We start from the raw sequence: 1,153,433 nt of genomic DNA, 5'->3' as shown, positions 1-1,153,433 counted from the left end.
CCAGGCAGGACCCCCTGCAGCCCAGAAAAGCTGCAACAAGCCTGGCTGACTTAGGAAAAGATCTCCGACGGTCTTTCTGAGTCGGGCTGCACTGGGGAGGAGCCTCTTGAGTCTCCAAGGGCCCTGCTACCCGCCCAAGACCCCAAGGGGTGCTGAGACCTAGTGGACCAGCTGCATAGGACTGCCAGCTCCAGGCAGGACCCCCTGCAGCCCAGAAAACCTGCAACAAGCCTGGCCAAGTCGGGAAAAGATCTCCGACGGTCTTTCTGAGTCGGGCTGCCCTGGGGAGGAGCCTCTTGAGTCTCCAAGGGCCCTGCTACCTGCCCAAGCCCCCAGGGAATGCTGAGACCTAGTGGACCAGCTGCATAGGACTGCCAGCTCCAGGCAGGACCCCCTGCAGCCCAGAAAAGCTGCAACAAGCCTGGCCGAGTCGGGAAAAGATCTCCGACGGTCTTTCTGAGTCGGGCTGCCCTGGGGAGGAGCCTCTTGAGTCTCCAAGGGCCCTGCTACCCGCCCAAGACCCCAAGGGGTGCTGAGACCTAGTGAACCAGATGCATAGGACTGCCAGCTCCAGGCAGGACCCCCTGCAGCCCAGAAAAGCTGCAACAAGCCTGGCCGAGTTGGGAAAAGATCTCAGACGGTCTTTCTGAATCGGGCTGCCCTGGGGAGGAGCCTCTTGAGTCTCCAAGGGCCCTGCTACCTGCCCAAGACCCCAGGGGGTGCTGAGAACCAAGTGAAATCTGCTACCATCGTGGGGTGGACCTCCCAGTCCAGTCTGCCCTCAGGAAGTCCTCCTTTGCTTCAAAGAAACACTGTTAGTTCCATCAACACTCCAGAAAAGCCACACTGCCTCAAAAAAGATTGACCAACAACGACAGCCCTCAGGAAATATTCCACGGCAGTGACAAGGCAAACAATACCCGATAACGGAGAGTACAACTCCCTCTGGAGAAAGAAGACAACAAGCAAGATGAAGAAGCTGAGAAACCACCCCCAGTCAAACCAACAGGAGAACTCACCTAAAACAGTCAACAATGAAACAGATCTCTGCAGTCAGACAGACCTAGAATTCAAAAGAGAAATACTGAAAATACTGAAGGAATTAAGAGAAGATATGAACAGTAATGCAGATACCCTCAGAAAGGAGCTAGAAAATATAAGGAGGAGCCAAGAAAAACTAGAACATTCATTTGCAGAGATGCAAACTGAACTAGGGGCAGTAAAAACCAGAATGAATAATGCAGAAGAACGAATCAGTGATGTGGAAGATAGAATAATGGAAATCACTCAATCTGGTCAACAGACAGAAAACCGAATCAAAAAACTGGAAAGCAATATAAGAGACCTATGGGATAATATAAAGCGGGCCAATCTACGCATAATAGGAATTCCAGAAGGAGTAGAAAAAGATAAGGGAATGGAAAATATATTTGAAGAAATTATCGCTGGAAACTTCCCAAATCTAAAGGATACTGGATTCAAGATACAAGAAGCACAGAGGGCCCCAAACAAACTGAACCCAAACAGACCCACACCAAGACACATCATAATAAAAATGGCAAAAGTTAGTGATAAAGAGAGGATCCTAAAGGCAGCAAGAGAAAAACAGAATGTTATCTACAAGGGAACCCCCATAAGAATATCAGCTGATTTCTCTACAGAAACACTACAGGCCAGGAGGGAATGGCAAGAGATATTTAAAGTGCTCAAAGGAAAATATATGCAACCTAGAATACTCTATCCAGCAAGAATATCATTTAAAATAGAAGGGGAAATAAAAATTTTTCCCAACAAACAAAAACTTAAAGAATACAGCAACACAAAACCCAGGTTAAAGGAAATATTGAAAGGGCTTCTCTAAACCAAAAAGAAAGGAAGGAAAGGGAAGAAAAAAGAAAAGAAAAAAAAAAAAGAAGAAGAAGAAGAGGAAGAACTAGGACTGAGGAAACCGTAATCAGAGAGAAGTCACTCAAATAAGCCAGCATACAGATTTAATCATGAACATGCTTCAAACAAAATAAAATTAAAAAGAAAAAAATAAAAGAGTCATCAAAACCATAAAATGTGGGCAAGGGATGTTAGGAGGTAAATAACCCTTTTTGTTTGTATGTATGTCTCTCTTCTTAATTTTAATATAATAATGAAGTGTTTGAACTTACAGGACCATCAGGCTAAAACACACAATTATGGGAAGGGGTTAGCATACTTAAAAAACAGGGCAACCACAAGCCAAAACCAAATATTGCATTTGCAAAAAATGAAAAAAAAAATACACTCAAGCAGATAATAACAGGAGACCATCCACCCAAAAAAAAAAAAAAAAAAAAAAAAGAAGAATGGAGAACCATAGAATCAACTGGAACACGAGGATCAAATGGCAATAAATAATCATCTATCAATTATCACCTTAAATGTCAATGGACTGAATGCCCCAATCAAAAGACACAGGGTGGCTGAGTGGATAAAAAGGCAAAAACCTTCAATATGCTGCCTACAAGAAACTCACCTTAGGACAAAAGATACATATAGATCGAAAGTGAAAGGGTGGGGAAAAGTATTTCATGCCAATAGACATGACAGAAAAGCAGGAGTTGCAACGCTCATATCAGACAAAATAGACTTTAAAACAAAAGACATAAAGAAAGACAAAGAAGGACACTATTTAATGATTAAGGGATCCATCCAAGGAGAGGATGTTACTATCATCAACATATATGCCCCAAACATAGGAGCACCCAGATACATACAACAAATATTAACAGACATAAAGGGAGATATTGATGAGAATACAATCATAGTAGGAGACCTAAATACCCCCCTCACATCAATGGACAGATTCTCCAGACAGAAAACCAATAAAGCAACAGAGATCCTAAAGGAAACAATAGAAAAGTTAGACTTAATTGATATCTTCAGGACACTACATCCAAAAAAAGCAGAATACACATTCTTCTCAAATGCTCATGGAACATTCTCAAGAATCGACCACATATTGGGACACAAAGCGAATCTCAATAAATTTAGGAGCATAGAAATTATCTCAAGTATCTTCTCTGACCACAATGCCATGAAATTAGAAATCAACCATGGGAAAAGCAAAGAGAAAAAACCTACTCCATGGAGACTAAACAACATGCTACTAAAAAACCAATGGGTCAATGAGGAAATCAAGAAGGAAATTAAAAAGTACCTTGAAACAAATGATAATGAAGACACAACCTCTCAAAATCTATGGGATGCTGCGAAAACAGTGCTCAGAGGGAAATTTATAGCAATCCAGGCCTTTCTCAAAAAAGAAGAAAGATCCCAAATTGACAACTTAACCCTCCACCTAAACGAATTAGAAAAAGAAGAACAAAAAAGTCCTAAAGTCAGCAGAAGGAAGGAAATTATAAAGATCAAAGAAGAAATCAATAAAATAGAGACTCAAAAAACAATAGAGAAAATTAATAAAACCAAGAGCTGGTTCTTTGAAAAGGTGAACAAAACTGACAAACCCCTGGCCAGACTCACTAAAAAGAGGAGAGAAAGAACCCAAATAACCAAAATTATAAATGAAAAAGGAGAAATCACAACGGATACAGCAGAAATACAAAAAACCATAAGAGAATACTATGAACAACTATATGGCAATAAGTTTGACAATCTGGAAGAAATGGACAATTTTCTAGAATCTTACAGCCTGCCAAAACTGAATCAAGCAGAAACAGATCAACTGAACAGACCGATCACTAGAAATGAAATTGAAGAGGTCATAAAATCACTCCCTACAAATAAAAGTCCAGGACCAGATGGCTTCACAGGTGAATTCTATCAAACATATAAAGAGGAATTGGTGCCCATCCTCCTTAAACTCTTTCAAAAGGTTGAAGAAGAAGGAATACTCCCAAAGACATTCTATGAGGCCACCATCACCCTCATTCCAAAACCAGGCAGAGATACCACCAAAAAAGAAAACTATCGCCCAATATCATTGATGAATATAGATGCAAAAATTCTCAACAAAATCTTAGCCAACCGAATCCAACAACATATCAAAAAAATTATACACCATGACCAGGTTGGGTTCATCCCAGGTTCACAAGGATGGTTCAACATACTCAAATCAATCAACATCATACACCACATTAACAAAAAAAAAGTCAAAAATCATATGATCATCTCAATAGATGCAGAAAAAGCATTTGACAAAGTTCAACATCCATTCATGATCAAGACCCTCACCAAAGTGGGTATAGAGGGAACATTCCTGAATATAATCAAAGCCATTTATGATAAACCCACAGCAAATATAATCCTCAATGGGGAAAAACTGAAAGCCTTCTCACTCAAATCTGGAACAAGACAGGGATGCCCACTCTCACCACTGCTCTTCAACATCGTTTTGGAAGTCTTAGCCACAGCAATTAGACAAACAAAAGAAATCAAAGGCATCCATATAGGAAGAGAAGAGATCAAACTGTCACTGTATGCAGATGACATGATTCTATACCTAGAAAACCCTAAGGACTCAACCCCAAAACTCCTTGAACTGATTAATAAATTCAGCAAAGTGGCAGGATGTAAGATTAACATTCAGAAGTCAGTTGCATTTCTGTATACCAGCAATGAAACATTAGAAAAGGAATACAAAAATACGATACCTTTTAAAATTGTACCACACAAAATCAAATACCTTGGAATACACCTGACCAAAGAGGTAAAGGACCTATATGGCGAGAACTATAAAACCTTAATCAAAGAAATCAAAGATGTAAAGAAATGGAAAGATATTCCATGTTCCTGGATTGGAAAAATCAATATTGTGAAAATGGCCATCCTACCCAAAGCAATCTACAGATTCAATGCAATCCCTATCAAATTACCCATGACATTGTTCACAGAACTAGAACAAACAATCCAAACATTTATATGGAACAACAAAAGACCCAGAATCACCAAAGCAATCCTGAGAAACAAAAACCAAGCAGGAGGCATAACTCTCCCAGACTTCAAGAAATACTACAAAGCCACAGTCATCAAAACAGTGTGGTACTGGTATCAAAACAGACAGACAGACCAATGGAACAGAATAGAGAATCCGGAAATTAACCCTGACACCTATGGTCAATTAATCTTTGACAAGGGAGGCAAGAACATAAAATGGGAAAAAGAAAGTCTATTCAGCAAGCATTGCTGGGAAACCTGGACAGCTGCATGCAAAGCAATGAAACTAGAACACACCCTCACACCATGCACAAAAATAAACTCCAAATGGCTGAAAGACTTAAATATACGACAGGACACCATCAAACTCCTAGAAAAAAACACAGGCAAAACACTCTCTGACATCAACATCATGAATATTTTCTCAGGTCAGTCTCCCAAAGCAATAGAAATTAGAGCAAAAATAAACTCATGGGACCTCATCAAACTGAAAAGCTTTTGCACAGCAAAGGAAACCCAAAAGAAAACAAAAGGACAACTTACAGAATGGGAGAAAATAGTTTCAAATGATGCAACTGACAAGGGCTTAATCTCTAGAATATATAAGCAACTTATACAACTCAACAGCAAAAAAACCAATCAATCAATGGAAAAATGGGCAAAAGACCTGAATAGACATTTCTCCAAAGAAGATATACAGATGGCCAACAAACACATGAAAAAATGCTCCACATCGCTGATTATACGAGAAATGCAAATCAAAACTACCATGAGATACCACCTCACACCAGTCAGAATGGCCATCATTAATAAATCCACAAATAACAAGTGCTGGAGGGGCTGTGGAGAAAAGGGAACCCTCCTGCACTGTTGGTGGGAATGTAAACTGGTACAGCCACTATGGAGAACAGTTTGGAGATACCTTAGAAATCTATACATAGAACTTCCATATGACCCTGCAATCCCACTCCTGGGCATCTATCCGGACAAAGCTCTACTTAAAAGAGACACATGCACCCGCATGTTCATTGCAGCACTATTCACAATAGCCAGGACATGGAAACAATCCAAATGTCCATCGACAGAGGATTGGATTCGGAAGATGTGGTATCTATACGCAATGGAATACTACTCAGCCATAAAAAAGGATGACATCATGCCATTTGCAGCAACATGGATGGAACTAGAGAATCTCATCCTGAGTGAAATGAGCCAGAAAGACAAAGACAAATACCATATGATATCACTTATAACTGGAATCTAATATCCAGCACAAATGAACATCTCCTCAGAAAAGAAAATCATGGACTTGGAGAAGAGACTTGTGGCTGCCTGATGGAAGGGGGAGGGAGTGGGAGGGATCGGGAGCTTGGGCTCATCAGACACAATTTAGAATAGATTTACAAGGAGATCCCGCTGAATAGCATTGAGAACTATGTCTAGATACTCATGTTGCAACAGAAGAAAGGGTGGGGGAAAAACTGTAATTGTAATGTATACATGTAAGGATAACCTGACCCCCTTGCTGTACAGTGGGAAAATAAAATTTAAAAAAATAAATAAATAAATAAATAAATAAATAAAAGTCAAATACATATTCATATCTTTTCTTGGAGAATAAAAAAAAAAAATAAAAAAAAAAAAAGAAAATCGTGAAATCAATGACCTTTCAAAAAAAATCATTAAATCAATGCCCTTTCAATACCACTAAATCCAAACACCCATATGAAATTCATTTCATGCAATTTGATGTTACGTAAATACACAAACTGATGGACTGCCATAAATTTTCATGTGTGTCTACTGTTTTGATTTTGCAAAGAAAGGCAAGTATGTCTGGCTAGTAGATGTATTAACCAGAAATTACATATCACAATGATCAGACATATTAAATATAAATCAAATTACTTTAGGTACCAAACATTGTACCTAACATAATGTCAGACATTATGACAAATTGGAAATATAAAGATTAATTTTGAAGAAAAAATCCTTCTGTACTGTTCCCAATTACTACAAGACTCAAATACATGGAAAAAAATCCGTGCAATTATTTTTTTTTCAGGTTTGTTTCAGAGACATGCATAGGTAAGATGAAACTTAGGTCTCCTAAAGAAAGTATAATAATTATAAAATCCAAAAAAATCAAAATGGCAATAATATACGAGGTGTTGATATGGAGCAACCGTGCAAGAATTCTCTCTTATGCGGTGACTTGGAAGATGTTTCTAGTTCCCCGTGTTAAAGAGGAAAACCAGAGGCCCAAAATGACATCACTTGTGCTAAAGTCCATGATACCAAATCTAGATTTAATACCTAACCTAACTGCAGTTTCAACCTTCACCACCCATGTGATCTTAATCAACCAGTATGTGGAACTTTCTGGTCAGCACCAATGAGGTATAATCTGTCACATGGGCCCTCTCCATTCTCCCAGAGGAAGAAAAGGCAACCGGCATGATAAAACCCTTGCCATTTTCTTCCCCCCAAAAGAGAAGATTTTCTGGCATGAAAACAATCTTTACTTTTCTTTGGCTATTAACTAACTCCCTTACCCCACCTTTCTTCCTATAAAAACTTTCCTATTTGTAAAACCCCTTGTAATGCCCTTCTAGAGTTGTTAACAGATGTAGGAGACGTTACCCATTCCCCTGGGTGAGACGGTGCTCAGTTCATGAATCACCTAATAAAGCCAATCAGAACTTAAAATTAATCCATGAAATTTGGGCTTGTATCACCTAAATAGACTCCTAAGGAATATTCTAGTGAATTATTTGTCACTAAAACAACTGGAAATGGAAGAAATATATAATGTCTTATCAAATGTATTGTGCTATCAAATTCTGGAAGGGAAAAAAAAAAAAAAGCAAACACCACCCTAATCTCTCCTGGCACTACCAACAAATACAGATTTTTGGAAGAATGGACCAAACTAACCAGAAAAGAGACCATTTTAATAGAATGCTTGGATATGACACCAAAAGCACAAGCAGCAAAAGCAAAAATCAACAAATGGGCCTACATCAAACGAAAAACCAAAAGAGACAATCTACAAAACACAAAGGCAACCTACAGAATAGGAGAAAATATTTGCAAATCATGTCTCAGATAAGAGGCTAATATCCAAAATATATAAAGAACTCATTCAACTCAATAGCCAAAAAACAAACAACCCAACTGAAAAACAGTCCGAGGAAGTGAATAACATTTCTCCAAAAACGGCATACAAGTGGCCAACACATTTATGAGGAGGTGCTCAATTCACGGATCATCCGGGAAATGCACATCCAAACCAGAATGACATATCATCGTACACCTAGTAGAATGGCTAGCATCTGGGAGGCAAAAAATACAAGCGTTTGTCAGGATGTGGAGAAAAGGGGAACTTTTGTGTATGTTGGTGGGAATGTAAATTGTTTGAGCCGCTATGGAAAAGAATATGAAGGGGTTTTTTAATTAAAAATAGAATTACCATATAACACAGCAATTCCACTTCTGGGAATATAGCCAAGGAAAATGAAAACAGGATCCCAAAGAGATACCTGAACTTCGATGTTTATTGCAGCATTAGTCACAATGGCCAATACATAGAAACAGCCCATTCTATGTCCATCAGTGGGTGAATGGATAAAGAAGATGTGATACCACACACACAAACACACACACACACAGGAATGTTATTCTGCTATGAGAAGAAAATCTTGCCATCTGCAACAACATGAATGGACTTTGAAGTCAGGATGCTAAGTCAGAGAAGTTAAGCAGAGAAAGACAAATCCTACTCATTACCACTTGTACGTGAATTCTAAAACAGACACTCTTAGAAACAGACAGTAGAATGCTGGCTGCCAGGGGCTAGAGAGCTGGGGAACTGAGATGTTAAAGAGTACAACTAGAAGGTTAAATAGTTCAGGAAATCTAAGGTACAGCATGGTGATTATAGTCAACCATATTCAAAACAAATGTTTCCACTGCTAAGAGACTAAGTCTTAAATGTTCTCATCACGAAAAAAGAAGTGGTTATTATGTGGCATGATGGAGGTGTTAGCTAACATTATGGTGGTAATTATAATGTTATATTTAAATGTAACACTGTACATCTTGAACATACACAGTGTCATATATCAATCGTATAACATTGTTTGCTACAGTCCTGTGGGATTCACGAATGCAAGGCCCATCGGTCATCAGAGCCTACCCATCTAGGGACCTGTCCCTTGGGCCGCGGTGAAATTTCTGAGGCACATTACTTGCATACAAGCTCCTTCCAGGGAGATACTGGTGATTTGGAGGGGACTACTGGGAGATGGCAGAAAAGGTGCCTACCAGTTTCCCCAGTCTCTGGGGCCGATCACAGCCAGCCACCAGATGTGGGCTAAATTAAAAGCCTGACCCTTAGGGCAGCTGCTTTTAAAGTTTGCCAATGGGCCTCTTTCAGGGAAAGCCTGGGAGATCAGCTTTTCTGTTTGCTCCCTCAACAGTCAACCCAGGGGAATGAGTCACGTCTCCTACATCTGTTAACAACTCCTCTTTCTTTGCTCTAGTCTTGAGGGTCTCATGGATGCAAGTCTCACTGGCTTTCAGAGTTAAGAGTTTGGAGGGTCCATCCCTCAGATGGAACTCTTGAAAGCTGGGGTGTTAAAAATGCGGTTCTGGAGTTCCCCTCGTAGTGCAGCGGAAACAAATCCGACTAGTATCCATGAGGCTGAGGGTTCAATCCCTGGCCTCGCTCAGTGGGTTAAGGATCGGTGTTGCTGTGAGCTGTGGTATAGGTCACAGAAACAGCTTGGATCGGGCATTGCTATAGCTGTGGTGTAGGCTGGCAGCTGTAGCTCCAATTTGGCTTCTAGCCTGGGAACCTCCATATGCCTCGGGTGTGGCCCTAAAAAAAAGCAAAAAAATATAGACATTTATGAGGTCCAAACCCTGGGCTCCTCAGGGAGGAATTGGGAGCTGGGATTTTCTCCCAATTGTATAGTGCTCTGCCAGGGCAGGGCAGGGCAGGGGGGAGCTATGGTGAGGGGGTGTCTCAATCATTTCCACCCATCAGAACGTGAGTATTTTCTCATCCACTCAAGGTGTAGAGAAGTCACTCAAGTAGTTTCTGGATTTCTTTCAGAGAGAAATACTCTGTCTTGTTGCACATTGGATGTGTCCATGGGAAGAGTGGAGTTCAGGAATCTCCTTTGTTGCCATCTCAGTTGGCCCCCATCTCAAGGAGTCTACATTTTGTTCTAGGTACATAAGAGTCTTGAAAGATTTCAGACAGGTAAACGAAAATATTTTATTTAGCTTTTTTTTTTAAGAACTCTTTTGGAGAGTCCTCTGGTGACCTAGCAGTTCAGCATCCAGTGTTGTCACTGCTATGGCACAGGTCTGATCCTGCCCCAAGTACTCCTGCATGCCGCAGAAATGTTCCCCGCCCCCCTCCCCCCAAAAAAAGGAAGAGTTTTGGCTGTCACGCAGAGAATGAATTAAGCAGGGATCAAGATATGAGGCCATTGAGTGATCCAGGAAAAAGGAAGGCAGGTGCTCAGTGTAACAGTAGACATGGGAAGAACAGGTTAAACTTGAACTAGTTCAGCCTTTCAAGGTGATGGAAGAGGAATAATTAAGGATGACTACGGTTTTTGGCCAGTGATAGGCAGATCTTTGTACCATAGACTATGATTAGGAAGATTGAGGTGATAGCAGATTTGGCACAGTGGGAATCAAGAGTTCTAGTTTAGCCATGTTTAGGTTCTTATTCTTTCTCTTTTCCCTTTTCACCACACCCATGGCATGTGGAAGTTCCGGGGCCAGGGACTGAACCTGGGCCACCTGAGCTACGGCAGTGACCCTGCCAGATCCTTAACCCACTGAGCCACACAGGAACTCCTAGGTTCATATTCTTGTTAGACATCCAAATGTAAATGCAATTAGGTGGTCAGGATTACCAGTTTCATGCTTAGTGGAAAAGACTGGAAACAAATTTGAAAGCCATCAACATGTAGCTGGCATTTAAAGCCCTGAAACTATATGATATTGTCCAGAGAAGCAGCATAAACAGAGAATAATATAGCCTCTGGGGAGGGCACGGGAATTAGATTCTCTATTTCTAAAATTTCCACATATCCCAGTTATTCTGAAGTGAAGCCAAATGGGGAAGCACTGCTAATAATTTCATTTAAATGGTCCCCATAAGTAAAGGGCTAAAGCAAGAAAGAAAAAATAGGGAAATAAAAAGGGTTCAGAAAAACACATCTTGATTTAGTCAAAGGGGTTCAAAAACACATTATATTGCATGTCTAAGACAAAAGCACTTGCTTCACAATCTGGATTTACCCATTCCTGGAAAACCAATGTGAAATTTTTCAAAAACTAAAGAATCCACAGAGTTCCCATGGTGACGCAGCAGAAATGAATCAGACTAGGAACCATGAGGTTGTGGGTTCAATCCCTGGCTTTGCTCAGTGGGTTAAGGATCAGGCGTTGCCCATCTTCTCAGATCCACCTCTTAGAGTACTGACAATAAAAACAAAAATAAACAAATGGGACCTAATCAAACTTCAAAGTTTCTGCACAGCAAAGGAAACCCTAAACAACACAAAAAGACAACCCACAGAATGGGAGAAAATCTTTGCAAGTGAATCAACGGACAAGGGATTCATCTCCAAAATTTATAAACACCTTCTGCAGCTCCATACCAAAAAAACAAACAACCTCATCCAAAAATGGGCAGTAGATCTAAACAGACAGTTCTCCAAAGAAGACATACGGATGGCCAGAAAACACATGAAAAGATGTTCAACATCACTCATTAGTAGAGAAATGCAAATCAAAACCTCTCTGAGGTGCCACCTTACACCAGCCAGAATGGCCATCATCCAAAAGTCTACAAACAATAAGTGCTGGAGAGGGTGCGGAGAAAAAGGAACCCCAGTACACTGTTGGTGGGATTGTAAATTGGTGCAACCACTGTGGAAAGCAGGATGGAGAGTCCTCAGAAAACTAAAGCATAGAATTACCCTTTGATCCAGCAATCCCACTCCTGGCCATCTATCCAGAGAAAACCACGACTCGCAAAGACACTTATACTCCGATGTTCATTGCAGTACTATTTTCTTTTCTTTTTTTTTTTTTAATTTTTTTATTTTCCCACTGTACAGCAAGGGGGTCAGGTTATCCTTACATGTATACATTGCAATTACAGTTTTTCCCCCATCCTTTCTTCTGTTGCAACATGAGTATCTAGACATAGTTCTCAATGCTATTCAGCAGGATCTCCTTGTAAATTTGTTCTAGGTTGTGTCTGATAAGCCCAAGCTCCCGATCCCTCCCACTCCCTCCCCCTCCCATCAGGCAACCACAAGTCTCTTCTCCAAGTCCATGATTTTCTTTTCTGAGGAGATGTTCATTTGTGCTGGATATTAGATTCCAGTTATAAGTGATATCATATGGTATTTGTCTTTGTCTTTCTGGCTCATTTCACTCAGGATGAGATTCTCTAGTTCCATCCATGTTGCTGCAAATGGCATTATGTCATCCTTTTTATGGCTGAGTAGTATTCCATTGTGTATAGATACCACATCTTCCGAATCCAATCCTCTGTCGATGGACATTTGGGTTGTTTCCATGTCCTGGCTATTGTGAATAGTGCTGCAATGAACATGCGGGTGCATGTGTCTCTTTTAAGTAGAGCTTTGTCCGGATAGATGCCCAAGAGTGGGATTGAGGGGTCATATGGAAGTTCTATGTATAGATTTCTAAGGTATCTCCAAACTGTTCTCCATACTGGCTGTACCAGTTTACATTCCTACCAACAGTGCAGGAGGGTTCCCTTTTCTCCACAGCCCCTCCAGCACTTGTTATTTGTGGATTTATTAATGATGGCCATTCTGACTGGTGTGAGGTGGTATCTCATGGTAGTTTTGATTTGCATTTCTCGTATAATCAGCGATGTGGAGCATTTTTTCATGTGTTTGTTGGCCATCTGTATATCTTCTTTGGAGAAATGTCTATTCAGGTCTTTTGCCCATTTTTCCATTGATTGATTGGTTTTTTTGCTGTTGAGTTGTATAAGTTGCTTATATATTCTAGAGATTAAGCCCTTGTCAGTTGCATCATTTGAAACTATTTTCTCCCATTCTGTAAGTTGTCCTTTTGTTTTCTTTTGGGTTTCCTTTGCTGTGCAAAAGCTTTTCAGTTTGATGAGGTCCCATGGGTTTATTTTTGCTCTAATTTCTATTGCTTTGGGAGACTGACCTGAGAAAATATTCATGATGTTGATGTCAGAGAGTGTTTTGCCTGTGTTTTTTTCTAGGAGTTTGATGGTGTCCTGTCGTATATTTAAGTCTTTCAGCCATTTGGAGTTTATTTTTGTGCATGGTGTGAGGGTGTGTTCTAGTTTCATTGCTTTGCATGCAGCTGTCCAGGTTTCCCAGCAATGCTTGCTGAATAGACTTTCTTTTTCCCATTTTATGTTCTTGCCTCCCTTGTCAAAGATTAATTGACCATAGGTGTCAGGGTTAATTTCCGGATTCTCTATTCTGTTCCATTGGTCTGTCTGTCTGTTTTGATACCAGTACCACACTGTTTTGATGACTGTGGCTTTGTAGTATTTCTTGAAGTCTGGGAGAGTTATGCCTCCTGCTTGGTTTTTGTTTCTCAGGATTGCTTTGGCGATTCTGGGTCAAAAAAAGAGTTTCAAATGATGTAACTGACAAGGGCTTAATCTCTAAAACATACAAACAACTTTTACAAATCAACAATAAAAAAAAAATCAACCCACTGAGAAATGGGCAAAAGACCTGAATAGACATTTATCCAAAGACATACAGATGGCCAACAAGCACATGAAAAATTGCTCAACATCATTGATTATTAGGAAATGCAAGTCAACACTACTATGAGGTATCACCTCACACCTGTCAGAATGACCATCGTTAACAGGTCGACAAATAACAAACGCTGGAGAGGGTGTGGAGAAAAGTGTACCCTCCTATACTGTTGGTGGGAATGTAAATTGGTACATCCACTATGGAAAACAGTGTGGAGGTACCTCAGAAAACTAAATATAGAATTTCCATATGGCCTAGAAATACCACTCTTGGACATATATCTGGACAAAACTGTCCTTGAAAGACACATGTGCCCACATGTTCATTGCAGCACTATTCACAATAGCCAAGACATGGAAACAACTTAAATGTCCATTGACAGAGGAATGGATTAAGAAGATGTAGTATATATACACAATGGAATACTACTCAGCCAAAAAAAAGAACAAAACAATGCCATTTGCAGTAACAAGGATGAAAGTAGAGACTCTCATACTAAGTGAAGTAAGTCAGAAAGAGAAAGACAAATACCATATCATATCACTTATATCTGGAATATACTGCGCAAATCAACCTTTCCACAGAAAAGAAACTCACGAAGTTGGAAGACAGACTTATGGTTGTCAAGGGAGGGGGTGGGGAGTGGGATGGAGTGGGAGGCTGGAATTAATAGACACAAACTATTGCATTTAGAGTTGATAAGCAATGAGATCCTGCTGTATAGCAGAGGGAACTATATCCAGTCACTTGTGATGGAACATGATGGAGGATAGGAATATATATATTTGTGTGTGTGTGTATATATATATATATACATGGATATGACTAGGTCTCTTTGCTGTACAGTAGAAATGGACAGAACACTGTAAATCAACTATAATGGAAAAAATAAAAACCATAAAAGAAATAGAAAAAAAAGAACCACTAACTAGGGAATGCTGTAACAGTAAGTAAGCCTCCATGAAAGCATTTAAAGATATTTTTATATCCCGAATAGAGAAAAGCACTTAAAATGATTATAAGGGTCACAAGATTTCAAAGGATACAAAATGCACATGAACAGACTGTTTATATTAAAGTCAGGATCCTAAAAGGGAAAGAGTCAGACATTTGCATCTGTAATGATGGATATCTGTACAGTGGCACCTCAAAAACATGAATATCTAGATTTCTCTGAACCTTGCAAACTGGAAGTAGTTTTTTCCCTCTTGCTAGAGGAGAGAAGCCACCTCTACATGGAAATCATGTAAACATGTTCTCTGAAAAATGGTATAGTTCTTCTCACAATCTCTCCTTGCCCTAACTCACCACCTTCAGAGCAATAACTACAGCCTCTGCTATAAAAAGAAATAGCTTTTTTAAAACATGTAGGACCTGGCTAACATGTATTATCAGGAACTTTTCTTAGGAGAGAAACAGAATATAAAGCTGGATGTGGGGAAGTTTAAGACATGAAAACATTTTCCCAAGACTTAGGAATTAAACTCCTGGAAATGAACACTAGATTCCGTTCTAATATACTACAAGGACATCTTATTAAAATTTTAACACAATTATATTTACAGTAAATGCAATGGAGTTGCTGCAGCTGCCTTGACAGAATATTAAAGTGTCACAAGGATCACAGTTAGGAATATTGGAATGCATTTATTATGTACAGAGAACCTATCACCTAACTAGACTCCCTATGATGTCCCTGAGGACACACTCTATTAATAGAGTAGAAAATGTATCAGTAGAAGAGGCAAAGCATATTTGAGAAGCTTAATGTCCTCTGCAGACCAATATTGATAATAGCAGATGCTTTCAGAGAACTTAGCTCCTTACTGAATTCCTATGATAAGACTCCAGATAAGAAGGGTCCAGGTGGCAGCTCTTAACTACCAAAAGCCAGCTAGATAAAATTAACATAATGGACAGTAAGAGTGTCTTGTTTCACAAAGATCTATGGTGGTGTCTAATATAATAAACTATAATTCTTCTAGGGGTAAGACAGATGTAGACATAATAAGAAGGTTAGTTGATTTGATTGGTTAGGAAAAAAATCAGAGTTGGTGAAATGGAAGCTGCAACAGAAAAATAATGATCTTTGCCCAGTTTTCATAAATAAGCCTGTTCTCAGATCTAGATCCTATCAATTAAAGGGAATGGAGGATCCCTTAAGGAAGAATTTTGGACTGCCACTATAAGGATATACAATAAATATTCCACAAAATATTTCCTCAAGCCATTTACCAGATTAATTTACAAAGGTGAGAGACAAATATTGAGACCAGAATTTGAGGGTCATTCAACATGGAGTCTTAGTTGACACATGCCAGGCAGGATACACAAGATGCCATCATGACCCCCAGTTAGAGTGGGAACTGAGGATAGGAAGTAAATGGAGCACTGGCCTAAGTTCAATTTATAGTTAGTCCAATGGATTTGTGACCTACCCTATGGTATTTCTTGTGTCCCTAAATGCAGAATAGGATAGATATACAGAAGATTGGATACTTGGCAATGTCTACAGTGTATGCTGCTAAATCCGTGCATAGCTTCCATCCCTGCTATCATAGCTACTGTATTCATGTGCTCACTGTACCAGTATTACAGGCAGTAGAACAAGGCATATGACAGAAACTTGACAATATTTTCTGGCCAATTTTATTTTCTGTTATTTAATTCCTTTCTATGGTAGATTCTATTTTGTGGATGTTAACATGTAATACATAGAACAAAAGGCTTCATATGCCCACTCCCATATATCTCCAAAGAACCCTGGAATATATGCCTCTGTTCCAGATTTCTTTATTCCAACTTTTTTTCCTTCCAGCCACCTGGAAAGCCTCTCAAATCATTTATTATTCCTCATGAGTTATATATACATAGTCTAATTTCAGGCTACTTCTTTTTTTCACACAAAGTGGATGACCAGGTATATCACTTGAAATTCTGCCTACAGGGAGCAGTTTCCCTCACCACTATCTTTCAAGGTCACCCATGAGTGGAACTATAATTCAGTCTTTATCCTTATTGTTTGCATACATATACCAAGCTGATCTATTCACGAATCAAGATTGGTCTTTTTCTTCCTTTATTGGTGTGTTAGAAGGGTTCTCCCATGCTACATAGATGTGATCTGAGGAAGAAACATTGATGTAAAAGTGATGGACAGCATAAAAGTCTGAGCTACTTGCTCATGTAGTTTGTTTCTTCCATCTAATCAATCCTGAATGTACCAATATCCTGTTACAATGATTGCCTCTATATCCATTGACATTAACAACTTGGTGAGTCAGAAAGTATCCAGCTCATGAGGGGTACTTTTAGCTGCATGGTTATCTGATGTTTGAGATCAGGTGTTTTGTCTCTGCCAGGACACAGAGACATGACAGAAGCTGTTTTTCAAAAGATGTATAATCTCCTGCCACAGATAGCAGGATTTTCCTCCAAACCCTAAACTTGTTTTGTTTCTAGTTTCCCATAAACTTGCCATAAATTCCACCTGATGCTTTCCTACCACAACTTATACCTCTAGTATGTAGGACCTTACAAATTGTATGCGCCAAGTTTCAGGATGACTTACACTAGATCTTAGACATGCTATAGAGTCTTTTCTTACTCTGGCTTTCATTCAAAGCTGGCATCCTTCTGTGTTACCAGAAGATGGATTGGAGTAGAATTCCATGATGTCAAATAAACTTACTACAAAACAAAGAGATCTGCCAGGCACTTTGCTTCTTTTTTTATGCTAGGAAATTCGTAATGCAACAATGCATCTTTTACTTTGGATGTGATGTCCCATGATGCCTCAGACCAATGAATTTATAAAACTTTTATTGATGGGTCAGGCCCTGGAATCCTTACAGTTTCTCACTCACCTTCTACAGCACAGGTGTCTTTTCAAAACTTTGCATGTATTAACTATTTTGTGCTCATACAGTCTGATTAGCATGTTGTTCTTGATATAGTTGACCAGTGTGATGGCCTGCAGAATGTGCAGAGAGTTCAGTTCTTTTCAGTCTATATGATGACAGAAGGTGAAAGACTAAAGATAGCCCTGGGATGATATATATTGTCATTTCTAAGTGAATGTAAATTCCTTCTGATCATCTTTATTGATAGGAATGAAAATAACACATTTACCAGATGAAGGACTGCATACTGAGCACCCAATACCCAGTTAATATGCTCTACCAAGAAGACACATCTGGTCCAGATAATTCACTTGGGGTTATGACTTGTTTGAATTGTGGCAACCTGTTGTTATCATCCAAGATTTTTTATTTTTTTCAGTGGGCTGACTGGTGAAGCAAATGGAGATATGACAGGGACTACAACCAAAGCATTTTTAAGATTGTAAAGAAATAAATAAGAAAATAAAAGCAACCTTAGAACCATAAGGACAATTCAGTGTGCAGTAGTAAAATTGGCAGGACATAAGGAGAACCAAAAAAAGAAAAATATACATATATATTTCTTCAGTGATATGTTGCAGGACTTATGCTTCTATGCTTCCCTACTATTATCTCCTTCTAAATTTGCTTTTATGTTATAATCCAAGTCCATAAATAATATTATTTTGAAAGCTAATTAAGAATATGTACTGCACATGCTAACACTAATTTCATTATGATAATCGAGAGAAGATCAAATAATGCAAGAAGCTCCATGGAAAAGAACCTGACTAGTATCCATTAGGATGCAGGTTCAATCCCTGGCCCCGCTCAGCAGGTTAATGATCTGACGCTGCCGCAAACTGCACTGTAGGTTGCAGGGTGGCTTAGATCCCACATTACTGTTGCTGTGGTGTAGGTTGGCACGGGTAGCTATAATTCGACCTCTAGCCTGGGAATTTCCATACACCACACCTGCAACCCTAAAAAAGGCAAAAAAAAAAAAAAAAAGTAAAAGAAATTTATTCTGAGTGATCTATAATATAAAGTGACAAAATGAGAAAATGCAAACATCTAATAGTAGAAAAATGATTAGGATATGATTTATAGATACATTATTAATTTATAAAAGAATGTTGTATGGCTATAAAAATTGAGAAAATGTAATAATTTATAAAATGATTATATTCTCTATATGATTTTATAATTTATAAAAATGTATTATACACAAGAGAAAAATGAGTGAAAAAAACACATTAAAATAATAACAAAGAATTTTATTTAAGGTTGTATCTATGTTGATGCTCAATTCAGTTTCAATTTTATATTAGGTGATAACATATTAAGTTATAAATTGAACAAATCAATTAATTTTCAAAACTATTCTTGTTCCAATCCCTACTATTTCTACTAGTTCTATCTCAGTGAATCTATGCTAACCTTAAACTTCGATGCATTAATTTATATATTGTGACATTGCATGATACAGTTTCTTAATTTGTAGATCCCTAGTAGGTTTAGTCCAAACACATACATCACAAAAATCAACGAACAAAAATACTATTTTCCCATATGCACCATCAATGGACTCAGTATTTGACCCTGAGACCACTTAAAAGAATGAGGTATATAATTTATTTAGACTTGTACTCTCCTGATTAAACAATTCCAAACTTATTTTTTATGGTTTATGTTTCATGACTATTATCTTCACCTTAGTTTTTAGATTTGTGAACGATCTACATGTCACTGTTATGTTACCAGTGCTGCTGGGAATAGAGTTCACTTATTTCCTCTCTGGACACAACGACCAATTAAACTTGAAGGGACTCTCATATCCCTGGAGCTAAAATATAGGATAGAGCATTGTATGAATAATAAGCCCTCTATTTAAAGGTACAACCCCTTTCCATGACTCTACCAACATTACTGGTATCTATACAATCAGCTTTTCCTTGTAAAATCCTTTAGGAATCTCTGGAGAAGAGCCTGAGTCAATCAACAGTGCCTCAGTGACTGAAGACAATATCTACAATAACTGTTACTTCATCTTAAGGACTTTCCTCATTTATGTTCTGATGCTGTTCAAATTATATGCTAATTTCATTCTCAATCTATGGGCAAAGGATAAATGAATAGGAACGTCACTAGGGTTGAAAGCTCAGTAAGTCATTGAATTTATCAACCTATCTTTGGACCAGACTTCCTTCGAAACATGGCACACAGAAAGGCATGGATATCTCTCTGACATTTGGGGAAAAAAGGTAAGTAATGTCTACTGCAGAGAATTACATTACCATGAGGGGAAAAAATCGCTCAAGATCATCTCACCCACATCCTTGCCTCTGATTGCTTCAGATTAAATAATCAAAGTGTTCAATTTGTTTCCTAGGAATTTTGAAATAAATGCCAAGTGTTTTCAGTGATTCCAAACCTCCTGTTTCATTACACTCTTTATTTTATTTTTTAATTAAAGTATAGCTGACTTACAGTGTTATATTAGCTTCAGGTACAAAGGGAAATGATTCAGTATTTTTTCAGATTATTTGCCATTCTAAGTTATTACAAGATAATGGCTGTAAAGTCCCTTGCTATACAATATATTCTTATTATTTATCTACTTCAAAGGAATGTTCATTACATCTCCAAGCAAAAGAAGTCAGTGGAATTTTTAAGCAAAAAAAAAAGAATTAGTAGAATTTAAGGCTTCTTCTGATTAATAGAGGATATAGAAATAAGAAAAGAGTTAAGATGACAGAGGACCAAACATGGTTGTCAAGAAGTGAGTTCATTTTTCTGATAATTTAAAGAGGAACTGATGGATGAGCTGACACTAGTGCCATATAAAATGTGGGGAAGAGTATATGTGAAAAAAAAAAAAGAAGTAGAAAAAATAAAATACCTGCTGCATAGAGTCCTCCTATTTCCCATGCCTTTTAAACAAACAAATATCTCCCACTAGCCATTGATTTCACTTCCATTTATTGAAAACTATGATCTCAGTACCATGCCAGAAACAAAGAGAAAGTGACTTATAGTTTAATCATTTCATATTACAATATTATAAAATTATAATAAGCATTTACCACCAATAGTAATTTGGTTGCCTGCTTTACCATATACATGACAAGTGAAGATAATGATATATTATCACTACTGACAATTACTGCTAATGATTAATATTATTGATGCTATTAGTGATAACTCACATTAATTAAATGCCTACTATGTTTCAGGCATTGCTCTAAGTTCTATGTGTATGTATTGTCTCATTTGAGCTTCACAACAACTCTCTTACTATCACCAAGAGATTTTCTTTCTTAACGTGGCACAAAAATATTTGCTACCTTACCCAGGATCACACACCTCAGAAATAAAATGATGGCAAGTTTTAAGTCCAGAGGCAGTGTTCTTAACAGATACCATTTTTTTTTTTTTTTTTTTTTTTTTTTTTTTTTTTTTTTGCTTTTTAGGGCATCACCCATTGCATACAGAAGTTCCCAGGCTAGGAGTCAAATCAGAGCTATAGATGCTGGCCTACCCCACAGCCACAGCAGTATGGGATCTGAGCCCTACACCACAGCTCACAGCAGCACTTGATCCTTTACCCGTGTCCTCATGGGTCAGGTTTATTACCACTGAACCACCACGGGAACTCCAATAACAGACAACTTTTATGTATTTATTTATTTTGCTTTTAGGGCTGCGCCTGTGGCATATGGAAGTTCTCAGGCTAGAGGTCTAATCAGAGCTGTAGCCACGGGCCTACACGACAGCAACACAGGATCAGAGCCACATCTGCGACCTATACCACAGCTCACTGAAATGCTTGATCCTTAACCCACTGAGCGAGGCCAGGGATCAATAACTTTTAAAGATGATTATTTTTATATTGCTAAATGGATATTTAATAAAATATCTGTGGTTGTTTTGACTTTTGTTTTTTTAATGATGAGAAAGCTGCATATTTTTTCAATTTTCACTTTTATTTTTTTTTCTCCCTCAAATTTCTTATTCATAACCATTGATCACTTTTTGTTGGATTTTTGGCCTTTCCTCATAAATGCTATGTAATAACTTTAATATTTTAATATAGTAACCATTTTTGCCACAAACACTGCACGTTTTTCATTCTATATTTATCTTTTATCTTTGCTTTTTTTGTTTGTTTGGTTGGCATATGGAGATTCCCAGGCTAGGGGTCAAATCAGAGCTGTAGCTGCTGGCCTACACCACTGCCACAGCAATGCCACATCCGAGCCACATCTGCAACCTACACCACAGCTCACCGCAATGCCAGATCCTTAACCCACTGAGCAAGGCCAGGGATCGAACCTGCGTCCTCACGGATCCTAGTCAGATTCATTTCTGCTCTGGGCCATGATGGGAACTCCTATCTTTTATCTTTGTATAAGTCTTTCGTCATGTGAAAGTTTAAAATTTACATGTTACAGTCAGAAAAAAGTCAAATCTCATATCCTCTTGTGTTTTTCAACTGAAAGTATATTACTGTTATTTACCAAGGAATAATGTATATCTTCAGCTAAAAACCTAAAATTAAAATCACATGTAATGGAAGCAGTTACAAATATTATAACCACATTCAGCCTCATGTAGACATCCCATGGTCAAATTATACTTCATATATCAGTCTAGTAGCACTCTCTATTTTTATTGTAAATTATATGGTATCAGTCATATCAATGACCTTGGATTTAAACATTCAAAGAAGACTGAAGAAGTTTGATCTACATAACTAAATAACTGATAACTTCCACAGACTGCAAAAAATCGACTTGATTATTTGACTTTGATGTTCCTGTTTTCATTTATAACCACTGTTGTGTTACATGTTGTCATTCTTGCTGTGCTATATGTATATTTGAGGGAAAGTATGGTATAAAAAATAGAATGGGCTTTATATCCTGCCTTTGAGCATTGAACCCACCATTACTGAGTGTGTAAATTATTCTCACTGAGTCACAGTAGAAATAAAATGTAGAGCATACCTGTTTATCAGGATTTTGTTGCGAATTATTTTAGGCACTGAGTAGTGTCAGTCACATGTTAATCGGGCAATGATTAAATGATCAGTTTTACAATTTTCATCAAGATATTTGGAGATACAGGGAGATGTCACCTGTGATCATCACTATAAATCACAAGTAAGTCATATTTTTATTTCCTTGAATCAAACCATCTAATAGTCATGATAGCTCTTTGCAGGAATGTTCATGCATGCATATCATTTAAGAAAAAGAGACAACCAAAAAAAAAAATGAAGATGTCACTAAAACAGTAGATTTGTAGAATCAATTGTAGACCTAGATGAAACTTTTAAAACCACTGCTCAGCATTTTCAGCCCAAATTAAAAGTAATTGATTTAAAAGTAGTATTTAATCTTAAAGTGCTTATTAAGGTAGCTTAGGATGTAAGAAAAAGGTAAGGAATTAAAATGTATTGAGCACTTACAAATGTCCGTGTTTTATGCATAGAAGTCTACATTCGTGGCATTTAAATGTAATGATTTACTTCTTAAAGTCACACATAACTACTAAAACCAGAAGACCTACTTTCTAACCATATGCTAAGTATGTTGTATTTTTACAAGGGCTCCACTTAATTTACTATAAATTATATTTACTATGGAATCATTTATTTGATTACAATAAGAGTATTCAATGATTACCAACTGACAATTTTCCCGTTTTATGCTTTCAGGAATGAAAAGTTAGTGAGTCATCATGAATCGGGCAAACGAGAGCTCCTCAAAAGAGTTCATACTACTTGGCTTCTCAGACAAGCCCTGGCTACAAACGCCCCTTTTGGTGCTCCTATTAGCATCATACGCAACCACCATCTTTGGCAATGTGTCCATCATGATGGTGTGCATTCTGGATCCCAAGCTTCACACTCCCATGTATTTCTTTCTCTCCATATTAGATCTCTGTTACACCACGAGCACCGTCCCTCATATGTTGAAAAACATTTGTCAGAACAAAAAGACCATCAGTTATGGTGGCTGTGTGGCCCAGCTCATCATCTTCCTGGCTCTGGGTGCTACGGAGTGTCTCCTCCTGGCTGTTATGTCCTTTGACAGATATGTGGCCATTTGCAGACCCCTCCGCTACGTAGTCATCATGAACCCCTGGTTCTGCCTCAAGATGACAGCCTTCTCCTGGCTCACTGGCTTCAGCAACTCAGTGTTGCAGTCCTCCTTGACCCTTAACATGCCTCGCTGTGGTCATCAGGAAGTGGACCACTTTTTCTGTGAGGTTCCTGCCCTTCTCAAGTTGTCATGTGCTGACACAAAGCCTATTGTCTCCGAGCTCTTTTTCTTCAGTGTGTTAATTCTGCTAATTCCAGTGACATTGATCCTCATCTCCTATGGCTTCATAGCTCAAGCAGTATTGAGAATCAGGTCAGCCGAAGGACGGCGAAAAGCTTTTGGAACGTGTGGGTCTCACATGGTTGTGGTCTCTCTCTTTTTTGGAACAGGCATTTACATGTACCTACAACCACCTTCGTCCACTTCTAAGGACTGGGGAAAGATGGTTTCCCTTTTCTATGGGATATTCACACCCATGTTGAACCCTCTCATCTATAGCCTTAGAAATAAAGATATGAAAGAGGCCTTCAAGAGGATGATGTCAATAATCTTTTTCTATAAGAAATGAGAATTGCTCCACTGTCATGATACCCTTCTGAGTCTGTCCTTATCCTTGAAAATGTTAATAATGTTTGATCTGATTTTCCTGTTGTTCATGCTCTTATGATATCATTGAATTGTACCAATGGTTAAAAAATTCTTTTTCTGTTCAGGAAGCAATGCTGAGATTGTACGATTACTCTTCTAAATTCAAAACACTTTTGCTTTCCAAAGTTCCCCCAAAGCACTCTGTTCCTTGAAGCCATATTCTGGTAAAATTTCCTCCTATCCATGTCAGACTAGTCAGGTCATGAATGTTTTACCTTCTCACTTATATACTATCCTGTCTACCAGCTAGTTCGGGGTTTCCACATCTTTATAATTATATAACCAGTGAGCCAAAGCCAAAAATACTCCCGGCACGGATGTCTGCAATAGCTTTGCATCCTCACATCCCTTGAAAAAAATCCATCATATGCCCCTTCCAGAACTGTTCTAAGCATGTAGTCTGTCTCAAATATAGCTGGCTTTAAACCAGCTAAGTGTGTGCATCTTATACTAGAAACTTGAAATGTCAATTGGGTTTTACTTCCAACTATTTTTTTTTTGGTCTTTTTTTTGTTATTTCTTGGGCCACTCCCACGGCATATGGAGGTTCCCAGGCTAGGGGTCTAATCGGAGCTGTAGCCACCGGCCTACGCCAGAGCCACAGCAACACGGTATCCGAGCCGCGTCTGCAACCTACACCACAGCTCACAGCAACACCACGATCGTTAACCCACTGAGCAAGGGCAGGGACCGAACCCTCAACCTCATGGTTCCTAGTCGGATTCGTTAACCACTGCGCCACGACGGGAACTCCACCAACTATTTTAATTCATTCTTTACTCCCCATTGTTAGCATTTCTCCTTTTTTTCCTTCATTTCTTAAATATTTACTTGTCCAAAGTTCTACCCCAGGCTTGCTGGAACTCCTCTGAATTATAAAATAAATTATTCATAGAAATGTTAATAGGAATCATTTTTCTAATATTTATCTGAATTAATTTTTATTTGGATAGTCACTAGATAAATATTTATTGACCACTAGATAACACTAGACCAGAAAAAAAATCACAGTTCCTCTACTAAAAAAAAATTCTAGTTCCTAAAGAAAATGACCCTTAAACTCAGACACTTAAATATTTATTTGCAATTACTAATATAAGAACATGGATGAGGAAATATTTTAGGCAGCAGAGAAAGGATTACAAAAGTAAGCTTTTCAGAAATTATAGGTAATTGTAAGTAGTTAAGACAGAGAGTGCAAAACACATACAAAAATAGTCTGGAGATGATAACTGAAAAGTTTAGCATTTATCCAATAAGCAAAGTAGGGAAGGTAGAAGCAGCAGTAGAAAATAACTACAACGTAAGTACAGAATATGGTTCCTATATCATAATAATGATTTACTAAATGTAACACTTCAGAGACATGGGAAAGAGAATGACTTCAAATATATGGCATTTAAAAAGCTGATTTTCTCAACAAAAACAATAAGAAACTCAAGACCCTAAATTAAATAAAACAATTATATCTCTAATTTGGGTGCCTTTTAAAATTTCCAAAACTGTATATGGCTTTGCCATCTCTTGACTATGTGATAAGCATTTCAGATTTAACACATTGGAAAGCTGACACCTGCTCTCCCTTTGCCACGAAGGCCTCTTCTAAAGCTTGCTGTTTTAATGAATGGATTCACCTGCTATTTACATTTGCAAATCATATCTTACACCATCATGCCTTAATTTTTCACACCAAAACCATTACCAAGACATATCAATCATTCCTCTTTTTTACCTCCCATCTCTCCAATTCCTCTCCATCTTCACACTTCTGATACCATCATCTTTTACCTAAACCTACCTTATTGCCCAAGCTATCTTATCTTTATGCACCTACATTTTATTAAAAGCAAACAGTTTTATGAAAAAGAACTCATCCTTAAATTTATTATATTTACATTTCACCATTGTTGGCATATTAGCTTATTCCTTTTTTCTGTCAATGGAGGTTTAATTTTTTTTATATATGCATTATATCCTTAGAATATACCAGGGTTCTGGAATTCCCACTGTGGTACAGTGGGTTAATGATCAGGCTTGTCTCTGTGGAGGCACCTGTTCGATCCCCAGGCAGGCACAGTGGGTTAAGGATCTGGTGATGCCACCGCCACAGTGTAGGTTGCAACTCCGGCTCAGATTCAATCCCCAGCATGGGAACTTTCATATGCCATGGGTGTGGCTAATAAACAAATAAATATTTTAAAAACACTTTAAAAAGGAATATATCAGGATTCTTAAATTATCATTAAAATAGCTGCAAAGTGAATTTCACCATGCAGATACATTAAAATACATTTAACTATTTCTTTGTTTTGATCATTACAAATGCTACTGTAAAGAATTCTGCACTTACAAATCTATGTCCATATGTCAACTTATATTTTTGAAATGGTATAACTCAGTCAAATCATAAATTTCTGAGAAGACCTAAGAGTTAATACAAATTGCCAAGCTTCCCTGAAGAAATTTTATAGCAGTACACATTCCAACCAGCACTATATAGACTGAATGAAACTATTTCTTTCATGAGCTTTTGCTAACTCTGCTAATTTTCATTGTTTGAGGCATTTGTCAATGATAGCAGAAAAATTACCAAGTTCTTATTTGTTTTATTTCCCTGAGTATTTGGAAATAGTACATTTCTCATACTTATTATAAACTAGATTTGTTCATGGGTATTTGATTTTCTCTCTCCTTCTATGCAGATGGTAGATTTGCACTTTCCTGTCCTATTGAATGTAGGCCTGACTTTTTAAACTTGCTTTGTCGATTAAGTGCGAGCAGAAGCAGATATGATGTGGGTCACATCTTGACAATGTCTTTAAGATCTAGTCCACACTGCCATAATCTTTCCCAATGTCAGCTGAAAGAAGCAAAGTTACAAGGAGAGTTAATGTGTCTGAATCCTGGATTGAAGACAATATGGAGTAGAACTCCAAATTTTGATAGGAAATTAGCATGAATGAGAAATAAAACTTAATTATTTAAAGTCACTGAGGTTTTTGATGCTCTTATTACTTACATTCATTATGAGTTACTTATAATGTAACTTATCCTAACTGACAACAGACACTGGTACCAATAGTGGGGTCCTGATGTTAAGGAAAAAAAGTTAAATAGGAGACATTGGCATAAGGGTCACATGGCAGATGCTGAGGGCATTGATATTAAAACTTGGAACCAAGTGATCCATATTACATAGTAAGAAACTGTTTGATAAAAGTATCAGCTGCAGTAATTTTGAAGGCAGATAAGGAGCCCAAGATTGTAAATCTAGATGAAGAAATTGAAAAACAGTATGTGTTGTGTTACTATTGGATATACTTGACGAGATATTACCAAAAAAAGTAAATCTGGAAAACAATACCTGTTTTCAAGTGAATATAAAATAGTGAGACTCTCAATATTCAAGCACTTGATGGGTTAGAAAGGGGAAAAAGCTTTCTTAGTTCCAGATAGTAATAAATAAAATTAAGAATATTCTACACACAACCAAATGCTCAACATTTTGATCATTTTATTTGCAAATAAAAACTTCAGAGATGCCACTTTACACCCATTAGATAGTGTATAATTTAAAAATGGGGTGGGGAGAGTTCCCATCATGGCTCAGCAGTTAATGAACCTGACTAGTATCCATGAGGACATGGGTTCAGTGGGTTAAGGATCCGGCATTGCTGTGAGCTGTGGTGTAGGTCACAGACATGGTTCATCGCTGTGTCTGTGGTGCAGGTCAGCAGCTACAGCTCTGATTTGACTGCTGGCCTGGGAACCTCCATGTGTTGTGGGTGTGGCCCCGAAAAAGACAAAAAAAAAAAAAAGACAGGCAATAACAAGCATAAGTGAGGTTGTAATGGAACTGGAACTCTCACGACCTGTTTTTGGGAATATGGAATTGTAAAGGTACTTTGGAAAACAATTGATGATACTTTTCTTTTTTTTCTTTTTTTTTTCAATTTCCCCAATACATTATTTTTTTTTCCTACTGTACAGCATGGTAGGAAAAAAACTGGGTAGACCGAGTTACACATACATGTATACATTCTTTTTTCTCACATTATCATACTTCATCATAGGTAACTAGAAATAGTTCCCAGTGCTACACAGCAGGATCTCATTGTTAATCCATTCCAAAGGCAATAGAATGCATCTATTAACCTCAAACTCCCAGTCCATCCCACTCCCTCCCTCTCCCCTAGGCAATGACAAGTCTATTCTCGAAATCCCTGATTTTATTTTCTGTGGAAAGGTTCATCTGTGCCATATATTAGATGCCAGATATAAGTGATAGCATATGGTATTTGTCTTTCTCTTTCTGACTTACTTCACTCAGGATGAGAGTCTCTAGTTCCATCCATGTTGCTGCAAATGGCATTATTTCATTCTTTTTATGGATGAGTAGTATTCCATTGGGTATATATACCACATCTTCCTAATCCAATCATCTGTGGATGGACAATAGAGTTGTTTCCATGTCTTGGCTATTGTGAATAGTGCTGCAATGAACATGAGGGTGTATGTGTTTTTTTTAAGGAAAGTTATCTGGATATATGCCCAAGAGTGAGATTGTTGGGTCATGTGGTAGTTCTATGTATAGTTTTCTGAGATACCACCATACTGTTCTCCATAGTGGCTATACCAGCTTACATTCCCACAAACAGTGCAGGAGGGTTCCCTTTTCTCCACACCCCCTCCAGCATTTGGTATTTGTGGACTTATTAATGATGGCCAGTCTGACATCTCATGGTAGATTTGATTTGCATTTCTCTAATAATCAGGGAGGTGGAACATTTTTTCATCTGTTTGTTGGCCATCTGTATATCTTCCTTGGAGAAATGTCTATTCAGGTCTTTTGCCCATTTTTCCATTGGGTTGTTGGCTTTTTTGCTGTTGAGTTGTATAAGTTGCATAAGTTTTTCTCAGTGGGCATATGTTTTCAGTTTTCCTGGGTATACACCTAGGAATAGGATTGTTAGATCACATAGTACCTCTATGTTTAATCTTTGAGAAATATCATAAGATCTAACAATCCTATTCCTAGGTGTATACCCAGGAAAACTGAAAACATATGCTCACTGAGAAAAATTTATGCATAAATGTTCATAGATTTATTATTCAAAATAATACTCCGAAGTGGAAATAACTCAAATGTCCAGCTACTGATGGATTTGCTAACAAAAAAAAGCATATATATATCGACACAGTAAAATATGTGGCAACTAAAATAAATGAAGTATTGATATATGCTACAACCTGGGTGAACCCTGAAAACATTATGCTAAGTGAAAGAAACCCACTTACAAAAGATCACATATAGTATAAGGTGAAGACAGAGAGAAAGAAAGGTTAGTGGTTACCTAAGGCAGAGAGGGTTAGGGGGAAGTAAGAGGAATGACTACTAATGAGCATCAGATTTCTTTTGGAACGGATGAAAATGTTCTCAAATTGTGGTGAAAATTGTATAATGCTGAATATACAAAAAAGCTTAAATATACACTTTTTAAAAGTGAATTTTATGCTATGTTTATTACATCTCAATAAAACTTTTTTTAAAATAAATAAAGACATACTTTGAGCAACAGAGGCCAATTAAAATATAATCTCTAATAATTAGAATTGATTTAAGAATGCAGCAACTGTACCGGTTATTAAACTTTCTGGGTGGATTAAATATACATGTATCTATTGTATCCTTTTAGTTGAAACAAATGATTGAAGAAAAAGAGAATAAGGGGAAGATGAAAAGTGAATAAGCCTATCCCATCAAAGATTGATAGACTCAAGAAATTCACAGATAGACATATGGAGAGAGTGATGTCTTGTCAGTTGTTGATGTGGCCATTGGAACATGCAGTAGATTAAGATAAAACTGATAAGCTAAATTTTAGAGAGTTATACTACCAAATACAACACAAATCTGAATTAAAGAAGCTTCTGACTGTTTGAGACTTAAATTAACCCTTGGACTCCCAAATTTCATTAAGTAGGAAGGAATTTGAAAAGGCTTACACATTCTTTATTGCTCTTCAGACATGAACACTGAAAATAATGGAACTCCAAAAGGGTAGAAGCCAAGAGTTATGAATACAATGGACTGTGGAACTACTTCTAATGAGTGGAATGTGGAAAAATTACCAACTCACAGTTGGAGCTCTTCACAACAACCGCCCCGTGGTTTTCTGAATTTCTAGCGACCTGTAACTAAATTTTCCTTTTTCTGTTCGGGAGTGTTTGTATTAGTCATCTTCTTTCAGATCTCCTGAATACATTTTGAGCATGTGAAGGACAGAGACAGCTTGTCTATTTAATTCACAGATTTCTGAGCTAAGAGAATTCAAGTGTAGACCTACTGAAGAGATTGGGAGAATTGACCTTGTAATGAGAAAGAGGCAGATGTGCTTTGTGTGTAGGAAGAAAATAAATGAAATATTTTGTGACTATAAGGCATACAGTGGTAGTCTTTAAAGCTGAGCACAAATATTTAGCTTTCTCATTCCTTCTGGGCATAGGGTAGGATTACATATATCCATGTCTAATTTAGTTAGTCCAATAGGTTTGTGGACTTACCCTATGATATTTATCTGGTCCCTAAATGCAAAGTGGGATAGATACACTTAGCAGCTGGAAGAACTTCGTCATGGATACCCTAATGGAGTAAGAGCCAAGGGGGAAAATCCACAAAACCGCCCCTAATCAGCCATGCTCAAAAGCAATACTGTATCCTGGAGAAAATGCATAGATTAGTTCAGACTTTGAAACATAAAGAATGGAGAATCAATGGATTACGGTTCCCTCCTACAAAACCCAGAGGTACTAAGGCAGATAAAAGTACATTACCTTAAACTTAATAAATGGTTGCCCTATTTGTAGCTGTGTATCATTTGTAGAATCTTAACCAGAAAAGATTAACAGAGGCTCTGGCATGTAGTTGATCTAGTAAACATATCATTCTTCAATCCCCATTAGTACAGAGAATCAAAAGAAATTTACATTTATTATTATTCTATGTAATATTGCTACATTTTTAAAAAACCATTTATCTGTGATAATAGACTGAAATGCAGTTTCTCTAATTATGATTCTTTGAAAAGCAGTTATAAATAATAATAAAAATAATATATTATTAATTTTACATTAAATATTATTCATGCCTACGTGAGGATAAAAGTCTTGTACATGAAGTTCTACACATATATTTTTGTATATTTTTTTTTAAAAATCTGTGTATAAGTGGACCTCGCAGTTCAAACTTAAGTTGCCCAAGAGTCAACTGTAGTTCTTTCCCAGTGAATGCATGCTAACCTTAGACTTCGATGTTTTAATTTACATGCTGTGACTTTGCATGATATGGTTTTTAACTTGAAAATCTCTAGCAGGTTTAATCCAAACACATTCACCACAAAAATCAATGAACAATACAAATACTATTTTTTCATATATAGCATCAGTGGGCTCAGTATTTGACCCTGAGACCATTTAAAAGAATGAGATCTGGAGTTCCTGTCATGGCTCAGGGGTTAAGGAACCCGACTAGCATCCATGAGGATGCGGGTTTGATCTCTGGCCTAGCTCAGTGGGTTAAGGATCCAGCATTCCGGTGAGCTGTGGTGCAGGTCGCAGACGCGGCTTGGATCTGGCATTGCTGTGGCTGTGGTGTAGGCCGGCAGCTACAGCTCAGGTTTGACCCCCTAGCTTGGGAATTTCCATATGCCACACATGCGGCCCTATGAAGACCAAAAAAAAAAAAAAAAAAAGAAAAAAAAAAGAATGAGATCTACATTTCATTTAGACTTCTACTCTCCTGATTAAACAATTCCAAACTCATTTTTTATGGTTTATATTTCATGACTATTATTTTCAACCTAATTTTGTAATTTGTGATCCATCCATGTGCCACTATTATGCTACTAGTATAGTTGGGAACAGAGTTCACATATTTCCTCTCTGGACACAATGACCAATTAAACTTGAGAGACTCTCATATCCCTAGGGCTAAAAGAGCACACATTGTATGAAAGGTAAGCCCTTTATTTAAAGGTACAATTCTCTCTCCAGGACTATGGATGTTGCTGATAGCGATAAAATCAGCTTCTCACTGTATTAGACCTGGTGAGAAGAGCCAGTGTCAATCAAAAACACCCTGATGACTGAAGACAATCTCTAAAATACACTTTTACCTCATCATATGGACTCTTTTCATATGTTTTTGATGCAATGAGGTCATATGCTAATTTTATTCTCAATCTGTGGGCAAAATGCAGCTGAAAAAGAATTTCACAAGGCTTGAAAACTCAAAAAGTCATTGCACTTTTTCCCCTGTTTTTGGACTAAACTTTCTTTAAAACATGGCACAAAGAATTATATAGACATCTCTTTGACACTAGGAAAAAAAGGTGAGTGATGTCTACTGAAGAGAATTATGTTATTACCATGAGTGAGAAGGGTCTCTTAAGATCATTTCATATCCCTGCCTCTGGGTTGCATCATATTAAATAACCAGAGAGTTCAATTTTTTCCTGGGATTCTTGAAATAAATGTCAAGTATTTTCAGTGATTCCAAAAGTCCTTGTTGCCATTTCACTCTTTGAATGAATATTTGTCCACAATATCACCATACATAAAAAGAGTTAGTGAGAATTTTTTACGGAAAAAAAGAAGAATTAGGGGTATGTAAGGATTCTTTTGATTAATAGAGTTTATATAAATAGGAAAAGAGTAATGATGCCAGCGGATGAAAACGTCTTTTTCAAAGAGTGGGTTCATTTTTCGTATAATGTAAAGGAATCAGTGGAATGAGTTGACACTAATGCCATTCTGTTCAGTGGGAAAGAGTAGAAGATGTGCAAAAAAATAGAAACAGGAAAAAAAACAGCTGCTGAGTAGTGTTCTTATCTCTCCTCTCATGCCCGTCAGGCAAGTCAATATCTCCTAACCACCACTGACTTGACTATCATTTACTGGAAAACTATATTCTTAGTATCGTGCTAGAAACAAAGAAAAAATACATGCATTTGTAATCATTTCATAGTATAATATTATAAAATTATAATAAGTTTTGACATCACCAATATTAATTTGGTTGTTATTTCACATACATAGTAGGTTAGAAAATGATACATTATTACTAACAACTACTGCTAATGATTAATGTTATTGATGCTATTCATGATAACTAGCTCACATTCATTGAATTCTTACTAGGCTTCCAGAACTATCCTAAGTTCAGATGTATTCGCACTGCCCCATTAGAGCTATACAATAATTACCTCTTATTATCGAGATGGAAATTTTGAATTTTGAACACAAGGATATTCACCAACTTGCCCAGGATCATATAGCTCAGATATAAAATGCTCAAAGAGTCTAGCTGCAGAGGCTCTGAAGAGCTAACTTTTAAAGGTCATTGTTTTTTTTAACATTACCTGATGAATAGACAAGGCAATATTTCATTGTTTTGATTTGTATTTCTTCAATGATAAGAAAGTTGCATATCTTTTCTATTTTCACTTTTGCTTCATACATTTTATCTTCCCCAACCTGCTTATTTATATCAATTGTTCTCTTTTTCTGGAATTTTTGGTCTTTTCTCATAACTACACAGTATAATTATTCATATTTTAATATGCTAATCATTTTTGCCAAAACTGTCTTTTTCATCTTAAAATTATCCTTTATTAGTGTACATAAACTTTTTTCATGTAAAACTTTAAAATTTATATGTATACACAAATAAGTCAAATCCTATCCTTTTCCATTTTTCAACTGAAAGTGTATATTTGGTATTTACCAAGTAATAATGTTTATCTGTAGCTAAAAAAAAGTAAAATCAAAACTACATATAATAAAAAAAGCTACAAATCTTAGAACAATCTCTAGTCATTCTCATATAGACATCCCATGGTAAAGTCATAGCTCATATACCAAGGTTACTTGGGAAAAAAGTATTCCACTTTGTTATAAAATACGACAATCCTTATTTTATCTTCTTTCTCAAGTCAGTCTAGGAACACTCTCTATTTTTATGCTTATAAATTCAAATGGAGTAAGTCTAATCAATTACCTTGCACTTAAACATGCCAAAGAAACTTAGGTGGCTTTGGGTCATATGACTAAAAAACTGATAACTTCCACAGACCGAAGACAATCAACTTTATTTGATTTTTGGTTCTCGTTTTCCCTGATAACCACTGTTGTGCCCTCTTCTTGTGCTGTCTATATTTTTTGGTGGAACTGAGCTAAATATAAGAAAAGAATGGTCTTTAAACCCTGGCTTTCGGTCCTGGCCTCAAGATTACTGAGAATGCAAATTATTTATTCTCACTGAGTGGCAGAGCCAATAAAATATAGATAATACCTATTTATGAGGATTTGGATTCGAATTAGAATTATTTCAGACACTGAGCAGTGTCTGTCACATGTTAGTCAAGCAACAACTAGTAGTTTTACAATTTTCAGCAAGGTCCTTGGTGAGGCAGGGACATGTCACCTGTGACCATCACTATAAACCTCAAGCAAGCCATAATTTTATCACCATGAAGTAAAGCATCTAGTACCCATGATAGCTCTTTGTGCAAATGGATGTTCAGACATGTCATTTAGGAGGAAGAGGCAACTCAAAAAATCCCAAGAACATACTACTAAAACAAGCAGATTTCTTTAATCAACTTCAGATTTAGAAGATATCCTTATAAGATCGATGTTACTCAGCATTTTAGCTTGAATTAAAAATTACTGGATTATCACTTATGATGGAGCATGATAATGTGAGAAAATAGAATGTGTACATGTATGTGTAACTGGGTCACCATGCTGTACAGGAGAAAAAAAAATGTATTGGGGGAGTTCCCGTCGTGGCGCAGTGGTTAACGAATCCGACTAGGAACCATGAGGCTGCGGGTTCTGTCCCTGCCCTTGCTCAGTGGGTTAGCGATCCGGCGTTGCGGTGAGCTGTGGTGTAGGCTGCAGACGCGGCTCAGATCCCGCGTTGCTGTGGCTCTGGTGTAGGCCGGTGGCTACAGCTCCGATTCGACCCCTAGCCTGGGAACCTCCATATGCTGCGGGAGCGGCCCAAGAAATAGCAACAACAACAACAACAATAACAACAACAACAACAACAACAACAACAACAACAAAAAGACAAAAAAAATGTATTGGGGAAATAGCAATTTAAAAAAAAAGAATAGTCATTATCACCAGAAAAAAAAACTATTGGATTAAAAGAAGTATTATTATCAAATGGTTATTAAGGTAATAATTTGAAGGTAAGAAAAGGGAGAGAGAAGAATTGAAATGTATTGAGCACTTAAAATGTCCATGTTAAGTTTACATTCTTGGCATTTAAATGTTCCCATCATGGCTCAGTGGAAAAGAAACTGACTAGTATCCATGAGGATGCTGGCTTTGCTCAGTGGGTTAAGGATTTGGCATTGCCATGATCTGTGGTGTAGGTTGCAGATGTGGCTGGGATCTGGCATTGTTCTGGTTGTGGCGTAGGCTGGCAGCTACAGCTCTGATTAGACCCCTAGCCTCGGAACTTCCATATACCATGGGTGTAGCCCTAAAAAGACCAAAATATTGAAAAAAAAATAAATGTAATGATTTACTTCATAAAGTCAAACCTAACTACTGCAAACAGAAGACCTACTTTCTAACGATGGGGTAATTATACTGTATTTCACAAGATCTATTTACCGACTATAAATTATATTTGCATTGCATCATTCATTATAATTGTTCTAAATTCAGTCCAGTTACAATAAGAGTATTCGATAATTTCCGACTGACAATTTCCCGTTTTATGCTTTCAGGAATGAAAAGTTAGTGAGTCATCATGAATCGGGCAAACGAGAGCTCCTCAAAAGAGTTCATACTACTTGGCTTCTCACACAAGCCCTGGCTACAAACGCCCCTTTTGGTGCTCCTATTAGCATCATACGCAACCACCATCTTTGGCAATGTGTCCATCGTGATGGTGTGCATTCTGGATCCCAAGCTTCACACTCCCATGTATTTCTTTCTCACAAACCTCTCCATATTAGATCTCTGTTACACCACGAGCACCGTCCCTCATATGTTGAAAAACATTTGTCAGAACAAAAAGACCATCAGTTATGGTGGCTGTGTGGCCCAGCTCATCATCTTCCTGGCTCTGGGTGCTACGGAGTGTCTCCTCCTGGCTGTTATGTCCTTTGACAGATATGTGGCCATTTGCAGACCCCTCCGCTACGTAGTCATCATGAACCCCTGGTTCTGCCTCAAGATGACAGCCTTCTCCTGGCTCACTGGCTTCAGCAACTCAGTGTTGCAGTCCTCCTTGACCCTTAACATGCCTCGCTGTGGTCATCAGGAAGTGGACCACTTTTTCTGTGAGGTTCCTGCCCTTCTCAAGTTGTCATGTGCTGACACAAAGCCTATTGTCTCCGAGCTCTTTTTCTTCAGTGTGTTAATTCTGCTAATTCCAGTGACATTGATCCTCATCTCCTATGGCTTCATAGCTCAAGCAGTATTGAGAATCAGGTCAGCCGAAGGACGGCGAAAAGCTTTTGGAACGTGTGGGTCTCACATGGTTGTGGTCTCTCTCTTTTTTGGAACAAGCATATACATGTATCTACAACCACCTTCTTCCACTTCTAAGGACTGGGGAAAGATGGTTTCCCTTTTCTATGGGATATTCACACCCATGTTGAACCCTCTCATCTATAGCCTTAGAAATAAAGACATGAAAGAGGCCTTCAAGAGGCTGGAATTATTAACATTTTCTATAAGAAATAAGTGTTCCATTGTGACAACAATCTTCTGAGTCTGTCCTTATCCTTGAAAATGATAATAGTGTTTTAATTGATTTTTCATTTTTTCAGGCTCTTATGATTGTATTGAATTCAGCCAAAACTTATAAAACTTGCTTCAGGAAGCAATGCTGAAGACATCTTTTCTTTTGTTAAAAAAAGATTTATTATGATTTATTTACAATGTTCTGTTAATTTCTGTTGTACACCAAAGTGACCCAGTAATACATATGTATACACTCTTTTTCTCACATTATTCTCCACCATATTCCTTTACAGGTGATTAGATATATAGTTCCCTGTGCTATACAGCAGGATCTCATTGCCTGTCCACTCCAAATGCAAGAGTTTTCATCTACTAACCCCAAATTCTCAGTCCATCCCACTCCCTCCCTCCCCCCAGCAAACACGAGTCTGTCCTACATGCCCATGATCTTTTCTGTTTTGTAGATGGATCACTTGTGCCATATTTTAGACTCTACATATACGTGATATGGTGTCTGCCTTTCTCTTTCGAACTTACTTCACTTAGTATGAGAGTGTCTAGTTCCATCCATGTTGCTGTAAATGGCATTATTTGGTCCTTTTATGGTTGAGTAATATTCCATTGTTTATATGTACCACATCTTCCTAATCCATTCATCCATTTAGGTTGTTTCCATGTCTTGACTATTGTGAATAGTGCTGTGATGAATATATGGGTGCATGTATGTTTTCCAATGAAATTTTTGTCTGGGTACATGCCCAATACACAGAAATAGATCGCATTTCTATATACTAACAATGAAAGATCAGAAAGAGAAATTAGGGGAACAATCCCATTTACCATTGCACCAAAAAGAATAAAATAGCTAGAAATAAGCCTTCCTAAAGAGACAAAAGACCCTTACTCTGAAAACTATAAGACACTGATGAAAGAAATCAAAGAAGAAACAAATTGATGGAAAAATATACCAGGCTCTTAGATTGGAAGACTCAATGTAGTCAAAGTGACAATACTGTCTGAGGCAATCTACAGATTCAAGGCAATCCCTATCATATTACCAATAACATTCTTTAGAACAGAACATTCTAAAATTTGTATGGAAAGATATCTTTTCTAAGTTAAAAGCTCCTTTGCTTTCCAGAAGTTTCCTCCATGTACTTTGTTCCTTTGTTCCTTGGTAAAATTTCTTCCTATCAATGTCAGACTGTCCAAGACACTTAGATGGTTTACCTTCCCACTTATGTACTATTTGTTGGAGAACCATTTTTGTCTACCACCTTAGTTAGGAATTTCCCCATCTTTATGATTAAATGACCAGCGATCCCAAGCCAAAAGTTTTCCCATAATCACCCCAGTCCTCAATCACTTTACATCCTCCCATCCCTTTATAATTCCATCATATACACCTTCCAGAACAGTTTCAAGTATGCAGTTTATGTCAAATCTAGCTGGCTTTAAACTAGCTAAGTGTGTGTATCTCATACTAGAAATTTAAAATATCAATTGAGTTTTATTTCCAACTCTGTTTTCAATTCATCCCATCATTCTCCACGGATAGCATTTTCCCCTTTTCGTTCATTTTCCAATATTTATTTGTCCCAAATCCTTATTTGTTCCAAGTTCTGCACCAACCAAACACACGTGATAGCCCATAAATGATGATGTTTTTTATAGAAATGTTCACTGGAATACTTTTTTCTAATATTTAACTGAATAAATTCATTCTTCTTTGGGGTAACCTCTAAATAAATATTTATTGATATTTTTAACACTAGATAGTACTAGACCAGAGGGAAAATAATCGCAGTTATTATACTGAAAAAAATTTTTTTTGTCCTTTTAGGGCCATACCCATGACATATGGAGGTTCCCAGGTTTGGGGTCATATCGGCCTATATCAGAGCTCCAGTAATACCAGCTCTGAGCCACTTCTGCGACCTACACCACAGCTCACTCAACACTCGATCCTTAACCCACCGAGCAAGGCTAAGGATTGAACCCAAGTCCTCATGGATATTAGTCAGGTTTGTTAACCACTGAGCCATGACAAGAACTCCTGAAAAAAATATTCTAATTCCCGGAGGAAATGACCCTTAAATTCAGACATTTAAATGATTAGTTGCAGTTAGTAATATAAGGACATAGATGGATCAACATTTTAGGCAACAGAGAAAGGGTTACAAAGCATTTTATAAATTACAAGTAATTTAAAATGGTTAAGAAAGAGAGTACAAGACACACATTAAAAGAGCCTGGAGATGATAACTGAAAAGTCTAGACTTTATCCACTAATGAAAGCAGAAATGTTAGAGTACAGAAAGTACCAGCACCAGTATAAAGTAACTAAAAACCTAAGTGCAGAATACAGCTCTTATATAATAATCATGTGTTTACTAAATGAGACATGTAATAAGCAGTAAGAGATTCAAGACACAAAAAACAAATGAATATCAATTATATCTCTAGTGTAAGTGCCTTTTTTAAATTTCCAAAGCTGTTTCTACCATTGCCATCTCTTTTTGAATATGATAGACATTTCAAACTCAACACCATCATAAGCTAAACACCTGCTCACCCTTCACCACAAAGCTCTTTTCACTATTTTAACAAATGGATTCACCTTCTGTTTACATTTGCAAATCAGAAACCCTGAACCATATCTTATGCCATTCACTCCTTAGTTTTTTAAATCAAAACCATTTCCAAAACATATCAATCATTCCTCTTTTGTACCTCCCATCTCTCCATTCCTTTCTATCTTCACATTTCTGGTACCATCACGTTTTACCCATAAGCTTACCAAATTATTAACCTACCTATCATTATGCACTCCTGCCAACTCTTTGAAATACACTTTTTTAAAATATAGCCAGTGATCATTTCACTGCAAATACAATCATCCCATTCTCTTCACCTGTACTGAGATTATCAGTGGCATTCTATTGTTCACTAGTTAAAAACAAATACTCACTTACTAGCAATACAACTCTCTTCTTTTTTTCTGGCCACATCCATGGCATGTGGAAGTTCTGGGGCCAGGGATGAAACCTATCCCACAGCAGCAACCCAAGCTGCTGCACTGAAAACGCTGGATCCTAAACCTGCTGTGCCACAAAGGAACTCCCATACAGCTTGCTCGTCGCTCTCTCTGTCTTTTGCACTTACCACATTTCCTTAAAGCATAGAACCTTTGCACATACGGATCCTTCTACCTGGAATACCCTTCCCATCCAAATTTACCTAATTACTAATGGCTCAGGCCTCATTAGAAAAAATTTTTGTGGTCTCTCTCTGATTCAGTGAAATACCCACAAATTTATTTGTTCATTATGTACTTCTCATTTATGGCACTTCTACTTTTAAGTGATCATTTGATAAGTGCCTGTACCTCCTACTAGACTGTAAATTCATCAAAAAGTCTACAAACAGTAAGTGCTGGAGAGGGTATGGAGAAAAAGGAACCCTAGGACAGTGTTGGTGGGATTGTAAATTGGTGCAACCATTGTGGAAAACGGTATGGAGAGTCCTCAGAAAACTAAAACTAGAACTACCAGCAATCCCACTTCTGGCCATCCATCCAGAGAAAACCACAATTCACAAAGACACATGTACTCCGATGTTCACTGAAGCACTATTTTCAATAGCCAAGACATGGAAACAACCTAAATGCCCATCGACAGAGGAGTGGATCCAGAAGATGTGGTACATATACACAATGGAATATGACTCAGCCATTCAAAGGAACAAAATACCGGCATTTGTAGCAACATGGATGGACCTAGAAATTATCATGCTAAGTGAAGTCAGCCATACAATGAGACACCAACATCAAATGCTTTCACTGACATGTGGAATCTGAAGAAAGGACAGACTGAACTTCTTTGCAGAACAGATGCTGACTCACAGACATTGAAAAACTTATGGTCTCCGGAGGAGACAGTTTGGGGGATGGGGGGATATGCTTGGGTTGCGGGGTGGACATCCTGTGAAATTGGATTGTTATGATCATTATACAACTACAGATGTGATAAGTTCATTTGAGTAATTAAAAAAAGTAAAAAAAAAAAAAGAGCATGGAACAAAGTTTGGTTTTTCTCACCAAAACATTCACAGCACTTAGTTTTGGAGGCAGAAAATTAAAACATCAATTGTCAAAACTATGGATAATTTTAGCTAATATGCAAATTTTCATTTATTCTGTTAAAAGAATTTTCAGAGATGTGAAACTCTCTAGGGCTAGGAATGGTGGTCATATGAAATTCCATGGTGGGATATATACTTAAATTCTCAAAAGCTAAGGAAACTGTATTTCCCTGTAAAAATGAAAATCTAGTGATTGTCACATATAGTTATTAATAATCCTTTCTCTTTTAAAAGTTACATAAACACATTATTTATGTAATTATAAAGATAATAAGAGATATATAATAATATGAGACATATTTATGTAAGATAATAATATGAGACTTATATTTTAGAAAAAGCAAACAGTTTTATGGAAAAGAGTTCATCCTTAAATTTACGATATTTAAAGTTTACCACTGTTGGCATATTAGTTTATTCATCTTTTCTGTCAATGGAGGGTTATAATTTCTTTTTTATGTGCATTATATCTTGATAACGTACCTAGATTCTTTTTTATTTAAGGTTCTTTAAATTCTATAGTGCTTTACAATTTTCAAAAGTTTCACACACATGATTTCATAAAATCCCATAATAACCCATTTTTCCCCTACCCATATATTGCTCTCTCCTCCTTTGCTCTCCTCACTGGGAACTACTCATTTGTTCTCTACATCTGTGAGTCTGCTTCTTTTTTGTTATAGTCACAATTTGTTGTATTTTTTAGGTTCCACATGTAAGTGATATCATACAGTGTTTGTCTTTTTCTCTATGACTTACTTCCTTTAGTATAATGCCCTCCAAGTCCATCCATGTTGATGAAAATGGCTAAATTTCATTCTTTTCTGAATAGCATTCTATTGCACATATACATCACATCTTCTTTATCCATCCATCTACTGATGGACACTTAGGTTGCTTAAACACCTTGGCAATTATAAATAATGCTGCTATGACTATTGTGTGCATATATCTTTTCAAATTAGTAGTTTTGGTTTTTTGATTATTTTTTTTTTCAGATACATACCCAAGAGTGGAACTGCTAGGTCATATAGTAGTTTTATTTTTAGTTTTTTTTGAGAAATCTCCATATTATTTTTCACAGTGGCTGCAGCAATTTATATTCCCACCAATAGTAAATAAGGGTTCCCTTTTCTCCACATTCTTGCCAACATTTTATACCTGAATTCTTTAAAACACAGATTAAATAGCTGTCTTCAAGTGGAAACAAAATAGTGAGATTCTAAAAATTCATGCACTTGATGGATCAGAAAAGAAGAAAAAAATTCTTAGTTCCAGATAGTAATATATAAAATTGAAGACATTGTTTGAGAGAGGTGAATTAAAATGTAATATCTAGTGATTAGAATTTTTATTTAAGAACATTAAAAATGTACCTGCTATTGAACTTTGAGTGGATTAAAATACCTCCTAATATATGCTTTTACTTGGATAAATAGTTAAAGAAAAAAGAATAAGGGAAAAGTGAAAAGAGAATAAGCCTCTTTCACCAAAGGATTATAGTTCCAAGAAATCTACATATAGCAACATAAAGAGAGTCGTATCTTTACAAATACTGTGGATGTGGCCACTGGAACTCAAAGCAGACTTAGATCAAATAGATTAGATGCTAAGTTTTAGAGAAAGTTATACTACCAAATAAAGATGACTCTTAAGCCTTGAGATTTTAAATAACCCTTGGACACCAATCTTCGTTAAGTAGGAAGGAAGTTGAAAAAGCAAACATATTCATTATTGCTCTTTTCAGATATAGACATTGAGGTTAACGGACCTACAAAAAAATAAAAACCAATAGTATGAGGAATAACTGGTATAAAGTAGCTGGGGACCTACTTCAATGAGTAGACCATGGGAATATTTCACAGCTCAGAGTTGGAACTCTTCACAACTGCTCATGGTTTTCAGAATTTCTGGATAACTTTGTCTTCTATGTATCTCTAAATTTTTCTCTTTCCCAGTGGGGGGTTCTTTATTGGCCATCTTCTTCCAGTTCTACTGATTGAATTTTGGGGCATGTGGAGGACAGATAACTTGTCTATTTAATTCACAGGTTTATTAGCCAAGCAGAGACCCTGAACTTCGAACTGCATCTTATTAATGGATGAAAAATGTGTATATGTCTCTTTTCAGAAGGAGACAGATGTATTTTCTGTGGAGGAAGAATAAATGAAATATTTTGTGACTAAAAGGCAGACAGTGGTAATCTTGAAGGCTGACCACAGATATTTGGTTTCTCATACCTTCTAGGAATAGGGTAGGATTAAATTTTCCCTCCTGTTGAACTAAGTCACGGTCTGTGACCAGCTTTGTTAATCAGTGTGAGTTAAAGTCACAGCCTTCAAGACTAGGATAGGGAACAGTTTCACATAATTTCATAGAGACAGAGAGAGTTAAACAAAATGAGAAGGCAGAAGAATATGTTTTAAATGAAAGAATGAGAAACAATCCCTGAAAAACTCCAATGAAACAGGGGTAAATAATTTACCAGATAAAAAGTTCAAGGCAATAGTAATAAAAATGTTAACTAAGCTAGGTAGGGGGTGCAATATAAGAACACAGACTTTCACCAAACAACTAGAAAATATAATAAAGAAATAGTCCGAGCTGAAGAATACAGTAACTGAAATGAAGAATTCAGTTCACTAGGGGGAATTAACAACAGATTAAATGATACAGAAGAATATATAAGCAATCCAAAAAATAGAATAATAGAAATCAGCCAATCAGACATCAAAAACATTTTTTGTTGTTGTTGTTTTAAATAAGAATGGTTTAAGAGAATTCTGGGACAATGTCAAGCACACTACCATTCGCGATACAGGAATCCCAGAAAAAGAAGAGATAGAGAAAGGTGTCAAATGTATTTGATGAAATTAGGGCTGAAACCTCCCTGAACCTGAAGAAAGAAACAGATATTCAGGTACTGGAAGCACAGGGGTTTCCAAATGCTGTAAGATATCACTCATATGTGGAATCTAAAAAACAAACAAAAAACAAAACAAAAATAAACTCACAGGTACAAACAAATTAGGGTTACCAGAGGGGAAGGGTTTGGGGGCATGGGTGAAACAGCTAAAAGGGGTCGTGATGGCAACTAGACTTGTGATGGTGATCACTTGCTAGTGTATACAGATGATGAATTACAATGTTGTACACTTGAAAGTTACGTAATTTTTTAAAAATAATAAATGAAAATCTGTTTTGCCACATATCATATTGCCCATTGTGCATTATTTCACTAACATTTCAATCATTCTGTAGCCAAGTTTACTAAGACACTGAGAATAAGCACCAATATCTTATTTCTCTATTACAAATAAATGTCATTACAGCAAATTTTTGTAATTTTTCAATGTTAATATTTGAAGCAATGGAGAAAGCTACGTGTAGTGGGCATTTGAAAATATTTATTGATTGAATAAATTAATAAAACTCTGTAAACTGATTTCTTCTTGATACAATTTTTTATTATTTAAATCATTTGTGGGGAGTTCCCGTCGTGGCGCAGTGGTTAACGAATCCGACTAGGAACCATGAGGTTGCGGGTTCGATTCCTGCCCTTGTTCAGTGGGTTAAGGGTCCAGGGTTGCTGTGAGCTGTGGTGTAGGTCGCAGACGCGACTCGAATCCCGCATTGCTGTGGCTCTGGCATAGGCCAGTGGCTATAGCTCCAATTAGACCCCTAGCCTGGGAACCTCCCATATGCCTTGGGAGCGGCCCAAGAAATGGCAAAAATACCAAAAAAAAAATCATTTGTGGAACTTTAACATAGTCAGTGTTAGGTCAATCTATACTATGCTAGGCTATTGGAGGAAAAATATTTGAAAACAAGAAATTTTAGTTCCTTAAAAGTCATATTGGAAGGTGACTGCTCCTTCTTTCTCTATGTAAAATTAAAATTACTCAACATGTATTATATCAGGAAATAATATCCCAAGAAAAAGTATAAATAAAAGAAAATTGTATCTTGACACCAAAAATAATTGTCTCGAATTTTCCCTGAAATCCAAGTAAATAGTCTATGAAATTATTGAAGTAGGTTAGCTTTTCTGGGATTCTTTCAGTCCTGAGCTAATTTTCCACAACAGGAAAAATGCCAAAATTTATCATTTCATTGTACTGGGCAAGAAGGAACTTAGCAGTATTATACCCTCTAGGGAATTTCTAGTGTTTCTTGACAAGAATTTCCACTGAGGTTTATTATCTCAATGGAAAAAATGTCCCACAGCTCTATAAAGAGTAAGAACACTTCCTTAACAATTATTTTAGAATAAAATAGGTTTCCACATCTGAACATATTTAGGATCCTTCAAATCAAATGAATAATATTAAGGACTTATGATAAGAAGACACTGAACACAGAGAGAATATTCAATATTTACCTCCAACTAACATTTCATTCTGATGGAAAAAAAAAGATCAGTGTCAATTTTTGCAAGAAAGGGAAATACTACCATGGAATATCAACACTGATTTAAAGAAGGTATTGTATGTGAGTGGGAGCGATCTGTTCAGCTTAATCGACTTTACCATTTTGCACAACCTCATGCACTTTGTGATAAGAGTGATAAGAATAATTTGGGGAAATGAAAGGGAAGAAAACGCAATCTTTACAAGACTTCTTTTGGCAGAGATAAGTACAATGTTAATATTTGGATACAACCTAAAGAAAAATTAATTAGAAGATACAGATGCATAAATCAACCTGGACACTGTACTCAATGAAAATAACTAACCCAACATAAAGTATTACACTTGCAAAAGGGTAGCCACACATATTGGACTAATTAATCCTCATGGCACAGAAAGATTGTTGTGATCATTTCTGCTGTACAACAAAGTGACTCGGTTATACACATACACACATCCATTCCTTTTCAGATTCTTTTCTCATAAAGCTTATCACAGAATATTGGGTAGGCTTCCCTGTGCTATACTGCAGGTCTTCATTGACTGGGAATCATTTTAACTGTGTGTTTTCTTCTATGACAAGTTTTATCTTTGCAAAAGTCATTTTATGATTTGAGATACAGGACTAAGGAAAAGTGCTCTCTCTTGCTGTTTCTATATGAAGCAGACCAATCCAGCTAGAGTTCTGAACTTACCTAAATAAACTCAGAAATTCAACCAGAGAATAATAAGGTTTAGCAGACTAAGGATGAAAGAAATGAACACATGTGGTAAGTCAGCACGGGTGGGTTTGGGGAAACATTCTTCCATTTCATTATTTTCTCAAATATAAGAAAAACTGTGGTATCCCTTTACTTAATCATTATTCTATAAAAATTTTCTATATTACATTCTCTAGGTAAAATATAGAGATTTGTTAATCTTCTTTTAGATGTACCACAAAATAATAATTTGGGGCATTTTGATTCATGTTTTCATCTTGCAAGTATCAATTCACATCACTGGAGTTACATCACAGAGAAAATCCCTTCATAACTCACTTTATTTAACTGAATAAGTTGACCATCAAGAATATTTAATACTGAAATATACATCTTCATTTTGACTTAAGTCCATGAACAAGAGCAACGACAGTCATGAATGCAAGAAATGTAAGTACTCCAAAGGTTTTCATTCTCTTGGGCTTCTCTGACCATCCCTGGTTGGAAATGCCACTCTTCATAATAGTGCTTGCTGCTTACATCTGTACACTAGTAGGAAACATCTCAATTATAGTGGTATCCAGAGTAGATCCGAATCTTGACAGCCCTATGTACTTCTTCCTTTCCAACCTCTCCTTCCTGGACCTTTGTTTTACCACAACCACCATCCCTCAACTGCTGCTAAACCTCTGGGGCCCAGATAAGTCTATCAGCTACGGAGGCTGTGTGACTCAGTTTTATATGTTTCACTTTTGGGGGGCCACCGAATGCATCCTCTTAGCTGTGATGTCCATGGATCATTACATGGCCATCTGCAAGCCTTTGAGGTACCCAGTCATCATGCATCAGCAACTCTGTATCTTCCTAGTGGTCATGGCATGGCTAAGTGGTTTGGTCACCTCCTTGCTTCAGTCATCCCTCACCATCCAGCTGCCACTTTGTGGCAACAACAAGGTAGATGATTTCCTGTGTGAGGTCCCAGTGATGATCAAGATGTCATGTACTGATACCACATTCAATGTAGCTATGCTCTCCATTGTGGGAACATTCTATTCCCTCGTTCCCTTGTCACTTATTCTTGTCTCCTATGGGTTCATCGTAGCTACAGTGCTCAGAATTCAGTCCTCAAGGGAAAGAAGGCCTTTAACACATGTAGTTCTCATATTATTGCTGTATCTCTCTTCTATGGGCCAGTAATTAGCATGTATGTGCAACCTTCTGCTGCTAACTCCCAGGATAAGAACAAACTCATGTCCCTATTCTACAGCTTGGTGACTCCTATGCTTAATCCTTTTATTTATACTTTGAGGAACAAAGACATGAAAGGGGCAATGATGAGGCTTCTTGTCTCATTGTACCATCAAAGAAGAGGATAAACATAGCTATTTTTGTACTTCATACTTTCCATATAGGACTTAGAAGAGCCTCTGTTCTAAATTACCTCTTGGTTTTGCCTCGTCTCAAAATTATCCCCAAAGACGTAACTTTTTACTATGTAGCTATCATAAGAAATAAAATAAATATATGGTACTAAATTTAAATTAAATTTATAAAAATATTAAAAATTCATATCTGTATAAATTGTGTCTTAACAAACATATTGAAAATTTTTCTTAAATAGATGTTTTAAAAATATCTCTATGTTACAAGTTTTCCCAAGTATAGGCACATTTGATGCACCTGGTCCTATTTGCTAGAAAGACTGTTTTTCAGCTTTGGTACACATCAGAATACTTATACTTTAAAAATCACAAACATGACTCCACTGCAGATATCTTGTATCAGAATTTTGAGAAATCATGTCCAGAAAACTATTTTTAAAAACTTCCTCGGTTAACATCAATTTAAAAGTAGAATTTGTGAGGACCATCACAGGAAAATATTTTTGAGATATTCTTTAGAGGCAAAAGTCAGACAGGATCTGACATATGGGAAAAGGTATAGCCCATCTACCCACTCACCCCCCGCCTCCCAAAAAATAGAAGATAGTTTGTTGAATATGTGAAGAATCTCAGATGCTCCAAGCTTTCAAGAAAAATTGTAAACCCACAGGCAGAGAATTTAAAATCACGACTCCTAGCAAATGCTAAGGCAAATGCAAAAAGACCAAGCTGAATATCTAGAAGATACGCTTCCTAATAATTAAATGTTCTATTAAATTCAGCTACGTACTTTGATCAGTAGTATCATTTATGTGCAATAAAATTTTCAAAATTGGTTTCCTAAAACTAAATTATACAACAAAGAAATTGATAATTGAATTGTTACTATTGATAACTGAATTATCAGTCTGAGTAAGCAAATATCTTAGAATACCTTAAAGCGAACCAAAAGCAAAAAGAAGAAACTGCAAAAAAATATGTAAGAAAATATATGATTTATAGAAAAAACACATAAAACTAAATACAAACAATAGGACTGGTAGTTGGATTAAAGCAGTAGATGGAGGAGAAATAATTAAGTAAATATTAGGAAAAATGCTTGGGAGTGAGATGTTCCAGCCATACATTAGGCACCCCAGTCCTGAAATCTGACAATGGGAAGATAAACCCCCTTAGCTGGTTTGGAAAACAGTGGGGCTTACAGGAGGGCTGTAAGAAACCAAGACTTCACTCTTAAAGAGAGAGCAGTCTTCCTGTCAAAATGCAGAGGCTGCAGACAGAAAACTGCCTGGGTGTTTTGTCTACAAAACACCTTGGGAGGAGCAAAACTAGCTCCAGGGAGGAGACCACTTTCAGGATGGGAGTGAAAGCAGCTCAGTGGCATGGCACAACCACTCCAGCTCCAATCCAGCCTCCATGGACACTGGAAAAAGAGTGAAACCAGCACAGAAGAGCAGCCCCAAGCCCTCAGGCCCTGGCAAGGACCCATCGCAACAATCCAAAGTATCCAAGGTGGAGATAACCATCACACCCAGCAGAAACCCAACTCAGTTGGGGCTCCTCTTACATCCCCCTGGGCCCCAAACCTACCCCCAGTAGGATGGTAACAGCCAGTGAGAATAGGAGAAACGCTCTCACTCTAGTCCTTCCAACTCCAGCCATACCTCACACCAAGGTGGCAGCTGCCAGCACACACCAGGAGAAGATGTAGCCCATGCTCACCTCAGATCCAGCTCTCCCACCAAAGCCACTGGGCACATGCAGAATTCACAGGGATGCCTCAAGACTGGGATAGGAAGCTGTTTCACCTAATTTTCATAAAGACAGAGAAAGTTAAACAAAATTAGAAGATAAAGGAATGTGTTCCAAAGAACAAGAAAAAATCTGAAAAAAAAGTGAGTGAAACAGACAAATGTGAACAAATTAAAGTTCAACAAAGAAATCAAAACTATTTTTAAAAACCCTAATTTATGAGAACAATGACAGCTCTGAAGAATTCAATAAACAACTTCAAAAACAGACTCAACCAAACAAATGAGAGAATTGGTGAATTATAAGACTTATTTAAAATCATACTGTCAGGAGAGCAAAAAGAAAAAAATTAAAAAGAAAGAGAAAATCTATGTGAATTACGGAATACCATTAAAAGATACTATCTATGAATTACTGGAGTCCCAGAAGGAGTAGGAGGGAGAAAGTAGCATAAAGTTTATTCAACAATTGTAAAGATATACTCAGTCAACATCAGAGCACTTAAATATATTAAGCAAACACAAACAGAACAAAAGAGTAAAATAGACAACAATGTAACAAGAGTAGGGGACTTTAATACCTCACTTAGAATCAAGAATGGAACTATCATCAAAACAAATCAATGAGGACACAGGATTGGAAATATACTTTAATCCAAATGGACCTAACAAACATATATAGAACATTCCATCCAACAACAGTAGCACAAACATTCTTATCACGTGTACACAGAACATTTTCCAAGATAGATTGGTCATATGTTAAGTTACAAAAGAAGACTTAGCAAATGTAAGAGGATTGAATTCATAGCAAGCATCTTTTCTGACCACAATGGTATATGAAACTAGATATCTATTCCAGGATGACAACTGGAAAATTTACAAGCATGTGGAAACTAAACAACACACACCCGAACATCCACAGGTCAAAAAAATCAAATGGAAAATCAAAAAAATATTTTAATACAAATGAAAACAGAAATACAAAATACCAGGGTTCACACTGTGGCACAGAGGAAACAAATCCTACTAGTAATCATGAGCTTATGGGTTCAATCCCACTGATCTCGCTCAGTGGGTTAAGGATCCAGTGTTGCTGTGAGCTGTGGTGTAGGTCAAAGACACAGCCGGCATCCTGCATTGCTGTGGCTACAGTTCCGATTCGACCCCTGACCTGGGAACCTCCATATGCTATAGGCTCGGCCCTAAAAAGCAAAAAGAAAAAGAAATACAAAATACCAAAACTTACAGGATGCAGCAAAAGCAGTTCTAATTTCCAGTCTATTTTATTGATAGTTATTCAACGTTTAGTTGTAATTTTGGTATTTTCATGAGAGGAGGTGAGCTTAAGTCTTTCTACTCTGCCATCTTGTCCCAATCTCCAGCAAAAGCAGTTCTAATAGGTAAGTTTATAAGGATAAAATGAAAGAGAAAGATCACAAACAACCAACATACCTTTACCACAAGTAACTAGGAAAAGAGAAACAAACTAAGCGCAAATTTAGAAAGAAGAAAATCATAATGATCAAAGTAGAAATAAACAATAGAGATACCATAAAAGCAAAAAAAAAAAAAAAAGACCAACAAGACAAAGAGTTGGTTTTTTGAAAAGAAAAACAAAACTGACAAGCTTTAGCAAGAGTAACTGAGAAAAAGAGAGAGTGCAGAATTATTCACAATAGTTAAGACATGGAAACAAACTAAGCATCCATCAAAAGAGGAATGTATAAAGAACATTACTTACATAATATGCAAGTATATATAGTTATATATAATTTATTGTTATATAACATTATATATATATATATATATATAATGAAATATAATTCAGCCTTGAAAAAGAAGGAAATCTTGCCTTTTGCAAAAACATGGATAGAACTTGAGAGTATTATGCTAGGCGACATAAAGCAGAAAGAGAAAGACAAGTATTATATGTCCTCACTTTGATGTGAAATCAAAAAAACCTCAGAGAAATAATAAGTAAAATGGTAGCTGCTAGGGACTGGGGTTGGGAGAAACAGAAAATGTCAGTCAAAGAGTATAACTATCAGCTTTAAAATTATAAATTAGTATCTGTGATCAAGACGACGGAGGAGTAGGACATGGAGCACACTTTCTCCCACAAACGACATTAAAAAAAAATCTACATGCACAATGATTAGCACAGAACATCTACTGAACACTGGCAGAAGACTTCAGACTTCCAAAAAGGTCAATCTCCACATAACTAAGTAGAACAAAAGGGGAAAAGAGAGAGAGAAGGAGGAGGAGGAGAAGGAGAAGAAGAAGAAGAGGAAGAAGAGGAGGGAGGGGGAGGGGAATGGGAGGGCAGGTGGGGAGGATAGGGGAGAGGGAGGAAGAGAAGGGGAAGAGGAAGAGAAGAGAAGAGAAAAAAAGGAATCAGGAAGAACAAACAAAACCTAAAGTCAGCAGAAGAAAGGAAATCATAAAGATCATACACACACACACACACTATATATACAAGACTCCTATATCAAAACATTGTGGTAACCACAAACCAAAAATCTACAATACAAACACACACACACACACACACACACACACACACACACACACACACACACACAAATAAGAAAAATCAATTAGGGAGTTCCCGTCGTGGCTCAGCAGAAATGAATCTAACTAGTATCCATGAGCACAGCTGTTATCTCTGGCCTTGCTCAGGGGTCAAGGATCCAGTGTTGCCATGAGCTGTGGTGTAGGTGGAAGATGCAGCTTGGATCTGGTGTTGCTGTGACTGTGGTGTAGGCCAGCAGCTGCAGCTCCAATATGACCCATAGCCTGAGAACCTCCATATGCTGTGGTTACAGCCCTAAAAAGACAAAAACAAAATAAAAAACAATTAAAACACAACACTAAAGACAGTCATCAAACCATAAGATAAGAAAATAAAAGAAGGGAAGAGAAAAAACCAACAAAAACAAATCCAAAATAATTAACAAAATGGCAAAAAGAACACAGATGTCAATAATTACCTTAACTGTAAATGGAATAAATGCTCTCACCAAAAGATGTAGCCTGGCTAAATGGATACAAAAACAAGACCCAAATATATGCTGGTCTATAAAGAAGATATAGTATATGCATGTACAATGGAATATTATTCATCCATGAAAAAGAATGAAATAATGCTGTTTACAGCAACATGGATGACCCTAGAGATTATCATACTAAGTGAAGTTAGACAGTGAAAAACAAACATCATATGATATCACTTATAAGTGGAATCTTAAAACAAAAAGATACTGCAGAAATACTCACAGACTTTGAAAACAAACTTATAGTTACCAAAGGGAACATGTAGGGGGAGGGATGGACTGGGGATTTGGGATTGGCATATGCACACTGGGATATATGCAATGATTGGCCAACAGGGACCTGCTGAATAGCAGAGAGAACTCACCCAATATTCTGTGATGATCTTTATGGGAAAAGAAACTGAAAAAGAATGAATGTGTGTATATGTATAACTGAATCACTTTGTTGTACAGTGGGAATTATCACAACATTGTAATTCAACTATACTTCAATAAAATTTTTAAAAAAGAAAAAGAAAGTGCAGAAGACCTAAATAGATATTTCTCCAAAGAAGATATATGGATGGCCAGTAGGCACATAAGAAGATGCTCAACATCACTAATTATTAGCAAAATGCAAATCAAAACTATAATGAGGTACTACCTCACACTGGTCAGAATGGCCATCATTAATATGTCTACAAATAACAAATGCTGGAGAGGGTATGGAGAAAGGGGAACTCTCCTACACTGTTAGGGGGAATGTAAATTGGTACAACCACTATGGAAAATAGTAAGTAGGTTTCTTGGAAAATTAAAAATAGAACTACCATATGATCCAGAAATTGCACTACTGGGCTTATATGCATACATAACCATAATTCAAAAAGATGCATCTACCCCCATGTTCATTGCAGCACTATTCATAATACCCGAGACATGGAAAAAACCTAAATGTCCATCACCTAAATGTCCAATGAATGGATTGATATGGTACCTATATATAATGAAAATCTACTCAGCCATAAAAAAGAACAAAATAATGCCACTCACAGCCACATGGATATAACTAGAGAATATCATACTAAGTGAAATAAGTCAGAACAAGAACGACAAACACCAGATGATATCACTGACATATAGAACCTAAAATAGGGCACAAGTGAACCTAACTACAAAACAGAAACAGACTCACAGACATGGAGAACACTCTTGCGGTTGCCAAGGGAGAGAAGGGAGAGTGTGGGGTGGATGGGAGTTTGGGGTTAGTAGATGCAAACTATTACATTTAGAATGTATAGACAATAAGGTTGTACTGCATAGTTTATCCAATCTCCTGAGATAGACCATAATGGAAAATAATATTAAAAAATGAATGTGTATGTATATATATATATACACACACATACGTATATGTATGACTGGGTCACTTTGCTATACAGCAGAAATGTGCATAACATTGTAAATCAACTATATTTCAATTAAAAACAATAATAATAAAATAAAATGAATAAATTTGGGGTATCTAATTTACACCTGGTGACATAATTAACAATACTGTATTATATACTTGAAAGTTGATAGGAGAATAGATCTTAAATGCTCTTACTACAAAAAAAAAGTATAATAAGTAAGGGAATAGATGGGTTAATGACCATGGTTGTGGTAAACATTTGCAGTATATACATGTATAAATCACCACATTGTACACCTTGAACTTATGTTGTACATCAATATATCAACAAAACTTAAGCAAAAAATTAAAATATCAATAAGTAAAACTCAATATCAAATAAGTAAAGGAAAACAGAATTTACCTAATTTCAACAGTCTGTCCACAAGGTTCTTATGAATACCAAATGAAACATAGTAACTTTATAGTTGAGAATCCTGGCCCACACCATGTTATCCAAGTGTTCAAAATTCTTATCACCAATAATAGAAAAATAAATGTCAGGTTTTTTTTAACAAGATGCACTTGAGAAGTTCCCATCGTGGCTCAGTGGATAATGAACCCAACTAGGATCCATGAGGATGCAGGTTCAATCCCTGGCCTCACTCAGAGGGTTAAGGATCTGGCCTTGCCGTGAGCTGTGGTATAGATTACAGACCCAGCTTGGATCTCACGTTGCTGTGGCTCTGGAGTAGGCCAGCAGCTGCAGCTCGGATTTGACCCCTAGCCTGGGAACCTCCATATGCTGCAAGTGCCGCCCTAAAAAGCCAAAAAAAAAAAAAAAAAAAGATGCACTCAAGCAGATATAATATCACTGCTGTGAGGTATTACTGTCAAAAATGAACATTCTCATTCTGCATAAACACTAGTCAAATCTAAATTGAACAGTATTGTATGATGCAAGTGACCTGTATTCTTCAAAAATATTAAGCTCACTAAAGGCAAAGAAAAACTGAAAAATGGTTCCAGATTAAAGGACAAGAAATATAACACTTAAATTCAATTTGAAATCCTGGATGTGATCTTTAATTTAGAAAATACTCTCAGGAACACTTAGGACTAGGTTGCATTATACTCTGTAATATTTCAGAAAAATATTGAAATGCACATTAATATTACATTATTATAGACAGAATATCAAAGCACTCATAGCAAAATACTAACATTGTGAAATCTGATGAAAATCTATAGGAAATCTATACTCTTTTTTTATTTAAGTTTTATTGGTACTGAATTATAAATAGAATATGGCAAATTTGTACTTGAAAATTTATTATGCTTGATACCACTTGCTGTTGTCATAGCATATGATAACCAGTGGCCTTTCAGCTTCACATTTGTAAAAAGAGATACAATATGTGACACTGAGGCCAATAAAAAAGCAGAGGATGAGTGTATCTGGGCTGGAAGCCAGAGCTAGTTTCTGTGATTATCCAATGACATATTTGTGCCAATCATTTTGCACTGCTGAGATAGACTCAGAAGCTACAATTGAGCATGTGTTTAGGGAATGTGCTGCACAGGAACAGGTGCGAGATGAAGTGGACAGAGATTGGGAGACACTGTCCAGATAGGGAGTAGAAATTTCCTGGTATAAAAAAAGTAGGTGGTCCTTCAGTGCATTTAGCCTCCATTCTTAGCTGAGAAAAGGCTGGATTCATTGTTAGCTCTTCAGTAAAGTTGTCTGTGACCCAAATTAATGTGTGCCGTGTGATTGTCAATTTACCTAATATTGGCTTTAAGTTTAGGGTTGGCAATGGTAGGGTCTCAGACCTTCTAGTTTACCTTCGGTGCGTTGGCCATAAGAAAGGAACTCAGGGAGTTCCTGTTGTGGCACAGGGGAAACAAATCCAACTAGTGTCCATGAGGATGGGGGTTTGGTCCCTGGCCTCACTCAGTGGGTCAGGGATCAGGCGTTGCTGTGAGCTGTGATGTAGGTCGCAGACACAGCTCAGATCCCATGTTGCTGTGGCTGTGGCTGTGGCTGTGGCTGGCAGCTGCAGCTCTGATTCAATCCCTAGTCTGGGAACTTGCATATGCCATGAGTCAGCCCTAAAAAATACCAAAAAAAGGGGGGGGGGGACTTCAGGCAAATCTATTGTCATTACTTGATTTGTTATATACAAGTTATTTAACCTTAGGTAAGTCATACATCTTCTTCCCTTCAGTTTTCTTATCTACAAAGTGAGAAAAAACATACCTATACCATGCCTGTGATAAAATTGCAAAAGGTTCATATAAATAGTTTGAAAATGTAAACAATAAAAAACAATATCATCTTGTTCATCTTTAGCGGAATTTTTGAAACATCTTTATTTTAAATTATAAATTAAATAGAATATATAATAATATGGCTAGGATTAAGAATCATATATGCTAAAATTATGCATTCCAAGAAAAATAGTCTACACATAGAAAAATATATTTATATGTTTTGCAAGCAGAAAGGGAAGAAAATAGATGGAAAATTTCAAAGTTTTTTTGTTAGATAGTATCACAAGAGGTGTCCCAACCAATAAGATTTCGATAAGTATAAGATGGTTCAAAGAACTAAAAAACTATGTTTTTTAAGTTTCTAAAAGTTTTTTGCTCCATGATGATCTATTCTACATGACCCCATTATTTATTAAAAGTTCTTTTATATACATGCTTCTTGTTCTTCATTTTTTGAACAGTAGGTTAAGGACAAATTAATATATACCATATTATTTTTTATACCTAGTTGGAGATAAAGAATCACAGACAACAAAGAAGACAAATATACCGGAATCAATGTAATTGCAAACCACACAAAAAAATTGAGGGGAAGTTTGGGGATATGTTGTGCATTTTGAAAATTTAGGGAATAGGATTTGAATCAATCATATCCAAACTTTAGAGGCCCCCAAAACTATAACTGACATTTGAGTTACATAAAAATTCAGGTGTTGCCAATATTTTACTTTACATTGAATTGTCCTTTAGCCTTATTCCACTTTAGCTCAATATGGGTGCCATTTTAAATGTTATATTCATAGTACACTTATTTGAGTGGGAATGGTGGCAATAATATAGGTAACAAAACTGTTACTTTAATTAAAAAAATTATTTATGGAGTTCTTGCTGTGGCATGGTAAGTTAAGGACTCAGGGTCACCGCAGCGGTGGCATTGGTCGCAGGTGCAACTCGGATTTGGTCTCTGGCCAGGGAACTTCCAAATGCCATGTCTACATTCAAAGAAAACATTTTTTATTTATTTGAAAAAATATGTAAATTGATTTTCATAACAAACTTTCTAACCACAGATATTCAAATCAGATCAAGATTAAAAATTAAAAAGCTAACATTTTCATATAGTTATCACAAAATTTTTCCAATACATTTTCTTTTTCTTTTCTTTTCTTTTTTTTTTTTTTGTCTTTTTGCCTTTCCTTGAGCCCCTCCTGTGGCATATGGAGGTTCCCAGGCTAGGGGTCTAATCAGAGCTGTAGCCACCAGCCTATGCCAGAGCCACAGCAACTCGGGATCCGAGCCGCATCTGCGACCTACACCACAGCTCATGGCCACACCAGGTCCTTAACCCGCTGAGCAAGGGCAGGGATTGAGCCCGCAACCTCATGGTTCCTAGTCGCATTTGTTAACCACTGCACCACGACGGGAACTCCTCCAATACATTTTCAAGTTATTCTTTCAAGTACCTAACAGATGTATCAACTCATTTTTTCAGAGCCTAGTACTAATTCTGCCTCACATATTCCGTATTTCTTCTTAAGCTATGCAGTCATTCTAAGCACTTAAGTCATCTAACAACACCTAGCCTATGATGACCATTACTTTACGAGCTACACATCTACAGCTTTACAGCTTATTTCCACCTCCTTTACACATCTCACTACCTTGGGGAACAAAGAGAAATATGAGATGCTTACTTCTGCTGCATTATTTCAGAGGCCTTCTTGCTACAACTCATAGACGTTATTTTCTTACTATGATAATGGGATATTAAAGAACACAGACCAGGAGTTCCTGTCATGGCTCAGCGGAAACAAATGTCACTAGCATCCATGAGGACGTAGGTTTGATCCCTGGCCTCGCTCAGTGGGTTAAAGATCTGGCATTGCTGTGGCTGTGGTGTAGGCTGGCAACTGCAGCTCCAATTTAACCCCTCACCTGGGAACCTCCATATGCCATGGGTGCGGCCCTTAAAAAAGATTAAAAAAAAAAAAAGAATACAGACCAAACTTCCTGACAGTGGTAACTAGTATTCAAAATAGAATAATAGTGTTGGAGAAAATATCTAAAGTATTTCACTATGTCTTTTGTTAAACCAAAGACAAAAGTCAAATGTTATGATAAATTCTGCCTACAAGGTAAGAAATTAAAAGACATGTTCTAGGGTTTTTTAAATTAAGAATATCATCTTTCCATAGGAAATTAACCTGAATTTTATCAATTTTTACAACAAATTTTGTGTTGCATTTTCAATTAAGAAAAAGATATTTTGATTAGGTTTGTGCACTGAAAAAATTAACATTGACATTTTATCTTGATTTTACATGGCTATTTTCTCCACTAGAGAGTGATTAGTATTTAGGCAGATTGCATTTAATTCATATCCACTACCACAAACTCCATGACCTGTGACAGTATATTCTCAATAAATACTAAGAGAGTGAGGAAATGGGAGTGGTTGATGAATAGATGGCAGGATGAACCACTCACTGGTGAAGAGATGCTCCATTATTCTATTAATGTCACAGATACACAGGCTCACCTCACCCCATTAATCTTTTTACTGCCCCTCTTACATCTTTGTTTCTCAAGGTGTAGATTAAAGGGTTGAGGCTAGGTGTGACAACAGTATAAAAAAGGGCAATGAACTTTCCTTGGTCTTGAGAACTTCCAGATGATGGCAGGAGATATATGCACATGGCTGGAATGAAAAACAGGGATACAACCATAAGATGAGATCCACATGTCCCAAAGACTTTCTGAAGTCCAGTTGTTGACTGCATCCTCAGCACAGCACGGGCAATGGCACCATAAGAGCTGAGAATGAGGATGAGCGGTATGAGAACAAAAATGGAGCTTGTGATCATGAGGGTCAGCTCATTAGCATGAGTATCAATGCATGACAGTCTAAGCAGTGCTGGAACTTCACAGAAGAAATGATCCACCTGACGATGTCCACACAGGGGTACCCAAAAGGTAAGGAAGGAATGAAGTGCTGAGTTGGTAAAGCCACTTGCCCAAGAAGCCACAGCCAACAGATGGCAGAAACGAGGGTGCATGAGGACAGTGTAATGCAAGGGTCTACATACAGCTGCATAACGGTCATAGGACATCACCACCAGTAGCACACATTCTGTGGATCCCAGTGCAAGGACAAAATAAAGTTGAATCATGCAACCATTGTAAGAAATGTTTTTTTCTGGGCCCCAGAGGTTGATCAGCAACTGAGGGATGGAGCTGGTGGTATAGCAGAGATCCAGAAAAGAGAGGTTTGAGAGGAAGAAATACATGGGTGTGTGTAGATGGGCATCTACGTATGACAAGATGATGATGAACAGGTTGCCTATCAATGTCATCAAGTAGAACATCAAGATAACCACAAAGAGTATTACTTCCAGATGAGGCCAATTAGAAAAACCCAGTAGAACAAAGTAGCCTTCCAAAGTTGCATTGATTTTTTCCATCATCATTCATTTCTTATTACCTGAGAAGAGAATCACATACACACCCCAAAAAGTAAGGAAATAGTCTACAAACCACAGGAAAACATGAAAAAGAAACACGATCCAGTTTGAAAGGCCTACCACTGTTCAATTCTAAGACAATTTGGCCACTAAGTGAAACTGTGATGGTAATAAATGAAAAAAAAAAGAATCCACAAACTAATACCAATAAATTTAAAAAGACTAAATAAATAGTAGGGAAGATAAAGCTATTTCTATCACCAAGATCCTAAATGATAAATAGAGAAATAAGAGAAGAGTTAGAAAAACACAAATGAATGCTAAAAACTAGTGAAGAAAGACATGATGAGTAATTTACATTGTCTAAAATATCCTCCACCAAATTATTTGTTAATTACAAAATGAAAAGTGGTAGATTTTACAACAGAAAACCTGATGGACATCACCACAGCCCAGTAATCAATGTTAATGTCACCAATGTTGAAACAAACCAACATCATGTGACTATTGATACAGGGTGTTGAACACAATATAAAATCACTTCAGTCATATTACTGCCAAAAATGCACAGCCTGATTTTAATAATGAAGAAGCATGAGACAAGCTTACACTGAGATGAGGTGGATAAAATAGTCGGCCTACACTCTTCAAAAACATCAAAGTCAATGAAGAATTCAAAATGAAGATAGATGATAGATAGATAATAGACACATAGATGATAGATAGATGGATGGATAGATAGAGAGAGAGAGAGATAGGGAAATGAGAGAGAGGATGGGTAATAGAATAAATCTTTTTCAGGCAGAATATAAACTATTGCTTAATCTGATTAAAAGGTTAATAGTATATAATAATATAAACTACTGCTTAATCTGATTAAAAGGTTAATAGTTCTTTATACCACTTTTTCAAAACTTTTCTGTAAATGTGATATTTAACCAGAATATAAAGTTGCAAAAATTATACATAAATTTTTTTCCATATATGTGTGACTGAGTTCCCATGCTGTACAGTGGGGAAAAAAAAGTGTGTTGGGGGAAATAACAATTTAAAAAAAAGTTACAAAAAGTAAATATAATTTTTTTAATTTTTATATTTCCTCCAGATATTTGTCCTATAGAGAAAAAAAATTGTATTGGGGAAATAGCAATAAAAAAATTGAAAAAAAGAAAAATAACTTCTTAACTATTGAGTTCTTCTCATTCATCCAAGGGTGACATCTGGGTAAACAGTAACTTAAAAATTTCCTAGCAGACCTAAAGAAGAAAATTTCCACGAAACAAATAATCTTTTTTTAACAAATAGCTTTAGTTTTCTTTTCATCATTTTTACACAATTTCCATTTATGTGATTATAGAAAACAGAATAACTGTAATCCCAATAATCTTATATATAAATTACAATGAACAATATCAAATCTACTTATTATTTCAAGGTGTTTATATGGGGTGAAAAATATTGAGCTTCAATTAAATTTTCTTATAGAAAAACTTGTTCTTCCTATTTGTTTACTTGCACTCACAGTTTATTTCTAAACTGAAAACTAAATAGAGATACCAAAAAAAAAAAAGGCACAGGGACACATGCACATCAACTTATTATTCATGATGCAAACAAAGCCGAAGGTCTTAATTCACATGAATAGATCTGTGAAAATAGGCAAGGAGATAGTGATTAAATGCCTAAAAAGACATGTGAATATAACTGATTTGAAAAGAGAAATTTTTAGCAAAAAGAAGATATAGCTTCATTGAGAGAGCAAAGAAGCAAGGCAGGATGAGAAATTGAGTAAACTGACTACTAGTGTTTAAAGTTGAAAGTGTATATACGTATATCACAGGGCTGAGAAACTGGAACATAGGACCTCAAGAAGGTTTCTACATTATTTCTTTTTATTTAGGACAATAACTGAAACCATGTTTAAATTCTAATCATAACTATTAATGTCTACATATAGTTTTATTCTCCAACTTAGAGAATTCTGAATATTTATGGAAACCATTAAATGACTTTATCATCTAATATATTTTGCCTTTTTAGGCATTCAACAGACCTTCTATTAGTGAGGTATTATTTCATTGCATTTTTATTTTTTAAAAAATTCCGCAGCCAACAGAAGACTCAGGGCCTAATTCTTCAGATTGTGGTAAAGATCCTGAGGATCCTAATATATTATATCCACTTCCCATCAGTTATTTAAAACTCTTTTTACAAGGAGAATCAGTAACAACCAAGTCTATGTTATGCGGCTGCCCTATGTGCACAATCTGAGCATGCACCTCTCTTCTGAAGGCTCATTTACAAGACCTTCTGCTCAGGGCTAAGCACAAAGTTGGTGAGCCTCCTGATAAAAATGTAGAACCTGTAAAATGCAAACAGCTCAGTTTACTATGGCTTATCATCGGAGCAAACTCTATATTTTGCATAGAGAATCTTACATTTCTTTTTTTTTATATTTACTTATCTATTTTTTAATTTAATTTTTTTATTACTCAAATGAATTTATCACATCTGTAGTTGTATAATGATCGTAACAATCCAGTTTCACAGGATTTCCATCCCATAACCCATTTTTGTTAAAAAAAAAGTGCATTTCATAAATAGTTATAACTCGTAAGTGATTCTTTTTTCTCTTGTGGGTTTTCAGTCTTCCATAGGAAGGATTAACACTACCTTTTGTTATGTAGCTATTGTAACAAGGCATAACAACTACCATTTAAATATACCTCCTTGGAGTTCCCATCTTGGCTTAGCAGGTAACAAACCCAAGTAGTATCCATGAAGATGCAGGTTCAATCCCTGGTCTCATTCAGTGGGTAAGGCTCCAGCATTGCCGTGAGCTGTGATATAGGCCATAGATGTGGCTGGGATCCTGCATTGCTGTGGCAGTGGCACAGGCCAGCAGCTGCAGCTCTGATTTGACTCTTAGCCTAGGAACTTCCATATGCTGTGGGTACAGCCCTAAAAAGACAAAAAAAAAAAAAAAAAAAAAAAAGAAAGAAAGAAAGAAAAAAAGAAATGTTTAATAAATAAATATCCCTCCTTCTCTCTGTAAATGCTTTGCCTCATTCAGTGTTGCCACATCACTTCTGCTTCCCTCCTTTCATAGACAATTTTTTCCCCTCACACTTTCTAACAAGCTATAACCAAAAAAAGAAAGAAATCATAGCAGAGCCATTTGTGCTTACCTCTTTGAGAGTCTTTTAGTTGTTCACATTTATAAGTGCAACTCTTGAAAAAGTTGTTAGCAGTAGGTAATTGGTTGAGTTTCAACAGGAAAGTTAGGAACAATTTAACTACAACTGTAAGACTGATTTGGGCCTTAAAACTGTTAATCATTAACTAATTATTACTAATCTAGACTACTTTCTACAGCTCAGAAACCATGCAAGATGATCAGACAGTAGATTACTTATAAGAAATTTTTTGTAATTAAACAGAAGATTAATGTAAAAAATTATAAATCAATTATAATGGAAAAATAAATATCACATAAAAATAGAATTATTATGCTATGGAAAGAGAGTAACTATAAAAATGTAATTAGAACTCTAAATGATATCTTTGACCAAGAGACAGTATCCAAGAAAGGACAAACTTGGAAAGAGGCACTTCCCGCCCAAGGTTAAAGTTCAGACCTCCCCAAAGAAGGTATGGTTGAGCATGATGGATGATGAAGAAGTTCACTATGGCCGAATCAAAAATAGGAATGGTCAGTTAGTAAATTACAAAGATTATTTCAATTCAAGGTCACTGACATTTGAGGGATGATGGGAAAGTTCCAAGATTCTAAAAAATTTCCCTAGAATAGGAGCTAGTATATCATGAGAAATACAAAAAGAAACACAGGTATTGCTTCTTCTAATGCAGATATAATTTTCTTCTTCCTTATACAGCTGCATGAAACAGTAATTAAAACAAAGAAGCAGCTATATGATATATTTACTTGTTGCATTAGCCATCCTTCAGCATTCTTACAGAAGTGAAAAAGGGATATGAGATAAGACACAAAAAAAAAATAAAACTACCAAATGTAAGTAGAGAAAGGGTAGGAACTTCATGGTTAAATTTCTTCTTACCAGAGGAGTGGGAAATAAAGATCTCATCAATGGTTGCTTTCACAGGTTATGGAATGAAATATCTCTTCTCTTTTTTTAAAGTAAGACATCTTGGAAGAAATATCATGTGGTAGACATGAGTTTCTCTTCCCCATCCCCATATCACTGGTAAGCTTATTTTTTTTCCTACTTTAGTCCCTTAATACTCTTACCTAGCATTTAAGTAACATTCAAACAACTCCCTTCACTTCTGTCCTTCCTGTGTCTGTCCACATTACCTTATTTGTCCACCTGATCTATGCTTCTTTATGTGTGGAACCATCTGATTGCTGGTTTTCATCTCTGTCAAATCACCAAAATAAATGACTTCCTAGATCATACATTCTAATTTACTACATCAGAATAGGAAAGCAGAGGCTGAAAATTACTATGATTATCACTGCTACACAAGAGAGAGTTGTGAGTCTACCAAAAAGATCTCGTGTGTCAAGGGATGAACCTCTTTTCCTAGAGCAAATGGTGCCTTTATGGAATCAAAAGAATACTGCAATTTGCCTTCCTTGAATGGGGCCACTGGGAGAGTAAATCCCAAAGTAGCAATTAATGCCCTTCAAGGAGTTGTCCTAGTTAGAACTGTTTCTTTCTTCTTCCCAAAGCAGTGCACAAACGGCCATCTGAAACCATGTGACTACCTGACTGGTTTCATGAGACTGCCCTGGTGTATGCCCCACTCTGAGCTAGACAAACACTCATAGCTCCACAATGGAGGAAGTGCTGCCATGACCAAGGAAAAATCTCAGCAGGAGATGCTATGACAGCTCAAAACCCAAGTGGCATCTGAGCAGGGAGGGGGCAGCCATTACTGGCACTTACACAGACAGCACATCAGAAACAGATCTCTGGAGGCTAAAAGACCACACCAAATTCACAGACCATTGCCAGATAAACACACCAGCCTCTCCGGCTCAAGCACTGCTCCCCTTTGGGGCTGAGGGGGCCAGTGCTGGGAAGAAGAGCACACACAAAATGGAAATAGAGCCAGCTTGACTCAACCCTCAGGGTTTCTGCTCCAGCAACTTGGGTCCCACCCAGGCCCCCTATACAGTGGTGATGGCCACTGGGCAGAGGGTAAGTCCTGGTTTACACCTAACTCTGGACCCAGTCCCTTCATCTCTAGCCCAACCTCCTACCAAGGTGATAGTTACCAGCACATACTGAAGATCTGACTTTGCTCACATCAAGTCCAGTTGTTCCATCAAAGCCGCTGGACACCCACAAACTGTATAGGGATGCTCCCAAATACATGCACCTGTTCAAGACTGCTGAGGGTAACCGTTCACCTAGTTTCATAGAGACAGAGGGAAGTAAGCAAAACGAGAATACAGAGAAACCTGTATCAACTGAAAGAACAAGAGAAAACCCCTGAAAAAACAACTAATGAGACTGAAATAAACAATCTATTAGATAAAGAATTGAAAGTACCAGTATTAAGAATGCTAACTGAATTAAGGAAAAGAATAGATGAAAACAGTGAGAAGTTTAACAAGGAACTAAAAATTTTTAAAAAGTACCAGTCAGGAGTCCTCTGGTGACCTAGTGGTTAAGGATTTGAGGTTGACCCTGGTGTGGCTCAGGCTAGATCCCTGGCTCAGGAACTTCTGCATGCCATGGGTCAGCCAGAAAAAAGAAAAAAAAAGAACCAGTCAAAACTGAAGAATAACTAAAATGAAAAAAAAAAATGAGAAGGAATGAACAGCAGACTAAGTGATAACAGAAGAATGTATAAGTGATCTGAAAGATAGATTAATGGAAATCATCAAATGAGAATAGCAAAAAGAAAAACAAATTTTAAAAAAGTGAAAACAATTTCAGGAATCTTTGGGACAACATTAAGGGTACCAATATTCATCTTACAATGGTCCCAGAAAGAGGAGAGAGCGTATAGAAAATGTAAATGTACACTGAACTACCATATGACCCAGCAGTCCCACTCTTGGGCATATATCCGGACAAAACTTTCCTTAAAAAAGACACATGCACCCGCATGTTCATTGCAGCACTATTCACAATAGCCAAGACATGGAAACGACCTAAATGTCCATTGACAGATGATTGGAATAGGAAGATGTGCTATATATACACAATGGAATACTACTCAGCCATAAAAAGAATGAAATAATGCCATTTGCAGCAACATGGATGGAACTAGAGACTCTCATCCTGAGTGAAGTAAGTCAGAAAGAGAAAAGACAAATACCATATGATATCACTTATATCTGGAATCTGATATATGGCACAAACGAACCTTTCCACAGAAAATAATATCCTGGACTTGGAGAACAGACTTGTGGTTGCCAAGGTGGAGGGGGAAGGAGTGGGATGGACTAGGAATCTAGGGTTAATACATGCAATATTTGGGATGGATAAGCAATGAGGTCCTGCTGTATAGCACTGGAACTATATCTAGTCACTTGCGATGGAGCATGATGGAGGATAATGTGAGAAAAAGAATGTGTGTGTGTGTGTGTGTGTGTGTGTATATATATATATGTATTTGTGTGACTTGGTTACTTTGCTGTACAGTAGAAAATTGACAGAACACTGTAAACCAGCTATAATGGAAAAAATAAAAATCATTATTAAAAAAAAAGAAAACATAAATGTGGAGCCGCCTCTTATAACAAGCAGGGCTGGAGCATTCCCTAGGCTCAGATTGGGACATGAGCTTGGAGGACAGGCTTGTGGTACTGGCCAGTTACTCAAGCAGTTTTCAATCCTTCCTCTCCTCATGCTTCAGGAGCAAGTAAGTGTGCATGTGCTCCTCAGAAGTGAAGTCCGGGCCTCCCACAGCCCTTCTGGTAGTCCCACTGGCCCTCCAACCAGCCAAGGGGGGCTTGTCTTCCCTGTGTAGGACCCCAGGGCTGGGGTGCCTGATTTATGGCTGGAACCATTCACTCCCTGGAGAGGATCTCTGCCCATGAAATCTCTCTTTTCCTCAGAGTCCCCTCCCCAGAGGCACAGGTCCTGACCTGATGGTTCTCTTCCATATGGATATTTCTTATAGCCTTCATTCTGCAGAAGTCTCTTTCCCAGACTCCAGTTAATTTTCAGTGAAAATTGTTCCACACGTAGATGTATTTTTGATGTGTTCATTGAGGAAAGGAGTCCCCTATCCTCCTACTCTGCCATCTTGTTCTCCTCCTGTGCATAATTCATTTAATGGGGCTGCAATAAGAGGGATTTTCTATCCGAATGACAACTTCCTCTTCCCTGGTCTTTCTCCTTTGCCATTATATCATGTCAGTAATAGGTATTCAATACTTTACCCACTTTTTATTTCATTTAAAAAAATAAATATTCAGGGAGTTCCCATCGTGGTACAGCAGAAACGAATCCATCTAAGAACCATGAGGTTGCGGGTTCGATCCCTGCCCTTGCTCAGTGGGTTAACGATCCGGCGTTGCCATGAGCTGTGGTGTAGGTCGCAGACCAGCTTGGATCCTGCGTTGCTGTGGCTCTGGCATAGGCTGGTGGCTACAGCTCCGATTAGACCCTGAACCTGGGAACCTCCATATGCCACAAGAGTGGCCCAAGAAATGGCAAAAAGACCAAAAAAAAAAAAAAAGAAAAAATTCTGTACCTTACAGTTTTTCATCATCCTAGCATATATCTTTGACTCTTAGGGTTTCTTTATTACTTTTAATAGAAACAAATGTGCTCTTTGTCACACTCATGTGTAACTAGAAAATTATTATGATTTGTTAATTTGAATCTTTTAAAATAACCAGAATAGGAGTTCCCGTCATGGTGCAGTGGAAAGGAATCCAACTAGGAACCATGAGGTTGAGGGTTCGATCCCTGGCCTTGCTCAGTGGGTTAAGGATCCGGCGTTGCTATGAGCTGTGGTGTAGGTCACAGACCCAGCTTAGATCGTGTGTTTTTTTGTGGCTGTGGTGTAGGCCAGCAGCTGTAGCTCCAATTAGATCCCTAGCCTGGAAACCTCCATATACCGTGGGTGCAGCCCTAAAAAGGTAAAAAAAAAAAAAAATCAGAATAAGTACTAACTGCTTCTATATAATATATGAAAGTTACTTGTCATTTTCATATTTATTTTTGATGACGAATTTTTAATTCAAACAAAAATTTTAAATCTGAGCATTTCATATTAATAGCCAACAGTGTCAAATATTTGGCTCCACCAGTACATGTCACTTGAATTAATATCACATTGTGCACACAGTCTATGACAGCAGTTATCTATGATAGCAGTTATCTATGATATAGGTTACTCATTATATTCTATATTTATTTTTACTTTTGTTTTTACATTACCTTTTATATATATTCATTTTGCTTCCTAAATGTTCATAATTAACAAAAAAATAGAACCAGACAAGTCCACTGCAATTCCTGAGAGACAGAATCAAACTACGTTCTGACATTCTAGTGAGAAGAAAATATGTCTCCTGGGAAAGAAAGGCATGATAAGGATTCAGAACAGGGGGAAGGAATGAAGTAAAACATATTCATATTCCTTTTTTTCGGATGAGAAAAGTTAAAATATATGTCATGTAATCAGCACAGACCTGCATGTTTGTGTGTGAGTGTGTGTGAGTGTGTGTGTGAGTGTGAGTGTGTGTGTGTGTGTGTGTGTGTGTGTGTGTAGCTGAGGGCATTGCTAGGAAGGACATAATGCTCCCTCAGGAGACACAATCTTCCTGGAATCAGACAAGGTCCTGATGACAACAAAAGCTTCTCAGTGCATAGTCTTAGAAGTGAGGACTGGGGAAATTTACATCCTCTGAATGTGGGGAGGTTATAAGGAGAGCATGCAGACAAAATCAGGGAGTGGCTACTCAGAAGCTAATATCATCTACTTTTTTCCCTCAAAAATTATGATTAAAGATATGTGATATAAATGATTTCTTAAGAGGGTTGTATAAGATGGATTAAAGTGTAAAAATGGATAGCTAACACTCAAAGCATTATTCAGTTCTGGACATTATTTTAATCAGTTATTTTCTCCTTCTTTGAAGACTATAAAAATTTACTCAGTTTACCAGTGACCCAGTCAGAAAACTGCTGTAAGTTATTCTAAATTAATTATTTCCCAGGAAATAGACATATCTCTTATCTTTGGGTAATTGGAAATGCCTCCATTATCCTGTACCTGTTATTCCCATCAAGTGATAAAACAGTTTCTGCTAGCTTATGTTAAGGCCTCACTTCGTTAAAATACTAAGTGATGCTGAAATAACTATGGATAAATGGTGGGAAGCAATGGGATATCATCTGTGCAATATTTAATGACCAATTTACATAAATTATATCTACTATTCAAGCATTTTGGAAATGATAATTTTAGCATAATGAAGATTAATATTTATTGAGTTTTTATTGTATTCTGGGCACTGTACTAAGTGTTTCAGGTAAAATATCTAATCATTATCTTATGTTTTCCTTTGGCTGATAGGAAATAAACATTTCATTATGAAAAAAGAGATTAAGAAGGGGGACTGAGTCAGTTAAGAACAGTCCTAATTATGTGGAGCTGACTCCAAATGAATCAATTCTGCTGGGTTATTTCCAAAGCAGAGCTGCAGAGAATGTGCATGTCTTGGATCTTGGGCTGGGTAAGGTGACACATGAAGCAAAGCCATGAGCTACTAACTTTATCCTTTCTCCTTCTCGATGTATTTCTTTCAGATATCCAGCTATCATTAAAACTCCATCTCAAGATTTAAACCTGCAGAATCTTGTCAATGTTCAATGACCACTTGACCTTTCATTACACTGAGCAGGAATCTATAAAACAGTTTATCATTGGGCATGAAACTCCTATATCTTTAGATTAACAAAACAGTGCATATTCAGGTGGTGACTGATTCTTAATACAGGTTATTTTTATATAATGGCAATAGCAGACAATATTGTATGCAGAGTCCTATGAGTTCGTTAACATGAGACTTCTAAAGGGCAAGGGTTTTTGAGGGTGATAAAGTACACTTTAATTTCTTATTTTGAATTCATCATTGCCTCTACAATGTTGGCACATTTAACACAAAACGACTCAGCAAGAAAGATGGGAAGGGCTTCATCATCCTTCCTTCATGTGGACATGATAAATCAGAAACTTTAGGAGTTCCCGTCTTGGTGCAGTGGTTAACGAATCCGATTAGGAACCATGAGGTTGCAGGTTTGGTCCCTGCCCTTGCTCAGTGGGTTAACCATCCGGCGTTGCAGTGAGCTGTGGTGTAGGTTGCAGACGCTGCTCGGATCCCGCATTGCTGTGGATCTAGCGTAGGCCAGTGGCTACAGCTCCGATTGGACCCCTAGCCTGGGAACCTCCATATGCCGCGGGAGTGGCCCAAGAAATAGCAAAAAGACAAAAAAAAAAAAAAAAAAGAAAAAAGAAAAAAAGAAAAGAAGCTTTAAGTCAAGAAAATATTATCAGATGAGAGACAGTGAATGTTCATGCCAAATTGTACTGCCTGGGATGCTCCTTTCTGCAGACCCCTGACACCTGCCTTGAATATCTCACGCTCTTTCTGTAGGCAATGATTAGAATTAAACATTCTTGGTATGTACATAAAGCTGACCTCTAGTACATGGATCTCAGGTCAACCAACAAAAGGTCAACAGAGAGCAAATCCAGAAAACAATAGAAAGTGTAATGAAAAAAATCTGATTTTACCTGATGTGAAATTATTCTAAGTGAGAGCGAGGAAGAAGAGAATTTAACATTTGCTTGCTTTCTCACTTCTAATGAGACCTATACATTTACTTCTATAGTATTTAATATTTACTTCTAGACAGAGTATCCTTCTTTGACTGTTTAAATATTTAGAAGCATTCACAGATCTTCACTATCTCAGATATCTCAGTTTTTCAACTGTCTCTGAAGTTTGTGAGGTTTTAAAAAGTACTTACCACAGGATGTCTTTTTAATTCACCCTGCGGGTCTAAGAATATCACATGACTAAGAGCAGGCATCAGCCTTTGTGCCGTCAGCCCACACTGTGGGCCATCCACCAGCAGGTTTCTCTCATTCCCACACCCTCTGACACCAACCCACAGCACAGGCATTTGCTGTCTACAGTCTAAATGGCGAGAGATATTTATGAAATGAAATTTTGTGATGTCCCTAGTTAAGAAAGAGTCAGGCATTCGCCTTTGCTGGTTGGAATTTCTGCCTTGTTCCTTCCATCAGAGTCACCGGGGAAACTTGCAATTTGTCCCAGATCCACAAAGACAGAATGAGTAAGATATACATTTATGTTTTTAACTGACAAAAGGGATGACAATTTCTTCACATCCAGAGTTTTCTATGCAACTGCATAGGCTATGATTGAGAAGTCAGGACATCTAAGAAAATATTTGGGGTTAAAAAAAAATAAGTAAACTATTGTCTGTTTTCTTTGCCACAGCCTTAACTGAATTGAGTTGCTATGTGGGAAACATAGATATTAAATTTTATAATTAAGTCAATCACAGTGCAAGGCAAATGCTTAATAATACTTTAACATAAGTGTAACTGCTTTATAATAAAATACTTGATGTGCGAGCAACTTTTTCAACAGTCATATATGCTGATGGTCCCTGTAATCGTGCAGAGTTGCTACTTCACATTTATGAATTTTGAATCAGTCTACATCTTTCCACCTTTTTTTACATATTAAATCCAGGACCTACAATAGTAACTGAAAAATACTTTGAAAATACTCTTTGCTCAATAAATAGTGTTTAATAAATGAGTAAAGAAAGCAAGTCAGTGGCTAAAGAATAGGAAAGAAATAGGTAGGTATGGGAGGACCTTTATTTGGTAGTATTTGGCAAATGATAAAAAAAAAGAGAGGAGAAAGAATTTTACTTAATTTTTTTCCATTATATGTCTACTGACCAGATATATTTCTGACAAATCAACCAGGATAATAAACATACAATAGGATTTGGTTTCAAGATGAGGGTAACTTCCAAACTTTGAATTTTAGAATAGCAGAAAAGATATCTATCTCTCTGGCTCACGAGAGTTTGTTAAGAGTAAGAGAAAGATTCATCTTTCCTTCTGAAAGACTCTTGATGATGACCTTGCCTTCTTTTTTTCAGGCATGACCTTCAATTGTTCCTTGTGGCAGGACAACAGCATGTCTGTCAAATGCTTTGCCTTTGCCAGATTCTCTGAGGTCACTGAACAGTGTTTCCTTTTGTTTACCCTCATCCTGCTCATGTTCTTAGCATCACTGACGGGCAATGCTCTCATAGCCACTGCCATCTGGACCAACCTGGTCCTCCACACCCCCATGTACTTCTTCCTGGCCAACCTGTCTCTCTTGGAGATTGGCTACACATGCTCTGTCATACCCAAGATGCTGCAGAGCCTTGTGAGCGAGGCCTGAGGAATCTCTCGGGAGGGGTGTGCCACACAGATGTTTTTCTTCGCATTTTTTGGTATCAGTGAGTGCTGTCTTTTGGCCGCCATGGCTTTTGACCGCTATATGGCCATATGCTCCCCACTTCACTATGCAACACGAATGAGTCGTGGAGTGTGTGTCCATCTGGCAATGGTTTCTTGGGGAGTGGGATGCATGGTAGGCTTGGGCCAGACCAACTATATTTTCTCCCTGGACTTCTGTGGCCCCTGTGAAATAGACCACTTCTTCTGTGACCTCCCCCCATCCTGGCACTTGCCTGTGGGGATACCTCCCATAATGAGGCTGCAGTCTTTGCTGTGGCCATCCTTTGCATTTCCAGCCCATTTTTACTCATTGCTTCTTATGGCAGAATTCTAACTGTCGTGCTCAGCATGCCCTCACCTAAGGGTGGCCGAAAAGCTCTTTCCACCTGTTCTTCCCACTTACTTGTAGTAACACTCTTCTATGGCTCAGGATCTGTCACCTACTTGAGACCCAAGGCTAGCCATTCACCAGGAATAGATAAACTCCTAGCCCTCTTCTATACCGTGGTGACATCCATGCTCAACCCCATCATCTACAGTTTACGGAACAAGGAAGTCAAGGCAGCTCTTAGGAGAACTCTAGACAAGAAAAAAGTATTGACTCATAGGTAGATACAAGAAGATGACACAAATTGCTCTTTGAAAAAGATGCACACTCAATCTAAGAGAAAACAAAAGAAGAAGAGGGAAAGAAAGAAATGTACTTGCCAATCTTTTGTAAAAACCTCCTTTGGATTAATAACTCTTCATATAATAGTGGTAATATGATAAAGAATGGAGAACTGTGACTGCTACTGTGACAACTCATAGTATAGAATGAATAAGTTCTGCCATTCTAACATACAGCATGGTAACTGTAGTTAATAATACTGTATTATATACTTCAAATTTGCTAACAACGTAGATCTTAAGTGTTCTTACCACACACACACACAAAAGACAACTATATGAGGCAATGAATGTGTTACTTAATTGTGGTAATCATTTCACAATGGATACATATATTGAATCCTTACATTATACATTTCAAGTCTTAACTCTTGACAATTTTATTTGTCATGTTTATCTCAATAAAGCTGGAAAAAAAAGATGTGATAATTCTACTGATGTTCATTAATGACCAAAATGTGTATTTTACCATATATACCCATTTTACCAAAAGATATCTAATTCCTTGAAGACCAAAACATTAATACATTGTGGTTTTTATTTATATATGTGTGCAGTTAATTAAGAATGGAAATAATATGAACATACAAAAGTAATTACTTAACACTTATGCAGAAGAAATAGGCAGGAATTATCTCTAGGTATTAGAGATGATTATTTACTAATCTAGAAAAAGTGAATGATTTACTAAAAATTAATGTAGGTTAAAAACAATTTGTATAACATGAGCTTTTGTTTAGTTTACTAATTTTGAAGAGTTTTTTCATGTTTGAAAAGGTCAAAAACTAGACAGCTACATGTAAAATAATAAGATAAAAACATTTCCCCACCTTGCATATAAAAACAAACTCAAAATGAATGAAAGACCTAAATGTAAGACCTTAAACCATAAAGCTCCTAGAAGAGAACATAGGCAGAACCCTCTAATGACATAAATCATAGCAATACTTTTTTGGATCTGTATGCTAAGGCAAAAGAAATAAAAGCAAAAACAAACAAATAAGACCTAATTAACCTTAAAAGCTTTTGCAAAGCAAAGAAAATTACCTACCAAACAAAAGGACAACCTACTAAACAGGAGAAATTATTTGCAAATGATATTTCTGATAAGGGGTTAATACATTAAAAAGCTCATACAACTCAATATCAAAAAACAAACAACTCAATCGAAAAATGGGCAAGGAGTTCCCGTTGTGGCTCAACATGTTACAAACCTGACTAGTAACTACAAGGATGCGGGTTCAATTCCTGGCCTCACTCAGTGGGTTAAAGATCCAGCACTACTGTCAGCTGTGGTGTACATTGAAGACATGGCTCAGATCCCATGTTTCTGTGGCTGTGGCGTAGGCCAGCAACTACAGCTCCAATTACATCCCTAGCCTGGGAGCTTCCATATGCTTCAGGTGTGGCCTCCAAAATGGGCAGAAGACCTGAATAAACATTTTTTCAAAGAATATATATAGATGGCTAACAGGCACATGAATAGATGCTCAGCATCACTAATTATCAGGCAAATGAAAATCAAAACCACAATGAGATATCACCTCATAGCTATCAAAATGGCTATCATCAAAACAATACAAATAATGAATATTGGTGAGGATGTAGAGAAAAGGAAACCCTTGTATACTCTTAGTGGGAATATAAATCGGTGATTCCTTATGGAAAAAAATTATAGAGTTTTCTTGAAAAAATTGAAAAGCAAACTGCCATATGATCCAGCAATTCCATCTCTGGGATTGTATCTAAAGAACACAAAAACATTAATTTGAAAAGATACAGGCACCCCAATGTTCATAGCAGCATTATTTACAAAGGCAAGTCATGGGAACAAGCTTAGTATCTATTAGCATTTAAATAGATAAAGGAGATGAAGGAGATGTGAACATTATAACTGTGTGTGTATGTGTGTGATAAATATTTCATGTTATCACTTACATGTGGAATCTAAAAATCAAAAGAAATTAATGTATATAACAAAACAGAAACCGTTTCACAAATATAGAGAACAAACTGGTGTTTTCCAATGGAAAGAGGGAAGAGAGGAAAGGCAAAATAGAGGAATGGAATTAACAGATATAAACTACTATGTATAATATAGATAAGAAACAAGGTTTATTGTCTAACACAGGGAATTATAGCCATTATCTTATAAAAATTTTAACAGAGTATAATCTGTAAAAATATTGAATCACTATGCTGTTTAAATCTTCTATAATATTCTAAAACATCAATATTTCAATAAAATAATAATAAATATAGGGGGAAAGGGCACACTAATAGCTATATCTATATCAGAGAATATAGACAAAAAGACAAGAATTGTTACTATAGCCAAAAAAAATTTATGATGATAAATTTAGTCTATCCATCAAAAAGTTATAGCAATCACAAACATGATGCATCTAGTAGCAGATTACCAAAATACATAAGGAAAAAACTAACAGAACTGATTGGATAAATAGATAATTCCACAATAACAGTTGAACTTCAATACCCCACTTAAAATAATGGATAGAACAATTAAACAGAATATGAGCAAGTAGAGAGAGACTTGAACAACATAAACAAAATAAAACTAACAGACACCTACTGAACACTTCACCCAACAAAGCAGAATACATATACTTCTCATCACATACAGAACATTCTATAGAATAAATCATTTGTTAGGCCATGAAACAAATCACAATAAATTTAAAATGATTGAAAGTATGCCCTCTGAGCAAAATGAAATGAAACAGAATGGATAACAAAAATACTGTACACAGAAATCGATTACATTTCTATATACTAATAATAAAAGATCAGAAAGAGAAATCAGAGAAGCCATCCCATTTACAATCACATCAAAAACAATAAAATACCTAGGAATAAACCTGCCTAAAGAGACAAAAGACCTATATTCTGAAAACTGTAAAACACTGATGAAAGAAATCAAAGATGACACAAACAGATGGACAGATAAACCATGCTCTTGAGTTAAAAGAATCAATATTATCAAAATATTGCCATACCACCCACAGCAATCTACAGATTCAATGCAATCTCTCTCAAATTACCAAAGACATTCTTAACGGAACTAGAACAAAATATTTTAAAATTTGTATGGAAACACAAGAGACCCTGAATAGCCAAAGCAATATCAGAAAAAAAAAACAAAAATGGAGGTATCAAGCTTCCTGACATAAGACAATACCACAAAGCTACAGTCATCAAAACAATATGGTACTGACACAAAACCAGAACTATAGACCAATGGAACAGGACAGAAAGCCCCCATATAAACCGAAGTAACTATGGTCAACTAATCTATGACAGGGAGGACAGACTATATAGTGGAAGAAAGATAGTCTCTTCGATAAATGGTGCTGGGGAAACTGGAAAGCCACATGTAAAAGAATGAAATCTAACACCACATACAAAAATAATTCAAAAAGAATTAATACCTAAATATAAGGCCAGATACTATAAAACTCCTAGAGGAAAACATAGGCAGAATGCTCTTTGACATAAATAACAACAATATCTTGGAGTTCCCATTGTGGCGCAGTGGTTAATGAATCCGACTAGGAACCATGAGGTTGCGGGTTCGATCCCTGGCCTTGCTCAGTGGGTTAAAGATCCGGCGTTGCCGTGAGCTGTGGTGTAGGTTGCAGACGCGGCTCAGATCCCACGTTGCTGTGGCTCTGGCGAAGGCTGGAGACTACAGCTCCGATTCGACCCCTAGCCTGGGAACCTCCATATGCCACGGGAGCGGCCCAAGAAATAGCAAAAAGACAAAAATATCTTGTTTGATCCACTCCTGGAATAATGACAATAAAGACACAAAGAAACCAATGGGCCCCAAACAAATTCAAAAGCTTTTGCACAGCAAAGGAAACCATTAAAAAAATGAAAAGACAACCCACAGAATGGGAGAAAATCTTTGCCAACAATGCAACAGGCAAGGGCCTAATCTCCAAAATTTAGAAACAATTCATACAACTCAACAACAACAAAGCAACCCCATTGAAAAATGTGCAGAAGACCTAAATAGACATTTCTCCAAAAAAGACATACAGATGGCCAACAGGCACAAGGAAAAAAATGGTTAATATCACTAATTATTAGAGAAATGCAAATCAAAACTACTAGGAGGTACCAACTCACACCTGTCTGAATGGCCATAATTAAGAAGTGAACAAATAACTTCCCGTCATAGAGCAGCAAAAACAAATCCAACTAGGAACCATGAGGTTACAGGTTCGATCCCTGACCTCTCTCAGTGGGTTAAGGATCTGGCATTATCGTGAGCTGTGCTGTAGGTTGCAGACATGGCTCGGATCTGGCATTGCTGTGGCTCTGGTGTAGGCCGGCAGCAACAGCTCTGATTAGACCCCTAGCCTGGGAACCTCCATATGCCATGGGTGCGGCCCTAAAAAGACTAAAGACAAAAAGAAAAGGTCAACAAATAACAAATGCTGGAGAGGACATGGAGAAAAAGGTACCCTCCTCCACTGTTGGTGGGCATGTAAACTGGTACAACCACTATGGAAAGCAGTATGGAGGTACCTCAGGAATCTAAATGTAGAGCTACCATATGATCCAGAAATTTTACTCCTGGGCATCTATCTGGACAAAACTTGCATTGAAAAAGATACACGTACCCCTATGTTCATAACAGCACTATTCACAATAGTCAAGACATGGAAGCAACCTAGATGTCCATCAACAGAAGAATGGATTAAGAAGATGTGGTGCATCTGTACAATGGAATATTACTAATGCCATTTGCAGCAACATGGGTGGAACTAGAGACTCTCATACTAAATGAAGTAAGTCAGAAAAAAAAAAGACAAATACCATAGGATATAAATTATTTGTGGAATCTAAAATATGGAAAAGATGATCCTATCTAAAAAACAAACAAACAAAAAATGCAGAAACAGATCATGGCCAAGGAGAGCAGACTTGCGGCTCCCAAGGGAGAGAGGGAAGGGAGTGGGATGGATGGGCATTTTGGGGCTTTCTTGGATGCAAACTGTTAATTTGGAATGAATGGGAAATGGGACCCTACTGAACAGCACAGGAAATGTGAGTGATTAAGTCATCTTCCTGTACAACAGAACTTGCCAAAACATTGTAAATGAACTACACTTTAATAATAATAATAAAATAAAAACTATATTGTGAAATATACAAGTATGTAGAAATTAGACAATGCACTTCTTCTTTTTTTTTTTTTTGGTATTTTTTCATCTTTTTAGGGCCACACTCGTGGCATATGGAAGTTCACAGGCTAGGAGCCTAATAGGAGCTGTAGCTGCCAGCCTACACCACAGCCACAGCAATGCCAGATCCTTAACCCACTGAGCAAGGCCAGAGATCTAATTTATATCCTTGTGGATCCTAGTCGGGTTCATTAACCACTGAGCCATGATGAGAACTCCCAGAAAATAATCTTTTGATGAAACTTAGAAAATTATGCTATAGAGAGCCTGGGAAGTAAATTTATATTGAGTATTCCTTCTTAGAGGGATCTTTAAGCTCAAAAATGAAATACAGGAACCAACTAGCCATGATGAAATCTGGGAAAGAATATTTTAGGTGGGAGAAATGGTGATTCGAACGTTCGGAAGCATGGAACGATATTGGTCTGTCTGTAAATGGAGAGTTATATCAGCTATAATAGATGGCACGCTCCACCTGGGAAAATGAGGGAAGTTGAAAAAAGGAAATATTGATCAAAGGTGTGAGAAGGATTTAGAACACCAACAAGGGGCGTCTATATGTGTACTGTACATGCACTACCCTGGAATTAGCCACAGTGGATGTCTGTCACATACCCAAGGCCTGAAGCAACAAAGTGGGGAAGTGGTACTGGAAACCAGAAAAAAAGAAACCGTAATACACAGCTATCTCCAAGAGCTATGACTTTTGCTTGAGCAATACAGGCTGCCTCATGTGTCCCAGCTGAGAGGGAGCCAAGGGAAAATAAACCAAACTAGCTGTTCTCTCTTTCTCTAATCCTCAACTGGTGACCCCCATTGGCTGAAGCCAAACAGAAGCCATATATCAAGGACTCCTTTTGGTTCAGACTCTTGAGTAGAGCATAGAGTACAACATGCATAGTGGGACAAAGAGCGGATCTGGGGCGAGGGAGGAAAGAGAATGAAATATACCTGTCACACTTGTAAAGTGAAACAATACACACCCATGTGATACTAGTGGTTTCCTTTACAGAAAGGACAGTGAGATTATGGGCCATGAGAAGAGGCTGTTTAAAGGGAGATGTATCTATTTGTACATGTTATTCAGTACATTTGAACTTGCTTCTCAAAATAATGTACTCACGGATTGTGTGTGTAAATTTTAAATCTTAGTGTTTGTATTCAAATCAGACTACTATTATGTGGAATGTTGTGTGTGCGTGTGTGTTTGAGAGAGAGAGAGAAAGAGAGAGGGTGAGAGAGAGCAAGAGAGGCTGTTAGTCTTTATATTAGAAGATCATTAAATATTTTAAAGGATTTTTAATTTAATTTTATTCCACCTCACTAGAAAGACCACTTATGGTTTTTCTTTTCTCTTCAACTAATTTTGGTGTTCATTTATTTATTCTGTTTGACCAGAAATATTACATCTTATTTGATATATTCTACAAATGAACAAAGTAAGATTTCAAGGACTTCCCATTGCAGTGTAGCAGAAATAAATCTGACTGATATTCGTGAGGTTGTGGGTTCAATGCCTGGCCTCACTCATCGGGTCAGGGGTCTGGTGTTGCTCTGAACTGTGCTGTAAGTCGCAGACGTAGATCAAATGCCATGTTGCCGTGGCTGTGGCTGCAATGTAGGCCAGCAGCAATAGCTCCAATTTGACCCCTAGCTTGGGAACTTCCATATGCTGTGGTGCAGTCCTAAAAAAAAAGATATTCAGGAAACTCACATGAAATTCTCCACAACCATTTACTCAAATTAGCTTTGGTCTAAATGAATCCTATTTAAAAGTTTTGTCCCACAACTACTAGAAAGAGAAATTAAGAAAACAACCCTATATACAATTGCATTAAAAAGAATAAAATACTGGGAGTTCCCGTCGTGTCTCAGTGGAGAACAAATCCGACTAGGAAACATGAGGTTGCGGGTTCAATCCCTGACCTTGCTCAGTGGGTTAAGGATCCGGCATTGCCATGAGCTGTGGTGTAGGTTGCAGACGCAGCTTGGATCTGGCATTGCTGTGGCTCTGGTGTAGGCCAGCGGCTACAGCTCTGATTTGACCCCTAGCCTAGGAACCTCCATGTGCCGTGGGAGCAGCCCAAGAAATGGCAAAAATAAAGACAAAAAAAAAAAAAAGAATAAAATACCTAGAAATGAATTTAACTGAGAAGGTGAAAGACTAATACACTGAAAACCACAGGTCACTGAAAAAAGTATTGAAGTTTAGAGTTCCCATCATGGCTCAGTGGTTAATGAATCTGACTAGGAACCATGAGGTTGTGGGTTGGATCCCCGGGCTTGCTCAGTGGGTTAAGGATCTGGCGTTGCCATGACCTGTGGTGTAGGTTGCAGACACGGCTTGGATCTGGCATTGCTGTGGCTGTAGCATAGGCCAGCGGCTACAGCTACAATTAGACCCCTAGCCTGGGAACCTCCATCTGCTGCAGGAGCAGCCCTAGAAAAGGCAAAAAGACAAAAAGTAAAAATAGAGTACTGAAGTTCAAACAAATAAATGGAAATATACCACACCCATGGACTGAAAGAATTTATTTAAATGTCCATATTACCCAAAGAAATGTACATATTCAATGAAATCCCTATCAAATTCCAATGACATTTTCCACAGAACTAGAATAAATAATTTTAAATCTTTGTATGGAACTACAAAAGATCCTGAGTAGCCAAAGAAATCTTAAGATGAACAAAGCCAGAGATATCATGCTATATGGTTTCAAACTGTACTACAATGCAGTAGTAAGCAAAACAGTATGGTATTGGCATAAAAACAGACATATATATCAATATAACAAAACAGCCCAGAAACAAACCTGCTCACATAAGGCTGATTAATTTATGTTAAAGAAAACAAAAAGAATGGGAGAAAGACAGGCTCTTCAACAAATGGTATGGTAAAAATTTGAAAGCTACATGCATAAGGGTGAAACTGGACCACTATCTGATACCATACACCAAATTAATTCAAAATGAATTAAACATTCCAATGTAAGACCAAAACACATAAAAGTCCTAGGAGAAAACACAGGCATTAAGCTCCTGGACATCACTCTTGGCAATAGTTCCTTGGATATGACTCCAAAGACAATGATAACAAAGGCAAAAATAAACCAATATGTGGAATCTTAAAAAAAAGCAAATGAACAAACAAAACAAAACTAACAGACAACAAAGAACAGAATAGAAAAGACTGGTTGTTGCTAGAGGGGAGGAGTGTTGAAGGGTGGAAAAGAGAGGTGAGAGGACAAAAAGTATAATATCCGGATATAAAATAAGTCATGAGGGTGTAATGTACATCATGGTGATAGTGTCAATATTACATTGCAAATTTTAAAACTGCTAAAAACGTAAATCTTAGGAGGTGAAAGACTTATATGCTGAGAACTAGAAAACATTAATCAAGGCAATTAAAGAGGAGTCAAAGAAATAGAAAAGATAGTCCATGTTCCTGGGTTGGAAAAATTAATATTGTAAGAATGGATATACTACCCAGAGCAATCTACAGGTTCAATGCAATCCCTATCAAATTACCCATGATATTTCCACAGAACTAGAACAAACAATCCAAAAATTTATATGGAACCACAGAAGACCCAGAATTGCCCAAGCAATCCTGAGGAACGAAAACCAAGCAGGAGGCGTCGCTCTCCCAGACTTCAGGCAACATTACAAGCCACAGTCATCAAGATGGTGTCGTACTGGTACCACAACAGACATACAGACCAATGGAACAAAATAGAGAACCCAGAAATAAACCCAGATACCTACCGTCAATTAATAAGTCCACAAATACCAAATGCTGGACGGGGTGTGGAGAAAAGGGAACCTTCCTGCACTATTGGTGGGAATGTAAGCTGGTAGAACCACTATGGAGAATATTATGGAGGTACCTTAGAAAACTCTACATAAAACTACCATATGACCCAGCAAGCTCACTCTTGGGCATATATCCAGACAAAACTTTCCTTAAAAAAAGACACATGCACCCGCGTGTTCATTGGAGCACTATTCACAATAGCCAAGACATGTAAACAACCTAAATGTCCGTCAACAGATGAATGGATTAGGAAGATGTGGTATAGATACACAATGGACTACTACTCAGCCATAAAAAGAACAAAATGAGGCCATTTGCAGCAACACGGATAGAACTAGAGAGTCTCATCCTGAGTGAAGTAAGTCAGAAAGACAAAGACAAATACCATATGATATCATTTATATCTGGAATCTAATATATGGCACAAATGAACCTTTCCACAAAAAGAAAATCATGGACATGGAGAACAGACTTGTGGTTGCCAAGATGAAAGGGGAGGGAGGGAGTGGGATGGATTAGGATTTGGGGTTAATAGATGCAAACTATTGCCTTTGGAATGGATAAGCAATGGGATCCTGCTGTATAGCGCTGGGAACTCTGTCTGGGCACTTATGATGGAGCATAATAATGTGAGAAAAAAGAATGGATACATGTATGTTTAACTGGGTCACCTTGCTGTACAGTAGAAAATTGATAGAAACTGTAAACCAGCCCTAATAGAAAAAATACAAATCATTATAAATGAAAAAAAAGAAAGAAAATAAATCTTAAAGACCTTATCACAAAGAAAAAAAATTTTAACTTTGTACAGTGACCAATGGTAGCTAAATTTACTGTGATCATTTTGCAATGTATGCAAATGTCAAATCATTATGTTATATACCTGAAATTAATGCGTCATTGTATGTCGATCATGCTTCAATTTAAAAAATCATGAGAATAAATGAAACACTTAAAAGGGAAAAAGTGAGGGAGTTCCCTTCATGGCTCAGCGGTTAACAAACCCGACTAGGATCCATGAAGGTGTGGGTTCAATCCCTGGCCTCACTCAGTGGGTTAAGGATCCAGCATTACCATGAGTTGTGTTATAGGTCACAGACACAGCTAGGATCTGGCATTGCTGTGGCTGTGGCATAGGCCAGCAGCTATACAGCCTGGGAACTGCCATATGCTGCAGGTGGGGCCCTAAAAAGCAAAAAAGAAAAAGGATGGGGGAAATGAATAAAATAATAAAATAAAATTAAGTTTCAGTGTTTGGGGAAATCAACTTATTTTAAAACAAACCTAGCAATAGAGGAGACTTGCTACCAACCTATATTCAGTAGGTAATTGTACATAAGAAGCATTTCCATGGAGAACCCAGTCCCAAGGAACTTTGCTAACTCATCTGGGATAAGCGTAAATGGGCTGTTTGAAAATAATGCCCAAGAGTCTCAGGATTATAATAAATTGCACATTCGCAAAGCACTCTCAATATTATCTACTATTGTCTTCCTAATAAGGGCTTTTTTCGTTCCAAAGATCATGCATAAATAGTCATCCGTGTACTATAGGGTTCTCTGTCATTCTCTGAAAGTTTGAAAAATTCAAGTGTGTTCCTTCATAATTCCTTTTCTTAAATTATTTTTATCAACATAAGGTAAGTAAAATGACATTTGATTTAAAAACTACCCATTCTTAGGGAAGGTTGAAATGTATGTATATGATAGTACTAAATATACCTAGGGAAATCAGAGCATTTCATTTCTGGAAGCCTCCTCTAAACTTTGGAAATAACTAGTTTGGTGCCCATAGAAAGCAACTACATTTTTTTTTCTTTGTAATCAGATTCTCTCAGTCTATCATCTAAAACTGTCTTAAAAGCATGTAAATTTTAGTAAACACTATATCTGAAAGATATTAAATAACTGAATGAAATGTATACCCTTCATTCAATTATGTGAGCTATTTAAATACGCAATAAAAATTTGGTGGATTAATTTGTCCATGTTTTATCTAGATGTTTTAAAGTCAGATAAAAATCTCACTTATTCTATAACATTTTCCTAAACATACATTAAAAATAACTGTAAATATAAATAAAATACTGTGTGATGAAAATGATGTATAAAAAGATACAATAGTGGAGAGACAAAACTTTAAAAAATCACAGATAGGAATTCCCTGGTGGCCTATCAGTTAAGGATCTGGCGTCACCACTGCTGTGGCTTAAGTCAATAGATGGGTGAGAACTTCCATGTACCTTGGGCACAGCCAAAAGAAATAAAAAGTTCCAGATAAACAAATTCCTATGCCGTTAAATAAGGATGTGAAGTCACTGGTAAATCAAAAATTGGAAAAAAAGCAGATTAAAAATTGGATAAAGAAGTCATGGTATACAAGAATTAAAAGTAATGAAATATCATGAGAATGACATAGAAAAGATCAGAGATCTAGCACAGAATTAAAGAGCTTACATATAATCTATGGAACCTTGCAATCTGAATTTATAGTTTCACAATCTCAATAACTCATTTAAGGAATTGATAACTTTTTGATCTTTAGAAGCTCTCATAGTTATTAGCAGACAATAGCGATGAATGATTAACAATATCTTAAAATACGGATACTAAAATTTCCTTTGTCATAAGGTTTGGGGATAAGTACTAAATGATTTGTGGGTGTAAATGCTTACTTTAGTGTTTGGCATAAAGGCCCATTAAGGATTAGTTGGAATTATTATTATATTACCTCATTGGACACAACAGACCTGGGGTTATTTTGGAATTAAGAGCCATAGTGATATCTTAGCCCTGAGGAGCTTTGTGTGACACCTCACACGATGGATTTGAGAACTTAGAGAAACAGAGTATGTGAAAATTGTGCCTTGTAAGCCTACATGTTGCCCCTAAACTTTTAAGTCTCTGGTCCTCAACGGAAATACAATGTTGTATTTGTAGCTACATACAATTAAGTAAAGCATTGATAAAAGACCAAGGTCTTACATAAAAATAACATAAGTCCCCCGATAAAGAAAAACTCCTACAAGATAGGTAATAAAATTTGACATGAAAAATCAACTGCGTGGTTTGAACGAAGTAGTTATGCAAGAAAATGGATATCCAACAACAAATGTTTGAGTTGGGGGAAACATGTTTATAGCTAAATTCTCTCAGTTTATACTTCAGCCAGCTGTCATCAAAGTGTTTAAGTTTCTTGCTCAATTCTAAATGACCAAGACGGATTTAAATATTAAAAGCCTTCTTAGTCCCCATGGAATGATGTAATTATTCAACTATAATAATATACTTGCATCTGGACAAGCCTATCTTGATGATGCCTAAGGGCTAGGTTTTCTCCACCTCCTCCTTGTGCTAGAGCTAACTGCACGCTTTCATACTTCTTAACATTTCAGTAAGGCCTTGCAGCAGGGATTCAAAAAAAGACCTATCTGATTCCTAAGACCCAGCCACATCTACTTTATTGGTCACCTGAAGATAGGAACAAATAAACTTCATTTTAACTGCCTCCTTAGCTGATATTTCTGCAAATCAAAGTATAAAAGCATTACTTTGGAGCATCTGAAACACAGTCGCTTCTGCTTGGCATTCAATCCTTACCAGAGCCCAAGGACATGCTTATTGTCATCTTTATCACACAGAGTACTAGATTCCATTTCAGAAAGGTTCGGTTACTTGCTTAAGGTAGCTGTCTTTATGCTGTAGGGTCATGAGGAGAAATTGTCCCCTGGTGTCACATCTTTTAATTATCCTCCCCCACCCACCCAAGTGACTGCACCCAATCTTCTATGAATGGATGCTTAATTGTGTGCATATGCTCCCACTATACACAATTGTGTTTGTCATTTCTCAAAATCTTTCTACCTTTCCTTCCACTGCTCCGATACAGGGGAAGCAAACTGCAGATAATGGAACGAATTAACAAAAGCCATCCAGAAGAGTTTATTCTACTTGGCTTTGCGGATCGTCCCTGGCTGGAGCTTCCTCTGTTCATTATTCTGCTTCTAACATACCCCATGGCCATGGTGGGAAACATAGCCATCATTCTGGTGTCCACCTTAGACTCCCGTCTGCACAGCCCCATGTATTTCTTCCTCACCAACCTCTCCTTTCTGGACATGTGCTACACCACAAGCATTGTCCCTCAGATGCTGTTTCACCTGGGACGATCGAAGAAGACAATCAGCTATCTGCGCTGTGCTGTTCAGCTTTATTTCTTCCACATAATGGGAGGCACAGAATGTCTGCTTTTGGCTCTTATGTCTTTCGATCGCTACGTGGCCATCTTCAAGCCACTGCACTACACCCTCATCATGAATCGGTGCACCTGTATCCTACTGGTGGCCACTGTGTGGCTGGGTGGAATGACCTACGCTGTCTCAGAGGCCACTGTCACATTACACTTACCACTGTGTGGTCACAACACACTGGATCACTTGATATGTGAGATTCCTGTTCTGATAAAGGCCGCCTGTGGTGAGAAGGGCTCCAATGAGCTCACACTCTCTGTGGTTTGCATTTTCATGTTAGCTGTGCCACTATGCTTCATTCTTGCTTCCTATGCTTCTATCGGACATGCTATATTTAAGATTAAATCTTCGGAGGGAAGAAAAAAAGCCTTTGGCACATGTTCCTCCCATCTCATTGTAGTTTTCTTCTTTTATGGCCCAGCCATTAGCATGTACCTTCAGCCCCCCTCCTCCATCTCTAGGGACCAGCCCAAGTTCATGGCTCTCTTCTATGGAGTGGTGACTCCTACACTCAACCCTTTCATCTACACTCTGAGGAACAAGGATGTAAAGGGTGCCTGGGGCAACCTGGTGAGGAGCGTTTTCACTTCCAAGTGATAGTTCGCAGACATCGAATGACATTATTTGACAAGTGAGTAGGTACATAGGAGTTTCTCTGACAAATCATTCTCATCTCATTTTTCCTCAGATCATGTTATTCTTCTTGCAAAATATGTCATATTTCTAATGCTCTTTCTAATGGTGTTAGACAAGGGTGATACTTGGCTAGTATACACCAGTTAGGCCAATCCGTGGAAATACACTACAAATAGTCTACACTGGTTAATACATACTGAAATAGTAACTATGTCAAACAGTATTTAAAAAGTACTATATATTACAATACAAACTAATTAGTTAAAGTTAATAATCAGAAGACAGCATGGTAACCATTCACCAATGGATTTCCTATGACAGTGCCACCTAAGAACAATTTCATCACTCTCGGCAAGACTGGTCACATCCAAGTGGGCAGCACGGTGCCAGTGTGCATTCTGAGTGAGGCACTCTACACCTCAGACCAACCGTGAGTCTCAGAAGGCAATCAACCTCAACTTACGTAGATCCTATTGCTTCTTTAGAAGCACACTGACCCTTGTTTAACTAACAAGTGTACAGGGTTTGTATTTTTACCTAAAGGATCTATTGTTGAATATTAAAATGGACAAAATGTGTGCCTAAGTTTCTTAACATCCCTTTTAAATATTATAAGCATGAACCTTCTGAGAGAATCATGAACCACAACCTGGAAACATTTTGTGCATAATGGAAATAGCCCGGAATGCCTTTTGAAATCCTTCAAGAATCTTTTACAAGAAGAAGCAATTTGTATTTCTAGAAGGGAAGGCCACTTGCTTACTTTAAGCAATTGAGTATCTCTTTGATGCTCACAATCTGTATCATGACAAATTCAAAGTACTGAACTGAGCTCTAGGGTTCATATCTAACAAACTTTTGTCACAAAATTAGTTACACTTTTAGAGCAAATTAAAGAGTTTATGGTTACTTGCTGTTAAATTAATAGGATGAGAAATCAACGTAATGGTTGTGTAGTGAAGAAACTAGCAGCTAAGAAAAACAAGAACCATTTAGACTTCTCTGGCATGGGTTCGGGTATGATCAAAATCTAAGCAAACCACTGGATGAAAAGTTGCATGTTATCCTGAACAAGAAACAATTTGAAATCATATCTAATGTTTGATTTAAAAAAAAAAAAAGCAGATCATAGGATGCTTGATCCAGTTCTTGAGACAAACAGACTTTGGTTTCTCTCATTTGGAAAATATTCTAAATAATTTTAAAATTTAGCTGTTTAAATAATTTAAAATTTTGGCCTGAGTTTTGGCCTGAATGCCCCCCAAAAAAATTTTTTAATTTCACACACACACAGGGCAATGAAAGTAAAAAATTCTGTGATGTTAGATAATGTCTCTGATCATTTTGAGTAACGATATCCTTGATCACTTTGCTCTAAGCAGAAATTGGCACAACAGTGTAAATCAACTGCACTTTAATAAAAAAGAAATAATAAAGACACCCTTTGTCTTACTTAGTCTTAAACACAGAGGAATGTGATAATTTTCAGTTTGGAGGGCAAAATCCAGGAAGATTTGTGTCAAAAGCTTAGCGATGAGACTGTTGAGAGCTCTTCAGATTACTTCTTTATCTTTTACGTCTGTAAAGACAACTCATTTCAGAACTGGGCTTTCCAGACTCTGAAATATCAGGGCTTCCTAAAGGAAATACACACAAACATTTAAGCATAAAGAATATTGAGTGTAGTGGTAGGGGGAGAGTCACAGAAACATGTCCTTTTTACTAAACTACTTCACGTTTCCGCAGCATGTACGTTCAGTATATTCCAGCATGAAGAATACTGTCAGGAACCATTAAGAAGCTCTGTTGAAGGAAGTACATATTACATGTGAAGTTTAGCGTGTACTCTATCCTTGATGTAAAGCATGAGCAATCTCAAGAGTGCTTTCTCAAAGAAGTTGGTCAAAAGCTTTTCTTCTTTTCCCAACCAAGCAAATCTTTCCTGAAGAACAAAAGGAAGACAGCAAAATATTTTCACGTTTGTTCTAAAAGATCCTAAAAATGTAGACATGTATTTAGGAGTGTCTTTAAGGGAGAAGTCAAAAAGGCTTCACTAGTTATTTTGTGACACAGCAGGTTAAGGATTCTGCATTATCACTGCAGAGGCTTGGGTTGCTGCTATGGCACAGGTTCGATTCCAGGCCCTGGAATTTCCACATGCCGTGGGTGCAGCCAGAAACAAACAAACAAAACCTTACCTATGATTTCCTTCACATTAGAGGTGTTCTCAGATCTGCAGAGTATAACTCCTATGCAACAAGTGCATCCTGCTCTAAGGGACAGGATTAAAACAAAATACATGCAAATCAGGAGTCCCCATGGTGGCACAGTGGTAATGAACCCATCTAGTATCCATGAGGACACAGGTTCGATCCCTGGCCTTGCTCAGCGGGTTAAGGATCCGGCATTGCACCATGAGCTATGGTGTAGATCACACACGCAGCTCGGACCCCAGGTTGCTGTGGCTGTGGTATAGGCCGGCAGCTACAGCTCCAATTCGACCCCTAGCCTAGAAACTTCCATATGCCACAGGTGTGGCCCTAAAAAGCAAAAAATAAACTAAATAAAATAAAGTAAATGCAAATGAGAATTCTGGTTCAATAAATGTCTTACAGCTACCATAAATCCAATGTCTACTCGAAAGGTGATATTCAGAATTCCAATGACTTGGAAGTGTCCCAGAGGCCACTAGGGCAGGAGTGGGGTAGGGGTGGAAGAGGGGGGAGATGAGAGGAGTGAGAAAGAGTTTCCACTAAAGCACACTAAGAGACAGATACATAAAGTTAATCAATGTGATCCTTGATTCGATCTTTGATTTATTTATTTTTTGCCACACCCATGGCATGTGGATATTCCTAGGCCAGGAATCAAACCTATGCCACAGCAGTGACCCAGTCGATGCAGTGACACCACTGGATCCTTAATCCACTGCACCACAAGGGAACTTCCTCAATCTTGTCTTTGGGAAATACTCTCAGGAACATTGAGGAATAGGTCGCATTATACTCTGTAATATTTCCGAAAAAAATATTTTAAATGTACATTCATATTATATTATTATAAACAGAAGATAATAAAATCCCCTGGTAAAAATTAACAATGTGAAATCTGGTGGTGCAATATACTAAGTCTCTATACCATTATTTTTGCCATACTTTTTATTATCTTAGTGGTTGAATTGTTATTGGAATATGATGGACTTAAATTTGAAAGTTTATTATGCTTGAAATCACTTGAAGCTGTCATGACATACGATAACCAGTGCCCTTCTAGCCCCACATTTGTAAAATAGAGATATAATATGCGAAGCTGAGACCAACAAAGGAAAAGAAAATGAGTGTATCTGGGGTGGAAGCCGTGCTGGTTTCTGTAATTGTTGATGGCATGCTTGTGCCAATCATCCTGCACTGCTGAGACATATGCAGAAGAGATAACTGAGCATGTGTTCAGAGAATATGCTGCACAGGAATAGGCATGAGAGGAAGTGGACAAAAACTGGGAGACAAGAGCTGTCTGGAAGGGAAGGAAAATTTTACTGGGATAAAGAAGAAGCTGGTCCTTCACTGCATTTAGCCTCCATTCTTAGCTGAGAAAAGGCTGGATTCAGTGTCAGTTCTTCAGTAAAGTTGTCTGTGACTCAGATTCATGTGCGCTGGGTGATTGCCAATTTACTAATCCTTGGTTTTAGGTTTAGGGTTGGCAATGCTAGGGTTTCGGACCTTCTAGATTACCCTGGGCATCGTTGGCCATGACAAAGGGCCTCAGAACTACAAAAATCTATTGTAGAGTTGTGGTCGTGGCCCAGTGGAAATGAATCCCTCTAGGAACCATGAGGTAGTGGGTTCGATCCCTGGCCTTGCTCAGCAGGTTAAGGATCCGGCATTGCTGTGAACCGTGGTATAGTTCACAGATGTGGCTCTGATCTGGCATTGCTGTGGCTGTGGTGTAGACCAGCAGACGTAGCTCTGATTAGACCCCCTAACCTGGGAATCTCCATATGCTGCAGGTGAGGCTCTAAAAAGCAAAAAAAATTAAAATTAAAATTAAAAATAAAAAATCTATTCTCATTACCCTGATTTCATCACATAAAAGTCAGTTAAACTTAAGCAAGTCATGTGGCTTCTTTCCTTCAGTTTTTGTTGTTGTTGTTGAAAACCCAAAGTTAGGCTATTTATTTTCTCTCTCTCTCTTTTTTTTTTCTTTTTTTTTTTTTTTTTTGTCTTTTTGCTATTTCTTTGGGCCGCTCCCGCGGCATATGGAGGTTCCCAGGCTAGGGGTCAAATTGGAGCTGTAGCCACTGGCCTACGCCAGAGCCACAGCAACGCGGGATCCGAGCCGCGTCTGCAACCTACACCACAGCTCACGTCAACGCCGGATCTTTAACCCACTGAGCAAGGCCAGGGATCGAACCCGCAACCTCATGGTTCCTAGTCGGATTCGTTAACCACTGTGCCACGACGGGTACTCCTCTCTTTTTTTTTTTGAAGTATAGTTAGGTTCAAATTACATAAATTGTAAGTATACAAAATACAGTGATTCACAATTTTAATGGTTATACTCCATTTATGGTTATTATGAAATATTGATTATATTCTATGTGTTGTACAGCATATACTTGTAGCTTATTTTATACACAATTGTTTCTACCTCTTAATCTCCTACCACCACGTTGCCACTCTCCTCTTTCCTCTCCCCACTAGTAACCACCAGCTTGTTCTATCTGCGAATCTGCTTATTTTTTGTTACATTCATTAATTTGCTGTATTTTTTAGATTCCACAAATAAGTAGTATCATACAGTATTTGTCTTTCTCTGCCTGACTTATTTCACTTAGTATAATACCCTCCAAGTCCATCCATGTTGCTACAAATGGCAAAATCTGATTACTTTTTATGGACATGTAGTATTCCATTGTGTACATATGTGTCTGTGTGTATATATATATTCATTCCATGTGTTCCTGATCCATTTTTCTGTTGATGAATGCTTAGATTGTTTCCATATTTTGGCAATTATAAATAATGCTACTATGAACGCTATGGTACATGTATCTTTTTAAATTAGTGGGGTTTGGGGGGATTATACTCAGGAATGGAATCACTGGGTCATAGGATAATACAGAATTCTAATTTACATTCCTACCAATAGTGTAGGAGGGTTCCCTTTTCTCTATATCCTTGCTAACATTTATTATTTGTGTTATTTTTGATGATAGCCATCCCAACAGGTATGAGTCAATATTTCATTGTGGTGTGTGATACAACTGCATAAGATTCACATTAGTGGATTGAAAAGTTCAAAACAATAAACACAATAATGTATGTGTTAATCTTTGGGGGAATTTTGGTAGCTGACCTTTGTTTTGGATTACAAATTAACTGGAATATCATGGTAATATGGCTAGGATTCGATATCATATAGGCTATAATTATAGCATTCCAAGAAAAATAGTCTATACAAATTTTTTAAATTTATGTTTTCAAGCAGAAAAGAAAGAAAACAGATGCGAAATTTCAACTTTATTTAAAGTTAGATAGTCAGAGACTCGTGTATTACAGGAAGTGTTGGAACATCCATAAGCACAAGGTGGTTCAAAGAACTAAACTACATGGGGGGGGAGTTTTTTTTTAATTCCCCCCTTTTGTTTGGCTTTTAGGGCTGCACCCACAGCATATGGAGGTTCCCAGGCTAGGAGTCAAATCAGAGCTGTAGCCACCAGCCTACGAGACAGCCATAGCAACGTCAGTCCCGAGCCATGTCTGCAATCGACACCACAGCTCACAGCAATGCCGGATCCTTAACCCACTGACCAAGGCCAGGGATCAAACTGACAACCTCATGTCTCTGCTGCACCATGACAAGAACTCCTATCCCTTTTTTAATTAAAGTACAGTTTATTCACAATGTTGTGCCAATTTCTGCTGTACACCAAAGTGACCCGGTTCATACACACACACACATATTTATATATATATATATATATATATATACACACATACACACACTCTTTTTCTCATATTATCTTCCCTCATGTTCTACCCCAAGAGATTGGATATAGTCCCCTGTGCTACACAGTAGGATCGCATTGCTTAGCCCTTCTAAATGCAGTAGTTTGCGTCTTACTAGCCCCAAATTCCCTCTCCATCTCCCACTCCCCCTACCTTGGCAACCACAAGTCTGTTCTCTATGCTTGTGAGTCAGCTTTTGTTTTGTATTAAACTATCGCTTTTGCTTTTAAAAGTTTTATTTCACCCTGTGATGGTTCACTCTATGTGGCCCCAATTACTTACTAAAAATTCTTTTATATAAACAGTCTTGGTTCTTCATTTCTTGGACAGTAGGTTAAGGACAAAGGCACATAGCCCATATTACCGTTTATGTCGAGCTGGAGATAGAGAATCACAGACACACAAAGGCAGAGACATCAGAATCAGTGTGACTGCAAACCAACCAAGGAACTGAGGGGAAGTCTGAAAATGTGGTTTTCATTTTAAAAATTTAGGAAATAGGATTTGAATCAATCATATGAAAAGGTTAAAGGCCTCAAAACCACAACGGACAACACGATCACCACACAAAACTCAGGTGTTTATTTTATGTTGAATTGTCCTTTAACCTTATTCCACGTGAGCTCCATATGGTTTCCAGTTTTAAAATGTTACATACATAGGACACTTCTTTCAAATAGAGAAGGTATCAATAACAAGGGTCACAAAACTATTACTGTAATAAAAATACATTCATTTCTTTGGAAAACATATGCCTTGATCTTCATAATGAACTTACTAATCAGAACTGTTCAAATTAGACCAATTTCCTTAAGAAGGAAAAACACTACATTTTCATATAGCTTTCATCACAACATTTTCCAATATATTTTCACTAATTCTTTCAAATACCCATCAGATTTATCAAGTCACTTTCAGACCCTAGTACCCGGTTGCCTCCGTTTTTTTTTCTTTCTTTCTTTGTACTTGTTTGTTTTGTAGGTCCACACCCACAGCACATGGAGGTTCCCAGGCTAGGGGTTCAATCGGAGCTATAGCTGCCAGCCTACACCACAGCCACAGCAACACAGGATCCCAGCCATGTCTGCGACCTACACCACAGCCCACAGCAAAGCCAGATCCTTACCCCACTGAGCAAGGCCAGGGATTGAACCCAAAACCTCATGGTTGCCAGTCAGATTCATTTTTGCTGCACCAAAACAGGAACTTCCAAAACTTGTTTTCTTACTATTGATGGCATAATAAAGAATACATGCCAAAATTCCTCTCAATCGTAACTATTATTCAACAAAAGAGTAACTGTTGGAGAAAGGATTGAAGACATTTCACTGTATTTTTAATCAAATCCATGAGGATAAATTTTATGATGAATTCTGCCTAAAAAGCAAGAAATTAAAAGGCATATTCTAGGTTATTTAAAATTAATAAGATCAGGAGTTCCCGTCGTGGTGCAGTGGTTAATGAATCCGACTAGGAACCATGAGGTTGCGAGTTCGGTCCCTGCCCTTGCTCAGTGGGTTAACGATCCGGCATTGCCGTGAGCTGTGGTGTAGGTCGCAGATGTGGCTCAGATCCCACATTGCTGTGGCTCTGGTGTAGGCCAGTGGCTACAGCTCCAATTAGACCCCTAGCCTGGGAACCTCCATATGCCACGGGAGCAGCCCAAGAAATGGCAAAAAGACCAAAAAAAAAAAAAAATAAGATCATCTCTCCATAAGAATTACACTTGCTGTTTTATCAATATTTAAAACAACTCCTCCCTTGGCGTTCCCATCATGGCACAGCAGAAACAAATCCTACTGGGAACCATGAGGTCCAATCTCTGGCCTCGCTCAGTGGGTTAAGGATCTGGCGTTGCCGTGAGCTGTGGTGTACGTCACAGACGCAGCTCGGATCTGGCATTGCTGTGGCTCTGGCATAGCTAGAAGCAACAGCTACGATTAGACCCCACTGGTGAAGAGATGCTCCATTATGCTCTTAATGTCAAAGTATACAGGCTCACTCTCACCCCACTAATCTTTTTGCTGCCTCTCTTACATCTTTGTTTCGCAAGGTGTAGATTAGAGGGTTGAAGCTGGGTGTGACAACAGTATAAAGGAGGTCAGTGAACTTGCCTCCATCTTGAGAACTTCCTGATGGGGGCTGAAGGTATATGCACATGGCTGGAATGAAAAACAGAGATACAACCATAAGATGGGCTCCGCATGTCCCAAAGACTTTCTGAAGTCCAGCTGTTGACCGCATCCTCAGCACAGCACGGGCAATCGCACCATAGGAGCTGAGAATGAGGATGAGAGGTATGAGAACAAAAACGGAGCTCGTGACCATGAGGGCCAGCTCATTAGCTGTCTTGTATCAACACAAGACAGTCGCAGCAGTGCTGGAACTTCACAGAAGAAATGGTCCACTTGGCCATGTCCACACAGGGGTACCCAGGCGGTAAATGAGGAATGAAGTGCCGAGTTGGTGAAGCCACTTACCCAAGAAGCCACAGCCAACAGATGGCAGAAACGAGGGTGCATGAGGACAGTGTAACGCAAGGGTCTACATACAGCTGCATAACGGTCATAGGACATCACCACCAGTAGCACACATTCTGTGGATCCCAGTGCAAGGGAAAAGTAAAGTTGAGTCATGCAACCTACATAAGACATGGCTTTTCCTGGGCCCCAGAGGTTGACCAGCAACTGGGGGATGAAGCTGGTAGAGTAGCAGAGATCCAGAAAAGACAGGTCTGAGAGGAAGAAGTACATGGGAGTGTGCAGATGGGAGTCCAGGTATGATACAATAATGATGAACAGGTTGCCTGTCAATGTCATTAAGTAGAACATTGAGACAACCACAAAGAGTACTACTTCCACACGAGGCCAATTGGAAAAACCTAGCAGGACAAAGTAGCCTCCAGAAGTTGCATTGAGTTTTTCCATCATCATTCATTTCCTGTTACCTGGCAAAAGAATTACATACACTCAAGATAAATGGAAATACAACTGCCAAAGCAATTTCGAGAGAAAAGAACACAGCCATAAGTACAACCCTCCCAGACCTGAGATTTTACTACTAAGCTACAGTCATAAAAGCAGCATGGTACTGGTACAAAAGCAGACACATACATCCATGGAACAGAAAGGCCCAGAAATAAACCCACTCACCTATGGTCAATTAATCTCCAACAAAGGGGACAGGACTATACAATGCACAAAAGACAGTCTCTGCAGCACAGCGTGCTGGGAAAACTGGACAGCCACATATAAAACAAGGAAACTAGAACATTTAATCACACCACATACAACAATAAACTCAAAATGGCTTAAAGATCTAAATGTAACAACAAAACCACAAAACTCCAAAAGAGAACATAGGAAAAACACTCTTTGAGATAAATCATAGCAATATTTTTTGGATCACTCCCTATGGGAAAAGAAATAAAAACAAAAATTAAAAGGGGGGACCTAATTTATCTTAAAAGCTTTTGCACAGCAAAGGAAACCACGGACAAAACAAAAAGATACCCTACAGAAAGGAAGAAAAGTTTTGCAAATATGTGACCAACAAGGAGTTAACATACAAAATATCCACAGAGTTCAGGTACAATTCCCTATCAAAAAAAAAAGAACAAATAACTCAATCATAATACCAATAGAAGACCTGAAGAGAAATGTTTACAAAGACATACAATTGGCTAACAGGCACATAAAAAGATGCTCAATTATTAGGTAAGTGCAAATCAAACCAACAATGAGATATCACATTACATCTGTCAGAATGTCTATCATCAAATAACAACATTTGTTGTTTACAAATAACAAATGTTGAGGAGGAGTTGGGGGGAAGGGAACACTTGCATGCTGTTGATGGGAATGTAAACTGGTGCAGCCACTGTGGAAAGCAGTAAGGAGGTGCAGCCAAAAAATTAAAAATATAACTACCACACAATCCAGCAATTCCACTCCCAGATAGACACCCTGAAAAAAACAAAAACACTAGTTCCAAAAAATGCACCTCAGTGTTCATAGGAGCACTATGTACCATAGCCAAGACATGGTAGCAACCCAAGGGCCCATCAACAGATGGTTGGATTAAGAAGATGTCGTATATATACATATACACAATGGAATACTACTCAGCCATTAAAAAGAATGACATACTGCCCCTTGAAGCCATGGGGATGGCCCTAAATTACATTATGCCTAGTGAACTAAGTCAGACAGAAAAAGACACACACTCCACATAAGAGTCACTTATGTGGAATCTAAAAATTAGCATTATTAATTATTCCAAAAAGAAACAGACTCACAAATACAGAAAACAAACTGGTGGTTTCCAAAAGGGAAAGGGAAGGGAGAAGAGACAACTTAGGAGTACAGGACTAACAGATATAAACTATTATGTACCAAATCGATAGGCAAAAAAGATATACTCTACAACACAGAAATTATAGCCATTACCTTATAATGGCCTATAATGGGGTTTAATCTGCAATAATAATGAATCACTCTGCTGTACACCTGAAACTAATATATTATTATAAATCAGCAATACTTCAATAGAGAAAAAATTCTCCAAGAACCACAGGGACACACAAAAAGAAACAGAAACCAGTTTGAAGAGCCTACCACTTTTCAATTCTGGGACAATTAGGCTTTAAGGGAAACTGTGATACTAATGAGATGAAAGAAATAAGAATCCACATTCGTATGAGGAATTTTAGAGAAAAAATAGATAGTAGAAAAGACAAAGTTATCTCTGTAAGCAGTATCCTAATTAATAAATATAAGAACATATGGGACACATATACACAGTGGAATATTACTGAGGCATGAAAAAGAATGGAATAATGCCACTTAAGCAACATGGATGGACCCAGAGTTTACCATACTAAGTAAAGTAAGTCAGACAGAGAAAGAAAAACACTATCTGGTATCACTTATATGTGGACTCTAATGAAAATTATGCAAAATAACTTATTTAAAAAACAGAAACAAACACACAGATTTCAAAATCATTCTTATGGTTACCATGGGGGAAACCATTGGGGGGAGACAAAAATTGGGAGGGTGGGATTCACACATAAACACCACTGTGTAAAATAGATGATTAATGAGAACCTGCTGTACATAGCACAGGAAAATTTACTCAATTGTCTGTAAAAACCTATACGGGAAAAAGAATGGATGTATTTACATGTATGACCGAGTCACGTCGCTATATACCTTCAACTAATATAACATTGTAAATCGACTACACGCCAATAAAATTAAATTGAAAAAAATAGAATGATGGGGTTCGAAAAGCATAAACGGATGCTAAAAAATGGGGAATGAAAGTAAGATGAGAAATAGGAACATAGGTTAAAATATCTCCCCACAGAGTTCCCTGGCAGCCTAGCCGTTAAGGATTTGGTGTTGTCAATGCTGTGCCTCAGGCTCTGTCCCTAGCACAGGAACTTATGCATGCTATGGGTTCAGCCAAAAATTAAAACAAATTTAATTAAATATTTTCCCACTAATTACTTGCTAATTACAAAATGAAAAGCAGTAGCCTTTACATTAGAAAAACCTGGCGGACATCACCATATAGCCAAGTAATCAATGTTAACATCTCCGATGTTAAGACAAACCAACAGCATGTGACTACTGATATGATGCTATGAATAGGACATTATGTTTCAGTCATATTCCTGCCAAAAAATGCACCGCCTGACCTTAACAATGAAGAAACAATGAGACAAACTCACACGGAGACAATTTGGACAGAAGAGCTGGCCTGCACGCTTCAAAAAGATCATATTCAAAGAAGATAAATGAACTGGTCCACATTAAAGGACGTCAAAGAGACATACTACCTAAATGTCTGCTTCTGAACTGGGAAAAAATAGCTGTTAACAACATTACTGCGACAACGGGAGAAGTATGAAGATGAACTATGGGTCAGATGATAATATTGTATCCATATTAAATTTTCTACTTTGTTAACTATACACTGGTTATGTAAAATAATCTCTCTGATCTTAGGGGAAAACACTTAAGTATTTACAATAAAAGGATGGGTTGTCTCCACATTAGTCACAAAAAGAGATCTTATAGTTAGATGAGAGGGAGATAAGGAGAGATGGGTGACAGATGGATACATAGACATCGATGATAGCTAGCTAGATGACTGACAGATAATAGAATAAATATTTCAGGCTGAATGTAAACTTCTGCTGACTCTGGTCAAAAGGCTAATGATAGTTCTTTGTACCACTTTTGCAACTTTTCTGCAAATGTAATATTTTACCAGATTAAAAAATTTTTTTAATTAAATAAAAGGTTTTCTTCTTTTTACTTTTATATTTCATCCAGATATTTTCCCCAGCTTCAGAGAAATAACTTCTTAACTGCTGAATTCTTCTCACTCACCCGAGGGTGATGTCTGGGTAAATAGTAACTTGAACATTTTCTAGCACAGCTACAAAGGAAAATTTCCATGGAACATAATCTTTTAAACAATTAGCTTTAGTGTTCTTTTCAGCATTTTCATGCCATTTCTGCTTATCTGATTATCAAAAGCACAATAATTGCAATCCAGATAATCTTACACACAGATAAAAAGATATGGTGAACAATATAAACTCATTTATGATTTCAAAATTTTGACATAGGGTAAAAAATATTGAGCTTCAATTAAATATTCTTCTAGAAAGAACTTCATCTTCCGATTTGTTTTCTCACACTCATAGCTTATTTCTAAACTGAAAATTAAATACACATAGAGATACCAAAAAAAAAGAGAGAGACAGACACAGGCACATCCATTTATGGATACCTGTGATATGAACAAAGCTGAAATCCTTAGTTCACATGAATAGATCTGTGAGGCAGATAGGGAGAACAGTGGTAGAATGCCTCCTAAAGAACATGTACATATCACTATTTTGAAAAGAGAAATTTTTAGGAACAGGAAGGTATAAACTCATTGAGAGAGCAAAGAAGCAAGGAAGGGTGTGGGATGGAGAAAACAGAGTAAACTGAATACTAGTGCTTAAAGCTGGAAGTGCATATATGTCTATCACAGGGCTGAGGAACCTGAACAAAGGGCCTGAAGTAAGTTTCATGAAGAATTCTGAATGTTTAACGAATCCATTAAATGGCTGTTCATCATTTAATATATTGTTACTATGGATCTTACGTTTCCTTTTCTTTAAGAAAAGATACATTTCATAAATAGCTATAACTCAAGTGATTTCTTCGCCTCTTTCATAGGAAAGTTTTCCACTGTATTGTAACAAGCCATTTCCTCCAACCTCACACTCTTCCCTTCTTCTTGGCTCTCTGGCTGAATCTATAGCTTCCTTTTCCTAAAAAATTTCTCTTTTCAGATCAGTTAAATTCATGTGTCCTTTAAGAGGCATTTTACGGTGATACCACTGTGTTACAAATTTATGCTCCTTCTTGTGGACTATGAGTGCACTTTGGCTGTTTAAAGCCCAAAGAAGCAATAAATTGCTCTTCCTCTGCCCACCCCCCCCACCAAAAAAGAGGCATTTTATCAAGGTTCTCCCCCTGTACTTGACAGATCTATTCATGTGAACTAAGATTTTTAGCTTGCTTCGTATTATAAGTATCCCACCATTGAAATATCCCTCTGTCTCTCCGTGAGAGCTTTGCCTCATCCAATAATGTCTCATCACTTCTGTTTCCTCACACAGCCAATTCTTTCTCTCACACTTCCTAACAAGCTATGGGAAAAAAAAAGAAAGAAAGAAAAAAGAAATGAAAAAACAGACAAACAAACAAAAATAATAGAGCCACCTCTGGTTACCTCTTTTGAGGTCTCTCACTTGTTCAAGTACCATTCTTAAAAAAGATGTTAGCACTAGATATTGAGTTTCAACAGGAAAGTTAGAAACAGTTTGTCCCCAAGCCTCTAAGACTTAAAACTCTTAATAAAATAATCAGATGTAAGTAGACAAAAGGTAGGAACTTTACAGGTAAGTTTATTTTTTACAAAGGAGTGGGAAAAAAGATCTCTACAAAGATTGTTGTCTTGTGCTGTGAAATGAAATATTGCCTTTTCTTAAAAATAAGACATCAATGGAGGTACCGTCGTGGCTCAGTGGTTAACGAATCCGACTAGGAACCATGGGGTGGCAGGTTCGACCCCTGGCCTTGCTCAGTGGGTTAAGGATTCCGCGTTACCCTGAGCTAAGGTGTAGGTCGCAGACAAAGGCTTGGATCCCACGTTGCTGTTGCTCTGGCATAGGCCGGTGGCTACAACTCTCATTTGACCCTGAGCCTGGGAACCTCCATATGCTGTGGGAGCGGCCCTAGAAAAGATAAAAAGACTAAAAAATAATAATAAGACATTATTTTTAAATGTCCTTATTTTTAAATTTCTATGGAGGAAATAGTGAAGGACATGAGTTTCGCCTCCCCATCCCCATATCACTGGTCAGCTGTCTTTGTTCTCATATTAGTCTTTCAATACCCTTACCTAGGGCATGCCTAACACTCAAACAACTCCTTTCACTAAATGCCCTTTCTGTGTCTGTCCATATTCCCTCTCTTTGCCCAGCTGATGCCTCTTTATGTAGGGACCAACCTGATCTCTGGTTTTCATCTCTTTCACATCACCAACATAAAGGGATGGCTGGACAGATGCATAGAGTCTAGTCTACTGCATCACACTAGGAAAGCAGAGTCGGAAAATTACTATGGTTATCATGCTACACAACAGAGAATTCTGAGTCTACTAAAAGATCTGGTTTATCAGGGAAGAGGAGCTCATTAGAGCATTTAGTGTCTCAGGGGATAGACCCCTTCTCCTAGAGCAAATGGAGTTTTATGGAAACAAAAGAATAATGGGACATGCTTTCCTTGACTGGGGCCATTGGGAGGCTAAATCCCAAAGTGGTAAGTAATGCCCTTCAAGGAGTTGTCCTAGTTACAACAGCGGCTCAAGAATATCTTCAACATGATACACTGTTGCCCGAAGAAAACAATGACTCCATAGACCAACCTTCACTGATGAGCATGCTCATGAAGCTGTCTTTGTAAGAAAGGGAACAGGTTGCCCTGAAATTTCTTCCCCAATTCCTCATCCTGCTAAGGGCCACATTTGAGGAATAACTTGTTAGAGGTGGTCTAAGTGGGGGAATAGGGAGCATGAGACATTTGAAAAGTGGGATACATTAAAAACTAAATTGTACATTTTTACTATTAGAGTTAATTGCCTCTGCCTAACATCTCTAAACATCAAGGCCAAGTTTAGCCCTGCAAAATATTGAAAATAATCTTTGAAGACCATTCAAACTATAACTCAGAAGGTAACCACCAAAACTCTGAAAACCTAACATAACTATTTAAAATTTCCAAAACATCCTTATGAATAATTTCCCTTGAGGTCTTGCCAAGAGATTTGCCATAATATAGAAAAAATAAAATACAACTATATCCAATAACTGGCTTGTTAGTGTAACAAAAAAACAGTATATGATGAGTTTATGAATTAAGAAACATTTTAAAATTATGATATTGTTTCTAGCTAATATATGACATCGATAGAAAGAAAATCTGGGTTTGGAAATTGTATTACAATAAGATTACATTTTTTTAGTAAGTGGAGTTGACTTACAGTGTTGAACCAATTTCTGCTATATAGCAAAGTGACCCAGCCATACATATACATACATTCTTTTCCTCATATTATCTTCCATCATGTTCTGCCACAAGAGACTGGGTGTAGTTCGCTGTGCTACACAGTAGGACTTCATCACTTGCCCCTTAGAAATATAAGAGTTTGCTTCTACTAACCCCAAACTCCTAGTCCATCCCACTCCCCTCTCCCCCTTGGCAACCACAAGTCTGTTCTCTAAATCTCTGAGTCCGTTTCACTTTTGTTGATACGTTCATTTGTGCTATATTTTAGATTGCATGTACAAGTGATATCATTTTAAAAATTGTGATTTTAAGAGAGCAATTGGGTATTTTGCTTTCTGTTTAAGAGAAGTACCAGAAAACAGCCTTTATGTGTCCTTGGTCCTGATTGTTGTACAAATTCAACAAGGAAAAGACATAAACATTCTCCACAGTGCTTAGTACATAATTACTCCATACATGTGAGCTACTATTACCATCATGGTGAATTTTAACTTGAACTGATATTTTAACAAACAATTCTGCTTTAATTCTCTGTTATGCTTTATTTCAGATACTTAAAATATTACACACACATAGAAAACCTATATTCCCACAACTCAGAATCATCAACTCTTACTTTTGTCATATTTATTTCCAGCATTTTCTAGCACATAAAATATCACAGAGAAAATCAGTGTCCTTTCTATCACTCCCTGACCCAAAACCCAACCCAGAGGCAACTACTATTATGAGCTTGGCATGTATCATTCCAGCTCCGTTCAATGCATATCAAATATTATGCATGTAATAAATATTTAAATATTAATATAATTACATGGCTATATATTCAGAGTTTAAATTTTTCTATTGGGGGGGATTTAAACAGGGATCCGATACTAGCAGAATAACCCAGCTATCAAAAGGTGGGAAATGTCTGACAACCTGGGCTAGAGCAGTTTGTATCAAGCACCAATATTCATACCTTGGTCACTAGATTGTAGGAGAATATTTAGCTCCTGTTAATCCATTGGATGTTTTCTTCTGGACCCCAAAGGTTGACCAGCCACTGAGGGATGGGGCTGGTGGTGTGGCAGAGATCCAGAAAAGAGAGGTCTGAGAGGAAGAAACACATGACTGCATGCAGACGGGAGTCAGGGTATGACAAGATAATGATGAACAGGTTGCCTAAAATGTCATCAAGTAGAACACCAAGATAACCAAAAAGAGTATTACTTGCAGATGGGGCCAATTAGAAAAACCCAGGAGAACAAAGTAGCCTCGACAAGTTGCACCGATTTTTTCCCATTGTCACTCATTTCTTATTATCTGGGGAGAGAGTCCCAGAAAAACACTGATTGCTTCAATATAATACGATGTGAAAGTGACTACTAATTATTTTGATGACTACTTTTTTAATTCTAACAAAATTTTAACTATGAGTAGTTCATATTCATAGTATACAGGCCTCACATATTTGGCCCCAGGAGTACATCTCACTTGAATTAATATCTCATTGTGCATACAGTCTAGGATAGCAGGGATCTATAATATAGGCTATTCATCATATTTCGCTGTTGATTTACTTTTACTTTTGTCTTATATTACCTTTTACATTTATTTATTTTGCTTCCTAAGTGTTCCATAATTAACAAAAATAGAGGCAGACAGGTCCATTGCAATTCCTCAGAGACAGAATCAAACTATGTCCTGACCCTCTTGTTAGAAGAAAATATGTCTCAGGAGAAGGGAGGCATGATAAAGATTCAGAACAAGGAGAAGAAAGGAAGTGAAACATATTCATATTCCTTCTTTTCAGGATGAGAAATGTTCAAATATAGTATCATGTAATCAGCACAACCCTACACGCTTGTGTGTGTGGAGAGAGGGCATTGCTGGGAAGGACATAATGCTCTCTCCGGAGACACAATCTTCCTGGCATCAGACACGGTCCTGACGACAATAAAAGCTTCTCAGTGCATAGCCTTAGAAGTGAGGGCTGGGGAGCTTTACATCCTCTGAACGTGGGGAGGTTAGAAGGAGAGCATGCAGACAAAATCAGGCAGTGGCTCCTCAAAAGCAAATACCATCTACTTTTTTTCCTCAAAAATGATGATTGAAGGTATGTGATATAACTGAGGTCTTAAGAGTGCTGTGGAAGATGGTGGATGAAAGCTTGAAAATGAATAGCCAGCATTCGAAGAATTATTCAGTTCTGGACATTGTTTTAATCAGTTAGTTTCTCCCCTCTCTGAAGACCATAAAAATTTCCTCAGTTTGCCAGTATCCCTGTCATAAAGGATAAGTTGTGACTTATGCTGTAAGTTGTTCTAAATTAATTATTTCACAAGAATTAGATACAGCTCTTGTTGTTGGGTAATTGGAAATGCCTGTATCACCCTGTACATGTTACACACATCGAGTGCTAAAATAGTCTGCGAGCTTATATTAAGGCATCACTCAGCTAGATATTAGGTCCTCGATGAAATAACTACGGATAAATGGTGGAAAGCAATGGGAAATCATCTCTGCCATATTCAATGGCCAGTTTATTTAAATTGTACCTATGATTCAAGCATTTTAGAAATGACCGTTTCAGAATAATGGAGACTAATATTTACTGAGTTTTTCTTATATTCCAGGCACTGCACTAAGCATTTCAGGTAAAACATCTAGTAATGTATCACATGATTTCCTCTGGCTGATAGGAACTAAAGAAACATTTCATCATGACAATAGAGACTAATAAGAGACTGAGTCAGTTAAGGAACAGTTCTAGTTACGTGGAGCTGGCTCCAAATGAATCACTTCTGCTGGGTTATTTCCAAAGCAGAGCTGTAGACAAGGTACATGTCTTGGATCTTGGGCTGGGTAAGCTGGCACATGAAGAAAGCCACGAGCTATTGAAATGATCTTGTCTCTCTCCTCTATTTACTTTTTCATACATCCACCTATCACTGAAACTCCATCTCAAGATTTAAACCTGCAGAATCTTGTCAATGTTCAACAGCTGCTTGATCTTTCATCACATTGAGTAGGAATCTACACAGTGTATCATGGGCATGAAACTCCTATATCTTTAAATTAGAATCATGGTGCATTATTTGGTTGATGGCTGATTCTTAATACAGGTTATTTTTATAGACTGGCAATATTAGAGAATATTGCACACAGTGTCTAATGAGTTCATTAACATGAGATTTCTAAAGGGCAAGAGTTTCTGATGGTGATAAAGTGCATGTTAATTTCTTATTTTGTCTTTTGGTATCTTTCTTTCTTTTTAGGGCTGCACCTACAGCATATGGAAGTTCCCAGGCCAGGGATCAAATCGGAGCTGCAGCTGTCAACCTCCGTGACAGCCACCGCAAGGCAGGATTCAAGCCACATCTGCAACCTACACCACAGCTCACAGCAACGCTGGATCCTTGAGCCACTGAGTGAGGCCAGGGATCAACTCCATGTCCTCATGGATATTAGTTGGGTTTGTTTCCTTGGTGCCACAATGCGAACTCCAGGCACTCCTTAATTTCTTAGTTTGAATTCACAGTTGCCTCTACAATGTTGGCACATTAAAACCAAAGCAATTCAGCAAGAAAGAGGAAGGGCTTCATCATTCTTCCTTCACACCAACATGACAAATCAGAAATTTTAGCTCGAGAAAATATGTACCAGGTGAGAGACAGAGAATGTTCATGCCCAACTGTACTGCCTGAGATGCTCCTTCCTGCAGACCCCTGACACCTGCCTTGAGCTTCTTGCACCCTTTCTGTAGGCAATGATTAAAATTAACCATTCTTGGTGTGTACATAAAGCTGACCTCTACTACACGGATCTTAGGTCAACAGACAAAGGTCAAGATGGAGAGTAAATCCAGAAAACAACAGGAAGAGTACTGAAAAAAATCAGATTTTACCTGATGTAGAATTATTCCAAGTGACAGGGAGGGAGGAGAGAACTGAACAATTTTGCTTGCATTCTCACCCCCAGGGAGACCCATATATTTATTTCTATATGATTTAATAATTATTTCTAGACAGAGTATCCGTCTTTGCCTTTTTAAATGTTTAGAAGCACTCAGAGATCTTCACTATCTTGGATGCCTTAGATTTTCAGCTGTCTCTGAAGTTTACCAGGTTTTAAAAAGTCCTTACCACAGGAAGTCTTTTTAATTCACCCTGTGGGTCTAAGACTATCACATGACTAAGAGCAGGCATCAGCCTTTGTGCACTCAGCCCGCACTGTGGGCCATGCACCAGTAGGTGTCTCTCATTCCCACAGCCCCTGACTCCAACGCACAACATGGACTTCTGCTGTCTACAGTCTAAACAGGAGCAAGGTATTTAGGAAAAGAAATCTTTGCGATGTCACCAGTTGCGAAAGAGTCACGCATTCTCCTTTTGTGGTTGGGATTTCCCCCTCAGGCCTGCCATCAGAGTCACTGAGGAAACTGCAATTTGTTTCAGATACACAAAGACAGAATGAGTAAGATACACATCTTTACACTTAAGCAACAGAACAGATGACAACTCCACATCCAGAATTTTCTATGCAACTGCATAGGCTATATTAAGAAGTCAGGACAGCAAGAAAATATTTTGGGGAATTCCCGTCGTGACTCAGCAGTTAACAAACCCAACTAGGATCCATGAGGATGCAGGTTCAATCCCTGGCCTCTCTCAAACAGTTAAGGATCCAGCATTGCCAACAGCTGTGGTATAGTTCGTGGATGCAGCTTGGATCTGGTGCTGCAAGGGTATGGCTATGGCTATGGTGCAGGCCCAAAGCTACAACTCCAATTGGACCCCTAGCATGGGAAACTCCATATGCTGTGGGTGTGGCCATGAAAAGCAAAAGAAAAAAAAAGAAAAGAAAAGAAAGAAAGAAAATATTTTGGATTAAAAAAAAAAAAAAGATAAACGATTGTCTCTGTTTTCTTTGCCACAACCTTAACTGAATTGTGGTGCCACATGGAAAGAAGAAAGATTAAATTGTATTCATTAATAGCAAAAAAGGGAAATGTTTCTAAATGCTTTAATATAAGTGTAAATGCATTATAATAGAATACCTGATGTGTGAGAACATTTTTCAGCAGTCATAGATGCTAAGGATCCCCATAATCATATAATGTTTGTTATTTCATATTTAACAGAATTCTGAACCAGTCCGTTTATTTCTCTTTTTTCTTCCTTCTTTGTTGAATCCAAGACCTACAACAGCAACTGAAAAATACTTTGAAAATATGCTGAGCTCAATAAATACTTGTGAATGAGTAAAGAAAGCAAGTCAGTGGCTAAAGAAAAGGAAAGAAATAGGTAGGTATGGGAGGAACTTTATTTGGTAGTATTTGACAACTGGTAAAATGAAGGGATGAGAGAATTTTACTAAACTTTTTTTCCATTTCATGCCTGCTGACTAGATTATTTATAACAAATCAACTAGGAGAGTGAACATGGAATAGGATTTGGTTTCAAGATGAGGGTAACTTCCAAACTTTGAATTTTAGAATAGCAGAAATCTATCTCTCTGACTCACGAGAGCTTGTTAAGAGTAAGAGAAAGATTCAGACTTCTATGTGAAAGACTCTTGATGATGACCTTGCCTTCTTTTTTTCAGGCATGACCTTCAATTGTTCCCTGTGGCAGGACAACAGCATGTCTGTCAAACGCTTTGCCTTTGCCAGATTCTCTGAGGTCACTGAACAGTGTTTCCTTTTGTTTACCCTCATCCTGCTCATGTTCTTAGCATCACTGACGGGCAATGCTCTCATAGCCATTGCCATCTGGACCAACCCGGTCCTCCACACCCCCATGTACTTCTTCCTGGCCAACCTGTCTCTCTTGGAGATTGGCTACACGTGCTCTGTCACACCCAAGATGCTGCAGAGCCTTGTGAGCGAGGCCCGAGGAATCTCTCGGGAGGGGTGTGCTACACAGATGTTTTTCTTCACTTTTTTGGTATCAGTGAGTGCTGTCTCTTGGCCGCCATGGCTTTTGACCGCTATATGGCCATATGCTCCCCACTTCACTATGCAACACGAATGAGTCGTGGAGTGTGTGTCCATCTGGCAATGGTTTCTTGGGGAGTGGGATGCATGGTAGCCTTGGGCGAGACCAACTATATTTTCTCCCTGGACTTCTGTGGCCCCTGTGAAATAGACCACTTCTTCTGTGACCTCCCGCCTATCCTGGCACTTGCCTGTGGGGATACCTCCCATAATGAGGCTGCAGTCTTTGCTGTGACCATCCTTTGCACTTCTAGCCAATTTTTACTCATCATTGCTTCTTATGGCAGAATTCTAGCTGCCGTGCTCAGCATGCCCTCACCTGAGGGTCGCCAAAAAGCTCTTTCCACCTGTTCTTCCCACTTACTTGTAGCAACACTCTTCTATGGCTCAGCATCTGTCACCTACTTGAGACCCAAGGCTAGCCATTCACCAGGAATAGATAAACTCCTAGCCCTCTTCTATACCGTGGTGACATCCACGCTCAACCCCATCATCTACAGTTTACGGAACAAGGAAGTCAAGGCAGCCCTTATGAGAACTGTAGGCAAGAAAAAAGTATTGGCTCATAGGTAGAAACCAGAGGACCACAAAAATTGCTCTTTGAAAAAGATGTAGAGTCAGCCTAAGAGGAATGAGAGAGAGAGAGAAAGAAAGAAAGAAAGAAAGAAAGAAAGAAAAGAAAGAAAGAAAGAAAGAAAGAAAGAAAGAAAGAAAGAAAGAGAAAGAAAGAAAGAAAGAAAGAAAGAAAGAAAGAAAGAAAGAAAGAAAGAAAGAAAGAAAGAAAGAGAAAAGGATAGAGGGAGAGAGGGAGGGAGGGACGGAGGGAGGGAGGAAGGAAGGAAGGAAGGAAGGAAGGAAGCAAGGAAGGAAGGAAGGAAGGTAGGGAGAAAGAGGGAGGGAGGAAGGAAAGAAGGACAGAAGGAATGAAGGAAGGAAGGAGGGAAAGAAGAAAGAAAGGAAGAACTGTACTTGTCAATCTCTTTTGTAAGAACCTTCTTGAATAACAGTGATTGTTATTTTGGAGATCCCTCTGTACTCACAGTTAAAGTTCTCATTACCAAATTCTGGAAGGAAGTTGGATACCAAAGAATTTTAATAGATGAGTCCAACACTAGACAGGTTTCCCAAAATGTTCCCATTTAGGCTAAAGTATAGGCTAAAAGCACAAATTGCCAGATTATATCTCAGAAGCCTAACAAGTTCTCACTCTAAACTCTTCGGTATTTTCTAGCCCCTGAGGGGTCCGTATGAATTCTGCGGTGGTCACTGGGGTACTGCTTCCACATATGTGTGTCTCACATGGCTCTTTATGCCCTATTAGCTCTGTAATGTGCATTACTTCCTTCCATAAAAAGGTTTCAAAATTCTTCAGTCTTAATTATTGGTAGACGACATAGAGTTAAATAGTTCCTTTTTGAGTTGTGTGTACTGTAAAAATATGTAAACATCCAAAAAAAAGAAAATTATTAAGAATTTAAAAGTAATCCAAAAGGTCCCTGGTTCATCCCAGGTTTGGGCACCAAAAAAAAAAAACAAAAAAACACATCAGAAATATCTGTTGCAGACTATTAAAGGAAAATTAGGGGAAATTTTCACCAAGATTCCTCATGGTGAAAATGTTTTTCAAAAGAAGGAGAACTCCTATTTAAATTCAAGGATGGAAGAAGAAAACTGAACTAACACTAAATAATATAAATAATTTTAAACATTTTCAGGTACAGATTTACATAGGTACAGATGAATCCTGACCAAATACATTTGGAAATCATCCGAAAACTTGCTCTTAAGATAAATGGACATCGTTATAACACAGTCTAGTCGCTTGAGGCATCTATAGGAACATTACCTTGGCTTTGAACGTTTCGTTCTCAGGGAGGTGCTGTGATCTATGAGAGATTCTCAGCTACCCACATAGCAGTGGGTATAGGACAAGGAATGGAGAACTGTGACAGCTACCGTGACAACCTACAGCATAGGATGAATGAGTTCTGGGGATCTAACACACAGCATGGTGACGGTAGTTAATAACACTGAATTATGTACTTGAAGTTTGCTAACAGAACGGATCTTAACTCTTCTGACCACACACATACACAAAAGATACCATGTGAGCAATGAACTTAACTCGATCGTGGTGGTCATCTCACAGTGGATACATACATCGAGGGATATATATTTGATATATGTATCATCACATTATACACCTTAAGTCTTCACAATTTTGTTTGTCGATTTCATCTCAATAAGGCTGGAAAAGAAAAAGAAGATGTGATAATTCTACAGCCAGGGGATAGTAGTGATGGTTACTAATGACCGAGATGTCTGTTTTGCCAGATATGCCCATTTCAGCAAAAGCTGTCTGATTCACTGAAGACCGAAACTTAATACACTGTGGTTTGTATTTAGATCTATGTGCCATTAATAAAGGATAAAAATAATCTGAACATGCAAAAAATAACTAATTAACAATTATGCTACAGAAATAGGCAGGAATTATCTGCATGCATTAGAGATTATTATTTATAAATATGTTGATTAATCAAGAAAAATGAATGATTTTTAAAAATTAAAGCAAGTTGGGAGTTCCAGTCGTGGCTCAGCAGTAACGAACCCCACTGGTGTCCATGAGGATGGAGGTTCGATCCTTGGCCTCACTCGATGGGTTAAGGATCCAGCATTGCCATGGGCTGTGGGGTGGGTCACAGACACAGCTAAGATAGCCCAGTGCTGTGGCTGTGGCATAAGCCAGCAGCTGGGACTCCAATTCAATTCCTAGCCTGGGAAATTCCATATGCCACAAGTGTGGCCCTAACAGCAACAAAGAAAAAAAGAAAGTTAATAACAATTTTACAGCACAATCCTTTTTGTTTCCCTTACTAATTTTGATAAGTTTTATAGTCTTCAAAAGATCCAAAACTGGACAATTGCATGTAAAATAATAAGATTAAAACATTTCTCCACATCCTATACAAAAACAAACTCCAAATAGATTAAAGACCTTAACGTAAGACCTGAAACCATAAGACTCTAGAACATAGGCAGAACATTCTAATGACATAAATCATAGCAATTCTTTTTGGATCCACATGCTAAGGCAAAAGGAATAAAACCAAAAACACACAAATAGGACTAATTAAACTTAAAAGCTTTTGCATAGCAAAGAAAATGATCTACAAAAAAAGACCACCTACTGAATAGAAGACAATACTCAAGCCTATATGATACGATGAATAAGGGGCTAAGAGCCAAAATATATAAAAAGCTCATACAACTCAATATCAAAAAAACAAACAATCCAGAAATGGGTGGAAGATCCGAAAAGACATTGTTCCAAAGAAGACATATACGTGGCTATCGGGCACATTGAAAGATGTTCAACATCACTAATTATTAGATAAATGTAAAACAAAACTACAATGAGATATCACCTCATATCTACTAGAATGTTAATAATCAAAAACCACACAAATAACACATATTGGTGAGGATATGGAGAAAAGGAAACCCTTGTCCTTTCTTGGTAGAAATGTAAATTGGTGCAGCCATTATGGAAAACATTACGGAGATTTCTCAAAAAACCAAAAATAGAACGACCACATGATCCAGCAATTCCATTTCTGGGTAGATACCTAAAGAAAACAAAGACATGAATTTGAAAAGATACAGGCACCCTAATGTTCAGAGCAGCATTATTAACAATAGCTGAGATATGGGTGCCCACTTAGTGTGCATCAACACTTGAATGGATAAAGGAGATAAAGAAGACATATTGATGTGACATATTTACAAACACTCCACGCTATCATTTATATATGGAATCTTAAAAAATAAAAAAAAATGAACGTATTTAAGAAAACAAAAACAGATTCACAAATGCAGAGAACAAACTAGTGGTTCCCAGTGAAAAGAGGGAAGAGGGGAGGGGCAAGAGAGGGGTATGAGATTAATAGATACAAACTACTACCTATAAAATAGATAAGAAACCCAGGTTTTATTGTCTAACACAGAGAATTATAGCCATTATCTTGCAACAATTTTAATAGCATATAACCTATAAAAGTAGTGAATCACTATGCTGTACACCTGAAACTTCTATAATATTCTGAGACATCTGTACTCCAAAAAATTAATAAATAAAGCAAAAAAAGAGAGCACTAACAGTTTTGTGGATATCAGAAAATATAGACATAAAGACAAGAATTGTTATTACAGTCAAAAAAAATTTATAATGTTACATTTGATCTATCCATCCAGAAGATATGGATAGATATGGCATCTAATAAAAGACTGCCAAAATACATACCATGAAAAGTAACAGAACTAACTGGAGAAATAGATAACTCCACAATAACTGTTGAACCTCAATGCCCCACTTAAAACAATGGATAGAACAATTAGACAGACTATCAGCAAGGAAAGAGAGATGTGAACAATATAAACAAAATAAAACTAACAGACATCTACAGAACACTTCACCCAACAAAAGCAGAATATACATATTTCTCATTGCATATGGAATATTCTACAGAATCGATCATTGGTCAGGCCATGAAACAAGTTACAATAAATTTAAAATGACTGAAAGTGGAGTTCCCACAGTAGCTCAGTGGTAACAAACCCGACTACTATCCATGAGGATGAGGGTTCGATCCTTGGCCCTGCTCAGTGGGTTAAGGATCCGGTGTTGCTGTGAGCTGTGCTGTAGGTTGGGTAGGCCTGGCAGCTGCAGCTTCAATTCTATCCCTAGACTGGGAACTCCCATATGCCATAGGTGCAGCCCCCCCAAAAAAGGTAAAATGACTGAAAGTATGTCCTCTAAACAAAACAGAATGAGATACAATGGATAACAAAAATGTTGAGAAACATGAGTACAGAGAAATTAGACAATGCACTTCCAAATAATAAATGTCTCAGAAGAAATTACAAGGGAAATTACCAACTAATTTGGGAATAATAAAAACAGAAACAAAACATACCAAAGCATATAGAAGGCAGCAAAAGCATATCAGAGATTTGTAAAAATATGTATCTTTTTTAAATTATTGATTTTGACAATTTCTGTGCCATCGAAAATATGTGTGCATGTATGTCTATAAAAATCATGTCTATAATAATAATTTCACTAGAATTTTTGAGCTACTATTGTCATAAAATTTACATCTTTCAGAGAGAGAATTGGAAAGTAAAATAACTTAGAAACTACTCTTTTGATGAAACTTAAAAGATTATGCTATAGAGAAACTGGGAAGTAAATTCATTTTGGGTATCCGTTCTTAGAAGGGATCTTTAAGCTCAAAACTGAAAGACAGGAAGGAGCTGGCCAGGATGAAATCAGGGAAAGAGCATTTTATTATTTATTTATTTATTTATTTATGTATTTGCCTTTTTGCCATTTCTTCGGCCGCTCCCACGGCATATGGAGGTTCCCAGGCTAGGGGTCCAATCAGAGCTGTAGCCACCAGCCTACACCAGAGCCACAGCAACGCGGATCCGAGCCGCGTCTGGGACCTACACCACAGTGCACAGCAATGCTGGTTCCTTAACCCACTGAGCAAGGGCATGGATGGAACCACAACCTCATGGTTCCTAGTCGGATTCCTCCACCACTGAGCCACAACGGGAACTCCAAGAGCATTTGAGGCAGGAGAAATGGTGATTTCAAAAGTTCTGAAGCATGGGAGCTCCCATTATGGTGCAGCCAAAACGAATCTGACTAGGAACCATGGGGTTGCGGGTTCAATCCCTGGCCTCGCTCAGTGGGTTAAGGATCTGGCACTGCTGTGAGCTGTGGTGTGGGTCACAGACATGGGTCAGGTCTGGCGTTGCTGTCGCTGTGGCATAGGCCAGCAGCTATAGCTTCAATTTGACCCCTAGCCTGGGAACATCCATATGCTGCGGGTGCAGCCATATAAAGACCAAAAAAAAAAAAAAAAGGTTGTGAAGCATGGAATGATCTTGGTCCGTCTGTAAATGGAGAGTTATATCAGCTATAATCCCAGCATAAAATAGTTGACACGCTCCACCTGGGAAAATGAGGGAAGTTGAAAAAAGGAAGTATCAACAAAGGCATGAGAAGGATTTAGAACCCCAACAAGGGGCATCTATATGTGTACTGTACATGTACTACCCTGGAACTAGCCACAGTGGACATCTGTCACACACCCAAGGCCTGAAGCAACAAAGTGGGGAAGTGGTACTGGAAACCAGAAAAAAAGAAACCGTAATACACAGCTATCTCCAAGAGCTATGACTTTTGCTTGAGCAATACAGGCTGCCTCATGTGTCCCAGCTGAGAGGGAGCCAAGGGAAAATAAACCAAACTAGCTGTTCTCTCTTTCTCTAATCCTCAACTGGTGACCCCCATTGACTATAATGGAAGCTATATACCAAGGACTCCTTTTGATTCAGACTCTTGAGTAGAGCATAGAGTACAACATACACAGTGGGATAAAGAGGGGATCTGGGTGAGGGATGAAAGAGAATGAAATATACCCATCACACTTGTAAAGTGAAACAATACACACCCACATGATACTAGTGGTTTCCTTTACAGAAAGGACAGTGAGATTATGGGCCATGGGGAGAGGCTGTTTAAAGGGAGATGTAACTATTTGTACATGTTATTCAGTACATTTGAACTTGCTTTTCAAAGTAATGTACTCATGGATTATGTGGATAACTTTTAAATCTTAATGTTGGTACACAAATCAGACTACTATTATGTGGGATGTTATGTGTTTGTGTGTGTGTGAGAGAGAGAAAAGACGGGCTCTTAGTCTTGATATTAGGAAATTATTAAATATTTTAAGGATTTTTACTGTCATTTTATTCTTCCTCACTGGAAAGACCACTTATGGTTCTTTCTTCTCTCTTCAACTCATTTTTGTGTCCCCTTATTTATTGTTTAAGGCCAGAAATATTATACCTTATTTGAGAATTCTACAAATGAACAATGTAAGATATTCAAGAAATTCACATGAAATTCTCCACAACCTTCAAACTAGCTTTGGTCTAACTTAACTCTATTTAAAATTGTGGCCCAACAACTACTAGAAAGAGCAATTAAGAAAGCAACCCCATATACCACTGCACCTAAAAGAATAAAATACTTAGAAATACATTTAAGCAAGGAGGTGAAAAACAAGTTCACTGAAAACTGTAAAATACTGATGAGGAGTTCCCATTGTGGCTCAGCAGAAACAAATCTGACTAGTATCCACGAGGATGCAGGTTCAATCCCTGGCCTCGCTCCCATGGGTTAAGGATCCTGCATTGCCATGACCTGTGATGTAGGTCACAGATGCTGCTCAGATTTGGCATTGGTGTGGCTGGGGCATACGCCAGCGGGTACAGCTTCAACTCGATCCCTAGCCTAGGAACCTCCATGTGCTGCTGGTGTGGCCTGAAAAAATAAAATAAATAAAAGACACTGAAGAAAGAAACTGAAGAACACACAAATAAATGCAAGTATATTCTACACTCATGAACTGGAAGAATTAATTTAAATGTCCAGAGATTCTAGAGAAGGATAAAGATGTCGAAGGGGTAAGACATTGCACTCACCTTCGCCGAAAAACACATCAAAAAAACGTATCTACATGTAGAACAGTTCACAAAGACCATCTACTGAATGCTAGCAGAAAAACTTAAACCTCCAAAAAGGGCAGGAAACCCTCCACATAACTGGGTAGAAAAAAGCAGGAGGAGAGAGAGAGAGACAGAAGGAATCAGGACAGGAATAGCACTCCTGAGAGGTAGCTGTGGAAGAGAAAAGGAACCCACACCCTGGGAGGCCACCTTATTGACAGGGAGATCAGCAGAGCCGAGGAACTTCAAAGTCTCTGAGAAAAGCAGAGCAACTGGACTAAGGAGGGCAAAACAGAGTGAGAGCCACACAGACCATCTGCACCAGTGCCCCAGATGGCACAGCCCGAGACGCTCGGGCGGAGGCTGGTCACTGAGACTCAGGCTCCAGAGTTCAGTTTGAGGGAGACGACTAGGGTTGGGTGGATGGAGACAGCCTGAAGGGCTAGGGAGTGGTGCACCACAGGACAGGACGGGGAGCCGAAAACCACAGGCTGAGGAGCCGAACCTGGGAGGAAACCTAGGATGGAGGAAACCACAATTGGAAAGCAGTCACCTGAATAAGCCTGCACATAGTTCTAAAAACCAAAACAACACAAAAAAGCTACTGTAAAAGCACTGATAAACACAAGGAACAGCAAAAAGATATATATGAAGATGTTAAAAAAAAGAAAACAGGACTACACAATCATAGAATGTGGGGAAGGAAAGTAAGAAAAAATAGATTTTTTTTTCACAATGTGTTTGAGCCTATATGACTATCAGGCTAAAGCAAACAGATGCGGGAAGGGGTTAACATACTTTAAAAATAGGGCAGCCACAAATCAAAACCAAACATCACATTCACAAAAACTAAAAAGAAAAGTACTCGGGCAAAAAATAAGCAGAAATCATCCAACCAAAAAAAGAAAGGAAGAAAGGAGAAACATAGAATCAACTGGAAAACAAGGATTAAAATGGCAACAAATATATATCTATCAATAATTACCCTAAATGTCAGTGGACTTAATGCTCCCATCCAAAGACACAGGGTGGCAGATTGGATACAAAAGCAAAACCTTCAATCTGCTGTCTACAAGAGACTCACCTTAGGGCAAAGGACACAGAGAGACTGAAAGTGAGAGGATGGAAAAAGATTTTTCATGCCAATGGACAAGACAGGAAAGCAGCAGTTGCAATCCTCGTGTCAGACAAAATAGACTTTAAAACGAAGGCCATGAAGAAAGACAAAGAAGGACACTACTTAATGGGAAAAGGATCCATTCAAGAAGAGGATATTACAATCATCAATATAGATGCCCCTAATATAGGAGCACCCAGATACCTACAACAAATACTAGTAGACAAAGAGGAGAAGTCGATGGGAATTCAGTATTTGTAGGAGACATTAACACTCCACCCACACCAATGGACAGATCCTCTAGACAGAAAATCAATAAGGCGACAGAGATCCTAAATGACACAACAGAAAAATTAGACCTAATTGACATTTTCAGGACATTACATCCAAAAAAATCACAATATACATTCTTCTCAAGTGCACATGGAACATTCTCAACGAGGGACCACATACTGGGGCACAAAGCTAACCTCGACAAATTTAAGAGTACAGAAATTATTTCAAGTATCTTCTCTGACCACAATGGCACGAAAGCACACATCAAGCACATGAAAAGAAGAGAGAAAAAACTAACTATGTGGAGACTAAACAACATGCTACTAAAAAACCAATGGGTCAAGAAGGAAATCAAGAAGAAATTAGAAAATACGCTGAGATAAATGATAATGAAGACACAACCACTCAAAATCCCTGGGATGCTGCAACAGCAGTGCTCAGAAGGAAATTCATAGCAATACAGGCCTTCCTCAAAAAGAAAAATCTCAAATTAACAACTTCACCCATCACCTAAATGAATGAGAAAAAGAAGAACGAAAGAAACCTAGTCATCAGAAGAAAGGAAATCATAAAGATCAGAGAGGAAATCAGTGAAATAGAGATTTTTTTTTTAATTTAAAAAAAATCAATAAAACCAAGAGCTGTACTTTGAAAAGGTAAACAAAATTGACAAACCTCTGATCAGACTCACCAAGAGAAGGAGAGAAAAAACCCAAATAAACAAAATAAGAAATGAAAAAGGAGACATCACAACGGATATGGCAGAAATACAAAAAACCCTAAGAGAAGACTCCGAACAATTGAATGCCAACAAATTTGACAACCTAGAAGAAATGGACAACTTTCTCAAGACTTACAGGTTACCAAAACTGAATCAAGAAGAAACAGATCAAGTGAACAAAGCCATCACTAAAAAGGAAATTGAATATGTCGTAAAACACACTCCCTACAGATAAAAGTCCAGGACCAGATGGCTTCACAGGCGAATTCTACCAAACATACAAAGAGGAACTTATACACATCCTCCTTAAGCTTTTCCAAAATGTTGAAGAAGGAACACTCCCAAACACATTCTATGACACCTCAATCATCTTAATTCCAAAACGAGACAAAGATACCAAAAAAGAAACTAGAGGCCAATATCTTTGATGACTATAGACTCCAAAATTCTCAACAAAATCTTAGCCAACCCAATCCAATAACATTTTAAAAAGATCATGGGAGTTCCCGTCATGGCTCAGTGGTTAACAAATCCAACGAGGAACCATGAGGTTGCAGGTTCGATCCCTAGCCTCGCTTAGTGGGTTGAGGATCCGGCGTTGCCATGAGCTGTGGTGTAGGTCACAGACGCGGCTCGGATCCCACATAGGGGGCATAGGCTGGCAGCTACAGATCCGATTAAACCCCTAGCCTGGGAACCTCCATATGTCACGGGAGCGGCCCTAGGAAAGGCATAAAGACAAAAAAATAAAAATAAAAAATAAATTAAAAAGATCATATACCATGACCAGGTGGGATTCTTCCCAGGTGCACAAGGGTGGTTCATCATATGCAAATCAATCAATGTCATACACCACATTAACAAAAGAAAAGTCAAAAACCACATGATCATTTCAATAGATGCAGAGAAAGCATTTGACAAAGCCCAACATCCATTCATGATCAAGACCCTCACCAAAGTGGGTATAGAGGGAACATACTAGAAGCCATTTATGACAAACCCACTGCAAATATATTACTCAGTGGAGAAAAGCTGAAAGCCTTCCCACTAAAATCTGGAACGAGACAAGGATGCCCACTCTCACCACCGCTATTTATTCAACATAGTATTGGAAGTCCCAGGCACAGCAATCAGAAAAACAAAAGAAACAACAGGTATCCAAATTGGAAGAGAAGAGGTGAAATGGTCACTATATGCAGATGACATGATACTATACACAGAAAACCCTAAGGACTCAACCCTAAAACTACTCTAACTGATCAACAAATTCAGCAAAGTAGCAGAATATAAGATTAACATTCAGAAACTAGTCGCATTTCTGTACATCAACAATGAAATATTAGAAAAGGAATACAAAAATACAATACCTTTTAAAATTGCACCCCAAAAATCAAATACCTGGGAAGAAACCTGACCAACGAGGCAAAAGCTTACCTCCTGAGAACTATAAAACATTAATCAAGGAAATTAAAGAGGAGTCAAAGAAATAGAAAGATAGTCCATGCTCCTGAGTTGGAAAAACTAATATTGTAAGAATGGCCATACTACCCAGAGCAATCGACAGGTTCAATGCAATCCCTATCAAATTACCCATGGCATTTCCACAGAACTAGAACAAACTATCCAAACGTTTATACGGAACCACAGAAGACCCAGAATTGCCCAAGCAATCCTGAGGAACGAAAACCAAGCAGGAGGCATCGCTCTCCCAGACTTCAGGTAACATTACAAGCCACAGTCATCAAGACGGTGTGGTACTGGTACCACAACAGACAGGCAGACCAATGGAGCAGAATAGAGAACCCAGAAATAAACCCAGACACCTACGGTCAATTAATCCTTGACAAAGGAGGCAAGAAGATAAAATGGGAACAAGACAGCCTTTTCAGCAAGCATTGCTGGGAAACCTGGACAGCTGCATGCAAATCAGCCAAACTGGAACACACCCTCACACCACGCACAAAAATACACCCAAAATGGCTTGAAGACTTAAATATAAGACAAGACACCATCAACTCCTAGAAGAGAACATACACAAAACATTCTCTGATATCAACCTTCCAAATGTTTTCTCAGGGCAGTCTCCCAAAGCATCAGAAATAAAAGCCAAAATAAACCAATGGAACCTAATCAAAATGACAAGCTTTTGCACAGCAAAGGAAACCATAAAAAAAAGGCAACTTACAGAATGGGAGAAAATAGTGTCAAATGATGCAACTGACAAGGGCTTAATCTCCAAAATGTACAAACAACTTATACAACTCAACAGCAAAAAAGCCAACAACCCAATGGAAAAATGGGCAAAAGACCTAAATACACATTTCTCCAAAGAAGATATACAGACGGCCAACAGGCACATGAAAACATGCTCAACATCACTGATTATGAGAGAAGTGCAAATCAAAACTACTATGAGATATCACCTCACGCCTGTCAGAATGGCCATCATCAATAAGTCTACAAATAGCAAATGCTGGACAGGGTGTGGAGAAAAAGAGAACCCTCCTGCACTGTTGGCAAGAAATGTAAGCTGGTACAACCACTATGGAGAACGGTGTGGAGGTACCTTAGAAAACTATACATACAACTATCATATGACCCCGCAGTCCCACTCTTGGGCATATATCTGGACAAAACTTTCCTTGAAAAAGACACACGCCCTGCATGTTCACTGCAGCACTAGTCACAATAGCCAAGACATGGAAACAACCCAAATGTCCATTGACAGATGATTGGATTAGGAAGATGTGGTATAGATACACAACGGACTACTACTCAGCCATAAAAAAGAACAAAATGAGGCCATTTGCAGCAACATGGATGGAACTAGAGACTCTCATACCAAGTGAAGTTAAGTCACAAAGAGAAAGACAAATACCATATGATGTCACTTACACCTGGAATCTAACATACGGCACAAATGAACTTTTCCACGGAAAAGAATATCATGGACTTGGAGAACAGACTTGTGCTTGCTGGGGGGGACAGGGAGGGAGTAGGAGGGACTGGGAATTGGGGGTTAATAGATGCAAACGATAGCCTTTGGAATGGAGAAGCAATGGGATCCTGCTGTCTAGCACTGGGGACTATGTCTGGGCACTTGGGATGAAGCATGATAATGTGAGAAAAAAGAATGGATACATGTATGTGTGACTGGGTCACCTTGCTGTGCAGCAGAAAAGTGACAGAACACTGTGAATCAGCCCTAGTGGAAAAAATAGCAATCATTATAAAAAATAAAAATTTTAATTAAAAAAAGGAAAAAAACAGAATTTTTTTAACAAAAGTTAAAATTTTTAAAACAAAATTTTAACTTTGTATAGTGACCGATGGTGGCTAAATTTACTGTTACCACGTTGCAGGGTATAGGAATGTCAAATCATGACATTGTACACCTGAAAATAATGTATTGTTGCATGTCAATTATGCTTCACTTTAAAAAATCATGACAGTAAAAGAAACATTAAAAAGAGAAATAAATGAATTAAATAATAAAAGTAGTTTCCAGTGCTCTCAGAAATCAAATGAGTTTATTCTAAACCAAATTAACAAGAAAGGAGACTTGCTACCAACCGATATTCAGGAGGTAATTAACTGTACATCAGAAGCATTTCCATGGAGAACTCTGTCCCAAGGAAGTTTGCCTGCTGACTCATCTGGGATAAGCATAAATGGGCTGTTTGAAAATAATGCCCAAGAGTCTCAGGAATAAAATAAATTGCACGTCTGCAAAGCACTCTGGATATTATCTACGATTGTCTTCCTAATCTGGGTTTTTTTTCTTTGGGGCAGCATTTTATGAAATGGAAAACACACTTCCAAAGATTATTCATAAATATTCATCTGTGTACTCTAGGGTTCTCTGTCTTTCTCTGAAAGTTGGAACAATTCAGCTGTGTTCCTTCATAATTCCTTTTGCTGCTTAAACTATAGTTATCAACATAAGGTAAGTCAAAAGACCCATTTTAAAAACTATCCATTTTTAGGGAAGGTTGGAATGTGTGTATATCATAGTAACAAATATATACTGGGAATTAAGAAAGCATTTCATTGCTGGGAGAGAGTCTTTCTAAACTTTTTGGAACTAGTTTGGTGCCTATAGAGAGCAACTAGAATTTTTTTGTAATCAGATTCTATCAGGCTATCACTTAAACCCATCTTAAAGGCATGTAAACTTGAACAAACACTATTCCTGAAAGGTATTAAATACCTAAAGGAAGTGTGTAGCCTTCATCCAATCATGTGAACTTTTAAAATATGCAGTAGAAATCTGATGGGTTGACCCATCCACCTGATTTCTCCAGACATTTTGAAGTCAGAGAAAAACCTCTCCTTTCTTCTATAACATTTTCCTACACATAACTTAAAAGTCCCTGTCCATATAAATAAAATGCTGTGTGATGAGAAATGATGTACAAAAAGATACACTAGAGAAGTTCCCTTGTGGCACAGCAGCTTCAGGTTCCCACACTGCTGCAGATGTGGCAAAGCCAAAACTGCAGTATGGGTTGAATGCCTGGCCTGGGAAGTTCCACATGCCATTGGTGTGGCAAAAAAAAAAAAAAAAAAAAAAAAAAAAGATACACTAGAATGAAAATGTTAGTGGAGCTGGAGAGACAAGGGACTTTAAATAGTCAAACAGAGTTCCCTGGCTGCCTTTTGGATAAAGACCCATCATTGAGCATTGTCACTGCTGTGGCTTAGGTCTCTGCTGTGGCTCAGGTTTGACTTCTGACCTGGGAATGGCTGCACACTTTGGGCAATGCCGAAGCCATAAAAAATATGCACAGATACATAGTCCCCTATGTAGGGAAGGAAAATCACTGGAAGTAGATGAAAAATTGGACAAAATGTCATGATATCAGAGAATTGAAAGTAATGAAACACCAGGAGAATGACATGGAAAAGAGCAGAGTTCGAGCATAGAATTTTAGAGCTTAGCTATACATCTACGGAACCCTGAAAACTGGATTTATAGTCTCACCATCTCAATACCTCATTTAAGGGATTCATGGCTTTTTGATCTTTAGATCCTCCCTAGTCATTAGCAGACAACTGGGATGAATGATTAACAGTATCTTACAATTCAGATACTAACATTTCCTTTGTCATAAGGTTTGGGGATAGGTACTAGATGATTCATGAGTCTGAAAGGTTTACTGTAGTGTTTGGCACACAAGGCTCATTAAGGATTAGCTGGAATTATTATTATATTATCTCACTGTGCACAACAGACCTAGGGTTCTTTTGGAATCAAAATAATATCTTAGCCCAGGGGCGTTCGATGTGACACCTCACACGATGGACTTGAGGACTCAGAGAAACAAAGTATGTGAAAACTGTGCTTTGCCAGCCTACAAATGTAATCTGCTGCCTCTAAACCAATGATTCTCTGGTCCTCAGTGGAAATACTTTCCTCCTGTTCCAGTTCCCTGGACATAAATGTCGTATTTGTAGCTACATATAAGTAAGTAAGCTGTTGATAACAGGCCAAGGCCTTACCTAAAAACAAGATAAGCCCCCGGGATAAAGAAAAACTCCTACAAGATAGATAATAAATTCTGACATGAACAATCAATGGCCTGGTTTCAACAAAGTAGTTATGCAAGAAAAGGGACACCAACAACAAATGTTTGAGTTGGGAGAAACATATTTATAGCTAAAGTCTCTCAGTTTATACTTCAGCAAGCTGTCATCTAAAGGTTTACGTTTCTTGCTCAATTCTAAATGACCAAGATGGATTTAAACTGTAAAAGCCTTCTTAGTCCCCATGGGGATGATGTAATAATTCAACCTGCATCTGCACAAGCCTATCTAGATGATAACTAAGGGCTAGGGCTAGGTTCTCTCCACCTCCTCCTTGTCCTAGAGCTAACTCCACCCTTTCACTCTTCTTAACATTTCAGTAAGGCCTTGCAGCAGGGATTCTGAAAAAGACCTATCTGATTCCTAAGACCCAGCCACATCTATTTATCGGGCACCTGAAGGTAGGAACCAATAAACTTAGCTGGTATTTCTGCAAACCAAGGGATGAAAGAACATTACTTTGGAGCATCTGAAACACAGTCGCTTCTGCTTGGCATTCAATCCTTACCAGAGCCCAAGGACATGCTCATTGTCATCTTTATCACACAGAGTACTAGATTCCATTTCAGAAAGTTTTGGTTACTTGCTTAAGGTAGCTGTCTTTATGCTGTAGGGTCATGAGGAGAAATTAAGTCCCCTGGTGTCACATCTTTTAATTATCCTCCCCTACCCACCCAAGTGACTGCACCCAATCTTCTACGAATGGATGCTTAATTGTGTGCATATACTCCCACTATACACAATTGTGTTTGTCATTTCTCAAAATCTTTCTACCTTTCCTGCCACTGCTCTGATACAGGGGAAGCAAACTGCAGATAATGGAACGAATTAACAAAAGCCATCCAGAAGAGTTTATTCTACTAGGCTTTGCAGATCGTTCCTGGCTGGAGCTTCCTCTGTTCATTATTCTGCTTCTAACATACCCCATGGCCATGGTGGGAAACATAGCCATCATTCTGGTGTCCACCTTAGACTCCCGTCTGCACAGCCCCATGTATTTCTTCCTCACCAACCTCTCCTTTCTGGACATGTGCTACACCACAAGCATTGTCCCTCAGATGCTGTTTCACCTGAGACGATCGAAGAAGACAATCAGCTATCTGGGCTGTGCCATTCAGCTTTATTTCTTCCACATAATGGGAGGCACAGAAAGTCTGCTTTTGGCTATTATGTCTTTTGATCGCTACGTGGCCATCTGCAAGCCTCTGCACTACACCCTCATCATGAATCGGTGCACCTGTATCCTACTGGTGGCCACTGTGTGGCTGGGTGGAATGACCTACGCTGTCTCAGAGGCCACTGTCACATTACACTTACCACTGTGTGGTCACAACACACTGGATCACTTGATATGTGAGATTCCTGTTCTGATAAAGGCAGCCTGTGGTGAGAAGGGCTCCAATGAGCTCACACTCTCTGTGGTTTGCATTTTCATGTTAGCTGTGCCACTATGCTTCATTCTTGCTTCCTATGCTTCTATCGGACATGCTGTATTTAAGATTAAATCTTCGGAGGGAAGAAAAAAAGCCTTTGGCACATGTTCCTCCCATCTCATTGTAGTTTTCTTCCTTTTTGGTCCAGGCATTAGCATGTACCTTCAGCCCCCTTCCTCCATCTCTAGGGACCAGCCCAAGTTCATGGCTCTCTTCTATGGAGTGGTGACTCCTACACTCAACCCTTTCATCTACACTCTGAGGAACAAGGATGTAAAGGGTGCCTGGGGCAACCTGGTGAGGAGCGTTTTCACTTCCAAGTGATAGTTCGCAGACATCAAATGACATTCTTTAACAAGTGAGTAGGTATATAGGAGTTTCTCTGACAAATCATTCTTGTCTCATACTTCCCCAGATCATGGCACAGGGTCTTCTTGTTCTGTGTCCTGTTTCTCATGTTCTTTCTAATGCTCTTAGACCAAGGGGACACTTCGCTAATAATGCACCCATAAGGGCACTGTTTGTGGAAATGTATTAAAAAGAGTTCTATTCTGGTGGCACACACTAAAATTCTAATGGTGTTAAGAAGTGAATAAAGTAATAATATAAACCCATTCGTTCAAGCTAGTCATCACGGCAACTATTCATCAGTGGATTTCCTATGACAGTGTCCCTTAAGAAATATTCCACCACTTTCTGCAACATTGGCCATGTCTAAGAGGGCAGCACGCTGCCACTGGGCATTCAGAGTGAGACACTCTAAACCTTAGACCACTGGGCATCTATCCAAGGAAAACCATGACTCGCAGACAAGTGTACTCTGATGTTCATTGCAGCACTCTTGTCAATAGCCAAGACATGGAAACAACCTAAATGCCCATCAACAGAGGAGTGGATCAAGAAGATATGGTACATATACACAATGGAATATTACTCGGCCATTAAGGAACGAAATACTGGCATTTTTAGCAACATGGACGGACCTAGAAATTATCATGCTAAGTGAAGTCAGTCAGACAATCAGACACCAACATCAAATGCTTTCACTGACATGTGGAATCTGAAAAAAGGACACAATGAACTTCTTTGCAGAGCAGATACTGACTCGCAGACTTTGAAAAACGTATGGTTTCCAAAGGAGACAGTTCAGGGGGTGGGAGGATGCACTGGGGTCACAGGATGGAAATCCTATAAAATTGGATTGTGATGATCATTGTACAACAATAAATGTAATAAATTCAATAAATAAATAAATAAATAAATAAATAAAAGAAAAAATAAATAAATAAACCTTAGACCAACCAGGAGTCTCATGAGACTATCAGCCTCAACTTATGGAGATGCTACTGCTTCCTTAAAGACTCATTGTGGGTCTTGTTTTTAAAAAAAGTATACAGGGTTTGAATATTTACCTAAAAACCTTAAAATGTATTCTTAAATATTAAAATAAATTAAATAGGTGGGCAAAATATGTGCATAAGTTTCTTAACATTTCTGTTAAAGAGCATAAGCATGAACCTTCTGAATCAGTAAGAGAAAATTAGTGATATAATAACGAACCACAACATGTAAACATTTGGCGCATGATGGTAACAGCCAGGAATGCCTTCTGAAAAAGTGCAAGAATCATTATGAGAAAGAAACAATTGATATTTCTAGAATGGAAAGCAACTGATTACTTCAACAAACACAAGTAGCTCTCTGATGCTCAGAATCTGTATCATTAAAAGGTAAAAGTACCTTAGTTACAAAAATAAACTTAGTTCTAGGATTCATACTCAACCTAAAACTTCATCAAAAAATTAGTTATGTTTTTAAGCAAATAAAGGATTTTATTGTTACTTGATACTGAATTAATATGATGAGAAATCAACAGTGTTGTGTAGTGAAGACATTACCAGGTAAGAAAAACAAGAATCATTTGAACTTTTCTGACATGCATTCTGGTACAATCAAAATCTAAGCAAACTATTAATGGAAAATGGCATGTTCTTCCAAAGAAGAACCAATTGTGACCTATATCTAATTTTTTTTTTTGTCTTTTTGCCATTCTTGGGCTGCTCCGGCAGCATATGGAGGTTCCCAGGCTAGGGGTCAAATCAGAGCTGTAGCCACCGGTCTACACCAGAGCCACAGCAACGCGGGATCTGAGCCACGTCTGCAACCTACACCACAGCTCACGGCAATGCCGGATCCTTAACCCACTGAGCAAGGCCAGGGATCAAACCTGCAACTTCATGGTTCCTAGTCAGATTTGTTAACCAATTTAGCCACGACGGGAACTCCAACCCATATCTAATTTTTAATTTAAAAAAAAAAAAAAAGATCATCTGGAGTTCCCGTTGTGGCTCAGTGGGTTAAGGACCCAATGTCTCTATGAGGATAAAGGTTTGATCCCTGGCCTCACTCAGCATAAGGACCCAGAATTGCCAGAAGCTGAGCCATAGGTTGCAGATGCATCTGGTACTGCTGTGGCTGGGCACAGGACCTAGCTGCAGCTCCAATTCAACCACAGCCTGGGAACTTATATATGCTGCAGGTGCAGCCATTTGAAAAAAAAAATCATCTGATGCTTGGTCCAGTTCTTGAGACAAATAGACTTTGGTATATACAGTTTGGAAAAAATTCTAAATAATTTTACAATTTGCCTGATTGGTGGCTGGTTGCCAAATGGGTTTTTTAATTTTACACACACACACACACACACACAGAGAGAGCAATACAAATGAAAATTTTGTGATGTGAAATAATATCTCTAATCATTTTCATTAAAGACATCCTTTGTCTAACCTAGTCTTAAACACAGAGGCATTGGTAATTTTTAGTTTGGAGGGAAAAACCCAGCAAGATTTGTGTCAAAAGCTTAGTTAAGAGACAGTTAAGAGCTATTCTGACTGCTTCTTCATCTTGAAGGCCTGTAAAGACAACTAATTTCAGAATTGTGAGTGTTTTCCAGACTCTGAAATATTGGGACTTCCTAAGGGAATACACCAAAAAATTTAAGGATAAAGAATGTTGAGGGTAGTGGCAGGGAAAAGCCACAGAAACATGCCGTTTGTACGAGACTGCTTCACATTTCCAAGTCATATATGTTCAGTATATTCCAGCATGAAGAATACTGTCATTATCCACTGAGAAGCTCTGCCGAAGGAAGTTTCATATTACATGCGAAGGTGGGAGTATACTCTATTCTATCCTTGATAGGTTGCATGAACAATCTCAAGATTGCCTTTGCAAGGAAGTTAGCCAAAATCTTTTCTTCTTCTCCCAACCAAGCATGTCTTGCCTGAAGAATAAATGGAAAGCGGCAAAATCTTTTAACCTCTAGCTCTAAAGATACTACAAATGCAAACATGTATTTGAGATTGTCTTTAAGGAAGAAATCAAAAAGGCTTACCCATGATTTTGTTCTCACGAGAGGTGTCCTCAGGTCTGCATGGCAAAACTACCTGCAAGGCAGAAGTGCACCCTGCTCTAAGGGAGATGATTCAAGTAAGTGCAAATCACAATTCTGGTTCAAAAACCGTCTTACAGGAGTTCCACTGTGGTGCAGCGGAAACAAATCCAACTAGTGACCATAAGGTTGCAGGTTCAACCCCTGGCCTTGCCAGTGGGTTAAGGATCCGGTATTGTCATGAGCTGTGGTGGAGGTCGCAGATTCAGCTCGGATCAGGCATTGGTGTGGCTGTGGTATAGCCTAGCAGCTACAGCTCCGATTCGACTCCTAGCCTGGGAACTTCCCTGTGCAGTGGGTGCCGCCCTAAAAAGCAAAAACAAACAAACAAAAATAGCCTTACAGCTATCATAAAACCAATTGACTACTCAAATTGTGAGACTCAGGATTCCCATGACTTGGAAGAGTCCCAGAGACCACTAGGGCCTGAGTCGGGGAGAGGGTGGGGGAAAAAAGGTTAGACACAGTGGAGTGAGAAAGAAAGCACACTAAGAGACATAACACAAACATCTAATCAGTGATCCTGGATTAGATCCTGTCTTTAGGAGATACTCTCAGGAGCACTTAGGCGTAAGTGTGCATTAGACTCTGCAATGTTTCAGAAAAGTATTTAAAACATATGTTAATACGACATTATTATAGACAGAAAATTTTACTCCCATGGTAAAAATCATTTTTGGCCACATTGGTGGCATGGGGAAGTTACCGGGCCAGGGAGGAAACCCGCATCACAGCAGCAACCCAAGCTGCTGCAGTGACAAGGCCAGATTCCCATGGTAAAGTATTATCATTGTGAAATCTGTAGTAAATCCAGGTACTACTTTTTCCTCTAAGTGTTATTATTTTAGTTGTCGAATTGTAATTGGAATATGATGGACTTATATTTGGAAACTTCGTGTGCTTCAACTCACTTAATGCTGTCATAGCATGTGATACCCCTGACCTTCCAGTCCCATGTTTGTAAGACAGAGAATACAGTATGTGACGCTGAGGCCAATAAAAGAGCATAAAACACCTGAATCTGGCCTGGAAGCCAGAGCTAGTGTCTGTGATTATCTGATGACACATCTGTGCCTGCACTGCTGAGACACACTCAGAAGAGGTAACTGAGCATGGGTTTAGGGAATACGCTGCACAGGAATGGGTATGAGGGGACTGGAGCCATCTGTCTGGATGGGGAGCAGAAACTTCCTGGGGTAGAGAAGAAGCTGGTCCTTCACAGCATTTAGTCTCCATTCTTCGCTGAGAACAAGCTGGATTCCTTCTTAGTTCTTCAGTAAAGTTGCTTGCGACCCACGCTCATGTGTGCAGTGTGAGTGTCAAAGTACCAAAGAGTGGTTCAAGGTTCAGAGATGGCAGTGGTAGGATTTCAGACCTTCTAGTTTACCCTGGGCATTGCTGGTCACGACAAAGGGCCTCAGAACCAAAACTCTACTGTCATTACCTTGATTTTGCCACACAGAGGTCATTTAAACTTCGGCAAGCCATGTGTCTTCTTCCCTTCAGATTTTATTGTTGTTGGTGAAAAGCCAAAGTTAGGCAATTTATTTTCTCTCTTTTCTGTTCTCTTTTTTGGGGCAGGGGGTGTTCTTTTTGGTCTTTTTAGGGCTGCGCCCTCAGCCTATGGAAGTCCAAGGCTAGCAAACTGGAGCTGCACTGCCAGCCTGCGCCACAGCCACAGCAACACCAGATCTGAGCCACGTCTGCGACCTACACCACAGCTCATGCCAATGCCGGATCACTGAACCAACTGAGCGAGGCCAGGGAGCAAACCTGCATCTTCATGGATACTAGTCAGGTTCCTTACCACTGAGCCACAATGGGAACTCCCTTTATTTTTTCTGAAATACAGTTATGTACAATATTAGATGTCAACAGGTGTACAATACTGTGATTCACAATTTTAAGTTATCCTCCATTTCTAGTTATAAAATATTGCTTATATTCTCTGTGTTGTAAAATATATACTTGTAGCTTATTTTACACACAATAGTTTGTACCTCTCAGTCTCCTACCACCATGTTGCCACGCCCACTTGCCGCCTCTCACTAGTTTGTTCTCTACATTTGTGAATCTGCTTCTTTTTTGTTAGAGTCACTAGGTTGTTATATTTTTTAGAGTCCACATATAAGTGATGTAATGCAATATTTGTCTTTCTCTGTTTGACTTTTTCACTCAGCATAATTGCCTCCAAGTCCACCCATGTTCCTAGAAATGGCAAAATCTGATTTCTTTTTAAGGCTAAGTAAAAACACACATTGGGTGTGTGTGTGTGTGTGTGTGTCCCCTATATCATATCTCCTTTATCCATTCATCTGTTGATAGACACAGGTTGTTTCCGCATCTTGGCAATTGTAAATAATGCTGCTATGAACACTGGGGTGCATATATCTTTTCAGATTAGTGTTTCTTCTTTTCAGATCTATATCCAGGAGTGGAATTATTGGGTCATATGGTACTTCTAGTTTTAGCTTTTTGAGAACCTATATCCTGTTTTCCATAGTGGCTCTACCAAGTTAAACTCCCACCAACAGTGCAGGAAGGTTCCCTTTTCTCTACCTCCTCACCAATGTTTGTTATTTGTCTTGTTTTTGATGATAGCCATTCTGACAGGCACGAGGAGATATCTCATTGTGGTTTGTGATAAAATTGCATAAGATTCACTTAAGTAGTTCGAAAAGTACAAAACAATAAACTCAAAATCTGTGTTAATCTTTGAGGGGATTTTGTTAACTGAACTTTGTTTTCAATTACAAATTAATTAGAAGATCATGGTAATGGAGCTAGGATTCAATATATATGTATGCTATAACTATAGCATTCCAAAAAAATAGTCTACATTTTTTTTTAATTCATATGGTTTTTAAGCAAAAAAGAAAGAAAAGAGACAAGAAATGTCAAAGTCTGGGTTTTATTTTGGGGTTTGTTTGTTTGTTTGTTTGTCTTTTGGGGGCTGCACTCACAGCGCATTGAAGTTCCTAGGCTAGGGGTCCAATCGGAGCTGCAGCTGCCAGCCTACACCACAGCCACAGCAATGTGGCATCCAAGCCATGTCTGTGACCTATACCACTGCTCACGCAACACTGGATCCTTAACCAACTGATCAGGGCCAGCGATCAAACCCGCTTTCTCAAGGATACTTGTCAGGTTCAGTACCAGTGAGCCACAATGGGAACTCCCACAGTTTTCTTGAATTAGATAGTGAGAGGCCAGCGTATTACATGAAGTGTTGCAAACAATAAGATTTCCGTAAGTACACGGTGGTTCAAAGAACTAAACTATTGGGTTTGCTTTTAAAAGTTTTATTTTGCTCTGTGATGGTTCACTCTGTGCGGCACTAATTATTTACTAACAGTCCTTACATGTACATGATTCTTGGTTCTTCCTTTCTTAGACAATAGGTTAAGGACAAATGAATGTATGCCGTATTACTGTTTGTGTCGAGGTGGAGATAAAGAATGACAGACACATAAAGGTAAAGACATCAGAATCAATGTAATTGCAAACCACACCAGAAACTGAGGGGAAGTTTGGGGATGTGTTTTTCATTTTAAAAATTTAGGGAATGGGATTTCCCGTTGTGGCACAGCAGAAACGAATCTGACTGGGAACCACGAGGTTGCGGTTTCAATCCCTGGCTTTGCTCAGTGGGTTGAGGATCAGGCATTGCCATGCGCTGTGGTGTAGGTTGCAGCTCCTATTGGACCCCTAGCCTGGAACTTCTATATGCCCCAGGTGCAGACCTAAAAAGCAAAGCAAAGAAAAAAAAATAAAAACAAAGAAAGAAAAGAAAAAAAATTTAGGGAATGGGATTTGATAAGGTTTTTTTATTTGTTTGTTTTTTGCCTTTTAGGGCCACACCCGCAGCATATGCAGGTTCCCAGGCTAGGGGTCAAATCAGAGCTATAGCTGACAGCCTACACCACAGCCACAGCAACATGGGATCCAACTGCATCTGCGACCTATACCACAGCTCATGGCAATGCTGAATCCTTAACCCACTGAGCAAGCCAGGGATCGAACCCACAACTCCATGGTTCCTAGTCAGATTCCTTCCCACTGCGCCATGATGGGAACTCTGGGAATGGGATTTGAATCAATCATGTGAAAACATTACAGGCCTCAAAACTACAGCTGGCAATTGGATTACCATACGATACGGATTCCAGTTTAAAATGTTATGTGCATGCTACACTTATTTCAGATAGAGATAGCAGCAATAATACAGGTAACAAAACTATTACTTTAATAAAAGTACATTTCCTTACTCGGAAAATATATAAGTTGATTTTCGTAATGTACTTACCACTAATATTTAAGTCAGATCAAGCTCAAAAAGAAAAAAACTAACATTTTTCAAACAGCTTTGTCATAATTTTTCCAGTATATTTTCACGTAATTCTTTCAAGTACACATCAGATTTATCAAATTGCTTTCAGAGCCTAGTACTTGGTTGCTTCCGATATTCTTTTTAGAAACTTAGGTTATGCCGGGGCCCCAAGTACTTACCTGACCTAGTCTATGGATGACCGTTACTTCACAAGCTATATATTATAACTACAAGTTATTTCCATCTCCTTTACACTACTCACTATATTGGAGGGAAAAACGAAATATGAGGTGCTTACTTCTGCTACATTTTTTCAGAGACCGCTGATTCATGAAACTTATTTTCTTACTATTGATAAAGGTATAATAAAGAACATAGACCAAAATTGCTCTCAAAATTAACTACTTTCAAAAAAAGGATGTATTGGAGAAAAGATTTAAGGTATTTCACTATAGTTAATCAAAACAAGACAAATTTTATGACAAATTCTGCCCAAAAAGCAAGAAATTAAAAGACACAGTATAGGTTATTTACAATTAAGAATATCATCTCTCCATAAGAATTAGACCTGCTCAGAGCTCCCACTGTGACTCAGCAGGTTAATGATCCGGTATTCCCGCTGCTGTGGCATAGGTTGCAGCTGCAGCTCAGATTTGATCCCTGGCCCAGGAACTTAAAATGCCACAGGTGTGGCCAAAAGAGAAACATATATAACACCTGCCCTTTTATCAATTTTTAGAATAAATCCATATCTCATTTTTGATTAAGAAAGGCATACCTTTGTTTTTTTAGGTTTGCACCACTGAAAAAAATCTAATATTGAGTTTGATTTTGATTTTACATGGTTGTTTTCTCCACTCTAGGGAGGTTGTCATGTGGGCAGTCTGTGTTGAATTCATATCTAATGCCACAAACTCTGTGATATAGTGAAAGTACATGCTCCATCAGTGCTGACAAAGTAAGTGAATGAAAGAGTGGTTGATACATGGATGGGCAGATGAACCACTGGTGAAGAGATGCTCCATTATTCTATTCATGTCACAAGTACACAGGCTTACTCTCACCCCATTAATCTCTTTACTGCCCCTCTTACCTCTTTGTTTCTCAAGTGTAGATTAGAGGGTTGAGGCTAGGTGGGACAACAGTATAAAAAAGGGCAATGAACTCTCCTTGATCTTGAGAACCTCCTGATGGGGGCTGGAGATATCTAAACATTCCTGGAATGAGAAACAGGGACACAACCAGAAGATGGGCTCCACATGACCCAAAGACTTTCTGAAGTCCAGCTGTTGACCGCATCCTCAGCACAGCACGGGCAATCGCACCATAGGAGCTGAGAATGAGGATGAGAGGTATGAGAACAAAAACGGAGCTCGTGACCATGAGGGCCAGCTCATTAGCTGTCTTGTATCAACACAAGACAGTCGCAGCAGTGCTGGAACTTCACAGAAGAAATGGTCCACTTGGCCATGTCCACACAGGGGTACCCAGGTGGTAAATGAGGAATGAAGTGCCAAGTTGGTGAAGCCACTTACCCAAGAAGCCACAGCCAACAGATGGCAGAAACGAGGGTGCATGAGGACAGTGTAATGCAAGGGTCTACATACAGCTGCATAACGGTCATAGGACATCACCACCAGTAGCACACATTCTGTGGATCCCAGTGCCAGGGAACAGTAAAGTTGAGTCATGCAACCTACATAAGACATGGCTTTTCCTGGGCCCCAGAGGTTGACCAGCAACTGGGGGATGAAGCTGGTAGAGTAGCAGAGATCCAGAAAAGACAGGTTTGAGAGGAAGAAGTACATGGGAGTGTGCAGATGGGAGTCCAGGTATGATACGATAATGATGAACAGGTTGCCTGTCAATGTCATTAAGTAAAACATCAAGACAACCACAAAGAGTACTACTTCCACACGAGGCCAATTGGAAAAACCTAGCAGGACAAAGTAGCCTCCAGAAGTTGCATTGAGTTTTTCCATCATCATTCATTTCCTGTTACCTGGCAAAAGAATTACATACACTCAAGATAAATGGAAATACAACTGCCAAAGCAATTTTGAGAAAAAAGAACACAGCTATAAGTATAACCCTCTCAGATTTTAGATTATGCTACAAAGCCACAGTCATCAAAACAGCATGGTATTATCAAAAACAGACACACAGGTTCATGGAACAGAAAAGAGAGCCCAGAAATAAACCCACTCACCTGTGGTCAATTAATCTACAAAAAAAGGAGGCAGGAATATATAATGCAGACAAGACAGTCTCTGCAGCAAGTCGTGCTGGGAAAACTGGATGGCCACATATAAAACAAGGAGGCTAGACTATTTAATCACACCACATACAAAAATAAACTCAAAATGGCTTAAAGATCTAAATGTAACAACAAAACCATAAAACTCCTGGAAGAGAGCATAGGAAGAACACTCTTTGAGAGAAATCATAGCAACATTTTTTGCATCAGTTTCCTAAGGTAAAAGAAAAAAAGCAAAAAATTTTAAGTCCTAACTAAACTTAAAAGTTTTTTTCACAGCAAAAGAAACCATTGACAAAACAAAAGGATACCCTACAGAATGAAAGAAAATTTTTGCAAATGATGCAACCAACGAGGGTTTAACCTACAAAATAATCAACAGGTCATATACAACTCCATATCAAAAAAATAAGTCCATCTGAATATGAATAGAAGACCTGAACAGAAATTTTTCCAAAGACATACAGATGGCTAACAAGCAAATGAAAAAGATGCTCCACATTGCTAATTATTAGAGAAATGCCAATCAGTTGACAATGAGATATCACATTACATCTGTTAGGATGTCTATCATCAAAAAGGTTACAAATAACAAATGTTAGAGAGGATGTGGGGAAAAGGGAATCCTTGTATACTGTTGATGGCAATGTAAACTGGTGCAGCCACTGTGGAAAAGAGTAAGAATGTTCCTCAAAAAACTAGAAATATACAACTACCATAAGATCTAACAATTCCACTCCCAGGTATATATAGCCAGGGTGGGGGGAATCAATTCCAAAAAAAAAAACACACCTCAATGTTCACAGAAGCACCATTTACAATAGCCAAAACATGGTAGCAGCCCAAGTGTCCATGATTGGATTAAGAAGATATAGGGTGGGTGTGGGTGTGTGGGGGGGTGTGGGGGTGTGGGGGGGTGTGCATACATACAATGGGATATTACTCAGCCATTAAAAAGACAAAACACTGACACTTGCAGCAAAGTGGGAGGCCCTAGATTATATTACGCATAGTGAAATAAATCAGAGAAAGACAAACACTGCATCATATCACTTATGTACAATCTAAAAATTAATATAACTGACTATTCCAAAAAGAAACAGACTCACAAATATAGACAACTAACTTGTGGTTTCCAAGGGGTAAAGAGAAGAGAAGAGGGACAAATTATGGGTATGGGATTAACAGATTAAAAACTACCATGTATAAAATAGATAAGGAAGAAGTATAGATTCTGTGGCACAGGACATTATAGCCATTATCTTGCAATGACCTATAATGGAGTACAATCTGCAATAATACTGAATCACAATGCTGTACACCTGTAACTCACATATTATTATAAATTAGCTATGCTTCAATAAAGAAAAAATATCCTCCAAGAACCAGAGGGACACACACACACACAAACACACACACACACACACACACACACACACACACACACACAAACAGAAACCAGTTTGAAGGGCCTACCACTTTTCAATTTGGATATTAAGAGAAACCATGATACCAATGAACTGAAAGAAGAAAGAATTCATATTCATAAATTTAAAAAGAATAAATAGTAAAGAAGAGAAAGCTATCCTCATATTTAGGATCATAATTAATAAACATAGAAGGAATGATAGAGTTAGAAAAACATAAATGGATGCTAAAAACTAGTGAATGAAAGTATGATGAGAGATGGGATATTTACATAGTTTAAAATATTTTCCCACAGAGTCCCCTGGTGGCCTAGAGGTTAAGGGTTCACCATTGTCACTGCTGTGAGTCAGGTTCAATCCCGGGCCCAGGAACTTCGGCATGCTACAGGCACAGCCAAAAATAAAAATCAAATAAAAATAAAATATCTCCCCACAAATTACTTGTTAATTACAAAATGAAAAGTAGTAGGCTTTACCAGAGGAAAACCTGGTGGACATCACCATAGCCAAGTAATCAATATTAACATCACCAACGTTGAGACAAACCAACAGCATGTGACTACTGACATGTTGTTCTAAACAGGACACAATGTCACTTCAGTCATATTCCTGCCAAAAATGCACAGCCTGACTTTTAAAATGAATAAATATGAGACAAACTCACACTGAGACAAGTTGGGCAAAAGAGCTGGTCTGCCCTCACAAAAATATCAGATTCAGAGTTCCTGTTGTGGTTCAGCAGGTAACAAACCCAACCAGTATCCATGAGGATGTGGGCTCGATCCCTGGCCTTGCTCAGTGGCTTAAGGATCTCCGGCTTTGCTGTGAGCTGTGGTGTAGGTCGCAGATGTGACTCAGATCCCACGTTGCTGTGGCTGTGGTGTAGGCTGGCAGCTGCAGCTCTGATTCAACGGCTAACCTGAGAAATCCATATGCCACGGGTGCAACCCTAATAAGCAAATATAGATTTCAATGAAGCTAAGGAATTGGTCCAGATTTTTAAAAGTCAAAAAGACATGATAAAAAAATGTAATTGTAATGTATACATGTAAGGATAACCTGACCCCCTTGCTGTACAGTGGGAAAATAAAAAAAAAAATTATAAAAAAAAGAAATAATATTGCATTTAAAAAAAAGACATGATATCTAAATGTCTGATTCTGGACTGGGGCAAAAATATTGTGAGGCAATTGGAGAAATATTAATATGAACTATTGGTCAGATAATAATATTGTCTCCATATTATATTTTGTTACCTACACATTAGTTATGTAAAATAGTGTCTCTAATCTTAGGGAAAAACACTTAAGCATTTAGCAGTAAAAGGACAGGACGTCTCGACATTAGTCTCAAATGGTCCACAAAAAGAGATCATACACATAGTTGGCAGATAATGATGGATGACAGATAGATACATATATAAAGATGACAGCTAGCTAGCTACATAGATAGATAGATAGATAGATAGATAGATAGATAGATAGATAGATAGATAGATAGATAGATAGGTAGATAGATAGGTAGATAGATAGGTAGATAGATAGGCAGGCAGGCAGATGGTTATGATTGACAGGTGGATAATAGAATAACTATTTTAGGTAGAATATAATTATTATTGACTCTTGTTAAAAGGTTAATGGTAGTTTTTGTACCACTTTTGCAATTTTTCTACAAATTTAATATTTTACCACATTAAAAATTTTTTAAGTAAATACAAAGGCTTTTTTTTACTTTTATATTTCATCCAGATATTTTTCCCTACTACAGAAAAATAACTTCTTAACTTTTGAATCCTCCTAACTCACCCAGGGTGACGTCTGGGTAAATAGTAACTTGAAAATCTTCTAACATAGCTACAAAGGAAAATTTCCATGGAACAAATAATCTTTTTAACAAACAGCTTTACTTTTCTTTTCAGCATTTTCATGCCATTCCTGCTTATGTGTTTATAGAAAACATAATAATTGCAATCCAAATAATCTTAAACACAGATAAAAAGATATAATTAACAATATTAATTTATTTATTATTTCAAAATATTGACATAGGGTAAAAAATATTGAGCTCCAATTAACTATTCTTATAGGAAGAATTTTATCTTCTGATTTGTTTACTCACACTCACAGCTTATTTCTTAACTGGAAATTAAAAACACAAAGAGAAATACGAAAAAAAAAGGCAGACACAGGCACATCAACTTATGGGGATAATCATGATATGAACACAGCTGAAAACCTCAGTTCACTTGAACAGATCTGTGAAGTAGATGGGGAAAGCGGTGGCAGAACACATCCTAAAGGACATCTGAATATAACTGTCTTGAAAAGAGAACATTTTAGGGAAAGGAAGATAGAAGTTCTTTGAGAGAGCAAAGAAGCAAGGAAGGGTGTGAGGTTGAGGGAAATGGAGAGTGACCTGACTACTAGTGCTTAAAGCTGAAAGTGTATATGTGTATATCACCGGGCTAGAAACCTGAACAAAAGGCCTTGAGGACGTTTCTATATTCCCTTTTCTTCAGGACAATAACAGAGACAGTATTTAAACTTCGATCATAATTACTAATGTCTACAAATGTTTTTATTCTCCAACTTAGAGAAGAATTCTGAATATTTAATGAAACCATTAAATGGCTGTTCATCACTTAATACATGGTTCCTAGAGAGCTTGTTTCTTTTTTTTTTTGTTCGTTTAACATTTCATAAACAGTTATAACTCTTAAGCGATTCTTCTCTTTCATAGGAAAGTTTTATATTGTTATTGTGACAAGCCATTTCTGCCATTCCCACACTCTTCCTTTCTTCTGCTCAATGAATTTATATCTTCTTTTTCCTAAAAATTTCTCCTTTAAAATCAGTTAAATCCACGTCTCTTTTTTTTTTGGGGGGGGGATTCTTTTTTTTTTTTTTTGGTTTTTTAGGGCCACGCCTGTGGCATATGGAGGTTCCCAGGCTAGGGGTTGAATCAGAACTGTAGCTGCTGGCCTACACCACAGCCACAGCAACACAGGATCCAAGCCGAGTCTGTGATCTACACCATAGCTCACAGCAACGCTAGATCCTTAACCCAGTGATCAAGGGCAGGGATTGAACCTGCTTCCTCATGGCTGCTAGTCAGATTCGTTAATCACTGAGCCACAACAGGAACTCCTCACGTGTCTTTTAAGAGGCATTTTGTCAAGGTTCTCTGCAACTGCTTCACAGATCTATTCACGTGAACTAAGATTTTCAGCTTGGTTCATGTCATAAGTATCCCACCAGTCAAATATCCCTCTGTCTCTCTGTGAGTGCTTGGCCTCACCCAATGAGGCCACATCACTTCTGATTCCTCACACATACAATTATTTCTCTCACATTTACAAACAAACTGTGACTAAAAATAAAACAAAAGAAAAGAAAAAGAAACCACAGCAGGACCACATGTGGTTACCTCCTTTGAGGGCTCTTTTTTTTTATTTTATTTTTTTCATTATACGCATGGATGGAACTAGAGACTCTCACCCTGAGTGAAGTAAGTCAGAAAAAGAAAGTCAAATACCATATGATATCACTTATATCTGGAATCTAATATACGGCACAAATGAGGTCTCTTAATTGCTCACGTTTTATAAGTACCATTCTTGAAAAAGATGTTAGCAGCAGTAGATAGTGAATTTCAACAGGAAAGGCAGAAACAGTTTGGCCCCAAGGTTGTAAGACTGATTCAAGCCCTAAACTCAAATTCACTAACTAGTTGACACACTAATCTAGACTATTTTCTACAGCTCAGAAACTATACTAGACAATCAGACAGTACATTGCTAAAAAAAGAATTTGGGGGGAGTTCCCTCATGGTGCAGCAGGTTAAGGCTGCAGTGTTGTCACTGCAGTAGCTCAGGCCACTGCTGTGGTGTGTGTTTGATTCCTGGCCTGGGAACATCCACATGCTGCAAGTACAACAAGAAATAAAAGGAATAATTTTTGTAATGAAACCAAAATTTAAATAAAGAATTATTAAGTTATGAGAGAACTCTAAAAGATACCTTGGACCAAGCGATAGCATCCAAGAAAGAACAAACATGGAAGAGGAGCTTCCTCCCCAAGGTTGAAGTTCAGACCACACCAAGAAGGTGTGGTTGAAGCCTAGTGGATGCTGAAGAAGTTCACCATGGCCGAATTAAAAAAACAGCGATGGCCAAATAAATGAAGCAGATTATTTCACTTAGAGGTCACTGCCATTTGAGGGATGATGAGAAAATGCAAAGTTTTTTTTAATAATCTCTAGAAAGGGAGAGAGTAGCTCATGAGAAAGGTAAACCCAAATGCTATCATTACTTCTTTTGATGCAGATGTAATTTTCTTATTCTTCATAAAGTTGCCTGAATAACTTAGTACATTAATTAAAACATTAATTAAAAACAGCTGTGAGATATACTGATCTGTCGCATGAACCATTCTTCAGCATTCTTAAAGAATTTAGAAGGGATAGGAGATAAGAGACAAAAAAATAAAACTACCAGGTGCAAGAAAAGAAAGGTAGCAACTTTACAGTTAAATTTATTCTTACAAGGGAGAGGATAATAAAGACCTCAACAAAGACTGTTCTTTTGGGCTGTGGAATGAAATATCTCGGTTTTTAAAAATACGACATGATGGAGGAAATGGTGATGGACATGAGTTTCACCTCCCCATCCCCATATCACTGGTCAGCTGTCTTTGTTCTTATATTTGTCCTTTAATACCCTTACCTAGGGCATGCCTAACACTCAAACAACTCCTTTCACTAAATGCCCTTTCCGTGTCTGTCCATAGTCCCTCTCTTTGCCCAGCTGATGCCTCTTTATGTAGGGATCAACCTGATCTCTGGTTTTCATCTCTTTCACATCACCAACATAAAGGGATGGCTGGATGCATGCACCATAGAGTCTAGTCTACTGCATCACACTAGGAAAGCAGAGTCTGAAAATTACTATGATTATCATGCTACACAACAGAGAATTCTGAGTCTACTGAAAGATCTGGTTTAGCAGGGAAGAGGAGCTCATTAGAGCATTTAGTGTCTCAGGGGATAGACCCCTTCTCCTAGAGCAAATGGAGTTTTATGGAAACAAAAGAATAATGGGACATGCTTTCCTTGACTGGGGCCATTGGGAGGCTAAATCCCAAAGTGGTAAGTAATGCCCTTCAAGGAGTTGTCCTGGTTACAACAGTTGCTGAGGAATACCTTCAACATGATACACTGTTGCCCAAAGAAAACAATGACTCTACAGACCAACCTTCACTGATGAACATGCTCATGAAGCTGTCTTTATAGGGAGGGGAACAGGTTTCCCTGAAATTTCTTCCCCAATTCCTCATCCTGCTAAGGGCCACATTTGAGGAATAACTTGTTAGAGGTGGTCTAAGTGGGGGAATAGGGAGCATGAGACATTTGAAAAATGGGATACCTAAAAACTAAATTGGGAGCTCCCATCATGGCTCAGTGGTTAATGAACCCGACTAGCATCCATAAGTCATCCATAAGGTTTGCTCAGTGGGTTAAAGGATCCGGTGTTGCTATGAGCTGTGGTATAGGTTAGAGACCCAGCTCAGATCTGGCATTGCTGTGGCTGTGGTCTAGGCTGGCAGCTATAGCTCCAATTTGACCCCTAGCCTGGGAACATCCATATGCCGTGTGTGTGGCCCTAAAAAGCAAAAAAGAAAAAAAAAAAACCTACATTGTATATTATTGCTTTATTAACTAGAGTTAATTGTCTCCACCTAACTTCTCTAATTTCAAGGACATGTTTAGCCCTGCAAAAGTATTAAAAATAATCTTCAAAGACCATTCAAACTATAACACAGAAGGTAACCACCAAAATTCTGAAAACATAACTATTTAAAAATTCCAACTTATACAACTAAACAGCAAAAAAGCCAACAACACAATGGAAAAATGGGCAAAAGACCTGAATAGACAATTCTCCAAGGAAGATATACAGATGGCCAACAAACACATGAAAAAAATGCTCAACATCCCTCATTGTTAGAGAAGTACAAATCAAAACTACCACGAGATACCACCTCACACCTTCAGACTGGCCATCATTAATAAGTCCACAAATGACAAATGCTGGGCAGGGTGTGGAGAAAAGGGAACCCTCCTGCACTGTTGGTGGGAATGTAAGCTGGTACAACCACTATGGAGAACAGTATGGAGGTACCTTAGAAAACTATACATAGAACTACCACATGACCCAGCAATCCCACTCTTGGGCATGTATCCAGACAAAACTTTCCTTGAAAAAGACACATGTACCCGCATGTTCATTGCAGCTCCATTCACAATAGCCACGACATGGAAACAACCCAAATGTCCATTGACAGACAATTGGATTAGGAAGATGTGGTATAGATACACAACGGAATACTACTCGGCTATAAAAAAAAAACAAAATAAGGCCATTTGCAACCACGTGGATGGAACTAGAGACTCTCATCCTGAGTGAAGTAAGTCAGAAAGAGAAAGACAAATACCATATGACATCACTGATATCTGGAATCTAATATACAGCACAAATGAACCTTTGCACAGAAAAGAAAATCAGGGATTTCGGGAATAGACTTGTGGTTGCCTAGGGGAGGGGGAGGGTTGGAATGGATTGGGAACGTGATGTGAATAGATGCAGACTATTGCTTTGGAGTGGATTAGCAATGAGATCCTGCTGTTAAGCACTGAGAACTAGATCTAGTCAACTATGACGGAGCATGATGATGTGAAAAAAAAGAACGTCTATATGTATGTGTAACTGGGTCATTATGCTGTACAGTAGGGAAAAAATGTGTTGGGGAAATAACAATAAAAAGATAAAAATAAATTAAAAAAACAAATAAAAATAAATAAATTTTCCAAAACATTTTTATGAGTAATTTCCCATGATGTCTTGTCAAGGGATTTACCATAATATATAAAAAATAAAATAAGACTATATCCAAGAACTGACATGTTACTGTAAAAATATCTGATGAGTTTACGAATTCATAAACATTTTTAAATCATTACACTGTTTCTAGCGAATATATGCCATCTATAGAAAGAAAATCTGGGTTTGGAAATTATAATAAGATTACATTTTTTATTAAGTGGAGTTGACTTACAATGTTGAACCAATTTCTGCTATAACGCAAAGGGACCCAGCCATACTTATACAAATACATTCTTTTTCTCATATTATCTTCCCATCATGTTCTGCCACAAGAAACTGAGTATAGTTCCCTGAGCTCTACAGTAGGACCTCACTGCTCATCCATTAGAAATGTAATAGTTTGCATCTACCAACCCCAAACTCCTAGTCCATCCCACTCCCCCTTCCCCCTTGGCAACCACAAGACTGTTCTCCAAGTCTCTGAGTCTGTTTTGGTTTTGTCGATACGTTCATTTGTGCTATATTTTAGATTGCACATCTAAGTGATATCATTTTAAAAATTGTGATTTTAAGAGAGCAATTGGGTATTTTGCTTTCTGTTTAAGACAGGTACCAGAAAACAGTCTTTATGTGTCCTTGGTCCTGATTGTTGTACAAATTCAACAAGGAAAAGATACAAACATTTTCCACAGTGCTTAGTACATAATTACTCCATACATGTGAGCTACTATTACCATCACGGTGAATTTTAACTTGAACTGATATTTTAACAAACAACTCTACTTTAATTCTCTGTTATTCTTTATTTCGGATATTTAAAATATTACACACACATAGAAAACCTATATTCCCACAACTCAGAATCATCAACTATTACTTTTGTCATATTTATTTCCAGCATTTTCTAGCACATAAAATGCCAGAGGCCTGCTCAGGTGGCCAGGGAGTGTACACTTTCCCGATAGGAGATGGACAGCATCGGCAAATGTACATAGGGAGACAGCCTCTTTGTCCCTTCTTTCAGGGCACTGGACTGCTCACATTTTATTGGCATAAGTGGTTGATTATACGGAGAGTTTTTTACTACAGATTACATCACAGTGTTAAAAGTACATTGGTTAACTATTACACGGTATAGCAGCTATACATCATGTTCTAAAATCTTTATCTTAACTAAACTTAGTGAATACAATTTAAGGGCAATTAGGTACAATACATCATGTGGAAAGGAGGAGACTCAGTACAAATCATCCCATGGCCAGCCAGTCTTTACAATTTGAAGAGGTCACAGACACAAGAATTTGGTACTCACAAATCTTGCTTTTAGACTGGTGCTTATCTTTAAAGCATTATGGCAGGGAGACAGTATAAGAAAATATAAACCAACTTAACTAGCTATCACTTAAAAGCTTTTAAAATCAAGGACAAAACTCACAGCTGGGTTTCATGGATAATATATGTCTAACTTCTATGAACCTCATTAAAATCCTAACTCTAAAGTTTACTGTATAACTAGTTAGTAGATAAACACTATATTTTACCTAAGTTGGATTTAAATAGGGGAAAGTCCTTCAGGATGAAATTCTTATTATATTATTGTTGTAACTTTGCTAAGTCACAAATCACCACAGGAAAATAAGAATGGAAAATAAGAATAATAAGTAAATAATCAGGAAAGACTGAGGAAAACTGAATAACAAATAAAACGACAGGAAAGACTAGGTCACCCGAGAAGCAATCCATGTTCTCCAGCGCAAACATGGAAATTGTTTTCCCGGGAAAGCCCCAATTCTTCCCCATCAACATCAAAATGAGAGCTGTGTAACCTGAGGCCTGCCCTCGGCTTGTACAGTACAGGCAGGCTTTCATCCTGACCAGAAGCCCACCTTTGGCTTGTACCATTCAGGTGAGCTCCCTTCCTTGGTTAGGAACCTGCCTTCAGGTTTTTCTGCCATCAGGCAAGGTCCTTTTTTTGAGTCCCTGTATCTCCTCAGCTCCCTGCAATAAAATATCACAGAGGGAGTTCCCGTCGTGGTGCAGTGGTTAACGAATCCAATTAGGAACAATGAGGTTGAGGGTTTGATCCCTGGCATTGCTCAGTGGGTTAAGGATCCGGCGTTACCTTGAGCTGTGGTGTAGGTTGCAGACGCGGCTCGGATCCCGCATTGCTGTGGCTCTGTGGCTCTGGGGTAGGCCGGCAGCTGTGGCTCTGATTAGACCCCTAGCCTGGGAAACTCCATATGTGGCCCAAGAAATAGCACAAAAAAAAAATATATATATATATACATATATATATATCACATAGAAAATCAGTGTCCTTTCTAACCATCATTCTCTGACCCAAAAACCAACCCAGATATAACTACTATTATGAGCTTGGCATGTATCATTCCAGTTCCGTTCAATGTATATCAAATATTATGTATGTAATAAATATTTAAATATTAATATTATTACATGGTTATATATTCAGAGTTTAAATTTTCCTACTGGGGAGAGAATTTAAACATGGATCCAATACGAGCAGAAAAACCCAGTTATCAAAAGGTGGGAAATGCCCAACAACCTAGGCTAGAGAAGTCTGTACAAAGTTCCAATGTTTTTCATACTGTGGTCACTAGATCTGTAGGAGAATATTTAGCTTCTGCCAATCTCCTGGAAGTTTTTTTTCTGGACCCCAAAGCTTGATCAGCCACTGAGGGATGGGGCTGGTGGTATAGCAGAGACCCAGAAAAGAGACATTTGAGAAGAAGAAATACATGGCTGCGTACAGACATGAGTCCAGGTACAACAAGATAAGGATGTACAGGTTGCCTACAATGTCAACAAGTACAACATCAAGATAACCACAAAAAGTATTATCTCCAGATGAGACCAATTAGAAAAACCCAGTAGAACAAAGTACCCTCGACAAGTTGCATCGATTTTTTTTCCGTTGTCACTCATTTCTTATTATCTGGGGAGAGAATCCCAGAAAAATACTAACTGCTTCAATATCATGTGGTGTGAACCTTACTTATGTCATTTTCATAATTATTTTGATGACTACTTCTTTAAATTCAAACTAAATTGTACTTCTCAGTATTTCATATTAATAGTATACAGGGGTCAAATATTTGGCTAGATTTCACTTGAATTACTATCACATTGTGCATACAGTCTGTCATAGCAGTAATCTATAATATGGGTTATTCGTATTTTACCATGGATTTGCTTTTACTTTCGTTTTTTTCATTTTATTTTTTATTAAAGTGTAGTTGATTTACAGTGCTGTATACATTTCTGCTGGACAGCAAGGTGACCAGTCATACATACATACATATATATATATATATATATGTATATGTATATATATATGTGTATATATATATATACACATGACTTTTCTCACACTATGTTCCATCATGGTCCCAAATCCCAAGAGATTGGATAAAGTTCTCTGTGCTGTGCTGAAACTCAACTTCTTCATCGTTAGCAAAGAAACTAATGTATCGCTGATTAATTGTGATGATTAAACTAAAACTGCAATGACATGTAAAGCACCTAAAATACTGCATGTTCAATCAATGCTATTTCATTACTTGTAGAAATAGAGGAGTATTTATCCAGGAATATAGACACTAGAAGCAGCCAAACTACGGCATCTTTGTCAAATCATTTTCTCAAGCATCTCTTTTTTAAAACAGTAATTTTTATTTTCTCCATTATAACAGGTTTGCAGTGTTCTGTCAATTTTCTACTGTACAGCTAAGTGACCCAGTCACACATGCATATATACGTTCTTTTTCTCACATTATCCTCCATCATACTCCATCATGAGTGACTAGGTATAGTTCCCAGCGCTATACAGAAAGATACTCTTGTTTTTACATTACCTTTTATATTTATTTATTTTGCTACCTAAATGTTCATAACCAACAACAAATAGAGGCATTTGAAATTCCTCAGAGAGAAAATCAAACTATTCCTGACCCTCTTGTTAGAAGAAAATATCTCTCAGGAGAAGCATGATAAGGATTCAGAAACAAGGAGAAGAAATGAAGTAAAACATATTCACATTCCTTTTTTTCAGGATGAGAAAGGTTCAAATATATTATGTAATCAGCACAACCCTACATGCTTGTGTGTGTCTGTGTGTGTGTGTGTCTGTGTGTGTGTGTGTGTGTGATTCTGTGTGTGTATGTGTGTGTGTGTGTGGCTGAGGGCACTGTGAGGAAGGACATAATGCTCTCTCAGGAGACAGTCTTCCTGGCATCAGACGTGGTTCTGACTACAACAAAAGCTTCTCAGTGCTTAGTTTTAGAAGTAAGGATTGGGGAGCTTTACATCCTCTGAATTTGGGGAGGTTATAAGGAGACTGTGCAGACAAAATAGGAAGTGGCTCATCAGAAGCAAATACCATCTACTTTCTTCCCTCAAATATTATGAGTAAAGGTATGTGATATAACTGATGTCTTAAGAGTGTCATGGAAGATGGTGAATTAAAGCTTGAAAATGAATAGCCAGCATTCAAAGCATTATTCACTTCTGGACATTATTTTAATCGGATAGATTCGCCCCTCTCTGAAGACTTGCCAGTACTCCTGTCATAAAACTACTGTAAGTTGTTCTAAACTAATTACTTTACAGCAAACAGATATATGTCTTATCTTCGGGTAATTGGAAATGCCTCGATTATCCTGTAATCAAATGATAAAATAGTTTCTGCTGGGTTATATTAAGGCATCACTCAGCTAGATATTAGGTCCTCGATGAAATAACTATGGATAAATGGTGGAAAGCAATGGGAAATCATCTCTGCCATATTCAATGGCCAGTTTATTTAAATTGTACCTATGATTCAAGCATTTTAGAAATGACCGTTTCAGAATAATGGAGACTAATATTTACTGAGTTTTTCTTATATTCCAGGCACTGCACTAAGCGTTTCAGGTAAAATATCTAGTAATGTATCACATGATTTCCTCTGGCTGATAGGAACTAAAGAAACATTTCATCATGACAATAGAGACTAATAAGAGACTGAGTCAGTTAAGGAACAGTTCTAGTTACGTGGAGCTGGCTCCAAATGAATCACTTCTGCTGGGTTATTTCCAAAGCAGAGCTGTAGACAAGGTACATGTCTTGGATCTTGGGCTGGGTAAGCTGGCACATGAAGAAAGCCACGAGCTATTGAAATGATCTTGTCTCTCTCCTCTATTTACTTTTTCATACATCCACCTATCACTGAAACTCCATCTCAAGATTTGAACCTGCAGAATCTTGTCAATGTTCAACGGCCACTTGATCTGTCATCACATTGAGTAAGAATCTACAAACACAGTTCATCATTTGCATAAAACTCCTATATCTTTAGATTAGAATCATGGTGCATTATTTGGTTGATGGCTGATTCTTAATATAGGTTATTTTTATAGACTGGCAATATTAGATAATATTGCACACAGTGTCCAATGAGTCCGTTAACATGACATTTCTACAGGACAAGAGTTTCTGATGGTGATAAAGTGCATGTTAATTTCTTATTTTGTTTTTTGTTTCTTTCTTTTTAAGGCTGCACTGACAGCATATGGAAGTTCCCAGGCCAGGGGTCAAATCAGAGCTGTAGTTCCCAACCTCCGTGACAGCCACAGTAAGGCAGGATCCAAGCCACATCTGCAACCTACACCACAGCTCACAGCAAGTGAGCCACTGAGTAAGGCCAGACATCAAATCCATGTCCTCATGGGCATGAACTGTGTTCGTTTTCCACTGCCGGCAGCCGTAGCTCCAACTGGACCCCTAGCATGGGAACCTCCATATGCCGTGGGTGTGGCCCTGAAAAGCAAAAGAAAGAAAGAAAATATTTGGGGTTCAAAGAAATATATAAACTATTGTCTCTATTTTCTTTGCCACAACCTTAACTGAATTGTGGTGCCACATAGAAAAGAGAAATATTAAATTATATTAAGTTAATTAGTAACAACAAAAGGGAAATGTTTCTAAATGCTTTAGTATAAGTGTAAATGCATTATAATAGAATGCTTGATGTGTGAGCACATTCTTCAGCAGTCATAGACGCTAAGGGTCCCTGTAATCGTATGTTTGTTATTTCATATTTAATAGAATTCTGAATCGGTCCATTTATTTCTGTTCTTCTTTCCTTCTTTGTTGAATCCAGGACCTACAACAGAAACTGAAAAATACTTTGAAAATATGCTGAGCTCAATAAATACTTCTTGATAAATGAGTAAAGAAAGCAAGTCAGTGGCTAAAGAATAGGAAAGAAATAGGTAGGTATGGGAGGACATTATCTGGTAGTATTTGACAACTCGTAAAATGAAGGGATGAGAGAGAGAATTTTACTAAACTGTTTTCCATTTCATGCCTGCTGATTGATTATTTACGACAAATCAACTAGGAGGAGTTCCCGTCGTGGCGCAGTGGTTAACGAATCCGACTAGGAACCATGAGGTTGCGGGTTCGGTCCCTGCCCTTGCTCAGTGGGTTAACGATCCGGCGTTGCCGTGAGCTGTGGTGTAGGTCGCAGACACGGCTCGGATCCCGCGTTGCTGTGGCTCTGGCGTAGGCCCGTGGCTACAGCTCCGATTCAACCCCTAGCCTGGGAACCTCCATATGCCGCGGGAGTGGCCCAAGAAATAGCAACAACAACAACAAAAAAAAAAAAGACAAAAGACAACAACAAAAAAAAATTAACTAGGAGAATGAACATGGAATAGGATTTGGTTTCAAGATGAGGGTAACTTCCAAACTTTGAATTTTAGAATAGCAGAAAAGAAATCTATCTCTCTGACTCACGAGAGCTTGTTAAGAGTAAGAGAAAGATTCAGATTTCTATATGAAAGACTCTTGATGATGACCTTGCCTCTTTTTTTCAGGCATGACCTTCAATTGTTCCTTGTGGCAGGACAACAGCATGTCTGTCAAATGCTTTGCCTTTGCCAGATTCTCTGAGGTCACTGAACAGTGTTTCCTTTTGTTTACCCTCATCCTGCTCATGTTCTTAGCATCACTGACGGGCAATGCTCTCATAGCCACTGCCATCTGGACCAACCCGGTCCTCCACACCCCCATGTACTTCTTCCTGGCCAACCTGTCTCTCTTGGAGATTGGCTACACATGCTCTGTCACACCCAAGATGCTGCAGAACCTTGTGATCGAGGCCCGAGGAATCTCTCGGGAGGGGTGTGCTACACAGATGTTTTTCTTCGCGTTTTTTGGTATCAGTGAGTGCTGTCTTTTGGCCGCCATGGCTTTTGACCGCTATATGGCCATATGCTCCCCACTTCACTATGCAACACGAATGAGTCGTGGAGTGTGTGTCCATCTGGCAATGGTTTCTTGGGGAGTGGGATGCATGGTAGGCTTGGGCCAGACCAACTATATTTTCTCCCTGGACTTCTGTGGCCCCTGTGAAATAGACCACTTCTTCTGTGACCTCCTCCCTATCCTGTCACTTGCCTGTGGGGATACCTCCCATAATGAGGCTGCAGTCTTTGTTGCAGCCACCCTTTGCATTTCCAGCCCATTTTTACTCATCATTGCTTCTTATGGCAGAATTCTAGCTGCCGTGCTCAGCATGCCCTCACCTGAGGGTCGCCGAAAAGCTCTTTCCACCTGTTCTTCCCACTTACTTGTAGTAACACTCTTCTATGGCTCAGCATCTGTCACCTACTTGAGACCCAAGGCTAGCCATTCACCAGGAATAGATAAACTCCTAGCCCTCTTCTATACCGTGGTGACATCCATGCTCAACCCCATCATCTATAGTTTACGGAACAAGGACGTCAAGGCAGCCCTTAGGAGAACTGTAGGCAAGAAAAAAGTATTGGCTCATAGGTAGATACCAGAGGACCACAAAAATGGCTCTTTGAAAAAGCTGCAAAACCAACATAAGAGGAAAGAAAGAAAGATGAAATAAAAGGAAAGCGGGAAGGAGGGAAGGAAGATCTAGTCACTTGTTATAGAACATGGTGGGGGATAATGTGAAAAAAAGAATGTACATATATGTATGACTGGATCACCATGCTGTACAGCAGAAATTGACAGAAAATGTAAATCAACTATCATTTAAAAATATCTAAAAAAGAAAGAGAGAAAGATAGAGAGGAAGGAAGGTAGGAAGGAAGGAAGGAAAGAGAGAGAGAGAGAGAAAGAAAGAAAGAAAGAAAGAAAGAAAGAAAGAAAGAAAGAAAGAAAGAAAGAAAGAAAGAAAAAATGAAAGAAAGAGAAAATGAAAGAAAGAGAAAAGGACGGAGGGAGGGAGAACTGTACTTGTCAATCCGTTTTGTAAGAACCTTCTTGAATAACAGTGATTGTTATTTTGGAGATACCTCTGTACTCACAGTTAAAGTTCTCATTACCAAATTCCGGAAGGAAGTTGGATACCAAAGAATTTTAATAGATGAGTCCAACACTAGACAGGTTTCCCAAAATGTTCCCATTTAGGCTAAAGTATAGGTTAAAAGGACAAATTGCCAGATTACATCTCAGAAGCGTAGCAAGTTCTCACTCTAAATTCTTAGGCATTTTCTAGCCCCTGAGACATCCGTATAACTTCTGTGGTGGTCACTGGGGTAGTGCTTCCACATATGTGTGTTCCACATGGCTCTTTATGCCCTAATAGCTCTGTGATGTGTGTTACTTCCTTCCATAAAAATGTTTTAAAATTCTTCAACCTTAATTATTGGTACATGACATAGAGTTAAATAGTTCCTTTTTGAGTTGTGTGTACTGTAAAAATATGTAAACTTCCAAAAAAATGAAAATCATTAAAATTTAAAAGTAATCCAAAAGCTCCCCCCAAAAAAAGAAATCAGAAGTATCTGTTGCAGAATTTTAAAAGAAAATTACAGGAAATTTTCACCAGAGTCTTCATGGTGAAACTTTTTTTCAAAAGAAGGAGAACACCTATTTAACTTCTAGGATGGAAGAAGAAAACTGAACTAATACTACATAATATAAATAATTTTAAATTTATTTTTATGTATAAGATTTACATGTGTTCAGTTATGATCATTATACAACTACAGATGTGATAAATTCATTTGAGTAAAAAAAAACAAGATTTACATATGTTCAGATGATTCCTGACCAAATACATTTGGAAATCATCCGAAAACTTGCTCTTAAGATAAATGGACATCGTCTAGTCGCTTGAGGCATCTATAGGAACATTACCTTGGCTTTGAACATTTCGTTCTCAGGGAGGTGCTGTGATCTATGAGAGATTCTCAGCTACCCACATAGCAGTGGGTATAGGACAAGGAATGGAGAACTGTGACAGCTCCCATGACAACCTACAGCATAGGATGAATGAGTTCTGGGGATCTAACACACAGCATGGTGACGGTAGTTAATAACACTGAATTATGTACTTGAAGTTTGCTAACAGAACGGATCTTAACTCTTCTGACCACACACATACACAAAAGATAACCATGTTAGCAATGAACTTAACTCGATCGTGGTGGTCATCTCACAGTGGATACATACATCGAGGGATATATATTTGATATATGTATCATCACATTATACACCTTAAGTCTTCACAGTTTTATTTGTCGATTTCATCTCAATAAAGCTGGAAAAGAAAAAGAAAATGTGGTAATTCTCCAGTCACGGAATGATAGTGATGGTTACTAATGACCGAGATGTCTGTTTTGCCAGATGTGCCCATTTTATCAAAAGCTATCTGATTCACTGAAGATCAAAACAAAACACACTGTTTTTTTTATTTATATCTGTGTTCAGTTAAGAATAGAAATATTCTGAAAATGCAAAAAATAGCCAATTAACAATTATGCTACAGAAATAGGCAGGAATTATCTGCAGGCATCAGAGATTATTATTTATAAATATGTTGACTAATCGACAAAAAAAGAATTTTTTTTCTTTTGTCTTTTTGCTATTTCTTGGGCTGCTCCTGCAGCATATGGAGGTTTCCAGGCTAGGGGTCGAATCGGAGCTGTAGCCACCGGCCTACGCCAGAGCCACAGCAACGCGGGATCCGAGCCGCGTCTGCGACCTACACCACAGCTCACGGCAACGCCGGATCGTTAACCCACTGAGCAAGGGCAGGGACCGAACCCGCAACCTCATGGTTCCTAGTCGGATTCGTTAACCACTGCGCCACGACGGGAACTCCAAGAAAAAAGGAATGATTTTTAAAAATTAAAACCAGTTAAAAATGATTTTGTAGCATGAACTTTTGTGTTTAGTTTACTAATTTTGATAAGTTTTATACACTTAAAAAGATCAAAAACTAGACAATTACATGTAAGAGAATAAGATTAAAATACTTCCCCACATCATATTCAAAAATAAATTCCAAATAAACTAAAGACTTTAATATAAGACCTGAAACACAAAAAACAAAACCTGGAACCATAAAACTCCTAGAAGAGAACACAGGCAGAACGTTCTAATGACATAAATCATAGCAATATTTTTTTGGATCCACATGCTCAGGCAAAAGAAATAAAAGCAAAAACAAGCAAACAGGACTAATTAACTTTAAAAGCTTTCACATGCAAAGAAAATGAGTTGCAAAAAAAGGACAACCTACTGAACAGGAGAAAATACTCAAGCCTATATGATAAGGGGCTAACATTCAAAATACCTAAAAAGCTCATACAACAAATATCAGAAAATGAACAACTCAGTCAGAAAATGGGTGGAAGATCTGAAGAGACGTTTTTCCAAAGAAGACATATAGATGGCTAATAGGCATATGAAAAGATGCTCAACATCACTCATTATTAGATTAATGTAAATCAAAACTACAATGAGATGTCACCTCACACCTATCAGAATGTCAGTCATCAAAAACCACACAAATAATAAATATTGGTGAGGAAACAGAGAAAAGGGATCCCTTTCCCATTCTGGGTAGGACTATATATTGGTACAGCCACTACGGAAAACATTATGGAGATGTCTCAAAAAGTTAAAAACAGAACTACCACATGATCCAGCAATTCCATTTCGGGGTAGATACTGAAAGAAAACAAAGACACGAATTTGAAAAGATACAGGCACCCTAATGTTCAGAGCAGCATTATTTACAATAGCCCAGAAATGACAGCAAACGTAGTATCCATGAACAGTTGAATGGATGAAGGGGATAAAGAAGACACATTGATGTGACACATTTACACACACTTCTTCTCATCACTTATATGTGGAATCTAAAAAATTAAACAAATCAATGCGTATAGCAAGACAGAAACAGATTCACAAACATAGACAACAAACTAGTGGCTCCCAATGAAAAGAGGGAAGAGGGGAGGGGCAAGAGAAGAGTATGAGATTAATGGATACAAACTACTACAAAATAGATAAGAAACCAGGTTTTATTGTCTAACACATGGAATTACAGCCATTATCTTGCAACAATTTTAATAGAGTATAATCTGTAAAAGTAGTGAATCACTATACTGTACACTTGAAACTCCTTCTAATATTCTAAAACAACTATACTTCAAAAAATAATCTTAAAAAAGCAAAAAAAGATAGCACTAACAGCTATGTGGATATCAGAGAATATAGACATAAAGACAAAAATTGTTACTATGGTCAAAAAAATTATGATGATAAATTTAGTCTATCCATCAAGAAGATCTAACAAACACGGATGCATCCAACAAAAGATTGCCCAAGTACATAACATAAAAAGTAACAGAACTAATTGGAGAAATGGTTAATTCCACAATAACTGTTGCACTTCAGTACCCCACTTAAAATAATGGATGGAAAAATTAGACAGAATATCAGCAAGGAAAGAGAGAGCCAAACAAGGTAAACAAAACTAACATATATGGAGCACTTCATTCAAAAAAAGCAGAATAGATATATTTCTCATTGCATAAGGAACATTCTACAGAATAGATCATTAGGCCATGAAACAACTCACAATAAATTTAAAATGACTGAAAGGGGAGTTCCCGTAGTGGCTCAGTGGTACCAAACTCAACTAGAATCCATGAGGATGCGGGTTCCATCCTTGGCCTCGCTCACCCGGTTAAGGATCTGGCATTGCTGTGAGCTGTGGTGTAGGTCACAGATGCAGCTTGGATTCCGGGTTGCTGTGGCTGTAGGTAGGATGGCAGCTGCAGCTCTGATTCGATCCCTAGCCTGGAGATTTCCATATGCCATAGATGCAGCCCTTAAAAAAATTAAAATGACTGAAAGTATATCCTCTAAACATGACTGAATGAACTTAGAATAAGTAACAAAAATATTGACAAACATATGGGCATGTAGAAATTAAACAATGTACTTCTAAATAATAAATCAAAGGAAATTACAAGGGAAATAACCAAATACTTTGAGAATAATCAAAACAGAAACAACATGCCAAAACATAGAAAATGCAGCAAAAGTATATCAGATAGCATTTTGTAGAAAAAAGAAAAATGGGAGTTCCCGTCGTGGCTCAGTGGTTAACGAATCTGACTAGGAACCATGAGGTTGCAGGTTTGATTCCTGGCCTTGCTCAGTGGGTTAGGCATCCGGCGTTGCCACGGCTGTGGTGTAGGCTGGCAGCAATAGCTCCAATTAGACACCTAGCCTGGGAACCTCCATGTGCCGCGGGTGCAGCCGTAGAAAAGACAAAAAAAAAAAAAAAAAAGAAAGAAAGAAAGAAAAGAAAAGAAAAATGTTTTAAGTATCGGTTTGTCAATTTCTCCACCATGAGAAAGTCTGTGTGTGTAAAAATCAAGTGACATAATAATATGTATAAGATGACTCCATTGTAATTTTTTAGTTACTATTGTCATAAAATTTACATCTTTCAGTGGGAATCAGAATGTAAAATAACTTGGAAAATAATCTTTCGATGAAACTTAAAAGATTATGCGATAGAGAGACTAAGAAGTAAATTCACATTGGGTATCCCTTCTTAGAAGGGGTGTTTAAGCTCAAAACTGAAAGACAGGAAGGAGCTAGCCATGATGAAGTCAAGAGAAGAGCATTTTAGGTAGAAGAAATGGCAATTCAAAAGTTCTGAAGCATGGAATGATGCTGGTCTGTTTGTAAATGGAGAGTTATATCAGATATAATAGATGGCACACCCACCTGGGAAAATGAGGGAAGCTGAAAAAAGGAAATATTGATCAAAGGTGTGAGAAGGATTTAGAACCCCTACAAGGGGTGTCTATATGGGTACTGTACATGCACTACCCTGGAACTAGCCACAATGGACGTCTGTCACACACCCAAGGCCTGAAGCAACAAAGTGGGGAAGTGGTACTGGAAACCAGAAAAAAAGAAACCGTAATACACAGCTATCTCCAAGAGCTATGACTTTTGCTTGAGCAATATAGGCCATCTCATGTGTCCCAGCTGAGAGGGAGCCAAGGGAAAATAAACCAAACTAGCTGTTCTCACTTTCTCTAATCCTCAACTCGTGACCCCCATTGGCTGAATCCAGACAGAAGCCATATATCAAGGACTCCTTTGATTCAGTCTTTTGAGTAGAGCATAGAGTTCAACATACATAGTGGGATAAAGAGTGGATCTGGGCGAGGGAGGAAAGACAGTGAAAAATATCCATCACACTTGTTTTTTTTTGTTTTGTTTTGTTTTGTTTTTCCCACTGTACAGCAAGGGGGTCAGGTTATCCTTACATGTATACATTACAATTACATTTTTTCCCCCACCCTTTGTTCTGTTGCAACATGAGTATCTAGACAAAGTTCTCAATGCTATTCAGCAGGATCTCCTTGTAAATCTATTCTAAGTTGTGTCTGATAAGCCCAAGCTCCCGATCCCTCCCACTCCCTCCCCCTCCCATCAGGCAGCCACAAGTCTCTTCTCCAAGTCCATGATTTTCTTTTCTGAGGAGATGTTCATTTGTGCTGGATGTTAGATTCCAGTTATAAGTGATATCATATGGTATTTGTCTTTGTCTTTCTGGCTCATTTCACTCAGGATGAGAGTCTCTAGTTCCATCCATGTTGCTGCAAATGGCATGATGTCATTCTTTTTTATGGCTGAGTAGTATTCCATTGTGTATAGATACCACATCTTCCGAATCCAATCCTCTGTCGATGGACATTTGGGTTGTTTCCATGTCTTGGCTATTGTGAATAGTGCTGCAATGAACATGCGGGTGTATGTGTCTCTTTTAAGTAGAGTTTTGTCTGGATAGATGTCCAAGAGTGGGATTGCAGGGTCATGTGGAAGTTCTATGTATAGATTTCTAAGGTATCTCCAAACTGTTCTCCATAGTGGCTGTACCAGTTGACATTCCCACCAACAGTGCAGGAGGGTTCCCTTTTCTCCACAGCCCCTCCAGCACTTGTTATTTGTGGATTTATTAATGATGGCCATTCTGACTGATGTGAGGTGATATCTCATGGTAGTTTTGATTTGCATTTCTCTTATGCAAGTGGATATTCTCAGCGAATATCCATCACACTTGTAAAGTGGAACAATACACATCATATGATACTAGTAGTTTACTTTAGGGAAAAGATAGTGAGATTATGGGCCATGGAAAGAGGATGTTCAAAGGGAGACATATCTATTTGTACCTGTTATTCAGTACATTTGAATTTGCTTTTCGAATAATGCACTCATGGATTGTATGTGTAACTTTTAAATCTTAATGTTCATATACAAATCGGACTATTATTATGTGGGATGTTATGGGTTTGTGTGTGTGAGAAAGAGAGAGAAGCTATCAGTCTTCATATCAGATAATCATTAAATTTTTTTTAATATTTATTTATTTTTGTCTTTTTATTTTAGGGCCGCACCCACGGCATATGGAGATTCCCAGCCCAGCCTAGGGGTCGAATCAGAGCTGTAGCTGATGGCCTATGCCACAACTCACGGCAACGCCAGATTCTTAACCCACTGAGCGAGGCCAGGGATTGAACCTGCATCCTCATGGATGCTAGGCAGATTCGTTTCTGCTGAGCCAAGACGGGAACTCTGAAAATCATTAAATATTTTAAAGGATTTTTAATGTCATTTTATTCCTCCTCCCAGAAAGACCACTTCCGGTTTTCTCTTCTCTCTTCAACTTATTTTTGTGTCCCTTTATTTATTAGGTACGGCCAGAAATATTATATCTTATTGGAGATATTCTACAAGGTGAACAAAATAAGATATGCAAGAAATTCACGTGAATGTCTCCACATCCTTTTACTCAAACTAGCTTTGGTCTAAATGAACCCTATTTAAAATTATTGTCCAGGAGTTCCCGTCGTGGCGCAGTGGTTAACGAATCCGACTAGGAACCATGAGGTTGCGGGTTCGGTCCCTGCCCTTGCTCAGTGGGTTAACGATCCGGCGTTGCCGTGAGCTGTGGTGTAGGTTGCAGACGCGGCTCGGATCCCGCGTTGCTGTGGCTCTGGCGTAGGCCGGTGGCTACAGCTCCGATTTGACCCCTAGCCTGGGAACCTCCATATGCCGCGGGAGCGGCCCAAGAAATAGCAACAATAACAACAACAACAACCAAAAAGACAAAAGACAAAAAAATAAATAAATAAATAAATAAATAAATAAATAAAATTATTGTCCAACAATGATCAGAAACAGAAATAAAGAATCCCATATACAATTGCCTCAAAAAGAATAAAATACCTAGAAATGAAGAAAGACCGGTCCACTGAAAACTATAAGACACTGACAAAAGAAACTAAAGAACACACAAATAAATGAAAATATATTCCACTCTCATGAGCTGCAAGAATTAAATATCAATATTACCCAAAGCAATTACAGATTCAATGAAATCCCTATCAAATTCCAGTGGCATTTTTCACAGAACTAGAATGAGTAATTTTAAATCTTTGTATGAAACACAAAATATCCTGAATAGCCAAATGAATCTTAAGGGCAAAGCCAGAGGCATCACGCTCCCTGATTTCAATCTATACTACAAAGCAGTCGTAAACAAAACACTATGATACTGGCATAAAAACAGACACATAGGAGTTCCCATTGTGGATCAGCAGTAACACGCCTGACTTAGTATCCATGAGGATGTGGGTTCAATCCCTGGCCTCACTCAGGGGCACTGCCGAGAGCTGTGGTATAGGTCGCAGACACAGCTCAGATCCAGCAGTGCTACGGCTGTGGCATAAGCCAGCAGTTGCAGCTCCGATTCAACCCCTAGCCTGGGAACTTCCATATGCCATAGGTGTGGCCCTAAAAACAAACAAGCAAAAACAGACACATAGATCCATGTAACAAAACAGAGAACCCTGGAGTTCCCTTGTGAGGTGGCAGGTTAAGGATCTGGCATTGTCACTGCAGTGGTTCAGGTCACTTCTGTGGTACAGGTTTGATGTGATACAGTCACTATTGCAGATCTGAAAAACCGCTAAGAAAATAAGTCTTAAAGATCTCTGCACAAAGAAAAAATTGTAACTTTGTATAGCGACTGATGGTTAATGTACTGTGATCATTTAGCAATGTATATGAAGGTCAAAGCATTACACTCTACACCTGAAAAATAATGTATTGTTGGATGTCAATGATGCTTCAATTTAAAAAAGCATTGCCAATAAAAGAAACATTACAAAGATAATAAGTGAATAAAATAATCAAGTAAAACCAGTTTCCAGTGTTTTGAGAAATCAAATGAGTTTATTCTAAAACATATGTAACAACCTCAATTCAGTAGATAACTAATTGTACACCAGAAGCATTTCCATGGAGAACTCTGTCCCAAAGGAATTTGTCTGCTAACTCATCTGGGATAAGCATTAACGGGCTGTCTGAAAATAATGCCCAAGAGTCTCCGGGATATAATAGACTGCACACATGCAAAGCACTCTTGATATTACCTACTGTCGTCTTCCTAATATGGGCTTTCTTCTTTGGGGCAGCATTGTGTCGAATGGAATACACACTTCTGAATATCATTCTTAAATATTCATCTGTGTACTACAGATTTCTCTGTCCTAGGCCAGTTGGAAAAATTCAAATGTGTTCCTTTATAATTCCATTTGCTTAAACTATAGTTATCAACATAAAGTAAGTAAAAAGATACTTGTTTTAACAACTACCCTTTCTTAGGAGTTCCCGTCGTGGCGCAGTGGTTAACGAATCAGACTAGGAACCATGAGGTTGCGGGTTCGGTCCCTGCCCTTGCTCAGTGAGTTAACGATCCGGTGTAGCCGTGAGCTGTTGTGTAGGTTGCAGATGCGGCTCAGATCCCACGTTGCTGCGGCTCTGGTGTAGGCCGGCAGCTACAGCTCCGATTCAACCCCTAGCCTGGGAACCTCCATATGCCACGGGAGCGGCCGAAGAAATAGCAAAAAGACAAAAAAAAAAAAAAAAAAAAAAAAAAAACCTTCTTAGGGAAGGTTGGAATGTGTGTACATCAGAGTACCAAATATACACAGGGAAACCAGACAGCATTTCATTTCTGGAAGTCTTCTCTAAACTTTGGAAATAACTAGTTTGGTGCCTATAGAAAGCAATGGATTTTTCTTTGTAATCAGAGTCTCTCAGTCTATCACTTAAACCCATCTTAAAAGCATGTAAATTTGAATAAACACTATTCCTGAAAGGTATTAAATACCTGAATGAAATGTGTAGCCTTCATCCAATCATGTCAACTTTTAAAATATGCAGTAGAAATCTGATGTGTTGACCCATCCACCTGTTTTATCCAGACATTTTGAAGTCAGATAAAAACCTCTCCTTTCTTCTATAACATTTTCCTACACATAACTTAAAAGTCTCTGTCAATATAAATAATACGCTGTGTGATGAAAAATGATGTACAAAAAGATACACTAGAGAAGTTCCCTTGTGGCACAGCAGCTTCAGGATCCCACATTGCTGCAGATGTGGCAAAGGCCAAAACTGCAGTATGGGTTGAATCCCTGGCCTGGGAAGTTCCACATGCAATGGGTGTGGAAAAAAAAAAAAAAAAAAAAAAAGGATACGCTAGAATGAAAAACCTTAGTGGAGATGGAGAGACAAGGGACTTTAAATATTCACAGACAGGAGCTCCCTGGAGGCCTATCTGCTAAGAATCCAGCATTGTCACTCCTGTGGCTTAGGGCACTGCTGTGGCTCAGCTTTGATCTCTGAATGTCTGCATGCCTAGGGGCAAGGACAAAAGGAAAAAAAATTCAGAGATAAAGAGGCCCTGATGTCCTGATGGAATATTATTGGAAGTAGATCAAAAATTGGACAAAATGTCATGATATCAGAGAATTGAAAGTAATGAAACACCAGGAGAATGACATGGAAAAGAGCAGAGTTCGAGCATAGAATTTTAGAGCTTAGCTATACATCTACGGAACCCTGAAAACTGGATTTATAGTCTCACCATCTCAATACCTCATTTAAGGGATTCATGGCTTTTTGATCTTTAGATTCTCCCTAGTCATTAGCAGACAACTGGGATGAATGATTAACAGTATCTTACAATTCAGATACTAACATTTCCTTTGTCATAACGTTTGGGAATAGGTACTAGATGATTCATGGGTCTGAAAGGTTTACTGTAGTGTTTGGCACACAAGGCTCATTAAGGATTAGCTGGAATTATTATGATATTATCTCACTGTGCACAACAGACCTAGGGTTCTTTTGGAATCAAAATAATATCTTAGCCCAGGGGCGTTCTATGTGACACCTCACACAATGGCCTTGAGGACTCAGAGAAACAGAGTATGTGAAAACTGTGCTTTCCCAGCCTAAAATGTAATCAGTTGCCTCTAAACCAATGACTCTCTGGTCCTCAGTGGAAATGCTTTCCTCCTGTTCCAGTTCCCTGGACATAAATGTCATATTTGTAGCTACATATAAGTAAGTAAGCTGTTGATAACAGGCCAAGGCCTTACCTAAAAACAAGATAAGCCCCCAGGATAAAGAAAAACTCCTACAAGATAGATAATAAATTCTGACATGAACAATCAATGGCCTGGTTTCAACAAAGTAGTTATGCAAGAAAATGGACATCCAACAACAAATGTTTGAGTTGGGGGAAACATATTTATACCTAAAGTCTCTCAGTTTATACTTCAGCAAGCTGTCATCTAAGGGTTTACGTTTCTTGCTCAATTCTAAATGACCAAGATGGATTTAAATTGTAAAAGCCTTCTTAGTCCCCATGGGGATGATATAATAATTCAACCTGCATCTGCACAAGCCTATCTAGATGATAACTAAGGGCTAGGGCTAGGTTCTCTCCACCTCCTCCTTGTGCTAGAGCTAACTCCACCCTTTCACTCTTCTTAACATTTCAGTAAGGCCTTGCAGCAGGGATTCTGAAAAAGACCTATCTGATTCCTAAGACCCAGCCACATCTATTTATCGGGCACCTGAAGGTAGGAACCAATAAACTTAGCTGGTATTTCTGCAAACCAAGGGATAAAAAAGCATTACTTTGGAGCATCTGAAACACAGTCACTTCTGCTTGGCATTCAATCCTTACCAGAGCCCAAGGACATGCTTATTGTCATCTTTATCACACAGAGTAGTAGATTCCATTTCAGAAAGGTTCGGTTACTTGCTTAAGGTAGCTGTCTTTATGCTGTAGGGTCATGAGGAGAAATTAAGTCCCCTGGTGTCACATCTTTTAATTATCCTCCCCCACCCACCCAAGTGACTGCACCCAATCTTCTACGAATGGATGCTTAATTGTGTGCATATAGTCCCACTATACACAATTGTGTTTGTCATTTCCAAAAATCTTTCTACCTTTCCTGCCACTGCTCTGATACAGGGGAAGCAAACTGCAGATAATGGAACGAATTAACAAAAGCCATCCAGAAGAGTTTATTCTACTTGGCTTTGCGGATCGTCCCTGGCTAGAGCTTCCTCTGTTCATTATTCTGCTTCTAACATACCCCATGGCCATGGTGGGAAACATAGCCATCATTCTGGTGTCCACCTTAGACTCCCGTCTGCACAGCCCCATGTATTTCTTCCTCACCAACCTCTCCTTTCTGGACATGTGCTACACCACAAGCATTGTCCCTCAGATGCTGTTTCACCTGGGAGGATCTGAGAAGACAATCAGCTATCTGGGCTGTGCCATTCAGCTTTATTTCTTCCACATAATGGGAGGCACAGAAAGTCTGCTTTTGGCTATTATGTCTTTTGATCGCTACGTGGCCATCTGCAAGCCTCTGCACTACACCCTCATCATGAATCGGTGCACCTGTATCCTCCTGGTGGCCACTGTGTGGCTGGGTGGAATGACCTACGCTGTCTCAGAGGCCACTGTCACATTACACTTACCACTGTGTGGTCACAACACACTGGATCACTTGATATGTGAGATTCCTGTTCTGATAAAGGCAGCCTGTGGTGAGAAGGGCTCCAATGAGCTCACACTCTCTGTGGTTTGCATTTTCATGTTAGCTGTGCCACTATGCTTCATTCTTGCTTCCTATGCTTCTATTGGACATGCTGTATTTAAGATTAAATCTTCAGAGGGAAGAAAAAAAGCCTTTGGCACATGTTCCTCCCATCTCATTGTAGTTTTCTTCCTTTTTGGTCCAGGCATTAGCATGTACTTTCAGCCACCTTCCTCCATCTCTAGGGACCAGCCCAAGTTCATGGCTCTCTTCTATGGAGTGGTGACTCCTACACTCAACCCTTTCATCTACACTCTGAGGAACAAGGATGTAAAGGGTGCATGGGGCAACCTGGTGAGGAGCGTTTTCACTTCCAAGTGATAGTTCGCAGACATCAAATGACATTCTTTAACAAGTGAGTAGGTATATAGGAGTTTCTCTGACAAATCATTCTTGTCTCATACTTCCCCAGATCATGGCACAGGGTCTTCTTGCAAACTATGTCCTACTTCTCATGTTCTTTCTAATGCTCTTAGACCAAGGGGACACTTGGCTAATAATGCACCCATAAGGGCACTGTTTGTGGAAATGTATTAAAAAGAGTTCTATTCTGGTGGCACACACTAAAATTCTAATGGTGTTAAGAAGTGAATAAAGTAATAATATAAACCCATTCGTTCAAGCTAGTCATCATGGCAACTATTCATCAGTGGATTTCCTATGACAGTGTCCCTTAAGAAATATTTCACCACTTTCTGCAAGATTGGCCATGTCTAAGAGGGCAGCACGCTGCCACTGGGCATTCAGAGTGAGACACTCTAAACCTTAGACCACTGGGCATCTATCCAGGGAAAACCATGACTCAAAAAGACACATGTCCTCCCAATGTCCATTGCAGCACTCTTGTCAATACCCAAGACATGGAAACAACCTAAATGCCCCTCAACAGAGGAGTGGATCAAGAAGATGTGGTACATATACACAATGGAATGTTACTCGGCCATTAAGGAACGAAATACTGGCATTTTTAGCAACATGGACGGACCTAGAAATTATCATGCTAAGTGAAGTCAGTCAGACAATCAGACACCAACATCAAATGCTTTCACTGACATGTGGTATCTGAAAAAAGGACACAGTGAACTTCTTTGCAGAGCAGATACTGACTCGCAGACTTTGAAAAACGTATGGTTTCCAAAGGAGACAGTTTGGGGGATGGGAGGATGCACTGGGGTCATGGGATGGAAATCCTATAAAAATGGATTGGGATGATCATTGTACAACAATAAATGTAATAAATTCAAATAAATAAATAAATAAATAAACCTTAGACCAACCAGGAGTCTCATGAGACTATCAGCCTCAACTTATGGAGATGCTACTGCTTCCTTAAAAACTCATTGTGGGTCTTGTTTAACAAAAAAAGTATACAGGGTTTGAATATTTACCTAAAAACCTTAAAATATATTCTTAAATATTAAAATAAATTAAATAGGTGGACAAAATATGTGCATAAGTTTCTTAACATTTCTTTTAAAGATCATAAGCATGAACCTTCTGAATCAGTAAGAGAAAATTAGTAATATAATAACGAACCACAACATGTAAACATTTGGCACATGATGGAAACAGCCAGGAATGCCTTCTGAAACAGTGCAAGAATCATTATGAGAAAGAAACAATTGATATTTCTAGAATGGAAAGCAACTTGATTACTTCAAGCAACACAAGTAGCTCTCTGATGCTCAGAATCTGTATCATTAAAAGGGAAAGGTACCTTAGTTACAAAAATAAACTTAGTTCTAGGATTCATACTCAACCTAAAACTTCATCGAAAAATTAGTTATGTTTTTAAGCAAATAAAGGATTTTTTTGTTACTTGATACTGAATCAATATGATGAGAAATCAACAGTGTTGTGTAGTGAAGAAATTAACAGGTAAGAAAAACGAGAATCATTGGAACTTTTCTGGCATGCATTCTGGTACAATCAAAATCTAAGCAAACTATTGGTTGGAGAATGGCATGTTCTTCCAAACAAGAACCAACTGTGACCCGTATCTAATTTGTGTGTGTGTGTGTCTTTTTGCCATTTCTTGGGCCACTCCCACGGCATATGGAGGTTCCCAGGCTAGAGGTCAAATCGGAGCTGTAGCCACCGGCCTACACCAGAGCCACAGCAACGTGGGATCCGAGCCACGTCTGCAACCTACACCAAAGCTCATGCAACCTATCATGGATTGAATAACACAGACAGATGGCTCCAGTCTTTGTTCACGTCCCCTCATACCCATTCCTGTGCAGCATATTCCCTAAACACATGCTCAGTTATCTCTTCTGAGTGTATCTCAGCAGTGCAGTCACAGATGTGTCATCAGATAATCACAGACACTAGCTCTGGCTTCCAGGCCAGATACAGGTGTTTTATGCTCTTTTATTGGCCTCAGCATCACATACTGTATTCTTTGTTTTACAAACGTGGGACTGGAGGTCACTGGTATCATATGATATTATTCTATTCATGTCCCAAGTACACAGGCTTACTCTCACCCCATTAAGCTCTTTACTGCCCCTCTTACCTCTTTGTTTCTCAAGTGTAGATTAGAGGGTTGAGGCTAGGTGGGACAACAGTATAAAAAAGGGCAATGAACTCTCCTTGATCTTGAGAACCTCCTGATGGGGGCTGGAGATATATAAACATTCCTGGAATGAGAAACAGGGACACAACCATAAGACGGGCTCCACATGACCCAAAGACTTTCTGAAGTCCAGCTGTTGACTGCATCCTCAGCACAGCACGGGCAATCGCACCAGAGGAGCTGAGAATGAGGATGAGAGGTATGAGAACAAAAACGGAGCTCGTGACCATGAGGGCCAGCTCATTAGCTGTCTTGTATCAACACAAGACAGTCGCAGCAGTGCTGGAACTTCACAGAAGAAATGGTCCACTTGGCCATGTCCACAGAGGGGTACCCAGGCGGTAAATGAGGAATGAAGTGCTGAGTTGGTGAAGCCACTTACCCAAGAAGCCACAGCCAACAGATGGCAGAAACGAGGGTGCATGAGGACAGTGTAATGCAAGGGTCTACATACAGCTGCATAACGGTCATAGGACATCACCACCAGTAGCACACATCCTGTGGATGCCAGTGCAAGGGAAAAGTAAAGTTGAGTCATGCAACCTACATAAGACATGGCTTTTCCTGGGCCCCAGAGGTTGACCAGCAACTGGGGGATGAAGCTGGTAGAGATCCAGAAAAGACAGGTTTGAGAGGAAGAAGTACATGGGAGTGTGCAGATGGGAGTCCAGGTATGATAAGATAATGACGAACAGGTTGCCTGTCAATGTCATTAAGTAAAACATCAAGACAACCACAAAGAGTACTACTTCCACACGAGGCCAATTGGAAAAACCTAGTAGCCTCCAGAAGTTGCATTGAGTTTTTCCATCATCATTCACTCCTTTTACCTGACAAAAGAATTACACAGACTCAAGATAAATGGAAATACAACTGCCAAAGCAATTTTGAGAAAAAAGAACACAGCTACAAGTATAACCCTCTCAGATTTTAGATTATGCTACAAAGCCATGGTCATCAAAACAGCATGGTATTATCAAAAACAGACATATAGGTTCATGGAACAGAAAAGAGAGCCCAGAAATATGTAACTTCAGCATGCTACAGGCACAGCTAAAAATAAAAATCAAATAAAAATAAAATATCTCCCCACAAATTACTTGTTAATTGCAAAATGAAAAGTAGTAGGCTTTACCAGAGGAAATCCTGGTGGACATCACCATAGCCAAGTAATCAATATTAACGTCGCCAATGTTGAGATAAACCAACAGTATGTGACTACTGACATGTTGCTCTAAACAGGACACAATGTCACTTCAGTCATATTCCTGCCAAAAATGCACAGCCTGACTTTTAAAATGAAGAAATATGAGACAAACCCACACTGAGACAAGTTGGGCAAAAGAGCTGGCCTGCCCTCACAAAAATATCAAATTCAGAGTTCTCATTGTAGTTCAGCAGGTAACAAACCCAACAAGTATCCATGAGGATGTAGATTCAATCCCTGGCCTCACTCAGTTGGTCAAGGATTCAGCCTTGCCGTGAGCTGTGGTGTAGGTCACAGATGCAGCTCGGATCCCACATTGCTGTGACTGTGGTGTAGCCCGGCAGCTACAGCTCCGATTCAACCTCTAACCCTGGGAACTTCCATGTGCCTCAGATGTGGTCCTAAAAAAAACAAAAAACAAAACCAAACAAAAAGTACAGCTTGGGATATACTGATCTGTTGCATGAACCATCCTTCAGCATTCTTAAAGAATTTAGAAGGGATATGAGATAAGAGACAAAAAAAATAAAACTACCAGATGTAAGTAAAGATAGGAACTTTATGGTTAAATTTATTTTTACCAGGGAGTGAGAAATAAAGACCTCATCAAAGACTGTTTTCACAGACTGTGGAATGAAATATCTCGGTTTTTAAAAATACGACATGATGGGAGTTCCCATCGTGGCGCAGTGGTTAACGAATCCGACTAGGAACCATGAGGTTGCGGGTTTGGTGCCTGCCCTTGCTCAGTGGGTTAACGATCCGGCGTTGCCGTGAGCTGTGGTGTAGGTCGCAGACGTGGCTCAGATAATGCGTTGCTGTGGCTCTGGCGTAGGCCAGTGGCTACAGCACCAATTCGACCCCTAGCCTGGGAACCTCCATATGCCACGGGTGCGGCCCAAAGAAATAGCAAAAAGACCGAAAAAAAAAAAATACGACATGATGGAGGAAAGAGTGGTGATATGAGTTTCCCCTTCCCATCCCCATATCACTAATCAGCTTACTTTACTCTTAGGTTAGTCCTTTAATACTCTTAAATTACCACTTGAGTAACACTCAAACAACTACAACTCCTTTCACTTCTGTCCTTTCTGTGTCTGATCATACTCCCTCTATTTGCCCAATCGATGCCGCTTTATGTAGGGACCAACCTGATCTCTGGCTTTCATCTCTTTCACATCACCAACATAAAGGGATGGCTGGATGTACCATAGAGTCTAACCTACCACATCACACTAGGAAAGCAGAGTCCGAAAATTACTATGGTTATCATGCTACACAACAGAGAATTCTGAGTCTACTAAAAGACCTGGTTTTAGCTGGAAGAGCATTAGAGCATTTAGTGTCTAGGGGGACAGACCCCTTCTCCTAGAGCAAATGGAGTTTTATGGAAACAAAAGAATAATGGGACATGCTTTCCTTGACTGGGGCCATTGGGAAGGTAAATCCCAAAGCGATAAGTAATGCCCTTCAAGGAGTTTTCCTGGTTACAACAGGGTCTCAGGAATACCTTCAACATGATACACTGTTGCCCAAAGCAAACAATGACTCCATAGACCAACCTTCACTGATGAACATGCTCCAAGCTGTCTTTGTAGGGAAGGGAACAGGTTGTCCTAAAATTTCTTCCCCAATTCCTCATCATGCTAAGGGACACATTTGAGGAATAACTTGTTAGGGGTGGTGTTAAGTGGGAGAGTAGAGAAGCATGAGACATTTGAAAAGTGGGATACATTAAAAACTAAATTGTACATTTTTACTATTAATTAGAGTTCATTGTCTCTGCCTAACATCTCTAAAATTCAAGGCCACGTTTAGCCATGCAAAATATTGAAAATAATCTTTGAATACCATTCAAACTATAACCCAGAAGGTAACCACCAAAACTCTGAAAACTTAACGTAACTATTTAAAATTTCCAAAATATTTTATGAATAATTTCCCTTGCTGTCTTATCAAGTTTTGCTATAGTATATAAAAAATGAAATTAAGACTATATCCAATAATTGACTTGTTGCTGTAACAAAAAAAATTATATGATGAGTTTATAAATTAATGAATATTTTTAAATTTTTATATTGTTTCTGGTTAATATAGTCCATCTATAGAAAGAAAATCTGAGTTTGAAAATTATATTTTATAATGAGATTATATTATATTATAGTTGATTTATAATTTAGTTCCCTGTGCTACACAGTAGGACCTCATCACTTATCCACTCTAAATGTAATAGTTTGCATCTACTAATCCCAAACTCCTAGCCCATCCCCTGGGCCACCACAAGTCTGTTCTCTAAGTCTCCGAGTCTGTTTCAGTTTTTTTAATAAGTTCATTTGTGCCATACTTTAGATTGCACATATAAGTGATATCATTTTTAAAAGTATGATTTTAAGAGAGCATTTGGGTATTTTGCTTTCTGTTTAAGAGAAGTACCAGAAAACAGTCTTTATGTTTCTGTGGTCTTGACTGTTGTAAGCATTCAATAAGAAAAAGATATAAACATTTTCCACAGTGCTTAAAAAAGAAGAAAAAGAAATATATATGCTGATTTTAGGTAATTTTCAGAGTCCATACTCATTCTCAGTGATATGAAACCAATGCAAAACATTTTGTCAGATTATCATAGACCATAAGGCACAAATCATGCGTGGAGGATTAAAAGGGAGAAATGACATTAATTAATCTCTGTAGGATTCTGGTAAATTGAGTATTTTATTTGAGAAGGGTGTGAATTAGAATAGATTATAAACTATTAAATTATCATGGACAGAGCTTCAAGTGGAGTAGAGTTCTAGACACTGGTATTTGTTTATTATTAAATATGATTTATTTATTTTCCCATTCTTTTCATCTTCATAAGCCTTTAGGAAAAAATAAACACTTCAAGAGTGAGAACACACCAGTGACTTATAATATGATGATACCACTGAGGTTGGGGTAGAACAGGGCCTAGGTTATCAAAATGCCAGAAGAAGCTGTTCATTCTCATCTAATCGAGACAAATGTTAATACATAAGATTTGAAAGAATAGATCAAATTATAAGGATATATCAAAAATAACCCTATCATTTGTATTCTAAGGTATTGCCTGGTCATTTAGAAGCTTATTGGGTTCACAGGTTGACTAGATCCCACAAGGGCAAGTTTACAAGAATTAATCATTTGTTTAAAGTGATCTTGGTTTTCCCTGATCCAAAGATAAAAGTCAGAATGTCAGTGGCATGTAGGGAAATATCTCTTGGGTTAAATATGAGTGGAAAAATGAAAGATTTGAAACTCCCCCAATTACAGAAAGGAAAGAAGGAAAAATATTGAGCTTACTTCCCCTTGTACATACTCAGATTTTGGAAATCACTTTCGTATACCTGACAAAATAAAAAGACATACAATGTTAGTAAGTATTCACAGTCAAGACCCATAATAATCATCCCCAAAAATGTGTGCATCTCCAATCTCATATCTGTTTAATGTCTCATTGCTAAGACTTCTACTCAAATGTGCACTTCTCCCCTAAGAGCATTTCATTTTGGAGTTGTCAATCATGTCCTTTTCACCAACACTCACTATCTTCCCAAGAGGTAAAACAAGGCTATGAGAAAAGAAAAGGAACAATATCAGATCTTTAGAAATCTGTATTTTGGTAGGTTTCTCTGACTATTCTGCTCTAGAGCTAATTCTTTTCATGATTTCCCTCACATTTTATCTGTTTCCTCTCCTGGGAAATATAAATATTTTCTTGCTTTCAACTCTAAATTTTCAGTTCCTCAAACCAATGTTGTGTCAGGGAGTCACCTTTTCATTACTAGAAGTGTGTCTTACCATAGGCTCCATTCACTCAATGTTATATAGTTGTATCTGGGGTGCAGGTAAAGGTCATAACCTATCTAGGTTTGCCATCAAGCACTGGAAAAGGTGAAATGTATTCACCTGGCTGTCAAGACATATGACAAGTAAGCTGCAGTCTGGAAAACCTTGTACTAAATGGCATCATGTACTTACAAATTTGGTAATGGTCATATTGGACCCAAGGTCCAGATGCTGCACTACTGTGTAGACACTATGACCCTTAAGGCTTTTGTCTTCACAACCCTTATCATTGGGTGTCTCATTCTCTCATCTCTCATAGGTACATTGCATGTGATAACTTGACCTTAACCTTGTTTAGCATTGGTATTACTTCTTCTTAAATGTTCAATATAGTACTAGTGTAGATACATAAGCCTGTAGGTTTTTAACTAACTCAGGAGCTGGAGAAAAGAAAACCTTCAACATCTGTATTTCCTGATCATGTATTTCTCCTATGCTACCCCAAGTTAGGTGATGATGGGATGATGATGATGAATGATAGATAGATAGATAGATAGATAGATAGATAGATAGATAGATAGATAGACAGACATACAGACAGCAATATATCAGATTATAGGTATAAATATCTCTCCAGCAAACAAAATTTTATTGCTAAAACGAGGGCAAGTTCCTTACTCTCTTCTGTGTAATTGCCACCTTCAGTGTCAATACCTTCACCAATACCTTGAGAAACAAGGATGTCTGTGAAGATAAAGCTTAAGAAGGTTGTGTCTATTTTGAGAATTATTTTTTAAGTCCATATAATATATATATATGTATATACATATATATATATATTCCCAGATCTAATATAATAAAGATGGTTCTGGTACTGACAAATCAAAAAGGCCCTTATTGGGGCAAGTAATGAGTTGCTTATCACAAGGAATATACAATAGCATAGTATTCCTAAGCTGTTTGTCCCCCATGCCTTCTTCCAAGACTCTAAATCACCCATTGATCAATAAGGCCTTCTAGTTCTGGAGATTACAATGACCTGCACGTGTTACAAACTTGCCTTTACTGTACACTAGAATTTTCCACTCTCAAGACAAATTCTTTAGTTTTCCCTGGCAGCCTGGCTCCCACCCCTGGGGTTGGGGATACAACTCCACACGTCATGTCATCTACCTGCAGCTATAGCAGCCAGCTGCAAGCAAGGAGACTAATCATTGCCCAGGATGATCCAACGACAACCCAAGGAATGGAATATTTGAATCAAACACTTCAAGAAAAGACTTATTTTGCAGATGAGATTAAGATGGCCAAATAGAAGGACTGGAGTTCAACTTCTCTCCTAAAAACAACAAAATTAAAACCAAATGCATAACAACCTTCAACCAAATGGACTGGAAACTTTCAAAAAGATATCCTACTCCAGAAGACAAATAGGAGGCCATATCAAGAAGTAGGAGGGGCGATTACATGATATAAACAACCCCACACCTCCCAGGTGGGAAGCCCACAGACTGGAAAGTAACTGTATCACAGAGACTCACCTACAGGAGTGAGAGTTCTGAGCCCCACATCAAATCCCTAGGCCTAGGGATCAGGCACTGGGAGAAAGAGCCCCTGGAGCATCTGGCATTGAAGGCCAGTGGGGCCTGTGCGCAGGAGCTCCGTGGGACTGGGGGAAATGGAGACCCTGTTCTTGAAAGACTCACACAGACTTTCATGTGCACTGGGTCCCAGGGCAAAGCAAAGGCTCCATAGGAATATGGGTCAGACCTGACTGCAGTTCTTGGAGGATCTCCCGGGAAAACAGGGGGTGACTGTGGCTCATTGTGGGGAAGGACATTGGAAGCAAACCTTTTGGGAATATCCATCAGCATGTGTTTCTCTGGAGGTGGCCATTTTGGGAAAACCTGACCCCACCCATCAGCGCTGAGAAGCCCCAGGCCAAACAACAATCCAAGTGGGATCACAGCCCACCCATCAGTAAACAGGCTGCCTAAAGAGCCCAGGCACACAGCCACGTCTAATCTCACCCAGGGACAAAGCCCTATCCAGCTGGTGCGCAGCCCTATCCACCAGTGGGCAGGCACCTATCCCTCCCATCAGGAAGCCTAGAGCAAGCCCCTGGACCAACTTCAGCCACAAGGGAGGCAGACACAGAAATAAGAGAAGTTAAAACTGTATTATCTGCAAAAAGGGCACCACACCAAAAACCTATAAAAATGAAAAGACAGACAACTGTAACTCAGATAAGGGAGAAACAAAAAAACCTCAGAAAAAACAAATTCTTTAAACTTGTGTGAACAACACAAAAGCTACATAGAAAATAGAAATGATGTACAATAGTCAAATATTTATAGATTTATAGGAAATTATCACTTTTACTAGAATCTTTATTTTCTCATATCTGTTTTTTGTCATTCTTTTATGATAACACCAACTGTGCCACTCCCTTCAGTCAAAGAAATCACAAAGGAAATTAGAAAGTCTTTGAGGAGTTCCCGTCGTGGCGCAGTGGTTAACAAATCCGACTAGGAACCATGAGGTTGCGGGCTCGGTCCCTGCCCTTGCTCAGTGGGTTAAGGATCCGGCGTTGCCGTGAGCTGTGGTGTAGGTTGCAGACGCGGCGCGGATCCCGCATTGCTGTGACCCTGGCGTAGGCCGGTGGCTACAGTTCCGATTTGACCCCTAGCCTGGGACCCTCCATATGCCGTGGTAGCGGCCCCAAAGAAATAGCAAAAAGACAAAAAAAAAAAGTCTTTGAAACAAAGTGAAAATTAAAATAGAAAATGTCAAAATATGTGAGATGCAGCTAAATCAGTGCTTAAAGAAAAGTGTATAGATTTAAATGCTTATTTTAAACAAAGGGAAATGATCTAATATCAATGACAGAAGCTTTTACCTTAAAAGGCTAAAAAAGGAAGATGATGTTAAACTAAAATTTAGCAAAGGAAAGGGAATGGTAAATATAAAAGTAGATCTGTGAAATACAAAGTTATTGAAAATAAAATATGAAACTGACAAATCTCTATCTAGACTGATTCACACAAAAGTGTGGGAGATACAAACTACTAGATCAGAAATAAAATGGAGGTCAGTAGGAATCCTACAAACATTAAGAGGACAATAATGGAATATTATGAATAATAAAGTTGATGACAAAGGTGAAATCAGTAGATTCTTTGAAAGATACAAATAATCAAAACAGATTCTTAAAGAAACAGAAAAATCTTAATACTTTTATAACAATGAAAGTAATTGAAGTTTTAATCTAAAATGGTCCCACAAAAAGAACTATGGACTTATATATCCACAAGAGTATTATATTGAACATTTAAGAAGAAGTAATGCCAATGCTAAACAAACTCTTTCAGAAAATAGAGAAGGGAATATTCCCCAAGTCATGTAATAAATCCAGCATTAAGTTGGTACAGAAACTAGACACATACATCACAAGAAAAGAAAAATACTGTTTAATATTGCTCATGATTATAGACACTAAAACTCTTACCAAAAAAAGATTAGCAAATGAAGTCCAGAATGGCCTTAAAAGAACAATATATTATATCAAGAGGTTTTTTTCCCTCAGGAGACAAGGTTATTTTAAGTTACGAAAATTAACCAATGAAATTTACTGTATTAATTGAATAAAGAAGAAAGGCTATCAGCTCATCTCACAAAATGCAGAAAAAGTGTTGGACAGAATTTTCATACCCTTGCATGATAAACCTCAGAAAAGCAAGAAAAAAATGCAACTTCCTAAACCTGGTAGAGGACACAGATAACGCATAGCTAATATACTTATTAGTAAAAGACAATACTTTCCCCTTAAGATTAGGGCAAGCATTTTGGCTCCCAGTTCTTCCATTCAACATTAAGCTGGAAATCACAGCCAGTGCAACAGAGTAACATAGCAATATAAAAGAAATAACAGTTGGAGAGAGAGAAATAAAAGTCCTTATTTATGAATGACATGATCATGTACTCAGAAAATCTTTAAAAATCTATTAAAAGTCTACCAGAAATAAAATGCGTATTTAGCAGTCACAGGATACAAGGTCAATATGCAAAGATCAATTGTACTTCTATGTCATTCACAATGGCATTCGAAAACATTAAATACTTAGGGATGAATTTTGCCAAATAGGTACAAAATCTGTATAATAAAAACATCAATCCTTCTGAGAGAAACTAAAAAGATGTAAATAAATAGAGATATATACTGGGTTCCTAAATCAGAAGACTCAATATCACCAAGATGTCAGCTCTTTCCAAATTGGTATACAAATTCAATGCAACCACAATCAAAATGCCAGTATGCTTTTTTGTAGAAACAATGCATATTTCATTAAAGTTAAAAACTTGCTCTTTGAAAGACACTATTAGAAAATAAAAGCATACCACAGACTGGAAGAAGATATTTATAAAACATTTATCTGACATAGGACTTGAGTCAAGAATATGTAAATGCCACTTAGAATTCAATAAGAAGAAGACATCCATGTATAAAAATGGGTAAGTTTTTAAGACATCCATTAGATGAATCAAGTTGTTTTCAGAGCCTGGTATTAACTGCTTCAGATATTTGATCCTCTAACATTATTTAACATGATTGTTCCCAGTTTACAAGTTCTCATGAATTAGCAGTCTATAAATCACAATGTTAGAAATTGTTCCCACTATCCATATACTTCTAACTACCTTGAAAAAGTTGAGGGAGAAGAGAAGCCTATATCTGCTGTATTAATTGAGAATCTCTCATAGCTGTGATTTTTTTGGTCATTATCTACCATAAGGAATGGTAACTTTAAAAAATATGGTCCAATTTTCTGTTTTACATTAAAAAAAAAAAGCTCATGCTACACATCAAAGACTAATGATATTTAAAAAGAAAAGCTTTAAGGTACCTTAAATTTAAACGATATCCTTGTCATTAACTAACTCAACTAAAGGAAATTAAACTTGTTCTGTTTGTTTGGTTTTATTTCATGTAATGAGATTACCTTCCTGCAGAAATTACCATCTGGTATTTATTTTCAAGGTTTTGGCCAAACTTCTTTTGCTTTAGATTTTTTTAAAGATACATTAATTTATTAGCATTGTGCCCATTGGAAACTAAGTCCTATACAGATACTTCATTTTCTATCTTAACACTGTCATTTCCACCACTAGAAAGTGAGTTCTATTCAGGAAAAATTCATCTATGTTACCAAGCCAACAATCTAGAAGATATTTAGCCAATGAATTGAATGAATGAACGAATGAATAAGTAGATAAATAAAGGAATGGATGAATGAATGAACCATTTAGAACAGGCAATTCTTTATAATATATATATATATGGACCCACAGAACAAAACACTCATGTAATGTAGTATCTTGGAAAAAGTGTGTTCCAGCCAAAAAATTTTTACCATTTAGGTAAATGTAATGGCTATTAATGACCAAAAACTCCATTAGCCGAAGTCTTTGCTGTATGCCCCTCTCTTTCAATAGTTACTAATATTTGCTCTATAAATTAGTGTATTGATTTTAAAACCCACTGACTAATTTCTATAGACACTAAATATTGAATAGATTAAAGTGGTACACATCAAAAAGTTTATCTCTAGATAATAGTCCAGAATTAACCAATTGGTTAATTGGTTAACCAATTGGTTAATTCTTTTATTTAAAAGAACAACAAATTTGGAGCAGAACTTTTCTTCTAAACTTGCTGGGTTATAGATCAAAAATAAGTCTCAGAGTTCCCATCGTGACTCAGTGGTTAACAAATCCGACTAGGAACCATGAGATTGCGGATTTGATCCCTGGCCTTGTTCAGTGGGTTAAGGATCTGGCATCACCGTGTGCTGTGGTGTGGGTCGCAGACATGGTTTGGATCCCACGTTGCTGTGGCTCTGGTGTAGGCTGGCAACTGCAGCTCCATTTGGACCCCTAGCCTGGGAATCTCCATGTGCTGCAGGTGCGGCCATAGGAAAGACAAAAAAAAAAGTCTCAAAGGACCAGAAGAACCCTCCAAGATAGATAATACTCTTCAAACAAAAGCTGCTAAACAGGTGATCCATCACATCTCCCTCTCCCACCCCATTAATCTTTTAACTGCCCCCTTTATATCTTTGTTTCTCAAGGTATAGATTAGAGGGTTGAGGCTAGGTGTGACAACAGTATAAAAGAGGGCAATGAACTTTCCTTGATCTTGAGAACCTCTTGATGGGGGCTGGAGATATATGCACATGACTGGAATGAAAAACAGGGATACAACCAGAAGATGGGCTCCACATGTCCCAAAGACTTTCTGAAGTCCAGCTGTTGACTGCATCCTCAGCACAGCCTGGGCAATGGCACCATAGGAGCTGAGAATGAGAATAAGTGGTATGATCACAAAAATGGAGCTCAACGCCATGAGGGTCAGCTCATTAGCACGGGTATCAACACAAGACAGTCGCAGCAGTGCTGGAACTTCACAGAAGAAATGATCCACCTGATGATGTCCACACAGGGGTACCCAGGAGGTAAATGAGGAGTGAAGTGCTGAGGTGGTAAAGCCACTTGCCCAAGAAGCCACAGCCAACAGATGGCAGAAACGAGGGTGCATGAGGACAGTGTAATGCAAGGGTCTACATACAGCTGCATAACGGTCATAGGACATCACCACCAGTAGCACACACTCAGCAGTTCCCATTGCAAGAACAAAATAGAGTTGAATCATGCACCCGACATAAGAAATGTTTTTCTCTGGGCCCAAGAGGTTGATCAGCAACTGGGGGATGGAGCTGGTGGTATAGCAGAGATCCAGAAAAGACAGGTTTGAGAGGAAGAAGTACATGGGAGTGTGGAGATGGGAGTCCAAGTATGACAAGATAATGATGAACAAGTTGCCTATCAATGTCATCAAGTAGAACATCAAAATAACTACAAAGAGAATTAACTCAGGGTGAGGCCAATTAGAAAAACCCAGTAGAATAAAGTAATCTTCAGAACTTGCATTTTTTTCCTTCATCATTCATTTTTTTCCAATACCTGAGGAAAGAAGCACATAAACTGAAGGATGCCCCACTCATTGTCAAACCCCTGAAAACTGATTGGGGAAAAAATCTATGCCATTTCCAAATACTGCAATATGACAGTAGGATTTTTATGGTTTTGTTTTGAAGTTTCATTCAGACATTTGCCCTGTTGTAGATACAATCAATAACTTCTCAAGCTAATGAGTTCCTTTGTGCATCCATAAGTTAGCATTTGGATAAATGATTAAAGATATCCCATATCTTTTCATTAAAAAAACCCCTTTTTTTACAAAAAGAAAATCTTTATCCTCCTTTCCGTAATGTTCAGATTATTTCCAATTTTGTGATTACACAGAAAGAAATATCTCCAGTTTTAATCATCTTACATAAAGCTGAGAGAATTTACCATGAGATGAAAAACAATTCAGTAGTAACTTTAAAATGTCGATGTTGAATGAAAAAGTCAATTTCAGTTGAATATGTTTGTAGAAAGGATGAAATATTCTTATTTACTTATGTTGTCAGCTTATTCTCATACAAAAATAACATGAAAATACAAGTATAAAGACACATGCATGCACACACCAACTTATTAATATTCACAATAATGAGCTAAGATGAATCTCATTGCATGAGTATCAACGCATGATAATCACAGCAGTGCTGAAACTTCACAGAAGTGGTCCACTGGACAATGTCCACACAATGGCACCCAGAAGGTAAAGGAGGAATGAAGTGCTGAGGTGGTAAAGCCACATACTCAAGTGGCCTTTATGGAAACAAAGAAAAAAAATAACTGATAGTCTTGATTAATTAACTGAGACGTGAAATAGATTGGAGAATTCAGTGATAAAATGCTTCCAAACATAAATGAGAAGACAACTTTTTTTGGAAGACAAAAAAAAAAGGGACAGTCAAAGAAAAGGTTTAGGAAGGAGCAAGAAAGGAAAAGTGTTTGGATCAGGAAAGAGAGGAGGAACTCTGATTATGGTACTTGAAAGTGCATATATCACAAGGTTGTGAGATCTGGAAAATAAGGCTAAAAGGTAGTTCCCACAAAATTTCTTAGAAGAAGAGCTAAGAAATTAAATTCTAAGCCATAATTTATAATTTCATCATATGTCTTTAGGTCTACGATTTGAAATGAGAGAATCTGAATAGAAAATTCACTAATTTTTAACAGACAAAGACATGGGAGTTCCCTGTTGTGGCTCAGCGGAAGAGAACCCAGCTAGTATCCATAAAGAGCAGGATTTTATCCCTGGCCCTGCTCAGTGGGTTAAGGATGTGGCATTGCTGTGAGCTGTGGTGTAGGTCACAGATGCGGCTCAGATCTGGGATTGTTGTGGCTATGACGTAGGTCAGCAGCTGTAGCTCTGATTTGACCCCTAGCCTGGGAACTTCCACACACCATGGTGCTGCCCTAAAAAGCAAAAAAAAAATAAAAAATAAAAAAATAAGGGACAATGACATGAATATCACATAAAATCCAAATACAAGGTCATCTTGTGGTGGTTCTTTTGTAAAACTAATATTAATAATAATAAAGTTAAGAAATTCAAATGTTTACTAATAGTTTGATTTTCAGTTGCTTATTTTCTCTGTGCATTATCCATCTTTCATAGAAAAAATAAACACTTTTATTATATAGTTATTGCTGCAAGTCACAGTAATCCACCATTGAAATATTCCCAAACAGCTTTGCCCTGCCACTTCTGCTCCTCTCACATTCTCTAATTGAATAGGACAAAAGACAAATTCAACCCAAACAGATTCACCTCCAATCTTTTGAGGGACTTTTTTTACTGGCTTAAAAAAACCAGAGGTGTCTGATTGGTTGAGTTACAAGCTGGAGACCCAGGAACATTGAAGTTGGCTAAGACTGATTTAGGCAGGCATAGAGGTATCTATATACCATTTGATGTTATTGGTATTGTCAATGACTATCAGCTTTTCAAGGTATGACAGAAAAATTCTAATGGATTTTTTAAATTCTCCTAGAATAAGGATTAATACATCATAAGATATTTGAATTCAAATGCTATGGGTACTTTTTCTGATGCAGACATAGTTTTCCTCCCTTATAAAGCTGTCTTAATTTCATATTATATTAATTAAAAGAAAGTAGCAGCTTTGTGGTACTTTCATTACCTGTCTTTCAGAATTTTTCTAAAAGTAAAAAGGGATAAGAGTTAAGGGACAGAAAAAATACAGAATTCAGGAAGATAAAACTTCAAAGGTTTGTGGTTTGATTTTCTTCTTAGTGGAAAAGAGGTAAATGAAGACCCTATCAAAGGTAGACTTTATAAACCATGGAATAAAATATTTTCTTTCTTCCATTAAGTCATTACTGGGAAAGCAGATGGCTTGGCACTTTCTTCTCACCCCCATTGTTACTAATAGACATTTTTCTAAGTCTTGTCCTATTCGTTCCTTTATAGTAAACCTGGTTTAGTGCTCCATCAACTTCTTTCAATACTGACCTCCCTGTGTTTGTCCACCTTCTCTATCATTCTCTTCCTGTCTATGCCCTCATCATGTATAAACTAATATGAAGCTCTCTGGTTGTGATGTGACCTAAGAACATTAACCTAATTGCCCTCATAGTCCATCTTTGCTAATGTACATAATCTAACTATCGAAAGTAGTCTGAAAATAATTATGATTATCATTGCCACAGAAGAGAGAGCCTAGGTTTATCCAAAAGATTTCCTTTTAGCAGAACATGGGAACTCTTTAGGGCATTTAAGGCATCAGGGGATGCACCCCTTACTCCAGAGCAAATGGGGCTTTTACAGGAACAAAAAGAGTAATATGACTTTCTTTTCTTGACTGGGGCCATTGGGAGGATAAATCCCAGGGTTGCAGTTAATGCCCTTCAAGGAGCTTTCCTGGTTAGATTGGTGTCATAGTCACAAGGAAAAACTCTTCACAGAAATGCATTCAGCGTAATCATGAACTCATACTAAAATGACAATAAATTTTTCACCAACAAACAAAACACTAGCAAGTTGAATCCAACAATACATTATGTTGGATTCACATACACTATGGTCAAGTAGAATTTATCTCAGGGATGCAAGGATTTTTCAATATCTATAAATCAATCAGTGTGATATATACCATATAAACAAATTGAAAAAAAACATATGATCATCTCAATAGATGCAGAAAAACTTCTGATAAAATTCAACATCCATTTATGATTTAAAAAAAACTCTCTATAAAAGAGGACATAGAGGGAACATACCTCAACATAATAAAGCCCATATATAACAAACCCACAGCTAAAATCATACTTGATGGTGAAAAACATGAAAGCATTTCCTCTAAGATCAGAAACCAAACAAGGATGTCCACTCTTGCCACTTTTATTCAATATAGTTTTGGAAGTTCTAGCCACAGCAATCAGAAAAGAAAAAGAAATAAGAGGAATCCAAACCATAAAGGAAGAAGTAAAGCAGTCACTATTTGCAGATGACATGATATCATGTATAGAAAATCCTAAAGATACCACAAGAAAACTACTTGAGCTCATTGATGAATTTAGCAAAGTTATAGGAAACAAAATTAATACACATAAATCCCTTACATTTCTATAAACTAACAATGAAAGAGCAGAAAGAGAAATTAAGGAAACAATCTCACTTACCATCACATCGAAAAGAATAAAATACCTAGGAACAAACCACCTAAAGAGGAAAAAGACCTGTACTTGGAAAACTACAAGACAATAATGAAAGAAACTGAAGACAAAACAAATAGATGGAAAGATATGACAGGTTCTTGGATTAGAAGAAAAAATATTATTAAAATGACCATACTACCCAAAGCAATCAAAAGATTCAATGAAATCTCTATTTGAAATATCAATGACATTTTCACAGAACCAGAACAAATAATTTTAAAATCTGTATGGGGAGTTCCCATTGAATCTGACTAGGAACCATGAGGTTACAGGTTCGATCCCTGGCCTCATTTAGTAGGTTAAGGATCTGGTGTTGCCGTGAGCTGTGGTGTAGGTCACAGATGCGGCTCAGATCCCGTTTTGCTGTGGCTCTGGTGTAGGCCAGCAGCAACAGCTCCGATCAGACCCCTAGCCTGGGAACCTCCATATGCTATGAGTGTGTCCCTGTAAGGACAAAAGACTAAAAATAAATTAATTAATTTAAAAAATAACGATTAAAAAAAATGAATTCTGTATGGAAACACGAAAGACTCTGAATAGCCAAAACAATCTTGAGAAAAAAAGAAGACAGCTGGAGGAATCATCGTCACTGATTTCAGACTACACTACAAAGCTACAGTAATCAAAACAGTATAGTACTGGCACAAAAACAGACACATGGATCCATGGAACAGGAGACCCCAGAAATAAACCCACACACTATGGTCAATTCACCCACAACAGAGGAGACAAGAACATACAATGGAGAAAAGGCAGTTTCTTCAGAAAGTGGTGCTAAGAATACTGAAGAGCTATGTGTAAAAGAAGGAAATTAGGACATTCTGAGGAGTTCCTGCCCTGACACAGTGGGTTAAGGATCCAGTGTTGCCACAGCTGTGATATAGATGGCAGCCGTGCCCTAGCCCAGGAATTTCCACAGGCTATGGGTGTGGCAAAAAAAATTCTCTAACACCATATACAAAAATAAACTCATAATGGATAAAAGACCTAAATGTAAGACCAGATACTAAAAAATTCCTAAAGGAAAACTTGGGCAGAACACTCTTTGACAAAATCACAATAATATCTTTTTGGATTCATAAAAGCAGATGAATGTGATTCAGTGTGATAGTACTAGGAGGTAAGCCTTCAGGAGGTGACTAGGTCATAAGGACAGAGCCCGCAAGAATGGAAATAGTGCTCTTCTAAAAGACTCCACAGAGCTCACTTGCCCCTTCTGCCCAGAGAGGACACAACAATAAGACTGCATCTATAAACTAGGAAAGTAGACCATCACCAGACACCAAATCTGCCAGCATCTTGATCTTGGCTTTCCCAGCTTCTAAAATTATAAGAAATAATTGTTGGGAGTTTCCCAAGTCGTGGCACAGCAGAAATGAATCCGATTAGGAACCATGAGGTTGTGGGTTCGATTCCTGGCCTCACTCAGTGGGTTAAGGATCCAGCATTGACGTGAGCTTTAGATTGCAGATGAGGCTCAGATCTGGCTTTGCTGTGGCTGTGACATAGGCCAGCAGCTGTAGCTCCAATTAGACCCCTAGCCTGGGAACCTCCATATGCCACAGGTGTGGCCCTTAAAAGACAAAAGACAAAATAATAATAATAATAATAATAATTGTTGGTTTAAGTCCCCAGTCACAATAATTTTGTTATAGCAGCCCAAAGAGACTAAGACAATACATTTTTAAAAAGCAAAATGTATAGTAAGGGCTATTAAAGAAAAATATGAAAACATGATAGAGAAGACTGGGGTGGAGAGGATCTTAGTTTAGATTAGAAAATCAAGGAAGCTCTCATTGAATAGATGATAGCTGAGAAACAAAGTGAAAATAAAGAACACAACTTGGGACAATGTTACTGGTAAGTGCGACAGTGCAAAAACCTTTTAAATGCTTGCATTCCTAGAGAGACACAGGGGTGAAGAGAATGGAAGAAGTTTGGTCGGATAAAAGGAGCTAGGTCATGATAAGGAGTCTGAATCTTATTCTAAGTGTGTAAAGATTCTTAAAAGATTTCAAAAAAGTAAGTGGAAAAAAATAAAAATTTTAAGAACACTTAGCTGCCAAATGGAAAATGAATTGAAAAGGAATAAAGTTAGAGGAGGGAAACAAGTTTGGAGGCCATTGGATGATGTCGGGGGTAGAGAGTGGCTCATTGTTGGCAGTAGACATAAATAAGGAGAGAAGAGGTAAACCTTGAAATAGGTAAAATTTTCAAGGTGAGGGCAAGGGAGTAATTAAGGATGGCCTTAGGTTTCTGGCCAGTAATACGTAGATATTTGTCCCATTTACTATGCTTAGGAAGAATGAAGAGAGAGCAGATTTGGCACAATGGGAATCGAGAGTTTTATTTTTGCCATGTTTAGATCAATATTTTTGCTAAACATCCAAAAATGAATGAAGTTTGGCAGTTGGAACTACCAGTTTGATGCTCAATGGAGAAGACTGGAAATACAAATTTGAAAGCCATCAAAATGTAGGTAGCATTTAAAGCCTTGTAACTATATGATAGTGTCCAATGGGGCAGCATAAACAGAGAATACTAGAATCCCTGGTGAGGGCATAGGAGCCTCAGACTCTATATTTCTAAAATTTCCAAATATTCCAGTTATTGTGAAATGCAGCCAAACAATGAGGTGCTGCTAATAATTCGCTGTAAATGTCTCCTAAAAGTAAAGGACTAAAGCAAGCAAGAAAAAAAAAAAAAGGTAAATAAAAAGGAAATAGAAGAACACCTCTTGATTTAGTCAAAGGGTTCAAAAAGACATTATATTGTATGTCTAGGGCAAAAGCACCTGCTTCACAATCTGAATTTACCCATCCCTGGAAAAACACTGGGAAATTTTCCAAAAATTAAAGAATCTAGATGATTGCTCTGTAATTTTTCCAGAGGAGCCAACCCATGGAATATACCTATAGAATAAGGATCAAGGGACTAGGGAATCACAGTGCAGTAATGTAATTAAAGCAAATATACATACACAAAAATTTATATACATTTTTGTTTTTTAATTTCTTAAACAAAAACTGAATATTTTTCACAATTGGACTTAAATTATAAAATTCAATTCCAACTTTAAAGAAATTTTTAAAAAGAAAAAATAAAGCTATAGAAAACTAAAGGCAAATAGAAAAAATACAAGAATGAAATTGAGATCTTTAAATCAAAGTGGATATTGTCAAGTTTCCATATGTTTAGAATTTTGCTAGACCAAAAAATGTGTCATTGATTTATTTTAAGTTTCTTACTATCTTTATAAATAAATAAATAATATTTACACTATACGTATACAGTTCTAAAAGTAGTGGTTGAAAAAGGGAAAATGTTGGAGTTCCTGGTGGCTCAACGGGTTAAGGATCGGGCATTGTCACTGCTGTGGCTCTAATTACTGCTATGGCGCAGGTTCAATCCCTGGCCTGGGAACTTCTACATGCCAAGTGTGCTGCCAAAAAAAAAAAGGGGGGGGGAGAGGTGTTTACCATATATCTTGTCAAATACCAGTATGAGCTCTACCAAAAGTGATAAAAATGATTATTTTTACAGCATACACACCTCTTGAATTGATTGAAATAGTAATAGCTAACACTTGTTTGAATGCTTACTATGTGTTAACCAGTATTATACTGTTTTATGTATATTAAATTTATTTAATCCTCATACTAACTGCTTAAAGTATGTATTATTATCCCTCTCTTATAGATAAGAAATCTGATGCTCCAAAAAGTTAAATAATTTTCCCAAGTTCACACGGCTGATAACTGAAACCACAGGATTTCAGTTCAGAAAGTCTGGCTCCATCTACTTTACACCACACTACGTTTCAAATATAGAATACAAAAATTATTACCATACTGAAGCAGATAGTTAAAATTGTTTTATGACTCAGAGATGAGACTTGCAACATTTAAACATGTACATATCATAAGGCAATCAATTTGTGCTTCTGTATTTTATTAATTATTGGTGGAATGTAATTTTAACTCAAGGGAGTCTTGTGACCATAAGCCAACTCATAAAACTCTTTTGAGTACTACTCACTCTAGAACTGGGGGGTTTAAACACTGACCTCTAAGACACAAACAGAATTAGTTGTTACAGATACTGAAGTGTTTGAACTACTAATCACAGTCATCAAGACAAAGCCACATTAGGACTGTATAAAAGTATAAATCTTATGATCCTCAACTTATTATTTAGGGATTTGCAGATTGAATATCTTTCATAAAATTACTATTCAACCTCAGGCATCAGATATCTTTTTTATACGCTCCAGTAACTTTTTAAATGATACGCTCCAGCAACTTTTTTCCAAATCAATATGTACTATTAATGGTAGGATTATTTTATAGAAATAACACATACTATAATTTGAGTATTGGAAATGCACACTCTAACAGAAAAGTTTATTTGTAACATATTCACTACTAGAGAAAAATGTCTAAAAGACATTTCCCTCATTCCCTATCTTATGCTTTTCTGTCAGTGAATAACTTTTGCATCTATTAAATTTCTCTTAGTGAAATATCAGAATATCTTCTAATTCTCCAGCTGTTTCATTTACAGGCTTTTTTTCTGTGGCACTCTACTGAAATCAATGGGATGTAGTCTGGATGGCTTTGAAACCTTTCTTGAGGTCTGGGTTTTCAGGCAATACTGGGAAATTTGTTTTATTCTTATTTTGAATTAATGGTTGCTTTTTAATATTTCACTGGGACCAAGACTATTTGCAAGCTGATTTAAAGTCAGAACAAGTAGTAAGAATTTCTGACACGTTTCCTCCCCTTCCTCGAAGTCACATGTTCAAGAAGGAGGAGTCCTGTCGAGAATCTATATTTTAACACACATCAGGAAAAAAACAGAACTCGCAGTGGTGCTGCAGGAAAAAAAAAAGGAGAAAGCTGCAGCCCCGGAGAGCAAATGCTTAACCAGGATCTGGTTTCCACAGAGTGGGCTCCACACGGGTCAAAAAGTACAACATCAGGGAAACGCTCTCTGGATCACAGTAATGTTACTCTTTAATATCTCTTGGAAAATAGTGTGTCTAAGTTGGTAAAACAATTTGTGGGACGTAAAAGAAAGAGAATTTGGAACTACAAAGACTAAGGATCCTGCTTTCAGGACGTTTAGAACAAATAAATATTGTAAACCTCTGAAGAGAAATTCTCTTTATCTCCATTATGGAGGAAAGATTAAATTTATTCTCTTGGAGTTCCCGTCGTGGCTCAGTGGTTAACGAATCCAGCTAGGAACCATGAGGTTGTGGGTTCGGTCCCTGCCCTTGCTCAGTGGGTTAAGGATCCGGCGTTGCCGTGAACTGTGGTGTAGGTCGCAGATGCGGCTCAGATCCCGCATTGCTGTGGCTCTGGCGTAGGCCAGTGGCTACAGCTCTGATTCGACCCCTAGCCTGGGAACCTCCATATGCCATGGGAGCAGCCCAAGAAAATGGCAAAGACAAAAAAAAAATTTATTCTCTATTGTAAGTAGAGGGCATGATGCTATTACTTTTTAGAGGTATCACTGGTGTACAATATTACATGTTTCACGTATATGGCATAGTGATTTACAATTTTAAAAGTTATAATCCTAATGTTATTTATTGATTTGTGATTTCAGACATTTTGATTCAGCATTTTTTTCCTTTTTTTCTTTTTATTTCTCCTTTTTTTTTTTTTCTTTTTCTTTCTCTAGTGAAATTTCAGAGAAATCATCTGGATTTGTTTTTTTTTTGGCTGCACCTGAGGTATATGGAAGTTCCCAGGCTAGGGGTCAAATCAGAATTGCAGTCTACATCACAACCACAGCAATGCGAGATCCAAGCCACATCTGTGACCCATGCCACAGCCTGCAGCAATGCCAGATTCTTCCTTAACCCACTGAGCAAGACCAGGGATCAAACCCACATCCTCATGGATATCAGTCAGATTTTTAACAAGCTGAGCCACAACGGGAACTCCTTGATTCAGCATTTTTAAAAAGAGAGAAATGTAGATTAAATTGAAAATGAAGGCTTGAAATGTAATATTTTATTCATGAAGACTGAAGAGCTAGAAAGGATTCACATTTTTGATCCATTTCTAAATCTCACAATGAGCATGAAAAATTACTGGGAGATTTCCTGTGGGAGATTTTTAATAGATGGGTATTTTCCCTTCCCAAATTAATCTTTCGAGGCTACAATAATAATTGAAATAGTTAAGAAATTAATTGTATGGTATTGTCTTTAATTTTAAAAGAATTTTCATTTTTGCATTCATATAATTTTAACTGAAGTTCTGTCTTATTCAGAGGTTACATAAAACATATGCCTATCAAAATAAGTAATCATTAATTATTAATTCACCCCCCTGCTCAGACAATACATAATTCTAATGGTGTATAAAAGCTTGTAATACATTTCAGAAAGTTAATTTTTTCTTACTATCCAACTTGGTCAATGGCAGAACCTAGACTCAAATAATTCTTTGGAAGCTAATTCTGAGGAAATCACCAAACGGCTCTCTCAAAACAACTGTCTCAGCCATACCACTTAGTCTTATAAATGTGTCCACTTATGAATCATGGCCATAGTTTGAAGCAATTTCTTCATAATATTCAGGAAATATATTGAAATGGTATAACAAACAGTAAGCACAATTTTGGTACTATACAGAGAGAAAGTGTCACCAGTTTGATATTTAAATTTAATTTTCATTCATATATTTTTCTCTAAGTTTTCTATCTTTTTATTCAACTTTATTTGTAGAGCTGTTTCAGGTTTACAACAAAATTGAGAGAAAGGTACAGATATTTCCCATTTATGCCCTCCCCATACACATGCACAGTCTTCCTCATTATCAACAACACTCACCAGAATGGTACTTTTTTGGATTAGCATAGTGATGGAGGACATATTTTTAAGTGAGAGGATGGTTAACAAATATGTTTGAATTCAAATGTACCAGTTTGGGTGATAAACTAGGTACTGAGTTGAGAAAGATAAACGTACCAAGGAATCGTGCCAGATCTACTACATAATATATCGGAAAAGCAAAGGTGTAAATCAAATTGGTAAATAACTAATGGAGAAGAGGACTAATCCTTCATTCCGACAAAAGCCAAATAATTAGATGTAATAAGTGAATTCACTAACTCAGTTAAAGAATAATATTCCCACATCAAGTAGCTGAGTTTTATGGATAATCACACAATCACACTATTTTAGAAAAAGTTCTAGTCCAAACTTCCAGATTGACATATGAGAAAATTCAGACCCTAAGTTTAAGAGCGAACTCCCTAAGGTCATCTAAATAAAAATATAATATTAAATTTATTACTTTAAAAGAACCTACAAATACCAGACTTACTTGGCCATAATTTTTACTTGTACCATTAATTTTTTCAATTATTCATATAAATTCTCTACCTTGTTTACTTCTGTATCTCATCAAATTTTTACTCTATGTTGACACATTCCTTTTCCTTCTTCTCCTCCTCCTCCTCCTCTTCCTCCACCTACTCTTCCTCCTACCCTCTCCTCCCTCTCCTTCTCCAACCCCAAAATCAGTTTAGGATTTGGGCACTGAAGGACTATGGGCCAAAGAAACTCTACTTCTCTGCATGATTTCATTCTGCTGGGCTTCTCTGACCATCCCAAACTGGAGATGGCCCTGTCAGGAGTTGTCGCCACCTTCTACTTGATCACACTGGTCGGCAACACAGCCATCATTCTTGCGTCTCTCCTGGACTCCCACCTCCACACACCAATGTACTTCTTCCTCCGGAATTTATCTTTCCTAGACCTATGTTTCACAACCAGCATCGTCCCTCAGATGCTGGTTAACTTGTGGGGGCCTCATAAGACCATCAGCTATGGGGGCTGTGTCATTCAGCTCTATGTTTATATGTGGTTGGGCTCCATCAAGTGCCTTCTCCTAGCTGTTATGTCCTACGATCGTTTCACAGCTATTTGTAAGCCCCTCCATTATTTGGTAATCATGAACCCACATTTATGTCTCAAGATGATTATCATGGTCTGGAGCATTAGTTTGGCCAATTCTGTTGTACTGTGTACACTCACTCTGAATCTGCCTAGATGTGGAAACAACCTTCTGGATCATTTCTTGTGTGAGTTGCCAGCTATGCTCAAGATAGCTTGTATAGACACCACAGCAGTTGAATTGTCTGTTTTTGCTTTAGGCATCGCCATTGTCCTTACACCACTCATCCTTATTCTTATATCTTATGGCTACATTGCCAAAGCTGTGCTGAGAATGAAGTCAAGGGCAGGCCAGCGGAAAGCAATCAATACCTGTGGATCTCATCTCACCGTGGTGTCTATCTTCTACGGAGCTATTATCTACCTATACCTGCAACCAGGTAACAGTGCCTCCAAAGATCAGGGTTAAGTTTCTCACCCTCTTTTACACCATCATCACACCAAGTCTCAACCCTCTCATTTACACTTTAAGGAATAAAGACATGAAGGAGGCACTGAAGAAGCTGATGAGAGTTGATCACAAATCTACTAAATCAAAAAGGACCTGGAAGTCATAGAAAAAATTAATGTGATGGAGGCAATAATAAGGTTATCTAACTTTCATTTTTACTGAGGCAAGTAATCCCTAGATCACAGAGATCGATTTATGTAATAATTCTTGTATGCAAACACTTTGTGGATGCAAACACTTTGTGGATGCAAACAATATAACCACCCTACCTTTTTTGGCCTCTAATCATGACATCAATATCATTATCTTGAGTAATGGCTCTAAGTTACTTAAGCCTATCTACCTCTTTATCATGATACACAGGAGTGAGAAGGCACAAATTAAAGGATTTTAAAGGTGACAAAAAAGGCTTACTCATTTCTCATTCATTCATGAAAGATTTATTTCATCATTGTCTCAATCCCAATGGAAAGAAAATATGACAAGTTGGAGGTGAGTTAGGCTTTTGACAGAAATCTACATGGAATTTACATAAATTTTGAGGGATTGTACTAATATGTGTATGTAGTGGAATTTCATAAAATAAATATTTTCATTGTCCTATATCATGGTATAATGTTTATATTTTTATGGGAAAATGTGATGATGAATAAAACTTTGGTATTTTTCTATGATCTAAAACCTATCTCTAAAAGACGGCTTTGTTTAATAATTGTAATCCTTATTAATAATTATAATCTGGATGGATTTGGAACTTTGGATACATTGTTGGACTTTAAAAGTAAAAGAAAAGGTAATATTTTCTCCTCTATCACATTACAATTCTTGAAATGTAAAGAAAGGAGGAGTCTTTGGATAATTTTCACTTCCCCAGTCTGAACGATAATAATGACTCACATAAAACATGTTTAATTTGATAAAGAATAGTGTCGATGTTCTTATGGTCCACATAATACCTTTTTAGAGTTGCCTTCAGAAACAGCTCACCATCCCACAAAAAAAGGTTCACAGAGAGTACATAAGTTCTGTGCTAAGTCTGCTCTTAACTTAGTACCATCTATAATTAATAGGGCTAGAAAATACATTAAGACTTTGCTATCTTCAATTATCCAAGCACACAAAATACACAATAGTAATGGACTCAGGAGAAAATTACAGGTTATGCTCATCATTGTTTGTTTTCTTGCTTACACTTACTTTTATTTTATTTTTTTTTTTTGATTTTATTTTTCCACTGTACAGCAAGGGGGTCAGGTTATCCTTACATGTATACATTACAATTACAGTTTTTCCCCCACCCTTTCTTCTGTTGCAACATGAGTATCTAGACATAGTTCTCAATGCTATTCAGTGGGATCTCCTTGTAAATCTATTCTAGGTTGTGACTGATAAGCCCAAGCTCCCGATCCCTCCCACTCCCTCCCCCTCCCATCAGGCAACCACAAGTCTCTTCTCCAAGTCCATGATTTTCTTTTCTGAGGAGATGTTCATTTGTGCTGGATATTAGATTCCAGTTATAAGTGATATCATATGGTATTTGTCTTTGTCTTTCTGGCTCATTTCACTCAGGATGAGATTCTCTAGTTCCATCCATGTTGCTGCAAATGGCATGATGTCATCCTTTTTTATGGCTGAGTAGTATTCCATAGTGTATATATACCACATCTTCCGAATCCAATCCTCTGTCGATGGACATTTGGATTGTTTCCATGTCCTGGCTATTGTGAATAGTGCTGCAATGAACATGCGGGTGCATGTGTCTCTTTTAAGTAGAGTTTTGTCTGGATAGATGCCCAAGAGTGGGATTGCAGGGTCATATGGAAGTTCTATGTATAGATTTCTAAGGTATCTCCAAACTGTTCTCCATAGTGGCTGTACCAGTTTACATTCCCACCAGCAGTGCAGGAGGGTTCCCTTTTCTCCACAGCCCCTCCAGCACTTGTTATTTGTGGATTTATTAATGATGGCCATTCTGACTGGTGTGAGGTGGTATCTCATGGTAGTTTTGATTTGCATTTCTCTTATAATCAGCGATGTTGAGCATTTTTTCATGTTACATTTACTTTTATTCTCTTTTCCAGTCTTTGGCATTTGAGTTGCAAATTGAACCAAAATTTCAAATACTTAACCTCCCTTTTATTTCTCACAGTTAATGGGTATATACTTGGAATTTACATTAAATTACAATAAATCCTTTCAAGACACTGAACTTCTATAAGCTAATCAGGACTTCCATAATTTAGTCAGCCTGATATCACACTTGTGGAATAATATGTCGCTTGAAAAATGTAAGTGTAATAGTAAGAGTAATCGTAATTAAATCTAATTTTCTCCTTGAGGAAAGGTTACTTTCCTAACTGAGTCTCACATCAACATCCATGAGAGTTTACCACAGATGCTCTAGCTCATCTAACTTAAATGCTCTACTAGCACAGTGTCAATATTCTTGCAGAAATAGAAAAGATTAATGAGGGGGAAAAATTGTATGGTACAAACACATTAGACTAGGACTCAGAAGACCAGTCATTGAACCTCAATTTCTCTCCACTTGAGATAAAAATTACCTAATTTGTTCCAAGCCTCTGTGTGTTTAATTTAAAATGGATATTAAAGTGATCTCCCTATTTTCCTGCCACTTCTTTCAATGGTTGCCTAAACTTAGCTTCACAATCTTTGTCTCTACACAGAACAAACAGTAGTGGATATCTCGTGTGTGTGTAGGCAGTGGAGAGACTTCCCAAATTGGGACAGTGCTGGGGTCCAAGCAGAGCACTGTCACTTGGAGCCGGAGGACTTTTCAAGGCAAGCAAATGATGAATCTGATTGACAGAATTAATTGCGTGCTTCCTGATCTCTGTATCATAAGCTTAAATGTGAAACTATATATGCAAGCAAAAGTAACACCATTTTATCTATTTGAAAAAACAACATTGCATAATATAATTAGAATCTACCCCGCAACGACTTAACCATACGTGCTAAATTATTCTGCACAGGCAAAAAGTACAAAGGCTCTCAGAAAAGTAATGGATAAGTCTGATTAGGAGGAAACGGAAATAGGTTTATGAAGTAGATGGCACTTGAGATGAACTCTAAAGGTTCTATAAGATCTGAAAACAGCAGAAAACATCAAGGTGAATAGGGTGTGGTAAAGTCATGGAGGCTAAAAACCAGCACAGATGTCTCTTAGAACAAAGAATATAAGTAAAAAGCCTCAGAGATTAAAAATGTGTTGATAAACAGAAACCAGATTGAGCAATCAATAAGAATACATGAATGAAATGCCCACTGTGTGAAAGGTATTATGAGAAATCACCTTGTGTGTTTAAATGTTATATGGTCAACATTTGGGAACCACTGCTTTTGCTTTAGCAAAGAAATATGACAGATAAAGAAAATGCGGTATACATATATATATATATATATATCTCCATAGTTATTATATGATTAATATGATGTAAACACCTGAAAAATCTATGCAATTATGTAAATAATAACATATTAATATATTATTTAGCCATAAAAAGGAAGGAGATGCTGCCATTTGCAAAAAAAAAAGAGGGAACTTGAAAGCCTTAAGCTAAGTGAAATAAATCAAAGACTAATAGTATATGACTTCACATACACGTCACATCTAAAAAAAGACTCAACATATTGATACAGAAAACAGATCGGTACTTGCCAGAGAGCAGGGCCCCACCCTGCTCCACAAATGGGAATTGGTAAAATAGGCAAAGGTGGTCAAAAGGTGCAAACATCCAGTTATAAGATAAATGAGTCCCGGGGATGTAACATACAGCGTGGTGACTGTACTTAGCAATGCTATGTGGTTTATTTGAGAGTTGCTAAGAGGAAAACTTAAAAGTTCCCACCACAAGAAAAAAAAAAAATTGTAACTGTGTGTGGTGATGAAAGTTAACTCATTATAGTAACTATAACATTGTACACCTAAAACCAATACAATTTTATATGTCCCACTGATGTCTCAATAAAAGTTGAAATAAATTTAAGACAAATATCATAAAGAAAAGAACATATGTATTATTTAATATTCCTTCCACTAACGACATTCACTAATCAAGTAGCTCTGCCTGAAAATGATTCCCAAAAAAAAGAAAATCGTGAAATCAATGACCTTTCAAAAAAAAAATCATTAAATCAAGACCTTTCAATACCACTAAATCCAAACACCCATATGAAATTCATTTCATGCAATTTGATGTTACGTAAATACACAAACTGATGGACTGCCATAAATTTTCATGTGTATCTACTGTTTTGATTTTGCAAAGAAAGGCAAGTATGTCTGGCTAGTAGATGTATTAACCAGAAATTACATATTACAATGATCAGACATATTAAATATAAATCAAATTACTTTAGGTACCAAACATTGTACCTAACATAATGTCAGACATTATGACAAATTGGAAATATAAAGATTAATTTTGAAGAAAAAATCCTCCTGTACTGTTCCCAATTACTACAAGACTCAAATACATGGAAAAAAATCCGTGCAATTATTTTTTTTTTCAGGTTTGTTTCAGAGACATGCATAGGTAAGATGAAACTTAGGTCTCCTAAAGAAAGTATAATAATTATAAAATCCAAAAAAATCAAAATGGCAATAATATACGAGGTGTTGATATAGAGAAACCGTACAAGAATTCTCTCTTATGCGGTGACTTGGAAGATGTTTCTAGTTCCCCGTGTTAAACAGGAAAACCAGAGGCCCAAAATGACATCACTTGTGCTAAAGTCCATGATACCGAATCTAGATTTAATACCTAACCTAACTGCAGTTTCAACCTTCACCACCCATGTGATCTTAATCAACCAGTATGTGGAACTTTCTGGTCAGCACCAATGAGGTATAATCTGTCACATGGGCCCTCTCCATTCTCCCAGAGGAATAAAAGGCAACCGGCATGATAAAACCCTTGCCATTTTCTTCCCCCCAAAAGAGAAGATTTTCTGGCATGAAAACAATCTTTACTTTTCTTTGGCTATTAACTAACTCCCTTACCCCACCTTTCTTCCTATAAAAACTTTCCTATTTGTAAAACCCCTTGTAATGCCCTTCTAGAGTTGTTGACAGATGTAGGAGACATTACCCATTCCCCTGGGTGAGACGGTGCTCAGTTCATGAATCACCTAATAAAGCCAATCAGAACTTAAAATTAATCCATGAAATTTGGGCTTGTATCACCTAAATAGACTCCTAAGGAATATTCTAGTGAATTATTTGTCACTAAAACAACTGGAAATGGAAGAAATATAAATGTCTTATCAAATGTATTGTGCTATCAAATTCTGGAAGGGAAAAAAAAAAAGCAAACACCACCCTAATCTCTCCTGGCACTACCAACAAATACAGATTTTTGGAAGAATGGACCAAACTAACCAGAAAAGAGACCATTTTAATAGAATGCTTGGATATGACACCAAAAGCACAAGCAGCAAAAGCAAAAATCAACAAATGGGCCTACATCAAACGAAAAACCAAAAGAGACAATCTACAAAACACAAAGGCAACCTACAGAATAGGAGAAAATATTTGCAAATCATGTCTCAGATAAGAGGCTAATATCCAAAATATATAAAGAACTCATTCAACTCAATAGCCAAAAAACAAACAACCCAACTGAAAAACAGTCCGAGGAAGTGAATAAACATTTCTCCAAAGACGGCATACAAGTGGCCAACACATTTATGAGGAGGTGCTCAATTCACGGATCATCTGGGAAATGCACATCCAAACCAGAATGACATATCATCTTACACCTAGTAGAATGGCTAGCATCTGGGAGGCAAAAAATACAAGCGTTTGTCAGGATGTGGAGAAAAGGGGAACTTTTGTGTATGTTGGTGGGAATGTAAATTGTTTGAGCTGCTATGGAAAAGAATATGAAGGGGTTTTTTAATTAAAAATAGAATTACCATATAACACAGCAATTCCACTTCTGGGAATATAGCCAAGGAAAATGAAAACAGGATCCCAAAGAGATACCTGAACTTCGATGTTTATTGCAGCATTAGTCACAATGGCCAATACATAGAAACAGCCCATTCTATGTCCATCAGTGGGTGAATGGATAAAGAAGATGTGACACCACACACACACACACACACTCACACACACACACACACACACACACACACACACACACAGGAATGTTATTCTGCTATGAGAAGAAAATCTTGCCATCTGCAACAACATGAATGGACTTTGAAGTCAGGATGCTAAGTCAGAGAAGTTAAGCAGAGAAAGACAAATCCTACTCATTACCACTTGTACGTGAATTCTAAAACAGACACTCTTAGAAACAGACAGTAGAATGATGGCTGCCAGGGGCTAGAGAGCTGGGGAACTGAGATGTTAAAGAGTACAACTAGAAGGTTAAATAGTTCAGGAAATCTAAGGTACAGCATGGTGATTATAGTCAACCATATTCAAAACAAATGTTTCCACTGCTAAGAGACTAAGTCTTAAATGTTCTCATCACGAAAAAAGAAGTGGTTATTATGTGGCATGATGGAGGTGTTAGCTAACATTATGGTGGTAATTATAATGTTATATTTAAATGTAACACTGTACATCTTGAACATACACAGTGTCATATATCAATCGTATAACATTGTTTGCTACAGTCCTGTGGGATTCACGAATGCAAGGCCCATCGGTCATCAGAGCCTACCCATCTAGGGACCTGTCCCTTGGGCCGCGGTGAAATTTCTGAGGCACATTACTTGCATACAAGCTCCTTCCAGGGAGATACTGGTGATTTGGAGGGGACTACTGGGAGATGGCAGAAAAGGTGCCTACCAGTTTCCCCAGTCTCTGGGGCCGATCAAAGCCAGCCACCAGATGTGGGCTAAATTAAAAGCCTGACCCTTAGGGCAGCTGCTTTTAAAGTTTGCCAATGGGCCTCTTTCAGGGAAAGCCTGGGAGATCAGCTTTTCTGTTTGCTCCCTCAACAGTCAACCCAGGGGAATGAGTCACGTCTCCTACATCTGTTAACAACTCCTCTTTCTTTGCTCTAGTCTTGAGGGTCTCATGGATGCAAGTCTCACTGGCTTTCAGAGTTAAGAGTTTGGAGGGTCCATCCCTCAGATGGAACTCTTGAAAGCTGTGGTGTTAAAAATGCGGTTCTGGAGTTCCCCTCGTAGTGCAGTGGAAACAAATCCGACTAGTATCCATGAGGCTGAGGGTTCAATCCCTGGCCTCGCTCAGTGGGTTAAGGATCGGTGTTGCTGTGAGCTGTGGTATAGGTCACAGAAACAGCTTGGATCGGGCATTGCTATAGCTGTGGTGTAGGCTGGCAGCTGTAGCTCCGATTTGGCCTCTAGCCTGGGAACCTCCATATGCCTCGGGTGTGGCCCTAAAAAAAAGCCAAAAAATATAGACATTTATGGGGTCCAAACCCTGGGCTCCTCAGGGAGGAATTGGGAGCTGGGAGTTTCTCCCAATTGTATAGTGCTCTGCCAGGGCAGGGCAGGGAAGGGGGGAGCTATGGTGAGGGGGTGTCTCAATCATTTCCACCCATCAGAACGTGAGTATTTTCTCATCCACTCAAGGTGTAGAGAAGTCACTCAAGTAGTTTCTGGATTTCTTTCAGAGAGAAATACTCTGTATTGTTGCACATTGGATGTGTCCATGGGAAGAGTGGAGTTCAGGAATCTCCTTTGTTGCCATCTCAGTTGGCCCCCATCTCAAGGAGTCTACATTTTGTTCTAGGTACATAAGAGTCTTGAAAGATTTCAGACAGGTAAACGAAAATATTTTATTTAGCTTTTTTTTTAAGAACTCTTTTGGAGAGTCCTCTGGTGACCTAGCAGTTCAGCATCCAGCGTTGTCACTGCTATGACACAGGTCTGATCCTGCCCCAAGTACTCCTGCATGCCGCAGGAATGTTCCCCGCCCCCCTCCCCCCAAAAAAAGGAAGAGTTTTGGCTGTCACGCAGAGAATGAATTAAGCAGGGATCAAGATATGAGGCCATTGAGTGATCCAGGAAAAAGAAGGCAGGTGCTCAGTGTAACAGTAGACATGGGAAGAACAGGTTAAACTTGGACTAGTTCAGACTTTCAAGGTGATGGCAGAGGAATAATTAAGGATGACTACGGTTTTTGGCCAGTGATAGGCAGATCTTTGTACCATAGACTATGATTAGGAAGATTGAGGTGATAGCAGATTTGGCACAGTGGGAATCAAGAGTTCTAGTTTAGCCATGTTTAGGTTCTTATTCTTTCTCTTTTCCCCTTTCGCCACACCCATGGCATGTGGAAGTTCCGGGGCCAGGGACTGAACCTGGGCCACCTGAGCTACGGCAGTGACCCTGCCAGATCCTTAACCCACTGAGCCACACAGGAACTCCTAGGTTCATATTCTTGTTAGACATCCAAATGTAAATGCAATTAGGTGGTCGGGATTACCAGTTGCATGCTTAGTGGAAAAGACTGGAAACATAAATTTGAAAGCCATCAACATGTAGCTGGCATTTAAAGCCCTGAAACTATATGATATTGTCCAGAGAAGCAGTATAAACAGAGAATAATATAGCCTCTGGGGAGGGCACGGGAATTAGATTCTGTATTTCTAAAATTTCCACATATCCCAGTTATTCTGAAGTGAAGCCAAATGGGGAAGCACTGCTAATAATTTCATTTAAATGGTCCCCATAAGTAAAGGGCTAAAGCAAGAAAGAAAAAATAGGGAAATAAAAAGGGTTCAGAAAAACACATCTCGATTTAGGCAAAGGGGTTCAAAAACACATTATATTGCATGTCTAAGACAAAAGCACTTGCTTCACAATCTGGATTTACCCATTCCCGGAAAACCAATGTGAAATTTTTCAAAAACTAAAGAATCCACAGAGTTCCCATGGTGACGCAGCAGAAATGAATCAGACTAGGAACCATGAGGTTGTGGGTTCAATCCCTGGCTTTGCTCAGTGGGTTAAGGATCAGGCGTTGCCCATCTTCTCAGATCCACCTCTTAGAGTACTGACAATAAAAACAAAAATAAACAAATGGGACCTATTCAAACTTCAAAGTTTCTGCACAGCAAAGGAAACCCTAAACAACACAAAAAGACAACCCACAGAATGGGAGAAAATCTTTGCAAGTGAATCAACGGACAAGGGATTCATCTCCAAAATTTAGAAACACCTTCTGCAGCTCCATACCAAAAAAACAAACAACCTCATCCAAAAATGGGCAGAAGATCTAAACAGACAGTTCTCCAAAGAAGACATATGGACGGCCAGAAAACACATGAAAAGATGTTCAACATCACTCATTAGTAGAGAAATGCAAGTCAAAACCTCTCTGAGGTGCCACCTTACACCAGCCAGAATGGCCATCATCCAAAAGTCTACAAACAATAAGTGCTGGAGAGGGTGCGGAGAAAAAGGAACCCCAGTACACTGTTGGTGGGATTGTAAATTGGTGCAACCACTGTGGAAAGCAGGATGGAGAGTCCTCAGAAAACTAAGCATAGAACTACCCTTTGATCCAGCAATCCCACTCCTGGCCATCTATCCAGAGAAAACCACGACTCGCAGAGACACTTGTACTCCGATGTTCATTGCAGCACTATTTTCTTTTTTTTTTTAATTTTTTTATTTTCCCACTGTACAGCAAGGGGGGTCAGGTTATCCTTACATGTATACATTACAATTACATTTTTCCCCCACCCTTTGTTCTGTTGCAACATGAGTGTCTAGACAAAGTTCTCAATGCTATTCAGCAGGATCTCCTTGCATATCTATTCTAAGTTGTGTCTGATAAGCCCAAGCTCCGGATCCCTCCCACTCCCTCCCCCTCCCATCAGGCAACCACAAGTCTCTTCTCCAAGTCCATGATTTTCTTTTCTGAGGAGATGTTCATTTGTGCTGGATATTAGATTCCAGTTATAAGTGATATCATATGGTATTTGCCTTTGTCTTTCTGGCTCATTTCACTCAGGATGAGATTCTCTAGTTCCATCCATGTTGCTGCAAATGGCATGATGTCATCCTTTTTTATGGCTGAGTAGTATTCCATTGTGTATAGATACCACATCTTCCGAATCCAATCATCTGTCGATGGACATTTGGGTTGTTTCCATGTCCTGGCTATTGTGAATAGTGCTGCAATGAACATGTGGGTGCCATATGATATCACTTATAACTGGAATCTAACGTCCAGCACAAATGAACATCTCCTCAGAAAAGAAAATCATGGACTTGGAGAAGAGACTTGTGGCTGCCTGATGGGAGGGGGAGGGAGTGGGAGGGATCCGGAGCTTGGGCTTATCAGACACAACTTAGAATAGATATGCAAGGAGATCCTGCTGAATAGCATTGAGAACTTTGTCTAGATACTCATGTTGCAACAGAACAAAGGGTGGGGGAAAAATGTAATTGTAATGTATACATGTAAGGATAACCTGACCCCCCTTGCTGTACAGTGGGAAAATAAAAAAATTAAAAAAAAAAAAGAAAATAGTGCTGCAATGAACATCGGAGTACAAGTGTCTCTGCGAGTCGTGGTTTTCTCTGGATAGATGGCCAGGAGTGGGATTGCTGGATCAAAGGGTAGTTCTATGCTTAGTTTTCTGAGGACTCTCCATCCTGCTTTCCACAGTGGTTGCACCAATTTACAATCCCACCAACAGTGTACTTGGGTTCCTTTTTCTCCGCACCCTCTCCAGCACTTATTGTTTGTAGACTTTTGGATGATGGCCATTCTGGCTGGTGTAAGGTGGCACCTCAGAGAGGTTTTGACTTGCATTTCTCTACTAATGAGTGATGTTGAACATCTTTTCATGTGTTTTCTGGCCGTCCATATGTCTTCTTTGGAGAACTGTCTGTTTAGATCTTCTGCCCATTTTTGGATGAGGTTGTTTGTTTTTTTGGTATGGAGCTGCAGAAGGTGTTTCTAAATTTTGGAGATGAATCCCTTGTCCGTTGATTCACTTGCAAAGGATAACCTGACCCCCTTGCTAGACAGTGGGAAAATAAAAAAATTATAAAAATAAATAAATAAATAAAAATAACAAAACAAAACAAAATAAAAATAAAGTACCACTATGTACATATTAAAAAAAAATTACAGTGAAGTATTACATCACATCAATCAGAATGGCTATCATCAAAATGTCTACAAATAATAAATGATGGAGAGGGCGTGGAGGAAAGGGAACCCTCCTAAACTGTTAGTGGGAATGTAAATTGGTACAGCCACTATGGAGAACAGTATGGAAGTTCCTTAAAAATCTAAAAATAGAGTTATTATATGATCCAGGAATCCCAATTCTGGGCATAGATCTGGAAAAGATGAAAACTCTATTTCAAAGAGATACATGCACCCCACTTCTTGTAATGGCCAAGACATGGAAACAATCTAAATATCCACCAACAGATGAATGGATAAGAAGATGAAGTACACATGTACAATGGAATATTACTCAGCCATAAAAAGAATGAAATTATGCCATCTGCAGCAACATGGATGGACCTGGAGATTATCGTACTAAGTAAAATAAGTCAGACAGAGAAAGGCAAATATCATATCACTTATACGTGGAATCTAAAAAATGATACAAATGAACTTATTTGTTAAAAAAGAAGTAGACCCAACAGATATAGAAACAAATTTATGGTTACCAAGGGTGAAAAGGGGAGGGACACATTAGAAGGTTGGGATTAATATATACACACTACTATATATAAAATAGATAAACAAGGAACTACTATATTGTAATAATCTATAATGGAAAATAATCTGAAAAGTATATATATTCATATACATAGTCATAGCTATATATATACAGATACGTATCTCAGTCACTTTGCTATACACCTGAGACTACATTGCAAATCAAGCATATTTCAATTTTAAAAAAGATTATTATTGTTGAAGTCCAGCAATTTTACTAGGGTTTTACCATTAAGTATTTTTTTAGCTGAAATAAAGTGAGACTTGTTTAGTCTGTAGATCTATATTTTCTTTTATAACTTGTCAAGTACAGTTTATTATAATTTTGATGCTATGCTTTCTTGGTCATTTTTTTCTTGGTTTTAACAATTCTTCATTCTTTACTTCCTTCTAGGATTTCAGTTGCATCTATTTCTGTTTTTATAATTTTAATTTTTGTTTCTTGTTTTTAATTTTTCCTTATATTTCTGGCCTGAGTTCTACCAGTTCATGATACATGCCTATTTGCTATTTTGCCATATATTTTTTTGAATTTTTGCACTTTTATTTGTGCTATAGTTCATAGTGTCTGTCACATTTTTATGGTTGGCTTTTTAGCAATAAGGACCTTATGTTGGTTACAATTCTTTCCTCCAGCACAGAATTTTGTAATGAGTGTTCCTCATCTGCCAATCCTTTTCCTATTACTTTCTAGGTTTCATTTTCTAGTGTTTTGCATATGGCCAGTAATCAATCTTTTGTATAAAATCCTGATTCTCTTGTCTTTTTTTTTTTTTAAGGTCGTACCCACAACATGTGGAGGTTCCCAGGCTAGGGGTCTAATCAGTGCTACAGCTGCTGGCCTCCACTACAGCTACAGCAACACCAGATCTGAGCCACGTCTGTGACATATACACCACATCTCACGGCAATGCCGAATCTTAACCCACTGAGCGAGGCCAGGGATCAAACCTGTGTCCTCATGGATCCAAGTCGGATTCATTTCCACTGAGCCACGATGGGAACTCCCTGATTCTCTTTTGACTATTCTTCATTAACTTTTTCAGTTTTTATTTTTCTAGATCAATTATTTGTAAAATACTCATGTTAGAGAAGAGGCAAATCCTTGTTCCAGATCAGCAAAAATACTAAGACACAGGTTAAACGCATATGAGACCTATTTTGGCCTTTACTTTTCTCCAATCAACTGAGATTTTCCAGTTATAAAATAAGTAAGTCTCGGGAATGTAAAGTACAGCACAGTGACTATAGCTAATAATACTGTATTGCATCTTAAAATTTCTCATCACAAGGAAATAAATTTATAACTATGAGTAGTGATAGCTGTTAACTAGACTTATATGGTAAACATTTTACAATATATACAACATGGAATCATTATATTGTACACCTGAAGCTAATATAATGTTATATGTCAGTTATATCTCATTAAAAAGTTGAGGTTTTCCGCTCTAGATCTGCTGTAATGTAGTCTCTGTCCTCTCCACTCTTTCGACAATAGACCACTTGCTTCAAAAGTGACTTACTTCCATGATTTCTATTTCTGTTTTTCCTAGACTCCATACAGAGATCCTGGATAATGTATATTGCCAACCTTTATTCTCTGTGCCTTTGCCTGTTGCTATAACAAGAGACCACTAGCTGTAATTTGTTATTGCTGCTTGGGTTTAGGTTTCTTTTTACTCCAGGTCTTCCCACGTGCTCAGAGGAAGTTGGTTTTTTCAGTAGGTTTTGAGTTCAGTAGTAAAGGACATTATCTCAAGCTCCCCCTCTTTGATTGTTCTAGTTTTGGAAACCATTATTTAACAGTTCTGGGTTTCAGATGTGTCTTAGATTATTGTGGTTTTGTTCTCCTTATGAATTCTGGGCTAGTTTCTGAGAGGATAACAGTGAAGACAGTTTTTTTATTCAACCATAAGAATACTGAAATTTTTACTTTCATTGATGATCAGTCTCCAAGATCATTACAGGACTGATACCTATGCTCCCATAAAATACATCTCACATCAAGAGAAACCAGCCAAAATAGTTTTTGGGACCCATGTCTAGTAAGAATCACTATTATATTGGGTTATATTGCATAACATTTATGAATGGAAGAGGCAACATTTCTAAATTCTACACTATGTTTCTAAGTTTACCTCTATAGAATTCTTGTTACAGATATGTCTGTGTTATTTTTACTTCCATTACATTTCTTTCTCCTCTAATTTATTTGGTAAATTTCTAACAGGGGCACCAGCTGCCCTTCTATGCTGAAATCATAAACATGTTTGTAAATTAAACTTATTTCAAAAAGTTAGACTACATATACGAAGCTATGTTCAAGTAAAAAACATTATGGAGTCAGAAGATGTAGCGTGTGAGTATTTTGTCTATACTTGTTTGTTTATTACTTGGTCACATTGGGCTTGTCTCAAAACTTCTATGTTTTTATCCAGTTTTCTTTTATATAAAAAAGAGTAACATCATTCAAAAGGTTTTAAGGATCGGTAAGACATAATATATAGAGATGTACGTGATTAATAAAGCACAATATAAAAACTACTGTAATTATTTTTACTCACATTAGCTTCATATATAAAAAGAGTAACAGTGATGATAATTTTAGTTTCAATTCAAAATTGAGAATAGCAGTTGACCTTGGAAACTGATAACTTCTCTTAAGGAGATTTGTTTTGTTTGTCTTATTTTGTTTTTGCATTTCTGAGCAATTATCAACATACATTAATTGCTTATGAGATACTCAGAGTCCCTCGGTATTTCATCATTGCTCTAAGAGAAAACTAATTAGCTATCATTCACAACACAGATGAGATGTGTCTCCTTGGTGGATTCTTTTACACAGGTGGAGAAAAAAAAAAGTGGTCTCACTAACTGGGGCTATGAACTGGGAATGGTGAGAGGCAGGGGCAGCCTCCTTCCACAAGCATAAAGGTTCACAGTGACAGTTGGTGAAAAATCCAGGGATAGTTCTTCTCTATTTACATAGAATATTCATCTTGCATTTTAGAAAATAACTTTTTCCTTCAAAATTTTTCTTGGCCGAATCATCATCACTGAAAAGTTTACCCAGGTGAATAAGGGTAAGTGGAGGAGAAATCAAGTTGTCTTGGGTAATATAAGCAGCGGTTTCCCAAAATCAACCTGATTTGCATACAGCCTCCTGGATTTTATACCAATTAGTCTCTACCATATCATATAGGATATTTATTTATCTCCAAGTTAACATCTTTTGAAATGTAGATCCTATAAATGAGCATAGTTTTACCTCTCTATTCATGTGTTTGTGATTAAATATTTACCCTATAATCTATTCTAACCAACATTTATTAGGAACTTACTAGGTAATTTAAGGAGCATTCATCTAATAAAATGAATATATATCACATTAAAAGAGGCAGTGAATTTGTTGGAGGAGTAAAAAGTATGAACTCAGTTTTGAACTCTGATGTGTAAATGAGCTGTAAACCTGTCAGGTGCTGATTTAAGCTTGTGAGTGTTAAATTCTCTGGTAAAATTGCCTATCCGACAGTAGAGAAGGGAAGTTGAGTTAGTAAAGATGCAAGGCAAGAGTTACCTTTTCAGAGCTAGTAACTGAAGCTATAAAAATGAAGATCAGTGAAACAAAAAGAAAAGCAGACATTGTTTAAAGAACACTGGAGATGGATGGAGGGAAGGAGAAATGGAGGAGAAGATGCAGTGGAGGAAAGTGAAGGTAAAGAGTGAACTTGAAGTAATGCTGATGAAAGAAATATTCTTATTTGAAAAAGAATAGAATTACTTAAAAAATGAAATATTAGCCAGTACTACTGAATGGCACAGATAAACTCAAGCAGCTAAGATACCTGGGACAATATTTAAGAAATTAAGGCTACCTTTGTCTGCAGATTATAATTTTACTGTAGGGCGTATGAGAAAAGCCAGAATGTTTTTTGAAGATTTGGAGTTGTATTTTAAGAAGAAACTTCTCTTTCAGAGTTTAATAAAAATCAATGTATGAGGGACACAGATTTATTTATTTTTATTTTTATATATATATATTTTTCATTATAGCTGGTTTACAGTGTTCTGTCAGTTTTCGACTGTACAGCATGGTGACCCAGTTACATACACATGTATTTTTCTCACATTATCACGCTCCATCATAAGTTACTAGATATAGTTCCCAGTGCTACACAGCAGGATTCATTGCTTACCCATTGCAAAGGCAATAGTCTGCATCTATTAACCCCAACTTCCCAATCTATCCCACTCCCTCCCCCTCCCCCTTGGCAACCACAAGTCTGTTCTCCAAGTCCATGATTTTCTTTTCTTTGGAAAGGTTCATTTGTGCCGCATATTAGACATAGATTTATTTTTAATGTGACTTGTATTCATTGGTAACCTTCTCTATGCCTAAGCCCAGGATGAGTCACTAGGGAGGCAAGTATGAAAATAGCATAGCTTGAAGTGGCTCAAAAATTTGACTGCCATGCTATTATGATTGAGTAGTTGTAGAGACTGAAGAAAACATATACATAAGTAGTAGAAAACCTATATAAAAAACAAGGAAAAGATTAATTTGTGGCTAGCAAGATGTTAGGAGACAATAAATAATGTAATCGACAGTACAGATTGTTAGATAATACAACAAAAGAGGTCAATTTCCAGATCTGAGAAAAAAATAAGCCAAAGATAGGTGGCAACACAGAGAAGCTGAAGGTAAAAAGAGTAAATTTGCCTTTTACGAGTAAATGACAGCATTTCAGGTAAAAAAGGAGAGAGGGAAGCAGAAGTTAGACTGAAAATGATTATAGACCAGGTCAGTGGTTCTCAATCAGGGCAACTTACCCCACAGAAGACTTTGGGGAATGCCGGAAAAATTATTTTTCACTCAAGAGTTTATTTATAACAATATTTTACTTGAGATCCTATAAGCATTATGATATATCACATTGTGAGAAAGATATATGTGATTCTTTGATCATAATCAGTTACTTTATGATTTCTTTGAATTGGCCTTAGGATAAATATATCCTCAATTTCAAGATCCATGGCCAATGCTATACCAATGATTTTTAAACTTTTCAACAACTGTATTACATAAATTTCTAGATTCTTGCACAAAATGTATTTTACAAGATATAACTGCTGCTTGTGGATTAAGAGTCATAATTATAAACAAGGTTTTTTTTCCAATTATTATTTCAGAGATTATGCTTGTTTATAAGGCACCATAAGTTTCTGTGCTAAGTCGGTTCAGACAGCTATGTGATTTTTTTAATTGAGATATAATTGACATATAGCATTATATAGCTTTAGTGTACAATCCAAGGATTCAATATTTGTATATACTGTAAAATGAGCACCACAATAAGTCTAGTTAACATCCATCATTACACAGTTAAGAGGTTTTTTTCTTATAACTTTTAAGATCTACTTTTAGTAACTTTCAAATATACAACACAGAACTGTTATCTCTAGTCATCATGCTGTGCATGACATCTCCAGGACTTATTTATTTTATAACTGGAAGATTGTACCTTTTGACCACCTTCATTCATTTCACCCACTCCTAGCCCCCCAACAATCTGTTCTGTTTCTATAAGCTCAGGCTTTTTGCTTGTTTGTTTATTTTATATTCCATTGGCATTTTGATAGGGATTGCATTGACTCCATAGATTGCCTTGGGTAGTATAGACATTTAAACACTATTACTGTGCTTCCATGAGCACAGTAGGTCCTTTTTTCCTGCATCCATGGCTTATGGAAGTTCCCAGGCCAGGGATTGAGCCCATGCCACAGCAACAATTCCTGAGCCACTGCAGTGATAACACCAGATCCTTAACCCATTGCACCCCACAAGGGAACTCCCTCTTAATTTTTTTTTTTTGGTCGATGTCTTATAATATCCAGAGTACCTCCTTGGTTAAATTTGCGCCTAGGTATATTATTATTTTTGATGCACTTGTAAATGGGATTGCCATTTCTCTTTAGATTGCAGTAATTTTGACAAATGGAGTTGATAACTGATTGTGGTTTTAATTTGCATTTCTCTGATGATTAGTGATGTTGAGCACCTTTTCATGTACCTGTTAGCCATCTTTATGTCTTCTCTGGAAAATTTTCTCTTCAGATCCTCTGCCCATTTTTAAATTAGATTGTTTGGAGTTTTGCCATTAAATTGTATGAGTTCTTTGTATTTTTGTATCTGAACCTGTTACCACATATATGACTCATAAATATTTTGTCCCATTCAGTACGTAATCTTTTCATTTTGTGGACAGTTTCCATTGCCATACAAAAGCTTTTTAGTTTGATGTAGTACCACTTCCTTATTTTTGCTTTTATTGCCTTTGCTTTTGATGTCAAATCCAAAATGTCATCTCCAAGAGTTATGCCAAGGAGCTTACTCCTTTGTTTCATTTTAGAAGTTTTATGGTTGCAGGTCTTACACTCAAGTCTTCAATTCATTTTTTGTCCATTCACCACACAGGGGACTTTTGGTAATGCCTGGAAACATTTTTGATTGTCACAACTGAGGAGGAAGTGCTACCGGAAAGTAGTGAGTTAGAGAGAGTGATGATAATAACATCCAACAGAGCACAGAACAGCTCCCATTATACAATATTATCTAAAATGTCAGAAATTCCAAGTTGAGAAACCCTGGATTAGGGGAGTAAAAGAAATTGGCAGAGGAGGTCCCATTGTTGCTTAGCAGTTAATGAACACAACTAGCATTCATGAGGACATGGGTTCAATCCCTGGCCTCGCTCAGTGGGTTAAGGATCTGGCGTTACCATGAGCTGTGGTGTAGGTTGCAGACACATCTCGGATCCCGTGTTGCTGTGGTATAGGCCAGAGGCTACAGCTCCAATTGGACCCCTAGCCTGGGAACCTCCATATGCCACAGGTGTGAGCCTAATAAGACAAAAAGACAAAAAATAAAAAAAGTCAGCAGAATGATGGGCTATATCAATGAAGCCCAGAAACAGAAAGTAAGCTATTATTGTTGCAAATGCCTTACACCTCCAACTTCCAATATCCTGACCTTCACTGATAAGAAAGGAAGTACATAGAATTTCATCCAGTTCTTTTATTCTTGATTTTATTTGACCTGAATTCATTGTCATGCATAAGAACATACTGATAAGCATTTTTCTGAGAAAGCAAGTGGGAAATTATCTGCAAAAAGAGACTGGCACATTGGTGAAGAGAAGGCCCTTTGGAAAGAAAGACCTGGGTATAAATCTTGGTGCTCACTAAAATAAAGTGATGAAGTTGAGAATAATGTTGATATAAATGATGATTCCCTTCATCCTATGATATCCTGTTTTTGAGGTGTAAATTTATATTTCAAGTTTTATTGTAAATATATACAATAACGTAAGAGGAGCAGGTCCATAACAGATTTATACCTTCCTCTGGCTGTTTTGGTAGTAAGAATGGTTACTTGTCCTACCAATAAATAAATTAATTAATTAAAATGTTTAGAGAAGTCCCAGGAATCTTATATTTGAAAATAACTCCAAGAAATGCTTTCTTCAGATAGAATTGGAAATTATCCTCTTTGATTTAATACTAATGACTTTCTTAGTGGAACTGATGTATAATCATATTTTAAAAGATAAAACAAAGTTATTGTTTCAAATTCTTCATTTTTTAGCATGCACTACTATGCTATGCTTTTGGCACAGAGAAAATTCTCCCAGGAACAAATCAGTCACATTAAATGACATTTAATGACATTAAATTGAACAAAGCTCTCTTTTGTATATCTAGAAATTGATGCAAATTTCCAGGTTTTATCAACCAATCTCTCCATTAGAATCCTAATTTGGACATTTCACTTGATATTCAAATATTCATGTAATAATCCATCACTTCTACTATCACGCCTTAAATTTTATATTATCTGCACCATTAAAAAAATTACATTTATGTGTTTGATAATAAAACTGTTATCCCTATCATTACTGTAACACCTGATCTGAATCTGGTAGTGAAGTTTCTGAATATACTCATGTGGCATTTACTGTGTTGATTATTTTATCTTCAGAATTCCTATTGAGAAAAAAAGAAAAAGAATGATCAATGATAGCTACTTTGGTGGATTTATACTCCTTGGATTCAGAGAACAGCCCCAACTGGAGATGATTATTTCTTGGATTATATTTTTCTTCTACACCATTGCCTGGATGGGAAATATAGCCATTGTCCTGCTGTCTTTTCTTGATGACGACCTCCAAACGCCCATGTACTTCTTCCTTAGAAGTTTGGCCATTTTGGATCTCTGTTAGACCACAAATATAGTCCCACAGATGTTGGTCAATAACTGGGGCAAAGACAAAAGAATTACATTTCATGGCTGTGCTTTTCAACTTTTCACTGATGTGGTACTGTGCTCAGTTGAATGTATCCTTCTGGCTGTGATGTCTTATGACCGATTCAATGCTGTCTGCAAGCCTCTGGACGACGTGACCATAATGAAGCCCCGACTTTGTCAGGGCCTTGTAGCCATTGCCTGGGTCGTTGGTGTTATTAATTGCATGATACTTTCCCCCTATGCCTTGACTCTTCCTCGAGGTGGAAATCACCACCTGGATCACTTTTTCTGTGAAATGTCTGCAGTGATCAAGGTTGCGTGTGTAGACACCACCGCCATGGAGGTAACCACATTTGCCATGTGCCTGATTATGGGTCTTGTTCCTCTTCTTATTCTGGTTTCTTATGGTTTCATTATTGTAGCTGTTCTCAAAATCAAATCTGCAGCAGGGAGGCAAAAGGCATTTGGGACCTGTTCCTCTCACCTCATTGTGGTATCCCTCTTTTATGGGACTGTTATCTACATGTACATCCAGCCAGGAGACAGTCCAAATCAGGATGAGGGTAAACTTCTCAGTGTCTTTTATTCCACTGTTACCCCTGCCATGAACCCACTGATCTACACACTAAGAAATAAGGAGTTCAAAGGGGCCGTAAAGAGACTGATTAGGAAAAAAAAAAGTTCAGCAGAAACAATATACTGATTCTTCCTCTCAGCAATTTTCAATATGGAAGTGTGTCCTTTATAACCTTAAATATAGATATTTCTTTTGTAGACATCACCTGAGAGAAAGAAAATACTCAGAAAACATAATAAAAATTATTATCAAATCCAATACATTTATTTAACAGCGAATATATATTGATACCTGTACAAAAATCCATACTTTAAGTTTTAAACTGACATGCCAACACTAAAAACAACTTACATTATGCACTGATTTTTTTAGGTTATACATGTCCCAATTTTACTGACATTCCTCAATTAATTGTAATATTTTCCTTTGATTATGCTAGCTAAATATTCTCATAATTTTAAAGGATAAAAGCTATTCTTTACTGACAGAGGTAAAACCACTATTAACCAAAATGACCGAGAGTCCTAGTTATCGATCATCTTAGTTATACAATGTTAAAATGTCAAAAATTTCTTTCCTCTGCCCATTTATTACTCGAAAAAGAACTCAATTCTGATGATCACAGAAAGAAAAACATTTTATGTCACATGCAAGTAACCATCTTTCTATTAACCAGTGTCATTCTCTTTTCCACTGGTTTTCAAAATCTTTACTGCTTGTTTTTGGGGCCAACATGTGGGTTCCTGAAAAAACTAAATATAGAACTACCATATGATCCAGCAATTCCACTCCCGGGCATATATCTGGAGAAAAACATAATTCGAAAAGATATATGCACCCCAATGTTCAGTGCAGCACTATTCATAATAGACAAGACATGGAAGCAATCCATATGTCCATCAACAGATGAAAGGATAAAGAAGATGTGGTACGTATATATAATAGAATAGTATTCAGCCATAAAAAAGAATGAAATAATGCCATTTGCAGCAACATTGTTGGTCCTAGAAATCACCATGATAAGTGAATCAGAGAAAGACAAATACCATATAAGATCACTAATATGTGATTAAAATGTGATCACTATATGTAATAAAAATGAAACAAAAGAACTTATTCACAAAACAGAAACAGATTCAAAGATTTTGAAACCAAACTTATGTTTACCTAAGGGAAACTCTGAAGGAAGGGATAAATTAGGAATTTGGGATTAACCTATATATACTTTTATACATAAAATAGATAAGTAATAAGTACCTCCTGTGTAGCACAGGGAAATCTACTCAATACTCTGATATAACTTATATGGGAAAAGAATCTGAAAAAGAATGGATATGTGTATATGTGCAACTGATTCACTTTGTTGAATACCTATAAATAAGTCAACTATACTCCAATAAAATTTTTTAAAGAAAGAATGTCACATTTTCCAGGAATTCCAACATCCAAAGAATAAATGTTAAAGAGAAACAAAAAAGAGAAGAGAAAAAAAAGAAGAAAGGAGGTTACTAAAAGTATAAAAGGGAATTTTTTAGACTAAAAAAACATGAATGTACAGCTGAAAGAACTGTTGTACAATAAACTTTGATGTAAAACCTGGATCAAGTTTTAGAAAAATCTATTCAGAGATACTTGAAGCATTCCCTTCTGATTATAATCCTCATCCTTCCCACCTAGCATCAATCATTCTTAAATATATAGATTTCAATTTCTTCCCTTGGTTTATATAGTTTACCAAAGTATGCACTTTTAAATAATGCTATAAGTTTAATATTTTTAAAATTTTGTATAATTGTATCCTGTGGTGCCTGACTTCTTTCAAATGCCATATTTTTAAGATTCACCCATGTATCAGTACTTGTTCATAAAAATTATAGTTTTCATAACATAATTATATATTACATAATATATAATATATTATCAATATAATATTAATATTAATACATAAATATATAAAATATATGTATTAATATTAATATATGTTTCAAAGCTCTTTTATGAGTTCTCCTCCTAAATATTTGATATTTTTAATTTTATTATAAGTTGCATCTTTAAATATTAATTTTGTTTTTAACTATGACATATTAAAATAAAACTAAACTCATATATTGGCATTGTATTTAGGTTTTACCAATCATACTTAGTAATTCTAATAATTTATTCATAGAATATTTTAGGTCGTCTAAATATACACAGTATTATCATTAAAAATGTTTTATTTTTTCCTTTTCAACCTATGAAACTTTTATGTCTTCTATATAACTTACTGTACAAGCTAGGTCTGTGATTGATGAACAAAGAGTATGTGTGAGCAAACTTGTCTTGTTCTAAATATCAAAGGGAGAGTTTTCATTATTCCACTATTACTGCATAATAAATGTTAGATTTTCTGTGGTCACTTTATATCAGATGTATATTCCTTATGTTCCTTATATTCTAAGCAAACATTACTATCAAATGACTTCCTACCAAATGACTTTGCTAAGCAAACATTAATTCTAATAATTTATCTGTATATCCTTTATATTTTTAAATATATTTTATCATTCTATGTGCTAATAATGACAAATTATCTCTCCCTTTCTAATACTTTCTTCTTAGTTTTATTTTCTTTTTGCATTGGCCAGGTTCTCCACTAGAATAATCCAGTAGAATAATAACTAGAAGTGATTATTTTTTTCCCATTCACTTATGTGAGAGTAAAGTTTCAATATTTCACCTTTGAATTTAATGATTTGCTACAGGTTTGTGTTAAAGACTTTTTTATTAATAAAATACGGAGTTCCCAGTGTGGCTCAGCGTTTAATGAACTCAACTAGTATTCATGAGGATGCAGGTTCAATCCCTGGCCTTGCTTAGTGGGTTAGGGATCTGGCATTGCCGTGAACTGTGGTGTAGGTAGCAGATCCGGCTTGGATCTGGCATTGCTGTGGCTGTGGTTTAGGCCAGCAGCTACAGCTCTGATATGACCCCTAGCCTGAGAACCTCCACATGCCACAGGTGTGGCACACACACACACAAAATACACTTTTTTTTTAATTAAAAAATAGATTTTTATAAGGCGACAATTTTTTTTCATGTTTTAATCTTCCCCTTATAAAGGTGATCATATGATTTTTTCTGATTTTATTCAATCAATGTGGTGAATCATATTACTTGATTTCAAATATTAAGACTTCTCTTGCTTTTGTGTAATAAACACAACTTTGTCATAATACATTTTCTTTGTTACGTATCATAGGATTCCTTTCATAGATGGCTGATAATTTCACCTGACTAACTAATACTTTACTGAAGTCAAGTAGTTTCAAAATGTGATCTTAGTTTTTAGACATGCCTTTCTTTCATTTACGTTTCATTGTTTTAGTTATATTTACATATGAACTCCAATAATATATACTTCACTACCCTAAAAAGTTTAATAACTATTATTTTCTTACTTTTTAAATACTTTTGTTTATTTCATTTTTATTTTATTCAATTTTTGTGTGTGTGTGTCTTTTTAGGGCCACACCCATGACATATGGAAGTTCCCAGACTAGGGGTTGAATCGGACCTATAGCTGCTGGCCTACACCACAGCTACAGCAACTCAGGATCCGAGCCATGTCTGCGACCTACGCTACAACTCATGGCAACGCCAAATCCTTAACCAACTGAGCAGGGCCTGGGACCAAACCGGCATCCTCATGGATACTTGTTGGGTTTGTTAACCACTGAGCCACGACAAGAACTCCTATTTCATTCAACTTCTTAATCTTGTCTTCCTTTTACTTTAAGGCTTATTCAGCCCATGTCCAGTCCCCATGTTTTAAAATTTTATTTTATTTATTGTTCTGAGATTTATGCACTATATTATTGTTCATCTCTTTCTGTCGCCATGTTTTATAAGTTCTTATAATTCTGCCCTGTGTTTTAATTTAATAGAGCTGGTTATTTCCTTAAATTTTTCTTTTAAATAAAATATGTACCCAATCCTCATCTCCTGCGTAGTAACATTTTATTTATTTTTTATTTTTTATTTTATTTTATTTTTTGTCTTTTGTCCTTTTAGGGCCGCACCAGCGGCATATGGAGGTTCCCAGGCTAGGGGTCTAATCTGAGCTGTTGCTGCCGGCCTACACCAGAGCCACAGCAACACCAGATCTGAGCCACATCTGCAACCTACACCACAGCTCACGGCAACACCGGATCCTCAACCCACTGAGCGAGGCCAGGGATCTAACCTGCAACCTCATGGTTCCTAGTCGGTTTTCTTTCCTCTGTGCCACGATGGGAACTCCCTGCGTATTCACATTTTAAAAGATGACGTGAGCATCCCTCATTTTCTACTTGCTCCTTTTCTGGCCATTTCATGCCCATTTATTATTATTATTTTATAGATCTTGAACTCATTTCTTATTTATTACTGCATTTAAATAAGTTAGATGTTTTCCTGAACTAACCATTTCCAGAATATTTGTGTTGAGAAAAAAGCAAAGTCAAGTTTTAAGCTATTAAGAATGTTCCATCAGACCCAGGATTGTGTGTATAAGTGAGTTTGGGGGGGGGTTATCATTTTCTCCTATCAACCAAGATTTTCTACTCTAGGTCTAATCACAGCACAGTTTCACTTACACCCAGTGTTCTGACAATTGGATATATCTTTCAAATATAATTTATCTCAGTGGTTTCTTCTGAGCTGCTTCTAGAAATTGTATTAGGTATAAGAACTCTCCCATTGATATGCTTCATTCCTTATTCCTGTTTTTTCTAATGAGGGCCAGTTTTATCCTAAACTGTATTCAAAGAGAGAACATGTGGATTCTTTGAGCTATTTATAACAGCAGGCATGCTTCTCTTGCATTGTTCCACGCCTCCTTGGCCTTCACTAATTTCAGAATATTCTTCTGTTTTAAGATCTATGTTTCAGAGGTCAGAGTTTTAAACAAAATTTGCATTTAATTTTAATTTTTCCTATTGTTTGAGGTGATTTCTGAGAGAAGAAAAAGTAATGGTTTTTCACCATACTAATAACAGAATTTTAACCTGTTGTTATAAATCAACTCTAGGATTGCTGACATAGCTTACATTCTCTGCTGCCATTACTAAAACTATTCAACAGTAAAAACTGCTGAAAAAATGGCAATTTCCAGGGAGTACATAATTGACCAATGTGCCCTCAATGGCAGTAACAAGCAAAAGTTTAAATAATAAATTATGGCTTTTCAAGCATAAGTTTATCAAATGATTATCACCATAATTCTGTCACTCTTTCTCCCTGTGGTAGCGAGTCTGGTACACTGCTATGGGGGCCATTTATTGCTAAAGATGCCATTCTTTGCCAAAATCAGCTATATCAGTGTTATTGAAATATATTTGAAAGCTTAGGTTATACAAATTGATGTGATAGAAAAGATTTAAAATTACGTGATATGCAGGTTTGTGTGTCTCATCTGTACTGTTCATTACCTCTGTTGCCTTGTGATAATCTGTAACTTCTAGACAAGCAATGTTTTTCCATATAAAGTGGAATAATAACAGCATCAATAAAAATATTTTATTGATGAAACTAAGTATGAAAACATATTTTGACTTGTTAAAAGTGTTGTAACTATTTATTTAATATTATGAATATTAATTATTCATAATTATATTAATATTAATCTTATATTAATATTACTTATAATAAGTATGATGGTTTTAATTTCCACATAAAGATGAAAAGGAGTTGGTTAACTATGGGAATTTCTCCCGGGAGATTTTTTTTTAATGATCTTCCTTGGATAATTTTACAATAGAAATTAATTGCTAATAGGTAACCCAGTGTCCCAAAGGTCTTCCCAGACTCAACAAATTTAATCACTGCTGGTTGGGGAAGACTACTTGTTATCTTTCACATTTAAGATGTTTTTCTCTGAAACGTATAAATAGAAAGGTTCTTCTTGAATCAGTACATGAACTGTGAAAGATCAGTACATCTCCTGCCACAATCATGTAGGATCTCAACGGCAAGTGAGAGGAATGGTATAATGGTATAAGTAATGAAGAATTTCATTCTCAGTCTTATTTATTTTTTTAGGCTGCACCCACAGTATGGGACCTTCCCAGGCTTGGACCAAACCCGAGCCACAGAAGTGACAATGCCGAACCCTTAACTGCTAGGCTGCAAGGAAACTCTCTCAGTCTATTTAGATAAAGAGAAAAAGAAGCATTTTCTACTTCAGAAAAGTTAGAGGTATTTTTCTCCTGAAGATCTTTGGTTATATCACCACAGAAAAACTCACTAAGCTTAATTAGGGTAAGTGGAGAAAGAAATTATGTGGCCTTTAAAATATTTTACAAGATTCTCAAAGTTAAAGAAATTTGCATAAAAGCATCTGGCTTTTATATCAATCTTCTTGCCTTTAAGGTTTAAGATACATATTAAATCCTAAGTTGATTTCACATGAAAAAGTGTATCTGTATTTTTAATTTCTATCCCCAAAATTCATAAATTCACTTTAGCAAACATTTGTTAAGACCTTAGGAGATACTTTATGAGGCAGCTACAAGAATTAAAAGATTATAAGTATGTGAAAAAAGAGTTAACATTTGTTCTAAGAGATAAATATAATGAATTCAATTCTGTATATATTTGATATGGGGGTAAAACCCAGTGGAAATGCCCACAGAAGTAGCTGAAATTGTAAATGTGACACTGCAAAAGAGGAGTAGACTAGAAAAAACAGAATTCTTAGTTATGTGTGCAAAATTAGTAACTAAAGTCATAGAGGTAGAGGAAATATGGGAAAGACAGGATCCCATTAGAAAACTGCACATAGATTCAGGGAGAAAGGAGGAAAGGAATGGAAGTTGCAGTGGGAGAAATGCTAGTGAAAAACTGAAAAGAATTATTTATGAAGGCAGAGAGAAAGTCTAATATAGAAGATATAAAGCTGCCATAGAGAATTCAAACAGAAAAATAATTTCGAAGAGACCACTGGTTTAGAAAACAGAAATTCATTTGCGTGCTTGAAAGACTTTGTTAATAGAATATTTGGCTTGAGCTTGAAATAAGACACTAGATCTTTTTAGATATGAAAGGAAAGATACAGACGCTGTCATCAAAGTTTCTTTTAACAAATATCAAATGTTTACAGATTTTTTTCTGTGCTAATCCTAAGTCACTAGGGATATAAACAAAATAATTACACAATTCTCCCTTCTGAAGTGCTTTAACACTTAAATGCATGAGTAGTAGAACTTGGGTTTTTGTAAGATGAGGGAAAGAATGCAAATGAATATTAGAGATTAAATATAAAATTAAGAAATGGGTACATTTTTAAAGAATTACTCCCATAGGAAATAGTAGAAGATGGAATCAAAAGTACAGATGAAAAAAACAGTATCTTCAATGACAGGGAGGGCCCTGGTTCTGAGAAGAGGTTGAAAAAGGCAAAAAATACCATTTCAAAATACAAAATTTTAGTTGGAAGGTAAGTTTAAATTTTAAAATAAAAGATCGGAAGATTGATATAGCAGAGTGAAAATGGATAGCAAGATTGAATCTTTGCAGCTTAAATATTAGAAAAAAAGGCATAGGGGTTAGAAAACCTTCATTTTCTATGAACTCTTGGATAAAGGGGGCAATAATTTGTTACAGATTCCCAACCTCCTCTCGAGCATCCTGATTTATAAAGGGAAGTCCATCAGGTTTTATTTAGCCATTTTCCCCAGGATTTTCCTCTGAGGCTTTTGCAGTTTTTTGCCTAGACAAAGTAATTGAGAGTATGGACTCTGTAGACAAATTGCCCTTGAAATAAATTTTATACCTAACTGGATAAACAAAAAAATAGAATAATTATGAGATATAAAATATGGATCTTTTTATTACACCATGTTTTTCTGAGCAATATATACCAGTAATATTGTTTTAAAATATACTCACTTTGGCTTCCAATATGTTGCTTTTTTATTTTCACAGCTGATATTAATAGGGAGATGATAAATGATAACTACTTTGGTGGATTTATACTCCTTGGATTTCCAGGGCAGCCTCAACTGGAGATGATCATCTCTGGGGTTGTCTTTTTCTTCTACACTATTGCCTTGATGGGAAATATCGCCATCATTGCGCTGCCATTACTAGATGAACGTCTCCAAACTCCCATGTACTTCTTCCTTAGAAGTTTGGCCATTTTGGATCTCTGTTATACCACAAATATAGTCCCACAAATGTTGGTCAATGTTTGGGGTAAAGACAAAAAAATCTCCTTTGGTGGCTGTGCCTTTCAACTTTTCATCGATGTGACATTATGCACAGTTGAATGCATGCTTCTGGCTGTGATGTCTTATGACCGATTCAATGCTGTCTGCAAGCCTCTACACTATATGACCATAATGAAACCCCAACTCTGTGGAGGCCTGGTGGCCATGACCTGGGTAATTGGTATCATTAATTGCATGATACTGTCTCCCTATGCTATGAGTCTTCCTCGATGTGGGAACCACCACCTGGATCACTATTTTTGTGAAATATCTGCAATGGTCAAAATTGCATGTGTGGACACAACAGCCATGGAAGAAACCTTATTTGCATTGTGTTTTTTTATTTTCCTCACACCACTTCTTCTTGTTCTGGTTTCATATGGCTTCATTGCTGTAGCTGTGCTCAAGATCAAGTCTGCGACAGGAAGGCAAAAAGCATTTGGGACCTGTTCCTCTCACCTCATTGTGGTATCAATCTTCTATGGGACTGTTATCTACATGTACATCCAGCCAGGAAACAGTCCTTCTCAGGATGAAGGTAAACTTCTCAGTATCTTTTATTCCATTGTTACTCCCAGCTTGAACCCACTAATCTATACACTAAGGAATAAGGAGTTTAAGGGGGCCACGAAGAGGCTCATTGGAAAAGAAAAAGATTCTGGAGAAACAATAGGACACTAACATCTTTTCACAAGGCATTTCCAATAAAGAAATTGGCCTCATATGACCTTTAAATCATTGTCAACTTATTTTAGTAGCAGTCATCACCTGAAAATAAAAATAATGCCTAAAAATTTTCCTTATATTTTAGTGTCAGTGTCCCATATTGCCGAGGGTTGATTCGAAACTAAAAATGTCTTTCACTGCCAGCTCCAGGCAGGACCCTCTGCAGCCCAGAAAAGCTGCAACAAGCCTGGCCAAGTCAGGAAAAGATCTCAGACGGTTTTTCAGAGTCGGGCTGCCCCAGGGAGGAGCCTTTTGGGTCTCCAATGGCCCTGCTACCCGCCCAAGCCCCCAGGGGGTGCTGAGACCTAGTGGACCAGCTGCATAGGACTGCCAGCTCCAGGCAGGACCCCCTGCAGCCCAGAAAAGCTGCAACAAGCCTGGCCGAGTCAGGGTAAGATCTCAGACGGTTTTTCAGAATCGGGCTGCCCTGGGGAGGAGCCTCTTGGGTCTCCAACAGCCCTGCTACCCGCCCAAGCCCCCAGGGGATGCTGAGACCTAGTGGACCAGCTGCATAGGACTGCCAGCTCCAGGCAGGACCCCCTGCAGCCCAGAAAAGCTGCAACAAGCCTGGCCGTGTCGGGAAAAGATCTCAGACAGTTTTTCTGAGTCGGGCTCCCCTGGGGAAGAGCCTCTTGGGTTTCCAGTGGCCCTGCTACCTTCCCAAGTCCCCAGGGGGTGTCCTACTCCCACGGAATAAAGGCTCAGCACCACCAGCTCCCTGGAAGAGCCCCTGCAGCCCAGAAAAGCTGCAATAAGCTCAGCCAGATTGTGAAAAGATCCGCCTACATTCTCAGGCCGTCCTTCTGAGTTGGGCTGCCCTAGGGAAGAGCCTCTTAGGTTCTCAGTGACCCAGATAGCTGCTCCAGCTCCCAGAGGGTGCTGCACCCCTGAGGAACAGCTGCCCAACACCGCCAACCCCCTGCAAGAACCCCACAGCCTAAAAACACCAGAGCAAGCTCTGCATGACCAAGTGAAATCTGCTACCATCGTGGTGTGGACCTCCCAGTCCTGTCTGCCCTCAGGAAGTCCTCCTTTGCTTCAAAGAAACACTGTTAGCCCCATCAACACTCCAGAAAAGCCACACTGCCTCAAAAAAGATTGACCAACAACGCCAGCCCTCAGGAAATATTCCACCGCAGTGACAAGGCAAACACTGCCCGATAACGGAGAGTACAACTCCCTCAGGAGAAAGAAAACAACAAGCAAGATGAAGAAGCTGAGAAACCACCCCCAGTCAAACCAACAGGAGAACTCACCTAAAACAGTCAACAATGAAACAGATCTCTGCAGTCAGACAGACCTGGAGTTCAAAACAGAAATAGTGAAAATACTGAAGGAATTAAGAGAAGACATGAACAGTAATGCAGATACCCTCAGAAAGGAGCTAGAAAATATAAGGAGGAGCCAAGAAAAACTAGAACATTCATTTGCAGAGATGCAAACTGAACTAGGGGCAGTAAAAACCAGAAGGAATAATGCAGAAGAACGAATCAGTGATATGGAAGATAGAATAATGGAAATCACCCAATCCGGTCAACAGACAGAAAACCGAATCAAAAAACTGGAAAGCAATATAAGAGACCTATGGGATAATATAAAGCAGGCCAATCTATGCATAATAGGAATTCCAGAAGGAGTAGAAAAAGATAAGGGGATGGAAAATATATTTGAAGAAATTATCGCTGGAAACTTCCCAAATCTAAAGGATACTGGGTTCAAGATACAAGAAGCACAGAAGGCCCCAAACAAACTGAACCCAAACAGACCCACACCAAGACACATCATAATAAAAATGGCAAAAGTTAGTGATAAAGAGAGGATCCTAAAGGCAGCAAGAGAAAAACAGAATGTGACCTACAAGGGAACCCCCATAAGAATATCAGCTGATTTCTCTACAGAAACACTACAGGCCAGGAGGGAATGGCAAGAGATATTTAAAGTGCTCAAAGGAAAATATATGCAACCTAGAATACTTTACCCAGCAAGAATATCATTTAAAATAGAAGGGGAAATAAAAATTTTTCCCAACAAACAAAAACTTAAAGAATACAGCAACACAAAACCCAGGTTAAAGGAAATATTGAAAGGGCTTCTCTAAACCAAAAAGAAAGGAAGGAAAGGGAAGAAAAAAGAAAAGAAAAAAATAAAAAAGAAGAAGAAGAAGAGGAAGAACTAGGACTGAGGAAACCGTAATCAGAGAGCAGTCACTCAAATAAGCCAGCATACAGATTTAATCATGAACATGCTTCAAACAAAATAAAATTAAAAAGAAAAAAATAGAAGAGTCATCAAAACCATAAAATGTGGGCAAGGGATGTTAGGAAGTAAATAACCCTTTTTGTTTGTTTGTATGTTTCTCCTCTTAATTTTAATATAGTAATGAAGTGTTTGAACTTACAGGACCATCAGGCTAAAACACACAATTATGGGAAGGGGTTAGCATATTTAAAAAACAGGGCAACCACAAGCCAAAACCAAATATTGCATTTGCAAAAAATGAAAAAAAAATACACTCAAGCAGATAACAACAGGAGACCATCCAACCAAAAAAAAAAAAAAAAAAGAAAGGAAGAATGGGGAACCATAGAATCAACTGGAACACGAGGTTCAAATGGCAATAAATAATCATCTATCAATTATCACCTTAAATGTCAATGGACTGAATGCCCCAATCAAAAGACACAGAGTGGCTGAGTGGATAAAAAGGCAAAAACCTTCAATATGCTGCCTACAAGAAACTCACCTTAGGACAAAAGATACATATAGATCGAAAGTGAAAGGGTGGGGAAAAATATTTCACGCCAATAGACATGACAGAAAAGCAGGAGTCGCAATACTCATATCAGAAAAAATAGACTTTAAAACAAAAGACATAAAGAAAGACAAAGAAGGACACTATTTAATGATTAAGGGATCCATCCAAGGAGAGGATGTTACTATCATCAACATATATGCCCCAAATATAGGAGCACCCAGATACATACAACAAATATTAACAGACATAAAGGGAGATATTGATGAGAATACAATCATAGTAGGAGACCTTAATACCCCCCTACATCAATGGACAGATTCTCCAGACAGAAAACCAATAAAGCAACAGAGATCCTAAAGGAAACAATAGAAAAGTTAGACTTAATTGATATCTTCAGCACACTACATCCAAAAAAATCAGAATACACTTTCTTCTCAAATGCTCATGGAACATTCTCAAGAATCGACCACATATTGGGACACAAAGCGAATCTCAATAAATTTAGGAGCATAGAAATTATCTCAAGTATCTTCTCTGACCACAATGCCATGAAATTAGAAATCAACCATGGGAAAAGCAAAGAGAAAAAACCTACTACATGGAGACTAAACAACATGCTACTAAAAAACCAATGGGTCAATGAGGAAATCAAGAAGGAAATTAAAAACTACCTTGAAACAAATGATAATGAAGACACAACCTCTCAAAACCTATGGGATGCTGCGAAAGCAATGCTCAGAGGGAAATTTATAGCAATACAGGCCTTTCTCAAAAAAGAAGAAAGATCCCAAATTGACAACTTAACCCTCCACCTAAACGAATTAGAAAAAGAAGAACAAAAAAGTCCTAAAGTCAGCAGAAGGAAGGAAATTATAAAGATCAAAGAAGAAATCAATAAAATAGAGACTCACAAAACAATAGAGAAAATTAATAAAACCAAGAGCTGGTTCTTTGAAAAGGTGAACAAAACTGACAAACCCCTGGCCAGACTCACTAAAAAGAGGAGAGAAAGAACCCAAATAACCAAAGTTATAAATGAAAAAGGAGAAATCACAACGGATACAGCAGAAATACAAAAAACCATAAGAGAATACTATGGACAGCTATACGGCAACAAGTTTGACAATCTGGAAGAAATGGACAATTTTCTAGAATCTTACAGCCTGCCAAAACTGAATCACGTAGAAACAGACCAACTGAACAGACCAATCACTAGAAATGAAATTGAAGAGGTCATAAAATCACTCCCTACAAATAAAAGTCCAGGACCAGATGGCTTCACAGGTGAATTCTATCAAACATATAAAGAGGAATTGGTGCCCATCCTCCTTAAACTCTTTCAAAAGGTTGAAGAAGAAGGAATACTCCCAAAGACATTCTATGAGGCCACCATCACCCTCATTCCAAAACCAGGCAGAGATACCACCAAAAAAGAAAACTATCGGCCAATATCATTGATGAATATAGATGCAAAAATTCTCAACAAAATCTTAGCCAACCGAATCCAACAACATACCAAAAAAATCATACACCATGACCAGGTTGGGTTCATCCCAGGTTCACAAGGATGGTTCAACATATGCAAATCAATCAGCATCATACACCACATTAACAAAAAAAAAAGTCAAAAATCATATGATCATCTCAATAGACGCAGAAAAAGCATTTGACAAAGTCCAACATCCATTCATGATCAAGACCCTCGCCAAAGTGGGTATAGAGGGAACATTCCTGAATATGATCAAAGCCATTTATGATACACCCACAGCAAATATAATACTCAATGAGGAAAAACTGAAAGCCTTCTCCCTCAAATCTGGAACAAGACAGGGATGCCCACTCTCACCACTGCTCTTCAACAGAGTTTTGGAAGTCTTAGCCACAGCAATTAGACAAACAAAAGAAATAAAAGGCATCCATATAGGAAGAGAAAAGATAAAACTGTCACTGTATGCAGATGACATGATACTATACATAGAAAACCCTAAGGACTCAACCCCAAAACTCCTTGAACTGATTAATAAATTCAGCAAAGTAGCAGGATATAAGATTAACATTCAGAAGTCAGTTGCATTTCTGTATACCAGCAATGAAACATTAGAAAAGGAATACAAAAATACGATACCTTTTAAAATTGTACCTCACAAAATCAAATACCTCGGAATACACCTGACCAAGGAGGTAAAAGACCTATATGCCGAGAACTATAAAACTTTAATCAAAGAAATCAAAGAAGATGTAAAGAAATGGAAAGATATTCCATGTTCCTGGATTGGGAAAATCAATACTGTAAAAATGGCCATACTACCCAAAGCAATCTACAGATTCAATGCAATCCCTATCAAATTACCCATGACATTTTTCACAGAACTAGAACAAACAATCCAAACATTTATATGGAACCACAAAAGACCCAGAATCGCCAAAGCAATCCTGAGAAACAAAAACCAAGCAGGAGGCATCACTCTCCCAGACTTCAAGAAATACTACAAAGCCACAGTCATCAAAACAGTGTGGTACTGGTACCAAAACAGACAGACAGACCAATGGAACAGAATAGAGAATCCGGAAATAAACCCTGACACCTATGGTCAATTAATCTTTGACAAGGGAGGCAAGAACATAAAATGGGAAAAGGAAAGTCTATTCAGCAAGCATTGCTGGGAAACCTGGACAGCTGCATGCAAAGCAATGAAACTAGAACACACCCTCACACCATGCACAAAAATAAACTCCAAATGGCTGAAAGACTTAAATATACGACAGGACACCATCAAACTCCTAGAAGAAAACAGAGGCAAAACACTCTCGGACATCAACATTATGAATATTTTCTCAGGTCAGTCTCCCAACGCAATAGAAACTAGAGCAAAAATAAACCCATGGGACCTCATCAAACTGAAAAGCTTTTGCACAGCAAAGGAAACCAAAAAGAAAACCAAAAGACAACTTTCAGAATGGGAGAAAATAGTTTCAAGTGATGCAACTGACAAGGGCTTAATCTCTAGAATATGTAAACAACTTATACAACCTAACAGCAAAAAAGCCAATCAATCAATGGAAAAATGGGCAAAAGACCTGAATAGACATTTCTCCAAAGAAGATATACAGATGGCCAACAAACACATGAAAAAATGCTCAACATTGCTGATTATAAGAGAAATGCAAATCAAAACTACCATGAGATATCACCTCACACCAGTCAGAATGGCCATCATTAATAAATCCACAAATAACAAGTGCTGGAGGGGCTGTGGAGAAAAGGGAACCCTCCTTCACTGCTGGTGGGAATGTAAACTGGTACAGCCACTATGGAGAACAGTTTGGAGATACCTTAGAAATCTATACATAGACCTTCCATATGACCCTGCAATCCCACTCTTGGGCATCTATCCGGACAAAACTCTACTTAAAAGAGACACGTGCACCCGCATATTCATTGCAGCCCTATTCACAATAGCCAGGACATGGAAACAATCCAAATGTCCATCGACAGATGATTGGATTCGGAAGATGTGGTATCTATACACAATGGAATACTACTCAGCCATAAAAAGGAATGACATAATGCCATTTGCAGCAACATGGATGGAACTAGAGAATCTCATCCTGAGTGAAATGAGCCAGAAAGACAAAGACAAATACCATATGATATCACTTATAACTGGAATCTAACATCCAGCACAAATGAACATCTCCTCAGAAAAGAAAATCATGGACTTGGAGAAGAGACTTGTGGCTGCCTGATGGGAGGGGGAGGGAGTGGGAGGGATCCGGAGCTTGGGCTTATCAGACACAACTTAGAATAGATATGCAAGGAGATCCTGCTGAATAGCATTGAGAACTTTGTCTAGATACTCATGTTGCAACAGAACAAAGGGTGGGGGAAAAAATGTAATTGTAATGCATACATGTAAGGATAACCTGACCCCCTTGCTGTACAGTGGGAAAATTAAAAAAAAAAATGTCTTTCAAAGTCACTACCTAATGTCTAACACAGATGAAAAGATGCTCAATATCACCAATTATTATATAAATGCAAATCAAAACTACAATAAGCTATCACCTCACACCAGTCAGAATGGTCATCATTTTTTTTCTTTTAGGACTGAACCCATGGCATATGGAGGTTTCCAGGCTAGGGGTTGAATTGGACCAACGACTGCCCACCTACCCCACAGCAACGTGGGATTCAAGCTGCATCTGAAACATATACCATAGCCCACAGCAATGCCAGATCCCTGACCCATTGAGCCAGTCCAGGAATCGAACCCATATCCTCTTGGATACTAGTTGGATTTGTTTCTACTGCACCATAACAGGAACTCCAGATAGCCATCATTTAAAAGTCTACAAATAAATACTGGAGAGGGTGTGGAGAAAAAAGAACCCTCCTACAATATTAGTGGGAATGTAAATTAGTGCAGCCACTGTAGAGAACAATATGGAGGTTCCTTAAAAAAACTAAAAACAGAGTTAGCATATGATCCTGCAGTCCCACTCCTGGACAAATTTCCAGAGAAAACTATAATTTGAAAAGGTACATTCACCTCAATGTTCATAGCAGCATGATTTACAATAACCAGGGCGTGGAAAAAACCTTAATATCCATCAACAGATGAATGGATAAAAAAGATGTGGTATACATACATAATGGAATATTATTCAACCATAAAAAGATGAAATAATGCCATTTACAGCAACATGGATGGACCTAGAGATTATCATACTAAGTGAAGTAAGACAGAGAAAGACAAATATAATAGATCACTTATATGTGGAATCCTAAACATGACACAAGTGAACTTATTTATGAAATAAAAATAGACTCACAGACACAGAATCCAGAAGGTTAATTTAAGCCCAATTGTTAAAAAAATCTGTGGATTCTATCCTCATAAATATTTCTCTGATGAGTAATGACTTTCACTCTTACTATTCTTATTTGCTCTTTTCAGATGCTGCTCTTATTAAATTCTCCTATTGTTCACCCGAAAAGGGGCAGACATAAAAACAAACTTACGGTTACCAAAGGGGACAGTGAGGGGTGGGAGGGGAGATAAATTAGGAATTTGGGGTTAATATATACATCCAACTATACATAAAATAGATGAACAATAAGGACCTACTGTATAGCACAAGGAAATATATTCAATATCTTATAATAATCTACAATGGAAAAGAATCTGAAAAAAGATATATATAACTGAATCACTTTGCTATATACCTGAAACTACCAGAACACTGTAAATTAACTATATTTCAATTTTTTAATGATTAAAAAGTAAAAAAAAAAAAATCCTCATTCATCATTTCCATTCAATGAAATCATCTTCCATTCTTTAAAGATTCTGCATTTTCCTTACAGTCCAATTCAACAGCTCTATCAATAGGTTAAAACATTTGACACTGACTGCACAGTATGCTCAAGTGCTAGTGTCAAAAAAATGTGTGAACTTTGATAAAATTATCTAAGCAGAACATTGATAAAAGAGGGCACAATACATTTTATTGGAGGAGAAATAACAAGCATGTGGAAGAGTTTTTAACATTTGAATCTGGCTTTAAGATACAAAAATCCAAAACATTCAAAGGCAGATTGAATAGGCATTTGCCTGTCTTTGCAGACTGATTATATCATTGCTGAAATATAGGCTAGCTTGGTAAGAGAGAAAAGAATTCCAAAGGTTAACCTAAGCCAAATTGATTAAAAAAAAAATCTGTGTATTCTATGCTTATAAATGTTTAAGTAGTGACTTTTGCTTTTATTATTCTTATTTACTCATTTCAAATGCTGCTCTTATTGAATTCTCCTACCACCCATCTGAAAAAGGACAAAATAGTTTTATAACTTTTCTAATGGCCACATTTTTCAGGGTTACTTTTTTCACATATATTTGCTTTTTTTTTTTCTTTTTAGGGCCACACCCATGGCATATGGAGATTCCCAGGCTAGGGGTCAAACCCAAGTTATAGCTGCCAAGCCTATGCCACAGCCACAGCAATGCCATATCCAAGTCATGTCTGTGACCTACACCACAGCTCACAGCAACACCAGATTCACAATCCACTGAGTGAGGCCAGGGATCAAACCCATGTCCTCATGGACACTAGTCGGGCTTGTTACCACTGAGCCACCACAGGAACTCCTACATTTGCATTTTTATTGCTACACACAAAAAAGGCAGAAATGCAAATACACACAGGCACACACACATGCACATATCATTGATAACGGGTTTTAGACTGGTGGTAATTAATACCCATAACAGATTTTGAGATTTACTTTTACCTGCCAACAGCCCTTCAGAACTAAACTTTACAAATATATGTATTCTTGCCCTTTAGCAAATACATGGTCCTATGTTCAGGACCTTGGGTGGATTATAGGCCATTACATACACAGAACTTAACATGTAACCATAAGAAAATTCAATCTGCCATCATATACAACATGTGTGCCAGAAAATAATGTTATATTTCTGGTGCTTGCCACACTCCATTCTAGAAATTTCAAAGGAACAGAATGCCTGACTCCATGATATAGTTAGTCATTTCTGAATTAGTCACTCTTCTAAGAAAATATTGACTATTATCTGGAATGTCTATGAAGGCTTTTTGACTTAAGATTTTTATAACATGCGGGGAACCGAGAAGATACAAGGAGCCAAGGAAGGGAGCTTGCCTGAACGGTGCAAAACCGAGGACAGGCTCCTAATCAAAAAAAGGGGCCTGCCTGAACGGTACATGCCGAAGGTGGGCCTCTGGACAGGATAAAAGCCTGCCTGAATGATGCATGCCGAAGGTGGGCTTCTGGTCAGGATGAAACCTGCCTATAGGGTACAAGCCAAGGGCAGGCCTCAGGTTACACAGCTCTCATGTTAATGTTGATGGGGAAGAATTGGGGCTTTCCTAGGAAAACAATTTCCATGTTTGTGCCAGAGAACATGGATTGTTTCTCGGGTGACCTAGTCTTTCCTGTTGTTTTATTTGTTATTCAGTTTTCCTCAGTCTTTCCTGATTATTTGCTTATTATTCTTATTTCCCATTCTTATTTTCCTGTGGTGATTTGTGATTTAACAAAATCACAACAATAATATAATAAGAATTTCATTCTAAAGGACTTTCCCCTATTTAAATCCAACTTAATTAAAAACACAGTGTTTATCTACTAACCAGTTATACAGTAAACTTTAGAGTTAGGATTTTAATGAGGTCTATAGAAGTTAGGCATATATTATTCTTGATCAAAAGAAACCCAGCTGTGAGTTTTGTCCTTGATTTTAGAAACTTTTAGCAGTAGTTGATTTGTATTTTCTCACACTGTCTCCGTGCCAAGGACATTTTGAAGATAAACACTAGTCTGAAGACAGGATTTTTTGTGTCTGTAACTTCTTCAGCTTGTGGGAACTGGCTGGCCATGAGATGGTTTGTGCTGAGTCTCCTCTTTCCCACATGATATGCTGTGCCTGTTTGTCCTTAAATTGTACTCACTAAATTTAATTAGGCTAAAGATTCTAAAACATGACGCATTGCTACTATACCATGTGATCAAAAAACAAAGCCTAATAGTTAACCAATGTACTTTTAACACTATGATGTAATCTGTAGTGAAAAACTGTCTATATAATCAACCACTTATGCTAATAAAATTTGAGCAATCCAGCACCCTGAAAGAAGGGACAAAGAGGCTGTTTCCATTTCTTTCACCGATGCTGTCCATCTCTGATCAGAATGTATACACCCTGGCTGCCAGACCTGGTTGCTGGAGCTGGCCTCCAGCAATAACAGTAATTGGATCTCAGCATACATTCTATAAAAATTTGTGATTGGGCACATCAAAAAAATCTTAGAGCATAACATTGTAAATCAACTATACTTTAATTAAAAAAATACAATAAATACCTAGCAATAAACCTCACCAAGGATGTGAAAGACTTATATGCTGAGAACTATAAAACATTAATAAATGAAATTGAAGATGATTCAAAGAAATGGAAAAATATCCCACATTCTTGGATAGGAAGAATTAATGTTGTTAAAATGGCCATACTACCCAAAACAATCTACAGATTTAATGCAATTCCTATCAAATTACCCATGACATTTTTCACAGAACCAAAACAAACAATCCAAAAATGTATATGGAATCATAAAAGGCCTAGAATTGCCAAAGTGATCCTGAGGAAAAAGAACAAAGCAAGAGGCATAACCCTCCCAGGTTTCAAACAAAGCTACAAAGCTACAGTAATCAAAACAACATGGTTTTGGCACAAAAGCAGATATATAGATTAATGGAACAGAATAGAGAGCCCAGAAATAAACCTGCACACCTATGGACAATTAATCATCAACAAAGGATTAAAAAACAGACAGTGGGGAAAAGACAGTCTCTTCAGCGAGTGATATTGGGAAATTTGGACAGCCACATGTAAATCAATGAAGTTAGAATACACCTTCACACCATACACAAACATAAACTCAAAAGGGCTTAAAGACTTAAATATAAGACAAGACACCATAAAACTCCTGGAAGAGTACATAGGCAAAACATTTTCTGATGTAAATCATACCAATGTCTTCTTTGGTCAGTCTCACAAGGTGATAGAAATAAAAGCAAAAATAAACAAATGGGACCTAATCAAACTTATAAGCTTTTGGACAGCAAAGAAAAACATAAACAAAACAAAAAGATAACCTATAAACTGTGAGAAAATATTTGCCAACAATGTGACTAACAAGGACTTAATTTCCAAAATATACAAAGAGTTCATAAAATTCAATAACAATAAAAAACAAACAACCCAATAGAAAAATGGGCAGAAGGCCCAAATATTGACATTTTTCCAAAGACATACAGATAGCCAATAGGCACATGAATAGATGCTCACTATCACTAATTATTAGAGAAGTGCAAATCAAAACCATAATGAAGTACCATCTCACATCTGTCAGAATGGCCATCATTATAAAGTTGACAAACAATAAATGTTGCAGAGGGTGTGGAGAAAAGGTAACCCTCCTACACTGTTGTTGGGATTGTAAATTGGTGAAGCCCTGTGGAGAACAGTGTGGAAGTTCCTTAAAATTAACTAAGAGTTACCATGATCCAGCAATCCCATCCCTAGGCATATATCTGGAGAAAACCATAGTTCAAAAACATATTTGCACCTCAATATTCATAGCAGCACTATTTACAATAGCCAAGACATGGAAACAACCTAAATGTCCATCAACAGATGAATGGATTAAGAGAGGGTAGTACATATATACAATGGGATATTAGTCATAAAAAGGAATGAAATAATTCCACTTACAGCAACATGGATGGACCTAGAGATTATCAGACTAAATGGACTAAATCAAACAGAGAAAGACAAATATCATATGATATCACTCACATAGAGAATCTAAAAAAAGTGTTACAAATGAACTTATTTACAAAACAGAAACAGACTCACAGACTTTGAAAACAAACTTAGTTACTGAAGGGGAAAGGTAGAGGGGAGGGATAAATTAGAAATTTGGGATTAACATATACATACTACTATATATAAAATAGATAATCGAAAAGGACCTAATGTGTATCATAGGGAGCTCTACTCAATATTCTATAATAACCTACATGGGAAAAGACTCTGAAAAAGAATGGATATATGTCCATGTAAAACTGAATCACTTTGCTGTACACCTGAAACTAATACATCATTGTAAGTTAACTATACTACAATATAAAGTAAAAATTAAATGAAAAAAAGACATTCCTTATGTGAATGGTGGCTCTTGTAACCACCACCACAAGGTTTCACATGCCCTTTCTTGCACCTCCAAGACTCTTAGGAGAGCCCTGGAGACAATGCTGACCAAAAAAAAAAAAGCCTACAAATAATAAATGCTGGAGAGTATGTGGTGAAAATCAAACCCTCTTACACTGTGGGTGGGGAACATGTAAATTGGTGTAATCACTATGGTAAACAGTATGGATGCTTCTCAAAAAGCTAAAAAATAGAGTTTACAAATAATCCAAAAATCCTACTCCTTGGCAGATATCCAGACAAAGCTAGCATTCAAAAAGAAACAGGTACCCCTATATTGATTGCAGCACTATTTACAATAATAGCCAAGACATGGAAACAACCTAATTGTCCATCGATAGATGAATGGATTAAACGATGCAATAATATACATAATGGAATACTACTCGGCCATTAAAAAAAAAAGGTGAGGAGTTCCCGTTGTGGCTCAGTGGTTAACAAATCTGATTAGGAACCATGAGGTTGTGGGTTTGATCCCTGGCCTTGCTCAGTGGGTTAAGGATCCGGCGTTGCCATGAGCTGTGGTGTAGGTCACAGACGCAGCTTGGATGCCACGTTGCTGTGGCTGTGGTGTAGGCTGGCAGCTACAGCTCCGATTAGACTCCTAGCCTGGGAACCTCCATATGCTGCAGGAGCGGCCCAAGAAAATAGCAGAAATACAAAAAAAAAAAAAAAGATGAAATAATGCCTTTTGCAGCAACATTAGATTATACTAACTAAAGTAAGTCAGAAAGAGAAAGACAAATACCATGATATCATTTATATTTGGAATCTAAAATATGACACAAATATAAAAATAGACACACAGATATAGAGAACAGACTTGTGGTTTCCCAGGGGAAGAAGGTAGACCAAGGGGAGGATTGGGAGTTTGGGATTAGCAAAGGCAAATTATTATATATAGGCTGGATAGACAAAAGGTCCTACTGTATAGCAAGGGAAATATATTCAATTTTATCTTGTGATAAACCATGATGGAAGATAATATGAAGACATTTTGTTGTACAGCAGAAATTAACACAACATTGTAAGTCAACTATACATCAATAAAATTTTTTAAGAATTTGTGATTAAGGTGAAAAAAAATTATGTCAACAAACAAGTACATAGCTAAGTCCACACTGTCAGTCATCTCCCAAAATGTAAATGTATCTTAGTCATCTCTATTTTTCCATACTGTTATTCCCATAGAGGAATCCCCTTCCTCCCCAACACTCTTGCCCTTATCTCTCCCCAAACCTTCCAAAGTAGCACTGGGCCTGCTCCAAAGTTAATAATTCACCTATATCCTCAAATGATTTACTTAATATATTCTATACCTCCTAGCATTAACTGAATTGATACTCTCTCCTGAAAACACTGTTTTAACCACAACTTCAGAATGTGGGATTTGAGCTATTGGCTTTATTCTACCTCCAGATCATCATTCTCTTCACTCCTACTTTTTAAATGAGTTCATTTGTCACCCATGTCATTTTGGCTGAGCAATTATCTAGACTGCAATTTCCCATAGTATGATCCTAGATAGCTTGCCTCAGAATCACCCACAGTGTTATTTAAAATGCTCATCCCAGGGCACAATAAGATATTTTAAATCAGAAATCCTGAGTATTAAACACAAGTACTTTAATTTTTAACAAGTGCACCATGTGAATCTTATGAATTCTAAAGTTTGACAAACTGTGTTTCTTCATTCTTGCTACAGTCATTTACTGGTATCATAACCGCTCTCCTTCCCATGCATTTATATTTTGGCATCAGGTGCACAGTTTTCTTCTATACTAAAGGCCTTGGTGTTATTATAGGCTATATCAAAAGTAAGATGAACTCTTGAATATGCCGGCATCCTTGTTTCCATCTCCAAAGTAGTTACCTCTCAACCTCAGATACTTGTTCCTATGTCCATACCATGAACCTAGTCATCCCCTAGAGTTGCCCCAGCTCTACAATCTTAAAGTCAATGTCATAAAATAAACTCTGTCCTTTTAGATTTCTTCTCAATTACTCCCTTAATTCCTTATAGTGAATGAAAGGATAACAAAATTACTATATAACCATTGTTCTCTTATTGATAGCGAGAAATTACGTTACATACTCATAGTAATTGTGCTGTTATTACTTCTGAACATTGGTGCTGGTTTGAGTAACTTAATACTTTTTTAAGTTTGCAAATAAGAATTCAAGTTTAAATTTTTTGATATGAAATCTCCAAATCAGACAAGTGGTATAGTTCATCAGTACAGAAAAATGGGATGGAACAGGACCTCATACTAATTCCATTGATACATGAAATAGGCACTAACAGATGGTAGGCACGGTTGATTAGCAATCACACAGGAAAGTTAACAATTTATATCCATGATTTCATTGAAACAAACTAGAGCATAGGCAGTAGTTAAAAGGCATCAATAAATAAATCTTTTGTACATAATATTCAAAAGTCAAAGGCATGTGGCATGGTAATCAGCCCTAGGCAGGTGTTGAAGAACAAATCTCTCTCCAGTAAAATGATAAATTTTAAATATTTTGGTTTATATCTCTGTACACCATTTGACAATAAGCTCCATGATGTTAATGATTTTTTGTGTCTTAATTACCATTTTATACCCAGGATCTAGCACATAATAGATACCTAATAAAAAAAACAATAAATATCTCTAAAATGAATGAACATTACACATCATAAAAAGGACATACTGAGGCAAGGAGGCAGAAGTAACTCAGAACCAAGAACCACAATTCCATTAACTGAGAGTTTCTTAAAAAGTCTCTGAAAATTTTAGGAGCCTTATTGGGCCCAGATATTTGGAAGAAAGTAGTGGATGGGTTTGGAGGAAAATAGAAAGAACAAAGGAAAAAGAAATAAATGGAAAGGCATGAGACATCTACTTGGTCTTTTATTTTGCAAGCTTATATTTCTTTTGTTGCCCAAATTCAACCATATTAGGTAACTCTTTAATATAATGACTATTAAATATATTCATTTCTATACTGTATTGTGCCTAAATCAGCACTGTGAAGCAAGTAAGCCTTGGTCGATGACTGATGGATGGAACTGAAATCTCAACTTAAACAAAATGCAGTTCTTTATTATTTTAGGGTTTGAAGATTTATCTTCAGATTTTTATGATGAGGCTATTATCTCTTCTCAGATTAAGCAAAAGTCAATCTCTTTAGTTATTCCGAATATCCCAGGTCTTCTTCCTGAGTCTTATTAGTGCCCCCTTTACCTCTTTGTTCCTTAGAGTGTAGATGAGCGGGTTAAGAGTTGGAGTTACAACAGTGTAGAAAAGGGTGAGAAACTTGCCTTGTTCATGAGCATAGTGACTCTTGGGTTGAAGATAGACAGCTGTGACAGTGCCATAGAAGAGAGAGACCACAAGAAGATGAGAAGCGCAGGTGCCAAATGCTTTCTTCTGCCCTGCAATTGACTTTATTCTCAGCACAGCCTTAGCAATAGCACCATAGGAGGAAAGGATAATGACCAAGGGCACCACCAGGAGAACAATACTGGCTATGAATATCTGGATTTCAATGGAGTTGGTATCTGCACTGGAGACTTGAATGAGGGCTGGAACTTCACACACAATGTCATCCACCCTCTGATGGGAGCAGAAGGGTAACTGGAGGGTAGCAGGAGACTGGATCAGAGACTGAATCAGGCCAGTCCCCCATGCAAGGATGGCCAGCTGCAGACAAAGTTTGGGGTGCATAATAGTGGTATATTGTAGTGGATGACACACTGCCACATAGCGATCCACAGCCATAACCACGAGAAGCACACATTCAGTGGTCCCAAGCCACAAGAAAACATAAAGTTGAATGGCACAGCCAATGTAACTGATGGTCCTCTCTGGAGCCCAGAAATTAACCAACATCTGTGGAACACAGCTGCTGGTGAAACAAAGATCTAGCAGGGAAAGGTTGGAAAGAAAGTAATACATTGGGATGTGGAGTCTGGGATCCTTAAAGGAGACAAGAATTATGACTGTGTTTCCTGCAGTGGTCAAGCAATAAAAGATCAGAATTACCCAAAAAAGTATCTTCTCCAAATACGGCTTGTCAGAAAAGCCCAGGAGGATGAAATCACTATGGCTGTCATTGCAAATTGTGAACATAGCTTCTGGAGCAACAGCCTCTTCAGGAATGGTTCAAAACCAGTTGCTCGAAGGCCTGTGATGGTTCCAGTACAGAGACAGGAAGAGGAAGAAGGACAGTATGAATTATTTGATTATTTTTTACTCAAAGGTGAAATGTGGCATCCTTATTTTGGGAAAACAATACAAGATTTAGGGACCTGTTTTAATCTTTGATACTCATCACTCATTTACTCTATTTTTGTCTTCCTCTTTTGCATCTTCATGTGCTGTTTTTTAGAACTCTGAATTATAAGTAACATGTAAAATATATATCAAACACACATATTAGGGAAAATGACTTTACTAAATAGTATAAGATCATTTCATCTTTGCTCTCAAAGACTGTACATTTACAACATTTATTACATAGCTTTTAGATACATCATAGTTCAATCATGTTCTCTTTCTCCTTCTTTCTTTACATATTGTTCTCTTCTTTCTGTGTCTGTATCTCAATTTATCTGAATACCTTTTTCCCATGTTTCTCCCACTCCCTTTCATCTCGCCTATCCTTCAATCTCCTTCTCCCCCTCTTCTTCATTCCTCCTTTCCACTTTCTCTTTTGCTCTCTGAATTTGAATGCTTGTCCAGCTACTTTATGTCACAAGATCTTAAGAAATTTATTTTAACTTCTTATATTACCTTAGTTTTTCCTTTAGATATTCTATTTGGAAAATGGAGGGGAGGGAATCATAGAACCTACCTATCCTTGTTGGAGAAAATGTGAAAGCACAGAGAAAATACTAAAACAAACAAAAACCAAAGAGTTCCTGATCTCGTATAATTGCTCAGTGTACGGTAGCTATAATTATCATGAGCATGATCATAATTATGATACTAATAAAATAATTGTTTCAAGTGCAAAACATCAAACTATATAGGCAAGGTTTTACACAGTATTAGTGACAAAAAATGTTTAAAGTAATATAACATCTGTACATTATCTTTTTGCCAAAAAATTGAAAGCAATTGTACTCACGTGTCCACCACTATAAATTATCCATCTTTATACTGAGGAGCAGATATATCTGTATTTAATGAGCTTTTCTTCCCATAGAACCTGAGATTACAAAACAAATTTGTAAGATGTACTCCCTTTTATTCACATTTTCAGTGGATTAAAAAAGTTTTAAAGGAATATCCCTTTTTACTCAAACACTGGTATTATACACATTTCTTAACACATTAAAGAATAATGGTGCTATAACTTTTTCTTTTTTCTCTATTCTTGAGCTGTTGCTACTACTATTTAAAACAAAAAAACTCTACTCTTTTCTGTCACTTTCCTGCTTCTGTTTCCTACAATTTTCCTATTCCTGTAGTATAAGAAAATCTAACAGCTCTTCATGTTTATTTTATATAGCACTTTTTACATTTCAAAGTGTTCTCATTTACTACATGCCTTTGCAAGGGAGTCTCCCAATAGGACTCTCTGAATAAAAATAATCATTGTAAATGGGTTTGAAATAGATTTTACAAATCTATGCCCTTCAGTGACTCCTTTGCCTATCTTTTTAAGAATTTTAAAGTTGTGGGCCCCCTTCTTTTATCCAAATCAATATGTTTGATAAAGTCTTATTTATGGCAAGCCTTATTTGTGGAAAATTTAAAATATTCCTTTACAAAAACATTTTCCAGTTTACCAAATGTTAAAAAATTAAATTAAAATTTTGATTGTGAATTCCGGATGCTATTTCTATCATTTTATTTATGGTCTATTCTTTATTTACCAAGACTTTCCACAAGCATAGATTTAAGAAAATGTGCCTATAATCAATAGATTAGAATTAGAGATGCATAAATGAGACTGACACTGATAATCAGCAGCAGCAGCATAGCTATGCTTGACTGAGATCTTATCATGTAACTGACAATTTGCAAAGCAGATTGACTTATTTAATTATCACCCCTCCAAAAAAATTATGGGGGGGTGAATCTTGCCTGAGTCATCTTTGTATGTTTCATCAATAATTATGTTATATATTTTATAGCTTTTAAATAGTCCTATGAATGATAAAGTAGAGAAAATCAAATCTTGGAACTTGAAATTCCAAGTTGAAAATATTTAAAGTCATGTAAAAATAATACATTGTGTCAAATGGACTACTTAAGTCAAGATTCTAAGAAAAATTAGAACATGACCTGATATTTACAATCTATTATATAGTCACACATGAGGCGAATTTATAATCTCAGCTTAATTTCAACAACATAATGATATATCATGCAGTTATTTATCTTAAGTATTTTTATACCGTCATAGGCATATGTTTTTGCTTTTAAACAGCTTGCTGGAAGTTATCTCCTGAATATTCTGGTCCTATTGTTTCTTATCTGTCCATCCTATCCTTACTTTCCTATCATGAATCACCTTTGAAATTGTCACACACTAGTAGATTCATTTGAAGTTCTCCCTATCAGTAATTTTCAAGACAACAGGATATTGATACAAGAACTCCCAAGCACAATTATTTTGCAGGACATAAAGATGCACATGAGCTCTCACGTCTGATATTTTTATTTTATGATTTTCTTTAGTCAGATTTTTTTTGCTATGCCTTGCATTTTAGATAATCCATATATCCTCTCTGAGTCTCTATTCCCTTTTTGGTGCCATTGTTCCTTTACTTTCTGCAGAATTTTTACAAATTAGAGTTGAAATGCTGGCTTTGGTCATGAACCTGAGTCTAGTATTTCAGTAGAAGAGTAAAGTTTTATGTGTTAAAGAATCTCAGAGTCTTGAAGATTTTTCTAGCACCTAAACCAAGCTGCCTCCTAGTCCATCCTATGAATTTCACTCACTTTCAGTAAATCTGATTTATGTTCTTTGTATATTAGGATTATTCCTCCACTCCTGGTTTTCCCCCTGTTTTTTTTTTTTTTTTTTTTTTTTGCTTTTTAGGGCTGCATTTGTGGCATTTGGAAATTCCTGGGCCAGGGGTCAAATCAGAACTGCAGCTGCTGGCCACAGTCTGTGTCCTACACTAGATCCAAGCCACATCTGTGTCCTACACCACAGCTCATGGCAATACCAGATTCCCAACCACTGAGCGAGGCCAGGGATTGAACCCACATCCTCATGAACACTAGTTGGATTTGTCTCTGCTGCACCTCAATGGGAACACCCTGATTTTCCTCTTTTAAATTGTACTGCCCATATATCTACTTTTATCTATATATCTATGCCCATCCATTTCTCTTATGTCTCTAAGTTTCTTTCTAATTACTAATCATTGGATGCAATATATTTCCCCCCTGAATCAGCTATTCTCAAAAGGTTCTTGCGTGGGAGGATAAGGTATTGATTTAACTGATATTCACAATGTAAAATACAAGAACTCTCTTCATCTGTACTTTTATTGAGACTGTCTTTTTCTCAAAAACGTCAATTCCCCTATGATTTTCTTTTAGGCCACCTTCTCTGCCTCTTCAGAAGAGTATCTGACAAGTTTTTGCTGAGAGTCAGTCCACCACAATTCCTATGGCTGCAAGTGTGGAATACAATATTTACACCTCACCTTCTAAAAAATAGATGTCTCTGGTGAAATGTATCTCAACTCCACAACCACTTCTGATTTCAGCAGAGCTGCAACGGACAGTTCTGTGGGAACTCAGATTCATCTCATACACCCTGACAATGATCTAGCTCAGCCATGTATATGTCTTTCCTGATTGCCCCCCAAGGCCTTATCTGACACTATGGAAGCCTGGTTGGTACATAAACAAGTGCTGCCCAGAAATGCAAGAAATTTAATGACCCCATGGGAAATCTTCAAACAAGGGAAGGTGGTAGTTGTGGATGTGTTCCAGGAAACCTTCATTCAGAAGAAAAAACCCCATTTGCATTTCAGGGGATCCCTGGAGATCTGATCTCCCATTGCATACAACCTGACTAATACACCCTTATATTGTCTTTCTTGTCTGTCTTCTTCCTGTTCCCTCACTCATTATTCCTGATAACTTCCCCAATAAGTAATTTTAACCTACTTTTTTACTCAATCTCTGTTTTCGGTATGACTGTAATAGAGTTATACTGGAAGTGGCACTAGAGAGGACAATCTTAGATGAATACTCAGAAAATGAATCACTCACCAGTCAGAATGTAGTAGTAACACTTAGCTTCCTCTGATGCCAGTATTACCAATATTCTTGCCTGTTGTGATTTGGGATGAGGTATAAGTAGAAGCAACCTAGGGCTATGCTCATTCAACTGCTCAAACTGCTCATTAAAATGTAGATTTCTAGGCACCACATCCAGAGTTTATGATTCCCTAGGATTAGGGCGAAGCCCAAGAATTGGTGTTTCCAATAAGGCCCTAGTTGATGATGATGATGCTGGTTCAGAGAGGACACTTTAAGAACCACTAACTAACTGACAAGCTTTTACACAGCAAAGGAAATTATAAAAAAAGACAACCAATGGAATGGGAAAAAAAGAGTTTCTTTTTTTTTTTTTTATTTTCCCACTGTACAGCAAGGGGGTCAGGTTATCCTTACATGTATACATTGCAATTACATTTTTTCCCCCACCCTTTCTTCTGTTGCAACATGAGTATCTAGACATAGTTCTCAATGCTATTCAGCAGGATCTCCTTGTAAATCTATTCTAGGTTGTGTCTGATAAGCCCAAGCTCCCGATCCCTCCCACTCCCTCCCCCTCCCATCAGGCAACCACAAGTCTCTTCTCCAAGTCCATGATTTTCTTTTCTGAGGAGATGTTCATTTGTGCTGGATATTAGATTCCGGTTATAAGTGATATCATATGGTATTTGCCTTTGTCTTTCTGGCTCATTTCACTCAGTATGAGATTCTCTAGTTCCATCCATGTTGCTGCAAATGGCATGATGTCATCCTTTTTTATGGCTGAGTAGTATTCCATCGTGTATATATACCACATCTTCCGAATCCAATCCTCTGTCGATGGACATTTGGGTTGTTTCCATGTCCTGGCTATTGTGAATAGGGCTGCAATGAACATGCGGGTGCATGTGTCTCTTTTAAGTAGAGGTTTGTCCAGATAGATGCCCAAGAGTGGGATTGCAGGGTCATATGGAAGTTCTATGTATAGATTTCTAAGGTATCTCCAAACTGTTCTCCATAGTGGCTGTACCAGTTTACATTCCCACCAGCAGTGCAGGAGGGTTCCCTTTTCTCCACAGCCCCTCCAGCACTTGTTATTTGTGGATTTATTAATGATGGCCATTCTGACTGGTGTGAGGTGATATCTCATGGTAATTTTGATTTGCATTTCTCTTATAATCAGCAATGTTGAGCATTTTTTCATGTGTTTGTTGGCCATCTGTATATCTTCTTTGGAGAAATGTCTATTCAGGTCTTTTGCCCATTTTTCCATTGATTGATTGGCTTTTTTGCTGTTGGGTTGTATAAGTTGCTTATATATTCTAGAGATTAAGCTCTTGTCAGTTGCATTATTTGAAACTATTTTCTCCCATTCTGTAAGTTGTATTTTTGTTTTCCTTTTGGTTTCCTTTGCTGTGCAAAAGCTTTTCAGTTTGATGAGGTCCCATGGGTTTATTTTTGCTCTAGTTTCTATTGCGTTGGGAGACTGACCTGAGAAAATATTCATGATGTTGATGTCAGAGAGTGTTTTGCCTATGTTTTCTTCTAGGAGTTTGATGGTGTCCTGTCTTATATTTAAGTCTTTCAGCCATTTGGAGTTTATTTTTGTGCATGGTGTGAGGGTGTGTTGTAGTTTCTTTGCTTTGCATGCAGCTGTCCAGGTTTCCCAGCAATGCTTGCTGAATAGACTTTCCTTTTCCCATTTGATGTTCTTGCCTCCCTTGTCAAAGATTAATTGACCATAGGTGTCAGGGTTTATTTCCGGATTCTCTATTCTGTTCCATTGGTCTGTCTGTCTGTTTTGATACCAATACCACACTGTTTTGATGACGGTGGCTTTGTAGTATTTCTTGAAGTCTGGGAGAGTTATGTCTCCTGCTTGGTTTTTGTTTCTCAGAATTGCTTTGGTGATTCTGGGTCAAAAAAAGAGTTTCAAATGATGTAACTGACAAGGGCTTAATCTCTAAAACATACAAACAACTTTTACAAATCAACAATAAAAAAAAAAAATCAACCCACTGAGAAATGGGCAAAAGACCTGAATAGACATTTATCCAAAGACATACAGATGGCCAACAAGCACGTGAAAAATTGCTCAACATCATTGATTATTAGAGAAATGCAAGTCAACACTACTATGAGGTATCACCTCACACCTGTCAGAATGGCCATCATTAACAGGTCGACAAATAACAAACGCTGGAGAGGGTGTGGAGAAAAGTGTACCCTCCTATACTGTTGGTGGGAATGTAAATTGGTACATCCACTATGGAAAACAGTATGGTGGTACCTCAGAAAACTAAATATAGAATTTCCATATGACCTAGAAATACCACTCTTGGACATATATCTGGACAAAACTGTCCTTGAAAGACACATGTGCCCACATGTTCATTGCAGCACTATTCACAATAGCCAAGACATGGAAACAACTTAAATGTCCATTGACAGAGGAATGGATTAAGAAGATGTAGTATATATACACAATGGAATACTACTCAGCCAAAAAAAAGAACAAAACAATGCCATTTGCAGTAACAAGGATGAAAGTAGAGACTCTCATACTAAGTGAAGTAAGTCAGAAAGAGAAAGACAAATACCATATCATATCACTTATATCTGGAATATACTGTGCAAATCAACCTTTCCACAGAAAAGAAACTCATGAAGTTGGAAGACAGACTTATGGTTGTCAATGGGGGGGGAGTGGGATGGAGTGGGAGGCTGGAATTAATAGACACAAACTATTGCATTTAGAGTTGATAAGCAATGAGATCCTGCTGTATAGCAGAGGGAACTATATCCAGTCACTTGTGATGGAACATGATGGAGGATAGGAATATATATATTTGTGTGTGTGTGTGTATATATATATACATGAATATGACTGGGTCACTTTGCTGTACAGTAGAAATGGACAGAACACTGTAAATCAACTATAATGGAAAAAATAAAAACCATAAAAGAAATAGAAAAAAAAGAACCACTAACTAGGGAATGCTGTAACAGTAAGTAAGCCTCCATGAAAGCATTTAAAGATATTTTTATATCCCGAATAGAGAAAAGCACTTAAAATGATTATAAGGGTCACAAGATTTCAAAGGATACAAAATGCACATGAACAGACTGTTTATATTAAAGTCAGGATCCTAAAAGGGAAAGAGTCAGACATTTGCATCTGTAATGATGGATATCTGTACAGTGGCACCTCAAAAACATGAATATCTAGATTTCTCTGAACCTTGCAAACTGGAAGTAGTTTTTTCCCTCTTGCTAGAGGAGAGAAGCCACCTCTACGTGGAGATCATGTAAACATGTTCTCTGAAAAATGGTATAGTTCTTCTCACAATCTCTCCTTGCCCTAACTCACCACCTTCAGAGCAATAACTACAGCCTCTGCTATAAAAAGAAATAGCTTTTTTAAAACATGTAGGACCTGGCTAACATGTATTATCAGGAACTTTTCTTAGGAGAGAAACAGAATATAAAGCTGGATGTGGGGAAGTTTAAGACATGAAAACATTTTCCCAAGACTTAGGAATTAAGCTCCTGGAAATGAACACTAGATTCCGTTCTAATATACTACAAGGACATCTTATTAAAATTTTAACACAATTATATTTACAGTAAATGCAATGGAGTTGCTGCAGCTGCCTTGACAGAATATTAAAGTGTCACAAGGATCACAGTTAGGAATATTGGAATGCATTTATTATGTACAGAGAACCTATCACCTAACTAGACTCCCTATGATGTCCCTGAGGACACACTCTATTAATAGAGTAGAAAATGTATCAGTAGAAGAGGCAAAGTATATTTGAGAAGCTTAATGTCCTCTGCAGACCAATATTGATAATAGCAGATGCTTTCAGAGAACTTCGCTCCTTACTCAATTCCTATGATAAGACTCCAGATAAGCAGGGTCCAGGTGGCAGCTCTTAACTACCAAAAGCCAGCTAGATAAAATTAACATAATGGACAGTAAGAGTGTCTTGTTTCACGAAGATCTATGGTGGTGTCTAATATAATAAACTACAATTCTTCTAGGGGTAAGACAGATGTAGACATAATAAGAAAGTTAGTTGATTTGATTGGTTAGGAAAAAAATCAGAGTTGGTGAAATGGAAGCTGCAACAGAAAAATAATGATCTTTGCCCAGTTTTCATAACAAAGCCTGTTCTCAGATCTAGATCCTATCAATTAAAGGGAATGGAGGATCCCTTAAGGAAGAATTTTGGACTGCCACTATAAGGATATACAATAAATATTCCACAAAATATTTCCTCAAGCCATTTACCAGATTAATTTACAAAGGTGAGAGACAAATATTGAGACCAGAATTTGAGGGTCATTCAATATGGAGTCTTAGTTGACACATGCCAGGCAGGATACACAAGATGCCATCATGACCCCCAGTTAGAGTGGGAACTGAGGATAGGAAGTAAATGGAGCACTGGCCTAAGTTCAATTTATAGTTAGTCCAATGGATTTGTGACCTACCCTATGGTATTTCTTGTGTCCCTAAATGCAGAATAGGATAGATATACACAGAAGATTGGATACTTGGCAATGTCTACAGTGTATGCTGCTAAATCCGTGCATAGCTTCCATCCCTGCTATCATGGCTACTGTATTCATATGCTCACTGTACCAGTATTACAGGCAGTAGAACAAGGCATATGACAGAAACTTGACAATATTTTCTGGCCAATTTTATTTTCTGTTATTTAATTCCTTTCTATGGTAGATTCTATTTTGTGGATGTTAACATGTAATACAAAGAACAAAAGGCTTCATATGCCCGCTCCCATATATCTCCAAAGAACCCTGGAATATATGCCTCTGTTCCAGATTTCTTTATTCCAACTTTTTTTCCTTCCAGCCACCTGGAAAGCCTCTCAAATCATTTATTATTCCTCATGAGTTATATATACATAGTCTAATTTCAGGCTACTTCTTTTTTTTCACACAAAGTGGATGACCAGGTATATCACTTGAAATTCTGCCTACAGGGAGCAGTTTCCCTCACCACTATCTTTCAAGGTCACCCATGAGTGGAACTATAATTCAGTCTTTATCCTTATTGTTTGCATACATATACCAAGCTGATCTATTCACGAATCAAGATTGGTCTTTTTCTTCCTTTATTGGTGTGTTAGAAGGGTTCTCCCATGCTACATAGATGTGATCTGAGGAAGAAACATTGATGTAAAAGTGATGGACAGCATAAAAGTCTGAGCTACTTGCTCATGTAGTTTGTTTCTTCCATCTAATCAATCCTGAATGTACCAATATCCTGTTACAATGATTGCCTCTATATCCATTGACATTAACAACTCGGTGAGTCAGAAAGTATCCAGCTCATGAGGGGTACTTTTAGCTGCATGGTTATCTGATGTTTGAGATCAGGTGTTTTGTCTCTGCCAGGACACAGAGACATGACAGAAGCTGTTTTTCAAAAGATGTATAATCTCCTGCCACAGATAGCAGGATTTTCCTCCAAACCCTAAACTTGTTTTGTTTCTAGTTTCCCATAAACTTGCCATAAATTCCACCTGATGCTTTCCTACCACAACTTATACCTCTAGTATGTAGGACCTTACAAATTGTATGCGCCAAGTTTCAGGATGACTTACACTAGATCTTAGACATGCTATAGAGTCTTTTCTTACTCTGGCTTTCATTCAAAGCTGGCATCCTTCTGTGTTACCAGCAGATGGATTGGAGTAGAATTCCATGGTGTCAAATAAATTTACTACAAAACAAAGAGATCTGCCAGGCACTTTGCTTCTTTTTTTATGCTAGGAAATTCGTAATGCAACAATGCATCTTTTACTTTGGATGTGATGTCCCATGATGCCTCAGACCAATGAATTTATAAAACTTTTATTGATGGGTCAGGCTCTGGAATCCTTACAGTTTCTCACTCACCTTCTACAGCACAAGTGTCTTTTCAAAACTTTGCATGTATTAACTATTTTGTGCTCATACAGTCTGATTAGCATGTTGTTCTTGATATAGTTGACCAGTGTGATGGCCTGCAGAATGTGCAGAGAGTTCAGTTCTTTTCAGTCTATATGATGACAGAAGGTGAAAGACTAAAGATAGCCCTGGGATGATATATATTGTCATTTCTAAGTGAATGTAAATTCCTTCTGATCATCTTTATTGATAGGAATGAAAATAACACATTTACCAGATGAAGGACTGCATACTGAGCACCCAATACCCAGTTAATATGCTCTACCAAGAAGACACATCTGGTCCAGATAATTCACTTGGGGTTATGACTTGTTTGAATTGTGGCAACCTGTTGTCATCATCCAAGATTTTTTATTTTTTTCAGTGGGCTAACTGGTGAAGCAAATGGAGATATGACAGGGACTACAACCAAAGCATTTTTAAGATTGTAAAGAAATAAATAAGAAAATAAAAGCAACCTTAGAACCATAAGGACAATTCAGTGTGCAGTATTAAAATTGGCAGGACATAAGGAGAACCAAAAAAAGAAAAATATACATATATATTTCTTCAGTGATATGTTGCAGGACTTATGCTTCTATGCTTCCCTACTATTATCTCCTTCTAAATTTGCTTTTATGTTATAATCCAAGTCCATAAATAATATTATTTTGAAAGCTAATTAAGAATATGTACTGCACATGCTAACACTAATTTCATTATGATAATCTAGAGAAGATCAAATAATGCAAGAAGCTCCATGGAAAAGAACCTGACTAGTATCCATTAGGATGCAGGTTCAATCCCTGGCCCCGCTCAGCAGGTTAATGATCTGACGCTGCCACAAACTGCACTGTAGGTTGCAGGGTGGCTTAGATCCCACATTACTGTTGCTGTGGTGTAGGTTGGCACGGGTAGCTATAATTCGACCTCTAGCCTGGGAATTTCCATACACCACACCTGCAACCCTAAAAAAAGCAAAAAAAAAAAAATGTAAAAGAAATTTATTCTGAGTGATCTATAATATAAAGTGACAAAATCAGAAAATGCAAACATCTAATCGTAGAAAAATGATTAGGATATGATTTATAGATACATTATTAATTTATAAAAGAATGTTGTATGGCTATAAAAATTGAGAAAATGTAATAATTTATAAAATGATTATATTCTGTATATGATTTTATAATTTATAAAAATGTATTATACACAAGAGAAAAATGAGTGAAAAAAAACACATTAAAATAATAACAAAGAATTTTATTTAAGGTTGTATCTATGTTGATGCTCAATTCAGTTTCAATTTTATATTAGGTGATAACATATTAAGTTATAAATTGAACAAATCAATTAATTTTCAAAACTATTCTTGTTCCAATCCCTACTATTTCTACTAGTTCTATCTCAGTGAATCTATGCTAACCTTAAACTTCGATGCATTAATTTATATATTGTGACATTGCATGATACAGTTTCTTAATTTGTAGATCTCTAGTAGGTTTAGTCCAAACACATACATCACAAAAATCAACGAACAAAAATACTATTTTCCCATATGCACCATCAATGGACTCAGTATTTGACCCTGAGACCACTTAAAAGAATGAGGTATATAATTTATTTAGACTTGTACTCTCCTGATTAAACAATTCCAAACTTATTTTTTATGGTTTATGTTTCATGACTATTATGTTCACCTTAGTTTTTAGATTTGTGAACGATCTACATGTCACTGTTATGTTACCAGTGCTGCTGGGAATAGAGTTCACTTATTTCCTCTCTGGACACAACGACCAATTAAACTTGAAGGGACTCTCATATCCCTGGAGCTAAAATATAGGATAGAGCATTGTATGAATAATAAGCCCTCTATTTAAAGGTACAACCCCCTTTCCATGACTCTACCAACATTACTGGTATCTATACAATCAGCTTTTCCTTGTAAAATCCTTTAGGAATCTGTGGAGAAGAGCTTGAGTCAATTAACAGTGCCTCAGTGACTGAAGACAATATCTACAATAACTGTTACTTCATCTTAAGGACTTTCCTCATTTATGTTCTGATGCTGTTCAAATTATATGCTAATTTCATTCTCAATCTATGGGCAAAGGATAAATGAATAGGAACGTCACTAGGGTTGAAAGCTCAGTAAGTCATTGAATTTATCAACCTATCTTTGGACCAGACTTCCTTCGAAACATGGCACACAGAAAGGCATGGATATCTCTCTGACATTTGGGGAAAAAAGGTAAGTAATGTCTACTGCAGAGAATTACATTACCATGAGGGGAAAAAATCGCTCAAGATCATCTCACCCACATCCTTGCCTCTGATTGCTTCAGATTAAATAATCAAAGTGTTCAATTTGTTTCCTAGGAATTTTGAAATAAATGCCAAGTGTTTTCAGGGATTCCAAACCTCCTGTTTCATTACACTCTTTATTTTATTTTTTAATTAAAGTATAGCTGACTTACAGTGTTATATTAGCTTCAGGTACAAAGGGAAATGATTCAGTATTTTTTCAGATTATTTGCCATTCTAAGTTATTACAAGATAATGGCTGTAAAGTCCCTTGCTATACAATATATTCTTATTATTTATCTACTTCAAACGAATGTTCATTACATCTCCAAGCAAAGGAAGTCAGTGGAATTTTTAAGCAAAAAAAAAAAAAATAATAATTAGTAGAATTTAAGGCTTCTTCTGATTAATAGAGGATATAGAAATAAGAAAAGAGTTAAGATGACAGAGGACCAAACATGGTTGTCAAGAAGTGAGTTCATTTTTCTGATAATTTAAAGAGGAACTGATGGATGAGCTGACACTAGTGCCATATAAAATGTGGGGAAGAGTATATGTGAAAAAAAAAAGAAGTAGAAAAAATAAAATACCTGCTGCATAGAGTCCTCCTATTTCCCATGCCTTTTAAACAAACAAATATCTCCCACTAGCCATTGATTTCACTTCCATTTATTGAAAACTATGATCTCAGTACCATGCCAGAAACAAAGAGAAAGTGACTTATAGTTTAATCATTTCATATTACAATATTATAAAATTATAATAAGCATTTACCACCAATAGTAATTTGCTTGCCTGCTTTACCATATACATGACAAGTGGAGATAATGATATATTATCACTACTAACAATTACTGCTAATGATTAATATTATTGATGCTATTAGTGATAACTCACATTAACTAAATGCCTACTATGTTTCAGGCATTGCTCTAAGTTCTATGTGTATGTATTGTCTCATTTGAGCTTCACAACAACTCTCTTACTATCACCAAGAGATTTTCTTTCTTAACGTGGCACAAAAATATTTGCTACCTTACCCAGGATCACACACCTCAGAAATAAAATGATGGCAAGTTTTAAGTCCAGAGGCAGTGTTCTTAACAGATACCATTTTTTTTTTTTTGCTTTTTAGGGCATCACCCATTGCATACAGAAGTTCCCAGGCTAGGAGTCAAATCAGAGCTATAGATGCTGGCCTACCCCACAGCCACAGCAGTATGGGATCTGAGCCCTACACCACAGCTCACAGCAGCACTTGATCCTTTACCCGTGTCCTCATGGGTCAGGTTTATTACCACTGAACCACCACGGGAACTCCAATAACAGATAACTTTTATGTATTTATTTATTTTGCTTTTAGGGCTGCGCCTGTGGCATATGGAAGTTCTCAGGCTAGAGGTCTAATCAGAGCTGTAGCCACGGGCCTACACGACAGCAACACAGGATCAGAGCCACATCTGCGACCTATACCACAGCTCACTGAAATGCTTGATCCTTAACCCACTGAGCGAGGCCAGGGATCAATAACTTTTAAAGATGATTATTTTTACATTGCTAAATGGATATTTAATAAAATACTTGTGGTTGTTTTGACTTTTGTTTTTTTAATGATGAGAAAGCTGCATATTTTTTCAATTTTCACTTTTATTTTTTTTCTCCCTCAAATTTCTTATTCATAACCATTGATCACTTTTTGTTGGATTTTTGGCCTTTCCTCATAAATGCTATGTAATAACTTTAATATTTTAATATAGTAACCATTTTTGCCACAAACACTGCACGTTTTTCATTCTATATTTATCTTTTATCTTTGCTTTTTTTGTTTGTTTGGTTGGCATATGGAGATTCCCAGGCTAGGGGTCAAATCAGAGCTGTTGCTGCTGGCCTACACCACTGCCACAGCAATGACAGATCCAAGCCACGTCTGCAACCTACACCACAGCTCACTGTAATGCCAGATCCTTAACCCACTGAGCAAGGCCAGGGATCGAACCTGCGTCCTCACGGATCCTAGTCAGATTCATTTCTGCTCTGGGCCATGATGGGAACTCCTATCTTTTATCTTTGTATAAATCTTTTGTCATGTGAAAGTTTAAAATTTACATGTTACAGTCAAAAAAAAGTCAAATCTCATATCCTCTTGTGTTTTTCAACTGAAAGTATATTACTGTTATTTACCAAGGAATAATGTATATCTTCAGCTAAAAACCTAAAATTAAAATCACATGTAATGGAAGCAGTTACAAATATTATAACCACATTCAGCCTCATGTAGACATCCCATGGTCAAATTATACTTCATATATCAGTCTAGTAGCACTCTCTATTTTTATTGTAAATTATATGGTATCAGTCATATCAATGACCTTGGATTTAAACATTCAAAGAAGACTGAAGAAGTTTGATCTACATAACTAAATAACTGATAACTTCCACAGACTGCAAAAAATCGACTTGATTATTTGACTTTGATGTTCCTGGTTTCATTTATAACCACTGTTGTGTTACATGTTGTCATTCTTGCTGTGCTATATGTATATTTGAGGGAAAGTATGGTATAAAAAATAGAATGGGCTTTATATCCTGCCTTTGAGCATTGAACCCACCATTACTGAGTGTGTAAATTATTCTCACTGAGTCACAGTAGAAATAAAATGTAGAGCATACCTGTTTATCAGGATTTTGTTGCGAATTATTTTAGGCACTGAGTAGTGTCAGTCACATGTTAATCGGGCAATGATTAAATGATCAGTTTTACAATTTTCATCAAGATATTTGGAGATACAGGGAGATGTCACCTGTGATCATCACTATAAATCACAAGTAAGTCATATTTTTATTTCCTTGAATCAAACCATCTAATAGTCATGATAGCTCTTTGCAGGAATGTTCATGCACGCATATCATTTAAGAAAAAGAGACAACCAAAAAAAAAAAATGAAGATGTGACTAAAACAGTAGATTTGTAGAATCAATTGTAGACCTAGATGAAACTTTTAAAACCACTGCTCAGCATTTTCAGCCCGAATTAAAAGTAATTGATTTAAAAGTAGTATTTAATCTTAAAGTGCTTATTAAGGTAGCTTAGGATGTAAGAAAAAGGTAAGGAATTAAAATGTATTGAGCACTTACAAATGTCCGTGTTTTATGCATAGAAGTCTACATTCGTGGCATTTAAATGTAATGATTTACTTCTTAAAGTCACACATAACTACTAAAACCAGAAGACCTACTTTCTAACCATATGATAAGTATGTTGTATTTTTACAAGGGCTCCACTTAATTTAGTATAAATTATATTTACTATGGAATCATTTATTTGATTACAATAAGAGTATCCGATAATTTCCGACTGACAATTTTCCCGTTTTATGCTTTCAGGAATGAAAAGTTAGTGAGTCACCATGAATCGGGCAAACGAGAGCTCCTCAAAAGAGTTCATACTACTTGGCTTCTCAGACAAGCCCTGGCTACAAACGCCCCTTTTGGTGCTCCTATTAGCATCATACGCAACCACCATCTTTGGCAATGTGTCCATCATGATGGTGTGCATTCTGGATCCCAAGCTTCACACTCCCATGTATTTCTTTCTCACAAACCTCTCCATATTAGATCTCTGTTACACCACGAGCACCGTCCCTCATATGTTGAAAAACATTTGTCAGAACAAAAAGACCATCAGTTATGGTGGCTGTGTGGCCCAGCTCATCATCTTCCTGGCTCTGGGTGCTACAGAGTGTCTCCTCCTGGCTGTTATGTCCTTTGACAGATATGTGGCCATTTGCAGACCCCTCCGCTACGTAGTCATCATGAACCCCCGGTTCTGCCTCAAGATGACAGCCTTCTCCTGGCTCACTGGCTTCAGCAACTCAGTGTTGCAGTCCTCCTTGACCCTTAACATGCCTCGCTGTGGTCATCAGGAAGTGGACCACTTTTTCTGTGAGGTTCCTGCCCTTCTCAAGTTGTCATGTGCTGACACAAAGCCTATTGTCTCCGAGCTCTTTTTCTTCAGTGTGTTAATTCTGCTAATTCCAGTGACATTGATCCTCATCTCCTATGGCTTCATAGCTCAAGCAGTATTGAGAATCAGGTCAGCCGAAGGACGGCGAAAAGCTTTTGGAACGTGTGGGTCTCACATGGTTGTGGTCTCTCTCTTTTTTGGAACAGGCATTTACATGTACCTACAACCACCTTCTTCCACTTCTAAGGACTGGGGAAAGATGGTTTCCCTTTTCTATGGGATATTCACACCCATGTTGAACCCTCTCATCTATAGCCTTAGAAATAAAGATATGAAAGAGGCCTTCAAGAGGATGATGTCAATAATCTTTTTCTATAAGAAATGAGAATTGCTCCACTGTCATGAGACCCTTCTGAGTCTGTCCTTATCCTTGAAAATGTTAATAATGTTTGATCTGATTTTCCTGTTGTTCATGCTCTTATGATATCATTGAATTGTACCAATGGTTAAAAAAATTCTTTTTCTGTTCAGGAAGCAATGCTGAGATTGTACGATTACTCTTCTAAATTCAAAACACTTTTGCTTTCCAGAGTTCCCCCAAAGCACTCTGTTCCTTGAAGCCATATTCTGGTAAAATTTCCTCCTATCCATGTCAGACTAGTCAGGTCATGAATGTTTTACCTTCTCACTTATATACTATCCTGTCTACCAGCTAGTTCGGGGTTTCCACATCTTTATAATTATATAACCAGTGAGCCAAAGCCAAAAATACTCCCGGCACGGATGTCTGCAATCGCTTTGCATCTTCACATCCCTTGAAAAAAATCCATCATATGCCCCTTCCAGAACTGTTCTAAGCATGTAGTCTGTCTCAAATATAGCTGGCTTTAAACCAGCTAAGTGTGTGCATCTTATGCTAGAAACTTGAAATGTCAATTGGGTTTTACTTCCAACTATTTTTTTTTTGGTCTTTTTTTTGTTATTTCTTGGGCCACTCCCACGGCATATGGAGGTTCCCAGGCTAGGGGTCTAATCGGAGCTGTAGCCACCGGCCTACTCCAGAGCCACAGCAATGCGGGATCCGAGCCACGTCTGCAACCTACACCACAGCTCACGGCAACGCCAGATCGTTAACCCACTGAGCAAGGGCAGGGACCGAACCCTCAACCTCATGGTTCCTAGTCGGATTCGTTAACCACTGTGCCACGACGGGAACTCCACCAACTATTTTAATTCATTCTTTACTCCCCATTGTTAGCATTTCTCCTTTTTTTCCTTCATTTCTTAAATATTTACTTGTCCAAAGTTCTACCCCAGGCTTGCTGGAACTCCTCTGAATTATAAAATAAATTATTCATAGAAATGTTAATAGGAATCATTTTTCTAATATTTATCTGAATTAATTTTTATTTGGATAGTCACTAGATAAATATTTATTGACCACTAGATAACACTAGACCAGAAAAAAAATCACAGTTCCTCTACTAAAAAAAAATTCTAGTTCCTAAAGAAAATGACCCTTAAACTCAGACACTTAAATATTTATTTGCAATTACTAATATAAGAACATGGATGAGGAAATATTTTAGGCAGCAGAGAAAGGATTACAAAAGTAAGCTTTTCAGAAATTATAGGTAATTGTAAGTAGTTAAGACAGAGAGTGCAAAACACATACAAAAATAGTCTGGAGATGATAACTGAAAAGTTTAGCATTTATCCAATAAGCAAAGTAGGGAAGGTAGAAGCAGCAGTAGAAAATAACTACAACGTAAGTACAGAATATGGTTCCTATGTCATAATAATGATTTACTAAATGTAACACTTCAGAGACATGGGAAAGGGAATGCCTTCAAATATATGGCATTTAAAAAGCTGATTTTCTCAACAAAAACAATAAGAAACTCAAGACCCTAAATTAAATAAAACAATTATATCTCTAATTTGGGTGCTTTTTAAAATTTCCAAACCTGTATATGGCTTTGCCATCTCTTGACTATGTGATAAGCATTTCAGATTTAACACATCGGAAAGCTGACACCTGCTCTCCCTTTGCCACGAAGGCCTCTTCTAAAGCTTGCTGTTTTAATGAATGGATTCACCTGCTATTTACATTTGCAAATCATATCTTACACCATCATGCCTTAATTTTTCACACCAAAACCATTACCAAGACATATCAATCATTCCTCTTTTTTACCTCCCATCTCTCCAATTCCTCTCCATCTTCACACTTCTGATACCATCATCTTTTACCTAAACCTACCTTATGGCCCAAGCTATCTTATCTTTATGCACCTACATTTTATTAAAAGCAAACAGTTTTATGAAAAAGAACTCATCCTTAAATTTATTATATTTACATTTCACCATTGTTGGCATATTAGCTTATTCCTTTTTTCTGTCATGGAGGTTTAATTTTTTTTATATATGCATTATATCCTTAGAATATACCAGGGTTCTGGAATTCCCACTGTGGTACAGTGGGCTAATGATAAGGCTTATCTCTGTGGAGGCACCTGTTCGATGCCCAGGCAGGCACAGTGGGTTAAGGATCTGGTGATGCCACCGCCACAGTGTAGGTTGCAACTCCGGCTCAGATTCAATCCCCAGCATGGGAACTTTCATATGCCATGGGTGTGGCTAATAAACAAATAAATATTTTAAAAACACTTTAAAAAGGAATATATCAGGATTCTTAAATTATCATTAAAATAGCTGCAAAGTGAATTTCACCATGCAGATACATTAAAATACATTTAACTATTTCTTTGTTTTGATCATTACAAATGCTACTGTAAAGAATTCTGCACTTACAAATCTATGTCCATATGTCAACTTATATTTTTGAAATGGTATAACTCAGTCAAATCATAAATTTCTGAGAAGACCTAAGAGTTAATACAAATTGCTAAGCTTCCCTGAAGAAATTTTATAGCATTACACATTCCAACCAGCACTATATAGAGTGAATGAGACTATTTGTTTCATGAGCTTTTGCTAACTCTGCTAATTTTCATTGTTTGAGGCATTTGTCAATGATAGCAGAAAAATTACCAAGTTCTTATTTGTTTTATTTCCCTGAGTATTTGAAAATAGCACATTTCTCATACTTATTATAAACTAGATTTGTTCATGGGTATTTGATTTTCTCTCTCCTTCTATGCAGATGGTAGATTTGCACTTTCCTGTCCTATTGAATGTAGGCCTGACTTTTTAAACTTGCTTTGTCGATTAAGTGCAAGCAGAAGCAGATATGACGTGGGTCACATCTTGACAATGTCTTTAAGATCTAGTCCACACTGCCATAATCTTTCCCAATGTCAGCTGAAAGAAGCAAAGTTACAAGGAGAGTTAATGTGTCTGAATCCTGGATTGAAGACAATATGGAGTAGAACTCCAAATTTTGATAGGAAATTAGCATGAATGAGAAATAAAACTTAATTATTTAAAGTCACTGAGGTTTTTGATGCTCTTATTACTTACATTCATTATGAGTTACTTATAATGTAACTTATCCTAACTGACAACAGACACTGGTACCAATAGTGGGGTCCTGATGTTAAGGAAAAAAAGTTAAATAGGAGACACTGGCATAAGGTCACATGGCAGATGGTGAGGGCATTGATATTAAAACTTGGAACCAAGTGATCCATATTACATAGTAAGAAACTGTTTGATAAAAGTATCAGCTGCAATAATTTTGAAGGCAGATAAGGAGCCCAAGATTGTAAATCTAGATGAAGAAATTGAAAAACAGTATGTGTTGTGTTACTATTGGATATACTTGACGAGATATTACCAAAAAAAGTAAATCTGGAAAACAATACCTGTTTTCAAGTGAATATAAAATAGTGAGACTCTAAATATTCAAGCACTTGATGGGTTAGAAAGGGGAAAAAGCTTTCTTAGTTCCAGATAGTAATAAATAAAATTAAGAATATTCTACACACAACCAAATGCTCAACATTTTGATCATTTTATTTGCAAATAAAAACTTCAGAGATGCCACTTTACACCCATTAGATAGTGTATAATTTAAAAAGGGGGTGGGGAGAGTTCCCATCATGGCTCAGCAGTTAATGAACCTGACTAGTATCCATGAGGACACGGGTTCAGTGGGTTAAGGATCCGGCATTGCTGTGAGCTGTGGTGTAGGTCACAGACATGGCTCATTGCTGTGTCTGTGGTGCAGGTCAGCAGCTACAGCTCTGATTTGACTGCTGGCCTGGGAACCTCCATGTGTTGTGGGTGTGGCCCCGAAAAAGACAAAAAAAAAGAAAAAGACAGGCAATAACAAGCATAAGTGAGGTTGTAAAGGAACTGGAACTCTCACGACCTGTTTTTGGGAATATGGAATTGTAAAGGTACTTTGGAAAACAATTGATGATACTTCTCTTTTTTTTCCTTTTTTTTTTTCAATTTCCCCAATACATTATTTTTTTTTCCTACTGTACAGCATGGTAGGAAAAAAACTGGGTAGACCGAGTTACACATACATGTATACATTCTTTTTTCTCACATTATCATACTTCATCATAGGTAACTAGAAATAGTTCCCAGTGCTACACAGCAGGATCTCATTGTTAATCCATTCCAAAAGCAATAGAATGCATCTATTAACCTCAAACTCCCAGTCCATCCCACTCCCTCCCTCTCCCCTAGGCAATGACAAGTCTATTCTCGAAATCCCTGATTTTATTTTCTGTGGAAAGGTTCATCTGTGCCATATATTAGATGCCAGATATAAGTGATAGCATATGGTATTTGTCTTTCTCTTTCTGACTTACTTCACTCAGGATGAGAGTCTCTAGTTCCATCCATGTTGCTGCAAATGGCATTATTTCATTCTTTTGATGGATGAGTAGTATTCCATTGGGTATATATACCACATCTTCCTAATCCAATCATCTGTGGATGGACAATAGAGTTGTTTCCATGTCTTGGCTATTGTGAATAGTGCTGCAATGAACATGAGGGTGTATGTGTTTTTTTTAAGGAAAGTTATCTGGATATATGCCCAAGAGTGAGATTGTTGGGTCATGTGGTAGTTCTATGTATAGTTTTCTGAGATACCACCATACTGTTCTCCATAGTGGCTATACCAGCTTACATTCCCACAAATAGTGCAGGAGGGTTCCCTTTTCTCCACACCCCCTCCAGCATTTGGTATTTGTGGACTTATTAATGATGGCCAGTCTGACATCTCATGGTAGATTTGATTTGCATTTCTCTAATAATCAGGGAGGTGGAACATTTTTTCATATGCTTGTTGGCCATCTGTATATCTTCCTTGGAGAAATGTCTATTCAGGTCTTTTGCCCATTTTTCCATTGGGTTGTTGGCTTTTTTGCTGTTGAGTTGTATAAGTTGCATAAGTTTTTCTCAGTGGGCATATGTTTTCAGTTTTCCTGGGTATACACCTAGGAATAGGATTGTTAGATCACATAGTACCTCTATGTTTAATCTTTGAGAAATATCATAAGATCTAACAATCCTATTCCTAGGTGTATACCCAGGAAAACTGAAAACATACGCTCACTGAAAAAAATTTATGCATAAATGTTCATAGATTTATTATTCAAAATAATACTCCGAAGTGGAAATAACTCAAATGTCCAGCTACTGATGGATTTGCTAACAAAAAAAGCATATATATATTGACACAGTAAAATATCTGGCAACTAAAATAAATGAAGTATTGATATATGCTACAACCTGGGTGAACCCTGAAAACATTATGCTAAGTGAAAGAAACCCAGTTACAAAAGATCACATATAGTATAAGGTGAAGACAGAGAGAAAGAAAGGTTAGTGGTTACCTAAGGCAGAGAGGGTTAGGGGGAAGTAAGAGGAATGACTACTAATGAGCATCAGATTTCTTTTGGAACGGATGAAAATGTTCTCAAATTGTGGTGAAAATTGTATAATGCTGAATATACAAAAAAGCTTAAATATACACTTTTTAAAAGTGAATTTTATGCTATGTTTATTACATCTCAATAAAACTTTTTTTTAAAATAAATAAAGACATACTTTGAGGAACAGAGGCCAATTAAAATATAATCTCTAATAATTAGAATTGATTTAAGAATGCAGCAACTGTACCGGTTATTAAACTTTCTGGGTGGATTAAATATACATGTATCTATTGTATCCTTTTAGTTGAAACAAATGATTGAAGAAAAAGAGAATAAGGGGAAGATGAAAAGTGAATAAGCCTATCCCATCAAAGATTGATAGACTCAAGAAATTCACAGATAGACATATAGAGAGAGTGATGTCTTGTCAGTTGTTGATGTGGCCATTGGAACATGCAGTAGATTAAGATAAAACTGATAAGCTAAATTTTAGAGAGAGTTATACTACCAAATACAACACAAATCTGAATTAAAGAAGCTTCTGACTGTTTGAGACTTAAATTAACCCTTGGACTCCCAAATTTCATTAAGTAGGAAGGAATTTGAAAAGGCTTACACATTCTTTATTGCTCTTCAGACATAAACACTGAAAATAATGGAACTCCAAAAGGGTAGAAGCCAAGAGTTATGAATACAATGGACTGTGGAACTACTTCTAATGAGTGGAATGTGGAAAAATTACCAACTCACAGTTGGAGCTCTTCACAACAACTGCCCCGTGGTTTTCTGAATTTCTAGCGACCTGTAACTAAATTTTCCTTTTTCTGTTCGGGAGTGTTTGTATTAGTCATCTTCTTTCAGATCTCCTGAATACATTTTGAGCATGTGAAGGACAGAGACAGCTTGTCTATTTAATTCACAGATTTCTGAGCTAAGAGAATTCAAGTGTAGACCTACTGAAGAGATTGGGAGAATTGACCTTGTAATGAGAAAGAGGCAGATGTGCTTTGTGTGTAGGAAGAAAATAAATGAAATATTTTGTGACTATAAGGCATACAGTGGTAGTCTTTAAAGCTGAGCACAAATATTTAGCTTTCTCATTCCTTCTGGGCATAGGGTAGGATTACATACATCCATGTCTAATTTAGTTAGTCCAATAGGTTTGTGGACTTACCCTATGATATTTATCTGGTCCCTAAATGCAAAGTGGGATAGATACACTTAGCAGCTGGAAGAACTTCGTCATGGATACCCTAATGGAGTAAGAGCCAAGGGGGAAAATCCATAAAACCGCCCCTAATCAGCCATGCTCAAAAGCAATACTGTATCCTGGAGAAAATGCATAGATTAGTTCAGACTTCGAAACATAAAGAATGGAGAATCAATGGATTACGGTTCCCTTCTACAAAACCCAGGGGTACTAAGGCAGATAAAAGTGCATTACCTTAAACTTAATAAATGGTTGCCCTATTTGTAGCTGTGTATCATTTGTAGAATCTTAACCAGAAAAGATTAACAGAGGCTCTGGCATGTAGTTGATCTAGTAAACATATCATTCTTCAATCCCCATTAGTACAGAGAATCAAAAGAAATTTACATTTATTATTATTCTATGTAATATTGCTACATTTTTAAAAAACCATTTATCTGTGATAATAGACTGAAATGCAGTTTCTCTAATTATGATTCTTTGAAAAGCAAAGTTATAAATAATAATAAAAATAATATATTATTAATTTTACATTAAATATTATTCATGCCTACGTGAGGATAAAAGTCTTGTACATGAAGTTCTACACATATATTTTTGTATATTTTTTTAAAAAAATCTGTGTATAAGTGGACCTCGCAGTTCAAACTTAAGTTGCCCAAGAGTCAACTGTAGTTCTTTCCCAGTGAATGCATGCTAACCTTAGACTTCGATGTTTTAATTTACATGCTGTGACTTTGCATGATATGGTTTTTAACTTGAAAATCTCTAGCAGGTTTAATCCAAACACATTCACCACAAAAATCAATGAACAATACAAATACTATTTTTTCATATATACCATCAGTGGGCTCAGTATTTGACCCTGAGACCATTTAAAAGAATGAGATCTGGAGTTCCTGTCATGGCTCAGGGGTTAAGGAACCCGACTAGCATCCATGAGGACGCGGGTTTGATCTCTGGCCTAGCTCAGTGGGTTAAGGATCCAGCATTCCGGTGAGCTGTGGTGCAGGTCGCAGACGCGGCTTGGATCTGGCATTGCTGTGGCTGTGGTGTAGGCCGGCAGCTACAGCTCAGGTTTGACCCCCTAGCTTGGGAATTTCCATATGCCACACGTGCGGCCCTATGAAGACCAAAAAAAAAAAAAGAAAAAAGAAAAAAAAAAGAATGAGATCTACATTTCATTTAGACTTGTACTCTCCTGATTAAACAATTCCAAACTTATTTTTTATGGTTTATATTTCATGACTATTATTTTCAACCTAATTTTGTAATTTGTGATCCATCCATGTGCCACTATTATGCTACTAGTATAGTTGGGAACAGAGTTCACATATTTCCTCTCTGGACACAATGACCAATTAAACTTGAGAGACTCTCATATCCCTAGGGCTAAAAGATCACACATTGTATGAAAGGTAAGCCCTTTATTTAAAGGTACAATTCTCTCTCCAGGACTATGGATGTTGCTGATAGCGATAAAATCAGCTTCTCATTGTATTAGACCTGGTGAGAAGAGCCAGTGTCAATCAAAAACACCCTGATGACTGAAGACAATATCTAAAATACACTTTTACCTCATCATATGGACTCTTTTCATATGTTTTTGATGCAATGAGGTCATATGCTAATTTTATTCTCAATCTGTGGGCAAAATGCAGCTGAAAAAGAATTTCACAAGGCTTGAAAACTCAAAAAGTCATTGCACTTTTCCCCCTGTTTTTGGACTAAACTTTCTTTAAAACATGGCACAAAGAATTATATAGACATCTCTTTGACACTAGGAAAAAAAGGTGAGTGATGTCTACTGAAGAGAATTATGTTATTACCATGAGTGAGAAGGGTCTCTTAAGATCATTTCATATCCCTGCCTCTGGGTTGCATCATATTAAAAAACCAGAGAGTTCAATTTTTTTCCTGGGATTCTTGAAATAAATGTCAAGTATTTTCAGTGATTCCAAAAGTCCTTGTTGCCATTTCACTCTTTGAATGAATATTTGTCCACAATATCACCATACATAAAAAGAGTCAGTGAGAATTTTTTACGGAAAAAAAAAGAATTAGGGGTATGTAAGGATTCTTTTGATTAATAGAGTTTATATAAATAGGAAAAGAGTAATGATGCCAGCGGATGAAAACGTCTTTTTCAAAGAGTGGGTTCATTTTTCTGATAATGTAAAGGAATCGGTGGAATGAGTTGACACTAATGCCATTCTGTTCAGTGGGAAAGAGTAGAAGATGTGCAAAAAAATAGAAAGAGGAAAAAAAACTGCTGCTGAGTAGTGTTCTTATCTCTCCTCTCATGCCCGTCAGGCAAGTCAATATCTCCTAACCACCACTGACTTGACTATCATTTACTGGAAAACTATATTCTTAGTATCGTGCTAGAAACAAAGAAAAAATACATGCATATGTAATCATTTCATAGTATAATATTATAAAATTATAATAAGCTTTGACATCACCAATATTAATTTGGTTGTTATTTCACATACATAGTAGGTTAGAAAATGATACATTATTACTAATAACTACTGCTAATGATTAATGTTATTGATGCTATTCATGATAACTAGCTCACATTCACTGAATTCTTACTAGGTTTCCAGAACTATCCTAAGTTCAGATGTATTCGCACTGCCCCATTAGAGCTATACAATAATTACCTCTTATTATCAAGATGGAAATTTTGAATTTTGAACACAAGGATGTTCACCAACTTGCCCAGGATCATATAGCTCAGATATAAAATGCTCAAAGAGTCTAGCTGCAGAGGCTCTGAAGAGCTAACTTTTAAAGGTGATTGTTTTTAACATTACCTGATGAATAGATGAATAGACAAGGCAATATTTCATTGTTTTGATTTGTATTTCTTCAATGATAAGAAAGTTGCATATCTTTTCTATTTTCACTTTTGCTTCATACATTTTATCTTCCCCAACCTGCTTATTTATATCAATTGTTCTCTTTTTCTTGAATTTTTGGTCTTTTCTCATAACTACACAGTATAATTATTCATATTTTAATAAGTTAATCATTTTTGCCATAAACTGTCTTTTTCATCTTAAAATTATCCTTTATTAGTGTACATAAACTTTTTTCATGTAAAACTTTAAAATTTATATGTATACACAAATAAGTCAAATCTTATATCCTTTTCCATTTTTCAACTGAAAGTGTATATTTGGTATTTACCAAGTAATAATGTTTATCTGTAGCTAAAAAAAGTAAAATCAAAACTACATATAATAAAAAAAGCTACAAATCTTAGAACAATCTCTAATCATTCTCATATAGACATCCCATGGTAAAGTCATAGCTCATATACCAAGGTTACTTGGGAAAAAAGTATTCCACTTTGTTATAAAATATGACGATCCTTATTTTATCTTCTTTCTCAAGTCAATCTAGGAACACTCTCTATTTTCATGCTTATAAATTCAAATGGAGTAAGTCTAATCAATGACCTGCACTTAAACATGCCAGAGAAACTTAGGTGGCTTTGGGTCATATGACTAAAAAACTGATAACTTCCACAGACCGAAGACAATCAACTTTATTTGATTTTTGGTTCTCGTTTTCCCTGATAACCACTGTTGTGCCCTCTTCTTGTGCTGTCTATATTTTTAGGTGGAACTGAGCTAAATATAAGAAAAGAAATTTAAACCCTGGCTTTCGGTCCTGGCCTCAAGATTACTGAGAATGCAAACTATTTATTCTCACTGAGTGGCAGAGCCAATAAAATATAGATAATACCTATTTATAAGGATCTGGATTCGAATTAGAATTATTTCAGACACTAAGCAGTGTCTGTCACATGTTAGTCAAGCAACAACCAGTAGTTTTACAATTTTCAGCAAGGTCCTTGGTGAGGCAGGGACATGTCACCTGTGACCATCACTATAAACCTCAAGCAAGCCATAATTTTATCACCATGAAGTAAAGCATCTAGTACCCATGATAGCTCTTTGTGCGAATGGATGTTCAGACATGTCATTTAGGAGGAAGAGGCAACTCAAAAAATCCCAAGAACATACTACTAAAACAAGCAGATTTCTTTAATCAACTTCAGATTTAGAAGATATCCTTATAAGATCGATGTTACTCAGCATTTTAGCTTGAATTAAAAATTACTGGATTATCACTTATGATGGAGCATGATAATGTGAGAAAATAGAATGTGTACATGTATGTGTAACTGGGTCACCATGCTGTACAGGAGAAAAAAAAATGTATTGGGGGAGTTCCCGTCGTGGCGCAGTGGTTAACGAATCCGACTAGGAACCATGAGGCTGCGGGTTCTGTCCCTGCCCTTGCTCAGTGGGTTAACGATCCGGCGTTGCCGTGAGCTGTGGTGTAGGCTGCAGACGCGGCTCGGATCCCGCGTTGCTGTGGCTCTGGTGTAGGCCGGTGGCTACAGCTCCGATTCGACCCCTAGCCTGGGAACCTCCATATGCTGCGGGAGCGGCCCAAGAAATAGCAACAACAACAACAACAATAACAACAACAACAACAACAACAAAAGACAAAAAAAAATGTATTGGGGAAATAGCAATTTAAAAAAAAAGAAAGGTCATTATCACCAGAAAAAAAAACTATTGGATTAAAAGAAGTATTATTATCAAATGGTTATTAAGGTAATAATTTGAAGGTAAGAAAAGGGAGAGAGAAGAATTGAAATGTATTGAGCACTTAAAATGTCCATGTTAAGTTTACATTCTTGGCATTTAAATGTTCCCATCATGGCTCAGTGGAAAAGAAACTGACTAGTATCCATGAGGATGCTGGCTTTGCTCAGTGGGTTAAGGATTTGGCATTGCCATGATCTGTGGTGTAGGTTGCAGATGTGGCTGGGATCTGGCATTGTTCTGGTTGTGGCGTAGGCTGGCAGCTACAGCTCTGATTAGACCCCTAGCCTCGGAACTTCCATATACCATGGGTGTAGCCCTAAAAAGACCAAAATATTGAAAAAAAAATAAATGTAATGATTTAATTCATAAAGTCAAACCTAACTACTGAAAACAGAACACCTACTTTCTAACGATGGGGTAATTATACTGTATTTCACAAGATCTATTTACCGACTATAAATTATATTTGCATTGCATCATTCATTATAATTGTTCTAAATTCAGTCCAGTTACAATAAGAGTATTCGATAATTTCCGACTGACAATTTCCCGTTTTATGCTTTCAGGAATGAAAAGTTAGTGAGTCACCATGAATCGGGCAAACGAGAGCTCCTCAAAAGAGTTCATACTACTTGACTTCTCAGACAAGCCCTGGCTACAAACGCCCCTTTTGGTGCTCCTATTAGCATCATACGCAACCACCATCTTTGGCAATGTGTCCATCATGATGGTGTGCATTCTGGATCCCAAGCTTCACACTCCCATGTATTTCTTTCTCACAAACCTCTCCATATTAGATCTCTGTTACACCACGAGCCTCATATGTTGAAAAACATTTGTCAGAACAAAAAGACCATCAGTTATGGTGGCTGTGTGGCCCAGCTCATCATCTTCCTGGCTCTGGGTGCTACGGAGTGTCTCCTCCTGGCTGTTATGTCCTTTGACAGATATGTGGCCATTTGCAGACCCCTCCGCTACGTAGTCATCATGAACCCCCGGTTCTGCCTCAAGATGACAGCCTTCTCCTGGCTCACTGGCTTCAGCAACTCAGTGTTGCAGTCCTCCTTGACCCTTAACATGCCTCTCTGTGGTCATCAGGAAGTGGACCACTTTTTCTGTGAGGTTCCTGCCCTTCTCAAGTTGTCATGTGCTGACACAAAGCCTATTGTCTCTGAGCTCTTTTTCTTCAGTGTGTTAATTCTGCTAATTCCAGTGACATTGATCCTCATCTCCTATGGCTTCATAGCTCAAGCAGTATTGAGAATCAGGTCAGCCGAAGGACGGCGAAAAGCTTTTGGAACGTGTGGGTCTCACATGGTTGTGGTCTCTCTCTTTTTTGGAACAGGCATTTACATGTACCTACAACCACCTTCGTCCACTTCTAAGGACTGGGGAAAGATGGTTTCCCTTTTCTATGGGATATTCACACCCATGTTGAACCCTCTCATCTATAGCCTTAGAAATAAAGATATGAAAGAGGCCTTCAAGAGGCTGGAATTATTAACATTTTCTATAAGAAATAAGTGTTCCATTGTGACAACAATCTTCTGAGTCTGTCCTTATCCTTGAAAATGATAATAGTCTTTTAATTGATTTTTCATTTTTTCAGGCTCTTATGATTTTATTGAATTCAGCCAAAACTTATAAAACTTGCTTCAGGAAGCAATGCTGAAGACATCTTTTCTTTTGCTAAAAAAAATTTATTATGATTTATTTACAATGTTCTGTTAATTTCTGTTGTACACCAAAGTGACCCAGTAATACATATGTATACACTCTTTTTCTCACATTATCCTCCACCATATTCCTTTACAGGTGATTAGATATATAGTTCCCTGTGCTATACAGCAGGATCTCATTGCCTGTCCACTCCAAATGCAAGAGTTTTCATCTACTAACCCCAAATTCTCGGTCCATCCCACTCCCTCCCTCCCCCCAGCAAACACGAGTCTGTCCTACATGCCCATGATCTTTTCTGTTTTGTAGGTGGATCACTTGTGCCATATTTTAGACTCCACATATACGTGATATGGTGTCTGTCTATCTCTTTCTGACTTACTTCACTTAGTATGAGAGTGTCTAGTTCCATCCATGTTGCTGTAAATGGCATTATTTGGTCCTTTTATGGTTGAGTAATATTCCATTGTTTATATGTACCACATCTTCCTAATCCATTCATCCATTTAGGTTGTTTCCATGTCTTGACTATTGTGAATAGTGCTGTGATGAATATATGGGTGCATGTATGTTTTTCAATGAAATTTTTGTCTGGATACATGCCCAATACACAGAAATAGATCGCATTTCTATATACTAACAATGAAAGATCAGAAAGAGAAATTAGGGGAACAATCCCATTTACCATTGCACCAAAAAGAATAAAATAGCTAGAAATAAGCCTTCCTAAAGAGACAAAAGACCCTTACTCTGAAAACTATAAGACACTGATGAAAGAAATCAAAGCAGAAACAAATTGATGGAAAAATATACCAGGCTCTTAGATTGGAAGACTCAATGTAGTCAAAGTGACAATACTGTCTGAGGCAATCTACAGATTCAAGGCAATCCCTATCATATTACCAATGACATTCTTTAGAACAAAACATTCTAAAATTTGTATGGAAAGATATCTTTTCTAAGTTAAAAGCTCCTTTGCTTTCCAGAAGTTTCCTCCATGTACTTTGTTCCTTTGTTCCTTGGTAAAATTTCTTCCTATCAATGTCAGACTGTCCAAGACACTTAGATGGTTTACCTTCCCACTTATGTACTATTTGTTGGAGAACCATTTTGTCTACCACCTTAGTTAGGAATTTCCCCATCTTTATGATTAAATGACCAACGATCCCAAGCCAAAATTTTCCCATAATCACCCCAGTCCTCAGTCACTTTACATCCTCCCATCCCTTTATAATTCCATCATATACACCTTCCAGAACAGTTTCAAGTATGCAGTTTATGTCAAATCTAGCTGGCTTTAAACTAGCTAAGTGTGTGTATCTCATACTAGAAATTTAAAATATCAATTGAGTTTTATTTCCAACTCTGTTTTCAATTCATCCCATCATTCTCCATGGATAGCATTTTCCCCTTTTCTTTCATTTTCCAATATTTATTTGTCCCAAATCCTTATTTGTTCAAAGTTCTGCACCAACCAAACACACGTGATAGCCCATAAATGATGATGTTTTTTATAGAAATGTTCACTGGAATACTTTTTTCTAATATTTAACTGAATAAATTCATTCTTCTTTGGGGTAACCTCTAAATAAATATTTATTGATATTTTTAACACTAGATAGTACTAGACCAGAGGGAAAATAATCGCAGTTATTATACTGAAAAAAAATTTTTTGTCCTTTTAGGGCCATACCCATGACATATGGAGGTTCCCAGGTTTGGGGTCATATCGGCCTATATCAGAGCTCCAGCAATACCAGCTCTGAGCCACTTCTGCAACCTACACCACAGCTCACTCAACACTTGATCCTTAACCCACCGAACAAGGCTAAGGATTGAACCCAAGTCCTCATGGATATTAGTCAGGTTTGTTAACCACTGAGCCATGACAAGAACTCCTGAAAAAAATATTCTAATTCCCGGAGGAAATGACCCTTAAATTCAGACATTTAAATGATTAGTTGCAGTTAGTAATATAAGGACATAGATGGGACAACATTTTAGGCAACAGAGAAAGGGTTACAAAGCATTTTATAAATTACAAGTAATTAAAAATGGTTAAGAAAGAGAGTACAAGACACATATAAAAAGAGCCTGGAGATGATAACTGAAAAGTCTAGACTTTATCCACTAATGAAAGCAGAAATGTTAGAGTACAGAAAGTACCAGCACCAGTATAAAGTAACTAAAAACCTAAGTGCAGAATACAGCTCTTATATAATAATCATGTGTTTACTAAATGAGACATGTAATAAGCAGTAAGAGATTCAAGACACAAAAAACAAATGAATATCAATTATATCTCTAGTGTAAGTGCCTTTTTTAAATTTCCAAAGCTGTTTCTACCATTGCCATCTCTTTTTGAATATGATAGACATTTCAAACTCAACACCATCAAAAGCTAAACACCTGCTCACCCTTCACCACAAAGCTCTTTTCACTATTTTAACAAATGGATTCACCTTCTGTTTACATTTGCAAATCAGAAACCCTGAACCATATCTTATGCCATTCACTCCTTAGTTTTTTAAATCAAAACCATTTCCAAAACATATCAATCATTCCTCTTTTGTACCTCCCATCTCTCCATTCCTTTCTATCTTCACATTTCTGGTACCATCACGTTTTACCCATAAGTTTACCAAATTATTAACCTACCTATCATTATGCACTCCTGCCAACTCTTAGAAATACACTTTTTAAAAATAAAGCCAGTGATCATTTCACTGCAAATACAATCATCCCATTCTCTTCACCTGTACTGAGATTATCAGTGGCATTCTATTGTTCACTAGTTAAAAACAAATACTCACTTACTAGCAATACAGCTCTCTTCTTTTTTTCTGGCCACATCCATGGCATGTGGAAGTTCTGGGGCCAGGGATGAAACCTATTCCACAGCAGCAACCCAAGCTGCTGCACTGAAAACGCTGGATCCTAATCCTGCTGTGCCACAAAGGAACTCCCATACAGCTTGCTCGTCGCTCTCTCTGTCTTTTGCACTTACCATATTTCCTTAAAGCATAGAACCTTTGCACATACTGATCCTTCTACCTGGAATACTCTTCCCATCCATATTTACCTAATTACTAATGGCTCAGGCCTCATTAGAAAAAATTTTTGTGGTCTCTCTCTGATTCAGTGAAATACCCACAAATTTACTTGTTCATTATGTACCTCTCATTTGTGGCACTTTTACTTTTAAGTGATCATTTGATAAGTGCCTTTACTTCCTACTAGACTGTAAATTCATCAAAAAGTCTACAAACAATAAGTGCTGGAGAGGGTATGGAGAAAAAGGAACCCTAGGACACTGTTGGTGGGATTGTAAATTGGTGCAACCACTGTGGAAAACGGTATGGAGAGTCCTCAGAAAACTAAAACTAGAAGTACCATTTGATCCAGCAATCCCACTCCTGGCCATCTATCCAGAGAAAACCACAATTCGCAAAGACACATGTACTCCGATGTTCACTGAAGCACTATTTTCAATAGCCAAGACATGGAAACAACCTAAATGTCCATCGACAGAGGAGTGGATCCAGAAGATGTGGTACATATACACAATGGAATATGACTCAGCCATTCAAAGGAACGAAATACCGGCATTTGTAGCAACATGGATGGACCTAGAAATTATCATGCTAAGTGAAGTCAGCCATACAATGAGACACCAACATCAAATGCTTTCACTGACATGTGGAATCTGAAAAAAGGACAGATTGAACTTCTTTGCAGAACAGATGCTGACTCACAGACATTGAAAAACTTACAGTCTCCGGAGGAGACAGTTTGGGGGATGGGGGGATGTGCTTGGGTTGCGGGGTGGACATCCTGTGAAATTGGATTGTTATGATCATTATACAACTACAGATGTGATAAGTTCATTTGAGTAATTAAAAAAAGTAAAAAAAAAAAAGAGCATGGAACAAAGTTTGGTTTTTCTCACCAAAACATTCACAGCACTTAGTTTTGGAGGCAGAAAATTAAAACATCAATTGTCAAAACTATGGATAATTTTAGCTAATATGCAAATTTTCATTTATTCTGTTAAAAGAATTTTCAGAGATGTGAAACTCTCTAGGGCTAGGAATGGTGGTCATATGAAATTCCATGGTGGGATATATACTTAAATTCTCAAAAGCTAAGGAAATTGTATTTCCCTGTAAAAATGAAAATCTAGTGATTGTCACATATAGTTATTAATAATCCTTTCTCTTTTAAAAGTTACATAAATACATTATTTATGTAATTATAAAGATAATAAGAGACATATAATAATATGAGACATATTTATGTAAGATAATAATATGAGACTTATATTTTAGAAAAAGCAAACAGTTTTATGGAAAAGATTCATCCTTAAATTTACTATATTTAAAGTTTACCACTGTTGGCATATTAGTTTATTCATCTTTTCTGTCAATGGAGGGTTATAATTTCTTTTTTATGTGCATTATATCTTGATAACATACCTAGATTCTTTTTTATTTAAGGTTCTTTAAATTCTATAGTGCTTTACAATTTTCAAAAGTTTCACACACATGATTTCATAAAATCCCATAATAACCCATTTTTCCCCTACCCATATATTGCTCTCTCCTCCTTTGCTCTCCTCACTGGGAACTACTCATTTGTTCTCTACATCTGTGAGTCTGCTTCTTTTTTGTTATAGTCACAATTTGTTGTATTTTTTAGGTTCCACATGTAAGTGATATCATACAGTGTTTGTCTTTTTCTCTATGACTTACTTCCTTTAGTATAATGCCCTCCAAGTCCATCCATGTTGATGAAAATGGCTAAATTTCATTCTTTTCTGAATAGCATTCTATTGTACATATACATCACATCTTCTTTATCCATCCATCTACTGATGGACACTTAGGTTGCTTAAATACCTTGGCAATTATAAATAATGCTGCTATGACTATTGTGTGCATATATCTTTTCAAATTAGTAGTTTTGGTTTTTTGATTATTTTTTTTTCAGATACATACCCAAGAGTGGAATTGCTAGGTCATATAGTAGTTTTATTTTTAGTTTTTTTTTGAGAAATCTCCATATTATTTTTCACAGTGGCTGCAGCAATTTATATTCCCACCAATAGTAAATAAGGGTTCCCTTTTCCCCACATTCTTGCCAACATTTTATACCTGAATTCTTTAAAACACAGATTAAATAGCTGTCTTCAAGTGGAAACAAAATAATGAGATTCTAAAAATTCATGCACTTGATGGATCAGAAAAGAAGAAAAAAATTCTTAGTTCCAGATAGTAATATATAAAATTGAAGACATTGTTTGAGAAAGAGAGGTGAATTAAAATGTAATATCTAGTGATTAGAATTTTTATTTAAGAACATTAAAAATGTACCTGCTATTGAACTTTGAGTGGATTAAAATACCTCCTAATATATGCTTTTACTTGGATAAATAGTTAAAGGAAAAAAGAATAAGGGAAAAGTGAAAAGAGAATAAGCCTATTTCACCAAAGGATTATAGTTCCAAGAAATCTACATATAGAAGCATAAAGAGAGTCGTGTCTTTACAAATACTGTGGATGTGGCCACTGGAACTCAAAGCAGACTTAGATCAAATAGATTAGATGCTAAATTTTAGAGAAAGTTATACTACCAAATAAAGATGACTCTTAAGCCTTGAGATTTAAAATAACCCTTGGACACCAATCTTCGTTAAGTAGGAAGGAAGTTGAAAAAGCAAACATATTCATTATTGCTCTTTTCAGATATAGACATTGAGGTTAACGGACCTACAAAAAAATAAAAACCAATAGTATGAGGAATAACTGGTATAAAGTAGCTGGGGACCTACTTCAATGAGTAGACCATGGGAATATTTCACAGCTCAGAGTTGGAACTCTTCACAACTGCTCATGGTTTTCAGAATTTCTGGATAACTTTGTCTTCTATGTATCTCTAAAGTTTTCTCTTTCCCAATGGGGGTTCTTTATTGGCCATCTTCTTCCAGTTCTACTGATTGAATTTTGGGGCATGTGGAGGACAGATAACTTGTCCATTTAATTCACAGGTTTATTAGCCAAGCAGAGACCCTGAACTTTGAACTGCATCTTATTAATGGATGAAAAATGTGTATATGTCTCTTTTCAGAAGGAGACAGATGTATTTTCTGTGGAGGAAGAATAAATGAAATATTTTGTGACTAAAAGGCAGACAGTGGTAATCTTGAAGGCTGACCACAGATATTTGGTTTCTCATACCTTCTAGGAATAGGGTAGGATTAAATTTTCCCTCCTGTTGAACTCAGTCACGGTCTGTGGCCAGCTTTGTTAATCAGTGTGAGTTAAAGTCACAGCCTTCAAGACTAGGATAGGGAACAGTTTCACATAATTTCATAGAGACAGAGAGAGTTAAACAAAATGAGAAGGCAGAAGAATATGTTTTAAATGAAAGAATGAGAAACAATCCCTGAAAAACTCCAATGAAACAGGGGTAAATAATTTACCAGATAAAAAGTTCAAGGCAATAGTAATAAAAATATTAACTAAGCTAGGTAGGGGGTGCAATATAAGAACACAGACTTTCACCAAAGAACTAGAAAATATAATAAAGAAATAGTCCGAGCTGAAGAATGCAGTAACTGAAATGAAGAATTCAGTTCACTAGGGGGAATTAACAACAGATTAAATGATACAGAAGAATATATAAGCAATCCAAAAAATAGAATAATAGAAATCAGCCAATCAGACATCAAAAACATTTTTTGTTGTTGTTGTTTTAAATAAGAATAGTTTAAGAGAATTCTGGGACAATGTCAAGCACACTACCATTCGCGATACAGGAATCCCAGAAAAATAAGAGATAGAGAAAGGTGTCAAATGTATTTGATGAAATTAGGGCTGAAACCTCCCTGAACCTGAAGAAAGAAACAGATATTCAGGTACTGGAAGCACAGGGGTTTCCAAATACTGTAAGATATCACTCATATGTGGAATCTAAAAAACAAACAAAAAACAAAACAAAAATAAACTCACAGGTACAAACAAATTAGGGTTATCAGAGGGGAAGGGTTTGGGGGCATGGGTGAAACAGCTAAAAGGGGTTGTGATGGCAACTAGACTTGTGATGGTGATCACTTGCTAGTGTATACAGATAATGAATTACAATGTTGTACACCTGAAAGTTATCTAATTTTTAAAAAATAATAATGAAAATCTGTTTTGCCACATATCATATTGCCCATTGTGCATTATTTCACTACATTTCAATCATTCTGTATCCAAGTTTACTGAGACACTGAGAATAAGCACCAATCTCTTATTTCTCTATTACAAATAAATGTCATTACAGCAAATTTTTGTAATTTTTCAATGTTAATATTTGAAGCAATGGAGAAAGTTACGTGTAGTGGGCATTTGAAAATATTTATTGATTGAATAAATTAATGAAACTCTGTAAACTGATTTCTTCTTGATACAATTTTTTATTATTTAAATCATTTGCGAGGAGTTCCCGTCGTGGCGCAGTGGTTAACGAATCAGACTAGGAACCATGAGGTTGCGGGTTCGATTCCTGCCCTTGCTCAGTGGGTTACGGATCCAGCGTTGCTGTGAGCTGTGGTGTAGGTCGCAGATGCGACTCGAATCTCGCGTTGCTGTGGCTCTGGCGTAGGCCAGTGGCTATAGCTCCAATTAGACCCCTAGCCTGGGAACCTCCCATATGCCTTGGGAGCGGCCCAAGAAATGGCAAAAAGACAAAAAAAAAAAATCATTTGTGGAACTTTAACATAGTCAGTGTTAGGTCAATCTATACTATGCTAGGCTATTGGAGGAAAAATATTTGAAAACAAGAAACTTTTAGTTCCTTAAAAGTCATATTGGAAGGTGACTGCTCCTTCTTTCTCTATGTAAAATTAAAATTACTCAACATGTATTATATCAGGAAATAATATCCCAAGAAAAAGTATAAATAAAAGAAAATTGTATCTTGACACCAAAAATAATTGTCTCGAATTTTCCCTGAAATCCAAGTAAATAGTCTATGAAATTATTGAAGTAGGTTAGCTTTTCTGGGATTCTTTCAGTCCTGAGCTAATTTTCCACAACAGGAAAAATGCCAAAATTTATCATTTCATTGTACTGGGCAAGAAGGAACTTAGCAGTATTATACCCTCTAGGGAATTTCTAGTGTTTCTTGACAAGAATTTCCACTGAGGTTTATTATCTCAATGGAAAAAATGTCCCACAGCTCTATAAAGAGTAAGAACACTTCCTTAACAATTATTTTAGAATAAAATAGGTTTCCACATCTGAACATATCTAGGATCCTTCAAATCAAATGAATAATATTAAGGACTTATGATAAGAAGACACTGAACACAGAGAGAATATTCAATATTTACCTCCAACTAACATTTCATTCTGATGGAAAAAAAAAGATCAGTGTCAATTTTTGCAAGAAAGGGAAATACTACCATGGAATATCAACACTGATTTAAAGAAGGTATTGTATGTGAGTGGGAGCGATCTGTTCAGCTTAATCGTCTTTACCATTTTGCACAACCTCATGCACTTTGTGATAAGAATAATTTGGGGAAATGAAAGGGAAGAAAACGCAATCTTTACAAGACTTCTTTTGGCAGAGATAAGTACAATGTTAATATTGGGATACAACCTAAAGAAAAATTAATTAGAAGATACAGATGCATAAATCAACCTGGACACTGTACTCAATGAAAATAACTAACCCAACATAAAGTATTACACTTGCAAAAGGGTAGCCACACATATTGAACTAATTAATCCTCATGGCACAGAAAGATTGTTGTGATCATTTCTGCTGTACAACAAAGTGACTCGGTTATACACATACACACATCCATTCCTTTTCAGATTCTTTTCTCATAAAGCTTATCACAGAATATTGGGTAGGCTTCCCTGTGCTATACTTCAGGTCTTCATTGACTGGGAATCATTTTAACTGTGTGTTTTCTTCTATGACAAGTTTTATCTTTGCAAAAGTCATTTTATGATTTGAGATACAGGACTAAGGAAAAGTGCTCTCTCTTGCTGTTTCTATATGAAACAGACCAATCCAGCTAGAGTTCTGAACTTACCTAAATAAACTCAGAAATTCAACCAGAGAATAATAAGGTTTAGCAGACTAAGGATGAAAGAAATGAACACATGTGGTAAGTCAGCACAGGTGAGTTTGGGGAAACATTCTTCCATTTCATTATTTTCTCAAATATAAGAAAAACTGTGGTATCCCTTTACTTAATCATTATTCTATAAAAATTTTCTATATTACATTCTCTAGGTAAAATATAGAGATTTGTTAATCTTCTTTTAGATGTACTACAAAATAATAATTTGGGGCATTTTGATTCATGTTTTCATCTTGCAAGTATCAATTCACATCACTGGAGTTACATCACAGAGAAAATCCCTTCATAACTCACTTTATTTAACTGAATAAGTTGACCATCAAGAATATTTAATACTGAAATATACATCTTCATTTTGACTTAAGTCCATGAACAAGAGCAACGACAGTCATGAATGCAAGAAATGTAAGTACTCCAAAGGTTTTCATTCTCTTGGGCTTCTCTGACCATCCCTGGTTGGAAATGCCACTCTTCATAATAGTGCTTGCAGCTTACATCTGCACACTAGTAGGAAACATCTCAATTATAGTGGTATCCAGAGTAGATCCGAATCTTGACAGCCCTATGTACTTCTTCCTTTCCAACCTCTCCTTCCTGGACCTTTGTTTTACCACAACCACCATCCCTCAACTGCTGCTAAACCTCTGGGGCCCAGATAAGTCTATCAGCTACAGAGGCTGTGTGACTCAGTTTTATATGTTTCACTTTTTGGGGGCCACCGAATGCATCCTCTTAGCTGTGATGTCCTTGGATCGTTACATGGCCATCTGCAAGCCTTTGAGGTACCCAGTCATCATGCATCAGCAACTCTGTATCTTCCTAGTGGTCATGGCATGGCTAAGTGGTTTGGTCAACTCCTTGCTTCAGTCATCCCTCACCATCCAGCTGCCACTTTGTGGCAACAACAAGGTAGATGATTTCCTGTGTGAGGTCCCAGTGATGATCAAGATGTCATGTACTGATACCACATTCAATGTAGCTATGCTCTCCATTGTGGGAACATTCTATTCCCTCGTTCCCTTGTCACTTATTCTTGTCTCCTATGGGTTCATCGTAGCTACAGTGCTCAGAATTCAGTCCTCAGAGGGAAAGAAGAAGGCCTTTAACACATGCAGTTCTCATATTATTGTTGTATCTCTCTTCTATGGGCCAGTAATTAGCATGTATGTGCAACCTTCTGCTGCTAACTCCCAGGATAAGAACAAACTCATGTCCCTATTCTACAGCTTGGTGACTCCTATGCTTAATCCTTTTATTTATACTTTGAGGAACAAAGACATGAAAGGGGCAATGATGAGGCTTCTTGTCTCATTGTACCATCAAAGAAGAGGATAAACATAGCTATTTTTGTACTTCATACTTTCCATATAGGACTTAGAAGAGCCTCTGTTCTAAATTACCTCTTGGTTTTGCCTCGTCTCAAAAGTATCCCCAAAGACGTAACTTTTTACTATGTAGCTATCATAAGAAATAAAATAAATATATGGTACTAAATTTAAATTAAATTTATAAAAATATTAAAAATTCATATCTGTATAAATTGTGTCTTAACAAACATATTGAAAATTTTTCTTAAATAGATGTTTTTTTAAACATCTCTATGTTACAAGTTTTCCCAAGTATAGGCACATTTGATGCACCTGGTCCTATTTGCTAGAAAGACTGTTTTTCAGCTTTGGTACACATCAGAATACTTATACTTTAAAAATCACAAACATGACTCCACTGCAGATATCTTGTATCAGAATTTTGAGAAATCATGTCCAGAAAACTATTTTTAAAAACTTCCTCAGTTAACATCAATTTAAACGTAGAATTTGTGAGGACCATCACAGGAAAATATTTTTGAGATAGTCTTTAGAGACAAAAGTCAGACAGGATCTGACATATGGGAAAAGGTATAGCCCATCTACCCACTCACCCCCCGCCCCCCCAAAAAAGAAGATAGTTTGTTGAATATGTGAAGAATCTCAGATGCTCCAAGCTTTTAAGAAAAATTGTAAACCCACAGGCAGAGAATTTAAAATCACAACTCCTAGCAAATGCTAAGGCAAATGCAAAAAGACCAAGCTGAATATCTAGAAGATACGCTTCCTAATAATTAAATGTTCTATTAAATTCAGCTACGTACTTTGATCAGTAGTATCATTTATGTGCAATAAAATTTTCAAAATTGGTTTCCTAAAACTAAATTATACAACAAAGAAATTGATAATTGAATTGTTACTATTGATAACTGAATTATCAGTCTGAGTAAGCAAATATCTTAGAATACCTTAAAGCGAACCAAAAGCAAAAAGAAGAAACTGCAAAAAAATATGTAAGAAAATACACGATTTAGAGAAAAAACACATAAATCTAAATACAAACAATAGGACTGGTAGTTGGATTAAAGCAGTAGATGGAAGAGAAATAATTAAGTAAATATTAGGAAAAATGCTTGGGAGTGAGATGTTCCAGCCATACATTAGGCACCCCAGTCCTGAAATCTGACAATGGGAAGATAAACCCCCTTAGCTGGTTTGGAAAACAGTGGGGCTTACAGGAGGGCTGTAAGAAACCAAGACTTCACTCTTAAAGAGAGAGCAGTCGTCCTGTCAAAATGCAGAGGCTGCAGACAGAAAACTGCCTGGGTGTTTTGTCTACAAAACACCTTGGGAGGAGCAAAGCTAGCTCCAGGGAGGAAACCACTTTCAGGATGGGAGTGAAAGCAGCTCAGTGGCATAGCACAACCACTCCAGCTCCAATCCAGCCTCCATGGACACTGGGAAAAGAGTGAAACCAGCACAGAAGAGCAGCCCCAAGCCCTCAGGCCCTGGCAAGGACCCATCGCAACAATCCAAGGTATCCAAGGTGGAGATAACCATCACACCCAGCAGAAACCCAACTCAGTTGGGGCTCCTCTTACAGCCCCCTGGGCCCCAAACCTACCCCCAGTAGGATGGTAACAGCCAGTGAGAATAGGAGAAACGCTCTCACTCTAGTCCTTCCAACTCCAGTCATACCTCACACCAAGGTGGCAGCTGCCAGCACACACCAGGAGAAGATGTAGCCCATGCTCACCTCAGATCCAGCTCTCCCACCAAAGCCACTGGGCACATGCAGAATTCACAGGGATGCCTCAAGACTGGGATAGGAAGCTGTTTCACCTAATTTTCATAAAGACAGAGAAAGTTAAACAAAATTAGAAGATAAAGGAATTTGTTCCAAAGAAGAAGAAAAAATCTGAAAAAAGTGAGTGAAACAGACAAATGTGAACAAATTAAAGTTCAACAAAGAAATCAAAACTATTTTTAAAAACCCTAATTTATGAGAACAATGACAGCTCTGAAGAATTCAATAAACAACTTCAAAAACAGACTCAACCAAACAAATGAGAGAATTGGTGAATTATAAGACTTATTTAAAATCATACTGTCAGGAGAGCAAAAAGAAAAAAAATTAAAAAGAAAGAGAAAATCTATGTGAATTACGGAATACCATTAAAAGATACTATCTATGAATTACTGGAGTCCCAGAAGGAGTAGGAGGGAGAAAGTAGCATAAAGTTTATTCAACAATTGTAAAGATATACTCAGTCAACATCAGAGCACTTAAATATATTAAGCAAACACAAACAGAACAAAAGAGTAAAATAGACAACAATGTAACAAGAGTAGGAGACTTTAATACCTCACTTAGAATCAAGAATGGAACTATCATCAAAACAAATCAATGAGGACACAGGATTGGAAATATACTTTAATCCAAATGAACCTAACAAACATATATAGAACATTCCATCCAACAAGAGTAGCACAAACATTCTTATCACGTACACAGAACATTTTCCAAGATAGATTGGTCATATGTTAAGTTACAAAACAAGACTTAGCAAATGTAAGAGGATTGAATTCATAGCAAGCATCTTTTCTGACCACAATGGTATATGAAACTTTTCTGACCACAATGGTACATGAAACTAGATATCAACTAGGATATCTATTCCAGGATGACAACTGGAAAATTTACAAGCATGTGGAAACTAAACAACACACACCCGAACATCCACAGGTCAAAAAAATCAAATGGAAAATCAAAAACATATTTTAATACAAATGAAAACAGAAATACAAAATACCAGAGTTCCCATTGTGGCACAGAGGAAACAATCCTACTAGTAACCATGAGCTTATGGGTTCAATCCCACTGATCTCGCTCAGTGGATTAAGGATCCAGTGTTGCTGTGAGCTGTGGTGTAGGTCAAAGACACAGCCAGCATCCTGCATTGCTGTGGCTGTGGTATTGCTGTGGCTACAGTTCCGATTCGACCCCTGACCTGGGAACCTCCATATACTATAGGCTTGGCCCTAAAAAGCAAAAAGAAAAAGAAATACAAAATACCAAAACTTACAGGATGCAGCAAAAGCAGTTCTAATTTCCAGTCTATTTTATTGATAGTTATTCAACGTTTAGTTGTAATTTTGGTATTTTCATGAGAGGAGGTGAGCTTAAGTCTTTCTATTCTGCCATCTTGTCCCAATCTCCAGCAAAAGCAGTTCTAATAGGTAAGTTTATAAGGATAAATGAAAGAGAAAGATCACAAACCACCAACATACCTTTACCACAAGTAACTAGGAAAAGAGAAACAAACTAAGTGCAAATTTAGAAAGAAGAAAATCATAATGATCAGAGTAGAAATAAATAGAGATACCATAAAAGCAAAAAAAAAAAAAACCAAGATAAAGAGTTGGTTTTTTGAAAAGAAAAACAAAACTGACAAGCTTTAGCAAGAGTAACTGAGAAAAAGAGAGAGTGCAGAATTATTCACAATAGTTAAGACATGGAAACAAACTAAGCATCCATCAAAAGATGAATGGATAAAGAACATTACTTACATAATATGCAGTTATATATAGTTATATATAATTTATTGTTATATAACATTATATATATATAATGAAATATAATTCAGCCTTGAAAAAGAAGGAAATCTTGCCTTTTGCAAAAACATGGAGAGACCTTGAGAGTATTATGCTAGGCGACATAAAGCAGAAAGAGAAAGACAAGTATTATATGTTCTCACTTTTATGTGAAATCAAAAAATCCTCAGAGAAATAATAAGTAAAATGGTAGCTGCTAGGGATTGGGGTTGGGAGAAACAGAAAATGTCAGTCAAAGAGTATAACTATCAGCTTTAAAATGATAAATTAGTATCTGCGATCAAGATGACAGAGGAGTAGGACATGGAGCACACTTTCTCCCACAAACGACATTAAAAAAAATCTACATGCACAATGATTAGCACAGAACATCTACTGAACACTGGCAGAAGACTTCAGACTTCCAAAAAGGTCAACCTCCACATAACTAAGTAGAACAAAAGGGGAAAAGAGAGAGAGAAGGAGGAGGAGGAGAAGGAGAAGAAGAAGAAGAGGAAGAAGAGGAGGGAGGGGGAGGGGAATGGGAGGGCAGATGGGGAGGATAGGGGAGAGGGAGGAAGAGAAGGGGAAGAGGAAGAGAAGAGAAGAGAAAAAAAGGAATCAGGAAGAACAAACAAAACCTAAAGTCAGCAGAAGGAAGGAAATCATAAAGATCACACACACAAACACACACACACACACACACACACACTATATATACAAGACTCCTATATCAAAACATTGTGGTAACCACAAACCAAAAATCTACAATACAAACACACACACACACACACACACACACACACACACGCACACACACAAATAAGAAAAATCAATTAGGGAGTTCCCATCGTGGCTCAGCAGAAATGAATCTAACTAGTATCCATGAGCACAGCTGTTATCTCTGGCCTTGCTCAGGGGTCAAGGATCCAGTGTTGCCATGAGCTGTGGTGTAGGCCAGCAGCTGCAGCTCCAATATGACCCATAGCCTGAGAACCTCCATATGCTGTGGTTACAGCCCTAAAAAGACAAAAACAAAATAAAAAACAATTAAAACACAACATTAAAGACAGTCATCAAACCATAAGATAAGAGAATAAAAGAAGGGAAGAGAAAAAAACAACAAAAACAAATCCAAAATAATTAACAAAATGGCAAAAAGAACACAGATGTCAATAATTACCTTAACTGTAAATGGAATAAATGCTCTAACCAAAAGATGTAGCCTGGCTAAATGGATACAAAAACAAGACCCAAATATATGCTGGCCTATAAAGAAGATATAGTATATGCATATACAATGGAATATTATTCATCCATGAAAAAGAATGAAATAATGCTGTTTACAGCAACATGGATGACCCTAGAGATTATCATACTAAGTGAAGTTAGACAGTGAAAAACAAACATCATATGATATCACTTATAAGTGGAATCTTAAAACAAAAAGATACTGCAGAAATACTCACAGACTTTGAAAACAAACTTATAGTTACCAAAGGGAACATGTAGGGGGAGGGATGGACTGGGGATTTGGGATTGGCATATGCACACTGGGATATATGCAATGATTGGCCAACAGAGACCTCCTGAATAGCAGAGGGAACTCACCCAATATTCTGTGATGATCTTTATGGGAAAAGAAACTGAAAAAGAATGAATGTGTGTATATGTATAACTGAATCACTTTGTTGTACAGTGGGAATTATCACAACACTGTAATTCAACTATACTTCAATAAAATTTTTAAAAAAGAAAAAAAAAGTGAAGAAGACCTAAATAGATATTTCTCCAAAGAAGATATATGGATGGCCAGTAGGCACATAAGAAGATGCTCAACATCACTAATTATTAGCAAAATGCAAATCAAAACTATAATGAGGTACTACCTCACACTGGTCAGAATGGCCATCATTAATATGTCTACAAATAACAAATGCTGGAGAGGGTATGGAGAAAGGGGAACTCTCCTACACTGTTAGGGGGAATGTAAATTGGTACAACCACTATGGAAAACAGTATGTAGGTTTCTTGGAAAATTAAATCTAGAACTACCATATGATCCAGAAATTCCACTATTGGGCTTATATGCATACATAACCACAATTCAAAAAGATGCATCTACCCCCATGTTCTTTGCAGCAGTATTCATAATACCCGAGACATGGAAAAAACCTAAATGTCCATCACCAGATGAATGGATTGATATGGTACCTATATATAATGAAAATCTACTCAGCCATAAAAAAGAACAAAATAATGCCACTCACAGCCACATGGATGTAACTAGAGAACATCATTCTAAGTGAAGTAAGTCAGAACAAGAACGACAAACACCAGATGATATCACTGACATATTGAACCTAAAATAGGGCACAAATGAACCTAACTACAAAACAGAAACAGACTCACAGACATGGAGAACACTCTTGCGGTTGCCAAGGGAGAGAAGGGAGAGCGTGGGATGGACTGGGAGTTTGGGGTTAGTAGATGCAAACTATTACAATTAGAATGTATAGACAATAAGGTTGTACTGTATCGTTTATCCAATCTCCTGAGATAGACCATAATGGAAAATAATATTAAAAAATGAATGTTTATGTATATATATACACACACACATACGTATATGTATGACTGGGTCACTTAGCTATACAGCAGAAATGTGCATAACATTGTAAATCAACTATATTTCAATTAAAAACAATAATAATAAAATAAAATGAATAAATTTGGGGTATCTAATTTACGCCTGGTGACATAATTCACAATACTGTATTATATACTTGAAAGTTGATAGGAGAATAGATCTTAAATGCTCTTACTACAAAAAAAAATGTATAATAAGTAAGGGAATAGATGGGTTAATGACCATGGCTGTGGTAAACATTTGCAGTATATACATGTATAAATCACCACATTGTACACCTTGAACTTACATATGTTGTACATCAATATCTCGAAAAAACTTAAGGAAAAAATTGAAATGTCAATAAGTAAAACTCAATATCAAATAAATAAAGGAAAACAGAATTTACCTAATTTCATCAGTCTCTCCACAAGGTTCTCATGAATACCAAATGAAACATAGTAACTTTGTAGTTGAGAATCCTGGCCCACACCATGTTATCCAAGTGTTCAAAATTCATATCACCAATAATAGAAAAATAGGAGTTCCCGTCGTGGCGCAGTGGTTAACGAATCCGACTAGGAACCATGAGGACGCGGGTTCAATCCCTGGCCTCACTCAGAGGGTTAAGGATCCGGCCTTGCCGTGAGCTGTGGTGTAGATTACAGACACAGCTTGGATCCCACATTGCTGTGGCTCTGGAGTAGGCCAGCAGCTGCAGCTCGGATTCGACCCCTAGCCTGGGAACCTCCATATGCTGCAAGTGTCACCCTAAAAAGCAAAAAAAAAAAAAAAAGAAAAAAATGCACTCAAGCGGACACAATATCACTGCTGTGGGGTATTACTGTCAAAAACGAATATTCTCATTCTGCATAAACACTAGTCAAATCTAAATTGAACAGTATTGTATGATGTAAATGACCTGTACTCTTCAAAAATACTAAGCTCATTAAAGGCAAAGAAAAACTGAAAAATGGTTCCAGATTAAAGGACAAGAAACATAACACTCAAATTCAATTTGAAATCCTGTATTTGATCTTTAATTTAGAAAATACTCTCAGGAACACTTAGGACTAGGTTGCATTATACTCCACAGTATTTCAGAAAAATATTGAAATGCACATTAATATTACATTATTATAGACAGAATATCAAAGTACTCATAGCAAAATATTAACATTGTGAAATCTGATGAAAATCTATAGTAAATCTATACTATTTTCTTTTCTTTAAGTTTTATTGGTACTGAATTGTAAATAGAATATGGCAGATTTGTATTTGAAAATTTATTATGCTTGATGCCACTTGTTGTTGTCATAGCATATGATAACCAGTGGCCTTTCAGCTTCACATTTGTAAAAAGAGATACAATATGTGACACTGAGGCCAATAAAAAAGCAGAGAATGAGTGTATCTGGGCTGGAAGCCAGAGCTAGTTTCTGTGATTATCCAATGACATATTTGTGCCAATCATTTTGCACTGCTGAGATAGACTCAGAAGATGCAATTGAGCATGTGTTTAGGGAACGTGCTGCACAGGAATAGGTATGAGATGAAGCGGACAGAGATTGGGAGACAGTGTCCAGATAGGGAGTAGAAATTTACTGGTATAAAGAAGCAGCTGGTCCTTCAATGCATTTAGCCTCCATTCTTAGCTGAGAAAAGGCTGAATTCATTGTTAGCTCTTCAGTAAAGTTGTCTGTGACCCAAATTAATGTGTGCTGTGTGACTGTCAATTTACCAAATATTGGCTTTAGGTTTAGGGTTGGCAATGGTAGGGTCTCAGACCTTCTAGTTACCTTGAGTGTTGTTGGCCATAAGAAAGGAACTCAGGGAGTTCCCACTGTGGCACAGGGGAAACAAATCTGACTAGTATGCATGAGGATGGGGGTTCGATCCCTGGCCTCACTCAGTGGGTTGGGGATCCAGTGTTGCTGTGAGCTGTAGTATAAGTCACAGACACAGCTCAGATCCCATGTTGCTGTGGCTGTGGCATAGGCTGGCGGCTGCAGCTCCTATTCAATCCCTAGTCTGGGAACTTCCATATGTCACAAGTTCAGCCCTAAAAACACACACACACACACACAAAGGGGGGGGGAATTCAGGCCAAAATCTACTGGTTTGTTATATACAAGTTATTTAAGCTTAGGTAAGTCACACATCTTCTTCCCTTCAGTTTTCTTATCTACAAAGTGAGAAAAAACATACTTTTACCATGCCTCTGATTAAACTGCAAAAGGTTCATATAGTTTGAAAATATAAACAATAAAAAACAATAGCATCTTGTTCATCTTTGGGAGAATTTTTTGAAACTGATCTTTATTTTATATTATAAATTAAAGAGAATATATAATAATATGGCTAGGATTAAGAATCATATATGCTAAAATTTTGCGTTCTAAGAAAAATAGTCTACACATAGAAAAATACATTTATATGTTTTGCAAGCAGAAAGGGAAGAAAATAGATGGGAAATTTCAAAGTTTTTTTTTTGTTAGATAGTGAGAGATTAGGGTATTACATGAGGTGTCCCAACCAATTAAGATTTCGATAAGTATAAGATGGTTCAAAGAACTAAGCTATGTCTTTTAAGTTTCTAAAAGCTCTTTTGCTCCATGATGATCTATTCTACATGACCCCATTATTTATTCAAAGTTCTTTTATATACATGCTTCTTGGTTCTTCATTTTTTGAACAGTAGGTTAAGAACAAATGAATATATACCATATTATTTTTTATGCCTAGTTGGAGATAATCACAGACAACAAAGAAGACAAATATATCAGAATCAATGTAATTGCAAACCACACAAGAAATTGAGGGGGGAGTTCCCGTCGTGGCGCAGTGGTTAACAAATCCGACGAGGAACCATGAGGTTGCGGGTTCAGTCCCTGCCCTTGCTCAGTGGGTTAACCATCCGGCATTGCCGTGAGCTGTGGTGTAGGCTGCAGACACGGCTTGGATCCCACGTTGCTGTGGCTCTGGCGTAGGCTAGTGGCTACAGCTCCAATTCGACCTCTAGCCTGGGAACCTCCAAATGCTGCAAGAGTGGCCCAAGAAATGGCAAAAAGACAAAAAAAAAATTGAGGGGAAGTTTGGAGATATGTTGTGCATTTTGAAAATGTAGGGAATATGATTTGAATCAATCATATCCGAACTTTAGAGGCCCCCAAAACTATAATTGACATTTGGGTTACACAAAAAAATCAGGTGTTGCCAAGATTTTACTTTATATTGAATTGTCCTTTAGCCTTATTCCACTTTAGCTCAATATGAGTACCAATTTTAAATGTTATATACATAGTACACTTATTTGAGATGGAAATGGTGGCAATAATACAGGTAACAAAACTATTACTTTAATTTTTAAAAATGCATTTATGGAGTTCTTGCTGTGGCATGGTAATTTAAGGATTCAGGGTCACCGCAGCTGTGGCATTGGTCAGATTCAATCTCTGGCCCAGGAACTTCCAAATGCCATGGATACATTAAAAAAAAAAATTTATTGGAGTTCCCGTCGTGGCGCAGTGGTTAACAAATCCGACTAGGAACCATGAGGTTGCGGGTTCGATCCCTGCCCTTGCTCAGTGGGTTAACGATCCGGTGTTGCCGTGAGCTGTGGTGTAGGTTGCAGACGTGGCTCAGATCCCGCGTTGCTGTGGCTCTGGCGTAGGCTGGCGGCTGCAGCTCCGATTCGACCCCTAGCCTTGGGAACCTCCATCTGCCGCGGGAACGGTCCAAGAAAGCGCAACAACAACAACAACAACAACAAGACAAAAGACAAAAAAAAAAAAAAAAAATTTATTTATTTGAAAAAATATGCAGATTGATTTTCATAATGAACTTTCTAACCACAAATATTCAAATCAGATCAAGCTTAAAGAGGAAAAAAATGTAACATTTTCATATAATTTTTATCACAAAATTTTTCCAATACATTTTCAAGTAATTCTTTCAAGTACTTATCAGATGTATCAATTCATTCTTTCAGAGCCTAGTACTAATTCTGCCTCACATATTCCTTACTGCTTCTTAAGCTATGCAGGTGTTCTAAGGGCTTAATTCACCTAACAACACCTAGCCTATGATGACCATTATTTTACAATCCATATATCTGCAGCTTTACAGCTTATTTCCACCTCCTTTACACATCTCACTACTTTGGGGAACGAAGAGAAATATGAGATGTTTACTTCTTCTGCATTATTTCAGAGGTCTTCTTGTTACAATTCATAAACCTTATTTTTTTTACTAATGATAATGGGATTTTTAAAGAATACAAACCAGAAGTTTCCATTGTGGCTCAGCAGAAAAGAATCTGACTAGCATCCATAAGAACATAGGTTTGATCCCTGGCCTCTTTCAAGTGGCTTAAGGATCCAGCATTGCTGTGGCTGTGGTGTAGGCCGGCAGCTGCAGCTCCAATTCAGCACCTAGGCTGGGAACCTCCATATGCCATAAGAGCAGCCCTAAAAAAAAGACAAAAAAAAATACAAACCAAACTTCCTCTCAATATTCACTAGTATTCAAAATAGCATAATAGTGTTGGAGAAAATATCTAAAGTGTTTCACTATGTCTTTTGTTAAACCAAGATAGAAGTCAAATGTTATGACAAATTCTGCCTAAAAAGCAAGAAATTAAAAAACATACTCTAGGGTTTTTAAATTAAGAATATCATCTTTCCATAGTAAATTAACCTGAATTTTATCAATTTTTACAACAAATTTCATGCCTCATTTTTGATTAGGTTTATGCACTGAAAATTAATACTGATGTTTTATCTTGATTTTACATGGCTATTTTCTCCAGTAGAGAGTGATTAGTATTTAGGAAGATTGCATTTAATTCATATCTGCCACCACAAACTCCATGACCTTGTGACAGTATATTCTCAATAAGTACTGAGAGAGTGAGGAAATGAGAGTGGTTGATGAATAGATGGATAGATGAACCAATGGTTGAAGAGATGCTCCATTATACCATTAATGTCACAGATACACAGGCTCACCTCACCCCATTAATCTTCTTACTGCCCCTCTTACATCTTTGTTTCTCAGGGTATAGATTAGAGGGTTGAGGCTAGGCGTGACACCAGTGTAAAAAAGGGCAATGAACTTTCCTTGATCTTGAGAATTTCCTGATGGGGGCTGGAAATATATGCACATGACTGGAATGAAAAACAGGGATACAACCATAAGATGGGCTCCACATGTCCCAAAGACTTTCTGAAGTCCAGTTGTTGACTGCATCCTCAGCACAGCACGGGCAATGGCACCATAGGAGCTGAGAATGAGGATGAGAGGTATGAGAACAAAAATGGAACTTGTGATCATGAGGGTCAGCTTATTAGCATGAGTATCAATGCATGACAGTCTAAGCAGTGCTGGAACTTCACACAAGAAATGGTCCACTTGGCGATGTCCACACAGGGGTACCCAAAAGGTAAGGAAGGAATGAAGTGCTGAGTTGGTAAAGCCACTTGCCCAAGAAGCCACAGCCAACAGATGGCAGAAACGAGGGTGCATGAGGACAGTGTAATGCAAGGGTCTACATACAGCTGCATAATGGTCATAGGACATCACCACCAGCAGCACACATTCTGTGGATCCCAGTGCAAGGACGAAATAAAGTTGAGTCATGCAACCATTGTAAGAAATTTTTTTTTTCTGGGCCCCAGAGGTTGATCAGCAACTGAGGGATGGAGCTGGCAGTGTAGCAGAAATCCAGAAAAGAGAGGTTTGAGAGGAAGAAATACATGGGTGTGTGCAGATGGGCATCTACGTATGACAAGATGATGATGAACAGGTTGCCTATCAATGTCATCAAGTAGAACATCAAGATAACCACAAAGAGTATTACTTCCAGATGAGGCCAATTAGAAAAACCCAGTAGAACAAAGTAGCCTTCCAAAGTTGCATTGATTTTTTCCATCATCATTCACTTCTTATTACCTGAGAAGAGAATCCCATACACCCCACAAAAAGTAAGGAAATACTCTATGAACCATAGGAAAACATGAAAAAGAAACAGAATCCAATTTCAAAGATCTACCACTGTTCAATTCTAAGACAATTTGGCCACTAAGAGAAACTATGATAGTAATGAATTGAAAAAAATAAGAATCTGCAAACTAATACCAATACATTTAAAAAGAACATATGAGTGGTAGGGAAGAGAAAGCTATTTCTATCATCAGGATCCTAAATGATAAACAGAGAAGCAAGGGCAGAGTTAGAAAAACATAAATGAATGCTAAAAATTACTGAAGGAAGACATGATAAGTAATTTACATTGTCTAAAATATCCTCTACCAAATTATTTGTTAATTACAAAATGAAAAGTGGTAGATTTTACAACAGAAAACCTGATGGACATCACCATAGCCAAGTAATCAATGTTAATGTCACCAATGTTGAAACAAACCAAAATCACAGGATTACTGATACAGTGTGTTGAACACGACATAAAATCACTTCAGTCATATTACTGCCAAAAATGCACAGCCTGACTTTAATAATGAAGAAACATGCGACAAACTTACACTGAGATGAGATGGATAAAATAGCCGGCCTACACTCTTCAAAAACATCAAAGTCAATGAGAATTCAAGATGAAGATAGATGATAGATAGATAATAGACACATAGATAGATAGATAGATAGATAGATAGATAGATAGATAGATAGATGGACAGACACGGACAGACAGATTAGCAAATTGATGAGAGAGAGAGGATGGGTAATAGAATAAATCTTTTTCAGGCAGAATATAAACTATTGCTTAATCTGATTAAAAGGTTAATAGTTCTTTGTACAACTTTTTCAACTTTTCTGTAAATTTGATATTTAACCAGAATGAAAAGTTACAAAAAGTAAATATAAATGGTTTTTTACTTTTATATTTCCTCCAGATATTTGCCCTATACAGAAAAATAACTTAACTATTGAGTTCTTCTCAGTCATCCAAGGGTGACATCTGGCTAAATAGTAACTTAAAAATTTCCTAGCAGACCTAAAGAGGAAAATTTCCACAAAACAAATATCTTTTTTTTAACAAATAGCTTTAGTTTTCTTTTCACAATTTTTACACAATTTCCATTTATGTGACTATAGAAAGAGAATAACTGTTAATCCCAATAATCTTACATATAAATTACAATGAACAATATCAAATCTACTTATTATTTCAAGGTGTTTATATAGGGTGAAAAATATTGAGCTTCAATTAAATTTTCTTGTAGATAAACTTCTTCTTTCTATTTGTTTGCTTGCATTCACAGTTTATTTCTAATCTGAAAACTAAATGGAGATACCAAAAAAAAAAAAGAGAGACACAGGAACACATGCACATCAACTTATTATTCATATACGAAGAAAGCCGAAGGTCTTAGCTCACATGAATAGATCTGTGAAAATAGACAAGGAGATAGTGATTAAATGCCTAAAAAGACATGTGAATATAACTGATTTGAAAAGAGAAATTTTTAGCAAAAAGAAGATATAGCTTAATTGAGAGAGCAAAGAAGCAAGGCAGGATGAGAAGTTGGGGAGAAACTGATTAACCTGACTACTAGTGTTTATATATATATATATATATATATATATATATATATATATATATATATTTTAGTGTTTAAAGTTGAAAGTGTATATACGTATATCACAGGGCTGAGAAACTGGAACATAGGACCTCAAGAAGGTTTCTACATTATTTCTTTTTATTTAGGACAATAACTGAAACCATATTTAAATTCCAATCATAATTATTAATGTCTACATATAGTTTTATTCTCCAACTTAGAGAATACTGAATTTTTATGGAAGCCATTAAATGACTTTATTATCTAATATATTTTGCCCTTTTAGGCATTCAACAGACCTTTTATTAGTGAGATATTACTTCATTGAATTTTTATTTCTTAAAAAATTCCACAGCCAACAGAAGACTCAGGGCCTAATTCTTCAGATTATGGTAAAGATCCTGAGGATCCTAATATATTATATCCACTTCCCATCAGTTAGAAAGTCATATAATGTACCTAGGAAGCTATTAAAAACTGTCTTTTTTTAAGGAAAGTCAGTAACGACCAAGTCTACGTTACGCAGCTGCCCTACGTGCACAGTCTGAGCATGCACCTCTCTTCTGAAGACTCATTTGCAAGACCTTCTGCTCAGGGCTAAGCACAAAGTTTGGTGAGCCTCCTGGTAAAAAATGCAGAACCTGTAAAATGCAAACAGCTCAGTTTACTATGGCTTATAATTGGAGCAAATTCTATGTTTTGCATAGAGAATCTTACATTTCTCTTTTGTTAAAAAAAATAAGGTGCATTTCATAAATAGTTATAACTCGTAAGTGATTTTTTTTTCTCTTGTGGGTTTTCAGTCTTCCATAGGAAGGATTAATACTACCTTTTGTTATGTAGCTATTCTAATAAGGCATAACAACTACCATTTAAATATACCTCCTTGGTACTGGATTCAAGATACAAGAAGCACAGAGGGCCCCAAACAAACTGAACCCAAACAGACCCACACCAAGACACATCATAATAAAAATGGCAAAAGTTAGTGATAAAGAGAGGATCCTAAAGGCAGCAAGAGAAAAACAGAATGTTACCTACAAGGGAACCCCCATAAGAATATCAGCTGATTTCTCTACAGAAACACTACAGGCCAGGAGGGAATGGCAAGAGATATTTAAAGTGCTCAAAGGAAAAAATATGCAACCTAGAATACTTTATCCAGCAAGAATATCATTTAAAATAGAAGGGGAAATAAAAATTTTTCCCAACAAACAAAAACTTAAAGAATACAGCAACACAAAACCCAGGTTAAAGGAAATATTGAAAGGGCTTCTCTAAACCAAAAAGAAAGGAAGGAAAGGGAAGAAAAAAGAAAAGAAAAAAAAAAAAGAAGAAGAAGAAGAAGAGGAAGAACTAGGAATGAGGAAGATACAATCAGAGAGCAGTCACTCAAATAAGCCAGCATACAGATTTAATCATGAACATGCTTCAAACAAAATAAAATTAAAAAGAAAAAAATAAAAGAGTCATCAAAACCATAAAATGTGGGCAAGGGATGTTAGGAGGTAAATAATCCTTTTTGTTTGTATGTATGTCTCTCTTCTTAATTTTAATATAATAATGAAGTGTTTGAACTTACAGGACCATCAGGCTAAAACACACAATTATGGGAAGGGGTTAGCATACTTAAAAAACAGGGCAACCACAAGCCAAAACCAAATATTGCATTTGCAAAAAATGAAAAAAAAAAAATACACTCAAGCAGATAATAACAGGAGACCATCCAACCAAAAAAAAAAAAAAAGAAGAATGGAGAACCATAGAATCAACTGGAACACGAGGATCAAATGGCAATAAATAATCATCTATCAATTATCACCTTAAATGTCAATGGACTGAATGCCCCAATCAAAAGACACAGAATGGCTGAGTGGATAAAACGGCAAAAACCTTCAATATGCTGCCTACAAGAAACTCACCTTAGGACAAAAGATACATATAGATTGAAAGTGAAAGGCTGGGGAAAAGTATTTCATGCCAATAGACATGACAGAAAAGCAGGAGTTGCAACGCTCATATCAGACAAAATAGACTTTAAAACAAAAGACATAAAGAAAGACAAAGAAGGACACTATTTAATGATTAAGGGATCCATCCAAGGAGAGGATGTTACTATCATCAACATATATGCCCCAAACATAGGAGCACCCAGATACATACAACAAATATTAACAGACATAAAGGGAGATATTGATGAGAATACAATCATAGTAGGAGACCTAAATACCCCCCTCACATCAATGGACAGATCCTCTAGACAGAAAACCAATAAAGCAACAGAGATCCTAAAGGAAACAATAGAAAAGTTAGACTTAATTGATATCTTCAGGACACTACATCCAAAAAAAGCAGAATACACATTCTTCTCAAATGCTCATGGAACATTCTCAAGAATCGACCACATATTGGGACATAAAGCGAATCTCAATAAATTTAGGAGCATAGAAATTATCTCAAGTATCTTCTCTGACCACAATGCCATGAAATTAGAAATCAACCATGGGAAAAGGAAAGAGAAAAAACCTACTCCATGGAGACTAAACAACATGCTACTAAAAAACCAATGGGTCAATGAGGAAATCAAGAAGGAAATTAAAAACTACCTCAAAACAAATGATAATGAAGACACAACCTCTCAAAATCTATGGGATGCTGCGAAAGCAGTGCTCAGAGGGAAATTTATAGCAATCCAGGCCTTTCTCAAAAAAGAAGAAAGATCCCAAATTGACAACTTAACCCTCCACCTAAATGAATTAGAAAAAGAAGAACAAAGAAGTCCTAAAGTCAGCAGAAGGAAGGAAATTGTAAAGATCAAAGAAGAAATCAATAAAATAGAGACTCAAAAAACAATAGAGAAAATTAATAAAACCAAGAGCTGGTTCTTTGAAAAGGTGAACAAAATTGATAAACCCCTGGCCAGACTCACTAAAAAGAGGAGAGAAAGAACCCAAATAACCAAAATTATAAATGAAAAAGGAGAAATCACAACGGATACAGCAGAAATACAAAAAACCATAAGAGAATACTATGAACAACTATATGGCGATAAGTTTGACAATCTGGAAGAAATGGACAATTTTCTAGAATCTTACAGCCTGCCAAAACTGAATCAAGCAGAAACAGACCAACTGAACAGACCGATCACTAGAAATGAAATTGAAGAGGTCATAAAATCACTCCCTACAAATAAAAGTCCAGGACCAGATGGCTTCACAGGTGAATTCTATCAAACATATAAAGAGGAATTGGTGCCCATCCTCCTTAAACTCTTTCAAAAGGTTGAAGAAGAAGGAATACTCCCAAAGACATTCTATGAGGCCACCATCACCCTCATTCCAAAACCAGACAGAGATACCACCAAAAAAGAAAACTATCGCCCAATATCATTGATGAATATAGATGCAAAACTTCTCAACAAAATCTTAGCCAACCGAATCCAACAACATATCAAAAAAATTATACACCATGACCAGGTTGGGTTCATCCCAGGTTCACAAGGATGGTTCAACATACGCAAATCAATCAACATCATACACCACATTAACAAAAAAAAAGTCAAAAATCATATGATCATCTCAATAGATGCAGAAAAAGCATTTGACAAAGTTCAACATCCATTCATGATCAAGACCCTCGCCAAAGTGGGTATAGAGGGAACATTCCTGAATATAATCAAAGCCATTTATGATAAACCCACAGCAAATATAATCCTCAATGGGGAAAAACTGAAAGCCTTCTCACTCAAATCTGGAACAAGACAGGGATGCCCACTCTCACCACTGCTCTTCAACATCGTTTTGGAAGTCTTAGCCACAGCAATTAGACAAACAAAAGAAATCAAAGGCATCCATATAGGAAGAGAAGAGATCAAACTGTCACTGTATGCAGATGACATGATTCTATACCTAGAAAACCCTAAGGACTCAACCCCAAAACTCCTTGAACTGATTAATAAATTCAGCAAAGTGGCAGGATATAAGATTAACATTCAGAAGTCAGTTGCATTTCTGTATACCAGCAATGAAACATTAGAAAAGGAATACAAAAATACGATACCTTTTAAAATTGTACCTCACAAAATCAAATACCTCGGAATACACCTAACCAAAGAGGTAAAGGACCTATATGCCGAGAACTATAAAACCTTAATCAAAGAAATCAAAGAAGATGTAAAAAAATGGAAAGATATTCCATGTTCCTGGATTGGAAAAATCAATATTGTGAAAATGGCCATCCTACCCAAAGCAATCTACAGATTCAATGCAATCCCTATCAAATTACCCATGACATTGTTCACAGAACTAGAACAAACAATCCAAACCTTTATATGGAACCACAAAAGACCCAGAATCGCCAAAGCAATCCTGAGAAACAAAAACCAAGCAGGAGGCATCACTCTCCCAGACTTCAAGAAATACTACAAAGCCACAGTCATCAAAACAGTGTGGTATTGGTATCAAAACAGACAGACAGACCAATGGAACAGAATAGAGAATCTGGAAATTAACCCTGACACCTATGGTCAATTAATCTTTGACAAGGGAGGCAAGAACATCAAATGGGAAAAGGAAAGTCTATTCAGCAAGCATTGCTGGGAAACCTGGACAGCTGCATGCAAAGCAATGAAACTAGAACACACCCTCACACCATGCACAAAAATAAACTCCAAATGGCTGAAAGACTTAAATATACGACAGGACACCATCAAACTCCTAGAAGAAAACATAGGCAAAACACTCTCTGACATCAACATCATGAATATTTTCTCAGGTCAGTCTCCCAAAGCAATAGAAACTAGAGCAAAAATAAACCCATGGGACCTCATCAAACTGAAAAGCTTTTGCACAGCAAAGGAAACCCAAAAGAAAACAAAAAGACAACTTACAGAATGGGAGAAAATAGTTTCAAATGATGCAACTGACAAGGGCTTAATCTCTAGAATATACAAGCAACTTATACAACTCAACAGCAAAAAAACCAATCAATCAATGGAAAAATGGGCAAAAGACCTGAATAGACATTTCTCCAAGGAAGATATACAGATGGCCAACAAACACATGAAAAAATGCTCAACATCGCTGATTATAAGAGAAATGCAAATCAAAACTACCATGAGATACCACCTCACACCAGTCAGAATGGCCATCATTAATAAATCCACAAATAACAAGTGCTGGAGGGGCTGTGGAGAAAAGGGAACCCTCCTGCACTGTTGGTGGGAATGTAAACTGGTACAGCCACTATGGAGAACAGTTTGGAGATACCTTAGAAATCTATACATAGAACTTCCATATGACCCTGCAATCCCACTCTTGGGCATCTATCCGGACAAAGCTCTACTTAAAAGAGACACATGCACCCGCATGTTCATTGCAGCACTATTCACAATAGCCAGGACATGGAAACAATCCAAATGTCCATCGACAGAGGATTGGATTCGGAAGATGTGGTATATATACACGATGGAATACTACTCAGCCATAAAAAAGAATGACATCATGCCATTTGCAGCAACATGGATGGAACTAGAGAATCTCATCCTGAGTGAAATGAGCCAGAAAGACAAAGACAAATACCATATGACATCACTTATAACTGGAATCTAATATCCAGCACAAATGAACATCTCCTCAGAAAAGAAAATCAATCATGGACTTGGAGAAGAGACTTGTGGTTGCCTGATGGGAGGGGGAGGGAGTGGGAGGGATCGGGAGCTTGGGCTTATCAGTCACAACGTAGAATAGATTTACAAGGAGATCCCGCTGAATAGCATTGAGAACTATGTCTAGATACTCATGTTGCAACAGAAGAAATGGTGGGGGAAAAACTGTAATTGTAATGTATACATGTAAGGATAACCTGACCCCCTTGCTGTACAGTGGGAAAATAAAATTTAATAAAAAAAAAAATAAATAAATAAATAAATAAATATACCTCCTTGGAGTTTCCATCTTGGCTTAGCAGGTAACGAACCCAAGTAGTATCTGTGAGGACACAGGTTAAATCCCTGGCCTCGCTCAGCGGGTAAGGATCCAGCATTGCCGTGAGCTGTGATATAGGCTGTAGCGCGGCTGGGATCCTGCATTGCTGTGGCTGTGGCGTAGGCCAGCAGCTACAGCTCTGATTTGACTCTTAGCCTGGGAACTTCCATATGCCATGAGTGCAGCCCTAAAAAAACCAAAAAAGAAAAAAGAAAAGAAAAGAAAAAAGAAAGAAAGAAAAAGAAATGTTTAATAAATAAATGTTTCTCTCTGTAAATGCTTTGCCTCATTCAGTGTTGCCACATCGCTTCTGCTTCCCTCCTTTCATAGACAATTTTCTCCCTCACACTTTCTAACAAGCTATAACCAAAAAAAGAAAGAAATCATAGCAGAGCCATTGTGTTTACCTCTCTGAGGGTCTTTTAGTTGTTCACATTTATAAGTGCAACTCTTGAAAAAGTTAGCAGTTGGTAATTGGTTGAGTTTCAACAGGAAAGTTAGGAACAATTTAGCTACAAGACTGTAAGACTGATTTGGGCCTTAAAACTGTTAATCATTAACTAATTGTTACTAATCTAGACTACTTTCTACAGCTCAGAAACCATGCAAGATGATCAGACAGTAGATTTCTTATAAGAATTTTTTGTAATTAAACAGAAGATTAATATAAAATTATAAATAAATTATAATGGAAAAATAAATATCATATAAAAATAGAATTATTACACTATGGAAAGAGAATAACTATAAAAATGTAATTAGAATTCTAAATGATATCTTGGACCAAGAGACAGTATCCAAGAAAGGACAAACTTGGAAAGAGGCACTTCCTGCCGAAGGTTAAAGTTCAGACCTCCCCAAAGAAGGTGTGGTTGAGCATGATGGATGATGAAGAAGTTCACTATGATGGAATCAAAAAACAGGAATGGTCAATTAGTAAATTACAAAGATTATTTCACTTCAAGGTCACTGACATTTGAGGGATGACGGGAAAGTTCCAAGATTCTAAAAAATTTCCCTAGAATAGGAGCTAGTATATCATGAGAAATACAAAAAGAAACACAGGTGTTGCTTCTTCTAATGCAGATATAATTTTCTTCTTCCTTATACAGCTGCATGAAACAGTAATTAAAACAAAGAATCAGCTATATGATATATTTACTTGACCCATCCTTAAGCATTCTTACAGAAGTGAGAAAGGGATATGAGATAAGAGACAAAAAAATAAAACTACCAAATGTAAGTAGAGAAAGGGTAGGAACTTCATGGTTAAATTTCTTCTTACCAGAGGAGTGGGAAATAAAGATCTCATCAATGGTTGCTTTCACAGGTTATGGAATGAAATATCTCTTCTCTTTTTTTAAAGTAAGACATCTTGGAAGAAATATCATGTGGTGGACATGAGTTTCTCTTCCCCATCCCCATATCACTGGTCAGCTTATTTTTTTTCCTACTTTAGTCCTTTAATACTCTTACCTAGCATTTAAGTAACATTCAAACAACTCCCTTCACTTCTGTCCTTCCTGTGTCTGTCCACATTACCTTATTTGTCCACCTGATCTATGCTTCTTTATGTGTGGAACCATCTGATTGCTGGTTTTCATCTCTTTCGAATCACCAAAATAAATGACTTCCTAGATCATACATTCTAATTTGCTACATCAGAATAGGAAAGCAGAGGCTGAAAATTACTATGATTATCACTGCTACACAAGAGAGAGTTGTGAGTCTACCAAAAAGATCTCGTGTGTCAAGGGATGAACCTCTTTTCCTAGAGCAAATGGTGCCTTTATGGAATCAAAAGAATACTGCAATTTGCCTTCCTTGAATGGGGCCACTGGGAGAGCAAATCCCAAAGTAGCAATTAATGCCCTTCAAGGAGTTGTCCTAGTTAGAACTGTTTCTTTCTTCTTCCCAAAGCAGTGCGCAAACGGCCAACTGAAACCATGTGACTACCTGACTGGTTTCATGAGACTGCCCCACTCTGAGCTAGACAAACACTCATAGCTCCACACTGGAGGAAGCGCTGCCATGACCAAGGAAAAATCTCAGCAGGAGATGCTATGACAGCTCAAAACCCAAGTGGCATCTGAGCAGGGAGGGGGCAGCCATTACTGGCACTTACACAGACAGCACATTAGAAACAGATCTCTGGAGGCTAAAAGACCACACCAAATTCACAGACCATTGCCAGATAAACACACCAGCCTCTCCGGCTCAAGCACTGCTCCCCTTTGGGGCTGAGGGGGCCAGTGCTGGGAAGAAGAGCACACACAAAATGGAAATAGAGCCAGCTTGACCCAACCCTCAGGGTTTCTGCTCCAGCAACTTGGGTCCCACCCAGGCCCCCTATACGGTGGTGATGGCCACTGGGCAGAGGGTAAGTCCTGGTTTACACCTAACTCTGGACCCAGTCCCTTCATCTCTAGCCCCACCTCCTACCAAGGTGATAGTTACCAGCACATACTGAAGATCTGACTTTGCTCACATCAAGTCCAGCTGTTCCATCAAAGCCGCTGGACACCCACAAACTGTATAGGGATGCTCCCAAATACATGCACCTGTTCAAGACTGCTGAGGGTAACCGTTCACCTAGTTTCATAGAGACAGAGGGAAGTAAGCAAAACGAGAATACAGAGAAACCTGTATCAACTGAAAGAACAAGAGAAAACCCCTGAAAAAACAACTAATGAGACTGAAATAAACAATCTATTAGATAAAGAATTGAAAGTACCAGTATTAAGAATGCTAACTGAATTAAGGAAAAGAATAGATGAAAACAGTGAGAAGTTTAACAAGGAACTAAAAATTTTTAAAAAGTACCAGTCAGGAGTTCTCTGGTGACCTAGTGGTTAAGGATTTGGGGTTGACCCTGGTGTGGCTCAGGCTTGATCCGTGGCTCAGGAACTTCTGAATGCCACGGGTCAGCCACAAAAAAGAAAAAAAAGAACCAGTCAAAACTGAAGAATAACTAAAATGAAAAAAAAAATGAGAAGGAATGAACAGCAGACTAAGTGATAACAGAAAAATGTATAAGTGATCTGAAAGATAGATTATTGGAAATCATCAAATGAGAACAGCAAAAAGAAAAACAAATTTAAAAAAAAGTGAAAACAATTTAAGGAATCTTTGGGACAACATTAAGGGTACCAATGTTCATCTTACAAGGGTCCCAGAAAGAGGAGAGAGAGTATAGAAAATGTAAATGTACACTGAACTACCATATGACCCAGCAGTCCCACTCTTGGGCATATATCCGGACAAAACTTTCCTTAAAAAAGACACATGCACCCGCATGTTCATTGCAGCACTATTCACAATAGGCAAGACATGGAAACAACCTAAATGTCCATTGACAGATGATTGGAATAGGAAGATGTGGTATATATACACAACGGAATACTACTCAGCCATAAAAAGAACGAAATAATGCCATTTGCAGCAACATGGATGGAACTAGAGACTCTCATCCTGAGTGAAGTAAGTCAGAAAGAGAAAAGACAAATACCATATGATATCACTTATATCTGGAATCTGATATATGGCACAAACGAACCTTTCCACAGAAAATAATATCCTGGACTTGGAGAACAGACTTGTGGTTGCCAAGGTGGAGGGGAAAGGAGTGGGATGGACTAGGAATCTAGGGTTAATACATGCAATATTTGGGATGGATAAGCAATGAGATCCTGCTGTATAGCACTGGAACTATATCTAGTCACTTGCAATGGAGCATGATGGAGGATAATGTGAGAAAAATAATGTGTGTGTATATATATATATATATGTATTTGTGTGACTTGGTTACTTTGCTGTACAGTAGAAAATTGACAGAACACTGTAAACCAGCTATAATGAAAAAAATAAAAATCATTATTAAAAAAAAAGAAAACGTAAATGTGGAGCTGCATCTGATAACAAGCAGGGCTGGAGCATTCCCTAGGCTCAGATTGGGACATGAGCTTGGAGGACAGGCTTGTGGTACTGGCCAGTTACTCAAGCAGTTTTCAATCCTTCCTCTCCTCATGCTTCAGGAGCAAGTAAGTGTGCATGTGCTCCTCAGAAGTGAAGTCCGGGCCTCCCACAGCCCTTCTGGTAGTCCCACTGGCCCTCCAACCAGCCAAGGGGGGCTTGTCTTCCCTGTGTAGGACCCCAGGGCTGGGGTGCCTAATTTATGGCTGGAACCATTCACTCCCTGGAGAGGATCTCTGCCCATGAAATCTCTCTTTTCCTCAGAGTCCCCTCCCCAGAGGCACAGGTCCTGACCTGATGGTTCTCTTCCATGTGGATATTTCTTACGGCCTTCATTGTGCAGAAGTCTTTCTCCCAGACTCCAGTTAGTTTTCAGTGAAAACTGTTTCACACGTAGATGTATTTTTGATGTGTTCATTGAGGAAAGGAGTCCCCTATCCTCCTACTCTGCCATCTTGTTCTCCTCCTGTGCATAATTCATTTAATGGGGCTGCAATAAGGAGGACTTTCGATCCGAATGACAACTTCCTCTTCCCTGGTCTTTCTCCTTTGCCATTATATCATGTCAGTAATAGGTATTCAATACTTTACCCACTTTTTATTTCATTTAAAAAAATAAATATTCAGGGAGTTCCCGTCGTGGTACAGCAGAAACGAATCCATCTAAGAACCATGAGGTTGCGGGTTCGATCCCTGCCCTTGCTCAGTGGGTTAACGATCCGGTGTTGCCATGAGCTGTGGTGTAGGTCGCAGACCAGCTTGGATCCTGCGTTGCTGTGGCTCTGGCATAGGCCGGTGGCTACAGCTCCGATTAGACCCCGAACCTGGGAACCTCCATATGCCACAAGAGTGGCCAAAGAAATGGCAAAAAGACCAAAAAAAAAAAAAAAATTCAGTACCTTACAGTTTTTCATCATCCTAGCATATATCTTTGACTCTTAGGGTTTCTTTATTACTTTTAATAGAAACAAATGTGCTCTTTGTCACACTCATGTGTAACTAGAAAATTATTATGATTTGTTAATTTGAATCTTTTAAAATAACCAGAATAGGAGTTCCCGTCATGGTGCAGTGGAAAGGAATCCAACTAGGAACCATGAGGTTGAGGGTTCGATCCCTGGGCTTGCTCAGTGGGTTAAGGATCCGGCGTTGCTATGAGCTGTGGTGTAGGTCACAGACCCAGCTTAGATCATGTGTTTTTTTGTGGCTGTGGTGTAGGCCAGCAGCTGTAGCTCCAATTAGATCCCTAGCCTGGAAACCTCCATATACCGTGGGTGCAGCCCTAAAAAGGTTAAAAAAAAAATCAGAATAAGTACTAACTGCTTCTATATAATATATGAAAGTTATTTATTTTTGATGCTGAATTTTTAATTCAAACAAAAATTTTAAATCTGAGCATTTCATATTAATAGCCAACAGTGTCAAATATTTGGCTCCACCAGTACATGTCACTTGAATTAATATCACATTGTGCACACAGTCTATGACAGCAGTTATCTATGATAGCAGTTATCTATGATATAGGTTACTCATTATATTCTATATTTATTTTTACTTTTGTTTTTACATTACCTTTTATATATATTCATTTTGCTTCCTAAATGTTCATAATTAACAAAAAAATAGAGACAGACAAGTCCACTGCAATTCCTGAGAGACAGAATCAAACCACTTTCTGACATTCTAGTGAGAAGAAAATATGTCTCCTGGGAAAGAAAGGCATGATAAGGATTCAGAACAGGGGGAAGGAATGAAGTAAAACATATTCATATTCCTTTTTTTCGGATGAGAAAGGTTAAAATATATGTCATATAATCAGCACAGACCTGCATGCTTGTGTGTGTGTGTGTGTGAGTGTGTGTGTGTGTGTGTGTGTGTGAGTGTGTGTGTGTGTGTGTGTGTGTGTGTGTGTGTGTGTGGCTGAGGGCATTGCTAGGAAGGACATAATGCTCCCTCAGGAGACACAATCTTCCTGGAATCAGACAAGGTCCTGATGACAACAAAAGCTTCTCAGTGCATAGTCTTAGAAGTGAGGACTGGGGAAATTTACATCCTCTGAATGTGGGGAGGTTATAAGGAGAGCATGCAGACAAAATCAGGGAGTGGCTACTCAGAAGCTAATATCATCTACTTTTTTCCCTCAAAAATTATGATTAAAGGTATGTAATATAAATGATTTCTTAAGAGGGTTGTATAAGATGGATTAAAGTATAAAAATGAATAGCTAACACTCAAAGCATTATTCAGTTCTGGACATTATTTTAATCAGTTATTTTCTCCTTCTTTGAAGACTATCAAAATTTACTCAGTTTACCAGTGACCCAGTCATAAAACTGCTGTAAGTTATTCTAAATTAATTATTTCCCAGGAAATAGACATATCTCTTATCTTTGGGTAATTGGAAATGCCTCCATTATCCTGTACCTGTTATTCCCATCAAGTGATAAAACAGTTTCTGCTAGCTTATGTTAAGGCATCACTTTGTTAAAATACTAAGTGATGCTGAAATAAGTATGGATAAATGGTGGGAGGCAATGGGATATCATCTATGCAATATTTAATGACCAATTTACATAAATTATATATACTATTCAAGCATTTTGGAAATAATTTTAGCATAATGAAGATTAATATTTATTGAGTTTTTATTGTATTCTGGGCACTGTACTAAGTGTTTCAGGTAAAATATCTAATCATTATCTTATGTTTTCCTTTGGCTGATAGGAAATAAACATTTCATTATGAAAAAAGAGATTAAGAAGGGACTGAGTCAGTTAAGAACAGTCCTAATTATGTGGAGCTGACTCCAAATGAATCAGTTCTGCTGGGTTATTTCCAAAGCAGAGCTGCAGAGAATGTGCATGTCTTGGATCGTGGGCTGGGTAAGGTGACACATGAAGCAAAGCCATGAGCTACTAAATTTATCCTTTCTCCTTCTCGATGTATTTCTTTCAGATATCCAGCTATCATTAAAACTCCATCTCAAGATTTAAACCTGCAGAATCTTGTCAATGTTCAATGACCACTTGACCTTTCATTACACTGAGCAGGAATCTATAAAACAGTTTATCATTGGGCATGAAACGCCTATATCTTTAGATTAACAAAACAGTGCATATTCAGGTGGTGACTGATTCTTAATACAGGTTATTTTTATATAATGGCAATAGCAGACAATATTGTATGCAGAGTCCTATGAGTTCGTTAACATGAGACTTCTAAAGGGCAAGGGTTTTTGAGGGTGATAAAGTACACTTTAATTTCTTATTTTGAATTCATCACTGCCTGTACAATGTTGGCACGTTTAACACAAAACGACTCAGCAAGAAAGATGGGAAGGGTTTCATCATCCTTCCTTCATGTGGACATGATAAATCAGAAACTTTAGGTCAAGAAAATATTATCAGATGGGAGACAGAGAATGTTCATGCCAAATTGTACTGCCTGGGATGCTCCTTTCTGCAGACCCCTGACACCTGCCTTGAATATCTCACACTCTTTCTGTAGGCAATGATTAAAATTAAACATTCTTGGTATATACACAAAATGATTAAAATTAAACATTCTTGGTATGTACACAAAGCTGGCCTCTAGTACATGGATCTCAGGTCAACCAACAAAAGGTCAACAGAGAGCAAATCCAGAAAACAATAGAAAGTGTAATGAAAAAAATCTGATTTTACCTGATGTGAAATTATTCTAAGTGAGAGCGAGGAAGAAGAGAATTTAACATTTGCTTGCTTTCTCACTTCTAATGAGACCTATACATTTACTTCTATAGTATTTAATATTTACTTCTAGACAGAGTATCCTTCTTTGACTGTTTAAATATTTAGAAGCATTCACAGATCTTCACTATCTCAGATATCTCAGTTTTTCAACTGTCTCTGAAGTTTGTGAGGTTTTAAAAAGTACTTACCACAGGATGTCTTTTTAATTCACCCTGCGGGTCTAAGAATATCACATGACTAAGAGCAGGCATCAGCCTTTGTACAGTCAGCCCACACTGTGGGCCATCCACCAGCAGGTTTCTCTCATTCCCACACCCTCTGACACCAACCCACAGCACAGGCATTTGCTGTCTACAGTCTAAATGGCGAGAGATATTTATGAAATGAAATTTTGTGATGTCCCTAGTTAAGAAAGAGTCAGGCATTCGCCTTTGCTGGTTGGAATTTCTGCCTTGTTCCTTCCATCAGAGTCACCGGGGAAACTTGCAATTTGTCCCAGATCCACAAAGACAGAATGAGTAAGATATACGTTTATGTTTTTAACTGACAAAAGGGATGACAATTTCTTCACATCCAGAGTTTTCTATGCAACTGCGTAGGCTATGATTGAGAAGTCAGGACATCTAAGAAAATATTTGGGGTTAAAAAAAAATAACTAAACTATTGTCTGTTTTCTTTGCCACAGCCTTAACTGAATTGAGTTGCTATGTGGGAAACGTAGATATTAAATTTTATAATTACGTCAATCACAGTGCAAGGCAAATGCTTAATAATACTTTAACATAAGTGTAACTGCTTTATAATAAAATACTTGATGTGCAAGCAACTTTTTCAACAGTCATATACGCTGATGGTCCCTGTAATCGTGCAGAGTTGCTACTTCACATTTATGAATTTTGAATCAGTCTACTTCTTTCCATCTTTTTTTACATATTAAATCCAGGACCTACAATAGTAACTGAAAAATACTTTGAAAATACTCTTTGCTCAATAAATAGTGTTTAATAAATGAGTAAAGAAAGCAAGTCAGTGGCTAAAGAATAGGAAAGAAATAGGTAGGTATGGGAGGACCTTTATTTGGTAGTATTTGGCAAATGATTAAAAAAAAGAGATGAGAAAGAATTTTACTTAATTTTTTTCCATTATATATCTACTGACCAGATATATTTCTGACAAATCAACCAGGATAATAAACATACAATAGGATTTGGTTTCAAGATGAGGGTAACTTCCAAACTTTGAATTTTAGAATAGCAGAAAAGAAATCTATCTCTCTGGCTCACGAGAGCTTGTTAAGAGTAAGAGAAAGATTCATCTTTCCTTCTGAAAGACTCTTGATGATGACCTTGCCTTCTTTTTTTCAGGCATGACCTTCAATTGTTCCTTGTGGCAGGACAACAGCATGTCTGTCAAACGCTTTGCCTTTGCCAGATTCTCTGAGGTCACTGAACAGTGTTTCCTTTTGTTTACCCTCATCCTGCTCATGTTCTTAGCATCACTGACGGGCAATGCTCTCATAGCCACTGCCATCTGGACCAACCCGGTCCTCCACACCCCCATGTACTTCTTCCTGGCCAACCTGTCTCTCTTGGAGATTGGCTACACGTGCTCTGTCATACCCAAGATGCTGCAGAGCCTTGTGAGCGAGGCCCGAGGAATCTCTCGGGAGGGGTGTGCCACACAGATGTTCTTCTTCACATTATTTGCTATCAGTGAGTGTTGTCTTTTGGCCGCCATGGCTTTTGACCGCTATATGGCCATATGCTCCCCACTTCACTATGCAACACGAATGAGTCATGGAGTGTGTGTCCATTTGGCAATGGTTTCTTGGGGAGTGGGATGCATGGTAGGCTTGGGCCAGACCAACTATATTTTCTCCCTGGACTTCTGTGGCCCCTGTGAAATAGACCACTTCTTCTGTGACCTCCCCCCTATCCTGGCACTTGCCTGTGGGGATACCTCCCATAATGAGGCTGCAGTCTTTGCTGTGGCCATCCTTTGCATTTCCAGCCCATTTTTACTCATCATTGCTTCTTATGGCAGAATTCTAGCTGCTGTGCTCAGCATGCCCTCACCTGAGGGTCACCGAAAAGCTCTTTCCACCTGTTCTTCCCACTTACTTGTAGTAACACTCTTCTATGGCTCAGCATCTGTCACCTACTTGAGACCCAAGGCTAGCCATTCACCAGGAATAGATAAACTCCTAGCCCTCTTCTATACCGTGGTGACATCCATGCTCAACCCCATCATCTACAGTTTACGGAACAAGGAAGTCAATGTAGCTCTTAGGAGAACTCTAGGCAAGAAAAAAGTATTGACTCATAGGTAGATAGAAGAAGATGACACAAATTGCTCTTTGAAAAAGATGCACACTCAATCTAAGAGAAAACAAAAGAACAAGAGGGAAAGAAAGAAATGTACTTGCCAATCTTTTGTAAAAACCTCCTTTGGATTAATAACTCTGCATATAATAGTGGTAATATGATAAAGAATGGAGAACTGTGACTGTTACTGTGACAACTCATAGTATAGAATGAATACGTTCTGCCATTCTAACATACAGCATGGTAACTGTAGTTAATAATACTGTATTATATACTTCAAATTTGCTAACAACGTAGATCTTAAGTGTTCTTACCACACACACACACAAAAGACAACTATGTGAGGCAATGAATGTGTTACTTAATTGTGGTAATCATTTCACAATAGATACATATATCGAATCATTACATTATACATATTAAGTCTTAACTCTTGACAATTTTTTTTTTTTGTCTTTTTGTCTTTTGTGGTTGTTGTTGTTGTTGCTATTTCTTGGGCCACTCCCGTGGCATATGGAGATTCCCAGGCTAGGGGTTGAATCGGAGCTGTAGCCACCGGCCTACGCCAGAGCCACAGCAACACGGGATCCGAGCCGCGTCTGCAACCTACACCACAGCTCACAGCAACGCCAGATCGTTAACCCACTGAGCAAGTGCAGGGATCGAACCCGCAACCTCATGGTTCCTAGTCGGATTCGTTAACCACTGCGCCACGACGGGAACTCCATCTCTTGATAATTTTATTTGTCATGTTTATCTCAATAAAGCTGGAAAAGAAAAGATGTGATAATTCTACTGATGTTCATTAATGACCAAAATGTGTATTTTACCATATATGCCCATTTTACCAAAAGATATCTAATTCCTTGAAGACCAAAACATTAATACATTGTGGTTTTTATTTATATCTGTGTGCAATTAATTAAGAATGGAAATAATATGAACATACAAAAGTAATTACTTAACAGTTATGCAGAAGAAATAGGCAGGAATTATCTCTTGGTATTAGAGATGATTATTTGTAAACATGTTTACTAATCTAGAAAAAGTGAATGATTTACTAAAAATTAATGTAGGTTAAAAACAATTTGTATAACATGACCTTTTGTTTAGTTTACTAATTTTGAAGAGGTTTTTCATGTTTGAAAAGGTCAAAAACTAGACAGTTATGTGAAATAATAAGATTAAACATTTCCCCACCTCGCATATAAAAACAAACTCAAAGTGAATGAAAGACCTAAATGTAAGACCTTAAACCATAAAATTCCTAGAAGAGAACATAGGCAGAACCCTCTAATGACATAAATCATAGCAATACTTTTTTGGATCTGTATGCTAAGGCAAAAGAAATAAAAGCAAAAACAAACAAATAAGACCTAATTAACCTTAAAAGCTTTTGCAAAGCAAAGAAAATTACCTACCAAACAAAAGGACAACCTACTAAACAGGAGAAATTATTTGCAAATGATATTTCTGATAAGGGGTTAATACATTAAAAAGCTCATACAACTCAATATCAAAAAACAAACAACTCAATCGAAAAATGGGCAAGGAGTTCCCGTTGTGGCTCAACATGTTACAAACCTGACTAGTAACTACAAGGATGCGGGTTCAATCCCTGGCCTCACTCAGTGGGTTAAAGATCCAGCACTACTGTCAGCTGTGGTGTACATTGAAGACATGGCTCAGATCCCATGTTTCTGTGGCTGTGGCGTAGGCCAGCAACTACAGCTCCAATTACATCCCTAGCCTGGGAGCTTCCATATGCTTCAGGTGTGGCCTCCAAAATGGGCAGAAGACCTGAATAAACATTTTTTCAAAGAATATATATAGATGGCTAACAGGCACATGAATAGATGCTCAGCATCACTAATTATCAGGCAAATGCAAATCAAAACCACAATGAGATATCACCTCAGAGCTATCAAAATGGCTATCATCAAAACAATACAAATAATGAATATTGGTGAGGATGTAGAGAAAAGGAAACCCTTGTGTACTCTTAGTGGGAATATAAATCGGTGATTCCTTATGGAAAAAAATTATAGAGTTTTCGTGAAAAAATTGAAAAGCAAACTGCCATATGATCCAGCAATTCCATCTCTGGGATTGTATCTAAAGAACACAAAAACATTAATTTGAAAAGATACAGGCACCCCAATGTTCATAGCAGCATTATTTACAAAGGCAAGTCATGGGAACAAGCTTAGTATCTATTAGCATTTAAATAGATAAAGGAGATGAAGGAGATGTGAACATTATAACTGTGTGTGTATGTGTGTGATAAATATTTCATGTTATCACTTACATGTGGAATCTAAAAATCCAAAGAAATTAATGTATATAACAAGACAGAAACCGTTTCACAAATATAGAGAACAAACTGGTGTTTTCCAATGGAAAGAGGGAAGAGAGGAAAGGCAAAATAGAGGAATGGAATTAACAGATATAAACTACTATGTATAATATAGATAAGAAACAAGGTTTATTGTCTAACACAGGGAATTATAGCCATTATCTTATAAAAATTTTAACAGAGTATAATCTGTAAAAATATTGAATCACTATGCTGTTTAAATCTTCTATAATATTCTAAAACATCAATATTTCAATAAAATAATAATAAATATAGGGGGGAAAGGGCACACTAATAGCTATATCTATATCAGAGCATATAGACACAAAGACAAGAATTGTTACTATAGCCAAAAAAAATTTATGATGATAAATTTAGTCTATCCATCAAAAAGTTATAGCAATCACAAACATGATGCATCTAGTAGCAGATTACCAAAATACATAAGGAAAAAACTAACAGAACTGATTGGATAAATAGATAATTCCACAATAACAGTTGAACTTCAATACCCCACTTAAAATAATGGATAGAACAATTAAACAGAATATGAGCAAGTAGAGAGAGACTTGAACAACATAAACAAAATAAAACTAACAGACATCTACTGAACACTTCACCCAACAAAGCAGAATACATATACTTCTCATCACATACAGAACATTCTATAGAATCAATCATTTGTTAGGCCATGAAACAAATCACAATAAATTTAAAATGATTGAAAGTATGCCCTCTGAGCAAAATGAAATGAAACAGAATGGATAACAAAAATACTGTACACAGAAATCGATTACATTTCTATATACTAATAATAAAAGATCAGAAAGAGAAATCAGAGAAGCCATCCCATTTACAATCACATCAAAAACAATAAAATACCTAGGAATAAACCTGCCTAAAGAGACAAAAGACCTATATTCTGAAAACTGTAAAACACTGATGAAAGAAATCAAAGATGACACAAACAGATGGACAGATAAACCATGCTCTTGAGTTAAAAGAATCAATATTATCAAAATATTGCCATACCACCCACAGCAATCTACAGATTCAATGCAATCTCTCAAATTACCAAAGACATTCTTAACAGAACTAGAACAAAATATTGTAAAATTTGTATGGAAACACAAGAGACCCTGAATAGCCAAAGCAATATCAGAAAAAAAACAAAAATGGAGGTATCAAGCTTCCTGACATAAGACAATACCACAAAGCTACAGTCATCAAAACAATATGGTACTGACACAAAACCAGAACTATAGACCAATGGAACAGGACAGAAAGCCCCCATATAAACCGAAGTAACTATGGTCAACTAATCTATGACAGGGAGGACAGACTATATAGTGGAAGAAAGATAGTCTCTTCGATAAATGGTGCTGGGGAAACTGGAAAGCCACATGTAAAAGAATGAAATCTAACACCACATACAAAAATAAATTCAAAAAGAATTAATACCTAAATATAAGGCCAGATACTATAAAACTCCTAGAGGAAAACATAGGCAGAATGCTCTTTGACATAAATAACAACAATATCTTGGAGTTCCCATCGTGGCGCAGTGGTTAATGAATCCGACTAGGAACCATGAGGTTGCGGGTTCGATCCCTGGCCTTGCTCAGTTAACGATCCAGCATTGCCGTGAGCTGTGGTGTAGGTTGCAGACGCAGCTCAGATCCCACGTTGCTGTGGCTCTGGTGAAGGCTGGAGACTACAGCTCTGATTCGACCCCTAGCCTGGGAACCTCCATATGCCATGGGAGCAGCCCAAGAAATAGCAAAAAGACAAAAATATCTTGTTTGATCCGCTCCTGGAATAATGACAATAAAGACACAAAGAAACCAATGGGCCCCAAACAAATTCAAAAGCTTTTGCACAGCAAAGGAAACCATTAAAAAAATGAAAAGACAACCCACAGAATGGGAGAAAATCTTTGCCAACAATGCAACAGACAAGGGCCTAATCTCCAAAATTTAGAAACAATTCATACAACTCAACAACAACAAAGCAACCCCATTGAAAAATGTGCAGAAGACCTAAATAGACATTTCTCCAAAAAAGACATACAGATGGCCAACAGGCACATGGAAAAAATGGTTAATATCACTAATTATTAGAGAAATGCAAATCAAAACTACTAGGAGGTACCAACTCACACCTGTCTGAATGGCCATAATTAAGAAGTGAACAAATAACTTCCCATCGTAGAGCAGCAAAAACAAATCCAACTAGGAACCATGAGGTTACAGGTTCGATCCCTGACCTCTCTCAGTGGGTTAAGGATCTGGCATTATCGTGAGCTGTGCTGTAGGTTGCAGACATGGCTCGGATCTGGCATTGCTGTGGCTCTGGTGTAGGCCGGCAGCAACAGCTCTGATTAGACCCCTAGCCTGGGAACCTCCATATGCCATGGGTGCGGCCCTAAAAAGACTAAAGACAAAAAGAAAAGGTCAACAAATAACAAATGCTGGAGAGGACGTGGAGAAAAAGGTACCCTCCTCCACTGTTGGTGGGAATGTAAACTGGTACAACCACTATGGAAACAGTATGGAGGTACCTCAGGAATCTAAATGTAGAGCTACCATATGATCCAGAAATTTTACTCCTGGGCATCTATCTGGACAAAACTTGCATTGAAAAAGATACACGTACCCCTATGTTCATAACAGCACTATTCACAATAGTCAAGACATGGAAGCAACCTAGATGTCCATCAACAGAAGAATGGATTAAGAAGATGTGGTGCATCTGTACAATGGAGTATTACTAATGCCATTTGCAGCAACATGGGTGGAACTAGAGACTCTCATACTAAATGAAGTAAGTCAGAAAAAAAAAGACAAATACCATAGGATATAAATTATTTGTGGAATCTAAAATATGGAAAAGATGATCCTATGTAAAAAACAAACAAACAAAAAATGCAGAAACAGATCATGGCCAAGGAGAGCAGACTTGCGGCTCCCAAGGGAGAGAGGGAAGGGAGTGGGATGGATGGGCATTTTGGGGCTTTCTTGGATGCAAACTGTTAATTTGGAATGAATGGGAAATGGGACCCTACTGAACAGCACAGAAAATGTGAGTGATTAAGTCATCTTCCTGTACAACAGAACTTGCCAAAACATTGTAAATGAACTACACTTTAATAATAATAATAAAATAAAAACTATATTGTGAAATATACAAGTATGTAGAAATTAGACAATGCACTTCTTCTTTTTTTTTTGGTATTTTTTTGTCTTTTTAGGGCCACACTCGTGGCATATGGAAGTTCACAGGCTAGGAGCCTAATAGGAGTTGTAGCTGCCAGCCTACACCACAGCCACAGCAATGCCAGATCCTTAACCCACTGAGCAAGGCCAGAGATCTAATTTATATCCTTGTGGATCCTAGTCGGGTTCATTAACCACTGAGCCATGATGAGAACTCCCAGAAAATAATCTTTTGATGAAACTTAGAAAATTATGCTATAGAGAGCCTGGGAAGTAAATTTATATTGAGTATTCCTTCTTAGAGGGATCTTTAAGCTCAAAAATGAAATACAGGAACCAACTAGCCATGATGAAATCTGGGAAAGAATATTTTAGGTGGGAGAAATGGTGATTCGAATGTTCAGAAGCATGGAACGATATTGGTCTGTCTGTAAATGGAGAGTTATATCAGCTATAATAGATGGCACGCTCCACCTGGGAAAATGAGGGAAGTTGAAAAAAGGAAATATTGTCAAAGGTGTGAGAAGGATTTAGAACACCAACAAGGGGCATCTGTATGTGTACTGTACATGCACTACCCTGGAACTAGTCACAGTGGATGTCTGTCACATACCCAAGGCCTGAAGCAACAAAGTGGGGAAGTGGTACTGGAAACCAGAAAAAAAGAAACCGTAATACACAGCCATCTCCAAGAGCTATGACTTTTGCTTGAGCAATACAGGCTGCCTTATGTGTCCCAGCTGAGAGGGAGCCAAGGGAAAATAAACCAAACTAGCTGTTCTCTCTTTCTCTAATCCTCAACTGGTGAACCCCATTGGCTGAAGCCAAACAGAAGCCATATATCAAGGACTCCTTTTGGTTCAGACTCTTGAGTAGAGCATAGAGTACAACATGCATAGTGGGACAAAGAGTGGATCTGGGGCGAGGGAGGAAAGAGAATGAAATATACCTGTCACACTTGTAAAGTGAAACAATACACACCCATGTGATACGAGTGGTTTCCTTTACAGAAAGGACAGTGAGATTATGGGCCATGGGAAGAGGCTGTTTAAAGGGAGATGTATCTATTTGTACATGTTATTCAGTACATTTGAACTTGCTTCTCAAAATAATGTACTCACGGATTGTGTGTGTAAATTTTAAATCTTAGTGTTTGTATTCAAATCAGACTACTATTATGTGGAATGTTCTGTGTGCGTGTGTGTTTGAGAGAGAGAGAGAGAGAGAGAGGGTGAGAGAGAGCAAGAGAGGCTGTTAGTCTTTATATTAGAAGATCATTAAATATTTTAAAGGATTTTTAATTTCATTTTATTCCACCTCACTAGAAAGACCACTTATGGTTTTTCTTCTCTCTTCAACTAATTTTGGTGTTCATTTATTTATTCTGTTTGACCAGAAATATTACATCTTATTTGATATATTCTACAAATGAACAAAGTAAGATTTCAAGGACTTCCCATTGCAGTGTGGCAGAAATAAATCTGACTGATATTCGTGAGGTTGTGGGTTCAATCCCTGGCCTCGCTCATTGGGTCAGGGGTCTGGTGTTGCTCTGAACTCTGCTGTAAGTCGCAGACGTAGATCAAATGCCATGTTGCTGTGGCTGTGGCTGCAATGTAGGCCAGCAGCAATAGCTCCAATTTGACCCCTAGCTTGGGAACTTCCATATGCTGTGGTGCAGTCCTAAAAAAAAAGATATTCAGGAAACTCACATGAAATTCTCCACAACCATTTACTCAAATTAGCTTTGGTCTAAATGAATCCTATTTAAAAGTTTTGTCCCACAACTACTAGAAAGAGAAATTAAGAAAACAACCCTATATACATTTACGTTAAAAAGAATAAAATACCGGGAGTTCCCGTCGTGTCTCAGTGGAGAACAAATCCGACTAGGAACCATGAGGTTGCGGGTTCAATCCCTGACCTTGCTCAGTGGGTTAAGGATCCGGCATTGCCATGAGCTGTGGTGTAGGTTGCAGACGCAGCTTGGATCTGGCATTGCTGTGGCTCTGGTGTAGGCCAGCGGCTACAGCTCTGATTCGACCCCTAGCCTAGGAACCTCCATGTGCTGCGGGAGCAGCCCAAGAAATGGCAAAAATAAAGACCAAAAAAAAAAAAAAGAATAAAATACCTAGAAATGAATTTAACTGAGAAGGTGAAAGACTAATACACTGAAAACCACAGGTAACTGAAAAAAGTATTGAAGTTCAGAGTTCCCATCATGGCTCAGTGGTTAATGAATCTGACTAGGAACCATGAGGTTGTGGGTTGGATCCCCTGCCTTGCTCAGTGGGTTAAGGATCTGGCGTTGCCATGACCTGTGGTGTAGGTTGCAGACACAGCTTGGATCTGGCATTGCTGTGGCTGTAGCATAGGCCAGCGGCTACAGCTACAATTAGACCCCTAGCCTGGGAACCTCCATCTGCTGCAGGAGCAGCCCTAGAAAAGGCAAAAAGACAAAAAGTAAAAATAGAGTACTGAAGTTCAAACAAATAAATGGAAATATACCACACCCATGGACTGAAAGAATTTATTTAAATGTCCATATTACCCAAAGAAATGTACATATTCAATGAAATCCCTATCAAATTCCAATGACATTTTCACCAGAACTAGAATAAATAATTTTAAATCTTTGTATGGAACTACAAAAGATCCTGAGTAGCCAAAGAAATCTTAACATGAACAAAGCCAGAGATATCATGCTATATGATTTCAAACTGTACTACAATGCAGTAGTAAGCAAAACAGTATGGTATTGGCATAAAAACAGACATATACATCACTATAACAAAACAGCCCAGAAACAAACCTGCTCACATAAGGCTGATTAATTTATGTTAAAGAAAACAAAAAGAATGGGAGAAAGACAGGCTCTTCAACAAATGGTGTGGTAAAAATTTGAAAGCTACATGCATAAGGATGAAACTGGACCACTATCTGGTACCATACACCAAATTAATTCAAAATGAATTAAACATTCCAATGTAAGACCAAAACGCATAAAAGTCCTAGGAGAAAACACAGGCATTAAGCTCCTGGACATCACTCTTGGCAATAGTTCCTTGGATATGATTCCAAAGACAATGATAACAAAGGCAAAAATAAACCAATATGTGGAATCTTAAAAAAAAGCAAATGAACAAACAAAACAAAACTAACAGACAACAAAGAACAGAATAGAAAAGACTGGTTGTTGCTAGAGGGGAGGAGTGTTGAAGGGTGGAAAAGAGAGGTGAGAGGACAAAAAGTATAATATCCGGATATAAAATAAGTCATGAGGGTGTAATGTACATCATGGTGATAGTGTCAATATTACATTGCAAATTTTAAAACTGCTAAAAACGTAAATCTTAGGAGGTGAAAGACGTATATGCTGAGAACTAGAAAACATTAATCAAGGCAATTAAAGAGGAGTCAAAGAAATAGAAAGATAGTCCATGTTCCTGGGTTGGAAAAATTAATATTGTAAGAATGGCTATACTACCCAGAGCAATCTACAGGTTCAAAGCAATCCTTATCAAATTACCCATGACATTTCCACAGAACTAGAACAAACAATCCAAACATTTATATGGAACCACAGAAGACCCAGAATTGCCCAAGCAATCCTGAGGAACGAAAACCAAGCAGGAGGCATCGCTCTCCCAGACTTCAGGCAACATTACAAGCCACAGTCATCAAGATGGTGTCGTACTGGTACCACAACAGACATACAGACCAATGGAACAAAATAGAGAACCCAGAAATAAACCCAGATACCTACAGTCAATTAATAAGTCCACAAATACCAAATGCTGGACGGGGTGTGGAGAAAAGGGAACCTTCCTGCACTCTTGGTGGGAATGTAAGCTGGTAGAACCACTATGGAGAACATTATGGAGGTACCTTAGAAAACTCTACATAAAACTACCATATGACCCAGCAATCTCACTCTTGGGCATCTATCCAGACAAAACTTTCCTTAAAAAAAGACACATGCACCCGCGTGTTCATTGGAGCACTATTCACAATAGCCAAGACATGGAAACAACCTAAATGTCCGTCAACAGATGAATGGATTAGGAAGATGTGGTATAGATACACAATGGACTACTACTCAGCCATAAAAAGAACAAAATGAGGCCATTTGCAGCAACATGGATAGAACTAGAGAGTCTCATCCTGAGTGAAGTAAGTCAGAAAGACAAAGACAAATACCATATGATATCATTTATATCTGGAATCTAATATATGGCACAAATGAACCTTTCCACAAAAAGAAAATCATGGACATGGAGAACAGACTTGTGGTTGCCAAGATGAAAGGGGAGGGAGGGAGTGGGATGGATTAGGATTTGGGGTTAATAGATGCAAACTATTGCCTTTGGAATGGATAAGCAATGGGATCCTGCTGTATAGCGCTGGGAACTCTGTCTGGGCACTTATGATGGAGCATGATAAAGTGAGAAAAAAGAATGGATACATGTATGTTTAACTGGGTCACCTTGCTGTACAGTAGAAAATTGATAGAAACTGTAAACCAGCCCTAATAGAAAAAAATACAAATCATTATAAATGAAAAAAAAGAAAGAAAATAAATCTTAAAGACCTTATCACAAAGAAAAAAAATTGTAACATTGTACAGTGACCAATGGTAGCTAAATTTACTGTGATCATTTTGCAATGTATGCAAATGTCAAATCATTATGTTATATACCTGAAATTAATGCGTCATTGTATGTCCATCATGCTTCAATTTAAAAAATCATGAGAATAAATGAAACACTTAAAAGGGAAAAAGTGAGGGAGTTCCCTTCATGGCTCAGTGGTTAACAAACCCGACTAGGATCCATGAAGGTGTGGGTTCAATCCCTGGCCTCACTCAGTGGGTTAAGGATCCAGCATTACCATGAGTTGTGTTATAGGTCACAGACACAGCTAGGATCTGGCATTGCTGTGGCTGTGGCATAGGCCAGCAGCTATACAGCCTGGGAACTTCCATATGCTGCAGGTGGGGCCCTAAAAAGCAAAAAAGAAAAAGGATGGGGGAAATGAATAAAATAATAAAATAAAATTAAGTTTCAGTGTTTGGGGAAATCAACTTATTTTAAAACAAACCTAGCAGTAGAGGAGACTTGCTACCAACCTATATTCAGTAGGTAATTGTACATAAGAAGCATTTCCATGGAGAACCCAGTCCCAAGGAACTTTGCTAACTCATCTGGGATAAGCGTAAATGGGCTGTTTGAAAATAATGCCCAAGAGTCTCAGGATTATAATAAATTGCACATTCGCAAAGCACTCTCAATATTATCTACTATTGTCTTCCTAATATGGGCTTTTTTTGTTCCAAAGATCATGCTTAAATAGTCGTCTGTGTACTATAGGGTTCTCTGTCATTCTCTGAAAGTTTGAAAAATTCAAGTGTGTTCCTTCATAATTCCTTTTCTTAAATTATTTTTATCAACATAAGGTAAGTAAAATGACATTTGATTTAAAAACTACCCATTCTTAGGGAAGGTTGAAATGTATGTATATGATAGTACTAAATATACATAGGGAAATCAGAGCATTTCATTTCTGGAAGCCTCCTCTAAACTTTGGAAATAACTAGTTTGGTGCCCATAGAAAGCAACTATATTTTTTTTCTTTGTAATCAGATTCTCTCAGTCTATCATCTAAAACTGTCTTAAAAGCATGTAAATTTTAGTAAACACTATATCTGAAAGATATTAAATAACTGAATGAAATGTATACCCTTCATTCAATTATGTGAGCTATTTAAATACGCAATAAAAATTTGGTGGATTAATTTGTCCATGTTTTATCTAGATGTTTTAAAGTCAGATAAAAATCTCACTTATTCTATAACATTTTCCTAAACATACATTAAAAATAACTGTAAATATAAATAAAATACTGTGTGATGAAAATGATGTATAAAAAGATACAATAGTGGAGAGACAAAACTTTAAAAGATCACAGATAGGAATTCCCTGGTGGCCTATCAGTTAAGGATCTGGCGTCACCACTGCTGTGGCTTAAGTCAATAGATGGGTGAGGAGTTCCCGTCGTGGCACAGTGGTTAACGAATCCGACTAGGAATCATGAGGTTGCGGGTTCGGTCCCTGCCCTTGCTCAGTGGGTTAACGATCCGGCGTTGCTGTGAGCTGTGGTGTAGGTTGCAGATGCGGCTCGGATCCCGCGTTGCTGTGGCTCTGGTGTAGGCCGGTGGCTACAGCTCCGATTCAACCCCTAGCCTGGGAACCTCCATATGCCCATATGCCGTGGAAGCGGCCCAAGAAATAGCAACAACAACAATAACAAAAAAAAAAAAAAAAAAAAAAAGACAAAAAAAAGACAAAAAAAAAAAAAATAGATGGGTGAGAACTTCCATGTACCTTGGGCACAGCCAAAAGAAATAAAAAATTCCAGATAAACAAATCCCTATGCAGTTAAATAAGGATGTGAAGTCACTGGTACATCAAAAATTGGAAAAAAAGAAGATTAAAAATTGGATAAAGAAGTCATGGTATACAAGAATTAAAAGTAATGAAATATCATGAGAATGACATAGAAAAGATCAGAGATCTAGCACAGAATTAAAGAGCTTACATATAATCTATGGAACCTTGCAATCTGAATTTATAGTTTCACAATCTCAATAACTCATTTAAGGAATTGATAACTTTTTGATCTTTAGAAGCTCCCATAGTTATTAGCAGACAATAGCGATGAACGATTAACAATATCTTAAAATACGGATACTAAAATTTCCTTTGTCTTAAGGTTTGGGGATAAGTACTAAATGATTTGTGGGTGTAAATGCTTACTTTAGTGTTTGGCATAAAGGCCCATTAAGGATTAGTTGGAATTATTATTATATTACCTCATTGTACACAACAGACCTGGGGTTATTTTGGAATTAAGAGCCATAGTGATATCTTAGCCGTGAGGAGCTTTGTGTGACACCTCACACGATGGATTTGAGAACTTAGAGAAACAGAGTATGTGAAAATTGTGCCTTGTAAGCCCACATGTTGCCCCTAAACTTTTAAGTCTCTGGTCCTCAACAGAAATACTTTCCTCCTATACCAGTTCCCTGGACATAAATGTTGTATTTGTAGCTACATACAATTAAGTAAAGCATTGATAAAAGACCAAGGTCTTACATAAAAATAACATAAGTCCCCCGATAAAGAAAAACTCCTACAAGATAGGTAATAAAATTTGACATGAAAAATCAACTGCGTGGTTTGAACGAAGTAGTTATGCAAGAAAACAGATATCCAACAACAAATGTTTGAGTTGGGGGAAACATGTTTATAGATAAATTCTCTCAGTTTATACTTCAGCCAGCTGTCATCAAAGTGTTTAAGTTTCTTGCTCAATTCTAAATGACCAAGACGGATTTAAATATTAAAAGCCTTCTTAGTCCCCATGGGATGATGTAATTATTCAACTATAATAATATACTTGCATCTGGACAAGCCTATCTTGATGATGCCTAAGGGCTAGGTTTTCTCCACCTCCTCCTTGTGCTAGAGCTAACTGCACGCTTTCATACTTCTTAACATTTCAGTACGGCCTTGCAGCAGGGATCCTGAAAAAGACCTATCTGATTCCTAAGACCCAGCCACATCTACTTTATTGGTCACCTGAAGATAGGAACAAATAAACTTCATTTTAACTGCCTCCTTAGCTGATATTTCTGCAAATCAAAGTATAAAAGCATTACTTTGGAGCATCTGAAACACAATCGCTTCTGCTTGGCATTCAATCCTTACCAGAGCCCAAGGACATGCTTATTGTCATCTTTATCACACAGAGTACTAGATTCCATTTCAGAAAGGTTCGGTTACTTGCTTAAGGTAGCTGTCTTTATGCTGTAGGGTCATGAGGAGAAATTAAGTCCCCTGGTGTCACATCTTTTAATTATCCTCCCCCACCCACCCAAGTGACTGCACCCAGTCTTCTATGAATGGATGCTTAATTGTATGCATATACTCCCACTGTACACAATTGTGTTTGTCATTTCTCAAAATCTTTCTACCTTTCCTGCCACTGCTCCGATACAGGGGAAGCAAACTGCAGATAATGGAACGAATTAACAAAAGCCATCCAGAAGAGTTTATTCTACTAGGCTTTGCAGATCGTCCCTGGCTAGAGCTTCCTCTGTTCATTATTCTGCTTCTAACATACCCCATGGCCATGGTGGGAAACATAGCCATCATTCTGGTGTCCACCTTAGACTCCCGTCTGCACAGCCCCATGTATTTCTTCCTCACCAACCTCTCCTTTCTGGACATGTGCTACACCACAAGCATTGTCCCTCAGATGCTCTTTCACCTGGGAGGATCTGAGAAGACAATCAGCTATCTGGGCTGTGCTGTTCAGCTTTATTTCTTCCACATAATGGGAGGCACAGAATGTCTGCTTTTGGCTCTTATGTCTTTTTGATCGCTACGTGGCCATCTGCAAGCCTCTGCACTACACCCTCATCATGAATCGGTGCACCTGTATCCTACTGGTGGCCACTGTGTGGCTGGGTGGAATGACCTATGCTGTCTCAGAGGCCACTGTCACATTACACTTACCACTGTGTGGTTGCAACACACTGGATCACTTGATATGTGAGATTCCTGTTCTGATAAAGGCCGCCTGTGGTGAGAAGGGCTCCAATGAGCTCACACTCTCTGTGGTTTGCATTTTCATGTTTGCTGTGCCACTATGCTTCATTCTTGCTTCCTATGCTTCTATCGGACATGCTGTATTTAAGATTAAATCTTCGGAGGGAAGAAAAAAAGCCTTTGGCACATGTTCCTCCCATCTCACTGTAGTTTTCTTCTTTTATGGCCCAGCCATTAGCATGTACCTTCAGCCCCCTTCCTCCATCTCTACAGACCAGCCCAAGTTCATGGCTCTCTTCTATGGAGTGGTGACTCCTACACTCAACCCTTTCATCTACACTCTGAGGAATAAGGATGTAAAGAGTGCCTGGGGCAACCTGGTGAGGAGCGTTTTCACTTCCAAGTGATAGTTCGCAGACATCGAATGACATTATTTGACAAGTGAGTAGGTACATAGGAGTTTCTCTGACAAATCATTCTCATCTCATTTTTCCTCAGATCATGTTATTCTTCTTGCAAAATATGTCATATTTCTAATGCTCTTTCTAATGGTGTTAGACAAGGGTGATACTTGGCTAGTATACACCAGTTAGGCCAATCCGTGGAAATACACTACAAATAGTCTACACTGGTTAATACATACTGAAATAGTAACTATGTCAAACAGTATTTAAAAAGTACTATATATTACAATACAAACTAATTAGTTAAAGTTAATAATCATAAGACAGCATGGTAACCATTCACCAATGGATTTCCTATGACAGTGCCACCTAAGAACAATTTCATCACTCTCGGCAAGACTGGTCACATCCAAGTGGGCAGCACGGTGCCAGTGTGCATTCCGAGTGAAGCACTCTACACCTCAGACCAACCGTGAGTCTCAGAAGACAATCAACCTCAACTTACGTAGATCCTATTGCTTCTTTAGAAGCACACTGTGACTCTTGTTTAACTAACAAGTGTACAGGGTTTGTATTTTTACCTAAAGGATCTATTGTTGAATATTAAAATGGACAAAATGTGTGCCTAAGTTTCTTAACATCCCTTTTAAATATTATAAGCATGAACCTTCTGAGAGAATCATGAACCACAACCTGGAAACATTTTGTGCATAATGGAAATAGCCCGAAATGCCTTTTGAAATCCTTCAAGAATCTTTTACAAGAGGAAACAATTTGTATTTCTAGAAGGGAAGGCCACTTGCTTACTTTAAGCAATTGAGTATCTCTTTGATGCTCACAATCTGTATCATGACAAATTCAAAGTACTGAACTGAGCTCTAGGGTTCATATCTAACAAACTTTTGTCACAAAATTAGTTACACTTTTAGAGCAAATTAAAGAGTTTATGGTTACTTGCTGTTAAATTAATACGATGAGAAATCAACATAATGGTTGTGTAGCGAAGAAACTAGCAGCTAAGAAAAACAAGAACCATTTAGACTTCTCTGGCATGGGTTCGGGTATGATCAAAATCTAAGCAAAGCACTGGATGAAAAGTTGCATGTAATCCTGAACAAGAAACAATTTGAAATCATATCTAATGTTTGATTTAAAAAAAAAAAAAGCAGATCATAGGATGCTTGATCCAGTTCTTGAGACAAACAGACTTTGGTTTATCTCATTTGGAAAATATTCTAAATAATTTTAAAATTTAGCTGTTTAAATAATTTAAAATTTTGGCCTGAGTTTTGGCCTGAATGCCCCCCAAAAAATTTTTTTTTAATTTCACACACACACAGGGCAATGAAAGTATAAAATTCTGTGATGTTAGATAATGCCTCTGATCATTTTGAGTAACGATATCCTTGATCACTTTGCTCTAAGCAGAAATTGGCACAACAGTGTAAATCAACTGCACTTTAATAAAAAAGAAATAATAAAGACACCCTTTGTCTTACTTAGTCTTAAACACAGAGGAATGTGATAATTTTCAGTTTGGAGGGCAAAATCCAGGAAGATTTGTGTCAAAAGCTTAGCGATGAGACTGTTGAGAGCTCTTCAGATTACTTCTTTATCTTTTATGTCTGTAAAGACAACTCATTTCAGAACTGGGCTTTCCAGACTCTGAAATATCGGGGCTTCCTGAAGGAAATACACACAAACATTTAAGCATAAAGAATATTGAGTGTAGTGGTAGGGGGAAAGTCACAGAAACATGTCCTTTTTACTAAACTACTTCACGTTTCCGCAGCATGTATGTCCAGTATATTCCAGCATGAAGAATACTGTCAGGAACCATTAAGAAGCTCTGTTGAAGGAAGTACATATTACATGTGAAGTTTAGCATGTACTCTATCCTTGATGTAAAGCATGAGCCATCTCAAGAGTGCTTTCTCAAAGAAGTTGGTCAAAAGCTTTTCTTCTTTTCCCAACCAAGCAAATCTTTCTGAAGAACAAAAGGAAGACAGCAAAATATTTTCACTTTTGTTCTAAAAGATCCTAAAAATGTAGACATGTATTTAGGACTGTCTTTAAGGGAGAAGTCAAAAAGGCTTCACTAGTTATTTTGTGACACAGCAGGTTAAGGATTCTGCATTATCACTGCAGCGGCTTGGGTTGCTGCTATGGCACAGGTTCGATTCCAGGCCCTGGAATTTCCACATGCCGTGGGTGCAGCCAGAAACAAACAAACAAAACCTTACCTATGATTTCCTTCACATTAGAGGTGTTCTCAGATTTGCAGAGTATAACTCCTATGCAACAAGTGCATCCTGCTCTAAGGGATAGGATTAAAACAAAATACATGCAAATCAGGAGTCCCCATGGTGGCACAGTGGTAATGAACCCAGCTAGTATCCATGAGGACACAGGTTCGATCCCTGGCCTTGCTCAGTGGGTTAAGGATCCGGCATTGCACCATGAGCTATGGTGTAGATCACACACGCAGCTCGGATCCCAGGTTGCTGTGGCTGTGGTATAGGCCGGCAGCTACAGCTCCAATTCGACCCCTAGCCTAGAAACTTCCATATGCCACAGGTGTGGCCCTAAAAAGCAAAAAATAAACTAAATAAAACAAAGTAAAATAAAATAAAGTAAATGCAAATGAGAATTCTGGTTCAACAAATGTCTTACAGCTACCATAAATCCAATGTCTACTCGAAAGGTGATATTCAGAATTCCAATGACTTGGAAGAGTCCCAGAGGCCACTAGGGCAGGAGTGGGGTAGGGGTGGAAGAGGGGGGAGATGAGAGGAGTGAGAAAGAGTTTCCACTAAAGCACACTAAGAGACAGATACATAAAGTTAATCAATGTGATCCTTGATTCGATCTTTGATTTATTTATTTTTTGCCACACCCATGGCATGTGGATATTCCTAGGCCAGGAAAAAAACTTATGCCACAGCAGTGTCCCAGTCGATGCAGTGACACCACTGGATCCTTAATCCACTGCACCACAAGGGAACTTCCTCAATCTTGTCTTTGGGAAATACTCTCAGGAACATTGAGGAATAGGTCGCATTATACTCTGTAATATTTCCGAAAAAAATATTTTAAATGTACATTCATATTATATTATTATAAACAGAAGAAAATAAAAATCCCCTGGTAAAAATTAACAATGTGAAATCTGGTGGTGCAATATACTAAGTCTCTATACCATTATTTTTGCCATAATTTTTATTATCTTAGTGGTTGAATTGTTATTGGAATATGATGGACTTAAATTTGAAAGTTCATTATGCTTGAAATCACTTGAAGCTGTCATGACATATGATAACCAGTGCCCTTCTAGCCCCACATTTGTAAAATAGAGATATAATATGCAAAGCTGAGACCAACAAAGGAAAAGAAAACGAGTGTATCTGGGGTGGAAGCCGTGCTGGTTTCTGTAATTGTTGATAGCATGCTTGTGCCAATCATCCTGCACTGCTGAGACATACGCAGAAGAGATAACTGAGCATGTGTTCAGAGAATATGCTGCACAGGAATAGGCATGAGAGGAAGTGGACAAAAACTGGGAGACAAGAGCTGTCTGGAAGGGAAGGAAAATTTTACTGGGATAAAGAAGAAGCTGGTCCTTCACTGCATTTAGCCTCCATTCTTAGCTGAGAAAAGGCTGGATTCAGTGTCAGTTCTTAAGTAAAGTTGTCTGTGACTCAGATTCATGTGCGCTGGGTGATTGTCAATTTGCCAATTCTTGGTTTTAGGTTTAGGGTTGGCAATGCTAGGATTTCGGACCTTCTAGATTACCCTGGGCATTGTTGGCCATGACAAAGGGTCTCAGACTACAAAAAATCTATTGTGGAGTTCTTGTCGTGGCCTAGTGGAAACGAATCCCTCTAGGAACCATGAGGTAGTGGGTTCAATCCCTGGCCTTGCTCAGCAGGTGAAGGATCCAGCATTGCTGTGACCTGTGGTGTAGGTCGCAGATGTGGTTCGAATCTGGCCTTGCTGTGGCTGTGGTGTAGACCAACAGATGTAGCTCCGATTAGACCCCCTAACCTGGGAATCTCCATATGCTGCAGGTGGGGCTCTAAAAAGCATAAAATAAAAAAATAAATAATAAATAAAAAATAAAAAATCTACTGTCATTACCCCGATTTTGTCACATAAAAGTCAGTTAAACTTAAGCAAGTCGTGTGTCTTCTTTCCTTCAGTTTTTGTTGTTGTTCTTGTTGTTGTTGTTGAAAACCCAAAGTTAGGCTATTTATTTTCTCTCTCTCATTTTTTTTGAAGTATAGTTAGGTTCAAATTACATAAATTGTAAGTATACAAAATGCAGTGATTCACAATTTTAATGGTTATACTCCATTTATGGTTATTATGAAATATTGGTTATATTCTATGTGTTGTACAGCATATACTTGTAGCTTATTTTATACACAATTGTTTCTACCTCTTAATCTCCTACCACCACGTTGCCACTCTCCTCTTTCCTCTCCCCACTAGTAACCACTAGCTTGTTCTATCTGTGAATCTGCTTATTTTTTTGTTACATTCATTAATTTGCTGTATTTTTTAGATTCCACAAATAAATAGTATCATATAGTATTTGTCTTTCTTTGCCTGACTTATTTCACTTAGTATAATACCCTCCAAGTCCATCCATGTTGCTACAAATGGCAAAATCTGACTACTTTTTATGGCCATGTAGTATTCCATTGTGTACATATGTGTCTGTGTGTATATATATATTCATTCCATGTGTTCCTGATCCGTTTTTCTGTTGATGAATGCTTCGATTATTTCCATATTTTGGCAATTATAAATAATGCTCCTATGAATGCTATGGTACATGTATCTTTCTAAATTAGTGGGGTTTGGGGGGATTATACTCAGGAATGGAATCACTGGGTCATAGGATAATACAGAATTCTAATTTACATTCCTACCAATAGTGTAGGAGGGTTCCCTTTTCTCTATATCCTTGCTAACATTTATTATTTGCGTTATTTTTGATGATAGCCATTCCAACAGGTACGAGGTAATATTTCATTGTGGTTTGTGATACAACTGCATAAGATTCACATTAGTAGTTTGAAAAGTTCAAAACAATAAACGCAATAATGTATGTGTTACTCTTTGGGGGAATTTTGGTAGCTGACCTTTGTTTTGGATTACAAATTAATTCGAATATCATGGTAATATGGCTAGGATTCGATATCATATAGGCTATAATTATAGCATTCCAAGAAAGATAGTCTATACAAATTTTTTAAATTTATGTTTTCAAGCAGAAAAGAAAGAAAACAGAGGCAAAATTTCAACTTTTTTTAAAGTTAGATAGTCAGAGACTCGTGTATTACAGGAAGTGTTGGAACGTCCATGAGCACAAGGTGGTTCAAAGAACTAAACTACATGGGGGGAGTTTTTTTTTAATTCCCCCCTTTTGTTTGGCTTTTAGGGCCGCATCCATGGCATATGGAGGTTCCCAGGCTAGGAGTCAAATCAGAGCTGTAGACACCAGCCTACGAGACAGCCATAGCAACGTCAGTCCCGAGCCATGTCTGCAATCGACACCACACCTCACAGCAATGCTGGATCCTTAACCCACTGACCAAGGCCAGGAATCAAACTGACAATCTCATGTCTCTGCTGCACCATGACAGGAACTCCTATCCCTTTTTTAATTAAAGTACAGTTTATTCACAATGTTGTGCCAATTTCTGCTGTACACCAATGTAACCTGGTTCATACACACACACACACACACACACACACACACACACACATATATATATACACACACACATACACACACTCTTTTTCTCATATTATCTTCCCTCATGTTCTACCCCAAGAGATTGGATATAGTCCCCTGTGCTACACAGTAGGATCGCATTGCTTATCCCTTCTAAATGCAGTAGTTTGCATCTTACTAGCCCCAAATTCCCTCTCCATCTCCCACTCCCCCTACCTTGGCAACCACAAGTCTGTTCTCTATGCTTGTGAGTCAGCTTTTCTTTTGTATTAAACTATCGTTTTTGCTTTTAAAAGTTTTATTTCGCTCTGTGATGGTTCACTCTATGTGGCCCCAATTACTTACTAAAAATTCTTTTATATACACAGTCTCGGTTCTTCATTTCTTGGACAGTAGGTTAAGGACAAAGGCACATAGCCCATATTACCGTTTATGTCGAGCTGGAGATAGAGAATCACAGACACACAAAGGCAGAGACATCAGAATCAGTGTGACTGCAAACCAACCAAGGAACTGAGGGGAAGTCTGAAAATGTGGTTTTCATTTTAAAAATTTAGGAAATAGGATTTGAATCAATCATATGAAAAGGTTAAAGGCCTCAAAACCACAACGGACAATGCGATCACCACACAAAACTCAGGTGTTTATTTTATGTTGAATTGTCCTTTAACCTTATTCCACGTGAGCTCCATATGGTTTCCAGTTTTAAAATGTTACATACATAGGACAATTCTTTCAAATAGAGAAGGTATCAATAACAAGGGTCACAAAAATATTACTGTAATAAAAATACATTCATTTCTTTGGAAAACATATGCCTTGATCTTCATAATGAACTTACTAATCAGAACTGTTCAAATTAGACCAATTTCCTTAAGAAGGAAAAACACTACATTTTCATATAGCTTTTATCACAACATTTTCCAATATATTTTCACTAATTCTTTCAAATACCCATCAGATTTATCAAGTCACTTTCAGACCCTAGTACTCGGTTGCCTCCGTTTTTTTTCGTTCTTTCTTTGTACTTGTTTGTTTTTTAGGTCCACACCCACAGCACATGGAGGTTCCCAGGCTAGGGGTTCAATCGGAGCTATAGCTGCCAGCCTACACCACAGCCACAGCAACACAGGATCCCAGCCATGTCTGCGACCTACACCACAGCCCACAGCAACGCCAGATCCTTACCCCACTGAGCAAGGCCAGGGATTGAACCCACAACCTCATGGTTGCCAGTCAGATTCATTTTTGCTGCACCAAAACAGGAATTTCCAAAACTTGTTTTCTTACTATTGATGGCATAATAAAGAATACATGCCAAAATTCCTTTCAATCGTAACTATTATCCAACAAAAGAGTAAGTGTTGGAGAAAGGATTGAAGACATTTCACTGTATTTTTAATCAAATCAATGAGGATAAATTTTATGATGAATTCTGCCTAAAAAGCAAGAACTTAAAAGGCATATTCTAGGTTATTTAAAATTGATAAGATCGGGCGTTCCCGTTGTGGCACAGTGGTTAACGAATCCGACTAGGAAGCATGAGGTTGCGAGTTCGGTCCCTGCCCTTGCTCAGTGGGTTAACGATCCGGCGTTGCCATGAGGTGTGGTGTAGGTCGCAGACGTGCCTCAGATCCCTTGTTGCTGTGGCTCTGGCGTAGGCTAGTGGCTACAGCTCCGATTCGACCCCTAGCCTGGGAATCTCCATATGCCGCGGGAGCAGCCCAAGAAATGGCAAAAAGACCAAAAAAAAAAAAAAATTGATAAGATCATCTCTCCATAAGAACTACACTTGCTGTTTTATCAATAAAACAACTCCTCCCTTGGCGTTCCCGTCGTGGCACAGCAGAAACAAATACAACTGGGAACCATGAGGTCCGATCTCTGGCCTCACTCAGTGGGTTAAGGATCTGGCATTGCCGTGAGCTGTGGTGTAGGTCACAGACGCATTGCGGTGGCTCTGGCATAGCTAGCAGCAACAGCTACAATTAGACCCTTAGCCTGGGAAACTCCATATGCCACAGGTGCAGCCCTACAAAGACAAAAAGACAAAAAATAACATAACATAACATAACAAACATAACATAACATAACATAACACAGTTCCATGTCTCATTTTCAATTAAGAAAAAGATACTTCTGTTTTATTAGGTTTGTGCCACTGGAAAAAAAATTAATACTGAATTTGATCTTGATTGTACATGATTTTTTTCTCTGCTAGAGAGTGACATGTATTTGGGGAGTCTGTGTTTAATTCATATTGGCTGCCACAAACTCTGTGACCTTGTGAGAGTCCATAAGTGCTGAGAAAGTGAGTGAATGAAAAAGTGGCTGACACATGGATGGGCAGATGAGCCACTGGTGAAGAGATGCTCCATTATGCTCTTAATGTCAAAGTATACAGGCTCACTCTCACCCCACTAATCTTTTTGCTGCCTTTCTTACATCTTTGTTTCTCAAGGTGTAGATTAGAGGGTTGAGGCTGGGTGTGACAACAGTATAAAAGAGGGCAGTGAACTTGCTTCCATCTTGAGAACTTCCTGATGGGGGCTGAAGGTATATGCACATGGCTGGAATGAAAAACAGAGATACAACCATAAGATGGGCTCCGCATGTCCCAAAGACTTTCTGAAGTCCAGCTGTTGACCGCATCCTCAGCACAGCACGGGCAATGGCACCATAGGAGCTGAGAATGAGGATGAGAGGTATGAGAACAAAAACGGAGCTCATGACCATGAGGGCCAGCTCATTAGCTGTCTTGTATCAACACAAAACAGTCGCAGCAGTGCTGGAACTTCACAGAAGAAATGGTCCACTTGGCCATGTCCACACAGGGGTACCCAGGAGGTAAATGAGGAATGAAGTGCCGACTTGGTGAAGCCACTTACCCAAGAAGCCACAGCCAACAGATGGCAGAAACGAGGGTGCATGAGGACAGTGTAACGCAAAGGTCTACATACAGCTGCATAATGGTCATAGGACATCACCACCAGCAGCTCACATCTTGTGGATCCCAGTGCCAGGGAAAAGTAAAGTTAGTCATGCAACCTACATAAGACATGGCTTTTCCTGGGCCCCAGAGGTTGACCAGCAACTGGGGGATGAAGCTGGTAGAATAGCAGAGATCCAGAAAAGACAGGTTTGAGAGGAAGAAGTACATGGGAGTGTGCAGATGGGAGTCCAGGTATGATACGGTAACGATGAACAGGTTGCCTGTCAATGTCATTAAGTAGAACATCAAGACAACCACAAAGAGTACTACTTCCACACGAGGCCAATTGGAAAAACCTAGTAGGACAAAGTAGCCTCCAGAAGTTGCATTGAGTTTTTCCATCATCATTCATTTCCTGTTACCTGGCAAAAGAATTACATACACTCAAGATAAATGGAAATACAACTGCCAAAGCAATTTTGAGAAAAAAGAACACAGCCATAAGTACAACCCTCCCAGACCTGAGATTTTACTACAAAGCTACAGTCATCAAAGCAGCATGGTACTGGTACAAAAGCAGACACATACATCCATGGAACAGAATGGCCCAGAAATAAACCCACTCACCTATGGTCAATTAATCTCCAACAAAGGGGACAGGACTATACAATGCACAAAAGACAGTCTCTGCAGCACGTCGTGCTGGGAAAACTGGACAGCCACATATAAAACAAGGAAACTAGGACATTTAATCACACCACATACAACAATAAACTCAAAATGGCTTAAAGATCTAAATGTAACAACAAAACCACAAAACTCCAAAAGAGAACATAGGAAAAACACTCTTTGAGATAAATCATAGCAATATTTTTTGGATCACTCCCTATGGGAAAAGAAATAAAAACAAAAATTAAAAGGGGGGGACCTAATTTATCTTAAAAGCTTTTGCACAGAAAAGGAAACCACGGACAAAACAAAAAGATACCCTACAGAAAGGAAGAAAAGTTTTGCAAATAAGTGACCAACAAGGAGTTAACATACAAAATATCCACAGAGTTCAGGTACAATTCCCTATCAAAAACAAACAAACAAACAAACAAAAAAAAACTCAATCTTAATACGAATAGAAGACCTGAAGAGAAATGTTTACAAAGACATACAATTGGCTAACAGGCACATAAAAAGATGCTCAATTATTAGATAAGTGCAAATCAAACCAACAATGAGATATCACATTACATCTGTCAGAATGTCTATCATCAAATAACAACATTTGTTGTTTACAAATAACAAATGTTGAGGAGGAGTTGGGGGGAAGGGAACACTTGCATGCTGTTGATGGGAATGTAAACTGGTGCAGCCACTGTGGAAAGCAGTAAGGAGGTGCAGCCAAAAAATTAAAAATATAACTACCACACGATCCAGCAATTCCACTCCCAGATAGACACCCTGAAAAAAACAAAAACACTAGTCCCAAAAAATGCACCTCAGTGTTCATAGGAGCACTATGTACCATAGCCAAGACATGGTAGCAATCCAAGGGCCCATCAACAGATGGTTGGATTAAGAAGATGTCGTATATATACATATACACAATGGAATACTACTCAGCCATTAAAAGGAATGACATACTGCCCCTTGAAGCCATGGGGATGGCCCTAGATTACATTATGCCTAGTGAACTAAGTCAGACAGAAAAAGACACACACTCCACATAAGAGTCACTTATGTGGAATCTAAAAATTAGCATTATTAATTATTCCAAAAAGAAACAGACTCACAAATACAGAAAACAAACTGGTGGTTTCCAAAACGGAAAGCGAAGGGAGAAGAGACAAATTAGGAGTACAGGACTAACAGATATAAACTATTATGTACCAAATTGATAGGCAAAAAAGATGTACTATACAACACAGAAATTATAGCCATTACCTTATAATGGCCTATAATGGGGTTTAATCTGCAATAATAATGAATCACTCTGCTGTACACCTGAAACTAATATATTATTATAAATCAGCAATACTTCAATAGAGAAAAAATTTTCCAAGAACCACAGGGACACACAAAAAAGAAACACAGAGTTCCCGTTGTGGCACAGTGGTTAACGAATCCGACTAGGAACCATGAGGTTTCAGGTTCGGTCCCTGCCATTGCTCAGTGCGTTAACGATCCGGCGTTACTGTGAGCTGTGGTGTAGGTTGCAGACACAGCTCAGATCCCGCGTTGCTGTGGCTCTGGCGTAGGTCGGTGGCTACAGCTCTGATTCGACCCCTAGCCTGGGAACCTCCATATGCCGCGGGAGCGGCCCAAGAAATAGCAAAAAGACAAAAAAAGAAAAAAAAAGAAAAAAAGAAACAGAACCAGTTTGAAGAGCCTGCCACTTTTCAATTCTGAGACAATTAGGCTTTAAAAGAATCTATGATACTAATGAGATGAAAGAAATAAGAATCCACATTCGTATGAGGAATTTTAAAAGAAAAAATAGATAGTAGAAAAGACAAAGTTATCTCTGTAAGCAGTATCCTAATTAATAAATATAAGAACATATATGATACATATACACAGTGGAATATTACTGAGGCATGAAAAAGGATGGAATAATGCCACTTAAGCAACATGGATGGACCCAGAGTTTACCATACTAAGTGAAGTAAGTCAGACAGAGAAAGAAAAACACTATGTGGTATCACTTATATGTGGACTCTAATGAAAATTATGCAAAATAACTTATTTAAAAAACAGAAACAAACACACAGATTTCAAAATCAATCTTATGGTTACCATGGGGTAAACCACTGGGGGGAGACAAAAATTGGGAGAGTGGGATTCACACATAAACACTACTGTGTAAAATAGATGATTAATGAGAACCTGCTGTACATAGCACAGGAAAATTTACTCAATTGTCTGTAAAAACCTATACGGGAAAAAGAATGGATGTTTTTACATGTATGACCGAGTCACGTCGCTATATATCTTCAACTAATATAACATTGTAAATCGACTACACGCCAATAAAATTAAATTGAAAAAATAGAATGATGGGGTTCAAAAAGCATAAACCGATGCTAAAAAATGGGGAATGAAAGTAAGATGAGAAATAGGAACATGGGTTAAAATATCTCCCCACAGAGTTCCCTGGCGGCCTAGCCGTTAAGGATTTGGTGTTGTCAATGCTGTGCCTCAGGCTCTATCCCTAGCACAGGAACTTATGCATGCTATGGGTTCAGCCAAAAATTAAAACAAATTTAATTAAATATTTTCCCACTAATTACTTGCTAATTACAAAATGAAAAGCAGTAGCCTTTACATTAGAAAAACCTGGCGGACATCACCATAGCCAAGTAATCAATGTTAACATCTCCGATGTTAAGACAAACCAACAGCATGTGGCTACTGATATGATGATATGAATAGGACATTATGTTTCAGTCATATTCCTGCCAAAAAATGCACAGCCTGACCTTAACAATGAAGAAACAATGAGACAAACTCACACGGAGACAACTTGGACAGAAGAGCTGGCCTGCACGCTTCAAAAAGATCATATTCAAAGAAGATAAATGAACTGGTCCACATTAAAGGACGTCAAAGAGACATACTACCTAAATGTCTGCTTCTGAACTGGGAAAAAATAGCTGTTAACAACATTACTGAGACAACGGGAGAAGAATGAATATGAACTACGGGTCAGATGATAATATTGTATCCATATTAAATTTTCTACTTTGTTAACTATACACTGGTTATGTAAAATAATCTCTCTGATCTTAGGGGAAAACACTTTAAGTATTTACAATAAAAGGATGGGTTGTCTCCACATTAGTCACAAAAAGAGATGATATAGATAGATGAAAGGGAGATAAGGAGAGATGGGTGACAGATGGATACATAGACATTGATGATAGCTAGCTAGACGACTGATACATAAAAGAATAAATATTTCAGGCTGAATGTAAACTTCTGCTGACTCTGGTCAAAAGGCTAATGACAGTTCTTTGTACCACTTTTGCAACTTTTCTGCAAATGTAATATTTTACCAGATTAAAAATTTTTTTAAGTAAATACAAAGGTTTTTTTTCTTTTTACTTTTATATTTCATCCAGATATTTTCCCTGCTGCAGAGAAACAACTTCTTCACTGCTGAATTCTTCTCACTCACCCGAGGGTGATGTCTGGGTAAATAGTAACTTGAACATTTTCTAGCACAGCTACAAAGGAAAATTTCTATGGAACATAATCTTTTAAACAATTAGCTTTAGTGTTCTTTTCAGCATTTTCATGCCATTTCTGCTTATCTGATTATCAAAAACACAATAATTGCAATCCAGATAATCTTACACACAGATAAAAAGATATGATGAACAATATAAACTCATTTATGATTTCAAAATTTTGACATAGGGTAAAAAATATTGAGCTTCAAGTAAATATTCTTATAGAAAGAACTTCATCTTCCGATTTGTTTCCTCACACTCATAGCTTATTTCTAAACTGAAAATTAAATACACATAGAGATACCAAAAAAAAAGAGAGAGACAGACACGAGCACATCCATTTATGGATACCTGTGATATGAACAAAGCTGAAATCCTTAGTTCACATGAATAGATCTGTGAGGCAGATAGGGAGAACAGTGGTAGAATGCCTCCTAAAGAACATGTAAATATAACTATTTTGAAAAGAGAAATTTTTAGGAACAGGAAGGTATAAACTCATGGAGAGAGCAAAGAAGCAAGGAAGGGTGTGGGATGGAGAAAACAGAGAGTAAACTGAATACTAGTGCTTAAAGCTGGAAGTGCATATATGTCTATCACAGGGCTGAGGAACCTGAACAAAGGGCCTGAAGTAAGCTTCATGAAGAATTCTGAATGTTTAACGAAATCATTAAATGGCTGTTCATCATTTAATATATTGTTACTAGGGATCTTATGTTTCCTTTTCTTTAAGAAAAGATACATTTCATAAATAGCTATAACTCAAGTGATTTCTTCGCCTCTTTCATAGGACAGTTTTCCACTGTATTGTGACAAGCCATTTCCTCCAACCTCACACTCTTTCTTTCTTCTTGGCTCTCTCGCTGAATCTATAGCTTCCTTTTCCTAAAAAATTTCTCTTTTCAAATCGGTTAAATTCAATTGTCCTCATGCACCCGCATGTTCATTGCAGCACTATTCACAATAGCCAGGACATGGAAACAACCCAAATGTCCATCGACAGAGGATTGGATTCGGAAGATGTGGTATCTATACACAATGGAATACTACTCAGCCATAAAAAAGAATGACATAATGCCATTTGCAGCAACATGGATGGAACTAGAGAATCTCATCCTGAGTGAAATGAGCCAGAAAGACAAAGACAAATACCAAATGATATCACTTATAACTGGAATCTAACATCCAGCACAAATGAACATCTCCTCAGAAAAGAAAATCATGGACTTGGAGAAGAGACTTGTGGCTGCCTGATGGGAGGGGGAGGGAGTGGGAGGGATCGGGAGCTTGGGCTTATCAGATGCAACTTAGAATAGATTTACAAGGAGATCCTGCTGAATAGCATTGAGAACTATGTCTAGATACTCATGTTGCAACAGAAGAAAGGGTGGGGAAAAAAATGTAATTATAATGTATACATGTAAGGATAACCTGACCCTCTTGCTGTACAGTGGGAAAATAAAAAATATATATATTAAAAAAAATTCAAATGTCCTTTAAGAGGCATTTTATGGTGATACCACTGTGTTAAAAATTTATGCTCCTTCTTGTGGACTGAGTGCACTTTGGCGGTTTAAAGCCCAAAGAAGCAATAAATTGCTCTTCCTCTGGCCAACCCCCACCAAAAAAGAGGCATTTTTTCAAGGTTCTCCCCCTGTACTTGACAGATATATTCATGTGAACTAAGATTTTTAGCTTGCTTTTTATTATAAGTATCCCACCATTGAAATATCCCTCTGTCTCTCCGTGAGAGCTTTGCCTCATCCAATAATGTCTCATCACTTCTGTTTCCTCACACAGCCAATTCTTTCTCTCACACTTCCTAACAAGCTATGGCAAAAAGAAAGAAAGAAAGAAAGAAAGAGAGAGAGAGAGAGAGAGAGAGAGAGAGAGAGAGAGAGAGAGAGAAAGGAAGGAAGGAAGAAATGAAAAAACAAACAAACAAAAATAATAGAGCCACCTCTGGTTACCACTTTTGAGGTCTCTTACTTGCTCAAGTACCATTCTTAAAAAAGATGTTAGCACTAGATATTGAGTTTCAACAGGAAAGTTAGAAACAGTTTGTCCCCAAGCCTCTAAGACTTAAAACTCTTAAAGAAATAATCAGAAGTAAGTAGACAAACAATAGGAACGTTACAGGTAAGTTTATTTTTTACAAAGGAGTGGGAAAAAAGATTTCTACAAAGACTGTTTTCTTGTGCTGTGGAATGAAATATCGCCTTTTCTTAAAAATAAGACATTAATGGAGGTCCCGTCGTGGCTCAGTGGTTAACGAATCCGACTAGGAACCATGGGGATGCAGGTTCGATCACTGGCCCTGCTCAGTGAGTTAAGGATTCAGCGTTACCGTGAGCTGTGGTGTAGGTTGCAGACAAGGCTTGGATCCCACGTTGCTGTGGCTCTGGCGTTAGGCCGGCGGCTACAGCTCTCATTTGAGCCTGAGCCTGGGAAACTCCATATGCTGTGGGAGCGGCCATAGAAAAGATAAAAAGACAACATAATAATAATAAGACATTATTTTTAAATGTCCTTATTTTTAAATTTCTATGGAGGAAATACTGACGGACATGAGTTTCGCCTCCCCATCCCCATATCACTGGTCAGCTGTCTTTGTTCTCATATTAGTCTTTCAATAACCTTACCTAGGGCATGCCTAACACTCAAACAACTCCTTTCACTAAATGCCCTTTCTGCATCTGATCATATTCCCTCTCTTTGCCCAGCTGATGCCTCTTTATGTAGGGACCAACCTGATTTCTGGTTTTCATCTCTTTCACATCACCAACATAAAGGGATGGCTGGACAGATGCACCATAGAGTCTAGTCTACTGCATCACACTAGGAAAGCAGAGTCTGAAAATTACTATGGTTATCATGCTACACAACAGAGAATTCTGAGTCTACTGAAAGATATGGTTTAGCAGGGAAGAGGAGCTCATTAGAGCATTTAGTGTCTCAGGGGATAGACCCCTTCTCCTAGAGCAAATGGAGTTTTATGGAAACAAAAGAATAATGGGACATGCTTTCCTTGACTGGGGCCATTGGGAGGGTAAATCCCAAAGTGGTAAGTAATGCCCTTCAAAGAATTGTCCTGGTTACAACAGTGTCTCAGGAATATCTTCAACATGATACACTGTTGCCCGAAGAAAACAATGACTCCATAGACAAACCTTCAGTGATGAACATGCTCATGAAGCTGTCTTTATAGGGAGGGGAACAGGTTGCCCTGAAATTTCTTCCCCAATTCCTCATCCTGCTAAGGGCCACATTTGAGGAATAACTTGTTAGAGGTGGTCTAAGTGGGGGAATAGGGAGCATGAGACATTTGAAAAATGGGATACATTAAAAACTAAATTGTACATTTTTACTATTAATTAGAGTTAATTGTCTCTGCCTAACATCTCTAAATGTCAAGGCCAAGTGTAGCCCTGCAAAATATTGAAAATAATCTTTGAAGACCATTCAAACTATAACCCAGAAGGTAACCACCAAAACTCTGAAAACCTAACATAACTATTTAAAATTTCCAAAACATCCTTATGAATAATTTCCCTTGAGGTCTTGCTAAGAGATTTGCCATAATATAGAAAAAATAAAATACGACTATATCCAATAACTGGCTTGTTAGTGTAACAAAAAAACAGTATATGATGAGTTTATGAATTAAGAAACATTTTAAAATTATGATATTGTTTCTAGCTAATATATGACATCGATAGAAAGAAAATCTGGGTTTGGAAATTGTATTACAATAAGATTACATTTTTTTAGTAAGTGGAGTTGACTTACAGTGTTGAACCAATTTCTGCTATATAGCAAAGTGACCCAGCCATACATATACATACATTCTTTTCCTCATATTATCTTCCATCATGTTCTGCCACAAGAGACTGGGTGTAGTTCCCTGTGCTACACAGTAGGACCTCATCACTTGCCCCTTAGAAATATAAGAGTTTGCTTCTACTAACCCCAAACTCCTAGTCCATCCCACTCCCCCTCCCCCTTGGCAACCACAAGTCTGTTCTCCAAGTCTCTGAGTCTGTTTCGGTTTTGTTGATACGTTCATTTGTGCTATATTTTAGATTGCATGTATAAGTGACATCATTTTAAAAATTGTGATTTTAAGAGAGCAATTGGGAGTTCCCATTGTGGCTCAGTGGTTAATGAATCCGACTAGGAACCATGAGGTTGTGGGTTCGATCCCTGGCCTCGCTCAAGTGGGTTAAGGATCTGGCATTGCCGTGAGCTGCGGTGTGTCGCAGACGTGGCTCGGATCCCGCGTTGCTGTGGCTCTGGCGTAGGCCGGCAGCTACAGCTCTGATTAGATCCCTAGCCTGGGAACCTCCATATGCCACAGGATCGGCCCTAGAAAAGGCAAAAAGACAAAAAAAAAAAAAAAATGAGAGAGAAATTGGGTATTTTGCTTTCTGCTTTAAGAGAAGTACCAGAAAACAGTCTTTATGTGTCCTTGGTCGTGATTGTTGTACAAATTCAACAAGGAAAAGACATAAACATTCTCCACAGTGCTTGGTACATAATTACTCCATACATGTGAGCTACTATTACCATCACGGTGAATTTTAACTTGAACTGATATTTTAACAAACAATTCTGCTTTAATTCTCTGTTATTCTTTTTTTTTTTTTTTTTTTTTTGTCTTTTTGTTGTTGTTGTTATTGTTGCTATTTCTTGGGCCGCTCCCGTGGCATATGGAGATTCCCAGGCTAGGGGTGGAATCGGAGCTGTAGCCACCAGCCTATGCCAGAGCCACAGCAACACGGGATCCGAGCCGCGTCTGCAACCTACACCACAGCTCACGGCAACGCCGGATCCTTAACCCACTGAGCAAGGGCAGGGACCGAACCCGCAACCTCATGGTTCCTAGTCGGATTTGTTAACCGCTGCGCCACGACGGGAACTCCCTCTGTTATTCTTTATTTCAGATACTTAAAAATATTACACACACATAGAAAACCTACATTCCCACAACTCAGAATCATCAACTCTTACTTTTGTGATATTTATTTCCAGCATTTTCTAGCACATAAAATATCACAGAGAAAATCAGTGTCCTTTCTATCACTCCCTGACCCAAAACCCAACCCAGAGGCAACTACTATTATGAGCTTGGCATGTATCATTCCAGCTCTGTTCAATGCATATCGAATATTATGCATGTAATAAATATTTAAATATTAATATCATTACATGGCTATATATTCAGAGTTTAAATTTTTCTATTGGGGGGAATTTAAACAGGGATCCGATACTAGCAGAAAAACCCAGCTATCAAAAGGTGGGAAACGTCTGATAACCCGGGCTAGAGCAGTTTGTATCAAGCACCGATATTCTTCATACTTTGGTCACTAGATTGTAGGAGAATATTTAGCTCCTGTTAATCCATTGGATGTTTTCTTCTGGACCCCAAAGGTTGACCAGCCACTGAGGGATGGGGCTGGTGGTGTGGCAGAGATCCAGAAAAGAGAGGTCTGAGAGGAAGAAACACATGACTGCATGCAGATGGGAGTCAGGGTACGACAAGATAATGATGAACAGGTTCCCTATAATGTCATCAAGTAGAACACCAAGATAACCAAAAAGAGTATTACTTCCAGGTGAGGCCAATTAGAAAAACCAAGGAGAACAAAGTAGCCTTGAGAAGTTGCACCGATTTTTTCCCATTGTCACTCATTTCTTATTATCTGGGGAGAGAGTCCCAGAAAAACACTGATGGCTTCAATATAATATGATGTGAAAGTGACTACTAATTATTTTGATGACTACTTTTTTAATTCTAACAAAATTTTAAATATGAGTAGTTCATATTCATAGTATACAGGCATCACATATTTGGCCCCAAGGAGTACATCTCACTTGAATTAATATCTCATTGTGCATACAGTCTAGGATAGCAGTGATCTATAATATAGGCTATTCATCATATTTCGCTGTTGATTTACTTTTACTTTTGTCTTATATTACCTTTTACATTTATTTATTTTGCTTCCTAAGTGTTCCATAATTAACAAAAATAGAGGCAGACAGGTCCATTGCAATTCCTCAGAGACAGAATCAAACTATGTCCTGACCCTCTTGTTAGAAGAAAATATGTCTCAGGAGAAGGGAGGCATGATAAAGATTCAGAACAAGGAGAAGAAAGGAAGTGAAACATATTCATATTCCTTCTTTTCAGGATGAGAAACGTTCAAATATAGTATCATGTAATCAGCACAAGCCTACACGCTTGTGTGTGTGGAGAGAGGGCATTGCTGGGAAGGACATAATGCTCTCTCCGGAGACACAATCTTCCTGGCATCAGACATGGTCCTGACGACAATAAAAGCTTCTCAGTGCATAGCCTTAGAAGTGAGGGCTGGGGAGCTTTACATCCTCTGAATGTGGGGAGGTTAGAAGGACAGCATGCAGACAAAATCAGGGAGTGGCTCCTCAAAAGCAAATACCATCTACTTTTTTTCTTCAAAAATGATGATTGAAGGTATGTGATATAACTGAGGTCTTAAGAGTGCTGTGGAAGATGGTGGATGAAAGCTTGAAAACGAATAGCCAGCATTCGAAGCATCATTCACTTCTGGACATTGTTTTAATCAGTTAGTTTCTCCCCTCTCTGAAGACCATAAAAATTTCCTCAGTTTGCCAGTATCCCTGTCATAAAGGATAAGTTGTGACTTATGCTGTAGGTTGTTTTAAATTAATTATTTCACAAGAATTAGATACAGCTCTTGTTGTTGGGTAATTGGAAATGCCTGTATCATCCTGTACATGTTACACACATCGAGTGCTAAAATAGTTTCTGCGAGCTTATGTTAAGGCATCACTCAGCTAGATATTAGGTCCTCGATGAAATAACTACGGATAAATGGTGGAAAGCAATGGGAAATCATCTCTGCCATATTCAATGGCCAGTTTATTTAAATTGTACCTATGATTCAAGCATTTTAGAAATGACCATTTCAGAATAATGGAGACTAATATTTACTGAGTTTTTCTTATATTCCAGGCACTGCACTAAGCGTTTCAGGTAAAATATCTAGTAATGTATCACATGATTTCCTCTGGCTGATAGGAACTAAAGAAACATTTCATCATGACAATAGAGACTAATAAGGGACTGAGTCAGTTAAGCAACAGTTCTAGTTATGTGGAGCTGGCTCCAAATGAATCACTTCTGCTGGGTTATTTCCAAAGCAGAGCTGTAGACAAGGTACATGTCTTGGATCTTGGGCTGGGGAAGCTGGCACATGAAGAAAGCCACGAGCTATTGAAATGATCTTGTCTCTCTCCTCTATTTACTTTTTCATACATCCACCTATCACTGAAACTCCATCTCAAGATTTAAACCTGCAGAATCTTGTCAATGTTCAACAGCCACTTGATCTTTCATCACATTGAGTAGGAATCTACACAGTGTATCATTAGCATGAAACTCCTATATCTTTAGATTAGAATCATGGTGCATTATTTGGTTGATGGCTGATTCTTAATATAGGTTATTTTTATAGACTGGCAATATTAGAGAATATTGCACACAGTGTCTAATGAGTTCATTAACATGAGATTTCTAAAGGGCAAGAGTTTCTGATGGTGATAAAGTGCATGTTAATTTCTTATTTTGTCTTTTGGTATCTTTCTTTCTTTTTAGGGCTGCACCTACAGCATATGGAAGTTCCCAGGCCAGGGGTCAAATCGGAGCTGCAGCTGTCAACCTCCGTGACAGCCACCGCAAGGCAGGATTCAAGCCACATCTGCAACCTACACCACAGCTCACAGCAACGCTGGATCCTTGAGCCACTGAGCGAGGCCAGGGATCAACTCCATGTCCTCATGGATATTAGTTGGGTTTGTTTCCTCGGTGCCACAATGCGAAGTCCAGGCACTCCTTAATTTCTTAGTTTGAATTCACAGTTGCCTCTACAATGTTGGCACATTAAAACCAAAGCAATTCAGCAAGAAAGAGGAAGGGCTTCATCATTCTTCCTTCACACCAACATGACAAATCAGAAACTTTAGCTCGAGAAAATATGTACCAGGTGAGAGACAGAGAATATTCATGCCCAATTGTACTGCCTGAGATGCTCCTTCCTGCAGACCCCTGACACCTGCCTTGAGCCTCTCGCACCCTTTCTGTAGGCAATGATTAAAATTAACCATTCTTGGTGTGTACATAAAGCTGACCTCTACTACACGGATCTTAGGTCAACAGACAAAGGTCAAGACGGAGAGTAAATCCAGAAAACAACAGGAAGAGTACTGAAAAAAATCAGATTTTACCTGGTGTAGAATTATTCCAAGTGACAGGGAGGGAGAAGAGAACTGAACAACTTTGCTTGCATTCTCACCCCCAGGGAGACCCATATATTTATTTCTATATGATTTAATAATTATTTCTAGACAGAGTATCCGTCTTTGCCTTTTTAAATGTTTAGAAGCACTCAGAGATCTTCACTATCTTGGATGCCTTAGATTTTCAGCTGTCTCTGAAGTTTACCAGGTTTTAAAAAGTACTTGTCACAGGAAGTCTTTTTAATTCACCCTGTGGGTCTAAGACTATCACATGACTAAGAGCAGGCATCAGCCTTTGTGCACTCAGCCTGCACTGTGGGCCATCCACCAGTAGGTGTCTCTCATTCCCACAGCCCCTGACTCCAACGCACAACACGGACTTCTGCTGTCTACAGTCTAAACAGGAGCAAGATATTTAGGAAAAGAAATCTTTGCGATGTCACCAGTTGCGAAAGAGTCACGCATTCTCCTTTTGTGGTTGGGATTTCCCCCTCAGGCCTGCCATCAGAGTCACTGAGGAAACTGCAATTTGTTTCAGATACACAAAGACAGAATGAGTAAGATACACATCTTTACACTTAAGCAACAGAACAGATGACAACTCCACATCCAGAATTTTCTATGCAACTGCATAGGCTATATTAAGAAGTCAGGACAGCAAGAAAATATTTTGGGGAATTCCCGTCGTGACTCAGCAGTTAACAAACCCAACTAGGATCCATGAGGATGCAGGTTCAATCCCTGGCCTCTCTCAAACAGTTAAGGATCCAGCATTGCCAACAGCTGTGGTATAGGTCGTGGATGCAGCTTGGATCTGGTGCTGCAAGGGTATGGCTATGGCTATGGTGCAGGCACAAAGCTACAACTCCAATTGGACCCCTAGCATGGGAAACTCCATATGTTGTGGGTGTGGCCATGAAAAGCAAAAGAAAAAAAAAAAGAAAAGAAAGAAAGAAAATATTTTGGATTAAAAAAAAAAAAGATAAACAATTGTCTCTGTTTTCTTTGCCACAACCTTAACTGAATTGTGGTGCCACATGGAAAGAAGAAATATTAAATTGTATTCATTAATAGCAAAAAAGGGAAATGTTTCTAAATGCTTTAATATAAGTGTAAATGCATTATAATAGAATACCTGATGTGTGAGCACATTTTTCAGCAGTCATAGATGCTAAGGATCCCCGTAATCATATAATGTTTGTTATTTCATATTTAACAGAATTCTGAACCAGTCCGTTTATTTCTGTTTTTTCTTCCTTCTTTGTTGAATCCAAGACCTACAACAGCAACTGAAAAATACTTTGAAAATATGCTGAGCTCAATAAATACTTGTGAATAAATGAGTAAAGAAAGCAAGTCAGTGGCTAAAGAAAAGGAAAGAAATAGGTAGGTATGGGAGGACCTTTATTTGGTAGTATTTGACAACTGGTAAAATGAAGGGATGAGAGAATTTTACTAAACTTTTTTCCATTTCATGCCTGCTGACTAGATTATTTATAACAAATCAACTAGGAGAGTGAACATGGAATAGGATTTGGTTTCAAGATGAGGGTAACTTCCAAACTTTGAATTTTAGAATAGCAGAAATCTATCTCTCTAACTCACGAGAGCTTGTTAAGAGTAAGAGAAAGATTCAGATTTCTATGTGAAAGACTCTTGATGATGACCTTGCCTTCTTTTTTTCAGGCATGACCTTCAATTGTTCCTTGTGGCAGGACAACAGCATGTCTGTCAAACGCTTTGCCTTTGCCAGATTCTCTGAGGTCACTGAACAGTGTTTCCTTTTGTTTACCCTCATCCTGCTCATGTTCTTAGCATCACTGACGGGCAATGCTCTCATAACCACTGCCATCTGGACCAACCCGGTCCTCCACACCCCCATGTACTTCTTCCTGGCCAACCTGTCTCTCTTGGAGATTGGCTACACGTGCTCTGTCACACCCAAGATGCTGCAGAGCCTTGTGAGCGAGGCCCGAGGAATCTCTCGGGAGGGGTGTGCCACACAGATGTTTTTCTTCACATTATTTGCTATCAGTGAGTGTTGTCTTTTGGCCGCCATGGCTTTTGACCGCTATATGGCCATATGCTCCCCACTTCACTATGCAACACGAATGAGTCGTGGAGTGTGTGTCCATCTGGCAATGGTTTCTTGGGGAGTGGGATGCATGGTAGGCTTGGGCCAGACCAACTATATTTTCTCCCTGGACTTCTGTGGCCCCTGTGAAATAGACCACTTCTTCTGTGACCTCCCCCCTATCCTGGCACTTGCCTGTGGGGATACCTCCCATAATGAGGCTGCAGTCTTTGCTGTGGCCACCCTTTGCATTTCCAGCCCATTTTTACTCATCATTGCTTCTTATGGCAGAATTCTAGCTGCCGTGCTCAGCATGCCCTCACCTGAGGGTCGCCAAAAAGCTCTTTCCACCTGTTCTTCCCACTTACTTGTAGTAACACTCTTCTATGGCTCAGGATCTGTCACCTACTTGAGACCCAAGGCTAGCCATTCACCAGGAATAGATAAACTCCTAGCCCTCTTCTATACCGTGGTGACATCCATGCTCAACCCCATCATCTACAGTTTACGGAACAAGGAAGTCAAGGCAGCTCTTAGGAGAACTCTAGGCAAGAAAAAAGTATTGGCTCATAGGTAGATACCAGAGGACCACAAAAATTGCTCTTTGAAAAAGATGTAGAGTCAGCCTAAGAGGAATGAGATTGAGAGAGAGAGAGAGAGAGAGAGAGAGAGAGAGAGAGAGAGAGAGAAAGAAAGAAAGAGAGAAAGAGAGAAAGAGAGAGGGAGAGAGGGAGGGAGGGAGGAAGGAAGGAAGAAAGGAAGGAAGGAAGGATGGAAGGAAGGAAGGGGAAAGAGGGAGGGAGGAAGGAAAGAAGGACAGAAGGAATGAAGGAAGGAAGGAGGGAAAGAAGAAAGAAAGGAAGAACTGTACTTGTCAATCTCTTTTGTAAGAACCTTCTTGAATAACAGTGATTGTTATTTTGGAGATACCTCTGTACTCACAGTTAAAGTTCTCATTGCCAAATTCTGGAAGGAAGTTGGATACCAAAGAATTTTAATAGATGAGTCCAACACTAGACAGATTTCCCAAAATGTTCCCATTTAGGCTAAATATAGGCTAAAAGGACAAATTGCCAGATTATATCTCAGAAGCCTAACAAGTTCTCACTCTAAACTCTTCGGCATTTTTGAGCCCCTGAGGGGTCTGTATGACTTCTGCGGTGGTCACTGGGGTACTGCTTCCACATATGTGTGTCTCACATGGCTCTTTACGCCCTATTAGCTCTGTAATGTGCATTACTTCCTTCCATAAAAAGGTTTCAAAATTCTTCAATCTTAATTATTGGTACACGACATAGAGTTAAATAGTTCCTTTTTGAGTTGTGTGTACTATAAAAATATGTAAACATCCAAAAAAAAGAAAATTATTAAGAATTTAAAAGTAATCCAAAAGGTCCCTGGTTCATCCCAGGTTTGGGCACCAAAAAAAACCAAAAAAACACATCAGAAATATCTGTTGCAGACTATTAAAAGAAAATTAGGGGAAATTTTCACCAAGATTCCTCATGGTGAAAATGTTTTTCAAAAGAAGGAGAACTCCTATTTAAATTCAAGGATGGAAGAAGAAAACTGAACTAACACTAAATAATATAAATAATTTTAAACATTTTCAGGTACAGATTTACATAGGTACAGATGAGTCCTGACCAAATACATTTGGAAATCATCCGAAAACTTGCTCTTAAGATAAATGGACATCGTTATAACACAGTCTAGTGGCTTGAGGCATCTATAGGAACATTACCTTGGCTTTGAACGTTTCGTTCTCAGGGAGGTGCTGTGATCTATGAGAGATTCTCAGCTACCCACATAGCAGTGGGTATAGGACAAGGAATGGAGAACTGTGACAGCTACCGTGACAACCTACAGCATAGGATGAATGAGTTCTGGGGATCTAACACACAGCATGGTGACGGTAGTTAATAACACTGAATTATGTACTTGAAGTTTGCTAACAGAACGGATCTTAACTCTTCTGACCACACACATACACAAAAGATACCATGTGAGCAATGAACTTAACTCGATCGTGGTGTTCATCTCACAGTGGATACATACATCGAGGGATATATATTTGATATATGTATCATCACATTATACGCCTTAAGTCTTCATAATTTTATTTGTCAATTTCATCTCAATAAAGCTGGAAAAGAAAAAGAAGATGTGATAATTCTACAGCCAGGGGATAGTAGTGATGGTTACTAATGACCAAGCTGTCTGTTTTGCCAGATATGCCCATTTCAGCAAAAGCTGTCTGATTCACTGAAGACCGAAACTTAATACATTGTGGTTTGTATTTAGATCTATGTGCCATTAATAAAGGATAAAAATAATCTGAACATGCAAAAAATAACTAATTAACAATTATGCTACAGAAATAGGCAGGAATTATCTGTATGCATTAGAGATTATTATTTATAAATATGTTGATTAATCAAGAAAAATGAATGATTTTTAAAAATTAAAGCAAGTTGGGAGTTCCAGTCGTGGCTCAGCAGTAACGAACCCCACTGGTGTCCATGAGGATGGAGGTTCGATCCTTGGCCTCACTCGATGGGTTAAGGATCCAGCATTGCCATGGGCTGTGGGGTGGGTCACAGACACAGCTAAGATAGCCCAGTGCTGTGGCTGTGGCATAAGCCAGCAGCTGGGACTCCGATTCGATTCCTAGCCTGGGAAATTCCATATGCCACAAGTGTGGCCCTAACAGCAACAAAGAAAAAAAGAAAGTTAATAACAATTTTACAGCACAATCCTTTTTGTTTCCCTTACTAATTTTGATAAGTTTTATAGTCTTCAAAAGATCCAAAACTGGACAATTGCATGCAAAATAATAAGATTAAAACATTTCTCCACATCCTATACAAAAACAAACTCCAAATAGATTAAAGACCTTAACGTAAGACCTGAAACCATAAGATTCTAGAACATAGGCAGAACATTCTAATGACATAAATCATAGCAATTCTTTTTGGATCCACATGCTAAGGCAAAAGGAATAAAACCAAAAACACACAAATAGGACTAATTAAACTTAAAAGCTTTTGCATAGCAAAGAAAATGATCTACAAAAAAAGACCACCTCCTGAATAGAAGACAATACTCAAGCCTATATGATACGATGGATAAGGGGCTAAGAGCCAAAATATATAAAAAGCTCATACAACTCAATATCAAAAAAACAAACAATCCAGAAATGGGTGGAAGATCCGAAAAGACATTGTTCCAAAGAAGACATATACATGGCTATCAGGCACATAGAAAGATGTTCAACATCACTAATTATTAGATAAATGTAAAACAAAACTACAATGAGATATCACCTCATATCTACTAGAATGTTAATAATCAAAAACCACACAAATAACACATATTGGTGAGGATATGGAGAAAAGGAAACCCTTGTCCTTTCTTGGTAGAAATGTAAATTTGTGCAGCCATTATGGAAAACATTACGGAGATTTCTCAAAAAACCAAAAATAGAACGACCACATGATCCAGCAATTCCATTTCTGGGTAGATACCTAAAGAAAACAAAGACATGAATTTGAAAAGATACAGGCACCCTAATGTTCAGAGCAGCATTATTAACAATAGCCGAGATATGGGTGCCCACTTAGTGTGCATCAACACTTGAACGGATAAAGGAGATAAAGAAGACATATTGATGTGACATATTTACAAACACTCCACACTATCATTTATATATGGAATCTAAAAAATAAAAAAAATGAACGTATTTAAGAAAACAAAAACAGATTCACAAATGCAGAGAACAAACTAGTGGTTCCCAGTGAAAAGAGGGAAGAGGGGAGGGGCAAGAGAGGGGTATGAGATTAATAGATACAAACTACTACCTATAAAATAGATAAGAAACCCAGGTTTTATTGTCTAACACAGAGAATTATAGCCATTATCTTGCAACAATTTTAATAGCGTATAAGCTATAAAAGTAGTGAATCACTATGCTGTACACCTGAAACTTCTACAATATTCTGAGACATCTGTACTTCAAAAAATTAATAAATAAAGCAAAAAAAGAGAGCACTAACAGTTTTGTGGATATCAGAAAATTTAGACATAAAGACAAGAATTGTTATTACAGTCAAAAAAATTTTATAATGTTACATTTGATCTATCCATCCAGAAGATATGGATAGATATGGCATCTAATAAAAGACTGCCAAAATACATACCATGAAAAGTAACAGAACTAACTGGAGAAATAGATAACTCCACAATAACTGTTGAACCTCAATGCCCCACTTAAAACAATGGATAGAACAATTAGACAGACTATCAGCAAGGAAAGAGAGATGTGAACAATATAAACAAAATAAAACTAACAGACATCTACAGAACACTTCACCCAACAAAAGCAGAATATACATATGTCTCATTGCATATGGAATATTCTACAGAATCGATCATTGGTCAGGCCATGAAACAAGTTACAATAAATTTAAAATGACTGAAAGTGGAGTTCCCACAGTAGCTCAGTGGTAACAAACCCGACTACTATCCATGAGGATGAGGGTTCAATCCTTGGCCCCGCTCAGTGGGTTAAGGATCCGGTGTTGCTGTGAGCTGCGCTGTAGGTTGTGTAGGCCTGGCAGCTGCAGCTTCAATTCTATCCCTAGACTGGGAACTCCCATATGCCATAGGTGCAGCCCCCCCAAAAAAGGTAAAATGACTGAAAGTATGTCCTCTAAACAAAACAGAATGAGATACAATGGATAACAAAAATGTTGAGAAACATGAGTACAGAGAAATCAGACAATGCACTTCCAAATAATAAATATCTCAGAAGAAATTACAAGGGAAATTACCAACTAATTTGGGAATAATAAAAACAGAAACAAAACATACCAAAACATATAGAAGGCAGCAAAAGCATATCAGAGATTTGTAAAAATATGTATCTTTTTTAAATTATTGATTTGACAATTTCTGTGCCATCGAAAATGTGTGTGCATGTATGTCTATAAAAATCATGTCTATAATAATAATTTCACTAGAATTTTTGAGCTACTATTGTCATAAAATTTACATCTTTCAGAGAGAGAATTGGAAAGTAAAATAACTTAGAAACTACTCTTTTGATGAAACTTAAAAGATTATGCTATAGAGAAACTGGGAAGTAAATTCATTTTGGGTATCCGTTCTTAGAAGGGATCTTTAAGCTCAAAACTGAAAGACAGGAAGGAGCTGGCCAAGATGAAATCAGGGAAAGAGCATTTTATTTTTTATTTATTTATTTATTTATGTATTTGCCTTTTTGCCATTTCTTCGGCCGCTCCCATGGCATATGGAGGTTCCCAGGCTAGGGGTCCAATCAGAACTGTAGCCACCAGCCTACACCAGAGCCACAGCAACGCGGATCCGAGCCGCTTCTGGGACCTACACCACAGTGCACAGCAACACTGGTTCCTTAACCCACTGAGCAAGGGCAGGGATGGAACCCACAACCTCATGGTTCCTAGTCGGATTCCTTCACCACTGAGCCACAAAGGGAACTCCAAGAGCATTTGAGGCAGGAGAAATGGTGATTTCAAAAGTTCTGAAGCATGGGAGCTCCCATTATGGTGCAGCCAAAACGAATCTGACTAGGAACCATGGGGTTGCGGGTTCAATCCCTGGCCTCACTCAGTGGGTTAAGGATCCTGCACTGCTGTGAGCTGTGGTGTGGGTCACAGACATGGGTCAGGTCTGGCATTGCTGTCGCTGTGGCATAGGCCAGCAGCTATAGCTTCAATTTGACCCCTAGCCTGGGAACATCCATATGCTGCGGGTGCAGCCATATAAAGACAAAAAAAAAAAAAAAAAAGGTTGTGAAGCATGGAATGATCTTGGTCCATCTGTAAATGGAGAGTTATATCAGCTATAATCCCAGCATAAAGTAGTTGGCACGCTCCACCTGAGAAAATGAGGGAAGTTGAAAAAAGGAAGTATCAACAAAGGCATGAGAAGGATTTAGAACCCCAACAAGGGGCATCTATATGTGTACTGTACATGTACTACCCTGGAACTAGCCACAGTGGACGTCTGTCACACACCCAAGGCCTGAAGCAACAAAGTGGGGAAGTGGTACTGGAAACCAGAAAAAAAGAAACCGTAATACACAGCTATCTCCAAGAGCTATGACTTTTGCTTGAGCAATATAGGCCATCTCATGTGTCCCAGCTGAGAGGGAGCCAAGGGAAAATAAACCAAACTAGCTGTTCTCTCTTTCTCTAATCCTCAACTGGTGACCCCCATTGACTATAATGGAAGCTATATACCAAGGACACCTTTTGATTCAGACTCTTGAGTAGAGCATAGAGTACAACATACACAGTGGGATAAAGAGTGGATCTGGGTGAGGGATGAAAGAGAATGAAATATACCCATCACACTTGTAAAGTGAAACAATACACACCCACATGATACTAGTGGTTTCCTTTACAGAAAGGACAGTGAGATTATGGGCCATGGGAAGAGGCTGTTTAAAGGGAGATGTAACTATTTGTACATGTTATTCAGTACATTTGAACTTGCTTTTCAAAGTAATGTACTCATGGATTATGTGGATAACTTTTAAATCTTAATGTTGGTACACAAATCGGACTACTATTATGTGGGATGTTATGTGTTTGTGTGTGTGTGAGAGAGAGAAAAGACGGGCTCTTAGTCTTGATATTAGGAAATTATTAAATATTTTAAGGATTTTTACTGTCATTTTATTCTTCCTCACTGGAAAGACCATTATGGTTCTTTCTTCTCTCTTCAACTCATTTTTGTGTCCTCTTATTTATTGTTTAAGGCCAGAAATATTATACCTTATTTGAGAATTCTACAAATGAACAATGTAAGATATTCAAGAAATTCACATGAAATTCTCCACAACCTTCAAACTAGCTTTGGTCTAACTTAACTCTATTTAAAATTGTGGTCCAACAACTACTAGAAAGAGCAATTAAGAAAGCAACCCCATATACCATTGCATCTAAAAGAATAAAATACTTAGAAATACATTTAAGCAAGGAGGTGAAAAACAAGTTCACTGAAAACTGTAAAATACTGATGAGGAGTTCCCATTTTGGCTCAGCAGAAACAAATCTGACTAGTATCCACGAGGATGCAGGTTCAATCCCTGGCCTCGCTCCCATGGGTTAAGGATCCTGCATTGTCATGACCTGTGATGTAGGTCACAGATGCTGCTCAGATTTGGCATTGGTGTGGCTGGGGCATATGTCAGCGCGTACAGCTTCAACTCGATCCCTAGCCTAGGAACCTCCATGTGCTGCTGGTGTGGCCTGAAAAAATAAAATAAATAAAAGACACTGAAGAAAGAAACTGAAGAACACACAAATGAATGCAAGTATATTCTACACTCATGAACTGGAAGAATTAATTTAAATGTCCAGAGATTCTAGAGAAGGATAAAGATGTCGAAGGGGTAAGACATTGCACTCACCTTCGCCGAAAAACACATCAAAAAAACGTATCTACATGTAGAACAGTCCACAAAGACCATCTATTGAATGCTAGCAGAAAAACTTAAACCTCCAAAAAGGGCAAGAAACCCTCCACATAACTGGGTAGAAAAAAGCAGGAGGAGAGAGAGAGAGACAGAAGGAATCAGGACAGGAATAGCACTCCTGAGAGGTAGCTGTGGAAGAGAAAAGGAACCCACACCCTGGGAGGCCACCTTATTGACAGGGAGATCAGCAGAGCCGAGGAACTTCAAAGTCTCTGAGAAAAGCAGAGCAACTGGACTAAGGAGGGCAAAACAGAGTGAGAGCCACACAGACCATCTGCACCAGTGCCCCAGATGGCACAGCCCGAGACGCTCGGGCGGAGGCTGGTCACTGAGACTCAGGCTCCAGAGTTCAGTTCGAGGGAGACGACTAGGGTTGGGTGGGTGGAGACAGCCTGAAGGGCTAGGGAGTGGTGCACCACAGGACGGGGAGCCGAAAACCACAGGCTGAGGAGCCGAACCTGGGAGGAAACCTAGGATGGAGGAAACCACAATTGGAAAGCAGTCACCTGAATAAGCCTGCACATAGTTCTAAAAACCAAAACAACACAAAAAAGCTACTGTAAAAGCACTGATAAACACAAGGAACAGCAAAAAGATATATATGAAGATGTTAAAAAAAAGAAAACAGGACTACACAATCATAGAATGTGGGGAAGGAAAGTAAGAAAAAATAGATTTTTTTTTCACAATGTGTTTGAGCCTATATGACTATCAGGCTAAAGCAAACAGATGCGGGAAGGGGTTAACATACTTTAAAAATAGGGCAGCCACAAATCAAAACCAAACATCACATTCACAAAAACTAAAAAGAAAAGTACTCGGGCAAAAAATAAGCAGAAATCATCCAACCAAAAAAAAGAAAGGAAGAAAGGAGAAACATAGAATCAACTGGAAAACAAGGATTAAAATGGCAACAAATATATATCTATCAATAATTACCTTAAATGTCAGTGGACTTAATGCTCCCATCCAAACACACAGGGTGGCAGATTGGATACAAAAGCAAAACCTTCAATCTGCTGTCTACAAGAGACTCACCTTAGGGCAAAGGACACAGAGAGACTGAAAGTGAGAGGATGGGAAAAGATTTTTCATGCCAATGGACAAGACAGGAAAGCAGCAGTTGCAATCCTCGTGTCAGACAAAATAGACTTTAAAACGAAGGCCATGCCTTCTTTCCTTCTTGATTGTATAAAGATCTGGCTTCTGAGGGGAGAGGACAAGATGGCGGAGGAGTAGGGGGACACGATCGCCCTCTCTCACAAACACAACAAAAAAAGCACATCTATAGAAGAAATGACTCACACAGAACAACAACCAATCGCTGGCAGAGGAACCTAAACTCCAATAACGGCAAGAAGTTCGTGACATTATTGGGCAGAACGGGAGAAAAGAGGAGAGTGAGAGAAGGTGAATCCGAGCGGGATGGGTGCTCCCGAAAGGGAACTGCGGAGGAGAAAGGGATCCCGCACCCTGGAAAGTCTCCTACCTGGGGAAAGATCAAACGAACCGGAGGAATCTCCAGATGCAGAGAAGAGTGTAGCAGTAAGTCGGAGTACGGAAAAACGATCAAGAACCCAACGGACCATCTGAACTACGGGCACAGTCACCAAAAATTGAGAAGCCTGGGTGGGGGCTGGGCACCGAATCCTCGGCTCCAGAGGTTAGTCCCCGGGAAAGGGCCGGGGGACGCCTGGGTGGGGGCTGGGCACCGAGACCTCAGCTCTGAAGGTTGGTCCCCGAGAGGGGGCCGGGGGACGCCTGGGTTGGGGCTGGGCACCGAGACCTCGCCTCCGAAGGTTAGTCCCCAAGAAAGGGCCGGGGGACGCCTGGTGGGGGGGGCTGGGCACCGAGACCTCGGCTCCAGAGATTAGTCCCCGGGCTAGGGGGGCGGGGAAGAGCGGAAACTGCTTGGGAGGTCTCTAAACCATTTGACGGGGCAGAGACTGCCTGGGAGACTAGAAAACAAAGCTGTCGCAGAGGAAGGGAGCAATACTCTAGGGGCGGGGAAGTGGAAAGCCGCCTCAGAGGGAACCTGGGAGAAGAGCCTGGTCTGCGCCCGTGCTGGGGAGGGGAGAGAAGAAGGGGTGGGTCCCCATAGAATACCCCCCACGCCACAGCAAGCTTACAGGCCCGCTAGCTAGCAGAAAGCTGTGCTTCCCAGTGCATTCCCTCCCCCCACCCCCGCCACCCCCTACGCTCTCGCCGAACCTGGGGCTGCCTGCCATCCAGGAGGGCTGGCCTCAAAAATTGCCTGAAGCCTACCACCGCAGGGGCTCTCCCTGCACAGGCCTGCTTGCCCTTTGGAGGGGCTACACTTCCACAGAGCAGCACCAAACACCACCAGCCCCCTAGAAAAGGCCTGCAGCCCAGAAAAGCTAGAACAAGCCTAGCCAGGCCGTGAATAGATCGAACTAATTCTCCGACGGTTTTTCTGAGACGGGCTCCCCCGGGGAGGAGCCTCTTGAGTCTCCAAGGGCCTTGCTACCCGCCCAAGACCCCAGGGGGTGCTGAGACCTACTGGACCAGCTGCATAGGACTGCCAGCTCCAGGCAGGACCCCCTGCAGCCCAGAAAAGCTGCAACAAGCCTGGCCGAATCGGGAAAAGATCTCAGACGGTCTTTCTGAGTCGGGCTGTCCTGGGGAGGAGCCTCTTGAGTCTCCAAGGGCCCTGCTACCCGCCCAAGACCCCAGGGGGTGCTGAGACCTACTGGACCAGCTGCATAGGACTGCCAGCTCCAGGCAGGACCCCCTGCAGCCCAGAAAAGCTGCAACAAGCCTGGCCGAATCGGGAAAAGATCTCAGACGGTCTTTCTGAGTCGGGCTGTCCTGGGGAGGAGCCTCTTGAGTCTCCAAGGGCCCTGCTACCCGCCCAAGACCCCAGGGGGTGCTGAGACCTACTGGACCAGCTGCATAGGACTGCCAGCTCCAGGCAGGACCCCCTGCAGCCCAGAAAAGCTGCAACAAGCCTGGCCGAATCGGGAAAAGATCTCAGACGGTCTTTCTGAGTCGGGCTGCCCTGGGGAGGAACGTCTTGAGTCTCCAAGGGCCCTGCTACCCGCCCAAGACCCCAGGGGGTGCTGAGAACCAAGTGAAATCTGCTACCATCGTGGGGTGGACCTCCCAGTCCTGTCTGCCCTCAGGAAGTCCTCCTTTGCTTCAAAGAAACACTGTTAGTCCCATCAACACTCCAGAAAAGCCACACTGCCTCAAAAAAGATTGACCAACAACGACAGCCCTCAGGAAATATTCCAGGGCAGTGACAAGGCAAACACTACCCGATAAAGGAGAGTACAACTCCCTCAGGAGAAAGAAGACAACAAGCAAGATGAAGAAGCTGAGAAACCACCCCCAGTCAAACCAACAGGAGAACTCACCTAAAACAGTCAACAATGAAACTGATCTCTGCAGTCTGACAGACCTGGAGTTCAAAAGAGAAATAGTGAAAATACTGAAGGAATTAAGAGAAGATATGAACAGCAATGCAGATACCCTCAGAAAGGAGCTAGAAAATATAAGGAGGAGCCAAGAAAAACTAGAACATTCATTTGCAGAGATGCAAACTGAACTAGGGGCAGTAAAAACCAGAATGAATAATGCAGAAGAACGAATCAGTGATATGGAAGATAGCATAATGGAAATCACTCAATCTGGTCAACAGACAGAAAACCGAATCAAAAAACTGGAAAGCAATATAAGAGACCTATGGGATAATATAAAACGGGCCAATCTACGCATAATAGGAATTCCAGAAGGAGTAGAAAAAGATAAGGGAATGGAAAATATATTTGAAGAAATTATCGCTGGAAACTTCCCAAATCTAAAGGATACTGGATTCAAGATACAAGAAGCACAGAGGGCCCCAAACAAACTGAACCCAAACAGACCCACACCAAGACACATCATAATAAAAATGGCAAAAGTTAGTGATAAAGAGAGGATCCTAAAGGCAGCAAGAGAAAAACAGAATGTTACCTACAAGGGAACCCCCATAAGAATATCAGCTGATTTCTCTACAGAAACACTACAGGCCAGGAGGGAATGGCAAGAGATATTTAAAGTGCTCAAAGGAAAAAATATGCAACCTAGAATACTTTATCCAGCAAGAATATCATTTAAAATAGAAGGGGAAATAAAAATTTTTCCCAACAAACAAAAACTTAAAGAATACAGCAACACAAAACCCAGGTTAAAGGAAATATTGAAAGGGCTTCTCTAAACCAAAAAGAAAGGAAGGAAAGGGAAGAAAAAAGAAAAGAAAAAAAAAAAAAAAAAAAAGAAGAAGAAGAGGAAGAACTAGGACTGAGGAAGATGCAATCAGAGAGCAGTCACTCAAATAAGCCAGCATACAGATTTAATCATGAACATGCTTCAAACAAAATAAAATTAAAAAGAAAAAAATAAAAGAGTCATCAAAACCATAAAATGTGGGCAAGGGATGTTAGGAGGTAAATAATCCTTTTTGTTTGTATGTATGTCTCTCTTCTTAATTTTAATATAATAATGAAGTGTTTGAACTTACAGGAACATCAGGCTAAAACACACAATTATGGGAAGGGGTTAGCATAGTTAAAAAACAGGGCAACCACAAGCCAAAACCAAATATTGCATTTGCAAAAAATGAAAAAAAAAATACACTCAAGCAGATAATAACAGGAGACCATCCAACCAAAAAAAAAAAGAAAAAAAAAAAAAGAAGAATGGAGAACCATAGAATCAACTGGAACACGAGGATCAAATGGCAATAAATAATCATCTATCAATTATCACCTTAAATGTCAATGGACTGAATGCCCCAATCAAAAGACACAGAATGGCTGAGTGGATAAAACGGCAAAAACCTTCAATATGCTGCCTACAAGAAACTCACCTTAGGACAAAAGATACATATAGATTGAAAGTGAAAGGCTGGGGAAAAGTATTTCATGCCAATAGACATGACAGAAAAGCAGGAGTTGCAACGCTCATATCAGACAAAATAGACTTTAAAACAAAAGACATAAAGAAAGACAAAGAAGGACACTATTTAATGATTAAGGGATCCATCCAAGGAGAGGATGTTACTATCATCAACATATATGCCCCAAATATAGGAGCACCCAGATACATACAACAAATATTAACAGACATAAAGGGAGATATTGATGAGAATACAATCATAGTAGGAGACCTTAATACCCCCCTCACATCAATGGACAGATCCTCTAGACAGAAAACCAATAAAGCAACAGAGATCCTAAAGGAAACAATAGAAAAGTTAGACTTCATTGATATCTTCAGGACACTACATCCAAAAAAGTCAGAATACACATTCTTCTCAAATGCTCATGGAACATTCTCAAGAATCGACCACATATTGGGACATAAAGCGAATCTCAATAAATTTAGGAGCATAGAAATTATCTCAAGTATCTTCTCTGACCACAATGCCATGAAATTAGAAATCAACCATGGGAAAAGGAAAGAGAAAAAACCTACTCCATGGAGACTAAACAACATGCTACTAAAAAACCAATGGGTCAATGAGGAAATCAAGAAGGAAATTAAAAACTACCTCAAAACAAATGATAATGAAGACACAACCTCTCAAAATCTATGGGATGCTGCGAAAGCAGTGCTCAGAGGGAAATTTATAGCAATCCAGGCCTTTCTCAAAAAAGAAGAAAGATCCCAAATTGACAACTTAACCCTCCACCTAAATGAATTAGAAAAAGAAGAACAAAGAAGTCCTAAAGTCAGCAGAAGGAAGGAAATTGTAAAGATCAAAGAAGAAATCAATAAAATAGAGACTCAAAAAACAATAGAGAAAATTAATAAAACCAAGAGCTGGTTCTTTGAAAAGGTGAACAAAATTGATAAACCCCTGGCCAGACTCACTAAAAAGAGGAGAGAAAGAACCCAAATCACCAAAATTATAAATGAAAAAGGAGAAATCACAACGGATACAGCAGAAATACAAAAAACCATAAGAGAATACTATGAACAACTATATGGCAATAAGTTTGACAATCTGGAAGAAATGGACAATTTTCTAGAATCTTACAGCCTGCCAAAACTGAATCAAGCAGAAACAAACCAACTGAACAGACCGATCACTAGAAATGAAATTGAAGAGGTCATAAAATCACTCCCTACAAATAAAAGCCCAGGACCAGATGGCTTCACAGGTGAATTCTATCAAACATATAAAGAGGAATTGGTGCCCATCCTCCTTAAACTCTTTCAAAAGGTTGAAGAAGAAGGAATACTCCCAAAGACATTCTATGAGGCCACCATCACCCTCATTCCAAAACCAGGCAGAGATACCACCAAAAAAGAAAACTATCGCCCAATATCATTGATGAATATAGATGCAAAACATCTCAACAAAATCTTAGCCAACCGAATCCAACAACATATCAAAAAAATTATACACCATGACCAGGTTGGGTTCATCCCAGGTTCACAAGGATGGTTCAACATACGCAAATCAATCAACATCATACACCACATTAACAAAAAAAAAGTCAAAAATCATATGATCATCTCAATAGACGCAGAAAAAGCATTTGACAAAGTTCAACATCCATTCATGATCAAGACCCTCGCCAAAGTGGGTATAGAGGGAACATTCCTGAATATAATCAAAGCCATTTATGATAAACCCACAGCAAATATAATCCTCAATGGGGAAAAACTGAAAGCCTTCTCACTCAAATCTGGAACAAGACAGGGATGCCCACTCTCACCACTGCTCTTCAACATCGTTTTGGAAGTCTTAGCCACAGCAATTAGACAAACAAAAGAAATCAAAGGCATCCATATAGGAAGAGAAGAGATCAAACTGTCACTGTATGCAGATGACATGATTCTATACCTAGAAAACCCTAAGGACTCAACCCCAAAACTCCTTGAACTGATTAATAAATTCAGCAAAGTGGCAGGATATAAGATTAACATTCAGAAGTCAGTTGCATTTCTGTATACCAGCAATGAAGCATTAGAAAAGGAATACAAAAATACGATACCTTTTAAAATTGTACCTCACAAAATCAAATACCTCGGAATACACCTAACCAAAGAGGTAAAGGACCTATATGCCGAGAACTATAAAACCTTAATCAAAGAAATCAAAGAAGATGTAAAAAAATGGAAAGATATTCCATGTTCCTGGATTGGAAAAATCAATATTGTGAAAATGGCCATCCTACCCAAAGCAATCTACAAATTCAATGCAATCCCTATCAAATTACCCATGACATTTTTCACAGAACTAGAACAAACAATCCAAACATTTATATGGAACCACAAAAGACCCAGAATCGCCAAAGCAATCCTGAGAAACAAAAACCAAGCAGGAGGCATCACTCTCCCAGACTTCAAGAAATACTACAAAGCCACAGTCATCAAAACAGTGTGGTACTGGTATCAAAACAGACAGACAGACCAATGGAACAGAATAGAGAATCTGGAAATTAACCCTGACACCTATGGTCAATTAATCTTTGACAAGGGAGGCAAGAACATCAAATGGGAAAAGGAAAGCCTATTCAGCAAGCATTGCTGGGAAACCTGGACAGCTGCATGCAAAGCAATGAAACTAGAACACACCCTCACACCATGCACAAAAATAAACTCCAAATGGCTGAAAGACTTAAATATACGACAGGACACCATCAAACTCCTAGAAGAAAACATAGGCAAAACACTCTCTGACATCAACATCATGAATATTTTCTCAGGTCAGTCTCCCAAAGCAATAGAAATTAGAGCAAAAATAAACCCATGGGACCTCATCAAACTGAAAAGCTTTTGCACAGCAAAGGAAACCCAAAAGGAAAACAAAAAGACAACTTACAGAATGGGAGAAAATAGTTTCAAATGATGCAACTGACAAGGGCTTAATCTCTAGAATATATAAACAACTTATACAACTCAACAGCAAAAAAACCAATCAATCAATGGAAAAATGGGCAAAAGACCTGAATAGACATTTCTCCAAGGAAGATATACAGATGGCCAACAAACACATGAAAAAATGCTCAACCTCGCTGATTATAAGAGAAATGCAAATCAAAACTACCATGAGATACCACCTCACACCAGTCAGAATGGCCATCATTAATAAATCCACAAATAACAAGTGCTGGAGGGGCTGTGGAGAAAAGGGAACCCTCCTGCACTGTTGGTGGGAATGTAAACTGGTACAGCCACTATGGAGAACAGTTTGGAGATACCTTAGAAATCTATACATAGAACTTCCATATGACCCTGCAATCCCACTCTTGGGCATCTATCCGGACAAAGCTCTACTTAAAAGAGACACATGCAGCCGCATGTTCATTGCAGCACTATTCACAATAGCCAGGACATGGAAACAATCCAAATGTCCATCGACAGAGGATTGGATTCGGAAGATGTGGTATATATACACGATGGAATACTACTCAGCCATAAAAAAGGATGACATCATGCCATTTGCAGCAACATGGATGGAACTAGAGAATCTCATCCTGAGTGAAATGAGCCAGAAAGACAAAGACAAATACCATATGACATCACTTATAACTGGAATCTAATATCCAGCACAAATGAACATCTCCTCAGAAAAGAAAATCAATCATGGACTTGGAGAAGAGACTTGTGGTTGCCTGATGGGAGGGGGAGGGAGTGGGAGGGATCGGGAGCTTGGGCTTATCAGTCACAACGTAGAATAGATTTACAAGGAGATCCCGCTGAATAGCATTGAGAACTATGTCTAGATACTCATGTTGCAACAGAAGAAATGGTGGGGGAAAAACTGTAATTGTAATGTATACATGTAAGGATAACCTGACCCCCTTGCTGTACAGTGGGAAAATAAAATTAAAAAAAAAAAAAAAAAAAAAAAAAACGAAGGCCATGAAGAAAGACAAAGAAGGACACTACTTAATGGGAAAAGGATCCATTCAAGAAGAGGATATTACAATCATCAATATAGATGCCCCTAATATAGGAGCACCCAGATACCTACAACAAATACTAGTAGACAAAGAGGAGAAGTCGATGGGAATACAGTATTTGTAGGAGACATTAACACTCCACCCACACCAATGGACAGATCCTCTAGACAGAAAATCAATAAGGCGACAGATCCTAAATGACACAACAGAAAAATTAGACCTAATTGACATTTTCAGGACATTACATCCAAAAAAATCACAATATACATTCTTCTCAAGTGCACATGGAACATTCTCAATGAGGGACCACATACTGGGGCACAAAGCTAACCTCGACAAATTTAAGAGTACAGAAATTATTTCAAGTATCTTCTCTGACCACAATGGCACGAAAGCACACATCAAGCACATGAAAAGAAGAGAGAAAAAACTAACTATATGGAGACTAAACAACATGCTACTAAAAAACCAATGGGTCAAGGAGGAAATCAAGAAGAAATTAGAAAATACGCTGAGACAAATGATAATGAAGACACAACCACTCAAAATCGCTGGGATGCTGCAACAGCAGTGCTCAGAAGGAAATTCATAGCAATACAGGCCTTCCTCAAAAAGAAAAATCTCAAATTAACAACTTCACCCATCACCTAAATGAATGAGAAAAAGAAGAACGAAAGAAACCTAGTCATCAGAAGAAAGGAAATCATAAAGATCAGAGAGGAAATCAGTGAAATAGAGTTTTTTTTTTAATTTAAAAAAACCAATAAAACCAAGAGCTGTACTTTGAAAAGGTAAACAAAATTGACAAACCTCTGACCAGACTCACCAAGAGAAGGAGAGAAAAAACCCAAATAAACAAAATAAGAAATGAAAAAGGAGACATCACAACGGATACGGCAGAAATACAAAAAACCCTAAGAGAAGACTCCAAACAATTGAATGCCAACAAATTTGACAACCTAGAAGAAATGGACAACTTTCTACAGCCTGCCAAAACTGAATCAAGAAGAAACAGATCAAGTGAACAAAGCCATCACTAGAAAGGAAATTGAATATGTCGTAAAACACACTCCCTACAGATAAAAGTCCAGGACCAGATGGCTTCACAGGCGAATTCTACCAAACATACAAAGAGGAACTTATACACATCCTCCTTAAGCTTTTCCAAAATGTTGAAGAAGGAACACTCCCAAACACATTCTATGACACCTCAATCATCTTAATTCCAAAACGAGACAAAGATACCAAAAAAGAAACTAGAGGCCAATATCTTTGATGACTATAGACTCCAAAATTCTCAACAAAATCTTAGCCAACCCAATCCAATAACATTTTAAAAAGATCATGGGAGTTCCCGTCATGGCTCAGTGGTTAACAAATCCGACGAGGAACCATGAGGTTGCAGGTTCGATCCCTAGCCTCGCTTAGTGGGTTGAGGATCCGGCGTTGCCATGAGCTGTGGTGTAGGTCACAGACGCAGCTCGGATCCCACATAGGGGGCATAGGCTGGCAGCTACAGACCCGATTAAACCCCTAGCCTGGGAACCTCCATATGCCATGGGAGCGGCCCTAGGAAAGGCATAAAGACAAAAAAAAATAAATAAAAAATAAAAAATAAATTAAAAAGATCATATACCATGACCAGGTGGGATTCTTCCCAGGTGCACAAGGGTGGTTCATCATATGCAAATCAATCAACGTCATACACCACATTAACAAAAGAAAAGTCAAAAACCACATGATCATTTCAATAGATGCAGAGAAAGCATTTGACAAAGCCCAACATCCATTCATGATCAAGACCCTCACCAAAGTGGGTATAGAGGGAACATACTAGAAGCCATTTATGACAAACCCACTGCAAATATATTACTCAGTGGAGAAAAGCTGAAAGCCTTCCCACTAAAATCTGGAACGAGACAAGGATGCCCACTCTCACCACCGCTATTTATTCAACATAGTATTGGAAGTCCTAGCCAAGCAATCAGAAAAACAAAAGAAACAACAGGTATCCAAATTGGAAGAGAAGAGGTGAAATGGTCACTATATGCAGATGACATGATACTATACACAGAAAACCCTAAGGACTCAACCCTAAAACTACTCTAACTGATCAACAAATTCAGCAAAGTAGCAGAATATAAGATTAACATTCAGAAACTAGTCGCATTTCTGTACATCAACAATGAAACATTAGAAAAGGAATACAAAAATACAATACCTTTTAAAATTGCACCCCAAAAAAATCAAATACCTGGGAAGAAACCTGACCAAGGAGGCAAAAGCTTACCTCCTGAGAACTATAAAACATTAATCAAGGAAATTAAAGAGGAGTCAAAGAAATAGAAAGATAGTCCATGCTCCTGAGTTGGAAAAACTAATATTGTAAGAATGGCCATACTACCCAGAGCAATCGACAGGTTCAATGCAATCCCTATCAAATTACCCATGACATTTCCACAGAACTAGAACAAACTATCCAAACATTTATATGGAACCACAAAAGACCCAGAATTGCCCAAGCAATCCTGAGGAACGAAAACCAAGCAGGAGGCATCGCTCTCCCAGACTTCAGGCAACATTACAAGCCACAGTCATCAAGACGGTGTGGTACTGGTACCACAACAGACAGGCAGACCAATAGAGCAGAATAGAGAACCCAGAAATAAACCCAGACACCTACGGTCAATTAATCCTTGACAAAGGAGGCAAGAAGATAAAATGGGAACAAGACAGCCTTTTCAGCAAGCATTGCTGGGAAACCTGGACAGCTGCATGCAAATCAGCCAAACTGGAACACACCCTCACACCACGCACAAAAATACACCCAAAATGGCTTGAAGACTTAAATATAAGACAAGACACCATCAACTCCTAGAAGAGAACATACACAAAACATTCTCTGATATCAACCTTCCAAATGTTTTCTCAGGGCAGTCTCCCAAAGCATCAGAAATAAAAGCCAAAATAAACCAATGGAACCTAATCAAAATGACAAGCTTTTGCACAGCAAAGGAAACCATAAAAAAAAGGCAACTTACAGAATGGGAGAAAATAGTGTCAAATGACGCAGCTGACAAGGGCTTAATCTCCAAAATGTACAAACAACTTATACAACTCAACAGCAAAAAAGCCAACAACCCAATGGAAAAATGGGCAAAAGACCTAAATACACATTTCTCCAAAGAAGATATACAGACGGCCAACAGGCACATGAAAACATGCTCAACATCACTGATTATGAGAGAAGTGCAAATCAAAACTACTGTGAGATATCACCTCACGCCTGTCAGAATGGCCATCATCAATAAGTCCACAAATAGCAAATGCTGGACAGGGTGTGGAGAAAAAGAGAACCCTCCTGCACTGTTGGCAAGAAATGTAAGCTGGTACAACCACTATGGAGAACGGTATGGAGGTACCTTAGAAAACTATACATACAACTATCATATGACCCCGCAGTCCCACTCTTGGGCATAGACCTGGACAAACTTTCCTTGAAAAAGACACATGCCCTGCATGTTCACTGCAGCACTAGTCACAATAGCCAAGACATGGAAACAACCCAAATGTCCATTGACAGATGATTGGATTAGGAAGATGTGGTATAGATACACAACGGACTACTACTCAGCCATAAAAAGAACAAAATGAGGCCATTTGCAGCAACATGGATGGAACTAGAGACTCTCATACCAAGTGAAGTTAAGTCACAAAGAGAAAGACAAATACCATATGATGTCACTTACACCTGGAATCTAACATACGGCACAAATGAACTTTTCCACGGAAAAGAATATCATGGACTTGGAGAACAGACTTGTGCTTGCCAGGGGGGGACAGGGAGGGAGTAGGAGGGACTGGGAATTGGGGGTTAATAGATGCAAACGATAGCCTTTGGAATGGATAAGTAATGGGATCCTGCTGTCTAGCACTGGGGACTATGTCTGGGCACTTATGATGGAGCATGATAATGTGAGAAAAAAAGAATGGATACATGTATGTGTGACTGGGTCACCTTGCTGTGCAGCAGAAAAGTGACAGAACACTGTGAATCAGCCCTAGTGGAAAAAATAGCAATCATTATAAAAAATAAAAATTTTAATTAAAAAAAGGAAAAAAACAGAAAATTTTAACTTTGTATAGTGACCGATGGTGGCAAAATTTACTGTTACCACTTTGCAGGGTATAGGAATGTCAAATCATGACACTGTACACCTGAAAATAATGTATTGTTGCATGTCAATTATGCTTCACTTTAAAAAATCATGACAGTAAAAGAAACATTAAAAAGAGAAATAAATGAATTAAATAATAAAAGTAGTTTCCAGTGCTCTCAGAAATCAAATGAGTTTATTCTAAACCAAATTAACAAGAAAGGAGACTTGCTACCAACCCATATTCAGGAGGTAATTAACTGTACATCAGAAGCATTTCCATGGAGAACTCTGTCCCAAGGAAGTTTGCCTGCTGACTCATCTGGGATAAGCATAAATGGGCTGTTTGAAAATAATGCCCAAGAGTCTCAGGAATAAAATAAATTGCACGTCTGCAAAGCACTCTGGATATTATCTACGATTGTCTTCCTAATCTGGGTTTTTTTCCTTTGGGGCAGCATTTTATCAAATGGAAAACACACTTCCAAAGATTATTCATAAATATTCATCTGTGTACTCTAGGGTTCTCTGTCTTTCTCTGAAAGTTGGAACAATTCAGCTGTGTTCCTTCATAATTCCTTTTGCTGCTTAAACTATAGTTATCAACATAAGGTAAGTCAAAAGACCCATTTTAAAAACTATCCATTTTTAGGGAAGGTTGGAATGTGTGTATATCATAGTAACAGATATATACTGGGAATTAAGAAAGCATTTCATTGCTGGGAGAGAGTCTTTCTAAACTTTTTGGAACTAGTTTGGTGCCTATAGAGAGCAACTAGAATTTTTTTGTAATCAGATTCTATCAGGCTATCACTTAAACCCATCTTAAAGGCATGTAAATTTGAACAAACACTATTCCTGAAAGGTATTAAATACCTAAAGGAAATGTGTAGCCTTCATCCAATCATGTGAACTTTTAAAATATGCAGTAGAAATCTGATGGGTTGACCCATCCACCTGATTTCTCCAGACATTTTGAAGTCAGAGAAAAACCTCTCCTTTCTTCTATAACATTTTCCTACACATAACTTAAAAGTCCCTGTCAATATAAATAAAATGCTGTGTGATGAGAAATGATGTACAAAAAGATACACTAGAGAAGTTCCCTTTTGGCACAGCAGCTTCAGGATCCCACACTGCTGCAGATGTGGCAAAGCCAAAACTGCAGTATGGGTTGAATCCCTGGCCTGGGAAGTTCCACTTGCCATGGGTGTGGCAAAAAAAAAAAAGATACACTAGAATGAAAATGTTAGTGGAGCTGGAGAGACAAGGGACTTTAAATATTCAAACAGAGTTCCCTGGCTGCCTTTTGGATAAAGACCCATCATTGAGCATTGTCACTGCTGTGGCTTAGGTCTCTGCTGTGGCTCAGGTTTGACCTCTGACCTGGGAATGGCTGCACACTTTGGGCAATGCCAAAGCCATAAAAAATATGCACAGATACATAGTCCCCTATGTAGGGAAGGAAAATCACTGGAAGTAGATGAAAAATTGGACAAAATGTCATGATATCAGAGAATTGAAAGTAATGAAACACCAGGAGAATGACATGGAAAAGAGCAGAGTTCGAGCATAGAATTTTAGAGCTTAGCTATACATCTATGGAACCTTGAAAACTGGATTTATAGTCTCACCATCTCAATACCTCATTTAAGGGATTCATGGCTTTTTGATCTTTAGAACCTCCCTAGTCATTAGCAGACAACTGGGATGAATGATTAACAGTATCTTACAATTCAGATACTAACATTTCCTTTGTCATAAGGTTTGGGGATAGGTACTAGATGATTCATGGGTCTGAAAGGTTTACTGTACTATTTGGCACACAAGGCTCATTAAGGATTAGCTGGAATTATTATTACATTATCTCACTGTGCACAACAGACCTAGGGTTCTTTTGGAATCAAAATAATATCTTAGCCCAGGGGAGTTCGATGTGACACCTCACACGATGGCCTTGAGGACTCAGAGAAACAGAGTATGTGAAAACTGTGCTTTGCCAGCCTCCAAATGTAATCTGCTGCCTCTAAACCATTGAGTTTCTGGTCCTCAGTGGAAATGCTTTCCTCCTGTTCCAGTTCCCTGGACATAAATGTCATATTTGTAGCTACATATAAGTAAGTAAGCTGTTGATAACAGGCCAAGGCCTTACCTAAAAACAAGATAAGCCCCCGGGATAAAGAAAAACTCCTACAAGATAGATAATAAATTCTGACATGAACAATCAATGGCCTGGTTTCAACAAAGTAGTTATGCAAGAAAAGGGACATCCAACAACAAATGTTTGAGTTGGGGGAAACATATTTATAGCTGAAGTCTCTCAGTTTATACTTCAGCAAGCTGTCATCTAAGGGTTTAAGTTTCTTGCTCAATTCTAAATGACCAAGATGGATTTAAATTGTAAAAGCCTTCTTAGTCCCCATGGGGATGATGTAATAATTCAACCTGCATCTGGACAAGCCTATCTAGATGATAACTAAGGGCTAGGGCTAGGTTCTCTCCACCTCCTCCTTGTGCTAGAGCTAACTCCACCCTTTCACTCTTCTTAACATTTCAGTAAGGCCTTGCAGCAGGGATCCTGAAAAAGACCTATCTGGTTCCTAAGACCCAGCCACATCTATTTATCGGGCACCTGAAGGTAGGAACCAATAACCTTAGCTGGTATTTTCTGCAAACCAAGGGATGAAAGAGCATTACTTTGGAGCATCTGAAACACAGTCACTTCTGCTTGGCATTCAATCCTTACCAGAGCCCAAGGACATGCTCATTGTCATCTTTATCACACAGAGTAGTAGATTCCATTTCAGAAAGGTTTGGTTACTTGCTTAAGGTAGCTGTCTTTATGCTGTAGGGTCATGAGGAGAAATTAAGTCCCCTGGTGTCACATCTTTTAATTATCCTCCCCCAACCCCACCAAAGTGACTGTACCCAGTCTTCTATGAATGGATGCTTAATTGTATGCATATACTCCCACTATACACAATTGTGTTTGTCATTTCTCAAAATCTTTCTACACTTCCTGCCACTGCTCTGATACAGGGGAAGCAAACTGCAGATAATGGAACGAATTAACAAAAGCCATCCAGAAGAGTTTATTCTACTAGGCTTTGCGGATCGTCCCTGGCTGGAGCTTCCTCTGTTCATTATTCTGCTTCTAACATACCCCATGGCCATGGTGGGAAACATAGCCATCATTCTGGTGTCCACCTTAGACTCCCGTCTGCACAGCCCCATGTATTTCTTCCTCACCAACCTCTCCTTTCTGGACATGTGCTACACCACAAGCATTGTCCCTCAGATACTCTTTCACCTGGGACGATCGAAGAAGACAATCAGCTATCTGGGCTGTGCCATTCAGCTTTATTTCTTCCACATAATGGGAGGCACTGAATGTCTGCTTTTGGCTCTTATGTCTTTTGATCGCTACGTTGCAATCTGCAAGCCTCTGCACTACACCCTCATCATGAATCGGTGCACCTGTATCCTACTGGTGGCCACTGTGTGGCTGGGTGGAATGACCTACGCTGTCTCAGAGGCCACTGTCACATTACACTTACCACTGTGTGGTTGCAACACACTGGATCACTTGGTATGTGAGATTCCTGTTCTGATAAAGGCCGCCTGTGGTGAGAAGGGCACCAATGAGCTCACACTCTCTGTGGTTTGCATTTTCATGTTAGCTGTGCCACTATGCTTCATTCTTGCTTCCTATGCTTCTATCGGACATGCTGTATTTAAGATTAAATCTTCGGAGGGAAGAAAAAAAGCCTTTGGCACATGTTCCTCCCATCTCATTGTAGTTTTCTTCTTTTATGGCCCAGCCATTAGCATGTACCTTCAGACCCCCTCCTCCATCTCTAGGGACCAGCCCAAGTTCATGGCTCTCTTCTATGGAGTGGTGACTCCTACACTCAACCCTTTCATCTACACTCTGAGGAATAAGGATGTAAAGGGTGCCTGGGGCAACCTGGTGAGGAGCGTTTTCACTTCCAAGTGATAGTTCGCAGACATCAAATGACATTCTTTGACAAGTGAGTAGGTATATAGGAGTTTCTCTGACAAATCATTCTTGTCTCAAACTTCCCCAGATCATGGCACAGGGTCTTCTTGCAAACTATGTCCTGTTTCTCATGTTCTTTCTAATGCTCTTAGACAAAGGTTACACTTGGCTAATAATGCACCCATAAGGGCACTGTTTGTGGAAATGTATTAAAAAGAGTTCTATTCTGGTGGCACACACTAAAATTCTAATGGTGTTAAGAAGTGAATAAAGTAATAATATAAACCCATTCGTTCAAGCTAGTCATCACGGCAACTGTTCATCAGTGGATTTCCTATGACAGTGTCCCTTAAGAAATATTTCACCACTTTCTGCAAGATTGGCCATGTCTAAGAGGGCAGCACGCTGCCACTGGGCATTCCAAGTTAGACACTCTAAACCTTAGACCACTGGGCATCTATCCAGAGAAACCATGACTCGCAGACAAGTGTACTCTGATGTTCATTGCAGCGCTATTGTCAATAGCCAAGACACAGAAACAACCTAAATGCCCATCAACAGAGGAGTGGATCAAAAAGATGTGGTACATATACACAATGGAACGTTACTCGGCCATTAAGGAACGAAATACTGGCATTTTTAGCAACATGGACGGACCTAGAAATTATCATGCTAAGTGAAGTCAGTCAGACAATCAGACACCAACATCAAATGCTTTCACTGACATGTGGAATCTGAAAAAAGGACACAATGAACTTCTTTGCAGAGCAGATACTGACTCGCAGACTTTGAAAAACGTATGGTTTCCAAAGGAGACATTTCAGGGGGTGGGAGGATGCACTGGGGTCACAGGATGGAAATCCTATAAAATTGGATTGTGATGATCATTGTACAACAATAAATGTAATAAATTCAAAAAATAAATAAATAAATAAATAAATAAAAGAAAAAAAAAATAAATCTTAGACCAACCAGGAGTCTCATGAGACTATCAGCCTCAACTTATGGAGACGCTACTTCTTCTTGAAAAACTCATTGTGGGTCTTGTTTTTTAAAAAAGTATACAGGGTTTGAATATTTACCTAAAAACCTTAAAATGTATTCTTAAATATTAAAATAAATTAAATAGGTGGACAAAATATGTGCATAAGTTTCTTAACATTTCTTTTAAAGAGCATAAGCATGAACCTCCTGAATCAGTAAGAGAAAATTAGTGATATAATAACGAACCACAACATGTAAACATTTGGCGCATGATGGAAACAGCCAGGAATGCCTTCTGAAACAGTGCAAGAATCATTATGAGAAAGAAACAATTGATATTTCTAGATTGGAAAGCAACTGATTACTTCAACGAACAAAAGTAGCTCTCTGATGCTCAGAATCTGTATCATTAAAAGGGAAAGTTACCTTAGTTACAAAAATAAACTTAGTTCTAGGATTCATACTCAACCTAAAACTTCATTGAAAAATTAGTTATGTTTTTAAGCAAATAAAGGATTTTATTGTTACTTGATACTGAATTAATATGATGAGAAATCAACAGTGTTGTGTAGTGAAGACATTACCAGGTAAGAAAAACAAGAATCATTTGAACTTTTCTGACATGCATTCTGGTACAATCAAAATCTAAGCAAACTATTAATGGAAAATGGCATGTTCTTCCAAAGAAGAACCAACTGTGACCCATATCTAATTTTTTTTTTTTTGTCTTTTTGCCATTCTTGGGCTGCTCCGGCAGCATATGGAGGTTCCCAGGCTAGGGGTCAAATCGGAGCTGTAGCCACTGGCCTACACCAGAGCCACAGCAACACGGGATCTGAGCCACGTCTGCAACCTACACCACAGCTCACGGCAATGCCGGATCCTTAACCCACTGAGCAAGGCCAGGGATTGAACCTGCAACTTCATGGTTCCTAGTCAGATTTGTTAACCAATTTAGCCACGACAGGAACTCCAACCCATATCTAATTTTTAATTTAAAAAAAAAAAAAAAGATCATCTGGAGTTCCCGTTGTGGCTCAGTGGGTTAAGGACCCAATGTCTCTATGAGGATCCAGGTTTGATCCCTGGCCTCACTCAGCATAAGGACCCAGAATTGCCAGAAGCTGAGCCATAGGTTGCAGATGCATCTGGTACTGCTGTGGCTGGGCACAGGACCTAGCTGCAGCTCCAATTCAACCCCAGCCTGGGAACTTCCATATGCTGCAGGTGCAGCCATTTGAAAAAAAAAATAATCCGATGCTTGGTCCAGTTCTTGAGACAAATAGACTTTGGTATATACAGTTTGGAAAAAATTCTAAATAATTTTACAATTTGCCTGATTGGTGGCTGGTTGCCAAATGGGTTTTTTAATTTTACACACACACACACACACACAGAGAGAGCAATACAAATGAAAATTTTGTGATGTGAAATAATATCTCTAATCATTTTCATAGACATCCTTTGTCTAACCTAGTCTTAAACACAGAGGCATTGGTAATTTTTAGTTTGGAGGGAAAAACCCAGCAAGATTTGTGTCAAAAGCTTAGTTATGAGACAGTTAAGAGCTATTCTGACTGCTTCTTCATCTTGAAGGCCTGTAAAGACAACTAATTTCAAAATTGTGAGTGTTTTCCAGACTCTGAAATATTGGGACTTCCTAAGGGAATACACCAAAAAATTTAAGGATAAAGAATGTTGAGGGTAGTGGCAGGGAAAAGCCACAGAAACATGCTGTTTGTACAAGACTGCTTCACATTTCCAAGTCATATATGTTCAGTATATTCCAGCATGAAGAATACTGTCATTAACCACTGAGAAGCTCTGCCGAAGGAAGTTTCATATTACATGCGAAGGTGGGAGTATACTCTATTCTATCCTTGAGAGGTTGCATGAACAATCTCAAGATTGCCTTTGCAAGGAAGTTAGCCAAAATCTTTTCTTCTTCTCCCAACCAAGCATGTCTTGCCTGAAGAATAAATGGAAAGCGGCAAAATCTTTTAACCTCTAGCTCTAAAGATACTACAAATGCAAACATGTATTTGAGATTGACTTTAAGGACGAAATCAAAAAGGCTTACCCATGATTTTGTTCTCACGAGAGGTGTCCTCAGGTCTGCATGGCAAAACTACCTGCAAGGCAGAAGTGCACCCTGCTCTAAGGGAGATGATTCAAGTAAGTGCAAATCACAATTCTGGTTCAAAAACCGTCTTCCAGAAGTTCCACTGTGGTACAGCGGAAACAAATCCAACTAGTGACCATAAGGTTGCAGGTTCAACCCCTGGCCTTGTCAGTGGGTTAAGGATCCGGTATTGTCATGAGCTGTGGTGGAGGTCGCAGATTCAGCTCGGATCAGGCATTGGTGTGGTTGTGGTATAGCCTAGCAGCTACAGCTCCGATTCGACTCCTAGCCTGGGAACTTCCCTGTGCAGTGGGTGCCGCCCTAAAAAGCAAAAACAAACAAACAAAAATAGTCTTACAGCTATCATAAAACCAATTGACTACTCAAATTGTGAGACTCAGGATTCCAATGACTTGGAAGAGTCCCAGAGACCACTAGGGCCTGAGTCGGGGAGAGGGTGGGGGAAAAAAGGTTAGACACAGTGGAGTGAGAAAGAAAGCACACTAAGAAACATAACACAAACATCTAATCGGTGATCCTGGATTAGATCCTGTCTTTAGGAGATACTCTCAGGAGCACTTAGGCATAAGTGTGCATTAGACTCTGCAATGTTTCAGGAAAGTATTTAAAACATATGTTAATACGACATTATTATAGACAGAAAATTTTACTCCCATGGTAAAAATCATTTTTGGCCACATTGGTGGCATGGGGAAGTTACCGGGCCAGGGAGGAAACCCGCATCACAGCAGCAACCCGAGCTGCTGCAGTGACAAGGCCAGATTCCCATGGTAAAGTATTATCATTGTGAAATCTATAGTAAATCCAGGTACTACTTTTTCCTCTAAGTGTTATTATTTTAGTTGTCGAATTGTAATTGGAATATGATGGACTTATATTTGAAAACTTCGTGTGCTTCAACTCACTTAATGTTGTCATAGCATGTGATACCCCTGACCTTCCAGTCCCATGTTTGTAAGACAGAGAATACAGTATGTGACGCTGAGGCCAATAAAAGAGCATAAAACACCTGAATCTGGCCTGGAAGCCAGAGCTAGTGTCTGTGATTATCTGATGACACATCTGTGCCTGCACTGCTGAGACACACTCAGGGTTTAGGGAATATGCTGCACAGGAATGGGTATGAGGGGACTGGAGCCATCTGTCTGGATGGGGAGCAGAAACTTCCTGGGGTAGAGAAGAAGCTGGTCCTTCACAGCATTTAGTCTCCATTCTCAGCTGAGAACAAGCTGGATTCCTTCTTAGTTCTTCAGTAAAGTTGCCTGTGACCCACGCTCATGTGTGTAGTGTTAGTGTCAAAGTACCAAAGAGTGGTTCAAGGTTCAGAGATGGCAGTGGTAGGATTTCAGACCTTCTAGTTTACCCTGGGCATTGCTGGTCACGACAAAGGGCCTCAGAACCAAAACTCTACTGTCATTACCTTGATTTTGCCACACAGAGGTCATTTAAACTTCGGCAAGCCATGTGTCTTCTTCCCTTCAGATTTTATTGTTGTTGGTGAAAAGTCAAAGTTAGGCAATTTATTTTCTCTCTTTTCTGTTCTCTTTTTTGGGACAGGGGGTGTTCTTTTTGGTCTTTTTAGGGCTGCGCCCTCAGCCTATGGAAGTCCAAGGCTAGCAAACTGGAGCTGCAGCTGCCAGCCTGCGCCACAGCCACAGCAACACCAGATCCGAGCCACGTCTGTGACCTACACCACAGCTCATGCCAATGCCGGATCACTGAACCCACTGAGCGAGGCCAGGGAGCAAACCTGCATCTTCATGGATACTAGTCAGGTTCCTTACCACTGAGCCACAATGGGAACTCCCTTTATTTTTTCTGAAATACAGTTATGTACAATATTAGATGTCAACAGGTGTACAATACCGTGATTCACAACTTTAAGTTATCCTCCATTTCTAGTTATAAAATATTGCTTATATTCTCTGTGTTGTAAAATATATACTTGTAGCTTATTTTACACACAATAGTTTGTACCTCTCAGTCTCCTACCACCATGTTGCCACGCCCACTTGCCGCCTCTCACTAGTTTGTTCTCTACATTTGTGAATCTGCTTCTTTTTTGTTAGAGTCACTAGGTTGTTATATTTTTTAGAGTCCACATATAAGTGATGTAATGCAATATTTGTCTTTCTCTGTTTGACTTTTTCACTCAGCATAATTGCCTCCAAGTCCATCCATGTTCCTACAAATGGCAAAATCTGATTTCTTTTTAAGGCTAAGTAAAAACACACATTGGGTGTGTGTGTGTGTGTGTGTGTGTGTGTGTGTCCCCTATATCATATCTCCTTTATCCATTTATCTGTTGGTGGACACTTGGGTTGTTTCCGCATCTTGGCAATTGTAAATAATGCTGCTATGAACACTGGGGTGCATATATCTTTTCAGATTAGTGTTTCTTCTTTTCAGATCTATATCCAGGAGTGGAATTATTGGGTCATATGGTACTTCTAGTTTTAGCTTTTTGAGAACCTATACCCTGTTTTCCATAGTGGCTCTACCAAGTTAAACTCCCACCAACAGTGCAGGAAGTTTCCCTTTTCTCTACCTCCTCACCAACGTTTGTTATTTGTCTTGTTTTTGATGATAGCCATTCTGACAGGCACGAGGAGATATCTCATTGTGGTTTGTGATAAAATTGCATAAGATTCACATAAGTAGTTTGAAAAGTACAAAACAATAAACTCAAAATCTGTGTTAATCTTTGAGGGGATTTTGTTAACTGAACTTTGTTTTCAATTACAAATTAATTAGAAGATCATGGTAATACAGCTAGGATTCAATATATATGTATGCTATAACTACAGCATTCCAAAAAAATAGTCTACATTTTTTTAAATTCATATGGTTTTTAAGCAAAAAAGAAAGAAAAGAGACAAGAAATGTCAAAGTCTGGGTTTTATTTTGGGGTTTGTTTGTTTGTTTGTTTGTCTTTTGGGGGCTGCACTCACAGCGCATTGAAGTTCCTAGGCTAGGGGTCCAATCGGAGCTGCAGCTGCCAGCCTACACCACAGCCACAGCAATGTGGCATCCAAGCCATGTCTGTGACCTATACCACTGCTCACGCAACACTGGATCCTTAACCAACTGATCAGGGCCAGCGATCAAACCCGCTTTCTCAAGGATACTCGTCAGGTTCAGTACCAGTGAGCCACAATGGGAACTCCCACAGTTTTCTTGAATTAGATAGTGAGAGGCCAGCGTATTACATGAAGTGTTGCAAACAATAAGATTTCCATAAGTACACGGTGGTTCAAAGAACTAAACTATTGGGTTTGCTTTTAAAAGTTTTATTTTGCTCTGTGATGGTTCACTCTGTGCGGCACTAATTATTTACTAACAGTCCTTACATGTACATGATTCTTGGTTCTTCCTTTCTTAGACAATAGGTTAAGGACAAATGAATGTATGCCATATTACTGTTTGTGTCGAGGTGGAGATAAAGAATGACAGACACACAAAGGCAAAGACATCAGAATCAATGTAATTGCAAACCACACCAGAAACTGAGGGGAAGTTTGGGGATGTGTTTTTCATTTTAAAAATTTAGGGAATGGGATTTCCTGAAGTGGCACAGCAGAAACGAATCTGACTGGGAACCACGAGGTTGCGGTTTCAATCCCTGGCTTTGCTCAGTGGGTTGAGGATCAGGCATTGCCATGCGCTGTGGTGTAGGTTGCAGATACAGCTCCTATTGGACCCCTAGCCTGGAACTTCTATATGCCCCAGGTGCAGACCTAAAAAGCAAAGCAAAGAAAAAAAAAAAAAGAAAGAAAAGAAAAAAAAATTAGGGAATGGGATTTGATAAGGTTTTTTTATTTGTTTGTTTTTTGCCTTTTAGGGCCACACCCGCAGCATATGTAGGTTCCCAGGCTAGGGGTCAAATCAGAGCTATAGCTGACAGCCTACACCACAGCCACAGCAACATGGGATCCAACTGCATCTGCGACCTATACCACAGCTCATGGCAATGCTGAATCCTTAACCCACTGAGCAAGCCAGGGATCGAACCCACAACTCCATGGTTCCTAGTCAGATTCCTTCCCACTGTGCCATGATGGGAACTCTGGGAATGGGATTTGAATCAATCATGTGAAAACGTTACAGGCCTCAAAACTACAGCTGGCAATTGGATTACCATACAATACGGATTCCAGTTTAAAATGTTATGTGCATGCTACACTTATTTCAGATAGAGATAGCAGCAATAATACAGGTAACAAAACTATTACTTTAATAAAAATACATTTCCTTACTCGGAAAATATATAAGTTGATTTTCGTAATGTACTTACCACTAATATTTAAGTCAGATCAAGCTCAAAAAGAAAAAAACTAACATTTTTCAAACAGCTTTGTCATAATTTTTCCAGTATATTTTCACGTAATTCTTTCAAGTACACATCAGATTTATCAAATTGCTTTCAGAGCCTAGTACTTGGTTGCTTCCGATATTCTTTTTAGAAACTTAGGTTATGCCGGGGCCCCAAGTACTTACCTGACCTAGTCTATGGATGACCGTTACTTCACAAGCTATATATTATAACTACAAGTTATTTCCATCTCCTTTACACTACTCACTATATTGGAGGGAAAAACGAAATATGAGGTGCTTACTTCTGCTACATTTTTTCAGAGACCGCTGATTCATGAAACTTATTTTCTTACTATTGATAAAGGTATAATAAAGAACATAGACCAAAATTTCTCTCAAAATTAACTACTTTCAAAAAAAGGATGTATTGGAGAAAAGATTTAAGGTATTTCACTATAGTTAATCAAAACAAGACAAATTTTATGACAAATTCTGCCCAAAAAGCAAGAAATTAAAAGACACAGTATAGGTTATTTACAATTAAGAATATCATCTCTCCATAAGAATTAGACCTGCTCAGAGCTCCCACTGTGACTCAGCAGGTTAATGATCCGGTATTCCCGCTGCTGTGGCATAGGTTGCAGCTGCAGCTCAGATTTGATCCCTGGCCCAGGAACTTAAAATGCCACAGGTGTGGCCAAAAGAGAAACATATATAACACCTGCCCTTTTATCAATTTTTAGAATAAATCCATATCTCATTTTCAATTAAGAAAGGCATACCTTTGTTTTTTTAGGATTGCACCACTGAAAAAAATCTAATATTGAGTTTGATTTTGATTTTACATGGTTGTTTTCTCCACTCTAGGGAGGTTGTCATGTGGGCAGTCTGTGTTGAATTCATATCTAATGCCACAAACTCTGTGATATAGTGAAAGTACATGCTCCATCAGTGCTGACAAAGTAAGTGAATGAAAGAGTGGTTGATACATGGATGGGCAGATGAACCACTGGTGAAGAGATGCTCCATTATTCTATTCATGTCACAAGTACACAGGCTTACTCTCACCCCATTAATCTCTTTACTGCCCCTCTTACCTCTTTGTTTCTCAAGTGTAGATTAGAGGGTTGAGGCTGGGTGGGACAACAGTATAAAAAAGGGCAATGAACTCTCCTTGATCTTGAGAACCTCCTGATGGGGGCTGGAGATATATAAACATTCCTGGAATGAGAAACAGGGACACAACCAGAAGATCGGCTCCACATGACCCAAAGACTTTCTGAAGTCCAGCTGTTGACCGCATCCTCAGCACAGCACGGGCAATCACACCATAGGAGCTGAGAATGAGGATGAGAGGTATGAGAACAAAAACGGAGCTCGTGACCATGAGGGCCAGCTCATTAGCTGTCTTGTATCAACACAAGACAGTCGCAGCAGTGCTGGAACTTCACAGAAGAAATGGTCCACTTGGCCATGTCCACATAGGGGTACCCAGGCAGTAAATGAGGAATGAAGTGCCAAGTTGGTGACGCCACTTACCCAAGAAGCCACAGCCAACAGATGGCAGAAACGAGGGTGCACGAGGACAGTATAATGCACGGGTCTACATACAGCTGCATAATGGTCATAGGACATCACCACCAGTAGCACACATTCTGTGGATCCCAGTGCCAGGGAACAGTAAAGTTGAGTCATGCAACCTACATAAGACATGGCTTTTCCTGGGCCCCAGAGGTTGACCAGCAACTGGGGGATGAAGCTGGTAGAGTAGCAGAGATCCAGAAAAGACAAGTTTGAGAGGAAGAAGTACATGGGAGTGTGCAGATGGGAGTCCAGGTATGATACGATAATAATGAACAGGTTGCCTGTCAATGTCATTAAGTAAAACATCAAGACAACCACAAAGAGTACTACTTCCACACGAGGCCAATTGGAAAAACCTAGCAGGACAAAGTAGCCTCCAGAAGTTGCATTGAGTTTTTCCATCATCATTCATTTCCTGTTACCTGACAAAAGAATTACATACACTCAAAATAAATGGAAATACAACTGCCAAAGCAATTTCAAGAAAAAAGAACACAGCTATAAGTATAACCCTCTCAGATTTTAGATTATACTACAAAGCCACAGTCATCAAAACAGCATGGTATTATCAAAAACAGACACACAGGTTCATGGAACAGAAAAGAGAGCCCAGAAATAAACCCACTCACCTGTGGTCAATTAATCTACAAAAAAAGGAGGCAGGAATATATAATGCAGACAAGACAGTCTCTGCAGCAAGTCGTGCTGGGAAAACTGGATGGCCACATCTAAAACAAGGAGGCTAGACTATTTAATCACACCACATACAAAAATAAACTCAAAATGGCTTAAAGATCTAAATGTAACAACAAAACCATAAAACTCCTGGAAGAGAGCATAGGAAGAACACTCTTTGAGAGAAATCATAGCAACATTTTTTGCATCAGTTTCCTAAGGTAAAAGAAAAAAAGCAAAAAATTTTAAGTAAGTCCTAACTAAACATAAAAGTTTTTTTCACAGCAAAAGAAGCCATTGACAAAACAAAAGGATACCCTACAGAATGAAAGAAAATTTTTGCAAATGATGCAACCAACGAGGGTTTAACCTACAAAATAATCAACAGGTCATATACAACTCCATATCAAAAAAATAAGTCCATCTGAATATGAATAGAAGACCTGAACAGAAATTTTTCCAAAGACATACAGATGGCTAACAAGCAAATGAAAAAGATGCTCCACATTGCTAATTATTAGAGAAATGCCAATCAGTTGAAAATGAGATATCACATTACATCTGTTAGGATGTCTATCATCAAAAAGGTTACAAATAACAAATGTTAGAGAGGATGTGGGGAAAAGGGAATCCTTGTATACTGTTGATGGCAATGTAAACTGGTGCAGCCACTGTGGAAAAGAGTAAGAATGTTCCTCAAAAAACTAGAAATATACAACTACCATAAGATCTAACAATTCCACTCCCAGGTATATATAGCTGGGGTGGGGGGAATCAATTCCAAAAAAAAACACACCTCAATGTTCACAGAAGCACCATTTACAATAGCCAAAACATGGTAGCAGCCCAAGTGTCCATGATTGGATTAAGAAGATATAGGGTGGGTGTGGGTGTGTGGGGGTGTGGGGGTGTGTGCATACATACAATGGGATATTACTCAGCCATTAAAAAGACAAAACACTGACATTTGCAGCAAAGTGGGAGGCCCTAGATTATATTACACATAGTGAAATAAATCAGAGAAAGACAAACATTGCATCATATCACTTATGTGCAATCTAAAAATTAATATAACTGACTATTCCAAAAAGAAACAGACTCACAAATATAGACAACTAACTTGTGGTTTCCAAGGGGGAAAGAGAAGAGAGGAGGGACAAATTATGGGTATGGGATTAACAGATTAAAAACTATAAAATGTATAAAATAGATAAGGAAGAAGTATAGATTCTGTGGCACAGGACATTATAGCCATTATCTTGCAATGACCTATAATGGAGTACAATCTGCAATAATAATGAATCACAATGCTGTACACCTGTAACTCACATATTATTATAAATTAGCTATGCTTCAATAAAGAAAAAATATCCTCCAAGAACCAGAGGGACACACACACACACACACACACAAACAGAAACCAGTTTGAAGGGCCTACCACTTTTCAATTTGGATATTAAGAGAAACCATGATACCAATGAACTGAAAGAAGAAAGAATTCATATTCATAAACTTTAAAAGAATAAATAGTAAAGAAGAGAAAGCTATCCTCATATTTAGGATCATAATTAATAAACACAGAAGGAATGATAGAGTTAGAAAAACATAAATGGATGCTAAAAACTAGTGAATGAAAGTATGATGAGAGATGGGATATTTACATAGTTTAAAATATTTTCCCACAGAGTCCCCTGGTGGCCTAGAGGTTAAGGGTTCACCATTGTCACTGCTGTGAGTCAGGTTCAATCCCGGGCCCAGGAACTTCGGCATGCTACAGGCACAGCCAAAAATAAAAATCAAATAAAAATAAAATATCTCCCCACAAATTACTTGTTAATTACAAAATGAAAAGTAGTAGGCTTTACCAGAGGAAAACCTGGTGGACATCACCATAGCCAAGTAATCAATATTAACATCACCAATGTTGAGACAAACCAACAGCATGTGACTACTGACATGTTGCCCTAAACAGGACACAATGTCACTTCAGTCATATGCCTGCCAAAAATGCACAGCCTGACTTTTAAAATGAAGAAATATGAGACAAACTCACACTGAGACAAGTTGGGCAAAAGAGCTGGCCTGCCCTCGCAAAAATATCAGATTCAGAGTTCCTGTCGTGGTTCAGCAGGTAACAAACCCAACCAGTATCCATGAGGATGTGGGCTCGATCCCTGGCCTTGCTCAGTGGCTTAAGGTTCTCCGGCTTTGCTGTGAGGTGTGGTGTAGGTCGCAGATGTGACTCAGATCCCACGTTGCTGTGGCTGTGGTGTAGGCTGCCAGCTGCAGCTCTGATTCAACCGCTAACCTGAGAAATCCATATGCCACGGGTGCAACCCTAATAAGCAAATATAGATTTCAATGAAGCTAAGGAATTGGTCCAGATTTTTAAAAGTCAAAAAGACATAATAAAAAAATGTAATTGTAATGTATACATGTAAGGATAACCTGACCCCCTTGCTGTACAGTGGGGAAATAAAAAAAATTATAAAAAAAAAAGAAATAATATTGCATTAAAAAAAAGACATGATATCTAAATGTCTGATTCTGGACTGGGACAAAAATATTGTGAGACAATTGGAGAAATATTAATATGAACTATTGGTCAGATAATAATATTGCCTCCATATTATATTTTGTTACCTATACATTAGTTATGTAAAATAGTGTCTCTAATCTTAGGGAAAAACACTTAAGCATTTAGCAGTAAAAGGACAGGACGTCTCGACATTAGTCTCAAATGGTCCACAAAAAGAGATCATACACATAGTTGGCAGATAATGATGGATGACAGATAGATACATATATAAAGATGACAGCTAGCTAGCTACATAGATAGATAGATAGATAGATAGATAGATAGATAGATAGATAGATAGGTAGGTAGATAGATAGGTAGATAGATAGGCAGGCAGGCAGGCAGGCAGATGGATATGATTGACAGGTGGATAATAGAATAACTATTTTAGGTAGAATATAATTATTATTGACTCTTGTTAAAAGGTTAATGGTAGTTTTTGTACCACTTTTGCAATTTTTCTACAAATTTAATATTTTACCACATTAAAATTTTTTAGGTAAATACAAAGGCTTTTTTTTACTTTTATATTTCATCCAGATATTTTTCCCTACTACAGAAAAATAACTTCTTAACTTTTGAATCCTCCTAACTCGCCCCAGGGTGACGTCTGGGTAAATAGTAACTTGAAAATCTTCTAACACAGCTACAAAGGAAAATTTCCATGGAACAAATAATCTTTTTAACAAACAGTTTTAGTTTTCTTTTCAGCATTTTCATGCCATTCCTGCTTATGTGTTTATAGAAAACATAATAATTGCAATCCAAATAATCTTAAACACAGATAAAAAGATATAATGAACAATATTAATTTATTTATTATTTCAAAATATTGACACAGGGTAAAAAATATTGAGCTCCAATTAACTATTCTTATAGGAAGAATTTTATCTTCTGATTTGTTTACTCACACTCACAGCTTATTTCTTAACTGGAAATTAAAAACACAAAGAGAAATACGAAAAAAAAGGCAGACACAGGCACATCAACTTATGGGGATAATCATGATATGAACACAGCTGAAAACCTCAGTTCACTTGAACAGATCTGTGAAGTAGATGGGGAAAGTGGTGGTAGAACACATCCTAAAGGACATCTGAATATAACTGTCTTGAAAAGAACATTTTAGGGAAAGGAAGATAGAAGTTCTTTGAGAGAGCAAAGAAGCAAGGAAGGGTGTGAGGTTGAGGGAAATGGAGAGTGACCTGACTACTAGTGCTTAAAGCTGAAAGTGTATATGTGTATATCACAGGGCTAGAAACCTGAACAAAAGGCCTTGAGGACGTTTCTATATTCCCTTTTCTTCAGGACAATAACAGAGACAGTATTTAAACTTTGATCATAATTACTAATGTCTACAAATGTTTTTATTCTCCAACTTAGAGAAGAATTCTGAATATTTAATGAAACCATTAAATGGCTGTTCATCACTTAATACATGGTTCCTAGAGAGCTTGTTTCTTTTTTTTTGTTCGTTTAACATTTCATAAACAGTTATAACTCTTAAGCGATTCTTCTCTTTCATAGGAAAGTTTTATATTGTTATTGTGACAAGCCATTTCCGCCATTCCCACACTCTTCCTTTCTTCTGCTCAATGAATTTATATCTTCTTTTTCCTAAAAATTTCTCCTTTAAAATCAGTTAAATCCACGTCTCTTTTTTTTGGGGGGGGGGTTCTTTTTTTTTTTTTTGGTTTTTTTGGTTTTTTAGGGCCACGCCTGTGGCATATGGAGGTTCCCAGGCTAGGGGTTGAATCAGAACTGTAGCTGCTGGCCTACACCACAGCCACAGCAACGCAGGATCCAAGCCGAGTTTGTGATCTACGCCATAGCTCACAACAACACTAGATCCTTAACCCAGTGAGCAAGGGCAGGGATTGAACCTGCTTCCTCATGGCTGCTAGTCAGATTCGTTAATCACTGAGGCACAATAGGAACTCCTCACGTGTCTTTTAAGAGGCATTTTGTCAAGGTTCTCTGCAACTGCTTCACAGATCTATTCACGTGAACTAAGATTTTCAGCTTGGTTCATGTCATAAGTATCCCACCAGTCAAATATCCCTCTGTCTCTCTGTGAGTGCTTGGCCTCACCCAATGAGGCCACATCACTTCTGATTCCTCACACATACAATTATTTCTCTCACATTTACAAACAAACTGTGACTAAAAATAAAACAAAAGAAAAGAAAAAGAAACCACAGCAGGACCACATGTGGTTACCTCCTTTGAGGGCTCTTTTTTTTATTTTATTTTTTTCATTATACGCATGGATGGAACTAGAGACTCTCACCCTGAGTGAAGTAAGTCAGAAAAAGAAAGTCAAATACCATATGATATCACTTATATCTGGAATCTAATATACGGCACAAATGAGGTCTCTTAATTGCTCACGTTTTATAAGTACCATTCTTGAAAAAGATGTTAGCAGCAGTAGATAGTGAATTTCAACAGGAAAGGCAGAAACAGTTTGGCCCCAAGGTTGTAAGACTGATTCAAGCCCTAAACTCAAATTCATTAACTAGTTGACACACTAATCTAGACTATTTTCTACAGCTCAGAAACTATACTAGACAATCAGACAGTACATTGCTAAAAAAGAATTTGGGGGGAGTTCCCTCATGGTGCAGCAGGTTAAGGCTGCAGTGTTGTCACTGCAGTAGCTCAGGCCACTGCTGTGATGTGTGTTTGATTCCTGGCCTGGGAACTTCCACATGCTGCAAGTACAACAAGAAATAAAAGGAATAATTTTTGTAATGAAACCAAAATTTAAATAAAGAATTATTAAGTTATGAGAGAACTCTAAAAGATACCTTGGACCAAGCGATAGCATCCAAGAAAGAACAAACGTGGAAGAGGGGATTCCTCCCCAAGGTTGAAGTTCAGACCACACCAAGAAGGTGTGGTTGAAGCCCAGTGGATGCTGAAGAGGTTCACCATGGCCGAATTAAAAAAACAGCGATGGCCAAATAAATGAAGCAGATTATTTCACTTAGAGGTCACTGCCATTTGAGGGATGATGAGAAAATGCAAAGTTTTTTTCATAATCTCTAGAAAGGGAGAGAGTAGCTCATGAGAAAGGTAAACCCAAATGCTATCATTACTTCTTTTGATGCAGATGTAATTTTCTTATTCTTCATAAAGTTGCCTGAATAACTTAGTACATTAATTAAAACATTAATTAAAAACAGCTGTGAGATATACTGATCTGTCGCATGAACCATTCTTCAACATTCTTAAAGAATTTAGAAGGGATAGGAGATAAGAGACAAAAAAAATAAAACTACCAGGTGTAAGAAAAGAAAGGTAGCAACTTTACAGTTAAATTTATTCTTACAAGGGAGAGGATAATAAAGACCTCAACAAAGACTGTTCTTTTGGGCTGTGGAATGAAATATCTCGGTTTTTAAAAATACGACATGATGGAGGAAATGGTGATGGACATGAGTTTCGCCTCCCCATCCCCATATCACTGGTCAGCTGTCTTTGTTCTTATATTTGTCCTTTAATACCCTTACCTAGGGCATGCCTAACACTCAAACAACTCCTTTCACTAAATGCCCTTTCTGTGTCTGTCCATATTCCCTCTCTTTGCCCAGCTGATGCCTCTTTATGTAGGGACCAACCTGATTTCTGGTTTTCATCTCTTTCACATCACCAACATAAAGGGATGGCTGGATGCATGCACCATAGAGTCTAGTCTACTGCATCACACTAGGAAAGCAGAGTCTGAAAATTACTATGGTTATCATGCTACACAGCAGAGAATTCTGAGTCTACTAAAAGATCTGGTTTAGCAGGGAAGAGGAGTTCATTAGAGCATTTAGTGTCTCAGGGGATAGACCCCTTCTCCTAGAGCAAATGGAGTTTTATGGAAACAAAAGAATAATGGGACATGCTTTCCTTGACTGGGGCCATTGGGAGGGTAAATCCCAAAGTGGTAAGTAATGTCCTTCAAGGAGTTGTCCTGGTTACAACAGTTGCTGAGGAATACCTTCAACATGATACACTGTTGCCCAAAGAAAACAATGACTCTACAGACCAACCTTCACTGATGAACATGCTCATGAAGCTGTCTTTATAGGGAGGGGAACAGGTTGCCCTGAAATTTCTTCCCCAATTCCTCATCCTGCTAAGGGCCACATTTGAGGAATAACTTGTTAGAGGTGGTCTAAGTGGGGGAATAGGGAGCATGAGACATTTGAAAAATGGGTTACCTAAAAAATAATTGGGAGCTCCCATCATGGCTCAGTGGTTAATGAACCCGACTAGCATCCATGAGTCATCCATAAGGTTTGCTCAGTGGGTTAAAGGATTCGGTGTTGCTATGAGCTGTGGTATAGATTAGAGACCCAGCTCAGATCTGGCGTTGCTGTGGCTGTGGTCTAGGCTGGCAGCTATAGCTCCAATTTGACCCCTAGCCTGGGAACATCCATACGCCGTGTGTGCAGCCCTAAAAAGCAAAAAAGAAAAAAACAAAAACCTACATTGTATATTATTGCTTTATTAACTAGAGTTAATTGTCTCCACTTAACTTCTCTAATTTCAAGGACAGGTTTAGCCCTGCAAAAGTATTAAAAATAATCTTCAAAGACCATTCAAACTATAACACAGAAGGTAACCACCAAAATTCTGAAAACATAACTATTTAAAAATTCCAACTTATACATCTCAACAGCAAAAAAGCCAACAACACAATGGAAAAATGGACAAAAGACCTGAATAGACAATTCTCCAAGGAAGTTATACAGATGGCCAACAAACACATGAAAAAAATGCTCAACATCCCTCATTGTTAGAGAAGTGCAAATCAAAACTACCACGAGATACCACCTCACACCTTCAGAATGGCCATCATTAATAAGTCCACAAATGACAAATGCTGGGCAGGGTGTGGAGAAAAGGGAACCCTCCTGCACTGTTGGTGGGAATGTAAGCTGGTACAACCACTATGGAGAACAGTATGGAGGTACCTTAGAAAACTATACATAGAACTACCACATGACCCAGCAATCCCACTCTTGGGCATATATCCAGACAAAACTTTCCTTAAAAAAGACACATGCACCCACATGTTCATTGCAGCACTATTCACAAAAGCCACGACATGGAAACAACCCAAATGTCCATTGACAGACAATTGGATTAGGAAGATGTGGTATAGATACACAACGGAATACTACTCGGCTATAAAAAAAAAAAAAAAAAATAAGGCCATTTGCAACCACGTGGATGGAACTAGAGACTCTCATCCTGAGTGAAGTAAGTCAGAAAGAGAAAGACAAATACCATATGACATCACTGATATCTGGAATCTAATATACAGCACAAATGAACCTTTGCACAGAAAAGAAAATCAGGGATTCGGGAATAGACTTGTGGTTGCCTAGGGGAGGGGGAGGGTTGGAATGGATTGGGAACGTGATGTGAATAGATGCAGACTATTGCTTTGGAGTGGATTAGCAATGAGATCCTGCTGTTAAGCACTGAGAACTAGATCTAGTCAACTATGACGGAGCATGATGATGTGAAAAAAAAGAACGTCTATATGTATGTGTAACTGGGTCATTATGCTGTACAGTAGGGAAAAAATGTGTTGGGGAAATAACAATAAAAAGATAAAAATCAATTAAAAAAACAAATAAAAATAAATAAATTTTCCAAAACATTTTTATGAGTAATTTCCCATGATGTCTTGTCAAGGGATTTACCATAATATATAAAAAATAAAATAAGACTATATCCAAGAACTGACATGTTACTGTAAAAATATCTGATGAGGTTATGAATTCATAAACATTTTTAAATCATTACACTGTTTCTAGCGAATATATGCCATCTATAGAAAGAAAATCTGGGTTTGGAAATTATAATAAGATTACATTTTTTATTAAGTGGAGTTGACTTACAATGTTGAACCAATTTCTGCTATAAAGCAAAGGGACCCAGCCATACTTATACAAATACATTCTTTTTCTCATATTATCTTCCCATCATGTTCTGCCACAAGAAACTGAGTATAGTTCCCTGTGCTACACAGTAGGACCTCATCACTTGCCCCTTAGAAATATAAGAGTTTGCTTCTACTAACCCCAAACTCCTAGTCCATCCCACTCCCCCTCCCCCTTGGCAACCACAAGTCTGTTCTCCAAGTCTCTGAGTCTGTTTTGGTTTTGTCGATACATTCATTTGTGCTATATTTCAGATTGCACATCTAAGTGATGTCATTTTAAAAATTGTGATTTTAAGAGAGCAATTGGGTATTTTGCTTTCTGTTTAAGACAGGTACCAGAAAACAGTCTTTATGTGTCCTTGGTCCTGATTGTTGTACAAATTCAACAAGGAAAAGATACAAACATTTTCCACAGTGCTTAGTACATAATTACTCCATACATGTGAGCTACTATTACCATCGCGGTGAATTTTAACTTGAACTGATATTTTAACAAACAACTCTACTTTAATTCTCTGTTATTCTTTATTTCAGATATTTAAAATATTACACACACATAGAAAACCTATATTCCCACAACTCAGAATCATCAACTATTACTTTTGTCATATTTATTTCCAGCATTTTCTAGCACATAAAATGCCAGAGGCCTGCTCAGGTGGCCAGGGAGTGTACACTTTCCCGATAGGAGATGGACAGCATCGGCGAATGTACATAGGGAGACAGCCTCTTTGTCCCTTCTTTCAGGGCACTGGACTGCTCACATTTTATTGGCATAAGTGGTTGATTATACGGACAGTTTTTTACTACAGATTACATCACAGTGTTAAAAGTATATTGGTTAACTATTACATGGTATAGCAGCTATACATCATGTTCTAAGATCTTTATCTTAACTAAACTTAGTGAATACAATTTAAGGGCAATTAGGTACAATACATCATGTGGAAAGGAGGAGACTCAGTACAAATCATCCCATGGCCAGCCAGCCTTTACAATTTGAAGAGGTCACAGACACAAGAATTTGGTACTCACAAATCTTGCTTTTAGACTGGTGCTTATCTTTAAAGCATTATGGCAGGGAGACAGTATAAGAAAATATAAACCAACTTAACTAGCTATCACTTAAAAGCTTTTAAAATCAAGGACAAAACTCACAGCTGGGTTTCATGGATAATATATGTCTAACTTCTATGAACCTCATTAAAATCCTAACTCTAAAGTTTACTGTATAACTAGTTAGTAGATAAACACTATATTTTACCTAAGTCGGATTTAAATAGGGGAAAGTCCTTCAGGATGAAATTCTTATTATATTATTGTTGTAACTTTGCTAAGTCACAAATCACCACAGGAAAATAAGAATGGAAAATAAGAATAATAAGTAAATAATCAGGAAAGACTGAGGAAAACTGAATAACAAATAAAACGACAGGAAAGACTAGGTCACCCGAGAAGCAATCCATGTTCTCCAGCGCAAACATGGAAATTGTTTTCCCGGGAAAGCCCCAATTCTTCCCCATCAACATCAAAATGAGAGCTGTGTAACCTGAGGCCTGCCCTCGGCTTGTACAGTACAGGCAGGCTTTCATCCTGACCAGAAGCCCACCTTCGGCTTGTACCATTCAGGTGAGCTCCCTTCCTTGGTTAGGAACCTGCCTTCAGGTTTTTCTGCCATCAGGCAAGGTCCTTTTTTTGAGTCCCTGTATCTCCTCAGCTCCCCACAATAAAATATCACAGAGGGAGTTCCCGTCGTGGCACAGTGGCTAACGAATCCAATTAGGAACAATGAGGTTGAGGGTTTGATCCCTGGCATTGCTCAGTGGGTTAAGGATGCGGCGTTACCTTGAGCCGTGGTGTAGGTTGCAGACGCGGCTCGGATCCTGCATTGCTGTGGCTCTGTGGCTCTGGGGTAGGCCGGCAGCTGTAGCTCCGATTAGACCCCTAGCCTGGGAAACTCCATATGTGGCCCAAGAAATAGCACAAAAAAAAAAAAAATATATATATATATACATATATATATATATATATATATATATATATATCACAGAGAAAATCAGTGTCCTTTCTAACCATCATTCTCTGACCCAAAAACCAACCCAGAGACAACTACTATTATGAGCTTGGCATGTATCATTCCAGTTCCGTTCAATGTATATCAAATATTATGTATGTAATAAATATCTAAATATTAATATTATTACATGGTTATATATTCAGAGTTTAAATTTTCCTACTGGGGAGGGAATTTAAACAGGGATCCAATACGAGCAGAAAAACCCAGTTATCAAAAGGTGGGAAATGCCCAACAACCTAGGCTAGAGAAGTCTGTACAAAGTTCCAATGTTTTTCATACTGTGGTCACTAGATCTGTAGGAGAATATTTAGCTTCTGTCAATCTCCTGGATGTTTTTTTTCTGGACCGCAAAGCTTGATCAGCCACTGAGGGATGGGGCTGGTGGTATAGCAGAGACCCAGAAAAGAGACATTTGAGAAGAAGAAATACATGGCTGCGTACAGACATGAGTCCAGGTACAACAAGATAAGGATGTACAGGTTGCCTACAATGTCAACAAGTACAACATCAAGATAACCACAAAAAGTATTATCTCCAGATGAGACCAATTAGAAAAACCCAGTAGAACAAAGTACCCTCGACAAGTTGCATCGATTTTTTTTCCGTTGTCACTCATTTCTTATTATCTGGGGAGAGAATCCCAGAAAAATACTAACTGCTTCAATATCATGTGGTGTGAACCTTACTTATGTCATTTTCATAATTATTTTGATGACTACTTCTTTAAATTCAAACTAAATTGTAAATCTCAGTATTTCATATTAATAGTATACAGGGGTCAAATATTTGGCTAGATTTCACTTGAATTACTATCACATTGTGCATACAGTCTGTCATAGCAGTAATCTATAATATGGGTTATTCGTATTTTACCATTGATTTGCTTTTACTTTCATTTTTTTCATTTTATTTTTTATTAAAGTGTAGTTGATTTACAGTGCTGTATACATTTCTGCTGGACAGCAAGATGACCAGTCATACATACATATATACATATATATATATATATATATATATATATATATATATATATATACACATGACTTTTCTCACACTATCTTCCATCATGGTCCCAAATCCCAAGAGATTGGATAAAGTTCCCTGTGCTGTGCTGAAACTCAACTTCTTCATCGTTAACAAAGAAACTAATGTATCGCTGATTAATTGTGATGATTAAACTAAAACTGCAATGACATGTAAAGCACCTAAAATACTGCATGTTCAATCAATGCTACTTCATTACTTGTAGAAATAGAGGAGTATTTATCCAGGAATATAGACACTAGAAGCAGCCAAACTACGGCATCTTTGCCAAAGCATTTTCTCAAGCATCTCTTTTTTAAAACAGTAATTTTTATTTTCTCCATTATAACAGGTTTGCAGTGTTCTGTCAGTTTTCTACTGTACAGCTAAGTGACCCAGTCACACATGCACATATACGTTCTTTTTCTCACATTATCCTCCCTCATACTCCATCATGAGTGATTGGTTTAGTTCCCAGCGCTATACAGAAAGATCCTCTTGTTTTTACATTACCTTTTATATTTATTTATTTTGCTACCTAAATGTTCATAACCAACAACAAATAGAGGCATTTGAAATTCCTCAGAGAGAAAATAAAACTACTTCCTGACCCTCTTGTTAGAAGAAAATATCTCTCAGGAGAAGGGAAGCATAAGGATTCAGAAACAAGGAGAAGAAATGAAGTAAAACATATTCACATTCCTTTTTTTCAGGATGAGAAAGGTTCAAATATATTATGTAATCAGCACAACCCTACATGCTTGTGTGTGTCTGTGTGTGTGTGTGTCTGTGTGTGTGTGTGTGTGTGTGTGAATCTGTGTGTGTATGTGTGTGTGTGTGTGGCTGAGGGCACTGTGAGGAAGGACATAATGCTCTCTCAGGAGACACAGTCTTCCTGGCATCAGACGTGGTTCTGACTACAACAAAAGCTTCTCAGTGCTTAGTTTTAGAAGTAAGGATTGGGGAGCTTTACATCCTCTGAATTTGGGGAGGTTATAAGGAGACTGTGCAGACAAAATAGGAAGTGGCTCATCAGAAGCAAATACCATCTACTTTCTTCCCTCAAATACTATGAGTAAAGGTATGTGATATAACTGATGTCTTAAGAGTGTCGTGGAAGATGGTGAATTAAAGCTTGAAAATGAATAGCCAGCATTCAAAGCATTATTCACTTCTGGACATTATTTTAATCGGATAGATTCACCCCTCTCTGAAGACTTGCCAGTACTCCTGTCATAAAACTACTGTAAGTTGTTCTAAACTAATTACTTTACAGCAAACAGATATATGTCTTATCTTCGGGTAATTGGAAATGCCTCGATTATCCTGTAATCAAATGATAAAATAGTTTCTGCTGGGTTATATTAAGGCATCACTCAGCTAGATGTTAGGTCCTCGATGAAATAACTACGGATAAATGGTGGAAAGCAATGGGAAATCATCTCTGCCATATTCAATGGCCAGTTTATTTAAATTGTACCTATGATTCAAGCATTTTAGAAATGACCGTTTCAGAATAATGGAGATTAATATTTACTGAGTTTTTCTTATATTCCAGGCACTGCACTAAGCGTTTCAGGTAAAACATCTAGTAATGTATCACATGATTTCCTCTGGCTGATAGGAACTAAAGAAACATTTCATCATGACAATAGAGACTAATAAGGGACTGAGTCAGTTAAGCAACAGTTCTAGTTACGTGGAGCTGGCTCCAAATGAATCACTTCTGCTGGGTTATTTCCAAAGCAGAGCTGTAGACAAGGTACATGTCTTGGATCTTGGGCTGGGGAAGCTGGCACATGAAGAAAGCCACGAGCTATTGAAATGATCTTGTCTCTCTCCTCTATTTACTTTTTCATACATCCACCTATCACTGAAACTCCATCTCAAGATTTAAACCTGCAGAATCTTGTCAATGTTCAACGGCCACTTGATCTGTCATCACATTGAGTAGGAATCTACAAACACAGTTCATCATTTGCATAAAACTCCTATATCTTTAGATTAGAAGCATGGTGCATTATTTGGTTGATGGCTGATTCTTAATATAGGTTATTTTTATAGACTGGCAATATTAGGGAATATTGCACACAGTGTCCAATGAGTCCGTTAACATGACATTTCTACAGGGCAAGAATTTTCGAGGGTGATAAAGTGCATGTTAATTTCTTATTTTGTTTTTTGTTTCTTTCTTTTTAAGGCTGCACTGACAGCATATGGAAGTTCCCAGGCCAGGGGTCAAATCAGAGCTGTAGTTCCCAACCTCCGTGACAGCCACAGTAAGGCAGGATCCAAGCCACATCTGCAACCTACACCACAGCTCACAGCAAGTGAGCCACTGAGTAAGGCCAGACATCAAATCCATGTCCTCATGGGCATTAACTGGGTTCGTTTTCCACTGCCGGCAGCCGTAGCTCCAACTGGACCCCTAGCATGGGAACCTCCATATGCCGTGGGTGTGGCCCTGAAAAGCAAAAGAAAGAAAGAAAATATTTGGGGTTCAAAGAAATATATAAACTATTGTCTCTATTTTCTTTGCCACAACCTTAACTGAATTGTGGTGCCACATAGAAAAGAGAAATATTAAATTATATTAAGTTAATTAGTAACAACAAAAGGGAAATGTTTCTAAATGCTTTAGTATAAGTGTAAATGCATTATAATAGAATGCTTGATGTGTGAGCACATTCTTCAGCAGTCATAGACGCTAAGGGTCCCTGTAATCGTATGTTTGTTATTTCATATTTAATAGAATTCTGAATTGGTCCATTTATTTCTGTTCTTCTTTCCTTCTTTGCTGAATCCAGGACCTACAACAGAAACTGAAAAATACTTTGAAAATATGCTGAGCTCAATAAATACTTGTGAATAAATGAGTAAAGAAAGCAAGTCAGTGGCTAAAGAAAAGGAAAGAAATAGGTAGGTATGGGAGGACATTATCTGGTAGTATTTGACAACTCGTAAAATGAAGGGATGAGAGAGAGAATTTTACTAAACTGTTTTCCATTTCATGCCTGCTGACTAGATTATTTACGACAAATCAACTAGGAGAGTGAACATGGAATAGGATTTGGTTTCAAGATGAGGGTAACTTCCAAACTTTGAATTTTAGAATAGCAGAAAAGAAATCTATCTCTCTGACTCAAGAGAGCTTGTTAAGAGTAAGAGAAAGATTCAGATTTCTATGTGAAAGACTCTTGATGATGACCTTGCCTTCTTTTTTTCAGGCATGACCTTCAATTGTTCCTTGTGGCAGGACAACAGCATGTCTGTCAAACGCTTTGCCTTTGCCAGATTCTCTGAGGTCACTGAACAGTGTTTCCTTTTGTTTACCCTCATCCTGCTCATGTTCTTAGCATCACTGATGGGCAATGCTCTCATAACCACTGCCATCTGGACCAACCCGGTCCTCCACACCCCCATGTACTTCTTCCTGGCCAACCTGTCTCTCTTGGAGATTGGCTACACGTGCTCTGTCACACCCAAGATGCTGCAGAGCCTTGTGAGCGAGGCCCGAGGAATCTCTCGGGAGGGGTGTGCTACACAGATGTTTTTCTTCTCATTTTTTGGTATCAGTGAGTGCTGTCTTTTGGCCGCCATGGCTTTTGACCGCTATATGGCCATATGCTCCCCACTTCACTATGCAACACGAATGAGTCGTGGAGTGTGTGTCCATTTGGCAATGGTTTCTTGGGGAGTGGGATGCATGGTAGGCTTGGGCCAGACCAACTATATTTTCTCCCTGGACTTCTGTGGCCCCTGTGAAATAGACCATTTCTTCTGTGACCTCCCCCCTATCCTGGCACTTGCCTGTGGGGATACCTCCCATAATGAGGCTGCAGTCTTTGTTGCAGCCACCCTTTGCATTTCCAGCCCATTTTTACTCATCATTGCTTCTTATGGCAGAATTCTAGCTGCCGTGCTCAGCATGCCCTCACCTGAGGGTCGCCAAAAAGCTCTTTCCACCTGTTCTTCCCACTTACTTGTAGTAACACTCTTCTATGGCTCAGCATCTGTCACCTACTTGAGACTCAAGGCTAGCCATTCACCAGGAATAGATAAACTCCTAGCCCTCTTCTATACCGTGGTGACATCCATGCTCAACCCCATCATCTACAGTTTACGGAACAAGGAAGTCAAGGCAGCTCTTAGGAGAACTCTAGGCAAGAAAAAAGTATTGGCTCATAGCTAGATACCAGAGGACCACAAAAATTGCTCTTTGAAAAAGATGCAAAACCAACATAAGAGGAAAGAAAGAAAGATGAAATAAAAGGAAAGCGGGAAGGAGGGAAAGAAGATCTAGTCACTTACTATAGAACATGGTGGAGGATAATGCGAGAAAAAGAATGTACATATACGTATGACTGGATAACCGTGCTGTACAGCAGAAATTGACAGAAAATGTAAATCAACTATCATTTAAAATTATCTAAAAAAGAAAGAGAGATAGAGAGGAAGGAAGGTAGGAAGGAAGGAAGGAAAGAGAGAGAGAGAGAGAAAGAAAGAAAGAAAGAAAGAAAGAAAGAAAGAAAGAAAGAAAGAAAGAAAGAAAGAAAGAAAGAGAAAGAAAGAAAGAAAGAAAGAAAATGAAAGAAAGAGAAAAGGACGGAGGGAGGGAGAACCGCACTTGTCAATCCGTTTTGTAAGAACCTTCTTGAATAACAGTGATTGTTATTTTGGAGATACCTCTGTACTCACAGTTAAAGTTCTCATTACCAAATTCCGGAAGGAAGTTGGCTACCAAAGAATTTTAATAGATGAGTCCAACACTAGACAGGTTTCCCAAAATGTTCCCATTTAGGCTAAAGTATAGGTTAAAAGGACAAATTGCCAGATTACATCTCAGAAGCCTAGCAAGTTCTCACTCTAAATTCTTAGGCATTTTCTAGCCCCTGAGAGATCCATATAACTTCTGTGGTGGTCACTGGGGTAGTGCTTCCACATATGTGTGTCCCACATGGCTCTTTATGCCCTATTAGCTCTGTGATGTGTGTTACTTTCTTCCATAAAAATGTTTAAAATTCTTCAACCTTAATTATTGGTACATGACATAGAGTTAAATAGTTCCTTTTTGAGTTGTGCGTACTGTAAAAATATGTAACATCCAAAAAAAGAAAATTATTAAAATTTAAAAGTAATCCAAAAGCTCCCCCCCCCCAAAAAAATCAGAAGTATCTGTTGCAGAATTTTAAAAGAAAATTACAGGAAATTTTCACCAGAGTCTTCATGGTGAAACTTTTTTTCAAAAGAAGGAGAACACCTATTTAACTTCTGGGATGGAAGAAGAAAACTGAACTAACACTAAATAATATAAACAATTTTAAATTTATGATCATTATACAACTACAGATGTGATAAATTCATTTGAGTAATAAAAAAAAAAAGATTTACATATGTTCAGATGATTCCTGACCAAATATATTTGGAAATCATCCGAAAACTTGCTCTTAAGATAAATGGACATCGTTATAACACAGTCTAGTCGCTTGAGGCATCTATAGGAACATTACCTTGGCTTTGAATGTTTCGTTCTCAGGGAGGTGCTGTGATCTATGAGAGATTCTCAGCTACCCACATAGCAGTGGGTATAGGACAAGGAATGGAGAACTGTGACAGCTACCGTGACAACCTACAGCATAGGATGAATGAGTTCTGGGGATCTAACACACAGCATGGTGACGGTAGTTAATAACACTGAATTATGTACTTGAAGTTTGCTAACAGAACGGATCTTAACTCTTCTGACCACACACATACACAAAAGATACCATGTGAGCAATGAACTTAACTCGATCGTGGTGTTCATCTCACAGTGGATACATACATCAAGGGATATATATTTGATATATGTATCATCACATTATACACCTTAAGTCTTCACAATTTTATTTGTCGATTTCATCTCAATAAGGCTGGAAAAGAAAAAGATGTGGTAATTCTCCAGTCACGGAATGATAGTGATGGTTACTAATGACCGAGATGTCTGTTTTGCCAGATGTGCCCATTTTACCAAAAGCTATCTGATTCACTGAAGACCAAAACAAAACACACTGTTTTTTTTATTTATATCTGTGTTCAGTTAATTAAGAATAGAAATATTCTGAAAATGCAAAAAATAGCCAATTAACAATTATGCTACAGAAATAGGCAGGAATTATCTGCAGGCATCACAGATTATTATATATAAATATGTTGACTAATCGACAAAAAAAGAATTTCTTTTCTTTGTCTTTTTGCTATTTCTTGGGCCGCTCCCATGGCATATGGAGGTTCCCAGGCTAGGGGTCGAATCAGAGCTCTAGCCACTACCATACACCAGAGCCACAGCAACGTGGGATCCAAGCCGCGTCTGCAACCTACACCACAGCTCACGGCAACGCCGGATCGTTAACCCACTGAGCAAGGGCAGGGACCGAACCCACAACCTCATGGTTCCTAGTCGGATTCGTTAAACACTGCGCCTCGACGGGAACTCCAAGAAAAAAAGAATGATTTTTAAAAATTAAAACCAGTTAAAAATGATTTTGTAGCATGAACTTTTGTGTTTAGTTTACTAATTTTGATAAGTTTTATACACTTAAAAAGATCAAAAACTAGACAATTACATGTAAGAGAATAAGATTAAAATACTTCCCCACATCATATTCAAAAATAAATTCCAAATAGACTAAAGACCTTAACGTAAGGCCTGAAACCTCAAAAAACAAAACCTGGAACCATAAAACTCCTAGAAGAGAACACAGGTCGAACGCTCTAATGACATAAATCATAGCAGTATTTTTTTGGATCCACATGCTCAGGCAAAAGAAATAAAAGCAAAAACAAACAAGCGGGACTAATTAACTTTAAAAGCTTTCACATGCAAAGAAAATGAGCTGCAAAAAAAGGACAACCTACTGAATAGGAGAAAATACTCAAGCCTATACGATAAGGGGCTAACATTCAAAATACCTAAAAAGCTCATACAACAAATATCAGAAAATGAACAACTCAGTCAAAAAATGGGTGGAAGATCTGAAGAGACGTTTTTCCAAAGAAGACATATAGATGGCTAATAGGCATATGAAAAGATGCTCAACATCACTCATTATTAGATTAATGTAAATCAAAACTACAATGAGATGTCACCTCACACCTATCAGAATGTCAGTCATCAAAAACCACACAAATAATAAATATTGGTGAGGAAACAGAGAAAAGGGATCCCTTTCCCATTCTGGGTAGGACTATAAATTGGTACAGCCACTATGGAAAACATTATGGAGATGTCTCAAAAAGTTAAAAACAGAACTACCACATGATCCAGCAATTCCATTTCGGGGTAGATACCGAAAGAAAACAAAGACACAAATTTGAAAAGATACAGGCACCCTAATGTTCAGAGCAGCATTATTTACAATAGCCCAGAAATGACAGCAAACGTAGTATCCATGAACACTTGAATGGATGAAGGGGATAAAGAAGACACATTGATGTGACACATTTACACACACTTCTTCTCATCACTTATATGTGGAATCTAAAAAATTAAACAAATCAATGCGTATAGCAAGACAGAAACAGATTCACAAACATAGACAACAAACCGTGGCTCCCAATGAAAAGAGGGAAGAGGGGAGGGGCAAGAGAGGGGTATGAGATTAATGGATACAAACTACTATGTACAAAACAAATAAGAAACCAGGTTTTATTGTCTAACACATGGAATTACAGCCATTATCTTGCAACAATTTTAATAGAGTATAACCTGTAAAAGTAGTGAATCACTATACTGTACACTTGAAACTCCTTCTAATATTCTAAAACAACTATAATTCAAAAAATAATCTTAAAAAAGCAAAAAAAGATAGCACTAACAGCTATGTGGATATCAGAGAATATAGACATAAAGACAAGAATTGTTACTATGGTCAAAAAAATTATGATGATAAATTTAGTCTATCCATCAAGAAGATCTAACAAACACGGATGCATCTAACAAAAGATTGCCCAAGTACATAACATAAAAAGTAACAGAACTAATTGGAGAAATGGTTAATTCCACAATAACTGTTGCACTTCAGTACCCCACTTAAAATAATGGATGGAAAAATTAGACAGAATATCAGCAAGGAAAGAGAGAGCCAAACAAGGTAAACAAAACTAACATATACGGAGCACTTCATTCAAAAAAAGCAGAATAGATATATTTCTCATTGCATAAGGAACATTCTACAGAATAGATCATTAGGCCATGAAACAACTCACAATAAATTTAAAATGACTGAAAGGGGAGTTCCCGTAGTGGCTCAGTGGTACCAAACTCAACTAGAATCCATGAGGATGCGGGTTCCATCCTTGGCCTCGCCGGTTAAGGATCTGGCGTTGCTGTGAGCTGTGGTGTAGGTCACAGATGCAGCTTGGATTCCGGGTTGCTGTGGCTGTAGGTAGGATGGCAGCTGCAGCTCTGATTCGATCCCTAGCCTGGAGATTTCCATATGCCATAGATGCAGCCCTTAAAAAAATTAAAATGACTGAAAGTATATCCTCTAAACATGACTGAATGAACTTAGAATAAGTAACAAAAATATTGACAAACATATGGGCATGTAGAAATTAAACAATGTACTTCTAAATAATAAATCAAAGGAAATTACAAGGGAAATAACCAAATACTCTGAGAATAATCAAAACAGAAACAACATGCCAAAACATAGAAAATGCAGCAAAAGTATATCAGATAGCATTTTGTAGAAAAAAGAAAAATGGGAGTTCCCGTCATGGCTCAGTGGTTAACGAATCTGACTAGGAACCATGAGGTTGCAGGTTCGATTCCTGGCCTTGCTCAGTGGGTTAGGCATCCGGCGTTCCCACGGCTGTGGTGTAGGCCAGCAGCAATAGCTCCAATTAGACCCCTAGCATGGGAACCTCCATGTGCCGCAGGTGCAGCCCTAGAAAAGACAAAAAAAAAATAAAATAAAATAAAAAGAAAGAAAGAAAAGAAAAGAATAATGTTTTAAGTATCGGTTTGTCAATTTCTCCACCATGAGAAAGTCTGTGTCTGTAAAAATCAAGTGACATAATAATATGCATAAGATGATTCCATTGTAATTTTTTAGTTACTATTGTCATAAAATTTACATCTTTCAGAGGGAATCAGAATGTAAAATAACTTGGGAAATAATCTTTTGATGAAACTTAAAAGATTATGCTATAGAGAGACTAAGAAGTAAATTCACATTGGGTATCCCTTCTTAGAAGGGGTGTTTAAGCTCAAAACTGAAAGACAGGAAGGAGCTAGCCATGATGAAGTCAAGAGAAGAGCATTTTAGGTAGAAGAAATGGCAATTCAAAAGTTCTGAAGCATGGAATGATGCTGGTCTGTTTGTAAATGAAGAGTTATATCAGATATAATAGATGGCACACCCACCTGGGAAAATGAGGGAAGCTGAAAAAAGGAAATATTGATCAAAGGTGTGAGAAGGATTTAGAACCCCTACAAGGGGTGTCTATATGGGTACTGTACATGCATTACCCTGGAACTAGCCACAATGGACGTCTGTCACACACCCAAGGCCTGAAGCAACAAAGTGGGGAAGTGGTACTGGAAACCAGAAAAAAAGAAACTGTAATACACAGCTATCTCCAAGAGCTATGACTTTTGCCTGAGCAATACAGGCCACCTCATGTGTCCCAGCTGAGAGGGAGCCAAGGGAAAATAAACCAAACTAGCTGTTCTCTCTTTCTCTAATCCTCAACTCGTGACCCCCATTGGCTGAATCCAGACAGAAGCCACATATCAAGGACTCCTTTGATTAAGACTTTTGAGTAGAGCATAGAGTTCAACATACATAGTGGGATAAAGAGTGGATCTGGGCGAGGGAGGAAAGACAGTGAAAAATATCCGTCACACTTTTTTTTGTTTGTTTTGTTTTGTTTTTCCCACTGTACAGCAAGGGGGTCAGGTTATCCTTACATGTATACATTATAATTACATTTTTCCCCCACCCTTTCTTCTGTTGCAACGTGAGTATCTAGACAAAGTTCTCAATGCTATTCAGCAGGATCTCCTTGTAAATCTATTCTAAGTTGTGTCTGATAAGCCCAAGCTCCCGATCCCTCCCACTCCCTCCCCCTCCCATCAGGCAGCCACAAGTCTCTTCTCCAAGTCCATGATTTTCTTTTCTGAGGAGATGTTCATTTGTGCTGGATGTTAGATTCCAGTTATAAGTGATATCATATGGTATTTGTCTTTGTCTTTCTGGCTCATTTCACTCAGGATGAGATTCTCTAGTTCCATCCATGTTGCTGCAAATGGCATTATGTCATTCTTTTTTATGGCTGAGTAGTATTCCATTGTGTATAGATACCACATCTTCCGAATCCAATCCTCTGTCGATGGACATTTGGGTTGTTTCCATGTCCTGGCTATTGTGAATAGTGCTGCAATGAACATGCGGGTGCATGTGTCTCTTTTAAGTAGAGTTTTGTCCGGATAGATGCCCAAGAGTGGGATTGCGGGGTCATGTGGAAGTTCTATGTATAGATTTCTAAGGTATCTCCAAACTGTTCTCCATAGTGGCTGTACCAGTTTACATTCCCACCAACAGTGCAGGAGGGTTCCCTTTTCTCCACAGCCCCTCCAGCACTTGTTATTTGTGGATTTATTAATGATGGCCATTCTGACGGGTGTGAGGTGATATCTCATGGTAGTTTTGATTTGCATTTCTCTTATGCAAGTGGATATTCTCAGCGAATATCCATCACACTTGTAAAGTGGAACAATACACATCATATGATACTAGTAGTTTACTTTAGGGAAAAGATAGTGAGATTATGGGCCATGGAAAGAGGATGTTCAAAGGGAGACATATCTATTTGTACCTGTTATTCAGTACATTTGAATTTGCTTTTCGAATAATGCACTCATGGATTGTATGTGTAACTTTTAAATCTTAATGTTCGTATACAAATCGGACTATTATTATGTGGGATGTTATGGGTTTGTGTGTGTGAGAAAGAGAGAGAAGCTATCAGTCTTCATATCATAAAATCATTAATTTTTTTTTAATATTTATTTATTTTGTCTTTTTATTTTAGGGCCGCACCCACGGCATATGGAGATTCCTAGGCTAGGGGTCGAATCAGAGCTGTAGCTGATGGCCTATGCCACAACTCACAGCAACGCCAGATTCTTAACCCACTGAGCGAGGCCAGGGATTGAACCTGCATCCTCATGGATGCTAGGCAGATTCGTTTCTGCTGAGCCAGGACGGGAACTCTGAAAATCATTAAATATTTTAAAGGATCTTTAATGTCATTTTATTCCTCCTCCCAGAAAGACCACTTCCGGTTTTTTCTTCTCTCTTCAACTTATTTTTGTGTCCCTTTATTTATTAGGTACAGCCAGAAATATTATATCTTATTGGAGATATTCTACAAGGTGAACAAAATAAGATATGCAAGAAATTCACGTGAATGTCTCCACATCCTTTTACTCAAACTAGCTTTGGTCTAAATGAACCCTATTTAAAATTACTGTCCAACAATTATCAGAAACAGACATAAAGAATCCCATATACAATCGCCTCAAAAAGAATAAAATACCTAGAAATGAAGAAAGACCAGTCCACTGAAAACTATAAGACACTGACAAAAGAAACTAAAGAACACACAAATAAATGAAAATATATTCCACTCTCATGAGCTGCAAGAATTAAATATCAATATTACCCAAAGCAATTACAGATTCAATGAAATCCCTATCAAATTCCAATGGCATTTTTCACAGAACTAGAATGAGTAATTTTAAATCTTTGTATGAAACACAAAATATCCTGAATAGCCAAATGAATCTTAAGGGCAAAGCCAGAGGCATCATGCTCCCTGATTTTAATCAATACTACAAAGCAGTCGTAAACAAAACACTATGATACTGGCATAAAAACAGACACATAGGAGTTCCCATTGTGGATCAACAGTAACAAGTCTGACTTAGTATCCATGAGGATGTGGGTTCAATCCCTGGCCTCACTCAGGGGCATTGCTGTGAGCTGTGGTATAGGTCGCAGACACAGCTCAGATCCAGCAGTGCTACGGCTGTGGCATAAGCCAGCAGTTGCAGCTCCGATTCAACCCCTAGCCTGGGAACTTCCATATGCCATAGGTGTGGCCCTAAAAACAAACAAGCAAAAACAGACACATAGATCCATGTAACAAAACAGAGAACCCTGGAGTTCCCTTGTGAGGTGGCAGGTTAAGGATCTGGCATTGTCACTGCAGTGGTTCAGGTCACTTCTGTGGTACAGGTTTGATGTGATACAGTCACTATTGCAGATCTGAAAAACCGCTAAGAAAATAAGTCTTAAAGATCTCTGCACAAAGAAAAAATTGTAACTTTGTATAGCGACTGATGGTTAATGTACTGTGATCATTTAGCAATGTATATGAAGGTCAAAGCATTACACTCTACACCTGAAAAATAATGTATTGTTGGATGTCAATGATGCTTCAATTTAAAAAATCATTGCCAATAAAAGAAACATTACAAAGATAATAAGTGAATAAAATAATCAAGTAAAATTAGTTTCCAGTGTTTTGAGAAATCAAATGAGTTTATTCTAAAACATATCTAACAACCTCAATTCAGTAGATAACTAATTGTACACCAGAAGCATTTCCATGGAGAACTCTGTCCCAAAGGAATTTGTCTGCTAACTCATCTGGGATAAGCATTAACGGGCTGTCTGAAAATAATGCCCAAGAGTCTCCGGGATATAATAGACTGCACACATGCAAAGCACTCTTGATATTACCTACTGTCGTCTTCCTAATATGGGCTTTCTTCTTTGGGGCAGCATTGTGTCGAATGGAATACACACTTCTGAATATCATTCTTAAATATTCATCTGTGTACTACAGATTTCTCTGTCCTAGGCCAGTTGGAAAAATTCAAATGTGTTCCTTTATAATTCCTTTTGCTTAAACTATAGTTATCAACATAAGGTAAGTAAAAAGATACTTGCTTTAAAAACTACCCTTTCTTAGGAGTTCCCGTCGTGACGCAGTGGTTAACGAATCCAACTAGGAACCATGAGGTTGTGGGTTCGGTCCCTGCCCTTGCTCAGTGGGTTAACGATCCGGCGTTGCCACGATGTGTGGTGTAGGTTGCAGACGCGGCTCAGATCCCACGTTGCTGCGACTCTGGTGTAGGCCGGCAGCTACAGCTCCGATTCGACCCCTAGCCTGGGAACCTCCATATGCCACAGGAGCAGCCAAAGAAATAGCAAAAAGACAAAAAAAAAAAAAAAAAACCTTCTTAGGGAAGGTTGGAATGTGTGTACATCAGAGTACCAAATATACATAGGGAAACCAGACAGCATTTCATTTCTGGAAGTCTTCTCTAAACTTTGGAAATAACTAGTTTGCTGCCTGTAGAAAGCAATGGATTTTTCTTTGTAATCAGAGTCTCTCAGTCTATCACTTAAACCCATCTTAAAAGCATGTAAATTTGAATAAATACTATTCCTGACAGGTATTAAATACCTGAATGAAATGTGTAGCCTTCATCCAATCATGTCAACTTTTAAAATATGCAGTAGAAATCTGATGCATTGACCCATCCACCTGTTTTATCCAGACATTTTGAAGTCAGATAAAAACCTTTCCTTTCTTCTATAACATTTTCCTACACATAACTTAAAAGTCTCTGTCAATATAAATAATACGCTGTGTGATGAAAAATGATGTACAAAAAGATACACTAGAGAAGTTCCCTTGTGGCACAGCAGCTTCAGGATCCCACATTGCTGCAGATGTGGCAAAGGCCAAAACTGCAGTATGGGTTGAATCCCTGGCCTGGGAAGTTCCACATACCATGGGTGTGGCAAAAAAAAAAAAAAAAAAAAAAAAGGATACGCTAGAATGAAAAACCTTAGTGGAGATGGAGAGACAAAGGACTTTAAACATTCACAGACAGGAGCTCCCTGGAGTCCTATCTGCTAAGAATCCAGCATTGTCAGTCCTGTGGCTTAGGGCACTGCTGTGGCTCAGCTTTGATCTCTGAATGTCTGCATGCCTAGGGGCAAGGACAAAGGAAAAAAAATTCAGAGATAAAGAGGCCCTGAGGTCCTGATGGAATATTATTGGAAGTAGATCAAAAATTGGACAAAATGTCATGATATCAGAGAATTGAAAGTAATGAAACACCAGGAGAATGACATGGAAAAGATCAGAGTTCGAGCATAGAATTTTAGAGCTAATGTATAGCTAATATACATCTATGGAACCTTGAAAACTGGATTTATAGTCTCACCATCTCAATACCTCATTTAAGGAATTCATGGCTTTTTGATCTTTAGATCCTCCCTAGTCATTAGCAGACAACTGGGATGAATGATTAACAGTATCTTACAATTCAGATACTAACATTTCCTTTGTCATAAGGTTTGGGGATAGGTACTAGATGATTCATGGGTCTGAAAGGTTTACTGTACTGTTTGGCACACAAGGCTCATTAAGGATTAGCTGGAATTATTATTATATTATCTCACTGTGCACAACAGACCTAGGGTTATTTTGGAATCAAAATAATATCTTAGCCCAGGGGAGTTCGATGTGACACCTCACACAATGGCCTTGAGGACTCAGAGAAACAGAGTATGTGAAAACTGTGCTTTGCCAGCCTCCAAATGTAATCTGCTGCCTCTAAACCAATGACTCTCTGGTCCTCAGTGGAAATACTTTCCTCCTGTTCCAGTTCCCTGGACATAAATGTCGTATTTGTAGCTACATATAAGTAAGTAAGCTGTTGATAACAGGCCAAGGCCTTACCTAAAAACAAGATAAGCCCCCGGGATAAAGAAAAACTCCTACAAGATACATAATGAATTCTGACATGAACAATCAACGGCCTGGTTTGAACGAAGTAGTTATGCAAGAAAAGGGACATCCAACAACAAATGTTTGAGTTGGGAGAAACATATTTATAGCTAAATTCTCTCAGTTTATACTTCAGCAAGCTGTCATCTAAGGGTTTAAGTTTCTTGCTCAATTCTAAATGACCAAGATGGATTTAAATTGTAAAAGCCTTCTTAGTCCCCATGGGGATGATGTAATAATTCAACCTGCATCTGGACAAGCCTATCTAGATGATAACTAAGGGCTAGGGCTAGGTTCTCTCCACCTCCTCCTTGTGCTAGAGCTAACTCCACCCTTTCACTCTTCTTAACATTTCAGTAAGGCCTTGCAGCAGGGATCCTGAAAAAGACCTATCTGGTTCCTAAGACCCAGCCACATCTATTTATCGGGCACCTGAAGGTAGGAACCAATAAACTTAGCTGGTATTTTCTGCAAACCAAGGGATGAAAGAGCATTACTTTGGAGCATCTGAAACACAGTCACTTCTGCTTGGCATTCAATCCTTACCAGAGCCCAAGGACATGCTCATTGTCATCTTTATCACACAGAGTAGTAGATTCCATTTCAGAAAGGTTCGGTTACTTGCTTAAGGTAGCTGTCTTTATGCTGTAGGGTCATGAGGAGAAATTAAGTCCCCTGGTGTCACATCTTTTAATTATCCTCCCCCAACCCCACCAAAGTGACTGCACCCAATCTTCTATGAATGGATGCTTAATTGTATGCATATACTCCCACTATACACAATTGTGTTTGTCATTTCTCAAAATCTTTCTACACTTCCTGCCACTGCTCTGATACAGGGGAAGCAAACTGCAGATAATGGAACGAATTAACAAAAGCCATCCAGAAGAGTTTATTCTACTAGGCTTTGCAGATCGTCCCTGGCTGGAGCTTCCTCTGTTCATTATTCTGCTTCTAACATACCCCATGGCCATGGTGGGAAACATAGCCATCATTCTGGTGTCCACCTTAGACTCCCGTCTGCACAGCCCCATGTATTTCTTCCTCACCAACCTCTCCTTTCTGGACATGTGCTACACCACAAGCATTGTCCCTCAGATACTCTTTCACCTGGGACGATCGAAGAAGACAATCAGCTATCTGGGCTGTGCCGTTCAGCTTTATTTCTTCCACATAATGGGAGGCACAGAATGTCTGCTTTTGGCTATTATGTCTTTTGATCGCTACGTGGCCATCTGCAAGCCTCTGCACTACACCCTCATCATGAATCGGTGCACCTGTATCCTACTGGTGGCCACTGTGTGGCTGGGTGGAATGACCTACGCTGTCTCAGAGGCCACTGTCACATTACACTTACCACTGTGTGGTCACAACACACTGGATCACTTGGTATGTGAGGTTCCCGTTCTGATAAAGGCGGCCTGTGGTGAGAAGGGCTCCAATGAGCTCACACTCTCTGTGGTTTGCATTTTCATGTTAGCTGTGCCACTATGCTTCATTCTTGCTTCCTATGCTTCTATCGGACATGCTGTATTTAAGATTAAATCTTCGGAGGGAAGAAAAAAAGCCTTTGGCACATGTTCCTCCCATCTCATTGTAGTTTTCTTCTTTTATGGTCCAGGCATTAGCATGTACCTTCAGCCCCCTTCCTCCATCTCTAGGGACCTGCCCAAGTTCATGGCTCTCTTCTATGGAGTGGTGACTCCTACACTCAACCCTTTCATCTACACTCTGAGGAACAAGGATGTAAAGGGTGCCTGGGGCAACCTGGTGAGGAGCGTTTTCACTTCCAAGTGATAGTTCGCAGACATCGAATGACATTCTTTAACAAGTGAGTAGGTATATAGGAGTTTCTCTGACAAATCATTCTTGTCTCATACTTCCCCAGATCATGGCACAGGGTCTTCTTGCAAACTATGTCCTACTTTTCATGTTCTTTCTAATGCTCTTAGACCAAGGGGACACTTGGCTAATAATGCACCCATAAGGGCTCTGTTTGTGGAAATGTATTAAAAAGAGTTCTATTCTGGTGGCACACACTAAAATTCTAATGGTGTTAAGAAGTGAATAAAGTAATAATATAAACCCTTTCATTCAAGCTAGTCACCTCGGCAACTATTCATCAGTGGATTTCCTATGACAGTGTCCCTTAAGAAATATTCCACCACTTTCTGTTAGATTGGCCATGTCTACGTGGGCAGCATACTGCCACTGGGCATTCCAAGTGAGACACTCTACACATTAGACCACTGGGCATCTATCCAGGGAAAACCATGACTCAAAAAGACACATGTCCTCCAATGTCCATTGCAGCACTATTGTCAATAGCCAAGACACAGAAACAACCTAAATGCCCATTGACAGAGGAGTGGATCCAGAAGATGTGGTACACAATGGAATATTACTCGGCCATTAAGGAACGAAATACTGGCATCTTTATCAGCATGGATGGACCTAGAAATTATCATGCTAAGTGAAGTCAGTCAGACAATCAGACACCAACATCAAATGCTTTCACTGACATGTGGAATCTGAAAAAAGGACACAGTGAACTTCTTTGCAGAGCAGATACTGACTCGCAGACTTTGAAAAACGTATGGTTTCCAAAGGAGACACTTCGGGGGGTGGGAGGATGCACTGGGGTCATGGGATGGAAATCCTATAAAAATGGATTGGGATGATCATTGTACAACAATAAATGTAATCAATTCAAATAAATAAATAAATAAATAAACCTTAGACCAAGCAGGAGTCTCATGAGACAATCAGCCTCAACTTATGGAGATGCTACTGCTTCCTTAAAAACTCATTGTGGGTCTTGTTTAACAAAAAAAGTATACAGGGTTTGAATATTTACCTAAAAACCTTAAAATGTATTCTTAAATATTAAAATAAATTAAATAGGTGGACAAAATATGTGCATAAGTTTCTTAACATTTCTTTTAAAGAGCATAAGCATGAACCTCCTGAATCAGTAAGAGAAAATTAGTGATATAATAACGAACCACAACATGTAAACATTTGGCGCATGATGAAAACAGCTAGGAATGCCTTCTGAAACAGTGCAAGAATCATTATGAGAAAGAAACAATTGATATTTCTAGAATGGAAAGCAACTTGATTACTTCAAGCAAAACAAGTAGCTCTCTGATGCTCAGAATCTATATCATTAAAAGGGAAAGGTACCTTAGTTACAAAAATAAACTTAGTTCTAGGATTCATACTCAACCTAAAACTTCATCGAAAAATTAGTTATGTTTTTAAGCAAATAAAGGATTTTATTGTTACTTGATACTGAATCAATATGATGAGAAATCAACAGTGTTGTGTAGTGAAGAAATTAACAGGTAAGAAAAACGAGAATCATTGGAACTTTTCTGGCATGCATTCTGGTACAATCAAAATCTAAGCAAACTATTGGTTGGAGAATGGCATGTTCTTCCAAACAAGAACCAACTGTGACCCGTATCTAATTTGTGTGTGTTTGTGTCTTTTTGCCATTTCTTGGGCCACTCCCACGGCATATGGAGGTTCCCAGGCTAGGGGTTGAATCGGAGCTGTAGCCACCGGCCTACACCAGAGCCACAGCAACGTGGGATCCGAGCCACGTCTGCAACCTACACCAAAGCTCATGCAACCTATCATGGATTGAATAACACAGACAGATGGCTCCAGTCTTTGTTCACGTCCCCTCATACCCATTCCTGTGCAGCATATTCCCTAAACACATGCTCAGTTATCTCTTCTGAGTGTATCTCAGCAGTGCAGGCACAGATGTATCATCAGATAATCACAGACACTAGCTCTGGCTTCCAGGCCAGATACAGGTGTTTTATGCTCTTTCATTGGCCTCAGCGTCACATACTGTATTCTTAGTTTTACAAAAGTGGGACTGGAAGGTCACTGGTATCATATGATATTATTCTATTAATTTCACAAGTACACAGGCTTACTCTCACCCCATTAATCTCTTTACTGCCCCTCTTACCTCTTTGTTTCTCAAGTGTAGATTAGAGGGTTGAGGCTAGGTGGGACAACAGTATAAAAAAGGGCAATGAACTCTCCTTGATCTTGAGAACCTCATGATAGCTGGAGATATATAAACATTCCTGGAACGAGAAACAGGGACACAACCAGAAGATGGGTTCCACATGACCCAAAGACTTTCTGAAGTCCAGCTGTTGACTGCATCCTCAGCACAGCATGGGCAATCGCACCATAGGAGCTGAGAATGAGGATGAGAGGTATGAGAACAAAAACGGAGCTCCTGACCATGAGGGCCAGCTCATTAGCTGTCTTGTATCAACACAAGACAGTCGCAGCAGTGCTGGAACTTCACAGAAGAAATGGTCCACTTGGCCATGTCCACACAGGGGTACCCAGGAGGTAAATGAGGAATGAAGTGCCGACTTGGTGAAGCCACTTACCCAAGAAGCCACAGCCAACAGATGGCAGAAACGAGGGTGCATGAGGACAGTGTAACGCAAAGGTCTACATACAGCTGCATAACGGTCATAGGACATCACCACCAGCAGCACACATCCTGTGGATCCCAGTGCCAGGGAACAGTAAAGTTGAGTCATGCAACCTACATAAGACATGTTTTTTCCTGGGCCCCAGAGGTTGACCAGCAACTGGGGGATGAAGCTGGTAGAGATCCAGAAAAGACAGGTTTGAGAGGAAGAAGTACATGGGAGTGTGCAGATGGGAGTCCAGGTATGATACGATAATGATGAACAGGTTGCCTGTCAATGTCATCAAGTAAAACATCAAGACAACCACAAAGAGTACTACTTCCACACGAGGCCAATTGGAAAAACCTAGCAGGACGAAGTAGCCTTCAGTGGTTGCATTGAGTTTTTCCATCATCATTCACTCCTTTTACCTGACAAAAGAATTACATACACTCAAGATAAATGGGAATACAACTGCCAAAGCAATTTTGAGAAAAAAGAACACAGCTATAAGTATAACCCTCTCAGATTTTAGATTATGCTACAAAGCCACAGTCATCAAAACAGCATGGTATTATCAAAAACAGACATATAGGTTCATGGAACAGAAAAGAGAGCCCAGAAATATGTAACTTCAGCATGCTACAGGCACAGCCAAAAATAAAAATCAAATAAAAATAAAATATCTCCCCACAAATTACTTGTTAATTACAAAATGAAAAGTAGTAGGCTTTACCAGAGGAAAACCTGGTGGACATCACCATAGCCAAGTCATCAATATTACCGTCGCCAATGTTGAGATAAACCAACAGTATGTGACTACTGACATGTTGCTCTAAACTGGACACAATGTCACTTCAGTCATATGCCTGCCAAAAATGCACAGCCTGACTTTTAAAATGAAGAAATATGAGACAAACCCACACTGAGACAAGTTGGGCAAAAGAGCTGGCCTGCCCTCACAAAAATATCAAATTCAGAGTTCTCATTGTAGTTCAGCAGGTAACAAACCCAACAAGTATCCATGAGGATGTAGATTCAATCCCTGGCCTCACTCAGTGGGTCAAGGATTCAGCCTTGCCGTGAGCTGTGGTGTAGGTCACTGATGCAGCTCGGATCCCACATTGCTGTGACTGCGGTGTAGCCCGGCAGCTACAGCTCCGATTCAACCTCTAACCCGGGGAACTTCCATGTGCCTCAGATGTGGTCCTAAAAAAAACAAAAAACAAAACAAAACAAAAAGTACAGCTTGGGATATAGTGATCTGTTGCATGAACCATCCTTCAGCATTCTTAAAGAATTTAGAAGGGATATGAGATAAGAGACAAAAAAAATAAAACTACCAGATGTAAGTAAAGATAGGAACTTTATGGTTAAATTTATTTTTACCAGGGAGTGAGAAATAAAGACCTCATCAAAGACTGTTTTCACAGACTGTGGAATGAAATATCTCGGTTTTCAAAAATACGACATGATGGGAGTTCCCATCGTGGCACAGTGGTTAACGAATCCGACTAGGAACCATGAGGTTGTGGGTTTGGTCCCTGCCCTTGCTCAGTGGGTTAACGATCCGGCGTTGCCGTGAGCTGTGGTGTAGGTCGCAGACGTGGCTCGGATAATGCGTTGCTGTGGCTCTGGCGTAGGCCAGTGGCTACAGCACCGATTTGACCCCTAGCCTGGGAACCTCCATATGCCACGGGAGCGGCCCAAAGAAATAGCAAAAAGACCAAAAAAAAAAAAAAAAATACGACATGATGGAGGAAAGAGTGGTGATATGAGTTTCCCCTTCCCATCCCCATATCACTAATCAGCTTACTTTACTCTTATGTTACTCCTTTAATACTCTTAAATTACCACTTGAGTAACACTCAAACAACTACAACTCCTTTCACTTCTGTCCTTTCTGTGTCTGATCATATTCCCTCTATTTGACCAATTGATGCCTCTTTATGTAGGGACCAACCTGATCTCTGGTTTTCATCTCTTTCACATCACCAACATAAAGGGATGGCTGGATGTACCATAGAGTCTAACCTACCACATCACACTAGGAAAGCAGAGTCTGAAAATTACTATGGTTATCATGCTACACAGCAGAGAATTCTGAGTCTACTAAAAGATCTGGTTTTAGCTGGAAGAGCATTAGAGCATTTAGTGTCTCAGGGGATAGACCCCTTCTCCTAGAGCAAATGGAGTTTTATGGAAACAAAAGAATAATGGGACATGCTTTCCTTGACTGGAGCCATTGGGAGGGTAAATCCCAAAGTGGTAAGTAATGTCCTTCAAGGAGTTGTCCTGGTTACAACAGTTGCTGAGGAATACCTTCAACATGATACACTGTTGCCCAAAGAAAGCAATGACTCTACAGACCAACCTTCACTGATGAACATGCTCATGAAGCTGTCTTTGTAGGGAAGGGAACAGGTTGTCCTAAAATTTCTTCCCCAATTCCTCATCATGCTAAGGGCCACATTTGAGGAATAACTTGTTAGGGGTGGTGTTAAGTGAGAGAGTAGAGAAGCATGAGACATTTGAAAAGTGGGATACATTAAAAACTAAATTGTACATTTTTACTATTAATTAGAGTTCATTGTCTCTGCCTAACATCTCTAAAATTCAAGGCCACGTTTAGCCCTGCAAAATACTGAAAATAATCTCTGAATACCATTCAAACTACAACTCAGAAGGTAACCACCAAAACTCTGAAAACTTAACGTAACTATTTAAAATTTCCAAAATATTTTTATGAATGATTTCCCTTGCTGTCTTATCAAGAGTTTTGCTATAGTATATAAAAAATGAAATTAAGACTATATCCAATAATTGACTTGCTGCTGTAACAAAAAAACATTACATGATGAGTTTATAAATTAATGAATATTTTTAAATTTTTATATTGTTTCTGGTTAATATAGTCCATCTATAGAAAGAAAATCTGAGTTTGAAAATTATATTTTATAATAAGATTATATTAAATTATAGTTGATTTATAATTTAGTTCCCTGTGCTACACAGTAGGACCTCATCACTTATCCACTCTAAATGTAATAGTTTGCATCTACTAATCCCAAACTCCTAGCCCATCCCCTGGGCCACCACAAGTCTGTTCTCTAAGTCTCTGAGTCTGTTTCAGTTTTTTTAATAAGTTCATTTGTGCCATACTTTAGATTGCACATATAAGTGATATCATTTTAAAAAGTATGATTTTAAGAGAGCATTTGGGTATTTTGCTTTCTGTTTAAGAGAAGTACCAGAAAACGGTCTTTATGTTTCTGTGGTCTTGACTGTTGTAAGCATTCAATAAGAAAAAGATATAAACATTTTCCACAGTGCTTAAAAAAGAAGAAAAAGAAATATATATGCTGATTTTAGGTAATTTTCAGAGTCCATATTCATTCTCAATGATATGAAACCAATGCAAAACATTTTGTCAGATTATCATAGACCATAAGGCACAAATCATGTGTGGAGGATTAAAAGGGAGAAATGACATTAATTAATCTCTGTAGGATTCTGGTAAATTGAGTATTTTATTTGACAAGGGTGTGAATTAGAATAGATTATAAACTATTAAATTATCATGGACAGAGCTTCAAGTGGAGTAGAGTTCTAGACACTGGTATTTGTTTATTATTAAATATGATTTACTTATTTTCCCATTCTTTTCATCTTCATAAGCTATTAGGAAAAAATAAACACTTCAAGAGTGAGAACACACCAGTGACTTATAATATGATGATACCACTGATGTTGGGGTAGAACAGGGCCTAGGTCATCAAAATGCCAGAAGAAGCTGTTCATTCTCATCTAATCGAGATAAATGTTAATACATAAGATTTGAAAGAATAGATCAAATTATAAGGATATATCAAAAATAACCCTATCATTTGTATTCTAAGGTATTGCCTGGTCATTTAGAAGCTTATTGGGTTCACAGGTTGACTAGATCCCACAAGGGCAAGTTTACAAGAATTAATCATTTGTTTAAAGTGATCTTGGTTTTCCCTGATCCAAAGATAAAAGTCAGAATGTCAGTGGCATGTAGGGAAATATCTCTTGGGTTAAATATGAGTGGAAAAATGAAAGATTTGAAACTCCCCCAATTACAGAAAGGAAAGAAGGAAAAATATTGAGCTTACTTCCCCTTGTACATACTCAGATTTTGGAAATCACTTTCGTATACCTGACAAAATAAAAAGACATACAATGTTAGTAAGTATTCACAGTCAAGACCCATAATAATCATCCCCAAAAATGTGTGCATCTCCAATCTCATATCTGTTTAATGTCTCATTGCTAAGACTTCTACTCAAATGTGCACTTCTCCCCTAAGAGCATTTCATTTTGGAGTTGTCAATCATGTCCTTTTCACCAACACTCACTATCTTCCCAAGAGGTAAAACAAGGCTATGAGAAAAGAAAAGGAACAATATCAGATCTTTAGAAATCTGTATTTTGGTAGGTTTCTCTGACTATTCTGCTCTAGAGCTAATTCTTTTCATGATTTCCCTCACATTTTATCTGTTTCCTCTCCTGGGAAATATAAATATTTTCTTGCTTTCAACTCTAAATTTTCAGTTCCTCAAACCAATGTTGTGTCAGGGAGTCACCTTTTCATTACTAGAAGTGTGTCTTACCATAGGCTCCATTCACTCAATGTTATATAGTCGTATCTGGGGTGCAGATAAAGGTCATAACCTATCTAGGTTTGCCATCAAGCACTGGAAAAGGTGAAATGTATTCACCTGGCTGTCAAGACATATGACAAGTAAGCTGCAGTCTGGAAAACCTTGTACTAAATGGCATCATGTACTTACAAATTTGGTAATGGTCATATTGGACCCAAGGTCCAGATGCTGCACTACTGTGTAGACACTATGGCCCTTAAGGCTTTTGTCTTCACAACCCTTATCATTGGGTGTCTCATTCTCTCATCTCTCATAGGTACATTGCATGTGATAACTTGACCTTAACCTTGTTTAGCATTGGTATTACTTCTTCTTAAATGTTCAGTATAGTACTAGTGTAGATACATAAGCCTGTAGGTTTTTAACTAACTCAGGAGCTGGAGAAAAGAAAACCTTCAACATCTGTATTTCCTGATCATGTATTTCTCCTATGCTACCCCAGGTTAGGTGATGATGGGATGATGATGATGAATGATAGATAGATAGATAGATAGATAGACAGACAGACATAGAGACAGCAATATATCAGATTATAGGTATAAATATCTCTCCAGCAAACAAAATTTTATTGCTAAAACGAGGGCAAGTTCCTTACTCTCTTCTCTGTAATTGCCACCTTCAGTGTCAATACCTTCACCAATACCTTGAGAAACAAGGATGTCTGTGAAGATAAAGCTTAAGAAGGTTGTGCCTATTTTGAGAATTATTTTTTAAGTCCATATAATATATATATATACATATATATACATGTATATACATGTATATATATTCCCAGATCTAATATAATAAAGATGGTTCTGGTACTGACAAATCAAAAAGGCCCTTATTGGGGCAAGTAATGAGTTGCTTATCACAAGGAATATACAATAGCATAGTATTCCTAAGCTGTTTGTCCCCCATGCCTTCTTCCAAGACTATAAATCACCCATTGATCAATAAGGCCTTCTAGTTCTGGAGATTACAATGACCTGCACGTGTTACAAACTTGCCTTTACTGTACACTAGAATTTTCCACTCTCAAGACAAATTCTTTAGTTTTCCCTGGCAGCCTGGCTCCCACCCCTGGGGTTGGGGATACAACTCCACACGTCATGTCATCTACCTGCAGCTATAGCAGCCAGCTGCAAGCAAGGAGACTAATCATTGCCCAGGATGATCCAACGACAACCCAAGGAATGGAATATTTGAATCAAACACTTCAAGAAAAGAGTTATTTTGCAGATGAGATTAAGATGGCCAAATAGAAGGACTGGAGTTCAACTTCTCTCCTAAAAACAACAAAATTAAAACCAAATGCTGAACCAGCTTCAACCAAATGGACTGGAAACTTTCAAAAAGATATCCTACTCCAGAAGACAAAAAGGAGGCCACATCAAGAAGTAGGAGGGGCGATTACATGATATAAACAACCCCACACCTCCCAGGTGGGAAGCCCACAGACTGGAAAGTAACTGTATCACAGAGACTCACCTACAGGAGTGAGAGTTCTGAGCCCCACATCAAATCCCCAGGCCTAGGGATCAGGCACTGGGAGAAAGAGCCCCTGGAGCATCTGGCATTGAAGGCCAGTGGGGCCTGTGTGCAGGAGCTCCATGGGACTGGGGGAAACGGAGACCCTGTTCTCGAAAGACTCACACAGACTTTCATGTGCACTGGGTCCCAGGGCAAAGCAAAGGCTCCATAGGAATATGGGTCAGACCTGACTGCAGTTCTTGGAGGATCTCCCAGGAAAACAGGGGGTGACTGTGGCTCATTGTGGGGAAGGACATTGGAAGCAAAGCTCATGGGAATATCCATCAGCGTGTGTTTCTCTGGAGGTGGTCATTTTGGGAAAACCTGACCCCACCCATCAGCGCTGAGAAGCCCCAGGCCAAACAACAATCCAAGTGGGATCACAGCCCACCCATCAGTAAACAGGCTGCCTAAAGAGCCCAGGCACACAGCCACGTCTAATCTCACCCAGGGACAAAGCCCTATCCAGCTGGTGCGCAGCCCTATCCACCAGTGGGCAGGCACCTATCCCTCCCATCAGGAAGCCTAGAGCAAGCCCCTGGACCAACTTCAGCCACAAGGGAGGCAGACACAGAAATAAGAGAAGTTAAAACTGTATTATCTGCAAAAAGGGCACCACACCAAAAACCTATAAAAATGAAAAGACAGACAACTGTAACTCAGATAAGGGAGAAACAAAAAAACCTCAGAAAAAACAAATTCTTTAAACTTGTGTGAACAACACAAAAGCTACATAGAAGATAGAAATGATGTACAATAGTCAAATATTTATAGATTTATAGGAAATTATCACTTTTACTAGAATCTTTATTTTCTCATATCTGTTTTTTGTCATTCTTTTATGATAACACCAACTGTGCCACTCCCTTCAGTCAAAGAAATCACAAAGGAAATTAGAAAGTCTTTGAGGAGTTCCCGTCGTGGCGCAGTGGTTAACGAATCCAACCAGGAACCATGAGGTTGCGGGTTCCGTCCCTGCCCTTGCTCAGTGGGTTAACGATCCAGCGTTGCCGCGAGCTATGGTGTACATTGCAGACGCAGCTCAGATCCCGCGTTGCTGTGACCCTGCTGTAGGCCGGTGGCTACAGTTCCGATTCGACCCCTAGCCTGGGACCCTCCATATGCCGTGGGAGCGGCCCCAAAGAAATAGCAAAAAGACAAAAAAAAAAAAAAAAAAAGTCTTTGAAACAAAGTGAAAATTAAAATAGAAAATGTCAAAATATGTGAGATGCAGCTAAATCAGTGCTTAAAGAAAAATGTATAGATTTAAATGCTTATTTTAAACAAAGGGAAATGATCTAATATCAATGACAGAAGCTTTTACCTTAAAAGGCTAAAAAAGGAAGATGATGTTAAACTAAAATTTAGCAAAGGAAAGGGAATGGTAAATATAAAAGTAGATCTGTGAAATACAAAGTTATTGAAAATAAAATATGAAACTGACAAATCTCTATCTAGACTGATTCACACAAAAGTGTGGGAGATATAAACTACTAGATCAGAAATAAAATGGAGGTCAGTAGGAATCCTACAAACATTAGGAGGACAATAATGGAATATTATGAATAATAAAGTTGATGACAAAGGTGAAATCAGTAGATTCTTTGAAAGATACAAATAATCAAAACAGATTCTTAAAGAAATAGAAAAATCTTAATACTTTTATAACAATGAAAGTAATTGAAGTTTTAATCTAAAATGGTCCCACAAAAAGAACTATGGACTTATATATCCACAAGAGTATTATATTGAACATTTAAGAAGAAGTAATGCCAATGCTAAACAAACTCTTTCAGAAAATAGAGAAGGGAATATTCGCCAAGTCATGTAATAAATCCAGCATTAAGTTGGTACAGAAACTAGACACATACATCACAAGAAAAGAAAAATACTGTTTAATATTGCTCGTGATTATAGACACTAAAACTCTTACCAAAAAAAGATTAGCAAATGAAGTCCAGAATGGCCTTAAAAGAACAATATATTATATCAAGAGGTTTTTTTCCCTCAGGAGACAAGGTTATTTTAATTTACAAAAATTAACCAATGAAATTTACTGTATTAATTGAATAAAGAAGAAAGGCTATCAGATCATCTCACAAAATGCAGAAAAAATGTTGGACAGAATTTTCATACCCTTGCATGATAAACCTCAGAAAAGCAAGAAAAAAATGCAACTTCCTAAACCTGGTAGAGGACACAGATAACGCATAGCTAATATATTTATTAGTAAAAGACAATACTTTCCCCTTAAGATTAGGGCAAGCATTTTGGCTCCCAGTTCTTCCATTCAACATTAAGCTGGAAATCACAGCCAGTGCAACAGAGTAACATAGCAATATAAAAGAAATAACAGTTGGAGAGAGAGAAATAAAAGTCCTTATTTATGAATGACATGATCATGTACTCAGAAAATCTTTAAAAATCTATTAAAAGTCTACCAGAAATAAAATGCATATTTAGCAGTCACAGGATACAAGGTCAATATACAAAGATCAATTGTACTTCTATGTCATTCACAATGGCATTCGAAAACATTAAATACTTAGGGATGAATTTTGCCAAATAGGTACAAAATCTGTATAATAAAAACATCAATCCTTCTGAGAGAAACTAAAAAGATGTAATTAAATAGAGATATATACTGGGTTCCTAAATCAGAAGACTCAATATCACCAAGATGTCAGCTCTTTCCAAATTGGTATACAAATTCAATGCAACCACAATCAAAATGCCAGTATGATTTTTGGAGAAACAATGCATATTTCATTAAAGTTAAAAACTTGCTCTTTGAAAGACACTATTAGAAAATAAAAGCATACCACAGACTGGAAGAAGACATTTATAAAACATTTATCTGACATAGGACTTGAGTCAAGAATATGTAAATACCACTTAGAATTCAATAAGAAGAAGACATCCATGTATAAAAATGGGTAAGTTTTTAAGACATCCATTAGATGAATCAAGTTGTTTTCAGAGCCTGGTATTAACTGCTTCAGATATTTGATCCTCTAACATTATTTAACATGATTGTTCCCAGTTTACAAGTTCTCATGAATTAGCAGTCTATAAATCACAATGTTAGAAATTGTTCCCACTATCCATATACTTCTAACTACCTTGAAAAAGTAGAGGGAAAAGAGAAGCCTATATCTGCTGTATTAATTGAGAATCTCTCATAGCTGTGATTTTTTTTGGTCATTATCTACCATAAGGAATGGTAACTTTAAAAAATATGGTCCAATTTTCTGTTCTACATTAAAAAAAAAAAACTCATGCTACACATCAAAGACTAATGATATTTAAAAAGAAAAGCTTTAAGGTACCTTAAATTTAAACGATATCCTTGTCATTAACTCAACTAAAGGAAATTAAACTTGTTCTGTTTGTTTGGTTTTATTTCATGTAATGAGATTGCCTTCCTGCAGAAATTACCATCTGGTATTTATTTTCAAGGTTTTGGCCAAACTTCTTTTGTTTTAGATTTTTTTAAAGATACATTAATTTATTAGCATTGTGCCCATTGGAAACTAAGTCCTATACAGATACTTCATTTTCTATCTTAACACTATCATTTCCACCACTAGAGAGTGAGTTCTATTCAGGAAAAATTCATCTATGTTACCAAGCCAACAATCTAGAAGATATTTAGCCAATGAATTGAATGAATGAATGAATGAATAAGTAGATAAATAAAGGAATGGATGAATGAATGAACCATTTAGAACAGGCAATTCTTTATAATATATATATATATAGGCCCACAGAACAAAACACTCATGTAATGTAGTATCTTGGAAAAAGTGTGTTCCAGCCAAAAAATTTTTACCATTTAGGTAAATGTAATGGCTATTAATGACCAAAAACTCCATTAGCCGAAGTCTTTGCTGTATGCCCCTCTCTTTCTATAGTTACTAATATTTGCTCTATAAATTAGTGTATTGATTTTAAAACCCACTGCCTAATTTCTATAGACACTAAATATTGAATAGATTAAAGTGGTACACATCAAAAAGTTTATCTCTAGATAATAGTCCAGAATTAACCAATTGGTTAATTGGTTAACCAATTGGTTAATTCTTTTAATTAAAAGAACAACAAATTTGGAGCAGAACTTTTCTTCTAAACTTGCTGGGTTATAGATCAAAAATAAGTCTCAGAGTTCCCATCGTGACTCAGTGGTTAACAAATCCGACTAGGAACCATGAGGTTGAGGATTTGATCCCTGGCCTTGTTCAGGGGTTAAGGATCTGGCATCACCGTGAGCTGTGGTGTGGGTCGCAGACATGGTTTGGATCCCACGTTGCTGTGGCTCTGGTGTAGGCTGGCAACTGCAGCTCCATTTGGACCCCTAGCCTGGGAATCTCCATGTGCTGCAGGTGCGGCCATAGGAAAGACAAAAAAAAAAAAAAAAAAAAAAAAGTCTCAAAGGACCAGAAGAACCCTCCAAGATAGATAATACTCTTCAAACAAAAGCTGCTAAACAGGTGATCCATCACATCTCCCTCTCCCACCTCATTAATCTTTTAACTGCCCCCTTTATATCTTTGTTTCTCAAGGTATAGATTAGAGGGTTGAGGCTAGGTGTGACAACAGTATAAAAGAGGGCAATGAACTTTCCTTGATCTTGAGAACCTCTTGTTGGGGGCTGGAGATATATGCACATGACTGGAATGAAAAACAGGGATACAACCAGAAGATGGGCTCCTCATGACCCAAAGACTTTCTGAAGTCCAGCTGTTGACTGCATCCTCAGCACAGCCTGGGCAATGGCACCATAGGAGCTGAGAATGAGAATAAGTGGTATGATCACAAAAATGGAGCTCATGACCATGAGGGTCAGCTCATTAGCACGGGTATCAACACAAGACAGTCGCAGCAGTGCTGGAACTTCACAGAAGAAATGATCCACCTGACAATGTCCACACAGGGGTACCCAGGAGGTAAATGAGGAGTGAAGCGCTGAGGTGGTAAAGCCACTTACCCAAGAAGCCACAGCCAACAGATGGCAGAAACGAGGGTGCATGAGGACAGTGTAATGCAAGGGTCTACATACAGCTGCATAACGGTCATAGGACATCACCACCAGTAGCACACACTCAGCAGTTCCCAATGCAAGAACAAAATAGAGTTGAATCATGCACCCAACATAAGAAATGTTTTTCTCTGGGCCCCAGAGGTTGACCAGCAACTGGGGGATGGAGCTGGTGGTATAGCAGAGATCCAGAAAAGACAGGTTTGAGAGGAAGAAGTACATGGGAGTGTGGAGATGGGAGTCCAAGTATGACAAGATAATGATGAACAAGTTGCTTATCAATGTCATCAAGTAGAACATCAAAATAACTACAAAGAGAATTAACTCAAGGTGAGGCCAATTAGAAAAACCCAGTAGAATAAAGTAATCTTGAGAACTTGCATTTTTTTCCTTCATCATTCATTTTTTTCCAATACCTGAGGAAAGAAGCACATAAACTGAAGGATGCCCCACTCATTGTCAAACCCCTGAAAACTGATTGGGGAAAAAATCTATGCCATTTCCAAATACTGCAATATGACAGTAGGATTTTTATGGTTTTGTTTTGAAGTTTCATTCAGACATTTGCCCTGTTGTAGATACAATCAATAACTTCTCAAGCTAATGAGTTCCTTTGTGCATCCATAAGTTAGCATTTGGATAAATGATTAAAGATATCCCATATCTTTTCATTTAAAAAAAAACCCTTTTTTTACAAAAAGAAATCTTTATCCTCCTTTCCGTAATGTTCAGATTATTTCCAATTTTGTGATTACACAGAAAGAAATATCTCCAGTTTTAATCATCTTACATAAAGCTGAGAGAATTTACCATGAGATGAAAAACAATTCAGTAGTAACTTTAAAATGTCGATGTTGAATGAAAAAGTCAATTTCAGTTGAATATGTTTGTAGAAAGGATGAAATATTCTTATTTATTTATGTTGTCAGCTTATTCTCAGACAAAAATAACATGAAAATACAAGTATAAAGACACATGCATGCACACACCAACTTATTAATATTCACAATAATGAGCTAAGATGAATCTCATTGCATGAGTATCAACACATGATAATCACAGCAGTGCTGAAACTTCACAGAAGTGGTCCACTGGACAATGTCCACACAATGGCACCCAGAAGGTAAAAGAGGAATGAAGTGCTGAGGTGGTAAAGCCACATACTCAAGTGGCCTTTATGGAAACAAAGAAACAAAAACGACTGATAGTCTTGATTAATTAACTGAGAAGTGAAATAGATTGGAGAATTCAGTGATAAAATGCTTCCAAACATAAATGAGAAGACAACTTTTTTTGGAAGACAAAAAAAAAAGGGACAGTCAAAGAAAAGGTTTAGGAAGGAGCAAGAAAGGGAAAGTGTTTGGATCAGGAAAGACAGGAGGAACTCTGATTGTGGTACTTGAAAGTCCATATATCACAAGGTTGTGAGATCTGGAAAATAAGGCTAAAAGGTAGTTTCCACAAAATTTCTTAGAAGAAGAGCTAAGAAATTAAATTCTAAGCCATAATTTACAATTACATCATATGTCTTTAGGTCTACGATTTGAAATGAGAGAATCTGAATAGAAAATTCACTAATTTTTAACAGACAAAGACATGGGAGTTCCCTGTTGTGGCTCAGTGGAAAAGAACCCAGCTAGTATCCATAAGGAGCAGGATTTTATCCCTGGCCCTGCTCAGTGGGTTAAGGATGTGGCATTGCTGTGAGCTGTGGTGTAGGTCACAGATGCGGCTCGGATCTGGGATTGTTGTGGCTATGACGTAGGTCAGCAGCTGTAGCTCTGATTTGACCCCTAGCCTGGGAACTTCCACACACCATGGTGTGGCCCTAAAAAGCAAAAAAAATAAAAAATAAAAAAAAATAAGGGACAATGACATGAATATCACATAAAATCCAAATACAAGGTCATCTTGTGGTGGTTCTTTTGTAAAAAAAATAATAATAATAATAAAGTTAAGAAATTCAAATGTTTACTAATAGTTTGATTTTCAGTTGCTTATTTTCTCTGTGCATTATCCATCTTTCATAGAAAAAATAAACACTTTTATTATATAGTTATTGCTGCAAGTCACAGTGATCCACCATTGAAATATTCCCAAACAGCTTTGCCCTGCCACTTCTGCTCCTCTCACATTCTCTAATTGAATAGGACAAAAGACAAATTCAACCCAAACAGATTCACCTCCAATCTTTTGAGGGACTTTTTTTACTGGCTTAAAAAAACCAGAGGTGTCTGATTGGTTGAGTTACAAGCTGGAGACCCAGGAACATTGAAGTTGGCTAAGACTGATTTAGGCAGGCATAGAGGTATCTATATACCATTTGATGTTATTGGTATTGTCAATGACTATCAGCTTTTCAAGGTATGACAGAAAAATTCTAATGGATTTTTTAAATTCTCCTAGAATAAGGATTAATACATCATAAGATATTTGAATTCAAATGCTATGGGTACTTTTTCTGATGCAGACATAGTTTTCCTCCCTTATAAAGCTGCCTTAATTTCATATTATATTAATTAAAAGAAAGTAGCAGCTTTGTGGTACTTTCATTACCTGTCTTTCAGAATTTTTCTAAAAGTAAAAAGGGATAAGAGGTAAGGGACAGAAAAAATACAGAATTCAGGAAGATAAAACTTCAAAGGTTTGTGGTTTGATTTTCTTCTTAGTGGAAAAGAGGTAAATGAAGACCCTATCAAAGGTAGACTTTATAAACCATGGAATAAAATATTTTCTTTCTTCCATTAAGTCATTATTGGGAAAGCAGATGGCTTGGCACTTTCTTCTCACCCCCATTGTTACTAATAGACATTTTTCTAAGTCTTGTTCTATTCGTTCCTTTATAGTAAACCTGGTTTAGTGCTCCATCAACTTTTTTCAATACTGACCTCCCTGTGTTTGTCCACCTTCTCTATCACTCTCTTCCTGTCTATGCCCTCATCATGTATAAACTAATATGAAGCTCTCTGGTTGTCATGTGACCTAAGAACATTAACCTAATTGCCCTCATAGTCCATCTTTGCTAATGTACATAATCTAACTATCGAAAGTAGTCTGAAAATAATTATGATTATCATTGCCACAGAAGAGAGAGCCTAGGTTTATCCAAAAGATTTCCTTTTAGCAGAACATGGGAACTCTTTAGGGCATTTAAGGTATCAGGGGATGCACCCCTTACTCCAGAGCAAATGGGGCTTTTACAGGAACAAAAAGAGTAATATGACTTTCTTTTCTTGACTGGGGCCATTGGGAGGATAAATCCCAGGGTTGCAGTTAATGCCCTTCAAGGAGCTTTCCTGGTTAAATTGGTGTCATAGTCACAAGGAAAAACTCTTCACAGAAATGCATTCAGCGTAATCATGAACTCATTCTAAAATGACAATAAATTTTTCACCAACAAACAAAACACTAGCAAGTTGAATCCAACAATACATTATGTTGGATTCACATACACTATGGTCAAGTAGAATTTATCTCAGGGATGCAAGGATTTTTCAATATCTATAAATCAATCAGTGTGATATATACCATATAAACAAATTGAAAAAAAACATATGATCATCTCAATAGATGCAGAAAAACTTCTGATAAAACTCAACATCCATTTATGATTTAAAAAAAAACTCTCTATAAAAGAGGACATAGAGGGAACATACCTCAACATAATAAAGCCCATATATAACAAACCCACAGCTAAAAATCATACTTGATGATGAAAAACATGAAAGCATTTCCTCTAAGATCAGAAACCAAATAAGGATGTCCACTCTTGCCACTTTTATTCAATATAGTTTTGGAAGTTCTAGCCACAGCAATCAGAAAAGAAAAAGAAATAAGAGGAATCCAAACCATAAAGGAAGAAGTAAAGCAGTCACTATTTGCAGATGACATGGTATCATGTATAGAAAATCCTAAAGATACCACAAGAAAACTACTTGAGCTCATTGATGAATTTAGCAAAGTTATAGGAAACAAAATTAATACACATAAATCCCTTACATTTCTATAAACTAACAATGAAAGAGCAGAAAGACAAATTAAGGAAACAATCTCACTTACCATCACATCGAAAAGAATAAAATACCTAGGAACAAACCACCTAAAGAGGAAAAAGACCTGTACTTGGAAAACTACAAGACAATAATGAAAGAAACTGAAGACAAAACAAATAGATGGAAAGATATAACAGGTTCTTGGATTAGAAGAAAAAATATTATTAAAATGACCATACTACCCAAAGCAATCAAAAGATTCAATGAAATCTCTATTCGAAATATCAATGACATTTTCACAGAACCAGAACAAATAATTTTAAAATCTGTATGGGGAGTTCCCATTGAATCTGACTAGGAACCATGAGGTTGCAGGTTCGATCCCTGGCCTCATTTAGTAGGTTAAGGATCTGGTGTTGCCGTGAGCTGTGGTGTAGGTCACAGATGCGGCTCAGATCCCGTTTTGCTGTGGCTCTGGTGTAGGCCAGCAGCAACAGCTCCGATTAGACCCCTAGGCTGGGAACCTCCATATGCTATGAGTGTGGCCCTAAAAGGACAAAAGACTAAAAATAAATTAATTAATTTAAAAAATGATGATTAAAAAAAATGAAATCTGTATGGAAACACGAAAGACTCTGAATAGCCAAAACACTCTTGAGAAAAAAAAGAAGACAGCTGGGGGAATCATCGTCGCTGATTTCAGACTACACTACAAAGCTACAGTAATCAAAACAGTACAGTACTGGCACAAAAACAGACACATGGATCCATGAAACAGGAGACCCCAGAAATAAACCCACACACTATGGTCAATTCATCCACAACAGAGGAGACAAGAACATACAATGGAGAAAAGACAGTTTCTTCAGAAAGTGGTGCTAAGAATACTGAAGAGCTATGTGTAAAAGAAGGAAATTAGGACATTCTGAGGAGTTCCTGCCCTGGCACAGTGGGTTAAGGATCCAGTGTTGCCACAGCTGTGATATAGATGGCAGCCGTGCCCTAGCCCAGGAATTTCCACAGGCTATGGGTGTGGCAAAAAAAATTCTCTAACACCATATACAAAAATAAACTCATAATGGATAAAAGACCTAAATGTAAGACCAGATACTAAAAAATTCCTAAAGGAAAACTTAGGCAGAACACTCTTTGACAAAATCACAATAATATCTTTTTGGATTCATAAAAGCAGATGAATGTGATTCAGTGTGATAGTACTAGGAGGTAAGCCTTCAGGAGGTGACTAGGTCACAAGGACAGAGCTCTCAAGAATGGAAATAGTGCTCTTCTAAAAGACTCCACAGAGCTCGCTTGCCCCTTCTGCCCAGAGAGGACACAACAATAAGACTGCATCTATAAACTAGGAAAGTAGACCATCACCAGACACCAAATCTGCCAGCATCTTGATCTTGGCTTTCCCAGCTTCTAAAATTATAAGAAATAATTGTTGGGAGTTTCCCAAGTCGTGGCACAGCAGAAATGAATCCGATTAGGAACCATGAGGTTGTGGGTTCGATTCCTGGCCTCACTCAGTGGGTTAAGGATCCAGCATTGACGTGAGCTTTAGATTGCCGATGAGGCTCAGATCTGGCTTTGCTGTGGCTGTGACATAGGCCAGCAGCTGTAGCTCCAATTAGACCCCTAGCCTGGGAACCTCCATATGCCACAGGTGTGGCCCTTAAAAGACAAAAGACAAAATAATAATAATAATAATAATAATAATAATAATAATTGTTGGTTTAAGTCCCCAGTCACAATATTTTTGTTATAGCAGCCCAAAGAGACTAAGACAATACATTTTTAAAAAGCAAAATGTATAGTAAGGGCTATTAAAGAAAAATATGAAAACATGATAGAGAAGACTGGGGTGGAGAGGATCTTAGTTTAGATTAGAAAATCAAGGAAGCTCTCATTGAATAGATGATAGCTGAGAAACAAAGTGAAAATAAAGAACACAACTTGGGACAATGTTACTGGTAAGTGGGACAGTGCAAAAACCTTTTAAATGCTTGCATTCCTAGAGAGACACAGGGGTGAAGAGAATGGAAGAAGTTTGGTCGGATAAAAGGGGCTAGGTCATGATAAGGAGTCTGAATCTTATTCTAAATGTGTAAAGATTCTTAAAAGATTTCAAAAAAGTAAGTGGAAAAAAATAAAAATTTTAAGAACATTTAGCTGCCAAATGGAGGGATTGAAAAGGAATAAAGTTAGAGGAGGGAAACAAGTTTGGAGGCCATTGGATGATGTCGGGGGTAGAGAGTGGCTCATTGTTGGCAGTAGCCATAAATAAGGAGAGAAGAGGTAAACCTTGAAATAGGTAAAATTTTCAAGGTGAGGGCAAGGGAGTAATTAAGGATGGCCTTAGGTTTCTGGCCAGTAATACGTAGATATTTCTCCCATTTACTATGCTTAGGAAGAATGAAGAGAGAGCAGATTTGGCACAATGGGAATCGAGAGTTTTATTTTCTCCATGTTTAGATTCATATTTTTGCTAAACATCCAAAAATGAATGAAATTTGGCAGTTGGAACTACCAGTTTGATGCTCAATGGAGAAGACTGGAAATACAAATTTGAAAGCCATCAAAATGTAGGTAGCATTTAAAGCCTTGTAACTATATGATAGTGTCCAATGGGGCAGCATAAACAGAGAATACTAGAATCCCTGGTGAGGGCATAGGAGTCTCAGACTCTATATTTCTAAAATTTCCAAATATTCCAGTTATTGTGAAATGCAGCCAAACAATGAGGTGCTGCTAATAATTCGCTGTAAATGTCTCCTAAAGGTAAAGGACTAAAGCAAGCAAGAAAAAAAAAGGTAAATAAAAAGGAAATAGAAGAACACCTCTTGATTTAGTCAAAGGGTTCAAAAAGACATTATATTGTATGTCTAGGGCAAAAGCACCTGCTTCACAATCTGAATTTACCCATCCTGGAAAAACACTGGGAAATTTTCCAAAAATTAAAGAATCTAGATGATTGCTCTGTAATTTTTCCAGAGGAGCCAACCCATGGAATATACCTATAGAATAAGGATCAAGGGACTAGGGAATCACAGTGCAGCAATGTAATTAAAGCAAATATACATATACGAAAATTTATATACATTTTTGTTTTTTAATTTCTTAAACAAAAACTGAATATTTTTCACAATTGGACTTAAATTATAAAATTCAATTCCAACTTTAAAGAAATTTTTAAAAAGAAAAAAGAAAGCTATAGAAAACTAAAGGCAAATAGAAAAAAATACAAGAATGAAATTGAGATCTTTAAATCAAAGTGGATATTGTCAAGTTTCCATATGTTTAGAATTTTGCTAGACCAAAAAATGTGTCATTGATTTATTTTAAGTTTCTTACTATCTTTATAAATAAATAAATAATATTTACACTATATGTATACAGTTCTAAAAGTAGTGGTTGAAAAAGGGAAAATGTTGGAGTTCCTGGTGGCTCAACGGGTTAAGGATCGGGCATTGTCACTGCTGTGGCTCTAATTACTGCTATGGCGCAGGTTCAATCCCTGGCCTGGGAACTTCCACATGCCAAGTGTGCTGCCAAAAAAAAAGGGGGGGGGAGAGAGGTGTTTACCATATATCTTGTCAAATATCAGTATGAGCTCTACCAAAAGTGATAAAAATGATTATTTTTACAGCATACACACCTCTTGAATTGATTGAAATAGTAATAGCTAACACTTGTTTGAATGCTTACTATGTGTTAACCAGTATTATAATGTTTTATGTATATTAAATTTATTTAATCCTCATACTAACTGCTTAAAGTATGTGTTATTATCCCTCTCTTATAGATAAGAAATCTGATGCTCCAAAAAGTTAAATAATTTTCCCAAGTTCACACGGCTGATAACTAAAACCACAGGATTTCAGTTCAGAAAGTCTGGCTCCATCTACTTTACACCACACTACGTTTCAAATATAGAATACAAAAATTATTACCATACTGAAGCAGATAGTTAAAATTGTTTTATGACTCAGAGATGAGACTTGCAACATTTAAACATGTACATATCATAAGGCAATCAATTTGTGCTTCTGTATTTTATTAATTATTGGTGGAATGTAATTTTAACTCAAGGGAGTCTTGTGACCATAAGCCAACTCATAAAACTCTTTTGAGTACTACTCACTCTAGAACTGGGAGGTTTAAACACTGACCTCTACGACACAAACAGAATTAGTTGTTACAGATACTGAAGTGTTTGAATTACTAATCACAGTCATCAAGACAAAGCCACATTAGGACTGTATAAAAGTCTAAATCTTATGATCCTCAACTTATTATTTAGGGATTTGCAGATTGAATATCTTTCATAAAATTACTATTCAACCTCAGGCATCAGATATCTTTTTTATACGCTCCAGTAACTTTTTTAATGATACGCTCCAGCAACTTTTTTCCAAATCAATATGTACTATTAATGGTAGGATTATTTTATAGAAATAACACATACTATAATTTGAGTATTGGAAATGCACACTCTAACAGAAAAGTTTATTTGTAACATATTCACTACTAGAGAAAAATGTCTAAAAGACATTTTCCTCATTCCCTATCTTATGCTTTTCTGTCAGTGAATAACTTTTGCATCTATTAAATTTCTCTTAGTGAAATATCAGAATATCTTCTAATTCTCCAGCTGTTTCATTTACAGGCTTTTTTTCTGTGGCACTCTACTGAAATCAATGGGATGTAGTCTGGATGGCTTTGAAACCTTTCTTGAGGTCTGGGTTTTGTTTTATTCTTATTTTGAATTAATGGTTGCTTTTTAATATTTCACTGGGACCAAGACTGTTTGCAAGCTGATTTAAAGTCAGAACAAGTAGTAAGAATTTCTGACACGTTTCCTCCCCTTCCTCGAAGTCACATGTTCAAGAAGGAGGAGTCCTGTCGAGAATCTATATTTTAACACACATCAGGAAAAAAACAGAACTCTCAGTGGCGCTGCAGGAAAAAAAAAAGGAGAAAGCTGCAGCCCTGGAGAGCAAATGCTTAACCAGGATCTGGTTTCCACAGAGTGGGCTCCACACGGGTCAAAAAGTACAACATCAGGGAAACGCTCTCTGGATCACAGTAATGTTACTCTTTAATATCTCTTGGAAAATAGTGTGTCTAAGTTGGTAAAACAATTTGTGGGACGTAAAAGAAAGAGAATTTGGAACTACAAAGACTAAGGATCCTGCTGACTTTCAGGACGTTTAGAACAAATAAATATTGTAAACCTCTGAAGAGAAATTCTCTTTATCTCCATTATGGAGGAAAGATTAAATTTATTCTCTTGGAGTTCCCGTCGTGGCTCAGTGGTTAACGAATCCGACTAGGAACCATGAGGTTGCGGGTTCGGTCCCTGCCCTTGCTCAGTGGGTTAAGGATCCGGCGTTGCCGTGAACTGTGGTGTAGGTCGCAGAAGCGGCTCAGATCCCGCGTTGCTGTGGCTCTGGCGTAGGCCAGTGGCTACAGCTCCGATTCGACCCCTAGCCTGGGAACCTCCATATGCCATGGGAGCGGCCCAAGAAAATGGCAAAAAGACAAAAAAAAATTTATTCTCTATTGTAAGTAGAGGGCATGATGCTATTACTTTTTTGAGGTATCGCTGGTGTACAATATTACATGTTTCACGTATATGGCATAGTGATTTACATTTTTAAAAGTTATAATCCTAATGTTATTTATTGATTTGTGATTTCAGACATTTTGATTCAGCATTTTTTTTTCCTTTTTTTTCTTTTTATTTCTCCTTTTTTTTTTTTTCTTTTTCTTTCTCTAGTGAAATTTCAGAGAAATCATCTGGATTTGTTTTTTTTTTTTTGGCTGCACCTGAGGTATATGGAAGTTCCCAGGCTAGGGGTCAAATCAGAGTTGCAGTCTACATCACAACCACAGCAATGCGAGATCCAAGCCACATCTGTGACCCATGCCACAGCCTGCAGCAATGCCAGATTCTTCCTTAACCCACTGAGCAAGACCAGGGATCAAACCCACATCCTCATGGATATCAGTCAGATTTTTAACAAGCTGAGCCACAACGGGAACTCCTTGATTCAGCATTTTAAAAAAGAGAGAAATGTAGATTAAATTGAAAATGAAGGCTTGAAATGTAATATTTTATTCATGAAGACTGAAGAGCTAGAAAGGATTCACATTTTTGATCCATTTCTAAATCTCACAATGAGGATGAAAAATTACGGGGAGATTTCCTATGGGAGATTTTTAATAGATGGGTATTTTCCCTTCCCAAATTAATCTTTCGAGGCTACAAGAATAACTGAAATAATTAAGAAATTAATTGTATGGTATTGTCTTTAATTTTAAAAGAATTTTCATTTTTGCATTCATATAATTTTAACTGAAGTTCTGTCTTATTCAGAGGTTACATAAAACATATGCCTATCAAAATAAGTAATCATTAATTATTAATTCACCCCCTGCTCAGACAATACATAATTCTAATGGTGTATAAAAGCTTGTAATACATTTCAGAAAGTTAATTTTTTCTTACTATCCAACTTGGTCAATGGCAGAACCTAGACTCAAATAATTCTTTGGAAGCTAATTCTGAGGAAATCACCAAATGACTCTCTCAATACAACTGTCTCAGCCATACCACTTAGTCTTATAAATGTGTCCACTTATGAATCATGGCCATAGTTTGAAGCAATTTCTTCATAATATTCAGGAAATAGATTGAAATAGTATAACAAACAGTAAGCACAATTTTGGTACCATACAGAGAGAAAGTGTCACCAGTTTGATATTTAAATTTAATTTTCATTCATATATTTTTCTCTAAGTTTTCTATCTTTTTATTCAACTTTATTTGTAGAGCTGTTTCAGGTTTACAACAAAATTGAGAGAAAGGTACAGATATTTCCCATTTATGCCCTCCCCATACACATGCACAGTCTTCCTCATTATCAACAACACTCACCAGAATGGTACTTTTTTGGATTAGCATAGTGATGGAGGACATATTTTTAAGTGAGAGGATGGTTAACAAATATGTTTGAATTCAAATGTACCAGTTTGGGTGATAAACTAGGTACTGAGTTGAGAAAGATAAAGGTACCAAGGAATCATGCCAGATCTACTACATAATATATCAGAAAATCAAAGGTGTAAATCACATTGGTAAATAACTAATGGAAAAGAGGACTAATCCTTCATTCCGACAAAGCCAAATAATTAGATGTAATAAGTGAATTCACTAACTCAGTTAAAGAATAATATTCCCACATCAAGTAGCTGAGTTTTATGGATAATCACACAATCACACTATTTTAGAAAAAGTTCTAGTCCAAACTTCCAGATTGACATATGAGAAAATTCAGACCCTAAGTTTAAGAGCGAACTCCCTAAGGTCATCTAGATAAAAATATAATATTAAATTTATTACTTTAAAAGAACCTACAAATACCAGACTTACTTGGCCATAATTTTTACTTGTACCATTAATTCTTTCAATTATTCATATAAATTCTCTACCTTGTTTACTTCTGTATCTCATCAAATTTTTACTCTATGTTGACACATTCCTTCTCCTTCTTCTCCTCCTCCTCCTCTTCCTCCACCTACTCTTCCTCCTACCCTCTCCTCCCTCTCCTTCTCCAACCCCAAAATCAGTTTAGGATTTGGGCACTGAAGGACTATGGGCCAAAGAAACTCTACTTCTCTGCATGATTTCATTCTGCTGGGCTTCTCTGACCATCCCAAACTGGAGATGGCCCTGTCAGGAGTTGTCGCCACCTTCTACTTGATCACACTGGTCGGCAACACAGCCATCATTCTTGCGTCTCTCCTGGACTCCCACCTCCACACACCAATGTACTTCTTCCTCCGGAATTTATCTTTCCTAGACCTATGTTTCACAACCAGCATCGTCCCTCAGATGCTGGTTAACTTGTGGGGGCCTCATAAGACCATCAGCTATGGGGGCTGTGTCATTCAGCTCTATGTTTATATGTGGCTGGGCTCCATCGAGTGCCTTCTCCTAGCTGTTATGTCCTACGATCGTTTCACAGCTATTTGTAAGCCCCTCCATTATTTGGTAATCATGAACCCACATTTATGTCTCAAGATGATTATCATGGTCTGGAGCATTAGTTTGGCCTGTTCCATTGTACTATGTACACTCACTCTGAATCTGCCTAGATGTGGAAACAACCTTCTGGATCATTTCTTGTGTGAGTTGCCAGCTATGCTCAAGATAGCTTGTATAGACACCACAGCAGTTGAATTGTCTGTTTTTGCTTTAGGCATCGCCATTGTCCTTACACCACTCATCCTTATTCTTATATCCTATGGCTACATTGCCAAAGCTGTGCTGAGAATGAAGTCAAGGGCAGGCCAGCGGAAAGCAATCAATACCTGTGGATCTCATCTCACCGTGGTGTCTATCTTCTACGGAGCTATTATCTACATGTACCTGCAACCAGGTAACAATGCCTCCAGAGGTCAGGGTAAGTTTCTCACCCTCTTTTACACCATCATCACACCAAGTCTCAACCCTCTCATTTACACTTTAAGGAATAAAGACATGAAGGAGGCACTGAAGAAGCTGATGAGAGTTGATCACAAATCTACTAAATCAAAAAGGACCTGGAAGTCATAGAAAAAATTAATGTGATGGAGGCAATAATAAGGTTATCTAACTTTCATTTTTACTGAGGCAAGTAATCCCTAGATCACAGAGATCGATTTATGTAATAATTCTTGTATGCAAACACTTTGTGGATGCAAACACTTTGTGGATGCAAACAATATAACCACCCTACCTTTTTTGGCTTCTAATCATGACATCAATATCATTATCTTGAGTAATGGCTCTAAGTTACTTAAGCCTATCTACCTCTTTATCATGATACACAGGAGTGAGAAGGCACAAATTAAAGGATTTTAAAGGTGACAAAAAAGGCTTACTCATTTCTCATTCATTCATGAAAGATTTATTTCATCATTGTCTCAATCCCAATGGAAAGAAAATATGACAAGTTGGAGGTGAGTTAGGCTTTTGACATAAATCTACATGGAATTTACATAAATTTTGAGGGATTGTACTAATATGTGTATGTAGTGGAATTTCATAAAATAAATATTTTCATTGTCCTATATCATGGTATAATGTTTATATTTTTATGGGAAAATGTGATGATGAATAAAACTTTGGTATTTTTCTATGATCTAAAACCTATCTCTAAAAGACGGCTTTGTTTAATAATTGTAATCCTTATTAATAATTATAATCTGGATGGATTTGGAACTTTGGATACATTGTTGGACTTTAAAAGTAAAAGAAAAGGTAATATTTTCTCCTCTATCACATTACAATTCTTGAAATGTAAAGAAAGGAGGAGTCTTTGGATAATTTTCACTTCCCCAGTCTGAACGACAATAATGACTCACATAAAACATGTTTAATTTGATAAAGAATAGTGTCAACGTTCTTATGGACCACATAATACCTTTTTAGAGTTGCCTTCAGAAACAGCTCACCATCCCACAAAAAAAGGTTCACAGAGAGTACATAAGTTCTGTGCTAAGTCTGCTCTTAACTTAGTACCATCTATAAGTAATAGGGCTAGAAAATACATTAAGACTTTGCTATCTTCAATTATCCAAGCACACAAAATACACAATAGTAATGGACTCAGGAGAAAATTACAGGTTATGCTCATCATTGTTTGTTTTCTTGCTTACACTTACTTTTATTTTCTTTTCCAGTCTTTGGCATTTGGGTTGCAAATTGAACCAAAATTTCAAATACTTAACCTCCCTTTTATTTCTCACAATTAATGGGTATATACTTGGAATTTACATTAAATTACAATAAATCCTTTCAAGACACTGAACTTCTATAAGCTAATCAGGACTTCCATAATTTAGTCAGCCTGATATCACACTTGTGGAATAATATGTCGCTTGAAAAATGTAAGTGTAATAGTAAGAGTAATAGTAATTAAATCTAATTTTCTCCTTGAGGAAAGGTTACTTTCCTGAGTCTCACATCAACATCCATGAGAGTTTACCACAGATGCTCTAGCTCATCTAACTTAAATGCTCTGCTAGCACAGTGTCAATATTCTTGCAGAAATAGAAAAGATTAATGAGGGGGAAAAATTGTATGATACAAACACATTAGACTAGGACTCAGAAGACCAGTCATTGAACCTCAATTTCTCTCCACTTGAGAAAAAAAATTACTTAATTTGTTCCAAGCCTCTGTGTGTTTAATTTAAAATGGATATTAAAGTGATCTCCCTATTTTCCTGCCACTTCTTTCAATGGTTGCCTAAACTTAGCTTCACAATCTTTGTCTCTACACAGAACAAACAGTAGTGGATATCTCATGTGTGTGTAGGCAGTGGAGAGACTTTCCAAATTGGGACAGTGCTGGGGGCCAGGCAGAGCACTGTCACTTGGAGCCAGCAGACTTTTCAAGGCAAGCAAATGATGAATCTGATTGACAGAATTAATTGCGTGCTTCCTGATCTCTGTATCATAAGTTTAAATGTGAAACTATATATGCAAGCAAAAGTAACACCATTTTATCTATTTGAAAAAACAACATTGCATAATATAATTAGAATCTACCCCGCAACGACTTAACCATACGTGCTAAATTATTTTGCATAGGCAAAAAGTACAAAGGCTCTCAGAAAAGTAATGGATAAGTCTGATTAGGAGGAAACGGAAATAGGTTTATGAAGTAGATGGCACTTGAGATGAACTCTAAAGGTTCTATAAGATCTGAAAACAGCAGAAAACATCAAGGTGAATAGGGTGTGGTAAAGTCATGGAGGCTAAAAACCAGCACAGATGTCTCTTAGAACAAAGAATATAAGTAAAAAGCCTCAGAGATTAAAAATGTGTTGATAAACAGAAACCAGATTGAGCAATCAATAAGAATACATGAATGAAATGCCCACTGTGTGAAAGGTATTATGAGAAATCACCTTGTGTGTTTAAATGTTATATGGTCAACATTTGGGAACCACTGCTTTTGCTTTAGCAAAGAAATATGACAGATAAAGAAAATGCGGTGTATATATATATATATATATATCCATAGTTATTATATGATTAATATGATGTAAACACCTGAAAAATCTATGCAATTATGTAAATAATAATATATTAATATATTATTTAGCCATAAAAAGGAAGGAGATACTGCCATTTGCAAAAAAAAAGATGGAACTTGAAAGCATTAAGCTAAGTGAAATAAATCAAAGACTAATAGTATATGACTTCACATACACGTCACATCTAAAAAAAGACTCAACATATTGATACAGAAAACAGATCGGTACTTGCCAGAGAGCAGGGCCCCACCCTGCTCCACAAATGGGAATTGGTAAAATAGGCAAAGGTGGTCAAAAGGTGCAAACATCCAGTTATAAGATAAATGAGTCCCGGGGATGTAACATACAGCGTGGTGACTGTACTTAGCAATGCTATGTGGTTTATTTGAGAGTTGCTAAGAGGAAAACTTAAAAGTTCCCACCACAAGAAAAAAAAAAATTGTAACTGTGTGTGGTGATGAAAGTTAACTCATTATAGTAACTACAACATTGTACACCTAAAACCAATACAATTTTATATGTCCCACTGATGTCTCAATAAAACTTGAAATAAATTTAAGACAAATATCATAAAGAAAAGAACATATGTATTATTTAATATTCCTTCCACTAACGACATTCACTAATCAAGTAGCTCTGCCTGAAAATGATTCCCAAAAAAAAGAAAATCGTGAAATCAATGACCTTTCAAAAAAAATCATTAAATCAATGACCTTTCAATACCACTAAATCCAAACACCCATATGAAATTCATTTCATGCAATTTGATGTTACGTAAATACACAAACTGATGGACTGCCATAAATTTTCATGTGTATCTACTGTTTTGATTTTGCAAAGAAAGGCAAGTAAGTCTGGCTAGTAGATGTATTAACCAGAAATTACATATCACAATGATCAGACATATTAAATATAAATCAAATTACTTTAGGTACCAAACATTGTACCTAACATAATGTCAGACATTATGGCAAATTGGAAATATAAAGATTAATTTTGAAGAAAAAATCCTCCTGTACTGTTCCCAATTACTACAAGACTCAAATACATGGAAAAAAATCCGTGCAATTATTTTTTTTCAGGTTTGTTTCAGAGACATGCATAGGTAAGATGAAACTTAGGTCTCCTAAAGAAAGTATAATAATTATAAAATCCAAAAAAATCAAAATGGCAATAATATACGAGGTGTTGATATGGAGCAACCGTGCAAGAATTCTCTCTTATGCGGTGACTTGGAAGATGTTTCTAGTTCCCCGTGTTAAAGAGGAAAACCAGAGGCCCAAAATGACATCACTTGTGCTAAAGTCCATGATACCAAATCTAGATTTAATACCTAACCTAACTGCAGTTTCAACCTTCACCACCAATGTGATCTTAATCAACCAGTATGTGGAACTTTCTGGTCAGCACCAATGAGGTATAATCTGTCACATGGGCCCTCTCCATTCTCCCAGAGGAAGAAAAGGCAACCGGCATGATAAAACCCTTGCCATTTTCTTCCCCCCAAAAGAGAAGATTTTCTGGCATGAAAAAAATCTTTACTTTTCTTTGGCTATTAACTAACTCCCTTACCCCACCTTTCTTCCTATAAAAACTTTCCTATTTGTAAAATCCCTTGTAATGCCCTTCTAGAGTTGTTGACAGATGTAGGAGACGTTACCCATTCCCCTGGGTGAGACGGTGCTCAGTTCATGAATCACCTAATAAAGCCAATCAGAACTTAAAATTAATCCATGAAATTTGGGCTTGTATCACCTAAATAGACTCCTAAGGAATATTCTAGTGAATTATTTGTCACTAAAACAACTGGAAATGGAAGAAATATAAATGTCTTATCAAATGTATTGTGCTATCAAATTCTGGAAGGGAAAAAAAAAAGCAAACACCACCCTAATCTCTCCTGGCACTACCAACAAATACAGATTTTTGGAAGAATGGACCAAACTAACCAGAAAAGAGACCATTTTAATAGAATGCTTGGATATGACACCAAAAGCACAAGCAGCAAAAGCAAAAATCAACAAATGGGCCTACATCAAACGAAAAACCAAAAGAGACAATCTACAAAACACAAAGGCAACCTACAGAATAGGAGAAAATATTTGTAAATCATGTCTCAGATAAGAGGCTAATATCCAAAATATATAAAGAACTCATTCAACTCAATAGCCAAAAAACAAACAACCCAACTGAAAAACAGTCCGAGGAAGTGAATAAACATTTCTCCAAAGACGGCATACAAGTGGCCAACACATTTATGAGGAGGTGCTCAATTCACGGATCATCCGGGAAATGCACATCCAAACCAGAATGACATATCATCTTACACCTAGTAGAATGGCTAGCATCTGGGAGGCAAAAAATACAAGCGTTTGTCAGGATGTGGAGAAAAGGGGAACTTTTGTGTATGTTGGTGGGAATGTAAATTGTTTGAGCCGCTATGGAAAAGAATATGAAGGGGTTTTTTAATTAAAAATAGAATTACCATATAACACAGCAATTCCACTTCTGGGAATATAGCCAAGGAAAATGAAAACAGGATCCCAAAGAGATACCTGAACTTCGATGTTTATTGCAGCATTAGTCACAATGGCCAATACATAGAAACAGCCCATTCTATGTCCATCAGTGGGTGAATGGATAAAGAAGATGTGATACCACACACACACATACACACACACACACACACACACACACACACACACACACACACACACAGGAATGTTATTCTGCTATGAGAAGAAAATCTTGCCATCTGCAACAACATGAATGGACTTTGAAGTCAGGATGCTAAGTCAGAGAAGTTAAGCAGAGAAAGACAAATCCTACTCATTACCACTTGTACGTGAATTCTAAAACAGACACTCTTAGAAACAGACAGTAGAATGCTGGCTGCCAGGGGCTGGAGAGCTGGGGAACTGAGATGTTTAAGAGTACAACTAGAAGGTTAAATAGTTCAGGAAATCTAAGGTACAGCATGGTGATTATAGTCAGCCATATTCAAAACAAATGTTTCCACTGCTAAGAGACTAAGTCTTAAATGTTCTCCTCACAAAAAAAGAAGTGGTTATTATGTGGCATGATGGAGGTGTTAGCTAACATTATGGTGGTAATTATAATGTTATATTTAAATGTAACACTGTACATCTTGAACATACACAGTGTCATATATCAATCGTATAACATTGTTTGCTACAGTCCTGTGGGATTCACGAATGTAAGGCCCATCGGTCATCAGAGCCTACCCATCTAGGGACCTGTCCCTTGGGCCGCGGTGAAATTTCTGAGGCACATTACTTGCATACAAGCTCCTTCCAGGGAGATACTGGTGATTTGGAGGGGACTACTGGGAGATGGCAGAAAAGGTGCCTACCAGTTTCCCCAGTCTCTGGGGCCGATCACAGCCAGCCACCAGATGTGGGCTAAATTAAAAGCCTGACCCTTAGGGCAGCTGCTTTTAAAGTTTGCCAATGGGCCTCTTTCAGGGAAAGCCTGGGAGATCAGCTTTTCTGTTTGCTCCCTCAACAGTCAACCCAGGAGAATGAGTCACGTCTCCTACATCTGTTAACAACTCCTCTTTCTTTGCTCTAGTCTTGAGGGTCTCATGGATGCAAGTCTCACTGGCTTTCAGAGTTAAGAGTTTGGAGGGTCCATCCCTCAGATGGAACTCTTGAAAGCTGGGGTGTTAAAAATGCGGTTCTGGAGTTCTCCTCGTAGTGCAGTGGAAACAAATCCGACTAGTATCCATGAGGCTGAGGGTTCAATCCCTGGCCTCGCTCAGTGGGTTAAGGATCGGTGTTGCTATGAGCTGTGGTATAGGTCACAGAAACAGCTTGGATCGGGCATTGCTATAGCTGTGGTGTAGGCTGGCAGCTGTAGCTCCGATTTGGACTCTAGCCTGGGAACCTCCATATGCCTCGGGTGTGGCCCTAAAAAAAAGCCAAAAAATATAGACATTTATGGGGTCCAAACCCTGGGCTCCTCAGGGAGGAATTGGGAGCTGGGAGTTTCTCCCAATTGTATAGTGCTCTGCCAGGGCAGGGCAGGGCAGGGGGGAGCTATGGTGAGGGGGTGTCTCAATCATTTCCACCCATCAGAACGTGAGTATTTTCTCATCCACTCAAGGTGTAGAGAAGTCACTCAAGTAGTTTCTGGATTTCTTTCAGAGAGAAATACTCTGTCTTGTTGCACATTGGATGTGTCCATGGGAAGAGTGGAGTTCAGGAATCTCCTTTGTTGCCATCTCGGTTGGCCCCCATCTCAAGGAGTCTACATTTTGTTCTAGGTACATAAGAGTCTTGAAAGATTTCAGACAGGTAAACGAAAATATTTTATTTAGCTTTTTTTTTAACAACTCTTTTGGAGAGTCCTCTGGTGACCTAGCAGTTCAGCATCCAGCGTTGTCACTGCTATGGCACAGGTCTGATCCTGCCCCAAGTACTCCTGCATGCCGCAGGAATGTTCCCCGCCCCCCTCCCCCCCAAAAAAGGAAGAGTTTTGGCTCTCACACAGAGAATGAATTAAGCAGGGATCAAGATATGAGGCCATTGAGTGATCCAGGAAAAAGAAGGCAGGTGCTCAGTGTAACAGTAGACATGGGAAGAACAGGTTAAACTTGGACTAGTTCAGACTTTCAAGGTGATGGCAGAGGAATAATTAAGGATGACTACGGTTTTTGGCCAGTGATAGGCAGATCTTTGTACCATAGACTATGATTAGGAAGATTGAGGTGATAGCAGATTTGGCACAGTGGGAATCAAGAGTTCTAGTTTAGCCACGTTTAGGTTCTTATTCTTTCTCTTTTCCCCTTTCGCCACACCCATGGCATGTGGAAGTTCCGGGGCCAGGGACTGAACCTGGGCCACCTGAGCTACGGCAGTGACCCTGCCAGATCCTTAACCCACTGAGCCACACAGGAACTCCTAGGTTCATATTCTTGTTAGACATCCAAATGTAAATGCAATTAGGTGGTCGGGATTACCAGTTTCATGCTTAGTGGAAAAGACTGGAAACATAAATTTGAAAGCCATCAACATGTAGCTGGCATTTAAAGCCCTGAAACTATATGATATTGTCCAGAGAAGCAGTATAAACAGAGAATAATATAGCCTCTGGGGAGGGCACGGGAATTAGATTCTGTATTTCTAAAATTTCCACATATCCCAGTTATTCTGAAGTGAAGCCAAATGGGGAAGCACTGCTAATAATTTCATTTAAATGGTCCCCATAAGTAAAGGGCTAAAGCAAGAAAGAAAAAATAGGGAAATAAAAAGGGTTCAGAAAAACACATCTCGATTTAGTCAAAGGGGTTCAAAAACACATTATATTGCACGTCTAAGACAAAAGCACTTGCTTCACAATCTGGATTTACCCATTCCCGGAAAACCAATGTGAAATTTTTCAAAAACTAAAGAATCCACAGAGTTCCCATGGTGACGCAGCAGAAATGAATCAGACTAGGAACCATGCGGTTGCGGGTTCAATCCCTGGCTTTGCTCAGTGGGTTAAGGATCAGGCGTTGCCCATCTTCTCAGATCCACCTCTTAGAGTACTGACAATAAAAACAAAAATAAACAAATGGGACCTAATCAAACTTCAAAGTTTCTGCACAGCAAAGGAAACCCTAAACAACACAAAAAGACAACCCACAGAATGGGAGAAAATCTTTGCAAGTGAATCAACGGACAAGGGATTCATCTCCAAAATTTATAAACACCTTCTGCAGCTCCATACCAAAAAAACAAACAACCTCATCCAAAAATGGGCAGAAGATCTAAACAGACAGTTCTCCAAAGAAGACATACGGATGGCCAGAAAACACATGAAAAGATGTTCAACATCACTCATTAGTAGAGAAATGCAAATCAAAACCTCTCTGAGGTGCCACCTTACACCAGCCAGAATGGCCATCATCCAAAAGTCTACAAACAATAAGTGCTGGAGAGGGTGCGGAGAAAAAGGAACCCCAGTACACTGTTGGTGGGATTGTAAATTGGTGCAACCACTGTGGAAAGCAGGATGGAGAGTCCTCAGAAAACTAAGCATAGAACTACCCTTTGATCCAGCAATCCCACTCCTGGCCATCTATCCAGAGAAAACCACGACTCGCAAAGACACTTGTACTCCGATGTTCATTGCAGCACTATTTTCTTTTTTTTTTTAATTTTTTTATTTTCCCACTGTACAGCAAGGGGGTCAGGTTATCCTTACATGTATACATTGCAATTACAGTTTTTCCCCCACCCTTTCTTCTGTTGCAACATGAGTATCTAGACATAGTTCTCAATGCTATTCAGCAGGATCTCCTTGTAAATTTGTTCTAGGTTGTGTCTGATAAGCCCAAGCTCCTGATCCCACCAACTCCCTCCCCCTCCCATCAGGCAACCACAAGTCTCTTCTCCAAGTCCATGATTTTCTTTTCTGAGGAGATGTTCATTTGTGCTGGATATTAGATTCCAGTTATAAGTGATATCATATGGTATTTGCCTTTGTCTTTCTGGCTCATTTCACTCAGTATGAGATTCGCTAGTTCCATCCATATTGCTGCAAATGGCATGATGTCATCCTTTTTTATGGCTGAGTAGTATTCCATTGTGTATAGATACCACATCTTCCGAATCCAATCCTCTGTCGATGGACATTTGGGTTGTTTCCATGTCCTGGCTATTGTGAATACTGCTGCAACGAACATGCGGGTGCATATGTCTCTTTTAAGTAGAGCTTTGTCTGGATAGATGCCCAAGAGTGGGATTGACGGGTCATATGGAAGTTCTATGTATAGATTTCTAAGGTATCTCCAAACTGTTCTCCATAGTGGCTGTACCAGTTTACATTCCCACCAGCAGTGCAGGAGGGTTCCCTTTTCTCCACAGCCCCTCCAGCACTTGTTATTTGTGGATTTATTAATGATGGCCATTCTGACTGGTGTGAGGTGGTATCTCATGGTAGTTTTGATTTGCATTTCTCTTATAATCAGCGATGTGGAGCATTTTTTCATGTGTTTGTTGGCCATCTGTATATCTTCTTTGGAGAAATGTCTATTCAGGTCTTTTGCCCATTTTTCCATTGATTGATTGGTTTTTTTGCTGTTGGGTTGTATAAGTTGTTTATATATTCTAGAGATTAAGCCCTTGTCAGTTGCATCATTTGAAACTATTTTCTCCCATTCTGTAAGTTGTCCTTTTGTTTTCTTTTGGGTTTCCTTTGCTGTGCAAAAGCTTTTCAGTTTGATGAGGTCCCATGGGTTTATGTTTGCTCGAATTTCTATTGCTTTGGGAGACTGACCTGAGAAAATATTCATGATGTTGATGTCAGAGAGTGTTTTGCCTATGTTTTCTTCTAGGAGTTTGATGGTGTCCTGTCGTATATTTAAGTCTTTCAGCCATTTGGAGTTTATTTTTGTGCATGGTGTGAGGGTGTGTTCTAGTTTCATTGCTTTGCATGCAGCTGTCCAGGTTTCCCAGCAATGCTTGCTGAATAGACTTTCCTTTTCCCATTTGATGTTCTTGCCTCCCTTGTCAAAGATTAATTGACCATAGGTGTCAGGGTTAATTTCCGGATTCTCTATTCTGTTCCATTGGTCTGTCTGTCTGTTTTGATACCAATACCACACTGTTTTGATGACGGTGGCTTTGTAGTATTTCTTGAAGTCTGGGAGAGTTATGCCTCCTGCTTGGTTTTTGTTTCTCAGGGTTGCTTTGGCGATTCTGGGTCAAAAAAAGAGTTTCAAATGATGTAACTGACAAGGGCTTAATCTCTAAAACATACAAACAACTTTTACAAATCAACAATAAAAAAAAAAAATCAACCCACTGAGAAATGGGCAAAAGACCTGAATAGACATTTATCCAAAGACATACAGATGGCCAACAAGCACATGAAAAATTGCTCAACATCATTGATTATTAGAGAAATGCAAGTCAACACTACTATGAGGTATCACCTCACACCTGTCAGAATGGCCATCATTAACAGGTCGACAAATAACAAATGCTGGAGAGGGTGTGGAGAAAAGTGTACCCTCCTGCACTGCTGGTGGGAATGTAAACTGGTACAGCCACTATGGAGAACAGTATGGAGGTACCTCAGAAAACTAAATATAGAATTTCCATATGGCCTAGAAATACCACTCTTGGACATATATCTGGACAAAACTGTCCTTGAAAGACACATGTGCCCACATGTTCATTGCAGCACTATTCACAATAGCCAAGACATGGAAACAACTTAAATGTCCATTGACAGAGGAATGGATTAAGAAGATGTAGTATATATACACAATGGAATACTACTCAGCCAAAAAAAAAGAACAAAACAATGCCATTTGCAGTAACAAGGATGAAAGTAGAGACTCTCATACTAAGTGAAGTAAGTCAGAAAGAGAAAGACAAATACCATATCATATCACTTATATCTGGAATATACTGCGCAAATCAACCTTTCCACAGAAAAGAAACTCATGAAGTTGAAAGACAGACTTATGGTTGTCAAGGGAGAGGGAGGGGAGTGGGATGGAGTGGGAGGCTGGAATTAATAGACACAAACTATTGCATTTAGAGTTGATAAGCAATGAGATCCTGCTGTATAGCAGAGGGAACTATATCCAGTCACTTGTGATGGAACATGATGGAGGATAGGAATATATATATTTGTGTGTGTGTGTGTATATATATATACATGAATATGACTGGGTCACTTTGCTGTACAGTAGAAATGGACAGAACACTGTAAATCAACTATAATGGAAAAAATAAAAACCATAAAAGAAATAGAAAAAAAAGAACCACTAACTAGGGAATGCTGTAACAGTAAGTAAGCCTCCATGAAAGCATTTAAAGATATTTTTATATCCCGAATAGAGAAAAGCACTTAAAATGATTATAAGGGTCACAAGATTTCAAAGGATACAAAATGCACATGAACAGACTGTTTATATTAAAGTCAGGATCCTAAAAGGGAAAGAGTCAGACATTTGCATCTGTAATGATGGATATCTGTACAGTGGCACCTCAAAAACATGAATATCTAGATTTCTCTGAACCTTGCAAACTGGAAGTAGTTTTTTCCCTCTTGCTAGAGGAGAGAAGCCACCTCTACGTGGAGATCATGTAAACATGTTCTCTGAAAAATGGTATAGTTCTTCTCACAATCTCTCCTTGCCCTAACTCACCACCTTCAGAGCAATAACTACAGCCTCTGCTATAAAAAGAAATAGCTTTTTTAAAACATGTAGGACCTGGCTAACATGTATTATCAGGAACTTTTCTTAGGAGAGAAACAGAATATAAAGCTGGATGTGGGGAAGTTTAAGACATGAAAACATTTTCCCAAGACTTAGGAATTAAGCTCCTGGAAATGAACACTAGATTCCGTTCTAATATACTACAAGGACATCTTATTAAAATTTTAACACAATTATATTTACAGTAAATGCAATGGAGTTGCTGCAGCTGCCTTGACAGAATATTAAAGTGTCACAAGGATCACAGTTAGGAATATTGGAATGCATTTATTATGTACAGAGAACCTATCACCTAACTAGACTCCCTATGATGTCCCTGAGGGCACACTCTATTAATAGAGTAGAAAATGTATCAGTAGAAGAGGCAAAGCATATTTGAGGAGCTTAATGTCCTCTGCAGACCAATATTGATAATAGCAGATGCTTTCAGAGAACTTAGCTCCTTACTCAATTCCTATGATAAGACTCCAGATAAGCAGGGTCCAGGTGGCAGCTCTTAACTACCAAAAGCCAGCTAGATAAAATTAACATAATGGACAGTAAGAGTGTCTTGTTTCACAAAGATCTATGGTGGTGTCTAATATAATAAACTGTAATTCTTCTAGGGGTAAGACAGATGTAGACGTAATAAGAAAGTTAGTTGATTTGATTGGTTAGGAAAAAAATCAGAGTTGGTGAAATGGAAGCTGCAACAGAAAAATAATGATCTTTGCCCAGTTTTCATAACTAAGCCTGTTCTCAGATCTAGATCCTACCAATTAAAGGGAATGGAGGATCCCTTAAGGAAGAATTTTGGACTGCCGCTATAAGGATATACAATAAATATTCCACAAAATATTTCCTCAAGCCATTTACCAGATTAATTTACAAAGGTGAGAGACAAATATTGAGACCAGAATTTGAGGGTCATTCAACATGGAGTCTTAGTTGACACATGCCAGGCAGGATACACAAGATGCCATCATGACCCCCAGTTAGAGTGGGAACTGAGGATAGGAAGTAAATGGAGCACTGGCCTAAGTTCAATTTATAGTTAGTCCAATGGATTTGTGACCTACCCTATGGTATTTCTTGTGTCCCTAAATGCAGAATAGGATAGATATACATAGAAGATTGGATACTTGGCAATGTCTACAGTATATGCTGCTAAATCCGTGCATAGCTTCCATCCCTGCTATCATGGCTACTGTATTCATGTGCTCACTGTACCAGTATTACAGGCAGTAGAACAAGGCATATGACAGAAACTTGACAATATTTTCTGGCCAATTTTATTTTCTGTTATTTAATTCCTTTCTATGGTAGATTCTATTTTGTGGATGTTAACATGTAATACAAAGAACAAAAGGCTTCATATGCCCACTCCCATATATCTCCAAAGAACCCTGGAATATATGCCTCTGTTCCAGATTTCTTTATTCCAACTTTTTTTCCTTCCAGCCACCTGGAAAGCCTCTCAAATCATTTATTATTCCTCATGAGTTATATATACATAGTCTAATTTCAGGCTACTTCTTTTTTTTCACACAAAGTGGATGACCAGGTATATCACTTGAAATTCTGCCTACAGGGAGCAGTTTCCCTCACCACTATCTTTCAAGGTCACCCATGAGTGGAACTATAATTCAGTCTTTATCCTTATTGTTTGCATACATATACCAAGCTGATCTATTCACGAATCAAGATTGGTCTTTTTCTTCCTTTATTGGTGTGTTAGAAGGGTTCTCCCATGCTACATAGATGTGATCTGAGGAAGAAACATTGATGTAAAAGTGGTGGACAGCATAAAAGTCTGAGCTACTTGCTCATGTAGTTTGTTTCTTCCATCTAATCAATCCTGAATGTACCAATATCCTGTTACAATGATTGCCTCTATATCCATTGACATTAACAACTTGGTGAGTCAGAAAGTATCCAGCTCATGAGGGGTACTTTTAGCTGCATGGTTATCTGATGTTTGAGATCAGGTGTTTTGTCTCTGCCAGGACACAGAGACATGACAGAAGCTGTTTTTCAAAAGATGTATAATCTCCTGCCACAGATAGCAGGATTTTCCTCCAAACCCTAAACTTGTTTTGTTTCTAGTTTCCCATAAACTTGCCATAAATTCCACCTGATGCTTTCCTACCACAACTTATACCTCTAGTATGTAGGACCTTACAAATTGTATGCGCCAAGTTTCAGGATGACTTACACTAGATCTTAGACATGCTATAGAGTCTTTTCTTACTCTGGCTTTCATTCAAAGCTGGCATCATTCTGTGTTACCAGCAGATGGATTGGAGTAGAATTCCATGGTGTCAAATAAATTTACTACAAAACAAAGAGATCTGCCAGGCACTTTGCTTCTTTTTTTATGCTAGGAAATTCGTAATGCAACAATGCATCTTTTACTTTGGATGTGATGTCCCATGATGCCTCAGACCAATGAATTTATAAAACTTTTATTGATGAGTCAGGCCCTGGAATCCTTACAGTTTCTCACTCACCTTCTACAGCACAGGTGTCTTTTCAAAACTTTGCATGTATTAACTATTTTGTGCTCATACAGTCTGATTAGCATGTTGTTCTTGATATAGTTGACCAGTGTGATGGCCTGCAGAATGTGCAGAGAGTTCAGTTCTTTTCAGTCTATATGATGACAGAAGGTGAAAGACTAAAGATAGCCCTGGGATGATATATATTGTCATTTCTAAGTGAATGTAAATTCCTTCTGATCATCTTTATTGATAGGAATGAAAATAACACATTTACCAGATGAAGGACTGCATACTGAGCACCCAATACCCAGTTAATATGCTCTACCAAGAAGACACATCTGGTCCAGATAATTCACTTGGGGTTATGACTTGTTTGAATTGTGGCAACCTGTTGTTATCATCCAAGATTTTTTATTTTTTTCAGTGGGCTGACTGGTGAAGCAAATGGAGATATGACAGGGACTACAACCAAAGCATTTTTAAGATTGTAAAGAAATAAATAAGAAATAAAAGCAACCTTAGAACCATAAGGACAATTCAGTGTGAAGTATTAAAATTGGCAGGACATAAGGAGAACCAAAAAAAAGAAAAATATACATATATATTTCTTCAGTGATATGTTGCAGGACTTATGCTTCTATGCTTCCCTACTATTATCTCCTTCTAAATTTGCTTTTATGTTATAATCCAAGTCCATAAATAATATTATTTTGAAAGCTAATTAAGAATATGTACGGCATCAGACAGACCTGGAATTCAAAAGATAAATACTGAAAATACTGAAGGAATTAAGAGAAGACATGAACAGTAATGCAGATACCCTCAGAAAGGAGCTAGAAAATATAAGGAGGAGCCAAGAAAAACTAGAACATTCATTTGCAGAGATGCAAACTGAACTAGGGGCAGTAAAAACGAGAATGAATAATGCAGAAGAACGAATCAGTGATATGGAAGATAGCATAATGGAAATCACTCAATCTGGTCAACAGACAGAAAACCGAATCAAAAAACTGGAAAGCAATATAAGAGACCTATGGGATAATATAAAACGGGCCAATCTACGCATAATAGGAATTCCAGAAGGAGTAGAAAAAGATAAGGGAATGGAAAATATATTTGAAGAAATTATCGCTGGAAACTTCCCAAATCTAAAGGATACTGGATTCAAGATACAAGAAGCACAGAGGGCCCCAAACAAACTGAACCCAAACAGACCCACACCAAGACACATCATAATAAAAATGGCAAAAGTTAGTGATAAAGAGAGGATCCTAAAGGCAGCAAGAGAAAAACAGAATGTTACCTACAAGGGAACCCCCATAAGAATATCAGCTGATTTCTCTACAGAAACACTACAGGCCAGGAGGGAATGGCAAGAGATATTTAAAGTGCTAAAAGGAAAAAATATGCAACCTAGAATACTTTATCCAGCAAGAATATCATTTAAAATAGAAGGGGAAATAAAAATTTTTCCCAACAAACAAAAACTTAAAGAATACAGCAACACAAAACCCAGGTTAAAGGAAATATTGAAAGGGCTTCTCTAAACCAAAAAGAAAGGAAGGAAAGGGAAGAAAAAAGAAAAGAAAAAAAAAAGAAGAAGAAGAAGAGGAAGAACTAGGACTGAGGAAGATGCAATCAGAGAGCAGTCACTCAAATAAGCCAGCATACAGATTTAATCATGAACATGCTTCAAACAAAATAAAATTAAAAAGAAAAAAATAAAAGAGTCATCAAAACCATAAAATGTGGGCAAGGGATGTTAGGAGGTAAATAATCCTTTTTGTTTGTATGTATGTCTCTCTTCTTAATTTTAATATAATAATGAAGTGTTTGAACTTACAGGAACATCAGGCTAAAACACACAATTATGGGAAGGGGTTAGCATACTTAAAAAACAGGGCAACCACAAGCCAAAACCAAATATTGCATTTGCAAAAAATGAAAAAAAAAATACACTCAAGCAGTTAATAACAGGAGACCATCCAACCAAAAAAAAAAAAAAGAAGAAGAAGAATGGAGAACCATAGAATCAACTGGAACATGAGATTCAAATGGCAATAAATAATCATCTATCAATTATCACCTTAAATATCAATGGACTGAATGCCCCAATCAAAAGACACAGAATGGCTGAGTGGATAAAACGGCAAAAATCTTCAATATGCTGCCTACAAGAAACTCACCTTAGGACAAAAGATACATATAGATTGAAAGTGAAAGGCTGGGGAAATGTATTTCATGCCAATAGACATGACAGAAAAGCAGGAGTTGCAACGCTCATATCAGACAAAATAGACTTTAAAACAAAAGACATAAAGAAAGACAAAGAAGGACACTATTTAATGATTAAGGGATCCATCCAAGGAGAGGATGTTACTATCATCAACATATATGCCCCAAATATAGGAGCACCCAGATACATACAACAAATATTAACAGACATAAAGGGAGATATTGATGAGAATACAATCATAGTAGGAGACCTAAATACCCCCCTCACATCAATGGACAGATCCTCTAGACAGAAAACCAATAAAGCAACAGAGATCCTAAAGGAAACAATAGAAAAGTTAGACTTCATTGATATCTTCAGGACACTACATCCAAAAAAGTCAGAATACACATTCTTCTCAAATGCTCATGGAACATTCTCAAGAATCGACCACATATTGGGACACAAAGCGAATCTCAATAAATTTAGGAGCATAGAAATTATCTCAAGTATCTTCTCTGACCACAATGCCATGAAATTAGAAATCAACCATGGGAAAAGCAAAGAGAAAAAACCTACTACATGGAGACTAAACAACATGCTACTAAAAAACCAATGGGTCAATGAGGAAATCAAGAAGGAAATTAAAAACTATCTTGAAACAAATGATAATGAAGACACAACCTCTCAAAACTATGGGATGCTGCGAAAACAGTGCTCAGAGGGAAATTTATAGCAATCCAGGCCTTTCTCAAAAAAGAAGAAAGATCCCAAATTGACAACTTAACCCTCCACCTAAATGAATTAGAAAAAGAAGAACAAAGAAGTCCTAAAGTCAGCAGAAGGAAGGAAATTATAAAGATCAAAGAAGAAATCAATAAAATAGAGACTCAAAAAACAATAGAGAAAATTAATAAAACCAAGAGCTGGTTCTTTGAAAAGGTGAACAAAATTGATAAACCCCTGGCCAGACTCACTAAAAAGAGGAGAGAAAGAACCCAAATCACCAAAATTATAAATGAAAAAGGAGAAATCACAACGGATACAGCAGAAATACAAAAAACCATAAGAGAATACTATGAACAACTATACGGTAACAAGTTTGACAATCTGGAAGAAATGGACAATTTTCTAGAATCTTACAGCCTGCCAAAACTGAATCAAGCAGAAACAAACCAACTGAACAGACCGATCACTAGAAATGAAATTGAAGAGGTTATAAAATCACTCCCTACAAATAAAAGTCCAGGACCAGATGGCTTCACAGGTAAATTCTATCAAACATATAAAGAGGAATTGGTGCCCATCCTCCTTCAACTCTTTCAAAAGGTTGAAGAAGAAGGAATACTCCCAAAGACATTCTATGAGGCCACCATCACCCTCATTCCAAAACCAGGCAGAGATACCACCAAAAAAGAAAACTATTGCCCAATATCATTGATGAATATAGATGCAAAAATTCTCAACAAAATCTTAGCCAACTGAATCCAACAACATATCAAAAAAATTATACACCATGACTAGGTTGGGTTCATCCCAGGTTCACAAGGATGGTTCAACATACGCAAATCAATCAACATCATACACCACATTAACAAAAAAAAAGTCAAAAATCATATGATCATCTCAATAGATGCAGAAAAAGCCTTTGACAAAGTTCAACATCCATTCATGATCAAGACCCTCGCCAAAGTGGGTATAGAGGGAACATTCCTGAATATAATCAAAGCCATTTATGATAAACCCACAGCAAATATAATCCTCAATGGGGAAAAACTGAAAGCCTTCTCACTCAAATCTGGAACAAGACAGGGATGCCCACTCTCACCACTGCTCTTCAACATCATTTTGGAAGTCTTAGCCACAGCAATTAGACAAACAAAAGAAATAAAAGGCATCCATATAGGAAGAGAAGAGATCAAACTGTCACTGTATGCAGATGACATGATTCTATACCTAGAAAACCCTAAGGACTCAACCCCAAAACTCCTTGAACTGATTAATAAATTCAGCAAAGTGGCAGGATATAAGATTAACATTCAGAAGTCAGTTGCATTTCTGTATACCAGCAATGAAACATTAGAAAAGGAATACAAAAATACGATACCTTTTAAAATTGTACCACACAAAATCAAATACCTCGGAATACACCTGACCAAAGAGGTAAAGGACCTATATGGCGAGAACTATAAAACCTTAATCAAAGAAATCAAAGAAGATGTAAAAAAATGGAAAGATATTCCATGTTCCTGGATTGGAAAAATCAATATTGTGAAAATGGCCATCCTACCCACAGCAATCTACAGATTCAATGCAATCCCTATCAAATTACCCATGACATTGTTCACAGAACTAGAACAAACAATCCAAACCTTTATATGGAACCACAAAAGACCCAGAATCGCCAAAGCAATCCTGAGAAACAAAAACCAAGCAGGAGGCATAACTCTCCCAGACTTCAAGAAATACTACAAAGCCACAGTCATCAAAACAGTGTGGTACTGGTATCAAAACAGACAGACAGACCAATGGAACAGAATAGAGAATCCGGAAATTAACCCTGACACCTATGGTCAATTAATCTTTGACAAGGGAGGCAAGAACATCAAATGGGAAAAGGAAAGTCTATTCAGCAAGCATTGCTGGGAAACCTGGACAGCTGCATGCAAAGCAATGAAACTAGAACACACCCTCACACCATGCACAAAAATAAACTCCAAATGGCTGAAAGACTTAAATATACGACAGGACACCATCAAACTCCTAGAAGAAAACATAGGCAAAACACTCTCTGACATCAACATCATGAATATTTTCTCAGGTCAGTCTCCCAAAGCAATAGAAATTCGAGCAAACATAAACCCATGGGACCTCATCAAACTGAAAAGCTTTTGCACAGCAAAGGAAACCCAAAAGAAAACAAAAGGACAACTTACAGAATGGGAGAAAATAGTTTCAAATGATGCAACTGACAAGGGCTTAATCTCTAGAATATATAAACAACTTATACAACTCAACAGCAAAAAAACCAATCAATCAATGGAAAAATGGGCAAAAGACCTGAATAGACATTTCTCCAAAGAAGATATACAGATGGCCAACAAACACATGAAAAAATGCTCCACATCGCTGATTATAAGAGAAATGCAAATCAAAACTACCATGAGATATCACCTCACACCCGTCAGAATGGCCATCATTAATAAATCCACAAATAACAAGTGCTGGAGGGGCTGTGGAGAAAAGGGAACCCTCCTGCACTGCTGGTGGGAATGTCAACTGGTACAGCCACTATGGAGAACAGTTTGGAGATACCTTAGAAATCTATACATAGACCTTCCATATGACCCTGCAATCCCACTCTTGGGCATCTATCCAGACAAAGCTCTACTTAAAAGAGACACATGCACCCGCATGTTCATTGCAGCACTATTCACAATAGCCAGGACATGGAAACAACCCAAATGTCCATCGACAGAGGATTGGATTCGGAAGATGTTGTATCTATACACAATGGAATACTACTCAGCCATAAAAAAGGATGACATCATGCCATTTGCAGCAACATGGATGGAACTAGAGAATCTCATACTGAGTGAAATGAGCCAGAAAGACAAAGACAAATACCATATGATATCACTTATAACTGGAATCTAATATCCAGCACAAATGAACATCTCCTCAGAAAAGAAAATCATGGACTTGGAGAAGAGACTTGTGGTTGCCTGATGGGAGGAGGAGGGAGTGGGAGGGATCGGGAGCTTGGGCTTATCAGTCACAACCTAGAATAGATTTACAAGGAGATCCCGCTGAATAGCATTGAGAACTATGTCTAGATACTCATGTTGCAACAGAAGAAATGGTGGGGGAAAAACTGTAATTGTAATGTATACATGTAAGGATAACCTGACCCCCTTGCTGTACAGTGGGAAAATAAAATTAAAAAAAAAAAAAAGAATATGTACTGCACATGCTAACACTAATTTCATTATGATAATCTAGAGAAGATCAAATAATGCAAGAAGCTCCATGGAAAAGAACCTGACTAGTATCCATTAGGATGCAGGTTCAATCCCTGGCCCCGCTCAGCAGGGTAATGATCTGACGCTGCCACAAACTGCACTGTAGGTTGCAGGGTGGCTTAGATCCCACATTACTGTTGCTGTGGTGTAGGTTGGCACGGGTAGCTATAATTCGACCTCTAGCCTGGGAATTTCCATACACCACACCTGCAACCCTAAAAAAAGCAAAAAAAAAAAAAAAGTAAAAGAAATTTATTCTGAGTGATCTATAATATAAAGTGACAAAATGAGAAAATGCAAACATCTAATAGTAGAAAAATGATTAGGATATGATTTATAGATACATTATTAATTTATAAAAGAATGTTGTATGGCTATAAAAATTGAGAAAATGTAATAATTTATCAAATGATTATATTCTGTATATGATTTTATAATTTATAAAAATGTATTATACACAAGAGAAAAATGAGTGAAAAAAAACACATTAAAATAATAACAAAGAATTTTATTTAAGGTTGTATCTATGTTGATGCTCAATTCAGTTTCAATTTTATATTAGGTGATAACATATTAAGTTATAAATTGAACACATCAATTAATTTTCAAAACTATTCTTGTTCCCTACTATTTCTACTAGTTCTATCTCAGTGAATCTATGCTAACCTTAAACTTCGATGCATTAATTTATATATTGTGACATTGCATGATACAGTTTCTTAATTTGTAGATCCCTAGTAGGTTTAGTCCAAACACATACATCACAAAAATCAACGAACAAAAATACTATTTTCCCATATGCACCATCAATGGACTCAGTATTTGACCCTGAGACCACTTAAAAGAATGAGGTATATAATTTATTTAGACTTGTACTCTCCTGATTAAACAATTCCAAACTTATTTTTTATGGTTTATGTTTCATGACTATTATCTTCACCTTAGTTTTTAGATTTGTGAACGATCTACATGTCACTGTTATGTTACCAGTGCTGCTGGGAATAGAGTTCACTTATTTCCTCTCTGGACACAACGACCAATTAAACTTGAAGGGACTCTCATATCCCTGGAGCTAAAATATAGGATAGAGCATTGTATGAATAATAAGCCCTCTATTTAAAGGTACAACCCCCTTTCCATGACTCTACCAACATTACTGGTATCTATACAATCAGCTTTTCCTTGTAAAATCCTTTAGGAATCTGTGGAGAAGAGCCTGAGTCAATCAACAGTGCCTCAGTGACTGAAGACAATATCTACAATAACTGTTACTTCATCTTAAGGACTTTCCTCATTTATGTTCTGATGCTGTTCAAATTATATGCTAATTTCATTCTCAATCTATGGGCAAAGGATAAATGAATAGGAACGTCACTAGGGTTGAAAGCTCAGTAAGTCATTGAATTTATCAACCTATCTTTGGACCAGACTTCCTTCGAAACATGGCACACAGAAAGGCATGGATATCTCTCTGATATTTAGGGGAAAAAGGTAAGTAATGTCTACTGCAGAGAATTACATTACCATGAGGGGAAAAAATCGCTCAAGATCATCTCACCCACATCCTTGCCTCTGATTGCTTCAGATTAAATAATCAAAGTGTTCAATTTGTTTCCTAGGAATTTTGAAATAAATGCCAAGTGTTTTCAGGGATTCCAAACCTCCTGTTTCATTACACTCTTTATTTTATTTTTTAATTAAAGTATAGCTGACTTACAGTGTTATATTAGCTTCAGGTACAAAGGGAAATGATTCAGTATTTTTTCAGATTATTTGCCATTCTAAGTTATTACAAGATAATGGCTGTAAAGTCCCTTGCTATACAATATATTCTTATTATTTATCTACTTCAAAGGAATGTTCATTACATCTCCAAGCAAAAGAAGTCAGTGGAATTTTTAAGCAAAAAAAAAAAGAATTAATAGAATTTAAGGCTTCTTCTGATTAATAGAGGATATAGAAATAAGAAAAGAGTTAAGATGACAGAGGACCAAACATGGTTGTCAAGAAGTGAGTTCATTTTTCTGATAATTTAAAGAGGAACTGATGGATGAGCTGACACTAGTGCCATATAAAATGTGGGGAAGAGTATATGTGAAAAAAAAAAGAAGTAGAAAAAATAAAATACCTGCTGCATAGAGTCCTCCTATTTCCCATGCCTTTTAAACAAACAAATATCTCCCACTAGCCATTGATTTCACTTCCATTTATTGAAAACTATGATCTCAGTACCATGCCAGAAACAAAGAGAAAGTGACTTATAGTTTAATCATTTCATATTACAATATTATAAAATTATAATAAGCATTTACCACCAATAGTAATTTGGTTGCCTGCTTTACCATATACATGACAAGTGGAGATAATGATATATTATCACTACTGACAATTACTGCTAATGATTCATATTATTGATGCTATTAGTGATAACTCACATTAATTAAATGCCTACTATGTTTCAGGCATTGCTCTAAGTTCTATGTGTATGTATTGTCTCATTTGAGCTTCACAACAACTCTCTTACTATCACCAAGAGATTTTCTTTCTTAACGTGGCACAAAAATATTTGCTACCTTACCCAGGATCACACACCTCAGAAATAAAATGATGGCAAATTTTAAGTCCAGAAGCAGTGTTCTTAACAGATACCTTTTTTTTTTTTTTTTTGCTTTTTAGGGCATCACCCATTGCATACAGAAGTTCCCAGGCTAGGAGTCAAATCAGAGCTATAGATGCTGGCCTACCCCACAGCCACAGCAGTATGGGATCTGAGCCCTACACCACAGCTCACAGCAGCACTTGATCCTTTACCCGTGTCCTCATGGGTCAGGTTTATTACCACTGAACCACCACGGGAACTCCAATAACAGATAACTTTTATGTATTTATTTATTTTGCTTTTAGGGCTGCGCCTGTGGCATATGGAAGTTCCCAGGCTAGAGGTCTAATCAGAGCTGTAGCCATGGGCCTACACGACAGCAACACAGGATCAGAGCCACATCTGCGACCTATACCACAGCTCACTGAAATGCTTGATCCTTAACCCACTGAGCGAGGCCAGGGATCAATAACTTTTAAAGATGATTATTTTTACATTGCTAAATGGATATTTAATAAAATACTTGTGGTTGTTTTGACTTTTGTTTTTTTAATGATGAGAAAGCTGCATATTTTTTCAATTTTCACTTTTATTTTTTTTCTCCCTCAAATTTCTTATTCATAACCATTGATCACTTTTTGTTGGATTTTTGGCCTTTCCTCATAAATGCTATGTAATAACTTTAATATTTTAATATAGTAACCATTTTTGCCACAAACACTGCACGTTTTTCATTCTATATTTATCTTTTATCTTTGCTTTTTTTGTTTGTTTGGTTGGCATATGGAGATTCCCAGGCTAGGGGTCAAATCAGAGCTGTAGCTGCTGGCCTACACCACTGCCACAGCAATGACAGATCCAAGCCACGTCTGCAACCTACACCACAGCTCACTGTAATGCCAGATCCTTAACCCACTGAGCAAGGCCAGGGATCGAACCTGCGTCCTCACGGATCCTAGTCAGATTCATTTCTGCTCTGGGCCATGATGGGAACTCCTATCTTTTATCTTTGTATAAATCTTTTGTCATGTGAAAGTTTAAAATTTACATGTTACAGTCAGAAAAAAGTCAAATCTCATATCCTCTTGTGTTTTTCAACTGAAAGTATATTACTGTTATTTACCAAGGAATAATGTATATCTTCAGCTAAAAACCTAAAATTAAAATCACATGTAATGGAAGCAGTTACAAATATTATAACCACATTCAGCCTCATGTAGACATCCCATGGTCAAATTATACTTCATATATCAGTCTAGTAGCACTCTCTATTTTTATTGTAAATTATATGGTATCAGTCATATCAATGACCTTGGATTTAAACATTCAAAGAAGACTGAAGAAGTTTGATCTACATAACTAAATAACTGATAACTTCCACAGACTGCAAAAAATCGACTTGATTATTTGACTTTGATGTTCCTGGTTTCATTTATAACCACTGTTGTGTTACATGTTGTCATTCTTGCTGTGCTATATGTATATTTGAGGGAAAGTATGGTATAAAAAATAGAATGGGCTTTATATCCTGCCTTTGAGCATTGAACCCACCATTACTGAGTGTGTAAATTATTCTCACTGAGTCACAGTAGAAATAAAATGTAGAGCATACCTGTTTATCAGGATTTTGTTGCGAATTATTTTAGGCACTGAGTAGTGTCAGTCACATGTTAATCGGGCAATGATTAAATGATCAGTTTTACAATTTTCATCAAGATATTTGGAGATACAGGGAGATGTCACCTGTGATCATCACTATAAATCACAAGTAAGTCATATTTTTATTTCCTTGAATCAAATCATCTAATAGTCATGATAGCTCTTTGCAGGAATGTTCATGCACGCATATCATTTAAGAAAAAGAGACAACCAAAAAAAAAAATGAAGATGTCACTAAAACAGTAGATTTGTAGAATCAATTGTAGATCTAGATGAAACTTTTAAAACCACTGCTCAGCATTTTCAGCCCGAATTAAAAGTAATTGATTTAAAAGTAGTATTTAATCTTAAAGTGCTTATTAAGGTAGCTTAGGATGTAAGAAAAAGGTAAGGAATTAAAATGTATTGAGCACTTACAAATGTCCGTGTTTTATGCATAGAAGTCTACATTCGTGGCATTTAAATGTAATGATTTACTTCTTAAAGTCACATATAACTACTAAAACCAGAAGACCTACTTTCTAACCATATGATAAGTATGTTGTATTTTTACAAGGGCTCCACTTAATTTACTATAAATTATATTTACTATGGAATCATTTATTTGATTACAATAAGAGTATCCGATAATTTCCGACTGACAATTTTCCCGTTTTATGCTTTCAGGAATGAAAAGTTAGTGAGTCGTCATGAATCGGGCAAAAGAGAGCTCCTCAAAAGAGTTCATACTACTTGGCTTCTCAGACAAGCCCTGGCTACAAACGCCCCTTTTGGTGCTCCTATTAGCATCATACGCAACCACCATCTTTGGCAATGTGTCCATCATGATGGTGTGCATTCTGGATCCCAAGCTTCACACTCCCATGTATTTCTTTCTCACAAACCTCTCCATATTAGATCTCTGTTACACCACGAGCACCGTCCCTCATATGTTGAAAAACATTTGTCAGAACAAAAAGACCATCAGTTATGGTGGCTGTGTGGCCCAGCTCATCATCTTCCTGGCTCTGGGTGCTACGGAGTGTCTCCTCCTGGCTGTTACGTCCTTTGACAGATATGTGGCCATTTGCAGACCCCTCCGCTACGTAGTCATCATGAACCCCTGGTTCTGCTTCAAGATGACAGCCTTCTCCTGGCTCACTGGCTTCAGCAACTCAGTGTTGCAGTCCTCCTTGACCCTTAACATGCCTCTCTGTGGTCATCAGGAAGTGGACCACTTTTTCTGTGAGGTTCCTGCCCTTCTCAAGTTGTCATGTGCTGACACAAAGCCTATTGTCTCCGAGCTCTTTTTCTTCAGTGTGTTAATTCTGCTAATTCCAGTGACATTGATCCTCATCTCCTATGGCTTCATAGCTCAAGCAGTATTGAGAATCAGGTCAGCCGAAGGACGGTGAAAAGCTTTTGGAACGTGTGGGTCTCACATGGTTGTGGTCTCTCTCTTTTTTGGAACAAGCATATACATGTATCTACAACCACCTTCTTCCACTTCTAAGGACTGGGGAAAAATAGTTTCCCTTTTCTATGGGATATTCACACCCATGTTGAACCCTCTCATCTATAGCCTTAGAAATAAAGATATGAAAGAGGCCTTCAAGAGGCTGGAATTATTAACATTTTCTATAAGAAATAAGTGTTCCATTGTGACAACAATCTTCTGAATCTGTTCTTATCCTTGAAAATGATAATAGTCTTTTAATTGATTTTTCATTTTTTCAGGCTCTTATGATTTTATTGAATTCAGCCAAAACTTATAAAACTTGCTTCAGGAAGCAATGCTGAAGACATCTTTTCTTTTGCTAAAAAAAATTTATTATGATTTATTTACAATGTTCTGTTAATTTCTGTTGTACACCAAAGTGACCCAGTAATACATATGTATACACTCTTTTTCTCACATTATCCTCCACCATATTCCTTTACAGGTGATTAGATATATAGTTCCCTGTGCTATACAGCAGGATCTCATTGCCTGTCCACTCCAAATGCAAGAGTTTTCATCTACTAACCCCAAATTCTCGGTCCATCCCACTCCCTCCCTCCCCCCAGCAAACACGAGTCTGTCCTACATGCCCATGATCTTTTCTGTTTTGTAGGTGGATCACTTGTGCCATATTTTAGACTCCACATATACGTGATATGGTGTCTGTCTTTCTCTTTCTGACTTACTTCACTTAGTATGAGAGTGTCTAGTTCCATCCATGTTGCTGTAAATGGCATTATTTGGTCCTTTTATGGTTGAGTAATATTCCATTGTTTATATGTACCACATCTTCCTAATCCATTCATCCATTTAGGTTGTTTCCATGTCTTGACTATTGTGAATAGTGCTGTGATGAATATATGGGTGCATGTATGTTTTCCAATGAAATTTTTGTCTGGATACATGCCCAATACACAGAAATAGATTGCATTTCTATATACTAACAATGAAAGATCAGAAAGAGAAATTAGGGGAACAATCCCATTTACCATTGCACCAAAAAGAATAAAATAGCTAGAAATAAGCCTTCCTAAAGAGACAAAAGACCCTTACTCTGAAAACTATAAGACACTGATGAAAGAAATCAAAGAAGAAACAAATTGATGGAAAAATATACCAGGCTCTTAGATTGGAAGAATCAATGTAGTCAAAGTGACAATACTGTCTGAGGCAATCTACAGATTCAAGGCAATCCCTATCATATTACCAATGACATTCTTTAGAACAAAACATTCTAAAATTTGTATGGAAAGATATCTTTTCTAAGTTAAAAGCTCCTTTGCTTTCCAGAAGTTTCCTCCATGTACTTTGTTCCTTTGTTCCTTGGTAAAATTTCTTCCTATCAATGTCAGACTGTCCAAGACACTTAGATGGTTTACCTTCCCACTTATGTACTATTTGTTGGAGAACCATTTTGTCTACCACCTTAGTTAGGAATTTCCCCATCTTTATGATTAAATGACCAGCGATCCCAAGCCAAAATTTTCCCATAATCACCCCAGTCCTCAGTCACTTTACATCCTCCCATCCCTTTATAATTCCATCATATACACCTTCCAGAACAGTTTCAAGTATGCAGTTTATGTCAAATCTAGCTGGCTTTAAACTAGCTAAGTGTGTGTATCTCATACTAGAAATTTAAAATATCAATTGAGTTTTATTTCCAACTCTGTTTTCAATTCATCCCATCATTCTCCACGGATAGCATTTTCCCCTTTTCTTTCATTTTCCAATATTTATTTGTCCCAAATCCTTATTTGTTCCAAGTTCTGCACCAACCAAACACACGTGATAGCCCATAAATGATGATGTTTTTTATAGAAATGTTCACTGGAATACTTTTTTCTAATATTTAACTGAATAAATTCATTCTTCTTTGGGGTAACCTCTAAATAAATATTTATTGATATTTTTAACACTAGATAGTACTAGACCAGAGGGAAAATAATCGCAGTTATTATACTGAAAAAAAAATTTTTTTGTCCTTTTAGGGCCATACCCATGACATATGGAGGTTCCCAGGTTTGGGGTCATATCGGCCTATATCAGAGCTCCAGCAATACCAGCTCTGAGCCACTTCTGTGACCTACACCACAGCTCACTCAACACTCGATCCTTAACCCACCGAGCAAGGCTAAGGATTGAACCCAAGTCCTCATGGATATTAGTCAGGTTTGTTAACCACTGAGCCATGACAAGAACTCCTGAAAAAAATATTCTAATTCCCAGAGGAAATGACCCTTAAATTCAGACATTTAAATGATTAGTTGCAGTTAGTAATATAAGGACATAGATGGGACAACATTTTAGGCAACAGAGAAAGGGTTACAAAGCATTTTATAAATTACAAGTAATTAAAAATGGTTAAGAAAGAGAGTACAAGACACATATAAAAAGAGCCTGGAGATGATAACTGAAAAGTCTAGACTTTATCCACTAATGAAAGCAGAAATGTTAGAGTACAGAAAGTACCAGCATCAGTATAAAGTAACTAAAAACCTAAGTGCAGAATACAGCTCTTATATAATAATCATGTGTTTACTAAATGAGACATGTAATAAGCAGTAAGAGATTCAAGACACAAAAAACAAATGAATATCAATTATATCTCTAGTGTAAGTGCCTTTTTTAAATTTCCAAACCTGTTTCTACCATTGCCATCTCTTTCTGAATATGATAGACATTTCAAACTCAACACCATCAAAAGCTAAACACCTGCTCACCCTTCACCACAAAGCTCTTTTCACTATTTTAACAAATGGATTCACCTTCTGTCTACATTTGCAAATCAGAAACCCTGAACTATATCTTATGCCATTCACTCCTTAGTTTTTTAAATCAAAGCCATTTCCAAAACATATCAATCATTCCTCTTTTGTACCTCCCATCTCTCCATTCCTTTCTATCTTCACATTTCTGGTACCATCACGTTTTACCCATAAGCTTACCAAATTATTAACCTACCTATCATTATGCACTCCTGCCAACTCTTTGAAATACACTTTTTAAAAATATAGCCAGTGATCATTTCACTGCAAATACAATCATCCCATTCTCTTCACCTGTACTGAGATTATCAGTGGCATTCTATTGTTCACTAGTTAAAAACAAATACTCACTTACTAGCAATACAGCTCTCTTCTTTTTTCTGGCCACATCCATGGCATGTGGAAGTTCTGGGGCCAGGGATGAAACCTATTCCACAGCAGCAACCCAAGCTGCTGCACTGAAAACGCTGGATCCTAAACCTGCTGTGCCACAAAGGAACTCCCATACAGCTTGCTCGTCGCTCTCTCTGTCTTTTGCACTTACCATATTTCCTTAAAGCATAGAACCTTTGCACATACTGATCCTTCTACCTGGAATACTCTTCCCATCCATATTTACCTAATTACTAATGGCTCAGGCCTCATTAGAAAAAATTTTTGTGGTCTCTCTCTGATTCAGTGAAATACCCACAAATTTACTTGTTCATTATGTACCTCTCATTTGTGGCACTTCTACTTTTAAGTGATCATTTGATAAGTGCCTTTACCTCCTACTAGACTGTAAATTCATCAAAAAGTCTACAAACAGTAAGTGCTGGAGAGGGTATGGAGAAAAAGGAACCCTAGTACACTGTTGGTGGGATTGTAAATTGGTGCAACCACTGTGGAAAACGGTATGGAGAGTCCTCAGAAAACTAAAACTAGAACTCCCATTTGATCCAGCAATCCCACTCCTGGCCATCTATCCAGAGAAAACCACAATTCGCAAAGATACATGTACTCCGATGTTCACTGAAGCACTATTTTCAATAGCCAAGACATGGAAACAACCTAAATGTCCATCGACAGAGGAGTGGATCCAGAAGATGTGGTACATATACACAATGGAATATGACTCAGCCATTCAAAGGAACGAAATACCGGCATTTGTAGCAACATGGATGGACCTAGAAATTATCATGCTAAGTGAAGTCAGCCATACAATGAGACACCAACATCAAATGCTTTCACTGACATGTGGAATCTGAAAAAAGGACAGATTGAACTTCTTTGCAGAACAGATGCTGACTCACAGACATTGAAAAACTTACAGTCTCCGGAGGAGACAGTTTGGGGGATGGGGGGATGTGCTTGGGTTGCGGGGTGGAAATCCTGTGAAATTGGATTGTTATGATCATTATACAACTACAGATGTGATAAGTTCATTTGAGTAATTAAAAAAAGTAAAAAAAAAAAAAGAGCATGGAACAAAGTTTGGTTTTTCTCACCAAAACATTCACAGCACTTAGTTTTGGAGGCAGAAAATTAAAACATCAATTGTCAAAACTATGGATAATTTTAGCTAATATGCAAATTTTCATTTATTCTGTTAAAAGAATTTTCAGAGATGTGAAACTCTCTAGGGCTAGGAATGGTGGTCATATGAAATTCCATGGTGGGATATATACTTAAATTCTCAAAAGCTAAGGAAATTGTATTTCCCTGTAAAAATGAAAATCTAGTGATTGTCACATATAGTTATTAATAATCCTTTCTCTTTTAAAAGTTACATAAATACATTATTTATGTAATTATAAAGATAATAAGAGACATATAATAATATGAGACATATTTATGTAAGATAATAATATGAGACTTATATTTTAGAAAAAGCAAACAGTTTTATGGAAAAGATTCATCCTTAAATTTACTATATTTAAAGTTTACCACTGTTGGCATATTAGTTTATTCATCTTTTCTGTCAATGGAGGGTTATAATTTCTTTTTTATGTGCATTATATCTTGATAACATACCTAGATTCTTTTTTATTTAAGGTTCTTTAAATTCTATAGTGCTTTACAATTTTCAAAAGTTTCACACACATGATTTCATAAAATCCCATAATAACCCATTTTTCCCCTACCCATATATTGCTCTCTCCTCCTTTGCTCTCCTCACTGGGAACTACTCATTTGTTCTCTACATCTGTGAGTCTGCTTCTTTTTTGTTATAGTCACAATTTGTTGTATTTTTTAGGTTCCACATGTAAGTGATATCATACAGTGTTTGTCTTTTTCTCTATGACTTACTTCCTTTAGTATAATGCCCTCCAAGTCCATCCATGTTGATGAAAATGGCTAAATTTCATTCTTTTCTGAATAGCATTCTATTGCACATATACATCACATCTTCTTTATCCATACATCTACTGATGGACACTTAGGTTGCTTAAATACCTTGGCAATTATAAATAATGCTGCTATGACTATTGTGTGCATATATCTTTTCAAATTAGTAGTTTTGGTTTTTTGATTATTTTTTTTTTCAGATACATACCCAAGAGTGGAATTGCTAGGTCATATGATAGTTTTATTTTTAGTTTTTTTGAGAAATATCCATATTACTTTTCACAGTGGCTGCAGCAATTTATATTCCCACCAATAGTAAATAAGGGTTCCCTTTTCCCCACATTCTTGCCAACATTTTATACCTGAATTCTTTAAAACACAGATTAAATAGCTGTCTTCAAGTGGAAACAAAATAATGAGATTCTAAAAATTCATGCACTTGATGGATCAGAAAGGAAGAAAAAAATTCTTAGTTCCAGATAGTAATATATAAAATTGAAGACATTGTTTGAGAAAGAGAGGTGAATTAAAATGTAATATCTAGTGATTAGAATTTTTATTTAAGAACATTAAAAATGTACCTGCTATTGAACTTTGAGTGGATTAAAATACCTCCTAATATATGCTTTTACTTGGATAAATAGTTAAAGGAAAAAAGAATAAGGGAAAAGTGAAAAGAGAATAAGCCTATTTCACCAAAGGATTACAGTTCCAAGAAATCTACATATAGAAACATAAAGAGAGTCGTGTCTTTACAAATACTGTGGATGTGGCCACTGGAACTCAAAGCAGACTTAGATCAAATAGATTATATGCTAAATTTTAGAGAAAGTTATACTACCAAATAAAGATGACTCTTAAGCCTTGAGATTTAAAATAACCCTTGGACACCAATCTTTGTTAAGTAGGAAGGAAGTTGAAAAAGCAAACATATTCATTATTGCTCTTTTCAGATATAGACATTGAGGTTAACGGACCTACAAAAAAATAAAAACCAATAGTATGAGGAATAACTGGTATAAAGTAGCTGGGGACCTACTTCAATGAGTAGACCATGGGAATATTTCACAGCTCAGAGTTGGAACTCTTCACAACTGCTCATGGTTTTCAGAATTTCTGGATAACTTTGTCTTCTATGTATCTCTAAAGTTTTCTCTTTCCCAATGGGGGTTCTTTATTGGCCATCTTCTTCCAGTTCTACTGATTGAATTTTGGGGCATGTGGAGGACAGATAACTTGTCTATTTAATTCACAGGTTTATTAGCCAAGCAGAGACCCTGAACTTTGAACTGCATCTTATTAATGGATGAAAAATGTGTATATGTCTCTTCTCAGAAGGAGACAGATGTATTTTCTGTGGAGGAAGAATAAATGAAATATTTTGTGACTAAAAGGCAGACAGTGGTAATCTTGAAGGCTGACCACAGATATTTGGTTTCTCATACCTTCTAGGAATAGGGTAGGATTAAATTTTCCCTCCTGTTGAACTAAGTCACGGTCTGTGACCAGCTTTGTTAATCAGTGTGAGTTAAAGTCACAGCCTTCAAGACTAGGATAGGGAACAGTTTCACATAATTTCATAGAGACAGAGAGAGTTAAACAAAATGAGAAGGCAGAAGAATATGTTTTAAATGAAAGAATGAGAAACAATCCCTGAAAAACTCCAATGAAACAGGGGTAAATAATTTACCAGATAAAAAGTTCAAGGCAATAGTAACAAAAATGTTAACTAAGCTAGGTAGGGGGTACAATATAAGAACACAGACTTTCACCAAAGAACTAGAAAATATAATAAAGAAATAGTCCGAGCTGAAGAATACAGTAACTGAAATGAAGAATTCAGTTCACTAGGGGGAATTAACAACAGATTAAATGATACAGAAGAATATATAAGCAATCCAAAAAATAGAATAATAGAAATCAGCCAATCAGACATCAAAAACATTTTTTGTTGTCGTTGTTTTAAATAAGAATGGTTTAAGAGAATTCTGGGACAATGTCAAGCACACTACCATTCGCGATACAGGAATCCCAGAAAAAGAAGAGATAGAGAAAGGTGTCAAATGTATTTGATGAAATTAGGGCTGAAACCTCCCTGAACCTGAAGAAAGAAACAGATATTCAGGTACTGGAAGCACAGGGGTTTCCAAATACTGTAAGATATCACTCATATGTGGAATCTAAAAAACAAACAAAAAACAAACAAAAATAAACTCACAGATACAAACAAATTAGGGTTACCAGAGGGGAAGGGTTTGGGGGCATGGGTGAAACAGCTAAAAGGGGTCGTGATGGCAACTAGACTTGTGATGGTGATCACTTGCTAGTGTATACAGATGATGAATTACAATGTTGTACACCTGAAAGTTATGTAATTTTTTAAAAATAATAAATCATATTGCCCATTGTGCATTATTTCACTAACATTTCAATCATTCTGTATCCAAGTTTACTGAGACACTGAGAATAAGCACCAATCTCTTATTTCTCTATTACAAATAAATGTCATTACAGCAAATTTTTGTAATTTTTCAATGTTAATATTTGAAGCAATGGAGAAAGTTACGTGTAGTGGGCATTTGAAAATATTTATTGATTGAATAAATTAATGAAACTCTGTAAACTGATTTCTTCTTGATACAATTTTTTATTATTTAAATCATTTGCGAGGAGTTCCCGTCGTGGCGCAGTGGTTAACGAATCAGACTAGGAATCATGAGGTTGCAGGTTCGATTCCTGCCCTTGCTCAGTGGGTTACGGATCCAGCGTTGCTGTGAGCTGTGGTGTAGGTCGCAGATGCGACTCGAATCTCGCGTTGCTGTGGCTCTGGCGTAGGCCAGTGGCTACAGCTCCAATTAGACCCCTAGCCTGGGAACCTCCCATATGCCTTGGGAGCGGCCCAAGAAATGGCAAAAAGACAAAAAAAAATCATTTGTGGAACTTTAACATAGTCAGTGTTAGGTCAATCTATACTATGCTAGGCTATTGGAGGAAAAATATTTGAAAACAAGAAACTTTTAGTTCCTTAAAAGTCATATTGGAAGGTGACTGCTCCTTCTTTCTCTATGTAAAATTAAAATTACTCAACATGTATTATATCAGGAAATAATATCCCAAGAAAAAGTATAAATAAAAGAAAATTGTATCTTGACACCAAAAATAATTGTCTCGAATTTTCCCTGAAATCCAAGTAAATAGTCTATGAAATTATTGAAGTAGGTTAGCTTTTCTGGGATTCTTTTAGTCCTGAGCTAATTTTCCACAACAGGAAAAATGCCAAAATTTATCATTTCATTGTACTGGGCAAGAAGGAACCTAGCAGTATTATACCCTCTAGGGAATTTCTAGTGTTTCTTGACAAGAATTTCCACTGAGGTTTATTATCTCAATGGAAAAAATGTCCCACAGCTCTATAAAGAGTAAGAACACTTCCTTAACAATTATTTTAGAATAAAATAGGTTTCCACATCTGAACATATTTAGGATCCTTCAAATCAAATGAATAATATTAAGGACTTATGATAAGAAGACACTGAACACAGAGAGAATATTCAATATTTACCTCCAATTAACATTTCATTCTGATGGAAAAAAAAAGATCAGTGTCAATTTTTGCAAGAAAGGGAAATACTACCATGGAATATCAACACTGATTTAAAGAAGGTATTGTATGTGAGTGGGAGCGATCTGTTCAGCTTAATCGACTTTACCATTTTGCACAACCTCATGCACTTTGTGATAAGAGTGATAAGAATAATTTGGGGAAATGAAAGGGAAGAAAATGCAATCTTTACAAGACTTCTTTTGGCAGAGATAAGTACAATGTTAATATTTGGATACAACCTAAAGAAAAATTAATTAGAAGATACAGATGCATAAATCAACCTGGACACTGTACTCAATGAAAATAACTAACCCAACATAAAGTACTACACTTGCAAAAGGGTAGCCACACATATTGGACTAATTAATCCTCATGGTACAGAAAGATTGTTGTGATCATTTCTGCTGTACAACAAAGTGACTTGGTTATACACATACACACATCCATTCATTTTCAGATTCTTTTCTCATAAAGCTTATCACAGAATATTGGGTAGGCTTCCCTGTGCTATACAGCAGGTCTTCATTGACTGGGAATCATTTTAACCATGTGTTTTCTTCTATGACAAGTTTTATCTTTGCAAAAGTCATTTTATGATTTGAGATACAGGACTAAGGAAAAGCACTCTCTCTTGCTGTTTCTATATGAAGCAGACCAATCCAGCTAGAGTTCTGAACTTACCTAAATAAACTCAGAAATTCAACCAGAGAATAATAAGGTTTAGCAGACTAAGGATGAAAGAAATGAACACATGTGGTAAGTCAGCACGGGTGGGTTTGGGGAAACATTCTTCCATTTCATTATTTTCTCAAATATAAGAAAAACTGTGGTATCCCTTTACTTAATCATTATTCTATAAAAATTTTCTATATTACATTCTCTAGGTAAAATATAGAGATTTGTTCATCTTCTTTTAGATGTACTACAAAATAATAATTTGGGGCATTTTGATTCATGTTTTCATCTTGCAAGTATCAATTCACATCACTGGAGTTACATCACAGAGAAAATCCCTTCATAACTCACTTTATTTAACTGAATAAGTTGACCATCAAGAATATTTAATACTGAAATATACATCTTCATTTTGACTTAAGTCCATGAACAAGAGCAACGACAGTCATGAATGCAAGAAATGTAAGTACTCCAAAGGTTTTCATTCTCTTGGGCTTCTCTGACCATCCCTGGTTGGAAATGCCACTCTTCATAATAGTGCTTGCTGCTTACATCTGCACACTAGTAGGAAATATCTCAATTATAGTGGTATCCAGAGTAGATCCGAATCTTGACAGCCCTATGTACTTCTTCCTTTCCAACCTCTCCTTCCTGGACCTTTGTTTTACCACAACCACCATCCCTCAACTGCTGCTAAACCTCTGGGGCCCAGATAAGTCTATCAGCTACGGAGGCTGTGTGACTCAGTTTTATATGTTTCACTTTTGGGGGGCCACCGAATGCATCCTCTTAGCTGTGATGTCCATGGATCATTACATGGCCATCTGCAAGCCTTTGAGGTACCCAGTCATCATGCATCAGCAACTCTGTATCTTCCTAGTGGTCATGGCATGGCTAAGTGGTTTGGTCAACTCCTTGCTTCAGTCATCCCTCACCATCCAGCTGCCACTTTGTGGCAACAACAAGGTAGATGATTTCCTGTGTGAGGTCCCAGTGATGATCAAGATGTCAGGTACTGATACCACATTCAATGTAGCTATGCTCTCCATTGTGGGAACATTCTATTCCCTCGTTCCCTTGTCACTTATTCTTGTCTCCTATGGGTTCATCATAGCCATAGTGCTCAGAATTCAGTCCTCAGAGGGAAAGAAGAAGACCTTTAACACATGTAGTTCTCGTATTATTGTTGTATCTCTCTTCTATGGGCCAGTAATTAGCATGTATGTGCAACCTTCTGCTGCTAACTCCCAGGATAAGAACAAACTCATGTCCCTATTCTACAGCTTGGTGACTCCTATGCTTAATCCTTTTATTTATACTTTGAGGAACAAAGACATGAAAGGGGCAATGATGAGGCTTCTTGTCTCATTGTACCATCAAAGAAGAGGATAAACATAGCTATTTTTGTACTTCATACTTTCCATATAGGACTTAGAAGAGCCTCTGTTCTAAATTACCTCTTGGTTTTGCCTCGTCTCAAAATTATCCCCAAAGACGTAACTTTTTACTATGTAGCTATCATAAGAAATAAAATAAATATATGGTACTAAATTTAAATTAAATTTATAAAAATATTAAAAATTCATATCTGTATAAATTGTGTCTTAACAAACATATTGAAAATTTTTCTTAAACAGATGTTTTAAAAAAATATCTCGATGTTACAAGTTTTCCCAAGTATAGGCACATTTGATGCACCTGGTCCTATTTGCTAGAAAGACTGTTTTTCAGCTTTGGTACACATCAGAATACTTATACTTTAAAAATCACAAACATGACTCCACTGCAGATATCTTGTATCAGAATTTTGAGAAATCATGTCCAGAAAACTATTTTTAAAAACTTCCTCAGTTAACATCAATTTAAAAGTAGAATTTGTGAGGACCATCACAGGAAAATATTTTTGAGATATTCTTTAAAGACAAAAGTCAGACAGGATCTGACATATGGGAAAAGGTATAGCCCATCTACCCACTCACCCCCCGCCTCCCAAAAAATAGAAGATAGTTTGTTGAATATGTGAAGAATCTCAGATGCTCCAAGCTTTTAAGAAAAATTGTAAACCCACAGGCAGAGAATTTAAAATCACGACTCCTAGCAAATGCTAAGGCAAATGCAAAAAGACCAAGCTGAATATCTAGAAGATACGCTTCCTAATAATTAAATGTTCTATTAAATTCAGCTACGTACTTTGATCAGTAGTATCGTTTATGTGCAATAAAATTTTCAAAATTGGTTTCCTAAAACTAAATTATACAACAAAGAAATTGATAATTGAATTGTTACTATTGATAACTGAATTATCAGTCTGAGTAAGCAAATATCTTAGAATACCTTAAAGCGAACCAAAAGCAAAAAGAAGAAACTGCAAAAAAATATGTAAGAAAATATACGATTTAGAGAAAAAACACATAAAACTAAATACAAACAATAGGACTGGTAGTTGGATTAAAGCAGTAGATGGGAGAGAAATAATTAAGTAAATATTAGGAAAAATGCTTGGGAGTGAGATGTTCCAGCCATACATCAGGCACCCCAGTCCTGAAATCTGACAATGGGAAGATAAACCCCCTTAGCTGGTTTGGAAAACAGTGGGGCTTACAGGAGGGCTGTAAGAAACCAAGACTTCACTCTTAAAGAGAGAGCAGTCTTCCTGTCAAAATGCAGAGGCTGCAGACAGAAAACTGCCTGGGTGTTTTGTCTACAAAACACCTTGGGAGGAGCAAAACTAGCTCCAGGGAGGAAACCACTTTCAGGAAGGGAGTGAAAGCAGCTCAGTGGCATGGCACAAACACTCCAGCTCCAATCCAGCCTCCATGGACACTGGAAAAAGAGTGAAACCAGCACAGAAGAGCAGCCCCAAGCCCTCAGGCCCTGGCAAGGACCCATCGCAACAATCCAAGGTATCCAAGGTGGAGATAACCATCACACCCAGCAGAAACCCAACTCAGTTGGGGCTCCTCTTACAGCCCCCTGGGCCCCAAACCTACCCCCAGTAGGATGGTAACAGCCAGTGAGAATAGGAGAAATGCTCTCACTCTAGTCCTTCCAACTCCAGCCATACCTCACACCAAGGTGGCAGCTGCCAGCACACACCAGGAGAAGATGTAGCCCATGCTCACCTCAGATCCAGCTCTCCCACCAAAGCCACTGGGCACATGCAGAATTCACAGGGATGCCTCAAGACTGGGATAGGAATCTGTTTCACCTAATTTTCATAAAGACAGAGAAAGTTAAACAAAATTAGAAGATAAAGGAATGTGTTCCAAAGAACAAGAAAAAATCTGAAAAAAAAGTGAGTGAAACAGACAAATGTGAACAAATTAAAGTTCAACAAAGAAATCAAAACTATTTTTAAAAACCCTAATTTATGAGAACAATGACAGCTCTGAAGAATTCAATAAACAACTTCAAAAACAGACTCAACCAAACAAATGAGAGAATTGGTGAATTATAAGACTTATTTAAAATCATACTGTCAGGAGAGCAAAAAGAAAAAAAATTAAAAAGAAAGAGAAAATCTATGTGAATTACGGAATACCATTAAAAGATACTATCTATGAATTACTGGAGTCCCAGAAGGAGTAGGAGGGAGAAAGTAGCATAAAGTTTATTCAACAATTGTAAAGATATACTCAGTCAACATCAGAGCACTTAAATATATTAAGCAAACACAAACAGAACAAAAGAGTAAAATAGACAACAATGTAACAAGAGTAGGAGACTTTAATACCTCACTTAGAATCAAGAATGGAACTATCATCAAAACAAATCAATGAGGACACAGGATTGGAAATATACTTTAATCCAAATGAACCTAACAAACATATATAGAACATTCCATCCAACAACAGTAGCACAAACATTCTTATCACGTGTACACAGAACATTTTCCAAGATAGATTGGTCATATGTTAAGTTACAAAAGAAGACTTAGCAAATGTAAGAGGATTGAATTCATAGCAAGCATCTTTTCTGACCACAATGGTATATGAAACTTTTCTGACCACAATGGTATATGAAACTAGATATCAACTAGGATATCTATTCCAGGATGACAACTGGAAAATTTACAAGCATGTGGAAACTAAACAACACACACCCGAACATCCACAGGTCAAAAAAATCAAATGGAAAATCAAAAACATATTTTAATACAAATGAAAACAGAAATACAAAATACCAGAGTTCCCATTGTGGCACAGAGGAAACAAATCCTACTAGTAATCATGAGCTTATGGGTTCAATCCCACTGATCTCGCTCAGTGGGTTAAGGATCCAGTGTTGCTGTGAGCTGTGGTGTAGGTCAAAGACACAGCCGGCATCCTGCATTGCTGTGGCTACAGTTCCGATTCGAACCCTGACCTGGGAACCTCCATATACTATAGGCTTGGCCCTAAAAAGCAAAAAGAAAAAGAAATATAAAATACCAAAACTTACAGGATGCAGCAAAAGCAGTTCTAATTTCCAGTCTATTTTATTGATAGTTATTCAACGTTTAGTTGTAATTTTGGTATTTTCATGAGAGGAGATAAGCTTAAGTCTTTCTACTCTGCCATCTTGTCCCAATCTCCAGCAAAAGCAGTTGTAATAGGTAAGTTTATAAGGATAAAATGAAAGAGAAAGATCACAAACCACCAACATACCTTTACCACAAGTAACTAGGAAAAGAGAAACAAACTAAGTGCAAATTTAGAAAGAAGAAAATCATAATGATCAGAGTAGAAATAAATAGAGATACCATAAAAGCAAAAAAAAAAAAAAGACCAAGGTAAAGAGTTGGTTTTTTGAAAAGAAAAACAAAACTGACAAGCTTTAGCAAGAGTAACTGAGAAAAAGAGAGAGTGCAGAATTATTCACAATAGTTAAGACATGGAAACAAACTAAGCATCCATCAAAAGATGAATGGATAAAGAACATTACTTACATAATATGCAATTATATATAGTTATATATAATTTATTGTTACATAACATTATATATATATATATAATGAAATATAATTCAGCCTTGAAAAAGAAGGAAATCTTGCCTTTTGCAAAAACATGGATAGACCTTGAGAGTATTATGCTAGGCGACATAAAGCAGAAAGAGAAAGACAAGTATTATATGTTCTCACTTTGATGTGAAATCAAAAAATCCTCAGAGAAATAATAAGTAAAATGGTAGCTGCTAGGGACTAGGGTTGGGAGAAACAGAAAATGTCAGTCAAAGAGTATAACTCTCAGCTTTAAAATGATAAATTAGTATCTGCGATCAAGACGACAGAGGAGTAGGACATGGAGCACACTTTCTCCCACAAACGACATTAAAAAAAATCTACATACACAATGATTAGCACAGAACATCTACTGAACACTGGAAGAAGACTTCAGACTTCCAAAAAGGTCAACCTCCACATAACTAAGTAGAACAAAAGGGGAAAAGAGAGAGAGAAGGAGGAGGAGGAGAAGGAGAAGAAGAAGAAGAGGAAGAAGAGGAGGGAGGGGGAGGGGAATGGGAGGGGATGGGGAGGATAGGGGAGAGGGAGGAAGAGAAGGGGAAGAGGAAGAGAAGAGAAGAGAAAAAAAGGAATCAGGAAGAACAAACAAAACCTAAAGTCAGCAGAAGGAAGGAAATCATAAAGATCATACACACACACACACACTATATATACAAGACTCCTATATCAAAACATTGTGGTAACCACAAACCAAAAATCTACAACACACACACACACACACACACACACACACACACACAAATAAGAAAAATCAATTAGGGAGTTCCCATCGTGGCTCAGCAGAAATGAATCTAACTAGTATCCATGAGCACAGCTGTTATCTCTGGCCTTGTTCAGGGGTCAAGGATCCAGTGTTGCCATGAGCTGTGGTGTAGGTAGAAGATGCAGCTTGGATCTGGTGTTGCTGTGACTGTGGTGTAGGCCAGCAGCTGCAGCTCCAATATGACCCATAGCCTGAGAACCTCCATATGCTGTGGTTACAGCCCTAAAAAGACAAAAACAAAATAAAAAAGAACTAAAACACAACACTAAAGATAGTTATCAAACCATAAGATAAGAGAATAAAAGAAGGGAAGAGAAAAAAACAACAAAAACAAATCCAAAATAATTAACAAAATGGCAAAAAGAACACAGATGTCAATAATTACCTTAACTGTAAATGGAATAAATGCTCTAACCAAAAGATGTAGCCTGGCTAAATGGATACAAAAACAAGACCCAAATATATGCTGGCCTATAAAGAAGATATAGTATATGCATATACAATGGAATATTATTCATCCATGAAAAAGAATGAAATAATGCTGTTTACAGCAACATGGATGACCCTAGAGATTATCATACTAAGTGAAGTTAGACAGTGAAAAACAAACATCATATGATATCACTTATAAGTGGAATCTTAAAACAAAAAGATACTGCAGAAATACTCACAGACTTTGAAAACAAACTTATAGTTACCAAAGGGAACATGTCGGGGGAGGGATGGACTGGGGATTTGGGATTTGCATATGCACACTGGGATATATGCAATGATTGGCCAACAGGGACCTCCTGAATAGCAGAGGGAACTCACCCAATATTCTGTGATGATCTTTATGGGAAAAGAAACTGAAAAAGAATGAATGTGTGTATATGTATAACTGAATCACTTTGTTGTACAGTGGGAATTATCACAACATTGTAATTCAACTATACTTCAATAAAATTTTTAAAAAAGAAAAAAAAAGTGAAGAAGACCTAAATAGATATTTCTCCAAAGAAGATATATGGATGGCCAGTAGGCACATAAGAAGATGCTCAACATCACTAATTATTAGCAAAATGCAAATCAAAACTATAATGAGGTACTACCTCACACTGGTCAGAATGGCCATCATTAATATGTCTACAAATAACAAATGCTGGAGAGGGTATGGAGAAAGGGGAACTCTCCTACACTGTTAGGGGGAATGTAAATTGGTACAACCACTATGGAAAACAGTATGTAGGTTTCTTGGAAAATTAAATCTAGAACTACCATATGATCCAGAAATTCCACTATTGGGCTTATATGCATACATAACCACAATTCAAAAAGATGCATCTACCCCCATGTTCTTTGCAGCAGTATTCATAATACCCGAGACATGGAAAAAACCTAAATGTCCATCACCAGATGAATGGATTGATATGGTACCTATATATAATGAAAATCTACTCAGCCATAAAAAAGAACAAAATAATGCCACTCACAGCCACATGGATATAACTAGAGAACATCATTCTAAGTGAAGTAAGTCAGAACAAGAACGACAAACACCAGATGATATCACTGACATATTGAACCTAAAATAGGGCACAAATGAACCTAACTACAAAACAGAAACAGACTCACAGACATGGAGAACACTCTTGCGGTTGCCAAGGGAGAGAAGGGAGAGCGTGGGATGGACTGGGAGTTTGGGGTTAGTAGATGCAAACTATTACAATTAGAATGTATAGACAATAAGGTTGTACTGTATCGTTTATCCAATCTCCTGAGATAGACCATAATGGAAAATAATATTAAAAAATGAATGTTTATGTATATATATACACACACACATACGTATATGTATGACTGGGTCACTTTGCTATACAGCAGAAATGTGCATAACATTGTAAATCAACTATATTTCAATTAAAAACAATAATAATAAAATAAAATGAATAAATTTGGGGTATCTAATTTACGCCTGGTGACATAATTCACAATACTGTATTATATACTTGAAAGTTGATAGGAGAATAGATCTTAAATGCTCTTACTACAAAAAAAAAATGTATAATAAGTAAGGGAATAGATGGGTTAATGACCATGGCTGTGGTAAACATTTGCAGTATATACATGTATAAATCACCACATTGTACACCTTGAACTTACATATGTTGTACATCAATATCTCGAAAAAACTTAAGGAAAAAATTGAAATGTCAATAAGTAAAACTCAATATCAAATAAATAAAGGAAAACAGAATTTACCTAATTTCATCAGTCTCTCCACAAGGTTCTCATGAATACCAAATGAAACATAGTAACTTTGTAGTTGAGAATCCTGGCCCACACCATGTTATCCAAGTGTTCAAAATTCATATCACCAATAATAGAAAAATAGGAGTTCCCGGCGTGGCGCAGTGGTTAACGAATCCGACTAGGAACCATGAGGACGCAGGTTCAATCCCTGGCCTCACTCAGAGGGTTAAGGATCCAGCCTTGCCGTGAGCTGTGGTGTAGATTACAGACACAGCTTGGATCCCACATTGCTGTGGCTCTGGAGTAGGCCAGCAGCTGCAGCTCGGATTCGACCCCTAGCCTGGGAACCTCCATATGCTGCAAGTGTCACCCTAAAAAGCAAAAAAAAAAAAAAAAAGAAAAAAATGCACTCAAGCGGACACAATATCACTGCTGTCAAAAATGAATATTCTCATTCTGCATAAACACTAGTCAAATCTAAATTGAACAGTATTGTATGATGTAAATGACCTGTACTCTTCAAAAATATTAAGCTCATTAAAGGCAAAGAAAAACTGAAAAATGGTTCCAGATTAAAGGACAAGAAACGTAACACTCAAATTCAATTTGAAATCCTGGATTTGATCTTTAATTTAGAAAATACTCTCAGGAACACTTAGGACTAGGTTGCATTATACTCCATAGTATTTCAGAAAAATATTGAAATGCACATTAATATTACATTATTATAGACAGAATATCAAAGTACTCATAGCAAAATATTAACATTGTGAAATCTGATGAAAATCTATAGTAAATCTATACTATTTTCTTTTCTTTAAGTTTTATTGGTACTGAATTGTAAATAGAATATGGCAGGTTTGTATTTAAAAATTTATTATGCTTGATGCCACTTGTTGTTGTCATAGCATATGATAACCAGTGGCCTTTCAGCTTCACATTTGTAAAAAGAGATACAGTATGTGACACTGAGGCCAATAAAAAAGCAGAGAATGAGTGTATCTGGGCTGGAAGCCAGAGCTAGTTTCTGTGATTATCCAATGACATATTTGTGCCAATCATTTTGCACTGCTGAGATAGACTCAGAAGATACAATTGAGCATGTGTTTAGGGAATGTGCTGCACAGGAACAGGTGCGAGATGAAGTGGACAGAGATTGGGAGACAGTGTCCAGATAGGGAGTAGAAATTTACTGGTATAAAGAAGCAGCTGGTCCTTCAATGCATTTAGCCTCCATTCTCAGCTGAGAAAAGGCTGAATTCATTGTTAGCTCTTCAGTAAAGTTGTCTGTGACCCAAATTAATGTGTGCTGTGTGACTGTCAATTTACCAAATATTGGCTTTAGGTTTAGGGTTGGCAATGGTAGGGTCTCAGACCTTCTAGTTTACCTTGAGTGTTGTTGGCCATAAGAAAGGAACTCAGGGAGTTCCCACTGTGGCACAGGGGAAACAAATCCGACTAGTATGCATGAGGATGGGGGTTCGATCCCTGGCCTCACTCAGTGGGTTGGGGATCCGGTGTTGCTGTGAGCTGTGGTATAAGTCACAGACACAGCTCAGATCCCATGTTGCTGTGGCTGTGGCATAGGCTGGCGGCTGCAGCTCCTATTCAATCCCTAGTCTGGGAACTTCCATATGTCACAAGTTCAGCCCTAAAAACACACACACACAAAAAAAAGGGGGGGGGGAATTCAGGCCAAAATCTACTGACCTTACTTGATTTGTTATATACAAGTTATTTAAGCTTAGGTAAGTCACACATCTTCTTCCCTTCAGTTTTCTTATCTACAAAGTGAGAAAAAACATACTTTTACCATGCCTCTGATTAAACTGCAAAAGGTTCATATAGTTTGAAAATATAAACAATAAAAAACAATAGCATCTTGTTCATCTTTGGGAGAATTTTTTGAAACTGATCTTTATTTTATATTATAAATTAAAGAGAATATATAATAATATGGCTAGGATTAAGAATCATATATGCTAAAATTTTGCGTTCTAAGAAAAATAGTCTACACATAGAAAAATACATTTATATGTTTTGCAAGCAGAAAGGGAAGAAAATGGGAAATTTCAAAGTTTTTTTTGTTAAATAGTGAGAGATTAGGGTATTACATGAGGTGTCCCAACCAATTAAGATTTCGATAAGTATAAGATGGTTCAAAGAACTAAGCTATGTCTTTTAAGTTTCTAAAAGCTCTTTTGCTCCATGATGGTCTATTCTACATGACCCCATTATTTATTCAAAGTTCTTTTATATACATGCTTCTTGGTTCTTCATTTTTTGAACAGTAGGTTAAGAACAAATGAATATATACCATATTATTTTTTATGCCTAGTTGGAGATAATCACAGACAACAAAGAAGACAAATATATCAGAATCAATGTAATTGCAAACCACACAAGAAATTGAGGGGGGAGTTCCCGTTGTGGCGCAGTGGTTAACAAATCCGACGAGGAATCATGAGGTTGCGGGTTCAGTCCCTGCCCTTGCTCAGTGGGTTAACCATCCAGCATTGCCGTGAGCTGTGGTGTAGGCTGCAGACATGGCTTGGATCCCACGTTGCTGTGGCTCTGGCGTAGGCTAGTGGCTACAGCTCCAATTCGACCTCTAGCCTGGGAACCTCCAAATGCTGTGAGAGTAGCCCAAGAAATGGCAAAAAGACAAAAAAAAAAAAATTGAGGGGAAGTTTGGGGATATGTTGTGCATTTTGAAAATTTAGGGAATATGATTTGAATCAATCATATCCGAACTTTAGAGGCCCCCAAAACTATAATTGACATTTGGGTTACACAAAAAAATCAGGTGTTGCCAAGATTTTACTTTATATTGAATTGTCCTTTAGCCTTATTCCACTTTAGCTCAATATGAGTACCAATTTTAAATGTTATATACATAGTACACTTATTTGAGATGGAAATGGTGGCAATAATACAGGTAACAAAACTATTACTTTAATTTTTAAAAATGCATTTATGGAGTTCTTGCTGTGGCATGGTAGGTTAAGGATTCAGGGTCACCGCAGCTGTGGCATTGGTCAGATTCAATCTCTGGCCCAGGAACTTCCAAATGCCATGGATACATTAAAAAAAAAATTTATTCATTTGAAAAAATATGCAAATTGATTTTCATAATGAACTTTCTAACCACAAATATTCAAATCAGATCAAGCTTAAAGAGGAAAAAAAGGTAACATTTTCATATAATTTTTATCACAAAATTTTTCCAATACATTTTCAAGTAATTCTTTCAAGTACTTATCAGACGTATCAACTCATTCTTTCAGAGCCTAGTACTAATTCTGCCTCACATATTCCTTACTGCTTCTTAAGCTATGCAGGTGTTCTAAGGGCTTAATTCACCTAACAACACCTAGCCTATGATGACCATTATTTTACAATCCATATATCTGCAGCTTTACAGCTTATTTCCACCTCCTTTACACTTCTCACTACCTTGGGGAACGAAGAGAAATATGAGATGTTTACTTCTTCTGCATTATTTCAGAGGTCTTCTTGTTACAATTCATAAACCTTATTTTTTTTACTAATGATAATGGGATTTTTAAAGAATACAAACCGGAAGTTTCCATTGTGGCTCAGCAGAAAAGAATCTGACTAGCATCCATAAGAACATAGGTTTGATCCCTGGCCTCTTTCAAGTGGCTTAAGGATCCAGCATTGCTGTGGCTGTGGTGTAGGCCGGCAGCTGCAGCTCCAATTCAGCACCTAGGCTGGGAACCTCCATATGCCATAAGAGCAGCCCTAAAAAAAAGACAAAAAAAAAATACAAACCAAACTTCCTCTCAATATTCACTAGTATTCAAAATAGCATAATAGTGTTGGAGAAAATATCTAAAGTGTTTCACTATGTCTTTTGTTAAACCAAGATAGAAGTCAAATGTTATGACAAATTCTGCCTAAAAAGCAAGAAATTAAAAAACATACTCTAGGGTTTTTAAATTAAGAATATCATCTTTCCATAGTAAATTAACCTGAATTTTATCAATTTTTACAACAAATTTCATGCCTCATTTTTGATTAGGTTTATGCACTGAAAATTAATACTGATGTTTTATCTTGATTTTACATGGCTATTTTCTCCAGTAGAGAGTGATTAGTATTTAGGAAGATTGCATTTAATTCATATCTGCCACCACAAACTCCATGACCTTGTGACAGTATATTCTCAATAAGTACTGAGAGAGTGAGGAAATGAGAGTGGTTGATGAATAGATGGATAGATGAACCAATGGTTGAAGAGATGCTCCATTATACCATTAATGTCACAGATACACAGGCTCACCTCACCCCATTAATCTTCTTACTGCCCCTCTTACATCTTTGTTTCTCAGGGTATAGATTAGAGGGTTGAGGCTAGGCGTGACACCAGTGTAAAAAAGGGCAATGAACTTTCCTTGATCTTGAGAATTTCCTGATGGGGGCTGAAGGTATATGCACATGGCTGGAATGAAAAACAGGGATACAACCATAAGATGGGCTCCACATGTCCCAAAGACTTTCTGAAGTCCAGCTGTTGACTGCATCCTCAGCACAGCACGGGCAATGGCACCATAGGAGCTGAGAATGAGGATGAGAGGTATGAGAACAAAAATGGAGCTTGTGATCATGAGGGTCAGCTTATTAGCATGAGTATCAATGCATGACAGTCTAAGCAGTGCTGGAACTTCACACAAGAAATGGTCCACTTGGCGATGTCCACACAGGGGTACCCAAAAGGTAAAGAAGGAATGAAGTGCTGAGTTGGTAAAGCCACTTGCCCAAGAAGCCACAGCCAACAGATGGCAAAAACGAGGGTGCATGAGGACAGTGTAATGCAAGGGTCTACATACAGCTGCATAATGGTCATAGGACATCACCACCAGCAGCACACATTCTGTGGATCCCAATGCAAGGACGAAATAAAGTTGAGTCATGCAACCATTGTAAGAAATTTTTTTTTCTGGGCCCCAGAGGTTGATCAGCAACTGAGGGATGGAGCTGGTGGTATAGCAGAGATCCAGAAAAGAGAGGTTTGAGAGGAAGAAATACATGGGTGTGTGTAGATGGGCATCTACGTATGACAAGATGATGATGAACAGGTTGCCTATCAATGTCATCAAGTAGAACATCAAGATAACCACAAAGAGTATTACTTCCAGATGAGGCCAATTAGAAAAACCCAGTAGAACAAAGTAGCCTTCCAAAGTTGCATTGATTTTTTCCATCATCATTCACTTCTTATTACCTGAGAAGAGAATCCCATACACCCCACAAAAAGTAAGGAAATACTCTATGAACCATAGGAAAACATGAAAAAGAAACAGAATCCAGTTTCAAAGATCTACCACTGTTCAATTCTCAGATAATTTGGCCACTAAGAGAAACTATGATAGTAATGAATTGAAAAAAATAAGAATCTGCAAACTAATACCAATACATTTAAAAACAATATATGAGTGGTAGGGAAGAGAAAGCTATTTCTATCATCAGGATCCTAAATGATAAACAGAGAAGCAAGGGCAGAGTTAGAAAAACATAAATGAATGCTAAAAATTACTGAAGGAAGACATGATAAGTAATTTACATTGTCTAAAATATCCTCTACCAAATTATTTGTTAATTACAAAATGAAAAGTGGTAGATTTTACAACAGAAAACCTGATGGACATCACCATAGCCAAGTAATCAATGTTAATGTCACCAATGTTGAAACAAACCAAAATCACAGGATTACTGATACAGTGTGTTGAACACGACATAAAATCACTTCAGTCATATTACTGCCAAAAATGCACAGCCTGACTTTAATAATGAAGAAACATGCAACAAACTTACACTGAGATGAGATGGATAAAATAGCCAGCCTACACTCTTCAAAAACATCAAAGTCAATGAAGAATTCAAAATGAAGATAGATGATAGATAGATAATAGACACATAGATAGATAGATAGATAGATAGATAGATAGATAGATAGATAGACAGACAGACAGACAGAAGGACAGACACGGACAGACACAGACAGACAGATAAGCAAATTGATGAGAGAGAGAGGATGGGTAATAGAATAAATCTTTTTCAGGCAGAATATAAACTATTGCTTAATCTGATTAAAAGGTTAATAGTTCTTTGTACAACTTTTTCAACTTTTCTGTAAATTTGATATTTAACCAGAATGAAAAGTTACAAAAAGTAAATATAAATGGTTTTTTACTTTTATATTTCCTCCAGATATTTGCCCTATACAGAAAAATAACTTAACTATTGAGTTCTTCTCAGTCATCCAAGGGTGACATCTGGCTAAATAGTAACTTAAAAATTTCCTAGCAGACCTAAAGAGGAAAATTTCCACAAAACAAATAATCTTTTTTTTAACAAATAGCTTTAGTTTTCTTTTCACAATTTTTACACAATTTCCATTTATGTGATTATAGAAAGAGAATAACTGTTAATCCCAATAATCTTACACATAAATTACAATGAACAATATCAAATCTACTTATTATTTCAAGGTGTTTATATAGGATGAAAAATATTGAGCTTCAATTAAATTTTCTTATAGATAAACTTGTTCTTTCTATTTGTTTGCTTGCATTCACAGTTTATTTCTAATCTGAAAACTAAATGGAGATACCAAAAAAAAAAAAAAAGAGAGACACAGGAACACATGCACATCAACTTATTATTCATATACGAAGAAAGCCGAAGGTCTTAGCTCACATGAATAGATCTGTGAAAATAGACAAGGAGATAGTGATTAAATGCCTAAAAAGACATGTGAATATAACTGATTTGAAAAGAGAAATTTTTAGCAAAAAGAAGATATAGCTTAATTGAGAGAGCAAAGAAGCAAGGCAGGATGAGAAGTTGGGGAGAAACTGAGTAACCTGACTACTAGTGTTTATATATATATATATATATATATATATATATATATATATATATATATATATTTTAGTGTTTAAAGTTGAAAGTGTATATACGTATATCACAGGGCTGAGAAACTGGAACATAGGACCTCAAGAAGGTTTCTACATTATTTCTTTTTATTTAGGACAATAACTGAAACCATATTTAAATTCCAATCATAATTATTAATGTCTACATATAGTTTTATTCTCCAACTTAGAGAATACTGAATTTTTATGGAAACCATTAAATGACTTTATTATCTAATATATTTTGCCCTTTTAGGCATTCAACAGACCTTTTATTAGTGAGATATTACTTCATTGCATTTTTATTTTTTAAAAAATTCCGCAGCCAACAGAAGACTCAGGGCCTATTTCTTCAGATTATGGTAAAGATCCTGAGGATCCTAATATATTATATCCACTTCCCATCAGTTAGAAAGTCATATAATGTACCTAGGAAGCTATTAAAAACTGTCTTTTTTTAAGGAAAGTCAGTAATGACCAAGTCTACGTTACGCAGCTGCCCTACGTGCACAGTCTGAGCATGCACTTCTCTTCTGAAGACTCATTTGCAAGACCTTCTGCTCAGGGCTAAGCACAAAGTTTGGTGAGCCTCCTGGTAAAAAATGCAGAACCTATAAAATGCAAACAGCTCAGTTTACTATGGCTTATAATTGGAGCAAATTCTATGTTTTGCATAGAGAATCTTACATTTCTCTTTTGTTAAAAAAAATAAGGTGCATTTCATAAATAGTTATAACTCGTAAGTTATTTTTTTTTCTCTTGTGGGTTTTCAGTCTTCCATAGGAAGGATTAATACTACCTTTTGTTATGTAGCTATTCTAATAAGGCATAACAACTACCATTTAAATATACCTCCTTGGAGTTCCCATCTTGGCTTAGCAGGTAACGAACCCAAGTAGTATCTGTGAGGACACAGGTTCAATCCCTGGCCTCGCTCAGCGGGTAAGGATCCAGCATTGCCGTGAGCTGTGATATAGGCTGTAGATGCGGCTGGGATCCTGCGTTGCTGTGGCTGTGGCGTAGGCCAGCAGCTACAGCTCTGATTTGACTCTTAGCCTGGGAACTTCCATATGCCATGAGTGCAGCCCTAAAAAGACCAAAAAAGAAAAAAGAAAAGAAAAAAGAAAGAAAGAAAAAGAAATGTTTAATAAATAAATGTTTCTCTGTGTAAATGCTTTGCCTCATTCAGTGTTGCCACATCGCTTCTGCTTCCCTCCTTTCATAGACAATTTTCTCCCTCACACTTTCTAACAAGCTATAACCAAAAAAAGAAAGAAATCATAGCAGAGCCATTGTGTTTACCTCTCTGAGGGTCTTTTAGTTGTTCACATTTATAAGTGCAACTCTTGAAAAAGTTAGCAGTTGGTATCTAGACTACTTTCAACAGCTCAGAAACCATGCAAGATGATCAGACAGTAGATTTCTTATAAGAATTTTTTGTAATTAAACAGAAGATTAATATAAAATTATAAATCAATTATAATGGAAAAATAAATATCATATAAAAATAGAATTATTACACTATGGAAAGAGAATAACTATAAAAATGTAATTAGAACTCTAAATGATATCTTGGACCAAGAGACAGTATCCAAGAAAGGACAAACTTGGAAAGAGGCACTTCCTGCCGAAGGTTAAAGTTCAGACCTCCCCAAAGAAGGTGTGGTTGAGCATGATGGATGATGAAGAAGTTCACTATGATGGAATCAAAAAACAGGAATGGTCAATTAGTAAATTACAAAGATTATTTCACTTCAAGGTCACTGACATTTGAGGGATGATGGGAAAGTTCCAAGATTCTAAAAAATTTCCCTAGAATAGGAGCTATTATATCATGAGAAATACAAAAAGAAACGCAGGTGTTGCTTCTTCTAATGCAGATATAATTTTCTTCTTCCTTATACAGCTGCATGAAACAGTAATTAAAACAAAGAAGCAGCTATATGATATATTTACTTGTTGCATGACCCATCCTTAAGCATTCTTACAGAAGTGAGAAAGGGATATGAGATAAGACACAAAAAAAATAAAACTACCAAATGTAAGTAGAGAAAGGGTAGGAACTTCATGGTTAAATTTCTTCTTACCAGAGGAGTGGGAAATAAAGATCTCATCAATGGTTGCTTTCACAGGTTATGGAATGAAATATCTCTTCTCTTTTTTTAAAGTAAGACATCTTGGAAGAAATATCATGTGGTGGACATGAGTTTCTCTTCCCCATCCCCATATCACTGGTCAGCTTATTTTTTTTCCTACTTTAGTCCTTTAATACTCTTACCTAGCATTTAAGTAACATTCAAACAACTCCCTTCACTTCTGTCCTTCCTGTGTCTGTCCACATTACCTTATTTGTCCACCTGATCTATGCTTCTTTATGTGTGGAACCATCTGATTGCTGGTTTTCATCTCTTTCAAATCACCAAAATAAATGACTTCCTAGATCATACATTCTAATTTGCTACATCAGAATAGGAAAGCAGAGGCTGAAAATTACTATGATTATCACTGCTACACAAGAGAGAGTTGTGAGTCTACCAAAAAGATCTCGTGTGTCAAGGGATGAACCTCTTTTCCTAGAGCAAATGGTGCCTTTATGGAATCAAAAGAATACTGCAATTTGCCTTCCTTGAATGGGGCCACTGGGAGAGCAAATCCCAAAGTAGCAATTAATGCCCTTCAAGGAGTTGTCCTAGTTAGAACTGTTTCTTTCTTCTTCCCAAAGCAGTGCGCAAACGGCCAACTGAAACCATGTGACTACCTGACTGGTTTCATGAGACTGCCCCACTCTGAGCTAGACAAACACTCATAGCTCCACACTGGAGGAAGCGCTGCCATGACCAAGGAAAAATCTCAGCAGGAGATGCTATGACAGCTCAAAACCTAAGTGGCATCTGAGCAGGGAGGGGGCAGCCATTACTGGCACTTACACAGACAGCACATCAGAAACAGATCTCTGGAGGCTAAAAGACCACACCAAATTCACAGACCATTGCCAGATAAACACACCAGCCTCTCCGGCTCAAGCACTGCTCCCCTTTGGGGCTGAGGGGGCCAGTGCTGGGAAGAAGAGCACACACAAAATGGAAATAGAGCCAGCTTGACTCAACCCTCAGGGTTTCTGCTCCAGCAACTTGGGTCCCACCCAGGCCCCCTATACGGTGGTGATGGCCACTGGGCAGAGGGTAAGTCCTGGTTTACACCTAACTCTGGACCCAGTCCCTTCATCTCTAGCCCCACCTCCTACCAAGGTGATAGTTACCGGCACATACTGAAGATCTGACTTTGCTCACATCAAGTCCAGCTGTTCCATCAAAGCCGCTGGACACCCACAAACTGTATAGGGATGCTCCCAAATACATGCACCTGTTCAAGACTGCTGAGGGTAACCGTTCACCTAGTTTCATAGAGACAGAGGGAAGTAAGCAAAACGAGAATACAGAGAAACCTGTATCAACTGAAAGAACAAGAGAAAACCCCTGAAAAAACAACTAATGAGACTGAAATAAACAATCTATTAGATAAAGAATTGAAAGTACCAGTATTAAGAATGCTAACTGAATTAAGGAAAAGAATAGATGAAAACAGTGAGAAGTTTAACAAGGAACTAAAAATTTTTAAAAAGTACCAGTCAGGAGTTCTCTGGTGACCTAGTGGTTAAGGATTTGGGGTTGACCCTGGTGTGGCTCAGGCTTGATCCCTGGCCCAGGAACTTCTGCATGCCATGGGTCAGCCAGAAAAAGGAAAAAAAAAAGAACCAGTCAAAACTGAAGAATAACTAAAATGAAAAAAAAATGAGAAGGAATGAACAGCAGACTAAGTGATAACAGAAGAATGTACAAGTGATCTGAAAGATAGATTAATGGAAATCATCAAATGAGAATAGCAAAAAGAAAAACAAATTTTAAAAAAATGAAAACAATTTAAGGAATCTTTGGGACAACATTAAGGGTACCAATGTTCATCTTACAAGGGTCCCAGAAAGAGGAGAGAGAGTATAGAAAATGTAAATGTACACTGAACTACCATATGACCCAGCAGTCCCACTCTTGGGCATATATCCGGACAAAACTTTCCTTAAAAAAGACACATGCACCCGCATGTTCATTGCAGTACTAGTCACAATAGGCAAGACACGGAAACAACCTAAATGTCCATTGACAGATGATTGGAATAGGAAGATGTGGTATATATACACAATGGAATACTGCTCAGCCATAAAAAGAATGAAATAATGCCATTTGCAGCAACATGGATGGAACTAGAGACTCTCATCCTGAGTGAAGTAAGTCAGAAAGAGAAAAGACAAATACCATATGATATCACTTATATCTGGAATCTGATATATGGCACCAAACGAACCTTTCCACAGAAAATAACATCCTGGACATGGAGAACAGACTTGTGGTTGCCAAGGTGGAGGGGGAAGGAGTGGGATGGACTAGGAATCTAGGGTTAATACATGCAATATTTGGGATGGATAAGCAATGAGGTCCTGCTGTATAGCACTGGAACTATATCTAGTCACTTGCGATGGAGCATGATGGAGGATAATGTGAGAAAAAGAATGTGTGTGTGTATATATATATATGTATTTGTGTGACTTGGTTACTTTGCTGTACAGTAGAAAATTGACAGAACACTGTAAACCAGCTATAATGAAAAAAATAAAAATCATTATTAAAAAAAAAGAAAACGTAAATGTGGAGCTGCATCTTATAACAAGCAGGGCTGGAGCATTCCCTAGGCTCAGATTGGGACATGAGCTTGGAGGACAGGCTTGTGGTACTGGCCAGTTACTCAAGCAGTTTTCAATCCTTCCTCTCCTCATGCTTCAGGAGCAAGTAAGTGTGCATGTGCTCCTCAGAAGTGAAGTCCGGGCCTCCCACAGCCCTTCTGGTAGTCCCACTGGCCCTCCAACCAGCCAAGGGGGGCTTGTCTTCCCTGTGTAGGACCCCAGGGCTGGGGTGCCTGATTTATGGCTGGAACCATTCACTCCCTGGAGAGGATCTCTGCCCATGAAATCTCTCTTTTCCTCAGAGTCCCCTCCCCAGAGGCACAGGTCCTGACCTGATGGTTCTCTTCCATGTGGATATTTCTTACGGCCTTCATTGTGCAGAAGTCTTTCTCCCAGACTCCAGTTAGTTTTCAGTGAAAATTGTTTCACATGTAGATGTATTTTTGATGTGTTCATTGAGGAAAGGAGTCCCCTATCCTCCTACTCTGCCATCTTGTTCTCCTCCTGTGCATAATTCATTTAATGGGGCTGCAATAAGGGGGATTTTCGATCCGAATGACAACTTCCTCTTCCCTGGTCTTTCTCCTTTGCCATTATATCATGTCAGTAATAGGTATTCAATACTTTACCCACTTTTTATTTCATTTAAAAAAATAAATATTCAGGGAGTTCCCGTCGTGGTACAGCAGAAACGAATCCATCTAAGAACCATGAGGTTGCGGGTTCGATCCCTGCCCTTGCTCAGTGGGTTAACGATCCGGCGTTGCCATGAGCTGTGGTGTAGGTCGCAGACCAGCTTGGATCCTGCGTTGCTGTGGCTCTGGCATAGGCCGGTGGCTACAGCTCCGATTAGACCCTGAACCTGGGAACCTCCATATGCCACAAGAGTGGCCCGAGAAATGGCAAAAAGACCAAAAAAAAAAAAAAAAAATTCAGTACCTTACAGTTTTTCATCATCCTAGCATATATCTTTGACTCTTAGGGTTTCTTTATTACTTTTAATAGAAACAAATGTGCTCTTTGTCACACTCATGTGTAACTAGAAAATTATTATGATTTGTTAATTTGAATCTTTTAAAATAACCAGAATAGGAGTTCCCGTCATGGTGCAGTGGAAAGGAATCCAACTAGGAACCATGAGGTTGAGGGTTCGATCCCTGGGCTTGCTCAGTGGGTTAAGGATCCGGCGTTGCTATGAGCTGTGGTGTAGGTCACAGACCCAGCTTAGATCATGTGTTTTTTTGTGGCTGTGGTGTAGGCCAGCAGCTGTAGCTCCAATTAGATCCCTAGCCTGGAAACCTCCATATACCGTGGGTGCAGCCCTAAACAGGTAAAAAAAAAAAATCAGAATAAGTACTAACTGCTTCTATATACTATATGAAAGTTATTTATTTTTGATGATGAATTTTTAATTCAAACAAAAATTTTAAATCTGAGCATTTCATATTAATAGCCAACAGTGTCAAATATTTGGCTCCACCAGTACATGTCACTTGAATTAATATCACATTGTGCACACAGTCTATGACAGCAGTTATCTATGATAGCAGTTATCTATGATAGCAGTTATCTATGATATAGGTTACTCATTATATTCTATATTTATTTTTACTTTTGTTTTTACATTACCTTTTATATATATTCATTTTGCTTCCTAAATGCTCATAATTAACAAAAAAATAGAGACAGACAAGTCCACTGCAATTCCTGAGAGACAGAATCAAACCACTTTCTGACATTCTAGTGAGAAGAAAATATGTCTCCTGGGAAAGAAAGGCATGATAAGGATTCAGAACAGGGGGAAGGAATGAAGTAAAACATATTCATATTCCTTTTTTTCGGATGAGAAAGGTTAAAATATATGTCATATAATCAGCACAGACCTGCATGCTTGTGTGTGTGTGTGTGAGTGTGTGTGTGTGTGTGTGTGTGTGAGTGTGTGTGTTTGTGTGTGTGTGTGTGAGTGTGTGTGTGTGTGTGTGTGTGTGTGTGGCTGAGGGCATTGCTAGGAAGGACATAATGCTCCCTCAGGAGACACAATCTTCCTGGAATCAGACAAGGTCCTGATGACAACAAAAGCTTCTCAGTGTATAGTCTTAGAAGTGAGGACTGGGGAAATTTACATCCTCTGAATGTGGGGAGGTTATAAGGAGAGCATGCAGACAAAATCAGGGAGTGGCTACTCAGAAGCTAATATCATCTACTTTTTTCCCTCAAAAATTATGATTAAAGGTATGTGATATAAATGATTTCTTAAGAGGGTTCTATAAGATGGATTAAAGTGTAAAAATGAATAGCTAACACTCAAAGCATTATTCAGTTCTGGACATTATTTTAATCAGTTATTTTCTCCTTCTCTGAAGACTATAAAAATTTACTCAGTTTACCAGTGACCCAGTCAGAAAACTGCTGTAAGTTATTCTAAATTAATTATTTCCCAGGAAATAGACATATCTCTTATCTTTGGGTAATTGGAAATGCCTCCATTATCCTGTACCTGTTATTCCCATCAAGTGATAAAACAGTTTCTGCTAGCTTATGTTAAGGCATCACTTTGTTAAAATACTAAGTGATGCTGAAATAAGTATGGATAAATGGTGGGAGGCAATGGGATATCATCTATGCAATATTTAATGACCAATTTACATAAATTATATATACTATTCAAGCATTTTGGAAATAATTTTAGCATAATGAAGATTAATATTTATTGAGTTTTTATTGTATTCTGGGCACTGTACTAAGTGTTTCAGGTAAAATATCTAATCATTATCTTATGTTTTCCTTTGGCTGATAGGAAATAAACATTTCATTATGAAAAAAGAGATTAAGAAGGGACTGAGTCAGTTAAGAACAGTCCTAATTATGTGGAGCTGACTCCAAATGAATCAGTTCTGCTGGGTTATTTCCAAAGCAGAGCTGCAGAGAATGTGCATGTCTTGGATCTTGGGCTGGGTAAGGTGACACATGAAGCAAAGCCATGAGCTACTAAATTTATCCTTTCTCCTTCTCGATGTATTTCTTTCAGATATCCAGCTATCATTAAAACTCCATCTCAAGATTTAAAGCTGCAGAATCTTGTCAATGTTCAATGACCACTTGACCTTTCATTACACTGAGCAGGAATCTATAAAACAGTTTATCATTGGGCATGAAACTCCTATATCTTTAGATTAACAAAACAGTGCATATTCAGGTGGTGACTGATTCTTAATACAGGTTATTTTTATATAATGGCAATAGCAGACAATATTGTATGCAGAGTCCTATGAGTTCATTAACATGAGACTTCTAAAGGGCAAGGGTTTTTGAGGGTGATAAAGTACACTTTAATTTCTTATTTTGAATTCATCATTGCCTGTACAATGTTGGCACGTTTAACACAAAACGACTCAGCAAGAAAGATGGGAAGGGTTTCATCATCCTTCCTTCATGTGGACATGATAAATCAGAAACTTTAGGTCAAGAAAATATTATCAGATGGGAGACAGAGAATGTTCATGCCAAATTGTACTGCCTGGGATGCTCCTTTCTGCAGACCCCTGACACCTGCCTTGAATATCTCACACTCTTTCTGTAGGCAATGATTAAAATTAAACATTCTTGGTATATACACAAAATGATTAAAATTAAACATTCTTGGTATGTACACAAAGCTGGCCTCTAGTACATGGATCTCAGGTCAACCAACAAAAGGTCAACAGAGAGCAAATCCAGAAAACAATAGAAAGTGTAATGAAAAAAATCTGATTTTACCTGATGTGAAATTATTCTAAGTGAGAGCGAGGAAGAAGAGAATTTAACATTTGCTTGCTTTCTCACTTCTAATGAGACCTATACATTTACTTCTATAGTATTTAATATTTACTTCTAGACAGAGTATCCTTCTTTGACTGTTTAAATATTTAGAAGCATTCACAGATCTTCACTATCTCAGATATCTCAGTTTTTCAACTGTCTCTGAAGTTTGTGAGGTTTTAAAAAGTACTTACCACAGGATGTCTTTTTAATTCACCCTGCGGGTCTAAGAATATCACATGACTAAGAGCAGGCATCAGCCTTTGTGCCGTCAGCCCACACTGTGGGCCATCCACCAGCAGGTTTCTCTCATTCCCACACCCTCTGACACCAACCCACAGCACAGGCATTTGCTGTCTACAGTCTAAATGGCGAGAGATATTTATGAAATGAAATTTTGTGATGTCCCTAGTTAAGAAAGAGTCAGGCATTCGCCTTTGCTGGTTGGAATTTCCGCCTTGTTCCTTCCATCAGAGTCACCAGGGAAACTTGCAATTTGTCCCAGATCCACAAAGACAGAATGAATAAGATATACATTTATGTTTTTAACTGACAAAAGGGATGACAATTTCTTCACATCCAGAGTTTTCTATGCAACTGCGTAGGCTATGATTGAGAAGTCAGGACATCTAAGAAAATATTTGGGGTTAAAAAAAAATAAGTAAACTATTGTCTGTTTTCTTTGCCACAGCCTTAACTGAATTGAGTTGCTATGTGGGAAACATAGATATCAAATTTTATAATTAAGTCAATCACAGTGCAAGGCAAATGCTTAATAATACTTTAACATAAGTGTAACTGCTTTATAATAAAATACTTGATGTGCAAGCAACTTTTTCAACAGTCATATACGCTGATGGTCCCTGTAATCGTGCAGAGTTGCTACTTCACATTTATGAATTTTGAATCAGTCTACTTCTTTCCATCTTTTTTTACATATTAAATCCAGGACCTACAATAATAACTGAAAAATACTTTGAAAATACACTTTGCTCCATAAATAGTGTTTAATAAATGAGTAAAGAAAGCAAGTCAGTGGGTAAAGAATAGGAAAGAAATAGGTAGGTATGGGAGGACCTTTATTTGGTAGTATTTGGCAAATGATTAAAAAAAAGAGAGGAGAAAGAATTTTACTTAATTTTTTTCCATTATATGTCTACTGACCAGATATATTTCTGACAAATCAACCAGGATAATAAACATAGAATAGGATTTGGTTTCAAGATGAGGGTAACTTCCAAACTTTGAATTTTAGAATAGCAGAAAAGAAATCTATCTCTCTGACTCAAGAGAGCTTGTTAAGAGTAAGAGAAAGATTCAGATTTCTATGTGAAAGATTCTTGATGATGACCTTGCCTTCTTTTTTTCAGGCATGACCTTCAACTGTTCCTTGTGGCAGGACAACAGCATGTCTGTCAAACGCTTTGCCTTTGCCAGATTCTCTGAGGTCACTGAACAGTGTTTCCTTTTGTTTACCCTCATCCTGCTCATGTTCTTAGCATCACTGACGGGCAATGCTCTCATAGCCACTGCCATCTGGACCAACCGGGTCCTCCACACCCCCATGTACTTCTTCCTGGCCAACCTGTCTCTCTTGGAGATTGGCTACACGTGCTCTGTCATACCCAAGATGCTGCAGAGCCTTGTGAGCGAGGCCCGAGGAATCTCTCGGGAGGGGTGTGCCACACAGATGTTTTTCTTCACATTTTTTGGTATCAGTGAGTGCTGTCTTTTGGCCGCCATGGCTTTTGACCGCTATATGGCCATATGCTCCCCACTTCACTATGCAACACGAATGAGTCGTGGAGTGTGTGTCCATTTGGCAATGGTTTCTTGGGGAGTGGGATGCATGGTAAGCTTGGGCCAGACCAACTATATTTTCTCCCTGGACTTCTGTGGCCCCTGTGAAATAGACCACTTCTTCTGTGACCTCCCCCCTATCCTGGCACTTGCCTGTGGGGATACCTCCCATAATGAGGCTGCAGTCTTTGCTGTGGCCATCCTTTGCATTTCCAGCCCATTTTTACTCATCATTGCTGCTTATGGCAGAATTCTAGCTGCCGTGCTGAGCATGCCCTCACCTGAGGGTCGCCAAAAAGCTCTTTCCACCTGTTCTTCCCACTTACTTGTAGTAACACTCTTCTATGGCTCAGGATCTGTCACCTACTTGAGACCCAAGGCTAGCCATTCACCAGGAATAGATAAACTCCTAGCCCTCTCCTATACCGTGGTGACATCCATGCTCAACCCCATCATCTACAGTTTACGGAACAAGGAAGTCAAGGCAGCTCTTAGGAGAACTCTAGGCAAGAAAAAAGTATTGGCTCATAGGTAGATAGAAGAAGATGACACAAATTGCTCTTTGAAAAAGATGCACACTCAATCTAAGAGAAAACAAAAGAAGAAGAGGGAAAGAAAGAAATGTACTTGCCAATCTTTTGTAAAAACCTCCTTTGGATTAATAACTCTGCATATAATAGTGGTAATATGATAAAGAATGGAGAACTGTGACTGCTACTGTGACAACTCATAGTATAGAATGAATAAGTTCTGCCATTCTAACATACAGCATGGTAACTGTAGTTAATAATACTGTATTATATACTTCAAATTTGCTAACAACGTAGATCTTAAGTGTTCTTACCACACACACACACAAAAGACAACTATGTGAGGCAATTAATGTGTTACTTAATTGTGGTAATCATTTCACAATAGATACATATATCGAATCATTACATTATACATATTAAGTCTTAACTCTTGACAATTTTTTTTTTTGTCTTTTTGTCTTTTGTTGTTGTTGTTGTTGTTGCTATTTCTTGGGCCGCTCCCGCGGCATATGGAGATTCCCAGGCTAGGGGTTGAATCGGAACTGTAGCCACCGGCCTACGCCAGAGCCACAGCAACGCGGGATCCGAGCCGCGTCTGCAACCTACACCACAGCTCACAGCAACGCCAGATCGTTAACCCACTGAGCAAGTGCAGGGATCGAACCCGCAACCTCATGGTTCCTAGTCGGATTCGTTAACCACTGCGCCACGACGGGAACTCCATCTCTTGATAATTTTATTTGTCATGTTTATCTCAATAAAGCTGGAAAAGAAAAGATGTGATAATTCTACTGATGTTCATTAATGACCAAAATGTGTATTTTACCATATATGCCCATTTTACCAAAAGATATCTAATTCCTTGAAGACCAAAACATTAATACATTGTGGTTTTTATTTATATCTGTGTGCAATTAATTAAGAATGGAAATAATATGAACATACAAAAGTAATTACTTAACAGTTATGCAGAAGAAATAGGCAGGAATTATCTCTAGGTATTAGAGATGATTATTTGTAAACATGTTTACTAATCTAGAAAAAGTGAATGATTTACTAAAAATTAATGTAGGTTAAAAACAATTTGTATAACATGACCTTTTGTTTAGTTTACTAATTTTGAAGAGTTTTTTCATGTTTGAAAAGGTCAGAAACTAGACAGTTACATGTAAAATAATAAGATTAAAACATTTCCCCACCTCGCATATAAAAACAAACTCAAAGTGAATGAAAGACCTAAATGTAAGACCTTAAACCATAAAATTCCTAGAAGAGAACATAGGCAGAACCCTCTAATGACATAAATCATAGCAATACCTTTTTGGATCTGTATGCTAAGGCAAAAGAAATAAAAGCAAAAACAAACAAATAAGACCTAATTAACCTTAAAAGCTTTTGCAAAGCAAAGAAAATTACCTACCAAACAAAAGGACAACCTACTAAACAGGAGAAATTATTTGCAAATGATATTTCTGATAAGGGGTTAATACATTAAAAAGCTCATACAACTCAATATCAAAAAACAAACAACTCAATCGAAAAATGGGCAAGGAGTTCCCGTTGTGGCTCAACATGTTACAAACCTGACTAGTAACTACAAGGATGCGGGTTCAATCCCTGGCCTCACTCAGTGGGTTAAAGATCCAGCACTACTGTCAGCTGTGGTGTACACTGAAGACATGGCTCAGATCCCATGTTTCTGTGGCTGTGGCGTAGGCCAGCAACTACAGCTCCAATTACATCCCTAGCCTGGGAGCTTCCATATGCTTCAGGTGTGGCCTCCAAAATGGGCAGAAGACCTGAATAAACATTTTTTCAAAGAATATATATAGATGGCTAACAGGCACATGAATAGATGCTCAGCATCACTAATTATCAGGCAAATGCAAATCAAAACCACAATGAGATATCACCTCAGAGCTATCAAAATGGCTATCATCAAAACAATACAAATAATGAATATTGGTGAGGATGTAGAGAAAAGGAAACCCTTGTGTACTCTTAGTGGGAATATAAATCGGTGATTCCTTATGGAAAAAAATTATAGAGTTTTCGTGAAAAAATTGAAAAGCAAACTGCCATATGATCCAGCAATTCCATCTCTGGGATTGTATCTAAAGAACACAAAAACATTAATTTGAAAAGATACAGGCACCCCAATGTTCATAGCAGCATTATTTACAAAGGCAAGTCATGGGAACAAGCTTAGTATCTATTAGCATTTAAATAGATAAAGGAGATGAAGGAGATGTGAACATTATAACTGTGTGTGTATGTGTGTGATAAATATTTCATGTTATCACTTACATGTGGAATCTAAAAATCAAAAGAAATTAATGTATATAACAAGACAGAAACCGTTTCACAAATATAGAGAACAAACTGGTGTTTTCCAATGGAAAGAGGGAAGAGAGGAAAGGCAAAATAGAGGAATGGAATTAACAGATATAAACTACTATGTATAATATAGATAAGAAACAAGGTTTATCGTCTAACACAGGGGATTATAGCCATTATCTTATAAAAATTTTAACAGAGTATAATCTGTAAAAATATTGAATCACTATGCTGTTTAAATCATCTATAATATTCTAAAACATCAATATTTCAATAAAATAATAATAAATATAGGGGGAAAGGGCACACTAATAGCTATATCTATATCAGAGCATATAGACACAAAGACAAGAATTGTTACTATAGCCAAAAAAAATTTATGATGATAAATTTAGTCTATCCATCAAAAAGTTATAGCAATCACAAACATGATGCATCTAGTAGCAGATTACCAAAATGCATAAGGAAAAAACTAACAGAACTGATTGGATAAATAGATAATTCCACAATAACAGTTGAACTTCAATACCCCACTTAAAATAATGGATAGAACAATTAAACAGAATATGAGCAAGTAGAGAGAGACTTGAACAACATAAACAAAATAAAACTAACAGACATCTACTGAACACTTCACCCAACAAAGCAGAATACATATACTTCTCATCACATACAGAACATTCTATAGAATCAATCATTTGTTAGGCCATGAAACAAATCACAATAAATTTAAAATGATTGAAAGTATGCCCTCTGAGCAAAATGAAATGAAACAGAATGGATAACAAAAATACTGTACACAGAAATCGATTACATTTCTATATACTAATAATAAAAGATCAGAAAGAGAAATCAGAGAAGCCATCCCATTTACAATCACATCAAAAACAATAAAATACCTAGGAATAAACCTGCCTAAAGAGACAAAAGACCTATATTCTGAAAACTGTAAAACACTGATGAAAGAAATCAAAGATGACACAAACAGATGGACAGATAAACCATGCTCTTGAGTTAAAAGAATCAATATTATCAAAATATTGCCATACCACCCACAGCAATCTACAGATTCAATGCAATCTCTCTCAAATTACCAAAGACATTCTTAACAGAACTAGAACAAAATATTTTAAAATTTGTATGGAAACACAAGAGACCCTGAATAGCCAAAGCAATATCAGAAAAAAAACAAAAATGGAGGTATCAAGCTTCCTGACATAAGACAATACCACAAAGCTACAGTCATCAAAACAATATGGTACTGACACAAAACCAGAACTATAGACCAATGGAACAGGACAGAAAGCCCCCATATAAACCGAAGTAACTATGGTCAACTAATCTATGACAGGGAGGACAGACTATATAGTGGAAGAAAGATAGTCTCTTCGATAAATGGTGCTGGGGAAACTGGAAAGCCACATGTAAAAGAATGAAATCTAACACCACATACAAAAATAAATTCAAAAAGAATTAATACCTAAATATAAGGCCAGATACTATAAAACTCCTAGAGGAAAACATAGGCAGAATGCTCTTTGACATAAATAACAACAATATCTTGGAGTTCCCATCATGGCGCAGTGGTTAATGAATCTGACTAGGAACCATGAGGTTGCGGGTTCGGTCCCTGGCCTTGCTCAGTGGGTTAAGGATCCGGCGTTGCCGTGAGCTGTGGTGTAGGTTGCAGACGCGGCTCAGATCCCACGTTGCTGTGGCTCTGGCGAAGGCTGGAGACTACAGCTCCGATTCGACCCCTAGCCTGGGAACCTCCATATGCCACGGGAGCGGCCCAAGAAATAGCAAAAAGACAAAAATATCTTGTTTGATCCACTCCTGGAATAATGACAATAAAGACACAAAGAAACCAATGGGCCCCAAACAAATTCAAAAGCTTTTGCACAGCAAAGGAAACCATTAAAAAAATGAAAAGACAACCCACAGAATGGGAGAAAATCTTTGCCAACAATGCAACAGACAAGGGCCTAATCTCCAAAATTTAGAAACAATTCATACAACTCAACAACAACAAAGCAACCCCATTGAAAAATGTGCAGAAGACCTAAATAGACATTTCTCCAAAAAAGACATACAGATGGCCAACAGGCACATGGAAAAAAATGGTTAATATCACTAATTATTAGAGAAATGCAAATCAAAACTAGTAGGAGGTACCAACTCACACCTGTCTGAATGGCCATAATTAAGAAGTGAACAAATAACTTCCCATCGTAGAGCAGCAAAAACAAATCCAACTAGGAACCATGAGGTTACAGGTTCGATCCCTGACCTCTCTCAGTGGGTTAAGGATCTGGCATTATCGTGAGCTGTGCTGTAGGTTGCAGACATGGCTCGGATCTGGCATTGCTGTGGCTCTGGTGTAGGCCGGCAGCAACAGCTCTGATTAGACCCCTAGCCTGGGAACCTCCATATGCCATGGGTGCGGCCCTAAAAAGACTAAAGACAAAAAGAAAAGGTCAACAAATAACAAATGCTGGAGAGGATGTGGAGAAAAAGGTACCCTCCTCCACTGTTGGTGGGAATGTAAACTGGTACAACCACTATGGAAAGCAGTATAGAGGTACCTCAGGAATCTAAATGTAGAGCTACCATATGATCCAGAAATTTTACTCCTGGGCATCTATCTGGACAAAACTTGCATTGAAAAAGATACACGTACCCCTATGTTCATAACAGCACTATTCACAATAGTCAAGACATGGAAGCAACCTAGATGTCCATCAACAGAAGAAAGGATTAAGAAGATGTGGTGCATCTGTACAATGGAATATTACTAATGCCATTTGCAGCAACATGGGTGGAACTAGAGACTCTCATACTAAATGAAGTAAGTCAGAAAAAAAAAGACAAATACCATAGGATATAAATTATTTGTGGAATCTAAAATATGGAAAAGATGATCCTATCTAAAAAACAAACAAACAAAAAATGCAGAAACAGATCATGGCCAAGGAGAGCAGACTTGCGGCTCCCAAGGGAGAGAGGGAAGGGAGTGGCATGGATGGGCATTTTGGGGCTTTCTTGGATGCAAACTATTAATTTGGAATGAATGGGAAATGGGACCCTACTGAACAGCACAGGAAATGTGAGTGATTAAGTCATCTTCCTGTACAACAGAACTTGCCAAAACATTGTAAATGAACTACACTTTAATAATAATAATAAAATAAAAACTATATTATGAAATATACAAGTATGTAGAAATTAGACAATGCACTTCTTCTTTTTTTGGTATTTTTTTGTCTTTTTAGGGCCACACTCGTGGCATATGGAAGTTCACAGGCTAGGAGCCTAATAGGAGCTGTAGCTGCCAGCCTACACCACAGCCACAGCAATGCCAGATCCTTAACCCACTGAGCAAGGCCAGAGATCTAATTTATATCCTTGTGGATCCTAGTCGGGTTCATTAACCACTGAGCCATGATGAGAACTCCCAGAAAATAATCTTTTGATGAAACTTAGAAAATTATGCTATAGAGAGCCTGGGAAGTAAATTTATATTGAGTATTCCTTCTTAGAGGGATCTTTAAGCTCAAAAATGAAATACAGGAACCAACTAGCCATGATGAAATCTGGGAAAGAATATTTTAGGTGGGAGAAATGGTGATTCGAATGTTCGGAAGCATGGAACGATATTGGTCTGTCTGTAAATGGAGAGTTATATCAGCTATAATAGATGGCACGCTCCACCTGGGAAAATGAGGGAAGTTGAAAAAAGGAAATATTGTCAAAGGTGTGAGAAGGATTTAGAACCCCAACAAGGGGCGTCTATATGTGTACTGTACATGCACTACCCTGGAACTAGTCACAGTGGATGTCTGTCACATACCCAAGGCCTGAAGCAACAAAGTGGGGAAGTGGTACTGGAAACCAGAAAAAAAGAAACCGTAATACACAGCCATCTCCAAGAGCTATGACTTTTGCTTGAGCAATACAGGCTGCCTCATGTGTCCCAGCTGAGAGGGAGCCAAGGGAAAATAAACCAAACTAGCTGTTCTCTCTTTCTCTAATCCTCAACTGGTGACCCCCATTGGCTGAAGCCAAACAGAAGCCATATATCAAGGACTCCTTTTGGTTCAGACTCTTGAGTAAAGCATAGAGTACAACATGCATAGTGGGACAAAGAGCGGATCTGGGGCGAGGGAGGAAAGAGAATGAAATATACCTGTCACACTTGTAAAGTGAAACAATACACACCCATGTGATACGAGTGGTTTCCTTTACAGAAAGGACAGTGAGATTATGGGCCATGGGAAGAGGCTGTTTAAAGGGAGATGTATCTATTTGTACATGTTATTCAGTACATTTGAACTTGCTTCTCAAAATAATGTACTCACAGATTGTGTGTATAAATTTTAAATCTTAGTGTTTGTATTCAAATCAGACTACTATTATGTGGAATGTTGTGTGTGCGTGTGTGTTTGAGAGAGAGAGAGAAAGAGAGAGGGTGAGAGAGAGCAAGAGAGGCTGTTAGTCTTTATATTAGAAGATCATTAAATACTTTAAAGGATTTTTAATTTAATTTTATTCCACCTCACTAGAAAGACCACTTATGGTTTTTCTTCTCTCTTCAACTAATTTTGGTGTTCATTTATTTATTCTGTTTGACCAGAAATATTACATCTTATTTGATATATTCTACAAATGAACAAAGTAAGATTTCAAGGACTTCCCATTGCAGTGTAGCAGAAATAAATCTGACTGATATTCGTGAGGTTGTGGGTTCAATCCCTGGCCTTGCTCATTGGGTCAGGGGCCTGGTGTTGCTCTGAACTGTGCTGTAAGTCACAGACGTAGATCAAATGCCATGTTGCTGTGGCTGTGGCTGCAATGTAGGCCAGCAGCAATAGCTCCAATTTGACCCCTAGCTTGGGAACTTCCATATGCTGTGGTGCAGTCCTAAAAAAAAAAGATATTCAGGAAACTCACATGAAATTCTCCACAACCATTTACTCAAATTAGCTTTGGTCTAAATGAATCCTATTTAAAAGTTTTGTCCCACAACTACTAGAAAGAGAAATTAAGAAAACAACCCTATATACAATTGCGTTAAAAAGAATAAAATACTGGGAGTTCCCGTCGTGTCTCAGTGGAGAACAAATCCGACTAGGAACCATGAGGTTGCGGGTTCAATCCCTGACCTTGCTCAGTGGGTTAAGGATCCGGCATTGCCATGAGCTGTGGTGTAGGTTGCAGACGCAGCTTGGATCTGGCATTGCTGTGGCTCTGGTGTAGGCCAGCGGCTACAGCTCTGATTCGACCCCTAGCCTAGGAACCTCCATGTGCTGCGGGAGCAGCCCAAGAAATGGCAAAAATAAAGACCAAAAAAAAAAAAAAGAATAAAATACCTAGAAATGAATTTAACTGAGAAGGTGAAAGACTAATACACTGAAAACCACAGGTAACTGAAAAAAGTATTGAAGTTCAGAGTTCCCATCATGGCTCAGTGGTTAATGAATCTGACTAGGAACCATGAGGTTGTGGGTTGGATCCCCTGCCTTGCTCAGTGGGTTAAGGATCTGGCGTTGCCATGACCTGTGGTGTAGGTTGCAGACACAGCTTGGATCTGGCATTGCTGTGGCTGTAGCATAGGCCAGCGGCTACAGCTACAATTAGACCCCTAGCCTGGGAACCTCCATCTGCTGCAGGAGCAGCCCTAGAAAAGGCAAAAAGACAAAAAGTAAAAATAGAGTACTGAAGTTCAAACAAATAAATGGAAATATACCACACCCATGGACTGAAAGAATTTATTTAAATGTCCATATTACCCAAAGAAATGTACATATTCAATGAAATCCCTATCAAATTCCAATGACATTTTCACCAGAACTAGAATAAATAATTTTAAATCTTTGTATGGAACTACAAAAGATCCTGAGTAGCCAAAGAAATCTTAACATGAACAAAGCCAGAGATATCATGCTATATGATTTCAAACTGTACTACAATGCAGTAGTAAGCAAAACAGTATGGTATTGGCATAAAAACAGACATATACATCAATATAACAAAACAGCCCAGAAACAAACCTGCTCACATAAGGCTGATTAATTTATGTTAAAGAAAACAAAAAGAATGGGAGAAAGACAGGCTCTTCAACAAATGGTGTGGTAAAAATTTGAAAGCTACATGCATAAGGATGAAACTGGACCACTATCTGGTACCATACACCAAATTAATTCAAAATGAATTAAACATTCCAATGTAAGACCAAAACGCATAAAAGTCCTAGGAGAAAACACAGGCATTAAGCTCCTGGACATCACTCTTGGCAATAGTTCCTTGGATATGATTCCAAAGACAATGATAACAAAGGCAAAAATAAACCAATATGTGGAATCTTAAAAAAAAGCAAATGAACAAACAAAACAAAACTAACAGACAACAAAGAACAGAATAGAAAAGACTGGTTGTTGCTAGAGGGGAGGAGTGTTGAAGGGTGGAAAAGAGAGGTGAGAGGACAAAAAGTATAATATCCGGATATAAAATAAGTCATGAGGGTGTAATGTACATCATGGTGATAGTGTCAATATTACATTGCAAATTTTAAAACTGCTAAAAACGTAAATCTTAGGAGGTGAAAGACTTCTATGCTGAGAACTAGAAAACATTAATCAAGGCAATTAAAGAGGAGTCAAAGAAATAGAAAGATAGTCCATGTTCCTGGGTTGGAAAAATTAATATTGTAAGAATGGCTATACTACCCAGAGCAATCTACAGGTTCAATGCAATCCTTATCAAATTACCCATGACATTTCCACAGAACTAGAACAAACAATCCAAACATTTATATGGAACCACAGAAGACCCAGAATTGCCCAAGCAATCCTGAGGAACGAAAACCAAGCAGGAGGCGTCGCTCTCCCAGACTTCAGGCAACATTACAAGCCACAGTCATCAAGATGGTGTCATACTGGTACCACAACAGACATACAGACCAATGGAACAAAATAGAGAACCCAGAAATAAACCCAGATACCTACAGTCAATTAATAAGTCCACAAATACCAAATGCTGGACGGGGTGTGGAGAAAAGGGAACCTTCCTGCACTCTTGGTGGGAATGTAAGCTGGTAGAACCACTATGGAGAACATTATGGAGGTACCTTAGAAAACTCTACATAAAACTACCATATGACCCAGCAATCTCACTCTTGGGCATCTATCCAGACAAAACTTTCCTTAAAAAAAGACACATGCACCCGCGTGTTCATTGGAGCACTATTCACAATAGCCAAGACATGGAAACAACCTAAATGTCCGTCAACAGATGAATGGATTAGGAAGATGTGGTATAGATACACAATGGACTACTACTCAGCCATAAAAAGAACAAAATGAGGCCATTTGCAGCAACATGGATAGAACTAGAGAGTCTCATCCTGAGTGAAGTAAGTCAGAAAGACAAAGACAAATACCATATGATATCATTTATATCTGGAATCTAATATATGGCACAAATGAACCTTTCCACAAAAAGAAAATCATGGACATGGAGAACAGACTTGTGGTTGCCAAGATGAAAGGGGAGGGAGGGAGTGGGATGGATTAGGATTTGGGGTTAATAGATGCAAACGATAGCCTTTGGAATGGATAAGCAATGGGATCCTGCTGTATAGCACTGGGAACTCTGTCTGGGCACTTATGATGGAGCATGACAAAGTGAGAAAAAAGAATGGATACATGTATGTTTAACTGGGTCACCTTGCTGTACAGTAGAAAATTGATAGAAACTGTAAACCAGCCCTAATAGAAAAAATACAAATCATTATAAATGAAAAAAAGAAAGAAAATAAATCTTAAAGACCTTATCACAAAGAAAAAAAATTGTAACTTTGTACAGTGACCAATGGTAGCTAAATTTACTGTGATCATTTTGCAATGTATGCAAATGTCAAATCATTATGTTATATACCTGAAATTAATGCGTCATTGTATGTCCATCATGCTTCAATTTAAAAAATCATGAGAATAAATGAAACACTTAAAAGGGAAAAAGTGAGGGAGTTCTCTTCATGGCTCAGTGGTTAACAAACCTGACTAGGATCCATGAAGGTGTGGGTTCAATCCCTGGCCTCACTCAGTGGGTTAAGGATCCAGCATTACCATGAGTTGTGTTATAGGTCACAGACACAGCTAGGATCTGGCATTGCTGTGGCTGTGGCATAGGCCAGCAGCTATACAGCCTGGGAACTTCCATATGCTGCAGGTGGGGCCCTAAAAAGCAAAAAAGAAAAAGGATGGGGGAAATGAATAAAATAATAAAATAAAATTAAGTTTCAGTGTTTGGGGAAATCAACTTATTTTAAAACAAACCTAGCAGTAGAGGAGACTTGCTACCAACCTATATTCAGTAGGTAATTGTACATAAGAAGCATTTCCATGGAGAACCCAGTCCCAAGGAACTTTGCTAACTCATCTGGGATAAGCGTAAATGGGCTGTTTGAAAATAATGCCCAAGAGTCTCAGGATTATAATAAATTGCACATTCGCAAAGCACTCTCAATATTACCTACTATTGTCTTCCTAATATGGGCTTTTTTTGTTCCAAAGATCATGCTTAAATAGTCGTCTGTGTACTATAGGGTTCTCTGTCATTCTCTGAAAGTTTGAAAAATTCAAGTGTGTTCCTTCATAATTCCTTTTCTTAAATTATTTTTATCAACATAAGGTAAGTAAAATGACATTTGATTTAAAAACTACCCATTCTTAGGGAAGGTTGAAATGTATGTATATGATAGTACTAAATATACATAGGGAAATCAGAGCATTTCATTTCTGGAAGCCTCCTCTAAACTTTGGAAATAACTAGTTTGGTGCCCATAGAAAGCAACTATATTTTTTTTCTTTGTAATCAGATTCTCTCAGTCTATCATCTAAAACTGTCTTAAAAGCATGTAAATTTTAGTAAACACTATATCTGAAAGATATTAAATAACTGAATGAAATGTATACCCTTCATTCAATTATGTGAGCTATTTAAATACGCAATAAAAATTTGGTGGATTAATTTGTCCATGTTTTATCTAGATGTTTTAAAGTCAGATAAAAATCTCACTTATTCTATAACATTTTCCTAAACATACATTAAAAATAACTGTAAATATAAATAAAATACTGTGTGATGAAAATGATGTATAAAAAGATACAATAGTGGAGAGACAAAACTTTAAAAGATCACAGATAGGAATTCCCTGGTGGCCTATCAGTTAAGGATCTGGCGTCACCACTGCTGTGGCTTAAGTCAATAGATGGGTGAGGAGTTCCCGTCGTGGCACAGTGGTTAACGAATCCGACTAGGAATCATGAGGTTGCAGGTTCGGTCCCTGCCCTTGCTCAGTGGGTTAACGATCCGGCGTTGCTGTGAGCTGTGGTGTAGGTTGCAGATGCGGCTCGGATCCCGCGTTGCTGTGGCTCTGGTGTAGGCCGGTGGCTACAGCTCCGATTCAACCCCTAGCCTGGGAACCTCCATATGCCCATATGCCGTGGAAGCGGCCCAAGAAATAGCAACAACAACAATAACAACAACAACAAAAAAAGACAAAAAAAAAGACAAAAAAAAAAAATAGATGGGTGAGAACTTCCATGTACCTTGGGCACAGCCAAAAGAAATAAAAAAAATCCAGATAAACCATTCCCTATGCAGTTCAATAAGGATGTGAAGTCACTGGTACATCAAAAATTAGAAAAAAAGCAGATTAAAAATTGGATAAAGAAGTCATGGTATACAAGAATTAAAAGTAATGAAATATGAGAATGACATAGAAAAGATCAGAGATCTAGCACAGAATTAAAGAGCTTACATATAATCTATGGAGCCTTGCAATCTGAATTTATAGTTTCACAATCTCAATAACTCATTTAAGGAATTGATAACTTTTTGATCTTTAGAAGCTCCCATAGTTATTAGCAGACAATAGCGATGAACGATTAACAATATCTTAAAATACGGATATTAAATTTCCTTTGTCTTAAGGTTTGGGGATAAGTACTAAATGATTTGTGGGTGTAAATGCTTACTTTAGTGTTTGGCATAAAGGCCCATTAAGGATTAGTTGGAATTATTATTATATTACCTCATTGTACACAACAGACCTGGGGTTATTTTGGAATTAAGAGCCATAGTGATATCTTAGCCCTGAGGAGCTTTGTGTGACACCTTACACGATGGATTTGAGAACTTAGAGAAACAGAGTATGTGAAAATTGTGCCTTGTAAGCCCACATGTTGCCCCTAAACTTTTAAGTCTCTGGTCCTCAACAGAAATACTTTCCTCCTATACCAGTTCCCTGGACATAAATGTTGTATTTGTAGCTACATACAATTAAGTAAAGCATTGATAAAAGACCAAGGTCTTACATAAAAATAACATAAGTCCCCCGATAAAGAAAAACTCCTACAAGATAGGTAATAAAATTTGACATGAAAAATCAACTGCGTGGTTTGAACGAAGTAGTTATGCAAGAAAACAGATATCCAACAACAAATGTTTGAGTTGGGGGAAACATGTTTATAGCTAAATTCTCTCAGTTTATACTTCAGCCAGCTGTCATCAAAGTGTTTAAGTTTCTTGCTCAATTCTAAATGACCAAGACGGATTTAAATATTAAAAGCCTTCTTAGTCCCCATGGGATGATGTAATTATTCGACTACAATAATATACTTGCATCTGGACAAGCCTATCTTGATGATGCCTAAGGGCTAGGTTTTCTCCTCCTCCTCCTTGTGCTAGAGCTAACTGCACGCTTTCATACTTCTTAACATTTCAGTAAGGCCTTGCAGCAGGGATCCTGAAAAAGACCTATCTGATTCCTAAGACCCAGCCACATCTACTTTATCAGGCACCTGAAGATAGGAACAAATAAACTTCATTTTAACTGCCTCCTTAGCTGATATTTCTGCAAATCAAAGTATAAAAGCATTACTTTGGAGCATCTGAAACACAGTCACTTCTGCTTGGCATTCAATCCTTACCAGAGCCCAAGGACATGCTTATAGTCATCTTTATCACACAGAGTACTAGATTCCATTTCAGAAAGGTTCGGTTACTTGCTTAAGGTAGCTGTCTTTATGCTGTAGGGTCATGAGGAGAAATTAAGTCCCCTGGTGTCACATCTTTTAATTATCCTCCCCCACCCACCCAAGTGACTGCACCCAATCTTCTATGCATGGATGCTTAATTGTGTGCATATACTCCCAATATATACAATTGTGTTTGTCATTTCTCAAAATCTTTCTACACTTCCTGCCACTGCTCTGATACAGGGGAAGCAAACTGCAGATAATGGAACGAATTAACAAAAGCCATCCAGAAGAGTTTATTCTACTAGGCTTTGCGGATCGTCCCTGGCTAGAGCTTCCTCTGTTCATTATTCTGCTTCTAACATACCCCATGGCCATGGTGGGAAACATAGCCATCATTCTGGTGTCCACCTTAGACTCCCGTCTGCACAGCCCCATGTATTTCTTCCTCACCAACCTCTCCTTTCTGGACATGTGCTACACCACAAGCATTGTCCCTCAGATGCTGTTTCACCTGGGACGATCGAAGAAGACAATCAGCTATCTGGGCTGTGCCGTTCAGCTTTATTTCTTCCACATAATGGGAGGCACAGAATGTCTGCTTTTGGCTATTATGTCTTTCGATCGCTACGTGGCCATCTGCAAGCCTCTGCACTACACCCTCATCATGAATCGGTGCACCTGTATTCTACTGGTGGCCACTGTGTGGCTGGGTGGAATGACCTACGCTGTCTCAGAGGCCACTGTCACATTACACTTACCACTCTGTGGTTGCAACACACTGGATCACTTGATATGTGAGATTCCTGTTCTGATAAAGGCCGCCTGTGGTGAGAAGGGCTCCAATGAGCTCACACTCTCTGTGGTTTGCACTTTCATGTTAGCTGTGCCACTATGCTTCATTCTTGCTTCCTATGCTTCTATCGGACATGCTGTATTTAAGATTAAATCTTCGGAGGGAAGAAAAAAAGCCTTTGGCACATGTTCCTCCCATCTCATTGTAGTTTTCTTCTTTTATGGCCCAGCCATTAGCATGTACCTTCAGCCACCTTCCTCCATCTCTACAGACCAGCCCAAGTTCATGGCTCTCTTCTACGGAGTGGTGACTCCTACACTCAACCCTTTCATCTACACTCTGAGGAATAAGGATGTAAAGAGTGCCTGGGGCAACCTGGTGAGGAGCGTTTTCACTTCCAAGTGATAGTTCGCAGACATCGAATGACATTATTTGACAAGTGAGTAGGTACATAGGAGTTTCTCTGACAAATCATTCTCATCTCATTTTTCCTCAGATCATGTTATTCTTCTTGCAAAATATGTCATATTTCTAATGCTCTTTCTAATGGTGTTAGGCAAGGGTGATACTTGACTAGTATACACCAGTTAGGCCAATCCGTGGAAATACACTACAAATAGTCTACACTGGTTAATACATACTGAAATAGTAACTATGTCAAACAGTATTTAAAAAGTACTATATATTACAATACAAACTAATTAGTTAAAGTTAATAATCATAAGACAGCATGGTAACCATTCACCAATGGATTTCCTATGACAGTGCCACCTAAGAACAATTTCATCACTCTCGGCAAGACTGGTCACATCCAAGTGGGCAGCACGGTGCCAGTGTGCATTCCGAGTGAGGCACTCTACACCTCAGACCAACCGTGAGTCTCAGAAGACAATCAACCTCAACTTACATAGATCCTATTGCTTCTTTAGAAGCACACTGTGACTCTTGTTTAACTAACAAGTGTACAGGGTTTGTATTTTTACCTAAAGGATCTATTGTTGAATATTAAAATGGACAAAATGTGTGCCTAAGTTTCTTAACATCCCTTTTAAATATTATAAGCATGAACCTTCTGAGAGAATCATGAACCACAACCTGGAAACATTTTGTGCATAATGGAAATAGCTCGGAATGCCTTTTGAAATCCTTCAAGAATCTTTTACAAGAAGAAGCAATTTGTATTTCTAGAAGGGAAGGCCACTTGCTTACTTTAAGCAATTGAGTATCTCTTTGATGCTCACAATCTGTATCATGACAAATTCAAAGTACTGAACTGAGCTCTAGGGTTCATATCTAACAAACTTTTGTCACAAAATTAGTTACACTTTTAGAGCAAATTAAAGAGTTTATGGTTACTTGATGTTAAATTAATAGGATGAGAAATCAACGTAATGGTTGTGTAGTGAAGAAACTAGCAGCTAAGGAAAACAAGAACCATTTAGACTTTTCTGGCATGGGTTCGGGTATGATCAAAATCTAAGCAAGCCACTGGATGAAAAGTTGCATGTTATCCTGAACAAGAAACAATTTGAAATCATATCTAATGTTTGATTTAAAAGAAAAAAAAAGCAGATCATAGGATGCTTGATCCAGTTCTTGAGACAAACAGACTTTGGTTTATCTCATTTGGAAAATATTCTAAATAATTTTAAAATTTAGCTGTTTAAATAATTTAATATTTTGGCCTGAGTTTTGGCCTGAATGCCCCCCAAAAAATTTTTTTTTAATTTCACACACACACAGGGCAATGAAAGTATAAAATTCTGTGATGTTAGATAATGCCTCTGATCATTTTGAGTAACGATATCCTTGATCACTTTGCTCTAAGCAGAAATTGGCACAACAGTGTAAATCAACTGCACTTTAATAAAAAAGAAATAATAAAGACACCCTTTGTCTTACTTAGTCTTAAACACAGAGGAATGTGATAATTTTCAGTTTGGAGGGCAAAATCCGGGAAGATTTGTGTCAAAAGCTTAGCGATGAGACTGTTGAGAGCTCTTCAGATTACTTCTTTATCTTTTATGGCTGTAAAGACAACTCATTTCAGAACTGGGCTTTCCAGACTCTGAAATATCGGGGCTTCCTGAAGGAAATACACACAAACATTTAAGCATAAAGAATATTGAGTGTAGTGGTAGGGGGAAAGTCACAGAAACATGTCCTTTTTACTAAACTACCTCACGTTTCCGCAGCATGTATGTCCAGTATATTCCAGCATGAAGAATACTGTCAGGAACCATTAAAAAGCTCTGTTGAAGGAAGTACATATTACATGTGAAGTTTAGCATGTACTCTATCCTTGATGTAAAGCATGAGCAATCTCAAGAGTGCTTTTTCAAAGAAGTTGGTCAAAAGCTTTTCTTCTTTTCCCAACCAAGCAAATCTTTCCTTAAGAACAAAAGGAAGACAGCAAAATATTTTCACTTTTGTTCTAAAAGATCCTAAAAATGTAGACATGTATTTAGGACTGTCTTTAAGGGAGAAGTCAAAAAGGCTTCACTAGTTATTTTGTGACACAGCAGGTTAAGGATTCTGCATTATCACTGCAGCGGCTTGGGTTGCTGCTATGGCACAGGTTCGATTCCAGGCCCTGGAATTTCCACATGCCAGAAACAAACAAACAAAACCTTACCTATGATTTCCTTCACATTAGAGGTGTTCTCAGATTTGCAGAGTATAACTCCTATGCAACAAGTGCATCCTGCTCTAAGGGATAGGATTAAAACAAAATACATGCAAATCAGGAGTCCCCATGGTGGCACAGTGGTAATGAACCCAGCTAGTATCCATGAGGACACAGGTTCGATCCCTGGCCTTGCTCAGTGGGTTAAGGATCCGGCATTGCACCATGAGCTATGGTGTAGATCACACACGCAGCTCGGATCCCAGGTTGCTGTGGCTGTGGTATAGGCCGGCAGCTACAGCTCCAATTCGACCCCTAGCCTAGAAACTTCCATATGCCACAGGTGTGGCCCTAAAAAGCAAAAAATAAACTAAATAAAACAAAGTAAAATAAAATAAGTAAATGCAAATGAGAATTCTGGTTCAACAAATGTCTTACAGCTACCATAAATCCAATGTCTACTCGAAAGGTGATATTCAGAATTCCAATGACTTGGAAGAGTCCCAGAGGCCACTAGGGCAGGAGTGGGGTAGGGGTGGAAGAGGGGGGAGATGAGAGGAGTGAGAAAGAGTTTCCACTAAAGCACACTAAGAGACAGATACATAAAGTTAATCAATGTGATCCTTGATTCGATCTTTGATTTATTTATTTTTTGCCACACCCATGGCATGTGGATATTCCTAGGCCAGGAAAAAAACTTATGCCACAGCAGTGTCCCAGTCGATGCAGTGACACCACTGGATCCTTAATCCACTGCACCACAAGGGAACTTCCTCAATTTTGTCTTTGGGAAATACTCTCAGGAACATTGAGGAATAGGTCACATTATACTCTGTAATATTTCCGAAAAAAATATTTTAAATGTACATTCATATTATATTATTATAAACAGAAGAAAATAAAAATCCCCTGGTAAAAATTAACAATGTGAAATCTGGTGGTGCAATATACTAAGTCTCTATAACCATTATTTTTGCCATAATTTTTATTATCTTAGTGGTTGAATTGTTATTGGAATATGATGGACTTAAATTTGAAAGTTCATTATGCTTGAAATCACTTGAAGCTGTCATGACATATGATAACCAGTGCCCTTCTAGCCCCACATTTGTAAAATAGAGATATAATAAGCGAAGCTGAGACCAACAAAGGAAAAGAAAACGAGTGTATCTGGGGTGGAAGCCGTGCTGGTTTCTGTAATTGTTGATAGCATGCTTGTGCCAATCATCCTGCACTGCTGAGACATACGCAGAAGAGATAACTGAGCATGTGTTCAGAGAATATGCTGCACAGGAATAGGCATGAGAGGAAGTGGACAAAAACTGGGAGACAAGAGCTGTCTGGAAGGGAAGGAAAATTTTACTGGGATAAAGAAGAAGCTGGTCCTTCACTGCATTTAGCCTCCATTCTTAGCTGAGAAAAGGCTGCTCAGTTCTTCAGTAAAGTTGTCTGTGACTCAGATTCATGTGCGCTGGGTGATTGTCAATTTGCCAATTCTTGGTTTTAGGTTTAGGGTTGGCAATGCTAGGATTTCAGAACTTCTAGTTTACCCTGGGCATTGTTGGCCATGACAAAGGGTCTCAGACTACAAAAAATCTATTGTGGAGTTCTTGTCGTGGCCTAGTGGAAATGAATCCCTCTAGGAACCATGAGGTAGTGGGTTCGATCCCTGGCCTTGCTGGGCAGGTGAAGGATCCAGCATTGCTGTGACCTGTGGTGTAGGTCGCAGATGTGGTTCGGATCTGGCATTGCTGTGGCTGTGGTGTAGACCAACAGATGTAGCTCCGATTAGACCCCCTAACCTGGGAACCTCCATATGCTGCAGGTGGGGCTCTAAAAAGCATAAAATAAAAAAATAAATAATAAATAAAAAATAAAAAATCTATTGTCATTACCCCGATTTTGTCACATAAAAGTCAGTTAAACTTAAGCAAGTCGTGTGTCTTCTTTCCTTCAGTTTTTGTTGTTGTTCTTGTTGTTGTTGTTGTTGTTGAAAACCCAAAGTTAGGCTATTTATTTTCTCTCTCTCATTTTTTTTGAAGTATAGTTAGGTTCAAATTACATAAATTGTTAGTATACAAAATGTAGTGATTCACAATTTTAATGGTTATACTCCATTTATGGTTATTATGAAATATTGGTTATATTCTATGTGTTGTACAACATATACTTGTAGCTTATTTTATACACAATTGTTTCTACCTCTTAATCTCCTACCACCACGTTGCCACTCTCCTCTTTCCTCTCCCCACTAGTAACCACTAGCTTGTTCTATCTGTGAATCTGCTTATTTTTTGTTACATTCATTAATTTGCTGTATTTTTTAGATTCCACAAATAAGCAATATCATATACTATTTGTCTTTCTTTGCCTGACTTATTTCACTTAGTATAATACCCTCCAAGTCCATCCATGTTGCTAAAAATGGCAAAATCTGACTACTTTTTATGGCCATGTAGTATTCCATTGTGTACATATGTGTCTGTGTGTATATATACATTCATTCCATGTGTTCCTGATCCGTTTTTCTGTTGATGAATGCTTAGATTGTTTCCATATTTTGGCAATTATAAATAATGCTCCTATGAATGCTATGGTACATGTATCTTTCTAAATTAGTGGGGTTTGGGGGGAATATACTCAGGAATGGAATCACGGGGTCATAGGATAATACAGAACTCTAATTTACATTCCTACCAATAGTGTAGGAGGGTTCCCTTTTCTCTATATCCTTGCTGACATTTATTATTTGCGTTATTTTTGATGATAGCCATTCCAACAGGTACGAGGTAATATTTCATTGTGGTTTGTGATACAACTGCATAAGATTCACATTAGTAGTTTGAAAAGTTCAAAACAATAAACGCAATAATGTATGTGTTACTCTTTGGGGGAATTTTGGTAGCTGACCTTTGTTTTGGATTACAAATTAATTCGAATATCATGGTAATATGGCTAGGATTCGATATCATATAGGCTATAATTATAGCATTCCAAGAAAGATAGTCTATACAAATTTTTTAAATTTATGTTTTCAAGCAGAAAAGAAAGAAAACAGATGCGAAATTTCAACTTTTTTTAAAGTTAGATAGTCAGAGACTCGTGTATTACAGGAAGTGTTGGAACGTCCATGAGCACAAGGTGGTTCAAAGAACTAAACTACATGGGGGGAAGTTTTTTTTTAATTCCCCCCTTTTGTTTGGCTTTTAGGGCTGCATCCATGGCATATGGAGGTTCCCAGGCTAGGAGTCAAATCAGAGCTGTAGCCACCAGCCTACGAGACAGCCATAGCAACGTCAGTCCCGAGCCATGTCTGCAATCGACACCACACCTCACAGCAATGCCGGATCCTTAACCCACTGACCAAGGCCAGGAATCAAACTGACAACCTCATGTCTCTGCTGCACCATGACAGGAACTCCTATCCCTTTTTTAATTAAAGTACAGTTTATTCACAATGTTGTGCCAATTTCTGCTGTACACCAATGTAACCTGGTTCATACACACACACACACACACACACACACACACACACACACATATATATATACACACACACATACACACACTCTTTTTCTCATATTATCTTCCCTCATGTTCTACCCGAAGAGATTGGATATAGTCCCCTGTGCTACACAGTAGGATCGCATTGCTTATCCCTTCTAAATGCAGTAGTTTGCATCTTACTAGCCCCAAATTCCCTCTCCATCTCCCACTCCCCCTACCTTGGCAACCACAAGTCTGTTCTCTATGCTTGTGAGTCAGCTTTTCTTTTGTATTAAACTATCGTTTTTGCTTTTAAAAGTTTTATTTCGCTCTGTGATGGTTCACTCTATGTGGCCCCAATTACTTACTAAAAATTCTTTTATATACACAGTCTCGGTTCTTCATTTCTTGGACAGTAGGTTAAGGACAAAGGCACATAGCCCATATTACCGTCTATGTCGAGCTGGAGATAGAGAATCACAGACACACAAAGGCAGAGACATCAGGATCAGTGTGACTGCAAACCAACCAAGGAACTGAGGGGAAGTCTGAAAATGTGGTTTTCATTTTAAAAATTTAGGAAATAGGATTTGAATCAATCATATGAAAAGGTTAAAAGCCTCAAAACCACAACGGACAACGCGATCACCACACAAAACTCAGGTGTTTATTTTATGTTGAATTGTCCTTTAACCTTATTCCACGTGAGCTCCATATGGTTTCCAGTTTTAAAATGTTACATACATAGGACACTTCTTTCAAATAGAGAAGGTATCAATAACAAGGGTCACAAAAATATTACTGTAATAAAAATACATTCATTTCTTTGGAAAACATATGCCTTGATCTTCATAATGAACTTACTAATCAGAACTGTTCAAATTAGACCAATTTCCTTAAGAAGGAAAAACACTACATTTTCATATAGCTTTTATCACAACATTTTCCAATATATTTTCACTAATTCTTTCAAATACCCATCAGATTTATCAAGTCACTTTCAGACCCTAGTACTCGGTTGCCTCCGTTTTTTTTCGTTCTTTCTTTGTACTTGTTTGTTTTTTAGGTCCACACCCACAGCACATGGAGGTTCCCAGGCTAGGGGTTCAATCGGAGCTATAGCTGCCAGCCTACACCACAGCCACAGCAACACAGGATCCCAGCCATGTCTGCGACCTACACCACAGCCCACAGCAACGCCAGATCCTTACCCCACTGAGCAAGGCCAGGGATTGAACCCACAACCTCATGGTTGCCAGTCAGATTCATTTTTGCTGCACCAAAACAGGAACTTCCAAAATTTGTTTTCTTACTATTGATGGCATAATAAAGAATACATGCCAAAATTCCTTTCAATCGTAACTATCATCCAACAAAAGAGTAAGTGTTGGAGAAAGGATTGAAGACATTTCACTGTATTTTTAATCAAATCAATGAGGATAAATTTTATGATGAATTCTGCCTAAAAAGCAAGAAATTAAAAGGCATATTCTAGGTTATTTAAAATTGATAAGATCGGGCGTTCCCGTCGTGGCACAGTGGTTAACGAATCCGACTAGGAACCATGAGGTTGCGAGTTTGGTCCCTGCCCTTGCTCAGTGGGTTAAGGATCTGGCGTTGCTGTGAGCTGTGGTGTAGGTCGCAGACGTGGCTCAGATCCCTTGTTGCTGTGGCTCTGGCGAAGGCCAGTGGCTACAGCTCCGATTCGACCCCTAGCCTGGGAACCTCCATATGCCGCGGGAGCAGCCCAAGAAATGGCAAAAAGACCAAAAAAAAAAAAAATTGATAAGATCATCTCTCCCTAAGAACTACGCTTGCTGTTTTATCAATATTTAAAACAACTCCTCCCTTGGAGTTCCCGTCATGGCACAGCAGAAACAAATCCAACTGGGAACCATGAGGTCCGATCTCTGGCCTCACTCAGTGGGTTAAGGATCTGGCATTGCCGTGAGCTGTGGTGTAGGTCACAGACGCATTGCGGTGGCTCTGGCATAGCTAGCAGAAACAGCTACGATTAGACCCTTAGCCTGGGAAACTCCATATGCCACAGGTGCAGCCCTACAAAGACAAAAAGACAAAAAATAACATAACATAACATAACAAACATAACATAACATAACATAACATAACATAACATAACATAACATAACGTAACACAGTTCCATGTCTCATTTTCAATTAAGAAAAAGATACTTCTGTTTTATTAGGTTTGTGCCACTGCAAAAAAAATTAATACTGAATTTGATCTTGATTGTACATGATTTTTTTCTCTGCTAGAGAGTGACTTGTATTTGGGGAGTCTGTGTTTAATTCATATTGGCTGCCACAAACTCTGTGACCTTGTGAGAGTCCATAAGTGCTGAGAAAGTGAGTGAATGAAAAAGTGGCTGACACATGGATGGGCAGATGAGGCACTGGTGAAGAGATGCTCCATTATGCTCTTAATGTCAAAGTATACAGGCTCACTCTCACCCCACTAATCTTTTTGCTGCCTCTCTTACATCTTTGTTTCTCAAGGTGTAGATGAGAGGGTTGAGTCTGGGTGTGACAACAGTATAAAGGAGGGCAGTGAACTTGCCTCCATCTTGAGAACTTCCTGATGGGGGCTGAAGGTATATGCACATGGCTGGAATGAAAAACAGAGATACAACCACAAGATGGGCTCCGCATGTCCCAAAGACTTTCTGAAGTCCAGCTGTTGACCGCATCCTCAGCACAGCACGGGCAATCGCACCATAGGAGCTGAGAATGAGGATGAGAGGTATGAGAACAAAAACGGAGCTCCTGACCATGAGGGCCAGCTCATTAGCACGGGTATCAACACAAGACAGTTGCAGCAGTGCTGGAACTTCACAGAAGAAATGGTCCACTTGGCCATGTCCACACAGGGGTACCCAGGAGGTAAATGAGGAATGAAGTGCCGAGTTGGTAAAGCCACTTACCCAAGAAGCCACAGCCAACAGATGGCAGAAACGAGGGTGCATGAGGACAGTGTAATGCAAGGGTCTACATACAGCTGCATAATTGTCACAGGACATCACCACCAGCAGCTCACATCCTGTGGATCCCAGTGCAAGGGAAAAGTAAAGTTGAGTCATGAAACCTACATAAGACATGGCTTTTCCTGGGCCCCAGAGGTTGACCAGCAACTGGGGGATGAAGCTGGTAGAGTAGCAGAGATCCAGAAAAGACAGGTTTGAGAGGAAGAAGTACATGGGAGTGTGCAGATGGGAGTCCAGGTATGATACGGTAACGATGAACAGGTTGCCTGTCAATGTCATTAAGTAAAACATCAAGACAACCACAAAGAGTACTACTTCCACACGAGGCCAATTGGAAAAACCTAGTAGGACAAAGTAGCCTCCAGAAGTTGCATTGAGTTTTTCCATCATCATTCATTTCCTGTTACCTGGCAAAAGAATTACATACACTCAAGATAAATGGAAATACAACTGCCAAAGCAATTTCGAGAAAAAAGAACACAGCCGTAAGTACAACCCTCCCAGACCTGAGATTTTACTACAAAGCTACAGTCATCAAAGCAGCATGGTACTGGTACAAAAGCAGACACATACATTCATGGAACAGAATGGCCCAGAAATAAACCCACTCACCTATGGTCAATTAATCTCCAACAAAGGGGACAGGACTATACAACGCACAAAAGACAGTCTCTGCAGCACGTCGTGCTGGGAAAACTGGACAGCCACATATAAAATAAGGAAACTAGAACATTTAATCACACCACATACAACAATAAACTCAAAATGGCTTAAAGATCTAAATGTAACAACAAAACCACAAAATTCCAAAAGAGAACATAGGAAAAACACTCTTTGAGATAAATCATAGCAATATTTTTTGGATCACTCCCTATGGGAAAAGAAATAAAAACAAAAATTAAAAGGGGGGACCTAATTTATCTTAAAAGCTTTTGCACAGAAAAGGAAACCACGGACAAAACAAAAAGATACCCTACAGAAAGGAAGAAAAGTTTTGCAAATAAGTGACCAACAAGGAGTTAACATACAAAATATCCACAGAGTTCAGGTACAATTCCCTATCAAAAACAAACAAACAAACAAACAAACAAAAACTCAATCTTAATACGAATAGAAGACCTGAAGAGAAATGTTTACAAAGACATACAATTGGCTAACAGGCACATAAAAAGATGCTCAATTATTAGATAAGTGCAAATCAAACCAACAGAGATATCACATTACATCTGTCAGAATGTCTATCATCAAATAACAACATTTGTTGTTTACAAATAACAAATGTTGAGGAGGAGTTGGGGGGAAGGGAACACTTGCATGCTGTTGATGGGAATGTAAACTGGTGCAGCCACTGTGGAAAGCAGCAAGGAGGTGCAGCCAAAAAATTAAAAATATAACTACCACACGATCCAGCAATTCCACTCCCAGATAGACACCCTGAAAAAAACAAAAACACTAGTTCCAAAAAATGCACCTCAGTGTTCATAGGAGCACTATGTACCATAGCCAAGACATGGTAGCAACCCAAGGGCCCATCAACAGATGGTTGGATTATGAAGATGTCGTATATATACATATACACAATGGAATACTACTCAGCCATTAAAAGGAATGACATACTGCCCCTTGAAGTCATGGGGATGGCCCTAGATTACATTATGCCTAGTGAACTAAGTCAGACAGAAAAAGACACACACTCCACATAAGAGTCACTTATGTGGAATCTAAAAATTAGCATTATTAATTATTCCAAAAAGAAACAGACTCACAAGTACAGAAAACAAACTGGTGGTTTCCAAAACGGAAAGCGAAGGGAGAAGAGACAAATTAGGAGTACAGGACTAACAGATATAAACTATTATGTACCAAATTGATAGGCAAAAAAGATATACTATACAACACAGAAATTATAGCCATTACATTATAATGGCCTATAATGGGGTTTAATCTGCAATAATAATGAATCACTCTGCTGTACACCTGAAACTAATATATTATTATAAATCAGCAATACTTCAATAGAGAAAAAATTCTCCAAGAACCACAGGGACACACAAAAAAGAAACACAGAGTTCCCGTTGTGGCACAGTGGTTAACGAATCCGACTAGGAACCATGAGGTTTCAGGTTCGGTCCCTGCCCTTGCTCAGTGCGTTAACGATCCGGCATTACTGTGAGCTGTGGTGTAGGTTGCAGACACGGCTCAGATCCCGCATTGCTGTGGCTCTGGCGTAGGTCGGTGGCTACAGCTCTGATTCGACCCCTAGCCTGGGAACCTCCATATGCCGCGGGAGCGGCCCAAGAAATAGCAAAAAGACAAAAAAAGAAAAAAAGAAACAGAATCCAGTTTGAAGAGCCTGCCACTTTTCAATTCTGAGACAATTAGGCTTTAAGAGAATCTATGATACTAATGAGATGAAAGAAATAAGAATCCACATTCGTATGAGGAATTTTAAAAGAAAAAATAGATAGTAGAAAAGACAAAGTTATCTCTGTAAGCAGTATCCTAATTAATAAATATAAGAACATATATGATACATATACACAGTGGAATATTACTGAGGCATGAAAAAGGATGGAATAATGCCACTTAAGCAACATGGATGGACCCAGAGTTTACCATACTAAGTGAAGTAAGTCAGACAGAGAAAGAAAAACACTATGTGGTATCACTTATATGTGGACTCTAATGAAAATTATGCAAAATAACTTATTTAAAAAACAGAAACAAACACACAGATTTCAAAATCAATCTTATGGTTACCATGGGGTAAACCACTGGGGGGAGACAAAAATTGGGAGAGTGGGATTCACACATAAACACTACTGTGTAAAATAGATGATTAATGAGAACCTGCTGTGCACAGCACAGGAAAATTTACTCAATTGTCTGTAAAAACCTATACGGGAAAAAGAATGGATGTTTTTACATGTATGACCGAGTCACGTCGCTATATATCTTCAACTAATATAACATTGTAAATCGACTACACGCCAATAAAATTAAATTGAAAAAATAGAACGATGGGGTTCGAAAAGCATAAACGGATGCTAAAAAATGGGGAATGAAAGTAAGATGAGAAATAGGAACATAGGTTAAAATATCTCCCCACAGAGTTCCCTGGTGGCCTAGCAGTTAAGGATTTGGTGTTGTCAATGCTGTGCCTCAGGCTCTATCCCTAGCACAGGAACTTATGCATGCTATGGGTTCAGCCAAAAATTAAAACAAATTTAATTAAATATTTTCCCACTAATTACTTGCTAATTACAAAATGAAAAGCAGTAGCCTTTACATTAGAAAAACCTGGCGGACATCACCATAGCCAAGTAATCAATGTTAACATCTCCGATGTTAAGACAAACCAACAGCATGTGGCTACTGATATGATGCTATGAATAGGACATTATGTTTCAGTCATATTCCTGCCAAAAAATGCACAGCCTGACCTTAACAATGAAGAAACAATGAGACAAACTCACACGGAGACAACTTGGACAGAAGAGCTGGCCTGCACGCTTCAAAAAGATCATATTCAAAGAAGATAAATGAACTGGTCCACATTAAAGGACGTCAAAGAGACATACTACCTAAATGTCTGCTTCTGAACTGGGAAAAAATAGCTGTTAACAACATTACTGAGACAACGGGAGAAGAATGAATATGAACTACGGGTCAGATGATAATATTGTATCCATATTAAATTTTCTACTTTGTTAACTATACACTGGTTATGTAAAATAATATCTCTGATCTTAGGGGAAAACACTTTAAGTATTTACAATAAAAGGATGGGTTGTCTCCACATTAGTCACAAAAAGAGATGATATAGATAGATGAGAGGGAGATAAGGAGAGATGGGTGACAGATGGATACATAGACATTGATGATAGCTAGCTAGACGACTGATACATAAAAGAATAAATATTTCAGGCTGAATGTAAACTTCTGCTGACTCTGGTCAAAAGGCTAATGACAGTTCTTTGTACCACTTTTGCAACTTTTCTGCAAATGTAATATTTTACCAGATTAAAAATTTTTTTAAGTAAATACAAAGGTTTTTTTTCTTTTTACTTTTATATTTCATCCAGATATTTTCCCTGCTGCAGAGAAACAACTTCTTAACTGCTGAATTCTTCTCACTCACCCGAGGGTGATGTCTGGGTAAATAGTAACTTGAACATTTTCTAGCACAGTTACAAAGGAAAATTTCCATGGAACATAATCTTTTAAACAATTAGCTTTAGTGTTCTTTTCAGCATTTTCATGCCATTTCTGCTTATCTGATTATCAAAAACACAATAATTGCAATCCAGATAATCTTACACACAGATAAAAAGATATGATGAACAATATAAACTCATTTATGATTTCAAAATTTTGACATAGGGTAAAAAATATTGAGCTTCAAGTAAATATTCTTATAGAAAGAACTTCATCTTCCGATTTGTTTCCTCACACTCATAGCTTATTTCTAAACTGAAAATTAAATACACATAGAAATACCAAAAAAAAAAGAGAGAGACAGACACAGGCACATCCATTTATGGATACCTGTGATATGAACAAAGCTGAAAACCTTAGTTCACATGAATAGATCTGTGAGGCAGATAGGGAGAACAGTGGTAGAATGCCTCCTAAAGAACATGTAAATATAACTATTTTGAAAAGAGAAATTTTTAGGAAAAGGAAGGTATAAACTCATGGAGAGAGCAAAGAAGCAAGGAAGGGTGTGGGATGGAGAAAACAGAGAGTAAACTGAATACTAGTGCTTAAAGCTGGAAGTGCATATATGTCTATCACAGGGCTGAGGAACCTGAACAAAGGGCCTGAAGTAAGCTTCATGAAGAATTCTGAATGTTTAACGAAATCATTAAATGGCTGTTCATCATTTAATATATTGTTACTAGGGATCTTATGTTTCCTTTTCTTTAAGAAAAGATACATTTCATAAATAGCTATAACTCAAGTGATTTCTTCGCCTCTTTCATAGGACAGTTTTCCACTGTATTGTGACAAGCCATTTCCTCCAACCTCACACTCTTTCTTTCTTCTTGGCTCTCTCGCTGAATCTATAGCTTCCTTTTCCTAAAAAATTTCTCTTTTCAAATCGGTTAAATTCAATTGTCCTCATGCACCCGCATGTTCATTGCAGCACTATTCACAATAGCCAGGACATGGAAACAACCCAAATGTCCATCGACAGAGGATTGGATTCGGAAGATGTGGTATCTATACACAATGGAATACTACTCAGCCATAAAAAAGAATGACATAATGCCATTTGCAGCAACATGGATGGAACTAGAGAATCTCATCCTGAGTGAAATGAGCCAGAAAGACAAAGACAAATACCATATGATATCACTTATAACTGGAATCTAACATCCAGCACAAATGAACATCTCCTCAGAAAAGAAAATCATGGACTTGGAGAAGAGACTTGTGGCTGCCTGATGGGAGGGGGAGGGAGTGGGAGGGATCGGGAGCTTGGGCTTATCAGATGCAACTTAGAATAGATTTACAAGGAGATCCTGCTGAATAGCATTGAGAACTATGTCTAGATACTCATGTTGCAACAGAAGAAAGGGTGGGGAAAAAATGTAATTATAATGTATACATGTAAGGATAACCTGACCCCCTTGCTGTACAGTGGGAAAATAAAAAAAATATATATTAAAAAAAATTCAAGTGTCCTTTAAGAGGCATTTTATGGTGATACCACTGTGTTAAAAATTTATGCTCCTTCTTGTGGACTATGAGTGCACTTTGGCGGTTTAAAGCCCAAAGAAGCAATAAATTGCTCTTCCTCTGCCCACCCCCCACCAAAAAAGAGGCATTTTATCAAGGTTCTCCCCCTGTACTTGACAGATCTATTCATGTGAACTAAGATTTTTAGCTTGCTTTTTATTATAAGTATCCCACCATTGAAATATCCCTCTGTCTCTCCGTGAGAGCTTCGCCTCATCCAATAATGTCTCATCACTTCTGTTTCCTCACACAGCCAATTCTTTCTCTCACACTTCCTAACAAGCTATGGCAAAAAGAAAGAAAGAAAGAGAGAGAGAGAGAGAGAGAGAGAGAGAGGAAGGAAGGAAGGAAGGAAGGAAGGAAGAAATGAAAAAACAAACAAACAAAAATAATAGAGCCACCTCTGGTTACCACTTTTGAGGTCTCTTACTTGCTCAAGTACCATTCTTAAAAAAGATGTTAGCACTAGATATTGAGTTTCAACAGGAAAGTTAGAAACAGTTTGTCCCCAAGCCTCTAAGACTTAAAACTCTTAATGAAATAATCAGAAGTAAGTAGACAAACAATAGGAACGTTACAGGTAAGTTTATTTTTTACAAAGGAGTGGGAAAAAAGATTTCTACAAAGACTGTTTTCTTGTGCTGTGGAATGAAATATCGCCTTTTCTTAAAAATAAGACATTAATGGAGGTCCCGTCGTGGCTCAGTGGTTAACGAATCCGACTAGGAACCATGGGGATGCGGGTTCGATCACTGGCCCTGCTCAGTGAGTTAAGGATTCGGTGTTACAGTGAGCTGTGGTGTAGGTTGCAGACAAGGCTTGGATCCCACGTTGCTGTGGCTCTGGCGTTAGGCCGGCGGCTACAGCTCTCATTTGAGCCTGAGCCTGGGAAACTCCATATGCTGTGGGAGCGGCCATAGAAAAGATAAAAAGACAACATAATAATAATAAGACATTATTTTTAAATGTCCTTATTTTTAAATTTCTATGGAGGAAATATGACGGACATGAGTTTCGCCTCCCCATCCCCATATCACTGGTCAGCTGTCTTTGTTCTCATATTAGTCTTTCAATACCCTTACCTAGGGCATGCCTAACACTCAAACAACTCCTTTCACTAAATGCCCTTTCTGCATCTGATCATATTCCCTCTCTTTGCCCAGCTGATGCCTCTTTATGTAGGGACCAACCTGATCTCTGGTTTTCATCTCTTTCACATCACCAACATAAAGGGATAGCTGGACAGATGCACCATAGAGTCTAGTCCACTGCATCACACTAGGAAAGCAGAGTCTGAAAATTACTATGGTTATCATGCTACACAACAGAGAATTCTGAGTCTACTGAAAGATATGGTTTAGCAGGGAAGAGGAGCTCATTAGAGCATTTAGTGTCTCAGGGGATAGACCCCTTCTCCTAGAGCAAATGGAGTTTTATGGAAACAAAAGAATAATGGGACATGCTTTCCTTGACTGGGGCCATTGGGAGGGTAAATCCCAAAGTGGTAAGTAATGCCCTTCAAGGAGCTGTCCTAGTTACAACAGTGTCTCAAGAATACCTTCAACATGATACACTGCTGCCCAAAGAAAACAATGACTCTACAGACCAACCTTCACTGATGAACATGATCATGAAGCTGTCTTTATAGGGAGGGGAACAGGTTGCCCTGAAATTTCTTCCCCAATTCCTCATCCTGCTAAGGGCCACATTTGAGGAATAACTTGTTAGGGGTGGTGTTAAGTGAGAGAGTAGAGAAGCATGAGACATTTGAAAAGTGGGATACATTAAAAACTAAATTGTACATTTTTACTATTAATTAGAGTTAATTGTCTCTGCCTAACATCTCTAAATGTCAAGGCCAAGTGTAGCCCTGCAAAATATTGAAAATAATCTTTGAAGACCATTCAAACTATAACCCAGAAGGTAACCACCAAAACTCTGAAAACCTAACATAACTATTTAAAATTTCCAAAACATCCTTATGAATAATTTCCCTTGAGGTCTTGCTAAGAGATTTGCCATAATATAGAAAAAATAAAATACGACTATATCCAATAACTGGCTTGTTAGTGTAACAAAAAAACAGTATATGATGAGTTTATGAATTAAGAAACATTTTAAAATTTTGATATTGTTTCTAGCTAATATATGACATCGATAGAAAGAAAATCTGGGTTTGGAAATTGTATTACAATAAGATTACATTTTTTTAGTAAGTGGAGTTGACTTACAGTGTTGAACCAATTTCTGCTATATAGCAAAGTGACCCAGCCATACATATACATACATTCTTTTCCTCATATTATCTTCCATCATGTTCTGCCACAAGAGACTGGGTGTAGTTCCCTGTGCTACACAGTAGGACCTCATCACTTGCCCCTTAGAAATATAAGAGTTTGCTTCTACTAACCCCAAACTCCTAGTCCATCCCACTCCCCCTCCCCCTTGGCAACCACAAGTCTGTTCTCCAAGTCTCTGAGTCTGTTTCGGTTTTGTTGATACGTTCATTTGTGCTATATTTTAGATTGCATGTATAAGTGACATCATTTTAAAAATTGTGATTTTAAGAGAGCAATTGGGAGTTCCCATTGTGGCTCAGTGGTTAACGAATCCGACTAGGAACCATGAGGTTGTGGGTTCGATCCCTGGCCTTGCTCAGTGCGTTAAGGATCTGGCATTGCCTTGAGCTGCGGTGTGTCGCAGACGTGGCTCGGATCCCGCGTTGCTGTGGCTCTGGCGTAGGCCGGCAGCTACAGCTCTGATTAGACCCCTAGCCTGGGAACCTCCATATGCCACAGGATCGGCCCTAGAAAAGGCAAAAAGACAAAAAAAAAAAAAAAAAAATGAGAGAGAAATTGGGTATTTTGCTTTCTGTTTTAAGAGAAGTACCAGAAAACAGTCTTTATGTGTCCTTGGTCCTGATTGTTGTACAAATTCAACAAGGAAAAGACATAAACATTCTCCACAGTGCTTGGTACATAATTACTCCATACATGTGAGCTACTATTACCATCACGATGAATTTTAACTTGAACTGATATTTTAACAAACAATTCTGCTTTAATTCTCTGTTATTCTTTTTTTTTTTTTTTTTTTTGTCTTTTTGTTGTTGTTGTTATTGTTGCTATTTCTTGGGCCGCTCCCGCGGCATATGGAGATTCCCAGGCTAGGGGTGGAATCGGAGCTGTAGCCACCAGCCTATGCCAGAGCCACAGCAACGCGGGATCCGAGCCGCGTCTGCAACCTACACCACAGCTCACGGCAACGCCGGATCCTTAACCCACTGAGCAAGGGCAGGGACCAAACCCGCAACCTCATGGTTCCTAGTCGGATTTGTTAACCGCTGCGCCACGACGGGAACTCCCTCTGTTATTCTTTATTTCAGATACTTAAAAATATTACACACACATAGAAAACCTACATTCCCACAACTCAGAATCATCAACTCTTACTTTTGTCATATTTATTTCCAGCATTTTCTAGCACATAAAATATCACAGAGAAAATCAGTGTCCTTTCTATCACTCCCTGACCCAAAACCCAACCCAGAGGCAACTACTATTATGAGCTTGGCATGTATCATTCCAGCTCTGTTCAATGCATATCGAATATTATGCATGTAATAAATATTTAAATATTAATATCATTACATGGCTATATATTCAGAGTTTAAATTTTTCTATTGGGGGGAATTTAAACAGGGATCCGATACTAGCAGAAAAACCCAGCTATCAAAAGGTGGGAAATGTCTGACAACCCGGGCTAGAGCAGTTTGTATCAAGCGCCAATATTCTTCATACTTTGGTCACTAGATTGTAGGAGAATATTTAGCTCCTGTTAATCCATTGGATGTTTTCTTCTGGACCCCAAAGGTTGACCAGCCACTGAGGGATGGGGCTGGTGGTGTGGCAGAGATCCAGAAAAGAGAGGTCTGAGAGGAAGAAACACATGACTGCATGCAGATGGGAGTCAGGGTACGACAAGATAATGATGAACAGGTTCCCTATAATGTCATCAAGTAGAACACCAAGATAACCAAAAAGAGTATTACTTCCAGGTGAGGCCAATTAGAAAAACCAAGGAGAACAAAGTAGCCTCGAGAAGTTGCACCGATTTTTTCCCATTGTCACTCATTTCTTATTATCTGGGGAGAGAGTCCCAGAAAAACACTGATGGCTTCAATATAATATGATGTGAAAGTGACTACTAATTATTTTGATGACTACTTTTTTAATTCTAACAAAATTTTAAATATGAGTAGTTCATATTCATAGTATACAGGCATCACATATTTGGCCCCAAGGAATACATCTCACTTGAATTAATATCTCATTGTGCATACAGTCTAGGATAGCAGTGATCTATAATATAGGCTATTCATCATATTTCGCTGTTGATTTACTTTTACTTTTGTCTTATATTACCTTTTACATTTATTTATTTTGCTTCCTAAGTGTTCCATAATTAACAAAAATAGAGGCAGACAGGTCCATTGCAATTCCTCAGAGACAGAATCAAACTATGTCCTGACCCTCTTGTTAGAAGAAAATATGTCTCAGGAGAAGGGAGGCACGATAAAGATTCAGAACAAGGAGAAGAAAGGAAGTGAAACACATTCATATTCCTTCTTTTCAGGATGAGAAACGTCCAAATATAGTATCATGTAATCAGCACAACCCTACACGCTTGTGTGTGTGGAGAGAGGGCATTGCTGGGAAGGACATAATGCTCTCTCCGGAGACACAATCTTCCTGGCATCAGACACGGTCCTGATGACAATAAAAGCTTCTCAGTGCATAGCCTTAGAAGTGAGGGCTGGGGAGCTTTACATCCTCTGAACGTGGGGAGGTTAGAAGGACAGCATGCAGACAAAATCAGGGAGTGGCTCCTCAAAAGCAAATACCATCTACTTTTTTTCTTCAAAAATGATGATTGAAGGTATGTGATATAACTGAGGTCTTAAGAGTGCTGTGGAAGATGGTGGATGAAAGCTTGAAAACGAATAGCCAGCATTCGAAGCATCATTCACTTCTGGACATTGTTTTAATCAGTTAGTTTCTCCCCTCTCTGAAGACCATAAAAATTTCCTCAGTTTGCCAGTATCCCTGTCATAAAGGATAAGTTGTGACTTATGCTGTAGGTTGTTTTAAATTAATTATTTCACAAGAATTAGATACAGCTCTTGTTGTTGGGTAATTGGAAATGCCTGTATCATCCTGTACATGTTACACACATCGAGTGCTAAAATAGTTTCTGCGAGCTTATGTTAAGGCATCACTCAGCTAGATATTAGGTCCTCGATGAAATAACTACGGATAAATGGTGGAAAGCAATGGGAAATCATCTCTGCCATATTCAATGGCCAGTTTATTTAAATTGTACCTATGATTCAAGCATTTTAGAAATGACCGTTTCAGAATAATGGAGACTAATATTTACTGAGTTTTTCTTATATTCCAGGCACTGCACTAAGCGTTTCAGGTAAAATATCTAGTAATGTATCACATGATTTCCTCTGGCTGATAGGAACTAAAGAAACATTTCATCATGACAATAGAGACTAATAAGGGACTGAGTCAGTTAAGCAACAGTTCTAGTTATGTGGAGCTGGCTCCAAATGAATCACTTCTGCTGGGTTATTTCCAAAGCAGAGCTGTAGACAAGGTACATGTCTTGGATCTTGGGCTGGGGAAGCTGGCACATGAAGAAAGCCACGAGCTATTGAAATGATCTTGTCTCTCTCCTCTATTTACTTTTTCATACATCCACCTATCACTGAAACTCCATCTCAAGATTTAAACCTGCAGAATCTTGTCAATGTTCAACGGCCACTTGATCTGTCATCACATTGAGTAGGAATCTACAAACACAGTTCATCATTTGCATAAAACTCCTATATCTTTAGATTAGAAGCATGGTGCATTATTTGGTTGATGGCTGATTCTTAATATAGGTTATTTTTATAGACTGGCAATATTAGAGAATATTGCACACAGTGTCTAATGAGCTCATTAACATGACATTTCTAAAGGGCAAGAGTTTCTGATGGTGATAAAGTGCATGTTAATTTCTTATTTTGTCTTTTTGTTTCTTTCTTTCTTTTTAGGGCTGCACCTACAGCATATGGAAGTTCCCAGGCCAGGGGTCAAATCGGAGCTGCAGCTGTCAACCTCCGTGACAGCCACCGCAAGGCAGGATTCAAGCCACATCTGCAACCTACACCACAGCTCACAGCAACGCTGGATCCTTGAGCCACTGAGCGAGGCCAGGGATCAACTCCATGTCCTCATGGATATTAGTTGGGTTTGTTTCCTCGGTGCCACAATGCAAAGTCCAGGCACTCCTTAATTTCTTAGTTTGAATTCACAGTTGCCTCTACAATGTTGGCACATTAAAACCAAAGCAATTCAGCAAGAAAGAGGAAGGGCTTCATCATTCTTCCTTCACACCAACATGACAAATCAGAAACTTTAGCTCGAGAAAATATGTACCAGGTGAGAGACAGAGAATATTCATGCCCAACTGTACTGCCTGAGATGCTCCTTCCTGCAGACCCCTGACACCTGCCTTGAGCCTCTCGCACCCTTTCTGTAGGCAATGATTAAAATTAACCATTCTTGGTGTGTACATAAAGCTGACCTCTACTACACGGATCTTAGGTCAACAGACAAAGGTCAAGATGGAGAGTAAATCCAGAAAACAACAGGAAGAGTACTGAAAAAAATCAGATTTTACCTGGTGTAGAATTATTCTAAGTGACAGGGAGGGAGAAGAGAACTGAACAATTTTGCTTGCATTCTCACCCCCAGGGAGACCCATATATTTATTTCTATATGATTTAATAATTATTTCTAGACAGAGTATCCGTCTTTGCCTTTTTAAATGTTTAGAAGCACTCAGAGATCTTCACTATCTTGGATGCCTTAGATTTTCAGCTGTCTCTGAAGTTTACCAGGTTTTAAAAAGTACTTGTCACAGGAAGTCTTTTTAATTCACCCTGTGGGTCTAAGACTATCACATGACTAAGAGCAGGCATCAGCCTTTGTGCACTCAGCCTGCACTGTGGGCCATCCACCAGTAGGTGTCTCTCATTCCCACAGCCCCTGACTCCAACGCACAACACGGACTTCTGCTGTCTACAGTCTAAACAGGAGCAAGATATTTAGGAAAAGAAATCTTTGCGATGTCACCAGTTGCGAAAGAGTCACGCATTCTCCTTTTGTGGTTGGGATTTCCCCCTCAGGCCTGCCATCAGAGTCACTGAGGAAACTGCAATTTGTTTCAGATACACAAAGACAGAATGAGTAAGATACACATCTTTACACTTAAGCAACAGAACAGATGACAACTCCACATCCAGAATTTTCTATGCAACTGCATAGGCTATATTAAGAAGTCAGGACAGCAAGAAAATATTTTGGGGAATTCCCGTCGTGACTCAGCAGTTAACAAACCCAACTAGGATCCATGAGGATGCAGGTTCAATCCCTGGCCTCTCTCAAACAGTTAAGGATCCAGCATTGCCAACAGCTGTGGTATAGGTCGTGGATGCAGCTTGGATCTGGTGCTGCAAGGGTATGGCTATGGCTATGGTGCAGGCCCAAAGCTACAACTCCAATTGGACCCCTAGCATGGGAAACTCCATATGCTGTGGGTGTGGCCATGAAAAGCAAAAGAAAAAAAAAAAGAAAAGAAAGAAAGAAAATATTTTGGATTAAAAAAAAAAAAAGATAAACGATTGTCTCTGTTTTCTTTGCCACAACCTTAACTGAATTGTGGTGCCACATGGAAAGAAGAAATATTAAATTGTATTCATTAATAGCAAAAAAAGGGAAATGTTTCTAAATGCTTTAATATAAGTGTAAATGCATTATAATAGAATACCTGATGTGTGAGCACATTTTTCAGCAGTCATAGATGCTAAGGGTCCCTGTAATCATATAATGTTTGTTATTTCATATTTAACAGAATTCTGAACCAGTCCGTTTATTTCTGTTTTTTCTTCCTTCTTTGTTGAATCCAAGACCTACAACAGCAACTGAAAAATACTTTGAAAATATGCTGAGCTCAATAAATACTTGTGAATAAATGAGTAAAGAAAGCAAGTCAGTGGCTAAAGAAAAGGAAAGAAATAGGTAGGTATGGGAGGACCTTTATTTGGTAGTATTTGACAACTGGTAAAATGAAGGGATGAGAGAATTTTACTAAACTTTTTTCCATTTCATGCCTGCTGACTAGATTATTTATAACAAATCAACTAGGAGAGTGAACATGGAATAGGATTTGGTTTCAAGATGAGGGTAACTTCCAAACTTTGAATTTTAGAATAGCAGAAATCTATCTCTCTGACTCACGAGAGCTTGTTAAGAGTAAGAGAAAGATTCAGATTTCTATGTGAAAGATTCTTGATGATGACCTTGCCTTCTTTTTTTCAGGCATGACCTTCAACTGTTCCTTGTGGCAGGACAACAGCATGTCTGTCAAACGCTTTGCCTTTGCCAGATTCTCCGAGGTCACTGAACAGTGTTTCCTTTTGTTTACCCTCATCCTGCTCATGTTCTTAGCATCACTGGCGGGCAATGCTCTCATAGCCACTGCCATCTGGACCAACCGGGTCCTCCACACCCCCATGTACTTCTTCCTGGCCAACCTGTCTCTCTTGGAGATTGGCTACACGTGCTCTGTCACACCCAAGATGCTGCAGAGCCTTGTGAGCGAGGCCCGAGGAATCTCTCGGGAGGGGTGTGCCACACAGATGTTTTTCTTCGCTTTTTTTGGTATCAGTGAGTGCTGTCTTTTGGCCGCCATGGCTTTTGACCGCTATATGGCCATATGCTCCCCACTTCACTATGCAACACGAATGAGTCATGGAGTGTGTGTCCATCTGGCAATGGTTTCTTGGGGAGTGGGATGCATGGTAGCCTTGGGCCAGACCAACTATATTTTCTCCCTGGACTTCTGTGGCCCCTGTGAAATAGACCACTTCTTCTGTGACCTCCCCCCTATCCTGGCACTTGCCTGTGGGGATATCTCCCATAATGAGGCTGCAGTCTTTGCTGTGACCATCCTTTGCATTTCCAGCCCATTTTTACTCATCATTGCTTCTTATGGCAGAATTCTAGCTGCCGTGCTCAGCATGCCCTCACCTGAGGGTCGCCGAAAAGCTCTTTCCACCTGTTCTTCCCACTTACTTGTAGTAACACTCTTCTATGGCTCAGGATCTGTCACCTACTTGAGACCCAAGGCTAGCCATTCACCAGGAATAGATAAACTCCTAGCCCTCTCCTATACCGTGGTGACATCCATGCTCAACCCCATCATCTACAGTTTACGGAACAAGGAAGTCAAGGCAGCTCTTAGGAGAACTCTAGGCAAGAAAAAAGTATTGGCTCATAGGTAGATACCAGAGGACCACAAAAATTGCTCTTTGAAAAAGATGTAGAGTCAGCCTAAGAGGAATGAGAGAGAGAGCGAGAGAGAGAGAGAGAGAGAGAGAGAGAGAGAAAGAAAGAAAGAGAGAAAGAGAGAAGGAGAGAGGGAGAGAGGGAGGGAGGGAGGAAGGAAGGAAGGAGGGAAGGAAGGAAGGAAGGAAGGAAGGAAGGGAGAAAGAGGGAGGGAGGAAGGAAAGAAGGACAGAAGGAATGAAGGAAGGAAGGAGGGAAAGAAGAAAGAAAGGACAAACTGTACTTGTCAATCTCTTTTGTAAGAACCTTCTTGAATAACAGTGATTGTTATTTTGGAGATACCTCTGTACTCACAGTTAAAGTTCTCATTACCAAATTCTGGAAGGAAGTTGGCTACCAAAGAATTTTAATAGATGAGTCCAACACTAGACAGATTTCCCAAAATGTTCCCATTTAGGCTAAATATAGGCTAAAAGGACAAATTGCCAGATTATATCTCAGAAGCCTAACAAGTTCTCACTCTAAACTCTTCGGCATTTTTGAGCCCCTGAGGGGTCTGTATGACTTCTGCGGTGGTCACTGGGGTAGTGCTTCCACATATGTGTGTCTCACATGGCTCTTTATGCCCTATTAGCTCTGTAATGTGCATTACTTCCTTCCATAAAAAGGTTTCAAAATTCTTCAATCTTAATTATTGGTACACGACATAGAGTTAAATAGTTCCTTTTTGAGTTGTGTGTACTATAAAAATATGTAAACATCCAAAAAAAAAGAAAATTATTAAGAATTTAAAAGTAGGAGTTCCCGTCGTGGCGCAGTGGTTAACGAATCCGACTAGGAACCATGAGGTTGCGGGTTCGATCCCTGCCCTTGCTCAGTGGGTTAACGATCCGGCGTTGCCGTGAGCTGTGGTGTAGGTTGCAGACGCGGCTCGGATCCTGCGTTGCTGTGGCTCTGGCGTAGGCCGGTGGCTACAGCTCCGATTCAACCCCTAGCCTGGGAACCTCCATATGCCGCGGGAGCGGCCCAAGAAATAGCAACAATAACAACAACAACAACAACAAAAAGACAAAAGACAAAAAAAAAAAAAAATAAAGTCTTAACAAAAAACTCAATTCAAAGAACTCATTAAAAAAAATATATATAAAAAAAAAAAAAAAAAAAAAAAAAAAAAAAAAAAAAAAAGAATTTAAAAGTAATCCAAAAGGTCCCTGGTTCATCCCAGGTTTGGGCACCAAAAAAAACCAAAAAAACACATCAGAAATATCTGTTGCAGACTATTAAAAGAAAATTAGGGGAAATTTTCACCAAGATTCCTCATGGTGAAAATGTTTTTCAAAAGAAGGAGAACTCCTATTTAAATTCAAGGATGGAAGAAGAAAACTGAACTAACACTAAATAATATAAATAATTTTAAACATTTTCAGGTACAGATTTACATAGGTACAGATGAGTCCTGACCAAATACATTTGGAAATCATCCGAAAACTTGCTCTTAAGATAAATGGACATCGTTATAACACAGTCTAGTTGCTTGAGGCATCTATAGGAACATTACCTTGGCTTTGAACGTTTCGTTCTCAGGGAGGTGCTGTGATCTATGAGAGATTCTCAGCTACCCACATAGCAGTGGGTATAGGACAAGGAATGGAGAACTGTGACAGCTACCGTGACAACCTACAGCATAGGATGAATGAGTTCTGGGGATCTAACACACAGCATGGTGACAGTAGTTAATAACACTGAATTATGTACTTGAAGTTTGCTAACAGAACGGATCTTAACTCTTCTGACCACACACATACACAAAAGATAACCACATGCTGCAACAAATGTGCTACTTAACTTGATCGTGGTGGTCATCTCACAATGGATACATACATCGAGGGATATATATTTGATATATGTATCATCACATTATACACCTTAAGTCTTCACAATTTTATTTGTCGATTTCATCTCAATAAAGCTGGAAAAGAAAAAGAAGATGTGGTAATTCTCCAGTCACGGAATGATAGTGATGGTTACTAATGACCAAGCTGTCTGTTTTGCCAGATATGCCCATTTCAGCAAAAGCTGTCTGATTCACTGAAGACCGAAACTTAATACATTGTGGTTTGTATTTAGATCTATGTGCCATTAATAAAGGATAAAAATAATCTGAACATGCAAAAAATAACTAATTAACAATTATGCTACAGAAATAGGCAGGAATTATCTGCATGCATTAGAGATTATTATTTATAAATATGTTGATTAATCAAGAAAAATGAATGATTTTTAAAAATTAAAGCAAGTTGGGAGTTCCAGTCGTGGCTCAGCAGTAACGAACCCCACTGGTGTCCATGAGGATGGAGGTTCGATCCTTGGCCTCACTCGATGGGTTAAGGATCCAGCATTGCCATGGGCTGTGGGGTGGGTCACAGACACAGCTAAGATAGCCCAGTGCTGTGGCTGTGGCATAAGCCAGCAGCTGGGACTCCGATTCGATTCCTAGCCTGGGAAATTCCATATGCCACAAGTGTGGCCCTAACAGCAACAAAGAAAAAAAGAAAGTTAATAACAATTTTACAGCACAATCCTTTTTGTTTCCCTTACTAATTTTGATAAGTTTTATAGTCTTCAAAAGATCCAAAACTGGACAATTGCATGCAAAATAATAAGATTAAAACATTTCTCCACATCCTATACAAAAACAAACTCCAAATAGATTAAAGACCTTAACGTAAGACCTGAAACCATAAGATTCTAGAACATAGGCAGAACATTCTAATGACATAAATCATAGCAATTCTTTTTGGATCCACATGCTAAGGCAAAAGGAATAAAACCAAAAACACACAAATAGGACTAATTAAACTTAAAAGCTTTTGCATAGCAAAGAAAATGATCTACAAAAAAAGACCACCTCCTGAATAGAAGACAATACTCAAGCCTATATGATACGATGGATAAGGGGCTAAGAGCCAAAATATATAAAAAGCTCATACAACTCAATATCAAAAAAACAAACAATCCAGAAATGGGTGGAAGATCCGAAAAGACATTGTTCCAAAGAAGACATATACATGGCTATCAGGCACATAGAAAGATGTTCAACATCACTAATTATTAGATAAATGTAAAACAAAACTACAATGAGATATCACCTCATATCTACTAGAATGTTAATAATCAAAAACCACACAAATAACACATATTGGTGAGGATATGGAGAAAAGGAAACCCTTGTCCTTTCTTGGTAGAAATGTAAATTTGTGCAGCCATTATGGAAAACATTACGGAGATTTCTCAAAAAACCAAAAATAGAACGACCACATGATCCAGCAATTCCACTTCTGGGTAGATACCTAAAGAAAACAAAGACATGAATTTGAAAAGATACAGGCACCCTAATGTTCAGAGCAGCATTATTAACAATAGCCGAGATATGGGTGCCCACTTAGTGTGCATCAACACTTGAATGGATAAAGGAGATAAAGAAGACATATTGATGTGACATATTTACAAACACTCCACGCTATCATTTATATATGGAATCTAAAAAATAAAAAAATGAACATATTTAAGAAAACAAAAACAGATTCACAAATGCAGAGAACAAACTAGTGGTTCCCAATGAAAAGAGGGAAGAGGGGAGGGGCAAGATAGGGGTATGAGATTAATAGATACAAACTACTACCTATAAAATAGATAAGAAACCCAGGTTTATTGTCTAACTCAGAGAATTATAGCCATTATCTTGCAACAATTTTAATAGCATATAAGCTATAAAAGTAGTGAATCACTATGCTGTACACCTGAAACTTCTATAATATTCTGAGACATCTGTACTTCAAAAAATTAATAAATAAAGCAAAAAAAGAGAGCACTAACAGTTTTGTGGATATCAGAAAATATAGACATAAAGACAAGAATTGTTATTACAGTCAAAAAAAATTTATAATGTTACATTTGATCTATCCATCCAGAAGATATGGATAGATATGGCATCTAATAAAAGACTGCCAAAATACATACCATGAAAAGTAACAGAACTAACTGGAGAAATAGATAACTCCACAATAACTGTTGAACCTCAATGCCCCACTTAAAACAATGGATAGAACAATTAGACAGACTATCAGCAAGGAAAGAGAGATGTGAACAATATAAACAAAATAAAACTAACAGACATCTACAGAACGCTTCACCCAACAAAAGCAGAATATACATATTTCTCATTGCATATGGAATATTCTACAGAATCGATCATTGGTCAGGCCATGAAACAAGTTACAATAAATTTAAAATGACTGAAAGTGGAGTTCCCACAGTAGCTCAGTGGTAACAAACTCGACTACTATCCATGAGGATGAGGGTTCGATCCTTGGCCCCGCTCAGTGGGTTAAGGATCCGGTGTTGCTGTGAGCTGTGCTGTAGGTTGGGTAGGCCTGGCAGCTGCAGCTTCAATTCTATCCCTAGACTGGGAACTCCCATATGCCATAGGTGCAGCCCCCCCAAAAAAGGTAAAATGACTGAAAGTATGTCCTCTAAACAAAACAGAATGAGATACAATGGATAACAAAAATGTTGAGAAACATGAGTACAGAGAAATTAGACAATGCACTTCCAAATAATAAATATCTCAGAAGAAATTACAAGGGAAATTACCAACTAATTTGGGAATAATAAAAACAGAAACAAAACATACCAAAACATATAGAAGGCAGCAAAAGCATATCAGAGATTTGTAAAAATATGTATCTTTTTTAAATTATTGATTTGACAATTTCTGTGCCATCGAAAATGTGTGTGCATGTATGTCTATAAAAATCATGTCTATAATAATAATTTCACTAGAATTTTTGAGCTACTATTGTCATAAAATTTACATCTTTCAGAGAGAGAATTGGAAAGTAAAATAACTTAGAAACTACTCTTTTGATGAAACTTAAAAGATTATGCTATAGAGAAACTGGGAAGTAAATTCATTTTGGGTATCCATTCTTAGAAGGGATCTTTAAGCTCAAAACTGAAAGACAGGAAGGAGCTAGCCAGGATGAAATCAGGGAAAGAGCATTTTATTTTTTATTTATTTATTTATTTATGTATTTGCCTTTTTGCCATTTCTTCAGCCACTCCCGTGGCATATGGAGGTTCCCAGGCTAGGGGTCCAATCAGAGCTGTAGCCACCAGCCTACACCAGAGCCACAGCAACGCGGATCCGAGCCGCGTCTGGGACCTACACCACAGCGCACAGCAACGCTGGTTCCTTAACCCACTGAGCAAGGGCAGGGATGGAACCCACAACCTCATGGTTCCTAGTCGGATTCCTTCACCACTGAGCCACAACGGGAACTCCAAGAGCATTTGAGGCAGGAGAAATGGTGATTTCAAAAGTTCTGAAGCATGGGAGCTCCCATTATGGTGCAGCCAAATCGAATCTGACTAGGAACCATGGGGTTGCGGGTTCAATCCCTGGCCTCACTCAGTGGGTTAAGGATCCGGCACTGCTGTGAGCTGTGGTGTGGGTCACAGACATGGGTCAGGTCTGGCGTTGCTGTCGTTGTGGCATAGGCCAGCAGCTATAGCTTCAATTTGACCCCTAGCCTGGGAACATCCATATGCTGCGGGTGCAGCCATATAAAGACCAAAAAAAAAAAAAAAAAAGGTTGTGAAGCATGGAATGATCTTGGTCCGTCTGTAAATGGAGAGTTATATCAGCTATAATCCCAGCATAAAATAGTTGGCACGCTCCACCTGAGAAAATGAGGGAAGTTGAAAAAAGGAAGTATCAACAAAGGCATGAGAAGGATTTAGAACCCCAACAAGGGGCATCTATATGTGTACTGTACATGTACTACCCTGGAACTAGCCACAATGGACGTCTGTCACACACCCAAGGCCTGAAGCAACAAAGTGGGGAAGTGGTACTGGAAACCAGAAAAAAAGAAACCGTAATACACAGCTATCTCCAAGAGCTATGACTTTTGCTTGAGCAATATAGGCCATCTCATGTGTCCCAGCTGAGAGGGAGCCAAGGGAAAATAAACCAAACTAGCTGTTTTCTCCCTTTCTCTAATCCTCAACTGGTGACCCCCATTGACTATAATGGAAGCTATATACCAAGGACTCCTTTTGGTTCAGACTCTTGAGTAGAGCATAGAGTACAACATACACAGTGGGACAAAGAGTGGATCTGGGTGAGGGATGAAAGAGAATGAAATATACCCATCACACTTGTAAAGTGAAACAATACACACCCACATGATACTAGTGGTTTCCTTTACAGAAAGGACAGTGAGATTATGGGCCACGGGGAGAGGCTGTTTAAAGGGAGATGTAATTATTTGTACATGTTATTCAGTACATTTGAACTTGCTTTTCAAAGTAATGTACTCATGGATTATGTGTGTAACTTTTAAATCTTAATGTTGGTACACAAATCGGACTACTATTATGTGGGATGTTATGTGTTTGTGTGTGTGTGAGAGAGAGAAAAGATGGGCTCTTAGTCTTGATATTAGGAAATTATTAAATATTTTAAGGATTTTTACTGTCATTTTATTCTTCCTCACTGGAAAGACCACTTATGGTACTTTCATCTCTCTTCAACTCATTTTTGTGTCCTCTTATTTATTGTTTAAGGCCAGAAATATTATACCTTATTTGAGAATTCTACAAATGAACAATGTAAGATATTCAAGAAATTCACATGAAATTCTTCACAACCTTCAAACTAGCTTTGGTCTAACTTTATTTAAAATTGTGGTCCAACAACTACTAGAAAGAGCAATTAAGAAAGCAACCCCATATACCATTGCATCAAAAAGAATAAAATACTTAGAAATACATTTAAGCAAGGAGGTGAAAAATAAGTTCACTGAAAACTATAAAATACTGATGAGGAGTTCCCATTTTGGCTCAGCAGAAACAAATCTGACTAGTATCCACGAGGATGCAGGTTCAATCCCTGGCCTCGCTCCCATGGATTAAGGATCCTGCATTGCCATGACCTGTGATGTAGGTCACAGATGCTGCTCAGATTTGGCATTGGTGTGGCTGGGGCATACGCCAGCAGGTACAGCTTCAACTCGATCCCTAGCCTAGGAACCTCCATGTGCTGCTGGTGTGGCCTGAAAAAATAAAATAAATAAAAGACACTGAAGAAAGAAACTGAAGAACACACAAATAAATGCAAGTATATTCTACACTCATGAACTGGAAGAATTAATTTAAATGTCCAGAGATTCTAGAGAAGGATAAAGATGTCGAAGGGGTAAGACATTGCACTCACCTTCGCCGAAAAACACATCAAAAAAACGTATCTACATGTAGAACAGTCCACAAAGACCATCTATTGAATGCTAGCAGAAAAACTTAAACCTCCAAAAAGGGCAAGAAACCCTCCACATAACTGGGTAGAAAAAAGCAGGAGGAGAGAGAGAGAGACAGAAGGAATCAGGACAGGAATAGCACTCCTGAGAGGTAGCTGTGGAAGAGAAAAGGAACCCACACCCTGGGAGGCCACCTTATTGACAGGGAGATCAGCAGAGCCGAGGAACTTCAAAGTCTCTGAGAAAAGCAGAGCAACTGGACTAAGGAGGGCAAAACAGAGTGAGAGCCACACAGACCATCTGCACCAGTGCCCCAGATGGCACAGCCCGAGACGCTCGGGCGGAGGCTGGTCACTGAGACTCAGGCTCCAGAGTTCAGTTCGAGGGAGACGACTAGGGTTGGGTGGGTGGAGACAGCCTGAAGGGCTAGGGAGTGGTGCACCACAGGACGGGGAGCCGAAAACCACAGGCTGAGGAGCCGAACCTGGGAGGAAACCTAGGATGGAGGAAACCACAATTGGAAAGCAGTCACCTGAATAAGCCTGCACATAGTTCTAAAAACCAAAACAACACAAAAAAGCTACTGTAAAAGCACTGATAAACACAAGGAACAGCAAAAAGATATATATGAAGATGTTAAAAAAAAGAAAACAGGACTACACAATCATAGAATGTGGGGAAGGAAAGTAAGAAAAAATAGATTTTTTTTTCACAATGTGTTTGAGCCTATATGACTATCAGGCTAAAGCAAACAGATGCGGGAAGGGGTTAACATACTTTAAAAATAGGGCAGCCACAAATCAAAACCAAACATCACATTCACAAAAACTAAAAAGAAAAGTACTCGGGCAAAAAATAAGCAGAAATCATCCAACCAAAAAAAAGAAAGGAAGAAAGGAGAAACATAGAATCAACTGGAAAACAAGGATTAAAATGGCAACAAATATATATCTATCAATAATTACCTTAAATGTCAGTGGACTTAATGCTCCCATCCAAAGACACAGGGTGGCAGATTGGATACAAAAGCAAAACCTTCAATCTGCTGTCTACAAGAGACTCACCTTAGGGCAAAGGACACAGAGAGACTGAAAGTGAGAGGATGGGAAAAGTTTTTTCATGCCAATGGACAAGACAGGAAAGCAGCAGTTGCAATCCTCGTGTCAGACAAAATAGACTTTAAAACGAAGGCCATGAAGAAAGACAAAGAAGGACACTACTTAATGGGAAAAGGATCCATTCAAGAAGAGGATATTACAATCATCAATATAGATGCCCCTAATATAGGAGCACCCAGATACCTACAACAAATACTAGTAGACAAAGAGGAGAAGTCGATGGGAATACAGTATTTGTAGGAGACATTAACACTCCACCCACACCAATGGACAGATCCTCTAGACAGAAAATCAATAAGGCGACAGAGATCCTAAATGACACAACAGAAAAATTAGACCTAATTGACATTTTCAGGGCATTACATCCAAAAAAATCACAATATACATTCTTCTCAAGTGCACATGGAACATTCTCAAGGAGGGATCACATACTGGGGCACAAAGCTAACCTCGACAAATTTAAGAGTACAGAAATTATTTCAAGTATCTTCTCTGACCACAATGGCACGAAAGCACACATCAAGCACATGAAAAGAAGAGAGAAAAAACTAACTATATGGAGACTAAACAACATGCTACTAAAAAACCAGTGGGTCAAGGAGGAAATCAAGAAGAAATTAGAAAATACGCTGAGACAAATGATAATGAAGACACAACCACTCAAAATCGCTGGGATGCTGCAACAGCAGTGCTCAGAAGGAAATTCATAGCAATACAGGCCTTCCTCAAAAAGAAAAATCTCAAATTAACAACTTCACCCATCACCTAAATGAATGAGAAAAAGAAGAACGAAAGAAACCTAGTCATCAGAAGAAAGGAAATCATAAAGATCAGAGAGGAAATCAGTGAAATAGAGTTTTTTTTTTAATTTAAAAAAACCAATAAAACCAAGAGCTGTACTTTGAAAAGGTAAACAAAATTGACAAACCTCTGACCAGACTCACCAAGAGAAGGAGAGAAAAAACCCAAATAAACAAAATAAGAAATGAAAAAGGAGACATCACAACGGATACGGCAGAAATACAAAAAACCCTAAGAGAAGACTCCAAACAATTGAATGCCAACAAATTTGACAACCTAGAAGAAATGGACAACTTTCTCAAGACTTACAGGCTGCCAAAACTGAATCAAGAAGAAACAGATCAAGTGAACAAAGCCATCACTAGAAAGGAAATTGAATATGTCGTAAAACACACTCCCTACAGATAAAAGTCCAGGACCAGATGGCTTCACAGGCGAATTCTACCAAACATACAAAGAGGAACTTATACACATCCTCCTTAAGCTTTTCCAAAATGTTGAAGAAGGAACACTCCCAAACACATTCTATGATATCTCAATCATCTTAATTCCAAAACGAGACAAAGATACCAAAAAAGAAACTAGAGGCCAATATCTTTGATGACTATAGACTCCAAAATTCTCAACAAAATCTTAGCCAACCCAATCCAATAACATTTTAAAAAGATCATGGGAGTTCCCGTCATGGCTCAGTGGTTAACAAATCCGACGAGGAAACATGAGGTTGCAGGTTCGATCCCTAGCCTCGCTTAGTGGGTTGAGGATCCGGCGTTGCCATGAGCTGTGGTGTAGGTCACAGACGCGGCTCGGATCCCACATAGGGGGCATAGGCTGGCAGCTACAGACCCGATTAAACCCCTAGCCTGGGAACCTCCATATGCCATGGGAGCGGCCCTAGGAAAGGCATAAAGACAAAAAAAAATAAATAAAAAATAAAAAATAAATTAAAAAGATCATATACCATGACCAGGTGGGATTCTTCCCAGGTGCACAAGGGTGGTTCATCATATGCAAATCAATCAACGTCATACACCACATTAACAAAAGAAAAGTCAAAAACCACATGATCATTTCAATAGATGCAGAGAAAGCATTTGACAAAGCCCAACATCCATTCATGATCAAGACCCTCACCAAAGTGGGTATAGAGGGAACATACTAGAAGCCATTTATGACAAACCCACTGCAAATATATTACTCAGTGGAGAAAAGCTGAAAGCCTTCCCACTAAAATCTGAAACGAGACAAGGATACCCACTCTCACCACCGCTATTTTCAACATAGTATTGGAAGTCCTAGCCAAGCAATCAGAAAAACAAAAGAAACAACAGGTATCCAAATTGGAAGAGAAGAGGTGAAATGGTCACTATATGCAGATGACATGATACTATACACAGAAAACCCTAAGGACTCAACCCTAAAACTACTCTAACTGATCAACAAATTCAGCAAAGTAGCAGAATATAAAATTAACATTCAGAAACTAGTCGCATTTCTGTACATCAACAATGAAACATTAGAAAAGGAATACAAAAATACAATACCTTTTAAAATTGCACCCCAATAAATCAAATACCTGGGAAGAATCCTGACCAACGAGGCAAAAGCTTACCTCCTGAGAACTATAAAACATTAATCAAGGCAATTGGAGAGGAGTCAAAGAAATAGAAAGATAGTCCATGCTCCTGAGTTGGAAAAACTAATATTGTAAGAATGGCCATACTACCCAGAGCAATCGACAGGTTCAATGCAATCCCTATCAAATTACCCATGGCATTTCCACAGAACTAGAACAAACCATCCAAACGTTTATATGGAACCACAAAAGACCCAGAATTGCCCAAGCAATCCTGAGGAACGAAAACCAAGCAGGAGGCATCGCTCTCCCAGACTTCAGGCAACATTACAAGCCACAGTCATCAAGACGGTGTGGTACTGGTACCACAACAGACAGGCAGACCAATGGAGCAGAATAGAGAACCCAGAAATAAACCCAGACACCTACGGTCAATTAATCTTTGACAAAGGAGGCAAGAATATAAAATGGGAACAAGACAGCCTTTTCAGCAAGCATTGCTGGGAAACCTGGACAGCTGCATGCAAATCGGCCAAACTGGAACACACCCTCACACCACACACAAAAATACACCCAAAATGGCTTGAAGACTTAAATATAAGACAAGACACCATCAACTCCTAGAAGAGAACATACACAAAGCATTCTCTGATATCAACCTTCCAAATGTTTTCTCAGGGCAGTCTCCCAAAGCATCAGAAATAAAAGCCAAAATAAACCAATGGAACCTAATCAAAATGACAAGCTTTTGCACAGCAAAGGAAACCATTAAAAAAAAAAGGCAACTTACAGAATGGGAGAAAATAGTGTCAAATGACGCAGCTGACAAGGGCTTAATCTCTCAATATACAAACAACTTATACAACTCAACAGCAAAAAAGCCAACAACCCAATGGAAAAACGGGCAAAAGACCTAAATACACATTTCTCCAAAGAAGATATACAGACGGCCAACAGGCACATGAAAACATGCTCAACATCACTGATTATGAGAGAAGTGCAAATCAAAACTACTGTGAGATATCACCTCACGCCTGTCAGAATGGCCATCATCAATAAGTCCACAAATAGCAAATGCTGGACAGGGTGTGGAGAAAAAGAGAACCCTCCTGCACTGTTGGCAAGAAATGTAAGCTGGTACAACCACTATGGAGAACGGTATGGAGGTACCTTAGAAAACTATACATACAACTATCATATGACCCCGCAGTCCCACTCTTGGGCATAGACCTGGACAAACTTTCCTTGAAAAAGACACATGCCCTGCATGTTCATTGCAGCACTAGTCACAATAGCCAAGACATGGAAACAACCCAAATGTCCATTGACAGATGGTTGGATTAGGAAGATGTGGTATAGATACACAACGGACTACTACTCAGCCATAAAAAAGAACAAAATGAGGCCATTTGCAGCAACATGGATGGAACTAGAGACTCTCATACCAAGTGAAGTTAAGTCACAAAGAGAAAGACAAATACCATATGATGTCACTTACACCTGGAATCTAACATACGGCACAAATGAACTTTTCCACGGAAAAGAATATCATGGACTTGGAGAACAGACTTGTGCTTGCCAGGGGGGGACAGGGAGGGAGTAGAAGGGACTGGGAATTGGGGGTTAATAGATGCAAACGATAGCCTTTGGAATGGATAAGTAATGGGATCCTGCTGTATAGCACTGGGGACTATGTCTGGGCACTTGGGATGAAGCATGATAATGTGAGAAAAAAGAATGGATACATGTATGTGTGACTGGGTCACCTTGCTGTGCAGCAGAAAAGTGACAGAACACTGTGAATCAGCCCTAGTGGAAAAAATAGCAATCATTATAAAAAATAAAAATTTTAATTAAAAAAAGGAAAAAAACAGAAAATTTTAACTTTGTATAGTGACCGATGGTGGCTAAATTTACTGTTACCACTTTGCAGGGTATAGGAATGTCAAATCATGACATTGTACACCTGAAAATAATGTATTGTTGCATGTCAATTACACTTCACTTTAAAAAATCATGACAGTAAAAGAAACATTAAAAAGAGAAATAAATGAATTAAATAATAAAAGTAGTTTCCAGTTTTCTCAGAAATCAAATGAGTTTATTCTAAACCAAATTAACAAGAAAGGAGACTTGCTACCAACCCATATTCAGGAGGTAATTAACTGTACGTCAGAAGCATTTCCATGGAGAACTCTGTCCCAAGGAAGTTTGCCTGCTGACTCATCTGGGATAAGCATAAATGGGCTGTTTGAAAATAATGCCCAAGAGTCTCAGGAATAAAATAAATTGCACGTCTGCAAAGCACTCTGGATATTATCTACGATTGTCTTCCTAATCTGGGTTTTTTTTTCTTTGGGGCAGCATTTTATGAAATGGAAAACACACTTCCAAAGATTATTCATAAATATTCATCTGTGTACTCTAGGGTTCTCTGTCTTTCTCTGAAAGTTGGAAAAATTCAGCTGTGTTCCTTCATAATTCCTTTTGCTGCTTAAACTATAGTTATCAACATAAGGTAAGTCAAAAGACCCATTTTAAAAACTATCCATTTTTAGGGAAGGTTGGAATGTGTGTATATCATAGTAACAAATATATACTGGGAATTAAGAAAGCATTTCATTGCTGGCAGAGAGTCTTTCTAAACTTTTTGGAACTAGTTTGGTGCCTATAGAGAGCAACTAGAATTTTTTTGTAATCAGATTCTATCAGGCTATCACTTAAACCCATCTTAAAGGCATGTAAATTTGAACAAACACTATTCCTGAAAGGTATTAAATACCTAAAGGAAATGTGTAGCCTTCATCCAATCATGTGAACTTTTAAAATATGCAGTAGAAATCTGATGGGTTGACCCATCCACCTGATTTCTCCAGACATTTTGAAGTCAGAGAAAAACCTCTCCTTTCTTCTATAATATTTTCCTACACATAACTTAAAAGTCCCTGTCAATATAAATAAAATGCTGTGTGATGAGAAATGATGTACAAAAAGATACACTAGAGAAGTTCCCTTTTGGCACAGCAGCTTCAGGATCCCACACTGCTGCAGATGTGGCAAAGCCAAAACTGCAGTATGGGTTGAATCCCTGGCCTGGGAAGTTCCACTTGCCATGGGTGTGGCAAAAAAAAAAAAAAAAAAAAAGGATACACTAGAATGAAAATGTTAGTGGAGCTGGAGAGACAAGGGACTTTAAATATTCAAACAGAGTTCCCTGACTGCCTTTTGGATAAAGACCCATCATTGAGCATTGTCACTGCTGTGGCTTAGGTCTCTGCTGTGGCTCAGGTTTGACCTCTGACCTGGGAATGGCTGCACACTTTGGGCAATGCCAAAGCCATAAAAAATATGCACAGATAAATAGTCCCCTATGTAGGGAAGGAAAATCACTGGAAGTAGATGAAAAATTGGACAAAATATCATGATATCAGAGAATTGAAAGTAATAAAACACCAGGAGAATGACATGGAAAAGAGCAGAGTTCGAGCATAGAATTTTAGAGCTTAGCTATACATCTATGGAACCTTGAAAACTGGATTTATAGTCTCACCATCTCAATACCTCATTTAAGGGATTCATGGCTTTTTGATCTTTAGAACCTCCCTAGTCATTAGCAGACAACTGGGATGAATGATGAACAGTATCTTACAATTCAGATACTAACATTTCCTTTGTCATAAGGTTTGGAGATAGGTACTAGATGATTCATGGGTCTGAAAGGTTTACTGTAGTGTTTGGCACACAAGGCTCATTAAGGATTAGTTGGAATTATTATTATATTATCTCACTGTGCACAACAGACCTAGGGTTCTTTTGGAATCAAAGTAATATCTTAGCCCAGGGGAGTTCGATGTGACACCTCACATGATGGCCTTGAGGACTCAGAGAAACAGAGTATGTGAAAACTGTGCTTTGCCAGCCTACAAATGTAATCTGCTGCCTCTAAACCAATGACTCTCTGGTCCTCAGTGGAAATACTTTCCTCCTGTTCCAGTTCCCTGGACATAAATGTCATATTTGTAGCTACATATAAGTAAGTAAGCTGTTGATAACAGGCCAAGGCCTTACGTAAAAACAAGATAAGCCCCCGGGATAAAGAAAAATTCCTACAAGATAGATAATAAATTCTGACATGAACAATCAATGACCTGGTTTCAACAAAGTAGTTATGCAAGAAAAGGGACATCCAACAACAAATGTTTGAGTTGGGAGAAACATAATTTATAGCTAAATTCTCTCAGTTTATACTTCAGCAAGCTGTCATCTAAGGGTTTAAGTTTCTTGCTCAATTCTAATTGACCAAGATGGATTTAAACTGTAAAAGCCTTCTTAGTCCCCATGGGGATGATGTAATAATTCAACCTGCATCTGGACAAGCCTATCTAGATGATAACTAAGGGCTAGGGCTAGGTTCTCTCCACCTCCTCCTTGTGCTAGAGCTAACTCCACCCTTTCACTCTTCTTAACATTTCAGTAAGGCCTTGCAGCAGGGATCCTGAAAAAGACCTATCTGATTCCTAAGACCCAGCCACATCTACTTCATCGGGCACCTGAAGGTAGGAACCAATAAACTTAGCTGGTATTTCTGCAAACCAAGGGATGAAAGAGCATTACTTTGGAGCATCGGAAACACAGTCACTTCTGCTTGGCATTCAATCCTTACCAGAGCCCAAGGACATGCTTATTGTCATCTTTATCACACAGAGTACTAGATTCCATTTCAGAAAGGTACGGTTACTTGCTTAAGGTAGCTGTCTTTATGCTGTAGGGTCATGAGGAGAAATTAAGTCCCCTGGTGTCACATCTTTTAATTATCCTCCCCACCCACCCAAGTGACTGCACCCAATCTTCTATGAATGGATGCTTAATTGTGTGCATATACTCCCAATATATACAATTGTGTTTGTCATTTCTCAAAATCTTTCTATCTTTCCTGCCACTGCTCCGATAGAGGGGAAGCAAACTGCAGATAATGGAACGAATTAACAAAAGCCATCCAGAAGAGTTCTACTTGGCTTTGCGTATCGTCCCTGGCTGGAGCTTCCTCTGTTCATTATTCTGCTTCTAACATACCCCATGGCCATGGTAGGAAACATAGCCATCATTCTGGTGTCCATCTTAGACTCCCGTCTGCTCAGCCCCATGTATTTCTTCCTCACCAACCTCTCCTTTCTGGACATGTGCTACACCACAAGCATTGTCCCTCAGATGCTGTTTCACCTGGGACGATCGAAGAAGACAATCAGCTATCTGGGCTGTGCCGTTCAGCTTTATTTCTTCCACATAATGGGAGGCACAGAATGTCTGCTTTTGGCTATTATGTCTTTCGATCGCTACGTGGCCATCTGCAAGCCTCTGCACTACACCCTCATCATGAATCGGTGCACCTGTATCCTACTGGTGGCCACTGTGTGGCTGGGTGGAATGACCTACGCTGTCTCAGAGGCCACTGTCACATTACACTTACCACTCTGTGGTCACAACACACTGGATCACTTGGTATGTGAGGTTCCCGTTCTGATAAAGGCAGCCTGTGGTGAGAAGGGCGCCAATGAGCTCACACTCTCTGTGGTTTGCATTTTCATGTTAGCTGCGCCACTATGCTTCATTCTTGCTTCCTATGCTTCTATTGGACATGCTGTATTTAAGATTAAATCTTCGGAGGGAAGAAAAAAAGCCTTTGGCACATGTTCCTCCCATCTCATTGTAGTTTTCTTCTTTTATGGTCCAGGCATTAGCATGTACCTTCAGCCCCCTTCCTCCATCTCTAGGGACCAGCCCAAGTTCATGGCTCTCTTCTATGGAGTGGTGACCCCTACACTCAACCCTTTCATCTACACTCTGAGGAACAAGGATGTAAAGGGTGCCTGGGGCAACCTGGTGAGGAGCGTTTTCACTTCCAAGTGATAGTTCGCAGACATCAAATGACATTCTTTAACAAGTGAGTAGGTATATAGGAGTTTCTCTGACAAATCATTCTTGTCTCATACTTCCCCAGATCATGGCACAGGGTCTTCTTGTCCTGTGTCCTGTTTCTCATGTTCTTTCTAATGCTCTTAGACAAAGGTGACGCATGGCTAATAATGCACCCATAAGGGCACTGTTTGTTGAAATGTATTAAAAAGAGTTCTATTCTGGTGGCACATACTAAAATTCTAATGGTGTTAAGAAGTGAATAAAGTAATAATATAAACCCATTCGTTCAAGCTAGTCACCACGGCAACTATTCATCAGTGGATTTCCTATGACAGTGTCCCTTAAGAAATATTCCACCACTTTCTGTTAGATTGGCCATGTCTACGTGGGCAGCATACTGCCACTGGGCATTCCAAGTGAGACACTCTAAACATTAGACCACTGGGCATCTATCCAGATAAAACCATTACTCGCAGACTAGTGTACTCTGATTTTCATTGCAGCACTATTGTCAATAGACAAGACATGGAAACAACCTAAATGCCCATCAACAGAGGAGTGGATCCAGAAGATGTGGTACATATACACAATGGAATATTACTCGGCCATTAAGGAACGAAATACTGGCATTTTTAGCAACATGGACGGACCTAGAAATTATCATGCTAAGTGAAGTCAGTCAGACAATCAGACACCAACATCAAATGCTTTCACTGACATGTGGTATCTGAAAAAAGGACACAATGAACTTCTTTGCAGAGCAGATACTGACTCGCAGACTTTGAAAAATGTATGGTTTCCAAAGGAGACAGTTCGGGGGGTGGGAGGATGCACTGGGGTCACAGGATGGAAATCCTATAAAATTGGATTGTGATGATCATTGTACAACAATAAATGTAATAAATTCAATAAATAAATGAATAAATAAATAAAAGAAAAAATAAATAAATAAACCTTAGGCCAACCAGGAGTCTCATGAGACAATCAGCCTCAACTTATGGAGATGCTACGGCTTCCTTAAAAACTCATTGTGGGTCGTGCTTAACAAAAAAAGTATACAGGGTTTGAATATTTACCTAAAAACCTTAAAATGTATTCTTAAATATTAAAATAAATTAAATAGGTGGGCAAAATATGTGCATAAGTTTCTTAACATTTCTTTTAAAGAGCATAAGCATGAACCTCCTGAATCAGTAAGAGAAAATTAGTGATATAATAACGAACCACAACATGTAAACATTTGGCGCATGATGGAAACAGCCAGGAATGCCTTCTGAAACAGTGCAAGAATCATTATGAGAAAGAAACAATTGATATTTCTAGAATGGAAAGCAACTGATTACTTCAACGAACACAAGTAGCTCTCTGATGCTCAGAATCTATATCATTAAAAGGTAAAAGTACCTTAGTTACAAAAATAAACTTAGTTCTAGGATTCATACTCAACCTAAAACTTCATCAAAAAATTAGTTATATTTTTAAGCAAAGAAAGGATTTTATTGTTACTTGATAATGAATTAATATGATGAGAAATCAACAGTGTTGTTTAGTGAAGACATTAACAGGTAAGAAAAACAAGAATCATTTGAACTTTTCTGACATGCATTCTGGTACAATCAAAATCTAAGCAAACTATTAATGGAAAATGGCATGTTCTTCCAAAGAAGAACCAATTGTGACCTATATCTAATTTTTTTTTTGTCTTTTTGCCATTCTTGGGCTGCTCCGGTGGCATATGGAGGTTCCCAGGCTAGGGGTCAAATCGGAGCTGTAGCCACCGGTCTACACCAGAGCCACAGCAACGCGGGATCTGAGCCATGTCTGCAACCTACACCACAGCTCACGGCAATGCTGGATCCTTAACCCACTGAGCAAGGCCAGGGATTGAACCTGCAACCTCATGGTTCCTAGTCAGATTTGTTAACCAATTTAGCCATGACGGGAACTCCAACCCATATCTAATTTTTAATTTCAAAAAAAAGATCATCTGGAGTTCCCGTTGTGGCTCAGTGGGTTAAGGACCCAATGTCTCTATGAGGATCCAGGTTTGATCCCTGGCCTCACTCAGCATAAGGACCCAGAATTTCCAGAAGCTGAGCCATAGGTTGCAGATGCATCTGGTACTGCTGTGGTATAGATACACAACAGAATACTACTTGGCTATAAAAAAGAACAAAATAAGGCCATTTGCAGCCACGTGGATGGAACTAGAGACACTCATCCTGAATGAAGTAAGTCAGAAAGAGAAAGACAAATACCATATGACATCACTGATATCTGGAATCTAATATACAGCACAAATGAACCTTTCCACAGAAAAGAAAATCAAGGATTTCGTGAATAGACTTGTGGTTGCCTAGGGGAGGGGGAGGGAGTGGGATGGATTGGGAACATGGTGTTAAGATGCACACTATTGCTTTGGAGTAAATTAGCAATGAGATCCTGCTGTTAAGCACTGAGAACTAGGTCTAGTCACTTATGACAGAGCATGACAATGTGAGAAAAACGAATGTGTACATGTTTGTGTAACTGGGTCACTATGCTGTACAGTAGGGGAAAAAATGTGTTCCAAAACATTTTTATGAATAATTTCCCATGATGTCTTGTCAAGGGATTTACCATAATATATAAAAAATAAAATAAGACTATATCCAAGAACTGACATGTTACTGTAAAAATATCTGATGAGGTTATGAATTCATAAACATTTTTAAATCATTACATTGTTTCTAGTGAATATATGCCATCTATAGCAAGAAAATCTGGGTTTGGAAATTATAATAAGATTACATTTTTTTAATAAGTGGAGTTGGCTTACAATGTTGAACCAATTTCTGCTATAAAGCAAAGCAACCCATCCATACTTATATAAATACATTCTTTTTCTCATATTATCTTCCCATCATGTTCTGTCACAAGAAACAGTATAGTTCCCTGAGCTCTACAGTAGGACCTCACTGCTTATCCATTCTAAATGTAATAGTTTGCATCTACTAACTCCAAACTCCTAGTCCATCCCACTCCCTCCCCTTCCCCCTTGGCAACCACAAGTCTGTTCTCCAAGTCTCTGAGTCTGTTTCGGTTTTGTTGCTACGTTCATTTGTGCTATATTTAAGATTGCACGTATAAGTGATATCATTTTAAAAATTGTGATTTTAAGAGAGCAATTGGGTGTTTTGCTTTCTGTTTAAGACAGGTACCAGAAAACAGTCTTTATGTGTCCTTGGTCCTGATTGTTGTACGAATTCCACAAGGAAAAGACATAAACATTTTCCACAGTGCTTAGTACATAATTACTCCATACACATTACCATCTACTATTACCATCGCGGTGAATTTTAACTTGAACTGATATTTTAACAGACAACTCTACTTTAATTCTCTGTTAATAAGTCCAAATACAACAAATGATACTTCAGATACTTAAAACATTACACACCCAAAGAAAACCTACATTTCCACCACTCAGAATCATCAACTATTACTTTTGTCATATTTATTTCCAGCATTTTCTAGCACATAAAATATCACAGAGAAAAACCAGTGTCCTTTAACTATCACTCTCTGACCCAAAAACCAACCCAGAGACAACTACTATTATGAGCTTGGCATGTATCATTCCAGTTCCGTTCAATGTATATCAAATATTATGTATGTAATAAATATTTAAATATTAATATTATTACATGGTTATATATTCAGAGTTTAAATTTTCCTACTGGGGAGAGAATTTAAACAGGGATCCAATACGAGCAGAAAAACCCAGTTATCAAAAGGTGGGAAATGCCCAACAACCTAGGCTAGAGAAGTTTGTACAAAGTTCCAATGTTTTTCATACTGTGGTCACTAGATCTGTAGGAGAATATTTAGCTTCTGTCAATCTCCTGGAAGTTTTTTTTCTGGACCCCAAAGCTTGATCAGCCACTGAGGGATGGGGCTGGTGGTATAGCAGAGACCCAGAAAAGAGACATTTGAGAAGAAGAAATACATGGCTGTGTACAGACATGAGTCCAGGTACAACAAGATAAGGATGTACAGGTTGCCTACAATGTCAACAAGTACAACATCAAGATAACCACAAAAAGTATTATCTCCAGATGAGACCAATTAGAAAAACCCTGTAGAACAAAGTACCCTCGACAAGTTGCATCGATTTTTTTTCCGTTGTCACTCATTTCTTATTATCTGGGGAGAGAATCCCAGAAAAATACTAACTGCTTCAATATCATGTGATGTGAATCTTACTTATGTCATTTTCATAATTATTTTGATGACTACTTCTTTAAATTCAAACTAAATTGTAAATCTCAGTATTTCATATTAATAGTATACAGGGGTCAAATATTTGGCTAGATTTCACTTGAATTACTATCACATTGTGCATACAGTCTGTCATAGCAGTAATCTATAATATGGGTTATTCGTATTTTACCATTGATTTGCTTTTACTTTCATTTTTTTCATTTTATTTTTTATTAAAGTGTAGTTGATTTACAGTGCTGTATACATTTCTGCTGGACAGCAAGGTGACCAGTCATACATATATATATACACATGACTTTTCTCACACTATCTTCCATCATGGTCCCAAATCCCAAGAGATTGGATTAAGTTCCCTGTGCTGTGCTGAAACTCAACTTCTTCATCGTTAACAAAGAAACTAATGTATCGCTGATTAATTGTGATGATTAAACTAAAACTGCAATGACATGTAAAGCACCTAAAATACTGCATGTTCAATCAATGCTATTTCATTACTTGTAGAAATAGAGGAGTATTTATCCAGGAATATTGACACTAGAAGCAGCCAAACTACGGCATCTTTGTCAAAGCATTTTCTCAAGCATCTCTTTTTTAAAACAGTAATTTTTATTTTCTCCATTATAACAGGTTTGCAGTGTTCTGTCAATTTTCTACCGTACAGCTAAGTGACCCAGTCACACATGCACATATACGTTCTTTTTCTCACATTATCCTCCATCATACTCCATCATGAGTGACTAGGTTTAGTTCCCAGCGCTATACAGAAAGATCCTCTTGTTTTTACATTACCTTTTATATTTATTTATTTTGCTACCTAAATGTTCATAACCAACAACAAATAGAGGCATTTGAAATTCCTCAGAGAGAAAATAAAACTACTTCCTGACCCTCTTGTTAGAAGAAAATATCTCTCAGGAGAAGGGAAGCATGATAAGGATTCAGAAACAAGGAGAAGAAATGAAGTAAAACATACTCACATTCCTTTTTTTCAGGATGAGAAAGGTTCAAATATATTATGTAATCAGCACAACCCTACATGCTTGTGTGTGTCTGTGTGTCTGTGTGTGTGTGTGTGTGTGTGTGTGTGTGACTCTGTGTGTGTGTGTGTGTGTGTGTGTGTGGCTGAGGGCACTGTGAGGAAGGACATAATGCTCTCTCAGGAGACACAGTCTTCCTGGCATCAGACATGGTTCTGACTACAACAAAAGCTTCTCAGTGCTTAGTTTTAGAAGTAAGGATTGGGGAGCTTTACATCCTCTGAATTTGGGGAGGTTATAAGGAGACTGTGCAGACAAAATAGGAAGTGGCTCATCAGAAGCAAATACCATCCACTTTCTTCCCTCAAAAATGATGATTGAAGGTATGTGATATAACTGAGGTCTTAACAGTGCTGTGGAAGATGGTGAATTAAAGCTTGAAAATGAACAACCAGCATTCGAAGCATTAATCACTTCCGGACATTATTTTCATCGGTTAGTTTCTCCGCTCTCTGAAGACTTGCCAGTACTCCTGTCATAAAACTACTGTAAGTTGTTCTAAACTATTTACTTTACAGGAAACAGATATATGTCTTATCTTCAGGTAATTGGAAATGCCTCGATTATCCTGTAATCAAATGATAAAATAGTTTCTGCGAGCTTATGTTAAGGCATCACTCAGCTAGATATTAAGTCCTCGATGAAATAACTACGGATAAATGGTGGAAAGCAATGGGAAATCATCTCTGCCATATTCAATGGCCAGTTTATTTAAATTGTACCTATGATTCAAGCATTTTAGAAATGACCGTTTCAGAATAATGGAGACTAATATTTACTGAGTTTTTCTTATATTCCAGGCACTGCACTAAGCGTTTCAGGTAAAATATCTAGTAATGTATCACATGATTTCCTCTGGCTGATAGGAACTAAAGAAACATTTCATCATGACAATAGAGACTAATAAGGGACTGAGTCAGTTAAGGAACAGTTCTAGTTACGTGGAGCTGGCTCCAAATGAATCACTTCTGCTGGGTTATTTCCAAAGCAGAGCTGTAGACAAGGTACATGTCTTGGATCTTAGGCTGGGTAAGCTGGCACATGAAGAAAGCCACGAGCTATTGAAATGATCTTGTCTCTCTCCTCTATTTACTTTTTCATACATCCACCTATCACTGAAACTCCATCTCAAGATTTAAACCTGCAGAATCTTGTCAATGTTCAACAGCCACTTGATCTTTCATCACATGAGTAGGCATCTACAAACACGGTGTATCATTGGGCATGAAACTCCTATATCTTTAGATTAGAATCATGGTGCATTATTTGGTTGATGGCTGATTCTTAATATAGGTTATTTTTATAGACTGGCAATATTAGAGAATATTGCACACAGTGTCTAATGAGCTCATTAACATGACATTTCTAAAGGGCAAGAGTTTCTGATGGTGATAAAGTGCATGTTAATTTCTTATTTTGTCTTTTTGTTTCTTTCTTTCTTTTTAGGGCTGCACCTACAGCATATGGAAGTTCCCAGGCCAGGGGTCAAATCGGAGCTGCAGCTGTCAACCTCCGTGACAGCCACCGCAAGGCAGGATTCAAGCCACATCTGCAAACTACACCACAGCTCACAGCAAGGCTGGATCCTTGAGCCACTGTGTGAGGCCAGGGATCTAATCCATGTCCTCATGTACATTAGCTGGGTTCGTTTTCCACTGCCAAAAGCTACAGTTAGAATTGGAACCTTAGCCTGGGAACCTCCATATGCCATGGGTGTGGCCCTAAAAAGCAAAAGAAAAGAATTAAAGAAAGAAAGGAGATATTTTGGTTTAAAAGAAATAAATAAACTTGTCTCTATTTTCTTTGTCATGACCTCAACTGAATGTAGTGCCACATAAAAAGATAACTATTACATTATATTAAGTTAATTAATAACAACAAAAGGGAAATGTTTCTAAAGGATTTAATATAAGTGTAAATGCATTATAATAGAATACCTGAGGTGTGAGCACATTTTTCAGCAGTCATAGACGCTAAGGGTCACTGTAATCATATAATGTTTGTTATTTCATATTTAACAGAATTCTGAACCAGTCCGTTTTTTTTCTGTTCTTTTTTCCTTCTTTGTTGAATCCAGGACCTACAACAGAAACTGAAAAATACTTTGAAAATACGCTGTGCTCAATAAATACTTCTTGATAAATGAGTAAAGAAAGCAAGTCAGTGGCTAAAGAATAGGAAAGAAATAGGTAGGTATGGGAGGACCTCACTGGTAGTATTTGACAATTGGTAAAATGAAGGGATGAGAGAGAAAATTTTACTAAACTTTTTTCCCATTTCATGCCTGCTGACTAGATTATTTATAACAAATCAACTAGGAGAGTGAACATGGAATAGGATTTGGTTTCAAGATGAGGGTAACTTCCAAACTTTGAATTTTGGAATTGCAGAAATCTATCTCTCTGACTCACGAGAACTTGTTAAGAGTAAGAGAAAGATTCAGATTTCTATGTGAAAGACTCTTGATGATGACCTTGCCTTCTTTTTTTCAGGCATGACCTTCAATTGTTCCTTGTGGCAGGACAACAGCATGTCTGTCAAACGCTTTGCCTTTGCCAGATTCTCCGAGGTCACTGAACAGTGTTTCCTTTTGTTTACCCTCATCCTGCTCATGTTCTTAGCATCACTGGCGGGCAATGCTCTCATAGCCACTGCCATCTGGACCAACCCGGTCCTCCACACCCCCATGTACTTCTTCCTGGCCAACCTGTCTCTCTTGGAGATTGGCTACACCTGCTCTGTCATACCCAAGATGCTACAGAGCCTTGTGAGCGAGGCCCGAGGAATCTCTCGGGAGGGGTGTGCTACACAGATGTTTTTCTTCTCATTTTTTGGTATCAGTGAGTGCTGTCTTTTGGCCGCCATGGCTTTTGACCGCTATATGGCCATATGCTCCCCACTTCACTATGCAACACGAATGAGTCGTGGAGTGTGTGTCCATTTGGCAATGGTTTCTTGGGGAGTGGGATGCATGGTAGCCTTGGGCCAGACCAACTATATTTTCTCCCTGGACTTCTGTGGCCCCTGTGAAATAGACCACTTCTTCTGTGACCTCCCCCCTATCCTGGCACTTGCCTGTGGGGATACCTCCCATAATGAGGCTGCAGTCTTTGCTGTGGCCACCCTTTGCATTTCCAGCCCATTTTTACTCATCATTGCTTCTTATGGCAGAATTCTAGCTGCCGTGCTCAGCATGCCCTCACCTGAGGGTCGCCGAAAAGCTCTTTCCATCTGTTCTTCCCACTTACTTGTAGTAACACTCTTCTATGGCTCAGCATCTGTCACCTACTTGAGACCCAAGGCTAGCCATTCACCAGGAATAGATAAACTCCTAGCCCTCTCCTATACCGTGGTGACATCCATGCTCAACCCCATCATCTACAGTTTACGGAACAAGGACGTCAAGGCAGCCCTTAGGAGAACTCTAGGCAAGAAAAAAGTGTTGGCTCATAGGTAGATACCAGAGGACCACAAAAATGGCTCTTTGAAAAAGATGCAAAACCAACATAAGAGGAAAGAAAGAAAGATGAAATAAAATGAACGAAGGAGGGAAGGCAGGAGGGGAGGAAGATCTAGTCACTTGTTAATGAACATGGTGGGGGATAATGTGAGAAAAAGAATGTACATATATGTATGACTGGATAACCGTGCTATATAGCAGAAATTGACAGAAAATGTAAATCAACTATCATTTAAAAATATCTAAAAAAGAAAGAGGGGAAGGAAGGAAGCAAGGAAGGAAGGAAGGAAGGTAGGAAGGAAGGAAAGAGAGAGAGAGAATGAAAGAAAGAAAGAAAGAAAGAAAGAAAGAAAGAAAGAAAGAAAGAAAGAAAGAAAGAAAGAAAGAAAGAAAGAAGGAAGGAAGGAAGGAAGGAAGGAAGGAAGGAAAGGACGGAGGAGGGAGAACTGTACTTGTCAATCTCTTTTGTAAGAACCTTCTTGAATAACAGTGAATGTTATTTTGGAGATAACTCTGTACTCACAGTTACAGTTCTCATTACCAAATTCTGGAAGGAAGTTGGCTACCAAAGAATTTTAATAGATGAGTCCAACACTAGACAGATTTCCCAAAATGTTCCCATTTAGGCTAAAGTATAGGCTAAAAGCACAAATTGCCAGATTATATCTCAGAAGCCTAACAAGTTCTCACTCTAAACTCTTCGGTATTTTCTAGCCCCTGAGGGGTCTGTATGACTTCTGTGGTGGTCACTGGGTTACTGCTTCCACATATGTGTGTCTCACATGGCTCTTTATGCCCTATTAGCTCTGTAATGTGCATCACTTCCTTCCATAAAAAGGTTTCAAAATTCTTCAATCTTAATTATTGGTACACGACATAGAGTTAAATAGTTCCTTTTTGAGTTGTGTGTACTATAAAAATATGTAAACATCCAAAAAAAAGACAATTATTAAGAATTTAAAAGTAATCCAAAAGGTCCCTGGTTCATCCCAGGTTTGGGCACCAAAAAAAACACATCAGAAATATCTGTTGCAGACTATTAAAAGAAAATTAGGGGAAATTTTCACCAAGATTCCTCATGGTGAAAATGTTTTTCAAAAGAAGGAGAACTCCTATTTAAATTCAAGGATGGAAGAAGAAAACTGAACTAACACTAAATAATATAAATAATTTTAAACATTTTCAGGTACAGATTTACATAGGTACAGATGAGTCCTGACCAAATACATTTGGAAATCATCCGAAAACTTGCTCTTAAGATAAATGGACATCGTTATAACACAGTCTAGTGGCTTGAGGCATCTATAGGAACATTACCTTGGCTTTGAACGTTTCGTTCTCAGGGAGGTGCTGTGATCTATGAGAGATTCTCAGCTACCCACATAGCAGTGGGTATAGGACAAGGAATGGAGAACTGTGACAGCTACCGTGACAACCTACAGCATAGGATGAATGAGTTCTGGGGATCTAACACACAGCATGGTGACGGTAGTTAATAACACTGAATTATGTACTTGAAGTTTGCTAACAGAACGGATCTTAACTCTTCTGACCACACACATACACAAAAGATACCATGTGAGCAATGAACTTAACTCGATCGTGGTGGTCATCTCACGATGGATACATACATCGAGGGATATATATTTGATATATGTATCATCACATTATACACCTTAAGTCTTCACAATTTTATTTGTCGATTTCATCTCAATAAGGCTGGAAAAGAAAAAGAAGATGTGATAATTCTACAGCCAGGGGATAGTAGTGATGGTTACTAATGACCAAGCTGTGTGTTTTGCCATATATGCCCATTTCAGCAAAAGATGTCTGATTCACTGAAGACCGAAACGTAATACATTGTGGTTTGTATTTAGATCTATGTGCCATTAATAAAGGATAAAAATAATCTGAACATGCAAAAAATAACTAATTAACAATTATGCTACAGAAATAGGCAGGAATTATCTGTAGGCATTAGAGATTATTTTTTTTAATATATTTATTAACCAAGAAAAAAAGACTGATTTTTAAAAATTAAAACCAGTTAAAAATGATTTTGTAGCATGAACTTTTGTGTTTAGTTTACTAATTTTGATAAGTTTTATACACTTAAAAAGATCAAAAACTAAACAATTACATGTAAGAGAATAAGATTAAAATACTTCCCCACATCATATTCAAAAATAAATTCCAAATAGACTAAAGACTTTAACGTAAGACCTGAAACTCAAAAAACAAAACCTGGAACCATAAAACTCCTAGAAGAGTACACAGGCAGAACGCTCTAATGACCTAAATCATAGCAATATTTTTTTGGATCCACATGCTCAGGCAAAAGAAATAAAAGCAAAAACAAGTAAACAGGACTAATTAACTTTAAAAGCTTTCACATGCAAAGAAAATGAGCTGCAAAAAAAGGACAACCTACTGAATAGGAGAAAATACTCAAGCCTATATGATAAGGGGCTAACATTCAAAATACCTAAAAAGCTCATACAACAAATATCAGAAAATGAACAACTCAGTCAAAAAATGGGTGGAAGATCTGAAGAGACGTTTTTCCAAAGAAGACATATAGATGGCTAATAGGCATATGAAAAGATGCTCAACATCACTCATTATTAGATTAATGTAAATCAAAACTACAATGAGATGTCACCTCACACCTATCAGAATGTCAGTCATCAAAAACCACACAAATAATAAATATTGGTGAGGAAACAGAGAAAAGGGATCCCTTTCCCATTCTGGGTAGGACTATATATTGGTACAGCCACTATGGAAAACATTATGGAGATGTCTCAAAAAATTAAAAACAGAACTACCACATGATCCAGCAATTCCATTTCGGGGTAGATACCGAAGGAAAACAAAGACACGAATTTGAAAAGATACAGGCACCCTAATGTTCAGAGCAGCATTATTTACAATAGCCCAGAAATGACAGCAAATGTAGTATCCATGAACACTTGAATGGATGAAGGGGATAAAGAAGACACATTGATGTGACACATTTACACACACTTCTTCTCATCACTTATATGTGGAATCTAAAAAATTAAACAAATCAATGTGTAAAACAAGACAGAAACAGATTCACAAACATAGACAACAAACTAGTGGCTCCCAATGAAAAGAGGGAAGAGGGGAGGGGCAAGAGAAGGGTATGAGATTAATGGATACAAACTACTATGTACAAAACAGATAAGAAACCAGGTTTTATTGTCTAACACATGGAATTACAGCCATTTTCTTGCAACAATTTTAACAGAGTATAACCTGTAAAAGTAGTGAATCACTATACTGTACACTTGAAACTCCTTCTAATGTTCTAAAACACCTATACTTCAAAAAATAATTTTTAAAAAAGCAGAAAAAGATAGCACTAACAGCTATGTGGATATCAGAGAATATAGACATAAAGACAAGAATTGTTACTATGGTCAAAAAAATTATGATGATAAATTTAGTCTATCCATCAAGAAGATCTAACAAACACGGATGCATCTAACAAAAGATTGCCCAAGTACATAACATAAAAAGTAACAGAACTAATTGGAGAAATGGTTAATTCCACAATAACTGCTGCACTTCAGTACCCCACTTAAAATAATGGATGGAAAAATTAGAATATCAGCAAGGAAAGAGAGATCCGAACAAGGTAAACAAAATAAAACTAACAAACATCTACAGAGCACTTCGTCCAAAAAAAGCAGAATAGATATATTTCTCATTGCCTAAGGAACATTCTACAGAATAGATCATTAGGCCATGAAACAACTCACAATAAATTTAAAATGACTGAAAGGGGAGTTCCCATAGTGGCTCAGGGGTAACAAACTCAACTAGTATCCATGAGGATGTGGGTTCCATCCTTGGCCCCACTCACCAGGCTAAGGATCTGGCATTGCTGTGAGCTGTGGTGTAGGTCACAGATGCAGCTTGGATTCCGGGTTGCTGTGGCTGTAGGTAGGCTGGCAGCTGCAGCTCTGATTCAATCCCTAGCCTGGGACCCTCCATGTGGCATGGGTGTGGACCTAGAAAAGACCAAAAAAAAAAGAAAAGAAAAATGTTTTAAGTATCGGTTTGTCAACTTCTCCACCATGAAAAAGTGTGTGTGTGTAAAAATCAAGCGACATAATAATATGTTTAAGATGACTCCATTGTAATTTTTTAGTTACTATTGTCATAAAATTTACATCTTGCAGAGAGAGAATCGGAATGTAAAATAACTTGGAAAATAATCTTTTGATGAAACTTAAAAGATTATGCTATAGAGAGACTGGGAAGTAAATTCACATTGGGTATCCCTTCTTAGAAGGGGTGTTTAAGCTCAAAACTGAAAGACAGGAAGGAGCTAGCCATGATGAAGTCAAGAGAAGAGCATTTTAGGTAGAAGAAATGGCAATTCAAAAGTTCTGAAGCATGGAATGATGCTGGTCTGTTTGTAAATGGAGAGTTATATCAGATATAATAGATGGCACACCCACCTGGGAAAATGAGGGAAGCTGAAAAAAGGAAATATTGATCAAAGGTGTGAGAAGGATTTAGAACACCAATAAGGGGCATCTATATGTGTACTGTACATGCACTACCCTGGAACTAGCCACAATGGACGTCTGTCACACACCCAAGGCCTGAAGCAACAAAGTGGGGAAGTGGTACTGGAAACCAGAAAAAAAGAAACTGTAATACACAGCTATCTCCAAGAGCTATGACTTTTGCTTGAGCAATACAGGCCACCTCATATGTCCCAGCTGAGAGGGAGCCAAGGGAAAATAAACCAAACTAGCTGTTCTCTCTTTCTCTAATCCTCAACTCGTGACCCCCATTGGCTGAACCCAAACAGAAGCCATATATCAAGGACTCCTTTTGATTCAGACTCTTGAATAGAGCATAGAGTTCAACATACGTATTGGGTTAAAGAGTGGATCTGGGTGAGGGAGGAAAGAGAGTGAAATATATCCATCACACTTGTGGTCAGAAAAGATGCTTGATATGATTTCAATTTTCTTAAAATTACCGAGGTTGGATTTGTTGCCCAGGATGTGATCAATCTTAGAGAGTGTTCCTTGTGCACTTGAGAAGAATGTGTATTTTGTTGCTTTTGGATGAAATGTCCTATAAATATCTATTAAGTCCATGTGATTTAATGCGTCATTCAGGGCCTGTGTTTCCTTATTGATTTTCTGTCTGGTTGATCTGTCCATTGCTGTAAGTGGGGTGTTAAAGTTCCCCACTATTATTGCGTTATTGTCAATTTCTCCTTTAAAGGTTGTTAGCGGTTGCTTATATATTGTGGTGAACTGTGTTGGGTGTGTAGATATTTAAAATTGTTATATCATCTTATTGGATTGATCCTTTGATCATTATGTAATGTCCTTCTTTGTCCCTGAAAATATTCTTTTTTTTTTTTATTTTCCCACTGTACAGCAAGGGGGTCAGGTTATCCTTACATGTATACATTACAATTACATTTTTCCCCACCCTTTCTTCTGTTGCAACATGAGTATCTAGACATAGTTCTCAATGCTATTCAGCAGGATCTCCTTGTAAATCTATTCTAAATTGTGTCTGATGAGCCCAAGCTCCCAATCCCTCCCACTCCCTCCCCCTCCCATCAGGCAGCCACAAGTCTCTTCTCCAAATCCATGATTTTCTTTTCTGAGGAGATGTTCATTTGTGCTGGATGTTAGATTCCAGTTATAAGTGATAGCATATGGTATTTGTCTTTGTCTTTCTGGCTCATGTCACTCAGGATGAGATTCTCTAGTTCTATCCATGTTGCTGCAAATGGCATTATGTCATCCTTTTTTATGGCTGAGTAGTATTCCATTGTGTATATATACCACTTCTTCCGAATCCAATCATCTGTTGATGGACATTTGGGTTGTTTCCATGTCCTGGCTATTGTGAATAGTGCTGCAATGAACATGCGGGTGTATGTGTCTCTTTTAAGTAGAGTTTTGTCCGGATAGATGCCCAAGAGTGGGATTGTGGGGTCATATGGAAGTTCTATGTATAGATTTCTAAGGTATCTCCAAACTGTTCTCCATAGTGGCTGTACCAGTTTACATTCCCACCAGCAGTGCAGGAGGGTTCCCTTTTCTCCACAGCCCCTCCAGCACTTGTTATTTGTCGATTTATTAATGATGGCCATTCTGACGGGTGTGAGGTGGTATCTCATGGTAGTTTTGATTTGCATTTCTCTTATAATCAGCGATGTTGAGCATTTTTTCATGTGTTTGTTGGCCACCTGTATATCTTCTTTGGAGAAATGTCTATTCAGGTCTTTTGCCCATTTTTCCATTGATTGATTGGTTTTTTTGCTGTTGGGTTGTATAAGTTGTTTATATATTCTACAGATTAAGCCGTTGTCAGTTGCATCATTTGAAACTATTTTCTCCCATTCTGTAAGTTGTCTTTTTGTTTTCTTTTTGGTTTCCTTTGCTGTGCAAAAACTTGTCATTTTGATTAGGTCCCATGGGTTTATTTTTGCTCTAATTTCTATTGCTTTGGGAGACTGACCTGAGAAAATATTCAGGATGTTGATGTCAGAGAGTGTTTTGCCTATGTGTTCTTCTAGGAGTTTGATAGTGTCCTGTCGTATATTTAAGTCTTTCAGCCATTTGGAGTTTATTTTTGTGCATGGTGTGAGGGTGTGTTCTAGTTTCATTGCTTTGCATGCAGCTGTCCAGGTTTCCCAGCAATGCTTGCTGAATAGACTTTCCTTTTCCCATTTGATGTTCTTGCCTCCCTTGTCAAAGATTAATTGACCATAGGTGTCAGGGTTAATTTCCGGATTCTCTATTCTGTTCCATTGGTCTGTCTGTCTGTTTTGGTACCAGTACCACACTGTTTTGATGACTGTGGCTTTGTAGTATTTCTTGAAGTCTGGGAGAGTTATGCCTCCTGCTTGGTTTTTGTTTCTTAGGATTGCTTTGGCAATTCTGGGTCTTTTGTGGTTCCATATAAATGTTTGGATTGTTTGTTCTAGTTCTGTGAAAAATGTCATGGGTAATTTGATAGGGATTGCATTGAATCTGTAGATTGCTTTGGGTAGTATAGCCATTTTTACAGTATTGATTTTCCCAATCCAGGAACATGGAATATCTTTCCATTTCTTTACATCTTCTTTGATTTCTTTGATTAAAGTTTTATAGTTCTCGGCATATAAGTCCTTTACCTCCTTGGTCAGGACTTGGTGTATTCCAAGGTATTTGATTTTGTGAGGTACAATTTTAAAAGGTATCGTATTTTTGTATTCCTTTTCTAATGTTTCATTGCTGGTATACAGAAATGCAACTGACTTCTGAATGTTAATCTTATATCCTGCCACTTTGCTGAATTTATTAATCAGTTCAAGGATTTTTGGGGTTGAGTCCTTAGGGTTTTCTAGGTATAGTATCATGTCATCTGCATACAGTGACAGTTTTATCTCTTCTCTTCCTATATGGATGCCTTTTATTTCTTTGGTTTGTCTAATTGCTGTGGCCAGGACTTCCAAAACGATGTTGAAGAGCAGTGGTGAGAGTGGGCATCCCTGTCTTGTTCCATATTTGAGTGAGAAGGCTATGTCCCTGAAAATATTCTTCATTTTAAAGTCTATTTCGTCTGATATGAGTATTGCTACTCCAGCTTTCTTTTGTCCCCGTTTGCATGAAATATTTTCTTCCATCCTCTCACTTTTAATTTGTATGTGTCCCCAGAAGTGAAGTGGGTCTCTTGAAGACAGCATATATATGGGTCTTGTTTTTGTATCCATTCAGCAAGTCTATGTGTTTTGATTGGGGTGTTTAGTCCATTAACATTTAAGGTAATTATTGATAGGTATGTTCTTATTGCCATTTTATTAATTACTTTGGATTCGTTTTTGCTGCTCTTTTTTCTTTCCTTCTTCTCTTGTTCTTTTCTGCCTAGAGAAGTTCCTTTAGCATTTGTTGTAAGGCTGGTTTAGTGTCACTGAATTCTCTCAGCTTTTGCTTATCTGTGAACCTTTTGATTTCTCCTTCAAATCTGAATCAGAGCCTTGCTGGGTAGAGTAATCTTGGTTGGAGGTTTTTTCCTTTCATCACATTAAGTATATCATGCCACTCCCTTCTGGCCTGCAGAGTTTCTGTTGAAAAATCTGCCGATAACCATAATCCCTTGTATGTGACTTGTTTCTTTTCCCTAGCTGCTTTCAAGATTTTCTCTTTGTCCTTAATTTTGGTCAGTTTGATTAAGATGTGTCTCGGGGTGTTCCTCCTTGGGTTTATTTTATGTGGTACTTGTTGTGCTTCCTGGATTTGAGTGAGTGGTTCCTTTCCTGTGTTAGGGAAGTTTTCGGCTATTATCTCTTGGAATATTTTTTCTGTCTCCTTCTCTCTCTCTTCTCCTTCTGGCACCCCTATAATATGGATGTTGGTGAGTTTAATGTTGTCCCAGAGTTCTCTGAGACTCTCTTCATTTGTTTTCAATCTTTTTTCTCTTTTTCTGTTCTGCATCCATAATTTCCACTAATCTGTCCTCCACCTTGCTTTTTCGTTCTTCTGCCTCCCGTATTCTGCTGTTAGCTGCTTCTGGTGAATTTTTTATTTCAGTTATTGTATTTTGCATCTCTTCTTGTTTAAGTTTTATATCTTGTATCTCTTTGCTCAGTGTTTCCTGTAAGTTATCCATCCTTGCCTCCAGTTTATTTCCAATGTCTTGCATCATCTTCAGCATCAACAGTCTAAAATCTTTTTCCTGGAGGCTAAGAATCTCCTCCTCCCTTAGCTGTTTTTCTGGGATTTTTCCTTTCTCCCTCATCTGAGTTATAGTTCTCTGTCTTTTCATTTTTATAGGTTTTTGGTGTGGTGACCTTCTTACAGATAATAGAGTTGTAGCCTCTCTTACTTCTGATGTCTGCCCCCTGTGGCTGAAGTCAGCATGGGGGCTTGCTGTAGGCTTCCTGATGGGAGGGGCTGATGCCTGCCCCCTGGAAGGTGGAATAGATTCTAATCCCTCTGGAGGGTGGGACTTAGTCTCTGGATGGGATTAGAGGCAGCTGTGTCCCTGAGGGGTCTTTAGGTAGCCTGTTTACTGAGGGGTGGGGTTGTGATCCCACCTGGGTTGTTGTTTGCCCTGGGGCTTCTCAGCAGCTGACTGACGGGTGGGGCCAGATTTCCCCAAAATGGCCACCTCCAGAGAAAGGCACTGCTGCTGAATATTCCCAAGAGCTTTGCTTTCAGTGTCCTTTCCTCACAACAAGCCAGGTTCACCCCTGTTTTCCCAGGAGGTCCTCCAAGAACTGCGGTCAGGTTTGACGCAGACTCCCATGGAGACTTTGCTATGCCCTGGGACCCAGTGCACATGAAATCTGTGTGCACCTTTTAAGAATGGAGTCTCCATTTCCCCCAGTCCCATGGAGCTCCTGCGCACAAGCCCCACTGGCCTTCAATGCCAGATGCTCCAGGGCGCTTTTTCCCCATGCCAGATCCCCACACATGAGAGTTTGATGTGTGGCTCAGAACTCTCACTCCTGTAGGTGAGTCTCTGTGAACCAGTTTCACACCCAGGAGGTACGGGGTTGTTAATATCATGAAATCGCCCCTCCTACCTCTTGATGTGGCCTCCTCTTTTTCTTTTGGAGTAGGGTATCTTTTTAAAGGTTTCTGGTCCATTGGGGTGAAGAGTGCTCAGTCTTTAGTTGTGAATTTTTTTGTTTTTAGGAGAGAAGTTGAGCTCCAATCCTTCCATTCCACCATCTTAATCCCGTCTCCTCCATCACACTTGTAAAGTGGAACAATACACATTCATGTGATACTAATGGTTTCCTCTTTGGAAAGGACAGTGAGATTATGGGCCATGGGAAGAGGATGTTTAAAGGGAGACATACCTATTTGTACCTGTTATTCAGTACATTTGAATTTGCTTTTCAAATAATGCACTCATGGATTGTATGTGTAACTTTTAAATCTTAATGTTCATATACAAATCGGACTACTATTATGTGGGATGTTATGTGTTTGTGTGTATGTGAGAGAGAGAGAGAGAGGCTATCAGTCTTCATATTAGAAAATGATTAAATTTTTTTAATATTTATTTATTTTTGTCTTTTTATTTTAGGGCTGCACCCACGGCATATGGAGATTCCCAGGCTAGGGGTCGAATCAGAGCTGTAGCTGATGGCCTATGCCACAACTCACGGCAATGCCAGATTCTTAACCCACTGAGCGAGGCCAGGGATTGAACCTGCATCCTCATGGATGCTAGGCAGATTCGTTTCTGCTGAGCCAAGACGGGAACTCTGAAAATCATTAAATATTTTAAAGGATTTTTAATGTCATTTTATTCCTCCTCCCAGAAAGACCACTTCCGGTTTTTTCTTCTCTCTTCAACTTATTTTTGTGTCCCTTTATTTATTAGGTACGGCCAGAAATATTATATCTTATTGGAGATATTCTACAAGGTGAACAAAATAAGATATGCAAGAAATTCACGTGAATGTCTCCACATCCTTTTACTCAAACTAGCTTTGGTCTAAATGAAACCTATTTAAAATTACTGTCCAACACTGATCAGAAACAGACATAAAGAATCCCATATACAATCGCCTCAAAAAGAATAAAATACCTAGAAATGAAGAAAGACCGGTCCACTGAAAACTATAAGACACTGACAAAAGAAACTAAAGAACACACAAATAAATGAAAATATATTCCACTCTCATGAGCTGCAAGAATTAAATATCCGTATTACCCAAAGCAATTACAGATTCAATGAAATCCCTATCAAATTCCAATGGCATTTTTCACAGAACTAGAATGAGTAATTTTAAATCTTTGTATGAAACACAAAATATCCTGAATAGCCAAATGAATCTTAAGGGCAAAGCCAGAGGCATCATGCTCCCTGATTTCAATCTATACTACAAAGCAGTCGTAAACAAAACACTATGATACTGGCATAAAAACAGACACATAGGAGTTCCCATTGTGGATCAGCAGTAACATGCCTGACTTAGTATCCATGAGGATGTGGGTTCAATCCCTGGCCTCACTCAGTGGCATGGCCGTGAGCTGTGGTATAGGTTGCAGACACAGCTCAGATCCAGCAGTGCTACGGCTGTGGCATAAGCCAGCAGTTGCAGCTCCGATTCAACCCCTAGCCTGGGAACTTCCATATGCCATAGGTGTGGCCCTAAAAACAAACAAGCAAAAACAGACACATAGATCCATGTAACAAAACAGAGAACCCTGGAGTTCCCTTGTGAGGTGGCAGGTTAAGGATCTGGCATTGTCACTGCAGTGGTTCAGGTCACTTCTGTGGTACAGGTTTGATGTGATACAGTCACTATTGCAGATCTGAAAAACTGCTAAGAAAATAAGTCTTAAAGATCTCTGCACAAAGAAAAAATTGTAACTTTGTATAGCGACTGATGGTTAATGTACTGTGATCATTTAGCAATGTATATGAAGGTCAAAGCATTACACTCTACACCTGAAAAATAATGTATTGTTGGATGTCAATGATGTTTCAATTTAAAAAATCATTGCCAATAAAAGAAACATTACAAAGATAATAAGTGAATAAAATAATCAAGTAAAATCAGTTTCCAGTGTTTTGAGAAATCAAATGAGTTTATTCTAAAACATATCTAACAACCTCAATTCAGTAGATAACTAATTGTACACCAGAAGCACTTCCATGGAGAACTCTGTCCCAAAGGAATTTGTCTGCTAACTCATCTGGGATAAGCATTAACGGGCTGTCTGAAAATAATGCCCAAGAGTCTCAGGGATATAATAGACTGCACACATGCAAAGCACTCTTGATATTGCCTACTGTCATCTTCCTAATATGGGCTTTCTTCTTTGGGGCAGCATTGTGTCGAATGGAATACACACTTCTGAATATCATTCTTAAATATTCATCTGTGTACTAGGCCATTTGGAAAAATTCAAATGTGTTCCTTTAAAATTCCATTTGCTTAAACTATACTTATCAACATAAGGTAAGTAAAACGATACTTGTTTTAAAAACTACCCTTTCTTAGGTACATCATAGTACCAAATATACATAGGGAAACCAGAGAGCATTTCATTTCTGGAAGTCTTCTCTAAACTTTGGAAATAATTAGTTTGGCACCTACACAAAGCAGCTAGATTTTTTTGTAATCTGATTCTCTCAGGCTATCACTTAAACCCATCTTAAAAGCATGTAAATTTGAATAAACACTATTCCTGAAAGGTATTAAATACCTGAATGAAATGTGCAGCCTTCATCCAATCATGTGAACTTTTAAAATATGCAGTAGAAATCTGATGCGTTGACCCATTCACCTGATTTCTCCAGACATTTTGAAGTCAGACAAAAACCTCTCCTTTCTTCTATAATTTTTCCAACACATAACTTAAAAGTCCCTGTCAATATAAATAAAATGCTGTGTGATGAAAAATGATGTACAAAAAGATACACTAGAGAAGTTCCCTTGTGGCACAGCAGCTTCAGGATCCCACCTTGCTGCAGATGTGTTAGTGGAGATGGAGAGACAAAGGACTTGAAGCATTCCCAGACAGGAGTTCCCTGGAGGCCTATCTGCTAAGAATCCAGCATTGTCACTCCTGTGGCTTAGGGCACTGCTGTGGCTCAGCTTTGATCTCTGAATGTCTGCATGCCTAGGGGCAAGGACAAAAGGAAAAAAAATTCAGAGATAAAGAGGCCCTGATGTCCTGATGGAATATTATTGGAAGTAGATCAAAAATTGGACAAAACATCATGATATCAGAGAATTGAAAGTAATAAAATACCAGGAGAATGACATGGAAAAGAGCAGAGTTCGAGCATAGAATTTTAGAGCTTAGCTATACATCTACGGAACCTTGAAAACTGGATTTATAGTCTCACCATCTCAATACCTCATTTAAGGGATTCATGGCTTTTTGATCTTTAGAACCTCCCTAGTCATTAGCAGACAACTGGGATGAATGATGAACAGTATCTTACAATTCAGATACTAACATTTCCTTTGTCATAAGGTTTGGGGATAGGTACTAGATGATTCATGGGTCTGAAAGGTTTACTGTTGTGTTTGGCACACAGGGCTCATTAAGGATTAGTTGGAATTATTATTATATTATCTCACTGTGCACAACAGACCTAGGGTTCTTTTGGAATCAAAATAATATCTTAGCCCAGGGGAGTTCGATGTGACACCTCACACGATGGCCTTGAGGACACAGAGAAACAGAGTATGTGAAAACTGTGCTTTGCAAGCCTACAAATGTAATCTGCTGCCTCTAAACCAATGACTCTCTGGTCCTCAGTGGAAATACTTTCCTCCTGTTCCAGTTCCCTGGACATAAATGTCATATTTGTAGCTACATATAAGTAAGTAAGCTGTTGATAACAGGCCAAGGCCTTACCTAAAAACAAGATAAGCCCCCAGGATAAAGAAATACTCCTACAAGATAGATAATAAATTCTGACATGAACAATCAATGACCTGGTTTCAACAAAGTAGTTATGCAAGAAAAGGGACATCCAACAACAAATGTTTGAGTTGGGGGAAACATAATTTATAGCTAAAGTCTCTCAGTTTATACTTCAGCAAGCTGTCATCTAAGGGTTTAAGTTTCTTGCTCAATTCTAAATGACCAAGATGGATTTAAACTGTAAAAGCCTTCTTAGTCCCCATGGGGATGATGTAATAATTCAACCTGCATCTGGACAAGCCTATCTAGATGATAACTAAGGGCTAGGGCTAGGTTCTCTCCACCTCCTCCTTGTGCTAGAACTAACTCCACCCTTTCACTCTTCTTAACATTTCAGTAAGGCCTTGCAGCAGGGATCCTGAAAAAGACCTATCTGATTCCTAAGACCCAGCCACATCTACTTCATCGGGCACCTGAAGGTAGGAACCAATAAACTTAGCTGGTATTTCTGCAAACCAAGGGATGAAAGAGCATTACTTTGGAGCATCGGAAACACAGTCACTTCTGCTTGGCATTCAATCCTTTTCAGAGCCCAAGGACATGCTTATTGTCATCTTTATCACACAGAATAGTAGATTCCGTTTCAGAAAGTTTTGGTTACTTGCTTAAGGTAGCTGTCTTTATGCTGTAGGGTCATGAGGAGAAATTAACTCCCCTGGTGTCACATCTTTTAATTATCCTCCCCCACTCACCCAAGTGACTGCACCCAATCTTCTATGAATGGATGCTTAATTGTGTGCATATAGTCCCACTATACACAATTGTGTTTGTCATTTCTCAAAATCTTTCTACCTTTCCTGCCACTGCTCTGATACAGGGGAAGCAAACTGCAGATAATGGAAGGAATTAACCAAAGCCACCCAGAAGAGTTTATTCTACTAGGCTTTGCGGATCGTCCCTGGCTGGAGCTTCCTCTGTTCATTATTCTGCTTCTAACATACCCCATGGCCATGGTGGGAAACATAGCCATCATTCTGGTGTCCACCTTAGACTCCCGTCTGCACAGCCCCATGTATTTCTTCCTCACCAACCTCTCCTTTCTGGACATGTGCTACACCACAAGCATTGTCCCTCAGATGCTGTTTCACCTGGGACGATCGAAGAAGACAATCAGCTATCTGCGCTGTGCCGTTCAGCTTTATTTCTTCCACATAATGGGAGGCACAGAATGTCTGCTTTTGGCTATTATGTCTTTCGATCGCTACGTGGCCATCTGCAAGCCTCTGCACTACACCCTCATCATGAATCGGTGCACCTGTATTCTACTGGTGGCCACTGTGTGGCTGAGTGGAATGACCTACGCTGTCTCAGAGGCCACTGTCACATTACACTTACCACTCTGTGGTCACAACACACTGGATCACTTGGTATGTGAGGTTCCCGTTCTGATAAAGGCAGCCTGTGGTGAGAAGGGCGCCAATGAGCTCACACTCTCTGTGGTTTGCATTTTCATGTTAGCTGTGCCACTATGCTTCATTCTTGTTTCCTATGCTTCTATTGGACATGCTGTATTTAAGATTAAATCTTTGGAGGGAAGAAAAAAAGCCTTTGGCACATGTTCCTCCCATCTCATTGTAGATTTCTTCTTTTATGGTCCAGCCATTAGCATGTACCTTCAGCCCCCTTCCTCCATCTCTAGGGACCAGCCCAAGTTCATGGCTCTCTTCTATGGAGTGGTGACCCCTACACTCAACCCTTTCATCTACACTCTGAGGAACAAGGATGTAAAGGGTGCCTGGGGCAACCTGGTGAGGAGCATTTTCACTTCCAAGTGATAGTTCGCAGACATCAAATGACATTCTTTAACAAGTGAGTAGGTATATAGGAGTTTCTCTGACAAATCATTCTTGTCTCATACTTCCCCAGATCATGGCACAGGGTCTTCTTGTCCTGTGTCCTGTTTCTCATGTTCTTTCTAATGCTCTTAGACAAAGGTGACACATGGCTAATAATGCACCCATAAGGGCACTGTTTGTTGAAATGTATTAAAAAGAGTTCTATTCTGGTGGCACATACTAAAATTCTGATGGAGTTAAGAAGTGAATAAAGTAATAATATAAACCCATTCGTTCAAGCTAGTCACCACGGCAACTATTCATCAGTGGATTTCCTATGACAGCGTCACTTAAGAAATATTCCACCACTTTCTGTTAGATTGGCCATGTCTACGTGGGCAGCATACTGCCACTGGGCATTCCAAGTGAGACACTCTAAACATTAGACCACTGGGCATCTATCCAGGGAAAACCATGACTCGCAGACTAGTGTACTCTGATGTTTTTTGCAGCACTATTGTCAATAGCCAAGACATGGAAACAACCTAAATGCCCATCAACAGAGGAGTGGATCCAGAAGATGTGGTACATATATACGATGGAATATTACTCAGCCATTCAAAGGAACAAAATACCTGCATTTTTAGCAGCATGGACGGAACTAGAAATTATCATGCTAAGTGAAGTCAGTCAGACAATCAGACACCAACATCAAATGCTTTCACTGACATGTGGAATCTGAAAAAAGGACACAGCGAGCTTCTTTGCAGAGAAGATATTGACTCACAGACTTTGAAAAACTTATAGTTTCCAAAGGAGACAGTTCGGGGGGTGGGAGGATGCACTGGGGTCATGGGATGGAAATCCTATAAAATTGGATTTGAATATTTGAATATTTAGCTATAAACCTTAAAATGTATTCTTAAATATTAAAATAAATTAAATAGGTGGGCAAAATATGTGCATAAGTTTCTTAACATTTCTTTTAAAGACCATAAGCATGAACCTTCTGAATCAGTAAGAGAAAATTAGTGATATAATAACGAACCACAACATGTAAACATTTGGCGCATGATGGAAACAGCCAGGAATGCCTTCTGAAACAGTGCAAGAATCATTATGAGAAAGAAACAATTGATATTTCTAGAATGGAAAGCTACTGATTACTTCGACCAACACAAGTAGCTCTCTGATGCTCAGAATCTGTATCATTAAAAGGGAAAGGTACTTTAGTTACAAAAATAAACTTAGTTCCAGGATTCATACTCAACCTAAAACTTCATCAAAAAATTAGTTATGTTTTTAAGCAAAGAAAGGATTTTATTGTTACTTGATACTGAATTAATATGATGAGAAATCAACAGTGTTGTTTAGTGAAGAAATTAACAGGTAAGAAAAACAAGAATCATTTGAACTTTTCTGACATGCATTCTGGTACAATCAAAATCTAAGCAAACTATTAATGGAAAATGGCATGTTCTTCCAAAGAAGAACCAATTGTGACCCATATCTAATTTTTTTTTTTGTCTTTTTGCCATTCTTGGGCTGCTCCGGTGGCATATGGAGGTTCCCAGGCTAGGGGTCAAATCGGAGCTGTAGCCACCGGTCTACACCAGAGCCACAGCAACGCGGGATCTGAGCCACGTCTGCAACCTACACCACAGCTCACGGCAATGCCGGATCCTTAACCCACTGAGCAAGGCCAGGGATTGAACCTGCAACCTCATGGTTCCTAGTCAGATTTGTTAACCAATTTAGCCACGACAGGAACTCCAACCCATATCTAATTTTTAATTTTAAAAAAAAAAAAAAGATCATCTGGAGTTCCCGTTGTGGCTCAGTGGGTTAAGGACCCAATGTCTCTATGAGGATCCAGGTTTGATCCCTGGCCTCACTCAGCATAAGGACCCAGAATTTCCAGAAGCTGAGCCATAGGTTGCAGATGCATCTGGTACTGCTGTGGCTGGGCACAGGACCTAGCTGCAGCTCCAATTCAACCCCAGCCTGGGAACTTCCATATGCTGCAGGTGCAGCCATTTGAAAAAAAAAATCATCCAATGCTTGGTCCAGTTCTTGAGACAAATAGACTTTGGTATATACAGTATGGAAAAAATTCTAAATAATTTTACAATTTGCCTGATTGGTGGCTGGTTGCCAAATGGGTTTTTTAATTTTACACACACACACACACACACACACACAGAGAGAGCAATACAAATGAAAATTTTGTGATGTGAAATAATATCTCTAATCATTTTCATTAAAGACATCCTTTGTCTAACCTAGTCTTAAACACAGAGGCATTGGTAATTTTTAGTTTGGAGGGAAAAACCCAGCAAGATTTGTGTCAAAAGCTTAGTTATGAGACAGTTAAGAGCTATTCTGACTGCTTCTTCATCTTGAAGGCCTGTAAAGACAACTAATTTCAAAATTGTGAGTGTTTTCCAGACTCTGAAATATTGGGACTTCCTAAGGGAATACACCAAAAAATTTAAGGATAAAGAATGTTGAGGGTAGTGGCAGGGAAAAGCCACAGAAACATGCTGTTTGTACGAGACTGCTTTACATTTCCAAGTCATTTATGTTCAGTATATTCCAGCATGAAGAATACTGTCATTAACCACTGAGAAGCTCTGCCAAAGGAAGTTTCATATTACATGCGAAGGTGGGAGTATACTCTATTCTATCCTTGAGAGGTTGCATGAACAATCTCAAGATTGCCTTTGCAAGGAAGTTAGCCAAAATCTTTTCTTCTTCTCCCAACCAAGCATGTCTTGCCTGAAGAATAAATGGAAAGCGGCAAAATCTTTTAACCTCTAGCTCTAAAGATACTACAAATGCAAACATGTATTTGAGATTGTCTTTAAGGATGAAATCAAAAAGGCTTACCCATGATTTTGTTCTCACGAGAGGTGTCCTCAGGTCTGCATGGCAAAACTACCTGCAAGGCAGAAGTGCACCCTGCTCTAAGGGAGATGATTCAAGTAAGTGCAAATCACAATTCTGGTTCGAAAACCGTCTTACAGGAGTTCCACTGTGGTGCAGCAGAAACAAATCCAACTAGTGACCATAAGGTTGCAGGTTCAACCCCTGGCCTTGCCAGTGGGTTAAGGATCCGGTATTGTCATGAGCTGTGGTGGAGGTCGCAGATTCAGCTCGGATCAGGCATTGGTGTGGTTGTGGTATAGCCTAGCAGCTACAGCTCCGATTCGACTCCTAGCCTGGGAACTTCCCTGTGCAGTGGGTGCCGCCCTAAAAAGCAAAAACAAACAAACAAAAATAGTCTTACAGCTATCATAAAACCAATTGACTACTCAAATTGTGAGACTCAGGATTCCAATGACTTGGAAGAGTCCCAGAGACCACTAGGGCCTGAGTCGGGGAGAGGGTGGGGGAAAAAAGGTTAGACACAGTGGAGTGAGAAAGAAAGCACACTGAGAGATATAACACAAACATCTAATCGGTGATCCTGGATTAGATCCTGTCTTTAGGAGATACTCTCAGGAGCACTTAGGCATAAGTGTGCATTAGACTCTGCAATGTTTCAGAAAAGTATTTAAAACATATGTTAATATGACATTATTATAGACAGAAAATTTTACTCCCATGGTAAAAATCATTTTTGGCCACATTGGTGGCATGGGGAAGTTACCGGGCCAGGGAGGAAACCCGCATCACAGCAGCAACCCGAGCTGCTGCAGTGACAAGGCCAGATTCCCATGGTAAAGTATTATCATTGTGAAATCTATAGTAAATCAGGTACTACTTTTTCCTCTAAGTGTTATTATTTTAGTTGTCGAATTGTAATTGGAATATGATGGACTTATATTTGAAAACTTCGTGTGCTTCAACTCACTTAATGTTGTCATAGCATGTGATACCAGTGACCTTCCAGTCCCATGTTTGTAAGACAGAGAATACAGTATGTGACGCTGAGGCCAATAAAAGAGCATAAAACACCTGAATCTGGCCTGGAAGCCAGAGCTAGTGTCTGTGATTATCTGATGACACATCTGTGCCTGCACTGCTGAGACACACTCAGGGTTTAGGGAATACGCTGCACAGGAATGGGTATGAGGGGACTGGAGCCATCTGTCTGGATGGGGAGCAGAAACTTCCTGGGGTAGAGAAGAAGCTGGTCCTTCACAGCATTTAGTCTCCATTCTTCACCGAGAACAAGCTGGATTCCTTCTTAGTTCTTCAGTAAAGTTGCCTGCGACCCACGCTCATGTGTGCAGTGTGAGTGTCAAAGTACCAAAGAGTGGTTCAAGGTTCAGAGATGGCAGTGGTAGGATTTCAGACCTTCTAGTTTACCCTGGGCATTGCTGGTCACGACAAAGGGCCTCAGAACCAAAACTCTACTGTCATTACCTTGATTTTGCCACACAGAGGTCATTTAAACTTCGGCAAGCCATGTGTCTTCTTCCCTTCAGATTTTATTGTTGGTGAAAAGCCAAAGTTAGGCAATTTATTTTCTCTCTTTTCTGTTCTCTTTTTTGGGGCAGGGGGTGTTATTTTTGGTCTTTTTAGGGCTGCACCCTCAGCCTATGGAAGTCCAAGGCTAGCAAACTGGAGCTGCACTGCCAGCCTGCACCACAGCCACAGCAACACCAGATCCGAGCCACGTCTGCGACCTACACCACAGCTCATGCCAATGCCGGATCACTGAACCCACTGAGCGAGGCCAGGGAGCAAACCTGCATCTTCATGGATACTAGTCAGGTTCCTTACCACTGAGCCACAATGGGAACTCCCTTTATTTTTTCTGAAATACAGTTATGTACAATATTAGATGTCAACAGGTGTATAATACAGTGATTCACAATTTTAAATTATCTTCCATTTCTAGTTATAAAATACTGTTTATATTCTCTGTGTTGTAAAATATATACTTGTAGCTTATTTTACACACAATAGTTTGTACCTCTCAGTCTCCTACCACCATGTTGCCACGCCCACTTGCCGCCTCTCACTAGTTTGTTCTCTATATTTGTGAATCTGCTTCTTTTTTGTTAGAGTCACTAGGTTGTTATATTTTTTAGAGTCCACATATAAGTGATGTAATGCAATATTTGTCTTTCTCTGTTTGACTTTTTCACTCAGCATAATTGCCTCCAAGTCCATCCATGTTCCTACAAATGGCAAAATCTGATTTCTTTTTAAGGCTAAGTAAAAACACACATTGGGTGTGTGTGTGTGTGTGTGTGTGTGTGTGTGTCCCCTATATCATATCTCCTTTATCCATTTATCTGTTGGTGGACACTTGGGTTGTTTCCGCATCTTGGCAATTGTAAATAATGCTGCTATGAACACTGGGGTGCATATATCTTTTCAGATTAGTGTTTCTTCTTTTCAGATCTATATCCAGGAGTGGAATTATTGGGTCATATGGTACTTCTGGTTTTAGCTTTTTGAGAACCTATACCCTGTTTTCCATAGTGGCTCTACCAAGTTAAACTCCCACCAATAGTGCAGGAAGTTTCCATTTTCTCTACTTCCTCACCAATGTTTGTTATTTGTCTTGTTTTTGATGATAGCCATTCTGACAGGCACGAGGAGATATCTCATTGTGGTTTGTGATAAAACTGCATAAGATTCACATAAGTAGTTTGAAAAGTACAAAACAATAAACTCAAAATCTGTGTTAATTTTTGAGGGGATTTTGTTAACTGAACTTTGTTTTCAATTACAAATTAATTAGAAGATCATGGTAATGGAGCTAGGATTCAATATATATGTATGCTATAACTACAGCATTCCAAAAAAATAGTCTACATTTTTTTTAATTCATATGGTTTTTAAGCAAAAAAGAAAGAAAAGAGACAAGAAATGTCAAAGTCTGGGTTTTATTTTGGGGTTTTGTTTGTTTGTTTGTTTGTTTGTCTTTTGGGGGCTGCACTCACAGCGCATTGAAGTTCCTAGGCTAGGGGTCCAATCGGAGCTGCAGCTGCCAGCCTACACCACAGCCACAGCAACGTGGCATCCAAGCCACGTCTGTGACCTATACCACTGCTCACGCAACACTGGATCCTTAACCAACTGATCAGGGCCAGCGATCAAACCCGCTTTCTCAAGGATACTCGTCAGGTTCAGTACCAGTGAGCCACAATGGGAACTCCCACAGTTTTCTTGAATTAGATAGTGAGAGGCCAGGGTATTACATGAAGTGTTGCAAACAATAAGATTTCCATAAGTACACGGTGGTTCAAAGAACTAAACTATTGGGTTTGCTTTTAAAAGTTTTATTTTGCTCTGTGATGGTTCACTCTGTGCGGCACTAATTATTTACTAACAGTCCTTACATGTACATGATTCTTGGTTCTTCCTTTCTTAGACAATAGGTTAAGGACAAATGAATGTATGCCGTATTACTGTTTGTGTCGAGGCAGAGATAAAGAATGACAGACACACAAAGGCAAAGACATCAGAATCAATGTAATTGCAAACCACACCAGAAACTGAGGGGAAGTTTGGGGATGTGTTTTTCATTTTAAAAATTTAGGGAATGGGAGTTCCCGTCGTGGCACAGCAGAAACGAATCTGACTGGGAACCACGAGGTTGCGGTTTCAATCCCTGGCTTTGCTCAGTGGGTTGAGGATCAGGCATTGCCATGCGCTGTGGTGTAGGTTGCAGATACAGCTCCTATTGGACCCCTAGCCTGGAACTTCTATATGCCCCAGGTGCAGACCTAAAAAGCAAAGCAAAGAAAAAAAAAAACAAAAAACAAACAAACAAAGAAAGAAAAGAAAAAAAAATTTAGGGAATGGGATTTGATAAGGTTTTTTTATTTGTTTGTTTTTTGCCTTTTAGGGCCACACCCGCAGCATATGTAGGTTCCCAGGCTAGGGGTCAAATTAGAGCTATAGCCGACAGCCTACACCACAGCCACAGCAACATGGGATCCAACTGCATCTGCGACCTACACCACAGCTCATGGCAATGCTGAATCCTTAACCCACTGAGCAACCCAGGGATCGAACCCACAACTCCATGGTTCCTAGTCAGATTCGTTCCCACTGCGCCATGATGGGAACTCTGGGAATGGGATTTGAATCAATCATGTGAAAACGTTACAGGCCTCAAAACTACAGCTGGCAATTGGATTACCATACAATATGGATTCCAGTTTAAAATGTTATGTGCATGCTACACTTATTTCAGATAGAGATAGCAGCAATAATACAGGTTATAAAACTATTACTTTAATAAAAATACATTTCCTTACTCGGAAAATATATAAGTTGATTTTCGTAATGTACTTACCACTAATATTTAAGTCAGATCAAGCTCAAAAAGAAAAAAACTAACATTTTTCAAAAAAACTAACATTTTTCAAACTAACATTTTCATATGATTAGCTTTATCATAATTTTTCCAGTATATTTTCACGTAATTCTTTCAAGTACACATCAGATTTATCAAATTGCTTTCAGAGCCTAGTACTTGGTTGCTTCTGATATTCTTTTTAGAAACTTAGGTTATACAGGGGCCCCAAGTACTTACCTGACCTAGTCTATGGATGACCGTTACTTCACAAGCTATATATTATAACTACAAGTTATTTCCATCTCCTTTACACTACTCACTATATTGGAGGGAAAAACCAAATATGAGGTGCTTACTTCTGCTACATTTTTTCAGAGACCGCTGATTCATGAAACTTATTTTCTTACTATTGATAAAGGTATAATAAAGAACATAGACCAAAATTTCTCTCAAAATTAACTACTTTCAAAAAAAGGATGTATTGGAGAAAAGATTTAAGACTACAGTTAATCAAAACAAGACAAATTTTATGACAAATTCTGCCCAAAAAGCAAGAAATTAAAAGACACAGTATAGGTTATTTACAATTAAGAATATCATCTCTCCATAAGAATTAGACCTGCTCAGAGCTCCCACTGTGACTCAGCAGGTTAATGATCCAGTATTCCCGCTGCTGTGGCATACGTTGCAGCTGCAGCTCAGATTTGATCCCTGGCCCAGGAACTTAAAATGCCACAGGTGTGGCCAAAAGAGAAACATATATAACACCTGCCCTTTTATCAATTTTTAGAATAAATCCATATCTCATTTTCAATTAAGAAAGGCATACCTTTGTTTTTTTAGGATTGCACCACTGAAAAAAATCTAATATTGAGTTTGATTTTGATTTTACATGGTTGTTTTCTCCACTCTAGGGAGGTTGTCATGTGGGCAGTCTGTGTTGAATTCATACCTAATGCCACAAACTCTGTGATATAGTGAAAGTACATGCTCCATCAGTGCTGACAAAGCAAGTGAATGAAAGAGTGGTTGATACATGGATGGGCAGATGAACCACTGGTGAAGAGATGCTCCATTATTCTATTCATGTCACAAGTACACAGGCTTACTCTCACCCCATTAATCTCTTTACTGCCCCTCTTACCTCTTTGTTTCTCAAGTGTAGATTAGAGGGTTGAGGCTAGGTGGGACAACAGTATAAAAAAGGGCAATGAACTCTCCTTGATCTTGAGAACCTCCTGATGGGGGCTGGAGATATATAAACATTCCTGGAATGAGAAACAGGGACACAACCAGAAGATGGGCTCCACATGACCCAAAGACTTTCTGAAGTCCAGCTGTTGACCGCATCCTCAGCACAGCACGGGCAATCGCACCATAGGAGCTGAGAATGAGGATGAGAGGTATGAGAACAAAAACGGAGCTCGTGACCATGAGGGCCAGCTCATTAGCTGTCTTGTATCAACACAAGACAGTCGCAGCAGTGCTGGAACTTCACAGAAGAAATGGTCCGCTTGGCCATGTCCACACAGGGGTACCCAGGCGGTAAATGAGGAATGAAGTGCCAAGTTGGTGAAGCCACTTACCCAAGAAGCCACAGCCAACAGATGGCAGAAACGAGGGTGCATGAGGACAGTGTAATGCAAGGGTCTACATACAGCTGCATAACGGTCATAGGACATCACCACCAGTAGCACACATCCAGTGGATCCCAGTGCAAGGGAAAAGTAAAGTTGAGTCATGAAATCTACATAAGACATGGCTTTTCCTGGGCCCCAGAGGTTGACCAGCAACTGGGGGATGAAGCTGGTAGAGTAGCAGAGATCCAGAAAAGACAAGTTTGAGAGGAAGAAGTACATGGGAGTGTGCAGATGGGAGTCCAGGTATGATACGATAATGATGAACAGGTTGCCTGTCAATGTCATTAAGTAGAACATCAAGACAACCACAAAGAGTACTACTTCCACACGAGGCCAATTGGAAAAACCTAGCAGGACAAAGTAGCCTCCAGAAGTTGCATTGAGTTTTTCCATCATCATTCATTTCCTGTTACCTGGCAAAAGAATTACATACACTCAAGATAAATGGAAATACAACTGCCAAAGCAATTTCGAGAAAAAAGAACACAGCTATAAGTATAACCCTCTCAGATTTTAGATTATACTACAAAGCCACAGTCATCAAAACAGCATGGTATTATCAAAAACAGACACACAGGTTCATGGAACAGAAAAGAGAGCCCAGAAATAAACCCACTCACCTGTGGTCAATTAATCTACAAAAAAAGGAGGCAGGAATATATAATGCAGACAAGACAGTCTCTGCAGCAAGTCGTGCTGGGAAAACTGGATGGCCACATCTAAAACAAGGAGGCTAGACTATTTAATCACACCACATACAAAAATAAACTCAAAATGGCTTAAAGATCTAAATGTAACAACAAAACCATAAAACTCCTGGAAGAGAGCATAGGAAGAACACTCTTTGAGAGAAATCATAGCAACATTTTTTGCATCAGTTTCCTAAGAAATAAAAAAAAGCAAAAAATTTTAAGTCCTAACTAAACTTAAAAGTTTTTTTCACAGCAAAAGAAACCATTGACAAAACAAAAGGATACCCTACAGAATGAAAGAAAATTTTTGCAAATGATGCAACCAACGAGGGTTTAACCTACAAAATAATCAACAGGTCATATACAACTCCATATCAAAAAAATAAGTCCATCTGAATATGAATAGAAGACCTGAACAGAAATTTTTCCAAAGACATACAGATGGCTAACAAGCAAATGAAAAAGATGCTCCACATTGCTAATTATTAGAGAAATGCCAGTCAGTTGAAAATGAGATATCACATTACATCTGTTAGGATGTCTATCATCAAAAAGGTTACAAATACCAAATGTTAGAGAGGATGTGGGGAAAAGGGAATCCTTGTGTACTGTTGATGGCAATGTAAACTGGTGCAGCCACTGTGGAAAAGAGTAAGAATGTTCCTCAAAAAACTAGAAATATACAACTACCATAAGATCTAACAATTCCACTCCCAGGTATATATAGCCGGGGTGGGGGGAATCAATTCCAAAAAAAAAACACACCTCAATGTTCACAGAAGCACCATTTACAATAGCCAAAACATGGTAGCAGCCCAAGAGTCCATGATTGGATTAAGAAGATATAGGGTGGGTGTGGGTGTGTGGGGGTGTGGGGGGGTGTGGGGGTGTGTGCATACATACCATGGGATATTACTCAGCCATTAAAAAGACAAAACACTGACATTTGCAGCAAAGTGGGAGGCCCTAGATTATATTACGCATAGTGAAATAAATCAGAGAAAGACAAACACTGCATCATATCACTTATGTGCAATCTAAAAATTAATATAACTGACTATTCCAAAAAGAAACAGACTCACAAATATAGACAACTAACTTGTGGTTTCCAAGGGGGAAAGAGAAGAGAGGAGGGACAAATTATGGGTATGGGATTAACAGATTAAAAACTACCATGTATAAAATAGATAAGGAAGAAGTATAGATTCTGTGGCACAGGTCATTATAGCCATTATCTTGCAATGACCTATAATGGAGTACAATCTGCAATAATAATGAATCACAATGCTGTACACCTGTAACTCACATATTATAAATTAGCTATGCTTCAATAAAGAAAAAATATCCTCCAAGAACCAGAGGGACACACACACACACAAACACACACACACAAACAGAAACCAGTTTGAAGGGCCTACCACTTTTCAATTTGGATATTAAGAGAAACCATGATACCAATGAACTGAAAGAAGAAAGAATTCATATTCATAAATTTTAAAAGAATAAATAGTAAAGAAGAGAAAGCTATCCTCATATTTAGGATCCTAATTAATAAACATAGAAGGAATGATAGAGTTAGAAAAACATAAATGGATGCTAAAAACTAGTGAATGAAAGTATGATGAGAGATGGGATATTTACATAGTTTAAAATATTTTCCCACAGAGTCCCCTGGTGGCCTAGAGGTTAAGGGTTCACCATGGTCACTGCTGTGAGTCAGGTTCAATCCCGGTCCCAGGAACTTTGGCATGCTACAGGCACAGCCAAAAATAAAAATCAAATAAAAATAAAATATCTCCCCACAAATTACTTGTTAATTACAAAATGAAAAGTAGTAGGCTTTACCAGAGGAAAACCTGGTGGACATCACCATAGCCAAGTCATCAATATTACCGTCGCCAATGTTGAGATAAACCAACAGTATGTGACTACTGACATGTTGCTCTAAACAGGACACAATGTCACTTCAGTCATATGCCTGCCAAAAATGCACAGCCTGACTTTTAAAATGAAGAAATATGAGACAAACTCACACTGAGATAAGTTGGGCAAAAGAGCTGGCCTGCCCTGACAAAAATATCAGATTCAGAGTTCCTGTCGTGGTTTAGCAGGTAACAAACCCAACCAGTATCCATGAGGATGTGGGCTCGATCCCTGGCCTTGCTCAGTGGCTTAAGGTTCTCCGGCTTTGCTGTGAGCTGTGGTGTAGGTCGCAGATGTGACTCAGATCCCACGTTGCTGTGGCTGTGGTGTAGGCTGCCAGCTGCAGCTCTGATTCAACCGCTAACCTGAGAAATCCATATGCCACGGGTGCAACCCTAATAAGCAAATATAGATTTCAATGAAGCTAAGGAATTGGTCCAGATTTTTAAAAGTCAAAAAGACATGATAAAAAAATGTAATTGTAATGTATACATGTAAGGATAACCTGACCCCCTTGCTGTACAGTGGGGAAATAAAAAAAAATTATAAAAAAAAAAGAAATAATATTGCATTTAAAAAAAGACATGATATCTAAATGTCTGATTCTGGACTGGGACAAAAATATTGTGAGACAATTGGAGAAATATTAATATGAACTATTGGTCAGATAATAATATTGCCTCCATATTATATTTTGTTACCTATACATTAGTTATGTAAAATAGTGTCTCTAATCTTAGGGAAAAACACTTAAGCATTTAGCAGTAAAAGGACAGGACGTCTCGACATTAGTCTCAAATGGTCCACAAAAAGAGATCATACACATAGTTGGCAGATAATGATGTATGACAGATAGATACATATATAAAGATGACAGCTAGCTAGCTACATAGATAGATAGATAGATAGATAGATAGATAGATAGATAGATAGATAGATAGATAGATAGATAGATAGGTAGATAGATAGGCAGGCAGGCAGGCAGGTAGGCAGATGGATATGATTGACAGGTGGATAATAGAATAACTATTTTAGGTAGAATATAATTATTATTGACTCTTGTTAAAAGGTTAATGGTAGTTTTGAACCACTTTTGCAATTTTTCTACAAATTTAATATTTTACCACATTAAAATTTTTTTAAGTAAATACAAAGGCTTTTTTTTACTTTTATATTTCATCCAGATATTTTTCCCTACTACAGAAAAATAACTTCTTAACTTTTGAATCCTCCTAACTCGCCCCAGGGTGACGTCTGGGTAAATAGTAACTTGAAAATCTTCTAACATAGCTACAAAGGAAAATTTCCATGGAACAAATAATCTTTTTAACAAACAGCTTTAGTTTTATTTTCAGCATTTTCATGCCATTCCTGCTTATGTGTTTATAGAAAACATAATAATTGCAATCCAAATAATCTTAAACACAGATAAAAAGATATAATGAACAATATTAATTTATTTATTATTTCAAAATATTGACACAGGGTAAAAAATATTGAGCTCCAATTAACTATTCTTATAGGAAGAATTTTATCTTCTGATTTGTTTACTCACACTCACGGCTTATTTCTTAACTGGAAATTAAAAACACAAAGAGAAATACGAAAAAAAAGGCAGACACAGGCACATCAACTTATGGGGATAATCATGATATGAACACAGCTGAAAACCTCAGGTCACTTGAACAGATCTGTGAAGTAGATGGGGAAAGCGGTGGCAGAACACATCCTAAAGGACATCTGAATATAACTGTCTTGAAAAGAGAACATTTTAGGGAAAGGAAGATAGAAGTTCTTTGAGAGAGCAAAGAAGCAAGGAAGGGTGTGAGGTTGAGGGAAATGGAGAGTGACCTGACTACTAGTGCTTAAAGCTGAAAGTGTATATGTGTATATCACAGGGCTAGAAACCTGAACAAAAGGCCTTGAGGACGTTTCTATATTCCCTTTTCTTCAGGACAATAACAGAGACAGTATTTAAACTTCGATCATAATTACTAATGTCTACAAATGTTTTTATTCTCCAACTTAGAGAAGAATTCTGAATATTTAATGAAACCATTAAATGGCTGTTCATCACTTAATACATGGTTCCCAGAGAGCTTGTTTCTTTTTTTTTTTTGTTCGTTTAACATTTCATAAACAGTTATAACTCTTAAGCAATTCTTCTCTTTCATAGGAAAGTTTTATATTGTTATTGTGACAAGCCATTTCTGCCATTCCCACACTCTTCCTTTCTTCTACTCAATGAATTTATATCTTCTTTTTCCTAAAAATTTCTCCTTTAAAATCAGTTAAATCCATGTCTCTTTTTTTTTTGGGGGGGGGGTTCTTTTTTTTTTTTTTTTGGTTTTTTAGGGCCACGCCTGTGGCATATGGAGGTTCCCAGGCTAGGGGTTGAATCAGAACTGTAGCTGCTGGCCTACACCACAGCCACAGCAACGCAGGATCCAAGCCGAGTTTGTGATCTACACCATAGCTCACAGCAACACTAGATCCTTAACCCAGTGAGCAAGGGCGGGGATTGAACCTGCTTCCTCATGGCTGCTAGTCAGATTCATTAATCACTGAGCCACAACAGGAACTCCTCACATGTCTTTTAAGAGGCATTTTGTCAAGGTTCTCTGCAACTGCTTCACAGATCTATTCACGTGAACTAAGATTTTCAGCTTGGTTCATGTCATAAGTATCCCACCAGTCAAATATCCCTCTGTCTCTCTGTGAGTGCTTGGCCTCACCCAATGAGGCCACATCACTTCTGATTCCTCACACATACAATTATTTCTCTCACATTTACAAACTGTGACTAAAAATAAAACAAAAGGAAAGAAAAAGAAACCACAGCAGGACCACATGTGGTTACCTCCTTTGAGGGCTCTTTTTTTTATTTTATTTTTTTCATTATACGCATGGATGGAACTAGAGACTCTCACCCTGAGTGAAGTAAGTCAGAAAAAGAAAGTCAAATACCATATGATATCACTTATATCTGGAATCTAATATACGGCACAAATGAGGTCTCTTAATTGCTCACGTTTTATAAGTACCATTCTTGAAAAAGATGTTAGCAGCAGTAGATAGTGAATTTCAACAGGAAAGGCAGAAACAGTTTGGCCCCAAGGTTGTAAGACTGATTCAAGCCCTAAACTCAAATTCATTAACTAGTTGACACACTAATCTAGACTATTTTCTACAGCTCAGAAACTATACTAGACAATCAGACAGTACATTGCTGAAAAAGAATTTGGGGGGAGTTCCCTCATGGTGCAGCAGGTTAAGGCTGCAGTGTTGTCACTGCAGTAGCTCAGGCCACTGCTGTGGTGTGTGTTTGATTCCTGGCCTGGGAACTTCCACATGCTGCAAGTACAACAAGAAATAAAAGGAATAATTTTTGTAATGAAACCAAAATTTAAATAAAGAATTATTAAGTTATGAGAGAACTCTAAAAGATACCTTGGACCAAGCAATAGCATCCAAGAAAGAACAAACGTGGAAGAGGGGATTCCTCCCCAAGGTTGAAGTTCAGACCACACCAAGAAGGTGTGGTTGAAGCCCAGTGGATGCTGAAGAAGTTCACCATGGCCGAATTAAAAAAACAGTGATGGCCAAATAAATGAAGCAGATTATTTCACTTAGAGGTCACTGCCATTTGAGGGATGATGAGAAAATGCAAAGTTTTTTTTATAATCTCTAGAAAGGGAGAGAGTAGCTCATGAGAAAGGTAAACCCAAATGCTATCATTACTTCTTTTGATGCAGATGTAATTTTCTTATTCTTCATAAAGTTGCCTGAATAACTTAGTACATTAATTAAAAACAGCTGTGAGATATACTGATCTGTCGCATGAACCATTCTTCAGCATTCTTAAAGAATTTAGAAGGGATAGGAGATAAGAGACAAAAAATAAAACTACCAGGTGTAAGAAAAGAAAGGTAGCAACTTTACAGTTAAATTTATTCTTACAAGGGAGAGGATAATAAAGACCTCAACAAAGACTGTTCTTTTGGGCTGTGGAATGAAATATCTCGGTTTTTAAAAATATGACATGATGGAGGAAATGGTGATGGACATGAGTTTCGCCTCCCCATCCCCATATCACTGGTCAGCTGTCTTTGTTCTTATATTTGTCCTTTAATACCCTTACCTAGGGCATGCCTAACACTCAAACAACTCCTTTCACTAAATCCCCTTTCTGTGTCTGTCCATATTCCCTCTCTTTGCCCAGCTGATGCCTCTTTATGTAGGGACCAACCTGATCTCTGGTTTTCATCTCTTTCACATCACCAACATAAAGGGATGGCTGGATGCATGCACCATAGAGTCTAGTCTACTGCATCACACTAGGAAAGCAGAGTCTGAAAATTACTATGGTTATCATGCTACACAACAGAGAATTCTGAGTCTATTAAAAGATCTGGTTTAGCAGGGAAGAGGGGCTCATTAGAGCATTTAGTGTCTCAGGGGATAGACCCCTTCTCCTAGAGCAAATGGAGTTTTATGGAAACAAAAGAATAATGGGACATGCTTTCCTTGACTGGGGCCATTGGGAGGGTAAATCCCAAAGTGGTAAGTAATGCCCTTCAAGGAGTTGTCCTGGTTACAACAGTTGCTGAGGAATACCTTCAACATGATACACTGTTGCCCAAAGAAAACAATGACTCTACAGACCAACCTTCACTGATGAACATGCTCATGAAGCTGTCTTTATAGGGAGGGGAATAGGTTGCCCTGAAATTTCTTCCCCAATTCCTCATCCTGCTAAGGGCCACATTTGAGGAATAACTTGTTAGAGGTGGTCTAAGTGGGGGAATAGGGAGCATGAGACATTTGAAAAATGGGATACCTAAAAACTAAATTGGGAGCTCCCATCATGGCTCAGTGGTTAATGAACCCGACTAGCATCCATGAGTCATCCATAAGGTTTGCTCAGTGGGTTAAAGGATCCGGTGTTGCTATGAGCTGTGGTATAGGTTAGAGACCCAGCTCAGATCTGGTGTTGCTGTGGCTGTGGTCTAGGCTGGCAGCTATAGCTCCAATTTGACCCCTAGCCTGGGAACATCCATATGCCGTGTGTGCAGCCCTAAAAAGCAAAAAAGAAAAAAAAAAACCTACATTGTATATTATTGCTTTATTAACTAGAGTTAATTGTCTCCACCTAACTTCTCTAATTTCAAGGACATGTTTAGCCCTGCAAAAGTATTAAAAATAATCTTCAAAGACCATTCAAACTATAACACAGAAGGTAACCACCAAAATTCTGAAAACATAACTATTTAAAAATTCCAACTTATACAACTAAACAACAAAAAAGCCAACAACACAATGGAAAAATGGGCAAAAGACCTGAATAGACAATTCTCCAAGGAAGATATGCAGATGGCCAACAAACACATGAAAAAAATGCTCAACATCCCTCATTGTTAGAGAAGTACAAATCAAAACTACCACGAGATACCACCTCTCACCTTCAGACTGGCCATCATTAATAAGTCCACAAATGACAAATGCTGGGCAGGGTGTGGAGAAAAGGGAACCCTCCTGCACTGTTGGTGGGAATGTAAGCTGGTACAACCACTATGGAGAACAGTATGGAGGTACCTTAGAAAACTATACATAGAACTACCACATGACCCAGCAATCCCACTCTTGGGCATATATCCAGACAAAACTTTCCTTGAAAAAGACACATGTACTCGCATGTTCATTGCAGCTCCATTCACAATACCCAAGACATGGAAACAACCCAAATGTCCATTGACAGACAATTGGATTAGGAAGATGTGGTATAGATACACAACGGAATACTACTCGGCTATAAAAAAAAAAAACAAAATAAGGCCATTTGCAACCACGTGGATGGAACTAGAGACTCTCATCCTGAGTGAAGTAAGTCAGAAAGAGAAAGACAAATACCATATGACATCACTGATATCTGGAATCTAATATACAGCACAAATGAACCTTTGCACAGAAAAGAAAATCAGGGATTCGGGAATAGACTTGTGGTTGCCTAGGGGAGGGGGAGGGTTGGAATGGATTGGGAACGTGATGTGAATAGATGCAGACTATTGCTTTGGAGTAAATTAGCAATGAGATCCTGCTGTTAAGCACTGAGAACTAGATCTAGTCAACTATGATGGAGCATGATGATGTGAAAAAAAAGAACGTCTATATGTATGTGTAACTGGGTCATTATGCTGTACAGTAGGGAAAAAAATGTGTTGGGGAAATAACAATAAAAAGATAAAAATAAATTTAAAAAACAAATAAAAATAAATAAATTTTCCAAAACATTTTTATGAGTAATTTCCCATGATGTCTTGTCAAGGGATTTACCATAATATATAAAAAATAAAATAAGACTATATCCAAGAACTGACATGTTACTGTAAAAATATCTGATGAGGTTATGAATTCATAAACATTTTTAAATCATTACACTGTTTCTAGCGAATATATGCCATCTATAGAAAGAAAATCTGGGTTTGGAAATTATAATAAGATTACATTTTTTATTAAGTGGAGTTGACTTACAATGTTGAACCAATTTCTGCTATAAAGCAAAGGGACCCAGCCATACTTATATAAATACATTCTTTTTCTCATATTATCTTCCCATCATGTTCTGTCACAAGAAACTGAGTATAGTTCCCTGAGCTCTACAGTAGGACCTCATTGCTTATCCATTAGAAATGTAATAGTTTGCATCTACCAACCCCAAACTCCTAGTCCATCCCACTCCCCCTTCCCCCTTGGCAACCACAAGACTGTTCTCCAAGTCTCTGAGTCTGTTTTGGTTTTGTCGATACGTTCATTTGTGCTATATTTTAGATTGCACATCTAAGTGATATCATTTTAAAAATTGTGATTTTAAGAGAGCAATTGGGTATTTTGCTGTCTGTTTAAGACAGGTACCAGAAAACAGTCTTTATGTGTCCTTGGTCCTGATTGTTGTACAAATTCCACAAGGAAAAGACACAAACATTTTCCACAGTGCTTAGTACATAATTACTCCATACATGTGAGCTACTATTACCATCGCGGTGAATTTTAACTTGAACTGATATTTTAACAAACAACTCTACTTTAATTCTCTGTTATTCTTTATTTTGGATATTTAAAATATTACACATACATAGAAAACCTATATTCCCACAACTCAGAATCATCAACTATTACTTTTGTCATATTTATTTCCAGCATTTTGTAGCACATAAAATGCCAGAGGCCTGCTCAGGTGGCCAGGGAGTGTACACTTTCCCGATAGGAGATGGACAGCATCGGCGAATGTACATAGGGAGACAGCCTCTTTGTCCCTTCTTTCAGGGCACTGGACTGCTCACATTTTATTGGCATAAGTGGTTGATTATACGGACAGTTTTTTACTACAGATTACATCACAGTGTTAAAAGTACATTGGTTAACTATTACATGGTATAGCAGCTATACATCATGTTCTAAGATCTTTATCTTAACTAAACTTAGTGAATACAATTTAAGGGCAATTAGGTACAATACACCATGTGGAAAGGAGGAGACTCAGTACAAATCATCCCATGGCCAGCCAGTCTTTACAATTTGAAGAGGTCACAGACACAAGAATTTGGTACTCACAAATCTTGCTTTTAGACAGGTGCTTATCTTTAAAGCATTATGGCAGGGAGACAGTATAAGAAAATATAAACCAACTTAACTAGCTATCACTTAAAAGCTTTTAAAATCAAGGACAAAACTCACAGCTGGGTTTCATGGATAATATATGTCTAACTTCTATGAACCTCATTAAAATCCTAACTCTAAAGTTTACTGTATAACTAGTTAGTAGATAAACACTATATTTTACCTAAGTCGGATTTAAATAGGGGAAAGTCCTTCAGGATGAAATTCTTATTATATTATTGCTGTAACTTTGCTAAGTCACAAATCACCACAGGAAAATAAGAATGGAAAATAAGAATAATAAGTAAATAATCAGGAAAGACTGAGGAAAACTGAATAACAAATAAAACGACAGGAAAGACCAGGTCACCCGAGAAGCAATCCATGTTCTCCAGCGTAAACATGGAAATTGTTTTCCCGGGAAAGCCCCAATTCTTCCCCATCAACATCAAAATGAGAGCTGTGTAACCTGAGGCCTGCCCTCGGCTTGTCCAGTACAGGCAGGCTTTCATCCTGACCAGAAGCCCACCTTCGGCTTGTACCATTCAGGTGAGCTCCCTTCCTTGGTTAGGAACCTGCCTTCAGGTTTTTCTGCCATCAGGCAAGGTCCTTTTTCTGAGTCCCTGTATCTCCTCAGCTCCCCGCAATAAAATATCACAGAGGGAGTTCCTGTCACGGCGCAGTGGTTAACGAATCCAATTAGGAACGATGAGGTTGAGGGTTTGATCCCTGGCATTGCTCAGTGGGTTAAGGATCCGGCATTACCTTGAGCCGTGGTGTAGGTTGCAGACGCGGCTCGGATCCTGCATTGCTGTGGCTCTGTGGCTCTGGGGTAGGCCGGCAGCTGTAGCTCCAATTAGACCCCTAGCCTGGGAAACTCCATATGTGGCCCAAGAAATAGCACAAAAAAAAAATATATATATATCACAGAGAAAATCAGTGTCCTTTCTAACCATCATTCTCTGAACCAAAAACCAACCCAGAGACAACTACTATTATGAGCTTGGCATGTATCATTCCAGTTCCGTTCAATGTATATCAAATATTATGTATGTAATAAATATTTAAATATTAATATTATTACATGGTTATATATTCAGAGTTTAAATTTTCCTACTGGGGAGAGAATTTAAACAGGGATCCAATACGAGCAGAAAAACCCAGTTATCAAAAGGTGGGAAATGCCCAACAACCTAGGCTAGAGAAGTTTGTACAAAGTTCCAATGTTTTTCATACTGTGGTCACTAGATCTGTAGGAGAATATTTAGCTTCTGTCAATCTCCTGGAAGTTTTTTTTCTGGACCCCAAAGCTTGATCAGCCACTGAGGGATGGGGCTGGTGGTATAGCAGAGACCCAGAAAAGAGACATTTGAGAAGAAGAAATACATGGCTGTGTACAGACATGAGTCCAGGTACAACAAGATAAGGATGTACAGGTTGCCTACAATGTCAACAAGTACAACATCAAGATAACCACAAAAAGTATTATCTCCAGATGAGACCAATTAGAAAAACCCTGTAGAACAAAGTACCCTCGACAAGTTGCATCGATTTTTTTTCCGTTGTCACTCATTTCTTATTATCTGGGGAGAGAATCCCAGAAAAATACTAACTGCTTCAATATCATGTGATGTGAATCTTACTTATGTCATTTTCATAATTATTTTGATGACTACTTCTTTAAATTCAAACTAAATTGTAAATCTCAGTATTTCATATTAATAGTATACAGGGGTCAAATATTTGGCTAGATTTCACTTGAATTACTATCACATTGTGCATACAGTCTGTCATAGCAGTAATCTATAATATGGGTTATTCGTATTTTACCATTGATTTGCTTTTACTTTCATTTTTTTCATTTTATTTTTTATTAAAGTGTAGTTGATTTACAGTGCTGTATACATTTCTGCTGGACAGCAAGGTGACCAGTCATACATATATATATACACATGACTTTTCTCACACTATCTTCCATCATGGTCCCAAATCCCAAGAGATTGGATTAAGTTCCCTGTGCTGTGCTGAAACTCAACTTCTTCATCGTTAACAAAGAAACTAATGTATCGCTGATTAATTGTGATGATTAAACTAAAACTGCAATGACATGTAAAGCACCTAAAATACTGCATGTTCAATCAATGCTATTTCATTACTTGTAGAAATAGAGGAGTATTTATCCAGGAATATTGACACTAGAAGCAGCCAAACTACGGCATCTTTGTCAAAGCATTTTCTCAAGCATCTCTTTTTTAAAACAGTAATTTTTATTTTCTCCATTATAACAGGTTTGCAGTGTTCTGTCAATTTTCTACCGTACAGCTAAGTGACCCAGTCACACATGCACATATACGTTCTTTTTCTCACATTATCCTCCATCATACTCCATCATGAGTGACTAGGTTTAGTTCCCAGCGCTATACAGAAAGATCCTCTTGTTTTTACATTACCTTTTATATTTATTTATTTTGCTACCTAAATGTTCATAACCAACAACAAATAGAGGCATTTGAAATTCCTCAGAGAGAAAATAAAACTACTTCCTGACCCTCTTGTTAGAAGAAAATATCTCTCAGGAGAAGGGAAGCATGATAAGGATTCAGAAACAAGGAGAAGAAATGAAGTAAAACATACTCACATTCCTTTTTTTCAGGATGAGAAAGGTTCAAATATATTATGTAATCAGCACAACCCTACATGCTTGTGTGTGTCTGTGTGTGTGTGTGTGTGTGTGTGTGTGTGTGTGTGTGTGTGTGACTCTGTGTGTGTGTGTGTGTGTGTGTGTGTGGCTGAGGGCACTGTGAGGAAGGACATAATGCTCTCTCAGGAGACACAGTCTTCCTGGCATCAGACATGGTTCTGACTACAACAAAAGCTTCTCAGTGCTTAGTTTTAGAAGTAAGGATTGGGGAGATTTACATCCTCTGAATTTGGGGAGGTTATAAGGAGACTGTGCAGACAAAATAGGAAGTGGCTCATCAGAAGCAAATACCATCTACTTTCTTCCCTCAAATATTATGAGTAAAGTATGTGATATAACTGAGGTCTTAACAGTGCTGTGGAAGATGGTGAATTAAAGCTTGAAAATGAATAGCCAGCATTCAAAGCATTATTCACTTCTGGACATTATTTTAATCGGATAGATTCACCCCTCTCTGAAGACTTGCCAGTACTCCTGTCATAAAACTACTGTAAGTTGTTCTAAACTATTTACTTTACAGCAAACAGATATATGTCTTATCTTCGGGTAATTGGAAATGCCTCGATTATCCTGTAATCAAATGATAAAATAGTTTCTGCTGGGTTATATTAAGGCATCACTCAGCTAGATGTTAGGTCCTCGATGAAATAACTACGGATAAATGGTGGAAAGCAATGGGAAATCATCTCTGCCATATTCAATGGCCAGTTTATTTAAATTGTACCTATGATTCAAGCATTTTAGAAATGACCATTTCAGAATAATGGAGACTAATATTTACTGAGTTTTTCTTATATTCCAGGCACTGCACTAAGCGTTTCAGGTAAAATATCTAGTAATGTATCACATGATTTCCTCTGGCTGATAGGAACTAAAGAAACATTTCATCATGACAATAGAGACTAATAAGGGACTGAGTCAGTTAAGCAACAGTTCTAGGTATGTGGAGCTGGCTCCAAATGAATCACTTCTGCTGGGTTATTTCCAAAGCAGAGCTGTAGACAAGGTACATGTCTTGGATCTTAGGCTGGGTAAGCTGGCACATGAAGAAAGCCACGAGCTATTGAAATGATCTTGTCTCTCTCCTCTATTTACTTTTTCATACATCCACCTATCACTGAAACTCCATCTCAAGATTTGAACCTGCAGAATCTTGTCAATGTTCAACGGCCACTTGATCTGTCATCACATTGAGTAGGAATCTACAAACACAGTTCATCATTTGCATAAAACTCCTATATCTTTAGATTAGAAGCATGGTGCATTATTTGGTTGATGGCTGATTCTTAATATAGGTTATTTTTATAGACTGGCACTATTAGGGAATATTGCACACAGTGTCCAATGAGTCCGTTAACATGACATTTCTACAGGGCAAGAATTTTCGAGGGTGATAAAGTGCATGTTAATTTCTTATTTTGTTTTTTGTTTCTTTCTTTTTAAGGCTGCACTGACAGCATATGGAAGTTCCCAGGCCAGGGGTCAAATCAGAGCTGCAGCTGTCAACCTGACAGCCACAGTAAGGCAGGATCCAAGCCACATCTGCAACCTACACCACAGCTCACAGCAAGTGAGCCACTGAGTAAGGCCAGACATCAAATCCATGTCCTCATGGGCATTAACTGGGTTCGTTTTCCACTGCCGGCAGCCGTAGCTCCAACTGGACCCCTAGCATGGGAACCTCCATATGCTGTGGGTGTGGCCCTGAAAAGCAAAAGAAAGAAAGAAAATATTTGGGGTTCAAAGAAATACATAAACTATTGTCTCTATTTTCTTTGCCACAACCTTAACTGAATTGTGGTGCCACATAGAAAAGAGAAATATTAAATTATATTAAGGTAATTAATAACAACAAAAGGGAAATGTTTCTAAATGCTTTAGTATAAGTGTAAATGCATTATAATAGAATACCTGATGTGTGAGAACATTTTTCAGCAGTCATAGATGCTAAGGGTCCCTGTAATCATATAATGTTTGTTATTTCATATTTAATAATTCTGAATAGGTCCATTTATTTCTGTTCTTCTTTCCTTCTTTGTTGAATCCAGGACCTACAACAGAAACTGAAAAATACTTTAAAAATACACTGTGCTCAATAAATACTTCTTGATAAATGAGTAAAGAAAGCAAGTCAGTGGCTAAAGAATAGGAAAGAAATAGGTAGGTATGGGAGGACCTTATCTGGTAGTATTTGACAACTGGTAAAATGAAGGGATGAGAGAATTTTACTAAACTGTTTTCCATTTCATGCCTGCTGACTAGATTATTTACGACAAATCAACTAGGAGAGTGAACATGGAATAGGATTTGGTTTCAAGATGAGGGTAACTTCCAAACTTTGAATTTTAGAATAGCAGAAAAGAAATCTATCTCTCTGACTCAAGAGAGCTTGTTAAGAGTAAGAGAAAGATTCAGATTTCTATGTGAAAGACTCCTGATGATGACCTTGCCTTCTTTTTTTCAGGCATGACCTTCAACTGTTCCTTGTGGCAGGACAACAGCATGTCTGTCAAACGCTTTGCCTTTGCCAGATTCTCTGAGGTCACTGAACAGTGTTTCCTTTTGTTTACCCTCATCCTGCTCATGTTCTTAGCATCACTGGCGGGCAATGCTCTCATAGCCACTGCCATCTGGACCAACCGGGTCCTCCACACCCCCATGTACTTCTTCCTGGCCAACCTGTCTCTCTTGGAGATTGGCTACACGTGCTCTGTCATACCCAAGATGCTGCAGAACCTTGTGAGCGAGGCCCGAGGAATCTCTCGGGAGGGGTGTGCTACACAGATGTTTTTCTTCGCATTTTTTGGTATCAGTGAGTGCTGTCTCTTGGCCGCCATGGCTTTTGACCGCTATATGGCCATATGCTCCCCACTTCACTATGCAACACGAATGAGTCGTGGAGTGTGTGTCCATCTGGCAATGGTTTCTTGGGGAGTGGGATGCATGGTAGCCTTGGGCCAGACCAACTATATTTTCTCCCTGGACTTCTGTGGCCCCTGTGAAATAGACCACTTCTTCTGTGACCTCCCCCCTATCCTGGCACTTGCCTGTGGGGATACCTCCCATAATGAGGCTGCAGTCTTTGTTGCAGCCACCCTTTGCATTTCCAGCCCATTTTTACTCATCATTGCTTCTTATGGCAGAATTCTAGCTGCCGTGCTCAGCATGCCCTCACCTGAGGGTCGCCAAAAAGCTCTTTCCACCTGTTCTTCCCACTTACTTGTAGTAACACTCTTCTATGGCTCAGGATCTGTCACCTACTTGAGACCCAAGGCTAGCCATTTGCCAGGAATAGATAAACTCCTAGCCCTCTCCTATACCGTGGTGACATCCATGCTCAACCCCATCATCTACAGTTTACGGAACAAGGAAGTCAAGGCAGCCCTTAGGAGAACTCTGGGCAAGAAAAAAGTATTGGCTCATAGGTAGATACCAGAGGACCACAAAAATGGCTCTTTGAAAAAGATGCAAAACCAACATAAGAGGAAAGAAAGAAAGATGAAATAAAAGGAAAGCAGGAAGGAGGGAAGGAAGATCTAGTCACTTACTATAGAACATGGTGGGGGATAATGCGAGAAAAAGAATGTACACATGCGTATGACAGGATAACCGTGCTGTACAGCAGAAATTGACAGAAAATGTAAATCAACTATCATTTAAAATTATCTAAAAAAGAAAGAGAGAAAGATAGAGAGGAAGGAAGGTAGGAAGGAAGGAAGGAAAGAGAGAGAGAGAGAGAGAAAGAAAGAAAGAAAGAAAGAAAGAAAGAAAGAAAGAAAGAAAGAAAGAAAGAAAACGAAAGAAAGAGAAAAGGACAGAGGGAGGGAGAACCGTACTTGTCAATCCGTTTTGTAAGAACCTTCTTGAATAACAGTGATTGTTATTTTGGAGATACCTCTGTACTCACAGTTAAAGTTCTCATTACCAAATTCCGGAAGGAAGTTGGCTACCAAAGAATTTTAATAGATGAGTCCAACACTAGACAGGTTTCCCAAAATGTTCCCATTTAGGCTAAAGTATAGGTTAAAAGGACAAATTGCCAGATTACATCTCAGAAGCCTAGCAAGTTCTCACTCTAAATTCTTAGGCATTTTCTAGCCCCTGAGAGATCCGTATAACTTCTGTGGTGGTCACTGGGGTAGTGCTTCCACATATGTGTGTCCCACATGGCTCTTTATGCCCTATTAGCTCTGTGATGTGTGTTACTTTCTTCCATAAAAATGTTTAAAATTCTTCAACCTTAATTATTGGTACATGACATAGAGTTAAATAGTTCCTTTTTGAGTTGTGCATACTGTAAAAATATGTAACATCCAAAAAAAGAAAATTATTAAAATTTAAAAGTAATCCAAAAGCTCCCCCCACAAAAAAAAAAATCAGAAGTATCTGTTGCAGAATTTTAAAAGAAAATTACAGGAAATTTTCACCAGAGTCTTCATGGTGAAACTTTTTTTCAAAAGAAGGAGAACACCTATTTAACTTCTAGGATGGAAGAAGAAAACTGAACTAACACTAAATAATATAAATAATTTTAAATTTATGATCATTATACAACTACAGATGTGATAAATTCATTTGAGTAATAAAAAAAAAAGATTTACATATGTTCAGATGATTCCTGACCAAATATATTTGGAAATCATCCGAAAACTTGCTCTTAAGATAAGTGGACATCGTTATAACACAGTCTAGTCGCTTGAGGCATCTATAGGAACATTACCTTGGCTTTGAACGTTTCGTTCTCAGGGAGGTGCTGTGATCTATGAGAGATTCTCAGCTACCCACATAGCAGTGGGTATAGGACAAGGAATGGAGAACTGTGACAGCTACCGTGACAACCTACAGCATAGGATGAATGAGTTCTGGGGATCTAACACACAGCATGGTGACGGTAGTTAATAACACTGAATTATGTACTTGAAGTTTGCTAACAGAACGGATCTTAACTCTTCTGACCACACACATACACAAAAGATACCATGTGAGCAATGATCTTAACTCGATCGTGGTGGTCATCTCACAGTGGATACATACATCGAGGGATATATATTTGATATATGTATCATCACATTATACACCTTAAGTCTTCACAATTTTATTTGTCGATTTCATCTCAATAAAGCTGGAAAAGAAAAAGAAGATGTGGTAATTCTCCAGTCACGGAATGATAGTGATGGTTAGTTACTAATGACAGAGATGTCTGTTTTGCCAGATATGCCCATTTTACCAAAAGCTATCTGATTCACTGAAGACCAAAACAAAACACACTGTTTTTTTTATTTATATCTGTGTTCAGTTAATTAAGAATAGAAATATTCTGAAAATGCAAAAAATAGCCAATTAACAATTATGCTACAGAAATAGGCAGGAATTATCTGCAGGCATCAGAGATTATTATTTATAAATATGTTGACTAATCGACAAAAAAAGAATTTTTTTTTTGTCTTTTTGCTATTTCTTGGGCTGCTCCCGCGGCATATGGAGGTTCCCAGGCTAGGGGTCGAATCAGAGCTGTAGCCACTAGCCTACGCCAGAGCCACAGCAACGTGGGATCCAAGCCGCATCTGCAACCTACACCACAGCTCACCGCAACGCCGGATCTTTAACCCACTGAGCAAGGGCAGGGACCAAACCCGCAACCTCATGGTTCCTAGTCAGATTTGTTAACCACTGCGCCACGACGGGAACTCCAAGAAAAAAAGAATGATTTTTAAAAATTAAAACCAGTTAAAAATGATTTTGTAGCATGAACTTTTGTGTTTAGTTTACTAATTTTGATAATTTTATACACTTAAAAAGATCAAAAACTAGACAATTACATGTAAGAGAATAAGATTAAAATACTTCCCCACATCATATTCAAAAATAAATTCCAAATAGACTAAAGACTTTAACGTAAGACCTGAAACTCAAAAAACAAAACCTGGAACCATCAAACTCCTAGAAGAGTACACAGGCAGAACGCTCTAATGACATAAATCATAGCAATATTTTTTTGGATCCACATGCTCAGGCAAAAGAAATAAAAGCAAAAACAAGTAAACAGGACTAATTAACTTTAAAAGCTTTCACATGCAAAGAAAATGAGCTGCAAAAAAAGGACAACCTACTGAATAGGAGAAAATACTCAAGCCTATATGATAAGGGGCTAACATTCAAAATACCTAAAAAGCTCATACAACAAATATCAGAAAATGAACAACTCAGTCAAAAAATGGGTGGAAGATCTGAAGAGACGTTTTTCCAAAGAAGACATATAGATGGCTAATAGGCATATGAAAAGATGCTCAACATCACTCATTATTAGATTAATGTAAATCAAAACTACAATGAGATGTCACCTCACACCTATCAGAATGTCAGTCATCAAAAACCACACAAATAATAAATATTGGTGAGGAAACAGAGAAAAGGGATCCCTTTCCCATTCTGGGTAGGACTATAAATTGGTACAGCCACTACGAAAACATTATGGAGATGTCTCAAAAAATTAAAAATAGAACTACCACATGATCCAGCAATTCCATTTCGGGGTAGATACCAAAAGAAAACAAAGACACGAATTTGAAAAGATACAGGCACCCTAATGTTCAGAGCAGCATTATTTACAATAGCCCAGAAATGACAGCAAACGTAGTATCGATGAACACTTGAATGGATGAAGGGGATAAAGAAGACACATTGATGTGACACATTTACACACACTTCTTCTCATCACTTATATGTGGAATCTAAAAAATTAAACAAATCAATGTGTAAAACAAGACAGAAACAGATTCACAAACATAGACAACAAACTAGTGGCTCCCAATGAAAAGAGGGAAGAGGGGAGGGGCAAGAGAAGGGTATGAGATTAATGGATACAAACTACTATGTACAAAACAGATAAGAAACCAGGTTTTATTGTCTAACACATGGAATTACAGCCATTTTCTTGCAACAATTTTAACAGAGTATAACCTGTAAAAGTAGTGAATCACTATACTGTACACTTGAAACTCCTTCTAATATTCTAAAACACCTATACTTCAAAAAATAATTTTTAAAAAAGCAGAAAAAGATAGCACTAACAGCTATGTGGATATCAGAGCATATAGACATAAAGACAAGAATTGTTACTATGGTCAAAAAAATTATGATGATAAATTTAGTCTATCCATCAAGAAGATCTAACAAACACGGATGCATCCAACAAAAGATTGCCCAAGTACATAATATAAAAAGTAACAGAACTAATTGGAGAAATGGTTAATTCCACAATAACTGCTGCACTTCAGTACCCCACTTAAAATAATGGATGGAAAAATTAGACAGAATAACAGCAAGGAAAGAGAGAGCCAAACAAGGTAAACAAAACTAACATATACGGAGCACTTCATTCAAAAAAAGCAGAATAGATATATTTCTCATTGCATAAGGAACATTCTACAGAATAGATCATTAGGCCATGAAACAACTCACAATAAATTTAAAATGACTGAAAGGGGAGTTCCCGTAGTGGCTCAGTGGTACCAAACTCAACTAGAATCCATGAGGATGCGGGTTCCATCCTTGGCCTCGCTCACCGGGTTAAGGATCTGGCATTGCTGTGAGCTGTGGTGTAGGTCACAGATGCAGCTTGGATTCTGGGTTGCTGTGGCTGTAGGTAGGATGGCAGCTGCAGCTCTGATTCGATCCCTAGCCTGGAGATTTCCATATGCCATAGATGCAGCCCTTAAAAAAATTAAGTTGACTGAAAGTATATCCTCTAAACATGACTGAATGAAATTAGAATAAGTAACAAAAATATTGACAAACATATGGGCATGTAGAAATTAAACAATGTACTTCTAAATAATAAATCAAAGGAAATTTCAAGGGAAATAACCAAATACTTTGAGAATAATCAAAACAGAAACAACATGCCAAAACATAGAAAATGCAGCAAAAGTATATCAGATAGCATTTTGTAGAAAAAAGAAAAATGGGAGTTCCCGTCATGGCTCAGTGGTTAACGAATCTGACTAGGAACCATGAGGTTGCAGGTTCGATTCCTGGCCTTGCTCAGTGGGTTAGGCATCCGGCGTTGCCACGGCTATGGTGTAGGCCGGCAGCAATAGCTCCAATTAGACCCCTAGCCTGGGAACCTCCATGTGCCGCGAGTGCGGCCCTAGAAAAGACAAAAAAAAAAAAAAAGAAAAGAAAGAAAGAAAGAAAGAAAGAAAGAAAAATGTTTTAAGTATCGGTTTGTCAATTTCTCCACCATGAGAAAGTCTGTGTGTGTAAAAATCAAGTGAAATAATAATATGCATAAGATGATTCCATTGTAATTTTTTAGTTACTATTGTCATAAAATTTACATCTTTCAGAGGGAATCAGAATGTAAAATAACTTGGAAAATAATCTTTTGATGAAACTTAAAAGATTATGCTATAGAGAGACTAAGAAGTAAATTCACATTGGGTATCCCTTCTTAGAAGGGGTGTTTAAGCTCAAAACTGAAAGACAGGAAGGAGCTAGCCATGATGAAGTCAAGAGAAGAGCATTTTAGGTAGAAGAAATGGCAATTCAAAAGTTCTGAAGCATGGAATGATGCTGGTCTGTTTGTAAATGGAGACTTATATCAGCTATAATAGATGGCACACCCACCTGGGAAAATGAGGGAAGCTGAAAAAAGGAAATATTGATCAAAGGTGTGAGAAGGATTTAGAACCCCTACAAGGGGTGTCTATATGGGTACTGTACATGCACTACCCTGGAACTAGCCACAATGGACGTCTGTCACACACCCAAGGCCTGAAGCAACAAAGTGGGGAAGTGGTACTGGAAACCAGAAAAAAAGAAACCGTAATACACAGCTATCTCCAAGAGCTATGACTTTTGCCTGAGCAATACAGGCTGCCTCATGTGTCCCAGCTGAGAGGGAGCCAAGGGAAAATAAACCAAACTAGCTGTTCTCTCTTTCTCTAATCCTCAACTCATGACCCTCATTGGCTGAATCCAGACAGAAGCCACATATCAAGGACTCCTTTGATTCAGACTTTTGAGTAGAGCATAGAGTTCAACATACATAGTGGGATAAAGAGTGGATCTGGGCGAGGGAGGAAAGACGGTGAAAAATATCCATCACACTTGTTTTTTTTTTGTTTGTTTGTTTTGTTTTGCTTTTCCCACTGTACAGCAAGGGGGTCAGGTTATCCTTACATGTATACATTACAATTACAGTTTTTCCCCCACCATTTCTTCTGTTGCAACATGAGTATCTAGACATAGTTCTCAATGCTATTCAGCGGGATCTCCTTGTAAATCTATTCTAGGTTGTGACTGATAAGCCCAAGCTCCCGATCCCTCCCACTCCCTCCCCCTTCCATCAGGCAACCACAAGTCTCTTCTCCAAGTCCATGATTTTCTTTTCTGAGGAGATGTTCATTTGTGCTGGATATTAGACTCCAGTTATAAGTGATATCATATGGTATTTGTCTTTGTCTTTCCGGCTCATTTCACTCAGGATGAGATTCTCTAGTTCCATCCATGTTGCTGCAAATGGCATGATGTCATCCTTTTTTATGGCTGAGTAGTATTCCATCGTGTATATATACCACATCTTCCGAATCCAATCCTCTGTCGATGGACATTTGGGTTGTTTCCATGTCTTGGATATTGTGACTAGTGCTGCAATGAACATGCGGGTGCACGTGCCTCTTTTAAGGAGAGTTTTGTCCAGATAGATGCCCAAGAGTGGGTCATATGGAAGTTCTATGTATAGATTTCTAAGGTATCTCCAAACTGTTCTCCATAGTGGCTGTACCAGTTTACATTCCCACCAACAGTGCAGAAGGGTTCCCTTTTCTCCACAGCCCCTCCAGCACTTGTTATTTGTGGATTTATTAATGATGGCCATTCTGACTGGTGTGAGGTGATATCTCATGGTAGTTTTGATTTGCATTTCTCTTATGCAAGTGGATATTCTCAGCGAATGTCCATCACACTTGTAAAGTGGAACAATACACACTCATGTGATACTAGTAGTTTACTTTAGGGAAAAGATAGTGAAATTATGGGCCATGGAAAGAGGATGTTCAAAGGGAGACATATCTATTTGTACCTATTATTCAGTACATATGAATTTGCTTTTCGGATAATGTACTCACGGATTGTATGTGTAACTTTTAAATCTTAATGTATGTATACAAATCGACTATTATTATGTGGGATGTTATGGGTTTGTGTGTGAGAAAGAGAGAGAAGCTATCAGTCTTCATATCAGAAAATCATTAAATTTTTTTAATATTTATTTATTTTTGTCTTTTTATTTTAGGGCCGCACCCTAGGGGTCGAATCAGAGCTGTAGCTGATGGCCTATGCCACAACTCACAGCAACGCCAGATTCTTAACCCACTGAGCGAGGCCAGGGATTGAACCTGCATCCTCATGGATGCTAGGCAGATTCGTTTCTGCTGAGCCAAGACAGGAACTCTGAAAATCATTAAATATTTTAAAGGATTTTTAATGTCATTTTATTCCTCCTCCCAGAAAGACCACTTCCGGTTTTTTCTTCTCTCTTCAACTTATTTTTGTGTCCCTTTATTTATTAGGTATGGTCAGATATATTATATCTTATTGGAGATATTCTACAAGTTGAACAAAATAAAATATGCAAGAAATTCACGTGAATGTCTCCACATCCTTTTACTCAAACTAGCTTTGGTCTAAATGAAACCTATTTAAAATTACTGTCCAACACTGATCAGAAACAGACATAAAGAATCCCATATACAATCGCCTCAAAAAGAATAAAATACCTAGAAATGAAGAAAGACCAGTCCACTGAAAACTATAAGACACTGACAAAAGAAACTAAAGAACACACAAATAAATGAAAATATATTCCACTCTCATGAGCTGCAAGAATTAAATATCAATATTACCCAAAGCAATTACAGATTCAATGAAATCCCTATCAAATTCCAATGGCATTTTTCACAGAACTAGAATGAGTAATTTTAAATCTTTGTATGAAACACAAAATATCCTGAATAGCCAAATGAATCTTAAGGGCAAAGCCAGAGGCATCATGCTCCCTGATTTCAATCAATACTACAAAGCAGTCGTAAACAAAACACTATGATACTGGCATAAAAACAGACACATAGGAGTTCCCATTGTGGATCAGCAGTAACACGCCTGACTTAGTATCCATGAGGATGTGGGTTCAATCCCTGGCCTCACTCAGGGGCATTGCCGAGAGCTGTGGTATAGGTCGCAGACACAGCTCAGATCCAGCAGTGCTATGGCTGTGGCATAAGCCAGCAGTTGCAGCTCCGATTCAACCCCTAGCCTGGGAATTTCCATATGCCATAGGTGTGGCCCTAAAAACAAACAAGCAAAAACAGACACATAGATCCATGTAACAAAACAGAGAACCCTGGAGTTCCCTTGTGAGGTGGCAGGTTAAGGATCTGGCATTGTCACTGCAGTGGTTCAGGTCACTTCTGTGGTACAGGTTTGATGTGATACAGTCACTATTGCAGATCTGAAAAACTGCTAAGAAAATAAGTCTTAAAGATCTCTGCACAAAGAAAAAATTGTAACTTTGTATAGCGACTGATGGTTAATGTACTGTGATCATTTAGCAATGTATATGAAGGTCAAAGCACTACACTCTACACCTGAAAAATAATGTATTGTTGGATGTCAATGATGTTTCAATTTAAAAAATCATTGCCAATAAAAGAAACATTACAAAGATAATAAGTGAATAAAATAATCAAGTAAAATTAGTTTCCAGTGTTTTGAGAAATCAAATGAGTTTATTCTAAAACATATGTAACAACCTCAATTCAGTAGATAACTAATTGTACACCAGAGGCACTTCCATGGAGAACTCTGTCCCAAAGGAATTTGTCTGCTAACTCATCTGGGATAAGCATTAACGGGCTGTCTGAAAATAATGCCCAAGAGTCTCCGGGATATAATAGACTGCACACATGCAAAGCACTCTTGATATTACCTACTGTCGTCTTCCTAATATGGGCTTTCTTCTTTGGGGCAGCATTGTGTCGAATGGAATACACACTTCTGAATATCATTCTTAAATATTCATCTGTGTACTACAGATTTCTCTGTCCTAGGCCAGTTGGAAAAATTCAAATGTGTTCCTTTATAATTCCATTTGCTTAAACTATAGTTATCAACATAAGGTAAGTAAAAAGATACTTGTTTTAACAACTACCCTTTCTTAGGAGTTCCCATCGTGGCGCAGTGGTTAACGAATCAGACTAGGAACCATGAGGTTGCGGGTTTGGTCCCTGCCATTGCTCAGTGGGTTAACGATCCAGCGTTGCCACGAGCTGTGGTGTAGGTTTCAGACGCGGTTCAGATCCCACGTTGCTGCGGCTCTGGTGTAGGCCGGTGGCTACAGCTCCGATTCGACCCCTAGCCTGGGAACCTCCATATGCCGCAGGAGCGGCCAAAGAAATAGCAAAAAGACCAAAAAAAAAAAAACCTTCTTAGGGAAGGTTGGAATGTGTGTACATCAGTTACCAAATATACATAGGGAAACCAGACAGCATTTCATTTCTGGAAGTCTTCTCTAAACTTTGGAAATAACTAGTTTGGTGCCTATAGAAAGCAATGGATTTTTCTTTGTAATCAGAGTCTCTCAGTCTATCACTTAAACCCATCTTAAAAGCATGTAAATTTGAATAAACACTATTCCTGAAAGGTATTAAATACCTAAAGGAAATGTGTAGCCTTCATCCAATCATGTCAACTTTTAAAATATGCAGTAGAAATATGATGTGTTGACCCATCCACCTGTTTTATCCAGACATTTTGAAGTCACCTCTCCTTTCTTCTATAACATTTTCCTACACAAAACTTAAAAGTCTCTGTCAATATAAATAATACGCTGTGTGATGAAAAATGATGTACAAAAAGATACACTAGAGAAGTTCCCTTGTGGCACAGCAGCTTCAGGATCCCACGTTGCTGCAGATGTGGCAAAGGCCAAAACTGCAGTATGGGTTGAATCCCTGGCCTGGGAAGTTCCACATGCAATGGGTGTGGCAAAAAAAAAAAAAAAGATACACTAGAATGAAAAAGCTTAGTGGAGATGGAGAGACAAAGGACTTGAAGCATTCCCAGACAGGAGCTCCCTGGAGGCCTATCTGCTAAGAATCCAGCATTGTCACTCCTGTGGCTTAGGGCACTGCTGTGGCTCAGCTTTGATCTCTGAATGTCTGCATGCCTAGGGGCAAGGACAAAAGGAAAAAAAATTCAGAGATAAAGAGGCCCTGATGTCCTGATGGAATATTATTGGAAGTAGATCAAAAATTGGACAAAATGTCATGATATCAGAGAATTGAAAGTAATGAAATACCAGGAGAATGACATGGAAAAGATCAGACTTCAAGCATAGAATTTTAGAGCTTAGCTATACATCTATGGAACCTTGAAAACTGGATTTATAGTCTCATTATCTCAATACCTCATTTAAGGGATTCATGGCTTTTTGATCTTTAGATCCTCCCTAGTCATTAGCAGACAACTGGGATGAATGATTAACAGTATCTTACAATTCAGATACTAACATTTCCTTTGTCATAACGTTTGGGAATAGGTACTAGATGATTCATGGGTCTGAAAGGTTTACTGTAGTGTTTGGCACACAAGGCTCATTAAGGATTAGCTGGAATTATTATTATATTATCTCACTGTGCACAACAGACCTAGGGTTCTTTTGGAATCAAAATAATATCTTAGCCCAGGGGAGTTCGATGTGACACCTCACACAATGGCCTTGAGGACTCAGAGAAACAGAGTATGTGAAAACTGTGCTTTGCCAGCCTCCAAATGTAATCTGCTGCCTCTAAACCAATGACTCTCTGGTCCTCAGTGGAAATGCTTTCCTCCTGTTCCAGTTCCCTGGACATAAATGTCGTATTTGTAGCTACATATAAGTAAGTAAGCTGTTGATAACAGGCCAAGGCCTTACCTAAAAACAAGATAAGCCCCCGGGATAAAGAAAAACTCCTACAAGATAGATAATAAATTCTGACATGAACAATCAACGGCCTGGTTTCAACAAAGTAGTTATGCAAGAAAAGGGACATCCAACAACAAATGTTTGAGTTGGGGGAAACATAATTTATAGCTAAATTCTCTCAGTTTATACTTCAGCAAGCTGTCATCTAAGGGTTTAAGTTTCTTGCTCAATTCTAAATGACCAAGATGGATTTAAATTGTAAAAGCCTTCTTAGTCCCCATGGGGATGATGTAATAATTCAACCTGCATCTGCACAAGCCTATCTAGATGATAACTAAAGGCTAGGGCTAGGTTCTCTCCACCTCCTCCTTGTGCTAGAACTAACTCCACCCTTTCACTCTTCTTAACATTTCAGTAAGGCCTTGCAGCAGGGATTCTGAAAAAGACCTATCTGATTCCTAAGACCCAGCCACATCTACTTCATCGGGCACCTGAAGGTAGGAACCAATAAACTTAGCTGGTATTTCTGCAAACCAAGGGATGAAAGAGCATTACTTTGGAGCATCGGAAACACAGTCACTTCTGCTTGGCATTCAATCCTTACCAGAGCCCAAGGACATGCTTATTGTCATCTTTATCACACAGAGTACTAGATTCCATTTCAGAAAGGTTCGGTTACTTGCTTAAGGTAGCTGTCTTTATACTGTAGGGTCATGAGGAGAAATTAAGTCCCCTGGTGTGACATCTTTTAATTATCCTCCCCCACCCACCCAAGTGACTGCACCCAATCTTCTATGAATGGATGCTTAATTGTGTGCATATATTCCCACTATACACAATTGTGTTTGTCATTTCTCAAAATCTTTCTACACTTCCTGCCACTGCTCTGATACAGGGGAAGCAAACTGCAGATAATGGAATGAATTAACAAAAACCATCCAGAAGAGTTTATTCTACTAAGCTTTGCAGATCGTCCCTTGCTGGAGCTTCCTCTATTCATTATTCTGCTTCTAACATACCCCATGGCCATGGTGGGAAACATAGCCATCATTAGACTCCCGTCTGCACAGCCCCATGTATTTCTTCCTCACCAACCTCTCCTTTCTGGACATGTGCTACACCACAAGCATTGTCCCTCAGATGCTGTTTCACCTGGGAGGATCTGAGAAGACAATCAGCTATCTGGGCTGTGCCATTCAGCTTTATTTCTTCCACATAATGGGAGGCACAGAATGTCTGCTTTTGGCTCTTATGTCTTTCGATCACTACGTGGCCATCTGCAAGCCTCTGCACTACACCCTCATCATGAATCGGTGCACCTGTATCCTACTGGTGGCCACTGTGTGGCTGAGTGGAATGACCTACGCTGTCTCAGAGGCCACTGTCACATTACACTTACCACTCTGTGGTCACAACACACTGGATCACTTGGTATGTGAGGTTCCTGTTCTGATAAAGGCAGCCTGTGTTGAGAAGGGCTCCAATGAGCTCACACTCTCTGTGGTTTGCATTTTCATGTTAGCTGCGCCACTATGCTTCATTCTTGCTTCCTATGCTTCTATCGGACATGCTGTATTTAAGATTAAATCTTCGGAGGGAAGAAAAAAAGCCTTTGGCACATGTTCCTCCTATCTCATTGTAGTTTTCTTCTCTTATGGTCCAGGCATTAGCATGTACCTTCAGCCCCCTTCCTCCATCTCTAGGGACCAGCCCAAGTTCATGGCTCTCTTCTATGGAGTGGTGACTCCTACACTCAACCCTTTCATCTACACTCTGAGGAACAAGGATGTAAAGGGTGCCTGGGGCAACCTGGTGAGGAGCGTTTTCACTTCCAAGTGATAGTTCGCAGACATCAAATGACATAATTTAACAAGTGAGTAGGTATATAGGAGTTTCTCTGACAAATCATTCTTGTCTCATACTTCCCCCGATCATGGCACAGGGTCTTCTTGTCCTGTGTCCTGTTTCTCATGTTCTTTCTAATGCTCTTAGACAAAGGTGACACTTGGCTAATAATGCACCCATAAGGGCACTGTTTGTGGAAATGTATTAAAAAGAGTTCTATTCTGGTGGCACATACTAAAATTCTGATGGAGTTAAGAAGTGAATAAAGTAATAATATAAACCCATTCATTCAAGCTAGTCACCACAGCAACTATTCATCAGTGGATTTCCTATGACAGTGTCCCTTAAGAAATATTTCACCACTTTCTGCAAGATTGGCCATGTCTAAGAGGGCAGCACGCTGCCACTGGGCATTCAGAGTGAGACACTCTAAACCTTAGACCACTGGGCATCTATCCAGGGAAAACCATGACTCAAAAAGACACATGTCCTCCCAATGTCCATTGCAGCACTCTTGTCAATACCCAAGACATGGTAACAACCTAAATGCCCATTGACAGAGGAGTGGATCAAGAAGATGTGGTACATATACACAATGGAATATTACTCGGCCATTAAGGAACGAAATACTGGCATTTTTAGCAACATGGACGGACCTAGAAATTATCATGCTAAGTGAAGTCAGTCAGACAATCAGACACCAACATCAAATGCTTTCACTGACATGTGGAATCTGAAAAAAGGACACAATCAACTTCTTTGCAGAGCAGATACTGACTCGCAGACTTTGAAAAATGTATGGTTTCCAAAGGAGACAGTTTGGGGGATGGTAGGATGCACTGGGGTCATGGGATGGAAATCCTATAAAAATGGATTGGGATGATCATTGTACAACAATAAATGTAATAAATTCAAATAAAGAAAGAAAGAAAAAAATAAATAAATAAACCTTAGACCAACCATGAGTCTCATGAGACAATCAGCCTCAACTTATGGAGACGCTATTTCTTCTTGAAAAACTCATTGTTGGTCTTGTTTAACAAAAAAAGTATACAGGGTTTGAATATTTACCTAAAAACCTTAAAATGTATTCTTAAATATTAAAATAAATTAAATAGGTGGACAAAATATGTGCATAAGTGTCTTAACATTTCTTTTAAAGAGCATAAGCATGAACCTTCTGAATCAGTAAGAGAAAATTAGTGATATAATAACGAACCACAACATGTAAACATTTGGTGCATGATGGAAACAGCCAGGAATGCCTTCTGAAACAGTGCAAGAATCATTATGAGAAAGAAACAATTGATATTTCTAGAATGGAAAGCAACTTGATTACTTCAAGCAACACAAGTAGCTCTCTGATGCTCAGAATCTGTATCATTAAAAGGGAAAGTTACCTTAGTTACAAAAATAAACTTAGTTCTAGGATTCATACTCAACCTAAAACTTCATCGAAAAATTAGTTATGTTTTTAAGCAAATAAAGGATTTTATTGTTACTTGATACTGAATCAATATGATGAGAAATCAACAGTGTTGTGTAGTGAAGAAATTAACAGGTAAGAAAAACGAGAATCATTGGAACTTTTCTGGCATGCATTCTGGTACAATCAAAATCTAAGCAAACTATTGGTTGGAGAATGGCATGTTCTTCCAAACAAGAACCAAATGTGACCCGTATCTAATTTTTGTGTGTGTGTGTCTTTTTGCCATTTCTTGGGCCACTCCCACGGCATATGGAGGTTCCCAGGCTAGGGGTCGAATCGGAGCTGTAGCCACCGGCCTACACCAGAGCCACAGCAACGTGGGATCCGAGCCACGTCTGCAACCTACACCAAAGCTCATGCAACCTATCATGGATTGAATAACACAGACAGATGGCTCCAGTCTTTGTTCACGTCCCCTCATACCCATTCCTGTGCAGCATATTCCCTAAACACATGCTCAGTTATCTCTTCTGAGTGTATCTCAGCAGTGCAGGCACAGATGTGTCATCAGATAATCACAGACACTAGCTCTGGCTTCCAGGCCAGATACAGGTGTTTTATGCACTTTTATTGGCCTCAGCGTCACATACTGTATTCTCTGTTTTACAAACGTGGGACGGGAAGGTCACTGGTATCAAATGATATTATTCTATTAATTTCACAAGTACACAGGCTTACTCTCACCCCATTAATCTCTTTACTGCCCCTCTTACCTCTTTGTTTCTCAAGTGTAGATTAGAGGGTTGAGGCTAGGTGGGACAACAGTATAAAAAAGGGCAATGAACTCTCCTTGATCTTGAGAACCTCCTGATGGGGGCTGGAGATATATAAACATTCCTGGAATGAGAAACAGGGACACAACCAGAAGATGGGCTCCACATGACCCAAAGACTTTCTGAAGTCCAGCTGTTGACTGCATCCTCAGCACAGCACGGGCAATCGCACCATAGGAGCTGAGAATGAGGATGAGAGGTATGAGAACAAAAACGGAGCTCGTGACCATGAGGGCCAGCTCATTAGCTGTCTTGTATCAACACAAGACAGTCGCAGCAGTGCTGGAACTTCACAGAAGAAATGGTCCGCTTGGCCATGTCCACACAGGGGTACCCAGGAGGTAAATGAGGAATGAAGTGCCAAGTTGGTGAAGCCACTTACCCAAGAAGCCACAGCCAACAGATGGCAGAAACGAGGGTGCATGAGGACAGTATAACGCAAGGGTCTACATACAGCTGCATAAAGGTCATAGGACACCACCACCAGCAGCACACATTCTGTGGATCCCAGTGCAAGGGAAAAGTAAAGTTGAGTCATGCAACCTACGTAAGACATGGCTTTTCCTGGGCCCCAGAGGTTGACCAGCAACTGGGGGATGAAGCTGGTAGAGATCCAGAAAAGACGGGTTTGAGAGGAAGAAGTACATGGGAGTGTGCAGATGGGAGTCCAGGTATGATAAGATAATGACGAACAGGTTGCCTGTCAATGTCATCAAGTAAAACATCAAGACAACCACAAAGAGTACTACTTCCACACGAGGCCAATTGGAAAAACCTAGTAGCCTCCAGAAGTTGCATTAAGTTTTTCCATCATCATTCACTCCTTTTACCTGACAAAAGAATTACACAGACTCAAAATAAATGGAAATACAACTGCCAAAGCAATTTCGAGAAAAAAGAACACAGCTACAAGTATAACCCTCTCATATTTCAGATTATGCTACAAAGCAACAGTCATCAAAACAGCATGGTATTATCAAAAACAGACATATAGGTTCATGGAACAGAAAAGAGAGCCCAGAAATATGTAACTTCAGCATGCTACAGGCACAGCCAAAAATAAAAATCAAATAAAAATAAAATATCTCCCCACAAATTACTTGTTAATTACAAAATGAAAAGTAGTAGGCTTTACCAGAGGAAAACCTGGTGGACATCACCATAGCCAAGTCATCAATATTAACGTCGCCAATGTTGAGATAAACCAACAGTATGTGACTACTGACATGTTGCTCTAAACTGGACACAATGTCACTTCAGTCATATGCCTGCCAAAAATGCACAGCCTGACTTTTAAAATGAAGAAATATGAGACAAACCCACACTGAGACAAGTTGGGCAAAAGAGCTGGCCTGCCCTCACAAAAATATCAAATTCAGAGTTCTCGTTGTAGTTCAGCAGGTAACAAACCCAACAAGTATCCATGAGGATGTAGATTCAATCCCTGGCCTCACTCAGTGGGTCAAGGATTCAGCCTTGCCGTGAGCTGTGGTTTAGGTCACAGATGCAGCTCGGATCCCACACTGCTGTGACTGTGGTATAGCCCAGCAGCTACAGCTCCGATTCAACCTCTAACCCTGGGAACTTCCATGTGCCTCAGATGTGGTCCTAAAAAAAACAAAAAACAAAACAAAACAAAAAGTACAGCTTGGGATATACTGATCTGTTGCATGAACCATCCTTCAGCATTCTTAAAGAATTTAGAAGGGATATGAGATAAGAGACAAAAAAAAATAAAACTACCAGATGTAAGTAAAGATAGGAACTTTATGGTTAAATTTATTTTTACCAGGGAGTGAGAAATAAAGACCTCATCAAAGACTGTTTTCACAGACTGTGGAATGAAATATCTCGGTTTTCAAAAATACGACATGATGGGAGTTCCCATCGTGGCGCAGTGGTTAACGAATCCGACTAGGAATCATGAGGTTGTGGGTTTGGTCCCTGCCCTTGCTCAGTGGGTTAACGATCCCGCGTTGCCATGAGCTGTGGTGTAGGTCGCAGACGTGGCTCGGATCCTGCGTTGCTGTGGCTCTGGCGTAGGCTGGTGGCTACAGCACCGATTTGACCCCTAGCCTGGGAACCTCCATATGCCACGGGAGCGGCCCAAAGAAATAGCAAAAAGACCAAAAAAAAAAAAAAAAATACGACATGATGGAGGAAAGAGTGGTGATATGAGTTTCCCCTTCCCATCCCCATATCACTAATCAGCTTACTTTACTCTTATGTTACTCCTTTAATACTCTTAAATTACCACTTGAGTAACACTCAAACAACTACAACTCCTTTCACTTCTGTCCTTTCGTGTCTGATCATACTCCCTCTATTTGCCCAATCGATGCCGCTTTATGTAGGGACCAACCTGATCTCTGGTTTTCATCTCTTTCACATCACCAACATAAAGAGATGGCTGGATGTACCATAGAGTCTAACCTACCACATCACACTAGGAAAGCAGAGTCCGAAAATTACTATGGTTATCATGCTACACAGCAGAGAATTCTGAGTCTACTAAAAGATCTGGTTTTAGCTGGAAGAGCATTAGAGCATTCAGTGTCTCAGGGGATAGACCCCTTCTCCTAGAGCAAATGGAGTTTTATGGAAACAAAAGAATAATGGGACATGCTTTCCTTGACTGGGGCCATTGGGAGGGTAAATCCCAAAGTGGTAAGTAATGCCCTTCAAGGAGTTGTCCTAGTTACAAGAGTGTCTCAAGAATACCTTCAACATGATACACTGTTGCCCAAAGAAAACAATGACTCTACAGACCAACCTTCACTGATGAACATGCTCATGAAGCTGTCTTTGTAGGGAAGGGAACAGGTTGTCCTAAAATTTCTTCCCCAATTCCTCATCATGCTAAGGGCCACATTTGAGGAATAACTTGTTAGGGGTGGTGTTAAGTGGGAGAGTAGAGAAGCATGAGACATTTGAAAAGTGGGATACATTAAAAACTAAATTGTACATTTTTACTATTAATTAGAGTTAATTGTCTCTGCCTAACATCTCTAAAATTCAAGGCCACGTTTAGCCCTGCAAAATATTGAAAATAATCTTTGAATACCATTCAAACTATAACCCAGAAGGTAACCACCAAAACTCTGAAAATTAACGTAACTATTTAAAATTTCCAAAATATTTTTATGAATGATTTCCCTTGCTGTCTTATCAAGAGTTTTGCTATAGTATATAAAAAATGAAATTAAGACTATATCCAATAATTGACTTGTTGCTGTAACAAAAAAACATTATACGATGAGTTTATAAATTAATGAATATTTTCAAATTTTTATATTGTTTCTGGTTAATATAGTCCATCTATAGAAAGAAAATCTGAGTTTGAAAATTATATTTTATAATGAGATTATATTATATTATAGTTGATTTATAATTTAGTTCCCTGTGCTACACAGTAGGACCTCATCACTTATCCACTCTAACTGTAATAGTTTACATCTACTAATCCCAAACACCTAGCCCATCCCCTGGGCCACCACAAGTCTGTTCTCTAAGTCTCTGAGTCTGTTTCAGTTTTTTTAATAAGTTCATTTGTGCCATACTTTAGATTGCACATATAAGTGATATCATTTTTAAAAGTATGATTTTAAGAGAGCATTTGGGTATTTTGCTTTCTGTTTAAGAGAAGTACCAGAAAACAGTCTTTATGTTTCTGTGGTCTTGGCTGTTGTAAGCATTCAATAAGAAAAAGATATAAACATTTTCCACAGTGCTTAAAAAAAAAGAAAAAGAAATATATATGCTGATTTTAGGTAATTTTCAGAGTCCATACTCATTCTCAGTGATATGAAACCAATGCAAAACATTTTGTCAGATTATCATAGACCATAAGGCACAAATCATGCATGGAGGATTAAAAGGGAGAAATGACATTAATTAATCTCTGTAGGATTCTGGTAAATTGAGTATTTTATTTGACAAGGGTGTGAATTAGAATAGATTATAAACTATTAAATTATCATGGACAGAGCTTCAAGTGGAGTAGAGTTCTAGACACTGGTATTTGTTTATTATTAAATATGATTTATTTATTTTCCCATTCTTTTCATCTTCATAAGCTATTAGGAAAAAATAAACACTTCAAGAGTGAGAACACACCAGTGACTTATAATATGATGATACCACTGAGGTTGGGGTAGAACAGGGCCTAGGTCATCAAAATGCCAGAAGAAGCTGTTCATTCTCATCTAATTGAGATAAATGTTAATACATAAGATTTGAAAGAATAGATCAAATTATAAGGATATATCAAAAATAACCCTATCATTTGTATTCTAAGGTATTGCCTGGTCATTTAGAAGCTTATTGGGTTCACAGGTTGACTAGATCCCACAAGGGCAAGTTTACAAGAATTAATCATTTGTTTAAAGTGATCTTGGTTTTCCCTGATCCAAAGATAAAAGTCAGAATGTCAGTGGCATGTAGGGAAACATCTCTTGGGTTAAATATGAGTGGAAAAATGAAAGATTTGAAACTCCCCCAATTACAGAAAGGAAAGAAGGAAAAATATTGAGCTTACTTCCCCTTGTACATACTCAGATTTTGGAAATCACTTTCGTATACCTGACAAAATAAAAAGACATACAATGTTAGTAAGTATTCACAGTCAAGACCCATAATAATCATCCCCAAAAATGTGTGCATCTCCAATATCATATCTGTTTAATGTCTCACTGCTAAGACTTCTACTCAAATGTGCACTTCTCCCCTAAGAGCATTTCATTTTGGAGTTGTCAATCATGTCCTTTTCACCAACACTCACTATCTTCCCAAGAGGTAAAACAAGGCTATGAGAAAAGAAAAGGAACAATATCAGATCTTTAGAAATCTGTATTTTGGTAGGTTTCTCTGACTATTCTGCTCTAGAGCTAATTCTTTTCACGATTTCCCTCACATTTTATCTGTTTCCTCTCCTGGGAAATATAAATTATTCTTGCTTTCAACTCTAAATTTTCAGTTCCTCAAACCAATGTTGTGTCAGGGAGTCACCTTTTCATTACTAGAAGTGTGTCTTACCATAGGCTCCATTCACTCAATGTTATAGAGTCGTATCTGGGGTGCAGATAAAGGTCATAACCTATCTAGGTTTGCCATCAAGCACTGGAAAAGGTGAAATGTATTCACCTGGCTGTCAAGACATATGACAAGTAAGCTGCAGTCTGGAAAACCTTGTACTAAATGGCATCATGTACTTACAAATTTGGTAATGGTCATATTGGACCCAAGGTCCAGATGCTGCACTACTGTGTAGACACTATGACCCTTAAGGCTTTTGTCTTCACAACCCTTATCATTGGGTCTCATTCTCTCATCTCTCATAGGTACATTGCATGTGATAACTTGACCTTAACCTTGTTTAGCATTGGTATTACTTCTTCTTAAATGTTCAATATAGTACTAGTGTAGATACATAAGCCTGTAGGTTTTTAACTAACTCAGGAGCTGGAGAAAAGAAAACCTTCAACATCTGTATTTCCTGATCATGTATTTCTCCTATGCTACCCCAAGTTAGGTGATGATGGGATGATGATGATGATAGATAGATAGATAGATAGATAGACAGACAGACAGACAGCAATATATCAGATTATAGGTATAAATATCTCTCCAGCAAACAAAATTTTATTGCTAAAACGAGGGCAAGTTCCTTACTCTCTTCTGTGTAATTGCCACCTTCAGTGTCAATACCTTCACCAATACCTTGAGAAAAAAGGATGTCTGTGAAGATAAAGCTTAAGAAGGTTGTGTCCATTTTGAGAATTATTTTTTAAGTCCATATAATATATATATATACATATATATATATGTATATACATATATATATATATTCCCAGATCTAATATAATAAAGATGGTTCTGGTACTGACAAATCAAAAAGGCCCTTATTGGGGCAAGTAATGAGTTGCTTATCACAAGGAATATACAATAGCATAGTATTCCTAAGCTGTTTGTCCCCCATGCCTTCTTCCAAGACTCTAAATCACCCATTGATCAATAAGGCCTTCTAGTTCTGGAGATTACAATGACCTGCACTTGTTACAAACTTGCCTTTACTGTACACTAGAATTTTCCACTCTCAAGACAAATTCTTTAGTTTTCCCTGGCAGCCTGGCTCCCACCCCTGGGGTTGGGGATACAACTCCACACGTCATGTCATCTACCTGCAGCTACAGCAGCCAGCTGCAAGCAAGGAGACTAATCATTGCCCAGGATGATCCAACGACAACCCAAGGAATGGAATATTTGAATCAAACACTTCAAGAAAAGAGTTATTTTGCAGATGAGATTAAGATGGCCAAATAGAAGGACTGGAGTTCAACTTCTCTCCTAAAAACAACAAAATTAAAACCCAATGCTGAACAACCTTCAACCAAATGGACTGGAAACTTTCAAAAAGATATCCTACTCCAGAAGACAAATAGGAGGCCACATCAAGAAGTAGGAGGGGCGATTACATGATATAAACAACCCCACACCTCCCAGGTGGGAAGCCCACAGACTGGAAAGTAACTGTATCACAGAGACTCACCTACAGGAGTGAGAGTTCTGAGCCCCACATCAAATCCCCAGGCCTAGGGATCAGGCACTGGGAGAAAGAGCCCCTGGAGCATCTGGCATTGAAGGCCAGTGGGGCCTGTGTGCAGGAGCTCCATGGGACTGGGGGAAATGGAGACCCTGTACTTGAAAGACTCACACAGACTTTCATGTGCACTGGGTCCCAGGGAAAAGCAAAGGCTCCATAGGAATATGGGTCAGACCTGACTGCAGTTCTTGGAGGATCTCCCGGGAAAACAGGGGGTGACTGTGGCTCATTGTGGGGAAGGACATTGGAAGCAAAGCTCTTGGGAATATCCATCAGCATGTGTTTCTCTGGTGGTGGCCATTTTGGGAAAACCTGACCCCGCCCATCAGCGCCGAGAAGCCCCAGGCCAAACAACAATCCAAGTGGGATCACAGCCCACCCATCAGTAAACAGGCTGCCTAAAGAGCCCAGGCACACAGCCACGTCTAATCTCACCCAGGGACAAAGCCCTATCCAGCTGGTGCGCAGCCCTATCCACCAGTGGGCAGGCACCTATCCCTCCCATCAGGAAGCCGAGAGCAAGCCCCTGGACCAACTTCAGCCACAAGGGAGGCAGACACAGAAATAAGAGAAGTTAAAACTGTATTATCGGAGTTCCCATCGTGGCGCGGTGGTTAACGTATCCGACTAGGAACCATGAGGTTGCGGGTTCAGTCCCTGCCCTTGCTCAGTGGGTTAACAATCCGGCGTTGCCGTGAGCTGTGGGTAGGTTGCCGTGAGCTTGGATCCCGCATTGCTGTGGCTCTGGCATAGGCTGGCAGCTGCGGCTCCGATTGGACCCCTGGCCTGGGAACCTCCATATGCCACGGGAGCGGCCCAAGAAATGGCAAAAAGACAAAAACACAAACAAACAAAAAAAAACTGTATTATCTGCAAAAAGGGCACCACACCAAAAACCTATAAAAATGAAAAGACAGACAACTGTAGCTCAGATAAGGGAGAAAGAAAAAAACCTCAGAAAAAACAAATTCTTTAAACTTGTGTGAACAACACAAAAGCTACATAGAAGATAGAAATGATGTACAATAGTCAAATATTTATAGATTTATAGGAAATTATCACTTTTACTAGAATCTTTATTCTCTCATATCTGTTTTTTGTCATTCTTTTATGATAACACCAACTGTGCCACTCCCTTCAGTCAAAGAAATCACAAAGGAAATTAGAAAGTCTTTGAGGAGTTCCCGTCGTGGCGCAGTGGTTAACGAATCCGACTAGGAACCATGAGGTTGCGGGTTCGGTCCCTGCCCTTGCTCAGTGGGTTAACGATCCAGCGTTGCCGAGAGCTGTGGTGTAGGTTGCAGACGCGGCTCGGATCCCGCGTTGCTGTGACTCTGGCGTAGGCCGGTGGCTACAGTTCCGATTCGACCCCTAGCCTGGGACCCTCCATATGCCGTGGGAGCGGCCCCAAAGAAATAGCAAAAAGACAAAAAAAAAAAAGTCTTTGAAACAAAGTGAAAATTAAAATAGAAAATGTCAAAATATGTGAGATGCAGCTAAATCAGTGCTTAAAGAAAAATGTATAGATTTAAATGCTTATTTTAAACAAAGGGAAATGATCTAATATCAATGACAGAAGCTTTTACCTTAAAAGGCTAAAAAAGGAAGATGATGTTAAACTAAAATTTAGCAAAGGAAAGGGAATGGTAAATATAAAAGTAGATCTGTGAAATACAAAGTTATTGAAAATAAAATATGAAACTGACAAATCTCTATCTAGACTGATTCACACAAAAGTGTGGGAGATATAAACTACTAGATCAGAAATAAAATGGAGGTCAGTAGGAATCCTACAAACATTAAGAGGACAATAATGGAATATTATGAATAATAAAGTTGATGACAAAGGTGAAATCAGTAGATTCTTTGAAAGATACAAATAATCAAAACAGATTCTTAAAGAAACAGAAAAATCTTAATACTTTTATAACAATGAAAGTAATTGAAGTTTTAATCTAAAATGGTCCCACAAAAAGAACTATGGACTTATATATCCACAAGAGTATTATATTGAACATTTAAGAAGAAGTAATACCAATGCTAAACAAACTCTTTCAGAAAATAGAGAAGGGAATATTACCCAAGTCATGTAATAAATCCAGCATTAAGTTGGTACAGAAACTAGACACATACATCACAAGAAAAGAAAAATACTGTTTAATATTGCTCATGATTATAGACACTAAAACTCTTACCAAAAAAAGATTAGCAAATGAAGTCCAGAATGGCCTTAAAAGAACAATATATTATATCAAGAGGTTTTTTTCCCTCAGGAGACAAGGTTATTTTAACTTACGAAAATTAACCAATGAAATTTACTGTATTAATTGAATAAAGAAGAAAGGCTATCAGATCATCTCACAAAATGCAGAAAAAGTGTTGGACAGAATTTTCATACCCTTGCATGATAAACCTCAGAAAAGCAAGAAAAAAATGCAACTTCCTAAACCTGGTAGAGGACACAGATAACGCATAGCTAATATACTTATTAGTAAAAGACAATACTTTCCCCTTAAGATTAGGGCAAGCATTTTGGCTCCCAGTTCTTCCATTCAACATTAAGCTGGAAATCACAGCCAGTGCAACAGAGTAACATAGCAATATAAAAGAAATAACAGTTGGAGAGAGAGAAATAAAAGTCCTTATTTATGAATGACATGATCATGTACTCAGAAAATCTTTAAAAATCTATTAAAAGTCTACCAGAAATAAAATGCATATTTAGCAGTCACAGGATACAAGGTCAATATACAAAGATCAATTGTACTTCTATGTCATTCACAATGGCATTCGAAAACATTAAATACTTAGGGATGAATTTTGCCAAATATGTACAAAATCTGTATAATAAAAACATCAATCCTTCTGAGAGAAACTAAAAAGATGTAAATAAATAGAGATATATACTGGGTTCCTAAATCAGAAGACTCAATATCACCAAGATGTCAGCTCTTTCCAAATTGGTATACAAATTCGATGCAACCACAATCAAAATGCCAGCATGCTTTTTTGTAGAAACAATGCATATTTCATTAAAGTTAAAACTTGCTCTTTGGAGTTCCCTTCGTGGCGCAGTGGTTAGCGAATCCGACTAGGAACCATGAGGTTGCGGATTCAGTCCCTGCCCTTGCTCAGTGGGTTAACAATCCGGCGTTGCCGTGAGCTGTGGTGTAGGTTGCAGACGCGGCTCGGATTCCGCGTTGCTGTGGCTCTGGCGTAGGCCGGTGGCTACAGCTCCGATTCAACCCCTAGCCTGGGAACCTCCATATGCCGCGGGAGCGGCCCAAGAAATAGCAACAACAACAGCAACAAAAAAGACAAAAGACAAAAAAAAAAAAAAAAAAAAAAAACTTGCTCTTTGAAAGACACTATTAGAAAATAAAAGCATACCACAGACTGGAAGAAGATATTTATAAAACATTTATCTGACATAGGACTTGAGTCAAGAATATGTGAATACCACTTAGAATTCAATAAGAACACATCCATATATAAAAATGGGTAAGTTTTTAAGACATCCGTTAGATGAATCAAGTTGTTTTCAGAGCCTGGTATTAACTGCTTCAGATATTTGATCCTCTAACATTATTTAACATGATTGTTCCCAGTTTACAAGTTCTCATGAATTAGCAGTCTATAAATCACAATGTTAGAAATTGTTCCCACTATCCATATACTTCTAACTACCTTGAAAAAGTTGAGGGAGAAGAGAAGCCTATATCTGCTGTATTAATTGAGAATCTCTCACAGCTGTGATTTTTTTGGTCATTATCTACCATAAGGAATGGTAACTATAAAATATGGTCCAATTTTATGTTCTACATTAAAAAAAAAACTCATGCTATACAGCAAAGACTAATGATATTTAAAAAGAAAAGCTTTAAGGTACCTTAAATTTAAACGATATCCTTGTCATTAACTAACTCAACTAAAGGAAATTAAACTTGTTCTGTTTGTTTGGTTTTATTTCATGTAATGAGATTGCCTTCCTGCAGAAATTACCTCTGGTATTTATTTTCAAGGTTTTGGCCAAACTTCTTTTGTTTTAGATTTTTTTAAAGATACATTAATTTATTAGCATTGTGCCCATTGGAAACTAAGTCCTATACAGATACTTCATTTTCTATCTTAACACTGTCATTTCCACCACTAGAAAGTGAGTTCTATTCAGGAAAAATTCATCTATGTTACCAAGCCAACAATCTTGAAGATATTTAGCCAATGAATTGAATGAATGAACGAATGAATAAGTAGATAAATAAAGGAATGGATGAATGAATGAACCATTTAGAACAGGCAATTCTTTATAATATATATATATAGACCCACAGAACAAAACACTCATGTAATATAGTATCTTGGAAAAAGTGTGTTTCAGCCAAATAATTTTTACCATTTAGGTAAATGTAATGGCTATTAATGACCAAAAACTCCATTAGCCGAAGTCTTTGCTGTATGTCCCTCTCTTTCTATAGATACTAATATTTGCTCTATAAATTAGTGTATTAATTTTAAAACCCACTGCCTAATTTCTATAGACACTAAATATTGAATAGATTAAAGTGGTACACATCAAAAAGTTTATCTCTAGATAATAGTCCAGAATTAACCAATTGGTTAATTGGTTAACCAATTGGTTAATTCTTTTATTTAAAAGAACAACAAATTTGGAGCAGAACTTTTCTTCTAAACTTGCTGGGTTATAGATCAAAAATAAGTCTCAGAGTTCCCATCGTGACTCAGTGGTTAACAAATCCGACTAGGACCCATGAGGTTGAGGATTTGATCCCTGGCCTTGCTCAGTGGGTTAAGGATCTGGCATCGCCGTGAGCTGTGGTGTGGGTCGCAGACACGGTTTGGATCCCACGTTGCTGTGGCTCTGGTGTAGGCTGACAACTGCAGCTCCATTTGGACCCCTAGCCTGGGAATCTCCATGTGCTGCAGGTGCGGCCATAGGAAAGACCAAAAAAAAAAGTCTCAAAGGACCAGAAGAACCCTCCAAGATAGATAATACTCTTCAAACAAAAGCTGCTAAACAGGTGATCCATCACATCTCCCTCTCCCACCTCATTAATCTTTTAACTGCCCCCTTTACATCTTTGTTTCTCAAGGTATAGATTAGAGGGTTGAGGCTAGGTGTGACAACAGTATAAAAGAGGGCAATGAACTTTCCTTGATCTTGAGAACCTCTTGTTGGGGGCTGGAGATATATGCACATGACTGGAATGAAAAACAGGGATACAACCAGAAGATGGGCTCCACATGACCCAAAGACTTTCTGAAGTCCAGCTGTTGACTGCATCCTCAGCACAGCATGGGCAATCGCACCATAGGAGCTGAGAATGAGAATAAGTGGTATGATCACAAAAATGGAGCTCATGACCATGAGGGTCAGCTCATTAGCACGGGTATCAACACAAGACAGTCGCAGCAGTGCTGCAACTTCACAGAAGAAATGATCCACCTGACGATGTCCACACAGGGGTACCCAGGAGGTAAATGAGGAGTGAAGTGCTGAGGTGGTAAAGCCACTTGCCCAAGAAGCCACAGCCAACAGATGGCAGAAACGAGGGTGCATGAGGACAGTGTAATGCAAGGGTCTACATACAGCTGCATAACGGTCATAGGACATCACCACCAGTAGCATACACTCAGCAGTTCCCAATGCAAGAACAAAATAGAGTTGAATCATGCACCCGACATAAGAAATGTTTTTCTCTGGGCCCCAGAGGTTGACCAGCAACTGGGGGATGGAGCTGGTGGTATAGCAGAGATCCAGAAAAGACAGGTTTGAGAGGAAGAAGTACATGGGAGTGTGGAGATGGGAGTCCAAGTATGACAAGATAATGATGAACAGGTTGCCTATCAATGTCATCAAGTAGAACATCAAAATAACTACAAAGAGAACTAACTCAAGGTGAGGCCAATTAGAAAAACCCAGTAGAACAAAGTAATCTTGAGAACTTGCATTTTTTTCCTTCATCATTCATTTTTTTCCAATACCTGAGGAAAGAAGCACATAAACTGAAGGATGCCCCACTCATTGTCAAACCCCTGAAAACTGATTGGGGAAAAAAATCTATGCCATTTCCAAATACTGCAATATGACGGTAGGATTTTTATGGTTTTGTTTTGAAGTTTCATTCAGACATTTGCCCTGTTGTAGATACAATCAATAACTTCTCAAGCTAATGAGTTCCTTTGTGCATCCATAAGTTAGCATTTGGATAAATGATTAAAGATATCCCATATTTTTTCATTTTAAAAAAAAACTTTTTTTACAAAAAGAAAATCTTTGTCCTCCTTTCCCTAATGTTCAGATTATTTCCAATTTTGTGATTACACAGAAAGAAATATCTCCAGTTTTAATCATCTTACACAAAGCTGAGAGAATTTACCATGAGATGAAAAACAATTCAGTAGTAACTTTAAAATGTCGATGTTGGAGTTCCCGTCGTGGCGCAGTGGTTAACGAATCCGACTAGGAACCATGAGGTTGCGGGATCGATCCCTGCCCTTGCTGAGTGGGTTAACGATCCAGCGTTGCCGTGAGCTGTGGTGTAGGTTGCAGACGGGCTCAGATCCTGCATTGCTGTGGCTCTGGCATAGGCTGGCAGCTACAGCTCCAATTAGACCTAGCCTGGGAAACTCCATATGCCGCGGGAGCAGCCCAAAAAATGGCAAAAAGACAAAAAAAAAAAAAAAGTCAATGTTGAATGAAAAAGTCAATTTCAGTTGAATATGTTTATAGAAAGGATGAAATATTCTTATTTATTTATGTTGTCAGCTTATTCTCAGACAAAAATAACATGAAAATACAAGTATAAAGGCACATGCATGCACACACCAACTTATTAATATTCACAATAATGAGCTAATATGAATCTCATTGCATGAGTATCAACGCATGATAATCACAGCAGTGCTGAAACTTCACTGAAGTGGTCCACTAGACAATGTCCACACAATGGCACCCAGAAGGTAAAGGAGGAATGAAGTGCTGAGGTGGTAAAGCCACATACTCAAGTGGCCTTTATGGAAACAAAGAAACAAAAACAACTGATAGTCTTGATTAATTAACTGAGAAGTGAAATAGATTGGAGAATTCAGTGATAAAATGCTTCCAAACATAAATGAGAAGACAACTTTTTTTGGAAGACAAAAAAAAAAAAAGGGACAGTCAAAGAAAAGGTTTAGGAAGGAGCAAGAAAGGGAAAGTGTTTGGATCAGGAAAGAGAGGAGGAACTCTGATTGTGGTACTTGAAAGTGCATATATCACAAGGTTATGAGATCTGGAAAATAAGGCTAAAAGGTAGTTCCTACAAAATTTCTTAGAATAAGAGCTAAGAAATTAAATTCTAAGCCATAATTTATAATTTCATCATATGTCTTTAGGTCTACGATTTGAAATGAGAGAATCTGAATAGAAAATTCACTAATTTTTAACAGACAAAGACATGGGAGTTCCCTGTTGTGGCTCAGTGGAAAAGAACCCAGCTAGTATCCATAAGGAACAGGATTTTATCCCTGGCCCTGCTCAGTGGGTTAAGGATCTGGCATTGCTGTGAGCTGTGGTGTAGGTCACAGATGTGGCTCGGATCTGGGGTTGTTGTGGCTATGACGTAGGTCAGCAGCTGTAGCTCTGATTTGACCCCTAGCCTGGGAACTTCCACACACCATGGTGTGGCCCTAAAAAGCAAAAAAATAAAAAATTTTTAAAAATAAGGGACAATGACATGAATATCACATAAAATCCAAATACAAGGTCATCTTGTGGTGGTTCTTTTGTAAAAAAAAATAATAATAATAAAGTTAAGAAATTCAAATGTTTACTAATAGTTTGATTTTCAGTTGCTTATTTTCTCTGTGCATTATCCATCTTTCATAGAAAAAAATAAACACTTTTATTATATAGTTATTGCTGCAAGTCACAGTAATCCACCATTTAAATATTCCCAAACAGCTTTGCCCTGCCACTTCTGCTCCTCTCACATTCTCTAATTGAATAGGACAAAAGACAAATTCAACCCAAACAGATTCACCTCCAATCTTTTGAGGGACTTTTTTTACTGGCTTAAAAAAACCAGAGGTGTCTGATTGGTTGAGTTACAAGCTGGAGACCCAGGAACATTGAAGTTGGCTAAGACTGATTTAGGCAGGCATAGAGGTATCTATATACCATTTGATGTTATTGGTATTGTCAATGACTATCAGCTTTTCAAGGTATGACAGAAAAATTCTAATGGATTTTTTAAATTCTCCTAGAATAAGGATTAATACATCATAAGATATTTGAATTCAAATGCTATGGGTATTTTTTCTGATGCAGACATAGTTTTCCTCCCTTATAAAGCTGCCTTAATTTCATATTATATTAATTAAAAGAAAGTAGCAGCTTTGTGGTACTTTCATTACCTGCCTTTCAGAATTTTTCTAAAAGTAAAAAGGGATAAGAGGTAAGGGACAGAAAAAATACAGAATTCAGGAAGATAAAACTTCAAAGGTTTGTGGTTTGATTTTCTTCTTAGTGGAAAAGAGATAAATGAAGACCCTATCAAAGGTAGACTTTATAAACCATGGAATAAAATATTTTCTTTCTTCCATTAAGTCATTACTGGAAAAGCAGATGGCTTGGCACTTTCTTCTCACCCCCATTGTTACTAATAGACATTTTTCTAAGTCTTGTCCTATTTGTTCCTTTATAGTAAACCTGGTTTAGTGCTCCATCAACTTCTTTCAATACTGACCTCCCTGTGTTTGTCCACCTTCTCTATCATTCTCTTCCTGTCTATGCCCTCATCATGTACAAACTAATATGAAGCTCTCTGGTTGTCATGTGACCTAAGAACGTTAACCTAATTGCCCTCATAGTCCATCTTTGCTAATGTACATAATCTAACTATCGAAAGTAGTCTGAAAATAATTATGATTATCATTGCCACAGAAGAGAGAGCCTAGGTTTATCCAAAAGATTTCCTTTTAGCAGAACATGGGAACTCTTTAGGGCATTTAAGGTATCAGGGGATGCACCCCTTACTCCAGAGCAAATGGGGCTTTTACAGGAACAAAAAGAGTAATATGACTTTCTTTTCTTGACTGGGGCCATTGGGAGGATAAATCCCAGGGTTGCAGTTAATGCCCTTCAAGGAGCTTTCCTGGTTAAATTGGTGTCATAGTCACAAGGAAAAACTCTTCACAGAAATGCATTCAGCGTAATCATGAACTCATACTAAAATGACAATAAATATTTCACCAACAAACAAAACACTAGCAAGTTGAATCCAACAATACATTATGTTGGATTCACATACACTATGTTCAAGTAGAATTTATCTCAGGGATGCAAGGATTTTTCAATATCTATAAATCAATCAGTGTGATATATACCATATAAACAAATTGAAAAAAAACATATGATCATCTCAATAGATGCAGAAAAACTTCTGATAAAACTCAACATCCATTTATGATTTAAAAAAAACTCTCTATAAAAGAGGACATAGAGGGAACATACCTCAACATAATAAAGCCCATATATAACAAACCCACCGCTAAAATCATACTCGATGATGAAAAATCTGAAAGCATTTCCTCTAAGATCAGAAAACAAACAAGGATGTCCACTCTTGCCACTTTTATTCAATATAGTTTTGGAAGTTCTAGCCACAGCAATCAGAAAAGAAAAAGAAATAAGAGGAATCCAAACCATAAAGGAAGAAGTAAAGCAGTCACTATTTGCAGATGACATGATATCATGTATAGAAAATCCTAAAGATACCACAAGAAAACTACTTGAGCTCATTGATGAATTTAGCAAAGTTATAGGAAACAAAATTAATACACATAAATCCCTTACATTTCTATAAACTAACAATGAAAGAGCAGAAAGAGAAATTAAGGAAACAATCTCACTTACCATCACATTGAAAAGAATAAAATACCTAGGAACAAACCACCTGAAGAGGAAAAAGACCTGTACTTGGAAAACTACAAGACAATAATGAAAGAAAATGAAGACAAAACAAATAGATGGAAAGGTATAACAGGTTCTTGGATTAGAAGAAAAAATATTATTAAAATGATCATACTACCCAAAGCAATCAAAAGATTCAATGAAATCTCTATTCAAAATATCAATGACATTTTTGACAGAACCAGAACAAATAATTTTAAAATCTGTATGGGGAGTTCCCATTGAATCTGACTAGGAACCATGAGGTTGCAGGTTCGATCCCTGGCCTCATTTAGTAGGTTAAGGATCTGGTGTTGCCGTGAGCTGTGGTGTAAGTCGCAGATGCGGCTCAGATCCAGTTTTGCTGTGGCTCTGGTGTAGGCCAGCAGCAACAGCTCCGATCAGACCCCTAGCCTGGGAACCTCCATATGCTATGAGTGTGGCCCTAAAAGGACAAAAGACTAAAAATAAATTAATTAATTTAAAAAATAACGATTAAAAAAATGAAATCTCTATGGAAACACGAAAGACTCTGAATAGCCAGAACAATCTTGAGAAAAAAAGAAGACAGCTGGAGGAATCATCGTCGCTGATTTCAGACTACACTACAAAATTACAGTAATCAAAACAGTATAGTACTGGCACAAATACAGACACATGGATCCATGGAACAGGAGACCCCAGAAATAAACCCACACACTATGGTCAATTCATCCACAACAGAGGAGACAAGAACATACAATGGAGAAAAGACAGTTTCTTCAGAAAGTGGTGCTAAGAATACTGAAGAGCTATGTGTAAAAGAAGGAAATTAGGACATTCTGAGGAGTTCCTGCCCTGGCACAGTGGGTTAAGGATCCAGTGTTGCCACAGCTGTGATATAGATGGCAGCCGTGCCCTAGCCAAGAAATTTCCACAGGCTATGGGTGTGGCAAAAAAATTCTCTAACACCATATACAAAAATAAACTCATAATGGATAAAAGACCTAAATGTAAGACCAGATACTAAAAAATTCCTAAAGGAAAACTTAGGCAGAACACTCTTTGACAAAATCACAATAATATCTTTTTGGATTCATAAAAGCAGATGAATGTGATTCAGTGTGATAGTACTAGGAGGTAAGCCTTCAGGAGGTGACTAGGTCATAAGGACAGAGCCCTCAAGAATGGAAATAGTGCTCTTCTAAAAGACTCCACAGAGCTCGCTTGCCCCTTCTGCCCAGAGAGGACACAACAATAAGACTGCATCTATAAACTAGGAAAGTAGACCATCACCAGACACCAAATCTGCCAGCATCTTGATCTTGGCTTTCCCAGCTTCTAAAATTATAAGAAATAATTGTTGGGAGTTTCCCAAGTCGTGGCACAGCAGAAATGAATCCGATTAGGAACCATGAGGTTGTGGGTTCGATTCCTGGCCTCACTCAGTGGGTTAAGGATCCAGCATTGACGTGAGCTTTAGATTGCAGATGAGGCTCAGATCTGGCTTTGCTGTGGCTGTGACATAGGCCAGCAGCTGTAGCTCCAATTAGACCCCTAGCCTGGGAACCTCCATATGCCACAGGTGTGGCCCTTAAAAGACAAAAGACAAAATAATAATAATAATAATAATAATAATTGTTGGTTTAAGTCCCCAGTCACAATATTTTTGTTATAGCAGCCCAAAGAGACTAAGACAATACATTTTTAAAAAGCAAAATGTATAGTAAGGGCTATTAAAGAAAAAATATGAAAACATGATAGAGAAGACTGGGGTGGAGAGGATCTTAGTTTAGATTAGAAAATCAAGGAAGCTCTCATTGAATAGATGATAGCTGAGAAACAAAGTGAAAATAAAGAACACAACTTGGGACAATGTTACTGGTAAGTGGGACAGTGCAAAAACCTTTTAAATGCTTGCATTCCTAGAGAGACACAGGGGTGAAGAGAATGGAAGAAGTTTGGTCGGATAAAAGGGGCTAGGTCATGATAAGGAGTCTGAATCTTATTCTAAGTGTGTAAAGATTCTTAAAAGATTTCAAAAAAGTAAATGGAAAAAAATAAAAATTTTAAGAACACTTTTAGCTGCCAAATGGAGAATGGATTGAAAAGGAATAAAGTTAGAGGAGGGAAACAAGTTTGGAGGCCATTGGATGATGTCGGGGGTAGAGAGTGGCTCATTGTTGGCAGTAGCCGTAAATAAGGAGAGAAGAGGTAAACCTTGAAATAGGTAAAATTTTCAAGGTGAGGGCAAGGGAGTAATTAAGGATGACCTTAGGTTTCTGGCCAGTAATAGGTAGATATTTGTCCCATTTACTATGCTTAGGAAGAATGAAGAGAGAGCAGATTTGGCACAATGGGAATCGAGAGTTTTATTTTTGCCATGTTTAGATCAATATTTTTGCTAAACATCCAAAAATGAATGAAGTTTGGCAGTTGGAACTACCAGTTTGATGCTCAATGGAGAAGACTGGAAATACAAATTTGAAAGCCATCAAAATGTAGGTAGCATTTAAAGCCTTGTAACTATATGATAGTGTCCAATGGGGCAGCATAAACAGAGAATACTAGAATCCCTGGTGAGGGCATAGGAGCCTCAGACTCTATCTTTCTAAAATTTCCAAATACTCCAGTTATTGTGAAATGCAGTCAAACAATGAGGTGCTGCTAATAATTCGCTGTAAATGTCTCCTAAAAGTAAAGGACTAAAGCAAGCAAGAAAAAAAAAAAGGTAAATAAAAAGGAAATAGAAGAACACCTCTTGATTTAGTCAAAGGGTTCAAAAAGACATTATATTGTATGTCTAGGGCAAAATCACCTGCTTCACAATCTGAATTTACCCATCCCTGGAAAAACACTGGGAAATTTTCCAAAAATTAAAGAATCTAGATGATTGCTCTGTAATGTTTCCAGAGAGCCAACCCATGGAATATACTTATAGAATAAGGATCAAGGGACTAGGGAATCACAGTGCAGTAATGTAATTAAAGCAAATATACATATACGAAAATTTATATACATTTTTGTTTTTTAATTTCTTAAACAAAAACTGAATATTTTTCACAATTGGACTTAAATTATAAAATTCAATTCCAACTTTAAAGAAATTTTTAAAAAGAAAAAAGAAAGCTATAGAAAACTAAAGGCAAATAGAAAAAATACAAGAATGAAATTGAGATCTTTAAATCAAAGTGGATATTGTCAAGTTTCCATATGTTTAGAATTTTGCTAGACCAAAAAATGTGTCATTGATTTATTTTAAGTTTCTTACTATCTTTATAAATAAATAAATAATATTTACACTATATGTATACAGTTCTAAAAGTAGTGGTTGAAAAAGGGAAAATGTTGGAGTTCCTGGTGGCTCAACGGGTTAAGGATCGGGCATTGTCACTGCTGTGGCTCTAATTACTGCTATGGCGCAGGTTCAATCCCTGGCCTGGGAACTTCCACATGCCAAGTGTGCTGCCAAAAAAAAAGGGGGGGGGAGAGAGGTGTTTACCATATATCTTGTCAAATATCAGTATGAGCTCTACCAAAAGTGATAAAAATGATTATTTTTACAGCATACACACCTCTTGAATTGATTGAAATAGTAATAGCTAACACTTGTTTGAATGCTTACTATGTGTTAACCAGTATTATACTGTTTTATGTATATTAAATTTATTTAATCCTCATACTAACTGCTTAAAGTATGTATTATTATCCCTCTCTTATAGATAAGAAATCTGATGCTCCAAAAAGTTAAATAATTTTCCCAAGTTCACACGGCTGATAACTGAAACCACAGGATCTCAGTTCAGAAAGTCTGGCTCCATCTACTTTACACCACACTATGTTTCAAATATAGAATACAAAAATTATTACCATACTGAAGCAGATAGTTAAAATTGTTTTATGACTCAGAGATGAGACTTGCAACATTTAAACATGTACATATCATAAGGCAATCAATTTGTGCTTCTGTATTTTATTAATTATTGGTGGAATGTAATTTTAACTCAAGGGAGTCTTGGGACCATAAGCCAACTCATAAAACTCTTCTGAGTACTACTCACTCTAAAACTGGGGGGTTTAAACACTGACCTCTAAGACACAAACAGAATTAGTTGTTACAGATACTGAAGTGTTTGAATTACTAATCACAGTCATCAAGACAAAGCCACATTAGGACTGTATAAAAGTCTAAATCTTATGATCCTCAACTTATTATTTAGGGATTTGCAGATTGAATATCTTTCATAAAATTACTATTCAACCTCAGGCATCAGATATCTTTTTTATACGCTCCAGTAACTTTTTAAATGATACGCTCCAGCAACTTTTTTCCAAATCAATATGTACTATCAATGGTAGGATTATTTTATAGAAATAACACATACTATAATTTGAGTATTGGAAATGCACACTCTAACAGAAAAGTTTATTTGTAACATATTCACTACTAGAGAAAAATGTCTAAAAGACATTTTCCTCATTCCCTATCTTATGCTTTTCTGTCAGTGAATAACTTTTGCATCTATTAAATTTCTCTTAGTGAAATATCAGAATATCTTCTAATTCTCCAGCTGTTTCATTTACAGGCTTTTTTTCTGTGGCACTCTACTGAAATCAATGGGATGTAGTCTGGATGGCTTTGAAACCTTTCTTGAGGTCTGGGTTTTCAGGCAACATTGGGAAATTTGTTTTATTCTTATTTTGAATTAATGGTTGCTTTTCAATATTTCACTGGGACCAAGACTATTTGCAAGCTGATTTAAAGTCAGAACAAGTAGTAAGAATTTCTGACACGTTTCCTCCCCTTCCTCGAAGTCACATGTTCAAGAAGGAGGAGTCCAGTCGAGAATCTATATTTTAACACACATCAGGAAAAAAACAGAACTCGCAGTGGTGCTGCAGGAAAAAAAAAGGAGAAAGCTGCAGCCCCGGAGAGCAAATGCTTAACCAGGATCTGGTTTCCACAGAGTGGGCTCCACACGGGTCAAAAAGTACAACATCAGGGAAACGCTCTCTGGATCACAGTAATGTTACTCTTTAATATCTCTTGGAAAATAGTGTGTCTAAGTTGGTAAAACAATTTGTGGGACGTAAAAGAAAGAGAATTTGGAACTACAAAGACTAAGGATCCTGCTGACTTTCAGGACGTTTAGAACAAATAAATATTGTAAACCTCTGAAGAGAAATTCTCTTTATCTCCATTATGGAGGAAAGATTAAATTTATTCTCTTGGAGTTCCCGTCGTGGCTCAGTGGTTAACGAATCCGACTAGGAACCATGAGGTTGCGGGTTCGGTCCCTGCCCTTGCTCAGTGGGTTAACGATCCGGCGTTGCCGTGAACTGTGGTGTAGGTCGCAGATGCGGCTCAGATCCCGCGTTGCTGTGGCTCTGGCGTAGGCCAGTGGCTACAGCTCCGATTCGACCCCTAGCCTGGGAACCTCCATAAGCCATGGGAGCGGCCCAAGAAAATGGCAAAAAGACAAAAAAAAATTTATTCTCTATTGTAAGTAGAGGGCATGATGCTATTACTTTTTTGAGGTATCGCTGGTGTACAATATTACATGTTTCACGTATATGGCATAGTGATTTACATTTTTAAAAGTTATAATCCTAATGTTATTTATTGATTTGTGATTTCAGACATTTTGATTCAGCATTTTTTTCCTTTTTTTTCTTTTTATTTCTCCTTTTTTTTTTTTCTTTTTCTTTCTCTAGTGAAATTTCAGAGAAATCATCTGGATTTGTTTTTTTTTTGGCTGCACCTGAGGTATATGGAAGTTCCCAGGCTAGGGGTCAAATCAGAGTTGCAGTCTACATCACAACCACAGCAATGCGAGATCCAAGCCACATCTGTGACCCATGCCACAGCCTGCAGCAATGCCAGATTCTTCCTTAACCCACTGAGCAAGACCAGGGATCAAACCCACATCCTCATGGATATCAGTCAGATTTTTAACAAGCTGAGCCACAACGGGAACTCCTTGATTCAGCATTTTTAAAAAGAGAGAAATGTAGATTAAATTGAAAATGAAGGCTTGAAATGTAATATTTTATTCATGAAGACTGAAGAGCTAGAAAGAATTCACATTTTTGATCCATTTCTAAATCTCACAATGAGCATGAAAAATTACGGGGAGATTTCCTATGGGAGATTTTTAATAGATGGGTATTTTCCCTTCCCAAATTAATCTTTCGAGGCTACAATAATAATTGAAATAGTTAAGAAATTAATTGTATGGTATTGTCTTTAATTTTAAAAGAATTTTCATTTTTGCATTCATATAATTTTAACTGAAGTTCTGTCTTATTCAGAGGTTACATAAAACATATGCCTATCAAAATAAGTAATCATTAATTATTAATTCACCCCCTGCTCAGACAATATATAATTCTAATGGTGTATAAAAGCTTGTAATACATTTCAGAAAGTTAATTTTTTCTAACTATCCAACTTGGTCAATGGCAGAACCTAGACTCAAATAATTCTTGGGAAGCTAGTTCTGAGGAAATCACCAAACGGCTCTCTCAAAACAACTGTCTCAGCCATACCACTTAGTCTTATAAATGTATCCACTTATGAATCATGGCCATAGTTTGAAGCAATTTCTTCATAATATTCAGGAAATAGATTGAAATGGTATAACAAACAGTAAGCACAACTTTGGTACTATACAGAGAGAAAGTGTCACCAGTTTGATATTTAAATTTAATTTTCATTCATATATTTTTCTCTAAGTTTTCTATCTTTTTATTCAACTTTATTTGTAGAGCTGTTTCAGGTTTACAACAAAATTGAGAGAAAGGTACAGATATTTCCCATTTATGCCCTCCCTATACACATGTAGAGTCTTCCTCATTATCAACAACACTCACCAGAATGGTACTTTTTTGGATTAGCATAGTGATGGAGGACATATTTTTAAGTGAGAGGATGGTTAACAAATATGTTTGAATTCAAATGTACCAGTTTGGGTGATAAACTAGGTACTGAGTTGAGAAAGATAAAGGTACCAAGGAATCATGCCAGATCTACTACATAATATATCAGAAAGTCAAAGGTGTAAATCAAATTGGTAAATAACTAATGGAAAAGAGGACTAATCCTTCATTCCAACAAAAGCCAAATAATTAGATGTAATAAGTGAATTCACTAACTCAGTTAAAGAATAATATTCCCACATCAAGTAGCTGAGTTTTATGGATAATCACACAATCACACTATTTTAGAAAAAGTTCTAGTCCAAACTTCCAGACTGACATAAGAGAAAATTCAGACCCTAAGTTTAAGAGCTAGGTCTGAATTTAAGAGGTAAGGTCATCTAGATAAAAATATAATATTAAATTTATTACTTTAAAAGAACCTACAAATACCAGACTTACTTGGCCATAATTTTTACTTGTACCATTAATTTTTTCAATTATTTGTATAAATTCTCTACCTTGTTTACTTCTGTATCTCATCAAATTTTTACTCTATGTTGACACATTCCTTCTCCTTCTTCTCCTCCTCCTCCTCTTCCTCCACCTACTCTTCCTCCTACCCTCTCCTCCCTCTCCTTCTCCAACCCCAAAATCAGTTTAGGATTTGGGCACTGAAGGACTATGGGCCAAAGAAACTCTACTTCTCTGCATGATTTCATTCTGCTGGGCTTCTCTGACCATCCCAAACTGGAGATGGCCCTGTCAGGAGTTGTCGCCACCTTCTACTTGATCACACTGGTCGGCAACACAGCCATCATTCTTGCGTCTCTCCTGGACTCCCACCTCCACACACCAATGTACTTCTTCCTCCGGAATTTATCTTTCCTAGACCTATGTTTCACAACCAGCATCGTCCCTCAGATGCTGGTTAACTTGTGGGGGCCTCATAAGACCATCAGCTATGGGGGCTGTGTCATTCAGCTCTATGTTTATATGTGGTTGGGCTCCATCGAGTGCCTTCTCCTAGCTGTTATGTCCTACGATCGTTTCACAGCTATTTGTAAGCCCCTCCATTATTTGGTAATCATGAACCCACATTTATGTCTCAAGATGATTATCATGGTCTGGAGCATTAGTTTGGCCAATTCTGTTGTACTGTGTACACTCACTCTGAATCTGCCTAGATGTGGAAACAACCTTCTGGATCATTTCTTGTGTGAGTTGCCAGCTATGCTCAAGATAGCTTGTATAGACACCACAGCAGTTGAATTGTCTGTTTTTGCTTTAGGCATCGCCATTGTCCTTACACCACTCATCCTTATTCTTATATCCTATGGCTACATTGCCAAAGCTGTGCTGAGAATGAAGTCAAGGGCAGGCCAGCGGAAAGCAATCAATACCTGTGGATCTCATCTCACCGTGGTGTCTATCTTCTACGGAGCTATTATCTACATGTACCTGCAACCAGGTAACAATGCCTCCAGAGGTCAGGTCATATTTCTCACCCTCTTTTACACCATCATCACACCAAGTCTCAACCCTCTCATTTACACTTTAAGGAATAAAGACATGAAGGAGGCACTGAAGAAGCTGATGAGAGTTGATCACAAATCTACTAAATCAAAAAGGACCTGGAAGTCATAGAAAAAATTAATGTGATGGAGGCAATAATAAGGTTATCTAACTTTCGTTTTTACTGAGGCAAGTAATCCCTAGATCACAGAGATCGATTTATGTAATAATTCTTATATGCAAACACTTTGTGGATGCAAACAATATAACCACCCTACCTTTTCTGACGTCTAATCATGACATCAATATCATTATCTTGAGTAATGGCTCTAAGTTACTTAAGCCTATCTACCTCTTTATCATGATACACAGGAGTAAGAAGGCACAAATTAAAGGATTTTAAAGGTGACAAAAAAGGCTTACTCATTTCTCATTCATTCATGAAAGATTTATTTCATCATTGTCTCAATCCCAATGGAAAGAAAATATGACAAGTTGGAGGTGAGTTAGGCTTTTGACATAAATCTACATGGAATTTACATAAATTTTGAGGGATTGTACTAATATGTGTATGTAGTGGAATTTCATAAAATAAATGTTTTCATTGTCCTATATCATGGTATAATGTTTATATTTTTATGGGAAAATGTGATGATGAATAAAACTTTGGTATTTTTCCATGATCTAAAACCTATCTCTAAAAGACGGCTTTGTTTAATAATTGTAATCCTTATTAATAATTATAATCTGGATGGATTTGGAACTTTGGATACATTGTTGGACTTTAAAAGTAAAAGAAAAGGTAATATTTTCTCCTCTATCACATTACAATTCTTGAAATGTAAAGAAAGGAGGAGTCTTTGGATAATTTTCACTTCCCCAGTCTGAACGACAATAATGACTCACATAAAACATGTTTAATTTGATAAAGAATAGTGTCAACGTTCTTATGGACCACATAATACCTTTTTAGAGTTGCCTTCAGAAACAGCTCACCATCCCACAAAAAAAGGTTCACAGAGAGTACATAAGTTCTGTGCTAAGTCTGCTCTTAACTTAGTACCATCTATAATTAATAGGGCTAGAAAATACATTAAGACTTTGCTATCTTCAATTATCCAAGCACACAAAATACACAATAGTAATGGACTCAGGAGAAAATTACAGGTTATGCTCATCATTGTTTGTTTTCTTGCTTACACTTACTTTTATTCTCTTTTCCAGTCTTTGGCATTTGGGTTGCAAATTGAACCAAAATTTCAAATACTTAACCTCCCTTTTATTTCTCACAATTAATGGGTATATACTTGGAATTTACATTAAATTACAATAAATCCTTTCAAGACACTGAACTTCTATAAGCTAATCAGGACTTCCATAATTTAGTTAGCCTGATATCACACTTGTGGAATAATATGTCGCTTGAAAAATGTAAGTGTAATAGTAAGAGTAATAGTAATTAAATCTAATTTTCTCCTTGAGGAAAGGTTACTTTCCTAACTGAGTCTCACATCAACATCCATGAGAGTTTACCACAGATGCTCTAGCTCATCTAACTTAAATGCTCTGCTAGCACAGTGTCAATATTCTTGCAGAAGTAGAAAAGATTAATGAGGGGGAAAAATTGTATGATACAAACACATTAGACTAGGACTCAGAAGACCAGTCATTGACCCTCAATTTCTCTCCACTTGAGAAAAAAATTGCTTAATTTGTTCCAAGCCTCTGTGTGTTTAATTTAAAATGGATATTAAAGTGATCTCCCTATTTTCCTGCCACTTCTTTCAATGGTTGCCTAAACTTAGCTTCACAATCTTTGTCTCTACACAGAACAAACAGTAGTGGATATCTCGTGTGTGTGTAGGCAGTGGAGAGACTTTCCAAATTGGGACAGTGCTGGGGGCCAGGCAGAGCACTGTCACTTGGAGCCAGCAGACTTTTCAAGGCAAGCAAATGATGAATCTGATTGACAGAATTAATTGCGTGCTTCCTGATCTCTGTATCATAAGTTTAAATGTGAAACTATATATGCAAGCAAAAGTAACACCATTTTATCTATTTGAAAAAACAACATTGCATAATATAATTAGAATCTACCCCGCAACGACTTAACCATACGTGCTAAATTATTCTGCACAGGCAAAAAGTACAAAGGCTCTCAGAAAAGTAATGGATAAGTCTGATTAGGAGGAAACGGAAATAGGTTTATGAAGTAGATGGCACTTGAGATGAACTCTAAAGGTTCTATAAGATCTGAAAACAGCAGAAAACATCAAGGTGAATAGGGTGTGGTAAAGTCATGGAGGCTAAAAACCAGCACAGATGTCTCTTAGAACAAAGAATATAAGTAAAAAGCCTCAGAGATTAAAAATGTGTTGATAAACAGAAACCAGATTGAGCAATCAATAAGAATACATGAATGAAATGCCCACTGTGTGAAAGGTATTATGAGAAATCACCTTGTGTGTTTAAATGTTATATGGTCAACATTTGGGAACCACTGCTTTTGCTTTAGCAAAGAAATATGACAGATAAAGAAAATGCGGTATATATATATATATATCCATAGTTATTATATGATTAATATGATGTAAACACCTGAAAAATCTATGCAATTATGTAAATAATAATATATTAATATATTATTTAGCCATAAAAAGGAAGGAGATGCTGCCATTTGCAAAAAAAAAAAAAAAAAAAAAAAAAAAGATGGAACTTGAAAGCCTTAAGCTAAGTGAAATAAATCAAAGACTAATAGTATATGACTTCACATACACGTCACATCTAAAAAAAGACTCAACATATTGATACAGAAAACAGATCGGTACTTGCCAGAGAGCAGGGCCCCACCCTGCTCCACAAATGGGAATTGGTAAAATAGGCAAAGGTGGTCAAAAGGTGCAGACATCCAGTTATAAGATAAATGAGCCCCGGGGATGTAACATACAGCGTGGTGACTGTACTTAGCAATGCTATGTGGTTTATTTGAGAGTTGCTAAGAGGAAAACTTAAAAGTTCCCACCACAAGAAAAAAAAAAAATTGTAACTGTGTGTGGTGATGAAAGTTAACTCATTATAGTAACTATAACATTGTACACCTAAAACCAATACAATTTTATATGTCCCACTGATGTCTCAATAAAAGTTGAAATAAATTTAAGACAAATATCATAAAGAAAAGAACATATGTATTATTTAATATTCCTTCCACTAACGACATTCACTAATCAAGTAGCTCTGCCTGAAAATGATTCCCAAAAAAAAGAAAATCGTGGGAGAGAGGACAAGATGGCGGAGGAGTAGGGGGACACACTCGCCCTCTCCCACAAACACAACAAAAAAAGCACATCTACAGAAGAAATGACTCGCACAGAACAGCAACAAATCGCTGGCAGAGGAACCTAAACTCCAATAATGGCAAGAAGTTCGTGACATTATTGGGCAGAACAGGAGAAAAGAGGAGAGTGAGAGAAGGTGAATCCGAGCGGGACGGGCGCTCCCGAAAGGGAACTGCGGAGGAGAAAGAGATCCTGCACCCTGGAAAGTCTCCTACCGGGCGAAAGATCAAATGAACCGGAGGAATCCCCAGATGCAGAGAAGAGTGTAGCAGTAAGTTGGAGTACGGAAAAACGGATCAAGAACCCAACGGACCATCTGAACTACGGGCACAGTCACCAAAAATTGAGACGCCTGGGTGGGGGCTGGGCACCGAGACCTCGCCTCTGAAGGTTGGTCCCCGAGAGGGGGCTGGGGGACGCCTGGGTGGGGGCTGGGCACCGAGACCTCACCTCCGAAGGTTAGTCCCCAAGAAAGGGCCGGGGGACGCCTGGGTGGGGGCTGGGCACCGAGACCTCGGCTCCAGAGATTAGTCCCCGGGCTAGGGGGGCGGGGAAGAGCGGAAACTGCTTGGGAGGTCTCTAAACCATTTGACGGGGCAGAGACTGCCTGGGAGACTAGAAAACAAAGCTGTCGCAGAGGAAGGGAGCAATACTCTAGGGGCGGGGAAGTGGAAAGCCGCCTCAGAGGGAACCTGGGAGAAGAGCCTGGTCTGCGCCCGTGCTGGGGAGGGGAGAGAAGAAGGGGTGGGTCCCCATAGAATACCCCCCACGCCACAGCAAGCTTACAGGCCCGCTAGCTAGCAGAAAGCTGTGCTTCCCAGTGCATTCCCTCCCCCCACCCCCACCACCCCCTACGCTCTCGCGGAACCTGGGGCTGCCTGCCACCCAGGAGGGCTGGCCTCAACAATTGCCTGAAGCCTACCACCGCAGGGGCTCTCCCTGCACAGGCCTGCTTGCCCTTTGGAGGGGCTACACTTCCACAGAGCAGCACCAAACACCACCAGCCCCCTAGAAAAGGCCTGCAGCCCAGAAAAGCTAGAACAAGCCTAGCCAGGCCGTGAATAGATCGACCTAATTCTCCGACGGTTTTTCTGAGACGGGCTCCCCCGGGGAGGAGCCTCTTGGGTCTCCAAGGGCCTTGCTACCCGCCCAAGACCCCAGGGGGTGCTAAGACCTAGTGGACCAGCTGCATAGGACTGCCAGCTCCAGGCAGGACCCCCTGCAGCCCAGAAAAGCTGCAACAAGCCTGGCCGACTTAGGAAAAGATCTCCGACGGTCTTTCTGAGTCGGGCTGCCCTGGGGAGGAGCCTCTTGAGTCTCCAAGGGCCCTGCTACCCGCCCAAGACCCCAAGGGGTGCTGAGACCTAGTGGACCAGCTGCATAGGACTGCCAGCTCCAGGCAGGACCCCCTGCAGCCCAGAAAAGCTGCAACAAGCCTGGCCGAGTCGGGAAAAGATCTCCGACGGTCTTTCTGAGTCGGGCTGCCCTGGGGAGGAGCCTCTTGAGTCTCCAAGGGCCCTGCTACCCGCCCAAGACCCCAAGGGGTGCTGAGACCTAGTGGACCAGCTGCATAGGACTGCCAGCTCCAGGCAGGACCCCCTGCAGCCCAGAAAAGCTGCAACAAGCCTGGCCGACTTAGGAAAAGATCTCAGACGGTCTTTCTGAATCGGGCTGCCCTGGGGAGGAGCCTCTTGAGTCTCCAAGGGCCCTGCTACCTGCCCAAGACCCCAGGGGGTGCTGAGAACCAAGTGAAATCTGCTACCATCGTGGGGTGGACCTCCCAGTCCAGTCTGCCCTCAGGAAGTCCTCCTTTGCTTCAAAGAAACACTGTTAGTTCCATCAACACTCCAGAAAAGCCACACTGCCTCAAAAAAGATTGACCAACAACGACAGCCCTCAGGAAATATTCCACGGCAGTGACAAGGCAAACAATACCCGATAACGGAGAGTACAACTCCCTCTGGAGAAAGAAGACAACAAGCAAGATGAAGAAGCTGAGAAACCACCCCCAGTCAAACCAACAGGAGAACTCACCTAAAACAGTCAACAATGAAACAGATCTCTGCAGTCAGACAGACCTAGAATTCAAAAGAGAAATACTGAAAATACTGAAGGAATTAAGAGAAGATATGAACAGTAATGCAGATACCCTCAGAAAGGAGCTAGAAAATATAAGGAGGAGCCAAGAAAAACTAGAACATTCATTTGCAGAGATGCAAACTGAACTAGGGGCAGTAAAAACCAGAATGAATAATGCAGAAGAACGAATCAGTGATATGGAAGATAGAATAATGGAAATCACTCAATCTGGTCAACAGACAGAAAACCGAATCAAAAAACTGGAAAGCAATATAAGAGACCTATGGGATAATATAAAGCGGGCCAATCTACGCATAATAGGAATTCCAGAAGGAGTAGAAAAAGATAAGGGAATGGAAAATATATTTGAAGAAATTATCGCTGGAAACTTCCCAAATCTAAAGGATACTGGATTCAAGATACAAGAAGCACAGAGGGCCCCAAACAAACTGAACCCAAACAGAACCACACCAAGACACATCATAATAAAAATGGCAAAAGTTAGTGATAAAGAGAGGATCCTAAAGGCAGCAAGAGAAAAACAGAATGTTATCTACAAGGGAACCCCCATAAGAATATCAGCTGATTTCTCTACAGAAACACTACAGGCCAGGAGGGAATGGCAAGAGATATTTAAAGTGCTAAAAGGAAAAAATATGCAACCTAGAATACTTTATCCAGCAAGAATATCATTTAAAATAGAAGGGGAAATAAAAATTTTTTCCAACAAACAAAAACTTAAAGAATACAGCAACACAAAACCCAGGTTAAAGGAAATATTGAAAGGGCTTCTCTAAACCAAAAAGAAAGGAAGGAAAGGGAAGAAAAAAGAAAAGAAAAAAAAAAAAAGAAGAAGAAGAAGAGGAAGAACTAGGACTGAGGAAACCGTAATCAGAGAGAAGTCACTCAAATAAGCCAGCATACAGATTTAATCATGAACATGCTTCAAACAAAATAAAATTAAAAAGAAAAAAATAAAAGAGTCATCAAAACCATAAAATGTGGGCAAGGGATGTTAGGAGGTAAATAATCCTTTTTGTTTGTATGTATGTCTCTCTTCTTAATTTTAATATAATAATGAAGTGTTTGAACTTACAGGACCATCAGGCTAAAACACACAATTATGGGAAGGGGTTAGCATACTTAAAAAACAGGGCAACCACAAGCCAAAACCAAATATTGCATTTGCAAAAAATGAAAAAAAAAAAAATACACTCAAGCAGATAATAACAGGAGACCATCCACCCAAAAAAAAAAAAAAAAAAAAAAAAAGAAGAATGGAGAACCATAGAATCAACTGGAACACGAGGATCAAATGGCAATAAATAATCATCTATCAATTATCACCTTAAATGTCAATGGACTGAATGCCCCAATCAAAAGACACAGAGTGGCTGAGTGGATAAAAAGGCAAAAACCTTCAATATGCTGCCTACAAGAAACTCACCTTAGGACAAAAGATACATATAGATTGAAAGTGAAAGGCTGGGGAAAAGTATTTCATGCCAATAGACATGACAGAAAAGCAGGAGTTGCAACGCTCATATCAGACAAAATAGACTTTAAAACAAAAGACATAAAGAAAGACAAAGAAGGACACTATTTAATGATTAAGGGATCCATCCAAGGAGAGGATGTTACTATCATCAACATATATGCCCCAAACATAGGAGCACCCAGATACATACAACAAATATTAACAGACATAAAGGGAGATATTGATGAGAATACAATCATAGTAGGAGACCTAAATACCCCCCTCACATCAATGGACAGATTCTCCAGACAGAAAACCAATAAAGCAACAGAGATCCTAAAGGAAACAATAGAAAAGTTAGACTTAATTGATATCTTCAGGACACTACATCCAAAAAAAGCAGAATACACATTCTTCTCAAATGCTCATGGAACATTCTCAAGAATCGACCACATATTGGGACACAAAGCGAATCTCAATAAATTTAGGAGCATAGAAATTATCTCAAGTATCTTCTCTGACCACAATGCCATGAAATTAGAAATCAACCATGGGAAAAGCAAAGAGAAAAAACCTACTCCATGGAGACTAAACAACATGCTACTAAAAAACCAATGGGTCAATGAGGAAATCAAGAAGGAAATTAAAAACTACCTTGAAACAAATGATAATGAAGACACAACCTCTCAAAATCTATGGGATGCTGCGAAAACAGTGCTCAGAGGGAAATTTATAGCAATCCAGGCCTTTCTCAAAAAAGAAGAAAGATCCCAAATTGACAACTTAACCCTCCACCTAAATGAATTAGAAAAAGAAGAACAAAAAAGTCCTAAAGTCAGCAGAAGGAAGGAAATTATAAAGATCAAAGAAGAAATCAATAAAATAGAGACTCAAAAAACAATAGAGAAAATTAATAAAACCAAGAGCTGGTTCTTTGAAAAGGTGAACAAAATTGATAAACCCCTGGCCAGACTCACTAAAAAGAGGAGAGAAAGAACCCAAATAACCAAAATTATAAATGAAAAAGGAGAAATCACAACGGATACAGCAGAAATACAAAAAACCATAAGAGAATACTATGAACAACTATATGGCGATAAGTTTGACAATCTGGAAGAAATGGACAATTTTCTAGAATCTTACAGCCTGCCAAAACTGAATCAAGCAGAAACAGACCAACTGAACAGACCGATCACTAGAAATGAAATTGAAGAGGTCATAAAATCACTCCCTACAAATAAAAGTCCAGGACCAGATGGCTTCACAGGTGAATTCTATCAAACATATAAAGAGGAATTGGTGCCCATCCTCCTTAAACTCTTTCAAAAGGTTGAAGAAGAAGGAATACTCCCAAAGACATTCTATGAGGCCACCATCACCCTCATTCCAAAACCAGGCAGAGATACCACCAAAAAAGAAAACTATCGCCCAATATCATTGATGAATATAGATGCAAAAATTCTCAACAAAAGCTTAGCCAACCGAATCCAACAACATATCAAAAAAATTATACACCATGACCAGGTTGGGTTCATCCCAGGTTCACAAGGATGGTTCAACATACGCAAATCAATCAACATCATACACCACATTAACAAAAAAAAAGTCAAAAATCATATGATCATCTCAATAGATGCAGAAAAAGCATTTGACAAAGTTCAACATCCATTCATGATCAAGACCCTCGCCAAAGTGGGTATAGAGGGAACATTCCTGAATATAATCAAAGCCATTTATGATAAACCCACAGCAAATATAATCCTCAATGGGGAAAAACTGAAAGCCTTCTCACTCAAATCTGGAACAAGACAGGGATGCCCACTCTCACCACTGCTCTTCAACATCGTTTTGGAAGTCTTAGCCACAGCAATTAGACAAACAAAAGAAATCAAAGGCATCCATATAGGAAGAGAAGAGATCAAACTGTCACTGTATGCAGATGACATGATTCTATACCTAGAAAACCCTAAGGACTCAACCCCAAAACTCCTTGAACTGATTAATAAATTCAGCAAAGTGGCAGGATATAAGATTAACATTCAGAAGTCAGTTGCATTTCTGTATACCAGCAATGAAACACTAGAAAAGGAATACAAAAATACGATACCTTTTAAAATTGTACCTCACAAAATCAAATACCTCGGAATACACCTGACCAAAGAGGTAAAGGACCTATATGCCAAGAACTATAAAACCTTAATCAAGGAAATTAAAGAAGATGTAAAGAAATGGAAAGATATTCCATGTTCCTGGATTGGAAAAATCAATATTGTGAAAATGGCCATCCTACCCAAAGCAATCTACAGATTCAGTGCAATCCCTATCAAATTACCCATGACATTGTTCACAGAACTAGAACAAACAATCCAAACATTTATATGGAACCACAAAAGACCCAGAATCGCCAAAGCAATCCTGAGAAACAAAAACCAAGCAGGAGACATAACTCTCCCAGACTTCAAGAAATACTACAAAGCCACAGTCATCAAAACAGTGTGGTACTGGTATCAAAACAGACAGACAGACCAATGGAACAGAATAGAGAATCCGGAAATTAACCCTGACACCTATGGTCAATTAATCTTTGACAAGGGAGGCAAGAACATAAAATGGGAAAAAGAAAGTCTATTCAGCAAGCATTGCTGGGAAACCTGGACAGCTGCATGCAAAGCAATGAAACTAGAACACACCCTCACACCATGCACAAAAATAAACTCCAAATGGCTGAAAGACTTAAATATACGACAGGACACCATCAAACTCCTAGAAAAAAACATAGGCAAAACACTCTCTGACATCAACATCATGAATATTTTCTCAGGTCAGTCTCCCAAAGCAATAGAAATTCGAGCAAACATAAACCCATGGGACCTCATCAAACTGAAAAGCTTTTGCACAGCAAAGGAAACCCAAAAGAAAACAAAAGGACAACTTACAGAATGGGAGAAAATAGTTTCAAATGATGCAACTGACAAGGGCTTAATCTCTAGAATATATAAGCAACTTATACAACTCAACAGCAAAAATACCAATCAATCAATGGAAAAATGGGCAAAAGACCTGAATAGACATTTCTCCAAAGAAGATATACAGATGGCCAACAAACACATGAAAAAATGCTCAACATCGCTGATTATAAGAGAAATGCAAATCAAAACTACCATGAGATACCACCTCACACCAGTCAGAATGGCCATCATTAATAAATCCACAAATAACAAGTGCTGGAGGGGCTGTGGAGAAAAGGAAACCCTCCTGCACTGTTGGTGGGAATGTAAACTGGTACAGCCACTATGGAGAACAGTTTGGAGATACCTTAGAAATCTATACATAGACCTTCCATATGACCCTGCAATCCCACTCCTGGGCATCTATCCGGACAAAGCTCTACTTAAAAGAGACACATGCACCCGCATGTTCATTGCAGCACTATTCACAATAGCCAGGACATGGAAACAACCGAAATGTCCATTGACAGAGGATTGGATTCGGAAGATGTGGTATATATACACGATGGAATACTACTCAGCCATAAAAAAGGATGACATCATGCCATTTGCAGCAACATGGATGGAACTAGCGAATCTCATCCTGAGTGAAATGAGCCAGAAAGACAAAGGCAAATACCATATGATATCACTTATAACTGGAGTCTAATATCCAGCACAAATGAACATCTCCTCAGAAAAGAAAATCATGGACTTGGAGAAGAGACTTGTGGTTGCCTGATGGAAGGGGGAGGGAGTGGGAGGGATCGGGAGCTTGGGCTTATCAGTCACAACCTAGAATAGATTTACAAGGAGATCCCGCTGAATAGCATTGAGAACTATGTCTAGATACTCATGTTGCAACAGAAGAAATGGTGGGGGAAAAACTGTAATTGTAATGTATACATGTAAGGATAACCTGACCCCCTTGCTGTACAGTGGGAAAATAAAATTAAAAAAATAAATAAGTAAATAAATAAATTAAAAAAAGTCAAATAAATATTCATATCTTTTCTTGGAGAATAAAAAAAAAAAAAAAAAAAAAAGAAAATCGTGAAATCAATGACCTTTCAAAAAAAATCATTAAATCAATGCCCTTTCAATACCACTAAATCCAAACACCCATATGAAATTCATTTCATGCAATTTGATGTTACGTAAATACACAAACTGATGGACTGCCATAAATTTTCATGTGTGTCTACTGTTTTGATTTTGCAAAGAAAGGCAAGTATGTCTGGCTAGTAGATGTATTAACCAGAAATTACATATCACAATGATCAGACATATTAAATATAAATCAAATTACTTTAGGTACCAAACATTGTACCTAACATAATGTCAGACATTATGACAAATTGGAAATATAAAGATTAATTTTGAAGAAAAAATCCTCCTGTACTGTTCCCAATTACTACAAGACTCAAATACATGGAAAAAAATCCGTGCAATTATTTTTTTTTCAGGTTTGTTTCAGAGACATGCATAGGTAAGATGAAACTTAGGTCTCCTAAAGAAAGTATAATAATTATAAAATCCAAAAAAATCAAAATGGCAATAATATACGAGGTGTTGATATAGAGAAACCGTACAAGAATTCTCTCTTATGCGGTGACTTGGAAGATGTTTCTAGTTCCCCGTGTTAAAGAGGAAAACCAGAGGCCCAAAATGACATCACTTGTGCTAAAGTCCATGATACCAAATCTAGATTTAATACCTAACCTAACTGCAGTTTCAACCTTCACCACCAATGTGATCTTAATCAACCAGTATGTGGAACTTTCTGGTCAGCACCAATGAGGTATAATCTGTCACATGGGCCCTCTCCATTCTCCCAGAGGAAGAAAAGGCAACCGGCATGATAAAACCCTTGCCATTTTCTTCCCCCCAAAAGAGAAGATTTTCTGGCATGAAAAAAATCTTTACTTTTCTTTGGCTATTAACTAACTCCCTTACCCCACCTTTCTTCCTATAAAAACTTTCCTATTTGTAAAACCCCTTGTAATGCCCTTCTAGAGTTGTTAACAGATGTAGGAGACGTTACCCATTCCCCTGGGTGAGACGGTGCTCAGTTCATGAATCACCTAATAAAGCCAATCAGAACTTAAAATTAATCCATGAAATTTGGGCTTGTATCACCTAAATAGACTCCTAAGGAATATTCTAGTGAATTATTTGTCACTAAAACAACTGGAAATGGAAGAAATATAAATGTCTTATCAAATGTATTGTGCTATCAAATTCTGGAAGGGAAAAAAAAAAAGCAAACACCACCCTAATCTCTCCTGGCACTACCAACAAATACAGATTTTTGGAAGAATGGACCAAACTAACCAGAAAAGAGACCATTTTAATAGAATGCTTGGATATGACATTAAAAGCACAAGCAGCAAAAGCAAAAATCAACAAATGGGCCTACATCAAACGAAAAACCAAAAGAGACAATCTACAAAACACAAAGGCAACCTACAGAATAGGAGAAAATATTTGCAAATCATGTCTCAGATAAGAGGCTAATATCCAAAATATATAAAGAACTCATTCAACTCAATAGCCAAAAACCAAACAACCCAACTGAAAAACAGTCCGAGGAAGTGAATAAACATTTCTCCAAAGACGGCATACAAGTGGCCAACACATTTATGAGGAGGTGCTCAATTCACGGATCATCCGGGAAATGCACATCCAAACCAGAATGACATATCATCTTACACCTAGTAGAATGGCTAGCATCTGGGAGGCAAAAAATACAAGCGTTTGTCAGGATGTGGAGAAAAGGGGAACTTTTGTGTATGTTGGTGGGAATGTAAATTGTTTGAGCCGCTATGGAAAAGAATATGAAGGGGTTTTTTAATTAAAAATAGAATTACCATATAACACAGCAATTCCACTTCTGGGAATATAGCCAAAGAAAATGAAAACAGGATCCCAAAGAGATACCTGAACTTCGATGTTTATTGCAGCATTAGTCACAATGGCCAATACATAGAAACACCCACTATGTCCATCAGTGGGTGAATGGATAAAGAAGATGTGATACCACACACACACACACACACACACACACACACACACACACACACACACACACACACACAGGAATGTTATTCTGCTATGAGAAGAAAATCTTGCCATCTGCAACAACATGAATGGACTTTGAAGTCAGGATGCTAAGTCAGAGAAGTTAAGCAGAGAAAGACAAATCCTACTCATTACCACTTGTACGTGAATTCTAAAACAGACACTCTTAGAAACAGACAGTAGAATGCTGGCTGCCAGGGGCTAGAGAGCTGGGGAACTGAGATGTTTAAGAGTACAACTAGAAGGTTAAATAGTTCAGGAAATCTAAGGTACAGCATGGTGATTATAGTCAACCATATTCAAAACAAATGTTTCCACTGCTAAGAGACTAAGTCTTAAATGTTCTCGTCACAAAAAAAGAAGTGGTTATTATGTGGCATGATGGAGGTGTTAGCTAACATTATGGTGGTAATTATAATGTTATATTTAAATGTAACACTGTACATCTTGAACATACACAGTGTCATATATCAATCGTATAACATTGTTTGCTACAGTCCTGTGGGATTCACGAATGCAAGGCCCATCGGTCATCAGAGCCTACCCATCTAGGGACCTGTCCCTTGGGCCGCGGTGAAATTTCTGAGGCACATTACTTGCATACAAGCTCCTTCCAGGGAGATACTGGTGATTTGGAGGGGACTACTGGGAGATGGCAGAAAAGGTGCCTACCAGTTTCCCCAGTCTCTGGGGCCGATCACAGCCAGCCACCAGATGTGGGCTAAATTAAAAGCCTGACCCTTAGGGCAGCTGCTTTTAAAGTTTGCCAATGGGCCTCTTTCAGGGAAAGCCTGGGAGATCAGCTTTTCTGTTTGCTCCCTCAACAGTCAACCCAGGGGAATGAGTCACGTCTCCTACATCTGTTAACAACTCCTCTTTCTTTGCTCTAGTCTTGAGGGTCTCATGGATGCAAGTCTCACTGGCTTTCAGAGTTAAGAGTTTGGAGGGTCCAACCCTCAGATGGAACTCTTGAAAGCTGGGGTGTTAAAAATGCGGTTCTGGAGTTCCCCTCGTAGTGCAGTGGAAACAAATCCGACTAGTATCCATGAGGCTGAGGGTTCAATCCCTGGCCTCGCTCAGTGGGTTAAGGATCGGTGTTGCTGTGAGCTGTGGTATAGGTCACAGAAACAGCTTGGATCGGGCATTGCTATAGCTGTGGTGTAGGCTGGCAGCTGTAGCTCCGATTTGGCCTCTAGCCTGGGAACCTCCATATGCCTCGGGTGTGGCCCTAAAAAAAAGCAAAAAAATATAGACATTTATGAGGTCCAAACCCTGGGCTCCTCAGGGAGGAATTGGGAGCTGGGAGTTTCTCCCAATTGTATAGTGCTCTGCCAGGGCAGGGCAGGGCAGGGGGGAGCTATGGTGAGGGGGTGTCTCAATCATTTCCACCCATCAGAACGTGAGTATTTTCTCATCCACTCAAGGTGTAGAGAAGTCACTCAAGTAGTTTCTGGATTTCTTTCAGAGAGAAATACTCTGTATTGTTGCACATTGGATGTGTCCATGGGAAGAGTGGAGTTCAGGAATCTCCTTTGTTGCCATCTCGGTTGGCCCCCATCTCAAGGAGTCTACATTTTGTTCTAGGTACATAAGAGTCTTGAAAGATTTCAGACAGGTAAACGAAAATATTTTATTTAGCTTTTTTTTTAAGAACTCTTTTGGAGAGTCCTCTGGTGACCTAGCAGTTCAGCATCCAGCGTTGTCACTGCTATGGCACAGGTCTGATCCTGCCCCAAGTACTCCTGCATGCTGCAGGAATGTTCCCCGCCCCCCTCCCCCCCAAAAAAAGGAAGAGTTTTGGCTGTCACGCAGAGAATGAATTAAGCAGGGATCAAGATATGAGGCCATTGAGTGATCCAGGAAAAAGAAGGCAGGTGCTCAGTGTAACAGTAGACATGGGAAGAACAGGTTAAACTTGAACTAGTTCAGCCTTTCAAGGTGATGGCAGAGGAATAATTAAGGATGACTACGGTTTTTGGCCAGTGATAGGCAGATCTTTGTACCATAGACTATGATTAGGAAGATTGAGGTGATAGCAGATTTGGCACAGTGGGAATCAAGAGTTCTAGTTTAGCCATGTTTAGGTTCTTATTCTTTCTCTTTTCCCCTTTCGCCACACCCATGGCATGTGGAAGTTCCGGGGCCAGGGACTGAACCTGGGCCACCTGAGCTACGGCAGTGACCCTGCCAGATCCTTAACCCACTGAGCCACACAGGAACTCCTAGGTTCATATTCTTGTTAGACATCCAAATGTAAATGCAATTAGGTGGTCGGGATTACCAGTTTCATGCTTAGTGGAAAAGACTGGAAACATAAATTTGAAAGCCATCAACATGTAGCTGGCATTTAAAGCCCTGAAACTATATGATATTGTCCAGAGAAGCAGCATAAACAGAGAATAATATAGCCTCTGGGGAGGGCACGGGAATTAGATTCTGTATTTCTAAAATTTCCACATATCCCAGTTATTCTGAAGTGAAGCCAAATGGGGAAGCACTGCTAATAATTTCATTTAAATGGTCCCCATAAGTAAAGGGCTAAAGCAAGAAAGAAAAAATAGGGAAATAAAAAAGGTTCAGAAAAACACATCTCGATTTAGTCAAAGGGGTTCAAAAACACATTATATTGCATGTCTAAGACAAAAGCACTTGCTTCACAATCTGGATTTACCCATTCCCGGAAAACCAATGTGAAATTTTTCAAAAACTAAAGAATCCACAGAGTTCCCATGGTGACGCAGCAGAAATGAATCAGACTAGGAACCATGAGGTTGCGGGTTCAATCCCTGGCTTTGCTCAGTGGGTTAAGGATCAGGCGTTGCCCATCTTCTCAGATCCACCTCTTAGAGTACTGACAATAAAAACAAAAATAAACAAATGGGACCTAATCAAACTTCAAAGTTTCTGCACAGCAAAGGAAACCCTAAACAACACAAAAAGACAACCCACAGAATGGGAGAAAATCTTTGCAAGTGAATCAACGGACAAGGGATTCATCTCCAAAATTTATAAACACCTTCTGCAGCTCCATACCAAAAAAACAAACAACCTCATCCAAAAATGGGCAGTAGATCTAAACAGACAGTTCTCCAAAGAAGACATATGGATGGCCAGAAAACACATGAAAAGATGTTCAACATCACTCATTAGTAGAGAAATGCAAATCAAAACCTCTCTGAGGTGCCACCTTACACCAGCCAGAATGGCCATCATCCAAAAGTCTACAAACAATAAGTGCTGGAGAGGGTGCGGAGAAAAAGGAACCCCAGTACACTGTTGGTGGGATTGTAAATTGGTGCAACCACTGTGGAAAGCAGGATGGAGAGTCCTCAGAAAACTAAAGCATAGAACCACCCTTTGATCCAGCAATCCCACTCCTGGCCATCTATCCAGAGAAAACCACGACTCGCAAAGACACTTGTACCCCGATGTTCATTGCAGCACTATTTTCTTTTCTTTTTTTTTTTTAATTTTTTTATTTTCCCACTGTACAGCAAGGGGGTCAGGTTATCCTTACATGTATACATTGCAATTACAGTTTTTCCCCCACCCTTTCTTCTGTTGCAACATGAGTATCTAGACATAGTTCTCAATGCTATTCAGCAGGATCTCCTTGTCAATCTATTCTAGGTTGTGACTGATAAGCCCAAGCTCCCGATCCCTCCCACTCCCTCCCCCTCCCATCAGGCAGCCACAAGTCTCTTCTCCAAGTCCATGATTTTCTTTTCTGAGGAGATGTTCATTTGTGCTGGATATTAGATTCCAGTTATAAGTGATATCATATGGTATTTGCCTTTGTCTTTCTGGCTCATTTCACTCAGGATGAGATTCGCTAGTTCCATCCATGTTGCTGCAAATGGCATGATGTCATCCTTTTTTATGGCTGAGTAGTATTCCATCGTGTATATATACCACATCTTCCGAATCCAATCCTCTGTCAATGGACATTTGGGTTGTTTCCATGTCCTGGCTATTGTGAATAGTGCTGCAATGAACATGTGGGTGCATGTGTCTCTTTTTTTTTTTTTTTTTTTTTTTTGTCTTTTGTCTTTTGTTGTTGTTGTTGCTATTTCTTGGGCCGCTCCCGCGGCATATGGAGGTTCCCAGGCTAGGGGATGAATCGGAGCTGTAGCCACCGGCCTACGCCAGAGCCACAGCAACGCGGGATCCGAGCCGCGTCTGCAACCTTCACCACAGCTCACGGCAACGCCGGATCGTTAACCCACTGAGCAAGGGCAGGGACCGAACCCGCGACCTCATGGTTCCTAGTCGGATTCGTTAACCACTGCGCCACGACGGGAACTCCGCATGTGTCTCTTTTAAGTAGAGCTTTGTCCGGATAGATGCCCAGGAGTGGGATTGAGGGGTCATATGGAAGTTCTATGTATAGATTTCTAAGGTATCTCCAAACTGTTCTCCATAGTGGCTGTACCAGTTTACATTCCCACCAGCAGTGCAGGAGGGTTTCCTTTTCTCCACAGCCCCTCCAGCACTTGTTATTTGTGGATTTATTAATGATGGCCATTCTGACTGGTGTGAGGTGGTATCTCATGGTAGTTTTGATTTGCATTTCTCTTATAATCAGCGATGTTGAGCATTTTTTCATGTGTTTGTTGGCCATCTGTATATCTTCTTTGGAGAAATGTCTATTCAGGTCTTTTGCCCATTTTTCCATTGATTGATTGGTATTTTTGCTGTTGAGTTGTATAAGTTGCTTATATATTCTAGAGATTAAGCCCTTGTCAGTTGCATCATTTGAAACTATTTTCTCCCATTCTGTAAGTTGTCCTTTTGTTTTCTTTTGGGTTTCCTTTGCTGTGCAAAAGCTTTTCAGTTTGATGAGGTCCCATGGGTTTATGTTTGCTCGAATTTCTATTGCTTTGGGAGACTGACCTGAGAAAATATTCATGATGTTGATGTCAGAGAGTGTTTTGCCTATGTTTTTTTCTAGGAGTTTGATGGTGTCCTGTCGTATATTTAAGTCTTTCAGCCATTTGGAGTTTATTTTTGTGCATGGTGTGAGGGTGTGTTCTAGTTTCATTGCTTTGCATGCAGCTGTCCAGGTTTCCCAGCAATGCTTGCTGAATAGACTTTCTTTTTCCCATTTTATGTTCTTGCCTCCCTTGTCAAAGATTAATTGACCATAGGTGTCAGGGTTAATTTCCGGATTCTCTATTCTGTTCCATTGGTCTGTCTGTCTGTTTTGATACCAGTACCACACTGTTTTGATGACTGTGGCTTTGTAGTATTTCTTGACGTCTGGGAGAGTTATGCCTCCTGCTTGGTTTTTGTTTCTCAGGATTGCTTTGGCGATTCTGGGTCAAAAAAAGAGTTTCAAATGATGTAACTGACAAGGGCTTAATCTCTAAAACATACAAACAACTTTTACAAATCAACAATAAAAAAAAAATCAACCCACTGAGAAATGGGCAAAAGACCTGAATAGACATTTATCCAAAGACATACAGATGGCCAACAAGCACATGAAAAATTGCTCAACATCATTGATTATTAGAGAAATGCAAGTCAACACTACTATGAGGTATCACCTCACACCTGTCAGAATGACCATCGTTAACAGGTCGACAAATAACAAACGCTGGAGAGGGTGTGGAGAAAAGTGTACCCTCCTATACTGTTGGTGGGAATGTAAATTGGTACATCCACTATGGAAAACAGTATGGAGGTACCTCAGAAAACTAAATATAGAATTTCCATATGGCCTAGAAATACCACTCTTGGACATATATCTGGACAAAACTGTCCTTGAAAGACACATGTGCCCACATGTTCATTGCAGCACTATTCACAATAGCCAAGACATGGAAACAACTTAAATTTCCATTGACAGAGGAATGGATTAAGAAGATGTAGTATATATACACAATGGAATACTACTCAGCCAAAAAAAAAGAACAAAACAATGCCATTTGCAGTAACAAGGATGAAAGTAGAGACTCTCATACTAAGTGAAGTAAGTCAGAAAGAGAAAGACAAATACCATATCATATCACTTATATCTGGAATATACTGCGCAAATCAACCTTTCCACAGAAAAGAAACTCATGAAGTTGGAAGACAGACTTATGGTTGTCAAGGGAGGAGGGGGGAGTGGGATAGAGTGGGAGGCTGGAATTAATAGACACAAACTATTGCATTTAGAGTTGATAAGCAATGAGATCCTGCTGTACAGCAGAGGGAACTATATCCAGTCACTTGTGATGGAACATGATGGAGGATAGGAATATATATATTTGTGTGTGTGTGTGTATATATATATATATACATGGATATGACTAGGTCACTTTGCTGTACAGTAGAAATGGACAGAACACTGTAAATCAACTATAATGGAAAAAATAAAAACCATAAAAGAAATAGAAAAAAAAGAACCACTAACTAGGGAATGCTGTAACAGTAAATAAGCCTCCATGAAAGCATTTAAAGATATTTTTATATCCCGAATAGAGAAAAGCACTTAAAATGATTATAAGGGTCACAAGATTTCAAAGGATACAAAATGCACATGAACAGACTGTTTATATTAAAGTCAGGATCCTAAAAGGGAAAGAGTCAGACATTTGCATCTGTAATGATGGATATCTGTACAGTGGCACCTCAAAAACATGAATATCTAGATTTCTCTGAACCTTGCAAACTGGAAGTAGTTTTTTCCCTCTTGCTAGAGGAGAGAAGCCACCTCTACGTGGAGATCATGTAAACATGTTCTCTGAAAAATGGTATAGTTCTTCTCACAATCTCTCCTTGCCCTAACTCACCACCTTCAGAGCAATAACTACAGCCTCTGCTATAAAAAGAAATAGCTTTTTTAAAACATGTAGGACCTGGCTAACATGTATTATCAGGAACTTTTCTTAGGAGAGAAACAGAATATAAAGCTGGATGTGGGGAAGTTTAAGACATGAAAACATTTTCCCAAGACTTAGGAATTAAGCTCCTGGAAATGAACACTAGATTCCGTTCTAATATACTACAAGGACATCTTATTAAAATTTTAACACAATTATATTTACAGTAAATGCAATGGAGTTGCTGCAGCTGCCTTGACAGAATATTAAAGTGTCACAAGGATCACAGTTAGGAATATTGGAATGCATTTATTATGTACAGAGAACCTATCACCTAACTAGACTCCCTATGATGTCCCTGAGGGCACACTCTATTAATAGAGTAGAAAATGTATCAGTAGAAGAGGCAAAGCATATTTGAGGAGCTTAATGTCCTCTGCAGACCAATATTGATAATAGCAGATGCTTTCAGAGAACTTAGCTCCTTACTCAATTCCTATGATAAGACTCCAGATAAGCAGGGTCCAGGTGGCAGCTCTTAACTACCAAAAGCCAGCTAGATAAAATTAACATAATGGACAGTAAGAGTGTCTTGTTTCACAAAGATCTATGGTGGTGTCTAATATAATAAACTATAATTCTTCTAGGGGTAAGACAGATGTAGACATAATAAGAAAGTTAGTTGATTTGATTGGTTAGGAAAAAAATCAGAGTTGGTGAAATGGAAGCTGCAACAGAAAAATAATGATCTTTGCCCAGTTTTCATAAATAAGCCTGTTCTCAGATCTAGATCCTATCAATTAAAGGGAATGGAGGATCCCTTAAGGAAGAATTTTGGACTGCCACTATAAGGATATACAATAAATATTCCACAAAATATTTCCTCAAGCCATTTACCAGATTAATTTACAAAGGTGAGAGACAAATATTGAGACCAGAATTTGAGGGTCATTCAACATGGAGTCTTAGTTGACACATGCCAGGCAGGATACACAAGATGCCATCATGACCCCCAGTTAGAGTGGGAACTGAGGATAGGAAGTAAATGGAGCACTGGCCTAAGTTCAATTTATAGTTAGTCCAATGGATTTGTGACCTACCCTATGGTATTTCTTGTGTCCCTAAATGCAGAATAGGATAGATATACACAGAAGATTGGATACTTGGCAATGTCTACAGTGTATGCTGCTAAATCCGTGCATAGCTTCCATCCCTGCTATCATGGCTACTGTATTCATGTGCTCACTGTACCAGTATTACAGGCAGTAGAACAAGGCATATGACAGAAACTTGACAATATTTTCTGGCCAATTTTATTTTCTGTTATTTAATTCCTTTCTATGGTAGATTCTATTTTGTGGATGTTAACATGTAATACATAGAACAAAAGGCTTCATATGCCCACTCCCATATATCTCCAAAGAACCCTGGAATATATGCCTCTGTTCCAGATTTCTTTATTCCAACTTTTTTTCCTTCCAGCCACCTGGAAAGCCTCTCAAATCATTTATTATTCCTCATGAGTTATATATACATAGTCTAATTTCAGGCTACTTCTTTTTTTCACACAAAGTGGATGACCAGGTATATCACTTGAAATTCTGCCTACAGGGAGCAGTTTCCCTCACCACTATCTTTCAAGGTCACCCATGAGTGGAACTATAATTCAGTCTTTATCCTTATTGTTTGCATACATATACCAAGCTGATCTATTCATGAATCAAGATTGGTCTTTTTCTTCCTTTATTGGTGTGTTAGAAGGGTTCTCCCGTGCTACATAGATGTGATCTGAGGAAGAAACATTGATGTAAAAGTGATGGACAGCATAAAAGTCTGAGCTACTTGCTCATGTAGTTTGTTTCTTCCATCTAATCAATCCTGAATGTACCAATATCCTGTTACAATGATTGCCTCTATATCCATTGACATTAACAACTTGGTGAGTCAGAAAGTATCCAGCTCATGAGGGGTACTTTTAGCTGCATGGTTATCTGATGTTTGAGATCAGGTGTTTTGTCTCTGCCAGGACACAGAGACATGACAGAAGCTGTTTTTCAAAAGATGTATAATCTCCTGCCACAGAGAGCAGGATTTTCCTCCAAACCCTAAACTTGTTTTGTTTCTAGTTTCCCATAAACTTGCCATAAATTCCACCTGATGCTTTCCTACCACAACTTATACCTCTAGTATGTAGGACCTTACAAATTGTATGCGCCAAGTTTCAGGATGACTTACACTAGATCTTAGACATGCTATAGAGTCTTTTCTTACTCTGGCTTTCATTCAAAGCTGGCATCCTTCTGTGTTACCAGCAGATGGATTGGAGTAGAATTATATGGTGTCAAATAAATTTACTACAAAACAAAGAGATCTGCCAGGCACTTTGCTTCTTTTTTTATGCTAGGAAATTCGTAATGCAACAATGCATCTTTTACTTTGGATGTGATGTCCCATGATGCCTCAGACCAATGAATTTATAAAACTTTTATTGATGAGTCAGGCCCTGGAATCCTTACAGTTTCTCACTCACCTTCTACAGCACAGGTGTCTTTTCAAAACTTTGCATGTATTAACTATTTTGTGCTCATACAGTCTGATTAGCATGTTGTTCTTGATATAGTTGACCAGTGTGATGGCCTGCAGAATGTGCAGAGAGTTCAGTTCTTTTCAGTCTATATGATGACAGAAGGTGAAAGACTAAAGATAGCCCTGGGATGATATATATTGTCATTTCTAAGTGAATGTAAATTCCTTCTGATCATCTTTATTGATAGGAATGAAAATAACACATTTACCAGATGAAGGACTGCATACTGAGCACCCAATACCCAGTTAATGTGCTCTACCAAGAAGACCCATCTGGTCCAGATAATTCACTTGGGGTTATGACTTGTTTGAATTGTGGCAACCTGTTGTTATCATCCAAGATTTTTTATTTTTTTCAGTGGGCTGACTGGTGAAGCAAATGGAGATATGACAGGGACTACAACCAAAGCATTTTTAAGATTGTAAAGAAATAAATAAGAAAATAAAAGCAACCTTAGAACCATAAGGACAATTCAGTGTGCAGTAGTAAAATTGGCAGGACATAAGGAGAACCAAAAAAAAGAAAAATATACATATATATTTCTTCAGTGATATGTTGCAGGACTTATGCTTCTATGCTTCCCTACTATTATCTCCTTCTAAATTTGCTTTTATGTTATAATCCAAGTCCATAAATAATATTATTTTGAAAGCTAATTAAGAATATGTACTGCACATGCTAACACTAATTTCATTATGATAATCTAGAGAAGATCAAATAATGCAAGAAGCTCCATGGAAAAGAACCTGACTAGTATCCATTAGGATGCAGGTTCAATCCCTGGCCCCGCTCAGCAGGTTAATGATCTGACGCTGCCGCAAACTGCACTGTAGGTTGCAGGGTGGCTTAGATCCCACATTACTGTTGCTGTGGTGTAGGTTGGCACGGGTAGCTATAATTCGACCTCTAGCCTGGGAATTTCCATACACCACACCTGCAACCCTAAAAAAGGCAAAAAAAAAAAAAGTAAAAGAAATTTATTCTGAGTGATCTATAATATAAAGTGACAAAATCAGAAAATGCAAACATCTAATCGTAGAAAAATGATTAGGATATGATTTATAGATACATTATTAATTTATAAAAGAATGTTGTATGGCTATAAAAATTGAGAAAATGTAATAATTTATCAAATGATTATATTCTGTATATGATTTTATAATTTATAAAAATGTATTATACACAAGAGAAAAATGAGTGAAAAAAACACATTAAAATAATAACAAAGAATTTTATTTAAGGTTGTATCTATGTTGATGCTCAATTCAGTTTCAATTTTATATTAGGTGATAACATATTAAGTTATAAATTGAACAAATCAATTAATTTTCAAAACTATTCTTGTTCCAATCCCTACTATTTCTACTAGTTCTATCTCAGTGAATCTATGCTAACCTTAAACTTCGATGCATTAATTTATATATTGTGACATTGCATGATACAGTTTCTTAATTTGTAGATCCCTAGTAGGTTTAGTCCAAACACATACATCACAAAAATCAACGAACAAAAATACTATTTTCCCATATGCACCATCAATGGACTCAGTATTTGACCCTGAGTCCACTTAAAAGAATGAGGTATATAATTTATTTAGACTTGTACTCTCCTGATTAAACAATTCCAAACTTATTTTTTATGGTTTATGTTTCATGACTATTATCTTCACCTTAGTTTTTAGACTTGTGAACGATCTACATGTCACTGTTATGTTACCAGTGCTGCTGGGAATAGAGTTCACTTATTTCCTCTCTGGACACAACGACCAATTAAACTTGAAGGGACTCTCATATCCCTGGAGCTAAAATATAGGATAGAGCATTGTATGAATAATAAGCCCTCTATTTAAAGGTACAACCCCCTTTCCATGACTCTACCAACATTACTGGTATCTATACAATCAGCTTTTCCTTGTAAAATCCTTTAGGAATCTGTGGAGAAGAGCCTGAGTCAATCAACAGTGCCTCAGTGACTGAAGACAATATCTACAATAACTGTTACTTCATCTTAAGGACTTTCCTCATTTATGTTCTGATGCTGTTCAAATTATATGCTAATTTCATTCTCAATCTATGGGCAAAGGATAAATGAATAGGAACGTCACTAGGGTTGAAAGCTCAGTAAGTCATTGAATTTATCAACCTATCTTTGGACCAGACTTCCTTCGAAACATGGCACACAGAAAGGCGTGGATATCTCTCTGATATTTAGGGGAAAAAGGTAAGTAATGTCTACTGCAGAGAATTACATTACCATGAGGGGAAAAAATCGCTCAAGATCATCTCACCCACATCCTTGCCTCTGATTGCTTCAGATTAAATAATCAAAGTGTTCGATTTGTTTCCTAGGAATTTTGAAATAAATGCCAAGTGTTTTCAGGGATTCCAAACCTCCTGTTTCATTACACTCTTTATTTTATTTTTTAATTAAAGTATAGCTGACTTACAGTGTTATATTAGCTTCAGGTACAAAGGGAAATGATTCAGTATTTTTTCAGATTATTTGCCATTGTAAGTTATTACAAGATAATGGCTGTAAAGTCCCTTGCTATACAATATATTCTTATTATTTATCTACTTCAAACGAATGTTCATTACATCTCCAAGCAAAAGAAGTCAGTGGAATTTTTAAGCAAAAAAAAAAAAAAAAAAAAAAAGAATTAGTAGAATTTTAGGCTTCTTCTGATTAATAGAAATAAGAAAAGAGTTAAGATGACAGAGGACCAAACATGGTTGTCAAGAAGTGAGTTCATTTTTCTGATAATTTAAAGAGGAACTGATGGATGAGCTGACACTAGTGCCATATAAAATGTGGGGAAGAGTATATGTGAAAAAAAAAAGAAGTAGAAAAAATAAAATACCTGCTGCATAGAGTCCTCCTATTTCCCATGCCTTTTAAACAAACAAATATCTCCCACTAGCCATTGATTTCACTTCCATTTATTGAAAACTATGATCTCAGTACCATGCCAGAAACAAAGAGAAAGTGACTTATAGTTTAATCATTTCATATTACAATATTATAAAATTATAATAAGCATTTACCACCAATAGTAATTTGGTTGCCTGCTTTACCATATACATGACAAGTGGAGATAATGATATATTATCACTACTGACAATTACTGCTAATGATTCATATTATTGATGCTATTAGTGATAACTCACATTAATTAAATGCCTACTATGTTTCAGGCATTGCTCTAAGTTCTATGTGTATGTATTGTCTCATTTGAGCTTCACAACAACTCTCTTACTATCACCAAGAGATTTTCTTTCTTAACGTGGCACAAAAATATTTGCTACCTTACCCAGGATCACACACCTCAGAAATAAAATGATGGCAAATTTTAAGTCCAGAAGCAGTGTTCTTAACAGATACCTTTTTTTTTTTTTTTTTGCTTTTTAGGGCATCACCCATTGCATACAGAAGTTCCCAGGCTAGGAGTCAAATCAGAGCTATAGATGCTGGCCTACCCCACAGCCACAGCAGTATGGGATCTGAGCCCTACACCACAGCTCACAGCAGCACTTGATCCTTTACCCGTGTCCTCATGGGTCAGGTTTATTACCACTGAACCACCACGGGAACTCCAATAACAGATAACTTTTATGTATTTATTTATTTTGCTTTTAGGGCTGCGCCTGTGGCATATGGAAGTTCCCAGGCTAGAGGTCTAATCAGAGCTGTAGCCATGGGCCTACACGACAGCAACACAGGATCAGAGCCACATCTGCGACCTATACCACAGCTCACTGAAATGCTTGATCCTTAACCCACTGAGCGAGGCCAGGGATCAATAACTTTTAAAGATGATTATTTTTACATTGCTAAATGGATATTTAATAAAATATTTGTGGTTGTTTTGACTTTTGTTTTTTTAATGATGAGAAAGCTGCATATTTTTTCAATTTTCACTTTTATTTTTTTTTCTCCCTCAAATTTCTTATTCATAACCATTGATCACTTTTTGTTGGATTTTTGGCCTTTCCTCATAAATGCTATGTAATAACTTTAATATTTTAATATAGTAACCATTTTTGCCACAAACACTGCACGTTTTTCATTCTATATTTATCTTTTATCTTTGCTTTTTTTGTTTGTTTGGTTGGCATATGGAGATTCCCAGGCTAGGGGTCAAATCAGAGCTGTAGCTGCTGGCCTACACCACTGCCACAGCAATGACAGATCCAAGCCACGTCTGCAACCTACACCACAGCTCACTGTAATGCCAGATCCTTAACCCACTGAGCAAGGCCAGGGATCGAACCTGCGTCCTCACGGATCCTAGTCAGATTCATTTCTGCTCTGGGCCATGATGGGAACTCCTATCTTTTATCTTTGTATAAATCTTTTGTCATGTGAAAGTTTAAAATTTACATGTTACAGTCAGAAAAAAGTCAAATCTCATATCCTCTTGTGTTTTTCAACTGAAAGTATATTACTGTTATTTACCAAGGAATAATGTATATCTTCAGCTAAAAACCTAAAATTAAAATCACATGTAATGGAAGCAGTTACAAATATTATAACCACATTCAGCCTCATGTAGACATCCCATGGTCAAATTATACTTCATATATCAGTCTAGTAGCACTCTCTATTTTTATTGTAAATTATATGGTATCAGTCATATCAATGACCTTGGATTTAAACATTCAAAGAAGACTGAAGAAGTTTGATCTACATAACTAAATAACTGATAACTTCCACAGACTGCAAAAAATCGACTTGATTATTTGACTTTGATGTTCCTGGTTTCATTTATAACCACTGTTGTGTTACATGTTGTCATTCTTGCTGTGCTATATGTATATTTGAGGGAAAGTATGGTATAAAAAATAGAATGGGCTTTATATCCTGCCTTTGAGCATTGAACCCACCATTACTGAGTGTGTAAATTATTCTCACTGAGTCACAGTAGAAATAAAATGTAGAGCATACCTGTTTATCAGGATTTTGTTGCGAATTATTTTAGGCACTGAGTAGTGTCAGTCACATGTTAATCGGGCAATGATTAAATGATCAGTTTTACAATTTTCATCAAGATATTTGGAGATACAGGGAGATGTCACCTGTGATCATCACTATAAATCACAAGTAAGTCATATTTTTATTTCCTTGAATCAAATCATCTAATAGTCATGATAGCTCTTTGCAGGAATGTTCATGCACGCATATCATTTAAGAAAAAGAGACAACCAAAAAAAAAAATGAAGATGTCACTAAAACAGTAGATTTGTAGAATCAATTGTAGATCTAGATGAAACTTTTAAAACCACTGCTCAGCATTTTCAGCCCGAATTAAAAGTAATTGATTTAAAAGTAGTATTTAATCTTAAAGTGCTTATTAAGGTAGCTTAGGATGTAAGAAAAAGGTAAGGAATTAAAATGTATTGAGCACTTACAAATGTCCGTGTTTTATGCATAGAAGTCTACATTCGTGGCATTTAAATGTAATGATTTACTTCTTAAAGTCACATATAACTACTAAAACCAGAAGACCTACTTTCTAACCATATGATAAGTATGTTGTATTTTTACAAGGGCTCCACTTAATTTACTATAAATTATATTTACTATGGAATCATTTATTTGATTACAATAAGAGTATCCGATAATTTCCGACTGACAATTTTCCCGTTTTATGCTTTCAGGAATGAAAAGTTAGTGAGTCGTCATGAATCGGGCAAAAGAGAGCTCCTCAAAAGAGTTCATACTACTTGGCTTCTCAGACAAGCCCTGGCTACAAACGCCCCTTTTGGTGCTCCTATTAGCATCATACGCAACCACCATCTTTGGCAATGTGTCCATCATGATGGTGTGCATTCTGGATCCCAAGCTTCACACTCCCATGTATTTCTTTCTCACAAACCTCTCCATATTAGATCTCTGTTACACCACGAGCACCGTCCCTCATATGTTGAAAAACATTTGTCAGAACAAAAAGACCATCAGTTATGGTGGCTGTGTGGCCCAGCTCATCATCTTCCTGGCTCTGGGTGCTACGGAGTGTCTCCTCCTGGCTGTTACGTCCTTTGACAGATATGTGGCCATTTGCAGACCCCTCCGCTACGTAGTCATCATGAACCCCTGGTTCTGCTTCAAGATGACAGCCTTCTCCTGGCTCACTGGCTTCAGCAACTCAGTGTTGCAGTCCTCCTTGACCCTTAACATGCCTCTCTGTGGTCATCAGGAAGTGGACCACTTTTTCTGTGAGGTTCCTGCCCTTCTCAAGTTGTCATGTGCTGACACAAAGCCTATTGTCTCCGAGCTCTTTTTCTTCAGTGTGTTAATTCTGCTAATTCCAGTGACATTGATCCTCATCTCCTATGGCTTCATAGCTCAAGCAGTATTGAGAATCAGGTCAGCCGAAGGACGGTGAAAAGCTTTTGGAACGTGTGGGTCTCACATGGTTGTGGTCTCTCTCTTTTTTGGAACAAGCATATACATGTATCTACAACCACCTTCTTCCACTTCTAAGGACTGGGGAAAAATAGTTTCCCTTTTCTATGGGATATTCACACCCATGTTGAACCCTCTCATCTATAGCCTTAGAAATAAAGATATGAAAGAGGCCTTCAAGAGGCTGGAATTATTAACATTTTCTATAAGAAATAAGTGTTCCATTGTGACAACAATCTTCTGAATCTGTTCTTATCCTTGAAAATGATAATAGTCTTTTAATTGATTTTTCATTTTTTCAGGCTCTTATGATTTTATTGAATTCAGCCAAAACTTATAAAACTTGCTTCAGGAAGCAATGCTGAAGACATCTTTTCTTTTGCTAAAAAAAATTTATTATGATTTATTTACAATGTTCTGTTAATTTCTGTTGTACACCAAAGTGACCCAGTAATACATATGTATACACTCTTTTTCTCACATTATCCTCCACCATATTCCTTTACAGGTGATTAGATATATAGTTCCCTGTGCTATACAGCAGGATCTCATTGCCTGTCCACTCCAAATGCAAGAGTTTTCATCTACTAACCCCAAATTCTCGGTCCATCCCACTCCCTCCCTCCCCCCAGCAAACACGAGTCTGTCCTACATGCCCATGATCTTTTCTGTTTTGTAGGTGGATCACTTGTGCCATATTTTAGACTCCACATATACGTGATATGGTGTCTGTCTTTCTCTTTCTGACTTACTTCACTTAGTATGAGAGTGTCTAGTTCCATCCATGTTGCTGTAAATGGCATTATTTGGTCCTTTTATGGTTGAGTAATATTCCATTGTTTATATGTACCACATCTTCCTAATCCATTCATCCATTTAGGTTGTTTCCATGTCTTGACTATTGTGAATAGTGCTGTGATGAATATATGGGTGCATGTATGTTTTCCAATGAAATTTTTGTCTGGATACATGCCCAATACACAGAAATAGATTGCATTTCTATATACTAACAATGAAAGATCAGAAAGAGAAATTAGGGGAACAATCCCATTTACCATTGCACCAAAAAGAATAAAATAGCTAGAAATAAGCCTTCCTAAAGAGACAAAAGACCCTTACTCTGAAAACTATAAGACACTGATGAAAGAAATCAAAGAAGAAACAAATTGATGGAAAAATATACCAGGCTCTTAGATTGGAAGAATCAATGTAGTCAAAGTGACAATACTGTCTGAGGCAATCTACAGATTCAAGGCAATCCCTATCATATTACCAATGACATTCTTTAGAACAAAACATTCTAAAATTTGTATGGAAAGATATCTTTTCTAAGTTAAAAGCTCCTTTGCTTTCCAGAAGTTTCCTCCATGTACTTTGTTCCTTTGTTCCTTGGTAAAATTTCTTCCTATCAATGTCAGACTGTCCAAGACACTTAGATGGTTTACCTTCCCACTTATGTACTATTTGTTGGAGAACCATTTTGTCTACCACCTTAGTTAGGAATTTCCCCATCTTTATGATTAAATGACCAGCGATCCCAAGCCAAAATTTTCCCATAATCACCCCAGTCCTCAGTCACTTTACATCCTCCCATCCCTTTATAATTCCATCATATACACCTTCCAGAACAGTTTCAAGTATGCAGTTTATGTCAAATCTAGCTGGCTTTAAACTAGCTAAGTGTGTGTATCTCATACTAGAAATTTAAAATATCAATTGAGTTTTATTTCCAACTCTGTTTTCAATTCATCCCATCATTCTCCACGGATAGCATTTTCCCCTTTTCTTTCATTTTCCAATATTTATTTGTCCCAAATCCTTATTTGTTCCAAGTTCTGCACCAACCAAACACACGTGATAGCCCATAAATGATGATGTTTTTTATAGAAATGTTCACTGGAATACTTTTTTCTAATATTTAACTGAATAAATTCATTCTTCTTTGGGGTAACCTCTAAATAAATATTTATTGATATTTTTAACACTAGATAGTACTAGACCAGAGGGAAAATAATCGCAGTTATTATACTGAAAAAAAAATTTTTTTGTCCTTTTAGGGCCATACCCATGACATATGGAGGTTCCCAGGTTTGGGGTCATATCGGCCTATATCAGAGCTCCAGCAATACCAGCTCTGAGCCACTTCTGTGACCTACACCACAGCTCACTCAACACTCGATCCTTAACCCACCGAGCAAGGCTAAGGATTGAACCCAAGTCCTCATGGATATTAGTCAGGTTTGTTAACCACTGAGCCATGACAAGAACTCCTGAAAAAAATATTCTAATTCCCAGAGGAAATGACCCTTAAATTCAGACATTTAAATGATTAGTTGCAGTTAGTAATATAAGGACATAGATGGGACAACATTTTAGGCAACAGAGAAAGGGTTACAAAGCATTTTATAAATTACAAGTAATTAAAAATGGTTAAGAAAGAGAGTACAAGACACATATAAAAAGAGCCTGGAGATGATAACTGAAAAGTCTAGACTTTATCCACTAATGAAAGCAGAAATGTTAGAGTACAGAAAGTACCAGCATCAGTATAAAGTAACTAAAAACCTAAGTGCAGAATACAGCTCTTATATAATAATCATGTGTTTACTAAATGAGACATGTAATAAGCAGTAAGAGATTCAAGACACAAAAAACAAATGAATATCAATTATATCTCTAGTGTAAGTGCCTTTTTTAAATTTCCAAACCTGTTTCTACCATTGCCATCTCTTTCTGAATATGATAGACATTTCAAACTCAACACCATCAAAAGCTAAACACCTGCTCACCCTTCACCACAAAGCTCTTTTCACTATTTTAACAAATGGATTCACCTTCTGTCTACATTTGCAAATCAGAAACCCTGAACTATATCTTATGCCATTCACTCCTTAGTTTTTTAAATCAAAGCCATTTCCAAAACATATCAATCATTCCTCTTTTGTACCTCCCATCTCTCCATTCCTTTCTATCTTCACATTTCTGGTACCATCACGTTTTACCCATAAGCTTACCAAATTATTAACCTACCTATCATTATGCACTCCTGCCAACTCTTTGAAATACACTTTTTAAAAATATAGCCAGTGATCATTTCACTGCAAATACAATCATCCCATTCTCTTCACCTGTACTGAGATTATCAGTGGCATTCTATTGTTCACTAGTTAAAAACAAATACTCACTTACTAGCAATACAGCTCTCTTCTTTTTTCTGGCCACATCCATGGCATGTGGAAGTTCTGGGGCCAGGGATGAAACCTATTCCACAGCAGCAACCCAAGCTGCTGCACTGAAAACGCTGGATCCTAAACCTGCTGTGCCACAAAGGAACTCCCATACAGCTTGCTCGTCGCTCTCTCTGTCTTTTGCACTTACCATATTTCCTTAAAGCATAGAACCTTTGCACATACTGATCCTTCTACCTGGAATACTCTTCCCATCCATATTTACCTAATTACTAATGGCTCAGGCCTCATTAGAAAAAATTTTTGTGGTCTCTCTCTGATTCAGTGAAATACCCACAAATTTACTTGTTCATTATGTACCTCTCATTTGTGGCACTTCTACTTTTAAGTGATCATTTGATAAGTGCCTTTACCTCCTACTAGACTGTAAATTCATCAAAAAGTCTACAAACAGTAAGTGCTGGAGAGGGTATGGAGAAAAAGGAACCCTAGTACACTGTTGGTGGGATTGTAAATTGGTGCAACCACTGTGGAAAACGGTATGGAGAGTCCTCAGAAAACTAAAACTAGAACTCCCATTTGATCCAGCAATCCCACTCCTGGCCATCTATCCAGAGAAAACCACAATTCGCAAAGATACATGTACTCCGATGTTCACTGAAGCACTATTTTCAATAGCCAAGACATGGAAACAACCTAAATGTCCATCGACAGAGGAGTGGATCCAGAAGATGTGGTACATATACACAATGGAATATGACTCAGCCATTCAAAGGAACGAAATACCGGCATTTGTAGCAACATGGATGGACCTAGAAATTATCATGCTAAGTGAAGTCAGCCATACAATGAGACACCAACATCAAATGCTTTCACTGACATGTGGAATCTGAAAAAAGGACAGATTGAACTTCTTTGCAGAACAGATGCTGACTCACAGACATTGAAAAACTTACAGTCTCCGGAGGAGACAGTTTGGGGGATGGGGGGATGTGCTTGGGTTGCGGGGTGGAAATCCTGTGAAATTGGATTGTTATGATCATTATACAACTACAGATGTGATAAGTTCATTTGAGTAATTAAAAAAAGTAAAAAAAAAAAAAGAGCATGGAACAAAGTTTGGTTTTTCTCACCAAAACATTCACAGCACTTAGTTTTGGAGGCAGAAAATTAAAACATCAATTGTCAAAACTATGGATAATTTTAGCTAATATGCAAATTTTCATTTATTCTGTTAAAAGAATTTTCAGAGATGTGAAACTCTCTAGGGCTAGGAATGGTGGTCATATGAAATTCCATGGTGGGATATATACTTAAATTCTCAAAAGCTAAGGAAATTGTATTTCCCTGTAAAAATGAAAATCTAGTGATTGTCACATATAGTTATTAATAATCCTTTCTCTTTTAAAAGTTACATAAATACATTATTTATGTAATTATAAAGATAATAAGAGACATATAATAATATGAGACATATTTATGTAAGATAATAATATGAGACTTATATTTTAGAAAAAGCAAACAGTTTTATGGAAAAGATTCATCCTTAAATTTACTATATTTAAAGTTTACCACTGTTGGCATATTAGTTTATTCATCTTTTCTGTCAATGGAGGGTTATAATTTCTTTTTTATGTGCATTATATCTTGATAACATACCTAGATTCTTTTTTATTTAAGGTTCTTTAAATTCTATAGTGCTTTACAATTTTCAAAAGTTTCACACACATGATTTCATAAAATCCCATAATAACCCATTTTTCCCCTACCCATATATTGCTCTCTCCTCCTTTGCTCTCCTCACTGGGAACTACTCATTTGTTCTCTACATCTGTGAGTCTGCTTCTTTTTTGTTATAGTCACAATTTGTTGTATTTTTTAGGTTCCACATGTAAGTGATATCATACAGTGTTTGTCTTTTTCTCTATGACTTACTTCCTTTAGTATAATGCCCTCCAAGTCCATCCATGTTGATGAAAATGGCTAAATTTCATTCTTTTCTGAATAGCATTCTATTGCACATATACATCACATCTTCTTTATCCATACATCTACTGATGGACACTTAGGTTGCTTAAATACCTTGGCAATTATAAATAATGCTGCTATGACTATTGTGTGCATATATCTTTTCAAATTAGTAGTTTTGGTTTTTTGATTATTTTTTTTTTCAGATACATACCCAAGAGTGGAATTGCTAGGTCATATGATAGTTTTATTTTTAGTTTTTTTGAGAAATATCCATATTACTTTTCACAGTGGCTGCAGCAATTTATATTCCCACCAATAGTAAATAAGGGTTCCCTTTTCCCCACATTCTTGCCAACATTTTATACCTGAATTCTTTAAAACACAGATTAAATAGCTGTCTTCAAGTGGAAACAAAATAATGAGATTCTAAAAATTCATGCACTTGATGGATCAGAAAGGAAGAAAAAAATTCTTAGTTCCAGATAGTAATATATAAAATTGAAGACATTGTTTGAGAAAGAGAGGTGAATTAAAATGTAATATCTAGTGATTAGAATTTTTATTTAAGAACATTAAAAATGTACCTGCTATTGAACTTTGAGTGGATTAAAATACCTCCTAATATATGCTTTTACTTGGATAAATAGTTAAAGGAAAAAAGAATAAGGGAAAAGTGAAAAGAGAATAAGCCTATTTCACCAAAGGATTACAGTTCCAAGAAATCTACATATAGAAACATAAAGAGAGTCGTGTCTTTACAAATACTGTGGATGTGGCCACTGGAACTCAAAGCAGACTTAGATCAAATAGATTATATGCTAAATTTTAGAGAAAGTTATACTACCAAATAAAGATGACTCTTAAGCCTTGAGATTTAAAATAACCCTTGGACACCAATCTTTGTTAAGTAGGAAGGAAGTTGAAAAAGCAAACATATTCATTATTGCTCTTTTCAGATATAGACATTGAGGTTAACGGACCTACAAAAAAATAAAAACCAATAGTATGAGGAATAACTGGTATAAAGTAGCTGGGGACCTACTTCAATGAGTAGACCATGGGAATATTTCACAGCTCAGAGTTGGAACTCTTCACAACTGCTCATGGTTTTCAGAATTTCTGGATAACTTTGTCTTCTATGTATCTCTAAAGTTTTCTCTTTCCCAATGGGGGTTCTTTATTGGCCATCTTCTTCCAGTTCTACTGATTGAATTTTGGGGCATGTGGAGGACAGATAACTTGTCTATTTAATTCACAGGTTTATTAGCCAAGCAGAGACCCTGAACTTTGAACTGCATCTTATTAATGGATGAAAAATGTGTATATGTCTCTTCTCAGAAGGAGACAGATGTATTTTCTGTGGAGGAAGAATAAATGAAATATTTTGTGACTAAAAGGCAGACAGTGGTAATCTTGAAGGCTGACCACAGATATTTGGTTTCTCATACCTTCTAGGAATAGGGTAGGATTAAATTTTCCCTCCTGTTGAACTAAGTCACGGTCTGTGACCAGCTTTGTTAATCAGTGTGAGTTAAAGTCACAGCCTTCAAGACTAGGATAGGGAACAGTTTCACATAATTTCATAGAGACAGAGAGAGTTAAACAAAATGAGAAGGCAGAAGAATATGTTTTAAATGAAAGAATGAGAAACAATCCCTGAAAAACTCCAATGAAACAGGGGTAAATAATTTACCAGATAAAAAGTTCAAGGCAATAGTAACAAAAATGTTAACTAAGCTAGGTAGGGGGTACAATATAAGAACACAGACTTTCACCAAAGAACTAGAAAATATAATAAAGAAATAGTCCGAGCTGAAGAATACAGTAACTGAAATGAAGAATTCAGTTCACTAGGGGGAATTAACAACAGATTAAATGATACAGAAGAATATATAAGCAATCCAAAAAATAGAATAATAGAAATCAGCCAATCAGACATCAAAAACATTTTTTGTTGTCGTTGTTTTAAATAAGAATGGTTTAAGAGAATTCTGGGACAATGTCAAGCACACTACCATTCGCGATACAGGAATCCCAGAAAAAGAAGAGATAGAGAAAGGTGTCAAATGTATTTGATGAAATTAGGGCTGAAACCTCCCTGAACCTGAAGAAAGAAACAGATATTCAGGTACTGGAAGCACAGGGGTTTCCAAATACTGTAAGATATCACTCATATGTGGAATCTAAAAAACAAACAAAAAACAAACAAAAATAAACTCACAGATACAAACAAATTAGGGTTACCAGAGGGGAAGGGTTTGGGGGCATGGGTGAAACAGCTAAAAGGGGTCGTGATGGCAACTAGACTTGTGATGGTGATCACTTGCTAGTGTATACAGATGATGAATTACAATGTTGTACACCTGAAAGTTATGTAATTTTTTAAAAATAATAAATCATATTGCCCATTGTGCATTATTTCACTAACATTTCAATCATTCTGTATCCAAGTTTACTGAGACACTGAGAATAAGCACCAATCTCTTATTTCTCTATTACAAATAAATGTCATTACAGCAAATTTTTGTAATTTTTCAATGTTAATATTTGAAGCAATGGAGAAAGTTACGTGTAGTGGGCATTTGAAAATATTTATTGATTGAATAAATTAATGAAACTCTGTAAACTGATTTCTTCTTGATACAATTTTTTATTATTTAAATCATTTGCGAGGAGTTCCCGTCGTGGCGCAGTGGTTAACGAATCAGACTAGGAATCATGAGGTTGCAGGTTCGATTCCTGCCCTTGCTCAGTGGGTTACGGATCCAGCGTTGCTGTGAGCTGTGGTGTAGGTCGCAGATGCGACTCGAATCTCGCGTTGCTGTGGCTCTGGCGTAGGCCAGTGGCTACAGCTCCAATTAGACCCCTAGCCTGGGAACCTCCCATATGCCTTGGGAGCGGCCCAAGAAATGGCAAAAAGACAAAAAAAAATCATTTGTGGAACTTTAACATAGTCAGTGTTAGGTCAATCTATACTATGCTAGGCTATTGGAGGAAAAATATTTGAAAACAAGAAACTTTTAGTTCCTTAAAAGTCATATTGGAAGGTGACTGCTCCTTCTTTCTCTATGTAAAATTAAAATTACTCAACATGTATTATATCAGGAAATAATATCCCAAGAAAAAGTATAAATAAAAGAAAATTGTATCTTGACACCAAAAATAATTGTCTCGAATTTTCCCTGAAATCCAAGTAAATAGTCTATGAAATTATTGAAGTAGGTTAGCTTTTCTGGGATTCTTTTAGTCCTGAGCTAATTTTCCACAACAGGAAAAATGCCAAAATTTATCATTTCATTGTACTGGGCAAGAAGGAACCTAGCAGTATTATACCCTCTAGGGAATTTCTAGTGTTTCTTGACAAGAATTTCCACTGAGGTTTATTATCTCAATGGAAAAAATGTCCCACAGCTCTATAAAGAGTAAGAACACTTCCTTAACAATTATTTTAGAATAAAATAGGTTTCCACATCTGAACATATTTAGGATCCTTCAAATCAAATGAATAATATTAAGGACTTATGATAAGAAGACACTGAACACAGAGAGAATATTCAATATTTACCTCCAATTAACATTTCATTCTGATGGAAAAAAAAAGATCAGTGTCAATTTTTGCAAGAAAGGGAAATACTACCATGGAATATCAACACTGATTTAAAGAAGGTATTGTATGTGAGTGGGAGCGATCTGTTCAGCTTAATCGACTTTACCATTTTGCACAACCTCATGCACTTTGTGATAAGAGTGATAAGAATAATTTGGGGAAATGAAAGGGAAGAAAATGCAATCTTTACAAGACTTCTTTTGGCAGAGATAAGTACAATGTTAATATTTGGATACAACCTAAAGAAAAATTAATTAGAAGATACAGATGCATAAATCAACCTGGACACTGTACTCAATGAAAATAACTAACCCAACATAAAGTACTACACTTGCAAAAGGGTAGCCACACATATTGGACTAATTAATCCTCATGGTACAGAAAGATTGTTGTGATCATTTCTGCTGTACAACAAAGTGACTTGGTTATACACATACACACATCCATTCATTTTCAGATTCTTTTCTCATAAAGCTTATCACAGAATATTGGGTAGGCTTCCCTGTGCTATACAGCAGGTCTTCATTGACTGGGAATCATTTTAACCATGTGTTTTCTTCTATGACAAGTTTTATCTTTGCAAAAGTCATTTTATGATTTGAGATACAGGACTAAGGAAAAGCACTCTCTCTTGCTGTTTCTATATGAAGCAGACCAATCCAGCTAGAGTTCTGAACTTACCTAAATAAACTCAGAAATTCAACCAGAGAATAATAAGGTTTAGCAGACTAAGGATGAAAGAAATGAACACATGTGGTAAGTCAGCACGGGTGGGTTTGGGGAAACATTCTTCCATTTCATTATTTTCTCAAATATAAGAAAAACTGTGGTATCCCTTTACTTAATCATTATTCTATAAAAATTTTCTATATTACATTCTCTAGGTAAAATATAGAGATTTGTTCATCTTCTTTTAGATGTACTACAAAATAATAATTTGGGGCATTTTGATTCATGTTTTCATCTTGCAAGTATCAATTCACATCACTGGAGTTACATCACAGAGAAAATCCCTTCATAACTCACTTTATTTAACTGAATAAGTTGACCATCAAGAATATTTAATACTGAAATATACATCTTCATTTTGACTTAAGTCCATGAACAAGAGCAACGACAGTCATGAATGCAAGAAATGTAAGTACTCCAAAGGTTTTCATTCTCTTGGGCTTCTCTGACCATCCCTGGTTGGAAATGCCACTCTTCATAATAGTGCTTGCTGCTTACATCTGCACACTAGTAGGAAATATCTCAATTATAGTGGTATCCAGAGTAGATCCGAATCTTGACAGCCCTATGTACTTCTTCCTTTCCAACCTCTCCTTCCTGGACCTTTGTTTTACCACAACCACCATCCCTCAACTGCTGCTAAACCTCTGGGGCCCAGATAAGTCTATCAGCTACGGAGGCTGTGTGACTCAGTTTTATATGTTTCACTTTTGGGGGGCCACCGAATGCATCCTCTTAGCTGTGATGTCCATGGATCATTACATGGCCATCTGCAAGCCTTTGAGGTACCCAGTCATCATGCATCAGCAACTCTGTATCTTCCTAGTGGTCATGGCATGGCTAAGTGGTTTGGTCAACTCCTTGCTTCAGTCATCCCTCACCATCCAGCTGCCACTTTGTGGCAACAACAAGGTAGATGATTTCCTGTGTGAGGTCCCAGTGATGATCAAGATGTCAGGTACTGATACCACATTCAATGTAGCTATGCTCTCCATTGTGGGAACATTCTATTCCCTCGTTCCCTTGTCACTTATTCTTGTCTCCTATGGGTTCATCATAGCCATAGTGCTCAGAATTCAGTCCTCAGAGGGAAAGAAGAAGACCTTTAACACATGTAGTTCTCGTATTATTGTTGTATCTCTCTTCTATGGGCCAGTAATTAGCATGTATGTGCAACCTTCTGCTGCTAACTCCCAGGATAAGAACAAACTCATGTCCCTATTCTACAGCTTGGTGACTCCTATGCTTAATCCTTTTATTTATACTTTGAGGAACAAAGACATGAAAGGGGCAATGATGAGGCTTCTTGTCTCATTGTACCATCAAAGAAGAGGATAAACATAGCTATTTTTGTACTTCATACTTTCCATATAGGACTTAGAAGAGCCTCTGTTCTAAATTACCTCTTGGTTTTGCCTCGTCTCAAAATTATCCCCAAAGACGTAACTTTTTACTATGTAGCTATCATAAGAAATAAAATAAATATATGGTACTAAATTTAAATTAAATTTATAAAAATATTAAAAATTCATATCTGTATAAATTGTGTCTTAACAAACATATTGAAAATTTTTCTTAAACAGATGTTTTAAAAAAATATCTCGATGTTACAAGTTTTCCCAAGTATAGGCACATTTGATGCACCTGGTCCTATTTGCTAGAAAGACTGTTTTTCAGCTTTGGTACACATCAGAATACTTATACTTTAAAAATCACAAACATGACTCCACTGCAGATATCTTGTATCAGAATTTTGAGAAATCATGTCCAGAAAACTATTTTTAAAAACTTCCTCAGTTAACATCAATTTAAAAGTAGAATTTGTGAGGACCATCACAGGAAAATATTTTTGAGATATTCTTTAAAGACAAAAGTCAGACAGGATCTGACATATGGGAAAAGGTATAGCCCATCTACCCACTCACCCCCCGCCTCCCAAAAAATAGAAGATAGTTTGTTGAATATGTGAAGAATCTCAGATGCTCCAAGCTTTTAAGAAAAATTGTAAACCCACAGGCAGAGAATTTAAAATCACGACTCCTAGCAAATGCTAAGGCAAATGCAAAAAGACCAAGCTGAATATCTAGAAGATACGCTTCCTAATAATTAAATGTTCTATTAAATTCAGCTACGTACTTTGATCAGTAGTATCGTTTATGTGCAATAAAATTTTCAAAATTGGTTTCCTAAAACTAAATTATACAACAAAGAAATTGATAATTGAATTGTTACTATTGATAACTGAATTATCAGTCTGAGTAAGCAAATATCTTAGAATACCTTAAAGCGAACCAAAAGCAAAAAGAAGAAACTGCAAAAAAATATGTAAGAAAATATACGATTTAGAGAAAAAACACATAAAACTAAATACAAACAATAGGACTGGTAGTTGGATTAAAGCAGTAGATGGGAGAGAAATAATTAAGTAAATATTAGGAAAAATGCTTGGGAGTGAGATGTTCCAGCCATACATCAGGCACCCCAGTCCTGAAATCTGACAATGGGAAGATAAACCCCCTTAGCTGGTTTGGAAAACAGTGGGGCTTACAGGAGGGCTGTAAGAAACCAAGACTTCACTCTTAAAGAGAGAGCAGTCTTCCTGTCAAAATGCAGAGGCTGCAGACAGAAAACTGCCTGGGTGTTTTGTCTACAAAACACCTTGGGAGGAGCAAAACTAGCTCCAGGGAGGAAACCACTTTCAGGAAGGGAGTGAAAGCAGCTCAGTGGCATGGCACAAACACTCCAGCTCCAATCCAGCCTCCATGGACACTGGAAAAAGAGTGAAACCAGCACAGAAGAGCAGCCCCAAGCCCTCAGGCCTTGGCAAGGACCCATCGCAACAATCCAAGGTATCCAAGGTGGAGATAACCATCACACCCAGCAGAAACCCAACTCAGTTGGGGCTCCTCTTACAGCCCCCTGGGCCCCAAACCTACCCCCAGTAGGATGGTAACAGCCAGTGAGAATAGGAGAAATGCTCTCACTCTAGTCCTTCCAACTCCAGCCATACCTCACACCAAGGTGGCAGCTGCCAGCACACACCAGGAGAAGATGTAGCCCATGCTCACCTCAGATCCAGCTCTCCCACCAAAGCCACTGGGCACATGCAGAATTCACAGGGATGCCTCAAGACTGGGATAGGAATCTGTTTCACCTAATTTTCATAAAGACAGAGAAAGTTAAACAAAATTAGAAGATAAAGGAATGTGTTCCAAAGAACAAGAAAAAATCTGAAAAAAAAGTGAGTGAAACAGACAAATGTGAACAAATTAAAGTTCAACAAAGAAATCAAAACTATTTTTAAAAACCCTAATTTATGAGAACAATGACAGCTCTGAAGAATTCAATAAACAACTTCAAAAACAGACTCAACCAAACAAATGAGAGAATTGGTGAATTATAAGACTTATTTAAAATCATACTGTCAGGAGAGCAAAAAGAAAAAAAATTAAAAAGAAAGAGAAAATCTATGTGAATTACGGAATACCATTAAAAGATACTATCTATGAATTACTGGAGTCCCAGAAGGAGTAGGAGGGAGAAAGTAGCATAAAGTTTATTCAACAATTGTAAAGATATACTCAGTCAACATCAGAGCACTTAAATATATTAAGCAAACACAAACAGAACAAAAGAGTAAAATAGACAACAATGTAACAAGAGTAGGAGACTTTAATACCTCACTTAGAATCAAGAATGGAACTATCATCAAAACAAATCAATGAGGACACAGGATTGGAAATATACTTTAATCCAAATGAACCTAACAAACATATATAGAACATTCCATCCAACAACAGTAGCACAAACATTCTTATCACGTGTACACAGAACATTTTCCAAGATAGATTGGTCATATGTTAAGTTACAAAAGAAGACTTAGCAAATGTAAGAGGATTGAATTCATAGCAAGCATCTTTTCTGACCACAATGGTATATGAAACTTTTCTGACCACAATGGTATATGAAACTAGATATCAACTAGGATATCTATTCCAGGATGACAACTGGAAAATTTACAAGCATGTGGAAACTAAACAACACACACCCGAACATCCACAGGTCAAAAAAATCAAATGGAAAATCAAAAACATATTTTAATACAAATGAAAACAGAAATACAAAATACCAGAGTTCCCATTGTGGCACAGAGGAAACAAATCCTACTAGTAATCATGAGCTTATGGGTTCAATCCCACTGATCTCGCTCAGTGGGTTAAGGATCCAGTGTTGCTGTGAGCTGTGGTGTAGGTCAAAGACACAGCCGGCATCCTGCATTGCTGTGGCTACAGTTCCGATTCGAACCCTGACCTGGGAACCTCCATATACTATAGGCTTGGCCCTAAAAAGCAAAAAGAAAAAGAAATATAAAATACCAAAACTTACAGGATGCAGCAAAAGCAGTTCTAATTTCCAGTCTATTTTATTGATAGTTATTCAACGTTTAGTTGTAATTTTGGTATTTTCATGAGAGGAGATAAGCTTAAGTCTTTCTACTCTGCCATCTTGTCCCAATCTCCAGCAAAAGCAGTTGTAATAGGTAAGTTTATAAGGATAAAATGAAAGAGAAAGATCACAAACCACCAACATACCTTTACCACAAGTAACTAGGAAAAGAGAAACAAACTAAGTGCAAATTTAGAAAGAAGAAAATCATAATGATCAGAGTAGAAATAAATAGAGATACCATAAAAGCAAAAAAAAAAAAAAGACCAAGGTAAAGAGTTGGTTTTTTGAAAAGAAAAACAAAACTGACAAGCTTTAGCAAGAGTAACTGAGAAAAAGAGAGAGTGCAGAATTATTCACAATAGTTAAGACATGGAAACAAACTAAGCATCCATCAAAAGATGAATGGATAAAGAACATTACTTACATAATATGCAATTATATATAGTTATATATAATTTATTGTTACATAACATTATATATATATATATAATGAAATATAATTCAGCCTTGAAAAAGAAGGAAATCTTGCCTTTTGCAAAAACATGGATAGACCTTGAGAGTATTATGCTAGGCGACATAAAGCAGAAAGAGAAAGACAAGTATTATATGTTCTCACTTTGATGTGAAATCAAAAAATCCTCAGAGAAATAATAAGTAAAATGGTAGCTGCTAGGGACTAGGGTTGGGAGAAACAGAAAATGTCAGTCAAAGAGTATAACTCTCAGCTTTAAAATGATAAATTAGTATCTGCGATCAAGACGACAGAGGAGTAGGACATGGAGCACACTTTCTCCCACAAACGACATTAAAAAAAATCTACATACACAATGATTAGCACAGAACATCTACTGAACACTGGAAGAAGACTTCAGACTTCCAAAAAGGTCAACCTCCACATAACTAAGTAGAACAAAAGGGGAAAAGAGAGAGAGAAGGAGGAGGAGGAGAAGGAGAAGAAGAAGAAGAGGAAGAAGAGGAGGGAGGGGGAGGGGAATGGGAGGGGATGGGGAGGATAGGGGAGAGGGAGGAAGAGAAGGGGAAGAGGAAGAGAAGAGAAGAGAAAAAAAGGAATCAGGAAGAACAAACAAAACCTAAAGTCAGCAGAAGGAAGGAAATCATAAAGATCATACACACACACACACACTATATATACAAGACTCCTATATCAAAACATTGTGGTAACCACAAACCAAAAATCTACAACACACACACACACACACACACACACACACACACACAAATAAGAAAAATCAATTAGGGAGTTCCCATCGTGGCTCAGCAGAAATGAATCTAACTAGTATCCATGAGCACAGCTGTTATCTCTGGCCTTGTTCAGGGGTCAAGGATCCAGTGTTGCCATGAGCTGTGGTGTAGGTAGAAGATGCAGCTTGGATCTGGTGTTGCTGTGACTGTGGTGTAGGCCAGCAGCTGCAGCTCCAATATGACCCATAGCCTGAGAACCTCCATATGCTGTGGTTACAGCCCTAAAAAGACAAAAACAAAATAAAAAAGAACTAAAACACAACACTAAAGATAGTTATCAAACCATAAGATAAGAGAATAAAAGAAGGGAAGAGAAAAAAACAACAAAAACAAATCCAAAATAATTAACAAAATGGCAAAAAGAACACAGATGTCAATAATTACCTTAACTGTAAATGGAATAAATGCTCTAACCAAAAGATGTAGCCTGGCTAAATGGATACAAAAACAAGACCCAAATATATGCTGGCCTATAAAGAAGATATAGTATATGCATATACAATGGAATATTATTCATCCATGAAAAAGAATGAAATAATGCTGTTTACAGCAACATGGATGACCCTAGAGATTATCATACTAAGTGAAGTTAGACAGTGAAAAACAAACATCATATGATATCACTTATAAGTGGAATCTTAAAACAAAAAGATACTGCAGAAATACTCACAGACTTTGAAAACAAACTTATAGTTACCAAAGGGAACATGTCGGGGGAGGGATGGACTGGGGATTTGGGATTTGCATATGCACACTGGGATATATGCAATGATTGGCCAACAGGGACCTCCTGAATAGCAGAGGGAACTCACCCAATATTCTGTGATGATCTTTATGGGAAAAGAAACTGAAAAAGAATGAATGTGTGTATATGTATAACTGAATCACTTTGTTGTACAGTGGGAATTATCACAACATTGTAATTCAACTATACTTCAATAAAATTTTTAAAAAAGAAAAAAAAAGTGAAGAAGACCTAAATAGATATTTCTCCAAAGAAGATATATGGATGGCCAGTAGGCACATAAGAAGATGCTCAACATCACTAATTATTAGCAAAATGCAAATCAAAACTATAATGAGGTACTACCTCACACTGGTCAGAATGGCCATCATTAATATGTCTACAAATAACAAATGCTGGAGAGGGTATGGAGAAAGGGGAACTCTCCTACACTGTTAGGGGGAATGTAAATTGGTACAACCACTATGGAAAACAGTATGTAGGTTTCTTGGAAAATTAAATCTAGAACTACCATATGATCCAGAAATTCCACTATTGGGCTTATATGCATACATAACCACAATTCAAAAAGATGCATCTACCCCCATGTTCTTTGCAGCAGTATTCATAATACCCGAGACATGGAAAAAACCTAAATGTCCATCACCAGATGAATGGATTGATATGGTACCTATATATAATGAAAATCTACTCAGCCATAAAAAAGAACAAAATAATGCCACTCACAGCCACATGGATATAACTAGAGAACATCATTCTAAGTGAAGTAAGTCAGAACAAGAACGACAAACACCAGATGATATCACTGACATATTGAACCTAAAATAGGGCACAAATGAACCTAACTACAAAACAGAAACAGACTCACAGACATGGAGAACACTCTTGCGGTTGCCAAGGGAGAGAAGGGAGAGCGTGGGATGGACTGGGAGTTTGGGGTTAGTAGATGCAAACTATTACAATTAGAATGTATAGACAATAAGGTTGTACTGTATCGTTTATCCAATCTCCTGAGATAGACCATAATGGAAAATAATATTAAAAAATGAATGTTTATGTATATATATACACACACACATACGTATATGTATGACTGGGTCACTTTGCTATACAGCAGAAATGTGCATAACATTGTAAATCAACTATATTTCAATTAAAAACAATAATAATAAAATAAAATGAATAAATTTGGGGTATCTAATTTACGCCTGGTGACATAATTCACAATACTGTATTATATACTTGAAAGTTGATAGGAGAATAGATCTTAAATGCTCTTACTACAAAAAAAAAATGTATAATAAGTAAGGGAATAGATGGGTTAATGACCATGGCTGTGGTAAACATTTGCAGTATATACATGTATAAATCACCACATTGTACACCTTGAACTTACATATGTTGTACATCAATATCTCGAAAAAACTTAAGGAAAAAATTGAAATGTCAATAAGTAAAACTCAATATCAAATAAATAAAGGAAAACAGAATTTACCTAATTTCATCAGTCTCTCCACAAGGTTCTCATGAATACCAAATGAAACATAGTAACTTTGTAGTTGAGAATCCTGGCCCACACCATGTTATCCAAGTGTTCAAAATTCATATCACCAATAATAGAAAAATAGGAGTTCCCGGCGTGGCGCAGTGGTTAACGAATCCGACTAGGAACCATGAGGACGCAGGTTCAATCCCTGGCCTCACTCAGAGGGTTAAGGATCCAGCCTTGCCGTGAGCTGTGGTGTAGATTACAGACACAGCTTGGATCCCACATTGCTGTGGCTCTGGAGTAGGCCAGCAGCTGCAGCTCGGATTCGACCCCTAGCCTGGGAACCTCCATATGCTGCAAGTGTCACCCTAAAAAGCAAAAAAAAAAAAAAAAAGAAAAAAATGCACTCAAGCGGACACAATATCACTGCTGTCAAAAATGAATATTCTCATTCTGCATAAACACTAGTCAAATCTAAATTGAACAGTATTGTATGATGTAAATGACCTGTACTCTTCAAAAATATTAAGCTCATTAAAGGCAAAGAAAAACTGAAAAATGGTTCCAGATTAAAGGACAAGAAACGTAACACTCAAATTCAATTTGAAATCCTGGATTTGATCTTTAATTTAGAAAATACTCTCAGGAACACTTAGGACTAGGTTGCATTATACTCCATAGTATTTCAGAAAAATATTGAAATGCACATTAATATTACATTATTATAGACAGAATATCAAAGTACTCATAGCAAAATATTAACATTGTGAAATCTGATGAAAATCTATAGTAAATCTATACTATTTTCTTTTCTTTAAGTTTTATTGGTACTGAATTGTAAATAGAATATGGCAGGTTTGTATTTAAAAATTTATTATGCTTGATGCCACTTGTTGTTGTCATAGCATATGATAACCAGTGGCCTTTCAGCTTCACATTTGTAAAAAGAGATACAGTATGTGACACTGAGGCCAATAAAAAAGCAGAGAATGAGTGTATCTGGGCTGGAAGCCAGAGCTAGTTTCTGTGATTATCCAATGACATATTTGTGCCAATCATTTTGCACTGCTGAGATAGACTCAGAAGATACAATTGAGCATGTGTTTAGGGAATGTGCTGCACAGGAACAGGTGCGAGATGAAGTGGACAGAGATTGGGAGACAGTGTCCAGATAGGGAGTAGAAATTTACTGGTATAAAGAAGCAGCTGGTCCTTCAATGCATTTAGCCTCCATTCTCAGCTGAGAAAAGGCTGAATTCATTGTTAGCTCTTCAGTAAAGTTGTCTGTGACCCAAATTAATGTGTGCTGTGTGACTGTCAATTTACCAAATATTGGCTTTAGGTTTAGGGTTGGCAATGGTAGGGTCTCAGACCTTCTAGTTTACCTTGAGTGTTGTTGGCCATAAGAAAGGAACTCAGGGAGTTCCCACTGTGGCACAGGGGAAACAAATCCGACTAGTATGCATGAGGATGGGGGTTCGATCCCTGGCCTCACTCAGTGGGTTGGGGATCCGGTGTTGCTGTGAGCTGTGGTATAAGTCACAGACACAGCTCAGATCCCATGTTGCTGTGGCTGTGGCATAGGCTGGCGGCTGCAGCTCCTATTCAATCCCTAGTCTGGGAACTTCCATATGTCACAAGTTCAGCCCTAAAAACACACACACACAAAAAAAAGGGGGGGGGGAATTCAGGCCAAAATCTACTGACCTTACTTGATTTGTTATATACAAGTTATTTAAGCTTAGGTAAGTCACACATCTTCTTCCCTTCAGTTTTCTTATCTACAAAGTGAGAAAAAACATACTTTTACCATGCCTCTGATTAAACTGCAAAAGGTTCATATAGTTTGAAAATATAAACAATAAAAAACAATAGCATCTTGTTCATCTTTGGGAGAATTTTTTGAAACTGATCTTTATTTTATATTATAAATTAAAGAGAATATATAATAATATGGCTAGGATTAAGAATCATATATGCTAAAATTTTGCGTTCTAAGAAAAATAGTCTACACATAGAAAAATACATTTATATGTTTTGCAAGCAGAAAGGGAAGAAAATGGGAAATTTCAAAGTTTTTTTTGTTAAATAGTGAGAGATTAGGGTATTACATGAGGTGTCCCAACCAATTAAGATTTCGATAAGTATAAGATGGTTCAAAGAACTAAGCTATGTCTTTTAAGTTTCTAAAAGCTCTTTTGCTCCATGATGGTCTATTCTACATGACCCCATTATTTATTCAAAGTTCTTTTATATACATGCTTCTTGGTTCTTCATTTTTTGAACAGTAGGTTAAGAACAAATGAATATATACCATATTATTTTTTATGCCTAGTTGGAGATAATCACAGACAACAAAGAAGACAAATATATCAGAATCAATGTAATTGCAAACCACACAAGAAATTGAGGGGGGAGTTCCCGTTGTGGCGCAGTGGTTAACAAATCCGACGAGGAATCATGAGGTTGCGGGTTCAGTCCCTGCCCTTGCTCAGTGGGTTAACCATCCAGCATTGCCGTGAGCTGTGGTGTAGGCTGCAGACATGGCTTGGATCCCACGTTGCTGTGGCTCTGGCGTAGGCTAGTGGCTACAGCTCCAATTCGACCTCTAGCCTGGGAACCTCCAAATGCTGTGAGAGTAGCCCAAGAAATGGCAAAAAGACAAAAAAAAAAAAATTGAGGGGAAGTTTGGGGATATGTTGTGCATTTTGAAAATTTAGGGAATATGATTTGAATCAATCATATCCGAACTTTAGAGGCCCCCAAAACTATAATTGACATTTGGGTTACACAAAAAAATCAGGTGTTGCCAAGATTTTACTTTATATTGAATTGTCCTTTAGCCTTATTCCACTTTAGCTCAATATGAGTACCAATTTTAAATGTTATATACATAGTACACTTATTTGAGATGGAAATGGTGGCAATAATACAGGTAACAAAACTATTACTTTAATTTTTAAAAATGCATTTATGGAGTTCTTGCTGTGGCATGGTAGGTTAAGGATTCAGGGTCACCGCAGCTGTGGCATTGGTCAGATTCAATCTCTGGCCCAGGAACTTCCAAATGCCATGGATACATTAAAAAAAAAATTTATTCATTTGAAAAAATATGCAAATTGATTTTCATAATGAACTTTCTAACCACAAATATTCAAATCAGATCAAGCTTAAAGAGGAAAAAAAGGTAACATTTTCATATAATTTTTATCACAAAATTTTTCCAATACATTTTCAAGTAATTCTTTCAAGTACTTATCAGACGTATCAACTCATTCTTTCAGAGCCTAGTACTAATTCTGCCTCACATATTCCTTACTGCTTCTTAAGCTATGCAGGTGTTCTAAGGGCTTAATTCACCTAACAACACCTAGCCTATGATGACCATTATTTTACAATCCATATATCTGCAGCTTTACAGCTTATTTCCACCTCCTTTACACTTCTCACTACCTTGGGGAACGAAGAGAAATATGAGATGTTTACTTCTTCTGCATTATTTCAGAGGTCTTCTTGTTACAATTCATAAACCTTATTTTTTTTACTAATGATAATGGGATTTTTAAAGAATACAAACCGGAAGTTTCCATTGTGGCTCAGCAGAAAAGAATCTGACTAGCATCCATAAGAACATAGGTTTGATCCCTGGCCTCTTTCAAGTGGCTTAAGGATCCAGCATTGCTGTGGCTGTGGTGTAGGCCGGCAGCTGCAGCTCCAATTCAGCACCTAGGCTGGGAACCTCCATATGCCATAAGAGCAGCCCTAAAAAAAAGACAAAAAAAAAATACAAACCAAACTTCCTCTCAATATTCACTAGTATTCAAAATAGCATAATAGTGTTGGAGAAAATATCTAAAGTGTTTCACTATGTCTTTTGTTAAACCAAGATAGAAGTCAAATGTTATGACAAATTCTGCCTAAAAAGCAAGAAATTAAAAAACATACTCTAGGGTTTTTAAATTAAGAATATCATCTTTCCATAGTAAATTAACCTGAATTTTATCAATTTTTACAACAAATTTCATGCCTCATTTTTTATTAGGTTTATGCACTGAAAATTAATACTGATGTTTTATCTTGATTTTACATGGCTATTTTCTCCAGTAGAGAGTGATTAGTATTTAGGAAGATTGCATTTAATTCATATCTGCCACCACAAACTCCATGACCTTGTGACAGTATATTCTCAATAAGTACTGAGAGAGTGAGGAAATGAGAGTGGTTGATGAATAGATGGATAGATGAACCAATGGTTGAAGAGATGCTCCATTATACCATTAATGTCACAGATACACAGGCTCACCTCACCCCATTAATCTTCTTACTGCCCCTCTTACATCTTTGTTTCTCAGGGTATAGATTAGAGGGTTGAGGCTAGGCGTGACACCAGTGTAAAAAAGGGCAATGAACTTTCCTTGATCTTGAGAATTTCCTGATGGGGGCTGAAGGTATATGCACATGGCTGGAATGAAAAACAGGGATACAACCATAAGATGGGCTCCACATGTCCCAAAGACTTTCTGAAGTCCAGCTGTTGACTGCATCCTCAGCACAGCACGGGCAATGGCACCATAGGAGCTGAGAATGAGGATGAGAGGTATGAGAACAAAAATGGAGCTTGTGATCATGAGGGTCAGCTTATTAGCATGAGTATCAATGCATGACAGTCTAAGCAGTGCTGGAACTTCACACAAGAAATGGTCCACTTGGCGATGTCCACACAGGGGTACCCAAAAGGTAAAGAAGGAATGAAGTGCTGAGTTGGTAAAGCCACTTGCCCAAGAAGCCACAGCCAACAGATGGCAAAAACGAGGGTGCATGAGGACAGTGTAATGCAAGGGTCTACATACAGCTGCATAATGGTCATAGGACATCACCACCAGCAGCACACATTCTGTGGATCCCAATGCAAGGACGAAATAAAGTTGAGTCATGCAACCATTGTAAGAAATTTTTTTTTCTGGGCCCCAGAGGTTGATCAGCAACTGAGGGATGGAGCTGGTGGTATAGCAGAGATCCAGAAAAGAGAGGTTTGAGAGGAAGAAATACATGGGTGTGTGTAGATGGGCATCTACGTATGACAAGATGATGATGAACAGGTTGCCTATCAATGTCATCAAGTAGAACATCAAGATAACCACAAAGAGTATTACTTCCAGATGAGGCCAATTAGAAAAACCCAGTAGAACAAAGTAGCCTTCCAAAGTTGCATTGATTTTTTCCATCATCATTCACTTCTTATTACCTGAGAAGAGAATCCCATACACCCCACAAAAAGTAAGGAAATACTCTATGAACCATAGGAAAACATGAAAAAGAAACAGAATCCAGTTTCAAAGATCTACCACTGTTCAATTCTCAGATAATTTGGCCACTAAGAGAAACTATGATAGTAATGAATTGAAAAAAATAAGAATCTGCAAACTAATACCAATACATTTAAAAACAATATATGAGTGGTAGGGAAGAGAAAGCTATTTCTATCATCAGGATCCTAAATGATAAACAGAGAAGCAAGGGCAGAGTTAGAAAAACATAAATGAATGCTAAAAATTACTGAAGGAAGACATGATAAGTAATTTACATTGTCTAAAATATCCTCTACCAAATTATTTGTTAATTACAAAATGAAAAGTGGTAGATTTTACAACAGAAAACCTGATGGACATCACCATAGCCAAGTAATCAATGTTAATGTCACCAATGTTGAAACAAACCAAAATCACAGGATTACTGATACAGTGTGTTGAACACGACATAAAATCACTTCAGTCATATTACTGCCAAAAATGCACAGCCTGACTTTAATAATGAAGAAACATGCAACAAACTTACACTGAGATGAGATGGATAAAATAGCCAGCCTACACTCTTCAAAAACATCAAAGTCAATGAAGAATTCAAAATGAAGATAGATGATAGATAGATAATAGACACATAGATAGATAGATAGATAGATAGATAGATAGATAGATAGATAGATAGATAGATAGACAGACAGACAGACAGAAGGACAGACACGGACAGACACAGACAGACAGATAAGCAAATTGATGAGAGAGAGAGGATGGGTAATAGAATAAATCTTTTTCAGGCAGAATATAAACTATTGCTTAATCTGATTAAAAGGTTAATAGTTCTTTGTACAACTTTTTCAACTTTTCTGTAAATTTGATATTTAACCAGAATGAAAAGTTACAAAAAGTAAATATAAATGGTTTTTTACTTTTATATTTCCTCCAGATATTTGCCCTATACAGAAAAATAACTTAACTATTGAGTTCTTCTCAGTCATCCAAGGGTGACATCTGGCTAAATAGTAACTTAAAAATTTCCTAGCAGACCTAAAGAGGAAAATTTCCACAAAACAAATAATCTTTTTTTTAACAAATAGCTTTAGTTTTCTTTTCACAATTTTTACACAATTTCCATTTATGTGATTATAGAAAGAGAATAACTGTTAATCCCAATAATCTTACACATAAATTACAATGAACAATATCAAATCTACTTATTATTTCAAGGTGTTTATATAGGATGAAAAATATTGAGCTTCAATTAAATTTTCTTATAGATAAACTTGTTCTTTCTATTTGTTTGCTTGCATTCACAGTTTATTTCTAATCTGAAAACTAAATGGAGATACCAAAAAAAAAAAAAAAGAGAGACACAGGAACACATGCACATCAACTTATTATTCATATACGAAGAAAGCCGAAGGTCTTAGCTCACATGAATAGATCTGTGAAAATAGACAAGGAGATAGTGATTAAATGCCTAAAAAGACATGTGAATATAACTGATTTGAAAAGAGAAATTTTTAGCAAAAAGAAGATATAGCTTAATTGAGAGAGCAAAGAAGCAAGGCAGGATGAGAAGTTGGGGAGAAACTGAGTAACCTGACTACTAGTGTTTATATATATATATATATATATATATATATATATATATATATATATATATATATTTTAGTGTTTAAAGTTGAAAGTGTATATACGTATATCACAGGGCTGAGAAACTGGAACATAGGACCTCAAGAAGGTTTCTACATTATTTCTTTTTATTTAGGACAATAACTGAAACCATATTTAAATTCCAATCATAATTATTAATGTCTACATATAGTTTTATTCTCCAACTTAGAGAATACTGAATTTTTATGGAAACCATTAAATGACTTTATTATCTAATATATTTTGCCCTTTTAGGCATTCAACAGACCTTTTATTAGTGAGATATTACTTCATTGCATTTTTATTTTTTAAAAAATTCCGCAGCCAACAGAAGACTCAGGGCCTATTTCTTCAGATTATGGTAAAGATCCTGAGGATCCTAATATATTATATCCACTTCCCATCAGTTAGAAAGTCATATAATGTACCTAGGAAGCTATTAAAAACTGTCTTTTTTTAAGGAAAGTCAGTAATGACCAAGTCTACGTTACGCAGCTGCCCTACGTGCACAGTCTGAGCATGCACTTCTCTTCTGAAGACTCATTTGCAAGACCTTCTGCTCAGGGCTAAGCACAAAGTTTGGTGAGCCTCCTGGTAAAAAATGCAGAACCTATAAAATGCAAACAGCTCAGTTTACTATGGCTTATAATTGGAGCAAATTCTATGTTTTGCATAGAGAATCTTACATTTCTCTTTTGTTAAAAAAAATAAGGTGCATTTCATAAATAGTTATAACTCGTAAGTTATTTTTTTTTCTCTTGTGGGTTTTCAGTCTTCCATAGGAAGGATTAATACTACCTTTTGTTATGTAGCTATTCTAATAAGGCATAACAACTACCATTTAAATATACCTCCTTGGAGTTCCCATCTTGGCTTAGCAGGTAACGAACCCAAGTAGTATCTGTGAGGACACAGGTTCAATCCCTGGCCTCGCTCAGCGGGTAAGGATCCAGCATTGCCGTGAGCTGTGATATAGGCTGTAGATGCGGCTGGGATCCTGCGTTGCTGTGGCTGTGGCGTAGGCCAGCAGCTACAGCTCTGATTTGACTCTTAGCCTGGGAACTTCCATATGCCATGAGTGCAGCCCTAAAAAGACCAAAAAAGAAAAAAGAAAAGAAAAAAGAAAGAAAGAAAAAGAAATGTTTAATAAATAAATGTTTCTCTGTGTAAATGCTTTGCCTCATTCAGTGTTGCCACATCGCTTCTGCTTCCCTCCTTTCATAGACAATTTTCTCCCTCACACTTTCTAACAAGCTATAACCAAAAAAAGAAAGAAATCATAGCAGAGCCATTGTGTTTACCTCTCTGAGGGTCTTTTAGTTGTTCACATTTATAAGTGCAACTCTTGAAAAAGTTAGCAGTTGGTATCTAGACTACTTTCAACAGCTCAGAAACCATGCAAGATGATCAGACAGTAGATTTCTTATAAGAATTTTTTGTAATTAAACAGAAGATTAATATAAAATTATAAATCAATTATAATGGAAAAATAAATATCATATAAAAATAGAATTATTACACTATGGAAAGAGAATAACTATAAAAATGTAATTAGAACTCTAAATGATATCTTGGACCAAGAGACAGTATCCAAGAAAGGACAAACTTGGAAAGAGGCACTTCCTGCCGAAGGTTAAAGTTCAGACCTCCCCAAAGAAGGTGTGGTTGAGCATGATGGATGATGAAGAAGTTCACTATGATGGAATCAAAAAACAGGAATGGTCAATTAGTAAATTACAAAGATTATTTCACTTCAAGGTCACTGACATTTGAGGGATGATGGGAAAGTTCCAAGATTCTAAAAAATTTCCCTAGAATAGGAGCTATTATATCATGAGAAATACAAAAAGAAACGCAGGTGTTGCTTCTTCTAATGCAGATATAATTTTCTTCTTCCTTATACAGCTGCATGAAACAGTAATTAAAACAAAGAAGCAGCTATATGATATATTTACTTGTTGCATGACCCATCCTTAAGCATTCTTACAGAAGTGAGAAAGGGATATGAGATAAGACACAAAAAAAATAAAACTACCAAATGTAAGTAGAGAAAGGGTAGGAACTTCATGGTTAAATTTCTTCTTACCAGAGGAGTGGGAAATAAAGATCTCATCAATGGTTGCTTTCACAGGTTATGGAATGAAATATCTCTTCTCTTTTTTTAAAGTAAGACATCTTGGAAGAAATATCATGTGGTGGACATGAGTTTCTCTTCCCCATCCCCATATCACTGGTCAGCTTATTTTTTTTCCTACTTTAGTCCTTTAATACTCTTACCTAGCATTTAAGTAACATTCAAACAACTCCCTTCACTTCTGTCCTTCCTGTGTCTGTCCACATTACCTTATTTGTCCACCTGATCTATGCTTCTTTATGTGTGGAACCATCTGATTGCTGGTTTTCATCTCTTTCAAATCACCAAAATAAATGACTTCCTAGATGATACATTCTAATTTGCTACATCAGAATAGGAAAGCAGAGGCTGAAAATTACTATGATTATCACTGCTACACAAGAGAGAGTTGTGAGTCTACCAAAAAGATCTCGTGTGTCAAGGGATGAACCTCTTTTCCTAGAGCAAATGGTGCCTTTATGGAATCAAAAGAATACTGCAATTTGCCTTCCTTGAATGGGGCCACTGGGAGAGCAAATCCCAAAGTAGCAATTAATGCCCTTCAAGGAGTTGTCCTAGTTAGAACTGTTTCTTTCTTCTTCCCAAAGCAGTGCGCAAACGGCCAACTGAAACCATGTGACTACCTGACTGGTTTCATGAGACTGCCCCACTCTGAGCTAGACAAACACTCATAGCTCCACACTGGAGGAAGCGCTGCCATGACCAAGGAAAAATCTCAGCAGGAGATGCTATGACAGCTCAAAACCTAAGTGGCATCTGAGCAGGGAGGGGGCAGCCATTACTGGCACTTACACAGACAGCACATCAGAAACAGATCTCTGGAGGCTAAAAGACCACACCAAATTCACAGACCATTGCCAGATAAACACACCAGCCTCTCCGGCTCAAGCACTGCTCCCCTTTGGGGCTGAGGGGGCCAGTGCTGGGAAGAAGAGCACACACAAAATGGAAATAGAGCCAGCTTGACTCAACCCTCAGGGTTTCTGCTCCAGCAACTTGGGTCCCACCCAGGCCCCCTATACGGTGGTGATGGCCACTGGGCAGAGGGTAAGTCCTGGTTTACACCTAACTCTGGACCCAGTCCCTTCATCTCTAGCCCCACCTCCTACCAAGGTGATAGTTACCGGCACATACTGAAGATCTGACTTTGCTCACATCAAGTCCAGCTGTTCCATCAAAGCCGCTGGACACCCACAAACTGTATAGGGATGCTCCCAAATACATGCACCTGTTCAAGACTGCTGAGGGTAACCGTTCACCTAGTTTCATAGAGACAGAGGGAAGTAAGCAAAACGAGAATACAGAGAAACCTGTATCAACTGAAAGAACAAGAGAAAACCCCTGAAAAAACAACTAATGAGACTGAAATAAACAATCTATTAGATAAAGAATTGAAAGTACCAGTATTAAGAATGCTAACTGAATTAAGGAAAAGAATAGATGAAAACAGTGAGAAGTTTAACAAGGAACTAAAAATTTTTAAAAAGTACCAGTCAGGAGTTCTCTGGTGACCTAGTGGTTAAGGATTTGGGGTTGACCCTGGTGTGGCTCAGGCTTGATCCCTGGCCCAGGAACTTCTGCATGCCATGGGTCAGCCAGAAAAAGGAAAAAAAAAAGAACCAGTCAAAACTGAAGAATAACTAAAATGAAAAAAAAATGAGAAGGAATGAACAGCAGACTAAGTGATAACAGAAGAATGTACAAGTGATCTGAAAGATAGATTAATGGAAATCATCAAATGAGAATAGCAAAAAGAAAAACAAATTTTAAAAAAATGAAAACAATTTAAGGAATCTTTGGGACAACATTAAGGGTACCAATGTTCATCTTACAAGGGTCCCAGAAAGAGGAGAGAGAGTATAGAAAATGTAAATGTACACTGAACTACCATATGACCCAGCAGTCCCACTCTTGGGCATATATCCGGACAAAACTTTCCTTAAAAAAGACACATGCACCCGCATGTTCATTGCAGTACTAGTCACAATAGGCAAGACACGGAAACAACCTAAATGTCCATTGACAGATGATTGGAATAGGAAGATGTGGTATATATACACAATGGAATACTGCTCAGCCATAAAAAGAATGAAATAATGCCATTTGCAGCAACATGGATGGAACTAGAGACTCTCATCCTGAGTGAAGTAAGTCAGAAAGAGAAAAGACAAATACCATATGATATCACTTATATCTGGAATCTGATATATGGCACCAAACGAACCTTTCCACAGAAAATAACATCCTGGACATGGAGAACAGACTTGTGGTTGCCAAGGTGGAGGGGGAAGGAGTGGGATGGACTAGGAATCTAGGGTTAATACATGCAATATTTGGGATGGATAAGCAATGAGGTCCTGCTGTATAGCACTGGAACTATATCTAGTCACTTGCGATGGAGCATGATGGAGGATAATGTGAGAAAAAGAATGTGTGTGTGTATATATATATATGTATTTGTGTGACTTGGTTACTTTGCTGTACAGTAGAAAATTGACAGAACACTGTAAACCAGCTATAATGAAAAAAATAAAAATCATTATTAAAAAAAAAGAAAACGTAAATGTGGAGCTGCATCTTATAACAAGCAGGGCTGGAGCATTCCCTAGGCTCAGATTGGGACATGAGCTTGGAGGACAGGCTTGTGGTACTGGCCAGTTACTCAAGCAGTTTTCAATCCTTCCTCTCCTCATGCTTCAGGAGCAAGTAAGTGTGCATGTGCTCCTCAGAAGTGAAGTCCGGGCCTCCCACAGCCCTTCTGGTAGTCCCACTGGCCCTCCAACCAGCCAAGGGGGGCTTGTCTTCCCTGTGTAGGACCCCAGGGCTGGGGTGCCTGATTTATGGCTGGAACCATTCACTCCCTGGAGAGGATCTCTGCCCATGAAATCTCTCTTTTCCTCAGAGTCCCCTCCCCAGAGGCACAGGTCCTGACCTGATGGTTCTCTTCCATGTGGATATTTCTTACGGCCTTCATTGTGCAGAAGTCTTTCTCCCAGACTCCAGTTAGTTTTCAGTGAAAATTGTTTCACATGTAGATGTATTTTTGATGTGTTCATTGAGGAAAGGAGTCCCCTATCCTCCTACTCTGCCATCTTGTTCTCCTCCTGTGCATAATTCATTTAATGGGGCTGCAATAAGGGGGATTTTCGATCCGAATGACAACTTCCTCTTCCCTGGTCTTTCTCCTTTGCCATTATATCATGTCAGTAATAGGTATTCAATACTTTACCCACTTTTTATTTCATTTAAAAAAATAAATATTCAGGGAGTTCCCGTCGTGGTACAGCAGAAACGAATCCATCTAAGAACCATGAGGTTGCGGGTTCGATCCCTGCCCTTGCTCAGTGGGTTAACGATCCGGCGTTGCCATGAGCTGTGGTGTAGGTCGCAGACCAGCTTGGATCCTGCGTTGCTGTGGCTCTGGCATAGGCCGGTGGCTACAGCTCCGATTAGACCCTGAACCTGGGAACCTCCATATGCCACAAGAGTGGCCCGAGAAATGGCAAAAAGACCAAAAAAAAAAAAAAAAAATTCAGTACCTTACAGTTTTTCATCATCCTAGCATATATCTTTGACTCTTAGGGTTTCTTTATTACTTTTAATAGAAACAAATGTGCTCTTTGTCACACTCATGTGTAACTAGAAAATTATTATGATTTGTTAATTTGAATCTTTTAAAATAACCAGAATAGGAGTTCCCGTCATGGTGCAGTGGAAAGGAATCCAACTAGGAACCATGAGGTTGAGGGTTCGATCCCTGGGCTTGCTCAGTGGGTTAAGGATCCGGCGTTGCTATGAGCTGTGGTGTAGGTCACAGACCCAGCTTAGATCATGTGTTTTTTTGTGGCTGTGGTGTAGGCCAGCAGCTGTAGCTCCAATTAGATCCCTAGCCTGGAAACCTCCATATACCGTGGGTGCAGCCCTAAACAGGTAAAAAAAAAAAATCAGAATAAGTACTAACTGCTTCTATATACTATATGAAAGTTATTTATTTTTGATGATGAATTTTTAATTCAAACAAAAATTTTAAATCTGAGCATTTCATATTAATAGCCAACAGTGTCAAATATTTGGCTCCACCAGTACATGTCACTTGAATTAATATCACATTGTGCACACAGTCTATGACAGCAGTTATCTATGATAGCAGTTATCTATGATAGCAGTTATCTATGATATAGGTTACTCATTATATTCTATATTTATTTTTACTTTTGTTTTTACATTACCTTTTATATATATTCATTTTGCTTCCTAAATGCTCATAATTAACAAAAAAATAGAGACAGACAAGTCCACTGCAATTCCTGAGAGACAGAATCAAACCACTTTCTGACATTCTAGTGAGAAGAAAATATGTCTCCTGGGAAAGAAAGGCATGATAAGGATTCAGAACAGGGGGAAGGAATGAAGTAAAACATATTCATATTCCTTTTTTTCGGATGAGAAAGGTTAAAATATATGTCATATAATCAGCACAGACCTGCATGCTTGTGTGTGTGTGTGTGAGTGTGTGTGTGTGTGTGTGTGTGTGAGTGTGTGTGTTTGTGTGTGTGTGTGTGAGTGTGTGTGTGTGTGTGTGTGTGTGTGTGGCTGAGGGCATTGCTAGGAAGGACATAATGCTCCCTCAGGAGACACAATCTTCCTGGAATCAGACAAGGTCCTGATGACAACAAAAGCTTCTCAGTGTATAGTCTTAGAAGTGAGGACTGGGGAAATTTACATCCTCTGAATGTGGGGAGGTTATAAGGAGAGCATGCAGACAAAATCAGGGAGTGGCTACTCAGAAGCTAATATCATCTACTTTTTTCCCTCAAAAATTATGATTAAAGGTATGTGATATAAATGATTTCTTAAGAGGGTTCTATAAGATGGATTAAAGTGTAAAAATGAATAGCTAACACTCAAAGCATTATTCAGTTCTGGACATTATTTTAATCAGTTATTTTCTCCTTCTCTGAAGACTATAAAAATTTACTCAGTTTACCAGTGACCCAGTCAGAAAACTGCTGTAAGTTATTCTAAATTAATTATTTCCCAGGAAATAGACATATCTCTTATCTTTGGGTAATTGGAAATGCCTCCATTATCCTGTACCTGTTATTCCCATCAAGTGATAAAACAGTTTCTGCTAGCTTATGTTAAGGCATCACTTTGTTAAAATACTAAGTGATGCTGAAATAAGTATGGATAAATGGTGGGAGGCAATGGGATATCATCTATGCAATATTTAATGACCAATTTACATAAATTATATATACTATTCAAGCATTTTGGAAATAATTTTAGCATAATGAAGATTAATATTTATTGAGTTTTTATTGTATTCTGGGCACTGTACTAAGTGTTTCAGGTAAAATATCTAATCATTATCTTATGTTTTCCTTTGGCTGATAGGAAATAAACATTTCATTATGAAAAAAGAGATTAAGAAGGGACTGAGTCAGTTAAGAACAGTCCTAATTATGTGGAGCTGACTCCAAATGAATCAGTTCTGCTGGGTTATTTCCAAAGCAGAGCTGCAGAGAATGTGCATGTCTTGGATCTTGGGCTGGGTAAGGTGACACATGAAGCAAAGCCATGAGCTACTAAATTTATCCTTTCTCCTTCTCGATGTATTTCTTTCAGATATCCAGCTATCATTAAAACTCCATCTCAAGATTTAAAGCTGCAGAATCTTGTCAATGTTCAATGACCACTTGACCTTTCATTACACTGAGCAGGAATCTATAAAACAGTTTATCATTGGGCATGAAACTCCTATATCTTTAGATTAACAAAACAGTGCATATTCAGGTGGTGACTGATTCTTAATACAGGTTATTTTTATATAATGGCAATAGCAGACAATATTGTATGCAGAGTCCTATGAGTTCATTAACATGAGACTTCTAAAGGGCAAGGGTTTTTGAGGGTGATAAAGTACACTTTAATTTCTTATTTTGAATTCATCATTGCCTGTACAATGTTGGCACGTTTAACACAAAACGACTCAGCAAGAAAGATGGGAAGGGTTTCATCATCCTTCCTTCATGTGGACATGATAAATCAGAAACTTTAGGTCAAGAAAATATTATCAGATGGGAGACAGAGAATGTTCATGCCAAATTGTACTGCCTGGGATGCTCCTTTCTGCAGACCCCTGACACCTGCCTTGAATATCTCACACTCTTTCTGTAGGCAATGATTAAAATTAAACATTCTTGGTATATACACAAAATGATTAAAATTAAACATTCTTGGTATGTACACAAAGCTGGCCTCTAGTACATGGATCTCAGGTCAACCAACAAAAGGTCAACAGAGAGCAAATCCAGAAAACAATAGAAAGTGTAATGAAAAAAATCTGATTTTACCTGATGTGAAATTATTCTAAGTGAGAGCGAGGAAGAAGAGAATTTAACATTTGCTTGCTTTCTCACTTCTAATGAGACCTATACATTTACTTCTATAGTATTTAATATTTACTTCTAGACAGAGTATCCTTCTTTGACTGTTTAAATATTTAGAAGCATTCACAGATCTTCACTATCTCAGATATCTCAGTTTTTCAACTGTCTCTGAAGTTTGTGAGGTTTTAAAAAGTACTTACCACAGGATGTCTTTTTAATTCACCCTGCGGGTCTAAGAATATCACATGACTAAGAGCAGGCATCAGCCTTTGTGCCGTCAGCCCACACTGTGGGCCATCCACCAGCAGGTTTCTCTCATTCCCACACCCTCTGACACCAACCCACAGCACAGGCATTTGCTGTCTACAGTCTAAATGGCGAGAGATATTTATGAAATGAAATTTTGTGATGTCCCTAGTTAAGAAAGAGTCAGGCATTCGCCTTTGCTGGTTGGAATTTCCGCCTTGTTCCTTCCATCAGAGTCACCAGGGAAACTTGCAATTTGTCCCAGATCCACAAAGACAGAATGAATAAGATATACATTTATGTTTTTAACTGACAAAAGGGATGACAATTTCTTCACATCCAGAGTTTTCTATGCAACTGCGTAGGCTATGATTGAGAAGTCAGGACATCTAAGAAAATATTTGGGGTTAAAAAAAAATAAGTAAACTATTGTCTGTTTTCTTTGCCACAGCCTTAACTGAATTGAGTTGCTATGTGGGAAACATAGATATCAAATTTTATAATTAAGTCAATCACAGTGCAAGGCAAATGCTTAATAATACTTTAACATAAGTGTAACTGCTTTATAATAAAATACTTGATGTGCAAGCAACTTTTTCAACAGTCATATACGCTGATGGTCCCTGTAATCGTGCAGAGTTGCTACTTCACATTTATGAATTTTGAATCAGTCTACTTCTTTCCATCTTTTTTTACATATTAAATCCAGGACCTACAATAATAACTGAAAAATACTTTGAAAATACACTTTGCTCCATAAATAGTGTTTAATAAATGAGTAAAGAAAGCAAGTCAGTGGGTAAAGAATAGGAAAGAAATAGGTAGGTATGGGAGGACCTTTATTTGGTAGTATTTGGCAAATGATTAAAAAAAAGAGAGGAGAAAGAATTTTACTTAATTTTTTTCCATTATATGTCTACTGACCAGATATATTTCTGACAAATCAACCAGGATAATAAACATAGAATAGGATTTGGTTTCAAGATGAGGGTAACTTCCAAACTTTGAATTTTAGAATAGCAGAAAAGAAATCTATCTCTCTGACTCAAGAGAGCTTGTTAAGAGTAAGAGAAAGATTCAGATTTCTATGTGAAAGATTCTTGATGATGACCTTGCCTTCTTTTTTTCAGGCATGACCTTCAACTGTTCCTTGTGGCAGGACAACAGCATGTCTGTCAAACGCTTTGCCTTTGCCAGATTCTCTGAGGTCACTGAACAGTGTTTCCTTTTGTTTACCCTCATCCTGCTCATGTTCTTAGCATCACTGACGGGCAATGCTCTCATAGCCACTGCCATCTGGACCAACCGGGTCCTCCACACCCCCATGTACTTCTTCCTGGCCAACCTGTCTCTCTTGGAGATTGGCTACACGTGCTCTGTCATACCCAAGATGCTGCAGAGCCTTGTGAGCGAGGCCCGAGGAATCTCTCGGGAGGGGTGTGCCACACAGATGTTTTTCTTCACATTTTTTGGTATCAGTGAGTGCTGTCTTTTGGCCGCCATGGCTTTTGACCGCTATATGGCCATATGCTCCCCACTTCACTATGCAACACGAATGAGTCGTGGAGTGTGTGTCCATTTGGCAATGGTTTCTTGGGGAGTGGGATGCATGGTAAGCTTGGGCCAGACCAACTATATTTTCTCCCTGGACTTCTGTGGCCCCTGTGAAATAGACCACTTCTTCTGTGACCTCCCCCCTATCCTGGCACTTGCCTGTGGGGATACCTCCCATAATGAGGCTGCAGTCTTTGCTGTGGCCATCCTTTGCATTTCCAGCCCATTTTTACTCATCATTGCTGCTTATGGCAGAATTCTAGCTGCCGTGCTGAGCATGCCCTCACCTGAGGGTCGCCAAAAAGCTCTTTCCACCTGTTCTTCCCACTTACTTGTAGTAACACTCTTCTATGGCTCAGGATCTGTCACCTACTTGAGACCCAAGGCTAGCCATTCACCAGGAATAGATAAACTCCTAGCCCTCTCCTATACCGTGGTGACATCCATGCTCAACCCCATCATCTACAGTTTACGGAACAAGGAAGTCAAGGCAGCTCTTAGGAGAACTCTAGGCAAGAAAAAAGTATTGGCTCATAGGTAGATAGAAGAAGATGACACAAATTGCTCTTTGAAAAAGATGCACACTCAATCTAAGAGAAAACAAAAGAAGAAGAGGGAAAGAAAGAAATGTACTTGCCAATCTTTTGTAAAAACCTCCTTTGGATTAATAACTCTGCATATAATAGTGGTAATATGATAAAGAATGGAGAACTGTGACTGCTACTGTGACAACTCATAGTATAGAATGAATAAGTTCTGCCATTCTAACATACAGCATGGTAACTGTAGTTAATAATACTGTATTATATACTTCAAATTTGCTAACAACGTAGATCTTAAGTGTTCTTACCACACACACACACAAAAGACAACTATGTGAGGCAATTAATGTGTTACTTAATTGTGGTAATCATTTCACAATAGATACATATATCGAATCATTACATTATACATATTAAGTCTTAACTCTTGACAATTTTTTTTTTTGTCTTTTTGTCTTTTGTTGTTGTTGTTGTTGTTGCTATTTCTTGGGCCGCTCCCGCGGCATATGGAGATTCCCAGGCTAGGGGTTGAATCGGAACTGTAGCCACCGGCCTACGCCAGAGCCACAGCAACGCGGGATCCGAGCCGCGTCTGCAACCTACACCACAGCTCACAGCAACGCCAGATCGTTAACCCACTGAGCAAGTGCAGGGATCGAACCCGCAACCTCATGGTTCCTAGTCGGATTCGTTAACCACTGCGCCACGACGGGAACTCCATCTCTTGATAATTTTATTTGTCATGTTTATCTCAATAAAGCTGGAAAAGAAAAGATGTGATAATTCTACTGATGTTCATTAATGACCAAAATGTGTATTTTACCATATATGCCCATTTTACCAAAAGATATCTAATTCCTTGAAGACCAAAACATTAATACATTGTGGTTTTTATTTATATCTGTGTGCAATTAATTAAGAATGGAAATAATATGAACATACAAAAGTAATTACTTAACAGTTATGCAGAAGAAATAGGCAGGAATTATCTCTAGGTATTAGAGATGATTATTTGTAAACATGTTTACTAATCTAGAAAAAGTGAATGATTTACTAAAAATTAATGTAGGTTAAAAACAATTTGTATAACATGACCTTTTGTTTAGTTTACTAATTTTGAAGAGTTTTTTCATGTTTGAAAAGGTCAGAAACTAGACAGTTACATGTAAAATAATAAGATTAAAACATTTCCCCACCTCGCATATAAAAACAAACTCAAAGTGAATGAAAGACCTAAATGTAAGACCTTAAACCATAAAATTCCTAGAAGAGAACATAGGCAGAACCCTCTAATGACATAAATCATAGCAATACCTTTTTGGATCTGTATGCTAAGGCAAAAGAAATAAAAGCAAAAACAAACAAATAAGACCTAATTAACCTTAAAAGCTTTTGCAAAGCAAAGAAAATTACCTACCAAACAAAAGGACAACCTACTAAACAGGAGAAATTATTTGCAAATGATATTTCTGATAAGGGGTTAATACATTAAAAAGCTCATACAACTCAATATCAAAAAACAAACAACTCAATCGAAAAATGGGCAAGGAGTTCCCGTTGTGGCTCAACATGTTACAAACCTGACTAGTAACTACAAGGATGCGGGTTCAATCCCTGGCCTCACTCAGTGGGTTAAAGATCCAGCACTACTGTCAGCTGTGGTGTACACTGAAGACATGGCTCAGATCCCATGTTTCTGTGGCTGTGGCGTAGGCCAGCAACTACAGCTCCAATTACATCCCTAGCCTGGGAGCTTCCATATGCTTCAGGTGTGGCCTCCAAAATGGGCAGAAGACCTGAATAAACATTTTTTCAAAGAATATATATAGATGGCTAACAGGCACATGAATAGATGCTCAGCATCACTAATTATCAGGCAAATGCAAATCAAAACCACAATGAGATATCACCTCAGAGCTATCAAAATGGCTATCATCAAAACAATACAAATAATGAATATTGGTGAGGATGTAGAGAAAAGGAAACCCTTGTGTACTCTTAGTGGGAATATAAATCGGTGATTCCTTATGGAAAAAAATTATAGAGTTTTCGTGAAAAAATTGAAAAGCAAACTGCCATATGATCCAGCAATTCCATCTCTGGGATTGTATCTAAAGAACACAAAAACATTAATTTGAAAAGATACAGGCACCCCAATGTTCATAGCAGCATTATTTACAAAGGCAAGTCATGGGAACAAGCTTAGTATCTATTAGCATTTAAATAGATAAAGGAGATGAAGGAGATGTGAACATTATAACTGTGTGTGTATGTGTGTGATAAATATTTCATGTTATCACTTACATGTGGAATCTAAAAATCAAAAGAAATTAATGTATATAACAAGACAGAAACCGTTTCACAAATATAGAGAACAAACTGGTGTTTTCCAATGGAAAGAGGGAAGAGAGGAAAGGCAAAATAGAGGAATGGAATTAACAGATATAAACTACTATGTATAATATAGATAAGAAACAAGGTTTATCGTCTAACACAGGGGATTATAGCCATTATCTTATAAAAATTTTAACAGAGTATAATCTGTAAAAATATTGAATCACTATGCTGTTTAAATCATCTATAATATTCTAAAACATCAATATTTCAATAAAATAATAATAAATATAGGGGGAAAGGGCACACTAATAGCTATATCTATATCAGAGCATATAGACACAAAGACAAGAATTGTTACTATAGCCAAAAAAAATTTATGATGATAAATTTAGTCTATCCATCAAAAAGTTATAGCAATCACAAACATGATGCATCTAGTAGCAGATTACCAAAATGCATAAGGAAAAAACTAACAGAACTGATTGGATAAATAGATAATTCCACAATAACAGTTGAACTTCAATACCCCACTTAAAATAATGGATAGAACAATTAAACAGAATATGAGCAAGTAGAGAGAGACTTGAACAACATAAACAAAATAAAACTAACAGACATCTACTGAACACTTCACCCAACAAAGCAGAATACATATACTTCTCATCACATACAGAACATTCTATAGAATCAATCATTTGTTAGGCCATGAAACAAATCACAATAAATTTAAAATGATTGAAAGTATGCCCTCTGAGCAAAATGAAATGAAACAGAATGGATAACAAAAATACTGTACACAGAAATCGATTACATTTCTATATACTAATAATAAAAGATCAGAAAGAGAAATCAGAGAAGCCATCCCATTTACAATCACATCAAAAACAATAAAATACCTAGGAATAAACCTGCCTAAAGAGACAAAAGACCTATATTCTGAAAACTGTAAAACACTGATGAAAGAAATCAAAGATGACACAAACAGATGGACAGATAAACCATGCTCTTGAGTTAAAAGAATCAATATTATCAAAATATTGCCATACCACCCACAGCAATCTACAGATTCAATGCAATCTCTCTCAAATTACCAAAGACATTCTTAACAGAACTAGAACAAAATATTTTAAAATTTGTATGGAAACACAAGAGACCCTGAATAGCCAAAGCAATATCAGAAAAAAAACAAAAATGGAGGTATCAAGCTTCCTGACATAAGACAATACCACAAAGCTACAGTCATCAAAACAATATGGTACTGACACAAAACCAGAACTATAGACCAATGGAACAGGACAGAAAGCCCCCATATAAACCGAAGTAACTATGGTCAACTAATCTATGACAGGGAGGACAGACTATATAGTGGAAGAAAGATAGTCTCTTCGATAAATGGTGCTGGGGAAACTGGAAAGCCACATGTAAAAGAATGAAATCTAACACCACATACAAAAATAAATTCAAAAAGAATTAATACCTAAATATAAGGCCAGATACTATAAAACTCCTAGAGGAAAACATAGGCAGAATGCTCTTTGACATAAATAACAACAATATCTTGGAGTTCCCATCATGGCGCAGTGGTTAATGAATCTGACTAGGAACCATGAGGTTGCGGGTTCGGTCCCTGGCCTTGCTCAGTGGGTTAAGGATCCGGCGTTGCCGTGAGCTGTGGTGTAGGTTGCAGACGCGGCTCAGATCCCACGTTGCTGTGGCTCTGGCGAAGGCTGGAGACTACAGCTCCGATTTGACCCCTAGCCTGGGAACCTCCATATGCCACGGGAGCGGCCCAAGAAATAGCAAAAAGACAAAAATATCTTGTTTGATCCACTCCTGGAATAATGACAATAAAGACACAAAGAAACCAATGGGCCCCAAACAAATTCAAAAGCTTTTGCACAGCAAAGGAAACCATTAAAAAAATGAAAAGACAACCCACAGAATGGGAGAAAATCTTTGCCAACAATGCAACAGACAAGGGCCTAATCTCCAAAATTTAGAAACAATTCATACAACTCAACAACAACAAAGCAACCCCATTGAAAAATGTGCAGAAGACCTAAATAGACATTTCTCCAAAAAAGACATACAGATGGCCAACAGGCACATGGAAAAAAATGGTTAATATCACTAATTATTAGAGAAATGCAAATCAAAACTAGTAGGAGGTACCAACTCACACCTGTCTGAATGGCCATAATTAAGAAGTGAACAAATAACTTCCCATCGTAGAGCAGCAAAAACAAATCCAACTAGGAACCATGAGGTTACAGGTTCGATCCCTGACCTCTCTCAGTGGGTTAAGGATCTGGCATTATCGTGAGCTGTGCTGTAGGTTGCAGACATGGCTCGGATCTGGCATTGCTGTGGCTCTGGTGTAGGCCGGCAGCAACAGCTCTGATTAGACCCCTAGCCTGGGAACCTCCATATGCCATGGGTGCGGCCCTAAAAAGACTAAAGACAAAAAGAAAAGGTCAACAAATAACAAATGCTGGAGAGGATGTGGAGAAAAAGGTACCCTCCTCCACTGTTGGTGGGAATGTAAACTGGTACAACCACTATGGAAAGCAGTATAGAGGTACCTCAGGAATCTAAATGTAGAGCTACCATATGATCCAGAAATTTTACTCCTGGGCATCTATCTGGACAAAACTTGCATTGAAAAAGATACACGTACCCCTATGTTCATAACAGCACTATTCACAATAGTCAAGACATGGAAGCAACCTAGATGTCCATCAACAGAAGAAAGGATTAAGAAGATGTGGTGCATCTGTACAATGGAATATTACTAATGCCATTTGCAGCAACATGGGTGGAACTAGAGACTCTCATACTAAATGAAGTAAGTCAGAAAAAAAAAGACAAATACCATAGGATATAAATTATTTGTGGAATCTAAAATATGGAAAAGATGATCCTATCTAAAAAACAAACAAACAAAAAATGCAGAAACAGATCATGGCCAAGGAGAGCAGACTTGCGGCTCCCAAGGGAGAGAGGGAAGGGAGTGGCATGGATGGGCATTTTGGGGCTTTCTTGGATGCAAACTATTAATTTGGAATGAATGGGAAATGGGACCCTACTGAACAGCACAGGAAATGTGAGTGATTAAGTCATCTTCCTGTACAACAGAACTTGCCAAAACATTGTAAATGAACTACACTTTAATAATAATAATAAAATAAAAACTATATTATGAAATATACAAGTATGTAGAAATTAGACAATGCACTTCTTCTTTTTTTGGTATTTTTTTGTCTTTTTAGGGCCACACTCGTGGCATATGGAAGTTCACAGGCTAGGAGCCTAATAGGAGCTGTAGCTGCCAGCCTACACCACAGCCACAGCAATGCCAGATCCTTAACCCACTGAGCAAGGCCAGAGATCTAATTTATATCCTTGTGGATCCTAGTCGGGTTCATTAACCACTGAGCCATGATGAGAACTCCCAGAAAATAATCTTTTGATGAAACTTAGAAAATTATGCTATAGAGAGCCTGGGAAGTAAATTTATATTGAGTATTCCTTCTTAGAGGGATCTTTAAGCTCAAAAATGAAATACAGGAACCAACTAGCCATGATGAAATCTGGGAAAGAATATTTTAGGTGGGAGAAATGGTGATTCGAATGTTCGGAAGCATGGAACGATATTGGTCTGTCTGTAAATGGAGAGTTATATCAGCTATAATAGATGGCACGCTCCACCTGGGAAAATGAGGGAAGTTGAAAAAAGGAAATATTGTCAAAGGTGTGAGAAGGATTTAGAACCCCAACAAGGGGCGTCTATATGTGTACTGTACATGCACTACCCTGGAACTAGTCACAGTGGATGTCTGTCACATACCCAAGGCCTGAAGCAACAAAGTGGGGAAGTGGTACTGGAAACCAGAAAAAAAGAAACCGTAATACACAGCCATCTCCAAGAGCTATGACTTTTGCTTGAGCAATACAGGCTGCCTCATGTGTCCCAGCTGAGAGGGAGCCAAGGGAAAATAAACCAAACTAGCTGTTCTCTCTTTCTCTAATCCTCAACTGGTGACCCCCATTGGCTGAAGCCAAACAGAAGCCATATATCAAGGACTCCTTTTGGTTCAGACTCTTGAGTAAAGCATAGAGTACAACATGCATAGTGGGACAAAGAGCGGATCTGGGGCGAGGGAGGAAAGAGAATGAAATATACCTGTCACACTTGTAAAGTGAAACAATACACACCCATGTGATACGAGTGGTTTCCTTTACAGAAAGGACAGTGAGATTATGGGCCATGGGAAGAGGCTGTTTAAAGGGAGATGTATCTATTTGTACATGTTATTCAGTACATTTGAACTTGCTTCTCAAAATAATGTACTCACAGATTGTGTGTATAAATTTTAAATCTTAGTGTTTGTATTCAAATCAGACTACTATTATGTGGAATGTTGTGTGTGCGTGTGTGTTTGAGAGAGAGAGAGAAAGAGAGAGGGTGAGAGAGAGCAAGAGAGGCTGTTAGTCTTTATATTAGAAGATCATTAAATACTTTAAAGGATTTTTAATTTAATTTTATTCCACCTCACTAGAAAGACCACTTATGGTTTTTCTTCTCTCTTCAACTAATTTTGGTGTTCATTTATTTATTCTGTTTGACCAGAAATATTACATCTTATTTGATATATTCTACAAATGAACAAAGTAAGATTTCAAGGACTTCCCATTGCAGTGTAGCAGAAATAAATCTGACTGATATTCGTGAGGTTGTGGGTTCAATCCCTGGCCTTGCTCATTGGGTCAGGGGCCTGGTGTTGCTCTGAACTGTGCTGTAAGTCACAGACGTAGATCAAATGCCATGTTGCTGTGGCTGTGGCTGCAATGTAGGCCAGCAGCAATAGCTCCAATTTGACCCCTAGCTTGGGAACTTCCATATGCTGTGGTGCAGTCCTAAAAAAAAAAGATATTCAGGAAACTCACATGAAATTCTCCACAACCATTTACTCAAATTAGCTTTGGTCTAAATGAATCCTATTTAAAAGTTTTGTCCCACAACTACTAGAAAGAGAAATTAAGAAAACAACCCTATATACAATTGCGTTAAAAAGAATAAAATACTGGGAGTTCCCGTCGTGTCTCAGTGGAGAACAAATCCGACTAGGAACCATGAGGTTGCGGGTTCAATCCCTGACCTTGCTCAGTGGGTTAAGGATCCGGCATTGCCATGAGCTGTGGTGTAGGTTGCAGACGCAGCTTGGATCTGGCATTGCTGTGGCTCTGGTGTAGGCCAGCGGCTACAGCTCTGATTCGACCCCTAGCCTAGGAACCTCCATGTGCTGCGGGAGCAGCCCAAGAAATGGCAAAAATAAAGACCAAAAAAAAAAAAAAGAATAAAATACCTAGAAATGAATTTAACTGAGAAGGTGAAAGACTAATACACTGAAAACCACAGGTAACTGAAAAAAGTATTGAAGTTCAGAGTTCCCATCATGGCTCAGTGGTTAATGAATCTGACTAGGAACCATGAGGTTGTGGGTTGGATCCCCTGCCTTGCTCAGTGGGTTAAGGATCTGGCGTTGCCATGACCTGTGGTGTAGGTTGCAGACACAGCTTGGATCTGGCATTGCTGTGGCTGTAGCATAGGCCAGCGGCTACAGCTACAATTAGACCCCTAGCCTGGGAACCTCCATCTGCTGCAGGAGCAGCCCTAGAAAAGGCAAAAAGACAAAAAGTAAAAATAGAGTACTGAAGTTCAAACAAATAAATGGAAATATACCACACCCATGGACTGAAAGAATTTATTTAAATGTCCATATTACCCAAAGAAATGTACATATTCAATGAAATCCCTATCAAATTCCAATGACATTTTCACCAGAACTAGAATAAATAATTTTAAATCTTTGTATGGAACTACAAAAGATCCTGAGTAGCCAAAGAAATCTTAACATGAACAAAGCCAGAGATATCATGCTATATGATTTCAAACTGTACTACAATGCAGTAGTAAGCAAAACAGTATGGTATTGGCATAAAAACAGACATATACATCAATATAACAAAACAGCCCAGAAACAAACCTGCTCACATAAGGCTGATTAATTTATGTTAAAGAAAACAAAAAGAATGGGAGAAAGACAGGCTCTTCAACAAATGGTGTGGTAAAAATTTGAAAGCTACATGCATAAGGATGAAACTGGACCACTATCTGGTACCATACACCAAATTAATTCAAAATGAATTAAACATTCCAATGTAAGACCAAAACGCATAAAAGTCCTAGGAGAAAACACAGGCATTAAGCTCCTGGACATCACTCTTGGCAATAGTTCCTTGGATATGATTCCAAAGACAATGATAACAAAGGCAAAAATAAACCAATATGTGGAATCTTAAAAAAAAGCAAATGAACAAACAAAACAAAACTAACAGACAACAAAGAACAGAATAGAAAAGACTGGTTGTTGCTAGAGGGGAGGAGTGTTGAAGGGTGGAAAAGAGAGGTGAGAGGACAAAAAGTATAATATCCGGATATAAAATAAGTCATGAGGGTGTAATGTACATCATGGTGATAGTGTCAATATTACATTGCAAATTTTAAAACTGCTAAAAACGTAAATCTTAGGAGGTGAAAGACTTCTATGCTGAGAACTAGAAAACATTAATCAAGGCAATTAAAGAGGAGTCAAAGAAATAGAAAGATAGTCCATGTTCCTGGGTTGGAAAAATTAATATTGTAAGAATGGCTATACTACCCAGAGCAATCTACAGGTTCAATGCAATCCTTATCAAATTACCCATGACATTTCCACAGAACTAGAACAAACAATCCAAACATTTATATGGAACCACAGAAGACCCAGAATTGCCCAAGCAATCCTGAGGAACGAAAACCAAGCAGGAGGCGTCGCTCTCCCAGACTTCAGGCAACATTACAAGCCACAGTCATCAAGATGGTGTCATACTGGTACCACAACAGACATACAGACCAATGGAACAAAATAGAGAACCCAGAAATAAACCCAGATACCTACAGTCAATTAATAAGTCCACAAATACCAAATGCTGGACGGGGTGTGGAGAAAAGGGAACCTTCCTGCACTCTTGGTGGGAATGTAAGCTGGTAGAACCACTATGGAGAACATTATGGAGGTACCTTAGAAAACTCTACATAAAACTACCATATGACCCAGCAATCTCACTCTTGGGCATCTATCCAGACAAAACTTTCCTTAAAAAAAGACACATGCACCCGCGTGTTCATTGGAGCACTATTCACAATAGCCAAGACATGGAAACAACCTAAATGTCCGTCAACAGATGAATGGATTAGGAAGATGTGGTATAGATACACAATGGACTACTACTCAGCCATAAAAAGAACAAAATGAGGCCATTTGCAGCAACATGGATAGAACTAGAGAGTCTCATCCTGAGTGAAGTAAGTCAGAAAGACAAAGACAAATACCATATGATATCATTTATATCTGGAATCTAATATATGGCACAAATGAACCTTTCCACAAAAAGAAAATCATGGACATGGAGAACAGACTTGTGGTTGCCAAGATGAAAGGGGAGGGAGGGAGTGGGATGGATTAGGATTTGGGGTTAATAGATGCAAACGATAGCCTTTGGAATGGATAAGCAATGGGATCCTGCTGTATAGCACTGGGAACTCTGTCTGGGCACTTATGATGGAGCATGACAAAGTGAGAAAAAAGAATGGATACATGTATGTTTAACTGGGTCACCTTGCTGTACAGTAGAAAATTGATAGAAACTGTAAACCAGCCCTAATAGAAAAAATACAAATCATTATAAATGAAAAAAAGAAAGAAAATAAATCTTAAAGACCTTATCACAAAGAAAAAAAATTGTAACTTTGTACAGTGACCAATGGTAGCTAAATTTACTGTGATCATTTTGCAATGTATGCAAATGTCAAATCATTATGTTATATACCTGAAATTAATGCGTCATTGTATGTCCATCATGCTTCAATTTAAAAAATCATGAGAATAAATGAAACACTTAAAAGGGAAAAAGTGAGGGAGTTCTCTTCATGGCTCAGTGGTTAACAAACCTGACTAGGATCCATGAAGGTGTGGGTTCAATCCCTGGCCTCACTCAGTGGGTTAAGGATCCAGCATTACCATGAGTTGTGTTATAGGTCACAGACACAGCTAGGATCTGGCATTGCTGTGGCTGTGGCATAGGCCAGCAGCTATACAGCCTGGGAACTTCCATATGCTGCAGGTGGGGCCCTAAAAAGCAAAAAAGAAAAAGGATGGGGGAAATGAATAAAATAATAAAATAAAATTAAGTTTCAGTGTTTGGGGAAATCAACTTATTTTAAAACAAACCTAGCAGTAGAGGAGACTTGCTACCAACCTATATTCAGTAGGTAATTGTACATAAGAAGCATTTCCATGGAGAACCCAGTCCCAAGGAACTTTGCTAACTCATCTGGGATAAGCGTAAATGGGCTGTTTGAAAATAATGCCCAAGAGTCTCAGGATTATAATAAATTGCACATTCGCAAAGCACTCTCAATATTACCTACTATTGTCTTCCTAATATGGGCTTTTTTTGTTCCAAAGATCATGCTTAAATAGTCGTCTGTGTACTATAGGGTTCTCTGTCATTCTCTGAAAGTTTGAAAAATTCAAGTGTGTTCCTTCATAATTCCTTTTCTTAAATTATTTTTATCAACATAAGGTAAGTAAAATGACATTTGATTTAAAAACTACCCATTCTTAGGGAAGGTTGAAATGTATGTATATGATAGTACTAAATATACATAGGGAAATCAGAGCATTTCATTTCTGGAAGCCTCCTCTAAACTTTGGAAATAACTAGTTTGGTGCCCATAGAAAGCAACTATATTTTTTTTCTTTGTAATCAGATTCTCTCAGTCTATCATCTAAAACTGTCTTAAAAGCATGTAAATTTTAGTAAACACTATATCTGAAAGATATTAAATAACTGAATGAAATGTATACCCTTCATTCAATTATGTGAGCTATTTAAATACGCAATAAAAATTTGGTGGATTAATTTGTCCATGTTTTATCTAGATGTTTTAAAGTCAGATAAAAATCTCACTTATTCTATAACATTTTCCTAAACATACATTAAAAATAACTGTAAATATAAATAAAATACTGTGTGATGAAAATGATGTATAAAAAGATACAATAGTGGAGAGACAAAACTTTAAAAGATCACAGATAGGAATTCCCTGGTGGCCTATCAGTTAAGGATCTGGCGTCACCACTGCTGTGGCTTAAGTCAATAGATGGGTGAGGAGTTCCCGTCGTGGCACAGTGGTTAACGAATCCGACTAGGAATCATGAGGTTGCAGGTTCGGTCCCTGCCCTTGCTCAGTGGGTTAACGATCCGGCGTTGCTGTGAGCTGTGGTGTAGGTTGCAGATGCGGCTCGGATCCCGCGTTGCTGTGGCTCTGGTGTAGGCCGGTGGCTACAGCTCCGATTCAACCCCTAGCCTGGGAACCTCCATATGCCCATATGCCGTGGAAGCGGCCCAAGAAATAGCAACAACAACAATAACAACAACAACAAAAAAAGACAAAAAAAAAGACAAAAAAAAAAAAATAGATGGGTGAGAACTTCCATGTACCTTGGGCACAGCCAAAAGAAATAAAAAAAATCCAGATAAACCATTCCCTATGCAGTTCAATAAGGATGTGAAGTCACTGGTACATCAAAAATTAGAAAAAAAGCAGATTAAAAATTGGATAAAGAAGTCATGGTATACAAGAATTAAAAGTAATGAAATATGAGAATGACATAGAAAAGATCAGAGATCTAGCACAGAATTAAAGAGCTTACATATAATCTATGGAGCCTTGCAATCTGAATTTATAGTTTCACAATCTCAATAACTCATTTAAGGAATTGATAACTTTTTGATCTTTAGAAGCTCCCATAGTTATTAGCAGACAATAGCGATGAACGATTAACAATATCTTAAAATACGGATATTAAATTTCCTTTGTCTTAAGGTTTGGGGATAAGTACTAAATGATTTGTGGGTGTAAATGCTTACTTTAGTGTTTGGCATAAAGGCCCATTAAGGATTAGTTGGAATTATTATTATATTACCTCATTGTACACAACAGACCTGGGGTTATTTTGGAATTAAGAGCCATAGTGATATCTTAGCCCTGAGGAGCTTTGTGTGACACCTTACACGATGGATTTGAGAACTTAGAGAAACAGAGTATGTGAAAATTGTGCCTTGTAAGCCCACATGTTGCCCCTAAACTTTTAAGTCTCTGGTCCTCAACAGAAATACTTTCCTCCTATACCAGTTCCCTGGACATAAATGTTGTATTTGTAGCTACATACAATTAAGTAAAGCATTGATAAAAGACCAAGGTCTTACATAAAAATAACATAAGTCCCCCGATAAAGAAAAACTCCTACAAGATAGGTAATAAAATTTGACATGAAAAATCAACTGCGTGGTTTGAACGAAGTAGTTATGCAAGAAAACAGATATCCAACAACAAATGTTTGAGTTGGGGGAAACATGTTTATAGCTAAATTCTCTCAGTTTATACTTCAGCCAGCTGTCATCAAAGTGTTTAAGTTTCTTGCTCAATTCTAAATGACCAAGACGGATTTAAATATTAAAAGCCTTCTTAGTCCCCATGGGATGATGTAATTATTCGACTACAATAATATACTTGCATCTGGACAAGCCTATCTTGATGATGCCTAAGGGCTAGGTTTTCTCCTCCTCCTCCTTGTGCTAGAGCTAACTGCACGCTTTCATACTTCTTAACATTTCAGTAAGGCCTTGCAGCAGGGATCCTGAAAAAGACCTATCTGATTCCTAAGACCCAGCCACATCTACTTTATCAGGCACCTGAAGATAGGAACAAATAAACTTCATTTTAACTGCCTCCTTAGCTGATATTTCTGCAAATCAAAGTATAAAAGCATTACTTTGGAGCATCTGAAACACAGTCACTTCTGCTTGGCATTCAATCCTTACCAGAGCCCAAGGACATGCTTATAGTCATCTTTATCACACAGAGTACTAGATTCCATTTCAGAAAGGTTCGGTTACTTGCTTAAGGTAGCTGTCTTTATGCTGTAGGGTCATGAGGAGAAATTAAGTCCCCTGGTGTCACATCTTTTAATTATCCTCCCCCACCCACCCAAGTGACTGCACCCAATCTTCTATGCATGGATGCTTAATTGTGTGCATATACTCCCAATATATACAATTGTGTTTGTCATTTCTCAAAATCTTTCTACACTTCCTGCCACTGCTCTGATACAGGGGAAGCAAACTGCAGATAATGGAACGAATTAACAAAAGCCATCCAGAAGAGTTTATTCTACTAGGCTTTGCGGATCGTCCCTGGCTAGAGCTTCCTCTGTTCATTATTCTGCTTCTAACATACCCCATGGCCATGGTGGGAAACATAGCCATCATTCTGGTGTCCACCTTAGACTCCCGTCTGCACAGCCCCATGTATTTCTTCCTCACCAACCTCTCCTTTCTGGACATGTGCTACACCACAAGCATTGTCCCTCAGATGCTGTTTCACCTGGGACGATCGAAGAAGACAATCAGCTATCTGGGCTGTGCCGTTCAGCTTTATTTCTTCCACATAATGGGAGGCACAGAATGTCTGCTTTTGGCTATTATGTCTTTCGATCGCTACGTGGCCATCTGCAAGCCTCTGCACTACACCCTCATCATGAATCGGTGCACCTGTATTCTACTGGTGGCCACTGTGTGGCTGGGTGGAATGACCTACGCTGTCTCAGAGGCCACTGTCACATTACACTTACCACTCTGTGGTTGCAACACACTGGATCACTTGATATGTGAGATTCCTGTTCTGATAAAGGCCGCCTGTGGTGAGAAGGGCTCCAATGAGCTCACACTCTCTGTGGTTTGCACTTTCATGTTAGCTGTGCCACTATGCTTCATTCTTGCTTCCTATGCTTCTATCGGACATGCTGTATTTAAGATTAAATCTTCGGAGGGAAGAAAAAAAGCCTTTGGCACATGTTCCTCCCATCTCATTGTAGTTTTCTTCTTTTATGGCCCAGCCATTAGCATGTACCTTCAGCCACCTTCCTCCATCTCTACAGACCAGCCCAAGTTCATGGCTCTCTTCTACGGAGTGGTGACTCCTACACTCAACCCTTTCATCTACACTCTGAGGAATAAGGATGTAAAGAGTGCCTGGGGCAACCTGGTGAGGAGCGTTTTCACTTCCAAGTGATAGTTCGCAGACATCGAATGACATTATTTGACAAGTGAGTAGGTACATAGGAGTTTCTCTGACAAATCATTCTCATCTCATTTTTCCTCAGATCATGTTATTCTTCTTGCAAAATATGTCATATTTCTAATGCTCTTTCTAATGGTGTTAGGCAAGGGTGATACTTGACTAGTATACACCAGTTAGGCCAATCCGTGGAAATACACTACAAATAGTCTACACTGGTTAATACATACTGAAATAGTAACTATGTCAAACAGTATTTAAAAAGTACTATATATTACAATACAAACTAATTAGTTAAAGTTAATAATCATAAGACAGCATGGTAACCATTCACCAATGGATTTCCTATGACAGTGCCACCTAAGAACAATTTCATCACTCTCGGCAAGACTGGTCACATCCAAGTGGGCAGCACGGTGCCAGTGTGCATTCCGAGTGAGGCACTCTACACCTCAGACCAACCGTGAGTCTCAGAAGACAATCAACCTCAACTTACATAGATCCTATTGCTTCTTTAGAAGCACACTGTGACTCTTGTTTAACTAACAAGTGTACAGGGTTTGTATTTTTACCTAAAGGATCTATTGTTGAATATTAAAATGGACAAAATGTGTGCCTAAGTTTCTTAACATCCCTTTTAAATATTATAAGCATGAACCTTCTGAGAGAATCATGAACCACAACCTGGAAACATTTTGTGCATAATGGAAATAGCTCGGAATGCCTTTTGAAATCCTTCAAGAATCTTTTACAAGAAGAAGCAATTTGTATTTCTAGAAGGGAAGGCCACTTGCTTACTTTAAGCAATTGAGTATCTCTTTGATGCTCACAATCTGTATCATGACAAATTCAAAGTACTGAACTGAGCTCTAGGGTTCATATCTAACAAACTTTTGTCACAAAATTAGTTACACTTTTAGAGCAAATTAAAGAGTTTATGGTTACTTGATGTTAAATTAATAGGATGAGAAATCAACGTAATGGTTGTGTAGTGAAGAAACTAGCAGCTAAGGAAAACAAGAACCATTTAGACTTTTCTGGCATGGGTTCGGGTATGATCAAAATCTAAGCAAGCCACTGGATGAAAAGTTGCATGTTATCCTGAACAAGAAACAATTTGAAATCATATCTAATGTTTGATTTAAAAGAAAAAAAAAGCAGATCATAGGATGCTTGATCCAGTTCTTGAGACAAACAGACTTTGGTTTATCTCATTTGGAAAATATTCTAAATAATTTTAAAATTTAGCTGTTTAAATAATTTAATATTTTGGCCTGAGTTTTGGCCTGAATGCCCCCCAAAAAATTTTTTTTTAATTTCACACACACACAGGGCAATGAAAGTATAAAATTCTGTGATGTTAGATAATGCCTCTGATCATTTTGAGTAACGATATCCTTGATCACTTTGCTCTAAGCAGAAATTGGCACAACAGTGTAAATCAACTGCACTTTAATAAAAAAGAAATAATAAAGACACCCTTTGTCTTACTTAGTCTTAAACACAGAGGAATGTGATAATTTTCAGTTTGGAGGGCAAAATCCGGGAAGATTTGTGTCAAAAGCTTAGCGATGAGACTGTTGAGAGCTCTTCAGATTACTTCTTTATCTTTTATGGCTGTAAAGACAACTCATTTCAGAACTGGGCTTTCCAGACTCTGAAATATCGGGGCTTCCTGAAGGAAATACACACAAACATTTAAGCATAAAGAATATTGAGTGTAGTGGTAGGGGGAAAGTCACAGAAACATGTCCTTTTTACTAAACTACCTCACGTTTCCGCAGCATGTATGTCCAGTATATTCCAGCATGAAGAATACTGTCAGGAACCATTAAAAAGCTCTGTTGAAGGAAGTACATATTACATGTGAAGTTTAGCATGTACTCTATCCTTGATGTAAAGCATGAGCAATCTCAAGAGTGCTTTTTCAAAGAAGTTGGTCAAAAGCTTTTCTTCTTTTCCCAACCAAGCAAATCTTTCCTTAAGAACAAAAGGAAGACAGCAAAATATTTTCACTTTTGTTCTAAAAGATCCTAAAAATGTAGACATGTATTTAGGACTGTCTTTAAGGGAGAAGTCAAAAAGGCTTCACTAGTTATTTTGTGACACAGCAGGTTAAGGATTCTGCATTATCACTGCAGCGGCTTGGGTTGCTGCTATGGCACAGGTTCGATTCCAGGCCCTGGAATTTCCACATGCCAGAAACAAACAAACAAAACCTTACCTATGATTTCCTTCACATTAGAGGTGTTCTCAGATTTGCAGAGTATAACTCCTATGCAACAAGTGCATCCTGCTCTAAGGGATAGGATTAAAACAAAATACATGCAAATCAGGAGTCCCCATGGTGGCACAGTGGTAATGAACCCAGCTAGTATCCATGAGGACACAGGTTCGATCCCTGGCCTTGCTCAGTGGGTTAAGGATTCGGCATTGCACCATGAGCTATGGTGTAGATCACACACGCAGCTCGGATCCCAGGTTGCTGTGGCTGTGGTATAGGCCGGCAGCTACAGCTCCAATTCGACCCCTAGCCTAGAAACTTCCATATGCCACAGGTGTGGCCCTAAAAAGCAAAAAATAAACTAAATAAAACAAAGTAAAATAAAATAAGTAAATGCAAATGAGAATTCTGGTTCAACAAATGTCTTACAGCTACCATAAATCCAATGTCTACTCGAAAGGTGATATTCAGAATTCCAATGACTTGGAAGAGTCCCAGAGGCCACTAGGGCAGGAGTGGGGTAGGGGTGGAAGAGGGGGGAGATGAGAGGAGTGAGAAAGAGTTTCCACTAAAGCACACTAAGAGACAGATACATAAAGTTAATCAATGTGATCCTTGATTCGATCTTTGATTTATTTATTTTTTGCCACACCCATGGCATGTGGATATTCCTAGGCCAGGAAAAAAACTTATGCCACAGCAGTGTCCCAGTCGATGCAGTGACACCACTGGATCCTTAATCCACTGCACCACAAGGGAACTTCCTCAATTTTGTCTTTGGGAAATACTCTCAGGAACATTGAGGAATAGGTCACATTATACTCTGTAATATTTCCGAAAAAAATATTTTAAATGTACATTCATATTATATTATTATAAACAGAAGAAAATAAAAATCCCCTGGTAAAAATTAACAATGTGAAATCTGGTGGTGCAATATACTAAGTCTCTATAACCATTATTTTTGCCATAATTTTTATTATCTTAGTGGTTGAATTGTTATTGGAATATGATGGACTTAAATTTGAAAGTTCATTATGCTTGAAATCACTTGAAGCTGTCATGACATATGATAACCAGTGCCCTTCTAGCCCCACATTTGTAAAATAGAGATATAATATGCGAAGCTGAGACCAACAAAGGAAAAGAAAACGAGTGTATCTGGGGTGGAAGCCGTGCTGGTTTCTGTAATTGTTGATAGCATGCTTGTGCCAATCATCCTGCACTGCTGAGACATACGCAGAAGAGATAACTGAGCATGTGTTCAGAGAATATGCTGCACAGGAATAGGCATGAGAGGAAGTGGACAAAAACTGGGAGACAAGAGCTGTCTGGAAGGGAAGGAAAATTTTACTGGGATAAAGAAGAAGCTGGTCCTTCACTGCATTTAGCCTCCATTCTTAGCTGAGAAAAGGCTGCTCAGTTCTTCAGTAAAGTTGTCTGTGACTCAGATTCATGTGCGCTGGGTGATTGTCAATTTGCCAATTCTTGGTTTTAGGTTTAGGGTTGGCAATGCTAGGATTTCAGAACTTCTAGTTTACCCTGGGCATTGTTGGCCATGACAAAGGGTCTCAGACTACAAAAAATCTATTGTGGAGTTCTTGTCGTGGCCTAGTGGAAATGAATCCCTCTAGGAACCATGAGGTAGTGGGTTCGATCCCTGGCCTTGCTGGGCAGGTGAAGGATCCAGCATTGCTGTGACCTGTGGTGTAGGTCGCAGATGTGGTTCGGATCTGGCATTGCTGTGGCTGTGGTGTAGACCAACAGATGTAGCTCCGATTAGACCCCCTAACCTGGGAACCTCCATATGCTGCAGGTGGGGCTCTAAAAAGCATAAAATAAAAAAATAAATAATAAATAAAAAATAAAAAATCTATTGTCATTACCCCGATTTTGTCACATAAAAGTCAGTTAAACTTAAGCAAGTCGTGTGTCTTCTTTCCTTCAGTTTTTGTTGTTGTTCTTGTTGTTGTTGTTGTTGTTGAAAACCCAAAGTTAGGCTATTTATTTTCTCTCTCTCATTTTTTTTGAAGTATAGTTAGGTTCAAATTACATAAATTGTTAGTATACAAAATGTAGTGATTCACAATTTTAATGGTTATACTCCATTTATGGTTATTATGAAATATTGGTTATATTCTATGTGTTGTACAACATATACTTGTAGCTTATTTTATACACAATTGTTTCTACCTCTTAATCTCCTACCACCACGTTGCCACTCTCCTCTTTCCTCTCCCCACTAGTAACCACTAGCTTGTTCTATCTGTGAATCTGCTTATTTTTTGTTACATTCATTAATTTGCTGTATTTTTTAGATTCCACAAATAAGCAATATCATATACTATTTGTCTTTCTTTGCCTGACTTATTTCACTTAGTATAATACCCTCCAAGTCCATCCATGTTGCTAAAAATGGCAAAATCTGACTACTTTTTATGGCCATGTAGTATTCCATTGTGTACATATGTGTCTGTGTGTATATATACATTCATTCCATGTGTTCCTGATCCGTTTTTCTGTTGATGAATGCTTAGATTGTTTCCATATTTTGGCAATTATAAATAATGCTCCTATGAATGCTATGGTACATGTATCTTTCTAAATTAGTGGGGTTTGGGGGGAATATACTCAGGAATGGAATCACGGGGTCATAGGATAATACAGAACTCTAATTTACATTCCTACCAATAGTGTAGGAGGGTTCCCTTTTCTCTATATCCTTGCTGACATTTATTATTTGCGTTATTTTTGATGATAGCCATTCCAACAGGTACGAGGTAATATTTCATTGTGGTTTGTGATACAACTGCATAAGATTCACATTAGTAGTTTGAAAAGTTCAAAACAATAAACGCAATAATGTATGTGTTACTCTTTGGGGGAATTTTGGTAGCTGACCTTTGTTTTGGATTACAAATTAATTCGAATATCATGGTAATATGGCTAGGATTCGATATCATATAGGCTATAATTATAGCATTCCAAGAAAGATAGTCTATACAAATTTTTTAAATTTATGTTTTCAAGCAGAAAAGAAAGAAAACAGATGCGAAATTTCAACTTTTTTTAAAGTTAGATAGTCAGAGACTCGTGTATTACAGGAAGTGTTGGAACGTCCATGAGCACAAGGTGGTTCAAAGAACTAAACTACATGGGGGGAAGTTTTTTTTTAATTCCCCCCTTTTGTTTGGCTTTTAGGGCTGCATCCATGGCATATGGAGGTTCCCAGGCTAGGAGTCAAATCAGAGCTGTAGCCACCAGCCTACGAGACAGCCATAGCAACGTCAGTCCCGAGCCATGTCTGCAATCGACACCACACCTCACAGCAATGCCGGATCCTTAACCCACTGACCAAGGCCAGGAATCAAACTGACAACCTCATGTCTCTGCTGCACCATGACAGGAACTCCTATCCCTTTTTTAATTAAAGTACAGTTTATTCACAATGTTGTGCCAATTTCTGCTGTACACCAATGTAACCTGGTTCATACACACACACACACACACACACACACACACACACACACATATATATATACACACACACATACACACACTCTTTTTCTCATATTATCTTCCCTCATGTTCTACCCGAAGAGATTGGATATAGTCCCCTGTGCTACACAGTAGGATCGCATTGCTTATCCCTTCTAAATGCAGTAGTTTGCATCTTACTAGCCCCAAATTCCCTCTCCATCTCCCACTCCCCCTACCTTGGCAACCACAAGTCTGTTCTCTATGCTTGTGAGTCAGCTTTTCTTTTGTATTAAACTATCGTTTTTGCTTTTAAAAGTTTTATTTCGCTCTGTGATGGTTCACTCTATGTGGCCCCAATTACTTACTAAAAATTCTTTTATATACACAGTCTCGGTTCTTCATTTCTTGGACAGTAGGTTAAGGACAAAGGCACATAGCCCATATTACCGTCTATGTCGAGCTGGAGATAGAGAATCACAGACACACAAAGGCAGAGACATCAGGATCAGTGTGACTGCAAACCAACCAAGGAACTGAGGGGAAGTCTGAAAATGTGGTTTTCATTTTAAAAATTTAGGAAATAGGATTTGAATCAATCATATGAAAAGGTTAAAAGCCTCAAAACCACAACGGACAACGCGATCACCACACAAAACTCAGGTGTTTATTTTATGTTGAATTGTCCTTTAACCTTATTCCACGTGAGCTCCATATGGTTTCCAGTTTTAAAATGTTACATACATAGGACACTTCTTTCAAATAGAGAAGGTATCAATAACAAGGGTCACAAAAATATTACTGTAATAAAAATACATTCATTTCTTTGGAAAACATATGCCTTGATCTTCATAATGAACTTACTAATCAGAACTGTTCAAATTAGACCAATTTCCTTAAGAAGGAAAAACACTACATTTTCATATAGCTTTTATCACAACATTTTCCAATATATTTTCACTAATTCTTTCAAATACCCATCAGATTTATCAAGTCACTTTCAGACCCTAGTACTCGGTTGCCTCCGTTTTTTTTCGTTCTTTCTTTGTACTTGTTTGTTTTTTAGGTCCACACCCACAGCACATGGAGGTTCCCAGGCTAGGGGTTCAATCGGAGCTATAGCTGCCAGCCTACACCACAGCCACAGCAACACAGGATCCCAGCCATGTCTGCGACCTACACCACAGCCCACAGCAACGCCAGATCCTTACCCCACTGAGCAAGGCCAGGGATTGAACCCACAACCTCATGGTTGCCAGTCAGATTCATTTTTGCTGCACCAAAACAGGAACTTCCAAAATTTGTTTTCTTACTATTGATGGCATAATAAAGAATACATGCCAAAATTCCTTTCAATCGTAACTATCATCCAACAAAAGAGTAAGTGTTGGAGAAAGGATTGAAGACATTTCACTGTATTTTTAATCAAATCAATGAGGATAAATTTTATGATGAATTCTGCCTAAAAAGCAAGAAATTAAAAGGCATATTCTAGGTTATTTAAAATTGATAAGATCGGGCGTTCCCGTCGTGGCACAGTGGTTAACGAATCCGACTAGGAACCATGAGGTTGCGAGTTTGGTCCCTGCCCTTGCTCAGTGGGTTAAGGATCTGGCGTTGCTGTGAGCTGTGGTGTAGGTCGCAGACGTGGCTCAGATCCCTTGTTGCTGTGGCTCTGGCGAAGGCCAGTGGCTACAGCTCCGATTCGACCCCTAGCCTGGGAACCTCCATATGCCGCGGGAGCAGCCCAAGAAATGGCAAAAAGACCAAAAAAAAAAAAAATTGATAAGATCATCTCTCCCTAAGAACTACGCTTGCTGTTTTATCAATATTTAAAACAACTCCTCCCTTGGAGTTCCCGTCATGGCACAGCAGAAACAAATCCAACTGGGAACCATGAGGTCCGATCTCTGGCCTCACTCAGTGGGTTAAGGATCTGGCATTGCCGTGAGCTGTGGTGTAGGTCACAGACGCATTGCGGTGGCTCTGGCATAGCTAGCAGAAACAGCTACGATTAGACCCTTAGCCTGGGAAACTCCATATGCCACAGGTGCAGCCCTACAAAGACAAAAAGACAAAAAATAACATAACATAACATAACAAACATAACATAACATAACATAACATAACATAACATAACATAACATAACGTAACACAGTTCCATGTCTCATTTTCAATTAAGAAAAAGATACTTCTGTTTTATTAGGTTTGTGCCACTGCAAAAAAAATTAATACTGAATTTGATCTTGATTGTACATGATTTTTTTCTCTGCTAGAGAGTGACTTGTATTTGGGGAGTCTGTGTTTAATTCATATTGGCTGCCACAAACTCTGTGACCTTGTGAGAGTCCATAAGTGCTGAGAAAGTGAGTGAATGAAAAAGTGGCTGACACATGGATGGGCAGATGAGGCACTGGTGAAGAGATGCTCCATTATGCTCTTAATGTCAAAGTATACAGGCTCACTCTCACCCCACTAATCTTTTTGCTGCCTCTCTTACATCTTTGTTTCTCAAGGTGTAGATGAGAGGGTTGAGTCTGGGTGTGACAACAGTATAAAGGAGGGCAGTGAACTTGCCTCCATCTTGAGAACTTCCTGATGGGGGCTGAAGGTATATGCACATGGCTGGAATGAAAAACAGAGATACAACCACAAGATGGGCTCCGCATGTCCCAAAGACTTTCTGAAGTCCAGCTGTTGACCGCATCCTCAGCACAGCACGGGCAATCGCACCATAGGAGCTGAGAATGAGGATGAGAGGTATGAGAACAAAAACGGAGCTCCTGACCATGAGGGCCAGCTCATTAGCACGGGTATCAACACAAGACAGTTGCAGCAGTGCTGGAACTTCACAGAAGAAATGGTCCACTTGGCCATGTCCACACAGGGGTACCCAGGAGGTAAATGAGGAATGAAGTGCCGAGTTGGTAAAGCCACTTACCCAAGAAGCCACAGCCAACAGATGGCAGAAACGAGGGTGCATGAGGACAGTGTAATGCAAGGGTCTACATACAGCTGCATAATTGTCACAGGACATCACCACCAGCAGCTCACATCCTGTGGATCCCAGTGCAAGGGAAAAGTAAAGTTGAGTCATGAAACCTACATAAGACATGGCTTTTCCTGGGCCCCAGAGGTTGACCAGCAACTGGGGGATGAAGCTGGTAGAGTAGCAGAGATCCAGAAAAGACAGGTTTGAGAGGAAGAAGTACATGGGAGTGTGCAGATGGGAGTCCAGGTATGATACGGTAACGATGAACAGGTTGCCTGTCAATGTCATTAAGTAAAACATCAAGACAACCACAAAGAGTACTACTTCCACACGAGGCCAATTGGAAAAACCTAGTAGGACAAAGTAGCCTCCAGAAGTTGCATTGAGTTTTTCCATCATCATTCATTTCCTGTTACCTGGCAAAAGAATTACATACACTCAAGATAAATGGAAATACAACTGCCAAAGCAATTTCGAGAAAAAAGAACACAGCCGTAAGTACAACCCTCCCAGACCTGAGATTTTACTACAAAGCTACAGTCATCAAAGCAGCATGGTACTGGTACAAAAGCAGACACATACATTCATGGAACAGAATGGCCCAGAAATAAACCCACTCACCTATGGTCAATTAATCTCCAACAAAGGGGACAGGACTATACAACGCACAAAAGACAGTCTCTGCAGCACGTCGTGCTGGGAAAACTGGACAGCCACATATAAAATAAGGAAACTAGAACATTTAATCACACCACATACAACAATAAACTCAAAATGGCTTAAAGATCTAAATGTAACAACAAAACCACAAAATTCCAAAAGAGAACATAGGAAAAACACTCTTTGAGATAAATCATAGCAATATTTTTTGGATCACTCCCTATGGGAAAAGAAATAAAAACAAAAATTAAAAGGGGGGACCTAATTTATCTTAAAAGCTTTTGCACAGAAAAGGAAACCACGGACAAAACAAAAAGATACCCTACAGAAAGGAAGAAAAGTTTTGCAAATAAGTGACCAACAAGGAGTTAACATACAAAATATCCACAGAGTTCAGGTACAATTCCCTATCAAAAACAAACAAACAAACAAACAAACAAAAACTCAATCTTAATACGAATAGAAGACCTGAAGAGAAATGTTTACAAAGACATACAATTGGCTAACAGGCACATAAAAAGATGCTCAATTATTAGATAAGTGCAAATCAAACCAACAGAGATATCACATTACATCTGTCAGAATGTCTATCATCAAATAACAACATTTGTTGTTTACAAATAACAAATGTTGAGGAGGAGTTGGGGGGAAGGGAACACTTGCATGCTGTTGATGGGAATGTAAACTGGTGCAGCCACTGTGGAAAGCAGCAAGGAGGTGCAGCCAAAAAATTAAAAATATAACTACCACACGATCCAGCAATTCCACTCCCAGATAGACACCCTGAAAAAAACAAAAACACTAGTTCCAAAAAATGCACCTCAGTGTTCATAGGAGCACTATGTACCATAGCCAAGACATGGTAGCAACCCAAGGGCCCATCAACAGATGGTTGGATTATGAAGATGTCGTATATATACATATACACAATGGAATACTACTCAGCCATTAAAAGGAATGACATACTGCCCCTTGAAGTCATGGGGATGGCCCTAGATTACATTATGCCTAGTGAACTAAGTCAGACAGAAAAAGACACACACTCCACATAAGAGTCACTTATGTGGAATCTAAAAATTAGCATTATTAATTATTCCAAAAAGAAACAGACTCACAAGTACAGAAAACAAACTGGTGGTTTCCAAAACGGAAAGCGAAGGGAGAAGAGACAAATTAGGAGTACAGGACTAACAGATATAAACTATTATGTACCAAATTGATAGGCAAAAAAGATATACTATACAACACAGAAATTATAGCCATTACATTATAATGGCCTATAATGGGGTTTAATCTGCAATAATAATGAATCACTCTGCTGTACACCTGAAACTAATATATTATTATAAATCAGCAATACTTCAATAGAGAAAAAATTCTCCAAGAACCACAGGGACACACAAAAAAGAAACACAGAGTTCCCGTTGTGGCACAGTGGTTAACGAATCCGACTAGGAACCATGAGGTTTCAGGTTCGGTCCCTGCCCTTGCTCAGTGCGTTAACGATCCGGCATTACTGTGAGCTGTGGTGTAGGTTGCAGACACGGCTCAGATCCCGCATTGCTGTGGCTCTGGCGTAGGTCGGTGGCTACAGCTCTGATTCGACCCCTAGCCTGGGAACCTCCATATGCCGCGGGAGCGGCCCAAGAAATAGCAAAAAGACAAAAAAAGAAAAAAAGAAACAGAATCCAGTTTGAAGAGCCTGCCACTTTTCAATTCTGAGACAATTAGGCTTTAAGAGAATCTATGATACTAATGAGATGAAAGAAATAAGAATCCACATTCGTATGAGGAATTTTAAAAGAAAAAATAGATAGTAGAAAAGACAAAGTTATCTCTGTAAGCAGTATCCTAATTAATAAATATAAGAACATATATGATACATATACACAGTGGAATATTACTGAGGCATGAAAAAGGATGGAATAATGCCACTTAAGCAACATGGATGGACCCAGAGTTTACCATACTAAGTGAAGTAAGTCAGACAGAGAAAGAAAAACACTATGTGGTATCACTTATATGTGGACTCTAATGAAAATTATGCAAAATAACTTATTTAAAAAACAGAAACAAACACACAGATTTCAAAATCAATCTTATGGTTACCATGGGGTAAACCACTGGGGGGAGACAAAAATTGGGAGAGTGGGATTCACACATAAACACTACTGTGTAAAATAGATGATTAATGAGAACCTGCTGTGCACAGCACAGGAAAATTTACTCAATTGTCTGTAAAAACCTATACGGGAAAAAGAATGGATGTTTTTACATGTATGACCGAGTCACGTCGCTATATATCTTCAACTAATATAACATTGTAAATCGACTACACGCCAATAAAATTAAATTGAAAAAATAGAACGATGGGGTTCGAAAAGCATAAACGGATGCTAAAAAATGGGGAATGAAAGTAAGATGAGAAATAGGAACATAGGTTAAAATATCTCCCCACAGAGTTCCCTGGTGGCCTAGCAGTTAAGGATTTGGTGTTGTCAATGCTGTGCCTCAGGCTCTATCCCTAGCACAGGAACTTATGCATGCTATGGGTTCAGCCAAAAATTAAAACAAATTTAATTAAATATTTTCCCACTAATTACTTGCTAATTACAAAATGAAAAGCAGTAGCCTTTACATTAGAAAAACCTGGCGGACATCACCATAGCCAAGTAATCAATGTTAACATCTCCGATGTTAAGACAAACCAACAGCATGTGGCTACTGATATGATGCTATGAATAGGACATTATGTTTCAGTCATATTCCTGCCAAAAAATGCACAGCCTGACCTTAACAATGAAGAAACAATGAGACAAACTCACACGGAGACAACTTGGACAGAAGAGCTGGCCTGCACGCTTCAAAAAGATCATATTCAAAGAAGATAAATGAACTGGTCCACATTAAAGGACGTCAAAGAGACATACTACCTAAATGTCTGCTTCTGAACTGGGAAAAAATAGCTGTTAACAACATTACTGAGACAACGGGAGAAGAATGAATATGAACTACGGGTCAGATGATAATATTGTATCCATATTAAATTTTCTACTTTGTTAACTATACACTGGTTATGTAAAATAATATCTCTGATCTTAGGGGAAAACACTTTAAGTATTTACAATAAAAGGATGGGTTGTCTCCACATTAGTCACAAAAAGAGATGATATAGATAGATGAAAGGGAGATAAGGAGAGATGGGTGACAGATGGATACATAGACATTGATGATAGCTAGCTAGACGACTGATACATAAAAGAATAAATATTTCAGGCTGAATGTAAACTTCTGCTGACTCTGGTCAAAAGGCTAATGACAGTTCTTTGTACCACTTTTGCAACTTTTCTGCAAATGTAATATTTTACCAGATTAAAAATTTTTTTAAGTAAATACAAAGGTTTTTTTTCTTTTTACTTTTATATTTCATCCAGATATTTTCCCTGCTGCAGAGAAACAACTTCTTAACTGCTGAATTCTTCTCACTCACCCGAGGGTGATGTCTGGGTAAATAGTAACTTGAACATTTTCTAGCACAGTTACAAAGGAAAATTTCCATGGAACATAATCTTTTAAACAATTAGCTTTAGTGTTCTTTTCAGCATTTTCATGCCATTTCTGCTTATCTGATTATCAAAAACACAATAATTGCAATCCAGATAATCTTACACACAGATAAAAAGATATGATGAACAATATAAACTCATTTATGATTTCAAAATTTTGACATAGGGTAAAAAATATTGAGCTTCAAGTAAATATTCTTATAGAAAGAACTTCATCTTCCGATTTGTTTCCTCACACTCATAGCTTATTTCTAAACTGAAAATTAAATACACATAGAAATACCAAAAAAAAAAGAGAGAGACAGACACAGGCACATCCATTTATGGATACCTGTGATATGAACAAAGCTGAAAACCTTAGTTCACATGAATAGATCTGTGAGGCAGATAGGGAGAACAGTGGTAGAATGCCTCCTAAAGAACATGTAAATATAACTATTTTGAAAAGAGAAATTTTTAGGAAAAGGAAGGTATAAACTCATGGAGAGAGCAAAGAAGCAAGGAAGGGTGTGGGATGGAGAAAACAGAGAGTAAACTGAATACTAGTGCTTAAAGCTGGAAGTGCATATATGTCTATCACAGGGCTGAGGAACCTGAACAAAGGGCCTGAAGTAAGCTTCATGAAGAATTCTGAATGTTTAACGAAATCATTAAATGGCTGTTCATCATTTAATATATTGTTACTAGGGATCTTATGTTTCCTTTTCTTTAAGAAAAGATACATTTCATAAATAGCTATAACTCAAGTGATTTCTTCGCCTCTTTCATAGGACAGTTTTCCACTGTATTGTGACAAGCCATTTCCTCCAACCTCACACTCTTTCTTTCTTCTTGGCTCTCTCGCTGAATCTATAGCTTCCTTTTCCTAAAAAATTTCTCTTTTCAAATCGGTTAAATTCAATTGTCCTCATGCACCCGCATGTTCATTGCAGCACTATTCACAATAGCCAGGACATGGAAACAACCCAAATGTCCATCGACAGAGGATTGGATTCGGAAGATGTGGTATCTATACACAATGGAATACTACTCAGCCATAAAAAAGAATGACATAATGCCATTTGCAGCAACATGGATGGAACTAGAGAATCTCATCCTGAGTGAAATGAGCCAGAAAGACAAAGACAAATACCATATGATATCACTTATAACTGGAATCTAACATCCAGCACAAATGAACATCTCCTCAGAAAAGAAAATCATGGACTTGGAGAAGAGACTTGTGGCTGCCTGATGGGAGGGGGAGGGAGTGGGAGGGATCGGGAGCTTGGGCTTATCAGATGCAACTTAGAATAGATTTACAAGGAGATCCTGCTGAATAGCATTGAGAACTATGTCTAGATACTCATGTTGCAACAGAAGAAAGGGTGGGGAAAAAATGTAATTATAATGTATACATGTAAGGATAACCTGACCCCCTTGCTGTACAGTGGGAAAATAAAAAAAATATATATTAAAAAAAATTCAAGTGTCCTTTAAGAGGCATTTTATGGTGATACCACTGTGTTAAAAATTTATGCTCCTTCTTGTGGACTATGAGTGCACTTTGGCGGTTTAAAGCCCAAAGAAGCAATAAATTGCTCTTCCTCTGCCCACCCCCCACCAAAAAAGAGGCATTTTATCAAGGTTCTCCCCCTGTACTTGACAGATCTATTCATGTGAACTAAGATTTTTAGCTTGCTTTTTATTATAAGTATCCCACCATTGAAATATCCCTCTGTCTCTCCGTGAGAGCTTCGCCTCATCCAATAATGTCTCATCACTTCTGTTTCCTCACACAGCCAATTCTTTCTCTCACACTTCCTAACAAGCTATGGCAAAAAGAAAGAAAGAAAGAGAGAGAGAGAGAGAGAGAGAGAGAGAGGAAGGAAGGAAGGAAGGAAGGAAGGAAGAAATGAAAAAACAAACAAACAAAAATAATAGAGCCACCTCTGGTTACCACTTTTGAGGTCTCTTACTTGCTCAAGTACCATTCTTAAAAAAGATGTTAGCACTAGATATTGAGTTTCAACAGGAAAGTTAGAAACAGTTTGTCCCCAAGCCTCTAAGACTTAAAACTCTTAATGAAATAATCAGAAGTAAGTAGACAAACAATAGGAACGTTACAGGTAAGTTTATTTTTTACAAAGGAGTGGGAAAAAAGATTTCTACAAAGACTGTTTTCTTGTGCTGTGGAATGAAATATCGCCTTTTCTTAAAAATAAGACATTAATGGAGGTCCCGTCGTGGCTCAGTGGTTAACGAATCCGACTAGGAACCATGGGGATGCGGGTTCGATCACTGGCCCTGCTCAGTGAGTTAAGGATTCGGTGTTACAGTGAGCTGTGGTGTAGGTTGCAGACAAGGCTTGGATCCCACGTTGCTGTGGCTCTGGCGTTAGGCCGGCGGCTACAGCTCTCATTTGAGCCTGAGCCTGGGAAACTCCATATGCTGTGGGAGCGGCCATAGAAAAGATAAAAAGACAACATAATAATAATAAGACATTATTTTTAAATGTCCTTATTTTTAAATTTCTATGGAGGAAATATGACGGACATGAGTTTCGCCTCCCCATCCCCATATCACTGGTCAGCTGTCTTTGTTCTCATATTAGTCTTTCAATACCCTTACCTAGGGCATGCCTAACACTCAAACAACTCCTTTCACTAAATGCCCTTTCTGCATCTGATCATATTCCCTCTCTTTGCCCAGCTGATGCCTCTTTATGTAGGGACCAACCTGATCTCTGGTTTTCATCTCTTTCACATCACCAACATAAAGGGATAGCTGGACAGATGCACCATAGAGTCTAGTCCACTGCATCACACTAGGAAAGCAGAGTCTGAAAATTACTATGGTTATCATGCTACACAACAGAGAATTCTGAGTCTACTGAAAGATATGGTTTAGCAGGGAAGAGGAGCTCATTAGAGCATTTAGTGTCTCAGGGGATAGACCCCTTCTCCTAGAGCAAATGGAGTTTTATGGAAACAAAAGAATAATGGGACATGCTTTCCTTGACTGGGGCCATTGGGAGGGTAAATCCCAAAGTGGTAAGTAATGCCCTTCAAGGAGCTGTCCTAGTTACAACAGTGTCTCAAGAATACCTTCAACATGATACACTGCTGCCCAAAGAAAACAATGACTCTACAGACCAACCTTCACTGATGAACATGATCATGAAGCTGTCTTTATAGGGAGGGGAACAGGTTGCCCTGAAATTTCTTCCCCAATTCCTCATCCTGCTAAGGGCCACATTTGAGGAATAACTTGTTAGGGGTGGTGTTAAGTGAGAGAGTAGAGAAGCATGAGACATTTGAAAAGTGGGATACATTAAAAACTAAATTGTACATTTTTACTATTAATTAGAGTTAATTGTCTCTGCCTAACATCTCTAAATGTCAAGGCCAAGTGTAGCCCTGCAAAATATTGAAAATAATCTTTGAAGACCATTCAAACTATAACCCAGAAGGTAACCACCAAAACTCTGAAAACCTAACATAACTATTTAAAATTTCCAAAACATCCTTATGAATAATTTCCCTTGAGGTCTTGCTAAGAGATTTGCCATAATATAGAAAAAATAAAATACGACTATATCCAATAACTGGCTTGTTAGTGTAACAAAAAAACAGTATATGATGAGTTTATGAATTAAGAAACATTTTAAAATTTTGATATTGTTTCTAGCTAATATATGACATCGATAGAAAGAAAATCTGGGTTTGGAAATTGTATTACAATAAGATTACATTTTTTTAGTAAGTGGAGTTGACTTACAGTGTTGAACCAATTTCTGCTATATAGCAAAGTGACCCAGCCATACATATACATACATTCTTTTCCTCATATTATCTTCCATCATGTTCTGCCACAAGAGACTGGGTGTAGTTCCCTGTGCTACACAGTAGGACCTCATCACTTGCCCCTTAGAAATATAAGAGTTTGCTTCTACTAACCCCAAACTCCTAGTCCATCCCACTCCCCCTCCCCCTTGGCAACCACAAGTCTGTTCTCCAAGTCTCTGAGTCTGTTTCGGTTTTGTTGATACGTTCATTTGTGCTATATTTTAGATTGCATGTATAAGTGACATCATTTTAAAAATTGTGATTTTAAGAGAGCAATTGGGAGTTCCCATTGTGGCTCAGTGGTTAACGAATCCGACTAGGAACCATGAGGTTGTGGGTTCGATCCCTGGCCTTGCTCAGTGCGTTAAGGATCTGGCATTGCCTTGAGCTGCGGTGTGTCGCAGACGTGGCTCGGATCCCGCGTTGCTGTGGCTCTGGCGTAGGCCGGCAGCTACAGCTCTGATTAGACCCCTAGCCTGGGAACCTCCATATGCCACAGGATCGGCCCTAGAAAAGGCAAAAAGACAAAAAAAAAAAAAAAAAAATGAGAGAGAAATTGGGTATTTTGCTTTCTGTTTTAAGAGAAGTACCAGAAAACAGTCTTTATGTGTCCTTGGTCCTGATTGTTGTACAAATTCAACAAGGAAAAGACATAAACATTCTCCACAGTGCTTGGTACATAATTACTCCATACATGTGAGCTACTATTACCATCACGATGAATTTTAACTTGAACTGATATTTTAACAAACAATTCTGCTTTAATTCTCTGTTATTCTTTTTTTTTTTTTTTTTTTTGTCTTTTTGTTGTTGTTGTTATTGTTGCTATTTCTTGGGCCGCTCCCGCGGCATATGGAGATTCCCAGGCTAGGGGTGGAATCGGAGCTGTAGCCACCAGCCTATGCCAGAGCCACAGCAACGCGGGATCCGAGCCGCGTCTGCAACCTACACCACAGCTCACGGCAACGCCGGATCCTTAACCCACTGAGCAAGGGCAGGGACCGAACCCGCAACCTCATGGTTCCTAGTCGGATTTGTTAACCGCTGCGCCACGACGGGAACTCCCTCTGTTATTCTTTATTTCAGATACTTAAAAATATTACACACACATAGAAAACCTACATTCCCACAACTCAGAATCATCAACTCTTACTTTTGTCATATTTATTTCCAGCATTTTCTAGCACATAAAATATCACAGAGAAAATCAGTGTCCTTTCTATCACTCCCTGACCCAAAACCCAACCCAGAGGCAACTACTATTATGAGCTTGGCATGTATCATTCCAGCTCTGTTCAATGCATATCGAATATTATGCATGTAATAAATATTTAAATATTAATATCATTACATGGCTATATATTCAGAGTTTAAATTTTTCTATTGGGGGGAATTTAAACAGGGATCCGATACTAGCAGAAAAACCCAGCTATCAAAAGGTGGGAAATGTCTGACAACCCGGGCTAGAGCAGTTTGTATCAAGCGCCAATATTCTTCATACTTTGGTCACTAGATTGTAGGAGAATATTTAGCTCCTGTTAATCCATTGGATGTTTTCTTCTGGACCCCAAAGGTTGACCAGCCACTGAGGGATGGGGCTGGTGGTGTGGCAGAGATCCAGAAAAGAGAGGTCTGAGAGGAAGAAACACATGACTGCATGCAGATGGGAGTCAGGGTACGACAAGATAATGATGAACAGGTTCCCTATAATGTCATCAAGTAGAACACCAAGATAACCAAAAAGAGTATTACTTCCAGGTGAGGCCAATTAGAAAAACCAAGGAGAACAAAGTAGCCTCGAGAAGTTGCACCGATTTTTTCCCATTGTCACTCATTTCTTATTATCTGGGGAGAGAGTCCCAGAAAAACACTGATGGCTTCAATATAATATGATGTGAAAGTGACTACTAATTATTTTGATGACTACTTTTTTAATTCTAACAAAATTTTAAATATGAGTAGTTCATATTCATAGTATACAGGCATCACATATTTGGCCCCAAGGAATACATCTCACTTGAATTAATATCTCATTGTGCATACAGTCTAGGATAGCAGTGATCTATAATATAGGCTATTCATCATATTTCGCTGTTGATTTACTTTTACTTTTGTCTTATATTACCTTTTACATTTATTTATTTTGCTTCCTAAGTGTTCCATAATTAACAAAAATAGAGGCAGACAGGTCCATTGCAATTCCTCAGAGACAGAATCAAACTATGTCCTGACCCTCTTGTTAGAAGAAAATATGTCTCAGGAGAAGGGAGGCACGATAAAGATTCAGAACAAGGAGAAGAAAGGAAGTGAAACACATTCATATTCCTTCTTTTCAGGATGAGAAACGTCCAAATATAGTATCATGTAATCAGCACAACCCTACACGCTTGTGTGTGTGGAGAGAGGGCATTGCTGGGAAGGACATAATGCTCTCTCCGGAGACACAATCTTCCTGGCATCAGACACGGTCCTGATGACAATAAAAGCTTCTCAGTGCATAGCCTTAGAAGTGAGGGCTGGGGAGCTTTACATCCTCTGAACGTGGGGAGGTTAGAAGGACAGCATGCAGACAAAATCAGGGAGTGGCTCCTCAAAAGCAAATACCATCTACTTTTTTTCTTCAAAAATGATGATTGAAGGTATGTGATATAACTGAGGTCTTAAGAGTGCTGTGGAAGATGGTGGATGAAAGCTTGAAAACGAATAGCCAGCATTCGAAGCATCATTCACTTCTGGACATTGTTTTAATCAGTTAGTTTCTCCCCTCTCTGAAGACCATAAAAATTTCCTCAGTTTGCCAGTATCCCTGTCATAAAGGATAAGTTGTGACTTATGCTGTAGGTTGTTTTAAATTAATTATTTCACAAGAATTAGATACAGCTCTTGTTGTTGGGTAATTGGAAATGCCTGTATCATCCTGTACATGTTACACACATCGAGTGCTAAAATAGTTTCTGCGAGCTTATGTTAAGGCATCACTCAGCTAGATATTAGGTCCTCGATGAAATAACTACGGATAAATGGTGGAAAGCAATGGGAAATCATCTCTGCCATATTCAATGGCCAGTTTATTTAAATTGTACCTATGATTCAAGCATTTTAGAAATGACCGTTTCAGAATAATGGAGACTAATATTTACTGAGTTTTTCTTATATTCCAGGCACTGCACTAAGCGTTTCAGGTAAAATATCTAGTAATGTATCACATGATTTCCTCTGGCTGATAGGAACTAAAGAAACATTTCATCATGACAATAGAGACTAATAAGGGACTGAGTCAGTTAAGCAACAGTTCTAGTTATGTGGAGCTGGCTCCAAATGAATCACTTCTGCTGGGTTATTTCCAAAGCAGAGCTGTAGACAAGGTACATGTCTTGGATCTTGGGCTGGGGAAGCTGGCACATGAAGAAAGCCACGAGCTATTGAAATGATCTTGTCTCTCTCCTCTATTTACTTTTTCATACATCCACCTATCACTGAAACTCCATCTCAAGATTTAAACCTGCAGAATCTTGTCAATGTTCAACGGCCACTTGATCTGTCATCACATTGAGTAGGAATCTACAAACACAGTTCATCATTTGCATAAAACTCCTATATCTTTAGATTAGAAGCATGGTGCATTATTTGGTTGATGGCTGATTCTTAATATAGGTTATTTTTATAGACTGGCAATATTAGAGAATATTGCACACAGTGTCTAATGAGCTCATTAACATGACATTTCTAAAGGGCAAGAGTTTCTGATGGTGATAAAGTGCATGTTAATTTCTTATTTTGTCTTTTTGTTTCTTTCTTTCTTTTTAGGGCTGCACCTACAGCATATGGAAGTTCCCAGGCCAGGGGTCAAATCGGAGCTGCAGCTGTCAACCTCCGTGACAGCCACCGCAAGGCAGGATTCAAGCCACATCTGCAACCTACACCACAGCTCACAGCAACGCTGGATCCTTGAGCCACTGAGCGAGGCCAGGGATCAACTCCATGTCCTCATGGATATTAGTTGGGTTTGTTTCCTCGGTGCCACAATGCAAAGTCCAGGCACTCCTTAATTTCTTAGTTTGAATTCACAGTTGCCTCTACAATGTTGGCACATTAAAACCAAAGCAATTCAGCAAGAAAGAGGAAGGGCTTCATCATTCTTCCTTCACACCAACATGACAAATCAGAAACTTTAGCTCGAGAAAATATGTACCAGGTGAGAGACAGAGAATATTCATGCCCAACTGTACTGCCTGAGATGCTCCTTCCTGCAGACCCCTGACACCTGCCTTGAGCCTCTCGCACCCTTTCTGTAGGCAATGATTAAAATTAACCATTCTTGGTGTGTACATAAAGCTGACCTCTACTACACGGATCTTAGGTCAACAGACAAAGGTCAAGATGGAGAGTAAATCCAGAAAACAACAGGAAGAGTACTGAAAAAAATCAGATTTTACCTGGTGTAGAATTATTCTAAGTGACAGGGAGGGAGAAGAGAACTGAACAATTTTGCTTGCATTCTCACCCCCAGGGAGACCCATATATTTATTTCTATATGATTTAATAATTATTTCTAGACAGAGTATCCGTCTTTGCCTTTTTAAATGTTTAGAAGCACTCAGAGATCTTCACTATCTTGGATGCCTTAGATTTTCAGCTGTCTCTGAAGTTTACCAGGTTTTAAAAAGTACTTGTCACAGGAAGTCTTTTTAATTCACCCTGTGGGTCTAAGACTATCACATGACTAAGAGCAGGCATCAGCCTTTGTGCACTCAGCCTGCACTGTGGGCCATCCACCAGTAGGTGTCTCTCATTCCCACAGCCCCTGACTCCAACGCACAACACGGACTTCTGCTGTCTACAGTCTAAACAGGAGCAAGATATTTAGGAAAAGAAATCTTTGCGATGTCACCAGTTGCGAAAGAGTCACGCATTCTCCTTTTGTGGTTGGGATTTCCCCCTCAGGCCTGCCATCAGAGTCACTGAGGAAACTGCAATTTGTTTCAGATACACAAAGACAGAATGAGTAAGATACACATCTTTACACTTAAGCAACAGAACAGATGACAACTCCACATCCAGAATTTTCTATGCAACTGCATAGGCTATATTAAGAAGTCAGGACAGCAAGAAAATATTTTGGGGAATTCCCGTCGTGACTCAGCAGTTAACAAACCCAACTAGGATCCATGAGGATGCAGGTTCAATCCCTGGCCTCTCTCAAACAGTTAAGGATCCAGCATTGCCAACAGCTGTGGTATAGGTCGTGGATGCAGCTTGGATCTGGTGCTGCAAGGGTATGGCTATGGCTATGGTGCAGGCCCAAAGCTACAACTCCAATTGGACCCCTAGCATGGGAAACTCCATATGCTGTGGGTGTGGCCATGAAAAGCAAAAGAAAAAAAAAAAGAAAAGAAAGAAAGAAAATATTTTGGATTAAAAAAAAAAAAAGATAAACGATTGTCTCTGTTTTCTTTGCCACAACCTTAACTGAATTGTGGTGCCACATGGAAAGAAGAAATATTAAATTGTATTCATTAATAGCAAAAAAGGGAAATGTTTCTAAATGCTTTAATATAAGTGTAAATGCATTATAATAGAATACCTGATGTGTGAGCACATTTTTCAGCAGTCATAGATGCTAAGGGTCCCTGTAATCATATAATGTTTGTTATTTCATATTTAACAGAATTCTGAACCAGTCCGTTTATTTCTGTTTTTTCTTCCTTCTTTGTTGAATCCAAGACCTACAACAGCAACTGAAAAATACTTTGAAAATATGCTGAGCTCAATAAATACTTGTGAATAAATGAGTAAAGAAAGCAAGTCAGTGGCTAAAGAAAAGGAAAGAAATAGGTAGGTATGGGAGGACCTTTATTTGGTAGTATTTGACAACTGGTAAAATGAAGGGATGAGAGAATTTTACTAAACTTTTTTCCATTTCATGCCTGCTGACTAGATTATTTATAACAAATCAACTAGGAGAGTGAACATGGAATAGGATTTGGTTTCAAGATGAGGGTAACTTCCAAACTTTGAATTTTAGAATAGCAGAAATCTATCTCTCTGACTCACGAGAGCTTGTTAAGAGTAAGAGAAAGATTCAGATTTCTATGTGAAAGATTCTTGATGATGACCTTGCCTTCTTTTTTTCAGGCATGACCTTCAACTGTTCCTTGTGGCAGGACAACAGCATGTCTGTCAAACGCTTTGCCTTTGCCAGATTCTCCGAGGTCACTGAACAGTGTTTCCTTTTGTTTACCCTCATCCTGCTCATGTTCTTAGCATCACTGGCGGGCAATGCTCTCATAGCCACTGCCATCTGGACCAACCGGGTCCTCCACACCCCCATGTACTTCTTCCTGGCCAACCTGTCTCTCTTGGAGATTGGCTACACGTGCTCTGTCACACCCAAGATGCTGCAGAGCCTTGTGAGCGAGGCCCGAGGAATCTCTCGGGAGGGGTGTGCCACACAGATGTTTTTCTTCGCTTTTTTTGGTATCAGTGAGTGCTGTCTTTTGGCCGCCATGGCTTTTGACCGCTATATGGCCATATGCTCCCCACTTCACTATGCAACACGAATGAGTCATGGAGTGTGTGTCCATCTGGCAATGGTTTCTTGGGGAGTGGGATGCATGGTAGCCTTGGGCCAGACCAACTATATTTTCTCCCTGGACTTCTGTGGCCCCTGTGAAATAGACCACTTCTTCTGTGACCTCCCCCCTATCCTGGCACTTGCCTGTGGGGATATCTCCCATAATGAGGCTGCAGTCTTTGCTGTGACCATCCTTTGCATTTCCAGCCCATTTTTACTCATCATTGCTTCTTATGGCAGAATTCTAGCTGCCGTGCTCAGCATGCCCTCACCTGAGGGTCGCCGAAAAGCTCTTTCCACCTGTTCTTCCCACTTACTTGTAGTAACACTCTTCTATGGCTCAGGATCTGTCACCTACTTGAGACCCAAGGCTAGCCATTCACCAGGAATAGATAAACTCCTAGCCCTCTCCTATACCGTGGTGACATCCATGCTCAACCCCATCATCTACAGTTTACGGAACAAGGAAGTCAAGGCAGCTCTTAGGAGAACTCTAGGCAAGAAAAAAGTATTGGCTCATAGGTAGATACCAGAGGACCACAAAAATTGCTCTTTGAAAAAGATGTAGAGTCAGCCTAAGAGGAATGAGAGAGAGAGCGAGAGAGAGAGAGAGAGAGAGAGAGAGAGAGAAAGAAAGAAAGAGAGAAAGAGAGAAGGAGAGAGGGAGAGAGGGAGGGAGGGAGGAAGGAAGGAAGGAGGGAAGGAAGGAAGGAAGGAAGGAAGGAAGGGAGAAAGAGGGAGGGAGGAAGGAAAGAAGGACAGAAGGAATGAAGGAAGGAAGGAGGGAAAGAAGAAAGAAAGGACAAACTGTACTTGTCAATCTCTTTTGTAAGAACCTTCTTGAATAACAGTGATTGTTATTTTGGAGATACCTCTGTACTCACAGTTAAAGTTCTCATTACCAAATTCTGGAAGGAAGTTGGCTACCAAAGAATTTTAATAGATGAGTCCAACACTAGACAGATTTCCCAAAATGTTCCCATTTAGGCTAAATATAGGCTAAAAGGACAAATTGCCAGATTATATCTCAGAAGCCTAACAAGTTCTCACTCTAAACTCTTCGGCATTTTTGAGCCCCTGAGGGGTCTGTATGACTTCTGCGGTGGTCACTGGGGTAGTGCTTCCACATATGTGTGTCTCACATGGCTCTTTATGCCCTATTAGCTCTGTAATGTGCATTACTTCCTTCCATAAAAAGGTTTCAAAATTCTTCAATCTTAATTATTGGTACACGACATAGAGTTAAATAGTTCCTTTTTGAGTTGTGTGTACTATAAAAATATGTAAACATCCAAAAAAAAAGAAAATTATTAAGAATTTAAAAGTAGGAGTTCCCGTCGTGGCGCAGTGGTTAACGAATCCGACTAGGAACCATGAGGTTGCGGGTTCGATCCCTGCCCTTGCTCAGTGGGTTAACGATCCGGCGTTGCCGTGAGCTGTGGTGTAGGTTGCAGACGCGGCTCGGATCCTGCGTTGCTGTGGCTCTGGCGTAGGCCGGTGGCTACAGCTCCGATTCAACCCCTAGCCTGGGAACCTCCATATGCCGCGGGAGCGGCCCAAGAAATAGCAACAATAACAACAACAACAACAACAAAAAGACAAAAGACAAAAAAAAAAAAAAATAAAGTCTTAACAAAAAACTCAATTCAAAGAACTCATTAAAAAAAATATATATAAAAAAAAAAAAAAAAAAAAAAAAAAAAAAAAAAAAAAGAATTTAAAAGTAATCCAAAAGGTCCCTGGTTCATCCCAGGTTTGGGCACCAAAAAAAACCAAAAAAACACATCAGAAATATCTGTTGCAGACTATTAAAAGAAAATTAGGGGAAATTTTCACCAAGATTCCTCATGGTGAAAATGTTTTTCAAAAGAAGGAGAACTCCTATTTAAATTCAAGGATGGAAGAAGAAAACTGAACTAACACTAAATAATATAAATAATTTTAAACATTTTCAGGTACAGATTTACATAGGTACAGATGAGTCCTGACCAAATACATTTGGAAATCATCCGAAAACTTGCTCTTAAGATAAATGGACATCGTTATAACACAGTCTAGTTGCTTGAGGCATCTATAGGAACATTACCTTGGCTTTGAACGTTTCGTTCTCAGGGAGGTGCTGTGATCTATGAGAGATTCTCAGCTACCCACATAGCAGTGGGTATAGGACAAGGAATGGAGAACTGTGACAGCTACCGTGACAACCTACAGCATAGGATGAATGAGTTCTGGGGATCTAACACACAGCATGGTGACAGTAGTTAATAACACTGAATTATGTACTTGAAGTTTGCTAACAGAACGGATCTTAACTCTTCTGACCACACACATACACAAAAGATAACCACATGCTGCAACAAATGTGCTACTTAACTTGATCGTGGTGGTCATCTCACAATGGATACATACATCGAGGGATATATATTTGATATATGTATCATCACATTATACACCTTAAGTCTTCACAATTTTATTTGTCGATTTCATCTCAATAAAGCTGGAAAAGAAAAAGAAGATGTGGTAATTCTCCAGTCACGGAATGATAGTGATGGTTACTAATGACCAAGCTGTCTGTTTTGCCAGATATGCCCATTTCAGCAAAAGCTGTCTGATTCACTGAAGACCGAAACTTAATACATTGTGGTTTGTATTTAGATCTATGTGCCATTAATAAAGGATAAAAATAATCTGAACATGCAAAAAATAACTAATTAACAATTATGCTACAGAAATAGGCAGGAATTATCTGCATGCATTAGAGATTATTATTTATAAATATGTTGATTAATCAAGAAAAATGAATGATTTTTAAAAATTAAAGCAAGTTGGGAGTTCCAGTCGTGGCTCAGCAGTAACGAACCCCACTGGTGTCCATGAGGATGGAGGTTCGATCCTTGGCCTCACTCGATGGGTTAAGGATCCAGCATTGCCATGGGCTGTGGGGTGGGTCACAGACACAGCTAAGATAGCCCAGTGCTGTGGCTGTGGCATAAGCCAGCAGCTGGGACTCCGATTCGATTCCTAGCCTGGGAAATTCCATATGCCACAAGTGTGGCCCTAACAGCAACAAAGAAAAAAAGAAAGTTAATAACAATTTTACAGCACAATCCTTTTTGTTTCCCTTACTAATTTTGATAAGTTTTATAGTCTTCAAAAGATCCAAAACTGGACAATTGCATGCAAAATAATAAGATTAAAACATTTCTCCACATCCTATACAAAAACAAACTCCAAATAGATTAAAGACCTTAACGTAAGACCTGAAACCATAAGATTCTAGAACATAGGCAGAACATTCTAATGACATAAATCATAGCAATTCTTTTTGGATCCACATGCTAAGGCAAAAGGAATAAAACCAAAAACACACAAATAGGACTAATTAAACTTAAAAGCTTTTGCATAGCAAAGAAAATGATCTACAAAAAAAGACCACCTCCTGAATAGAAGACAATACTCAAGCCTATATGATACGATGGATAAGGGGCTAAGAGCCAAAATATATAAAAAGCTCATACAACTCAATATCAAAAAAACAAACAATCCAGAAATGGGTGGAAGATCCGAAAAGACATTGTTCCAAAGAAGACATATACATGGCTATCAGGCACATAGAAAGATGTTCAACATCACTAATTATTAGATAAATGTAAAACAAAACTACAATGAGATATCACCTCATATCTACTAGAATGTTAATAATCAAAAACCACACAAATAACACATATTGGTGAGGATATGGAGAAAAGGAAACCCTTGTCCTTTCTTGGTAGAAATGTAAATTTGTGCAGCCATTATGGAAAACATTACGGAGATTTCTCAAAAAACCAAAAATAGAACGACCACATGATCCAGCAATTCCACTTCTGGGTAGATACCTAAAGAAAACAAAGACATGAATTTGAAAAGATACAGGCACCCTAATGTTCAGAGCAGCATTATTAACAATAGCCGAGATATGGGTGCCCACTTAGTGTGCATCAACACTTGAATGGATAAAGGAGATAAAGAAGACATATTGATGTGACATATTTACAAACACTCCACGCTATCATTTATATATGGAATCTAAAAAATAAAAAAATGAACATATTTAAGAAAACAAAAACAGATTCACAAATGCAGAGAACAAACTAGTGGTTCCCAATGAAAAGAGGGAAGAGGGGAGGGGCAAGATAGGGGTATGAGATTAATAGATACAAACTACTACCTATAAAATAGATAAGAAACCCAGGTTTATTGTCTAACTCAGAGAATTATAGCCATTATCTTGCAACAATTTTAATAGCATATAAGCTATAAAAGTAGTGAATCACTATGCTGTACACCTGAAACTTCTATAATATTCTGAGACATCTGTACTTCAAAAAATTAATAAATAAAGCAAAAAAAGAGAGCACTAACAGTTTTGTGGATATCAGAAAATATAGACATAAAGACAAGAATTGTTATTACAGTCAAAAAAAATTTATAATGTTACATTTGATCTATCCATCCAGAAGATATGGATAGATATGGCATCTAATAAAAGACTGCCAAAATACATACCATGAAAAGTAACAGAACTAACTGGAGAAATAGATAACTCCACAATAACTGTTGAACCTCAATGCCCCACTTAAAACAATGGATAGAACAATTAGACAGACTATCAGCAAGGAAAGAGAGATGTGAACAATATAAACAAAATAAAACTAACAGACATCTACAGAACGCTTCACCCAACAAAAGCAGAATATACATATTTCTCATTGCATATGGAATATTCTACAGAATCGATCATTGGTCAGGCCATGAAACAAGTTACAATAAATTTAAAATGACTGAAAGTGGAGTTCCCACAGTAGCTCAGTGGTAACAAACTCGACTACTATCCATGAGGATGAGGGTTCGATCCTTGGCCCCGCTCAGTGGGTTAAGGATCCGGTGTTGCTGTGAGCTGTGCTGTAGGTTGGGTAGGCCTGGCAGCTGCAGCTTCAATTCTATCCCTAGACTGGGAACTCCCATATGCCATAGGTGCAGCCCCCCCAAAAAAGGTAAAATGACTGAAAGTATGTCCTCTAAACAAAACAGAATGAGATACAATGGATAACAAAAATGTTGAGAAACATGAGTACAGAGAAATTAGACAATGCACTTCCAAATAATAAATATCTCAGAAGAAATTACAAGGGAAATTACCAACTAATTTGGGAATAATAAAAACAGAAACAAAACATACCAAAACATATAGAAGGCAGCAAAAGCATATCAGAGATTTGTAAAAATATGTATCTTTTTTAAATTATTGATTTGACAATTTCTGTGCCATCGAAAATGTGTGTGCATGTATGTCTATAAAAATCATGTCTATAATAATAATTTCACTAGAATTTTTGAGCTACTATTGTCATAAAATTTACATCTTTCAGAGAGAGAATTGGAAAGTAAAATAACTTAGAAACTACTCTTTTGATGAAACTTAAAAGATTATGCTATAGAGAAACTGGGAAGTAAATTCATTTTGGGTATCCATTCTTAGAAGGGATCTTTAAGCTCAAAACTGAAAGACAGGAAGGAGCTAGCCAGGATGAAATCAGGGAAAGAGCATTTTATTTTTTATTTATTTATTTATTTATGTATTTGCCTTTTTGCCATTTCTTCAGCCACTCCCGTGGCATATGGAGGTTCCCAGGCTAGGGGTCCAATCAGAGCTGTAGCCACCAGCCTACACCAGAGCCACAGCAACGCGGATCCGAGCCGCGTCTGGGACCTACACCACAGCGCACAGCAACGCTGGTTCCTTAACCCACTGAGCAAGGGCAGGGATGGAACCCACAACCTCATGGTTCCTAGTCGGATTCCTTCACCACTGAGCCACAACGGGAACTCCAAGAGCATTTGAGGCAGGAGAAATGGTGATTTCAAAAGTTCTGAAGCATGGGAGCTCCCATTATGGTGCAGCCAAATCGAATCTGACTAGGAACCATGGGGTTGCGGGTTCAATCCCTGGCCTCACTCAGTGGGTTAAGGATCCGGCACTGCTGTGAGCTGTGGTGTGGGTCACAGACATGGGTCAGGTCTGGCGTTGCTGTCGTTGTGGCATAGGCCAGCAGCTATAGCTTCAATTTGACCCCTAGCCTGGGAACATCCATATGCTGCGGGTGCAGCCATATAAAGACCAAAAAAAAAAAAAAAAAGGTTGTGAAGCATGGAATGATCTTGGTCCGTCTGTAAATGGAGAGTTATATCAGCTATAATCCCAGCATAAAATAGTTGGCACGCTCCACCTGAGAAAATGAGGGAAGTTGAAAAAAGGAAGTATCAACAAAGGCATGAGAAGGATTTAGAACCCCAACAAGGGGCATCTATATGTGTACTGTACATGTACTACCCTGGAACTAGCCACAATGGACGTCTGTCACACACCCAAGGCCTGAAGCAACAAAGTGGGGAAGTGGTACTGGAAACCAGAAAAAAAGAAACCGTAATACACAGCTATCTCCAAGAGCTATGACTTTTGCTTGAGCAATATAGGCCATCTCATGTGTCCCAGCTGAGAGGGAGCCAAGGGAAAATAAACCAAACTAGCTGTTTTCTCCCTTTCTCTAATCCTCAACTGGTGACCCCCATTGACTATAATGGAAGCTATATACCAAGGACTCCTTTTGGTTCAGACTCTTGAGTAGAGCATAGAGTACAACATACACAGTGGGACAAAGAGTGGATCTGGGTGAGGGATGAAAGAGAATGAAATATACCCATCACACTTGTAAAGTGAAACAATACACACCCACATGATACTAGTGGTTTCCTTTACAGAAAGGACAGTGAGATTATGGGCCACGGGGAGAGGCTGTTTAAAGGGAGATGTAATTATTTGTACATGTTATTCAGTACATTTGAACTTGCTTTTCAAAGTAATGTACTCATGGATTATGTGGATAACTTTTAAATCTTAATGTTGGTACACAAATCGGACTACTATTATGTGGGATGTTATGTGTTTGTGTGTGTGTGAGAGAGAGAAAAGATGGGCTCTTAGTCTTGATATTAGGAAATTATTAAATATTTTAAGGATTTTTACTGTCATTTTATTCTTCCTCACTGGAAAGACCACTTATGGTACTTTCATCTCTCTTCAACTCATTTTTGTGTCCTCTTATTTATTGTTTAAGGCCAGAAATATTATACCTTATTTGAGAATTCTACAAATGAACAATGTAAGATATTCAAGAAATTCACATGAAATTCTTCACAACCTTCAAACTAGCTTTGGTCTAACTTTATTTAAAATTGTGGTCCAACAACTACTAGAAAGAGCAATTAAGAAAGCAACCCCATATACCATTGCATCAAAAAGAATAAAATACTTAGAAATACATTTAAGCAAGGAGGTGAAAAATAAGTTCACTGAAAACTATAAAATACTGATGAGGAGTTCCCATTTTGGCTCAGCAGAAACAAATCTGACTAGTATCCACGAGGATGCAGGTTCAATCCCTGGCCTCGCTCCCATGGATTAAGGATCCTGCATTGCCATGACCTGTGATGTAGGTCACAGATGCTGCTCAGATTTGGCATTGGTGTGGCTGGGGCATACGCCAGCAGGTACAGCTTCAACTCGATCCCTAGCCTAGGAACCTCCATGTGCTGCTGGTGTGGCCTGAAAAAATAAAATAAATAAAAGACACTGAAGAAAGAAACTGAAGAACACACAAATAAATGCAAGTATATTCTACACTCATGAACTGGAAGAATTAATTTAAATGTCCAGAGATTCTAGAGAAGGATAAAGATGTCGAAGGGGTAAGACATTGCACTCACCTTCGCCGAAAAACACATCAAAAAAACGTATCTACATGTAGAACAGTCCACAAAGACCATCTATTGAATGCTAGCAGAAAAACTTAAACCTCCAAAAAGGGCAAGAAACCCTCCACATAACTGGGTAGAAAAAAGCAGGAGGAGAGAGAGAGAGACAGAAGGAATCAGGACAGGAATAGCACTCCTGAGAGGTAGCTGTGGAAGAGAAAAGGAACCCACACCCTGGGAGGCCACCTTATTGACAGGGAGATCAGCAGAGCCGAGGAACTTCAAAGTCTCTGAGAAAAGCAGAGCAACTGGACTAAGGAGGGCAAAACAGAGTGAGAGCCACACAGACCATCTGCACCAGTGCCCCAGATGGCACAGCCCGAGACGCTCGGGCGGAGGCTGGTCACTGAGACTCAGGCTCCAGAGTTCAGTTCGAGGGAGACGACTAGGGTTGGGTGGGTGGAGACAGCCTGAAGGGCTAGGGAGTGGTGCACCACAGGACGGGGAGCCGAAAACCACAGGCTGAGGAGCCGAACCTGGGAGGAAACCTAGGATGGAGGAAACCACAATTGGAAAGCAGTCACCTGAATAAGCCTGCACATAGTTCTAAAAACCAAAACAACACAAAAAAGCTACTGTAAAAGCACTGATAAACACAAGGAACAGCAAAAAGATATATATGAAGATGTTAAAAAAAAGAAAACAGGACTACACAATCATAGAATGTGGGGAAGGAAAGTAAGAAAAAATAGATTTTTTTTTCACAATGTGTTTGAGCCTATATGACTATCAGGCTAAAGCAAACAGATGCGGGAAGGGGTTAACATACTTTAAAAATAGGGCAGCCACAAATCAAAACCAAACATCACATTCACAAAAACTAAAAAGAAAAGTACTCGGGCAAAAAATAAGCAGAAATCATCCAACCAAAAAAAAGAAAGGAAGAAAGGAGAAACATAGAATCAACTGGAAAACAAGGATTAAAATGGCAACAAATATATATCTATCAATAATTACCTTAAATGTCAGTGGACTTAATGCTCCCATCCAAAGACACAGGGTGGCAGATTGGATACAAAAGCAAAACCTTCAATCTGCTGTCTACAAGAGACTCACCTTAGGGCAAAGGACACAGAGAGACTGAAAGTGAGAGGATGGGAAAAGTTTTTTCATGCCAATGGACAAGACAGGAAAGCAGCAGTTGCAATCCTCGTGTCAGACAAAATAGACTTTAAAACGAAGGCCATGAAGAAAGACAAAGAAGGACACTACTTAATGGGAAAAGGATCCATTCAAGAAGAGGATATTACAATCATCAATATAGATGCCCCTAATATAGGAGCACCCAGATACCTACAACAAATACTAGTAGACAAAGAGGAGAAGTCGATGGGAATACAGTATTTGTAGGAGACATTAACACTCCACCCACACCAATGGACAGATCCTCTAGACAGAAAATCAATAAGGCGACAGAGATCCTAAATGACACAACAGAAAAATTAGACCTAATTGACATTTTCAGGACATTACATCCAAAAAAATCACAATATACATTCTTCTCAAGTGCACATGGAACATTCTCAAGGAGGGATCACATACTGGGGCACAAAGCTAACCTCGACAAATTTAAGAGTACAGAAATTATTTCAAGTATCTTCTCTGACCACAATGGCACGAAAGCACACATCAAGCACATGAAAAGAAGAGAGAAAAAACTAACTATATGGAGACTAAACAACATGCTACTAAAAAACCAGTGGGTCAAGGAGGAAATCAAGAAGAAATTAGAAAATACGCTGAGACAAATGATAATGAAGACACAACCACTCAAAATCGCTGGGATGCTGCAACAGCAGTGCTCAGAAGGAAATTCATAGCAATACAGGCCTTCCTCAAAAAGAAAAATCTCAAATTAACAACTTCACCCATCACCTAAATGAATGAGAAAAAGAAGAACGAAAGAAACCTAGTCATCAGAAGAAAGGAAATCATAAAGATCAGAGAGGAAATCAGTGAAATAGAGTTTTTTTTTTAATTTAAAAAAACCAATAAAACCAAGAGCTGTACTTTGAAAAGGTAAACAAAATTGACAAACCTCTGACCAGACTCACCAAGAGAAGGAGAGAAAAAACCCAAATAAACAAAATAAGAAATGAAAAAGGAGACATCACAACGGATACGGCAGAAATACAAAAAACCCTAAGAGAAGACTCCAAACAATTGAATGCCAACAAATTTGACAACCTAGAAGAAATGGACAACTTTCTCAAGACTTACAGGCTGCCAAAACTGAATCAAGAAGAAACAGATCAAGTGAACAAAGCCATCACTAGAAAGGAAATTGAATATGTCGTAAAACACACTCCCTACAGATAAAAGTCCAGGACCAGATGGCTTCACAGGCGAATTCTACCAAACATACAAAGAGGAACTTATACACATCCTCCTTAAGCTTTTCCAAAATGTTGAAGAAGGAACACTCCCAAACACATTCTATGATATCTCAATCATCTTAATTCCAAAACGAGACAAAGATACCAAAAAAGAAACTAGAGGCCAATATCTTTGATGACTATAGACTCCAAAATTCTCAACAAAATCTTAGCCAACCCAATCCAATAACATTTTAAAAAGATCATGGGAGTTCCCGTCATGGCTCAGTGGTTAACAAATCCGACGAGGAAACATGAGGTTGCAGGTTCGATCCCTAGCCTCGCTTAGTGGGTTGAGGATCCGGCGTTGCCATGAGCTGTGGTGTAGGTCACAGACGCGGCTCGGATCCCACATAGGGGGCATAGGCTGGCAGCTACAGACCCGATTAAACCCCTAGCCTGGGAACCTCCATATGCCATGGGAGCGGCCCTAGGAAAGGCATAAAGACAAAAAAAAATAAATAAAAAATAAAAAATAAATTAAAAAGATCATATACCATGACCAGGTGGGATTCTTCCCAGGTGCACAAGGGTGGTTCATCATATGCAAATCAATCAACGTCATACACCACATTAACAAAAGAAAAGTCAAAAACCACATGATCATTTCAATAGATGCAGAGAAAGCATTTGACAAAGCCCAACATCCATTCATGATCAAGACCCTCACCAAAGTGGGTATAGAGGGAACATACTAGAAGCCATTTATGACAAACCCACTGCAAATATATTACTCAGTGGAGAAAAGCTGAAAGCCTTCCCACTAAAATCTGAAACGAGACAAGGATACCCACTCTCACCACCGCTATTTTCAACATAGTATTGGAAGTCCTAGCCAAGCAATCAGAAAAACAAAAGAAACAACAGGTATCCAAATTGGAAGAGAAGAGGTGAAATGGTCACTATATGCAGATGACATGATACTATACACAGAAAACCCTAAGGACTCAACCCTAAAACTACTCTAACTGATCAACAAATTCAGCAAAGTAGCAGAATATAAAATTAACATTCAGAAACTAGTCGCATTTCTGTACATCAACAATGAAACATTAGAAAAGGAATACAAAAATACAATACCTTTTAAAATTGCACCCCAATAAATCAAATACCTGGGAAGAATCCTGACCAACGAGGCAAAAGCTTACCTCCTGAGAACTATAAAACATTAATCAAGGCAATTGGAGAGGAGTCAAAGAAATAGAAAGATAGTCCATGCTCCTGAGTTGGAAAAACTAATATTGTAAGAATGGCCATACTACCCAGAGCAATCGACAGGTTCAATGCAATCCCTATCAAATTACCCATGGCATTTCCACAGAACTAGAACAAACCATCCAAACGTTTATATGGAACCACAAAAGACCCAGAATTGCCCAAGCAATCCTGAGGAACGAAAACCAAGCAGGAGGCATCGCTCTCCCAGACTTCAGGCAACATTACAAGCCACAGTCATCAAGACGGTGTGGTACTGGTACCACAACAGACAGGCAGACCAATGGAGCAGAATAGAGAACCCAGAAATAAACCCAGACACCTACGGTCAATTAATCTTTGACAAAGGAGGCAAGAATATAAAATGGGAACAAGACAGCCTTTTCAGCAAGCATTGCTGGGAAACCTGGACAGCTGCATGCAAATCGGCCAAACTGGAACACACCCTCACACCACACACAAAAATACACCCAAAATGGCTTGAAGACTTAAATATAAGACAAGACACCATCAACTCCTAGAAGAGAACATACACAAAGCATTCTCTGATATCAACCTTCCAAATGTTTTCTCAGGGCAGTCTCCCAAAGCATCAGAAATAAAAGCCAAAATAAACCAATGGAACCTAATCAAAATGACAAGCTTTTGCACAGCAAAGGAAACCATTAAAAAAAAAAGGCAACTTACAGAATGGGAGAAAATAGTGTCAAATGACGCAGCTGACAAGGGCTTAATCTCTCAATATACAAACAACTTATACAACTCAACAGCAAAAAAGCCAACAACCCAATGGAAAAACGGGCAAAAGACCTAAATACACATTTCTCCAAAGAAGATATACAGACGGCCAACAGGCACATGAAAACATGCTCAACATCACTGATTATGAGAGAAGTGCAAATCAAAACTACTGTGAGATATCACCTCACGCCTGTCAGAATGGCCATCATCAATAAGTCCACAAATAGCAAATGCTGGACAGGGTGTGGAGAAAAAGAGAACCCTCCTGCACTGTTGGCAAGAAATGTAAGCTGGTACAACCACTATGGAGAACGGTATGGAGGTACCTTAGAAAACTATACATACAACTATCATATGACCCCGCAGTCCCACTCTTGGGCATAGACCTGGACAAACTTTCCTTGAAAAAGACACATGCCCTGCATGTTCATTGCAGCACTAGTCACAATAGCCAAGACATGGAAACAACCCAAATGTCCATTGACAGATGGTTGGATTAGGAAGATGTGGTATAGATACACAACGGACTACTACTCAGCCATAAAAAAGAACAAAATGAGGCCATTTGCAGCAACATGGATGGAACTAGAGACTCTCATACCAAGTGAAGTTAAGTCACAAAGAGAAAGACAAATACCATATGATGTCACTTACACCTGGAATCTAACATACGGCACAAATGAACTTTTCCACGGAAAAGAATATCATGGACTTGGAGAACAGACTTGTGCTTGCCAGGGGGGGACAGGGAGGGAGTAGAAGGGACTGGGAATTGGGGGTTAATAGATGCAAACGATAGCCTTTGGAATGGATAAGTAATGGGATCCTGCTGTATAGCACTGGGGACTATGTCTGGGCACTTGGGATGAAGCATGATAATGTGAGAAAAAAGAATGGATACATGTATGTGTGACTGGGTCACCTTGCTGTGCAGCAGAAAAGTGACAGAACACTGTGAATCAGCCCTAGTGGAAAAAATAGCAATCATTATAAAAAATAAAAATTTTAATTAAAAAAAGGAAAAAAACAGAAAATTTTAACTTTGTATAGTGACCGATGGTGGCTAAATTTACTGTTACCACTTTGCAGGGTATAGGAATGTCAAATCATGACATTGTACACCTGAAAATAATGTATTGTTGCATGTCAATTACACTTCACTTTAAAAAATCATGACAGTAAAAGAAACATTAAAAAGAGAAATAAATGAATTAAATAATAAAAGTAGTTTCCAGTTTTCTCAGAAATCAAATGAGTTTATTCTAAACCAAATTAACAAGAAAGGAGACTTGCTACCAACCCATATTCAGGAGGTAATTAACTGTACGTCAGAAGCATTTCCATGGAGAACTCTGTCCCAAGGAAGTTTGCCTGCTGACTCATCTGGGATAAGCATAAATGGGCTGTTTGAAAATAATGCCCAAGAGTCTCAGGAATAAAATAAATTGCACGTCTGCAAAGCACTCTGGATATTATCTACGATTGTCTTCCTAATCTGGGTTTTTTTTTCTTTGGGGCAGCATTTTATGAAATGGAAAACACACTTCCAAAGATTATTCATAAATATTCATCTGTGTACTCTAGGGTTCTCTGTCTTTCTCTGAAAGTTGGAAAAATTCAGCTGTGTTCCTTCATAATTCCTTTTGCTGCTTAAACTATAGTTATCAACATAAGGTAAGTCAAAAGACCCATTTTAAAAACTATCCATTTTTAGGGAAGGTTGGAATGTGTGTATATCATAGTAACAAATATATACTGGGAATTAAGAAAGCATTTCATTGCTGGCAGAGAGTCTTTCTAAACTTTTTGGAACTAGTTTGGTGCCTATAGAGAGCAACTAGAATTTTTTTGTAATCAGATTCTATCAGGCTATCACTTAAACCCATCTTAAAGGCATGTAAATTTGAACAAACACTATTCCTGAAAGGTATTAAATACCTAAAGGAAATGTGTAGCCTTCATCCAATCATGTGAACTTTTAAAATATGCAGTAGAAATCTGATGGGTTGACCCATCCACCTGATTTCTCCAGACATTTTGAAGTCAGAGAAAAACCTCTCCTTTCTTCTATAATATTTTCCTACACATAACTTAAAAGTCCCTGTCAATATAAATAAAATGCTGTGTGATGAGAAATGATGTACAAAAAGATACACTAGAGAAGTTCCCTTTTGGCACAGCAGCTTCAGGATCCCACACTGCTGCAGATGTGGCAAAGCCAAAACTGCAGTATGGGTTGAATCCCTGGCCTGGGAAGTTCCACTTGCCATGGGTGTGGCAAAAAAAAAAAAAAAAAAAAGGATACACTAGAATGAAAATGTTAGTGGAGCTGGAGAGACAAGGGACTTTAAATATTCAAACAGAGTTCCCTGACTGCCTTTTGGATAAAGACCCATCATTGAGCATTGTCACTGCTGTGGCTTAGGTCTCTGCTGTGGCTCAGGTTTGACCTCTGACCTGGGAATGGCTGCACACTTTGGGCAATGCCAAAGCCATAAAAAATATGCACAGATAAATAGTCCCCTATGTAGGGAAGGAAAATCACTGGAAGTAGATGAAAAATTGGACAAAATATCATGATATCAGAGAATTGAAAGTAATAAAACACCAGGAGAATGACATGGAAAAGAGCAGAGTTCGAGCATAGAATTTTAGAGCTTAGCTATACATCTATGGAACCTTGAAAACTGGATTTATAGTCTCACCATCTCAATACCTCATTTAAGGGATTCATGGCTTTTTGATCTTTAGAACCTCCCTAGTCATTAGCAGACAACTGGGATGAATGATGAACAGTATCTTACAATTCAGATACTAACATTTCCTTTGTCATAAGGTTTGGAGATAGGTACTAGATGATTCATGGGTCTGAAAGGTTTACTGTAGTGTTTGGCACACAAGGCTCATTAAGGATTAGTTGGAATTATTATTATATTATCTCACTGTGCACAACAGACCTAGGGTTCTTTTGGAATCAAAGTAATATCTTAGCCCAGGGGAGTTCGATGTGACACCTCACATGATGGCCTTGAGGACTCAGAGAAACAGAGTATGTGAAAACTGTGCTTTGCCAGCCTACAAATGTAATCTGCTGCCTCTAAACCAATGACTCTCTGGTCCTCAGTGGAAATACTTTCCTCCTGTTCCAGTTCCCTGGACATAAATGTCATATTTGTAGCTACATATAAGTAAGTAAGCTGTTGATAACAGGCCAAGGCCTTACGTAAAAACAAGATAAGCCCCCGGGATAAAGAAAAATTCCTACAAGATAGATAATAAATTCTGACATGAACAATCAATGACCTGGTTTCAACAAAGTAGTTATGCAAGAAAAGGGACATCCAACAACAAATGTTTGAGTTGGGAGAAACATAATTTATAGCTAAATTCTCTCAGTTTATACTTCAGCAAGCTGTCATCTAAGGGTTTAAGTTTCTTGCTCAATTCTAATTGACCAAGATGGATTTAAACTGTAAAAGCCTTCTTAGTCCCCATGGGGATGATGTAATAATTCAACCTGCATCTGGACAAGCCTATCTAGATGATAACTAAGGGCTAGGGCTAGGTTCTCTCCACCTCCTCCTTGTGCTAGAGCTAACTCCACCCTTTCACTCTTCTTAACATTTCAGTAAGGCCTTGCAGCAGGGATCCTGAAAAAGACCTATCTGATTCCTAAGACCCAGCCACATCTACTTCATCGGGCACCTGAAGGTAGGAACCAATAAACTTAGCTGGTATTTCTGCAAACCAAGGGATGAAAGAGCATTACTTTGGAGCATCGGAAACACAGTCACTTCTGCTTGGCATTCAATCCTTACCAGAGCCCAAGGACATGCTTATTGTCATCTTTATCACACAGAGTACTAGATTCCATTTCAGAAAGGTACGGTTACTTGCTTAAGGTAGCTGTCTTTATGCTGTAGGGTCATGAGGAGAAATTAAGTCCCCTGGTGTCACATCTTTTAATTATCCTCCCCACCCACCCAAGTGACTGCACCCAATCTTCTATGAATGGATGCTTAATTGTGTGCATATACTCCCAATATATACAATTGTGTTTGTCATTTCTCAAAATCTTTCTATCTTTCCTGCCACTGCTCCGATAGAGGGGAAGCAAACTGCAGATAATGGAACGAATTAACAAAAGCCATCCAGAAGAGTTCTACTTGGCTTTGCGTATCGTCCCTGGCTGGAGCTTCCTCTGTTCATTATTCTGCTTCTAACATACCCCATGGCCATGGTAGGAAACATAGCCATCATTCTGGTGTCCATCTTAGACTCCCGTCTGCTCAGCCCCATGTATTTCTTCCTCACCAACCTCTCCTTTCTGGACATGTGCTACACCACAAGCATTGTCCCTCAGATGCTGTTTCACCTGGGACGATCGAAGAAGACAATCAGCTATCTGGGCTGTGCCGTTCAGCTTTATTTCTTCCACATAATGGGAGGCACAGAATGTCTGCTTTTGGCTATTATGTCTTTCGATCGCTACGTGGCCATCTGCAAGCCTCTGCACTACACCCTCATCATGAATCGGTGCACCTGTATCCTACTGGTGGCCACTGTGTGGCTGGGTGGAATGACCTACGCTGTCTCAGAGGCCACTGTCACATTACACTTACCACTCTGTGGTCACAACACACTGGATCACTTGGTATGTGAGGTTCCCGTTCTGATAAAGGCAGCCTGTGGTGAGAAGGGCGCCAATGAGCTCACACTCTCTGTGGTTTGCATTTTCATGTTAGCTGCGCCACTATGCTTCATTCTTGCTTCCTATGCTTCTATTGGACATGCTGTATTTAAGATTAAATCTTCGGAGGGAAGAAAAAAAGCCTTTGGCACATGTTCCTCCCATCTCATTGTAGTTTTCTTCTTTTATGGTCCAGGCATTAGCATGTACCTTCAGCCCCCTTCCTCCATCTCTAGGGACCAGCCCAAGTTCATGGCTCTCTTCTATGGAGTGGTGACCCCTACACTCAACCCTTTCATCTACACTCTGAGGAACAAGGATGTAAAGGGTGCCTGGGGCAACCTGGTGAGGAGCGTTTTCACTTCCAAGTGATAGTTCGCAGACATCAAATGACATTCTTTAACAAGTGAGTAGGTATATAGGAGTTTCTCTGACAAATCATTCTTGTCTCATACTTCCCCAGATCATGGCACAGGGTCTTCTTGTCCTGTGTCCTGTTTCTCATGTTCTTTCTAATGCTCTTAGACAAAGGTGACGCATGGCTAATAATGCACCCATAAGGGCACTGTTTGTTGAAATGTATTAAAAAGAGTTCTATTCTGGTGGCACATACTAAAATTCTAATGGTGTTAAGAAGTGAATAAAGTAATAATATAAACCCATTCGTTCAAGCTAGTCACCACGGCAACTATTCATCAGTGGATTTCCTATGACAGTGTCCCTTAAGAAATATTCCACCACTTTCTGTTAGATTGGCCATGTCTACGTGGGCAGCATACTGCCACTGGGCATTCCAAGTGAGACACTCTAAACATTAGACCACTGGGCATCTATCCAGATAAAACCATTACTCGCAGACTAGTGTACTCTGATTTTCATTGCAGCACTATTGTCAATAGACAAGACATGGAAACAACCTAAATGCCCATCAACAGAGGAGTGGATCCAGAAGATGTGGTACATATACACAATGGAATATTACTCGGCCATTAAGGAACGAAATACTGGCATTTTTAGCAACATGGACGGACCTAGAAATTATCATGCTAAGTGAAGTCAGTCAGACAATCAGACACCAACATCAAATGCTTTCACTGACATGTGGTATCTGAAAAAAGGACACAATGAACTTCTTTGCAGAGCAGATACTGACTCGCAGACTTTGAAAAATGTATGGTTTCCAAAGGAGACAGTTCGGGGGGTGGGAGGATGCACTGGGGTCACAGGATGGAAATCCTATAAAATTGGATTGTGATGATCATTGTACAACAATAAATGTAATAAATTCAATAAATAAATGAATAAATAAATAAAAGAAAAAATAAATAAATAAACCTTAGGCCAACCAGGAGTCTCATGAGACAATCAGCCTCAACTTATGGAGATGCTACGGCTTCCTTAAAAACTCATTGTGGGTCGTGCTTAACAAAAAAAGTATACAGGGTTTGAATATTTACCTAAAAACCTTAAAATGTATTCTTAAATATTAAAATAAATTAAATAGGTGGGCAAAATATGTGCATAAGTTTCTTAACATTTCTTTTAAAGAGCATAAGCATGAACCTCCTGAATCAGTAAGAGAAAATTAGTGATATAATAACGAACCACAACATGTAAACATTTGGCGCATGATGGAAACAGCCAGGAATGCCTTCTGAAACAGTGCAAGAATCATTATGAGAAAGAAACAATTGATATTTCTAGAATGGAAAGCAACTGATTACTTCAACGAACACAAGTAGCTCTCTGATGCTCAGAATCTATATCATTAAAAGGTAAAAGTACCTTAGTTACAAAAATAAACTTAGTTCTAGGATTCATACTCAACCTAAAACTTCATCAAAAAATTAGTTATATTTTTAAGCAAAGAAAGGATTTTATTGTTACTTGATAATGAATTAATATGATGAGAAATCAACAGTGTTGTTTAGTGAAGACATTAACAGGTAAGAAAAACAAGAATCATTTGAACTTTTCTGACATGCATTCTGGTACAATCAAAATCTAAGCAAACTATTAATGGAAAATGGCATGTTCTTCCAAAGAAGAACCAATTGTGACCTATATCTAATTTTTTTTTTGTCTTTTTGCCATTCTTGGGCTGCTCCGGTGGCATATGGAGGTTCCCAGGCTAGGGGTCAAATCGGAGCTGTAGCCACCGGTCTACACCAGAGCCACAGCAACGCGGGATCTGAGCCATGTCTGCAACCTACACCACAGCTCACGGCAATGCTGGATCCTTAACCCACTGAGCAAGGCCAGGGATTGAACCTGCAACCTCATGGTTCCTAGTCAGATTTGTTAACCAATTTAGCCATGACGGGAACTCCAACCCATATCTAATTTTTAATTTCAAAAAAAAGATCATCTGGAGTTCCCGTTGTGGCTCAGTGGGTTAAGGACCCAATGTCTCTATGAGGATCCAGGTTTGATCCCTGGCCTCACTCAGCATAAGGACCCAGAATTTCCAGAAGCTGAGCCATAGGTTGCAGATGCATCTGGTACTGCTGTGGTATAGATACACAACAGAATACTACTTGGCTATAAAAAAGAACAAAATAAGGCCATTTGCAGCCACGTGGATGGAACTAGAGACACTCATCCTGAATGAAGTAAGTCAGAAAGAGAAAGACAAATACCATATGACATCACTGATATCTGGAATCTAATATACAGCACAAATGAACCTTTCCACAGAAAAGAAAATCAAGGATTTCGTGAATAGACTTGTGGTTGCCTAGGGGAGGGGGAGGGAGTGGGATGGATTGGGAACATGGTGTTAAGATGCACACTATTGCTTTGGAGTAAATTAGCAATGAGATCCTGCTGTTAAGCACTGAGAACTAGGTCTAGTCACTTATGACAGAGCATGACAATGTGAGAAAAACGAATGTGTACATGTTTGTGTAACTGGGTCACTATGCTGTACAGTAGGGGAAAAAATGTGTTCCAAAACATTTTTATGAATAATTTCCCATGATGTCTTGTCAAGGGATTTACCATAATATATAAAAAATAAAATAAGACTATATCCAAGAACTGACATGTTACTGTAAAAATATCTGATGAGGTTATGAATTCATAAACATTTTTAAATCATTACATTGTTTCTAGTGAATATATGCCATCTATAGCAAGAAAATCTGGGTTTGGAAATTATAATAAGATTACATTTTTTTAATAAGTGGAGTTGGCTTACAATGTTGAACCAATTTCTGCTATAAAGCAAAGCAACCCATCCATACTTATATAAATACATTCTTTTTCTCATATTATCTTCCCATCATGTTCTGTCACAAGAAACAGTATAGTTCCCTGAGCTCTACAGTAGGACCTCACTGCTTATCCATTCTAAATGTAATAGTTTGCATCTACTAACTCCAAACTCCTAGTCCATTCCACTCCCTCCCCTTCCCCCTTGGCAACCACAAGTCTGTTCTCCAAGTCTCTGAGTCTGTTTCGGTTTTGTTGCTACGTTCATTTGTGCTATATTTAAGATTGCACGTATAAGTGATATCATTTTAAAAATTGTGATTTTAAGAGAGCAATTGGGTGTTTTGCTTTCTGTTTAAGACAGGTACCAGAAAACAGTCTTTATGTGTCCTTGGTCCTGATTGTTGTACGAATTCCACAAGGAAAAGACATAAACATTTTCCACAGTGCTTAGTACATAATTACTCCATACACATTACCATCTACTATTACCATCGCGGTGAATTTTAACTTGAACTGATATTTTAACAGACAACTCTACTTTAATTCTCTGTTAATAAGTCCAAATACAACAAATGATACTTCAGATACTTAAAACATTACACACCCAAAGAAAACCTACATTTCCACCACTCAGAATCATCAACTATTACTTTTGTCATATTTATTTCCAGCATTTTCTAGCACATAAAATATCACAGAGAAAAACCAGTGTCCTTTAACTATCACTCTCTGACCCAAAAACCAACCCAGAGACAACTACTATTATGAGCTTGGCATGTATCATTCCAGTTCCGTTCAATGTATATCAAATATTATGTATGTAATAAATATTTAAATATTAATATTATTACATGGTTATATATTCAGAGTTTAAATTTTCCTACTGGGGAGAGAATTTAAACAGGGATCCAATACGAGCAGAAAAACCCAGTTATCAAAAGGTGGGAAATGCCCAACAACCTAGGCTAGAGAAGTTTGTACAAAGTTCCAATGTTTTTCATACTGTGGTCACTAGATCTGTAGGAGAATATTTAGCTTCTGTCAATCTCCTGGAAGTTTTTTTTCTGGACCCCAAAGCTTGATCAGCCACTGAGGGATGGGGCTGGTGGTATAGCAGAGACCCAGAAAAGAGACATTTGAGAAGAAGAAATACATGGCTGTGTACAGACATGAGTCCAGGTACAACAAGATAAGGATGTACAGGTTGCCTACAATGTCAACAAGTACAACATCAAGATAACCACAAAAAGTATTATCTCCAGATGAGACCAATTAGAAAAACCCTGTAGAACAAAGTACCCTCGACAAGTTGCATCGATTTTTTTTCCGTTGTCACTCATTTCTTATTATCTGGGGAGAGAATCCCAGAAAAATACTAACTGCTTCAATATCATGTGATGTGAATCTTACTTATGTCATTTTCATAATTATTTTGATGACTACTTCTTTAAATTCAAACTAAATTGTAAATCTCAGTATTTCATATTAATAGTATACAGGGGTCAAATATTTGGCTAGATTTCACTTGAATTACTATCACATTGTGCATACAGTCTGTCATAGCAGTAATCTATAATATGGGTTATTCGTATTTTACCATTGATTTGCTTTTACTTTCATTTTTTTCATTTTATTTTTTATTAAAGTGTAGTTGATTTACAGTGCTGTATACATTTCTGCTGGACAGCAAGGTGACCAGTCATACATATATATATACACATGACTTTTCTCACACTATCTTCCATCATGGTCCCAAATCCCAAGAGATTGGATTAAGTTCCCTGTGCTGTGCTGAAACTCAACTTCTTCATCGTTAACAAAGAAACTAATGTATCGCTGATTAATTGTGATGATTAAACTAAAACTGCAATGACATGTAAAGCACCTAAAATACTGCATGTTCAATCAATGCTACTTCATTACTTGTAGAAATAGAGGAGTATTTATCCAGGAATATTGACACTAGAAGCAGCCAAACTACGGCATCTTTGTCAAAGCATTTTCTCAAGCATCTCTTTTTTAAAACAGTAATTTTTATTTTCTCCATTATAACAGGTTTGCAGTGTTCTGTCAATTTTCTACCGTACAGCTAAGTGACCCAGTCACACATGCACATATACGTTCTTTTTCTCACATTATCCTCCATCATACTCCATCATGAGTGACTAGGTTTAGTTCCCAGCGCTATACAGAAAGATCCTCTTGTTTTTACATTACCTTTTATATTTATTTATTTTGCTACCTAAATGTTCATAACCAACAACAAATAGAGGCATTTGAAATTCCTCAGAGAGAAAATAAAACTACTTCCTGACCCTCTTATTAGAAGAAAATATCTCTCAGGAGAAGGGAAGCATGATAAGGATTCAGAAACAAGGAGAAGAAATGAAGTAAAACATACTCACATTCCTTTTTTTCAGGATGAGAAAGGTTCAAATATATTATGTAATCAGCACAACCCTACATGCTTGTGTGTGTCTGTGTGTCTGTGTGTGTGTGTGTGTGTGTGTGTGTGTGTGACTCTGTGTGTGTGTGTGTGTGTGTGTGTGTGGCTGAGGGCACTGTGAGGAAGGACATAATGCTCTCTCAGGAGACACAGTCTTCCTGGCATCAGACATGGTTCTGACTACAACAAAAGCTTCTCAGTGCTTAGTTTTAGAAGTAAGGATTGGGGAGCTTTACATCCTCTGAATTTGGGGAGGTTATAAGGAGACTGTGCAGACAAAATAGGAAGTGGCTCATCAGAAGCAAATACCATCCACTTTCTTCCCTCAAAAATGATGATTGAAGGTATGTGATATAACTGAGGTCTTAACAGTGCTGTGGAAGATGGTGAATTAAAGCTTGAAAATGAACAACCAGCATTCGAAGCATTAATCACTTCCGGACATTATTTTCATCGGTTAGTTTCTCCGCTCTCTGAAGACTTGCCAGTACTCCTGTCATAAAACTACTGTAAGTTGTTCTAAACTATTTACTTTACAGGAAACAGATATATGTCTTATCTTCAGGTAATTGGAAATGCCTCGATTATCCTGTAATCAAATGATAAAATAGTTTCTGCGAGCTTATGTTAAGGCATCACTCAGCTAGATATTAAGTCCTCGATGAAATAACTACGGATAAATGGTGGAAAGCAATGGGAAATCATCTCTGCCATATTCAATGGCCAGTTTATTTAAATTGTACCTATGATTCAAGCATTTTAGAAATGACCGTTTCAGAATAATGGAGACTAATATTTACTGAGTTTTTCTTATATTCCAGGCACTGCACTAAGCGTTTCAGGTAAAATATCTAGTAATGTATCACATGATTTCCTCTGGCTGATAGGAACTAAAGAAACATTTCATCATGACAATAGAGACTAATAAGGGACTGAGTCAGTTAAGGAACAGTTCTAGTTACGTGGAGCTGGCTCCAAATGAATCACTTCTGCTGGGTTATTTCCAAAGCAGAGCTGTAGACAAGGTACATGTCTTGGATCTTAGGCTGGGTAAGCTGGCACATGAAGAAAGCCACGAGCTATTGAAATGATCTTGTCTCTCTCCTCTATTTACTTTTTCATACATCCACCTATCACTGAAACTCCATCTCAAGATTTAAACCTGCAGAATCTTGTCAATGTTCAACAGCCACTTGATCTTTCATCACATGAGTAGGCATCTACAAACACGGTGTATCATTGGGCATGAAACTCCTATATCTTTAGATTAGAATCATGGTGCATTATTTGGTTGATGGCTGATTCTTAATATAGGTTATTTTTATAGACTGGCAATATTAGAGAATATTGCACACAGTGTCTAATGAGCTCATTAACATGACATTTCTAAAGGGCAAGAGTTTCTGATGGTGATAAAGTGCATGTTAATTTCTTATTTTGTCTTTTTGTTTCTTTCTTTCTTTTTAGGGCTGCACCTACAGCATATGGAAGTTCCCAGGCCAGGGGTCAAATCGGAGCTGCAGCTGTCAACCTCCGTGACAGCCACCGCAAGGCAGGATTCAAGCCACATCTGCAAACTACACCACAGCTCACAGCAAGGCTGGATCCTTGAGCCACTGTGTGAGGCCAGGGATCTAATCCATGTCCTCATGTACATTAGCTGGGTTCGTTTTCCACTGCCAAAAGCTACAGTTAGAATTGGAACCTTAGCCTGGGAACCTCCATATGCCATGGGTGTGGCCCTAAAAAGCAAAAGAAAAGAATTAAAGAAAGAAAGGAGATATTTTGGTTTAAAAGAAATAAATAAACTTGTCTCTATTTTCTTTGTCATGACCTCAACTGAATGTAGTGCCACATAAAAAGATAACTATTACATTATATTAAGTTAATTAATAACAACAAAAGGGAAATGTTTCTAAAGGATTTAATATAAGTGTAAATGCATTATAATAGAATACCTGAGGTGTGAGCACATTTTTCAGCAGTCATAGACGCTAAGGGTCACTGTAATCATATAATGTTTGTTATTTCATATTTAACAGAATTCTGAACCAGTCCGTTTTTTTTCTGTTCTTTTTTCCTTCTTTGTTGAATCCAGGACCTACAACAGAAACTGAAAAATACTTTGAAAATACGCTGTGCTCAATAAATACTTCTTGATAAATGAGTAAAGAAAGCAAGTCAGTGGCTAAAGAATAGGAAAGAAATAGGTAGGTATGGGAGGACCTCACTGGTAGTATTTGACAATTGGTAAAATGAAGGGATGAGAGAGAAAATTTTACTAAACTTTTTTCCCATTTCATGCCTGCTGACTAGATTATTTATAACAAATCAACTAGGAGAGTGAACATGGAATAGGATTTGGTTTCAAGATGAGGGTAACTTCCAAACTTTGAATTTTGGAATTGCAGAAATCTATCTCTCTGACTCACGAGAACTTGTTAAGAGTAAGAGAAAGATTCAGATTTCTATGTGAAAGACTCTTGATGATGACCTTGCCTTCTTTTTTTCAGGCATGACCTTCAATTGTTCCTTGTGGCAGGACAACAGCATGTCTGTCAAACGCTTTGCCTTTGCCAGATTCTCCGAGGTCACTGAACAGTGTTTCCTTTTGTTTACCCTCATCCTGCTCATGTTCTTAGCATCACTGGCGGGCAATGCTCTCATAGCCACTGCCATCTGGACCAACCCGGTCCTCCACACCCCCATGTACTTCTTCCTGGCCAACCTGTCTCTCTTGGAGATTGGCTACACCTGCTCTGTCATACCCAAGATGCTACAGAGCCTTGTGAGCGAGGCCCGAGGAATCTCTCGGGAGGGGTGTGCTACACAGATGTTTTTCTTCTCATTTTTTGGTATCAGTGAGTGCTGTCTTTTGGCCGCCATGGCTTTTGACCGCTATATGGCCATATGCTCCCCACTTCACTATGCAACACGAATGAGTCGTGGAGTGTGTGTCCATTTGGCAATGGTTTCTTGGGGAGTGGGATGCATGGTAGCCTTGGGCCAGACCAACTATATTTTCTCCCTGGACTTCTGTGGCCCCTGTGAAATAGACCACTTCTTCTGTGACCTCCCCCCTATCCTGGCACTTGCCTGTGGGGATACCTCCCATAATGAGGCTGCAGTCTTTGCTGTGGCCACCCTTTGCATTTCCAGCCCATTTTTACTCATCATTGCTTCTTATGGCAGAATTCTAGCTGCCGTGCTCAGCATGCCCTCACCTGAGGGTCGCCGAAAAGCTCTTTCCATCTGTTCTTCCCACTTACTTGTAGTAACACTCTTCTATGGCTCAGCATCTGTCACCTACTTGAGACCCAAGGCTAGCCATTCACCAGGAATAGATAAACTCCTAGCCCTCTCCTATACCGTGGTGACATCCATGCTCAACCCCATCATCTACAGTTTACGGAACAAGGACGTCAAGGCAGCCCTTAGGAGAACTCTAGGCAAGAAAAAAGTGTTGGCTCATAGGTAGATACCAGAGGACCACAAAAATGGCTCTTTGAAAAAGATGCAAAACCAACATAAGAGGAAAGAAAGAAAGATGAAATAAAATGAACGAAGGAGGGAAGGCAGGAGGGGAGGAAGATCTAGTCACTTGTTAATGAACATGGTGGGGGATAATGTGAGAAAAAGAATGTACATATATGTATGACTGGATAACCGTGCTATATAGCAGAAATTGACAGAAAATGTAAATCAACTATCATTTAAAAATATCTAAAAAAGAAAGAGGGGAAGGAAGGAAGCAAGGAAGGAAGGAAGGAAGGTAGGAAGGAAGGAAAGAGAGAGAGAGAATGAAAGAAAGAAAGAAAGAAAGAAAGAAAGAAAGAAAGAAAGAAAGAAAGAAAGAAAGAAAGAAAGAAAGAAGGAAGGAAGGAAGGAAGGAAGGAAGGAAGGAAAGGACGGAGGAGGGAGAACTGTACTTGTCAATCTCTTTTGTAAGAACCTTCTTGAATAACAGTGAATGTTATTTTGGAGATAACTCTGTACTCACAGTTACAGTTCTCATTACCAAATTCTGGAAGGAAGTTGGCTACCAAAGAATTTTAATAGATGAGTCCAACACTAGACAGATTTCCCAAAATGTTCCCATTTAGGCTAAAGTATAGGCTAAAAGCACAAATTGCCAGATTATATCTCAGAAGCCTAACAAGTTCTCACTCTAAACTCTTCGGTATTTTCTAGCCCCTGAGGGGTCTGTATGACTTCTGTGGTGGTCACTGGGTTACTGCTTCCACATATGTGTGTCTCACATGGCTCTTTATGCCCTATTAGCTCTGTAATGTGCATCACTTCCTTCCATAAAAAGGTTTCAAAATTCTTCAATCTTAATTATTGGTACACGACATAGAGTTAAATAGTTCCTTTTTGAGTTGTGTGTACTATAAAAATATGTAAACATCCAAAAAAAAGACAATTATTAAGAATTTAAAAGTAATCCAAAAGGTCCCTGGTTCATCCCAGGTTTGGGCACCAAAAAAAACACATCAGAAATATCTGTTGCAGACTATTAAAAGAAAATTAGGGGAAATTTTCACCAAGATTCCTCATGGTGAAAATGTTTTTCAAAAGAAGGAGAACTCCTATTTAAATTCAAGGATGGAAGAAGAAAACTGAACTAACACTAAATAATATAAATAATTTTAAACATTTTCAGGTACAGATTTACATAGGTACAGATGAGTCCTGACCAAATACATTTGGAAATCATCCGAAAACTTGCTCTTAAGATAAATGGACATCGTTATAACACAGTCTAGTGGCTTGAGGCATCTATAGGAACATTACCTTGGCTTTGAACGTTTCGTTCTCAGGGAGGTGCTGTGATCTATGAGAGATTCTCAGCTACCCACATAGCAGTGGGTATAGGACAAGGAATGGAGAACTGTGACAGCTACCGTGACAACCTACAGCATAGGATGAATGAGTTCTGGGGATCTAACACACAGCATGGTGACGGTAGTTAATAACACTGAATTATGTACTTGAAGTTTGCTAACAGAACGGATCTTAACTCTTCTGACCACACACATACACAAAAGATACCATGTGAGCAATGAACTTAACTCGATCGTGGTGGTCATCTCACGATGGATACATACATCGAGGGATATATATTTGATATATGTATCATCACATTATACACCTTAAGTCTTCACAATTTTATTTGTCGATTTCATCTCAATAAGGCTGGAAAAGAAAAAGAAGATGTGATAATTCTACAGCCAGGGGATAGTAGTGATGGTTACTAATGACCAAGCTGTGTGTTTTGCCATATATGCCCATTTCAGCAAAAGATGTCTGATTCACTGAAGACCGAAACGTAATACATTGTGGTTTGTATTTAGATCTATGTGCCATTAATAAAGGATAAAAATAATCTGAACATGCAAAAAATAACTAATTAACAATTATGCTACAGAAATAGGCAGGAATTATCTGTAGGCATTAGAGATTATTTTTTTTAATATATTTATTAACCAAGAAAAAAAGACTGATTTTTAAAAATTAAAACCAGTTAAAAATGATTTTGTAGCATGAACTTTTGTGTTTAGTTTACTAATTTTGATAAGTTTTATACACTTAAAAAGATCAAAAACTAAACAATTACATGTAAGAGAATAAGATTAAAATACTTCCCCACATCATATTCAAAAATAAATTCCAAATAGACTAAAGACTTTAACGTAAGACCTGAAACTCAAAAAACAAAACCTGGAACCATAAAACTCCTAGAAGAGTACACAGGCAGAACGCTCTAATGACCTAAATCATAGCAATATTTTTTTGGATCCACATGCTCAGGCAAAAGAAATAAAAGCAAAAACAAGTAAACAGGACTAATTAACTTTAAAAGCTTTCACATGCAAAGAAAATGAGCTGCAAAAAAAGGACAACCTACTGAATAGGAGAAAATACTCAAGCCTATATGATAAGGGGCTAACATTCAAAATACCTAAAAAGCTCATACAACAAATATCAGAAAATGAACAACTCAGTCAAAAAATGGGTGGAAGATCTGAAGAGACGTTTTTCCAAAGAAGACATATAGATGGCTAATAGGCATATGAAAAGATGCTCAACATCACTCATTATTAGATTAATGTAAATCAAAACTACAATGAGATGTCACCTCACACCTATCAGAATGTCAGTCATCAAAAACCACACAAATAATAAATATTGGTGAGGAAACAGAGAAAAGGGATCCCTTTCCCATTCTGGGTAGGACTATATATTGGTACAGCCACTATGGAAAACATTATGGAGATGTCTCAAAAAATTAAAAACAGAACTACCACATGATCCAGCAATTCCATTTCGGGGTAGATACCGAAGGAAAACAAAGACACGAATTTGAAAAGATACAGGCACCCTAATGTTCAGAGCAGCATTATTTACAATAGCCCAGAAATGACAGCAAATGTAGTATCCATGAACACTTGAATGGATGAAGGGGATAAAGAAGACACATTGATGTGACACATTTACACACACTTCTTCTCATCACTTATATGTGGAATCTAAAAAATTAAACAAATCAATGTGTAAAACAAGACAGAAACAGATTCACAAACATAGACAACAAACTAGTGGCTCCCAATGAAAAGAGGGAAGAGGGGAGGGGCAAGAGAAGGGTATGAGATTAATGGATACAAACTACTATGTACAAAACAGATAAGAAACCAGGTTTTATTGTCTAACACATGGAATTACAGCCATTTTCTTGCAACAATTTTAACAGAGTATAACCTGTAAAAGTAGTGAATCACTATACTGTACACTTGAAACTCCTTCTAATGTTCTAAAACACCTATACTTCAAAAAATAATTTTTAAAAAAGCAGAAAAAGATAGCACTAACAGCTATGTGGATATCAGAGAATATAGACATAAAGACAAGAATTGTTACTATGGTCAAAAAAATTATGATGATAAATTTAGTCTATCCATCAAGAAGATCTAACAAACACGGATGCATCTAACAAAAGATTGCCCAAGTACATAACATAAAAAGTAACAGAACTAATTGGAGAAATGGTTAATTCCACAATAACTGCTGCACTTCAGTACCCCACTTAAAATAATGGATGGAAAAATTAGAATATCAGCAAGGAAAGAGAGATCCGAACAAGGTAAACAAAATAAAACTAACAAACATCTACAGAGCACTTCGTCCAAAAAAAGCAGAATAGATATATTTCTCATTGCCTAAGGAACATTCTACAGAATAGATCATTAGGCCATGAAACAACTCACAATAAATTTAAAATGACTGAAAGGGGAGTTCCCATAGTGGCTCAGGGGTAACAAACTCAACTAGTATCCATGAGGATGTGGGTTCCATCCTTGGCCCCACTCACCAGGCTAAGGATCTGGCATTGCTGTGAGCTGTGGTGTAGGTCACAGATGCAGCTTGGATTCCGGGTTGCTGTGGCTGTAGGTAGGCTGGCAGCTGCAGCTCTGATTCAATCCCTAGCCTGGGACCCTCCATGTGGCATGGGTGTGGACCTAGAAAAGACCAAAAAAAAAAGAAAAGAAAAATGTTTTAAGTATCGGTTTGTCAACTTCTCCACCATGAAAAAGTGTGTGTGTGTAAAAATCAAGCGACATAATAATATGTTTAAGATGACTCCATTGTAATTTTTTAGTTACTATTGTCATAAAATTTACATCTTGCAGAGAGAGAATCGGAATGTAAAATAACTTGGAAAATAATCTTTTGATGAAACTTAAAAGATTATGCTATAGAGAGACTGGGAAGTAAATTCACATTGGGTATCCCTTCTTAGAAGGGGTGTTTAAGCTCAAAACTGAAAGACAGGAAGGAGCTAGCCATGATGAAGTCAAGAGAAGAGCATTTTAGGTAGAAGAAATGGCAATTCAAAAGTTCTGAAGCATGGAATGATGCTGGTCTGTTTGTAAATGGAGAGTTATATCAGATATAATAGATGGCACACCCACCTGGGAAAATGAGGGAAGCTGAAAAAAGGAAATATTGATCAAAGGTGTGAGAAGGATTTAGAACACCAATAAGGGGCATCTATATGTGTACTGTACATGCACTACCCTGGAACTAGCCACAATGGACGTCTGTCACACACCCAAGGCCTGAAGCAACAAAGTGGGGAAGTGGTACTGGAAACCAGAAAAAAAGAAACTGTAATACACAGCTATCTCCAAGAGCTATGACTTTTGCTTGAGCAATACAGGCCACCTCATATGTCCCAGCTGAGAGGGAGCCAAGGGAAAATAAACCAAACTAGCTGTTCTCTCTTTCTCTAATCCTCAACTCGTGACCCCCATTGGCTGAACCCAAACAGAAGCCATATATCAAGGACTCCTTTTGATTCAGACTCTTGAATAGAGCATAGAGTTCAACATACGTATTGGGTTAAAGAGTGGATCTGGGTGAGGGAGGAAAGAGAGTGAAATATATCCATCACACTTGTGGTCAGAAAAGATGCTTGATATGATTTCAATTTTCTTAAAATTACCGAGGTTGGATTTGTTGCCCAGGATGTGATCAATCTTAGAGAGTGTTCCTTGTGCACTTGAGAAGAATGTGTATTTTGTTGCTTTTGGATGAAATGTCCTATAAATATCTATTAAGTCCATGTGATTTAATGCGTCATTCAGGGCCTGTGTTTCCTTATTGATTTTCTGTCTGGTTGATCTGTCCATTGCTGTAAGTGGGGTGTTAAAGTTCCCCACTATTATTGCGTTATTGTCAATTTCTCCTTTAAAGGTTGTTAGCGGTTGCTTATATATTGTGGTGAACTGTGTTGGGTGTGTAGATATTTAAAATTGTTATATCATCTTATTGGATTGATCCTTTGATCATTATGTAATGTCCTTCTTTGTCCCTGAAAATATTCTTTTTTTTTTTTATTTTCCCACTGTACAGCAAGGGGGTCAGGTTATCCTTACATGTATACATTACAATTACATTTTTCCCCACCCTTTCTTCTGTTGCAACATGAGTATCTAGACATAGTTCTCAATGCTATTCAGCAGGATCTCCTTGTAAATCTATTCTAAATTGTGTCTGATGAGCCCAAGCTCCCAATCCCTCCCACTCCCTCCCCCTCCCATCAGGCAGCCACAAGTCTCTTCTCCAAATCCATGATTTTCTTTTCTGAGGAGATGTTCATTTGTGCTGGATGTTAGATTCCAGTTATAAGTGATAGCATATGGTATTTGTCTTTGTCTTTCTGGCTCATGTCACTCAGGATGAGATTCTCTAGTTCTATCCATGTTGCTGCAAATGGCATTATGTCATCCTTTTTTATGGCTGAGTAGTATTCCATTGTGTATATATACCACTTCTTCCGAATCCAATCATCTGTTGATGGACATTTGGGTTGTTTCCATGTCCTGGCTATTGTGAATAGTGCTGCAATGAACATGCGGGTGTATGTGTCTCTTTTAAGTAGAGTTTTGTCCGGATAGATGCCCAAGAGTGGGATTGTGGGGTCATATGGAAGTTCTATGTATAGATTTCTAAGGTATCTCCAAACTGTTCTCCATAGTGGCTGTACCAGTTTACATTCCCACCAGCAGTGCAGGAGGGTTCCCTTTTCTCCACAGCCCCTCCAGCACTTGTTATTTGTCGATTTATTAATGATGGCCATTCTGACGGGTGTGAGGTGGTATCTCATGGTAGTTTTGATTTGCATTTCTCTTATAATCAGCGATGTTGAGCATTTTTTCATGTGTTTGTTGGCCACCTGTATATCTTCTTTGGAGAAATGTCTATTCAGGTCTTTTGCCCATTTTTCCATTGATTGATTGGTTTTTTTGCTGTTGGGTTGTATAAGTTGTTTATATATTCTACAGATTAAGCCGTTGTCAGTTGCATCATTTGAAACTATTTTCTCCCATTCTGTAAGTTGTCTTTTTGTTTTCTTTTTGGTTTCCTTTGCTGTGCAAAAACTTGTCATTTTGATTAGGTCCCATGGGTTTATTTTTGCTCTAATTTCTATTGCTTTGGGAGACTGACCTGAGAAAATATTCAGGATGTTGATGTCAGAGAGTGTTTTGCCTATGTGTTCTTCTAGGAGTTTGATAGTGTCCTGTCGTATATTTAAGTCTTTCAGCCATTTGGAGTTTATTTTTGTGCATGGTGTGAGGGTGTGTTCTAGTTTCATTGCTTTGCATGCAGCTGTCCAGGTTTCCCAGCAATGCTTGCTGAATAGACTTTCCTTTTCCCATTTGATGTTCTTGCCTCCCTTGTCAAAGATTAATTGACCATAGGTGTCAGGGTTAATTTCCGGATTCTCTATTCTGTTCCATTGGTCTGTCTGTCTGTTTTGGTACCAGTACCACACTGTTTTGATGACTGTGGCTTTGTAGTATTTCTTGAAGTCTGGGAGAGTTATGCCTCCTGCTTGGTTTTTGTTTCTTAGGATTGCTTTGGCAATTCTGGGTCTTTTGTGGTTCCATATAAATGTTTGGATTGTTTGTTCTAGTTCTGTGAAAAATGTCATGGGTAATTTGATAGGGATTGCATTGAATCTGTAGATTGCTTTGGGTAGTATAGCCATTTTTACAGTATTGATTTTCCCAATCCAGGAACATGGAATATCTTTCCATTTCTTTACATCTTCTTTGATTTCTTTGATTAAAGTTTTATAGTTCTCGGCATATAAGTCCTTTACCTCCTTGGTCAGGACTTGGTGTATTCCAAGGTATTTGATTTTGTGAGGTACAATTTTAAAAGGTATCGTATTTTTGTATTCCTTTTCTAATGTTTCATTGCTGGTATACAGAAATGCAACTGACTTCTGAATGTTAATCTTATATCCTGCCACTTTGCTGAATTTATTAATCAGTTCAAGGATTTTTGGGGTTGAGTCCTTAGGGTTTTCTAGGTATAGTATCATGTCATCTGCATACAGTGACAGTTTTATCTCTTCTCTTCCTATATGGATGCCTTTTATTTCTTTGGTTTGTCTAATTGCTGTGGCCAGGACTTCCAAAACGATGTTGAAGAGCAGTGGTGAGAGTGGGCATCCCTGTCTTGTTCCATATTTGAGTGAGAAGGCTATGTCCCTGAAAATATTCTTCATTTTAAAGTCTATTTCGTCTGATATGAGTATTGCTACTCCAGCTTTCTTTTGTCCCCGTTTGCATGAAATATTTTCTTCCATCCTCTCACTTTTAATTTGTATGTGTCCCCAGAAGTGAAGTGGGTCTCTTGAAGACAGCATATATATGGGTCTTGTTTTTGTATCCATTCAGCAAGTCTATGTGTTTTGATTGGGGTGTTTAGTCCATTAACATTTAAGGTAATTATTGATAGGTATGTTCTTATTGCCATTTTATTAATTACTTTGGATTCGTTTTTGCTGCTCTTTTTTCTTTCCTTCTTCTCTTGTTCTTTTCTGCCTAGAGAAGTTCCTTTAGCATTTGTTGTAAGGCTGGTTTAGTGTCACTGAATTCTCTCAGCTTTTGCTTATCTGTGAACCTTTTGATTTCTCCTTCAAATCTGAATCAGAGCCTTGCTGGGTAGAGTAATCTTGGTTGGAGGTTTTTTCCTTTCATCACATTAAGTATATCATGCCACTCCCTTCTGGCCTGCAGAGTTTCTGTTGAAAAATCTGCCGATAACCATAATCCCTTGTATGTGACTTGTTTCTTTTCCCTAGCTGCTTTCAAGATTTTCTCTTTGTCCTTAATTTTGGTCAGTTTGATTAAGATGTGTCTCGGGGTGTTCCTCCTTGGGTTTATTTTATGTGGTACTTGTTGTGCTTCCTGGATTTGAGTGAGTGGTTCCTTTCCTGTGTTAGGGAAGTTTTCGGCTATTATCTCTTGGAATATTTTTTCTGTCTCCTTCTCTCTCTCTTCTCCTTCTGGCACCCCTATAATATGGATGTTGGTGAGTTTAATGTTGTCCCAGAGTTCTCTGAGACTCTCTTCATTTGTTTTCAATCTTTTTTCTCTTTTTCTGTTCTGCATCCATAATTTCCACTAATCTGTCCTCCACCTTGCTTTTTCGTTCTTCTGCCTCCCGTATTCTGCTGTTAGCTGCTTCTGGTGAATTTTTTATTTCAGTTATTGTATTTTGCATCTCTTCTTGTTTAAGTTTTATATCTTGTATCTCTTTGCTCAGTGTTTCCTGTAAGTTATCCATCCTTGCCTCCAGTTTATTTCCAATGTCTTGCATCATCTTCAGCATCAACAGTCTAAAATCTTTTTCCTGGAGGCTAAGAATCTCCTCCTCCCTTAGCTGTTTTTCTGGGATTTTTCCTTTCTCCCTCATCTGAGTTATAGTTCTCTGTCTTTTCATTTTTATAGGTTTTTGGTGTGGTGACCTTCTTACAGATAATAGAGTTGTAGCCTCTCTTACTTCTGATGTCTGCCCCCTGTGGCTGAAGTCAGCATGGGGGCTTGCTGTAGGCTTCCTGATGGGAGGGGCTGATGCCTGCCCCCTGGAAGGTGGAATAGATTCTAATCCCTCTGGAGGGTGGGACTTAGTCTCTGGATGGGATTAGAGGCAGCTGTGTCCCTGAGGGGTCTTTAGGTAGCCTGTTTACTGAGGGGTGGGGTTGTGATCCCACCTGGGTTGTTGTTTGCCCTGGGGCTTCTCAGCAGCTGACTGACGGGTGGGGCCAGATTTCCCCAAAATGGCCACCTCCAGAGAAAGGCACTGCTGCTGAATATTCCCAAGAGCTTTGCTTTCAGTGTCCTTTCCTCACAACAAGCCAGGTTCACCCCTGTTTTCCCAGGAGGTCCTCCAAGAACTGCGGTCAGGTTTGACGCAGACTCCCATGGAGACTTTGCTATGCCCTGGGACCCAGTGCACATGAAATCTGTGTGCACCTTTTAAGAATGGAGTCTCCATTTCCCCCAGTCCCATGGAGCTCCTGCGCACAAGCCCCACTGGCCTTCAATGCCAGATGCTCCAGGGCGCTTTTTCCCCATGCCAGATCCCCACACATGAGAGTTTGATGTGTGGCTCAGAACTCTCACTCCTGTAGGTGAGTCTCTGTGAACCAGTTTCACACCCAGGAGGTACGGGGTTGTTAATATCATGAAATCGCCCCTCCTACCTCTTGATGTGGCCTCCTCTTTTTCTTTTGGAGTAGGGTATCTTTTTAAAGGTTTCTGGTCCATTGGGGTGAAGAGTGCTCAGTCTTTAGTTGTGAATTTTTTTGTTTTTAGGAGAGAAGTTGAGCTCCAATCCTTCCATTCCACCATCTTAATCCCGTCTCCTCCATCACACTTGTAAAGTGGAACAATACACATTCATGTGATACTAATGGTTTCCTCTTTGGAAAGGACAGTGAGATTATGGGCCATGGGAAGAGGATGTTTAAAGGGAGACATACCTATTTGTACCTGTTATTCAGTACATTTGAATTTGCTTTTCAAATAATGCACTCATGGATTGTATGTGTAACTTTTAAATCTTAATGTTCATATACAAATCGGACTACTATTATGTGGGATGTTATGTGTTTGTGTGTATGTGAGAGAGAGAGAGAGAGGCTATCAGTCTTCATATTAGAAAATGATTAAATTTTTTTAATATTTATTTATTTTTGTCTTTTTATTTTAGGGCTGCACCCACGGCATATGGAGATTCCCAGGCTAGGGGTCGAATCAGAGCTGTAGCTGATGGCCTATGCCACAACTCACGGCAATGCCAGATTCTTAACCCACTGAGCGAGGCCAGGGATTGAACCTGCATCCTCATGGATGCTAGGCAGATTCGTTTCTGCTGAGCCAAGACGGGAACTCTGAAAATCATTAAATATTTTAAAGGATTTTTAATGTCATTTTATTCCTCCTCCCAGAAAGACCACTTCCGGTTTTTTCTTCTCTCTTCAACTTATTTTTGTGTCCCTTTATTTATTAGGTACGGCCAGAAATATTATATCTTATTGGAGATATTCTACAAGGTGAACAAAATAAGATATGCAAGAAATTCACGTGAATGTCTCCACATCCTTTTACTCAAACTAGCTTTGGTCTAAATGAAACCTATTTAAAATTACTGTCCAACACTGATCAGAAACAGACATAAAGAATCCCATATACAATCGCCTCAAAAAGAATAAAATACCTAGAAATGAAGAAAGACCGGTCCACTGAAAACTATAAGACACTGACAAAAGAAACTAAAGAACACACAAATAAATGAAAATATATTCCACTCTCATGAGCTGCAAGAATTAAATATCCGTATTACCCAAAGCAATTACAGATTCAATGAAATCCCTATCAAATTCCAATGGCATTTTTCACAGAACTAGAATGAGTAATTTTAAATCTTTGTATGAAACACAAAATATCCTGAATAGCCAAATGAATCTTAAGGGCAAAGCCAGAGGCATCATGCTCCCTGATTTCAATCTATACTACAAAGCAGTCGTAAACAAAACACTATGATACTGGCATAAAAACAGACACATAGGAGTTCCCATTGTGGATCAGCAGTAACATGCCTGACTTAGTATCCATGAGGATGTGGGTTCAATCCCTGGCCTCACTCAGTGGCATGGCCGTGAGCTGTGGTATAGGTTGCAGACACAGCTCAGATCCAGCAGTGCTACGGCTGTGGCATAAGCCAGCAGTTGCAGCTCCGATTCAACCCCTAGCCTGGGAACTTCCATATGCCATAGGTGTGGCCCTAAAAACAAACAAGCAAAAACAGACACATAGATCCATGTAACAAAACAGAGAACCCTGGAGTTCCCTTGTGAGGTGGCAGGTTAAGGATCTGGCATTGTCACTGCAGTGGTTCAGGTCACTTCTGTGGTACAGGTTTGATGTGATACAGTCACTATTGCAGATCTGAAAAACTGCTAAGAAAATAAGTCTTAAAGATCTCTGCACAAAGAAAAAATTGTAACTTTGTATAGCGACTGATGGTTAATGTACTGTGATCATTTAGCAATGTATATGAAGGTCAAAGCATTACACTCTACACCTGAAAAATAATGTATTGTTGGATGTCAATGATGTTTCAATTTAAAAAATCATTGCCAATAAAAGAAACATTACAAAGATAATAAGTGAATAAAATAATCAAGTAAAATCAGTTTCCAGTGTTTTGAGAAATCAAATGAGTTTATTCTAAAACATATCTAACAACCTCAATTCAGTAGATAACTAATTGTACACCAGAAGCACTTCCATGGAGAACTCTGTCCCAAAGGAATTTGTCTGCTAACTCATCTGGGATAAGCATTAACGGGCTGTCTGAAAATAATGCCCAAGAGTCTCAGGGATATAATAGACTGCACACATGCAAAGCACTCTTGATATTGCCTACTGTCATCTTCCTAATATGGGCTTTCTTCTTTGGGGCAGCATTGTGTCGAATGGAATACACACTTCTGAATATCATTCTTAAATATTCATCTGTGTACTAGGCCATTTGGAAAAATTCAAATGTGTTCCTTTAAAATTCCATTTGCTTAAACTATACTTATCAACATAAGGTAAGTAAAACGATACTTGTTTTAAAAACTACCCTTTCTTAGGTACATCATAGTACCAAATATACATAGGGAAACCAGAGAGCATTTCATTTCTGGAAGTCTTCTCTAAACTTTGGAAATAATTAGTTTGGCACCTACACAAAGCAGCTAGATTTTTTTGTAATCTGATTCTCTCAGGCTATCACTTAAACCCATCTTAAAAGCATGTAAATTTGAATAAACACTATTCCTGAAAGGTATTAAATACCTGAATGAAATGTGCAGCCTTCATCCAATCATGTGAACTTTTAAAATATGCAGTAGAAATCTGATGCGTTGACCCATTCACCTGATTTCTCCAGACATTTTGAAGTCAGACAAAAACCTCTCCTTTCTTCTATAATTTTTCCAACACATAACTTAAAAGTCCCTGTCAATATAAATAAAATGCTGTGTGATGAAAAATGATGTACAAAAAGATACACTAGAGAAGTTCCCTTGTGGCACAGCAGCTTCAGGATCCCACCTTGCTGCAGATGTGTTAGTGGAGATGGAGAGACAAAGGACTTGAAGCATTCCCAGACAGGAGTTCCCTGGAGGCCTATCTGCTAAGAATCCAGCATTGTCACTCCTGTGGCTTAGGGCACTGCTGTGGCTCAGCTTTGATCTCTGAATGTCTGCATGCCTAGGGGCAAGGACAAAAGGAAAAAAAATTCAGAGATAAAGAGGCCCTGATGTCCTGATGGAATATTATTGGAAGTAGATCAAAAATTGGACAAAACATCATGATATCAGAGAATTGAAAGTAATAAAATACCAGGAGAATGACATGGAAAAGAGCAGAGTTCGAGCATAGAATTTTAGAGCTTAGCTATACATCTACGGAACCTTGAAAACTGGATTTATAGTCTCACCATCTCAATACCTCATTTAAGGGATTCATGGCTTTTTGATCTTTAGAACCTCCCTAGTCATTAGCAGACAACTGGGATGAATGATGAACAGTATCTTACAATTCAGATACTAACATTTCCTTTGTCATAAGGTTTGGGGATAGGTACTAGATGATTCATGGGTCTGAAAGGTTTACTGTTGTGTTTGGCACACAGGGCTCATTAAGGATTAGTTGGAATTATTATTATATTATCTCACTGTGCACAACAGACCTAGGGTTCTTTTGGAATCAAAATAATATCTTAGCCCAGGGGAGTTCGATGTGACACCTCACACGATGGCCTTGAGGACACAGAGAAACAGAGTATGTGAAAACTGTGCTTTGCAAGCCTACAAATGTAATCTGCTGCCTCTAAACCAATGACTCTCTGGTCCTCAGTGGAAATACTTTCCTCCTGTTCCAGTTCCCTGGACATAAATGTCATATTTGTAGCTACATATAAGTAAGTAAGCTGTTGATAACAGGCCAAGGCCTTACCTAAAAACAAGATAAGCCCCCAGGATAAAGAAATACTCCTACAAGATAGATAATAAATTCTGACATGAACAATCAATGACCTGGTTTCAACAAAGTAGTTATGCAAGAAAAGGGACATCCAACAACAAATGTTTGAGTTGGGGGAAACATAATTTATAGCTAAAGTCTCTCAGTTTATACTTCAGCAAGCTGTCATCTAAGGGTTTAAGTTTCTTGCTCAATTCTAAATGACCAAGATGGATTTAAACTGTAAAAGCCTTCTTAGTCCCCATGGGGATGATGTAATAATTCAACCTGCATCTGGACAAGCCTATCTAGATGATAACTAAGGGCTAGGGCTAGGTTCTCTCCACCTCCTCCTTGTGCTAGAACTAACTCCACCCTTTCACTCTTCTTAACATTTCAGTAAGGCCTTGCAGCAGGGATCCTGAAAAAGACCTATCTGATTCCTAAGACCCAGCCACATCTACTTCATCGGGCACCTGAAGGTAGGAACCAATAAACTTAGCTGGTATTTCTGCAAACCAAGGGATGAAAGAGCATTACTTTGGAGCATCGGAAACACAGTCACTTCTGCTTGGCATTCAATCCTTTTCAGAGCCCAAGGACATGCTTATTGTCATCTTTATCACACAGAATAGTAGATTCCGTTTCAGAAAGTTTTGGTTACTTGCTTAAGGTAGCTGTCTTTATGCTGTAGGGTCATGAGGAGAAATTAACTCCCCTGGTGTCACATCTTTTAATTATCCTCCCCCACTCACCCAAGTGACTGCACCCAATCTTCTATGAATGGATGCTTAATTGTGTGCATATAGTCCCACTATACACAATTGTGTTTGTCATTTCTCAAAATCTTTCTACCTTTCCTGCCACTGCTCTGATACAGGGGAAGCAAACTGCAGATAATGGAAGGAATTAACCAAAGCCACCCAGAAGAGTTTATTCTACTAGGCTTTGCGGATCGTCCCTGGCTGGAGCTTCCTCTGTTCATTATTCTGCTTCTAACATACCCCATGGCCATGGTGGGAAACATAGCCATCATTCTGGTGTCCACCTTAGACTCCCGTCTGCACAGCCCCATGTATTTCTTCCTCACCAACCTCTCCTTTCTGGACATGTGCTACACCACAAGCATTGTCCCTCAGATGCTGTTTCACCTGGGACGATCGAAGAAGACAATCAGCTATCTGCGCTGTGCCGTTCAGCTTTATTTCTTCCACATAATGGGAGGCACAGAATGTCTGCTTTTGGCTATTATGTCTTTCGATCGCTACGTGGCCATCTGCAAGCCTCTGCACTACACCCTCATCATGAATCGGTGCACCTGTATTCTACTGGTGGCCACTGTGTGGCTGGGTGGAATGACCTACGCTGTCTCAGAGGCCACTGTCACATTACACTTACCACTCTGTGGTCACAACACACTGGATCACTTGGTATGTGAGGTTCCCGTTCTGATAAAGGCAGCCTGTGGTGAGAAGGGCGCCAATGAGCTCACACTCTCTGTGGTTTGCATTTTCATGTTAGCTGTGCCACTATGCTTCATTCTTGTTTCCTATGCTTCTATTGGACATGCTGTATTTAAGATTAAATCTTTGGAGGGAAGAAAAAAAGCCTTTGGCACATGTTCCTCCCATCTCATTGTAGATTTCTTCTTTTATGGTCCAGCCATTAGCATGTACCTTCAGCCCCCTTCCTCCATCTCTAGGGACCAGCCCAAGTTCATGGCTCTCTTCTATGGAGTGGTGACCCCTACACTCAACCCTTTCATCTACACTCTGAGGAACAAGGATGTAAAGGGTGCCTGGGGCAACCTGGTGAGGAGCGTTTTCACTTCCAAGTGATAGTTCGCAGACATCAAATGACATTCTTTAACAAGTGAGTAGGTATATAGGAGTTTCTCTGACAAATCATTCTTGTCTCATACTTCCCCAGATCATGGCACAGGGTCTTCTTGTCCTGTGTCCTGTTTCTCATGTTCTTTCTAATGCTCTTAGACAAAGGTGACACATGGCTAATAATGCACCCATAAGGGCACTGTTTGTTGAAATGTATTAAAAAGAGTTCTATTCTGGTGGCACATACTAAAATTCTGATGGAGTTAAGAAGTGAATAAAGTAATAATATAAACCCATTCGTTCAAGCTAGTCACCACGGCAACTATTCATCAGTGGATTTCCTATGACAGCGTCACTTAAGAAATATTCCACCACTTTCTGTTAGATTGGCCATGTCTACGTGGGCAGCATACTGCCACTGGGCATTCCAAGTGAGACACACTAAACATTAGACCACTGGGCATCTATCCAGGGAAAACCATGACTCGCAGACTAGTGTACTCTGATGTTTTTTGCAGCACTATTGTCAATAGCCAAGACATGGAAACAACCTAAATGCCCATCAACAGAGGAGTGGATCCAGAAGATGTGGTACATATATACGATGGAATATTACTCAGCCATTCAAAGGAACAAAATACCTGCATTTTTAGCAGCATGGACGGAACTAGAAATTATCATGCTAAGTGAAGTCAGTCAGACAATCAGACACCAACATCAAATGCTTTCACTGACATGTGGAATCTGAAAAAAGGACACAGCGAGCTTCTTTGCAGAGAAGATATTGACTCACAGACTTTGAAAAACTTATAGTTTCCAAAGGAGACAGTTCGGGGGGTGGGAGGATGCACTGGGGTCATGGGATGGAAATCCTATAAAATTGGATTTGAATATTTGAATATTTAGCTATAAACCTTAAAATGTATTCTTAAATATTAAAATAAATTAAATAGGTGGGCAAAATATGTGCATAAGTTTCTTAACATTTCTTTTAAAGACCATAAGCATGAACCTTCTGAATCAGTAAGAGAAAATTAGTGATATAATAACGAACCACAACATGTAAACATTTGGCGCATGATGGAAACAGCCAGGAATGCCTTCTGAAACAGTGCAAGAATCATTATGAGAAAGAAACAATTGATATTTCTAGAATGGAAAGCTACTGATTACTTCGACCAACACAAGTAGCTCTCTGATGCTCAGAATCTGTATCATTAAAAGGGAAAGGTACTTTAGTTACAAAAATAAACTTAGTTCCAGGATTCATACTCAACCTAAAACTTCATCAAAAAATTAGTTATGTTTTTAAGCAAAGAAAGGATTTTATTGTTACTTGATACTGAATTAATATGATGAGAAATCAACAGTGTTGTTTAGTGAAGAAATTAACAGGTAAGAAAAACAAGAATCATTTGAACTTTTCTGACATGCATTCTGGTACAATCAAAATCTAAGCAAACTATTAATGGAAAATGGCATGTTCTTCCAAAGAAGAACCAATTGTGACCCATATCTAATTTTTTTTTTTGTCTTTTTGCCATTCTTGGGCTGCTCCGGTGGCATATGGAGGTTCCCAGGCTAGGGGTCAAATCGGAGCTGTAGCCACCGGTCTACACCAGAGCCACAGCAACGCGGGATCTGAGCCACGTCTGCAACCTACACCACAGCTCACGGCAATGCCGGATCCTTAACCCACTGAGCAAGGCCAGGGATTGAACCTGCAACCTCATGGTTCCTAGTCAGATTTGTTAACCAATTTAGCCACGACAGGAACTCCAACCCATATCTAATTTTTAATTTTAAAAAAAAAAAAAAGATCATCTGGAGTTCCCGTTGTGGCTCAGTGGGTTAAGGACCCAATGTCTCTATGAGGATCCAGGTTTGATCCCTGGCCTCACTCAGCATAAGGACCCAGAATTTCCAGAAGCTGAGCCATAGGTTGCAGATGCATCTGGTACTGCTGTGGCTGGGCACAGGACCTAGCTGCAGCTCCAATTCAACCCCAGCCTGGGAACTTCCATATGCTGCAGGTGCAGCCATTTGAAAAAAAAAATCATCCAATGCTTGGTCCAGTTCTTGAGACAAATAGACTTTGGTATATACAGTATGGAAAAAATTCTAAATAATTTTACAATTTGCCTGATTGGTGGCTGGTTGCCAAATGGGTTTTTTAATTTTACACACACACACACACACACACACACAGAGAGAGCAATACAAATGAAAATTTTGTGATGTGAAATAATATCTCTAATCATTTTCATTAAAGACATCCTTTGTCTAACCTAGTCTTAAACACAGAGGCATTGGTAATTTTTAGTTTGGAGGGAAAAACCCAGCAAGATTTGTGTCAAAAGCTTAGTTATGAGACAGTTAAGAGCTATTCTGACTGCTTCTTCATCTTGAAGGCCTGTAAAGACAACTAATTTCAAAATTGTGAGTGTTTTCCAGACTCTGAAATATTGGGACTTCCTAAGGGAATACACCAAAAAATTTAAGGATAAAGAATGTTGAGGGTAGTGGCAGGGAAAAGCCACAGAAACATGCTGTTTGTACGAGACTGCTTTACATTTCCAAGTCATTTATGTTCAGTATATTCCAGCATGAAGAATACTGTCATTAACCACTGAGAAGCTCTGCCAAAGGAAGTTTCATATTACATGCGAAGGTGGGAGTATACTCTATTCTATCCTTGAGAGGTTGCATGAACAATCTCAAGATTGCCTTTGCAAGGAAGTTAGCCAAAATCTTTTCTTCTTCTCCCAACCAAGCATGTCTTGCCTGAAGAATAAATGGAAAGCGGCAAAATCTTTTAACCTCTAGCTCTAAAGATACTACAAATGCAAACATGTATTTGAGATTGTCTTTAAGGATGAAATCAAAAAGGCTTACCCATGATTTTGTTCTCACGAGAGGTGTCCTCAGGTCTGCATGGCAAAACTACCTGCAAGGCAGAAGTGCACCCTGCTCTAAGGGAGATGATTCAAGTAAGTGCAAATCACAATTCTGGTTCGAAAACCGTCTTACAGGAGTTCCACTGTGGTGCAGCAGAAACAAATCCAACTAGTGACCATAAGGTTGCAGGTTCAACCCCTGGCCTTGCCAGTGGGTTAAGGATCCGGTATTGTCATGAGCTGTGGTGGAGGTCGCAGATTCAGCTCGGATCAGGCATTGGTGTGGTTGTGGTATAGCCTAGCAGCTACAGCTCCGATTCGACTCCTAGCCTGGGAACTTCCCTGTGCAGTGGGTGCCGCCCTAAAAAGCAAAAACAAACAAACAAAAATAGTCTTACAGCTATCATAAAACCAATTGACTACTCAAATTGTGAGACTCAGGATTCCAATGACTTGGAAGAGTCCCAGAGACCACTAGGGCCTGAGTCGGGGAGAGGGTGGGGGAAAAAAGGTTAGACACAGTGGAGTGAGAAAGAAAGCACACTGAGAGATATAACACAAACATCTAATCGGTGATCCTGGATTAGATCCTGTCTTTAGGAGATACTCTCAGGAGCACTTAGGCATAAGTGTGCATTAGACTCTGCAATGTTTCAGAAAAGTATTTAAAACATATGTTAATATGACATTATTATAGACAGAAAATTTTACTCCCATGGTAAAAATCATTTTTGGCCACATTGGTGGCATGGGGAAGTTACCGGGCCAGGGAGGAAACCCGCATCACAGCAGCAACCCGAGCTGCTGCAGTGACAAGGCCAGATTCCCATGGTAAAGTATTATCATTGTGAAATCTATAGTAAATCAGGTACTACTTTTTCCTCTAAGTGTTATTATTTTAGTTGTCGAATTGTAATTGGAATATGATGGACTTATATTTGAAAACTTCGTGTGCTTCAACTCACTTAATGTTGTCATAGCATGTGATACCAGTGACCTTCCAGTCCCATGTTTGTAAGACAGAGAATACAGTATGTGACGCTGAGGCCAATAAAAGAGCATAAAACACCTGAATCTGGCCTGGAAGCCAGAGCTAGTGTCTGTGATTATCTGATGACACATCTGTGCCTGCACTGCTGAGACACACTCAGGGTTTAGGGAATACGCTGCACAGGAATGGGTATGAGGGGACTGGAGCCATCTGTCTGGATGGGGAGCAGAAACTTCCTGGGGTAGAGAAGAAGCTGGTCCTTCACAGCATTTAGTCTCCATTCTTCACCGAGAACAAGCTGGATTCCTTCTTAGTTCTTCAGTAAAGTTGCCTGCGACCCACGCTCATGTGTGCAGTGTGAGTGTCAAAGTACCAAAGAGTGGTTCAAGGTTCAGAGATGGCAGTGGTAGGATTTCAGACCTTCTAGTTTACCCTGGGCATTGCTGGTCACGACAAAGGGCCTCAGAACCAAAACTCTACTGTCATTACCTTGATTTTGCCACACAGAGGTCATTTAAACTTCGGCAAGCCATGTGTCTTCTTCCCTTCAGATTTTATTGTTGGTGAAAAGCCAAAGTTAGGCAATTTATTTTCTCTCTTTTCTGTTCTCTTTTTTGGGGCAGGGGGTGTTATTTTTGGTCTTTTTAGGGCTGCACCCTCAGCCTATGGAAGTCCAAGGCTAGCAAACTGGAGCTGCACTGCCAGCCTGCACCACAGCCACAGCAACACCAGATCCGAGCCACGTCTGCGACCTACACCACAGCTCATGCCAATGCCGGATCACTGAACCCACTGAGCGAGGCCAGGGAGCAAACCTGCATCTTCATGGATACTAGTCAGGTTCCTTACCACTGAGCCACAATGGGAACTCCCTTTATTTTTTCTGAAATACAGTTATGTACAATATTAGATGTCAACAGGTGTATAATACAGTGATTCACAATTTTAAATTATCTTCCATTTCTAGTTATAAAATACTGTTTATATTCTCTGTGTTGTAAAATATATACTTGTAGCTTATTTTACACACAATAGTTTGTACCTCTCAGTCTCCTACCACCATGTTGCCACGCCCACTTGCCGCCTCTCACTAGTTTGTTCTCTATATTTGTGAATCTGCTTCTTTTTTGTTAGAGTCACTAGGTTGTTATATTTTTTAGAGTCCACATATAAGTGATGTAATGCAATATTTGTCTTTCTCTGTTTGACTTTTTCACTCAGCATAATTGCCTCCAAGTCCATCCATGTTCCTACAAATGGCAAAATCTGATTTCTTTTTAAGGCTAAGTAAAAACACACATTGGGTGTGTGTGTGTGTGTGTGTGTGTGTGTGTGTCCCCTATATCATATCTCCTTTATCCATTTATCTGTTGGTGGACACTTGGGTTGTTTCCGCATCTTGGCAATTGTAAATAATGCTGCTATGAACACTGGGGTGCATATATCTTTTCAGATTAGTGTTTCTTCTTTTCAGATCTATATCCAGGAGTGGAATTATTGGGTCATATGGTACTTCTGGTTTTAGCTTTTTGAGAACCTATACCCTGTTTTCCATAGTGGCTCTACCAAGTTAAACTCCCACCAATAGTGCAGGAAGTTTCCATTTTCTCTACTTCCTCACCAATGTTTGTTATTTGTCTTGTTTTTGATGATAGCCATTCTGACAGGCACGAGGAGATATCTCATTGTGGTTTGTGATAAAACTGCATAAGATTCACATAAGTAGTTTGAAAAGTACAAAACAATAAACTCAAAATCTGTGTTAATTTTTGAGGGGATTTTGTTAACTGAACTTTGTTTTCAATTACAAATTAATTAGAAGATCATGGTAATGGAGCTAGGATTCAATATATATGTATGCTATAACTACAGCATTCCAAAAAAATAGTCTACATTTTTTTTAATTCATATGGTTTTTAAGCAAAAAAGAAAGAAAAGAGACAAGAAATGTCAAAGTCTGGGTTTTATTTTGGGGTTTTGTTTGTTTGTTTGTTTGTTTGTCTTTTGGGGGCTGCACTCACAGCGCATTGAAGTTCCTAGGCTAGGGGTCCAATCGGAGCTGCAGCTGCCAGCCTACACCACAGCCACAGCAACGTGGCATCCAAGCCACGTCTGTGACCTATACCACTGCTCACGCAACACTGGATCCTTAACCAACTGATCAGGGCCAGCGATCAAACCCGCTTTCTCAAGGATACTCGTCAGGTTCAGTACCAGTGAGCCACAATGGGAACTCCCACAGTTTTCTTGAATTAGATAGTGAGAGGCCAGGGTATTACATGAAGTGTTGCAAACAATAAGATTTCCATAAGTACACGGTGGTTCAAAGAACTAAACTATTGGGTTTGCTTTTAAAAGTTTTATTTTGCTCTGTGATGGTTCACTCTGTGCGGCACTAATTATTTACTAACAGTCCTTACATGTACATGATTCTTGGTTCTTCCTTTCTTAGACAATAGGTTAAGGACAAATGAATGTATGCCGTATTACTGTTTGTGTCGAGGCAGAGATAAAGAATGACAGACACACAAAGGCAAAGACATCAGAATCAATGTAATTGCAAACCACACCAGAAACTGAGGGGAAGTTTGGGGATGTGTTTTTCATTTTAAAAATTTAGGGAATGGGAGTTCCCGTCGTGGCACAGCAGAAACGAATCTGACTGGGAACCACGAGGTTGCGGTTTCAATCCCTGGCTTTGCTCAGTGGGTTGAGGATCAGGCATTGCCATGCGCTGTGGTGTAGGTTGCAGATACAGCTCCTATTGGACCCCTAGCCTGGAACTTCTATATGCCCCAGGTGCAGACCTAAAAAGCAAAGCAAAGAAAAAAAAAAACAAAAAACAAACAAACAAAGAAAGAAAAGAAAAAAAAATTTAGGGAATGGGATTTGATAAGGTTTTTTTATTTGTTTGTTTTTTGCCTTTTAGGGCCACACCCGCAGCATATGTAGGTTCCCAGGCTAGGGGTCAAATTAGAGCTATAGCCGACAGCCTACACCACAGCCACAGCAACATGGGATCCAACTGCATCTGCGACCTACACCACAGCTCATGGCAATGCTGAATCCTTAACCCACTGAGCAACCCAGGGATCGAACCCACAACTCCATGGTTCCTAGTCAGATTCGTTCCCACTGCGCCATGATGGGAACTCTGGGAATGGGATTTGAATCAATCATGTGAAAACGTTACAGGCCTCAAAACTACAGCTGGCAATTGGATTACCATACAATATGGATTCCAGTTTAAAATGTTATGTGCATGCTACACTTATTTCAGATAGAGATAGCAGCAATAATACAGGTTATAAAACTATTACTTTAATAAAAATACATTTCCTTACTCGGAAAATATATAAGTTGATTTTCGTAATGTACTTACCACTAATATTTAAGTCAGATCAAGCTCAAAAAGAAAAAAACTAACATTTTTCAAAAAAACTAACATTTTTCAAACTAACATTTTCATATGATTAGCTTTATCATAATTTTTCCAGTATATTTTCACGTAATTCTTTCAAGTACACATCAGATTTATCAAATTGCTTTCAGAGCCTAGTACTTGGTTGCTTCTGATATTCTTTTTAGAAACTTAGGTTATACAGGGGCCCCAAGTACTTACCTGACCTAGTCTATGGATGACCGTTACTTCACAAGCTATATATTATAACTACAAGTTATTTCCATCTCCTTTACACTACTCACTATATTGGAGGGAAAAACCAAATATGAGGTGCTTACTTCTGCTACATTTTTTCAGAGACCGCTGATTCATGAAACTTATTTTCTTACTATTGATAAAGGTATAATAAAGAACATAGACCAAAATTTCTCTCAAAATTAACTACTTTCAAAAAAAGGATGTATTGGAGAAAAGATTTAAGACTACAGTTAATCAAAACAAGACAAATTTTATGACAAATTCTGCCCAAAAAGCAAGAAATTAAAAGACACAGTATAGGTTATTTACAATTAAGAATATCATCTCTCCATAAGAATTAGACCTGCTCAGAGCTCCCACTGTGACTCAGCAGGTTAATGATCCAGTATTCCCGCTGCTGTGGCATACGTTGCAGCTGCAGCTCAGATTTGATCCCTGGCCCAGGAACTTAAAATGCCACAGGTGTGGCCAAAAGAGAAACATATATAACACCTGCCCTTTTATCAATTTTTAGAATAAATCCATATCTCATTTTCAATTAAGAAAGGCATACCTTTGTTTTTTTAGGATTGCACCACTGAAAAAAATCTAATATTGAGTTTGATTTTGATTTTACATGGTTGTTTTCTCCACTCTAGGGAGGTTGTCATGTGGGCAGTCTGTGTTGAATTCATACCTAATGCCACAAACTCTGTGATATAGTGAAAGTACATGCTCCATCAGTGCTGACAAAGCAAGTGAATGAAAGAGTGGTTGATACATGGATGGGCAGATGAACCACTGGTGAAGAGATGCTCCATTATTCTATTCATGTCACAAGTACACAGGCTTACTCTCACCCCATTAATCTCTTTACTGCCCCTCTTACCTCTTTGTTTCTCAAGTGTAGATTAGAGGGTTGAGGCTAGGTGGGACAACAGTATAAAAAAGGGCAATGAACTCTCCTTGATCTTGAGAACCTCCTGATGGGGGCTGGAGATATATAAACATTCCTGGAATGAGAAACAGGGACACAACCAGAAGATGGGCTCCACATGACCCAAAGACTTTCTGAAGTCCAGCTGTTGACCGCATCCTCAGCACAGCACGGGCAATCGCACCATAGGAGCTGAGAATGAGGATGAGAGGTATGAGAACAAAAACGGAGCTCGTGACCATGAGGGCCAGCTCATTAGCTGTCTTGTATCAACACAAGACAGTCGCAGCAGTGCTGGAACTTCACAGAAGAAATGGTCCGCTTGGCCATGTCCACACAGGGGTACCCAGGCGGTAAATGAGGAATGAAGTGCCAAGTTGGTGAAGCCACTTACCCAAGAAGCCACAGCCAACAGATGGCAGAAACGAGGGTGCATGAGGACAGTGTAATGCAAGGGTCTACATACAGCTGCATAACGGTCATAGGACATCACCACCAGTAGCACACATCCAGTGGATCCCAGTGCAAGGGAAAAGTAAAGTTGAGTCATGAAATCTACATAAGACATGGCTTTTCCTGGGCCCCAGAGGTTGACCAGCAACTGGGGGATGAAGCTGGTAGAGTAGCAGAGATCCAGAAAAGACAAGTTTGAGAGGAAGAAGTACATGGGAGTGTGCAGATGGGAGTCCAGGTATGATACGATAATGATGAACAGGTTGCCTGTCAATGTCATTAAGTAGAACATCAAGACAACCACAAAGAGTACTACTTCCACACGAGGCCAATTGGAAAAACCTAGCAGGACAAAGTAGCCTCCAGAAGTTGCATTGAGTTTTTCCATCATCATTCATTTCCTGTTACCTGGCAAAAGAATTACATACACTCAAGATAAATGGAAATACAACTGCCAAAGCAATTTCGAGAAAAAAGAACACAGCTATAAGTATAACCCTCTCAGATTTTAGATTATACTACAAAGCCACAGTCATCAAAACAGCATGGTATTATCAAAAACAGACACACAGGTTCATGGAACAGAAAAGAGAGCCCAGAAATAAACCCACTCACCTGTGGTCAATTAATCTACAAAAAAAGGAGGCAGGAATATATAATGCAGACAAGACAGTCTCTGCAGCAAGTCGTGCTGGGAAAACTGGATGGCCACATCTAAAACAAGGAGGCTAGACTATTTAATCACACCACATACAAAAATAAACTCAAAATGGCTTAAAGATCTAAATGTAACAACAAAACCATAAAACTCCTGGAAGAGAGCATAGGAAGAACACTCTTTGAGAGAAATCATAGCAACATTTTTTGCATCAGTTTCCTAAGAAATAAAAAAAAGCAAAAAATTTTAAGTCCTAACTAAACTTAAAAGTTTTTTTCACAGCAAAAGAAACCATTGACAAAACAAAAGGATACCCTACAGAATGAAAGAAAATTTTTGCAAATGATGCAACCAACGAGGGTTTAACCTACAAAATAATCAACAGGTCATATACAACTCCATATCAAAAAAATAAGTCCATCTGAATATGAATAGAAGACCTGAACAGAAATTTTTCCAAAGACATACAGATGGCTAACAAGCAAATGAAAAAGATGCTCCACATTGCTAATTATTAGAGAAATGCCAGTCAGTTGAAAATGAGATATCACATTACATCTGTTAGGATGTCTATCATCAAAAAGGTTACAAATACCAAATGTTAGAGAGGATGTGGGGAAAAGGGAATCCTTGTGTACTGTTGATGGCAATGTAAACTGGTGCAGCCACTGTGGAAAAGAGTAAGAATGTTCCTCAAAAAACTAGAAATATACAACTACCATAAGATCTAACAATTCCACTCCCAGGTATATATAGCCGGGGTGGGGGGAATCAATTCCAAAAAAAAAACACACCTCAATGTTCACAGAAGCACCATTTACAATAGCCAAAACATGGTAGCAGCCCAAGAGTCCATGATTGGATTAAGAAGATATAGGGTGGGTGTGGGTGTGTGGGGGTGTGGGGGGGTGTGGGGGTGTGTGCATACATACCATGGGATATTACTCAGCCATTAAAAAGACAAAACACTGACATTTGCAGCAAAGTGGGAGGCCCTAGATTATATTACGCATAGTGAAATAAATCAGAGAAAGACAAACACTGCATCATATCACTTATGTGCAATCTAAAAATTAATATAACTGACTATTCCAAAAAGAAACAGACTCACAAATATAGACAACTAACTTGTGGTTTCCAAGGGGGAAAGAGAAGAGAGGAGGGACAAATTATGGGTATGGGATTAACAGATTAAAAACTACCATGTATAAAATAGATAAGGAAGAAGTATAGATTCTGTGGCACAGGTCATTATAGCCATTATCTTGCAATGACCTATAATGGAGTACAATCTGCAATAATAATGAATCACAATGCTGTACACCTGTAACTCACATATTATAAATTAGCTATGCTTCAATAAAGAAAAAATATCCTCCAAGAACCAGAGGGACACACACACACACAAACACACACACACAAACAGAAACCAGTTTGAAGGGCCTACCACTTTTCAATTTGGATATTAAGAGAAACCATGATACCAATGAACTGAAAGAAGAAAGAATTCATATTCATAAATTTTAAAAGAATAAATAGTAAAGAAGAGAAAGCTATCCTCATATTTAGGATCCTAATTAATAAACATAGAAGGAATGATAGAGTTAGAAAAACATAAATGGATGCTAAAAACTAGTGAATGAAAGTATGATGAGAGATGGGATATTTACATAGTTTAAAATATTTTCCCACAGAGTCCCCTGGTGGCCTAGAGGTTAAGGGTTCACCATGGTCACTGCTGTGAGTCAGGTTCAATCCCGGTCCCAGGAACTTTGGCATGCTACAGGCACAGCCAAAAATAAAAATCAAATAAAAATAAAATATCTCCCCACAAATTACTTGTTAATTACAAAATGAAAAGTAGTAGGCTTTACCAGAGGAAAACCTGGTGGACATCACCATAGCCAAGTCATCAATATTACCGTCGCCAATGTTGAGATAAACCAACAGTATGTGACTACTGACATGTTGCTCTAAACAGGACACAATGTCACTTCAGTCATATGCCTGCCAAAAATGCACAGCCTGACTTTTAAAATGAAGAAATATGAGACAAACTCACACTGAGATAAGTTGGGCAAAAGAGCTGGCCTGCCCTGACAAAAATATCAGATTCAGAGTTCCTGTCGTGGTTTAGCAGGTAACAAACCCAACCAGTATCCATGAGGATGTGGGCTCGATCCCTGGCCTTGCTCAGTGGCTTAAGGTTCTCCGGCTTTGCTGTGAGCTGTGGTGTAGGTCGCAGATGTGACTCAGATCCCACGTTGCTGTGGCTGTGGTGTAGGCTGCCAGCTGCAGCTCTGATTCAACCGCTAACCTGAGAAATCCATATGCCACGGGTGCAACCCTAATAAGCAAATATAGATTTCAATGAAGCTAAGGAATTGGTCCAGATTTTTAAAAGTCAAAAAGACATGATAAAAAAATGTAATTGTAATGTATACATGTAAGGATAACCTGACCCCCTTGCTGTACAGTGGGGAAATAAAAAAAAATTATAAAAAAAAAAGAAATAATATTGCATTTAAAAAAAGACATGATATCTAAATGTCTGATTCTGGACTGGGACAAAAATATTGTGAGACAATTGGAGAAATATTAATATGAACTATTGGTCAGATAATAATATTGCCTCCATATTATATTTTGTTACCTATACATTAGTTATGTAAAATAGTGTCTCTAATCTTAGGGAAAAACACTTAAGCATTTAGCAGTAAAAGGACAGGACGTCTCGACATTAGTCTCAAATGGTCCACAAAAAGAGATCATACACATAGTTGGCAGATAATGATGTATGACAGATAGATACATATATAAAGATGACAGCTAGCTAGCTACATAGATAGATAGATAGATAGATAGATAGATAGATAGATAGATAGATAGATAGATAGATAGATAGATAGGTAGATAGATAGGCAGGCAGGCAGGCAGGTAGGCAGATGGATATGATTGACAGGTGGATAATAGAATAACTATTTTAGGTAGAATATAATTATTATTGACTCTTGTTAAAAGGTTAATGGTAGTTTTGAACCACTTTTGCAATTTTTCTACAAATTTAATATTTTACCACATTAAAATTTTTTTAAGTAAATACAAAGGCTTTTTTTTACTTTTATATTTCATCCAGATATTTTTCCCTACTACAGAAAAATAACTTCTTAACTTTTGAATCCTCCTAACTCGCCCCAGGGTGACGTCTGGGTAAATAGTAACTTGAAAATCTTCTAACATAGCTACAAAGGAAAATTTCCATGGAACAAATAATCTTTTTAACAAACAGCTTTAGTTTTATTTTCAGCATTTTCATGCCATTCCTGCTTATGTGTTTATAGAAAACATAATAATTGCAATCCAAATAATCTTAAACACAGATAAAAAGATATAATGAACAATATTAATTTATTTATTATTTCAAAATATTGACACAGGGTAAAAAATATTGAGCTCCAATTAACTATTCTTATAGGAAGAATTTTATCTTCTGATTTGTTTACTCACACTCACGGCTTATTTCTTAACTGGAAATTAAAAACACAAAGAGAAATACGAAAAAAAAGGCAGACACAGGCACATCAACTTATGGGGATAATCATGATATGAACACAGCTGAAAACCTCAGGTCACTTGAACAGATCTGTGAAGTAGATGGGGAAAGCGGTGGCAGAACACATCCTAAAGGACATCTGAATATAACTGTCTTGAAAAGAGAACATTTTAGGGAAAGGAAGATAGAAGTTCTTTGAGAGAGCAAAGAAGCAAGGAAGGGTGTGAGGTTGAGGGAAATGGAGAGTGACCTGACTACTAGTGCTTAAAGCTGAAAGTGTATATGTGTATATCACAGGGCTAGAAACCTGAACAAAAGGCCTTGAGGACGTTTCTATATTCCCTTTTCTTCAGGACAATAACAGAGACAGTATTTAAACTTCGATCATAATTACTAATGTCTACAAATGTTTTTATTCTCCAACTTAGAGAAGAATTCTGAATATTTAATGAAACCATTAAATGGCTGTTCATCACTTAATACATGGTTCCCAGAGAGCTTGTTTCTTTTTTTTTTTTGTTCGTTTAACATTTCATAAACAGTTATAACTCTTAAGCAATTCTTCTCTTTCATAGGAAAGTTTTATATTGTTATTGTGACAAGCCATTTCTGCCATTCCCACACTCTTCCTTTCTTCTACTCAATGAATTTATATCTTCTTTTTCCTAAAAATTTCTCCTTTAAAATCAGTTAAATCCATGTCTCTTTTTTTTTTGGGGGGGGGGTTCTTTTTTTTTTTTTTTTGGTTTTTTAGGGCCACGCCTGTGGCATATGGAGGTTCCCAGGCTAGGGGTTGAATCAGAACTGTAGCTGCTGGCCTACACCACAGCCACAGCAACGCAGGATCCAAGCCGAGTTTGTGATCTACACCATAGCTCACAGCAACACTAGATCCTTAACCCAGTGAGCAAGGGCGGGGATTGAACCTGCTTCCTCATGGCTGCTAGTCAGATTCATTAATCACTGAGCCACAACAGGAACTCCTCACATGTCTTTTAAGAGGCATTTTGTCAAGGTTCTCTGCAACTGCTTCACAGATCTATTCACGTGAACTAAGATTTTCAGCTTGGTTCATGTCATAAGTATCCCACCAGTCAAATATCCCTCTGTCTCTCTGTGAGTGCTTGGCCTCACCCAATGAGGCCACATCACTTCTGATTCCTCACACATACAATTATTTCTCTCACATTTACAAACTGTGACTAAAAATAAAACAAAAGGAAAGAAAAAGAAACCACAGCAGGACCACATGTGGTTACCTCCTTTGAGGGCTCTTTTTTTTATTTTATTTTTTTCATTATACGCATGGATGGAACTAGAGACTCTCACCCTGAGTGAAGTAAGTCAGAAAAAGAAAGTCAAATACCATATGATATCACTTATATCTGGAATCTAATATACGGCACAAATGAGGTCTCTTAATTGCTCACGTTTTATAAGTACCATTCTTGAAAAAGATGTTAGCAGCAGTAGATAGTGAATTTCAACAGGAAAGGCAGAAACAGTTTGGCCCCAAGGTTGTAAGACTGATTCAAGCCCTAAACTCAAATTCATTAACTAGTTGACACACTAATCTAGACTATTTTCTACAGCTCAGAAACTATACTAGACAATCAGACAGTACATTGCTGAAAAAGAATTTGGGGGGAGTTCCCTCATGGTGCAGCAGGTTAAGGCTGCAGTGTTGTCACTGCAGTAGCTCAGGCCACTGCTGTGGTGTGTGTTTGATTCCTGGCCTGGGAACTTCCACATGCTGCAAGTACAACAAGAAATAAAAGGAATAATTTTTGTAATGAAACCAAAATTTAAATAAAGAATTATTAAGTTATGAGAGAACTCTAAAAGATACCTTGGACCAAGCAATAGCATCCAAGAAAGAACAAACGTGGAAGAGGGGATTCCTCCCCAAGGTTGAAGTTCAGACCACACCAAGAAGGTGTGGTTGAAGCCCAGTGGATGCTGAAGAAGTTCACCATGGCCGAATTAAAAAAACAGTGATGGCCAAATAAATGAAGCAGATTATTTCACTTAGAGGTCACTGCCATTTGAGGGATGATGAGAAAATGCAAAGTTTTTTTTATAATCTCTAGAAAGGGAGAGAGTAGCTCATGAGAAAGGTAAACCCAAATGCTATCATTACTTCTTTTGATGCAGATGTAATTTTCTTATTCTTCATAAAGTTGCCTGAATAACTTAGTACATTAATTAAAAACAGCTGTGAGATATACTGATCTGTCGCATGAACCATTCTTCAGCATTCTTAAAGAATTTAGAAGGGATAGGAGATAAGAGACAAAAAATAAAACTACCAGGTGTAAGAAAAGAAAGGTAGCAACTTTACAGTTAAATTTATTCTTACAAGGGAGAGGATAATAAAGACCTCAACAAAGACTGTTCTTTTGGGCTGTGGAATGAAATATCTCGGTTTTTAAAAATATGACATGATGGAGGAAATGGTGATGGACATGAGTTTCGCCTCCCCATCCCCATATCACTGGTCAGCTGTCTTTGTTCTTATATTTGTCCTTTAATACCCTTACCTAGGGCATGCCTAACACTCAAACAACTCCTTTCACTAAATCCCCTTTCTGTGTCTGTCCATATTCCCTCTCTTTGCCCAGCTGATGCCTCTTTATGTAGGGACCAACCTGATCTCTGGTTTTCATCTCTTTCACATCACCAACATAAAGGGATGGCTGGATGCATGCACCATAGAGTCTAGTCTACTGCATCACACTAGGAAAGCAGAGTCTGAAAATTACTATGGTTATCATGCTACACAACAGAGAATTCTGAGTCTATTAAAAGATCTGGTTTAGCAGGGAAGAGGGGCTCATTAGAGCATTTAGTGTCTCAGGGGATAGACCCCTTCTCCTAGAGCAAATGGAGTTTTATGGAAACAAAAGAATAATGGGACATGCTTTCCTTGACTGGGGCCATTGGGAGGGTAAATCCCAAAGTGGTAAGTAATGCCCTTCAAGGAGTTGTCCTGGTTACAACAGTTGCTGAGGAATACCTTCAACATGATACACTGTTGCCCAAAGAAAACAATGACTCTACAGACCAACCTTCACTGATGAACATGCTCATGAAGCTGTCTTTATAGGGAGGGGAATAGGTTGCCCTGAAATTTCTTCCCCAATTCCTCATCCTGCTAAGGGCCACATTTGAGGAATAACTTGTTAGAGGTGGTCTAAGTGGGGGAATAGGGAGCATGAGACATTTGAAAAATGGGATACCTAAAAACTAAATTGGGAGCTCCCATCATGGCTCAGTGGTTAATGAACCCGACTAGCATCCATGAGTCATCCATAAGGTTTGCTCAGTGGGTTAAAGGATCCGGTGTTGCTATGAGCTGTGGTATAGGTTAGAGACCCAGCTCAGATCTGGTGTTGCTGTGGCTGTGGTCTAGGCTGGCAGCTATAGCTCCAATTTGACCCCTAGCCTGGGAACATCCATATGCCGTGTGTGCAGCCCTAAAAAGCAAAAAAGAAAAAAAAAAACCTACATTGTATATTATTGCTTTATTAACTAGAGTTAATTGTCTCCACCTAACTTCTCTAATTTCAAGGACATGTTTAGCCCTGCAAAAGTATTAAAAATAATCTTCAAAGACCATTCAAACTATAACACAGAAGGTAACCACCAAAATTCTGAAAACATAACTATTTAAAAATTCCAACTTATACAACTAAACAACAAAAAAGCCAACAACACAATGGAAAAATGGGCAAAAGACCTGAATAGACAATTCTCCAAGGAAGATATGCAGATGGCCAACAAACACATGAAAAAAATGCTCAACATCCCTCATTGTTAGAGAAGTACAAATCAAAACTACCACGAGATACCACCTCTCACCTTCAGACTGGCCATCATTAATAAGTCCACAAATGACAAATGCTGGGCAGGGTGTGGAGAAAAGGGAACCCTCCTGCACTGTTGGTGGGAATGTAAGCTGGTACAACCACTATGGAGAACAGTATGGAGGTACCTTAGAAAACTATACATAGAACTACCACATGACCCAGCAATCCCACTCTTGGGCATATATCCAGACAAAACTTTCCTTGAAAAAGACACATGTACTCGCATGTTCATTGCAGCTCCATTCACAATACCCAAGACATGGAAACAACCCAAATGTCCATTGACAGACAATTGGATTAGGAAGATGTGGTATAGATACACAACGGAATACTACTCGGCTATAAAAAAAAAAAACAAAATAAGGCCATTTGCAACCACGTGGATGGAACTAGAGACTCTCATCCTGAGTGAAGTAAGTCAGAAAGAGAAAGACAAATACCATATGACATCACTGATATCTGGAATCTAATATACAGCACAAATGAACCTTTGCACAGAAAAGAAAATCAGGGATTCGGGAATAGACTTGTGGTTGCCTAGGGGAGGGGGAGGGTTGGAATGGATTGGGAACGTGATGTGAATAGATGCAGACTATTGCTTTGGAGTAAATTAGCAATGAGATCCTGCTGTTAAGCACTGAGAACTAGATCTAGTCAACTATGATGGAGCATGATGATGTGAAAAAAAAGAACGTCTATATGTATGTGTAACTGGGTCATTATGCTGTACAGTAGGGAAAAAAATGTGTTGGGGAAATAACAATAAAAAGATAAAAATAAATTTAAAAAACAAATAAAAATAAATAAATTTTCCAAAACATTTTTATGAGTAATTTCCCATGATGTCTTGTCAAGGGATTTACCATAATATATAAAAAATAAAATAAGACTATATCCAAGAACTGACATGTTACTGTAAAAATATCTGATGAGGTTATGAATTCATAAACATTTTTAAATCATTACACTGTTTCTAGCGAATATATGCCATCTATAGAAAGAAAATCTGGGTTTGGAAATTATAATAAGATTACATTTTTTATTAAGTGGAGTTGACTTACAATGTTGAACCAATTTCTGCTATAAAGCAAAGGGACCCAGCCATACTTATATAAATACATTCTTTTTCTCATATTATCTTCCCATCATGTTCTGTCACAAGAAACTGAGTATAGTTCCCTGAGCTCTACAGTAGGACCTCATTGCTTATCCATTAGAAATGTAATAGTTTGCATCTACCAACCCCAAACTCCTAGTCCATCCCACTCCCCCTTCCCCCTTGGCAACCACAAGACTGTTCTCCAAGTCTCTGAGTCTGTTTTGGTTTTGTCGATACGTTCATTTGTGCTATATTTTAGATTGCACATCTAAGTGATATCATTTTAAAAATTGTGATTTTAAGAGAGCAATTGGGTATTTTGCTGTCTGTTTAAGACAGGTACCAGAAAACAGTCTTTATGTGTCCTTGGTCCTGATTGTTGTACAAATTCCACAAGGAAAAGACACAAACATTTTCCACAGTGCTTAGTACATAATTACTCCATACATGTGAGCTACTATTACCATCGCGGTGAATTTTAACTTGAACTGATATTTTAACAAACAACTCTACTTTAATTCTCTGTTATTCTTTATTTTGGATATTTAAAATATTACACATACATAGAAAACCTATATTCCCACAACTCAGAATCATCAACTATTACTTTTGTCATATTTATTTCCAGCATTTTGTAGCACATAAAATGCCAGAGGCCTGCTCAGGTGGCCAGGGAGTGTACACTTTCCCGATAGGAGATGGACAGCATCGGCGAATGTACATAGGGAGACAGCCTCTTTGTCCCTTCTTTCAGGGCACTGGACTGCTCACATTTTATTGGCATAAGTGGTTGATTATACGGACAGTTTTTTACTACAGATTACATCACAGTGTTAAAAGTACATTGGTTAACTATTACATGGTATAGCAGCTATACATCATGTTCTAAGATCTTTATCTTAACTAAACTTAGTGAATACAATTTAAGGGCAATTAGGTACAATACACCATGTGGAAAGGAGGAGACTCAGTACAAATCATCCCATGGCCAGCCAGTCTTTACAATTTGAAGAGGTCACAGACACAAGAATTTGGTACTCACAAATCTTGCTTTTAGACAGGTGCTTATCTTTAAAGCATTATGGCAGGGAGACAGTATAAGAAAATATAAACCAACTTAACTAGCTATCACTTAAAAGCTTTTAAAATCAAGGACAAAACTCACAGCTGGGTTTCATGGATAATATATGTCTAACTTCTATGAACCTCATTAAAATCCTAACTCTAAAGTTTACTGTATAACTAGTTAGTAGATAAACACTATATTTTACCTAAGTCGGATTTAAATAGGGGAAAGTCCTTCAGGATGAAATTCTTATTATATTATTGCTGTAACTTTGCTAAGTCACAAATCACCACAGGAAAATAAGAATGGAAAATAAGAATAATAAGTAAATAATCAGGAAAGACTGAGGAAAACTGAATAACAAATAAAACGACAGGAAAGACCAGGTCACCCGAGAAGCAATCCATGTTCTCCAGCGTAAACATGGAAATTGTTTTCCCGGGAAAGCCCCAATTCTTCCCCATCAACATCAAAATGAGAGCTGTGTAACCTGAGGCCTGCCCTCGGCTTGTCCAGTACAGGCAGGCTTTCATCCTGACCAGAAGCCCACCTTCGGCTTGTACCATTCAGGTGAGCTCCCTTCCTTGGTTAGGAACCTGCCTTCAGGTTTTTCTGCCATCAGGCAAGGTCCTTTTTCTGAGTCCCTGTATCTCCTCAGCTCCCCGCAATAAAATATCACAGAGGGAGTTCCTGTCACGGCGCAGTGGTTAACGAATCCAATTAGGAACGATGAGGTTGAGGGTTTGATCCCTGGCATTGCTCAGTGGGTTAAGGATCCGGCATTACCTTGAGCCGTGGTGTAGGTTGCAGACGCGGCTCGGATCCTGCATTGCTGTGGCTCTGTGGCTCTGGGGTAGGCCGGCAGCTGTAGCTCCAATTAGACCCCTAGCCTGGGAAACTCCATATGTGGCCCAAGAAATAGCACAAAAAAAAAATATATATATATCACAGAGAAAATCAGTGTCCTTTCTAACCATCATTCTCTGAACCAAAAACCAACCCAGAGACAACTACTATTATGAGCTTGGCATGTATCATTCCAGTTCCGTTCAATGTATATCAAATATTATGTATGTAATAAATATTTAAATATTAATATTATTACATGGTTATATATTCAGAGTTTAAATTTTCCTACTGGGGAGAGAATTTAAACAGGGATCCAATACGAGCAGAAAAACCCAGTTATCAAAAGGTGGGAAATGCCCAACAACCTAGGCTAGAGAAGTTTGTACAAAGTTCCAATGTTTTTCATACTGTGGTCACTAGATCTGTAGGAGAATATTTAGCTTCTGTCAATCTCCTGGAAGTTTTTTTTCTGGACCCCAAAGCTTGATCAGCCACTGAGGGATGGGGCTGGTGGTATAGCAGAGACCCAGAAAAGAGACATTTGAGAAGAAGAAATACATGGCTGTGTACAGACATGAGTCCAGGTACAACAAGATAAGGATGTACAGGTTGCCTACAATGTCAACAAGTACAACATCAAGATAACCACAAAAAGTATTATCTCCAGATGAGACCAATTAGAAAAACCCTGTAGAACAAAGTACCCTCGACAAGTTGCATCGATTTTTTTTCCGTTGTCACTCATTTCTTATTATCTGGGGAGAGAATCCCAGAAAAATACTAACTGCTTCAATATCATGTGATGTGAATCTTACTTATGTCATTTTCATAATTATTTTGATGACTACTTCTTTAAATTCAAACTAAATTGTAAATCTCAGTATTTCATATTAATAGTATACAGGGGTCAAATATTTGGCTAGATTTCACTTGAATTACTATCACATTGTGCATACAGTCTGTCATAGCAGTAATCTATAATATGGGTTATTCGTATTTTACCATTGATTTGCTTTTACTTTCATTTTTTTCATTTTATTTTTTATTAAAGTGTAGTTGATTTACAGTGCTGTATACATTTCTGCTGGACAGCAAGGTGACCAGTCATACATATATATATACACATGACTTTTCTCACACTATCTTCCATCATGGTCCCAAATCCCAAGAGATTGGATTAAGTTCCCTGTGCTGTGCTGAAACTCAACTTCTTCATCGTTAACAAAGAAACTAATGTATCGCTGATTAATTGTGATGATTAAACTAAAACTGCAATGACATGTAAAGCACCTAAAATACTGCATGTTCAATCAATGCTATTTCATTACTTGTAGAAATAGAGGAGTATTTATCCAGGAATATTGACACTAGAAGCAGCCAAACTACGGCATCTTTGTCAAAGCATTTTCTCAAGCATCTCTTTTTTAAAACAGTAATTTTTATTTTCTCCATTATAACAGGTTTGCAGTGTTCTGTCAATTTTCTACCGTACAGCTAAGTGACCCAGTCACACATGCACATATACGTTCTTTTTCTCACATTATCCTCCATCATACTCCATCATGAGTGACTAGGTTTAGTTCCCAGCGCTATACAGAAAGATCCTCTTGTTTTTACATTACCTTTTATATTTATTTATTTTGCTACCTAAATGTTCATAACCAACAACAAATAGAGGCATTTGAAATTCCTCAGAGAGAAAATAAAACTACTTCCTGACCCTCTTGTTAGAAGAAAATATCTCTCAGGAGAAGGGAAGCATGATAAGGATTCAGAAACAAGGAGAAGAAATGAAGTAAAACATACTCACATTCCTTTTTTTCAGGATGAGAAAGGTTCAAATATATTATGTAATCAGCACAACCCTACATGCTTGTGTGTGTCTGTGTGTCTGTGTGTGTGTGTGTGTGTGTGTGTGTGTGTGACTCTGTGTGTGTGTGTGTGTGTGTGTGTGTGGCTGAGGGCACTGTGAGGAAGGACATAATGCTCTCTCAGGAGACACAGTCTTCCTGGCATCAGACATGGTTCTGACTACAACAAAAGCTTCTCAGTGCTTAGTTTTAGAAGTAAGGATTGGGGAGATTTACATCCTCTGAATTTGGGGAGGTTATAAGGAGACTGTGCAGACAAAATAGGAAGTGGCTCATCAGAAGCAAATACCATCTACTTTCTTCCCTCAAATATTATGAGTAAAGTATGTGATATAACTGAGGTCTTAACAGTGCTGTGGAAGATGGTGAATTAAAGCTTGAAAATGAATAGCCAGCATTCAAAGCATTATTCACTTCTGGACATTATTTTAATCGGATAGATTCACCCCTCTCTGAAGACTTGCCAGTACTCCTGTCATAAAACTACTGTAAGTTGTTCTAAACTATTTACTTTACAGCAAACAGATATATGTCTTATCTTCGGGTAATTGGAAATGCCTCGATTATCCTGTAATCAAATGATAAAATAGTTTCTGCTGGGTTATATTAAGGCATCACTCAGCTAGATGTTAGGTCCTCGATGAAATAACTACGGATAAATGGTGGAAAGCAATGGGAAATCATCTCTGCCATATTCAATGGCCAGTTTATTTAAATTGTACCTATGATTCAAGCATTTTAGAAATGACCATTTCAGAATAATGGAGACTAATATTTACTGAGTTTTTCTTATATTCCAGGCACTGCACTAAGCGTTTCAGGTAAAATATCTAGTAATGTATCACATGATTTCCTCTGGCTGATAGGAACTAAAGAAACATTTCATCATGACAATAGAGACTAATAAGGGACTGAGTCAGTTAAGCAACAGTTCTAGGTATGTGGAGCTGGCTCCAAATGAATCACTTCTGCTGGGTTATTTCCAAAGCAGAGCTGTAGACAAGGTACATGTCTTGGATCTTAGGCTGGGTAAGCTGGCACATGAAGAAAGCCACGAGCTATTGAAATGATCTTGTCTCTCTCCTCTATTTACTTTTTCATACATCCACCTATCACTGAAACTCCATCTCAAGATTTGAACCTGCAGAATCTTGTCAATGTTCAACGGCCACTTGATCTGTCATCACATTGAGTAGGAATCTACAAACACAGTTCATCATTTGCATAAAACTCCTATATCTTTAGATTAGAAGCATGGTGCATTATTTGGTTGATGGCTGATTCTTAATATAGGTTATTTTTATAGACTGGCACTATTAGGGAATATTGCACACAGTGTCCAATGAGTCCGTTAACATGACATTTCTACAGGGCAAGAATTTTCGAGGGTGATAAAGTGCATGTTAATTTCTTATTTTGTTTTTTGTTTCTTTCTTTTTAAGGCTGCACTGACAGCATATGGAAGTTCCCAGGCCAGGGGTCAAATCAGAGCTGCAGCTGTCAACCTGACAGCCACAGTAAGGCAGGATCCAAGCCACATCTGCAACCTACACCACAGCTCACAGCAAGTGAGCCACTGAGTAAGGCCAGACATCAAATCCATGTCCTCATGGGCATTAACTGGGTTCGTTTTCCACTGCCGGCAGCCGTAGCTCCAACTGGACCCCTAGCATGGGAACCTCCATATGCTGTGGGTGTGGCCCTGAAAAGCAAAAGAAAGAAAGAAAATATTTGGGGTTCAAAGAAATACATAAACTATTGTCTCTATTTTCTTTGCCACAACCTTAACTGAATTGTGGTGCCACATAGAAAAGAGAAATATTAAATTATATTAAGGTAATTAATAACAACAAAAGGGAAATGTTTCTAAATGCTTTAGTATAAGTGTAAATGCATTATAATAGAATACCTGATGTGTGAGAACATTTTTCAGCAGTCATAGATGCTAAGGGTCCCTGTAATCATATAATGTTTGTTATTTCATATTTAATAATTCTGAATAGGTCCATTTATTTCTGTTCTTCTTTCCTTCTTTGTTGAATCCAGGACCTACAACAGAAACTGAAAAATACTTTAAAAATACACTGTGCTCAATAAATACTTCTTGATAAATGAGTAAAGAAAGCAAGTCAGTGGCTAAAGAATAGGAAAGAAATAGGTAGGTATGGGAGGACCTTATCTGGTAGTATTTGACAACTGGTAAAATGAAGGGATGAGAGAATTTTACTAAACTGTTTTCCATTTCATGCCTGCTGACTAGATTATTTACGACAAATCAACTAGGAGAGTGAACATGGAATAGGATTTGGTTTCAAGATGAGGGTAACTTCCAAACTTTGAATTTTAGAATAGCAGAAAAGAAATCTATCTCTCTGACTCAAGAGAGCTTGTTAAGAGTAAGAGAAAGATTCAGATTTCTATGTGAAAGACTCCTGATGATGACCTTGCCTTCTTTTTTTCAGGCATGACCTTCAACTGTTCCTTGTGGCAGGACAACAGCATGTCTGTCAAACGCTTTGCCTTTGCCAGATTCTCTGAGGTCACTGAACAGTGTTTCCTTTTGTTTACCCTCATCCTGCTCATGTTCTTAGCATCACTGGCGGGCAATGCTCTCATAGCCACTGCCATCTGGACCAACCGGGTCCTCCACACCCCCATGTACTTCTTCCTGGCCAACCTGTCTCTCTTGGAGATTGGCTACACGTGCTCTGTCATACCCAAGATGCTGCAGAACCTTGTGAGCGAGGCCCGAGGAATCTCTCGGGAGGGGTGTGCTACACAGATGTTTTTCTTCGCATTTTTTGGTATCAGTGAGTGCTGTCTCTTGGCCGCCATGGCTTTTGACCGCTATATGGCCATATGCTCCCCACTTCACTATGCAACACGAATGAGTCGTGGAGTGTGTGTCCATCTGGCAATGGTTTCTTGGGGAGTGGGATGCATGGTAGCCTTGGGCCAGACCAACTATATTTTCTCCCTGGACTTCTGTGGCCCCTGTGAAATAGACCACTTCTTCTGTGACCTCCCCCCTATCCTGGCACTTGCCTGTGGGGATACCTCCCATAATGAGGCTGCAGTCTTTGTTGCAGCCACCCTTTGCATTTCCAGCCCATTTTTACTCATCATTGCTTCTTATGGCAGAATTCTAGCTGCCGTGCTCAGCATGCCCTCACCTGAGGGTCGCCAAAAAGCTCTTTCCACCTGTTCTTCCCACTTACTTGTAGTAACACTCTTCTATGGCTCAGGATCTGTCACCTACTTGAGACCCAAGGCTAGCCATTTGCCAGGAATAGATAAACTCCTAGCCCTCTCCTATACCGTGGTGACATCCATGCTCAACCCCATCATCTACAGTTTACGGAACAAGGAAGTCAAGGCAGCCCTTAGGAGAACTCTGGGCAAGAAAAAAGTATTGGCTCATAGGTAGATACCAGAGGACCACAAAAATGGCTCTTTGAAAAAGATGCAAAACCAACATAAGAGGAAAGAAAGAAAGATGAAATAAAAGGAAAGCAGGAAGGAGGGAAGGAAGATCTAGTCACTTACTATAGAACATGGTGGGGGATAATGCGAGAAAAAGAATGTACACATGCGTATGACAGGATAACCGTGCTGTACAGCAGAAATTGACAGAAAATGTAAATCAACTATCATTTAAAATTATCTAAAAAAGAAAGAGAGAAAGATAGAGAGGAAGGAAGGTAGGAAGGAAGGAAGGAAAGAGAGAGAGAGAGAGAGAAAGAAAGAAAGAAAGAAAGAAAGAAAGAAAGAAAGAAAGAAAGAAAGAAAGAAAGAAAGAAAGAAAGAAAACGAAAGAAAGAGAAAAGGACAGAGGGAGGGAGAACCGTACTTGTCAATCCGTTTTGTAAGAACCTTCTTGAATAACAGTGATTGTTATTTTGGAGATACCTCTGTACTCACAGTTAAAGTTCTCATTACCAAATTCCGGAAGGAAGTTGGCTACCAAAGAATTTTAATAGATGAGTCCAACACTAGACAGGTTTCCCAAAATGTTCCCATTTAGGCTAAAGTATAGGTTAAAAGGACAAATTGCCAGATTACATCTCAGAAGCCTAGCAAGTTCTCACTCTAAATTCTTAGGCATTTTCTAGCCCCTGAGAGATCCGTATAACTTCTGTGGTGGTCACTGGGGTAGTGCTTCCACATATGTGTGTCCCACATGGCTCTTTATGCCCTATTAGCTCTGTGATGTGTGTTACTTTCTTCCATAAAAATGTTTAAAATTCTTCAACCTTAATTATTGGTACATGACATAGAGTTAAATAGTTCCTTTTTGAGTTGTGCATACTGTAAAAATATGTAACATCCAAAAAAAGAAAATTATTAAAATTTAAAAGTAATCCAAAAGCTCCCCCCACAAAAAAAAAAATCAGAAGTATCTGTTGCAGAATTTTAAAAGAAAATTACAGGAAATTTTCACCAGAGTCTTCATGGTGAAACTTTTTTTCAAAAGAAGGAGAACACCTATTTAACTTCTAGGATGGAAGAAGAAAACTGAACTAACACTAAATAATATAAATAATTTTAAATTTATGATCATTATACAACTACAGATGTGATAAATTCATTTGAGTAATAAAAAAAAAAGATTTACATATGTTCAGATGATTCCTGACCAAATATATTTGGAAATCATCCGAAAACTTGCTCTTAAGATAAGTGGACATCGTTATAACACAGTCTAGTCGCTTGAGGCATCTATAGGAACATTACCTTGGCTTTGAACGTTTCGTTCTCAGGGAGGTGCTGTGATCTATGAGAGATTCTCAGCTACCCACATAGCAGTGGGTATAGGACAAGGAATGGAGAACTGTGACAGCTACCGTGACAACCTACAGCATAGGATGAATGAGTTCTGGGGATCTAACACACAGCATGGTGACGGTAGTTAATAACACTGAATTATGTACTTGAAGTTTGCTAACAGAACGGATCTTAACTCTTCTGACCACACACATACACAAAAGATACCATGTGAGCAATGATCTTAACTCGATCGTGGTGGTCATCTCACAGTGGATACATACATCGAGGGATATATATTTGATATATGTATCATCACATTATACACCTTAAGTCTTCACAATTTTATTTGTCGATTTCATCTCAATAAAGCTGGAAAAGAAAAAGAAGATGTGGTAATTCTCCAGTCACGGAATGATAGTGATGGTTAGTTACTAATGACAGAGATGTCTGTTTTGCCAGATATGCCCATTTTACCAAAAGCTATCTGATTCACTGAAGACCAAAACAAAACACACTGTTTTTTTTATTTATATCTGTGTTCAGTTAATTAAGAATAGAAATATTCTGAAAATGCAAAAAATAGCCAATTAACAATTATGCTACAGAAATAGGCAGGAATTATCTGCAGGCATCAGAGATTATTATTTATAAATATGTTGACTAATCGACAAAAAAAGAATTTTTTTTTTGTCTTTTTGCTATTTCTTGGGCTGCTCCCGCGGCATATGGAGGTTCCCAGGCTAGGGGTCGAATCAGAGCTGTAGCCACTAGCCTACGCCAGAGCCACAGCAACGTGGGATCCAAGCCGCATCTGCAACCTACACCACAGCTCACCGCAACGCCGGATCTTTAACCCACTGAGCAAGGGCAGGGACCAAACCCGCAACCTCATGGTTCCTAGTCAGATTTGTTAACCACTGCGCCACGACGGGAACTCCAAGAAAAAAAGAATGATTTTTAAAAATTAAAACCAGTTAAAAATGATTTTGTAGCATGAACTTTTGTGTTTAGTTTACTAATTTTGATAATTTTATACACTTAAAAAGATCAAAAACTAGACAATTACATGTAAGAGAATAAGATTAAAATACTTCCCCACATCATATTCAAAAATAAATTCCAAATAGACTAAAGACTTTAACGTAAGACCTGAAACTCAAAAAACAAAACCTGGAACCATCAAACTCCTAGAAGAGTACACAGGCAGAACGCTCTAATGACATAAATCATAGCAATATTTTTTTGGATCCACATGCTCAGGCAAAAGAAATAAAAGCAAAAACAAGTAAACAGGACTAATTAACTTTAAAAGCTTTCACATGCAAAGAAAATGAGCTGCAAAAAAAGGACAACCTACTGAATAGGAGAAAATACTCAAGCCTATATGATAAGGGGCTAACATTCAAAATACCTAAAAAGCTCATACAACAAATATCAGAAAATGAACAACTCAGTCAAAAAATGGGTGGAAGATCTGAAGAGACGTTTTTCCAAAGAAGACATATAGATGGCTAATAGGCATATGAAAAGATGCTCAACATCACTCATTATTAGATTAATGTAAATCAAAACTACAATGAGATGTCACCTCACACCTATCAGAATGTCAGTCATCAAAAACCACACAAATAATAAATATTGGTGAGGAAACAGAGAAAAGGGATCCCTTTCCCATTCTGGGTAGGACTATAAATTGGTACAGCCACTACGAAAACATTATGGAGATGTCTCAAAAAATTAAAAATAGAACTACCACATGATCCAGCAATTCCATTTCGGGGTAGATACCAAAAGAAAACAAAGACACGAATTTGAAAAGATACAGGCACCCTAATGTTCAGAGCAGCATTATTTACAATAGCCCAGAAATGACAGCAAACGTAGTATCGATGAACACTTGAATGGATGAAGGGGATAAAGAAGACACATTGATGTGACACATTTACACACACTTCTTCTCATCACTTATATGTGGAATCTAAAAAATTAAACAAATCAATGTGTAAAACAAGACAGAAACAGATTCACAAACATAGACAACAAACTAGTGGCTCCCAATGAAAAGAGGGAAGAGGGGAGGGGCAAGAGAAGGGTATGAGATTAATGGATACAAACTACTATGTACAAAACAGATAAGAAACCAGGTTTTATTGTCTAACACATGGAATTACAGCCATTTTCTTGCAACAATTTTAACAGAGTATAACCTGTAAAAGTAGTGAATCACTATACTGTACACTTGAAACTCCTTCTAATATTCTAAAACACCTATACTTCAAAAAATAATTTTTAAAAAAGCAGAAAAAGATAGCACTAACAGCTATGTGGATATCAGAGCATATAGACATAAAGACAAGAATTGTTACTATGGTCAAAAAAATTATGATGATAAATTTAGTCTATCCATCAAGAAGATCTAACAAACACGGATGCATCCAACAAAAGATTGCCCAAGTACATAATATAAAAAGTAACAGAACTAATTGGAGAAATGGTTAATTCCACAATAACTGCTGCACTTCAGTACCCCACTTAAAATAATGGATGGAAAAATTAGACAGAATAACAGCAAGGAAAGAGAGAGCCAAACAAGGTAAACAAAACTAACATATACGGAGCACTTCATTCAAAAAAAGCAGAATAGATATATTTCTCATTGCATAAGGAACATTCTACAGAATAGATCATTAGGCCATGAAACAACTCACAATAAATTTAAAATGACTGAAAGGGGAGTTCCCGTAGTGGCTCAGTGGTACCAAACTCAACTAGAATCCATGAGGATGCGGGTTCCATCCTTGGCCTCGCTCACCGGGTTAAGGATCTGGCATTGCTGTGAGCTGTGGTGTAGGTCACAGATGCAGCTTGGATTCTGGGTTGCTGTGGCTGTAGGTAGGATGGCAGCTGCAGCTCTGATTCGATCCCTAGCCTGGAGATTTCCATATGCCATAGATGCAGCCCTTAAAAAAATTAAGTTGACTGAAAGTATATCCTCTAAACATGACTGAATGAAATTAGAATAAGTAACAAAAATATTGACAAACATATGGGCATGTAGAAATTAAACAATGTACTTCTAAATAATAAATCAAAGGAAATTTCAAGGGAAATAACCAAATACTTTGAGAATAATCAAAACAGAAACAACATGCCAAAACATAGAAAATGCAGCAAAAGTATATCAGATAGCATTTTGTAGAAAAAAGAAAAATGGGAGTTCCCGTCATGGCTCAGTGGTTAACGAATCTGACTAGGAACCATGAGGTTGCAGGTTCGATTCCTGGCCTTGCTCAGTGGGTTAGGCATCCGGCGTTGCCACGGCTATGGTGTAGGCCGGCAGCAATAGCTCCAATTAGACCCCTAGCCTGGGAACCTCCATGTGCCGCGAGTGCGGCCCTAGAAAAGACAAAAAAAAAAAAAAAGAAAAGAAAGAAAGAAAGAAAGAAAGAAAGAAAAATGTTTTAAGTATCGGTTTGTCAATTTCTCCACCATGAGAAAGTCTGTGTGTGTAAAAATCAAGTGAAATAATAATATGCATAAGATGATTCCATTGTAATTTTTTAGTTACTATTGTCATAAAATTTACATCTTTCAGAGGGAATCAGAATGTAAAATAACTTGGAAAATAATCTTTTGATGAAACTTAAAAGATTATGCTATAGAGAGACTAAGAAGTAAATTCACATTGGGTATCCCTTCTTAGAAGGGGTGTTTAAGCTCAAAACTGAAAGACAGGAAGGAGCTAGCCATGATGAAGTCAAGAGAAGAGCATTTTAGGTAGAAGAAATGGCAATTCAAAAGTTCTGAAGCATGGAATGATGCTGGTCTGTTTGTAAATGGAGACTTATATCAGCTATAATAGATGGCACACCCACCTGGGAAAATGAGGGAAGCTGAAAAAAGGAAATATTGATCAAAGGTGTGAGAAGGATTTAGAACCCCTACAAGGGGTGTCTATATGGGTACTGTACATGCACTACCCTGGAACTAGCCACAATGGACGTCTGTCACACACCCAAGGCCTGAAGCAACAAAGTGGGGAAGTGGTACTGGAAACCAGAAAAAAAGAAACCGTAATACACAGCTATCTCCAAGAGCTATGACTTTTGCCTGAGCAATACAGGCTGCCTCATGTGTCCCAGCTGAGAGGGAGCCAAGGGAAAATAAACCAAACTAGCTGTTCTCTCTTTCTCTAATCCTCAACTCATGACCCTCATTGGCTGAATCCAGACAGAAGCCACATATCAAGGACTCCTTTGATTCAGACTTTTGAGTAGAGCATAGAGTTCAACATACATAGTGGGATAAAGAGTGGATCTGGGCGAGGGAGGAAAGACGGTGAAAAATATCCATCACACTTGTTTTTTTTTTGTTTGTTTGTTTTGTTTTGCTTTTCCCACTGTACAGCAAGGGGGTCAGGTTATCCTTACATGTATACATTACAATTACAGTTTTTCCCCCACCATTTCTTCTGTTGCAACATGAGTATCTAGACATAGTTCTCAATGCTATTCAGCGGGATCTCCTTGTAAATCTATTCTAGGTTGTGACTGATAAGCCCAAGCTCCCGATCCCTCCCACTCCCTCCCCCTTCCATCAGGCAACCACAAGTCTCTTCTCCAAGTCCATGATTTTCTTTTCTGAGGAGATGTTCATTTGTGCTGGATATTAGACTCCAGTTATAAGTGATATCATATGGTATTTGTCTTTGTCTTTCCGGCTCATTTCACTCAGGATGAGATTCTCTAGTTCCATCCATGTTGCTGCAAATGGCATGATGTCATCCTTTTTTATGGCTGAGTAGTATTCCATCGTGTATATATACCACATCTTCCGAATCCAATCCTCTGTCGATGGACATTTGGGTTGTTTCCATGTCTTGGATATTGTGACTAGTGCTGCAATGAACATGCGGGTGCACGTGCCTCTTTTAAGGAGAGTTTTGTCCAGATAGATGCCCAAGAGTGGGTCATATGGAAGTTCTATGTATAGATTTCTAAGGTATCTCCAAACTGTTCTCCATAGTGGCTGTACCAGTTTACATTCCCACCAACAGTGCAGAAGGGTTCCCTTTTCTCCACAGCCCCTCCAGCACTTGTTATTTGTGGATTTATTAATGATGGCCATTCTGACTGGTGTGAGGTGATATCTCATGGTAGTTTTGATTTGCATTTCTCTTATGCAAGTGGATATTCTCAGCGAATGTCCATCACACTTGTAAAGTGGAACAATACACACTCATGTGATACTAGTAGTTTACTTTAGGGAAAAGATAGTGAAATTATGGGCCATGGAAAGAGGATGTTCAAAGGGAGACATATCTATTTGTACCTATTATTCAGTACATATGAATTTGCTTTTCGGATAATGTACTCACGGATTGTATGTGTAACTTTTAAATCTTAATGTATGTATACAAATCGACTATTATTATGTGGGATGTTATGGGTTTGTGTGTGAGAAAGAGAGAGAAGCTATCAGTCTTCATATCAGAAAATCATTAAATTTTTTTAATATTTATTTATTTTTGTCTTTTTATTTTAGGGCCGCACCCTAGGGGTCGAATCAGAGCTGTAGCTGATGGCCTATGCCACAACTCACAGCAACGCCAGATTCTTAACCCACTGAGCGAGGCCAGGGATTGAACCTGCATCCTCATGGATGCTAGGCAGATTCGTTTCTGCTGAGCCAAGACAGGAACTCTGAAAATCATTAAATATTTTAAAGGATTTTTAATGTCATTTTATTCCTCCTCCCAGAAAGACCACTTCCGGTTTTTTCTTCTCTCTTCAACTTATTTTTGTGTCCCTTTATTTATTAGGTATGGTCAGATATATTATATCTTATTGGAGATATTCTACAAGTTGAACAAAATAAAATATGCAAGAAATTCACGTGAATGTCTCCACATCCTTTTACTCAAACTAGCTTTGGTCTAAATGAAACCTATTTAAAATTACTGTCCAACACTGATCAGAAACAGACATAAAGAATCCCATATACAATCGCCTCAAAAAGAATAAAATACCTAGAAATGAAGAAAGACCAGTCCACTGAAAACTATAAGACACTGACAAAAGAAACTAAAGAACACACAAATAAATGAAAATATATTCCACTCTCATGAGCTGCAAGAATTAAATATCAATATTACCCAAAGCAATTACAGATTCAATGAAATCCCTATCAAATTCCAATGGCATTTTTCACAGAACTAGAATGAGTAATTTTAAATCTTTGTATGAAACACAAAATATCCTGAATAGCCAAATGAATCTTAAGGGCAAAGCCAGAGGCATCATGCTCCCTGATTTCAATCAATACTACAAAGCAGTCGTAAACAAAACACTATGATACTGGCATAAAAACAGACACATAGGAGTTCCCATTGTGGATCAGCAGTAACACGCCTGACTTAGTATCCATGAGGATGTGGGTTCAATCCCTGGCCTCACTCAGGGGCATTGCCGAGAGCTGTGGTATAGGTCGCAGACACAGCTCAGATCCAGCAGTGCTATGGCTGTGGCATAAGCCAGCAGTTGCAGCTCCGATTCAACCCCTAGCCTGGGAATTTCCATATGCCATAGGTGTGGCCCTAAAAACAAACAAGCAAAAACAGACACATAGATCCATGTAACAAAACAGAGAACCCTGGAGTTCCCTTGTGAGGTGGCAGGTTAAGGATCTGGCATTGTCACTGCAGTGGTTCAGGTCACTTCTGTGGTACAGGTTTGATGTGATACAGTCACTATTGCAGATCTGAAAAACTGCTAAGAAAATAAGTCTTAAAGATCTCTGCACAAAGAAAAAATTGTAACTTTGTATAGCGACTGATGGTTAATGTACTGTGATCATTTAGCAATGTATATGAAGGTCAAAGCACTACACTCTACACCTGAAAAATAATGTATTGTTGGATGTCAATGATGTTTCAATTTAAAAAATCATTGCCAATAAAAGAAACATTACAAAGATAATAAGTGAATAAAATAATCAAGTAAAATTAGTTTCCAGTGTTTTGAGAAATCAAATGAGTTTATTCTAAAACATATGTAACAACCTCAATTCAGTAGATAACTAATTGTACACCAGAGGCACTTCCATGGAGAACTCTGTCCCAAAGGAATTTGTCTGCTAACTCATCTGGGATAAGCATTAACGGGCTGTCTGAAAATAATGCCCAAGAGTCTCCGGGATATAATAGACTGCACACATGCAAAGCACTCTTGATATTACCTACTGTCGTCTTCCTAATATGGGCTTTCTTCTTTGGGGCAGCATTGTGTCGAATGGAATACACACTTCTGAATATCATTCTTAAATATTCATCTGTGTACTACAGATTTCTCTGTCCTAGGCCAGTTGGAAAAATTCAAATGTGTTCCTTTATAATTCCATTTGCTTAAACTATAGTTATCAACATAAGGTAAGTAAAAAGATACTTGTTTTAACAACTACCCTTTCTTAGGAGTTCCCATCGTGGCGCAGTGGTTAACGAATCAGACTAGGAACCATGAGGTTGCGGGTTTGGTCCCTGCCATTGCTCAGTGGGTTAACGATCCAGCGTTGCCACGAGCTGTGGTGTAGGTTTCAGACGCGGTTCAGATCCCACGTTGCTGCGGCTCTGGTGTAGGCCGGTGGCTACAGCTCCGATTCGACCCCTAGCCTGGGAACCTCCATATGCCGCAGGAGCGGCCAAAGAAATAGCAAAAAGACCAAAAAAAAAAAAACCTTCTTAGGGAAGGTTGGAATGTGTGTACATCAGTTACCAAATATACATAGGGAAACCAGACAGCATTTCATTTCTGGAAGTCTTCTCTAAACTTTGGAAATAACTAGTTTGGTGCCTATAGAAAGCAATGGATTTTTCTTTGTAATCAGAGTCTCTCAGTCTATCACTTAAACCCATCTTAAAAGCATGTAAATTTGAATAAACACTATTCCTGAAAGGTATTAAATACCTAAAGGAAATGTGTAGCCTTCATCCAATCATGTCAACTTTTAAAATATGCAGTAGAAATATGATGTGTTGACCCATCCACCTGTTTTATCCAGACATTTTGAAGTCACCTCTCCTTTCTTCTATAACATTTTCCTACACAAAACTTAAAAGTCTCTGTCAATATAAATAATACGCTGTGTGATGAAAAATGATGTACAAAAAGATACACTAGAGAAGTTCCCTTGTGGCACAGCAGCTTCAGGATCCCACGTTGCTGCAGATGTGGCAAAGGCCAAAACTGCAGTATGGGTTGAATCCCTGGCCTGGGAAGTTCCACATGCAATGGGTGTGGCAAAAAAAAAAAAAAAGATACACTAGAATGAAAAAGCTTAGTGGAGATGGAGAGACAAAGGACTTGAAGCATTCCCAGACAGGAGCTCCCTGGAGGCCTATCTGCTAAGAATCCAGCATTGTCACTCCTGTGGCTTAGGGCACTGCTGTGGCTCAGCTTTGATCTCTGAATGTCTGCATGCCTAGGGGCAAGGACAAAAGGAAAAAAAATTCAGAGATAAAGAGGCCCTGATGTCCTGATGGAATATTATTGGAAGTAGATCAAAAATTGGACAAAATGTCATGATATCAGAGAATTGAAAGTAATGAAATACCAGGAGAATGACATGGAAAAGATCAGACTTCAAGCATAGAATTTTAGAGCTTAGCTATACATCTATGGAACCTTGAAAACTGGATTTATAGTCTCATTATCTCAATACCTCATTTAAGGGATTCATGGCTTTTTGATCTTTAGATCCTCCCTAGTCATTAGCAGACAACTGGGATGAATGATTAACAGTATCTTACAATTCAGATACTAACATTTCCTTTGTCATAACGTTTGGGAATAGGTACTAGATGATTCATGGGTCTGAAAGGTTTACTGTAGTGTTTGGCACACAAGGCTCATTAAGGATTAGCTGGAATTATTATTATATTATCTCACTGTGCACAACAGACCTAGGGTTCTTTTGGAATCAAAATAATATCTTAGCCCAGGGGAGTTCGATGTGACACCTCACACAATGGCCTTGAGGACTCAGAGAAACAGAGTATGTGAAAACTGTGCTTTGCCAGCCTCCAAATGTAATCTGCTGCCTCTAAACCAATGACTCTCTGGTCCTCAGTGGAAATGCTTTCCTCCTGTTCCAGTTCCCTGGACATAAATGTCGTATTTGTAGCTACATATAAGTAAGTAAGCTGTTGATAACAGGCCAAGGCCTTACCTAAAAACAAGATAAGCCCCCGGGATAAAGAAAAACTCCTACAAGATAGATAATAAATTCTGACATGAACAATCAACGGCCTGGTTTCAACAAAGTAGTTATGCAAGAAAAGGGACATCCAACAACAAATGTTTGAGTTGGGGGAAACATAATTTATAGCTAAATTCTCTCAGTTTATACTTCAGCAAGCTGTCATCTAAGGGTTTAAGTTTCTTGCTCAATTCTAAATGACCAAGATGGATTTAAATTGTAAAAGCCTTCTTAGTCCCCATGGGGATGATGTAATAATTCAACCTGCATCTGCACAAGCCTATCTAGATGATAACTAAAGGCTAGGGCTAGGTTCTCTCCACCTCCTCCTTGTGCTAGAACTAACTCCACCCTTTCACTCTTCTTAACATTTCAGTAAGGCCTTGCAGCAGGGATTCTGAAAAAGACCTATCTGATTCCTAAGACCCAGCCACATCTACTTCATCGGGCACCTGAAGGTAGGAACCAATAAACTTAGCTGGTATTTCTGCAAACCAAGGGATGAAAGAGCATTACTTTGGAGCATCGGAAACACAGTCACTTCTGCTTGGCATTCAATCCTTACCAGAGCCCAAGGACATGCTTATTGTCATCTTTATCACACAGAGTACTAGATTCCATTTCAGAAAGGTTCGGTTACTTGCTTAAGGTAGCTGTCTTTATACTGTAGGGTCATGAGGAGAAATTAAGTCCCCTGGTGTGACATCTTTTAATTATCCTCCCCCACCCACCCAAGTGACTGCACCCAATCTTCTATGAATGGATGCTTAATTGTGTGCATATATTCCCACTATACACAATTGTGTTTGTCATTTCTCAAAATCTTTCTACACTTCCTGCCACTGCTCTGATACAGGGGAAGCAAACTGCAGATAATGGAATGAATTAACAAAAACCATCCAGAAGAGTTTATTCTACTAAGCTTTGCAGATCGTCCCTTGCTGGAGCTTCCTCTATTCATTATTCTGCTTCTAACATACCCCATGGCCATGGTGGGAAACATAGCCATCATTAGACTCCCGTCTGCACAGCCCCATGTATTTCTTCCTCACCAACCTCTCCTTTCTGGACATGTGCTACACCACAAGCATTGTCCCTCAGATGCTGTTTCACCTGGGAGGATCTGAGAAGACAATCAGCTATCTGGGCTGTGCCATTCAGCTTTATTTCTTCCACATAATGGGAGGCACAGAATGTCTGCTTTTGGCTCTTATGTCTTTCGATCACTACGTGGCCATCTGCAAGCCTCTGCACTACACCCTCATCATGAATCGGTGCACCTGTATCCTACTGGTGGCCACTGTGTGGCTGAGTGGAATGACCTACGCTGTCTCAGAGGCCACTGTCACATTACACTTACCACTCTGTGGTCACAACACACTGGATCACTTGGTATGTGAGGTTCCTGTTCTGATAAAGGCAGCCTGTGTTGAGAAGGGCTCCAATGAGCTCACACTCTCTGTGGTTTGCATTTTCATGTTAGCTGCGCCACTATGCTTCATTCTTGCTTCCTATGCTTCTATCGGACATGCTGTATTTAAGATTAAATCTTCGGAGGGAAGAAAAAAAGCCTTTGGCACATGTTCCTCCTATCTCATTGTAGTTTTCTTCTCTTATGGTCCAGGCATTAGCATGTACCTTCAGCCCCCTTCCTCCATCTCTAGGGACCAGCCCAAGTTCATGGCTCTCTTCTATGGAGTGGTGACTCCTACACTCAACCCTTTCATCTACACTCTGAGGAACAAGGATGTAAAGGGTGCCTGGGGCAACCTGGTGAGGAGCGTTTTCACTTCCAAGTGATAGTTCGCAGACATCAAATGACATAATTTAACAAGTGAGTAGGTATATAGGAGTTTCTCTGACAAATCATTCTTGTCTCATACTTCCCCCGATCATGGCACAGGGTCTTCTTGTCCTGTGTCCTGTTTCTCATGTTCTTTCTAATGCTCTTAGACAAAGGTGACACTTGGCTAATAATGCACCCATAAGGGCACTGTTTGTGGAAATGTATTAAAAAGAGTTCTATTCTGGTGGCACATACTAAAATTCTGATGGAGTTAAGAAGTGAATAAAGTAATAATATAAACCCATTCATTCAAGCTAGTCACCACAGCAACTATTCATCAGTGGATTTCCTATGACAGTGTCCCTTAAGAAATATTTCACCACTTTCTGCAAGATTGGCCATGTCTAAGAGGGCAGCACGCTGCCACTGGGCATTCAGAGTGAGACACTCTAAACCTTAGACCACTGGGCATCTATCCAGGGAAAACCATGACTCAAAAAGACACATGTCCTCCCAATGTCCATTGCAGCACTCTTGTCAATACCCAAGACATGGTAACAACCTAAATGCCCATTGACAGAGGAGTGGATCAAGAAGATGTGGTACATATACACAATGGAATATTACTCGGCCATTAAGGAACGAAATACTGGCATTTTTAGCAACATGGACGGACCTAGAAATTATCATGCTAAGTGAAGTCAGTCAGACAATCAGACACCAACATCAAATGCTTTCACTGACATGTGGAATCTGAAAAAAGGACACAATCAACTTCTTTGCAGAGCAGATACTGACTCGCAGACTTTGAAAAATGTATGGTTTCCAAAGGAGACAGTTTGGGGGATGGTAGGATGCACTGGGGTCATGGGATGGAAATCCTATAAAAATGGATTGGGATGATCATTGTACAACAATAAATGTAATAAATTCAAATAAAGAAAGAAAGAAAAAAATAAATAAATAAACCTTAGACCAACCATGAGTCTCATGAGACAATCAGCCTCAACTTATGGAGACGCTATTTCTTCTTGAAAAACTCATTGTTGGTCTTGTTTAACAAAAAAAGTATACAGGGTTTGAATATTTACCTAAAAACCTTAAAATGTATTCTTAAATATTAAAATAAATTAAATAGGTGGACAAAATATGTGCATAAGTGTCTTAACATTTCTTTTAAAGAGCATAAGCATGAACCTTCTGAATCAGTAAGAGAAAATTAGTGATATAATAACGAACCACAACATGTAAACATTTGGTGCATGATGGAAACAGCCAGGAATGCCTTCTGAAACAGTGCAAGAATCATTATGAGAAAGAAACAATTGATATTTCTAGAATGGAAAGCAACTTGATTACTTCAAGCAACACAAGTAGCTCTCTGATGCTCAGAATCTGTATCATTAAAAGGGAAAGTTACCTTAGTTACAAAAATAAACTTAGTTCTAGGATTCATACTCAACCTAAAACTTCATCGAAAAATTAGTTATGTTTTTAAGCAAATAAAGGATTTTATTGTTACTTGATACTGAATCAATATGATGAGAAATCAACAGTGTTGTGTAGTGAAGAAATTAACAGGTAAGAAAAACGAGAATCATTGGAACTTTTCTGGCATGCATTCTGGTACAATCAAAATCTAAGCAAACTATTGGTTGGAGAATGGCATGTTCTTCCAAACAAGAACCAAATGTGACCCGTATCTAATTTTTGTGTGTGTGTGTCTTTTTGCCATTTCTTGGGCCACTCCCACGGCATATGGAGGTTCCCAGGCTAGGGGTCGAATCGGAGCTGTAGCCACCGGCCTACACCAGAGCCACAGCAACGTGGGATCCGAGCCACGTCTGCAACCTACACCAAAGCTCATGCAACCTATCATGGATTGAATAACACAGACAGATGGCTCCAGTCTTTGTTCACGTCCCCTCATACCCATTCCTGTGCAGCATATTCCCTAAACACATGCTCAGTTATCTCTTCTGAGTGTATCTCAGCAGTGCAGGCACAGATGTGTCATCAGATAATCACAGACACTAGCTCTGGCTTCCAGGCCAGATACAGGTGTTTTATGCACTTTTATTGGCCTCAGCGTCACATACTGTATTCTCTGTTTTACAAACGTGGGACGGGAAGGTCACTGGTATCAAATGATATTATTCTATTAATTTCACAAGTACACAGGCTTACTCTCACCCCATTAATCTCTTTACTGCCCCTCTTACCTCTTTGTTTCTCAAGTGTAGATTAGAGGGTTGAGGCTAGGTGGGACAACAGTATAAAAAAGGGCAATGAACTCTCCTTGATCTTGAGAACCTCCTGATGGGGGCTGGAGATATATAAACATTCCTGGAATGAGAAACAGGGACACAACCAGAAGATGGGCTCCACATGACCCAAAGACTTTCTGAAGTCCAGCTGTTGACTGCATCCTCAGCACAGCACGGGCAATCGCACCATAGGAGCTGAGAATGAGGATGAGAGGTATGAGAACAAAAACGGAGCTCGTGACCATGAGGGCCAGCTCATTAGCTGTCTTGTATCAACACAAGACAGTCGCAGCAGTGCTGGAACTTCACAGAAGAAATGGTCCGCTTGGCCATGTCCACACAGGGGTACCCAGGAGGTAAATGAGGAATGAAGTGCCAAGTTGGTGAAGCCACTTACCCAAGAAGCCACAGCCAACAGATGGCAGAAACGAGGGTGCATGAGGACAGTATAACGCAAGGGTCTACATACAGCTGCATAAAGGTCATAGGACACCACCACCAGCAGCACACATTCTGTGGATCCCAGTGCAAGGGAAAAGTAAAGTTGAGTCATGCAACCTACGTAAGACATGGCTTTTCCTGGGCCCCAGAGGTTGACCAGCAACTGGGGGATGAAGCTGGTAGAGATCCAGAAAAGACGGGTTTGAGAGGAAGAAGTACATGGGAGTGTGCAGATGGGAGTCCAGGTATGATAAGATAATGACGAACAGGTTGCCTGTCAATGTCATCAAGTAAAACATCAAGACAACCACAAAGAGTACTACTTCCACACGAGGCCAATTGGAAAAACCTAGTAGCCTCCAGAAGTTGCATTAAGTTTTTCCATCATCATTCACTCCTTTTACCTGACAAAAGAATTACACAGACTCAAAATAAATGGAAATACAACTGCCAAAGCAATTTCGAGAAAAAAGAACACAGCTACAAGTATAACCCTCTCATATTTCAGATTATGCTACAAAGCAACAGTCATCAAAACAGCATGGTATTATCAAAAACAGACATATAGGTTCATGGAACAGAAAAGAGAGCCCAGAAATATGTAACTTCAGCATGCTACAGGCACAGCCAAAAATAAAAATCAAATAAAAATAAAATATCTCCCCACAAATTACTTGTTAATTACAAAATGAAAAGTAGTAGGCTTTACCAGAGGAAAACCTGGTGGACATCACCATAGCCAAGTCATCAATATTAACGTCGCCAATGTTGAGATAAACCAACAGTATGTGACTACTGACATGTTGCTCTAAACTGGACACAATGTCACTTCAGTCATATGCCTGCCAAAAATGCACAGCCTGACTTTTAAAATGAAGAAATATGAGACAAACCCACACTGAGACAAGTTGGGCAAAAGAGCTGGCCTGCCCTCACAAAAATATCAAATTCAGAGTTCTCGTTGTAGTTCAGCAGGTAACAAACCCAACAAGTATCCATGAGGATGTAGATTCAATCCCTGGCCTCACTCAGTGGGTCAAGGATTCAGCCTTGCCGTGAGCTGTGGTTTAGGTCACAGATGCAGCTCGGATCCCACACTGCTGTGACTGTGGTATAGCCCAGCAGCTACAGCTCCGATTCAACCTCTAACCCTGGGAACTTCCATGTGCCTCAGATGTGGTCCTAAAAAAAACAAAAAACAAAACAAAACAAAAAGTACAGCTTGGGATATACTGATCTGTTGCATGAACCATCCTTCAGCATTCTTAAAGAATTTAGAAGGGATATGAGATAAGAGACAAAAAAAAATAAAACTACCAGATGTAAGTAAAGATAGGAACTTTATGGTTAAATTTATTTTTACCAGGGAGTGAGAAATAAAGACCTCATCAAAGACTGTTTTCACAGACTGTGGAATGAAATATCTCGGTTTTCAAAAATACGACATGATGGGAGTTCCCATCGTGGCGCAGTGGTTAACGAATCCGACTAGGAATCATGAGGTTGTGGGTTTGGTCCCTGCCCTTGCTCAGTGGGTTAACGATCCCGCGTTGCCATGAGCTGTGGTGTAGGTCGCAGACGTGGCTCGGATCCTGCGTTGCTGTGGCTCTGGCGTAGGCTGGTGGCTACAGCACCGATTTGACCCCTAGCCTGGGAACCTCCATATGCCACGGGAGCGGCCCAAAGAAATAGCAAAAAGACCAAAAAAAAAAAAAAAAATACGACATGATGGAGGAAAGAGTGGTGATATGAGTTTCCCCTTCCCATCCCCATATCACTAATCAGCTTACTTTACTCTTATGTTACTCCTTTAATACTCTTAAATTACCACTTGAGTAACACTCAAACAACTACAACTCCTTTCACTTCTGTCCTTTCGTGTCTGATCATACTCCCTCTATTTGCCCAATCGATGCCGCTTTATGTAGGGACCAACCTGATCTCTGGTTTTCATCTCTTTCACATCACCAACATAAAGAGATGGCTGGATGTACCATAGAGTCTAACCTACCACATCACACTAGGAAAGCAGAGTCCGAAAATTACTATGGTTATCATGCTACACAGCAGAGAATTCTGAGTCTACTAAAAGATCTGGTTTTAGCTGGAAGAGCATTAGAGCATTCAGTGTCTCAGGGGATAGACCCCTTCTCCTAGAGCAAATGGAGTTTTATGGAAACAAAAGAATAATGGGACATGCTTTCCTTGACTGGGGCCATTGGGAGGGTAAATCCCAAAGTGGTAAGTAATGCCCTTCAAGGAGTTGTCCTAGTTACAAGAGTGTCTCAAGAATACCTTCAACATGATACACTGTTGCCCAAAGAAAACAATGACTCTACAGACCAACCTTCACTGATGAACATGCTCATGAAGCTGTCTTTGTAGGGAAGGGAACAGGTTGTCCTAAAATTTCTTCCCCAATTCCTCATCATGCTAAGGGCCACATTTGAGGAATAACTTGTTAGGGGTGGTGTTAAGTGGGAGAGTAGAGAAGCATGAGACATTTGAAAAGTGGGATACATTAAAAACTAAATTGTACATTTTTACTATTAATTAGAGTTAATTGTCTCTGCCTAACATCTCTAAAATTCAAGGCCACGTTTAGCCCTGCAAAATATTGAAAATAATCTTTGAATACCATTCAAACTATAACCCAGAAGGTAACCACCAAAACTCTGAAAATTAACGTAACTATTTAAAATTTCCAAAATATTTTTATGAATGATTTCCCTTGCTGTCTTATCAAGAGTTTTGCTATAGTATATAAAAAATGAAATTAAGACTATATCCAATAATTGACTTGTTGCTGTAACAAAAAAACATTATACGATGAGTTTATAAATTAATGAATATTTTCAAATTTTTATATTGTTTCTGGTTAATATAGTCCATCTATAGAAAGAAAATCTGAGTTTGAAAATTATATTTTATAATGAGATTATATTATATTATAGTTGATTTATAATTTAGTTCCCTGTGCTACACAGTAGGACCTCATCACTTATCCACTCTAACTGTAATAGTTTACATCTACTAATCCCAAACACCTAGCCCATCCCCTGGGCCACCACAAGTCTGTTCTCTAAGTCTCTGAGTCTGTTTCAGTTTTTTTAATAAGTTCATTTGTGCCATACTTTAGATTGCACATATAAGTGATATCATTTTTAAAAGTATGATTTTAAGAGAGCATTTGGGTATTTTGCTTTCTGTTTAAGAGAAGTACCAGAAAACAGTCTTTATGTTTCTGTGGTCTTGGCTGTTGTAAGCATTCAATAAGAAAAAGATATAAACATTTTCCACAGTGCTTAAAAAAAAAGAAAAAGAAATATATATGCTGATTTTAGGTAATTTTCAGAGTCCATACTCATTCTCAGTGATATGAAACCAATGCAAAACATTTTGTCAGATTATCATAGACCATAAGGCACAAATCATGCATGGAGGATTAAAAGGGAGAAATGACATTAATTAATCTCTGTAGGATTCTGGTAAATTGAGTATTTTATTTGACAAGGGTGTGAATTAGAATAGATTATAAACTATTAAATTATCATGGACAGAGCTTCAAGTGGAGTAGAGTTCTAGACACTGGTATTTGTTTATTATTAAATATGATTTATTTATTTTCCCATTCTTTTCATCTTCATAAGCTATTAGGAAAAAATAAACACTTCAAGAGTGAGAACACACCAGTGACTTATAATATGATGATACCACTGAGGTTGGGGTAGAACAGGGCCTAGGTCATCAAAATGCCAGAAGAAGCTGTTCATTCTCATCTAATTGAGATAAATGTTAATACATAAGATTTGAAAGAATAGATCAAATTATAAGGATATATCAAAAATAACCCTATCATTTGTATTCTAAGGTATTGCCTGGTCATTTAGAAGCTTATTGGGTTCACAGGTTGACTAGATCCCACAAGGGCAAGTTTACAAGAATTAATCATTTGTTTAAAGTGATCTTGGTTTTCCCTGATCCAAAGATAAAAGTCAGAATGTCAGTGGCATGTAGGGAAACATCTCTTGGGTTAAATATGAGTGGAAAAATGAAAGATTTGAAACTCCCCCAATTACAGAAAGGAAAGAAGGAAAAATATTGAGCTTACTTCCCCTTGTACATACTCAGATTTTGGAAATCACTTTCGTATACCTGACAAAATAAAAAGACATACAATGTTAGTAAGTATTCACAGTCAAGACCCATAATAATCATCCCCAAAAATGTGTGCATCTCCAATATCATATCTGTTTAATGTCTCACTGCTAAGACTTCTACTCAAATGTGCACTTCTCCCCTAAGAGCATTTCATTTTGGAGTTGTCAATCATGTCCTTTTCACCAACACTCACTATCTTCCCAAGAGGTAAAACAAGGCTATGAGAAAAGAAAAGGAACAATATCAGATCTTTAGAAATCTGTATTTTGGTAGGTTTCTCTGACTATTCTGCTCTAGAGCTAATTCTTTTCACGATTTCCCTCACATTTTATCTGTTTCCTCTCCTGGGAAATATAAATTATTCTTGCTTTCAACTCTAAATTTTCAGTTCCTCAAACCAATGTTGTGTCAGGGAGTCACCTTTTCATTACTAGAAGTGTGTCTTACCATAGGCTCCATTCACTCAATGTTATAGAGTCGTATCTGGGGTGCAGATAAAGGTCATAACCTATCTAGGTTTGCCATCAAGCACTGGAAAAGGTGAAATGTATTCACCTGGCTGTCAAGACATATGACAAGTAAGCTGCAGTCTGGAAAACCTTGTACTAAATGGCATCATGTACTTACAAATTTGGTAATGGTCATATTGGACCCAAGGTCCAGATGCTGCACTACTGTGTAGACACTATGACCCTTAAGGCTTTTGTCTTCACAACCCTTATCATTGGGTCTCATTCTCTCATCTCTCATAGGTACATTGCATGTGATAACTTGACCTTAACCTTGTTTAGCATTGGTATTACTTCTTCTTAAATGTTCAATATAGTACTAGTGTAGATACATAAGCCTGTAGGTTTTTAACTAACTCAGGAGCTGGAGAAAAGAAAACCTTCAACATCTGTATTTCCTGATCATGTATTTCTCCTATGCTACCCCAAGTTAGGTGATGATGGGATGATGATGATGATAGATAGATAGATAGATAGATAGACAGACAGACAGACAGCAATATATCAGATTATAGGTATAAATATCTCTCCAGCAAACAAAATTTTATTGCTAAAACGAGGGCAAGTTCCTTACTCTCTTCTGTGTAATTGCCACCTTCAGTGTCAATACCTTCACCAATACCTTGAGAAAAAAGGATGTCTGTGAAGATAAAGCTTAAGAAGGTTGTGTCCATTTTGAGAATTATTTTTTAAGTCCATATAATATATATATATACATATATATATATGTATATACATATATATATATATTCCCAGATCTAATATAATAAAGATGGTTCTGGTACTGACAAATCAAAAAGGCCCTTATTGGGGCAAGTAATGAGTTGCTTATCACAAGGAATATACAATAGCATAGTATTCCTAAGCTGTTTGTCCCCCATGCCTTCTTCCAAGACTCTAAATCACCCATTGATCAATAAGGCCTTCTAGTTCTGGAGATTACAATGACCTGCACTTGTTACAAACTTGCCTTTACTGTACACTAGAATTTTCCACTCTCAAGACAAATTCTTTAGTTTTCCCTGGCAGCCTGGCTCCCACCCCTGGGGTTGGGGATACAACTCCACACGTCATGTCATCTACCTGCAGCTACAGCAGCCAGCTGCAAGCAAGGAGACTAATCATTGCCCAGGATGATCCAACGACAACCCAAGGAATGGAATATTTGAATCAAACACTTCAAGAAAAGAGTTATTTTGCAGATGAGATTAAGATGGCCAAATAGAAGGACTGGAGTTCAACTTCTCTCCTAAAAACAACAAAATTAAAACCCAATGCTGAACAACCTTCAACCAAATGGACTGGAAACTTTCAAAAAGATATCCTACTCCAGAAGACAAATAGGAGGCCACATCAAGAAGTAGGAGGGGCGATTACATGATATAAACAACCCCACACCTCCCAGGTGGGAAGCCCACAGACTGGAAAGTAACTGTATCACAGAGACTCACCTACAGGAGTGAGAGTTCTGAGCCCCACATCAAATCCCCAGGCCTAGGGATCAGGCACTGGGAGAAAGAGCCCCTGGAGCATCTGGCATTGAAGGCCAGTGGGGCCTGTGTGCAGGAGCTCCATGGGACTGGGGGAAATGGAGACCCTGTACTTGAAAGACTCACACAGACTTTCATGTGCACTGGGTCCCAGGGAAAAGCAAAGGCTCCATAGGAATATGGGTCAGACCTGACTGCAGTTCTTGGAGGATCTCCCGGGAAAACAGGGGGTGACTGTGGCTCATTGTGGGGAAGGACATTGGAAGCAAAGCTCTTGGGAATATCCATCAGCATGTGTTTCTCTGGTGGTGGCCATTTTGGGAAAACCTGACCCCGCCCATCAGCGCCGAGAAGCCCCAGGCCAAACAACAATCCAAGTGGGATCACAGCCCACCCATCAGTAAACAGGCTGCCTAAAGAGCCCAGGCACACAGCCACGTCTAATCTCACCCAGGGACAAAGCCCTATCCAGCTGGTGCGCAGCCCTATCCACCAGTGGGCAGGCACCTATCCCTCCCATCAGGAAGCCGAGAGCAAGCCCCTGGACCAACTTCAGCCACAAGGGAGGCAGACACAGAAATAAGAGAAGTTAAAACTGTATTATCGGAGTTCCCATCGTGGCGCGGTGGTTAACGTATCCGACTAGGAACCATGAGGTTGCGGGTTCAGTCCCTGCCCTTGCTCAGTGGGTTAACAATCCGGCGTTGCCGTGAGCTGTGGGTAGGTTGCCGTGAGCTTGGATCCCGCATTGCTGTGGCTCTGGCATAGGCTGGCAGCTGCGGCTCCGATTGGACCCCTGGCCTGGGAACCTCCATATGCCACGGGAGCGGCCCAAGAAATGGCAAAAAGACAAAAACACAAACAAACAAAAAAAAACTGTATTATCTGCAAAAAGGGCACCACACCAAAAACCTATAAAAATGAAAAGACAGACAACTGTAGCTCAGATAAGGGAGAAAGAAAAAAACCTCAGAAAAAACAAATTCTTTAAACTTGTGTGAACAACACAAAAGCTACATAGAAGATAGAAATGATGTACAATAGTCAAATATTTATAGATTTATAGGAAATTATCACTTTTACTAGAATCTTTATTCTCTCATATCTGTTTTTTGTCATTCTTTTATGATAACACCAACTGTGCCACTCCCTTCAGTCAAAGAAATCACAAAGGAAATTAGAAAGTCTTTGAGGAGTTCCCGTCGTGGCGCAGTGGTTAACGAATCCGACTAGGAACCATGAGGTTGCGGGTTCGGTCCCTGCCCTTGCTCAGTGGGTTAACGATCCAGCGTTGCCGAGAGCTGTGGTGTAGGTTGCAGACGCGGCTCGGATCCCGCGTTGCTGTGACTCTGGCGTAGGCCGGTGGCTACAGTTCCGATTCGACCCCTAGCCTGGGACCCTCCATATGCCGTGGGAGCGGCCCCAAAGAAATAGCAAAAAGACAAAAAAAAAAAAGTCTTTGAAACAAAGTGAAAATTAAAATAGAAAATGTCAAAATATGTGAGATGCAGCTAAATCAGTGCTTAAAGAAAAATGTATAGATTTAAATGCTTATTTTAAACAAAGGGAAATGATCTAATATCAATGACAGAAGCTTTTACCTTAAAAGGCTAAAAAAGGAAGATGATGTTAAACTAAAATTTAGCAAAGGAAAGGGAATGGTAAATATAAAAGTAGATCTGTGAAATACAAAGTTATTGAAAATAAAATATGAAACTGACAAATCTCTATCTAGACTGATTCACACAAAAGTGTGGGAGATATAAACTACTAGATCAGAAATAAAATGGAGGTCAGTAGGAATCCTACAAACATTAAGAGGACAATAATGGAATATTATGAATAATAAAGTTGATGACAAAGGTGAAATCAGTAGATTCTTTGAAAGATACAAATAATCAAAACAGATTCTTAAAGAAACAGAAAAATCTTAATACTTTTATAACAATGAAAGTAATTGAAGTTTTAATCTAAAATGGTCCCACAAAAAGAACTATGGACTTATATATCCACAAGAGTATTATATTGAACATTTAAGAAGAAGTAATACCAATGCTAAACAAACTCTTTCAGAAAATAGAGAAGGGAATATTACCCAAGTCATGTAATAAATCCAGCATTAAGTTGGTACAGAAACTAGACACATACATCACAAGAAAAGAAAAATACTGTTTAATATTGCTCATGATTATAGACACTAAAACTCTTACCAAAAAAAGATTAGCAAATGAAGTCCAGAATGGCCTTAAAAGAACAATATATTATATCAAGAGGTTTTTTTCCCTCAGGAGACAAGGTTATTTTAACTTACGAAAATTAACCAATGAAATTTACTGTATTAATTGAATAAAGAAGAAAGGCTATCAGATCATCTCACAAAATGCAGAAAAAGTGTTGGACAGAATTTTCATACCCTTGCATGATAAACCTCAGAAAAGCAAGAAAAAAATGCAACTTCCTAAACCTGGTAGAGGACACAGATAACGCATAGCTAATATACTTATTAGTAAAAGACAATACTTTCCCCTTAAGATTAGGGCAAGCATTTTGGCTCCCAGTTCTTCCATTCAACATTAAGCTGGAAATCACAGCCAGTGCAACAGAGTAACATAGCAATATAAAAGAAATAACAGTTGGAGAGAGAGAAATAAAAGTCCTTATTTATGAATGACATGATCATGTACTCAGAAAATCTTTAAAAATCTATTAAAAGTCTACCAGAAATAAAATGCATATTTAGCAGTCACAGGATACAAGGTCAATATACAAAGATCAATTGTACTTCTATGTCATTCACAATGGCATTCGAAAACATTAAATACTTAGGGATGAATTTTGCCAAATATGTACAAAATCTGTATAATAAAAACATCAATCCTTCTGAGAGAAACTAAAAAGATGTAAATAAATAGAGATATATACTGGGTTCCTAAATCAGAAGACTCAATATCACCAAGATGTCAGCTCTTTCCAAATTGGTATACAAATTCGATGCAACCACAATCAAAATGCCAGCATGCTTTTTTGTAGAAACAATGCATATTTCATTAAAGTTAAAACTTGCTCTTTGGAGTTCCCTTCGTGGCGCAGTGGTTAGCGAATCCGACTAGGAACCATGAGGTTGCGGATTCAGTCCCTGCCCTTGCTCAGTGGGTTAACAATCCGGCGTTGCCGTGAGCTGTGGTGTAGGTTGCAGACGCGGCTCGGATTCCGCGTTGCTGTGGCTCTGGCGTAGGCCGGTGGCTACAGCTCCGATTCAACCCCTAGCCTGGGAACCTCCATATGCCGCGGGAGCGGCCCAAGAAATAGCAACAACAACAGCAACAAAAAAGACAAAAGACAAAAAAAAAAAAAAAAAAAAAAAACTTGCTCTTTGAAAGACACTATTAGAAAATAAAAGCATACCACAGACTGGAAGAAGATATTTATAAAACATTTATCTGACATAGGACTTGAGTCAAGAATATGTGAATACCACTTAGAATTCAATAAGAACACATCCATATATAAAAATGGGTAAGTTTTTAAGACATCCGTTAGATGAATCAAGTTGTTTTCAGAGCCTGGTATTAACTGCTTCAGATATTTGATCCTCTAACATTATTTAACATGATTGTTCCCAGTTTACAAGTTCTCATGAATTAGCAGTCTATAAATCACAATGTTAGAAATTGTTCCCACTATCCATATACTTCTAACTACCTTGAAAAAGTTGAGGGAGAAGAGAAGCCTATATCTGCTGTATTAATTGAGAATCTCTCACAGCTGTGATTTTTTTGGTCATTATCTACCATAAGGAATGGTAACTATAAAATATGGTCCAATTTTATGTTCTACATTAAAAAAAAAACTCATGCTATACAGCAAAGACTAATGATATTTAAAAAGAAAAGCTTTAAGGTACCTTAAATTTAAACGATATCCTTGTCATTAACTAACTCAACTAAAGGAAATTAAACTTGTTCTGTTTGTTTGGTTTTATTTCATGTAATGAGATTGCCTTCCTGCAGAAATTACCTCTGGTATTTATTTTCAAGGTTTTGGCCAAACTTCTTTTGTTTTAGATTTTTTTAAAGATACATTAATTTATTAGCATTGTGCCCATTGGAAACTAAGTCCTATACAGATACTTCATTTTCTATCTTAACACTGTCATTTCCACCACTAGAAAGTGAGTTCTATTCAGGAAAAATTCATCTATGTTACCAAGCCAACAATCTTGAAGATATTTAGCCAATGAATTGAATGAATGAACGAATGAATAAGTAGATAAATAAAGGAATGGATGAATGAATGAACCATTTAGAACAGGCAATTCTTTATAATATATATATATAGACCCACAGAACAAAACACTCATGTAATATAGTATCTTGGAAAAAGTGTGTTTCAGCCAAATAATTTTTACCATTTAGGTAAATGTAATGGCTATTAATGACCAAAAACTCCATTAGCCGAAGTCTTTGCTGTATGTCCCTCTCTTTCTATAGATACTAATATTTGCTCTATAAATTAGTGTATTAATTTTAAAACCCACTGCCTAATTTCTATAGACACTAAATATTGAATAGATTAAAGTGGTACACATCAAAAAGTTTATCTCTAGATAATAGTCCAGAATTAACCAATTGGTTAATTGGTTAACCAATTGGTTAATTCTTTTATTTAAAAGAACAACAAATTTGGAGCAGAACTTTTCTTCTAAACTTGCTGGGTTATAGATCAAAAATAAGTCTCAGAGTTCCCATCGTGACTCAGTGGTTAACAAATCCGACTAGGACCCATGAGGTTGAGGATTTGATCCCTGGCCTTGCTCAGTGGGTTAAGGATCTGGCATCGCCGTGAGCTGTGGTGTGGGTCGCAGACACGGTTTGGATCCCACGTTGCTGTGGCTCTGGTGTAGGCTGACAACTGCAGCTCCATTTGGACCCCTAGCCTGGGAATCTCCATGTGCTGCAGGTGCGGCCATAGGAAAGACCAAAAAAAAAAGTCTCAAAGGACCAGAAGAACCCTCCAAGATAGATAATACTCTTCAAACAAAAGCTGCTAAACAGGTGATCCATCACATCTCCCTCTCCCACCTCATTAATCTTTTAACTGCCCCCTTTACATCTTTGTTTCTCAAGGTATAGATTAGAGGGTTGAGGCTAGGTGTGACAACAGTATAAAAGAGGGCAATGAACTTTCCTTGATCTTGAGAACCTCTTGTTGGGGGCTGGAGATATATGCACATGACTGGAATGAAAAACAGGGATACAACCAGAAGATGGGCTCCACATGACCCAAAGACTTTCTGAAGTCCAGCTGTTGACTGCATCCTCAGCACAGCATGGGCAATCGCACCATAGGAGCTGAGAATGAGAATAAGTGGTATGATCACAAAAATGGAGCTCATGACCATGAGGGTCAGCTCATTAGCACGGGTATCAACACAAGACAGTCGCAGCAGTGCTGCAACTTCACAGAAGAAATGATCCACCTGACGATGTCCACACAGGGGTACCCAGGAGGTAAATGAGGAGTGAAGTGCTGAGGTGGTAAAGCCACTTGCCCAAGAAGCCACAGCCAACAGATGGCAGAAACGAGGGTGCATGAGGACAGTGTAATGCAAGGGTCTACATACAGCTGCATAACGGTCATAGGACATCACCACCAGTAGCATACACTCAGCAGTTCCCAATGCAAGAACAAAATAGAGTTGAATCATGCACCCGACATAAGAAATGTTTTTCTCTGGGCCCCAGAGGTTGACCAGCAACTGGGGGATGGAGCTGGTGGTATAGCAGAGATCCAGAAAAGACAGGTTTGAGAGGAAGAAGTACATGGGAGTGTGGAGATGGGAGTCCAAGTATGACAAGATAATGATGAACAGGTTGCCTATCAATGTCATCAAGTAGAACATCAAAATAACTACAAAGAGAACTAACTCAAGGTGAGGCCAATTAGAAAAACCCAGTAGAACAAAGTAATCTTGAGAACTTGCATTTTTTTCCTTCATCATTCATTTTTTTCCAATACCTGAGGAAAGAAGCACATAAACTGAAGGATGCCCCACTCATTGTCAAACCCCTGAAAACTGATTGGGGAAAAAAATCTATGCCATTTCCAAATACTGCAATATGACGGTAGGATTTTTATGGTTTTGTTTTGAAGTTTCATTCAGACATTTGCCCTGTTGTAGATACAATCAATAACTTCTCAAGCTAATGAGTTCCTTTGTGCATCCATAAGTTAGCATTTGGATAAATGATTAAAGATATCCCATATTTTTTCATTTTAAAAAAAAACTTTTTTTACAAAAAGAAAATCTTTGTCCTCCTTTCCCTAATGTTCAGATTATTTCCAATTTTGTGATTACACAGAAAGAAATATCTCCAGTTTTAATCATCTTACACAAAGCTGAGAGAATTTACCATGAGATGAAAAACAATTCAGTAGTAACTTTAAAATGTCGATGTTGGAGTTCCCGTCGTGGCGCAGTGGTTAACGAATCCGACTAGGAACCATGAGGTTGCGGGATCGATCCCTGCCCTTGCTGAGTGGGTTAACGATCCAGCGTTGCCGTGAGCTGTGGTGTAGGTTGCAGACGGGCTCAGATCCTGCATTGCTGTGGCTCTGGCATAGGCTGGCAGCTACAGCTCCAATTAGACCTAGCCTGGGAAACTCCATATGCCGCGGGAGCAGCCCAAAAAATGGCAAAAAGACAAAAAAAAAAAAAAAGTCAATGTTGAATGAAAAAGTCAATTTCAGTTGAATATGTTTATAGAAAGGATGAAATATTCTTATTTATTTATGTTGTCAGCTTATTCTCAGACAAAAATAACATGAAAATACAAGTATAAAGGCACATGCATGCACACACCAACTTATTAATATTCACAATAATGAGCTAATATGAATCTCATTGCATGAGTATCAACGCATGATAATCACAGCAGTGCTGAAACTTCACTGAAGTGGTCCACTAGACAATGTCCACACAATGGCACCCAGAAGGTAAAGGAGGAATGAAGTGCTGAGGTGGTAAAGCCACATACTCAAGTGGCCTTTATGGAAACAAAGAAACAAAAACAACTGATAGTCTTGATTAATTAACTGAGAAGTGAAATAGATTGGAGAATTCAGTGATAAAATGCTTCCAAACATAAATGAGAAGACAACTTTTTTTGGAAGACAAAAAAAAAAAAAGGGACAGTCAAAGAAAAGGTTTAGGAAGGAGCAAGAAAGGGAAAGTGTTTGGATCAGGAAAGAGAGGAGGAACTCTGATTGTGGTACTTGAAAGTGCATATATCACAAGGTTATGAGATCTGGAAAATAAGGCTAAAAGGTAGTTCCTACAAAATTTCTTAGAATAAGAGCTAAGAAATTAAATTCTAAGCCATAATTTATAATTTCATCATATGTCTTTAGGTCTACGATTTGAAATGAGAGAATCTGAATAGAAAATTCACTAATTTTTAACAGACAAAGACATGGGAGTTCCCTGTTGTGGCTCAGTGGAAAAGAACCCAGCTAGTATCCATAAGGAACAGGATTTTATCCCTGGCCCTGCTCAGTGGGTTAAGGATCTGGCATTGCTGTGAGCTGTGGTGTAGGTCACAGATGTGGCTCGGATCTGGGGTTGTTGTGGCTATGACGTAGGTCAGCAGCTGTAGCTCTGATTTGACCCCTAGCCTGGGAACTTCCACACACCATGGTGTGGCCCTAAAAAGCAAAAAAATAAAAAATTTTTAAAAATAAGGGACAATGACATGAATATCACATAAAATCCAAATACAAGGTCATCTTGTGGTGGTTCTTTTGTAAAAAAAAATAATAATAATAAAGTTAAGAAATTCAAATGTTTACTAATAGTTTGATTTTCAGTTGCTTATTTTCTCTGTGCATTATCCATCTTTCATAGAAAAAAATAAACACTTTTATTATATAGTTATTGCTGCAAGTCACAGTAATCCACCATTTAAATATTCCCAAACAGCTTTGCCCTGCCACTTCTGCTCCTCTCACATTCTCTAATTGAATAGGACAAAAGACAAATTCAACCCAAACAGATTCACCTCCAATCTTTTGAGGGACTTTTTTTACTGGCTTAAAAAAACCAGAGGTGTCTGATTGGTTGAGTTACAAGCTGGAGACCCAGGAACATTGAAGTTGGCTAAGACTGATTTAGGCAGGCATAGAGGTATCTATATACCATTTGATGTTATTGGTATTGTCAATGACTATCAGCTTTTCAAGGTATGACAGAAAAATTCTAATGGATTTTTTAAATTCTCCTAGAATAAGGATTAATACATCATAAGATATTTGAATTCAAATGCTATGGGTATTTTTTCTGATGCAGACATAGTTTTCCTCCCTTATAAAGCTGCCTTAATTTCATATTATATTAATTAAAAGAAAGTAGCAGCTTTGTGGTACTTTCATTACCTGCCTTTCAGAATTTTTCTAAAAGTAAAAAGGGATAAGAGGTAAGGGACAGAAAAAATACAGAATTCAGGAAGATAAAACTTCAAAGGTTTGTGGTTTGATTTTCTTCTTAGTGGAAAAGAGATAAATGAAGACCCTATCAAAGGTAGACTTTATAAACCATGGAATAAAATATTTTCTTTCTTCCATTAAGTCATTACTGGAAAAGCAGATGGCTTGGCACTTTCTTCTCACCCCCATTGTTACTAATAGACATTTTTCTAAGTCTTGTCCTATTTGTTCCTTTATAGTAAACCTGGTTTAGTGCTCCATCAACTTCTTTCAATACTGACCTCCCTGTGTTTGTCCACCTTCTCTATCATTCTCTTCCTGTCTATGCCCTCATCATGTACAAACTAATATGAAGCTCTCTGGTTGTCATGTGACCTAAGAACGTTAACCTAATTGCCCTCATAGTCCATCTTTGCTAATGTACATAATCTAACTATCGAAAGTAGTCTGAAAATAATTATGATTATCATTGCCACAGAAGAGAGAGCCTAGGTTTATCCAAAAGATTTCCTTTTAGCAGAACATGGGAACTCTTTAGGGCATTTAAGGTATCAGGGGATGCACCCCTTACTCCAGAGCAAATGGGGCTTTTACAGGAACAAAAAGAGTAATATGACTTTCTTTTCTTGACTGGGGCCATTGGGAGGATAAATCCCAGGGTTGCAGTTAATGCCCTTCAAGGAGCTTTCCTGGTTAAATTGGTGTCATAGTCACAAGGAAAAACTCTTCACAGAAATGCATTCAGCGTAATCATGAACTCATACTAAAATGACAATAAATATTTCACCAACAAACAAAACACTAGCAAGTTGAATCCAACAATACATTATGTTGGATTCACATACACTATGTTCAAGTAGAATTTATCTCAGGGATGCAAGGATTTTTCAATATCTATAAATCAATCAGTGTGATATATACCATATAAACAAATTGAAAAAAAACATATGATCATCTCAATAGATGCAGAAAAACTTCTGATAAAACTCAACATCCATTTATGATTTAAAAAAAACTCTCTATAAAAGAGGACATAGAGGGAACATACCTCAACATAATAAAGCCCATATATAACAAACCCACCGCTAAAATCATACTCGATGATGAAAAATCTGAAAGCATTTCCTCTAAGATCAGAAAACAAACAAGGATGTCCACTCTTGCCACTTTTATTCAATATAGTTTTGGAAGTTCTAGCCACAGCAATCAGAAAAGAAAAAGAAATAAGAGGAATCCAAACCATAAAGGAAGAAGTAAAGCAGTCACTATTTGCAGATGACATGATATCATGTATAGAAAATCCTAAAGATACCACAAGAAAACTACTTGAGCTCATTGATGAATTTAGCAAAGTTATAGGAAACAAAATTAATACACATAAATCCCTTACATTTCTATAAACTAACAATGAAAGAGCAGAAAGAGAAATTAAGGAAACAATCTCACTTACCATCACATTGAAAAGAATAAAATACCTAGGAACAAACCACCTGAAGAGGAAAAAGACCTGTACTTGGAAAACTACAAGACAATAATGAAAGAAAATGAAGACAAAACAAATAGATGGAAAGGTATAACAGGTTCTTGGATTAGAAGAAAAAATATTATTAAAATGATCATACTACCCAAAGCAATCAAAAGATTCAATGAAATCTCTATTCAAAATATCAATGACATTTTTGACAGAACCAGAACAAATAATTTTAAAATCTGTATGGGGAGTTCCCATTGAATCTGACTAGGAACCATGAGGTTGCAGGTTCGATCCCTGGCCTCATTTAGTAGGTTAAGGATCTGGTGTTGCCGTGAGCTGTGGTGTAAGTCGCAGATGCGGCTCAGATCCAGTTTTGCTGTGGCTCTGGTGTAGGCCAGCAGCAACAGCTCCGATCAGACCCCTAGCCTGGGAACCTCCATATGCTATGAGTGTGGCCCTAAAAGGACAAAAGACTAAAAATAAATTAATTAATTTAAAAAATAACGATTAAAAAAATGAAATCTCTATGGAAACACGAAAGACTCTGAATAGCCAGAACAATCTTGAGAAAAAAAGAAGACAGCTGGAGGAATCATCGTCGCTGATTTCAGACTACACTACAAAATTACAGTAATCAAAACAGTATAGTACTGGCACAAATACAGACACATGGATCCATGGAACAGGAGACCCCAGAAATAAACCCACACACTATGGTCAATTCATCCACAACAGAGGAGACAAGAACATACAATGGAGAAAAGACAGTTTCTTCAGAAAGTGGTGCTAAGAATACTGAAGAGCTATGTGTAAAAGAAGGAAATTAGGACATTCTGAGGAGTTCCTGCCCTGGCACAGTGGGTTAAGGATCCAGTGTTGCCACAGCTGTGATATAGATGGCAGCCGTGCCCTAGCCAAGAAATTTCCACAGGCTATGGGTGTGGCAAAAAAATTCTCTAACACCATATACAAAAATAAACTCATAATGGATAAAAGACCTAAATGTAAGACCAGATACTAAAAAATTCCTAAAGGAAAACTTAGGCAGAACACTCTTTGACAAAATCACAATAATATCTTTTTGGATTCATAAAAGCAGATGAATGTGATTCAGTGTGATAGTACTAGGAGGTAAGCCTTCAGGAGGTGACTAGGTCATAAGGACAGAGCCCTCAAGAATGGAAATAGTGCTCTTCTAAAAGACTCCACAGAGCTCGCTTGCCCCTTCTGCCCAGAGAGGACACAACAATAAGACTGCATCTATAAACTAGGAAAGTAGACCATCACCAGACACCAAATCTGCCAGCATCTTGATCTTGGCTTTCCCAGCTTCTAAAATTATAAGAAATAATTGTTGGGAGTTTCCCAAGTCGTGGCACAGCAGAAATGAATCCGATTAGGAACCATGAGGTTGTGGGTTCGATTCCTGGCCTCACTCAGTGGGTTAAGGATCCAGCATTGACGTGAGCTTTAGATTGCAGATGAGGCTCAGATCTGGCTTTGCTGTGGCTGTGACATAGGCCAGCAGCTGTAGCTCCAATTAGACCCCTAGCCTGGGAACCTCCATATGCCACAGGTGTGGCCCTTAAAAGACAAAAGACAAAATAATAATAATAATAATAATAATAATTGTTGGTTTAAGTCCCCAGTCACAATATTTTTGTTATAGCAGCCCAAAGAGACTAAGACAATACATTTTTAAAAAGCAAAATGTATAGTAAGGGCTATTAAAGAAAAAATATGAAAACATGATAGAGAAGACTGGGGTGGAGAGGATCTTAGTTTAGATTAGAAAATCAAGGAAGCTCTCATTGAATAGATGATAGCTGAGAAACAAAGTGAAAATAAAGAACACAACTTGGGACAATGTTACTGGTAAGTGGGACAGTGCAAAAACCTTTTAAATGCTTGCATTCCTAGAGAGACACAGGGGTGAAGAGAATGGAAGAAGTTTGGTCGGATAAAAGGGGCTAGGTCATGATAAGGAGTCTGAATCTTATTCTAAGTGTGTAAAGATTCTTAAAAGATTTCAAAAAAGTAAATGGAAAAAAATAAAAATTTTAAGAACACTTTTAGCTGCCAAATGGAGAATGGATTGAAAAGGAATAAAGTTAGAGGAGGGAAACAAGTTTGGAGGCCATTGGATGATGTCGGGGGTAGAGAGTGGCTCATTGTTGGCAGTAGCCGTAAATAAGGAGAGAAGAGGTAAACCTTGAAATAGGTAAAATTTTCAAGGTGAGGGCAAGGGAGTAATTAAGGATGACCTTAGGTTTCTGGCCAGTAATAGGTAGATATTTGTCCCATTTACTATGCTTAGGAAGAATGAAGAGAGAGCAGATTTGGCACAATGGGAATCGAGAGTTTTATTTTTGCCATGTTTAGATCAATATTTTTGCTAAACATCCAAAAATGAATGAAGTTTGGCAGTTGGAACTACCAGTTTGATGCTCAATGGAGAAGACTGGAAATACAAATTTGAAAGCCATCAAAATGTAGGTAGCATTTAAAGCCTTGTAACTATATGATAGTGTCCAATGGGGCAGCATAAACAGAGAATACTAGAATCCCTGGTGAGGGCATAGGAGCCTCAGACTCTATCTTTCTAAAATTTCCAAATACTCCAGTTATTGTGAAATGCAGTCAAACAATGAGGTGCTGCTAATAATTCGCTGTAAATGTCTCCTAAAAGTAAAGGACTAAAGCAAGCAAGAAAAAAAAAAAGGTAAATAAAAAGGAAATAGAAGAACACCTCTTGATTTAGTCAAAGGGTTCAAAAAGACATTATATTGTATGTCTAGGGCAAAATCACCTGCTTCACAATCTGAATTTACCCATCCCTGGAAAAACACTGGGAAATTTTCCAAAAATTAAAGAATCTAGATGATTGCTCTGTAATGTTTCCAGAGAGCCAACCCATGGAATATACTTATAGAATAAGGATCAAGGGACTAGGGAATCACAGTGCAGTAATGTAATTAAAGCAAATATACATATACGAAAATTTATATACATTTTTGTTTTTTAATTTCTTAAACAAAAACTGAATATTTTTCACAATTGGACTTAAATTATAAAATTCAATTCCAACTTTAAAGAAATTTTTAAAAAGAAAAAAGAAAGCTATAGAAAACTAAAGGCAAATAGAAAAAATACAAGAATGAAATTGAGATCTTTAAATCAAAGTGGATATTGTCAAGTTTCCATATGTTTAGAATTTTGCTAGACCAAAAAATGTGTCATTGATTTATTTTAAGTTTCTTACTATCTTTATAAATAAATAAATAATATTTACACTATATGTATACAGTTCTAAAAGTAGTGGTTGAAAAAGGGAAAATGTTGGAGTTCCTGGTGGCTCAACGGGTTAAGGATCGGGCATTGTCACTGCTGTGGCTCTAATTACTGCTATGGCGCAGGTTCAATCCCTGGCCTGGGAACTTCCACATGCCAAGTGTGCTGCCAAAAAAAAAGGGGGGGGGAGAGAGGTGTTTACCATATATCTTGTCAAATATCAGTATGAGCTCTACCAAAAGTGATAAAAATGATTATTTTTACAGCATACACACCTCTTGAATTGATTGAAATAGTAATAGCTAACACTTGTTTGAATGCTTACTATGTGTTAACCAGTATTATACTGTTTTATGTATATTAAATTTATTTAATCCTCATACTAACTGCTTAAAGTATGTATTATTATCCCTCTCTTATAGATAAGAAATCTGATGCTCCAAAAAGTTAAATAATTTTCCCAAGTTCACACGGCTGATAACTGAAACCACAGGATCTCAGTTCAGAAAGTCTGGCTCCATCTACTTTACACCACACTATGTTTCAAATATAGAATACAAAAATTATTACCATACTGAAGCAGATAGTTAAAATTGTTTTATGACTCAGAGATGAGACTTGCAACATTTAAACATGTACATATCATAAGGCAATCAATTTGTGCTTCTGTATTTTATTAATTATTGGTGGAATGTAATTTTAACTCAAGGGAGTCTTGGGACCATAAGCCAACTCATAAAACTCTTCTGAGTACTACTCACTCTAAAACTGGGGGGTTTAAACACTGACCTCTAAGACACAAACAGAATTAGTTGTTACAGATACTGAAGTGTTTGAATTACTAATCACAGTCATCAAGACAAAGCCACATTAGGACTGTATAAAAGTCTAAATCTTATGATCCTCAACTTATTATTTAGGGATTTGCAGATTGAATATCTTTCATAAAATTACTATTCAACCTCAGGCATCAGATATCTTTTTTATACGCTCCAGTAACTTTTTAAATGATACGCTCCAGCAACTTTTTTCCAAATCAATATGTACTATCAATGGTAGGATTATTTTATAGAAATAACACATACTATAATTTGAGTATTGGAAATGCACACTCTAACAGAAAAGTTTATTTGTAACATATTCACTACTAGAGAAAAATGTCTAAAAGACATTTTCCTCATTCCCTATCTTATGCTTTTCTGTCAGTGAATAACTTTTGCATCTATTAAATTTCTCTTAGTGAAATATCAGAATATCTTCTAATTCTCCAGCTGTTTCATTTACAGGCTTTTTTTCTGTGGCACTCTACTGAAATCAATGGGATGTAGTCTGGATGGCTTTGAAACCTTTCTTGAGGTCTGGGTTTTCAGGCAACATTGGGAAATTTGTTTTATTCTTATTTTGAATTAATGGTTGCTTTTCAATATTTCACTGGGACCAAGACTATTTGCAAGCTGATTTAAAGTCAGAACAAGTAGTAAGAATTTCTGACACGTTTCCTCCCCTTCCTCGAAGTCACATGTTCAAGAAGGAGGAGTCCAGTCGAGAATCTATATTTTAACACACATCAGGAAAAAAACAGAACTCGCAGTGGTGCTGCAGGAAAAAAAAAGGAGAAAGCTGCAGCCCCGGAGAGCAAATGCTTAACCAGGATCTGGTTTCCACAGAGTGGGCTCCACACGGGTCAAAAAGTACAACATCAGGGAAACGCTCTCTGGATCACAGTAATGTTACTCTTTAATATCTCTTGGAAAATAGTGTGTCTAAGTTGGTAAAACAATTTGTGGGACGTAAAAGAAAGAGAATTTGGAACTACAAAGACTAAGGATCCTGCTGACTTTCAGGACGTTTAGAACAAATAAATATTGTAAACCTCTGAAGAGAAATTCTCTTTATCTCCATTATGGAGGAAAGATTAAATTTATTCTCTTGGAGTTCCCGTCGTGGCTCAGTGGTTAACGAATCCGACTAGGAACCATGAGGTTGCGGGTTCGGTCCCTGCCCTTGCTCAGTGGGTTAACGATCCGGCGTTGCCGTGAACTGTGGTGTAGGTCGCAGATGCGGCTCAGATCCCGCGTTGCTGTGGCTCTGGCGTAGGCCAGTGGCTACAGCTCCGATTCGACCCCTAGCCTGGGAACCTCCATAAGCCATGGGAGCGGCCCAAGAAAATGGCAAAAAGACAAAAAAAAATTTATTCTCTATTGTAAGTAGAGGGCATGATGCTATTACTTTTTTGAGGTATCGCTGGTGTACAATATTACATGTTTCACGTATATGGCATAGTGATTTACATTTTTAAAAGTTATAATCCTAATGTTATTTATTGATTTGTGATTTCAGACATTTTGATTCAGCATTTTTTTCCTTTTTTTTCTTTTTATTTCTCCTTTTTTTTTTTTCTTTTTCTTTCTCTAGTGAAATTTCAGAGAAATCATCTGGATTTGTTTTTTTTTTGGCTGCACCTGAGGTATATGGAAGTTCCCAGGCTAGGGGTCAAATCAGAGTTGCAGTCTACATCACAACCACAGCAATGCGAGATCCAAGCCACATCTGTGACCCATGCCACAGCCTGCAGCAATGCCAGATTCTTCCTTAACCCACTGAGCAAGACCAGGGATCAAACCCACATCCTCATGGATATCAGTCAGATTTTTAACAAGCTGAGCCACAACGGGAACTCCTTGATTCAGCATTTTTAAAAAGAGAGAAATGTAGATTAAATTGAAAATGAAGGCTTGAAATGTAATATTTTATTCATGAAGACTGAAGAGCTAGAAAGAATTCACATTTTTGATCCATTTCTAAATCTCACAATGAGCATGAAAAATTACGGGGAGATTTCCTATGGGAGATTTTTAATAGATGGGTATTTTCCCTTCCCAAATTAATCTTTCGAGGCTACAATAATAATTGAAATAGTTAAGAAATTAATTGTATGGTATTGTCTTTAATTTTAAAAGAATTTTCATTTTTGCATTCATATAATTTTAACTGAAGTTCTGTCTTATTCAGAGGTTACATAAAACATATGCCTATCAAAATAAGTAATCATTAATTATTAATTCACCCCCTGCTCAGACAATATATAATTCTAATGGTGTATAAAAGCTTGTAATACATTTCAGAAAGTTAATTTTTTCTAACTATCCAACTTGGTCAATGGCAGAACCTAGACTCAAATAATTCTTGGGAAGCTAGTTCTGAGGAAATCACCAAACGGCTCTCTCAAAACAACTGTCTCAGCCATACCACTTAGTCTTATAAATGTATCCACTTATGAATCATGGCCATAGTTTGAAGCAATTTCTTCATAATATTCAGGAAATAGATTGAAATGGTATAACAAACAGTAAGCACAACTTTGGTACTATACAGAGAGAAAGTGTCACCAGTTTGATATTTAAATTTAATTTTCATTCATATATTTTTCTCTAAGTTTTCTATCTTTTTATTCAACTTTATTTGTAGAGCTGTTTCAGGTTTACAACAAAATTGAGAGAAAGGTACAGATATTTCCCATTTATGCCCTCCCTATACACATGTAGAGTCTTCCTCATTATCAACAACACTCACCAGAATGGTACTTTTTTGGATTAGCATAGTGATGGAGGACATATTTTTAAGTGAGAGGATGGTTAACAAATATGTTTGAATTCAAATGTACCAGTTTGGGTGATAAACTAGGTACTGAGTTGAGAAAGATAAAGGTACCAAGGAATCATGCCAGATCTACTACATAATATATCAGAAAGTCAAAGGTGTAAATCAAATTGGTAAATAACTAATGGAAAAGAGGACTAATCCTTCATTCCAACAAAAGCCAAATAATTAGATGTAATAAGTGAATTCACTAACTCAGTTAAAGAATAATATTCCCACATCAAGTAGCTGAGTTTTATGGATAATCACACAATCACACTATTTTAGAAAAAGTTCTAGTCCAAACTTCCAGACTGACATAAGAGAAAATTCAGACCCTAAGTTTAAGAGCTAGGTCTGAATTTAAGAGGTAAGGTCATCTAGATAAAAATATAATATTAAATTTATTACTTTAAAAGAACCTACAAATACCAGACTTACTTGGCCATAATTTTTACTTGTACCATTAATTTTTTCAATTATTTGTATAAATTCTCTACCTTGTTTACTTCTGTATCTCATCAAATTTTTACTCTATGTTGACACATTCCTTCTCCTTCTTCTCCTCCTCCTCCTCTTCCTCCACCTACTCTTCCTCCTACCCTCTCCTCCCTCTCCTTCTCCAACCCCAAAATCAGTTTAGGATTTGGGCACTGAAGGACTATGGGCCAAAGAAACTCTACTTCTCTGCATGATTTCATTCTGCTGGGCTTCTCTGACCATCCCAAACTGGAGATGGCCCTGTCAGGAGTTGTCGCCACCTTCTACTTGATCACACTGGTCGGCAACACAGCCATCATTCTTGCGTCTCTCCTGGACTCCCACCTCCACACACCAATGTACTTCTTCCTCCGGAATTTATCTTTCCTAGACCTATGTTTCACAACCAGCATCGTCCCTCAGATGCTGGTTAACTTGTGGGGGCCTCATAAGACCATCAGCTATGGGGGCTGTGTCATTCAGCTCTATGTTTATATGTGGTTGGGCTCCATCGAGTGCCTTCTCCTAGCTGTTATGTCCTACGATCGTTTCACAGCTATTTGTAAGCCCCTCCATTATTTGGTAATCATGAACCCACATTTATGTCTCAAGATGATTATCATGGTCTGGAGCATTAGTTTGGCCAATTCTGTTGTACTGTGTACACTCACTCTGAATCTGCCTAGATGTGGAAACAACCTTCTGGATCATTTCTTGTGTGAGTTGCCAGCTATGCTCAAGATAGCTTGTATAGACACCACAGCAGTTGAATTGTCTGTTTTTGCTTTAGGCATCGCCATTGTCCTTACACCACTCATCCTTATTCTTATATCCTATGGCTACATTGCCAAAGCTGTGCTGAGAATGAAGTCAAGGGCAGGCCAGCGGAAAGCAATCAATACCTGTGGATCTCATCTCACCGTGGTGTCTATCTTCTACGGAGCTATTATCTACATGTACCTGCAACCAGGTAACAATGCCTCCAGAGGTCAGGTCATATTTCTCACCCTCTTTTACACCATCATCACACCAAGTCTCAACCCTCTCATTTACACTTTAAGGAATAAAGACATGAAGGAGGCACTGAAGAAGCTGATGAGAGTTGATCACAAATCTACTAAATCAAAAAGGACCTGGAAGTCATAGAAAAAATTAATGTGATGGAGGCAATAATAAGGTTATCTAACTTTCGTTTTTACTGAGGCAAGTAATCCCTAGATCACAGAGATCGATTTATGTAATAATTCTTATATGCAAACACTTTGTGGATGCAAACAATATAACCACCCTACCTTTTCTGACGTCTAATCATGACATCAATATCATTATCTTGAGTAATGGCTCTAAGTTACTTAAGCCTATCTACCTCTTTATCATGATACACAGGAGTAAGAAGGCACAAATTAAAGGATTTTAAAGGTGACAAAAAAGGCTTACTCATTTCTCATTCATTCATGAAAGATTTATTTCATCATTGTCTCAATCCCAATGGAAAGAAAATATGACAAGTTGGAGGTGAGTTAGGCTTTTGACATAAATCTACATGGAATTTACATAAATTTTGAGGGATTGTACTAATATGTGTATGTAGTGGAATTTCATAAAATAAATATTTTCATTGTCCTATATCATGGTATAATGTTTATATTTTTATGGGAAAATGTGATGATGAATAAAACTTTGGTATTTTTCCATGATCTAAAACCTATCTCTAAAAGACGGCTTTGTTTAATAATTGTAATCCTTATTAATAATTATAATCTGGATGGATTTGGAACTTTGGATACATTGTTGGACTTTAAAAGTAAAAGAAAAGGTAATATTTTCTCCTCTATCACATTACAATTCTTGAAATGTAAAGAAAGGAGGAGTCTTTGGATAATTTTCACTTCCCCAGTCTGAACGACAATAATGACTCACATAAAACATGTTTAATTTGATAAAGAATAGTGTCAACGTTCTTATGGACCACATAATACCTTTTTAGAGTTGCCTTCAGAAACAGCTCACCATCCCACAAAAAAAGGTTCACAGAGAGTACATAAGTTCTGTGCTAAGTCTGCTCTTAACTTAGTACCATCTATAATTAATAGGGCTAGAAAATACATTAAGACTTTGCTATCTTCAATTATCCAAGCACACAAAATACACAATAGTAATGGACTCAGGAGAAAATTACAGGTTATGCTCATCATTGTTTGTTTTCTTGCTTACACTTACTTTTATTCTCTTTTCCAGTCTTTGGCATTTGGGTTGCAAATTGAACCAAAATTTCAAATACTTAACCTCCCTTTTATTTCTCACAATTAATGGGTATATACTTGGAATTTACATTAAATTACAATAAATCCTTTCAAGACACTGAACTTCTATAAGCTAATCAGGACTTCCATAATTTAGTTAGCCTGATATCACACTTGTGGAATAATATGTCGCTTGAAAAATGTAAGTGTAATAGTAAGAGTAATAGTAATTAAATCTAATTTTCTCCTTGAGGAAAGGTTACTTTCCTAACTGAGTCTCACATCAACATCCATGAGAGTTTACCACAGATGCTCTAGCTCATCTAACTTAAATGCTCTGCTAGCACAGTGTCAATATTCTTGCAGAAGTAGAAAAGATTAATGAGGGGGAAAAATTGTATGATACAAACACATTAGACTAGGACTCAGAAGACCAGTCATTGACCCTCAATTTCTCTCCACTTGAGAAAAAAATTGCTTAATTTGTTCCAAGCCTCTGTGTGTTTAATTTAAAATGGATATTAAAGTGATCTCCCTATTTTCCTGCCACTTCTTTCAATGGTTGCCTAAACTTAGCTTCACAATCTTTGTCTCTACACAGAACAAACAGTAGTGGATATCTCGTGTGTGTGTAGGCAGTGGAGAGACTTTCCAAATTGGGACAGTGCTGGGGGCCAGGCAGAGCACTGTCACTTGGAGCCAGCAGACTTTTCAAGGCAAGCAAATGATGAATCTGATTGACAGAATTAATTGCGTGCTTCCTGATCTCTGTATCATAAGTTTAAATGTGAAACTATATATGCAAGCAAAAGTAACACCATTTTATCTATTTGAAAAAACAACATTGCATAATATAATTAGAATCTACCCCGCAACGACTTAACCATACGTGCTAAATTATTCTGCACAGGCAAAAAGTACAAAGGCTCTCAGAAAAGTAATGGATAAGTCTGATTAGGAGGAAACGGAAATAGGTTTATGAAGTAGATGGCACTTGAGATGAACTCTAAAGGTTCTATAAGATCTGAAAACAGCAGAAAACATCAAGGTGAATAGGGTGTGGTAAAGTCATGGAGGCTAAAAACCAGCACAGATGTCTCTTAGAACAAAGAATATAAGTAAAAAGCCTCAGAGATTAAAAATGTGTTGATAAACAGAAACCAGATTGAGCAATCAATAAGAATACATGAATGAAATGCCCACTGTGTGAAAGGTATTATGAGAAATCACCTTGTGTGTTTAAATGTTATATGGTCAACATTTGGGAACCACTGCTTTTGCTTTAGCAAAGAAATATGACAGATAAAGAAAATGCGGTATATATATATATATATCCATAGTTATTATATGATTAATATGATGTAAACACCTGAAAAATCTATGCAATTATGTAAATAATAATATATTAATATATTATTTAGCCATAAAAAGGAAGGAGATGCTGCCATTTGCAAAAAAAAAAAAAAAAAAAAAAAAAAGATGGAACTTGAAAGCCTTAAGCTAAGTGAAATAAATCAAAGACTAATAGTATATGACTTCACATACACGTCACATCTAAAAAAAGACTCAACATATTGATACAGAAAACAGATCGGTACTTGCCAGAGAGCAGGGCCCCACCCTGCTCCACAAATGGGAATTGGTAAAATAGGCAAAGGTGGTCAAAAGGTGCAGACATCCAGTTATAAGATAAATGAGCCCCGGGGATGTAACATACAGCGTGGTGACTGTACTTAGCAATGCTATGTGGTTTATTTGAGAGTTGCTAAGAGGAAAACTTAAAAGTTCCCACCACAAGAAAAAAAAAAAATTGTAACTGTGTGTGGTGATGAAAGTTAACTCATTATAGTAACTATAACATTGTACACCTAAAACCAATACAATTTTATATGTCCCACTGATGTCTCAATAAAAGTTGAAATAAATTTAAGACAAATATCATAAAGAAAAGAACATATGTATTATTTAATATTCCTTCCACTAACGACATTCACTAATCAAGTAGCTCTGCCTGAAAATGATTCCCAAAAAAAAGAAAATCGTGGGAGAGAGGACAAGATGGCGGAGGAGTAGGGGGACACACTCGCCCTCTCCCACAAACACAACAAAAAAAGCACATCTACAGAAGAAATGACTCGCACAGAACAGCAACAAATCGCTGGCAGAGGAACCTAAACTCCAATAATGGCAAGAAGTTCGTGACATTATTGGGCAGAACAGGAGAAAAGAGGAGAGTGAGAGAAGGTGAATCCGAGCGGGACGGGCGCTCCCGAAAGGGAACTGCGGAGGAGAAAGAGATCCTGCACCCTGGAAAGTCTCCTACCGGGCGAAAGATCAAATGAACCGGAGGAATCCCCAGATGCAGAGAAGAGTGTAGCAGTAAGTTGGAGTACGGAAAAACGGATCAAGAACCCAACGGACCATCTGAACTACGGGCACAGTCACCAAAAATTGAGACGCCTGGGTGGGGGCTGGGCACCGAGACCTCGCCTCTGAAGGTTGGTCCCCGAGAGGGGGCTGGGGGACGCCTGGGTGGGGGCTGGGCACCGAGACCTCACCTCCGAAGGTTAGTCCCCAAGAAAGGGCCGGGGGACGCCTGGGTGGGGGCTGGGCACCGAGACCTCGGCTCCAGAGATTAGTCCCCGGGCTAGGGGGGCGGGGAAGAGCGGAAACTGCTTGGGAGGTCTCTAAACCATTTGACGGGGCAGAGACTGCCTGGGAGACTAGAAAACAAAGCTGTCGCAGAGGAAGGGAGCAATACTCTAGGGGCGGGGAAGTGGAAAGCCGCCTCAGAGGGAACCTGGGAGAAGAGCCTGGTCTGCGCCCGTGCTGGGGAGGGGAGAGAAGAAGGGGTGGGTCCCCATAGAATACCCCCCACGCCACAGCAAGCTTACAGGCCCGCTAGCTAGCAGAAAGCTGTGCTTCCCAGTGCATTCCCTCCCCCCACCCCCACCACCCCCTACGCTCTCGCGGAACCTGGGGCTGCCTGCCACCCAGGAGGGCTGGCCTCAACAATTGCCTGAAGCCTACCACCGCAGGGGCTCTCCCTGCACAGGCCTGCTTGCCCTTTGGAGGGGCTACACTTCCACAGAGCAGCACCAAACACCACCAGCCCCCTAGAAAAGGCCTGCAGCCCAGAAAAGCTAGAACAAGCCTAGCCAGGCCGTGAATAGATCGACCTAATTCTCCGACGGTTTTTCTGAGACGGGCTCCCCCGGGGAGGAGCCTCTTGGGTCTCCAAGGGCCTTGCTACCCGCCCAAGACCCCAGGGGGTGCTAAGACCTAGTGGACCAGCTGCATAGGACTGCCAGCTCCAGGCAGGACCCCCTGCAGCCCAGAAAAGCTGCAACAAGCCTGGCCGACTTAGGAAAAGATCTCCGACGGTCTTTCTGAGTCGGGCTGCCCTGGGGAGGAGCCTCTTGAGTCTCCAAGGGCCCTGCTACCCGCCCAAGACCCCAAGGGGTGCTGAGACCTAGTGGACCAGCTGCATAGGACTGCCAGCTCCAGGCAGGACCCCCTGCAGCCCAGAAAAGCTGCAACAAGCCTGGCCGAGTCGGGAAAAGATCTCCGACGGTCTTTCTGAGTCGGGCTGCCCTGGGGAGGAGCCTCTTGAGTCTCCAAGGGCCCTGCTACCCGCCCAAGACCCCAAGGGGTGCTGAGACCTAGTGGACCAGCTGCATAGGACTGCCAGCTCCAGGCAGGACCCCCTGCAGCCCAGAAAAGCTGCAACAAGCCTGGCCGACTTAGGAAAAGATCTCAGACGGTCTTTCTGAATCGGGCTGCCCTGGGGAGGAGCCTCTTGAGTCTCCAAGGGCCCTGCTACCTGCCCAAGACCCCAGGGGGTGCTGAGAACCAAGTGAAATCTGCTACCATCGTGGGGTGGACCTCCCAGTCCAGTCTGCCCTCAGGAAGTCCTCCTTTGCTTCAAAGAAACACTGTTAGTTCCATCAACACTCCAGAAAAGCCACACTGCCTCAAAAAAGATTGACCAACAACGACAGCCCTCAGGAAATATTCCACGGCAGTGACAAGGCAAACAATACCCGATAACGGAGAGTACAACTCCCTCTGGAGAAAGAAGACAACAAGCAAGATGAAGAAGCTGAGAAACCACCCCCAGTCAAACCAACAGGAGAACTCACCTAAAACAGTCAACAATGAAACAGATCTCTGCAGTCAGACAGACCTAGAATTCAAAAGAGAAATACTGAAAATACTGAAGGAATTAAGAGAAGATATGAACAGTAATGCAGATACCCTCAGAAAGGAGCTAGAAAATATAAGGAGGAGCCAAGAAAAACTAGAACATTCATTTGCAGAGATGCAAACTGAACTAGGGGCAGTAAAAACCAGAATGAATAATGCAGAAGAACGAATCAGTGATATGGAAGATAGAATAATGGAAATCACTCAATCTGGTCAACAGACAGAAAACCGAATCAAAAAACTGGAAAGCAATATAAGAGACCTATGGGATAATATAAAGCGGGCCAATCTACGCATAATAGGAATTCCAGAAGGAGTAGAAAAAGATAAGGGAATGGAAAATATATTTGAAGAAATTATCGCTGGAAACTTCCCAAATCTAAAGGATACTGGATTCAAGATACAAGAAGCACAGAGGGCCCCAAACAAACTGAACCCAAACAGAACCACACCAAGACACATCATAATAAAAATGGCAAAAGTTAGTGATAAAGAGAGGATCCTAAAGGCAGCAAGAGAAAAACAGAATGTTATCTACAAGGGAACCCCCATAAGAATATCAGCTGATTTCTCTACAGAAACACTACAGGCCAGGAGGGAATGGCAAGAGATATTTAAAGTGCTAAAAGGAAAAAATATGCAACCTAGAATACTTTATCCAGCAAGAATATCATTTAAAATAGAAGGGGAAATAAAAATTTTTTCCAACAAACAAAAACTTAAAGAATACAGCAACACAAAACCCAGGTTAAAGGAAATATTGAAAGGGCTTCTCTAAACCAAAAAGAAAGGAAGGAAAGGGAAGAAAAAAGAAAAGAAAAAAAAAAAAAGAAGAAGAAGAAGAGGAAGAACTAGGACTGAGGAAACCGTAATCAGAGAGAAGTCACTCAAATAAGCCAGCATACAGATTTAATCATGAACATGCTTCAAACAAAATAAAATTAAAAAGAAAAAAATAAAAGAGTCATCAAAACCATAAAATGTGGGCAAGGGATGTTAGGAGGTAAATAATCCTTTTTGTTTGTATGTATGTCTCTCTTCTTAATTTTAATATAATAATGAAGTGTTTGAACTTACAGGACCATCAGGCTAAAACACACAATTATGGGAAGGGGTTAGCATACTTAAAAAACAGGGCAACCACAAGCCAAAACCAAATATTGCATTTGCAAAAAATGAAAAAAAAAAAAATACACTCAAGCAGATAATAACAGGAGACCATCCACCCAAAAAAAAAAAAAAAAAAAAAAAAAGAAGAATGGAGAACCATAGAATCAACTGGAACACGAGGATCAAATGGCAATAAATAATCATCTATCAATTATCACCTTAAATGTCAATGGACTGAATGCCCCAATCAAAAGACACAGAGTGGCTGAGTGGATAAAAAGGCAAAAACCTTCAATATGCTGCCTACAAGAAACTCACCTTAGGACAAAAGATACATATAGATTGAAAGTGAAAGGCTGGGGAAAAGTATTTCATGCCAATAGACATGACAGAAAAGCAGGAGTTGCAACGCTCATATCAGACAAAATAGACTTTAAAACAAAAGACATAAAGAAAGACAAAGAAGGACACTATTTAATGATTAAGGGATCCATCCAAGGAGAGGATGTTACTATCATCAACATATATGCCCCAAACATAGGAGCACCCAGATACATACAACAAATATTAACAGACATAAAGGGAGATATTGATGAGAATACAATCATAGTAGGAGACCTAAATACCCCCCTCACATCAATGGACAGATTCTCCAGACAGAAAACCAATAAAGCAACAGAGATCCTAAAGGAAACAATAGAAAAGTTAGACTTAATTGATATCTTCAGGACACTACATCCAAAAAAAGCAGAATACACATTCTTCTCAAATGCTCATGGAACATTCTCAAGAATCGACCACATATTGGGACACAAAGCGAATCTCAATAAATTTAGGAGCATAGAAATTATCTCAAGTATCTTCTCTGACCACAATGCCATGAAATTAGAAATCAACCATGGGAAAAGCAAAGAGAAAAAACCTACTCCATGGAGACTAAACAACATGCTACTAAAAAACCAATGGGTCAATGAGGAAATCAAGAAGGAAATTAAAAACTACCTTGAAACAAATGATAATGAAGACACAACCTCTCAAAATCTATGGGATGCTGCGAAAACAGTGCTCAGAGGGAAATTTATAGCAATCCAGGCCTTTCTCAAAAAAGAAGAAAGATCCCAAATTGACAACTTAACCCTCCACCTAAATGAATTAGAAAAAGAAGAACAAAAAAGTCCTAAAGTCAGCAGAAGGAAGGAAATTATAAAGATCAAAGAAGAAATCAATAAAATAGAGACTCAAAAAACAATAGAGAAAATTAATAAAACCAAGAGCTGGTTCTTTGAAAAGGTGAACAAAATTGATAAACCCCTGGCCAGACTCACTAAAAAGAGGAGAGAAAGAACCCAAATAACCAAAATTATAAATGAAAAAGGAGAAATCACAACGGATACAGCAGAAATACAAAAAACCATAAGAGAATACTATGAACAACTATATGGCGATAAGTTTGACAATCTGGAAGAAATGGACAATTTTCTAGAATCTTACAGCCTGCCAAAACTGAATCAAGCAGAAACAGACCAACTGAACAGACCGATCACTAGAAATGAAATTGAAGAGGTCATAAAATCACTCCCTACAAATAAAAGTCCAGGACCAGATGGCTTCACAGGTGAATTCTATCAAACATATAAAGAGGAATTGGTGCCCATCCTCCTTAAACTCTTTCAAAAGGTTGAAGAAGAAGGAATACTCCCAAAGACATTCTATGAGGCCACCATCACCCTCATTCCAAAACCAGGCAGAGATACCACCAAAAAAGAAAACTATCGCCCAATATCATTGATGAATATAGATGCAAAAATTCTCAACAAAAGCTTAGCCAACCGAATCCAACAACATATCAAAAAAATTATACACCATGACCAGGTTGGGTTCATCCCAGGTTCACAAGGATGGTTCAACATACGCAAATCAATCAACATCATACACCACATTAACAAAAAAAAAGTCAAAAATCATATGATCATCTCAATAGATGCAGAAAAAGCATTTGACAAAGTTCAACATCCATTCATGATCAAGACCCTCGCCAAAGTGGGTATAGAGGGAACATTCCTGAATATAATCAAAGCCATTTATGATAAACCCACAGCAAATATAATCCTCAATGGGGAAAAACTGAAAGCCTTCTCACTCAAATCTGGAACAAGACAGGGATGCCCACTCTCACCACTGCTCTTCAACATCGTTTTGGAAGTCTTAGCCACAGCAATTAGACAAACAAAAGAAATCAAAGGCATCCATATAGGAAGAGAAGAGATCAAACTGTCACTGTATGCAGATGACATGATTCTATACCTAGAAAACCCTAAGGACTCAACCCCAAAACTCCTTGAACTGATTAATAAATTCAGCAAAGTGGCAGGATATAAGATTAACATTCAGAAGTCAGTTGCATTTCTGTATACCAGCAATGAAACACTAGAAAAGGAATACAAAAATACGATACCTTTTAAAATTGTACCTCACAAAATCAAATACCTCGGAATACACCTGACCAAAGAGGTAAAGGACCTATATGCCAAGAACTATAAAACCTTAATCAAGGAAATTAAAGAAGATGTAAAGAAATGGAAAGATATTCCATGTTCCTGGATTGGAAAAATCAATATTGTGAAAATGGCCATCCTACCCAAAGCAATCTACAGATTCAGTGCAATCCCTATCAAATTACCCATGACATTGTTCACAGAACTAGAACAAACAATCCAAACATTTATATGGAACCACAAAAGACCCAGAATCGCCAAAGCAATCCTGAGAAACAAAAACCAAGCAGGAGACATAACTCTCCCAGACTTCAAGAAATACTACAAAGCCACAGTCATCAAAACAGTGTGGTACTGGTATCAAAACAGACAGACAGACCAATGGAACAGAATAGAGAATCCGGAAATTAACCCTGACACCTATGGTCAATTAATCTTTGACAAGGGAGGCAAGAACATAAAATGGGAAAAAGAAAGTCTATTCAGCAAGCATTGCTGGGAAACCTGGACAGCTGCATGCAAAGCAATGAAACTAGAACACACCCTCACACCATGCACAAAAATAAACTCCAAATGGCTGAAAGACTTAAATATACGACAGGACACCATCAAACTCCTAGAAGAAAACATAGGCAAAACACTCTCTGACATCAACATCATGAATATTTTCTCAGGTCAGTCTCCCAAAGCAATAGAAATTCGAGCAAACATAAACCCATGGGACCTCATCAAACTGAAAAGCTTTTGCACAGCAAAGGAAACCCAAAAGAAAACAAAAGGACAACTTACAGAATGGGAGAAAATAGTTTCAAATGATGCAACTGACAAGGGCTTAATCTCTAGAATATATAAGCAACTTATACAACTCAACAGCAAAAATACCAATCAATCAATGGAAAAATGGGCAAAAGACCTGAATAGACATTTCTCCAAAGAAGATATACAGATGGCCAACAAACACATGAAAAAATGCTCAACATCGCTGATTATAAGAGAAATGCAAATCAAAACTACCATGAGATACCACCTCACACCAGTCAGAATGGCCATCATTAATAAATCCACAAATAACAAGTGCTGGAGGGGCTGTGGAGAAAAGGAAACCCTCCTGCACTGTTGGTGGGAATGTAAACTGGTACAGCCACTATGGAGAACAGTTTGGAGATACCTTAGAAATCTATACATAGACCTTCCATATGACCCTGCAATCCCACTCCTGGGCATCTATCCGGACAAAGCTCTACTTAAAAGAGACACATGCACCCGCATGTTCATTGCAGCACTATTCACAATAGCCAGGACATGGAAACAACCGAAATGTCCATTGACAGAGGATTGGATTCGGAAGATGTGGTATATATACACGATGGAATACTACTCAGCCATAAAAAAGGATGACATCATGCCATTTGCAGCAACATGGATGGAACTAGCGAATCTCATCCTGAGTGAAATGAGCCAGAAAGACAAAGGCAAATACCATATGATATCACTTATAACTGGAGTCTAATATCCAGCACAAATGAACATCTCCTCAGAAAAGAAAATCATGGACTTGGAGAAGAGACTTGTGGTTGCCTGATGGAAGGGGGAGGGAGTGGGAGGGATCGGGAGCTTGGGCTTATCAGTCACAACCTAGAATAGATTTACAAGGAGATCCCGCTGAATAGCATTGAGAACTATGTCTAGATACTCATGTTGCAACAGAAGAAATGGTGGGGGAAAAACTGTAATTGTAATGTATACATGTAAGGATAACCTGACCCCCTTGCTGTACAGTGGGAAAATAAAATTAAAAAAATAAATAAGTAAATAAATAAATTAAAAAAAGTCAAATAAATATTCATATCTTTTCTTGGAGAATAAAAAAAAAAAAAAAAAAAAAAAGAAAATCGTGAAATCAATGACCTTTCAAAAAAAATCATTAAATCAATGCCCTTTCAATACCACTAAATCCAAACACCCATATGAAATTCATTTCATGCAATTTGATGTTACGTAAATACACAAACTGATGGACTGCCATAAATTTTCATGTGTGTCTACTGTTTTGATTTTGCAAAGAAAGGCAAGTATGTCTGGCTAGTAGATGTATTAACCAGAAATTACATATCACAATGATCAGACATATTAAATATAAATCAAATTACTTTAGGTACCAAACATTGTACCTAACATAATGTCAGACATTATGACAAATTGGAAATATAAAGATTAATTTTGAAGAAAAAATCCTCCTGTACTGTTCCCAATTACTACAAGACTCAAATACATGGAAAAAAATCCGTGCAATTATTTTTTTTTCAGGTTTGTTTCAGAGACATGCATAGGTAAGATGAAACTTAGGTCTCCTAAAGAAAGTATAATAATTATAAAATCCAAAAAAATCAAAATGGCAATAATATACGAGGTGTTGATATAGAGAAACCGTACAAGAATTCTCTCTTATGCGGTGACTTGGAAGATGTTTCTAGTTCCCCGTGTTAAAGAGGAAAACCAGAGGCCCAAAATGACATCACTTGTGCTAAAGTCCATGATACCAAATCTAGATTTAATACCTAACCTAACTGCAGTTTCAACCTTCACCACCAATGTGATCTTAATCAACCAGTATGTGGAACTTTCTGGTCAGCACCAATGAGGTATAATCTGTCACATGGGCCCTCTCCATTCTCCCAGAGGAAGAAAAGGCAACCGGCATGATAAAACCCTTGCCATTTTCTTCCCCCCAAAAGAGAAGATTTTCTGGCATGAAAAAAATCTTTACTTTTCTTTGGCTATTAACTAACTCCCTTACCCCACCTTTCTTCCTATAAAAACTTTCCTATTTGTAAAACCCCTTGTAATGCCCTTCTAGAGTTGTTAACAGATGTAGGAGACGTTACCCATTCCCCTGGGTGAGACGGTGCTCAGTTCATGAATCACCTAATAAAGCCAATCAGAACTTAAAATTAATCCATGAAATTTGGGCTTGTATCACCTAAATAGACTCCTAAGGAATATTCTAGTGAATTATTTGTCACTAAAACAACTGGAAATGGAAGAAATATAAATGTCTTATCAAATGTATTGTGCTATCAAATTCTGGAAGGGAAAAAAAAAAAGCAAACACCACCCTAATCTCTCCTGGCACTACCAACAAATACAGATTTTTGGAAGAATGGACCAAACTAACCAGAAAAGAGACCATTTTAATAGAATGCTTGGATATGACATTAAAAGCACAAGCAGCAAAAGCAAAAATCAACAAATGGGCCTACATCAAACGAAAAACCAAAAGAGACAATCTACAAAACACAAAGGCAACCTACAGAATAGGAGAAAATATTTGCAAATCATGTCTCAGATAAGAGGCTAATATCCAAAATATATAAAGAACTCATTCAACTCAATAGCCAAAAACCAAACAACCCAACTGAAAAACAGTCCGAGGAAGTGAATAAACATTTCTCCAAAGACGGCATACAAGTGGCCAACACATTTATGAGGAGGTGCTCAATTCACGGATCATCCGGGAAATGCACATCCAAACCAGAATGACATATCATCTTACACCTAGTAGAATGGCTAGCATCTGGGAGGCAAAAAATACAAGCGTTTGTCAGGATGTGGAGAAAAGGGGAACTTTTGTGTATGTTGGTGGGAATGTAAATTGTTTGAGCCGCTATGGAAAAGAATATGAAGGGGTTTTTTAATTAAAAATAGAATTACCATATAACACAGCAATTCCACTTCTGGGAATATAGCCAAAGAAAATGAAAACAGGATCCCAAAGAGATACCTGAACTTCGATGTTTATTGCAGCATTAGTCACAATGGCCAATACATAGAAACACCCACTATGTCCATCAGTGGGTGAATGGATAAAGAAGATGTGATACCACACACACACACACACACACACACACACACACACACACACACACACACACACACACACAGGAATGTTATTCTGCTATGAGAAGAAAATCTTGCCATCTGCAACAACATGAATGGACTTTGAAGTCAGGATGCTAAGTCAGAGAAGTTAAGCAGAGAAAGACAAATCCTACTCATTACCACTTGTACGTGAATTCTAAAACAGACACTCTTAGAAACAGACAGTAGAATGCTGGCTGCCAGGGGCTAGAGAGCTGGGGAACTGAGATGTTTAAGAGTACAACTAGAAGGTTAAATAGTTCAGGAAATCTAAGGTACAGCATGGTGATTATAGTCAACCATATTCAAAACAAATGTTTCCACTGCTAAGAGACTAAGTCTTAAATGTTCTCGTCACAAAAAAAGAAGTGGTTATTATGTGGCATGATGGAGGTGTTAGCTAACATTATGGTGGTAATTATAATGTTATATTTAAATGTAACACTGTACATCTTGAACATACACAGTGTCATATATCAATCGTATAACATTGTTTGCTACAGTCCTGTGGGATTCACGAATGCAAGGCCCATCGGTCATCAGAGCCTACCCATCTAGGGACCTGTCCCTTGGGCCGCGGTGAAATTTCTGAGGCACATTACTTGCATACAAGCTCCTTCCAGGGAGATACTGGTGATTTGGAGGGGACTACTGGGAGATGGCAGAAAAGGTGCCTACCAGTTTCCCCAGTCTCTGGGGCCGATCACAGCCAGCCACCAGATGTGGGCTAAATTAAAAGCCTGACCCTTAGGGCAGCTGCTTTTAAAGTTTGCCAATGGGCCTCTTTCAGGGAAAGCCTGGGAGATCAGCTTTTCTGTTTGCTCCCTCAACAGTCAACCCAGGGGAATGAGTCACGTCTCCTACATCTGTTAACAACTCCTCTTTCTTTGCTCTAGTCTTGAGGGTCTCATGGATGCAAGTCTCACTGGCTTTCAGAGTTAAGAGTTTGGAGGGTCCAACCCTCAGATGGAACTCTTGAAAGCTGGGGTGTTAAAAATGCGGTTCTGGAGTTCCCCTCGTAGTGCAGTGGAAACAAATCCGACTAGTATCCATGAGGCTGAGGGTTCAATCCCTGGCCTCGCTCAGTGGGTTAAGGATCGGTGTTGCTGTGAGCTGTGGTATAGGTCACAGAAACAGCTTGGATCGGGCATTGCTATAGCTGTGGTGTAGGCTGGCAGCTGTAGCTCCGATTTGGCCTCTAGCCTGGGAACCTCCATATGCCTCGGGTGTGGCCCTAAAAAAAAGCAAAAAAATATAGACATTTATGAGGTCCAAACCCTGGGCTCCTCAGGGAGGAATTGGGAGCTGGGAGTTTCTCCCAATTGTATAGTGCTCTGCCAGGGCAGGGCAGGGCAGGGGGGAGCTATGGTGAGGGGGTGTCTCAATCATTTCCACCCATCAGAACGTGAGTATTTTCTCATCCACTCAAGGTGTAGAGAAGTCACTCAAGTAGTTTCTGGATTTCTTTCAGAGAGAAATACTCTGTATTGTTGCACATTGGATGTGTCCATGGGAAGAGTGGAGTTCAGGAATCTCCTTTGTTGCCATCTCGGTTGGCCCCCATCTCAAGGAGTCTACATTTTGTTCTAGGTACATAAGAGTCTTGAAAGATTTCAGACAGGTAAACGAAAATATTTTATTTAGCTTTTTTTTTAAGAACTCTTTTGGAGAGTCCTCTGGTGACCTAGCAGTTCAGCATCCAGCGTTGTCACTGCTATGGCACAGGTCTGATCCTGCCCCAAGTACTCCTGCATGCTGCAGGAATGTTCCCCGCCCCCCTCCCCCCCAAAAAAAGGAAGAGTTTTGGCTGTCACGCAGAGAATGAATTAAGCAGGGATCAAGATATGAGGCCATTGAGTGATCCAGGAAAAAGAAGGCAGGTGCTCAGTGTAACAGTAGACATGGGAAGAACAGGTTAAACTTGAACTAGTTCAGCCTTTCAAGGTGATGGCAGAGGAATAATTAAGGATGACTACGGTTTTTGGCCAGTGATAGGCAGATCTTTGTACCATAGACTATGATTAGGAAGATTGAGGTGATAGCAGATTTGGCACAGTGGGAATCAAGAGTTCTAGTTTAGCCATGTTTAGGTTCTTATTCTTTCTCTTTTCCCCTTTCGCCACACCCATGGCATGTGGAAGTTCCGGGGCCAGGGACTGAACCTGGGCCACCTGAGCTACGGCAGTGACCCTGCCAGATCCTTAACCCACTGAGCCACACAGGAACTCCTAGGTTCATATTCTTGTTAGACATCCAAATGTAAATGCAATTAGGTGGTCGGGATTACCAGTTTCATGCTTAGTGGAAAAGACTGGAAACATAAATTTGAAAGCCATCAACATGTAGCTGGCATTTAAAGCCCTGAAACTATATGATATTGTCCAGAGAAGCAGCATAAACAGAGAATAATATAGCCTCTGGGGAGGGCACGGGAATTAGATTCTGTATTTCTAAAATTTCCACATATCCCAGTTATTCTGAAGTGAAGCCAAATGGGGAAGCACTGCTAATAATTTCATTTAAATGGTCCCCATAAGTAAAGGGCTAAAGCAAGAAAGAAAAAATAGGGAAATAAAAAAGGTTCAGAAAAACACATCTCGATTTAGTCAAAGGGGTTCAAAAACACATTATATTGCATGTCTAAGACAAAAGCACTTGCTTCACAATCTGGATTTACCCATTCCCGGAAAACCAATGTGAAATTTTTCAAAAACTAAAGAATCCACAGAGTTCCCATGGTGACGCAGCAGAAATGAATCAGACTAGGAACCATGAGGTTGCGGGTTCAATCCCTGGCTTTGCTCAGTGGGTTAAGGATCAGGCGTTGCCCATCTTCTCAGATCCACCTCTTAGAGTACTGACAATAAAAACAAAAATAAACAAATGGGACCTAATCAAACTTCAAAGTTTCTGCACAGCAAAGGAAACCCTAAACAACACAAAAAGACAACCCACAGAATGGGAGAAAATCTTTGCAAGTGAATCAACGGACAAGGGATTCATCTCCAAAATTTATAAACACCTTCTGCAGCTCCATACCAAAAAAACAAACAACCTCATCCAAAAATGGGCAGTAGATCTAAACAGACAGTTCTCCAAAGAAGACATATGGATGGCCAGAAAACACATGAAAAGATGTTCAACATCACTCATTAGTAGAGAAATGCAAATCAAAACCTCTCTGAGGTGCCACCTTACACCAGCCAGAATGGCCATCATCCAAAAGTCTACAAACAATAAGTGCTGGAGAGGGTGCGGAGAAAAAGGAACCCCAGTACACTGTTGGTGGGATTGTAAATTGGTGCAACCACTGTGGAAAGCAGGATGGAGAGTCCTCAGAAAACTAAAGCATAGAACCACCCTTTGATCCAGCAATCCCACTCCTGGCCATCTATCCAGAGAAAACCACGACTCGCAAAGACACTTGTACCCCGATGTTCATTGCAGCACTATTTTCTTTTCTTTTTTTTTTTTAATTTTTTTATTTTCCCACTGTACAGCAAGGGGGTCAGGTTATCCTTACATGTATACATTGCAATTACAGTTTTTCCCCCACCCTTTCTTCTGTTGCAACATGAGTATCTAGACATAGTTCTCAATGCTATTCAGCAGGATCTCCTTGTCAATCTATTCTAGGTTGTGACTGATAAGCCCAAGCTCCCGATCCCTCCCACTCCCTCCCCCTCCCATCAGGCAGCCACAAGTCTCTTCTCCAAGTCCATGATTTTCTTTTCTGAGGAGATGTTCATTTGTGCTGGATATTAGATTCCAGTTATAAGTGATATCATATGGTATTTGCCTTTGTCTTTCTGGCTCATTTCACTCAGGATGAGATTCGCTAGTTCCATCCATGTTGCTGCAAATGGCATGATGTCATCCTTTTTTATGGCTGAGTAGTATTCCATCGTGTATATATACCACATCTTCCGAATCCAATCCTCTGTCAATGGACATTTGGGTTGTTTCCATGTCCTGGCTATTGTGAATAGTGCTGCAATGAACATGTGGGTGCATGTGTCTCTTTTTTTTTTTTTTTTTTTTTTTTGTCTTTTGTCTTTTGTTGTTGTTGTTGCTATTTCTTGGGCCGCTCCCGCGGCATATGGAGGTTCCCAGGCTAGGGGATGAATCGGAGCTGTAGCCACCGGCCTACGCCAGAGCCACAGCAACGCGGGATCCGAGCCGCGTCTGCAACCTTCACCACAGCTCACGGCAACGCCGGATCGTTAACCCACTGAGCAAGGGCAGGGACCGAACCCGCGACCTCATGGTTCCTAGTCGGATTCGTTAACCACTGCGCCACGACGGGAACTCCGCATGTGTCTCTTTTAAGTAGAGCTTTGTCCGGATAGATGCCCAGGAGTGGGATTGAGGGGTCATATGGAAGTTCTATGTATAGATTTCTAAGGTATCTCCAAACTGTTCTCCATAGTGGCTGTACCAGTTTACATTCCCACCAGCAGTGCAGGAGGGTTTCCTTTTCTCCACAGCCCCTCCAGCACTTGTTATTTGTGGATTTATTAATGATGGCCATTCTGACTGGTGTGAGGTGGTATCTCATGGTAGTTTTGATTTGCATTTCTCTTATAATCAGCGATGTTGAGCATTTTTTCATGTGTTTGTTGGCCATCTGTATATCTTCTTTGGAGAAATGTCTATTCAGGTCTTTTGCCCATTTTTCCATTGATTGATTGGTATTTTTGCTGTTGAGTTGTATAAGTTGCTTATATATTCTAGAGATTAAGCCCTTGTCAGTTGCATCATTTGAAACTATTTTCTCCCATTCTGTAAGTTGTCCTTTTGTTTTCTTTTGGGTTTCCTTTGCTGTGCAAAAGCTTTTCAGTTTGATGAGGTCCCATGGGTTTATGTTTGCTCGAATTTCTATTGCTTTGGGAGACTGACCTGAGAAAATATTCATGATGTTGATGTCAGAGAGTGTTTTGCCTATGTTTTTTTCTAGGAGTTTGATGGTGTCCTGTCGTATATTTAAGTCTTTCAGCCATTTGGAGTTTATTTTTGTGCATGGTGTGAGGGTGTGTTCTAGTTTCATTGCTTTGCATGCAGCTGTCCAGGTTTCCCAGCAATGCTTGCTGAATAGACTTTCTTTTTCCCATTTTATGTTCTTGCCTCCCTTGTCAAAGATTAATTGACCATAGGTGTCAGGGTTAATTTCCGGATTCTCTATTCTGTTCCATTGGTCTGTCTGTCTGTTTTGATACCAGTACCACACTGTTTTGATGACTGTGGCTTTGTAGTATTTCTTGACGTCTGGGAGAGTTATGCCTCCTGCTTGGTTTTTGTTTCTCAGGATTGCTTTGGCGATTCTGGGTCAAAAAAAGAGTTTCAAATGATGTAACTGACAAGGGCTTAATCTCTAAAACATACAAACAACTTTTACAAATCAACAATAAAAAAAAAAAATCAACCCACTGAGAAATGGGCAAAAGACCTGAATAGACATTTATCCAAAGACATACAGATGGCCAACAAGCACATGAAAAATTGCTCAACATCATTGATTATTAGAGAAATGCAAGTCAACACTACTATGAGGTATCACCTCACACCTGTCAGAATGACCATCGTTAACAGGTCGACAAATAACAAACGCTGGAGAGGGTGTGGAGAAAAGTGTACCCTCCTATACTGTTGGTGGGAATGTAAATTGGTACATCCACTATGGAAAACAGTATGGAGGTACCTCAGAAAACTAAATATAGAATTTCCATATGGCCTAGAAATACCACTCTTGGACATATATCTGGACAAAACTGTCCTTGAAAGACACATGTGCCCACATGTTCATTGCAGCACTATTCACAATAGCCAAGACATGGAAACAACTTAAATTTCCATTGACAGAGGAATGGATTAAGAAGATGTAGTATATATACACAATGGAATACTACTCAGCCAAAAAAAAAGAACAAAACAATGCCATTTGCAGTAACAAGGATGAAAGTAGAGACTCTCATACTAAGTGAAGTAAGTCAGAAAGAGAAAGACAAATACCATATCATATCACTTATATCTGGAATATACTGCGCAAATCAACCTTTCCACAGAAAAGAAACTCATGAAGTTGGAAGACAGACTTATGGTTGTCAAGGGAGGAGGGGGGAGTGGGATAGAGTGGGAGGCTGGAATTAATAGACACAAACTATTGCATTTAGAGTTGATAAGCAATGAGATCCTGCTGTACAGCAGAGGGAACTATATCCAGTCACTTGTGATGGAACATGATGGAGGATAGGAATATATATATTTGTGTGTGTGTGTGTATATATATATATATACATGGATATGACTAGGTCACTTTGCTGTACAGTAGAAATGGACAGAACACTGTAAATCAACTATAATGGAAAAAATAAAAACCATAAAAGAAATAGAAAAAAAAGAACCACTAACTAGGGAATGCTGTAACAGTAAATAAGCCTCCATGAAAGCATTTAAAGATATTTTTATATCCCGAATAGAGAAAAGCACTTAAAATGATTATAAGGGTCACAAGATTTCAAAGGATACAAAATGCACATGAACAGACTGTTTATATTAAAGTCAGGATCCTAAAAGGGAAAGAGTCAGACATTTGCATCTGTAATGATGGATATCTGTACAGTGGCACCTCAAAAACATGAATATCTAGATTTCTCTGAACCTTGCAAACTGGAAGTAGTTTTTTCCCTCTTGCTAGAGGAGAGAAGCCACCTCTACGTGGAGATCATGTAAACATGTTCTCTGAAAAATGGTATAGTTCTTCTCACAATCTCTCCTTGCCCTAACTCACCACCTTCAGAGCAATAACTACAGCCTCTGCTATAAAAAGAAATAGCTTTTTTAAAACATGTAGGACCTGGCTAACATGTATTATCAGGAACTTTTCTTAGGAGAGAAACAGAATATAAAGCTGGATGTGGGGAAGTTTAAGACATGAAAACATTTTCCCAAGACTTAGGAATTAAGCTCCTGGAAATGAACACTAGATTCCGTTCTAATATACTACAAGGACATCTTATTAAAATTTTAACACAATTATATTTACAGTAAATGCAATGGAGTTGCTGCAGCTGCCTTGACAGAATATTAAAGTGTCACAAGGATCACAGTTAGGAATATTGGAATGCATTTATTATGTACAGAGAACCTATCACCTAACTAGACTCCCTATGATGTCCCTGAGGGCACACTCTATTAATAGAGTAGAAAATGTATCAGTAGAAGAGGCAAAGCATATTTGAGGAGCTTAATGTCCTCTGCAGACCAATATTGATAATAGCAGATGCTTTCAGAGAACTTAGCTCCTTACTCAATTCCTATGATAAGACTCCAGATAAGCAGGGTCCAGGTGGCAGCTCTTAACTACCAAAAGCCAGCTAGATAAAATTAACATAATGGACAGTAAGAGTGTCTTGTTTCACAAAGATCTATGGTGGTGTCTAATATAATAAACTATAATTCTTCTAGGGGTAAGACAGATGTAGACATAATAAGAAAGTTAGTTGATTTGATTGGTTAGGAAAAAAATCAGAGTTGGTGAAATGGAAGCTGCAACAGAAAAATAATGATCTTTGCCCAGTTTTCATAAATAAGCCTGTTCTCAGATCTAGATCCTATCAATTAAAGGGAATGGAGGATCCCTTAAGGAAGAATTTTGGACTGCCACTATAAGGATATACAATAAATATTCCACAAAATATTTCCTCAAGCCATTTACCAGATTAATTTACAAAGGTGAGAGACAAATATTGAGACCAGAATTTGAGGGTCATTCAACATGGAGTCTTAGTTGACACATGCCAGGCAGGATACACAAGATGCCATCATGACCCCCAGTTAGAGTGGGAACTGAGGATAGGAAGTAAATGGAGCACTGGCCTAAGTTCAATTTATAGTTAGTCCAATGGATTTGTGACCTACCCTATGGTATTTCTTGTGTCCCTAAATGCAGAATAGGATAGATATACACAGAAGATTGGATACTTGGCAATGTCTACAGTGTATGCTGCTAAATCCGTGCATAGCTTCCATCCCTGCTATCATGGCTACTGTATTCATGTGCTCACTGTACCAGTATTACAGGCAGTAGAACAAGGCATATGACAGAAACTTGACAATATTTTCTGGCCAATTTTATTTTCTGTTATTTAATTCCTTTCTATGGTAGATTCTATTTTGTGGATGTTAACATGTAATACATAGAACAAAAGGCTTCATATGCCCACTCCCATATATCTCCAAAGAACCCTGGAATATATGCCTCTGTTCCAGATTTCTTTATTCCAACTTTTTTTCCTTCCAGCCACCTGGAAAGCCTCTCAAATCATTTATTATTCCTCATGAGTTATATATACATAGTCTAATTTCAGGCTACTTCTTTTTTTCACACAAAGTGGATGACCAGGTATATCACTTGAAATTCTGCCTACAGGGAGCAGTTTCCCTCACCACTATCTTTCAAGGTCACCCATGAGTGGAACTATAATTCAGTCTTTATCCTTATTGTTTGCATACATATACCAAGCTGATCTATTCATGAATCAAGATTGGTCTTTTTCTTCCTTTATTGGTGTGTTAGAAGGGTTCTCCCGTGCTACATAGATGTGATCTGAGGAAGAAACATTGATGTAAAAGTGATGGACAGCATAAAAGTCTGAGCTACTTGCTCATGTAGTTTGTTTCTTCCATCTAATCAATCCTGAATGTACCAATATCCTGTTACAATGATTGCCTCTATATCCATTGACATTAACAACTTGGTGAGTCAGAAAGTATCCAGCTCATGAGGGGTACTTTTAGCTGCATGGTTATCTGATGTTTGAGATCAGGTGTTTTGTCTCTGCCAGGACACAGAGACATGACAGAAGCTGTTTTTCAAAAGATGTATAATCTCCTGCCACAGAGAGCAGGATTTTCCTCCAAACCCTAAACTTGTTTTGTTTCTAGTTTCCCATAAACTTGCCATAAATTCCACCTGATGCTTTCCTACCACAACTTATACCTCTAGTATGTAGGACCTTACAAATTGTATGCGCCAAGTTTCAGGATGACTTACACTAGATCTTAGACATGCTATAGAGTCTTTTCTTACTCTGGCTTTCATTCAAAGCTGGCATCCTTCTGTGTTACCAGCAGATGGATTGGAGTAGAATTATATGGTGTCAAATAAATTTACTACAAAACAAAGAGATCTGCCAGGCACTTTGCTTCTTTTTTTATGCTAGGAAATTCGTAATGCAACAATGCATCTTTTACTTTGGATGTGATGTCCCATGATGCCTCAGACCAATGAATTTATAAAACTTTTATTGATGAGTCAGGCCCTGGAATCCTTACAGTTTCTCACTCACCTTCTACAGCACAGGTGTCTTTTCAAAACTTTGCATGTATTAACTATTTTGTGCTCATACAGTCTGATTAGCATGTTGTTCTTGATATAGTTGACCAGTGTGATGGCCTGCAGAATGTGCAGAGAGTTCAGTTCTTTTCAGTCTATATGATGACAGAAGGTGAAAGACTAAAGATAGCCCTGGGATGATATATATTGTCATTTCTAAGTGAATGTAAATTCCTTCTGATCATCTTTATTGATAGGAATGAAAATAACACATTTACCAGATGAAGGACTGCATACTGAGCACCCAATACCCAGTTAATGTGCTCTACCAAGAAGACCCATCTGGTCCAGATAATTCACTTGGGGTTATGACTTGTTTGAATTGTGGCAACCTGTTGTTATCATCCAAGATTTTTTATTTTTTTCAGTGGGCTGACTGGTGAAGCAAATGGAGATATGACAGGGACTACAACCAAAGCATTTTTAAGATTGTAAAGAAATAAATAAGAAAATAAAAGCAACCTTAGAACCATAAGGACAATTCAGTGTGCAGTAGTAAAATTGGCAGGACATAAGGAGAACCAAAAAAAAGAAAAATATACATATATATTTCTTCAGTGATATGTTGCAGGACTTATGCTTCTATGCTTCCCTACTATTATCTCCTTCTAAATTTGCTTTTATGTTATAATCCAAGTCCATAAATAATATTATTTTGAAAGCTAATTAAGAATATGTACTGCACATGCTAACACTAGTTTCATTATGATAATCTAGAGAAGATCAAATAATGCAAGAAGCTCCATGGAAAAGAACCTGACTAGTATCCATTAGGATGCAGGTTCAATCCCTGGCCCCGCTCAGCAGGTTAATGATCTGACGCTGCCGCAAACTGCACTGTAGGTTGCAGGGTGGCTTAGATCCCACATTACTGTTGCTGTGGTGTAGGTTGGCACGGGTAGCTATAATTCGACCTCTAGCCTGGGAATTTCCATACACCACACCTGCAACCCTAAAAAAGGCAAAAAAAAAAAAAGTAAAAGAAATTTATTCTGAGTGATCTATAATATAAAGTGACAAAATCAGAAAATGCAAACATCTAATCGTAGAAAAATGATTAGGATATGATTTATAGATACATTATTAATTTATAAAAGAATGTTGTATGGCTATAAAAATTGAGAAAATGTAATAATTTATCAAATGATTATATTCTGTATATGATTTTATAATTTATAAAAATGTATTATACACAAGAGAAAAATGAGTGAAAAAAACACATTAAAATAATAACAAAGAATTTTATTTAAGGTTGTATCTATGTTGATGCTCAATTCAGTTTCAATTTTATATTAGGTGATAACATATTAAGTTATAAATTGAACAAATCAATTAATTTTCAAAACTATTCTTGTTCCAATCCCTACTATTTCTACTAGTTCTATCTCAGTGAATCTATGCTAACCTTAAACTTCGATGCATTAATTTATATATTGTGACATTGCATGATACAGTTTCTTAATTTGTAGATCCCTAGTAGGTTTAGTCCAAACACATACATCACAAAAATCAACGAACAAAAATACTATTTTCCCATATGCACCATCAATGGACTCAGTATTTGACCCTGAGTCCACTTAAAAGAATGAGGTATATAATTTATTTAGACTTGTACTCTCCTGATTAAACAATTCCAAACTTATTTTTTATGGTTTATGTTTCATGACTATTATCTTCACCTTAGTTTTTAGACTTGTGAACGATCTACATGTCACTGTTATGTTACCAGTGCTGCTGGGAATAGAGTTCACTTATTTCCTCTCTGGACACAACGACCAATTAAACTTGAAGGGACTCTCATATCCCTGGAGCTAAAATATAGGATAGAGCATTGTATGAATAATAAGCCCTCTATTTAAAGGTACAACCCCCTTTCCATGACTCTACCAACATTACTGGTATCTATACAATCAGCTTTTCCTTGTAAAATCCTTTAGGAATCTGTGGAGAAGAGCCTGAGTCAATCAACAGTGCCTCAGTGACTGAAGACAATATCTACAATAACTGTTACTTCATCTTAAGGACTTTCCTCATTTATGTTCTGATGCTGTTCAAATTATATGCTAATTTCATTCTCAATCTATGGGCAAAGGATAAATGAATAGGAACGTCACTAGGGTTGAAAGCTCAGTAAGTCATTGAATTTATCAACCTATCTTTGGACCAGACTTCCTTCGAAACATGGCACACAGAAAGGCGTGGATATCTCTCTGATATTTAGGGGAAAAAGGTAAGTAATGTCTACTGCAGAGAATTACATTACCATGAGGGGAAAAAATCGCTCAAGATCATCTCACCCACATCCTTGCCTCTGATTGCTTCAGATTAAATAATCAAAGTGTTCGATTTGTTTCCTAGGAATTTTGAAATAAATGCCAAGTGTTTTCAGGGATTCCAAACCTCCTGTTTCATTACACTCTTTATTTTATTTTTTAATTAAAGTATAGCTGACTTACAGTGTTATATTAGCTTCAGGTACAAAGGGAAATGATTCAGTATTTTTTCAGATTATTTGCCATTGTAAGTTATTACAAGATAATGGCTGTAAAGTCCCTTGCTATACAATATATTCTTATTATTTATCTACTTCAAACGAATGTTCATTACATCTCCAAGCAAAAGAAGTCAGTGGAATTTTTAAGCAAAAAAAAAAAAAAAAAAAAAAAGAATTAGTAGAATTTTAGGCTTCTTCTGATTAATAGAAATAAGAAAAGAGTTAAGATGACAGAGGACCAAACATGGTTGTCAAGAAGTGAGTTCATTTTTCTGATAATTTAAAGAGGAACTGATGGATGAGCTGACACTAGTGCCATATAAAATGTGGGGAAGAGTATATGTGAAAAAAAAAAGAAGTAGAAAAAATAAAATACCTGCTGCATAGAGTCCTCCTATTTCCCATGCCTTTTAAACAAACAAATATCTCCCACTAGCCATTGATTTCACTTCCATTTATTGAAAACTATGATCTCAGTACCATGCCAGAAACAAAGAGAAAGTGACTTATAGTTTAATCATTTCATATTACAATATTATAAAATTATAATAAGCATTTACCACCAATAGTAATTTGGTTGCCTGCTTTACCATATACATGACAAGTGGAGATAATGATATATTATCACTACTGACAATTACTGCTAATGATTAATATTATTGATGCTATTAGTGATAACTCACATTAATTAAATGCCTACTATGTTTCAGGCATTGCTCTAAGTTCTATGTGTATGTATTGTCTCATTTGAGCTTCACAACAACTCTCTTACTATCACCAAGAGATTTTCTTTCTTAACGTGGCACAAAAATATTTGCTACCTTACCCAGGATCACACACCTCAGAAATAAAATGATGGCAAGTTTTAAGTCCAGAGGCAGTGTTCTTAACAGATACCATTTTTTTTTTTTTTTTTTTTTTTTTTTTTTTTTGGTTTTTAGGGCATCACCCATTGCATACAGAAGTTCCCAGGCTAGGAGTCAAATCAGAGCTATAGATGCTGGCCTACCCCACAGCCACAGCAGTATGGGATCTGAGCCCTACATCACAGCTCACAGCAGCACTTGATCCTTTACCCGTGTCCTCATGGGTCAGGTTTATTACCACTGAACCACCACGGGAACTCCAATAACAGATAACTTTTAGGTATTTATTTATTTTGCTTTTAGGGCTGCGCCTGTGGCATATGGAAGTTCTCAGGCTAGAGGTCTAATCAGAGCTGTAGCCACGGGCCTACACGACAGCAACACAGGATCAGAGCCACATCTGCAACCTATACCACAGCTCACTGAAATGCTTGATCCTTAACCCACTGAGCGAGGCCAGGGATCAATAACTTTTAAAGATGATTATTTTTATATTGCTAAATGGATATTTAATAAAATATTTGTGGTTGTTTTGACTTTTGTTTTTTTAATGATGAGAAAGCTGCATATTTTTTCAATTTTCACTTTTATTTTTTTTTCTCCCTCAAATTTCTTATTCATAACCATTGATCACTTTTTGTTGGATTTTTGGCCTTTCCTCATAAATGCTATGTAATAACTTTAATATTTTAATATAGTAACCATTTTTGCCACAAACACTGCACGTTTTTCATTCTATATTTATCTTTTATCTTTGCTTTTTTTGTTTGTTTGGTTGGCATATGGAGATTCCCAGGCTAGGGGTCAAATCAGAGCTGTAGCTGCTGGCCTACACCACTGCCACAGCAATGCCAGATCCGAGCCACGTCTGCAACCTACACCACAGCTCACCGCAATGCCAGATCCTTAACCCACTGAGCAAGGCCAGGGATCGAACCTGCGTCCTCACGGATCCTAGTCAGATTCATTTCTGCTCTGGGCCATGATGGGAACTCCTATCTTTTATCTTTGTATAAGTCTTTCGTCATGTGAAAGTTTAAAATTTACATGTTACAGTCAGAAAAAAGTCAAATCTCATATCCTCTTGTGTTTTTCAACTGAAAGTATATTACTGTTATTTACCAAGGAATAATGTATATCTTCAGCTAAAAACCTAAAATTAAAATCACATGTAATGGAAGCAGTTACAAATATTATAACCACATTCAGCCTCATGTAGACATCCCATGGTCAAATTATACTTCATATATCAGTCTAGTAGCACTCTCTATTTTTATTGTAAATTATATGGTATCAGTCATATCAATGACCTTGGATTTAAACATTCAAAGAAGACTGAAGAAGTTTGATCTACATAACTAAATAACTGATAACTTCCACAGACTGCAAAAAATCGACTTGATTATTTGACTTTGATGTTCCTGTTTTCATTTATAACCACTGTTGTGTTACATGTTGTCATTCTTGCTGTGCTATATGTATATTTGAGGGAAAGTATGGTATAAAAAATAGAATGGGCTTTATATCCTGCCTTTGAGCATTGAATCCACCATTACTGAGTGTGTAAATTATTCTCACTGAGTCACAGTAGAAATAAAATGTAGAACATACCTGTTTATCAGGATTTTGTTGCGAATTATTTTAGGCACTGAGTAGTGTCAGTCACATGTTAATCGGGCAATGATTAAATGATCAGTTTTACAATTTTCATCAAGATATTTGGAGATACAGGGAGATGTCACCTGTGATCATCACTATAAATCACAAGTAAGTCATATTTTTATTTCCTTGAATCAAACCATCTAATAGTCATGATAGCTCTTTGCAGGAATGTTCATGCATGCATATCATTTAAGAAAAAGAGACAACCAAAAAAAAAAAAAATGAAGATGTCACTAAAACAGTAGATTTGTAGAATCAATTGTAGACCTAGATGAAACTTTTAAAACCACTGCTCAGCATTTTCAGCCCAAATTAAAAGTAATTGATTTAAAAGTAGTATTTAATCTTAAAGTGCTTATTAAGGTAGCTTAGGATGTAAGAAAAAGGTAAGGAATTAAAATGTATTGAGCACTTACAAATGTCCGTGTTTTATGCATAGAAGTCTACATTCGTGGCATTTAAATGTAATGATTTACTTCTTAAAGTCACATATAACTACTAAAACCAGAAGACCTACTTTCTAACCATATGATAAGTATGTTGTATTTTTACAAGGGCTCCACTTAATTTACTATAAATTATATTTACTATGGAATCATTTATTTGATTACAATAAGAGTATTCAATGATTACCAACTGACAATTTTCCCGTTTTATGCTTTCAGGAATGAAAAGTTAATGAGTCATCATGAATCGGGCAAACGAGAGCTCCTCAAAAGAGTTCATACTACTTGGCTTCTCAGACAAGCCCTGGCTACAAACGCCCCTTTTGGTGCTCCTATTAGCATCATACGCAACCACCATCTTTGGCAATGTGTCCATCATGATGGTGTGCATTCTGGATCCCAAGCTTCACACTCCCATGTATTTCTTTCTCACAAACCTCTCCATATTAGATCTCTGTTACACCACGAGCACTGTCCCTCATATGTTGAAAAACATTTGTCAGAACAAAAAGACCATCAGTTATGGTGGCTGTGTGGCCCAGCTCATCATCTTCCTGGCTCTGGGTGCTACGGAGTGTCTCCTCCTGGCTGTTATGTCCTTTGACAGATATGTGGCCATTTGTAGACCCCTCCGCTACGTAGTCATCATGAACCCCTGGTTCTGCTTCAAGATGACAGCCTTCTCCTGGCTCACTGGCTTCAGCAACTCAGTGTTGCAGTCCTCCTTGACCCTTAACATGCCTCGCTGTGGTCATCAGGAAGTGGACCACTTTTTCTGTGAGGTTCCTGCCCTTCTCAAGTTGTCATGTGCTGACACAAAGCCTATTGTCTCCGAGCTCTTTTTCTTCAGTGTGTTAATTCTGCTAATTCCAGTGACATTGATCCTCATCTCCTATGGCTTCATAGCTCAAGCAGTATTGAGAATCAGGTCAGCCGAAGGACGGCGAAAAGCTTTTGGAACATGTGGGTCTCACATGGTTGTGGTCTCTCTCTTTTTTGGAACAGGCATTTACATGTACCTACAACCACCTTCGTCCACTTCTAAGGACTGAGGAAAGATGGTTTCCCTTTTCTATGGGATATTCACACCCATGTTGAACCCTCTCATCTATAGCCTTAGAAATAAAGATATGAAAGAGGCCTTCAAGAGGATGATGTCAATAATCTTTTTCTATAAGAAATGAGAATTGCTCCACTGTCATGAGACCCTTCTGAGTCTGTCCTTATCCTTGAAACTGTTAATAATGTTTGATCTGATTTTCCTGTTGTTCATGCTCTTATGATATCATTGAATTGTACCAATGGTTAAAAAATTCTTTTTCTGTTCAGGAAGCAATGCTGAGATTGTATGATTACTCTTCTAAATTCAAAACACTTTTGCTTTCCAGAGTTCCCCCAAAGCACTCTGTTCCTTGAAGCCATATTCTGGTAAAATTTCCTCCTATCCATGTCAGACTAGTCAGGTCATGAATGTTTTACCTTCTCACTTATATACTATCCTGTCTACCAGCTAGTTCGGGGTTTCCACATCTTTATAATTATATAACCAGTGAGCCAAAGCCAAAAATACTCCCGGCACGGATGTCTGCAATCGCTTTGCATTCTCACATCCCTTGAAAAAAATCCATCATATGCCCCTTCCAGAAATGTTCTAAGCATGTAGTCTGTCTCAAATATAGCTGGCTTTAAACCAGCTAAGTGTGTGCATCTTATACTAGAAACTTGAAATGTCAATTGGGTTTTACTTCCAACTATTTTTTTTTTTTTGGTCTTTTTTTTGTTATTTCTTGGGCCACTCCCACGGCATATGGAGGTTCCCAGGCTAGGGGTCTAATCGGAGCTGTAGCCACCGGCCTACGCCAGAGCCACAGCAACGCGGGATCCGAGCCACATCTGCAACCTACACCACAGCTCACGGCAACGCCAGATCGTTAACCCACTGAGCAAGGGCAGGGACCGAACCCTCAACCTCATGGTTCCTAGTCGGATTCGTTAACCACTGCACCACGACGGGAACTCCACCAACTATTTTAATTCATTCTTTACTCCCCATTGTTAGCATTTCTCCTTTTTTCCTTCATTTCTTAAATATTTACTTGTCCAAAGTTCTACCCCAGGCTTGCTGGAACTCCTCTGAATTATAAAATAAATTATTCATAGAAATGTTAATAGGAATCATTTTTCTAATATTTATCTGAATTAATTTTTATTTGGATAGTCACTAGATAAATATTTATTGACCACTAGATAACACTAGACCAGAAAAAAAATCACAGTTCCTCTACTAAAAAAAAATTCTAGTTCCTAAAGAAAATGACCCTTAAACTCAGACACTTAAATATTTATTTGCAATTACTAATATAAGAACATGGATGAGGAAATATTTTAGGCAGCAGAGAAAGGATTACAAAAGTAAGCTTTTCAGAAATTATAGGTAATTGTAAGTAGTTAAGACAGAGAGTGCAAAACACATACAAAAATAGTCTGGAGATGATAACTGAAAAGTTTAGCATTTATCCAATAAGCAAAGTAGGGAAGGTAGAAGCAGCAGTAGAAAATAACTACAACGTAAGTACAGAATATGGTTCCTATGTCATAATAATAATTTACTAAATGTAACACTTCAGAGACATGGGAAAGGGAATGACTTCAAATATATGGCATTTAAAAAGCTGATTTTCTCAACAAAAACAATAAGAAACTCAAGACCCTAAATTAAATAAAACACTTATATCTCTAATTTGGGTGCTTTTTAAAATTTCCAAACCTGTATATGGCTTTGCCATCTCTTGACTATGTGATAAGCATTTCAGATTTAACACATCGGAAAGCTGACACCTGCTCTCCCTTTGCCACGAAGGCCTCTTCTAAAGCTTGCTGTTTTAATGAATGGATTCACCTGCTATTTACATTTGCAAATCATATCTTACACCATCATGCCTTAATTTTTCACACCAAAACCATTACCAAGACATATCAATCATTCCTCTTTTTTACCTCCCATCTCTCCAATTCCTCTCCATCTTCACACTTCTGATACCATCATCTTTTACCTAAACCTACCTTATGGCCCAAGCTATCTTATCTTTATGCACCTACATTTTATTAAAAGCAAACAGTTTTATGAAAAAGAACTCATCCTTAAATTTATTATATTTACATTTCACCATTGTTGGCATATTAGCTTATTCCTTTTTTCTGTCAATGGAGGTTTAATTTTTTTTATATATGCATTATATCCTTAGAATATACCAGGGTTCTGGAATTCCCACTGTGGTACAGTGGGTTAATGATCAGGCTTGTCTCTGTGGAGGCACCTGTTCGATCCCCAGGCAGGCACAATGGGTTAAGGATCTGGTGATGCCACCGCCACAGTGTAGGTTGCAACTCCGGCTCAGATTCAATCCCCAGCATGGGAACTTTCATATGCCATGGGTGTGGCTAATAAAGAAATAAATATTTTAAAAACACTTTAAAAAGGAATATATCAGGATTCTTAAATTATCATTAAAATAGCTGCAAAGTGAATTTCACCATGCAGGTACATTAAAATACATTTAACTATTTCCTTGTTTTGATCATTACAAATGCTACTGTAAAGAATTCTGCACTTACAAATCTATGTCCATATGTCAACTTATATTTTTGAAATGGTATAACTCAGTCAAATCATAAATTTCTGAGAAGACCTAAGAGTTAATACAAATTGCCAAGCTTCCCTGAAGAAATTTTATAGCATTACACATTCCAACCAGCACTATATAGACTGAATGAAACTATTTGTTTCATGAGCTTTTGCTAACTCTGCTAATTTTCGTTGTTTGAGGCATTTGCCAATGATAGCAGAAAAATTACCAAGTTCTTATTTGTTTTATTTCCCTGAGTATTTGGAAATAGTACATTTCTCATACTTATTATAAACTAGATTTGTTCATGGGTATTTGATTTTCTCTCTCCTTCTATGCAGATGGTAGATTTGCACTTTCCTGTCCTATTGAATGTAGGCCTGACTTTTTAAACTTGCTTTGTCGATTAAGTGCAAGCAGAAGCAGATATGACGTGGGTCACATCTTGACAATGTCTTTAAGATCTAGTCCACACTGCCATAATCTTTCCCAATGTCAGCTGAAAGAAGCAAAGTTACAAGGAGAGTTAATGTGTCTGAATCCTGGATTGAAGACAATATGGAGTAGAACTCCAAATTTTGATAGGAAATTAGCATGAATGAGAAATAAAACTTAATTATTTAAAGTCACTGAGGTTTTTGATGCTCTTATTACTTACATTCATTATGAGTTACTTATAATGTAACTTATCCTAACTGACAACAGACACTGGTACCAATAGTGGGGTCCTGATGTTAAGGAAAAAAAGTTAAATAGGAGACATTGGCATAAGGGTCACATGGCAGATGGTGAGGGCATTGATATTAAAACTTGGAACCAAGTGATCCATATTACATAGTAAGAAACTGTTTGATAAAAGTATCAACTGCAATAATTTTGAAGGCAGATAAGGAGCCCAAGATTGTAAATCTAGATGAAGAAATTGAAAAACAGTATGTGTTGTGTTACTATTGGATATACTTGACGAGATATTACCAAAAAAAGTAAATCTGGAAAACAATACCTGTTTTCAAGTGAATATAAAATAGTGAGACTCTAAATATTCAAGCACTTGATGGGTTAGAAAGGGGAAAAAGCTTTCTTAGTTCCAGATAGTAATAAATAAAATTAAGAATATTCTACACACAACCAAATGCTCAACATTTTGATCATTTTATTTGCAAATAAAAACTTCAGAGATGCCACTTTACACCCATTAGATAGTGTATAATTTAAAAATGGGGTGGGGAGAGTTCCCATCATGGCTCAGCAGTTAATGAACCTGACTAGTATCCATGAGGACACGGGTTCAATGGGTTAAGGATCCGGCATTGCTGTGAGCTGTGGTGTAGGTCACAGACATGGCTCATCGCTGTGTCTGTGGCGCAGGTCAACAGCTACAGCTCTGATTTGACTGCTGGCCTGGGAACCTCCCTGTGTTGTGGGTGTGGCCCCAAAAAAGACAAAAAAAAAAAAAAAGACAGGCAATAACAAGCATAAGTGAGGTTGTAAAGGAACTGGAACTCTCACGACCTGTTTTTGGGAATATGGAATTGTAAAGGTACTTTGGAAAACAATTGATGATACTTCTCTTTTTTCTCTTTTTTTTTCAATTTCCCCAATACATTATTTTTTTTTTCCTACTGTACAGCATGGTAGGAAAAAAACTGGGTAGACTGAGTTACACATACATGTATACATTCTTTTTTCTCACATTATCATACTTCATCATAGGTAACTAGAAATAGTTCCCAGTGCTACACAGCAGGATCTCATTGTTAATCCATTCCAAAGGCAATAGAATGCATCTATTAACCTCAAACTCCCAGTCCATCCCACTCCCTCCCTCTCCCCTAGGCAATGACAAGTCTATTCTCGAAATCCCTGATTTTATTTTCTGTGGAAAGGTTCATCTGTGCCATATATTAGATGCCAGATATAAGTGATAGCATATGGTATTTGTCTTTCTCTTTCTGACTTACTTCACTCAGGATGAGAGTCTCTAGTTCCATCCATGTTGCTGCAAATGGCATTATTTCATTCTTTTTATGGATGAGTAGTATTCCATTGGGTATATATACCACATCTTCCTAATCCAATCATCTGTGGATGGACATTTGAGTTGTTTCCATGTCTTGGCTATTGTGAATAGAGCTGCAATGAACATGAGGGTGTATGTGTTTTTTTAAGGAAAGTTTTGTCTGGATATATGCCCAAGAGTGAGATTGTTGGGTCATGTGGTAGTTCTATGTATAGTTTTCTGAGATACCACCATACTGTTCTCCATAGTGGCTGTACCAGCTTACATTCCCACAAACAGTGCAGGAGGGTTCCCTTTTCTCCACACCCCCTCCAGCATTTGGTATTTGTGGACTTATTAATGATGGCCAGTCTGACATCTCATGGTAGATTTGATTTGCATTTCTCTAATAATCAGGGAGGTTGAACATTTTTTCATCTGCTTGTTGGCCATCTGTATATCTTCCTTGGAGAAATGTCTTTTCAGGTCTTTTGCCCATTTTTCCATTGGGTTGTTGGCTTTTTTGCTGTTGAGTTGTATAAGTTGCATAAGTTTTTCTCAGTGGGCATATGTTTTCAGTTTTCCTGGGTATACACCTAGGAATAGGATTGTTAGATCACATAGTACCTCTATGTTTAATCTTTGAGAAATATCATAAGATCTAACAATCCTATTCCTAGGTGTATACCCAGGAAAACTGAAAACATATGCTCACTGAGAAAAATTTATGCATAAATGTTCATAGATTTATTATTCAAAATAATACTCTGAAGTGGAAATAACTCAAATGTCCAGCTATTGATGGATTTGCTAACAAAAAAAACATATATATATATATCCACACAGTAGAATATCTGGCAACTAAAATAAATGAAGTATTGATATATGCTACAACCTGGGTGAACCCTGAAAACATTATGCTAAGTGAAAGAAACCCACTTACAAAAGATCACATATAGTATAAGGTGAAGACAGAGAGAAAGAAAGGTTAGTGGTTACCTAAGGCAGAGAGGGTTAGGGGGAAGTAAGAGGAATGACTACTAATGAGCATCAGATTTCTTTTGGAACGGATGAAAATGTTCTCAAATTGTGGTGAAAATTGTATAATGCTGAATATACAAAAAAGCTTAAATATACACTTTTTAAAAGTGAATTTTATGCTATGTTTATTACATCTCAATAAAACTTTTTTTTAAAATAAATAAAGACATACTTTGAGCAACAGAGGCCAATTAAAATATAATCTCTAATAATTAGAATTGATTTAAGAATGCAGCAACTGTACCGGTTATTAAACTTTCTGGGTGGATTAAATATACATGTATCTATTGTATCCTTGTAGTTGAAACAAATGATTGAAGAAAAAGAGAATAAGGGGAAGATGAAAAGTGAATAAGCCTATCCCATCAAAGATTGATAGACTCAAGAAATTCACAGATAGACATATGGAGAGAGTGATGTCTTGTCAGTTGTTGATGTGGCCATTGGAACATGCAGTAGATTAAGATAAAACTGATAAGCTAAATTTTAGAGAGAGTTATACTACCAAATACAACACAAATCTGAATTAAAGAAGCTTCTGACTGTTTGAGACTTAAATTAACCCTTGGACTCCCAAATTTCATTAAGTAGGAAGGAATTTGAAAAGGCTTACACATTCTTTATTGCTCTTCAGACATAAACACTGAAAATAATGGAACTCCAAAAGGGTAGAAGCCAAGAGTTATGAATACAATGGACTGTGGAACTACTTCTAATGAGTGGAATGTGGAAAAATTACCAACTCACAGTTGGAGCTCTTCACAACAACCGCCCCGTGGTTTTCTGAATTTCTAGCGACCTGTAACTAAATTTTCCTTTTTCTGTTCGGGAGTGTTTGTATTAGTCATCTTCTTTCAGATCTCCTGAATACATTTTGAGCATGTGAAGGACAGAGACAGCTTGTCTATTTAATTCACAGATTTCTGAGCTAAGAGAATTCAAGTGTAGACCTACTGAAGAGATTGGGAGAATTGACCTTGTAATGAGAAAGAGGCAGATGTGCTTTGTGTGTAGGAAGAAAATAAATGAAATATTTTGTGACTATAAGGCATACAGTGGTAGTCTTTAAAGCTGAGCACAAATATTTAGCTTTCTCATTCCTTCTGGGCATAGGGTAGGATTACACATATCCATGTCTAATTTAGTTAGTCCAATAGGTTTGTGGACTTACCCTATGATATTTATCTGGTCCCTAAATGCAAAGTGGGATAGATACACTTAGCAGCTGGAAGAACTTCGTCATGGATACCCTAATGGAGTAAGAGCCAAGGGGGAAAATCCACAAAACCGCCCCTAATCAGCCATGCTCAAAAGCAATACTGTATCCTGGAGAAAATGCATAGATTAGTTCAGACTTCGAAACATAAAGAATGGAGAATCAATGGATTACGGTTCCCTCCTACAAAACCCAGGGGTACTAAGGCAGATAAAAGTACATTACCTTAAACTTAATAAATGGTTGCCCTATTTGTAGCTGTGTATCATTTGTAGAATCTTAACCAGAAAAGATTAACAGAGGCTCTGGCATGTAGTTGATCTAGTAAACATATCATTCTTCAATCCCCATTAGTACAGAGAATCAAAAGAAATTTACATTTATTATTATTCTATGTAATATTGCTACATTTTTAAAAAACCATTTATCTGTGATAATAGACTGAAATGCAGTTTCTCTAATTATGATTCTTTGAAAAGCAAAGTTATAAATAATAATAAAAATAATATATTATTAATTTTACATTAAATATTATTCATGCCTACGTGAGGATAAAAGTCTTGTACATGAAGTTCTACACATATATTTTTGTATATATTTTTTTTAAAAATCTGTGTATAAGTGGACCTCGCAGTTCAAACTTAAGTTGCCCAAGAGTCAACTGTAGTTCTTTCCCAGTGAATGCATGCTAACCTTAGACTTCGATGTTTTAATTTACATGCTGTGACTTTGCATGATATGGTTTTTAACTTGAAAATCTCTAGCAGGTTTAGTCCAAACACATTCATCACAAAAATCAATGAACAATACAAATACTATTTTTTCAGCCCATCAGTGGGCTCAGTATTTGACCCTGAGACCATTTAAAAGAATGAGATCTGGAGTTCCTGTCATGGCTCAGGGGTTAAGGAACCCGACTAGCATCCATGAGGATGCGGGTTTGATCTCTGGCCTAGCTCAGTGGGTTAAGGATCCAGCATTCCGGTGAGCTGTGGTGCAGGTCGCAGACGCGGCATGGATCTGGCATTGCTGTGGCTGTGGTGTAGGCCGGCAGCTACAGCTCAGGTTTGACCCCCTAGCTTGGGAATTTCCATATGCCACACGTGCGCCCTTATGAAGACCAAAAAAAAAAAAAGAAAAAAGAAAAAAAAAAGAATGAGATCTACATTTCATTTAGACTTGTACTCTCCTGATTAAACAATTCCAAACATTTTTTATGGTTTATATTTCATGACTATTATTTTCAACCTAATTTTATAATTTGTGATCCATCCATGTGCCACTATTATGCTACTAGTATAGTTGGGAACAGAGTTCACATATTTCCTCTCTGGACACAATGACCAATTAAACTTGAGAGACTCTCATATCCCTAGGGCTAAAAGATCACACATTGTATGAAAGGTAAGCCCTTTATTTAAAGGTACAATTCTCTCTCCAGGACTATGGATGTTGCTGATAGCGATAAAATCAGCTTCTCATTGTATTAGACCTGGTGAGAAGAGCCAGTGTCAATCAAAAACACCCTGATGACTGAAGACAATATCTAAAATACACTTTTACCTCATCATATGGACTCTTTTCATATGTTTTTGATGCAATGAGGTCATATGCTAATTTTATTCTCAATCTGTGGGCAAAATGCAGCTGAAAAAGAATTTCACAAGGCTTGAAAACTCAAAAAGTCATTGCACTTTTTCCCCTGTTTTTGGACTAAACTTTCTTTAAAACATGGCACAAAGAATTATATAGACATCTCTTTGACACTAGGAAAAAAAGGTGAGTGATGTCTACTGAAGAGAATTATGTTATTACCATGAGTGAGAAGGGTCTCTTAAGATCATTTCATATCCCTGCCTCTGGGTTGCATCATATTAAAAAACCAGAGAGTTCAATTTTTTTCCTGGGATTCTTGAAATAAATGTCAAGTATTTTCAGTGATTCCAAAAGTCCTTGTTGCCATTTCACTCTTTGAATGAATATTTGTCCACAATATCACCATACATAAAAAGAGTTAGTGAGAATTTTTTACGGAAAAAAAAAGAATTAGGGGTATGTAAGGATTCTTTTGATTAATAGAGTTTATATAAATAGGAAAAGAGTAATGATGCCAGTGGATGAAAACGTCTTTTTCAAAGAGTGGGTTCATTTTTCTGATAATGTAAAGGAATCGGTGGAATGAGTTGACACTAATGCCATTCTGTTCAGTGGGAAAGAGTAGAAGATGTGCAAAAAAATAGAAAGAGGAAAAAAAACTGCTGCTGAGTAGTGTTCTTATCTCTCCTCTCATGCCCGTCAGGCAAGTCAATATCTCCTAACCACCACTGACTTGACTATCATTTACTGGAAAACTATATTCTTAGTATCGTGCTAGAAACAAAGAAAAAATACATGCATATGTAATCATTTCATAGTATAATATTATAAAATTATAATAAGCTTTGACATCACCAATATTAATTTGGTTGTTATTTCACATACATAGTAGGTTAGAAAATGATACATTATTACTAATAACTACTGCTAATGATTAATGTTATTGATGCTATTCATGATAACTAGCTCACATTCATTGAATTCTTACTAGGTTTCCAGAACTATCCTAAGTTCAGATGTATTCGCACTGCCCCATTAGAGCTATACAATAATTACCTCTTATTATCAAGATGGAAATTTTGAATTTTGAACACAAGGATGTTCACCAACTTGCCCAGGATCATATAGCTCAGATATAAAATGCTCAAAGAGTCTAGCTGCAGAGGCTCTGAAGAGCTAACTTTTAAAGGTGATTGTTTTTAACATTACCTGATGAATAGATGAATAGACAAGGCAATATTTCATTGTTTTGATTTGTATTTCTTCAATGATAAGAAAGTTGCGTATCTTTTCTATTTTCACTTTTGCTTCATACATTTTATCTTCCCCAACCTGCTTATTTATATCAATTGTTCTCTTTTTCTTGAATTTTTGGTCTTTTCTCATAACTACACAGTATAATTATTCATATTTTAATAAGTTAATCATTTTTGCCATAAACTGTCTTTTTCATCTTAAAATTATCCTTTATTAGTGTACATAAACTTTTTTCATGCAAAACTTTAAAATTTATATGTATACACAAATAAGTCAAATCTTATATCCTTTTCCATTTTTCAACTGAAAGTGTATATTTGGTATTTACCAAGTAATAATGTTTATCTGTAGCTAAAAAAAGTAAAATCAAAACTACATATAATAAAAAAAGCTACAAATCTTAGAACAATCTCTAATCATTCTCATATAGACATCCCATGGTAAAGTCATAGCTCATATACCAAGGTTACTTGGGAAAAAAGTATTCCACTTTGTTATAAAATATGACGATCCTTATTTTATCTTCTTTCTCAAGTCAATCTAGGAACACTCTCTATTTTCATGCTTATAAATTCAAATGGAGTAAGTCTAATCAATGACCTGCACTTAAACATGCCAGAGAAACTTAGGTGGCTTTGGGTCATATGACTAAAAAACTGATAACTTCCACAGACCGAAGACAATCAACTTTATTTGATTTTTGGTTCTCGTTTTCCCTGATAACCACTGTTGTGCCCTCTTCTTGTGCTGTCTATATTTTTAGGTGGAACTGAGCTAAATATAAGAAAAGAAATTTAAACCCTGGCTTTCGGTCCTGGCCTCAAGATTACTGAGAATGCAAACTATTTATTCTCACTGAGTGGCAGAGCCAATAAAATATAGATAATACCTATTTATGAGGATCTGGATTCGAATTAGAATTATTTCAGACACTAAGCAGTGTCTGTCACATGTTAGTCAAGCAACAACTAGTAGTTTTACAATTTTCAGCAAGGTCCTTGGTGAGGCAGGGACATGTCACCTGTGACCATCACTATAAACCTCAAACAAGCCATAATTTTATCACCATGAAATAAAGCATCTAGTACCCATGATAGCTCTTTGTGCGAATGGATGTTCAGACATGTCATTTAGGAGGAAGAGGCAACTCAAAAAATCCCAAGAACATACTACTAAAACAAGCAGATTTCTTTAATCAACTTCAGATTTAGAAGATATCCTTATAAGATCGATGTTACTCAGCATTTTAGCTTGAATTAAAAATTACTGGATTATCACTTATGATGGAGCATGATAATGTGAGAAAATAGAATGTGTACATGTATGTGTAACTGGGTCACCATGCTGTACAGGAGAAAAAAAAATGTATTGGGGGAGTTCCCGTCGTGGTGCAGTGGTTAACGAATCCGACCAGGAACCATGAGGTTGAGGGTTCGGTCCCTGCCCTTGCTCAGTGGGTTAACGATCCGGCGTTGCTGTGAGCTGTGGTGTAGGTTGCAGACGTGGCTCGGATCCCGCGCTGCTGTGGCTCTGCTGTAGGCCGGTGGCTACAGCTCTGATTCGACCCCTAGCCTGGGAACCTCCATATGCCGGGGGAGCGGCCCAAGAAATAGCAACAACAACAACAATAACAACAAAAAGACAAAAAAAAAATGTATTGGGGAAATAGCAATTTAAAAAAAAAGAATAGTCATTATCACCAGAAAAAAATACTATTGGATTAAAAGAAGTATTATTATCAAATGATTATTAAGGTAATAATTTGAAGGTAAGAAAAGGGAGAGAGAAGAATTGAAATGTATTGAGCACTTAAAATGTCGATGTTAAGTTTACATTCTTGGCATTTAAATGTTCCCATCATGGCTCAGTGGAAAAGAAACTGACTAGTATCCATGAGGATGCTGGCTTTGCTCAGTGGGTTAAGGATTTGGCATTGCCATGATCTGTGGTGTAGGTTGCAGATGTGGCTGGGATCTGGCATTGTTCTGGTTGTGGCGTAGGCTGGCAGCTACAGCTCTGATTAGACCCCTAGCCTCGGAACTTCCATATACCATGGATGTAGCCCTAAAAAGACCAAAATATTGAAAAATAAAAATAAATGTAATGATTTACTTCATAAAGTCAAACCTAACTACTGAAAACAGAAGACCTACTTTCTAACGATGGGGTAATTATACTGTATTTCACAAGATCTATTTACCGGCTATAAATTATATTTGCATTGCATCATTCATTATAATTGTTCTAAATTCAGTACAGTTACAATAAGAGTATTCGATAATTTCCGACTGACAATTTCCCGTTTTATGCTTTCAGGAATGAAAAGTTAATGAGTCATCATGAATCGGGCAAACGAGAGCTCCTCAAAAGAGTTCATACTACTTGGCTTCTCAGACAAGCCCTGGCTACAAACGCCCCTTTTGGTGCTCCTATTAGCATCATACGCAACCACCATCTTTGGCAATGTGTCCATCATGATGGTGTGCATTCTGGATCCCAAGCTTCACACTCCCATGTATTTCTTTCTCACAAACCTCTCCATATTAGATCTCTGTTACACCACGAGCACCGTCCCTCATATGTTGAAAAACATTTGTCAGAACAAAAAGACCATCAGTTATGGTGGCTGTGTGGCCCAGCTCATCATCTTCCTGGCTCTGGGTGCTACAGAGTGTCTCCTCCTGGCTGTTATGTCCTTTGACAGATATGTGGCCATTTGCAGACCCCTCCGCTACGTAGTCATCATGAACCCCCGGTTCTGCCTCAAGATGATAGCCTTCTCCTGGCTCACTGGCTTCAGCAACTCAGTGTTGCAGTCCTCCTTGACCCTTAACATGCCTCGCTGTGGTCATCAGGAAGTGGACCACTTTTTCTGTGAGGTTCCTGCCCTTCTCAAGTTGTCATGTGCTGACACAAAGCCTATTGTCTCCGAGCTCTTTTTCTTCAGTGTGTTAATTCTGCTAATTCCAGTGACATTGATCCTCATCTCCTATGGCTTCATAGCTCAAGCAGTATTGAGAATCAGGTCAGCCGAAGGACGGCGAAAAGCTTTTGGAACGTGTGGGTCTCACATGGTTGTGGTCTCTCTCTTTTTTGGAACAAGCATATACATGTATCTACAACCACCTTCTTCCACTTCTAAGGACTGGGGAAAAATAGTTTCCCTTTTCTATGGGATATTCACACCCATGTTGAACCCTCTCATCTATAGCCTTAGAAATAAAGATATGAAAGAGGCCTTCAAGAGGCTGGAATTATTAACATTTTCTTTAAGAAATAAGTGTTCCATTGTGACAACAATCTTCTGAATCTGTCCTTATCCTTGAAAATGATAATAGTCTTTTAATTGATTTTTCATTTTTTCAGGCTCTCATGATTGTATTGAATTCAGCCAAAACTTATAAAACTTGCTTCAGGAAGCAATGCTGAAGACATCTTTTCTTTTGTTAAAAAAGATTTATTATGATTTATTTACAATGTTCTGTTAATTTCTGTTGTACACCAAAGTGACCCAGTAATACATATGTATACACTCTTTTTCTCACATTATCCTCCACCATATTCCTTTACAGGTGATTAGATATATAGTTCCCTGTGCTATACAGCAGGATCTCATTGCCTGTCCACTCCAAATGCAAGAGTTTTCATCTACTAACCCCAAATTCTCGGTCCATCCCACTCCCTCCCTCCCCCCAGCAAACACGAGTCTGTCCTACATGCCCATGATCTTTTCTGTTTTGTAGGTGGATCACTTGTGCCATATTTTAGACTCCACATATACGTGATATGGTGTCTGTCTTTCTCTTTCTGACTTACTTCACTTAGTATGAGAGTGTCTAGTTCCATCCATGTTGCTGTAAATGGCATTATTTGGTCCTTTTATGGTTGAGTAATATTCCATTGTTTATATGTACCACATCTTCCTAATCCATTCATCCATTTAGGTTGTTTCCATGTCTTGACTATTGTGAATAGTGCTGTGATGAATATATGGGTGCATGTATGTTTTTCAATGAAATTTTTGTCTGGATACATGCCCAATACACAGAAATAGATTGCATTTCTATATACTAACAATGAAAGATCAGAAAGAGAAATTAGGGGAACAATCCCATTTACCATTGCACCAAAAAGAATAAAATACCTAGAAATAAACCTTCCTAAAGAGACAAAAGACCCTTACTCTGAAAACTATAAGACACTGATGAAAGAAATCAAAGAAGAAACAAATTGATGGAAAAATATACCAGGCTCTTAGATTGGAAGAATCAATGTAGTCAAAGTGACAATACTGTCTGAGGCAATCTACAGATTCAAGGCAATCCCTATCATATTACCAATGACATTCTTTAGAACAAAACATTCTAAAATTTGTATGGAAAGATATCTTTTCTAAGTTAAAAGCTCCTTTGCTTTCCAGAAGTTTCCTCCATGTACTTTGTTCCTTTGTTGCTTGGTAAAATTTCTTCCTATCAATGTCAGACTGTCCAAGACACTTAGATGGTTTACCTTCCCACTTATGTACTATTTGTTGGAGAACCATTTTGTCTACCACCTTAGTTAGGAATTTCCCCATCTTTATGATTAAATGACCAGCGATCCCAAGCCAAAATTTTCCCATAATCACCCCAGTCCTCAGTCACTTTACATCCTCCCATCCCTTTATAATTCCATCATATACACCTTCCAGAACAGTTTCAAGTATGCAGTTTATGTCAAATCTAGCTGGCTTTAAACTAGCTAAGTGTGTGTATCTCATACTAGAAATTTAAAATATCAATTGAGTTTTATTTCCAACTCTGTTTTCAATTCATCCCATCATTCTCCATGGATAGCATTTTCCCCTTTTCTTTCATTTTCCAATATTTATTTGTCCCAAATCCTTATTTGTTCCAAGTTCTGCACCAACCAAACACACGTGATAGCCCATAAATGATGATGTTTTTTATAGAAATGTTCACTGGAATACTTTTTTCTAATATTTAACTGAATAAATTCATTCTTCTTTGGGGTAACCTCTAAATAAATATTTATTGATATTTTTAACACTAGATAGTACTAGACCAGAGGGAAAATAATCGCAGTTATTATACTGAAAAAAAAATTTTTTTGTCCTTTTAGGGCCATACCCATGACATATGGAGGTTCCCAGGTTTGGGGTCATATCGGCCTATATCAGAGCTCCAGCAATACCAGCTCTGAGCCACTTCTGTGACCTACACCACAGCTCATTCAACACTCGATCCTTAACCCACCGAGCAAGGCTAAGGATTGAACCCAAGTCCTCATGGATATTAGTCAGGTTTGTTAACCACTGAGCCATGACAAGAACTCCTGAAAAAAATATTCTAATTCCCAGAGGAAATGACCCTTAAATTCAGACATTTAAATGATTAGTTGCAGTTAGTAATATAAGGACATAGATGGGACAACATTTTAGGCAACAGAGAAAGGGTTACAAAGCATTTTATAAATTACAAGTAATTAAAAATGGTTAAGAAAGAGAGTACAAGACACATATAAAAAGAGCCTGGAGATGATAACTGAAAAGTCTAGACTTTATCCACTAATGAAAGCAGAAATGTTAGAGTACAGAAAGTACCAGCACCAGTATAAAGTAACTAAAAACCTAAGTGCAGAATACAGCTCTTATATAATAATCATGTGTTTACTAAATGAGACATGTAATAAGCAGTAAGAGATTCAAGACACAAAAAACAAATGAATATCAATTATATCTCTAGTGTAAGTGCCTTTTTTAAATTTCCAAACCTGTTTCTACCATTGCCATCTCTTTCTGAATATGATAGACATTTCAAACTCAACACCATCAAAAGCTAAACACCTGCTCACCCTTCACCACAAAGCTCTTTTCACTATTTTAACAAATGGATTCACCTTCTGTCTACATTTGCAAATCAGAAACCCTGAACTATATCTTATGCCATTCACTCCTTAGTTTTTTAAATCAAAGCCATTTCCAAAACATATCAATCATTCCTCTTTTGTACCTCCCATCTCTCCATTCCTTTCTATCTTCACATTTCTGGTACCATCACGTTTTACCCATAAGCTTACCAAATTATTAACCTACCTATCATTATGCACTCCTGCCAACTCTTTGAAATACACTTTTTAAAAATATAGCCAGTGATCATTTCACTGCAAATACAATCATCCCATTCTCTTCACCTGTACTGAGATTATCAGTGGCATTCTATTGTTCACTAGTTAAAAACAAATACTCACTTACTAGCAATACAGCTCTCTTCTTTTTTTCTGGCCACATCCATGGCATGTGGAAGTTCTGGGGCCAGGGATGAAACCTATCCCACAGCAGCAACCCAAGCTGCTGCACTGAAAATGCTGGATTCTAAACCTGCTGTGCCACAAAGGAACTCCCATACAGCTTGCTCGTCGCTCTCTCTGTCTTTTGAACTTACCATATTTCCTTAAAGCATAGAACCTTTGCACATACGGATCCTTCTACCTGGAATACTCTTCCCATCCATATTTACCTAATTACTAATGGCTCAGGCCTCATTAGAAAAAATTTTTGTGGTCTCTCTCTGATTCAGTGAAATACCCACAAATTTACTTGTTCATTATGTACCTCTCATTTGTGGCACTTTTACTTTTAAGTGATCATTTGATAAGTGCCTTTACCTCCTACTAGACTGTAAATTCATCAAAAAGTCTACAAACAGTAAGTGCTGGAGAGGGTATGGAGAAAAAGGAACCCTAGTACACTGTTGGTGGGATTGTAAATTGGTGCAACCACTGTGGAAAACGGTATGGAGAGTCCTCAGAAAACTAAAACTAGAACTACCATTTGATCCAGCAATCCCACTCCTGGCCATCTATCCAGAGAAAACCACAATTCGCAAAGACACATGTACTCCGATGTTCACTGAAGCACTATTTTCAATAGCCAAGACATGGAAACAACCTAAATGTCCATCGACAGAGGAGTGGATCCAGAAGATGTGGTACATATACACAATGGAATATTACTCAGCCATTCAAAGGAACGAAATACCGGCATTTGTAGCAACATGGATGGACCTAGAAATTATCATGCTAAGTGAAGTCAGCCATACAATGAGACACCAACATCAAATGCTTTCACTGACATGTGGAATCTGAAAAAAGGACACAATGAACTTCTTTGCAGAACAGATGCTGACTCACAGACATTGAAAAACTTACAGTCTCCGGAGGAGACAATTTGGGGGATGGGGGGATGTGCTTGGGTTGCGGGGTGGACATCCTGTGAAATTGGATTGTTATGATCATTATACAACTACAGATGTGATAAGTTCATTTGAGTAATTAAAAAAAGTTAAAAAAAAAAAGGGCATGGAACAAAGTTTGGTTTTTCTCACCAAAACATTCACAGCACTTAGTTTTGGAGGCAGAAAATTAAAACATCAATTGTCAAAACTATGGATAATTTTAGCTAATATGCAAATTTTCATTTATTCTGTTAAAAGAATTTTCAGAGATGTGAAACTCTCTAGGGCTAGGAATGGTGGTCATATGAAATTCCATGGTGGGATATATACTTAAATTCTCAAAAGCTAAGGAAATTGTATTTCCCTGTAAAAATGAAAATCTAGTGATTGTCACATATAGTTATTAATAATCCTTTCTCTTTTAAAAGTTACATAAACACATTATTTATGTAATTATAAAGATAATAAGAGATATAATAATATGAGACATATTTATGTAAGATAATAATATGAGACATATTTTAGAAAAGGCAAACAGTTTTATGGAAAAGATTCATCCTTAAATTTACTATATTTAAAGTTTACCACTGTTGGCATATTAGTTTATTCATCTTTTCTGTCAATGGAGGGTTATAATTTCTTTTTTATGTGCATTATATCTTGATAACATACCTAGATTCTTTACTTAAGGTTCTTTAAATTCTATAGTGCTTTACAATTTTCAAAAGTTTCACACACGTGATTTCATAAAATCCCATAATAACCCATTTTTCCCCTACCCATATATTGCTCTCTCCTCCTTTGCTCTCCTCACTGGGAACTACTCATTTGTTCTCTACATCTGTGAGTCTGCTTCTTTTTTGTTATAGTCACAATTTGTTGTATTTTTTAGGTTCCACATGTAAGTGATATCATACAGTGTTTGTCTTTTTCTCTATGACTTACTTCCTTTAGTATAATGCCCTCCAAGTCCATCCATGTTGATGAAAATGGCTAAATTTCATTCTTTTCTGAATAGCATTCTATTGCACATATACATCACATCTTCTTTATCCATCCATCTACTGATGGGCACTTAGGTTGCTTAAACACCTTGGCAATTATAAATAATGCTGCTATGAATATTGTGTGCATATATCTTTTCAAATTAGTAGTTTTGGTTTTTTGATTATTTTTTTTTCAGATACATACCCAAGAGTGGAATTGCTAGGTCATATAGTAGTTTTATTTTTAGTTTTTTTTGAGAAATCTCCATATTATTTTTCACAGTGGCTGCAGCAATTTATATTCCCACCAATAGTAAATAAGGGTTCCCTTTTCTCCACATTCTTGCCAACATTTTATACCTGAATTCTTTAAAACACAGATTAAATAGCTGTCTTCAAGTGGAAACAAAATAGTGAGATTCTAAAAATTCATGCACTTGATGGATCAGAAAAGAAGAAAAAAATTCTTAGTTCCAGATAGTAATATATAAAATTGAAGACATTGTTTGAGAAAGAGAGGTGAATTAAAATGTAATATCTAGTGATTAGAATTTTTATTCAAGAACATTAAAAATGTACCTGCTATTGAACTTTGAGTGGATTAAAATACCTCCTAATATATGCTTTTACTTGGATAAATAGTTAAAGGAAAAAAGAATAAGGGAAAAGTGAAAAGAGAATAAGCCTATTTCACCAAAGGATTATAGTTCCAAGAAATCTACATATAGAAACATAAAGAGAGTCGTGTCTTTACAAATACTGTGGATGTGGCCACTGGAACTCAAAGCAGACTTAGATCAAATAGATTAGATGCTAAATTTTAGAGAAAGTTATACTACCAAATAAAGATGACTCTTAAGCCTTGAGATTTAAAATAACCCTTGGACACCAATCTTCGTTAAGTAAGAAGGAAGTTGAAAAAGCAAACATATTCATTATTGCTCTTTTCAGATATAGACATTGAGGTTAACGGACCTACAAAAAAATAAAAACCAATAGTATGAGGAATAACTGGTATAAAGTAGCTGGGGACCTACTTCAATGAGTAGACCATGGGAATATTTCACAGCTCAGAGTTGGAACTCTTCACAACTGCTCATGGTTTTCAGAATTTCTGGATAACTTTGTCTTCTATGTATCTCTAAAGTTTTCTCTTTCCCAGTGGGGGTTCTTTATTGGCCATCTTCTTCCAGTTCTACTGATTAAATTTTGGGGCATGTGGAGGACAGATAACTTGTCTATTTAATTCACAGTTTTATTAGCCAAGCAGAGACCCTGAACTTTGAACTGCATCTTATTAATGGATGAAAAATGTGTATATGTCTCTTTTCAGAAGGAGACAGATGTATTTTCTGTGGAGGAAGAATAAATGAAATATTTTGTGACTAAAAGGCAGACAGTGGTAATCTTGAAGGCTGACCACAGATATTTGGTTTCTCATACCTTCTAGGAATAGGGTAGGATTAAATTTTCCCTCCTGTTGAACTCACGGTCTGTGACCAGCTTTGTTAATAAGTGTGAGTTGAAGTCACAGCCTTCAAGACTAGGATAGGGAACAGTTTCACGTAATTTCATAGAGACAGAGAGAGTTAAACAAAATGAGAAGGCAGAAGAATATGTTTTAAATGAAAGAATGAGAAACAATCCCTGAAAAACTCCAATGAAACAGGGGTAAATAATTTACCAGATAAAAAGTTCAAGGCAATAGTAACAAAAATGTTAACTAAGCTAGGTAGGGGGTGCAATATAAGAACACAGACTTTCACCAAAGAACTAGAAAATATAATAAAGAAACAGTCCGAGCTGAAGAATACAGTAACTGAAATGAAGAATTCAGTTCACTAGGGGGAATTAACAACAGATTAAATGATACAGAAGAATATATAAGCAATCCAAAAAATAGAATAATAGAAATCAGCCAATCAGACATCAAAAACATTTTTTGTTGTTGTTGTTTTAAATAAGAATAGTTTAAGAGAATTCTGGGACAATGTCAAGCATACTACCATTCGCAATACAAGAATCCCAGAAAAAGAAGAGATAGAGAAAGGTGTCAAATGTATTTGATGAAATTAGGGCTGAAACCTCCGTGAACCTGAAGAAAGAAACAGATATTCAGGTACTGGAAGCACAGGGGTTTCCAAATACTGTAAGATATCACTTATATGTGGAATCTAAAAAACAAACAAAAAACAAAACAAAAATAAACTCACAGGTACAAACAAATTAGGGTTACCAGAGGGGAAGGGTTTGGGGGCATGGGTGAAACAGCTAAAAGGAGTCGTGATGGCAACTAGACTTGTGATGGTGATCACTTGCTAGTGTATACAGATGATGAATTACAATGTTGTACACCTGAAAGTTATGTAATTTTTTAAAAATAATAAATGAAAATCTGTTTTGCCACATATCAAATTACCCATTGTGCATTATTTCACTAACATTTCAATCATTCTGTAGCCAAGTTTACTGAGACACTGAGAATAAGCACCAATCTCTTATTTCTCTATTACAAATAAATGTCATTACAGCAAATTTTTGTAATTTTTCAATGTTAATATTTGAAGCAATGGAGAAAGTTACGTGTAGTGGGCATTTGAAAATATTTATTGATTGAATAAATTAATGAAACTCTGTAAACTGATTTCTTCTTGATACAATTTTTTATTATTTAAATCATTTGTGAGGAGTTCCCGTCGTGGCGCAGTGGTTAACGAATCAGACTAGGAATCATGAGGTTGCGGGTTCGATTCCTGCCCTTGCTCAGTGGGTTAAGGATCCAGCGTTGCTGTGAGCTGTGGTGTAGGTCGCAGACGCGACTCGAATCCCGCGTTGCTGTGGCTCTGGCGTAGGCCAGTGGCTACAGCTCCAATTAGACCCCTAGCCTGGGAACTCCCATATGCCTTGGGAGCGGCCCAAGAAATGGCAAAAAGACAAAAAAAAAAATCATTTGTGGAACTTTAACATAGTCAGTGTTAGGTCAATCTATACTATGCTAGGCTATTGGTGGAAAAATATTTGAAAACAAGAAACTTTTAGTTCCTTAAAAGTCATATTGGAAGGTGACTGCTCCTTCTTTCTCTATGTAAAATTAAAATTACTCAACATGTATTATATCAGGAAATAATATCCCAAGAAAAAGTATAAATAAAAGAAAATTGTATCTTGACACCAAAAATAATTGTCTCGAATTTTCCCTGAAATCCAAGTAAATAGTCTATGAAATTATTGAAGTAGGTTAGCTTTTCTGGGATTCTTTTAGTCCTGAGCTAATTTTCCACAACAGGAAAAATGCCAAAATTTATCATTTCATTGTACTGGGCAAGAAGGAACCTAGCAGTATTATACCCTCTAGGGAATTTCTAGTGTTTCTTGACAAGAATTTCCACTGAGGTTTATTATCTCAATGGAAAAAATGTCCCACAGCTCTATAAAGAGTAAGAACACTTCCTTAACAATTATTTTAGAATAAAATAGGTTTCCACATCTGAACATATTTAGGATCCTTCAAATCAAATGAATAATATTAAGGACTTATGATAAGAAGACACTGAACACAGAGAGAATATTCAATATTTACCTCCAACTAACATTTCATTCTGATGGAAAAAAAAAGATCAGTGTCAATTTTTGCAAGAAAGGGAAATACTACCATGGAATATCAACACTGATTTAAAGAAGGTATTGTATGTGAGTGGGAGCGATCTGTTCAGCTTAATCGACTTTACCATTTTGCACAGCCTCATGCACTTTGTGATAAGAGTGATAAGAATAATTTGGGGAAATGAAAGGGAAGAAAACGCAATCTTTACAAGACTTCTTTTGGCAGAGATAAGTACAATGTTAATATTTGGATACAACCTAAAGAAAAATTAATTAGAAGATACAGATGCATAAATCAACCTGGACACTGTACTCAATGAAAATAACTAACCCAACATAAAGTATTACACTTGCAAAAGGGTAGCCACACATATTGGACTAATTAATCCTCATGGCACAGAAAGATTGTTGTGATCATTTCTGCTGTACAACAAAGTGACTCGCACATCCATTCCTTTTCAGATTCTTTTCTCATAAAGCTTATCACAGAATATTGGGTAGGCTTCCCTGTGCTATACAGCAGGTCTTCATTGACTGGGAATCATTTTAACCATGTGTTTTCTTCTATGACAAGTTTTATCTTTGCAAAAGTCATTTTATGATTTGAGATACAGGACTAAGGGAAAGCGCTCTCTCTTGCTGTTTCTATATGAAGCAGACCAATCCAGCTAGAGTTCTGAACTTACCTAAATAAACTCAGAAATTCAACCAGAGAATAATAAGGTTTAGCAGACTAAGGATGAAAGAAATGAACACATGTGGTAAGTCAGCACGGGTGGGTTTGGGGAAACATTCTTCCATTTCATTATTTTCTCAAATATAAGAAAAACTGTGGGGAGTTCCCGTCGTGGCGCAGTGGTTAACGAATCCGACTAGGAACCATGAGGTTGCGGGTTCGATCCCTGCCCTTGCTCAGTGGGTTAACGATCCGGCGTTGCCGTGAGCTGTGGTGTAGGTTGCAGACACGGCTCGGATCCCGAGTTGCTGTGGCTCTGGCGTAGGCCGGTGGCTACAGCTCCGATTGGACCCCTAGCCTGGGAACCTCCATATGCCGCGGGAGCGGCCCAAGAAATAGCAACAATAACAACAACAACAACAACAACAACAAAAAGACAAAAGACAAAAAAATAAATAAATAAATAAATAAAATAAAAATAAAAAAAAAAAAGAAAAACTGTGGTATCCCTTTACTTAATCATTATTCTATAAAAATTTTCTATATTACATTCTCTAGGTAAAATATAGAGATTTGTTAATCTTCTTTTAGATGTACCACAAAATAATAATTTGGGGCATTTTGATTCATGTTTTCATCTTGCAAGTATCAATTCACATCACTGGAGTTACATCACAGAGAAAATCCCTTCATAACTCACTTTATTTAACTGAATAAGTTGACCATCGAGAATATTTAATACTGAAATATACATCTTCATTTTGAATTAAGTCCATGAACAAGAGCAACGACAGTCATGAATGCAAGAAATGTAAGTACTCCAAAGGTTTTCATTCTCTTGGGCTTCTCTGACCATCCCTGGTTGGAAATGCCACTCTTCATAATAGTGCTTGCAGCTTACATCTGCACACTAGTAGGAAACATCTCAATTATAGTGGTATCCAGAGTAGATCCGAATCTTGACAGCCCTATGTACTTCTTCCTTTCCAACCTCTCCTTCCTGGACCTTTGTTTTACCACAACCACCATCCCTCAACTGCTGCTAAACCTCTGGGGCCCAGATAAGTCTATCAGCTACGGAGGCTGTGTGACTCAGTTTTATATGTTTCACTTTTTGGGGGCCACCGAATGCATCCTCTTAGCTGTGATGTCCATGGATCGTTACATGGCCATCTGCAAGCCTTTGAGGTACCCAGTCATCATGCATCAGCAACTCTGTATCTTCCTAGTGGTCATGGCATGGCTAAGTGGTTTGGTCAACTCCTTGCTTCAGTCATCCCTCACCATCCAGCTGCCACTTTGTGGCAACAACAAGGTAGATGATTTCTTGTGTGAGGTCCCAGTGATGATCAAGATGTCATGTACTGATACCACATTCAATGTAGCTATGCTCTCCATTGTGGGAACATTCTATTCCCTCGTTCCCTTGTCACTTATTCTTGTCTCCTATGGGTTCATCGTAGCTACAGTGCTCAGAATTCAGTCCTCAGAGGGAAAGAAGAAGACCTTTAACACATGTAGTTCTCATGTTATTGTTGTATCTCTCTTCTATGGGCCAGTAATTAGCATGTATGTGCAACCTTCTGCTGCTAACTCCCAGGATAGGAACAAACTCATGTCCCTATTCTACAGCTTGGTGACTCCTATGCTTAATCCTTTTATTTATACTTTGAGGAACAAAGACATGAAAGGGGCAATGATGAGGCTTCTTGTCTCATTGTACCATCAAAGAAGAGGATAAACATAGCTATTTTTGTACTTCATACTTTCCATATAGGACTTAGAAGAGCCTCTGTTCTAAATTACCTCTTGGTTTTGCCTCGTCTCAAAATTATCCCCAAAGACGTAACTTTTTACTATGTAGCTATCATAAGAAATAAAATAAATATATGGTACTAAATTTAAATTAAATTTATAAAAATATTAAAAATTCATATCTGTATAAATTGTGTCTTAACAAACATATTGAAAATTTTTCTTAAATAGATGTTTTTTTAAACATCTCTATGTTACAAGTTTTCCCAAGTATAGGCACATTTGATGCACCTGGTCCTATTTGCTAGAAAGACTGTTTTTCAGCTTTGGTACACATCAGAACACTTATACTTTAAAAATCACAAACATGACTCCACTGCAGATATCTTGTATCAGAATTTTGAGAAATCATGTCCAGAAAACTATTTTTAAAAACTTCCTCAGTTAACATCAATTTAAACGTAGAATTTGTGAGGACCATCACAGGAAAATATTTTTTTTTTATTATTATTTTCCCACTGTACAGCAAGGGGGTCAGGTCATCCTTAGATGTATACATTGCAGTTACAGTTTTTTCCCCCAGGAAAATATTTTTGAGATAGTCTTTAGAGACAAAAGTCAGACAGGATCTGACATATGGGAAAAGGTATAGCCCATCTACCCACTCACCCCCTGCCCCCCCAAAAAAAGAAGATAGTTTGTTGAATATGTGAAGAATCTCAGATGCTCCAAGCTTTTAAGAAAAATTGTAAACCCACAGGCAGAGAATTTAAAATCACGACTCCTAGCAAATGCTAAGGCAAATGCAAAAAGACCAAGCTGAATATCTAGAAGATACGCTTCCTAATAATTAAATGTTCTATTAAATTCAGCTACGTACTTTGATCAGTAGTATCGTTTATGTGCAATAAAATTTCCAAAATTGGTTTCCTAAAACTAAATTATACAACAAAGAAATTGATAATTGAATTGTTACTATTGATAACTGAATTATCAGTCTGAGTAAGCAAATATCTTAGAATACCTTAAAGCGAACCAAAAGCAAAAAGAAGAAACTGCAAAAAAATATGTAAGAAAATATACGATTTAGAGAAAAAACACATAAAACTAAATACAAACAATAGGACTGGTAGTTGGATTAAAGCAGTAGATGGAGGAGAAATAATTAAGTAAATATTAGGAAAAATGCTTGGGAGTGAGATGTTCCAGCCATACATCAGGCACCCCAGTCCTGAAATCTGACAATGGGAAGATAAACCCCCTTAGCTGGTTTGGAAAACAGTGGGGCTTACAGGAGGGCTGTAAGAAACCAAGACTTCACTCTTAAAGAGAGAGCAGTCTTCCTGTCAAAATGCAGAGGCTGCAGACAGAAAACTGCCTGGGTGTTTTGTCTACAAAACACCTTGGGAGAAGCAAAACTAGCTCCAGGGAGGAAACCACTTTCAGGATGGGAGTGAAAGCAGCTCAGTGGCATAGCACAACCACTCCAGCTCCAATCCAGCCTCCATGGATACTGGAAAAAGAGTGAAACCAGCACAGAAGAGCAGCCCCAAGCCCTCAGGCCCTGGCAAGGACCCATCGCAACAATCCAAGGTATCCAAGGTGGAGATAATCATCACACCCAGCAGAAACCCAACTCAGTTGGGGCTCCTCTTACAGCCCCCTGGGCCCCAAACCTACCCCCAGTAGAATGGTAACAGCCAGTGAGAATAGGAGAAACGCTCTCACTCTAGTCCTTCCAACTCCAGTCATACCTCACACCAAGGTGGCACCTGCCAGCACACACCAGGAGAAGATGCAGCCCATGCTCACCTCAGATCCAGCTCTCCCACCAAAGCCACTGGGCACATGCAGAATTCACAGGGATGCCTCAAGACTGGGATAGGAATCTGTTTCACCTAATTTTCATAAAGACAGAGAAAGTTAAACAAAATTAGAAGATAAAGGAATGTGTTCCAAAGAACAAGAAAAAATCTGAAAAAAAGTGAGTGAAACAGACAAATGTGAACAAATTAAAGTTCAACAAAGAAATCAAAACTATTTTTAAAAACCCTAATTTATGAGAACAATGACAGCTCTGAAGAATTCAATAAACAACTTCAAAAACAGACTCAACCAAACAAATGAGAGAATTGGTGAATTATAAGACTTATTTAAAATCATACTGTCAGGAGAGCAAAAAGAAAAAAATTAAAAAGAAAGAGAAAATCTATGTGAATTATGGAATACCATTAAAAGATACTATCTATGAATTACTGGAGTCCCAGAAGGAGTAGGAGGGAGAAAATAGCATAAAGTTTATTCAACAATTGTAAAGATATACTCAGTCAACATCAGAGCACTTAAATATATTAAGCAAACACAAACAGAACAAAAGAGTAAAATAGACAACAATGTAACAAGAGTAGGGGACTTTAATACCTCACTTAGAATCAAGAATGGAACTATCATCAAAACAAATCAATGAGGACACAGGATTGGAAATATACTTTAATCCAAATGAACCTAACAAACATATATAGAACATTCCATCCAACAACAGTAGCACAAACATTCTTATCACGTGTACACAGAACATTTTCCAAGATAGATTGGTCATATGTTAAGTTACAAAAGAAGACTTAGCAAATGTAAGAGGATTGAATTCATAGCAAGCATCTTTTCTGACCACAATGGTATATGAAACTAGATATCAATGACAGCATGAAAACTGGAAAATTTACAAGCATGTGGAAACTAAACAACACACACCCGAACATCCACAGGTCAAAAAAATCAAATGGAAAATCAAAAAAATATTTTAATACAAATGAAAACAGAAATACAAAATACCAGAGTTCCCATTGTGGCACAGAGGAAACAAATCCTACTAGTAATCATGAGCTTATGGGTTCAATCCCACTGATCTCGCTCAGTGGGTTAAGGATCCAGTGTTGCTGTGAGCTGTGGTGTAGGTCAAAGACACAGCCGGCATCCTGCATTGCTGTGGCTACAGTTCCGATTCGACCCCTGACCTGGGAACCTCCATATACTATAGGCTCGGCCCTAAAAAGCAAAAAGAAAAAGAAATACAAAATACCAAAACTTACAGGATGCAGCAAAAGCAGTTCTAATTTCCAGTCTATTTTATTGATAGTTATTCAACGTTTAGTTGTAATTTTGGTATTTTCATGAGAGGAGGTGAGCTTAAGTCTTTCTACTCTGCCATCTTGTCCCAATCTCCAGCAAAAGCAGTTCTAATAGGTAAGTTTATAAGGATAAAATGAAAGAGAAAGATCACAAACAACCAACATACCTTTACCACAAGTAACTAGGAAAAGAGAAACAAACTAAGCGCAAATTTAGAAAGAAGAAAATCATAATGATCAAAGTAGAAATAAATAGAGATACCATAAAAGCAAAAAAAAAAAAAAAAAAAAAAAAAAGACCAACAAGACAAAGAGTTGGTTTTTTTTTTTTTTTACAAAAACACAACACACACCAGGTTTTAATGAGAAAATAATTGTATACTTGCATCGAATGCCTCACAATCACTATAAAACCGAAGCAGGATAATAACATTTAAGTGGTTAACGTACACAGGAGAGCCAGATACAGAGTAGAATTCTCAAACACAGTATTGCTGCTTTTTGCCCCCCTCCTCCAAAAAGAAAAAAAATTTAAAAAGTCCTTTGGGTAAAGAGCAACACAAAATCAAAATTGGCAGCTCACTCACTGAAGGCTTAAAATTCAGGAAATTGGTTCTGTCACTAAAATTGGATATAGTCACCATCTCTAAACACTTAGGCTATTTTTTTTTCAATACATAGTTTAATTACATCCATTCTTTAGTTGGAAAAAATGTTTGATTTGTCTTCAGAGACAAGAGTCAACACTGTTTTAGTGTTTGTTACGCCTTGTGTGTGCGTGTGTGTGTTGTGTACATGTGTGGACATTGATCTATATACTGTCTATATGTCATTTTTAGGGTGGGCAGCATGCATGGGTGTAAAGAGGCGAGGAAATAGCACTGTGTCATCCATGTAGGACACAGCCCAGCCTCCTGCCACTGACAGAACCTGTTTCCATAATTTTTGGATGAGAAAGCCAAGGAATGTCAGCAGTTAATTCCGGAGGAAAGTGTGCATCTATAAACACTGCAGAATCGAATACTTTCAGGAAAGCTTTTTAACATCTACAGAATCTAAACATTTGTTCTAGTTGAGATTAACAAGCTTACGTGCTATTTGGGGGCAGGGACGAGCATCGGAGGCCAAGTTGGGGACCAGCCTCTTCTTCTCAATGAAGTAGGTAGAGATGACTTTCCTCCAGGATCTGCTGCCTCTTCACAATGTTAAAGGGGTTCATTTGGGGTCCAAGAGCCTAGCACAGTGCTATGTACACAGCCGTGGCCCAATGTTCCTCCAATGACTAAAAAAAAAGAAAAGAAAAACACAAAATCTCAAGAGCACAGAGAAAACCTGGCCCTTCTTCCAAGGGGATTAATTTACATTTTAAGGGGATTATGAGTGAGTGGAGCGAGGACATTGATGACGGTCATCAGAAGGGAACAAGCAAATGATGGAGATGTAGGGGCCACAGTTAAACGGCTTTGGGACTGTGGGAGGGTCAGAGAAACGCTGCATTGGGCCCCTATTCGGAGTGTGGACCAAAGGAGCCCCGCTCTGCAACTCTGTGTCATATGCGTGGCTGGGTCAATCAACTGCAGTCAGACACCACTTGGTCCGCCTCTAAAGCGAGTCCAGGAATTGCATGGCCTCCTAAGCTTTCTTTTCAGCTGTCCGTTCTCATCTCAAACGTAGGTATAAGGTGCATACGCGGTTTCCTTCAAAACAGACCAAAAACTCCAGGGACGTCCTGAAGACGGTGTCCTCTTGCAAAAGATGGGGCATTCCTCTGTTACCAAGTCCATGGTCACTACCAGACCCAGGGGTAGTCCAGAAATCTTGAGCCGTGTCTCATTTTCTTGTGCAACCCCTAGAACCATTCTGCTCTCCAAGATATCCTAGCTGCCCCTGGGCCCCGTGGAGCTGCTGCCCCATCTGGTCCTGAAAGGATGAAAATACAACCTAAGCTAATGAGAAGCTTAAAATTGTTCTGAATTCCAGAGTTTGTTCCTTATAGGTAAAAGGTTAGGTTTTTTTTGCTGTTTTAAAATATGCGGAAGTAAAATAGGCCCTGAGTACGTGTCTCTAGGCATGAAACTTCTTGAAACTATTTGAGATAACAAGAAAAGGGAGTTTCTAACTGCTTGTTTAGCTTCTGTAAAACTGCTTGCAAAAGATAGAAGGAGAGGAGGTTAATCTCTAAAGCAACCTCAAATTGGTTGCGCCATAAAGATGTTGAAATGTTGATACACATATCTTGGTGACAACATGTCTCCCCCACCCCGAAACATGCGCAAATGTGTAACTCCAAAACAATTTAAATTAATTGGTCCACGAAGCGCGGGCTTTGTTGTGAACCCCATAAAAGCTGTCCCGACTCCACACTCGGGGCCGCAGTCCTCTACCCCTGCGTGGTGTATGACTGTGGGCCCCAGCGCGCTTGGAATAAAAATCCTCTTGCTGTTTGCATCAAGACCGCTTCTCGTGAGTGATTAAGGGGAGTCGCCTCTTCCGAGCCTGGAGGTTCTTTTTGCTGGTCTTACAGTCCCATTCCTATGCCTGCCTTGGGAACGCTGAAGAACCTTCAGGCAAAGCATACTTCCTGGGTGCCCCCTGTTTCACCTGTCAGGACTCCTCATCTAACACTGATCTCACTTTCCTGGGAAGGTGTGTTCCCACGCCAGCCTCCCCCACCTGCAAATGAATTCCCAACAGTGGGGATCTTATTGTTTCGTATCCCCAGTCTCAATAGCATGTTGTGTTGATTTATTCATTCAGAATGTTCGGGAGAATGAACCATTGAAAGACAGCACCAACTACCCATTTGTAGAATGTGACTTCAAACTGTAGGCTCCCTCGGCAGTTTTAAAGGATCCTTGGAAGCTTTCAGACAGTTCCATTTCTACTTTATGTCCACCACTTCTTGAGGAATAAACTTCCCTGTAAAGTCAACCCTCGTCTAATGAAATGTAATGCGCATGATATCTCTGTACAAGGTGGAACTGCTACTTGTCAGGATAACGTATTAGCAAAATAATATAAAACTACTTGTCAGGATAACGTATTACGAAATAATATAAAAACAAAAAAGGATTTTAGTAATGTCTGACTTATTGCTTTTTCAAAACCTATAGTTTTAAAACAAATGGGGAAAAAAGAAGAAGGCTGGTCAGTTTTGTTTTTTTTTTTTTCCTCTTCTCCAGAACTGAAAATTTTCTCATCCAGAAATTGAGGGTATGCAAGGATTGAATACCCTTATCATATTGCTTTAAATGACAGAAAGAGTAAAACTGGCATCCTCTAGCGTATACTAAGCAGGAATACGAAGCATGAGAATAAATATGGTACTTTTCTAAATGCCAAACTACAAAACTGCCCAAAACTTTGCCATTGTGACTCATGCGAGTTCACATGAGTTAAGTCAACTTAATATTACAAATACTGCATCTGCTTGAAACCTCTATAGTCTTTTCATAAAAAAGAAATTCTCACTCATTCCTGATGCTGGCAAAGAGCTTCAGAGGAAATAAGTGAACATCCTTGTCCCATGATCATTCTGGAACGTTAATCCTCTCTCTCTCTCTCACACACACACACACATACACACACACACACACACACACACACACACACATACATCCTTACTTGTGAGCACACACATGCTTTATGCAAACCCACAAAGGCATGTGTATACTCACAAATACACAGACGCGCACACAGACATACACCGTCTTTAGAATTTGTAGCTCATCCTAAGCCTGCACTTAAATTTCTATTCTATATTTTTCTCTGTGTCATCCTGAAAAACACTGGTTGCTCATCAAAAATAATATCTCTTCCTTCCTTTTATTCCCACTCTCCCTCCTTCCCTTCTTCTCTACCTTTCATGAGCTTTCTTTACTGTTTCCTTTCTGATTGATCCAAAATAGTCTATGATTCTTCCTACTCCCTTGAAGGTCCACTTTATATATAAAATATAGTTATAAACACCTTTTTATGTCTTGTCATCTACCTCTCAAAGGCAGAGTTCACCTTTTTTTTTTTTCCAATTACCGCCACTCTAAAAATACCCCTCCCCTCTTGAACCAAGCTGTCCAATGTTACAGGTTTTATACATGGATATATTCCCCCATCCCATCACAAAAATAGTTGTTGCCCGCTAAATATAGTTTTCATAGGAAGAAACAGAATTGTGAAAATGTATTCTCATAAATTGCAGCTCTGTCAATATCATAAGCAGACAAGATCCTAAAGCTAAAAGAATCCATTTGGTTTGGCTTTCTCCCCCTTTCTCAACCTCCTAATGTAGAACAGACTGTGTCTGCAACGTGAAGAAATATTGTCTTCAAAATATGGATTGTGATCCTTAATTGAGCCCAATTAAAAACACTTAAAGAAGAAACATGGAATCATTTTTGCCCTCTTCTGGGCAAAAATCAAGAGAGAAACATGATTCATTTTATGGCTGCTGGAGTAAATGGAATTAGCCCAACACCTCTGATGCTGTGATGGGTGGGAAACAGGCGTAGGCGTGGGGAAGTCTCTGCCGGGTGGATGGCGCCAGCTCGGTGGCTCTCCAAATGGCTCTGTTACCATTGTTGTCCTCATCACCCAGCGAGGCTGGTCTTGGTTCTGCCCATAGCAACCACGTCGATTTGCTTGTAGCTTCTTTGTCCTTTTGGATCAACTGTGGATCAGTTTAAACCCAGGCGATCCTTTGAGGCCCCCTCCCCCCCCAAAAAAAATCCTTTCTCTTTTGACTCCTGGGAGTTCGAATTAATGGGTGGACTTTTTTCTTTCACTTTATTGTTCATCATTGTACACTGCAGCGTCTGGTCTACACAAGGATTGCTGAGTTTGTTTGCACTTTAATAAATATTGTATTAAAATGCTTCGATGTGTTGATTTCTTGGTTTCTTGGGAACCCAAGCACCAAAGAAAATTCCTGGGGTGGAAAGAAGTTGATTATTCATTGTCCTCTTCTTCTTGGTTGGCATAGATCCCCACCTCCCAGCGCAAGGCCAAGGCGCTCTTTCTTCAATTAACACGTGTGGCCTCAAGGACACTACTATCATCCATTCTCTCGCGCCTTTTAGATTTGTGTGTCTCATAATCTTCCATGAGGGTCTGCATCAGATTCTTGGGCCGCTGCGTTCCGGCAGCCTCTTCGGGGGCTAAGTCAGGCTGCAAGCTGGGACCTTCAGGTGTGGGGGATGGAGGAGGTTTGACTTTCTCTATTTTCCCTGGAGCAGTTTTGTAGCACGGTGTTGGTGTTCGGGAGGGCAGTGATGGGGCATTCTTTGCCCTGGGGCTTGGGGTACTCTGCAAGACTTGCCTCTGCCTCTTCAGCTCCTCTTCCCTTTCCCAGGCAGCTCGGATCTCTTCTTCAATCATGGACAAAGTCCGTTGCTTCCTGGACCTCAGCTTGAAGGGCCCAACCATCACATCGGACTCTTGAGTGGCCAGGAGCGAGGCTGTGCTTCTTAACTCAGCCGCCTCCAAGTACTTGCTGAAGTAGCTCCCTTCCGGCCTGGTCTCTTCCATGTTTATGGGGCCACTGAGCTGCACTGCCGGCAGTGTCTGGGAGGGCCCCCTTTCCCTGAGCGCCCTGTCTTCAGTAGGCAGAATCTTTGGCAATACATCCCTTTTCTCTTGAACAGGAGAGGACACCTGAGGTGGTTCGAACATGCCCTGAGGCTTCTCTGAGCTGGGAGCCCTGGTTCCAGCTTCCTCTGCACTGGCCTGAGGTCCCTGCTGTTCTGCTCTCCTCTTGTTGGTTTCAGACGCAGCTCTGTCCACCTGCTTGGCGATGGCTTGTTGAATGGCATTCTGCACCAGGAGGCCCGCCTGATATTCCAAGGGGTCATCAACTGAAGGTGAGTCTCCCAGGGTGGACGAAGGGGAATAGAAACCATGATCACTGTATGACTTGGAGACGCCTTCCCCTCGGCCCTCGGATGGGTTGTCAGTTTGGGGAGTCTGGGGCAAAGAAAAATCGGCGAGCGAATTTTCCTGAAGGGCACTGGTTGTCTCATTGGAGGCCCCACTGTCACTGATGTTGTCCATGCTGAAGTCATTGGACAGGGTCTCCAGGACCGTGGTATCCTGGGACCTCACCGACAAGGAGTTGGTTTTTTGAAAAGAAAAACAAAACTGACAAGCTTTAGCAAGAGTAACTGAGAAAAAGAGAGAGTGCAGAATTATTCACAATAGTTAAGACATGGAAACAAACTAAGCATCCATCAAAAGATGAATGTATAAAGAACATTACTTACATAATATGCAATTATATATAGTTATATATAATTTATTATATATAACATTATATATATAATGAAATATAATTCAGCTATATAGTTATATATAATTTATTATATATAACATTATATATATATATAATGAAATATAATTCAGCCTTGAAAAAGAAGGAAATCTTGCCTTTTGCAAAAACATGGATAGACCTTGAGAGTATTATGCTAGGCGACATAAAGCAGAAAGAGAAAGACAAGTATTATATGTTCTCACTTTGATGTGAAATCAAAAAAAACCTCAGAGAAATAATAAGTAAAATGGTAGCTGCTAGGGACTGGGGTTGGGAGAAACAGAAAATGTCAGTCAAAGAGTATAACTCTCAACTTTAAAATGATAAATTAGTATCTGCGATCAAGACGACAGAGGAGTAGGACATGGAGCACACTTTCTCCCACAAACAACATTAAAAAAAATCTACATGCACAATGATTAGCACAGAACATCTACTGAACACTGGCAGAAGACTTCAGACTTCCAAAAAGGTCAATCTCCACATAACTAAGTAGAACAAAAGGGGAAAAGAGAGAGAGAAGGAGGAGGAGGAGAAGGAGAAGAAGAGGAAGAGGAAGAAGAGGAGGGGGGGGGAATGGGAGGGCAGATGGGGAGGATAGGGGAGAGGGAGGAAGAGAAGGGGAAGAGGAAGAGAAGAGAAGAGAAAAAAAAGGAATCAGGAAGAACAAACAAAACCTAAAGTCAGCAGAAGGAAGGAAATCATAAAGATCATACACACAAACACACACACACACTATATATACAAGACTCCTATATCAAAACATTGTGGTAACCACAAACCAAAAATCTATAATACAAACACACATACACACACACACACATACACACACACACACACACACACACACACACACAAATAAGAAAAATCAATTAGGGAGTTCCCATCGTGGCTCAGCAGAAATGAATCTAACTAGTATCCATGAGCACAGCTGTTATCTCTGGCCTTGCTCAGGGGTCAAGGATCCAGTGTTGCCATGAGCTGTGGTGTAGGTAGAAGATGCAGCTTGGATCTGGTGTTGCTGTGACTGTGGTGTAGGCCAGCAGCTGCAGCTCCAATATGACCCATAGCCTGAGAACCTCCATATGCTGTGGTTACAGCCCTAAAAAGACAAAAACAAAATAAAAAACAATTAAAACACAACATTAAAGACAGTCATCAAACCATAAGATAAGAGAATAAAAGAAGGGAAGAGAAAAAAACAACAAAAACAAATCCAAAATAATTAACAAAATGGCAAAAAGAACACAGATGTCAATAATTACCTTAACTGTAAATGGAATAAATGCTCTAACCAAAAGATGTAGCCTGGCTAAATGGATACAAAAACAAGACCCAAATATATGCTGGCCTATAAAGAAGATATAGTATATGCATATACAATGGAATATTATTCATCCATGAAAAAGAATGAAATAATGCTGTTTACAGCAACATGGATGACCCTAGAGATTATCATACTAAGTGAAGTTAGACAGTGAAAAACAAACATCATATGATATCACTTATAAGTGGAATCTTAAAACAAAAAGATACTGCAGAAATACTCACAGACTTTGAAAACAAACTTATAGTTACCAAAGGGAACATGTAGGGGGAGGGATGGACTGGGGATTTGGGATTGGCATATGCACACTGGGATATATGCAATGATTGGCCAACAGGGACCTCCTGAATAGCAGAGGGAACTCACCCAATATTCTGTGATGATCTTTATGGGAAAAGAAACTGAAAAAGAATGAAAGTGTGTATATGTATAACTGAATCACTTTGTTGTACAGTGGGAATTATCACAACATTGTAATTCAACTATACTTCAATAAAATTTTTAAAAAAGAAAAAAAAAGTGCAGAAGACCTAAATAGATATTTCTCCAAAGAAGATATATGGATGGCCAGTAGGCACATAAGAAGATGCTCAACATCACTAATTATTAGCAAAATGCAAATCAAAACTATAATGAGGTACTACCTCACACTGGTCAGAATGGCCATCATTAATATGTCTACAAATAACAAATGCTGGAGAGGGTATGGAGAAAGGGGAACTCTCCTACACTGTTAGGGGGAATGTAAATTGGTACAACCACTATGGAAAACAGTATGTAGGTTTCTTGGAAAATTAAATCTAGAACTACCATATGATCCAGAAATTCCACTACTGGGCTTATATGCATACATAACTATAATTCAAAAAGATGCATCTACCCCCATGTTCATTGCAGCACTATTCATAATACCCAAGACATGGAAAAAACCTAAATGTCCATCAACAGATGAATGGATTGATATGGTACCTATATATAATGAAAATCTACTCAGCCATAAAAAAGAACAAAATAATGCCACTCACAGCCACATGGATGTAACTAGAGAACATCATACTAAGTGAAGTAAGTCAGAACAAGAACGACAAACACCAGATGATATCACTGACATATAGAACCTAAAATAGGGCACAAATGAACCTAACTACAAAACAGAAACAGACTCACAGACATGGAGAACACTCTTGCGGTTGCCAAGGGAGAGAAGGGAGAGCGTGGGATGGACTGGGAGTTTGGGGTTAGTAGATGCAAACTATTACATTTAGAATGTATAGACAATAAGGTTGTACTGCATAGTTTATCCAATCTCCTGAGATAGACCATAATGGAAAATAATATTAAAAAATGAATGTGTATGTATATATATATACACACACACATACGTATATGTATGACTGGGTCACTTTGCTATACAGCAGAAATGTGCATAACATTGTAAATCAACTATATTTCAATTAAAAACAATAATAATAAAATAAAATGAATAAATTTGGGGTATCTAATTTACGCCTGGTGACATAATTCACAATACTGTATTACATACTTGAAAGTTGATAGGAGAATAGATCTTAAATGCTCTTACTACAAAAAAAAATGTATAATAAGTAAGGGAATAGATGGGTTAATGACCATGGTTGTGGTAAACATTTGCAGTATATACATGTATAAATCACCACATTGTACACCTTGAAGTTACATATATTGTACATCAATATCTCGGAAAAACTTAAGGAAAAAATTAAAATATCAATAAGTAAAACTCAATATCAAATAAATAAAGGAAAACAGAATTTACCTAATTTCATCAGTCTCTCCACAAGGTTCTCATGAATACCAAATGAAACACAGTAACTTTATAGTTGAGAATCCTGGCCCACACCATGTTATCCAAGTGTTCAAAATTCATATCACCAATAATAGAAAAATAGGAGTTCCCGGAGTGGCGCAGTGGTTAACGAATCCGACTAGGAACCATGAGGTTGCGGGTTCGGTCCCTGCCCTTGCTCAGTGGGTTAACGATCCAGCGTTGCCGTGAGCTGTGGTGTAGGTTGCAGACGCGGCTCGGATCCCGCGTTGCTGTGGCTCTGGCGTAGGCCGGTGGCTGCAGCTCCGATTCGACCCCTAGCCTGGGAACCTCCATATGCCGCGGGAGCAGCCCAAAGAAATAGCAAAAAGATAAAAAAAAAAGAAAGAAAGAAAGAAAGAAAAATAAACGTCAGGTTTTTTTTAACAAGATGCACTCGAGGAGTTCCCATCGTGGCTCAGTGGATAACGAACCCAACTAGCATCCATGAGGACGCGAGTTCAATCCCTTGCCTCACTCAGAGGGTTAAGGATCCGGCCTTGCTGTGAGCTGTGGTGTAGATTACAGACACAGCTTGGATCCCACATTGCTGTGGCTCTGGAGTAGGCCAGCAGCTGCAGCTTGGATTCGACCCCTAGCCTGGGAACCTCCATATGCTGCAAGTGTCACCCTAAAAAGCAAAAAAAAAAAAAAAAAGAAAAAATGCACTCAAGCGGACACAATATCACTGCTGTGGGGTATTACTGTCAAAAATGAATATTCTCATTCTGCATAAACACTAGTCAAATCTAAATTGAACAGTATTGTATGATGTAAATGACCTGTACTCTTCAAAAATACTAAGCTCATTAAAGGCAAAGAAAAACTGAAAAATGGTTCCAGATTAAAGGACAAGAAACATAACACTTAAATTCAATTTGAAATCCTGGATGTGATCTTTAATTTAGAAAATACTCTCAGGAACACTTAGGACTAGGTTGCATTATACTCCATAGTATTTCAGAAAAATATTGAAATGCACATTAATATTACATTATTATAGACAGAATATCAAAGTACTCATAGCAAAATATTAACATTGTGAAATCTGATGAAAATCTATAGTAAATCTATACTATTTTCTTTTCTTTAAGTTTTATTGGTACTGAATTGTAAATAGAATATGGCAGATTTGTATTTGAAAATTTATTATGCTTGATGCCACTTGTTGTTGTCATAGCATATGATAACCAGTGGCCTTTCAGCTTCACATTTGTAAAAAGAGATACAATATGTGACACTGAGGCCAATAAAAAAGCAGAGAATGAGTGTATCTGGGCTGGAAGCCAGAGCTAGTTTCTGTGATTATCCAATGACATATTTGTGCCAATCATTTTGCACTGCTGAGATAGACTCAGAAGATACAATTGAGCATGTGTTTAGGGAATGTGCTGCACAGGAACAGGTGCGAGATGAAGTGGACAGAGATTGGGAGACAGTGTCCAGATAGGGAGTAGAAATTTACTGGTATAAAGAAGCAGCTGGTCCTTCAATGCATTTAGCCTCCATTCTCAGCTGAGAAAAGGCTGAATTCATTGTTAGCTCTTCAGTAAAGTTGTCTGTGACCCAAATTAATGTGTGCTGTGTGACTGTCAATTTACCAAATATTGGCTTTAGGTTTAGGGTTGGCAATGGTAGGGTCTCAGACCTTCTAGTTTACCTTGAGTGTTGTTGGCCATAAGAAAGGAACTCAGGGAGTTCCCACTGTGGCACAGGGGAAACAAATCCGACTAGTATGCATGAGGATGGGGGTTCGATCCCTGGCCTCACTCAGTGGGTTGGGGATCCGGTGTTGCTGTGAGCTGTGGTATAAGTCACAGACACAGCTCAGATCCCATGTTGCTGTGGCTGTGGCATAGGCTGGCGGCTGCAGCTCCTATTCAATCCCTAGTCTGGGAACTTCCATATGTCACAAGTTTAGCCCTAAAAACACACACACAAAAAAAAACGGGGGGGAGGGAATTCAGGCCAAAATCTACTGACCTTACTTGATTTGTTATATACAAGTTATTTAAGCTTAGGTAAGTCACACATCTTCTTCCCTTCAGTTTTCTTATCTACAAAGTGAGAAAAAACATACTTTTACCATGCCTCTGATTAAACTGCAAAAGGTTCATATAGTTTGAAAATATCAACAATAAAAAACAATAGCATCTTGTTCATCTTTGGGAGAATTTTTGAAACTGATCTTTATTTTATATTATAAATTAAAGAGAATATATAATAATATGGCTAGGATTAAGAATCATATATGCTAAAATTTTGCGTTCTAAGAAAAATAGTCTACACATAGAAAAATACATTTATATGTTTTGCAAGCAGAAAGGGAAGAAAATAAATGGAAAATTTCAAAGTTTTTTTTGTTAAATAGTGAGAGATTAGGGTATTACATGAGGTGTCCCAACCAATTAAGATTTTGATAAGTATAAGATGGTTCAAAGAACTAAGCTATGTCTTTTAAGTTTCTAAAAGCTCTTTTGCTCCATGATGGTCTATTCTACATGGCCCCATTATTTATTCAAAGTTCTTTTATATACATGCTTCTTGGTTCTTCATTTTTTGAACAGTAGGTTAAGAACAAATGAATATATACCATATTATTTTTTATGCCTAGTTGGAGATAATCACAGACAACAAAGAAGACAAATATATCAGAATCAATGTAATTGCAAACCACACAAGAAATTGAGGGGGGAGTTCCCGTCGTGGCGCAGTGGTTAACAAATCCGACGAGGAACCATGAGGTTGCGGGTTCAGTCCCTGCCCTTGCTCAGTGGGTTAACCATCCGGCATTGCCGTGAGCTGTGGTGTAGGCTGCAGACGCGGCTTGGATCCCACGTTGCTGTGGCTCTGGCGTAGGCTAGTGGCTACAGCTCCGATTCGACCTCTAGCCTGGGAACCTCCAAATGCTGCAAGAGTGGCTCAAGAAATGGCAAAAAGGCAAAAAAAAAATTGAGGGGAAGTTTGGAGATATGTTGTGCATTTTGAAAATTTAGGGAATATGATTTGAATCAATCATATCCGAACTTTAGAGGCCCCCAAAACTATAATTGACATTTGGGTTACATAAAAAATTCAGGTGTTGCCAAGATTTTACTTTATATTGAATTGTCCTTTAGCCTTATTCCACTTTAGCTCAATATGAGTACCAATTTCAAATGTTATATACATAGTACACTTATTTGAGATGGAAATGGTGGCAATAATACAGGTAACAAAACTATTACTTTAATTTTTAAAAATGCATTTATGGAGTTCTTGCTGTGGCATGGTAGGTTAAGGATTCAGGGTCACCGCAGCTGTGGCATTGGTCAGATTCAATCTCTGGCCCAGGAACTTCCAAATGCCATGGATACATTCAAAGAAAAAAATTTTATTTATTTGAAAAAATATGCAAATTGATTTTCATAATGAACTTTCTAACCACAAATATTCAAATCAGATCAACTTAAAGAGGAAAAAAAGGTAACATTTTCATATAATTTTTATCACAAAATTTTTCCAATACATTTTCAAGTAATTCTTTCACGTACTTATCAGACGTATCAACTCATTCTTTCAGAGCCTAGTACTAATTCTGCCTCACATATTCCTTACTGCTTCTTAAGCTATGCAGGTGTTCTAAGGGCTTAATTCACCTAACAACACCTAGCCTATGATGACCATTATTTTACAATCCATATATCTGCAGCTTTACAGCTTATTTCCACCTCCTTTACACTTCTCACTACCTTGGGAAACGAAGAGAAATATGAGATGTTTACTTCTTCTGCATTATTTCAGAGGTCTTCTTGTTACAATTCATAAACCTTATTTTTTTTACTAATGATAATGGGATTTTTAAAGAATACAAACCAGAAGTTTCCATTGTGGCTCAGCAGAAAAGAATCTGACTAGCATCCATAAGAACATAGGTTTGATCCCTGGCCTCTTTCAGTGGGTTAAGGATCCAGCATTGCTGTGGCTGTGGTGTAGGCCGGCAGCTGCAGCTCCAATTCAGCACCTAGGCTGGGAACCTCCATATGCCATAAGAGCAGCCCTAAAAAAAAAAGACAAAAAAAAAATACAAACCAAACTTCCTCTCAATATTCACTAGTATTCAAAATAGCATAATAGTGTTGGAGAAAATATCTAAAGTGTTTCACTATGTCTTTTGTTAAACCAAGATAGAAGTCAAGTGTTATGACAAATTCTGCCTAAAAAGCAAGAAATTAAAAAACATACTCTAGGGTTTTTAAATTAAGAATATCATCTTTCCATAGTAAATTAACCTGAATTTTATCAATTTTTACAACAAATTTCATGTCTCATTTTTGATTAGATTTATGCACTGAAAATTAATACTGATGTTTTATCTTGATTTTACATGGCTATTTTCTCCAGTAGAGAGTGATTAGTATTTAGGAAGATTGCATTTAATTCATATCTGCCACCACAAACTCCATGACCTTGTGACAGTATATTCTCAATAAGTACTGAGAGAGTGAGGAAATGAGAGTGGTTGATGAATAGATGGATGGATGAACCAATGGTTGAAGAGATGCTCCATTATACCATTAATGTCACAGATACACAGGCTCACCTCACCCCATTAATCTTCTTACTGCCCCTCTTACATCTTTGTTTCTCAGGGTATAGATTAGAGGGTTGAGGCTAGGTGTGACAACAGTGTAAAAAAGGGCAATGAACTTTCCTTGATCTTGAGAATTTCCTGATGGGGGCTGGAGATATATGCACATGACTGGAATGAAAAACAGGGATACAACCATAAGATGGGCTCCGCATGTCCCAAAGACTTTCTGAAGTCCAGCTGTTGACTGCATCCTCAGCACAGCACGGGCAATAGCACCATAGGAGCTGAGAATGAGGATGAGAGGTATGAGAACAAAAATGGAGCTTGTGATCATGAGGGTCAGCTTATTAGCATGAGTATCAATGCATGACAGTCTAAGCAGTGCTGGAACTTCACACAAGAAATGGTCCACTTGGCGATGTCCACACAGGGGTACCCAAAAGGTAAGGAAGGAATGAAGTGCTGAGTTGGTAAAGCCACTTGCCCAAGAAGCCACAGCCAACAGATGGCAAAAACGAGGGTGCATGAGGACAGTGTAATGCAAGGGTCTACATACAGCTGCATAACGGTCATAGGACATCACCACCAGCAGCACACATTCTGTGGATCCCAGTGCAAGGACGAAATAAAGTTGAGTCATGCAACCATTGTAAGAAATTTTTTTTTCTGGGCCCCAGAGGTTGATCAGCAACTGAGGGATGGAGCTGGCGGTGTAGCAGAGATCCAGAAAAGAGAGGTTTGAGAGGAAGAAATACATGGGTGTGTGTAGATGGGCATCTACGTATGACAAGATGATGATGAACAGGTTGCCTATCAATGTCATCAAGTAGAACATCAAGATAACCACAAAGAGTATTACTTCCAGATGAGGCCAATTAGAAAAACCCAGTAGAACAAAGTAGCCTTCCAAAGTTGCATTGATTTTTTCCATCATCATTCATTTCTTATTACCTGAGAAGAGAATCACATACACACCCAAAAAAGTAAGGAAATAGTCTACAAACCACAGGAAAACATGAAAAAGAAACACAATCCAGTTTGAAAGGCCTACCACTGTTCAATTCTAAGACAATTTGGCCACTAAGAGAAACTATGATAGTAATGAATTGAAAAAAATAAGAATCTGCAAACTAATACCAATAAATTTAAAAAGAACATATGAGTGGTAGGGAAGAGAAAGCTATTTCTATCATCAGGATCCTAAATGGTAAACAGAGAAGCAAGGGCAGAGTTAGAAAAACATAAATGAATGCTAAAAATTACTGAAGGAAGACATGATAAGTAATTTACATTGTCTAAAATATCCTCTACCAAATTATTTGTTAATTACAAAATGAAAAGTGGTAGATTTTACAACAGAAAACCTGATGGACATCACCATAGCCAAGTAATCAATGTTAATGTCACCAATGTTGAAACAAACCAAAATCACAGGATTACTGATACAGTGTGTTGAACACGACATAAAATCACATCAGTCATATTACTGCCAAAAATGCACAGCCTGACTTTAATAATGAAGAAACATGCGACAAACTTACACTGAGATGAGATGGATAAAATAGCCGGCCTACACTCTTCAAAAACATCAAAATGAAGATAGATGATAGATAGATAATAGACACATAGATAGATAGATAGATAGATAGATAGATAGATAGATAGATAGATAGATAGATGGACAGACACGGATAGACAGATAAGCAAATTGATGAGAGAGAGAGGATGGGTAATAGAATAAATCTTTTTCAGGCAGAATATAAACTATTGCTTAATCTGATTAAAAGGTTAATAGTTCTTTGTTCAACTTTTTCAACTTTTCTGTAAATTTGATATTTAACCAGAATGAAAAGTTACAAAAAGTAAATATAAATGGTTTTTTACTTTTATATTTCCTCCAGATATTTGCCCTATACAGAAAAATAACTTAACTATTGAGTTCTTCTCAGTCATCCAAGGGTGACATCTGGCTAAATAGTAACTTAAAAATTTCCTAGCAGACCTAAAGAGGAAAATTTCCACAAAACAAATATCTTTTTTTTAACAAATAGCTTTAGTTTTCTTTTCACAATTTTTACACAATTTCCATTTATGTGACTATGGAAAGAGAATAACTATTAATCCCAATAATCTTACATATAAATTACAATGAACAATATCAAATCTACTTATTATTTCAAGGTGTTTATATAGGGTGAAAAATATTGAGCTTCAATTAAATTTTCTTGTAGATAAACTTCTTCTTTCTATTTGTTTGCTTGCATTCACAGTTTATTTCTAATCTGAAAACTAAATGGAGATACCAAAAAAAAAAAAAGAGAGACACAGGAACACATGCACATCAACTTATTATTCATATACGAAGAAAGCCGAAGGTCTTAGCTCACATGAATAGATCTGTGAAAATAGACAAGGAGATAGTGATTAAATGCCTAAAAAGACATGTGAATATAACTGATTTGAAAAGAGAAATTTTTAGCAAAAAGAAGATATAGCTTAATTGAGAGAGCAAAGAAGCAAGGCAGGATGAGAAGTTGGGGAGAAACTGATTAACCTGACTACTAGTGTTTATATATATATATATTTTAGTGTTTAAAGTTGAAAGTGTATATACGTATATCACAGGGCTGAGAAACTGGAACATAGGACCTCAAGAAGTTTTCTACATTATTTCTTTTTATTTAGGACAATAACTGAAACCATATTTAAATTCCAATCATAATTATTAATGTCTACATATAGTTTTATTCTCCAACTTAGAGAATGCTGAATTTTTATGGAAACCATTAAATGACTTTATTATCTAATATATTTTGCCCTTTTAGGCATTCAACAGACCTTTTATTAGTGAGATATTACTTCATTGCATTTTTATTTTTTAAAAAATTCTGCAGCCAACAGAAGACTCAGGGCCTAATTCTTCAGATTATGGTAAAGATCCTGAGGATCCTAATATATTATATCCACTTCCCATCAGTTAGAAAGTCATATAATGTACCTAGGAAGCTATTAAAAACTGTCTTTTTTTAAGGAAAGTCAGTAACGACCAAGTCTACGTTACGCAGCTGCCCTACATGCACAGTCTGAGCATGCATCTCTCTTCTGAAGACTCATTTGCAAGACCTTCTGCTCAGGGCTAAGCACAAAGTTTGGTGAGCCTCCTGGTAAAAAATGCAGAACCTGTAAACTGCAAACAGCTCAGTTTACTATGGCTTATAATTGGAGCAAATTCTATGTTTTGCATAGAGAATCTTACATTTCTCTTTTGTTAAAAAAAATAAAGTGCATTTCATAAATAGTTATAACTCGTAAGTGATTTTTTTTTCTCTTGTGGGTTTTCAGTCTTCCATAGGAAGGATTAATACTACCTTTTGTTATGTAGCTATTCTAATAAGGCATAACAACTACCATTTAAATATACCTCCTTGGAGTTTCCATCTTGGCTTAGCAGGTAACGAACCCAAGTAGTACCTGTGAGGACACAGGTTAAATCCCTGGCCTCGCTCAGTGGGTAAGGATCCAGCATTGCCCTGAGCTGTGATATAGGCTGTAGATGCGGCTGGGATCCTGCGTTGCTGTGGCTGTGGCGTAGGCCAGCAGCTGCAGCTCTGATTTGACTCTTAGCCTGGGAACTTCCATATGCCATGAGTGCAGCCCTAAAAAAACCAAAAAAGAAAAAAGAAAAGAAAAGAAAAAAGAAAGAAAGAAAAAGAAATGTTTAATAAATAAATGTTTCTCTCTGTAAATGCTTTGCCTCATTCAGTGTTGCCACATCGCTTCTGCTTCCCTCCTTTCATAGACAATTTTCTCCCTCACACTTTCTAACAAGCTATAACCAAAAAAAGAAAGAAATCATAGCAGAGCCATTGTGTTTACCTCTCTGAGGGTCTTTTAGTTGTTCACATTTATAAGTGCAACTCTTGAAAAAGTTAGCAGTTGGTAATTGGTTGAGTTTCAACAGGAAAGTTAGGAACAATTTAGCTACAAGACCGTAAGACTGATTTGGGCCTTAAAACTGTTAATCATTAACTAATTGTTACTAATCTAGACTACTTTCTACAGCTCAGAAACCATGCAAGATGATCAGACAGTAGATTTCTTATAAGAATTTTTTGTAATTAAACAGAAGATTAATATAAAATTATAAATCAATTATAATGGAAAAATAAATATCATATAAAAATAGAATTATTACACTATGGAAAGAGAATAACTATAAAAATGTAATTAGAATTCTAAATGATATCTTGGACCAAGAGACAGTATCCAAGAAAGGACAAACTTGGAAAGAGGCACTTCCTGCCGAAGGTTAAAGTTCAGACCTCCCCAAAGAAGGTGTGGTTGAGCATGATGGATGATGAAGAAGTTCACTATGATGGAATCAAAAAACAGGAATGGTCAATTAGTAAATTACAAAGATTATTTCACTTCAAGGTCACTGACATTTGAGGGATGACGGGAAAGTTCCAAGATTCTAAAAAATTTCCCTAGAATAGGAGCTAGTATATCACGAGAAATACAAAAAGAAATGCAGGTGTTGCTTCTTCTAATGCAGATATAATTTTCTTCTTCCTTATACAGCTGCATGAAACAGTAATTAAAACAAAGAAGCAGCTATATGATATATTTACTTGTTGCATGACCCATCCTTAAGCATTCTTACAGAAGTGAGAAAGGGATATGAGATAAGAGACAAAAAAATAAAACTGCCAAATGTAAGTAGAGAAAGGGTAGGAACTTCATGGTTAAATTTCTTCTTACCAGAGGAGTGGGAAATAAAGATCTCATCAATGGTTGCTTTCACGGGTTATGGAATGAAATATCTCTTCTCTTTTTTTAAAGTAAGACATCTTGGAAGAAATATCATGTGGTGGACATGAGTTTCTCTTCCCCATCCCCATATCACTGGTCAGCTTATTTTTTTTCCTACTTTAGTCCTTTAATACTCTTACCTAGCATTTAAGTAACATTCAAACAACTCCCTTCACTTCTGTCCTTCCTGTGTCTGTCCACATTACCTTATTTGTCCACCTGATCTATGCTTCTTTATGTGTGGAACCATCTGATTGCTGGTTTTCATCTCTTTCAAATCACCAAAATAAATGACTTCCCAGATCATACATTCTAATTTACTACATCAGAATAGGAAAGCAGAGGCTGAAAATTACTATGATTATCACTGCTACACAAGAGAGAGTTGTGAGTCTACCAAAAAGATCTCGTGTGTCAAGGGATGAACCTCTTTTCCTAGAGCAAATGGTGCCTTTATGGAATCAAAAGAATACTGCAATTTGCCTTCCTTGAATGGGGCCACTGGGAGAGTAAATCCCAAAGTAGCAATTAATGCCCTTCAAGGAGTTGTCCTAGTTAGAACTGTTTCTTTCTTCTTCCCAAAGGAGTGCGCAAACGGCCAACTGAAACCATGTGACTACCTGACTGGTTTCATGAGACTGCCCCACTCTGAGCTAGACAAACACTCATAGCTCCACACTGGAGGAAGCGCTGCCATGACCAAGGAAAAATCTCAGCAGGAGTTGCTATGACAGCTCAAAACCTAAGTGGCATCTGAGCAGGGAGGGGGCAGCCATTGCTGGCACTTACACAGACAGCACATCAGAAACAGATCTCTGGAGGCTAAAAGACCACACCAAATTCACAGACCATTGCCAGATAAACACATCAGCCTCTCCTGCTCAAGCACTGCTCCCCTTTGGGGCTGAGGGGGCCAGTGCTGGGAAGAAGAGCACACACAAAATGGGAATAGAGCCAGCTTGACCCAACCCTCAGGGTTTCTGCTCCAGCAACTTGGGTCCCACCCAGGCCCCCTATACGGTGGTGATGGCCACTGGGCACAGGGTAAGTCCTGGTTTACACCTAACTCTGGACCCAGTCCCTTCATCTCTAGCCCCACCTCCTACCAAGGTGATAGTTACCGGCACATACTGAAGATCTGACTTTGCTCACATCAAGTCCAGCTGTTCCATCAAAGCCGCTGGACACCCACAAACTGTATAGGGATGCTCCCAAATACATGCACCTGTTCAAGACTGCTGAGGGTAACCGTTCACCTAGTTTCATAAAGACAGAGGGAAGTAAGCAAAACGAGAATACAGAGAAACCTGTATCAACTGAAAGAACAAGAGAAAACCCCTGAAAAAACAACTAATGAGACTGAAATAAACAATCTATTAGATAAAGAATTGAAAGTACCAGTATTAAGAATGCTAACTGAATTAAGGAAAAGAATAGATGAAAACAGTGGGAAGTTTAACAAGGAACTAAAAATTTTTTAAAAGTACCAGTCAGGAGTTCTCTGGTGACCTAGTGGTTAAGGATTTGGGGTTGACCCTGGTGTGGCTCAGGCTAGATCCCTGGCTCAGGAACTTCTGAATGCCACGGGTCAGCCAGAAAAAAGAAAAAAAAAAGAACCAGTCAAAACTGAAGAATAACTAAAATGAAAAAAAAAATGAGAAGGAATGAACAGCAGACTAAGTGATAACAGAAGAATGTATAAGTGATCTGAAAGATAGATTAATGGAAATCATCAAATGAGAATAGCAAAAAGAAAAACAAATTTTAAAAAAATGAAAACAATTTAAGGAATCTTTGGGACAACATTAAGGGTACCAATGTTCATCTTACAAGGGTCCCAGAAAGAGGAGAGAGAGTATAGAAAATGTAAATGTACACTGAACTACCATATGACCCAGCAGTCCCACTCTTGGGCATATATCCGGACAAAACTTTCCTTAAAAAAGACACATGCACCCGTATGTTCATTGCAGCACTATTCACAATAGGCAAGACATGGAAACAACCTAAATGTCCATTGACAGATGATTGGAATAGGAAGATGTGGTATATATACACAATGGAATACTACTCAGCCATAAAAAGAACGAAATAATGCCATTTGCAGCAACATGGATGGAACTAGAGACTCTCATCCTGAGTGAAGTAAGTCAGAAAGAGAAAAGACAAATACCATATGATATCACTTATATCTGGAATCTGATATATGGCACAAACGAACCTTTCCACAGAAAATAATATCCTGGACTTGGAGAACAGACTTGTGGTTGCCAAGGTGGAGGGGGAAGGAGTGGGATGGACTAGGAATCTAGGGTTAATACATGCAATATTTGGGATGGATAAGCAATGAGATCCTGCTGTATAGCACTGGAACTATATCTAGTCACTTGCGATGGAGCATGATGGAGGATAATGTGAGAAAAAGAATGTGTGTGTGTGTATATATATATATATATATGTATTTGTGTGACTTGGTTACTTTGCTGTACAGTAGAAAATTGACAGAACACTGTAAACCAGCTATAATGGAAAAAATAAAAATCATTATTAAAAAAAAAGAAAACGTAAATGTGGAGCTGCATCTTATAACAAGCAGGGCTGGAGCATTCCCTAGGCTCAGATTGGGACATGAGCTTGGAGGACAAGCTTGTGGTACTGGCCAGTTACTCAAGCAGTTTTCAATCCTTCCTCTCCTCATGCTTCAGGAGCAAGTAAGTGTGCATGTGCTCCTCAGAAGTGAAGTCCGGGCCTCCCACAGCCCTTCTGGTAGTCCCACTGGCCCTCCAACCAGCCAAGGGGGGCTTGTCTTCCCTGTGTAGGACCCCAGGGCTGGGGTGCCTGATTTATGGCTGGAACCATTCACTCCCTGGAGAGGATCTCTGCCCATGAAATCTCTCTTTTCCTCAGAGTCCCCTCCCCAGAGGCACAGGTCCTGACCTGATGGTTCTCTTCCATATGGATATTTCTTATAGCCTTCATTGTGCAGAAGTCTTTCTCCCAGACTCCAGTTAGTTTTCAGTGAAAATTGTTTCACACGTAGATGTATTTTTGATGTGTTCATTGAGGAAAGGAGTCCCCTATCCTCCTACTCTGCCATCTTGTTCTCCTCCTGTGCATAATTCATTTAATGGGGCTGCAATAAGGAGGATTTTCGATCCGAATGACAACTTCCTCTTCCCTGGTCTTTCTCCTTTGCCATTATATCATGTCAGTAATAGGTATTCAATACTTTACCCACTTTTTATTTCATTTAAAAAAATAAATATTCAGGGAGTTCCCGTCGTGGTACAGCAGAAACGAATCCATCTAAGAACCATGAGGTTGCGGGTTCGATCCCTGCCCTTGCTCAGTGGGTTAACGATCCGGCGTTGCCATGAGCTGTGGTGTAGGTCGCAGACCAGCTTGGATCCTGCGTTGCTGTGGCTCTGGCATAGGCCGGTGGCTACAGCTCCGATTAGACCCTGAACCTGGGAACCTCCATATGCCACAAGAGTGGCCCAAGAAATGGCAAAAAGACCAAAAAAAAAAAAATTCAGTACCTTACAGTTTTTCATCATCCTAGCATATATCTTTGACTCTTAGGCTTTCTTTATTACTTTTAATAGAAACAAATGTGCTCTTTGTCACACTCATGTGTAACTAGAAAATTATTATGATTTGTTAATTTGAATCTTTTAAAATAACCAGAATAGGAGTTCCCGTCATGGTGCAGTGGAAAGGAATCCAACTAGGAACCATGAGGTTGAGGGTTCGATCCCTGGCCTTGCTCAGTGGGTTAAGGATCCGGCGTTGCTATGAGCTGTGGTGTAGGTCACAGACCCAGCTTAGATCATGTGTTTTTTTGTGGCTATGGTGTAGGCCAGCAGCTGTAGCTCCAATTAGATCCCTAGCCTGGAAACCTCCATATACTGTGGGTGCAGCCCTAAAAAGGTTAAAAAAAAATCAGAATAAGTACTAACTGCTTCTATATAATATATGAAAGTTATTTATTTTTGATGATGAATTTTTAATTCAAACAAAAATTTTAAATCTGAGCATTTCATATTAATAGCCAACAGTGTCAAATATTTGGCTCCACCAGTACATGTCACTTGAATTAATATCACATTGTGCACACAGTCTATGACAGCAGTTATCTATGATAGCAGTTATCTATGATAGCAGTTATCTATGATATAGGTTACTCATTATATTCTATATTTATTTTTACTTTTGTTTTTACATTACCTTTTATATATATTCATTTTGCTTCCTAAATGTTCATAATTAACAAAAAAATAGAGACAGACAAGTCCACTGCAATTCCTGAGAGACAGAATCAAACCACTTTCTGACATTCTAGTGAGAAGAAAATATGTCTCCTGGGAAAGAAAGGCATGATAAGGATTCAGAACGGGGGAAGGAATGAAGTAAAACATATTCATATTCCTTTTTTTTGGATGAGAAAGGTTAAAATATATGTCATATAATCAGCACAGACCTGCATGCTTGTGTGTGTGTGTATGAGTGTGTGTGTGTGTGTGTGTGAGTGTGTGAGTGTGTGTGTGTGTGTGTGTGTGTGGCTGAGGGCATTGCTAGGAAGGACATAATGCTCCCTCAGGAGACACAATCTTCCTGGAATCAGACAAGGTCCTGATGACAACAAAAGCTTCTCAGTGCATAGTCTTAGAAGTGAGGACTGGGGAAATTTACATCCTCTGAATGTGGGGAGGTTATAAGGAGAGCATGCAGACAAAATCAGGGAGTGGCTACTCAGAAGCTAATATCATCTACTTTTTTCCCTCAAAAATTATGATTAAAGGTATGTGATATAAATGATTTCTTAAGAGGGTTGTATAAGATGGATTAAAGTGTAAAAATGAATAGCTAACACTCAAAGCATTATTCAGTTCTGGACATTATTTTAATCAGTTATTTTCTCCTTCTTTGAAGACTATAAAAATTTACTCAGTTTACCAGTGACCCAGTCAGAAAACTGCTGTAAGTTATTCTAAATTAATTATTTCCCAGGAAATAGACATATCTCTTATCTTTGGGTAATTGGAAATGCCTCCATTATCCTGTACCTGTTATTCCCATCAAGTGATAAAACAGTTTCTGCTAGCTTATGTTAAGGCATCACTTCGTTAAAATACTAAGTGATGCTGAAATAACTATGGATAAATGGTGGGAGGCAATGGGATATCATCTATGCAATATTTAATGACCAATTTACATAAATTATATCTACTATTCAAGCATTTTGGAAATGATAATTTTAGCATAATGAAGATTAATATTTATTGAGTTTTTATTGTATTCTGGGCACTGTACTAAGTGTTTCAGGTAAAATATCTAATCATTATCTTATGTTTTCCTTTGGCTGATAGGAAATAAACATTTCATTATGAAAAAAGAGATTAAGAAGGGACTGAGTCAGTTAAGAACAGTCCTAATTATGTGGAGCTGACTCCAAATGAATCAGTTCTGCTGGATTATTTCCAAAGCAGAGCTGCAGAGAATGTGCATGTCTTGGATCTTGGGCTGGGTAAGGTGACACATGAAGCAAAGCCATGAGCTACTAACTTTATCCTTTCTCCTTCTCGATGTATTTCTTTCAGATATCCAGCTATCATTAAAACTCCATCTCAAGATTTAAACCTGCAGAATCTTGTCAATGTTCAATGACCACTTGACCTTTCATTACACTGAGCAGGAATCTATAAAACAGTTTATCATTGGGCATGAAACTCCTATATCTTTAGATTAACAAAACAGTGCATATTCAGGTGGTGACTGATTCTTAATACAGGTTATTTTTATATAATGGCAATAGCAGACAATATTGTATGCAGAGTCCTATGAGTTCGTTAACATGAGACTTCTAAAGGGCAAGGGTTTTTGAGGGTGATAAAGTACACTTTAATTTCTTATTTTGAATTCATCATTGCCTGTACAATGTTGGCACGTTTAACACAAAACGACTCAGCAAGAAAGATGGGAAGGGCTTCATCATCTTCCTTCATGTGGACATGATAAATCAGAAACTTTAGGTCAAGAAAATATTATCAGATGGGAGACAGAGAATGTTCATGCCAAATTGTACTGCCTGGGATGCTCCTTTCTGCAGACCCCTGACACCTGCCTTGAATATCTCAAGCTCTTTCTGTAGGCAATGATTAAAATTAAACATTCTTGGTATGTACACAAAGCTGGCCTCTAGTACATGGATCTCAGGTCAACCAACAAAAGGTCAACAGAGAGCAAATCCAGAAAACAATAGAAAGTGTAATGAAAAAAATCTGATTTTACCTGATGTGAAATTATTCTAAGTGAGAGCGAGGAAGAAGAGAATTTAACATTTGCTTGCTTTCTCACTTCTAATGAGACCTATACATTTACTTCTATATTATTTAATATTTACTTCTAGACAGAGTATCCTTCTTTGACTGTTTAAATATTTAGAAGCATTCACAGATCTTCACTATCTCAGATATCTCAGTTTTTCAACTGTCTCTGAAGTTTGTGAGGTTTTAAAAAGTACTTACCACAGGATGTCTTTTTAATTCACCCTGCGGGTCTAAGAATATCACATGACTAAGAGCAGGCATCAGCCTTTGTGCCGTCAGCCCACACTGTGGGCCATCCACCAGCAGGTTTCTCTCATTCCCACACCCTCTGACACCAACCCACAGCACAGGCATTTGCTGTCTACAGTCTAAATGGCGAGAGATATTTATGAAATGAAATTTTGTGATGTCCCTAGTTAAGAAAGAGTCAGGCATTCGCCTTTGCTGGTTGGAATTTCCGCCTTGTTCCTTCCATCAGAGTCACCGGGGAAACTTGCAATTTGTCCCAGATCCACAAAGACAGAATGAGTAAGATATACGTTTATGTTTTTAACTGACAAAAGGGATGACAATTTCTTCACATCCAGAGTTTTCTATGCAACTGCGTAGGCTATGATTGAGAAGTCAGGACATCTAAGAAAATATTTGGGGTTAAAAAAAAATAAGTAAACTATCGTCTGTTTTCTTTGCCACAGCCTTAACTGAATTGAGTTGCTATGTGGGAAACATAGATATTAAATTTTATAATTAAGTCAATCACAGTGCAAGGCAAATGCTTAATAATACTTTAACATAAGTGTAACTGCTTTATAATAAAATACTTGATGTGCAAGCAACTTTTTCAACAGTCATATACGCTGATGGTCCCTGTAATCGTGCAGAGTTGCTACTTCACATTTATGAATTTTGAATCAGTCTACTTCTTTCCATCTTTTTTTACATATTAAATCCAGGACCTACAATAGTAACTGAAAAATACTTTGAAAATACACGTTGCTCAATAAATAGTGCTTAATAAATGAGTAAAGAAAGCAAGTCAGTGGCTAAAGAATAGGAAAGAATTAGGTACGTATGGGAAGACCTTTATTTGGTAGTATTTGGCAAATGATAAAAAAAAGAGATGAGAAAGAATTTTACTTAATTTTTTCCATTATATGTCTACTGACCAGATATATTTCTGACAAATCAACCAGGATAATAAACATAGAATAGGATTTGGTTTCAAGATGAGGGTAACTTCCAAACTTTGAATTTTAGAATAGCAGAAAAGAAATCTATCTCTCTGACTCAAGAGAGCTTGTTAAGAGTAAGAGAAAGATTCAGATTTCTATGTGAAAGACTCTTGATGATGACCTTGCCTTCTTTTTTTCAGGCATGACCTTCAACTGTTCCTTGTGGCAGGACAACAGCATGTCTGTCAAACGCTTTGCCTTTGCCAGATTCTCCGAGGTCACTGAACAGTGTTTCCTTTTGTTTACCCTCATCCTGCTCATGTTCTTAGCATCACTGGCGGGCAATGCTCTCATAGCCACTGCCATCTGGACCAACCCGGTCCTCCACACCCCCATGTACTTCTTCCTGGCCAACCTGTCTCTCTTGGAGATTGGCTACACGTGCTCTGTCATACCCAAGATGCTGCAGAGCCTTGTGAGCGAGGCCCGAGGAATCTCTCGGGAGGGGTGTGCTACACAGATGTTTTTCTTCACATTATTTGCTATCAGTGAGTGCTGTCTTTTGGCCGCCATGGCTTTTGACCGCTATATGGCCATATGCTCCCCACTTCACTATGCAACACGAATGAGTCGTGGAGTGTGTGTCCATTTGGCAATGGTTTCTTGGGGAGTGGGATGCATGGTAGGCTTGGGCCAGACCAACTATATTTTCTCCCTGGACTTCTGTGGCCCCTGTGAAATAGACCACTTCTTCTGTGACCTCCCCCCTATCCTGGCACTTGCCTGTGGGGATACCTCCCATAATGAGGCTGCAGTCTTTGCTGTGGCCATCCTTTGCATTTCCAGCCCATTTTTACTCATCATTGCTTCTTATGGCAGAATTCTAGCTGCTGTGCTCAGCATGCCCTCACCTGAGGGTCGCCAAAAAGCTCTTTCCACCTGTTCTTCCCACTTACTTGTAGTAACACTCTTCTATGGCTCAGGATCTGTCACCTACTTGAGACCCAAGGCTAGCCATTCACCAGGAATAGATAAACTCCTAGCCCTCTTCTATACCGTGGTGACATCCATGCTCAACCCCATCATCTACAGTTTATGGAACAAGGAAGTCAAGGTAGCTCTTAGGAGAACTCTAGACAAGAAAAAAGTATTGACTCATAGGTAGATAGAAGAAGATGACACAAATTGCTCTTTGAAAAAGATGCACACTCAATCTAAGAGAAAACAAAAGAACAAGAGGGAAAGAAAGAAATGTACTTGCCAATCTTTTGTAAAAACCTCCTTTGGATTAATAACTCTGCATATAATAGTGGTAATATGATAAAGAATGGAGAACTGTGACTGCTACTGTGACAACTCATAGTATAGAATGAATAAGTTCTGCCATTCTAACATACAGCATGGTAACTGTAGTTAATAATACTGTATTATATACTTCAAATTTGCTAACAATGTAGATCTTAAGTGCTCTTACCACACACACACACACAAAAGACAACTATGTGAGGCAATGAATGTGTTACTTAATTGTGGTAATCATTTCACAATAGATACATATATCGAATCATTACATTATACATATTAAGTCTTAACTCTTGACAATTTTTTTTTTTGTCTTTTTGTCTTTTGTTGTTGTTGTTGTTGTTGCTATTTCTTGGGCCTCTCCCGCAGCATATGGAGATTCCCAGGCTAGGGGTTGAATCGGAGCTGCAGCCACCGGCCTACGCCAGAGCCACAGCAACGCGGGATCCGAGCCGCGTCTGCAACCTACACCACAGCTCACGGCAACGCCAGATCGTTAACCCACTGAGCAAGTGCAGGGACCGAACCCGCAACCTCATGGTTCCTAGTCGGATTCGTTAACCACTGCGCCACGACGGGAACTCCATCTCTTGATAATTTTATTTGTCATGTTTATCTCAATAAAGCTGGAAAAGAAAAGATGAGATAATTCTACTGATGTTCATTAATGATCAAAATGTGTATTTTACCATATATGCCCATTTTACCAAAAGATATCTTATTCCTTGAAGACCAAAACATTAATACATTGTGGTTTTTATTTATATCTGTGTGCAGTTCATTAAGAATGGAAATAATATGAACATACAAAAGTAATTACTTAACAGTTATGCAGAAGAAATAGGCAGGAATTATCTCTAGGTATTAGAGATGATTATTTGTAAACATGTTTACTAATCTAGAAAAAGTGAATGATTTACTAAAAATTAATGTAGGTTAAAAACAATTTGTATAACATGACCTTTTGTTTAGTTTACTAATTTTGAAGAGTTTTTTCATGTTTGAAAAGGTCAGAAACTAGACAGTTACATGTAAAATAATAAGATTAAAACATTTCCCCACCTCGCATATAAAAACAAGCTCAAAATGAATGAAAGACCTAAATGTAAGACCTTAAACCATAAAACTCCTAGAAGAGAACATAGGCAGAACCCTCTAATGACATAAATCATAGCAATACTTTTTTGGATCTGTATGCTAAGGCAAAAGAAATAAAAGCAAAAACAAACAAATAAGACCTAATTAACCTTAAAAGCTTTTGCAAAGCAAAGAAAATTACCTACCAAACAAAAGGACAACCTACTAAACAGGAGAAATTATTTGCAAATGATATTTCTGATAAGGGGTTAATACATTAAAAAGCTCATACAACTCAATATCAAAAAACAAACAACTCAATCGAAAAATGGGCAAGGAGTTCCCGTTGTGGCTCAACATGTTACAAACCTGACTAGTAACTACAAGGATGCGGGTTCAATCCCTGGCCTCACTCAGTGGGTTAAAGATCCAGCACTACTGTCAGCTGTGGTGTACACTGAAGACATGGCTCAGATCCCATGTTTCTGTGGCTGTGGCGTAGGCCAGCAACTACAGCTCCAATTACATCCCTAGCCTGGGAACTTCCATATGCTTCAGGTGTGGCCTCCAAAATGGGCAGAAGACCTGAATAAACATTTTTTCAAAGAATATATATAGATGGCTAACAGGCACATGAATAGATGCTCAGCATCACTAATTATCAGGCAAATGCAAATCAAAACCACAATGAGATATCACCTCATAGCTATCAAAATGGCTATCATCAAAACAATACAAATAATGAATATTGGTGAGGATGTAGAGAAAAGGAAACCCTTGTATACTCTTAGTGGGAATATAAATCGGTGATTCCTTATGGAAAAAAATTATAGAGTTTTCTTGAAAAAATTGAAAAGCAAACTGCCATATGATCCAGCAATTCCATCTCTGGGATTGTATCTAAAGAACACAAAAACATTAATTTGAAAAGATACAGGCACCCCAATGTTCACAGCAGCATTATTTACAAAGGCAAGTCATGGGAACAAGCTTAGTATCTATTAGCATTTAAATAGATAAAGGAGATGAAGGAGATGTGAACATTATAACTGTGTGTGTATGTGTGTGATAAATATTTCATGTTATCACTTACATGTGGAATCTAAAAATCAAAAGAAATTAATGTATATAACAAAACAGAAACCGTTTCACAAATATAGAGAACAAACTGGTGTTTTCCAATGGAAAGAGGGAAGAGAGGAAAGGCAAAATAGAGGAATGGAATTAACAGATATAAACTACTATGTATAATATAGATAAGAAACAAGGTTTATTGTCTAACACAGGGAATTATAGCCATTATCTTATAAAAATTTTAACAGAGTATAATCTGTAAAAATATTGAATCACTATGCTGTTTAAATCTTCTATAATATTCTAAAACATCAATATTTCAATAAAATAATAATAAATATAGGGGGAAAGGGCACACTAATAGCTATATCTATATCAGAGCATATAGACACAAAGACAAGAATTGTTACTATAGCCAAAAAAAATTTATGATGATAAATTTAGTCTATCCATCAAAAAGTTATAGCAATCACAAACATGATGCATCTAGTAGCAGATTACCAAAATACATAAGGAAAAAACTAAGAGAACTGAATGGATAAATAGATAATTCCACAATAACAGTTGAACTTCAATACCCCACTTAAAATAATGGATAGAACAATTAAACAGAATATGAGCAAGTAGAGAGAGACTTGAACAACATAAACAAAATAAAACTAACAGACATCTACTGAACACTTCACCCAACAAAGCAGAATACATATACTTCTCATCACATACAGAACATTCTATAGAATAAATCATTTGTTAGGCCATGAAACAAATCACAATAAATTTAAAATGATTGAAAGTATGCCCTCTGAGCAAAATGAAATGAAACAGAATGGATAACAAAAATACTGTACACAGAAATCGATTACATTTCTATATACTAATAATAAAAGATCAGAAAGAGAAATCAGAGAAGCCATCCCATTTACAATCACATCAAAAACAATAAAATACCTAGGAATAAACCTGCCTAAAGAGACAAAAGACCTATATTCTGAAAACTGTAAAACACTGATGAAAGAAATCAAAGATGACACAAACAGATGGACAGATAAACCATGCTCTTGAGTTAAAAGAATCAATATTATCAAAATATTGCCATACCACCCACAGCAATCTACAGATTCAATGCAATCTCTCTCAAATTACCAAAGACATTCTTAACAGAACTAGAACAAAATATTTTAAAATTTGTATGGAAACACAAGAGACCCTGAATAGCCAAAGCAATATCAGAAAAAAAAACAAAAATGGAGGTATCAAGCTTCCTGACATAAGACAATATCACAAAGCTACAGTCATCAAAACAATATGGTACTGACACAAAACCAGAACTATAGACCAATGGAACAGGACAGAAAGCCCCCATATAAACCGAAGTAACTATGGTCAACTAATCTATGACAGGGAGGACAGACTATATAGTGGAAGAAAGATAGTCTCTTCGATAAATGGTGCTGGGGAAACTGGAAAGCCACATGTAAAAGAATGAAATCTAACACCACATACAAAAATAAATTCAAAAAGAATTAATACCTAAATATAAGGCCAGATACTATAAAACTCCTAGAGGAAAACATAGGCAGAATGCTCTTTGACATAAATAACAACAATATCTTGGAGTTCCCATCATGGCGCAGTGGTTAATGAATCTGACTAGGAACCATGAGGTTGCGGGTTCGGTCCCTGGCCTTGCTCAGTGGGTTAAGGATCCGGCGTTGCCGTGAGCTGTGGTGTAGGTTGCAGACGCGGCTCAGATCCCACGTTGCTGTGGCTCTGGCGAAGGCTGGAGACTACAGCTCCGATTCGACCCCTAGCCTGGGAACCTCCATATGCCACGGGAGCGGCCCAAGAAATAGCAAAAAGACAAAAATATCTTGTTTGATCCGCTCCTGGAATAATGACAATAAAGACACAAAGAAACCAATGGGCCCCAAACAAATTCAAAAGCTTTTGCACAGCAAAGGAAACCATAAAAAAATGAAAAGACAACCCACAGAATGGGAGAAAATCTTTGCCAACAATGCAACAGGCAAGGGCCTAATCTCCAAAATATAGAAACAATTCATACAACTCAACAACAACAAAACAACCCCATTGAAAAATGTGCAGAAGACCTAAATAGACATTTCTCCAAAAAAGACATACAGATGGCCAACAGGCACATGGAAAAAATGGTTAATATCACTAATTATTAGAGAAATGCAAATCAAAACTACTAGGAGGTACCAACTCACACCTGTCTGAATGGCCATAATTAAGAAGTGAACAAATAACTTCCCATCGTAGAGCAGCAAAAACAAATCCAACTAGGAACCATGAGGTTACAGGTTCGATCCCTGACCTCTCTCAGTGGGTTAAGGATCTGGCATTATCGTGAGCTGTGCTGTAGGTTGCAGACATGGCTCGGATCTGGCATTGCTGTGGCTCTGGTGTAGGCCGGCAGCAACAGCTCTGATTAGACCCCTAGCCTGGGAACCTCCATATGCCATGGGTGCGGCCCTAAAAAGACTAAAGACAAAAAGAAAAGGTCAACAAATAACAAATGCTGGAGAGGACGTGGAGAAAAAGGTACCCTCCTCCACTGTTGGTGGGCATGTAAACTGGTACAACCACTATGGAAAGCAGTATGGAGGTACCTCAGGAATCTAAATGTAGAGCTACCATATGATCCAGAAATTTTACTCCTGGGCATCTATCTGGACAAAACTTGCATTGAAAAAGATACACGTACCCCTATGTTCATAACAGCACTATTCACAATAGTCAAGACATGGAAGCAACCTAGATGTCCATCAACAGAAGAATGGATTAAGAAGATGTGGTGCATCTGTACAATGGAATATTACTAATGCCATTTGCAGCAACATGGGTGGAACTAGAGACTCTCATACTAAATGAAGTAAGTCAGAAAAAAAAAGACAAATACCATAGGATATAAATTATTTGTGGAATCTAAAATATGGAAAAGATGATCCTATCTAAAAAACAAACAAACAAAAAATGCAGAAACAGATCATGGCCAAGGAGAGCAGACTTGCGGCTCCCAAGGGAGAGAGGGAAAGGAGTGGGATGGATGGGCATTTTGGGGCTTTCTTGGATGCAAACTGTTAATTTGGAATGAATGGGAAATGGGACCCTACTGAACAGCACAGGAAATGTGAGTGATTAAGTCATCTTCCTGTACAACAGAACTTGCCAAAACATTGTAAATGAACTACACTTTAATAATAATAATAAAATAAAAACTATATTGTGAAATATACAAGTATGTAGAAATTAGACAATGCACTTCTTCTTTTTTTTTTTTTTTTGGTATTTTTTCGTCTTTTTAGGGCCACACTCGTGGCATATGGAAGTTCACAGGCTAGGAGCCTAATAGGAGCTGTAGCTGCCAGCCTACACCACAGCCACAGCAATGCCAGATCCTTAACCCACTGAGCAAGGCCAGAGATCTAATTTATATCCTTGTGGATCCTAGTCAGGTTCATTAACCACTGAGCCATGATGAGAACTCCCAGAAAATAATCTTTTGATGAAACTTAGAAAATTATGCTATAGAGAGCCTGGGAAGTAAATTTATATTGAGTATTCCTTCTTAGAGGAATCTTTAAGCTCAAAAATGAAATACAGGAACCAACTAGCCATGATGAAATCTGGGAAAGAATATTTTAGGTGGGAGAAATGGTGATTCGAACGTTCGGAAGTATGGAACGATATTGGTCTGTCTGTAAATGGAGAGTTATATCAGCTATAATAGATGGCACGCTCCACCTGGGAAAATGAGGGAAGCTAAAAAAAGGAAATATTGATCAAAGGTGTGAGAAGGATTTAGAACACCAACAAGGGGCGTCTATATGTGTACTGTACATGCACTACCCTGGAACTAGCCACAGTGGATGTCTGTCACATACCCAAGGCCTGAAGCAACAAAGTGGGGAAGTGGTACTGGAAACCAGAAAAAAAGAAACCGTAATACACAGCCATCTCCAAGAGCTATGACTTTTGCTTGAGCAATACAGGCTGCCTCATGTGTCCCAGCTGAGAGGGAGCCAAGGGAAAATAAACCAAACTAGCTGTTCTCTCTTTCTCTAATCCTCAACTGGTGACCCCCATTGGCTGAAGCCAAACAGAAGCCATATATCAAGGACTCCTTTTGGTTCAGACTCTTGAGTAGAGCATAGAGTACAACATGCATAGTGGGACAAAGAGTGGATCTGGGGCGAGGGAGGAAAGAGAATGAAATATACCTGTCACACTTGTAAAGTGAAACAATACACACCCATGTGATACTAGTGGTTTCCTTTACAGAAAGGACAGTGAGATTATGGGCCATGGAAAGAGGCTGTTTAAAGGGAGATGTATCTATTTGTACATGTTATTCAGTACATTTGAACTTGCTTCTCAAAATAATGTACTCATGGATTGTGTGTGTAAATTTTAAATCTTAGTGTTTGTATTCAAATCAGACTACTATTATGTGGAATGTTGTGTGTGCGTGTGTGTTTGAGAGAGAGAGAGAAAAAGAGAGGGTGAGAGAGAGCAAGAGAGGCTGTTAGTCTTTATATTAGAAGATCATTAAATATTTTAAAGGATTTTTAATTTAATTTTATTCCACCTCACTAGAAAGACCACTTATGGTTTTTCTTCTCTCTTCAACTAATTTTGGTGTTCATTTATTTATTCTGTTTGACCAGAAATATTACATCTTATTTGATATATTCTACAAATGAACAAAGTAAGATTTCAAGGACTTCCCATTGCAGTGTGGCAGAAATAAATTTGACTGATATTCGTAAGGTTGTGGGTTCAATCCCTGGCCTCGCTCATTGGGTCAGGGGTCTGGTGTTGCTCTGAACTGTGCTGTAAGTCGCAGACGTAGATCAAATGCCATGTTGCTGTGGCTGTGGCTGCAATGTAGGCCAGCAGCAATAGCTCCAATTTGACCCCTAGCTTGGGAACTTCCATATGCTGTGGTGCAGTCCTAAAAAAAAAGATATTCAGGAAACTCACATGAAATTCTCCACAACCATTTACTCAAATTAGCTTTGGTCTAAATGAATCCTATTTAAAAGTTTTGTCCCACAACTACTAGAAAGAGAAATTAAGAAAACAACCCTATATACAATTGCATTAAAAAGAATAAAATACTGGGAGTTCCCGTCGTGTCTCAGTGGAGAACAAATCCGACTAGGAACCATGAGGTTGCGGGTTCAATCCCTGACCTTGCTTAGTGGGTTAAGGATCCGGCATTGCCATGAGCTGTGGTGTAGGTTGCAGACGCAGCTTGGATCTGGCATTGCTGTGGCTCTGGTGTAGGCCAGCGGCTACAGCTCTGATTCGACCCCTAGCCTAGGAACCTCCATGTGCCATGGGAGCAGCCCAAGAAATGGCAAAAATAAAGACAAAAAAAAAAAGAATAAAATACCTAGAAATGAATTTAACTGAGAAGGTGAAAGACTAATACACTGAAAACCACAGGTCACTGAAAAAAGTACTGAAGTTCAGAGTTCCCATCATGGCTCAGTGGTTAATGAATCTGACTAGGAACCATGAGGTTGTAGGTTGGATCCCCTGCCTTGCTCAGTGGGTTAAGGATCTGGCGTTGCCATGACCTGTGGTGTAGGTTGCAGACACGGCTTGGATCTGGCATTGCTGTGGCTGTAGCATAGGCCAGCGGCTACAGCTACAATTAGACCCCTAGCCTGGGAACCTCCATCTGCTGCAGGAGCAGCCCTAGAAAAGGCAAAAAGACAAAAAGTAAAAATAGAGTACTGAAGTTCAAACAAATAAATGGAAATATACCACACCCATGGACTGAAAGAATTTATTTAAATGTCCATATTACCCAAAGAAATGTACATATTCAATGAAATCCCTATCAAATTCCAATGACATTTTCCACAGAACTAGAATAAATAATTTTAAATCTTTGTATGGAACTACAAAAGATCCGGAGTAGCCAAAGAAATCTTAAGATGAACAAAGCCAGAGATATCATGCTATATGATTTCAAACTGTACTACAATGCAGTAGTAAGCAAAACAGTATGGTATTGGCATAAAAACAGACATATACATCAATATAACAAAACAGCCCAGAAACAAACCTGCTCACATAAGGCTGATTAATTTATGTTAAAGAAAACAAAAAGAATGGGAGAAAGACAGGCTCTTCAACAAATGGTGTGGTAAAAATTTGAAAGCTACATGCATAAGGATGAAACTGGACCACTATCTGATACCATACACCAAATTAATTCAAAATGAATTAAACATTCCAATGTAAGACCAAAACGCATAAAAGTCCTAGGAGAAAACACAGGCATTAAGCTCCTGGACATCACTCTTGGCAATAGTTCCTTGGATATGATTCCAAAGACAATGATAACAAAGGCAAAAATAAACCAATATGTGGAATCTTAAAAAAAAGCAAATGAACAAACAAAACAAAACTAACAGACAACAAAGAACAGAATAGAAAAGACTGGTTGTTGCTAGAGGGGAGGAGTGTTGAAGGGTGGAAAAGAGAGGTGAGAGGACAAAAAGTATAATATCCGGATATAAAATAAGTCATGAGGGTGTAATGTACATCATGGTGATAGTGTCAATATTACATTGCAAATTTCAAAACTGCTAAAAACGTAAATCTTAGGAGGTGAAAGACTTATATGCTGAGAACTAGAAAACATTAATCAAGGCAATTAAAGAGGAGTCAAAGAAATAGAAAGATAGTCCATGTTCCTGGGTTGGAAAAATTAATATTGTAAGAATGGCTATACTACCCAGAGCAATCTACAGGTTCAATGCAATCCTTATCAAATTACCCATGACATTTCCACAGAACTAGAACAAACAATCCAAACATTTATATGGAACCACAGAAGACCCAGAATTGCCCAAGCAATCCTGAGGAATGAAAACCAAGCAGGAGGCGTCGCTCTCCCAGACTTCAGGCAACATTACAAGCCACAGTCATCAAGATGGTGTCATACTGGTACCACAACAGACATACAGACCAATGGAACAAAATAGAGAACCCAGAAATAAACCCAGATACCTACAGTCAATTAATAAGTCCACAAATACCAAATGCTGGACGGGGTGTGGAGAAAAGGGAACCTTCCTGCACTATTGGTGGGAATGTAAGCTGGTAGAACCACTATGGAGAACATTATGGAGGTACCTTAGAAAACTCTACATAAAACTACCATATGACCCAGCAATCTCACTCTTGGGCATATATCCAGACAAAACTTTCCTTAAAAAAAGACACATGCACCCGCGTGTTCATTGGAGCACTATTCACAATAGCCAAGACATGGAAACAACCTAAATGTCCGTCAACAGATGAATGGATTAGGAAGATGTGGTATAGATACACAATGGACTACTACTCAGCCATAAAAAGAACAAAATGAGGCCATTTGCAGCAACATGGATAGAACTAGAGAGTCTCATCCTGAGTGAAGTAAGTCAGAAAGACAAAGACAAATACCATATGATATCATTTATGTCTGGAATCTAATATATGGCACAAATGGACCTTTCCACAAAAAGAAAATCATGGACATGGAGAACAGACTTGTGGTTGCCAAGATGAAAGGGGAGGGAGGGAGTGGGATGGATTAGGATTTGGGGTTAATAGATGCAAACTATTGCCTTTGGAATGGATAAGCAATGGGATCCTGCTGTATAGCGCTGGGAACTCTGTCTGGGCACTTATGATGGAGCATGATAATGTGAGAAAAAAGAATGGATACATGTATGTTTAACTGGGTCACCTTGCTGTACAGTAGAAAATTGATAGAAACTGTAAACCAGCCCTAATAGAAAAAATACAAATCATTATAAATGAAAAAAAGAAAGAAAATAAATCTTAAAGACCTTATCACAAAGAAAAAAAATTGTAACTTTGTACAGTGACCAATGGTAGCTATATTTACTGTGATCATTTTGCAATGTATGCAAATGTCAAATCATTATGTTATATACCTGAAATTAATGCGTCATTGTATGTCCATCATGCTTCAATTTAAAAAATCATGAGAATAAATGAAACACTTAAAAGGGAAAAAGTGAGGGAGTTCCCTTCATGGCTCAGCAGTTAACAAACCCGACTAGGATCCATGAAGGTGTGGATTCAATCCCTGGCCTCACTCAGTGGGTTAAGGATCCAGCATTACCATGAGTTGTGTTATAGGTCACAGACACAGCTAGGATCTGGCATTGCTGTGGCTGTGGCATAGGCCAGCAGCTATACAGCCTGGGAACTTCCATATGCTGCAGGTGGGGCCCTAAAAAGCAAAAAAGAAAAAGGATGGGGGAAATGAATAAAATAATAAAATAAAATTAAGTTTCAGTGTTTGGGGAAATCAACTTATTTTAAAACAAACCTAGCAATAGAGGAGACTTGCTACCAACCTATATTCAGTAGGTAATTGTACATAAGAAGCATTTCCATGGAGAACCCAGTCCCAAGGAATTTTGCTAACTCATCTGGGATAAGCGTAAATGGGCTGTTTGAAAATAATGCCCAAGAGTCTCAGGATTATAATAAATTGCACATTCGCAAAGCACTCTCAATATTATCTACTATTGTCTTCCTAATATGGGCTTTTTTCGTTCCAAAGATCATGCTTAAATAGTCATCTGTGTACTATAGGGTTCTCTGTCATTCTCTGAAAGTTTGAAAAATTCAAGTGTGTTCCTTCATAATTCCTTTTCTTAAATTATTTTTATCAACATAAGGTAAGTAAAATGACATTTGATTTAAAAACTACCCATTCTTAGGGAAGGTTGAAATGTATGTATATGATAGTACTAAATATACATAGGGAAATCAGAGCATTTCATTTCTGGAAGCCTCCTCTAAACTTTGGAAATAACTAGTTTGGTGCCCATAGAAAGCAACTATATTTTTTTTCTTTGTAATCAGATTCTCTCAGTCTATCATCTAAAACTGTCTTAAAAGCATGTAAATTTTAGTAAACACTATATCTGAAAGATATTAAATAACTGAATGAAATGTATACCCTTCATTCAATTATGTGAGCTATTTAAATACGCAATAAAAATTTGGTGGATTAATTTGTCCATGTTTTATCTAGATGTTTTAAAGTCAGATAAAAATCTCACTTATTCTATAACATTTTCCTAAACATACATTAAAAATAACTGTAAATATAAATAAAATACTGTGTGATGAAAATGATGTATAAAAAGATACAATAGTGGAGAGACAAAACTTTAAAAGATCACAGATAGGAATTCCCTGGTGGCCTATCAGTTAAGGATCTGGCGTCACCACTGCTGTGGCTTAAGTCAATAGATGGGTGAGGAGTTCCCGTCGTGGCACAGTGGTTAACGAATCCGACTAGGAATCATGAGGTTGCAGGTTCGGTCCCTGCCCTTGCTCAGTGGGTTAACGATCCGGCGTTGCTGTGAGCTGTGGTGTAGGTTGCAGATGCGGCTCGGATCCCGCGTTGCTGTGGCTCTGGTGTAGGCCGGTGGCTACAGCTCCGATTCAACCCCTAGCCTGGGAACCTCCATATGCCCATATGCCGTGGAAGCGGCCCAAGAAATAGCAACAACAACAATAACAAAAAAAAAAAAAAAAAAAAAGACAAAAAAAAGACAAAAAAAAAAAAAATAGATGGGTGAGAACTTCCATGTACCTTGGGCACAGCCAAAAGAAATAAAAAATTCCAGATAAACAAATCCCTATGCAGTTAAATAAGGATGTGAAGTCACTGGTACATCAAAAATTGGAAAAAAAGCAGATTAAAAATTGGATAAAGAAGTCATGGTATACAAGAATTAAAAGTAATGAAATATCATGAGAATGACATAGAAAAGATCAGAGATCTAGCACAGAATTAAAGAGCTTACATATAATCTATGGAACCTTGCAATCTGAATTTATAGTTTCACAATCTCAATAACTCATTTAAGGAATTGATAACTTTTTGATCTTTAGAAGCTCCCATAGTTATTAGCAGACAATAGTGATGAATGATTAACAATATCTTAAAATACGGATACTAAAATTTCCTTTGTCATAAGGTTTGGGGATAAGTACTAAATGATTTGTGGGTGTAAATGCTTACTTTAGTGTTTGGCATAAAGGCCCATTAAGGATTAGTTGGAATTATTGTCATCTTTATCACACAGAGTAGTAGATTCCATTTCAGAAAGGTTCGGTTACTTGCTTAAGGTAGCTGTCTTTATGCTGTAGGGTCATGAGGAGAAATTAAGTCCCCTGGTGTCACATCTCTTAATTATCCTCCCCCACCCACCCAAGTGACTGCACCCAATCTTCTATGCATGGATGCTTTGTACACAACAGACCTGGGGTTATTTTGGAATTAAGAGCCATAGTGATATCTTAGCCCTGAGGAGCTTTGTGTGACACCTCACACGATGGATTTGAGAACTTAGAGAAACAGAGTATGTGAAAATTGTGCCTTGTAAGCCCACATGTTGCCCCTAAACTTTTAAGTCTCTGGTCCTCAACAGAAATACTTTCCTCCTATACCAGTTCCCTGGACATAAATGTTGTATTTGTAGCTACATACAATTAAGTAAAGCATTGATAAAAAGACCAAGGTCTTACATAAAAATAACATAAGTCCCCCGATAAAGAAAAACTGCTACAAGATAGATAATAAAATTTGACATGAAAAATCAACTGCGTGGTTTGAACGAAGTAGTTATGCAAGAAAACGGATATCCAACAACAAATGTTTGAGTTGGGGGAAACATGTTTATAGCTAAATTCTCTCAGTTTATACTTCAGCCAGCTGTCATCAAAGTGTTTAAGTTTCTTGCTCAATTCTAAATGACCAAGACGGATTTAAATATTAAAAGCCTTCTTAGTCCCCATGGGATGATGTAATTATTCGACTACAATAATATACTTGCATCTGGACAAGCCTATCTTGATGATGCCTAAGGGCTAGGTTTTCTCCACCTCCTCCTTGTGCTAGAGCTAACTGCACGTTTTCATACTTCTTAATATTTCAGTAAGGCCTTGCAGCAGGGATTCAAAAAAAGACCTATCTGATTCCTAAGACCCAGCCACATCTACTTCATCGGGCACCTGAAGGTAGGAACCAATAAACTTCATTTTAACTGCCTCCTTAGCTGATATTTCTGCAAATCAAAGTATAAAAGCATTACTTTGGAGCATCTGAAACACAGTCACTTCTGCTTGGCATTCAATCCTTACCAGAGCCCAAGGACATGCTTATTGTCATCTTTATCACACAGAGTACTAGATTCCATTTCAGAAAGGTTCGGTTACTTGCTTAAGGTAGCTGTCTTTATGCTGTAGGGTCATGAGGAGAAATTAAGTCCCCTGGTGTCACATCTTTTAATTATCCTCCCCCACCCACCCAAGTGACTGCACCCAATCTTCTATGCATGGATGCTTAATTGTGTGCATATACTCCCAATATATACAATTGTGTTTGTCATTTCTCAAAATCTTTCTACACTTCCTGCCACTGCTCCGATACAGGGGAAGCAAACTGCAGATAATGGAACGAATTAACAAAAGCCATCCAGAAGAGTTTATTCTACTAGGCTTTGCGGATCGTCCCTGGCTAGAGCGTCCTCTGTTCATTATTCTGCTTCTAACATACCCCATGGCCATGATGGGAAACATAGCCATCATTCTGGTGTCCACCTTAGACTCCCGTCTGCACAGCCCCATGTATTTCTTCCTCACCAACCTCTCCTTTCTGGACATGTGCTACACCACAAGCATTGTCCCTCAGATGCTGTTTCACCTGGGACGATCGAAGAAGACAATCAGCTATCTGCGCTGTGCCGTTCAGCTTTATTTCTTCCACATAATGGGAGGCACAGAATGTCTGCTTTTGGCTCTTATGTCTTTCGATCGCTACGTGGCCATCTGCAAGCCGCTGCACTACACCCTCATCATGAATCGGTGCACCTGTATCCTACTGGTGGCCACTGTGTGGCTGGGTGGAATGACCTACGCTGTCTCAGAGGCCACTGTCACATTACACTTACCACTCTGTGGTCGCAACACACTGGATCACTTGGTATGTGAGATTCCTGTTCTGATAAAGGCCGCCTGTGGTGAGAAGGGCTCCAATGAGCTCACGCTCTCTGTGGTTTGCATTTTCATGTTAGCTGTGCCACTATGCTTCATTCTTGCTTCCTATGCTTCTATTGGACATGCTGTATTTAAGATTAAATCTTCGGAGGGAAGAAAAAAAGCCTTTGGCACATGTTCCTCCCATCTCATTGTAGTTTTCTTCTTTTATGGCCCAGCCATTAGCATGTACCTTCAGCCCCCCTCCTCCATCTCTACAGACCAGCCCAAGTTCATGGCTCTCTTCTATGGAGTGGTGACTCCTACACTCAACCCTTTCATCTACACTCTGAGGAATAAGGATGTAAAGGGTGCCTGGGGCAACCTGGTGAGGAGCGTTTTCACTTCCAAGTGATAGTTCGCAGACATCGAATGACATTATTTGACAAGTGAGTAGGTACATAGGAGTTTCTCTGACAAATCATTCTCATCTCATTTTTCCTCAGATCATGTTATTCTTCTTGCAAAATATGTCATATTTCTAATGCTCTTTCTAATGGTGTTAGACAAGGGTGATACTTGGCTAGTATACACCAGTTAGGCCAATCCGTGGAAATATACTACAAATAGTCTACACTGGTTAATACATACTGAAATAGTAACTATGTCAAACAGTATTTAAAAAGTACTATATATTACAATACAAACTAATTAGTTAAAGTTAATAATCATAAGACAGCATGGTAACCATTCACCAATGGATTTCCTATGACAGTGCCACCTAAGAACAATTTCATCACTCTCGGCAAGACTGGTCACATCCAAGTGGGCAGCACGGTGCCAGTGTGCATTCCGAGTGAGGCACTCTACACCTCAGACCAACCGTGAGTCTCAGAAGACAATCAACCTCAACTTACGTAGATCCTATTGCTTCTTTAGAAGCACACTGTGACTCTTGTTTAACTAACAAGTGTACAGGGTTTGTATTTTTACCTAAAGGATCTATTGTTGAATATTAAAATGGACAAAATGTGTGCCTAAGTTTCTTAACATCCCTTTTAAATATTATAAGCATGAACCTTCTGAGAGAATCATGAACCACAACCTGGAAACATTTTGTGCATAATGGAAATAGCCCGGAATGCCTTTTGAAATGCTTCAAGAATCTTTTACAAGAAGAAGCAATTTGTATTTCTAGAAGGGAAGGCAACTTGCTTACTTTAAGCAATTGAGTATCTCTTTGATGCTCACAATCTGTATCATGACAAATTCAAAGTACTGAACTGAGCTCTAGGGTTCATATCTAACAAACTTTTGTCACAAAATTAGTTACACTTTTAGAGCAAATTAAAGAGTTTATGGTTACTTGCTGTTAAATTAATAGGATGAGAAATCAACATAATGGTTGTATAGCGAAGAAACTAGCAGCTAAGAAAAACAAGAACCATTTAGACTTCTCTGGCATGGGTTCGGGTATGATCAAAATCTAAGCAAACCACTGGATGAAGAGTTGCATGTTATCCTGAACAAGAAACAATTTGAAATCATATCTAATGTTTGATTTAAAAAAAAAAAAGCAGATCATAGGATGCTTGATCCAGTTCTTGAGACAAACAGACTTTGGTTTATCTCATTTGGAAAATATTCTAAATAATTTTAAAATTTAGCTGTTTAAATAATTTAAAATTTTGGCCTGAATTTTGGCCTGATAGCCCCCCCAAAATTTTTTTTTAATTTCACACACACACAGGCCAATGAGAGTAAAAAATTCTGTGATGTTAGATAATGCCTCTGATCATTTTGAGTAACGATATCCTTGATCACTTTGCTCTAAGCAGAAATTGGCACAACAGTGTAAATCAACTGCACTTTAATAAAAAAGAAATAATAAAGACACCCTTTGTCTTACTTAGTCTTAAACACAGAGGAATGTGATAATTTTCAGTTTGGAGGGCAAAATCCAGGAAGATTTGTGTCAAAAGCTTAGCGATGAGACTGTTGAGAGCTCTTCAGATTACTTCTTTATCTTTTACGTCTGTAAAGACAACTCATTTCAGAACTGGGCTTTCCAGACTCTGAAATATCGGGGCTTCCTGAAGGAAATACACACAAACATTTAAGCATAAAGAATATTGAGTGTAGTGGTAGGGGGAAAGTCACAGAAACATGTCCTTTTTACTAAACTACCTCACGTTTCCGCAGCATGTATGTCCAGTATATTCCAGCATGAAGAATACTGTCAGGAACCATTAAGAAGCTCTGTTGAAGGAAGTACATATTACATGTGAAGTTTAGCATGTACTCTATCCTTGATGTAAAGCATGAGCAATCTCAAGAGTGCTTTCTCAAAGAAGTTGGTCAAAAGCTTTTCTTCTTTTCCCAACCAAGCAAATCTTTCCTGAAGAACAAAAGGAAGACAGCAAAATATTTTCACTTTTGTTCTAAAAGATCCTAAAAATGTAGACATGTATTTAGGAGTGTCTTTAAGGGAGAAATCAAAAAGGCTTCACTAGTTATTTTGTGACACAGCAGGTTAAGGATTCTGCATTATCACTGCAGCGGCTTGGGTTGCTGCTATGGCACAGGTTCGATTCCAGGCCCTGGAATTTCCACATGCCAGAAACAAACAAACAAAACCTTACCTATGATTTCCTTCACATTAGAGGTGTTCTCAGACCTGCAGAGTATAACTCCTATGCAACAAGTGCATCCTGCTCTAAGGGATAGGATTAAAACAAAATACATGCAAATCAGGAGTCCCCATGGTGGCACAGTGGTAATGAACCCAACTAGTATCCATGAGGACGCAGGTTCGATCCCTGGCCTTGCTCAGTGGGTTAAGGATCCGGCATTGCACCATGAGCTATGGTGTAGATCACACACGCAGCTCGGATCCCAGGTTGCTGTGGCTGTGGTATAGGCCGGCAGCTACAGCTCCAATTCGACCCCTAGCCTAGAAACTTCCATATGCCACAGGTGTGGCCCTAAAAAGCAAAAAATAAACTAAATAAAATAAAGTAAAACAAAATAAAGTAAATGCAAATGAGAATTCTGGTTCAACAAATGTCTTACAGCTACCATAAATCCAATGTCTACTCAAGAGGTGATATTCAGAATTCCAATGACTTGGAAGAGTCCCAGAGGCCACTAGGGCAGGAGTGGGGTAGGGGTGGAAGAGGGGGGAGATGAGAGGAGTGAGAAAGAGTTTCCACTAAAGCACACTAAGAGACAGCTATAAAGTTAATCAATGTGATCCTTGATTCGATCTTTTATTTATTTATTTTTTGCCACACCCATGGCATGTGGATATTCCTAGGCCAGGAAACAAACCTATGCCACAGCAGTGTCCCAGTCGATGCAGTGACACCACCGGATCCTTAATCCACTGCACCACAAGGGAACTTCCTCAATCTTGTCTTTGGGAAATACTCTCAGGAACATTGAGGAATAGGTCGCATTATACTCTGTAATATTTCAGGAAAAAATATTTAAATGTACATTCATATTATATTATTATAAACAGAAGATAATAAAATCCCTGGTAAAAATTAACAATGTGAAATCTGGTGGTGCAATATACTAAGTCTCTATACCATTATTTTTGCCATAATTTTTATTATCTTAGTGGTTGAATTGTTATTGGAATATGATGGACTTAAATTTGAAAGTTTATTATGCTTGAAATCACTTGAAGCTGTCATGACATATGATAACCAGTGCCCTTCTAGCCCCACATTTGTAAAATAGAGATATAATATGCGAAGCTGAGACCAACAAAAGAAAAGAAAACGAGTGTATCTGGGGTGGAAGCCGTGCTGGTTTCTGTAATTGTTGATGGCATGCTTGTGCCAATCATCCTGCACTGCTGAGACATACGCAGAAGAGATAACTGAGCATGTGTTCAGAGAATATGCTGCACAGGAATAGGCATGAGAGGAAGTGGACAAAAACTGGGAGACAAGAGCTGTCTGGAAGGGAAGGAAAATTTTACTGGGATAAAGAAGAAGCTGGTCCTTCACTGCATTTAGCCTCCATTCTTAGCTGAGAAAAGGCTGCTCAGTTCTTCAGTAAAGTTGTCTGTGACTCAGATTCATGTGCGCTGGGTGATTGTCAATTTGCCAATTCTTGGTTTTAGGTTTAGGTTTGGCAATGCTAGGATTTCGGACCTTCTAGTTTACCCTGGGCATTGTTGGCCATGACAAAGGGTCTCAGACTACAAAAAAATCTATTGTGGAGTTCTTGTCGTGGCCTAGTGGAAACGAATCCCTCTAGGAACCATGAGGTAGTGGGTTCGATCCCTGGCCTTGCTCAGCAGGTGAAGGATCCGGCATTGCTGTGACCTGTGGTGTAGGTCGCAGATGTGGTTCGGATCTGGCATTGCTGTGGCTGTGGTGTAGACCAACAGATGTAGCTCCGATTAGACCCCCTAACCTGGGAACCTCCATATGCTGCAGGTGGGGCTCTAAAAAGCATAAAATAAAAAAATAAATAATAAATAAAAAATAAAAAATCTATTGTCATTACCCCGATTTTGTCACATAAAAGTCAGTTAAACTTAAGCAAGTCGTGTGTCTTCTTTCCTTCAGTTTTTGTTGTTGTTCTTGTTGTTGTTGTTGTTGAAAACCCAAAGTTAGGCTATTTATTTTCTCTCTCTCATTTTTTTTGAAGTATAGTTAGGTTCAAATTACATAAATTGTAAGTATACAAAATGCAGTGATTCACAATTTTAATGGTTATACTCCATTTATGGTTATTATGAAATATTGGTTATATTCTATGTGTTGTACAGCATATACTTGTAGCTTATTTTATACACAATTGTTTCTACCTCTTAATCTCCTACCACCACGTTGCCACTCTCCTCTTTCCTCTCCCCACTAGTAACCACTAGCTTGTTCTATCTGTGAATCTGCTTATTTTTTTGTTACATTCATTAATTTGCTGTATTTTTTAGATTCCACAAATAAGCAATATCATATAGTATTTGTCTTTCTTTGCCTGACTTATTTCACTTAGTATAATACCCTCCAAGTCCATCCATGTTGCTACAAATGGCAAAATCTGATTACTTTTTATGGCCATGTAGTATTCCATTGTGTACATATGTGTCTGTGTGTATATATATATTCATTCCATGTGTTCCTGATCCGTTTTTCTGTTGATGAATGCTTAGATTGTTTCCATATTTTGGCAATTATAAATAATGCTACTATGAACGCTATGGTACATGTATCTTTTTAAATTAGTGGGGTTTGGGGGGATTATACTCAGGAATGGAATCACTGGGTCATAGGATAATACAGAATTCTAATTTACATTCCTACCAATAGTGTAGGAGGGTTCCCTTTTCTCTATATCCTTGCTAACATTTATTATTTGCGTTATTTTTGATGATAGCCATTCCAAGAGGTACGAGGTAATATTTCATTGTGGTTTGTGATACAACTGCATAAGATTCACATTAGTAGTTTGAAAAGTTCAAAATAATAAACGCAATAATGTATGTGTTACTCTTTGGGGGAATTTTGGTAGCTGACCTTTGTTTTGGATTACAAATTAATTCGAATATCATGGTAATATGGCTAGGATTCGATATCATATAGGCTATAATTATAGCATTCCAAGAAAGATAGTCTATACAAATTTTTTAAATTTATGTTTTCAAGCAGAAAAGAAAGAAAACAGATGCGAAATTTCAACTTTTTTTAAAGTTAGATAGTCAGAGACTCGTGTATTACAGGAAGTGTTGGAACGTCCATGAGCACAAGGTGGTTCAAAGAACTAAACTACATGGGGGGAGTTTTTTTTTAATTCCCCCCTTTTGTTTGGCTTTTAGGGCTGCATCCATGGCATATGGAGGTTCCCAGGCTAGGAGTCAAATCAGAGCTGTAGCCACCAGCCTACGAGACAGCCATAGCAACGTCAGTCCCGAGCCATGTCTGCAATCGACACCACAGCTCACAGCAATGCCGGATCCTTGACCCACTGACCAAGGCCAGGGATCAAACTGACAACCTCATGTCTCTGCTGCACCATGACAGGAACTCCTATCCCTTTTTTAATTAAAGTACAGTTTATTCACAATGTTGTGCCAATTTCTGCTGTACACCAATGTAACCTGGTTCATACACACACACACACACACACACACACACACACACACACACACACACACACACATATATACACACACACATACACACACACTTTTTCTCATATTATCTTCCCTCATGTTCTACCCCAAGAGATTGGATATAGTCCCCTGTGCTACACAGTAGGATCGCATTGCTTATCCCTTCTAAATGCAGTAGTTTGCATCTTACTAGCCCCAAATTCCCTCTCCATCTCCCACTCCCCCTACCTTGGCAACCACAAGTCTGTTCTCTATGCTTGTGAGTCAGCTTTTCTTTTGTATTAAACTATGATTTTTGCTTTTAAAAGTTTTATTTCGCTCTGTGATGGTTCACTCTATGTGGCCCCAATTACTTACTAAAAATTCTTTTATATACACAGTCTCGGTTCTTCATTTCTTGGACAGTAGGTTAAGGACAAAGGCACATAGCCCATATTACCGTTTATGTCGAGCTGGATATAGAGAATCACAGATACACAAAGGCAGAGACATCAGAATCAGTGTGACTGCAAACCAAACAAGGAACTGAGGGGAAGTCTGAAAATGTGGTTTTCATTTTAAAAATTTAGGAAATAGGATTTGAATCAATCATATGAAAAGGTTAAAGGCCTCAAAACCACAACGGACAACACGATCACCACACAAAACTCAGGTGTTTATTTTATGTTGAATTGTCCTTTAACCTTATTCCACGTGAGCTCCATATGGTTTCCAGTTTTAAAATGTTACATACATAGGACACTTCTTTCAGATAGAGAAGGTATCAATAACAAGGGTCACAAAACTATTACTGTAATAAAAATACATTCATTTCTTTGGAAAACATATGCCTTGATCTTCATAATGAACTTACTAATCAGAACTGTTCAAATTAGACCAATTTCCTTAAGAAGGAAAAACACTACATTTTCATATAGCTTTTATCACAACATTTTCCAATATATTTTCACTAATTCTTTCAAATACCCATCAGATTTATCGTCACTTTCAGACCCTAGTACTCGGTTGCCTCCGTTTTTTTTTCTTTCTTTCTTTGTACTTGTTTGTTTTTTAGGTCCACACCCACAGCACATGGAGGTTCCCAGGCTAGGGGTTCAATCGGAGCTATAGCTGCCAGCCTACACCACAGCCACAGCAACACAGGATCCCAGCCATGTCTGCGACCTACACCACAGCCCACAGCAAAGCCAGATCCTTACCCCACTGAGCAAGGCCAGGGATTGAACCCACAACCTCATGGTTCCCAGTCAGATTCATTTTTGCTGCACCAAAACAGGAACTTCCAAAACTTGTTTTCTTACTATTGATGGCATAGTAAAGATACATGCCAAAATTCCTTTCAATCGTAACTATTATCCAACAAAAGACTAAGTGTTGGAGAAAGGATTGAAGACATTTCACTGTATTTTTAATCAAATCAATGAGGATAAATTTTATGATGAATTCTGCCTAAAAAGCAAGAAATTAAAAGGCATATTATAGGTTATTTAAAATTGATAAGATCGGGCGTTCCCGTCGTGGCGCAGTGGTTAACGAATCCGACTAGGAAACATGAGGTTGCGAGTTCGGTCCCTGCCCTTGCTCAGTGGGTTAACGATCCGGCGTTGCCATGAGGTGTGGTGTAGGTCGCAGACGTGGCTCAGATCCCTTGTTGCTGTGGCTCTGGCGAAGGCCAGTGGCTACAGCTCCGATTCGACCCCTAGCCTGGGAACCTCCATACGCCGCGGGAGCAGCCCAAGAAATGGCAAAAAGACCAAAAAAAAAAAATTAATAAGATCATCTCTCCATAAGAACTACACTTCCTGTTTTATCAATATTTAAAACAACTCCTCCCTTGGCGTTCCCGTCGTGGCACAGCAGAAACAAATACAACTGGGAACCATGAGGTCCGATCTCTGGCCTCACTCAGTGGGTTAAGGATCTGGCATTGCCGTGAGCTGTGGTGTAGGTCACAGACGCATTGCGGTGGCTCTGGCATAGCTAGCAGCAACAGCTACGATTAGACCCTTAGCCTGGGAAACTCCATATGCCACAGGTGCAGCCCTACAAAGACAAAAAGACAAAAAATAACATAACATAACATAACATAACATAACATAACATAACATAACATAACATAACGTAACACAGTTCCATGTCTCATTTTCAATTAAGAAAAAGATACTTCTGTTTTATTAGGTCTGTGCCACTGGAAAAAAAATTAACACTGAATTTGATCTTGATTGTACATGATTTTTTTCTCTGCTAGAGAGTGACTTGTATTTGGGGAGTCTGTGTTTAATTCATATTGGCTGCCACAAACTCTGTGACCTTGTGAGAGTCCATAAGTGCTGAGAAAGTGAGTGAATGAAAAAGTGGCTGACACATGGATGGGCAGATGAGGCACTGGTGAAGAGATGCTCCATTATGCTCTTAATGTCAAAGTATACAGGCTCACTCTCACCCCAATAATCTTTTTGCTGCCTTTCTTACATCTTTGTTTCTCAAGGTGTAGATTAGAGGGTTGAGGCTGGGTGTGACAACAGTATAAAGGAGGGCAGTGAACTTGCCTCCATCTTGAGAACTTCCTGATGGGGGCTGAAGGTATATGCACATGGCTGGAGTGAAAAACAGAGATACAACCACAAGATGGGCTCCACATGTCCCAAAGACTTTCTGAAGTCCAGCTGTTGACCGCATCCTCAGCACAGCACGGGCAATCGCACCATAGGAGCTGAGAATGAGGATGAGAGGTATGACAACAAAAACGGAGCTCCTGACCATGAGGGCCAGCTCATTAGCTGTCTTGTATCAACACAAGACAGTTGCAGCAGTGCTGGAACTTCACAGAAGAAATGGTCCACTTGGCCATGTCCACACAGGGGTACCCAGGAGGTAAATGAGGAATGAAGTGCCGAGTTGGTGACGCCACTTACCCAAGAAGCCACAGCCAACAGATGGCAGAAACGAGGGTGCATGAGGACAGTGTAACGCAAAGGTCTACATACAGCTGCATAACGGTCATAGGACATCACCACCAGCAGCTCACATCCTGTGGATCCCAGTGCAAGGGAAAAGTAAAGTTGAGTCATGCAACCTACATAAGACATGGCTTTTCCTGGGCCCCAGAGGTTGACCAGCAACTGGGGGATGAAGCTGGTAGAGTAGCAGAGATCCAGAAAAGACAGGTTTGAGAGGAAGAAGTACATGAGAGTGTGCAGATGGGAGTCCAGGTATGATACGGTAATGATGAACAGGTTGCCTGTCAATGTCATTAAGTAAAACATCAAGACAACCACAAAGAGTACTACTTCCACACGAGGCCAATTGGAAAAACCTAGTAGGACAAAGTAGCCTCCAGAAGTTGCATTGAGTTTTTCCATCATCATTCATTTCCTGTTACCTGGCAAAAGAATTACATACACTCAAGATAAATGGAAATACAACTGCCAAAGCAATTTCGAGAAAAAAGAACACAGCCATAAGTACAACCCTCCCAGACCTGAGATTTTACTACAAAGCTACAGTCATCAAAGCAGCATGGTACTGGTACAAAAGCAGACACATACATCCATGGAACAGAATGGCCCAGAAATAAACCCACTCACCTATGGTCAATTAATCTCCAACAAAGGGGACAGGACTATACAATGCACAAAAGACAGTCTCTGCAGCACGTCGTTCTGGGAAAACTGGACAGCCACATATAAAACAAGGAAACTAGAACATTTAATCACACCACATACAACAATAAACTCAAAATGGCTTAAAGATCTAAATGTAACAACAAAACCACAAAACTCCAAAAGAGAACATAGGAAAAACACTCTTTGAGATAAATCATAGCAATATTTTTTGGATCACTCCCTATGGGAAAAGAAATAAAAACAAAAATTAAAAGGGGGGACCTAATTTATCTTAAAAGCTTTTGCACAGAAAAGGAAACCACGGACAAAACAAAAAGATACCCTACAGAAAGGAAGAAAAGTTTTGCAAATAAGTGACCAACAAGGAGTTAACATACAAAATATCCACAGAGTTCAGGTACAATTCCCTAACAAAAACAAACAAAGAAACAAAAAAAAAAAAAAACTCAATCTTAATATGAATAGAAGACCTGAAGAGAAATGTTTACAAAGACATACAATTGGCTAACAGGCACATAAAAAGATGCTCAATTATTAGATAAGTGCAAATCAAACCAACAATGAGATATCACATTACATCTGTCAGAATGTCTATCATCAAATAACAACATTTGTTGTTTACAAATAACAAATGTTGAGGAGGAGTTGGGGGGAAGGGAACACTTGCATGCTGTTGATGGGAATGTAAACTGGTGCAACCACTGTGGAAAGCAGTAAGGAGATGCATCCAAAAAATTAAAAATATAACTACCACACGATCCAGCAATTCCACTCCCAGATAGACACCCTGAAAAAAACAAAAACACTAGTTCCAAAAAATGCACCTCAGTGTTCATAGGAGCACTATGTACCATAGCCAAGACATGGTAGCAACCCAAGTGCCCATCAACAGATGGTTGGATTAAGAAGATGTCGTATATATACATATACACAATGGAATACTACTCAGCCATTAAAAGGAATGACATACTGCCCCTTGAAGCCATGGGGATGGCTCTAGATTACATTATGCCTAGTGAACTAAGTCAGACAGAAAAAGACACACACTCCACATAAGAGTCACTTATGTGGAATCTAAAAATTAGCATTATTAATTATTCCAAAAAGAAACAGACTCACAAATACAGAAAACAAACTGGTGGTTTCCAAAAGGGAAAGGGAAGGGAGAAGAGACAAATTAGGAGTGCAAGACTAACAGATATAAACTATTATGTACAAAATCGATAGGTAAAAAAGATATACTCTACAACACAGATATTATAGCCATTACCTTATAATGGCCTATAATGGGGTTTAATCTGCAATAATAATGAATCACTCTGCTGTACACCTGAAACTAATATATTATTATAAATCAGCAATACTTCAATAGAGAAAAAATTCTCCAAGAACCACAGGGACACACAAAAAAGAAACACAGAGTTCCCGTTGTGGCACAGTGGTTAACGAATCTGACTAGGAACCATGAGGTTGCGGGTTCGGTCCCTGCCCTTGCTCAGTGCGTTAACGATCCAGGGTTACTATGAGCTGTGGTGTAGGTTGCAGACACGGCTCAGATCCCGCGTTGCTGTGGCTCTGACATAGGTCGGTGGCTACAGCTCTGATTCGACCCCTAGCCTGGGAACCTCCATATGCCGCGGGAGCGGCCCAAGAAATAGCAAAAAGACAAAAAAAGAAAAAAAGAAACAGAAACCAGTTTGAAGAGCCTGCCACTTTTCAATTCTGAGACAATTAGGCTTTAAGAGAATCTATGATACTAATGAGATGAAAGAAATAAGAATCCACATTCGTATGAGGAATTTTAAAAGAAAAAATAGATAGTAGAAAAGACAAAGTTATCTCTGTAAGCAGTATCCTAATTAATAAATATAAGAACATATGTGATACATATACACAGTGGAATATTACTGAGGCATGAAAAAGAATGGAATAATGCCACTTAAGCAACATGGATGGACCCAGAGTTTACCATACTAAGTAAAGTAAGTCAGACAGAGAAAGAAAAACACTATGTGGTATCACTTATATGTGGACTCTAATGAAAATTATGCAAAATAACTTATTTAAAAAACAGAAACAAACCACAGATTTCAAAATCAATCTTATGGTTACCATGGGGGAAACTACTGGGGGGAGACAAAAATTGGGAGAGTGGGATTCACACATAAACACTACTGTGTAAAACAGATGATTAATGAGAACCTGCTGTGCACAGCACAGGAAAATTTACTCAATTGTCTGTAAAAACCTATACGGGAAAAAGAATGGATGTTTTTACATGTATGACCGAGTCACGTCGCTATATACTTTCAACTAATATAACATTGTAAATCGACTACACGCCAATAAAATTAAATTGAAAAAATAGAATGATGGGGTTCGAAAAGCATAAACGGATGCTAAAAAATGGGGAATGAAAGTAAGATGAGAAATAGGAACATAGGTTAAAATATCTCCCCACAGAGTTCCCTGGTGGCCTAGCCGTTAAGGATTTGGTGTTGTCAATGCTGTGCCTCAGGCTCTATCCCTAGCACAGGAACTTATGCATGCTATGGGTTCAGCCAAAAATTAAAACAAATTTAATTAAATATTTTCTCACTAATTACTTGCTAATTACAAAATGAAAAGCAGTAGCCTTTACATTAGAAAAACCTGGCGGACATCACCATAGCCAAGTAATCAATGTTAACATCTCCGATGTTAAGACAAACCAACAGCATGTGACTACTGATATGATGCTATGAATAGGACATAATGTTTCAGTCATATTCCTGCCAAAAAATGCACAGCCTGACCTTAACAATGAAGAAACAATGAGACAAACTCACACGGAGACAACTTGGACAGAAGAGCTGGCCTGCACGCTTCAAAAAGATCATATTCAAAGAAGATAAATGAACTGGTCCACATTAAAGGACATCAAAGAGACATACTACCTAAATGTCTGCTTCTGAACTGGGAAAAAATAGCTGTTAACAACATTACTGAGACAACGGGAGAAGAATGAATATGAACTACGGGTCAGATGATAATATTGTATCCATATTAAATTTTCTACTTTGTTAACTATACACTGGTTATGTAAAATAATATCTCTGATCTTAGGGGAAAACACTTAAATTAAGTATTTACAATAAAAGGATGGGTTGTCTCCACATTAGTCACAAAAAGAGATGATATAGATAGATGAGAGGGAGATAAGGAGAGATGGGTGACAGATGGATACATAGACATTGATGATAGCTAGCTAGACGACTGATACATAAAAGAATAAATATTTCAGGCTGAATGTAAACTTCTGCTGACTCTGGTCAAAAGGCTAATGACAGTTCTTTGTACCACTTTTGCAACTTTTCTGCAAATGTAATATTTTACCAGATCAAAAAAAATTTTAAGTAAATACAAAGGTTTTTTTTCTTTTTACTTTTATATTTCATCCAGATATTTTCCCTGTTGCAGAGAAACAACTTCTTAACTGCTGAATTCTTCTCACTCACCCAAGGGTGATGTCTGGGTAAATAGTAACTTGAACATTTTCTAGCACAGCTACAAAGGAAAATTTCCATGGAACATAATCTTTTAAACAATTAGCTTTAGTGTTCTTTTCAGCATTTTCATGCCATTTCTGCTTATCTGATTATCAAAAACACAATAATTGCAATCCAGATAATCTTACACACAGATAAAAAGATATGATGAACAATATAAACTCATTTATGATTTCAAAATTTTGACATAGGGTAAAAAATATTGAGCTTCAAGTAAATATTCTTATAGAAAGAATTTCATCTTCCGATTTGTTTCCTCACACTCATAGCTTATTTCTAAACTGAAAATTAAATACACATAGAAATACCAAAAAAAAAAGAGAGAGACAGACACAGGCACATCCATTTATGGATACCTGTGATATGAACAAAGCTGAAAACCTTAGTTCACATGAATAGATCTGTGAGGCAGATAGGGAGAACAGTGGTAGAATGCCTCCTAAAGAACATGTAAATATAACTATTTTGAAAAGAGAAATTTTTAGGAAAAGGAAGGTATAAACTCATGGAGAGAGCAAAGAAGCAAGGAAGGGTGTGGGATGGAGAAAACAGAGAGTAAACTGAATACTAGTGCTTAAAGCTGGAAGTGCATATATGTCTATCACAGGGCTGAGGAACCTGAACAAAGGGCCTGAAGTAAGCTTCATGAAGAATTCTGAATGTTTAACGAAATCATTAAATGGCTGTTCATCACTTAATATATTGTTACTTATGTTTCCTTTTCTTTAAGAAAAGATACATTTCATAAATAGCTATAACTCAAGTGATTTCTTTGCCTCTTTCATAGGACAGTTTTCCACTGTATTGTGACAAGCCATTTCCTCCAACCTCACACTCTTTCTTTCTTCTTGGCTCTCTCGCTGAATCTATAGCTTCCTTTTCCTAAAAAATTTCTCTTTTCAAATCGGTTAAATTCAATTGTCCTCATGCACCCGCATGTTCATTGCAGCACTATTCACAATAGCCAGGACATGGAAACAACCCAAATGTCCATCGACAGAGGATTGGATTCGGAAGATGTGGTATATATACACAATGGAATACTACTCAGCCATAAAAAAGAATGACATAATGCCATTTGCAGCAACATGGATGGAACTAGAGAATCTCATCCTGAGTGAAATGAGCCAGAAAGACAAAGACAAATACCATATGATATCACTTATAACTGGAATCTAACATCCAGCACAAATGAACATCTCCTCAGAAAAGAAAATCATGGACTTGGAGAAGAGACTTGTGGCTGCCTGATGGGAGGGGGAGGGAGTGGGAGGGATCGGGAGCTTGGGCTTATCAGATGCAACTTAGAATAGATTTACAAGGAGATCCTGCTGAATAGCATTGAGAACTATGTCTAGATACTCATGTTGCAACAGAAGAAAGGGTGGGGGGAAAAATGTGATTGTAATGTATACATGTAAGGATAACCTGACCCCCTTGCTGTACAGTGGGAAAATAAAAAATATATATATTAAAAAAATTCAAGTGTCCTTTAAGAGGCATTTTATGGTGATACCACTGTGTTACAAATTTATGCTCCTTCTTGTGGACTATGAGTGCACTTCGGCGGTTTAAAGCCCAAAGAAGCAATAAATTGCTCTTCCTCTGCCCACCCCCCACCAAAAAAGAGGCATTTTATCAAGGTTCTCCCCCTGTACTTGACAGATCTATTCATGTGAACTAAGATTTTTAGCTTGCTTTTTATTATAAGTATCCCACCATTGAAATATCCCTCTGTCTCTCCGTGAGAGCTTTGCCTCATCCAATAATGTCTCATCACTTCTGTTTCCTCACACAGCCAATTCTTTCTCTCACACTTCCTAACAAGCTATGGCAAAAAGAAAGAAAGAAAGAAAGAGAGAGAGAGAGAGGAAGGAAGGAAAGAAGGAAGGAAGGAAGGAAGGAAGGAAGGAAGGAAGGAAGGAAGGAAGGAAGAAAGAAATGAAAAAACAAACAAACAAAAATAATAGAGCCACCTCTGGTTACCACTTTTGAGGTCTCTTACTTGCTCAAGTACCATTCTTAAAAAAGATGTTAGCACTAGATATTGAGTTTCAACAGGAAAGTTAGAAACAGTTTGTCCCCAAGCCTCTAAGACTTAAAACTCTAAATGAAATAATCAGAAGTAAGTAGACAAACAATAGGAACATTACAGGTAAGTTTATTTTTTACAAAGGAGTGGGAAAAAAGATTTCTACAAAGACTGTTTTCTTGTGCTGTGGAATGAAATATCGCCTTTTCTTAAAAATAAGACATTAATGGAGGTCCTGTCGTGGCTCAGTGGTTAACGAATCCGACTAGGAACCATGGGGATGCGGGTTCGATCACTGGCCCTGCTCAGTGAGTTAAGGATTCAGCGTCACTGTGAGCTGTGGTGTAGGTTGCAGACAAGGCTTGGATCCCACGTTGCTGTGGCTCTGGCGTTAGGCCGGCGGCTACAGCTCTCATTTGAGCCTGAGCCTGGGAAACTCCATATGCTGTGGGAGCGGCCATAGAAAAGATAAAAAGACAAAATAATAATAATAAGACATTATTTTTAGATGTCCTTATTTTTAAATTTCTATGGAGGAAATAGTGACGGACATGAGTTTCGCCTCCCCATCCCCATATCACTGGTCAGCTGTCTTTGTTCTCATATTAGTCTTTCAATACCCTTACCTAGGGCATGCCTAACACTCAAACAACTCCTTTCACTAAATGCCCTTTCTGCATCTGATCATATTCCCTCTCTTTGCCCAGATGATGCCTCTTTATGTAGGGACCAACCTGATCTCTGGTTTTCATCTCTTTCACATCACCAACATAAAGGGATGGCTGGACAGATGCACCATAGAGTCTAGTCTACTGCATCACACTAGGAAAGCAGAGTCTGAAAATTACTATGGTTATCATGCTACACAACAGAGAATTCTGAGTCTACTGAAAGATATGGTTTAGCAGGGAAGAGGAGCTCATTAGAGTATTTAGTGTCTCAGGGGATAGACCCCTTCTCCTAGAGCAAATGGAGTTTTATGGAAACAAAAGAATAATGGGACATGCTTTCCTTGACTGGGGCCATTGGGAGGGTAAATCCCAAAGTGGTAAGTAATGCCCTTCAAGGAGTTGTCCTGGTTACAACAGGGTCTCAGGAATACCTTCAACATGATACACTGTTGCCCAAAGAAAACAATGACTCTATAGACAAACCTTCAGTGATGAACATGCTCATGAAGCTGTCTTTATACGAAAGAGAACAGGTTGCCCTGAAATTTCTTCCCCAATTCCTCATCATGCTAAGGGCCACGTTTGAGGAATAACTTGTTAGAGGTGGTCTAAGTGGGGGAATAGGGAGCATGAGACATTTGAAAAATGGGATACATTAAAAACTAAATTGTACATTTTTACTATTAATTAGAGTTAATTGTCTCTGCCTAACGTCTCTAAACGTCAAGGCCAAGTTTAGCCCTGCAAAATATTGAAAATAATCTTTGAAGACCATTCAAACTATAACCCAGAAGGTAACCACCAAAACTCTGAAAACTTAACTATTTAAAATTTCCAAAACATCCTTATGAATAATTTCCCTTGAGGTCTTGCCAAGAGATTTGCCATAATATAGAAAAAATAAAATACGACTATATCCAATAACTGGCTTGTTAGTGTAACAAAAAAAAACAGTATATGATGAGTTTATGAATTAAGAAACATTTTAAAATTATGATATTGTTTCTAGCTAATATATGACATCGATAGAAAATCTGGGTTTGGAAATTGTATTACAATAAGATTACATTTTTTTAGTAAGTGGAGTTGACTTACAGTGTTGAACCAATTTCTGCTATATAGCAAAGTGAACCAGCCATACATACACATACATTCTTTTCCTCATATTATCTTCCATCATGTTCTGCCACAAGAGACTGGGTGTAGTTCCCTGTGCTACACAGTAGGACCTCATCACTTGCCCCTTAGAAATATAAGAGTTTGCTTCTACTAACCCCAAACTCCTAGTCCATCCCACTCCCCCTCCCCCTTGGCAACCACAAGTCTGTTCTCCAAGTCTCTGAGTCTGTTTCGGTTTTGTTGATACATCCATTTGTGCTATATTTTACATTGCATGTATAAGTGATATCATTTTAAAAATTGTGATTTTAAGAGAGCAATTGGGAGTTCCCATAGTGGCTCAGTGGTTAACGAATCCGACTAGGAACCATGAGGTTGTGGGTTCGATCCCTGGCCTCGCTCAGTGGGTTAAGGATCTGGCATTGCCGTGAGCTGCGGTGTGTCGCAGACGTGGCTCGGATCCCGCGTTGCTGTGGCTCTGGCGTAGGCCAGCAGCTACAGCTCTGATTAGACCCCTAGCCTGGGAACCTCCACATGCCACAGGATTGGCCCTAGAAAAGGCAAAAAGACCAAAAAAAAAAAAAAAAGAGAGAGAAATTGGGTATTTTGCTTTCTGTTTAAGAGAAGTACCAGAAAACAGTCTTTATGTGTCCTTGGTCGTGATTGTTGTACAAATTCAACAAGGAAAAGACATAAACATTCTCCACAGTGCTTGGTACATAATTACTCCATACATGTGAGCTGCTATTACCATCACGGTGAATTTTAACTTGAACTGATATTTTAACAAACAATTCTGCTTTAATTCTCTGTTATTCTTTTTTTTTTTTTTTTGTCTTTTTGTTGTTGTTGTTATTGTTGTTATTTCTTGGGCCGCTCCCGCGGCATATGGAGATTCCCAGGCTAGGGGTGGAATCGGAGCTGTAGCCACCAGCCTATGCCAGAGCCACAGCAACGCGGGATCCGAGCCACGTCTGCAACCTACACCACAGCTCACAGCAACGCCGGATCCTTAACCCACTGAGCAAGGGCAGGGACCGAACCCGCAACCTCATGGTTCCTAGTCGGATTTGTTAACCGCTGCGCCACGACGGGAACTCCCTCTGTTATTCTTTATTTCAGATACTTAAAAATATTACACACACATAGAAAACCTACATTCCCACAACTCAGAATCATCAACTATTACTTTTGTCATATTTATTTCCAGCATTTTCTAGCACATAAAATATCACAGAGAAAATTAGTGTCCTTTCTATCACTCCCTGACCCAAAACCCAACCCAGAGGCAACTACTATTATGAGCTTGGCATGTATCATTCCAGCTCTGTTCAATGCATATCGAATATTATGCATGTAATAAATATTTAAATATTAATATCATTACATGGTTAGATATTCAGAGTTTAAATTTTTCTATTGGGGGGAATTTAAACAGGGATCCGATACTAGCAGAAAAACCCAGCTATCAAAAGGTGGGAAATGTCTGACAACCCGGGCTAGAGCAGTTTGTATCAAGCACCAATATTCTTCATACTTTGGTCACTAGATTGTAGGAGAATATTTAGCTCCTGTTAATCCATTGGATGTTTTCTTCTGGACCCCAAAGGTTGACCAGCCACTGAGGGATGGGGCTGGTGGTGTGGCAGAGATCCAGAAAAGAGAGGTCTGAGAGGAAGAAACACATGACTGCATGCAGATGGGAGTCAGGGTACGACAAGATAATGATGAACAGGTTCCCTATAATGTCATCAAGTAGAACACCAAGATAACCAAAAAGAGCATTACTTCCAGGTGAGGCCAATTAGAAAAACCCAGGAGAACAAAGTAGCCTCGAGGAGTTGCACCGATTTTTTTCCATTGTCACTCATTTCTTATTATATGGGGAGAGAGTCCCAGAAAAACACTGATTGCTTCAATATAATACGATGTGAAAGTGACTACTAATTATTTTGATGACTACTTTTTTAATTCTAACAAAATTTTAAATATGAGTAGTTCATATTCATAGTATACAGGCATCACATATTTGGCCCCAGGAGTACATCTCACTTGAATTAATATCTCATTGTGCATACAGTCTAGGATAGCAGGGATCTATAATATAGGCTATTCATCATATTTCGCTGTTGATTTACTTTTACTTTTGTCTTATATTACCTTTTACATTTATTTATTTTGCTTCCTAAGTGTTCCATAATTAACAAAAATAGAGGCAGACAGGTCCATTGCAATTCCTCAGAGACAGAATCAAACTATGTCCTGACCCTCTTGTTAGAAGAAAATATGTCTCAGGAGAAGGGAGGCACGATAAAGATTCAGAACAAGGAGAAGAAAGGAAGTGAAACATGTTCACATTCCTTCTTTTCAGGATGAGAAACGTTCAAATATAGTATCATGTAATCAGCACAACCCTACACGCTTGTGTGTGTGGAGAGAGGGCATTGCTGGGAAGGACATAATGCTCTCTCCAGAGACACAATCTTCCTGGCATCAGACACGGTCCTGATGACAATAAAAGCTTCTCAGTGCATAGCCTTAGAAGTGAGGGCTGGGGAGCTTTACATCCTCTGAACGTGGGGAGGTTAGAAGGACAGCATGCAGACAAAATCAGGGAGTGGCTCCTCAAAAGCAAATACCATCTACTTTTTTTCCTCAAAAATGATGATTGAAGGTATGTGATATAACTGAGGTCTTAAGAGTGCTGTGGAAGATGCTGGATGAAGCTTGAAAATGAATAGCCAGCATTCGAAGCATCATTCAGTTCTGGACATTGTTTTAATCAGTTAGTTTCTCCCCTCTCTGAAGACCATAAAAATTTCCTCAGTTTGCCAGTATCCCTGTCATAAAGGATAAGTTGTGACTTATGCTGTAAGTTGTTCTAAATTAATTATTTCACAAGAATTAGATACAGCTCTTGTTGTTGGGTAATTGGAAATGCCTGTATCACCCTGTACATGTTACACACATCGAGTGCTAAAATAGTCTGCGAGCTTATATTAAGGCATCACTCAGCTAGATATTAGGTCCTCGATGAAATAACTACGGATAAATGGTGGAAAGCAATGGGAAATCATCTCTGCCATATTCAATGGCCAGTTTATTTAAATTGTACCTATGATTCAAGCATTTTAGAAATGACCATTTCAGAATAATGGAGACTAATATTTACTGAGTTTTTCTTATATTCCAGGCACTGCACTAAGCGTTTCAGGTAAAATATCTAGTAATGTATCACATGATTTCCTCTGGCTGATAGGAACTAAAGAAACGTTTCATCATGACAATAGAGACTAATAAGGGACTGAGTCAGTTAAGCAACAGTTCTAGTTACGTGGAGCTGGCTCCAAATCAATCACTTCTGCTGGGTTATTTCCAAAGCAGAGCTGTAGACAAGGTACATGTCTTGGATCTTGGGCTGGGTAAGCTGGCACATGAAGAAAGCCACGAGCTATTGAAATGATCTTGTCTCTCTCCTCTATTTACTTTTTCATACATCCACCTATCACTGAAACTCCATCTCAAGATTTGAACCTGCAGAATCTTGTCAATGTTCAACGGCCACTTGATCTGTCATCACATTGAGTAGGAATTTACAAACACAGTTCATCATTTGCATAAAACTCCTATATCTTTAGATTAGAATCATGGTGCATTATTTGGTTGATGGCTGATTCTTAATATAGGTTATTTTTATAGACTGGCACTATTAGGGAATATTGCACACAGTGTCCAATGAGTCCGTTAACATGACATTTCTACAGGGCAAGAATTTTCGAGGGTGATAAAGTGCATGTTAATTTCTTATTTTGTTTTTTGTTTCTTTCTTTTTAAGGCTGCACTGACAGCATATGGAAGTTCCCAGGCCAGGGGTCAAATCAGAGCTGTAGTTCCCAACCTCTGTGACAGCCACAGTAAGGCAGGATCCAAGCCACATCTGCAACCTACACCACAACTCACAGCAAGTGAGCCACTGAGTAAGGCCAGACATCAAATCCATGTCCTCATGGGCATTAACTGGGTTCGTTTTCCACTGCCGGCAGCCGTAGATCCAACTGGACCCCTAGCATGGGAACCTCCATATGCCATGGGTGTGGCCCTGAAAAGCAAAGAAAGAAAGAAAATATTTGGGGTTCAAAGAAATATATAAACTATTGTCTCTATTTTCTTTGCCACAACCTTAACTGAATTGTGGTGCCACATAGAAAAGAGAAATATTAAATTATATTAAGTTAATTAGTAACAACAAAAGGGAAATGTTTCTAAATGCTTTAGTATAAGTGTAAATGCATTATAATAGAATACTTGATGTGTGAGCACATTCTTCAGCAGTCATAGACGCTAAGGGTCCCTGTAATCATATGTTTGTTATTTCATATTTAATAGAATTCTGAATCGGTCCATTTATTTCTGTTCTTCTTTCCTTCTTTGTTGAATCCAGGACCTACAACAGAAACTGAAAAATACTTTGAAAATATGCTGAGCTCAATAAATACTTCTTGATAAATGAGTAAAGAAAGCAAGTCAGTGGCTAAAGAATAGGAAAGAAATAGGTAGATATGGGAGGACCTTATCTGCTAGTATTTGACAACTGGTAAAATGAAGGGATGAGAGAGAGAATTTTACTAAACTGTTTTCCATTTTATGCCTGCTGAATAGATTATTTACGACAAATCAACTAGGAGAGTGAACATAGAATAGGATTTGGTTTCAAGATGAGGGTAACTTCCAAACTTTGAATTTTAGAAATGCAGAAAAGAAATCTATCTCTCTGACTCAAGAGAGCTTGTTAAGAGTAAGAGAAAGATTCAGATTTCTATGTGAAAGACTCTTGATGATGACCTTGCCTTCTTTTTTTCAGGCATGACCTTCAACTGTTCCTTGTGGCAGGACAACAGCATGTCTGTCAAACGCTTTGCCTTTGCCAGATTCTCTGAGGTCACTGAACAGTGTTTCCTTTCGTTTACCCTCATCCTGCTCATGTTCTTAGCATCACTGGCGGGCAATGCTCTCATAGCCACTGCCATCTGGACCAACCCGGTCCTCCACACCCCCATGTACTTCTTCCTGGCCAACCTGTCTCTCTTGGAGATTGGCTACACGTGCTCTGTCACACCCAAGATGCTGCAGAACCTTGTGAGCGAGGCCCGAGGAATCTCTCGGGAGGGGTGTGCTACACAGATGTTTTTCTTCGCATCTTTTGGTATCAGTGAGTGCTGTCTTTTGGCCGCCATGGCTTTTAACCGCTATATGGCCATATGCTCCCCACTTCACTATGCAACACGAATGAGTCGTGGAGTGTGTGTCCATTTGGCAATGGTTTCTTGGGGAGTGGGATGCATGGCAGCCTTGGGCCAGACCAACTATATTTTCTCCCTGGACTTCTGTGGCCCCTGTGAAATAGACCACTTCTTCTGCGACCTCCCCCCTATCCTGGCACTTGCCTGTGGGGATACCTCCCATAATGAGGCTGCAGTCTTTGTTGCAGCCACCCTTTGCATTTCCAGCCCATTTTTACTCATCATTGCTTCTTATGGCAGAATTCTAGCTGCTGTGCTCAGCATGCCCTCCTGAGGGTCGCCAAAAAGCTCTTTCCACCTGTTCTTCCCACTTACTTGTAGTAACACTCTTCTATGGCTCAGGATCTGTCACCTACTTGAGACCCAAGGCTAGCCATTCACCAGGAATAGATAAACTCCTAGCCCTCTTCTATACCGTGGTAACATCCATGCTCAACCCCATCATCTACAGTTTACGGAACAAGGAAGTCAAGGCAGCTCTTAGGAGAACTCTAGGCAAGAAAAAAGTATTGGCTCATAGGTAGATACCAGAGGACCACAAAAATGGCTCTTTGAAAAAGATGCAAAACCAACATAAGAGGAAAGAAAGAAAGATGAAATAAAAGGAAAGCAGGAAGGAGGGAAGGAAGATCTAGTCACTTGTTATAGAACATGGTGGGGGATAATGTGAACAAAAGAATGTACATATACGTATGACTGGATCACCGTGCTGTACAGCAGAAATTGACAGAAAATGTAAATCAACTATCATTTAAAATTATCTAAAAAAGAAAGAGAGAAAGATAGAGAGGAAGGAAGGTAGGAAGGAAGGAAGGAAAGAGAGAGAGAGAGAAAGAAAGAAACAAACAAACAAAGAAACAAAGAAAGAAAGAAAGAAACAAAGAAAGAAAGAAAGAAACAAAGAAACAAAGAAACAAAGAAAGAAACAAAGAAAGAAAGAAAGAAACAAAGAAAGAAAGAAAGAAAGAGAAAAGGATGGAGGGAGGGAGGACTGTACTTGTCAATCTGTTTTGTAAGAACCTTCTTGAATAACAGTGATTGTTATTTGAGAGATACCTTTGTACTCATAGTTAAAGTTCTCATTACCAAATTCCGGAAGGAAGTTGGATACCAAAGAATTTTAATAGATGAGTCCAACACTAGACAGGTTTCCCAAAATGTTCCCATTTAGGCTAAAGTATAGGTTAAAAGGACAAATTGCCAGATTACATCTCAGAAGCCTAGCAAGTTCTCACTCTAAATTCTTAGGCATTTTCTAGCCCCTGAGAGATCCGTATAACTTCTGTGGTGGTCACTGGGGTAGTGCTTCCACATATGTGTGTCCCACATGGCTCTTTATGCCCTAATAGCTCTGTGATGTGTGTTACTTCCTTCCATAAAAATGTTTCAAAATTCTTCAACCTTAATTATTGGTACATGACATAGAGTTAAATAGTTCCTTTTTGAGTTGTGCGTACTGTAAAAATATGTAACATCCAAAAAAAGAAAATTATTAAAATTTAAAAGTAATCCAAAAGCTCCCCCCCCCAAAAAAAATCAGAAGTATCTGTTGCAGAATTTTAAAAGAAAATTACAGGAAATTTCCACCAGAGTCTTCATGGTGAAACTTTTTTTCAAAAGAAGGAGAACACCTATTTAACTTCTAGGATGGAAGAAGAAAACTGAACTAACACTAAATAATATAAATAATTTTAAATTTATTTTTATGTATAAGATTTACATATGTTCAGTTATGATCATTATACAACTACAGATGTGATAAATTCATTTGAGTAATAAAAAAAAGATTTACATATGTTCAGATGATTCCTGACCAAATATATTTGGAAATCATCCGAAAACTTGCTCTTAAGATAAATGGACATCGTCTAGTCGCTTGAGGCATCTATAGGAACATTACCTTGGCTTTGAACATTTCGTTCTCAGGGAGGTGCTGTGATCTATGAGAGATTCTCAGCTACCCACATAGCAGTGGGTATAGGACAAGGAATGGAGAACTGTGACAGCTCCCATGACAACCTACAGCATAGGATGAATGAGTTCTGGGGATCTAACACACAGCATGGTGACAGTAGTTAATAACACTGAATTATGTACTTGAAGTTTGCTAACAGAACGGATCTTAACTCTTCTTACCACACACATACACAGAAGCAATGAACACGTTGCTTAACTTGATCGTGGTGGTCATCTCACAGTGGATACATACATCGAGGGATATATATTTGATATATGTATCATCACATTATACACCTTAAGTCTTCACAGTTTTATTTGTCGATTTCATCTCAATAAAGCTGGAAAAGAAAAAGAAGATGTGGTAATTCTCCAGTCACGGAATGATAGTGATGGTTACTAATGACCGAGATGTCTGTTTTGCCAGATGTGCCCATTTTACCAAAAGCTATCTGATTCACTGAAGACCAAAACAAAACACACTGTTTTTTTTATTTATATCTGTGTTCAGTTAAGAATAGAAATATTCTGAAAATGCAAAAAATAGCCAATTAACAATTATGCTACAGAAATAGGCAGGAATTATCTGCAGGCATCAGAGATTATTATTTATAAATATGTTGATTAATCGAGAAAAAAAGAATTTTTTTTTTTTTGTATTTTTGCTATTTCTTGGGCCGCTCCCACGGCATATGGAGGTTCCCAGGCTAGGGGTCAAATCAGAGCTGTAGCCACTAGCCTACGCCAGAGCCACAACAACGTGGGATCCGAGCCGCATCTGCAACCTACACCACAGCTCACCGCAACGCCGGAACATTAACCCACTGAGCAAGGGCAGGGACCGAACCCGCAACCTCATGGTTCCTAGTTGGATTTGTTAACCACTGCGCCACAACGGGAACTCCAAGAAAAAAAGAATGATTTTTAAAAATTAAAACCAGTTAAAAATGATTTTGTAGCATGAACTTTTGTGTTTAGTTTACTAATTTTGATAATTTTATACACTTAAAAAGATCAAAAACTAGACAATTACATGTAAGAGAATAAGATTAAAATACTTCCCCACATCATATTCAAAAATAAATTCCAAATAGACTAAAGACCTTAACGTAAGGCCTGAAATCTCAAAAAACAAAACCTGGAACCATAAAACTCCTAGAAGAGAACACAGGCAGAATGCTCTAATGACATAAATCACAGCAATATTTTTTTGGATCCACATGCTCAGGCAAAAGAAATAAAAGCAAAAACAAGTAAACAGGACTAATTAACTTTAAAAGCTTTCACATGCAAAGAAAATGAGCTTCAAAAAAAGGACAACCTACTGAATAGGAGAAAATACTCAAGCCTATATGATAAGGGGCTAACATTCAAAATACCTAAAAAGCTCATACAACAAATATCAGAAAATGAACAACTCAGTCAAAAAATGGGTGGAAGATCTGAAGAGACGTTTTTCCAAAGAAGACATATAGATGGCTAATAGGCATATGAAAAGATGCTCAACATCACTCATTATTAGATTAATGTAAATCAAAACTACAATGAGATGTCACCTCACACCTATCAGAATGTCAGTCATCAAAAACCACACAAATAATAAATATTGGTGAGGAAACAGAGAAAAGGGATCCCTTTCCCATTCTGGGTAGGACTATAAATTGGTACAGCCACTACGGAAAACATTATGGAGATGTCTCAAAAAGTTAAAAATAGAACTACCACATGATCCAGCAATTCCATTTCGGGGTAGATACCAAAAGAAAACAAAGACACGAATTTGAAAAGATACAGGCACCCTAATGTTCAGAGCAGCATTATTTACAATAGCCCAGAAATGACAGCAAACGTAGTATCCATGAACACTTGAATGGATGAAGGGGATAAAGAAGACACATTGATGTGACACATTTACACACACTTCTTCTCATCACTTATATGTGGAATCTAAAAAATTAAACAAATCAATGCGTATAGCAAGACAGAAACAGATTCACAAACATAGACAACAAACTAGTGGCTCCCAATGAAAAGAGGGAAGAGGGGAGGGGCAAGAGAGGGGTATGAGATTAATGGATACAAACTACTATGTACAAAACAGATAAGAAACCAGGTTTTATTGTCTAACACATGGAATTACAGCCATTATCTTGCAACAATTTTAATAGAGTATAACCTGTAAAAGTAGTGAATCACTATACTGTACACTTGAAACTCCTTCTAATATTCTAAAACAACTATACTTCAAAAAATAATCTTAAAAAAGCAAAAAAAGATAGCACTAACAGCTATGTGGATATCAGAGCATATAGACATAAAGACAAGAATTGTTACTATGGTCAAAAAAATTATGATGATAAATTTAGTCTATCCATCAAGAAGATCTAACAAACACGGATGCATCTAACAAAAGATTGCCCAAGTACATAACATAAAAAGTAACAGAACTAATTGGAGAAATGGTTAATTCCACAATAACTGTTGCACTTCAGTACCCCACTTAAAATAATGGATGGAAGAATTAGACAGAATATCAGCAAGGAAAGAGAGAGCCAAACAAGGTAAACAAAACTAACATATACGGAGCACTTCATTCAAAAAAAGCAGAATAGATATATTTCTCATTGCATAAGGAACATTCTACAGAATAGATCATTAGGCCATGAAACAACTCACAATAAATTTAAAATGACTGAAAGGGGAGTTCCCGTAGTGGCTCAGTGGTACCAAACTCAACTAGAATCCATGAAGATGCGGATTCCATCCTTGGCCTCGCTCACCCGGTTAAGGATCTGGCATTGCTGTGAGCTGTGGTGTAGGTCACAGATGCAGCTTGGATTCCGGGTTGCTGTGGCTGTAGGTAGGCTGGCAGCTGCAGCTCTGATTCGATCCCTAGCCTGGAGATTTCCATATGCCATAGATGCAGCCCTTAAAAAAATTAAAATGACTGAAAGTATATCCTCTAAACATGACTGAATGAAATTAGAATAAGTAACAAAAATATTGACAAACATATGGGCATGTAGAAATTAAACAATGTACTTCTAAATAATAAATCAAAGGAAATTTCAAGGGAAATAACCAAATACTTTGAGAATAATCAAAACAGAAACAACATGCCAAAACATAGAAAATGCAGCAAAAGTATATCAGATAGCATTTTGTAGAAAAAAGAAAAATGGGAGTTCCCGTCATGGCTCAGTGGTTAACGAATCTGACTAGGAACCATGAGGTTGCAGGTTCGATTCCTGGCCTTGCTCAGTGGGTTAGGCATCCGGCGTTGCCACGGCTGTGGTGTAGGCCGGCAGCAATAGCTCCAATTAGACCCCTAGCCTGGGAACCTCCATGTGGGCGGGTGCGACCCTAGAAAAGACAAAAAAAAAAAAAAAAAAAAAGAAAGAAAGAAAAATGTTTTAAGTATCGGTTTGTCAATTTCTCCACCATGAGAAAGTCTGTGTGTGTAAAAATCAAGTGAAATAATAATATGCATAAGATGATTCCATTGTAATTTTTTAGTTACTATTGTCATAAAATTTACATCTTTCAGAGGGAATCAGAATGTAAAATAACTTGGAAAATAATCTTTTGATGAAACTTAAAAGATTATGCTATAGAGAGACTAAGAAGTAAATTCACATTGGGTATCCCTTCTTAGAAGGGGTGTTTAAGCTCAAAACTGAAAGACAGGAAGGAGCTAGCCATGATGAAGTCAAGAGAAGAGCATTTTAGGTAGAAGAAATGGCAATTCAAAAGTTCTGAAGCATGGAATGATGCTGGTCTGTTTGTAAATGGAGACTTATATCAGCTATAATAGATGGCACACCCACCTGGGAAAATGAGGGAAGCTGAAAAAAGGAAATATTGATCAAAGGTGTGAGAAGGATTTAGAACCCCTACAAGGGGTGTCTATATGGGTACTGTACATGCACTACCCTGGAACTAGCCACAATGGAAGTCTGTCACACACCCAAGGCCTGAAGCAACAAAGTGGGGAAGTGGTACTGGAAACCAGAAAAAAAGAAACTGTAATACACAGCTATCTCCAAGAGCTATGACTTTTGCCTGAGCAATACAGGCCACCTCATGTGTCCCAGCTGAGAGGGAGCCAAGGGAAAATAAACCAAACTAGCTGTTCTCTCTTTCTCTAATCCTCAACTCGTGACCCCCATTGGCTGAATCCAGACAGAAGCCACATATCAAGGACTCCTTTGATTCAGACTTTTGAGTAGAGCAGAGAGTTCAACATACATAGTGGGATAAAGAGTGGATCTGGGCGAGGGAGGAAAGACAGTGAAAAATATCCATCACACTTGTTTTTTTTGTTTTGTTTTGTTTTGTTTTTCCCACTGTACAGCAAGGCGGTCAGGTTATCCTTACATGTATACATTACAATTACATTTTTCCCCCACCCTTTCTTCTGTTGCAACATGACTATCTAGACAAAGTTCTCAATGCTATTCAGCAGGATCTCCTTGTAAATCTATTCTAAATTGTGTCTGATGAGCCCAAGCTCCCAATCCCTACCACTCCCTCCCCCCTCCCATCAGGCAGCCACAAGTCTCTTCTCCAAGTCCATGATTTTCTTTTCTGAGGAGATGTTCATTTGTGCTGGATGTTAGATTCCAGTTATAAGTGATATCATATGGTATTTGCCTTTGTCTTTCTGGCTCATGTCACTCAGGATGAGATTCGCTAGTTCCATCCATGTTGCTGCAAATGGCATTATGTCATTCTTTTTTATGGCTGAGTAGTATTCCATTGTGTATATATACCACATCTTCCGAATCCAATCCTCTGTCGATGGACATTTGGGTTGTTTCCATGTCTTGGATATTGTGACTAGTGCTGCAATGAACATGCGGGTGCACGTTCCTCTTTTAAGGAGAGTTTTGTCCAGATAGATGCCCAAGAGTGGGTCATATGGAAGTTCTATGTATAGATTTCTAAGGTATCTCCAAACTGTTCTCCTTGGTGGCTGTACCAGTTTACATTCCCACCAACAGTGCAGGAGGGTTCCCTTTTCTCCACAGCCCCTCCAGCACTTGTTATTTGTGGATTTATTAATGATGGCCATTCTGACTGGTGTGAGGTGATATCTCATGGTAGTTTTGATTTGCATTTCTCTTATGCAAGTGGATATTCTCAGCGAATGTCCATCACACTTGTAAAGTGGAACAATACACACTCATGTGATACTAGTAGTTTACTTTAGGGAAAAGATAGTGAAATTATGGGCCATGGAAAGAGGATGTTCAAAGGGAGACATATCTATTTGTACCTATTATTCAGTACATTTGAATTTGCTTTTCGGATAATGTACTCACGGATTGTATGTGTAACTTTTAAATCTTAATGTATGTATACAAATCGACTATTATTATGTGGGATGTTATGGGTTTGTGTGTGAGAAAGAGAGAGAAGCTATCAGTCTTCATATCAGAAAATCATTAAATTTTTTTTAATATTTATTTATTTTTGTCTTTTTATTTTAGGGCCGCACCCTAGGGGTCGAATCAGAGCTGTAGCTGATGGCCTATGCCACAACTCACAGCAACGCCAGATTCTTAACCCACTGAGTGAGGCCAGGCATTGAACCTGCATCCTCATGGATGCTAAGCAGATTCGTTTCTGCTGAGCCAAGACGGGAACTCTGAAAATCATTAAATATTTTAAAGGATTTTTAATGTCATTTTATTCTTCCTCCCAGAAAGACCACTTCCGGTTTTTTCTTCTCTCTTCAACTTATTTTTGTGTCCCTTTATTTATTAGGTACGGCCAGAAATATTATATCTTATTGGAAATATTCTACAAGTTGAACAAAATAAGATATGCAAGAAATTCACGTGAATGTCTCCACATCCTTTTACTCAAACTAGCTTTGGTCTAAATGAACCCTATTTAAAATTATTCTCCAAATATGATCAGAAACAGACATAAAGAATCCCATATACAATCGCCTCAAAAAGAATAAAATACCTAGAAATGAAGAAAGACCGGTCCACTGAAAACTATAAGACACTGACAAAAGAAACTAAAGAACACACAAATAAATGAAAATATATTCCACTCTCATGAGCTGCAAGAATTAAATATCAATATTACCCAAAGCAATTACAGATTCAATGAAATCCTTATCAAATTCCAATGGCATTTTTCACAGAACTAGAATGAGTAATTTTAAATCTTTGTATGAAACACAAAATATCCTGAATAGCCAAATGAATCTTAAGGGCAAAGCAAGAGGCATCATGCTCCCTGATTTTAATCAATACTACAAAGCAGTCGTAAACAAAACACTATGATACTGGCATAAAAACAGACACATAGGAGTTCCCATTGTGGATCAACAGTAACAAGTCTGACTTAGTATCCATGAGGATGTGGGTTCAATCCCTGGCCTCACTCAGGGGCACTGCCGTGAGCTGTGGTATAGGTCGCAGACACAGCTCAGATCCAGCAGTGCTACGGCTGTGGCATAAGCCAGCAGTTGCAGCTCCGATTCAACCCCTAGCCTGGGAACTTCCATATGCCATAGGTGTGGCCCTAAAAACAAACAAGCAAAAACAGACACATAGATCCATGTAACAAAACAGAGAACCCTGGAGTTCCCTTGTGAGGTGGCAGGTTAAGGATCTGGCATTGTCGCTGCAGTGGTTCAGGTCACTTCTGTGGTACAGGTTTGATGTGATACAGTCACTATTGCAGATCTGAAAAACCGCTAAGAAAATAAGTCTTAAAGATCTCTGCACAAAGAAAAAATTGTAACTTTGTATAGCGACTGATGGTTAATGTACTGTGATCATTTAGCAATGTATATGAAGGTCAAAGCATTACACTCTACACCTGAAAAATAATGTATTGTTGGATGTCAATGATGTTTCAATTTAAAAAATCATTGCCAATAAAAGAAACATTACAAAGATAATAAGTGAATAAAATAATCAAGTAAAATCAGTTTCCAGTGTTTTGAGAAATCAAATGAGTTTATTCTAAAACATATCTAACAACCTCAATTCAGTAGATAACTAATTGTACACCAGAAGCATTTACATGGAGAACTCTGTCCCAAAGGAATTTGTCTGCTAACTCATCTGGGATAAGCATTAACGGGCTGTCTGAAAATAATGCCCAAGAGTCTCCGGGATATAATAGACTGCACACATGCAAAGCACTCTTGATATTACCTACTGTCATCTTCCTAATATGGGCTTTCTTCTTTGGGGCAGCATTGTGTCGAATGGAATAACACTTCTGAATATCATTCTTAAATATTCGTCTGTGTACTACAGATTTCTCTGTCCTAGGCCAGTTGGAAAAATTCAAATGTGTTCCTTCATAATTCCATTTGCTTAAACTATAGTTATCAACATAAGGTAAGTAAAAAGATACTTGTTTTAAAAACTACCCTTTCTTAGCGAAGGTTGGAATGTGTGTACATCAGTTACCAAATATACATAGGGAAACCAGACAGCATTTCATTTCTGGAAGTCTTCTCTAAACTTTGGAAATAACTAGTTTGCTGCCTATAGAAAGCAATAGATTTTTCTTTGTAATCAGAGTCTCTCAGTCTATCACTTAAACCCATCTTAAAAGCATGTAAATTTGAATAAACACTATTCCTGAAAGGTATTAAATACCTGAATGAAATGTGTAGCCTTCATCCAATCATGTCAACTTTTAAAATATGCAGTAGAAATCTGATGGGTTGACCTGTCCACATGTTTTATCCAGACATTTTGAAGTCAGATAAAAATCTCTCCTTTCTTCTATAACATTTTCCTACACATAACTTAAAAGTCCCCGTCAATATAAATAAAATGCTGTGTGATGAAAAATGATGTACAAAAAGATACACTAGAGAAGTTCCCTTGTGGCACAGCAGCTTCAGGATCCCACATTGCTGCAGATGTGGCAAAGGCCAAAACTGCAGTATGGGTTGAATCCCTGGCCTGGGAAGTTCCACATGCCATGGGTGTGGCAAAAAAAAAAAAAAAAAAAGGATACGCTAGAATGAAAAACCTTAGTGGAGATGGAGAGACAAAGGACTTGAAGCATTCCCAGACAGGAGCTCCCTGGAGGCCTATCTGCTAAGAATCCAGCATTGTCACTCCTGTGGCTTAGGGCACTGCTGTGGCTCAGCTTTGATCTCTGAATGTCTGCATGCCTAGGGGCAAGGACAAAAGGAAAAAAAATTCAGAGATAAAGAGGCCCTGATGTCCTGATGGAATATTATTGGAAGTAGATCAAAAATTGGACAAAATGTCATGATATCAGAGAATTGAAAGTAATGAAATACCAGGAGAATGACATGGAAAAGATCAGAGTTCGAGCATAGAATTTTAGAGCTTAGCTATACATCTACGGAACCTTGAAAACTGGATTTATACTCTCATCATCTCAGTACCTCATTTAAGGAATTCATGGCTTTTTGATCTTTAAAACCTCCCTAGTCATTAGCAGACAACTGGGATGAATGATTAACAGTATCTTACAATTCAGATACTAACATTTCCTTTGTCATAAGGTTTGGGAATAGGTACTAGATGATTCATGGGTCTGAAACGTTTACTGTAGTGTTTGGCACACAGGGCTCATTAAGGATTATTTGGAATTGTTATGATATTATCTCACTGTGCACAACAGACCTAGGGTTATTTTGGAATCAAAATAATATCTTAGCCCAGGGGAGTTCGATGTGACACCTCACACGATGGCCTTGAGGACTCAGAGAAACAGAGTATGTGAAAACTGTGCTTTGCCAGCCTCCAAATGTAATCTGCTGCCTCTAAACCAATGACTCTCTGGTCCTCAGTGGAAATACTTTCCTCCTGTTCCAGTTCCCTGGACATAAATGTCGTATTTGTAGCTACATATAAGTAAGTAAGCTGTTGATAACAGGCCAAGGCCTTACCTAAAAACAAGATAAGCCCCCGGGATAAAGAAAAACTCCTACAAGATACATAATGAATTCTGACATGAACAATCAACGGCCTGGTTTCAACAAAGTAGTTATGCAAGGAAAGGGACATCCAACAACAAATGTTTGAGTTGGGGGAAACATAATTTATAGCTAAAGTCTCTCAGTTTATACTTCAGCAAGCTGTCATCTAAGGGTTTAAGTTTCTTGCTCAATTCTAAATGACCAAGATGGATTTAAATTGTAAAAGCCTTCTTAGTCCCCATGGGGATGATATAATAATTCAACCTGCATCTGGACAAGCCTATCTAGATGACAACTAAGGGATAGGGCTAGGTTCTCTCCACCTCCTCCTTGTGCTAGAGCTAACTCCACCCTTCCACTCTTCTTAACATTTCAGTAAGGCCTTGCAGCAGGGATTCTGAAAAAGACCTATCTGATTCCTAAGACCCAGCCACATCTACTTCATCAGGCACCTGAAGGTAGGAACCAATAAACTTAGCTGGTATTTCTGCAAACCAAGGGATGAAAGAACATTACTTTGGAGCATCTGAAACACAGTCACTTCTGCTTGGCATTCAATCCTTACCAGAGCCCAAGGACATGCTTATTGTCATCTTTATCACACAGAGTACTAGATTCCATTTCAGAAAGGTTCAGTTACTTGCTTAAGGTAGCTGTCTTTATGCTGTAGGGTCATGAGGAGAAATTAAGTCCCCTGGTGTCACATCTTTTAATTATCCTCCCCCACCCACCCAAGTGACTGGACCCAATCTTCTATGAATGGATGCTTAATTGTGTGCATATACTCCCAATATATACAATTGTGTTTGTCATTTCTCAAAATCTTTCTACCTTCCCTGCCACTGCTCTGATACAGGGGAAGCAAACTGCAGATAATGGAACGAATTAACAAAAGCCATCCAGAAGAGTTTATTCTACTAGGCTTTGCGGATCATCCCTGGCTGGAGCTTCCTCTGTTCATTATTCTGCTTCTAACATACCCCATGGCCATGATGGGAAACATAGCCATCATTCTGGTGTCCACCTTAGACTCCCGTCTGCACAGCCCCATGTATTTCTTCCTCACCAACCTCTCCTTTCTGGACATGTGCTACACCACAAGCATTGTCCCTCAGATGCTGTTTCACCTGGGACGATCGAAGAAGACAATCAGCTATCTGGGCTGTGCCATTCAGCTTTATTTCTTCCACATAATGGGAGGCACAGAATGTCTGCTTTTGGCTATCATGTCTTTCGATCGCTACGTGGCCATCTGCAAGCCGCTGCACTACACCCTCATCATGAATCGGTGCACCTGTATCCTATTGGTGGCCACTGTGTGGCTGAGTGGAATGACCTACGCTGTCTCAGAGGCCACTGTCACATTACACTTACCACTCTGTGGTCACAACACACTGGATCACTTGGTATGTGAGGTTCCCTTCTGATAAAGGCAGCCTGTGGTGAGAAGGGCACCAATGAGCTCACGCTCTCTGTGGTTTGCATTTTCATGTTAGCTGTGCCACTATGCTTCATTCTTGCTTCCTATGCTTCTTTTGGACATGCTGTATTTAAGATTAAATCTTCAGAGGGAAGAAAAAAAGCCTTTGGCACATGTTCCTCCCATCTCATTGTAGTTTTCTTCCTTTTTGGTCCAGGCATTAGCATGTACCTTCAGCCCCCTTCCTCCATCTCTAGGGACCAGCCCAAGTTCATGGCTCTCTTCTATGGAGTGGTGACTCCTACACTCAACCCTTTCATCTACACTCTGAGGAACAAGGATGTAAAGGGTGCCTGGGGCAACCTGGTGAGGAGCATTTTCACTTCCAAGTGATAGTTCACAGACATCAAATGACATAATTTAACAAGTGACTAGGTATATAGGAGTTTCTCTGACAAATCATTCTTGTCTCATACTTCCCCAGATCATGGCACAGGGTCTTCTTGCAAACTATGTCCTACTTCTCATGTTCTTTCTAATGCTCTTAGACCAAGGGGACACTTGGCTAATAATGCACCCATAAGGGCACTGTTTGTGGAAATGTATTAAAAAGAGTTCTATTCTGGTGGCACACACTAAAATTCTAATGGTGTTAAGAAGTGAATAAAGTAATAATACAAACCCATTCGTTCAAGCTAGTCATCACGGCAACTATTCATCAGTGGATTTCCTATGACAGTGTCCCTTAAGAAATATTCCACCACTTTCTGTTAGATTGGCCATGTCTAAGAGGGCAGCATACTGCCACTGGGCATTCAGAGTGAGACACTCTAAACCTTAGACCACTGGGCATCTATCCAGGGAAAACCATGACTCAAAAAGACACATGTCCTCCCAATGTCCATTGCAGCACTATTGTCAATAGCCAAGACATGGAAACAACCTAAATGCCCCTCAACAGAGGAGTAGATCAAGAAGATGTGGTAAATATACACAATGGAATATTACTCGGCCATTAAGGAATGAAATACTGGCATTTTTAGCAACATGGACGGACCTAGAAATTATCATGCTAAGTGAAGTCAGTCAGACAATCAGACACCAACATCAAATGCTTTCACTGACATGTGGAATCTGAAAAAAGGACACAGTGAACTTCTTTGCAGAGCAGATACTGACTCGCAGACTTTGAAAAACTTATGGTTTGCGTAAGGAGACAGTTTGGGGGATGGGAGGATGCACTGAGGTCACGGGATGGAAATCCTATAAAAATGGATTGGGATGATCATTGTACAACAATAAATGCAATCAATTCAAATAAATAAATAAATAAATAAATAAACCTTAGACCAACCAGGAGTCTCATGAGACAATCAGCCTCAACTTATGGAGATGCTACTGCTTCCTTAAAAACTCATTGGGGGTCTTGTTTAACAAAAAAAGTATACAGAGTTTGAATATTTACCTAAAAACCTTAAAATATATTCTTAAATATTAAAATAAATTAAATAGGTGGACAAAATATGTGCATAAGTTTCTTAACATTTCTTTTAAAGAGCATAAGCATGAACCTTCTGAATCAGTAAGAGAAAATTAGTGATATAATAACGAACCACAACATGTAAACATTTGGCACATGATGGAAACAGCCAGGAATGCCTTCTGAAACAGTGCAAGAATCATTATGAGAAAGAAACAATTGATATTTCTAGAATGGAAAGCTACTTGATTACTTCAAGCAACACAAGTAGCTCTCTGATGCTCAGAATCTGTATCATTAAAAGGGAAAGGTACCTTAGTTACAAAAATAAACTTAGTTCTAGGACTCATACTCAACCTAAAACTTCATCGAAAAATTAGTTATGTTTTTAAGCAAATAAAGGATTTTATTGTTACTTGATACTGAATCAATATGATGAGAAATCAACAGTGTTGTGTAGTGAAGAAATTAACAGGTAAGAAAAACGAGAATCATTGGAACTTTTCTGGCATGCATTCTGGTACAATCAAAATCTAAGCAAACTATTGGTTGGAGAATGGCATGTTCTTCCAAACAAGAACCAACTGTGACCCGTATCTAATTTTTGTGTGTGTGTGTCTTTTTGCCATTCTTGGGCCGCTCTGGCAGCATATGGAGGTTCCCAGGTTAGGGGTCGAATCGGAGCTGTAGCCACCGGCCTACACCAGAGCCACAGCAACGTGGGATCCGAGCCACATCTGCAACCTACACCAAAGCTCATGCAACCTATCATGGATTGAATAACACAGACAGATGGCTCCAGTCTTTGTTCATGTCCCCTCATACCCATTCCTGTGGCTGCAGGAATGGGTATTCCCTAAACACATGCTCAGTTATCTCTTCTGAGTGTATCTCAGCAGTGCAGGCACAGATGTGTCATCAGATAATCACAGACACTAGCTCTGGCTTCCAGGCCAGATACAGGTGTTTTATGCACTTTTATTGGCCTCAGCGTCACATACTGTATTCTTTGTTTTACAAACGTGGGACTGGAAGGTCACTGGTATCATATGATATTATTCTATTCATGTCACAAGTACACAGGCTTACTCTCATCCCATTAATCTCTTTACTGCCCCTCTTACCTCTTTGTTTCTCAAGTGTAGATTAGAGGGTTGAGGCTAGGTGGGACAACAGTATAAAAAAGGGCAATGAACTCTCCTTGATCTTGAGAACCTCCTGATGGGGGCTGGAGATATATAAACATTCCTGGAATGAGAAACAGGGACACAACCAGAAGATGGGCTCCACATGTCCCAAAGACTTTCTGAAGTCCAGCTGTTGACTGCATCCTCAGCACAGCACGGGCAATCGCACCAGAGGAGCTGAGAATGAGGATGAGAGGTATGACAACAAAAACGGAGCTCCTGACCATGAGGGCCAGCTCATTAGCTGTCTTGTATCAACACAAGACAGTCGCAGCAGTGCTGGAACGTCACAGAAGAAATGGTCCGCTTGGCCACGTCCACACAGGGGTACCCAGGAGGTAAATGAGGAATGAAGTGCCGAGTTGGTGACGCCACTTACCCAAGAAGCCACAGCCAACAGATGGCAGAAACGAGAGTACATGAGGACAGTATAACGCAAAGGTCTACATACAGCTGCATAACGGTCATAGGACATCACCACCAGTAGCACACATCCTGTGGATCCCAGTGCAAGGGAAAAGTAAAGTTGAGCCATGCAACCTACATAAGACATGGCTTTTCCTGGGCCCCAGAGGTTGACCAGCAACTGGGGGATGAAGCTGGTAGAGATCCAGAAAAGACAGGTTTGAGAGGAAGAAGTACATGAGAGTGTGCAGATGGGAGTCCAGGTATGATAAGATAATGACGAACAGGTTGCCTGTCAATGTCATTAAGTAAAACATCAAGACAACCACAAAGAGTACTACTTCCACACGAGGCCAATTGGAAAAACCTAGTAGGACAAAGTAGCCTTCAGTGGTTGCATTGAGTTTTTCCATCATCATTCACTCCTTTTACCTGACAAAAGAATTACACAGACTCAAAATAAATGGAAATACAACTGCCAAAGCAATTTCGAGAAAAAAGAACACAGCTATAAGTATAACCCTCTCAGATTTCAGATTATGCTACAAAGCAACGGTCATCAAAACAGCATGGTATTATCAAAAACAGACATATAGGTTCATGGAACAGAAAAGAGAGCCCAGAAATATGTAACTTCAGCATGCTACAGGCACAGCCAAAAATAAAAATCAAATAAAAATAAAATATCTCCCCACAAATTACTTGTTAATTACAAAATGAAAAGTAGTAGGCTTTACCAGAGGAAATCCTGGTGGACATCACCATAGCCAAGTCATCAATATTAACGTCGCCAATGTTGAGATAAACCAACAGTATGTGACTACTGACATGTTGCTCTAAACAGGACACAATGTCACTTCAGTCATATTCCTGCCAAAAATGCACAGCCTGACTTTTAAAATGAAGAAATATGAGACAAACCCACACTGAGACAAGTTGGGCAAAAGAGCTGGCCTGCCCTCACAAAAATATCAAATTCAGAGTTCTCATTGTAGTTCAGCAGGTAACAAACCCAACAAGTATCCATGAGGATGTAGATTCAATCCCTGGCCTCACTCAGTGGGTCAAGGATTCAGCCTTGCCATGAGCTGTGTGTAGGTCACAGATGCAGCTCGGATCCCACACTGCTGTGACTGTGGTGTAGCCCGGCAGCTACAGCTCCGATTCAACCTCTAACCCTGGGAACTTCCATGTGCCTCAGATGTGGTCCTAAAAAAAACAAAAAACAAAACAAAACAAAAAGTACAGTTTGGGATATACTGATCTGTTGCATGAACCATCCTTCAGCATTCTTAAAGAATTTAGAAGGGATATGAGATAAGAGACAAAAAAAATAAAACTACCAGATGTAAGTAAAGATAGGAACTTTATGGTTAAATTTATTTTTACCAGGGAGTGAGAAATAAAGACCTCATCAAAGACTGTTTTCACAGACTGTGGAATGAAATATCTCGGTTTTTAAAAATACGACATGATGGGAGTTCCCATCGTGGCGTAGTGGTTAATGAATCTGACTAGAAACCATGAGGTTGTGGGTTTGGTCCCTGCCCTTGCTCAGTGGGTTAACGATCCGGCGTTGCCATGAGCTGTGGTGTAGGTCGCAGACGTGGCTCGGATCCTGCATTGCTGTGGCTCTGGCGTAGGCCAGTGGCTACAGCACCGATTCAACCCCTAGCCTGGGAACCTCCATATGCCACGGGAGCGGCCCAAAGAAATAGCAAAAAGACCAAAAAAAAAAAAAAAATACGACATGATGGAGGAAAGAGTGGTGATATGAGTTTCCCCTTCCCATCCCCATATCACTAATCAGCTTACTTTACTCTTATGTTACTCCTTTAATACTCTTAAATTACCACTTGAGTAACACTCAAACAACTACAACTCCTTTCACTTCTGTCCTTTCTGTGTCTGATCATACTCCCTCTATTTGCCCAATCGATGTCGCTTTATGTAGGGACCAACCTGATCTCTGGCTTTCATCTCTTTCACATCACCAACATAAAGGGATGGCTGGATGTACCATAGAGTCTAACCTACCACATCACACTAGGAAAGCAGAGTCCGAAAATTACTATGGTTATCATGCTACACAACAGAGAATTCTGAGTCTACTAAAAGACCTGGTTTTAGCTGGAAGAGCATTAGAGCATTTAGTGTCTCGGGGGACAGACCCCTTCTCCTAGAGCAAATGGAGTTTTATGGAAACAAAAGAATAATGGGACATGCTTTCCTTGACTGGGGCCATTGGGAGGGTAAATCCCAAAGTGGTAAGTAATGCCCTTCAAGGAGTTGTCCTGGTTACAACAGGGTCTCAGGAATACCTTCAACATGATACACTGTTGCCCAAAGAAAACAATGACTCCATAGACCAACCTTCACTGATGAACATGCTCCAAGCTGTCTTTGTAGGGAAGGGAACAGGTTGTCCTAAAATTTCTTCCCCAATTCCTCATCATGCTAAGGGCCACATTTGAGGAATAACTTGTTAGGGGTGGTGTTAAGTGGGAGAGTAGAGAAGCATGAGACATTTGAAAAATGGGATACATTAAAAACTAAATTGTACATTTTTACTATTAATTAGAGTTAATTGTCTCTGCCTAACATCTCTAAAATTCAAGGCCACATTTAGCCCTGCAAAATATTGAAAATAATCTTTGAAGACCATTCAAACTATAACCCAGAAGGTAACCACCAAAACTCTGAAAACTTAACGTAACTATTTAAAATTTCCAAAATATTTTATGAATAATTTCCCTTGCTGTCTTATCAAGAGTTTTGCTATAGTATATAAAAAATGAAATTAAGACTATATCCAATAATTGACTTGTTGCTGTAACAAAAAAAATTATATGATGAGTTTATAAATTAATGAATATTTTTAAATTTTTATATTGTTTCTGGTTAATATAGTCCATCTATAGAAAGAAAATCTGAGTTTGAAAATTATATTTTATAATGAGATTATATTATAGTTGATTTATAATTTAGTTCCCTGTGCTACACAGTAGGACCTCATCACTTATCCACTCTAAATGTAATAGTTTGCATCTACTAATCCCAAACTCCTAGCCCATCCCCTGGGCCACCACAAGTCTGTTCTCTAAGTCTCCGAGTCTGTTTCAGTTTTTTTAATAAGTTCATTTGTGCCATACTTTAGATTGCACATATAAGTGATATCATTTTTAAAAGTATGATTTTAAGAGAGCATTTGGGTATTTTGCTTTCTGTTTAAGAGAAGTACCAGAAAACAGTCTTTATGTTTCTGTGGTCTTGACTGTTGTAAGCATTCAATAAGAAAAAGATATAAACATTTTCCACAGTGCTTAAAAAAAAGAAAAAGAAATATATATGCTGATTTTAGGTAATTTTCAGAGTCCATACTCATTCTCAGTGATATGAAACCAATGCAAAACATTTTGTCAGATTATCATAGACCATAAGGCACAAATTATGCGTGGAGGATTAAAAGGGAGAAATGACATTAATTAATCTCTGTAGGATTCTGGTAAATTGAGTATTTTATTTGAGAAGAGTGTGAATTAGAATAGATTATAAACTATTAAATTATCATGGACAGAGCTTCAAGTGGAGTAGAGTTCTAGACACTGGTATTTGTTTATTATTAAATATGATTTATTTATTTTCCCATTCTTTTCATCTTCATAAGCTATTAGGAAAAAATAAACACTTCAAGAGTGAGAACACACCAGTGACTTATAATATGATGATACCACTGAGGTTGGGGTAGAACAGGGCCTAGGTTATCAAAATGCCAGAAGAAGCTGTTCATTCTCATCTAATCGAGATAAATGTTAATACATAAGATTTGAAAGAATAGATCAAATTATAAGGATATATCAAAAATAACCCTATCATTTGTATTCTAAGGTATTGCTTGGTCATTTAGAAGCTTATTGGGTTCACAGGTTGACTAGATCCCACAAGGGCAGTTTACAAGAATTAATCATTTGTTTAAAGTGATCTTGGTTTTCCCTGATCCAAAGATAAAAGTCAGAATGTCAGTGGCATGTAGGGAAACATCTCTTGGGTTAAATATGAGTGGAAAAATGAAAGATTTGAAACTCCCCCAATTACAGAAAGGAAAGAAGGAAAAATATTGAGCTTACTTCCCCTTGTACATACTCAGATTTTGGAAATCACTTTCGTATACCTGACAAAATAAAAAGACATACAACGTTAGTAAGTATTCACAGTCAAGACCCATAATAATCATCCCCAAAAATGTGTGCATCTCCAATATCATATCTGTTTAATGTCTCATTGCTAAGACTTCTACTCAAATGTGCACTTCTCCCCTAAGAGCATTTCATTTTGGAGTTGTCAATCATGTCCTTTTCACCAACACTCACTATCTTCCCAAGAGGTAAAACAAGGCTATGAGAAAAGAAAAGGAACAATATCAGATCTTTAGAAATCTGTATTTTGGTAGGTTTCTCTGACTATTCTGCTCTAGAGCTAATTCTTTTCATGATTTCCCTCACATTTTATCTGTTTCCTCTCCTGGGAAATATAAATATTTTCTTGCTTTCAACTCTAAATTTTCAGTTCCTCAAACCAATGTTGTGTCAGGGAGTCACCTTTTCATTACTAGAAGTGTGTCTTACCATAGGCTCCATTCACTCAATGTTATATAGTCGTATCTGGGGTGCAGATAAAGGTCATAACCTATCTAGGTTTGCCATCAAGCACTGGAAAAGGTGAAATGTATTCACCTGGCTGTCAAGACATATGACAAGTAAGCTGCAGTCTGGAAAACCTTGTACTAAATGGCATCATGTACTTACAAATTTGGTAATGGTCATATTGGACCCAAGGTCCAGATGCTGCACTACTGTGTAGACACTATGACCCTTAAGGCTTTTGTCTTCACAACCCTTATCATTGGGTCTCATTCTCTCATCTCTCATAGGTACATTGCATGTGATAACTTGACCTTAACCTTGTTTAGCATTGGTATTACTTCTTCTTAAATGTTCAATATAGTACTAGTGTAGATACATAAGCCTGTAGGTTTTTAACTAACTCAGGAGCTGGAGAAAAGAAAACCTTCAACATCTGTATTTCCTGATCATGTATTTCTCCTATGCTACCCCAAGTTAGGTGATGATGGGATGATGATGATGATTGATAGACAGATAGACAGACAGACAGACAGACAGACAGACAGCAATGTATCAGATTATAGGTATAAATATCTCTCCAGCAAACAAAATTTTATTGCTAAAACTAGGGCAAGTTCCTTACTCTCTTCTGTGTAATTGCCACCTTCACCAATACCTTGAGAAACAAGGATGTCTGTGAAAATAAAGCTTAAGAAGGTTGTGTCTATTTTGAGAATTATTTTTTAAGTCTATATAATATATATATACATATATATGTATTATATATATACATATATATATATACATATATATACATATATATATATTCCCAGATGTAATATAATAAAGATGGTTCTGGTACTGACAAATCAAAAAGGCCCTTATTGGGGCAAGTAATGAGTTGCTTATCACAAGGAATATACAATAGCATAGTATTCCTAAGCTGTTTGTCCCCCATGCCTTCTTCCAAGACTATAAATCACCCATTGATCAATAAGGCCTTCTAGTTCTGGAGATTACAATGACCTGCACGTGTTACAAACTTGCCTTTACTGTACACTAGAATTTTCCATTCTCAAGACAAATTCTTTAGTTTTCCCTGGCAGCCTGGCTCCCACCCCTGGGGTTGGGGATACAACTCCACACGTCATGTCATCTACCTGCAGCTACAGCAGCCAGCTGCAAGCAAGGAGACTAATCATTGCCCAGGATGATCCAACGACAACCCAAGGAATGGAATATTTGAATCAAACACTTCAAGAAAAGTTATTTTGCAGATGAGATTAAGATGGCCAAATAGAAGGACTGGAGTTCAACTTCTCTCCTAAAAACAACAAAATTAAAACCCAATGCTGAACAACCTTCAACCAAATGGACTGGAAACTTTCAAAAAGATATCCTACTCCAGAAGACAAATAGGAGGCCACATCAAGAAGTAGGAGGGGCGATTACATGATATAAACAACCCCACACCTCCCAGGTGGGAAGCCCACAGACTGGAAAGTAACTGTATCACAGAGACTCACCTACAGGAGTGAGAGTTCTGAGCCCCACATCAAATCCCCAGGCCTAGGGATCAGGCACTGGGAGAAAGAGCCCCTGGAGCATCTGGCATTGAAGGCCAGTGGGGCCTGTGTGCAGGAGCTCCATGGGACTGGGGGAAATGGAGACCCTGTTCTTGAAAAACTCACACAGACTTTCATGTGCACTGGGTCCCAGGGCAAAGCAAAGGCTCCATAGGAATATGGGTCAGACCTGACTGCAGTTCTTGGAGGATCTCCCGGGAAAACAGGGGGTGACTGTGGCTCATTGTGGGGAAGGACATTGGAAGCAAAGCTCTTGGGAATATCCATCAGCATGTGTTTCTCTGGTGGTGGCCATTTTGGGAAAACCTGACCCCGCCCATCAGCGCCGAGAAGCCCCAGGCCAAACAACAATCCAAGTGGGATCACAGCCCACCCATCAGTAAACAGGCTGCCTAAAGAGCCCAGGCACACAGCCACGTCTAATCTCACCCAGGGACAAAGCCCTATCCAGCTGGTGCGCAGCCCTATCCACCAGTGGGCAGGCACCTATCCCTCCCATCAGGAAGCCGAGAGCAAGCCCCTGGACCAACTTCAGCCACAAGGGAGGCAGACACAGAAATAAGAGAAGTTAAAACTGTATTATCGGAGTTCCCATCGTGGCGCGGTGGTTAACGAATCCGACTAGGAACCATGAGGTTGCGGGTTCAGTCCCTGCCCTTGCTCAGTGGGTTAACGATCCGGCGTTGCCATGAGCTGTGGTGTAGGTTGTAGATGCGGCTTGGATCCCGCATTGCTGTGGCTCTGGCATAGGCTGGCAGTTGCGGCTCCGATTGGACCCCTGGCCTGGGAACCTCCATATGCCGCGGGAGTGGCCCAAGAAATGGCAAAAAGACAAAAAAACAAACAAACAAAAAAACTGTATTATCTGCAAAAAGGGCACCACACCAAAAACCTATAAAAATGAAAAGACAGAGAACTGTAACTCAGATAAGGGAGAAAGAAAAAAACCTCAGAAAAAACAAACTCTTTAAACTTGTGTGAACAACAGAAAAGCTACATAGAAAATAGAAATGATGTACAATAGTCAAATATTTATAGATTTATAAGAAATTATCACTTTTACTAGAATCTTTATTCTCTCATATCTGTTTTTTGTCATTCTTTTATGATAACACCAACTGTGCCACTCCCTTCAGTCAAAGAAATCACAAAGGAAATTAGAAAGTCTTTGAGGAGTTCCGTCGTGGCGCAGTGGTTAACGAATCCGACTAGGAACCATGAGGTTGCGGGTTCGGTCCCTGCTCTTGCTCAGTGGGTTAACGATCCAGCGTTGCCGTGAGCTGTGGTGTAGGTTGCAGACGCGGCTCGGATCCCACGTTGCTGTGACTCTGGCGTAGGCCGGTGGCTACAGTTCCGATTCGACCCCTAGCCTGGGACCCTCCATATGCCGTGGGAGCGGCCCCAAAGAAATAGCAAAAAGACAAAAAAAAAAAAGTCTTTGAAACAAAGTGAAAATTAAAATAGAAAATGTCAAAATATGTGAGATGCAGCTAAATCAGTGCTTAAAGAAAAATGTATAGATTTAAATGCTTATTTTAAACAAAGGGAAATGATCTAATATCAATGACAGAAGCTTTTACCTTAAAAGGCTAAAAAAGGAAGATGATGTTAAACTAAAATTTAGCAAAGGAAAGGGAATGGTAAATATAAAAGTAGATCTGTGAAATACAAAGTTATTGAAAATAAAATATGAAACTGACAAATCTCTATCTAGACTGATTCACACAAAAGTGTGGGAGATATAAACTACTAGATCAGAAATAAAATGGAGGTCAGTAGGAATCCTACAAACATTAAGAGGACAATAATGGAATATTATGAATAATAAAGTTGATGACAAAGGTGAAATCAGTAGATTCTTTGAAAGATACAAATAATCAAAACAGATTCTTAAAGAAACAGAAAAATCTTAATACTTTTATAACAATGAAAGTAATTGAAGTTTTAATCTAAAATGGTCCCACAAAAAGAACTATGGACTTATATATCCACAAGAGTATTATATTGAACATTTAAGAAGAAGTAATACCAATGCTAAACAAACTCTTTCAGAAAATAGAGAAGGGAATATTACCCAAGTCATGTAATAAATCCAGCATTAAGTTGGTACAGAAACTAGACACATACATCACAAGAAAAGAAAAATACTGTTTAATATTGCTCATGATTATAGACACTAAAACTCTTACCAAAAAAAGATTAGCAAATGAAGTCCAGAATGGCCTTAAAAGAACAATATATTATATCAAGAGGTTTTTTTCCCTCAGGAGACAAGGTTATTTTAACTTACGAAAATTAACCAATGAAATTTACTGTATTAATTGAATAAAGAAGAAAAGCTATCAGATCATCTCACAAAATGCAGAAAAAGTGTTGGACAGAATTTTCATACCCTTGCATGATAAACCTCAGAAAAGCAAGAAAAAAATGCAACTTCCTAAACCTGGTAGAGGACACAGATAAAGCATAGCTAATATACTTATTAGTAAAAGACAATACTTTCCCCTTAAGATTAGGGCAAGCATTTTGGCTCCCAGTTCTTCCATTCAACATTAAGCTGGAAATCACAGCCAGTGCAACAGAGTAACATAGCAATATAAAAGAAATAACAGTTGGAGAGAGAGAAATAAAAGTCCTTATTTATGAATGACATGATCATGTACTCAGAAAATCTTTAAAAATCTATTAAAAGTCTACCAGAAATAAAATGCATATTTAGCAGTCACAGGATACAAGGTCAATATACAAAGATCAATTGTACTTCTATGTCATTCACAATGGCATTCGAAAACATTAAATACTTAGGGATGAATTTTGCCAAATATGTACAAAATCTGTATAATAAAAACATCAATCCTTCTGAGAGAAACTAAAAAGATGTAAATAAATAGAGATATATACTGGGTTCCTAAATCAGAAGACTCAATATCACCAAGATGTCAGCTCTTTCCAAATTGGTATACAAATTCGATGCAACCACAATCAAAATGCCAGCATGCTTTTTTGTAGAAACAATGCATATTTCATTAAAGTTAAAACTTGCTCTTTGGAGTTCCCGTCGTGGCGCAGTGGTTAAAGAATCCGACTAGGAACCATGAGGTTGCAGGTTCGGTCCCTGCTCTTCCTCAGTGGGTTAACAATCCGGCGTTGCCGTGAGCTGTGGTGTAGGTTGCAGACGCGGCTCGGATCCTGCGTTGCTGTGGCTCTGGCGTAGGCCGGTGGCTACAGCTCCGATTCAACCCCTAGCCTGGGGACCTCCATATGCCGCGGGAGCGGCCCAAGAAATAGCAACAACAACAGCAACAAAAAAGACAAAAGACAAAAAAAAAAAAAAAAAAAAAAAAAAAAAAACTTGCTCTTTGAAAGACACTATTAGAAAATAAAAGCATACCACAGACTGGAAGAAGATATTTATAAAACATTTATCTGACATAGGACTTGAGTCAAGAATATGTAAATGCCACTTAGAATTCAATAAGAAGAAGACATCCATGTATAAAAATGGGTAAGTTTTTAAGACATCCATTAGATGAATCAAGTTGTTTTCAGAGCCTGGTATTAACTGCTTCAGATATTTGATCCTCTAACATTATTTAACATGATTGTTCCCAGTTTACAAGTTCTCATGAATTAGCAGTCTATAAATCACAATGTTAGAAATTGTTCCCACTATCCATATACTTCTAACTACCTTGAAAAAGTTGAGGGAGAAGAGAAGCCTATATCTGCTGTATTAATTGAGAATCTCTCATAGCTGTGATTTTTTTGGTCATTATCTACCATAAGGAATGGTAACTTTAAAAAATATGGTCCAATTTTCTGTTTTACATTAAAAAAAAAAAGCTCATGCTACACAGCAAAGACTAATGATATTTAAAAAGAAAAGCTTTAAGGTACCTTAAATTTAAACGATATCGTCATTAACTAACTCAACTAAAGGAAATTAAACTTGTTCTGTTTGTTTGGTTTTATTTCATGTAATGAGATTACCTTCCTGCAGAAATTACCATCTGGTATTTATTTTCAAGGTTTTGGCCAAACTTCTTTTGTTTTAGATTTTTTTAAAGATACATTAATTTATTAGCATTGTGCCCATTGGAAACTAAGTCCTATACAGATACTTCATTTTCTATCTTAACACTGTCATTTCCACCACTAGAAAGTGAGTTCTATTCAGGAAAAATTCATCTATGTTACCAAGCCAACAATCTTGAAGATATTTAGCCAATGAATTGAATGAATGAACGAATGAATAAGTAGATAAATAAAGGAATGGATGAATGAATGAACCATTTAGAACAGGCAATTCTTTATAATATATATATATAGACCCACAGAACAAAACACTCATGTAATATAGTATCTTGGAAAAAGTGTGTTTCAGCCAAATAATTTTTACCATTTAGGTAAATGTAATGGCTATTAATGACCAAAAACTCCATTAGCCGAAGTCTTTGCTGTATGCCCCTCTCTTTCTATAGATACTAATATTTGCTCTATAAATTAGCGTATTAATTTTAAAACCCACTGCCTAATCTCTATAGACACTAAATATTGAATAGATTAAAGTGGTACACATCAAAAAGTTTATCTCTAGATAATAGTCCAGAATTAACCAATTGGTTAATTGGTTAACCAATTGGTTAATTCTTTTATTTAAAAGAACAACAAATTTGGAGCAGAACTTTTCTTCTAAACTTGCTGGGTTATAGATCAAAAATAAGTCTCAGAGTTCCCAATGTGACTCAGTGGTTAACAAATCTGACTAGGAACCATGAGGTTGCGGATTTGATCCCTGGCCTTGCTCAGTGGGTTAAGGATCTGGCATCGCCGTGAGCTGTGGTGTGGGTCGCAGACACGGTTTGGATCCCACGTTGCTGTGGCTCTGGTGTAGGCTGGCAACTGCAGCTCCATTTGGACCCCTAGCCTGGGAATCTCCATGTGCTGCAGGTGCGGCCATAGGAAAGACCAAAAAAAAAAAAGTCTCAAAGGACCAGAAGAACCCTCCAAGACAGATAATACTCTTCAAACAAAAGCTGCTAAACAGGTGATCCATCACATCTCCCTCTCCCACCTCATTAATCTTTTAACTGCCCCCTTTACATCTTTGTTTCTCAAGGTATAGATTAGAGGGTTGAGGCTAGGTGTGACAACAGTATAAAAGAGGGCAATGAACTTTCCTTGATCTTGAGAACCTCTTGTTGGGGGCTGGAGATATATGCACATGACTGGAATGAAAAACAGGGATACAACCAGAAGATGGGCTCCACATGACCCAAAGACTTTCTGAAGTCCAGCTGTTGACTGCATCCTCAGCACAGCATGGGCAATCACACCATAGGAGCTGAGAATGAGAATAAGTGGTATGATCACAAAAATGGAGCTCATGACCATGAGGGTCAGCTCATTAGCACGGGTATCAACACAAGACAGTCGCAGCAGTGCTGCAACTTCACAGAAGAAATGATCCACCTGACGATGTCCACACAGGGGTACCCAGGAGGTAAATGAGGAGTGAAGTGCTGAGGTGGTAAAGCCACTTGCCCAAGAAGCCACAGCCAACAGATAGCAGAAACGAGGGTGCATGAGGACAGTGTAATGCAAGGGTCTACATACAGCTGCATAACGGTCATAGGACATCACCACCAGTGGCATACACTCAGCAGTTCCCAATGCAAGAACAAAATAGAGTTGAATCATGCACCCGACATAAGAAATGTTTTTCTCTGGGCCCCAGAGGTTGACCAGCAACTGGGGGATGGAGCTGGTGGTATAGCAGAGATCCAGAAAAGACAGGTTTGAGAGGAAGAAGTACATGGGAGTGTGGAGATGGGAGTCCAAGTATGACAAGATAATGATGAACAGGTTGCCTATCAATGTCATCAAGTAGAACATCAAAATAACTACAAAGAGAACTAACTCAAGGTGAGGCCAATTAGAAAAACCCAGTAGAACAAAGTAATCTTGAGAACTTGCATTTTTTTCCTTCATCATTCATTTTTTTCCAATACCTGAGGAAAGAAGCACATAAACTGAAGGATGCCCCACTCATTGTCAAACCCCTGAAAACTGATTGGGGAAAAAAATCTATGCCATTTCCAAATACTGCAATATGACGGTAGGATTTTTATGGTTTTGTTTTGAAGTTTCATTCAGACATTTGCCCTGTTGTAGATACAATCAATAACTTCTCAAGCTAATGAGTTCCTTTGTGCATCCATAAGTTAGCATTTGGATAAATGATTAAAGATATCCCATATTTTTTCATTTTAAAAAAAAACTTTTTTTACAAAAAGAAAATCTTTGTCCTCCTTTCCCTAATGTTCAGATTATTTCCAATTTTGTGATTACACAGAAAGAAATATCTCCAGTTTTAATCATCTTACACAAAGCTGAGAGAATTTACCATGAGATGAAAAACAATTCAGTAGTAACTTTAAAATGTCGATGTTGGAGTTCCCGTCGTGGCGCAGTGGTTAACGAATCCGACTAGGAACCATGAGGTTGCGGAATCGATCCCTGCCCTTGCTGAGTGGGTTAACGATCCGGCGTTGCCATGAGCTGTGGTGTAGGTTGCAGACGGGCTCGGATCCTGCATTGCTGTGGCTCTGGCATAGGCTGGCAGCTACAGCTCCAATTAGACCTAGCCTGGGAAACTCCATATGCCGCGGGAGCAGCCCAAAAAATGGTAAAAAGACAAAAAAAAAAAAAAATGTCGATGTTGAATGAAAAAGTCAATTTCAGTTGAATATGTTTATAGAAAGGATGAAATATTCTTATTTATTTATGTTGTCAGCTTATTCTCAGACAAAAATAACATGAAATACAAGTATAAAGGCACATGCATGCACACACCAACTTATTAATATTCACAATAATGAGCTAATATGAATCTCATTGCATGAGTATCAACGCATGATAATCACAGCAGTGCTGAAACTTCACAGAAGTGGTCCACTGGACAATGTCCACACAATGGCACCCAGAAGGTAAAGGAGGAATGAAGTGCTGAGGTGGTAAAGCCACATACTCAAGTGGCCTTTATGGAAACAAAGAAACAAAAACAACTGATAGTCTTGATTAATTAACTGAGAAGTGAAATAGATTGGAGAATTCAGTGATAAAATGCTTCCAAACATAAATGAGAAGACAACTTTTTTTGGAAGACAAAAAAAAAAAAAAGGGACAGTCAAAGAAAAGGTTTAGGAAGGAGCAAGAAAGGGAAAGTGTTTGGATCAGGAAAGACAGGAGGAACTCTGATTGTGGTACTTGAAAGTACATATATCACAAGGTTATGAGATCTGGAAAATAAGGCTAAAAGGTAGTTTCCACAAAATTTCTTAGAATAAGAGCTAAGAAATTAAATTCTAAGCCATAATTTACAATTACATCATATGTCTTTAGGTCTACGATTTGAAATGAGAGAATCTGAATAGAAAATCCACTAATTTTTAACAGACAAAGACATGGGAGTTCCCTGTTGTGGCTCAGTGGAAAAGAACCCAGCTAGTATCCATAAGGAACAGGATTTTATCCCTGGCCCTGCTCAGTGGGTTAAGGATCTGGCATTGCTGTGAGCTGTGGTGTAGGTCACAGATGCGGCTCAGATCTGGGATTGTTGTGGCTATGACGTAGGTCAGCAGCTGTAGCTCTGATTTGACCCCTAGCCTGGGAACTTCCACACACCATGGTGCTGCCCTAAAAAGCAAAAAAATAAATAAATAAATAAATAAATAAGGGACAATGACATGAATATCACATAAAATCCAAATACAAGGTCATCTTGTGGTGGTTCTTTTGTAAAAATAATATTAATAATAATAAAGTTAAGAAATTCAAATGTTTACTAATAGTTTGATTTTCAGTTGCTTATTTTCTCTGTGCATTATCCATCTTTCATAGAAAAAATAAACACTTTTATTATATAGTTATTGCTGCAAGTCACAGTAATCCACCATTTAAATATTCCCAAACAGCTTTGCCCTGCCACTTCTGCTCCTCTCACATTCTCTAATTGAATAGGACAAAAGACAAATTCAACCCAAACAGATTCACCTCCAATCTTTTGAGGGACTTTTTTTACTGGCTTAAAAAAACCAGAGGTGTCTGATTGGTTGAGTTACAAGCTGGAGACCCAGGAACATTGAAGTTGGCTAAGACTGATTTAGGCAGGCATAGAGGTATCTATATACCATTTGATGTTATTGGTATTGTCAATGACTATCAGCTTTTCAAGGTATGACAGAAAAATTCTAATGGATTTTTTAAATTCTCCTAGAATAAGGATTAATACATCATAAGATATTTGAATTCAAATGCTATGGGTACTTTTTCTGATGCAGACATAGTTTTCCTCCCTTATAAAGCTGCCTTAATTTCATATTATATTAATTAAAAGGAAGTAGCAGCTTTGTGGTACTTTTATTACCTGTCTTTCAGAATTTTTCTAAAAGTAAAAAGGGATAAGAGGTAAGGGACAGAAAAAATACAGAATTCAGGAAGATAAAACTTCAAAGGTTTGTGGTTTGATTTTCTTCTTAGTGGAAAAGAGGTAAATGAAGACCCTATCAAAGGTAGACTTTATAAACCATGGAATAAAATATTTTCTTTCTTCCATTAAGTCATTACTGGGAAAGCAGATGGCTTGGCACTTTCTTCTCACCCCCATTGTTACTAATAGACATTTTTCTAAGTCTTGTCCTATTCGTTCCTTTATAGTAAATCTGGTTTAGTGCTCCATCAACTTCTTTCAATACTGACCTCCCTGTGTTTGTCCACCTTCTCTATCATTCTCTTCCTGTCTATGCCCTCATCATGTACAAACTAATATGAAGCTCTCTGGTTGTCATGTGACCTAAGAACATTAACCTAATTGCCCTCATAGTCCATCTTTGCTAATGTACATAATCTATCAAAAGTAGTCTGAAAATAATTATGATTATCATTGCCACAGAAGAGAGAGCCTAGGTTTATCCAAAAGATTTCCTTTTAGCAGAACATGGGAACTCTTTAGGGCATTTAAGGTATCAGGGGATGCACCCCTTACTCCAGAGCAAATGGGGCTTTTACAGGAACAAAAAGAGTAATATGACTTTCTTTTCTTGACTGGGGCCATTGGGAGGATAAATCCCAGGGTTGCAGTTAATGCCCTTCAAGGAGCTTTCCTGGTTAAATTGGTGTAATAGTCACAAGGAAAAACTCTTCACAGAAATGCATTCAGCGTAATCATGAGCTCATACTAAAATGACAATAAATTTTTCACCAACAAACAAAACACTAGCAAGTTGAATCCAACAATACATTATGTTGGATTCACATACACTATGTTCAAGTAGAATTTATCTCAGGGATGCAAGGATTTTTCAATATCTATAAATCAATCAGTGTGATATATACCATATAAACAAATTGAAAACAAACATATGATCATCTCAATAGATGCAGAAAAACTTCTGATAAAATTCAACATCCATTTATGATTTAAAAAAAAAACTCTCTATAAAAGAGGACATAGAGGGAACATACCTCAACATAATAAAGCCCATATATAACAAACCCACAGCTAAAATCATACTTGATGATGAAAAACATGAAAGCATTTCCTCTAAGATCAGAAACCAAATAAGGATGTCCACTCTTGCCACTTTTATTCAATATAGTTTTGGAAGTTCTAGCCACAGCAATCAGAAAAGAAAAAGAAATAAGAGGAATCCAAACCATAAAGGAAGAAGTAAAGCAGTCACTATTTGCAGATGACATGATATCATGTATAGAAAATCCTAAAGATACCACAAGAAAACTACTTGAGCTCATTGATGAATTTAGTAAAGTTATAGGAAACAAAATTAATACACATAAATCCCTTACATTTCTATAAACTAACAATGAAAGAGCAGAAAGAGAAATTAAGGAAACAATCTCACTTACCATCACATTGAAAAGAATAAAATACCTAGGAACAAACCACCTGAAGAGGAAAAAGACCTGTACTTGGAAAACTACAAGACAATAATGAAAGAAAATGAAGACAAAAAAAATAGATGGAAAGATATAACAGGTTCTTGGATTAGAAGAAAAAATATTATTAAAATGACCATACTACCCAAAGCAATCAAAAGATTCAATGAAATCTCTATTCAAAATATCAATGACATTTTTCACAGAACCAGAACAAATAATTTTAAAATCTGTATGGGGAGTTCCCATTGAATCTGACTAGGAACCATGAGGTTGCGGGTTCGATCCCTGGCCTCATTTAGTAGGTTAAGGATCTGGTGTTGCCGTGAATTGTGGTGTAGGTCGCAGATGCGGCTCAGATCCCGTTTTGCTGTGGCTCTGGTGTAGGCCAGCAGCAACAGCTCCGATCAGACCCCTAGCCTGGGAACCTCCATATGCTATGAGTGTGGCCCTAAAAGGACAAAAGACTAAAAATAAATTAATTAATTTAAAAAATAACAATTAAAAAAAATGAAATCTGTATGGAAACACGAAAGACTCTGAATAGCCAAAACAATCTTGAGAAAAAAAGAAGACAGCTGGAGGAATCATCGTCGCTGATTTCAGACTACACTACAAAGCTACAGTAATCAAAACAGTATAGTACTGGCACAAAAACAGACACATGGATCCATGGAACAGGAGACCCCAGAAATAAACCCACACACTATGGTCAATTCATCCACAACAGAGGAGACAAGAACATACAATGGAGAAAAGACAGTTTCTTCAGAAAGTGGTGCTAAGAATACTGAAGAGCTATGTGTAAAAGAAGGAAATTAGGACATTCTGAGGAGTTCCTGCCCTGGCACAGTGGGTTAAGGATCCAGTGTTGCCACAGCTGTGATATAGATGGCAGCCGTGCCCTAGCACAGGAATTTCCACAGGCTATGGGTGTGGCAAAAAAAATTCTCTAACACCATATACAAAAATAAACTCATAATGGATAAAAGACCTAAATGTAAGACCAGATACTAAAAAATTCCTAAAGGAAAACTTGGGCAGAACACTCTTTGACAAAATCACAATAATATCTTTTTGGATTCATAAAAGCAGATGAATGTGATTCAGTGTGATAGTACTAGGAGGTAAGCCTTCAGGAGGTGACTAGGTCATAAGGACAGAGCCCTCAAGAATGGAAATAGTGCTCTTCTAAAAGACTCCACAGAGCTCGCTTGCCCCTTCTGCCCAGAGAGGACACAACAATAAGACTGCATCTATAAACTAGGAAAGTAGACCATCACCAGACACCAAATCTGCCAGCATCTTGATCTTGGCTTTCCCAGCTTCTAAAATTATAAGAAATAATTGTTGGGAGTTTCCCAAGTCGTGGCACAGCAGAAATGAATCCGATTAGGAACCATGAGGTTGTGGGTTCGATTCCTGGCCTCACTCAGTGGGTTAAGGATCCAGCATTGACGTGAGCTTTAGATTGCAGATGAGGCTCAGATCTGGCTTTGCTGTGGCTGTGACATAGGCCAGCAGCTGTAGCTCCAATTAGACCCCTAGCCTGGGAACCTCCATATGCCACAGGTGTGGCCCTTAAAAGACAAAAGACAAAATAATAATAATAATAATAATAATAATAATAATAATTGTTGGTTTAAGTCCCCAGTCACAATATTTTTGTTATAGCAGCCCAAAGAGACTAAGACAATACATTTTTAAAAAGCAAAATGTATAGTAAGGGCTATTAAAGAAAAAATATGAAAACATGATAGAGAAGACTGGGGTGGAGAGGATCTTAGTTTAGATTAGAAAATCAAGGAAGCTCTCATTGAATAGATGATAGCTGAGAAACAAAGTGAAAATAAAGAACACAACTTGGGACAATGTTACTGGTAAGTGGGACAGTGCAAAAACCTTTTAAATGCTTGCATTCCTAGAGAGACACAGGGGTGAAGAGAATGGAAGAAGTTTGGTCGGATAAAAGGGGCTAGGTCATGATAAGGAGTCTGAATCTTATTCTAAGTGTGTAAAGATTCTTAAAAGATTTCAAAAAAGTAAATGGAAAAAAATAAAAATTTTAAGAACACTTTTAGCTGTCAAATGGAAAATGGATTGAAAAGGAATAAAGTTAGAGGAGGGAAACAAGTTTGGAGGCCATTGGATGATGTCGGGGGTAGAGAATGGCTCATTGTTGGCAGTAGCCGTAAATAAGGAGAGAAGAGGTAAACCTTGAAATAGGTAAAATTTTCAAGGTGAGGGCAAGGGAGTAATTAAGGATGACCTTAGGTTTCTGGCCAGTAATAGGTAGATATTTGTCCCATTTACTATGCTTAGGAAGAATGAAGAGAGAGCAGATTTGGCACAATGGGAATCGAGAGTTTTATTTTTGCCATGTTTAGATCAATATTTTTGCTAAACATCCAAAAATGAATGAAGTTTGGCAGTTGGAACTACCAGTTTGATGCTCAATGGAGAAGACTGGGAATACAAATTTGAAAGCCATCAAAATGTAGGTAGCATTTAAAGCCTTGTAACTATATGATAGTGTCCAATGGGGCAGCATAAACAGAGAATACTAGAATCCCTGGTGAGGGCATAGGAGCCTCAGACTCTATCTTTCTAAAATTTCCAAATACTCCAGTTATTGTGAAATGCAGCCAAACAATGAGGTGCTGCTAATAATTCGCTGTAAATGTCTCCTAAAAGTTAAGGACTAAAGCAAGCAAGAAAAAAAAAAGGTAAATAAAAAGGAAATAGAAGAACACCTCTTGATTTAGTCAAAGGGTTCAAAAAGACATTATATTGTATGTCTAGGGCAAAATCACCTGCTTCACAATCTGAATTTACCCATCCCTGGAAAAACACTGGGAAATTTTCCAAAAATTAAAGAATCTAGATGATTGCTCTGTAATGTTTCCAGAGAGCCAACCCATGGAATATACTTATAGAATAAGGATCAAGGGACTAGGGAATCACAGTGCAGTAATGTAATTAAAGCAAATATACATACACGAAAATTTATATACATTTTTGTTTTTTAATTTCTTAAACAAAAAATAAATATTTTTCACAATTGGACTTAAATTATAAAATTCAATTCCAACTTTAAAGAAATTTTTAAAAAGAAAAAAGAAAGCTATAGAAAACTAAAGGCAAATAGAAAAAATACAAGAATGAAATTGAGATCTTTAAATCAAAGTGGATATTGTCAAGTTTCCATATGTTTAGAATTTTGCTAGACCAAAAAATGTCATTGATTTAAGTTTCTTACTATCTTTATAAATAAATAAATAATATTTACACTATACGTATACAGTTCTAAAAGTATGGTTGAAAAAGGGAAAATGTTGGAGTTCCTGGTGGCTCAACGGGTTAAGGATCAGGCATTGTCACTGCTGTGGCTCTAATTACTGCTATGGCGCAGGTTCAATCCCTGGCCTGGGAACTTCCACATGCCAAGTGTGCTGCCAAAAAAAAAAAAAAAAAAAAAGAGGAGAGGTGTTTACCATATATCTTGTCAAATATCAGTATGAGCTCTACCAAAAGTGATAAAAATGATTATTTTTACAGCATACACACCTCTTGAATTGATTGAAATAGTAATAGCTAACACTTGTTTGAATGCTTACTATGTGTTAACCAGTATTATACTGTTTTATGTATATTAAATTTATTTAATCCTCATACTAACTGCTTAAAGTATGTATTATTATCCCTCTCTTATAGATAAGAAATCTGATGCTCCAAAAAGTTAAATAATTTTCCCAAGTTCACACGGCTGATAACTGAAACCACAGGATCTCAGTTCAGAAAGTCTGGCTCCATCTACTTTACACCACACTATGTTTCAAATATAGAATACAAAAATTATTACCATACTGAAGCAGATAGTTAAAATTGTTTTATGACTCAGAGATGAGACTTGCAACATTTAAACATGTACATATCATAAGGCAATCAATTTGTGCTTCTGTATTTTATTAATTATTGGTGGAATGTAATTTTAACTCAAGGGAGTCTTGGGACCATAAGCCAACTCATAAAACTCTTCTGAGTACTACTCACTCTAAAACTGGGGGGTTTAAACACTGACCTCTAAGACACAAACAGAATTAGTTGTTACAGATACTGAAGTGTTTGAATTACTAATCACAGTCATCAAGACAAAGCCACATTAGGACTGTATAAAAGTCTAAATCTTATGATCCTCAACTTATTATTTAGGGATTTGCAGATTGAATATCTTTCATAAAATTACTATTCAACCTCAGGCATCAGATATCTTTTTTATACGCTCCAGTAACTTTTTAAATGATACGCTCCAGCAACTTTTTTCCAAATCAATATGTACTATCAATGGTAGGATTATTTTATAGAAATAACACATACTATAATTTGAGTATTGGAAATGCACACTCTAACAGAAAAGTTTATTTGTAACATATTCACTACTAGAGAAAAATGTCTAAAAGACATTTTCCTCATTCCCTATCTTATGCTTTTCTGTCAGTGAATAACTTTTGCATCTATTAAATTTCTCTTAGTGAAATATCAGAATATCTTCTAATTCTCCAGCTGTTTCATTTACAGGCTTTTTTTCTGTGGCACTCTACTGAAATCAATGGGATGTAGTCTGGATGGCTTTGAAACCTTTCTTGAGGTCTGGGTTTTCAGGCAACATTGGGAAATTTGTTTTATTCTTATTTTGAATTAATGGTTGCTTTTCAATATTTCACTGGGACCAAGACTATTTGCAAGCTGATTTAAAGTCAGAACAAGTAGTAAGAATTTCTGACACGTTTCCTCCCCTTCCTCGAAGTCACATGTTCAAGAAGGAGGAGTCCAGTCGAGAATCTATATTTTAACACACATCAGGAAAAAAACAGAACTCGCAGTGGTGCTGCAGGAAAAAAAAAGGAGAAAGCTGCAGCCCCGGAGAGCAAATGCTTAACCAGGATCTGGTTTCCACAGAGTGGGCTCCACACGGGTCAAAAAGTACAACATCAGGGAAACGCTCTCTGGATCACAGTAATGTTACTCTTTAATATCTCTTGGAAAATAGTGTGTCTAAGTTGGTAAAACAATTTGTGGGACGTAAAAGAAAGAGAATTTGGAACTACAAAGACTAAGGATCCTGCTGACTTTCAGGACGTTTAGAACAAATAAATATTGTAAACCTCTGAAGAGAAATTCTCTTTATCTCCATTATGGAGGAAAGATTAAATTTATTCTCTTGGAGTTCCCGTCGTGGCTCAGTGGTTAACGAATCCGACTAGGAACCATGAGGTTGCGGGTTCGGTCCCTGCCCTTGCTCAGTGGGTTAACGATCCGGCGTTGCCGTGAACTGTGGTGTAGGTCGCAGATGCGGCTCAGATCCCGCGTTGCTGTGGCTCTGGCGTAGGCCAGTGGCTACAGCTCCGATTCGACCCCTAGCCTGGGAACCTCCATAAGCCATGGGAGCGGCCCAAGAAAATGGCAAAAAGACAAAAAAAAATTTATTCTCTATTGTAAGTAGAGGGCATGATGCTATTACTTTTTTGAGGTATCGCTGGTGTACAATATTACATGTTTCACGTATATGGCATAGTGATTTACATTTTTAAAAGTTATAATCCTAATGTTATTTATTGATTTGTGATTTCAGACATTTTGATTCAGCATTTTTTTCCTTTTTTTTCTTTTTATTTCTCCTTTTTTTTTTTTCTTTTTCTTTCTCTAGTGAAATTTCAGAGAAATCATCTGGATTTGTTTTTTTTTTGGCTGCACCTGAGGTATATGGAAGTTCCCAGGCTAGGGGTCAAATCAGAGTTGCAGTCTACATCACAACCACAGCAATGCGAGATCCAAGCCACATCTGTGACCCATGCCACAGCCTGCAGCAATGCCAGATTCTTCCTTAACCCACTGAGCAAGACCAGGGATCAAACCCACATCCTCATGGATATCAGTCAGATTTTTAACAAGCTGAGCCACAACGGGAACTCCTTGATTCAGCATTTTTAAAAAGAGAGAAATGTAGATTAAATTGAAAATGAAGGCTTGAAATGTAATATTTTATTCATGAAGACTGAAGAGCTAGAAAGAATTCACATTTTTGATCCATTTCTAAATCTCACAATGAGCATGAAAAATTACGGGGAGATTTCCTATGGGAGATTTTTAATAGATGGGTATTTTCCCTTCCCAAATTAATCTTTCGAGGCTACAATAATAATTGAAATAGTTAAGAAATTAATTGTATGGTATTGTCTTTAATTTTAAAAGAATTTTCATTTTTGCATTCATATAATTTTAACTGAAGTTCTGTCTTATTCAGAGGTTACATAAAACATATGCCTATCAAAATAAGTAATCATTAATTATTAATTCACCCCCTGCTCAGACAATATATAATTCTAATGGTGTATAAAAGCTTGTAATACATTTCAGAAAGTTAATTTTTTCTAACTATCCAACTTGGTCAATGGCAGAACCTAGACTCAAATAATTCTTGGGAAGCTAGTTCTGAGGAAATCACCAAACGGCTCTCTCAAAACAACTGTCTCAGCCATACCACTTAGTCTTATAAATGTATCCACTTATGAATCATGGCCATAGTTTGAAGCAATTTCTTCATAATATTCAGGAAATAGATTGAAATGGTATAACAAACAGTAAGCACAACTTTGGTACTATACAGAGAGAAAGTGTCACCAGTTTGATATTTAAATTTAATTTTCATTCATATATTTTTCTCTAAGTTTTCTATCTTTTTATTCAACTTTATTTGTAGAGCTGTTTCAGGTTTACAACAAAATTGAGAGAAAGGTACAGATATTTCCCATTTATGCCCTCCCTATACACATGTAGAGTCTTCCTCATTATCAACAACACTCACCAGAATGGTACTTTTTTGGATTAGCATAGTGATGGAGGACATATTTTTAAGTGAGAGGATGGTTAACAAATATGTTTGAATTCAAATGTACCAGTTTGGGTGATAAACTAGGTACTGAGTTGAGAAAGATAAAGGTACCAAGGAATCATGCCAGATCTACTACATAATATATCAGAAAGTCAAAGGTGTAAATCAAATTGGTAAATAACTAATGGAAAAGAGGACTAATCCTTCATTCCAACAAAAGCCAAATAATTAGATGTAATAAGTGAATTCACTAACTCAGTTAAAGAATAATATTCCCACATCAAGTAGCTGAGTTTTATGGATAATCACACAATCACACTATTTTAGAAAAAGTTCTAGTCCAAACTTCCAGACTGACATAAGAGAAAATTCAGACCCTAAGTTTAAGAGCTAGGTCTGAATTTAAGAGGTAAGGTCATCTAGATAAAAATATAATATTAAATTTATTACTTTAAAAGAACCTACAAATACCAGACTTACTTGGCCATAATTTTTACTTGTACCATTAATTTTTTCAATTATTTGTATAAATTCTCTACCTTGTTTACTTCTGTATCTCATCAAATTTTTACTCTATGTTGACACATTCCTTCTCCTTCTTCTCCTCCTCCTCCTCTTCCTCCACCTACTCTTCCTCCTACCCTCTCCTCCCTCTCCTTCTCCAACCCCAAAATCAGTTTAGGATTTGGGCACTGAAGGACTATGGGCCAAAGAAACTCTACTTCTCTGCATGATTTCATTCTGCTGGGCTTCTCTGACCATCCCAAACTGGAGATGGCCCTGTCAGGAGTTGTCGCCACCTTCTACTTGATCACACTGGTCGGTAACACAGCCATCATTCTTGCGTCTCTCCTGGACTCCCACCTCCACACACCAATGTACTTCTTCCTCCGGAATTTATCTTTCCTAGACCTATGTTTCACAACCAGCATCGTCCCTCAGATGCTGGTTAACTTGTGGGGGCCTCATAAGACCATCAGCTATGGGGGCTGTGTCATTCAGCTCTATGTTTATATGTGGTTGGGCTCCATCGAGTGCCTTCTCCTAGCTGTTATGTCCTACGATCGTTTCACAGCTATTTGTAAGCCCCTCCATTATTTGGTAATCATGAACCCACATTTATGTCTCAAGATGATTATCATGGTCTGGAGCATTAGTTTGGCCAATTCTGTTGTACTGTGTACACTCACTCTGAATCTGCCTAGATGTGGAAACAACCTTCTGGATCATTTCTTGTGTGAGTTGCCAGCTATGCTCAAGATAGCTTGTATAGACACCACAGCAGTTGAATTGTCTGTTTTTGCTTTAGGCATTGCCATTGTCCTTACACCACTCATCCTTATTCTTATATCCTATGGCTACATTGCCAAAGCTGTGCTGAGAATGAAGTCAACGGCAGGCCAGCGGAAAGCAATCAATACCTGTGGATCTCATCTCACCGTGGTGTCTATCTTCTACGGAGCTATTATCTACCTATACCTACAACCAGGTAACAGTGCCTCCAAAGATCAGGGTAAGTTTCTCACCCTCTTTTACACCATCATCACACCAAGTCTCAACCCTCTCATTTACACTTTAAGGAATAAAGACATGAAGGAGGCACTGAAGAAGCTGATGAGAGTTGATCACAAATCTACTAAATCAAAAAGGACCTGGAAGTCATAGAAAAAATTAATGTGATGGAGGCAATAATAAGGTTATCTAACTTTCGTTTTTACTGAGGCAAGTAATCCCTAGATCACAGAGATCGATTTATGTAATAATTCTTATATGCAAACACTTTGTGGATGCAAACAATATAACCACCCTACCTTTTCTGGCGTCTAATCATGACATCAATATCATTATCTTGAGTAATGGCTCTAAGTTACTTAAGCCTATCTACCTCTTTATCATGATACACAGGAGTGAGAAGGCACAAATTAAAGGATTTTAAAGGTGACAAAAAAGGCTTACTCATTTCTCATTCATTCATGAAAGATTTATTTCATCATTGTCTCAATCCCAATGGAAAGAAAATATGACAAGTTGGAGGTGAGTTAGGCTTTTGACATAAATCTACATGGAATTTACAGAAATTTTGAGGGATTGTACTAATATGTGTATGTAGTGGAATTTCATAAAATAAATGTTTTCATTGTCCTATATCATGGTATAATGTTTATATTTTTATGGGAAAATGTGATGATGAATAAAACTTTGGTATTTTTCCATGATCTAAAACCTATCTCTAAAAGACGGCTTTGTTTAATAATTGTAATCCTTATTAATAATTATAATCTGGATGGATTTGGAACTTTGGATACATTGTTGGACTTTAAAAGTAAAAGAAAAGGTAATATTTTCTCCTCTATCACATTACAATTCTTGAAATGTAAAGAAAGGAGGAGTCTTTGGATAATTTTCACTTCCCCAGTCTGAACGACAATAATGACTCACATAAAACATGTTTAATTTGATAAAGAATAGTGTCGACGTTCTTATGGTCCACATAATACCTTTTTAGAGTTGCCTTCAGAAACAGCTCACCATCCCACAAAAAAAGGTTCACAGAGAGTATTTAAGTTCTGTGCTAAGTCTGCTCTTAACTTAGTACCATCTATAATTAATAGGGCTAGAAAATACATTAAGACTTTGCTATCTTCAATTATCCAAGTACACAAAATACACAATAGTAATGGACTCAGGAGAAAATTACAGGTTATGCTCATCATTGTTTGTTTTCTTGCTTACACTTACTTTTATTCTCTTTTCCAGTCTTTGGCATTTGGGTTGCAAATTGAACCAAAATTTCAAATACTTAACCTCCCTTTTATTTCTCACAATTAATGGGTATATACTTGGAATTTACATTAAATTACAATAAATCCTTTCAAGACACTGAACTTCTATAAGCTAATCAGGACTTCCATAATTTAGTCAGCCTGATATCACACTGTGGAATAATATGTCGCTTGAAAAATGTAAGTGTAATAGTAAGAGTAATAGTAATTAAATCTAATTTTCTCCTTGAGGAAAGGTTACTTTCCTAACTGAGTCTCACATCAACATCCATGAGAGTTTACCACAGATGCTCTAGCTCATCTAACTTAAATGCTCTACTAGCACAGTGTCAATATTCTTGCAGAAATAGAAAAGATTAATGAGGGGGAAAAACTGTATGATACAAACACATTAGACTAGGACTCAGAAGACCAGTCATTGAACCTCAATTTCTCTCCACTTGAGAAAAAAATTACTTAATTTGTTCCAAGCCTCTGTGTGTTTAATTTAAAATGGATATTAAAGTGATCTCCCTATTTTCCTGCCACTTCTTTCAATGGTTGCCTAAACTTAGCTTCACAATCTTTGTCTCTACACAGAACAAACAGTAGTGGATATCTCGTGTGTGTGTAGGCAGTGGAGAGACTTTCCAAATTGGGACAGTGCTGGGGGCCAGGCAGAGCACTGTCACTTGGAGCCAGCAGACTTTTCAAGGCAAGCAAATGATGAATCTGATTGACAGAATTAATTGCGTGCTTCCTGATCTCTGTATCATAAGTTTAAATGTGAAACTATATATGCAAGCAAAAGTAACACCATTTTATCTATTTGAAAAAACAACATTGCATAATATAATTAGAATCTACCCCGCAACGACTTAACCATACGTGCTAAATTATTCTGCACAGGCAAAAAGTACAAAGGCTCTCAGAAAAGTAATGGATAAGTCTGATTAGGAGGAAACGGAAATAGGTTTATGAAGTAGATGGCACTTGAGATGAACTCTAAAGGTTCTATAAGATCTGAAAACAGCAGAAAACATCAAGGTGAATAGGGTGTGGTAAAGTCATGGAGGCTAAAAACCAGCACAGATGTCTCTTAGAACAAAGAATATAAGTAAAAAGCCTCAGAGATTAAAAATGTGTTGATAAACAGAAACCAGATTGAGCAATCAATAAGAATACATGAATGAAATGCCCACTGTGTGAAAGGTATTATGAGAAATCACCTTGTGTGTTTAAATGTTATATGGTCAACATTTGGGAACCACTGCTTTTGCTTTAGCAAAGAAATATGACAGATAAAGAAAATGCGGTATATATATATATATATATATATATATATACACACATATATATATATCCATAGTTATTATATGATTAATATGATGTAAACACCTGAAAAATCTATGCAATTATGTAAATAATAATATATTAATATATTATTTAGCCATAAAAAGGAAGGAGATGCTGCCATTTGCAAAAAAAAAAAAAAAAAAAAAAGATGGAACTTGAAAGCCTTAAGCTAAGTGAAATAAATCAAAGACTAATAGTATATGACTTCACATACACGTCACATCTAAAAAAAGACTCAACATATTGATACAGAAAACAGATCGGTACTTGCCAGAGAGCAGGGCCCCACCCTGCTCCACAAATGGGAATTGGTAAAATAGGCAAAGGTGGTCAAAAGGTGCAGACATCCAGTTATAAGATAAATGAGTCCTGGGGATGTAACATACAGCGTGGTGACTGTACTTAGCAATGCTATGTGGTTTATTTGAGAGTTGCTAAGAGGAAAACTTAAAAGTTCCCACCACAAGAAAAAAAAAAATTGTAACTGTGTGTGGTGATGAAAGTTAACTCATTATAGTAACTATAACATTGTACACCTAAAACCAATACAATTTTATATGTCCCACTGATGTCTCAATAAAACTTGAAATAAATTTAAGACAAATATCATAAAGAAAAGAACATATGTATTATTTAATATTCCTTCCACTAACGACATTCACTAATCAAGTAGCTCTGCCTGAAAATGATTCCAAAAAAAAAGAAAATCGTGAAATCAATGACCTTTCAAAAAAAATCATTAAATCAATGCCCTTTCAATACCACTAAATCCAAACACCCATATGAAATTCATTTCATGCAATTTGATGTTACGTAAATACACAAACTGATGGACTGCCATAAATTTTCATGTGTGTCTACTGTTTTGATTTTGCAAAGAAAGGCAAGTATGTCTGGCTAGTAGATGTATTAACCAGAAATTACATATCACAATGATCAGACATATTAAATATAAATCAAATTACTTTAGGTACCAAACATTGTACCTAACATAATGTCAGACATTATGACAAATTGGAAATATAAAGATTAATTTTGAAGAAAAAATCCTCCTGTACTGTTCCCAATTACTACAAGACTCAAATACATGGAAAAAAATCCGTGCAATTATTTTTTTTTCAGGTTTGTTTCAGAGACATGCATAGGTAAGATGAAACTTAGGTCTCCTAAAGAAAGTATAATAATTATAAAATCCAAAAAAATCAAAATGGCAATAATATACGAGGTGTTGATATAGAGAAACCGTACAAGAATTCTCTCTTATGCGGTGACTTGGAAGATGTTTCTAGTTCCCCGTGTTAAAGAGGAAAACCAGAGGCCCAAAATGACATCACTTGTGCTAAAGTCCATGATACCAAATCTAGATTTAATACCTAACCTAACTGCAGTTTCAACCTTCACCACCAATGTGATCTTAATCAACCAGTATGTGGAACTTTCTGGTCAGCACCAATGAGGTATAATCTGTCACATGGGCCCTCTCCATTCTCCCAGAGGAAGAAAAGGCAACCGGCATGATAAAACCCTTGCCATTTTCTTCCCCCCAAAAGAGAAGATTTTCTGGCATGAAAAAAATCTTTACTTTTCTTTGGCTATTAACTAACTCCCTTACCCCACCTTTCTTCCTATAAAAACTTTCCTATTTGTAAAACCCCTTGTAATGCCCTTCTAGAGTTGTTAACAGATGTAGGAGACGTTACCCATTCCCCTGGGTGAGACGGTGCTCAGTTCATGAATCACCTAATAAAGCCAATCAGAACTTAAAATTAATCCATGAAATTTGGGCTTGTATCACCTAAATAGACTCCTAAGGAATATTCTAGTGAATTATTTGTCACTAAAACAACTGGAAATGGAAGAAATATAAATGTCTTATCAAATGTATTGTGCTATCAAATTCTGGAAGGGAAAAAAAAAAAAGCAAACACCACCCTAATCTCTCCTGGCACTACCAACAAATACAGATTTTTGGAAGAATGGACCAAACTAACCAGAAAAGAGACCATTTTAATAGAATGCTTGGATATGACATTAAAAGCACAAGCAGCAAAAGCAAAAATCAACAAATGGGCCTACATCAAACGAAAAACCAAAAGAGACAATCTACAAAACACAAAGGCAACCTACAGAATAGGAGAAAATATTTGCAAATCATGTCTCAGATAAGAGGCTAATATCCAAAATATATAAAGAACTCATTCAACTCAATAGCCAAAAACCAAACAACCCAACTGAAAAACAGTCCGAGGAAGTGAATAAACATTTCTCCAAAGACGGCATACAAGTGGCCAACACATTTATGAGGAGGTGCTCAATTCACGGATCATCCGGGAAATGCACATCCAAACCAGAATGACATATCATCTTACACCTAGTAGAATGGCTAGCATCTGGGAGGCAAAAAATACAAGCGTTTGTCAGGATGTGGAGAAAAGGGGAACTTTTGTGTATGTTGGTGGGAATGTAAATTGTTTGAGCCGCTATGGAAAAGAATATGAAGGGGTTTTTTAATTAAAAATAGAATTACCATATAACACAGCAATTCCACTTCTGGGAATATAGCCAAAGAAAATGAAAACAGGATCCCAAAGAGATACCTGAACTTCGATGTTTATTGCAGCATTAGTCACAATGGCCAATACATAGAAACACCCACTATGTCCATCAGTGGGTGAATGGATAAAGAAGATGTGATACCACACACACACACACACACACACACACACACACACACACACACACAGGAATGTTATTCTGCTATGAGAAGAAAATCCTGCCATCTGCAACAACATGAATGGACTTTGAAGTCAGGATGCTAAGTCAGAGAAGTTAAGCAGAGAAAGACAAATCCTACTCATTACCACTTGTACGTGAATTCTAAAACAGACACTCTTAGAAACAGACAGTAGAATGCTGGCTGCCAGGGGCTAGAGAGCTGGGGAACTGAGATGTTTAAGAGTACAACTAGAAGGTTAAATAGTTCAGGAAATCTAAGGTACAGCATGGTGATTATAGTCAACCATATTCAAAACAAATGTTTCCACTGCTAAGAGACTAAGTCTTAAATGTTCTCGTCACAAAAAAAGAAGTGGTTATTATGTGGCATGATGGAGGTGTTAGCTAACATTATGGTGGTAATTATAATGTTATATTTAAATGTAACACTGTACATCTTGAACATACACAGTGTCATATATCAATCGTATAACATTGTTTGCTACAGTCCTGTGGGATTCACGAATGCAAGGCCCATCGGTCATCAGAGCCTACCCATCTAGGGACCTGTCCCTTGGGCCGCGGTGAAATTTCTGAGGCACATTACTTGCATACAAGCTCCTTCCAGGGAGATACTGGTGATTTGGAGGGGACTACTGGGAGATGGCAGAAAAGGTGCCTACCAGTTTCCCCAGTCTCTGGGGCCGATCACAGCCAGCCACCAGATGTGGGCTAAATTAAAAGCCTGACCCTTAGGGCAGCTGCTTTTAAAGTTTGCCAATGGGCCTCTTTCAGGGAAAGCCTGGGAGATCAGCTTTTCTGTTTGCTCCCTCAACAGTCAACCCAGGGGAATGAGTCACGTCTCCTACATCTGTTAACAACTCCTCTTTCTTTGCTCTAGTCTTGAGGGTCTCATGGATGCAAGTCTCACTGGCTTTCAGAGTTAAGAGTTTGGAGGGTCCATCCCTCAGATGGAACTCTTGAAAGCTGGGGTGTTAAAAATGCGGTTCTGGAGTTCCCCTCGTAGTGCAGTGGAAACAAATCCGACTAGTATCCATGAGGCTGAGGGTTCAATCCCTGGCCTCGCTCAGTGGGTTAAGGATCGGTGTTGCTGTGAGCTGTGGTATAGGTCACAGAAACAGCTTGGATCGGGCATTGCTATAGCTGTGGTGTAGGCTGGCAGCTGTAGCTCCGATTTGGCCTCTAGCCTGGGAACCTCCATATGCCTCGGGTGTGGCCCTAAAAAAAAGCAAAAAAATATAGACATTTATGAGGTCCAAACCCTGGGCTCCTCAGGGAGGAATTGGGAGCTGGGAGTTTCTCCCAATTGTATAGTGCTCTGCCAGGGCAGGGCAGGGCAGGGGGGAGCTATGGTGAGGGGGTGTCTCAATCATTTCCACCCATCAGAACGTGAGTATTTTCTCATCCACTCAAGGTGTAGAGAAGTCACTCAAGTAGTTTCTGGATTTCTTTCAGAGAGAAATACTCTGTATTGTTGCACATTGGATGTGTCCATGGGAAGAGTGGAGTTCAGGAATCTCCTTTGTTGCCATCTCGGTTGGCCCCCATCTCAAGGAGTCTACATTTTGTTCTAGGTACATAAGAGTCTTGAAAGATTTCAGACAGGTAAACGAAAATATTTTATTTAGCTTTTTTTTTAAGAACTCTTTTGGAGAGTCCTCTGGTGACCTAGCAGTTCAGCATCCAGCGTTGTCACTGCTATGGCACAGGTCTGATCCTGCCCCAAGTACTCCTGCATGCTGCAGGAATGTTCCCCGCCCCCCTCCCCCCCAAAAAAAGGAAGAGTTTTGGCTGTCACGCAGAGAATGAATTAAGCAGGGATCAAGATATGAGGCCATTGAGTGATCCAGGAAAAAGAAGGCAGGTGCTCAGTGTAACAGTAGACATGGGAAGAACAGATTAAACTTGAACTAGTTCAGACTTTCAAGGTGATGGCAGAGGAATAATTAAGGATGACTACGGTTTTTGGCCAGTGATAAGCAGATCTTTGTACCATAGACTATGATTAGGAAGATTGAGGTGATAGCAGATTTGGCACAGTGGGAATCAAGAGTTCTAGTTTAGCCATGTTTAGGTTCTTATTCTTTCTCTTTTCCCCTTTCGCCACACCCATGGCATGTGGAAGTTCCGGGGCCAGGGACTGAACCTGGGCCACCTGAGCTACGGCAGTGACCCTGCCAGATCCTTAACCCACTGAGCCACACAGGAACTCCTAGGTTCATATTCTTGTTAGACATCCAAATGTAAATGCAATTAGGTGGTCGGGATTACCAGTTTCATGCTTAGTGGAAAAGACTGGAAACAAATTTGAAAGCCATCAACATGTAGCTGGCATTTAAAGCCCTGAAACTATATGATATTGTCCAGAGAAGCAGTATAAACAGAGAATAATATAGCCTCTGGGGAGGGCACGGGAATTAGATTCTGTATTTCTAAAATTTCCACATATCCCAGTTATTCTGAAGTGAAGCCAAATGGGGAAGCACTGCTAATAATTTCATTTAAATGGTCCCCATAAGTAAAGGGCTAAAGCAAGAAAGAAAAAATAGGGAAATAAAAAAGGTTCAGAAAAACACATCTCGATTTAGTCAAAGGGGTTCAAAAACACATTATATTGCATGTCTAAGACAAAAGCACTTGCTTCACAATCTGGATTTACCCATTCCCGGAAAACCAATGTGAAATTTTTCAAAAACTAAAGAATCCACAGAGTTCCCATGGTGACGCAGCAGAAATGAATCAGACTAGGAACCATGAGGTTGCGGGTTCAATCCCTGGCTTTGCTCAGTGGGTTAAGGATCAGGCGTTGCCCATCTTCTCAGATCCACCTCTTAGAGTACTGACAATAAAAACAAAAATAAACAAATGGGACCTAATCAAACTTCAAAGTTTCTGCACAGCAAAGGAAACCCTAAACAACACAAAAAGACAACCCACAGAATGGGAGAAAATCTTTGCAAGTGAATCAACGGACAAGGGATTCATCTCCAAAATTTATAAACACCTTCTGCAGCTCCATACCAAAAAAACAAACAACCTCATCCAAAAATGGGCAGAAGATCTAAACAGACAGTTCTCCAAAGAAGACATACGGATGGCCAGAAAACACATGAAAAGATGTTCAACATCACTCATTAGTAGAGAAATGCAAATCAAAACCTCTCTGAGGTGCCACCTTACACCAGCCAGAATGGCCATCATCCAAAAGTCTACAAACAATAAGTGCTGGAGAGGGTGCGGAGAAAAAGGAACCCCAGTACACTGTTGGTGGGATTGTAAATTGGTGCAACCACTGTGGAAAGCAGGATGGAGAGTCCTCAGAAAACTAAGCATAGAACTACCCTTTGATCCAGCAATCCCACTCCTGGCCATCTATCCAGAGAAAACCACGACTCGCAAAGACACTTGTACTCCAATGTTCATTGCAGCACTATTTTCTTTTTTTTTTAATTTTTTTATTTTCCCACTGTACAGCAAGGGGGTCAGGTTATCCTTACATGTATACATTGCAATTACAGTTTTTCCCCCACCCTTTCTTCTGTTGCAACATGAGTATCTAGACAAAGTTCTCAATGCTACTTAGCAGGATCTCCTTGCATATCTATTCTAAGTTGTGTCTGATAAGTCCAAGCTCCCGATCCCTCCCACTCCCTCCCCCTCCCATCAGGCAGCCACAAGTTTCTTCTCCAAGTCCATGATTTTCTTTTCTGAGGAGATGTTCATTTGTGCTGGATGTTAGATTCCAGTTATAAGTGATATCATATGGTATTTGTCTTTCTGGCTCATTTCACTCAGTATGAGATTCTCTAGTTCCATCTATGTTGCTGCAAATGGCATTATGTCATTCTTTTTTATGGCTGAGTAGTATTCCATTGTGTATATATACCACATCTTCCGAATCCAATCATCTGTCGATGGACATTTGGATTGTTTCCATGTCCTGGCTATTGTGAATACTGCTCATTGCAGCACTATTTTCAATAGCCAAGACATGGAAACAACCTAAATGCCCATCGACAGAGGAGTGGATCAAGAAGATGTGGTACATATACATAATGGAATATTACTCAGCCATTCAAAGGAATGAAATACCGGCATTTTTAGCAACATGGATGGACCTAGAAATTATCATGCTAAGTGAAGTCAGTCAGACAGTCAGACACCAACATCAAATGCTTTCACTGACATGTGGAATCTGAAAAAAGGACAGACAGAACTTCTTTGCAGAACAGATGCTGACTCACAAACATTGAAAAACTTATGGTCTCCAAAGGAGACAGTTTGGGGGGTGGGAGGGAGGATGTGCTTGGGCTGTAGGATGGAAATCCTGTGAAAGTAGATTGTTATGATCATTATACAACTACAGATGTGATAAATTCATTTGAGTAATAAAAAAAAGAAAAAAAAAGGATCAGGCATTGCCGTAAGCTGCGGTGTAGGTCACAGATGTGGCTCGGATCTGGCGTTGCTGGGGCTCTGGTGTAGGCTGGCAGCTACAGCTCTGATTAGACCCCTAGCCTGGGAACCTCCACATGCCACTTGTGCGGCCCTGTAAGGAGAAAAGACAAAAAGAAAAAAGAAAAAACGGGGAAAAAAAAAAAAAAACCTAAAACTAAATAATCCGGGAAGCCCCTTCTGGCAATGCAGGTTAAGGATCTGGCATCGACTGCCCCAACTGTGGCAGAGGTTGCAACTTTGGTGTGGGTTCAGCCACTGGCCTGGGAACTTCCATATGCCTCAGGTGCAGCCAAAAAAAAAGTCCAGGCTATTTTTCTGAAATTTCTCCAGAATAGCAAACCCACGGGATACAATCACGGAATAAGGGGCTACGAAAGCTACTGTGCAAGAATGGAATTAAAGGACATACATGTACATGACAATGTGTATACTTTTTTTTTCAAACAAAAATGAAAGTTTTTCATGTTTGAATTTCAACTATAAAATTAAACTACAACTTAAGAGAAACTTTTTTTTTTTTTGGCTTTTTAGGGCTGCACCCAGGCATATGAAAGTTCCCAGGCTAGGGGTCCAATTGGAGCTGCAGCTGCCAGCCACAGCCACAGCCACAGCCACTGCAACGCAGGATCTGACCCACATCTGTGACCTACACCACAACTCACGGCAACACCAGATCCTGTACCAACCAAGTGAGGCCAGGGATCAAACCTGCATCCTTCTGGATAATAGCTGGGTTTGTTACCACTGAGCCACAATGGGAACTCTTACGAGAACTTTTTTTTAAAGACAAAGGAGAACTATAGAAAATAACTAAAAGGGAGAGGGAATACACATGTCTAAAGTCAAGATCCTTAGTCAAAGTGAATATTTTCAAGTATCCACAGGTTTAGAATTTCGATAAAAAGTTGCAATTGATTTTACTTTTGCTATTATCATTATTAAAAACTATATGTATAGAGGACATATACACAAAATTCATGTACACTATATATATATACACATATATACACACACACTACTCTAAAAGAAGTGATTTGAAAGGGGAAAAGTGTTTACCAAATACATTATCAAATATCAGTATGGGCTCTCCCAAAATCAATAAAAATTAGCATTTTTACAGCATGCAGACCCCTCTAAATTGATTGAAATAGTAATAGCTAATATTTATTTGAATGCTGACTGTATGCCAACCATGCAATATTTCACATATGGTTAATCTATTTAATCCTCATACTAACCCTTGAAGTACATATTATTACTACCCCCCATGACAGATGAGAATTCCGAAACACCAAAATCTTAAGTAATTTTCCCAAGTTTACACAGCTAATAACTGGAACCTTGGGACTGCAGTACAAAACATATGGCTCCATCTACTTCACACTATACTATGCCTCAAATGTAGAATACAAGGATCACTATCATACAAAAGCAGGTAGTTAAAACTGTTTTATGGCTCAGTGATGAGAAGTCATCAGAAGCAAACATGCAGCATGAGGCCGTCAATTTGTGCACATGTATTTTATTAAAGTAATTATTGATGCTGTGTACTTTTAATTCAAGGGAGCTCTTATAACTTATGTTCATAAGCCAACTCATGCAACTAGAGTTTAAATAATGACCTCTGAGACACAGACAGAATTAACTGTCCTAGACACTGAAGTATCTGGATAACTTATCCATGGCTTATCAAGCCAAAGGCACATTGTGACTGGATGAAAACATAAATCTTATGATCCTCAATTTACTGTTTTAGAGTTTTGGACATCTCTTTCACAGATAACTGTTTTGAACTTGGGTATCAAAGGTAACTATTAAAGGTAGCTTGTTTAAACACCTACTCAGAGCAATGTTATTTCAAAAAACAATATTAGTAACGGTAAGATTATCGTGTAGCGTTAACATGCTCTAATCTGAGTGTTGGGACTGCATATTTCTTAACAGCAATTTTTACTTGTCATATGTTTACTACCTAGAGAGAAAAATTCTGAACATACACTCTCTCATTTCCTTGTGCCATAGCTTTCTCTCACACTGAGAAACTTTTGCATCTACTACATTTCTCCTAGTAAAATATCAGGATAGTGTCTAATTCTCCAACTGTTTCACTTACAGGCTTTACCATTAATCTGATACGGTCTGAATGGTACAGAAAACCTTCCTTCATGATCTGGGTGTTTAGGCAACACTGGGAAATTTTGTTCAATTTGTTCACAATACTGAATTAATAGTTGCTTTTTAATGTTTCTCTAGGACCAAGACTTATTGGCAAGTTGATTTAAAGTCAGAACAAGTAGTAAGAATTTCTGACACGTTTCCTCCCCTTCCTCGAAGTCACATGTTCAAGAAGGAGGAGTCCTGTCGAGGAGCTATACTTCAACACACACATCAGAAAACACCGAACTCGCAGTGGCACTGCAGGAAAAAACAGGAGAAAGCTGCAGCCCTGGAGAGCAAATGCTTCACCAGGATCTGGTTTCCACAGAGTGGGCTCCACTCTGGATCAAGAAACAGAACATCAAGGAAATGCTCTCTGGATCACAGTAACGTTAATCTTTCATATCTCTCAGAAAATAGTGCGCCTGGGGTGGTAAACAACTTGTGAGACGTCAAAGAGAGAGACCTTGGACCTGTATGGCCGGGTTCTTCTGAGTTTCTTTCAAGATGCTTAGAACAAAAAAAACACTGTAAACCTCAACAGAGAAATTCTCCTTTTTATCTTTATTATGAGGGAAAGACTAATTTAGTCTCTCTTATACTGAGAGGAGGACATGAAGCCATGTCTTATTTGTGATTCCAGACATGTTCATCCAACATAAATAAAAGAGGGAAACAGATGAGATTAAATAGGAAATGTAATATTCTATTCAGGAAGACTGTGGACCTAGGAAAGATTCAGATATTTTTGTGCCAATTTTAAGTCTCATAATGTGGATGAAAAATCACTTGGAGATTTCCTATGTTGGGATTTTAATAGGCAGGAGAACATGTTCCCCTTCCTGAATTAATCTTTGGAGGCTACAAGGGTAATGGAAATAGTTAAGAAATTAACGGTGTGGCACTGGCTTTAATTTTTTTAATTTTTCGATTGTGTTTTCACATCATTTTAAACGAAGGTCTGTATTATTCAGACACTAGGCACAATTACACACACTGACCTGTCCGTCAAAATAAACAAGTATTAATTAGTTTTTCATCTCCCTGCTTGGACACTATAGAGCTCTAATGTTACATGACAGCTTGCAATACATTTCAGAGACTTATTTTTTTCTCTCTGTCCAGCTTGATCAATGGTAGAACCCAGGCTCAAATCATGATTCTCGGGAAGCTACCTATGAGGAAATCACCAAATGACTCTCTCAAAACAGCTATATTGACAGTATATTCAGTTAATCTTCTAAACGTGTCCACGTTTGAATTATTGCCATAGTTTGAAGGAACTTCTTCATGCTATTGAGGAAATACATTGAAATGCATAACAAACAAAAAAACACAGCTTTTTACACTATAGCTACAGTACAAAAGAAAGTGAGAGGCATCGGTGTGACATTTAGCTCTTATTTTTCAATCCTGTAAATAAAATCCAGTTATTTTTAATGGAAGATTTCTGTATGCTACTTTGGCTTCAGGTGTTAAAAAGTTATCCTTTTGTATTCAGAGATAGGAAACAATGAAGGTCTACTATTGATAATCTGCTCAATTGTTAAAAGTTTTGGCAGGTCCGATATGCCCATGCATATCTGTTTGTATCCCACTACTGAATCATGCTGGGCTTATTATTTATTTGAATAGAAAGTAATGTTTCAAGTTATTTTTCCCAACCTATAGAAATCCGCTATGTGTTACTACATAGATTAAACCACAATCTTTTTTTCTTTTCCATTCATCTGCCACCTACTATCATCCTATTCAGGTAACCGCAAAATAGCAGCCTAATTTTTCCATTGCAAAAAAAAATGTGCTTCCTGACAACTTAATGATTTTTCATTATTCATAGTGTGACAACTTTTCTTTTCACCAAAAATCATGCATATTCATGGATGTATTTATATATATATTTATATATATAATGCTTTAGGTTTTACAGACAGAGCAAAGAGAAATAAAACGCATGTCTGCCTTCTTAAAGCTTATAGACTACTATGTGGATGGGGGGCATATTAAACATTTTCCTACATGCTGCATGAGTATAATTTTTCCCTATAATAATTGCTATAATTAATAATTATTGAGACATCCTACATTCCAAGCATTGTTCTAAGCACTTTACATTTATTATTCATTTGATCTTCACCCCAACCCCAAGTGATTTTATTGTCCCCATTTTTACAGAGGAGAAAACTGAGCCCAGAAGTGTGATCTAACTTTTCTGGAGTCACACGGCTAAGTAACTTGCAGAAACATGAACAAACGCTCTCTGCTTACGCTGTCACACTCCATGCTATACTGGCCCTCTGTAAATCTCTCCATACATGATACTAGATGTCAGGCAAAAAAGAGATTATGAGTTCAGACAACCCCTCTTTAAGCAATAAACATTTAAGAGGTAGTTTAAAGTGTGAGTACAACTTAGATTCCACCTAGAAGTCATATCATATGATATCACTTTGTCTTTCTCTGTCTGACTTACTTCACTCAGTATGATAATATCTAGGTCTATCCATGTTGCTGCAAATGGCACTCTTTTATTCTTTTTATGGCTGCATAATATTCCACTGCATAAATGTAGCACATCTTCTTTATCCATGCCTCTGTCAGTGGACATTTAGGCTGTTTCCATGTCTTAGCTATTGTAAATAATGCGGCAGTGAACACTGGAGTGCATGTTTCATTTCAAATTATGGTCTTCTCTGGCTATGTGCCCAGGAGCAGAACTGCTGGATCATATATGGTAGTTCTCAACAAGAACCTACTGTAGAGCTCAGGGAAATCTACTCTACAGTTTGTAACTATATTTATATATACATATAATTCACTTTGCTATGTACCTGAAACTAATACAATATTTTATGTCAACTATACTCCAAAAATTTAAAAAAGAATGAAGAAAACAGGCAGAGTGAATATGAGCTTAGAAACGAATGAAAAGGGTTCCAAGGGCTTTAGCTAGAAATGAATTTGACATGTCAAACTGAGAGAAGGATAGTAGTCAATATGTGTAAAATGAGCCACAGGATGAAAATGAGGCCTCTATTCCTTAAAGGTAATGGAAAGTGACTGGCATGGATAACGAGATTTTGTATAATTGAAACAATGTAAAGGCACAAGATTGGATGTAAGGAATAAAGACTCTTGCCAGAATCTAGAAAAGCAGTGACAGGAGTTTGGATTAGAGTAGTGATAATAGAAGTTTTGTAGAGTGAGAATATAGTTTAAAATTTTGGGGGGGAGTTCCCGTCGTGGCGCAGTGGTTAACGAATCCGGCTAGGAACCATGAGGTTGCGGGTTTGGTCCCTGCCCTTGCTCAGTGGGTTAACGATCCGGCATTGCCGTGAGCTGTGGTGTAGGTCGCAGACGCGGCTCGGATCCGGCGTTGCTGTGGCTCTGGCGTAGGCCTGTGGCTACAGCTCCGATTCGACCCCTAGCCTGGGAACCTTCATATGCCGCAGGAGCGGCCCAAGAAATAGCAAAAAAAAAAAGACAAAAAAAAAATTTCTTTTTGCATTTAAATTTACCAGTTTTGGTGCTAAGTTAGGTATTAGGGATGAGAGAGACAAAAGCACCAAGGTTAAATGCCTGATCTCCAACATAACAACTAGAAGACCAAAGGTGCTAATCATTAAGATATGGAAAAATAGGAACACTCTTGTCCTCATTCTTTATAAGTAGCAAAATAATTATATTCCATAGGTGAATTCACTGACCAAGTAAAGAGCATATTCACTATATCAAGTCAACAAGAATGACAGAGAATCATAGAAACAGAACTATTCCAAAATCCAAATTTACATGTGAGAAAATTCAGACCCTGCTTTTAAGAGTGAACTCTCCAAGGTCACCTAGATAAATATATATGAAACTCATTACCATAAAAGAACCTACAACAAACACCAGATTATTTGGATGTTATTTTTACTTTTATTCATCATTTCTTAATCAGGAACACAAATTCTCTACCTTTGTTTAGTTCTATATTCCGTCAAATGACTTAGACAGTCTTTGATGACAAATTTCCCCTCCCTCCCCTTCCTTCTTTTCCTTTACCTCCTCCTGCTCATCCTCATACTCCAGGACCTCCTCCTACTGCTCTTCTCATTCTAGGATTTGGGCACTGAAGGACTATGGGCCAAAGAAACTCTACTTCTCTGCATGATTTCATTCTGCTGGGCTTCTCTGACCATTCCAAACTGGAGATGGCCCTGTCAGGAGTTGTCGCCACCTTCTACTTGATCACACTGGTCGGTAACACAGCCATCATTCTTGCGTCTCTCCTGGACTCCCACCTCCACACACCAATGTACTTCTTCCTCCGGAATTTATCTTTCCTAGACCTATGTTTCACAACCAGCATCGTCCCTCAGATGCTGGTTAACTTGTGGGGGCCTCATAAGACCATCAGCTATGGGGGCTGTGTCATTCAGCTCTATGTTTATATGTGGTTGGGCTCCATCGAGTGCCTTCTCCTAGCTGTTATGTCCTACGATCGTTTCACAGCTATTTGTAAGCCCCTCCATTATTTGGTAATCATGAACCCACATTTATGTCTCAAGATGATTATCATGGTCTGGAGCATTAGTTTGGCCAATTCTGTTGTACTGTGTACACTCACTCTGAATCTGCCTAGATGTGGAAACAACCTTCTGGATCATTTCTTGTGTGAGTTGCCAGCTATGCTCAAGATAGCTTGTATAGACACCACAGCAGTTGAATTGTCTGTTTTTGCTTTAGGCATTGCCATTGTCCTTACACCACTCATCCTTATTCTTATATCCTATGGCTACATTGCCAAAGCTGTGCTGAGAATGAAGTCAAGGGCAGGCCAGCGGAAAGCAATCAATACCTGTGGATCTCATCTCACTGTGGTGTCTATCTTCTACGGAGCTATTATCTACATGTACCTGCAACCAGGTAACAATGCCTCCAGAGGTCAGGGTAAGTTTCTCACCCTCTTTTACACCATCATCACACCAAGTCTCAACCCTCTCATTTACACTTTAAGGAATAAAGACATGAAGGAGGCACTGAAGAAGCTGATGACAGTTGACCACAAATTTACAAAATCAAAGAGGACCTGGAAGTCATAGAAAAAATTAGCAAGGATAAGGCAATGAAATATTTTCTAGTTGTCTTTCATTTTTAACTGAGGCAAGTAATCCCTAGACTATAGAGATCAATGAATATAATTCTTGTATGCAAACATTTTGTGGACACAAATAATATAATAACCACCCTACTGGGAGTTCCTTTCGCGGCTCAGAGGCAATGAATCCAACTAGTATCTATGAAGACAAGGGTTCAATCCCTGGCCTTGCTCAGGGAGTTAAGGATCCACCATTGCCATGAGCTGTACTATATGTCACAAACGCGGCTCAGATCCCACATTGCTGTGGCAGAGGCCGGTGGCTGCAGCTCTGATTTGACCCCTGGCCTGGAAATTTCCATATGCCACAGGTGCAATCCCCCTCCCAAAAAAAAAACCTACTTAGCTGTTTTATGCATATTTTTTGCATATCTTGTAGAAAAACAGGTCACAGAATTTTTTTATTTTTGCTTGTAATCTAGCACAAAGCAGCTGTAAACATAAACTTGAAGGCGTTTAATTTGTTTTAAGCCCCATAGAAACTGTTTGGGTATCTAGTTATGTATTTTCAATACTAATGCTTAGATCTTCAGAAATATAGACCTGATGAATAGTTTCACATACGATTTGTATATTAAATAATAATATGCTAATGATTTTGTATATTAAATCTCTTGTGATGCCATCTAAATATTTGTGTATGTGCTTTGTGCAGACAATGCAATTTATAAGGTAATAATTATCATAAGCACCACCTGAAACAATTTACTTTTTGTTCAGTGAAATTTGATAATCATCACGAGCAAAGGGTCTTTATTTTTTCTAAGTCTGTTTACATCTTTATCATGATAAAGGGGAGTGAGAAGAAACTCTGTGTTTAAAGACAACACAGTCTGATTCATCTCTTATTCATTTATAAAACATTTATTCCATGAGTGTCTTCTCTGAATGGAAAGAGAGTACGACCAGTTTTAGATTAGTTAGGCTTTGGGCATAGCTCTATTGAATCATGGAACATATGTTATTTTTGAAATATGCAGGTTTGTAAATTTTTATGTAGTGGAATTTCATAAAATGAATAAATATTTTCATTTCCACTTATCTTGATACAATACTTAACTTTTTTAGGAAAATGTGATGACTTTTGAATTAAACTTTGGATTTTTTGTGATCTGATACCTTTCTGATATATATAGTCTAGACACCTATTACTCTTGTATTTGGAAGGTTTGTTCTTAGGCTTGGCAAGAATCTATAACAAATAATGTTAGGAGATAAATTAAGTCATTTGCTAGCTTCAGTAATAACAGGTGCACCAAAATATAACAGTAATGGACTCTTAGGAGAACATTACATTTTACACCTATAAGTAATTGTTCTTTGATGTATCTCTAGATTTACTTTTTCTTTGGTTTAAGTCTCTCCTGCACTAGGGTTGCAAATTAAACCAACATTTTAAATACTTAATCTCCCTTTTATTTCTTTAAAGTAAATGTATATAGTCATACCACTATATTAAATTATATTATAATTATAATTAATTATATTAATAAATCCTTAAAATATATTAAACTTCTGTAAGTTAATCAGTACTTCCATAAGCTTGTCAGCCTTAGTTCCCACACTTAGGGAACAATATGTGACTTGAAAAAGTAAGTGATATAACTAATAATAATAATAATCAGTAAATAATAATAATAGTAAATTTAATTATCTTTAAAGAGAGGTTACTTTCCTGACCAAGGTCTCACACCAACATGCATGAGAATTTACCATTCATGCTCTATGAGACATTTTATACAAATTCACAGTAATCACAAAACATAAATCTAAAGCATTGACACAAAACATTTAAAAAGAGGAAACAGAAAAAAAGCATAGGAAACCACTAAGCCAAAATGGCAGGCAGAAACTCAAGGGAAAAGAAACAATAGAACCCAGTAAATGACAACTATGATTTCCTTTATTATGATCATTGGCTTTAAAATCCTTTACGGCCAAGCCTTACAACACAGTCTTCTATTTATTTGGATTATTATAATTGATTAATTAAAAGATGTTGTGTATCCCAAAGATTTTAATTGTTCATGTTTCATTGTCTGCATGACTTCCTGGTTATCTTTGCTAGTAGTTAATAATTATGCATTGCAAATATTTGCTTGAATTTTATATAAACCAATTTTAAATGAAAGAGCCATGTACACTAATCAATTTAAATAAAGAGCACCACTTCCTCATTTAAAAAAGAAACAATAGAGATATAAAGCAAGCAGAAAATACAAAATAAAATGGTAGTACAAAATCCTCATTTATCAATAATTGCTCTAAATATAAATGGATGGAATTCACCAATCAAAAGACACAGAGCATCCAGATAGATTAAAAAATAGGACCAACTATATGATGTCTCCAGGAAACTCACCTCAGCTCTAAAGACAAACAAGGGCTCAAAGTGAAGGGATAAAAGATGACAGTCCAAGCAAATGGTAGCCAAAAGAAAGCAGATATAGCCTTATTTATAGCATATAAAATAGACTTCAAGCCAAAAACAAGTTACAAGAGACAGAGATGGACATTATAGAATGATAAAGGGGACAACTCACAAGACATACTAGTTACCAGACTATATGAACCTAACATGGCAATACCAAAATATGTAAAGCAATTACTAGCAGATCTAAAGGAAGAAATTGACAGGACCACAATGATAGTAGGGGACATTAATATCCCACCTACAGCCATGGATAGATCATCCAGACAGAAAGTCAGCAGGGAAACAACAGCCTTAAATGAAACATTAAACCTGTTGGATTTGATTTATACAGAACATTTGATCCAAATATAGCATATATTACATTCTTTTCAGAAGTACATGGTACACTCAAGAATACACCATATGCTGGGACACAAATCTCAATAAATTTAAGAAAACTGAAATCATAGCAAGCATTTATTGTGATCACAATGGTATGAAACTGGAAATCAACTACAAAAAGAAAGCTGAAAATATAAATATGTGGAGACTGAAAACATGCTACTAAACAATAATTGGGTCAATGAAGAAATCAAATGGGAAATCAAAAATATCTGAAGACAATGAAAATGAAAATATGGCATGTCAAAAAAAGCATTGAGAGGGAAGTTTATAGCAATACAGGCCTACCTCAAGAAATAAGAAAAACCTCAAACAAAAAGGACAATCTTTTCAAAAAAGTGTTAGTACTCAGCCGTAAAAAAGAATGAAACAATGTCATTTGCAGCAACATGGATGGACCTAGAGATAAACATATTAATCGAAGTCAGTCAGATAAAAAAAGATAAGTACCATATGATATCACTTATACTTGGAATCTAAAACATGATACAAATGAACTTAGTTATAAAACAGAAACAGATCCCCCAGGCATAGAAAATAAACATGTGGCTCCCAGAGTGGAAAGGGGGTGGGAGAGGGATAAATTATGAGTTGGGAATTAGCAGATACAAACTATTCTATATAAAATATATAAACAAGGTCCTACTGTACAGTGCAGAGAACTATATTCAATATCCGAAGAATATGAAAAAGAATATATATTTATGAATCAGTTTACACACCATAAATTAACACAATATTGTAAATCAACTATACCTCAGTATTTTTTTTAATTTAAAAAGTAAATAAATGGTGTTGGGAAAACTGAACAGCCATATGCAAAGGAATAAAACTAGATCACTGTCTTTTTTTTTTATTATTGCTCCTGCAGCATATGAAAGTTCCCAGGCCAGAGATCAAACTTACACCATAGCAGTGACCTGAGTCATATACTCACAACACCAAATCCTTAACCTGCTGCACCACCAGGTAACTACTAGACCATTATCTTACACCACACAACAAAATCAACTCAAAATGTCTTGAAGACTTCAGTGGAACACCAGAAACTATAAAACTCCTAGAAGAAAACATAAGAGGCATGCTCTTTGACATTCATCTTAGCAATATTTTTCTGGATATGTAATCTCGGGCAAGGAAAACAAAAGCAAAAATAAGTAAATAAGGGAGTTCCCATCATGGCTCAGCAGAAATGAATCTGACCAGCATCCATGAGGATGCAAGTTTGATCCCTAGCCTCACTCAGTGGGTTAAGAATCTGTCATTACCATGAGCTGTGGTGTAGGTCACAGATACGCCTCAGATCCAGTGTTGCTGTGGCTGTGTCATAGGCCAATGGTTACAGCTCCGATTCGACCCCTAGTCTGGGAACCTCCATATGCTGTGGGTGCAGCCTTAAAAAGACAAAAATAAATAAATAAATAAGCAAATAGGAGTACATCAAACCAAAAAGCTTTTGCACAGTAAAGAAACCATCAACAAAACTAAAAGACAACCTACCAAATGGAAGATTTTTGCAAATCATATATATTCGCAAAATATATAAAGAACTCATACAACTTAACAACAACAAAAAAACCTGATTTTTTAAATGGTCAGAGTATCTGAATAGACATTTCTCCAAAGAAGACATACAAATGGCCAAAAGGTGCATGAAAAGATGTTTCACATCACTAATTATTAGGGAAATGCAAATAAAAAACCACACTGAGATATCAGCTCGTACCTATTAGAATGGCCATTATCTTAACATACTAAATGAAGTCAGTCAGAAGGAGAGAGACAAACACCATATGATACTACTTATATGTGGAATCTAAAATATGACACAAATCAACCGATCTATGAAACAAAAACAGACTCACAGATTTTTTTTAAAAATCTGTAGTTGCCAAGGGGGGAGAGGGGTGAGGAGGGAAGGATTAAGGGTTTGGGATTAGCTCAGGCAACTATTATAAATAGGATAAACAACAAGGTCCTACTATATAGCACAGGGAACTATATTCAATATGCTGTGATAAAACTTGAAAGAAAAGAATATGAAAAAGAATATACGCATGTATAACTGAGTCACTTTGCTGTATAGCAGAAACTAACACAACAATACACTCTTGGTAAGAATGTAAATTAATGCAGCTGCCATGGAAAACAGTATGACGATTCCTCAAAAAGTTGAGAATATTCAGCAGAACTAACACAACATTGTAAATCAGCTATACTTCAATAAAATTTTTAAAGACGGGGAGTTCACATTGTGGCTCAGTGGATTAAGAACCCAACTAACATCCATGAGGATGCGAGTTTGATCCCTGGCCTTGCTCAGTGGGTGAAGGACCCGCTGTTGTTGTGAACTGTGGTGTAGGTCTCAGACGGGGCTCAGATCCTGCATGGCTCTGGTAAAGGTCAGCAGCTGCAGCTCCAATTCAATCCCTAGCCTGGGAACTTCCATACACCACAGGTGCACTGCCCCAAAAAAAGAAAGAAAATTTGAAGTGAAAAAAAGTTGGAATTCCCTTGTGGCCTGGCAGTTAAGGATTCAGAATTGTCACTGCTGCAGCTTGGGTTCGATCCCTACCCTGGAAACGTCCATGTGACACAAGTGTAGCCAAAAAAAAAAATTTGAGAACAGAAATAGTATATGATCCAGCTATTCTACTTCAAAGTATTTACCTAAGAATAGTGAAACACTAAATCAAAAGATACATGCACACCTCTGTTCATCACAGCATTATTTACAACAGCCAAAACACAAGAACAACTTAATTAAGCATCTATCAATGGATGAATGGATAAAGAATATGTGGTATATATGTGACAGACTACTCAGCCATAAAAAAAGATGAAATCTTGCCGTTTGTGACAACCCGGAAGGTGTTATACTAAGTAAAATAAGCCAAACAGAGAAAGACAAATACTATATGATTTCACTTGTATGTGGAATATAAAAAACAAGTAAAAATAAACGAAGAAGCCAAATCAAACAAAACAAACACACAGATACAGAGAACAGAGAAGTGGCTACCAGAGGGGAAAGGTAGAGGACAGCAAAATGGGTAAAGGTCAACTGTATGATGGATGGAAACTAAATTTTTGGTGGTAAGCAGACTGTAGGGTATACAAAGTCAAAATATAATGTACATATGAAACATATAATATTATAAACCAACATCACCAAAATGTAAAATTTTAAATAAACCAAAAAATTAATTAATTTAAGATCAATTTTGTGGGTTTTTCTTAACATACCATAAGACAGCCATACGATAATAATTGTTGAAACTAGATGACGGATCCATCACATTGTATTGGTCACTCTATTTTTGTACATGTTATAAAGTGTCTATAATAAAAAGTTTTAAAGGGTGTTAAGGATCTTTTTTTAGGAGTTCCTGCTATGGCACAGTGCGTTAAGGATCCAGTGTTATTGCAGCTGCAGCTCAGATTCGATCCCTGGCCCAGGAACTTCCACATGCTGTGGATGTAGCCAAAAAAAAATCTTTTTTAAAATACAATAACAAGCTCTCCAACAGTTGGAATTTCTTCTTGAAATCATATTTCCATTGTTCTTCCCATCCAGAACTTTATGGTAATGTATTTATTTGTTCTTTCACAAGTCTTTTGACTACTATTCTTGCCAGCAACAAATACATAAATTAATTGAAATTATTTTTTAAATTTCTGAAAATCATAAATCTTTAACTGTTAAATTTTCTTGATTAAATTATTATTAATTTTTCAGCATTCATTCAAATGTTTGTCTTTTTTAAATGAGGGACAAATAGAGATGAGATAAACAGACTACACCAAGCCTTCACAAAATATATTCTAGGAAATTTCTGAATGCCTCACCATGACCTGCATCATAATGATGTTTAATTACTTTTGTGGGTTACCAATCCCAAGGGCTTTAAAAAATACCTAGAAACCAAGTCACCGATCTTCTTGATATTATACCCATGAATCACCTTTTACTCACCACACTTACCTTTTTATAAGATTACCAAATGTTCCTGCCAGCCCAAGAAATGCCCAATAAAAAGGTAATTGCTAAAATCACTTATTCTCAGTGTGGAAAGACACAATACAATAATCCTTATTCCATAGTTCCTTTTCATAATCTTCATATTTTTCCCTCTAATTAGATCAAATTAACCATTCAGCCAGTTTACAAAGGCTGGTTCAGACCAAGAAATCCATAGCAACTTATGTTCCAGATAAAAGCAACCCTTCTGAGCCAGGCATTGCAGATAGATGAGTGATGGACTTAGAAAATTAGAGTGGAAAGCGAGTGTTAAGGTTCTTCACTGAGCAGGTAAGTGGTTAAATATTTCAGTCTCTCTCCTGTTACAAGACTGTAAGACTTCTAAAAGACTAGAATACTAAATAATTCATTATTCAAATTCAGAGATTCACAAATACGTAGAGAAAATGAAATGTCATCCTGACTATAGTTTCATTTAAAAAAATAATTCTTAAATTTCCCTCATAAATAGGTTAAAGTTGAAAATATTATGATACTCGATTCTCAAATAGTGGTGGATTTTATAGTGCAACAGCTACTGAAGGTCAAATGCACATATGCATACTTTTGTCCAATTTTAAGCCCATTATAGAACTGATGTGCTTGTGTATCTTTGCAAGTATATGCAGAGATTTGTTTATCTTTCAGTGACTATTTTCTATATGTTTTAATTTGCTAAAATGTATTACTGAAGTAGGTTCCATACAAATGATTGACATAGCAAACTTTCAAAGACCATTGAAAACATTTACCTACTTTTTTCAAAGCAGTGCCTGGCTATAGATTCTGTGAATTTATAAATCTAAATATGTACCCACTTTACTATGTGCACTGATTCATTGTATCACCTTTAAGACTAATTGATCTAGGCTTCTGGCATTTCTGGCACTGTGTTACTGCTCAGTAAAAATTACATTGAGCCCTTGTTCTGCTCTCTGAAGAAATTCTAGCACTCTTGGCTATATTTTTGGAAATTATTTACTATGGGAAGGGGCTTTCCTTTGCTTTGAGGACTTCATTTAAAACATGGCCCCTGATAAATTTTAACCGCTTCTCACAATTCAGCCCCTGTGACCTCTGTCCCTCTATTCTCCACTTCTCTAACAGAGTAGATCGAGCCTATTTTTCTTTTATTTTCTAAAATACCACTAACAAAAGGGAATAAATTTAGTAGAATTTTAATAAAGGATTGGAAATAATATAGAAGGATTTCCCTGCAGCATACAATGAAAAACATTGCCTAAGGAACACGATATCTTAAAATTCCTTAGACACCCTTACAGAGCTTTGCTCTCTGACTCTATATTTCACTAGGTCCCACTTGCTCCACGTTTTGCACCTTACTCACTCTCTTGGTCCCATCTTCTACTCTAATCTGTCTTTGTCTTTGATTCTAGGACCTCCAATCCTCTCAGTTGCCATCTGTGAAGAAATAACACCTAAAAGCTTGCCACTGTCTTTTGGGGGGAAAAAATGCTTATTTGGGTCTAACCACCTTCCATAAATACTTAAATAAGGGGGAAGGATAGTTCATTAGCAAATAGTTATAAATTGTTGTCTTAAGTAAAAGAAATCTTTTTATACTGCTCCTCCACCTTCCAAAATGCAGGTACAATAAAAACAAAGCCATTCTTCCATTTCTGCCAAGATTGTTTTTTTTTCCCCATTATATCCCTTAACTAAAGTGTGCAATTCTGATCCATGTGACTATAAGGAGCACATATTTGGTGTCTCATCATTAGGTAGCTTCCTATATTGATTACACGTATTTCTAGCTCATACTTTTAAAGTTTATACAAATCTTTCTACAATTCTATAATTTCTCTTTTATTATGAGCTTTTGAATAGAGCTAAAAAACTTTATACTTTAATGAGTGAATTTTGAGATCAAAACATAATACACTTTTGGAGTTCTCTCGTGCTGCAGCAGGTTAAGGATCCCATGTTGTCACTGCTGTGGTTCGGGTTACTGCTGTGGCTCAGGTTCAATCCCTAGCCCAGGAACTTCCACATGCCGCGGGTAAAGCCAAAAAAAATAATAATAATACACTTTTAAAAACTGTCTATGTGGAAGAACAATATAGAAAGGATTTTTAAAGGAGCAATTACTTCCATGGCCTGAAAGCCTGGAATGATAACTAGAGTCTTAGAATAATCATGGAGAAGATTTTCTGGTACCAGTAAATAATCACTTATGAATATCTGGGTCCATTCCCCAACACTGCAGTAACTATCACCTGTTTCACATTCTATGGGTGTCAGCTTCTCTGATCAGTAAATACACATTTCTGCAGAAGGTCGGCTAGCATTTAATCAGAAAGGCTGCTTTTCAAAACAGCTATCACAAGCCTTTCCATTGTCCATCTCTTGATCAATACCTGATGTCTTGCTAATTTGCATAATAATGAATATTCAAGTGGCTTATCAATAGTGAAAGTAGTGATATCAAACATATGTGGCTTGTCTAACATTTAGAAACACTCCTCATTCTTGCATGAGAGGCATAAGAATCAAAAAGTTGTGTGCAGCCAGAATTTTAATGGTAGTGTCCAAGATTTGTTCCTTAAATGGACCTATACCTAACCATGGATAAGTTCCACTTTTTTTTATTCTGACCAGAAAGTAACCAAAATCCTGCCTCTGTTGCCTCATCTTCAAAGAAACCAAGGTAGTGGTAGAGTATCTTAAGGGACAGAGATCTGCAGCTGCATGAGTTTGTGGCACAGCTGTCATGTGCCCATTTGCTAACGTCTGCTTAAGAAATCTCTGTGTGGGTGGCAGATCTTGGTCAGTGTCATTTTCATTATAAGCTGGACAAAAGGCTGTAGGGAAAATACTAACCCTATATTCATCTCAAATTTTTCAGGGACCATGATTATCTACCAAAATAACCTAGGAGTTGAACGCATCCAAACTGGCTTAGATCAATTCAAAACTCAAACACACTTCCTTTCTTTCATGACACACTATTTTTTCTTGTCTTAATTGTTTCGTGTGTGTAGCCACATCCATGGTATGTGTGGAAGTTCTTGGGCCTGTGCCACAGCAGTGACAACACCAAATCCTTAACTGAAAGGCCACCAGGGAACTCCTATTCTTGTCTTAATTTATTACGTCTTGCTTTTTGCCTCCATAAAAATAACAATCTGAACTAAAATGTTTAAGAACAAATTATCAACAACTTTCTAGTCTGTTAACATTAGCTGAAATATGTACACAATAAAAATAAGAAAATAAGAAACAAAACAATCATTACTTTAAAATAGCATACTTCATTCCATTTTAAACACAACAAATTCATTTGAAAATGATTAGAAGCCCCTCTAATTTCAGCAAGAAGAGACTACACAAAATAAATATTTAAAATCTATTGCTCTATCAACAGTAAGTAAAAAGCAGTTAAATAAAATACATCAATAAAGATAAACTTAACAAGATATGTAGAATGTTTTTATAAAGAAGTATTATTCATCTTTACCAAAAGGGAAAAAAACTTTAATAAATTGAGACAGGCTGCGTTCTTCAAAAAGAAGTTTTTAAATGTAAATTTTTAAAAACTTAAATACAGATATTTCAGACAACTTCTTATATTTGTTTGGCTTGTAACAAACTGATTTCAAATTTTATTTGGGAAAATGACAGCTTAGTATATCAAGACTTTTTTTTCTTTTTATAGCCGCACCTGCAATATATGGAACTTTCTGGGCCAGGGGTTGAATCCAAGCTGCATCTGCAACCTACACCACAGCTGATGACAACACCAGACCCTTAACTCTCTGACTGAGGCTAGGGATCGAACCCACATCCTCACAGAGACAACATCAGGTCCTTAACCCACTGAGCCACAATGTGAACTCTAAGACATTTTTATAAAAAAGAGTAATAAAAGGAGTTCCCATTGTGGCACAGTGGAAGTGAATCCCACTAGCATCTATGGGGATGCAGGTTTGGTCACAGGCCTTGCTTAGTGGGTTGGGGATCCAACGTTACCACGAGCTGTGGTGTAGTCACAGATGTGGCTCGGATCCTGCGTTGCTGCGGCTGTGCCACAGGCCAGCAGTTGTAGCTCCAATTTAACCCCTAGCCTGAGAACTTCCATATGCTACCAGTGCGGCCCTAAAAAGAAAAAAAAAAAAAAAAAAAAAAAAAAAAAAAAAAAAAGAGTTATAAAGGATTTGCTGTGCCAGGTATCACAATGCTATTAGGTAATAATTATTAAAAGTACTGCTTTGCAGATGATTGAAACTATATGTACAGCCCTAAAACAAACAGGTGGGCATTTCCCCTTCTGGCAATGAAATAGATCATTTTAGCTAACCAAGTGATGGAACACAGTTCTTTATGCACACAACCTGAACACAGAGTGGTCAGGTAAGATGTTTTCCATAACACGTGAGCCTTCTGTTGGTAAACACTACTCCTTTATAATACTGAGTCATTTAGGAGAACAATAAATTTTTTATAATCTGTTGTTTCCCCATTCTGGTTCCTTCATTACCCTTTTCTACAGAGATCAAGAAGGGAAGATAATGGACACATCCAATACCAGCTCAGGTGATCAGTTCATTTTGCTGGGCTTTTCTGATCAACCCCAACTGGAGCCCATTATCTCTGTGACTGTTTTGTTCTTCTACGTCATGACTCTCCTAAACAACACAGCGATTATCCTGGTGTCTTTTCTGGACAGCCGACTTCATACACCCATGTACTTCTTCCTCAGTAACCTCTCATTTTTGGATATCTGTTACACAACTAGCATCGTTCCCCAGATGCTGATAAATCTGTGGGGGCCAAACAAATTGATTACTTATGTAGGTTGTATTCTACAATTCTTCTTTGCCTTTGACTTTGGTGCAACAGAATGCCTTTTATTGGCTCTCATGGCCTATGATCGCTATGCAGCAGTCTGTCAACCCCTGCACTACATGGTTATCATGAATCCACAGGTTTGTAAGAAGATGGTAGCAGCATCATGGCTGACTGGTCTGTGTGGCGCCCTGAGTATGTGCTCCTTTGCTTTTACGCTGCCGCTATGTGGTCACATAGTGGATAACTTCTTTTGTGAGATGCCTGCCTTTCTTAAGATAGCCTGTGAGTACACCAAAGTGGTGGATGTTACCATTTACACACTTGGAGTAATTTACCTTCTTTTGCCACTATTGTTCATTCTCATCTCATATGGAATCATCACACAAGCTGTAACTAAGATCAAGTCAGGCGGAGGATTGAAGAAGATGCTTAACACCTGTGGCTCTCACCTCACTGTGGTCAGCCTCTTTTATGGCAGTGCCATCTACATGTACTTGCAACCAAAGAAAGGTTCCACATACCAAGTGGATAAATTTCTTACCCTCTTTTACACCATTATCACCCCAAGTCTTAATCCACTAATATATACTCTGAGGAATAAAGATGTCAAAAGGGCATTAAAATGGCTTTTTATAAAAATTCAGAATTCAGGGAGTTCCCACTGTGGCACAGTGGGTTAAGGATCCAACTGCAGGACCTCAAGTCACTGGGTAGGTGGGAATTCAATATCCAGCATCATGCGAAGGGTTAAAGGACGCAAGTCACTGCTGTGGCTTGGATTCAATCCATAGCCCAGGAACTTTCATATGCTGGAACTGTGGTCATCAAATTAAAAAAAAAAAAAGAATTCGGGGTTCAGAACAAATGTCGATCAAATAAGAGGATTAATAATAACACTGACGCTGAATAGCATTGAGAACTATGTCTAGATACTCATGTTGCAACAGAAGAAATGGTGGGGGAAAAACTGTAATTGTAATGTATACATGTAAGGATAACCTGACCCCCTTGCTGTACAGTGGGAAAATAAAATTAAAAAAAAAAAAAAATAATAATAATAACACTGAGTAATACATATTACTTCATTTACATGTAGTGTCTCATTCAATATGCACAATGACCTTGAAACTCAGATATCAAGTTTACATTTTACAGGAAAGAACCTGAAGTTAGAAAAGTTCATTAACTTGCTCAGGTAATAATACTTCTAAGTAAAAATGCAGGATTAAAACACAAATCTAGGAGTTCTCCTCATGGCTCAGCGGAAAGGAATCCAACTAGGAACCATGAGGTTGTGGGTTCAATCCTTGGCCTCAATCAGTGGGATAAGTAGGATATAGGATCCGGCATTGCCGCAAGCCGTGGCATGGGTCGAAGATGTGGCTTGGATCCAGTGTTGCTGTGGCTGTGGTATAGGCCACAGCTGTAGCTCCAATTCAATCCCTATCCCAGTAATTTCTATATGCTGTAGGTGTGGCAGTAAAAGAGTAAAAATAAAATTTTAAAAATAAAAATAAAATAAAATAAGCATCTGATGTTGTAGTTTCCCAATCTATTGTAATGTACATTTGGAGTTCCCGTCATGGTGCAGCAGAAACGAATCCAACTAGGAACCGTGAGGTTTCAGGTTCGATCCCTGGCCTCACTCAATGGGTTAAGTATCTGGCACTGCCCTAAGCTGTGGTGTAGGTTGCAGACATGGCTTGGATCTGGCATTGCTGTGGCTCTGGTGTAGGCTGGCAGCTGTAGCTTCAACTAGACCCCTAGTCTGGGAACCTCCATATGCCGTGGGTGCAGCCCTAAAAAGACAAAAGACAAAAAAATATATATATATATTTATACATATATATACACACACATATATATACACACACACACATATATAGTAATGTACATTTGAACTCATCTATAATATGCAGCTATTGAACAGCCTTTTTTTAATACCATTGTGAGAACAAGTATAAAAATCAAGATAAAATCTATTGGTGAGAAAAAATGATTTTTTTCCTGTAGAGTTATTTGCTTAATCAATTCTAAAATAGCTATTTCACTCTAAAATTTAAAAGTTTTAATATTTTGTTTTTTGTGGGGGTTTGGGTTTTTTTGTTTTTTGTCTTTTTAGGGCCGCAACTCTGGCATATGGAAGTTCCCAGGCTAGGGGTCGAATCAGAGCTGTAGCTGCCGGCCTACACCACAGCCACAGCAACGCAGGATCCAAGCTGCATCTGCGACCTATACCACAGCTCACGGCAATGCCAGATCCTTAACCCACAAAGCAAGGTCAGGGATAGAACCCCCACCCTCATGTATACTAGTCGGGTTCGTTAACCACTGAGCCACAACAGGAATTTAAAGTTTTATTATTTTGGAATAACATATTTACTTTCTTACTGAGAGTGGGAAGTTCAGTGAGAGCATTCTAACAAACACACTTCCAAAGACACTTTCAAAGTAATCAGTTGAGAAGAAAATGCTAAGTCATTTAGTTAGGATTTTCTTATGCTATTTCAGGTAATCTGAAATAACCTATTTCTGAACCAAATGAAATTTTTTCATGAGGAAATTTTGTCTACACTAAAAATTATGAAATATTTTATAAAAAAATAACAATTTCCCCAGAAATAAACCCATGCACTTACGGTCAATTAATCTACGATAAAGGAGACAAGAACAAACAATGGAGAAAAGACAGTGTCATTAATTTCATTAATTGAGTTCCCGCTGTGGCGGCATTGGATTAAGAATCTGACTGCAGGAGTTCCCGTCATGGCGCAGTGGTTAACGAATCCGACTAGGAACCATGAGGTTGCGGGTTCTATCCCTGACCTTGCTCAGTGGGTTAAGGATCCGGCGTTGCCGTGAGCTGTGGTGTAGGCTGCAGACATGGCTCGGATCCCGCGTTGCTGTGGCTCTGGCTTAGGCCAGTGGGTACAGCTCTGATTCAACCCCTAGCCTGGGAACCCCCATATGCCGCAGGAGTGGCCCAAGAAATAGCAACAACAACAACAACAACAACAACAACAAAGACAAAAGACAAAAAAAAAAAAAAAAAAAAAAGAATCTGACTGCAGCAGCTCAGGTCACTGTACAGGTTTGACCCCCAGCCCAGCACAGTGGGTTAAGGATCTGTCATTGTTGCAGCTGCAGTGTAGACAGAAGCTGTGACTTGGATTCAATCCCTGGCCTGGGAACTTCCATATGCTGCGGGTGCAGCCATAAAAAAAAAAAAAAAAAAAAAAATCTCATTAATAAGTAGTGCTTGGAAAACTGGACTGCTACATGCAAAAGAATGAAATTATAACATCCTCTAATACCATATAGAAAAATAAACTCAAAATGGATTAAAGACCAGATACTCTAAAACTCCTAGAGAAAAATGTAGGCAGAACATTTTGACATAAATCGCAGCAATATTTTTTTGGATCCATTTCCTACAGTAATGGAAATAAAAACAAAAACAAACAAACAGGACCTAATTAAACTTAAAACCGTTTCACAGCAAAAGAAACAGTAAACGAAGCAAAAAGACAACCTAAAAATTGGGAGAAATTATTTTCAAACAATGTAACTGACAAGGGATTAATTTCCAAGATATATAAACAGCTCATACAGCCTAATATAAAAAAAAAGCAACCCAACCAAAAGATGGGCAGAAAATCTAAATAGACATTTCTCCTAAGACAGACAGCCAAAAAACACATGAAAATATGCTCAATATTGCTAATTATTACAGGCATGTAAAATCAAAACTACGATGAGGTATCACCTCACTCCGATCAGAATGGCCATCATCAAAAAGTCTACAAATAATAAATGCTGGAGAGGGTGTGGAGAAAAGGGATCCCTCCTACACTGTTGGTAGGAATGTAAATAGGTACAGCCACTATGGAGAACTGTATGGAGATTCCGTAAAAAACTAAAAATAGAGTTACCATATGAGTAGAAAGCAGAACGTCCGGGCTGCGAGTGGCCACTTGTCTGTTGAGCTCGGAGAAAGAACGATTTTTAAAAAGGGTGATGTTGACAAGGGCAAGAAGATTTTTGTTCAGAAGTGTGCCCAGTGCCATACTGCAGAAAACAGAGGCAAGCACAAGACTGGTCCAAACCTCCATGGTGTGTTTGGTGGAAGACAGGTCAGGCTCCTGGATTCACTTACACAGATGCCAACAAGAACAAAGGCATCACCTGGGGAGAGGAGACGCTGATGGAGTACTTGGAGAATCCCAAGAAGTATATCCCTGGAACAAGAATGATCTTTGCTGGCACAGGAAGAAGGGAGAAAGGGAAGACTTGGTAGCTTATCTCAAAAAAGCTACTAATGAGTAAAGGTTGGCCACCGCCTTATTTATTACAAGACCGAAATGTCTCATGACTTTCATGTGTACCATAGTTAAATTGATCTCATACACTAGAATTCAGATCATGTATGGCTGATGGAATGTTTCTGTTGGATGGTCCTGATTTAACTAAGATTGGTTGGTGGCTAAATGAATATGGTCAGCTTTTTGAATTTTAGTAGTAATTCCAATTCAACAAGTACTATCACAGTTTTCCCCTTCTACAGAGATGATTAAACTTGAATGTGGAGTATTAAACTTTTCGGGAAAATGGTGAATACCTTCTCAGAACCTATAGGAGATTGGTTTTATATTTAGATTTCTATAACTGGTTATATTAATACATTTAAATAGTGAGAAGATCCCTTCACTATCTCATAGAACGGAGCAAGATTCACCTGTGTTTCAAGTTGTGTTCACTAGCCTGTTAAGGCATGAGCTGAAGATAAATTGACAATGTCCCCTTTATCTTTTTGGTCTTAAATATGCCAATTTCATTAAAATTATCTGTATCTAAAAAAAAAACTACCATATGATCCAGCAATCCCACTCTTGGGCATATATCCAGAGAAAACCATAGTTCAAAAAGATACACGCACCTCAATGTTCATTGCAGCACTATTTACAATAGCCAATACACGAAAGCAATCTATAGGTCCATCAAAAGATGAATGGATAAAGAAGATATGGGGGGGTGAGTGTGTGTGTGTGTGTGTGTGTGTGTGTGATGGAATATTACTCAGCCATAAAAATGATTTGAAATAATGCCATTTGCAGCAACATGGATGCAACTAGAGATTATCATACTAAGTAAAGTAAACCAGACAAAGACAAATATCATATGACATCACCTATATGTGGAATCTAAAAAAAAAAAAAAAAAAGATTCAAATGAACTTATTTACTAAACAGAAAGAGACTCACAGACATAGAAAACAAACTAAAGGGGGAGGGATATATTAGGAGATTGGGATTAACATACACACACACACACACACACACACATATAAATAAGATAACCAACAAGGACCTACTGCGTAGCATAGGAAACTATACTGAATATTTTGTAATAATCCTATTAGAGAAAAAAGTCTGTAAGGAATATGTATATATATATATATATATATATATATATAAAATACAGATAAGAAATATATGTCTGTGTATGTACATATATATATAATACAGATAAGAAATATGTGTCTGTGTGTATTATATACACATATATGTATAATTGGAGCATCATGTTGTATACCTGAAACTAACACAACATTGTAAACTGACTACTACTTCAATTTTTTATTTATTTATTTGGCTGCCTTGCAGCATGTGAAAGTTTCTGGGCCAGGGATTGAACCCTTGCCACAATAATGACCCAAGCCATGGCAGTGAAAATGCCAGATCCTTAACTGCTAGGCCATGAGGGAACTCCTATACTTCAATTTTTTGAAAAATCCTTACAGAAAAAAAAAATTAAAAGATCTGTTAATTATCTCTGTGGGGCACCAGTCCCCAAGGTCTAAACCACATCAACATAACAGCCTTTAAAGTTGTATACAAATACTTCCCTTCTACATAATTACAATTCTTGTAGTAGTTATAGACCAACACAGTACTCTTTTAATTAGACAGAAATCTATCTATAAATGTGTTTAACAAGAGGACACACTAAAAGACTACAAATAGCCTATCAAAAACACCCTTAACGAAACCTAATTCTTCAACTAGTCCCACATCTAGTTTTTCTCCAACAACATCCACATTAGAGATGTCTACGAAATCTTAGTTGAGCTGTTGCTTTCAAATGTGACTGTGACTGTGATATTAGCATAAGAAACTGGTGGCTATTTCAGTATTTCATGGACTCAGTAACTTGCCAAACAATTTTTCTGAATTATCAGTGAACTGAAGCATGATCATCATAGGAACATGAGAACATCTGGACTACCTAAGAGCATGAGAACTGTGAATTCTTCCCTTAATGAAAGCACTTAAATATGTTTTAAAGTTTTTGTTTTCTGGTAAGTATACCCTGCTATCTCTAACAGAAGAAGACATGGAATAGAAAACAGATCCTACATAGCACAGACTTTAGACCTCAGCCTAACATGAAAGCAAAGATGTGAAAGGTACATGAGATATAAATAAATACCAATATACTAATGTCATCTCAGGAATAAATATTATATTAAATTTCAACATGAGAAGTTAGTGGATTTTTTTGAGTTACGGAATGTTCTCTATCTGTAAAACATCTTGCTGGATATTTATATCATTTAATCCTCCGCACAAACCCTTCTCCAAACCAGGTGCTACTAGAATGAAGAAACTCAGGCTGAAAGAATTAATTAGATTGTACCAGTTCACACAGTGGGAAAGTAGCTGAGGTCTGTTGTTATAACATCACAGGTGGTCTGACTCTAGAGTCTGGAGTCTTAACTACTTTTATATCATAGATTTCTGCTTTGATTTTGTATGGCTAGAGCAATACATCTTACTTTACAATTAATGAAATATCCATTTAATATCTTTTCATTTTTTACAAAATTTTACACAACTATGAAATTTTTATGTTTCTAGTTTTCTCTCCCTATCATTGTGTACACTCAAGTTATGTTTAAATATATCTAGTTCATGTGTCTTAAGTTTCACTGAAGAAAGTAAAATGTAAAATTATGCTACAATATTAGAAACTGAAGTCCATACCATGAAAAATGAAAGGGTGAATTTTAATTAAAATATAACATGCCTCTTTTTTAACATCTATTTCTTCAGCTCATGTTCTAATTTTTATATCACATTGACTTTTAAATTTAAAATAATATCTAAAATTTTAGACCTAAAGGTTTAAGCCAACATGGAAAATATTAATGTAAAATGGAAAGTCCTAGGAGTTCCCTTGTAGCACAGTGGGTTAAGGATCTGGCATTATCACTGCAGTGGCTTAGGTCACTGCTGCAGTGTATGTTCAACCCCTGCCCCAGGAACTTCCATGTGCCATGAGTGCAGCTAAAAATACAAAAAAAAAAAGTTTTTTCATTAAAAAATAAAAAGTCCTTGGAGTTCCCATCATTGCTCAACAGTTAACAAATCTGATTAGCATCGTGAGGACACAGGTTCATTCTCTGGCCTTGCTCAGTGGGCTAAGGATCTGGCGTTGCTGTGAGCTGTGGTGTAGGTCACAGATGTGGCTTGGATCCTGTGCTGCTGTGGCTGTGGCATAGGCCGGCAGCTACAGCTCCAATTTGACCCCTAGCCTGGGAACCTCCATATGCCGCAGGTGAGGCCCTAAAAAGCAAAAAAATAAAAAACAAAAGTATATAAAAAATAAAATAAAAATAAAAAGTCCTATATGTGGGTTCACAAGATTAAATTATAGAAAGTGTAATTCCTGGATTGACATCATTTCTAATAAGGATACCTGGGGCCTTATATAATCCAAAGCTTAAATTGAGCCAGTAATGTTTTTCACCTGCTAAACCTAGCTAATGTATATTCTAGGAAATGTACATAGATCATGGACGCTTGCTATTCTCTTCAACAGTGCAGCACACCTGAAGTACTTTGCTCACTTATGAACTCACTAATCTGAGGCGTTTAATAAACCATAATGCATCCAATGGCTAAAAACCAGAAAAGCATTGTAATTAAAGATCATACAGTCTGGGAACATAAATCTAAGAGTATATTTAATAATAGATTCTGCTATTAAAAAAGACTTATGGCACAAATGAACCTATCTACAGAAAGGAAATATAACTCATGGACATGGAGAACAGACTTGTGGTTGCCAAGGGGAAACCACATCCCACAAGGGAGTGGGATGGACAGGGAGTTTGGGGTCAGTAGATGTAAAATACTGCATTTGGAGTGGACAAGCAATGAGATCCTGCAGTATAGCACAGGGAACTATATCCAATCACTTGTGATGGAACATGATGGAGGATAATGTGAGGAAAAGAATGTGTTTATGTGTATAACTGGGTCACTGATCTACAGCAGAAATAGACAAAACATTTTAAATCAACCATAATAAAAAATTTAAAGACTTAAAATATATATTAAAATTTTTAATGAGTCAAATTAAATAATATTGTCTGGAGATACACATTTGAGTGTTTAAACTATTAAAATACAAGGAGGCGATTACTATAAACAGGATAGCAATACTTTGGGGGACAGAGAAGGGTTGTGATTGGGATGAGGCACAAAGAGAAGCTCCTGGGGTGGCTGGCAGCATTCTATTTCTTTAACTTGGTTTTAGTTGCAAGAATATTCACCTTAGCTTATCAAGCTTTTACTTTTTCTTTCTGCATTCATGTTTTATTTTATAATAAAATTATTTTTATGAAGCCATGTCAAATTGACTTTTCTGTATTTATTTCCAGAATTTTTTTTAAAAAGTCATTTCTTGGATGTTACAAAGAGGCATCTTTGAGTTCAACATAAGTAAGTAAGAGACATTGATTAAAAGAAAGAGGCTGCTTAATGTGCAACTGACTTCCCTGTTAATGAAGGCAGGAAAACAGGAGTTGTTTGAATATTCCATGGAAGGATCTCTGATGCAGGACAGAAGCTTGGATTCATGGCTTCCAAGGTTCATTTCAACTCTAAAATTGTATGGCCTTTTGATCCCTAACACTATCCCAATCTTAAGCGGTCAAAAAAAAGCCAAGAGCCTTTTGTAATCAAGGCATTTTGAAGTTCAAGTCCTCTCCTCGCTCTGAGGCTTATGGATTCAATCTGTGCTTGTAATTTGTGTTATATTTGTACACTTTAAAAATCATAACCAAAAAATGTTTAAGCATTCCAGTTGAGATCTAGACTATCATGATGAATCACCAGTGTGAAAAATGAAGAGAATAAAGGATAGAGAATAATGATTTTGGCCAGGTGAATATAGTTTTTCATATTTAGAATTAAATACGAATCAAGCACAGTTTCAAGTTTTCACAAATAGTAACCCTCACAATCTCCCTTCATTTAACACAAAGAGAACCTAGTACACAGACAGGTTAAATAAATTGCCAAGGACATATTGCTTCTAAGGGGTGAAGCTGAGATTTGATCCCAAGCACTCACTCTGCTCTTAAGCACTATGCTTAACTTAGCTGACATCTACTCCACAAAAACTGAACACTCATTAATTAAATGTCCATTTCATAGTGAGAAGAACTACATCTATATCTCATACTAATTGGAAATAACAGTTCTTTCTTCATAATTATAACATTATAATGGTCTAACTAAAAGGCTTATAACAAATCTTTACCTTGTTTTATTATAACTGCAACAAATAGGTTATTATTCCTTGGCCCCAAAGACACTATAAATGTACAGTATCTTAGGTCTGAAGTTCATGGTCAGAAAGTATATGCATTAAAGAGTTCATAAACTAACTCAGTACTTAAACATTCCATCTGTTTAATGAGATGATATAAGTATTCAAAAATAGTAAGACTGATGTAGTTTTATCCCTTATCTGTATTCTGTTAGAGTCAAAATTAAGTGATAGTTTTACCTATAGAATTCCAAAGCAACCAGAGGATCAACTCATGAAATTAGTGAATTCCATGGGGAACAACCCACTGATTGTTTAATAAACTGCTTTTTATTTGAATTACCTGCCTTGTTAATTTTGCTGAATGGCCAAGTGAGCAGGTGCTAACACTGACTGTTGCTATGTGTATTCAGTGACCAAAAGGAAGGAATTAGTTCAACTTTTAACTCTGCAACAAACCAATAAGGCCACTGAGATGGTGTAAGAGCATTCACAAAAGGTGTTCAAAGAAACATATGGCCTCTGAACATGTAAATAAAGGTTAAGAATAAGGATTTTTCCCCTGGCATCAAAAAAAAAGGCAGTATAGTAGAGAAGAGAACATCAAAATTGATACGAGAGCAATAGTGTCTTCAATGTTGAAGAGGAGGAAAAATAAGAGGAGGCAGTTGGTGGTGATGATAATTATGATTATGATTATAAAAGCTGAGATTTAGACATTTGGGAGTGAATATGGAAAAGTGTTCTGTTAGCAAATGGTGAAGCTTATCCCAAGAAAATATCACTTTACTTTTACCTCACGTTCTCAAGAGAAATATTTGTGTGATCAAATGATGCTTATGCCATGGTTTTAAGGAAGAACTCCTCAAAATATATCCCACTCTTAAAACTGCATAATTAAATTTACAGATTTATTACTTAAAATGTAAAACCATGAGTGACATAGAATATTAACCCTTTTCAATGATTTACAATTCAATGTGATTGGGTCTGACATATTATTTTTTTTGTCTTTTTTTTTTTTTTTTTTTTTTTTGCCTTTTCTAGAGCCGCTCCCATGCCATATGGAGGTTCCCAGGCTAGGGGTCTAAGGGGAGCTGCTGCCGCTGGCCCACACCACAGCTATAGCAATGCCAGATCCGAGCTGCATCTGCAACCTAGACCACAGCTCACGACAACGCCAGATCCTTAACCCACTGAGCAAGGCCAGGGATTGAACTAGCAACCTCATGGTTCCTAGTCAGATTCGTTAACCACTGCGCCACGACGGGAATTCCTGACATAGTATTTTTAAAACCATGCTGGACATGATTAAATAGGGACAGACTTTGGGAAATGAACACAGAGATATGTTAAGAGATTTTCCAAAATGGAGAAAGTACGCAAATAAGTGAGTTTTGGATATCCATGACAAACTTTGGAGATTTTCAGTTCTACCTAAGGCTGACATTATTTTTTGTTACCATGGTATTGCCTCCTAGCCTTTCATAAGGAGCAATGGAAGCCAGCAATGGAAGTTCCAGAACAGACTTCATCCTTCTGGGCTTTTCTGATCGGCCCCAATTAGAACGCATCATCTCTGCATTTGTCTTCATCTTCTATATTGTAACTCTGGTAGGAAACACAACTATCATTCTTGTATCTTACCTAGACACCCAGCTCCATACTCCCATGTATTTCTTCTTATCCAATTTGTCTTTTTTGGACCTCTGTTATACAACTAGCATTATCCCCCAGATGCTGGTAAATCTATGGGGTCCAAAAAAGTCTATTACATATGGAGGATGTGTGCTCCAATTCTTCTTTGCCCTTGACTTGGGAGCCACAGAATGTCTTCTCTTGGCTGTGATGGCTTATGATCGCTATGCTGCTGTCTGTCAACCTCTTCACTACACAGTAATAATGCACTCTCAGCTCTGCCAGAAGATGGTGCTGACCGCCTGGTTAGGTGGCCTTGGCAGTGCCTTAATTCTTTGCACCTTGACTTTGAAGTTGCCAAGATGTGGGCACCAGAAGGTGGATAATTTTTTCTGTGAGATGCCAGCATTGATCAAGATGGCATGTGTCTATTCAAAAGTAATTGAGGTTGTTGTCTTTGCTCTTGGCGTGGTATTTCTTCTAGTACCTCTATCGCTAATTCTGATTTCATATGGAGTTATCACTCAAGCTGTCATGAAGATCAAGTCAGAAGCAAGGTGGCAAAAGATCTTCAATACATGTGGTTCCCACCTCACAGTAGTAACTCTGTTTTACGGAACAATCATCTATATGTACATGAAGCCACATTCTAGCACCTCCCAAGATGAGGGGAAGTTCTTTACTCTCTTTTACACAATTGTCACACCCAGCCTTAACCCTCTGATATACACTTTAAGAAACAAAGATGTAAAGAGTGCAATAAAGAAAATACTATGGATACAAAAATGGGCAGCAAAATCATGAATTAGAGGGAAAAAATCAGAATGTAGAGAACAAAAAAAAATAATATTGACCTTTACCAACAGAAGATGAATCAATTAATTTATCCAAAGAGCACTTCTTGTCTGTTTACCATGTACCAAGAATTGTACTAAAAACTGACTTTCTAAATAAATGGGAAGTAGAAATAAGGAGATAGACAGAGATACAAATACATAAATGAAATGTAATTCATGCTTATGCATTTTAAAAGCTTCAAGACTAATCAGGGCTACAGATAAATAAATACATAATTATGAAATGTGGGGAGTTCCCGTCATGGCGCAGTGGTTAACGAATCCGACTAGGAACCATGAGGTTGCGGGTTCGGTCCCTGCCCTTGCTCAGTGGGTTAACGATCCGGCATTGCCGTGAGCTGCGGTGTAGGTTGCAGTCATGGCTCGGATCCTGCGTTGCTGTGGCTCTGGCGTAGGCCGGCGGCTACAGCTCCGATTCGACCCCTAGCCTGGGAACCTCCATATGCCACAGAAGCGGCCCAAAGAAATAGCAAAAAAAAAAAAAAAAAAAAAAAAAGAAATGTGGTAAGTACAGTAATGTTACAAAGAATTGAAAAAGATTTCACATGAGCATCTCCTCTAGTGTAAGATCATACTAATTTTTTTCTTCCCAGATGTACCACTTTTATTAGAAATAACACTCTCTTTCATTCACCTGATAATGTCAGAGAAGCCTCTGTGGTGGAAACTAATTGTCCACTAATACCCATTCCACCTTCTGCCTCAAGTTTTAACTGAGCACAAGGATTCCATGCTACAAATTACATTTTCCAGCCTGGCCTTGTTTGCCAACACAATGCCAGGGAAGTGAGGTGTGCCAATTCTGGGTCATTTGCTCTCACCTTCCACCCTCTCCTTACTCTCGGCTGGAATGTGAATGTGAAGGGTACCTAGCTTTCACAAAAACCGTAAGACACAGACAGTAAAATGGGAACAGAATAACCTCATCAGGAGAAACACCTCCATATTATTACAGGAGAAAAAAAGCTTTCATATTATTTAATATTAATTAAGCCACTGTATTTTTGGATCTGTTCTGAGAACTTAGCTTTCACCCTTATACGGCCTGATAAGGAGTATAGGCTTTTCCCTGTAGTGCTGTGTGATCCCTTGACCAGCAGCATCTTTATCACCTGGCAAGTTACTAGGAAAGCAAATTCTTGGGCCCCACTTTACACTCACCTCAGACCTATTGAATCAATAATCTGAGGTTGGACCCAGCAATCTATGTTTTCCGACAAGGCTAAAGTTTCAGAACCACTGTTGTAGAGAATAGGAAGACCATGTCTCCAAACAGAAAATTAACATGGTTTTATAGATTTTTAATTTCCTGTCTGATAGGTATGTGAAAGAAGGGTGGATTTCACAAAGCTTTTAGATAAGTAGTTTCCGAATGTCCCAGATGTCAGGCTCCAGATCAGAGTTAGTCAGTCCATGAAAGACCTTCCTTTTTTTTTCTCTTTTAAACCAATCTGGAGAAAGGAGGAAAATAAGTTTCAATTAAGGTTAAATGAAATCACTATAAAAGGTTGTTCCTGAGAGTTCTCTGATGGTCTAGTTAGGTTAAGTCTAGTGGCACTTTCACCACTAGTCTAGTGGCACTTTCACCACTGCAACCTGGGTTCAAACCCTGGTCTGGAAAAGATCCCACATTGAGCTGCTCTATGCCTTGGCCAAAAAGAGAGGGAAAAAAAGTATTTATGTAGTACTACCTTTTTGCACTTTGGCTTTACAATGTTCTTTCTTTCATTGAATTCAGGTGGTACTAGATGGTAATTTATCGGAAAGTGGCTTGATGTTCTTACCTGACAAGAGAAAACCTTAATAATCTCATTTTTTTTTTTACTTGATTTTACTGGTAAATACAGCCACAATCTGGGGATCTCTATGCTGGAGACTAAACTAAACTTCCCTCCAAGTTGGCCGTTTCAGAGACAGAAAATCCTCTGTGCCAGTGAAAGACTCCTCACATCTACAGTGCCACTGCTAAGTCATTTCAAAGGCAAAGTAAGCCACCACCTGCTTGATTTAGAGGGAGGGCGAGAGTAGGGGTTTGTGGTCTTCTCTCTCCAGCCTTAATCCCTGTGGTTTCCAAACTTCCACAGTGAGAATGTCATGCCTTTATTTTAAGATTTAATTCCTTTTTGCAGGTAACTTTCAAATTGTCAGTTGTGTAAGCCTTGGTAAAAACTGAAGAATATGAAAGAGGATGATGTCATCAAAAGATAAGGGAAACAGAATTTCTGCTATGACGCTGTGGGTTAAAATCTGGCTTTGTCTCTCCAAGGGTTCAATCCCTGGCCCAGGAACTTTCATATGCCACTGGTGCATATTATTTGTTTCTATTGTTTGAAAACAAATAAAATAAAAATATTTAAAAGACAGGGAAAACAAAAAGACAAGGTGTACTTTCTGGTATTGTAAGGACTATGTAAGGAGAAAAGCACAAAATAATGACATTGTGGCCACTGGAAATGAGTATCAACTTTTATTTGTGAAAAGGGCTAATCCCAAATCTTCACAGGCATCTGATTCATTACTTAAAAACTTCTTGCTCAGTCTTCAACACTCAAGTTGAAATCTTATCCCATCTGAAAAGTCCTTAGAAATCTCACCAGTCCATCTCTAGAATACCCTCCAAAATATGACAATATCATTTTTATGGCATTATCTTATTTTACTTACTTTTTCATATGTATGTTTGAGTGAAAGGCACTGGTGAGCTTTTCAACAGCAAAGAACCATATATTCATGTGTGATTTTTGCTGTATCCAAATTGCTTTCTAACGTGAATTATATATTCAATAAATGTCTGTAGAATAATTAAATGAACAGTTTTTTAATAAATCTACATGAAAATGTTATTAATTCTGCAGAATAAGACAAATGTCCATTTGGTAATGAGTATTGGAGCAATATCTTCAGGTTTTTGTTAACATTTAAGACACATGAAACACTGAGACTTAAAGGAAGGGAAGGAGAGTATAGTTTTCTCCTTCATACTCATAACACTGTAGAACCTTCACAGCATCCTTTGAAGGTACATATAAGTATGGAAACTAGAAAAACAGAAGAAATAAAAGAAAAAGTTGCTCATTATCTCACACCCCAGAATTTCCTTTTAATTTATGCCTATTCATAGTAAAGTTTGGGTCACGTTCAGTATCCTGCTTTATTTCTCCCAATGTATGCATTCACATCAGATATACACTCCCAAGGGGGCAAAAACTGACTCCTGGGGAGTGACAAAAATCTTAGCGAGTACAATGACTGGTGGTCCTCCGAAGAGCCACTGTGCATAAACAGATATACAGTATAACTGTGGCATTAAATTTTCATTAGAAGAGAGATGGCGATAAAGAAAAAAACAGTGGGAAAATAACATTTATGTTAGTGTTATAGCATGTGCTTTTCCCTGTTTGAAAAGATGACTAAAAGAAAGACTCCCCGGAGCCAAACTGATTAAAACGGTAAACATATCCAGGCTCTGTAGAGGGGTGTTAATAATCTGCTAGATTAGTTAACTGAAACCTGGATTTGATAATAGCCTCCATAAATCAGTATAAAACACTGAGAATTTCCTGGCATACTATTTTTTAAGTTTAATAACACAATGTTATCATCAGAAATTTAAGAAAACAGATGTCTCATTTATTTATTCTTGGAAAACTAAAACTTTTCATAACTCTATTGGCAGTACCACCTGACATAAACTGATGTGAGGCTACTTCTGGCCTATACTTTTAGTTCTATTAAACAAAAGCAAATCTTCGTTAAAAGGGAAAAAATTCCTTTGTGAGAGAGAATAATACTAGCTTTTGGCATTTGTCAGAAATAGCAGATACTTCTTAAAGATTACACTATTATCACTAATCTATAACACCATAGATTTTCTTTGTAACTGAGGATTCAAGAGAAATTATGTCTGTTTTAAGATACAGAAATATCATCAAAAGAAATACTGTCAAAAAAAATGTAACTTTAACCTATTTTACCTAAGATTTTAAGTGCAGACTTACAGTAGCCACATGAAAATGATGGATTGTAAGTTCTTGTGCACCAACTGAAATATCAAAAGAAATGTTTCTATCCTCAGTATCACTGTATCCTGCTGATAGTGAACTCTGAGTACAAATACAGCCCAGTGCTTTTCTTTACAGCCCAGTGCTTTTCTTTTCATTAGTTTCAACTTATTCATAAGCCCCCAACTGCAATATTAACAGGACATCCATGTCTCCATTTTGGGCTTCCTTTCCCCCAGAATGATCTCCAAATTTGAAATTCCAAAAATAAGTTTTTATCAGTTAGCAAGCACATCGAACCAGGAAAGGAGCCTTGTCTATCTACTGCCATTTCTGCTTAGTGCCACAAGGTGGTGCTGTTGAAAATGGCCCTCCAAGGCAGTGGCACTGACAGTTCAGTTCTACGGAGAACTAAGTATTCCAGATCTCTGCACAGACCGTTGTCGTCCTTATAAGGACAGGGACTTTCCTCCCAGCTTTTTCATTACAATCGCGTCCCAGGAAGCCCTGCTTTTGGTCTCCCTGAGTGACTGATCTTCGTTTTCAGGTTTTCAGTCCGAAAATCACGCATCTCCGTCAGAGAGCTCCCAGCCCAATGACTCTGGTGGAATCGCTTGGGCGTGAGGTTCTGGAGAAGCTGATTACCGTTCCCTTTTCTTTCTTGAAGATCCCCATCTCTGTAGTGTATCGGACAATTTTTCCTTCACCAATCAATCCTCCAACCGACCCCTACCCTCGGCCCCACCAAAAAAAAAAAAAAAAAAAAGTGAATTTTGTAATTACGCTCCTTCCCCAGAAGATGGTGCTCTCCACCTACGTGCTCTCAATAGCCCCTGCATCTCTAATTCATAAATTTGCTGCAAAGATATGGTGCAACAGGCCTGAGAATAAAATTTTGCCACATCACACAGTGGGAACCAAACAACAAGATCTCTTGGGGAAACATAGAAGTCAAGAGTCAGACACAAGAGGAAGAGTGCCTCCATCCTCTCACAATCCCATAGAGAAGTGAACCAGGACCAAAGGAGCCAAGCTGTTTGATATACAGTGAGTCAGTACAGGTAAGTGCTCTTTGAATAATTTTCTTTCATATGACACCAAAAGCACAGTCAAAAAAAACACAAACAAGTGGAACTACATCAAACTAAAAAGCTTAGCAGAGCAAAAAAAAAAAAATCAACAAAATGAAAAGACAATTTAGGAAATGGGAAAATATATTTGCCAACCATGTACCTGATAAGAGGTTAATGTCTAAAATATAGAAGAAACTCATACAACTCAAAAAATACAAATAATCCAATTTAAAAATAGGCTGAGAGTTCCTGCTGTGGCACAGTGGGTTAAGGATGCAACATTGTAGCAGCTGTGGTATAGGTTATAGCTGCAGCTTGGATTTGATCCCTAGCCTGGAAATTTCCATATGCCATGAGTGAGGCTAAAAAAGGGAGTGGCTGAGGACCTAAATAGACATTTTTTTCAAAGAATACATACAAATGGCCAACATATATACATGAAAAGATGCTCAACATCACTAGTCATCAGGGAAATCCAAATCAAAACCACAATAAAATATCACCTCATACCTATTAGAATGGCTATTACCAAAACAACAACAAATAATAAGTGTTGGTAAAGATATGGAGAAAAGAGAACCTTGTGCAATGCTAGTAGAAATCTAAACTGATACAACTATTATGAAAAAAAGTACAGCGTTTCCTCAAAAAATTAAAAAGAGAAGTACTACATGATCCATCAATCCCATTCCTGGGTTTATAGCCAAAGGAAATGAAAACAATCTCAAAGAGATATCTGCACCTTCATGTTCACTGCAGCATTATTCACAATAGCCAAAATATGGAAACAACCTAAGTGACAATCAATGAATGAATAAAGATATGGTATATATGACGTGATAAATATAATGGAATATTACTCAGCCATGAGAAAGGACCTTCCGCCATTTATGGCAACATGGATGGACTCTGAGTGAAATATGCCAGAGAAAAACAAATACTGCATGATATCACTAATATGTGGAGGGTTTTTTTGAAAAAGAGAGTAGAAAAATGGTTGACGGGGGGAGGGGGGCTGCCAACCCCCTAGAGGTCGCCAAAAGAAGGAGAGTTTTATAAAAGGTTACAAACTTCCAACAAGGTGTGAGGACCTAATTAAAACATGGTGACTGTAGCTGACAACACTAGATTTTATCACTGAAAGTTGTAAGAGAGTAGAACTTAAATGTTCTCACCCTTCCCTCAAAAAAAGGATAAATATGAGGTGATGCTGTATTAATTAACTAGATGGGGGGAAGGGTGATATCCTTTCACAAGACATACACATATCAAATCACCACAATGTACACTTTAAATTATGGTTTTATATCTCAATAAAGCTGAATTTTTTTTAAAAAGGGCAAAACAGGGGAAGGGGGAAGAGTGATGGAAAGTGCTATTTAGAAAGGATGGTCAGGATGGTCAGCAAGATGATATGTGAGTTGAGACTGGAGTGAAGTAAGGGAGTCAGTCTGATGAAAATTATGGGGAAGAGAATTCCCAGGAAATTGCAAAGGATATGTCTGATGTGTTTGCCGAACAGCAAGAAAGTCAATGTGGAGCAAGTGGCAGAACCACAGGAGATTCTTTCTACAGGAACAGCAAGGGAAAGAGTTCATCAGATGAAGCCTTGTATTTCACATACTCTAATTCTTATTCTGCAAGACATCATTCAGAATGTAGGATGTCCTATAACACAACTTGGCTGGACTCTTTAAACAGTAAATGCCATGAAAGAAAAAGGTAAGTAGTTTGTTCTGGATGCACAATATCCAACAGAAATACAATGTAAACAACAAATGTGAACCCCATATGTATTTTAAGTTCTCTAGTAGGAACAGTTTTAAACGTTTAAATGAACAGCTGAAATTAATTTTAATCATTTTATTTAATCCATATATCCAAATATCATTCCAGTATGTGGTCAGTATAAAAATTGAGGCATCATATATTGTCTCTGTACTAAATCAAAACTGGTGGCATCTGAACTGAAAGCACATTTCCGTCACACTCACCACATTCAGCTCAGTGCCACATATGGCCAGTGGCTACCATATTAGACAGCATAGTTCTAGATTAAAGTAGCCCGAAGAAACATAGCAACTGCAGTGTGTGTACCTTAACTGGATTCTGACTGATGGGGGGTGGGGAACAGCCATAAAAAACCTTCAAGGATAACAGGGAACTATGAATGTGGGCTGAATGTTAGAGGTACTATTATCAGTAATGTTCTTAGGCGTGGTCATGGCATTGTGACTATGAAAAAGAATGCCCTTATTCTCAGGAAAGCATGCTGAAATATTTAAGGATAAGTACCATGATATCTTCAACTTATTTTCAAATGGTTTAGGAAGAGATAGAGTAAATACGAGAAAACTAGATGGGGGGGAAGGGTGATATCCTTCCCCCCCCCCCATCTAGTTTTATAAAAGTGGGAAGGGAGTGATGGGAAGACACTAGAGAATTTTAAGTGACATCACCTGATTTGCATTTTAAAATAATCTGGTTGTCTACCCTGTAGAGAAGTAGAAGTATAAGCAGGGAGACCTAGATAGAGATGGTGAGAAATGTATTCAAGATATGTTTTAAAGATAGCATTGACATGATTTGCTGCCCTTCTTGAGATTTAAAAAAAAAAAAAAAAAACAAGGAAGAGGACTTCCAGGCAAGAGAATGATATAAACATAGGCATTTCTTTTCCCCATTCTGTCATTTGCCTTGAAGTTCCTCAATAAAGAAATAGCATATGTGTGGTTTATGTAAACATATTGTTGACATAGAGATGATAGCAGAGCATCGTTTAGTTTAACAGGATTGGAGTGAAGATCAGAAGATAGTGGCTATTAAGACCCTCTTGCCTAAAGAACAGAGCATGATACACAGCCACAAGTTAGAATAAGGGAACCAAAAGGAATCAGCAAAGGCAAGAGGAAACACCGGAGACCCTGAAGGGTAACCCAGAAAAAGCATATCATGGAAAACAAGAATTCATTCTATTTAAAACATTTATTGGCCCCCTCAATACCCCATTTACCAGGCAAGGTTCTAGTGGCCTAGACTATATCAGCACACAAGAGACAAAGTTCCTTGTCCTCATGGCGCTTATATTCTTGCACTGGTATAAGATAGTGCACATAAATAAACACTATCAATAAATAAAATATATATTAGACGTTATTAAGAGGTACGGGGGAAAGTAGGGTAAGGTAAGAGCAATTGAGAATACCAGAAGGCAGGATACAAGATTAAATAGGGTTAAGTTTCCCCCAAAAAAGGAAGGGTTCCTTGATGTCAAGTGCTGCAAAGTAAATGCAGCTGTGGCTGAGACAAGGACTTTGGACTTAATTTTTCACTTCCACACTCAAGGAGTGTCTCTTCAGTATGCTTTCGTCTTTTAATCATTGAGATCTGTGTTCACTCTGAAAGCTTCCCCCCAGTTTTCACATTTATGTGTTTTCTCTCCTATGTGATGAAAGGTCTTCCCACACTCATTACATTCAAAGAATTTCTCCTCAGTAAGGAAGCTTTTGGGGCACCTAAGGCCCAAGCTATAAGGGAAAGCTTTTCCACACTCTTGACGCTCATGAAGCCAGTGTGGATGCTTTTGTGTTTGGTAAGATCTGACTTCCCAACAAAGGCCTTTCCACACTGGTTACAACCATATGGTTTATCCCCGCTGTGAATTATTTTATGTTCGGTAAGGTCAGAGCTGCATCTGAAAGCCTGTCCACACTCAGCATGCTAGTAGGATTTTTCTCTAGGGTGGATTCTTTTGTGTTTAGTGAGGTCTGAACGCTCATTGAAGGTGGTCTTACAATTTGCATATTCATAGAGCTTCTCTCCAGCGTGGATCCTCAGATGCACTGTAAGGCAGTGCCTAAACTGGAAGGGCTTGCCACAGTCAGGACATGCATAAGGCGGAAAGGAGAATGAGTTGAAGCAGAAAATAAAAGGAAACAATATATGTGGTAAAATAAAATGGAAAATCTAAAGACATAAAGATAGGGATTTATAATCTCAGAGTGCCTGCAAACTGAACAAAATGAAACTAAAAGATAGGTTCAATATACAGAGATCTCGCCTAGGAAGCTCAAGAATGAGATGCAGCTCAAGGAATCTGTTCAGCCCTGGCCTAATGTCACACACCTCACTTCGAATATACTTGTTCTAGACTTATGTCAATAAGAGACCGATAGAGATCAGAGGGGTTAAATAAATAATAGATGGGTTTAAAATAGCCTCAGAGTATCCAAAACATAAAAATAATGTCTTCAAATTAATAACAAAAAGACCACCAATTAGAAGTGTGGCAAAAGAATGGGCACTTCACAAAACAATATGTCTAAAGAGCAGGCAAACCTTTAACAAGGTGCTCAGCTTCATTAGGTAACAGTGAAATGCAAATTAAAACCACAGGGGGATACCATTACACACCCACCACAACGGCTAAAATGAAAAAGTGCCCTGCCAAGCGTAACAAGCATGTGGAACGACTCTAATTTTCAAACACTACTGTTAGGAGGGTAGATTTGGTTTAGGTTTTGGTTTTTTATTCCTTTTTTTTTTTTAAGTGTTATTGAAGTATAGTTGATTTACAATGTTGTGATAATTCCTGCTTTACAATAAAGTGATTCAGTTATACATATATGCACATCCATTCTTTTTCAGATTCTTTTCCCACACAGATTATCACAGAACACTGGGTAGAATTCCCTGTGCTACACAGCAGCTCCCCATTGGCCAATCATTCCATATATCACAGGGTGCATATGCCAGTCCCAAACCCCCAGCCCATCCCTCCCAGGAGTGTAAATTTGTACAACTACTTTGGTAACCTGCTGTCTTCTAAGATCCAGCAGTTCCTAGTTATAAAAACAACAGAAATGATACATATCCTCAGCAAAGGACACACATCAAAATGTTCAGAGCAGCACCCTTTGAAATAACCACAACTGGAAACAACTCAAAACAACTCTACAGTAAAATGGCAACTTGTGATATTATCATACAACGGAATAACATATAATAAGGAGAATGAACGGTGGCATTTACTGCTCAAAGAGCCTGACATGAATTTAAAAGAGTAACAGGTCCTTTGCAGAACTTCCTTTGTCCATTTCCTCTGATTTAGCTAGCGCATTCTGAACGCTGAAGGTCACTCATCGGACTTTTTTGCTCCTTCACCATTACCTCCATTAGTTCCCAACCAATCCATTTTCCTTTCACATCTTTTAGTATTTAGAAAAGAAACCTACTCAAACTCCAAAGTTATTCCACGCTTTCATTTCCAAATTTATACCCTCACAGATCCAGAACTCTAATTTATCAACTATCCAGAAATCCCCTAATGGTCTTTTCTCAGGTCTAAACTGAAGGATTCTGAGCTGAGGCACCAATCTCAGGAATCACAACAGTGACCTGGTTTCTTCCTGCTCTTCCTTCTAGTATCTTTGGAGCACTCCTCCTCCCACCACCAGCACAAGTTCACCCTTATCTGACCTTCTGAAATATTCACTTTGAATCATTCTCTTCCTTTCTCCCTTTGACTTCCTTCTGGCTATTTCCTGCTTCTCTTAGTTTTTCTTCTTGGTCTTCTTCAACAGTAGGTCTTCTTTGACTCACTCTTACGCTTTCAGTGTACTTAAATCTCCATCCTTGTGACTCTGCTCTTCTCACTCTACACTTTCTCCCTAATGACTGCATCTGCATCATGCCTTCAACTTGAACCCATGATTCTCGAATCCACATTTCTAACCCAAATCTCACTGCTAAACTCAAAACTCATGACTTCAGTCAATGGACACCTTTGCCTGCATGCCCACGAGCACCCCCAAACTCATTATTTCTAAATCCAAACTGATTGTTTTCTCCTTCTATATTGCCAAACCTAGAAAACAGCACTTCTATAGTCATCCAAGTCATAAACCCTTTTCTCCTGTGTCCCCTATACATTAACTCAAACATAAAGTGCAAATATCCTATTCCCATTATACCTCTGACTCCTCTCCCATAGCACCCTGTACATGCTTCTATTCTATCACAGTATTGAAAACAATCCAGTGTGATAAATACTGGATTTCCCCGACCAGACTGATGTGCCTTGAGGGCAAGAGCCAAACGTCCTTCAATTTCATATCTCTACTGCCCAGAATAATTATCTGGCATATATAATATATTCAGTAAATGTTGTATAAATGAATGAATGGTTTAGTATATGCTCCAGGTATGCAAGAGGCTGACTAAGAAAGGTGCCCTTATTAAACTGAGGTCTGGCCTCTCTTCTCATAGATATATCAGATATAGGACAGCCCAATGTTTACCAAGGTCTGTTTTTCAAAATATTCATAGGTATAACAACGAAAAATCAGTTCTTGGTACTATCATTTCAGAGATATGCTCCAGCTCCTTTTCCACCAGAACTCACCTCATAAGCAGAAGGATGACTGTTAGCTCTCCATCTTTCTTTTGCCAGAGCCAAGAGAAAGGGGTGATATTTTCAGGCTGGATGACTATAGGCCAATGTTGAATCAAAAGTGATGCCAAAATCTTCTCACTTGCTAAGCTCTGCTCTTCTTGGTCACTGGGTGGAACCTAGATGTAGGAATGTCATCAAAAGGAAAGGAAAAAAAGGATTATTTACATGTTAAAATGAAAATCCCAGGAAAGATATGAAATAGCAATCTCTCTGGACTACAGAAAAAGGGAAAACCCAATTCTCATTCCATTTTAGAAAAAGAGGATACAGACGGCCTTTCCTACAAAAGCAATAGCATGCAGCAACTTTCTTTTTTTTTTTTTTTTTTTCTGACTATGCCCACAGCATGCAGAAGTTCCCCAACCAGGGATCAAACCCTCACCACAGCAGTGACAATGCTGGATCGTTAACCCACTGCACCACAAGGGAACTCCTCAAAAGCATGCAACTTTAAAGACTGTATCAATACAGTCAGTAACAAAGAGGTTAAAGAATCTTCAAAGAAGAAAGAACCTTCTTTAAGAAGAACTTCAAATGAGGCACTTTGCCACTATTTTCTTTAGCATTTAAGCACTTAAAACCACATCTTTCACTGTTACTCTCCCTGATCAGCAGAAACGCTGCCTCCTCTTACCCATTCTTCTCCATCCGGATCTCATGCTCCATCTCCCATCACTCCTGTGACCTCCTCTTTGCTTTGTGAATCATGTACCTACATCCAGACCTGTCTCTCTCCAGTAGGATATCCAGGGCCTGCTGCTCAGGGCCCGCCTCCTCAAAGGAACCAAATCCCTGTGGGCACCCATCAAAATAATTGCCTTTTCCCAGTGACTGACATTTTGAGGCAAGGGGCAGGAGCTGTTCTGCATTTTTTGTCCATCGGCACCATGGCTTTAGAGACCAGTGAAGTTCAACGGCTCCACTCTGCATTTCAGGTTACTGGCCTGCAAGAAATGCATAGAGAAAAAAGAGAGAGTCTGTGAATGGAAGCAGTACCACATCAACAAAAATCACAAAAAACCGAGCAGCCTGATGGGGAAAGAAATTGTCAAACAGGAAGGAAATTAAAGCCCTCATCAGAGTTTTAGAAATCGTGAGGAAATTTAGCGTTCCGGTTAAGAGCACCACCCCGTTTGGGCTTCCTAGCCTCACCTTGCAACTATGGGTAAGTTTTCTTAGCGTATCTAGGCTTCAAGTTGCCTATCTAAAACTTGGGACAGTGATAGTACCTACCTCATCGGATTGCTGGAGAATTAAATGAATTAAAACATTTAATGCACTTAGGACAAGGCCTGATCCAGAATAAGCGCCATATTCATCAGACTGCCAAATAAAAATGTTAAGTTGTAATCTTTTAAAGGATGCCTAAAGAAGGAGGAGCAAAGGGAGGAGAGAAAACTAGAAGAGGCAAAGATAAAATATGCTTCAGCAGGCGGGCCCTCCTGACTCCCAACCCATCACATCTCCAGCCACAGGCCCCGCCCCGTCCCCCGCCCCAGAAGGCCGGCTGAGGGGCTCGCGTCAGAACCCCGGACGCGGCCTCACACACCTGCCCCACGACCCCCGCTTCTCCGCCCACCTTGCGGGTCCTGTCTTCCCCCCGGTAGGGCCCCAAGGAGCTCGAAGGTCTCCTCAAGTGAAGTCGAAAAAAATCCCACCCGCGCCTCAGAGAAGAGGGGCTGAGCCGCGAAGTGCCAGGCGCGCCTTTCTGTTCCGCGGTCTCCATGGTAACGCGCGGCCCGCCCTTCTAGGACCCGCGGAGGACTCTTCTCTTTTGTCCAGCGCTACAAACCCTGAGAAGCTGGACCGCTCGCATCCCTGCTTGCTTGCTGGGAACTGCTGCCACGTTGAGAACAGATGAGCTTGAATGTGAAATTCATCTTCATCGTATGAAGAGGGAAAACAACGAAAGAAAATGGAAGCACGAGTTAATCAGAATTACTCGAATGTAAGCTCCACCGGGCAGGGATCTTTCATTCTTGTGTTCCCTCATGTATCCCAAGCTCTTGGAACAGTTGCTAAAGAAATTCTTGTTAAATGAATGAACGGAAATGGTTCTGGAAAAAAGTTGCCTCAAAGCATCCTTGACTAAAATCAGTGTTTGCCTCTTATCAGCAACTGTATTTAAGAGAGCTGTATGTCACATGCATTTCAACACGTTACAATTTTTAGGATTATGAAAACCCACAACTATACTTTAAAAGTATTGTATGTTGTATTTTCAAGAATATTATAGTTCTAATATGTGATATTTTCTGTGTTATGTTTTCATTATATTTCGGGATAATGATTAGCAACAGAAACTTGAATGGAAAATATACAACATATGTAAGTTAAACACAAAAGATGTATTTAAAATTTGAGGAAGTAGCAAATATTACAAAGTAGGGGAAATTATACTCTCTTACATTCGAATATGAACTTGCTAGCATAATGTAATGGGATAGTATCTTTTTAGAAGGAAAAACTCTAAGAAAATTAATTCAGAAAGACAGCCCATATAAACAAAATGAAACCCATAAAATCAAAGACAAAAAACAAATACTTGCTAAAGTTCTGAGCTGAACTGGAAAAACAATCAGAATAATGAACGAAAGTGTTGGAAAGAAAAAGAAAAATATCTGTGACAGATAAGATGCATGTGCTAAGGATATATGTTTCATTAAGCATAAACCTCAAAACTATGAAGTTGAGTACATATAAAGTATATAATAACCCCTATGAAACATTCTTGCCAAAAATGTTGAACCTAAATCAAATCAAGCCTTTCAAACTTAAATATGCACAGAGTGACACTATTTGCAAAAAAATTAGTAAAACATATAAATTATACTATGTTTATGGCTTCCCACATATGTACTCAAAATATATAAACATGCATTGCTCTAATAACATCAATAACAAGATGGTAGTTAACCTGAGAAGGAAGAAGAGACAAATTGGAGGGGAGTGGACAAGAGGATATAATTGTATCTCTAATTTTTATATCTTAAGTAGATGTTGTTTCTTATAGTATTGTTTTGTATGTCTGAAATATTTGCTATTTTTTTAAAAGCCCCTGGAAATTAATTTGGCAATTTTAACAAACAGCAGAGGGGCCATAGAATTACTTAACACCAATCAGACTTCTGTTTCTCTGTCAAGGATCATGACCTTCAAATTGGGAATGGTAGGACAAATATTAATATGAAGAATAAATTAAATTCCAGGACATACAAGGAAACAGTAAAAGAATAACTACTTGCCTTAAATGAGTGCAAGCCTTCACACCCAAATAAAATCTTTTGCAGGACTCTGAATGTCAGGCAAATTAGCTACAAGGCCCCTGAAGATCCTTAGACTGGCAAATATCCAAATTTTCAAAAAGTAAGAAAGATGAACTATGGAATTAGCAGGCTAAAAACTTCATGGATCCCTGGCAGAATTCCAGCATTAATTATTTTAGATTATAGGAGATTTTAGGAGATCGGGGTTAACCAAGAATAATGTAAATAAATTATATCTCAATTGGACTAGATTGTTAAAGTGGTTTACTAAAGGTCGGCTATGGGAGTAAAGTAGCTTCATATCAGCAAAAGCTGTAGCAAAGTCTCTCAGAAAGGTCCCCTGTGAGTGCGTGTGAACTAGACACTAGTGCTGTTAAGTAGAGTGGTATTAGGAAGAAAGACTGTATCTATTCAGTCTGGAGAGTGGGGGACCATGCATAGCAGCTTTCCTGCAGCCTCTTGCTCAGTGCCTTTGTGCAGTATTCACCAAACTCCTTTTCAGAATTAGTGACTTAGGGGTCAGGCTAATCAAAACCCAATTTTCAATTGACACAACATTGTAAATCAGCTATAATTTTTAAAAAATTTTTAAAAAACCAATTTCCTCTCATGGGAAAGGATCTATTTTTATTAAATTGGAGGGTTGAAGGAATTTTTTTTATCATGATCATTATTTGGCAGTTATTATGAGCCAGGCACTTTCACATACAATATGTTGTATTTTCATCCTCACAGTGAGCTGTGATGGAAGGATTGGATTTATTGTTACTATTTTACAAATGCAACAATTGAAATACAAAGGAGTTAAATGACTTGCCAAAAATATTAAGATAATGAGTGGCAGAGCCAGGAATCAGGTCTTCAAAACATAAGATTGATAAACTTTCATAATATCATTTTATAATTAATGTGGGTCAAGTGCTTTCCAACTGCTTTTGTTTGAGGGGAGAGGGGTTGTTTTGTTTTGCTTTTAATTTTATTGAAGTGTAGTTGATTTACACGGTTGTGTTAATTTCTGCTGTACAACAAAGTTATTCAGTTATACATACACATTCTTTTTCAGATTCTTTTCCCATGTAGGGGGATAATTTCAAATTTTGATTTTCTTTCCTTGCCTAACATTTTTTTTACCATAATACTTGAAGGTGGTTTCTATAGACCAACCTGATTTTTTTTAATTTTTTATTGTAGTTGATTTAACAATGTTCTGTCAATCTCTGCTGTAGAGCAAAGTGACCCGGTTATACATATATATACATCATTTTTCTCACATTATTAACCTCTTGTTTTTGAATGAATAGGGGCCCTGATGGGGCTGGAGAGAAAGCTTTTTATCAAGGTAACCCAGGTATGAGATCCAATTCTCTGGAATCATTCATTTCTCTTCTACTTTTATCCTCCTTTGTAGTTTTAGGCAAATTTTAATCTCTTGGGCCTCAGTTTTCTCAGATATGAGAAAACAGCAGTATCTTTCAGGCTTGCAATTCTATTATTCTAATCATTAAATCTGATACCAGGTGATGTGTTTAATGATTTCTGTATATTGTCTAATTTAATCCTCATAACAGCTCTTAAAATTAAGTATTCACTCAGGCCCATTTTGCAGTTGGGGAAACTGGGGCATGATGTAAAATTTGACTAGGGTCTCACAGACACAAGTACCAAGTGGTTTAGCCTGGATTCAATCCCATAATTAAGTTAATTTTATTTCATTTTGATAAGCTACAAGAGAAGTTAGAACCATTCACAAAAATATACAATCACTCTTCACACTGAAAGAACCAAGACTCCTTGGAGAAATGGCTGATTCCAGGAATGGAGCAGGCAATAAACAAAATAAGCATAAAATATCTCATCCTGCCAGAAAGCAAAAAGAACTATCAAAGACTCTTTGAAAAGAGTCAAAAAGGACACAGGAGAGAAAATAAAGGGATTCCCACTGGCCAAAGATGGAATCATTTGAACATCAAAAAGAAAAAATGACTGCAATTAAGACTCTTTGAATATTTTTTTGAATTCATGAGTTATACTCAAAAAGAGGAAAAAAGTTATCAATTGCCACATAGCAAATTACCCCAAAATTTAGAATCAGATATCCAATATTTATTATCTCACAAAGTTTCTATAGGTAGGAATACAGGAGCAGCTTATAGGTTGGCTCTGGTTCTGTCTTAAGGTTGTAGCCAAGATGTTGATCCAGGCTATATCTGAAGATTTGACAGGAATCTAACAGATCCACTGCTAAACTCACTCCATGACTACTGGAGAGAAGCTTTAGTCCTTCACCAACTGGTTCTCTCTTTACAACATGGCAACTGGCTCCCCCAAGAATCAGTGATCTGAGGGAGAGGGAGAGAAAGAGACACTAAGATGGAAGCCACAGTTTTTTTTATAACCTAACATTAAAAGTAACATCATTTCTGTCATACTCATTTTGTCACACAAACCAACCGTGGTACAATGTGGGAAGGAGCTACACAAGGTTAAGAATACTGGAAGGCTGTGCTCATTGATGGCCATTTTGAAGAATGGCTAACACATCAGTTGCAATTCTTTACCCTGATTACTGGTAAATCGAAAAGCAAACATTTCTTCTGTCTTTCCTGTATGACCTACATTTCAGGATAACCAAATAGCCCTGAATTGATAGGTTAATGAGATAACCTCTTTTCAAAGGAATTGGACCTTGTAAATGTGAAAAAAAAAAAAAACTAGTGAATTAGAAAATCGCATTTTTCACAATGAAATGGTTGATTCAGGCAAAGATCATCAGTGGGTGAAACCACCAGATAAGAAGTCGACGAGGAACTTTACATGGAGGGATCCAGCTGTCAAGTGCTGAATTCATTGATCAATCTTAGCATCATGAGTGAAATAATCAGATATAATATGCCTCCTGATATCAAGCAAAAAGTACATAGCACCGACTAAGAAGAGTTTACTTATAAAGGTGAATGAAACTCTAGTCAAACTTTTAGAGTTAACATCTAGTTAACAAGAAATACAAGGCTAAAGAAACAATGAGGATACAAATAGACAAAGCCAGCATGTGGAATGTTAAGGACAAATGACCCAATTTGTTCAATGGAGGGAAAAGTGAAAGATGGAAGGGAGAACTAGATCCAAATTAAAAGACAATTAAGAGAAATAACCAAATAAAGCATGTAGATTTTAGGAGTTCATGTTGTGGCTCAGTGGTAATGAACCCGACTAATATCCATGAAGACATGGTTTGATCCCTGGCCTCACTCAGTGGGTTAAGGATCTGGCATTTCGGTGAGCTGTGGTGTAGGTCACAGACAGCTCCAATTAGACCTCTAGCCTGGGAACTTCCATATGCCACAGGTGCTGCCCTAAAAAGAAAAAAAAAAAAAAAAAAAAAAAAAAAAAAAAAAAAAAAGGAAGCATGTAGATTTTAGATCTTGATTCAAAAAAGCAGCATATTTTATATATTTGGTAAAGTTTAATATGGACTCAGTATCAGATGGTAACCAGGAATTATTTTAATTTTGTTAGGTGGGATAATAACATTGCAGTTCTGTTTTAAGAGGTGCATTCTGAAGAGCATAAAACTGAAATAACGTTTAAATTTTTGCTGTAAAATATTTCAGCAAGAAAAATGGAAGAGACAGATGAAACGAGTGTGGCAGAATCTTATTTTTAGGTCTGAGTGATGAGTATATAGGGGTTCATTTTACTCTTCTCATCCTTTGTATAGGCTTAAGTTTTTCATAATGAAGTTTTTAATTTTTGGAACAAAGCATTCAATATTTGTGTTCTTAGTTAATATTTAAAAGTAACCTTTCCATATATTTACATCACAAATTTCTAGCTGTTCCAATCTAGACATCCTTCCAAGGCCTTAGCAGTCGGTATGATAACTGTGACTCTTCTTCACCCTTACAGATCCGCGCAAACTCTTGAAAGGCTTAAGCCAGAGGACCCTGCGGGAAATTTCTAGGGAACCCCTCGACCAGAGAGTGGAGTGTTTCCTAGAAAGTCACCGGAAATGATTATTGAAGGACTAGGAAGTGGAGCAAGTCTAAATGTCTCTCTTTTCTCGTTTCTAGGGGAGAATATCGGAAGGAAGGTCTGTGCCCATAGCCAGCGTGGGACGGGACTTCAGCCGAGGGACTCCCACGCTGCCACTGGGGTCTCTGAACCCACCGACGGGCGGCAGGGAAGAACCCAGCTCAGCCACCTGCTCCGCCTAATACAGCCCTTCCCAGGGGCCGGGACGGCGGCCGGGAGGGGCGGGGCTTTGGAGCCAGGTCCGCTGGGAGAGGGTCCGCCGTGGGTTCCTGCCCCAGGCTGCGTTTTCCCTCCGGTATTCTTAACTCCCTCCCGCTCTTCTAGCTCTCAGCAGCCCCATACCCTTTTTTCTTTTTTTCCATTAATTTTCCTTCCCAGCATCCATTCCTGCCTGCATTCATTTATCCAATTTCTAGTTGAGCGCCTACTGGTGCTCATGCTGTTTTAGAGGCTGGAATACATCAGGGAACAAAAAAGATGAAAACCCCTACTCTCGAAACGATAGGAGCCTACATTTTAGTGAAAGGGAGAATTATGCATCATATCAGAAAGTGATAATGTACTATAAGGGAAAAAAATAGAGGAAGAAAAAGCAAGGTAAGGCATTTCAGGATTGGAAGGAGAGGGTAGGCTGTAATGTTAAATAGGGCACCTAGAGTAGGTTTCTTTGGGAGGATTACGTACAAGCAAACACTTGAAGAAGTAGGTGAGATTATTCCTCTTGAAGATTGCTTGAGCTGAAGGGAACGCCTGTGCAAGGGCCCTCAAGTGGAAATGTATCTAAAAAGGAAGAGACAGGTCTGTGCAACTAAAAAGAGTAAATAAATGAGGGGGAGAATAGTAGGAGAAGTAATAGCACATCCTATAGACTTGTACGCCACTGTAAGGACTCCAGCTTTTGTTTTGAATGAGCAAGAGTGATGTAATGGGCACGTTCTTTAGGGCCTTGTATGCTACTCATTATTTTGAGTAAGATGGACCCAGTGAGAGGTTTTAAGCAGAGGGAAAAAATGATCCAATTGAAGTTGGATTAATCCAGTTGAAGATGGAGGGCTAATGCAACAGTGGAGAGCAAAACAGACAATGGTGGCTTGGGTTAGGATGGTGACAGTGGAGATGTATTACGTATAATCGTTTTCAGTTTTTCTTCCTATGCTCCCTAGTCATACATAGATACCTCAGATTCTCAGCGATTCCTTCTTTTTGCTTTGATCACTTCTCTTTTCTGTTCCCTTCATCAAATATGCAGGGGGGAAAGGTACAAGATCACCACCAGCTTAGTACTCTTGATGAACCCCGAATCCAGGACCGTATTTGACACATCAAGCTGAAAGCAGCTGCCCTGGGAGTCAGGAGGGGCCCTTTGGCTGGCACCACCACAACTTGTATCCCTAGAAGGAGACTGGCATCCACTGGAGCTACTTCAAAACTGGTTGTCTGGGCAAAGCCAGAACTGACTTTGGGAGCTGGATCCAGCCAGCAGAGAAGAAACCAGAACCATGATAGAAGACTGGAAAAGAAAGCTGAGTAAAAAGATGCAGCAGGTAAGAGGGGGAGGGTCTGCAGTATATCACAAGGAGGAAGAAGCAGTGAGTCTAGGAAAGGAGGAAAGCTGTGAGAGTAGGGGTGGGCCTGAACTGACCTTGTGGAAAGTCTTCTCCTTCCAAATACTATTTTTTCTGGATGATCTGGTGATCATTAAAGCTTTTAAGTTATTGGATAATTGGGTACCATTTCTATTTTTCATAATGTATATCAGGATCTGAGTCCCTGATTTTCTCTCCCCTATTAGTAATTCCAGGAGTTGATTTCCATGGACGAAACTTTATACTTGGTTGCAACTTCCCATATATTTTCCTTCCCTCCATAACCTCCCCAGATTTATTCTGTTCCTTGCAATAGGTCATGGTATCAGATGAGAGTCCTGGACCACTAAGCCAGCTGCTTTGTATCCCTGATAACAAGCTCCTGCAGGAGAGAGGTGAGGCACAGGGTTCTGGGACAGGAGTTGTGGTAGCTGAAAAGGGAGCAGGGACATGGACCAGGTGGGAGATGCTTCCTGGGGCCTGGAAATCTGCTCATTACTGAGTATGTGTAGAAAATCTGGGAGTTCCTTAGTGGCTCAATGGGTTAAGGATCCAGCATTGTCATTGCTGTGGCTCTGGTTACAGCTGTGTTGCAGGTCTGATCCCTGGCCCAGGAACTTCCACAGGCCATGGGCACAGCCAAAAACAAAAACAAAAAAGAAAGAAAATCGGAGTTCCCGTCGTGGCGCAGTGGTTAACGAATCTGACTAGGAACCATGAGGTTGCAGGTTCGGTCCCTGCCCTTGCTCAGTGGGTTAAGGATCCGGCGTTACCGTGAGCTGTGGTGTAGGTTGCAGACGTGGCTTGGATCTCACGTTGCTGTAGCTCTGGCGTAGGCCGGAGGCTACAGCTCCGATCTGACCCCTAGCCTGGGAATCTCCATATGCCGCGGGAGCGGCCCAAGAAATAGCAAAAAGACAAAAAAAAAAAAAAAGAAAAAAAGAAAAGAAAATCCATTATTGTATACTAGGCTTGGATCAGTAGTGAGAGGAACTAAATGATCCTGTTTCTGCCCTCATCTTAAATCAAATTTAGAAAAAAATATTCATAATAAAAGATTCTACAAAACAATTTCTCAAATTCACTTCTATGTACAACTTGATATTTATGATAAATAGTTTATAATATGTATATGTGAACATTTGCCCATATAAAATTTGTGGTAGGAGTTGCATTGTGGCTCAGTGGCTTAAGAACCCAATATAGTGTCCGGGGAGGATGTGGGTTTGATCCCTGGCCTCACTCAGTGGGTCAAGGATCCCCTGTTGCAGCAAGCTGCAGCATAGGTCACAGATGCAGGTCAGATCCTGCCTTGCCATGGCTGTAGCGTAGGCCAGCAGCTCCACCTCTGATTCAACTCCTAGCCTGGGAACTTCCGTATGTGGAAGGTGTGGCTATTAAAAAAAAAAAAAAAAAAAAAACAGCAAGTCTGTGGTACAATTCAGTAAGTCCTACACAACCACAACTTTAGCAACATGTAAAATTTAGTGTATGTGATTTTATTTCTGTGCATCTGTTAACCCTGAGATTTTTAAATTATAGGTAACTGAGAAAGATAAAGCCATAGCAAAAGAAAGAGCTAAGGTTTTGTTGTGAAGCTTCAGGAAATATAAAGAAAGATGGGAAAATATGAAGTTGGGTTTTAAGAATGCTCTTTGGTGGCGTATATGAAGAGAAAGTGGGTAAGGTTTGTGTAGAAGTGACTGATGCAGGTGGGACGCAGGAGATGGTATTTAACAATTCTGGAGTCATAAAATCAGATCCTCAAAGGTACAGACTTTGGACAGAGGACTAGGCACCCGGGCACCCCAAGAGTAAGTTTTTAGTATACATTACTTGCAAGGGGGGGGAATGTATTTCTAAATATATTAGTGGAACTTCCAGAAGAAGAATCCTGAAATTTCTCCTGTATAAGTGATAAAAAATGAAAATTAGCAATATAGAACATATTTATTACAATTTTAGGAGAGGTAGAAAACAATGGATATAGCTTAACTTGGCCATTTTATTTCATTTTTTAATTTTTATTTAAATTTATTTATTTATTTTGCTTTTTAGGGCCAGACCCACGGCATATGGAGGTTCCCAGTTTAGGGGTCTAATCGAAGCTACAGCTGCCAGCCTACACCACAGTCACAGCAATGCAGGATCCAGGCCTTGTCTGCGACCTACATCACAACTCACAGCAACTCCAGATCCTTAACCGACTGAACGAGGCCAGGGATCAAACCCACAACCTCACGGTTCCTAGTCGGGTTTATTTCTGCTGCACCGTGACAGGAACTCCTATTTCATTTTTTTAAATATAAAAGTATATACTTTTTTAAAAAACTTTTTATATAATGATTTTTTTCCATTATAACTGGCTTACAAAAAATATATACATTTTTATGGTTCACATCTGACCTGAGTATCACAGTCTTCTTTTCCTCAAAAGATCTTGAATTCTCTTCCCATAAGTGATCTTTGGGACTATAAGGTTTCCAGTTACCTAATATAATGTAAATGAATTAATCTCATCTGAGATAATATCTATACACTGCTTTAACAAATAGTTTTGTTATGAACTGATGTTTGTGTCCCCTCAAAATTCCTGTGTTGAAGTCCTAACCCAGCCCCCTCGCCGTGTGATTTAATTTAGAAGTGAGGTCTTTGGGAAATAATCCACTTTATTTTTTGTTTGTTTTTTTTTGCTTTTTAGGGCAGCACCTGAGGCATATGGAAATTTCCAGGTCAAATCGGAGCCATAGCTGCTGGCCTACACCCACCGGCCTAACAATGCCAGATCTGAGCAGCATCTGTGACCTACACCACAGCTCGCGGCAACACTGGATCCTTTAACCCTCTGAGGGAGGCCGGGGATTGAACCCATATCCTCATGGATCCTAGTGGGTTTGTTACTGCTGACCCACAAGGGGGACTCCCAGTAAGCTGGTTTAGATGAAGTCATAAGGGTGTACCCCAGTGATGAGATTAGTGTCCTTAGAAGAAGAGACAAGAGCTCTCACTCTCTCCAACATGTGAGCCCAAAGAGAGAAGGCACGCCAGAAAGAGGGCTCTCACCAGAACCTGACCATGATGGCACCCTGATCTTAGACTTCCAGCTTCCAGAACTGTGAGCAATTTCTGGTGTTTAAGCCACCCAAGTCTGAGGTACTTTGTTACAGTGGCATGAGCTGACTAAGATAGTTTCATGTTGTTTGAGAATGTAGCCTGTCTCCCAAGTTCATTTTTAACTTGAGGGCAGAAACTGACTTTCAAATTCTGAAGCTAAAAAATAAAGTTTAAGGATCACTATGGCAGTCACCAGGAATCAGGAAGAGGGAAAAACAGAAAATTGTTGTTTATTGGATATAGAGTTTCAGTTTTGGAAGATGAAAAAGTTCTAGAGATCCATTATACAACATTGCGAGTATTTTTAATACTATTGAACTATACACTTAAAAATGATTAAGATGGTAAAATTCATATTATGTATTTTTAATCACAGTTAAAAACAGTTTTTAATGTGATGAACACTTATAGAAAAAAAAATAGCCACTATGAGGTGACAAAACTTTCCTGGACAAAATGACTTTTCACATTCAGTTACAGGAAGCCAGGTTATCACATAAGCTAGGAGTCAGTGATTTGAGCCTTCGGGGAGAGGGTAAGTTATTCTAGGATAAAGAGAGACTAGAAAAAAAAATTTGTAGTAGCTGAAAGAAAGGAAGAATGTACCTACAGTTGGCTTGGCTGCTAGCCAAGGCCTGACACTCAAAACCAGAAAAAGACCAGAGGAACAATGGAGAAGGAGGACCCTGTTGGACAGTAGACTCAGTCTCTAGGTTAGAGCTTCCCAAGCTTCTACATTTGGGGCAGAAAGGGTGAAAGCAGAAGGTTTCGTTAACAGCGTGCTGAAATGACTCTTGGCTTATTTCTTTTCTCTCAGCTCCACTGTCTCCTCAGTATCCTGCCTTTGCCAAAGATGGAAGCCAAGGAACCCTGCCGGGAGCAAATATCACACTGATGAGCCAGGCCCAAGTGAGCCGAGGCCCCCTCCTTTATCCTGAAAATACCTCACTGCCTCCTAAGTGCAGCCTTATTTTCACTGCACCTCCTGGCTATGTAACTCCCAAATCCAGATATTCCCTCTCAAAGGGACATTGTGTGGGATAACAACAAACCATTTGTGGATTGTTTCCTCTCGGTTTTTTTTTGTTTGTTTGTTTGTTTGTTTGTTTGTTTGTTTTGCTATTGAAAGTCTTTGCTTCCCAAAAATACACCAAGCATTAACAGCCTTTCACTTGTGTAAACCTTCTCCCTACAAATTCCTTCTTCTGCCTCTGTTTCCTGAGGGAAATACAGAGTTTTCTCCAGGACAGCAGGAACATATTGTTTCAGGAGTCCCTGACATTTGAGGATGTGGCTGTGAACTTCAGCTTTGGGGAATGGCAGTGTCTGACCCACATTCAGAAGCGCCTCTATAAAGACGTGATGTTGGAAAATTACAGGAACATGGTATCACTTGGTAAGGACTTTTCGTGCACTTGGCTTAGTACTTTCTCCCTTACTTTTTCTTATTTTTGCTTTATTTGTTGATACATGTGGGGTCTCATATTGAAAATCAGAGCCCTCCTTCTTTGTCATCAGGATCTTTCCCCCAGATTAGTTTTGAGTTGCTTCTGCTATGTAGCAAGAAAATTTCTGGCTAACTTCATTGCTATTTTCTGATTCTTTGGAATGAAATTCTGCTGGGTGAAAAGGAGACACTTAGCTTCTGTTCTCCCTGGATTTTTGCCTCCACAAGCCTCTCATTTTCCATCTGATGCTCTGTATTCTGCTCCTAGTCATGAACTCTTTCCTAGCAGCCAAAAACAGATTCGTCTCCATCTGCAGACTCATCCTCCTAAAAAGAACAGGGGAAATACAACCATTTCCCAGAATCTCCTTCTTTGCCCTTCTGAATGTGAGTTTTATGGAAAAAAAGAATCCCTACACCTGTCTGAAAAAAAATCCCTATACCATACCCCTGAATAGCCCTTTTTCTCTACCCAAATGGACACTTCTTTCCCATTTCTATATGCAAACAGAGGGATCAAGGTAAGTGTTAGGACAGTTTTGTGTTGCCCTACACGCCATCTTATTCCTTCTCTATAACCAGGATTTCCATTTCCTAAACCTTCTTTGATCTCCCATCTGGAGCAAGAGACAGAGCCCTGTGTCCAGGATCCACAGGACAGGGAATTCCTGAGCTGCTCTCACCCAGGTGAGTAACAGAGAAGCTTGCAGTCCTTTTCCATGTCCTATATGACAAAATGGTTATAGAAATGTTCTTAGTAGTGAGTCATCTGTCCTCAAGGGCCCAGAAGAAAATCTAGTTAGGTAATCTTAAGGATGAGAAAACAGCAGACTCTTTGGGTCATTATTCTGTCATTATCTAATTGGTTCTTTGCACCTTAATAAGCTTTTTGCAATTTAGTTCTTTAAAAAAGCTCAGGAGTTTCTGTTGTGGTGCAGTGGAAGCGAATCCCACTAGGAACCATGAGGTTGCAGGTTCAATCCCTGGCTTCGCTCAGTGGGTTCAGGATCTGGCTTTGCCGTGAGCTGTGGTGTAGGTCAAAGATGCGGCTCGGGTCTGGCATTGCTGTGGCTCTGGCATAGGCCGGCGGCTACAGCTCTGATTAGACCCCTAGCCTGGGAACCTCCATATGCCTCAGGTGTGGCCCTGAAAAAGACAAAAAGACAAAAAATAAAAATAAAAAAATTTAGAAAGCTCAGACAATTCATCTCCACTCTGTGTATCATTTACTCCTGAGCTCAGAAAACACTGTGTATCATTTACTCCTGAGCTCATCTCTCCCCCTAAGGCTGTCTCTTCTTTAAGCTCTCCCTGTTTCTTTATCTGATTCTGCCTCTTTCTCACTTTTCTTTCCATTCCCTATGCTCTTATTTACTCAGTCATGAAATATTACCAGTTCTTGGTTCAAATTATTTTCTGTATTTGTCCTTTAAAAAAAAAAATTGTCTTTGTTTATCGGCCAACTCCACATGACCACCTCTTCCTTACATCTAACAAACATGTATTGAGCAACTCTTACATGCTAGGTACTATACAAAGTACTAGAGATATAAAGTCAGATAAGATATGGGTCCTGACTTTCGGAAGCTTATTTTCTAGTGGGGAAGGCAGGTAAGTAAATGAGTGGTTATACAGGATGGTATGGTGAGAGTTATTGAGATATGAGGTTAGGGCTAAGCACTGGGTATGTACATACACACTAAATCTAACCTGAAGACCAAAAGACAGCAGAAGGAATGACAGTTGAACTAAGTTATATGGAATAAGTGAGGTCCCTTTAGTTGAAGAAGGGGAGAGTCATCCTAGGCAGAGGGGATAACAAGTAGGAAAGTATTGGGGAGTAAGAGAATGTGAACTGTGAATAGTTCATGATGACCAGAGAAAAGGTCTTGGGGTGGCCATTGGGAAAGTAGAGGAGAGGTAGACAAGGACAGGATCCTGATTGAATGAGTTTTTTTATAAACTACAGACTTTGAACTTTATTCTTATAATAACAGCTAAGATTAAGTACTTATTTCAGCATTGCAAGTGCTTTGCATATGTTGACTCTAATTATCACAGATAGTCTAAATCCCATTTTATAGATAAGGCAACTGAAGGCACAGAGAGAAGTTACATCATCCTCCCAAACTTGTCAAAACTAAGATTTAAACCCAAACAGTGAAATGGGGCTCTTAACTGTACACTTCACTTCCTTTCAGTCTGGTTAACTATAGAATACCACTGAAGTGTTATAAGCTGAAGAGTGACATGATTGGATTTGATTTTTAGAGGGAATAATCTGGAAGCAGTATAGAGGATGGATTATAGGGGAGGCGACAAAGATATTTGAGGGAAATTAAAGTTAACTATTGAGAAAGCACTGGCAATAGAAATGAAGAAGGGATAGAGTTAAGAGATTGATTTGGACTCTTTGATTGCCAACAGTAAAAATTAACTCAAACTATCTAAAGCAAAAGAAAGATTATTTATTATTCAGAGTGTATCATGGAACCTAAGGGCAAGTATACATCAAGCTTAAGAAGGGACTGGAATGCCATCAGGCCCCGCCCCCCAGCTGTCTTCTCTGCTCCTCTGAGTCAACTTCATTCTTCTTTCTTAGCAGACTGATCTTCTCTACCTCTCAGTCCTGACGGCAGAGCATCCCCTCCCCTACATGATGTACCACCCCACCTCCACTGGTCCTCAAATTTAAGTGCTCACGCTCTAGCAGTCTTCAGATCCTGCCCTTACCCGCTTCCACATCATGATTCCAAAGTTCATGAAGAGAGAATCTGGCCTTCTTTGGGTCAGGTATTGTCGCAATCTAATCTGCCCTACCCAAATGGACAGAGTTACACCACAGAATTCGGGCTGTCCAGGACACACCCTCTGAGACAAAGCAGACAGATCCTTAAAAGGGGAGTGCACTGGTACTTCAGCACCCCCACTCCAGCTCACTTCACAGGTAGAGTTTGTAAAATGTTAGTATATATGAGAAGAAGCTGAAGATGGATTTCCAGTTTCCTGTCTTAGGTGATTAGATGTATAAAGTTGTCATTCACTAAACTAGGAGATTCTAGAACATGAGTAGATTTGGATGGATTTTTGTAAAGTTTGCTCAGTTTGAAATATCAGAGTACTTTTCAGTATTTCAGCCTATTTTGACTTTTGCCATAATATTAGCAATTTTCCAACTGTGGGAAAGCTTTTTACTCTTCCATCAGTTTACCATTGCTCCACCTCTTCCATCTCATCTATTTCCTTTTCTCTGAACTTCTGACATTTTTGTTTTCTTCTTTAAGTATCAGCTGACAAGACATGGCCTGAGAATAAGAAGGCAAGTTCAGAACAGGAGGTTTCTGAAACTAGAGAACTCTGCTGGATGAAATTTAACAGTCTACCAAAAGTCATTTCCCAGGATCCAGAGGTTGAAAATTTTTGTATAAAAGATGTCAAATTAGAGAATCAATGGGAAATGTCTATGAGGGAGAAACTGAGAGAAGAGAATGAAAGCTGTGAAAAAGTGACCTTTGGGAAAGTAAAGAACCAAAAGGTATTTAGGAGAAACTTCAATCCAAACTCAAAATGTAGTCCATATAGAGTTCTTACAGAACAGAAACTCCATGAATGTGCCATATGTGGCAAAAACTTCATTTGGCATTCTGACCTAATTCTCCATGAGCAAATTCATCCTCATGAGAAACCCTATGTGTGTAATGTGTGTGGGAAAGCATTTAAGACCCCAAATCAGCTTTCTATGCACCAGATAATCCACACAGGGAAGAAACCCTTTGATTGTAGCCAATGTGGGAAGGCCTTTAATAGTAGATCATCTCTTTGCCGACATAAAAAAACCCACAGTGGGGAGAAGCCTTACCAGTGTAGTGACTGTGGGAAGGCCTTCAAGACCAGAAACCGTCTCAGGATGCATCAGATGATCCACACTGGGGAGAAGCCTTATGAATGCAATATCTGTGGGAAGGCCTTTCAGTTTAAGCATTCCCTTATCGTCCATGGCAGAAGCCACACTGGAGAGAAACCCTATGCATGCGAAGAGTGTGGGAAGGCTTTCAGCGGGAGTTCAGACCTCATCAAACACACAAGAATCCACACTGGGGAGCGACCTTATGAGTGCAGTGAGTGTGGGAGGGCCTTCAGCAGGAGCTCAGACCTAAGCAAACACAAAAGAATCCACATTCAGGGGAAACACTATGGGTGCCCTCAGTGTGGGAAAGCCTTCAGCAGCAAGCCAGAGCTCACCAAACATAGAAGAATCCACACTGAAGAGAAGCCTTACAAGTGTAAGGAGTGTGGAAAAGCCTTTCGTCACAACTGTAAACGCAGGGCTCATGAACGAGAACACACTGGGGAGAAGCCCTATGGATGTGGGGATTGTGGGAAAACTTTCCAGGATCGACACTGCCTTACCGTCCATCAAAGAATCCACACTGGAGAGAAACCTTATAAATGTGCTGAGTGTGGTAGAGCTTTCAGTGGGAAATCAAACTTGACCAATCATCAAAGAATCCACACTGGAGAGAAACCTTACAAATGTGAGGTGTGTGGAAAGGCCTTTCATCATAGTTCAGTCCTGAGACAGCACAAAAGAATCCACACTGGCGAGAAGCCATATACCTGCAGTGAGTGTGGCACATCTTTCCGTCAGCGCTCTGCTCTGATTGGACACCAGCGAGTTCACACTGGGGAGAAACCTTATGAATGTGAGGAGTGTGGAAAAGTTTTCAGGGTGAGCTCAAATCTTACTGGACATAAGAAACGAAAACATAGAGTGTGGAAAACCCCTAAACTTGATGAGAGCAGGAAATCCCTCTTTCCAGCAACGGGTTCTCAGACCTTTTATTAGTCAATATTTTGAGCTCCAATACCTGCAAGTAGTGATTCTGGTGTTTACACTTTCTCATTTCTCCATCTACCTCTTAGCCTGTCCCTCTTGTCTCCTGTATTGTTTCTTCCTGGTTCCCTGACCCCCCTACTTGTAAGAACCACCGCCAGGCCTTTGCCTTTGACCTTCCTATTCAGTATTTCTTCAGTGAGCACATTCAGTTCCAAGGCTTTGTCTGTCAATAATAATACTGTAATATCAAATGCTAGTGCTTGCCACATAGTCTTTACAATTTTCACTCAATCCATACAACATCCCTATAAGATGAGAAAACTGAGGCATAAAAAGATTAAGAAACCTGCTAAGAACCACTTAACTAGTAAATTCTTGACAAATGTCTGCTGAATATTCAGACTCACCTGGGCAATTTCCATAATCCTGTACCACACCTCTTGGTTGTAAATCTATACATTTTTTTAATGGATAAACATTGACCATTTTTAGCAAGTTTTGTTTTAACTTACAACCTGAATGCTACCTCTCCGTAAAGGAGCAGAGTTGCTGAGATTCAGTGTAGAGAGGGAGACAGGGCAAGGGCAGACTTTTAAATTACAGATAAATAGTTGTTAGGTATTTTAGCAGTTTACAAACGGCAAGAACATGAAGCCTGCCCCACTGTGTTATAAATACACTAAAAGTTCTTCAGGGTATTGATTTCTTAAATATTTGCTGTATCTATTTGCATGACATATGAAATGTTCTTTCATATAGATTAGTAAATTTACATCTGTCTTTTCAAATCTTTCAGTGTCTCCTCACAACTGTCTTTTCTCTTTCAGATATTATAGTCCTCACTGCAGACAGAATTAAATACCCACATGCAATAAGGCTGTTAAAATAGAAATTGAAAATTGTAGAAGAGGAGGCAACTGTGTGTCAACCTAATTAACATCATGGCCATAATTGAGAGTTATATTTAGTTCTAAGTTCCATGGCTGGTACAGAAAGAGATGAGCAATGGATTACCCAACATTTGTCAAAGGTGTTTTACAAGCTAATTTTTTTTTTTTAATAATAAGTTTGAGAAATGCTCAACTAGGTGGGGTTTGTAATATGCTAATGTCCTTTCTGAATCTTAAGTAAAGGAGCTGTAAGGAGCATTGCTTTCCAAAAGTAATGGATGAAAGAATCCTGTTTGGAGGAGCGCCTTCATGGGCTCTTGTTTCACAGAAAATATTTTGGGAAATGGTTACACATTATCTAATATGGAGAAGGAGTCCAAGATATACAATTTTCTAGTAACATAGTCCAAAGAGAATTACATGTCTTCTTAGATAAAAGGCAGATTCGATTGTTCCTTAGGTTCAGTTTCTACAGAAAATTGCAGCATGTTCTTTCATATGGCCATTTCTTATATAGTTTGTTGAATAAAACCAAGATGAAATCTTTTTGGATATAACTCCAAAATTGTTTCTATGGAGGATGAAACTGTGGATATATGGTTTTCAGATGATATAACGTGACTTGAGGACAGAGTTTAGGATATGTCTAGAAAATTGGCAGTGCTTTTATTTTTTGATTATGAGAACCCCTTATTTGAGCATCGACAGATTTCACCAACACCATCTCCCCCATGCACACACACACACACTACAAGTAGTTGTTCTTTAAAGCTGGATGGCAAAAAGTTTGTCATGTTCTCCTAGAAAATATGAGGTTTTGTTAATTACAACAGTATGTATATGCTTTTATAAAATGTATATACATATTCATAATGTTTATTTTTACCCACAGGCTATGATGTGCATTTAGATTTTGGACTCAAAGCCCTTAGCCCATCTTGAGAACCCTATAGTGCATCCTTTCATGTCAGTTCTTCAGTCAGTCTTTTAACAGAATCTGGCAGGTTTTCAGTTCCAATTTAAATTGTGAACAGGAGTTCCCATTGTGGCGCAGTGGTTAACAAATCCAACTAGGAACCATGACGTTTCGGGTTCGGTCCCTGCCCTTTCTCAGTGGGTTAACGATCTGGCGTTGCCATGAGCTGTGGTGTAGGTTCCAGAGCGGCTCGGATCCCGCTTTGCTGTGGCTCTGGCGTAGGCCAGTGGCTACAGCTCCGATTCGATCCCTAGCCTGGGAACCTCCATATGCCGCGGGAGTGGCCCAAGAAATAGCAAAAAGACCAAAAATAAAATAAAGTAAAATAAATTGTGAACAATCCTAGAGTGTTGATGTTTTGTGTTACTGATCAGAGAGTCATATTCTTCAGACATCATTTAACTGGATGGGGTGGCATCCTGGCATCCTATTTTGAAAATTAAGAAGTCTCTGTATCAGCCCAAATAGAATACTTCTAGACTTTGTCCTGATCAGTTCATCTTCAGCATGACCACTGCCTCCCTAAAACATTGCTATGATCTTGACACCTGCTTTTTTAAATTTTTAATTAATTTGTTTTTATTAAAGTATAGTTGATTTACAATAGTTGTGTTAGTTTCAGCTGAGCAGCTGCATTTATTTATTTATTTATTTATTCTGACTGCACCTGTGGCATGGGGAACTTCCACAGGCCTGAGAACAAACCCGCACCACAGCAGGACAATGTCAGGTCCTTAACCCACTGTGCCTGCGGACAACTCCTACTGCTGCTTTTAAAACTCCCCCATTGACTCTCAATCCTGCGGTAAGAGACTCCAAATTACTAGCTTGAACTTTAGGACTCTTTTGATATTTCCTGAAAATTTATGATGGACGCTATGGGAAAAAAACACTGAAGAAGTTTCAGATATTTTATATGCAGAAAAAGTCAGTACATGTAAAAGGGATCCTAAGGTGAAATAGACTCTAGCATAGTTATAAGTTTCGTAGGCAGGCATAATGTGGAAGGAATTAAAAGGTCAGATGCATAGGTAAATGATCAAACAAGTTAGTGTTTCTTCGAATTCCCATGTGGCTCAGTGGGTTAAGGGTACAGCATTGTCCCTGCAGTGACCTGGTGTGGGTATGTGGGTATGATCCCCAGCCTATAAACTTCCACGTGCAGCAGGTGTGGCACAAAAAAAAAAAAAAAAAAAAATAGTGTTTCTTGAAACCCTAAGATTCTTGTAGTTCTAATTCTGAAGAGTTATCAGAATAAGAGTCATTGATTTAGTTTTAATTTACCTAGAATAATCACCAAGTAAAACTCATTTTTAAAGACTGATTACATTCTAAATGCAAAGACAGAAAGATTTCACCATGAACATTGATACCATGAAATTGTTTTCACTTTACCTGCACAAAAGAAGAAGAGAATGCCCATTTCATTCAATTTTTAAAAGGATGGTAAGATAAAAAGATTTCAGGATTAAAACCACAAATGTATAGAAATGTTTTTCCAAAGCTTCTACCCATGGATTGCACTTCTGTGCCCTGGTGTAATTGCAGAGCGAGATTAACCCATTGATCTTAAAGTGTCCTTCAAAAATTTCAAGACAAAATCTTCTTTTCCCACCAGGTAAAATACCTGAAATTTCTTCAGTGCATTTTCCCTTTTTTCTTTCTTTCTTTTTTTTTTTTTTTGTCTTTTTGCCCTATTTTTTCTTGGGTCGCTCCTGAGGCACATGGAGGTTTCCAGGCTAGGGGTCGAATCGAAGCTATAGCTGCCAGCCTACGCCAGAGCTACAGCAATGCAGGATCCAAGCCTCATCTGCAACCTACACCACAGCTCACGGCAATGCCAGATCCTTAACCCACCGGGCAAGGCCAGGGATCAGACCCTCAACCTCATGGTTCCTAGTTGGATTCATTAACCACTGCGCCATGACGGGAACTCCCCCAATGTTTATTTTAAATGTTCAGGAAATGTCAAAAAATTCCTGGAACTCAAGTTGGTAATTTGGGGTTTCTTACTGTGGGACTTGAGTCAACTGACAGTTTTTAAGTTGATATCAAGAGCATAGCAGTAGGAAGACAATGACCATATTGAAGATGGGTTGGTGAGGATGGAGTCTAGATGTCTTCGTCTTTCCTTCTGTTCCATTGGTCTCTTGTGTAGCCCTGCACCAGTGCCAAACTGTGTAATTACTATAGCTTTAAAGACTTTGAAAAGGGGCTCTGAGTTCCTCTTGCTCAGTGCTCCTGGCTGCTGGTCAATAAATTTGTTTATTGACTCTGCTGGTCAATAAATCTTGCTTGAGATCTCAAAAAAAATTATGTTAAATTAAATTAAAAAATAAAGTATCTTAACATCTGGTAGAGTAAATCCTACTGCTTTGTTATTATTCTTCAAGATTGACTTGGCTATTCTTGTCTAAGACTATACTTCTTAATGAATTGAAAGACTCAGTGTTATAAAGATGTTAGCTCTCCCCAAAATCGATCTATACATTCACTGCAACCTAAATTAAAAATCCCAAGAGTGCTTTTTTGTGGAAATAGACAAATTAATTCTAAACTTTATATTGAAATACAATATAATTCCTAGCCAAAAAATAACCAAAACTATGAAAAGTAAAATTTTGTCCTTTTACAAGTAAGTTTCGGAAAATATTTGTATGCCCTCGGGTCAAGAAAAGATTTCTCAAGCAAGACACCAAAAAGTTAATTTTGAGGAAAATTTTCTTATAAATTCAGCTAGATTAAAGTGAGGAATTCTTTCATCAAAATCGCCATAAGGAAAGTGAAAATACAACTTTCTCATGAATTGAAAAAAAAGTCACTTGGAACACATATACTTGGAAGATTATGATCTAAATATTTTAGGTTAAATCCCATGGATAGGCTAAATGGTGGCACTTTAAAATGTTTCAACATAATATAAAAACTTGTTTTAGTCGATAAAAGACAACCCAAAAATAGGCAAAAAATATGAAGAAGTATTTCACAGAAAATTAAAAAAACAGTGATGACCAAACAGAAAAACTGTTCGATCTCAGTGATTAAGGAATTTAGACCACATACTGTGGGATAACCACCAGGATGACAAAGATAAGAAAGTTGGCATTCCAAGTTTTGGCTTTATTCTCTTTAAGTCTGGAACTTTATTCAAAGTCTACACGTGCGGAACTAACTTGTCTATTTCATGAACCTCACTACGCTTTGAATTTCCTGAGGGCGGGTACCCCCGTGTTCCTCCCCTCAGTATCCCCTCTGGGTAGGAGGGAGAGGGGGAAGGCTTCCGGGCAGAAACAACTTCTGAACTACCGCCTAGAGAATGAGAAAGAGACACAAAGATCTCTGCTCAGAGCAGAAAGTCCCCACCCCAGGCCACTGAGGTATGGGGTGCAGCTGAACTTGAAAGCGCCCACAGCGGCCAGGGCATCTGGCGCTGGTGGGATGTGTCCAGCAGTTGGGAGACGAGGCGCTAGCGCTTTACAGCAAGACTCTTCTCAGATCTGAATAGCTAGGGTTCCAAACACAACCTCACTATGTTCCAGCCTGCAAGGAGGCTGGAGAAAGAACCGTGACTACTATGAACATAAATTATTTCTTCGAAGGCACGGGCAAGACCTGTACTGAATTACAAAGGTCTTGCCAGGAGTCTGACATCCATTCCTTTGTGATAAGGACTGTGTGCATAAAACCACTGTTTGTATTACTCAGTGCTGCATCCACAGGGCCTAGAATTGTGCCTGGAATATGCGCGCTGCTCGAGTAGATTGAGTTTATTTCCGGTCGAGCATTGTTCTAGGGCAATTACCTGTGGCCTCTGGGCAAACAGGAGTGAAAAGAGAAGATAGGGAATGACTGTAGGCTCTTCACGTTGGGCCTGAAAAAGCCCAATATAAGAAATTGGGGGGAGAAAAATAAGTGTTTTGGCAGCGGTGGGATTCGAACCCACGCCCCCGAAGAGACTGGAGCCTTAATCCAGCGCCTTAGACCGCTCGGCCACGCTACCACTTCCGGGACAGCACGCCTTTGCAATCTTCCTTAAGAGCGAAAATCTCCCTTCTGACTCGTGTTTCCTACCTAGAATCCCCCCCCCCCTTTTTTTTCCGTGTTTCTCATTAATACAACCAAAGAACTTCCGTCTGGTGTTCACCCACCACCCAGCCTGACCCCTGACACCCTGCTTCCCCACAGCTCTGAGTAGAGAGGAAGGAAACCAGCGGATCTGAGGGGCGCGGGAGCCGGGTGGATTTCAAGGCCAACGAGGACGGTGACTGCCGCGGGAGCCGCGGCACAGCGGAGTGAGCCCAGGGAGAGGTTTTGGCTGAAGGGATGCTAAGAAAGAAAAGCAACGGGACAAAGGAGCAGACAGTACATTCCTCAGGGGAACTGCAGTCTCTGCAGAAATGGCCCCAAGAACCAAAGGCTTTGGGCGGATCATTTTGAAACGCCAAGATGCGAAACACTAAAAAATATAATTGCTATCACAATATAATGCGATGCATTGATTAAAAGTTGCTGTCTGCATTCCTGTTCTTAGTGCAGGCGGTAGCGCGTGGGTGTCCCTGACGCCAAAGTTTTGCCTTAGACAAGCCAAACGAGAACACTTTGTCAGAAATAAGGTCTCAGTAAAGAAAGCTAGCTAAAGGTGGAGTTTATTGTGCCATTCATCTCCAAGAAATTCAATGCTGATAATGTTTGTATCCGCTATTACAATGAAAACGAGGCTTTCTTACAAATTTCTATACCTCGGTTGCTCACAAGGAATTTATTTGCATAGTGCCTGGGTGTTCATTTCCTCTGCTTACTGTAACAAATTACCACAAACTGTGTGACTAAAAACAACAGAAATTTATTCTCACAATTCTAGAAGCCAGATGTCCAATCTGTATCACCTCTCAAGTCAAAGTAGCCTCAGGGCCAAGATCCCTCTGGAGACTCTAGGGGAAAATCCAGTTCCTTGACTCTCAGCTTCAGGTGGCTGCTGGCATTCCTTGGCTTGTGGCCACATTTCTCCAGTCTTCAAGGTCAGCATCTAGGAAAGTCTTCTGCTTTGTCCTCAATGGCCTTATTCTTAAAAAGTAAAAAACAAACAAAATGACTCAGTAGTATCTTATCATTCTTAGTTGCAATACTTCAGCGATTATCAGATGTTATTTCCTAAGGAAATTACATTAGAAAAATCAATGCACAAATAGGAGTCTCAAGAGAGCAGAATCAAACTAGTCACCCCCTGCCCTTGCGAAAGCCTCACTTTTCCCAGTTCTTCCATATATCCCAGGTAGCTAGGAGCTTCTTTTCTCACCTGTTGTGTCATTCTCAGCTCTCTCCCTGGTTCTCTCTCTCAGTCCTTCACTATAGCAGCAGTGTCCTCTCCACTACAAGGACTAAGTACTCCCACCAGGTCTGGATCTCTGAGAGCAAGATGGCCAGAGCTTGTTGGAGACTGACCACTGTGACAGCTTTAACCCTCAGGGACACAGAGCAATGGTACCCTTCTGCTAGGTGCTAACTGGGTCAATGCTTCGTCAGCATGATATTGATCCATCAAAGGCATCAATACAGAGACAAATTTTTTTCTTTCTGGGGCTCACATTCCTACATGGTAAACTAAGAGAGGGAAAACAGAAAAATGAAGAAATAAATTGAGATAAAGGGATTATATCAAGTAGTGGGCCTCAGGAGTTCATTCATTCTTTCAGGTATTGACCAAGTGCCTAGCAGGTACATGGGCCCTAAACAGTGCACCGGGTGTTCAGAAGAAACACTTGACAATTGCCTTCCTCACCCTCAGAACCACCAGGGAAGGCAAACATTCATCAAATAATTGAACTCAGAGTTGTGACTGAAGAAGAGCTGGGTTCACACTGAGTTGGGGGAGCTAACAGCAGAAATCTGGAAAGGCCCGCTTAGAGGAATTTACAAAGGAATGAGACGGAGAGGCGGGTTGGAGTGAGAGGAGACTGGTGAGAAGTCTAAAAAGAGAAAGTTTGAGTGGAGGGGGGCCCGGTGTCGGGACTGAACCAGCAACCCGTTTCCCCTGACAGTCCCCTTACCGGAAGGAAGACCGAGATTCCTTAAGGAGCCAGGGCTGAGAAGTGGAAGAAAGGAGAAAGAGACGAAATAGAACCAAAAGGGACGGAGGGCTTCTCCCAATCCCCACGGGCCAGTCCAGGTGATGGGGGAGGTCCCTGGGCGCTGCCGCTACTGACCGTTTCTGTATCTATGATCCTAACATCCGAGAAATAGTATGAGCCCAAGCATATCCCTCAGGAGCCAGTCCCTGCCAGGACTAAGGGCCTACGCCGCACAGAACAAGGAATTTAAAGGGTACACAAATACACCCCTCTTCCTGTCCCTGGAGAGGCACTTACTAGTACCCTCTAACCAACTATCCCCTCCGGGTGCTTGTTCTCTCTCGGAAAGACGCGGACTGACTTTCTAGCTGATTCCGTTTCAGTCTAGAGGGCCCCACAACTTCAGTCCAACTGCTGGGAAGGCTGGGCGTCAGAAGGATTTGGAACCAGCCTCACAGGTTCCTGAAAGTCGAACAGAGAACTCTCATGATCCTCCCTTTAGGGACCAACTGGTCGTAAAGCATCAAAAATTAGTTCCCCAGAGCCGACAAACTTAAGAAAATCTCTGGGAAGCAACTGTGTACCTTTAGGAGGTGGGTTTTGTCAGCAGTTGCCGTCGAAATACACACGGAATTGGAGTTCTAGCTTTACTGTGTATGGCCAGAAAATTTAACATTGAAAACGTATACTATCCCATCAGTAGCAGATTTTCCAAGATTCGAGTTCGGAATTCAAAGTCCTGAACGACCCAGGAGCTTTCATGTTCCCTACTTTGCTTCTCCTGATCCCTTGTTCTGGAATCTATCTCGTTCACTCGCAGAAACCTTGCTCACTCCTCAAAGCCCACTTAGGTCAGTTCTCCACTCTGCCTCCGAATCAAACACACACACACACACACTCACAGAGACACACCCCACTGTGCTTTTCCACACCTTATTTTAGTACTTTTTTTTTTTTTTTTTGAGCAGATTACTCTTTCTGCCCAATGGAAAACTTGCTCACAATATGTTTCCTCTATGCATCCTAAGTACTACAAGTGTAACAAAAATAATAACAATAAAACCGTATGATTAGAATAATAGTATAGCTGAGTACTTTACTCCTCATAGCAACTATGTGGAATTTTTATTCCCCCTTTATAGATGAGAAAATTAGGGCTTAGGGATGTTAAGAGGTAAGATTTTTATGTCTTGCTCATTTTTTGTCTTCCACAGGGACTAGTGTAGTGCAAACCTACTTTGGCCTTTAATATTCACAGGTTGATGTATTGACCCCCCCAGCTGTTGTCCAACTTTTTTTTTTTAACATCCATTCATGTTTTCCTCCTTCCTCTTGTCCTTATGTGCATTTTGGTTTTGTTATGGTTTTGTCTTTTTTTCTCTGAGTTGGGTAGCAATCTCATGAATGAAAAGAATCTACTGTGCTAAAATACAAATTAGGGAATTTTTTCTCCATTGAGAATGGGTAATAGTTCATAATAGAAGAAAAAAGAAGTCATATAGCTTTCAAAGAAAAGTCCTTTATCTGATTAGCTTTGTGTGGAAAGTTTAAATTAAAAAAAAAAAAAAGCACGTTGAACACATTCAGGGATCCTACCTAGACTCCTCCCTAAAAACAGAGATATAAAGAGATGTGAAGCAAAGGATTGTCATTGCATATAAAGGAAACAAAATATAGCATCATCAAAAGGATGATGATCAGGAAGTGATTGCCATCAGGCCTAGAGGGTTGATTTTCTGTGACTTATCAAGCAGAAAGACACAGAACAGTTTCCATATTTATAGAAATGTAACAAACTATACTGTTATGTGTTATGTCAAAACAAAATTTCTTAGACAAATTGATCTTACATAGGTGTCAAAGTGTATTAACTCGAGGTGAGTACTGGCAAGACTAGAAAGGAGTGTCCCAGCTCCAAGAGATGTTGGGATTTGTTAATTTATACACGGGGCTTGGGGGGAGATCAGGGAATGTGAAATTAATTAGAAAAAGAGTAGTACTATTTCATTTAACATGATCATAAATACATGTCTGCACCTGTTGGTAGAGTAAGACCAGGGACATCTCGATCTTTGTTCAGAAGCTTGTGGATAGTTTTATGTGCATCGAATTTGTATAGGAAATGAAAAGGAAATAATAAGCAATACATCTGTGGCTGCCGTTTAGACAAACCAAGTAACAAAGAGTGGTGCCCCAGTACTGTCAGACGGGATCCAATTAGCACGAAAGCATCAAACCTTGTCAAAAGTCAGGAGAATAACAGAACCTGCTTTTTCTCAAGTAGCTATCAGTAAATTTCTCAGGTGAGCATTCAGAGATGTCGAATACATTGCTGGCCTGTTTTTTAGGTTTTAAACAGCAGTTTCCCTATAATGATGTGGCCTTCCGTATTTCCTTTCTTGAGAAACCCCAGACAAATTGTAAATTCATAGCAGAAGACAGGTGGAGGCGCTGCGGAGCTCAGTCAGTCCGGAGACCGCCTTGATCCAAGATTCAGTTACTGTCATCAGTATTTCTTGAGCGATCCCCCTTCTCTCAGCTGGAGCACTGAAACTGGAAAATCCGTCGGAGAGAGTGAATTTCAAAATTCCAGCCGCTCTCCGGGAAGCAGAAACTCGCTTACAACCAGCTAAGACAAACCTCTGGGAAATATCTTTCCAATATCTTCCTCCTCGCCTTCATTCGTTACTGCCTGCAACGTGTTATGCAAATCTCAACCAACTCCTAAGGCTAATCAGTTGCCTCCAAAATTTCCCTCTCACTGGATCATCCAATGGAAAGAATTAAAATTCTGAAGCATTCAGGAGAGTGGTTAGATTTCGGTCACTGCCAGGTAACATGATCATTGACAAAATTTTATAAATCATTAAAATTTATATTTTTAGTCATTTTGCGCATGGAATATCAAAAGTGTTTCTAGACAGAGGTTCTAGGCAGAAAAGGCCTCATGAAAAGTAAAAATTAATTTGTATGCAATTTCATCTTTGGTCTCTAAAAACACAGTGAGGAAGAAAAACCGCATTTCCCTGACCGGGAATCGAACCCGGGCCGCGGCGGTGAGAGCGCCGAATCCTAACCACTAGACCACCAGGGAAGGTACTTGAGAGTTTTCCGAAAAAACTTGTGAGACTAATGTACCATACATACAGATGCAGAATTCAGTTCTGAGTATTCAATGACATAATGCAAGATGACATTCGTTTCTACAAAGACATCCTGTTGCGCACCAAACCATAAAGTCTGAGGAGGAGATGTAGTTACGCCAAAGGAGTAATCGGGGACACATAGCTGCAAAGAATCTTTCCCTGCTTCAAATGTGTGGATTTATTCAGGAATAAATAAATCCTTACGGCAGTTCTCATGATATTCATTTGTAATTGTCTTCTTATATTTTTCCTCATAAATTGGTGAGCCATTCGAAGATGCAAACCGTTTTTAGATTTATTTTGGTTTCTTCAAAGTGCTTATGGTATTTATCAAACAAATAACGTTTAGAGCACGAAAAGACAAATATTGACGCCATTACCCATTATTTTGAGACCTTGAGGGCGGAGCCGAAATAGCTCAGTTGGGAGAGCGTTAGACTGAAGATCTAAAGGTCCCTGGTTCGATCCCGGGTTTCGGCAAAACCTCTCAGCTTTTTTTTTTTTTTTTTTTTTTTTTTTTTTTTCCCCTTATCCTTTGACGAGACTTTAAGGTATTAAACATGAAAATACGCGCAACCGAAATGATGGACCGAAAAAATGGGCAACCTTTTTCTCAGATTCGTAAAGGAAGACACAAGAGGATTATTCAATAAAACGATTCTTCCAGTCGGAGGAGCCGAAGTATGAGTATCACTTTAAACGAAAGAGATAGATCCAAAGGTGAAGAAAAACCACTTTTCCTTCTTCTTTGTAATATTTAGAACGTATCTTCTTTCTTGGTTCTGGCTCAGTTGGAATCGATTTTTTGCGCAAATAAAATCTTAAAAAGTTTTATATGCCTCCGTTTATCTTTTAACAATAGTGCGTATACCCGTCCCCCCCCTCCTCCCCCCCTTCCCATGAAGTCAGGTGGTCTGCTGGGGGCAAAAAAATGCTAGAGAAAAACAATTTTTTAGAGACTCCTTAGGGAAATTAATATTAACAAAAAAGAGACCGGGTCTCGTCGGATGTCCGGGCGGAACTACAGACACTGCTCGCAGGCGCGGTCCCACCGCCGCCCAGCACGGGGAGTTTGACCTGCTCCGTGTCCGGCCTGGGCCGGGTCCCCCCCTCCTTAGACAACCTGGTCCCCCCGGGCTCCCCCGGGAGCCCCATGTTGATGCCAGGCCCAGTGCGGACGCCCGCTCTACGCAGAGCTGCAGTCCCGAACCCCCGGGAATCCACGATCCACCGGCCTCAGCCTCCCGAGAAACTGGGATTACAGGCGCGCGCCACCGTGCCCGGCGCGAGGAGCTGCGGCGCCGCGGGCCAGGAGGCTGCTGCCGCCGGCTCTACGGTGCTACGCGGCACCACCCCAGCGGAGACTTCTTCGCTCTGCCCCTCCCGCCACCAGCTACATTGCTAGAAGAGGCTGATGGAACAGAGACGATGAGGCGCAGAAAGCTCTGGCAGAGTTATGAATAAGATTCCCTTATCATGTTGTCCTCAGAATCTTTGCCAGAGTGTCGTAAACTTATCAAAGGTCAAGGACTGCGTTGAGCGTTGAGGTCTTCGCAAACTTCAATGAACATACAAAACCCAGCCGGGGATCTCGCTAAAATGCAGCTTCTGACTTGATTTCTTGAAATTCTCAATCTGAATCTGAACCTCTCAGAACCCAGCCAGTACACTCGGAGAAGTCCAAATCACATGGAAAGATCACACCCAGGCCCTCTGGGCAACAGCCTCAGTGGAGCTCCTAGCAGATCACCGACACCAACTGCCAACACCAGCCACGTGAGTGAGCCGTCTTGGACATCTCAGCCCAGTCAGGCCCTAGGGGGCTGGAGTTCGTGTTGATACCACGTGGAGCAAAATTGCCCAGATGAGACCTGTCAACCCACAGAATCAAGAGAGATAATAAAATGGTTTTCTGTGGCTATCATAGCAAACTTACTGGCTTTAAATGACACAAATTTATTCTCTTAGACCTTTGTAGTCAGAAGTGATGGGTACGGTCTCATCACGCTGAAGGCAAGGTATTGGCAGCCTGAGTTCCTTTCTGGAGGCTCTAGGGTAGAATCCGTTTCCTCCTTTGCATTGCTTACAGAGTTTGTTTCTTTGCAGTTAAAGGACAGAGCTGTCTCTTTTCTGCTGGCTATAAGTTAATGGCCACTCCCTGCTTCTAAAGCCTGCTACATTCCTTGGCTCCCCAAAGCCATCGGTGGTGGGTGGAGTCCTCACACGCATCTCTCTTCCACGTCCCCTGCCACATTTAAGGGCTTGTGATTAGGGTCATATCCCCATCTCATGGTCCTTAATCTTAATCACAACTGTAACTCCCTTTTACCATGTAAGGTGACAGTCATAGGTTCCAGGGATTAGAGAATACCTTTAGAATGGCCATTATTCTGTATACCACAACCCATCATGTTTTGGGATTCCTTGTTACATATTAGCAGACAATGAGAACACTTTGTGAGCTGTCTCTTCCATGTTACCAAAATTGAACTTTACCTCAAAGGCTTTGGGAAGACAAAGAAATGCCCTCCTGAACATAAAGGTCAGTGTGACTGGTATTTTCACAAGCTTGTCCTGTCTGTACTGTAGAAGTGGGACAACAGCTAGCACACAGAGTGCCTTCATGCAATTTGTATAGTAATGACTCACTTTGGTGGATGAATTACAAAAAAAGGCAACCCTCAGGGCTGATAAAGTATACAAGAAAGAAAGAAAGAAAAGAAAGAAAGAAAGAAAGAAAGAAAGAAAGAAAGAAAGAAAGAAGGAAGGAAGGAAGGAAGGAAGGAAGGAAGGAAGGAAGGAAGGAAGGAAGAAAAAAGAAAAGAAAGAAAATGCCACCTCTATCCAAGGACTCATGGTGGCTTGGCTCTCAAAGCTCAGGTCAGATCTCAGCCCCTATTCCTCTTCTCTATAGGGCACTGGTGAATGACAGCCCTCTATAGACAAACAATGGGAGACAGCAAGTTTAGACACTGGATTGGAGGCTGTTGCAATAGCCAGGGAAAAACATGGAAGGAAGAGGAGGAGAAAAGGAGAGGTAAAGCAATGGCAGTGATCTGTGTGCAATAAAGGAGACAGATTCAGGAAGTACCAAGGATGTAAAATTCACAGGACTTGGAAGCTGGTAGAATGTGAAAAGTAAAACAAAGGAGGGGATTAAAAAGGATGCAAATGTGATGCCTTTTGCCTGTGATCAGAGGTCTTCTCCAAAATGTTGCTTTTCTTACAGAGAAACGGGACTTGAACATGAGAGAGGAAACAATGAGAGTGCAGGCCTTGAGGCTGGTGCCTTAACACGGTTGTTCATGCAGATGAAGAAATGCTATTGTGTGCTAAAATATTTTTAAGTTCTCAAGGTTAGCAAGACTGGATTTGGAGCTAAATAAAAGGAAGGCCACAGAACCAATGCAGATGATTTAATGAGAATCTCCTCAGACTTGAAGAGAATTGACTCAGAATTTAGAGATTGCAGAAACTGAAGAGATAGAGGCAGGAGGATGAGGAGAAAAAGGAGGAGAAAGGGTCTCTTTTTACTTTTTTCTTTCCACAGCTTGGATTTCATGATTTATTGCCAGCATTGCTTGGCATTTTAGCTTGCCAAACCTTCATCTCCTTTGCCCCACTCCCAGCCCTTGGTCAAATCAAACACACCGCCACTTTCTCCAAACCTGAATCTGAATAGTGGAATGGGTAGAGCATACCTTGAACTGTGCCCCTCCACATACCCCACTCTAAACCAAGCTTTTATCCCCTCCAGCTCCACTGAAACTTCCTTGTCAAGTCCCAGCAACCTCCATCTTGCAAAATCCAGTGGTCAATTATGTCTTCAGTTTGCTCAGCTTCTCAGTAACACTTGGCCCAAAATATTCTCTCCTTTGGAAATACATTCTTCACTTGTATTTTGGAACATCCTTCTCTCTTGGTATTCTTTCTACTTGAACATAGTTCCTACTTATTTCCTCCTCTTTCCATTCTCTCTCCAAACTCTCTTTGGAGTTCTCCAGGATCCTGACCTGAGTCTTCATGTATTCACTATGTACATCCTCTCCTTACATGAGCTTGCCTGATCACCTGACTTTAAATACCATCTATACCCTGATGATTCCCAGACTTAAACTTCCAACTTCATCTCTCCAGTGAGCATATCCTGTTATATGACTGACATCTCCACTGAATGTCTAAGAGGCATCTCAAACTTAACATGTTCAAAGATCTCTTGATTTCCTATCAAACCCCCAAACCTGATTCTTTTCCAGTTCTCCTTATCTCAATAAAAAGCACAGCAGTAATTTAAACTTGTGAAATAAAACTTGAATTCCAAATAAATTACAATTTTAGAAAATAAATTGAGAAAGTCCTATTTAACTTGACTACTTGGCTGCCCCTTCCTGGTATTATTATTATTATTATTACTTGAAGCAGTCATATCATCTCCCATGAATCATTTTTTTCAGACTATGAGTTTTTGTCACAATCTATATAACATAACGTCATGCACTATTGGAGAAAGCGCATATAAATTTCTGTTTTACTGTACTTTTCTCCATTCCCATCCTCAAAGTATTTCCAAATGAGAGAAGGACATTCTTCTTGTCCCACACTTTGAAAATAATGATTTTACAGCAGGCCCATGTTTTAACATATTTTCTATGGCTAGCAATGACAGCTGCCTTGAAGGCATATGCCTAAATAGACCATCTCCTTCCATTTCTATGAAATTAAAAATCGCATTAAGTGCTTCTGCACATTTTGAGGAAACTAAAAAACTGACGATAAACCTCAATAAACGACAAAAGCCTCAACATCATGAGGAAGTAAACCACAATCTTTTAAAGTAGTGTTATGTGTACAGGAGTAGAGGGGTCCAGGAGCTTGGGACATTTAGCAGGTAGGACCTTTTCATTTTCTTTGGTAAGGCTAAATGAAATTTGCCACAATGTACATTTGCTACTGTTGCCAAATATGCAGATAGATGAGCTTGGACTCGTTTTTACTTTAACAAGGTATCAACACCAGTTTTTTCTATGTAGCTGGTGGTTACATTAAATCTACATACAAATCAAAAGACACCATGTTTCAAATTAAAGTCCTAGGAGCGAAGGAAAACATTTTTTGGTTGCCTAAATTTGACACATTACTTGAAATTGTTATATTGTAGAGAGAAAGGTCGTGGAACAGAATCAGCTCCACACTGTAAGAGGCCAATACATGGTACTGAAATTTCCCTTTCTCTTTGCCCTCGGGTTGCCACCTCTGAATCAGGAAATACAGCAATCAATAAATGAGTGGGTTTTTTTCTAAGTATAATACCCAGTGCTATTTTCGACTGAGCAATTGGTTTCGTTTGGAGATGATCTCTGCTTCAAAAGTTCTGACCGGTCTTAACCCAGACTTGAGAGATCAGTCTCTCCGCGGACTTTCACACCTCCTTCTCCGCCAGGCTCCAATCCAAATCCTGTTCCACGTATGGCTCAGTACTCTGTTCTGGTTACTTACCTCCTTAATCCTATTACATGTGTTTTTCTATCTGCCATTTAGACTTTTTCAGTGATGTGTGGGTCAAGCTGGCATTCACATAGTAATCGTTCGTTCTCATTTTCATTATCTAGATTCAGAAAATATGGTCATAATATTTGCAATCTTAAAAATTAAGCCAACACTCTTTCGATAAAAAGCACAATAATTGATCTACAGGCAGAGCCAAACTACGTTCACGACTACAAAACACTTATTTTGCATACTTAAGTCACAACACTCAGAGGGATGCAACCTCAGACAGTCCGTTTTTTCGAACCGAAAATTAGGGTTGCCATCGTTAGCGGCCTGGGGGAAAACGGCGACTGCAACTACGGAAGTGGAATAACATGTGCGGCATCCAGTTGACAATCAAATCAATGTTCATTTCAGCCCTCCCGGGGCGGGGGGGGGGGGGTCAGGGAGGTTAACTGTCATAAGATTTTTTGTACTTGCCCCAACCGTCCGCACCCATCCCTGAACCCCGAAAACCCTGACTTTTCTCATGTGGGACTTTCCCAAGATATTCCCCGGGCAAACCGAGACGGTAGGTAAAGCAAGCTTTTCACCCCTTCCCAGTTCCTGTAACTACGGCTCTCACATAGCAGCAGATTCCCACGAGTTTGCCCCCAGGACACATTATTCTTTAAATCATCAAGTCTCATAGGTCTAGGAACCCCTTTGGACTTCCTGGGACGGCGCAATGGTGGGGAAGATCGTAGTCGGTTGAAAAGCTGAGGTTGAAAAGGGGGGTTATTTTCTTAAAATGAGGATAGACGGCTTTATGGAAAAATTGCCTTCAATGGGGCAAACGAGATTAAAAAAAAAAAAAAAAAAAAAAGCGACAGCTGGAGACCGAGCCGCCGAGTCAAAGGAAGTGTTTTGCTGTTTAAGATAATAAACACTTGAATGTGTTTAAAATATTGATGGGAAGAATCAGGTAGGGAAGGAGAGAGGGATAGGGAGAGAGGAAGCGGGCCTTTTTCCTCTTCCCTAGAGAAAACGTGAACCGACGCCGGCGTAGGTTAAGCGCAGGTTTCTGGGCAGGAAGTTAAGGAAATTTTCCTTCTCTTGAGAGAGGTGGGAGTCGTCCAGTTCATAACGAAGGGAGTGACGGCAGTGGGATCAACAGTGACTTTCCTCATCTGATTCAGATTGTAGAAGCTGTTCTACTTTTAAGGCGTTACAAGAGAGCATTTCATTTTCAAATTTTAAAGTGAAAGGAATCTAAACAGGACTGGAATTTAAGTAAAGTAAAATCCAGTGTTAAAAATACTTGGTGAGAGCCAGCCACCATCTGCCTCCTTAGCGCAGTAGGCAGCGCGTCAGTCTCATAATCTGAAGGTCCTGAGTTCGAACCTCAGAGGGGGCAGTTCAGTTTTGCCCTTAGGGGCAAATTGTCACCTAAACTGCTGGCCACGGGCGAATTGTCAAAAGACGTAAGTAAGCCTGAGCTTTCTTCCTCCTGGCTATTAGATGAAGAAATACGCAGATAGGTACTTATCTATGCATGATGACCTCTTATCTTTTTCTCTTTCTGGTGGACAACCTCTTGTCCAAGTTCCTCTAATACTTATTCCTTCTTGGAACAGTATCCTATTGGTGCAATCTAATATATTGGGTGAAAAAATGAATGGACAGATGTAAGAAAACCTGATATTCAATTTTCTCAGCAAGTCTTATTGTTTCCTCTTCATATACACATGCAATCTCCTTGTCTTGGCCCCTCTACCTAATCGGGTCCTAACTGGTTTCCCATTTGTATTCACTTAAGAGCATTCCACTGAAATATATAGCCATCCAGAACTTCACAATGGGGTCTTATTTGGAAATAGAGTCTTGGCAGATGTAATTAGTTACATTAAGATGAGATCATATTGGATAGGGGAGGGCCTTAAATCCAGTGGCTTGTGTCCTTGTAAGAAGGTCCTTAACCACTCTTGTATTCCAGTGGCCTAGCACAGTATCTGACAAAAAATAAACACTTGTCAAGTAAGTAAATGAATTAATTAGCATAGTAAATATAACTGTTTATGTTTTTGTTTTGCTATATTCCCTATCACTGTGGTACTCCAGGCAATCAATACCTCAAATTTGGATTTTCAAAATAATACCCTCAGAACACACAGTTTCTGAAGTTCATTCTCCAGGCCATGCTACTCCTGCCCAGTCTGCTAGAAAAAGAGAGGGCAGAACTTAGGTTGCTCCTGCGAAATATCTGGACTTCGGCAGTATGTACTTCAGGATAGTTCTCTCAACAGTTCATTCTGGTGCAGACTGAAGAAGTTATATAATAAGGAATGTTTTCTGTACCCTCAGCCTCTGATTCCAGGAACCTGAATCTACATTTTAAGAAACGCCTGCGGTTAAGGACTGAGGAGAGGCCAAAAAGCTGGATGGTCTGGCTGTTTAGGCAGTTCCTTAGAGAACACTTGATTCTTGTTGGAGCCATCACTAGTCTGAATTGGTTCCTCTCCTTTGTAGAATCAGAAACTATTTTTTTTATTAAAGAATAGTTGACTTACAATGTTGTGCCAATTTCTACTGTAGGAAACTATTTTTTAATTCCCCCAGATTTTGTTCAGGCTTGCAGAGCTAACTCTATAACCAAACATCAGACACTTTCAGTCAGAGTGTGCAGGTATTATAGCCATATTAATGGTAGATCAGCATATTCCTAGGTAATATAAGCTCCAGGTGGAAAGCAAACAACATTAGAAGATTGCTCTGTGCATCTGTAATCAGAGTAATGGAAATAATAAAATATTAGTGAATATGCATTCAAGCAATGATGATCTGGTGCATTCAACACCGAAAAGCCAAGCCAAGCTGCGTGTTGGCCACCCTTTGGAAGAGATGAAAACACAGCGTTCGAATTGAATCACAGTGTATTTTTCTTTGGGCAGATTTTTTTATCTCTATTTGATTTTTTTTCAGACACTGAAACGCTTGTACAAATCTTTCTCCGTACAACATGTGGAATAATGCTTGCCCGACAAAGAGGGAGGGAGAACCAAATGATAAAAGCCAAGGGCTACGCCCGAACAGGGACTTGAACCCTGGACCCTCAGATTAAAAGTCTGATGCTCTACCGACTGAGCTATCCGGGCCCCTGGGAGCTATAGTTTCTTGTATGTCCTAATATGAAGAAAAGTACATGGACAACACTCCAACGTCTCAAAAGATTCTGTTCATGTTCTTTTTTGAAATTCCTCACTCCATTCTTGCCCTTTTGAATATGGTTTATGACTATTTCCACAGTTCATGAGAAAACAATAACACTCATACTTGAGTGATCTAAACAATTACTTCTAAAAATTGTATTAAAACATTGTATATAACTAGAGACGTCATCTCCGAGACCGTCTTGTCCTTCGTCTGCAAAATTTATGCTCTAGTTCTCCCCCCCACCCCGCCCAACTTTAAGAATGCCTGGCACAAAAAAACCCTCAACAAAGTTTCAAGAGTTTATTTTTAACAAGGAGCTCAGCTTTGCTTCTGTTTAACAGCAGTGGAAATCCACTACCTCTGCCTTCCTGGAGTTTATCCTTTAGAAGGGGGAGTCAGCCTTTTAAACGACAAATTGCACCATAAATGTTTAAATAGCCATTGTGATAAATGCACTTAAGGAAAAATACAGGTAACTGAAATGTGTAGAGAAACAAACAAGTATAGTTCTGAGTTTCCAAATTAAATAAGATAATACAAGTAAACTCTTGGAATAGTGTTTGGGACATGCAATGAAAGTTGGGCGTTATCATCATTATTAATTTTATTGTAAAATAAATCAATTAGAACATCATATTTGTTTTTGTTGTGCCACCTTAGGTAAATCACTCAATCTCTTATCCACTTTCCTCCCTTAAATCCCACAACAGAAATTTCTTCCTAAAATTTGAGTTGAACACAATGGTTGTCACTGTGGTATATTTTTAATTACATACTTATTCATGCCACTATTCAAATTGGATTTGAGATTATCTACACAACTTCACTGCAATCAGATACAATGGAAAATGTCAAAAGACTTAAGTCAGGATAAAGGGAGCATAGAGACAAAAAATTATGACAAAAATATGTACACTATAAGCGCCCCCTCCCCATATCTCCAAGACAGTGCATTATAAGGGGCAGTGACCTCTTCCAGGGGGTAAGAGAAGACTTTCCCCAGGACATGATGTTTAAACTGAGAAGCAAAGTCTCCATAGTAAAAAATTAGACAAAAATGTGGCTCCAGCATTTCAGGAAGAGCAAAGAGCAGAACACTTTCAGAGAACTTAAAGAAGGCCAGAGGTGCTTGAGTGCAGATACAGAGAGATAGTATTGATGGAAGTGGATGGCAAGGTCAACAGAATGGTAGGAACAGACCAGAGACTGACAGACTCAAAAGTTATGGCTAGGAATACAGACTTCATCCTCGTGACAGTATAAAGTCACTGGGGATTTAAGCAAGGAGGAACAAAAAGGTCAGAGATTATTTCAAAAAGATTATGCTGGTTTCACGTAAAGAAATGAGTCAAGTGGGGCAAGAGATGATGGGAAAAGACAAATTAGGGTCCTGGGCAGCAGTAGGCCATGCAAAGTTGACCTACTGTCTATGCGGCAGTTTTATATGGTGCAGAAAAACCAGGAACATTTGGAAAGAAGTAGAAGACTTAGGCCCAGACTCTTCCTGATTTCAAAGTAGTTCATTACTCTCAATAGCTCATTGTTCTAATAAGCTCTTTACTGGGAAGAGCAGACTAGGAAAGGGCACTTTGAATCTTGAGAGTTCTCTGGAAAGCCTGGCGTGTTTGCTCTGCTCTTGATATTGCCACCAGTTCTGCACAGTAAGCAAACCCCAAGTGATCAGACAAAAAAAGGAGACTCTTGGGAGGAAGTGACCTCCCTCACAATAGTCAACATGAGAGAACTGCATATATGCAGAGGGAGTCCAAAATTTTGTTCAGATTGTTGCATTTAGATCAGATCTCCTAGAGCGCTGTTGAAAATCCAGATTTGCAATGTCTGTCATGTCCCACTAAAACCTAGTCAACTCCATGAGGTAGGAGCACTTTTTTGCTGTGTACAGTGCAGTATCCCCCAGCCGTCACGTATCAGTCAAGGTCCAGGTAAGAAATAACACTAGATATTTCAACTGGGAACACTGTGATAACCCAGAGATAATAACTATGGAAAGTAGGTGCCACCTTCTAGGGCTGAGGGGTAAAAAGGGAAAGGGGTTGGGGCCTCTGAAAAAGAACAGAAGGAGAATGATGGTTGGGATCAATGGCCATTGTTGGAGTGACCCTGAGTGGAATAGCAAAATTCAGAAAACATTTCCTCTTCTCTTCTCCCACCTTCCTGTCTCCTTCTGGTTCCTCTTATTGATAGACCCTTAAAGTTTGGGAAGGTAGTTTGCAGATGGCTAGCCCCATCATCGCAAAAGAGAGTATTCGAGGTTGAATTTGAAGCTGAGAGAGAATAGATTAATAGTGAGGGACATAACTTTAAGCATGGCTTGGCACACAGTAGGTGCTTAATAAATATCCCTTCATTGCCTCCCATTCAACAAGCTGAGATGTTAAGAGCTGGATGTTAAATATCAATCTTGCTTATTTTTATTTGAGTCAAATGCTTATCCTAACTCTCAAAATACCACTTCCTATTTCTTCATTTCCTGTTTCTCTTGTTGCTCTTTCCCCATCTTGAAATTTGGATGACTTGTAGATCCAGTCAAATGCACTGAAGCAGGAAAAGAGGTCCAAATCAAAGCGAAGGGCCGGAGCCGGAAGTGGGGGCGCGCGGGGCGGGGGGGGGGGGGCGGCTTGGTGCCACGGGGAGGAGGGGACACGAACTTTTTTTTCTTTTTCAGGTAGGACGTCTTTGGTGATCTGGTAGTAAGCAATAATTCCAGGATAATGACAAAAGATAATCATTAATTAATAAAAATGTTTTGCACATCCTACTATACCTTCCACATCCCCAGGATAACTCTCCATCCCCTCCTCTCTCTCAAACAGTAAGTTTTTGACCTTGATATTTATGTGACAAAGACAATTGCCAAACATATTTGAAAGTCATTTTTAAAAAATCTAGCTCTATCTACAATTGGTGTAAAAAAAATCTGAAGAATTTAGGAATATTTAATTTTACTGAAAATTACTACTTTGTATCGGAACATTACACGGATAAGGTAGACAGAAAGTTACCCGTTCAGTTTCATCAAACAATTGACTCGATTTTTTCTTTTTAAATTTTCTGCAAAGATGAAAGAAGAAAAAGTTCTTGTTGCCCCCTCTGAGGTTCGAACTCAGGACCTTCAGATTATGAGACTGACGCGCTGCCTACTGCGCTAAGGAGGCAACTGTCCCTCCCACTCGCATAAAACGTCTACCAACTTTATTAGAATTTTTTTTTCTTTTAATTTTTCTTAAGCACAGTGTTTCAAAATAAGGCGGAGGGGGCATGGTTTCATTCGCGTCTTAAAATACCCAAAGTTTGAATTAAAAAGCCATGTAGAACAAGACAAGGGCCCGATTAACAGCCCGTTTCCCTTGCAATTTTCCTGAGAAGTCGTTAGGGTGGAGAGGGCAGCCGAATCTGGACTTGGCAGACGTTCTGTTCTGTATGACCAGGGCCTGCGGAGATGGGCTACCTTCTGAAGAGCAAACAAGACTTAAATAGCAAGGACTGTACGCTTTGCCTCCCTCGTGAAAGCTCAAGACCAAGGAGGAGCTTGCTCTCCTGGGATGGATGTAGGCGGGCAAGGGAGGGAGACCTCCAGATTATTTCTCAGTTTCTCCTTAGCAGCTTCGGGGCTCAAAGGCGCGGACTTGCTCACTCCTAAAGTTCGGAGACTTAATCCCTAGAGTCCAGATGGACCTGGAGCCCACAGGGTCCACTGGAACTCGAAGTCTCCGGAACTCTTTTTTCCTGTGTCGGTGACAGACAGGGCAGGAGCCTTCTTCCGGGCCACCTGCAGCGTCGCTGTTCAGGGTGAATCTGGGAACCAAGAGAAAGCAAAGTGTTATAAGGGTCAGCAGGTTCTCGGGCTGTGCGGGGAGTACGTAGGGGAACGCTCCAAGACTGGCCCATGGGGGCAGCTCAGAATGGTGGGGGAGGGGGAAGAGCGAAAAGTCCTAAAACCGGAGTAGTTTGGGTCTGATGACCTAGACATAAAACATAAGGTCACCATCGGTAGCGTGGCCGAGCGGTCTAAGGCGCTGGATTAAGGCTCCAGTCTCTTCGGGGGCGTGGGTTCGAATCCCACCGCTGCCAAGCTGCGTTTTGCCGAGTAGGTACTCTTTACCACGTCCAACGTGGCTCCAAGCTCTGTTAGGTTCCTTTTACTACCACCTGTTTTCCCGGAGGCCAGAGATAATATCCATACTCCCTGTCCCCCCCAGTGTCCACCACAGAGAGACCCTCACTTGATTATTTCATTAACAAAAAATTAATGAGCATATGCTGTGTATGACATATACTCCTTTACCGTATTTTCACCACCCAGAAGTATGGAGCGTGTTAACAGACCTTCATTTATTCAGTCCATTATGTTTTTAAAAAATGTATTCAGAGCCTACTACGTGCCGGGTACTTAATTAGTCCTCACAGATACAACAATACTTACCTATTACATTATTCAATAAATGAACGAATGAGTGGCTGTCAGTCTCCCCTATTCCACTTGCAAATGGAGACAGGTCCTGCCCTGCCACAGTTTTCAGCATCACCGCAGGCTTCTCGTTTCCCATTCTGAATCCTAAATATGCTGATTTGAGCTGTGGTGACTCCACTCAAGGCGTCTCCCCTTGCCACAACTGGCTCTAACGTCACACCAACTGTAAGATTTTTTTCTCACTCTGCGTGCATTTCCCGTTGGGGGTCCTCAGTCTCTGCTCCAAGCAATTCTCTCTGCCCCCGAAGCTTCTCATCTTCTCAAGCTAGGTAGTTGCTCTCTGCTGGGAACCTCCCTTGATCTCTCTTTCTGGAATTACAATCAAGCACCGAGGATCTGGAAAGGAACAAGGGAGAGCGTCCCTGCCCTGCCCTGGTGCCTACTAGAGAAGACAAGCATTAGAGGCATATTGGCCCCAAGATGACACAATTTCCATGGTAAAGAATATAAGTGAACAAAGAATGACTTTGTACATATATTGTTACCAAAATGTATCAAAGAAAAGTGCAACAATACAATGTATAGAAGGACACACTTCAAATTGTTTCCTGTGACAACAGTGTCAGCACAGACAAGGGGGAGATTACTAATTCTGCTTTAGACATTTTGTTTGAGTTGTTAGTATGAGTGAATATTTATTTCATAAATCGAATATGTGAATTCACAAGTACATAAATGAAATTTTTTTTAAATCCCAATTTGATACAGACTGCAAAGGAGAAATGGAAGGTACAAGGAGCATGCAGAAGGCCTCAGCTCAGCCATCCCTTCCTCTGGCAGACTTTCCTCATTGCTACCTGCCGTAATTGGGTATTCCTGTTGGCATTCACTGGCCATGATCTGTTATTACTCGACCCGTCACTTATTTTAGCATTTACCATAACTTTTGGAAATGTTTGTGTAATTGTCTGCTTTTCCCAATGCATCATAAATTTGGTCTGATGTAGAACCACATTTCTCTCACTTCTCCACATCATGAAAACTAAATAGATACTTGTGGTAAGTATTAATGAATAAATAAATAGACATGGAAGAATATCTTTCTAATTTGCAAAGCAAGCAAGGTATACAGAGCTGGGGAGCTACAAACACCTTGAGTTCTTCAGTGTGAGATAGGGTCGCATTTTCTGAAGCCCAATTTCTACAGAACACTCCAGCTGAACTTGGTTCTGGACTGCTGTGTCACAATGACTTGCTCTTTCTGGATTCAGCTCTGCTACCAGGTGACCGCAAACAATTCCTGCTCAGATTACCAGGGAACAGATTGCTTCTGGGTTGTGGGGCCCAGTCATGTCTTTCCCTAGTCCTTCCCCTCAGTGGTCTTTGTTCGATTCAACCTTCCAATAGCTGTGAACCAATCATAAGCGATTCCAATGGAAAGTGAGCAGCCTTTTGAACTCCAAATTTACAAAAATAAATAAGCAAATAATGGCCATTTGCCCTGTTCTCCAGCTCCATACCTACTCTCCTTTCCTGGGATATAAATGTGGAAAAACATTTATTTGTACCCCTTCTGTGCTGCCTATCCTCAGAGAGCAGTTTAAAGCCTATAGGTAAATGGTGGGCTTTTGAGGTTCTGGTGTAATTTTGAAACCATTGGACATTTTTTTTTAAGAAATAAGGTTGTGGCTCATGGAATAAAAAGTGTGTCACCTCTACTGGGAAAGAAAGTCTTGGTCCATTACGATAACTTAGACCACCTAGGACACTCATGAAGATAGAATAGAGAGTTTGTATGTGTGGAGGAAGGCAGTAGACACTTAAGAGAACTTTGTAGTGACCTCTAGCCAAAGGCCTTTGCATTTCATGCTTTCTTCCCCACCTCCCAAAAGATATAGTCACTTCAACCCATATTTATTGACCAGCTATCTTGTGATAGTCACCTTTCTTGATTGGAGATACAACAAAAGGATGAGTACCAGAAAATAGTTCAGGGATTCCAAAGCAATTTAGCCTTGGGAGATTTACCAGAGGCTTAGGAAGAATGAACGGCCAGTAATTAATATCTAGGCTAACTAAAGTAGTCATTTAATGCAAACTATTGCATTTGGAGTGGACAAGCGATGAGATCCTGCTGAATAGCACAGGGAACTATATCTAGTCACACATGATGGAAAGTAATGTAGCATAATGTGAGAAAAAGAATGTATATATATGTGCAACTGGGTCATTTTGCTGTACGGTAGAAATTGACAGAACACTGTAAATCAACTATAATGGAAAACAAAATCATTTAAGAAATAAAGTTGTCATTTATACATGAGTATTTCTTCCAGTCATACTACATATATCCCTTTATAATGATCTCTTTGTTATATACCATTCTTAACACTTACTAGGTAAATAATCATGTTATACTAATAAAGTTAAGATTTAGAGAAATAAATGATTACACCCAGCACTATGACGTCCTCTCTTAGCCCTCCACACTGGAGGACACTTATTTCTGGGGCCATATGAACACTGGAATGTCCACCTGGGAGTTAGGACCTGGAAAGGAGTCCCCTCCCCCAAGCACAAAAAAAGCAACACCGTGCCCTTTAGACTTGCCAGATTTAGCCTATGGAGAGAAGGAAACAGAAATCCTCAAATAAAGCCCAACGCTGAGCTATCTGAATATTTATTCATTTGTTCTTCATGCATTCATTCATTCATTCGTCCTTTCATCTAAGAGTTCATACAACAAGCCATTGATGAAGTTTCTGCTATATACCAGACCTTAGAGTGTTAAAGAGGATTGAGAACCAGTCCTGTACTTAAGGTATTTCGAAGGCGGAAGACAGATTTTAAAATGTTAAGCCCAAGAAGTACAGAGAAACTCCGAGGTTGCTCTGGAGGCCGTCTACAGGTCTCCTAGAATGAATAGCGAAGCTGTAGAAAAAATGCGTTAATTATTCTTTTCTCCCTTTTGAAAGGCAAGGTTAAAATCCGATTTGCCTTTGCATGGGTCGGAAATAAAGGCAAAATCAAAACCTCCAGGGGTTATCATTTTTTCGGATCAGGATCATGCCCTGCCCCAGGGAAAGAAACCTGGGAAGAGGCTTATAGAAAACAAAGTCCACTCTCACCCACCTCCCATCCTTGCGTTTGGCTTTTCCATAGTCCTTTGACTGAAAATTGCAGAGATTTTCCAACCTTCAAAAGAAAATGCCCTTGTAAATTAAAAAAAAAAAAAAATCAATCTGAGGAGACAGTTTTCGGTTAAAGTGGCACATATCACTTTAAATTGTTTTCTATACATCCCCTCATTTAAAAAATAAAACTAAAAAGCACAAGATATAATAGTTTTAAATGGAATACAGTCTATAAAAATTTTTTCACTATATTGTAGACCTGAAACTAATATTGGAAATCAATTAACGCTACCTTAGTTTAAAAAAAAAAAAAAAGGCGGGGGAGGGAAAAAAAAAAAAAAAACACAAAGAAAGAGATATCAGGTGGACAATGAAAAAGGACTTTGCCAACAGGGGTTCCATGGTGTAATGGTTAGCACTCTGGACTCTGAATCCAGCGATCCGAGTTCAAATCTCGGTGGAACCTTCCTAATTCAACGTTTTACTTCCCAATCTTGTAACAGTGAGTCAGGCTGCTTTCAGTTTCCGCACTTTGATTTTTGATAGGCTCGGGTAGTGAGAAAGGACATGAGACTACAGTCTCAAGGGCCCGTGAGCTCAGGACCATCCTGTAACCACCGAGCCTGTGTACATGTGTTTCTGTTTCCACCAGACTAATTTTTCCCGCAGGACTCCCCGGGGTTAATGAGCTTTCAGTAACAGCGCCTTGAATGAACAAACCAGAGTACAAAGGAAAACGTGATCCTTGATAAGCAGCAACCAAAAAGGAAAAGATAGAAGCTGGACCTCATTGAGGGTTTGTCGTTAGCACTGAAAAGGAAAACGTAGAGAGAAGAAATAAATGGATACCAAAACATGGCTGAGACTGTGTGATTAGAGCCTAAGGAAAAATACGGACTGTCAGAAGTGGGATTCGAACCCACGCCCCCATTCGGGGACCAGAAACCTCTATTCGGAGGAAGTTTTCCACTTGAGTCTGGCGCCTTAGACCACTCGGCCATCCTGACAGCTGAAACTAACGGCTCTGAAAGAGTAAAATATTCAATTGTGAGCCTGTGTTTTCACCACGTTATTAAATTCTTTATAAAGGTTTATCCGAGAAATGGGAGTGTAAATCCTTATAAATTAACCGAAACTTCTTTCTTAGTGAGGTCAGGAACTTTGGCCGAATTCGCGAGGCTTTCCTCTCAATCTTCTCAAGGACCAAGAGCGCGGGCTCATTTCCCAAGAAGATCCCTGGCAAACTAACCGAACTGGCGAGAACTCAGCGGGGAAGAAGTGAGCAAGCCACTTCTATACTAACCGGTCAGTCTATACTAACCGACGAGTTAGTATAGACAAGAGGCTATAATGGGGCTTGGCGTTTAGGCGGCTTGAGCACGAAGACTAGATGTTGATGTGAGGTGCAAGAGCAAGGCTTGATCAGGAGTTGAAAGAGGAAGAAGCACGGGAGTGAAAAACCAGCCTGCAGGGAATGTTGGCGCTGAGCCCCAATCCCGGACCCCTTTCTCCTTCAAGACTCCTTGAACTCAATGAACAAGTTCATTCCCTCTCCTACTTTATGCAGGAGGTTTAAGGTTTGTCAGTAGAAATTGACCCCAGGGCTAAAGAATCACAGACAGTGACATTTGAAGATCCCCCAACAAAATGGCCAGGTTTCCAAGCAATCCCTAAACTCTAGTCAGCAAGCTTCCTCCACCCCCACAGAACTTCAACTATCAGTTCTTTAGTTTTAGATTTTAAATATAAACAGCAACCAATAATCACCAGATGTTCCTAGAATTATTTCTACAATAAAGAGAAGACTAGTTGCAGACAGAAGGCGGGTAAAGGAACTGAGATGAAACAATACAAGAAACTAGATTTTTAAATGTATATATGTAATTAAATATTTTTAAAAATATATATATAATTAAAGATTCCGTAAGGTAAGAGGAGGTATTGCATTAGTGAAACAAAAAGAGTAGAGAGTTCTTAATATTACGGTGACTAAACAATATTTTTTAAAGAGTTTTATAGCAAATTTGTAGAACGCTTCTATAAAGTGTGAGGTGGACATGGAAAGAAGGAGGGAATCAGTAAGAAAATAAAAGGGTGCATAACAGAAAGTATGCTATCAAACTGTTGAGGCTTCCAGGAAGGGAAAAGGTGAATGTGAAGGAAAGGAGATAAAGACTAACACAAGATTACTTTCCAGAACTGAAGACCCTAAATCTTCAGATTAGAAAAGGACTACCATATGCCCTGCATAAATATACGGCAAAAGCCCCACATCAAAGCACATCTTTATAAAATATCAGAGCTTAGGGATAAAGTGAAAATGCTAAAAGTTTCCAGAGAGAAGCTCTGGAATGGCATTTTTCTTCTTAACAGCAACACTGAAAGCTGGAAGACGGCAAAGTGGTGCCTTCTAAATCTTTTCCATAAAGGAATAATTTTCATACTAATAACTGAACCCAAATATCAATCACCTGTGAGGGGACATTTTCAGTCTCCTAATGTCTCAAAAAAAAAAAAAAAAAAAAAAAAGTATCTTCCATACCCCCTTCGCAAGAAGCCTAAAGAATGTGTCACCAAACAGCAAATTATACCATGAAAAAGAAAGATGCCAAGTCCAACCATGATGGGAGAGAGGGAAAAAAGGCAGGTTCCAGGTTTCCTGCTGCCTAGAGAACCATCAGTCTAGAGTGAAGCAGAAGAAGGAGAAGTAGAAGAGGAATGGTTTCAAGGAGGAATATGGAACTCACATCTTGCCTCATAATGTTTGTAAGGTAGTGTCGGAAAGCTAGGGTTATATTAGGAGAAAATATTCAGAAAAGTAAGCAAAGACACAGGAGGCAATTACTAATTCCAGGAAGAACAAATGCTGTCAAAGAAAGGAAAAGTAATACAGTATATTGGGTAGTTCAGCTGTGAAAAATATTATGAAGTCATAATGATGAAAACTGTAAATATTGATTTATCTAAAATTAAATACATATGAATAATAAATTATACAATTCAAGAACTATGAAATATTTGTTGAACTAATGAATGAAGAAGTAGATAAATATATACAGAAGCAGAGATCATGGAGAAGAACATATGCTTAAACAGAAAAGATTCCTATTTTTTTTTTTCTTTTTCTTTTCATAGCCGCGCAGCATATGGAAGTTCCCAGGCTAGGGGTCCGATCAGAGCTGCAGCTGCTGGCCTACACCACAGCCACAGCCACAGGCAGCCACAGCCACAGCCAGAGGAGCCACAGCCACAGCCACAAGCAACCACGGCCACAGCCACAGGCAACCAGAGCTCACGGCAAAGCGGGATCCTTAACCCACTGAGCAAGGCCAGGGTTTGAACCCTCATCCTCATGGGTACTAGTTGAGTTGGTTACTGGTTACCTCTGAGCCACGATAGGAACCCCCTGCTTTCTATTTTTGTTTAGTTTGTTTTTACTGTAACCCCAGGCAAGTGGAAGTTCCCAGGCCACCTGCGGATCCCCAGCTGTGGCAACACCAGATCCTTAACCTGCTGTACCATGTGGGAACTTCTGTGTCCTTATTTTTAAATGTAATTTGTTTTGCATCATTAAGGAATGCACATAGTACAAACTTCAAAAAGATCCGCCCACTTTTATACCCCAAAACAGAAATGCCTCCAAATCACTGGGAGCCCTTTGATCATTTCTTTCCAAGATTCTTGAATTGTGGATGTAGCAATCCCTTCCATCTTGCTTTTTGCACCCCTTCCCCTGCCATCCATCACCTCCAAATAAATGGGAGAACAAAGGCAAGAAGAAGCTGAAAAGGAAGGGAAAGTGTTTCCCACTTTCTCTCCTTTTACATGCTATCCTGAAATGCTCTTCCAAGCTGGGATAAAATGAATGATGGAAGAGCAAGCTTTTGGCTTATACTAATGATGAAATAAAATTCATATTTTATGCTAAGACAAGAAAAATTTTCCTCTGCCTTTTTGGACTTCCTCCCTCCCCTTTAGGGTGTATGTGCATCTGCATTAACCAGACCTCTTTAGGAGATAACATTCCTCCTTAATCTTGAAAACAGTCAGGATGACCCACTACTCCCTTTGTACATGCAGATCTGGATTACATAAACTGTCAGTATGTCATTTGGTGTTTAACTCTTTGTCTCAAAAATGTATATAACTGTGCTTTGACTTCTAAAGGGGGTGAACAGTTCCAAGAGCTTCCTGAGACTGTCTCAGGGATTATAATCCTCAGGCTGGCACAAATAAAATTTTCTATTTCTTTCTCAGATTGACTATTAATTTTTGTCAACACTGAGTTTGAGACAGCTCTAATGTTTATATGAAGGTTGTGTCATCCACATTCCTGGCATTTGTGTGGTCAGAAATTTGGCTTCCCCTAAAGAAAGGTCTGGCCCTTGTCTTCTTCTGGGAGGTAAGCTTTAAATACTAGGAATTTCCCTAGGGATGGGAGTGTGTTATTCCTGGGCCCCTCAGAGCACAATTGACAGTTTATGCTAATAAGATGACTCAGCATGGGGCACACACACCCTTTGATTCATAGGGACTTTTGGCTTTTGACTGAGGGAAGATGTTAGAAATAAAAGGGGGAAAAGATGAGGACCCAGGTGGGCCATGTTTTGCATGACGTCTAGGACAGCATTGTTCCCTCCCACAATTTTATTATTTCTTTTAATCTGTTTTCATTATAGTTGACTTACCCCTCCCACAATTTTAGAATCAAAGAACTGGGCTGAAAGAACCATAGCCTTGACAGAGTGGTACTATTTTTTTTAACTTAGGCTCTTACATGAAAAAGACAAAACAAAACAAAAAGTCTCAGCTTCTCCCTTCCTTGCTTACCACCCCTGATTTTTTTTTTTTTTTTTTTTTTTCTGGCTCTCAATATGCTCAACTAAAAGATGGCACCTCCTAACCTTTTTTGCAGTGGCCAATGATACTCAAGTTCAAGCTACTGTGGAGTAAGAGACTTCTGAGTAGGATTTTCAAAGACAAGTAATGATTTGTCCTGATTTATCTGTGACACTTCCTATTTCCAACTGTTATCTTTGTATAAATATTAAAAGTATTTCTTGTCTGTCTCAAAGGTGTTTAAGTTTTGACAAGGAATTAAACGGCTACCATTTTCTAAAGGAGGATTCTGTTGTTGGGACGGGTGACATTTTGCCCTTTCTCTGTGTGATTCTCTGTGTGATTATGAAACTCCAGCAGTGATCTTGGGCCATGACATCATGTAAGTGAGGAAGTTGACATCTGCCTCCTTAGCGCAGTAGGCAGCGCGTCAGTCTCATAATCTGAAGGTCCTGAGTTCGAACCTCAGAGGGGGCAGTTCAGTTTTACACGTTCAGTAAATTACCACTCTCAAACTTTGGAGCAGCAAAGTAGAAAGTGACTAAACCACTGAGGATGATGAACCTGCCACACTAGCCCTGAACTGCCATCTTCTGGTCTCCTTTTACATTACAGAGATTAAATACTCTCACATTTAACCCCCTTTCAGGAGAACCTAATTGTAAAGGATCACAACTATAAAGGATTACAAATACAACTGTAAAGGATTACAACTCTGAACCTAATCAGAGTAGGGGAAGATGGTAAAACAGATCTTGTGGATGTTTCACCAGCATCCAGTCCAGTCCACTCCATAGTACCTAGGAGGTTTTCCGTATTTTGACTTCAAAGATAGGTCTTGATTGTCAGACTCGTGAGCATAATCTTAGCCCCCTTGCCACATTAACTGGTTGAGGAAGGGTAGTAAAAGCCAAACGCAAGCCAAGCAGTATATAGTGTTCTTTTATCACTGGTGATTAGTTCTCTAAGTGCTTTGTTTGACTGAAAAAAGATACCACATGGAAGTTATAATGTGCATAAAATTTTTAAAACTTTTTATTCTGTGATTATTATAAATTCACATATAGTTGTAAGAATAGTAGCCCAGTATACTCTTCACCTCATCTCCTCTAATGTTACTATCTTACATAAGCATAGTACAATATCACAATCAGGAAACTGACATTGATATAATCCAGCAACCTTGTTCAAATTTCACTTGTTTTTACATACATGGGTATTTAGTTCTATGTAGTTTTATCATATGTGTAGATATCACATATGATCAAACTGTTTCATCACAAGGATCGTTTTTATACTCATAGACACCTCCTCACCCCCTTTCTCACCAAACCATACACCACTACTCTGATCTCTCTCTCCATAGTTTTGTCATTTTAAGATTGCTATGAATGAAACCATACACAATATAGCCTTTTGAGACTGACCTTTTTCACTCAACCTAATTCCTTTGACATCTATCCAAGTTGTGTATATCAATAGTTCATTACTTTTTATTGCTGAAAAGTATTCCATGGTATGAATGAGCCACAATTTATTTAACTACTCACCATCAAAGGCTGTTCAGGTTTGGTTATTATGAATAATGCTTTACGCAGGCTTTTGGTAGGAACCTAAGTTTTCATTTCTTTGGGAGAAATGCCCAACTGAAATTGAGCAGGAACTGTAGGGCCCACCTGGGTACAAAAACCTTTCTGTGTCCCCCATTTCTTATTTGTAGGAAATAGGTTTGATTTAGCATCCTTGACCTTGCCTGAGTTTCAAAGGGCATACTCAAACCGTTGCTAACTGGGGAAAGGAGAGAGTGCAGAAGGAAAGGAGGAGCAGTCAAGAAACAATAGTGCAGGAGTTCCCTGGTGGTGCAGGGTTAAGGATCCAGGGTTATCTTTGCAGCAGCACATTCAGTACCGTGGTGCTGGTTCCATCCCTGGCCTGGGAATTTCTGTATGACTCAGATGTGGCCAAAAAGAAGAGAAAGAGAGAAAGAGAGAAAGAGAAAGAGAGAGAGAGAGAGAAAGAAAGAAAGAAAGAAAGAAAGAAAGAAAGAAAGAAAGAAAGAAAGGAAGGAAGGAAGGAAGGAAGGAAGGAAGGAAGAAAGAAAGGAAGGAAGGAAGGAAGGAAGGAAGGAAGGAAGAAAGAAAGAAAGAAAGAAAGAAAGAAAGAAAGAAAGAAAGAAAGGAGGAAAAGGAAAGAAACTATAGTGCAGCCTTGGGGCAGGGTCCTGGTTCCCCCTGGAGGAACACACACAACAATATATCTGAGTCATTCTGCAGGATCTAAGACCCCACCCAGGTGGAGGAGGATGGCAACTTCAGGCTGAGCCCAGGATTCCTGGAGCACCATCCTGTTACCTCACCACCAAACAGAAGATAGTCACACATCCAGCAGCCCTCACCCCACATTTTGCTTATAAAATCTTTTCCTAAAAAGCCATCAGGGAACATGAGTTTTTTGAGCTCAAGCCACCAGTTCTCCTTGTGTGGCCCTGAAATAAAACTTCATTTGTATGCCCCAAATTCCAACATTTGGTTTGTTTGGCCTCACTATGCATCGGGCACACAAACTTCTTCTGGTAACAATTTCACTTTCTTTATTTACGTACAAAATATTTTGGATTGTGTGAGAGTACAAATAACTTCCTATTCTAAAATTGTGCCCTGTAATCAGTTGCTTGAAACTGTGCATATGGAGAAATGACTCTGAAGTTATACGAGGATTTTTGACTAAGCAAAGGATCAGTGCCCATAATCCCTGTGTTGTTGAAATTTGTATATATATATCTAAATATGTGTATGTGTCCTCATCGTCAAAGGATGGATGACGAGGGAGCTTGAATGCCTGTGCAAACATGTGATTCTTTTGTTTATGTATCTATACAAGATGATGGATGTTAACTTTTTGTGATAATCATTTCACAAAACATATGTCAAGTCATTATGCTGTCTATATACCTTAAACTTACACAAAATGTTGTATGTCAAATACATTTTTTTTTTTTTGTCTTTTGTCTTTTTAGGGCTACACCCTCAGCATATGGAGTTTCCCAGCCTAGGGGTCTAATCTGCCGGCCTACACCAGAACCACAGCAATGCCAGATCCTAGCTGTGTCTGCCACCTACACCACAGCTCACAGCAACGCTGGATCCTTAACCCACTGAGCGAGGCCAGGGATCAAACCTGCAACCTCATGGTTCCTAGTGGGATTCGTTTACTGCTGTGCCACGATGGAAACTCCCACATACATCTTTTTAAAATGTATATAAATAAAGCATATAAGCATATATTCCAAAAAAAAAAAAAAAAAGTGTGCCCGGATTTAAAACCTTGACAGGTAAGTGTGATAAGAATAGAGTAGGAGAGTTACACACGTGGTTGTAGAAGTCCCAGTATGGGAACATAGATAGAGAGGGAAACCTAGGGAACTTTAGAGACCACTGTAAGTTAACAATCGCTCCAGAAAGCTATTAAAAGGACAAAAGACAAAAAGCAAGCAAGCAAGCTATCAGGACATCAGGGAAGGAAGCAGGCTTGCTTAACTATAAAACCATAAATAAAAGCACAAGATATGCCTCAGGTCATTAAGTGAAAGATAAAATGAGGCCTGCACTCAAGTTCAGCAAGATAATGCTCCTTAGGGCTAAGGACTGGAATGTAAGGGAAAGATAATATTTCAAAATAGGAGACCCTCACTCTATGGAAACCTGAGATTATTCAACATATTTTAGCATATGTTACCACCCTTCGGCTGATTTGAATGAACACCAAGGCAGTCCTAGTTTGACGTCATAGGGTCAAATACTCTCCTACCCAATACAAAGGAGGAGCTAGTGATGTGAGCCTGAGGTCTACCTGAAGGATGAGGAAGAAGGTGGTCTTCTCCTACTCCCCACTTTCCTTGGATGACAAAAATGTAGCCCACCGAATTCTTGGAGAAAAGCCTCCTCACCTGCCTCCTCACAAGCATCTTGTATCTTAATAAATCTATTTCTTGCCCATCACTTTGCCTCTCAATGAATTCCTTCCTTCTGCCCTGAGGCACAAAGAACCTGAGCCTCAGTAAGTCCAGACACCAGGGGAGTGATTCTAATTAAAAAACTGTGGGTTCAAGTCCCAATCTGGGTTTAGCCTGGGTTTGAGTCGGAGGTGTTTTGGTTTCAAGTGTTCTACACAAGGCAAAGTTAAAGAAAGTCTAGATAGAAAATAACCAAGTACTAGAATTTCAGGTTCTACGTGAACATGGGAAGCCTGCTGGTAAAGAGAGAGTGATGTCGCCAGCTTGTTTGGGTTAGGAGTAGGCCTTGTAGAGGGCTGCAGAGAGTATAGCTTGAGCCAGAGGCAGAGAGGGAACTGAAGCTCAGAATGGTAAACCATTCTGCTTAGGACAGTAGGAAGTAGCAGAACTGGGCTTGTCTGTTTCTGTTACAACAATCTTGCCTTCTGATAATTAAGCCTTTCTTTTCAGAAACAAAATTGCGACTGCCTGTTAATGGGGTTGTTAGACAAAGCTTCTCACAGACTGGGTGGGGCTCAGTGGGCTACCCCCCACCCCTCCGGCCTCCCAAGGAGGCCAGATGTCTCCTCTTCCCACGCCAACACAAAGCTAGCTTTCTCTCGCCGTTGCTGAGGCCTCGGCACCAGGCAGGAAGCCCAATAAAGGACTAGGGGGCTAGGCCCAGGGCCACGGAAACTCGGGTGGGCCTGGCGCGTGCAGGCAGGGGCTACCCTGTCTCCGTCGCGCCCCGCGGACACCGCCTGCCTCGGTTACCTGCTCCTGAGGCTCCCCGCCCGGTCAGCCCCAGGGCAGCGGGCAAGGCCTCCCAGGTCCTAGGAGGGGAAAACTGCCCAGCCCTCAGGCCAGAAAATCGTGCGGCGCCGGGTGGCTCGGGCCAAGCCCCGCCCCCGCCCCGCCTCTTCCGCTCGCGCCGGGGTGGGGTCTGTGCGGCCGCCGGGACCCGCTGGGACAAGGCCACGTTGTCTCGCGCCTTCCTAGCGCCCGGCTCCTGGAGTCCGACTGGCGCAGCCTCTGGTTCGCGACCCCCTGGCGTAGCTGTCGGGCTTCGTGGGGCCGAAGTACCCCCACGTCATTCAGCTGGGCCCCGCGGCCCGACCACCCCCGGTTCCAACGCGCGGGCGCGTCTGGGATCAGGGCCCGGGAGGCGCCGCCCTCCGTCAGCCGGGCTCGCCTCCCCGCGCCGCCCCGAAGCAGCGAACGGGAGGGAAGAGCCGTAGAGTTGGGCTCCTCGCAGGGCTGGGCTCAAGGGCCCATGCCCGTGCGCCCCCGCGGGCCCGCGCCATGGCCTCCGGGAGCGTGGCCGAGTGCTTACAGCAGGAGACCACCTGCCCCGTGTGTCTGCAGTACTTTGTCGAGCCCATGATGCTGGACTGCGGCCACAACATCTGTTGCGCCTGCCTCGCCCGCTGCTGGGGCGCGGCGGAGACCAATGTGTCGTGCCCGCAGTGCCGGGAGACCTTCCCGCAGCGGCACATGCGGCCCAACCGGCACCTGGCCAACGTGACCCAGCTGGTGAAACAGTTGCGCACCGAGCGGCCGTCGGGGCCGGGAGGCGAGATGGGCGTGTGCGAGAAACACCGCGAGCCCCTGAAGCTGTACTGCGAGGAGGACCAGATGCCCATCTGCGTGGTGTGCGACCGCTCCCGCGAGCACCGCGGCCACAGCGTGCTGCCGCTCGAGGAGGCGGTGGAGGGCTTCAAGGTGAGGGCCGGGCGCGCGGGCTGGGGAGGGGCTGGAGCGCGAGTCGGACAAAGGGAGTAGAGAGCCAAAGGGGCTTCCTTTTTTCCGCCTAGAAAATGGCTGAGCCGGACGTGTGGTTCACAGCCGTCATTTCCTCTCTGTCTGCTCCAGAGCCTCGGCACTCAGATTTGGGAGGAAAACCTGTAGCTGGTGAGGAAGCCAGAAGTCTCCCCACCCCCACTCTTCTTTCCTTATGTGCCCCTCTGTTTCCCCGCTCACCGGCACGGCCCATGGAGACCCCCTTCCCTTGACTGTACAAAAGGAATGCGTAAAACCATGTACGCATCTGCAAGCTTCAGAGACACTCTTACTCCTGATGGCTCCTAGATGATCTCAGACACGACACAGTCGGACGTTAACTGGCTGTATACACATCTAGCAGATGGCCATCACCTCTCCTTTCCCCACCACTTCCCTATGCTCCATCTTCTTCTAGAAGCTCACGGAAAAATGAGCTCCTTACTGCTTAAGTCAGTTAACCACCGTGAGACTCAAAGGAGGTAACACAGTTATGAAGATTGAGTGAAGTGAGCTGATGTGTGGATCCCTTTGTAAACTCATGAAACAGCAGACGGGCGCAGCTAAACAGTAACATGGAAACAAAGTATTAAATATAAAACAGTTGTAAGGCAACATTCAAGGAGTGCATGATCTGTGTGTTTGAGGACTGCAGGAACATGTACATGTTTGACTGTGAGTACATTCATGCAAAATTATTCACTTAACATTTATAATGCTTTCACATCATTTTACTCACCCTGGTGATAACCCTCCAGGAGGCTGAGAAAGCGGTGTTTGCCCATGTCAATAAGAAAATAAGAGCTGTTAAATCTTCTCAGTATGCGACTGTGAAAGAGCGACAACTCAAAGCCACCTAGTCCAGTCACCTTTCCACTAAGCCGTGGAGTATCCTTACCCACCATTTAAGATACAAACTACCAAAAGAGAAGTGTGGTGACCTCTGTGCCCTGGTGACGGCAGTGTAGTCCAAGGACGGACTCTAACCAGGGACTTGGCATCAGAAATGTGGGTTGCACATGTGATAAGCAGAGTAGCCATATTGATGCTAAGGTCTGCCTAATCTTGAACTGCCCAACTGTTTTTGCTTTTCTCAGGAGCAAATCCAGAACCAGCTGGACCATCTAAAAAGAGTGAAAGACTTAAAGAAGAGGCGTCGGGCACAGGGGGAGCAGGCACGAGCTGAACTCTTGGTAAGACTCGATACACAGATAATGTCAGTTCTGCTGGTCACTCTTTTTTTTTTTGCAAGGCTGTTACTTAACCTTGTGCAGTCAGGTCATCCAGGTTTGGGTGGAACAAGCTTACATAGCAGGTGAGAATTCACCTGGAAAACCAAGAAATTACTACATTTTGGAGGAAAGGTGGGAATAGCTGAGTTTAAAACCCCTGGAGATAAATTTAATCCTCTAGCTTTGTGTAGACCATGATTGATCCTTGACAAAGCTGATACAGGTGAAATTCTTGGGTGGTTAGCCTCCTTTGGTACCATTCTGCAGACAGACGGTTTTCCATAAGCCCAACAGTTAACTTCTTGCTAGAAAGTTCCTTTTCTTGGCAATGTTTCAGTTCTAAACTTTTCACTTTGTTTCCTTCCCCTATCATCTCAAGGCCTTAGCAAGTGGCTGATGTGCTAATTTGTGATAGGGATGTTTGGGGGTTTTGTTCTGAAAAACGAGACAAAAATATGAAGATTTTTATAATATATACTTATATGTCCAGCACCTAGGTGTTTTCAGTATCTTTTTGAACAATAAATAAAATATTACAAATTCTCACTCATTAGAAGTATTTGCATCTGAAAAGCAAAGTCTTAGACTAGTAGTGTCTGGCACCATCTTGTGAGAAATTTTGTCAGTCCCGGACAGGGTATAGTAAAGAATTTTTGGATTTACTATACCAAAAATAGTATAATGAAACTTACTCTCACGATGCCATAAAATCCCATCACTTGTTTTGCACACAAAATCCACTGAGACGTCAGCTCCCCTGCTTGAAAATAGATCTGATGGGTGGAGAATCTTCTGGTAAACTTGAGTGGACTCAAATAATTAAGCATACAAATCAAGGTTATTTGAGGACCATTGTAGACATTTTGGCTGTGTGCTCCAGATCATCCTCCATGGGGCACACGTCAGACCATGTGACTTCCCTGCTAGTCTTTCATGGCTCCCAGTTGCTGTTAAGTCCTTGCCCTTTAGCTTGCCAGGCTTCAGGGCTCTTACCTTTTTCTAGCCTCTTCCCCAGCACTTATGTGCTCCAGCCATACACAACCATTTTCCTCCCCTTCCCACTCATTAGATTTGCCCATGCCATCTCTTCTGCCTGGAAGGCTCTCCTGCTCTTTGACCACATGGCAAACTTCTATTCCTCTTACAAGAATCTTCTTGAACATTGCTTCTGTGAAGACTGTGTCAGCTTCTACTGCAGATTGTCACCCTGTCTTTGCGTATCCATCCATGATTACATATATCACATGAACCCAACTCTCGTTTGACTCAATTCCTTGAGGGCAGGGTCTATATCTTGATTATCCCTGGGATAATAGTTCTTAACTCTTGTATATCCAGTCAGTAAAGACTGGAAAAAATGAGGGAGGGAACACGATGCTTATTTCAGTACACCTGAATGAAATGAGGAAGTCTTGGGCTGGATAGTCAGGGGAGAACTATGAAGGGCTCTAGAAGTAGCCTTTCCTCTCTCCACTGCCTTTCCCTGTCATCCACACAGAGCCTGACCCAGATGGAGAGGGAGAAGATCGTTTGGGAGTTTGAGCAGCTGTATCACTCCTTGAAGGAGCATGAGTATCGCCTCCTGGCCCGCCTTGAGGAGCTAGACTTGGCTATCTACAACAGTATCAATGGTGCCATCACTCAGTTCTCTTGCAACATCTCCCACCTCAGCAACCTGATCGCCCAGCTGGAAGAGAAGCAACAGCAGCCCACTAGGGAGCTCCTGCAGGTAAGGCTTAAGAGTCCCTGCCAAGACGGCTTCTGCTAAAAAGTCTCCCCTTCTCTTTGCCAAGCAGTATCCAGGGCCCCCTACTCCCCTGTCAACTCTGTGGGAGTAGCAAGGGCTTGTCAATCTCTCTCCTGGTGGGGGGAAAATGTATGATAGAGGCCCTGGTTGAAACACCTTGGGTCAGTCAGTTGCGTTGTCTCACCTAAAGGGCAAAAGGAAGGCCTACTGCTGAGGCCTGTCCTGCACTGATAAGTAGTCTGATCACAGGCAAGGCTCTCCACCTCTCTGGGCCTCCGGGACCTCATCTGTTCATTATGTAATGAGAGGTTCCGCCCACATGTTATTTAAAGATCCTTCTCACTCCAGTATCCTGTGATTTAACTAACACACATGAGTGGAGGACCCCAGCCATAAAACAACAAGCACTTGAGCAGGAGTGGTTAGCCCAGGCAGTCTTGTGATTTAATCTGGATAGTTTGGGTGATAAAGCTACAATAGATCCAGCCCAGCAAGACCACAGGAAAGAAGCTGATGCCTGTCTTGTCTTTGTTCATTCAGTGCATATTGTCTATTTCGGGTCAGGCACTATTCTAGACACTGGAATTAAGTGGTGAATAAGCTCTCCTGAAATTTGAATTCTTTTTTTTTTTTTTAATTTTTATTTATTTATTTTTTAATTTTTATTTTTATTTATTTATTTATTTTTGCTATTTCTTGGGCCGCTCCCACGGCATATGGAGGTTCCCAGGCTAGGGGTTGAATCGGAGCTGTAGCCACCGGCCTACGCCAGAGCCACAGCAACGCGGGATCCGAGCCGCGTCTGCAACCTACACCACAGCTCACGGCAACGCCGGATCTTTAACCCGCTGAGCAAGGGCAGGGACCGAACCTGCAACCTCATGGTTCCTAGTTGGATTCGTTAACCACTGCGCCACGATGGGAACTCCTGGGGGCCCTTTCTAAGTGGCGTTTATCAATACCTAGAATACCTGTTTGTTCACTTCTTTATCACATAATCTCAACATCAGAATTCAAATTTCAGGAGTTCCCGTCGTGGCGCAGTGGTTAACGAATCCGACTAGGAACCATGAGGTTGCGGGTTCGGTCCCTGCCCTTGCTCAGTGGGTTAACGATCCGGCGTTGGCGTTGCTGTGCTGTGGTGTAGGTTGCAGACGCGGCTCGGATCCCGCGTTGCTGTGGCTCTGGCGTAGGCCGGTGGCTACAGCTCCGATTCGACCCCTAGCCTGGGAACCTCCATATGCCGCGGGAGCGGCCCAAAGAAATAGCAAAAAGACAAAAAAAAAAAAAAAAAGAAAAGAAAAAGAAAGGGCCCCCAGGAATTCCCATATGGCACAACAAGTTAAGGATCCGGCATTGTTTTGATCCTTGGCCCAGGAAATTCTGCATGCTGGGGGCATGGCCAAAAAGAAAAGAAAAGAAAAGAAAGATGCGCAAACCATGGTCTACCACCTGTTTTTGTCTGTCCTTAGAGTTAAGTATGCTCTTCAGAGATGTGAATGGTTGGGAAAAAAAAAAAATCAGAGGACTTTCATGATATGTAAAATTATTTCATTGTCCATACATTTTGATTGGAACATAACCAACCATGCCCATTCATTTATGTATTACTGTCACAGCAGAGTTGAGTAGTTGTGAAAAACTGTGGCCTTTTCCTTAGAAAAAGCTTACCCACTCCTGCTTTAGATTAAAACGAGAGGAAGGCTTAACCTTGAGCCTTAATAAACACCAATATTTAATTGCCAGGAAGAGAAGGAAGAGCTTGCAAAAGGAACAGTTGACCAGAGAGGCAGGCCAGGAAGGAAGACTGTTTCAGGAAGGATGGAGTGGACATCAAAGTGTACTGCAGTTGAAGTGAACCGGTATGAGGGCTGATAGATATTTGATTTAAAAACACGGGCATCGCTGACAGTCTTAGGGAGAACCGCCACAGTGGAACATCTTGGGCAGGAACCACATGAAGGGGAGAGTTGTGATGCAGAGGGTGAATGGAAACTGTAAGAGTATATGACTATTTCAAGACGGAAGGGGATGTAAAATAAAGAGCTGGATGGGAGTGGGATTGTGGCGCTTCATGGGGAGGGAATGCTTGCAGAAACTAGCTAAACATTTTAAAAGAAAAATGGGGAGGAGGAGCTAAACATGAGGAGGAGGGAGTTCCCGTCGTGGCTCAATGGTTAACGAATCCAACTAGGAATCTTGAGGTTGCAGGTTGGATCCCTGACCTTGCTCAGTGGGTTAACAATCTGGTGTTGTCGTGAGCTGTAGTGTAGGTTGTGGCTTGGATCCCGTGTTGCTGTGGCTATGGCATAGAGTGGCGGCCACAGCTCTGATTAGACCCCTAGCCTGGGAACCTCCATGTGCCACAGGAGCAGCCCAAGAAATGGCAAAAAAGACAAAAACAAAAAAACCTAAATGAGGAGGAAACTTGCTAAACATCTTTTAAAGAAAAGTAAGATCTGGGGTGGAGCGCCTAGGTTGTAAGGATTCAGGTGAAGAGAATTAAACTATAAGGATGAACTAATCACTAGGGTTGCTGAGAAAACAGAAGGGAACGGTCACTAACGTGTATGTGCAAGACTTAGTTTTTTGGAAGATCCTCTGTTGTATGGGAAGCAAGGACGGTGAGGAGAGGAAGATGCAGGCAAGTTGTGATGTTTGGTAGCCAAAGCCCTTTGGCTGTTATTCCCTTTTGAAGTTGGAAAGCAGGACCATCTGCTGCCATTGAGCAGAGGTTAGAGAAAGTATGAATTTTGAGGACCATGGGCAAGTTCTGAATTTATCATTCAGAGTGTGGGAAAACCAGTTCGTCTGCGAGATGTATTAGAATTACCTGATCTGTGAACGTTAGTTTACACTGGGACTTGTTTGTCCACTTGTGTGACGTTCTCATGTCCCGGCCTTACTTTCTCAGATGGTGATGCTCTGGTGCCAGACATAGGGAAAGCAGGTAGTTGGGCTCATCCAGGATTAGAACTTTGTAAGATCTGAGGATTTTGGTTTTGATTTTTCTTAACATAAAATATAACAAATTCATCATTTTAATCATTTCAAAGAGTACAATGCAGTGTATTTAGCAAACCCACAATGTTGTGCAACCATCACAGCCAGTGTAGTTCCAGAACACTTTTATTACCTTGGAAGGAGACCTCGTCGTACTCATTAAACAGTTATTCCTCATTCTTTTCTACCCAGTAGCAACTGCTAATCTGCTATGTATCTTTATGGTTTTGCCTCTTTTTGTTTTTTTTTTTTTTTTAAAGTAGAAGGTGTTGGTGAGAATATTTTTGAACACATGGACCATAAAATCAAAACTGGATGATAATGGGAGTTCTTGCTGTGGAACAGCAGGTTAAGTATCTGCTGTTGCTGCAGCTGTGGTGTAGGTCACAGCTGCAGCTCAGATTTGATCCAGAACTACCATGTGCCACAGTTGGAGCTGAAAAAGGAAAAAGCAAACAAAAAAACTGGATGATGAGGAAAAGTAGAGAAAAAAGAGAGGTAGTGGACTCCATGAGGGAGATTGGTCATGGTGAAAGTCATTTGAAAAGTAAACTGAATCTTAATAGGAGAAAATTAGAGGGCTTCCATCGAGGTCAAGAACAGGGCAAGATGCCCTCTGTTGTCTACCTCTATTTAACATTGTACAGACACACACACACACACACACACACACAGGAATATTATGCAACTATAAAAAAGAAAAGGGAAGATACCTATGAACTGATAATAGAGTTGTTTCTATACTCTGTTGGTAAGTGAAACTTATAGAATATGACACTTCGTTGTAAGAAAGAGATAATTAGAAAGTGCATGTATCTGCTTATTTTTGCAAAGGAAATACTGGAAGCATAAATAATGGGGATGAGGAGAATAGGGTGAGAGGAGATAGGAGAGTGAGATTTTAATCTTTTTATGGCTGCATCCATGGTATATGGAGGTTCCCAGGCTAGGGGTCAAACTGGAACTGTAGCTGCCAGCATACACCACAGCTGTAGCAAAGCCATATCTGAGCTGCATCTGTGACTTGCACCACAGCTCATGGCAATGCTGGAATCCACTGAATAAAGACAGGGATGGAACCTGTGTCCTCAAGGATACTAGTCAGAATCATTTCTGCTGAGTCATGACAGGAACTCCAAGTCTCAGACTCTTTGAGCACCAAAATAAATAAGTGATTAATTGTAACCCCTTGAATAAAGTATGAATTGATGGCTCCGTACTATTAATAACTACAGGAAAGTTCTCCAAGTAGAATGTCACTAAGCATTACCGAAGGAAGTTTGAATCTAGAAAAATGACCATTCTGGAGTTCCCTCTATGGCTCAGCAGTAATGAACCTGACTAGTATCCATGAGGATGCAGATTCCATCCCTGGCCTCACACAGTGGTTTAAGGATCCAGCGTTGGCATGAGCTGTGGTGTAGGTCACAGATGCAGCTTGGATCCTGAGTTGCTGTGGCTGTGGTATAGCCTGGTAGCTGCACCTCCAATTCGACCCCTAGCCTGGGAACTTACATATGCAGGGGATATGGAAAAGCAAAAAAAAAAAAAAAAAAAAAAAAGAAAGAAAGAAAATGACCATTTGGTAACTATCATAGAAAAAGTTAATTTAGGCAGTAATTATGAATGGATGCTATCTAAGGGGAGGGGGAGTTTGATAAGCACTGAAGTATTAACATAAATTCAAAGTATCACTTTTAGATGATTACAAAAGGAAAAATAGCAGCTATAAATATCCCCAATAAGAGTATCATGTATCTTTAGAAGGAGAACAACTACATTAGTCAGAAATGGTACAGCTTGGATTTAATCATGAGAGCAATAGCTGAGAAAACCAAATGAGAGATATTCTATGAAATAACTAGCCTGTATGAAGGCAATGTTAATGTCACAAAAGATAGATCAATGCCAAGGAGCCACTCCAGATTATAGACATGTCATAATGACTAAATGCAATGAATGATCCTAGATTACCTGAGTGAGGAGGAGACTAGCTGTAAAAAATATTAATAAGACAATTAGTTCAATTAGTATATGGACGGTGGATTGGGAGTTCCTGTTGTGGCATGCTGGAAATGAATCTGACTGGTGACCATGAGGTTGCCGGTTCGATCCTTGGTCTTGCTCAGCAGGTTGAAGATCCGGCATTGCCGTGAGCTGTGGTGTAGCTCGCAGACCTGGCTCGGATTCAGCATTGCTGTGGCTGTGGTGTAGGCCAGTGGCTGCAGCGACGATTAGACCCCTAGTCTGGGATATGCCATGGATATGGCCCTAAAAAGAAAAATTAAAAGAATATGAACGGTGGATTAGATGAATATATTAATATTCAATTTTCTGAGTTTGATAACTGTACTGTAGTTATATAAGAAAAAACCCTGCTTCTTAGGAGATACAGAATTATAAAGGAGTAAAGCAATGTAATGTAAACAATTATCTCAAATGATTCTACAGGTGACCATGTTTATGTCTGGGAAAAGAGGATACAGGAGCTCTTTGTACTAGCAGCTTTTCTGTGTATTTGAAATTAATTTCACAATAATAAGTCAGAGAAAGCAAGCAGGAGTTCCCTGGTGGCTTGGCAGGTTAAGGGTCTGGTGTCGTCACTGCTGTGGCGAGGGTTTGATCTCTGGTCCAGGTACTTCCACATGCCATGGGTGTGACCAATACATAAAAATAAAAAATAAAGCAAGCTGGTTAGGTAGGCAGTTGTGGTCCAAGGGTGGGATGTTTGAGTTAGTAAGTTTGAAATCTTGAAATCCTTGACCAGTGTGCAGGAGGAGAACATAGGAAGTGCCCGAATAGCGAATTGTGAGCATCCCAGGTTCCTCTGCCCAATTTTTATCTCCTGGACTCTGAGTTGTATTCCTTGTCCCTTTGGTTTCTCCCAGGAGGGCCATCCCATAGTTGGGTTTTCAACAAACACCTATGAAAGAAAACTGAAGTTATGAATGCTTTCTCATGGATCTCCTTTTCCTTTCTCTTGTAGGACATCGGGGACACATTGAGCAGGTACAGTTTTCTCTCCTCAGTGTTAAATCAAGCATGAGAGGACTGTCTTCCTCATATGTCGAAATTCTGAAAGGAGTCCAGAGCCTGAGGACATTTTAACCAACCGACACATATCCTGCTTATTCCTGAATTGAGTCACTCGTGTGCAGAGAACTAGATGGACTGCAGCCCTTCGCAGTAAAACTCAGGAATTATTGATAAATTTGAGGGGTGAGAGGGTAGAGTTGGGGGCTTATTTGGAGGGTGCTGTTGGTGAATGAGGACACCTCCATGGAGACTGTGACAGGGACTTGGGCAAAGTGCAGGGTATTTTATAGTTCTTGTTTCCTAAGCATTTCAGAATCTTTTCTCTTTCATTATCTCTGTCTTTCTTTTTCTCTGCCTCTCTTTTTTCTGTGATGGGGAAAATATGGTCTAAGAAAAGTATGACCAGCTCAGAGTTAATATAGTGAGTAATGAGTTACCTAGATCCTGGCTCTTGTTCTCATTGTTTCTCTAATGTTATCATCAGGCAGAAAGTGAGGAAGAGCAGCCTGGGAGCTGAGACATGGCCAGTCAGGGAAAGCCCAGATGGGCAAGAAGCCAAGATTAAATGTGTTTTCAGGGTCGGAGGGCAAAGACAAATGGGCTAGGCCTTGGGGATGTGATGTTTGGTGCAGGAGTGCCTACTGGGGTAGAGACCGAGGAACTGAAGTTTGAAGCTGATTGATACCCTCTGAAAGGTGAAAGCCCTGCTGGGGAAATGCAGCTTGGTTATGTGGAAACATTGAGATGCTTATGGGAGGAGATCACAGATGGGGTAGGTTGGTTGGGAGGACTCTGTGGATAGAATTGTGGCTAGAAGTGAAATTTTTTAGGGCTCCTAGGGTGGGATGGTCATGAGCTGGAATTTGTACCAGTTCCTGCCAGTGACCTCAACAAATACTGCATTCACTTGCTGCTTTTACTTTTTGAAAGCAGAGTGGTTCTGAACTAACAGGGAGATAGTTCCTTTAGATGCTAGCATTTTTTGGAAGTTAAGTTTTCCTTTGAGATAGAAAACTCTAATTTTCATTGACTTAGGCTTAAATGTAACAGGAAATATCACCATTAAAGAAATGTGCAAGTAAAACAAACAAAACAAACAAAAAAACCCCCAAAACAACAAAAAAAAGAAATGTGCAAGTAGGTAGCCCAGGGCTGGTTTGGTGGCGCCATGATCATCAGACTCTCGGTTTCTTTTCAATTAAACTTCTGCCACCTTGGTCCTCATTATTGGCATCCAAGGTATGGTCCTTATTCTTGGCATCCAAGGTAATTGCTAGAGTACCAACCAGCATGAAAGAGATAATGCAAATCATATTCCTTTTGAAGCAGACTTCTCAAATTACCGCAAGGTACTTCTTACTTCTTATTGGCCAGAAAAGGTCACAAGGTCACATCTAGACTGGATAGGCATGAACCTAGTAAAATTTGGAAGGTGAATGGATATTGGGTGGGCAGTTAGCAATCAGTCATAAACCCCCTTGAGGGGGGTGATGTGTAACTGGGTACTGTCCAGAGACCCTCTGTCTCTGTAGATATCATTCTCACCCTATTTGGGGACCTGAGGCTTCTGAATCATTGCCTGCCACAGATATCAAGGACTTTTTCCTGGAACCTGGTGCTTTCTGGCAAAGTCAGGCTTATATTAGGTTTAAATTCAGTAAACCTTTTTGGGACCTGCCACTTGAAAAGCCATGAGCTAGTGCTGTAGGGGATATGAAAAAGTAAGATGTTTCTCCTATTCTGGCCCAGAGGATTATAGCCTAGGAGGAGAATAGCAAAAAGGCTGTAGTGGCTATTTTTGTTTTTATTTATTTTTAATTTTTTTAATATATATATTTTTATTAGTCAAATGAATTTATCACATCTGTAATTGTATAATGATCATAACAATCTACTTTCACAGGATTTCCATCCCATAACCCAAGCACATCCCCCCACCCCCCAAACTGTCTCCTCCGGAGACCATAAGTTTTTCAATGTCTATGAGTCAGCCTCTGTTCTGCAAAGAAGTTCAATCTGTCCTTTTTTCAGAGTCCACATGTCAATGAAAGCATTTGATGTTGGTGTCTCACTGTATGGCTGACTTCACTTAGCATGATAATTTCTAGGTTCATCCGTGTTGCTAAAAATGCTGGTATTTCATTCCTTTTAATGGCTGAGTAATATTCCATTGTGTATATGTACCACATCTTCTTGATCCACTCCTCTGTCGATGGACATTTAGGTTGTTTCCATGTCTTGGCTATTGCAAATAGTGCTGCAGTGAACATTGGAGTACACGTGTCTTTGCGAGTCGTGGTTTTCTCTAGATAGATGCCCAGGAGTGGGATTGCTGGATCAAATGGTAGTTCTATGTTTAGTTTTCTGAGGAATCTCCATACTCTTTTCCACAGTGGCTGCACCAATTTACAATCCCACCAGTAGTGGCTATTTTTAAAGACTGTCCACCTGTACTGACCAGTTTAACCCAGGACTTGTCCTGGACCCTGAAAAGTTTGAAGGTTGGCAAGGGATTCATTCTTGTTCTTTAACCTTAGGGCTGAAAGAATCAGGATCCCTGAGCCCTGGATCACACCTCCAGATCTGCAAGAGAAGATCCACATTTTTGCCCAGAAATGTCTGTTCTTGACTGAGAGTCTGAAGCAGTTCACAGGTAATATGAGAAGAGAAGTCCATGAAGGGAAATGGGTTTATGCTCTCAGGGTTTGCCCGAGAGGATGTATTTTCCAGCCAAACAGTGGGATGCAAACTGAATATCTTCTTTTCTCCCCTTAGAAAAAATGCAATCAGATATGGAGAAAATCCAAGGTAAATTTATCTACTTAACTGGGCTTTTGATGTTGACGCTTCCTGGGAAGACAACATCTGCACGAAGTGTGGCAAAGTGGGAAGGGGGGACATCCACTGGCCAGCCATTTTACGTCTCTTTTCGCTTTGTTAATTTTTTCAATAATAGCCTCTGGTTTCAATTTGAAATTATTTAGCTATCTGCACTCATTTCTCCATTTATATTAATGGAGGAGGAAGATAGGCCAACAATAATTAATCCAGAATTTGATTATTTAAAATTACTTTTAATTGAGAAAGAGAATCAACAGAAACCATCCTAGCTACATTTCATTTGAGCTGGTATTTATAGTGCTGATTGAGGCAATACCTCCAGGGAAGCGGTTGGGAGAACAGGGATTCAGGAATTGGGCTGCCTGGGTCCTGGGCTCAGCTCTGCCACTTGAGGATTCTATACTCTTAATTTCCTCCTCTGTAAAATGAGGAAGATAATAGCTCTTTCCTCACAAGGTTTTAAGGATTAAGTTAAATTAGATACCATTTCTAAAGCCTTTTAGAATGGACCCTAACCTGTAATAAACCCTACACTTAATGTTTATTAAATAAAGTGTTCTTGGTATTTAAGGGATGATCTTCCAAACAAAGTTTTCTGCTCATGATCACATATGAGCATATAGCACATATGCCTATATACTAAATGCTAAAATTCCTAGGCAGTTTGGTAGAATGTTAAATCTTTATATGTAGGTGAACTTTTTTTTTTACTTACTACAAATCCCCATAATCTCTGGTAATTTGCTATGTAGGCTAAGACTTTATTTGCATTGTATCTTTTCAGATACATGCTCTTTTCCAATCTAGCAACATAGAGTTAGGGAATACTCACAAGCAAAACAGGGAGAAACTCCATTCTTAGTATAGTGGATGATACCAGAAGTGATTAGCTCAGACGTGATGTTCCTTGGCCTGACTCTCATTTCTTTTTCCTATTCTTCTGCCACTTAAAAGGCTCGCTGAGAGCATGTTTGAAAATTCTTTTCAAATGTAAATGCAGTTTACAGTGAATGGTCCTGTTTGCCCCAGTGTGGTAGTGGGTGTCACTAGAACACAGGGGTTGTTTATGAAAACCAAGAGTTACATATCATGTGGACTTGAAATCATGTTTTTTTCCTGCAGAGCCAGCCGGCTCACGGATGGGTGGAATCCTTGACCTTGGCTCAGTTTGATCCCATATGCTACCAATCTGGGGCATGTGATTATCCTTCGGCCTGAAGTTCCCAATCCCTTTTCCTGCAGAGCTTTTGGCTGAAAGAAGGAGTCATATATTGTATGAAGAAATCAGTGTGTGACTGACAACTGGGGTCCTGGGGTGTCTAATGGAAACCACTGCTTTATGATGACTTTAACCAAAGATCCTTCTGTCAGATGTTTCCTAGAAATACTCAGATGACTTCCATAACTTTTCTCTTTTATTTTTTTCAGAACTGAGAGAAGCTCAGTTATACTCAGGTGGGTGATAGGAGACAAATCATTTGGGAAAGGAGTTAAAAATCCTTATGAACATAACTACTATTGTGAATGATTTTGGAAAGTGCCTAAATTTGGATCCTTTAGGTTACATGTGAAAAAAAATGATAAACAACAATCATAAAATACATTATTTCTATGTTTATGCTATCTTTGCCTCCTAAAATGCCTCAGAGCTGAAACCAAGCTGAAATAGGAAATCAAACATGGATGCTACGAAGGATTACAGAGTTGAAACTACAGTTTCCAAAAAGTAGAGCACCCCCACTGCTTGTACACCAACACACTGCTCTGCCCACCCAGCCTTGGGAAAGGGTGTGGCTTATAAAAAGATTGAGCTCAACTCAGTTATTTTGAGTGCTAGGGGGAGTCCAAGGGGAATATGGCATCCGTTCTTTATGCCTCAGAGCAAGAGTTGAAACTCGTCCTCCCTTTGACCATCACCTTCACCTCAGGTTCAGAGAGGCTTTGATCTCAGAGGTACTCCAATCTAAGGCATATACTTTCCATAGTCACATGACCACTTTCTAGTTTGTGGAATCCTCTTCATGAACAGAGGGACACTGTGTACCACAGGTCTTCTTTCATTCATGTCCCCTGGCTGTAATCCATATATAATTCTTTCAACAAGTATGTGTTAAATACCTGGCTTCAATATTTTCTAATACTGTGCAAGATACTGTAGAGGGAACAAAAGAGCAGAAAACACTACCTACCCTTGGGGTAAATGAGGTGTGAGGTTTGAACTATACCTGTGATGTGAGAAAAAAATGCACAACTGTCATGAAAGGATTGTTGAACCAAGAACCAGGCATCGGGGTTCTTGGTCACCTCCACCAGTTGCCTGTCATGAGCCTTTTGTTGGAGTCAGGCAGCCTACCTGAGCTTTAGTTCGGAGACATAATGTTTGGGAATCTTTCTCCTGAACAAGATACGAAGAGCAAATGAGAGAATTATGTCAGTGATTTTATTTATTTTTTTACTCAATGAATTTTATTACATTTATAGTTTCACAACAATCATCACAACCCAGTTTTGTAATGTCAGTGATTTTAAAACAAGAAACTACCATATAGATGCTATAATACTAAATCGCAGAGTATGTGATGGGTGATAACACAATTTTATTTTGTCTTTTTAGGGCCACACCCATGACATATGGAGGTTCCCAGGCTAGGGGTCAAATCAGAGCTATAGCTGCTGGCCTACACCACAGCAACAGCAATGCCCGATCCAAGCTGGGTCTGTGATCTACACCACAGCTCAGGGCAATACCTGGTCCTTAACCCACTGAGCAATGCCAGGGATTGAACCTGTGTCCTCATGGATGCTAGTCAGATTGTTTCCACTGAGCCATGATGGGAACTCTGACAATACAATTTTAGATTTAAGAGAGAGTGGAGTTCCTGCTGTGGCACAGGTGGTTAAGGATCTGGCATTGCTGCAGCTGTTCCTTACCTCAAAGCTCTCGCTTGGATTCAGTCTGTGGTCCGGGAATTTCCATATGCCATGGGTGCAGACAAAAAAGAAAAAACAATAAGAGAGAGCGTAGTGGCTAGGGATGGTTAGTAATTTTTTGAAGAAGGTGTAGATCTTGCATTGGACATTGAAGGAGGATAAATAAGGTTCGGCTGTGCTGAGTAAGATCCTATGCACTGGAGGTTATAAAAGAGTGCTTTGAAAGGTGGGCAGATCCCCAATTCCTTGTCCACAATTCTAAAATCCCCAGACTAGGAGGATTTCTCATCATGGCTCAAAGGTTAATGAACCCAACTAGCATCCATGAAGATGTGGGTTCGATCCCTGGCCTCGCTCAGTGGGTTAAGGATCCAGAATTACTGTGAGCTGTGGTGTAGGTTGAAGACACGGCTCAGATCCTGAGTGGCTGTGGCTATGGTGTAGGCCGGTAGCTGTAGCTTCGATTAGACCCCTAGCCTGGGAACCACCATATGCCACAAGTGTGGCCCTCAAAGGATAAAAAGACTAAAATAAATAAATAAATAAAATAAAATCCCCAAACTAAATCTATGAGGGGACTATTTATTTGTTTGTTTTGTTTTTTGTTTGCTTTTTGAGGGCCACACCCACAGCATATGGAGGTTCCCAGGCTAGGGGTCAAATTGGAGCTATAGCTGGCAGCCTGTGCCACAGCCACAGCAGCATATGATTGGAGCCACATCTATGACCTACACCATAGCTCATGGAAATGCCAGATCCTTAACCCACTGAGTAAGGCCAGGGGTGGAACCTGCGTCCTCATGGTTGCTGGTCAGATTTGTTAACCGTTGAGCCATGACAGGAACTCCTGAGGGGACTCTTTACAATCTTTATCCCAGGCAGTGGATCACATGGTTCACAGCAGAACTATTGATATTTGGTAGACTGCTGTGCCACACCCTGCCTGTCTACATTCTGAATTCTGAGAAACTTCTGGTCCCTGAGGCTTTCAGATTAAGGACTGGACATACATGTAAGAAAACCTAAATTCAGTTTATAATGGGTATTGTGGCTTAAGACGTGAAAGAAGACAAATGGAAGTAAAATTCTCAGCACTTCCAATATATCTTGACTAAAAGAGGTAACTAGCTATAATTCAAGTAGTAATTTTCACAATGTACTCCAGTGTAAGATGAGTGGGCCTTTGTTGGAGAGTTCTCACTCTTCTTAGGAAGTAGGAGAAAAGCTGGGTGTTCTTGAATGGGCTCTCCTGGTGCTCAGCTGACTGCATCCCCCCGCCCCCCTCTGTTTCTCTGCAGTGGATGTGACTCTGGATCCAGACACCGCCTACCCCAGCCTGATCCTCTCTGATAATCTGCGGCAAGTGCGGTACAGTTACCTCCAGCAGGACCTGCCCGACAACCCTGAGCGGTTCAATCTGTTTCCCTGTGTCTTGGGCTCTCCATGCTTCATCGCTGGGAGACATTATTGGGAGGTAGAGGTGGGAGATAAAGCCAAGTGGACCATAGGTGTCTGTGAAGACTCAGTGTGCAGAAAAGGTGGCGTAACCTCGGCCCCCCAGAATGGATTCTGGGCAGTGTCTTTGTGGTATGGGAAAGAATACTGGGCTCTTACCTCCCCAATGACTGCCCTCCCCCTGCGGACCCCTCTCCAGCGGGTGGGGATTTTCTTGGACTATGATGCTGGTGAGGTCTCCTTCTACAACGTGACAGAGAGGTGTCACACCTTTACTTTCTCTCACGCTACCTTCTGTGGGCCTGTGCGGCCCTACTTCAGTCTGAGTTACTCGGGAGGGAAGAGCGCAGCTCCTCTGATCATCTGCCCCATGAGTGGGATCGATGGGTTTTCGGGCCATGTCGGGAATCATGGTCATTCCATGGAGACCTCCCCTTGAGATGAACTCAGGCCAAAAGGGCTGCTGGCCGTAATGCTACCCCAGGCATAAGGCAGCTTGTTGCCTTGCCGCTCCCTGCCCATCACAGCCGGATTTACCACTTTCCGTGCCCCTGCAGGGCGAGGCAGGATGTCCAAGTTCTCTGCCATCCCCGCCCTTCCCACGAAAATTGTGAGATGTAATGAGACATATCGAGATTGCCCAGAAATAAAAACCAGATGTCCTCCTCCAGTGTTTCCCACGTCTTGGTTTTACATGTTACTGGAGGGGATAAAGAATATGGATAATGTTGCATTTGGACAGCCATTCAAGATACTTACACCTTGGCTTCGTCTGACTTCCTTTGGCTCAGTCCCACATAATGATAGTGGGTATTTGCTGTCATTTCTGAACTAGGGCTTCTTTCTAAGAACCTGCAACCGAACTACAAAATCCTGTCAGCATGGCTCCCTTGGTCCCAGTTTTTTCTCCTGGGAATAGTACCTCTACCCCTGACTCCCAATCTACCATAGTTTTATTAACTCCATTAAAGAGGCCTGTATGTGTTTTGATTAGTTACATTTATTTTACAATAATGGTGGGAAATGGCCCCACCTCTGTTATAAGATAATGTTCTAATCAATGTGCTCTTCGCCTCTGTCTTTTCTGAAGGCTCTGTCACTCCCTTCATTCTAATGAAAGGTGTATCCTGGGGCTGGATGTACATCATCTAGGATAATTTTCTGCCCAGCACCATCCATTGTTCTTAGATCCCCTCCCACTCACATTTGTGGACGGACGGTCAGTCATACACTATCCCTGGAAGGAATCTGGGGCGGTATTCTAGGGATTCATTGACTTTGGTCTCCTCCCGTCTCCTCTGAGAGATGGGAGAATTTATCTTTACCTTGTGTACCATCAAGGGGCCATTCCATCCCCATGGCCATTGCATCACGAGGCCTTCTGAGGTCGGAAGGCTAAGGCAGATCACTTTGAGCAAGTGCCCATGATGGTTCTTCTCTTTGGGTTCTTGCTTCTCTGTTTGAAAATAAAGTGAGTATGGATGTTGTTTACATTGTTGTTGTTTTCTGGGCCTTGGTAGGATTGTGTTCATAGATGTTGGTGTAGGAGGGGAATGGTTAATGGTGTTGACTTCCCCTGTGGGTCTAGAATTCCATTCTGGCTAATATTACACTTTCAACTTGATGATAAAACTACCATGTCATTACTTTCTAATGGTGCTGAGAAAGTAGTGTTTGATGTCCACAGCCTATAGCTTTGTGTTGGTTAATCCTGTCACTTTACTAGGAAAGTATTATTTCAAGTCCTTTTTATTTTTATTTATCTATTTTTTATTATTATTTTATTTATTTATTTATTGGTCTTTTTGCCTTTTGTAGGGCCACTCCCGTGGCATATGGAGGTTCCCAGGCTAGGGGTCAATTGGAGCTGTAGCTGCCGGCCTACACCACAGACACAGCAATGAGGGATCTGAGCCGCATCTGCAACCTACACCACAGCTCACGGCAACTCGGGATCCTTAACCCACTGAGAAAGGCCAGGGATCGAACTCGCAACCTCATGGTTCCTAGTTGGATTCGTTAACCACTGAGCCACGACGGGAACTCTGTCCTTTTTATTTTTTAAATTTTTATTTTTCCTTTTTAGGGCTACATCCATGGCTTATGGAAGTTCCCAGGCTAGGGGTCAAATCAGAGCTGCAGCTGCCAGCCTATGCCACAGCTCACAGCAACATCAGATCCTTAACCCACTGAGCGAGGCCAGGAATCAAACCTGCATCCTCATGTCCTCATGGATTTTTTTTTTTTTTTTTTGTCTTTTTGCCTTTTGTAGGATATCTTAACCCACTGAGCCACAATGGGAACTTCTCAAGTCCTTTTAGTAACTGAAGTGGGGTAATGCAGCTGTGCTTGGTGTAGATCAGAGGGCCCAGAACTTGCTTCCCAACTCAGAATCAGCAGCCTAAGGCTTGGGGCCATGAACATCACCATGTGCTGAGGAGGAAAGATAGGCCGAGTGAGAGAATAGCTTTATTCCAGAGGAGAGGATTTGGCTCTTTTCTGCTTCTGGACATGGCCTCGGAAGACAAGATTTTGTGGTCCTACTTAGTCCTGTACCCACCATTGAGGCTCATGGCTGAAGATCATAAATGGGTGATAATGTCCTACTTCATTCATTTATTCATCAAATTTTAAGAGAAATAGCCAGGAGCTATAGAGGGGGGTTTCCATGAGGCTAGATTAGCTTTTGCTTAATACTCTCAATTGAGATATATACGTGATAACATATATTATGTGTGTGTGTGTATGTATATATATATATATATATATATATATATATATATATAATACTAATACACAGGCATAGCAGTGCTTGACACATAGCATGAAGTGCTTTATGCACAGCAGCTTATTTAATGGTCATAACAACCCTACAAAGTGGGTACTGTTGCTCTTATTTTACAGATAAGGAACCTGAAGCACAGAGAGGGTAGCAGTTAATCCAGGGTGCACAGCTAGGAAGTAGCAGGGCCCAGATTCAAACTGAGGCGGAACACATGACCACATCATATCCTACCTCACAATATTTATGGATTATGCTTTTCCCTTAATTTAATACATTGGGGCAGGGAGGAAGAATATGAATCCACAAAAAGGGCAACTTGTTCATACCAGTCCAAGAAAATGTGCCCCTAGGTGGACCTTGCTGCTGAACTGATGGAGCTGTTTCCAGGCCAACTTGAAGGGTCTCTCTCACACTGGATCTACTTCTTCAGTAGACCTGGTGCTTTAGGAGCAGCTGCAGCAGTGATAAGTAACCTAGATGGATTCAGCAAAGCTACTTTCTGAAAGCTACAGTCTGAATTCGGATGTATTACAAGAAGGACTCTTACTAACAATGCTGAGTGAAAAAAAGTCTCCAAAAATTATACTGTCCAATACCCTTTTTACAATATGGACAAAAGGATCATGGTTACCAATGAGGTATGATTTTTTTTAAACCCTGTCATTTGGTTATTTTGTTTTGTTTTGTTTGCTTTTTTAGGGTTGCACATGCAGCATATGTTCCCAGGCCAGGGGTCGAATTGGAGCTGTGGCTGCTGGCCTACACCACAGCCACAGCAACACAGGATCTGAGCTGTCTTTGCAACCTACATCACAGCTCATGGTAATGTGGGATCCTTAACCCGCTGGGTGGGGCCAGGGATCAAACCCTTATCCTCTGGTTTGTAACTGCTGGGCCACAGTGGGACCTCCTACCTTGCCATTTTGAACGAGGTTAAATGAACCTTATAAATGAATTTGCAGAAAGGTAAGCATTTGAATTCAAAGAATCAGGATATGGGCCTCTCAAGGCAAACACGGGGCCAGGTAGCCTTCTTTTGACTCCTCCCTGGTTTTCCTCAGTACATTTGAAGTTGTCGTTTACACACTTAGGAATTCAGCAACTCATTCTTTCATTCTTTTGTTGCCTAGGAAAACTGTATTTGTCTTCAGCTGCTCTTATTTTTTCTGATACTGACCTGGCAGGTACTGAAGAGCATTTTCCCCAAAGGCAGCCAAGGCCTAGAAAGGATAGGTTCAGAGAAAAAAAGGAAAACTGAGACTGGCTCCTGCCACCCAGGATCTGCGGTTGTGAAAATGAGAGAATACACATGATAATTACCTTAAAGGCACTAAGCAATTAAGAGCAAAAGCTGGCATATAGTAAATGAGATCCATTTGTCAATGCCTTTAGTTATGGATGGAAGTCATATCTCCCAGCAAAATAAAAAATACCTCTTTACCAGTGGTGGTGGGTTGCTTCTTCATAAGTGCAAGATAATGCTACTTTGATTCAAATACACAAATAATCAGTGTTAGATGCCCCAACTGAACGAGACTGTTGAGATTACAGGAGAACGTGACTCTGTCCTTGGAAAAGTTAATAAAGTCAATTAAGAGGAGAAAAAAAGTAGCAGGAAAAAGTGGAAAGCAAGAAAAGACCATTTGTGGATGAGGAAACCATTGCTGCAGGAGACCTCAGTATGAACCAGGGTCAGAGGAAGCTGAATTCCTTGTCTTCATTCCTTTAGTGCACACTGTTGAGGCTGAGAGGCTGGTACCCACTAGCTCGGTCCTGCAATAAAATTTGACTTGATTGTGTAAGTGAATCACAACACCCCTGCACCTCCTTTAACTCAGTCACTTCTATGTGAGGTCTCTGCAAAGAATGAAGCTTTGAGTATAGTGAATAATCAGTGTGAATTATTCTAGGAGAACTGGCTTAGCTAGGATGTTAATGAAGTTTAGATTTCATACAGTGCAAACAGGACACATGGCAGTAGTACCCCAGGTACGTTTCTTTTTTCCCTATTGGAGAAGTGTAAATTCCTCAGGGCTTATTTGTTGGCTTAATTTTGTATTTGAAGTTTGAAATGTAACCAGGGCATTTGAAGGTAACCTTTTGAGGTACACTAAAATCTTTCCCAAATTCCTCATCCAGAGCACATGCAGAATTTCCCTGGATAAGAGTATGGGATGTCTGGGAGTTCCTGTCGTGGCGCAGTGGTTAATGAATCTGACTAGGAACCATGGGGTTTCGCCCTTGCTCACTGGGTTGAGGATCCGGCGTTGCTGTGAGCTGTGGTGTAGATTGCAGACATGGCTCAGATCCTGTGTTGCTGTGGCCCTGACGTAGGCCGGTGGCAATAGCTCCGACTCGACCCCTAGCCTGGGAACCTCCGTATGCCCCAAGAGCGGCCCTAGAAAAGGCAAAAAGACAAAAAAAAGTATGGGATGTAACTGCCAAACCCAATTTAAGATTTGTGATGCATAAGAAGAATGTAGGAGAAAAAAAGAATTTCTTTTAGTGTAGAAAGATTTCACATTAAAACAAACAAAAAAACTGAAAAGAGGAGTTCCCTGGTGGCTCAGTGGTTTAAGGATTCAGTGTTGTCACTGCTATGGGTTGGGTTTGATCCCTGGCCCAGAAATTTCTGCATGCTGTGGATGCTGAAGAAAAAAACAAACTAGAAAGAAATACACTAAAATATTAGCAGCTGCTTTTGATGAGGTTATGGATGATATGTTCCCCTGTATTGAACTCTTCACTACAGAAACCTATGTACAAGCAAAAATGAAGGAAATGCACAGTGAACACCCTCACCCCCACACTTTCTCCAAACTTCAACAATTATCAACTTATGGTCAATGCCATTTCAAATATAACCTCATCTCAATTTCCATCCCCACCTCTGTTATTCTAAAGCAAATCTTGAATGTGTTATCAGAGAATTAGATTTTTTTTTTTTTTTTTTTTGGTCTGCACTGGTGGAGGGAGGAAGGGATCAAATTCATGCCTCAGCAGAGGCTCCAGCTGCTGCAGAGACAACTGCCAGATCCTTAACCCAATATGTCACAGTGGGAATTAGATGTTTTTAGAAGCCTCACATAAAACAATTGAGATTTTTAAACTGGCGAAGACCACCACCACTGTCATCTTGTTTTTTAGTCCTCTCTGCCCTTTTAAATTTTCAGGTTTTTCAAAACCTCTCTCATAGAAAATGTTTTCATAAAAACATAGGGTGGCCTGTGGGAAGTCCTACTGCACAACAAATAAATAGTAAAAAGGTTTACATATTTAATTATACTTCATCTTATTCCAGAAAGGACTTCAAGTCATTTAAAACATAAAATCAAGGTAGCAGGATTTAACATGCCATAAAGGAAGAAAGAAATAAGGGTGGGACAAAAAAAAATGACCAGGAATAAAAGTGAATGTTAGCATGGTAACATTACAAGGACACTAAATGCTGGCCACAGTTCGGTTTTTGAAGATTGACATGGGAACTTGTAAATTGTATAGCTCACAGTTTCTATGAGATAGAAATTAACTAAATGTTTAAGGGAACTAATGGGATTCTTGCTAGTAAAAGGAATGAATTTCCGCCTGGTTTCTTGGTAAACAAAAACCATCACGAAGGTTTATTTTTCATAGAATGAGTTTTGCAAATCAGTAAGGAAAGATGAACATCTCAAAAGTTTGGTAAGCAACTTACAGAAGAATATGAAAATCTTTAAACATAAATGTTGAACCTCACTAATAAAGCTGTATAACAATACCTTGGCATTTTCACCCAATAAAATGTTTTGTTGTTATTGTTTAATCATAGTATCCTGTTAATTAGTTTTGGGTTATCTAAATTGCTTCCGATTTTTTGGTAGGGAAGTGGACAGTGTATCAAGATTTTAAAACTGGATAAACTTTGATGTAGTGATCCCACTAGAAATTTAAGGAAATAATTGTGGATATTTGAAAATATCTACACAAGGATGTTCTTCAGAGTATATTTTATGAAAATGAAAAATTAGAAATAATTTGTGTTCAATATCCATTGGATATGGGTTGTCTGCAGTACTTTTCAATTAGAAAAAAATTATAAATTTTTTAAGAGTGTACAATTGCCACTTCTGAGACGGCCTATAGTTTACGAAAGGAAAGAGAGCAAATCTCAAATCTTTGGGGGAGGGAGATTAGGAAACCATTGTTCCCTGTACTCCCCACTGCCTATTTTAACTATTAAAAATAGCATATGAAGCCAAGGGAGTCTAGAAATCTAAGATAGGTTCTACCGAAATTAAAATTATTTCTCTTCATGCAGAGGAGAACTAACCTTCATGTATTAATAAATATAAAAGATAACCTATTGGGGCGTAATCTACTTAAAGTCCCTAAATCTAGGTTTCTATAAACAGCCCAAATACAGCAGTAGAAACAAGTTCGTCAAATATGTTTACTGAGCTCCTACCATGTATCCCAGTCAGGGAGCTGGTCGGATATTGGCCCTACAGAAGTTATTCTAGCAGTTTCCCTGACCCCTAAGAGGTCTCCGTCTAGTCGGAGGAAGAATTTCTTACTGTTTAGTCTCGGGGCTTCATTAAAATACATGACCTTCCAGACTCAGAGCTCAGATAGATTATTTTGCACAAAGCTGAAAAAGCTTTTGGAAAAGTCCGAGTCGGAAGAAGTGGCACGTCCCCCTTATTTTCACCCTCCCCCCCCATCTTCCTAAAAATCGCCATTGTCCCTGACCTGGCAATGGACGCCACGGAGACGTTCAATCTGGAATACCTGAGACCGGCCGGGAAGGTCAGGAAGCAAGTGTGTGGATCTGGGCGCTTCTCTGGACCTAGGACAAATGAATACCTTGAGGCAGAAATTAGCCTTGTCAATCTACACCGCCAGGAGCTGTCGTACCCGACAAGGATTTTCCCAGGCTGTCACTTACGAGCGCAAAAAAACCAATTCTGGGGACGAAAAGGAAACCAAATAGAGAAGATAAAAGGGGTCATGCCATAAAACCGGAGTCTGATGTTAGATTTTTGGTGATGTTCTTCACTATCTTCTAAAGAAAGAAACCATAAAGCGAGACTAACCACGCTCGAGATTTTGGTAAAAATTAGAGGAAAACCCACTAAGCGACCTGGGCTAAATGATGTCCGTCCTTTCCTTCCCTCCCGAAATATGAGCTGTTTGGGCATAGGAAATGTTTGCACTGTCTTCTCGACTTGGGGGTGACAATTGTAAGGACCATGAGAGACCTGCACCCGATTTTATGTATAAACATTTTTTCTCTTTTCGTAGTCTCCGTTTTCGAACCACAGGTGGCCTTTATTTTCTGTTCATTACCCGGTGACCCGGACGTCAACCCTCTTCTGGAATGTACGTCACAGATACGCTACTGCTTGTTTCTATTTCACTAAGAAATCTTTTCCTTCCCACAAGGTGTCAGGATGGCCGAGTGGTCTAAGGCGCCAGACTCAAGCGCTTAGCTTCCCCGCGCTGGGGATTCTGGTCTCCGTATGGAGGCGTGGGTTCGAATCCCACTTCTGACACATCTTTTCTCCCCCTCTCCTCTAATTTCCAGAACAATATATTGATGAAAGCAATATACGTAAGAAATTTTCTTATCCATAGGGTTACAAATTAACTTAAAATTTTCTCTCAGGAACTGTTAACACCAAAATACTGAAAGTGGAAGCATCGCGATACTTCTTGGAAACCACGAGATTTGGAGCTAAAACGCTTAATACGGAGAGGCCATTACAAGAGGTTGGGTTCCTTGAGAAATCGCGAGATAATCTAGAAACAGCGAGATTTGGGACCCAGATAGCTCCCTTCCCTTTGATGCTGGGGGAGAAAGGGGGCGAAGGTTTGTTGCGCTGCATCATTTTTTGTCTATCCCACCCAATTTGTCCAGACCAGACCATCCCCTGAATACTTCCTGAAGCACTTCCCTGCCAACCCTACTCCCTTCTGGCTCATAGGGGTGCTGAATGTAAAGAAATCTTATATAGATCCTTTGCTTTCTTCTCCATTTTCGAAAGTTTGGAACTAGTTCTCAAACATTTCCTTTGTAAATTATGCACATTGGCACTCACATTGGCATCTGATAATTATTGTTTTGTTTCCTCAGTCAAAATTGATTTCCGTTTTATCTCGAATAAAATATGAAAGCTATATCTTCCAACTCCAAATGTAATCACCGTCAATATTTTACTGTGTTTCTTACACTTCTATTTTCTGTATATTAGTGTATATATAGTCATAAATATTACGTGGCTTTTGTTTTTATTTTTGTTTGCTTTTAGGGCGCACCTGCTGCATATGGAAGTTCCCTCGCTAGGAGTGGAATTGGAGCTGCAGCTGCCGGCCTTCGCCACTGCTAGTCAGTTCGTTACCGCTGAACCACAGTGGGAAATCCTGTGTGTGGTGGTGGGGTTGTTTTTTGGCTTTTTACACAAATGCAGTCATATGAAGCATACTATTCTGTGATACATTTTTTTCACTTAACCCACTGCACCACAAGAGAACTCCTATTATATTTTGTTATAGCTGTTTGATCTATAGCCCTGGACAAAATAAGTGAATGTAGTTCCCTGTACTATATAGCAGATCCTTGTTGATTATCAGTTTTATATATAGAAGCATGTACAAGTGCTTTACATAAGTTTTTGGGTGTTTTCATTTTGAGAAAAGGAGAAAGAGGAGAGGAAGAAATAACCAAAAAGTTTCTAATTCAAGCACTTTCGGTTTGAAGTATTAGCCTTTGAACCAAAAATATTAGCATTTGAACTTTGACTCTTCATTTAGTAATCTCTGCGGTAAAGCTGCCTCTTTATCATTTCCTTTCCTCCTTTTCTCCTTTTCTCTTCCCCCCTTTTCTTGGTCACCTCCTCATAACTGGCCTCCCCACTTTCATTCCTCCTTTTCTCATTTTCTCTCCCCTTTTCCTGGTTACCTCCCCATAACTGGCGACCCAGACATCTTGCTTTTTTTGTTTTTAGCTGAAGATGGTAGTTAAGCCTGAATTCAAAGCCACCTCTGAGAGTTACTCATTTCCCTGCACCCCAGGTATCTCCGTGTATATATGAGATAGACATGTCAATAAATTTCTGTTTGTTTTTCTCGTGTTAAATCAGTCTTTTATTACAGATAACCCAGTCAAGAACTTAGAAGAGCAGAGGGAAAATTATTTTTTCCTCCCCCACAAATTTTAACATTCTACATGCCTTTTCCGGGAATATCTCATCCATGTTTCATCCATAAAAGACACAGGAAAGCAAAACTAGTCTGGGACCTGGTTATGGAGTGTGCTGAAAGGAAAAGCAATGAACGTTTGTCACAGGTTATGTTTGTCAAAGATTACGAGGTTAGAGCTCAAGTTACTCTAGAGCAGTTGTAGAATATGAGTTAGACGCAATCAAATGATGACTTTTCAAAAGCGTCAAACTTGAATTCTCCGATTATAGAAGTGGAAGAAACACTGTGACTGAGTAAAATTGTGAATATTTGTGCAAAAGGCCAAGTTTCTGTTTCAAGCTCTTGGGCTATCATAAGACCATCTTCTCCATCATGCCTTATTTCCAGAATCGAATGAGATAATGCGTGCAAAGCGCGCAACTCTTCCTAGCACAAAGGCAAGGGTCTGTAAATGCTACGTGTAGTGTAAAGTGGAGAAGCAAACAGCCAGTGAGTTTGACAGTTTAGGCTGCTTTTAGGCTTTCCATGCAGGAAACTGAAGCTGGAGGAACCACTGAGAAGGCGAGCCCTCCAACGTCCTAGAAAGACCCGGAAGGAACCTTGGCTTTCGTAGGCGAGGTTTGCTCTAGGACTGGCCTCTTTAGGGTCAAGCAGAAATTGTTTTCCACCCACGTCTGGAGCGAGGGTGAGAAGGTCGGATTCGCTGGCTGGAAGGTGAGGGGTGAATCAGGCGTCAGGTGGTTCCTGTGCGAAGCGATTGGGACCACAGTTGCGGCCCACTTTTCTGCCCTGGCGCTCTCGGAGGTTTCAAACCTGGGACTCCTTAGTGGTCCTCGGCGCAGGTCGGACTGGGGTCCAGGTGGAACACCTGCTTTGCCGTTGGGCTGCGCACTTTCGCAGGGGCTCCAGGGGTCCGCCACATGGAAGTTTAAACATGAGAAGATTTTCCTGTTTATTCTTTTTTCGGAGCCCTAGTGTTACTTGAAATGAATGTATTTGGCTCTTTAGCTTTCGTCCTGTTTTGTTGTGACATCAGGAAAATGTGTGGGAGTTCCTGTCGTGGCTCGGCAGGAGCCAACCCGACTAGGATATATGAGGATGCAGGTACAACCCCTGGCCCCGCTTAGTGGGTTAAGGAAACTGCATTGCCAAGAGCTGTGGTGTAGGTCACAGACGTGGCTTGGATCCTGTGTGGCTGTGGCTGTGGCTGTGGCACAGGGCGGTAGCTGCAGCTCGGATTGGACTCCTAGCCTGGGAGTTTCCATACATCGTTGGTGTGACCCTTAAAAAAAAAAGAAAAAAAAATGTTCGAGAAAGTACTTCATAAAGTGTAATGGACTGTTAAGAGTGAGATTGTTATATAGAAGGAGGGAAATTATCTCTTGTGGTGGAGAGAGAGGTATAAACAATTAGTACCACCATCACCTGGTAAGTACCATGGAGGAGATGAACAAATGCCCTGGCATCACAGACGAGGGGGAGGCTGATTCTTCGGGAAACAGTCAAGCAAGACTTTTCACTATGGGAATTTGAATTTGTGATTTTGTTGTCTCTTACAGGCTTTCTTTGCTTATGGACAGCCGCTCCAGAAAGTGTCATTTGGTAGCATGTAAATGATTGTGGCATGTTCCCTGAGCAGTGGTTTTTTATGCCATTTTCTAAGTCAGAATGTATCTGGCATTTAAGTTGTCCTGGTCCTCATAATAGTTTCCTACTTCCTTGTCACACCGGAGAGAACCTCAAGTTCTTTGTGGGAGTTATTTCAACCCAGCAGACCACGAAGCCAAGCAAAGCTGGAGCATTTTCTTTCCAATTCCAGGGGAGCCTCTGAGGTTTGTGATCCTGAATGTGGAGGCCGATGAACATATTTGGAAGCAGAAATCCAGCTTTCAAAGGAAGAAACCCCCTACGAGGGAGATATTTTGCCAGCATTTCATACACAGTTTTGCTATCAAGAGACACCTGGGCCCCTGAGGCTCTGGGCTGATTCCAGGCTCCAGGAGCTCTGCCACCAGTGACTGAAGCCAGAAGAGGTGGACCCTGGAGATGCTAAGGCTGAGCAGTTCCTGACCATCCTGCCCCAGGAGCTCCAAGCCTCGGTGCAGGAGCATCCTGAGAGCAGGGAAGAGTTGCCAAGTGTGCTGGAGGATTTAGAGGAAAAGCTGGATGAGCCAGGAGAACAGCTGGGAGAGTGAATGTGAGCCATCTCAGGCAAGAGAGTTAAATCTCTGGTTTGGTAGGAGGCATCTACCCAGAGATTGGACAGTGGCATATTTCAGTTTTCTCTAAGGTACAGAGCTGCTGGCTTCTGATTTTGTTGTTTTTGGAGATGGAAAAGTTTGCCCCCTCCCCATTAGAATTTTCATTGATTTTTTTTCTCTTTGTTCCAAGATTTTTCATTCTGGTTTTCATAGTGATATCTTCATGAGTCCATTGTTACCCACTTTTTCCCTAGGTCCCAGGAAATGCCCTGGAATGAGGCAGAACCCATGGAAACAGCACAGAGGTGACCACATTTCAAGTTCCTGTTCTCTGCAATCCAGTTAAAAAGTGAATGTCCACAGTCCAACTGTTCCTTACAAGAGAAGGATAAGGAGCAGGCTTCAATCCAGTATGAAGGGAGAGGATGGGAGGAAAATACAGTTTTCCTCTATCTCATCTAGGAAGCAAAAGTAATATTTAGAATTGTGAGTTAGTAAGGGTGTAGGAACTCTGGGTTTCTGACTCTTGCTTTAGATATTTCACAATAGCATATACGTCTAGGCAGTTTTATTTTTTCCTTCTCAATCAGTATATCTTTTATTTCCTTTTCTTGTCTTTTTGTATTAGATAGGATGGTGTGAAATAAGAATGATAAAAGGAGGCATCCTTGCCTTGTTCGTGATCTTAGTGGGACAGCATGTACTTTCTCATCATTAAATATGATAGAAACCATGGGGTTTTAAAAAAATAGATGCCTGTTATCAAATTGAGGTAATTACCTCCTATTCCTGAGAGATTTGTCATGAATGAGTGTTAGGTTTTTTTCAAATATTTTTTCTGCATCTATAAATATAGTATTTTTCTTCTTTAGCCTGTTATTGTGAGGGATTAGGTTAACTGACTTTCAAATGTTGAACCAGACTTTTATACCTGAAAGAAATCCTGCTTAGACATGATGTATAATTCTTTTCATGCATTGTTGGATTGGATTCACTAATTTTTTTTTTTTTTAGCCACACCTGCAGCATGCGGAAGTTCCCAGGACAGGGATTGAACCCATGCCACAGCAGTGACCCATGCCACAGCAGCAACCTGAGCCATTGCAATGACAATGCCAGAGCCTTAGCCCATTGTGCCACAAGAGAAGTCCTGTGGGGAAGCTTTTAATTAGAGCCTTTTTGTTTTGTTTTGTTTTTGTTTTTTAGGGCTGCACCCCCAGCATATGGAAGTTCCCAGGGTAGGGGTCCAACTGGAGCTGCAGCTGCCAGCCTACACCACAGCCACAGCAACTCGGGATCCGAGCCGCATCTGTGGCCTACACCACAGCTCATGGCAATGCCAGATCCTTAACCCACTGAACAAAGCCAGGGATTGAACCTGCGTCCTCATGGATGCTGGTCAGATTCATTAACCGCTGAGCCACGATGGGAACTCCCAGAGCCCACTTTTTGTTAAGCATCAGAGAATACACACTGACAAGATAACTTATCTCTGTAAAAAAATGAGATAAATGCTTTAATCGGAATTCAGGTCTGATATCACATCAGAGATTACATACAACAGAGAGACCTTATGGTTATGAAGTGTTTGGGAAAGGCTTCAGTGACTGCTCATACCTCATTAAACATCCCAGAATCCACACAGAGAGTAGGAAATTGGGAGGAAATAGTATCAGTGTGCTGAATGTGGGAAATGCTTTATTGAGAACAAAGGTCTTATTTTACATCAGAAAATCCATACTGGAGAGAGACCCTGTAAATACAACGAATGTGGAAAAGCTTTCCAAAATAATGTGAACCTTTTTAGACTTTAAAAAATACACAACATGCTTGCTTTGGCAGCACATATACTAAAATTGGAATGATACAGAGGTTAGCATGGCCCCTATGCAAGGATGACACAAATTCTTAAAGTGTTCCATATTAAAAAAAATATATATATATATATATACATGTACATAACAAAATAGAATTCTGATAATGTGTAAAAAACTTTAGATTTCATTTTTAGAAATGTGGAGGGGAAATACCTTGATTATGATTGTGAAATATTTCAATGGCAGCTTCTTACTTCACTCCAGTGTATGGTTTTTGTTTCACACCACCAAGCAATAAACTCAATCCTGACACTATTTACCTGGTATTAGTGTCAGAGCCCATGGGTTAAGGGATCAGTCCCATAAGACTGCACCCTTTCCCACTCCCCTCTTCAGAAACCAGTCTCAAGTCTAGGTTATTAATCTGTGCTTCTGACTAGATCAGAGGTTCCCAGGACCCCACTCCCTCCTTGAGTTCAATTAATTCTCTATAGCAGTTCATAGAACTCAGATAAACATTTACTTGAATTTATCATTTTATTATAGAGGCTGTTACAAAGAATACAGATGAACAGCCAGATGAAGATCTGGAAGGGTCCAGAATCTAGAAGATTCTTCCCCCATGAAATGGGACAAATTAGCTAGAGCTTGGTTTAGCAGGGATAAATTTAAGTTTTTTGTCATACTCCTTTAGGAAAGAGTTAGTCTCACCCAGAAACCAGTTCCAAGCTCCAGTGTGATTCTTAGGCAAGAATGAAGAATAGTTCATTTGAACCTGTAGATATGTGAAACTCAGAAGGTAGGTAAAATATTGGGAGTGTTTATTCACTCTGAGACTTCCCTTTTAAAAATTGTTTGTAATATTCAGTCTTTCTGTTTCAGGAAAATATGCTCATTATATCCAGAAAGATTTATAAAACACATAATTGTGTACTGGCTAAAAATTGTTTGGAAGGTAATAGGGAGTGACTATCTGACTTGTTTGGCTTTTAAAGTGCGAGTAAATAATGCAGAATAGTGCTTGCTTTGGCAGTATGTATATTAAATAAAGTTGGAAATGATACAGAAGTTACTATGGCCCTTGCTCAAGGATGACACATAAATTCATGAATATTCCTTTTTTTTTTTTTTTTTGTATTATTAGGGCCGCACTCGCAGCACATGGAGGTTCCCAGGCTAGGGGTCCAATCGGAGCTATAGCCACCAGCCTACTCCAGAGCCACAGCAATGCCAGATCTGAGCCGCATTTGCTACCTACATACACCACGGCTCACGGCACCTGAGCTGTTGCCCACTGAGCGAGGCCAGAGATCGAACCCACAACCTCATGGTTCCTAGTTGGGGTCATTTCCACCGCACTAGGACAGGAACTCCCCCCTTTTTTTTTTGACTGTGCCCATGGTATGTGGAAGTCCCCAGGTCAAGGATGGAACCCGAGCCATGGCAGTGACCTGGACTGCTACAGTGACAACACCAGACACTTAACCTGCTGCACCACAAGGGAACGTCTATATTTTTAGAAGAAATTCAAAATTAAAATATCAATAAATGAAGCTTTGACTAAGCTATCCCAGGAATGGTTTGTTTGTTTTTTCTTTTCAGGGGTGCACTTGTGGCATGCAGAAGTTCCCTGGCTAGGGGTCAAATCAGAGCCACAGCTGCAGCCACAGCAATGCGGGATCTGAGCCTCATCTGCTACCTGCACCACAGCTCATAGCAACCTGGGATCCTTAACCCACTGAATGAGGCCAGCGACTAATCCCACATCTTTATGGATTCTAGTTGGGCTTGTTATTGCTGGGCCCCAGTGGGAACTTCCTGGAATGAGAAATTTTATCCTAGCAAGTGAGTTCGTATGATCGACCTAACCAATACTAACCAGTGTAAAGCATGTATAAGATTTAAAAAGTGAAGATAAAATTCAACTAATTTGTGGACATCTCTGGCTGAAATAAAAATTAGAATACTTTAAAATAAATGTGCAATACCCAGCATAGAAAGTTCAGAAGGAGACCACACTATACCACTGCAAAACAGGCCCCATATCTCCACTAATGCATGGATATACAGTTGTCCCTTGGTATCTATGAGGGACTGGTTCCAGGAACCCCAGTGGATACTCAAGTTCCTTATATAAAATGGCATAGTTGGAGTTACCTGGTGGGTTTCATCCCTAGCGTGGGAACTTCCACATGCTGAGGGTGCAGCCCAAAAATTAAAATAAAAAAATAAAATGGTATAGTTATTTGCATAAAATCTACACACATTCTCCTATTTTGTTTGTTTGCTTGTTTATTTTATGCTTTTTAGGGCTGCATCCGTGGCATATGGAGGTTCCCAGGCTAGGGGTCGAATGGGAGCTGCAGCTGCTGGCCTACACCACAGCCACAGCAACACCAGATCCAAGCAGCGTCTGTGACCTACACCGCAGCTCTCAGCAATGCAGGATCCTTAACCCACTGAGCAAGGCCAGGGATTGAACCTGCAACCTCATGGTTCCTAGTCGGATTTTTTTTTCTGTTGGCCTATTTACTTTAAATCATCTCTAGATTCCTCATAATACCTAATACAGAGTAAATACTATGTAAATATTTGCTGGTGCATGGCAAATTCAAGTTTCCTGTTTGGAACTTTCTGGACTTCTTTTCTGAATATTTTCCGTATGAGATTTGTTGAATCCATGGATGCTGAACCTGCAGATATGGAAGTCTGACTGTAAATGAGATGAGTGTGGTCCACCAGCAGAGGGCTCCTAGGAAAGCTCTAGCACAAGTCTCAAAGTCTGATTTCTCTTTGAAACATCATTAGGCCAGTGTTTTTTAGCAGAAAATTCAATTAACCATCTGCCTTAGTATCCTATATATATAATACATTTGATATAAAAAGGTAGCACTTTATCAAAATGTTACTTATTCCTATTTTAACCCCATTTCATCCATTTTTATCAGAGATACCCCATTTTATGGAACATGAGATGAGAAAGAGATTGTACTTCACCACTTAAAATATCATACTCTGCGAGTTCTTGCTGTGGTGCAGCAGTTAGGATCTGGCGTTGTCCCTGTGGCAGCATGGGTTCGATCCTGGCCCGGCTCAGTGGGTTAAGGATCCTGAGTTACTGTCACTGTGGCATAGGTTGAAGCTGCAGCTTGGATTCATTCCCTGGCCTGGGAACTTCCCCATATGCCATGGGTGTGGCAAAAAAAAATTTTAAATAAAATATTATGCCCTTCTTCAACATGATAACGAGCATTTATAAAAAATTGCAGCTAACATCATCAATACCCTAACATTTTGAAAGACTAAACACTTTCCATCAAAGATCAAGAATGAGACAGGATTCCTGTTTCACCACTGCCATTCAACATTGTACTGAATGTTCTAGACAAAGCAATTAGACAAAGTCATCAAAAGCATCCAAATTGGAAAGGAAGAACTAATACTGTCTCTAGTCACAGATGACACAATCTTCTATATAGAAAATCCCAAAGAACCCACAAGAAAATTTCTAAAGCTGAGAGATGAATTCAGCAAAGTTGCAGAGTGGAAGATCAACGTACAAAAGTTGTGTTTCTGTGTACCAGCAATATACAATCCAAAAAGAAAATTAAGAAAGCAATTTCAATTACAACAGCATCTAAAAGAATAAAATAACTGGGAATGAATTTAACCAGGGAGGTGAAAGAATTGTACATTAAAATCTATAAAACATTGCTGAAAAGAAGGGAAACTTAAATGAATGGAAAGATATCTCAAGTTCCTAAATAGGAATAGTATCTTTAAGATGTTAATACTACCCAAGGTGATCTATATATTCAATATAACTCCTATCCAAATTCCAGCAGCTTTTTTTTTCCAGAAAATCCATTCCTTAAATTCATATCAAATTGCAATATGAATAACCAAAACATTCTTGAAAAAGAACAAATCTGGAGGACTCTCAGTCCAGAATTCAGCTCCAGAATTCAAAGCTTAGTTAAAGCTGCAGTAACCGAAATGATATGGTGCTGGCACAAGGACAGGCATATAAACCAATATAATAGAACTGAGAATTCGGAAATAAACCCATAGGCTTATGACCAATTGTTTTCAGTGAATATTTATTTATTTATTTATTTTGTTGTGGTAAAAAATCTTAACCATTTCAAGTGTACTGTTAAGTAGTGTTAGGAGTGTCTGTATTGCTCTGGAATAAATCTGCATAGCTCTTTTTTTATCTTGCAAAATTGAAACTCTATACCAATTAAATAACTCCCTATTTCTCCTTCTTTCCTTTTGATTACTGTAGATACTTTGTGATGGAATAAAATTTACCTTTTTAAGGCAGGACAAGAAAACTTAAGTGTAACATACTCCCTGTCTGACAAAGCCTTCTCTAATGTGGAGTGTGCATCTGTATGGTATATTAACCAGACCTCCTCAAAGACAGGAATGTTGGCTCAACCATAAAGGTCAGTGTTTTTTCCTTCTCAGTGTAATGCCAGCAGCATAATTTCTTAGAAGATAAAATTTGACCTGCTGATCACTGTGTACACGTAGATCTGGACTCTGTGTTTTTGGTGAACTTTGTGTAAAATGTCATTGTGTCATTTTGATGAATGATCCTTTGTTTTGAAAACGTATATAACTCTACCTCTGACCTCTAACAAGCAAAACAGTCCTCGGTTTTCTGAAAGATTGTCTCCCAGGCTATAATCTTCAGGTTGGCTTGAATAAAATTCTTTTTCTTCTTTAGGTCAACTGTTAATTTTTCATCTACATTTATATAAACGAAACCATATAGTACTTGTCTTTTTGTAACTGACTTATTTCACTTAGCATAATGTCCTTAATGTTTATTCATGGAGTATCATGTGACAGGATTTCCTTCCTTTTAAAGACAATATTCCATGGTATATACCACATTTTGTTTATCTGTGTATCCTTCCAAAGATATCTGGATTTATTCCACTTTTTTTTGGCTGTTGTGAATAATGCTGCTATGAACATGAGTACAAATATCTCTTTGAGACCCTGCTTTCAATTCTTTTGGATATGTACCCAGAAGTGGAATTTCTTGCTGGATCATATAGTAGTTCTATTTTTAAATTATTTGAGGAGCCTTCCAACTGTTCAGATCCATTAATGACATTTGTACTCTTGCTAAAATGACTACAGAGAAGTTGCTCCAGAGGACAGTTTGGAATAAAAGCCTGCTGGTGGCTCCCTCATTTAGGCTTTTCTCTGAGATTGCTATTTGGGAGATAGAGCCAGTTATGTTTATGGTAGCTAATGAAAATCTGGGGAACACTGCTGGAGGAATCAGACTCCCTGACTTCAGAGTATACTACTACAAAGGGACAGTAATCAAAACAGTGTGGTACTGGCACAAAAACAGAAATATAGATCAATGGAACCAGATAAAAAGCCCAGAAATAAACCCAAGCACTATGGTCAACTAATCTTGCCTCTAAGGCAGCAAGAACTTACAGTGGAGGAAAGATAGTATTTTCAATAAGTGGTGCTGGGAAAACTGGAAGGATGTAGAAGGATGAAATTAGAACATCCTGTAACACAATACACAAAAATAAACTCAATGGATTAAAGACCTAAACATAAGGCCAGATACTATAAAACTCCCAGAGGAAAACATAGGCAGAATGCTCTTTGACATAAATTACAACAACATCTTCTTTGATCCACCTCCTAGAATAATGACAATAAAAACTGAAATAAACCACCGGGACCTAACTAAACTCAAAAGCTTTTGCACAACAAAGGAAACCATTAAAAAAAAAAAAAAAAAAAAGACAACCCACAGAATGGGAGAACATCTTTGCTAGTGATGCAGCTGACAAGGGCCTAATCTCTAAAATATACAAACAATTCATACAATTCAACCAAAAAAACCCCACAAAACAACAACAACAACAAAAAAACCCCATACCCAATAAAAAAATGGGCAGAAGACTGAAATAGGCATTTCTCCAAAGAAGACATGTGGATAGCCGATAGGCACATACAAAATGCTCAACATCACTAATTATTAGAGAAACGCAAATGAGGAGTTCCCGTCGTGGCGCAGTGGTTAACGAATCCGACTAGGCTCAGTGGGTTAACGATCCGGCGTTGCCGTGAGCTGTGGTGTAGGTTGCAGACGCGGCTCAGATCCCGCGTTGCTGTGGCTCTGGCGTAGGCTGGTGGCTACAGCTCCGATTGGACCCCTAGCCTGGGAACCTCCATATGCCGTGGGAGCGGCCCAAGAAATAGCAACAACAACAAAAAGACAAAAGAAAAAAAAAAAAAAAAAGCAAATGAAAACCACAATGCCTCACCACCTTACTCTGGTCAGAAGGGCCATCATTAACAAGTCTACAAACAATAAATGCAGGAGAGGGTGTGGAGAAAAGAGGACCTTCCCTCACTTTTGGCAGTAATGTAAATTGGTACAACCTCAATGGAAAACAGTATGGAGTTCCTCAGAAAGCTAAATATAGAACTACCATGTGATCCAGCAACCCCACTCCTGGGCATATATCTGGACAAAACTGTAAATCAAAAAGATACATGCACCCCTATGTTCACTGCAGCACTCATTGCAATAGCCAAGACATGGAAACAACCTAAATGTCCATTGACAGTTGAATGGATTAAGATGTGGTACATAAATGCAATGGAATACTACTACTCAGCCATAAAGAACAAAATAATGCAATTTGCAGCAACATCGATGCAACTGGAGATTATCATACTGAGTGAAGTAAGTCAGAAAGAGAAACCATATGATATCACATATGTCGAATCTAAAATGTGGCACAAATGTACCTGTCTACAAAACAGAAAGAGACTCATAAATATAGAGAACAGACTTAAGGTTGCCAAGGGGGAGAGGGAGGGAGTGGGAAGGACTGGGAGTTTGGGGTTGTTAAATGCAAAGTATTATGTTTAGAAATGATAAGCAATGCGGTCCTACTATACAGCACAGGTATGTCCAATCTCTTGGGATAGAACGTGATGGAAGATAACATGAGAAAAAGAATGTATATGTATGACTGGGTCACTTTATTGTACAGCAGAAATTGGCACAACACTGTATGTCAACTACAAAAAAAAAAAAAAAAAAAAAAAAAAACTGTCTGGAGTTCCTGTAGTGGCTCAGTGGTTAATGAGCTCGGCTAGCATACATGAGGACG

The 1,153,433-nt window shown here is 38.4% G+C and overlaps 52 protein-coding genes, 2 long non-coding RNA genes, 14 other non-coding genes and 19 pseudogenes across 80 annotated transcripts; 63 read left to right on the top strand and 24 right to left on the bottom strand.

Annotated features, from left to right (window-relative positions):
• Positions 1-23,371: 23,371 nt before the first annotated feature.
• LOC146401358 (putative olfactory receptor 2B3) lies at positions 23,372-24,304 on the top strand. The gene has a single exon (XM_084970347.1). The coding sequence runs from the start codon at positions 23,372-23,374 to the stop codon at positions 24,302-24,304; it is 933 nt and encodes a 310-aa protein (XP_084826473.1).
• An 11,907-nt stretch (positions 24,305-36,211) lies between these two features.
• Positions 36,212-37,180, top strand: LOC100154925 (putative olfactory receptor 2B3). The gene has a single exon (XM_001928426.3). It carries the CDS (start codon positions 36,212-36,214, stop codon positions 37,178-37,180), a length of 969 nt encoding a protein of 322 aa, XP_001928461.2.
• Positions 37,181-46,840: 9,660 nt separating this feature from the next.
• LOC146401357 (olfactory receptor 2B11-like) lies at positions 46,841-47,781 on the top strand (annotated as a pseudogene).
• Positions 47,782-58,783: 11,002 nt separating this feature from the next.
• On the bottom strand, positions 58,784-59,714 carry LOC100153289 (olfactory receptor 2J3-like). Its single transcript, XM_084970346.1, is given in 2 exon segments — positions 58,784-59,692; positions 59,694-59,714. Coding segments are annotated over 2 exon segments (930 nt in total).
• A 12,525-nt stretch (positions 59,715-72,239) lies between these two features.
• Positions 72,240-72,829, top strand: LOC100155311 (olfactory receptor 10C1-like). Its single transcript, XM_084970475.1, has 2 exons — positions 72,240-72,307; positions 72,544-72,829. The coding sequence occupies exons 1-2, from the start codon at positions 72,240-72,242 to the stop codon at positions 72,827-72,829; spliced, it is 354 nt and encodes a 117-aa protein (XP_084826601.1).
• Positions 72,830-85,823: 12,994 nt separating this feature from the next.
• On the top strand, positions 85,824-86,762 carry LOC110259010 (olfactory receptor 2B11-like). Its single transcript, XM_021082308.2, has one exon. It carries the CDS (start codon positions 85,824-85,826, stop codon positions 86,760-86,762), a length of 939 nt encoding a protein of 312 aa, XP_020937967.2.
• An 8,051-nt stretch (positions 86,763-94,813) lies between these two features.
• Positions 94,814-95,746, bottom strand: LOC146401356 (olfactory receptor 2J3-like; annotated as a pseudogene).
• Positions 95,747-108,041: 12,295 nt separating this feature from the next.
• On the top strand, positions 108,042-109,003 carry LOC110258209 (olfactory receptor 10C1-like; annotated as a pseudogene).
• Positions 109,004-124,535: 15,532 nt separating this feature from the next.
• LOC146401355 (olfactory receptor 2B6-like) lies at positions 124,536-125,474 on the top strand. Its single transcript, XM_084970345.1, has one exon. It carries the CDS (start codon positions 124,536-124,538, stop codon positions 125,472-125,474), a length of 939 nt encoding a protein of 312 aa, XP_084826471.1.
• Positions 125,475-133,994: 8,520 nt separating this feature from the next.
• LOC146401354 (olfactory receptor 2J3-like) lies at positions 133,995-134,926 on the bottom strand (annotated as a pseudogene).
• A 15,452-nt stretch (positions 134,927-150,378) lies between these two features.
• Positions 150,379-151,341, top strand: LOC110259197 (olfactory receptor 10C1-like). The gene has a single exon (XM_084970344.1). It carries the CDS (start codon positions 150,379-150,381, stop codon positions 151,339-151,341), a length of 963 nt encoding a protein of 320 aa, XP_084826470.1.
• Positions 151,342-163,219: 11,878 nt separating this feature from the next.
• On the top strand, positions 163,220-164,158 carry LOC110258291 (olfactory receptor 2B11-like). The gene has a single exon (XM_021081458.2). The coding sequence runs from the start codon at positions 163,220-163,222 to the stop codon at positions 164,156-164,158; it is 939 nt and encodes a 312-aa protein (XP_020937117.2).
• A 2,208-nt stretch (positions 164,159-166,366) lies between these two features.
• On the bottom strand, positions 166,367-171,639 carry LOC110258288 (olfactory receptor 2J3-like). The gene is made up of 4 exons (XM_084970473.1): positions 171,622-171,639; positions 166,999-167,245; positions 166,798-166,913; positions 166,367-166,666 (listed from the first exon to the last, which is right to left on the bottom strand). Exons 1-4 carry the CDS (start codon positions 171,637-171,639, stop codon positions 166,367-166,369), a joined length of 681 nt encoding a protein of 226 aa, XP_084826599.1.
• A 5,854-nt stretch (positions 171,640-177,493) lies between these two features.
• On the bottom strand, positions 177,494-178,511 carry LOC146401353 (olfactory receptor 2J3-like). Its single transcript, XM_084970343.1, has one exon. The coding sequence runs from the start codon at positions 178,430-178,432 to the stop codon at positions 177,494-177,496; it is 939 nt and encodes a 312-aa protein (XP_084826469.1). The 5' UTR covers positions 178,433-178,511.
• An 11,181-nt stretch (positions 178,512-189,692) lies between these two features.
• Positions 189,693-190,656, top strand: LOC146401352 (olfactory receptor 2W1-like; annotated as a pseudogene).
• A 19,664-nt stretch (positions 190,657-210,320) lies between these two features.
• Positions 210,321-211,262, top strand: LOC100154903 (olfactory receptor 2W1-like; annotated as a pseudogene).
• A 7,835-nt stretch (positions 211,263-219,097) lies between these two features.
• On the top strand, positions 219,098-220,045 carry LOC110258997 (olfactory receptor 2W1-like). Its single transcript, XM_021082293.2, has one exon. It carries the CDS (start codon positions 219,098-219,100, stop codon positions 220,043-220,045), a length of 948 nt encoding a protein of 315 aa, XP_020937952.1.
• Positions 220,046-235,247: 15,202 nt separating this feature from the next.
• LOC110258996 (olfactory receptor 2H2-like) lies at positions 235,248-236,778 on the bottom strand. Its single transcript, XM_084970342.1, has one exon. It carries the CDS (start codon positions 236,776-236,778, stop codon positions 235,834-235,836), a length of 945 nt encoding a protein of 314 aa, XP_084826468.1. The 3' UTR covers positions 235,248-235,833.
• Positions 236,779-242,265: 5,487 nt separating this feature from the next.
• On the bottom strand, positions 242,266-1,061,525 carry LOC110257996 (uncharacterized). Of its 5 annotated transcripts, XR_014809830.1 has the most exons (8): positions 1,061,049-1,061,288; positions 1,060,450-1,060,759; positions 1,059,765-1,059,931; positions 969,646-969,768; positions 904,267-904,457; positions 901,860-901,945; positions 680,456-680,541; positions 242,266-242,792 (listed from the first exon to the last, which is right to left on the bottom strand). It is a non-coding gene; the product is annotated as an uncharacterized LOC110257996 (long non-coding RNA). The 5 variants fall into 5 exon arrangements; XR_014809828.1 differs by lacking the exons at positions 242,266-242,792; positions 680,456-680,541; positions 901,860-901,945; positions 969,646-969,768; positions 1,061,049-1,061,288 and adding an exon at positions 1,061,395-1,061,525; XR_014809827.1 differs by lacking the exons at positions 242,266-242,792; positions 680,456-680,541; positions 901,860-901,945; positions 904,267-904,457; positions 1,061,049-1,061,288 and adding an exon at positions 1,061,395-1,061,525.
• Positions 252,549-253,490, top strand: LOC100519609 (putative olfactory receptor 2B3). Its single transcript, XM_084970341.1, has one exon. It carries the CDS (start codon positions 252,549-252,551, stop codon positions 253,488-253,490), a length of 942 nt encoding a protein of 313 aa, XP_084826467.1.
• On the top strand, positions 265,394-266,355 carry LOC146401351 (putative olfactory receptor 2B3; annotated as a pseudogene).
• LOC146401350 (olfactory receptor 2B11-like) lies at positions 276,014-276,958 on the top strand. The gene has a single exon (XM_084970294.1). It carries the CDS (start codon positions 276,014-276,016, stop codon positions 276,956-276,958), a length of 945 nt encoding a protein of 314 aa, XP_084826420.1.
• LOC110258773 (olfactory receptor 2J3-like) lies at positions 288,164-289,091 on the bottom strand (annotated as a pseudogene).
• LOC110258772 (olfactory receptor 10C1-like) lies at positions 305,787-306,749 on the top strand. Its single transcript, XM_021082026.2, has one exon. The coding sequence runs from the start codon at positions 305,787-305,789 to the stop codon at positions 306,747-306,749; it is 963 nt and encodes a 320-aa protein (XP_020937685.1).
• On the top strand, positions 320,395-321,334 carry LOC100518380 (olfactory receptor 2B11-like; annotated as a pseudogene).
• On the top strand, positions 344,219-345,181 carry LOC146401349 (olfactory receptor 10C1-like). Its single transcript, XM_084970340.1, has one exon. The coding sequence runs from the start codon at positions 344,219-344,221 to the stop codon at positions 345,179-345,181; it is 963 nt and encodes a 320-aa protein (XP_084826466.1).
• Positions 368,266-369,204, top strand: LOC146401348 (olfactory receptor 2B11-like). Its single transcript, XM_084970339.1, has one exon. The coding sequence runs from the start codon at positions 368,266-368,268 to the stop codon at positions 369,202-369,204; it is 939 nt and encodes a 312-aa protein (XP_084826465.1).
• Positions 393,765-394,727, top strand: LOC110258043 (olfactory receptor 10C1-like). The gene has a single exon (XM_021081015.2). The coding sequence runs from the start codon at positions 393,765-393,767 to the stop codon at positions 394,725-394,727; it is 963 nt and encodes a 320-aa protein (XP_020936674.2).
• LOC146401347 (olfactory receptor 2B11-like) lies at positions 406,253-407,191 on the top strand. Its single transcript, XM_084970338.1, has one exon. The coding sequence runs from the start codon at positions 406,253-406,255 to the stop codon at positions 407,189-407,191; it is 939 nt and encodes a 312-aa protein (XP_084826464.1).
• Positions 420,547-421,500, bottom strand: LOC100522446 (olfactory receptor 2J3-like; annotated as a pseudogene).
• LOC146401346 (olfactory receptor 2W1-like) lies at positions 432,742-433,704 on the top strand. The gene has a single exon (XM_084970337.1). The coding sequence runs from the start codon at positions 432,742-432,744 to the stop codon at positions 433,702-433,704; it is 963 nt and encodes a 320-aa protein (XP_084826463.1).
• On the top strand, positions 459,080-460,048 carry LOC146401345 (putative olfactory receptor 2B3; annotated as a pseudogene).
• Positions 469,693-470,637, top strand: LOC146401344 (olfactory receptor 2B11-like). Its single transcript, XM_084970293.1, has one exon. It carries the CDS (start codon positions 469,693-469,695, stop codon positions 470,635-470,637), a length of 945 nt encoding a protein of 314 aa, XP_084826419.1.
• On the bottom strand, positions 481,516-482,476 carry LOC146401343 (olfactory receptor 2J3-like). Its single transcript, XM_084970335.1, has one exon. It carries the CDS (start codon positions 482,474-482,476, stop codon positions 481,550-481,552), a length of 927 nt encoding a protein of 308 aa, XP_084826461.1. The 3' UTR covers positions 481,516-481,549.
• On the top strand, positions 494,089-495,051 carry LOC110258621 (olfactory receptor 10C1-like). Its single transcript, XM_021081916.2, has one exon. It carries the CDS (start codon positions 494,089-494,091, stop codon positions 495,049-495,051), a length of 963 nt encoding a protein of 320 aa, XP_020937575.1.
• LOC146401342 (olfactory receptor 2B11-like) lies at positions 508,691-509,629 on the top strand. Its single transcript, XM_084970334.1, has one exon. It carries the CDS (start codon positions 508,691-508,693, stop codon positions 509,627-509,629), a length of 939 nt encoding a protein of 312 aa, XP_084826460.1.
• On the top strand, positions 532,521-533,483 carry LOC110257989 (olfactory receptor 10C1-like). Its single transcript, XM_084970336.1, has one exon. It carries the CDS (start codon positions 532,521-532,523, stop codon positions 533,481-533,483), a length of 963 nt encoding a protein of 320 aa, XP_084826462.1.
• Positions 558,012-558,974, top strand: LOC146401341 (olfactory receptor 10C1-like). Its single transcript, XM_084970332.1, has one exon. The coding sequence runs from the start codon at positions 558,012-558,014 to the stop codon at positions 558,972-558,974; it is 963 nt and encodes a 320-aa protein (XP_084826458.1).
• Positions 567,807-574,212, top strand: LOC146401340 (olfactory receptor 2B11-like). The gene is made up of 2 exons (XM_084970333.1): positions 567,807-569,107; positions 570,136-574,212. The coding sequence occupies exon 2, from the start codon at positions 573,274-573,276 to the stop codon at positions 574,210-574,212; it is 939 nt and encodes a 312-aa protein (XP_084826459.1). The 5' UTR covers positions 567,807-569,107; positions 570,136-573,273.
• LOC146401339 (olfactory receptor 2J3-like) lies at positions 582,591-583,522 on the bottom strand (annotated as a pseudogene).
• LOC146401338 (olfactory receptor 10C1-like) lies at positions 598,558-599,520 on the top strand. Its single transcript, XM_084970331.1, has one exon. It carries the CDS (start codon positions 598,558-598,560, stop codon positions 599,518-599,520), a length of 963 nt encoding a protein of 320 aa, XP_084826457.1.
• On the bottom strand, positions 625,554-627,129 carry LOC110258402 (olfactory receptor 2J3-like). The gene has a single exon (XM_021081687.2). The coding sequence runs from the start codon at positions 626,749-626,751 to the stop codon at positions 625,813-625,815; it is 939 nt and encodes a 312-aa protein (XP_020937346.2). The 5' UTR covers positions 626,752-627,129; the 3' UTR covers positions 625,554-625,812.
• On the top strand, positions 636,359-641,832 carry LOC110258401 (olfactory receptor 2W1-like). The gene has a single exon (XM_084966869.1). The coding sequence runs from the start codon at positions 638,299-638,301 to the stop codon at positions 639,259-639,261; it is 963 nt and encodes a 320-aa protein (XP_084822995.1). The 5' UTR covers positions 636,359-638,298; the 3' UTR covers positions 639,262-641,832.
• LOC110257978 (putative olfactory receptor 2B3) lies at positions 667,168-668,136 on the top strand (annotated as a pseudogene).
• Positions 677,781-678,725, top strand: LOC100156511 (olfactory receptor 2B11-like). Its single transcript, XM_001928364.4, has one exon. It carries the CDS (start codon positions 677,781-677,783, stop codon positions 678,723-678,725), a length of 945 nt encoding a protein of 314 aa, XP_001928399.2.
• LOC110258623 (olfactory receptor 2J3-like) lies at positions 689,604-690,564 on the bottom strand. The gene has a single exon (XM_021081919.2). The coding sequence runs from the start codon at positions 690,562-690,564 to the stop codon at positions 689,638-689,640; it is 927 nt and encodes a 308-aa protein (XP_020937578.2). The 3' UTR covers positions 689,604-689,637.
• On the top strand, positions 702,191-703,153 carry LOC146401337 (olfactory receptor 10C1-like). The gene has a single exon (XM_084970330.1). It carries the CDS (start codon positions 702,191-702,193, stop codon positions 703,151-703,153), a length of 963 nt encoding a protein of 320 aa, XP_084826456.1.
• LOC146401336 (olfactory receptor 2B11-like) lies at positions 716,794-717,732 on the top strand. The gene has a single exon (XM_084970329.1). It carries the CDS (start codon positions 716,794-716,796, stop codon positions 717,730-717,732), a length of 939 nt encoding a protein of 312 aa, XP_084826455.1.
• On the top strand, positions 740,623-741,585 carry LOC110259048 (olfactory receptor 10C1-like). Its single transcript, XM_021082341.2, has one exon. The coding sequence runs from the start codon at positions 740,623-740,625 to the stop codon at positions 741,583-741,585; it is 963 nt and encodes a 320-aa protein (XP_020938000.2).
• Positions 766,112-767,074, top strand: LOC110257987 (olfactory receptor 10C1-like). Its single transcript, XM_021081006.2, has one exon. It carries the CDS (start codon positions 766,112-766,114, stop codon positions 767,072-767,074), a length of 963 nt encoding a protein of 320 aa, XP_020936665.1.
• Positions 775,903-782,308, top strand: LOC146401335 (olfactory receptor 2B11-like). The gene is made up of 2 exons (XM_084970327.1): positions 775,903-777,203; positions 778,232-782,308. The coding sequence occupies exon 2, from the start codon at positions 781,370-781,372 to the stop codon at positions 782,306-782,308; it is 939 nt and encodes a 312-aa protein (XP_084826453.1). The 5' UTR covers positions 775,903-777,203; positions 778,232-781,369.
• On the bottom strand, positions 790,687-791,618 carry LOC146401334 (olfactory receptor 2J3-like; annotated as a pseudogene).
• Positions 803,345-807,612, top strand: LOC110258201 (olfactory receptor 10C1-like). Its single transcript, XM_084970326.1, has one exon. It carries the CDS (start codon positions 806,650-806,652, stop codon positions 807,610-807,612), a length of 963 nt encoding a protein of 320 aa, XP_084826452.1. The 5' UTR covers positions 803,345-806,649.
• Positions 833,818-834,947, bottom strand: LOC110258249 (olfactory receptor 2J3-like). The gene has a single exon (XM_084967740.1). It carries the CDS (start codon positions 834,857-834,859, stop codon positions 833,921-833,923), a length of 939 nt encoding a protein of 312 aa, XP_084823866.1. The 5' UTR covers positions 834,860-834,947; the 3' UTR covers positions 833,818-833,920.
• LOC110258743 (olfactory receptor 2W1-like) lies at positions 845,561-849,912 on the top strand. Its single transcript, XM_021082011.2, has one exon. It carries the CDS (start codon positions 846,407-846,409, stop codon positions 847,367-847,369), a length of 963 nt encoding a protein of 320 aa, XP_020937670.2. The 5' UTR covers positions 845,561-846,406; the 3' UTR covers positions 847,370-849,912.
• Positions 872,920-876,397, top strand: LOC146401333 (putative olfactory receptor 2B3). The gene has a single exon (XM_084967745.1). It carries the CDS (start codon positions 875,300-875,302, stop codon positions 876,107-876,109), a length of 810 nt encoding a protein of 269 aa, XP_084823871.1. The 5' UTR covers positions 872,920-875,299; the 3' UTR covers positions 876,110-876,397.
• LOC146401332 (putative olfactory receptor 2B3) lies at positions 885,899-890,686 on the top strand. Its single transcript, XM_084967730.1, has one exon. It carries the CDS (start codon positions 888,132-888,134, stop codon positions 889,098-889,100), a length of 969 nt encoding a protein of 322 aa, XP_084823856.1. The 5' UTR covers positions 885,899-888,131; the 3' UTR covers positions 889,101-890,686.
• LOC110259192 (olfactory receptor 2B11-like) lies at positions 899,089-900,033 on the top strand. Its single transcript, XM_021082518.2, has one exon. The coding sequence runs from the start codon at positions 899,089-899,091 to the stop codon at positions 900,031-900,033; it is 945 nt and encodes a 314-aa protein (XP_020938177.1).
• LOC146401331 (A-kinase anchor protein 2 pseudogene) lies at positions 907,979-914,325 on the bottom strand (annotated as a pseudogene).
• LOC110259193 (olfactory receptor 2J3-like) lies at positions 915,007-918,160 on the bottom strand (annotated as a pseudogene). Its single transcript, XR_014809825.1, has one exon. The product of XR_014809825.1 is annotated as an olfactory receptor 2J3-like (transcript).
• Positions 926,717-935,121, top strand: LOC110259195 (olfactory receptor 10C1-like). Its single transcript, XM_084970325.1, has one exon. It carries the CDS (start codon positions 929,735-929,737, stop codon positions 930,695-930,697), a length of 963 nt encoding a protein of 320 aa, XP_084826451.1. The 5' UTR covers positions 926,717-929,734; the 3' UTR covers positions 930,698-935,121.
• LOC110259191 (olfactory receptor 2B11-like) lies at positions 944,519-945,457 on the top strand. The gene has a single exon (XM_084967741.1). The coding sequence runs from the start codon at positions 944,519-944,521 to the stop codon at positions 945,455-945,457; it is 939 nt and encodes a 312-aa protein (XP_084823867.1).
• On the top strand, positions 967,035-967,995 carry LOC146401330 (olfactory receptor 10C1-like; annotated as a pseudogene).
• Positions 974,880-980,181, top strand: LOC146401329 (olfactory receptor 2B11-like; annotated as a pseudogene). Its single transcript, XR_014811471.1, has 2 exons — positions 974,880-975,962; positions 976,105-980,181. The product of XR_014811471.1 is annotated as an olfactory receptor 2B11-like (transcript).
• On the bottom strand, positions 994,066-997,722 carry LOC110258497 (olfactory receptor 2J3-like). The gene has a single exon (XM_084967734.1). It carries the CDS (start codon positions 995,060-995,062, stop codon positions 994,124-994,126), a length of 939 nt encoding a protein of 312 aa, XP_084823860.1. The 5' UTR covers positions 995,063-997,722; the 3' UTR covers positions 994,066-994,123.
• LOC146401328 (olfactory receptor 2W1-like) lies at positions 1,004,711-1,008,116 on the top strand. The gene has a single exon (XM_084967731.1). The coding sequence runs from the start codon at positions 1,006,620-1,006,622 to the stop codon at positions 1,007,580-1,007,582; it is 963 nt and encodes a 320-aa protein (XP_084823857.1). The 5' UTR covers positions 1,004,711-1,006,619; the 3' UTR covers positions 1,007,583-1,008,116.
• LOC100525053 (olfactory receptor 2W1) lies at positions 1,023,511-1,024,483 on the top strand. Its single transcript, XM_003128240.4, is given in 2 exon segments — positions 1,023,511-1,024,425; positions 1,024,427-1,024,483. Coding segments are annotated over 2 exon segments (972 nt in total).
• LOC100620803 (olfactory receptor 2W1-like) lies at positions 1,035,895-1,036,854 on the top strand. Its single transcript, XM_021082523.2, has one exon. It carries the CDS (start codon positions 1,035,895-1,035,897, stop codon positions 1,036,852-1,036,854), a length of 960 nt encoding a protein of 319 aa, XP_020938182.2.
• LOC106504357 (cytochrome c pseudogene) lies at positions 1,040,110-1,040,528 on the top strand (annotated as a pseudogene).
• On the top strand, positions 1,047,290-1,048,234 carry LOC100523800 (olfactory receptor 2W1-like). Its single transcript, XM_003356589.4, has one exon. The coding sequence runs from the start codon at positions 1,047,290-1,047,292 to the stop codon at positions 1,048,232-1,048,234; it is 945 nt and encodes a 314-aa protein (XP_003356637.1).
• A 5,567-nt stretch (positions 1,061,526-1,067,092) lies between the features above and the next one.
• ZNF311 (zinc finger protein 311) lies at positions 1,067,093-1,080,303 on the top strand. 5 transcript variants are annotated; one of them, XM_084967678.1, is made up of 8 exons: positions 1,067,093-1,067,171; positions 1,068,363-1,068,657; positions 1,069,016-1,069,094; positions 1,072,631-1,072,722; positions 1,073,083-1,073,209; positions 1,073,843-1,073,947; positions 1,076,545-1,077,989; positions 1,078,925-1,080,303. In XM_084967678.1, the coding sequence occupies exons 2-8, from the start codon at positions 1,068,613-1,068,615 to the stop codon at positions 1,078,931-1,078,933; spliced, it is 1,902 nt and encodes a 633-aa protein (XP_084823804.1). In that variant the 5' UTR covers positions 1,067,093-1,067,171; positions 1,068,363-1,068,612; the 3' UTR covers positions 1,078,934-1,080,303. The 5 variants fall into 5 exon arrangements, with proteins under 5 accessions (XP_084823804.1, XP_084823802.1, XP_084823800.1 ...); XM_084967676.1 differs by having other exon boundaries at positions 1,067,093-1,067,408; XM_084967674.1 differs by having other exon boundaries at positions 1,067,093-1,067,710.
• Positions 1,080,304-1,083,881: 3,578 nt separating this feature from the next.
• Positions 1,083,882-1,083,963, bottom strand: TRNAL-AAG (transfer RNA leucine (anticodon AAG)). Its single transcript has one exon. It is a non-coding gene; the product is annotated as a tRNA-Leu (tRNA).
• Positions 1,083,964-1,089,053: 5,090 nt separating this feature from the next.
• On the bottom strand, positions 1,089,054-1,089,125 carry TRNAE-CUC (transfer RNA glutamic acid (anticodon CUC)). The gene has a single exon. It is a non-coding gene; the product is annotated as a tRNA-Glu (tRNA).
• Positions 1,089,126-1,089,584: 459 nt separating this feature from the next.
• On the top strand, positions 1,089,585-1,089,657 carry TRNAF-GAA (transfer RNA phenylalanine (anticodon GAA)). The gene has a single exon. It is a non-coding gene; the product is annotated as a tRNA-Phe (tRNA).
• A 507-nt stretch (positions 1,089,658-1,090,164) lies between these two features.
• LOC146401327 (signal recognition particle RNA) lies at positions 1,090,165-1,090,462 on the bottom strand. The gene has a single exon (XR_014811554.1).
• A 5,528-nt stretch (positions 1,090,463-1,095,990) lies between these two features.
• On the top strand, positions 1,095,991-1,096,063 carry TRNAM-CAU (transfer RNA methionine (anticodon CAU)). The gene has a single exon. It is a non-coding gene; the product is annotated as a tRNA-Met (tRNA).
• Positions 1,096,064-1,097,728: 1,665 nt separating this feature from the next.
• TRNAK-UUU (transfer RNA lysine (anticodon UUU)) lies at positions 1,097,729-1,097,801 on the bottom strand. Its single transcript has one exon. It is a non-coding gene; the product is annotated as a tRNA-Lys (tRNA).
• Positions 1,097,802-1,100,962: 3,161 nt separating this feature from the next.
• On the bottom strand, positions 1,100,963-1,101,035 carry TRNAM-CAU (transfer RNA methionine (anticodon CAU)). Its single transcript has one exon. It is a non-coding gene; the product is annotated as a tRNA-Met (tRNA).
• Positions 1,101,036-1,101,869: 834 nt separating this feature from the next.
• Positions 1,101,870-1,101,951, top strand: TRNAL-AAG (transfer RNA leucine (anticodon AAG)). The gene has a single exon. It is a non-coding gene; the product is annotated as a tRNA-Leu (tRNA).
• Positions 1,101,952-1,105,819: 3,868 nt separating this feature from the next.
• On the top strand, positions 1,105,820-1,105,891 carry TRNAQ-CUG (transfer RNA glutamine (anticodon CUG)). Its single transcript has one exon. It is a non-coding gene; the product is annotated as a tRNA-Gln (tRNA).
• A 432-nt stretch (positions 1,105,892-1,106,323) lies between these two features.
• TRNAL-CAA (transfer RNA leucine (anticodon CAA)) lies at positions 1,106,324-1,106,432 on the bottom strand. Its single transcript has 2 exons — positions 1,106,395-1,106,432; positions 1,106,324-1,106,369 (listed from the first exon to the last, which is right to left on the bottom strand). It is a non-coding gene; the product is annotated as a tRNA-Leu (tRNA).
• Positions 1,106,433-1,110,668: 4,236 nt separating this feature from the next.
• On the top strand, positions 1,110,669-1,110,741 carry TRNAM-CAU (transfer RNA methionine (anticodon CAU)). The gene has a single exon. It is a non-coding gene; the product is annotated as a tRNA-Met (tRNA).
• A 4,459-nt stretch (positions 1,110,742-1,115,200) lies between these two features.
• TRIM27 (tripartite motif containing 27) lies at positions 1,115,201-1,133,770 on the top strand. 3 transcript variants are annotated; one of them, XM_003128235.6, is made up of 8 exons: positions 1,115,201-1,115,977; positions 1,117,132-1,117,227; positions 1,118,765-1,118,995; positions 1,125,003-1,125,025; positions 1,127,590-1,127,705; positions 1,127,828-1,127,860; positions 1,129,322-1,129,348; positions 1,132,123-1,133,770. In XM_003128235.6, exons 1-8 carry the CDS (start codon positions 1,115,558-1,115,560, stop codon positions 1,132,716-1,132,718), a joined length of 1,542 nt encoding a protein of 513 aa, XP_003128283.1. In that variant the 5' UTR covers positions 1,115,201-1,115,557; the 3' UTR covers positions 1,132,719-1,133,770. The 3 variants fall into 3 exon arrangements, 2 of the variants coding, with proteins under 2 accessions (XP_003128283.1, XP_084823841.1); XM_084967715.1 differs by lacking the exon at positions 1,115,201-1,115,977 and adding an exon at positions 1,116,049-1,116,166; XR_014809808.1 differs by lacking the exons at positions 1,125,003-1,125,025; positions 1,127,590-1,127,705; positions 1,127,828-1,127,860; positions 1,129,322-1,129,348; positions 1,132,123-1,133,770 and adding an exon at positions 1,120,239-1,122,719 and having other exon boundaries at positions 1,118,765-1,119,402.
• A 6,717-nt stretch (positions 1,133,771-1,140,487) lies between these two features.
• Positions 1,140,488-1,140,595, top strand: TRNAL-CAA (transfer RNA leucine (anticodon CAA)). Its single transcript has 2 exons — positions 1,140,488-1,140,525; positions 1,140,550-1,140,595. It is a non-coding gene; the product is annotated as a tRNA-Leu (tRNA).
• A 2,284-nt stretch (positions 1,140,596-1,142,879) lies between these two features.
• On the top strand, positions 1,142,880-1,147,829 carry LOC102163687 (uncharacterized). Its single transcript, XR_304343.4, has 3 exons — positions 1,142,880-1,142,957; positions 1,143,803-1,144,533; positions 1,144,699-1,147,829. It is a non-coding gene; the product is annotated as an uncharacterized LOC102163687 (long non-coding RNA).
• Positions 1,146,271-1,146,372, top strand: LOC146401326 (U6 spliceosomal RNA). Its single transcript, XR_014811766.1, has one exon. It is a non-coding gene; the product is annotated as a U6 spliceosomal RNA (small nuclear RNA).
• On the top strand, positions 1,147,279-1,147,387 carry LOC146401325 (U6 spliceosomal RNA). The gene has a single exon (XR_014811542.1). It is a non-coding gene; the product is annotated as a U6 spliceosomal RNA (small nuclear RNA).
• Positions 1,147,830-1,153,433: the final 5,604 nt, after the last annotated feature.

This window comes from Sus scrofa, chromosome 7, assembly GCF_054392235.1.
Source record: "Sus scrofa isolate SSC_HxYL_T2T_F1_AM1 chromosome 7, Sscrofa_HxYL_maternal_Yorkshire_Landrace_v2.0, whole genome shotgun sequence".
Taxonomy (NCBI): Eukaryota; Metazoa; Chordata; class Mammalia; order Artiodactyla; family Suidae; genus Sus; species Sus scrofa.
Note: the sequence above shows the minus strand (reverse complement) of the source record. Positions and strands in the feature narration are given on the sequence as shown.

Excerpts from the sequence above, each read along its gene's own strand:
- LOC146401358 (XM_084970347.1), top strand. The coding sequence starts at position 23,372 with ATGAATCGGGCAAACGAGAGCTCCTCAAAAGAGTTCATACTACTTGGC.
- LOC100154925 (XM_001928426.3), top strand. The coding sequence starts at position 36,212 with ATGAATCGGGCAAACGAGAGCTCCTCAAAAGAGTTCATACTACTTGGC.
- LOC100155311 (XM_084970475.1), top strand. The coding sequence starts at position 72,240 with ATGGCTTTTGACCGCTATATGGCCATATGCTCCCCACTTCACTATGCA. Across the intron at positions 72,308-72,543 it reads ACACGAATGAGTCGTGGAGT|AATTCTAACTGTCGTGCTCA; the intron begins GTGTGTCCATCT and ends TTCTTATGGCAG.
- LOC110259010 (XM_021082308.2), top strand. The coding sequence starts at position 85,824 with ATGGAACGAATTAACAAAAGCCATCCAGAAGAGTTTATTCTACTTGGC.
- LOC146401355 (XM_084970345.1), top strand. The coding sequence starts at position 124,536 with ATGGAACGAATTAACAAAAGCCATCCAGAAGAGTTTATTCTACTAGGC.
- LOC110259197 (XM_084970344.1), top strand. The coding sequence starts at position 150,379 with ATGACCTTCAATTGTTCCTTGTGGCAGGACAACAGCATGTCTGTCAAA.
- LOC110258291 (XM_021081458.2), top strand. The coding sequence starts at position 163,220 with ATGGAACGAATTAACAAAAGCCATCCAGAAGAGTTTATTCTACTTGGC.
- LOC110258288 (XM_084970473.1), bottom strand. Across the intron at positions 166,914-166,998 it reads GCTTCATCCCCCAGTTGCTG|GATGTGTGCTACTGGTGGTG; the intron begins GTCAACCTCTGG and ends TGGCATCCACAG. Across the intron at positions 166,667-166,797 it reads TGTTGGCTGTGGCTTCTTGG|ACAGCTAATGAGCTGGCCCT; the intron begins GTAAGTGGCTTC and ends TGTTGATACAAG.
- LOC146401353 (XM_084970343.1), bottom strand. The coding sequence starts at position 178,432 with ATGATGAAGGAAAAAAATGCAAGTTCTGAAGATTACTTTATTCTACTG.
- LOC110258997 (XM_021082293.2), top strand. The coding sequence starts at position 219,098 with ATGATAAATGATAACTACTTTGGTGGATTTATACTCCTTGGATTTCCA.
- LOC110258996 (XM_084970342.1), bottom strand. The coding sequence starts at position 236,778 with ATGTTCACAATTTGCAATGACAGCCATAGTGATTTCATCCTCCTGGGC.
- LOC100519609 (XM_084970341.1), top strand. The coding sequence starts at position 252,549 with ATGAATCGGGCAAACGAGAGCTCCTCAAAAGAGTTCATACTACTTGGC.
- LOC146401350 (XM_084970294.1), top strand. The coding sequence starts at position 276,014 with ATGAATGCAAGAAATGTAAGTACTCCAAAGGTTTTCATTCTCTTGGGC.
- LOC110258772 (XM_021082026.2), top strand. The coding sequence starts at position 305,787 with ATGACCTTCAATTGTTCCTTGTGGCAGGACAACAGCATGTCTGTCAAA.
- LOC146401349 (XM_084970340.1), top strand. The coding sequence starts at position 344,219 with ATGACCTTCAATTGTTCCTTGTGGCAGGACAACAGCATGTCTGTCAAA.
- LOC146401348 (XM_084970339.1), top strand. The coding sequence starts at position 368,266 with ATGGAACGAATTAACAAAAGCCATCCAGAAGAGTTTATTCTACTAGGC.
- LOC110258043 (XM_021081015.2), top strand. The coding sequence starts at position 393,765 with ATGACCTTCAATTGTTCCTTGTGGCAGGACAACAGCATGTCTGTCAAA.
- LOC146401347 (XM_084970338.1), top strand. The coding sequence starts at position 406,253 with ATGGAACGAATTAACAAAAGCCATCCAGAAGAGTTTATTCTACTAGGC.
- LOC146401346 (XM_084970337.1), top strand. The coding sequence starts at position 432,742 with ATGGGCCAAAGAAACTCTACTTCTCTGCATGATTTCATTCTGCTGGGC.
- LOC146401344 (XM_084970293.1), top strand. The coding sequence starts at position 469,693 with ATGAATGCAAGAAATGTAAGTACTCCAAAGGTTTTCATTCTCTTGGGC.
- LOC146401343 (XM_084970335.1), bottom strand. The coding sequence starts at position 482,476 with ATGATGATGGAAAAAATCAATGCAACTTTGGAAGGCTACTTTGTTCTA.
- LOC110258621 (XM_021081916.2), top strand. The coding sequence starts at position 494,089 with ATGACCTTCAACTGTTCCTTGTGGCAGGACAACAGCATGTCTGTCAAA.
- LOC146401342 (XM_084970334.1), top strand. The coding sequence starts at position 508,691 with ATGGAACGAATTAACAAAAGCCATCCAGAAGAGTTTATTCTACTAGGC.
- LOC110257989 (XM_084970336.1), top strand. The coding sequence starts at position 532,521 with ATGACCTTCAACTGTTCCTTGTGGCAGGACAACAGCATGTCTGTCAAA.
- LOC146401341 (XM_084970332.1), top strand. The coding sequence starts at position 558,012 with ATGACCTTCAATTGTTCCTTGTGGCAGGACAACAGCATGTCTGTCAAA.
- LOC146401340 (XM_084970333.1), top strand. The coding sequence starts at position 573,274 with ATGGAAGGAATTAACCAAAGCCACCCAGAAGAGTTTATTCTACTAGGC.
- LOC146401338 (XM_084970331.1), top strand. The coding sequence starts at position 598,558 with ATGACCTTCAACTGTTCCTTGTGGCAGGACAACAGCATGTCTGTCAAA.
- LOC110258402 (XM_021081687.2), bottom strand. The coding sequence starts at position 626,751 with ATGATGAAGGAAAAAAATGCAAGTTCTCAAGATTACTTTGTTCTACTG.
- LOC110258401 (XM_084966869.1), top strand. The coding sequence starts at position 638,299 with ATGGGCCAAAGAAACTCTACTTCTCTGCATGATTTCATTCTGCTGGGC.
- LOC100156511 (XM_001928364.4), top strand. The coding sequence starts at position 677,781 with ATGAATGCAAGAAATGTAAGTACTCCAAAGGTTTTCATTCTCTTGGGC.
- LOC110258623 (XM_021081919.2), bottom strand. The coding sequence starts at position 690,564 with ATGATGATGGAAAAAATCAATGCAACTTTGGAAGGCTACTTTGTTCTA.
- LOC146401337 (XM_084970330.1), top strand. The coding sequence starts at position 702,191 with ATGACCTTCAACTGTTCCTTGTGGCAGGACAACAGCATGTCTGTCAAA.
- LOC146401336 (XM_084970329.1), top strand. The coding sequence starts at position 716,794 with ATGGAACGAATTAACAAAAGCCATCCAGAAGAGTTTATTCTACTAGGC.
- LOC110259048 (XM_021082341.2), top strand. The coding sequence starts at position 740,623 with ATGACCTTCAACTGTTCCTTGTGGCAGGACAACAGCATGTCTGTCAAA.
- LOC110257987 (XM_021081006.2), top strand. The coding sequence starts at position 766,112 with ATGACCTTCAATTGTTCCTTGTGGCAGGACAACAGCATGTCTGTCAAA.
- LOC146401335 (XM_084970327.1), top strand. The coding sequence starts at position 781,370 with ATGGAAGGAATTAACCAAAGCCACCCAGAAGAGTTTATTCTACTAGGC.
- LOC110258201 (XM_084970326.1), top strand. The coding sequence starts at position 806,650 with ATGACCTTCAACTGTTCCTTGTGGCAGGACAACAGCATGTCTGTCAAA.
- LOC110258249 (XM_084967740.1), bottom strand. The coding sequence starts at position 834,859 with ATGATGAAGGAAAAAAATGCAAGTTCTCAAGATTACTTTGTTCTACTG.
- LOC110258743 (XM_021082011.2), top strand. The coding sequence starts at position 846,407 with ATGGGCCAAAGAAACTCTACTTCTCTGCATGATTTCATTCTGCTGGGC.
- LOC146401333 (XM_084967745.1), top strand. The coding sequence starts at position 875,300 with ATGAATCGGGCAAACGAGAGCTCCTCAAAAGAGTTCATACTACTTGGC.
- LOC146401332 (XM_084967730.1), top strand. The coding sequence starts at position 888,132 with ATGAATCGGGCAAACGAGAGCTCCTCAAAAGAGTTCATACTACTTGGC.
- LOC110259192 (XM_021082518.2), top strand. The coding sequence starts at position 899,089 with ATGAATGCAAGAAATGTAAGTACTCCAAAGGTTTTCATTCTCTTGGGC.
- LOC110259195 (XM_084970325.1), top strand. The coding sequence starts at position 929,735 with ATGACCTTCAACTGTTCCTTGTGGCAGGACAACAGCATGTCTGTCAAA.
- LOC110259191 (XM_084967741.1), top strand. The coding sequence starts at position 944,519 with ATGGAACGAATTAACAAAAGCCATCCAGAAGAGTTTATTCTACTAGGC.
- LOC110258497 (XM_084967734.1), bottom strand. The coding sequence starts at position 995,062 with ATGATGAAGGAAAAAAATGCAAGTTCTCAAGATTACTTTGTTCTACTG.
- LOC146401328 (XM_084967731.1), top strand. The coding sequence starts at position 1,006,620 with ATGGGCCAAAGAAACTCTACTTCTCTGCATGATTTCATTCTGCTGGGC.
- LOC100620803 (XM_021082523.2), top strand. The coding sequence starts at position 1,035,895 with ATGGACACATCCAATACCAGCTCAGGTGATCAGTTCATTTTGCTGGGC.
- LOC100523800 (XM_003356589.4), top strand. The coding sequence starts at position 1,047,290 with ATGGAAGCCAGCAATGGAAGTTCCAGAACAGACTTCATCCTTCTGGGC.
- ZNF311 (XM_084967678.1), top strand. The coding sequence starts at position 1,068,613 with ATGATAGAAGACTGGAAAAGAAAGCTGAGTAAAAAGATGCAGCAG. Across the intron at positions 1,069,095-1,072,630 it reads CAAGCTCCTGCAGGAGAGAG|CTCCACTGTCTCCTCAGTAT; the intron begins GTGAGGCACAGG and ends CTTTTCTCTCAG. Across the intron at positions 1,073,210-1,073,842 it reads CAGGAACATGGTATCACTTG|GATTTCCATTTCCTAAACCT; the intron begins GTAAGGACTTTT and ends CTCTATAACCAG.
- TRIM27 (XM_003128235.6), top strand. The coding sequence starts at position 1,115,558 with ATGGCCTCCGGGAGCGTGGCCGAGTGCTTACAGCAGGAGACCACCTGC. Across the intron at positions 1,117,228-1,118,764 it reads AGGCACGAGCTGAACTCTTG|AGCCTGACCCAGATGGAGAG; the intron begins GTAAGACTCGAT and ends TCATCCACACAG. Across the intron at positions 1,129,349-1,132,122 it reads AGAAGCTCAGTTATACTCAG|TGGATGTGACTCTGGATCCA; the intron begins GTGGGTGATAGG and ends GTTTCTCTGCAG.